This window comes from Diabrotica virgifera, chromosome 2 (assembly GCF_917563875.1).
Source record: "Diabrotica virgifera virgifera chromosome 2, PGI_DIABVI_V3a".
Lineage (NCBI taxonomy): Eukaryota > Metazoa > Arthropoda > Insecta > Coleoptera > Chrysomelidae > Diabrotica > Diabrotica virgifera.
The window spans coordinates 157954799-159108231 of record NC_065444.1 but is presented as its reverse complement, the minus strand read 5'-3'; the positions used below and the strand labels follow the sequence as shown (position 1 = coordinate 159108231).

General features: G+C 33.1%; 7 protein-coding genes and 1 non-coding gene across 15 annotated transcripts; 5 read left to right on the top strand and 3 right to left on the bottom strand.

Annotated features, from left to right (window-relative positions):
- Nucleotides 1–60856: 60856 nt before the first annotated feature.
- LOC114330647 (leucine-rich repeat, immunoglobulin-like domain and transmembrane domain-containing protein 3) lies at nt 60857–111991 on the bottom strand. Of its 2 annotated transcripts, XR_007696201.1 has the most exons (4): nt 111595–111991; nt 100118–101008; nt 86520–86604; nt 60857–60979 (listed from the first exon to the last, which is right to left on the bottom strand). XR_007696201.1 is itself a non-coding variant. In XM_050642871.1 (3 exons), the coding sequence occupies exons 1-3, from the start codon at nt 111639–111641 to the stop codon at nt 86583–86585; spliced, it is 960 nt and encodes a 319-aa protein (XP_050498828.1). In that variant the 5' UTR covers nt 111642–111991; the 3' UTR covers nt 86519–86582. The 2 variants fall into 2 exon arrangements, 1 of the variants encoding a protein (XP_050498828.1); XM_050642871.1 differs by lacking the exon at nt 60857–60979 and having other exon boundaries at nt 86519–86604.
- On the bottom strand, nt 76567–78623 carry LOC126880843 (putative uncharacterized protein DDB_G0286901). The gene is made up of 2 exons (XM_050644911.1): nt 78607–78623; nt 76567–77317 (listed from the first exon to the last, which is right to left on the bottom strand). Exons 1-2 carry the CDS (start codon nt 78621–78623, stop codon nt 76567–76569), a joined length of 768 nt encoding a protein of 255 aa, XP_050500868.1.
- A 69361-nt stretch (nt 111992–181352) lies between the features above and the next one.
- LOC114330643 (kazrin) lies at nt 181353–671852 on the top strand. 6 transcript variants are annotated; one of them, XM_028280046.2, is made up of 16 exons: nt 181353–181863; nt 384313–384428; nt 389738–390269; nt 445032–445316; nt 474690–474817; nt 523675–523854; nt 542550–542889; nt 555417–555474; nt 568877–569046; nt 569153–569349; nt 576424–576633; nt 628748–628906; nt 633846–633969; nt 645829–645973; nt 661017–661179; nt 671750–671852. In XM_028280046.2, the coding sequence occupies exons 2-16, from the start codon at nt 384390–384392 to the stop codon at nt 671777–671779; spliced, it is 2760 nt and encodes a 919-aa protein (XP_028135847.1). In that variant the 5' UTR covers nt 181353–181863; nt 384313–384389; the 3' UTR covers nt 671780–671852. The 6 variants fall into 6 exon arrangements, with proteins under 6 accessions (XP_028135847.1, XP_028135848.1, XP_028135845.1 ...); XM_028280047.2 differs by having other exon boundaries at nt 445029–445316; nt 576445–576633; XM_028280044.2 differs by having other exon boundaries at nt 445029–445316.
- Nucleotides 293998–294069, top strand: Trnae-uuc (transfer RNA glutamic acid (anticodon UUC)). The gene has a single exon. It is a non-coding gene; the product is annotated as a tRNA-Glu (tRNA).
- On the top strand, nt 308100–316588 carry LOC126880842 (uncharacterized). Its single transcript, XM_050644910.1, has 2 exons — nt 308100–308285; nt 316139–316588. The coding sequence occupies exons 1-2, from the start codon at nt 308100–308102 to the stop codon at nt 316586–316588; spliced, it is 636 nt and encodes a 211-aa protein (XP_050500867.1).
- Nucleotides 671853–729078: 57226 nt separating the features above from the next.
- Nucleotides 729079–941116, bottom strand: LOC114330641 (probable RNA-directed DNA polymerase from transposon BS). 2 transcript variants are annotated; one of them, XM_028280042.2, is made up of 7 exons: nt 940808–941100; nt 811778–811942; nt 794221–794733; nt 790343–790595; nt 749456–749617; nt 743239–743341; nt 729079–731630 (listed from the first exon to the last, which is right to left on the bottom strand). In XM_028280042.2, the coding sequence occupies exons 1-7, from the start codon at nt 940884–940886 to the stop codon at nt 731535–731537; spliced, it is 1371 nt and encodes a 456-aa protein (XP_028135843.2). In that variant the 5' UTR covers nt 940887–941100; the 3' UTR covers nt 729079–731534. The 2 variants fall into 2 exon arrangements, with proteins under 2 accessions (XP_028135843.2, XP_050498825.1); XM_050642868.1 differs by lacking the exons at nt 729079–731630; nt 743239–743341; nt 749456–749617; ... (1 more) ...; nt 794221–794733; nt 811778–811942 and adding an exon at nt 820884–825580 and having other exon boundaries at nt 940808–941116.
- Nucleotides 753496–775252, top strand: LOC114330642 (probable galactose-1-phosphate uridylyltransferase). The gene is made up of 3 exons (XM_028280043.2): nt 753496–753668; nt 765689–766090; nt 774594–775252. Exons 1-3 carry the CDS (start codon nt 753650–753652, stop codon nt 775211–775213), a joined length of 1041 nt encoding a protein of 346 aa, XP_028135844.1. The 5' UTR covers nt 753496–753649; the 3' UTR covers nt 775214–775252.
- Nucleotides 941117–1084451: 143335 nt separating the features above from the next.
- Nucleotides 1084452–1153195, top strand: LOC126879685 (integumentary mucin C.1-like). The gene is made up of 4 exons (XM_050642869.1): nt 1084452–1084738; nt 1084792–1084875; nt 1115610–1115919; nt 1144996–1153195. The coding sequence occupies exons 1-4, from the start codon at nt 1084678–1084680 to the stop codon at nt 1145111–1145113; spliced, it is 573 nt and encodes a 190-aa protein (XP_050498826.1). The 5' UTR covers nt 1084452–1084677; the 3' UTR covers nt 1145114–1153195.
- The last annotated feature ends 238 nt before the right edge of the window (nt 1153196–1153433 follow it).

Sequence of the window (1153433 nt, the reverse complement as noted above, 5' to 3'; positions counted from 1 at the left end):
TAATATAATACCATACATTCCCAAGTAGCAATTTGTCGGCGCGACAACGTTATCTACCGCGTGGCAACGTTTTCTTACAACGTTGTTATTGCCTAGAAGACGACCCTATTCTGCACTGATTTGGTGGACGATTTTTGAGTTGTCTTAACGTTGCCTAGGCAACCTCCTGTTTAAGTAACATCGTTTCGTACGGGTTGCATAAGACAACTGAAGCGACTATAAAAAGCACCTGCGCGTGCAATGGTTGCTCAAGGAGTCAGACTAGTTATGTTTTTTTACCTATATTTTTAACACCTGTATGGTGAATGCGAAAACCAAAAAGTAAACTGTTTTGACATCGTATTCGGTATTTAAATTTATATAAATACATAAAAGACTTATTACCTGATGTGAAATTTATAAACGCATCACAGATTACCGTCAAATATGACACGCGCTCCTTTTTTTATGACATTTTTGACAAAAAATATGCAAATTTAAAAAACCAAATTTTAATATAAAAGTCAAAATTTATCTTAAAGATGTTCTGTATAAATTTAATGTATTTATGGTGCTTTTAAAGATATCAGAAAATGCCTGCATTTTTTATTTTCTGTGTTTTCATTTTCTTTACATCCCAAAAATCTCAAGTAAAACCAAAATGGCGCATTAAACAATATTACCAATATTACTAAAAAAATACCATATCACCAACCTTAGACGGATAAAACAACTTAGAAGTCCAATCGCCAACCAAACCCCAGGCAACCAAATAACGTTTAAAAGCCGTTGAAAAAACGTCATAATTATCACCAAACGACGTCAGTGTATCACGTTTTTTCGACGTCGAAGATCACGTGAATATGTCCCACCATAATTCACGTCATTTTTATCACGTTTTAAATACGTGATATGAAAAACGTAGTTTTTACGTCGATTTTGCGTCGTTTTTTAGATTTAATTTTCATTTTAGGGTTTTAGAAATACACAATAATTGAATGGGTCCACCACATGGTTTGTTTTTGAGAAGTCAAAGAAAAAGTTTTATATTGTGATAATGGTGAGTTTATACATTTTAAAGGTGAGTAATACAGTTTGTATTTTGTATTTAAAAACTGTATTACCAACCCTTAAAATGTATAAACTCACCATCATCACAATATTAAAACTTTTTCTTTGACTTCTCAAAAACAAACCATGTGGCGCTTACAACATTATTTGGCAGGCCCATTCAATTATTCGTATGGGCATTGTTAGTATTGCAATTTTTCCATTTAAGTAAAATCAAATGGAAGGCTTGTTAAAATGCATAGAATTACAATATCCTCAATGCAACATATATAACATACATAGAATTTTCACTTTTTATATTATCAGTATTTACTGTGTCAAAAGTGAAACAACATATAAACTAATAAATCATTTATTAACAAATTAAACATTTAAGTCACAATGTAATTACAAACTTAAGTTTAAACCATTTAAGTTATATAATATAATTATTATAATTATACCACACACTTTAAAGGTACGATTCCGACGACTGCAGATGGCAGTTACAGTTGTCACCATGACAGACGTCATTACTTTGCACTAATAATTTGCATAATTATTAGCAACTGACGTTCTGCCAGACAGCAGTTGCAGTCAGATGTCGGAATCAGTCTCATACAGATAAATAGTGCAAAGTACCCAAGTAGCAATTTGTCGACGCGACAACGTTGTCTACCGCGTGGCAACGTTTTGTTACAACGTTGTTATTGCCTAGAAGACGACCCAATTCTGCACTAATTTGGTGGACGATTTTTGAGTTGTCTTGACGTTGCCTACCCAAACAGCACAATTACATCCCTGGGACGTACCCGGGATGTACCACTAGGACATTCGTACCTCCTGAGGACGTACGTTTCAGGTCCTGGGAAATCCTCGGTACGTACCGAGAACGTCCGATGTTACAAAATCATCCGTGCCCAGGACGTCCGACCGAACTCTCCTGGGGACGTCCGACTAAAACCTCCTTGGGACGGTCGTCCAAAACCTCCTTGGAACCTCCGACCAAACCTTTTTAGGGCATTATGTAAAATGTTTTCAGAAATTTTAAACATGGCGTTTAATTACTATTAAACTATGTTGAAAAAGTCTAAAATTATTTTATATAAATTTACTCATAATTTTTAAAGATGAAATTGCATTTAAAATGAAAAAACACATACCTATTACCTATATATCAAACAATTTTTAATTAAACTTTAACAAACAATAAGACGTCTTTTTATGTTCCTTCTCCTCCAAATTTTGATAATTCTTTTACCTACAATCGTAGATAAAAGAATATACCTAAGTTCCTACCTTATATAAAAACACTTATGCCATGATTAAATCCGGTTTTTGCTGAAGTAATGTATCTAGGTGTACAAATTGTTCCTCTGTTTGCATTAGAAAGTTAATCTTTTGTAGAATGAATAGAACCTAACATTTCCTTCTATAACGGTTAATCTAATCCCTATCCTATGATTGGCCAGGCAGGGTCTAGCTTGACATAATATGACACCGTTGCCGTATCCTCAATTTTTTCACAAACATAACCACGTCACATATAGTTACATTTAAAAATAGCTGCTTCAATAATTTTGAAGCACCAAAAAAATAAAGTTTGAAAAAGTAAATAGTACATTATCAGTGTAAATACTGGATAGAAAAAACTCAAAAGAGGCATTTTAAATCAAAGTTCATTAAAATTGTTACAAAAAAAGATAAATAAAGATCAACTGTATAAATGTTTTTAAATCAAAAGATAATTTAAATTCTTTTTATTAATGATTACTATTAAGACATTAATTGAAATTTAAATTATTCAGTAGATTATATTCAAGGTTAACCAACACTGTTATAAAAAGGAAGATCAACTGATAAATGAAGATAAACTGTATAAATTTTGTTTAGATTATAAATCTATCTCTATATATTAATCTTACTATCCTTGTATATTATACCATTGATTGGAATTATACAAGAATCAAACAATTAAAGTATGGCAACACTGCAAATGCCAAATAACTGAAGGTTATTAGATACATTCCTGAACTGGTCTGGATTCGTAATTCCTAGGGACGTCCGTAATCGTACTTCCTGGGGACGTCCGATTAAGGTCCCATTACATTCTGACTTAGCGGGACCTGAAACAGACGTCCTGGGGACGTCCGTAATCGTACTTCCTGGGGACGTATTAATTTGTAATTCCTGGGAACGTCCGATTGAGGTCCCCGTACATTCGGACTTAATTGGGACCTGAAACGGACGTCCTCGGGATGTCATGTGCTATCTGGGTAGGCAACCTTAATCGTTGCATAAGACAACTGAAGCGACTATAAAAACAGCCTGCGTGCAATGGTTGCTCAAAGAGTCGGACTGGTTATGTTTTTTTACCTATATAAAAAGTAAACTATTTTGACATCATATCAGGTATTTAAATTTATATAAATACATAAATAAGGACTTAAACAAAATTACCTGATGTGAAATTTATAAACGCATCTCAGATTACCGTCAAATATGGATATTCCACTTTAAAAAACACACGCGCTCATTTTTTATCACCTTTTTAACAAAAAATATGTCAATTTAAAAAATCTAATTTTAATATAAAAGCCAGAATTTATGTTAAAGATGTTTTGTATAAATTTAATGTATTGATGGTGCTTTTAAAGGTATGTATTAGAAAATGCCTGCATTTTTTATATTTTGTGTTTTTATTTTCTTTACATCCCAAAAAAACCAAAATGGTGCATTTAACAACATTACCAATATTACTTAAAATATACCTTATTACCAACCATAGCATAGACGGATGAGACAACCGAGAAGTCCAATCGCCGACCAAACACGGCCTGGACCGACTATCCCAACCACTTTAAAACGCACCCTCTTATTGGGTGACAGAGGTCATGTGACCAGTGCAATGAAGTGCATCATTCTCCTTAACAGCGTTGCCACATTTAGTAGATATCTACTGTTTTGGTATATTTTTGATATTTAAAAAATTCTAGTAGGCAATGTTTTTTATTAGATGTTTGGTATATTTCAATATTTTGTTATCACTAAAATAAAATTTGCTTTTTAATAGTATTCACCCCATTTCTAAACTAATTTTCAGACATTTTGTTACAATTTCCCAATGTCATTACCGAAAATAAGATTCAGGACGTAGATGATGATAATAGGGCTTTTCATTCACAGTCATTTGTCTCGAGCTTCTGTCATGTGTCACATAATATTAATATATCTACGTCATACGTTATTGATATATACAATCATACAAATCCCAGACGTATGGAGTAGATATATTAATATTATGTGACAGAAGCTCGAAACAAATGGCAATCGATGAAAATCCCTATAGATGGACAGAGAAATGAAACTGGTAAATACCAGATCTAAATAAGGAAATCTTCATATAACTGGTTTGGAGAATTTTCAAAATGATTGTAACGCTCGGTTTCATAATCAGTTTTTTAAATTTTAAGTAAGTTGGTACCTACCTTTATCACAATTCATATATGGGTAAATGTCAACTTTAAAGTGAACTTTACTTAATGTTTACTTTAAGTTGATTATGAAACCGGGCGATTTTGACAGGTAACCGTTAACACAGATTTTACTGTATTTACAGGGCCTAAAAAGAATCTACTGATTTCTATTGATTTTTTGAAAGCAAAACTACTATCCGCTGCAAGATAATTCGGATGGAATTCAGACAAAATATGTACAAAAAGTACATATTTTGTCGGAGTTTCAGCCAAATTATCTTGCAACGGATATAGTACTGAAAGAGTAAGAACTGGCCTGGCAACCCTGTCTAGCAAAGCTGATACAAAGATTTAAGCTTATCAAATCTACTGATAAAACAATGGACAATGGAGAAACCAGCTAATAAAAAACAAATAAACAGGTTGTTAAATAAATCGAAAATTTCCAGCAAAATAAAATATAAAATAATAAAAAAAAAGTAAGGTTATAAAGTAAATTCTTTTTTTGCTCCTGAAGTTGCCGTAAACGTGTCACACATCTATAGAACTATACGTAAAGGCACTGGGGTCGTGAGAGACAACTACCTAGTCGGCCAGAAAACCCATGGGTGTAAATTAGTTTAGCATTATAACGTTTTTAAGTAGTTGCGATTGTTGAAAAAACTTAACTGTGATATGTAGTTGTCACAATAGTAATAACTTAGTTGCCCATATAACTAAAGATATTACTTAACGTTGTAACATCGTAATGTCAGTCGGGTTAGGGGTCGTTGGCCGAAACAACTGAAAGTCCACTGTGGCAATGTTATATGCAGTGCATTTGTTTGTACTGACAACCAATGCGTCGAAAAATTGCTACTTGGGTAGTAACGTCCATAACGCCGAGAACTGCAACTGATGTTTGCAGTTGCTGTCTGCAGTCGTTATCGGAATCGTACCTTTAGTCAAAAATTAATACATACAAATAAGACCCAATATATTGAATTTCAATGAAAACTATCTGCTTTATATTTATAAATTTTAAAGAAGACGATTGAATGATAAAAAATAGGACAAAACTATAATAGTCTGTGTTCTCACATATATTCCCATACTCTTATAATCCTCAAAATGATTTCAAATAATTATTACAAATTTTTGCATACAAAAAGATCCACAGACACCTGAAAAATATATTTTTTGATTAAGGGACTGTAATGACCAAATTAAAATGATAAAAACAATTTACATGTGATATCTGATAATACCAATGAACTGTCAATACGGATGGAATGGCCATGTCCCATTCAAATAGTGAAGCAAGATTGACACCAACATACAAGAGAGCCCAAGTAGCAATTTGTCGACGCGACAACGTTGTCTACCGCGTGGCAACGTTTTGTTACAACGTTGTTATTGCCTAGAAGACGACCCAATACTGCACTAATTTGGTGGACGATTTTTGAGTTGTCTTGACGTTGCCTATGCAACCTTAAGCGTTGCATAAGACAACTGAAGCGACTATAAAAAGTGCCTGCGTGCAATGGTTGCTCAAAGAGTCGGACTGGTTATGTTTTTTTACCTATATAAAAAGTAAACTATTTTGACATCATATCAGGTATTTAAATTTATATAATTACATAAATAAGGACTTAAACAAAATTACCTGATGTGAAATTTATAAACGCATCTCAGATTACCGTCAAATATGGATATTCCACCTTTAAAAAACACACGCGCTCATTTTTTATCACCTTTTTGACAAAAAATATGTAAATTTAAAAAATCTAATTTTAATATAAAAGCCAGAATTTATGTTAAAGATGTTTTGTATAAATTTAATGTATTGATGGTGCTTTTAAAGGTATTAGAAAATGCCTGCATTTTTTATATTTTGTGTTTTTATTTTCTTTACATCCCAAAAAAACCAAAATGGTGCATTAAACAACATTACCAATATTACTTAAAATATACCTTATTACGAATCATAGACGGATGAGACAACCGAGAAGTCCAATCGCCGACCAAACACGGCCTGGACCGACTATCCCAACCACTTTAGAACGCACTCTCTTATTGGGTGACAGAGGTCATGTGACCAGTGCAATGAAGTGCATCATTCTCGTTAACAGCGTTGCCACATTTAGTAGATATCTACTGTTTTGGTATATTTTTGATATTATTTAAAAAATTCTAGTAGGCAATGTTTTTTATTAGATGTTTGGTATATTTCAATATTTGTTATCACTAAAATAAAATTTTCTTTTTAATAGTATTCACCCCATTTCTAAATTAATTTTTAGACATTTTGTTACAATTTCCCAATGTCATTACCGAAAATAAGATTCAGGACGTAGATGATGATAATAGATGGACAGAGAATAGACAAGGCGGAAACGGCGGGTTTGTTGGGAAAATATTCCCATGAGATATTTTTGCATAATCACATTCGTGAGACATCCCAGAATAAGGTTAAAGAAGTCGCCCACGAGAAAAGAGGGCCAATTTTTTTTTTACAATTTTTTTTTAATCAAATTGCAAAAATAAATATTTTGGACCATTCTGGACAAAAAAGGTCTCTTATAATTTTTCTCTAAAGTTGATCTTTTTCGAGTTAGAAGCAAGTTAAAATTTGAAAAACGCGAAAATGGCCATTTTTAAGGCTTAATAAGTCGGTCAAAAATTATTATTTTGAAAGTCAGAAAGTGACTAAATCAAAGTTTAAAGTCGCCGTTACATGATCCCGAAGAAATCTGTTTCAATAGTTTACTACTAAGCTGTTATTTTTAATTAATAACAATGAGTGGTTGTATCGTATTGACGCTGCTGTAAATGTGAGTGCGGGAACTGCTGAAATAGCTTCTCTCTCGCACTCAGCATTTACAGCCCCGCACACGTGAATGGCGCTTATTATTATTACTTAAAAATAACAGCTTAGTAATAAAATAATGACAAAAATTTCTTCAGGATCTTGTAGGGGCGGCTTCAAACTTTGATTTAGTCATATATTGACTTTCATAATAATAACTTTTAACCTAGTTATTAAGCCTTGAAAATCGCCATTTTTCGTTTTTTTCAATTTTAAATTGCTTATAAGTCGAAAACGATCAACTTTAGAGAAAAATTATTAGAGACCTTTTTTGTCCAGAATGGTCCAAAAGATTAAAGAAAAAATTGCTCGGGCCAAAAATATTGATTCTTGCAATTTGATTAAAAAAAATTGTTAAAAAAAATTGGCCCACTTTTCACTTGGTCGACTTCTTGAACCTATTCTGGGATGTCTCACGAATGTGATTATGCAAAAAAATTTCATGGGAATATTTTTCCCTTCGAACCCGCCGTTTTCGCCTTGTCTAGAAATGAAACTGGTAAATACCAGATCTAAATAAGGAAATCTTCATATAATTGGTTTGGAGAATTTTCAAAATGATTGTAACGCTCGGTTTCATAATCAGTTTTTTAAATTTTAAGTAAGTTGGTACCTCTACCTTTATCACAATTCATATATGGGTAAATGTCAACTTTAAAGTGAACTTTACTTTAAGTTGATTATGAAATCGGGCGATTTTGACAAGTAACCGTTAACACAGATTTTACTGTATTTACAGGGCCTAAAAAGAATCTACTGATTTCTATTGATTTTTTGAAAGCAAAGCTACTATCCGCTGCAAGATAATTCGGATGGAATTCAGACAAAATATGTACAAAAGGTACATATTTTGTCGGAGTTTCAGCCAAATTATCTTGCAACGGATATAGTACTGAAAGAGTAAGAACTGGCCTGGCAACCATGTCTAGCAAAGCTGATACAAAGATTAGAGCTTATCAAATCTACTGATAAAACAATGGACAATGGAGAAACCAGCTAATAAAAAACAAATAAACATGTTGTTAAATAAATCGAAAATTTCCAGCAAAATAAAATATAAAATAATAAGAAAAAAGTAAGGTTATAAAGTAATTTTTTTTTTGCTCCTGAAGTTGCCGTAAACGTGTCACATATCTATAGAACTATACGTAAAGGCCCTGTGGTCGTGAGAGACAACTACCTAGTCGGCCAGAAAACCCATGGGCGTAAATTATTTTAGCATTATAACGTTTTTAAGTAGTTGCGATTGTTGAAAAAACTTGACTGTGATATGTAGTTGTCACAATAGTAATAACTTAGTTGCCCATATAACTAAAGATATTACTTAATGTTGTAACATCGTAATGTCAGTCGGGTCCCTAATAGCACACGACGTCCTTTGGACGTCCAAAATAGGTCCATTTTTGGTCCTAACGTCCATGGACTATAAACGGACGTCCTTTGGACGTCCCATGTTGGACGTCCTTCGGAAGGAATAAATATGGACGTCCTTTGGACGTCCGACGTTGGACGTCCTTCGGACAGAATAAATATGGACGTCCTTTGGACGTCCGACGTTGAACGTCCTTTGGACGTCCATAGTGGACGAAATACGGACGTTTTATGAACGCTTATATTGGACACATTATACCAATTACGGGATCAAATAGCAAAATAATTCAATAAAATATTAACTTGCGTTAACTTTACGTTAATGAAATACAGTCAAACCTGTCACTAACGGCCACTAAAATGAAAGAACTATTGGCCGATATAGAAAAGTGGTCGTTATTGCCAGTTTTTGTAGCCTAGATATACAGTACAACCTGTGTTACTGGCCACCTGTAGTAACGGCCAGTTTAAAAATTCCCCAAACCAATTATATCTAGAAATCTAGACTACAAAAACAGGCAATACCGGTCACCTTTCTATATCGGCCAATAGCTTTTTCATTTTTAGCGGCCGTTACTGACAGGTTTTACTGTAATTAGTGTGGGGAATTTTTAAACTGGCGGTTAGTACAGGTGGCCGGTGTTGGCAGGGGGCCGGTAACACAAGTTTTACTGTAGTTTAAATCGAAAAGATTAAATCTTAATTCAAAATTGTATATTAAATTATTACAATTATAAACTATATAGTTTAATATCCAAAACATGTTTTTGATTTCATGTAATGTAATGAAAATCTTATTTGTAAATTATTGGTTACAATGTTTAACAACAGGAAATATTCAAGAATAAATAAAATAAAAGTTTCCCCTAACAACAAAACATTCCAGGAATTCTACTATCAAAGTTCTATTCCGTGAACATCTGATTAAATTATGGCTGGAAAGTTACCACAAGATATTCTATGAAAAGAGTACAATGTCCTCCTGGAGGGGTAAAATTTTCCATACTCTAAAGAGAGGCCATTTACTATTCAATTTGCGTTCATTTTCAAATTTGCCGCGCGAGTATCTATGTAGCGTCGCGTGGTCATTGGTCATCAAGTCATCAATTAGGCATTCCAAATCACGTGATATAATATGGCTGCTGGATGGCGAAACTGTCATCCATAGGCGTATCCAATGTTTAAACCACTTCATATTTACTTTGCTATCACAATTTCACAAATTTCGCTACACAATTAACAAAAAAACAAAACCAAACAGGACATTCTTTACAAATTTGTCAATATTCAATGTAAACATTAGATACGACATGACCACCCCCCTTAACTATGTCTATGGCCATGTCGCTTTAGCCATCCACCGACCACCACTGACAGTTCATTGGAATCCCTAATTATTTCATTTTCATCATAAGATAACCTAAAAATTTAGTAAAAATTTTGATTGGAAAAAAATGCATCGATAAGGGGGTGAAAAATGGAAATTAGTGGCTTTTTTGCTGTACTCAACTGTACTGTTTAGTATGCTAGTTTTGGCTCTGGCTGGATCTCTTAAACAATTATGTAAGTATTATAAAATCCGTTTTCAATTTTCTTTATGAAACGAATCATTTATGCATGTATTACCTGTAAATATTTTGATTTTTAATTGTAAAGAATAGAAAAATTACCGTTCATTTTAATTTTTTTTTTAGAATCAGCTTAAAGTGGTCTACAAAAAACCAGATATAACCAAAATAAAGATTTAAAAATTGTATTGGCTAATTGGAAGAAAGTCAACATTGTCCATGCATAATAAGTTATTACTTTATAAACAAATATTAAGACCTAGGAATGGAACCTGGATATAATCATCAAGAAGATAGCAGGAATCCCGACAAACAACTTAAATAAGTACAAGAATATTGAGGAAATCCAGCTCCTCGATACTACTGGGCAAACTAGAAGATTGAAGAGGACAAAGCCTTTTGAACTAGTTTGAGTGATAGGTGATAGTGAAAAGCAGAGCATAGTGCGTGATGTGGTATGTTAGAATAGTGCACGATCTTGTTAGATTAGATAAGAGACGCTATGGGGTAAGCTCTTTATTTTAAGAAACAGTAGTAATTTAGGTTAAATTAAAATTGCTCATTGGTCAGTTATGACCAGATTGTAATTCTCTGATGTTTGGCAAAAAGGGCTTAAGTCAGAATTGCACATTGCTAATGTTTTGATGATTTCTGGACCAGCAAAAAACTGTTGCAGACGTAAACTGTATGTACCAATAAAAAGAGCCGATTTTTCTGGTCCAGAAATCATCAAAACATTATCGATGTGCATTTCTGACTCAAGCCCTTTTTCCCAAACATCAGAGAATTGTAATGTACAAATTCTCCTATCTGATTTTTCATGAATTTTGTAGGAGACGAAAAACCATTTTTAGGATCATCTCCTGCTTTCACATGTAAATTTTGACATGTCTTGTAGTAAATAGATAGTTGAATTTACTACAAAACATGTCAAAAAATATATGAAAACAGGAGGTGACCATAAAAAAAGTTTTTAGTCTCTCTTACAAAACTCATGAAAAAACAAATCGGAGGTATGTCACATCAGTGACTATATCCAGGGAATGTCTAAAAAATATACTTTGATGTCCCAAGAACCAAATATAACCTTTATATATATATACAGGGTGTAACAAAAATACAGGTCATAAATTTAATCACATATCCTGGGACCAAAAATAGTTTGATTGGACCTAACTTACCTTAGTACAAATGTGCACAAAAGAAAAGTTACAGCCCTTTGAAGTTATATATTAATAGCACCAAGGGCCTTAGAGGCCCATGGCTTGAAAAGTTTGTTTTTTTCTTCATTTTCACGTTTCTTTATGTACTGAGATCTTCTCTGGCTTGATATGTGATTTTTCTCCATTCCTTCCTCTTATTCATTTTTCTTTTCTGACCCTGTAACACCATTCTTTCCAAATCTTTTTCGACCTCTTGCTTCCATCTATTTTCCGGTCTTCCGGAAAGCTTCTCTTTCTTGAAGCTATAGTGTAGTTTAGTACCCTTTTCGGAGTCCTCGTTTTTGGCATCCTTTCAATGTGACCTCGTGATCTAAGTCTCTGTGCCTTTATCACTCATTTGAAGTTACAAAATGAAAAGTGATTTTTTCCAATGTATCGAAAACAATGTGCTTTTGTGCACGTTTCAATTTAATTATTATTGTAGTACCTACCATTTAAACAACGTTTTAAAAACTTTTTTGCCTCTTATTGCTTTTTCGAAAAGTCAATTTTTATCGAAATATTTTGAATATTTGTCAAATCCACCACATATTTGTATATGGTTAAGTACGATTATGGAGACTTGGTAATAATATGCAAACTTATTTATGCTTTACATTTTTAGGTATATTTTGAACCATATTAAAAAAGAAGCCAGACTCGATAAAACGTGCCTTATCGAAAAAATACAAAGAGGCAAAAAAGTTTTGAAAACACTCTGTTTAACTAATGGTACCTCAGTAATAGTTTAATTGGAACATACACAAACATTTGGGGGGTTTAAAGGAACAAAACCCCCATAAAATTTTTACGCGGACATATTAAAAAAGAAGTCGCAACTCGATAAAAACTGCCTTATCTGAAAAATACTAAGAAACAAAAATATTGAATTTAACTAATGGTACCACAATAATAAAATTGAATTGGAACATACACAAAAGTTTGGGAGGATTTAAGGGATCAAAACCCCCATAAAATTTTTATGGGGTGCACAAATTTCACCATAATTTTTCTTTAAGATATTCCTGCCATAATAATGCCACATGTCACATGTCCATTTTCAATAAAAAATCGCTAATAGTTTTCAATATAATCGAAAAAATCGATTTTCATTTTGTAATTTCAAAGGGCTGTAACTTTTTTTTATGTGCATATTTGTACAAGGTAAGTTAGGTTCATTTGAACTATTTTTGGTCCCAGAATATGTGATTTAATTTATAACCTGTATTTTTGTTACACCCTGTATATACAGCCCATTACGCACCACCTTAAAAATTGGGCATTTTTGATGTGTCGAATTTCCTAAACCTGTTGTTGCATCTAAGTGATTTTTTTTTATAATATTCTAGCCTAGGCCCTAGAATATGTTACCTCCTTATGCTTGTCATGCACAGGGAGCTATACTGTAATATATATTATATCACATTACTATAGAGAGCGATATGATATAATATACATATATTACAGCATAGCTCCCTGTGCATGACAAGCTTAAGGAGGTAACCTATAGCCTAGAATAATATAAAAACATCACTTAGATGGGACAACAGGTTTAGGAAATACGAGACATCAAATATACCCCATATTTAAGGTGGTGCGTTAATTTCTTGGAGAAGTGTATTGTAATTTAATGTAAATAATGTAATATCCAATAATTGTAATTTGATATAAGATGAAATATAAGTTCCTTAAAAAATATATTTTTTATTTCCCACAATACATTCTCCACAGGTCTAAATATCGTCGCTAGACGTCCACCGAATGACCTTCCAGGACGTTAGATGGATGTTCAGCAGCAAGACATTGGACCAAACTGGGACATCCTATGAATGCCCAAATGACGTCCACCGAACGTCCCCTCCGACGTTAGGTGGACCTCCATTGGACGTTTGGCAACTTGGCCTTTGGACCAAAATTGGATGTCCTGTTAAGGTCCAATTCACGTCCCCTAGGACGTCCGATTAAGGTCCAATTTACGTCCGATTAAGGTCCAATTTACGTCCGATTAAGGTCCAATTTACGTCCGATTAATGTCCAATTTACGTCCGACGGGGTGTAATGATAGATCGCCTCCACGTGGTGCACCCTGGGTAACGCTAAATGGTCTATCAATTTTTGGACGCCAAACTAGCCGCTAAGCTCTCCTGGCAACCAGTACGATAAAGAAAAGCAAGGAAAGGAATCTCCATATAGGAATATGGAAAACTACAAAGGTGTTTATCAACACCATTTGACGAGACGTATCGGACCAACCCTCCGTATATGTCAAATAAACATAGAGGGAATTAGTAGATCAAAATCTGAATTTCTTTCAAAAATACTAATCGAAAATAACGTTGACGTCATAGCTATTCAAGAAACTCACGCACCATCAGAAACCGAGCTTCTTAAGAGGGGTAAAATTCCGGGATATAGCATGATTGGAGCCACTTACAGCAATGTTTACGGAACTGCAACTTACGTGAATAACAGTATACAAAATTCCAAGGTGAAGGACTGCAGCTGCCAAAATAGTGTATCCATAATCTCTACAAAAGTGAATGACATAACCATAAAGAACATCTACAAACCACCATTAACTAAATGGCCAACAAATGTAATCAAAACTGAGGACAACCAACCTACAGTTTACATAGGGGAATTTAACAGTCACCACAACAAATGGGGGTATGAAAACAATGATGAAAATGGGGAAAAACTCCTGGAGTGGGCCGAAGAAAACAATATCCACCTTATCCATAGTCTAAAAGATAAACCTACTTTCTTTTCTAGAAGATGGCGCAAAGGCTACAACCCTGATCTATGCTGGGTTTCGAGTAACTCACAGTTACAACCACTCCCAAGCTCCCGAACTGTACTGCCTAGTTTCCCTCGCAGCCAACATCGACCTGTCATAATCGAAATAGGCATACAAATTTCTATCGTTGAATCCACGCCGAGACCCCGTTGGAATTTTAACAAAGCAAATTGGCCTGAATACACCAAAGAGCTGGACACCTGCATTCGCTTCATTGACCCAAAGGCCAACAATTACCACCGTTTTTTAGGAATGGTTATCTCTATCGCCAAAAAACATATCCCCCGAGGTTTTCGAAAGGAGTACATCCCAGGCTGGACGGAAGAAAGCCAAAAACTATATGAAGAATTTTTGAAATCAGAAGATCCCGAAATCGGTGACAACTTACTCAAGTCACTGGATTCAACTAGACTTAATAAATGGAAATCTACCGTAGAACATATTGATTTCTCCCGTTCCAGTCGGAAGGCATGGGGACTGATCCGCAAACTGGGCGAAGCAAGCAGAGCACAACACTTAAACAAATCAACAATTGAGCCAAATAAGATAGCCAATAGAATAATTGAGAACTCTCGAGCTCCATCTGAGAAAACTCATACATCGATGGTAAAAAAAGCTCTTAAACGACTTAAAGCAAATACCCCCACAACATCAGAATACTCACGTGCCTTCTCATTGGATGAAATAAACGAAGCGCTTAACCAAACCAAAACGGGAAAAGCAGCTGGTTTCGATGGAATATATCCTGAGTTTATAGTCCACACTGGTACAAAAACAAGACAATGGCTCAAAGAATTCTTTAGCGACATTGTGACTACAGCTATGCTTCCCCCAGAATTTAAAAGAACAAAAATTATCGCAATCCAGAAGCCTGGCAAAGACAACAAGCTGCCTGAAAGTTACCGGCCTATCGCCTTACTCAGTTGCTGTTATAAATTACTAGAACGACTCTTATGTAATAGAATATGTAACACCATTGAGGACGCTGTACCAATTGAGCAAGCTGGATTTAGAAAAGGACGAAGCTGTTGTGACCAAGTGCTGTCCTTAACTACATTCATCGAAGCTGGCTTTGAAAGACGTGAAAAATCTGCCATAACATTTATAGACCTTACGGCTGCCTATGACACTGTGTGGAGAGAGGGCCTTATTTATAAGTTGATGAAAATCATACCCTGTCTCAAAACTTGTCAGCTGATAAACAATCTACTAACTAACAGACTGTTTCAGGTATATATAAATGATGCACGAAGTAGCGTTAGAAAACTTAACAACGGCTTACCTCAAGGCTCAGTGCTAGCTCCTTTATTATTTAACCTTTATACGGCGGATATACCTGAAACAAAATCGAGAAAATTCGCTTATGCAGACGACCTGACCATTGGCTTCCAAGATAATAGTAAGGAAGCTGGAGAACGAGCTCTAAACGAGGACCTAACTACACTTAGTAACTACTTTAAGAACTGGCGCTTACGTCCTAACACAAGCAAAACTGAAACCTGTCTCTTTCACCTGTCGAACCAACTTGCGGGCGATACCCTCAATGTAACTCTAAATGATGCAGCTATCAATCATAACAACAACCCCAAATATCTAGGCATTACACTTGATAGAACACTCACCTTCAAAAGCCATCTTACAAACGCAGCCGGTAAACTGAGAACAAGAAATAATATAATAACAAAACTTGCTGGAACAACTTGGGGTGCTTCTGCAGATACTCTTCGGACCTCTGCTCTAGCTTTGGTTTTTTCAGTGGCAGAATATTGTGCACCAGTATGGTTAAATAGTGCACATACAAATAAAATCGATGTCCAACTTAATCAAACCATGAGATTAATCACTGGAACAATAAAATCAACCCCAGTGAGATGGCTGCTTACTTTGAGCAATATTGCCCCACCAGATCTACGCCGTACAGCAGCATTAGTGAGAGAGTATCAGAAAATTGTAGCAAACATACAATTACCAATCCATCAAGACATACCAGACATCTCAAAAGAGCACCAGCGACTGAGGTCTAGAAATCCTCCAATCAGAACTGCCCGAACAATTGGTGATTCCTATGATATACAAAGGCAATGGTCCACAAGATGGATGCCAACAATAGCAGCAGACTATATTCAGATATCCACCCCAACCCAGGGTTTCATCGGATCGGGTCTGCCCCGGCCCACCTGGACGAGGCTTAATCGCATACGTACCGGACATGGTAAATGTGCTGATTCTCTGTTCAAATGGGGTCGTGCAGAAAGTCCACAGTGTGATTGTGGATCGCTTAGACAGACCATAAGTCATTGTGTTTCAGATTGCCTAAATCGGGCCTACCGTGGAAACCTCCAGGACTTTGTGGAATGCTCCCCAGATGCAATTGAATGGCTATGTAAATTGGACATTAATATTTAGATTCATTCATTATGTTTTGGTGTTTGAATAATATATATGTGTGTGTATGTGTATATATATTATATTTGTGTATTTATCGTACTGAGAAAGTCCATACGCTAAATAAAAAATAAAACGTCCGATTAAGGTCCAATTTACGTCCGATTAAGGTCCAATTTACGTCCTATTAAGGTCCAATTTATGTCCGATTAAGGTCCAATTTACGTCCGATTAAGGTCCAATTTACGTCCGATTAAGGTCCAATTTACGTCCCCTAGGACGTCCGATTAAGGTCCAATTTATGTCCGATTAAGGTCCAATTTACGTCCGATTAAGGTCCAATTTACGTCCGATTAAGTTCCAATATACGTCCCCTCGGACCTTAGATGGACGTCCAATGGACGTTCGGTAGCGCGACATTTGGACCAAAATAGGACGTATAAAGGACGTTCCTCGGACAAAAACGGACGTCCAAAGGACGTCCCTAAAGTCCGTGAAGGACGTCCAATGGACGTCCATTGGACGTCCTTGTGCTATTAGGGGTTAAGGGTCGTTGGCCGAAACAACTGAAAATGCTCTCGGGCAACGTTATATACAGTGCATTTGTTTGTACTGACAACCAATGCGTCGAAAAATTGCTACTTGTGAGAGGTCCTAGAGAGAGACAGACAAGGTATTGGAGAATTTGACAGGCCGTGTAATTTGAGTTGCCTATATAAATGGACCCGATTGAATCAGTATTTACAGTTCGTTGAATATTTTAACTTATATTTTAACTTGGCTAAGGCCTAATGCTGATTGGCAGTACATATTTCAAAATTTAACCACTTTTTTGTATTTAGGGGATAAATAGAGTACACAGTGCCATACTTGGTGTTTAGATACTTTTCAGAAATGTTATTTGTATTTATCAAAACAAATACCTACTTTCCTAAAGTATTTGGGAGTTAAATAATTTTAAAACTATTTAAATACTAAATTAGTCACTGTTTTATACAAAGTGAAGAAGTCCTTGATTATGTTTTTATGTTACTTTTATATTTAGACTTTTATATTTCCCCGATTTAAGTTGATATAGGCAACTCAAATTACACGGCCTGTCAAATTTTCCACCACCTTGTCTGTCTCTCTCTAGGACCTCTCTCTTATATCGTGGCTGCATTAGTTGTCTTTGTGCCTATTCCATCCGTATTGACAGTTCATTGGATAATACACACTTAAAAGACTAATAGGGCTTTTTATCGACTGTCATTTGTTTCGAGCATCCCAGGCAACCAAACGACGTTTATATAACGTAGATAACACGTCATAAAAGTGACCAATTGACGTGTTTCTATGACGTAGTACTGACGTTGAAAATCACGTGTATTTGTCTCATCGATTTGACGTCATAATTGTGACGATTTTAAAACGTAATCGTATCTACGTTTTTTTCACGTCGAGATTGTGACGATTTTCAAACGTCAAAAAGATGACGACGTCGGCAAAAAGATACGTCGGCAAAAAGGTACGTCGGTAAAATCACGTCTTTAATACTTTCAAAAAGTGAACTCTTTCAGATGTTTCAAAATGGTATAAAAAATAGGTAACATGAAACCTATAGGCCTACGACCCATGTGTCGAAGATATACTACCACTTGTTTAACCCTGCTGTCCCGTTCGAGTCAACTACACAAATGTACTGTTCGGGTCAATATGACCCAACTATGGTTTACGCTCCTTAATCGAAATAAAATAAGCTAATGGTGATAAATAAAACTTTACTAACAATAAATTATGGTTAACTAAACAAAAATTATGTTATTAATGTAACTTAAACCTTCTTAACAAAAACAAAAGACATTTTTTCTTTCAAAAAAGCCTAGTAACAAATATCTACAAAAATTTAATTCAGTTTACAACTGGGACATTAATAAAAAGAATGGATTTTACAAATATGTTTGTGATGTAATCCAATATAACAATTTGTCTTGTCATCGTTTTTACGGCAAGTTTACAGCGTGTTCGTTTAGCAGGCGGAGTTAGATTTAATAGACGGTTCACTAGCATTTCCATCTTGTCTACTTGTTCATTCTCGTGTCCTTTTTGCCAGTTCGTAAGAGCCTTTAGTTATTGGTATATTTTTTCTGGAAATGATGACTAGATTCATTAGTTTTTTCCCAATTCCTCAAGAAAAATTCGCCGTTTTCCCAATTGATTGGTATTCCATTGGATATTTATTGATGCCCATAATACGAACGCGTTGTAGGCAGAAATGTCCAGTAGATTATAAAAAACAATCATTGGCCAGCGATTTATCTCTTCTCACATATATACGTGCCAACAAGCTAATCTAGAGTATCCATTGCTCCCTTATTGGAATTGTAATCTAAAATAATTTGGGGCTTTTTCATTTGATGAAAATGATGCATGATGCCTCGATTCATGATGCAAAGTACTCATAAGAACAACATTTTTATTATTTTTGGGAATATTGTCAAATCTTGCATGAAGCAAAAAAGACGAGCTATGAACTTCTCTATTCGCGATTTTTGCTGAAAGCTCCGGTTTATTTTACTTATAATCCCAGGCGTTGTATCTACTTTGTTTTAGAAGAAATTTTCCCAAATTTTACGATGAAAAAAAGTTATTATACACGTAATATTGTGGCATTTCAAATCACTACTCAAGTCACACATCACACGCATTTCTGTATAGATCTTCAATTTTAGAGCATAAGAAGTTTTACTGTTCATAATTACATAAACCCTAAAGTTTTGTGCCATATTTCGCTGGCTTGCTGGAATATACCATTTGAAGGGAGAGCGGTTGCCTCTAAAGGCAACTAGTTGCTTATCGACGGTAACATTTTTATCAGGGTTAAAAGTTCTGTTTACATTTTCTACCCATGTTTCATAAATTTCACGTATTGCCGCAAGTTTATCAAAACGTCTTCTATCCTGTCTAGTAGTTTTGTTATCAAAACGTATTACTGGCAAACTTTCTGTAAATAGATCAAGCGACATTGTTGATCTAAATATAGTACGACCCGTTTCTTCATTCCATAAACTTTTAGTTGATTCACCATGGGACTTATAAACTCGAGCTAAAAATAAAAAACCAATGTATGCTTGGAAACCAACTTTATTTATGTCTTTCCAGTTGGTTCCAAATACATGCTGTCTGTCCATGTTGGTCATATTTATAATTTGGTTTGCAACATCGTCCAGCTACACTACAGTTGATTATACAAGTTTTAGCTTGCAGTAACCTGTTTTTATTTACAGACGTATGCGGCTGACAAACACACAGGTACTGCTAATATAGAATACTGCCAACTAAACACACATACACAAGTAATTTTTAACGGTTTAAATACTCGGGTCACATTGACCCGAACGTACCATAGGTAACAATTTCATTTTTATCAAAAAAATCAGGAAGTTGATTGTTTATCTCATATGCAATTGAAAGACCTCATATTAGGTAATAAAGTCACGAAACACCAAATCGTTACGCCGCGTAATAATTTGTAAAATAAGAAATAAATTATTTTTTGGGTCAAATAGACCCGAACAGGACAGCAGGGTTAAGATCGCTTGTGCGCTAGAAGCAACATTGATTCTGCATGATTGTACCAGCCCTCACATTATATAATTTTCACTACTTACTGTGTCAAAACTGAAACAACATATATATGAAACCAATTAATAATTTATTAACAAATTATCTAGCATACTTAATATCTTAATTTAACGCTGTCTTAATATCTTCATTTAACGCTTAACTAAAAACAAATAAACATAACCTCAAATAGTTGTCAAGAAGAATTACTGCATTAAACTTACTCACTGAGCAAAAACGCATATAAATATCTTAATTAACACGTTTTTTCAACTAAATATCTAAATGAAAAGTCTTATTTTATCACACAAGACACAAACCGCGTAAACAATAAATGAGAAATTTCTTATGAACATTTAGCGCTATACCTAAACGAAATTGTTTGGAGTCAATACAAACAAGCAAGCTCCTCCCAATTTTGTGACGTCAGACTTAGGCTGTCTGAAATTAAAACGTTTTTTAAACGTAATTTTAACGTCATTAATCTTACGTATTTAAAATTACCTACAAAAGACGTCTATATGACGTAATGTTCATACACGTGTTATATTCCACCAAAAACTGACGTTTACTCAACGTTATATGACGTCACTTGGTTGCCTGGGATCTGTCATGTGTCACATAATATTAATATATCTACGCCATATGTCTTTGGTGTGTATCATTGGTATATACCAATAACGTATGACGTAGATATAATATTAATATTATGTGACACATGACAGAAGCTCGAAACAAATGACTGTGAATGAAAAGCCCTATACATAAATGCTCATGATCAAGAAGTACATTATAATTAAAAATGACTAACCATTTTCATATCACTGCAACATGAAGCCAAAGCCGTCTTATATTTCAGTTCGTTCAGCTGTAACATCTGTATGTGCATTGGGTTCTTCTTCTTCTGTCTTGCTGTAGGCATACTCAGCTGCAAATAAGATTGCTGCAATATGGCTGCAAACTTCACTATTACTGGCCATACACATACAATGTGCATTTGCTATGCCATTGGAACTGGCTATCACCGAAGCATCTAGCGGTTTAGCATTAGCTTTTTGGGAATTCTTCACCTAAAAAAAATATTTTATCTTTGTGGGAATGCTTCAACTACAAACATTTATTTTCATTAGAGTATTTGCGTTCTTTACAATGATTGAGAATATTTTAAAATCAGACATTCATATAATATAATTTTAGAACAAACAATCATGACTGTTTATTATTCTCTTTTCTATCATAGCAATTACATATCGTCGACCTAATCTGTAAACTGTGTAACTCCATTTATCCAAATTTTACAGAGGCACAAAAAATTATTTCTTTAAATATGACTAATGCGAATACTACGTATCTCCCATTTTAAAAGATAGAATGCTAAAATGGAATATTTTATAGATAGGTACTAACATTTGTACCTATATTGTTTAGTGAGTGTATTAATATTATTTACCACCAACTCTTTCTTGAAAATATCACTTTCTAAACAGTGAGGTCAATCGTGTGGTATGACAAACTGGGGAGTTACATATTTTTCGTACTAAATTTGCTGCAAGGGAGATACAGTGTATACGAAAATCTTACTCTTCTGGTAAAAATATGCATGTGCATCCTTTTTTAAACGAGTAGGGATTTTTTCAAATAAATGGTAGTAATAACTCATTTTCAGAGAAATATGGAGTTACACAGTTTACAAATTAGGACGACAATATGTCTGGCTTCATACAGATATATAAACGTAAATAAATCTAATATTTAAAACCCATTTATCCGAAAGACACTAATACTGTTATCCATATATTTCTTAATGGTGAATAAATAAAATAAAGACTTACCTTTCCAACAATAATATAGAAATCATCAAAACATCAATGTTTCAAAACAAATCCAGTTGTGAAGGCTTTTATGTGCCTGAAGGCTTTTGTATGTTTTCATCTGCTGCTTAAAGTAGTAACTGTGAGACTCTACCAGTCTATCTATAATAGCATTATAACAGTAATTGATGGAATGCACTGTAAAATCCAATTCTGATGACTGAATTATATATGGATCTAAATCTTCAATTATTTTCAGCTTCAATGAATATCTAAAACAATAAAAGAAATAATGTTATTGCTTGCAAAATTCATCATTATTGATAAATATCAGGGAAAAATTAATAGTAAATAAAAACTGTTTCGCCTACCTTTCTAAAACATCTGCGGAGTTTCCATTAATAATTTCCTTAAATAATCACTATTTGCATTGTGGTAAATTTATAAAATTTACAAATGACAAACAGAAGTTTTAAAAAATACACACAAAACAGCCAACAAAATCCAAATGAATCCAAAATAGGCAAAATACTAGGACAAACAAAAAACGAAATGAAACGACAAACGACAACGATGATACAAACATAACCTTAGTTTTGTAACTTTTAAGCTCCAAGATCCTCCCAATTTCGTGACGTCAGACTTAGGCTGGCTGAAATGAAAACGTCTTTTAAACGTATTTTAACGTCATTAATCTTACGTATTTAAAATCACCTACAAAAGACGTCGATATGACGTAATGTTCAACCACGTGTATATATTCCACCAAATACTGACGTTTTCTCGACGTTGTTGACGTCACTTGGTTGCCTGGGACCCGGCTGCGCCGACTATCAAAACCATTTTAGAACGCACCCTCTTATTGGCGTGACAAAGGTCATGTGACCAGTGTCAAAAGTGTATCATTCTCATTAACAGCGTTGCCACATTTAGTAGATTTCTACTTTTTTGGTAGATTTTTGATATTTTTTAAAAAAATTCTATAGTTTATTTTTTAACCAGGAGGAGTAAACTTAAAAGGCAGATTCACGCCTAAGAAAGTCACTAGAATAATAACCAAATACATCTTCTTTTTTGGTTGATCATGTCGGCCCTCAACGGTAATCCATGAATATTATATTATATTAATACGTCGCCAAAGAGTTCTAAAACTGACTGCTTTTTATATAAAAGCAGACTAACAATCTAAAAATTAAAGGAATAACACAGATAACACAAAAAATCGGCGGTATATCTTAACTAACCTATGAAATTCCACTAGGGTCAAAATTTGATAAATGTCATTAGTGTCAAAATTTTATAAGAGTGGAGTAAACTTGCCTGCAGTTGGACCAATTACAAACAAGCATTACAGCGCGGTAAATTTGAATCACTCCTCTTGGTTAAAAACAAACCATTAGTAGGCAATATTTTTTAGTAGATTTTTGGTATATTTCAACAGAATTTGATCCATTTTTTTCGAATCATGAGGAAACTATAATAAGTATTTTTGAAAAATTTAAACGCAGAATGAAAGACTGCATTATTTAGAAAAACCAAAACGTTTCTTTTGAACGAGATATTTGGAATTAAAAGTAACACTAAATTTTTTCTTTTTTTCACCCCTGTAACTTATTAAAATAAACATTATATAAGTTTTCAGGGACTTTCGGTCCTCGGTAATAACGTAATCTTTCTTTGTGCGTTTAAATTTTTCAAAAATACTTATTAGTTTTCTAAGGATTCGCAAAAAATGAAAACATTTAAAATACATTGAACATTTTAACAGACGACATTTTGCGCCTATCCCCTTAAGTTAGCTGTTGTTTTTATTATAAAAAATCCCAAATATATCCCAAAAATCCTTAAGTATATTTTAGTTTTTGATTTAGTAGATTTTAGCTAAAAAATGGTAATTACCAGTTGGTGGTTTGGAATAATTAGGTTTCCAATTTTGTGGAATTCCTCTTGGAACATTTAGGACGGATGTGGAGGGTACGATTTGGTATCAATAATGTAGTGATGGATGGTGAAGACTCAATCAAGTCAACCATCAATGTCATCCGGACAGATGGAAACATTTGAGCCGGGTTTTATAGATCGCACCTGCTAGGCAATATTGCAACCAAACTGTATGAACATCATAGGAAATTTTTGGACATGGGAGCTAATGTAGTATCTAAAAAATTCAGGGGATTAATTTTTATTAGAGTTCAATTTTGTGGTCAATATTTTAAAGTTTTATTGGATACAGGATCAGAGATTTCATTAATTAGTCAAGAAGTTATAAAAAGGTTAAATTTAGAAAATTCATGTTTTAAGATTCCTAAGTTAAGTTTAGTAGGTGCAAATAATGAAACGATTACTCATGTTAATAAAAGTATTGTTAGTAATATTAAATTAATTAAAGAAGCTTATATAATACAACTGATTGTCATTGATAAGATGAAATATGATATTATGATTGGATCGGATATGTTAGACAAAATGGGTATGGTGATCAATTATGAGAAAGGTTTGGTACAAGTAAAGGAGGAGTGTATGAAATTTGAGGAAGAATTATGTCCAGAAAAGGGCAAGGAATTGATGAATATGAGGAGAATGTATATGGAGGATAATGAAATATTTAATGAATTATGTCCAGAAAAGGGCAAAGAATTGATGTATATTAATAATGAATTATATGAAGATATTGAAGGTGATGTATGTAAAGGTAGTATGAATATAATGGAGGAGGAATTAATATGTAAGATAGAGTGGATAGGAGAAGTGAAGAAAATACTATTAAAGTATGATGGACTCATAAATGAGGAAAACAGATTTGCTAGAGATTATGTTTACAAAATAGAAGTTAGAAACATTCAAGATTTTAGACCGAAAACATATCCGATACCATATAGATACCGAAGTGAGGTGAATAGAGAAGTAGAAAAGATGTTAGAAAACGGAATAATAGAAAAGTGTAATTCAAGAATAATAAATCCAATTGTTGTAGTTAAAAAGAGTAGTGGAGAATTAAGACTTTGTCTTGATGCAAGAAATTTAAATAATCATACCGTACCACAATACGAAGCACCTGCTATAACAGAAACTATTTTCGGGAGAATAACGGGGGCAAAATATTTTAGCAAAGTAGATTTGAGACATAGTTTTTGGTTAATTCCTTTAGCCCATGAGTCCAGAGATTATACTGCTTTTATGATTGATGGTGTTCTTTACAGATTTTGTGTTGTGCCTTATGGTTTGCAGAGTTCGTGTAGAGCTTTGGTTCGCGCTCTTCATAGTATTTTAAATAAGTATGATGATTTCATCCTTCACTACATTGATGATATTCTAATACTGTCAAAAGACGAACATTTACACCTGAAACATATTGAGATACTATTAAAAGAATTAGATTTAGCGGGTCTTAAAATCAATATAAAGAAATGTCAATTTTTTCAAGATAGTGTTACCTTTCTGGGGTATAAAATAGATAATTTAGGAGTTTCAATGGATGAGGAGAGAGTGGATAGAATAAAAGAATATCCTACCCCTAAAAATATTAAAAATTCCTATGAATTAGAATATATAGATGAAGGGAGATCTAGAGGCATTTTTAATATAAATGATTTGTATAAATATTACCATAGATAAGTTACAGATAATAGGATGTAGTAGAATTTTTTTAAGTATGATTAGTAAATTATTTAATATTTTAAATGAAAAATTTAAATTTGATTTAAGGAAAATTGTAAATTTTTCATTTAGGGCAAGTTGTCATGATTTTAAGATACCAAATTGATAGAATAAGTTAAATAATAATCAATTTAATGATATTGTACTGCCCAAAGCAGTTAAGTAAGTATCTTAATATAGGTGGTGTTCGAGAAGCGTGATTGATTTGAAGGTTGAATAGAATTAGAGTATATCAGAGAATTAAAGTTAAAATTGCACTATACATTGATTTAATAGTCATAGGATGATTTTATTTAGAGTTATATAGTTTAAGTAACAAGAAATTTTGAAATAGACCATACTATATAAAGGAAGCTATTTAAAGGGCATCTAATGTATGAATTTGTTGCTAAACATACAACAGTTTGAAATTTAGTCTTACCAAAGAATTACTTAAAATTTATTCCATGATGACCTTGTTTCTGTTTAATAATCATAAAAATTTCCAATTTTTTTTATAAGTCACTTAGAGAGAAAGTTCGTTGATGTGATACGTTCTCTATGATTTGGTTAAGTTTATAAATTTATGAAAGTATCTTAGAAGAGGCTCCAATCTAAAAATTGAGAATAATGGTTAGACCAATTTTAGATTTTAATAATGTGAATTTGACCAAAATGTTGAAAATAGTTCATTAAAGTTGTAGATTTGGGAAATGTCAGCATTCGATATCAATTTTAACGAAGAAAAATGATTTTCTAAGATATGGCTAATGCACTATCAATTGGTAATTTATTTCTGAATAATTTGAAAGTTATTTCAGTACTTTATATGTATTAATATTGAAGATATTTGGACTTTAATTTGTAGAGGTAGTGATAAAAGGTATGTACGGACAGTGTTCGCATAAAGTGGCTATAAGAACTTATTGGGAGTATCCTCAAATATGCAAAATATATGAAAAGAATCTAAAAAGTTCAGTGAATTTAATTCTTTAATTCAATTTTACTCAGATAAGAGAATAAAATCACCATTTAGGCAAATATTTCCAAATTTTAGATAAAAAAGACCATTTTGACTAAATGTCATAATTTTTAAAATTATCTCATTGGTCTATTTAAATTTCCAAAGCATGTATTATTAATTTTGCTTAAATCTCATTGGCTGTAAAAGGACGCTAAGCTTAAAAAATTGAATTTAAGAGGAAGGTTCTAGCCATTCAAAGGGAACGGACGCTTTTTGATGCTAGTCCCAAAGATTTAGAGAAAATGTAGAAAATTCGAATAGTCTAGTTGAAAAACTAATCACAATTTAGACTTCCATTGTCAATTTTCAGTTAGAAAGTGTTTTAAAACAAATGGGACTTTAATTAAGTCACTAAAATGATGGTGTAACCTGCCTGGATTAGGGAGATACGGAACGTCAATAGAAAACCAGGATCTGGAAGTGTTGGAAGCTAAATCTGGCTTCGATGGACTATTGTCAGGTGACGTTATATAAACTATTCTCACATGATATCATGTTTAATTAAAAATTTGAAAAGAAAAGCATGCATAATCAATATAAAAATTTAATAGGTTTAATATCATTTACTGCTTTGGTAAAATAATAAATTTAAGAGAGAAATATCCATAATTGCATGTTGGTTTATATATTACCAAAACCACAAAAAATTTTAAAAGTCATTGACCTTTCATTTTGTTTTCCTATGCCATTACGTGGCGAATAAAAATATATAAACCATTTAATAAATATAATTTAAATTTAATTTAAATTTACCATTTAAATTTAAATATAAATCATTTCTAGTTTATATACAGGGCGTCCAGAAACTCTACCGACAAACGAAGACAGGAGATTCCTCAGATAATTTTAAGTTAATTTAACCCAATTCACTTAGTCCGAAAATGCTTCCTAAGGGAGCTAGAGCTCTTTGAAGATGGCGTCTTGTAATTAGTTTTTCTTAAATACCTCCAGAACGCTTCCATTTAGTAAAACAAAAGTTGGTACGCGTATTTATCTTCAAGATATAAATCTAATCCATCCATTACAAATTTCTAGTACCGATCATAGGCGTCCGTTTTGGGTAGGGCAACGGTGATTTTATCACATAACTTTTTTGTCTTTAACTTTTATGCATTTCTGACACTGGATTATTAAATCATGGAGTATTCTAGTACTAAAAGGTACTCTTGTTTTAAATCTGTAGGACACACCGTTTTCTAGAAAAATCGATTTGAAAATTTTTCGCTCTTTGAATTAAAAAAATTTTTTTCAAAAAAAAACTGTTTAGAAAGACCAAAACTGGTACATTTATTTATATTCCAGAGATAAATCGATTTCATTAATTGCGAATTTCTAGTAGTGGTCATAGGCGTCCGTTTTGGGTAGGTCAACAGTTATTTTATAGCATAACTTTTTTATCTTGAATTTTTGAGCATTTTTGACACTAGATTATTAAATTATGAGGTATTCGAGTACTAAAAGTTACTCTTACTTTATGTTGGTAAAATACTTCGTTTTTTGTTGAAAAGTTCTTTTCATTTTTTTTTTCAAATTCCAAAAATGAAAAATTTCAAATCGATTTTTCTAGAAAACGGTGTGTCCTACCGACTTAAAGCAAGAGTACCTTTTAGTACTAGAATACCTCACAATTTAATAATACGGTGTCAAAAATGCATAAAAGTTAAGAACAAAAAAGTTATGCGTTAAAATACCCGTTGCTCTACCCAAAACGGACGCCCATGACCGGTACTAGAATTTTGCGATAGATGGAATCGACTCATCTTTGAAAACTAAATATGCATACCAATTTTCGTTTTTCTAAATCTAAGCGTTCTGGAGATATTTAAGAAAAACTAATTTCATGACGCCATCTTCAAAGAGCTCTAGCTCCCTTAAGAAGCATTTTCGGACTAGGTAAATTGGGTTAAATTGTCTTAAAATTATCTGACGAATCTCCTGTCTTCGTTTGTCGGTAAAGTTTCTGGACACCCTGTATATATACAGCGTGTCTACTTAAGTTGGAAACATATGGGAAACTTTTTTATTATTAATTTTACGAAAAAAAGTTATTCTTTATAAAAAGTTCTGCATGCCCCAAAACCTAAGATTCAATCATCATATATCAAATTTTCTCAATATTATACGAGGTATGTCAAAAAATATGAATTTCGGTCAAGGGTAAAGTACCTTCATTTCTCTCAATATCGAAAACACTTATGATAAAAAGTTGTTTGGAATTAAAAACTAAGATCAAATATGCAATTACATGCTTTTAATTGAAAAAAAAATTTTTCTCAAATTTATGGATACCCAACATCGTTTTAATTATTACAAATATGATAACTCGTTTATTATTCATTTTACGAAAAAAAGTTATTCTCCATAAAAAGCTTTGCATGGTCTAAAATCTAAAACACAACCATGATATATCAACTTTTATTAATTTTATACGAGGTGTGTCAAAAATTATGAAATTCGCTCAAGATTATAGTACCTTTTTATTTCACAATATTTCAATTAGAAGGATGTAATTGCATATTGAAATATAGTTTTTAATTCTAAACAACTTTTTTAATAACCGTTTTCAATATTGTTAAAAATAAAGGTACTTTACTCTTGAGTGAAATTAAAATTTTTTGACATACCTCGTATAAAATTAATAAAATGTGATATCCGAAGGTTGCATCTTTGGTCTTAGGACATACAGAGCTTTTTATAAAGAATACCTTTTTTCGCAAAAGTAATAATAAAAGAGTTATCGTATGTGTAATAAATAAAAACGAAGTTAGTATCATAAATTTGAGATTAATTATTTATATGGGAAATAAGCCACAATTAAAATGAAAAAAATAATTTTATTAACGTTTCGACGCCCAAATCGGGTGCCGTTGTCAAAATACAAAATATTACTATTTAGTAATATTTTGTATTTTGACAACGGCACCCGATTTGGGCGTCGAAACGTTAATAAAATTATTTTTTTCATTTTAATTGTGGCTTATTTCCCATATAAATAATTAATCATAAAAATGCCACAAGGAAATAGCTTCAGAACAACATAAATTTGAGAAAAATTTGGAAAATATTTTTTTCCAATTAGAAGCATGTAATTGCATATTTGATCTTAGTTTTTATTTCCAAACAACTTTTCATAATAAGAATTTTCGATATTGAGAGAAATAAAGGTACTTTACTCTTGAACGAAGTTCATATTTTTTTACATACCTCGTATAATATTGACAAAATTTGATATCTGATGATTGAATCTTAGGTTTTAGAGCATGCAGAACTTTTTATAAAGAATAACTTTTTTTCGTAAAATGAATAACAAAAAAGTTTCCCATATGTTTCCAACTTAAGTAGACACGCTGTATATATATATATATATATATATATATATATATATATATATATATATATATATATATATATATATTAACTTTAGCTACAGGCACCCAGTAAACCGACGTCAATGTAGCTCCCGGTGTATATTGTATAAAGTAAATATTGACATTTAGGCACCCAGAAACTATTTGTTAAAGAGGCACCCAAGCTGTATAAAATTTTGATAATATATTACAAACAAGCACCACGCAGCATTGCCACATTTATGGGGGTCACATTGACTGTTTTTCTGATTAAAGTGTATATTAGTTATTTAAACTCGACACTGATTTTACATGTTCATAAAATATGTATGTAAAAGTGGGTGCCACTAATTATTGTAATAAAAAAATATGCAATTTTATTGGAGTGAAGAAAGACCTCAAACGCATTAAACTTTATTTTATTTTAAATTTTTGCGTATATAATATGTTCATCAAAAATAAACTATAAAAATTGCATAAGAGAAAGACATACTTGGCTCAACAAACAAAATATACACTAAAAACAAAATAAATAATAATAAACTACGGAATATCTTCTTCTTATACTTGTTGTAGATCTGTCGATTTCTTAATTCCGACGTTGAAGTATTTCTTGAGAGGTAGACTACCAGCTATCACTCCATCTTTTTGGTCCTCTTCCCGGTGGACGCTTGCCTGCTGGCTTTCCTTCTAGTGCAATTCTTTGTAGTCTGTGCTTCTCCACTCTGTATACATGACTGAACCATTCTCTTCGTTTTTACCTACCCCATCTGACTACATCTTGCATAACACATTGTTCCCTGATGATGTTGTTTCGTATTATATCTCTTCTTTTCTTCCCTGCTATTGCTCTTAGTGTCTTCATTTCGGCTTTCCGTAGCATACTTTTGGTTTTATTGGTATCTTCTCTTGATACAATGCCATAGCTCATAACAGGTCTGATGCAAGTTTTATAAATTCTAACTTTACTGTCCATTGTCATATATGGGTTATTCCAGACCACATCTCTCAAACATCCGGACAAGACGGCTTCTTCTTCTTCTTCTTCTCCTTCGCGCGACTAGGATACTCCTGTTTGTCTGCCTCTTATTCTGTTTCAGTTGTTGTTGACTGTACATTGTCTTTCCACCTTTTCGGCGGCCTTCAAACGGGTCTTCTGCTATACGGCTTGTTGTTTTTACAGATGTTCGCTAATCTATCTGCTTCCATTCGGTTTACATGTTTGTTCCAGTTTTTCTTTCTTGTTTTTATCCACCTGTTAATATTTTGAATTTTGCATCGTTCTCGTATACTTCTGTTGCTTTGTCTGTCTCTTAATGATATGCCCGCTATTAATCTTAATACTTTCATTTCGATATTGTTGATTTGTTGTTTCGTCTTTCTTGTATCGGTCCTTGTCTCCGCTGCATATGTTAGGATAGGTCTTACTGTTGTCTTGTATACTTTTATTTTGGTTTCCGTGGTCAGATATTTGTTTCTCCATATGGTTTCTCGGAGGCAACCACTTACTCTTGCCGCTTTTGTTGCTTGTGTTGTGGTCTCTGTTCTTATATTCCTGTCACTAGTGATCTCTACTCCTAGGTAATTGAATTTCATTACTTGTTCTACAATTTTGCCGTCTATTTCTAACTTGCATCTACGCGGCTCTTTACTTATCACTATACATTTAGTTTTTTCTACTGATATTCTCATATTAAGTGGACAAGACGGCGGCCTTGTTAATTTGTCCTCTTAGGTCTCTGGTTGGGGCATAACTTGATAAGTCTACACCTAGATATTTAAACTGGTTTAGCTGTTCTATGGGTTTCCTCTCTACCACGAGCTTGCACCTAATTTAACGTTTCGAAATGGTAATGCATTTTGTTTTCTGCATAGATATGTTCATGTGAGTCGTCGACATGCTTGGTAGAATCGATAAAGTTGTCTTTGTAGGTCATCCTCATCCTCTGAAATCAGGGCTGCATCATCCGCATAGCACACTACACTGATTCTACTGTGACCAAGTCTGTATCCTAGTTGTAGCAATTCCACATCTTCTATTATTTCATCCATTAGTATATTGAATAGAAATGGACTGAGGCTGTCTCCCTGTCTGATTCCCCCTGGTGTTGGTATGTTGGCCGTAGTGGTGTTGTCTGTTTTAATTTTTGTCGTGCTGTTATTGTTCATTTGTTTTATGACTGTCAAATGCTTTCGTTAGCTCTTTTCTTAACTTTCGTTAGTTATATTTTATCTACTTCTCTTTCACTTGTTTCATGACAAATATTGCATCTGTCGTCGACCTGTGTTTTCTGAATCCTTCCTGTTCTTCTCTGCTCTATGTCTATGAATAACTTCATTGTCGTATTTAAGAGCGTTATTCCTCTGTAGTTGTCCGGACATAATCCTTGTCCTCTCTTAAAAATGGGTATTGTGATACTGGTGTCCAAACTTGTGGTATCTCTGCTCTGTCTAAAATTTTGGTAAACAATGTTGTGAGACAATTAGTGACTTTGTGACCACTGCATTTCAGCAGTTCGTTCGTTATTCCATCAGTACCTGGCGATCGTCTATTATTTAATATCTTCATTCTCGCTTCTCCTTCAGTTTTTTTTAGTGATATACCTATCTTCTGTTTGTAATCGTGTTCGTCATTGGTTTCTTCACCTTCGTAGGGTTCTTCGAAATATTTTCCCATGTCTCAGTTGGTATCCCTATTGTCTGTACAAATTCATTTATTGTTTTTTTTTTTCGTTTTTTAGCATTTTTCAAACTTTCCTCTGTGCGCCGTAGATGTAGTGATCCATTTCACTTGTGAACTTGATTCAATGCTCTTTTTTATTGTTCTTATTAGCGAATTTGTTCTGTTTGTTTTTTCTATATAGATGGCGCGTTGTTCCTGCGTTCCGTTGCTTTTGTAACACGATAGCATTTTCTCTTTTGTTCTGCGAGTTCTTTGACTTCTTGATAAAACCATGGTTTGTTGTTTCTTACTGCGCTGGCGTTTGTTTTTCTTTTAAGACAAAAATTTTATTTTTAATATGATTTTCTATAGAATTTTTGCTTTCCAAGTATATAAAAACTATATTTTTTTGATATACTGATCTTATCCACAGGACAATTTTTTGACGTCTTGTAAATTTCAAAGCTAGAGGAAAAAGTTTTTTTTTTTTTTTTTTTTTTTCAAGAAAAAATAAAAAAAAAAATTTTCAAGAAAAAAATTTCCACCCCATCAATAATAACTGTACCTAATATGTAGTCACTTTTGTATACATTGATGAGCGCGCTAATAATCGGCAAAATAACGCAAAAGATGGAAAACATATTAAGTTGTGAGATAGAATGAAATGAAACTAGTAGAGTTGGGAAATATAGCGATAAAAACGTATAAATTTAAATTCTATTTATTATTTCCCACCTTTAGACGTATCAGAGGAGAATGTCAACTAAGACAGTCACTCTCACAGTGGCAGTTGCTGAAGTCGTGCGATAGTCTAAACGTGGGAAACAGTAAATAAAATGTAAATTTATAGGTTTTTATAGCTAAACTTCCCACATCTACAAGTTTCATTTTTTTTATCTAATAACTTAATATGTTTTCCATCTTTTACGTGATTTTGCCGGTTATTAGCGCGCTCATCACTGTATATACACTTGAGTCCACGAGTCTTTACCCGTGCTTCATTAATACCTGGCGAGATAAAACACATACTTTTTATCTAGCATCATTCTGTTCCACGCATGAAACTAATGACAAACCAGTTACCGCCTCTTATTAAGTAAAAACACATGTTATTTTTATGAACGATCTACGCTCAGTACATTGGAAAGGGATAGGTACAAAAAAAGACGATTGGGGATGTTTTCACATATTTTAAGTACAACTTCTGACGTTTTGGTTTGTTTACATTTATTGCTGTCAGTTTGTTGAAGTTTTTTATAGTATACAAACAGTTGTTTTCCCAACTAATTTTATATTGGAGTTTGAAATTTTATGATAAGTTTCTGTTATTTTACGATTAATTTTGACAACTAACCTCATTGACACAGTTAAGGAATGCTTGTGTTCAATGTTCCGCCAAAGTGAATAAAATATCAAAAAGAAAATATGTTATTAATTTTTTTTATAAATTGCTTATTTATTTATTAATCAATGATAATAAAAAAATTATTAAGTTACTTCAAATGTAGCCGTAATTCTGCACCAAAATTTTAAAGCAAAACTTACATTTGGCATTTTATTTATTTGATAACGTCAAATATTCATGGCATTGGTCGAAAGAAATATTCATGGCTCCGAAACCTTCGTCAATGGACTGGCTTATCAGCAGATCAATTGTTACATGCCGCACAAGATCGAGAACGATATCGGCAAATTGTTATGGAAGCTACCCACGCCTAAATTTGGGCACGGTACTTAAAGAAGAAGAAGATAACGTACAAATTTTAACCCGTGATTGGAACAGTAGCTACTTACTGTCACTTGCTGTTGCGTTTAGTAAATTTCCGACTTACTTCGTATGCTTTAACTTTAAAGGATGACGCACGGGTAAAGACTCGTGGATTCACCTGTATAGAGATGTTTAAAATAATGGAATAAATTCAATTTATCTAAAACAGTCCACTTTGGAGAAAAATCCCGAGACAGGTCGATTTTTATTTCTAAATTATGATTTTTTGACATATTATATACTATAATTAGTGCAGTCACTGAAGGTGGATATGAGCTATTACCTCCGATTTCGTTGAACCTCCATCGATTTGCATGAAAATTGGTGAGTGGTTAGAGGATATCTCTTGGAATAAAGGTGACATAGTGCTAACTTGCGCTTTTACCCTGGGGCTGAATGCCACCCCTTCTCGGGCGTGAAAATTATTTTATTAAAAATAACCCAAAATTCGATAGAGGGATAAATTCTAAGCAAAAGTTGTTATATAAAGTTATTAAATTAAATTAAAACTTTTTGAGTCATCAAAGATGAAAGATTTTAATTTTTCGTGAGAAAAATGCCTGTTTTTAACCGATATTTCATAAATAACTCAAAAACTATAAGTTTTTACAAAAAAGTTATTATTACCAAAATTGAACCCAATAAAAAATGAAATAAACTCCTTTGTAATTGAATGTATATTCTTTTCGGCGAGTACCCAAATCTAAGTATTCAAGCTTAAGTAACGGGAAAACTATGCATTTTATAACATAAGCTTATAAAACATTTGTCAAAGTACTTACAAACAAGTACAAACAAGAAATATCTATCAAATGAGCCCCGGAACAAGTTGATAGCATTAAAATTTATGCTCCAAAAATTTTTCAAAATTTATCTTTTAAAAATTTTTCCAAAAAATGTTATTGTTTTTTTTTTAATATCTCCTTTAATTTTTACGGTATCAGGTTCACCTAAAAACCACTTGAAAGGTAATTTCAAGGGCTATTAAATGTTGAATTTATTCTTTTAAACCTGTTACTTTTTTAAAAATAAAACGTTAAATGGCCCCGGTTACATGGTTCTCGCAGCAAAATTTAATCCTTAAACGTTTCTATCTCAGTTATTTTTTACCCTTCAGAAATAGTAAGAAAAGTAAAATATGTTTTATATCATTTTTTACGTATATTGAGTATTTTTTAGTTATTATCGAAATAAAATGAAAATTATGATAATTTTAAAAATTCTGAATTTTTTTAAATTATCCCTTTTTTTCAATAATATGCATTCTAAACCGGTCAAAATTGTTGAAATCATTACTTATGCTAATATAAAGAAATTATTGTATGGACTACTATAAATTTTAATTTTTGTGGAAATGGCGTATGTTCCATTTTTCACTTTTTCCTAAAAAATCGAAAGGGTTCTCTTATTTTCATCATAACTTGCTTAATTTTGATGCGATTAACTTCTCCTGGAGCTCATTTGATAGGTATTCCGAAGTACTTTGACAAAAGTTTAGCAGATATATTTTATAAAGTGCATCGTTTTTCCGTTATTTTAGCTTGCATTAAATAACGTTAATAACATTAAATAAGGGTATTAAATTTTTTATTATCTTCAATTTTAGTAATAATAATTTTTTTGTAAAAGCTTATAGTTTTTGAGTTATACTTGAAAACCAACTTTAAAACGAAAAAATAAAATCTTTGATCTTTAGTAACTCAAAATGTACTGATTTATGTTCATAACTTTATATAACAAATTTTGCTTTGAATTTGTCCCACTATCCATTTATGGTATTATTTTTAATAAAATAATTTTCACCCACTAGATGGGGTGGCATCCACCCCCAGGGTAAAAGCGCATGTTGGCATCACATCACTTTTATTCCTTGAGGTATCCTCTAACTACTCACCAATTTTCATGAAAATCGATGGAGGTTCAACGAAATCGGAGGTGTAAACCTTCAGTGACTGCACTAAATAGTGACTTCATTTATTTGGGCGTTATGATGTAATCGATGATTTTTTTTAAATGGAAACGGGGTCGTGTGTTAGCTCATTTGAAAGGTTAGTCAATTCTCTAGTCAGTAATATAAACAATAACATTATTATTTATACAGGGTGGCCAAAATATATTTTTTTGAAATAAATTAATTGACGCAAAAAGAAGAATATAATTAGATATGTAATTTATGTAACTCAAAATTCATTTTACTGATGTAAGAAAATATAAAAAAAATGTTTATTTCATACATAAACATTGCTTTTCGCATACATTAAATGTCAAACAGCCACTCACCTACTTGTTGGCAGTTTGAACATTTAATTTAAGCGAAAAGCAATGTTTATTTATCAAATAAACATCTTTTTCTCTTTTCTTACAGTAGTAGAATATATTTTGAGTTAAATAAAATACATACATTCTTCTTTTTGCAGCAAATAATTTAAATAAAAAATATTTTTTTTTGGTCACCCTTTATAAATAAGGATTATAATGTTTATATTACCGAATAGAGAATTAAATAACCTTTTAAATGAGCTATCACTATCACACAACCCCTATTCCTATTTAAAAAAATCATCGATTACGTCATCACGCCCTAATGGATGACGTTACTATTATGGCATATATGTCAAAAAATCATACTTTAAAATTAAAAATCGACCTGTTTCGGGATTTTTCTCCAAAGTGGCCATAAAATGAATTTATTCCATAATTTAGAATCTCTCTGTATATGGATTTTAAATCTGTACATTTTTTATCTTGGCGATTCTATTTCATCAAATAAATAAAACATTTCATTAGATAAAAACCTCGTTAGTTTCTCCACTTCATTCCACAATAGAATGACTCAGTTCTTACAAGAAAAAAATTAATGCTTTTAGAGTAATCTTTATGATTGGGGAGCAAAGTATGCTAAATGTGCAGTCACTCGAGCGCTTTGGGGACCTATTGGGTTGTGAAGAGTAGGTCCCAAAACCAAAAAAAAGTTAAGTACAGTTTTTAATTTTAGTAGGCGCTTGCCATTTTTTAATTTAATTTTCCATTTCCAACAATCGTTTTTTATTATTATAACGCCATCTATCCATAATTCGAAAAAATATTTTGCATAAAATTTACTTATTTTTACGTAAGGAATCCAAATCTGCAATAAAAAATGGGGGATTCTTTTTAGGATTTTAAAGTAACCCCCCACCCCACCTCCGTGGGAGGTCGTGTGTGGTGCCATTCTATAGATTTTTCAAAAATATTGAATGGGTGTATTTTACAGTTTTTCGATCTGATGTTCATTTCGCGAAATATCGCGAGATTCGTATTTAAAATATTAAATTTACCCCACAACCCTCTCCGTGGGAAGTCGTGTATAGTATCATTCGACAGATTTTTAAAAAATATTGAGCACAAATTTTTAAGTTTTTCGATCTGTCATTTATTTCGCGAAATATTCGCTTTTTTTTTTGTGAAATTTTGAGACTCGCCCATTTCCTTACGCTCAGCTCAAATCGTCAGATTTTTGAAATATACACTCTTTTTCATTTATTTAACTTACCTTATCTTAATCTGACAATTTAGAGTTTTTTTAAGGATAGATCTTTTTTCGGGCCCCCATTAACGAACTCCCCTGTGTTAACAGCCAATATATGTTTGACGTACATCTGCAGGGTATCAGGTTTCTCCTCATATGATAATCTGAGGCGCTCGAGTAACTGCAAAAATCCCCGCTTGGGCTCGCCTGCCATTAGTGGCTTCAAATATGAACACTAAACGTTAAAGGGTTAATACTTTATTACTATTATTATAATTAGGTTAGGTTAGTTATCTTGTACTTTGTCGTCTAATATAATTTAAGTATTCTTTTCGTTCTGTCTCTCATGTTAACATCCAATTTATTGTTTATTGCACTCACTTTGATTTACTGCACACCAAGAGCACCTTTGAAAATACTTTATTACATAGAATCGGATAATATATCTCCATTGATCGCAGCGATTTAAGCGGTATAACAAATCGGCGCCAGCCGCCAAGTAGCATTCGCCAATAACATCGGTTATATTAGGGAAAGGCGGGGTTGTCAGATTTATGGTGCCACTATGCCACTTTTTTTATTGGTGCCAAATTGACTAAAATTATATAGTTACATACAGTTGTATATAGTAGAACGCCCTCTATCGAAAAATGCCTGAACAAATCAATATGTCCGTTTAGAAAAAGTCTCAATCTGGCACCATTACGTTTTTTACATATTCTGCATTAGGAACACTTGTACTCTCCTAGGACGAAAACATACACGCTGTCGTACTGGCACCCAAAATCGGGTGCCACATCGTCAAATTGGGTGCGACATTGACATGTTTTGCTTAAAAATGGTGCCAGATTGACAGAATATATCTGTATATATATATATATATATATATATATATATATATATATATATATATATATATATATATATATATACATCCCGCTATCATTATGTCATCTTTTCATGTTGCAGTCATTTGGCATCACCAAGAAATACTATCATTTTCGAATTTTAATTCGTGTATGTTTGTTGAGCGCATTTTTTAACGCCCTGTATCGTTCTCAGTTTTCTAAAATTTTAATTTTAAAAATTTAAATTATATACAAAAATTTTTACACTTCATAACCATTTTGACTTCCACCACATAAAAATGTGTATTTCCCATCATTTTGCCGCTTTTCGACGTTGCCACGAGTTAAAAATACCGATCTTTTGAGGACAGGTAGAAAAGGTCTATTGTAAACTTAGAGGATGGAATATTTTGGTAAAATATTCCATCCTCTCAGATTATAAACTACATAAAAGGTGAGTTCTTTACCTGTTCAGCTGGATTACCAAGCAAGGGTCTAAATATTTTACGAGTTGAATTGTGTTTATTTGATTTCATCTGTTAAATTAAAATTTCTCATACCGACTTAAAATATTTGTTTGAAAAATTCATTTTATATTTTCGTTTAATTTACTTAGGGTTTTTGGTCAGAATTTTGAAGAAACGCTTGGTTTGACATACAATTTGGGACACGTACCTATAGCTAATATGTTAAAGAAAAAAAGTGATATTGTGCCGATATGTGCTTTTGATCTGGAGGTGAGTTTCGTCGGTTATAGGGTATGAAAACAAATACGTTCAAATAAGTCCGGAATTGGATAAACTGACTAATTCTAAGCAACTTCTATTTTATAGCGTTTTTCACTAAGTCAATACTTTTAGAGATATTTGCGAGTGAATATGTTCATTTTTCAACAAAAAAAAAACGTTTTTATACGGTTTTTCGCAAATAACTCAAAAAGTAGGTATTTTATTGAAAAAAAATTAGCAAATAGTAAATATAGCTTATAAAAAAGTGAAAAAATGGTATATGTGTCAGGTCTGTAGACCCAGTAGAAGCAGAGTTATTGCTAAGCTTTGTTTTAAAACCAAGAGGAGTAGGTAAACTAAATGGCAGATTCACACCCAAGAAAGTCACTAGAAATATCATCAGATAAATCTTCTTTTTTGGTTGATCATATCGGCCTTTGACGGTAATCTTGACTAAAAATCTAAAAATAAAAGGAAGAACGCAGAAGATACAAAAATTGCTGATAAAATAAATAAACTAACCTATGAAATGCCAATAGTGTCAAAATTTGATATGAGTAAAATTGCCTGAGGTTGTACCAATTACAAACAAGGTGTACGGCGCGGGAAATTTGAATGACTCCTCTTGTTTAAAAACAGACTATAGTGAAAAATAAGCTCTTATATCTCAAATTCCAAATCGAATATTTTAACGTGAAATAAAAAAAATGAAACACTTTTCTGGGAAAACTTATTACAACTTTCTTAAAGTGTTTAAGAAAACGTTTATTTTTATTTTTTTTTTAAGTTTCCAGCAGCAAGAGTAAGCAGGTTACGCTCAAAATACAGTTGTTCCTTTTTTTTTGGTTAAAAATATTCTAAAAACTCCCTCTAATTAACAGCCCAAATGGAATTAATCGTTACCACTTCACAAGTAACTTTATGTATTGTTTGTGTTTGTAAGTTTCATCAGTTCAAAGTGCTTATTTGTGGAAAAATTTGGTTTTAAAGTAAATTTTTTTAAATCTTTAATTTTGAAAAAAAGACTTTTGTCAAAATAACTTAAAAATTATTAGTGATACCAAATATCTTAAAGAGTAAAAAATGTAGGTGTTGCTTTTTTAAATATTTGGAATTTTTTGATTTTCTGGAAGACAAAAATTGGTTAAGATATGTCTGTTCAAAATTTGCATATACATACTCGTTACTAGTGATTCGTTCGAGGCCTTTCAACAAAACCCCTTTCAAAAATAAGCATTTTGAACCAATGCAACTTACAGATCATATACAGGGTTTCCCCGAAAATAGTGCGTTCCTTAAAGGTATAGATAGAAAGCACAATGTAGAGCAAAAAAGTCTTATAACATTTTATTCTAAATTCAGCCGTTTGACCAAAAAACGAAAATACATTTTGATATGCAAATTGATACTCAATTAGTAAATAAACAAGGGGTCCCATTAGATTAAATTTCACAGTCACAGGTTCTTCTACGCCATGTTGCCAGGTCATATAAATTTATGAAAATAAAAATTTACTCTTATGGAGAACAACGTAATTTTTGTTGAAACGGTTAACTTTAGGAAAAAATGTTACAACACCTTTTTGTTCTAAATTGTGTATTATATCCACACCTTAAAGGAACGCACTATTTTCGGAGACACCCTGTATAAACAATACATTTATCTAAAGTAACGTGTGAAGCGGTAACAATTAATTTTCATGACTTTCTTTTGCCAAAAAAAAGGGAACGATTTTATTTTCAGCGTAACTTGCTTACTTTTCACGCTAGAAACTGTTTTAAAAACACCAAAAAAAATTTTTTTTAAACACTTTAAAAGAGTTATGATGAGTGTTTCCCGAAAAGTGCTTTATTTTTTTGGTTATTTTACGTTGAAATATTCGATTTGGTATTTGACGAATAAGAACCTATTTTTCATTAGCTGCAACCCTGCTTCTACTGGGTCTACAGACCTTATACTGACACCTCTTTTTCATAAGCTATATTATTGCTAGGAATATTTTCTTCGATAAAATATGTACATACTTACTTTTTGAGTTATTTGCGAAAATCCGTCCAAAACGTGTTTTTCTATGAAAAATAAACATATTCACTCGCACATACCTCAAAAAGTATTGACCTAAAACTTTTATAGAACAAAATTTGCTTAGAATTAGAATTAGTCAGTTTATCCACTTCCGGACTTATTTTGCACGTATGTTTTTTCACCTCCAAGAAGGGGTGAAAGTCACATCCAGGACAAGAGAACATATCGGCATAATCTCACTTTTTCTTTGGCATTTTAGCTACGTGTGTGCCAAATTTTATGTCAATCCAAGCGGTTCTTTAAAATCTGGAGGTTTTGCGATATTTTATCGTGAGTGAATGGAATAATAATTATTACAACGGCAATTATTGCCGTTGTCACTTTTAGATAAGAAGTCATTATCACAATGATATAGTCAGGTTAACTGAATTGTATAATTATTGTTTTTATCATTAAATGTGAAAACCTAGAATTATCCATGTCTGTCCGTCAATAAACACAACTCGTCTATTAGTAGGACAGAAAGAATGACAAATAAGGTGTCAAATGAAAGCCTATAACCAAAATATGATATTACATGTGAGAAGTTTGACCTCGGACTGCATGTTCCAGAGTTGCAACCGAAAGTACTGTTTTAAATTCGTCGAAATAGTACAAACTATTGGTCAACACGACTAAGAAAGACCAGAACAAATACATACTTCCGGTTTCATGCCTGTCTGTTCGTCCATATCTGTAGGTGAACAAAATTCATCCGTCATATCAGCTGACAAAAAGTTACACGAAGGGTTCAAATATCGACTGCCGGTTCAACTTCCGGTCACTTTTTGTGAAAAATTAGAACTTACGATGTCCAATTGCTTGTTACAATTTTTTTTATAAGTGTTCTACTCTATCTATTCTGACTTTTCATTAACTTACTTAGATCACATATAATTTAATACAGTTTTGATGTCACGGTCTTCAAAATTTATGTGGTGAGTTCCGGTATGTGATGAATGAAAAACGACTCCATAAGCAGAAGAAAAAAGTGTTCTCAAGACCTAAGACAATACATCGACTCACAAGAGCGTTGTGACAGTAGCAAAAATTCGAGTTGGGGTTCTAATTACTTTCTCATGCGGCTTACTCTCCTGACTTGGCCCCCTCCGATTATTAAGTGTTCCCAAATCTGAAGAAATGATGGGCGAGTCACAAAGTTTCACAAAAAAGCGAATATTTCTCGAAATGAACGTCAGATCGAAAAACTAAAAAATGCGTGTTCAATATTTTTCAAAAGTCTATCGAATGATACCAAAAACGAACCCCCACGGAAAGGGGTGAGGAGTAAATTAAAAATTTTAAATACGAACCCTGCGATATTTCGCGAAATGAACATCAGAGTGCCAGTGTGTGCTTTTTTTCTGGGGATGAGTACCACCCCCTTCTCGAGTGTGAAAAAATATAGGTCCAAATAAGTCCGTAAGTGGATAAACTAATTAAATTCCTTGTAACTTTTGTTTTTAGATGGTTTTTCGCAAATAAATCAAAAAGTAAGTATTTGATCGAAAAACTATTCCTAGCAAATATAAAGCTTATAAAACAGTAAAAAAAATGATGTATGTATGAAGTCTGGACACACAATAAAAACAGAGTTGGAGCTAATCAAAAGTTGGTTCTTATTCGTCAAATTCCAAATCGACTAGTTCAACGTAAAATGTCCAAAAAATAACGCACTTTTCGGGAAAAACCCGCCACAAATTTTTTAAAGAGTTTAAAAAAAGTTTTATTTTTGTTATATAAAAAGTATCTATTCTATCACCATCAGCATCAAAAGTAGACCGGGCAGTATCGTCGCCCCCGCTAGCGAAATTATTCCGATTCGATTTTTTTGCACAAACTTACTCAAAAAGAGGTCCTTATAACATATCCAAAGGGTGCCGGGCGGTGCATTGGTCGAAAAATTGTTTAAAAAATTTTTTTGAAACAAATTCACAAAAACAATTTTTTCATTTCGAACAATTTTTTTTAGATAACTTGTGTCATTCTGGGCAAAAAAGGTGTCTTGCCATTTTTGTTTAAAATTGATTGTTGTCGAGTTATATGCGATTAAAAATTTGAAAAATGCGAAAATGGCCATTTTTAAGTCTTAATAACTCGATTAAAAGTTATTATTATGAAATTAAAAAGTGAGCAGATCAGGCTTCAAACCCTTGCTTCAAAGTCCTTAAGAGATTTTTGTCATTATTTTATTACAAAGCTGTTATTTTTAATTATTAATAATTAGCGCTATAGTCCCGGATTTATCGTCGCCCCTGTTAGTGAAATTATTCCGATTCGATTTTTTTGCACAAACTTACTCAAAAAGAGGTCCTTATAACATATTCACAAGGTGCCGTGGTCGAAAAATTGTTTAAACAATTTTTTAAACAAATCCACAAAAATAATTTTTTCACTTTGAACAATTTTTTTTAGATAATTTTGGACATTCTGAACAAAAAAGGTCTCTTGTCAATTATCTCTAAAATTGATTGTTGTCGAGTTATACGCGATTTAAAACCTGAAAAATGCGAAAATGGCCATATAACTCGACAAAAATCAATTTTAGAGAAAAATCTCAAGATACCTTTTTTGCTCAGAATAACCCAACTTATCTAAAAAATCGTTCGTAATGAAAAAATTATTTTTGTGAATTTGTTTAAAAAATTGTTTAAGGTGATACAGTAGCGATCAACAGGTAGCCAAAACGCGTTCCAAGATTGCGGCTGTAATTTTGAATATTTTTTCAAGATATTTGGCACACGTATCCGTAATATAATAAAGAATGGCGGTACAGAGCCCAATTTGAAAAATATATTAGGTAATATTTGAAAATTATTCTGTAATTAAATACAATATTAAAAAACGAGCCTGTACCGCCATTAAGAAGAACAAAAAAATACACTTTCTTCAAATAAACTTTTTTATCCGATGCCTAGATTTTGTGTCATTTTGGAACTACTAAAATGTTTTATTTCATTAGTCCAAAACAAAATTTAAATTTTTTAATTCGACAAAATATTTCCACGCACAGGCTGTGGTCTGTATTAATTCGAGAACCAAGAGAGACAGCTCATTAACCGCCTTTCATTTTTTCTTAGAAAATAAACGATCTCTACACAAAGTACTTATAGGATAATACGCCGCCGTTATGAAATGATTGTAGGATGTTAAAATGACGAAGGATGTTTTACCCGGAAATCCGAATTTTATATACTTTTGTTATATTTAATACCCTAATAGCACACGACGTCCTTTGGACGTCCAAAATAGGTCAATTTTTGGTCCTAACGTCCATGGACCATAAACGGACGTCCTTTGGACGTCCGACGCTGGACGTACTTCGGGTGTACTAAATATGTACGTCCTTTGGACGTCCGGCGTTGGACGTCCGGCGTTGGACGTCCGGCGTTGGACGTCCTTCAGGTGGACTAAATATGTACGTCCTTTGGACGTCCGGCGTTGGACGTCCTTCGGGTGGACTAAATATGTACGTCCTTCGGACGTCCGGTGTTGGACGTCCTTCGGGTGGAATAAATATGAACGTCCTTTGGACGTCCGTACTCGGACGAAATACGGACCTTTTCCAATCGTCCATATTGGACATATTCTACCAATAAGGGGATTAAACAGCAAAATTATTTAATAAAATATTAACTTAATTATGTTAATAAAATAGTTTAAATGGAAAAGATTATAAATCATATTTAATTCAAAACTGTATATGTAGTTTAATATCTAATACATGTTTTTGTTTTTATGTAAAGTGTGAAAATCTGATCGGTAAATTATTCGTTATGTCCACTCTACATCAACAATAAATTGAACAAGAAATTGACTAAGTTATTCAAGGCCAAATTTGACGAGTACAAAATGTATGATTTGTAAAAGAAAATGAAGGAATTTGATGAAATAGAACAATTGGATATGTTTTATTTTGTCAAATTTCTTTATTTTCTGTTTATTCACGGCAAAACTGGAAGTAGAATTGTGTTTTGTATAAGCCAAATTTGACCTTGAATAACTTGTCGTCAATTTCTTGTTCAATTATTGTTGATGTAAAGTGGACTTTATAATGTTTTATTATTCCCGTTACCAAGATGATAGAAGTTTGGTGGTTAATTCTAATAAGCAAAAATATAATTTTTATCAATGTATCCTTATTACAGATGAATATTGAGAGCATCTTTTTGAAGTTGAGCGTACGTGTGCCCAAAATAGGTCCAGTTTTAGTCCTAATGCGGATGGACTATAAATGAACGTCCTTCGGACGTCCGACGTTGGACGTACTTACGTGTTGAATAAATATGAACGTCCTTTGGACGTCCATTGGACGTCCGTGCTCGGACGTCCGTTGGACATTGACATCGATCCGTGAGCGTCATCTGCAAAGAAGAAAATCACAAGCCAGGACAACCAATCCAAATAGTGAGTGTTTCAAACTTTTGTGTTGTGTTGTCAAAAGTTTATTTAATTATTTATGTTTTTCCTTACATACTTACATATTTTTTCAAGCTTTTTGGTATATTTTTCATATTTTTTACTATATTTCGATAAAAAAATTCTTCGCAGTTTTATCCTAATCAACATCATCATCATTCTATCCAAAAAGGCAAATCGCCAAAATCGCAATTTTATCATAATATGATATGTATATTTGCATTTTACCACATTTTTTCGATGTTTTGAAACATTTTTGTATATCTTTTGTGTATCTATCTATATTTTGTATATCACCCCTCCTCGGGGTGAAACTCACCCCCCAAATTCACATACTAATTTGTAAGTACACATACTTTGTAAGTATGGAATAAAGGATGCTTAATATTAATCAGTTTATCGAAGTCCGGACTTATTTTGAACGTTTTTCACCCCAGAGAAAGAGTGAAACTCACCCCAGGGCAATAGCACACATTGGCACAATATCACTTTTTTTCTTTGGCATGTTAGCTATGCGTATGCCAAATTTCATGTCAATCCTTTAAAATTTACAGCAAAAACCATCAAAGAATGTAGTAATACTTGTTTTCATGAAGTCGGTGATAGAGTTTGACAAATCTTTATGGTTGTTAAATATCTTTTAATTTGTGTATTCGATTTTTAAAAGTAGGTACTATATACGTCCATTTGGCACAATAAAAAATAACCTTCGACCGGTACATATTGCTTGTATCGATGCTCGGTGCATTGTTCAGTCATAAATTTTACCTGTCCCTATAGCGTCGGCCGTCGGGTCCTATTGTAAATTATTATAATAATAGTCCGTCTCGGTATTTTATTATTTCTGTCATAAGTATCTCTGTGGAAATGCAAATGCTGCTTGTAACATCCCAAAAACCAGCTCTACTATTAATTGTACTCGTATAAATAAGTGTATAATATGTACCTACCTACTTATTTATTGTATTCATTTATAGACCTGGATCCCGCGTAATAAAAAAAGTTGATTAACAGCAAGCTGAAAATTTGTTAATAGCTTCACGGTGTCTAGTCGGACAAACTTTGATGTACGGCAATACTGGAACCGGGGAAGTTTTAATTGTGGAACAGGTTAAAAACTTGGAACATCAGACTACCGAAAACGTTCCATGTATTTTGTCGGACAGAACTTCCAATTGATTTGTTACCATTTCATTAAACTCTTATGCAAAAATCAGACTGCGTACCAGTCTACTTTTATTCTCTTAATATTTTTACTTAAAAAAAGTGTACTACAATCATCTCGCTAAACTTAATATAACTGTTTTCGAGATAAACCCATTTTAAATCTGCGATATAACATAATTTTTTGCATAATATTGTAGTTAAATCCGAAAAATCAACTTAAAACCATAATAATAATTGTGCCAATTCTCATTTATGTCATTTATATTTTTGGAGATTTTTATGGTTTATAAGTTATTTTTCGAGTTTAGCGAGACGAATGTAGTATATATTTTTTAAGTAATAATATTAAGAGAATAAAAGTTTTGATTCGAAAAGTATATGTAATGTAGAGTTCCCTCAGCGATGTGATATAATATTATTACAGTATAGCTCCCCGTGCATGACAAGCTTATGCAGGTAGCCCATATAGCCTAGGCTATAATATTATTAAAAAAATCACTTAGATGGGACAATGGCTTTAGGAAATTCGAGACATCAAAAATGGCCCATTTTTAAGGTGGTGCGTTAATTTCTTGGAGAAATGTAATTATAATTTAATGTAAATAATCTAATATCCAATAATTGTAAATTAATATAAGATGTAATATAAGTTCCTTAAAAAATATATTTTTTATTTCCCACAATACATTCTCCACAGGTATAAATATCGTCTCTAGACGTCCACCGAACGTCCTCCCAGGACGTTAGATGGATGATCGGCAGCAATACATTGGACCAAACTGGGACGTCCTATGAAGGCCCAATTGACGTCCACCGAACGTCCCTTCGGACGTTAGGTGGACCTCCATTGGGCGTTTGGCAACGTGGAATTTGGACCAAAATTGGACGTCCTGTTAAGGTCCAATTCACGTCCCCTAAGACGTCCGATTAAGATCCAATTTACTCCGATTAAGGTCCAATTTACGTCCAATTAAGGTCCCATTTACGTCCGATTAAGGTCCAATTTACGTCCGATTAAAGTCCAATTTACGTCCGATTAAGGTTCAATTTACGTCCGATTAAGGTCCAATTTACGTCCGATTAAGGTTCAATTTACGTCCGATTAAGGTCCAATTTACGTCCGATTAGGGTCCAATTTACGTCCCCTAGGACGTCCGATTAAGGTCCAATTTACGTCCGATTAAGATCCAATATATGTCCCCTCGGACATTAGATGGACGTCCAATGGACGTTCGGTAGCGCGACATTTGGACCAAAATAGGACGTATAAAGGACGTTCCTCGGACGAAAACGGACGTCCAATGGACGTCCCTAAAGTCCGTGAAGGACGTCCATTGGACGTCCTTGTGCTATTAGGGTAGGTACCTACCTATAATTCTGGTGATTTTTTAAATCTTCTATTGTTAAGAGAATTTACACCTTTAGCCAAAGTTTTACGATTTTCTAACGGAAATTAACAAGTTATTTTAAATACGCACCAATTATCGATGTTGAAAGGAGTTTTTCAAGTTATAAAAATATTTTGTCTGATCAAAGAATATGTTTCCTCGTAAAGAATTTGGAAAAACACATTGTAATGAATTATAATCGAAGATATATTTATAGTGATATTGTTGTTTTATTTTAAATAGGTAACTATTGGTAGCAGTTTTTGTAAAAACTGTGAATAAATTGCATATATAAAAAATGATTTTATTTGAAAAATAATAAATAAGATTACTAAATAAGACAGAAAATTTGTGGTTTCCCGAAATGCGCATTTTTTGAATTTTTGTGCATATCTTGCGCATATTTCGTAATTTTTTACCGCATATATATGCGAATATTTCATCAAAATTGATCGCATATAAATCCGCTCCCTAGTCATTGTATTCTGTTGGCTGATTCCAATGATTTGAGCCGCCGTACGACACGTTGGGACCAATGGGAGTGAAGATACGTAACTAATACCTATCAAGAGGTTTACTCAAACTTCTTTTCTGTACTTATACCTACCACTCGGTATAAGTACAAAAAAGAAGTTTGTGTAAACCTTTGCACAACTGTGTAAATACTAAAGAAAAATCTAAAATATTAAAAAAAAATAGTGGAATCCGTTAATCTGTTCTCGAAAAAATTAGCTATGAAAATGAGCATAATTTTCTATATCCCTAACTTTTGACGAGCAGTTTAGCTTAAATGGGGAAAAGCGGTAAGCTTAGACCAAACACCAGTAGGAGGCATTCAATTAATTGAGGAAAAAAATTAAATGGATAACAATATTCATTTCAGTTATAGAAAAGGCATTGCCCCGCTAGAATGGTTGAAATCACAAGTAACAATTAATAGTCCTGCAAAAAAGACAGGCGCTTGAAAGTGATAAGACCATTGAACAATAAGCCTGCGAACTGCCTTTTAAACACATTCTTAAAAATAATCCATAACACAATTAAAAAAAGGTTTGTTAAGAAATTCTTTTATAGACTTCAGAAATTCAACAACTTCTCCTGATTATGTTTAAAAAACGTACGGAATGCACTAAATGAAAAAAAGAAGAAAAAGATTTATCATACCGTTATATTCTAATATATTCTTACGTTGAATATTTGATGCTTCCCTGTAGAGTATAAAACGGACAGTTGTGTTTTTCCCGTGAGCTGACTTGTTTAGTCTTCTTTGTCGTTCTATTCGTTAAATCCTATCCTCTCAAGTCACAGCGTCAGAAAGCAGTGGGTATATGCAGTGAACGGGAGGCCTATGTCGAGCAGTGAACGTTGGGGCCCTTTCGCGTTTATCATATGTAGAGAAGTCGCTTGTCAAAAACTGGACGTATGTAATCGTATTCTATTTGTTAAATACTCTCACCTAATATGTCATACCATGTGTGTTAATCCATTTTATTTCTACAATTTTAAAGTGTTATTACATGCCGTCATTTTCATTTGTCTACACCATCTTATTCTGCCAGTTAAATCCCATCATTTCAGACGCTGTACGTCACGATTGAACCAATAGAACCGTAGATACAAGACTAAGGCCCTTTTGACATGATGCTGTAATTGATTTTCATACGTCATTGTATTATATTAGTCAAATCCAGTTATTTTAGGTGCTGTACGCCACGATTGGACCAATAGGAGCGAAGATACGTAAATAAGGCCCTTTTGACATATTGCTGTATTTGATTTTTCTGTGTCATTGTATTCTGTTCATTAAACCCTACCATTTGAGCTGCTGTACGTCACAATTGGACCAATAGGACTAGATATACATAACTAGGGCCCTTTTGACTTGTTGCTGTATTTGATTTTTCTGTGTCATTGTATTTTATTTGTCAAGTCCTATTATTTGAGATGCCGTACGTCACGATTGGTCTTATAGGACCGAAGATACGCGACTAAGGCCCTTTTGACATGAGGTTGTATTTGATTTTTCTCTCATTGTATTCTGTTTGTCAAATCCTATCATTTGAGGTGCTATACATCACGATTGGACCAACAGGACCGAAGATACATAACTAAGGCCCTTTTGACATATTGCTTGTTTGATTTTTCTGTGTCATTGTCTTCTATGATGTCTAAGGCATATCTCTGATATGCCCTATTTTTAAATTGGACTTCGTAAGTCCTAGGTTTTCACCCACAAGCTTTTATTTGACACCTCATTTGTCATTCTACCCGGTATAATGGCGGAGGAGTTATATTGGCGGTGGTACGGACCGACAGAAAGAGTACCCAGCTCAAATATCTCACCTTTAGTACCATCCTTGGATTATAAGCTTTCATTTGACACCTCATTTATTATTATAGCTGGTATAATGATAGAGGAGTTACATTCGCGGTCGGACGGACCCACCGACAGACCGCCTAGGTCAAATATCTCACCTTTAGTACCATCCTTGTATTACCAGCTTACATTTGACACCTTATTTGTCGTTCTACCTGGTATAATGACGGAGAAGTTATATTCGCGGTCGTACGGACCGACAGAAAGATTGTCTAGGCCAAATATCTCACTTTTAGTACCATCCTTGGATTATAAGCTTTCATTTGACACCTTATTTATCATTCTACTTGGTATAAAGACGCAGAAGTTATAGTCGCGGTCGTACGGACCGGCGGAAAGACAGCTTAGGTCAAATCGCTCACCTGTAGTACCATCATTGAATTATCAGCTTTCATTTGACACCTCATTTGTCATTCTACTTGGTATAAAGACGCAGAAGTTATAGTCGCGGTCGTACGGACCGGCGGAAAGACAGCCTAGGTCAAATCGCTCACCTGTAGTACTATCATTGGATTATCAGCTTTCATTTGACACCTCATTTGTCATTCTACCTGGTATAACGACGGAGGGGTTATATGCGCGGTCGTACGGACCGACGGAAAGACAGCCTGGGTCAAATATCTCACCTTTAGTACCATCCTTGGAATATAAGCTTTCATTTGACACCTCATTTGTCATTCTACCTGGTATAATGACGGAGAAGTTATATTCGCGGTCGTACGGACCGACAGAAACATTGCCTAGGCCAAATATCTCACCTTTAGTACCATCCTTGGATTATTAGCTTTCATTTGACACCTCATTTATCATTCTACCTGGTATAATGATTGAGGAGTTATACTCGCGGTCGGACGGACCGACGGACAGACCATGTAGGTCAAATATCTCACCTTTAGTACCATCCTTGGAATATCAGCCTTCATTTGACACCTCATTTCTCATTCTACATGGTATAATGACGGAGGAGTTATATTCCCGGTCGTACGGACCGTCGGAAAGACAGCCTAGGTCAAATATCTCACCTTTATTACCATCCTTGGAATATAAGCTTTATTTGACACCTCATTTGTCATTCTACCTGGTATAATGATGGAGGAGTTATATTGGCGGTCGGAGGGACCGGCGCACAGATCGCCTAAGTTAAATATCTCACCTTTAGTACCATCCTTGTATTATAAGCTTTCTTTTGACACCTCATTTGTCATTCTACCTGGTATAATGACGGAGGAGTTATATTCGCGGTCGGAGGGACCGACGGAAAGACAGCCTAGGTCAAATATCTCACCTTTAGTACCATCCTAGGATTATCAGCTTTCATTTGACACCTCATTTGTCATTCTACCTGGTATAATGACGGATAAGTTATATTCGCGGTCGGAGGGACCGAGTCACAGACCGCCTAAGTCAAATATCTCACCTTTAGTACCATCCTTGTATTATAAGCTTTCTTTTGACACCTCATTTGTCATTCTACCTGGTATAATGACGGAGGAGTTATATTTGCGGTCGGAGGGACCGACGGAAAGACAGCCTAGGTCAAATATCTCACCGTTAGTACCATCCTTGGATTATATGCTTTCATTTGACACCTCATTTGTCATTCTACCTGGTATAATGATGGAGGAGTTATATTCGCGGTCGTAAAGACCGACGGACAGACCGCCAAGGTCAAATATCTCACCTTTAGTACCATCCTTGGATTATCAGCTTTCATTTGATACCTCATTTGTCATTCTAGCTGGTATATTGACGGAGGAGTTGTGGTTACAGACAGACGGACAGACGGACGTGGATAATACAAAGTTTTCACATTTTTTCAAAATTGGGTGAAAACAATAAAACATGATGCCAGACTGATTTCTTTATGAAAATAATATATACATTCTCAAATTGTCTATTTTTCGTTGTGAATAATATTGTATTCAACAGTGATGCCAAATTTCTGATGCCAAAATGATTGATAATGAAAGTGGGATATACGTTTTCATGTATATAACGGCAGCGACAAAACGGTAAAACACTGAACTAAATGTATATAATATTTTCACTGTACGATCATTTTGGACTCAAACATTTTATGGAATAAACTTATATAACTTAGTAAGAGGTAAACAAGGAAAGCTGATATATTAAAGTAACATCAAGGAATCAAATCTCTAACTACCGAGCTGATTAGACTTCTGGTAGCAAGTACAGGAATAAAGTTATTAAGGTAGTGTAAAGTGGCATCGATATACAGATGCCACTTTGCAAGACGATGCCAAATCGATGGTAAATGCATAATGTATCGATGCCAAATTGATAGTAGGATGTATATATATATATATATATATATATATATATATATATATATATATATATATATATATATATATATATTATCAGAAGAATCAATTTCTGTTTTTTATTTATCCATTGATTCAATGTACCGATACATTGATTCTTAACTAGAAAGTACATTAAATGAACGTACTATTTCATAAAACTTAATGTTCTTGAGCATTAGTTAATGTATCTACTTACATTGGACCGATGATACTGATCTTTGGACGAAAATTAATGCTCCCCGTTTTTGAATCTATGTTTTTTTCATTAAATTTACGTACTTTTTTGGTTCAGTGTATAGGTATGTACTTGCTACTGTCATTTCGGAGTCGGCGCTTGTATTGAATATACAGGGTGTATCAAAAATGCAGGTCATAAATTAAATCACATATTCTGGGACCAAAAATATTTCAATTGAAAGCTTACTTTAGTAAAAATGTGCACATAAAAAAAGTTACAGCGCTTTAAAGTTACAAAATGAAAATCGATTTTTTCCAATATATGGAAAAATATTCGCGATTTTTTATTGAAAATGGTCATGGGGTATTCTTAGGTAGGGACAGCTCAAAACAATAATAACAGTGAAATTTGTACACCCCATAAAAATTTTATGGGGGTTTTGTTCCCTTAAACCACCCAAACTTTTGTGCACGTTCCAGTTAAATTATTACTGCGGTACCATTAGTTAAACACAATGTTTTAAAACTTTTTTGACTACTATTCGTTGCAAGTTATTTCGGATTTAATCAGATTTGTCATTTAGTAAAGTACCTTTAAACTTTGGATATAATTTAAAATTGAACCTAATCTAACGAAAGACTAAGGGTGACTATTCGTTACAGCAAAGGGAGTACCAAGCGGTCTAACTGTGTATACTTTTACATGCATCTGATCTGGGACGGAACTGACGTCACATACTGTTTACAATTTCTGACGTGAAGTTGGCGTTGCCAGGTGTTTATGTGGTTAATAAATAATAAATATTTTATTTGGTGACATATTTTAATGTAAAACACATTGTAAAACAGGTAACATTATGTATTGAGCAAGTATTAAGTGAATATCCGAAAACCAAGAGTCGGCCATTGTTATGTCAAGTTAGCGGCTACTTTTGACGCCAGAATTTCGCTCATAGGTTCTATCCTGGGTATTTTTATATCAATGGGGAGTACAGTCATTTTGTGCTTGATATCGGCCCAGTCTCTTATCTGGGGAATTCCATCCAAATTATCTTGCAACGGATAGTAAAAACCGCTTTACCGCATTTGTTTCACGAAAAATTCAAATCATTTATCTTTAATAACTCAAAAAGTTTCGATTTATTTTAATAACTTGATATAAGAAATTTTGCTTAGAATTTGTCATTTGTTATTTTTAATAAAATAGTTTTCACCCCCCGAGAAGGGGTGGTAACCAACCCCAGGACAAAAGTGCAAGTTGGCACCAAATCAGTTTTGTTTCTTGAGGTATGCTCTAACTAGTCACCAATTTTAATGCAAATCGATGGAGGTTTAACAAAATAGGAGGTAAAAACCGTTAATGACTGCACTAACTTTCCCCTTTCATCCCTTATTGCTACTTCCTGTATCCACTGAGGTGTCAGCCTGAAAGGGGTCATAATGGTCAATACACAATGAACACATTTCACAGGAAAAACTCCATATTACTTATGACGATGATTTTTCGGCTCTAGCTCTCCGTCTACTCTACAACTATAGTGGAGTCAATGAAGGTGGATATGAGTTATTACCTCAGATTTCGTTGAACCTCCATCGATTTTCATAAAAATTGGTGAGTGGTTAAAGGATACCTCAAGGAACAAAGGTGACATAGTGCCAACTTGCGCTTTTTGCATTTTAGGGGTGAAATACACCCCTTTTTTAAAAATTATTTTTTAGATTTCTGAAGGTGCAGTCACTGTAAGTTTTCACTTTCTATTTTGTTGAACCTTCATCGATTTTCATGAAAATCGGTAAGTAGTTAGAGGATACCTCAAGCAATAAAAGATATATAGCATCAACTTGCGCTTTTGCATTTTAGGGGTGTAATACACCCCTACTTTTTAAATTGTAAAAAATGCAGATTTCCGCATTATGGCGCAAGTAATCTCGTTTAATTAAGAAAAATAAATATTTTTTTTATATTTATGTGCATGAATTACATTTTTTTTTTAATTTTTCAAACCTTATAGCAACCAAAAATTCGAAAATTAATAAGTCGAAAATCACGAAAACCTTATTCTTCTATATTTCTGAAAGTGTAGTCACTGAATGTTTTCACCCACGATTTCTTTGAACCTTCATCGATTTTCATGAAAATTGTTGATTAGTTAGAGGATACTTCAAAAAACAAAAGTGATATGGCACCAAGTTGCGCTTTCTGCATTTTAGGGGTGAAATCCACCTTTTTTTTTTAATGATAAAAATGTAGATTTCAGCATTCTGGCTCAAGCAATCTCGTTTAATTAAGTAAAATAAATATTTTTTTACATTTATGTTTCACCCTGTCAATATGGGTGGCCCTGTATATTTGGAAATGTATTTAAATTCTGATATTATCTATGCCCCAATCTCACCTAAATAAACTTTTTTCGTATCTCCTACAACAAACGACTAATTGGACTTCCCACAACCTGTATACATACAAAATCTCCGCTATAAAATTTTTTCAAAGAAAATGTTACTGGTTTTTTTAAAACAACTCCGTTAAATTTTGAAATATGAGATTTATCCAAAAACCATTACAAAGCTAAGTAAAAGTTCTATAACACTGTATTAAACATAATTTTCTAAATCCTTTATTTTTTTTAAATACAAGGTGAAAGGACCCCGGTTACATGGTTCTCGCAGTAAAATTTAGGTTTTAAATGTTTCTATCTCGGTTATTTTTTGTCGTAAAAAAATATTAAAAAAAGAAAAAGCTTAAATAAAGTTAAAACTAAAATTTTGTCCTCTACCATTTTTTAAGTATATCTAGTATTTTTGGAGTTATCAAAAGAAAATGAAATTCACGAAAATTTGAAAAGTTCTAATTTTTTTTAATCGTATTTTTTTTTCAAAAATATGCATTCTAAACCGGTCAAAATTGTTGAAGTTATTACTCATGTTAAAATAAATAAAGTTTTAAATGGGTTACTATAAATTTTAATTTTTGTGGAAATGACGTATGTTTCATTTTTCATTCTTCCCTAAAAAATCTGAAAGGGTCCTCTTATTTCCATCATAACTTGCTTAATTTTGATGCTATCGACTTCTTATATAGCTTTTTGATAGTTACCTTTAAGTACTTTATTAAAATGTTTAATATCTATATTTAACAAAGTGCATCGTTTTCCTGTTATTTAAGCTTGAATACTAAGATTTGAGTACTCGCGGAAAAAATATACATTCAATTGCATATAACTCACTTTGTATATGTAATAAAGGATTTTTCGAATAGGGAGCTTATTTATTTTTATATTATCTTCGATTTTGGTAATAACAACTTTTTTGAAGAAACTTATGGTTTTTGAGTTATTTATGAAAAACTGCTTTAAAACATGGATTTTTTTCAGGAAAAATCAAAACTTTTGATCTTTAATAACCCAAAACTATTGATTTATTGAAATAACTCTATAAAACAAATTTTACTTATAATTTGTCCCTCTATCGATTAGTGGTATTATTTTTAATAAAATAATTTCCACCCACGAGAAGGGGTGGCATCCCCCCCAGGGTAAAAGCGCAAGTTGGCACCATGTCACCTTTGTTTCTTGAGGTATCCTCTACATACTTACCAATTTTCATGAAAATCGATGGAGGTTCAACGAAATCGGAGGTGAAAACCTTCATTGACTCCACTACTAAACGACAACATGAATTTATTTTTTAGTCTGGGCAGATTATCGAAGAATAGGCCATTGTTGCGAAAAGTTATTTACCAGCAATTTTATTGCTGGAATCGAATCTTATGACTATATATTTTAATAATATAGGTATGCAAAGTTCGCAGGTAATGTGTTACTTTTTTTACAAACAAAATGGCGCCCGAAAATCGTGTTTTTTTCAATTTTTGCTCTATAACTCTAAAGATTTTAACTTTATACCAAAAACACCCGAATAAAAATTCACCGTAATTAAATTCTGCTTAGAGACGTGTTTTTCCCGATTTACTTCGACGAAAATTTTCCCCGGAAAATCCGGGATTTTCCAACAAAATCTTTAATTTTCAACTAATATTTTAGATAAGTAATTGCTTATCAATAATTAAATAACTTGCTAATATAAAAGCTCTTTCCGTATAGATTATTATTCCAGAAGCCGATGGAAATTGAATGAACAGTTTAGTAACAATTGAATTGTTAATTAAAAATTTACGGTCGCTATAATAACCACAATAATTATGATACATAAGAATAATTATGATTTTTGTATAAAAAGACACTGTACCTATGTAATGTACTTTACATAAATGAAATTGAACTATTTAAGGCCTCAGGGATATTTTAAAATTAAAAACAATTTTTTGGCTTATAAACTAATAAAATATCTCGAAAAAAATATTAAATTTAATTAAATTATGACAACGGTATTGAAAAAAAAAGCGGCAGGACGCTTCTTTTAAAAGAAAAAACTTTTAATTGTGATGAGTGATTCCTGAGATACAACCGATCAAAGTTGACCGGCATTTACGACAAAGATATAAACAAAAGGATCATAATCTTTGAACTATCACCTTTTTATTTTTGTCCTCTTTCTATACACCAATTTTCATATCTTTAAAATAGTCATAACATATATTATTATAATAAAAACTATCGATATTACTAGTCAAAATTGCCAAAAATATCAAAATTCCAATCAAAAATTAGGTTGGAGAAAATGTAATATCAAAGTTCAAAATCGGTATATGTTAAAAAAATGCATTTTCTCGGCTTCCCGTGGAGAAATTTTCTTCATTCTTTTTTTGTTCCCAAGTAACTCGAGTAGAGCCATCTAACTAACGCATTATTAAATGTCAGATTTGCTTTTGTTTTGTTATAATAAATTAATTTATTTATTATAATTTTTTTTATTTGTTTAAATAAAGATTGTTTAAATAATTATACAGCTTTCACACGAGAATATTTGTGTTTTTAACGTTAAAAAGTACACTTGTAGTAGTCCTGTCGCCAGGGGGGGTACAACGGCCTCCTGCATTCAGATGGACGCAACCAAGTTTTTTTTATGTATTTTGACCTGTAGAACACGAATTTTTTGGGTAACAGTTGATCCGCATGTCGATAAGATTGTTATAAACCAAGAAGTTGAGGAATCACATAAGAGCGATTTCTCGCAAAACAAAACATTTTTTTGTATTTTTTGGGCCATTCTAACCAAAAAATGTTCCTACAAATTTTTTCGTAGGATGCATAGTTTTCGAGATAAACGCGGTTGAACTTTCAAAAAATCGAAAAATTGCAATTTTTGAACCCGAATAGCTTTTGATTAAAAAATAAAATAGCAATTCTGCTTACCCCATTTGAAAGTTTCAGTCAAATTATATCGGTTTTAATTATTTGTATCGCTAAAAATTTATTATTTTATTGTTAAAAAAAGTTATAAACACCTGGTGCTTGAGTGATGTTTTCAATGATTTCTCATTTAAAATCGACCGAGTAGGTAGAAGAGGTAAAAGTGCGAGCGGGGCTATTTCTACGTAGCATGCATTAAAACGCATGTATTAGGCACGGGAAACACTATGTGTTTATAGCTTTTTTTAACAATCAAAAAATAAATTTTTAGCAATGCAAATATTCAAAACAGATATTATTTGACTCAAACATTTAAAGGCGGTAAGCAGAATTGCTATTTTATTTTTTATTCAAAGGTTATTTGGGTTCAAAAATTGCAATTTTTCGATTTTTTGAAAGTTCAACCGCGTTTATCTCGAAAAGTATGCATCCTACGAAAAAACTTGTATTAACATTTTTTGGTTAGAATGACCCAAAAAATACAAAAAAATGTTTTGTTTTGCGAGAAATCGCTGTTATGTAATTCCTCAACTTCTTTGTTTATAACAATCTTATCGACATCCGGATCAACTGTTACCCAAAAATTCGTGTTCTACGGGCCAAAATACATAAAAAAAAACTTGGGTAAGTCCATCTGAATTAAGAAGGCCGTTGTAACCCCTCTGGCGACAAGACTATAGTAAGTTAATCTAAAAATAGTCTACAACTGGAAAAATATGTAATTTTCTTTTCTTATAAATAAATTAATCCATTATAACAAAACAAAAGCAACTTTGACATTTAGTAATGCGTTAGTTAGATGGCTCTACTCAAGTTACTTGGGAACAAAAAAAGAATGAAGAAAATTGCTCCATGGGAAGCTGAGAAAATGCATTTTTTTAACGTATACCGATTTTGAACTTTGAGATTAAATTTCCTTCAACCTAATTTTTGATTGGAATTTTTCTATTTTTTACAATTTTCACTTGTAATATCGATAGTTTTTATTATAATAATATATGTTATGACTATTTTAAAGATATGAAAATTGGTGTGGAGAAAGAGGACAAAAATAAAAAGGTGACGGTTCAAAAATTATGATCCTATTGTTTATATCTTTGCCATAAATGCCGGTCAACTTTGACCGGTTGTATCTCAGGAACCACTCATTGCAACTAAATGTTTTTACTTTAAAAGAAGCGTCCTGCCGCTTTTCTTCTAATACCGTTTTCATGATTTATTTTAATTTAATATTTTCCGAGATATTCTATTTGTTTTTAGAATAGAAAATTGTTTATAATTTTAAAATATTCCCGAGGACGCTTAAATTAGTCTAATTTCAATTCCGTAAATTATATTACATAGCTACAGTGTCTTTTTATACAAATATCATAATTATTCTTATATATCATAATTATTGTGGTTATTATAGCGACCGTAAATTTTTAATTAACAATTCAATTGTTGCTAAACTGTTCACTCAATTTCCATCGGCTTCTGGAATTCTAATCTATGCGGAAAAATCTTTTATATTACCAAGTTATTTAATTATTGATAAGCAATTACTTATCTAAAATTTTAGTTGAAAATTAAAGATTTTGTTGGAAATACCCGGATTTTCCGGGAAAAATTTTTGTCGAATTAAATCGGGAAAAACACGTCTCTATGTAGAATTTAATTACGGTGAATTTTTATCTGGGTGTTTTTTGTGTAAAGTTAAAATCGTTGGAGTTATAGAGCAAAAAGTGAAAAAAACACGATTTTCGGGCGCCATTTTATTTATAAAAAAAGTAGCACACTATCTGCGGACTTTGCATACCAATATTATTAATAAGTATATACAGTCATAAGATTCAATTCCAGCCATAAAATTGCTGGTAAATAACTTTTCCTTGTATTTTACTAATTAGCCCAAAATATTTATTAATTTTATTATGTTACAAAACTATTTCTAGGCTTTTCCGGTGTGTGTAGGTATATCAAAACAACTAGGTATATAAAACAATTATTTGCACAGATGTAAATAGAATTATGCTTTTTAGGTTAACCAATTTATTTAACATTTTTTAACAAAAGTTATAATTATAAAATTATATTTTCTTAACAACTAAACAATCAAATTTTATTCTTCATCAGTCTTCAAGTTCAAATTTTATTCCTAAAAAGATAAAGTTTTATTAGTGCCTATTCAAATTCTTTTGAAAATATTAATATTTTCAGACAATATTTAAGAAAAATAATATTAAATATCTACTTTAAAAGTAGGTACAATAAAATAAAATATGTAACTGATACGGTAACAGAATTTTAATAAAATACTTTATTTCTATTTTTAAAATATCTGTTTTATTACTGATTAGAATCATCATCATCAATCAGCCAATCGCGTTCTTTCCAGTGTTCTCTACACTGGACCGCTTGTAGCGAGTTTTCCGCTACTCATTTATGTCCTCGGTCCATCCAGTTGATGGTCATCTTCGGCTTCTTCTAGAATTTCTGGGCCTCCATTTTATGATTAATCTTGTCCACCGTCCATTTTGTGTTCTGGCTAACTGCCCTGCCCAGTTCCATTTAAGCGTCGTAGCTCTTTCGATGACGTCTTGATCTCCTGATCTTTGTCTGATTTGTTGGCTAGTTATGTGGTCTCGAAGGCTTACGTTCAGCATTGCACGTTCCATGGCTCGTTGTGTATTCATAACTCTGAATTTATTCGCAGTTTTTGGTTTTAGTTAAAGTCTCTGCTCTATAAGTTTGTACAGACAAAACACAATGGTTAACCTTTTGCTTGAGACACATGGGAATTGAACTCTTTTTAGAATATGGCTTAGTTTGCCAAATGCTGCCCATGTCAAGCCTATTCGCCTCTGTATTTCGTGTGTTTGATTATTTCTGCTTATTTTGATCTCGTATCCCAGATATTTGTGAGTGTCTGTTTGTTGTATGGTATTATTGTCAATAGCTATATTTCCACTCATAACGAGATTTGTCACTGATTAGAATGGCTAGATGGAAATACTCTCTTTAGATCACTCACGTATATAATCGCGTAATATTGTTCCAGCTTTCACTGTTGATTACTTTCTTCATTTTTTATCGTTTTGTTTAAACATTTTGCTTCACCACCCGCCCCAAGTTTTTCGCAATATAATCGGTTCGCTAAACTCAGACACAACTGGCTAGTGATTTTAGTAGTTAATTTTTTTGTTTTTGGCCAATTTTACCAAAATTGGCAAAATTACTAATTATTAAGTAATTATTAACAATTTAGTAATTATTTTTTTTGCCAATTTTACCAAATTGCCAAAATTATTTACTAAAATCACTAGCTTATTTACTAAATCAGTAGTGTCTGAGTTTAGTGAACCGACTATACCTACCTCTCCTCCTTTTGCTTTTCCTTACCAATGTTTTTAGACCCACCGATTTTTATATATAAATCTGCACTTTTTATTAAACATAAGTTTAAATGTAAAGGATGGTCCACACAAGGCTAGAATAATCGATAAGATTTATTTTTTCTGTTTTTAAAAGCTCTTTAACAACCTGACCTCAACGAACCATAAGTATCATATTAGAGACTATTATAAAAATTACTGGGTGGGATTTTAAAATTATACAGTGTGAATACCACTAATGGAATAAAATTGTTTAGGTTTTATATCAAAAAATTATAAAAAATGCTGGTACAGTAGTTCAACTTCGAATGCAATGTACTATTAAAAAAAAAAGAAATTAATGTAATTAAATTCCATCATCATCATCATCAGTAGCTCGACAACCATTTTTGGATCATGGCTTTTTCTAGGATTTTCCTCCATTCTGTTCTGTTTCTTGCTTTGTTCTTCCAGTGGGTAATCTCAAGTGTTTTCAGATCTTGTTCGACTTGTTCCAAGTAACTAAGTTTGGGTCTTCCCTTTGACCTTCTCCCTACTGGTGCTTGCCTCATTATATGTTTTGGTGTTTCGGTCTCCAACATCCGTTCAACATGGCCTATCCAGCGCAGACGTCCGATTTTTATGGATGTTATGACGTCGGGTTCTTTGTATGCTGCGTATAGTTCAAAATTATATCTTCTGCGCCATACGTCATTTTCTTTCACCCCTTTATATATGTGTCTGAGGATTTTTCGTTCAAACGTACCTAATAAGTTCTTATCGCTTTTCGACAGTGTCCATGTCTCTGATCCATATATAAGGACCGGTTTTATCAGGGTTTTGTATATTTTGCATTTGGTTTTTCTCGTGATGTTGTTAGATCTTAGGTGTTTAATTAGTCCATTATACGTTTTATTAGCAATATGCATTCTTCTCTTGACTTCTTCGCTGACATTGTTATCTGCGGTGACTAGTGAACCTAGATATGTAAAAAATTTTACGCTTTCGATGTTATAGTCTCCTGTTGTCAGATTCTGTAGGTTTCTTTGGCCTGTCGATTTGCTGGCCTTCATGTATTTGGTTTTTATTTCATTAATATTTAGGCCACTGTTTTGTGCCGCTCTTTCTATCGCATTAAATGCTTTTATCATTTCTCTTTTGCTTCTAGCTATGATATCAACATCATCTGCAAATGCCAATATTTGTACACTTTTTGTTATTATTGTTCCTCTGGTGTTGACTTTTGACTCTCTAATTATTTTCTCTAATATGACGTTGAATAGAATACAGGATAGGGCATCTCCCTGTCGTGGGCCCGTTCTAACATGTATTGTATCTGTTAGTGCGTTTTGAATTCGAATTTCGCTCTGTACTTTAAATGTTTCTTTTACTATATCAATGAGTTGAGTTGGAATATTAAACTCTTTCAGGGCGTGGATCAGAAATTCTCGATGGATACTATCATAAGCACTCTCAAAATCAATGAAGAGATGATGTGTGCCTATATTAAATTCACTAGTCTTTTCCAAGATTTGCTTCAAGACGAAGATCTGATCTATTGTGGACTTCTGCCTACAGAAACCACATTGATATCCTTCAACTATTTGTTCCGCATATAGTCTCAATCGCTCATAGACAATATTTGACAGTATTTTATATGCCACAGTCTGTACCGTTATTGCCCGTTAATTTTTACATTCAAGTTGCTAATATCTTGGTTAATAGTTTGTACATCACATTTAGTAAAGTTATGGGTCTGTAATTCTTTAGATCCTTTGATCCTTTTTATCTCCTTTCTTAAATAGTAGCAATGTTACTGCTTCGTTCCAAGTGTTGGGTATTTGTTTTGTCATTAATATTTTATTCATAAGTATGTACAAAACTTCTCTAGTTGTTTTTCCACCATTTTTTAGCATTTCTACAGTTATCCCGTCTTTTCCTGGCGATTTATTATTCTTCATCTCCTTGAGTGCCCTTTTTCTGATCTACTTACAATAAAAACCTGGTCTGACTCTAATTTACTCTCATTTAACGTATATAAAACAGTAGCATTATCTTATAAAGGAGCTCTTCAACCCTTACCTCTTAATAACAGCCAGATCAGTACTGTTGATTCTGTTAAATTTCTTGGTATTTTTTTAAACAGCAACCTTAAATGGTCCCTCTATATTAATTTGTTAAGGAAGAAACTATCTTCAGCTTGCTATGCTATAAGATCTGTTTCGAATGATCTCAATTTAGCATCTTCCAAAATAACATATTTTTCTTTGCTTGAGTCACATCTTCGTTATGGTCTTCCTTTTTGGGGTTCTGGTACAGCTGCCCAATTCGATGTTATTTTCAAATTACAAAAAAGAGCAATAAGATATCTGTTTGACCTCAGAAGAACAACACATTGTAGAAGTTACTTCAAAGATCACAGAATTTTAACCCTTCCATCTTTATATATTTTAGAAACTGTTTGCTTAATTCGTAAACATCTACATGTCTTTCCACCAAGACCTAATCATGACTATTTCACGAGAAATTCTACCTTTGACGTCTATTTACCGACCCCGTCATCTGAGTTAGTAAAGAAATCTATATTATATTCCGCAAAAAAACTTTACAACCATCTCCCTCTACAACTTAAATCTGCAGCATCTTTCCCCAAATTCCGTAAACTGAAAAAACCTACCTATCCGAAAGACCATATTATGTAGTAGAAGATTTTCTTAATTAATAACTAAGAAATTACAGTACCCATTGCACAAGTAGTATTTTTATTATTGTTTTTGATCTATATTTTGGTGTCATATGCTGCAGCTTAATTTTTAAACTTAATTACTAGGTAGACTATGCAATTTGAAATTTATTGAAATTTATTGAAATTTTTAAATTTTGCAATTGATTAACTGTTTAACTTCATTATTATTATTATTATTTAATTTATACTGATGATTTATGTAATTTTAGTAAATTTAATTGTTATTGTTTTGTTTTCTTGACTTTTTGTAAGCTCTGTCGATAAAATTGTACAATTATTCATGACAATAAAGCATATTTCTATTCTATTCTATTCTAATGCTTTTTCCCCATCCAAAAAGTTCATAAGGTCGCTAAAGAAGTTTTCACTTCAAAAATACTTTAATCACTAATCAGTTATAATGATTGGAGTAGGGATAGTGTGGCCCGTCATATGCTTGCTTCACAAGCTCCTTCGAGTACACACTCTATCTCTCCTCCAACCATTATAACTTCGTTCGAACTTATACGCAATTCAATCTATAGTATATAAATTACTAATATCTCGCCGTAGCGATAACGGTCGCGAATTTAATGCTTTTTCCCCATCACAATAGTGCACAACATCGCTAAAGAAGTTTTCAGTTCAAAAATAGTTTAAACACAAATTAATTATAATGATTGGAGAATGGATAGTATAGCTACTCATGCGCTTGCTTTGCAAGCTCTCTCTGGTACACACTCGATCCCTCCTCCAACAATTGTAACTTCATTCGAACTTATACGCAATTCAACCTATAGTATATAAATTACTAATATCTCGCCGTAGCGATAACGGTCGCGAATTTAATGCTTTTTTCCCATCCAAAAAGTGCATATCGTCCCTAAAAATTTTTCACTTCAGAAATACTTTAAACACTAATCAGTTATAATGATGTCATGCGCATGCTTCGCAAGCTCTCTCTGGTACACACTCGATCCCTCCTCCAACTATCGTAACCAGTCGAACTTATACTCAATTTAACCTGTAGTATATAAAATTACTAATATCTTGCAGTAGCGATGATGGTCGCAAATTCAATGTTCTTTCTACATCCAAAAAGTGCACAACGAAAGAAGTTTTTACTTTAAAAATAGTTTAATTACTAATTAGTTATAATTATTATAGAAGGGATAGTGTGGCCCCCATGCGCTTGTTTTGCAAGCTCCTTCGGGTACACACTCTATCCCTCCTCCAACCATTATAACCATTCGAACTTCAACGCAATTCAACCTATATATAAATTACTAATATTTTGCCGTAGCGATGACGGTCGCGAATTCAGTGCTTTATCCCAATCCAAAAAGAATTTACCTTGATTATATACGCCTTGCGTGCGTCCTACACATTTTTATATGTACATACATACACATTATATACATACATACAAAATTTATTTCGACCAAATGATGATGGTCGCGAAATAAATTCTTTTTCCCCGTCCACAAATAGGTGCGATACCTATTTTTTACGCTATACTTATTTCACCGAATCGATGACGGTCGCTAAATCAGTCCCTTTTCCCCATTAAAAAATAGGTTTTACATTTATTTTAAATTTAAATCCTTCTACAAAATTTATATATACATACACATAATATAAATACGTACAAAATTTATTTCGCGGAAGCTATGACGGTCGCGATGACGGTCGTGAAATCGATTATTTTTCCTCATCCAAAAATAGATGTTATACCTATATTATATACGCCTTGCAGGCCTTCTACATTATTTATATATACATTTTATATCACTTAAAACTTTTTAGACTTTTTAAAAAATATTTTATTTTGAAAAATAGAAAAATTAAAGTTACATGTACTAAATCTAAATTATTACGAACAAATATTAAACACCGGCAAATGGTTTTATATGATTTACAAAATGCTGAGGTTGTGAGAAAGCTTGGACGTAGTAGTTCTCGCTGACATTGGCATTGAAACTGGATGCGTCGATTCAGATGGCTGACACCTGATATATCCTGATGGGAAATAAGTAGGTACTTCATTATTAAGGTTAGTTGGTAAAAACGGATATAACAGCTCCCCTTGTTAGAAGGAAGTTGACGCGTGGCAGCAACTTCCAGAGTGGCTGTTTATTGGTATTCAGTGCGATTTGCTCTTCTTCTTCTATGGAGTCGCTTAGGTGGATACTGGGTCTTTGTCTTGGAAAGATTTTGTCTAAGAAGTGATTGCAGCAACTGAATGGTATTTGAACTGGATGACTTTAGTACGTAACATTATCGTAAGCGTCGATCAATTTCTGGGAGTGTACTCTTGTACTACCAATAAGGGCATCGCACGTGGGTTGTAGTTTGAGCACGTGGTTAGTTTTGATGATTTCTGACTTGACTTCTCTGAATTAGCATTTGATTTTATTGGGCAGTGGGTCAGAAACTGTTACGAGCCAAAAAATTCAAGCTGATCTTCTGAACGGTGTAGTCTTTGGCAAATATTACGGAAGTCTGGCATGTTCTAGGAAGGCGTTCTTGTCGCTTCAGAAGTTGGGCTTCGCATATGGCGTCGCTGTCGATTGGATAACAGATCTTGATTCTGGCTCGAAGTGTTTTGCATGACTCAAGGCTATCTATTTATTGTAAGGTATAACAAAGAATCATCGTTTCGCGCAATATATTTATGAGTTGTTGTTAATATCTAATTTAAACCTGTTCGATTATCCAGTATTGTTATTGGATAGAGATAATATAAAGTATATTGTTCTACATCAGTTAAACAGTTAAAGGAATATTTAACAAGAACACAATTCTTGTGTCTAATTGATAGGCATGTAATTCGATAATATCGAGATATTGAGGGAGGTTTGAAGTATAGATAGATGGGGAAGATTATTTTTCTGTAATGATTGTGATATATGCCTAAGCGATTTAATTAAATCAAACGGAGTAATGATTGAACTATGTAATATTTTTAATCGAGCAAAAGTTATAGCATTTACTATATCATTTAACGAATGTTCGATAAATGAATAGCTTTCCATTAGCAAATCACAAAAGTTCAGCATATCGATTTGAGATTTATAGAATTTTAATTGGTCAGAGATATTCATTATTGATTTTCTAATTTGTTTAATATTATTGTTGAAGGTTTCCTCATCTATTTGTAATTTTCGGATTGTCGCGTTGAAACTCTTAATGAAAGAAGTGGTAACCGATATTTGAATTTTTAATAGCTTTTCGATTTGATACTTATCGCGGGGTTTCTTATTAAATTTATACATTCATTGAAATATTCGCCATCTGACGAATTTGATGGCAGATCTGATCTGAAGTTTCCGGTTATTGTTATTGATTTCCATATTGAACCTATTCCGTTAATAAGTTCATGTTTTTTCTCGGAAAGCGTGTTGTTTCGTATCAGCGATTATTTCTGTATATTTGACTTTAACGGAACTAGAGATTTGTTTGAGGAGACGTATGTGAGTTTGGACTTCAGATTTGAATAATAGTATTCAAGCTACATTTTATTCAGTGGTATCTAATAAATTGTCTAAGATTCTGTCGTTTTGTCGATAAAATCTCTGATTGGTTACATGTCTTTGTATACCAGGAGGGTCCATTTGTCGTTTGAAATTTTGATTTAAAAGATTTAGTGAAAACATACAGGAAGCAGTGTTAAACATTAGTAAAGTTACCTTAGTTAAATTAATTAGTTAATAGTTAAAAATGGAAAACAAAAATAAAGGAATGGTGTGATGGGGGAAATGCTAAAATTGGTAGAAGCAATTAGAAAAATAAGAATTAAAAGATAACCAATAATAATGACTGTAGTAGATAAGAATTCAGAGAATTAAGGACAATGATTAAAATAATGTGTAAAACAAAAGAAAATACAATGAAGATAAACTCAAAGAGGTTGAAGAAAGATTCCAAACAAAAGGGCATTAAATCCTTTTACCAGGAAACAAGAACAATGGAAAGAGGATATAAGAAAAATATCCCATATATGAAAAATGATGAAGGTGGGTACATTAATAAATAAATCAGGGAGTTAATGAGAAATTGGCAAACTTACTTTTTGCAACTGCTAAACAAAAATGAAGAAGGAAGGAGAATAATCCATGAAAGTGAATATGACCTTATATTAATAGAAACTTGTACAATGGAAAAAATAAAAAATATAATAAAAAGACGAAAACAATAAAAGTCTAGGAATAACAGAAATATCGGCGGAAATGATAAAAGCCCAAGAAAAAAAGCTACCCAAAGAGATACATAACTTGATAAAAGCACATGGGAAACAGAAAAATGTCAACAGAGTGGGCCATAGCAGGGGTATGTCCCATACACAAAATTTGACGAAATGAAAGGTGAAAACTATTTAAACTATTATAGTAGAGACAACTATAATAGAGGTATCGCGCTGTTAGAAGTAGTTAGTTTAGACAATCTTGACACGAATCATAAGAAAGAGCTAAATAAATATAAGGAAAATATATTGGTCGAATATCAGGCAGAATTTAAAAATAATAGGTCGACGGCAGACCAAAAGTTTGCGCTAAAAGGAATCCGCACTACGTGCTACGAATATAAACATCAGTATTACCTATGTCCTGTTCGTTGACTTTTCAAGTACGACTAAGATAAGGTAAAGTGGCAACAGATATACGATCTAATGAAAGAGATAAGCCTACTAATTAAAATCGTCACGATGGAAAAAATGCCTATGGATAACAAAATAAACAAAATAGCAAACAAGGGGCATAAGCATAAACCAAGCAATTTTGAAACAAACGAAGGATTACAGTAAGGGTACAAATTATCAATGACTCTTTTTTTTTTAATCTAATACTAGAAGGAATAATCAGAAAAAGTAAAATAAAGATGCAGGAAATATTTTCTTTTAACACGGTCATCAATGTATGGCAATATATAGATTTAACACTATTAATGACAGGTAAGAAAGAACTAAGAGGATTAATCAAGAATATTAGAAAAGAGGCAAAAGGTTTAGTTTTCTAATAAATAAGGAAATAGTAATAAATAAGGAAAAGACAAAATGCATGATAATGGGAGAAAGAGATAAAAAAGGAAGATAATTTCTCCTTAGACAGAATGCGAAAAATGCCTATTCGAATGAGTTTCAAAGTTTACTCAGGTGAGTCTGAAATTATGTGAAAAGGGACACGGGGAAGGAAAGATAAAGACAAAAATAGTAAAAACAAACAAAAAGTATGGAGTGTGGCGATCATTAATGAAATTCGAATATGTCTCAAGAAAAACAAAAATTATAATCTGCAAAACAGTTGTCAGGCATACAGCTACATATGCACGTGAAACAGGTACAAAAATCAGAAATATATTTTTTAGAGAGATGGGAGAGAAAATACAAGAGCGATATAGAGAGGTGTGAAAATAAATAATAATAGAGTAGAAAGAATAATAAGAGACTTTTTTTTATTTTCTAATGGCTTTGGCTTAGTCAACTAGCCAGACTATTTGTTTTTTTTTGTATGGAATAAGAGACTTAAATAACAAGTCAAACATATTTATTTAAATTAGAACATATGGAATATGATATTTAGGACAAATTGAAAGAATGGGAAAGGAAAGAATGTTGAAAATGGTACTATCACGAAAATCAATACATCAAGAAGAAAAGATAGACCAGGATGGATATTAAATGTCACAGTATATGAAGACTTACGAAAAAGTTATAAATATCAAGAATTGGAAAGAAAAGGCTTTAGACAGAAAACAATGGAAACAAGTAGTTAAGAAAAAATGTATGGAAAGACTATATAAAATTTGTATATCGTAAATATTTAATATTAATAAGTGTGGTATTAAGTGTTTAATAAAAATAAATTTAATATTGTCTGTAGTCTATATTATAGTAGTACCGTGTAATATTATTACGTACTTAATAACTTAATAGTAATTGTGGGGAAAATAAAATTTCTCAGCTCTATGCATTCAAGGGTTCTTGAGCTTAATAAATAAAATAAATTCTTCATAAACGTAGATTCCAATGGTGTTGTTGATTAGGGTTAACATATACTGGGAGTGGATGACTGAAATGTAACAAATAAATGAAAGTAACAGAATTTACGTGGGTTTCTTGGGTTTCGAAAGGGACAATAATTTTAATTTGGGTTTTCCTTTAGGATTACCTAAGTTCCTAAAGTACTTTGATAAAGAGTTTTCTCATTATAAAGTGTTTCGGGTGGTCTAACAGAAGTATACCCAAACATGAGTTCGTACGGTATAAATCCGTGAGTTTTAGCATTATAAAATATTTCGGGTGGTCTAATGGAAGTATATCCAAAAATGAGTTCGTAGGGCATAAATCCGTGAGTTTTCGCATTATAAAATATTTCGGGTGGTCTAATAGAAATATATCCAAAAATAAGTTTGTACGGTGTAAATTCGTTAGTTTTGTTTTTTGTGTTATTAGGACAAATGATTGCATAAGGCAGGATATTGAAAGGATGTTCATCGAAATTTTCAGATTGATTAGCTCTTTTGTTTTTATATTTTAAGCAAAGATTTTTTACTAGTTCTCGTTCTTCCTTGTTAATATGTTGTATTGGAAGTCGAGACTTGATGTTGTCGTTTCGGTATATTTTATCAGAGCAATAATTTATTAAGTTATCGTTTGACTGGAAATTTAGAATCGGGTAGTTTGAATAGGGTTCAATTATTGCGGTATCGGAAAAATCGGTAATTTTGGGGATTGTGTTTGAGTTTACTATAATAGATGTCAGAAATTTTTCTTTTTCATTCACGTGTACTAATGTGTCGGGGGTATGGACTTTATCATTTTCATTTTTGTGCAAAATTGCATCTGTATTTGACAGATGACATGTTAGATTAAATATTTGCTCGGATCTGGGATCTATTTTAATTTGATTAGGAGATTCATTGTTAAGCGAATTAGTTTCTACTTTGTAGAGAGGTAATGTTTGAAAATTTGTGATTAGTTGTTTGTTCTTGAAATCTATTGCACATTCGTAATGTTCAAAAAAATCGAGGCCTAAGATTCCATCAAAATCTGTATCTAGATTATAGATAAATACTTTATGGGGGTTTCCCATTTGGAAAGGGAATAAAGTAGATTCGTTGATATGAATTGTTTGGTCTGTATTAAACTGTATGGTCATATTTTCGGGAAAACGTGGTTTGAAATTTTTCGCGGTATTTTCATTAAAAAATACAAAAATAGACGGTTTAGTTTTGATTTCAATCTGTCTCCTGCCATCCCCCGATAGCGCTATTTCTAGGTCTACCTTTTGTCAAGGAGGCTATGCAAGAAGACAAATTTAAATCAAAACTTCCGTAGTTCTCGGTATACAATAAAACTATTTATACCGGAGTAAGGTTAGAACGCCCTCTAACGGGGAATAAGTGAAATAAATGGCGACTCGATTCTAGTTTTCTGTTGACCTAGATATCAAAATATCAAAAGGCACCGCTGGGAAAATATTCCAAAAATGCGGTTCAGAGAAACTATATGAAACGAGTCTTTGTACTCTCATACAGAGTATGGCATTAGTAAAAATACAAAAATAGACGGTTTAGTTTTGATTTAAATCTGTCTCCTACCATCCCCCGATAGCGCTATTTCTAGGTCTACCTTTTGTCAAGGAGGCTATGCAAGAAGACAAATTTAAATCAAAACTTCCGTAGTTCTCGGTATACAATAAAACTATTTATACCGGAGTAAGGTTAGAACGCCCTCTAACGGGGAATAAGTGAAATAAATGGCGACTCGATTCTAGTTTTCTGTTGACCTAGATATCAAAATATCAAAAGGCACCGCTGGGAAAATATTCCAAAAATGCGGTTCAGAGAAACTATATGAAACGAGTCTTTGTACTCTCATACAGAGTATGGCATTAGTAAAAATACAAAAATAGACGGTTTAGTTTTGATTTAAATCTGTCTCCTACCATCCCCCGATAGCGCTATTTCTAGGTCTACCTTTTGTCAAGGAGGCTATGCAAGAAGACAAATTTAAATCAAAACTTCGGTAGTTCTCGGTATACAATAAAACTATTTATACCGGAGTAAGGTTAGAACGCCCTCTAACGGGGAATAAGTGAAATAAATGGCGACTCGATTCTAGTTTTCTGTTGACCTAGATATCAAAATATCAAAAGGCACCGCTGGGAAAATATTCCAAAAATGCGGTTCAGAGAAACTATATGAAACGAGTCTTTGTACTCTCATACAGAGTATGGCATTAGTAAAAATACAAAAATAGACGGTTTAGTTTTGATTTAAATCTGTCTCCTGCCATCCCCCGATAGCGCTATTTCTAGGTCTACCTTTTGTCAAGGAAGCTATGCAAGAAGACAAATTTAAATCAAAACTTCCGTAGTTCTCGGTATACAATAAAACTATTTATACCGGAGTAAGGTTAGAACGCCCTCTAACGGGGAATAAGTGAAATAAATGGCGACTCGATTCTAGTTTTCTGTTGACCTAGATATCAAAATATCAAAAGGCACCGCTGGGAAAATATTCCAAAAATGCGGTTCAGAGAAACTATATGAAACGAGTCTTTGTATTCTCATACAGAGTATGGCATTAGTAAAAATACAAAAATAGACGGTTTAGTTTTGATTTAAATCTGTCTCCTACCATCCCCCGATAGCGCTATTTCTAGGTCTACCTTTTGTCAAGGAGGCTATGCAAGAAGAAAAATTTAAATCAAAACTTCCGTAGTTCTCGGTATACAATAAAACTATTTATACCGGAGTAAGGTTAGAACGCGCTCTAACGGGGAATAAGTGAAATAAATGGCGACTCGATTCTAGTTTTCTGTTGACCTAGATATCAAAATATCAAAAGGCACCGCTGGGAAAATATTCCAAAAATGCGGTTCAGAGAAACTATATGAAACGAGTCTTTGTACTCTCATACAGAGTATGGCATTAGTAAAAATACAAAAATAGACGGTTTAGTTTTGATTTAAATATGTCTCCTACCATCCCCCGATAGCGCTATTTCTAGGTCTACCTTTTGTCAAGGAGGCTATGCAAGAAGACAAATTTAAATCAAAACTTCCGTAGTTCTCGGTATACAATAAAACTATTTATACCGGAGTAAGGTTAGAACGCCCTCTAACGGGGATAAGTGAAATAAATGGCGACTAGATTCTAGTTTTCTGTTGACCTAGATATCAAAATATCAAAAGGCACCGCTGGGAAAATATTCCAAAAATGCGGTTCAGAGAAACTATATGAAACGAGTCTTTGTACTCTCATACAGAGTATGGCATTAGTAAAAATACAAAAATAGACGGTTTACTAATGCCATACTCTGTATGAGAGTACAAAGACTCGTTTCATATAGTTTCTCTGAACCGCATTTTTGGAATATTTTCCCAGCGGTGCCTTTTGATATTTTGATATCTAGGTCAACAGAAAACTAGAATCGAGTCGCCATTTATTTCACTTATTCCCCGTTAGAGGGCGTTCTAACCTTACTCCGGTATAAATAGTTTTATTGTATACCGAGAACTACGGAAGTTTTGATTTAAATTTGTCTTCTTGCATAGCCTCCTTGACAAAAGGTAGACCTAGAAATAGCGCTATCGGGGGATGGCAGGAGACAGATTTAAATCAAAACTAAACCGTCTATTTTTGTATTTTTACTAATGCCATACTCTGTATGAGAGTACAAAGACTCGTTTCATATAGTTTCTCTGAACCGCATTTTTGGAATATTTTCCCAGCGGTGCCTTTTGATAATTTGATATCTAGGTCAACAGAAAACTAGAATCGAGTCGCCATTTATTTCACTTATTCCCCGTTAGAGGGCGTTCTAACCTTACTCCGGTATAAATAGTTTTATTGTATACCGAGAACTACGGAAGTTTTGATTTAAATTTGTCTTCTTGCATAGCCTCCTTGACAAAAGGTAGACCTAGAAATAGCGCTATCGGGGGATGGCAGGAGACAGATTTAAATCAAAACTAAACCGTCTATTTTTGTATTTTTACTAATGCCATACTCTGTATGAGAGTACAAAGACTCGTTTCATATAGTTTCTCTGAACCGCATTTTTGGAATATTTTCCCAGCGGTGCCTTTTGATATTTTGATATCTAGGTCAACAGAAAACTAGAATCGAGTCGCCATTTATTTCACTTATTTCCCGTTAGAGGGCGTTCTAACCTTACTCCGGTATAAATAGTTTTATTGTATACCGAGAACTACGGAAGTTTTGATTTAAATTTGTCTTCTTGCATAGCCTCCTTGACAAAAGGTAGACCTAGAAATAGCGCTATCGGGGGATGGCAGGAGACAGATTTAAATCAAAACTAAACCGTCTATTTTTGTATTTTTACTAATGCCATACTCTGTATGAGAGTACAAAGACTCGTTTCATATAGTTTCTCTGAACCGCATTTTTGGAATATTTTCCCAGCGGTGCCTTTTGATAATTTGATATCTAGGTCAACAGAAAACTAGAATCGAGTCGCCATTTATTTCACTTATTCCCCGTTAGAGGGCGTTCTAACCTTACTCCGGTATAAATAGTTTTATTGTATACCGAGAACTACGGAAGTTTTGATTTAAATTTGTCTTCTTGCATAGCCTCCTTGACAAAAGGTAGACCTAGAAATAGCGCTATCGGGGGATGGCAGGAGACAGATTTAAATCAAAACTAAACCGTCTATTTTTGTATTTTTACTAATGCCATACTCTGTATGAGAGTACAAAAACTCGTTTCATATAGTTTCTCTGAACCGCATTTTTGGAATATTTTCCCAGCGGTGCCTTTTGATATTTTGATATCTAGGTCAACAGAAAACTAGAATCGAGTCGCCATTTATTTCACTTATTCCCCGTTAGAGGGCGTTCTAACCTTACTCCGGTATAAATAGTTTTATTGTATACCGAGAACTACGGAAGTTTTGATTTAAATTTGTCTTCTTGCATAGCCTCCTTGACAAAAGGTAGACCTAGAAATAGCGCTATCGGGGGATGGCAGGAGACAGATTTAAATCAAAACTAAACCGTCTACTTTTGTATTTTTACTAATGCCATACTCTGTATGAGAGTACAAAGACTCGTTTCATATAGTTTCTCTGAACCGCATTTTTGGAATATTTTCCCAGCGGTGCCTTTTGATATTTTGATATCTAGGTCAACAGAAAACTAGAATCGAGTCGCCATTTATTTGACTTATTCCCCGTTAGAGGGCGTTCTAACCTTACTCCGGTATAAATAGTTTTATTGTATACCGAGAACTACGGAAGTTTTGATTTAAATTTGTCTTCTTGCATAGCCTCCTTGACAAAAGGTAGACCTAGAAATAGCGCTATCGGGGGATGGCAGGAGACAGATTTAAATCAAAACTAAACCGTCTATTTTTGTATTTTTACTAATGCCATACTCTGTATGAGAGTACAAAGACTCGTTTCATATAGTTTCTCTGAACCGCATTTTTGGAATATTTTCCCAGCGGTGCCTTTTGATATTTTGATATCTAGGTCAACAGAAAACTAGAATCGAGTCGCCATTTATTTCATTTCAATTAAAGATAGAGATACAAACACCGGTATCGATAAGTAGTTTAAACTTGTTTGATGCGTCTGTTATATAATAAGGATTTTTAGAGTTTACAGCAAGAGGAGGGCTTAGAGAAATTTCTGTTCTGGAAAATTTAGAGACGGGTTCATGTCGTCCAAATTTAGAGTTTGGATCTGATTTTTTATTTGAGACAAAGGTTCGTTTATTGAAATGGCATTGTCTGGTGGGTGGTTCTGATTTGGAACTGTGAGAAAATCCTGATAGTCTTGGCTATCAATTAAATCGATCGATTCATCGAATGAATTGTAATAATCAGGAGGTGGATAATAATTATTATCGGAGAAGTCTTCGTAATGATAGTTTTCAATTGGAGCTGGGGTATAATCATGAACATAGTCAGGTTCGTAGTTAACAAAATGAGCTCTCTGTCTATCGCTCGAAAAATTTGGATTCTTATGAATTACAGAAGGGCGTATTTGTGGGTTATTTTGATTGAACTGAGGTCTTTGTTGGTCGTTAGGTCTAGTGTTTTGATAGTTATTATTCGGGCTGAAGTTTTGCCTCTGAAAGCCATTATTTTGGGCATTATTGAAGTTTTGATAGCTACTGAAATTTCGAGTATCGTTAAAATTATGGGAATTATTTTGGGAATTTTGTCTAGAGCGACATTCGTTGTTTGAGTGGCCAATGCGTCCACAAAAGGTGCATCTAGGTGGTTGAAAGTTTGGTCTTCTAATGGCTTGATTATTTTGATTGGGTCTTGGAGGATTGGGGCGATTGGTTTTCTGTATCTCGAAATAAGATAATTGTAGCTCTCGTCTGATGCGGATCTGAGCTTGAAGAAGGTCTTTTGGATTACTAGCACGAACAATATGTGCAATTTTTGGATCGAGGCCGTTCAATAATGTATTGAGCGCCATTGATTCGATTAGTACGATTTGGGCTTGTTTCTCTTCAGGAGTGAGGCCAGATTTCTGGATATTGGCATGCATTTTTTCATTAAGGACTTGGACACGATTGAGGAATGTAAGAGCCGATTCATTTGGAAGTTGTTAGACTCTCTGTAAATCTTGTATGAGAGAAGATAGGTCTCTAGTGTCTCCAAAGTAGGAATTAAGAAGTTGCTTAATTTCTAGATATGATAAGGGATTTCTAGAGCTTATGAGTTGCGCTGCTCTTCCGCGAAGTTTATTTTTTATGTGAATTACTAATAGTTGTTTTTGATCACGCGTAGACATATTGTAGGCATAGTCACAAGCATTTAGAAAAGTTTGTAAAAATATTTGATCGCCTTCAAATTCGGGTACGATCGAAAATATTTTGGATAGTTTATAAGGTTCTACTTCGGGTTCATTCTCGATATGAGATACGGGGACTGCGGGACGAGAAGTATTACTGTTGTCAGTCATGATGATCAAATAAATTTAAATAAAACAGGTAATCAATATATCAAAAATAAAAAATGGTCAAATAAAACAATTTAAATATGAAATAATCAAAATATCAAATAATAAAAATAAAAATGGTCAAATAAGTCAAATGGAATAATCAATATATCAAATAATATAAATAAAAATAGTCAAATAAATCAATTTAAATATCAAATAATAATCAGAAATAATAAAAAATATATCAGAAAATGTTTTTATAACAACTGTCCGATTAGCGAAATGTGCGTGTTTCAGACGTGTATATAATAACAATAATGATAATAAAAAGTAATATTTAGTAGTTGTATTTAATAGGTATCAGAAAAATGTTTTTATAATAACTGTCTGATGGGCGAAAAGTGCGTGTTTCAGACGTTTATATAAGAACAGTAGTGAAAATAAAGAAATGACGATTAACAGAATAAACGTCAAATAGTTAAAAAGGTAATCAGAAAAATATATAGTGGTTGTATTTAATATTAAAAAATGTTTTTATAATAACTGCCCGATGAGCGAAGAGTGCGTGTTTCAGGCGTTTTATAAGAACAATAAATAAAAAAAAAATTGACGATTTACAGTATAAACGTCAAATAATGAAAATAAATATGTAGTTGTCTTTATTGATTTTCAGTATAATCAATATTGGAATATCGAACAGTATTCAGTAATAATAATAAAAATATAATAATATACGAGATGATTCAATATTAGACTTACACTAAATCCAAAAACATCTAGTCATCTTGTTCTCGACAGCGTCTCTACCAGGGGCTTCACCAGGTGTTCCTAATCCGTAGATATCTGCAAAGTGATGACGGCTCTGCCTTTTTGGATGGTTCGTTTCTGAATCAAAGGATTGGAATCCACCGTTGTTAGTTAGGCCTTTCCGTGTTCTAACAACGTTTCCAGATCCTACTTAAAACTTTTTAGACTTTTTAAAAAATATTTTATTTTGAAAAATAGAAAAATTAAAGTTACATGTACTAAATCTAAATTATTACGAACAAATATTAAACACCGGCAAATGGTTTTATATGATTTACAAAATGCTGAGGTTGTGAGAAAGCTTGGACGTAGTAGTTCTCGCTGACATTGGCATTGAAACTGGATGCGTCGATTCAGATGGCTGACACCTGATATATCCTGATGGGAAATAAGTAGGTACAGTGGAACCCCGATAAGTCGGCCCCCGATAACCCGGAACTCCGGCTAACCCGGACCGATTTTTATCAGACAAACATTTCAACAATAAAAATGTATTGCTGTTACAAAATCTCGTGAACCTAATTCATTCATTTGGTGACGTCAATATACGAACGAAACGATTGATGAATCCGACATTACTGAAAATATCAGGGTGCAGATGGGACCCTGATGTCGCGCAATTCGCAGCAAATAAAATAGTCGTATGTTTTTGGCTTCATTTTATTTCGGTTATACATACGCATTTTCAAGGTTCACGAGGTTTTGTACCAACTCTATGTAATATAATATTTGAGAGATAATGGAACCGGATTGAACTACATATAACATAGTAAAAATGACTCATGGTACACCACATTCATTGTCGAAAACAACATGCACCTGTATTATCCTTTATTTTTTTGAAACTGTCTGTGTTAGCATTGCTTAGAAAAGACTATTAAAATTCTTTTTTTAACAATGGTCTTAGTCATCACTTTTATTAAATAACATAACATCAGAGACGGTATTGTGTGTAGTAAAGTCGTATTATTGTTCGCTTCCATTTTGTAATCGTTCGTAAATTTATTCAGATTTTGTGTTTGCGTGTCTTTTGTCTATAAGGGCAACAAAACGTAAAAATGTTGTAGTGACAATGGAAAAGAAACTAGAAGCATTAAGTAGAATTGATAAAGGTGAATCTTGCAGCATTATATTATGGTGTCGGTATATCTACAGTATCGGATTGGAAGAAAAATAGAACTAAAATCGAAGAATTTGTTTTTTCAAAATGATAACAAAAGACAGTTTAATCGGTGCAAAGCTAATAAAGCTAAGAATGAGACTTTTGACGACGCTTTGTATGTGTGGTTTTGTGTGGAATGCGAACGTGGTTTACCAGTGTCTGTGTGACAATTATAACGGAGTTTATCTGTAAGCATACCATATTCTATTAATTTTTACCATTTTCTCCGGCTAACCCGGATTTTCGATAACCCGGATCGGCCGCGGTCCCAATTAATCCGAGTTAACGGGGTTCCACTGTACTTCATTATTAAGGTTAGTTGGTAAAAACGGATATAACATACATATACAAATAATATATATCCACACGTACAAAATTTATTTCGCCGAAGCGATGACGGTCGCGATGGTGGTCGCTAAATCAATCCTTTTTCCCCATCAAAAAATAGGTTTTACATTTATTTTAAATAAAATTTACATACTTCTACATAATTTATATGTACATACACAAAATATATACGTACAAAATTTATTCTGTCTAAGCGATGACGATCACAATGACGGTCGCGAATTCAATGCTTTTTCCCCATCCAAAGAGTGCACAACGTCCCTAAAGAAGTTTTCACTTCAAAAATATAAGATAATTTGGATAAGGGTAATTGAACTAAATAGGGCAACGATTCATACCAAAATGGAAGAGCATAATAATATATCAAAGATAAAACCGAGTTAAATCGAGGATAAAACAAATAATATCAATGTCATAATAAGGCGCAACAAAAGGGTATTAAGTGAAAAAGCTATAGAGCTGAAACGAAATATGCTACATTTGGCCTATATACAGGGTGTCCCCGAAAATAGTGCGTTACTTAAAGGTATAGGTAGAAGGTACCATGTAGAGCAAAAAAGTCCTATAACATTTTTTTCTAAATTCAACCGTTTGGCCAAAAAACCAAAATACATTTTGGTGTGCAAATTGAAATCTGGCAACTATGTATACAAAAATCTAAACATAGACAATCACAATTCAAAAATAGTTGCAGCATTAGCCTTTAGTATTTACATAAACCCTGTCTTCATTCTAAACAAACAAACAAATTCTTGTTTTGTTATTTTCAAACATGGGGTGGTATAATTATTTTGCAGGTGTATCTGTCTGACCTACAGTTTTCTGGGTGTCAATAACCTAAATCACTAACAGTTCTTGTACAGTGATGCCAAATTTTTAAATTTTATGAAAATAAAAGTTCGCTTATATGGAGAACCATGTACTTTTTTTGGAAACGGTTAACTTTAGAAAAAAATGTTATAGGACCTTTTTGTTTTACATTGTGTATTATATCCATACCTTAAAGGAACGCACTATTTTCGGAGACACTCTGTGTAAATGAAAGTAAAACAAAATATATGGAGTGCACAACGTCGAATCAACATGAGAATCTGAAGGTAGACAACCATACCTACGAACATGCGTCAACTTTTTCCTACTTTCCTCAATAATAATTGACAACAACAGCGTCAGTCAAAAAATAAAAGCGGATTTTTAGCGGCAATAAGTGCTTTTATGCATACAAAACTTAATGAGAAGTAAGTTATTACTGAATCGTCAGTCTAAGGTTAGAATCTACAAAACAGTAATTAGACCAGTGTTCACATATTGATGTGAAACCTGGACCCTCTCAACCATTGATGAAAATCGACTTAGAATATTTGAGTGCGAAATACTAAGAAAGATATTTGGGCCAACCCATTACAGCGATGGTTCGTGGAGAATTAAAATGAACTACGAGCTGGAAGGACTAATGCAGACGGCAGATATTGTTAGATAGTGTAAAGTCACAAAGACTACTCTGACTTGGTTACTTAGAAAGAATGCCAGATAATCTAGCTGTAAAGGTAATCCAGAGATGGAAGCCCCAAGGAAATAGAACAAGAGGAAGAGGAAGAGGCCCCGTAGAAGATAAATAGACGACGACGTAGAGAAAGATCTCTAACTAGAATATTGAAGAATATTGTTAAGCAGCCCAAGACTCACAAAGGGTTGTAGCGCCATTAGAAAAAGAATATTAATATATTAAGATGGCTAGCATACGTTCTATATTGAAATAATACTCGCTTATTATAAAGGATCCCTAAATTGGGAATTATTTAAAATTTCCTATTTCCGAGCAGGGTGAGATACAGTTACGATCATTGGATAGTTGACAGTCTTACGTATCTAGGAGCCGATTTTTTTTTTAAATTTTACCTCGTTTAAACGTATCTTTTACGTCAAAGTGACGTGACCAGTGGTGTACCTAGAATAGGTTGATTAAAATTAAAAAATCAAAACAATATAAATATATTTTACAAAATTTAACAAAAATGCCAAGGGCCATTAGTTTCCGAGGCATTAAGCTAAATAAAAAGATTAACAAAATGGGAAATACAAAGAAGTTTTTTTTGGAGGAGTTTGATATCGTTTTATTTTATTTTTCAACACGCGAAATTTTTGACAAGTATTGACTTTTTGAAATTTTTTTACTTTGACATTTATCAGATCCGTACGACACTGCAATTTTACAGTATTACAATATAAAAATTAAGGTGTAAACTATTCAGTGATCGTAACTGTACATGTAGAGTTCATACGAGAATAAAACAAAAAAAATTGGTGGATGACGGTTCGGCATGTCTGTGAAGCAGTTGTTTGTTTTAATTTCTTTCCATAAGGAAACATTGTTTTCCTGTAGATGGCTGTATACCATTAATTACAAAAATTGAAGAAAAAAAATCTCCTGTGTAAAAGGTATATTAGTTTAAAAACCTTAATAAAGGCCTACATTAAAATACAGAACGTTTTCGCTCTAAAGAGAGCATCATCAGTGTTATAAGCTTAAAATAATTATAACCATAATTAGTGAAGACAAGAGTAAACAATTTTTTTAAAGGATGACCAAGATAAAAAATTAGGTTATACTTACAAGCTCTACATGCTAAGCCACCAAAAATACATAGGTTAAAACCCTTAAAATGCTGACCAAAGGTCTTACATTGGCATATTATTTATTAAACCCTGGCGATGGGTGAAATTTAAAAGGTATACCTCAAGGCACCATATGACTATACCACAAGCATGTGGGTGGTTGAGTTGATTTCTCTGTCTTCACAAAGAGAAAGGTGAAAGCCAACTGATTACAGGTGACAGGTGTGAAAGCGTTTCTGACTAATAGCAGTAGAGGCAGACAGTGTAACATGAAGTTGTGTGAACTGATATGTAGTTTGGTACACTAGCCAAAAATTTATAAAATTTATTTGTAGTAAAATTCAATAATAACCATCAACATCGTGTGCTTGGACTACAAGTATTCCACATTAAGCTAACAAAAATAATATACGGAGTGAAAATAAGGTTATTTAAAAACGAATTTTCAACAGGGTTCAAATGAGTGTATTACTAAAAATAGGCAACCAACCATACATGCGATAAATTTAAATTATGATTTTGTTTTAACCCTTAACTTGACAATGTGTATCTTAATACACAACTATTTTAGATTTTTTTTTACAAAGTTTAAACCTCCAAATCTGCGTAGATATTGTAATGTGTATTTCGATACACCCCTGTTCTTTGTACAGGTAACTACATTGTTGCAATTTTTATATTTGGCGGGAATAAATTTGTCAACTTTTTATAGGTTAGTTCTGTGACGACCATTGGCCGGGTTCAATTTACCAACTTTTCCCAAGATAACGGTAGTTTTTGTGGCGATTTGTAAAGTTATTTTAATTCTGTGAATAAAATCGAATAAGGTAAGCATTGTCCTTTAGTAATATGTCAATAGTTTCGTAATTTAGATGTTTGATAAAATGTGAGCTTGGTCTAAAAAACATGTGTATTTAAATTCACATCGCCAATAACACGAACAACAATAAATGTGAATTTAAATTCACACTGCCCGTTTTAGACCATTTAAATAAGAACGACGAGTAATAGGTGTCCAGGGTAGTACTCGTTGAATTGTTAACTGTATAAAATTAATATATTTTGTGATTTTATTTAAATGTATTCTAATAAGTTTTAGTAATGGGCGCTGGGTATTAGTTTCAAGTTCGTCTTTGTTTCAGATTATGGCTTCCAACAGAACAAAGAGAATATACAATTAGCAACTCAACAAATAAATGATGAGGAGGTTTGTGAGTATAATATTTTAGTTCCCAATAGAAATATTGACTCCGATATTGAAAGTGATAATGAAGAATATATTATGTTTCCGTCCGCCCCTTTAGCATATCCTGTAATAGAGGGTGTTGATGACGATGAATTAGAAAATTCATCTAAGTTTACTATTTTATCGAATATATTGCTCGAAAACGAGGAGATCTTGGAAAACGAAGCAAACAATGAAAAGGTAGAAAATGCAGAAGGTGCTAAAAACAACGAGCTAGATGAGCGTATTGGGTATGTTGTAGATGAAGCCTTAGCAGATGAGCTTGATCATAAACCTCTCAATTTAAAAAAGAACAAACAGCAACAAAAAGTTCAAAAGAAAAACAAAAACAAGAAAGCGAAAATATACAGCTGGACAGAGGAACCTTTTAGCTACCCGGTAGATATTGAAGAGGATAATTTTCAAGTTCCAGACGAGATTTTATCTCCAATTGATTACTTTAAAATGTTTTTGATGATATAAATTTTTGATGATATAAAAGAACAAAAACTTTAAAACAATTTCTTTTTTCCATAATCGACAGCTTGCTCCGTAAAAATAAAACACTTGGAAGACCTTCAAATGAGGACATCGCTGTTCCAAAAAAAAAGAATAAGAACCATATTTCAACCCCGGCCAGAAGGTGATATAAGATTTGATAATTTCGGACACCTTTCACAATTTTCCACAAAGGGCCGATGTCGCAATTGTGTAAATATCCAAACACATATAAAATGTACGAAATGTGACGTACGTCTTTGTTTTGTGTCAAAACGAAATTGTTTTTACGATTTCCATATGAGCAAGAAGTAATCATTGTAATATTTTTGTTAGTAAAATAAATCAGTACAACCCTGGGTGTTCTTTCATTTTTCCACCTAATTTTAATTTCGAAAACAAGTACTCAAATTGGTACTGTGTATTGTAATACACACATATTGTTTTAGGGTTTCTTGGCGTTGTGCATTCAGATACACACGTACAAATCAAAGTCAAAATTTGTTAAAAAAAAGTTTATTAGTGAAAATGTATTAATTGATGACCCACTTCAACAAATAATGTCAGAAATAATTTTTATTTTGCGTATTTCTTGTTTTGCCAAGTTAAGGGTTAATAGTTGAAAAATAATAAATTTGCCAATATGCTCAAATGCATCTAGGGCAGAGAAAATAAGTAGATTTTTTAAACATGAGGAGGGCAATGTCTAGGTTGAAGTTTTCATTTTTATAAGTATGTATGACTAGTGGTAGTCCTATGAATGAATTGAAAAGTCAACAAAGGTATGACTAGTGGTAGTCCTATGAGGCAGGGGCTCCGTATAGCTGATATTTCATCCTCCATATTAAGGGGATGAATTCATCCTCCATATTAATAATAAAATATCAGACATACGGAGCCCCTGCCTCATAGGACTACCACTAGTCATACCTTTGTTGACTTTTCAATTCATTCAGTCAGGTACATCAATCATCTTTGTGCTGTATGTCAAGCGACACCACTAGTTATACCTTTGTTGACTTTTCAATTCATTCAGTCAGGTACATCAATCATCTTTGTGCTGGATGTCAAGCGACTACATACTTATAAGAATGAAAACTTCAACCTAGACATTGCCCTCATCATGTTTATTAGTTTAAAAAATCTACTTATTTTCTCTACCCTAGATGCATTTGAGCATATGGGCAAATTTATTCTTTTTCAACTATTAAAACAAAATAATATTTTAAATTTATCGCATGTATGTTTGGTTGCCTATTTTTAGTAATACACTCATTTGAACCCTGTTGACAATTCGTTTTTAAATAATCTTATTTTCACTCCGTATATTATTCTTGTTAGCTTAATGTGGAATACTTGTAGTCCTAGCACACGATGTTGGTTGTTATTATTGAATTTTACCACAAATAAATTTTATAAATTTTTGGCTAGTGTACCAAACTACATATCAGTTCACACAACTTCATGTTACACTGTCTGCCTCTACTGGCATTAGGCAGAAACGCTTTCACACCTCTCACCTGTAATCAGGTGGCTTTCACCTTTCTCTTTGTGAAGACAGAGAAATCAACTCAACCACCCACATGCTTGTGGTATAGTCATATGGTGCCTTGAGGTATACCTTTTAAATTTCACCCATCGCCAGGGTTTAATAAATAATATGCAAATGTAAGACTTTTGGTCGGCATTTTAAGGGTTTTAACCCATGTATTTTGGTGGCTTAGCATGTAGAGCTTGTAAGTATAACCTAATTTTTTATCTTGGTCATCCTTTAAAAAATTTTTTACTCTTGTCTTCACTAATTATGGTTATACTTATTTTAGGCTTAGAACACTGATGATGCTCTCTTTAGAGCGAAAACGTTCTCTATTTTAATGTAGCCCTTTATTGGGGTTTTCAAACTAATATACCTTTTACACAGAAGATTTTTTTTCTTCAATTTTTATAATTTCTTATTATATAATGATATAATGACGAATGAGCATTTTTCTTTTCATTTAAAAGTTTTATAATTACCTTTATAAATAGTATTGTGCTTTAGAATACTTCTTGTATCATTTTCATTTTTTTACAGTGACGTCAACCATCAACACAGTATAGTCTAAAAAAAATAATATTGGAATTGAAATCTATAATAATAAATAAACACAAATAGTACATCAGGTCATCAGGCCTTAAAAAAGGACATTTATAAACCGTTTTTGTAGTATTTATGTAGTTAGCACATAGTAGTTACTTGATGAAGTTTGAGTTCAATAATTTAAAATGAAACATAGGTTTGTTCCAACACAACGAGAAACCATCCATGTAACATCACCGTAATGCGCAGTAAACAAAATAACCCATGAAACGCACGATATATAAACACAGAACGCATGGAACGTATTATTTTATAGTAGCGTGGTCGTTACATGACGGTTCTTCGTTGTGTTGGAACAAACCTATATTAATACTGTTTATAATATCCAGAGATTTTAGTTAGCTATATTTATAATATATTTGGCCAAAATATAAAGCCGCGTCCTCACTGGTAAATTTTTACGTGCATCTTGAACTAATAGTTCGTCGAAAGAATTTGTATGGCCAATTTAACTGCTCGACCATCGAAAATTTGTTTATCGTTCGTTCACACTGCAAATCGTATGCGACGCAAATCCTTTGATCTTTGCTCAAAAACCGACATCCGATGGAGCGTCTGCGTTGTATGTGTGCGTCGAAAGTTCTTGCATTCGATTTATGCGACGAACACGTTCACACTAGCACAATTTATCTCGAGCGCGCAAATATTTGCGACGAACAGCTGGTTCGTCGCAAATATTTACCAGTGAGGACGCGGCTTTAGATTCCTCATTATTAAATGATACTTTAATGGGATAAATCGTTAGTGTTGTATCATCTAACTCTGGCTAGGAATCATCTGAATAGATGGTGCTAAAACTCTGAAAACAGCATATCTTCTTATAAACGCTGAATATGTTGTACGGAAGACAAAGCCTACGGAGTGCTGCTAAAGATCATATCTCTATAAGTTGACTTATTTTTGCTTTACTTTTTATGTTGCAGTATTTTTTTACTTTTTACGTTGCAGTGTTCTTTTTTCTGTAAAATCTGTAGTGTGCCCAGTGCAGCATTAATTTAATTATAAATTTCGCTACTTTTTTTTGTTACAGTCTTCTTTGTACGAGCAATTACTTTTATGTTTTCTTTGCTTTACGATTGTTTCTTTCAGTATATATTTTGATCTCAGTTTTTCTAGCTTACACATACGTCTGCTACTTATCTGCAATATTCTATTTCTGTTCTTATTTACATTGGATATACGTGCTTAAAATTTAATAATTATTTACCCACTCAATATTTAAACGATGTCTCTGTTCGTAATTTGTTACATGTATTTTTCTATATTAAATGCAGATAGTAGCCACTGGTTAACGAGCAATACAGCAAAATGTATCAATTTGATGATGTTATCGTTTGTTAATTATTAGATTAGAGTAATATGTTGATTTCCCTTAAAAATTTAAACTGGGCATTAACATTTAATGATGACAAAAGAAAATGCAATCCATCACAAGGAAAACTGTAAAAAACAAGGTAAAGATAATGGCAACAAATTATTTCCCATTTATACGAACATAATCCGTATTTTACACTGGCACTTTTTAAACATTTCAAAATAACAAGAGTTAAGAAAAAACTTCTAATTAACAAAATATTCGCTAAAGTAAATAGTAGCGAACAAAAACAAAGCGTAATATTCAATTGATCTCTCAATATGTCTGTGGATCTTTGGGTAATTTACCTTTAAATTTTGTAAACGCAACATTCTTCCGGTCATACAGTCTTCAAAAAGAACTCTATAACCAAGAAATTAAGTATCAATGAAATATCAGTTGAATATATTAACACACTGTATATTGAAATCTAAGGGGCGTACAAAATGCTTCGAATGCCGTCAGGGCTGGATTTACATATTATGGGCAGAATGGGCTATAGCTCAGAGCGGCAGAATTCAGCGGGCGGCAAAGCGTGGAAGTTAGATATAAAAGTAAAAAATGGCGGAGGAGAGGGCGGCAAATTGTGGATAGCCCAGGGGCGGCAAATCTTCAAATCCGCCTCTGAATGCCGTATCGAACATTACGAACATCGAAGACCAACTTAAATTTGCGACGTTGTTTCACGGAATCTTGAAATAAGCAACGAACCAAATATCGTTCCGTACTTTGTAGCTAATATTTTGACGTTCCCTTAATAATTGCCATAAATCCGTATCTGCAAAATGGACGTTTCTGTAGCAGATTATATACTTACGCATTAGTCAATTAATAAAATAAATAACACTCGTGAAAGGAGATGGTGGCAGACACAAATATATAGAAGTAGGGGCATATATTGTGGCAATCATTTACTTTTGGATTTAAAATATCAGTGGATTATACACACACCGGCACAATATTTCACATCAGTTTCACCGGCACTTCAGTTTGTAGGTACATGTACCTATTGGTATCGTTTGATATTATTCCGGTAACAAAAATATTTTGCTTAGATGGCATTGGACTGATTTTTCTTTATACTCCTTTCGTATTATCTCGAAGGCATCCCTAAGATTTTGTTTTTTAATTATTAGAATATCTCTTGTCTTGTAAAATCCGTAAATAAAAACACTGTTTTGAAGGTTTATTGAATTAAAAATATCAAACTCACTAAAATTAACACAAAACAAAATTAACATCAAAATTATAACAACTCAATTACGGGTATGGGTTCCTAACATGTGCTCCGTAAAATTGTTATTTTTAAGCGATAAAACAAAGCAATAAATTGTGAATTTGTGCCGAATTATAATCGAAACTGTAAGGGCCGGTTGTTCGAACGCTAATCAACAATGATCATTATCAAATAATTAATTGCTGTCAATGTCAACTTTGTTTGGGTTGTCAAAACATAATTAATTACAATTCTGAGACTATAATCAATTAATATAACAATAATTATTAACATAATTAATAATAAATCGTATTATTGTAATTAATTATGTTTTCAGCAACCCAAACAAAGTTGACATTGACAGTTTTGGTGACAGTAATTAAATATTTAATAATGATCATTGTTGATTAGCTTTCGAACAACCGGCCCTAAGTGTACAAGATTTAATTAATTTCTTTGTGGAAACATTTTGAATTTAATATATTGGGACAGTTTGTTAAATTTATTATAAACAATTTTTCGTTATCAGTGGTTTTACGTTAATTACACCTGTCGTGAAACAGACCCAAATACCTGTTTTTGCAGGTGGTCAGAGTCGGATCCTTTTTATTGACAAATAGTGTTTAATGAAATTAATTAATTATGGAAAATAATGTTACCACAATGCAATCCAATATCCAATATCAACAAAATGTCTCACAAACATTATTCTTTAGCAACATCAAAAATTCAGTTTCCTTCTAAAGAGAACGCGATCATTTTTAATGCACTAGACAATACCAAACTTCAAGAATACCTCATTCACTTGGGAAATGTTATCCAACCCAAAAATATTATATTCTGCTCCCAACTGTCTAACAATCGCATCTGTATGTACCTATCTAGCAAACAACTGGTAGAAGATTTCATGACCAACAGAGGATACATTGAAATTAAGGGAGCACATGTGCGAGCTAGTAAATTAATACCACCAGCAGAGAGGATTGTCCTCTCCAACGTAAGCCCCTCCATACCTCATGAAATACTAATAAACGAATTACAAAGTATTGGTTCAGTACCGGCTTCACCTATGACATTCCTTAAAATCAGTGCCACCTTACCTGAATATAACCATATTCTCAGCTTTAGGAGGCAAATATACATCAGTCCCCACAATTTAACACCTCCGGAATCATTTCTACTTGAGTTTGATAACACCTATCATAGGATCTTCATATCACAAGATGGCTTGGTCTGCTACAATTGCAAGAAGCCTGGCCACAAAGCATCTCAGTGTTCCGAATCAACAGTTCTAGAAGATAAACATTCAAATAATGAAAATTCTTTACCCAGTCTAGGCAATGCAGCTTCGCAACAAACATATACACCATCTGAAGAAATGTCAATCTCCCACGTTTCCACCAATGCAGATTCCCAACATTTACATCAGGTATTAGGAGAACCAACGTTAGCATCCCAACCCCGATAACAAACATTGTTTAAGAATCTAACTCTCATAAGCGTACCGTTGACGATATAACTTCACTTGAAATTGAGTCTTCTTCAGCAGAATACGAGTCGTTTCGTGAGCCTAAAATTCTGCCAAAAATAAAAAATCTAAAACTGCTTTAACAGAAATAGTAGTAACTCTCTATCAATGCTACTAGAACCAGCAAAAACGTTCATTGAAAATCATTCTCCATCTTTCGTTCTTGATTACAACCAACTAGTTATGCTTCTAACTAACATTACCGGCTCTGCTGAACCCTTGAGTATCAATCAAGAATACACAAAAGATTACTCCGGTCTAATTAATATGTTCGAAAAAGTATATCCCCACTTAAAAGACAGAAGTATAAGGCGCAAATTAACATTTATTAAGAAGAAAATGTATGCTTACCTTGGTAAAAAGATTTCTGACTCTGACAGTGACACTTCTCAATTAAGACAAAAATAACATTCACGTCATTATTTCAATGGAATATTGATGGATTTTTCCATAATTACAGGACAATATCTACAAAAACTTTTACTTGAACTTGACTGACATTCCACTCTTATATTTTTTTGACATTACATCAAAATTGCCTATACGGTCAATACGAACTGCAGTGCCTTAAAAATATTTTAAAGCACTAGTGCCTTAAAGGAGCATTTTTAACGCTCGTATGAAGTGCTAAAAATTGCATGTTTAACACGGTTGTAGAAAAAAATTGTTAGAGATTCCAAAAATCTCAAAAAACAAAAAAGTCAACCTTTCCTTTCTGAATATCCTGTGTTCTTTTGTTTTTCTGTAAGACAAAAATTGATTCAGATTTGGTGTTTCTAAATTTGCATACATTCGTGATCAGTGAATCGTTCAATCCCTTTTAACTAAACCCCTTTCAAAAATAAGGACTTTGAAGCGATGAAGCTTACAGATCATATAAACAATACATACACTAGTCAAGAAACTTTGTGAAGTCGTAACAATTAAGTTCATTTGAGATACTAATTAGGAGGTGCTTTTCCAGATTATTTTACCAAAAAGAAGGACTAACTTTATTTTGAGCGTAACTTGTTTACTTTTGATGCTACAAATTTTTTTTATAAAACAAAAATGAAGCTTTTTCTAAACACTTTAAATAAGTTGTAATGAATTTTCCCCGAAATGTGCTTCATTTTTGGTTATTTCACGTTAAATATTCCATTTGGAATTTGACGAATATGAACCTATTTCCCATTAGGTATACCTCTGCTTCTACTAGGTGTAGAGACGTGATATATACACCATTTTTTAAAATTTTTTACAGGCTATATTTTTGCTAAGAATGTTTTTTTCGACAAAATACCTACTTTTTGAGTTATTTGCTGCGAAAAACGGTCTAAAAGCGTGGTTATTTTGTTAAACAAATGAACATCTTAACTGGCAAATAACTCGAAAAATATCTACTTAATGAAAAAACTCTATAGAACCAAAGTTACTTACAATTAGTCAGTTTATCTATTTCCGGACTTACTTTGGTCGCATACTTTTTCACCCCCAACGGGGGGTGAAAACCACGCCCAGGGCAAAAGAACACATCGGCACAATATCACTTTTTTTGTTTGACTTTTGTTTGACACGATATTTCATAACAAATGAATAGTATAGCAGTAATGTAAGGTATATTTCTAGTATTTTTATCTATTTATTTTTAATTGTCTTTATGGGTATTATTGGAATTTTTTATCACAAATATTAAAGTTATTCACATGGCATATTACCATTATTATTTGAGGTATATATTATTTATATTATTTATTACGAGGGTACATTTTTGCAATTTTTTTTTATGATTTTAATATTTGCTATCGTAAATATACACTATAAATATAAATATACGATATAACTATATAACAAATATACGCTATATGCATAATACATTTACATTATTATTCTAACTACTTATTTACAAGGGTTAATATAACGTTATTTATTTTTGAACTATTATTTATTATTATTGCAATTTTTTTTTACATATTTTTACCATATATTGACGTATTATTTTATCTCGTTATTTTTTACTATATATCTATATACCACATATCTATATACACCGTAAGACTATCGAATTTATATTTTCGCTAAGAAGTGCAGGAACTGAGGATAGAAAATTATGTATAAATGAGTAGCAACAAAGTTACTTGGGAAGATTTTGTCAAAATAGTTGAGGAACTTGCACAAGAAGTACTAAGACAGAGCAGAAGGGTCTTAAAGAAAAAAGTACCGAAATCTAAGGACATACAGGAAGAAGTAACGACACAGCTAATTAAATCCTATAACAAGTTCACGCACTTAACTAAGAAAAACTGGGAAGCACTTTCGGACAAACAGAGGGAAGCGTGCAACAAATATTTTGGAAAAATCAGAGACAAAGTTATACGCTCATTTCAAGCAGTAAATGTAAGAACAGTGGTTCCAAATTCAATACATCAACCAATCGACGAGGAAGTAGAAGAAGGAAAAAGCGACGAGGAAGTAGAAGAAGAAATAATTAACGACGAAATAAAAGAGGAAAAAGGTGACATAAAACAAGATAAAACCATATTAAACATGGCTCTGACAATCAATGAATTTTTGAATATCGCAAGCAAGATATTGCCCAACGAGTTCGATGGAAGCGCAGGGAAATTACAACCATTTTTGGACGCATTAGAACCACTTGGAAAATTGGCAGAAGGTCATGAAGACACAGCTGTAACGCTAATAAAAACACGACTTACCAATAAGGCTAGGAACTTAATAACCACGGAAGATACGATTCCACGGATAGCTGAAGCACTGAAGAAAGAACTAAGAGGTGATAATCCGAAGAATTTAATAGCCAAATTAGCCAAGAAAAGGCAAGGGCATAGAGATACAGCAGTGTACGTATCTGAAGTGGAAGAGTTAGCAGAACAATTAAAAGTAGCATACATAGCGGAAGGAATGCCACTGGAGTTAGCGAAGAAATATACGACGGAAACAGTAGTAACAACAATGAAACGAAACGTTAATGCATAGAAAGCTAAGTTAATACTGGAAGCAGGTAACTTTACATCACCGCAGGAAGTAGTATCTAAATTTTTATCGATCGATACGACTGAAGAAAATGCACAAGGAAGAGTCTTAAATTATAGGACAAACTACGAGAATAGGAGAGGACAGCAGCAATACAGAAGAGGATACCATAACAAATATGACAGAGGAAGAAGAAATAACTTCGGACAACGGAACGAAGGAGAAGCAACGGACAATCAACGAAATTATTCGAACAGAAGATACAGACAATTTAACAATCAAACATACAGAGGAAACCAGAGAGGAGGACGTAACAGGAACGTAAGGTTACTAGAGATAGAGGACAGTCAAGAAGAACAAGAAAACCAGCAGTTGGGGCTTTGAATGAACAAGAAGTTGGAAGCACACAGGCAGAAATAAAATATAACATTTACAACTTCGACCTGAACCTAACGAACTTTGTACGAATGAAAACAGGAATCCTTGAAAACACAAGCACCTTTATCATAGACACAGGAGCTGATATTTCAATACTAAAATGTTCACAAGATTTTATGAAGAAACAGGTGAAACCAAACACAAAGGCGAAAATAAAAGGAGTCACTAAAGGAGAGTTGCAAACAATGGGAGAAGTTGAGACAACACTAGAAGTAAAAGGAACTCGATTCGAACACATCTTTCAATTGGTAGAACCTAACTTTCCAATTCCAACAGACGGAATCATTGGGAGAGACTTTATTTCTAACTTTCAATGTATACTGAACTACGCAAACCTTAAAATGCACATTAAAGAGGACAACGATTGTTACATTAGTACGAAAATTCTGGATAATATAGATAATGACACCATAATAATACCACCCTGATGTGAAATTTATAGAATAGTCAAAATTTTTCAAACGCTAAGGAACGACAGGATAGTGGAGCAACAAGAAATACAACTAGGAATATTCATAGCAAGAGCAATTATTTCAAGTAATAATCCATACATCAAAATTTTGAACACAACATACGAAACAGTAAATGTAGAGGCAAGCACAATCAGGACGTTGGACATTAAACTATTCAATATATATAGACTAGTCAACGACAGCAAGGATAGGAAAAAAGAATTACGAGAATCACTGAAATTAGATATACCAGAATATATACGAGATAACTTAGTATCGTTATGCGAAGAATATGCAGACATATTCGCCCTAAGGCATGATATGTTAACCTGTAACAATTTCTACGAACAGAAACTAAGAGTTAAAGACCAAACTCCGGTATATATCAAGAATTATAGGACACCTCATGCGCAAACAGAGGAATTAAATCGACAAGTACAAAAACTAAGAGACCAAGGAATCATAGAACCATCTACATCCGAGTACAACAGCCCAGTAGTACTGGTACCGAAAAAAGCTATAGATGGAGGAAAAGCATGGAGATTATGCATAGATTTTAGACAATTGAACAAGAAGATAGTTACAGACAAATTCCCATTACCAAGAATAGATTCGATATTAGATCAACTAGGAAGAGCAAAATGGTTTTCAGTTATAGACTTAATGTCAGGTTTTCATCAAATACCATTAGAAAAGTCATCGAGAAAATACACATCGTTTAGCTCGGAAAACGGAGCATTTCAATTTACCAGTTTACCTTTTGGATTAAATGTAAGCCCGAATAGCTTTTCAAGAATGATGTCAATAGCATTTTCAGGATTAACACCAGACAAAGCATTTCTTTACATGGACGATATCGTAGTAATTGGAATATCCGAAAAACATCACCTAGACAACCTGAAAAAGACATTTGAGACATGTCGAAAATTCAATTTGAACCCAGGAAAATGTCAAATTTTTAGGAGGGAAGTAACATATTTAGGACATGAGTTTTCTCAAGAGGGAGTATCACCCGACAAAGCGAAGTATGCAGCAATTGAACAATATCCGACACCTAAGACAGCGGAAGAAACAAAGAGATTTGTAGCATTTTGCAACTATTATAGACGTTTTATTAAAAATTTTGCGGAAATATGCAGACCACTCAACAGATTATCGAGGAAAGGAGTAGAATTTTTTTGGTCTGAGGAGTGTGAAAAAGCATTCAAAAAGTTTAAAGCATCTCTGACGAAACCACCAATTTTAAAATATCCTGATTTCAACAAACAGTTTATCCTAACAACAGACGCATCCAATGAGAGTTGTTCAGCAATCCTAAGTCAAGATTACCACGGAATAGACCTACCTATAGCATATGCATCAAGAAGTTTTAGTAAAGGAGAATGTAATAAACCTATAATCGTTAAGGAATTACTAGCGATTCATTGGGGAATTAATTATTTTAAATGTTATCTATATGGAGCACCAACATTCAAAGTATAAACAGACCATAAACCTTTGACACACCTATTTGCAATGAAAGAACCAACCTCAAAACTCACGAGGATCAGATTAGACCAAGAAGAATATGACTTCGAAATAGAGTATATAACAGGGAAAAGTAACTACGCAGACAGCCTTTCAAGAATAACATTGCATCAACTAAAGAACCTATACATAGACAACACCCATATACTAGCTATAACAAGAGCTCAAGCAAGAGAAAAGGAGAAGGAAGCAAGACAAACAAAGGCTGAAAGTGAACTCGCACTACAGCCAGAAGCCACCAAACAGACAGTAAGGAAGGTACTAAATAATTTAGAGGCGCATAGACTACCAATTTTGTCCTTTGGAGCAGAACTAATCTCACCAAGACTGAGCATTAGGGCCAAAAACAAAATAAAATGCAGCAAAAGCATAGCCACAGGATTGGATCATTTCGATTTAAACCAAGCGTTGGCACAGCTTGATAAGCTGGCGGTAGAGAATGCAGTACGTAAAGTAAAGATATACGTAAATGATATTATTTTTAAATTGTGCACAATTGATGAATTTATTAAAGAAGGAAATAAAAAATTGCAGAATATAGAAATATACATATGTGAAGTAACAGAAACAATAAAAGATGACAAAGAAAAACACAGATTAATAGAAGAATACCATAATCACCCGATGTTCGGAGGACACGTAGGGAATAATAGACTAATAAAGAAGCTAAAGGCAAGATTCCGATGGAAAAATTTGGAAAAAGACGTAAGAAAATACGTTAAACAATGCCACAAATGTCAAATTAACAAACCGAAAAGAACACATGTCGAAGAGTTCGTGATATCGGACACATCTTCCAAACCATGGGACGTAGTATACATAGATACAATAGGTCCATTCACTAGAAGTAATGAAGGTAATAGATACTGTATCACAATGTTGTGTGAACTGACAAAATACGCGGTCAGCATACCAGTGTGCAATAAAGAAGCAGAGACAATAGCAAGAGGAATCTTTGATCATTTCATACCAACATACGGACTCATGAAGCAAATAAGAACAGACCAAGGCACAGAGTATAAGAACGAAGTAATGCAGGAATTAACAAAGCTATTAAAAATAGAGCACAACTTTTCAACGGCATACCACCCACAGTCCATTGGAAGTTGCGAAAAACTACACAGAACGTTGAACGAGTACGTAAGAGCATTCATAGACGAAGACAGAGAAAATTGGGATGTGTGTTGCAGAATGTTCACATACTACTACAATACAACCCCTAACGCGTATCATGGATACACACCGTTCGAACTGCTATATGGCAGGAAGGTTAACCTACCGGAAGACCTTACACAGGAGATTCAACCATGTTACAATATAGATGCCTACTACAATGAGTTACGATACAAACTACAAAGCGCACACGAGAGAGCCAGAACCTTCTTATTAAAACACAAAAAAGAGCGGCAAGAAAAGAATAAGCTCAAAGCAACACCTCAAAACTTTAAAATAGGAGGCCTAGTCCTGGTAAAAAGGGAAGAGAATGGTAAGTTTGATAGTCTTTATGTAGGTCCTTTCACAATAACAGAAGTAAATAACGTTAATTGTAAAATCAGAATAGAAAACAATAAAATCAAGGAAATACATAAGAATAGATTATAATATGCTTACAATCCGAAAACACAGTGAGTGTCAAGTGTGATGAAACAATGTTGTTAAACGAACATTTTTATTTTTATTTATGTATTTACGTAGTTTTAGGAAGTTTGTATATAAAATAAATTTTTTGTATTGATTACAACACAGTATGGGTTGGTAGCACTACTTGCAAAATTTTCTGCCCGTAGTCAGAAAATTCTTAGGAGGGAAAGGTGTACAAGAATTCATCTGTACTCATTAGATATCTTTTAAAAACACCCTTTAATTATCTACGCTAATTTCTTTCGGTTATTTAAATGTCATCATAAACAATTCCAACCTTCTTTCGTTACATAAACATTGTTGACCTAGATCGTGAGGTGTAATTATACATACAGCCACTATAAACACTTTTCAGGGTCGACGCTGACTTTGCACTTTTAAATATATTTATACAACCAAAACATAATAAGGGAATCCTCATTACACATTCCACATTCGTCATTCTATTTTATTAGATGTAAGATTATTCACATTAAAAGATAGTGTCATCTACACTCCGCGAGACGACGTTACGTAGGTTGCTACCAGCTTGTACTCATGCGAGTATAATAAAACAACTTCAACAGTGAAACGACTATTAATCATTCCACCCCTCGGATAAGGGTTAACCACCCTTACCGGGAGAAGATAGCCCTAGTAATCCTGGACTATTATAAGCTCATTTGAAAGGTTCTTCAATTCTCTATTCAGTATTATAAACATTTACATAATTATTTATATAGGGTGTCCTACTTCTTTTTGTGTCAAATAATTTAATTTAATAAAAATTTTTTGGACACCCTGTATAAATAATTATATACCTAAATGTTTATATTACTGAATAGAAAATTTAATAACCTTTTAAACGAGCTAGCACACGACCCCTATTGGATGACGTCACTAGTATAACATATATGCCACAATATCATAACTTAAAAATAAAAATCGACCTGTTTCGGGATTTTTTCTTAAAGCCGCCAGTTTACGAAATAACGAATTTATTCCTTTCATTTGCACCATACTGTATACACATGCAACGGTAGAAAATAGTGTCGCGCACGCTTGATTAGCAATTAAAAACAGAAAAGGAATTTTGAATATGGTATTGCAAAAAACTCTTCGGGATTTCAGAAATCGATGTTTAAAGAATATCTACCTACATTCAAATTTTCAGTTTTTCACATAGTTTTTCAAGGTTAAAAATGGCCGATTTCGCAATTTTTCAATTTTTAATCGATTATATGTCAAAAACTATCATTTTTAGAGAAAAATCACTAAAGACTTTTTCTGTTTGGAATGATCCAAAAAACCTAAAAAAACTTTTTCCATGCAAAAAAAAATAATTTTAGGAAAAAAACAAAAAAAAACGTTTAAAAAATTTTTGACCACCTTTTGGTCCTGGCAACATGCAAATTTGTTAAAAGGAGTCCTTTTTGAGTTAGATTGTGCAAAAAATCCGAATCAAAATATTTTTCCTAGCGGATGCGCAGTGGCTTTCTGGACTATTTAACGTCCTGAACAAACTAGTATGGGAATTCCCTTATGGAGATACCGATAAGGGGCGATGATCTCTACACATGTGTTTCGCAGACGAAACTCAAGAGGAAGATATCAGCTACGTGGTAAGAAAACTAAATGGGGAATACAGAAAAGTGAGTCTAGAAATAAATATGAAGGAAACGGAATATTTAGTCAAATTAGCAATATCGGAAGATGTCAAAAATACACGTCAAAAAAGTAGAAGAACACGTATAAATAATACGAAGAAATTTAAATATCTGTGTTTTATACATAGACATATTAACCATAGACCAGGCTAGGTATATGCCGCTTAATGCTTCGGGATGTAAACCCAATATCAAGTACAGTGGTCTAGCTATCTTTATCGTACGAGTGTGATCGTATCTACCAAGAGGTGGCAGTTATAAAACGACACAGACACAGAGTTACAGCGGCAGCGGCCGTTATATTATGCTAGAGAGAAAGCTAAGCGCCGGTAGAGAGATATAGATAAATTTTTCAATTTTTAATCGCTTATATGTCAAAAACTATTAACTTTAGAGAAAAGTCACTAAATACCTTTTCTGTTTGGAATGATCCAAAAAACCTAAAAAAACTTTGTTCCATACAAGAAAAATAATTTTAAGAAAAAAACAAAAAAAAAACTTTAAAAAAATTTTTGACCCATTTTTGGTCCTGGCAACATGCAAATTTGTTAAAAGAGGTTCTTTTTGAGTAAGATTGTGCAAAAAATCCGAATCGGAATATTTTTCCTAGCGGATGCGCAGTGGCTTTCTGGACTAAAGGGATATTAGCAGCAATAAAAAATTTATTTTTTTTTAATTCATACCATTTTTATGTCTTACCGTTGCTGAGTTTCCTGATCCTGAGTGTTTGCAGACGAAAAAATTAATCGTTTGATTGTACAAATATTTCCTAAAATAATGCCAATCCATACACCTCCTAAACACCAATATACGCAATACGAGGCACAATTTTTTAGGTAATTACAATTAATTGTATTGTTCTGTGGCATTTGAATACGCGTCGTATTCTCTTCCAAGAATTGCACTACAATATTATTTTCCTCTTGTGTTGGAAAAACACGGCTTGTATTATCTTCCACGGCTTGAAATACGGCGTTTTTATAATATGTTTGTTCATCATTCTCTCTACTATCTTGTGGGTACAAACAAAAGGCAAGTAATAAGGCCGGACTTAAATATTTCTGCCATTTACTTTCACTGCAGTTCCAAGGGTTATTGTTTATTATTATATAAAAATCATTGCTCATGTTAAGTTTCTGAATAAATTCTGGTTCTAAGTTTGTCATTTTGTTGTCTGAGATGTTAAGAACTAGTGAATTAAATGAGTTTAAATTAAAATTATATATAGACTCTAACTTATTATATGAAAGATCTAATGAAGTTAAGTTGCCTATACTTGATAATGCCTTAAAATTAAAACTGTCTATACAATTATGCGACAAATTCAAAACTTGTAAGTTATCTAGGCTATGAAAAGTTCTTTCTTTTATATATTTAAGTTTAGTGTGTGTTATAGAGAGGGTTTGTACGTATTGGTACTTCTGAAACATTGCTGAGTTCAAACCGCTAATTGAAGAATTGGTTATTGACAAATCAACTATGTCTTGTGATGCAATGGTAACAATCATATTCGAATAAAAATCAGTTTCTTCCATGCCTGCACAGAAAATTTTCGAATCGTTTATGCTACATATTGAAGATTTCGAAAGCCTAAAACAAAAAAAAACGAACTAATTAGATATCGTACGTCCTTCCATAGTTTGTAGTGTTCAATAAGTATTTTGATATACTCGTATGTACATATTGTTATAATATACAAATACATTATGTAGAATGGTATATGTATAGTGTGTTAAAGCCAAATGAAATACATTAATTATTTCATGAATGAGCGATTTTGGAAATAAATCCCAAAACAGGTTGGATTTTTATTTTTAAATTATGATTTTTTGGCATATAAATGGCCAGTGGCAAATGGCAAATGGCCAATGTAACAATAAGAAAACTTCTGTTGGAGTGAAAGTAAAGAGAAAAGATAGACTCCAACAGAAGTAAGGAAAAGAAATAAATACTAAGTGTATCAAAATGAAGGGCTTCTACGTTGAGAAGCCTATGTAATGAAATTACTACTTTTGATTTCATCCATCTGAGCGTGATGACGTAATCGATGATTTTTTTAAAATGGGAATAGTGGTACTTTAAATGGCATTACACTATTTCATATACAGTTTGAAGTACGATCTGAAACACCAAGAGGTGATGGTGAGTGGATTTCTCAATATATGTAGTTTGAGCATTCATCCATCTGGTCGTGAGGACGTAATCGATGATTTTATAAAATGGGAATAGGAGTCGTGTGCTAGCTGATTTGAAGGCTATTTAATTATCCATTAAATAATAGAAATATTAACATAATTATTTAAACAGGGTGTCGAAACAATTTTTTTTACATTAAATTAATTGATACAAAAAGAAAAGTGTATGTAATTTATCTAATTCAAAATACATTTTACTGCTCTCAGAAAACAGAAAAAATGTTTATTTTTATAACGTAATTAATCATTGCTTTCCGCTTATAGGCCTGGATCCCGCGTACCAAAAAAAAGTTGATTAATAGAAAGCTGAAAATTTGTTAATAGCTTAACGATGTCTAGTCGGACAAACCTTGATGTACGGAAACACTGGAACAGGGGAAGTTTTAATTGTGGAACAGTTTAAAAATTTGGAACGTCAGATTACGAAAACGTCTCATGTATTTTGTCGGACAGAACATCCAATTGATTTGTTACCCTTTCATTAAACTCTCATGCAAAAATCAGACTGCTATCACTAACTAACATGATTCCTGTCATTTGACATTTTCTTTGTGTTCCACTCATTAAAATTTCCAGTTGGTGATAAACACCAGTCTGATCTTTGCATGACAGTTTAATGAAATGGTAACAAATCAATTTTCGTAGTCTGACGTTCCAAATTTTTAACCTGTTCCACAATTAACACTTTCTCTGTTCCAGTGTTACCGTACATCAAGGTTTGTCCGACTTGATACGGTTAAGCTATTAACAAATTTTCAGCTTGCTATTAATCAACTTTTTTGGTACGCGGGATCCAGGTCTATTACATTCAATGTTCAAGCTGCCAACCACCTGCTTCTCTCTTGTCAGTTTAAAAATTTACTTTAAGCGAAAAACAATGTTTATTTGTCGCACTAACACTTTTTTTCTGTTTTCTGACAGCAGTAAAGTGTATTTTGAATGAAATACATTGCCTGATTTCTTCTTTTTGTTTGAATTAATTTAATTAAAAAAAAATATTTTTTCGTCTATTTTAAAATGTATAATATATGTCTGTATTGTCAATATGAACGAGTCAGATAAAATTAAATTATTAGAAGAATTTTTTTACCAAGCACCAAAACAAAATGTTTTTAATTTATTAATGTTTTGTATTTTGATAACGATTTTCGAAGTGGAAGTCCAAACGCAAAATAAATTAATTTCAAACGAAAATTGTGGCTTATTTCCCAAATAAAAAAGTAAATAAGTACCTATATAATATACAGTATGGACCAGTATGGTGCAAATGAAAGGAATAAATTCGGTATTTCGTAAACCGGTGACTAAGAAAACATTCTGAAACTTTATTATTTTTTACTTATGAGTTTTTGGCATATATATCATACTAGTCTAGTATAAACTCTAAGAGACGCCATCCATCTGGGCGTGATGACGTAATCGATAATTTTTTTAAATGAGAATAGGGGTCCTATGCTAGCTCATTTGAAAGATTATTCAATTCTCTACTCAGTAATATAAATGTTAATATAATTATTAATAGAGGGTGGCCAAAAACATTATTTTAATTAAATTAGTTGACACAAAAAAATATTTTTTGTAATTTATTTAATTCAAAATCTATTCTACTGCCGTCAGAAGACAAAAAAATGTTTATTTAACGAATAAACATTGCTTTTCGCTTAAATTCAATGTACAAGCTTCACCCACCTACCTCTTGGCAGATTGAACATTAAATTTAGGCGAACAGCAATGTTTATGTGTCAAACAAACTTTTTTTTCTGTTTTCTGATAGCAATAAAATGTATTTTGAATTAAAGAAATTAAAAAAATCACTTTTTTTGTCAATTAAATGGAGTCCAAGTTGAAAAAGTTCATAAAATGACATATTATTTAGGAACTGTCATAACGGACCAACTAGATCCAGGCATGAATGTAAGGGTGAAAGCAGGGTAGCGTGCTGCTACAACTGCTTTAACAGCGGTCACATGGCGGTGCAGTGTAGCAGCATTGCCTACTGCCTGACGTGTAAAGAAGAAGGGCACCGCATTGATCGAATGATATGCCCAGCCTATAGGGCGTGCGTATATGGCAGAGCGGAGAAAGGGAGCCCTCTAAGAAATTCGTAGAAAAAAGAAAAAAAATTCGAAAAGGTGGCACAGGAGACCATCTCTCGCAGGGTTTCGTTTGAAACATCTACGAGAAAAAATAGACTTGATGCATTGTTATTTATTTATATTATTATTAAATTTATATTTATTTATTTTTATTTAACGAAAAATTTTATTTATAAAAACCCTATCTATTTTATGTATATTTATACAAATTTTATTTATTTACTCTATTTATCTATTTTATCTACACTTATTTATTTATTTATTTTAGTTCTTAGGTATTTTCATTTATTGACGAGACGGGAATCCGACTCAGTAACGACCTCAGGGAACTGAACCAAAATGGACCTCAAGGATCAACCTGGTGTACGGATATTGCAGGTGAACGTGGGCAGAGCGCGCCGTGCGCACGGCCTTGTCCACGCAAAAGCCTGCAAGTTAGAAACAGACCTGCTCATCGTCCCAGAACCAAACAAGAAGATTACCTCAGGCGGTGGTTGGGTCCAGGATGACGGAGAAAATGTGGCGATGCTCATTAAAAACGGGGATGTGGGGGTGCGGAGCATCGTCAGGGGGGAAACCATATCCTCATTAGGTTGAGGGATTTCTGCCTCCTGGCATGTTACATATCTCCCAACATCCCTATGTTGAGATACAAATCCATTGTAGATGAAATAATGAACGCCGCCACGAATGAAAAAGAAATTCTGATCGCCGGGGACATAAATGCGAAATCAAGGTTATGGGGTTCCCCCATAAACGACAAAAAGGGGGAACTGTGGAATTAATGGATAGCCCAGGCTGGCCTCCAAGTATTAAACAATGATAAACCAACCTTCGTGAGGGGGGCCAGCCAAACACACATTGATGTCACGTTCGCGAGTAAGGGATTATCCAGAAGAGTACACGAGTGGGATGTCCTCGACGATCAATTATTCACCTACCAGCGTTACATAAAATATGAAATAAAGGTAAAAGGGGGAGTAAGGCGGTCGATAGGTCACACGGAAATCTATTTCAACAAAAGTACCTATCGGAGGTCAGAAAGATCAATGAGGAAGAGATTTCTGACCTTGGCCAATTGAGAAGAGCACTAGAAAATGCTGCAAAGTTGGCCACCGTGAAGAGAAAGGAAAATCCCCCTACTGGTGGACGGATGAGATAGAAGGTCTACGGGAAAGATGCCTCAGAGCTCGTAGGAATTACACGAGAAGCCAGGGCAACCTCGAGCTGAATGAAATATACAAAGATCTAAACAGAACCCTAAATAAAAAAATAAGACAGGAAAAAAAAGAGAAGTGGCAGACCCTTATAAAAGCATTGGAAGACGATATATGGGGCGACGCATATAAAATTACCATGAAGACGTTGAAGGATCATGGCCCCATATAAACTTGACGAAGACCAGCGGATGGAATCAGCTGAACTCCTCTTCCCCACCAAGCAAACCCAGAATTTTATAAAAATATTTCCAACAATGGTAGAGGAGTTTACAGAAGAGGAAATACGAACCGCTGGTCAGGAAATGAAGACGGGGAAGCTCCCGGCCCCGACGGGCTGCCACCAGAGGCAATTAAGATAGTAGCAACTGAGAAACCAGACTTGATCAGAAGAATATATAACGACCTACTGCAGAAACAAGAGTTTCCCAGGGACTTGAAGGAGGCGAACCTAGTTCTTCTCCTGAAGCCTGGGAAACCCCCCGATTCAGCATCTTCTTATCGGCCAATTTGCCTCCTGGACTGCCTTGGTAAGTTCTATGAGGGACTTATCAGGAAGAGGCTGGAAGGCATGTTGGAAGATGAGAGAGTGTTATCAAATCAACAGTATGGGTTTTGTAAAGGTAGATCGACAGTCGACGCCGCGACCTGGATAAGGGACGCGGCAAAAACAAGCAAGAGGAGATGGGTGGTCCTTGTTCTGTTGGACATAAAAAATGCTTTTAACTCAGCAAACTGGGGCCTTATAGTAGACAGAATCGTCGAATGGGCCCCAGAATATGTGTCCAACATAATAAAGGACTACTTATCTGACAGAACCGTATGCATATCGAAAAAAAAAAGAAGAAAGAGATGACCGCGGGAGTATCCCAGGGGTCAGTCCTGGGACCCTTACTATGGAATATATTATATAATGGGGTACTAGAAGTTAACAAGGAGAGAGGAGTAAGAGCGATTGCATACGCGGACGATCTAGCTTTACTAATCGAAGACGACACGAATGGGGGAATAATAGAAAAAGTTAATAGAGCAATACGAAAGACCGCGGCTTGGATAGAAAGAAACGACCTAAAGTTAGCAGTAGAGAAGACGGAAGCCATAATCTTGAGGGGGCCGAGAAAAAGAAATGATATTAGATTTGAATACAAAGGCTCCGCAATAAGACCCCAGAAGACAGTGAAATATTTAGGTATAATATTCGACGACAGGATTGCATTCGGACAACACGTACAGGAGGCATGACGGAAGGAGAAAAAAGGACCTTCACACTAAATAAGCTGATGCCCCAAATATAGGGGGTCCAGGATCCCAGAAAAGAACGGTGATGCCACAATCAATCCTATCTATAGTTTTATACGGGGCCCCTGTGTGGCACGAGGTCCTATGAATGAGCAAGTACAAAGACATGCTTCTTAGGGCCCAGAGAAAACCTCTGATCAGGGTGTGCAGCGCGTACAGAACCGTATCAAACATTGCCTTACAGGTGGTGGCTGGTGCTGTACCGGTGCACATCCTGGCCGGAGAAAGAGTCCGAATGTACCAAAGGGGCAAGGAGGCAATTGGTTCAGGACCACAGGAAAGGACGAGAAGTCTACAGATGTGGCAGAGGGAATGGGCAGCCGAAGTCGAGAAGGCAGCCTGGACGAGATCCCTGATTCCGGATGTGGTGAGATGGTACGATTGCCGGCATCGGCGCGTCAACTATTACTTCACACAATTCTTGACGGGGCATGGATCGTTTAGGAAATTTACCTATCGTATAGGGAAGACCGGGGACGATCTATGTCCAGACTGTGGAGTGGTGGATGACGCGTAGCATGTTGTGTTTGAGTGCCCTGCATATCACGCGGGGCGCACCGAGCTGCAGCTGGGTCTGGAATCCCCTCTAGGTGAGCCTCATGAGCTAATCGATAAAGCTATCGATAGCAAGAGAGACTTCGATCTGATCATTGCTTTTGTCACCAAGACAATCAAGCATAAAGAGGAAAAAGAGAGGCGTCTGCAAGCGGGATGACAAATCGTCATTATTCATTTTTTTATTCACTTTTTAACGTGTTTGTATCATGCAAGGCAGTCAGCGGGGGAGGACCCTTTACATCCAATTTACACTGACTGCATTTATTTTATTTTATTTATTATGTTTTATCGATCTATTTATTTATTTATCAATTTTATTTATATAACATTTTACCGTTTTTATTCTAATCTTATTTAACTGTTGTTCATGTCTCGGGCATTCAGTAGGGGACTTTTACCTTCTACTCAGGCTGAGTGCCTCTTGTGTTTATCGTTTTGTTTCTGTTTTGATGTATGTTTTCCTTGTTATACCCTTGTCCGTCCTGGGGCAGCTCACGGGGAGGACCTTTTACATCCAACATACGCCAACTGCCTCCTTGTTTTAAGTCTGAGATTTTTAATGCATGTGTGTATTGAATGAATGAATTGATGAAAGTAAGAATGTTTGGCGTTGCTCGTAATTACCAACTGGTTCTGTTTTACTAGTTCCATCGTGGGGGGGGCATCCCGATCGCCCCACCCGCGTGAGGTTTGCGCTGGACGGTTGCTTCACCGGCCGGTCTGGCGTGAGGCTCTTGCGGGGGGAGGCTAGGAGGCCGCCAAACTCATGGAATGCACGCGAAGAGTGCCGGAGGGGAGTTAAGAGTAAGGCCGGCGGGTCAGATATGCACGCTAAGTGCGGTTCCAGACCCGTCGGCTGGAGAAAGAGGGGGTGAGTTTAGTCGGTAGGCGGCCTTGGCCCGCGGTGAAGCGTGCCGGACTGAATCCGACACACCTGGGACACCTTCCGAGACGGTCTTTTGAAGATTCTCACCTCCCAAAAAAAAAAAGATCCAGGCATAGAAATAAAACGCAGAATACCAATGACTAGAGCTGGGGAAATATGCAAAATGCATATTAAGTGCATATTTGCATATTTTGGAAAAATTTTATAAGTGCATATGCATTTATTAAAATTGCATATTTTCAGACTCAAACAGAAAAATTTTTAGAGAGAAATTCTCAGAAGTGTCAGGTCTAACCAATAAATCTAAAAATTATCGTGGAACCACTTTCTCGCAACATCCTTAATCTCTGTCTTTTACAATTTATAAGACAAGGAAACGACGAATAAAGGAGACCAAGGGGACTCTACAATATGCGGTCACATTTTGTTAGTAAAAAAAATTAGTTAAAATTTAAAAATATTTTTTTCAAATTTATTACTTGTTTAGCCCACGCTTTAAATAGAGTAGCAGAAACTGTAAGGACAGAATTTCCAATGGTCAATACCCTTGTAATATTAAATATAAAAAAATATTTTTAAAAGACCTTATGCGAATACAGGTTTATAAGGATCGTTTACCTAACGTGACTTTAGTACTTGAACCTGTAATAACCAGATGGGGAACATGGTTTAATTCTGTAAATTTCATAACCGATAATTATGAGGGAATTCTAGACGGCATTTGTAGTTTAGATGTAGATACCTCAGGCACTATAAAAAATGTGTGGATATTTTAAAAAAACCGTTATTAAAAAGTAATTTGACTATTTGACACATATCCAAACCAATTTTGTAAATATTGCTGATAGTACGTTCTTTAAAGGTAAAATATTATACAAAACCTCTAAATTTTAAAGAACCGCTTAGATTGACGTAAAATTTGGCATACACATAGCTCACAAGTCAAAGGAAAAAAGTGATACCGTACCGATATGTCCTTTTGCCCTAGGGGTAAGTTTCACCCCCTTTTGGGGGTGAAAAATATATATATTCGAAATAAGTCCGGAAATGGATAAAATGACTAATTCTAAGCAACTTTTGTTCTATAAAGTTTTTTCACCAAGTTTAAAGTTTTCAAGTTAATACTTTTCGAGTTATTTGCGAGTGAATATGTTAAATTTCTACAAAATAACCACGTTTTCAGAAGGTTTTTCGCAAATAACTCAAAAAGTAAGTATTTGGTCGAAAAAAAAATATAGCACGTAAAAGAGTGAAAAACATGGTGTATATAGTAGGTCAATACACCTAGTAGAAGCAGAGTTATAGCTAATGAAAAATAAGTTCATATTCGTCAAATTCCAAATCGAATATTTTAACGTGCCATAACCAAAAAACAAAGCACTTTTTGGGAAAACTCATTTTAACTTTTTTAAAGTGTTTAAAAAATATTTATTTTTGTTTTTTAAAAAAATTTTTAGCATCAAAAGTAAACAAGTTACGCTCAGAATAAAGTTGGTCGCTTTTTCTTGGTAAGAAATCGGGAAAATCACTCCCTAATTAGCATTTCAAATGAATTTAATTGTTACCACTTCACAAGTTTTTTGCTCGCGTATGTATTGATCATATGATCTCTAAGTTCCATCGGTTCAAAGTCCTTATTTTTCAAAGAGCTGTAGTTAAAAGGGTTTGAACGAGTCACTTATCACGAGTGTATGCAAATTTAAAAACACCGAATCTTAACTAATTTTTGTCATACAGAAAACAAAAAATACAAAATATTCAGAAAAGTAAAGCCGACTTTTTTTACTGTTTAAGATTTTTGGTATATTTAACAATTTTTAAGTTATTTAAAAAAAATTGTTTCAAAATTAAAATTTTTTAAAAATTTTATTTTAAAACAAATTTTTTTTAAAAATAAGCACTTTGAATCGATAAAACTTACAGATCACATAAACACAACATAAGTAAAGTAACTTGTGAAGCGGTAATGATTAATTTCATTTAAGTTGCTAATTGGGGGGTGATCTTCCTGATTTTGTTTGCCAAAACAAAAGGGACCAACTTTATTTTGAGTGTATTTTGCTTACATTTGATGTTAGAATTTTTTTTATCAAAGCAGAAATAAAGCTTTTTTAAACACTTTAAAAAGTTTAATGTGCTTTCCCCAAGAGTGCTTCATTATTTGGAAATTTCACATTCAATTATTCTATTTGGAATTTTTCGAATATGAACCTATTTTTCATTAGCTATAACTCTGCTTTTGCTAGGTATAGAGACCTAATATACACGTTTTTTTTTTTCATTTTTTTATAGGCTATAGTTTTGTTAAGAATAATTTTTTCGACAAAATGCTTACGTTTTGAGTTATTTGCGAATAACCGTCTAAAAATATGGTTATTTTGTTGAAAAATGAACATATTCACTTGCAAATAACTCGAAAAGTATTGATTTGGTGAAAAAATTCTATAAAACAAAAGTTGCTTAAAATTAGTTAGTGTATCCGTTTCGGGACTTATCATGGACATATATTTTTTCACCCCGGAGATGGGGTGAAACTCACCCCCAGGACAAAAGCACACATCGGCACCATATCACTTTCTTTCTTAGACATGTTAGCTATGCGTATGCCAAATTGCATGTCAATACAAGCGGTTCTTTAAATTTTACAGCAAAAACAGTGAAAGAATGTACTATGAACCAATTATTAAATTAAAAAAGCGAAACATTTCATTAGACCAAAGTAATGAAATTATCAATTAAATAAAAAAAATTAAACACCTTGGGGAAACCAACAAAGTGTACCTATCAAAAATTCTGCACGGTGTTAAAGACAAATGAGAGATGTCAAAAAATAATTCAAATAAATAATATTATTAAGATGGGGAAATGTGAAGATAATTTAATTTTATAGGTAGAACTCTCAATTGTACAATATTTTAAGTTTGCTCCTTTAACTTCATGTGAAGTAGAAATTTTTTTAATGTGAAATTTTCCGTGTATAAACAATTATTATTAGATAGACGATTCAGTTTTTTCTGTAGAAAACTTAGGAAAAAAATTTAATAATGTATAGTTTTAATTGTAATGTTAATATAATAAAGAAAGATGATGATAAATATAAAGAATAAATAAATATAATGATGTAGGTAATGAAAATTGCAATAAATATTTTTTTATTTAGCTTAAATGTCTCGACATCTAAAGCCATTAGCATAAAATAAATAATTAAATACCAAAACAAGGATTACTGCTTTTTATATTTATATGCATTAAATTCATAAAAGCACATTTTAGTGCATATTTCAACTGTTTTTTGTGCATATTCGCATGCCTATTTTAGGATTTTTAAGTGCATATTTCCCGAGCTCTAGCAATGACTAACACAACTTTTATGAAAATGAAGTCATTTTTTGCAATGAACATCTCTGTTTACGATTATGAAAAAGAATAGTTTTAAGTGTTATGTTTGGTCTGTACTTTTGTATGATGCAGAAGTGTGAACAGTAAAAGTATCAACCATGAGCAGCATTGTAGCATTGGAAATGTGTATTAATTGACGGATGCTGAAGGTACCTTGACAGCAAGAAAAACTAATGAGGAAGTACTAAGTAGTGTCGACAAAGATAGAGAACTGCTAAAGACTGTTAACCAGTTGTTTATTGTTTGTTAACAATAAATTTATTGCAAATTTTTACAACATTAATAACGTATTTACTATACCTACTCAACGTTATAATGAGAGCTAAAATGAAAGTAAATTACTACTGAATTGTTACAGACTGTGTTTTTTAGAGACTAATTGTTTACAGACTCAACATTAAAAATAATAATGTTGAGTAATTTATTTATAAAGTCGTAAAAATGTGATCAATGTGTTTACTATAACTGTTTCAGACCTTAGCAAAATATAATGAAATATGGAATGGATAACACAATATCTACTTACCCACAGCAAAAGACAACAAAAAATACAATTATTGGAAATTTCATCATAAGTGAAATCGTGAAAAAACCATCGATATGAAGCAAAACGTTTACACATAGGTACACTAACAAATAAAATGTTTTGTGAGGTCGTAAAAATCTATCTAATACTAGTATCCTTTTCTTATCTATGTTTACTTTTAAAATATCGAAGATGTCGATTTTATGAGGTGTATGACGAAAAGGTGATTAAGTTTTATACATTACTTTACACCTGTCTAACCATTTCGCCTTTATGAATAATTATTTTTAATAACTGTCAGATCCTGTCACTTTTTTGCTATGTTGATGGTGATTACTTCTTATAGACCAGTGATTAAAATACTCATTGGTTGATTAACCTACACTGTATGTAGTTCAAAAAGCCACTGCGCATCCGCTAGGCAAAATATTCCGATTCGGATTTTTTGCATAATTTTACTCAAAAAGTTTACTTTTTTTTACTTTTCTTTACTTTTAACAAATTTTCATGTTGCCAGGACCAAAAGTGGGTCAAAAATTTTTTAAACGTTTTTGTTTTGATTTTTTTCTAAAATAATTTTTTTTGCATGGAACAAAGTTTTTTGCGTATTTCAGGATCATTCCAAACAGAAAAGGTATTTAGTAACATTTCTCTAAAATTGATAGTTTTTGACATATTATAAGCGATTAAAAATTGAAAAATTGCGATATCGGCCATTTTTAACCCTCAAAAACTATGTGAAAAACTGAAAATTTTAATGTTGCCAAGGTAGGTATATTATTATTTAAACATCGATTGATGAAATCCCAAAGAGATTTTTGCAATACAATATTCAAAACTCCTTTGTTTTTTCATTGCTAATCAAGCGTGCGCGACACTATTTTCCACCTCAAATGAAAGGAATAAATTCGTTATTTCGTAAACCGGCGCCTTTAAGGAAAAATTCCAAAACAGGTCAATTTTTATTTTTAAGTTATGATATTGTGGCATATGTGGTATACTAGTGACGTCATCCATCTGGGCGTGATGATGTAATAGATGATTTTTTTAAATGAGAATAGGGGTCGTGTGCTGGCTCATTTGAAAGGTTCTTCAATTCTCTATTCAGTAATATAAACATTTATACAATTATTTATACAGGGTCTTTCTACTTCTTTTTTTGTCAAATAATTTAATTTAATAAAAGTTTTTGGACACCCTTTATAAATATTTATGTAAATTGTTACATTACTGAATAGAGAATGAAAGAACCTTTCAAATGAGCTACCACACGACCCCTATTCATATTTCAAAAAATCATCGATTACGTCATCACGCCCAGACGGATGACGTCACTAGTATAAACTATATGCCACAATATCATAACTTGAAAATAAAAATCGACCTGTTTTGGGATTTTTCCTTAAAGTCGCCAATTTACGAAATAACGAATTTATTCCTTTCATTTGCACCATACTGTCGGTGGAAAATAGTGTCGCGCACGCTTGATTAGCAATTATAGGCTATTGATTATGTACTATAGAAAGGAACTACAACGTTAACGGGGTTTTATTATTTCATATGGTCAATGAATCTCTATATATGAAAAAACCGCGGAGTGCTACCATTTAAAGGGGTGCGTTTTTGAGAAATAAGTGAATTAGTCCCTGGGCACAGGTTACATTAGGGTGAGTTCTATGCACTTTTGGTACAAACATATCTACATAAAAATTGTTCCTGGTTAAATTTCCTATCTAAATATAACTTTTTAAAGTCAAAGATACTTTTTTTTACAAAAATATATTCAAAAGAAAAAGGACATGAAAACCCAAAAGAAAGAAATTTTGTTTTTTGTCCCATATCCCTTGTCCACAGGGATATAGGTATAGACATTGCTTCAAAGAAAAAAAACTTACATATTTTCTCTCTAAAATGATGTTTAGTAGAGGTCATTAGGATGTACAGTTTTCGAAATATGATTTTTTTAAATTCGCCACTCACAGCAATTTTGGGCAATTTTCCTTGTTATTTCGCAAATATTGTTCTGTAACTTTTTTCTACGTAACTTTAGGCATATGCAATGGTACATGTAAGAGGAATAGAAACAAATTACCTTTAAAATGTTCTACTGTATAATGTTGTACGACTTTTTACGTTTTAAAGAGGTTATCTTTTTCAAGATTTTATACTTTTAACGAGTTTTTATATTTTTTACGATTATTTTTTAAATTTCCCATTATAACTTTTTTTTCTACATTTAGGTATATATTATATAATAAAAAAGAAAGCTTATTCTGTTAACTTTAAAATGATGTATTATAAAAAATTCTATGATTATTTTTGAATAAGATATGCTTTTTCAAAATGTAATACGTACTTGCAACGATTTTTGATTTTAGGATTATTTTTTAAATTTCTCAATATTTTTTTTATGTGATTGTGTTTTATGATAGAATCTTATTTTTCATAGGTAATACTTTGGATGCACTTGATTCGGCCGGGCGAACTTCAAAATATGGATTAATTCCGATATTTACTGTCAAAGTTCATGCACCACAAGCTTTGCTTGAAAAAATAGCATGTAAATGTACCAAAGGATGTACAAAAAACTGCTGTTGTAGGAAGATAGGAATTAGTTGTTCAATATTCTGCAAAGGGCGCATGTGCAAATGTGCATGGGTACTAATTATTGTGGGAACTCTAAGATATCTGAGGTGTCAGAGGAAGATATTGAAGTTAATGCTAACGAAGAGATGGACTTTGATTTTGAAAGTTTTTTTAACGTTTCAACGTTTAAATAATTTTAACTACAGTGATGTTTTCTAAGACTAATGTTTATGTAATTTTTGTAAAAGAAATAACTTTAAATAATACAGGTAAAAATATCAAAGAATCACTCGGTTTCCATTATTTAAATATAGACGATACACCATTTTAAAGAACAGAAAGTAAGCCCTCTTTATTGAGCAATATATAGCATATTCATGTACAAGAAAAAAAAAGTTATAATGAGAAATTTAAAAAATAATCCTAAAATCAAAGATCCTACTTCTTACATTTTGAAAAATAATATCTTATTTAAAAGTTATCCTAGAATTTTTTTGTAATACACCATTTTAAAGTAAACAAAATAAGCTTTTTTATTATATAATATAATAAAATCCTAAATGTAGAAGAAAAAAAGTTGTAATGAGAAATTTCAGAAATAATCGTAAAAATGTAAAAAATAATATTTTTTATACTAGGTATTATATAATATATAATATATAATATAAAATATATAATATATAACATATAACATATAATATATAATATATAATATATAATATATATTATATAATAATATTATTTTATTTTTATATTATATTATAAAAAATCGTTAAAAGTATAAAATCTTGAAAAACCATAATTTCTTTAAAAAAAGTCGTACAACGTTATACAGTAGACCATTTTAAAGGTAATTGATTTCTATTCCTATTAAGTGTACCACTCCATATACCTAAAGTTACGTAGAAAAAAGTTACAGAACAATATTTGCGAAATAACAAGGGAAATTGCCCAAAATTGCTGTGAGTGGCGAATTTTGAAAAATCATATTTCGAAATCTGTACATCCTAATTACCTCTACTAAACAACATTTTAAAGAAGAAATATGTAGGTTTTTTTTTCTGTAAAACAATGTATATACCTATATCCTCGCGGACAAAAGTTATGGGGCAAAAAACAAAATTTCTTTCTTTTGGGTTTCTTTGTGCTTTTTCTTTTGAATATATTTTTGTAAAAAAAGTATCATTGACTTTAAAAAGTGATATTTAGATAGGAAATTTAACCAGGAACAATTTTTATGTAGATATGTTTGTACCAAAAGTGCATAGAACTCACCCTAATGTAACCTGTGCCCAGGGACTAATTCACCCATTTCTCAAAAACGCACCCCATTAAATGGTAGCACTCCGCGGTTTTTTCATATATAGATGTCCATTGACCATATGAAATAACAAAACCCCGTTAACGTTGTAGTTCCTTTTAGCTATCTTATTTTGAATATAATCAATAGCCTATTAAAAAACAAAGGAGTTTTGAATATTGCATTGCAAAAAACTCTTCCGGATTTCATCAATCGATGTTTAAAGAATATCTACCTACCTTGGCAACAGTGGCGTAGCTAGTCCCACAGGGGCCCCCTATCAAAGTTTGTCGCGGGGCCTCTTTCCACGACTGATAAGGAATAGTGCTAAAAAATGTTTAAAAAAAGCAGTAAAAATGCTTGTATAGAATAGAATAGAAATATATGTACTTAATTATCACTGAAAATTTTACAATTTTTTGAACAAAGTTTACAAAGTGTAGGAAAAAAGCAACAACAAATTATGGTAGGGGAGCCCAAGCGGGGATTTTTGCAGTCACTCGAGCGCGTCAGATTAGCATATGGTGAGAAACCTGGTACTCTGCAGATGCACCTCTACTATATATTGGCTCTTAACACAGGGGAGTTCGTTAAGGGGGGCCCGAAAAAAAAATCTACCCTTAAAAAAACTCGAAATTGTCAGATTAAGATAAGGTAGGTTAAGTACATGCAAAAGAGTGTATATTTCAAAAATCTGACGATTTGAGCCGGGCGTAAGGAAATGGGTGAGTCCCAAAATTTCACAAGAAAAAAGCGAATATTTCGCGAAATGAATGGCAGATCGAAAAACTAAAAAATGTATGCTCAATATTTTTTAAAAGTCTGTCCAACGATACCAAACACGACTTCTCACGGAGAGGGGTGGGGGGTAAATTGAATATTTTAAATACGAATCCCGCGATATTTCGCGAAATGAACATCAGATCGAAAAACTGTAAAATATACTTATTCAATATTTTTGAAAAATATGTCGAAAGGCACTAAACACGACCCCCCATGGATGTGGGGTGGGGGGTTACTTTAAAATCTTAAATAGGAACCCTCATTTTTTATTGCAGATTTGGATTTCTTACGTAAAAATAAGTAACTTTTATTCGAAACATTTTTTCGAATTATGGATAGATGTCGCAATAATCGGAAAAAACCATTGTTGGAAATGGAAAATTAAATTAAAAAATGGCAAGCGCCCACTAAAATGGAAAACTTTACTTAACTTTTTTTGGTTTTAGGACCTACTCTTTACAACCCAATAGGTCCCCAAAGCGCTCGAGTGACTGCACATTTAGCATACTTTGCTCCCCTACCATTAATACAGTTTACTGAAATTACATAAATCGTCAATATTACAAAATAAAAGATAATAAACTAAAACAAAAACAGTCTATTGCAAAATTTAAATAAATTGCAAATTGTATAATACAACCTTAGGAACTAATAAGTTCTCCGTATTACACCCAAATATAGATAAAAATACTTTAGTTACTTGTACATAAGGGTAACTGTACTTTCTTAGTTATTCATAGAAACTCTTCTACCGAATATTATGGTCTTTCAGATCGATAGACTCTTGTCATTTTACGGAACTTGGGGAAAGATGCTGCAGTATAACTCAGTGGGCGGGATCGGTAAATAGACATCAAGGGTCGAATTTCTGGTGGAGTAGTCATGATTAGGTCTTGCTGGAAGACATGCACTTAGGTGTTTACAAATTAAGGAAACAGTTTCAGAATATAGAAGGAAGTGTTAAAATTCCGTGATCTTTGAAATAGCTTCTGCAATGTGTTGTTGTATTGAGCTGCAATAAGGTATCCAAACAGATACCTTATTGCTCTTTTCTGTAATTTAAAAATAATATAGGATTCGGCATCTGTACTAGAACCCCAGAAAGGAAGACCATATCGAAGAAGAGACTCGAACAAAGAAAAATATGTTATTTTATAAGATACTAAATTGATTTCCTTCGAAACAGATATTACTGCATAGAAAGCTGAGGCTAGTTTCTTACTTAACAAACCGATAAGAAGGGACCATTTAGGTTTGCTGTCTAAAAAATACCAACAAATTTTACAGAATCAACGGTTCTAATCTGGCTAAAGAAGCAAGGGCTGAATAATGTTACTGTCTTATCCACCTTAAAAGAGAGTAAATTAGGGTCGGACCAGGTTTTTATTGTAAGTAGATCAGAAACTATAGTTGCATGAAGAGTTGCAATATTTGAGTTGCTCCAAGTGATACTCGTATCATCAGAAAAAGAAAAATGTTTCCATCGATTTTTAAATTAGTGTATTTATAAATATAACAAAAAGTAGAGAACCCAATACTGAACCCTGTGGTACCCCACATACAATGTATATGAGAATAAAGTCAGTATCATTTGCCCTAACCAGTTGTTACCTCGAAGAAGAAATACCTTAAATTCCGTAGAAATTTATATAAATAAATACAATATATAGATAAAGAATAGATTACAGCAAAATATACCCAAACAATACACACTGTTTCAAATATATTCAAAGGTATAGTGATTACAAAAATTGCAATTTGGCATTATACATTATACAGTGTCACACACACAGCTAATAGTGAATGAACAATGTACAATGAAAAGTAGCTTGAAAACAAAAAAGCTCTGTTATTATGTAATAACGGCGAGCGGCGGCCAATAGATATACTTATATACTATTGGGACCGTGCAAGTTCGGAAAAGCGACAACTGGTTTCTTCGCTCTGCACTTTTATTCGCACTTTTAATTATATTGGCCAATCATATGGTTCTGATTGCTGCATAATTGTCAAGGCCATAGTCCAAAAAAATAATAAGAAGGAAAAATAAGATTCAGGTTATGTTATTAAAACTTAAACAATTGTATGTAGTAAATAAAATTAGTTATTAAAATGCAGTAATGCAAGCAAAATACAATTAATTACATTTACCTTTATATACTAATTGCATATCATATCAATATTGTGGAGCAATATACATATAATTTTCCTTCTTTATTGATAGTAGATATGAAATATACGTCAATTTGACAATTTTAATTGACAATGAATTATTTAAGAAAGTTACAATATTTCTCCGCTATTCTCGCACGATCGTTTCTCGTATCGCCTCCAAGTACTTGCACACCGCGAATATACAAATTTTAATAAGATAGATAAAAAATCCATTACACGAAAATGTCGATATCCAAACAATACACACTTTTTCAAAGCGTTTGAAGTGTTTAAATTGTGTTCCATTTTTTTAACTGGAACTTTTGTTTCGACATGCCGCGCGGGGCCCCTGAATGTCTGGGGCCCCATATAATTGATACGGCTGATACGGCGGTAGCTACGCCTCTGCTTGGCAACATTCAAATTTTCAGTTTTTCACATAGTTTTTGAGCGTTAAAAATGGCCGATTTCGCACTTTTTCAATTTTTAGTCGCTTATATGTCAAGAACTATCAACTTTAGAGAAATGTCACTAAAGACCTTTTATGTTTGGAATGATCCAAAAAACCTAAAAAAACTTTGTTTCATGGAAAAAAAATATTTTAGGAAAAAACAAAAAAAAAACGTTTAAAAAAGTTTTCACCTACTTTTGGTCCTGGCAACATGCAAATTTGTTAAAAGGGATCCTTTTTGAGTAAGATTGTGCAAAAAATCTGAATCGGAATATTTTTCCTAGCGGATGCGCAGTCTCTTTCTGGACTAATGGAACTACCAACGAGGTGGAGGTTTATAGCGGAAGGTTATAGGTGTTTTTTGAAATATACAGTGATGAGCACGCTAATAACCGGCAGAATAACGCACAAGATGGAAAGCATAAAATACATTTTAAAATGAAAAGAGATGAAACTTGTAGAGGTGGAAATTATCGATATAAACGTATAAATAAACATTACATTACATAGTTTCCCCCCTTTTGACGTATCGGAAGAGTATGATAATTCTCACTGTGACAGAAGAATTTTATAAAATACTCCTTTCGCATACGTCTAAAGGTGGGAAACTATGCAATGTAATGTTAATTTATACGTTTATGTCGATAATTTCCACCTCTATAGGTTTCATCTCTTTATTTCACAATGTATTTCACATTTTTCAGTTTGTCGAAGTGATGTTCATTTTACGAAATATCGCGGGGTTCCTATTTAAAATTTTAAAGTTAAATTTTAAATTTTAAACCACCCCCTTCCTGTGGGGTGGTGTTTGGTGTCATTCGAAAGATTTAAAAAAATACTGAACAAGTATTTTTCAGTTTTTCGATCTGATGTTGACTTCGTGAATTGTTCGCTTGTTTTTGTGAAACTATGTGACACATCCATTTCCTTACGCCCTGCTCAAATTGTCAAATTTTTGGCTGTTCTTCATGTACTTAGCTTATTTTGTCTTAATTTGACGTTTTTGAGTTATTCTAAGGATATTTTTTTATGGACTGCTCCCAACGCACGCCCCTGTATTAAGAGCCCATATAGGGGTACATTTACAAAGTACAACGTTTATCCCCATCTCATTTTCTGACGTGCTCGTGTAACGCAAAAAATTCCCGTTTAGGTTTCCCTACCATTGTTTATTGTGGACATTTTTAAACAGGAATCCGCAAAGAAACCGAATCAGATTTTTTAAAAGGAAACGGGCTTACAACATTCAAGAAATGTGCAGTATGAGGAACTAAACTGCCTGTTTATGTTTCGCAACATATTGTATTAAACGCATTATTAAAAAAAAATGTGTATTTAATGAAATAGCACATATAGTCCAAACAAACTACAAAAATCTTGTATTAGAAGTGTCCAGAGAACTTAATCGATCGATCTTCTACCATCAAATTCGAATTACGCTAGCATCACGTTTAAGCATCACTCATACTCATACACTCCCCTGACATATTTTACAGGTTGGCAACAACAAGTGTTACTCATGCGGATCTACCATCCCCTTTACTGTATACATGGCACGTGAAGCGCATCATACTGTGAATAAATACCTAAATAGTAGTTGTCAATGTGGACTCTAGACTATAGACATATTACAAATGCTTATACTTGCTAATACTTGTCACTTTAACCACAAAGTGGTTTGATGATACGAGTATGCCAAATAATAATAAAATGGAATAATAACATTTTATCTGCTATTTTGTCGTATGGGGCGAATTAACACAACAATAATTATTAACATCTAGAAATGACATTCTAATATTTTAGATAAGATAAAAAAGAAAAATTAAGCCGGTAACAATAATGTAAAACTATAAATAGTGTAGGAAACAGAGGTTGAACCCACGGTTCTTAGACATTACTACGGTTGCCTAGATCGACTAACTAATGAACATAAAGGGTGCGATTACGTCACGTGAGTGTACTGTCATTTGAATAAGAGTATGATTTTTTTCGAATCCTGAGAAAACTAATAGTCGGAGAGATAGAAGCGGATTTTGTGCGTGATAAGTAATATGGAAAAACTATACGGGGATATGTTGAATTAGTTGTGTACATGACTTTCACCAACCGCCGGAAACCAGAGTTGGGGCCGAGGGTAGTTATAAGGGGTCAAAGTAGCGGATTTTATTATTTTTTTTATGACGCTTATGATCGAGATAGTGCACCAAAATTTGGGAATAAGTAGGTCATGACGTAACTAAGTAAAATCTCTAGTTGCGGAACGCTGCGTGGCCGACAAAGGGGTGGGGGTAGGGGTAAATATAAAAAATATAAAGGGTTTTTTGCGACGTTCGTGATTGAGATAGTGGACCAAAATTTGGTAATAAGTAGATCATAACATTACTAAGTAAAATCCCCAGAGCCGGAAACCAGAGTTGAGGATGAGGGTAGTTATAAGGGGTCAAAGTCGCCGTTTTTATTATTTTTTTTGTGACGCTCATGATCGAGAGAGTGCACCAAAATTTGGGAATAAGTAGGTCATGACGTAACTAAGTAAAATCTCCAGGGGTGGCACTCTGCGTGCCCGACAAAGGGATGGGGCAGAGGTGAATACAAAAAATATAAGGGGTTTTTTGCGACGTTCGTGATGGACAGAGTGCACCAAAATTTGGGAATAAGTAGACCATGACATAACTAAGTAAAATCCTCAGAGCCGGAAACCAGAGTTGGGCATGAGGGTAGTTATAAGGGGTCAAAATCGCCGTTTTTATTATTTTTTCTGTGACGCTCATGATCAAGATAGTGCACCAAAATTTGGGAATAAGTAGACTATGAGGTAACTAAGTACAGTCTCCAGGGGTAAAACGCTGCGTGGCCGATAAAGGGGTGAGGGTAGGTGTGAATATAAAAAATATAAGGGGTTTTTTGCGACGTGCTAGATTGAGAGAGTGCACCAAAATTTGGGAATAAGTAGACCATGACTTAGCTAAGTAAAATCCCCAGAGGCGGAAACCAGAGTTGGGGATGAGGGTAGTTTTAAGGGGCCAAAATCTCAGTGTCTATTATTTTTTTTGTGACCCGGCACAACATTTGTCCCCCACGCAGCGTTTCGCCCCTGGAGATTTTACTTAGTAATGTCATGATCTACTTATTCCCAAATTTTGATGCACTATCTCGATCACGAACGGCAAAAAAACCCCCATATATTTTTATACTCACCCCTGCCTACCACCCCTTTGTACCCCAGCAGCGTTCCGCCCCTGAAGATTTTACTTAGTTACGTCATAACCTACTTACTCCCAAATTTTGGTGCACTATCTCCATCATGAGCGCCACAAAAAAAATAATAAAAACCGCGAATTTTACCCCTTATAACTACCCTCGTCCGCCACTCTGGTTTCCGCCTCTGGGGATATTACTTAGTTATGTCATGGTCTACTTATTTCCAAATTTTGGTGCACTATCTCAATCACGAACGTCGCAAAAAACCCCTTATATTTTTTTATATTCACCCCTGCCCCACCCCTTTGTCGACCACGGAGCGTTCCACTCCTGGAGATTTTACTTAGTTAGGTCATGACCTACCTATTCCCAAATTTTGGCACCCTATCTCGATCATGACCCTCACAAAAAAAATAATAAAAACGGAATTTTGACCCCTTATAACTAACTACCTTCCTTCCCCACTCTGGTTTCCGGCTCTAGGGATTTTAATTATTTATCTCATGGTCTACTTATACCCAAATTTTGGTGCACTATCTCAATCACGAACGTTGCAAAAAACCCGTTATATTTTTATATTCACCCCTACCCCCACCCCTTTGTCGGCCACGCAGCGTTGAACCCCTAAAGATTTTACTGAGGTACGTCATGACCAACTTATTCCCAAATTTTGGTGCACTATCTCGATCATGAGCGTCATAAAAAAAATAATAAAATCCGCGACTTTGACCCCCTATGATAGTCCAGGATTACTAGGGCTATCTTCTCCCGGTAAGGGTGGTTAACCCTTATCCGAGGGGTGGAATGATTAATAGTCGTTTCACTGTTGAAGTTGTTTTATTATACTCGCATGAGTACAAGCTGGTAGCAACCTACGTAACGTCGTCTCTCGGAATGTAGATGACACTATCTTTTAATGTGAATAATCTTACATCTAATAAAATAGAATGACGAATGTGGAATGTGTAATGAGGATTCCCTTATTAGGTTTTGGTTGTATAAATATATTTAAAAGTGCAAAGTCAGCGTCGACCCTGAAAAGTGTTTATAGTGGCTGTATGTATAATTACACCTCACGATCTAGGTCAACAATGTTTATGTAACGAAAGAAGGTTGGAATTGTTTATGATGACATTTAAATAACCGAAAGAAATTAGCGTAGATAATTAAAGGGTGTTTTTAAAAGATATCTAATGAGTACAGATGAATTCTTGTACACCTTTCCCTCCTAAGAATTTTCTGACTACGGGCAGAAAATTTTGCAAGTAGTGCTACCAACCCATACTGTGTTGTGCGCTTTGTAGTTTGTATCGTAACTCATTGTAGTAGGCATCTATATTGTAACATGGTTGAATCTCCTGTGTAAGGTCTTCCGGTAGGTTAACCTTCCTGCCATATAGCAGTTCGAACGGTGTGTATCCATGATACTCGTTAGGGGTTGTATTGTAGCAGTATGTGAACATTCTGCAACACACATCCCAATTTTCTCTGTCTTCGTCTATGAATGCTCTTACGTACTCGTTCAACGTTCTGTGTAGTTTTTTGCAACTTCCAATGGACTGTGGGTGGTATGCCGTTGAAAAGTTGTGCTCTATTTTTAATAGCTTTGTTAATTCCTGCATTACTTCGTTCTTATACTCTGTGCCTTGGTCTGTTCTTATTTGCTTCATGAGTCCGTATGTTGGTATGAAATGATCAAAGATTCCTCTTGCTATTGTCTCTGCTTCTTTATTGCACACTGGTATGCTGACCGCGTATTTTGTCAGTTCACACAACATTGTGATACAGTATCTATTACCTTCATTACTTCTAGTGAATGGACCTATTGTATCTATGTATACTATGTCCCATGGTTTGGAAGATGTGTCCGATATCACGAACTCTTCGACATGTGTTCTTTTCGGTTTGTTAGTTTGACATTTGTGGCATTGTTTAACGTATTTTCTTACGTCTTTTTCCAAATTTTTCCATCGGAATCTTGCCTTTAGCTTCTTTAGTAGTCTATTATTCCCTACGTGTCCTCCGAACATCGGGTGATTATGGTATTCTTCTATTAATCTGTGTTTTTCTTTGTCATCTTTTATTGTTTCTGGTACTTCACATATGTATATTTCTATATTCTTCAATTTTTTATTTCCTTCTTTAATAAATTCATCAATTGCACAATTTAAAAATAATATCATTTACGTATATCTTTACTTTACGTACTGCATTCTCTACCGCCAGCTTATCGAGCTGTGCCAACGCTTGGTTTAAATCGAAATGATCCAATCTTGTGGCTATGCTTTTGCTGCATTTTATTTTGTTTTTGGCCCTAATGCTCAGTCTTGGTGAGATTAGTTCTGCTCCAAAGGACAAAATTGGTAGTCTATGCGCCTCTAAATTACTTAGTACCTTCCTTACTGTCTGTTTGGTGGCTTCTGGCTGTAGTGCGAGTTCACTTTCAGCCTTTGTTTGTCTTGCTTCCTTCTCCTTTTCTCTTGCTTGAGCTCTTGTTATAGCTAGTATATGGGTGTTGTCTATGTATAGGTTCTTTAGTTGATGCAATGTTATTCTTGAAAGGCTGTCTGCGTAGTTACTTTTCCCTGTTATATACTCTATTTCGAGGTCATATTCTTCTAGGTCTAATCTGATCCTCGTGAGTTTTGAGGTTGGTTCTTTCATTGCAAATAGGTGTGTCAAAGGTTTATGGTCTGTTTTTACTTTGAATGTTGGTGCTCCATATAGATAACATTTAAAATAATTAATTCCCCAATGAATCGCTAGTAATTCCTTAACGATTATAGGTTTATTACATTCTCCTTTACTAAAACTTCTTGATGCATATGCTATAGGTAGGTCTATTCCGTTGTAATCTTGACTTAGGATTGCTGAACAACTCTCATTGGATGCGTCTGTTGTTAGGATAAACTGTTTGTTGAAATCAGGATATTTTAAAATTGGTGGTTTCGTCAGAGATGCTTTAAGCTTTTTGAATGCTTTTTCACACTCCTCAGACCAAAAAAATTCTACTCCTTTCCTCGATAATCTGTTGAGTGGTCTGCATATTTCCGCAAAATTTTTAATAAAACGTCTATAATAGTTGCAAAATGCTACAAATCTCTTTGTTTCTTCCGCTGTCTTAGGTGTCGGATATTGTTCAATTGCTGCATACTTCGCTTTGTCGGGTGATACTCCCTCTTGAGAAAGATCATGTCCTAAATATGTTACTTCCCTTCTAAAAAATTGACATTTTCCTGGGTTAAGTTTCAAATTGAATTTTCGACATGTCTCAAATGTTTTTTCAGGTTGTCTAGGTGATGTTTTTCGGATATTCCAATTACTACGATATCGTCCATGTAAAGAAATGCTTTGTCTGGTGTTAATCCTGAAAATGCTATTGACATCATTCTTGAAAAGCTATTCGGGCTTACATTTAATCCAAAAGGTAATCTGGTAAATTGAAATGCTCCGTTTTCCGTGCTAAACGATGTGTATTTTCTCGATGACTTTTCTAATGGTATTTGATGAAAACCTGACATTAAGTCTATAACTGAAAACCATTTTGCTCTTCCTAGTTGATCTAATATCGAATCTATTCTTGGTAATGGGAATTTGTCTGTAACTATCTTCTTGTTCAATTGTCTAAAATCTATGCATAATCTCCATGCTTTTCCTCCATCTAGAGGTTTTTTCGGTACCAGTACTACTGGGCTGTTGTACTCGGTTGTAATTCCTCTGTTTGCGCATGAGGTGTCCTATAATTCTTGATATATACCGGAATTTGGTCTTTAACTCTTAGTTTCTGTTCGTAGAAATTGTTACAGGTTAACATATCATGCCTTAGGGCGAATATGTCTGCATATTCTTCGCATAACCATACTAAGTTACCTCGTATATATTCTGGTATGTCTAATTTCAGTGATTCTCGTAATTCTTTTTTCCTATCCTTGCTGTCGTTGACTAGTCTATATATGTTGAATAGTTTAATGTCCAACGTCCTGATTGTGCTTGCCTCTACATTTACTGTTTCGTATGTTGTGTTCAAAATTTTGATGTATGGATTATTACTTGAAATAATTGCTCTTGCTATGAATATTCCTGGTTGTATTTCTTGTTGCTCCACTATCCTGTCGTTCCTTAGCGTTTGAAAAATTTTGACTATTCTGTAAATTTCACATCGGGGTGGTATTATTATGGTGTCATTATCTATATTATCCAGAATTTTCGTACTAATGTAACAATCGTTGTCCTCTTTAATGTGCATTTTAAGGTTTGCGTAGTCCAGTATACATTGAAAGTTAGAAATAAAGTCTCTCCCAATGATTCCGTCTGTTGGAATTGGAAAGTTAGGTTCTACCAATTGAAAGATGTGTTCGAATCGAGTTCCTTTTACTTCTAGTGTTGTCTCAACTTCTCCCAATGTTTGCAACTCTCCTTTAGTGACTCCTTTTATTTTCGCCTTTGTGTTTGGTTTCACCTGTTTCTTCATAAAATCTTGTGAACATTTTAGTATTGAAATACCAGCTCCTGTGTCTATGATAAAGGTGCTTGTGTTTTCAAGAATTCCTGTTTTCATTCGTACAAAGTTCGTTAGGTTTAGGTCGAAGTTGTAAATGCTATATTTTATTTCTGCCTGTGTGCTTCCAACTTCTTGTTCATTCAAAACCCCAACTGCTGGTTTTCTTGTTCTTCTTGACTGTCCTCTATCTCTAGTAACCTTACGTTCCTGTTACGTCCTCCTCTCTGGTTTCCTCTGTATGTTTGATTGTTAAATTATCTGTATCTTCTGTTCGAATAATTTCGTTGATTGTCCGTTGCTTCTCCTTCGTTCCGTTGTCCGAAGTTATTTCTCCTTCCTCTGTCATATTTGTTATGGTATCCTCTTCTGTATTGCTGCTGTCCTCTCCTATTCTCGTAGTTTGTCCTATAATTTAAGACTCTTCCTTGTGCATTTTCTTCAGTCGTATCGATCGATAAAAATTTAGATACTACCTCCTGCGGTGATGTAAAGTTACCTGCTTCCAGTATTAGCTTAGCTTTCTCTGCATTAACGTTTCGTTTCATTGTTGTTACTACTGTTTCCGTCGTATATTTCTTCGCTAACTCCAGTGGCATTCCTTCCGCTATGTATGCTACTTTTAATTGTTCTGCTAACTCTTCCACTTCAGATGCGTACACTGCTGCATCTCTATGCCCTTGCCTTTTCTTGGCTAATTTGGCTATTAAATTCTTCAGATTATCACCTCTTAGTTCTTTCTTCAGTGCTTCAGCTATCCGTGGAATCGTATCTTCCGTGGTTATTAAGTTCCTAGCCTTATTGGTAAGTCGTGTTTTTATTAGCGTTACAGCTGTGTCTTCATGACCTTCTGCCAATTTTCCAAGTAGTTCTAATGCGTCCAAAAATGGTTGTAATTTCCCTGCGCTTCCATCGAACTCGTTGGGCAATATCTTGCTTGCGATATTCAAAAATTCATTGATTGTCAGAGCCATGTTTAATATTGTTATATCTTGTTTTATGTCACCTTTTTCCTCTTTTATTTCGTCGTTAATTATTTCTTCTTCTACTTCCTCGTCGCTTTTTCCTTCTTCTACTTCCTCGTCGCTTTGTTCCTCTTCAACTTCCTCGTCGATTGGTTGATGTATTGAATTTGGAACCACTGTTCTTACATTTACTGCTTGAAATGAGCGTATAACTTTGTCTCTGATTTTTCCAAAATATTTGTTGCACGCTTCCCTATGTTTGTCCGAAAGTGCTTCCCAGTTTTTCTTAGTTAAGTGCGTGAACTTGTTATAGGATTTAATTAGCTGTGTCGTTACTTCTTCCTGTATGTCCTTAAATTTCGGTACTTTTTTCTTTAAGACCCTTCTGCTCTGTCTTCCTACTTCTTGTGCAAGTTCCTCAACTATTTTGACAAAATCTTCCCAAGTAACTTTGTTGCTACTCATTTATACATAATTTTCTATCCCCAGTTCCTACACTTCTTAGCGAAAATATAAATTCGATAGTCTTACGGTGTATATAGATATGTAGTATATAGATATATAGTAAAAAAAATAACGAGATAAAATAATACGTCAATATATGGTAAAAATATGTAAAAAAAAATTGCAATAATAATAAATAATAGTTCAAAAATAAATAACGTTATATTAACCCTCGTAAATAAGTAGTTAGAATAATAATGTAAATGTATTATGCATATAGCGTATATTTGTTATATATTTATATCGTATATTTATATTGATAGTGTATATTTACGATAGCAAATATTAAAATCATAAAAAAAAATTGCAAAAATGTACCCTCGTAATAAATAATATAAATAATATATACCTCAAATAATAATGGTAATATGCCATGTGAATAACTTTAATATGTGTTAAAAAAAAATTCCAATAATACCCATAAAGATAATTAAAAATAAATAGATAAAAATACTAGAAATATACCTTACATTACTGCTATATCATTCATTTGTTAAGAAATATCGTGGAAATACCATAAGAACAAAATATAGACTCACCACTTTAAACGTTTGTGTTCGTATCACCAAAAGTTCTCGATCCACGTTCCCTCTCATTGTCCATTGTCCCACGATGTTCCATCTCCATACCATTGTCCATTTAGCTCCATGTCAGGCCTGCTGTCTCCATCCTTTCTACATACCACACTGTATTCTAGGGTGGTCGAGGTACCAGAACATTGACGTTTTTCTCCATTTCTCGTTTACCAGTCCTGTGACGTCTTTCCAGTATTTCTTCCCTGGTCTTGGATCGCCATATAATAGTCCAGGATTACTAGGGCTATCTTCTCCCGGTAAGGGTGGTTAACCCTTATCCGAGGGGTGGAATGATTAATAGTCGTTTCACTGTTGAAGTTGTTTTATTATACTCGCATGAGTACAAGCTGGTAGCAACCTACGTAACGTCGTCTCTCGGAATGTAGAGGACACTATCTTTTAATGTGAATAATCTTACATCTAATAAAATAGAATGACGAATGTGGAATGTGTAATGAGGATTCCCTTATTATGTTTTGGTTGTATAATTATATTTAAAAGTGCAAAGTCAGCGTTGACCCTGAAAAGTGTTTATAGTGGCTGTATGTATAATTACACTTCACGATGTAGGTCAACAATGTTTATGTAACGAAAGAAGGTTGGAATTGTTTATGGTGACATTTAAATAACCGAAAGAAATTAGCGTAGATAATTAAAGGGTGTTTTTAAAAGATATCTAATGAGTACAGATGAATTCTTGTACACCCCTATAACTACCCTCGGCCCCAACTCTGGTTTCCAGCCGTTGGTGAAAGTCATGTACACAACTAATTCAACATATCCCCGTATAGTTTTTCCATAGGTTTGTTCGTAGTACGATCCAAACGATCAGCAACTGTTGCCAACCATCAGACGCATGCGCAGTTAACTGTTGGCGCTGCGCAGTTAACAGTTTGAGTTCGTAGACTACGAACGCGCATGCTTCTGATGGTTGGCAACGGTTGCTGATCGTTCTACGAACAAACCTCATATTACTTATCACGCACAAAATCCGCTCCCAGCTCTTAGACTATAAGTATTTTAGAAAAATTTAAACGCAGGATGAAAGATTACATTATTACCGAGGGTGAAAAGCCCCTTAGAATAAACAAGCAGTTTCTATTGAATAAAATATTTTAATTTAAATATCACACTTCTCTTTTATTTTCAGCCCTGTAACTTATTAAAATAAAGATTATAGAAGTTTTCAGGGCCTTTCGGCCCTCGGTAATAATGTAGTCTTTCATTCTGAGTTTAAATTTTTCAAAAGTATTTATTAGTTTTCTCAGGATTCGAAAAAAATGAATACAATTAAAACACATTGAGAATTTTGACATGCATCAAAATTTTGCATTTACTCAATGTAAAATTCTAAACTGTTGAATTCCAGTTTCCCTAATTATTTTACATCAAAAGACATTAGAAACTATTTGTAGAGGATTGAAATCTGTATTGAAAACAACTGTTAAAGTTGGTCTACGAATTAAACATACCTATTCCAAAATTTTGTGAAAATGTAATACATTTCAGTTTTTCAGCTCAAAATTAGGCCGCACATAATGCAATAATGTTCACATTCTTGAACTGTCAATATTTCTATTTTATTATTTATTGTTTAAAAACAATACAGATGATAAGATACCCTCAGTTGCGGAGAAATTATTAATAATAAAGATTTTTTATTCAGTCAATGGTGTGAGCACTGCCAGTTAAATAGTAACGTGTGGCCTAACTTTTACACGCATACCTATTGTGGCAAATGTATCATAGTTTTCAAAATTTTGGAATGCATTTAAATCGTAGAACAATTTTAACTTTTGATTTTAATACAGATTTCAATTCTCTACAAGTATTCTCTCATGACTTTTGATGTAAAATAATTAGGGAAGCAGAAATTCAATAATTTAGAATTTTACATTGAGTTTCCTATGGCCCGTTTTACGATTCACCACCCGATATAAGATAAAATGTGTATTATTTGTCTTATTATTTAATAATAACACAAATAATACACATATAATATACACAATAACACACATTCAATGATCGAAAATCATTTAAAAATGTGGGATTGTGTACTCTTGTGACGTAAAGTCAAAAATATAAGTCTCCTCACCACCGTCGGTCAATTCAACCGTAATAAAGTCTAATAACCGTGGGTTGAACCTTGCAAAATGGACACAAGTCCGGTTTCATTTTTTTTCTGGTATATCAAGGGGTGCTTATTATGAAACTAACTTTTTCTTAAAAAAATTCGCCCGGGAACCCCCCTTTTCACCCCTTTAAAGGGAGTAATTTGTGGTTTTTGCGGAACGTAGCCCTTCCTGTACCTTTTGCAAAAAATTTCTTTTATCGAAATATGAAGAGGACTATATTTTCTACGATTTATTTCTTAACAGCATATGTCTATCACCCACCGTTTAGTGGGGGTGGGGCCCCAAAGGCGACAAGTTTTTAAAAAAGATGTTTTTAAAAAAAATATTTTTCACGTATACGTTTCACTTAAGGGTAATTGCCCTTTTTTTAATTACAGGGTGTTACATTTTAAAAAAACCCCTTTCTATACCATCTGTTCGTTTTATTGATAAAGTACTTATGTAAAATAAAACAACACAGTGTAACCTACAAATTATAACCTATGCACATTTTACATTCTTTGCGCCCTAAAGCCACAGTGGTGGCCCAAAATCTATTTTTGCATATTTTCGCCACCTACACGCATTTTATTGCATTAATGCTACCGTAATAGCAGAATATTCACCCTTAAGTGGTCGCTAAGCAGTGGCGGATCCAGGGAGGGGTGATGGGGGCGATCACCCCCTCTCAAACCAAGTGATATTACATTTAAAGATTATAAAAATATTCATTTACTTTTATAGAAATTTAGCCAATTCGCACCCCCTCTTAACGATGCTGGATTCGCCACTGTCGCTAAAGCATAAAAAGTACGCCATTCTTAAAAAAATAATAATATAATAAGTATTTCTATAAAAATAAAGGAATATTTTTATAATCTTTAAATATAATATCACTTGGTTTGAGGGGAGGGGTGATCGCCCTTATCACCCCTCCCTGGATCCGCCACTGCTTAGCGACCACTTAAGGGTGAATATTGTGATAATAAGGTAGCATTAATGCAATAAAATGCGTATAGGTGGCGAAAATATACGAAAATTTATTTTGGGGCACCACTGTGGCTTTGGGGCGCAAAGAATGTAAAATGTTGTCGTACACTGTTGTTTTATTTTACATAAGCACTTTATTAATAAAAGGAACAGGTGACGAAAAGAAAAACAAAAACTGGAGCCCGCCAAAGCATATCTGAGGTTTACGGCGCCACTCTGCCGTAACGGTTGCTTATACGAAAAAAAAAAAAGAATAGGACCTAATTTTTAGAGTAAATAGTAATCTTTCACCTTGTATAAGTTTTGTTTAAAAATAATAAATAGGTAATGAGAAAATCGTAAAAACATGCTCGCCAAGGGATAGGAGTAGATTCTGCAGTATATTTTCAAGGATAGGAGTGGTTTCCGCAGGGATGTTGCAATAACCATATATATTTTTGAAAAACACTATTAATGAAGCATATACCCATATGGATCAAAAAGCAAAAAAAAATTTTTTTTCAACCCCCCATTTTATTTATTTTTTTTTTGGCTACAGGGGTTGCACTAGGAAATCGCTTTTGGTGTCCATGCATGGGTAATTATAACGTGCACAAAATGATATATGAAGTATATTAATAAAGGGCATTGTGTGTGGAGGATTCCAAGAAAATCACTTTCTTTATTAATTCTTCTTTTTTTTTTGGTGTGGTTCCGGGGAAAAATGGGGGTGCATTATACAAATTTGTAAATAGCACCAGTACATGGGTAATCGCTGAAAGTCTTTTACTCTAGCATAAACGGTTCAGATGGTATAAAAAGGGTTTTTTTAACATGTAACACCCTGTAATTAAAGAATGGGCAATTACCCTTAAGTGAAACCTATACCAAAAAATAAGTCACTTTTTTGTGAATAATTGCCGCAGGATTTCTTCTTAATTTTCATTACAGTCAAGGAAAAACAATTTTTTTTAAAACATCTTTTTTAAAAACTTGTCATCTTTGGGGCCCCACCCCTACTGAACGGTGGGTGATAGACATATGCTGTTGGGAAATAAATCGTAGAAAATATAGTCCTCTTCATATTTCTATAAAAGAAATTTTTTGCAAAAGGTACAATAAGGGCTACGTTCTGCAAAAACCACAAATTACCCCCTTTAAAGGGGTGAAACGGAGGTTTCCGCGGCGAAATTTTTTAAGAAAAAGTTAGTCTCATAATAAGCACCCCTTGATATACCAGAAAAAAAAAATAAAACCGGACTTGTGTCCATTTTGCAAGATTCAACCTCTTTTTCCTACACTAAAATACCTATGTGATGTAAATAACGAAAAAAAATGTGATATAATATGTAGACCTGAAAAACTTGAGAAAAATGCCTATGTGGTCGGCGGAGAGAAGCAGACTAGTTAATATTTAAACTTCAAAGTTATTTTTCTAGTTGTGCTCTCTCCTGTAGTGGAGGTTAGAGACTACACTGGCAAATATGTCTCTGTCCAATGCGGTTCTAAACAAAGATGCTAAATCAAGGCCGGTCCAGTCTCTAATATTTTTAAGCCATTAAGTCTGGCACCTACCGGGACCCAATTTTCCTTCGATCTTCTCCTGGATGATTGACTCCTAGTATCAACCATACATAGCAATGCAGAAAACGACATCTAAGACTAATATTAATGCTACTGTTATAAAATAAGCTATTCATTTTCATAAAGCCTTGTCTACGTATTCGATCTGATTTTTTTGCATCGCAGTGGTATGTTGACACATATCACTGCGATGCAAAAAAATCGATCCACTAAAAATTTGGTCATTTTTGATGTTTCGAATTTCCTAAACCTGTTGTCCGATTTAAACGATTTTTTACCACGTTATAGCCTTATTCATTGACAATATCGCTATAATAATATTGTTGCTAGAGAGTCAAACTGTCATTGTATACCGGGTGTACGAATCAAATTGTGCTTTTTTCTCAAAGTTCGCATCACCCTGTAGATTATTCTATCATTTATAAAATACTGAAATTAAAAACCAACTATAGCCCCAGGTTTTCTTAACATTTTGTCTTTCGATTCATTCGCTTATGTTGGATAATAAAAAAGTTAGGTACTTTAACAACTGGCCATGTTCGTCATCAGTACAGGGTGTTTTCTAAATAAGTGCGACAAACTTTAAGGGGTAATTTTACATGAGAAAATAATGAAAATTTGCTTTTTAATAAGATGTCCGCAAACACTCCGTTTCCGAGATATGGGATGTTCAATTTTTTTTACAAACTGATGATTTATTTATTGCTTTAAAAAAAGTTAAGATATGCAAATAAAATATGGTCGGTTTTAAGACGTAGTTATTGCACGTTTTTTAACATACAATTAAAAATTGTATATTCACCATTGGCGTGCGTACGGGTAATATTATCGGTCATAATACCCGTTTGCGCGCCAATGGTGAATATTACATTCTTAATTGTATGTCAAAAAATGTGCAATAACTACGTCTAAAAACCCACCAAAAAATCATTACTCGGGGGGTTTTTAGGGTCACTAACGACGAATATGACATCGAAAGTGATCTCCGGAATATCTAGTGCCCAGGGTACCTCGTCTTCTGGAGTTTTCAGCAAATTCATTAAAAAATGAGTCAAAAATGATTACTCGGGGATTTTTGGATCGCTGACGACGAATACGACATCGGAAGTGATCTACGGAATACCTTGTACCCAGAGTACCTACTGTTTACTTCGTTTTCTGGAGTTTTCGGCAAATTCATTAAAAAATTAGTCAAAATTCATCACTCGGGGGGTTTTTGGGGTTCCTAACGACGAATATGACATCGGAAGTGATCTCAGGAATACCTGGTACCCAGGGTACCTACTGTTTACCTCGTCTTCGGAAGTTTTCAGCAAATTCATTACAAAATTAGTCAAAAATCATTACTCAAGAGGTTTTTGGTGTCGCTGACGACGAATATGACATCGGAAGTGATCTCCGTAGTACCTGGTGCCCAGGGTATCTACTGTTTACCTCGTTATTAAAATTCATTAAAAAATTAGTCAAACATCATTACTCGGGGGTTTTGAGGTCTCTGACGACAAATATGGCATCGGAAGTGACCTACGGAATACCTTGTACCCAGGGTACCTACTGTTTACCTCGTTTTCTGGAGTTTTCAAATTCATTTAAAAATTAGTCAAGATTCATTACTTGTGGGTTTTGGGGTATCTGACGACGAATATGACATGGTAAGTGATATCCGGAGTACCTGATACCCAGGGTACCTACTGTTTACCTCGTCTTCCGAAGTTTTCGGAAAGTTACCAATAAATATATCTGAAAAATTTAAACGGAGAATGAAAGACTACATTATTATCGAGGGTCAAAAGTCCTTGAAAATTTTTTTTCATTCTAATCAGTTACAGGGGTGAAAAAAGAGAAAATTTAGTGTGATTTTTAATTTTAAATATCTCGTTCAAAAGAAACTTTTTGTTTATTCTAAGGAACTTTCGGCCTTTCAAATGAGACATTTAGTAAAAATTATATGTAACTCTTAATGCAGAATGTCGAATTTCCTGTTAAAGTTCACTGACTTATTATTACTGGCGCTCGCGAATTTTTAATTATCCCCTCTACCTACGAGCTGAGAGCGGTAACATAAATGTGGGGTTTCAAACCCTACATTTTGCATGATACTGACTACTATTAACGTAGTAACCACTCTATTGGTTATTCGTTTTATCTCCTCAGTATAATACTCTAATACGTCAATTTTTATTTAGAAAAATACATCATAAGTCAAACAGTATACTGTAGAATTTTTGTTACCATGGCTTTGTTGAAATTCTGAGTGCCAAAAATTTTAACTACAATGCGACTAATAACCAGCTTGTCGGTATAGCAACATCCGTAAACAATATTTCTTAATCACTCTAGATGTTACTCTAATGTTAATTTGTAGATACTTTTTCTAATTTCTAATGTATACGACATCTTAGAGCGACAACTTCAAAATAAATTAATCTCAACTGACAGTAGACAAGTAAGCAAACTTTTGTTTCCAAAGGCAACTTTATTTTTGTTAAAATTAAAACCAATGAATTTTGCGCAAAAACTTAGGGCATACGTTGAAAACACATACTGAATATGTAAAAAAATGCTTATTACTTTTATATATTGTTTACTATATAAGAATAAGCACATATAGAGGGTATACTAAAAAGGTAAGACATAAATTATATCACATATTATGCGATCAAAAGTAGGTCTATTAAACTTACATAACTTACCTTAGTACAGATGTGCACATAAAAAAGTTACAGCTTTTTGAATTTACAAAATGAAAATCGGTTTTTCAATATTGTATATAGAAAGTGTTAGAGATTTTATATTGAAACCGAACATGTTGCTTTCTTACGGCAGACACATCTTGTTCTCTTAAAACCCCCCAAATGTGGGTCTAGGAAAGTTGGTCGAGAACACTTCGTCGACGGAAAATTAGTCGACAACATTTGGTCGACAAACAATTGGTCGAATGCACAATTCATCGAATGTACAATTCGTCGACGAACATTTGTTCGAATGGATTTTTTGTCGGCAAACTGTTATTTATCTTTAGGATAAAGGGATTAATGGTGTCAAACGACGGATTATTGGTTTTTATTTTGTTAACTGGAATATTGTATTATACATATCTGAGTTTATTTTTTTTGGGTTTTGTTAATTTTTTTTCTAAATCTTAATTATTTCTAAATTTAATGAAAAAATTGGCTGCGGTGGGAGAGTAGACAGCAAATATAAACCGATATTTTAATTAGTGATGTTGTAAGGTTCTTCTTTTTGGTGTCGGCTCATTTGCAAACAGAGCATTTCCGGACACGTCAAATTTGGGGGCACTTGCGGACAAGACGAAATATGCGAGATGCTGAGGTAAATAAATTGTTAGGGAATCAAGGCATTTCCGTACAATGTTTTTGACTGCAATAATCAGTCAATATCAATAAAAAAGTAAAGAAATCGTGAGAATAAACTTCCCCTCACACTTTATCCAAGGCTTAGGACTTGCAATCTATAAAATAATTTTTTTGATATGGTACAAAAAAATTAACTTTATATATTGGCGTGTTTCCGCCATGTATTATTCCCTTTGGGTCTTTGTCGACGAAAAATCCATTCGATCAAATGTTTGTCGACGAATTGTACATTCGATGAATTGTGCATTCGACCAACTGTTTGTCGACCAAATGTTGTCGACTAATTTTCCGTCGACGAAGTGTTGTCGACCAACTTTCCGACACCGCCCAAATGTTTGTGTACGTTTCAATTAAATTAGTATTGTTGTGAAATTAGTTAGAGATTGTTTTTAAAACAATGTTTTTAGAACTTATTTGTCTCTGAGTACTTTTTCGATAAGCCAGTTTTTATCGAGAGGCGGCTTCTTTTTTAATATGTTTCAAAATTTCTGAGTACCTAATCAAATTATGTAAATTATAAAATAATATATTGTGAGAATTATTTTATAAAATATGTTGGATTTTAATTTTCAAAAAATCTCGATAAAAACTGGCCTATCGAAAAAACATTATGTTTAACTAATGATACCACAATAATAATTTAATTGGAACGTACACAAATATTGGGAGGGGGAGGTACAAGGAAAAAACCTCATACAATTTTTATGGGGTGCAAAAATCTCACTATTATTTTTTTTAAAGATGTTTATTTTGAATAAGAAAGTCACATATCCATTTTCAATAAAAAATCTATAACAGTTTTCGATATATTGAAAAAAATTGTGTTGGAAAAAATCAATATTCATTTGTAATTTTAAAGGGCTGTAATTTTTTTATGTGCACATTTGTACTAGGGTAAATTAGGTTAAATCGAACTATTTTTGGTCCCGAATATATAATCCAAAGCAATGCATTATCTTCTATAACAGAAAATGCCTTCCTAATTAAAGAAAGCCAATTTACAAACAATCTTAACGGTAATTGCTTGACCATTAAATATTTACAACGTTTCAACAAACTAAAACTATCATAAAACGAAGTGGGCAATACATCACATTTAACAAAACACTTCGACCCAAACTATTTAATGTTTATGTAAGTTGTCATTTCCACGAATGCGCGCCTGGAATCATCATAAACCAAACGACGCTTTGCGCCTCCACTCCAATCCACCCCCAATTGATGATGCAGGATCGGTTGAAGGTCTAGGAGACTCTTTTACAAAACGGGAGTAATCAAGTATCTGCAACGGTATAAGGTTCGTTAATTATTTAAATAATAATTTTTAACAAAAATTTGTATATTCCTAAAAAAATCATATACGGGGTGAATAAAATTGTTTATGTCCTTGTTTTAAAAAATTACAAAAAGCGCTAAGACCCATCGATTTTTATATGTAAATAATATGCGCTTGTTAAACATAAATATAAATGTAAAGGTTGATCTACATAAGCCTAGCCTAGTCCATAAGCCTTATACGAAAATTATACATAATTTAAAATCAGGGTGTTCCATTAAAAATAAAGATGATGGTGGTTAATGAAAGGAAATGATTCCATACATTTAAATTCATATTTTGAAAGGGCACTAGGGCACATTTGGATTTTAAAATAATTGATGTGTCCCAGCGTTTTTATTAATTTTCTAAAATAAGGATACAAACAATTTTATTTTATAAGTGGTTTCCTAACTTTGTAATTTCAAAATGTCACCCTGTAATATTGATAATCGTATATTATTATCCACACAATATAGTTCGTTGTAATCAGGTTGTTAAGAAGCTTTTAAAAAGATAAATATATACAGGGTGTTCTTAGCTTATAGACTAGCTAAAAATAAAGCTTATAGACTATTCTAGACTTACGTGGATTATCCCGTACATTTAAATTTATATTTAAAAAAACGCAAATTTACATATACAAATTAACTTTTTATAATAGTTTGAAACAAGGGCAGATATAATTTTATTTCAAAAGTCAGTTTCGCCCTATATAAAAAATTTAAAAAGTATACATTAATGCACAAAAGGCATAAATATACATTAAAGTTCACCTAATCAAGTAGTACACATACAGTAGTGTGCTCTCAGCATAAACTTTTACTAAAAAAATGTAAAAGTATCTACCTTTTTCGACACATGCATTGACGTGTTTAGTTGTTCTGGCTCAATTTCTTAGGTATTTTGTAAAAACCAAAATAGTAAAAACTATTAGTTTCTATTATAATTGAATGGCTTAAAACGCTATTGTTCTGAAACTTACTGGATCCAGGAAGTTATTTTTATTAGTTTCGCAGTAAAGTTAAAAATAAAAATAAGGTTTTTTTAGAAACAAAAGGGCAGGAGACGATTGCGTTAATAGTACCTGTTATAATCCGATCTCGAAAAAGGGTCCTTTAATATAGGCTCTCTTGCGCTGGTCGCAGATTTAATGTAATAAATTGTCTAAATTTAAAAAAATAGTAAAACTGTCTTATATTAAATGTTTAGAGGATCTAAGTTCGTAAAAGTATATTCCTAAAATAAATTCTTATATTTTAGTTCCATTTTTAATTATACATAGATATAATCTAACCTACTTCGTCTATTAATATATTAACGGTGCGGCGGTACAGTCGCACAAGGAATATATTAAGATATTATAAACCCATAAACTGCAACCTTCAAATTGAAGACATTACATATAACGTACACTTATATAAATTTAAGGAAAATATTGAAGTTTCACCACGAGAGGCAACGCAATCCTACCCAGTGGTTAGGGCTCATCTGAGTTGTTCTGCGCAAGTGTGCATTTAGTTAAAAGCACCTCAGGTAAAATCGGCGCATTTGTGTTTTTGCATCATTAAAAGTATAATTAACTTGAATAGTACCATAGCAGGTACAATAAATTGAATTTGAATAGGGGAGCGGAGGCTATTGCCGTACGGAGTCCATTTTACGTACGGAGACCGTACGCGGCATTTTACGAAAACTTCTTCTTCTTCTTCTTCTTCTTCTTCTTCTTTTATAGGCAGTACTGCCTGTTTTTCTTCAACGGTGCCTTTCATTCTGCCCCTAAGTTGTCATTCCATCTTTTCCTTGGGCTTCCTATATTTCTCCTGCCTAACGGTGACTTGCCCCTGGCTATTCTTACTATCCTTGATTTAGACATCCTGCTTATGTGCTCATTCCACTCTTCTTTTCTGTTCTTTACCCAGGTATTTATATTGTCTACCCCCCATATGCGTCTGATTTCCTCACTTCTTACCCTATCCTGTAGTCCTTTTCCAGCAATCCTTCTTAAGATCTTCATTTCGTTGATTTCCAGATGTCATCATGTTTTGCTTGTATCTGGTCTTGTTTCGGCCGTGTAAGTCATAACTGGCCTAATACCTGACTTATAATATATATTCGGGCCTTTGTTTCCAATCTTAGGTGTTTGTTTTTCCAAATTGTGTCATTTAGGCATCCGGCCGTTCTACTGGCTTTAATTATTTGGTCTTTTACCTCTTCTTCGATATTCTTGTCGGCTGATAGATAAATTCCCAGATATTTGAAAGTCATTACTTGTATAACTTCTTTGGCAATTACTAAGCTTTTTGTTTTTTGTGCTGATATTTTCATATTCATTTCTTTTGCGTTAATGTTAAACTCGTGGAATAATATTTGTAGGTCGTCTTCGCACTCTGCTACTAACACGGTGTCATCAGCGTAACAGAGTATTTTTATCTCTCTATTGCCCATTTTGTACCCTCTTTTTTTCTTCACTTATTTTATTATTGCTTCCAACATTATGTTAAACAGTAAAGGGCTTAGTGAATCTCCTTGCTTGATTCCTGTGTTTGTTTCTATGGGTTCTGTTATTATTCGATTGACTTTCATTTCTATTTTATTTCATTATGTTTTCTATCAGTTTTATGGTATCCAGTGGTAAATTTTTGCCATATAGTAGGTGTATCACATTTTTTAATTGGATTCTATCAAACATTTTCTCTAGGTTTATGAAATAGAAAGAGGCTGGTTTGTTATATTCTAATGATTTCTCCGCTATTTGCCTTATCACGAAAACTGTATCGTTACGTAATCTTCCACTTCTAAATCCTTGTTGCTCATCCGATATATTTATGCACGCCATTGTTTTCTCCATAAGTATTTTTGTTGTGAGTTTCAGTATAGTGCTCAGTAAATTTATCCCTCTATAGTTACTGGGGTCTGCTCTATCACCTTTCTTAAATAACGCTATCATTTGAATGGTTCTCCATTCTTCTGGAATTCTTCCTGTATTTATTATTTTACTTATAAGGATATTCAATTCTTTGTGAAGTCTATCTCCTCCGTATTTTAAAAGTTCATTAGCTATTATATCTTTCCCAGGAGCTTTTCTCCTATCTCTGATCTTCCTCCAACTTTCTTCTATGTCTTCATCCGGTGTTATGTAGTTTTCATTTAGTACTTTTTGCAGTCTTCTCTGGTATAGATCTCGTGTTGAAAAGTCTCGTAGCTGTTCTACCTTTATTTTTGTCTCACATTCAACAGGGTCTTCTTTCCTGTTTCTTTGTAGCTCAATACTGATTTTTCCAAGTACTAGGTTGTGATCGCTTCCAATATTAGCTGCACTTAAACATCGTATATCTAGTACTTGAGAGTGGTGGATGTTTCTGTTTGTCAATATATAATCAGTAACGGACATGTGTCCTCTTGTACTTTGGAATGTACATTATTGCTGATCTTTGTGTCTGAAGAACGTATTGTTTATTCGAAAATCGTTCTGAGAGCAAAAGTTAATAAGTAGTTCTCCATTTCATTTTTGTTGTCTTCATTGAATCGTTGCTTTATTCCTGGTATAATTAATTTATATTACCAACTCTTGCGTTCATGTCTCCTAAAATGTATATTATCTGATTGGCTGATATTTTGTCGACTGTCTGTTGAAGCTCGTTATAAAAATGGAGTCTGTCGACTTCAGGTTTGCAGTTTTCTGGGCTATAAACTCCTATAATATTTATTTTTTGCTTCTCTAATTTGATCTTTAAAACTAACTTCTTACTTACTTAGTAAGTAACTTCTTTACGAAAACTGAGCATTAGAATTATATCTTTCCTTGTTCAACGGATGACCACACAATGCAAACACTTGCTCACCCAACCGTGAGATCAGTTAAAAGCAAGATATTAAAGTGAGAGCAAGCACAATTTTTCGGAGGTGTTACCTATAAGGCTGCTTTTAGACATAGCGATAAATCGCAGCAATTTATCGATACCAATCGAGTTGCTTCAATTTATCGTTGTGTGTAAACGGTACATCGCAGCGATTTATCGGAACTGAAGTTGGATTGGAGTTGGTATCCGATTGCATCAATTTATTGTCACGATCGAGTTGTTTCAGTTTATAATCAATGGCAACAATTTATCGCAGCGTCTAAACAGATTTAAAAGAATCAATAAATCGCAGCAATTTATCGTCACAATAAATTGCTGCGATTTATCGCGGCGTCTAAACGCCACTTAACGGATAGTCGAAGTTTCATAAGTTATAAGTACTGTAAATATTTTAATGGCAAAATTAACATTGTGTCACATATGCAGATTTCAAGATTAATCTTAAAATTCACTAATTTATTTATCTTTAAAAGTTTTTTCGGGAAATACCGTACAATTCATGCGGCATATATACCTACCGTACATGTACGGTATTTCCCGTAGCTAGTGTAATACTATTTTTCTTATCTAGTAAAATTATTGTTTCAGATGAGTTGCAAACGGAAACCGAGAAAAATGAAAATGGCAACAAAAGAGGTTCAAGGTTCAAGAGAGTTCTAAACTTAGACCTACTGCTTTGAAATATAACGTAGTGGTGCTGATCGGGCTAACAACTAAATTGGTGGTTTTTGTTAATTTATGGTTGTAATTACCAATTAGTTGCATAAAATTACACGTTTTCATACACTTTTTGTGATTTATTTTTGTATATGATATCTGGTTACCACAGTAAGGTAGTACCCGCAACTTTCGTGTAATACCGTACTTGTAGTGTTTTACGTAAAGTGTAAAAAAATAGTATGGATGTTGTAAAAATAATTTATATTGTTTTGAATTTTGATAGAACATTTATTGAATAGTACCTAACATACGAAGCAACTTTGGTACATATAATTTTTTTGGAAAAAAAAGTCAGTTCCTGCTTAGGTGTACTGCAATTGAGCCTTTCTCCTCCTTTCATTTTAGAAATTTCATTTTTATCTATAACATAATATACCTATTTAAGACTTAGAAATCTGTAATAATTAGTTATAAGGCTCATTGTAACTAATTATTATATTTAATAGTACATTGTTTACCGGGTAGGAAAAGCTTAACATTCCTGGACGACTGTGAAGATTGCTAAGTCGAGGCGCAAGCCGAGACTTAGTAACACAGAGTCCAGGAATGTGGCTTTTCCTACGAGGTAAACATACTATTTTTCCGCAAATCGTTTAAAATTCGACAGATATTGATTGATTTAAAAAAAACGCGATAATTTTATTCCCAAATAAATGGTGCTTTGAAATTCCTAATAAAATTACTTGGGTTACTATGGAAACGTATTGAGGTTGAATTGTCAAACTTGACGCTTATAAATTTAATTGCTGGTGTTCTCGAAAGTAAAATGATAAGTGATGATGAAATTTCCATTTCTGGGACTCCTCCAGAGCTGGTTGAGGCAGTGAATACTGCTTCATTAGAATTATTGCCAAAGAAATCAAGAGAAAAGTACGAAAATGCATACAGACGTTTTATGGATTATCGCATGAGTAAAAATACGAGTTCTTTCTCAGAAAATGTTGTAATGGCATACTTCCTAGACCTTTGTTTAAAGATGAAATCTTCAACATTATGGGCCAATTATTCAATGCTGAAGTCAACCCTTGCACTTAAACACAATGTAGATATATCTACATACTCAAAACTTCGTTCTTTATTGAAACGGCAAGCTCAAGGTTATAGGGCAAAGAAATCTAAGATTTTAACGAAGGAAGAAATTGAAAAATTTATCCAGGAAGCTCCAGATAAAGAAAATTTAATGATTAAGGTAATTTACAAGGTTTTAATAGCAATGTGTTTTCTATCATTTATGTAGAACACTAACAACTGTACGGAAATATCATTTCCTTACAGTAAGGAAATGACATTTCCTTACAGTAAGGAAGTCCTGACTTTTTCTTCAAGAAATTTTGACAGGAATGTCAAAATTTCCTGGCGATTTGCGGAAAAATATTATTTTTCTACAATTACTTGATAAAGAAGACTTTTTCGTTTGTCAATGGCAACGAAAAGTTGACGTTTACTGAGTACCGTCACTTTATCGCTCTAGCGCGTAAAGTTTGATTAAACGCTCGTCGTCCGTAGCAACCCTACAACCATACAATACAAACACATTGAACATTCAAACTGAAAGATATAAAAGTTAATGTTATGACATTATAATGACAGATATAAAATAGTTACAATAAAGTTACTGATTTAAAAATAGTTTAATTTTTATTAAGTGATTGTAGAAAAAATGTTGTATGTATTACAAGCGCAAAGTGACATTATTGCTTTCGAGTAATTTCGGTAACTCTTACTCTCAAGCAATAATGTATCACTTTTCGCTCTTAATACATAAATAACTATTGTGTCAATGGCCATTGCAGCCGAGACACATTAATTTAAATAAATAACAAGCTGAAAATGCGAGCATTATCATAACGAAAACTTTGTTTATTTACGTATTTTAATTCGTAATATGGAAAATTGCTATTATGAAAAGTAGTTTAGAATTAATAATTATGTTTTAATATGCAATTATATCATTCTAATTTAAATGTTATGAACTATAAAGGTAGTTTAGTCTTGATCTAAATTTATATTTTTATATACCTCGTGTAAAATTAATGAAACTTTATATAATATGTTGGTTGCATCATAAATCTTAGAACATGAATAGCTTTTTATGAAGAATAACTTTCCTTCGTCAAATTAAAAATAAAAGAATTATAAATGAAACTGTTGGTATCCATAATTTGAGAAAAATCTTCAAATATTTTTTTCCATTAGAATTGCACATATCAGACCATAATTTTTAATACCAAACAATATTATTTCATATACTGTCGGTTCGCTAAACTCAGACACAACTGGCAAGTGATTTTAGTCAATAATTTTGCCAATTTGGCAAAAAATATAATTACTAATTACCTAGTTAATAATTACTAAATAATTAGTATTTTGCCAATTTTGGCAAAATTCGCAAAAACAAAAAAAATACCTACTAAAATCACTAGCCAGTTGTGTCGAGTTTAGCGAACCGACTATACAGGGTGTCCAGAAACTCTACCGACAAACGAAGACAGGAGATTCCTCAGATAATTTTAAGAGAATTTAACCACATTCACCTACTCCGAAAATGCTTCCTAAGGGAGTTAGAGCTCTTTGAAGATGGCGTCTTGTAATTAGTTTTTCTTAAATACCTCCAGAACGCTTTTAGTTAGAAAAAACGAAAATTGGTACACATATTTATCTTCCAGAGATAAATCGATTCCATCTATGGTGACTTTGGGTGGTGGTTTTGGGTGGGGCAACGGTTCTTTTATCGCATAACTTTTTTGTCTTTAACTTTTAAGCACTTTTGATACTGGATTATTAAATTGTGAGGTATTCTAGTACTAAAAGATACTCTTGCTTTAAGTCGGTAGGACACAACGTTTTCTAAAAAAATCGATTTGAAAATTTTTCGTTTCCTGAATTTGAAAATTTTTTTGAGAATTAAAAAAAAAAACGATGTATTTTACCAACCTCAAGGAAAAGTAACTTTTAATACTAGAATACCTCATAATTTAATAATCTAGTGTCAAAAATCCTTAAAAATTAAAGACAAAAAAAGGTATGCGATAAAATAACCGTTGATCTACCCAAAACGGACGCATATGACCGGTACTAGAAATTCACAATTAATAAAATCGATGCATCTCTGGAATATAAATAAATGTACCAATTTTGGTTTTTCTAAATATATTTTTTTTATTGAATTTTTTTTTTGATATTCAAACAACGAAAAATTTTCAAATCGATTTTTCTGGAAAACGGTGTATCCTATCGACTTAAAGTAAGAGTACCTTTTAGTACTATAATACCTTACGTTTTAATAATCCAGGCTAAAATGTGCTTAAAAATTGAAAACAAAAAAGTTATGCTATAATATAACTGATGTCCTGCCCAAACGGACGCCTATGACCGGTACTAGAAATTTGCAATTAATGAAATCGATTTATCCCTGAAAGATAAATATGTGTACCAATTTTCGTTCTTCTAAATAGAAGCGTTCTGGAGATATTTAAGATAAACTAATTACCAGACGCCATCTTCAAATAGCTCTAGCTTCTTTAGGAAGCATTTTCGGACTAGATGAATTGGGTTAAATTGTCTTAGAATTATCTGAGGAACCTCCGTTTGTCGGTAGAGTTTCTGAACACCCTGTATTTTAATTTCATAACAAATGGAACAGTCCATTTATTATAAAGGGTAGGCCGTATACTCGTAAATATATACCTACTTAATAAATTATTGCTTTTAAAATATACTCAAATTGTATTTTTGAACATCTTATTTATTTTATATAATAGTTAAATTCACTATCAAATGTCATTGATGTTTTATTAATACTTAATTTAAAATTTAGTTTGACATTCACGAAGTGTCAAACTCAAATGTAAATAAACTATGCTTTGCTGAACAAATTGAGATTAAAAAAGTAGCCTCTTTCCTAATCAACCATTTGAGCTGACGTTTAGTGCGTCGTCGGTAGGAAATAACCGGATTGTGACGTCACATTTTAGATTTTTAGGTCGATTATCTCGAAGACGGTTAGAGATATCGAAATGCCGTTTTCAGATTTGGATTCAGAAGGCAAAACTACATAAGAATCCATCGATACACCTGCTCTAAGTATTGCAGGAGCGGCAACGCAATAACACCCAGACTTTTACAAATTTATAAACGAAAAGAGAAAATAGTTATTTATGAAACAGTTCGTGAAGTATGCTTTTTGCGAACGGACGCGATGTTTAGAGCACGAGCGACAGCGGAGCGATTGCTATACATCGCGTAAGTTTGGAAAAAGTACTTCACACACAGGTTCATGCATTATTTTGCCTACGATAAACAAATAAAAAACTGTAACTCTTCGTCACTGGAATTCATTTATATTTGACAATTTTTAGAACTTTGACATTTAAAAATTCTAACTTCTTTCACACCACAAACCTATCAAAACTTTTGTTGTAATTTATTACTCACATGTCATCACCATGACAACGCAAAAGTTAAGGATATTTGATTATATAAAAGTGTACCAAAAAAACAGTGCGAAAAAGTATATCCCGTTTAAAATACATTATTACTTCACGCAAGCGAGTTCTGCAATTCACAGGAGTGCCTTAAAAATGTACTTTTTAACACGCATATCATACAATATTTTTTCTACAAACGTAATTAGAGGACAATATCTACAAAAACTTTTACTTGAACTTGACTGACATTCCATTTTTATATTTTTTTGACATTACATCATAATTGCCTATACGGTCAATTTTAACCTAGTGTAACCCTTACAAAGGTTATTGGCTAGCTCAGCCTGGCGTAGGTTCTGCGATGTGCAACAATGAATCACTCTTCCAAGGATCTAAGGGAGGTTAACCAACAAAATTCGAAAGGTTCACATATTCATTTATTGACCTTATTAAATCAACTAAATACACATTATCGCCATTCAAAATGCTGAATAAAGGAAAATTGAAATTTATTAACAAACAAAAACAACTTATTGTCAAGGAAATAGTTCGTTCAGTAGCACTTTGCGAACACCTGACTGCAAGAGGCTACTTACCTTATGCGACCGTCGAGGCGTCGAGGGATCTCCGTTGCTGTCTTCAGGTCTTGGAGGGACTTCGGCTCCACGTGGCCTCTGTTGACTGAAGGTGGAGGTGTTCGGGTGCAGGCCCTTACTGTAGTTTCATGGTCACCGGTGCAAAACGGCGGCTAGATGGTATTTGATTTATATAGCCTGGTACATGGGCTCTCCCCAGCGACCCAAATAAGTTGGGAAACACCTCTTGTTACAGATAATATTACATTGGTTTTACTTATTTCAAGTTTTATTCAAAAGAGAGCAAATTTTCCGAAGGCACTCATTTTTAATTGGTTAACATATTGGAGAAAAACTAGTACTGACGAATATTTAATGCTCGCTAATTACAATAAAAAGTTCAGGTTTCAGAAAATTATTATTTGAAGTACGTTAAGGGAATAGGACAGGAGCTAGAACAATTGAAGTGCGGAACTAATTTTTGCATAGCGAATGGGAACCTAATTTGAATGGAAAGGCTGCAGAATGAAATGTTAACTAAAACAAAAAGGCTTGGAACGAAAAGTAACTCAAATGTCAAAGAAACAAAATAAAGAGAAAATCTATATATGAGAAGTAAAACACAAAGGAAGACAAAGGATGAATTATAGAAAGGAGATGGAACATTGTAAGGGAGAGATTAAATGTCCAGCAAACGACGGCAATGTTGCCAGATTCCTTTTAACGGGAATTTTAAAATTTTATAGCAGTTTGGTTTTAAATTTGACAGTTCTGTTTTCTTAAGTCAAAAATCTTAACCTTACTTTTACAAGTGATTAGGATTATTATTATTATTTTATTTAAGCCGGACTCAAACGACTCGTGTACTTGGCGAATAATCGTCACTTGCGTATACTGGCAATTCTGTGTGAGTGGGTTACTACTATTAATTGTCAAAGAATTGTTCTAGTAACCCTCCCAAAAGACAAGTAAGTAACGCAAGTAACGATTATTCGCCAAGTACACGAGTCGTCTGAGCCCGGCTTAATTTGAAACAATAAATATTGAGCTGTGTCATAATTTCAAACTCATTATGTTGCAGTCTTTTCCAGTTGATTAGTTGATAAAATTGCAATTCAAAAACTTAGGTAGGTACTGTAACTTCCACATTATTATTTATTTTTTAAGTATTAAGGCTGATGTTGATATCAAAAATTTAGATTTCAAAGATAGTTTTATGTAGGTAGATACTAATAGAGTAATACTAGATAATAGATTGGATACAAAGTAAGCTGTAAGTAGTATAACTGCCCATGTAATCACCTGTTATGTTGTTTTTTTAGATTTGCACTGTATGGATGGCACAGGAAGAGAACAAGACTACAAGAACATCTTATTATGAATGTATATGTATGTGATCCTCAAAAAATTATTTTACAAAACAAGATAGAGAAAGAGCTTTAAAATCCCAAGGATCCTGCAAAATGTTTATTTGGTGTACTAGTCGAATAATAGTATCTAAAAATATTGAAACTATTTTAAAACACATTACGGGCATGAGGATGATATAGAGCACTTACATAAATACCAAAATCAGATAAATATCTCTTCAAAGTTTATTTTGAGACTTTCTTCAAAAATGTAGGTAAGTAAAATATTTGCATATCAACGGCGGAAAGGCAGGACTTCGTAACTGAAAAAATTTTATAGCATGAGTTACTTCAGTTTTCGCTTTAGAATAAGTGTATCGGCAGCTATTAAACAGCGATTACAGCTGGGAAAGTTTCCGGAAGGCTTCCAAAAGGCTTTCCCAGCTCTAAAAGCTGTTTAATAGGTGCTGATACACTTATTCTAAAGCGAAAACCGAAGTAACTCATTTTATACAAATTTTTCAGTTATGAGGTACTGCCTTTCCGCCGTCGATATACACAATATAATTTAAAACAAGAATGTTACCACTAAACCACTTTTTAAATATTACTCATGAATATTTACTACAGTTTACAATTTCAAACTAGTGTGTTTGATTCTCCTATTCCTATATTTTACTTTTTTAGTAAACTTCAGACTGTTCAGGATAGCATAATAGCATAGGAGGCGAATTAAAAAGAATGATTTACTTACAAGAAAAGATATCACAAACATTAAACTCTCTTATGGCATTGATTTGAAAGATGGGTATATGTACAATGATGATGCAACCAGTGTTTATTTTTGGGTTGAATGCTTACAGACTCATGTCCAATATTATTTTACAAACAACAGGGCATACTAATGGATATTCATTCTGAATTTAACATTTATGATTTTTGTCTTATTTTCCTTAATACTGTGCAAAAAAATGTTAATTAAGTTTGGTAAATCCTTTATCGTAATCGATGGAACTCATGGGCTCAATTCCTATGACTTTGAACTTATGACAGTATTAGTAAAAGATGAATTTGGGAATGGATTTTGTACTGCTTTCTTATTTTCAAATAGAAAAGATACCTACTTTAATTTACCAATTTTTTTAAATACATGTCTGTGTTGGTATTATATGTATAGTCAAATGTTTTCATATCGGGCATAAGCGACACCTTTTACAATGCCTCGTCAAATGTAATGGGTATTGCTCCTAATAGACTGTTAAGTGCCTGGCACATAGATAGGGCATGGTAAGTAAATCTTAATAAAATATCTGATTCTGAAAAAAATCCTATTATGTATACAATATGTATTAATGATGGTTTAGAGAGTATTAATAGCTTTTTGGGTAGACTTCTAAGTGATGTAGATACATACAATTTTAGTAAGTATTTCCAGTAGGACTACTGCAATAACATCCAACAATGGGCCCATTGTTATAGGAAGGGGTTGTGGAATTAATACCAATATGACCATTCAAAATTTTCATAAAATTTTGGATAAAAGGGTATCCATTAGTTGTTATCAGTTAAGTTAAAACTTGGCACTCATGGAGAGCTATACCATAATATATAATAGGTATATCTCATAATATTACACCTCATATTGTTCACTACAGTAGTAATGAGTGAGCCTGCATACACAGAACCATAATAATATATTATAGTTCGTGTATGCAGGCTCACTCATTACAATAGTGAGCAATATGAGATGTAACATATTATAGTATAAGTCTCTGTGCATGACCAGATTAACATGTTTGGTGCCCATCTCCAACAAGCTCCACTTGGCTGGTACCACATACTTAAATCATTTATTTAGTTACACAGTACTACTCACATAACTTATGTGTCGTCAGTACCTTCCGTAAAACCTTCGTCACGTAAAGCCATACGTCATGGCCACTGAATGTGTTAAAGCTTGTTAATGTAGGAGAGTTATACTAAAAAATATATATTATATTGCCTTAAATAGAAAAAATATCTTATTTAAATTGTATCCATGTAAGTTTTGATTTAATGAAATAAACCTTTTAATCAAAAAAGTGTTGTTTACTTGTGTACACCCAGCAATATCCTGATCATAGATAAATAATATAGTATTACCGGATCCTGATATGCAGACTCCAATAGGGCTTTTCATCGATTGTCATTTGTTTCGAGCTTCTGTCATGAGTCACATAATATTAATGTATCTACGTCATACGTCTTTGGTTTGTATCATTGGTATATACCAATAACGTACTATGTAGATACATTAATATTATGTGACACATGACAGAAGCTCGAAACAAATGACTGTGAATTAAATGCCCTATTGAATAGGGCTTTTCATCGATTATCATTTGTTTCGAGCTTCGGTCAAGTGTCACATAATATTAATATATCTACGTTGTATTATAATGTTGGTATTCGGAACATATCCGATACTGTATACCGTCCGGCGGATGATTAGTCACTGCCTTATGTCACTCGCTTGTCTACTCATTCTTGTGTGGCATCATGGTTGTTCAACAATTAATAAAGAACTATAATAACTGTCTCTGGCATTATTTCTAATATTATACATGGTGTCAGGTGTTCATGTGATTAAAGGTAAAGTGACCAATTAAGAAGAAAATGGAAAATCTTGTTTTTAGACCACCTGAGCCTCTAAGCTTGGATGGCAATGTTTCGGCCAACTGGAAAAAATTCTGGCAGAAATTTGAAATTTATTTGGAGGCCTCTGGATTAGCCGAGAAAACTGAGAAAAAGAAAGTTGCTTGTTATTTAAGTCTTGTACTAGATGATGGATTGGAGTTGTACAATACATTTACCATTGAAGGTGATTTGACTATTGAAAAATTAAAGGACAAGTTTGATGCATATTGTGCACCCAAGAAAAATGTAATATTTGAAAGATTCTTGTTCAATAGTGTTGTGCAGAAAGAGGGTCAGTCTTTTGACTCATTCGTGACGGAACTTCGTAAAGCCATAAAAACCACAGAGTACCTGGATCAAGATAACATGTTAAGAGACAGGATAGTCATGGGCTTTTTGAAAAGGGCACCCAAGAACGATTGCTTAAAGAAACGTCTCTAACTCTACAAAAAGCAATAAACATTTGTCGTGCTTCAGAAACCAGCAAAAATTTATCAAAAGAGATGCAGGAGGTAGTACAGTTGAATGTGGTTAAGAAAATTGACCGCAAACCATCTAAGCAAGCAGATAGTGGTAGTGGTAGCAGTAACAGCTCAGGTAACAGAGAATCATGCAGGTTTTGCGGGTACTCTCACCCTCCAAGAAAGTGTCCGGCGTATAACAAAACGTGTGCCAAGTGCCAAGGGAGACATCATTTTGCTAATGTTTGCAAAAGTAAGGGAAAACTTGGATCGGACGAGGCAAGTGGGTCCAAACGAAGGGTACATCATGTCGAAGAACATGAACAGACTGACAGCGAAGGTGAAGAGTTTTATGTAAGCTCATTAGGCAGGCATGTTGGGGCGGTTCATGAGGGCAGCAACCGCATGTGGACAGAGGAGCTCCAGGTTAATGAGCGGAAAATCAAGTTCAAACTAGACACTGGTGCTGAGGTAAGCGTAATGCCATTAAATGTACTGAATCGGGTGTGCCCAGATGCTTGTTTGCTTAAGTCAAAAGTGACTCTAGTTTCATATGGTAGTATTGACTTTAAAACTAGATCTCTTGGTAAAGTTGCATTAAACTGTTATAATAAAAATAATGTAGGTCATGTTTTGACATTTGAAGTTGTAAAAGCCAATGATCAGATACCTCTGTTAGGCCTGGAAGCTTGTGTAACCTTGAATTTAATTAAAAGAATTAATAGTACACAGGTTTATGAAAATAAGGGTGCTAATTTTAAAACGTTTAATGATGTTATTAAGGCTTATCCAACTGTTTTTGATGGAAAGTTGGGCAAGTTTCCAGGTCAACATCATATAACTTTAAAAGAAAATGTTGTACCAGTGGTTCAACGTGTAAGGAGGGTTCCTAGAGTTTTATATGCTAGAGTTAGATCAAAATTAATAGAATTAGAAGATCAAGGTGTCATTTCGAAAGTTGATAAGCCCACTAAATGGTTAAACCCTCTTGTCATAGTTGAAAAGAATAATGTAAATAGAGATTTGAGGTTATGCTTGGACCCGACTTATTTGAATAAAGCTATAGAGCGTGAGCATTTTTTGATCCCCACAGTCGATGAAATTGCACATAAGCTAGGTGGTAAAAATATTTTTACAGTTGTTGATATGAAAGATGGGTATTTTCATGTGCAATTGGATGAACAAAGTTCAGAATATTGCACTTTCGGAACACCTTTTGGTAGGTTTAAATTTGATAGGTTGCCTTTTGGAATATGTAGCGCCCCGGAAGTTTTTCAGAAGTACAACTATGAACTATTTGGTGATTTGGATGGAGTGGGAGTATATTTTGATGACCTCATTATTGCAGGTTCATCTGAGGCTGAGCATGACCAAAACCTTAAGATAGTACTTGAAAGAGCTAATAAGTTTAATGTTAAATTTAACATTTCAAAAGTGCAATTTAAGCAGCAGAGTGTTAGGTATATGGGTCAAATTTTTTCAGGTAAGGGAATTGAGCCTAATGATAATAATGTAAAAGCAATTCTAGATATGCCTGTGCCAAAATCAAAGGCTGATCTTCTCAGAATACTAGGTATGGCTAAATATTTGAGTAAGTTTGTACCCAACATGTCCAAAATCACTGCGCCGTTGAGAGAATTAACAAGTTTAAAGGTCCCGTGGCATTGGTCAACAGAACACGAGCATTCTTTAAATAGACTTAAACACCTACTAACAAGCGCTCCGGTGTTATTTTTTTTTAATCCCAATCTACCTGTTGAGATAGAGACTGATGCTAGTAGGGATGGGTTGGGCGCTTGCCTGTTACAAAATGGACACCCAGTGTCCTTCGTGTCTAGAAGTCTAAATAAAACTGAGCAAAATTATGCGCAGATAGAAAAGGAAACTCTGGCTATCGTGTTTGCCATACAAAAATTTCATTTTTGGCTCTATGGCATGAAAAATATTAAAGTTTCTAGTGATCATAAGCCCTTAGAGTCAGTTTTTCGTAAAAATCTACATTCTGTTACACCACGCTTGCAAAGAATGCTAATCAGGTTACTTAACTATGATTTGAATGTGATATTTAAAGCTGGTAAATATTTATACATTGCAGATACTTTATCTAGGGCCTTTTTAAATTGCAGCGGGCTAAAATCAGATCAGGAATTTGATTTTGCTATTCATTCTTTAGTAACAGAATTACCAATGTCTGATCAAAAAAAGGATAAGTTTAAAATTGAGACAGAAAATGATTCACAATTAAACAAGCTTTTATATTATGTTAAAAATGGGTGGCCCTTGATTAAAACTGATATCCCTGAAAACCTGCGTCATTATTTTAAACTTAAAGAACAAATTAACATGTCGTAAGGCTTATTGTTTTTGGATTATAAATTAATAGTACCTAGTTCTTTACATTTAGAGATGCTTAAATTAATTCACGAGGGGCACTTGGGAATCGAAAAATGTAAAGCTCGTGCAAGGAAAATTTTTTACTGGCCAAATTTAAGTAATGATGTAGAATTGTTTATAAAAAAATGCAAAACATGTGAAAACATTAGTAGAAAAAATTGTAAAGAAAGTTTACATCCTTTTGATATTCCAGAACGTCCGTGGCAAAGGCTAGGAGTTGATATTTTTTCTTATTCAGATAAATCGTATCTAGTAGTAATGGACGCATATTCAAACTGGTTAGAGATAATTCATATTAAGGATAAGTCTGGTCCAACCATAATATCAAAACTAAAATCATTGTTTTCCAAATTTGGAGTTCCTGATACTCTTGTCGCTGATAACATCCCATTTAATAGCTCTTGTTTTCGAAGCTTTGGTCAGGAATGGAATTTTATCATTGTGACAAGAAGTCCAAATTATCCACGTGCCAATGGATTAGCGGAAAAAGCGGTATCCATTGCAAAGAATATGATAAAAAAGTGCCTTAATGATGGCACTGACATACATATTGCGTTACTTCAGTATAGAAACACACCACTTAAGTATATGGACTACTCTCCATCGCAGCTCCTTATGAGCCGTGTTTGCAAAACAAAATTGCCGGTTTCCAATGTGTTGCTACGTCCAAGTTTATGTGAAAATATTAAAGAGAAATTGATCGCTAAGCAAAGAAAGAATTTAGATTATTATAATCAACATGTGAGAGACTTAAAAGAGTTAGATATTGATAATAATATTACGGTTTATAACCATGTAAAGAAATGTTGGGAACCAGGCAGGGTTGTAGCAAAGCATGATTCACCTAGGTCATTCTTGGTAGAAAATAAAGAGGGGAATGTTGTTAGAAGAAATCGTGTGGATCTTCGACATCACCCAATACATTCAGGGTGGAGAACCCCATTTTGAATGAAGAATTTGAAAGAGATGATATTTCTTCTGATAACAATCCACCCAAGACGTTACCTATAATAAAAGGATCCCCAGAGCAAAACATCCTGTCTCCCACACCGTTTGCTCAACCTTTAAAAGATAATGTAAACAAGGAAGTAGCACTAAATCAAGCGCCTCAGCCTTCAGCTGTGGTCATAACTAGGTCTGGTAGACAGGTTAAGAAACCTAGTAGGTTTAATTTGTGAATTAAAACCAGTTTTATTTTACTCCTAATGTTAAAGACCTTTGTAATTTAAAAGGGGAGATGTATTATAATGTTGGTATTCGGAACATATCCGATACTGTATACCGTCCGGCGGATGATTAGTCACTGCCTTATGTCACTCGCTTGTCTACTCATTCTTGTGTGGCATCATGGTTGTTCAACAATTAATAAAGAACTATAATAACTGTCTCTGGCATTATTTCTAATATTATACATACGTCATACGTCTTTGGTTTGTATCATGGGCAATATCAATAACATATGACATAGATGTATTAATATTAGACAACACATGACAGAAGCTCGAAACAAATGACTGAGTGAAAAGGCCTATATCGTGTAAATACAAGTCATAAAGATGTCTTTCTACGGTTAAAATTTCACAGCCTAAAGACATCATTTATGTAACTTCTTAAGCCGTCACAAAATGACTGCAATAAGAAAATAGAATTTATTAATTCTCCTCGCCCCCAGGCAAAGTAAAGGTGCTAGGACTAAGAATGTTTTTTTCAATTTTTTTTATTTTGCGGCTTTAGCGCTTAGCTATTTAGCCAGATACATGATGAGAATTAATACTATTATAATACATATTAAAACTAATTCAAATTACTAGTAATTTTATTAATATTCTGAATAATTATGTAACCACTTTTAATACTAAAATAAAAAAGTGTCCATCTATACTATCCCAACACATTTTCACCTTTGAAATCGTAAATTTCCATTCCCATTAAAAAATAATTTGTACTGTATATTTCTTTTGAGCTTCATTTTTTTTTTCAAAATACTGCAACATGAGTTTTAAATTATGACACAGTACAATACTTGTTTCAATATTTACATGTAAATAAAATAATCCTAATTACTTGTAAAAGTAAGGTTATAAATTTAAGAATACAGAACTCTCTTTTAAAACCAAAGTGGCATTATTAGACTAATTTTAAAATTCCCGCTAAAAGGAAAAAGGTAAATCTGGCAACAGTGCCGTCGTTTGCTGGACATTTAATCTCTCCCAACATTGTAACGTTACACACCCTCACTACCCGGGAAGAAAAATTTTTGAGCACAGTGAAGAAAATTTTTCTTAAAGTACAGAAAGGAATGCAAGTAATTTATTTTAATTAGTCCAAAAATCAACCATTGAAAGTCACTAATAGAAAAGTGAAGTTAGTATAACCACTTTTTAAAACTTATGAAATATTACTATTTCAGATATGATTCACAAAAACTTCTTTAAAGAGAGTAATGAGTATTTATTTAGGTAGCTAAATCACTGTGTTAAGAAGAAAAAAAAATAGTAGGTACATATGGCCGGTAATAGTCTACTGAGGTCACCTTGCATTTGCAAATTGAAATGTATAAAAAAATTAAAAATGATACTTAGTATACAAAGTATACAAAATACTTATTCTCCCAATGATGATCTATCCTCCAAAATATGGTACGTCCCAAGTATCTTCCAGGAATGCCTTTGGAAAAATTAAGTAAGGAATTGAATGTGCTTCAGCAGGACAACCTCTCCTGGAGTCTACTGAAACCCTCCATACATGGATTGTAGATCCAAATTAAACTAAAAAAAATATTAGATATTATTATATATGTTAATTAAATTTAAGAAAACTTTCAAAATAATATATAAACTCTAACATTATTCACCATAACGTATTAAATTAACAAAACGACATAATAAGTCAACTCTAATCCAAGTTAATCGTATTATATGTAGATCAACAAAGAAATATATTAATAATATAATTAAAATTTAATATAAGATATTATTACATATTATAAGGTAAATTATAGGTAAGATAAGGTAATGTAGGTAAAGGTAGAAAGACATCTAACTGATGAATGTTGATGTGAAAAGAAATTAAATAATTAACTATAGGCAACGCGATTTTTAAGTAGAGTCCTGTAGTAATATAAGATAAAGGAGAAAAAATGTACACATTTGATGGTACAGTATTTCCTTTTATATTAAATTGGAAAATTAAATTACCAAGGGAATTAACCAAGGCGCCAGAATGTTTTTCAACGAAATAACATACAAAAGTGGAGTGGTTGCATAGATAGAAGGAAAAAATTGGGGAAAAATGTCATAATCTCCTAAAATAGCCAGTGGTTACGCAAGAAGAAAAAAATTAGATGAACTCGTAGCATAATGCACTACCTATCCAGAAAGAAAACGACTAAAGGGTGAATAGTTTTTCTGAAAAAGCTACCAAAAATATTCAAAACGCCATGAATTTACGCTACAAATTCTAAACAAAGAGAAATGCATAAGATCATTTGAGTTTAAAAAAAAAATTTGTTGACACCTAAAAGATTATGTTTGAACACTGCCAAGATAAAGATAAAGTGCCAAAGGTATAAATGCATACAAAATGCATCTAAAAGGTAAGACAAGTTACAAAGGCATTCAAAATACATTTGAAGGTAAAATAAGGTACTGATGCATACAAAATGCATGTAAAAGGTGAAATAAAGCAACCACGATAATAATATAAAAAGATATATAGGTAAGGCAATAGCTAATTAAGCAATTTAAGGTAAAGGCAAATGTACAATTATTATAAGGTATGAACTCTAAACTGTAGACAAAAAAATGTAATTGTTACATATTGGATTCATCTTCACTGACATTATCAGTAACATCTAGTTTAATGTCTTTCACATGAAAATTACCGAGATCAACAGCATCAAGGTCTTTCAAATTATATACCAAGGGTGATAAAACCCTATTAATAACACAAGGGACAAATTTAGGTGCTAATTTCGCGGAAAAATCATTTTTGGCTTTACATTGGACAAAATTTCTTTTCCAAACTTTGTCTCTGACATGGTACTGGGTATCACGTCTTCTTAAGTTATATCGTTTCGAATTAATAGCATGCGAGTGACGTAATCTCTTCTGCACTTCCTTAAATAAAGGTAATAATAATTCTTCGTGAGATTTTGGAGTAAACAAATTTCTGTTTATGTTGACGTCATTTTCAGCTCTGTCTTCAATTTTTCCATAAAAGGAACCATCTGTAGGGATATTCCTTGCGAAGGTAAGGTATGCAGGAGAAAACTTAGTGACCTCGTGTTTAGCAAGACGAATTGCTTGCGCAATTTTGAAAATTTCTTTGTCCCAATTTTTGTGGTTATCGTGTATAAGAGAGCGAATGGCAGTTACAACAGTTTTATTTACCCTTTCTGTTGGATTGATTTGAGGGAAGGAACGGGCATTGTACCAAATTTTTTGACATTGTATTTAGACATAAGGTTCTTTAATTCTTTGGAAATAAACTGGGAGACATTGTCAACCGCGAAAATTTGTGGTACCCCGAAGATTAGGAAAACCTGGTTTTCCAGAAATTTTACAATGCCTTTGGATGTGGCTTTGGCCATGGGGTGAACTAAAACAAATTTTGTGAACCAATCAACCACGACTAGGAGATAACGATTTCCATTTTTTGATCTAGGGTATGGACCTAATAAGTCAGCTGATAGAAATTGAAAAGGGTAGTTTATATCTCTGTATTGTCCCATTCGACCTGCGGGGGGTAAATTAGAGGATTTACAAGAAGCACATGTTTTACATTTAGAAACAAATTTAGTCACATAAGAACGCATTTTAGGCCAATAGTATAAATCTGATACTCTATTAAGGGTTTTTAGAAACTCCCAAGTGACCTGCTGTCGGTTCGTCATGAAACATTTTGAGAACTTCTTCTCGATGTGGTGATGATACGAAAATTTTCCATTCTGATTGTGACTCAGAAAACTTATAGTGAGAAAATACATGTTTATAGACGACATTGTCCTGGACTCTAAACGCGGGGTACAAATCTGGATTTTCCGTGACTTTTTTAATTAGAGCTCTGTAGTAAGTATCTGTTTTAATTGTAGATAAGTTTAACAAGCAAACTTCAGGTAGATTTTCAGACACCTTAAGGGGGTTTTCAACGATTCTAGAAAGAGAATCTGCTACAATATTAAGTGAACCACTACGGTGGACAATAGAAAATTTATGGCAAGATAATTTCATTATCCATCTGGCTAAACGAGGCGAAAGATTTTTCATAGTTGCTAACCACTGGAGTGAAGCATGATCGGTAATAACACAGAATTCTGTACCTTCAATATAACCACGGAAGTTTTCGATAGATAATAAAATTGCAAGTAATTGTTTTTCAGTTGTACTGTATCTACGCTGACACTTGTTTAGACTTTTACTAAAATATGCAGTTGGGTGCTCGAAACCATCGTCTTTTTAAAATAGAACGCCACCTACACCATAATTGGAAGCATCACAAGCAACATAAATTTTTTTTGAAAAGTCTGGGCTTGCAAGTACAGGAGCAGTTTTTAGTTGTTACATCAGCAGCTTTGGTCCAAGAGATAGATTGGCCTTTCTTTTTGCCTTTCAGCAAATCTGAAATCGGCGTCGTTACGTCACTCAGATTACAGAGGAAATGACGGTAATAACCAACTAGACCAATGAGACGACGAATTTGCGTGGTTTTAGTAGGTACGGGGTAATTAAGGATAGAATCCACTTTTTCAGGATCTGTCCTTAGACCATTTTCGTCTACAATAAACCCAAGAAACTTTAACGAAGGTCTGCAAAACTGACATTTGTCAAAATTGACAGTGAGATTAGCAAATTTTAATTGTTTAAAAAGTAATGTTAACACCTTCAGAAGGGTTTCAAAGTCAGGAGTAACGACTATTATATCATCGATATAATAAAAAACGTATGGATCTAAACTAGGACCTATTATATAATCCATAAGGCGAGACATTGCCTGTGCACTATTATTTAGACCAAAAGATAAGACATTGAAGCAAAACATTCCCCTCTATGGGATAGAAAATGCGGTTTTTAAACTGGATTCTTCGTCCAATGGAATTTGATAAAATGCATGACGTAGATCAATTGAAGAGATGAATTTAGCGTCTCGTACTTTTGAAATTATTGAGTCAATAAGAGGCATTAGATAGCTATCAGGTACAGTAACAGAATTTAGTTTCCTACCATCGAAACATACTCTATGTGTTCCATCTTTCTTTTTCACAAGCCAAAGGGGATTTAACCAAGGAGTAGGAGTTTGTAATGGCTGTATTACATTTAATTTTAGCATCTCCTCGATACCTTGACTCAAAATATGTTGCATAGCAGGGAAAAGTGGGTATTGTCTCTGCTTAATTGGCTTAGCATCCGCTGTGTCTATATGGTGTGTATACAAATTGGTACGACCGATATAATTTTCAGGACCAATTTCCTTATACAATTTGACAATTGAATCAAGTTGTGACGATTGAGAAGTAGATAAACTATGTTTATCAGCAATTTTGTTAATAATGCAAGTAGAAAACTCATTTAAATTAAAGGTGAAGTCTTTGAAGTTTAAGTTAAGCTTAAAAATTTTAATAAAGTCTACTCCTAATATTATTTTCTGCAATATAGCAGGAACAACCAAAAACTTTAAAGTATGCGTAACGTTTTGCAAGGATACTGGCAAATGCACATAACCGAGTGTATTCTGTACGTTACCATCAGCTGTGGTCCAATGAAATGAAATATCATAATTTAACGTCAAGTCGCATTTTTTTAAAAGGTAAAGCGCAGAGGAACCTAAAATCGAAACATTGCTACCACTATATAAAGAGCAGAAACGATTTCTCCTTCTATTGATATTGAAATATAAGGCCGGTTATCTGATCCATGCTTATCTAAGAGTGGATTCGTAACTAATTCCTGAGCAATAGGCAAAGAAAATAGATTTTCACTGGAAGATATAGGCATACCGTCAATAGAAGGTAAGGACAAATTTGCATTGGAAGTAATATTGGTTTCTAAAGATATAGGAGTTAAATTTTCTTTGGAAGATACAGATAAATTAACATCATATTTAGGAAATTTCGGTGAAGAAGTATTAGATATAGGCAAAGAAGAAAGTTCTTTTCGTAGTCTTCTGGTAGGTAAGTATTTCGAAGTGCTGTAACAAGCTCAGTCCAGTTTTGGAAAGACTGCCTTATAAAATGATTGTGCCACCAAGTGAAAGCTGGACCTTCAAATAGGTCTGCTGCTGACTGAAATAAATCCTTATCCGTACATCCTCTGGAAGATTTTAAAGCTTCTAAGTGATCTAAGAAATGGATAAGTTGTTCACGACCAGAAAATTTCTTAATGCCCTATTTATAAATGGGAACAGCTTTTGACGTAATAAACGTTTCCCATGTCGGGGAGGTAATTGGAGTTGAAGTAGGGATTCTGTTAGGGTTTGAGGTCAATTTTTCAACTAAAAAGCTTTCTAGAAAGAGAAGCTTACTGCGTAGTTCTTTTTTCAATTTGTTTTCGTCTTCAATTATTGAATTTAGGCGATAAATCCTTCCTGAAAGATGAGTTAGACGATCGGAAAGCTTTTGATAGGCTGGAGTACTTGTTGCACCAGAAAATTTTTCGAGTGTCTCGCTTAATTGTGTTAAGGTGCTACTACCCGCACCATAGTCGTCCTTGAAAGGAAGTTCCACTTTTATGTCAAAGAAACTCCTATTTCCAGTCTCCTGTGCCAATAGTCCTCTAAGAATTTCTATCCTTCAATCGTTGATGGAACCTCTACGTCCCTGATTGAAATCTCATATTCCAAATCATCGGAGTGTAAATGGTTAGGGTTAAACGGTAAAAACATAATGAAAAGGTAGGAATTGTAGGGAAAATATCAAATATTAAAAATAAAATATACAAGATATACAAGATAAGAGAATACTGATTATTCGTAGACAGCAGTTGACCCAAAATAGTTATGCATAAAACTTTAATAATAAAATTATTGAGGCTGTACGAACTCAAAATTTGGGCAACAGGTATAATAAAATGTTAAGTTATTAATACGAACGCAATTCAGTATTAAAAGAAACAAATATTATTTTGTCGGCATTGACAAGCTAATAATCGTTAAATACCGTTTTAAAATTATCTTCGATTTACGGGTGCAAGTCAATAATTATGAGAAGTTAAATTATAATCAAACTGTAAATTAATCAAACATCAAATTTTATTTTAAAAATCGAAGTAAAATAAGGCACATATCGATAAGTAAAAGGTAAGCACTAGGTACAAAAACTTGTGTCGCTATCCGATACGAAGCAAATACGTTCCAAAAATGCATTAGCATATCAATGTTCGACAAAAAAAAATAAAAAACAGATGGGCAGCATACTACTGAAATAGAAAATTATATCTGAATAAAAATATTAAATGAAAGTGAAAACTTGAAATTTCAATCAATAAACGAACATCCGAATTCGTTACACCGCAGAAATATTAATTTCAAAGGTGAATATTTCAAAATTTACTGATCAACCAACCCCAGATACTCAGAAAATGATTCTCTAGCACAATATGTCAGGGTGGCAAACTGCAACCCTTATTAATAACGTTGGGCGCTAAGTGTAACCTAGTGTAACCCTTACAAAGGTTATTCGCTAGCTCAGCCTGGCGTAGGTTCTGCGCTGTGCAACAATGAATCACTCTTCCAACGATCTAAGGGAGGTTAACCAACAAAATTCGAAAGGGTCACATATTCATTTATTGACCTTATTAAATCAATTAAATACACATTATCACCATTCAAAATACTGAATAAAGGAAAATTGAAATTTATTAACAAACAAAAAAAAACTTATTGTCAAGGAAATAGTTCGTTCAGTAGCACTTTGCGAACACCTGACTGCAAGAGGCTACTTATCTTATGCGACCGTGCGTCGAGGCGTCGAGGGATCTCCGTTGCTGTCTTCAGGTCTTGGAGGGACTTCAGCTCCACGTGGCCTCTGTTGACTGAAGGTGGAGGTGTTCGGGTGCAGGCCCTTACTGTAGTTTCATGGTCACCGGTGCAAAACGGCGGCTAGATGGTATTTGATTTATATAGCCTGGTACATGGGCTCTCCCCAGCGACCCAAATAAGTTGGGAAACACCTCTTGTTACAGATAATATTACACTGGTTTTACCTATTTCAAGTTTTATTCAAAAGAGAGCAAATTTTCCGAAGGCACTCATTTTTAAGTGGTTAACATATTGGAGAAAAACTAGTACTGACGAATATTTAATGCTCGCTAATTACAATAAATAGTTCAGGTTTCAGAAAATTATTATTTGAAGTACGTTAAGGGAATAGGACAGGAGCTAGAACAATTGAAGTGCGGAACTTAATTTTTGCATAGCGAATGGGAACTTAATTTGAATGGAAAGACTGCAGAATGAAATGTTAACTAAAACAAAAAGGCTTGGAACGAAAATTAACTCAAATGTCAGAGAAACAAAATAAAGAGAAAATCTATATATGAGAAGTAAAACACAAAGGAAGACAAAAGGATGAATTATAGAAAGGAGATGGAACATTGTAACGTTACACAATACGAACTGCAGTGCCATAAAAATTTTAAAGCACTAGTGCCTTAAAGCAGCATTTTTAACGGTCGTATGGAGTGCTAAAAATTGCATTTTCAACACAATTGTAGAAAAAATATATTATTTAAAACTTCAGGAGTAATAATTAATAAATACAGAAAATTTAAACACACGTTTTATCAGATATAATAATCTGGACACGATTGAGGGATAGATTTTGATTACTTTTATTATATTTATTTCGGCTTTCTTCGTCTTCTTGATGTGCCTATCCTTGACGAATGTTTGCAATCATCATGACAATCGTTATCCTATCTAAAGCAGCGGGAAGAGCTGCACAGAGATTGTGTTAAACCAGTAACAGGTTTGTTAACCAGGATATTCCTCTTCTTTCTGGACCGTACCTTCAAAATATTTTATCTACTCTATCTCATTCATGTATAAGTTTGTAGTTTGTGAAAACTGTCATTATAGATAGCAGTGCGTGAAGGATTTAAAGTGTGCGTGAAGTAACAATGTACTTTAAATGGGATTTACTTATTCGCGATGTTTTTGGCACACTTTCATATAATCAAATATCCTTAACTTTCGCGTTGTCATGGTGATAATATTGTCAGCCATAAATTACGACAAAAGTTTTGACTGTTTTATAGTTTGAAAGAAGTTAGAATTTTTAAATGTCAAAGTTCTAAAAATTATAGAATATAAAGGAATTCCAATGACGAAGAGTTACAGTTTTTTTATTTGTTTATCGTAGACAAAATATTGTATGAAACTGTGCGTGAAGTACTTTTATTCTTCATTTATTTTGGTGCTAATGAAGTTTTAGTGTATCACTTTTATATTGTAGTTTGGTTGACGCAGAGTTGACCTTTTGTTATCGTTTTCTTGCTGTTTTAGTCCATTTAAGTTATTATAAATAAAACCTAAACCAGGTAAAGCTCTAAACAAAATTCTAACTTGAGCAGGTCTAGCACAGCTAATTTCAAGCTCATCTTCTTAACCACTTGTGCGAGTAAGTGGAAGCAAAACTTCCAGTGTCATCATGTACTTAATATTGAATGCTGAACCTAAATGCGTCTTCAATTTTTCTGTATCCGTTGCAGTTTTGGTTATACTGATCTGAGATGGTAGAGACGGGCAGTAACAAATAAGGGATTTGGAAAGTCTTTGACCAATGCTTTGATATAAAAGACATAACCTAATAATATCTTTGGTTATACATCTTTTCAGAATGTTAATAAATATTATTTGTTGAGCATCATTTCCGGAGTGGAAATCGAAACGCCGAACATTAGTTATTTACATTATGTAGTTTTCATTACATCATTAACTTACTGTGACTTAATACTATGTAAACGTAGCATTTAGATTAGACATGCCACAAGAAAGGATGGTTGGACACCTTAGTCATGCGACGGGTAAATTGCAAATTATTCAGCATTAACACAAGAAACCACTATAAATAATTTCTATTATAATTTATTGAAATTACACACAGCTGCTTTGTGCATTAAAAATTTTAACTTTGTTATAAACATAGCATACACTGAGCCAGTAAAATATATTAACCAAACTGTAAATGCAATAATAATTGATAATATTATATTCATGATATTATTGTATACACAACAAAAAACCAATTACTAAAAGTCAAAAACTTATAAATTATAGGCAAACCTGTTAAATGTAGAGATGGGAATGAATTATTTTAACTGATCTAAAATTTTAAAAAGAAAGTAATGTATACTAAATTTACAATCAAGATGTAGTAGAAATGAACAAACCAAGACACGTTAAATGCTACTAGGAGAACTCCCTAATCATAATTTACAGTGTATAAACTTTGGAAATCATGATTTTGGATTTACAATATACATATTATATACATTGTAAAAATTATGATTCGGGAGTGCTCCTAGACTCCTAGTAGCATTTAACGTGTCTTGGTTTGTTCATTTCTACTACATCTTGATTGTAAATAATTTAGTATAGAATGCTCAATACTCAACCATTAGTATCTAAGAATTGCGAGTAACAGCATAGTAGATATGTTACTAGTATGTTAGTTTGTAATTATTACTGTAGTGTACATATTAGAAAAAGAAAATCGAAGAATACAATGCGAAACAACTCTTAAAATGTCTGAACAGGAAAATAGCTTAGATTTTTTAGAGAACGAACTTTCTAATTATATTTTTATTATTGGAATACTATTAAGACGATACTTACATAGGTATGCTTCATATAAAAGTGATAAAACAAACAATATTTTGAATTAAATTTTGACGAACAATTATTCCTTTCCTTCATGAGATACAGATTTGGATAACATTTTACTCTTATTGGACCCTTATTTTTAGACCACTCCAATTATCATCTGGAATTTCCTTTTTTCTATCTGCACTGGGAGAAGGATAGTAGCCATCATATTTCATTTCTACACAAGAAGTTGTGAACTAACTGACCCAATTGTAGCCGGCAATGAGATAAGAGATTCCTTGAGTCCTTTATTGTTTAACCTGATCGTGGACGAAATAATAAAAAAAGTAAGAACTAAAAAAGGATACCAAATGGGAGAAAAACAACTTAAAATAATTTGCTATGCAGACAATGCAATACTAATAAAATCCCTTAAAGTGAAGGTGATTTACAACGTATGCTGCGCCAATTTAACATAACCGCCAGAAAATTTAACATGTTAATTTTCCCAAAAAGACAAAATGTATGGCTATAACTGGAAATCCTATAAGATGTAAATTGGAGCTGGAATGTCAGATAATAGAACAGGCGATGGAGTTTAAATATCTAAGCATCACACTATCTAGCTACTGAAGGCTCGAAACAGAAGTGGAAGATCTAGTGAATAGAGCAAACAGAGCCGCAGGTTACCTGAATGACACAATATGGAGAAATAAAAATATCGAAAAATAAATGAAAGGTAGAATTTAAAAAACAGTCATCAGACCAATAATGACATACGCGGCAGAAACACGACCCGACACAGAGAGGACAAAAAGATTACTCGAAACAGCGGAGATTAAAACCCTTCGAAAAATCGATGGTAAGACTATGAGACAGAGCTAGAAGTGCAGATATACGATAGAGATGCAAGGTGGAGAACATTAATAACTAGGTAAGAAACAGAAGAATAGAATGGGATGACCACATAAGCCGAATAACAACAAATAGAGGAGTAAGGACAGCGAGAGACGGTTTCCTAATAGGAAGACGATCAGTGGGAAGACCACGAAAACGATTGAACGGCAACTTACTAGAGGCATATTGAAAAAACAGACAGAGTCATGTCTATACAGAAAGAAGAAGAAAAAAAGATGTTGCTTTACACTTTTTTTTTGTTTGAACTGGCGAATCCTTGTCATTTGTCCTTCCTCTTTTAGGGGGATTTTAAAATAATATTAGATGCTCTGTCATAATTTTCGAAAATGCCAGAATGCCTTTTTTTTATAGTTCCAAATGCAACAGCTTAATGTTTTTATTTTAGTCATGAGTTTATTGATGCTCACGACATAATATTATATCGTGCGCATGTCGTATAATATTATCATTCATATTATCATAATTGTGTTGCCTCTGCTCTTGGAGGAGGTAACTTTTTGTTTTTGTCCCATCTAGTACAACTATCTTCTTTTCCGATTCAAATGAAATCGGACGCTTTGATAACCTGCTTGTTTTTACACTACTTGGTTATTGAAGTTCGGCTTTACTAAGTGCAATCGAAGAAGCGCCACGCCCTTTCGACTTTAAGTCTTATCAATGGATAGTTGAGTATTTAAATAACGATTTACTTTCATCATGAAACATGAAAAAGATGGTAGTTTCCTAAGTAATCATGTTTTTATTACTTATTGTTTAGATAACCCCTGCAGCACTGCCAAAATCGTCATAGACCGGGAATATTTTAGTAGTGCTATCTTGGTAGATTAAAAAGCTATAGGTACTTTGTCCTGCGAAATAACATATATTTTTAATCCCTACTTTTTTTGCTTCTATTTGACGTACTCTTTGAAGTTCCTTTGGCCTTTAATTGAAACTATTTTTGTCCACTAACGCAGAAATTGATTTGCACAGAAACTTCCTGATACTTAATATAATCATATTACCGATTGGGGTGCTGACATCTCACAACAAACGTTAGTTTTAGAAAGTATAGTTTCTTTTAGGCATATACATGTGAAATTTTAGCGCAATGCTTCTTCTTCTTCTTCATGCACCATGTCCTTTCAGAACGTTGGTTACCATCATAGCTATCTTAATTTTAGTCACTGCCACCCTAAATAGCATGCTTGTATCAACACCATATCAATCTCGCAAGTTCTTCAACCATGAGTTTCTTCTTCGTTCTGAACTGCGTTTGCCTGCTATTTTTCCTTGCATGATATTTTGTAGCAACCTATATTTGGGACCTCTTATTACATGTCCCAAATACTCCAGGTTTCTCTGCTTGATGCTTTTTATGATCTGAGTAGTCTTGCTGAGACGTTCTAGTATGGTGGAGTTTCGAATCTTCTCCACCCAGGAAACTTTTAAAATTCTTCTACATATAGCACCACATTTCGAAAGCCTCAAGGCGATTTAGATCGATTTTATTCACAGCCCAGGACTCGACACCGTAAAGTAAGACCGAGAACACGTAGCAGCGAAGTAGGCGGATCCTCAATGCCAATTTTAGGTCTCTGTTACACAACACCTTGGACATCCTTCTAAAAGCGGCTCTAGCTTGCTCTATCCTAGATCTAATTTCGCCGTGACTTTCTGCGTTGCAATTTAATTGTTGCAATGGCGCAATGCGGCCTTTGGTAAATTTTTGATAACTGAAAAACTGAAAAAATTACACACATTGACATAATCAATTTAAGATCTCTAATTAAACATTGTTATCTGAAAAATAAAACGGGGAAGGAAACAAAAGATGGATAAAATAATTTATGTACCTTATGGTTCTTCAGGCTATACCTCCATTGGAGGAATCACGTACTGGATGGCCTAATGATGCAGTTACACCGGCAAATGTTCAGAAAGTTCACAAAATGGTTCTAGCTAGTCGCAAAGTGAAGGTGCGTGACTTAGCAGAGGCCGTGAATTAGTAAACTAGTCGTATTTTGAACGAAGTTTTCAACACGATAAAATTATTCTGCCGATTACTATTTATTGTGCTGCGATTGCTGATCATTGACCAAAAAAATGATGGTGTTACAACTTCTTAGCAGTGTTAGTCCTTACGAAACGCAATCCGTCGGACTCTTGGCGTCGATTGAAACCTAGAACCACTGCTGCACACCAGAGAATAGAATGAACGCAAGGAAAAAGAATCAAGCCGGGAAAAGTCCTCCGAACCGGTCAAAAGTCAATCAATTGGCCAGGAAGGCCATGGCCACTGTATTTTGGGATTGCAAAGAATGATTTTAATAGACTATAAATATTTAAAAATAAAACTACCAATAGGCAACATTATTGGGCGTTATTGGATAAACTGAAGATAGAACTCAGTGAGAAAAAGCCCTATACGCAAAAGAAAAAGTATTGTTTCTCTACTACAATGCTTCGATGCAAAAGAACCTTATGACAATTACCAAAATTCATGAGCTGGGCTTCAAGTTTTTGCCTGTTTTCCTGATTTGGCTCTCTCCGATTATTATGTTCCGAAATCTGGAGAGATGGCTCGTAAATAAATAGTTCAGCTCGAACGAAGATCTAATATTATTGAGGAAACAAACACTCTATTTTGCAAAGCTTCCAGAATCGTATTATTCGGACGGCTAAAAGTTGGACAATTGTTGAAATCGTTGTATTAAGCTAAAAGGGGATTAAGCATCTAGTAGGTCCCGAACTTCACAACTTCGGTTTGTGGTGTTTTCGGTACGGTCAACAATATCTTCTGAATGAAATCCTTTTCCGAGCTTGAAAAATTTATGTAGGCTGATGAAATGTTAAATCTTCTGCGTAAATGCACATTTAAAGTGTAATAATAAACTGCAAAAAATGTATTAATACATTTGTTCCTTACTCCACTAGAGCCTAAATTATTTTTCTTTTCAAATTTTAAAATTTTACTTACCTATACATAATGATCAGTAATCTCTTTGTTTAATAAGGAAACATTCATGACATTAATTTATATCTTTGCATTTTTGAATTATGACTCCACCTATAAATAGGACACTGAGCGTTAGGGTTATCTTAACCCGGGAACACTCCTGCTGTTTTCTGTCACACAATCGGTCGCGCGTTAGATTTTATCTGACAGTACGTATATCAAATTTTTATTTTATAGTATTTTTATTTACTTGTTATGTTAAAAATATCTATTTCTAACATGAGGAACAAACGCTAAAATAAAATATACAGATATAAAGAAACGGAACAAATACTAAAATATAACCACAGTATGTACCAGTCTAATTCTCTCTAATATGTCGGGCTAATTTTTGCGCAAAGTGCCTACCACTGTTACAACTGAATCCGCGAATCTTTACGCGTGCGTCATCATTTAAAGCATACGAAATAAGTCGATGATAAATACTCTTAACTTTTTTTCGTCTTTTTTCGTAAGGCACATTACCTTTTCTCCATAGGCTATCACTGGTCTAATAGCTGCTGTATTATATATTTTTGATTCTGTTTTTTTGCTCAGGTTTTTGTTCTTAAGTATGGGGTGATATTCCCAATATACTCTATTACCTGCTTTAATTCTTTCGCTTATATCCATACTCCTTCAATTTTTGCCGTCCACCATAACCCCCAGATATTTAAAACAATCTACCCTCTGGAATGTCTTTTCACCTATCTTAATTTTTGTTATTCTGGTTACATTGTCTCTTGTACTTATTAGGTATTTTGTTTCATTCTGATTGATTATTAATCTTTGTTTATTATTAGGTTATTAGTCTTTGCTTCTCTTACTAGGGTTAAAAGTTTTTCTTCTGGTCTTTTTTATCTCGTGAGTAACGAATATTATTTTGGATAATAAATAAATACGAAATAAGTCGATGATAAGTCGGAAATTGAAATTTAAGTAAGTGACTTGCTGTTGCGTTTAGTAAATTTCAATTTCTGACTTATCATCGACTTATTTCGTATGCTTTAAATGATGACGCACGGGTAAAGATTCGCGGACTCAACTGTAATTTAGGGTTAATATAGAGATTGTTTAGATACTGTTCGTCCGTTATAACTTTTCCCATGCGTCACGATTCATTTTCAAACAAATTAAGTCAAAACATAAAGTGAAACTTACGCCGATGTGTGTAGTATATAGTATACAGTATACACAATGTATATACACATCAACGTTCGTTTCACTTTATGTTTTGACTTAATTTGTTTGAAAATTAATCGTGACGCATGGGAAAAGTTATAGCGGACGGATTATATGTATTGATATCGGAGTACATAAAGACTCGTCGTCAAAATTACTAGAAAATTATACTACAAAATTATATTTGAAAATTTTGACCTGCGTTATTAGTAGCGTCGTTAGATTTTATCTAACAAAAGTCATCATCATTCTCTTTGCCTTATCCCTATGCGGGGTCGGCTTCCCTAATTGCATTTCTCCACACAATTCTATCTTGGGCCATATCAATGTTAATCCCCTTTACCAACATGTCCTGCCTTATCGTCTCCCCCCAGCTCTTAAAAGTCAATTCTACTTATATTCAGTTATGCTGTCCGGTAACCTTGGACATTTGCATTACTACACTCTTCCTCGAGGAACTTACGAGTGGAAAGCTGTTTTGCGAAATTTTTCATCAAGTTATCACGGAAAAGGATAAAATGTTAGATTTTTCTAACGGCTCGACCAATCCCGGGTTAATTGCAAGTAGGAGTTAATGAGTTCAAAAAAGTTACGAGAATTAAAATTTTTAATTTACATATATAGTTTATTAAATCTTTTAATTCTTGTAATGATAATGCTTTTCGAAACATCTTTAAAGAACAAAAATAAATATGCAGACTAATAGCAACGATCCATTTCATTTACTTTATTTTTACATTTATTATCCAAAATAATATTCGTTACTCACGAGATAAAAAAAGACCAGAAGAGGAACTTTTAACCCTCGTAAGAGAAGCAAAGACTAATAATAAACAAAGATTAATAATCAATCAGAATGAAACAAAATACCTAATAAACACAAGAGACAATGTAAACAGAATAACAGAAATTAAGATAGTTGAAAAGACATTCCAGAAGGTAGATTTTTTTAAATATCTGGGGGTTATGGTGGACAGCAAAAATTGAAGGAGTATAGATATAAGCGAAAGAATTAAAGCAGGTAATAGAGTATATTGGGAATATCACCCAATACTTAGAACAAAAACCTGAGCAAAAAAAAACAGAATCAAAAATATATATACAGCAGCTATTAGACCAGTGATATATTTGGAGAAAAGGTAATGTGCCTTACGAAAAAAGACGAAAAAAGTTAAGAGTACTTGAGAAAAATATTATGAGAAAAACACATGGCCCAGTAAAGATAGAAACAGGGGAATATAGAAAGCTAATGAACTATGAAATAATAAATAAATATAACTAAAGGAGAAGATATAGTAAAATTCATTAAAGCACAAAGACTCAGATGGTTTTGGGCACACATAAAGAAGAGGGCTAGAAGAACTCATCAAGAAGATAACGAACTGGAAACTAGTAAAAAATAGATCAAGAGGAAGATCAAAAATAAGATGGGAAGATCAACTGTTGTTAGACGATATATTTATCAAAGATGGAAATTGCAAACTGAAGAGAAAAGATTCAGGACCAGAGAGAGTGGAAGAAGATAGTAGAGAAGGCAAAAATGCATCACAACCTATGAACGACAACCTAAAGAAAACTGTGGACATATCAATCGCGTGAAATGGATTAAAAGAGCTCATAGTATTTGAGCGACCTATACTCTAACAAGAGTGAACGGTCCATATAATATTCGTTACTAACCGTGAAATAATTTCTCCTAAATACGAAATAAAAAACATTTTATGCAAATCGCAATAAAAAAATGTAAAATTTAAAAAATTCTAAGGATTCGTATAGAACTCAATACTGAAATATAGCATATTTTGATATTCCTACGTATAACAGTGACCCATTTATAGGACAGTAAAATAAACGGTATACTGACGATCCAACAATTTATTTGTCTTTGATCTAAACTGCGCGTCATAGAAAACGGGCACCCTAAAAAATGGGTCATTTTGGATGTCGCGTATCTCCTAAACCTGTTGTCCGATTTAAATGATTTTTTAAATATGTTATAGCCCTGCTCTGTGTCAATATTTCTGTAATAATATTTTTACTAAACAGTTAAATTTTCATTATTTACCGAGTGTACGAATCAAACTGTGTTTTTTTCTCAAAGTTCGCAACACCCTGTGGAATATTTTAGCATTTATAAAATACTGAAATTAAAACACAACTATAGCCTCAGGTTTTCTTAACATTCTGTTTTTTGATTCATTCGCTTATGTTGGATAATACAAAAGTTATGTATTTTAACAACTAGCTATGTTCTTCATCAGTACAGGGTGTTATAAGTCTTAAGGGTTTTAGGGACTAAATAAGTTCGACAAACTTCAAGGGGTAATTCTGCATTAAAAATAATGACAGTTTGCTTTATAATCATATATCCGCAAAAGCTTCGTTTCCGAGATACGGGATGTTAAATTTTTTCTTACAAGCTGATGATTTATTTATTGCTTTAAAACCGATTGAGATATGCAAATGAAACTTGGTAGGTTTTAAGAGATGGTTATTGCGCTTTTTTGACATTCAACTAAGAATTTTATATTCGCTATTGGACCGCATACGGGTAATATGACCGATCATATTATTCGTATGCACGCCAATGGTGCATAAAAAATTCTTAATTTTATGTTAAAAAATGTTTAAAAATTACGTCTTAAAACCGACCAAATTTCATTTGCATATCTCAACCGGTTTTAGGGCAATAAATAAATCGTCAGTTTGTAAGAAAAAATTTAACATCCTGTATGTAGGAAACGAAGCATTTGCGGACATATGTTTATAAAGCAACCGGTCATTATGTTTTATGCACAATTACCCCTTAAAGTTTGTCGTACTTCTTTAGAAACACCCTGTACTCATAAAGAGCATGCCTAGTTGTTAAAGTACATAACTTTTGTATTATCCAACATAAGCGAATGAATCAAAAAATAGAATGTTAAGAAAATCTGAGGCTATAGTTGGGTTTTAATTTCAGCATTTTATTAATGCTAGAATATTCCACAGGGTGTTGCGAACTTTGAGAAAAAACACAGTTTGATTCGTACACTCGCTATACAAAGAAAATTTACCTGTTTTGCAAATATATTACTACAGGGATTTTGACAAAGAATAGGGCTATAACGTATTCAAAAAATCACTTAAATCGTACAACAGGTTTAGGAGATACGCGACATCAAAAATGACCTATTTTTAGGGTGCCGGTTTTTTATGACGCGCAGTATATTATCGAATATTGGTTATAATAAAGAATATTCAGCAATAAATAAATCATTGAAAGATCAAAAAGAGCCGATATGAAACTTGTATTAATAAATATGTAAATCTAAACAAAGTCACCAAATGTGTCCATTATTTTTGTAATTTTTTTATTAAATGGGTAATAAAATTTATAAATCGGTTTACTGAAGCCTAAAATAGGTACAATAAATTATCTTTATCTACTCTATGTCATATTATGTATAAGTTTTTAGTTTGTGAAAACTGTCATTTTAGGTAGCAGTGCGTGAAGGGTTTAAATTAAAGTGTGCGTGAAGTAACAATGTATTTTAAATGGGATTTACTTTTTCGCACTGTTTTTTGGCACACTTTCATATTATCAAATATCCTTAACGTTCGCATTGTCATATTGATGACATAATGAGCAATAAATTACAACAACAGTTTTGACAGTTTTGTGGTTTGAAAGAAGTTAAAATTTTTAAATGTCAAAGTTCTAAAAATTGTAGAATAGAAATGAATTCCAGTGACGAAGTGTTACAGTTTTTTATTTGTTTATCGTAGATAAAATATTGTATGAAACTCTGCCTGAAGTACTTTTTGCGAACTTACGCGATGTATAGCACCCGCTCCGCTGTCGCTCGTGCTCTAAACATCGCATGCGTTCGCAAAAAGCATATTTCACGAACTGTTTCATAAATAACTATTAAATTTAACAAATTTCAGTGGTTGAAAATTTTTTTTTCGTGATCTATAAATATGACGCTGGCGTATAATGGGTCAATTTAAAAGCATTTATCTTCGTTTTGAAATAACAATAGATTAACAGAAACAAAATGGCTAAGTTCGTCTGCTTTTAGTAATTTTTGTAGAGACCAACTCTGCCCTATTTTTGTCTTCGAAAAAGGGTCTATTTCGAAAAGCTAAAAATGGCAAACGCGTCTGTGCCACGACTACAACATTCCAGTCGATGATTGAATTTAGTATTATAATGGTATTATTATTTATGTATATGAATATTTTAACTGATTTTGTAAGCAGTTTTATATTTTTGTAACACTTTTTGTTGCAACATTCATTTTTTCATGAATTGTTTCCATTTTTTAAAAGTTTTTTGAATTCCCCTCAGTTTTCGAAACAAAAATCACAAAAAACCTTTTTTTCAGTGTTCAAAAAAAATTGCAAAAAATTACCTTCCCTGATTTCCTACATTGTACTAAAATCTTCGTTAATTTAAGGGAGTAGGCGCAAAATTCCGCGCCAATATGTTTTAAATCCATTCATTTTTTTTTCGACTCCTGAGAAAACTAATAAGTCTTTTTGAAATATTTAAACGCAGCATGAACCATTGCATTATTACCGAGGGTCGCAAATCCCTGTAAACTTCTGTAATGTTTATTTTTATAAGTTACAGGGGTGAAAAATAAAGAGAAAATTTAGTGTGATTTTTAATTTTAAATACCTCATTCCAAAGAAACTTTTTGGTTATTGGTTTGTTATTCTAACTTTCGGCCCTCGGTAATAAGGTAACAAGGATAAAAAAACCGCTAAACGTCGTAAAAATTAGTGGCGCATACAATAATCCAGCTACAAAAGATCTGATATGAATATATTTTGATGTAAAACAAAATTCTAGTTTTATTTTAAAAGATTTTTTCATAATATTTGCTCAATTTGAAGTAAAACGCGCCACAAAAAGTAACTTTGATACAGTTTGAATTTTTAAACCATTTGTGGCGCGTTTACTTCAAATTTAGCAAATATTATTTAAAAAATCTGTTAAAATAAAACTAGAATTTTGTTTTACATCAAAATGAAAATACATTTTCGCGCCACGTAATATTCATATCAGATCTTTTGTAGCTGGAATATTGTATGCGTCACTCATTTTTACGGCGTTCAGCGGTTTTTTATTCTTGTATCAGGAGTTTTTCAAAGTTATTTGTAAACTAAATGTATGAAGTTGAATGCAATGTTTCTCGATTACACGTTAAGCTTTACAAATGGTACATCGAAGGTACACTAGATTTTATTCTATTCGAAATAGATTGAAAAAAATAATGGGATGGCCGGTAAATATACTCGGATTGCCCGTTACCAGATCAAATTTAGCGTCGTAACCACTACAACTACATGAACCATTTCGGGAATAATCGTTAATTGGATTATACTTTTGTAGCTTAATAACTTCTGAACGACTTAACCGATTTTGATCACTAAACATGAGTTTGAAACGTATTAACAAGTGGTATCTGATGCATCTAAGGTCAAGTATAATAACTAAAGCTATTATAGGAATTATTGAGCTTGAAAGACCGTTTTATCCCATAGGAAATAGATTTGATCATACTTATGAAGCCTATAACTTAAAAATTCGAATTTTTACACCGGTTCTGAATCGGTTCTGAATCGGCCTTGACCCCCTCTTCAAACACAGAAAAAAAATTCAGTTCGGTTTAACTTTTCCACATACATACATATCCACAAACATTTTCCCCTTTTTAAATAGAGTTTGAGTCATATTTCTGAGCTCGGTAGAAAAGGTAGAATCCACACCCTTGGACCAAAATGGATGGTTGACATATGAATGGGTGTGACTTTTCCTGAAGTTTAAGATGGGAGTTGACCCAATTTTCAATTCAGTCAGATTTAGAAAATCGAAAATTTCGTGTATATAATAATATAGTGTCGCGTGTAGGGGGGTGTGTGTGCGCCACTGACGAGAATTGCCGTTCTCTGTAATTTGTCATCCTGAGCTTCAAATTTTCAAAAATTCTTATTAGTTTTCTCAGGAATCGAAAAAAATTAGTGCATTTAAAACACATTGGCGCCAAATTTTACCACAGCGTCCTTAAGAAAATTTATCATTTTAAACACTTTTCTTTAGTTCAATCGTTTGGGTCAAATTTTTAGACGTTAATTTGACTGCCTTTTCTTCAATGCAAATGAATGAAAATTTGCAGACATATGCACTCGCGGGAACAATACAGGAATAGTGAATAAAAAAATGTTTATTTTTAATAATTGTTTAAATAACAAACAAAAAAAGATTTTAATGGAAAATGCTTAAATTCTCTTGTTTTTTACAATGTAGGAACCTAAAACTTTTACAGATTGTAGCTAATTATATGAACTATACATAATTTCACTTTTTAACTTTTTACGTTAATTTTTGAGGCCTGAAACAGTTAACTTGGGCCCAAAAGTGTTTGCGGAAGGACAGGATTACGTTGCATTGAGCCGAGTGCGATCATTAGACGGCTTGCGCATCAAAGAACTGCATTGCGAGAAATTAACAGGGTCTACACCGTGCAATAGCATTAGAAGATATGGAAATAGTGCGAAAACTGTAATAGGTGTAAATAATGATTTTGATTTAAGAAATGTATGAAGAAGTTACAGAAATAATGTACAATGTATGTATCAAATGTTAAAATAAATGCAAAAAATGTGTCTATCATATACATCCTTCTTTTAAACATGACGATATATTTTAATGTTTAACTTTTAACTACCCGCGCATTAAGTTATAACATAACTACACGCGTGGCGTATTTTGTACGCCACAAGAAAATACACTTAAAAACAGCGGATTTGTTTAATTTTTTTTGAAAAAATACACTTAGTTGTTTGTTATAAACCTTATTCGGCATCGGTGAATACTTGGAGCTCCTTTTCAGTAAGCCAATTGGGATTTATAACTGGAATCATGGAATAACTGGATTCCATGAAAAATAAAATTACTAATAAAAATTTTTTTTAAATGTGATTTTTTACAGGAGAAAAAGTATTGTCTACAAAGAAAAATATATTTTTTGCCATAATGACTAAAAAACAATTAAAATATGTACTTATATTACGACTTATAGTAATATAATCCTGGGGTATATTGTCCACCACCGGAAACAGCAAATAATAAAATGTAAATTACGATCTTTCCAGAACGCCGATTATAACGAAACTAAAACTAAATTGTAAAGCACATTCCAGTGATAGGTTAGAGAAATAAGCAAGGTCAAAAATTAAATTTTTAAATATATTTCCAGTAGAATTCTTATATCTGGCGTACAAAGTACGCCAGCGAGTGTAGTTAAAGGTTAAAAAGTGTAAGACTAAAAAGTAAAATATATAAAAAAAAATTAAGAAACGCTTTCCTTTAGTTGCGAGTGACTAAAATTAAAAATTTTTTATAAAAAAATCAACTATACCTAAAGCAAAAAATAAAAAAATTTAAACTTGAACGATTATTACAAAGAAACTGTTAGATAGATTAAATATACAAAAATCTCACACATTCGTCAAAAAATTGAAAAAGTCCTGACACATCCGTTAAAGAAAAGCTTAGGGCGCGAAAATTAAAAAAGTATCTATCCTCAAACCGTTTAGTTAATGAAGACGCGCCCCACGCTTTTCTTTAACGAATGTGTAAGATTTTTTTAATTTTTTAACGAATTTGTGAGATTCTTGTATGTATATTTAATCTGTCTAACAGTTTTTTTAGAATAATCCTTCTAGTTTGAATTTTTTTTCTATTTTTTGCTTTTAGTTGATTTTTTTATACTTAATATTTTTAATTTTAGTCACTCGTAACTAAAGAAAAGCGTTTCTTATTTTTTAATTTTAATTTATTTTTTCTGGAATAAAATTATTTTAGAATAAACAAAAAGCAGTAAGTCCTTCTGTTTTTAGTAATTTTCGTAGAGACCAACTCTGCCTTATTTTCCTCTTTGAAGAAGGGTCTTTTTCTTTCGAAGGGCGAAAAATGGCAAACGCGCCCGCGCTATCACGACAACATTCTAGTCAATTAATAAATTTAGTATTAGTATTTATGTATGTATATCTATTATTTCATATGATTTTGTAAGCAATTTTATATTTTTATAATGCTTTTTGTTGTAGTTTTCTATTTTTTATGAACTTTTTTCCATTTTTTAAAGGTATTCTGGAAATTTTTTTGGTTTTCGAAACAAAAATCACAAAAAACGTTTTTTTTACTATTTTTGGCCAAAGCCAAAAATATAGCAAAAATAGATACCCCTTCTTGATTTCCATAATTTTTACAAAAATCTTCCCTAATTTAAAAAAAAAATACCTTTTTTCTGAAATGAAATATTAAAAATAAAATAAAATAAAATAAAATAAAATAAAATAAAATAAAATGAAATTAAACAAAAATAAGTAAGCGCGTCTGTTTTAAGTAAGATGGTGCGCCTGTACCATCAGTACAACATTCGAGTCAATGAATCATTTTAGTCAGTTTCACATAATAAACATTATTCAAAAATAATTATTATCCAGTGAAAGATAAAAAAGTGTCGACATGAAACTTTTTTTATTTAATGTGTAAATCTAAGAAAACCTTTGTTCAAGATTTATAATTTTTTTATGGAATGGGTATTGGCAATAATTATAACCAAACAAAATTTATATCAATAAAAATGAAGTAAAAATTCCATTTTTATTCAGTTACAATGCGAAGGTAAAACAATCTTAATTTTCACTTAGAATACGAAGCGCAGTCCAGCACTTTGAATCGACGATTTTCGACTCGTGTTGGAGTCTCATCGGAGAGAACGTAGGCCTGCTACTCCATACTCTAAGTGATCAACACCTAGAGTTTATCCCCCACACCGCAACTGACGTGAATGGACTAGGTGACTAGCGTCATCTGGCAATTGAAAGATGAAGTAGTTTTCAATCCTAATAGCAATATTAATAATATTTAAAAATATTAAAATATTACTAAAAGATTTTTAAATTGAAAACTTATTGGTCCATTTCCTTGGTAAAACCTCCATGGCTTCTAAAATTTGCAAGCCAGATGGATGCTGAAGCGAAAAACACAAGAGGGAATTCAAAAAACTTACAAATCACGACCTCGTCTGTTCAGCTGGAAAATTCCAACAGAAAATGGAACTAGTAACTCAAAGAAGTAACGACCAATATAAAAATAAAAATTCCATTTATATTCAGTTGCAATGCGAAGGCAAAACAATCTTATTTTTCACTTAGAATACGGAGCGCAGTCCAGCACCCTGAATCGACGATTTTCGACTCGTGTTGGAGTCTCATCGAAGAGAACGTAGGCCTGCTGACACTCCGATGAGACTCCAACAAGAGTCGAAAATCGTCGATTCAGAGTGCTGGACTGCGCTCTGTATTCTAAGTGAAAAATTATATTGTTTTGCCTTCGCATTGCAACTGAATAAAAATGGAATTTTTATTTTATTTTCATATTGGTCGTTACTTCTTTGAGTAACTAGGTCCATTTTCTGTTGGAATTTACCAGCTGAACAGACAAGGTCGTGATTTGTAAGTTTTTTGAATTTCCTCTTGTCTTCTTCGCTTCAGCATCCATCTAGCTTGCAAATTTTAGAAGCCATGGAGGTGTTACCAAGGAAATGGACCAATAAGATTTCAATTTAAAAATCTTTTAGTAATATTTTAATATTTTTAAGTATTATTAATATTGCTATTAGGATTAAAAACTACTTCATCTTTAAAATACATCAATTTATTACAGCCTAAAATAGATGTGATAAATTTTTCTTTAAATTTAAACAAATTTTAATGGTTAAAAAAATAAAATTTTTAGTAATCTATAAATACGACGCTGGTCTATAACGGGTCAATTTAAAAGCATTTAGGTATCTTTTTTTTCTCAAATAAAATAAAATTAAAAACAAAATGATTAAGTTCGTCCGTTTTAGTAATTTTCGTAGAGACCAACTCTGCCCTATTTTCCTCTTCGACGAAGGGTCTTTTTCGAAGGGCGAAAAATGGCAAACGCGCCTGCGCCGTCACCACAACATTCTAGTCAATGAATGAATTTAGTCAGTTTCGCACTCCCGTTGACATACCGTGAACGTCGAATCTGCTAAATTAATTATAAAAAAGTGACCGATGCCAGCGGATCGACGACAGTTCCCGTCCTCGTATTCAGTGCATATTTGTCTATTGTCGGCGGCAAATTCAAGCCATGTAGAAAAAACATTGTTTCCGGGCCGCACTAACTTCCGCTTCGTGGGTCAATAAATTAAGAATGACCGGGAAACCTATCGCAAATCGTACAAAAACTAATCAAAAAAATATACTTTAGCAACAATAAAACTTTGTAGTTTGTATAGTATAAATGAATAAGGTTGTGACATAAATATAATCGCTGTGGATCAAAGTAGATGTTCTGGCTGGAATTTAAATTAAGTGTCTCAGATATTAAATAATAGTGGGACTAAACAATAAATTATTTGTAAATCGGGTTTCTTTTTTATTGTTACTAGTCAATAAGCGAGGGCGTGTCTAACCAGGCGATGCAATGCTGACCTATATTTCTTTATTCTAAAGGGTGAGTATTTTTTCAATCAGCTTTTTATAATATTGACAGACATACCTAGTCATTGACACGCAATTAAAAAATATTGTTTAACATATAAGCGATAGACAGAACATTTCATTATAATATACATAAGATATAATTTAGTTTATTTCGCTTTGTTGGTGTAGGTGCCGATATTCATATAGGTATTACGGATTAATAAGTCCTATGCTCAAGGATAATAAAGTACAATCTACTTTGTCTTATATTTTAAAAATGATCTAAAAATTGCAATTAATTCTAATGGTTTAAATATGTATATAATATTATTTATTTCTTATAAAATATAGATAATATGTAAATAAACGTATTTAGGTCACTAAAATATTTTGTGCACCATTGTAAACAATTATTATATCGATAACGTCCCATTCTGATGCAGATCGTGGTGCATTTACTTTAAACTATCAAAACTGCACCTTTTTCTATTCATAAATATAAGTATAAACGTTTCAATAACTAAAGCGCTAAAATTTATTCTGAACCCACTAACAACATTTATCATCATCATTATCTTCATCCAGCTTCTTTTCTTGTCCACTGCAGGACATAAGCTTCCTCAGCACGTCTCCAGGAATTGCGATCCTGTGCTAATTGCATCCGTCTACCATCTATTCTTTTTATGTCGACTGTCCAGTGTGTTGGTGGTCTGCCTCTGCTTCTCTTGTCCATGTCTCCATACTAACAGTCTTTTTGTTCACCTGTCATCCTGCAGCCTCGCTATATATGTCTGGCGGAACTCCATTTATATCTGGTAATTCTTTCTATGATATATTGCACACCTGTTCTTTGCCTAATTTCTCTCACTAGATCAGCAAATCTCATTCCTAGTATGGATCTTTCCATTTTCTGCTGTGCTAAGGTATGTGCAGGAAAAACGCCAGCTTGGTAATATCGCTAACTCGTGATTTCTCAGAAGGTACGTTTGCTAAATATTAAATGGCAACATGGATATGTCCCTCATAGTATTCTAAATCACGTGATCATGTTTGCGATGCCCCTTGATTCGCCAGCGGTTTTTATGACAGTTTAGTATCAGTGTTCGGTGTAGAAGGAGTACCGTTTATAATTTTACTTCTTTTGTATTTATTAGATTGGAGCGGCGTTATTGATGACTAATATTATTTGATTTTAGTGATTTGTACTTTGTTTCCTAAGGAATAAAATTATGCATTCAGATTTTTAAGATAGTTTTGCTTATCTTTGGAAACCAAATTACAAACAATTTATGTGCATGTCGGTAATATCGCCAAGTCCAATGGATGGTAATAACACCTTGGCTTTACCATCCCTACTTGGAGAAGGTTCCTTGGCAACCTTCTCCAGATACGTCGAAGGTTGGAAAAATTAAAAAGCGCTCTGCCGTAGAGTCATTGACAATCAACAGTGATTCTGATGGTATAGAGTTAAGTGTGATGGAAACATCAGATGAAGAAAAACATGAAACTTCATTTTCAGATAAGCTAATCACTCCAGATTATGGTACAAAAATCTTATTGTTCTTAAATACTTACTTATTGTTATTTTTCAGCAATATCATTTTGAAGTATATATAAGATGACTTTTTTTTTTAATTTGTCCAGTAAATGTGTAAAAATACCCAAATTATTGTTTTAGTGGATTCTACGTAATTTCAAGTAGTTCATTGAATAGCTCAAGTTGTGACATCTTTTTTTAATATGACCCAATATCCAACAAAAAAATTCCAAACCTTAGCTTGGCGATATTACCTTCAGTACCTTATTCTAAGCTTTGACACCCTTGCTTTGGTTAATGAAAGTGGTTCAGCTCCGTACGTAATGACTGGAAGAACACTTTGATTGTATACTTGCCTTTTAAAGTTTAAAAGAATTTCACTGCTGAATATGTCTTTCAATATGCCATATGCTGCCGAGGTGCCCAGCCTAGGGCAATCTTTCTATCTATTTCCTGGGTCTGATAGAATGTCTCTAGAAATTTTATTGTCATGTCCGAGATATCGATATTGACTTATATCTTTTATGACATTGTCTTCGAGTGCTATTGATCCTCCTAACACCAAGTTAGTCATAATTTTGGTTTTGTCCTTATTTATTTGCAAACCAACCTCTTCAGCTGCAGCAATATTTAGTATAATTAAAAAAAAAATTCCAATCAATAAGGGTCTAAAGTAGAAATAGAAGATAATAATATGGTTTCATAGTTATTAAGGTACCAAGGGTATTACAAGGATAATAACTCTTGAGGTCAATGGTGTATATACCGAGGGACTTTGGCCCGAGGGATATACGTTGACCGAAAGGGTTATTATCTAAAATACCCTTGGTGCTTTCAACGTTTAATATCCGACTAAAGTATTTTTTATATGCAAAAAATTTGAATGAATTTTGAATTAATTATTTGTCAAATAAGTAGGTACATTTACCAAAAATAGTCGTAACCTAATTGTGGTAACCATAGTTATACTTAGGTTGTTATTTGTCAACTTGACAGTATTTAACTAGTTATTTATATTTAATGCCCCAAGGCGTTTTTTTTTCACAATAATGCCCTAGGGCATTATATCATATTTATCTGACTTCGAAATCATGTCATTATTTGTCAAATAATATGTATACCAGTCGGAAATTAAAGATAATAATGTCCGACTGGTATATTTATTATTTGACAAATAATAACATGATTTCGAAGTCAGTTAAGTATGGTAAATTTCCATAGGGGTCAAGTTGACAAATAACATCCTAAGTAAAACTATGGTTACCACAATTACCTTACGATTATTGCTGGTAAATGTGCTTATTTGAAAACTATTTAATTCAAAATTCATATAAATTTTTTGCATATAAAGAATAGTTAGTGGGACATTAAACGTTAAAGGCACCACGGGTATTAAAGATAATAACAGTTTCGATCAACGTATATCCCACGGGCCAAAGGCCCTCGGTATATACACCATTGACCTCAAGCGTTATTATCCTTATAATACCCTTGGTACCTTAATAGCTATAAGAGAGGAAATTAAAATGGCATTAAAAACAGCAAAAATGGTAAAGCAGTACGTCCAGACCAACTTCCAATAGAAAGCTTAAAATGCAAAAATGATGAAACCCTAGAGATTAGAGTAGACTTGTTTAACACAGTGTACAAAATAGGACACATACCGAAACAATGGTTACTCTCCACCTTTTGTGCTATCCCTAAAAATACAAACGCTAAAGATTGCAGTGAACACCGAAAAATATCATGAATAAGTCTTGTTCTCAAATTATTGAAAATAATACTGGTCGTACAAATAAAAGTCTGGAAGAAGAAATATATGATAGTCAGTAAAAACTTACAGATACATAGATAATGCGGATGTACATGTTTGTTACGTTGACTGTGAAAAAGCATTTGACAAAGACGTGAAGATTAGTCCAAATTCTAAGGCAATAAACATGGACAAAATGGACTTTCGAATAATAACAAACCTTTACCGAACTAAAGAGTACAAATTGTAATAGATAACGAACCCAGTCCAGAAATTCTAATCAGGAGAGGAGTTACGCAGGGATGTATTATTTTTACATGACTATTCAACGTATATAGTGAATCCATTTTTGAAGCGTAATTACTATCTGAAAGTGAAGGAAAAATAATTAACGGAAGATCTATTAACAACATAATATAATGCAGATGACATCGTGATTATGGAAAGTCTGCTGAACACTCTAATTACTACTAAACAAAACAAACAGTTTCTGTGAAAAATATGAACCCAAAATGGGTATAAAAAAGACTGAATATACACACACCGGCAAAATTAGCCGAACACGTTAAAAATGGGACACGTTTGATGTCTCGTATTTCATAAACCAGTGGTCCGATTTGAGTGATCCTTTTAGTATGTTATAGCCTTATTATTTAAGAATATCGGTGTAATAATATTGTTGCTAGACAGGTAAATGTCATTTTATACCGGGTGTAACAAGCATAGTGTGTTTTTTTCTTAAAGTTCGGAACGCCCTGTGGAATATTCCAGCATATATAAAATATTCAAAATTTAAACTCGTTTATAGAATTATGCTTTCTTAACATTTTCTTTTTTGATTCATTTGCTTGTGTTGGAAAATAAAAAAGTTATGTGCTTTAACAACTAGCCATGCTTTTTATCAATAAATTCTCACAGTAGGGGAGAAAAGTATGCTAAATTTGCAATTACTCGAGCGATCTTGTGACCTGGAGTGGATTGTGAAGAGTGGGTGCTTCAACCAAAAAAAGTTAAGTTAAGTTTTCCATAAAGTGTGGGACTCTCCATTGTTCAATTTAATTTTCCATTTCCACCAATCGTTTTTTCCGATTATAGCGCTATTTATCCATAATAGGAAAAAATGTTGCGAATAAAAGTTGCTCATTTTTACGTCAAGGATCCAAATCTGCAATAAAAATTGGGGCTCCTATTTTATTTTTTAATGTAACCCCCCACCCCACCTCCGTGGGGGGTCGTGTTTGGTGCCATTCGGTAGATTTTTGAAAAATATTGAATAGGTGTATTTTGCAGTTTTACGATCTGATGTTCATTTCGCAAAATATCGCAGGGTTCGTATTTATAATTTTTAATTTACCCCCCACCCCTCTCCGTGGGGTGTCACGAGCCACCCACCACGGAGGTGGGGTGTGATATTTAATTTAAAATCTTAAATAGGAACCCCAATTTTTATTGCAGATTTGGATTCTTTACGTAAAAATAAGCAACTTTTATTCGACATATTTATTCGAATTATGGATAGATAGCCCTATAATAGGAGAAAAATGATTGTTTCAAATGGAAAATTAAATTAAAAAATGAAAAGTCCCCCACTTTATGGAAAACTTAACTTAACCTTTTTATGATTTTAGCACATACTCTTCACAATCCAATAGGTTTCCATAACGCTCGAGTAACTGCAAATTTAGTATACTTTCCTCCCCTACTATGAGGATTTATTGATAAAAAACATGGATAGTTGTTAACGCACATAACTTTTTTATTATCTCATATAAGTAAATGAGTCGAAAAGGAAAATGTTAAGCAAGCCTAAGTCTACAATCGATTATTAATTCTAATATTTTACATATGCTAGAATATTCCACAGGGTGTTCCAAACTTTAAGAAAAAAACACAGTATGATTGGTACACCCGGTGTAAAATGGTATTTACCTGTCTAGCAACAATATTATTACAAGGATATTCTTAAATAATAAGGCTATAACATACTAAAAGAATCACTCAAATCGGACCACTGGTTTATGAAATACGAGACATCAAACATGTCCCATTTTTAACGTGTTCGGCTAATTTTGCCGGTGTGTGTATTATGATAACAACTAAGGGAACAAATATACAAATAAGCATACATTTGGGAAATGTTCCAATAGAAAGGGTTGATAAACACAACTGACTGGAAATCTGGATTTCAGAAAATCATGACTAATCAACAAAAATAAAGGCCAGGATAGAAATGCCCCAAATACGTTTGTAAAAATGCAATTCTCTGCAACAAAGATCTTAGATTAGAACTGAGAGTAAGATCGTAAGACTGGTTTAAATGCAGTTTGATAGAACTTGTCAGAGCAGCAGTAGATAGAGGAGATGTATTGGATTTTGGCAAGAGTTATGAGTCATGCCGATTTAGTGCACAAGTTTACGTAAAATTTTCAAGGTCATAGCTTTTCTCAAAATCCATTACCTATAAAGATAGCGATGATATCCAATTTCCGATTGGGAACTGGCACCTAAAGAAGAAGGGTGCCCTTCAGAGACTGCTGCATAGCACCCTCACCTTTCATAAAATACCTAAATGGGACGCTGTCAGTGTGGAGAAGAAAGCGTTGCAATATGAGCGTCCCAATTGAAGACGAGAGATAATGTACAAAATGCACAAATGTAATGTACAAAATATATTTTCTTGACGACCAAGCTATTCTAGCCGAAGATAAGTAATATAGAATATATACTTAGAAAACTGGAAGATAAATACATCATGGAGGCCTTACAATTAATATACAACACACCGAGTACTTCGTTGTAGAAGAAAAAACAAAAAGCTTACAAACTGAAATGGGAAAGATAAAATCAACTGAAATGTTCAAATGCTTTGAGTCCAAATAACATCAAAATAAGGAAGTAACGAAGAAATACATTCAGGATTAGCCAACCAAAATCAGCCACTAGACAGTTTCACGGATTATTGTGAAGTAATAAAATAACAAAAGAAAATAGAAAACGAGTATATAAAACATTAATAGAAAATATTGGGCTGTACAGCGTCGCACTCTGTGAAATAAATAAAAAAACAAATCAAAAATTTAGGCTATGGAACTGCACTATTCAAGACCATGTTAACAAATAACTATATAGGGTGAGGACCGAAAATGATCGGAGAGAAATCGAAATTGATCTAGTGATGATAGATACAATAAGTGCACGTGCAGATAATACCTGGAAATAACTGGCCAAAAAAAAATGGACTACTTTAGAGTGGCTACAATTGAGCAGTAGGTATTCAAAAAAGCACTCTTAGATTCAATGCGAGTAAAGGGTATACCTATCAATAGAGAAATTTTGAATAACTTACGTTTTGCAGATGATACAGTAATGACAACGGATAACAAAACAATTTCCATAATGTAATGTGTTACATGAATGTATGCTGTCATTAACACGGGGTTTAAGAACAATTTAAAGAAAACTAAGTGTTTAGTCATAACTTTTAGTTTATTGAAAACATTGCAGTTGAGATCATGAATACCTACAACTAATTGATAAATATAAAACAAACTAAAAAAATACAGGCACAGGAATATATTATAAGGTTATTTACTCCTCTGTATCCTTTGGGGGCGTAGAAACTAAAACAAGAACAGATAAATAAATTTTCAGTGAAACATTGAAAGCAACAGAATATAGGAAGAAAATTATTATGATATAGGTCTGGATCCCGCGTATGAAAAAAAAGTTGATTAATAGCAAGCTGAAAATTTGTTAATAGATTAAGGGTGTCTAGTCGGATAAACTTTGATATATGGGAATACTGGAACAGGGGCAGTTTTAATTGTGGAACAGGTTAAAAATTTGGAACGGTCAGACTACGAAAACGGCACATTTATTTTGTCCGACAGAATAGACTTAAACTCTCCGAACAGAGATTAAACTCTCATGCAAAAATCAGACTGCTATTTAGCACCTGTCATAATTCCTGTCATTTGACATATTCTACATGTTCCACTCATTAAAACGCCCATTTGGTGATAAATAGCAGTCTGATTTTTGAATGAGAGTTTAATCTCTGTTCGGAGAGTTTAAGTCTGTTCTGTCGGACAAAATACATGTGCCGTTTTCGTGGTCTGACCGTTCCAAATTTTTAACCTGTTCCACAATTAAAACTTCCCCTGTTCCAGTGTTCCCATATATCAAAGTTTATCCGACTAGACACCCTTAAGCTACTAACAAATTTTCAGCTTGCTATTAATCAACTTTTTTTTCATACGCGGGATCCAGACCTAATAGATAATAATTTTCAGAATACATACACCTAATTTGCTTTACTTGTGTTAGTAGCACTCTATTGATTTTTTGTCCTTAATTTGTCGATTGTTGCCTCAAATTCTTGTTTTATTATTTATCAGTTGGCACTTTTGGTCTCCATTATCATTATTCTCCGGTGAGCTATGAATAAAATATATAGAACACAGCGAACCAATGTATACACAAACAAACTTATATGGAATCACCATGTATTATTTGAAACCTGCAGCTTTTGGAAGTTATAGGTGTAAGTATTCCAGTTGAAACGGTTAGAAGAAAATGTGTGCTTAACGACTATATAGTAGGAGACAAGATTTATCCCATAAATTGGTGTTTTCAACACCAAAACTGGAATATTGGAAATTGGCAAAGTGTGCTATTATCAAACGAAATTATTAGGCCTGGATCCCGCGTACCAAAAAAAAGTTTATTAATAGCAAGCTGAAAATTTGTTAATATTTTTAACGGTGTCTAGGCGGACAAATTTTGATGTACGGGAACACTGGAAGAAGGAAAGTTTTAATTGTGGAACAGTTGTTACCCTTTCATTAAACTCGCATGCAAAAAACACACTGCTATTTACTACCAACATAATTCCTCTCATTTGACATGTTCCACGTGTCGGACCTATTAAAATGCCCAACATATTTGTCAGATAAACATTTTTTCGTATATTATATGAAGTTTGTTAATTCATAAACTTAAAAACAACTAATAGTCCTGTCGCCAGTGGGAGGACAACGTCCTCCTTAATTCAGATGGACTTACCCAAGTTTTTTTATGTATTTTGACCCGTAGAACACGAATTTTTTGGGTAACAGTCGAACCGGATGTCGATAAGATTGTTATAAACAAAGAACTTGAGGAATCACATAACAGCGATTTTTCGTAAAACAAAACATTGTTTTGTATTGTTTGCGTCATTCTAAGCAAAAAATGTTTTTACAAGTTTTTTCGTAGGATGCATATTTTTCGACATAAACGCGGTTGAACTTTCAAGAAATCGAAAAATTGCAATTTTTGAACCCGAATAACTTTTGATTAAGAAATAAAATAGCAATTCTGCTTACCGCATTTGAAAGTTCAAGTCAAGTTCTATCGGTTTTGATTACTTTCATTGCTAAAAATTAATTTTTTTATTGTTAAATAAAGCTATAAACACATAGTGATTGAATGATGTTTTCAATGCATTTCACATTTGAAATCGAGTAGGCGCGCATACAGACAATTTCTACGTAGATTACGTACATTAAAAAACATGCATTGGGCACGGGAAACACTATGTGTTTATGGCTTTGTCTAACAAATAAAAAACTTAATTTTTAGCAATGCAAATAATCAAAACCGATAGAATTTGACTTGAACTTTCAAATGCAGTAAGCAGAATTGCTATTTTATTTTTTAGTCAAAAGTTATTCGGGTTCAAAAATTGCACTTTTTCGATTTTTTTAAAGTTCAACCGCGTTTATCTCTAAAACTATGCATTCTATACTACATTCGCTCTCGCGAGATTTTTTTTGACACATTCGGAATAGGAAACATACAACACAAAAATTCCTACCTCGCACTATTAACTGCTAAAATCAATTCAAATCAACTTAATCTTTCATTAAAAAAAGAAGAATTATTAGAAATAGTGGGAGTGTCTACTAATCTCATAAAATTTTGTGAAGTTTATTTCTACAAATATTTTTATTTTGTACAATAAATAATTTTCTCATTTGCTATCAATACATTATAATGGTTTAAATAAATAATTATTGATTGGCGTAAGGTTTATGTTATTTTTATGTCTGTTTAATTTTAATAATATTGGATATGAGCAGGTGCGTTGGTTTTGTAGTAATTTCCAGTCACTTCTGACAACTGAACTTTTCAAAAAAGAAATTACTAACGTCAGTGTCAAAAAAAATCTCGTGAGAGCGAATGTAGTATACGAAAAAATTTGTAGACCATTTTTTGCTGAGAATCACCCAAAAAATACAAAAAAATGTTTTGTTTTGCGAAAAATCGCTGTTATGTAATTCCTCAAGTTCTTTGTTTATAACAAACTTATCGACATCCGGATCAACTGTAACCCAAAAAATTCGTGTTCTACGGGTCAAAATACATAAAAAAAAACTTAGGTAAGTCCATCTAAATTAAGAAGGCCGTTGTACCCCCCCTAGCAACAGGGCTAAACCTGCTAGGTTTCACAATCATAAACTTGTCAGGATAACACGTTCCACAATTAAAATCACGTTCCACAATTAAAACTTCCCCTGTTCCAGTGTTCCCATACATCAAAGTTTGTACAACTAGACACCGTTAAGCTATTAAGGCTATGGGTACATAATTCGCAAATATTTTACGTGTATCCCTACTTTTTCTGTCTTTACACGGCAAATTACGTGTAGTAAAATTCACACTTGTGTGGATATGTAAACATTACTAGAATGTCATTCTACTTGAAAATGTCATCATTAATTTAAAGAGATGGCTTTTGAATGTTCTTGGATAACTGTTATTTTTATAATTGCAAATTATTAATTCAGTTAATAAATGTAATAATTTTTTCACTAACTATGTTTTCAGTGATTGTAATAATTTATTTGTACAACAAAAACTAATAATCAATCGAGAAAAGAGGAAAAGTGTTAAAGTGATTTTTTAATAATATGTTGTTATTTTGGAACGCTTACAATTTTGAACATCTCTAACAACAAAATACTTGGATCACAGGATATATCTGATGTATTCTCTGCTTGGATCTTTCACAAATAATACACAATAAATAACTTTTTATTAAGTTCACGTCTTAAATCAATTATTTATCAAATACACTATATATCAATAATATTTAATCAATTTCTCAAAATATTCCCGATGCAATGTCAAATATTTAAAATTGTCACTGATTGTCAGTGTCTGACTGACAATATTATTACAATATATTCGGTTGAGTGTGTTGTAAGACAAAGACAGATTTGGAAAATATTACCACAGCATTGTGTTCATTTTTTTCAAATCCTGAAAAAACCAATAAATATTTTTGAAAAATTTAAACGCAGAATGAAAGACTAAATTATTACCGAGGGCCGAAAGTCCCTTAGAATAAATAAAAAGTTTATTTTGAATGAGATATTTGAATTTAAAAATCACACTAAATTTTCTCTTAGTTTTTTCACCCCTGTAACTTATTAAAATAAACATTGTAGAAGTTCTCAGGGACTTTCGGCCCTCGCTAATAACGTAATCTTTCATTCTGCGTTTAAATTTTTCCAAAATACTTATTAGTTTTCTCAGGATTTGAAAAAAATGAATCCCCATTTGAATAGCATTGCAGCCGAAAATACGTTCCGATCCTCTTAATAAATTTTCAGCTTACTATTAATCTACTTTTTTTTATGTAAAATCAGATAATCAACGGAGAATTGACTGACCGGGTCACAAAAAAGGAGTTTCTCAGAGAAGTGAGGAGGAGCCGAAGAGTTCGAATACTTTGGACACATTATGCGAAATGAATCCAAATATGCTCTCCTACAAGCCATCCATCAATCAAGGAGTAATATTTGGAAAGAGAGGTCCGGGAAGTTCGGGAATAAGGGGAGCATCCTGGTTAAAGAACCTGAGAACCTGGTTAAACACAACATCTGCGCAGCTTTTTCGTGCTTCTGAAGAAAAATACAGATTCGTCACGGATAGGCACATCCAGAAGGAGAAGATGATCAACGAATTTGTGTACTTAGAGGGCGAGGAAGACAAGTAAGAGTTTATAAAATAATTGTCTGCGGAGGCATTATGATCATTTAATTTTGATTAAACGAGCTTTAGTGGCTGGCAGGTATGATGATTTGGTTCTATAACCTCTTAGTAGATGATCCGATATAAGGTCGATTTGCACCGATCTGTTTAATGGATAAAAATTATTGGATATGTAATTTAGCATGTTAACAATTACAAAAAACAAGAGTTGCCCGATCTAATCTTGTTCTAACTTTCTTTCTTTCTTTCTCCCCTTCCTTGTACCCTATCAGGGTGTCGGATTTGGGATCGCTATTTTAATTTACATTTACCCATCTCTTCCATTCTTTTCTGTTTCCGCCATTATTTTTAATTCCTCAAGTGATTTAACTTTTCCCGCCTCTACTATTTGCTGTATCCATTTTTTTCTTGGTCTGCTTCTTTTTCTTTTTGCAATGTTCCTTGCTTCGTGGATTTTTATCGTAATTCTGTTGGGTTGCATCCTCATCAAATGCCCATACCAATTCATTTGTCTCTTTTTTAGTTTATTCATTATTGGTTTTGGTTGGCCACTCTCCTAATAGTCTCGTTGCTTAATCTATCCAATTTTGTCTTTCCAACTATCCTTCTTAAATGTCTCATCTCCATTGCATTTATTCTGCTCTTATGTTTTCCAGAGTTGTCCAGTTTTTACTTGCATAAAGCACAGTCGGTATCACTATTGTGTTATATATGTTTATTTTTGTCTCTCTTGCAAGTTCTCTTTTCCCCAGTATTGGCGATAAAGCATAGTATAACTTGTTTGATTTCTTTGCTCTATTTGTTATTTCCCACTCTATTTTTCCGTCGTTAGTAATGATACTTCCCAGGTATTCGTAAGTTTTAACTATTTCCAGTTCTGAGTTTTTGCATTTTATCTTTATTTCATTATCTTCTTTGCCGTTGATTATCATTATCTTACTTTTTTCCTCGTTTATTTCCATTTTAAGCTCTTTTATTTCCTCTACCCATACATCCATTAGTTTCTGCATTTTGTTCTCGGAATCTGCTATTAGTACTATGTCGTCCGCATACATTAAGGACTCTATTGTTACCGGTTGTAATCTATGGTATCCTATTATTGTCTGTAGTTAGTTGGTTCTTGCTCTAGTTTTTCTTATTAATTCATTCATTACGATTATGAATAGCAAAGGGCTGAGACTATCTCCTTGTTTAATACCTCTATTGCAATTAAATTCTTCTGATCCTTCCCCTGCAATTTGTACTCTTCCTTTTACCTCTTTGTAAGTACTTTCTATAATTTTTATCAATCTGTTTGTTACATTTATTTTCCTCAAGCATTCCCCTATAATTTGTCTCTCTATCGTGTCAACTGCTGCTCTTAGGTCTATGAATGCTAATACCAGTTTTCCCCCCGTGTCTAAGCATCTTTCGATTAGGTTCCTGATGGTATATATATTGTGTTGTCATTTGTTTGTCTTCCTGGTCTAAAGGCCGCTTGTTCATCTCCCAATTTCATTTCTACTTCTTTTCTTAGTCTTTTCTCTATTAATTTCGTAAACATTTTAAAGCATACCGATGACAGACATATAGCTCTGTAGTTTTCGCAGTTTATATGTTCTCCTTTTTTGTATATTGGTACAATTATGTTATTCTGCCAGTCTCTAGGGATTGCTTGTTTTTCCCACGCCTCTTTATATAATTGTCCATGGCCAGTTTATTCCCTATAGCCAGTTTATTCCATAGTGGCTCGCAGGTATGATGATTTGGTTATATAACCTCTTAGTAGAGGATCCGATATAAGGTCGATTTGCACCGATCTGTTTAATGCATAAAAATTATTGGATATGTAATTTAGCATGTTAACAATTACAAAAAACAAGAGTTGCCCGATCTAATCTTTTTCTAACTTTAATTAATTAATAATTAAATAATTACATTTTTTTATAAATTAAAAAAAAAATCGACCCGAGCAGATATTATTTCAGATTTTTTTGGATCATTCTAAACAAAAAAGGTCTTTTGTAATTTTTCTCTAAAGTTGATCGTTTTCGAGTTATATACAATTTAAAACTGAAAAAAGAACAAAAGATGACAATTTTCAAGGCTCAAAAACATAAGTAAAAATATCATTTTTGTAATTATCAAGTACATAAATTCAAGTTCAAACCTTTTTCTATCGGGTCTCGATAAGAATTTTAGGCATGTTTTATTCTAAAACCTATTTTTTTAATTGTTAATGAGAAAGGTTTCTTATGGGGAGATGGGCATTAACAACTAAAAAACAATGTTTCAGAATGAAATAAGTCCAAAACACTTATCAAGAACTGATAGAATAAGGTTTAAACTTGAATTTAGGTACTTCGTAATTTCAAAAATGATATTTTATACTATGTTTTTGAGCATTGAATATCGTCATATTTCGTTCTTTTTTCAGTTTTAAATTGTTTATAACTAGAAAACGATCAACTTTAGAGAAAAATTACAAAAGACCTTTTTTTTGTTTAGAATAACCTAAAAAATCTGAAATAATATCTGCCTAGGTATAATTTTTTTTTAATTTATAAATAAAAAGGTAATTCTTTAATTATTAATTAAATATAGTTAGAACAAGATTAGATCGGACAACCCTTGTTTTTTGTAATTTTTAACATGCTAAATTACATATCCAAGAATTTTTATTAATTAAACAAATCGGTGCAAATCGACCATATATCGTATCTTAGACTATCTAGTTAGACTGCGGAGAGGAGTAATGGAAGAAAATTAAATTTGGTTTGAATTGGCTTAAAATAATAAAAAATATCAGATGATTCCATATAAGATTGGTTGTGTGTATTAATATATATACAGACACAGTAGTTCGTAAGTATCTATTAATTTGTCAAAACTATATTTAAAACGCTGAAGAATCTTTTAACTGTAAGTAGGCATTTATTCAATAATAGAAAGAATGTAACAAAAGCTTTTTTATTTTGTTACGTACTGTCAACCGTGAAGGTTGATTCAATGAATACGAAGGTTTTATCTAACCTCGGAAGCCGATATGCCTTTTGTTCAATTAAATTTAACCAACTCTAACTAATGGAATCTGGCAATTGAAGAAGAGCAATATACGCTGGCGACGCAGTGGTGTATAAAATTTCCTTTTATATAGGAAAAACTAATTAAAAACGTTGAAATAGTACTTAACCTTTATTCAATTATCCGCATTTTCTAGATCAATAATGAAGCAAAAATTAAATTAGGGGCAATAAAATTTGAAGTGACAATAAAAACATTTACGTGATTTAAAATAATACTCTGTTAAAATAATAAAGAGTGCGTTGGAATAAGTGTTACCCCCTCGCTATTAACTTATTTATTTTTAGCGCCTATGCAAAACGCTCGGAGAGCTCTTCAGGTGACAAGCATAACTTTGTTTTTTTAAATGGTAAAGTTAGGGGAGTGCATATAGATTTTCACTTCGGAAAAAATCAAACAGGATAGAACTTTTTGTAATTTCGTTAAGAAATGTTTAATAAATATCCTATCAAAAAGTTCTACTCGAAAAGTGGGTGCTTCATTTTTTATTAAACAAATGAACTGCGAAATAAGATGTTTTTTAAATAACTCCGAAAATATAAATTTTGGAAAAAAACTGACTTGACCATTAAAAAATTCAGGAAATTTTACAAAAAACCTTGTATTAAGATTTTTCTAAAATTAAAGCTACAGCTTCTATAATTTTTTATTTATAACGCTAAAGTCACCCTTCTCACAAACATTGGCGCACTGTAAACTAGCGTACGGCGAAGTGCACGGTTGAGTTATTTTAATGTAATTCTTTAACTAATGGATCAAATGAAATTTTACGCACTGGACATGAAAGAAGAATAATTAAGCTATCTTATGGTTGTAATAAAAATAAATAATATGTATGCGCATAAGTATGGTGTGGGCGGAAAGTGAGACTTACATGAATTTTCTTCAAAAATTCTTTAAAAATGTGCAACTAATACAATTTTTCTTATAAAACTCTCAATTTTGCGCAACTTACCTTTCAAACATCTTATTAAACGATGTTTTATTCAAAAAAAAATCTCTAAAATTTAATTCCACTGATACGACGCGCGACGTCTCAAAAAATGTAATTTTTGAAAACTTCGTAGTTTTACAGAATTACCACCATTTTAAGACGGTAGTACTCAAGTTTCAAGAGATTTATTACAGTTTCCTAGGTGCTTTATTAAAGCTTAGGATGTAATATTTAAAATGCACTAAATTATTTTACTTTAGAAATGCAATAAATTATTTCTTTTTGAGAAAATTAAGAAAGATAATAAAATTGTAATACAAAAACCGAAAATTACCAGCTAAAAAAATGTTTATACAAAGTGATCAAAACTTTTTTCTCTAAAACTTACCTAAAATACATTTAATAATAAGCTTCAGCAATATGAAATGTTTAACAAAAATTTTTTTTAGCTTTTATACAGTATGTCTGCGTAGCTTGGAACCTATTAATAACTTTTTTATTACAAGTTTTACGAAAAAAACGTATTCTTCGTAAAATACTCTGCATTGTATATAATATATGATGCAACCATCAAATATCAAATTTTATTAATTTTATACGAGGTATGTCAAAAAATATGAATTTCACTCAGGAGTAAAGTACCTTTATTTCACAATATCGAAAATTGTTATTAAGAAAAGTTGTTTTGAATTAAAAAATATGTTTCAGTGTTCAATTACACCCATCTAGTTAAAATATTGTGAATAATAAAGGCACGTAACTCTTAAGAAAAATTCATTTTTTTTACATATCTCGTATAAAATTATTGAAAAAGTTTGATAGCTGATGGTTGTATTCTAGATTTTAGACCAGGTAGAGCATTTTATGAAAAATACCCTTTTTTCGTAAAATTGATTATAAAATATGTAGTTATCATAATTGTAATAAACTGATGATGAGTATCCGTAATTTGAGAAAAAATTTAAAATTATTTTTTCGATTAGAATCATGTAATTGTATATTAAAACATAGTTTTTAATTTTAAACAACTTTTCATAATAGCATTTTTTGATATTCTGAAATATAACGGTATTCCTACTCTTTAACGTAATTGATCTTTTTGACATAACTTGTATAAAATTGATAAAATTTGATATCTGATGGTTGAGTTATAGATTTTATACTGTCCAGAGCATTTTATGAAGAATAACTTTTTTCGTAGAGTTGATAATAAAAAAGTTTTTCATGTGGTTCCTAGATAGGCAGACACACTGTGTAAGAGCTTCTGTATAAAAATTTTCAAATTGTAATCATATTCGGATTCAGCATAATCAAAAACAAAATATAAACATATTTGATCAAAGTAAAATGATGAATTCAACGATATTTTTAAAATTATTTATACAAAAAATTGTTATTGTTTAAACAATGAATAAACAATTAGCGGCCAAATCTGCAAGTAGAACTTTTTACTTTAACGTGTATATAAACTAACAAAAAAAGTTTTATAAAAATATAAGCTTGTTTGAATTTTCCGAAACAATGCATATTTTCGTTCTAATTGCACTCCCCTAAGTACACCAGTTGATAGCTCATTTGAAAGCTTTTGAAATACAGTAAAACCTCGATAGAACGGACCTCTATTTAACGGACTTCGGATATAACGGACAAAAAATCAGATCAAATGTAAAAAAAAATTTGAATGCAAAAAGAGTATGAAAAATCGAATTCTAGAAGGAAAAACAACAAGGACAGGAACTCGGCACTGCTTTGTGCTAACGCCAATGGATCGCATGGATTGACTACTATTGTTGGTAAATCTCGTAAACCTAGTGTTGTCAAAGATATAATCATCAAAATGCATCATCTGCCCGTTTCATATATTACAGCTCTAATAGGGAATGGTTCACCAGAAATATTTTCAAAAATTGGTTTTTGTACATGCAGTGAGAAACTTTGAAGAGAAGAAGCTGGTAATACCGTCTAAAGAGGTGAAATGTTTATTGATTTTACACAAAGCTCCTGCTAATCCATCTGAAAGTATAAACTCAGAAGATGACAACTTTAATTGTATGTTTTGCCAAAAAAATACATCGCTATTCAAAACATGAATCAGTGAATAATTTTGTCAACCAAATGAGTATATTGCAGGAAGTTTTTAGATGAAGTAGAAAAGTAAAAAAGTAGCGAACAAAACTTTATTCCTTTTTTAAGTTACAGATTTGTACACTGTATCTGATTACAGTACCTACATAATTAAAAAAAAATTGACTGATTTTAAACCTATTTCTATACAACGGACTTTCGGCTTTGACGGACATCTCGTTCCCCCAATTAGTCCGTAATATCGAGGTTTTACTGTACTTATTTCAAAAACGTATAATACTTTAATCTTTTTTGACAGCGTAGTCGCAAAATTTTGGTGGAATTATTTTAAAATGTATTAATTCTTTTTCGGAACCTAAGAAAACTAATAAGTACAAAAAAAATTTAAACGCAGAATAAAAGATCACATTATTACCGAGGGCCAAAAGTTCCTTAGAATAACCAAAAAGTTTCTTTAGAATGAGATATTTGAAATTAAAAATCATACTAATTTTTTTCTTTTCTTTTTCACCCCTGTAACTTATTAAAATAGACATCAAAGAATATACAGTGCGTTCATAAAATAACGCATAAATTCATTATTTCGTAAACCGGCGACTTAAAAGAAAAATCCCGAAATAGGTCGATTTTTATTTTTAAATTGCAACTTTTCGCATTTCTATCATACTAGTGACGTCATCCATCTGGGCTTGATTACTTAATAGATGATTTCTTTAAATGAGAATAAAAATGTGATAACTCATTTAAAAGGGCATTGAATTCTCTATTCACTAATATTAACATAATTATTTGTACAATTGTTCAAAAAAATTTTTTAATTAAATTAATTGAGACAAAAAGAAGAATGTATGCAGGTAATTTATTTAATTCAAAATACGCTTTACTGTTGTAAAAAAACAGGAAAAACATGTTCATTTGACAAATAAATATTGCTTTTCGCTTAAATTCAATGTTAAAGCTGCCACCCACCTGCTCCTTGGCAATTTCAACATTCGTTTAAGCGAAAATCAATGTTTATTTTTTAAATAAAATATTTTTATGTTGTCTGACAGCAGTAAAATGTATTTACAATTAAACAAACTACATACATTCATCTTTTTGTGTAAATTAATTTAATTAAAAAAAATTTTGGGCACACTGTATAAATAAGTATGTTAATGTTTATAATAATGTATTGAGAATCAAATACCATTTGAAATGAACTGTCACATGACCATTATTCTCATTTAAAAAAATCATCGATTACGTCATCACGCCCCGGTGGATAACGTCACTAGTAATATATATGCCAAAAAATTGTAATTTAAAAATAAAAACCGACCAGTTTCGGGATTGTTCCTTAAAGTCGCCGATTTACGAAATAATGAATTTACGCGTTACTTTATGGACGTGTTGTATACTCTCCGTTTATTTATTAACGTTTATATTCTTTGTAAACATAAAGCTGAGAACACATCTAAGCGACCACGATCGCGATCGCGTCCACGATGGCGATGGCGATCTCGGTTTCTGCAAAAAGCGAACACACCGGAGCGATAACGACCTGCGATTTCATTAGTACATATAAATAATACAATTGGAAATATGTATTGCGTATAAAATGTGCGATTTACAAGAAGAAGAAACACTGCTTGTTGCAGTATTGTTGGGCGAAAAAAGGCAGTTCATTCTTATTTGAAGGCATGTAACCTTCATTATTCGAAATTAATTCGGATGTCATATTTTTTTTACAATTTCAATAAATTTTTAGATTTGAATTTTTATTTACGTCGTCTCGACCAGCGATAAAATGTAACCTGCTGCGTTCTAAACGCTCAACTAATTATATCGTCGCGATCGCAGTCAGAATGCTGCACAAATTCCTTTGATCGCCAGCAGATCGCGACAGGTATGTGCTGATTCACTTGTTTGCTTCAGACGAGTTGAATCGCGATCGCCATCGTGAACGCTATCGCGCCGTTATCGCTTTTGTGTGTTTTCCGCTTAGAAGTTCTCAGGATCTTTAAACTACCGATAATACTGTAATGTTTCATTTAGCGCATTAAAGATTCGAAAAAGATAATTGCATTTAAAAAGCAATAGAACGGAAATTTTGCGCCTACGCTCTTAAAAAGTATTATACATTTTTTTTAATCAGTATTTCAAAACGTTTTAAATGATTTGTCACATAATGTACTTTCCCCTTTAAATAAAATAAAAGTTATGACTGTCACCTGAAGAGGGATTGCGTAAAGTTCGAAACATTGATGATATAATCCTACTATAATTATTTTAAAAATCGACCTGTCCGAACATTTTGCTTATTTGCCAAAAATAAATAAGTGAATAGATAGGGGTACAACTTACTCCAGTGCACTGTATATGAAACATTGTATCTTGTCTTACATTTCTTCTATTGGTTATAATACGTGAATAATTGCTTATATTTTCTTTGACTTCTGATCCACTCTTCTCTTTTGTCGTAGGGTTTTCCCAAAATGTTTCAATTCCAGGTTCCAGGTTTCTATTTACTTAGTTTTTATTTGGACTTTTTATATATCTGAAATAAATCAGTACAAAATAATACTACTAGACCAGTAAGGATCTGTGAAAAAACGTCTATTTTTGGATGTGAAAGGTGGCATTCGGATTTTTGCAGATAAAGTTAGGTGACACCTTTAGCAATAATAATTGACTTATGATCCTTCTCAAATATGGCCGGAACATTAATAAAAAAATTAAAATATTTAAAAATTTCGAAAACGTCGATTTTTTTCTGTTTTCTTTGCTTATAACTTTAAAACGATTCGTTTTGGAACAAAGTCGTAGAGAAATAAAATAAAGATAATTGAATTTTGTATGACATACAACTGGTCAAAAATGTCTTGACGTATTACCTTTTCTGCAATATAGCAATAAATACATAATAAGGGGGCAAAATATGCCTGTTGTTATTCAATGTTTTAACCACTTTGGTGACACTTAGAACCTTAGTAATTCACTTAGGAAATTCTTTGTAGTATACTTAAACCGCGTACCAAATTTCATTAAAATCAACCTAATAGATTTTGCGTAATAAATTTGCAATCTAAATGTTTTTAAAAAAGTTCAAATTTTTTAAAATCTTTCTGAACAAAAAGTAGACCATTTAGAAGTTGTCTAATTTTTTTACATATAAAGAGGTACTCTACCTATCTAATACACTTTACAGAATTAAAATCGGATTATTAAAGGGGCCTCAGCAATTTTTTAAACTTATAAACAATTTTTTGGCTTATAAACAAATAGCTTTGTTTAATAATTAAAAAATTAATTTTTAGCAATGTAAATAATTAAAACGGGTATAATTTGACTTAATCTTTCAAATTCTGTCAGCAGAATTGCTATTTAATTTTTTAGTCAAAATTTATTCGCGTTCAAAAATTGCAATTTTTCGAATTTTTGAAAGTTTCACTGCGTTTATCTCGAAAACTATGCATCCTACGAAAAAACTTGTAAGAACATTTTTTGCTTAGAATTACCCAAGAAATACAAAAAATGTTTTATTTTGCGAAAAATCGATGTTATGTAATTCCTCAAGTTCTTTGTTTATAACATTCTTATCGACATCCGGATCAACTGTTACTCAAAAAAATCGTGTTCTAAGGGTCAAAAAACACATAAAAATTTTGGGTAAGTCCATCTAAATAAAGGAGCTCGTAGCACCCCCTCCTGGCCACAGGACTAATATGTTTATAGGCCAAAAAATTGTTTATAACTTTAAAACATTGCTGAGGCTGCTTAAACAATCCAATTTCAATTCTGTAAAGTGCATGAGATAGGTGGGTGCTTCTTTATACGCAAAAAAATTGACAAATCTTTGTATGTTCTAGTTTTTGTTGTGCAAGATTTTAAAAATTTTAATTTTTTAAAAAGGTTTAGATTGCAAAATTAATATTCAAAATCTAGTACGTAAATTTTATTGAAATTTGGTGTACGGTTTTAGCACATTACAAAAATTTTCTAAGCGAATTAGGAAGGTTCCAAGTGTAACCTAAGTGATGGAAAATCATTGAATGTAAACAGGCTTGTTTTGCCCTCGTATTTTATATTTATTGCTATTTTGCAGCAAGGGTGATAAATTAAGACATTTTTAACCAATTGCATCTGATAAAAAATTTAATTATCTTTGTTTTATTCCTATACGACTTTGTTCCAAAATGAATCGTTTTAAAGTTATAAGCAAAAAAATATAGAAAAAAAAACGAAATTTTTTGAAATTTTTAAATATTTTATTTTTTTTTATTAATGTTCCGGGCATATTTGAGAAGGAGCATAAATCAATTATTATTAACGAAGTTATCGCCTAACTTTATCCGCAAAAATCTGAATGCCACCTCTCACATCCACCTAAAAACAGATCCTTACTGCTCCATACAGTCACTACTTTTGCCGATAACCAAGTCATTTTCGTACAAGACAGGGACGACATGGAATTTACATATAATAAGAAATGTAAAGGAAGAGTAAGTATGAGATATGGGGACTCAAGATAAATATGCGTATTCTTTTTCTCATGATCATCTTTTAGTGCGTTACAGTTTTTCGATTTCTTTCTAACGCATTAAATTGTATGTGACAGAAAAAAAGGCACGTCCGTGATTACAGACATTTACAACATTTATTCTAGTTATTCTAGTTGTAGATAGATTGCGCCATAATAAAAAAAATCATTTTTTTTAATAAGATAATAATATTACAAATATAATCTATATAATTTAAAAGACTATAAAAATCATATAGAAACATAAAGACAAACATATTTGATTTGTTTTTATTCCAAATTGAAAATAAAATGTGACAACTGTCAGATTTAACTAAAATGTCATGTTAGAGTAAATGTCATAAATGTGTATTATCACGGACTTACCCTTTTTCCTATCATTTTTTACGCAATGAAAAATGCTCATGGAAAGGACAATAATACCGAATACTTATAAAGCGGATCCGAGGTTGCACCCTTCAACTTAAGTTTAGAAGTAACTATTAAGTAAGAGTTGTAAAGTTTGAATTATTTTGGGTCAGTAATAAGCCGAGATGGTACTTGTAAAAGATAGTACGTGTGAAAGATTAATAGATAAAAATAGCACTGTGATATGGAACAAAACTCTGACCAAAAAAGGGTCTCTCAGAGCATAGTGTTGAATATGACTCTATTTGCAGTAAAAGTATGGCCAATGACAACAACGAGACGAAATAAAATACGAACAGTTGAATTGGACTTTATGAGAAGATATCTACAGGTGATCACTAGAGAGGATAGAATATGAACAGGGGAAATATGGAACAGAATGGAAGTAGAATGCTCAATTACAAGAAAGTTGGTAAACAGACCCCGAAATGGTACGGGCATTTATAAAGTATACCAGAGCACAGGTGGCCGAAAAGAATATTGGACGGGATCGGCTGGGAATAAGACGGAAAGGAAGACCTTCTATCAGATGGAAGACTTACGTAGAAAATGCTTTGATATATTTAAAGAAGGTGACTGGGAGAATAGGCTGCTGCGGAGGACGTAAACGGCGAACTTATAATGGCAAAAAGACGAAAAAGAGAAAAAGAAGATTTATGGATTAATTCCTTCATTGTTATCTATATAGTATGATTATTACTTCTGTGCTATATTAATAACGAAATGTCATGGATAAGAAAGATTGCCCTGATAAAAAAGGGCTATACGACAGGCAAATAAAATGTCCATCCTCCATGTTGGCGGAGACATTTTATGTATCAGATTTGCTAAAGATTCAGGGACTTGTCTAATAGTTAATGGCATCAGACTGCTTTCAAAGAAGCAACGAGTTTCCAGTTTTACCTAGAAAGTGTGTAAGTTTTATATAAAGTTCTAATATTCACATTCGATTGAAGGAGTTCGTGGCTGACTGAAGAATATTAGACAGTGTTCCCATTGTCATTCTATGCCATAGGTCCACACTATGGCGTTGATATATGAAAATACACATTCACGGACACGACTGCATATGCAGTCGTTTACTCTATAAGAAGACGTGTCTACATTTGAAGCGTGTCCGTTAAATAACAATTTTCACGTAAGGTAGATGGATAAGTAAAATTAATTAATAATGGAAAAGCAAATATTCCAGACGGTGTACCTATGGTAGGGGAGCCCAAGCGGGGATTTTTGCAGTTACTCGAGCGCGTCAGATTATCATATAGGGGGAAACCTGGTACCGTGCAGATGTACCTCTACCATATATTGGCTCTTAACACGGGGGAGTTCGTTAAGGGGGGCCCGAAAAATAAAATCTATCCTTAAAAAAACTCGAAATTGTCAGATTAAGATAAGGTAAGTTAAGTACATGCAAAAGAGTGTATATTTAAAAAATCTGACGATTTGAGCCGGCCGTAAGGAAATGGGTGAGTCCCAAAATTTCAGAAGGAAATAGCGAATATTTTGCGAAACAAATGACAGATCGAAAAACTAAAAAATATGTGCTTAATATTTTTTAAAAATCTATCGAATGATACTAAACACAACTTCCCACGGAGAGGGGTGGGGGTAAATTTAATATTTTAATTACGAATCCCGCGATATTTCGCGAAACGAACATCAGATCGAAAAACTGTAAAATACACTTATTCAATATTTTTGAAAAATCTATCGAATGGCACCAAACACGACCCCCCGCGGAGGTGGGGTGGGGGGTTACTTTAAAATCTTAAATAGGAGCCCTCATTTTTTATTGCAAATTTGGATTCCTTATGTAAAAATAAGTAACTTTCATTCGAAACATTTTTTCGAATTATAGACAGATGGCGTTATAATCGGAAAAAACGGTTATTGGAAATGGAAAATTAAATTAAAAAATGGCAAGCGCCCACTAAAATGAAAAACTTTATTTAACTTTTTTTGGTTTTAGGACCTACTCTTCACAACCCAAGAGGTCCCCAAAGCGCTCGAGTGACTGCACATTTAGCATACTTTGCTCCCCTACCACTACCTACATAATATTATTAACACAGACTGCACCAATTATTATAACAAAAAATAATAAACTAAATATTTAGGACAGACGGTTAAATCAATCAAAAGGTTAAAAATGTTCGCCTACGCCTATGCCATATAATACAGCGGCATTTTTGTCTTTCATCAATATCAATTACTGCCTTAACATCACCTCGTTATATTCCAAGGACCAAAATGTTTTGACCCATTAAAGTGGCTGAAAAAAATATACACATTTTTATCGGATTGCCCCAAGAATCCTTGCTAAATTTAGAAAAATATTTTCATTGCTTTTAAAAACATGATCGCAAATTATGTGACTGAGACTAAAAATGTTTTTTCAAAAGAGCCACTTTTACGCACGCATTTCGTTTCCGAAAGTTGCACTTTCCTGCACGGCGTGCGTGAAAGTAAATTTTCCCGCACGGCGTGCTGTAAAGTAAAAAACCTTTTAATATGGCATTATAATATAATATAATACATGCAATAAACTAATATTAAGATATTATTTACTAATTTATTTCAAATTTATCTTATTGTGTTCATGTTTTGACCAATAGAAAGCTACAGAAATAAAAATTAAACTGATAATTTTTGATAATATCCCGTCGTCAAGTATATTACGTGAGATGCCCTTCGTTGCTACGAAAAAATACATTCAGTGACATTAATGACAATTAATGTTTTAAAAATTATAAAAGTGATGACTTTCAACCGTCAAATATTATAACAACTGTGTGTTTATTTGTACTAATTTGTACTTACATACATAAATTACAATAAAATTTTGGTTTTGAACAGTTATATTCATGAAATAATCGCAACAAATTGCACTCGATCTCTAAAATTAATATAGGATTTTTGTCCTCGTGACACTTTGACATAATTTCACTCCCCTTCGGGTCTTGAAATTAAAAGTGTCACTCGGGAAAATGTCAATAATTTTAGAGCTCTTGTGCAATTACTACTGATTATTTCATTCATAGGAGGTTCTGACCAATAGAAAGCTACAGAAATGCAAATTAAGGTGATACTTTTTGATAATATCCCGTCGTCAAGTATATTACGTTAGATGCCCTTCGTTGCTACGAAAAAATACATTCAGTGACATTAATGACAATTAATGTTTTAAAAGTTATAAAAGTGATGACTTTCAACCGTAAAATATTTTATATCAACTGTGTGTTTAACAGTATTAATTTGTACTTACATAAATAAATTACAATAAAATTTTGGTTTTGAACAGTTTTATTCATGAAATAATCGCAACAAATTGCACTCGATCTCTAAAATTAATCTAGAATTTTAGAGCTCTTGTGCAATTACTACTGATTATTTCAGTCATAGGAGATTCTGACCAATAGAACGCTACAGAAATCTGAACTAAATCGATAATTTTTGATAATTGCCCGTCGTTAAGTATATTACGTCAGATGCCCTTCGTTGCTACGAAAAAACACATTCAGTGACATTAATGAAAATTAATGTTTTAAAAATTATAAAAGTGATGACTTTCAATCGTCAAATATTTATAAAAACTTTGTGTTTAATTGTACTAATTTGTTCTTACATAAATAAATTACAATAAAATTTTTATTACTCTAAAACTCTAAAACTAATATAGAATTTTTGCGCTCGTGACACTTTGACATAATTTCACTCGCCTTTGGTCCTTGAAATTAAAACTGTCAAAGTGTCACTCGGGAAAAATTCAATAATTTTAGAGCTCTTGTGCAATTACTACTGATAATTCGATGAAATAAAATTATGTTGACATAATATTTAAAAGTCAGTAGATCAAGTAGACAATTACAATTACATTTACTGATCAGTAGACAATTACAATTGTTTTGAATCATCGTCATGGAAACCAATATCGTCGTCGTGGTAACCCATTATATTGAAAGTTTGGTTTTGACAACCTTGTCAAAGAATTAAATTGTGTATTTTTACTTCTAAATTAAAATTGGTAACTCTATTTTTTGTGGCTTTTTTTCAAACGTACGGCCCTAGAAAAAATATTGTTCCTCATAAAACTCATGCGGAAAGTGTCTTCCCCGCACTCGACTGCTTGCCCCAACGGCAGTCTCGTGCGCGAAAGTATCACTTTTCGCACTAGTTAGGAAAATATCTATTTAACTAAACAAAAAAAATAAATGAAAAGAAAGTTTTGTGACCTTTGAACAGGTCACAAAAGTAAAAGGTCATAAAAGTAAGATAGAGTATTCATCAAAATTACATACATAAATATTAAATAGTAATATATTAATAGTTTATTTGCATTGTTTTTACTCAAATAAAAAATATCCTCTATTATGTATAAGATACTTTATCACTTTCAATAGGCACTTGCATGGAGAATCAGTGCCACAAAGTTGGAAAGAAGGATGGATTACATCTATCCATAAGAAAGGAAATAAGGAAGATTGCAATAACTATCGGGGTATAACTGTTACGAGTACGCTTAGCAGATTATATGGAAGAATTATAAAGCAACGAATATGCGAAGAATACCGCCCTTTTGAGTCAGAAGAACAAAACGGATTCAGAGCAGGACGATCCACAAGAGATAGTATTTTCTGCTTATCCCAAATACTTGAGAAAAGGACACTGAGATCTCGAGAAGTGCATTTACTCTTAGTCGATTTAACAAAAGCATATGACACCGTGCCTGTTGCGAAGTTTTGGAAAGTGTTGGAGAAAACCAATATCAGCGTTACACTAATCGATGCTATTAAAGAGCTTTATAAGAACACAATAGCAAAAGTTAAAATAGGAAAAGAGGTGTCTAATGGTTTTCAGGTAACAAAAGGACTGAAGCAAGGTTGTTGTTTGTCTCCCATACTGTTCAACATATATGTCGATGAAGCACTCAGGCACTGGAAGAAGAAGTGTAAAGGGATGGGGCTATCTATTGGGGATGAAACGATATATACGTTGCACTATGCAGATGACCAGGTAGTTATTGCCCAAGACAAAGAAGACCTGGAGTATATGGCTAGAAAACTAATGGAAGAGTACAAAAAATGGGGCCTCGAAGTAAATGTCCAAAAAACACAATATCTTTGCGTAGAAGGAGAAAATACTCCAGATGACCTCGACTTAGAAGATGAAACTATTAAGACATGTGACCAATGTACATATTTGGGGGTAATACTGACAAAGACAGGAAGAAGTGATGAAGCCATAAAAGACAGAATAACAAAAGAAAACAAGTTATAGGTGCGTTGAATTCAGTATTATGGCAGAAAAATATAAGACCGGAAACGAAAAAACGAATATATAATACCATATTAAAACCAGTAATCGTCTATGGCTCAGAAGTGTGGCAGTGATCACAAAAACTTAAAGGTAACCTATTGGCAGTTGAAATGGATTTTTGGAGGAGAGCAGCAGGAAAGCCTAGATTAGAACATGTGAAAAATGAGGACATCAGGAGACAAATGAAAGTACAAAGGTCAATTATAGAAGACATCGAAAAACAACAACTAATATGGTACGGACATGTTAGACGTATGGGGGAAGAAAGACTACCCAAAAAGATATTAGAATGGGTACCATCAGAGAAAAGAAAACGAGGACCACCACCAACAACATGGATCCAAGGAATCTCATCTGTGAACGGGATATATATATATATATATATATATATATATATATATATATATATATATATATATATATATATATATAAAGAAAGTCAAAGACAGTAACGGGTTACTGGTAAAACAAAGACAGTTGAAGGTAACTTAGTATTGGGTCGTTCCCGGTTACCTTCAACTGTCTTTATATATATATAAGTCTTATTCTTTATAAAATGTGGTGTGTTCGTTGGAGAATTGAGTAACGTAACTACTGAAGGAAATGCACAAATTTATTGAGATGTTAACAGTTAGAGATACAAAACGATACTAAAATTAATGAATACAAACTACATATTTCTTAAAACCTTTCATAGTCCATGAACATTTCGCTGACACCGCGAAATTACAAGCGTTGGTGTTTATCATGTCACGTAGTCTAAATATTGAAATATAAACACACACAGTGGCGTGCTCGCCATAACACCTCCCTCCTGAAAACCGAAGCTGGGGTGTCCAAGAAGGGCTTCTTTGCAGCTTCGAAGTTTTGGGCTTGTAGTGTAGAGCCTCTCTGGATATGCTCCGAACAGGGCAGGTAGGGCCACATGAAACAAAGAAACCAACCGGCAATAACTCATTCTATTTTTGTTGTTGTGAGAAGGCCGTAGATGAAGTGTACCACAAGGTAATCGAATTATAAGTTGTAGTCATTGATTAAAATCTCTTCATAATATGTATAATAAAAGCTCATATCTACTACTTGCTATGTTACACTTCAACTTCGTTTAAGTAATCGCATCATAAAATTGTTTTACATTAAAATGAAATTTGCGAATAATCTCGTTATCCAACTTAAATGTTAGACTTTTATTGGTTTCATTAACTTCAAGAATGAATAACATACGGTCCTGTGTTTAATGGTGATTTTGATGTATTTAGAATTTTATCAGTTAAAATAAAGCTTATAACAGTGTGATTTTTTTTTTGTTTATCAAAAAGGAAAAGTTGTAAATATTAAAATTTTCCAGGCAGTGGTGTTGTTTAGTTTTAACTATTTTCCAAAATCTGAGTCACCAATACCAGAAGAACTATCAATTATAATTTCAAAACAATTTCTCGTTATTCTCATTATAAAGATACAAAATATTTCTATTATTAATATCTTGTTGTAATTATTAAGGTATTTAAAGACTTGCTCGTTAAAATATAAAAAAATATTTAAACCCAGGTTAGCTTTAACCTTCTGAAATTCGGCAATTTACTTTCCTGTATGAGAGATATGCCATATGGTTTATGGACGCACTTAACAGGGCGTCTGCCTGTTTGTTTGATTTAACCAAAGGCGAAATATGCTGAATATCCTTTATTTTTGTTTGTAATATTTTGTCCAGATGGTCTAATTTTAGTTTACGATATTCAATTTTTTCAGTGAACTTGATAATATTACTTCGGACTATATCATTTGACTAAATGTATTATGTTCACGATCAGATAAAAATAATGTGATTTCCTTTAATCTGCTTATTACAATAAAAGGTAAAATTGGCAATTCTGGGTCACATTTTGTACAAATCAAATAAACAGAAACTATAAAATAATGTAATTTTGAGGAGGACCCATTAAAAACGTTTATAAACTTGATAGCTTTCTCACAATTAATATAATTATTAGAAGTACTGACTGAAATTGTTGCTGTTACATTACTAATTGCCATTGTATTAACCAAAAATGAATTAAATAAATAAAAAATGCAAATACTAGATATGATATCTTAAAAGTTGGAAAATAGCGAAACAGAGTAAATAAAAAAATTAAAACAAATACAAAATGAATATAATTCGACTAACCTCAAGTACTTCCGTGAAAACGTGACTTTACACCGGAACGGGTTGAAAATGTTGCAGCTTCCCAGATCTAGTCGCTTTACACTGGAACGGGTAGAGAACGGGTGGAGAACGTTGCAATTTCCCAGATCAAGTGGTCTTACACTGGAACGGGCAGAGAACGGGTGTGAGCACGTTTTGTACCTTCCAGATCAAGTGGCCTTACACTGGAACTGGTCGAAATTCTAAACTGTATGTAGCCGGTATGGTAGCCGGGATGTTGTTGCTTCTTCTGTGGAAATGCTTCACCGTTTCCAGGGTCGAGTGGCTTTTCACTGAAGCTGGTGGTTGAGAAGATTTCACGAAGTTACTAGTTGCGCCTCTCCAGAACTTCCGAATTGCTTTGTGGCTTTACACAACAAGTGGCCTTACACTTGGAATTCTTCAAGTTGCTTACGGGTTCCTTCAGTTTTCCTTCCTCGTGGCCTTACACTCGGAACTCAACTACTAAGTCACTAATTCTCCAATTTCCCAATTAACGATTAAAATCGATTAGAAAAAAAGGCTTTACTTTTTCTAATTGGAAATTTCTACTAACTGCGCCAGTCTTATTCTTTATAAAATGTGGTGTGTTCGTTGGAGAATTGAGTAACGTAACTACTGAAGGAAATGCACAAATTTATTGAGATGTTAACAGTTAGAGATACAAAACGATACTAAAATTAATGAATACAAACTACATATTTCTTAAAACCTTTCATAGTCCATGAACATTTCGCTGACACCGCGAAATTACAAGCGTTGGTGTTTATCATGTCACGTAGTCTAAATATTGAAATATAAACACACACAGTGGCGTGCTCGCCATAACATATATATATCTATATATATATATATATATATATATATATATATATATATATATATATATATATATATACTTTATCACTATAATAGCTACAGTCAACTCCTATTCTTGCCTTCCTCTGTTCGTAGTACTACAACTCAGGGTGGGTCTTGACTGACTGAACAACCTGCTTCCATCTCGAAGGGTCGTCCATGGTAGTTGGGTCAGTGGGTAGACCCATTGTTCTTAAATCTGATCACATTTTATCTTTCCATGTCTCGTTCATGGATGTGCTAAGAGCCTTTTCCCGGTTGGGGCTTCATCTCGCGTTAACTTGGTAAAGCGGTTATTAACCTTCAGCCGGGCACGCCGCAGTAATTTGCTGCGTAAACTCAGTTTTCTCTGGTAATGTGTTAACGGGATACGCTATGTACGTGATCTTTTTAAAATGCCCTTATTGGTTAATCCTCAGTGGGTACCCATCATCGTCCCGTTAAATTCAAGTAAAATTAGTTAGTTACCGCACTTTGTATTGAATAGTACGTATATATCGTGGGTATAGTGCAAAAACTGACCAAGTCAATTTTTATCGATTTTTAGTTTATGTGACCAAGTCACTCCAAAGAACTAACCGAATACCTGAAAAAATACCCAAGGCAAAATTAAAGTTTGATGCCACAACACACATAACATACAAATGTCTATGTCTGGGTATGCGTATCAACAGATTCGAAGAAATGAACATGTTGACTTGGTCACTTTTGCATGAAATATGATTCATATTTTATTCATGTCAACATTGAACTGCGACAATTGGATATTATGACTTGGTCACTTTTCTATGTTTTAGTTTTATCTTTATCTATACGTTGTATGTTTATTTGTTGAACGGTCACGTGTTGGAAAATAGATATTAAGTTAATCTTTCATTTTATCATATAAAACAGCAATTTAAATATTGTGCAGCATCATTTTTTAGAATCTGGGCATTCTTACATGGAAGTATATTACATGCACGGTGCCATAGAAAATGCTAAAAATAATGTTCCAGTACAAACTATGCATGATTAGTTACGCATTTTTAGACTGGCCGAAACAAAAAATGTGATCCATATAAAGTAGAGGAATTTAAGGTATAACGATTTTCTTGATATAAATACTCTAGCTGGTAATGTACTCTTAAAAATAGAACCATTGACGAAAACTGAAATCGTGTTAATTGGCTAAAAATTTTATGTACCTATGTGATATGAAGAAGACAAACCGCAATATATTTTATTTAAGTACAACCATAGTGATCCAGACTTTCTTATGTTCAATGTAATTGGACGTACTAAGCGAGTTATAAATTTTATAAAAGAAATTCAACTACTATTTTACTCCAAAGAAATTCCTATTTCTTAACTTAAAAAGCAGGATCTTCTAAAATTTTGTAGACAGGAACAACTCCCTCTGAATTCCATGCTTGGGTATCAGTCAATACCATCAGAGATTGGAAAGTTGTTGCTCCAGAGTCATCAGTATTGTCCGATTCGGATTCAGATTAATTCTAGTAGAGAAACCTTTACATTTTTGTTATCATTTTCCAATTTAAAAAATAAAGTAAAAGTTTTTATTTGAAACTTCAGCCTTACACTGTAAATAAATAAAATTAAAAGTATTTTCTTTGTGATTTATTATTGATAAATAATCATCTTTTTGTGACCATGGTTTAAATTTGAGCAAATTTCTACTTTTTCGGAAAACAAAAAGGTTAATGTAAATTTTAGAGCTATTTAGAATCACTAACTTCAACCATTTAATATCTGGAAAGAAAAAATGCATATATCCTTTTAAAATGATTTAAAAAAAATTCAAATAAAATTACAGAATATTCAACATCAATTATCTCGAAAGCTCGATATTGGACTTGGTCAGTTTTTGCAGTATGCCCACGATTACGGACAATGACGCAAATCCGGCCAATAACGTTATTGGCCGGCCAATAACGACAATGGCCGGTTGAATTGGTCATTGTCGACAATGGCCGGATATTAACGTTTTTTTCCATAGAAACTGGACATTGATGATAATTTCAATTTCTTGATAACATTTCTATCATTGCCCGGCCAATGTCGACAATGCCCGTTGTTAATCGGTCAATGTTGAAATTTTGACTAAAAGATAGGTGATGTGTAGGTTTACTATTGTTTACTTCATGTGTGTATATTGTGTATTGCTTTCATGCTGAAATTACTCGTAAATTTATTTAATAAGTGTTATCATGAATATTAACGATGTGCGCACTCGTGTTAATAATTATATAAACGCAATAGTCAAGTCAAAACGTGATGACAATAAATCATTTTTAAACTGTGACAAATACAATAGCCGATTAAGCGAAATTAAAGAAGCGAAAAATATTTTGAGAACACCGGGTGCTAAAAAAAACAACAAAGCACTATAGAATGGTTTGTAAATATGATGTAATTACAATAAGTGGTAAAGAGCGACTGATTATGCCAGTTGACGAAAACACCCAGTCTAAAGTATTATATTATGCTACAACTGTATATTATAAAAATATTATTATTTCCTTGTTTGTATTTAGGAATATGTTACCCATATTATGATAGATAACGACGTTTTATTTGTTTTTAATAACTACTTATATTTCTGCAACTACGTTCAGAAACATCTTAGTACTCATCTCAATTTAAACACTTCTCATTGACTCACACCGATTATCTTCTGAGGCATCGATTTATCAACATTGGCCATTTGCTTCTGGCCACTGTCGTTATTGACCGGTTATTGATGAAAAATCTAATTTTACGTTAAGTTTTTACAGCATTGGCCAATAGCTAAGGTTATTGTCGTTAATGGCCGGGCATTGTCGTTAATAACCAAGGAAAATGGACATTCACGACAATGCCCGGCCATTAACGTCAATGTCCAATTTACATCATTGACCGTAACTTCACTCGATATAACCGAGTTCCTGTTCAGGATGTTTCCGAAGCAACTAGTCCCTCACCAAGAAGACGAAAATGCTGCTAAACGTGGTAAATGCTGTAAACAAGTTGTTGGGGCCACACTAATGTTAACGTTTAACGTTCATTATCGTATTAATTTATAAACCGAAAATGATGGATTGAACTGCACATTAAAGTGACTGGCCACATTTATTTTAGCGCGTAGTTAGTAGAAAACGCGTTTTTTAATCAAATAATTTCAGAATGGAAGTCGAAGCTGCTATGCTGTTATATTTTATGAGTGCTAATTATTATTTTATGAATTTATTATTTTACACCACTTCATTTTCATTACACCACTCCATTTTCGTAGAATAGCATCTATGTATTCCACTTTCACAAAACAAATTACACTGCTGCACTGCAAGCTAGAACTTGTTGCGTATAACTGAAACAACGCTAGTGTAGCCAAAACAACGCGATAAGTAACAGAGTAACTCCTTTGATGTGTCGAAAGAAACAGCCACCCGATCTATAGCCTAACGTTTAACGGGATTAATAATGTCAATACAAAATTAGCGCGCTAAGTCGTGGTTACACCTCCCTTTAGTGCCAAATAATGCGTTAATTAACGGCATTAGACGTTACTGTGGCCCCAGCATATACAGTAAACAAATTAAGTCGTATACGTCTATGAAATGTACAAAATGTATTGAATTCACTTGTACATGACATTCTAAATCTAATATTGTATGTACAAATTGTAATAATCAAAATCAAATACAATAAGTTTTTTTTTCAATTAATTAAAATCAGCTAAAATAAGGCTTTTTAGACCAATCAAGTTAGTAAAAAATAAGCCGTTTTTTGACATAATTGAAAAGACGAGGTTTGACAGTTGAAATGTGTAGTATGAGATATTATAAAAAGGCTACCATCTTGGGATTCATCAATTTTTTAGTGGAACATTTTTTAAATAAACAATCAAAACGTCAAACTTAGTTTTTTGCTCATAACTTAAAAACTTGTTTATTTAGAAATTTGACGTCCACAGGTAACTTTTTCAGAAAAAAAAGATACATCGAATGAGATACACCAAATTAAAATCGGTTAATAAACAAAAAAGTTATTGCAAAACGGACGACAAAATCACTGTTTTTGAATATTGTTAATAACAATTTTATTGTTTATTAAAGTATGTTTAAATATACCTAAATTTGAGGGCATTATGGTGTTTGAATGGTGTGCAAAAAATGGTCCAGATCTGTGAAATAGTTTTTGCAAAATTTAATTTGTTTATAAAATTTTTTGAAAAACGAGCTAAGTTCTGAGGATGGTCCAGTTAATATGGCTGAATGTATCTCAATAATCAGGGACTCATTTCCTTCGTTAAGATATATACTAATACCCTATGAAAAAAAAAAGTAAAAAGAATTACATGTACGTACACAAAATTATTTGTTAATAAATAGCAGTTTTTAAGCTTATAAACAATTACAATAATTTCGTAGAAATTAGATCAAATTAAATGGCAATAAAAAATACTGAAAGCTGGTTAAAATACACAACTTCTAAAAAGAATTTTTAGGTCCTACGACCCTTGGGGTCTGAGATAGCCCCTTTTTTTTGAAAAAATCACTGTTACGTTAATTAACAACACTAAGATCTGAAATTAACCAATCTTTTATAAGAAAAGTCGAAGTTTTTAACAAAGTTTTTGCAAGAAAAAATGTTAAAAATTGTTTAAACAGTATTGTTATAAAGAAAGAGTATTTTGCGTTCCGACTAAAGTAAAAAAAAAATGATGGGCGCAGCCGAATGAGAATAAATTCGCGGACTAGCATTCGCTAGCGCTAGACCGTTGCAGCAAATTTTTAACATTGACAGTATACCGTTGAAGCTTAATATTATATTTATATATTTTGGTAGAAACTTGAATTTTATGAATATTATTTTGTTGCACATTTATTTAGTAAAATTATATTTTAAATAAATGAATTTAAAAAATAACAATAAAAAGGCCACAAAGTCAAAATATGCAACAGAAAAAAAGTTACGCGACCTTATAGAGGAGTGGTACGTGGTACTCCCAAAAAAAAAAACGCTCATTTCTCGAGATATCAACCACGGTGTGGTGAATGGCTAATTTTGGTCTTACTTTATACTTTTTATGGTGCTGAAAACGAAAATGAGTTCTATTTTGAATTTTAGACGGGGAAACATTGTCAAAATCGCAATTTTACCCTAAAAATAAAAAAAAAGATGAAATCACGTTTTTCTAAAAATTAAAAGTTACACCATTTTTTTTCTATAAAAAACTTTGTTCTCTGTACTCTAGATTTTAACTTAAAAAATTAATTAAACAGCTAAATTTCAAATTTTGTTACTCAACTTTTGCGATTAAACATTGCAATTCAAGAATCTGCACCTTTTACTTCAAACAATTTATAACTTTCTTTATGGCAAGACAGAAATATTGAAGCAGGTCCCATTGTCTTCAGAAAGGTGAGAAATATATAAAATAAAAATATCAGAAAAAAATATTACAATGGAACAGAGTTGTAGCAAATTAAACTCAAAAAAACGTGATTTTTTTTTATTTTTAGGGTAAAGTTGCGATTTTGATAATGTTCCCCCACGTAAAATTCAAAACAACCCTAATTTTAGTTTTGAGCACCATCAAAAATATAAAGTATGACCAAAATTAGTATCAGTATCTCGAGAAATAAGCTTTTTTTGGGGTGTGCAGCTCGTCTATAAAGTCACATAACATTTTTCCTATTGCATATTTTAAATTAAATTTTTTTGGAAAACTTCTTCGTAAAATGTTTTTTATTTCTGCGTTAATTAAAATTATAAACTAAAAAGTTTGTCACTCAACTTTTTTAAGTAAACATGAAACTAACGAAATCTGATGACAAAATGTTTAAAAATGAACAACTTCTCTTTTAACGTGTTGAGTCATTTTGGACAAATCTCATTGTTATCTAAATGCTTCGAAGATAACACAGTAAAATTTTCAAAAGGAAATATTTACAGCGACCAAAAATACAGTGAGTTAAAATTGAAAAATCATCAAAATTGATTTTTCGCATTTTTGCATAAAATTTGATTTTTGAACATGTTCCACTAATTCTAGAAAAAAATTAACTCCATATTCGGATTCAGAGACCTCGAAAACATAAGGAATGGCGAAAATTTGTCATTCACCTTAAAGTGGATTTTTGTGGTCGGGATAACTTAATTTTAATAGTTGCTGCCGCATGCCGGTCGCCAATCGCGCCCACTATTCAGTCAGTCGACTACGCCCGCTATTTTTTACTTTAGTCGGAACGCAAAATACTCTGTGTTTATAACACTCCTATTTAAACAATTTTTAACATTTTTTCTTACTAAAAACTTTGTTAAAAACTTTGACTTTTCTTATAAAATATTTTTTAATTTCAGCTCTTAGTGTTGTTAATTAACGTAACAGTGATTTTTTCAAAAAAAAAGGGGCTATCTCAGACCCCAAGGGTCGTAGGACCTTAAAAATTGTTTTTGAAAGTTGTGTATTTTAACCAGCTTTCGGTATTTTTTATTGCCATTTAATTTGATCTAATTTCTACGAAATTATTGTAATTGTTTATAAGCTTAAAAACTGCTATTTATTAACAAATAATTTTGTGTACGTATATGTATTTTTTTTACTTTTTTTTTCATAAGCTGTTAGTATACATCTTAACGAAGGAAATGAGCCACGGATTATTGAGATACATTCAGCCATATTAACTGGACCAGCCTCAGAAATTAGCTCGTTTTTCAAAAAAATTTATAAACAAATTCAATTTTACGAAAACTATTTAACAGATCTGGACCATTTTTTGCACACCATTCAAACACCATAGTGCCCTCAATTTTGGGTATATTAAAACGTATTTTAACAAACAGTCAACTTGTTATTAACTATATTCAAAAACAGTGATTTTGTCATCCGTTTTGCAATAACTTTTTGGTTTATTAACCGATTTTTATTTAGCGTATCTCATTCGATGTATCTTTTTATTCTGAGAAAGTTACCTGTGGACGTCGTATTTCTAAATAAACAAGTTTTTAAGTTATGGATAAAAAACTAAGTTTGACGTTTTGATTGTTTATTTAAAAAATGTTCCACTAAAAAATTGATGAATCCAAAGATGGTAGTCTTTTTGTAATATCTCATACTACACATTTCAACTGTCAAACCTCGTCTTTTCTGTTATGTCTAGTAAAAACCTAATTTGATTGGCCTATTTTAATTTTTTGACAAAACAAATAACGATCCAGTTAACCATTAATAAAAAAAGTGTCGAAAATAATAAGGAACTAGGAACTGCGCGACCGACGATGTAATTTTTCAAGACCCGCCCGGCAGAACGTTAAAGAGTCTATGTAATGGATTTGGCTATACCATCTATGGGATTAAATCTCTTGGACTACGTCGCTAGCCTTAATAGTTTTTACCTAATATTGTAATATTTATTACCGTATCAAGGAAATTATCTAAGCTTATGTCCCCTGACGTTAAGGGATAGGTTCCTAGTTTTGACAGTGCCACTTAAAAGATGAACTTCAGGAGGAAAGAACACATTTTGTACAAGACATTTTTGTGCCCATCTGAACATTTTTTTACGCTTATAAATATGTAGTTTTCAGAGGAAGGCTACAGCTTTTTATAATATCCCCAGAAATCAACTTACTCAGAGGTAAAGATCAACTCTCAAAAGAAGGATAAAATAGTTAGTTTTATTTCTGCACTGCTGTTATTACTTTGGATGCTCTTTCCGTGATATATAGTATATTATTTAGTACAAAACAAAAAGTATACAAAAGTATATCAGTCCTCAAAAAACAAAATAAAGTGTTATTAGAAGTACCATAGATTTATTCTGTTTTATTAATTTCTAAAGAGAAAATTGAATGTACAATTGGGCAAATATCGAGATCATGACTCCGATTGGGAGTTTTCGAATACCCTTTAGCCTAACCTCATGAAAAAAAAAAAAGAGAAGACAATAAGAATATTCCCAAAAAAGGTTTGTCACTAACGTAATGGAAGGATGATCCAATTGTAAACACCTTTTTATTTATTCTTCTTCTTCACGTGCCATATCAGAATTATCCGACGTTGGCGATCACCATTGCGAAGGCTTCTTGATCTTCTGCAATATGGAGTAATTGTCCTGCATTTGATATCTCAGTCCATTCAAGAATATTTATTAATCAAGAAACTTGTTTTCTTCCCACACTTCTACCTATGGCCCTCTATTTTGCCTTTAAGGATCAATTGTAATATTTTATTTCGATTTCCCCTCACTATATGTCCCAGATAAGATATTTTTCGGTGTTTAAGTCTTTAGCAGTTCTCTACCTTTGTTGACCTTCCTTAGTACTTCTTCATTAGTTTTTCTTGATGTCCAAGGTATCTTCAGTATCCGTCTATGGATCCATATTTTCAATGCTTCAATTCGGTTTATGATCGATACTTTTAGCGTCCACCCTTCTGAACCATACAAAACATAGTACCAAAACAAAAGTACATATCAAACATAGCGCTTTATCAATTTTTGTCTTAGTTCCAAACTGAGATGAGTACTGCAAATAAATTACTTCATTTTCATAAAAGTAGTTTTAGTTATTACTATTCTGCGTTTTCTTTCTATGTCTGGATCTAGTTGGTCTGTTAATTCACAGTTACCAATTCCCAGTTGCCATTTAATTTTTAAACTTTTTATTTGGGTGTCCTATTTTCTCTCAAAAACATTTTCAATAAGTAATTCATCATTTAAAAACTCATTTTGAACAGAAGAACAAATAAATGTTATTCCATTCGTTAAGGTATATCACTTCGCCAAACATGTTGCGTCCCTCCGTTTATACAGTTTCATAAAGTTGCTAATTAATTCTTTGTTTTATATTCATTTCACAGCCATATTTTACGTCCAAATGATGTAATCATAACGAAATAGGTGTTAAACACCACATTCATTGCTTCCGACGCAATTCTGAATGTATATGGGAAACTTTTTTAACAATGAAAATAATTCATTTCAACACAGAATAATTTTGATTTCAGTTTCAAACTGACAATGGCTTGGCTATCAGAAGAGAAGTATTTACCAAACAAATTACTTTTTGCATTACCTTAATTCGACTTTTGTTTTCTTGGATCTTGCATAACGGGGCATGCGGAAGTAATTATTTTTAAATTACACGTTAAGTATTTTAGAAACGGGTCATCCATGTATCTAACGTTAGTTTTACCTTTTTTTCATTTTGAAATCCAGGTTGGCCGTTCTGCTTAATTTATTAGACATTAGCAATGAGAAGTAACATTGACATGTTAGAAAACATTAATTAATTGCTAATGAATTCGGACGGTAATAGCTATTTATATAACAAGGGAGGAAAGTGCTACTTTTCCTCCTGAGAATGAAGTTTACTGCCAGACGCGTAGCGGAGGGCAGTAATCATTCAAGGGAGGAAAAGGCACTTTACTCCCATGTTATACATGTGGTTTTTCCACCTTCCTCAAATAACAAGTCATTTTTTCATTTTACTTAATTTATTTATGTAACTAACCAACAAAATTTATTAGAACTAAAACTAACAAGTAGGTTCAATATAACTGTCAAATATAAGTCAAATTATTAATGTAAACATTGTTAAATCAGAATAACAATTTACTGTTTTTTACCATTCTGTAAAATACAGAGTGTTTTTAAATAAACGTTAAAATGTATAGATAATTACGTAATAGAAAATAGATATTGTACAGGGTGTCAATAAGTTATATTTCATGAATGAAATACCATGACGTGATTTTTACTTTTCCTCCCTAGGGAGGAAAAGTACAACTTTGCTCCCTAAAATCAGGTCCGGAAAAGTATACTTTCGGTAGAGGTAGATGGCAAATAATTTTTCCTATATTTTTATACCTAAGTCTTCTATAGTCTGTTGTCTGAACCAAGAGGAGTAAATCAAATTCCCGCGCCTTAAAGCTTGTTTGTAATTGGTCCAACCTCAGGTAAGTTTACTCCACTGTTATCAGATTTTGACACTATTGGCATTTCATAGGTTAAGTTATATCAGCGATTTTTTGGTATTTTTTGCGTTATTCCTTTAATTTTTAGATTTTTAGTTTGTTTTAATTAAAAAAAATAGTTGTTTTTAGAACTTTTTAGCGACGTATTAGTAAAATATAATATTTATGGATTCCCGTCAAAGGCCGATATGATCAACCAAAAAAGAAGATGTGTTTGGTAATATTTCTAGTGACTTTCTTGGGTGTGAATCATCTGTCTTTTTAGTTTACTCCTCTTGTTTTTAAAAACAAAGTTTAGTGAAATTAAAATTAATTAAAGTATAAGTATTAGACTATTCATGATTTTTATTTGCACGAAAGTGCAATTTGAAAGTTCTCCTCCAACGGAAATAGTAAGCAACATACAACAAAAAAAATCTTAAAATCTCACTCGATAATAGAAACAAATAGAAATAAGGGACGCAATTAAACGCTTGAAGAGCAACAGATAACCAGTAGTCAACGTCATTCTTGTAGAGGCCATGAAACATGCCAGATCAGTGGTGGTTCTCAAACTTGTTGAGTCATGTACCACAAATTACTTTTTATTTTTGTTTGTACCACCTAACTGAGGTAATCTAGCTAGGTAATCTGTTTAACTATAATAGTGGTGCTGATTTTGGCTATGTTTCTGCGTTTTGTGGACCACCGCAGATAATAATAAATGTACCGGTAGTGGTACATGTACCACAGATTGAGAACCGCTGGTCTAGATCAAATATAAATAATTTTCAAAGGCTGGAATGAAGAACAAATTCCAGGAGAAGGGTGAATTTGAATAATCTGCACACTACATAAAAAAGACATCCTTGGAAGTGTTAAAAATAAAATAGGTATAACTATCTAGAACGGAATATAAAAGATATTCTATACATGTAACGTAAAGCATAGGCTAATTCACTTGTCAAAATTTGGAGGAAGTTTTTGGAGAATACCAATTACCAGAGAATGGCAGTTCTCGCCAGTGGCGCACACCCAAACCCCCCTACATACGACACTATATATACAGGAAATTTTCGATTTTCTAAATCTGACTGAATTGAAAATTTGGCCAACTACCATCTTAAAGTTCAGGAAAAGACTCACCCATTCATATGTCAACCATCCATTTTGGTCCAAGGGTGTGGATTTTACCCTATTTAGGGTCTGTTTTTCGTTCTTGTCCCCAAAACTCCCAAAAACTTCAATAATTTAAGTCCGGCCTTTGGGGCTTCTGATAGTACTGATCATTACATTTCCAACGCATGTTTAATTTTGAAAATCGGTTATACCATTCAGAAGTTACCGAGCTCAGAAATATGACTCAATTTTTATTTAAAAAAGGGAAAATGTTTGTGGATATGTATGTGTGTGGAAAAGTTAAACCGATTTGATTTTTTTTTCTGTGTTTAAAGAGGGAGTCAGGACCGATTCAGAATCGGTGTAGTTTGTGACTTTTGACCACCCATAAGCGAGCTATAGGACTCGGTAAGTACAAAACGGCATATTTTTTGGGGGTATATATATCTTCGGATCAAGAAGAGACAGGAGAACCGCAAATACATCAAATCAATAGTGTTGAGGTATTTCAAATCGTGTCTAATTCGTTGGGATGAGAGATACACACGGCTCAGTATAGCCGAAAAACTGAAAAACTAAACTTTAAAAATTTTGGTTTTTAGATAATTACTTAAAATTTCCACCTATGAATTGAGCCAATGACTGATCGTTTGTAGGACTCTAGACAAATCTAACGGTGTATACCTCATATCCGGGGAAATTCAAATTTTTAAGTTATGGGCTTCATAAGTATGATCAAATCTATTTCCTGTGGGAAAAACGGTTTCTCAAACTCAATAATTCCTGTAATAGCTTCAGTTATCATACTTGACCTTAGATCCATCAGATGTTACTAGTCAATACGTTTCAGACTCATGTTTACTGATCAAAATCGGTTAAGCCGTTTAGAAAATATTAAGCTACAAAAGTATAATCCAATTAACGATTATTCCTGAAATGGTTTATGTAGTTGTAGTGGTTATGACGCTAAATTTGATCTGGCAAACGGGCAATCCGACTTCATTTACCGGCCATCTCAATATTTTTTTAAATCTATTTCGAATAGAAAAAAATCTAGTGTACATTCGATGGAAACTAGATCATTTGGGAGATAATGCAACAACTTCATATATTTAGTTTATAAATAACTTTGAAAAACTCCTGATACAAGAATAAAAAACCGCTAAACGCCGTAAAAATGAGTGGCGCATACAATATTCCAGCTACCAAAGATCTGATATGAATATTACGTGGCGCGAAAATGTATTTTCATTTTGATGCAAAACAAAATCCTAGTTTTATTTTAAAAGACTTTTACATCATATTTGCTAAATTTGAAGTAACCGCGCCACAAAAGAGTTTAAAAATTCAAACTGTATCAAAGTTACCATTTTGTAGCGCGTTTACTTCAAATTTGGCAAATATTATGGAAAAATCTTTTAAAATAAAGCTAGAATTTTATTTTGCATCTAAATGAAAATACATTTTCGCGCCACGTAACATTCATATCAGATCTTTTGTAGCTGGAATATTGTATGCGCCACTCATTTTTACGGCGTTTAGCGGTTTTTTATTCTTGTATGGTTTTACACCTAAAATGTACCAGATATTTGTAATACAGAGTGAGTTTTATGTATGGAAACACTCAATTTTCTCGAAAACGGCTTGCACGATTTTTGTAGATTTTGGAAGGTAGGAGTTTTCTAATGCGGCCGATATTACAGTGCTAATTACATTTTTGTCAGATCTTCCGTTTTTCTGGAAATCTAATAAACTATTTTATTTCAAATAGAACACCCGGTATATTTTTTGCGTTTTGAAGTCATTAACAAATACTTATTATTTTTCGTGTTATATTCCCTATATTTAATTGCCACAATTTCGGAGTTCTTGCTATATTTATTAAAAAAAAATTAAAACAAATTATTAAAATCAATTTTTTTGGCCCGGGTAAACATTATTTTAGGTTGATTGGATCATTGGGAACAAAAAAGATCTTTTGTAATTTTTCTCTAAAATTAATCGTTTCTGAGTTATAAACAATTTAAAACTGAAAAAAAATCGAATAATGACTATTTTCAAGGTTCAAAAACAAATAAAAAATATTATTTTTGAAAATGCGAAGTACCCGAATTCGAGTTCAAGCCTTATTTTATTAGCTACGGATAAGTAATTTGAGCTTGTTTCATTTTAAGACATTGTTTTTTAGTTGTTAATGCTCTCATATGCACTTCAATAACAATTAAAAAGCAATGTTTTAAAATAAAATTAGCCAAAAAGTCTTATGGCAATCTATTAGACGAAGAGTTGAGCTGGAATTTAAGTACTTCGTAATTTCAAAAATTATATTTTTTACTTGTGTTTTGAACCTTTAAAATCATCATTATTCGATTTTTTTCAGTTTTGAATTGTTTATTACTTGAAAACGATTAATTTTAGAGAAAAATTACAAAAGATCTTTTTTGTTCCCAATGATTCAAAGAACGTAAAATAGTGTCTACGTGGGCCGAAAAAAATTATTTTTATAATTTGTTTAAAACTTTTTTTTTTAATAAATGTAGCAATAACTCCGAAATTATGGCATTTAGGTATAGGGAATATAACATGAAAAATTATCATTATTTCTAAAGGACTTCAAAACGCAAAAAATATACAGGGTATTTTATTTGAAATACGAAAATTTATTAGATTTCCAGAAAAACGGAAGATCTGACAACAATGTAATTATCACTATAATATCGGCCGCATGATAAAACCCCTACCTACCAAAATCTATAAAAATCGTACAAGCTGTTTTCGAGATAATTGAGTGTTTCCATACATAAAACTCACTCTGTATATTAAATATTAGCAAAAACAGAATAATTCAGTATTTGATCATTTTCTTGTTTTTGTATCTTTTAACTCAGTATATCGCAGCGTTCGAAGCTGTAAACTCTATCAAGTAGTGAATGAATTTAACGTCCTGAACAAACTAGTATGGGAATTCCCTGATGGAGATACCGATAGGGGGCGATTATGTCTACACATTATGTTTTGCAGACGAAACTCAAGAGGAAGGTATCAGCTACGTGGTAAGAAAACTAAATGGGAATACAGAAAAGTGAGTCTAGAAATAAATATAAAGGAAACGGAATATTTAGTAAAATTAGCAATATCGGAAAATGTCAAAAATTTGGAAGTAGAAGAACACGTATAAATAAAAGGAATGAAGAAATTTAAATATCTGTGCTTTATACATAGACATATTAACCATAGACCAGGCTAGGTATATGCAGCTCAATGCCTTGGGGTGTAAAGCCAATTGAATATCAAATACATTGGTCTAGCTATCTTTGTTTGTCGTACGAGTGTGAGCGTATCTACCAAGAGGTGGGAGTAATAGAACGACACAGACACAGAGTTACAGCGGCAGCGGCCATCATATTATGCTAGAGAGAGAATTATGCTAAGCGCCTGTAGAGAGATATAGATATACCATCGATGAACTGCTCCGCGTTACGCTATTTTTTTTACCTTGCCTAATTAGGCTATTGATTATGTACTATAGAAAGGAACTACAACGTTAACGGGGTTTTATTATTTCATATGGTCAGTGAATCTCTATATATGAAATAACCGCGGAGTGCTACCATTTAAAGGGGTGCGTTTTTGAGAAATGGGTGAATTAGTCCCTGGGCACAGGTTACATTAGGGTGAGTTTTATGCACTTTTGGTACAAACACGTCTACATAAAAATTGTTCCTGGTTAAATTTCCTATCTAAATATAACTTTTTAAACTCAAAGATACTTTTTTTATAAAAATATATTCAAAAGAAAAAGCACAAAGAAACCCAAAAGAAAGAAATTTTGTTTTTTGTCCCATAACTTTTGTCCACGGGGATATAGGTATAGACATTGCTTCACAGAAAAAAAAACTTACATATTTTTTATTTAAAATGATATTTAGTAGTGGTCATTAGGATTTACAGTTTTCGAAATATGATTTTTCAAAGTTCGCCACTCACAGCAATTTTGGGCAATTTTCCTTGTTATTTCGCAAATATTGTTCTGTAACTTTTTTCTACGTAACTTTAGGCATATGCAATGGTACATGTAAGAGGAATAGAAATCAATTACGTTTAAATTGTTCTACTGTATAATGTTGTACGACTTCTTTTAAAGAGTTTATCTTTTTCAAGACTTTATACTTTTAACGAGTTTTTATATTTTTTACGATTATTTTTTAAATTTCCCATTATAACTTTTTTCTCTACATTTAGGTATATATTATATAACAAAAAAATAAAGCTTCTGTTTACTTTAAAATGGTGTATTATAAAAAATTCTAGGATTATTTTTGAATAAGATATGCTTTTTCAAAATGTAATAAGTACTTGCAACGATTTTTGATTTTAGGATTAATTTTTAAATTCCTCATTATAACTTTTTTATGTGATTGTGTGTTATGATTGAATCTTATTTTTTATAGGTAATTCTTTGGATCCACTTGACTCGGCCGGGCAAACTTTGCCCGGCTGCACCACAAGCTTTGCTTGAAAAAATAGCATGTAAATGTACCAAAGGATGTACAAAAAATTGCGGTTGTAGGAAGATAGGAATTAGTTGTTCAATGTTCTGCCAAGGGTGCATGTGCATGGGTACTAATTGTGGGAACTCTAAGATAACTGAGGTGTCAGAGGAAGATATTGAAGCTAATGCTAACGAAGAGATGGACTTTGATTTTGAAAAAAATTAAATGTCAACTTTTAAATAATTTTAACTAAAGTGATGTTTTCTAAGACTAATGTTTATGTAATTTTTGTAAAAGAAATAATTTTAAATAATACAGGTAAAAAGATATCAAAGAATCACTCGGTTTCCATTAAATATTTAAATATAGATATTGCTCTTTATTGAGCAATATATAGTATTGTGACACTATTTAGTCCGCTCACGAATTGGCCTATTTCTTCCCGAAGCTTCTCGGCGTTACGAGCCTCGACCATGGAATTCGAGACGACCGCTGCCGAAGTATATATAGAACCGAGATTCGAGCACAGGCCAGGCATTCATTCATCGAAGCGCGTCGCGTCATTTAATGTATTCGAATCGAATATATGAAATGTATTTATTAGTTATCGGAATTATTATGTTTAGTTAATTAAATCATAAATTTGAGTTTGTAAATAAATTAGATGTGTTAGTTGGTGTTATGTATTTTTAATTATTAAAATAAATAAGTGATGTAAATAAAATAATATAAGTAAGTCTTCCTTTATTTAAATTAAACTTAGTGCCTAAAGATATAAAAAAATAAAATAGTAGAGTCAATCGCGTAACAAGTGGTGTCAGAAGTGGGATACTTGAAATAAATAAATTCAACGTAAATTTTCGGTTTAAATAGAGTGTGGAACCTTTAAAAATAAATAAAATATAAATCGTAATAAATAAAGTGTGTGATCATGTCTACCTTGTGTAAGCTAAAAATTGCAGACCTGAGACTTGAATTGGCAGAAAGGGATCTGAGTGCTACTGGGAAAAAGGCTGATCTGGTCGAACGTCTAAAGAACGCTCTTCGGGAAGAGGGTAAAGATCCAGAAACCTATTTGTTTGAAGACAAGCATGCTGCTGTGATCTCGTCGATTTCGAAGGTTTCGACAGACATTACATTGTTAGAGAACAAAGTTTCTAGTAAAATCTCCCAAGTTTCGACAGACATTACATCGTTAGAGAACAAAGTTTCTAGTGAAATCTCCCAAGTATCGACAGACATTACATTGTTAGAAAAAAAAGTTTCTAGTGAAATCTCCTAAGTTTCCTCGGATGTTTTGAAAGTTTCGACAGACATTATATCGTTAGAGAACAAAGTTTCTAGTGAAATTTCGAAAGTTTCGGGTGATATTTCATCCCTTGACAGCAAAATGACTAACGAGATCTCTAAAGACCACTTCGGATTTTGACGACAAGATATCGTCCATAAAATCTACTTTTGAAGAAAAGATCAAGGAAATAGAAAAGAAACTGGAGGAAACGGAAAAAGTAGACAAAGGGATGGAACCCATCTTAACAGACATTAAAGATGATGAAACCAAATACAAACTGGAGCCACGGTCGATAGTTGAAGGGAGTGTAGGTCATGCTCGTGTTAAGGTGCCAAATTTCGACGAAAAGTCGTCATGGAACAGTTATAAGAAACAATTTGAAACAGTTTCAAGAGCGAACGGATGGTCTGAAAAAGACAAAGCTGTAAATCTGGTTATTGCTCTTCGGGGAGAGGCTTTGGATGTACTCGAGACCATAGCTGTAGAGGAGACGAATGATTTTGAACAACTCATGAAGAGACTAAACATGCGTTATGGGCACGAACATTTGGAGTATGTCTATCAGGCGCGGCTTAAAAACCGACGACAAAAGAAAGATGAAGCTCTTCAAGAATATGAGCTAGATATTGCCAGGCTTTGGATGTACTCGAGACCATAGCTGTAGAGGAGACGAATGATTTTGAACAACTCATGAAGAGACTAAACATGCGTTATGGGCACGAACATTTGGAGTATGTCTATCAGGCGCGGCTTAAAAACCGACGACAAAAGAAAGATGAAGCTCTTCAAGAATATGAGCTAGATATTGCCAGGCTAGTACGATTCGCTTATCCAACAGCTCCCGAAGACATGAGGGAAATATTGGCTGTTCAAACATTTATGGATGGTCTTCGTGATGTTGAAATGCAGAGAACACTGCGATTAGCTAGTCACAAGCGCTGGTCGATGTATTGTCCGCGGCCCTCAAGTTCGAATCAGCTACGCAGGCCTCTGGTGAGTACAGTGCAGTTCGAATTGTGAAAGAAGAAGAGGATGAAGACAAACTTGATCAGCTGGTAAATATGGTGAAAGGCTTTACATTGAAGAAACCGAAGACCATCAATTGCTGCAATTGTGGTGAAAATGGGCACGCACGGAGTTTAAGGAAGAACGCAAATCAAGAAACTCGCCAGCAGGAAATAAGAGAACGCACAGACCCTAGGAGGGCAGCCTCGACTCAGAACTCTTCTAAAGACCATCTAATACTAATAGCTTCTTTGAAATGTCGTGAAGATAGTGTATATGTAGATGGAGAAATAAATGGTAAAAAGTATACATTGTTGGTGGATACCGGAGCGACCAGGACCATTATACGACCGTCAGTTATAAACAGCCGTATGAAACTCTTACCAACGAGGTTGCGACTGCGGACTGCCACAGGTGAAAACGCCAACACCCATGGAGAAATCCAGATACAATTAGGGATTGGAGCAGAAAAGTTCCTCCATACTGTCATAGTTGCAGACATCGAAGATGTTATATTAGGAATGGACGTAATGAATTTGCATGGATTTCAATTGGATTTTAAGAACAGGGTAATCAAAGTTGGCAACGAGGAGGTATTTCTTCATCCACATGATGACAGCACTATGCTAGCAGCTATTAGAGAAGATACAGTTGTGCCTGCGAGGAGTGAAACGATCATCGTAGCGCGGCTACAGGGAATTGTAGAAGAAGGAACACCTGTTATGATGGAGCCATGGAACCACGACGAGGAGGTTGGCCGAGGGATCATAATTGGAAAGGAATTGGTTACTTCTGCTAAAGAAATTCCCGTGAGATTGATTAATGTCAATGACTACCCGGTGACCATCAAGAAGGAGACAAAAGTAGGAACTTGTGTACCCGTGACGTCCATAATCCGTCAGACGACAACATCAGATAATTCCAACGACAAGTTCGACCAAATGGTTGCAGTTGCAGGCCAATCTCTAAATCAAATGGAAAAAAGGAAATTAAGGGAATTTCTTAGGCAATATCGTGACATATTCGTGCCGAAAGGAGGAAAGACAGGAAGAACGACAGTTGTCAAACATAAAATCGACACTGGTACCGCTAGGCCAATTCGTCAATCAGCTCGACGATTACCACAGGCGAAGAAAGAGGAAGCTGAAAGGATTGTTCAGGAAATGAAGAAAGACGGGGTGATAGAAACTTCTACGAGCCCATGGGTCTCTCCGGTGGTCCTGGTCAAGAAGAAAGATGGAACTACGAGGTTCTGTGTGGACTACCGTTTATTGAACAATGTTACCAAGAAAGATAGCTATCCTCTGCCTCGGATCGACGACACGTTGGACACATTGGCTGGAAGTAAATTGTTTTGTATGTTGGACTTGAAGTCTGGATATTGGCAGGTAGAAATGGATCCAGTGGACAAAGAGAAGACGGCCTTTACGACAGGATCTGGATTATGGGAATTCAACGTTATGCCGTTTGGACTCTGTAACGCTCCTGCGACATTTGAGAGGCTTATGGAAAATGTGTTGAGAGGGTTATCTTGGAAAACGTGCCTGGTGTATTTAGACGACATAATCGTTTTGGAAGAGACGTTTGAAGACCACCTGAAGAATTTAGAAGACGTTTTTAATCGATTTAAAGCTGCGCAGTTAATGTTAAATCCCAAGAAATGCCAGTTATTTCAAAGTAAAGTCAATTATTTAGGTCATATAGTCAGCAAAGAAAGAGTGGCCGTGGATAAAGGAAAAATCGATTCCATTAAGGAATGGCCTGAACCAACTGATAAACATCAAGTGAGAAGTTTTCTGGGACTATGTACATACTACCGGAGATTCATTAAGAAGTTTGCAGATATTGCTAAGCCATTAACGCGACTTACAGAGGAAGCAAGAGATTATTGCTGGGATGGAGACTGCCAAACGGCCTTTGAAACTTTGAAGAGGCATTTAATTACAGCGCCAATATTAGGGTATCCACTGCCAGAAGGAGAGTTCATCTTAGATACGAATGCAAGTAATGTGGGAATTGGAGGAGTGCTGTCGCAGATCCAAGGAGGACAGGAACGAGTCCTTGGATATTTTAGTAAAGTGCTTTCAAAATCTGAACGAAATTATTGCGTCACGAGAAGAGAACTTCTAGCAGTAGTAAAATCAGTGGAACACTTCTATCAATACCTCTACGGAAGGAAGTTTCTAATCCGAACCGACCATGCCGCCCTTAAATGGTTAATGCAGTTTAAGAATCCAGAGGGTCAGATAGCCAGATGGATTGAACGACTTCAAGAATATGATTTCAAGATCGAGCATCGGGCCGGAGTTAGCCACAGAAACGCTGATTCTCTATCTAGAAGACCGTGTCCAGCAGAATGTTCCCATTTTGCAACAAAACAGAGTCAAAGGAAGCAGCAGTACTAAGAACAACAGTGGTCAACGACGAGTGGACGCCTACCAAGATCAAGTAAGAACAAGAAAAAGATCCAGTTTTACAGAAGATTCGAAAATGGAAAGAAGAAAATCGTCGACCATCTTGGCAAGAAATATCAAGCCTAGGCTCAGTAGTTAAGACGTATTGGGCCCAGTGGGACTCATTTATCCTGGAAGACAGCTTGCTTAAACGAGTAATAGAAAATGATGATGGTTCAGTGAGGAGAACACAGATGGTGATTCCAAAGAGCAGAGTAGCCGAAGTACTCTATCAGTTACACGACAGTCCATCAGGAATGCATTTTGGTGTAAAGAAGACCCTTCAGAGAATTCGGGAACGATTTTATTGGATGAATAGTTCTGACGATGTGAAGGACTGGTGTAAGAAATGTACTACCTGTGCTACAAGTAACGGACCCTACCGGAAAAGAAAGGCTCCTATGAGACAGTACAATGTTGGAAGTCCGTTTGAAAGAATAGCTTTGGATATTGCCGGGCCTATTCCAGAAAGTGACAATGGATGCAAATACATGTTGGTGGTAATGGATTACTTCGCGAAGTGGGTGGAGATCTACGCAATTCCAGACCAGAAGGCCGCCACTATTGCAGATGTGTTAATCAAAGACTGCATCAGCCGATTCGAAGTGCCTCTGGAGATCCATAGTGACCAAGGAAGGAACTTTGAGAGCGATCTATTTCAAGGAATCTGTGATAAACTAGGCATGAAGAAGACAAGAACCACGGCCTATCACCCGCAATCGGATGGAATGGTGGAGCGTATGAATAGGACAGTCGGCAAGTATTTGACAAAGATGGTGTCCAATCATTAACGAGACTGGGACCAGTACCTTCCGTTCTTCGCAATGGCCTATAGATCTGCTGTTAATGAATCAACTGGCCAAACACCAGCAAAAGTCCTATTTGGACGTGAGATGCGTCTACCCTGTGATCTAGAGTTTGGATGTCGACCTGGAGAAGATGTTGCTGGTGAGGATGACGTGAATGAATTAAGAACAAGAATGTACGATATACATGAGTTGGTCCGTTCTAATCTTCAGATCGCTAGCGACCGAATGAAGAAACGATACGATACCCAAGCCGAGAAGGGATGTTTCAGGGAGAACGACAAAGTCTGGCTTTATAATCCAAAGAAGCGAACAGGTTGTTCTCCCAAGTTGCAGCAGTTCTGGGAAGGTCCGTATCTCATTGTCAAGAAAATTAATGACGTTATCTACCGAATAAGCAAGATTCCTAGGGGAAAGCCGATGATAGTCCACCATAACCGGTTGGCGCCGTACGAGGGAGACCACAACGTAGATGAAGAAGTAGAAGTAAACCAAGTTCGAGAAATACCTGACCTCACGTTCGAGGAGTTCATGGGGGCCTATGGAGGTACCGGTAAAGCGAGACATGGTGTTACCAATGAAGAAAAGCGAGATCTACTTGCACTTCCCGATGACTATTCACTGGCCCATACCATCCCGGCCAGTATCAAAGACGCACGAGGGTTGGCATCCGCCTTTCGAAGGAAGTTTGGTCGAGTTGCAGAACTTCAATGCCAACTGCCAGCTCCTGGCAAAGCATTGAAACTCCAAGATGCATCACGTTACCTATTCTATCTAGTAACAAAAGACACTATCCATGACCAACCTACCTACCAAGATGTATGGGATGCATTAATTCAATTGAGAGAGCACGTGTTGGAATCCGACGTGCAAAAGTTAGCCATGCCAAAGTTATAATGCAGCCAATTAGACTGGAGAATTATCCGAAATATGGTAGAAGAAATTTTCCAAGACACCGAGGTCCAGGTGTTAGTCTGTTGCAATCCGCATAGTTACTGGTGCGGAGAGAAGACCGTCCCCTGTCACTTTTATACAACTGGGAGATGTAAAAGAGGGTCCAGTTGCAGATACCAGCATCCAGTTCCAGTCCCGACAAAGTTCCAGGAGGAACCATCTTTTAAGGAGGGGGCAATGTGACACTATTTCGTCCGCTCACGAATTGGCCTATTTTTTCCCGAAGCTTCTCGGCGTTACGAGCCTCGACCATGGAATTCGAGACGACCGCTGCCGAAGTATATATAGAACCGAGATTCGAGCACAGGCCAGTCATTCATTCATCGAAGCGCATCGCGTCATTTAATGTATTCGAACCGAAGATATGAAATGTCTTTATTAGTTATCGGAATTATTATGTTTAGTTAATTAAATCATAAATTTGAGTTTGTAAAAAAATTAGATGTGTTAGTTGGTGTTATTTGTAATTATTAAAATAAATAAGTGATGTAAATAAAATAATATAAGTAAGTCTTCCTTTATTTAAATTAAACTTAGTGCCTAAAGATATAAATAAATAAAATAGTAGAGTCAATCGCGTAACAGTATATTCATTTACAAGAAAAAAGAAGTTATAATGGGACATTTCAAAAATAATCGTAAAAAATGTAAAAAATAAAATTTTTTTATATTAGGTATTATATAATATATAATATAATATTATATTATATATAGTATATATTATATAATATATTATATAATAATATTTTTTTATTTTTTGTATTATATTATAAAAAATCGTTAAAAGTATAAAACCTTGAAAAACCATAATCTCTTTAAAAAAAGTCGTACAACGTTACACAGTAGACCATTTTAAAGGTAATTGATTTCTATTCCTATTACGTGTACCATTGCATATAGCTAAAGTTACGTAGAAAAAAGCTACAGAACAATATTTGCGAAATAACAAGAAAAATTGCCCAAAATTGTTGTGAGTGGCGAACTTTGAAAAATCATATCTCGAAAACTATAAATCCCAATTACCTCTTCTAAACAACATTTTAAAGAAGAAATATGTAGGTTTTTTTTTCTATAAAGCAATATCTATACCTATATCCTCGTGGACAAAAGTTATGGGACAAAAAACAAAATTTAATTCTTTTGGGTTTATTTGTGCTTTTTCTTTTGAATATATTTTTGTAAAAAAAAGTATTATTAACTTTAAAAAGTGATATTTAAATAGTAAATTTAACCAGGAACAATTTTTATGTAGATATGTTTGTACCAAAAGTGCATAGAACTCACCCTAATGTAACCTGTGCCCAGAGACTAATTCACCCATTTCTCAAAAACGCACCCCTTTAAATTGTAGCACTCCGCGGTTTTTTCATATATAGATGTCCATTGACCATATGCAATAATAAAACCCCGTTAACGTTGTAGTTCCTTTTAGCTATCTTATTTTGAATATAATCAATAGCCTAAATCTATGTATTATTATATAGGTCTGGATCCCGCGTATGAAAAAAAAGTTGATTAATAGCAAGCTGAAAATTTGTTAATAGCTTAAGGGTGTCTAGTCAGATAAACTTTTATATATGGGAACACTGGAACAGGGACAGTTTTAATTGTGGAACAGGTTAAAAATTTGGAACGGTCAGACCACGAAAACGGCACATTTATTTTGTCCGACAGAACAGACTTAAATTTTCCGAACAGAGATTAAACTCTCATGCAAAAATCAGACTGCTATTTATCACCAAATGGGCGTTTTAATGAGTGGAACATGTAGAATATATCAAATGACAGGAATTATGACAGGTGATAAATAGCAGTCTGATTTTTGCATGAGAGTTTAATCTCTGTTAGGAGAGTTTAAGTCTATTCTGTCGGACAAAATAAATGTGCCGTTTTCGTGGTGTGACCGTTCCAAATTTTTAACCTGTTCCACAACTAAAACTGCCCCTGTTTCAGTATTCCCATATATCAAAGTTTATCCGACTAGACACCTTTAAGCTATTAACAAATTTTCAGCTTGCTATTAATAAACTTTTTTTTCATACGCGGGATCCAGACCTAATATCTTTGGTTTTATCCTGTCGAAAATCGCAACAACAGAAGGAAAGATTAAAAGTAGATTGGAACAAATAAGATCTTTTCTAAGAAAACTCCATAGTGCAATCTGAAATAGAAACGTCAAAGAAAATACAAAAAAAATGATATACCAAACAATAGTACGAAGTATTGTAACATATTATGTAGTAGACATTTGAATCATAAACAAATAAACAAAAGGAGCATTCTAGCGGCCGAAATGAAATACTGGAGAAGATTATTAGGCCTGACCCGAAATATCAGGATATCAAATAAAGAGATAAGAAAAAGAATGAAAGTGGAAAAAGATGCCCTAATATATAGATTAACGAAGACTAAAACGGTACGGCCACGTACGTAGAGTAGAAAATACATGGATAAACATAAAAAGACGACCGAGAAGATCATGTAAAAATGAAGTCGACAAAGTCATATCAAAGAAAGGATTGGAAGATGGAGACTGGGAAGATCGTGAAAAATGGAAATCCTGGCTAACGGAAGGAAAACGGCACTGGTTGTAGGCAATAAGTAATGAGTAATTATCTTTAATACATCAATGGAACTATCCTAATCTCCGATACTGGCCGAACTTAAAATGTAATGTTTACCTCCTGCAAAAAGATGGATCTCACAATAGCTGGAGAAAAAACTAAAATAATGGTAATTTGCTTGGTATAAAATCACAATTGTTGATTATCATACAAACTATATGTTACGTTTGTTTTTGACGTTTTTACTTCCACTACGAAATTGTTTAAAAAATATAGGGAATTATTTTAATCCATAAAATTCCTGAAGTATGAAAAATAAGTGGCTTGTATTTCTGTTGCGGAGTTTGTTTTGAACTATGAATTCCAATATGATGAAATATGAAGGGTTGCCGGAAAACAAGCTTTTACAGAAATGATAGATCATTCATGTCTCCTAGATGCATATGATGCCGTATGTACCATAATGGTCATACAATTTAGAACCCAGTGTCCTTCTTAAACAACAGCATATTCTTCATCTTTCATGCCTCTATTTTATACAGCCATACTACATTATAATGCCAACTAATCAGTAGAGTTACTCCTCGAAAATCCTTTGTTCTCTATAATCCATAATGGTGACGGCGCGGCGCATCAACAATTTTAGTCCTTTGCGCAGATGAATGACAGTTAACGGCATCATACGTTTGCCGTGATTGGTCGTTATCGTCGCGCATATAAAAGTTTGTTCCAGGAGTTGATTGCATAATTAGATCCATCAAAATTTGAGAGTGAATTAACTGATTCGTTAGTATTAAGCTGTGGCAATACTGAGTCATTATAAGCTTAAAGGTTTCCACATATAATCATGCACTCATCGTTTCCAGCACGTAGAGTTTAGTTTCCGAAAATATTGATTTTAATGGTTTTAAATATGAATAATTCATACTGTCTGGAACGTATGGTATCAGATACTTCTTTGTAAAATCAGGTTTTTCGGAGACTACGCTACGTGCCGGAAACGATGAGTGCATGATAATATGTAGAAACATTTATCCTTAGTTTGTAATACCTTCACTTTTACTATAGTTTATTTTTTAACCAGGAGGAGTAAACTAAAAAGACAGATTCACACCCAAGAAAATCACTAGAATAATAACCAAATACATCTTCTTTTTTGGTTGATCTACTCGGCCCTTAACGGTAATCCATAAATATTATATTAAATGAATACGTCGCTAAAGAGTTCCAAAAACAACTGCTTTTTATGTAAAAGCAGACTAACAATCTAAAAATTAAAAGGAATAACACAGAAAACACAAAAATCGCCGATACAACTTAATTAACCTATGAAATGTCACTAGTGTCAAAATTTGATAAATGTCATTAGTGTCAAAATTTTATAAAAGTGGAGTAAACTTGCCTGCCGTTGGACCAATTACAAACAAGCAATACAGCGCGGTAAATTTCAATCACTCCTCTTGGTTAAAAAACAAACCATAGTATACTACCATCCAAGTAGGTAATATCTAGTTGTGTACTACTAACTTAGTAATATAGTATTATAGTGTTCTGCCACTTTATGGTTCTTTTCACTTTTTTATTTTAGTGGAGTCACTGAAGGTTTTCACCTCCGATTTCGTTGAACCTTCATCGATTTTCATGAACATTGGTGAGTAGTTAGAAGATACTTCAAGGAACAAAGGTGACATGATGCTAACTTGAGCTTTTACCCTGGGGGTGGATGCCACCTCTTCTCGGGGGTGAAATTTTTTTTATTAAAAATAATAGCAGAAATCGATAGAGGGGCAACTTCTAAGCAAAATTTGTTATATATAGTTATTAATATAAATCAATACTTTCTGAGTTATTAAATATCAAAAATTTTATTTTTTCTTAAAAAAATGCATGTTTTAAAGCTGTTTTTCACGTATTACTCAAAAACTAGAAGCTTTTGTAAAGAAGCGATTATTACCAAAATGAAAGACAATAAAAAATTTAATACACTCCCTACTTAAATAACTAAACTAATGTTATTTCAAAGTGAGTTATGGGTAATTAAATGTATTTTTTTTTCGACGAGTACTCAAATCTAATTATTCAAGCTTACATAACGGGAAAACGATGCATTTTATAGAATATACTTATTAAATACTTGTTAAAGTACTTCGGAATACCTATCAAATGAGCTCAAGCAGAAGTTAATAGCATCCAAATTAAGCAAGTTACGATGAAAATAAAAGAACCCTTTCGATTTTTTTAGGAAAAAGTGAAAAATAAAACATACGCCATATGTCATTTCTTTAGGTTAACATATTTAATGATTGTAACAATTTTGAGCGGTTTAGAATGCATATTTTTGAAAAAAAAAAAGATATAGTTTATAAAGATCAGAATTTTTAAAATTATCGTACTTTTCATTTCCTTTTGATAATAACTTCAAAAACACTCAATATACGTAAAAAATGATAAATAACTAAATTTTAGTTTTTTCTGTTCCAAATACTTTACCTATTTTGCTATTTCCGTAAAGTAAAAAATAACCGAGATAGAAACGTTTAAAATTTAAATTTTGCTGCGAGAACCATGTAACCGGGGCCATTTACCCTTTTATTTAAAAAAAATGAGAGGTCTGAAAGACTAATTTCGACGTTTTTTAGTAGCTCTTGGAATTAACTTTTAACTAGTTTTCAGACAAATCTGATATTTCAAAAAAATAACGGAGTTATTTACAAAAAAACAATAACATTTTTTGGAAAAATCTTTAAAAGATAAATTTTGAAACATTTTTGGTGCATAAATTTTAAAGCTATCAACTTGTTCGAGAGCTTATTTGATAGATATTTCTATGAACTTTGACAAATATGTTTAATGAGTTAAAGTTATAAAATGCATAATTTTCCCGGTATTTAACCTTGAATACTTATATTTGGGTACTCGACGAAATAAATATACATTCAATTACCTATAACTCACTTTTAGTTAACATTAAAAGGTTTTTCTAGTAAGGAGTTTATTTGATTTTTTATTGTCCTCAATTTTGAAAATAATAACTTTTTTGTAAAAACTTATAGTTTTTGAGTTATCTATGAAAAATCGGTTAAAAACATTCTCAAGAAAAATTAAAATCTTTGATCTTTAATAACTCAAAAACTTTATACAACAAGTTTTGCTTATAATTTTTCCCTCTATCGAATTGTGGGGTTCTTTTAAATAAAATAATTTTCACCCACAGGGTAAAAGCGCAAGTTGGCAGCATGTCACCTTTGTTCCTTGAGATATCCTCTAACCACTCACCAATTTTCATGCAAATCGATGGAGGTTCAACGAAATCGGAGGTAATAGCTCATATCCACCTTCAGTGACTGAACTATTTGTAGTTGTTGTCCATGGGTTTGGTGCTAGAGAAATAAATTATTTTTTATATTGAAGAAGTAAAGAAAACTTACTAGAAAAGTGATATTCAAAATTGATCACTCAACATTAATATAAATTAATTTAATTAGTTTATAAAAATACCAAAACAGTGGTATAACTGACACGTACATAATTTTATTTTTAAACCAAAACTGACGTTTTACACAAACATTAAAGTTCTACAAAATATAGCACTTAAAACGTCAGTGTTCGCAATAAACACGAGGAAAGTTTTAAGTTACCTGATATTTCACAGAAAACTAATTCGGATTTAACTTCCAGTTGAGTCGTGTTCTAAGCTTTCATAATTTACAATTCTGATTCTACATTTAAAGGGATTCTTAATTGATATTCTACTGTTCTGAGCTTTGCAGTTTCTATTCGATGTTGAAAGTTTGCAACCGCATTATGCAGCTGGAAGAGTAATAATTCGACTAGTCCAAAGGTTTAAAGTTTCCAGCGAATGCTAATAGAACATTAAACAAAACGTATTAGTTAGATGAAATCGTTGAAGCTATTTCGTATTTCAATACATATTGACAAGTACACAGGATTGGTGTATGGAATGTATTTTGAAATTCGTATAAATACGGCTTCCCCCTTTATTCTTTACGTTCTTTATTTTATTCTCTTTGAGGGTATTCTAATGTCCAACAGACATTTTAGTTACGACAAAGTGTTAAAACAATTTTGACGCTACGCCGATGACACAGTATTAATAGCAACCAGCCTAAATGATCTACAGGCCTTACTAGACCGTGTGAGAACTGTTAGCGTAACATACGGACTGAACCTTAATATTAAGAAAACTAAATTCATGGTTGTCAGCCGTGTAAATTTAGATCCCGGGGCACTAATGGCAGATAGCGAAGAGATCCAGAAAGTCGACATATTCACTTACCTCGGAACTACCCTAAACTCACAATGGGACCACGCTCAAGAGATTAGATCCAGAATTGAAATGGCACGGTCTACATTTATCAAGCTGAGATCCTTGCTGCAGTGATCTCAGTTTAGGAACCAAGATGCGGATAGTGAGGTGCTACGTTCTACCAATGCTACTCTATGGAGTTGAAGCCTGGACACTAACGCAAGCCACTGAAAAGCGGATTGAAGCCTTCGAGATGTGGATCTACAGGAGGATACTAAAAATATCTTATGTGACCAACATTGAGGTCCTACAGCGCATGACAAAAGAAAAAGAAGTGCTTAATTTAGTAAAACAACGTAAGCTTGAGTACCTTGGCCACGTGATGTGGAACGAAGAAAAATCAACTCGTCATGCAGGGCAAAGTATTTGGCAGGAGAGGACCGGGACGCCGTCGTATCTCGTGGTTGAAAAACCTCCGACAATGGTTTGGGATAACCTCCACGGAGCTATTTCGCAGAGCAGTCAACAAAACAATGATAGCCTTGATGATCGCCAACATCCGAACCGGATAAGGCACTGAAGAAAAAGTTAAAACAATTTCATCTCCATCATCGGTAAGACTACAGCTCATTTTGATCCAAAGAATCCTCCATTCCCCAGTTTTGGCAAGTGTTCCTCCTCCTTTAATTCCAATAGATTCTATGTCATCATTTAAGTTGTTCCAAGTACCTACAGTACTACTATGGGTACAAAGTAGGTACTGTTGGTACCTAAATTTCTGTCTTTCTCTGGGCCTCCTCAGTGGAAAACTGTTCGGCATGTCATATATACCTCTAGCCTGATTAATAAAGTTCACATTAAGCTCCCCACTAAAAGTGATACCTGCGCCATAATCCTTATTATACCATTCTTCCATAATATATTTGAGCAAAATTGTTGCTTAGAATTTTTTACTTGAAATCCTTAATCAGTTCCTGGTTATTCTGTCCAAGTGTGCACGTTTTTGCAAATAGGGAACTTGCATAAATTTTTAAATATTAAAATAATATTAAAAAACATAAGGTAACATGATCTTAAAACGAAACGATTTCATGCGAAGAAAACAAATATTTTTAACCCGTACGCTAATTACGACGCTTTGAAAATTTGTAAAATTCAAATAACTTGAAGCGTTTTACATGTCTGCTCATATGGGAACAAGGAAAGACTATCTATAGAGATACTGGGGGTAAGAATGGGGCTAAAGAAGAAGAAGCAGACACATAAAGCCTCGTTGCGGGACGGCAGCTCATTTGTTGTGCGGGAGCTAGGTCGTAGATTCGTTAGGGAGGGTGAAGGGGTGTTAAGATGACTAAACTACCATAACCAAATACAAAGGGTACTTACTCAGACTAGAGGATCTTTCTACTATTTAAAAAACAGGACGCCGTTCGAAACAAATCCTCTGGTTCATATTTGGGTACTTACTAAGATATTTTCTTCTCTTATGGGGTACCAAATGGGGAGACATTCCTCTCAGATTCCTCGTTTGGGGTTATACTAGGCAACTTTATCTCAATACTGGCTTCTATGCCACATTCTTTTTCTTCTACTCTAAAACTTACACACAGTTGCATTAGAATTTAGTTAAAATTTTTCCAAAACAAGGTTACAGAAATAAAATGGTAGATACACTTACAAAACGTTTATTCAAAACTTTAAACTCTTACCAGGTTTATTCAAAATTTTACTACAAAAACAATGATTACAATGATTACAAACAAAACAATTACAATTGAACTTGTTGGGCAGTATATGTCAAATAAAATTTGACCTATTTATTTCAACACAAGATTTGACGTAGCTGTCAAATGTCATAAGTCACTGCCTTTTTTTACCATTATGAAAGCAAATTTCTTTATACAATTATTTACCAGCAATTTATCCACTTGAAATTTAGTAAAATTAAAAAAACGTATCATACCTTAAAAACAAAAAAAAACTCTTCGTCACAGTCACAAACTACAGGGGAGGGGTTCATCAACAAACAGGGTCATCGAACTGAGGCAGGGGGCAGGAGGAGGACATGGCTTCTTTCTTTAATTTCAGGGCAATCACTGGAGGGTGGGGTGTGGGGTAGACATTCCATACACAAATCACAAAGGGGGCTCTTCTGGGAAATTGGAACTTTTCAGGGCAATCAACTGGAACTTGCATAGGGACAGGAACAAACAAAGACTTCTACACAATGCCGGCTTATAGAACTGCGTCACAACTCAACCAGAGTATGAGAGCACAAAATTCTACCATACAAATCCACTATGGGGCAGAAAAATCATCGTGCACTCACACTAGATCTTCTTAACTTCTAAAACGACCATTCTATGCTTATTACCGGCGAGGAACAAAAGGGGCTACGCCCTTTTTCAAGTGAGTCGGCCAGCGGGATCATACCGCTTCGAAATCTAAAACCGGACTGATCTGCGCTTCGCTCTGAAGCTACAGATAGGGAAAAGTACGACGAAGTACCGAGCGATTTTGATCCTTAGGGATGCTTACATGACAAACTCACGTCACTTTCGGTTCAACATTTCTTCTAGAAAATTCATCTACGCATCAACACTTCTTATAAATTGGAACACATTGAAATGTTGTGCAATACTTAATGGCTGTATACAGGGACGGCTTGGGATATTTTTGATGATATTCAACTTCACAAAATAAATTAAAAAAATGGACATTCTTTTTGGGAATTGGGATTTTAAATTAATGTTGGAGTTTTTTCAAACGCTACAAAGCCTCCGCGCAAAAGAGAAACCTGGATAAGATTATCCAGTTTTCGATAACAAACAGAAAAAAATCCAACATGGACATCTTAGGTGTGACAGGACTACAATATCAAAATATTTAGATAATGGCTAGTGGGGATTAAACAAAACAAAAAGGTCGTTAGGGATTGGGCTAGCGTGCCATCAATCGCCAGACTCTTTAAAGTCGAGTAGACTTAAATGTTTATTGACTCTACAAAGAACTGTAGGTGACAAGAGTTTCTGTGCCTTGGGAAAGAAACTAAACTTGTGCCCTGTGTGGACCTCGCTGACATCCACAGCAGTAACACAAGTGACATACCAGGGCAGACACAGCCTTATCACCTCGTTCCCTAACCGCGAGCGGTTCTCAAAAACTAAAAAAAATATGACAGATATACATCTGCCCAAACTCAGCTAACACCTAGCGAGTTTCACGGGACATTTTGGCAACGGTTCTGCAAAATGAGGATTTAGACAATCCAGTCTAAACACCTCAGTGAGACAAAATCTCACCAACAACTTACCTCAACAACTCATTCAAATAAAACAGGGCTAGACAAAGGGGTATATGACAACAACAAGGACTAAAATCAAAACAATATTAACAAGGAGGGAGAGGGGATACGTGTGACAACAATAAAAGACCAAAAAGACTAGTATACTGGGTTCAAACAGGATATCAAACTTTTTAAACAAGACTAAGGGAAATGAATGCAACATATGATATAGAGAACACTACATCATTACGTTTTCACTCAACAGTCCAATCTAGGACATAAGAACCTTTCATGAAAGTTCACAAGACAACTCTCTCATTTTCAAATCACAAGCTGGGGAAAGACTTCATTTTCAAAACAGGGCTACACTTCACTTTTCGAAACAGGGGATAGACTTCATTTTTCAAGACAGGGGGGTTGGGCTTTACTTTTCTAAACTGGGGATAGACTTACTTTTCAAAACTGGGGGCATTTCATTTCTCAAGACTGGGGGTGGACTTTATTTTTCAAAACGGGGGGGGCTACTTTTTCAAAACAGGGGATGAAAGCAACACACAAGGGAAAGACCAAAGGGACATTGGAAAGTATGACAGTCCTGACGAACAACCGCTTCCATTTATCGACCGAAAGCAAGCTTCACCTGTACTCAACGCGGCCAGATCCTAACCTCACCAGCCTTGTCACAGCTTCTGCTCTTGGCCTACTTTCAATCAACAAACAGAAGAGAGGTCAACTAACTATTCGCCAAAAAAAATCAAACCCCAGCACGGACACGGGCTAACAAACAACACGGGCTAATAAACAACACGGGCTAATAGACAACACGGGCTAATAGACAACACGGGACAACAGACAACGGGCTCTAAAATTTCCAGACAAAACAGGGATAGACAAACAAACAGGCAACGACATACTCAATGACTTCTAGATATACTCAGGGGCTTACAAACACAAACAATATTGAAATTTGGTTCCTATATGAGCTCACACGGGATAAGACATTTCTTGCTCCGACTACTAATGAAAGTGTTCACAGATAGCTGAACAACCCTTCCTTCATCACGAGTATTACACTTGTGACATGTCAGATACAAAAAGACATACTTCATTCACGGGGGGACTTCAACTACTTCACTTCACGGGCTCTTTTTAACCAACCTCTGGCATCCTTTTGACACCTACAAAGATAGATTAGTCAAAAAAAAACAAGGGGCAACACAGACAAGGGGGGGGGGCTTTTTCTTGAATAAGTGGGGGGCCTCTCGACGGTTTCCCTCTTCACTTCTTCATGAATAAGTGGGGGACCTCTCCACGGTTTCCCTCTTCACTTCTTCATGGGGCCACTTCTCAAGGGGTGACTTCCCGAATAAGTGGGGGGCCTCTCCACGGTTTCCCTCTTCACTTCTTCATGGGGTCACTCCTCAAGGGGATGACTTCTCACAGACAATACGGGACTAAGCTCATACACGGACCATACCAACATTACACATCTACTCAAATGACCAAATCAATAAATCACAAAAAACGATTATTCTGTAAAAAACTGTTGATCTATAGGAATACATGCAAAAAATACAACATACTGTTATACTTCATAATTGGATTCAATATTCAAAATATTTAACGTTACTTTTTACCAAAATTTTCAAAAAAATTTTACGTTACTTTTTTATTCAACTGTTTGTCTATATATTTCATCAATATTTTCAAAAAAATTCAAATCAATGCTTTCATCATGGGTACAATATCAATACAATACAGTTAGTACGCTACAATAACATACAATTCTGTTCTACGATACTTACAATACAATACAATACCAGTATACATATGGGGTTACAAGTTAAATACACTATGATGTATGAAATGGTACATGCCTATACAATCAACAGCATGACCAAATCAACATCACAACAAAATGTGTACATACTTACACCTCTTTGGAAAAATTATTAACTTCTGCAACAAAAACTACAAAAATGGACTCTTTCATGGGGACTAACAGACTGAAACAGTTTCGGGGGCACTAACAGACATGAAACAGTTTCTGGGGGCAAGACAAGAGGAATCTGGGCTAAACTACATGGGAAGACTGGGGCGATATTTACTCAGGTCAAACTTCAGGGTGTACGTTACAAATGTAACACTAAGTGGGGGGTGGCTAAAGACATTGGGGACTAGTAGATAGGCTAACTACTAGTTGAACATGTCTACAAGCTACACTTGTAACAATGGGCATACAAAACATGACACGAGTCAAGCTTCCATGTTATCGGAAACACCTGCACCACAAACTGAGATCATCTGCCCAAGGGGACGGGCACTGCCTAACAGTTGTAGTACAAATGAGACCGAAAGGAGGCTAAAAGGACATGGTAGTGGGAACATGCAAATGGGGTCTGAGGGAGGCCAAAAAAGACATGCCCCACGTTGTCGGGGCCATTTGAAGCATTCAACTGGACAAGACAACTACTGGATACTGAAGGAGGCAGAAAAATGAATCGGCCCCACGTTGGGCGCCATTTTAAGCGTTTTACATGTCTGCTCATATGGGAACAAGGAAAGACTATCTATAGAGATACTGGGGGGTAAGAATGGGGCTAAAGAAGAAGAAGCAGACACATAAAGCCTCGTTGCGGGACGGCAGCTCATTTGTTGTGCGGGAGCTAGGTCGTAGATTCGTTAGGGAGGGTGAAGGGGTGTTAAGATGACTAAACTACCATAACCAAATACAAAGGGTACTTACTCAGACTAGAGGATCTTTCTACTATTTAAAAAACAGGACGCCGTTCGAAACAAATCCTCTGGTTCATATTTGGGTACTTACTAAGACATTTTCTTCTCTTATGGGGTACCAAATGGGGAGACATTCCTCTCAGATTCCTCGTTTGGGGTTATACTAGGCAACTTTATCTCAATACTGGCTTCTATGCCACATTCTTTTTCTTCTACTCTAAAACTTACACACAGTTGCATTAGAATTTAGTTAAAATTTTTCCAAAACAAGGTTACAGAAATAAAATGGTAGATACACTTACAAAACGTTTATTCAAAACTTTAAACTCTTACCAGGTTTATTCAAAATTTTACTACAAAAACAATGATTACAATGATTACAAACAAAACAATTACAATTGAACTTGTTGGGCAGTATATGTCAAATAAAATTTGACCTATTTATTTCAACACAAGATTTGACGTAGCTGTCAAATGTCATAAGTCACTGCCTTTTTTTACCATTATGAAAGCAAATTTCTTTATACAATTATTTACCAGCAATTTATCCACTTGAAATTTAGTAAAATTAAAAAAACGTATCATACCTTAAAAACAAAAAAAAACTCTTCGTCACAGTCACAAACTACAGGGGAGGGGTTCATCAACAAACAGGGTCATCGAACTGAGGCAGGGGGCAGGAGGAGGACATGGCTTCTTTCTTCAATTTCAGGGCAATCACTGGAGGGTGGGGTGTGGGGTAGACATTCCATACACAAATCACAAAGGGGGCTCTTCTGGGAAATTGGAACTTTTCAGGGCAATCAACTGGAACTTGCATAGGGACAGGAACAAACAAAGACTTCTACACAATGCCGGCTTATAGAACTGCGTCACAACTCAACCAGAGTATGAGAGCACAAAATTCTACCATACAAATCCACTATGGGGCAGAAAAATCATCGTGCACTCACACTAGATCTTCTTAACTTCTAAAACGACCATTCTATGCTTATTACCGGCGAGGAACAAAAGGGGCTACGCCCTTTTTCAAGTGAGTCGGCCAGCGGGATCATACCGCTTCGAAATCTAAAACCGGACTGATCTGCGCTTCGCTCTGAAGCTACAGATAGGGAAAAGTACGACGAAGTACCGAGCGATTTTGATCCTTAGGGATGCTTACATGACAAACTCACGTCACTTTCGGTTCAACATTTCTTCTAGAAAATTCATCTACGCATCAACACTTCTTATAAATTGTAACACATTGAAATGTTGTGCAATACTTAATGGCTGTATACAGGGACGGCTTGGGATATTTTTGATGATATTCAACTTCACAAAATAAATTAAAAAAATGGACATTCTTTTTGGGAATTGGGATTTTAAATTAATGTTGGAGTTTTTTCAAACGCTACAAACTTAGGACGCTCTTGAACGTCCTTCTATTGGCCGGACGTCACCGACCACGGTCAACCGGGCTAGCAGTCGGAAACAACGCGATTAAGGTAGGTATTACGGGTATTGTGTATTACATTTTAATCGTATTTAAATGGAAATTACCAGTTATTATTTGTATTCTTGCATAATTCTCCAATCAGTTTATTTATGGTAGGGGAGCAAAGTATGCTAAATGTGCAGTCACTCGAGCGCTTTGGGGACCTATTGGGTTGTGAAGAGTAGGTCCTAAAACCAAAAAAAGTTAAGTAAAGTTTTCCATTTTAGTGGGCGCTTGCCATTTTTTAATTTAATTTTCCATTTCCAACAATCGTTTTTTCCGATTATAACGCCATCTATCCATAATTCGAAAAAATGTTTCGAATAAAAGTTACTTATTTTTACGTAAGGAATCCAAATCTGCAATAAAAAATGAGGGCTCCTATTTAAGATTTTAAAGTAACCCCCCACCCCACATCCATGGGGGTCGTGTTTGGTACCATTCGATAGATTTTTCAAAAATATTGAATAAGTGTATTTTACAGTTTTTCGATCTGATGTTCATTTCGCGAAATATCGCGGGATTCGTATTTAAAATATTAAATTTACCCCCACCCCTCTCCGTGGGAAGTCGTGTTTGGTATCATTCGATAGATTTTTAAAAAATATTGGGCACATATTTTTTAGTTTTTCGATCTGTTATTCATTTCGCGAAATATTCGCTTTTTTCTTGTGAAACTTTGGGACTCACCCATTTCCTTACGCCCGGCTCAAATCGTCAGATTTTTGAAATATACACTCTTTTGCATGTACTTAACTTACCTTATCTTAATCTGACAATTTCGAGTTTTTTTAAGGATAGATTTTTTTTCGGGCCCCCCTTAACGAACTCCCCTGTGTTAAGAGCCAATATATGGTAGAGGTACATCTGCAGGGTACCAGGTTTCTCCCATATGCTAATCTGACGCGCTCGAGTAACTGCAAAAATCCCCGCTTGGGCTCCCCTACCATTAGATTCAAAGTGAAATTTATAAATCTTTAGAAATTAGTGGAATTACCAAATGGGAATTATAATGAGTGGAACACGTAGAATCTGTCAAATTGTAGGTGATAAATAGCAGTCTAATTTTTGCATGAGAGTTTAATGAAAGGGTAACAAATCAATTGGAAGTTCTGTCGGACAAAATACATGTGACGTTGTCGTGGTCTGACCGTTCCAAATTTTTAAACTGTTCCACAATTAAAACTTCCCCCGTTCCAGTGTTCCCATATATCAAAGTTTGTCCGACTAGACACCCTTAAGCTATTAACAAATTTTCAGCTTGTTATTACAACTTTTTTTTCATACACGGGATCCAGACCTATTATTCTGGGGATTGTATAGTACATTTTAATCGTCTTTAATTGAAAATTCCTACGTATTATTTATTTTCATAAATATTGATAAAGTTGAGTGCTACTGTGTAAAGAGTTTAAAACGCATAATATGACGGACGAGGGCTTTTCGAAAGGTCAATCTGACAATTTACCTACCGTTGATGTCTTCATGGTGGCAAATTTTATAAAAAGTAGTGAAAGCTATTCTATTGGAGAAATGCGAGGTGTTAAGGCAAATAAGTAAGTATTATTAATAAGCATGTTTAAACCGTTTATAACAATAATTTGGTACCATTATAGTATACGGTTTACCCCGTGGCCGTGGGTTTGATCTACTTACCCCTAATCGAAGGATTTCGTATATTCTGGAAAAGATTATGGTGTAATTTGCATAATAATAAAGAAACTAAATTTTTATAAAGTTTATTATATTTTATTGTAATGTTTATTAGTACTTAGCAATAACCATTTCGATTACAAAGGAGCAAAAATGTTTGTTGGATGTTCTGACAGTTGTGATTTTGCATCCCGGCACTATACAGTACTTATATTGCGCAGATTTGTTTTCCATTTTGATAAAGTATATTACACACTAAATACACTAAACTACACTAAATACAATAACATAAATACCGAGCAAACAGCACAGTTATTCGACACGCACAACTGGCAATGGCAAATTGCATTCGATGCAATAGCGCAATAGCCCACCGAATGGGCGAACGATACGAGTGGTCTGTGACGTCAGACTCCAGCTCGCGCTTTTGAAGTTGTTTGAAACAGAAATTTTGGGCGCGGAACTATTTTCAGTTGTTGTACGTACACTATTTATTGTTAATACGTAATATGTTGAATATAACATTTTTAAACATAAATTAACAATTTTATGCAAAAAAATTTTTTAGTACAAGTTCCCCATTGGGAAACCGGACAAGGCATTGAAAGAAGACGAAGGGTAGCAATATTCTCTACAATAATATATTTGATAGTATGATGGTATTTTTATGAAGGAGAAGCCACTAATCAGACATCATTAGGTCAAAAGATTATTTTAACCAGGAGCTCTTGACAAGGATGTCAAGGACAAACTAGAGCTTGTCTTTGACAAACCAAACCGGAGTTTGTCTTTGACATCCTTCTATGGTCCTTTTGTATTCAGTTGCCTTTTAACTCCAATATATAAAGTTTCAATCCTCCTTACATTCCAGCCACGTGGGAAGAGTCCTGTGTTGACCTGGGTAATATCCAGGAATATTTGCAATATCACTAAATATTATTAAAAATATGTAGTATATAATAATATTTTATATATATAATAATTTTGTATATAATAATACTGTAGTATATAATAATACTTAATAATACTGCAACATTTAAAGGGTTTTTACCCAAAACATTTTGGTGGCTCAGGCATGCACATGATGATGTATTTTTAGGGCCGGCGTAGCTCAGCCGTAGAATGTCTGACTCACATGCTGGTAAGCCTGGGTTCGAGATTCAGCGCGGGCGAGAACAGCTAGTCATTTTTAAAAATGTCTATAGGCCCAGGTCGACTCAGCCTGAATAAAATGAGTATCTTGGGGCCAGGGGTAATAATAGGCGGTTGAAGCGTAGCACTGGCCCTGTTACCTTCCTTGTATACCGTAGGCCCTAGATATAGCAGACTACTCTGCTATAATCAAAAAACCGCCTCAGCGGTATAAAACGGAGACTTTTATTATTATGATGGATTTTTTAAACCGAAAACGTCCTGTTATGTAATGTAACCCTTATTTAGGGAATTTTAATTATACCTTTTACAAAGGATCTAGTATTTTTGTGAGGCCAGCTACAGGAATTTTAGTTTTCTCGTGGGCTTTAGAATACACTTGTACAGTAATAATTAATTTTGATATAATTTTATAAATCAATACATTTTTTTTGTTAATCCGAGTTGCAATCGCTTTGTCCACATGTCCACATGTGTTTTTTACAATTTCGTCGGCTACACAAGTGTATTCCTAAACATTTCACATCAGTTCCGGTGGGTATGATTTTATTGGTACTATTCACAGATGGCCACTTTACTCCTTCATAGTGTAAACGTTAGAAAATGTGCAGATTTGTTAACATTTACCTTGACTAGCCATAGCTTTAACCATTGTTCTAGTCTAGATCATATATTTATAACCTTCTGATGCATATAAACGCCTTGACACAGACTTTAATCAAAGTGTTTTTTTCCACGTACGGAATTTCGCTTTTTATGGAATTGGAGTTAATTCAACTTTGATAATTTTGTTGTGTTTAATTTTCCATTCTCCGCCTGTAGAAGGACCTACGCATTCTGCCGTAGTAAAAATTTTATTTCTTTAGTGCTATTATACTTATTACAGAATCGGTGTGAGTTGTCCTGATAGTCCAATCGCAGTTTGACAAAAATCAACCGGTGGTATTAGAAGTATCGCATGTATTACTATATACCTACATCTAAAAAAATTCCAGTGTAGGTAGCCTCATAATGTTTTGACATTAGAAACATTCTCAAACACTAGAATCAAAGGAAATATAGTATTCATTCCGGAAGTAGCAGTTGGTCGTGTAACAGGTGATGCTATCATGAAAACTAATTCTAGAAACTTCAAGTATATTATTTGGGTAAAGAAACATCTTTAACTTCATGTAAATGAGATAATATTTCTAGGCCAAAGGCATAATCACTCATACTAATTTACTAAGCATAAATGATCAAAGCCACAGAAGAAACCGCCGTAAAATTACGTCATCTACTCTGTAACCAAATAGGATATTCCAAACAATGGCCTGAAGACTAGTCAAAATCTACAATAACGACAATACATAAAAAGTCATGCTGACAGACATATTGTGTTAATCAATGAGAGGCTGAAAACATTTCTTTAAAGAGAAATTCCACAAGAGCAAACGTAATTTACCAACGGTATTCAGTATTCCACTACACATATGTTTTATAGATTATCGTAAAGCGTTCGACTAGGTCAAGTGAGTACATTTATGCCGAATATCAAAAAAAGTAGGCTACCAGAACACCTAATTTCGCTTATAACTGAACTTTACGAACACACTACTGGATCAGTTTAAGTACTTGATACACTTTCAAATGAATTTCAACCAGAACTGGGTGTCAGACAAGGTATCTCCACAATTATTTAATATATATGGGGAGCATATTATTAGAAGAACACTTGAAGGATGGAAAAAGGGAGTCTCAGTAAATAAAATAAAATAAAATAAATAACCTACGTTTCGCAGATGACACAGCTCTTCTTGCAAATAGTCAAGCAGAGCTGATTGATCTATTACGACTTGTCAAAAACAAAAGTCAAATATTTGGTCTGAAATGACATACAGGGGTGGCCAAATTGTGGCTCGCGATCCACATGTGGCTCTTTGAAGGATTATTTGTGGCTCTCAATAAATATCCCTGAATTACTTTTAATTTTTGTGTTTCAAAATGTCTTTAGTTACTGGCAACAAATACAAAAGTCTAAGCGTAATATCAGGACTTGTTACAAGGAGAACCCTTTTCACTGTTGCTATTCAATTTGGCCTTAGAATATGTAATAAGTAAAATATCATCTGAGCTGACAGGAGGATTTGAAGGATCAAAACTATTGTTGGCCTTTGCTGATGATATAGGTATAGTCGCTCATCCTACAAGAGACGGGAGAGAGGTGTTTTCACAACTCGAGGAAGAAATAGGTAGTCTGAGCCTTCGAATAAATGACGAGAAGACGAAATACATGCTAGTAACCAAAAATCCAAGGCCAAGAGCTAGGCAGAACATAACTTTTAATGACCACAACTTCGAAGTAGTAAAAGAGTTTAAATATCTACGGGCGGTAATCACAGATGACAATGACAATCACATTATAAAAAGAGGTCTCAGCAAGGATAGCTGCGTGGAATAGCGCATTATGCTCCCTATCATCATTATTAAGATCTAAACTGCTAAAAAACAATCTAAATTAAGAATGTACAGCCAATTATTCGCCCAATTAATTGTTACATATGGAAGTGAAACATGGACTATGGATGTATCAGATTGTATGTCGTCCATTGCCTTATGTTCCGTAGCCAGGACATTTTCTTGCGTCCCATTCCTCTCTGGCATACAATTTTACCCTCGATTATAAGTTGGAGGAACTGGTATTTTTCATTTCGCATAATGTGACCTAGTTACGCCGTTTTTCTTTTCTAAATGGTTTCGAAAAGTTGGCGTTCTTGGTTGATTATTTTAAGCACATCTACATTTGTGACTTTCGCTGTCCATGGTATCTTTAGGATACGGCGATAAAGCCACACTTCGAAGGCTTCAAATCTGTTTATATCCCTCGCTTTGAGTGTCCAGCCCTCTACGCCATATAGTAGCACCGACCATAGGTAGCACTTAGTAAACCTTAGTCTCAGTTTAAGATCGAACTGTGAACAGGTCAGTACCTTCCTGAATTTTACGAAAGCTTGTCTAGCTTGCTCAATGCGACATTTTACTGCCATAGGTAAGTAACCGACACGTTCCAAGGTATTTAAATTTGCTCACTCTTTTAATGGACTTGGTATTCAGTGGCATGGTCGAGTTTTAAAGTGCATCCGTGTTTTTGGAGATCGAGAAGGATGATGAAGAATCGAATTATCCAGAATTAGTAAAGGCTGCTTGTAGAATTATTTTCATATTTGAAACAACGATGTAAACCATTTTATTTCATTTTAAAATTCGTGCAGTCCAAACAGTGAGAGAAAAATTTAATACCTTTTTTACACTTTATATAATTGTTTAATTGCGGCTCGCGAAAAATTTCAAATCTTTTAGAATGGCCCGGACGATCAAGGAGCTTGGCCACCCCTGAATAATATCAAAGACAAATATTATGATAGTGGATATGTTACCGGCCAAACCCGATTTCAGGACAAACTAGTTTGGCCTAGGCCAAATTAGTTTATCCTAAGCGCGTTAGGATAAACTAGTATGACCTAGGTCAAACTAGTTTGTCCTAGGCCAAACTGGTTTATCCTAATATAAATACACACACTTCAGGCCAAACTAATTTGGCCTAGGCCAAACTAGTTTATCCTGATATAATAAAGATTCATACTTCAGGATAAACTAGGACAGCCTAGTCTAAACCAATTTAGCTGAGTCGAAAGTAATTTAGCGAACATGTACTAAAGACTTTTACATGCGGGGAATTCCCAAATCACGTACCAACAGGGATGGCAAAAAAAATTATACATCGATATATTGTATCATATAATACATCGAATGAAGATATTGATACATGCTATAAATCAATATGTTCTTGTACAATTAAATAGTGTAAAAAATAATCAATAAAAGGTTGAGGTTTTCTCCAAAAATGAAAAGAAAATATACACTTACGAATAAAATCGAGTACGAATTAATATTGTTTTCGCCAATTTTGAAAAAATGTAAAAACGTTGAATTATCCACGTCCATCTGTCTGTCTGCCCATGAACTCAACTCCTCCGCCATTATACAAGGTAGAATAGCAAGTGAGGTGTCAAATAAAAGCTTATAATCCAAGGATGGTACTAAAGGTGAGAAATTTGAACTAGGCTGTCTGTCCGTCTGTCCGTTCGACCGCGAATATAACTCAATATTATTGTTTGTTTGTTACGAATAATTATAATTTTAATAAAAATGGTTGTTTTTCCAAGAACAAAGTATTTTATTCAATTTATTATTTATATTAAGTCGTACTAGTTCGCTGAATTAGTGTCTTCTTCTTGGCTTTTTCCCATTATGAGTTTGCTGTTTTCGTCTTCCATACACTCTATTCTCCCAGTCGCCATCTCTGAGGTCTCTATCTATCATAGCATTTCCTATGTGAGTTTTCCATCTCACAGCAGGTCTTCCTCTCCGTCTCCTCCCCGTGATAATCCTCTCCGTCTCCTCCTCCAGTAATCTTTTCGGCCACATGTGCTCCGGCATTCTTTGTACATGCCCGTACCATTTCAGGGCTCTACTTTTACTACCACAACTTGTTTGTAATCGCATTCTACTTCTATTCTGTTTCATATTTCCTCTGTTCTTATTCTATCCTACCTGGTAATTTGTAGACACTTTCTCATAAACTCCAATTCAAGTGTTCGTATTTTATTTCGTATTATTGTTGTCACTGGCCATTCTTCCGTTCTTGTAGGGTAATATTCAGTACTATGCCCTGAAACATCTTTTCTGTTTTCTTTAGTTTGAGTGTTCTTCCATTTCACTCCATGGAGTGCTTTCGTGGCTTGTTTTCCCCGTACTACTTTCATTTCTGTATCTTTCATACAAGTGCCATCTCGGTTTATCATTTACCCTAAACACTTAACAGTCTTACAACTCTTAATAGTGTCTTCTAAACTTACGTTTAAATCAGCAGCCAATCTGTAATCAATTACTTTCGACTAGATTAAATTGGTTTAGGCTAGGCTAAGCCAGTTTATCCTGATATAAAAACATACACTTCAGAATAAACTAGTTTGGCCTGAAGTGTGCGTCTTTATGTCAGGATAAACTAGTTTGGCCTGAAGTGTGTATTTATATTAGAATAAACTAGTTTGGCCTAGGACAAATTAGTTTGGCCTACGCGCGATAGGATAAACTAGTTTGGCCTAGACCATACTAGTTTATCCTAACGCGCTTAGGACCAACTAGTTTGGCCTAGGCCAAACTAGTTTTGCCGGTAACAGATATACTACATAACAATCATCCACACATAACCACAATTGAGGTTTGAGGTTGTAAGCTCATACTTATAAATATTTGAGATCATTGAACACAAACACAGGATGAATATAGGAAGAGAATTAAACGTACTTATGTGTGATCTAGCAAAAGTTTCCACAGTAAAAATAACCAAAATATGGAAGGACTGTCAAATTTCAAGAGTGTTAAAGATGAGGTTGATCAATTGCTTAATATTTAAAATAATGACCTACTGATATGAATTTTGGACCCGGAGAAAATAGTAAAATAAAAAAAGATAGACGCCATTGAAATGTTCTGCTGGAGACGAATGTTACGAATTGTATTATTTGAACCGACCGTAGGACAAATAATTCAGTTTTAAGAGAGCTAAAAGTTAGCCAAAGACTTTCCAGTAAAGTTCATCTCCATCAATTAAAATACTTAGGATATGTTATGAGAGCAAACACAAAAAACATGGAAGGATTCATTACACAAGGAATGGTGGGAGCACGAGTCAGATCCCTAACAAGATGGATCGATCAAATTACGGGAATATGCAAAATACTTATGCATGAGTTAAAAGAAATGACCAGAGACAGAGTACAATGGAGACAATGGAGACGGACAATACACGACATCACGTCGACTACTACACTCCCTCCGGGCGTAAGGATTGAAGAGAGAGAAGCACAAACATTGCAATTGGTGAATACACTAATGGTTAGAATAATTTCTCAAACAACTTAAAATAATTTCTTCTCATGCAACCAAAAAATAAATTACCAACATATTGAACAGCCCAGTTTGATATGGTGGTAGCTGGAGCTGATAACATAACTTATACCTACAAATTAAAACCAAGATCAAGTGAATAGAGCAAACAGAGCCGCAGGTTTCCTGAATGAAACTATGGAGAAATAAATAATATCGGAAAAGCAATGAAAGGCGGAATTTACAAAACGTTCATCAGACGAATAATGACATAGGCGGCACAAACACGACCTAACACAGACAGTCCAAAAAGAATGCTAGAAACAGCAGAAATGAAAGGCCTTCCAAAAATCGATGGGAGGACATATTACACTTACAAAGGCTCTATAAAAATATATCCGTTCCCACCTCTATCCGCCGTTAGTTTTTGTAAAGTTCGTTTTTGAAAGACAAAAAATACCTGCTTTGTCTTCACTTTACTGTGGTGGTAAGCAGTTGTTTGTGGGAAGACCCATTGTACAAGGTAATAATTCTTGATTACTTTTCTATACCGGTAAAAAATGGTCACTTTATTTTTCTAAATCCTAAACAACATTCTATTGTTTCAGAGTTTGGTTTGGTTTTGCGTTGGAGGTTTGGTTTGATTTTCCGTTGGAGGTGTGGTTTGGTTTCCGTTGGAGGTTTGGTTTGGTTTTCCGTTGGAGGTTTGGTTTGGTTCTCGTTTAGTTTTCGCCTGGATTTTGGTTGAAGTTTTGGAGTTTGTTCGTATGGTTTTTGGTTTTGGTTTTTGTTGGATTTTCTGCATATTTTCCGTACCTGGAAAATTTCCGTTTCGTCAAAGTAACTAGGTTTACTTTCTGGTTGGAGGCGGTCTGGAATGGCATATGGTTAGACGTCTCCGAAAATCGAATGATTTCTTTCTATCGGACGTGAATTTATGGGTCACGTTCCATTGAACTTCGTTTCTACCACGGTGTGCTGATCGCTGATGTGATTATCAGCCAACTAAAGTCTTCAAGGAGACTTTATCCAGGATTTTCTACCGCTACTGGTGAAAAAGCGGTAAAATATATATCTCAAATATTCTGGTATATTATTTTTGGATTTATTTAAATTTCAATGAACAGTACAAACATAAAAAACTAATTGGTTATTCTACTTTTAAACCATAAAATCTCACTACTTTGAACTTTTTATTTTCAACTTTCGATGAACTATATGTATGACATTGTAACATTGTATATTTTCTTTTGTAAATTGTAATATATTTTTGAAAATTGTACTAAATAATTTGGTAGAATTCGTTTTTTTGCTTATTACATTATCTCTTTCCAATTTCACTTCAAAAGGTAGTTGATTTAGGACGAAACAACATAATTTTTATATCAGGAAAGTTTAGTTATTTATATATTTATTAATTTGCTGAAAAGTAAAACCGATGGCGCCCTCCATTTTGGTTTGTTCAAGATCTCTCTCTGTTTTTATTTATATAATCTCTGTTTTATTCTTCTAGCTCTCTGTCTTTCCCGCCCAAATTATTTCAGAAAGAAATCTGTTTTAATTTTATGCCTTTTTCTGGCCCTCGAATCCCACCTTCTTTTAGTCTCTTGTTTCTCGAGCTACTTAGCCGGTGCTCTATCCTATTCTTCTTCCTTCCTACTTCTCTATTCTATACTTTTTTTTCTTTATTTCAACTTGCATGCTAATTTCGACTATCTTTCTTTTTCAAAGGCGAGTTTAGCTTTGCACACACTATGGGATCGAGCTAGAAGTTCAGATATGACGACAACTTACTGGAGGCCCATTGAACAGACAGAGTTATGTCTGCATAAATATAAGAAGAAGAAGAAAACAAAACCAAACTGACCGAGTTGCCAAATAATATAATAACACACGAAATGGCCAAAATGCCAGAGGGTCGTTAATTCCTACCCCGGTCCTATATTTTAGCACTACGTCATGTTAGATAAAATTACTTGATGAAATATTAGCCAGTGAAGCGTTCATGTACGCAAATTTCCCGGCTAACGTAACTTTTTGTCGACAATGGAGAAACTGCAATAGTTGCTTTGTGTACGACCCATCGGGAGTTATATACGTGAAGTATGGCATTTCGGAAAATTCAACCGAGACAAATAAACAGATATGCGGGAGTATGGCTGGATTAATGGCTTGTCCTAGATTAAGGCGCAAAGCGGCCACAAAACACGAATTCCAACTATGTCGTAAAAGTTCTTCGTTTGTTTTGTTTGTTTGTTTGTTTTATTTTAATTTTAGTAGGTATGTGAAATTTATAAATGGCCTAACATATTAAAAATATAACTATGTACATACTTTTATTTAACCCTGTATCTCGCAAAGTAGTTCAGACTATATTAAAAATATGAAATTTAATTTATGGCATCAGTTTGGCATCACAAACGATAAGCAATAGAAACTGAATTCACAAAACCGAAAGAAATTGCTCTTTGAATTTGTAGAAATTGCGAAAAATCTAAGTTTCGAAAACTGTTTTGGAATAGTGCGCAAAGTTGCCAATTGGTAGTACAAAACTAATCTTTATTTGCGGTTTTTCAAAAAATGTTCATGCTGAAAATGAACTTGTGATATTAATTGGAATGTTAGGTAATAACTACATTTTTTTTATAAAAATGATATCCAATTGAAATATCTTCAAAATAAATAATTTTTATTCATCTACCCACTCCTTACCCTCCTTTCTTAATTTTTATTACTTATTGTTTGTAGTCTTTTTTGACTCAAATTTTGGCACAATTTTGCGCGTATCCATTTTTGCCTTGATAAAACTGTCTGTTTTTTGTGATCCAAAAACCAATGATAGGAAAATGTAGCGATGTCGTTGATTTCTCCAAAAGAACAGGAAATAATACTTTTCAAAAACTTTAATTTTAAACTTTAAAGCAATGGAGAGCACGTTATTTTATTGTTTTGCCAATCAATCAGATCAATATAGACATCTACAACAAAATGAATTTGGGAAATAATAAAAGGTCGGATATTAAATGAGTCATTATTGACCTTAGTTTTGGCATTTAGAATGCAAAGAATTGCACGCTCCCTTATAAGGGGGCGAGTATCATGGAGCATAGATATTAGAAAATTTTCCGGATGAACAAAGCAGGCTTTTCTTTGAACTACAGGGTCTATAACACTTTTCAAATCTTGCTCTAGATACCGGCTACGTTTAATTGTTTGGAAGACATGCTTTGCACCATTTACATATGATGAGTTGCACCTAATCTGAAACCACAAAGGAGCATACACCGTGACAATAAATTTGGTCAGTTCAGTACTAACATAAGGACGTAGAATATGATTGGAGAAAGTATCGAGAATGACTCTACTTTCTAGGGCTTAAGTTTAATACATCTACAGAACATTCCCCTGTAGAAATTGCGAAACAAATTTGAAACAAATATTCCTGATTGCCCTGCTGTATTTGATTTCCTAGAACTCCTGCAAAAGCTCTTGGACCTAGAGTTGGACCGTCAAATTTTGGAAAAGATACCTTAAACGCAATCCATTAACGTGAAGCTGGCATATAACTCTTTGTAAAGGCCGTCCCATTTTTAATTCTAGTTGATAAATTGCACCAATTTTTCTTCACGTATTTATCACGGGTCCGTCACAGCCTACTACCACTAGTTCTTTCAGATTATATTTATTTATAACTTTTGTGGGCTCTTCAGTGGGGTTTGCCTTCAATATTTTCGATAACAAGGGTTTTATTTTTCAAGGGGAAAAGGCAGTTTTTGTTTCTATTTGATTCAGAGTTGGACCACCATCTCCAGCTAGCTATTTCTGGATCTCATGCTTCATCCGTGGAGCTATGCAGTCACTACTCTGAATCAAAAATTAACAAGCCTGCCTTTTAAGGGCGATGCAAGAATTCCACATTTGAGACGCAAAACAGCGACATCTCTAGTAAAACGAGGAAGAAGAAAAGAGCCAGATACAAAGTTTACTGTAATAAAACAATTAAAAATAATTTAAATAAAATAATAAACAATATTTTAGATTTAAGACTTTTCGTCAAACTGCTTTCTGGTTACATGCTGAATCTCCGGCTTTAACAATAATTTATAAGCTTTTCGTAGTCTTTTCGTCTTCCTCGTTTTATTTTTCCTACCGTCAAAGTATAGGTATTGGCTTCAAAGTTTCTGGGCAGTTTTACGTTAGACCTTTTCTTGATTGATATCTTCTAAGTTTACGAGTACTTCTGTCTATTACGTTTTTTGGTTTACGGTGGTAACAATTCAAAGTCGTATAGCACTGCCGTTGCCACTATGACTTTGGCTAAGGTAGGAAGTTTGAAATAATTTTGTGTGCACTGAATTTCTGTATTGATACTGTCATGCGAAGTGGATGGCAATTCATGATCTATTTCTATACCGGTTTCTAGCTTCAGCTTTTTTAATAAGTTAATGTTGCTTTCATGTAGTTCTTTTCTTTGCATCTTTCTTCCATTCTTCTGGCCTTATTTATCAGCTTTGAGGTTTCCCTTACATCGGTACTTGCAATAATGGTTTTTGTAGGTCTCCTTTGATCTAGTAAAAACCCCCGTGTACCTTCTTTACCTTATCGCAAGAACATTGTTTGAAAATTTCGTTAATAATTCATTTTTTTTTCGTTTTTCAAAATCTTGTAGAGGGCAGAACATGTAATTTTATCCAAAAGTCGTAATAATACTTTCTTATTACCGCTTACTAAAGGTAATTTTTCGTGTGTTTTTCAAAATCAATTTGTCATTTTTTTTTAATTTTGCGATTATCACTTCACCCTATTTGAGGTACAGTCTTTGTAGCAGTTAAGGTGTCAAGTGAGTTAGAAGCCAGATTTTCAAATTTTATATGTTTATTCTTATTAAATTTAAAAAATAATGTAAAACATGTTAAAGGATAGTATGAAAAATGTATGGAATGTCTAACTATTTTACTTTGTTTTTCTATGTGTGAAAGAGACTAAATCTAGTCTAAATGTTTTCAAAGGCATAGCGCCTTTTTCTTTTAGAGCATTGTAGTCATTTTTATAGAGGAGAACACATGAATTTATTATACACATGTTATATGCTCAATATTGCTCAATATTTATCCCAGTCAGAGTATCGGAAAATACTGTCTCTAAGATCTATTTGGACTTCTATTTCTATATAATCCAAGCAGAATTTGCCCTATTATGAACTTTTAAATATTGATTAACAGATCGTAAATTAGAACTCTTGGTGAGCACGTTAAATACGTCATTCTCTGGGCAGGGGAGAGGATTGCGTTGCCGACAGGGATTATGGGTTATGCCCAACGCGGGAGGACTAGAGACTGCCAAAAAGAAAATTTTAATGGAAGTGGTCCATTCTGCTGTACCCTACTAGACACCAGTATGGCAAAAAGTGCTTATCAAGAAATATATAAAGATGCTAGAGAAAGCCCAAAGAAAAGCACTATGTTTAGTATACTTAGTCACTAAGCCTAACCCTAATAATAATAAATTACAAAATAAAGTATAGGAATAAGATCCAGAATTTAATCTTTGAACCTGACTCTAATTACTGTGCATTCATATAAACAAATAATAAAACTTGTAATGGGTAGTTCTTCTAAGGACGACTAACTCAGTAAAACACAAGTTAAAAATAAAGTAAATATATTAAAGGTAATTATATACAATTTAAAACAAATAAAATAAAATATAATTCCATCTTCTGCAAAGGAAAAACAATATTAAATTTTATTACAGTCATCCGATCATAATAGCAACATTAACATAATACGAAAAACCATATTATATACAATAACAGTTTCGCTACGTTAAATCAACATAGCCCTATATTCCGATCCGGAGATCATTCCTCGCTACTACCGCCTACTGCGACAACGATCGTGGCAAGACCCCACGTCACTAGCCCACGTCATAGTTCCACCTCACAAGCCAGCTAAAGCTCGTTCAATACGCGAGCAGCAGATGTTGAGTCATGGTTAGTTCAATGCGCTACCCACGACTCATCTTCTCATTCATCATCATCATCACATTGTTTGATTTGCTTGTCTAGAAAATGCTTAGAAGAAATGCGTTCAATGTGCTTCCCCGTTTAGGATTTTGTCCTCTTCAGGGTTTGAGGTGAATGTTTAGTGTTGGCAGCAAAAGCAAACAGTCCGAAAAACACACTGGGGCAAGCGCCGTGTCCTGGTGTTCTTGGATCCTGGGTTATGCCGGACGGTGGTGTCCAGAAGGCTAAGAAGTCAACAGAGAAGAAAGTTTGATGGATTGTTGTTGGTTCCATAGACATTTATGTGTACTGTCCGTGCTTTGCTCTCGACCAGTCTCCCTAGAAACCATTGTACAACGACAGGCGAACCTGCGTCCCTCGTCGGCGGTCAGGAGGTGGCTTTGAGCGCAGCGTGGACAGTGTGCGTTCGAGTGGAGAAAATAGTTGCGGCTATTTTCTTGGGACGAACAGGTATAATTGTGCAATGAAGTTGGGAAACCGCAAAAAACCAACTTCTCCCTGTTCGGGGTAGGGAAGTGGAAATGTTAGAGGTGGGTACGGTAGGCTAACGGGGTAGCCTCAAGGATGTTTTCGTACTCCACCGGGAGTACGTCAATGCATGTTTGCATTAGAGCGGACGGTACATGAATCTTTTTGCGTTTGGGCTTTCGGTGGAGTACGTGGCCGGAAGATGAACAGGAACATTTGAGAGATTCTTGTGTGTCGGAAGGGGGGCCGTTGATTACTTTGATTGTGAAGTTCCTGTTCAGAGAGTTTATTCTCTCAGTGATTTTGGGGGTGTTCGAGATGTTATGGATTTCGTTTGAGGGATATCGCCAGTGCTCATAGTTACATCTACGCAAGACTCTACGCTCTGTCCTCAGCAACCTCTCTTGTTTTTGTCTTGAGCAAAGAGAGTAGATACATGATTTGTACTCCATGACGGGTCGAATAAAGGTCTTGTAAGTGCGAATGAGAGTCTTCTTGTGTGTCTTGCCAATTTTTCCCGAGAGAGCGTTGAGAAGTCTGGCCCTGTTCCTTACCCTATCTAAAGTTGCCTTTAGATCTGCGTCCCAGTTGAGAGTCCTGGTGAACAGTACTCCCAAATAGTTCACAGTCGGGCTAAAAACAAGCCTTTCTCCCAACAGACTCAGAGGATATTGGTCGTCTTCATTGCAAATGATTCTATTTGACACAGAAGGGGCGCGAAACACAATTGTTGTTGTTTTGTTCGCGTTCAGCGTGACTCTCCACTTACAACATCATTCGCCGACGCCGTCCAACAGAGCCTGGGCTCTTCTGAAGAGGAGTCTTGGGTTGTATCGAGAGGTAGTTGAGAGCAGAGTCGTGTCGTCTGCATAGAGAAACAGCCGAGTACCTGGGATATTTTGGTTAGTGATGTCGCTGTTGTAGATGATGTACAACAGCGGCGCTAGGACTCAACCCTGGGGAACTCCAGCTTGTGGAGTGAAGGGGGTGGACTTTTGATCGCCTATTTTAACTCTGACAGTACGGTTGTGGAGGTAGGAGTGTACAATTTTGGTAAATTGCAATGGTAGCCCGATGTCCAGAAGTTTCCGAACAAGCCCGTCGTGCCAGACCTGGTCGAAAGCCTTCTGCACATCCAGAAATGTGGCTATGGCGAATGAACCATCGTTGATGGTTTGAGTAACTTTGGTAGTGAAATCTATTAATGCATGTTTAGTAGATTTACCTGACTGGAATCCATATTGGAATTTTGGTATGATATTGTGGTTTTCGAGAAAGTTATTGAGCCTCTCTTTTAGGATTAGCTCAAGAACTTTACCCAGAGTATTGATTAATGAAATTGGTCTATAGGATTCCACGTCGGTTGGGGGTTTGCCTTTTTTCAAAAGCATGATGGTGTTGGCCACTTTCCAAGGAGTAGGAAAGTGGCTGTTTTTGAGACATGCATTGAATATTTTAGTTAGAAGAGGAATGATACTCTCTGGAAGTTTTTTGAGGCACCTTCGGTTGATGCCATCAGGTCCGGGAGCGCTGTTTTTGCCGATTTGGCAAAAGCTCTCCGTTTCCCTGTCGGTGAGGGGGTCCATGATAGGATCATAGACTGGAATGTAGTGGTTGAGAGTAACATTTACTATGTATTCTGTGTTGAATTTAAATATGCGATCAAAGTTCGGGTTATCTGGCGTTTGAAAATTGTTTTGAAGCGTATTTCTGAATGCTTCGGCTTTCCCTTCTGGGGAATTGACTATGTGGTTGTTGACCAACAGATGGGATGGTTGAGATAGTTTTTGTTTTGTTAGGACTTTGAATTTTTGCCAGAATTTACCTCCGTCTCTGTAGTCCAGTTTTGAGGTAGCATCTTCCCACCGGCGAGCCGTTAGGACAGATATCTCCCTCTTTATCCTGGCACAGATCCGGTTGTACTCTGTTTTGATTAGTGGGTTTCTGTTGGCCTTGTATTGACGTAGAAGACGTCGTTTTTGTTGGATTTTGGCAATGATTTATTGTGGAAGTGCCGGTGATGTATAGGTTATTTGTTTGAGTGGAATTGCGTGCGTGATCGCCTCAGTGATGAGGTTCTCGATATCGGTTGCACTGGTGTCGATACTATCGTTAGTATCGAGTTCGCCTAACATAGGGAGATTTTGTGTGATGAAGTTTTGGAATTCAGTCCAGTTAGCGTGACGATAGTCTCTTATAGATCTTGGAGGGTTTGGTTGTTTTGGAATGAGTATGTCGGTGTCGACAAGAAGAGGTACGTGGTCTGACGTTATTGAATCGCCTATGTGGCATCTATCCCCGAACCGATCCAGAATGTTGCTAGTAACTAGGATGTGGTCGACAATAGAGGCCCCATTGGCGTTCAAAAACGTGAATTCAGTGTTGGTGATTCTTGAAATGGGAAGGTCTAGTAGATAATCCGTGAGGCGGATGCCTTCTGGGTTTTGACGGTGATCACCAAACTGTGTGTGTCTACAATTTAGATCGCCCATCAACACAGCCTTGCCGAGCCTCGAAAAGTACTCTAGCAAATGCCTGTTGAGTGGTTGATCCGGGTGTTTGTAGTAAGAGACTATCGTGAGGGTTTCGTTATTGGGGATATGCACGTCAATTGCCAGGAAGTCCACATCAGGTGGACGAAAATTTTGTGGGAATGTGTGTGTGTTGTGCGGTATTCCGTGTTTCACGAGAATACCATTCCCACGAGAAACCTGACAGCGGCTTCGATGGATGATCGAATATCCTGCGAAGTGTGGATCGTTTTTCGACAGAGTATCTGTGAGTGCGAGGATCTGGATGTTATGCTTCGACAGGATATTCTTGATAAGGGGTCTCTTTTTGGAGACACCCTGACAGTTGACTGTGTCTAGGGTGAAATCCATAAAGGGAGGGTGTTTAGTGGTTGGAGCGGAATGTCACCGTGACATTGCTCCCGTACCCGTGGACCACTGTCGAGTGGTCGTAGACTTGGCTAATCAGATTAGCCGTGATTGCAGCGATATGTTCACGAAGTTCGGGCAACAAGTTAAGCAACAGAGCAGTCTGAATCGACAAGATGTTCTTTGTTTCTGTAGGGAGTTCGAAAGGGGGGAATGATCTTTCGATCGTAAGTGGCTGTATTTCGTGTTGGGCGGAGGGGATGGTGTGTCTTTGTGGACACTTGTTGGAGTATGCGGGGTGGTCACCGCCGCAATTCGGGCATTTGGGTTCCTGCTGTTTGGTGCAGGCGCTGGATTTGTGGTTGCCGCCGCAGTGGGGGCAGACGAATGCTTTTTGAGGGCATTCGTCGATGGAGTGTCCGTTTATGCAGCATTTGCTGCAATATTTTGGAGTGGGGATTGTAGGGTCGGAGCCATGAGGAAGTTCGGCATTGTAGATTTCACCATCTAGAGTTATGCCTCGGCTCAATGCTGACGTGAATTTCTCCAAGGATTTGGTCACCACCTTGATCACTTTAGAGTCCCTGCCTGTTTTGTAAGCTTTGACTCTCCACAGTCTTTCGACCGGGAATTGCTGTTCTGTGAGCAAGTCGGTGACCTCCTGCTCGGAGTAATCCACGTCGATTCCAGTAATGCAGAGGAGGTAGGTGGGCTCTTTTGTGGAAGTGTTAGCATTTCTGCTACGGCTGTGAACCGTAACCATGGTTTGGCCAGTTGCTGTGTGAATAGCTTTTTCTATATCCCCTGCATTTATCGGATTGAAAAGTCGAAGATGTGCGATTCCATGTGAGAGTACTTTGCAAGAATGAATTTTGTTGGACAAGAGAGTGGTGGTATTTATTTGCCGAAAGAAGGTGCGTTTGTTACAAAGATCTTTTGGGAGATCCTTGATTAGATATTCGGACAGTGTAGGATCGTTTATGGCGTTAATGACGTTTTGGTTTCTGGCTTGGGTTTTGGGGCGTGGATTGGCTGCGGCATTGGCGTAAGACATTTGTCTTAGTTGTCTTCTTTGGAGGACGAAATCGTTTGGTTCAGGATTGTTTGAAGTGCTGATGGATGCTTGTTGTTGAGAAGAGGGTTGTTGTTGCGAATGTTGGGGTGCTTGTTTTGACGGTTGGGTTGGGATTTTTGGTATACCACCATGTATATTCCGAGCGCTCTGACGCTGAGGACCAGCCTGTGCTGGTGTTCTTAGAGGCGGAAAATCGTTTGCATATCGCTGCAGAAGGGGGTTGGAGGCGTCGTCCCGCTCGATGCGGAGGTAAGCCTCGCGATACTTATCGCGGACGATTTGCATCTCCGCGCTAAGCGTCTCGAGCTCCAGCTCCGCCGTGAGACGGTTGTAGCCTCTGGATGGGGGTACAGTGCCTTCCTGTTGCAAGGAAGAAAACTGGTTGGCTGTAGTGGTGGTGGTGGTGGTGGCAACGCTTGTCGAGGTCGTCGTCCGAGGACGAAGCGACCGGGTGGAGCTGACGGACCTTACAGATGAAGGCATGACAAATGGGGGAGGATGCAAGTCTAGCGATCGGAGGGCACCTCAGCCTCAAGGTGTTCTGGGGGATAAACCCCAGGGATAAAGGTGGCTTGTCCACCCCTCCGTGCTTTTCCGGCGTTAGACAGTGACTATAACTACCTGATGGGTGCAGTTTACCCTGCTGCTGGTGGGTCCCTCGTTGAAAGCCTTTTTCGCAGTTAGTTTGGCCCCCTTACTCGCACTTGTTCTTGTAACCGTGTGTGAACCCTAGGTAGAGTTCGGGGCGAGCGAACTCGCTCGAGCCCAGGGCCAGAGTATTCCTCTGAAACCCCGCAATCCGTCTACCTTTTTGGTTTACACGGCCAAGCGTCGTTGGTTTTTCACTCTGGTTCCAAACTAATCGCTTAGGGCTAACCGTGCGCCGCTTCTTCAGCACTTGGTGCTCTCAGGCTTCTCGCTGTTCGTCGGTAAGAGTGGGGTGTGCTAGCAGTGACCTTACTCTTCGACGTCCGGGACGAGAATGATCTTCTCATTCTCCTCGTTCGCCTTAAATATGCTCTCGCTGCCACTACTCCTTCGATTTCCCCAGCGGTGCTATGAAGAAGGAATGCGCAAACACTGACACTCCTTCGGTCGTCTATGGTATTGAAGCTCATCGCTTGCCGAGGTATCATATCGTTACAAACTTAATTCAGAAATGTTCAATAGTTTTGAAAATATTTAATACAAAATATAATGCATATACTGGAGCCCGCGTACCAAAAAAGTTGATTAATAGCAAGCTGAAAATTTGTTAATAGCTTAAGGGTGTCTAGTCGGTCAAACTTTGATGTACGGGAACACTGAAACGGGGGAAGTCTTAATTGTGTAATAGTTTAAAAGTTTGGAACGTCAGATTACGAAAACGTTCCATTTATTTTGTCCGACAGAACATCCAATTGATTTGTTACCCTTTCATTAAACTCTCATGTTTAATGAAAGAGTCTGTGAAACACGTTTTTTACACTAGTGAAACACGACATGTCTCTTTGACATGTTCTTCGTGCTCCACTCATTAAAATGCCCAGTTGATGATAAACACCAGTCTGATTTTTGCATGAGAGTTTAATGAAATGGTAACACATCAATTGAAAGTTCTGTCCGACAAAATACATGGAACGCTTTCGTAGTCTGGCGTTCAAAATTTTTAACCTGTTCCACAATTAAAACTTCATCTGTTCCAGTGTTCCATACATCAAAGTTTGTTCGACTAGACACCGTTAAGCTATTAACAAATTTTCAGCTTGCTATTAATTAGACAAGGCGAAAACGGCGAGTTCTTTGGAGAAAATATTCCCATTAGATTTTTTTGCATAATCACATTCGTGAGACATTCCAGAATAAGATTCAAGAAGTGGCCCACTCGAAAAGTGGTTCAAATTTTTTTTAACATTTTTTTTATCAAATTGCAAAAAATCAATATTTTCGACCCAGACAATTTTTTTCACGTTTTTTGGACCATTCTGGATAAAAAAGGTCATTTTTCTCTAAAGTTGATCGTTTTCGAGGTAAAAGCGTTAAAAAATTGAAAAAAAAAAACGAAAAATGGCGATTTTCAAGGCTTAATAACTCGGTTAAATATTATTACTATGAAAGCCACAAAGTGACTAAATCAAAGTTTAAAGCCCCCCTTACCAGATTCTGAAGAAATTTTTGTCATTATTTGATTACTAAGCTGTTATTTTTAAGTAATAATATTAAGCGCCATGCACGTATTAGGCAACCGTCCATGGTGAGTGCGAACGAGATGCCATTCAAGCAGTCCAATGGCGCATCTCACTCGCATTCACATTTACAGCTGCGTCAATACGATGTTACCGCTCATTATTAATAATTAAAAATATCAGCTTAGTAATAAATGAATGACACAAATTTGTTCGAGATCATGTAGGGGGGGCTTTAAATTTGATTTAGTCACTTTCTGACTTTCATAATAATAATTTTTATATATATATATATATAACCGGTTCTATAGCGTTCTACGCCTTCCGGTACCCAATCGCCAAGCCTGTCGATCTAGTCAGTCATTTTCTTGAAGATTTCTTTCTGACATGGCTTTTCTAATTCCTTGTTTCCAGGAGGTCGGTGGCCTTCCTCTTTTCCGTTTTTCTGGCGGTATCCATCTCATTGTAATTTTTGGTAATCTTTCATCTCCCATTCGTTGGACGTGTCCATACCAAGTAAGTTGGTTTCGTTGTACCTCGTCCACTATTGTTTTCTGCTTACCTACTTTTTCTATGATCTGTTCATTTCGAACATGGTCCCATCTCGATATTCTGGCAGATCTTCTAAAAAAATCCATTTCAGTAGTAAGCAGCTTATTTTCGGATTTTTTTGTCATTTGCCACACTTCGGAGCCATACGTTAAAATTGGTTTCATAATAGCGTCGTACATCCTCATTTTTGTATTTAAATTTATGTTATGTTGCCATAAGACAGGGTTTAGGGCTCTAGTAACCTTTCTAGCCTTCGTCACTCTATCATCTATACTGGGTTCCGTTCTTCCACTATTTGTTAATTTAATCCCTAGATATATATACTCTGTACAACCCCTGATGTAGTCACTTCCGTCAAGATCTAGGTCCTCCTGTTGTATTTGGTTACCGATGTGTAGATATTGTGTTTTCCTTATGTTTACCTCTAAACCCCATTTCCTGTATTCTTCCATCAATTTTCTGGTCATATATTCTAAGTCTTCCTTATCTTGGGCAACTACCACCTGGTCGTCTGCGTAATTCAAAGTGTATAATGTTATGTCTCCGATTGGTATACCCATACCACTGCATTTCTGCTTCCAAAGTCTGAGAGCACCGTCGGTATATATATTGAAAAGAATGGGAGATAAGCAGCACCCTTGTTTAAGGCCTTTTGTTACTTGAAAGCTAGATGACAGATGGTTACCTCTCTTTACCCTTGACATAGAATCTTTATAGAGGCATTGTATGGCTTTGATGACAGTTGCAGATATGTGTGTATTGTCCAAAACCTCCCACATTTTTTTCACGGGCACTGTGTCGTATGCTTTCGTTAGGTCGACAAAAAGTATATGTGTGTCTTGTCCACGTTCTAGTCTTTTTTCCATAACCTGTGTTAGACAGAATATATTATCAATCGTAGATCGGCCGGCCCTGAAACCACACTGTTCTTCGGATTCATAGGGTTGATATTCTTCGCAAATAATGGTTTTCAGTATTCTGCCATATAAACGGCTCATTGTGCTTGTTACAGTTATTCCCCTATAATTGTTGACATCACTTTTACTTCCCTTTTTGTGTATTGAAGAGATCCAGCCCTCTTTCCAGCTTTTTGGAACTTCTTCTCCGTTAATAATTCTGTGAAGGAATTCTGTGATCATTCGGATTAATTTCTTTGAACCTGATTTTATTAGTTCTGCGGGAACATTGTCAGGGCCAGGTGCCCGACCATTTTTTAATTGTGAGATAGCTTTCTGTACCATTTCTGTTGTTATTGTTATTTCTTCACCTTCTACTATTACTGGGCTTGATTCTTCTTGTATGTATTGTGGGCGGTCTTCAGTCAGCAAGGATTTATAATGCTGTTCCCATGTATTTGTTGTTATGTTGTCAAGCCTTACATTTTCTGTTGTATCTGATCTCAATGTTTTGAAAAACCTCCACGATTCTCTACTTCTCCTACCACCTATATAATATGTTTCCAACTCATTACATTTCTTTTCCCATGAATCATTTTTTATCTGCCATACGTCCTGTTTAAATTTTTTGAGGGCGTTTCTGTATTTTTCCTTGTCTTCTATCCGGCCAGTGTTTAACCATTTTTGGTATAGTTGTTGTTTATTTTCTTTTTGTGTTTGTAGATGTTCGTTCCACCAGCTATTACCTTTATGTATTCTATTTTCTTTTATACCTAGCGCCTCTTTGGCGGCTTGGTGTATACTTGAAATAATGTGTTGGTGTACGTTTTCTATGTTTTGTGTCAGTATTCCTTCATCCAATATATTATCTAGCCGGCTTCTGTATAGCATTTTTGTACTGTGGTGTTCTAAACTTTCTAGATTATATCGAACCGCTTCAATTTTCTGTCCATTCCCTGAGTCTGAGACACCCTGTTTCTGTTGGGCCCATGAAGGCATAGACCAGGGCGCATCTGTAAAAATATTAGTACATTTGGACGTTGAGAGGTGACTCAAATTTTTTTGCAGAAATTGCTTGAAAATAAATCAAATAATAATATTTGAGTTATCCTCCCTCTCAAAAAGGTCCGGAACATTGTTTAAATAATCAAAATGTCAAAAAATTAAGGAAAAATTCGATTTTTTTCTTGGTTTTTTGATTATAACTTTAAAAGTATTCATTTTCGAGAAAAGTTGTACTGAGATAAAAGTTGCGTAATTAAATTTCCTACAATATAGAATTGGTTAAAATTTTAAGAAATAGTCACCCTTGTTGGAAAATAGCAAAAATTGTGAAAAAAACATACAAAAACAAGTATTCGCATTTTACGTTTTTCAACCATTTATGCTACACTTAGGACCTTCATATTTCACCCTGAAAAATTCTATGATACAGTAAAACAATATTGTAAATTTCATTAAGATCGGTTCGATAGATTTTGCAAAATAAATTTTGCAATCCAGCTTTCGTAAAAAAAATTCATTTTTTCAAAATTTTACAGGACTGAAAATAAAGCAGATAGCAAGTTGAAAATTTTTTTGCATATAGAAGTGTACTGTACCTGTCATTTGCAATTTCGCAAAATTAAAATCGCTTAACACCACGGCGTCAGGAATTTTTTTAAATAAACATTAATTATTGGTGCTACGCGCAGGACAGCGGATAGGTTGCTCTGATTGGGCATTCCAATGACCTTTGATAATATTTGATAAATTTTAATTTTTATGACATTTCGATATAAATAAATAAATTTGTTTATTGCAAAATAAAGCACATACTCTATCCTTTGAAATAACACTTTTATTAGCAAAAACTTTCTTTGTTCATATATTTTAATTTAAATAATAAAAGTTTATTATTTTTAAACATATGCAATTGTTTAAACAATATTTCACAAACAATAATAAAATTAGTTTGATTTTTGTGGAATTAAAAAATTAAAATACAACAAAATATAGAGTAAGAAAATAATATATTAGATAAAGATTGGAAGAAATTTTGGTGGAAATCAACCTGTGTGAATCGAACACCGCTGTCCTGCGCGTAGCACCAAAAATTATTGTTTATTTCAAAAATTTTCTGACGCCGTGGTAATTAATCGATTTTAATTTTGATAATTGCAAATGAAAGGTACAGTACACTTCTATAAGGAAAAAAAAATTCAACTTGCTATCTGCTTTATTTTCAGTCCTGCAACATTTTGAATAAATGAATTTTTTTTGCGAAAGCTGTATTGCAAAATTTATTTTGCAAAATCTATTGAACCGATCTTAACGAAATTTACAGTATTGTTTTACTGTATCATAAAGTTTTTCTGGGTGAAATATGAAGGTCCTAAGTGTAGCATAAATGGTTGAAAAACGTAAAATGCGAATACTTGTTTTTGTATGGTTTTTTCACAATTATTGCTATTTTGCAACTAGGGTGACTATTTTTTAAATTTTTAACCAATTTTATATTGTAGTAAATTGAATTACGCAACTTTTAAGTCAGTACAACTTTTCTCGGAAATGAATACTGTTAAAGTTATAATCAAAAAACGAAGAAAAAAATCGAATTTTTACTTAAATTCTTGATATTTTGATTATTTAAACAATGTTCCGGACCTTTTTGAGAGGGAGGATAACTCAAATATTATTATTTTATTTATTTTCAAACAATTTCTGCAAAAAAATTTGAGTCACCTCTCAACGTCCATCTCAAAACAGATCCGCCCTGGACTAGCAGTATTATTTTGGATTTTATCAAGTAATGGTCACTTCCAGTTTCTGCTCCTCTGTATGCTCTAACATCAAGGATTCTCAGTTTAGTTTTTTGGGCCACAATTAGATAATCAATAATCGATTTCAAATTGCGTGTTTTTTGAATCCACTTGTAAGTATGTATATCTTTGTGTTTGAAGAATCCGTTCATGACTTTTAGTTCATTTCGCGTAAAAAATTCTATTAACCGCTCGCCATTATTATTTAGGATTTCTTCTCCATACCTTCCAATGACATTACTTCCTATTTTTTTGCCCACGCGTGCATTCATATCTCCTAAGAGCTCCCGACTTTTACCGATTTCTATTATGGTGTCTTCTAAGGTTGCGATATATTGTTCTTTCTCTTCCACTTTAGCATCATCAGTCGGTCCGTATACCCCTACAATTGATAAACGACGCCCCTTTACGGTCAAATTCGCTGTTATTATTCTATCGTTTATTGCTTGCTAACTTGTTATATGATTTTTATACTTCTTATGAATGAGTATGGATACTCCTCTTTTGGCACGTTCATCCTTTCTGACTCCACTATATATGTGTACATATTCTCCTACATCGTCTACTCCTTGTCCTTTCTTCTTGGTCTCAGTTAACACTAGAATGTCCATGTTCATTTTTAAACTTTCTTGCTGAACTTCTGCAGTCTTTCCTTTAATACCCTGTATATTCCACGTTCCAACATTCAATATCCGTTTTCGTTGCCAATTTCGTTTTCCAGAATGTCCGTCCTTTTTCCGAGGCTTTACTTTCGGGTTTTTTGCAATATACTTTTTCCGAGGAATGAGGAGCAAGCACATTGCCTCAACCTCCAAGCTTGGAGGACCAGAGTTTTGAATTTAGAGTGACCGTCTCTTAGGTAATTGCCTTCACCATGGCTAAGGAGTTCCACCTACCCCATTTAATTTTATACCAACCCTAAAATCAGGGGTCGCCACTTCCGCCATACACACCGTACCGAAGATGTTCTTCTCCGCCGTGGATACCGTTGTGGTCTTCATCCGTGACCCTGGACAAGGGACCCTAAACAGGTACTAGTTTCCCGGGTCAGGAAACTCCTGGAATCTGCGGAAGGCAGGGATTGATTCACTTTCCCTGATAGGACTGTCCAAAGGAGTTCCTACCCGCTACCGGTAATAATAATTTTTAACCGAGTTATTAAGTCTTGAAAGTGCCTATTTTCGCGTTTTTCAAATTTTAAATTGCTTATAACTCAAACACGATCAACTTTATAGAAGAATTACATCAGAGACATTTTTTGTCCCAAATGGTCCGAAATATCTAAAAAAAATTTGTCCGGGCCGAAAACATTGATTTTTGCAATTTGATTAAAAAAATCGTTAAAAAAAATTTGGACCACTTTTCGCGTGGGCGACTTCTTGAACCTTATTCTGGGATATCTCACGACTGTGATTATGCAAAAAAGTCTCATGGGAATATTTTTTCCAACGAACCCGCCGTTTTCGCCTTGTCTAAATCAACTTTTTTTTGGTACGCGGGATCCAGGTCTATTTTATTACCGTGTGAATTTGGTTTCTTTTCTTGTGGAATATTTATGTGGTTTATCTATGCGGAACAATTTCTTTTTTGATATATTTCTTTACTGAAGTCAATTGGTCAATTCAGCGTTTTGATAATACAAATAACATTTTACATAGGAAATATTCGGCTAAATGATAATATTTTCAGTCCAGTTCCTTCTTTCAGTCCAGAAGAAGTGAACAAACATTTTCGAAATAGTATATATTTATATATAGTATATTTAGTAAATACCTACACAATAAGATTTTTATTATATTAGTATATTCATCTTAATTTTTCACCGTTTCGTTTCCCTATTACTTTATAATTTAGTATAGCTACAACCACAACGCATTTACAATTTTATATATTTCTTATGTTATGGTTCCGAAAGTGTTTTCTTGTTTAATAAGTAGTAAGTTGTTGGTAAGTTTAATAATTTATGAAAGGAAGCTGAAAAACCAATCATCGAAAATATGCAATACACAACACAACCATGGTCAAAATTGTAAATTTAATTTTCAACAATCCCATCTATGATACAGATTAAGTACACAAACAAATCAACACAAAATAACTCAAAAACAGTCATAATTCGCTACCCCTAGGGCCATAACATCACTTTCAAATAAAAGTTTCAACCACATAATATTGTTATGGTCCAAAAGAGATAGGCCAAAATATTTTCACTGTGAAAAAAAAAACCTATCCTAAAAAAATTAGGTTGTACATTCTTTTTTATAACGAATTACGAAGTGGAAATCGAAAGGTCAAACATTAAGTGGTCAATTAAAAATGCAATTTTCATTACACCGATAATAATAATTGTGGCTCAATTCCATAAAGATAATACTTTTCTTACGTTCATATTTTTAGTGTTAAAATCTTTTTTTGCAAATTTTGCTCTCTTAAAAATAATATAAGAAGAATAAATTATGGCAGCTCCACTCTACTTTACATCCCGATAATTCTATTGCAACTTTAATCACTTTCACAGCCATAATCGTTGTAACCAGTAAATTTCACCATACAATTTCCATCTGAGCAGGTAGACCCAATCGATTTCCATTACACTTCCACCTTCCCATTTAAGTTTATTCGATTGTGGTATACGAATTTCCACCCTAAAATTACACCGAAATACCAATAGCTTCCACCATTAACTTAGTGACTCACACCCTAAGCATCGGTCTAGTCATGTAGAAGGGCAAGGGCGGCTCGCAATATTGTTTGCGTTGTTTGCGTCGCGTGTTAGCTTTTATAAATTATCTACCTTTGAGAAACACTGAGTAATTATAGTTTGGTTACTCACGTTGCTTGATGCAGTTTAAATATTGCAGCTTAATCTTATTAAAAGAATCTTACTTTACCTCCGTATTCAGACTTGACCGTCAACACTTTTATTAGTTTCAGAAATACATATTTCTATATTTTAGCGCCTGTGAGAAATATTTCGTCGGTTTACTGCCAAACCAGCTAACTAAACTTTCAATTAGCGTCCCTTTGTAAAGACAATAAAGTCGACTTTACTAAGTTAATAGTCATTTACCCAACACAAACACACTACACTTTACACTATAAACTGATCATGTATGAATCAACTGTACCATGCCAAATGCCTTAGTTCTCGAAGCATTTAACTAAAAAACGTTTAATTTTAAAAGAAAAATCGTCTAAATTTGAAACTGATTTGATATCTCAAAAATATTAAATTAGGTAAATAACATTCCAAACAAAAATCTTTGTAAAAGAAATTGTTATAATGAACTGTAAATTAAAAAAAAGTGTTAAAGGCATTTTTTTTGCGGCACCTGTCTTGTTTTGGCTGTAACAAAGTTAGTCAACTTTCCACATCACTGTCCTCGATATTAGCGATGTTGAAAAAGTAACTATCCGTTACCAAGTACTCGTTACTTACGAATACCGAAAGTAACGATTACTATACAGAGAGGCAAATCATTACTTTGATTACTCTGATTACTTCGTTACTTCTTACCAATCGTATCAGAGCTAGTAACGACTATTGTATCTACTTTGATTACTTTGATTACACTCTGATTACTTCGTTACTTCATACCAATCTTATTAGAGCGAGTAACGACTATTGTATCTACTTTGATTACTTTGATTACTCTGATTACTTCGTTACTTCGTACCAATTGCATCAGAGCGATTAACGACTATTATATCTACTTTGATCACTCTGATTACTTCGTAGAAATCGTAACAGAGAGAGTAACGACTATTGTATCTACTTTCCTTACTCTGATTACTTCGTACTTCGTGAACGTCGTTATTATATCGCAATACCTATACAAAATACCTGAAAAATACGATTCTCGATATGATTACCGGTACTCAAATGCAAACGTAACAAAATTAATCATAGTAATCAAATCATTTTTATCCCTTAAACAGATTGGTGAAGGTCGTTGTTATATCGGAATACCTATACAAACCTACCTACTGAGAAATACGATTCTCGATATGATTACCGGTACCTAATCAAATACAAAAGTACCAAAAGTAATCACAGTAATCAAACCATTTTTATCCCTTAAACAGATCGGTCGTTGTTATATCGGAATACCTATACTCAAATACAAAAGTAACAAATGTAATCATAGCAATCAAAGTAACGAATACTGTAAATGATTACTTTATACAAAATACCTACCTACTGAGAAATATGATTCTCGATATGATTACCGGTACTCAAATACAAAAGTAACAAAAGTAATAATATCTAGTAATCAAAGTAACGAATACTGTAAATGATTACTTTATACAAAATACCTACCTACTGAGAAATACGATTCCCAATATGATTACCGGTACTAAAATACAAAAGTAACAAAATAATCATAGTAATCAAATCATTTTTATCCCTTAAACAGATCGGTGAAGGTCGTTGTTATATCGGAGTACCTATACAAAATAGCTACCTACTGAGAAATGCGATTCTAGTTATGATTACCGGTACTCAAATACAAAAGTAACAAAATATTCATAATAATCAAAGTAACGAATACTGTAAATGACAACTTTATACAAAAGTAACGATTTGTAAAGAATACTCGAAAGTAACTATAATCAACATCACTACTCGATATGATGCTTAGGTGTACTGTCCTCGATGTCCTTCGAAGCCGGTAACGATTTATAATACTGATTAAACTCTTCCAGACCTGTTTACCCCTGCTAGGTGTAAACAAAAACTTACAAACAATTTACAACAAAACAGAAGAACAACTAAGCGAAACACAGTTTGGTTTCAGAAACAACCTTGTAACCAGAGCATCATTTAGTTTGCAGGTCATGGTTCACAGATGTAGGGATATAGAACAGCCACTTTACATGTGTTTTATCGATTTTGAAAAGGCCTTTGACCGAGTCACCCATGACACACTGATAGGTGTCTTGCAACAGGTGGGAACTGATGACCAACACCTCCGTATTTTAAAAAAATTGAAGGCACTCGTGGGAGTGCCGACAGAACTGAAAACTTCTTATAGTATATAAATTACGAGCTCAATGCTTTTACCCCATCCTAAAAGAAGTGCTATACCTATATCATATACGATGTACGCGATGCGTATGCCCTATGCTATTTATGTATACATACCTACACATAATTTATATATGTACAAAATTTATTTCAGCGAAGTGATGACGGTCGCAAATTTAATACTTTTTCCCCATCCAAGAAGTGCACAACGTCCGTAAAGAAATTTTAAATTCAAATTTTATTTCGTCGACGCGATAACGGTCGCTAATTTAATAATTTGCCCCATCCAAAAAGTGCACAATGTTCCTCAAGAAGATTTCACTTCAAATATTTATCTCGTCGAAGCGATGGTAGTCGCTAATTTAATACTTTTTTACATCAAAAAAGTGCACAACGTCCCTAAATAAGTTTCACTTCAAATATTTATTTCGTCGAAGCGATTACAGCCCTAATTCAATACTTTTCCTCCACACAGAAAGTGTACAACGTCCCTAAAAAAGTTTTCACTTAAAAAATTCATTTCGTCGAAGCGATGACGGTCGCTAATTTAATAATTTTTTCTTATCCACAAAGTGCACAACGTCCATCAAGAAGTTTTCACTTTAAAAATTTATTTCGTCGAAGCGATGACGGTCGCTAATTTAATATTTTTTTCCATCGAAAAAGTGCACAACGTCCCTAAAGAAGTTTCATTTTAAATATTTATTTCTTCGAAGCGATGGATGACAGTCCCTAATCCAATATTTGTCCCCCATCCAAAATGTGCACAAGGTCCCTAAAGAAGTTTCACTTCAAATATTTATTTCGTCGAAGCGATGACGGTCGCTAATTTAATAATTTTTCCTTATCCAAAAAGTGCACAACGTCCCTCAAGAAGTTTCATTTTAAATATTTATTTCGTCGAAGCGATGGATGACAGTCCCTAATCCAATACTTGTCTCCCATCCAAAATGTGCACAAGGTCGCTAAAGAAGTTTCACTTCAAATATTTATTTCGTCGAAGCGATGACGGTCGCTAATTTAATATTTTTTTCCATCGAAAAAGTGCACAACGTCCCTAAAGAAGTTTCATTTTAACCCTTAACTACAGACATCCGGTATTTTTTACCGGCGGGCATTCCCAAAATGTGGATTTCGTGGTAACCTCACAACTTACAAGTTCATGTGTCTCTGTACCTCTCGGGCAGTTTGTATAACAATGCTAGTCAAAGCGTGTATTGTGTATTGTCAATATTTTCTTTTCTGGTACACATCAAAAATCTTAACCGGTAAAGATTACCGGATATCTGTGTTAAGGGAGTATTTTTATATGAGTACTATATTTGTAAATCTGAAATGTTTACATTATTTTTTTGTGTTTTTGGGGAAAAAGTAAGGAAATGGACTGTGGAAGACATCCTGGACCTTCAATGAAGGTTAACTTTGAAGATAAAAATTTTGAGGCCACTTTGCAAAAATGGAATTGCCATTTAATTTTATTACAATTTTACCCCTTGCAGATTTTTTTTCATGGATGTAAAAATTTTCGTGGATGCTATTTTATATTTCCTTTGTGATTCTATGTTACGTTTATTTGTTAAAAAAAAGTTTAAATTTTTGTCTATAGCATTTATGGCCGTTTGTTTCAATAGACCAAAAATGTTACCAAAATTCTGGTTTAATAGATTATTCTTCAAAAATCTTGTCATTATATTATTAAAATCACTCATTTTACCATTTTTCCCATATCTAGAGACTCCATAAAAACACATAATGCAAAAAGTTTTTGTTTTTTATTATTAACTTTATATTTTGACTCTATTTTATAATGACCGGTAAAAAATACCGGGAGTCTGTAGTTACGTGATAATATTGGGATGTCTGTAGTTAAGGGTTAAATATGTATTTCGTCGAAGCGATGGATGACAGTCCCTAATCCAATACTTGTCCCCCATCCAAAATGTGCACAAGGTCCCTAAAGAAGTTTCACTTCAAATATTTATTTCGTCGAAGCGATGACGGTCGCTAATTTAATAAATTTTCTTTATCCAAAAAGTGCACAACGTCCCTCAAGAAGTTTTCACTTTAAAAATTTATTTCGTCGAAGCGATAAAGGTCGCTAATTTAATATTTTTCCCCATCCAAAAAGTGCACAACGTCCCTCAAGAAGTTTCCACTTCAAAAATTGATTTCATCGAAACGATGACGATTGCTAATTTAATACTTTTTCCATCGAAAAAGTGCACAACGTCCCTAAAGAAGTTTCACTTCAAATATTTATTTCGTCGAAGCGATGACGGTCCCTAATTCAATACTTTCCCCCATCCAGAAAGTGCACAACGTCCCTCAAGAAGTTTTCACTTTACAAATTTATTTCATCGAAGCGATGACGGTCGATAATTTAATACTTTTTTCCATCCAAAAAGAACACAACATCCCTAAAGAAGTTTTCACTTCAAATGTTTATTTCGTCGAAGCGATGACGGTCGCTTATTTATTACTTTCTCCCCATCCAAATTTAATAATTTTTCCCCATCCAAAAAGTGCACAACGTTTGCTTATTTTGCAATATTCATTGCTTTTCGCTTAAATTAAATGTTCAAACTGTCAATAGGAAGGTGGGTGGCGGCTTTAATATTGAATTTAAGCAAAAAACAATATTTATTTGTCAAATAAACATTATTTCCTGTTTTCCGATAGCAGTAAAATGTATTTTGAGTTAAATAAATTACACACACATTCTTCTTTTTATGTTAATAAATTTAATTCAAAATTTTTTTTGGACACTCTGTATAAATAATTATGTTAATGTTTATACTACTGAATAGATAATTGAATTACCTTTCAAATGAGCTATCACACGACCCCTATTCTCATTTAAAAAAATTATAGATGAGGTCATCACGCCCAGATGAGTAACGTCACTAGTATGATACATGTGCCAAAAAGTCGCAATTTAAAAATAAAAATCTACCTGTTTCGGGATTTTTTTCCAAAATCGTCCATTCTCGAGAAAATGAATTTATTCCAACCTTTACGTGCTCACTGTATATTTATGTACGAACAAAATTTATTTCGCCGAAGAGATGACGGTCGCGATGACGGTCGCTAAATAAATATTCTTTCCCCATACTAAAATAGAGTTTACACTTATTTTAAATTTTAATATTTCTATAAATTTCATATATACATACATTATATGTATATTCGTACAAAATTTATTTCACCAAAGCGATGATGACGGTCGCTATGATGGTCGCGAAATCAATCATTTTTCCCCATCGTAAAATAGGTTTTGCATTTATTTTAAAGTTAAATACTTCTACACAATTTATATTCACATACATTATAATATATGTATACGTACAATATTTATTTTGCCGAAGCGATGACGGTCGCGATGACGGTCGCGAATTCAATGCTTTTTCCCCTATCCAAAAAGTGCACTATGTCCCTAAAGAAGTTTTCACTTAAAAAATTGTATTGGCATCAATGTGCAAACATACGAATAGGTTATAACACGACAAAAGCAGTGGAAATACGACGCGGAGTGAGGCAAGGATGTATTTTATTGCCTATATTTTTTAATATCTACTCCGAATTTATTTTCAAAGAAGCCTTAGATGAAGGTGTCGACATTAAATCAACGGAATTAATGTCAACAATTTCAAATACGCAGATGTCACGGCACTGATTGCCTCCAATGAAGAACACTTACAACGACTAATAAATAGGATGACCGAAGCATGCGATGAATATGGGTTAAAACTTATACTTCTAAGACAAAACTTATGGTTGTCAGCAAAACGGAGTTAAAATCAATGAACACCAGAGCGTTGGGAATAACGTAAGAAAGAGTACATAGTACTACCTATTTGGGCGCCAACGTTAACGATAACTGCGATATAAATAGAGAAATAAGAATACGCATTGAAAAAGCCATAGCCGCCTTTTATAAACTAAAGAAAATTTTTGTTAATAGAGATATCACGATAAACCTTAAAATCAGATTAATACGCTGCCAGATACTCTTCACATTGATGTATGGCATGGAGAGATGAACCATTACAGAGACACTAATGAAAAAATTGGAGGCATTTGATATGTGTATCTTTCGATGAATATTACGGATCAGTTGCGTTAATCGAATAAGAAATGAAATAATTTTACATCGAATGAATAAGAGCACAGGGATAACAAAAACAATAAAAATTCGAAAGTTACAATATTTTGGCCATGTAATGAGACATCCAGAGAGATATAAGCTTTTACACCTCATAATACATGTCAAGATCGCGAACCAAGAGGCCCAGGCCGAAAAAGAACATCCTGGCTCCAAAATTGTTAATAACCAATAACAAAAAAATAATTTCCCGAATAGCTTTGAATGACACTTTTTAATAGGTCTGGATCCCGCGTATGAAAAAAAAGTTGATTAATAGCAATCTGAAAATTTGTTAATAGCTTAAGGGTGTCTAGTCGGATAAACTTTGATATATGGGAACACTGGAACAGGGGCAGTTTTAATTGTGGAACAGGTTAAAAATTTGGAACGGTCAGAACACGAAAACGGCACATTTATTTTGTCCGACAGAATAGACTTAAACTCTCCGAACAGAGATTAAACTCTTATGCAAAAATCAGACTGCTATTTATCTCCTGTCATAATTCCTGTCATTTGATATATTCTACATGTTCCACTCATTAAAACGCCCATTTGGTGATAAATAACAGTCTGATTTTTCATGAGAGTTTAATCTCTCTCTCATGTGCCGTTTTCGTGGTCTGACCGTTCCAAATTTTAACCTGTTCCACAATTAAAACTTCCCCTGTTCCAGTGTTGTCGTACATTAAAGTTTGTCCGACTAGACATCCTTAAGCTATTAACAAATTTTCAGCTTGCTATTAATCAACGTTTTTTTCATACTCGGGATCCAGACCTATAAGCGTATCTCATTTAAAATAGACTTTTTCTCTCTTGGTAATGTTTTGAAAAATGTTTCCTTTTCTAGTTATTTACAATTTTTTGATGAAGTTTCCACCTTAATTGCTTAATTACTTACCTTAATTACGGTAACGACTGCAGCGCAGTGGCTATGTTACTGGCTTAACAAGCTGGAGGGCCCGGGTTTGAATCCTGGCACTGACAAAATTTTCAATTTCTAATTTAACTGAGCCGCCACCGTGCTTCGAAGGGCACGTAAAGCCATCGGTCCCAGATACGTAAGTAGTAGTTAAGTCATGTTAGAGGCGCTTGCGCGACCTGAAAACCCTAACACTAGACCTTAGCCAGAAGGTTACACGAACTTTACTTTACCTTAATGATTACTCATTTTTCTAAACTTTTTCGAAAAAACTTCTGAAGGAATTGTACTTCTAGAAAAAGCTTTATAAGCTTTAAACCTTTAAATATAATTAAGAATATTTTGACAAAGCTGATAGCATGGACCCAAATATTTCGAATATGCAGTTGTACATTGCTCTTTAAGAACATAGGCACAATTTCTTGCAATGCTTTTTAAATGCATTAATTTTTTTCAAAACCTGAAAAACTAATAAATATTTTTGAAAAATTTAAACGCAGATTGAAAGATTACATTATTAACGAGGGCCGAAAGTCCCTTAGAATATACAAAAGGTTTCTTTGGAATAATATATTTAAATTCAAAAACTACACTCAATTTTCTATTTTTTTTTCACCCCTATAACTTATTCAAATAAACATCATATTGGTTTTTAGGGACTTTCGGCCCTCGGTAATAATGGTAGGGGAGCCCAAGCGGGGATTTTTGCAGTTACTCGAGCGCGTCAGATTATCATATGGGGAGAAACCTGGTACCCTGTAGATGTACATCTACCATATATTGGTTCTTAACACAGTGGAGTTCGTTAAGGGGGGCCCAAAAAAAAAGTCTACCCTTAAAAAAACTCGAAATTGTCAGATTAAGATAAGGTAAGTTAAGTACATGCAAAAGAGTGTATATTTAAAAAATCTGACGATTTGAGCCAGGCGTAAGGAAATGGGTGAGTCCCAAAGTTTCACAAGAAAAAAGCAAATATTTCGCGAAATGAATGACAGATCGAAAAACTAAAAAATACGTGCTCAATATTTTTTTAAAATCTATCGAATGATACCAAACACGAGTTCCCACGGAGAGGGGTGGGGGGTAAATTTAATATTTTAAATACGAATCCCGCGATATTTCGCGAAATGAACATCAGATCGAAAAACTGTAAAATACACTTATTCAATATTTTTAAAAAATCTATCGAATGACACCAAACACGACCTCCCACCGAGGTGGGGTGGGGGGTTACTTTAAAATCTTAAATGGGAACCCTCATTTTTTATTGCAGATTTGGATTCCTTACGTAAAAATGAGTAATATTTATTTGAAATATTTTTTCGAATTATGGATAGATGACTTTATAATCGGAAAAAACCATTGTTGGAAATGGAAACTTAAATTAAAAAATGGCAAGCGCCCACTAAAATGGAAAACTTTACTTAACTTTTTTTGGTTTTAGGACCTACTTTTCACAACCCAATAGGTCCCCAAAGCGCTCGAGTGACTGCACATTTAGCATACTTTGCTCCCCTACCATAATGTAGTCTTTTATTCTACGTTTAAATTTTTCAAAAATACTACTTAAGGTGAAACAGTAGCGATCAACAGGTAGCCAAAACGCGTTCCAAGATTGCGGCTGTAATTTTGAATATTTTTTCGAGATATTTGGCACACGTATTCGTAATATAATAAAGAATGGCGGTACAGAGCCCAATTTGAAAAATATATTAATATGTGGAAATTACTCTGTAATTAAATACAATATTAAAAAAACGAGCCTGTACCGCCATTAAGAAGAACAAAAAAATACAGTTTCTTCAAATAAACTTTTTTATCCGATGCCTAGATTTTGTGTCATTTTGGAACTACTAATGAAATAAAAAATTTTAGTAGTTCCAAAATGACACAAAATCTAGGCATCGGATAAAAAAGTTTATTTGAAGAAAGTGTATTTTTTTGTTTTTCTTAATGGCGGTACAGGCTCGTTTTTTTAATATTGTATTTAATTACAGAGTAATTTCCACATATTAATATATTTTTCAAATTGGGCTCTGTACCGCCATTCTTTATTATATTACGAATACGTGTGCCAAATATCTCGAAAAAATATTCAAAATTACAGCCGCAATCTTGGAACGCGTTTCTGCTACCTGTTGACCGCTACTGTTTCCTCTTAATTTACTCAGGATTCGAAAAAAATGAATGCATTTAAACAATTAACATTTAAGCATTTTGCTTAACATTTTTTTTGCAAAACATTTAAGCATTTTGCAAGCAAATTTTGTGCCTACCCCGTAAGTGTGTACGGCGGATGCGGCAATACAGATACGCAGCTTGTAAAAATATTTGTTTAAATTTATAATTATTTTTTAGCAAGATAGAAACGACCTATTCTTGTCAAATTATTGTAGTTTTGATTTAGTATTTTTTAGAAAAAAAATTTGGAAAAATTTGTAATTAAAAAAAATTTAAAATACATTTGAACGATGAAAAATTTATAGAATCGAATAAAAAAGTTTCGGTGCGGTGGAGATGCAAAAAAAATTAGTCTGTATATATAAATATTCAGTTTATTCAGTTTCTAAGCCTTTTTTTAGGAGTAAAGTGCTCGCCTATTTTCAATTGCCATCCATTTAGTTTTTTAATGGGTGATTTTGAGATTCTTTCGGTAACTTGCTTTGTTGACGTACTAATGTTTGGAGATCTAAGTTTTCTGCGAAAATCGTTGTATTCTCAACATATCTAATATTATTATTTATTATGTGCCTGATCTCTTTTTAAGTAGCTTTTGATTACTTATGTTTCCTTTGGTTGTGTAGATTATACATTTTCGCCATTGAAGGGGTATAGGTACCGATTTCTTTCGATTTCATGTTTAGACCAGGGTATTTAGCATTAAAACACCGGAATAAATCGATTTTTAATACAGTACCTAGAGACTTGCCACTACTTGCATCGTGTTCAGGATGATGTTAGGAAAAATGTGTGCTGTGGAAAAAGGGGTGGAAATGCATGACCGCATTTTAAAGTGCATAAAATGCACCCAAAAGTACATAAACATGTCAAAATAAGCGGGGGATATAGGTATAGCCATTGCTTCAGCAAAAAATAATTTTCATCCTTCCTCTGTAAAACGATGTTTGGTAAAAGTCTCTAGGATTTACAATTTCTGAAATAGGAGTTTTCAAAGTTCGCCGCTCACAGCATTTTTGGGCAATTTTCCCCATTATTTCGCAAACATTGTTCTGTAACTCTGTTCTACGCATTTCTAGGTATATACAATGGTACATTTGGTAGAAAGAAAAATCAATTACCTTTAAAATGGTCTATAGTATAGGGTTATACGACTATTTTTATGGAAGTTATGCTTTTTCAAGGTTTTATACTTTTAATGATTTTTGATATTTTTTAGGATTTTTTTTTAAATTCCTCATTATGACTTTTTGCTTTTTACATTTAGGTATATACATTGTGTAATAAAAAGCTTATTTTCTTTACTTTAAAATGGTGTATTGCAAACAATTCTAGGACTATTTTTAAACAAGATATCAGTAGGATATCCAAGGGTATACGTAATTTGAGAAAAATTTTATTTTTTTTTTATTTTTTTCAATTAGAAGAATATAATTGCATATTTTAACAGAATTTTTAATTCCAAATACCTTTTCTTAATAACACTTTTCGACATTGTGAAATATAAAAGTACTTTAACTCTTGAGCGAATTTCATATTTTTTAACTTACCTCGTACACTATTGATATAATGTTATATCTGATGATTGGATCTTAGGTTTTAGACTATGTAAAGCATTTTATAAACAATAATTTTTTTTCAAAAAGTTTATAATAAACAAGTTTTCCATAGGTTCCAATTTAGTGGGACCTATTGCATGTGTATATGTCACAATTTGAAAAAGCATATCTTGATTAAAGATAGTCCTAGAATTTTTACAATACATCATTTCAAAGTAAAGAAAATAAAATTTCTTTTTTATTGCACAATGTATATACCCAAATATACAATAAAAATTTATAATGAGAAATTTAAAAATAATCGTGAATGTATCAAGAATCATTAAATGTATAAAATTTTTAAAAGCTATATCTTGCTTAAAGATATTAGAAGAATTTCTTCTTTAATTAAAGAATTAAAGGGAATTGACTTTTCTTCCCATTAAATGTAACATTGCATGTACTAAATCTATGTAGAAAAAAGTTACAGAAGAATGTTTGCGAAATAATAGGGAAAAATGGCCCAAAAATGCTGTGAGCGACGAATTTTGAAAAATCTTATTTCAGAAACTGTAAATCCTAGAGACTTCTACCAAACATCGTTTTACAGAGAAAGGATGAAAATTATTTTTTGCTGAAGCAATGGCTATACCTATATCCCCGTGAAAAAAAGTTATGGGGCAAAAAACAAGATTGCTATTTTTCGTGTTTTCTTCATGCATTTCTTTTGAATATATTTAAAAAAAAAATACTTTTGACTTTAAAATGTGATATTTCGATAGTAAATTTAACCTAGAATAATTTTCCTGTAGACGTGTTTGTACCAAAAGTGCATATAACTCACCCTAATTCGCCCTGTGCCTAGGGACTAATTCACTTTTTTCTCAAAAACACACCCCTTTAAATGGTAGCACTCCGCGGTTTTTTTATATTTAGAGGTCCATTGACTATATGAAACAATAAAACCCCGTTAACGTTGTAGTTCCTTTCTAAAATACATAATAATCAATAGCCTAAAGTGCTGTATTTAAAAATCGATTTTTTGTGCTAAATGCCCTGGTCTAGTTGATATCTTAGCATTTATTTTTATGCTTCATGAGTATTTGATTTATTTCTTGGTTTAACTTATTTGCCATTATTTGTTTGTCTTTTTAATTTCTGGTTATGTTTGTTCGTCCTCGGATTCGGTTTTTTTTTCTAAAGAGACTTATAAGAGAATTATGTGGCGCACATTACATGATTTGAGATTAATTTCATACAGTTATGTATAACATAACATTTTTCGAAAAACTGGCCTATAAAGTACTACCGTGTTTAGCTTTAATTTAAAATAATCTTGCTCCTTAAAACAATGGATTGTTACTTTTCCTGAAAACTTGAAAACACCTAACATTTTGCCACCGAGAAAATTTGCCCAGAGTTTCTGATTGGAACGTTTAGAGCTAAAAGGGGATAGTGTAATGAACACCGATCTGGACATGTCATCGACGACCGAAAGTGTAGATGCTAGCGAACGTTAAGAAGCAATTGAACAAATAAATATGGCGAATGGATTTAGTGTTCGCTGTCATATAAACCTAAACAAATAAACAAAACATCGGAAAATATATAGTAAAATAAATAAAATAGATAGACAGTGAATATCAATCGAATCGTGCAATTTAAATTAATATAACCGTACCATAATGTATCCCACTTGTAAATTTTAAACGTTGTTCTATACTTCACTTGGTCTTTGTCACTATGACCGGGAAGCATCTAAACATTCCGTATATGTATTTGGACCATAGGAGTTTTCTATTGGTTCGTTGCAGCACGCGGTAATATTTTAACCAATAGGCGGCGAGGTTCCAGATGCATATACGGAATGTTAGTCGGTCCCAAATTCATATACGGAATGTTAATTATCATACACGGAAAAAGATAAGTTTTTTTAGAGTCTTTTAAATGGAGATTGATTTTAAAATACTTGAAATACTAAATAACAATTATGGTATTTCGAATATTATTTGGTGCGAAATTCATATGCGGAATGTTAATTATTCGTAGACCAAAAATGGGACTTTTTATTAATCAGTTAAAGGAGACTGATTTTAGAATACCTATTTTATTGATGTATTATTAAAGAAAAATAAAACAATGATTAGGTACCTTTTTGGTGCGAAATTCATAAATGGGATAGTATAGATTTGAGATACATATTTCTTTATTTGACTAAGGTTTCGCTTTCTCAGAATTTTTAATGACTTACACGTGTTGTTAAGTATGTTTAGATCTGTTTCAGCTATTCAATTCAATTCTGTTGAAGTTTAGGGCTGTGTGCTATCAGATGAAAATAAATTAAACTTGGTTATAACGTTTGCGGTTGTGTTTTAAATATTATTTATTCTGGTTTATATATTTATTTTGGTCTACGAATAATTAACATTCCGCTTATGAATTTCGCACCAAATAACATTCGAAATACTATAATTGTTTTATTTTTATTTAATAATACAGTAACAAGTATTTTAAAATCAATCTCCTTTTAAAAGAGTGTAAAAAAAATTATCTTTTTCGGTGTACGATATTTAACATTCCGTATATGAATTGGGACCGACTAACATTCCGTATATGCATCTGGAACCTCGCCGCCTATTGGTTAAAATATTACCGCGTGCTGCAACGAACCAATAGAAAACTCCTATGGTCCAAATACATATACGGAATGTTTAGATGCGTCCGGGAAATCTTGTAATCCATTATAAACATAGCTCCACATGGTGGAGCATTCAATTGCAGATCAAGAGGTTCCCGGTTCAAACTCGGGTGTTCCCTATTTTCTTTTATTTTTTTTTTGTTAGTTTACTGTAGATATCATTTTCATATCATTTTGTTAAGTTAATACACTAAAAATTCATATTTTTTAAGTTGACATGATATTAGCTATATTAAGGTATATCACAATTCCATATTTTTACTAAAAATTTTTTATTATATTAAAGTTATCCATTATTTAAGTATTTTCAGGTGCAAAGTGGCCCAAGCAACTAATGTTTGAGCCACTCAACATCTGAAAATCCTTAAATAAGGGATAACTTTAATGTAATAACAGCGCTTTGGTAAAATTGTGGGTTGTGGTTTAGAGCATTCTTCATCTCATAGCGTCTATTGTTTCGAAACGTGTTTCATTAATTTTTCAAAAGTTTCAAACTTTAAACATTTTCTTTGATTTAACAATATTTAACAATCTAGTTAATATTTTTATATTGTGTCCTATATACAGGGTGTCCAGAAACTTTACCAACAAACGAAGACAGGAGATTCGTCATAAGGGAGCTAGAGCTCTTTGAAGATGGCGTCTTGTAGAGGAAAGTAACCAAATATGGAATAGTGCCCTAATATGGAATTCCTTGATTTCTCCGAAAATATAAGTTGTAAGCGCACTACAAGACCATCCTCTATTTCAGTCGCTCTCTTTATTATCGTATTCACACCTCTGTGTCAGATGCGCGAACGATACGTGTCTGACAGGCGCGTTTTGTTTTCTCGTCTCGCAGAAAATTGCAAAGGTAAATACATTCAACGAGTATTATTGGTTATTATGCATGAATACAGACTTGTTATGCTATTGCGTATATCAATAGTATATACCTTTATTTTGATATTTTATGACCTTCTGTAATTAAAACATTACGACTTGAAAACATGTTGATACTAGTTTGAACTAATGTACAAATCCAAATATGGACAGTCGTTGGTGCCTAATTATGGAATAGCGGATTCAGTGTAAGTGGGCTCATTATGATTGTGCTGGTCCAGAGTTTGATACATGGATCTGTGATTTTTGCAAGTGAATTAAGTATTCTTTTATTTTTCACAACGTTTTTATTTAAAATTATTTGATCTCATATATGTTATGTTTGTTTTTGTTATTGATATATGTTGATTTATGCTTGTATTCCATATATGGGCACCTATTCCATATTTGGATACTAAAATATGATTCTGTTTTTTTGCTTATTTTTTTTTTGTTAATTAAGATATTTCATAGAATTCTTTTAATTAAGATATGTAAATGTTTGACTGATTTGTCATAACATTAAACTGTTTTCATTTCTATATAGTTATTTTTTTATGTCTCCAAAACAAAATGGTATTCCATAATTGGCGCCTTTCCTCTAATTAGTTTTTCTTAAATACCTCCAGAACGCTTCCATTTAGAAAAACAAAAATTAATATGCATATTTATCTTCTAGAGGTAAATCGATTTCATCCATTACGAATTTCTAGTACCGGTCATAGGCGTCCGTTTTGGGTAGGGCGACGGTTATTTTATCGCATAACTTTTTTGTCTTTAACTTTTTAGCATTTTTGATACTGGATTATTATATTGTGAGATATTCTAGTACTAAAAGGTACTCTTGATTTAAGTCGGTTGGACATACCGTTTTTTAGAAAAATCGATTTGAAAATGTAAAGTCAAAAATCCTTAAAAATTTAAGACAAAAAAGTTATGCGATAAAATAACCCTTGACCTACCCAAAACGGACGTATATGACTAGTATTAGAAATTCGCAATTAATGAAATCGATTCATCTCTGGAATATAAATAAACGTACCAGTTTTCGTTTTTCTAAATAGTTTTTTTTGAAATTTTTTTTGGAAATTCAATAAACGAAAATTTTTCAAATCGATTCTTCTAGAAAACGGTGTGTTATACCGACTTAAAGCAAGAGTACCTTTTAGTACTATCATACCTCATAATTTAATAATCCAGTATAAATAATGCTTGAAAGTTAAAGACATAAAATTATGCGATAAAATAACCGTTACCCTACCCAAAACGGACGCCTATGCCCTTGTATTCTCAATATTTCTATACGGAGCAGAGACTTGGACTCTTCGCGCATGCGAGCGCCAAAAAATTAATGCCTTTAAGATGTGGTGCTGGAGAAGAATGCTACGCATACCTTGGATAGCTCATAGGACAAACGTTTCCATTCTAAACCAACTCAATATTAAAAAATGCTGTCCACAATATTTCTGCAACGAATTCTGCAATTCTTTGGTCACGTGGTTCGCAGAGGTGACGACAGTTTAGAGAGATTAATTGTTTCTGGAAACGTTCCGGGGAGAAGATCAAGAGGACGATCACCAACTAGATGGTCTGACCAAATAAAGCATTCAGCTGGAAACTCATTCTGCGAAGCTCTTAGAACAGCTGAAGATAGAGACCAATGGAGACCAATGGAGAAATGAATTGTTAGGAATATTGGAAGAAATCACTATCCTCAGTAATGGGGAAACGACGAAAGAGAGAGATGACCGGTACTAGAAATTCACAATATATGTAATCAATTTATATCTGGAAGATAAATATGCGTACCATTTTTCATTTTTCTAAATAAAAGCGTTCTGGAGTTATTTAAGAAAAACTAATTATAAGACGCCATCTTCAAAGAGCTCTAGCTCCCTTAGGAAGCATTTTCAGACTAAAAGAATTAGGTTTAAATATCTTAAATTTATCTGAGGAATCTCCTGTCTTCGTTTGTCGATAGAGTTTCTGGACACCCTGTATAACAAAACCGTAGTACATATTACAAAAAGTACTTTTTTTATAAAAGTGTAATTTTTTTAATATTGTTGCACTAAAGTTATAGGTATGTCAAATATTTATCTCACATCCAATATGGTCTAGTGGCTAGGATACCTGGCTTTCACCCAGGAGACCCAGGTTTGATTCCCGGTATCGGAAACCCTTTTTGTTTTTAAAATTGACATTTTGATTGGAAAAATAATTGTTTTTATAATATTTTTTATATTTTGTCTTATAAATAATAAAAACGTGGTATAATAAAAACTTCTTTTTTATTAAAAGTGTCTCTTTTCCCTTTTCCTTGATTCTAATGGACTTTTGTTTTATTTTTGTTTAAAATCTTTTGACGACAATTTCATAAAGTTTAAAGTGAAGTTTAATATCACAAGCTACTATATTTTTTGTAGCAATATTACCAAGTTTTAATTAAGTATCAAGTAAATTACCGTTTTCAACTTGTTTAGGCAATACGTAAAGTATCCTTAACAATAGTAACCTATACTTATTGTACGGTTATAGAGTATATTCCCATAGGTAAGCTGGTTAAGAGTAGATAACGATTTTTCATATGTAATTTAAAGTATTATCTGCATAAATGGCACAAAGAATATTTGCTACGAGAGGTATATGGTTCAAAATGCATACAGTATCACGACTAATAAGTTATGTTCACATACATGTAGAGTACTCACAGTTTTATTCCTTGATGACGTGTCACATCAGAGCTCTGATTGAATTCCATAATCCATTTGGTTCATTTGTAAGGCACTCACTAATACGCTAAATAAATCATCGTCGATAATACTGAGCAGATTGAATTATCTGAGCGGTATAAAACGATAGCAAAAAAAGCCGGTAAAATGCGGCCTTTTTACGAATAGCGGGAGCGTCGATAGATTAGAGATGATTCTCGTTAGGAAGCTTTTGACGATCTGCCCCGGCGAGGGGTTCAAATGCGAGTCTCAACAATAACCTGGAGTTTCCAGAAAGGTTACATAAATACTACTTGAATTTTAAGTAATCAGTAGTACAGGGGCGTAACTAATTATTTTAGTGAGCCGTGTATAATATATTTATTGTACATATTGCCGGGGGCGACAGGCGAGAGAGATGGCCTATATCACCTCGAAGAGAGGGGATTGGCAAAGATGTGCACAACGATAAGAAATGTTTGAAGAAATTAGAGTTTATATACACAAGGGGTAACAACGATAAAATGGAGGAAAACGATAAGTTTTCCCCCTAGGGATAGATTTTAATCTTCCAGGGGAATCACAGCGATTTTCGTAATACCACGAAGAAAATCACCGTGAGTAGTGTGAATCTTGACAGTACGAACTAGACCATCCTTACCAGGCAATACATCTATTACCCTGGCAGTTGGCCATAAGAGTGGAGGAGTACCATCCTCCTTCAACAGAACCAAATCCCCGATCTTGACAGGGTCAGTAGGGTCGGTCCATTTATTTCTTTGCTGCAGGAGGCAAAGATAGTCTTTTTTCCACAATTTCCAAAATTGCTGTTGAATTTTACTAATACGCTGAAAAAGATTCAACCTATTTTCAGGTATCTCTGAAACACTTGGTTCAGGGGGCGCGGTTAAACTTCTTTGAACTAAGAAGTGAGCTGGAGATAGGAAAGCGAAGTCATTGGCGTCAGACGACATCCTAGTGATGGGTCTCGAATTTAGAATAGCCTCGATTTGGCATAATACTGTGTTAAACACTTCAAAGGTGAAGTGGGAATTTCCTATAATTCGATAGAGGTGATACTTCACACTCTTTATTCCTACCTCATGGAGGCCGAATTGATGGGGGTTGCGGGGAACACCCATCTTGAAAGTTATGGAGTTTTGAGTACAGAATTCCTTAATCTGTTCCGAATTATTTTGATTTAAGAAAAAATCATAGAATTCGCGCATTTCATTTTTTGCCCCATGGAAATTTGTGGCATTGTCGCTCCAAATAATACTGGGCGTGGATCTTCTGGCAATAAACCTTTTCAGAGTAAGAATATAGGCTTCTGCGCTTAATCCTGTGACGAGTTCGATATGAACACATTTAGTGCTCATGCAAATGAAATAGGCTACGTATGCTTTGTAAAGCGGTGCCTTCCTCAAATGTGAGGACTTAATTAAGAAGAACCCCCCATAGTCCACTGAGACGACTTGGAAGGGTCTAGTGGGGAGTACACGATCGGGATGCATATCTGCCATCTGTTGAACAGAATTGGGTGTCATGAATCGGAAACAGTTTACACACTTACGAATTAAGCGTTTAATCTGTCTTAATCCGTCAATTGGCCAGTACTTCATTTTGACATACGAAAGTACTGTTTGCGCGCCTGAATGTAATAACTTATGATGAGCTTGAGTCAAGATTAGTTCTACAACTCGACATTTAGAAGGAAGTAGAATGGGGTGTTTTTGATTATACGATATGGGGGCGTGTCGGAGACGTCCTCCCACACGAATCAGCCCATCATTATGTTGTAGGAAGGGGTTGAGTTTACGAATGGCTTTATTGGTCACGAGTTTAGCATTTTTCAATTCAAGAATCTCTTTTTTAAAGTAGATACTTTGGATATACCTGATGATCGCGTGATCAGCGATCTCCATTTCGGGTGGCGTCAATATATCCGTATCTCGTGGAGAGTTATTTATTTTCTTTTTAATATTACTGATGAATCTAAAAAGATAAGCGACAATTCTTTGAATTTTACGAAAAGAAGAAGATTTAGCGAATAGATTTTCAAAGGTGTCGTTGAGTTCGTGATTTGTTGCTATGTTTGAGACAACTAACTTCCTTAATTCAGGAAGATCATCCTGAAAATGAGGAATTTGATGAAGAGAAAAATCGATGGGATTGTCTCTAATAAAGCTAGGTCCGCATAACCAGTCTTCGGTGGTCTGGGGATTATCAAAGACATTTATCCCTCTGGAAGCGGGGTCAGCGATGTTTTCGTGACTTCTGACGAAATGGAAATCACAAGGAAAAGTTTCCAACAAGGAATTGACCTTTTGAATTCTGTTTTGTACAAAAATGTTCCAAATGTGTTTTTTAGAAAGTATCCAAGACAAGGCAATTGTAGAGTCAGCAAAGAGATGAGATGAAGATATACTCAAATTTTTCTTGAAGATGTGAAAAAGTCTATGAGCCAGAGTGACTCCCAACACTATTCCACAAAGTTCCAATTTGGGGATGGTGAGTTTATTTTTTAGCGGAGAAATTTTGTTTTTAGAAGCGATAAGCCGCGACGATACAGAAAAGTCTGAGTATGTCGCTTTGAGATACACACAAGTGCTGTATATTTTCTCCGATGCGTCGGTGAAAATAATTAATTGAACATCAACAACTTTCTTTTGTAAAAGTAAGCATCGAGGTACCTTGACCTCTTCTATAGTTTTGAATGTCGATAAGAGGTTTTGCCAATTTTTCATAATGATGGGTGAGTCAATGGGTTGATCCCAGTCCAATTTCTGGGACCATATTTCCTGTATCAAGAGCTTAGCGTTCACAAGGACAGGGGATAACCATCCTAGCGGGTCATACAAAGTAGCAATGTAGGAGAGAATAGTACGTTTAGTAACAACATTAGCCAATTTGAAGATAGGAGTTTTAAACGAAAAGTGGTCGCGTTCTGAATCCCAGAATATGCCTAAGACTTTATCAGATCCCGTGAAGTTAAGACTGACTTCAGAGACGGGATTTAAATTGTGTTGAGACAGAAATTCTGAAGAACTGCAGTTCCACTTGTGGAGGAGGAAACCATGGGTTTCTAGCAAAGAAGTTAATTGTTCGAAAAGACAACTTAATTCATGAAGACTGTCAGCACCGCTGATCAGGTCATCCATATAGATAGATTCTTGCAGAACACTAGTAGCAAGTTCGTGGGTATGTTTGTTGTTGTCAGCGATGTGCTTGATAACTCTTTGAGCGATAAATGGGCTACTTGGGAGCCCGAAGGGTAATCTTTGAAATTGATAGCACCGTAAAGGCTGCTGAATATTGTCCCTAAAGAGAAAATTTAACAGAAATGTTTCAGTGGGACAAATGGCGATTTGTAGGAACATAGCCTTGATGTCGCCTACTAGTGCGAATTTAAACTGACGAAACTTAGCGAGAATGTCAAAAAGTTCATGTTGGACGACATAACCTTTGTCTATGACGTCACTGAGGGAGATTCCCGTAGACGATTTATTGTTTGGATCGAAAACTATACGAGTGGAAGTAGTAGAGTTGGATTTGAAAACGGGAAAGTGAGGGAGAAAGTAATTAGGTTTACCTGAGTCATTTAGCATTTTTAACGGCACTTGAATTATTTGTCCGTTATTGAGATATTCCGATATAATGTCCTGATATTTTTCCAATAAATCAGGGTTGAGTTGAAAACGTTTCTCGAGACTGAGAAAACGTCTTTTTGCCGAGAGAAACGAATTTCCCATGTCTATATCTTCGATAGGGAGTTTGAGATTGAGTGTGGACTCATATCGTCCATTGGGGAGAACATTAACATGTTTTACAAAATTAATTTCAGCGGGGTGATCATTAATGAGATCGGTGTTCTGAGGAGCGGCTTCTTCCAGCTCCCAGAATTTTTGTAAATGATCGGATAGTTCCTCGTTGGACACTACCGGCTCATTTACGGCGGAAGGAGTGTTATGAGAACAACAAGTAACGAGAGAGTTTGAATAAAATTCCAAAGCCTTTTTAGTATTTTTCGACTTAAGAGCAAAGTCTGGAACTGACCCTGATATCGTGTACCCGAGTAGAGTGCGTTGAAGAACGGGAAGACCTTTTCCCAAACGAATTATTTCAGGTTGAATGATATCGTTATACAGGTCTGCACCGAGCAGGATACCAATTGGGGATGTTACATGGAACATCGGATCACCTAATGGTATCTCTGAGGGTATGTTTAGTTTGCTCGCTAAAATAGAAATTTGAGGAAGCGGATTTGTTATCTTTGGGAGTACAGAGCACGAGATGTCAAAAGGAACGTCGTTAGCGACAGCGAAAATTGTTGTATCTACAATAGATTGAGACGAGGATGAGGTGGAGTTAATTCCGTTGACCCGTAATTTTCCATCTCTAGTGGTGAGTGACAGTTCCTTTACGAGGTCAGCACTAATAAATGAAACCTGTGAGGCCGAGTCTAAAAGTGCCTTTGCGAAGACCCTCTTGCCGCTAGGAGCGACAAGATAGACCTGGAGTGTGCTTAGTAACACCAAATGATTATCAAGCGAGGCTGCAGATAGAGCCATTGAATGTGGAGTCGAATTTTGAAGATTAACTTCCGTTTCAGGAGCTCTAACATGTGAGGGCCCCTGTTGTGAATTACCCTGTATATGGGAGTTATTTGAGATAGCGGTTTTATTATGATTATTTGAGTTGTGTTGGCCAACAGCCGCGGAAGGGTTACTATGACCCGTTTTGTCGAAATGGAGCAACGTGTGATGACGAAATTTACAAACTATGCAAGAGAATTTGGATTTACACTGATCGAGCATGTGAGACCCAAGACAATTAATACAAAATTTATTTTGTTTGACAAAACTAAAACGTTCTTTAGAATTCAACTGCTTGAACTGAGGACAAGAGTAGATCGAGTGAGAGTCGTGGCAATAGGAACATTTCTTAGGATCTAAGCGAGGCGAAAGGTTACTGGTAGAAGTGTCTGAGGCTAGGTGTAAAGAGTGTCTGGAAGTAGTAGTCGATTTTGGTTTTGATTGAGATTGAATATTCTCAAGATGAACAACGCGTGTCTCGATTTCCCCTAGAAAATGGACAAAATCAGGGGTAGCTTGGCTACCACCGGATTGGAACTCAAGAGCCCTAATGGTAGGTGCGTCGAGTTTCTGAGTAGCGATATGTATGAGAAGTAAATGCAAGAGATCTGAAGGGGGCCTATTCAAGTTCAATAGGGCCTTGAAATTATTTGACATGACCGTATGAAAATTTCTTAATTGTGAGTGATTTGCGTTTCCAGAAATAGGAGGCGCATCAAGAATTTGAGAGATGAGAGTTTTGATAAGCGATTTAGAGTTGGCGTACCTTTGTGTCAGGTTATCCCGGGCTATTTTGTAATTGTCACCTGTGAGTGGGATATGCTCGAGAAGCGTCAAAGGCTCGGAAGTTAGAAAACTTTTGAGGTAAATGAGTTTTTCCAGATCACTTAATGTAGTATCAGATCCTATTATTGTATCAAAGGTCTCAATGAATGAATTGTATTCAGTAACTAAGCCACTAAATGGTTTTAACTGAATACGAGGGAGGTTTACTGTTCGTTGCCTAGCCATAGACTGTGAGGTTAGAGAAGAATTAGGGTCAAATTGGAGGGAGGGGGTAGCAGTCACATTAGAACTTTCAATGACCTCTAACCTTTCTTCCAATAGAGAAATTGTATCCAAATATTTATCAAAAACCACAGAGGAATCAGTAGAGGGGGTAGGTTCCTCGGGGATCGTCTCCAGCACATTTTGAGCATCGCGGAAAAGTCCGTAAGAATGTTTGAGTTGTGAAATTATTTCACGAATTTTATATTTGTTTAGAGAATTAAGAGTTGTGGGAACCGAATCAGCCAACTTGGTTATATCAAGTTTTGCGGTGAGCCTCTGTCGGTTATATTTTGATCGGTCAGCCATGTTGCGAGAATGTGAGATTAGATAGATTATTTGCAAATGTCTAAACCTATAAATCGATGCGAAAATGAGAGAATATGTACAATATATTATATATTACACGTTTAATAGTGTGAGATTGGCTTAATAGTATCACCCTGTATGAGCGCAGATTAGTATATGAAATGCAAAACTATAAAATTTCAAAATATATGCAATTTTCCAAAATGGGTATTTTTCAGCAAGTGTGAGACACCCTTAACAAGTATTTAAATTAATTAAATTGAAGGAAAAAACAATTATTTATTTTCTATAGTTTTCTAGAAGTGTAAAATGAGCTTAAGCGAAGCTAAATGTAGCAAAAACTTACAATTTATGCAAGAAAACAAAATTATTTTTAATAATTTTTGTAACCTGTGAACCAGGCTTAATCGGATTCAAAATTATAAATTTAATTTAAATCAAAAGGTTGAACAAACAATGTTAAAATTATAACACCCGTACTATCAGCCAAGAAATGAGTACACTTTTTGTATACTATAAACAGAAAAATATATTTACGAAAATAAAATAATGTAATATATGCAAATATTTTTTCATACAAACAAAACGACTCCTTTATTTGAACAAAGCAAGTAGTTTCTGAAATTGCACGTGTAGACCGGGCTTAACAACCTACCAGCTATTGTAGAGACGTGCTGGGTTAAATACTGAGAATTTGAGTGCAGAAAGAGAGGAATATTTTATTTTTGTGCCGGGGCGGCGTGGCTTGGAAATTTCCAAATGCAACAGAAAGACACTATAAATGAAAAACCGTTATTCTCAGAATAGAGATTATCAAAATATGCAAATACGAAGGACCTTGAGGATTTAAATAATAAATAATTAATATGATACGGCTCGATGGAACAGAAATGTTTAGGCAATACGTAAAGTATCCTTAACAATAGTAACCTATACTTATTGTACGGTTATAGAGTATATTCCCATAGGTAAGCTGGTTAAGAGTAGATAACGATTTTTCATATGTAATTTAAAGTATTATCTGCATAAATGGCACAAAGAATATTTGCTACGAGAGGTATATGGTTCAAAATGCATACAGTATCACGACTAATAAGTTATGTTCACATACATGTAGAGTACTCACAGTTTTATTCCTTGATGACGTGTCACATCAGAGCTCTGATTGAATTCCATAATCCATTTGGTTCATTTGTAAGGCACTCACTAATACGCTAAATAAATCATCGTCGATAATACTGAGCAGATTGAATTATCTGAGCGGTATAAAACGATAGCAAAAAAAGCCGGTAAAATGCGGCCTTTTTACGAATAGCGGGAGCGTCGATAGATTAGAGATGATTCTCGTTAGGAAGCTTTTGACGATCTGCCCCGGCGAGGGGTTCAAATGCGAGTCTCAACAATAACCTGGAGTTTCCAGAAAGGTTACATAAATACTACTTGAATTTTAAGTAATCAGTAGTACAGGGGCGTAACTAATTATTTTAGTGAGCCGTGTATAATATATTTATTGTACACAACTAAATTTGAAACTAATTCCTTATCTGCCTGCTCCGTTAGTTATTCATACTCCCTATTAAGTTAAGACGGTATAACTTCATAAAACTACAAGACAGAAAATTGAGAAATTAGCGTCTCACGTTATTACTTTCTCATCGACTTCTACCCTGAAACTATTAAACGTTAAGTAAGTTTGTGCGTTTCGCGGTAAGTAGATTCTCCACTTTGTTTCCTAATACGGATACCTTCAGCCCAACTCGGTAAAGTTCTCTGCTCATATAAAATTTCAATATTTAACTTAAATTTAAGCAATTGCAGACACACTGAAAAGATATTGTACATAATATCAATGACCACCAATCATTGATTTTTTTACAAGGATTCATTGAAAATTTTGTTAATATTATAAACACGTAGTCATTAAGTAATGATCATTATAGTTCGTCCGCAATAACTTTTCCCATGCATCACGATTCATTTTCAAACAAATTAAGTCAAAAGATAAAGTGAAACGTACGCCGATGCGTGTAGTATAATATAGTATACAGTATACAAAATGTAAATACACATCGAAGTTCGTTTCACTTTATGTTTTGACTTAATTTGTTTGAAAATGAATCGTGACGCATGGGAAAAGTTATAGCGGACGAACAATATATAACGAGCGATCCACAATTATTGGGATCAAAGCTAGCCGTGCAAAAAACTACGTATGTCTTTTTTATCTGAATTTATATCATTGGGTTTTTAATGTATTAACCAAGGTCAGGATTCAATGTAATTATGGAAATTTAAGTTTTAATATGCGTTAAAATTGATTTTAATTTTAATATTAGAATTTAAATTTACTTTTTATAGTGCAGTCACTGAAGGTGGATATGAAATACCTCCGATTTCGTTGAACCTTCATCGATTTGAACGAAAATTGGTGAGTGGTTAGAGGATATCTGAAGGAACAAAGGTGACATACCTTTTCTCGAGGGTGAAAATTATTTTTTTAAAAATAGTCCCATAATTCGATAGACGGACAAATTCTAAGCAAAATTTGTTATATAAAGTTATTAAAATAAATCAAAACTTTTTGAGTTATTAAAGATCAAAGATTTTAATTTATCGTGAGAAAAAAGCATGTTTTTAACAGATTTTTCATAATTAACTCAAAAGCCATAAGTTTTTTCCAAAAAGGTATTATTACCAAAATTGAAGCTAATAAAAATCGAAATAAACCCGTTACTAGAAAAACCTTTTAGTGTTAACTGAAAGTGAGTTATACGTAACTGAATGCATATTTTTTTTCGGCGAGTATCCAAATCTAAATAGTCCAGCTTAAGTAACGGGAAAATGATGTATTTTATAACATAAACTTATTAAACATTTGTCAAAGTACTTAGAAATATCTATAAAATAAGTCCTCGAACAAGTTGATAGCATTAAAAGTTATGCTCCAAAAATTTTTCAAAATTTATCTTTTAAAATTTTTTCCAAAAGATGTTATTTTTTTATAAATACCTCAGTAAATTTTTAGGATATCAGGTTTGCATAAAAACCGTTTGAAAGTTAATTCCAAGGGTTATTACATGATGTTGAATTTAGTCTTTTAAACCCCTTACTTTTTTTAAAAATAAAAGGTTAAATAGCCTCGGTTACATGGTTCTCGCAGCAAAATTTAAGCTTTAAACGTTTTTACCTCGGTTATTTTTTACGCTATGAAATAAAAAAGGTAAAATATTTTATACAGAAAAAATTAAAATCGGATATACATATATCATTTTTTACGTATATTGAGTATTTTTGGAGTTTTTATCAAAAGGAAATGAAAATTACGATAATTTTAAAAATTTAAATTTTTTTAAATTATATTTTTTTTAACAAATTTGCGTTTTCTACTTTTTCCTAAAAAAATCGAAAGGGTTCTCTTATTTTTATCATAACTTGCTTAATTTTAATGTTATTAACTTCTGGAGCTCATTTGATAGGTAATCCGAAGTGCTTTGACAAGTGTTTTGCAGGTATATTTTATAAAATGCATCGTTTTCCCGTTATTTCATTGAAAACTTAGATTTGAGTACTCGTCGAAAAAAAATTACATTCAATTACCCATAACTCACTTTGAATGAACATTAGTTTAGTTGTTTAAGTGAGGAGTGTATTCAATTTTTTATTATCTTTAATTTTTGTAATAATAAATTTTTTTGTAAACGCTTATAATTTTTGAGTTATACCTGAAAAACAGCTTTATGCATTTTTTACGAAAAAATAAAATTTTTGGTCCTTAATAACTCAAAAAGCATTGATTAATATTAATAACTTTATATAACAAATTTTACTTAGAATTTATCGCTATATCGATTTATGGTATTCTTTTTGATAAAATAATTTTTACCCCCGAGATGGGGTGGCTTCCATCCCAACGTAAAAGCGCAGGTTTGCATCATGTCACCTTTGTTGCTTGAGGTATCCTCTAACTACTCACCAATTTTCATGAAAATTGATAGAAGTTCAACGAAATCGGAGATGAAAACCTTCAGTGACTCCACTATTAGTTATTACAACAATTATTATAAAATTAAACTGATCGAAATTATTGTCTTATGGTAATGAAAACACATAGTCCTGTCGCCAGGGGGGGTACAACGGCCTCCTGTATTCAGATGGACTTACCCAAGTTTTTTTATGTATTTTGACCCGTAGAACACGAATTTTTTGGGTAACAGTTGATCCGGATGTCGATAAGATTGTTATAAACAAAGAAGTTGAGGAATTACATAAGAGCGATTTCTCGCAAAACAAAACATGTTTTTGTATTTTTTGGGCCATTCTAACCAAAAAGTGTTCCTACAAATTTTTTCGTAGGATGCATAGTTTTCGAGATAAACGCGGTGGAACTTTCAAAAAATCGAAAAATTGCAATTTTTGTATCCGAATAACTTTTGATTAAAAAATAAAATAGAAATTCTGCTTGCCGCATTTGAAAGTTCAAGTCAAAGTATATCGGTTTTAGTTATTTGCATTGCTAAAAATTTATTATTTTATTGTTAAACAAAAGTATAAACACCTAGTGCTGGAGTGATGTTTTCAATGATTTCTCATTTAAAATCAAACGAGTAGATAGAGTAGGTACAAGTGCAAGCGAGGCTATTTCTACGTAGCATGCATGTAAACGCATGTATTAGGCACGGGAAACACTATGTGTTTATAGCTTTTTTTCGCCATAAACACATAAATTTTTAGCAATGTATATATTAGAAACCGATAGAATTTGACTTGAACTTTCAAATGCGGTAAGCAGAATTGCTATTTTATTTTTTAATCAAAAGTTATTCGGGTTCAAAAATTGCAATTTTTCGATTTTTTGAAAGTTCAACCGCGTTTATCTCGAAAACTATGCATCCTACGAAAAAACTTGTAGGGACATTTTTTGGTTAGAATGGCCCAAAAAATACAAAAACAGGTTTTGTTTTGCGAGAAATCGCTGTTATGTAATTCCTCAACTTCTTTGTATATAACAATCTTATCGACATCCGGATCAACTGTTACCCAAAAAATTCGTGTTCTACGGGCCAAAATACATAATAAAAACTTGGGTAAGTCCATCTGAATACAGGAGGCCGTTGTACCCCCCCTGGCGACAGGACTAACAAGGTAAGATTGAATTAGTGATTATATGAGAGTAAAAAAATTGTATATAGCCTTGGGGTGAAAGTTTGAAAGGTGAATTGATAGAAAATTAGCTAGTTTGTTTAGGTAAGATTAAATTTATTAAACTGTAATGTTGGTTGTATAAGTCTAGTAGGATATTGATTGTGTATGAATATAACTATTTGAGAATATTGGGGAAAATGATGTAATATGAGATTATGAGGTGAAAAAATAATTAACGGAATGTGAATGTGTTGGTTATAGTCAAACATATAGGAACGTATTGTAAAATTATGCATAAAAAAAGAAAAATGGAATAATTTGAATTTTTAGAAATAATCGAAGTTGATAAAAATATATAAAAAAACAAAATATTACAAGCAGTGTGTCAGCTAGATACACAACACACAAACTGAATTTAAAAATATTAAAAAATTAGAAGTACTTAGTAAAAAAGGAATAAAATTGGAAAGTTAACAATGTTGAAGTAGCTAGAAAGTTTGATGTCTGAGATTAAATTTTGAATTTTAAGGATAAGTAAAACAGAAAGAAGACCTGTATAAAAATAATTAAATTAATAGAGAAGTAACACAATATTTGGAATAGACCAAAGAATGAAGTGAAGACCCCTGTGAAGAATAGGCAAACAGATAAGGTCAATGATTTATTAAGGAATAATTTTTAATAATTTTTATTCTTTTTACTATGTAGTTGGAACATATAACTTTACCAGTGTTTGGCATTGTGGCTATTTTGCAAGGACAGGGAGTAAGTAATCTTAACCACACTTTTCAATTTTTAACAGTCAAATTTTCACCCTTTTCAATTTTATTAAGTGGGTGCATAAATTTCGTGGAGCTCAGTGGAGGCTGTTCTTCAGAGAGAATGGAAACACCAAATAGTAATGCGAGAATTTATTAATGAGACCTACACTAAGGGTGGTTACCCCGGGAGAACTTTGAGTACTGACTTATGACTTATTCGCGTTACAGTTTTGTGTTATCCTTTTACAAATACAGGGATAGATTATGCCGGGCCGATAAAAATAAGTACTACGAAAGGCAGAGGACAAAGGAGTTATAAAGGATACATTGCAGCATTTGTGTGTCTGTCAACAAAGGCAGTACACCTCGAGGTAGTAAGCGATATGTCTACAGATGCATTTATCGCGGCGTTCAAAAGATTTACGGCACGCAGAGGACAATGCAAAAACATTTACAGTGACAACGGAACCACGTTTGTAGGAACGACAAATTTACTGAAAAAAGAAAATCAAAACATAGAGGACGAGATAAAACAAGGATTAGTTGCACTAGGCACCCAGTGGCATGTCATACCGGCATATGCACCACACTTGGGAGGATTGTGGGAAAGCGCAGTGCGAATAATGAAATATCATTTGAAAAGAATCATAGGGGAAACAGTATTAACATATGAGGAACTCAGTACGGTGCTAACACAAATAGAAGCCTGTATGAACTCGAGACCATTATGTGGATCACCAGAAGACCCAGATGGGAAAATAGCAATTACACCAGCTCACTTCCTTATAGGGAAAGAAATTTTATCACCGAATCGGGAAGAAGAGCTCACGACGTATTTGAAGATGCCAGCAAGGTGCCGATTATTGGAAAAAAATAAAAAGAGATTTCTGGAAGATTTGGAGGCAAGAGTATCTGCAACAGTTACAACAAAGGAATAAATGGCAAAAACCGCACCCAAACGTAAAAAGAGAAGAAATAGTCATAATTAAGGAAGAGGATACACCTCCAGGCCGATGGCCATTGGCAAGGGTAATAGAAACACACCCTGGAGCGGAGGGATTAACCAGAGTAGTGACAGTGAGAAAGGCTAACGGGAAAATAACAAAAAGACCAACACATAAGCTGATAAAACTGGAAGAAGAGAAACAGGAAAAACCAAAGAATACAGCAGGATCAATATGGAAGAAAATACTCATCGCAATAATGTTTTTAACACTATTAAAACCCATGAATGCAGAACTGTATAAAATATACAATCCGGAACCAGGGTTATTTACAGAAGACTTTGGAAAAGTGTTCATAGACCGGGGAACATTCCGAATAAAGGTGCTACTCGAAATAGGAAGAATTCAAAAGGAGCACCAACTGATAGGAAGTATGATACAAGGCGTACAAGAACTGTGTCAAGAGACAGAAATCGTAAATTGTTAGGAGATAATAGGGAAGTTAGAGGAAGGACAAAGACGGGAGGAGTCAATAAGCGAGGCGTTGACAGTAGAAATAAAAGGAAGAGAAAAAAGAGGAATATTAGGAACAGTATTAACCTCCGTATTTGGAGTAAACGACGAAGCCTATAGTAACATTGATGCACTAGAAAAAACCAGAGAGAATTAATTAAGGGATCACAGCATCAGGCAAAGATAATGTTAGAAACAATAACGTCAATCAACCACACGGAGATGAAGATAAACGATCAACTAAACAAGTTTCACAAAGCACTAACAACAGGTCTACAAGACATAGCTAGAGGCCTCAACGAAGTAGAGGACAAAGTACAAAGACTAGAAACCGAATATAGCAGATTACGAATACAAACTACAGCATTACAAGTTATGGAGTTCATAAACGAATATATTCAAATTTACGAGGGAATATTAAACCTTCACTACAACCACGGACACTTCATTGATATAATAAAACCGGGTCAAATACCATAGGTCGCTGGATCATATCCGGCTCGAAGGACCATGTATAAATTTCGTGGGGCTCAGTGGAGGCTGTTCTTCAGAGAGAATGGAAACACAAAATAGTAATGCGAGAATTTATTAATGAGACCTACACTAAGGGTGGTTACCCCGGGAGAACTTTGAGTACTGACTTATGACTTACTCGCGTTTCAGTTGAAGACTCTATGATGCTACATATTGACTGAAGTTAAAGGCACCTCTGGCCTGGTTGAAGTGATTCTCAAGAATCACTTCAACTACGTTGGTGGTGTGAGTCGTCCAGGATAATTTGAGGATACGTCGATATACCCACATTTCGAATGCCTTCAGCTTCCTCATTAATGTTTCCGTTAGTGTCCATGCCACTGCGCCATACAGCCATACAGCAAGACTGGAAATACATAGCATTTTAACAGCCGTATTTTTAGTGGGATAGATATGTCGGAATGGGTGAATATATTTCTCATGTTGTTAAATGTTGCTCTGGCTTTTTCAATTATACACTTGAGAGACTTGAGAGCAAAATAATCGACTCACTTGCTGAATTGTTCACGTTAGAAGTCTCGAATTTTCTAAACCTGTTGTCCGATTCGAGTGATTTTTTAGTATGTTACAGTCTTATTATTTAAGAAAATCTATGTAATATTATTGTTTCTAGATAGGTAACGGTCATTTTATACCGGGTGTAACAATCATACGGTGTTTTTTCTTAAAGTTCGGAACACCCTGTGTATTATTCTAGCACAAATAAAATTTTTAAATTAGAACTCAGTTGTAGCCTTAGGCATTCTTAACATGTTGTTTTTTGATTCATTCGCTTATTTTTGATAATAAAAGAGATATGTACTTTTATATTACAAATGAGGTATGCAATTTGGTCTTAATCTGCCTCTTGTAAGGTAGGAGGTGGCAAACGCTGTCGTAGTCTTTTGTCAATTATTTCCCACAAATTTTCGATCAGGTTAAAATCTGGACTACGCGATGGCCAATGCATAGTCCGAAAATTTACCTGTTGTAAATATTCGGTTACAGTTCGTGAACGTGGAACAGTATCGTGTATTAGCAAAAAATTTTTACCAATATAAGGAGCCGATAGCATTGTAGCTAAGTCCTTCGCTATGTTAGGGTTTGCTCAGTATGGAGAGCAATGGATTGTATCCTTGCTCCAACCCTTGCTCCCTGGTATTTAATTCGTGAGTTCTCGCATTTAAAATAATGTATTTATTTTACATAGCGATCGCAACTATATTATCGATCGATATGTAAAATAAATACATTATTTTAAATTCGAGAATTCACGAATATAACGAATAAAAATACCAGGGAGCAAGGGTCGGAGCGAGGATATAATCCATTGCTCTCCGTAGTGAGTACAACTTAAGATCACTACTGAACACACTCATCGCAGGTCAAATTCCTTGTAGCGCGTTCCATTTCCACCAAATTCCAAAAAAAACTACGGACTTAATTGAAACTTTAAATAATAAATATACTCATTTTCACAATAAACCAGACTCTCTTCGACTGCCAACCATTTGACGTCCATTAAATTGTTAATTTCTCATAGCCTACTTTAGGCTTGTTTATTAAACTAAGCAGAAAATGATGATTTATTGTCGAAAAACATCGCTAGATGTTAACGTACGTAACTTTTTTATTATCCCACATAAGCAAATGAATCAAAAAGTAAAATGTTAATAAGGTCTAAAGCTACAATTGAATTTTAATTTAAACATTTTTTATACGCTAAAATATTCCACAGGGTGTTCCGAACTTTAAGAAAAAAACACAGTATGATTGTTACACCCGGTATAAAATGACCTTTACCTGTATAACAACAATAATGTTATATCGATTTTCTTAAATAATAAGACACACTAAAAAATTCAGTCAAAAGTGTAGATCGTATTTCGGTTGTTTGATCCTATTTCGAGTTGACGACTGTTCCAATGTATACATATACGAGTCAACGTGTTCGATTAATTGGTTGTTTATTTTCAATTGTCTGGCAGGTTTTTTAGTTTTGCTGACCAGTATCCATTTTGTTTTATTTATGTTGAGGTTAAGTCCTCTTTTTTCACTCGCTCTTTGTACCCTGTCCATAAGATACTGAAGTTCATCGATACTACTGGCAAGTACGACTGTATCGTCCACATATCGGATGTTAGTTATCAATTCTCCATTGATTTTTACGCCTTCGTTTGCTTCATCCAGTGCTTTTTTTTTAATTTGTTCGGAGTAAATATTAAAAAGGTGAGGGGAGAGAACATATCTATGTAGCACACCATTTCTGATATCAATGCTCTCTGTGGACGCATTGCCACCTTTTACCCTAGCTGTCTGATTCCCGTAAAGACTTGTCACAATTCGGATGTCCGTATCATCAATTCCTATGTTTTGTAGAATTTCAATTAGTTCGTCATGTTTTACATTGTCAAAGGCCTTTAAATAATCTACAAAGCACATGTAGACATCCTTGTTCATATCTCTACACCTCTGTACTAATACTTGCAGACAAGACACTGCCTCCCTTGTGCCCAAAGCGTTCCTAAAACCAAATTGTGACTCGTTGATTTCCGCTTCACACTTGTTGTAGATTCTGTCATAATATATGATTTTGGTGAAGACTTTGGTGATATGATTAATTAGGCTTATCAGTCTATGTTGGTCACACAATTTAGTGTTTCGTTTTTTAGGTATGGCCACGAAGGTTGAGTGTACCCAATTTTCCGGAATTCTGCCGCTGTCGTATATATTATTAAAAAGAGTGGTTAGGGTTTCTTGGAATGAATTGTCCGTTTCGCATAAGAGTTTTAGCACTTCAGCATGAATATTGTGAGGTCCTGGAGATTCGTTATTCTTGAGGGAGCATTTTGTTTTTTCTACCTCTGAATTGAGAATGGAAGGACTGTTTTCGGTGATTTCAATTGAGTAATTATCAGGGCGTTCTGAAGCAAAGAGGTTTTCAACATATTGCTTTCTTTTGTTTCTATTTGTTTGTATTGTTTCTAGAATCTTTGTTGGTCCTGAGATCAAAATTCCGTTGTTGTCAAATATGTCCGTTGCTGAGCTGATGTATTTTCTTTTATCTTCTTGTGCGTGTTTTGGTAATCGTATTTTTTTTCATACTGTTTAATTTCTTTGCGTTTTTCCGACAGCCATTCCTCTTTAGCTTCTCTGATTTTTGTTCTTATTTGTTTGTGTATTTCTCAATACTTTGTTCGTTTTTGTTTTTATACTTCCGTCGCTCTTCCATCATGTCAAGGATATCCTCTGTCATCCATTACTTTTTCTTCACTTTTTCTTGTTTCAATAGCTACGCACATTTTGTCTGTATAGCCTGCTCAATTTCATTCCATTTTTTTTATTTCTATTTACGCATTTTAACATTTCCATGTCGACGCATATAAATAGGCTTAAAATCGGACAACATGGATTCTTGGTTTTGAACGCCCCGACGTAATCGTTGAGCACCCCCTTCACAGTGACCGTGTTACCATGTGGTGTGCTGTCGTATATATGATACCGTAATAAACAAATACTTTAAAAGCTGGTTTAGACCCTGCGATAAATGCGAGCAATTTATCGTGTCGATAAATCGCTACGATTTATCGATTTTTTATTACGCTACATCCCAGCGATAAATCGCTGCGGATGTACCGTTTTCACACGACGATAAATTGAAACAACTCGATCGTTACGATAAATTGCTCGCATTTATCGCAGCGTCTAAACCAGCTTTAAGTTTGGTTATGTGTATATTTAATATACACAATAATATATGTATAGTTAATATTTACGCTGGCCAATTGACTCTATAGGGGAGTGCAATTAGAACGAAAATATGCATTGTTTCGGAAAAATTCAAACAAGCTTATATTTTTCTAAAACGTTTTTTGTTAGTTTATATACTTGTTAAAGTAAAAGGTTCTACTCCCAGTTTTGGCCGCTAATTGTTTATTAATTATTGTTTAACCCTGCTGTCCCGTTCGAGTCAACTACACAAATGTACTGTTCGGGTCAATATGACCCAACTATGGTTTACGCTCCTTAATCGAAATAAAATAAGCTAATGGTGATAAATAAAACTTAATTAACAATAAATTTTGGTTAATTAAACAAAAATTATATTGTTAATGTAAATTAAACCTTATTAACCAAAATAAAAGGTATTTTTTTCTTACCAAAAAAGCCTAGTAACAAATATCTACAACAATTTAATTCAGTTTACAACTGGGACAGTAATAAGAAGAATGGATTTTAAAAATATGTTTATGATATTTACACAACATAATAATTAGTCTTGTTATCGCTTTTAGGGCAAGTTTACAGCGAGCGTGCTCGTTTAGCAGGCGGAGTTAGATTGTTCATAGACGGTTCACTAGCATTTCCATCTTGTCTACTTATTTCTGGTCGTGTCCTTTTTACCAGTTCGTGATAGCATTTAGTTATTTGTATATTTTTTATGAAAATGATGACTGGTTTCATTAGTTTTTTCCCAATTCCTCAAGAAAAATTCGTCGTTTTGCCAGTTTATTGGCATTCCATTGGATATTTATTGATGCCCATAACACGAAGGCGTTGTAGGCAGAAATGTCCAGCAGATGTTAAAAAACAATCAATGGCCAGCGATTAATCTCTTCTCACATGTATACGTGCCAACAAGCTAATCTAGAGTATCCACTGCTCCCTTATTGGAATTGTAATCTAAAATAATTTGGAGCTTTCTCATTTGATGAAAGTGATGCATGATGCATCGCAAAGTACTCATAAGAATAACATTTTTATTATTTTTAGGAATATTGTCAACAACAGTGGTACCTTACATGAAGCAAAAAAGACGAGCTATGAACTTCTTTATTCGCGATTTTTGCTGAAAGCTCCGGTTTAGTTTACTTATAATCCCCGGCATTGTATCTGCTTTGTTTTAGAAGAAATTGTCCTAAATTTTACGATGTAAAAAAGTTATTACACGTAATATTGTGGCCTTTCAACTCACTACTCAAGGCACACATCACACGCATTCCTGTATAGATCTGCAACTTTAGAGCATACGAAGTTTTACTGTTCATAATTAAATAAAACCCACATTTTTTGCCATATTTCGCTGGCTTGCTTGGAATGTACCATTTGAAGGGAGAGCGGCCTCTAAAGGCAACTAGTTGCTTATCGACGGTAACATTTTCATCAGGGTTAAAAAATTTTGGTACATTTTGTACCCGTTTCATAAATTTCACGTATTGCAGCAAGTTTATCAAAACGTCTCCTATCCTGTCTAGTAGTTTTGTTATCAAAACGTATTACTTGCAAACTTTCTGTAAATATATCAAGCGACACTGTTGATTGAAATATACTGCAACCCGTTTCTTCATTCCACAAACTTTTAGTTGATTCACCATCGGACTTGTAAACTCGAGCTAAAAAGAAAAGGCCAATGTATGCTTGGAAACCAACTTTATTCATGTCTTTCCAGTTGGTTCCAAAGACATGCTGTCCGTCCATGTTGATGTTGGTCATATTTATAATTTGGTTTGCAACATCGTCCAGCTATACTACAGTTTATTTTACAAGGTCTAGCTTGTAGAAACCTGTTTTTATTTACAGACGTATCCGGCTGCCAAACACACAGAGTACTGCCAATATAGAATACTGCCAACTCGAACACACATACACAGGTAATTTTTAACGGTTTAAATACGCGGGTCATATTGACCCGAACGTACCCTAGGTAACAATTTCATTTTTATCAAAAAAATCAGGAAGTTGATTGGTTATCTTATATTTAATTGAAAGACCTCATATTAGGAAACAAAGTCACGAAACACCAACTCGTTACGCCGCGTAATAATTTGTAAAATTAGAAATAAATTATTTTTTGGGTCAAATAGACCCGAACAGGACAGCAGGGTTAAACAATAACAATTGTTCTTTATAAATAATTTTAAAAATATCGTTAAATTCATCATTTTACTTTGATCAAATATGTTTCAATTTAGTTTTTGATTATGCTGAATCCGAATATGACATTGCAATTTCAAAATTCTTATACAGAAGCTCTTATACAGTATGTATGCGTAGCTAGGAACCACATGGAAATATTTCTTATTATCAATTTTACGAAAAAAAGTTATTCTTCATAAAATACTCTGGATAATCAAAAATCTAAAAGTTAATCATCAGATATTAAATTTTATCAATTTTATACGAGTTATGTCAAAAATATGAATTACGTTAAAGTGTAAAGTACCTTTATATTCCAGAAAATCAAAAAATTATATTAAGAAAAGTTTTTTGAAATTAAAAACTATGTTTAAATATACAATTACATCATTCTAATTGAAAAAAAAATCAATTTTTTCTCAAGTTACGGATACTTATCATCATTTTATTACAATTATGATAACTATTTTATTATCACTTTTACGAAAAAAACTTGTTCTCCATAAAATGCTCTGCCTGATCTAAAATCTAAGATACAACCATCAGATATCAAACTTTTTTAATTTTATACGAGGTATGTAAAAAATATGAATTTTTCTTATGAGTTAGGTGCTTTGATTATTCACAATATTTTAATTAGAAGGATGTAATTAAACACTAAAACACATTTTTAATTCCAAAGAACTTTCATTAATAACACTTTTCGATATTGTGAAATGTAAAGGTACTTTACTCTTGAGTGAAATTCATATTTTTTGACATACCTCGTATAAAATTAATTAAATTTGATATTTGATGATTTTATCTTAGATTAAATACGATGCAGAGTATTTTATAAAAAATAACTTTTTTCGTTAAACTAATAATAAAATAGTAATCAAAAGGTTCTATAGCGATACGCTTTAATTACTATTTTTGCTAATTTTAATTTTTATTTTTAATAACTTTTTCAAAATGAAATAATACGTTCCATTTAAATTTCACATGCATAGAATGGCCTGTTAGTTTTAAGAAACGAAATATTTCAGTTCTCAGCTTTAAAAAAAACCAGATATTATACGCCCTTGTATGGGAAATTACCTTATCAGAACATAGGCCCATAAATTAGTTTAAAAACCACAAACTAATGTTTTTAGTTCAGCGGAGTCGTTTTCACCAGTCTCGGTCGATTTTGCATCCCGGCAAGTGGTCTGACACTCTTACGCGATCTATAAGCAAAACACATTTTTTACCAAAATAAATAAGTATATTATTGACAGTTGTTTGCGTTTTAATTAATATTTATTTTATATAATTAATTCCGTCAACACACACCAAACGAAACATTATATTGGTGACCCCGAGAATATTTAGAACGCCGCGAAAATTGAAAAAGTTAGTGTTAATAATATTCTTTTGCCGGTTTTAAATACAGTGAACATCGAAAATGACGGACAATACCAGTGCTTCAGTGCTTCAGGATAACAGTGCTTCAGTTGATTAGATTTCAGTTAAAATCCCACCGTTCTGGCCCAACGATCCTGAAACTTGGTTCCTGCAAGTGGAAAATCAATTTACACTGGCAAACATAACAAATGACGCCACAAAATTCAACTATATAGTTGCCAATTTAGACACAGCTTACATATTAGAAGTTAGGGGTATTATTGTTTCACCACCAGCCACAGAGAGGTATGTAAAATTAAAGTCAGAGTTATAAGAGACTTAGTGCATCACAGCAACAAAAAATTAAAAGACAACTTGAGCATGAAGAACTGGGCGATCGAAGACCTTCCCAGTTCTTATGACATTTACAGTCTTTAGCAGGCACAACGGTACCAGACAATATTGTAAGGTCTCTGTGGTTAGGTAGACTGCCATCGTCTACACAGGCTATTCTAGCTACTCAAGCTAAAGCTAGTTTGGACGCATTTGTCGAGCTAGCTGACACAATATCTGAAGCTATAGCTCCTAGCGCCCAAATTTCAGAAGCTTGTAACGCTCTTGGAAGCACCATTGATAAATTGACAGCCGAATTAACCGACTTGAAAATCCAGCTAGCTAGCTTGTCGCAGGCTCAAGCACAAACAAACACATACCGTCGCAACCGCAGCAACTCAAGACGCAGACCATATCCTAGAGACAGTAGCTACAGTAGGGAACATAATAGTGATATATTATGTTGGTATTACTACCGCTTTGGTGACCAGGCTCAAAAGTGCTCTCATCCGTGCAAGCATCAGGGAAACATCGCGGGCAGTCGGTGAGTGCGGCATCCGATCCAAGCCCAAAGTCTCGCCGCCTTTACGTAACAGACTATGATACTAAAAAACAATTTTTAATCGACACCGGTGCCGATCTGCGCGTTTTCCCGCCGAAATATATACGGGGTGCACGCGAAAAGATTTCATACGAACTATACGCGGCCAATGACACTAAAATCGCGACATACGGTTATGTGAACTTGACATTAAACATCGGACTACGGCGTGATTTTACGTGGCGATTCGTAGTGGCGCACATTTCAAAGCCTATCATTGGAGCTCATTTTCTTTCCCATTTCGCTCTCCTAGTGGACATTGCTAACCAGTGCTTAGTAGACAGTACGATAACCCTTCGAACAAAGGGACTCGTTAAAGAGTGTTTCAACGGCAGCGTAAAGACTATCGCGGAAGTGTCGCGTTACCATGAACTGCTGCTACGATTTCCGGAAATCACGCGACTCGCCGGTATCGTGAAAGACATTCTGCATCAAACCAAGCACCACATAGATACAACACCAGGTCCACCCGTTTTTTCGAAACCGCGACGATTAGCACCTAACAAACTGCAATGGGGTAAAAAAGAGTTCAAAAATCTTCTACGACTAGGCATCATAAGACCATCAAAAAGTAACTGGTCTACTCCACTGCACATGGTCCCGAAGAAAGGTGAGGAATGAAGACCCTGCGGAGATTATCGACGTGTAAACCAAAGAACAGTTCCAGATCGATATCCAATTCCGCACATCGAAGATTTCGGTCAGTCGCTAGCTGGTAAGACAATTTTCTCTACAATAGATTTAGTGAGAGCATGCAACCAGATACCAGTAGCCACCGAAGACGTTACCACACCATTTAGGTTGTACGAGCACTAGAAGAGATTTTACGTGGTCTAGACTTCGCCTACGCCTACATCGATGACATTCTCATTGCGTCAGGATCCGAAGAGCAGCATATGTCGCATTTGGAAGAAATTTTCAAAAGGCTCAAGCAGTTTGGCGTTGTGATAAATCCAGCAAAGTCGGCAAAAACGAGATTACCTTTTTGGGATACACAGTACCAGACAGAGGACTCACACCTCCACAAGAAAAAGTAGCAGCTGTACAAAATTTCACTCAGCCAAAAACAGTGAAAGACCTACGCAGATTTCTAGGTATGTTAGACTTCTACCGAAGGTTCATACCCAATGCAGCTGAGCTACAAGCACCACTATATGATGCCCTAAAAGGTAATGTCAAAGGAAAAGCACCAATTGATTGGACACCACAGCGAATCCAAGCCTTTGACGACTGCAAAAACAGTTTAGCTAACGCTGCTTTACTGAGCCCCCCTGTAAACGATGTTGATATCTCCATCACTTGTGACGCTTCTGATTTTTGTGCGGGAGCTGTACTACAACAAAAAACGGATACAGGTATGAAACCTTTAGCGTTCTTTTCTAAGAAATTCTCACCTAGCGAAAAGAAATATAGTGCATACGACAGAGAACTATTAGCTATATATCTAGCCATAAAACACTTCAGACATATGATCGAAGACAAGGACATAACTATATACACAGACCAGAAACCAATCACCTTCGCCTTTACTCAGAAGCTAGATAAATATAGTCTTAGACAGTTTAGATATTTAAACTATATAGGACAGTTTATAGGCAGAGCACTATCTCGAGTCGATAGCATCAAGAAAAATATCGACATCATGGACTTAGCTCTCGCACAAGAAACTGATCCAGAACTGCAAACTTTTTTAAGTGAGAAAACATCACTGCAAATGCAGAAAATACGCTTTTCCGAACAAAACGTGAGTTTGTACTGTGACATATCAACATCTACAGCCAGACCAATTGTACCGAAACCACTTTGAATGGCAATTTTTCGCACCATGCATAACCTAGCACATCCCGGAATCAACAGTTCTATGAAGATGATCGCACAGCGATATGTTTGGCCATTCATTAAATTAGATGTGAGGAAATGGACTCCAGCGTGTCTACAGTGCCAAAAATCGAAAATATCGCGCCACATTGTTTCACCTACTGGAAGTTTTCTACCACCTTCCAGCCGATTCGAACATGTCCACATAGACATTATAGTGATGCTGGTCTCAGAAGGAAACAGATACCGTCTAACATGCGTCGACCGTTTCACACGTTGGCTAGAAGCTTTCCCGATGCCTAATCAAGAAGCAGTCACAGTAGCCAGAACATTTTTTTCTGGTTGGATAGCTCGTTTCGGTACTCCCAAGCGCATCATAACAGATCAAGGCCGACAATTCGAATCGCATCTCTTCAAATCAATCTGCAAATTAACTGGAACTACCCATTTAAGGACAACCGCCTATCATCCGCAAGCAAATGGTATGGTAGAAAGGTTTCATCGACATTTAAAAGCAGCAATTCGATGTCATGAAAACATCCGATGGACCGAAAGCCTACCTTCAGTGTTACTGGGCATACAAGCAGCGTGGAGAGAAGATTTAAGCACTTCAGCTGCCGAACTCGTGTACGGAGAACCATTGTGTTTGCCAGGTGAACTATTGTTTTCGTCGCGAAGAAACACCGACGACTGTGCTCACATATACTTAAAAACGCTTCGAAACCATTTCGAAAACCTCCGTCCTACGCAACCGTCGCATCATGGATCCAAAAGCACCTTCATTTTCAAAGACATGAAAACCACCTCTTACGTTTTCATCCGCCGTGATACAATCAAAAGCAGCTTAGAAAACCCATATCACGGTCCTTTTCCAGTTATTAAGCGAGGTGACAAGACTTTTGTCGTCCGTGTAAATGGAAAAGAAACAACAATTTCCATAGACAGATTGAAGCCGTCACACGAGCTTCACGAAAGTATCCATCACGAGCCAGAAAGAATGACAGTATCCAGCAAAACGAACACAGACAATGAAAACAACACACTGAAGAGAAAAGCAAGATTTACCGGAAGTTATCAAGAAAGTGTCGGGCATTAGTGAATTCAGTGATTTTTTTTCTCCTCGTATAAACACTGCAATGTATTTTCTGTTATTTTCAATTTTCATTATATGATATGTATTACCTAGCGGCTTATATTTCTCGAATGGGGTGTATAGCGATACGCTTTAATTACTATTTTTGCTAATTTTAATTTTTATTTTTAATAACTTTTTCAAAATGATATAATACGTTCCATTTAAACTTCACATGCGTAGAATGGCCTGTTAGTTTTAAGAAACGAAATATATCAGTTCTCAGATTTAAAAAAAAAACAGATGTTATACGCCCTTGTATGGGAAATTACCTTATCAGACCCTAGTCCCATAAATTAGTTTAAAAACCACAAACTAATGTTTTTAGTTCAGCGGAGTCGTTTTCACCAGTCTCGGTCGATTTATTACATTATATTATTATTATTATTATTGTCAGTTGTTTGCGTTTTAATTAATATTTATTTTATATAATTAATTCCGTCAACACACACCAAAGGGAACATTATAAGTAGTTCCAAGTTCGCAGACATACTGTATAAGAGCTAAAAAAATTTTTTTACTGAACATTTATTATTGTTGAAGCTTATTGTTAAATGTATTTTAACTAAGTTTTACAGAAAAAAGTTTTGATCACTTTGTATAAACATTATTTTAGCTGGTAATTTTTGGTTTTTTATTACATTTTTGTTATCTTTCTTAATTTTCTCAAAAAGCAATACTTTATTTCATTTCTAAAGTAAAATAGTTTAGTGTTTTTTTAAGATTACATCCTATAAAATTCTGACATCCTTATAAAACTGTAATAGATCTGTTCAAACATGAGTAATACCGTCTTAAACTGGTGGTAATTCTCTAAAACTACGAAGATTTCAAAAATTACATTTTTTGGGACGTTATATCATTTGAATTACATTTTTGAGATTTTTTTTGAACACAACATCATTTAGTAAGATGCTTGAAAGGTAAGTTGTGCAAAATTGAGAGTTTTATAAGAAAAATTGTATTAGTTACATATTTTTAAATAATTTTTAAACAAAATTCATGTAAGGCTCATTTTCCGCCCACACCGTACTTATGACATGACCATACATTTTATTTCTTTCTATTATAACCATTAGATAGCTTAATTATTCTTCTTTCATGTTCAATATGTGAAATTTCATTTGATCCATTAGTTAAAGAATTACATTAAAATAACTCATCCATGCACTTCGCCGTACGCTAGTTTACAGTGCGCCAATGTTTGTGAGAAGGGTGACTTTAGCGTTATAAATAAAAAATTATAGAAGATACAGATTTAATTTTAGAAATTTATTTATATAAGGTTTTTTTGTAAAATTTTCTGAATTTTTCGGTGGCCAAGTCAGTTTTTTTCTAAAGTTTATATTTTCGGAGTTAATTAAAAAAAAACATTTAATTTCGTAGTTCATTTGTTTAATAAAAAATGAAGCACCCACTTCTCGAGTAAAACTTTTTGATATGTTGTTTATTAAACATTTATTAATGAAATTACACAAATTCTATCTTGTTTGATTTTTTCCGAAGTGAAAATCTATACAGTGTGTCAATTTTAAAACTTACAATGGCTATATCTCACGAACAAAAGCTGAAAACGAAAAATACTTGAAACCGTTTCTAGGATAGTAAGGGGGAACTAAAATGACATGAAAGAGAACTCACCCCCATCAACCACCTAGGCCCCACCCACCACAACCAAAAAAGTTTAAATTGCAAACCCCTACTTGTGATACATCATTGAAAAGGCTATAAAAAATGCTATCCAATGGTATAAACAATAATTATACAGGGTGAAGCAATAATTGTGAAACTTTGGCTTAAATGAAAAATTTAATGAGGTTTTGTTGAATTGCAAATTTGATAAAAATGTCAATTAAGTAAATGTGCAAAGTGGGTTCCGTTGTTTTGTAAACAATAATACAGTCTTTTTTCAAATTCTGCACGAAATTTGGCAAATGTTTTTCTAGTAATACGGCGACATGCTTGAGTAATTATTTCTCGCAATTTCGCAAATGACGCAAGTTAAGTTTTATAAACAACTGATTTAAGGCAAACATAGCAAATTAAGTTTTAATTCAACAAAAAAAAGTTCTAGCGGACATTTACCATTTAAAATAATAGTCCGGGAGATAGCATTACAAATACAAAAGTCATAGTAAGCCAGCTGATATTAACACCCTGTATAATTATTATTTATACCATTGGATGGTACTTTTTATAGTAGGATAGTATATTACTTTTTTCTATGGGGTTACCTTAAATCAGTTGTTTATAAAACTCAACTTGCATCACTTGGGGAATTGCGAGAAAGAATTATTCAAGCATGTCGCCCTATTACTAGAACATTTGCCAAATTTCGTGCAGAATTTGAAAATAGGTTGTATTATTGTTTACCAAACAACGGAATTCACATTAAATATTTACTTAATTGACATTTTTAATCAATTTGTAATTCAACAAAACCTTAGTAAATTTTTCAGTTAAGCCAAAGTTTAGCAATTATTGCTTCACCCTGTATAATTATTATTTATACCATTGGATAGCATTTTTTATAGCCTTTTCAATGATGTATCACAAGTAGGGGTTTGCAATTTAAACTTTTTTGGTTGTGATGGGTGGGGCCTAGGGGGTTGATGGGGGTGAGTTCTCTTTCATGTCATTTTAGTTCCCCCTTACTATCCTAGAAACGGTTTCAAGCATTTTTTGATATCAGCTTTTGTTCGTGAGATATAGCCATTGTAAATTTTTAAATTGACACACTGTATGCACTCACCTACTAATCATTATTTTAGAAAATCTTCAAAATCAACGAAAAATCAATGTAACTATATAATTAGTTAAAATTGGCTTTCTATAATTAGATGGTTAAATCTCAGTTTAAACCTTTGGGGCATAAATCTGGAACATCTAATATGATAGCTTGGGTCGATAAAGCCATTACCTGTGACAAATAAGGACTCCTGGGAAATATAGGTAGTCATTTTATACGTGATAATTTATATATTAATTTCGACATAAAATAATGTAGTTATAAATCATCACTATTTGTTGTAACCGTATATTTATTATAATTATACATTTTAAATACATACAGATGATCCCAAACCCTTTTTTCAGTGCGTCATGGATTATCGAATTCTCATTAACGCATTAAAGTTGGAAGGGACAGAAAAAAACTTACCTCCGTGATTATTATACATAGAACTTCGAAGATTATTTATGTGTTGAAGGGTATTTTGATATTAAAGCTACTTATACTTATATATGTATAATTGGATGACAATTACAATACTCTAAATACATAGATAACCAATCCATGATGCGAATACAGATAATTTGAAAAAAAAAAGTAATTTATGGCGACAGTAGGTTTCACAATTTTAACGGATAAAATGACAATTGTAATTCTAGGTTACAAATTTGTCAACGACGTAAATATAAATATTTTATATCATTGGTATATTTGGACGATGTATAGTGAAATTGTATTATATATTTATGTGTAATTTTTCCTTAAAATATTTTAAATATTAATATTTTTATAAACATAAATATAAATATTCTTATTCTGACAACTGTCAGATTTACTAAAATGTCATGCCTCGATTCGCGACATTCTTAAAATCTCATATGACGTCAACATTAATAACGCATTGAAAAAAGGGCTTGGAACCAGCTGTACATGGGTTTTCAAGAGACAAACAAGTCAAGTAATTTGTAACGTTAGTAGTGATATATAGAGTTTGCCGCTCAGAAGGGTCTACCCAGATATTTGACAATATTCATTTAATTTTATGAAAATTCTAAAACAGGTTGGTTTTTATACTAAAGCAATGCCTTGTATCCTTAGCCAGAGTTGTGAACTTTTGTATCGGAACGGAATAAACAATAGTTTTATGTATCCCTAAACACAATAATCGCAAGGATTTAAATCCGGCAACCTTGTTGGCCAAGCAACTGGACCGCCTCTTCCAATCCAATGGTGTTCGTAGTTATTATCAAGAAAATCGCGTACATTCTTGCTAAAGAGGGCTGGAATATTTAAATGCACCTCATCCAACAAATCAGGTAAAATATTTTGCAGGAAATGTAAGTAATCGGCACCATTTAAACGAGCAGGAAATTTCACAGTTACACGTAGATAATCGTCAACTACTTCTATCCAGATGTTTATGATAAACCTACGCTGATGCCTAAATTTTGTTTAACAACGTGAGGATTGTCACCATTGTACGAATAATAATGTGTATTACGTACAATAAAAGTTCAATTTCTTGTGAATGAAGCTTCGTTACAAAACAAAATGTATCTGAAAAATTTTTATTTTCATTTTTCTGATTTTGTAACCATCTAGCTCATCCGACACGAGCAGGAAAATATCCTTGAAGCAGTGCTTGCAACTTTGTTAAGTAACAAGGTTATACATTTTCTACGGAAGATACCGAAATTTTGGTATGCATGGCAGATAGCCTTCGAACCATGATTTGTGGATTTTCCTCAACTTCCATTAAAATAACATCTTTAAGTTTTGCTGTTACATCATTATGTCTCATCATCATCAATGGCGTTACAACTCTTCGTGAGTCTTTGTCGCGTTTACTATTGCCTTCCATGTTTGTCGGCCCTGTGCCACTAATTCCCATTGTCTCACTCCCATTTTTTCCAGATCTTCTTTGACTGCATATTTCCTTTTTTTTCTAGGCCATCCTACAGACCTTCTTCCATCTGGCCTTTCCCAGAACACATTGTTTATAAGGCGATTGTCGTTAGTGCTTATCACATGCCCTGCCCATCTGAGTCTATTGCTCTTTATATATCTGACTAGATTTTCCTTTCCGAACAGAGACTATAACTCGTTATTATATCTGCGTCTACATTCGTTTGTCACGCTGTCTCTGCAAGGCCATATTAATTCGAAGGATTTTACGTTCCCACACCAGCCATTTATTTACTTCCCTTTTTGTTAGCGGCCATGTTTCGTTTCCATACGCGACTGCTGGTCGTATTGTCGTCTGATATATCTGGATTTTTGCACCTCGTGAAAGAAGTTTTGACTTCATTAGGTGTTGCATTGCAAGGAAAGATCTGTTTCCTGCCATTATTCGCGTTTGTTGCCATTTGAGTCACCCAGTTGCAAAACTCGTTTTGCCCATTTTTTTCAAAATTGAGATAAGACCGCCATTTTGTAGAGTTTTTTCTCCTGCATCCAAAAACACATATGTCGTGTTGCAAAAGTCGTTATAAACCTGTTAACGTATCAAAAAATCAATAAATGCTGCAAAACACGTTACGTCCATTTTCATAATGCAGCAAAATTCGTTTTGTCCAACAAAATAAAACTGTTTCAAAACTCGTCATGACTCATTACAAACTGGATTACCAAAATTTAAACTGTTGCAAAATTCGTTATGTCCATTCTGAAATATGTATGATTCTTCTTATATAATTCAGCGCTGTGCGCTGTTTTCATTAAATTCTGAGACATTATAGGGTTTGTGTTTTATCGTGTTGACAGCAAAAGGATATCGGATCCTCAGAAGAAGGAAAAACCTTCTCCTATATTCGGTTAAAACAGCCGCTTGATGGTATTCAGCCAACTTTCGGGAACTATCCCATTTTATTTAAGAATAAGATCGTTACTGGTTTGCTCAGTAAGTTTCTTATACAAGATGCTCCGCCGACTGGGAAAAATGTTGTTCTTCCCAGTAGTTGGTTATTTCATAATCCCTCCCGATAGGGTTTTTGGACGAATGGAGGCTAAAATTAAAAACTACCCTTTTGATCGACAAAGAATACGTCGATATTTTTAAGTCATGTACCACAGTTATCCGCTTGGGACAAGAGTGTCCTATGTTAGACTGGAAAGAAGTGGTGTCAGCAACACTAAAAGAACGTACAGATTGGCATTTCAAGTCCACTAAACGCCCCACTAAACGTGTCTTCATAGTCAAAACAAAACTAGGAAAGTCTTAGGTATGAGGGGAAACTAACTACAACGTTGATTCAGGAGTAGGGAAAAGTATTATTAAGCCTGGGAAACAGTTGTCAACTTTAAAGGAAGGTATAACAATAAAAAATTGAAATTCACGGACTTGAATACACTTGTTGCAAAACATCATCAGGATCTCACTTTCGTTAAAAAACTTTTTGATCCTCAAGACAACGAATCAGACATTGGTGAGATCGATGATGCTGGAGAAGAGTTAGCTATATGAACATGGACATTTAGTAGATTTAAACTGAAATAATTTACACATTTTATTTGTATATATGTACATATTTCTGAAATATTTTCATTACATTAAACATAAGACCTTAAAACGATCTCTTTCTTTATTTTAATATTTCTCTCCCATATAGTGCAGCAAAACTGTAGCAAAAGGCGTTATGGCCAAAATAAACCCCCCTTAAAACCCCCCTAAATGTTAACATATATTTTTTAGGAGACTGGACATACTTTATAATGTACAAACCTTTAATAAAGGTGTGTAAGGAGCTTTAAATATATATACATTATACATTACTTTTTGTTCTACAGTTCTTTTATGTTTCTGAAAATTTTGAAAAATGGACATATCGAGTTTTGCAACTGGGTGACTCATTTATGATTGTTGCTCCTAGATATTTAAATTCATTAATCACTTCGAAGTTATGATCGTTTATAGTACCTAATATTTTGCCTTATTCGCCGTCGTTCTTGTTTTGAAACGACGATGTATTTTGTTTTGTCTTCATTTATTTTTAGACCGATGTTTAATGCAGCTTCTTCAAAGCTCGAGAAAATATTCTTAACTTCTAATGTGAATTATGACACTGCGTAACTACCGAGCAGTTATGTCTGGTTTGATTTTTGGGTAAATTTTTGGCATGGCATATTCTAAGGCCAGGTTAAACAACAATGCGGACAACGGATCTCCCTGTCTCAGTCCAGAACTTACGCAGAAAACATTTAATATTTTCCCCCTATTCTAACTTGTGCAAAGGAGTTAATTACACACATTTGTGTTACCGAAGTTATTTTCTTGGATACGCCGAGCTCGATCACTTACTTCCATAATGTTGCATGATTAATTGAATCATACCTACGTCTGTTTGAAATCTATAAAGATTTGATGCACGTCCTGATTATACTCCCAATACTTTTCAAGCATTTGTCTTATTGTAAATATTTGATCAATAGTTGATCTTCCAAGCCTGAAAACACAATGGTAGTCACCAACTATTTCTTCGACGTATGGTACTAATCTTTTTAATAATACCAAGGCCAATATTTTATACATATTGTTGATTAGTGAGATTCCTCTGTAGTTCATGCATGATTCCTTTTTTCATTTCTTGTGTATTGGTACAATAATACTACCACACCATTATTTAGGCATTATTTCTTGTTGCCAGGCCTTTTCTATTAATTGATGGATTTTACTTTTGAGTTCATGACCGCCTTTTTAAATAAGCTCGGCATCAATATATTGTCTCCCTGTTTCATTATTTTTTGGGACCACTGAACCTCTTTCTCTTAATCGTTGATGAAGAGCTGTAAATGTTAAGTGAGTGGGATGCAAACGATTTAAAAATTTTTTAGCGTATCAACGTTGAGCTGCTCGAGCGTTACACCTTATTTCGCGGTAAACTACATAAATGTATATCAGCGTATTCTTCATTAGTAAAAACTATTTTTGTTGAATTGAAATTGTTGGGTTTGAATGCCACAAAGTAGAAAACTAAAAGATAAACTTCGCAAACTGACATCCTTTGACAATGAAAGACTTCTTTTAACAGTTAGAAACCAACCAGTACAACAAATATTAATTTAACTTCCATGACAGACACTTCCTTGTCAGACAAAACAAAGAATACTCTTCTCTGAACGCCATAAAATCAGGGGTACTTCAGGGCAGTGTACTCAGACCTATACTGTATTTGTTGTATATGTTACAGTTCAAGTTGATTCTCAGTTAGAGTCGACTCCAACTAGTTGGAGTTAACTCCAACTGAAACGAGCAGTACAAGTTGATTTTAAAAATTTAAATCAACTTGTACTAGTTGGAGTTGACTCTTCCTGGATCGATTCAGTAAATGTTGATTATACGAGAATCTCAAGTGCATTTTTGATGAGTGTGCGTTTCTTTGTCTTGACCGTTTTAACTACTTATTAGTAGAGTCTGTAAGGTCGTCCCCGTTAGGTTAATTATTCTGATTCGATTTTTTGCACAAACTTACTCAAAGAAATACATCCTTATAACAAATACACAGGGTGTCACGCGGTACCGCGGTCGAAAAATTGTTTAACCAATTTTTGTTAAATTCAAAAAAATAATTTTTATCTACTTTATCTCATATTATGTAAGTAAAGGTTTTATTGTGTGAAAATTGTAAATATTGATAGTAGTACATGAAGGGCTTAAAGTGTGTCTGAAGTAACAATGTATTTTAAATGGCTTTTAATTTTTCGCACTGTTTTTTAGCACACTTTCATATAATTAAACATCCTTAACTTTCGCCTTCGGGAGGAAATCAGACTCGCCCTTGCAACGGCAACTGAAATGCTCACAAAACAGCGACCACGGAAGCAAAGATAGATGACAGAGGAAATATTGGATTTAATGGATAAAAGAAGAAAATTCAAACAGCACAAAGCAATGTACAAAGCTTTAAATAGAACCATTAAACAAAAAATAAAAATTGCAAAAGAAAAATGGATAACAGAACAATGTGAAGAAATCGAAAACTTATATAAAAAAAACATGATGACTTCCATCTGTATAAGAAACTCAGGAATTCACAAGCACGACATATTCACAAGGACTAAATAATCTAATCAACGCAGAAGGCAAAATGATTTCAAGCCCTGAAGAACAAATAAACATGTGAGAAGACTAACGACGAAGCTCTTCCAATACTGAAGTTCGAACTGGAATATGCTCCACGTCAACTAAAAAACAACAAATCTGTAGGAAAAGATGAAAAACCAGCTGAGCTGTTGAAGTTAATCAACGAGAAAACTTAGACCTTCTTCTTGGACTATTTAATAATGTTTACAATACAGGGACTATCCCTAAAATATGGCTTGAATCAGTCTTCATACCACTACCTAAAAAGAAGAAAGCCAAATTATGCCAGGACTTCCGCCTTATAAGTCTATTAAATAACATTCTAAAGCTTTTCTTGCGTATCATACAGAATAGAATATACAGTAGAGTCTCGGTTATCCGCCCTTCATTTATCCGCCTTTCCGTTTTATCCGCCGCTCCATTTAAATAATATTTTTTTTTTCAAATTTTTATAACTTTGAAAATATTAAAGAATGAGTAAAAATTTTTTAAGATGAGATAAAATAAGCCGAGCATTCCGAGCAACAAGAAGAAAGAGCTGTCGATATTATATGATGCTACAAGATGGCGAGTATTGGCAGCAACAAAACGAGATACATCAGCAAGGCAGATGAAAATCGCTAGTTTTTTTCGTTCATCCTAAATCATTCTATCCACAATGTCCAATGTCAGTCAAAATTAAACTGATTCTCTTCTTATTCTTCTTGTGCCACTCCTATCGGAGACTGGAAATCATCAAGGGCTCAACTTGTGTTTCATTTAACGCTCCCTATTATCCGCCATTTTTGCTTATTCGCCCTTCCGTCGGCCTGTTTATGGCGGATAACCGAGATTCTACTGTATTATAAAAAATGTGATGAGGTTACCGGTCAAGAACAATTTGGCTTCAGGAAAGGTATGGGGACACGAGAAGCAATATTCTGTCTTCAAACTCTGGCACAAAGATAAGCAAGCAGACCTTTTTATCTGTTTCATAGATTTTGAAAAAGCGTTCGATAGGGTGACGCACAAGACCTTGATAGAAAGATTGAACAACATCGGAGTCGACAAAAGAGATTCTAAAATTATAGAGGCTATTTATTGGAATCAGGCAGCAATCGTAAAGACCAATGGTAATACGTCAAGGCCAATTGAAATACAACGAGGTGTTAGACAGGGTTGTGTGCTATCACCCATACTTTTAACGTCTACTCTTAGGTAATATTTGAGAACTCTTTATCGCACTCTTCAGAAAGAATCAGGATACACGGTCAGAGAGTAAATAACATCCGCTATGCAGATTACACAGTATTAATGACTGATTCGGACCATAGTCTGCAGATACTGTTGGATAGGGATACTGAGAGTTGTGAAAAAATGGGGATGAAGATCAATACTGCGAAAACCAAAGTTATAAAAATATCAAGGAACAAAAATTTACCTCTTCCAATAAATATGTGAAAACAGCTTGAATACGTAAGCCAGTACAAATATCTTGATTGCTGGTTCAACAATCAACTTGATTATAAACAAGAAGTCAGAGCGAAAATACAGGTAGCCCGACAGGGGTTTATCAAAATGAAAAGCGTATTTTGTAACAGTAGCATTAATATCAGCCTTAGATGTCGTTTTCTGCATTACTATGTGTGGTCAATACTTTTGTATGGAACGGAGGCCTGGACACAACACAATACTGATGAACAAGTTGGACGCCTTTGAACTCTGGCTTTATAGAAGTTACTTGAAAATACCTTGGACAACCCACACCACCAACGAATATGTTCTGAGGAGAATAGGTACAGGTAGGGAACTACTAAAAATCATTAAAGTCAGAAAAGTTAGCTACCTGGGACACATAATGAAAAACGAAAAGTACCGCCTCACGCAACTGATCATCCAGGGTAAAATTGAAGGAAAACGGGGTCCCGGTAGGCGCCAGATTTCATGGCTTAGAAATATCAGAGACTGGACCGGCCTTGATTCAACATCTTTGTTTAGAGCCGCATTGTGCTGCAGTGTAGTCGCTAACCTCCACTAAAGGAGAAAGCACCACAAGAAGAAGAACTTTCGCCTTGTCATGGTGATGACATGTGAGCAATAAATTACAAAAAAAGTGTTTTTGTGGTTTGACAGAAGTTTGAATTTTTAAATGTCAAAATGGTGCAATGGTGCATCTCACTCGCACTCACATTGGTAGCTGCGTCAATATGCTCCTAGCGCTCATTGTTAATAATTAAAAATAACCGCTTAGTTTAGTAATAAAATAATAACAAAAATTTCTTTAGTATCTTGTAGGGGGGTCGTTAAAATTTTATTTGGTGACTTTCGGACTTTCTCGTGACTTTCGGTGACTTTCTCGTCACTTTCGGTGACTAATATAATTTTTAACTGAGTTATTAAGCCTTGAAAATGGTCATTTTCGTATTTTGAAATAAATATAACAATAAACAAGTATGAACAATAAATTTTACAGAAAAATCACAAAAGACCTCTTTTGACCTTGCTCCGAATGACCCAAATGATGTAAAGAAAATTGTCCTAAATGAATTTTTTTTGTGAGTTTGTTTAAAAAAGTTGTTTAAACAATTTTTCGACCACAGTACCATCTGACACCCTGTGGATTCGTTATAAGGACCTCTTTTTGAGTAAGTTTGTGCAAAAAAATCGAACTGGAATAATTTACCTATCGGAGGCGACGATACAGCCTAGAATATAAATATCACAATTTGAACATAATTATTTCCAGTAACATTTAATTTCTAGAATGATGACGTCATCTACGTTTTTTTAAATGAGAATAGGGGTCATGTGTCAATTTTCTATTCAGTAATATAAACATTAACATTATTATTTATACAGGGTGTCCAAAAAATATTTTTTTGAATTAAATTTTTTGACAAAAAGAAGAATGTGTGTAATTTATTTAACTCATAATACATTTTACTCCTATCAGAAAACAGGAGATAATGTGTATTTGACAAATAAAAATATTGTTTTTTGCTTAAATTCAGTATTAAAGCAGTCACCCACCTTCCTCTTGACAGTTTGAACACTTAATTTAAGCTAAAAGCAATGATTATTTTTCAAATAAACATTTTATTCTGTTTTATGAGAGCAGTAAAATGTATTTTGAATTAAATAAATTACTTGCATTCTTCTTTTTATGTCAGTAAATTTAATCAAAAAAATAAAAAAATTTGGGCACCCTGTATAAAAAATTATGTTATTAGTTATATTATTGAATAGAGAATTGAATTACCTTTCAAATGAGCTATCAAAAGACCCCTATTGCCATTTAAAAAAATCATCGATGACGTCATCATGCCCAGATGGGTGACGTCACTACTATGGTATATATGCCAAAAAGTCGTAATTTAAAAATAAAAATTTACCTGTTTCGGGATTTCTTTCCAAAATCGTCCATTCTCGAGAAAATGAATTTATTCCAACCTTTACGTGCTCACTGTGTATTATGAAAGTCAGAAACTAAAAAAAATCAAAGATTAAAGCTACCTCTATAAGATCCTGAAGAAATTTTTGTCATTATTTCATTAATAAGATATTATTTCTAATTATCAACAATGAGCGCTAAGCGCGTATTGAGGCGGCCGTCAATGTGAGTGCGAGTGAGATTCACCATTGGACGGCCCAAATGGTGCATCTCTTTAGCACTCACCATTGACGGCCGCCTAATACGCACTTAGCGCTCATTGTTAATAATTAAAGATAAAGCTTAGTAATAAAATAGTGACAAAAATTTCTGCTGGATCTTGTACAGGGGGCTATAAACTTTGATTTGGTCACTTTCTGACTTTCATAATAATGGCTTTTAACCGAGTTATTAAGCCTTGAAAATGGCTATTTTTGCATTTTTCAAATTTTAAATCGCGTATAACTCGACAACAATCAATTTTAGAGAAAAATCACAAAATACCTTTTTTTGCTCAGAATAACTTAAATGATCTAAAAAAAATTGTTCGAAGTGAAAAAATTATTTTTGTGAATTGGTCTAAAAAAAATTGTTTAAACAATTTATCGATCAAGGTACTGCCTGGCACCCAGTAGATTTATTAAAAGGACCTCTTTTTGAGTAAGTTTGTGCAAAAAATTCGAATCGGAGCAATTTCACTAACGGGGACGACGATACAGCCTAGACTAATTTGAACATATTCAGTAACATTAATTTAATTTCTAGAATCGGCTGTTTGTGTGAATCAGAATCAACTTTTACTAAATGGCATTGGGAAGAGTATACTTTTCCTAGTTGGAGTCTACTTTTACTAGTAAATGTTGAATATAAATCTTCATTTTATATTTATAATCAACTTTTACTGAAACCAGCCGTTAGAGTCGACTCCAATAGTTGGAGTCAACTCCAACTGGATAATCAACTTGAACTGTAACATATACAAGTGATCTTCCTACTAACACCGATGGTTACAATAGCCACATTTGCGGGCGATACAGCTACTCTCTCTTCACACGAAGACCCAAAGATGGCATCAAGACAACTTCAAATCGGGCACGCCAGCTTTTCTCAACACGACTCTACCTTATCGGCAGAGTCTACGAGAAGTGTACGGTAAATTGAAGCTGTAATTACAAAGAAAAAAGAAATATGTATGTCATTTTACTCACTTTATAACGCTCAAAAAATTACGGCATCTGGATTTCAATGCATCTTTATTATAATTCTCGTATCAAAGTTACGCGTGAAGTTAGTACATAGTATTTATTGATGACAGTTGAGAAAACGTGGGCGACCCCTTCAAATCTGCTTTAACCTTCGGATGACCAAGCGGGGGAAATTGTGACCCCAGCGTATGTTTTTCTTTAATAAATTCAAAAGTATTTTTAATTTTTAACTCATTATTTTTTTATTTGAGTTTAATATCATTCTAGATATCCTCATATTTTGAAATAAAAAAAATTCCCTCTATTTTACGAATAAAAAATATATTCTGAAGTTGATGTTTAGTAAAATACCGTCTATAATGTGTAATTCCAAGTAGTTTTACGCTAATGACATCGACTTTGCAAAGTAACAAGACACTTACTCAACATACACACTACACATGACACTAATACTCATGTTTTGACTGGCTGAATGACATAAAGTCCATGTCATAAAAAAAATAAAAAAAAAAACAAGAATGTGTGTGTACTTTGTACGCACGTAAGAAGTTATACTTCTACTACATATTATGTGATTTTTAAGACTATACCAAAAATTTAAAAAAATAAAAGAATAAAACGCACACAAACACATTGAAAAATGCCACAAAGAAAAAATGATTTCTGGACGATAATAATTGTTGGCAAAAATTTTAAATACGCATTTGCTGAAAAAAAATTATATAACAAATATACTTACAATCATAATATGCATAAAAAAATAAAAAAATAAAACTTGCATCGGGAATTGAACCCTTGAATTTCGTGCCGCTTTGACTCGTAATCGAAGCGTAGACTCACTCGTCCAATCGCACATTATTTATCATGTGGAAAAATACGGTAACTGAACGTTTTACTGTTTGACAATTGTTTTGAAAATTATGTAGTTTAAATTTTGTGGAAGAAAATATAAAAATATAACAAAACAGTAAGAAAACAATATATTAGATGAAGATTGGTAGAACTTTTGTTGGTAATCAAATTAAGTATGTAAATCGAAGCATTACATACCTACTAGATAAATAAATCTACGCCAAAAAATCATAATTTAAAAATAAAAATCGAACCTAATTTGGGATTTCTCTCTAAAATCCGCATTCTTGAGAAAATAAATATGTATTTCAACCTAATCCAAATGTATAATTACAATATGATTATAATAAAAACTAGGTACTTACCAAATTAGAATGAGTTTTCCTTGTCCAAAATAGTCCAAAAGTCCAAAAATATAGGTATATGAAAACTATTTAAAAAGGCAGTATAATTATTAACTAACTTTTGTTTGTTGTTTCTTTTCACACAAATTTTAAAACGCAACAACCATAAATAATCTAACTACAGCTGTGCCACAGCCACCATATTGAATAATTTTTGACATGTCATTTGAACATCCAATCAGAACAAAGTTATAATGCGCATGCGCCCGGTCGCTAGGTTTTCCCATATAAAAATTTACCCTCTATCGCCGGTAAAGAAGTATAACTTCAAAAACTTCATTTTTTTGTTAATTATCATTTTTGACATTTTTGACCTGGGGTCATTTCCCCCCCTTGGTCATCCGTGTAACAAAAAAAGGTTGGTCATCGGAAGATTAATAAGATACAAAAATGGCTATCGAAATGGCGTATGAAAGCAAATGAACTAAAATCTACACATGTAACATTTACACTCCGTAAAGAAACTTGCCCATCAGTACTACTAAAGATATTTTTACTAAACGCAAACATTTAGGACTAAAGCTAAGTTGTCTATACTGGATCATCGGCAGAAGCTCTAAGTTGTCTCTAGAAATCAAATTACTGGTCTACGAAGCCATTATAAATCCCATTTGGACCTACGGTATCCAGCTCTGGGGAACAGCTCCTAATAGCAACATAAATATAATACAGAGGTACCAAAACAAAACGATACGTACCCAACTCAGTGATCCAACGAGAAAAATTCAAACCTAGAGATTTAATTAATAGGTTTAAGCAATTTGTATTATACATATTTTTGTAAATATTACAATATTGTAAATTGTAAATAGTAATTAGTAGAGAGTATCTACATTATAAAACAGAGTGCTTAATGAAGCATCCTGTATATGTCATAATCATTTGTCAACAAAAACGCTTATTGCCATTATAGGGGAGTGCATATAGATTTTCACTTCGGAAAAAATGAAACAAGGTAGAACTTTTTGTAATTTCATTAAGAAATGTTTAATAAACAACATATCAAAAAGTTCTACTCGAGAAGTGTGTGCTTCATTTTTTATTAAACAAATGGAATACGAAGTTTGATGTTTTTTTTTTAAATAACTCCGAAAATATGAAGATAAGTATCCATTCTCAAATGTGGTCTCGAGGTAAGGAAGTATAAAACTCAAAGAAGTACCACAAAATGTATTTTGTGGTACATTTTGTGGTACTTCTTTGAGTTTTATACTTCGTTAACTCCGAAAATATCAATTTTAGAACAAAACTGACTTGACCATTAAAAAATTCAGAAAATTTTACAAAAAGCTTTTATATAAAGAATTTTCTAAAATTAAATCTGTATCTTCTATAATTTTTTATTTATAACGCTAAAGTCACCCTTCTCACAAACTTTGGCGCACTGTAAACTAGCGTACGGCGAAGTGCACGGTTGAGTTATTTTAATGTAATTCTTTAACTAATGGATCTAATCAAATTTTACAAATTGAACCTAAAAGAAGAATAATTAAGCTATCTTATGGTTACAATAAAAATAAATAAAATATATGGGCATAAGTACGGTGAAGGCGGAAAATGAGCTTAAATGAATTTTGTTTAAAAATGATTTAAAAATGTGTAACTAATACAATTTTTTTTATAAAACCCTCAATTTTGCACAACTTACCTTTCAAGTATCGTACTAAATGACGTTTCATTCAAAAAAAATCTCAAAAATTTAATTCAAATGATATGACGTCTTAAAAATGTAATTTTTGAAATCTTCATAGTTTTATAGAATTACCACCATTTTAAGACGGTATTACTCAAGTTTTATAAGTGCTTTTTTAAAGCTTAAATCTTAGGATGTAATCTTTAAAATGCACTAAATTATTTTACTTTAGAAATGAAATTGATAGACTATTTATTTTTGAGAATATTAAGAAAGATAACAGCAATGTAATAAAAAACCGAAAATTACCAGCTAAAAAAATGTTTATATAAAGTGATGAAAACTTTTTTCTGTAAAACTTACCCAAAATTCATTTAATAATAAACTTCAACAATAATAAATGTTCAGCAAAACAACTTTTTTTAGCTCTTTTACAGTATGTCTGCGTAACTTGGAACCTATTGATAACTTTTATATTATCAGTTTTACGAAAAAAAGTTATTCCTTATAAAATAAACTGCATCGTATATAATCTAAGATGCAATCACCAAATATCAAATTTATTGAATTTTATAACAGGTATGTCAAAAAATATGAATCTCACTCAAGAGTGAAGTATCGTTGAATTTCACAATATCGAAAACTGTTATTAAGAAAGGTTGTATGGAATTAAAAAATTTGTTTTAGTTTTCAATTACATCCTTCTAATTAAAATATTGTGAATAATAAAGGCACTTAACTCTTAGGAAAAATTCATAATTTTTATATACCTCGTATAAAATTAAAAAAGTGTAGTATCTGATGGTTGTATCTTAGATTTTAGACCAGGGAGAGCATTTTATGAAGAATAACTTTTTTTCGTAAAAGTGATAATAAAATAGTTATCATAATTGTAATAAAATGTTGATGAGTATCCGTAATTTGAGAAAAACTTAAAAAAAAAATTCTTCGATTAGAATAATGTATTTGTATATTTAAACATAGTTTTTAATTTCAAACAATTTTTCATAAGTATAAAATTGATAAAATTTCCTATCTGATGGTTGAGTTTTAGATGTTTGGCTATCCAGAGCATTTTATGGAGAATAACTTTTTTTCGTTTCAAAAAACTCGTATAAGGCTGTATAGAACATTGATAGTCCCCGTTCTCACATATGGTTCAGAGGCATGGACGCTAACTAAAACAGATGAATCCGCTCTATCAATTTTTGAAAGAAAGGTACTACGCAAGATATTCAGAGCGGTTTGTGAGAACGGAATATGGAGGCGTAGATATAACTTTGAACTGCAGAATATCTACAAGCAAACGTTTGGTGGAAAAGATATTATCACTATAATTAAGCGAACTCGCCTGCAGTGGGCAGGACATGTAGCCCGAGCCCCTGAATCGAACATGATAAAAAGGATTCTAACAGCTCAACCCGTGGGAATGAGAAGACCGGGTAGAGCAAAGTTGAGGTGGATGGACGGGGTAACACAAGATGCCGAGAAGATCGGAGTCGGCAACTGGAAAGTGCAGGCAAGGGACAGAACAGAATGGCGTAGAACGCTTGAGAAGGTCGAGGCCCTCTAAGGGCTGTAGCACCATGATGATGATGATGATGATGATGAACTTTTTTTCGTAAAATTGATAATAAAAAAGGTTTCCATGTGGTTCCTAGCTACCCAGACATACTGTATAAGAGCTTCTTTATAAGAATTTTTTAAATTGCAATGCAAAATTCGGATTCAGTATAATCAAAAACAAAATAGAAACATATTTGATCAAAGTAAAATGATGAATTTAACGATATTTTTAAAATTAATAATACAAAACAATTAATATTGTTTAAACAATTAATAAACAATTAGCGGCCAAATCCGCGAGTAGAACTTTTTACTTTAATATGTATATAAACTAACAAAGAAAGTTTTAGAAAAATATAAGCTTGTTTGTATTTTTCCGAAACAATGCATGTTTTCGTTCTAATGCATCCCTATCATTAACAGATTGCCGAATACAGGAGTTAAAAAAAATTTAAAACGCTAAATGACGAAAAAATGAAAAATTTTTAAATAAATTATTCTAGAAAACGGTATATCTATTCTACCAACTTAAAGCAAGCGAGAGTACCTTTCAGTGCTACATAGAATACCTCACAATTTAAAAATCTAGTATCACAAATGGTTAAAAGTTAAAGAAACAAAAGTTATGCGTTATATTATCCGTTGACCTACCCAAAACAGACGCCTACGACTGGTGATAAAAATTCGCAATTTATGGAATGGACTGATATTTGGAAGATAAATAAAATAAGCGTATCAGTTTTCGTTTTTTAAATAGACGCGTTTTGGAGGTGTTTAAAAAAGAACTAATTACAAGGCGCCATCTTCAAAGGGCTCTAGTTCCGTTAGGAAACATTTTTGAACTAGGTGAATTCGATTAAATTGTCTTAAAATTATTTGAGGAATCTCCGGTCTTCGTTTGTCAGGAGAGTTTCTGTAAACCCTTTATAATGGTATATACAGAGTGGCCCAAAAGTCTGGAAACGGCCAATTATCTCGTAAATTGCTAGTCATAGTTATACAAAATTTGAGGTACACCTATTTTGCGATACGGATATTCCATATTTGATATTTGCAATGTTGCCAGATTTGCCGTTTCTCTTATATTATTAGTAACTTTGGTTTTTACAATTTATCACCCTGTATATTCAGTCATTATTGGAATCTCCTATTCAATACAAGTTCAACCATATGTAACACTTATGATTGTATGTAGTCTGGAAGGTCTTAAATACATAAAACAGAAGTCTGGCAACGCCTAATTGCTCAATAAATTTTTTTAATACTAACTATTTTCAACCACATTAAAACGTAATAATTGATAAATTACAACATTTTTAACATAATGGTTAAATTATTAAGTGTTAAAAATGTGCTCCATTTGTGAGTTGACAGTACCCTAATCGATTGTAGAATGCGTCTACCACATTTCTCCAAGATTGTCTAGAAATTATTCGAGATTCATCGATAATTCGTTGTCTTAGATCTGCAAGACTTGCTGGTTTAGTTTTGTAAACTGAATTTGTCAAGTATCCCCAATAAAAATAATCCTTAGGATTGAAATCAGGTGAACGTGGAGGCAATTCACCTCGGCTACGAATCCATCGTCCGGGAAATATCTCATCTAAATAACGCCGAACATTTACACCAAATTCAGCTGGAGCTCCATCTTGCTGAAACCATATCTGATTAAAATTGGCTCCAAACAATTTTCTCAGTGTAGGTGCAATTTCGTTTCTAAGTAACATTTCGTAACTATCTGACATTAAATTTCCTTCAATAAAAAATGGCCCAATTAACTGAGTACCCACTATACCTGACCATACATTTAATTTTTGTGGTCTTTGAGTATGGTTTTCACGCATCCAGTGTGGATTTACGTCACTCCAGTACCTTAAATTGTGTCGATTTACACTTTCACACAGTGAAAGTGTAATCGGAAAAACATATTCTGTTAACGAAAGTTTCATTTCCAATTTTATCCATCATTACCTCAATAAACTGTAATCTACGATCGAAGTCATCTTCACTTAATTCTTGTAATAAGTTAATTTTGTATGGTTTACATTTATTCTTACGTAATACACGTAAGACTGAAGAACGACCTACATCATGTACTCGTGCAACCCTGCGTGAGGATGTATGTGGATCTTCGGTATCTATCTTTTACTTCTCCAGATTCCTCAAATCGCTTTACAGTTTGTACCGTCGCCTTATGAATAGGAGAACGGTTTGGGAAAGTATCATTGAAAAAGTTGGCTACTTCACAAGATCTTTTCCTGTCACCGTACTAGGGATGATAGTTTTTGACAAAACACCGGTTTTCGGTTATACCTTTTTTTTTTGCTTACGGTTTAACCTGGCGGTTATAACCGGCCAAAAAAAAACGGTTTTTGAAAAAACCGGTTTTCGGTTTTTTTTTATCCAATAGGTTACAAAGTTACATTTACAATACAATTTAGTTTGCGATACTCCATTCGAATCGATATCAATAATATGATCAAAATTAGTACTATCGAAAGAACATGTATTACTTTTAACACGTTTGTATATGTATTTGTAGAATAGGTCATACATTTTAACTCATTTAATACTTCCTGTATGAGTGTATCGTTTTGAAAACGTAGCAAAATTCTTGGAGAGTCGTATTCGTAATCAGTAATTCGATATTCATGGTCAGAGCATTATTTTTGGTAATGAGAAAATGTCATTCACCCACTTTCAAAGAGTTAAGTGTGAAAAATAGATGATGTTTGCGTCTAACTCAACCAGATCACTTCTTATGTAAATATTATGATTACAAATACCTTTTCAAGGAAATATTATAATAAAACTTAATAATTGTTTCTGGATGATGTGAGATTCCACTTTCAGCTTGCTTCTGTATTTTATAAAATAAAATAAAATTTGAATTATGGTTTTGTTTGGAATAATTACTTGAGAATAATAATTATGATTGGGATCCGAAATAATATCTAACCTAATCCTAATCACCGTAAAAACCTAATAACCGGTTTTTACTTTAAAAAGAAAAAACCGGTTATAACCGGGACAAAAAAACAACCGGTAAAACCGGTTATTGCGAAGTAAAAAAACCGGTAGGTTTTTCCCATCCCTACACCGTACCCTCTCATCATTAGAATAGTAATTCGTTCTTTTTCGCTAAGAGCTATTTTAGAGAAGCAATTTATCTTGCAGAACTTTTCAAAACACAACTACTGTCAGTTTTAGTTAATAATAGGTTCGTTCTAGCAAACGGTCAAACTAGTCGGAAACCATCAGCAAACAGTTGGTCAGTGAGAGAACATAACACAGTCACCAGTGCTATCCCCTCCACTCGCGCTGTTCCACTATTCTCTGATGGTTTCAATCCGTTTGAAACTGATGCTAGAACAAACCTAATTTAAATATGGTGAACAAATGTCAAAATCACAGCATTCTACATTTAAATATTTAAATTTATTAAAATCTACATATTTTGCACTGTTTTATGTATTTAAGACCCTCCAGACTACATAAAATCATAAGTGTCACATATGGGTGAACTCGTATTGAATAGGAGATTCCAATAATGACTGCATATACAGGGTGATGAATTTGAAAAACCAATGTTACTATTAATATAAAAGAAACGGCAAATCTGGCAACATTGCAAATATCAAATATGGTATCTCCGTATCCCAAAATAGGTGTACCTCAAATTTTGTACAATTATGACTAGCAATTTACGAGATAATTGGCCGTTTCCAGACTTTTGGGCCACTCTGTATATTTTAATGTTTCTAGCTAGAAACAAACAGTAGAGTAGAAAGTAAATAACTATAGTGCTTTCAAAGTCTTAAATAATAATTTTAGTAACAAACAGATGTGTTGTTTAAAGTATGCTACTTTATATGTCACCCCATTCTATTCAATTTAAAGTGCTCATAGAGCAAGATCAGCGGAAACCTTACGCGAAATATTTCAACGTCATTGAAATGGAAGTCATTTCAGTTTTGAACATCAATCCAGAACGGGTTTCGTTCCTGCATGATTTAGCTTAACAGCCGGCATAAGCAATCGCTCTAAAACTGATTTATGAATCTTGTTCGTCTACATATATCTGCAGAGATCGATCAGGGGTGTAACCCTTGGGCTGAAAAGTTCGTAGGGTAATATAGAAAAAACATTTTTTTGATTTAAGTTTATTATTCAATATAGTTAGTTACCTTCGAGGACGATACAACGATTTTAGCGGTCATACAACTTTTAAATATCATTTTTATAATACAATTTTTTAGCCTCAAAATAGGACTTAGTTTCGGCGATTACCTCTTCAGTGATGCTAAATTTCTTTCCACCGAATATTCTCTTGAGATCATCGTACAGGTGGTAGTTGCTGGGAGCCATATCTGGTGAATACGATGGCTGCGGAAGCAATTCGAAGCCTATTTAATGAAATTTTTTCCATCGTTTTTATTAATTTAGGACACAGTTGGTTGTCTTGATGAAATAAAACTTTGTTCTTCTTCAAATGGGGCCGTTTTTTCGTGACTTCATCCTTGGGCTCCAATAACACAATGCAACAGTCGCTGTTAGTGGTTTTTACCTTTTCAAGATAGTCGATGAATATTGTACAATGAGCCTCCCAAACATAACCTTTGCCAGCCGACTGTTGCGTCTTTCCACGCTTTGGGGTTGCTTCATCACGTACAGTTCACTCGCCTGACTGTCAATTGGACTCCGGTGTGAAATGATGGAGCCATGTTTTATCCAATGTAACATATTGACATTATTACGATTGAACACCTTCACCCGCTTCTCAGAATTATCAAATCGTTGTTGTTTTTGATCGATTGTGAGCTCTCGCGACAACCACTTTGCAAAGAGCTGTCGCATAACCAAACATTTATGCACAATATATCCAAAACGTTTCTTTAATACATTTAGAGTCTCAGCCAACTCGAACAACTTCACTTTATGGATATCCAAAATTACTTTGCGAACTTTTCTTATGTTTTCATCGGTAATAGCCTCTTTGGGGCGTCCACTATATGCTCTCGGCAATCCTGTCGCCTTGTTACTCAGCAAACCACTTCTCAACGGTTGATTTTCCTGCTGCAGAGTCCAAATAATATTTATCAAGCCAAGCCTTCGCTTCAACAGTATTTTTTTTTTTGTTAAAAAGCCATGCTTTATTAAGACATGGAATTCCTTTTTACCCATTTTTTAAACTAACACACGTTGATTCACTCAAAGTGCCATATCTCATAAACTATTACTTCGACAGCTGTATACATGCATCTTTGGAGGGTAAGGCCATCGGTATATAATTCACAAATATTTTACTGCTATCCCTACTTTTTCTGTCTTTACACGGCAAATTACGTTTAGTAAAATTCTCACTGGTATGGATATGTAAACATTACTATTGTTCGTCCGCTATAACTTTCCCCATGCGTCACGATTCATTTTCAAACAAATTAAGTGAAAACATAAAGTGAAACGTATGCCGATGTGTGTAGTATATAGTATAGAGTATACAAAATGTATATACACATCGACGTTCGTTTCAATTTATGTTTTGACTTATTTTGTTTGAAAATGAATCGTGACGCATGGGAAAAGTTATAGCGAACGAACTTGACAATGTCATCATTAACTTTAAAGAGATGGCTTTTGAATATTCGTGGATAACTGTTACTTGTATAATTGCAAAATATTAATTCAGTTAATAAATATAATTTTTTTACTAATCACGTATTCAGTATTGTAATAATTTATATACCGTACAACAAAAACTTATACTCAATCGAGAAAACAGGAAAAGTGTTAAAGTGATTTTTTAATAATATATTGTTACTATGGAAAGCTTACAATTCTGAACATCTTTAACATAACAACAAATTAGTTGGATCACAGAATATATCCTGGTCAATTCTCTGCTTGGATGGTCCATAAATAACAAACAATGAACTTTTTATTAAGTTCACGTCTTAAATCAATTATTTATCAAATACACTATGAATATTATTTAATCAACAACTCAAAATATTCCCGATGCCATGTCAAATATTTAAAATTGTCACTGTCTCTTCATCATATTCTATTTGACTTAGTGCGTTGTATGACAAAGATAGCGAATGTTCGATTTGGAAAATATCACCACGGATATGGTGTCCATTTTTTTCAAATCCTGAAAAATCTAATAACTATTTTTTAAAAATTTAAACGCAGAATGAAAGACTCAATTTTTGTCGAGGACCAATACTCCCTTAGAATAAATAAAAAGTTTCTTTTGAACGAGATATTTGAAATTAAAAATCACACTACATTTTCTCTTAGATTTTCACCCCTGTAACTTATTAAAATAAACATTACATAAGCTTTCAGGGACTTTTGGCCCTCGGTAAGAATGTAGTCTTTCATTCTGCGTTTAAATTTTTCAAAAATACTTATTAGTTTTCTCAGGATTTGAAAAAAATTAATCCCATTTAAATAGCATTGGAGCTGAAACTACGTACCCATCCCCTTAAGGCTGACTAAAAATCATATGCATTTAATACCAGTAAGGCCATCTATGTGTCAGCATACGAAGTTTTAATCCCACCTGTTAACACCAAATAAAATTATTGCGGTTAAATCTTTAGACTTAGCTAAAACTGCTAATTAATTACGCAGAGTATAGTAAATCGTAATTAGGTATACAAGATATATCCAAGTACTCTGGTCTAATTAGCAAAATTCATGGAAAAGTTATTTACCAGCAATTTTATTGCTGGAATCGAATTATAAGATCCTATATATTAATAATATAGTTATGCAAAGTCCGCATATAGTGTGCTACTTTTTTTATAAACAAAATGGCGCCGACAAATCGTATTTTTTTCAATTATTTTTCTATAACTCCGAAGATTTTAACTTTAGAACAAAAACACCCAAACAAAAATTCACCGCAATTAAATTCTGCATAGAGATATGTTTTTCACGATTTGCTCCGACGAAAATTTTCCTCGGAAAATGCGGGTTTTCCTAACAAAAACTCTAATTTTCAAATAAAGTTTTAGGTAAGTAATTATCAATCAATAATTAAATAACTTAGTGACATCAAAGCTTTCTTGGTATAGATTGTAGTTCCAGAAGCCGGTGAAAATTAAACGAATATTTTAGCAACTATTCAATTGTTAATAAACAATTTACGATCGCAATAATAACCAAAATAATCATGATACATTGATCAAACTTATAAAGATTATAAAGATAAAATGCTTATTTAATATTTTATCGACAAAATATAAATTTTTCTTTTTTTTGCATAATCTTTAAATTTTGAAAAAAAAAATAGTTATAATACGCTGGTCTAATTAGTAAAGTACAAAGAAAAGTTATTTACCAGCAATTTAATTGCTAGAATCGAATTATAAGATCCTATATATTATTAATATAGGTATGCAAAGTCCGCAGATAGTGTGCTACTTTTTTTATAAACAAAATGGCGCCGACAAGTCGTATTTTTTTCAATTATTGCTATATAACTCCAAAGATTTTAACTTTACACCAAAAACACTCAAATAAAAATTCACCCCAATTTAATTCTACATAGAAGCATGTTTTTTCCGATTTGCTCCGACGAAAATTTTCCTCGGAAAATGTGGATTTTCCCAACAAAATCTCGAATTTTCAAATAAATTTTTAGGGCCAATAATAATTTATCAATAATTATATAGCTTGGTGAAATAAAATATTTCTTGGTATAGATTATAAATTCAGAAGCCGGTGAAAATGAAACGAATATTTTAGCAACAATTCAATTGTTAATTAAAAATTTACAGTCGCAATAACAACCAAAATAATCATGACACATTGATCAAACTTAGAAAGATTATAAAGGTGTGATGCCTATTTAATATTTTGTCAACAAAATATAAATTTTTCATTTTTTTGCATAATCTTTAAATGTTTAAAAAAATTGTTATCAAAAAATTAACATTTCTCAGAAATTTTTTATTATATTCTAATTTTATAAAATACTTAAAATGCGTATTTCATAGGTCTTGAAAATGAATGCTTTAAAAAAATTTTCCAACCATTTGCAAAAAAGTTATGAAACAGCAAAAGAAATATACGAAACCTCCGTTGTTTATAATCTGTTTTAATTGTTTCAAAGCTTAAAAGTGAGTCTATGGTACAATATAATTACTTACAAAGAATGTCAAAAATTAGTGCAATGGTTATATTTTAATCAAAGATTATAAATACTTTTTTTTGTAATTTTTGGCGCAAAAGTAGGCCTGATACAGAGTCGGAGCTAAAATGTTCACTCGAAGCGACTGACACGCAGCATATATTATTTATAAAAGTGTACGTCTCGCGCGGCCGGTCGTCGCTCCGAGTGAAAATTTCAGCTACAGTGCTGTATTATTCTACTTTCGCGCGTGTAAATTACAAAAAAATATATTTGTAATCTTTAATTAAAATATAACCATTAAATTGATAATCGATATTTTTTGTAAATAATTAGCTTGTGCATTATACTCACTTCTACGCTTTGAAAGAATTAAAAAAATGTATAAACACCGTAGTAACCGTATGTTTATTTTGCTGTTTCATAACTTTTTTGTAAATGGTTGCAAAAAAGTTTTAAAGCATTCATTTTCAAGATATTTGAAATGCGTTTATAACTATTTTATTATTTGTTTATAACTATTTTTTTAAACATTTAAAGATTATGCAAAAAAATAAAAAATTTATATTTTGCCGACAAAATGTTAAAAAGGCATCTAATGTTTATAAGATTTCGAAGCTTGATCAGTGTATCATAATTATTTTGGTTATTATTGCGACCGTAAATTATTAATTAACAATTGAATTGTTGCTAAAATATTCGTTTAATTTGCATCAGCTTCTGGAACTAGAATCTAAACCAAGAAGGCTTTCAAGTCACCACATTATTTAAATATTGGTAGATAATTACTTATCTAAAACTTTATTTGAAAATTAAAGATTTTGTTGGGAAAACCCGCATTTTCCGAGGAAAATTTTCATCGGAGCAGATCGGGAAGAACACGTTTCTATGCAAAATTTAATCACGGTGAATTTTTATTTGAGGGTTTTTGTTGTAAAATTTAAATCTTCGGAGTTATAAAGCAATAATTGAAAAAAACACGATTTTCGGGCGCCATTTTGTTTATAAAAAAAAAGTAGCACACTATCTGAGGACTTTGCATACCTATATTATTAATATATAGGATCTTATAATTCGATTCCAGCAATAAAATTGGTGGTAAATAACTTTTCCCAAAAATGGCCTATTCTCCGATAATCAGCCCAGACTAAAGGTGTATGTATCACTTTAGTATTATGCTACACATTGCATCACTTCTGAAACCTCAATAACGAGAGATCAAAACGTTTACTGAAATGGTGACTGAAAATTGCAATTTAAGAAACCACCTATACAAACTAGTCAAAGTGAATTAATCAAGGAAGTGAAAAAGATATATCAGAGTGCGTAAAGAGTATTTAAGTCCTTTATCTAAGCGCGTTCGACAACATTGTCATCATCGGAGCTAATGCTACAATGAAAAAAAAATCTTGTAAGGAAAATATGTCAAGTGTATATAAATTTATCAGTCTTTCAACTAAAGTGAACGAACCATGGTGCATAAAATATGAAATTGAAGAAGAGACTGCCCTACACATACTACGCAATTACATGTATTATGTGATGTGATGCAGGAATTCACTGGTTAACTGAGGTTTGAACCAGATAAGATTCGAAAACTACCAACAAGAAAACTATTGACTTTCGTTGAGGCCACAGAACTCATTAGAGTTTAAGGAAAAAAACAAGGTACAGTACAAATGCATTACGACCAAGTAACAGACTAACCAGTTTCGCCTGATTGAAGAAGAAGAAGATACAGGATCTGAAACTGTTTTTCCTTCGGCATGTTTAAGTTAAATGGAATACTTAGATGTCTGTGGTTATATGAACGTTATGTACAGGGTGTAACAAAAATACAGGTCGTAAATTTAATCACATATTCTGAGACCAAAAATAGTTCGATTGAACCTAATTTACCTTAGTACAAATGTGCACATAAAAATAGTTATAGCCCCTTGAAGTTACAAAATGAAAATAAATTTTTTCCAATATATCGAAAACTATTTAACGATTTTTTATTGAAAATAGACATGTGGCATTCTTATGGCAGTAGCATCTTAAGAAAAAATCATAGTGAAATTTGGACACCATTTTATGGGGGTTTTGTTCCTTTAAACCCCCAAAGTTTTGTGTACGTTCCAATTAAATTATTATTGTAGCACCATTAGTTAAACACAATGTTTTTAAAACTTTTTTGGCTCTTAGTACTTTTTCGAAAAGTCAGTTTTTATCGAGATATTTTGAATATATGTCAAATCCACCACATATTTGTATAGGGTTTAAGTACGATTATGGAGACTTGGTAGTACAGTAAAACCTCCGTTAACCGAAATAATTGGGGGGAGGCCGTTTCGGATAACAGGAGTTTCGGTTAGAAATAACATTGTTTTTTGTATTCTTCTTATGTCAAATTACATAGTATTGGAGAGATATAGCTGCAAAATATTGTTCTCAAAGAAAAACATAAAAGAAAATAAAATATGTATTTCTTTAAAAAAGTACTCTAAACATGTTCAGTTTCCTTAATTTTATTGCTTATTTTAAATTTACTTTCTATTATCGAAATTATTGAAACTGTCAACCATTTCGGTTAAAAGATGTTTCGGTTAAAATGGTTTCGGTTAACTTAGGTTTTACTGTAATATGAAAATTTATGTATGACTTACATTTTTAGGTATATTTTGAACCATATTAAAAAAGAAGCCACATCTCGATAAAAGGTGCCTTCTCGAAAAAATACAAAGAGGCAAATTTTTTTTTTAAAACACTGTTTTTAACTAATGGTACCGCAGTAATATTTTAATTGGAAAGTACACAAACATTTGGGGGGGTATAAAAGAACAAAACCCCCATATAATTTTTATGTAAACATATTAAAAAATAGGCCCCAACTCGATAAAAACTGCCATATCGAAAAAATACTAAGAGGCAAAAAAGTTTTAGGAATATTGAATTTAACTAATGGTACCACAATAATAATTTAATTGAGACGTACACAAAAGTTTGGGGGGGGGTTAAGGGAACAAAGCCCCCATAAATTTTTTATGGGGTGCACAAATTTCACTATAATTTTTCTTTAAAATGCTCCTACCATAAGAATGCCAAATGTTCATTTTCAATAAAAAATCTCTAATAGTTTTCGATATATTCGAAAAAAAATTTATTTTCATTTTGTAACTTCAAAGGGCTGTTAATTTTTAATGCGCATATTTGTACTAAGGTAAGTTAGGTTTATTCGAACTATTTTTGGTCCCAGAATATGTGATTTAATTTATGACCTGTATTTTTGTTACACCCTGTAAAGAATATTAATTGTGGCTTACTCCCACATAAACCTAATATTTACACATTCCATTTTGTCTGTTTGGCCAATGTGGATATATTTCTACCTCGTAAAATATATACAGTGATTAGCGCGCTAATAACCGGCAAAATAGCGCAAAAGATGGAAAACATAATACATTGCGAAACAAAAAGAGATGAAACTAGTGGAGGTGGAAATGATCGTTATAAACGTATCATTTAACATTACATAATAGTAGATTATACCACGAGTCAATAATGATGGCTATTATTCCCGAGGAATATTTACGAACCGAGCCGCGTTATTAATCTACGATCGCAATAATAACCAAAATAATCATGATACATTGATCAAACTTATAAAGATTATAAAGATAAAATGCTTATTTAATATTTTATCGACAAAATATAAATTTTTCTTTTTTTTGCATAATCTTTAAATTTTGAAAAAAAAAATAGTTATAATACGCTGGTCTAATTAGTAAAGTACAAAGAAAAGTTATTTACCAGCAATTTAATTGCTAGAATCGAATTATAAGATCCTATATATTATTAATATAGGTATGCAAAGTCCGCAGATAGTGTGCTACTTTTTTTATAAACAAAATGGCGCCGACAAGTCGTATTTTTTTCAATTATTGCTCTATAACTCCAAAGATTTTAACTTTACACCAAAAACACTCAAATAAAAATTCACCCCAATTTAATTCTACATAGAAGCATGTTTTTTCCGATTTGCTCCGACGAAAATTTTCCTCGGAAAATGTGGATTTTCCCAACAAAATCTCGAATTTTCAAATAAATTTTTAGGGCCAATAATTATTTATCAATAATTATATAGCTTGGTGAAATAAAATATTTCTTGGTATAGATTATAAATTCAGAAGCCGGTGAAAATGAAACGAATATTTTAGCAACAATTCAATTGTTAATTAAAAATTTACAGTCGCAATAACAACCAAAATAATCATGACACATTGATCAAACTTAGAAAGATTATAAAGGTGTGATGCCTATTTAATATTTTGTCAACAAAATATAAATTTTTCATTTTTTTGCATAATCTTTAAATGTTTAAAAAAATTGTTATCAAAAAATTAACATTTCTCAGAAATTTTTTATTATATTCTAATTTTATAAAATACTTAAAATGCGTATTTCATAGGTCTTGAAAATGAATGCTTTAAAAAAATTTTCCAACCATTTGCAAAAAAGTTATGAAACAGCAAAAGAAATATACGAAACCTCCGTTGTTTATAATCTGTTTTAATTGTTTCAAAGCTTAAAAGTGAGTCTATGGTACAATATAATTACTTACAAAGAATGTCAAAAATTAGTGCAATGGTTATATTTTAATCAAAGATTATAAATACTTTTTTTTGTAATTTTTGGCGCAAAAGTAGGCCTGATACAGAGTCGGAGCTAAAATGTTCACTCGAAGCGACTGACACGCAGCATATATTATTTATAAAAGTGTACGTCTCGCGCGGCCGGTCGTCGCTCCGAGTGAAAATTTCAGCTACAGTGCTGTATTATTCTACTTTCGCGCGTGTAAATTACAAAAAAATATATTTGTAATCTTTAATTAAAATATAACCATTAAATTGATAATCGATATTTTTTGTAAATAATTAGCTTGTGCATTATACTCACTTCTACGCTTTGAAAGAATTAAAAAAATGTATAAACACCGTAGTAACCGTATGTTTATTTTGCTGTTTCATAACTTTTTTGTAAATGGTTGCAAAAAAGTTTTAAAGCATTCATTTTCAAGATATTTGAAATGCGTTTATAACTATTTTATTATTTGTTTATAACTATTTTTTTAAACATTTAAAGATTATGCAAAAAAATAAAAAATTTATATTTTGCCGACAAAATGTTAAAAAGGCATCTAATGTTTATAAGATTTCGAAGCTTGATCAGTGTATCATAATTATTTTGGTTATTATTGCGACCGTAAATTATTAATTAACAATTGAATTGTTGCTAAAATATTCGTTTAATTTGCATCAGCTTCTGGAACTAGAATCTAAACCAAGAAGGCTTTCAAGTCACCACATTATTTAAATATTGGTAGATAATTACTTATCTAAAACTTTATTTGAAAATTAAAGATTTTGTTGGGAAAACCCGCATTTTCCGAGGAAAATTTTCATCGGAGCAGATCGGGAAGAACACGTTTCTATGCAAAATTTAATCACGGTGAATTTTTATTTGAGGGTTTTTGTTGTAAAATTTAAATCTTCGGAGTTATAAAGCAATAATTGAAAAAAACACGATTTTCGGGCGCCATTTTGTTTATAAAAAAAAAGTAGCACACTATCTGAGGACTTTGCATACCTATATTATTAATATATAGGATCTTATAATTCGATTCCAGCAATAAAATTGGTGGTAAATAACTTTTCCCAAAAATGGCCTATTCTCCGATAATCAGCCCAGACTAAAGGTGTATGTATCACTTTAGTATTATGCTACACATTGCATCACTTCTGAAACCTCAATAACGAGAGATCAAAACGTTTACTGAAATGGTGACTGAAAATTGCAATTTAAGAAACCACCTATACAAACTAGTCAAAGTGAATTAATCAAGGAAGTGAAAAAGATATATCAGAGTGCGTAAAGAGTATTTAAGTCCTTTATCTAAGCGCGTTCGACAACATTGTCATCATCGGAGCTAATGCTACAATGAAAAAAAAATCTTGTAAGGAAAATATGTCAAGTGTATATAAATTTATCAGTCTTTCAACTAAAGTGAACGAACCATGGTGCATAAAATATGAAATTGAAGAAGAGACTGCCCTACACATACTACGCAATTACATGTATTATGTGATGTGATGCAGGAATTCACTGGTTAACTGAGGTTTGAACCAGATAAGATTCGAAAACTACCAACAAGAAAACTATTGACTTTCGTTGAGGCCACAGAACTCATTAGAGTTTAAGGAAAAAAACAAGGTACAGTACAAATGCATTACGACCAAGTAACAGACTAACCAGTTTCGCCTGATTGAAGAAGAAGAAGATACAGGATCTGAAACTGTTTTTCCTTCGGCATGTTTAAGTTAAATGGAATACTTAGATGTCTGTGGTTATATGAACGTTATGTACAGGGTGTAACAAAAATACAGGTCGTAAATTTAATCACATATTCTGAGACCAAAAATAGTTCGATTGAACCTAATTTACCTTAGTACAAATGTGCACATAAAAATAGTTATAGCCCCTTGAAGTTACAAAATGAAAATAAATTTTTTCCAATATATCGAAAACTATTTAACGATTTTTTATTGAAAATAGACATGTGGCATTCTTATGGCAGTAGCATCTTAAGAAAAAATCATAGTGAAATTTGGACACCATTTTATGGGGGTTTTGTTCCTTTAAACCCCCAAAGTTTTGTGTACGTTCCAATTAAATTATTATTGTAGCACCATTAGTTAAACACAATGTTTTTAAAACTTTTTTGGCTCTTAGTACTTTTTCGAAAAGTCAGTTTTTATCGAGATATTTTGAATATATGTCAAATCCACCACATATTTGTATAGGGTTTAAGTACGATTATGGAGACTTGGTAGTACAGTAAAACCTCCGTTAACCGAAATAATTGGGGGGAGGCCGTTTCGGATAACAGGAGTTTCGGTTAGAAATAACATTGTTTTTTGTATTCTTCTTATGTCAAATTACATAGTATTGGAGAGATATAGCTGCAAAATATTGTTCTCAAAGAAAAACATAAAAGAAAATAAAATATGTATTTCTTTAAAAAAGTACTCTAAACATGTTCAGTTTCCTTAATTTTATTGCTTATTTTAAATTTACTTTCTATTATCGAAATTATTGAAACTGTCAACCATTTCGGTTAAAAGATGTTTCGGTTAAAATGGTTTCGGTTAACTTAGGTTTTACTGTAATATGAAAATTTATGTATGACTTACATTTTTAGGTATATTTTGAACCATATTAAAAAAGAAGCCACATCTCGATAAAAGGTGCCTTCTCGAAAAAATACAAAGAGGCAAATTTTTTTTTTAAAACACTGTTTTTAACTAATGGTACCGCAGTAATATTTTAATTGGAAAGTACACAAACATTTGGGGGGTATAAAAGAACAAAACCCCCATATAATTTTTATGTAAACATATTAAAAAATAGGCCCCAACTCGATAAAAACTGCCATATCGAAAAAATACTAAGAGGCAAAAAAGTTTTAGGAATATTGAATTTAACTAATGGTACCACAATAATAATTTAATTGAGACGTACACAAAAGTTTGGGGGGGGGTTAAGGGAACAAAGCCCCCATAAATTTTTTATGGGGTGCACAAATTTCACTATAATTTTTCTTTAAAATGCTCCTACCATAAGAATGCCAAATGTTCATTTTCAATAAAAAATCTCTAATAGTTTTCGATATATTCGAAAAAAAATTTATTTTCATTTTGTAACTTCAAAGGGCTGTTAATTTTTAATGCGCATATTTGTACTAAGGTAAGTTAGGTTTATTCGAACTATTTTTGGTCCCAGAATATGTGATTTAATTTATGACCTGTATTTTTGTTACACCCTGTAAAGAATATTAATTGTGGCTTACTCCCACATAAACCTAATATTTACACATTCCATTTTGTCTGTTTGGCCAATGTGGATATATTTCTACCTCGTAAAATATATACAGTGATTAGCGCGCTAATAACCGGCAAAATAGCGCAAAAGATGGAAAACATAATACATTGCGAAACAAAAAGAGATGAAACTAGTGGAGGTGGAAATGATCGTTATAAACGTATCATTTAACATTACATAATAGTAGATTATACCACGAGTCAATAATGATGGCTATTATTCCCGAGGAATATTTACGAACCGAGCCGCGTTAGCGGCGAGGGAGTAACATTCCGAGGGAATGAGAGCCATTATTGCCAGTAGTATACTCTACTTTATCTACGACAAATTAATTAATTTAAGATTTTTAATGAACAACTTTATTTGTAAAAACATTAAAATTAGTAATAGTACAATTAATAAACTGAATTGGTTGAGAATCATCATTAACTTTAGTAGAGTTTTTAATTATATTATATTATACGTTTTATTATAAATGGATTTCGATGTTTCAGGTATTAAGGTAGATGCTGTTGCTGTAGCTAGTTCTACAATTTCTGGTGGTGTACAATTAAAAGATTCTTCATTTTCGTCCATCTCAACACAAACTGTCAAATATACTATTCGTTTGACAGTGACACTTTTTGAGGTTGATTATTTTGTTTCCGTGGTGAATTTTGTGATTGTTGTGCCAGAGGGATTAATAGCTATTAATCCCGCATTATTAATCCCTAAGGGATTATTATATGGCATTATATTGCAAACACCACAAGTATAATACATATATTATGTATCAGTCGTAGATAAATGGTTTTTCATCTTTAGACGTCTGTGACAGGAGTATTTTATAAAATTCTACTGTCACAGTGACAGTTGTCATATTTCTCTGATATGTCTAATGGTGGGAGACTAGGTAATGTAATGTTAATTTATACGTTTATAATATAACGATAGTTTCCATCTTCACTAGTTTCATCTCTTTCTGTTCGCAATGTATTATGTTTTCCATTTTTACGATATGTTGCCGGTTATTATCACGCTCATCACTGAAATGTATAGAAACGAACAATGGTGATGTGTATTTAGAAATAAACGGAATAAATAAAATAATGATTCTGAGAGTTTCCAAGCTAAAATAATGGATATAGTAATGATAGCTACATGGAATTGTAAAGGATTGGGATCAAAGGATCAAGAACGAAACACCCAACTAAAAAATCGCAAAATGACATAGGGGTCATCATCATCATCATCATGAGACCTATGTCCACTGCTGGACATAGGTCTCTCCCATTTTTCGCCGCTCTCTTTCATAGCGGTCATAACTGAAACAAAAGAAAACTTCGGGGAACTAAAAATTTGGAAGATTATAAAATCATAGACAGTGGAGTATATCAGAACGAAATAACTAGCTGAAGTGTAGCTATATTAGGAGACAAGGTGTGGAGACATCTAGAATAGAAGGAACTCATGAATTAATAGACGGATAGTAATAAAAGATTAAAACTTGATAGACGTCATAACGCAATCAGTTGCGTCTATACTCCAGACGAAGGTAAGAAGAAAGGAACTCCAATTAAATATAAAAAATAGACCGTACCAATAAAGCAAGAAATTTAAATCCTAAAATCGGAAATATTGCTATTCCTAAAGTAATCAGAACAGCACTTTAATGATAACGGATAGAAGTTGAGACACTTACTATACTTAAAAACAAAGCCATGTTTTAATTTTGTTTTATAGCTGAAAGTCAACACTGCCTGGGATAATTGCGGGGTAGATCGAGTAGCTCTGCGGTTACCACAGCCGGTCCCAAGCCCGGCTAAAATGTGGAGGGTTGATTGGCAAGGTAAGCAACCTACCAATTGGAAAAAACGAATACTTCTCAAAGAAACAATGTGAAGCCTCAGAACCTGATTGATCATATGAAGACGACCATGGCGAGAAATAAGGACAAAAGAAAAACATTGATGAGAATTACCACATGGAACATCAGATCACTCAACACTAGAGATCAAGCAATCACCCAAGTATTAAAAGAGAAACAAATATGTAGATATATGCGCTCTACAGGAAAGTCAGCACTGCCTGGGGTAATTGCGGAGTGGATCGAGTAGCTCTGCGGTTACAATAGCCGGTCCCAAGCCCGGATAAAATGTGGAAGATTGATTGGCAAAGCAACTCACCAACCGAAAAAAACGAATACTGCTCAAAGAAACAATGTGAAGCTTTGGAACCGGATTTATCATATGAAGACGACCATGGCGAGAAATAAGGACAAAGGAAAACATTGATGAGAATTACCACATGTAACATCAGATCACTCAACACTAGAGATCAAGAAATCACCCAAGTATTAAAAGAAAAACAAATAGATATATGCGCTCTACATGAAATAAAAAAGAAATGAAAATGACAATCAAGATTAGGCGAATATATACTAATCTACAGTGGAGTAGCAAAAGAAAACAGGGCCAAAGAAGGTGTAGCATTACTAATACATTAAAAATACCAAAATTACATCAAAGGGTGTCAATGTACAGGGTGAGGCAGATAACTGGCCTATTAGAAATATCTCGAGAACTAAAAGCAACAGAATCATGAAAATTGGAATACAGGGGTTTTGAAGGATGGTCTAAAATGAAAATATTTTCATCTCTTTGCAGCTTCCGGTTATACCGGAAGTTGCTTATAACTTCGTTTTTTTAAATGGGACACCCTGTATATTTTTACATTTTTGGATTCTCTTCGATGTCTTCTTTCTTAAAATATGAGGATTTGTAATGTTATACAGGGTATTTTAAAAGATAATTACGTTTGTTTATTAATTTCGTAGCAATATTCACACCCTGTAGAATTGTAGTAGTTTGACAACTAAAACTCTACTTACGTTCAAAGGATTTTTAATATAGTCTACTATTGTTAACAATCATTAGTATAGCTAAATTTTTAATTTTAGTATACAGGGTTGGTCGAAACTCAGAATGAGTATTTTCTGAGTTTTCTTAAATGGAACACCCTGTATTTTAGTATTGTAATGAAATGATATTTTATGGTACTTTTTTATTTCTTAAGCATTCCCTTCCCTATACCTAACTGCTTTAATTTGTGCTTAATTGTTAGTCGCACCAACAATCTTAACTACGTAGCTATTTTGATAGCTAAACCATTATTGGTAATTTTAAGGATCGGTCTGGATTAATATGTATTTATTTCTGAAAAATTGTTTGTGATTAAATATTTTCATGGCCAACCAAATAAAATTTTACGTATTTTTTGTTGCAATTAATGTTTAGCTTGAATCACCAATAACTCACAAATTAAAGCAGTTAGGTATAGGGAATACTTATAAAATAAAAAAGTACTATGAAATATCATTTCATTACAATACTAAAATACCATCCATCCATCCAATGGCACTACAGCCCAAATCGAGCCTTGGCCTCCTTCAATAAGCTTCTCCAATCATTTCGATTTACCGCTGTTCTTTTCCATGAACGCGTTCCCAGGAAGTTCCTGGCATCCTCATCGACTTCGTCTTCCCATCTCTTTTTAGGTCTTCCAACCGGTCTTCTTCCCTGCATTCTTGCATTCAGCAATTTTCTGGGGATTCTATTCTCATGCATGCGGACCACGTGCCCTGCCCACCGTAATCTCTGTAGTTTAGTGTGTTGTGCTAGAGTTGGTTCGCTATATTGCTCGTATATTTCTCTATTATACCTAATTCGCCAGTTGTTATTTTCCCTTATTGGGCCCAGTATCCTACGTAATACTTTTCTTTCAAACACATCTAATGCATTGGCAGATTTCTGTGTCACCACCCATGTTTCGCAGCCATAACTTACTATGGGCCTGATTATTGTTTTATATACCCGGAGTTTTGTTTTCCGGTGTACGTCTCGCAATTTGAATACTAAAATACAGGGTATTCTATTTAAGAAAACTCAGAAAATATTCAATCCGAGTTTCGACCAACCCTGTATACTAATATTTCAAAATTAGCTATACTAATGATTCTTAACAATAATAGACTACATTAAAAATCACTTGAACGTAAGCAGAGTTTTTAATGTCAATCTATTACAATTCTACAGGGTGTGAATATTGCTACGAAATTAATAAAAAAACGTAAATATCTTTTAAAATACCCTGTATAATATTACAGAATCTCATATTTTAAGAAAGAAGATATTGAGGAGAATTCAAAAATGTAAAAATATACAGGGTGACCCATTTAAAAAAACCAAGTTATAAGCAACTTCCGGTATAACCGGAAGTTGCAAAGAGATGAAGATATTTTCGTTTAATAGATCATCTCTCAAAACCCCTTTATTCCAATTTTCATGATTCTGTTGCCTTCAGTTCTCGAGATATTTCTAATAGGCCAGTTATCTGCCTCACCCTATATACCGGAACGAATTGTCACAGCAAAAATTAGAATGGAAAAGGAAGACCTGAACATCATCGGAGTATACGGCCCAGAAAATAACAAGCCTCAAACGTCAAGGGAAATCTTTTATGACGAATTACAACAAGTAGTAGATCAAGTTAGAGGGAAGATGATAATACTTGGGGATTTTAACGCTCGAATGGGTAACCAAGTAATACCCGGAATTGAGCAAAAACACAATGAAAATGTTAAAAACGAAAATAGAGAACTGATGATAAACTTCTGCACGAATAACGAACTTAGAATAAACAACACATTTTTTACCACAAAGACCAACACCAATATACATTCAATAATGCCCGTGGACAAAGATCTATGATAGATTATATTGTAGCCAACAGAGATATACATCCATCAAAAATAATCGACGTAAAATGCCTCAACTCAGCAGATGTAGGAAGCGACCATAGCCTAGTATTACGTAAAATAGGAATCATTATGAAATACTTCACACCCAAGAGGGCAGCACCAACACAAACAAACTCAAAGTCGAATACGGAATCCACGGAATACTTATACAGGAAAAGAATATCAGAGAAGATTGCTGAGAATGGAAGATTAGAAAACGATAACATCGATGAAAGCTGGCAAAAACTCAAAGATAACATAATCAAAGCTGCAACAGAATCACTTGGAGAGAGAAAAGTAACGAACACTCACATATTAAAGACGACAACCCCGAGGTTTAGAGAGGAAGTGAAGATAAAATGTGAAGAAAACAAGAAAGCCTTTTTACAATACAAAACAAAACAAACACAACAGGCATATAACCACTACAAACGAATCAGGAACGAAACGAATACTTTAGTGAGACAAATAAAAAAGGGAGCCCTGGCAGAGTCTCTCAAAACAGACGGAACACGACTTCTACGGAACACAAAAAGAAGTATGGAGAATGATCAGAGGGCAAAGAAAGTAGATGAACGAATTAATAAAAGCGAAACACATTCCGAAAGAAACATGGGCAGACTACTTCCGATCTGTATTTGCTAAAGCCGACGATAATGAACCACCAACACCTGAAGTTAGGACAAATGAAGAAATAAACATCGAGGAGGGAGAGGTAAAGGAAGCAATAAGAAAATTAAAAAATATAAAATCTCCAGGAGAGGACAGAATATTGAACGAACTCCTAAAGTACGGAAGACAAGATCTAACTAAACTATTAAAACTAACACAAAAAATAATAGAACAAAACAGAATACCACAAGAATGGAGATCAAGCATCCTAATACCTCTCTTCAAAAAAGGAGACAAATCGGACCCGGAGAATTACAGAGGAATTAACTTATTAAACACAACATTAAAATTAACAACCAAAGCGATAAGTGATAACAAAAAACAAATTGAATGAAATTATACTATTAGCAGAAGAACAGCAAGGTTTTATGTCGGGAAGGTCATGCACTGACGCTATATTTATAATGAGGCAAGTTCAAGAGAAGTCGTTGGGATACAACAAACCGACATATTTATGTTTCGTGGACCTTAAGAAAGCATTTGACAAGGCCACATTAGGCAAGCTGCACACCAAAAAAAGAAACATGGCGCCTCAGAAGAACGGTCGTGTTTACGACTCGGAAGTTAAGTGTTGTAAAAAGTGTTATAAAGTTGCACAAAGTGGTCTATTATGTGCGAATTGTGGAACGTTATCCCATAGTGGCTGCCTGAAGCAACTAAAATCGATCAAATATATCGATGATGAGACAGTTATATGCTGTGAGGAGAGTGTGAGGTTAAGTGATCCACCAAACAAAACCTTGGATAGTGAAGCTGACGATGAGGATCCGAGACAAACTGAAATAAGGTACTTAAAGAAAATTATTAATCAGAATGAAACAATAATATCAAATCAACAAATTACGATAAATTTATTGAAGGAACAACTAGATTTATTTAAATATATGCAAATATCTGATCAGTCGCCATCTACAAAACAAAATACGAATTCAATCAACCATTCAAACAGAGACCCAAATTTTGAACGACCGAAACAGTCTAGCAGTAAAATATATCCAAAAAACGAAAACACTACACCCGCAAAAAATGTTGCTGTAAATGAAAGTCTAGTTGTTGATAAAGAAAGGAGTTCCCCAACAAAACTCTATTTAAAAATAGTACCAATAAAAATAAACAAGTTGTTTCCTTAATCGAAAATAATAAACAATTATCAGCTGATATTTTAAGAATACAAACGGAGGCAAAATGTTCAGATATCATTAATTTAACAAACGATGAGAATTTGATAAATACTGAGAGTAAAAATTCGGTTCCAGTTCCAAATAATAATGGGCAAGAATGGAAAACTGTTAGGTATAAAAGAAGGAATGGACCTATTGTTATTGGCAATAATGAAAACTCTGAAATCAGTGGTGTCCCAAAATTTAGTCATCTTCATGTTACTAGGGTAAACCAGCATACAACGGCAGATAATCTTAAGAAGATGTTAGAAAAACACTTTCCAGAAGTGATATGTACGTCCTTAACGGCTAAGCATCCCAACATATATTCATCCTTTAAAGTCTCAATTTTTGAACAACATTTTGGTTTAGCGATGGACCCAAAACTATGGCCCGTAGGCTCTTATGTAAGCAGGTTTTTTATGAAGCGTCCAACACATACTCAAATAAAATGAAGGATGAAGAAACGACCGTTAACCCTCCATCAAATTTTCAAAATAACCTAATTCAACAAGGCACAGTAAGCATGTTTCATGTCAATTTACAGTGTATATCAAATAAAGTCGATATGATCAATGCTTTTCTTGCGGATAAAAAGTTCTATGACGTCATATGTTTTTCAGAGCACTGGCAAACTGAAGAAAATCTAAAATTAATTAACATCTCCGGCTTTTCACTAGCTAACTTTTTCTGTAGGGTTGAAAAGAAGCAAGGTGGCGTTGCAATTTATGTAAAAGAAAATCTTATGTATTCTTCTCTTAATCTAAATGAATATAACGTAGAGCAAACTTCAGAGTTTTGTGCAATTTATATACCTTCAATGAGAACCAATGTTTTAACTGTATACAGATCAGGTAATGGTGACTGTGACTTGTTCTTGGTGAATTTTGAGAATGTTATAGCATTCTTACTTAACAAAGCAGACAAACTGATTATACTTGGGGATTTTAATATAAATTTTAAAATTAAATCTGACTCTTCTTATGATATTCAAAATCTGTTAATGTCTTTTGGTCTAGAAATAACGATAAACGATTATACTAGAATCACATCTCAATTCAGTAGTTGCATCGATAACATTATGACTAACTTTTCTGAAAATATCTACAGGGTGGGCGTATTTGAACCTTGTTTCTCTGACCATCGAGCACAATTTATATCTATTGATTCTGATCTTAAAGTTGTTGACACTAATCAATCACTTCAACGGTCTATTACTTCTTCTGGTTTGCAGAAGCTTAAATATGCACTAGCTAGTACAAAGATGGACTTTTTCTATGACACCAATAACGATCCCGATGTCTTGATGTTCTTTTTAACTGAAACTTATAACAACTTAATATTAAAGTTTTTTCCATTAAAAAAAGTACGACAAACTGCTAAAATAACACCCGTGCAATGGTTTAATGACGAATTAAGGTCTTACAGATCTAATCTTTCTCTCATTAAACACATGGCAGATGTCACTAAGGATCCCGATATTTTCAAACTATATAAACAACAAAAATATGAATATAATCGGCAGTTACAAAATGCTAAAAAGTCGGCTTACTCTGGTTTTATTACTAACTCCAATAATAAACCTAGAGACTGCTGGAAAATATTAAACTTCGAAAGAGGCAATACAAGATCCAGTTCGGTACAACCAGATCTATCTCCAGACGAAATAAATCAATTTTTTATTACAATCGCAGAGAATATAATTACATCCCTTCCCACTATTAATAACGATATCCTCTTCAGTTACAGAAACTATCCTTCCCCGAGTAAGTCCTTTTGTTTCCGACCCGTTGTGGAAGATGAGATCTCTCAAATAATTAAATCTCTTAATAATTCCAATTGTAAGGACGTTCACGAAATTAATAGCAAAATTTTAAAAGAAACTTACCAAATAGTTTTAACACCTTTTCACTCATCTTATTAACTTAATTTTATCAACTGGAGTATTTCCAGAAGCACTAAAATACTCAAAGGTACTACCTATCTATAAAAAAGGTGATTCCTCGAAATCTGACAATTACACACCCATAAGCATTGTTTCTACATTCGGGAAAGTGATTGAAAAGGTGATCAAACAACAATTATATTCTTATTTTGAGTCTAAAAGTTATTTTAGCAACTCGCAATATGGATTCAGAAGTGCTCGTTCTACTACAAACGCGGTATATAATATTGTGAGCGAGGTGATTGAGGGGCTTGAACGTGGCAATCGCATAGCAATTTCTCTCTGCGATTTGTCGAAGGCTTTTGACTGCGTTTCACATGACATTTTGCTCCACAAATTAAACTATTATGGAATCAGAGGTATCCCTCTTAAGCTTATCTCTTCGTACCTATGTGGTAGACACCAGGCTGTAGTGTCTAAAGGTTATCTCTCCGATTTTCGACCCGTAAAACATGGAGTCCCACAAGGTTCGGTCTTGGGACCTCTTTTATTCATTATATATGTCAACGATTTGCCTCATTTCATATCTCCGTACAAATCAGTACAATTTGCGGATGATACGACATACATAATATCAGGTAATAAAAATGAGGATTTAAAAATGGCTTACGAGGAAGTCTCTGATAAATCTAGCACATGGTTTGCTGCGAACAAACTAAAACTCAATACTGAAAAAACGCAGGACTTGATTATATCTGCAAGTGGTTTACATGGCGATCCAGATGACAAAGACACTGCTAAACTATTAGGAATAACCATAGACAATCGATTGAACTGGTCGGCTCATATTTCACAAGTAAAGGCGAAGCTGTCTAGTTCATTGTTTCTTATTCGTCAACTAGCAAGGGTTGTCAACTTTGAGACATTGAAGGTGACACATTTTTCTTTATTTCACTCACACCTAAGCTATGGATTAATCTTATGGGGCAATTCAACAAATGCTCTTCAAATTTTCAGGATGCAAAAGAAAGCTATCCGGATTTTAGCAGGGGTTAGTTATCTGGAACATTGCCGACCTCTCTTCATCAAATTAAAAATTATGCCGCTACCCACTCTGTTGATATATCAAGTTCTGACTGAAATTCACAGAAAAAGGTCCCATTTAACAAAGCAGTCTGATGTTCACGTTCACAATACGCGATACTCTCACTATTTACGAACAAATCGCTCTAGATTGCGTCTTTCAGATAAAAATGGTCTTAATTATAACTACTACAATATTTTACCAAAAGATATTAAACAGCTAAGCTGTAACAGTTTCAAAAAAGTAATAAAAAGGTATCTGTTGAAACATTGCTTTTATTGCTCGGAAGAATATATGACTCATTGCAGAACATCTACTGAAATGCTTACCGTGACACAAAATATTTTTTGTTAATCTATATTCTTGTTTGTGATACATATTTATAAGTTGTGTTTTATATTTCTGTTTTATATACCTTGTGATTTTATATACCTTTTAATTTTTATATTCCTTATTTTGACTTTGTAATTTTGACTTGCTACAAACAATTTTTTTTTGTAAAGTAGTTAAATAAATCTATCTATCTATCTATCTATCTATCACCAAAGAAACATGAAACGAAAAACATGAAACGTGAAACGTAAAACATGTTTCACGAAAATAAAACACTGCTAAACAAATCTCAAAGTCCGCCTACCAATGAAACGAGTCTGATTCATGCTCATGATACATTTTTATTTTCGGAGAGTTTCATAAATAGCCGGACGTATATTTGTTTAGCAGTGTTTTATTTCCATGAAACGTAATTTACGTTTCATGTTTCTTTGATGTGCGGCCTGCCTTAAAGGACGTTATTCAATTTGTTAAACTCGAGAGAGGTACCTCTAGGAATAATTAAAACGATCGAAAACATCTACCAGAACAACACAATAAAAGTAAAAGTGGAAGATGAACTAACTGACCCAATTAAAGCCGGCAGTGGGATAAGAGAGGGTGATTCCTTAAATCCTTTATTGTTTAACCTGGTCATGGACGAAATAATAAAAAAAGTAAGACTTAAAAAGGATACCGAATGGGAGAAAAACAACTTAAAATAACCTGTTATGCAGACGATGCAATACTAATCTCTCAAAGCGAAGATTATTTATAACGTATGATGCACCAATTTAACATAACCGCCAGAAAATTTAACATGTTAATTTCCTCAAAAAATACAAAATGCATGGTTATAACAGCAGATCCAATAATATGTACATTTTAACTGGAAGGTCAGATAATAGAAAAAGTGATGGAGTTTAAATACCTAGGCATCACACTACCTAGCTACGGGAGGCTCAGAAGATAAAAACCCTTCGAAAAATCGATGGTAAGACTCCATGGGACAGAGCTAGAAGTATAGATATACGATGGAGATGCAAGGTGGATAACATTAATAACTGGGTAAGAAAACAGAAGGATAGAATGGAATGACCACATAAAAGCCGAATGACAACAAATAGGGTAGTCAGGACAGCGAGAGACGGTTCCCCAATAGGAAGACGATCAGTGGGAAGACCACGAAAACGATGGAACGACAACTTAATAGAGGCACAATGAAAAAACAGACAGAGTCTGTCTATACAAAAAGAAGAAAAAGAAGAAGCTTAAAGTCAGAAACGAAATAATTCATGTCAGATGGGGTCCTACTCTAAAAATGATTAAGGAGATCTTCTTCTTCTTCTTCTTTTTCTTCTTCTTCTTCTTCTTCTTCTTCTTCAGATGCACATCCACTAATGGATGTTAGCGATTACATTTCCCATTAACTCTTTCTTTCTTGCAATATAGGGATTGTATGTCGTTAATCCTTGTCCATTGCCTTATGTTTCAGAGCCAGGACATTTTCTTGCGTCCTATTCCTCTCTTGCTTTTAATTTTACCATCGATTATAAGTTGAAGGAACTGGTATTTTTCGTTTCGCCTGATGTGACCCAGATATGCCGTTTTCCTTTTCTTGATGGTTTCGAAACGTTTTCTGCTTGGTTGATTTCTTAAGGACATCTACATTTGTGTCTTTTGCAGTCCATGGTATCTTTAGAATCCGGCGATAAAGCCACATTTCGAAGGCTTCTAATCTGTTTATATCCCTCGTTTTGAGTGTCCAGTTCTCTACCCCATATAGCATAACCGACCATACGTAGTAGCACTTAGTAAACCTTGATCTCAGTTGAAGATCAAACTCTGAACAGGTAAGTACCTCCCTGAATTTAACGAAAACTTGTCGAGCTTACTCAATGCGATATTTTTCTTCCCTGTCCGATGCCCAGTCTCGAAAAAGGCACGTTCTGAGATATTTAAATTTGCTCACACTTTCAGTGGACTTGGTATTCAGTGTTATGGTGGAGTTTTCAAGTGAATCCAAGTTTCTGGAAATGATCATGAATTTGGTCTTTTTGGTTTTAATCTCTAATCCCATTCGCTTACTATATTCTCCGATTATAGTGACAAGTTGTTGAATATTGACTATGTTGTCACAAACTAAGACACCATCATCGGCATATCGTATGTTGTCGATCAATAATCTATTTACGTTGATTCCCAGCTCTGCATCTTCCAAAGACTCTTGAAATATGGCTTCCAAATAAATGTTAAATAAAATAGAGGAAATCACACATCCCTGTCGAACACCCCTTCTTATATATGGGTTTGGATATAGAATTGTCCATTTTTAATTGTGCCATTTGATACCAGTACCAGTTTTCAATAAATCTAATGTCTTTTTGGTCTATATAAAGTTTCATGAGGATTTGCATTAACTTGTTGTGTTGGACACGATCAACCGCCTTTTCGTAATCTAAAAAGCAGAGGAACACGTTTTTCCTCTGATTGTAACAATTTTGGATCTGTGTTGCTACTATTGCTTCTCTTGTTCCCAAACCTTGACTTAACCCAAACTGAGAATCACTGATTAAGGAGATTTGCTTTTGATCGAAGACATTTTTTGCGTCATGCAAGTAGTTTATTAGTAAAGCTAGGAAGGGATCTCAAGGTGCAGGGGCTCAGGCATCATAAAGGAGTCATAAAGTTTATACCCTTACAGCTGATTTTGCAGGATTGTTTGATAAAAATATTTGCTTATTAACTGGTAATATTGTCCGACAAATTTTTAAGGGTTAACTCCAGTTGACGGATGTATCAAAGTTTAGAAACTTCTATATTTACAAAACACCGCCATCTCCAAAATTTTCCGAAATAGGAACGAGTTTTCCGACTCGACAGGAATAATGGAATAAAAAAGTCTCCTGAGAGAGGTAATATATCTTTTTAAGTGTGGGCCCAAGTCCTAGAAGCTTATCTTTTATTTATTAAACGCAACAGGCCTTGTAGGCCTAGGGCTAAAATGGTTAAATTTCTGATGACATAAATAATAAATAACTTTATATAAGTTACATAACTTATAAATTTTATTTAATTACAATTCAGTCTATTTTACTCTCCTTCACCACCTCCCTCCATCTCCTTCTCTCGAATGTTACTTTTCCTCAAGTCTTCATACACACTGTCCTTCCATCTTTTCCTGGGTCTGCCTTTCCTTCTCTTCTTTGTTGGTCTCCGTGAGAGTACCATTTTTGGCATTCGTTTACTTTCCATTCTCTCGATGTGTCCCAAATACCGTATTTTCTATGCTTTGATCGTCGTCGAGATCGTTGGCTCTTGATATAATTCTTCGAATTCTTTATTGGTTCTTTTTCCCCACTGACCTTCTATTTTCACACCTCCATATAATCTCTTTGCATCTTTCTCTCCCATCTTTCTAAAAGGTCTGTTTCTGACTTTTTGAGCACCCATGTTTCGCATGCGTATCTTACTGTCGGTCTGATAACAGTCTTATAAATTCTTAGTTTTGATTTTCTTGATACGTATTTGGATTTCAATAATGTGTGTAATGCTCCATGTTTTTTATTTCCTTTAGCTATTCTTGCCTTTATCTCCCCTTCTTCATGACCATTTTCATCTATTTTGGCTCCCAGGTAAATAATTTCTTTGGCTCTTTTGAACGAGTATTTTTTTCTCCATATATTTGTACTATGATGTTATTTTCTTTTTTTTTTATCTCTCCCATTATCATATACTTTGTCTTTTCTTCATTTATTTTAAGTCCGAATTTTTTGGCTTCTGCTATTATGTTTTTCATTAATTGTTGTAGTTCTTTTTTGCTTTTTGCTAATAGCGTCAGATCATCTGGAAATGCTATGCATTGGTGGCCGTTTTTAAATATCGTTTCTTGCATGTTTATTCTGCTTTTCCTGATTATTCCTTCCAATGTTAGATTGAATGCAGTTGTTGATAGTGGGTATCCTTGTCGTAATCCTTCCTTGGTTTTAAACTTTTTGGATGTATACCCTTTCCATGCTATTTCGTTTGTTGTGTTTTCCATCGTCATCTTTACCATCCTGACAATTTTATTTGGTATCCCCAATTCTTTAATGAGAAGCTTATCTTACCATATTTAAAATACATCACAAGACACGATGTGAATAATTATTTTGTTGAGTTTGATTCGTTATTTTTGACGAATTTTTTACATCTCTTTGTGATTATGGGGTAGATATACCTCCTTTTTGTATTGAGTATTTTAAACGTACCTTCTATTTGCTCTAAATCTGTAATGTATTGTTTGTTTTTTAATGTGAGTGACTGAAAATTTTTAACCCCACTTATTTTTTATGACATGCTTCTTTTTAAGACTTTCTTCTCCTACATTCAAAGGGCTTAGGCATTCGTTGCCTATTGCGGCATGAAACTTGGCTTTATCTTTCTAAGAGACGTCCTACTTTTATTTAATCTAAACGAAAGGAGTCAGGTTTCTTTTTTAATTAAAAATCACAGCATAGTTATCAGAAACCCATTTTATTTGAAACCGAGTTGTTAAATTATAAGTATTGATGGGGTTCTCGACTACCAAGAATCGACAAATATTTGATTCCTGAAAGTTCTCGAAATGTTTGGAGAACTCAAACCGAAGTATTCCTAAACGACCCTTAAGGGTCGATTAAACACAGCGATAAATCAAACAACTTATCAAGGTCAATCGAGTTGTTGCAACTTATCATTGTGTGTAAACGGTGCATCGCACAACTTATCAAAGTTGGAGTTGGGTTGAAGGTGGTATCGCATTGAATCGCAGCGTCTAAACAGCGTTTCAACTTGTTATCACAACTAGTTGCTGTGACTTATCGTTGTGTTTAAACGACGCTTAAGCAAGTGGTCAACATTTTCTTATGGTACTTGGCCTCGGTACTCGGTACTGTGGGTGCCGCTTACCATTATGAACCGAGAAGTTGGTTTTGTAAACAAATAATATTTTTAGAGATCAAATAATACAATAAACTTTTCTTCAGCTTTAGGTGCCGTGTCCGGATTCAGAAGTTGCCCATCAACATGTTTACTATTTCTTGAAACCTTGTCTTTGAAATATTGATTTGAAGGCCCCTCCCATAACTTGCTTGCATAATGCATAATGCAGGGAAAGATTCAAGGAAAAAGGAACATGCTAGGGCGACGCAGAATATCGTGGCTGCGTAACCTGAGAGAATGGTACGGATGTACATCAAATGAACTTTCCAGAGCAGCCGTCTCCAAAGTCCGAATAGCTATGATGATTGCCGACCTCCGTCGCGGAGATGGTACTTGAAGAAGAAGAAGATAACTTGTTTGACTGACTAGATTTACTCATGTCTGGAGATCTTGTAAGTTTTCTGAAAGAATGGCTGTATAGTCAGCTTATCTGATACTGTTGATTACTTCTCCGCCTAGTTTTTCTCCCTCTTGTCCGTTACCCAAAGTCGTCCTAAACATTTCTTCAGAGTACAGATTAAAAATACTGGGTGACAAAACACAACCGTGTCGTACTCCACGTTTGCCGGGTAAATTTTTTCTTCTTATAAGATAAATAGATATAATAATCTAACTGAATGAAAATTTCGGATACAAACAAAACCACAATGGAACTGTATTCAGCAAAGAAAACGTGCTTATTCTCAAGATCATAAAAACGACCAGTTTTAGCTGATCAAATTTATGTAAAAATATTTCAGTGAGTATGAGGATCATTAACGAATATAATTATTAAACAAATCAGGAATTGAAAAATAAAAAAAAAAAAACAGTTTTTGTTTTAAATCAACTTTAAAAATGAATACTGCTCTTGGTACTCGAAAAAGTTCTCGATTCTTAGAAGTTCTCGGTTACTGAGTTCTAAATTCTTGAAAGTATTAGGTTTTTCCCATCACTAATAATTAGACCTTTTTTATGCTTACTTTGTTCGATATTTTCTCAGAAGCTTAGGTTCTTTATATACAAATAAACACTAACCAGTATTTGTATCTAGATAATATGTCTTGTGTCGTCGCTCCTAAAAATAAAGGAGCCTGCAGAACCCTTATGGGGAATGGTTCTCTGTCAAATGCTCTGAAACTTTGGGTTCTTTAGTCCTCGATGTGTAGAACAAAAGACTCAATGGACGCAAAGCTCCAAAAAATCATGGTTTTAAGATATAAGCCTCTGAAGTTATAGGTACAATGAGGACGTTTGAGTTGGATTAAATTCATTTTCTCGAGAATTGGCAACTCTGGAGATAAATTACGAATCAGGTCGATTTTTATTGTGAAATTATAATATTTTGGCATATATATCATACTATTATTGAATAGAGAATTGTATAACCTTTCAAATGAGTTATGACACGACCCCTATCCTTATTTAAAAAAATCGTCGATTGCGTCATCACGCCCAGATGGATGACGTCACTAGTATGATATATATGCCAAAATATTATAATTTAAAAAAAATCGACCTGATTCGTAATTTATCTCCAGATAGGGCAGTCAATGAGAGCAAGAACAGGTTATTACCTCCGAATTCTATCCTACTGCATGGATTTTAATAAAATTTTAGGAATAGCCTGAAAATATCTCCTTATTCAAAGTCTACCCTATGCCGATGTGTGATTTTGTCTTGGGGGCGGTTCCAACCCCTTCTCCGGGGTGGAAAATTTTTTGGTTAAACAACTACGGAAGTTGCTAGAGAACCTAATTCTAAGCAAAAACTGTTCCATAATCTTTTTTCGAAAACTCAATACTTTTTGGGTTATTCGTGGTTGAAAATTTGCCATTTCCATTGAAATATAACACCTTTTCAAACGGTTTTTTGCGAATACCTTAAAAACAATGCATCTAACTAAAAAAATTATAAAAAACATTTTTGTAGCTCATAAAAAACAAAGAGATTCGTTCCTTCTTCAATCTTCTAGTTATAACACAAAAAGAGATATGGGAGGTAAAAAAGTTTGTTTTTTTGGTGAATGCTCAAATCAGTGTATTCAACTTGAAATAACAGAGAAACGGTCGATTTTAGGTGTATAATGATACCAATACCTTTTATTGTGCTTGAAAAGTCCTTTCAAATAAGCAGTATTAAATGTCGATTACATTCAAACTAAGCGAGATATGCTGCAAAAAATTGATGACTAACGAATTTTAAGAGAAAAATTGAGAAGTATATTTAACCCCTCATCCACAAGAATTTAAATGCATCGTTTTCCTTCTACAATACATTTTTCTACAGTGTTATTTTTATGTTCAAAAAGTTGAGCGGGTTTAAATTGAATGGTTTTTGAAAAAAATAAGATCAAATTATACAGCGCATATTTAAATTTTCTTAAAAATCTTTCTTTTTCTCTATGTAACCTGAAAATGATAAGAGATACTGTTATAAAAAATAAAATCAAAATGTTTATCTAGAGGAAACCTACATTAAATGTAGTTATACCATACAAAAATTTTTTGTATGGTATCTTTTTTTTGACATCTTTCTGACATTTGACATCTGAAATTTTCGAGTTACATGGAGAAATAGGAAGATTTTTAAGAAAATTTAAAAATGCGCTCAATAATTTGATCTCATTTTTTTCAAAAACTATTCATTTTAAACCCGCCCAACTTTTTGAACATAAAAACAATATAATTAAATGTATTGTAGAAGGAAAACGATGCGTTTAAATTCTTGTGGATGAGGGGTTAAATATACTTCTCATTTTTTTCTTAAAATACGTTAGTCATCAAATTTTTTACAGTTTATCTCGCATATTTTGCTTGCATATTTAATATTGCTTGCTTTAAGCACAACAAAAGTTATTGATAGCATTATACACCTAAAATCGACCATTTCTCTGTTATTTCAAGTTAAATACACTGATTTGAGCATGCACCAAGAAAACAAGTTTTTTTCCCTTACCATATCTTTTTTTGTGTTATAACTAGAAGATTCATAAAGGAAAGAATTTCTTTGTTATTTTATAAGCTACAAAAATGTTTTATATAGTTTTTTTAGTTATATGCATAGTTTTTAAGGTATTCGCAAGAAACCGTGTGAAAAGGTGTTATGTTTCAATGAAAATGGCCAATTTTTAACCAGGAATAACTCAAAAGTATTGAGTTTTCGAAAACAAATTATAGAACAGTTTTTGCTTAGTATTAGGTTCTCTAGCAACTTCCGTAGTTATTTAAGCAAAAAATTTTCCACCCTCGAGAAGGGGTGGGAACCGCCCCCAAGACAAAAGCACACATCGGCATAGGGTAGAGTTTGTTTCTTGGGCTATTCCCTACTTACTGTGAAAATATCACGTAAATCGATATGTTATAGTCAAAGCCCGAACTTCAGGCACTCCTAGGTTTGACTAGACAATCCTCAGGTTTGACTGACGATCTTAGTCAAAGCCCGAAATAATGTTACAGTTTCGGCCTTTGAATAGTCAAACCTAGGAGAGACTAAGTTGGTCAGGCAAAGGTCGAAATTTAATTTGATGAAATCGGGGTTTGACTAGTCAAACCCCGATCAGCTATTAAAATGTCGTAATTTGTTAGATTAGGTTTAATAAAACGTCATTTTTTAATTTTAATATTTAATATTTTTATATTATCGTAATTAAAATAAAAAAATAGTGTTTTCTATTCTATGTCATATTATGTATAAGTTTTTAGTTTGTGAAAACTGTCATTATAGATAGCAGTGCGTGAAGGGTTTAAAGTGTGCGTGAAGTAACAATGTATTTTAAATGGGATTTATTTTTTCGCACTGTTTTTGACACACTTTCATATAATCAAATATCCTTAACTTTCGCGTTGTTATGGTGATGACATAATGAGCAATAAATTACAACAAAAATTTTGACAGTTTTGTGGTTTGAAAGAAATTACAATTTTTAAATGTCAAAGTTCTAAAAATTGTAGAATAGAAATGAATTCCAGTCACGAGGAGTTACAGTTTTTTTATTTGTTTATCGTAGATAAAATATTGTTTGAAACTGTGCGTGAAGTACTTTTTGCGAACTTCCGCGATGTATAGCACTCGCTCCGTTGCCGCTCGTACCCTAAACATCGCGTGCGTTCAAAAAAAGCATACTTCACGAACTGTTTCATAAATAACTATTATTCTCACATGTTGAGGCATTATGGCATTTAGAGTTGCACAATACGTTAGATATTTTACACTTTTGAAGAGCATTTTTTATTGCAGTAGCATTTTATAAAGCCTTGTCCTCCAAATTTAGAATATTTTGTACTCATTTCTCTTAGAGAGAGCTTAACGTCTGGAACATCTTCGAAATTAAGAAAATTCTTTTTGCATTCGCTTATTTGATTTCTTGAAACAAGTTTGTTTATTGTTCCGTATTTCGTACTAACTCTATATAACCGTCAATTGTTTTATCTTGTGTGATACTTAAAATATTTTGAGCATCTCCTTTGGCTCTATCAAAGCTGGGGATAGGTATTGTTACAGTTTTTTCGATTGAAATTGGAGGAAATTTTTTTTCACTTTATTGTTTCATAGCAATAGCCTGGTCATGAAGATCTTCAATCGCCTTTCTTATATTTATTTTAATCTTTTCTGTCTGTGTAACAATACCTATCCCCAGATTTGATATTGCCAAAGGAGATGCTCTAAATATATTGGGTATCATAACAGCTAAAACAATTGGCGGTGTATATAGAGGTGTTACGAAATACGGAACAGTAAACATTATTTGTTCAAGAAATCAAATAAGAGAATGCTAAGAGAATTTTCTTAATTTCGAAGATGTTCAAGACGTAAAGATGCCTCTAAGAGAAATAAGAACAAAAGATTCTAAATTTGGAGGACAAGGCTTTATAAAATGTTACTGCAATAAGAAATGCTCTTCAAATTATGTAAGTGTAAAAAGGGTCTAACGTACATATTGTGCAACTCTAAATGCCATAATGCCTCAACATGTGAGAATAAACACTATTTATTTTATTTTAATTACGAAAATATAAAAATATTAAACATTAAAATTAAAAAATGACGTTTTATTAAACCTAATCTAACAAATTACGACATTTTAATAGCTGATCGGGGTTTGACTAGTCAAACCCCGATTTCATAAAACTAAATTTCGACCTTTGCCTGACCAACTTAGTCTCTCCTAGGTTTGACTAGTCAAAGGCCGAAACTGTAATTTATTTCGGGCTTTGACTAAGACCGTCAGTCAGACCTGAGGATTGCCTAGTCAAACCTAGGAGTGCCTGAAATTCGGGCTTTGACTATAACAAATACAGTAGGATGGAACTCGGGCCACATACCCTCATTGACTGCCCTAATAGTCGCCCATTCTCGAGAAAATGAATTTATTCCAACTTAAACATCCTCACTGTACCTATAACTTCAGAGGCTTATATCTTAAAACCATGATTTTTTGCAGCTACGCGCCCATTGAGTCTTTTGTCCTACACATCAAGGACTACCAGAATCCAAAGTTTCAGAGCATTTGACAGAGAGCCATTTCCCATAAGGTTTCTGCGGGGTCCTTTATAAAAAAATAATGTTTGCTGAATTTAAACTAAATGGGATCCATTTTTTTTCTTGTTGCGATTGACAGAAATGTTTCCATGCAAATCTCATTTTTTAAGCGTAGTGTTAATTTTTAATCCTCAGCTAGATATAGGTATTTATATACAGTGCTAGTCAAAAGTCCGTACCCCCCCTCGTATCTTTTGAACGGTTATACTTATAATAGTGAAATTTGGAGGGAGGAAATAAACGGATGTAGGCGTCTTAACTAGTCATGACAGGTGACGTAATAGTGACAGATGACGTTGCAGCGCCACCATGACAGATAATTTTAAATGAGACCTTATGGCAAGTGATACCTCGTTTGAAAGGTATTGAATATACCTATTCAGCCATACTAATTTTTTGGATATAAATTGATTTTGATTTTGGTGAATAAATGAAATAAATATAAAATTGTAGTTTCGCATTTAATTAATAATTTTTTGTCAAAAAAGTTCACGTTTTTCAGTTCTCTAATAGTTTTTACGTCAACGTCAACCCTTTTGACAAGTAATCATAGGCGGAGGTTTGAATTTTTATTAATTAAATGCGAAACTACAACTTTCTATTATTTCATTTATTCATCAAACTTAGCTTAAACTCAAACAAAATTAGTATGACTGAATAGGTATTTTCAATACCTTTCAAACGAGGTATCACTTGCCATAAGGTCCCATTTAAAATTATCTGTCATGGTGGCGCTGCAACGTCATCTGTCATTATTACGTCACCTGTCATAACTAGTTAAGACGCCTAAATCCGTTTATTTCCTCCCTCCAAATTTCACTAATATAAGTATAACCGTTCAAAAGATACGAGGGGGGGTACGGACTTTTGACTAGCACTGTATGTATTTATATAAGTATGAATATTTGTACTTTTACGCACATTTCATAGAACTTCAACTTCATTTAGAAACACTTTTGTCCGAAATTGCAAAAAAAATTATTTTAGTCTATTTAATTTATTAAATAGAAAGATTATTTTGTAGGTATATCTGTTTTACTCATCAAAATTATTCTTCCAATTTTATTTCCCGATATTTAGTTCAATTCTTAACATGGTAAGAGGCTTGCTGGAATTTTTGGATTGTTTATTTCTACAGTTTTACTATAAATATATCCAATTTTAATTATTTTTCATTGACCCTTGAGACCTACTGACTTCACTGCCACTGGAATGACTCGAAAACCCTTCAGCTTTAGGAATATCTTATCAAATGGAAATTGAGCAATAACGTTCGGTTTTTGGCTTTCGGTGCATATGTGAAGATCTTTTCAATTGGAAGTTTGGGTCGACTGACGATATTTAAATAAATTATTGATCCTTCTTAGGATCTCTATAATTTGGTCACGAATGGCTCAATTTTAATAAAATTATATTACACGATTTTTCCTTTATCCGGTATTATTTTGTATTACTAAAAATTATTTTTTGATCATATTTTGTTCATATTGTGACTTTTTATAACTTTTCTATATATTTATTTGAGTTGGTGGTAGTCTTTACTGTTTTTCTCTTTTCCATACTGATATAAAACTATTTTCCAAAATACAACACCAACCGTAAACTTTTATTTTATGAACTTGTTTAAACTTTGTTACGTTTAATAACCAGAAAAAGCTGGTTTTATGAAGTACACACACCCAAACTTATATGAAATCATCTGATATTTCTTACTATTTCGTGCGAATTTAATAAAAAAACAAACACACGAAGTCAAACAATATTTACTTTAAAGCAATTTAATAACAAATACATAACAATTAAATAAAACAATAAAGTATTTAACAAACAAATTGAAAATAGTTTTAAAGTCAATAGCATACAAAATTTCAATGTAAAACGAATAATGTTTAAATTGTTTTTATTTATTTTTTTTTGTATTTTGTGGTAGTCAGTGTTAGCACCTCTAGTTCTTATGCAAACTTCAGTTTGCGTGGGCACGCTCCTAATCAATTTATCAACATTTTGATGTGGTAGGTTGCTCCATCCTTTAAGAGCAGCTTGTACTAGCCGTGCGGTGTTTTGTGGATTATCCCGGCGAGCTCTAATTTTTCTTTTAAGCATATCGCACAAATGCTCTATAGGATTAAGCTCGGGTGAGCAAGCAGGCCACTCCAGACAAGGGATACCTTCTGCTTCAATGATATCTGTAGTCACTCTAATGGTATGTAGAGGTCCATTATCATGCAATAAAATTAAATTTTGTCCTATTGCACCTCTCCAGAGCCTGACTATAGGTTATCAACATACCTGTGAGCGGTTAAAGTTGATTGGATGAAAATTAACGGAGTTTTTTTAAGGATCACAATTCCTCTCCTGAACATTACATTTTCCCTTGTATACTTGTGAACAGATCTGACAGTTTTCCTTCTTGCTTGTCTTCCTCGACCTCCAAATACACGATTTCGTGGGTCATCTGATTTTACACAAATACTGACTTTTTTTTAAATAGCACATTTTGTCAATTCCCAATGTTCCAGTTTTGGTGGTGAAGACACCAATTTAGGCGATCAATCTTGTGCTGCCTGGAAAACTCGGGAACCCATAACGGTCTTCTGCTATATACTTCTTGGTACGAACTCTTCTTCTTATCGTTTCAACTGAAACAGTTACACCTGTAGCTTCCAAAAGCTGCCTTTGGAGCTGCAGGTGAGAAATTGTTGGCTGTCTTCCAGCTGATTGGACAATTAAACGATCTTGGAGAGCCATTATTACTATTGGCGACTTTCCCTTGCTTTATTTTTGAGCTTTCCTAGTTCCTGTTACCTAGCATAGGTTTTGGACAGAACGCCTTGTATTACGCCTTGCTCTACAGCTATGTCTCTCTGAGAACATTATTTACTCCACAAGACAAATAATCTTTCGTCGTTGTAAATTTTATAACCCCAAATTAGGCATATTTTCGTTTTTGGACGCAAAAGTTAGTTTATTTATTTTCGTTCAATTTTCAGCTCAAGCAAATAACCTATACCGTACCGAGCTCTACTATCCGATTGTCTTAATTTGTTTATTTTTAATAAAATCCTTTATTCTTCGCAACAATAACAAGTTTTTTCATAAGAAATAAATATTACTTTGAAATACATGGTGATTCCATATAAGTTTTTGTGTGTGTACATACATATTTATATGTAACACTGTTGTTTCCTTTTTGCTAAACTACAGGGTAGTATTCCATGGTGACTAATGTATGCTGATGATGTAGTCTTAATAGGAAATAGTGAAAGAGACTTAGAACAAAAACTGGAACTATGGAGACAAGCTCTGGAGGAAAAAGGTTTAAAACTTAGTAAGACAAAAACAGAGTATTTGAAATGTTCATTTAAAGATGGAGTTACTACAAATAAAATGGTATCTTTGGATGGTGAAATGATTGTGAAAAGCAATAGTTTTAAGTACCTAGGATCGGTATTACAGAGTAATGGAGAAATAGATGGAGATGCATGCAGTAGAATTAGGGCTGGATGGATGAAGTGGAAAGAAGCGAGTGGTGTGTTGTGTGACAGAAAAAGCTGAAGGGAAAATTCTATAAAACAGCCATAAGACCGGCTTTGATGCACGGAACTGAATGTTGGGCAGTGAAAAAGAAAGAGGAACAACGAATGCATGTGGCGGAAATGAGAATGCTTAGATGGATGAGTGGAGTGACAAAGAAGGATAAAATTAGAAATGAGTATATTAGGGGAAGTTTAGGTGTGGCACCAATTGATGCCAAAATGAGAGAGCATAGGTTAAGATGGTTTGGTCATGTTCAACGTCGAGACGTTAATCACCCAATACGAAGAATAGCTGAAGTGCAGATTCCTGGAAGGAGTAGGCGAGGAAGACCAAAGAAGACCTGGGGGGAGACGATAAGGCAGGACATGTTGGTAAAGGGGATTAACATTGCTATGACCCAAGATAGAGTTGTGTGGAGAAATGCAATTAGGGAAGCCGACCCGCATAGGGATAAGGCAAAGAGAATGATGATGATGATGACTGTTGTTTCCTTTTTAAACCAAAAAAAAAATGTTTAATAAATCTATTACTCTCCATGTACTAGAAAATTGAAGCTATTTTATTGAACATTTTACTTGATTTCGATTATTTTGTTTACATTTTAGGTCTATTTAGAACATAACGGAAATAATCTTTAACAAGTTCTCACTCTCTAAAATACTTAGAAAAGATTTGAAGTCTGCCTCTATTCATAATTTCTTCTTTAACTTTCCGATGACCAACATTTTTTTGTTACACGGATGACCAAGGGGGGGAAAATGACCCCAGGTCAAAAATGTCAAAAATGACAAATAACAAAAAAATAAAGTTTTTTTTTTTTAATTTTTAATTTTTTTTTGGCATGGACTTTATGTCATTCAGCCAGTCACAAAATGAGTATTAGTGTCATGTGTAGTGTGTATGTTGAGTAACTGTCTTGTTACTTTGTAAAGTCGACGTCATTAGCGTAAAACTACTTGTAATTACACATAATAGACGCTATTTTACTAAACATCAACTTCAGAATATATTTTTTATTCGTAAAATATAGAGATTTTTTTTTATTTCAAAATATGAGGATATCTAGAATGATATTTAAGTCAAATAAAAAAATAATGAGTTAAAAATTAAAAATACTTCTGAATTTATTAAAGAAAAACATACGCTGGGGTCACAATTTCCCCCGCTTGGTCATCCGAAGGTTAAAAAGACTAGACATAGTGATGCGTCGTATATCCCACAACTTCTCTATGATTTAGATCAGGGCTGCAAGGTGGCCAGTTCATAGGTCATTGTATGTATACTAACCTCAATTAAATAATCACGGACCTCACGTGCAGCATGTTATAGTGCATTATCATGCATTACAAGAAAGTTATTTCCTATCTAAGGAGTAATTGGAACTACATGATTAGAAAAAACATTCGTAAGATATCTTTCACATTTTAAGAAACCTCTTAATAAAGCAACAAAGTCCACTCGAGCTATTCCCAAACCATTATAGATCTTCCATTGAACAAAATCATTGGTCGTATTGTAAAATAGTCCATAGCGTTTTATTAGCCGTCGAATAGGTGTACTAGTATACGTCGGTACTTGGGTACTTGGTACTAGTGTACCTCGGTCAACAGATTACTGGATTCGTGGTCGAAATTATTTTTCACTCATTTCATCATTCCCCGTTAGAGGACAGTCTAATCATACTCCGTTGCAAATATTTTAATATCTGCAGTTCTTCTTCATTTCGTTATGGTGCAATTCAGTCTTCTTGTAAAGCCTCTTTGACAAGGAATAGATTCCGAAATATCAGGTGTCAGAGGATGGCAAGAGACTCGAATTGAATCAAAACGAAACGATTATTTTCTTTTTTGTCATACCTTACTCGGTTTTAGAGTACAAAATGACCACGTTTCATTAAAGTAATCTGCGACGCATTATTGGAGTGTTCTCCTAGCGGCGCCGCTTGGTACTAGTGTACCTCGGTCAACAGATTACTGGATTCGTGGTCGAAATTATTTTTCACTTATTTTATCATTCCCTGTTAGAGGACAGTCTAACCATACTCCGCTGCAAATATTTTAATGTCTACAGTTCTTTTTCGTTTCGATGTGGTGCAATTCAATCTTCTTGTAAAACCTCTTTGACAACGAATATATTCCGAAACATCAGGTGTCAGAGGATGGCAAAAGACTAGAATTGAATCAAAACGAAACGATTATTTTCTTTTCTGGGAATTGCATTCTATTTCTACGATGATTTACGGTGAAAGTTGGTGCTCTGACTGGTATCTTGACATGGAAATCTTGTTCAATGTGACGCCTTTATATGTATAGTCTTCCTACTATTTTGATATTATTAACAACTGCCGCTTGTATATTTGTAAATGTATTGTAACAAAACGTTCTCTTATAACACGAAGCCTGATAAACTTATCTTGGCGTGGTGTGGTAACTTTTCCTCTTTCTTACCCAGGCCGTTTCGTAATGGTCGTTTGTTTGTCTAAAACGTTGAACAATTGTAGTAGCACGAGATACTCTTAACCTCAATCTTATTTCTCGATGACGTAATCCTACATCAGCTAAAGTAACTGTCTGCACACGTTCATCTCAGCTCAGATTTCTCGATAAACATTACATGTCAACTAACATAGGTAAAGCATCTCAGCAGTTCATTAAATTGTAAAGAATATTGTCAGTCTAAAACATTTCTTTTAAAAAGCAGCAATTTTTTGATTTTTAATAGCCAACTAACTGCTTATATTCCATTAATAGTAGGGGAGGAAAGTATGCTTTTGCAGTTCTCGCGCGTTCTGAGGACCAATTGGGTTGTGAAGAGTAGGTCCTAAAACCAAAAAAAATTAAGTTAAGTTTTCTATAAAGTGGGGGACTTTCCACTTTTTAATTTAATTTTTTATTTCCAACAATGTTTTTCTCCGATTATAGCGCATGGATCCATAATTCGACAAAATGTCTAGAATAAAAGTTGCTTATTTTTGCGTAAGTAATCCAAATCTGCAATAAATATTGGGGCTCCTATTTAAGATTTTAAAGAAACTCCCCACCCCAACTTCGTGGGGGGTCGTGCTTGCTGCCATTCGATAGATTTTTTAAATATTGAATACGTGTCTTTTGCAGTTTTTCGATCTGATGTTCATTTCGCGAAATATCGCGGGGTTTGTATTTAAATTTTAAATTTACCCCCATCCATCTCCGTGGGAGGTCGCGTTTGGTATCATTAGATAGATTTTTAAAATATATTGAACACGTATTTTTTAGTTTTTCGATCTGACGTCCATTTTGCGAAATATTCGCTTTTTTTGTGTGAAATTTTGTGACTTGCCCATTTCCTTACGTCCCGCTCAAATCGTCAGATTTTTTAAATATGCACTCTTTTGCATGTACTTAACTTATCTTACCATAATTTGATGATTTCGAGTTTTTCTAAGGAAATATTTTTTTTCAGACACCCCTTAACGAACTCCCCTGTATTAAGAGCCAAATGGTAGAGGTACATTTACAGGGTGATATCTGAGGCGCTCGAGTAGGTACCTGCAAAATCCCCGCTTGGGCTTCCCTACCATAATAAGTATTAAAATTCATTAAAATCACGTTATTATTTAAACGTGTTTTCTTTTTAGTAATAAAGGTATCGATATCATTTTAATCATTTAATAAGCGTTTTTTGTAATAAATTTCACAGGATTGAAAAAACACAATTTTATTTTACTCCCTGTATACGGCTAAATCGTTAAAATTTCACAGAAAACGTGAAGGCAGTATTTCCTTGAAAATAGACCCGAATTGTAAAAAAAACATTATCGAAATCCAATTGACTGTGCAGTAGAAAAACAGCCTCTTTGTGGGACATATTATGAGGTGGCGCGTTAATTTTGGAGAGTTATATAATATACATATTATGTTATAGTCAAATCTCTGAGCTCTAGCGGTCCTAGGTTTGTAGTCAGTCTTCAGGTCTGACTTACGGCCTTAGTCAAACTGCGAAATTAACTCCATTTTCGGCATTTGACTAAAGCATTTTCGTCACACCTAGGAGAGACTAATTTGGTGAGGCAAACGTCGAACTTAATTTCATGAAATCGGAGTTTGGCCAGTCAAGCTCCGATCAAGTTTTACAATGTCATAATTTGTTAGACTAGATTTAGTCTATGTGGTGAGACCGCTCCCGTCTGGAAAATTCTTTGTGGATTCCTGTTCAAAAATGTCCCTTTTAATCAAATCTAAAGGGTACCGGGCGGAATTTTTGGGCAAAAATTGTTTAAACAATTTTTTTAAACAAATACAAAAGATCACGTTTTTTTGCTTCGGAACATATATTTTTAAGTTCTGTGGGTCATTCTAAACAAGAAAGGTATCTTGTAAATTTTCTCAAAAATTGATAGTTTTCGAGTTATAGGCGATTTAACATCTGAAAAATGCGAAAATACGCATTTTCGAGGCCTAAAAACTCATATTTAAGTAAATATTTTTGAGGTTGTCAGATACTTAAATTGAAGTTTATATATTCCGTTTCAAGATTCTAAAGAATGATTGCGTTTAACCTTAATTTAAACCGTCATTTTTGAATTGTTAAATATGCGTGTTTATCCGATTTTTTTGCCGGTTCGGCGCGCTCCATTTCAAAAATCTCCAATTTTCCTCCAAAAGATATTTTTTCTACTTTGCATAAACCGTCAACTGTTTTACCTTATATGATACCTAAAAGATTTTCAGCATCTATCAAAGCTGGGAATAGGTATAGGTATGGTTACAGTTTTTCTGATCGCAATTGGGAATTTTTTTCGGTTAATAGTAACATAAGAGTAGCCTGAGCATAAAGACAATTAATCGCCGTTTCTTTATTTATTTCTATATTTTCTATCTGTACACAACGCATGCATGTCATTTTACTTTTAAAGCGTTCATGGTATTTCCAAGTGTTCTGTCAGCGCACACATCATGTACATACAACCAGATTACAAATTAAGCACGTAGTGCACCAGAGCTCTCTTTTTTGCAAATACATCAAACCGCATCTAAAGAAATAATCTCAATTGTTGAACAATTTTGTTCCCCTCTTTATGGCGACGGTCCAAGTGCTTTGTCAGTATGGTGATTCTTAGATTTTTCTCCGATTGAAGTATCTTCTTTCACAGTTCACGATGAAATCTTCATTTCACATCTTTGAGCTACATTAAAATTCATATGCCAAACCAAACCATATGTAAGTAATAATTACTAGTTAACACTTATACTTTCGCCAACATTGTTTAACTTATATTCAGAAGATATTATAAACAGAGCCCTTGCTGACCAAGATATAGGAGTTAAAATAAATGGCACTTTAATAAACAATTTGAGATACGCTGATGACACAGTATTAATAGCAGAAACCCCGGAAGATCTCCAAACACTGATAAACAGAAGAGTAGAGTGCAGCGAAAAGTTCGGTTTATCACTTAACATCAAAAAAACAAAAATAATGATGGTGTCGAAATCTCCACAAAATTTTTCTGACATAACCGTACATGATCAAAGAATTGAGCGTGTTAGAAAATATAATTACCTGGGAACTGTGATTAATGAAAACAACGACAACTCTGAAGAAATCAAGATCAGAATAGAAAAAGCTAGAGCTACTTTTACCAAAATGAAAACAGTTTTATGCGGAAGAGAGCTAAGTTTAAATCTTAAAATTCGCCTGATGAGATGTTACGTGCTGTCAGTTCTGTTCTATGGAATGGAAGCTTGGACACTGAAAAAGATCGATACAAGGAAAATAGAAGCATTCGAGATGTGGATGTACCGCAGGATACTGAGAATATCGTGGACAGAGAGAGTGACAAACATGGAAGTGTTGCGAAAGATGCAGAAAGAGAAAGAGCTTGCGCTTACTATTAAAAAGCGCAAACTGCATTACTTGGGACATATAATGAGGGGACAAAAGTACCAGCTACTACAATTAATTATTCAGGGAAAAATAATAGGTAAAAGATCCATTGGCAGAAGAAAACCTTCATGGTTGAAGAATTTAAGAGATTGGTAAAAGTGCAGCAGCTGCCAATTATTTAGATCTATGGTATCAAAAATACGCATAGCCTTGATGATAGCCAAACTTCGGAACGAGGACGGCACCTGAAGAAGAAGAAGAAAACTTATACATGAATCACATGCTTGTACTAGTATTGTAATGGTAATATTGAAGATTGAAAAAGCTCTCTTATGAAATTGTTTAAGGTCCTTGGCAAAGCAAGAACAAAGCAGATACACAGTGTAGTGAGCTTTACAGTAAAATAATTATTGATTTAAGCTACACAAAATTCTAAAATAAACATTGAAATAAATAGTCAACTAAATCCAAAATTCCAGCATTGATATTTATTATGAGAAGGTTACCGCTTACTAATATTATCAGTGTCATTTAGCTTCTCACCAGACGAATGGTGATGTATTTATAGCGTTTTAACTGTTAATCCCTCTCCATGGTCAGCATTGTATCTTCAAACGCCGAAAAATGTAGACCATTTCAATTATTTGAATCTGTTCTTTGTCCAGTGTGTGTTGTTTGTATTATTATTATTTTTTAAGTAAATGACCTAAATATGGTCAAAATTTTTTGACGAAATACCCCTGATGATGCTCTGGAAGCGAAAATACTTGGGCAAGATTTATTAAATAACTGTGCTCGAAATCTGCCTTTTATTTGTAAAATTCATATTTATATTCGAACATTCGACCGTATCTTATTGTAAAAAATATTGGCCCATACCTTTTATAATGGATGAAATCACCTTTTTTCCTTCCCTTATGCCACTGATTAAATACCATGTCATTAATTTTAAATAAACAATCTATGAATATTATTGAAAACTCTATTTCCTTTTTTTATTTGCAGATGTGTTACATTTTTATGAAAAAGATAAAGTCGAGCATGGGAAAGAAAATGTCTACATTGAATGACGCCATGCCACCATGGCGCTGCTAATGCGACGTCTATTCGTAGACGCTCAGGTAAATCTAGGTAACTACACACACATTATATAATACTTTTATACTACACCTTTTGCACTTTTTTTACTTCCAAACACTGCACAAAATTACACCTTCCTATTTGATTGCATGTCATAGTAGTTAGTGTATTTTTGATGCCTTGTAAGTATAAGATGACGTTAATTTTTTTAGAATATTTTTATTCATAGAGATATATGCCAATATAAACCTACAAAAATTAAAATTTCAGCGATCTCTTGTGCCCACTTAACTCCGAAATCCAAACTGGGAATCACTAATATCCATCCCCAGCTTAGCGTGTATTCTATTATGGATGATTTTTAGCAGGCTTTTTAAGGTATGCGACATTAGACTATTAGACTAATCGTTTGACAATCACTACATTCTTTAGCATTTACTTTTTTTGCTAAACAAATAGCAATTAATAATTATTCGTCGATATAGTAATATCGAAGTAGTACCAGCGGAATGGAAGGAAAGTCTCCTGCTACCGATACTTAAAAAGGAAGACTCGAAAAATCCTGAAAATTATAGAGGCATTAGTCTGATGAATAGTACATTTAAATTGTTGACCGCAGCAATAAAAGATTAAATCGAGGAAAAGCGAACATGGCAGATGAACAAAAAGGCAGCATACATGTGCTTTGTAGATTTAAAAGGTGCTTTTGAGAGGGTGAGACGAAATGATATCTTAAATTTATCACAAGCTGAAAAATAGACTATTAGATAAGAAGGATAATTAATGAAATTGACAATAGCAACAAGACCAGAGTTATAATGTCAACAGGGGAAACAGAATGCATAGAACTAAAAGGAAGAATCCGTCAAGGAGACTCGCTCAGCCCGTTGTTATTCAATATGGTGTTGAATAAAATAATTCACGAAGTAAGAAAATGACATGGATACTATATGGGAACGCATAAAATTACGATATTATGCTATGCCGATGATGCAGTACTAATTGCTGATAACGAGGATAACCTACAAAGGCAGTTTCACACCTTTAATATCACAGCAAGCAAACTTAATATGTGAATATCTGTAGAAAAAACTAAATGTATGGTGATCAGTAAAGAGCCGCGTAGATGCAAACTAGAAATAGACGGGAAAATTGTAGAACAAGTAATGAAATTCGATTACCTAGGAGTAGAGATCACTAGTGACAGCAATATAAGAACAGAGACCACAAGGCAAGCAACGAAAGTAGCAAGAGTAAGTGAGTGCCTCTGAGAAACCATATGGAGAAATAAATATCTGACCACGGAAAGCAAAATAAAAGTATACAAGACAACAGTAAGACCAATCCTAACATATGCAGCGGAGACAAGGAACGATACAAGAAAGACGAAACAACAAACCAACAATATTGAAATGAAAGTATTAAGATCAATAGCGGGCTTAAGAAACAGGCAAAGCAACAGAAGTATACGCTATCAGTGCAAAAATTAAAATATTAACAGGTGGATAAAAACAAGAAAGAAAGACTGGAACGAACATGTAAACCGAATGGGACCAAATAGATTAGCGAAAATTTGTAAAAACAATGAGCCGTATAGTAGAAAACCCGTTGGAAGGTCGCCGGAAAGGTGAAAAGACAATGCACAGTCAACAGCAACTGAAACAGAATAAGAGGCAGACAAGCAGGAGTAAGCCTAGTCGCACGAAAAAGAAGAAGAAGGAGAAGAAGAACAACAACAAGAAGAAGAGGACGATAAAAAATAAATGTTGATGTCATAATTTCACGTGGAATGATTTCTGGAATATAATATGTTAAGTAGTTGGACTAAAAGGTCTATATTTTATTTATTGGCCGGTTTTCGCAAATCACTTGGTGTTTCATCTGGACCAGCAGCTTTATTATTTTCCATGGACTTTACTGCATGCATAACTTATGACTTTGTTATTTAGGCTCCCTCGTCTTTACTCTGATTATCTTCATATATATTTTCCTGTCTCTGGTCATGGAATTATTCCTCTATATATATTCTTTCCATCTACTTAATTTCTGTTCCGTCTCCATTAAAATGTTTCCTTGTTTGTTCAATAGTATGCTTGAGATTTTTTGTTTTGCTACCCCTGCTAATTCTTTAACTTTATTATGGAGATTGAAGTTGTTGTATTTGTTTTCTCTTCTATTTATTTACATTTTCCTGCAAAGTAAGTCTCTTTAGCTTCTCTTATTTTCCATTTTATTTGATTATGCAGCTGTTCTTCTGTTCTCCATGATTTCCAAGTTCTCTTTTCTCATCCAATCTCCTTTCTTGCATCTAGTTGTTGTGAGTTCTCTGCTACTTGGTTTAATAACTACATTTTTAAAGAATTGCCACTGTTACTCTACTCTAGATCACCATCATTTGATTCCGCTGTGGATTCTAGGTTTGCATTAATTTGTTGTTTCACTTTTTCTTTAACTTTTTCTGATTTTTATTTTTGTATCTTAAGTTTATCACTGTTGTGGTTTTTTTGTATCTTTTTTTTGTTCGCACATGGGTGTGCTTTTCCGATTGGATTGCGTTTCGGTCCCTGTGATTTATTGACCTTGTCAACTGGCGATTTCCAAGTGTAAAGGCATCACTTAGGCAGTTTAAAAAAAGTTCATTACGTTTAAGATTATTTTCCAGGCAGAATTCTATAAACCGTTCTCCTTTTTCGTTTCGGACACCGAGTCCACAGTGCTACAGTAGGTAGAGTCACATCTTCCTTTTCCAACTTTGGCGTTAAAATCACCCATGACTACTGCTACATCTCTAGATGTTGTATTTTGCAGGGTTTTTTGAAGATAATTTTAGAATTTTTCAATTTCTTCCTCTGTTTTATCGGCGGTTGGCACATAAATCTGAATAATGTTTAATTTCCCATGTTTGTCATAATGTGTAGTAACATAATTTTTTCCGATGTTGGTATAAAGCCGGCAACTGATGTTGCAACTTTTTTACTGACATTAATTACTAGTCCATACAGATGTTTGCTGTCGGTACTACCAGAGTAGAAACGTCGACCATTGGTTGTACTTAGCTCTCCTTCGAGTCGAGTCATCTTGTGTCACTTATTCCCAATATGTCGATCTTAAGTCGCATCATTTCTTGTTCTATGTTCCTTAATTTACCAGACTCATACATGCTTCGAACATTCCATGTCGCTGTTTTAAAAGTTGAATTTTGTAATGTTGAATGGGTTGCATGTGAGAGTTCATTTTGAATGAAGTATAAAACAGACGTACTCTAAGTCATTTATTGTAACTTCCGACGACCGGTTTCGCTCTCTACAGTATGCAGAGCATTTTCAGGTCAACGGTTACAAGTCACTAAATGCTACAAATAAAAAACCAGAGTTAGAACAAAGTCTGGTTGCACAAGATGCTAAAGATCCATAAGATCAAGGCAATATTAAACAACATACATAAAAGTAGTTAAGACAGCAGACAAATACATAATATGCATGTACACTTGATGGCGGCAACAAACGTCCCCAAGCTGACAAACACATGCAGATGTATGCTGTCTGTAATCATGCAATGATAACGTGTCGTACTTACATTCAGCTACAAGGAGCTACTTCCTGAGTATTCATTAACATGATATCTTGCTTTAGTTATGCTAACGGTATATGGTGGAATGGACGGAGAATGTTGAATTTTGTATTTTTAGTCCGCAGGGATTTCGTTGGTTAACGACCTGGAGAGCCCTGTCAGCATTGTTGTTGTTTCTTCCCCTGCCGAATCTTGGCATCCGAGTATCATGATTATTACGGTGCTGTTTGTCACTAACTGCCTTGACGATTTCTAGGGGTACTTTACGAGTCTTTAATGCAGTGGTTCCCCGTTGCCCTCTGCATCCTTATGCCGTTCACTAAGGTCATCGTTCCTCCGCCTTTGAAGCCAATTTTTCAGCTTCTGGACAAAAGAGTGCCCTTTGATCCCATACAAACCCTAAAATCAAGGAGTTGCCATGTCCGATGTCCGCCATCCATCCCGTACTAAAGGTGTTCTTTCTTCTCCGCCACGGCTGCCGTTGTAGTCTTCATCCGTGAACCTAGAGAATGGACCCTAAATAGGTACTAGTTTCCTGGGTCAGGAAACTCCTGGAATCTCGGGAGGGCAGGGATTGATTTGAGCTCTCCGACTATCAACGAACACAAAACAAATTGTATGGAAATGAAAGATACACTAAATGAATAACAGGTTTTGAAAATTAGAATAAATAACGATTGAAAACAATATTATAGTTTCGAGAAAGTGAAAGGATTTGAATACCTAGAGGTGACTGCAACGGAGAAAGGAGATAAAGTTCCAGAAATTGAAAAAATTATAGCGAAGCGAAAGCGAGCGGTTGGAGCAATGAACAAACTTTTAAAAAGTAGTCTTATGTCAAGAGCAGCAAAATTATGGTTGTATATGTAGTACGGTAATACAACTGACAGTACTGTATACCGAGTGGTATACACCACTGTCCCGATACTCCCGAGCTTCCCCCTCAAACGCCCTATAAAAATCGTACAAAATAGCAAAAATCGCGCAATTTTTATTTATTTAACAGCTGTATAGAAACTGACTTCATTTGCGACAAAATGCAAAAATTTCTTACGATAAAAAGCTGCCCTTTTCAAATTTAAACGCATTTTAATTTTTGTCGATAAGACACTCCTATGGAAAGATATCAAATTTTTACCGTCGAGTTGATACACATTTACGCATTCGAAATCAATTTTTTTAAATAAAATGTGCATCAACTCGTCGGTAAAATTTCGATATCTAACGGAGTGTGTTGAGGAAGCTTTTCGGTGGTGTGAAAGTGGGACAGAATGGAGAAGACGAACGAATAAGGAAGTTCAAGAACTGTTTGGGAAGCCAGTAATTAGCCATATGGTTACAACTAGAAGACTTCGATGGATGGAATATGTGGAAAGGATGTCAAGGGACCGATGGGCGAAAAGTATATTGTTAGAGGTGAGGGAATAAGAACGAGGGGTCGACTACGGAAAAATTGGCTGGATACAGCCAAAGAGGAACTACAAAGAGCAGGCGTTGTAAATTGGAAGACATCTGCCCTGGAAAGAGTAAAGTGGAGAATATCAGTTGAAAAATTTCAAGCCATGGGCCTCTGAGGCCTGCAGTGCTGTTACATAATATGTTTTATGTCTGATTATGTAAGGTTACGTAAATAAGAGCACATATAAACAGAAACCCTTTATTTGTTGTCAGCTTGTTGTTCTCATCACAATTGTTCTCATCTCCTCAAAATCCTGTATTAGAACATATATGAAATATTAGTTTTCAAATAGTTATTGTAATGTTTTCATTTCTGTTTCAGGCAAAGCTTCGCAGAATGGTAGAAGAACATTCCACGGATCTTACCTCTCGGATAGAATCCGATTACCCCAATTCTAGTCCTGCCGCTATACCCAGCCCCGCTTGCACCGCCCATGAAGCAAAAGTAGTAGAAACCCTTCCTGTGGCTTCTATTAGCCCACTTGATGTAAATTTCCTTAAACCAACGCTTGGCGAAGACAAAGTTATTGATTGTGATGTAGATCTTAAGTATTCTAATGATAATAAGAAAAACAATAAGTCTAATAGACCAAATTATATCGAAACTAAAAGAAGTAAGTCCCTGTCAGTAGAGGGTCCAGAAGATATTAGTAAAAAGGATATTAAGAAAACTCGGTCAAATCCATTAAAGAGCGAGGACTCATCTGCAGACAACGAGAAAATTATTGATGACACCAAAGAAGTAGAAATGACCGTTGAAGAGAATATAGCTACTGTTCTGAAAGGCAGCAGATCTTCACTAGAGACCCGATCAGATTCTCCGAAACCAGGATGTAGCAGTCAACCGGATATAGGTCAGTATCTACTTAATGTTAACATTATATGTTGCATATTAAAATTGTTGCTTAATCAAAATATTGACGTTAACATTTATAGTAAATTAATAGTACAATGTTTCACGGTTTTTGCTCTGAATTTTACAGAACTGCTTGGATTGACATGAAATTTGGCATCCACATCCCCAACATGTCAAAGAAGGAAAATGATATTGTTCCGATGTGTGCGTTTTCCTGGGGGAGCGGGAAGGGTGGAGTTTCACCCCTTTCCGGTGGTGAAAAAATATACGTTCAAAATATAAGTCTGGAAATGGAAAAACCGACTAATTCGTAAGTAACTTTTGTTATATAGCATTTTTCACTCTGTTAATACTTTTGCCGATAATTTCGAGTAAATATGTTTATTTTTCAACAAAAAAATACGTTTTAGGCGGCTTTTTGCAAATAACTCAAAAGTACTTTATCGAAAAAACATTCTTAGCAAAAATGTAGCTTCAAAAAAGTGAAAAAAATTGTATATCTATAAACTCTCTAGACCCAGTAGAAGCAAAGTAATAGTTCATGAAAAGTAGGTTCATATCGGTCAAATTTCAAAGTAAATATTTCAACGTAAAATAACCAAAAAATGATGCAATTTTTGGGGAAAACTCATTACAACTCTTTTAGGTTTTAAATAAATAATTATTTTTATTAATTTAAAAAGTTTCTAGCATCAAAATTAAGCAAGTTGAGCTGAAAATAAATTTGGTCCCTTTTTTGGTCAAAAACCTAGGAAGTATCTTAAATCAAATTAGTCGTTACCGCTTTAAAAGTTACTTTACTTATGTATTGTTTATATGATCTGTAAGTTTCATCGGTTCGAAGAGCTTTTTTTTTAATTGGCAAATTTTTTTAAGTATTAATTTTGAAAAAATGCTTTTTTTCAAAGTAACTTAAAATTTATTAGTGATACTGAAATTCACAACGAGTAAAAAAATGTAGGTTTTGCTTTTCTGAATATTTTGTATTTTTCGTTTTTCTGTAAGGCAAATATTGGTTGACAGATGGCTGTTCAAAATTTGCATACACTCGTGATTATTGACTAGTACAAGCTCTTTCAACTACAGCCCCTTCAATAATAAGCACTTTGAACTGATGAAACTTACAGATCATAATAAACAATACCTGCACGATTAAAGCAACTTGTGAAGTGGTAACGATTAATTTCATTTGGGATGCTAATTAAGGGGTGATTTTCACGATTTTTTTACCAAAAAAAAAGGACCAACTTTATTTTGAGGATAACGTTTTTACTTTTAATGATAGAAACTTTTTTCAAAAACAAAAATAAACTAACCTTTTTTTTAACGCTTTAGGAAAGTTCAAATGAGTTTTCCCCAAAAAGTGCTTAATTTTTTGGTTATTTTACGCTAAAATATTCGATTTGGAATTTGGTGACTATGAACCTATTTTTCATTAGTTACAACTCTTCTTTTACTAGGTCTAGGAATCTTATACATACACCATTTTTTCACGTTTTTATGGGCCATATTTTGGCTAAAAATGTTTTTTTTTCTATATTATTTTTATAAAATACGTACTTTTTGAGGTATTTGTAAAAAACTATCTAAAAACGTGTTTTTTTTTGTTGAAAAATGAACACATTTACTCGCAAATAACTCGAAAGGTATTAACTGAAAAAATGCTATAGAATAAAAGTTGCTTTGAATTAGTCACTTTAGCCATTTACGGACTTATTTTTAACGTATATTTTTTCACCCCCGGGAAGGGGTCAAGCTAACCTCCAGGGCAAAAGCAGACATCTGCACAATATCAGTTTTTTTCTTTGGCATATATTAGCTATGCGTATGCCAAATTTCATGTCAATTCAAGCGGTTCTTTAAAATTTACAGGTTTTGCAATATTTTACCGTGAATGAACGTACTATAATTATGGTTATTTTAGTATTTTAAAATCTGCTGCATGTATTGAAGTTGGGATGATTAGTTTAGTGGTAATATTATTTTTAAATTGTACTTTTATAAACCTTTTTATTCTTGTAGTACCAATCTTTTTTTAGATATTGACTATCATCAAGTCAACAGTATGTCAAAAGTGTACAGAAAGATTTTGTTATCATCAGTCGTTATAAACTGATCTTTCACCTGAAGACACATCGATTGTTTCATGTTACGTACCAAGACAGTTTATTCTGCCCAGCCATAATTTTATTACGAAGTCATTTCCTGCATAAAGAAAATCGTATTAGATTCAAAATAACCCAAAAAATATAATACCCATAATATTCCCAATCAAGCAGAAAGCAATATTCACCTTACTTATGTCCATCAACAGATCGAAGTCTTCATATTTGGTAAACTGGGTAACCGTTTACTTCAAAGATGTAGCTAAAAGAGCGGAACAGATCTTTTATCAAAGCATGTCGCTACCCTAGCTACAGCAGAAAGGGCAGTAGAAAAAGCAATGTTAGGTATACGACTGCCAAATAAAAATAGGAACAACTGGGTAACATCAAAAACAAAAGTCGAGAAGATAACAAAAATTGACAAATTCAAATGGAGCTTCACAGACCACACTGCTAGATAAAAATACCAACGTTGGAAAGCCACAATACAAAACATTGGAGACCTTATGAAAGTAAACGATCAAGAGGAAGACTACAGATGAGATGGGTAGATGATCTAAAAACAATAACAGGAACAAATTGGAAGTATGATGCTTAGAATAGAGATCGATGAATCTATGTCAAAACATGGACGATACAAGAAGGCTAAGAAGAAGAAGAAGTCGCTAAAATTAAAGAATTATTACTAATGTATAGCTTTAGTGTGGAGCAATCATATAATGCATGCAATTCCACAAATAGTTGAAATTGTTTCCCTTTTATTTTGACAAAATGCATCAATGCATTATGCATATGAATGCAATGGCTATTAAAAATCATCTGATAAAAATCACGATAACCATGAATGCGGCAGTTATGTGAGCAAGCTAGTGAAAACATTTCAAAGAACTACATCCGTTGCAAACAAAAATATGACAAACGAAATTATTCTCAGTCAAGTTGGAGTCATGTAAGCTCGACATATGGCTTTTATCTGATCTGAGTAAAAGATGATATCCGCAGTCTCATATTCTTGATATTATATTTCATCATCATCATCAGTAGCTCGACAACCCTTTTTGGGTCCTGGCTTGTTCTAGGATTTTCCGCCATTCTGTTCTGTTCCTTGCTTTGTCCTTCCAGTAGGTAATCTCATGTGTTTTCAGATATTGTTCCACTTGTTCCATGTATCTAAGTTTGGGTCTTCCCTTTGACCTTCTTCCTACTGGTGTTTGCTTCATTATATGTTTTGGTGTTTCGGTCTCCAACATTCGTTCAACAGGGCCCATCCAGCGCAGACGTCCGATCTTTATGGATGTTATGACGTCGGGTTCGTTGTATGCTGCGTATAGTTAAAAATTATATCTTCTGCGCCATACGTCATTTTCTTTCACCCCCTTATATGTGTCTAAGGATTTTTCGTTCAAACGTACCTAATAAGTTCCTAACCTAAGTAATAGGTTTTAATATTATATTTAACAATTGATAGAAAAATCATTAAGGAAGATGTAGAAGATTTCAATAAAATCCATTTTGAATATTTTCTTCTTCTTCTTCTTGACTGGCTTTACAACTCGGGGTGAGTCTTCGCCGCATCCACTATGGCCCTCCATCGTCTGCGATCTTGCGCTTCGATTTGCCATTGTTGTACCCCAATCCTAGATAGATCGGTTTCAACATCATCCTTCCATCTTTTTCTGGGACGGCCCACTGATCTTCTACCGTCTGGTCTCTCGAAGAACACTGTCTTTAGCACTCTGTCTTCCTCTGATCTTACTACATGACCTGCCCATCTTATCCGATTAGCTTTTATATGTCTGACGATGTTTTCAGTACCATATAGAGTCACCAATTCAGCATTGCGGCGCCTTCTCCACTCTCCTGTCAATTCATCTCTTTGAGGACCAAATATCATTCTGAATATTTTGAATGGTGGTATTCTCAAAGTCCAAGGAATGACCGGTGGAATCATATCCACAAACGTAGAATCATATAACACATACAATTATTATACAAACACACATAATAATCAGAATTTTATGTATCATACTATGGTATATATATAACATCCACCCTTACATTTTTTCAGCCGAAGCTGGCTACTTAGGTTGACTTCCACATTAGTAATTCGGTCAACCCATGATATACGTAAGATGCGCCAATAACACCACATTTCGAAAGCTTTGAGCTGATTCATAAATGCACCAGTTAGTGTCCACGCTTCCATTCCGTAGAGCAGAACTGCGAATATGTAGCATTTCAACAGACGGTGTTTCGATTTTAATGATATCGATCAATTAAAATAGGTCGACTGTTGAAAATGGGTCTCATTCTGACAAATGAGAGTGCTTTTATTACTCGCTGTTTAATTTCTGTTGAGTGGTCCTATTGGACCACTGTAAAAAAACATGACATGAGAAAACTGAAATGTAGAGAAGTAAAAGAAATAGTCAGCAAAACATTGAATAGAAAATTCAAAGAAATCGGTAATACAACGGAAAGCATAGAAGATAAGATAGAATCCCTTAATAAAACGATAGACGACATTAAAGAAAATTTTATGAAGAACGAAGAATGTAAGAATAAGACATGGATGACGACAGAGATTCTGCAACTAATGGAAGAAAGAAGAAAAACAAGAACGAAAGCTCCATGTATAAGACATTACAGCGAGAGATACAGAGAAAGATCAGAGAAGCCAAACAGAAAGAACTGAAGAAAAAATGCCAAGAAATCCAAATTCTGCAAAGTAAATACAACGACTTCAACGTGCATAAGAAGGTAAGATAAATTACAGGCAAATGTAAAAACAGAAGAATAAGTAGTAAACTGGTTAATTACAATGGAGAGATAATCGTGGACAAAGAGAGTATCAATAATACCTGGAAAAATTACATACTACATTTATTTTTTGATGAGAGGGAGAACCAGTCGCCAATACCTATGGAAAGAGGACCACCTATACCAGAGGCAGAAATAAGAGCAACCATAATATCACTAAAAGAAGGTAGAGCTCCAGGACCAGACGGAGTACAATCTGAATTTCTTAAACTTATTGATGATGAATCTTTACGAATACTATGTAAAATCTTCAATAATATCTATGACACAGGCAATATCCCAAAAGATTAGCTAGTTTCAGAATTTATTACCTTACCAAAGAAACAGGGGGCAAAAAAGTGCGCAGAATATAGGCTAATATGTCTAATGAGCCATACATTAAAACTTTTTCTTAAAATTATATATCGTAGAATATACAAGCTATGCGAAAAGAGAATACAAGACACACAGTTTGGATTCATGAAAGGCGTAGGTACAAAAGATGCACTGTTTAGTCTACAGGTTTGATTTCAAAGATTCAGAGATATGACTTGCGATATTTATACCTGCTTTGTGGACTACCAAAAAGCATTTGATACAGTTCAACACCGAAAAATGATGGATGTTCTAACAAAAGTCCAAATGGATGATAAAGACCGACGTATAATAAAAAATTTATACTGGAACCAATCAGCCACAAAAAGAACGAATATTGGAGGTGAACCAACGGAAGCGATCCAGATTCTACGAGGCGTTAGACAAGGTTGTATACTTTCACCTATATTATTTAACCTATATACAGAGGAAATATTTAGTGAAGCCTTGGAAAATTGCAAACATGGAATACTTCTAAATGGAGAACGCCTAAACAACATCCGCTATGCAGACGACACCGTTATTTTTGCAAACAGTTTGAACAGTTTACAGCAACTAATAAACAAAGTAAATGAAGTATGTGAAAGATTTGGACTTCAAGTAAATATATCAAAAACTAAATTTATGATCATCAGCAAAAATAAAATTAGAGACGCCCAACTACTTATCGATAATACACCAGTGGACCGAGTAAAATAGTATAACTATCTTGAAACAATAGTAAACGGTAAACGAACAATGGGATCACTCACAAGAAATAAAATGTAGAATAGAGAAGGCTAGGAGTGCATCCAATAATATGGCCAAACTCTTTAAAATACACAGCCTTAATCTGGAGATAAAAATAAGGCTCCTACGATGTTATAACTTCTCAATATTGTATTACGGAGTTGAATCCTGGACACTTACTGAAGCAATGGAGAAAAAACTTGAAGCCTTCGAGATGTGGCTGTACAGGCGAATCCTAAGGATATCATGGACGGATAAGATAACCAACGAGACCGTATTACGAAGAGTGGGCAAAGAAAGAGAGGTGATGTAAGTATACCATTAAATGGAGAAAGTTAGAATATCTCGGACACATAATGAGAAACGGCACTAAATACAGATTACTGCAGGTAATTCTTCAAGGTAAAGTATTCGGAAAGCGAGGAATTGGGAGAAGAAGAATATCATAGTTAAAGAACCTGAGGAAATGGTTCTCCACAACAACAACTAATATATTTAAATCATCAGTTAATAAAATAATTATAGCCAGAATGATCGCCAATATTCGAAACGAATAGGCACTAAAAGAAGAGAAGGTCCTATTGCCTATTTAAATTGGTGCACAGATATATTGCTAAACTCGATATACGATTGGTTAATATAAGATGAGCGTTTAGTATTGTTTTTTAAACGCTTTTATTTAGTTCAATAGTTTGCGTCAAATTTTTAGACGTTAATTTGAGTGCCTTTTCTCCAATGCAAATGAATGAAAATTTGCAGACATATGCATTCGCGGGAACAATACACGAATAATCAAAAAAAATATTTTTTTATGTTTGTTAATTGTTTAAATAAAAAAAAACGATTTTAATGGAAAATGCTTAAATTCTCTTGTTTTTTACAATGTAAAAATTTGAAACTTTTACGTGTTGTAGCTAATGATATCGATGGGTTTTTGACAAAACGTCGCAACCGACAAAACTCACATTTTACAGGAGACGACTTTTTCTTCTACCGACTCTTTGGTTAATATAATTAAAATTTTGAAACTGTGATAAATTAGTACATAAAAAAATATTAATTTAAGAAAAAAAAAGCTGTAATATAACATTATTCTATTAAATTATGTAACATACGATACTTTGTCAGACCTTGTCTGTGTAAATTTTAGTTGGAGCTTGTCGCTTAAGATAAACATACGATAGTTTCAAGGTATCAATCTATAAATGAATATTCATAAATAACGTAAGTATCTTAACAGAAAAAATATTATTAATAATAAAAATCGACAAAGAAAAATAAAATTTATGACGTATATTAATCTGTGACACTGTACTAAATGATGTACTATTAAAAAAATCTCAAAAATTTAATTCAAATGGTACGACGTCCCAAAAAATGTAATTTTTGGGAACTTCGTAGTTTTACAGAATTACTACCACCTTAAGAGGGTATTACTCAAGTTTGAACAGATATTAAAATTTTTATAGGTGTTTTTTAAAGCTTAAGATGTAATCTTTAACAACTTCTTTTTGAAAAAATTAAGAAAGATAAAAAAATGTAATACAATAGCCCAAAAATATCAGTTAAAAAACTGTTTGTACAAAGTCATCAAAACCTTTTTCTGTACAACTTACCTAAAATATATTTAATAACAAGCTTTTTTGATCTCTTATACAGTATGTCTGCGTAACTTGGAACCTATTGATAACTTTTTATTATCAGTTTAAAAAAACTATCAGATATTAAATTTTATTAATTTCATACGAGGTATGACAAAAAATATGAATCTTCTTCAAGACTAAAGTAGCTTTATCAATATCGAAAATCGTTAATAAAAAAAGTTGTTAGGAATTAAAAACTATGTTTCAATGTTCGTTCTATATTGACAATTGTTTCAGGTTTCAGTGAACTTACTACAAGTTGACATATTTTTGTTGCAAATATAGTATTTATGATATTTACACAAGAACAACTAAAAAACATAGGTTATGTCATTACCAAATTAGTAAATTAGACTTAAAATTCTATTAAAAAGACAATACACCATAAAAACAAGTGTTAAAAACTTACCGCATCTATTGAATAAGACAAATTATCAAAACTACCACTATTTTCGTTTTAAATTGTTCTAGCGAAATAAAAAATTTGCACTGACTGAGTTCTAACACATTTAAGATAACACTGAGTAATCCTCCTAACGGTCATTTTGGTCATTGAATCCTATCGTAAGCGGCAAAACATGCAAACGTAACCGACAAGATTTATGGCGCTTAATAATCTGTCGGTACTACCTTGCCGTTTACGATACCAAAGGCACAAAATGAGCTTGAAATGCGGTGGTTACGATAAAAATTAAATTCAATTTTAGACACTTAGAATGTTATTATGGGCAAAATAATTTTGAATTAGCTGTAAACTATCGTAAGGAACCATTTAAGATAAAAATCCCATTTTCGGAAAATTGATGCTTACGATGTTTTGTCAAAAACCCGTCGATATGAACTATACATAATTTCACTTTTTACGTTAATTGTTTACGTTATGCTTCATAAATAAACAATAAAGTTTCAAATTTTTTGCCGATTCCGACTACTTTTTATGTTAGTACATCATATGTTTTATACATATTTTAAGAAACATGACGATATATTTTAATGTTTGAAAAGTGTAAGACTAAAAAGTAAAAAATTAAAAAATATGAAAAAGAATTTTTTAAGAAACGCTTTTCTTTAGTTACGAGTGACTAAAATTAAAAGTATTATAGAACAATCAACTAAAAAGCAAAAAATAAAAAAAATTGAAAAAATCCAACACATTCGTTAAAGAAAAGCGTGGGGCGAAAACCGTTTATTCGATGAAGACGCGCCACGCTTTTCTTTGACGAATGTGTTAGATTTTTTCAATTTTTTTATTTTTTGCTTTTTAGTTGATTTTTTTATAATACATACTTTTAATTTTAGTCACTCGTAACTAAAGAAAAGCGTCTCTTAAAAAATTCTTTTTCATATTTTTTTATTCTAGTTGTCATAAAGGCTAGAGTGGGATAAGATGGTCAAAAATGCCCCCGCACCGATCAGCCCCGCTACTTATGTTTTCGATAAAGGATATAAAATTATGCCCTCATGCAAATTTTTAGCTTCCCAGAGGTCCTAAAACGTCTTAAATCAAGAAAAGAAGAATTTTTAGGTTTTATTTTTTTGTGAGCGCAATTTTACTTTAAAAAATCTGAAAAAATTCAAGATGTTGTATCTTTTGAATACAAAACAACCAAATTTTTTTCAGATTTTTGTAATAAAAAATGAGCCCAGGAATTTTTTTTTTAATTTTCAAAAAATTTGTAGGTTATGATAATATGAATTGGCCAACTTTTAAATAGTATTTTTTTGTGTACTTTTTGCTGTTCTTTTAAATGGAAGAGGCAGAATTTTTAATATCTGAGCGGAAAGAACGAAAAAATTGAAAAAACCGTTTTTAGGATTCAGGATCCTGACTACAACAACTGAAAAAAAAAACTAAAATTGTGAATTTTGTCATAAAATTTGGTATGTGGGGTTATAATAATATTTGGAACAACTTTTCCAAATACCTTTTATCGATATCTGTAACGCGAAGCAAATCGAATCGCATATCGAAAATTCACCCTGTTTGTAGTAGGCCGCGTCTAAAATTTAAAGTTCAGTTGACTATTTTAAAAATTGTGAACCATCACCCTGTATGACTGTGCAAAATTTTAAATCTGTATATATTTTTATAGCCGAAACATAGGGGTGTCTTCATCTTAAACGCGACACACTGTTTCTTATCAATTTGATAATTTATTGCAACTAATATAGTCGTATTTTTTATAGATTCAAAATATACATTCAAAGTACTGACTAGTTTACTAATTTTATCATAAAACTTTCAAATTGATTGCATTGAAGTATGGAACCAATTATTAATGTGTATTAATAATTAATATGTATTAATAATAATGTGTATATAATTATGTGTAATAATATAATATAATATTATACAGAGTTTTATGTATGGAAACCTTCAATTATCTCGGAAATGGCTTGCACGATTTTTATGGATTGTGGTGGGTTGGGGTTTTCTAATGTGGCCGATATTATAGTAATACTTACATTGTTGTCAGATCTTCCGTTTTTCTGAAAATCTAATTAACTTTCTTATTTCAAATGGAAATGGTATATTTTTTGCGTTTTGAAGTCCTTAAGAAATACTGATTATTTTCCATGTTATATTCCCTATACCTTAAGGCCATAATTTCGGAGTTATTGCTACGTTTATTTAAAAAAACTTTTTAAACAAAAAATTATAAAAATCAATTTTTTCGGCCTGCGTAGACATTATTTTACGTTCTTTGGACCATTGGGAACAAAAAAGTTCTTTTGTAATTTTTCTCTAAAGTTAATCGTTTTCGAGTTATAAATAATTTAAAATTGAAAAGAAATCGATTAATTACGATTTTCAAGGTTAAAAAACACAAATCAAAATATTATTTTTGAAACTGCTAAGTATAGAAATTCAAGCTAAAGCCTTATTTTATCAGTTACCAATAAGTAATTTGAGCTTGTTTCATTCTAAAATATTGTTTTTTAGTTGTTAATGCCTTTAATTAACATGTATTAAAAAGCAATGTTTTAGAATAAAACGTGCCAAAAAATTTTATAGCGAGCCCCTGGAAGAAGGGTTTTGAGTACTCCGCAGTTTTAAAAATATGTAATGTATTTTATTTTTGTTTTTGAACCTTGAAAATCGTCATTATTCGATTTTTTTCAGTTTAAAATTGTTTATAACTCGAAAACGATTAACTTTAGAGAAAAATTACAAAACCTTTTTTTGTTCCCAATGATCCAAAGAACGTAAAATAATGTATACACGGGCCGAAAAAATTGATTTTTTTTTAATTTCTTTAATTTTTTTTTAATAAATGTAGCAATAACTCCGAAACTATGGCATTTAGGTATAGAGAATATCATACAAAAAATAATCAGTATATCTTAAGAACTTCGAAACTCAAAAAATATACAGGGTCTTTTATTTGAAATAAGAAAGTTCATTAGATTTCCAGAAAAACGGAAAATCTGACAACAATGTAATTATCACTGTAATATCGGCTGCATTAGAAAACCCCTACCCACCAAAACCTATGAAAAACGTGCAAGTCGTTTCCGAGATACTTGATGGTTTTTTATACATAAAACTCACTCTTTTATTATAATAATTATAATAATATTATATTAATGCGCATGAATTGGTTCAATATTTCAATGCAATCAATTTAAACTTTTTATGATTAAATTAGTGAATTAGTCAGTATTCTCATTGTATATTTTGAATCTATAAAAAATACGACTATATTACTTGCAATAAATTATCGAATTGATAAGATACAGTGTGTCGCATTTAAGATGAAGACACCCCTATATTTCGGCTATCAAAATATATACAGATTTGAAATTTTACACAGTCATACAGGTTGATGCTTCACAATTTTTAAAATAGTCAACTGAACTTTAAATTTTAAACGCGGCCTACTGCGAATCCGCAAACAGGCTAAAATTTCGATATGCTATTCGATTTGCTTCGCGTTACAGATATCGATAAAAATTATTTGGAAAAGTTGTTCCAAATATTATTATAACCCCACATAGCAAATTTTATGACAAAATTCACAATTTTAGTTTTTTTTTTCAATTGTTGTAGTCAGGATCCTAAATCCTAAAATTGGCTGTCCCGAGATGCATCTCGAGACAACCAAAAACGGTTTTTTCGATTTTTTCGTTCTTTCCGCTCAGATATTAAAAATTCTGCCTCTGCCATTTAAAAGAACGGCAAAAAGTTCACAAAAAAATACTATTTAAAAGTTGGCCAAATCATATTATCCTAACCTAAAAATTTTTTGAAAATTTCAAAAATTTTTCCTGGGCTCATTTTTTATTATAAAAATCTGAAAAAAATTAGGTTGTTTTGTATTTAAAAGATACAATATCTTGAATTTTTTCAGATTTTTTAATTAAAATTGCGCTCACAAAAAAATAAAACCTAAAAATTTTTCCTTTCTCGATTTAAGACGTTTTAGGACCTCTGGGAAGCTAAAAATTTGCATGAGGGCCTAATTTTATATCCTTTATCGAAAACATAAGTAGCGGGGCTGATCGGTGCGGGGGCATTTTTGACCATCTTATCCCGCTATAGCCTTTGGTCTTCTTTACGTTTAGAACCCTATTTATCTCATTATTTACATAATTATAAGTAATTATTTAATTGAAACTTATTTGCAAAAAACACTAAAACACTAAACGGGCTGAAATAAAGCATAATGTCAGATAAGACGAAAGAATCCTTCTATAAATCCTTCCTAATTCTATGGTGTAAATCCAGCTACGAGGCATCGTTATCTGGTTATCGTTTACTCTTCCCTTAGTAATTTGTGGATTAAGCTAAGACAGCAGAAATTGGAGAAACTATTAATTTCAATTTTCGTCCTGATTTATCTAGAACGAAGTTGTTTGAGAATAGGGTCAAGAAATAACGGGAGGGTGTGATAGCGATTGCCACGAGTAGTCCATTCACTCACGGTAAAATATTACAAAACCTCCAAATTTTAAACAACCGCTTGGATTGACATGAAATTTGGCATGCGCATAGCTAACATGTCAAAGAAAAAAAGCGGTATTGTGCCGATGTGTGCTTTTGCCATAGGGGTGAGTATCGTCCCATCACAAGAGTGAAAAATTACCGGGTGGTGAATCGTCAAACAAGCCATAAGAAAAGCAATGGGACATTCTAAATTTTTAATCCCTGCTTCCCTAATTATTTTACATCAAAAGTCATGAAAAACTATTTGTAGGGAACTAAAATCTCTATTAAAAACAAATGTTACATTTGTTCTACGAATTAAACACATTCCAAAATTTTGCAAAAATATTATTAGTCCAATCGTGAGAGATTTGACTTCTAAAAATCATACGAACAAGTTGAATTTTACTGAGAATATCAATTTTGGGACCCCAAAGAGATGCAAAAAAGTTTGCCACTCCTACCCCGGGCCTTCCCCCTAAAACCCCCCATATAAATCGTAAAAAATGGCAAAAATCGCGCAATTTTTATTATATTAACAGAAGTATAGAGACTGACTTCATTTGCGACAAAATGCAAAAATTTTCATCTGTAACCCGGGAGCAGTCGCGCCGTTAGAAAAAATCTAACATTTTATTTTATCCTTTTCCGTGATAACATTATGAAAAATTTTGCAACATAACTTTTCACTCGTAAGTGCCTCGAGGAAGATTGTAGTAATGGTAAGAATTTTTTTAACTTTTTTTAAAAAATTTTATATTTGTATTTTTTCTGTGGAATTTATGGCTTTGGTGAGAACCAATTTAGCTTTAAAATTGTTAAAAATATATATTTTGAACATAACAAGTAAATAAAAATATTAAAAAATAGAAATTTGTTTTAAATTCGTATTTAAATTCGTATTGTGAGATTTTCTCTACGCGCGACTGCTTACGTGACAGTCGATAGGACACTCCAATCAAAAGATTTTTACCGTCGAGTGATACACATTTATGCACTTGAAATCAAGTGGTACAAATCAGTGGAACTCAACGGTAAAATGTCGATATTTTTTGAACCGGGTGTCCTATCGACAAAAATGGAAATGCGTTTTAAAGGAAAAAAGAGCAGCTTTCATATCCAATTTTTGCATTTTGTCACAAACGAAATCAGTTTCTTTACAGCTGTTAAATAAATAAAAGTTACGCAATTTTGCCATTTTTTACGATTTATAGGGAGGTTTTTGGGTTAGGCCAGGGTAGGAGTGGCAAACAATTTTTGCATTTTTTGGGGCCTCAAAATTAATATTCTCAGTCAAATTCAGCTTGTTCGTATGATTTTTAGAGGTCAAATCTCTTACGATTGGGCAAATAATACTCTGGTAAATGTATTATATTTTTGTAAAATTTTGCAACGTGTTTAACTTGTAGAACAAATCTAACATTCGTCTTTGATAGGTTTTAGTTCTCTACAAAGTTCTCTACAAAGTTCTCTACAGTTCGTATGACTTTTATGTAAAATAATTAGGGAAGCAGGAATTCATTAATTTAGAATTTTCCATTGGGTTTCCTATGGCCCTTTTGACGATTCACCACCCGGTATACGTTGAAGATAAGTCTAAAAATTGATAAATTGATTAATTCTAAGCAACTTTTGTTCTATAGAGTTTTTTCACCAAGTTAATACTTTTCGAGTTATATACGAGTGAATATATTCATTTTTAAACTAAATAAAAACACTTCTTTATGCGGTTTTTCGCAAATAACTCAAAATATAAGTAAGTATTTTAGCGAAAAATATTTTCTTAACAAAAATACAGCCTATAAAAAAGTGAAAAAGAAACTGGTGTATGTATGAAGTCTCTAGACCCAGTATAAGCAGAGTTGTAGCTAAAGAACAATACCATCATATTCGTCAAATTCTAAAATTGAATATTTCAACGTGAAATAACCAGAAAACGAAGCACTTTTTGGGAAAAACTTATTTAAATTGGTTTAAACTGTTTCAAAGAAGCTTTATTTTTGTTTTTTTAAAAGAAGTTTCTGGCATCAAAAATAAGCTACTTACGATCAAAGTAAAGTTGGTCATTTCTTGGTAAAAAAAATCGTGAAAATCAAAAACCTTTATTTAGCATCCCAAATTAAATTAATCGTTACCGCTTAACAAGTTTCTTTACTCGTATATGTATTGTTTATATAATTTTGTAAGTTTCATCGGTTCAAAGTGCCTAATTTTAAAAGGGCTGCAGTTGAAATGGCTTGAACGAGTAACTAGCCTCGAGTACTACAGAAAAAGTACTTACTTACTTTTTACTTTTACCAAGATATTTTGGAAAAAGCGTTTTTTTCAAAATTATAATTCAAAAATTTTACTTTAAACCAAATTTTTTTCAAAAATGAGCACTTCGAACCAATGAAACTTACATATCATATCAATAATACATAAGTAAAGAAACTTGTTAAGCGGTATTGAATAATTTCATTTGAGATGCTAATTAGGAGATGATTGTCCCAATTTTTTTTAACAACAAAGGGACCAACTTTTTTTGAACGTAACTTGCGTATTTTTAATGCTATAAACTATTTAAAAAACAAAATTAAGGTTTTGTTACACTTTTGTATTTAAACAACTATAAAATTGTAATAAGTTTTCCCCAAAAAGTACTCCTTTTTTGGATGTTTCACGTTGAAATATTCTATTTGGAATTTGACGAATATGAACATATTGTTCATTAGCTGTACTGTGCTTTTACTGGGTTTAGAGATTTCATGCATACATCATTTTGTTCACTTTTTATAAGCTATATTTCTGCTATGAATGTTTTTTTCGATAAAATAGGTAGGTACTTACTTTTTGAGTAATTGGAGAAAAACCGTCTATATCCGTGGTTTTTGTTACAAAATTAACATTCACTCGCAAATACCTCGATAAGTATTGGCAGTGAAAAAACGAAATTGAACAAAAGTTGCTTAGAATTAGATTAGTTAATTTATCTAATTCCGGACTTATTTTGAATGTAAATTTTTTCACCCCCGAGAAGGGGTGAAACTCATACCCTAGGTAAAAGCACACATTAGCACAATATCACTTTTTCTTGGACATGTTAGCTATGTGCCTGCCAATTTTAATGTCAATAAATGCGGTTCTTTAAATTTTGGAGCAAAACCCGTGCGTAAATGGACTAATAGCGATTGCCACGTGGCCAACCAGAAGTAAACGTTAGTCTGGAAGGGTTGAGTGAATATAACAACGGCCTTCCTAAAATGATAGCGCAACTTTAGGAGCTCTATTAAATTAGTAAAACTTGTTTGTATAGGCTGGTTGTGAGAGAATAATATGTCTTATTCTCGATGCAGAATTTATTGTTGAAAGCGTAGAATATGAAAGCGAAGTTAGAGATAATAGTTTCAGCGTTATCTATTTAAAATAAGTTTTAATTCAAACTAATACTATTTTCTAAAAACTATTATAGTAAATAACTTATATACTGAATTCGCTCTGCCGAGATTCACTTTGACACATTCAGAATAGGGCTTTTCACTCAAGTCATTTATTTCGAACTTCTGTCATGTGTCACATAATATTAATATATCTACGTCATACGTTATTGGGATATATCAATGCTACAAACCAAAGACGTATGACGAGATATATTAATATTATGTGACACATTACAGAAACTCGAAACAAATGATAATCGATGAACAGCCATATAGGAAACATATTATGTACAACACAAAAATTCCTACCTCACAAGAAACTGATCAAATCAACTTAACCTTTCATTAAAAAAGGAAAGTCGGAGCGTACTTATGTACCTATACTAATGTCATAAAATTTTTTGGAATTTATTTCTACAAAATATTTTTATTTTGTACACTAAATAATTTTATCTACTCTATGTCATAATTATGTGTAAGTTTTTAGTTTGTGAAAACTGTTATTATAGATAGCTGTGCGTGAAGTAACAATGTATTTTAAATGGGATTTACTTTTTCGCACACTTTCAATGGGTTTTTTGGCACACTTTCATATAATCAAATATCCTTAACTTTCGCGTTGTCATGGTGATGACAATATGAGCAATGACTTACAACAAACTTTTTGACAGTTTTGTGGTTTGAAAGTAGTTAAAATTTTTAAATGTCAAAGTTCTAAAAATTGTGGAATAGAAATGAATTCCAGTGACGAAGAGTTACAGTTTTTTTATTTGTTCATGGTAGAGTAGATAAAATATTGTATGAAATTGTGCGTGAAGTACTTTTTGCGAACTTACACAATGTATAGCACGAGCGACAACGGAGCGAGTGCTCCTAAAAATCTAAAAATCGCGTGCGTTCGCAAAAATTATACTTCACGATCTGTTTCATAACAGTTATTTATGTTCAAAATCGCGTAAGTTCGCAAAAAGTACTTCACGCACAGCTTCATACAATATTTTATCTACGATAAACAAATAAAACAAGCTGTAACTCTTCGTCACTGGAATTCATTTCTATTCTACAATTTTTAGAACTTTGACATTTAAAAATTCTAACTACTTTCAAACCACAAAACTGTCAAAATTTTGTTGTAATTTATTGCTCATGTTGTCATCACCATGACAACGCGAAAGTTTAAAACAGTGCGAAAAAGTAAATCCCATTTAAAATACATTGTTACTTCACGCACACTTTAAATACTTCACGCACTGCTCTCTATTATAATGACAGTTTTCACAAACTAAAAACTTATACATAATATGACATAGAGTAGATAAATAATTATTCACATTTGTTATCAATACATTTATACGTACATATATCAATACGTACGTATATCAATACATTTGTTATCAATACGTACAAAAGTAGACAACATCAATCCCAAATAGACTATCTCATGATAAGGAAAGAAGACATACGTGAATGCAAGGACTGCAAGGTAATAGTTAGTGAGACAGTAAGCCAACAACATAAGCTGCTTGTTCTGGACATCGAAGTAAAAAGTGAAACTAAACCAAAATATCGGAGAGGACCACAAAAAATCAAGTGGTGGATGCTAAAAGATGAGAAAGAAGGTCTATTCAGGAAAAAAAAATAGCAGAGAAAATATGTTGGAACGTGAAAGGAAGCCCTACTACAATTTGGAGAAAAATGGCCAGTAGTATTAGAGAAACTGCTATTGAAATACTGGGGAAAACGCCAGGAAAAAAGTTTGAGAATAAAGAGACTTGGTGGTGGTCAAACGAAGTTCAAGGAAAAACAAAAGAGAAGGGAAAATTGTATACAAAGTGACAAGAAACCAGATCCAACACAGATCTTTAAAACTATATTTTCGCGAAAAAGGAAGCGAAAGTAGCAGTAGCAAAAGCTAAAGCAGAAGCGTATTCAAACCTATACGATCAACTTGATACCAGGGAAGGCGAAACAAAGATATATAAAATAGCCAAACAGAGAGCAAAGAAAGCAAAAGATTTTAATCAGATTAGATGTATCTGAGATGAAAATAATAAAATACTAGTTCACGAAAAGGATGTCAAAAAGAGACGGAGAAATTACTTTGACAGCTTATTAAATGAAGAATTTGACAGACAGCCTGTGGAGTCAACGGAGACAGTAGAAGCAATGGTCACCAAAATAACAAAGGAGGAAGTGGCTCAAGCGCTTCAAAAAATAAAGAAAGGAAAAGCGGTAGGACCAGATGATATTCCGGGGGAAGTATGGAAAGCATTGGGAGAGACAGGAAAAAGATGGCTAGCAGGTTTATTTAATAGAATTATGGAAGTTGGACAAATGCCAGACGAATGGAGAAGCAGTATACTAGTACCTGTCTACAAAAACAAGGGAGATATACAGCAGTGTACAAACTACAGGGCTATAAAACTGCTTCGCCACACCATGAAAATATGGGAGAGAGTAATTGATAGGCGGATACGTGAAGAGGAAGAGACCGACATATCCGAGAATCAATTTGGCTTTATGCAGCACAGATCAACAACAGACGCAATTTTCATTATAAAGCAGTTGATGGAAAAATACAGGAGTAAAGAAACAAACGGTCATATGGTATTCATTGATCTTGAGAAAGCATATAATAGAGTTCCTCGAGAGATTCTGTGGTGGGCACTCAATAAAAAAGGAGTCCCTGGTGCATATGTAAAGATTGTGAGGGATATGTATGAGGGAGTAACGACTAGTGTTAGGACAGGTGCGGGAGAGACTGATAAATTTCATGTGAAAGTAGGATTGCACCAAGGCTCGGTGCTTAGTCCGTATTTATTCTCATTAGTTTTGGATCAGATAACAGCGAAACTACAGGGTAACATTCCATGGTTCTTAATGTATGCTGATGATGTCGTGTTAGTAGGAAATATTGAAAGAGACTTAGAACAAAAACTGGAACAGTGGACACGAGCTCTGGAGGAAAAAAGTTTAAAACTTAGTAGGACAAAGACAGAGTATTTGGAATATTCATTTAAAGATGGAGTTACTACAAATAAATTGGTATCTTTTGATGGTGAACTGATTGTAAAAAGCAATAGTTTTAAGTACATGGGATCGGTATTACAGAGTAATGGAGAAATAGATGGAGATGCATGCAGTAGAATTAGGGCTGGATGGATGAAGTGGAAGGGAGCGCGTGGTGTGTTGTGTGGCAGAAAAGTTCCAATGAAGCTGAAAGGAAAATTCTATAAAACAGCAATAACACCGGCTATAATGTACGGAACTGAATGTTGGGCAATGAAAAAGAAAGAGGAACAACGAATGCATGTGGTGGAGATGAGAATGCTTAGATGGATGAGTGGAGTGACAAGAAAGGATAAAATTAAAAATGAGTATATTAGGGGAAGTCTAGGTGTGGTACCAATTGATGCCAACATGAGAAAGTATAGGTTGAGATGGTTTGGTAATGTTCAACGTTGAGACGTTAATCATCCAATACGAAGTGGAGCTGAATTGCAGATTTCTGGAAGGAGTAGGAGAGGAAGACCAAAAAAGACGTGGGGGGAGACGATTAGGCAGGATATGTTGGTAAAGGGGATTAATATTGATATGACCCAGGATAGAATTGTGTGGAGAAATGTAATTAGGGAAGCCGACCCCGCATAGGGATAAGGCAAAGAGAATGATGATCATGATTTGTTATCAATACATTATAATGGTGTAAATAAATAATTATTGATTTCCGTAAGGTTTATTATGTTATTTATGTCTATTTACTATTAATAATATTGGCTAAGAGCACGTAAGTTTGCTTGTGTAGTAATTTCCAGTTACGCCTAACAACTGAACTTCTCAAAAAAATTAATTACTAACGTCACTAGACAGTTGTGTCTCAGAAAAGCGAATCAACTTTAATAATAACTACTAACTTACTATAGGTACTATTATTTGTGTGGTAAATAGTATCGATATTCAAATAAGAATTGATACCTATCTCCATTAGTGTTCATCGAATTCAGACCGTTAGTTTTGGATTGGCAATACGGGGTTTTAACATAGTAAATATTTGAAATTTTATACTAAATACATAGTAGGATAATTTGACTGCTGTCTGAACAATACACGAATAGTCAATTAATTGTTTTTATGTTTATTAATTGTTTAAATAAAAAAACCATTTTAACGGAAAATGTTTAAATTCTCTTGTTTTTTACAAACTTGAAATTTTACAGATTGTAGCTAATTATATGAACTATGCATAATTTCACTTTTTACGTTAATTGTTTACGTTATGCTTCATAAATAAACAATAAAGTTTAAATTTTTTGCCGATTCCGATTACTTTTTATGTTTGTACCATATGTATCATATGTTTTATACATATTTTAATAAACATGACGATATATTTTATGGTTTGAAAAGTGTAAGACTAAAAACAAAAAATAAAACATATGAAAAAAAAAAATTAAGATGCGCTTTTCTTTAGTTACGAGTGACTAAAATTAAAAATATAAAAACAATCAACCAAAAAGCAAAAAAAAAATTTTTAAAATCTAACACATTCGTTAAAGAAAAGCGTGGGGCAAAAACCCTTTATTCCATGAAGACGCGCCACGCTTTTCTTTAACGAATGTGTTAGATTTTTCAATTTTTTTTATTTTTTGCTTTTTGTTTTTTTTTTATATTTTCAATTTTAGTCACTCGTAACTAAAGAAAAGCGTATCTTAAATTTTTTTTCATATTTTTTATTTTACAATGTATTATATATCCAGACGGTTTTTTTACAAAAGTGTCAAGAGAAGATGAATCTATCTCGCAATATAAATCAGATGTAGCGGGTTTTCAGTAGTAATTACACGAAAAATTTAAAGCAAAAATAAGCAAAAAGAGAGATATATAAAAGGGAAAAATATAAATGCATAACGAAGAAAAATAACAAAGAAACAAACTAAAAGTAAAACATTCCAAATAGAAAAATAATATAAATTAAACAAGAAAATACTCAAAATAGAAAGACAATATAAAGTAAATAAGAAATCAACACGAAACATAACAAAGGGAAAGCAATAGAGCCAATTGAGGTGAAACAATCAATTGGACCTCGCAAGTCCTAGGGTTTCACACAACGTGACAGGAAGTATACCTGGAAGTCGATATTTGAACTCTTCGTGTAACTTTGTATCGATTGATATTTTATGACTTTTGAGTGTGTGTGTGGAAAGATAATGGCATGGAATCAAGTCCATTTGCCACAGAAAGTTGTAAAAGGAATTTTCTTATAGTATAACTACAGAGATGTGGGTTATGCCGTTTTAAATTTGTATTTTATTTTCTTTAATAAAATTTACTAAAAGTTCCAAGGTGTTTTTATTGGCAGCTAACAAAATGTGCGTGAGATTTAATGGAAGAAAATATTTCATTTCAATAAGTGTACGAATTAAATCATTGGATTTTTTTAAATGTTTTTTGCAGCCGAAAAATATATGATTTAGATCTCCGTAAGAGTTCTGATCACAACTACAGGCCGAGGACTGTATAATGCCCAGCTTAGCAAGGTGCGATGGAAATCGCCCATGATTTGTTTTAAGTCGAAAAACACTTGCCGAAAAGAATTTTGAAGTAGGGTAGTTGAAAATATATAGAGGTGGGGATGGTAGGGTAGGATGTATTTTAAAGTAGGTATTTTGTGAGTTTTCTACAGTATTTTCCCACTGTCTTCCCATTTTAATCTTATTTTATTTTTTATCAAATGAAAGACGTCTGGTAATGTATAAATATTACAAAGAACTCCGTTAAGTACTGCTTCCTTAGCCAAACTATCAGCTTTTTCATTACCTAGTATACCTGTATGACCTTTGACCCATACAAATGTTATATTTAAATCTGCTATCAAATTTTTTAAATTGCATAATATAGGACATTTCATTCTTTCAAATTTTATGCTTTTTATTGACTCCAATGCAGACTTAGAATCAGTTAGTATTACTCCATCTCGTAAATTATTTGATGTTAACCAAGTAATGCCCTTCCAAATTGCTATAAGTTCAGCAGTATATATGCTACATATTGATGGTAATTTAAACATAAATGATTGTTTTGTATTTTGGATAAAAACTCCACAACCAACTCCGTGTTTTGTTTTTGATCCATCTGTATATATAAATGGCTTATTGACTAATCCACCTAATATGGATTTTAGAAGGGTGTGATTTATATGATGGTATTCTGTATAATTGGGTATTATGACTCTGTGTGGTTTTATTAGTGATCTATAGGGTATGGTATACATAAACAATGTTTTATTTTTACCAAAAGAAATGAGATCAGCATTGGTCTCAACGAAAGCTTCTGCCAGTGGAGGAGAATTCTTTAATTTCCAAAAGCGGTTTGTTAAATCTTCTTTTGCAATATCACTTAATTTGTTGATCATGTTTGACTCTAAGGATTTTAGTTTTAAAAGATATTTTTGTGATAATAGCTGCCGACGCAAATCCAAAGGCAATTCATTACATTCTGCCAGTATTGCTTTCACCGGTGATGATATCATTCCACCTATGCAAGTTCTAAGACATTTATATTGAACTCTGTTTATTTTGTTTAGATTGGTGTTACAAGCAGATCCGTATAAACAACATCCATAGTCAATGATAGACCGCACATAGGCTCTATAAAACAATAAAGCTATACCAGTAGCTGCGCCCCAACTTCGATTTGTTACACACCTAAGCAAATTATAGCGTTTCTCACATTTGTTTATTAAGTGACGTATGTGACTCGACCATAGTAACTTGGTGTCAACAATGATACCTAAATACTTAAACTCTTTAACTACCGACAAGGTACGCCCACACAGAGTTAATCTCTCTGGTGCACGTAGTCTATGCCTGGTAAAAAACATAATAGAGCATTTTTCTGTTGAAAGGGTCATACCAGTTTCTTCTGTCCATGTACTTACCTTATGCATAATATTATCAAGAGCCTCAGTGCATGCTTCATAACTATTTTGGATGGTGTATATACAGATATCATCTGCATATTGTATGCAATTTACGGAATTATGAAATAGTGAATGAATATTGGCAGAATATATATTAAAGAGTATAGGACTAAGTACGGATCCCTGTGGCAACTCATGATAAACAACCCTTGGACCATGTAACACATTTCTATGGTCTCTAATATAGACATGTCTAGAAAAATATAGTTGCAATATATTTAGAGCAGTCGTTTCGCTAAGACCAATCTTAACCATTTTCTGTTTAAGTATATTTATATTTACAGAGTCGTAAGCCCCTTTTATATCTAGGAATAAACAAGCTAGATACTTGTTGCCAGAAAAGGCAATCTGGATGTCATTTACTAAATGAGTTACTGCATCCAAAGTACTATATCCCCTTCTAAAACCGTATTGAGTATTAGGTAAGATATTGTTATACTCGATGTACCACTCCAGTCTTGTTTTTATCATTCTTTCGAACGTTTTAGTTATACATGACATTAAAGATATAGGGCGATAAGATGAAGGCATATTTCTATCTTTAGTAGGTTTTAAAATTAAACAAATGGTAATTTGTTTGAGATGCTCAACATAGTTTGAATTCACCCACCAATCATTGTATATATTTAGTATAAAATTTTTAGCAACTTGGGGAAGATTTTTAATAATGTCATATGTAACATAATCATTACCCGGAGCAGTACATCTAGAGGTCTTAATTGAAGCTTCAAGTTCTGTTATATCAAAAGGTGCATCCATGTAGTGGCTGCCAATTTTTTCGTTCGGACCTTCAAGCATATTTGGCACAAAACTAGGTGCTACAATATCAAAAATTTGGTTTATTAGTTCTTCAGATAGAGGATGTTTTTTAAAAGTTGAGTTTTTGTTCGATATTTTTTTTTATAAAACTCCAAATTTTTGATATTGGGGTATTTTTATTTAATTTGTTAATAAAATTTTTCCAGCATAGTTGTTGCTTTTGTTTAAAAAGTAATTTAGCTTTGGCCTGAATATGCTTAAACTTGAGGTAATTTTCATAATTCGTGGTAATTTTATATTCATGGTATGCGTCTTTTCTATCATTAACAATTAAAGTGCATTCATTATCCCACCAAATAGGATTTGGAGGTTTTTTACTGTTACCTGAACGAGATTTCATTGACTTAGAAGCTGCATCATTTATTACTTTCATAAAAAAATCAAAGGAGTTATTATTACTGTTATTGTTATAGATTTGTGTTTCGATTAGGTTTTGAAAAAGCGTCCAGTCAGCTGAAGACTCAATCCATTTTCTAGAAGGTGTTTTGTTAGTGGGGGTATATTCCCGAGATATAGTAATATGGATAGGGAGATGATCTAAGCCAAGTGTATCATTCGAGGATTCCATTCAGATAAACTTAAAAGGCTAGGTGAGACAAAGGTAAGATCTATGGCAGAAGGTCTTTCGTTAGGTCTGACTATCTTAGTAGGTCGTCCGTCGTTTAAAATAATTAGGTTAGTTTCTTCTATAGCTTTTACAAGTCGATTTCCTTGTGAGTTATCTATTGTAGAGCCCCAAAGATTGTGATGACAATTAAAATCACCGCATATAATGACATCACCTTGTAGTTGTCTTCTTCTTCAGGTGCCATCTCCGCTACGGAGGTTGGCAATAATCATAGCTATTTTAATTTTTGAGGCAGTACCTCTAAATAGTTGTTTCGAGCTGCATCCAAACCACTCTCTCAGGTTCTTCAACCATGAAATTCGTCTTCTTCCGATGCTTCTTCTGCCATCTATCTTTCCCTGCATTATGAGTCGTAGGATGCCATACTTCTCGCCCCGCATCACATGTCCGAGATACTGTAGCTTCTTTTCTTTAATTGTAAGTTCAACTTCCTTTTCTTTACCTATTCTTCTCAGTACTTCATTGTTTGTAACTCTATCTACCCAGGAAACCCTCATAATTTTTCTATAGGTCCACATTTCAAAGGCGTTAAGTCGTCTCATTGTCTCTACATTTAACGTCCATGATTCCACTCCATAGTATAGAACACTGTAGACGTAACATTTTGTTAGGCGTACTTTAAGAGCTAATGTTAAATCTTTGCTACATAGGACCTTTTTCATTTTTATAAAATTAGAACGTGCTTTTTCGATTCTGACTTTTATTTCTGCAGTGTAGTCGTTATTTTCTGTTATAAGTGTTCCTAGGTAAGTGTACTTTTTTACTCTTTCGATCTGCTGGCCCTCTACTATCAAGATTTCGTTAGTATTATGGTTGTTTTTACTAATTTTCATAAACTTCGTCTTTTTGATATTGAGAGAGAGTCCGTACTCCCTACTACACCTTACTATTTTACTCATGAGTCTTTGCAGGTGTTGTAAACTATCGGCTATTACTACTGTATCATCTGCATATCTGATGTTGTTAACTAAGACTCCATTTACTCTTATGCCGACTGTTTCATCTTCCAGAGTTTCTCGCATTACCTCTTCAGAATAAGCGTTAAATAATAGAGGTGATAGTATGCAGCCTTGCCTGACTCCTCTCTTTATTTCCATTTCTTCAGATGTTTCTTTTTCAATTCTTACTATTGCTCGCTGATTGTAATAGAGGTGTGTTATTAGTCTTAAATCTCTTTCATCTAGATTTTTATTTTTTAGGATTTCCATGAGTTGATCATGTTTTACTTTATCAAACGCCTTATTGTAGTCTATAAAACAGACGTAAAGAGGATGGTTAACATCCAAACATCTCTGTGTCAGCACGTTGAAGGAGAATAATGCCTCTCTGGTACCCATGCCATTGCGGAACCCATATTGAGTGTCACTAATATCCAGCTCCAGTTTAGAGTGTATTCTGGCGTGGATAATTTTCAATCGAATTTTCAAGGTATGTGACATTAAGCTTACGGTTCGGTAGTCACTGCATTCTTTTGCATTCACCTTCTTTGGCAAACACACAAAGGCTGATGTCAACATTTCTCTAGGGATGATTCCTGTAGTATAGATAGCGTTGAACAGTTCTACTATTATGTCCAGGTTTTTCTCGTTGACCAACTTTATCAGCTCGCTAGGCAATTCATCTGGACCAGCAGATTTATTGGTTTTCATAGAGTTTATTGCCTGACTAACCTCTGCTTTGGTTATCTCTGGGCCTACATCTCCCGTTTGGCTATCTACGGATGTACTAGCTTCTCTCTGGTCATGAAATAGTTCCTCGATATACTCTTTCCATCGTCGTAGTTTTCGTTTTGTCTCCATTATAATATTTCCATTTTTGTCGAGCAATATATTTGAGGTTCTTCTATTTCCTATTCCGGCTAGTTCTTTGACTTTTTTATGTAGGTTGAAGTTGTCATATGTGTTTTGCAGTTCTTCTATTTCTTTACATTTTTCAGAGAAGTAGGTTTCTTTAGCCTCCCTAATTTTTCTTCTTATTTGGTTTTGAAGCTGTTTATAGCGGGTCTTATTAATGGTTTTGTTTTTTCTTCTTTCATTCATCAACTCTAGAATTTCCTCCGTCATCCATTCTTCTTTCTTACATTTGGTTGTAATAAGTACTTTCTTACTTGGTTCTAATATAGAGGTTTTGAAGAATTTCCACTGCTGTTCTACGTTGCAATTATTTCCTGGGTTTCTGTCTAGATTTGTGTTGATTTCGTGTTTCAGATTTTCTTTTGTTTCTTCTGACTTTAGTTTCTGTATGTTAAGTTTATTGTTGTTGCGGCTTTTTTGCGTCTTTTTTAGTTGAAGTTGAAACCTAGCAATAAGAAGACTGTGATCAGAGGATACGTCTGCTCCTGGATATGCCTTTACTGCCTGAATTGAGTTTCGATATCTGTGCTTTATTAGGATGTAGTCAATTTGATTTCTGACAATTTTGTGCTCTTTGTCAGCTGGTGATTTCCATGTATACAGGCGTCGCTTAGGTAATTTAAAGAATGTATTTGCGGCTATAACATTATGCTCCTGGCAAAATTCTATTAGGCGATCTCCTCTGTCGTTTCGTTCGCCAAGCCCATATGATCCTACATTAGGGTAGCATTTTCCTTCGCCAATTTTTGCGTTGAAATCACCCATGATCACTGTTATGTCTCTAGATGCTGTGAGATGTAATGTTTTCTGGAGTTCGCTATAAAAGTTTTCTATTTCTTCTTCATTTTTGTCAGCAGTTGGCGCATAAATCTGGATTAGGTTCATTTTTCCATGGGTTGTCAATAACTGCAACATTATTATTCTTTCGGACATCGGAACGAAGCCTGTTACTGATCTCGTTACTTTTTGTCTGTAGTTGTGAAAAAAGATTATTCCAGTCAGTCTTAGTTGCTTTTATGTTGGGAGCTTTATAAATGGAGGCTAAGGATATCTTAAGGTCATCGATATATGCTGCACATACTTCTATTTTGGAATTAAAGTTTTTACGAATTGAATTTTCATGATAGCATAGGGAATCTTTAATAAGTATGGCAGTGCCTCCGAATCCATCAGTTCGATCTACATGTAATATATTGTAAGTTGGTAAATGAAATATTTTCTTTTTAGATAACCAAGTTTCGTTAAGCATAATTAAATCAAATTTAACAGCGTGATCGTTTAGAAGATTAATAAGATTAGCTTTGTTTTTTGTAATGGAGTTACAGTTCCATTGCAATATATTTATCATCTACTTAATAATAATTTTCGTCACTATCACTATCATTGTATTGTATCGTATCTAAGATTGTTCTGAGTTCTGTTTGTGTTTCCTGGATAACTAGAGGATCTGGGTTTACCAAATTAAATTTTTTAAGCATATTTTCAAAAATAGAAGGAAGTTTCTGCAGTATCTGTGATTCTAATTTTTCTTTGTATGAATGGAAAGCTTCTCTATGTGGATTAGGAATGATAGGGTTTGAAGCGGTATTTTTAAGTTTAAATGAAGGGGGTTTATTAACTGAAAGAAGCGAACTTACTTTGCGCTTTTTCGGCTGTTGGTAATGAGGACGTGGTACCCAATTTTTATTACTCGTGGAGGGGGAATTGTTCGTGTCAATATTACCATTCAGCTCAGGGAAATTGTTTAAATTATTTAAAATATCGAAATTATTATGTGTTACTATTTTAGCGTAAGACGGATTTCTTACAATAACTTCAGCTTCTTTAAATGATACATTTTTTTCAGACATGATCTTTTTAATTTTTAATTGTTCCTGGTATTTCGAGCAAATTTTTGATACGGACTGATGGTCATGCTTTTCACAGTATATGCAGTAAGTGTCAGAAGTGCAATCGGTATCATCATTTTCATCGTGGGTTTGACCACATTTTTTACATTTAGTTGTAGTGCTTTTACAGTATTTGGCTGTGTGGCCATATCGACGGCACCTGAAACACTGAACTACAGGATATATGTAGGGCTCTACAGCAAATCTCACCAAATCAATTTTAACAAATTTTGGCAAACTATTTCCTAAAAACGTCAAGACGATCATTTGCCTAGGGACAAACTGTGTCTCATTATCAGAATCAACTATCCTACGTTTCATTCTTTTTACATCTACAACTTTATGTTCACTTTCGATATTCTCCATTATATACTTTTCGGACAAAAATGTGTCAATTTGTCTGATAATTGCCTTTTTATGATTGAAAAAAATAGGTATATACGCGATCAAATTGTTATCTTTTATTAATTTATGTCCTATAATGGCATTAGCAATATTATAAGATTTAAAAATAATTTTTACTTTATTTCTTCCGACTAATTTTATGTCAATAACATGTGTGTTAAAAGTAGTATTTTTAAATAAATAGTGCCCAACTTTAACAGCCGATAAATGACTTTTTTGATCAACCGGTTCAACGATAACATAGTACGGTCCGATGTCTGTCGAAATATATTTGTTGTCTAAATTATATATTTTATTATCAATTTCCATTTCGCCTTGTATATCTTTCTCATCTGGTGGGTCTTTTCCAGACGGGGGAGTACCCCCGTCGGAAGAGTTACTCATTATAATATTAAAAAACTTGTACTTACCTTAACTATGGGTTTATGAAATAACAAACCAAAATAAAATATCTACCTGCCTAAATTCGAGCAAAAAGTAATTAAGCGCGTGTAACAAAACCAACCTTACTGTTCGGAAGACACACTAATACGATGACTTTTGAGTTATAACTTTTTGTCGACATCAGTATGGTAAAGGTACGTATAGAGATGCGAGCTGCGCACTTCGCGCCGTGTGTGCACTGTGTGTTCGTTGGATTAATGCGTGTTTTCAAGTACATGGAACAAATAGCACAAACGACGAGCTCACAGCTCACCACTATCCAACTTCTGTAGCCACCACGAACGCTCCGCACACACACACACACACACGGTGCGAAGTGCGCGGGGCGCATATTATTTATACGTACCTTAATATTCGCGCTCGACTTGTCAATACTCGTCGATTGATATACCACATATACTATTTCTGCGACTGCAATGTGGAACTTCCGATTACTAGCCCGATCAAGGAACACAAAACTTTACAAAAACCTCAAAAAAATTAAAGCAAGGATGAAAATTTGGGAATAGGTAGTTGAGATTTTCTATTATTATATAAGAAAAAGTTTACAATTCTAAACCGCCTCCATTTTACAAAAATAGGGAAATAAAGGTTGGTTTTTCATTAAAAGCGCTGTATTTTAAAAATAATTAAATAATAAAAAAATGTAACAGTAAAAAATAAAATAGTCATCAGAGTGATTTAACCTTAAAGATTGGTCTTAAAATTGTTTTTAGATCTCGATTATTTTATGAGATATAGCCTATTTTTAATTAGGGTTGAAAAGCAAAAATTTTTAAAACGGTCTTATTCGGTTAGTTTTGTATCAATTAATCTGAAAATTGGTGAACACACTCTTTACAGATCTATTAAGGGCTTGATGTTAAGATTTTCCAAAATTAAAAAAAAAATTTACGGCCAGTGGAAAAATTTTGGAAATTTTTTTTTTAATTTTTGAAAAAATAACTTAAAACTTTGGTTTTCCTTGTAAATATGTACTTACCTGAATGAATTACATGCGCGTGCATGTTACCTATATTATTTTCTTTTTGAATTAAGTTAATAATTTGAAAAACTATAATTTTAAAGTACTTGTATTTTTAAGTTAATTATCCACAGAGAACGGCAGTTCTCACCAGTGGCGCACAACACCCCTACAAGCGACACTATATATACACGAAATTTTCGATTTTCTAAACCTGACTGAATAGAAAATTGGGCCACATGCCATCTTAAAGTTTACGAAAAGACTCGTCCATCCATGTGTTACTTCTCCATTTTGGTCCAAGGGTGTGGAATTTACGGCCCTTCCCATTTAAAGCCTGTTTTTCGTTCTCGTCCCCAAAACTCCCAAAAATTTCAAAAATTTAAGCCCGACCTTTGCGGCTTCTGATAGCATAGATCATTACCTTTCCAACGCATGTTTAATTTTGAAAATCGGTTGTACCATCCAAAAGTTATCGAGCTCAGAAATATGACTCAATTTTTATTTAAAAAATGGAAAATGTTTGTGGATATGTATGTTTGTATGTATGTATGTGGAAAAGTTAAACCGATCTGAATTTTTTTTTCTGTGTTTCAAGAGGATGTGAGGGCCGATTCAGAACCGGTCTAATTTTTGACTTCTGACTACCCGTAAGTTAGCTAGAGGACTAAGTAGATACAAAATAGCATATTTTTTGGGCGTATATATCTTAGGTTCAAGAAAAGACAGGAAAACCGCAAATACACCAAATTAATAGGGTTGAGTTAAGCTTTCAAATGGCCCTTAAGCGATCAAGCTGAGACATACGCACTGCTCACCATAGCCAAAAAACTGAAAAATTAAACTTTGAAAATTTTGGTTTTTCGACAATTACTCAAAATTTCAACCTACGAATTGCGCCAATAACTGAGTGTTTGTAGAAGGACTCAGGACGCGTCTAACGGTGTATACCTTATATCTGAGAAAATTCGAATTTTTAAGTTATTGGGTTCATAAGTATGATCAAATCTATTTCTTATGGGAAAAACGGTTTTTCAAGCTCAGTAATTCCTGTAATACGTTCAGTTATCATACTCGATCTTAGATGCATCAGATACTACTTGTCAATACGTTTCAAATTCATGTTTAGTGATCAACATCAGGTAAGCCGTTCAGAAATTATAGAGCTCCAAAAGTATAATTAGTCCAAGAACTGAAATTTTTCACTTCGCAATTTTTACAGAATGGATAGATTTGTTTAAAAATTTGACAATAAGTAGTGGATAGTCCAAGGATCAAAATCTATACGATGTCGAAAGACGCTTCTACCAAGGGGGTAGTTGCCACCTCATCTCGAGGGTGGAAATTTTTTTTTTTGTATTTTGACCGCAAATGCTGGTAAAAATATTAATTATAAACAAAAAATGTTCATTATACATTTTTTTGATAAAATTAATAGTTTTCGATTTATTAGTTATCGAAGCTGTTAGTTTTATATCGGAAAGATTACCAGATAACGGCAGTCCTCGCCAGTGGCGCAGAAATTCACCCCCCTACACGCGACACTATTATACACACGAAATTTTCAATTTTCTAAATCTGACTGAATTGAAAATTGTGCCAACTCCCATCTTCAAGTTCAGAAAAAGACTCACCCATTCATATGTCAACCATCCATTTTGGTCCAAGGGTGTCGATTTTACGGCCCTTCCTATTTAGGGTCTGTTTTTCGTTCTGGTCCCCAAAACTCCCAAAAAATTCGAAAATTTAAGTCCAACCTTTGCGGTTTCTAATAGAACTGATCATTACCTTTCCAACGCATGTCTAATTTTGAAAATCGGTTATACCATTCAAAAGTTATAGAGCTTAGAAATGTGACTCAATTTTTATTTAAAAAAGGGAAAATGTTTGTGGATATGTATGTATGTGTGTTTGAAAGTTAAACCGATTTGATATTTTTTCTCTGTATTTAAAGAGGGGGTCAGGGCCGATTTAGAACCGGTGTAGTTTGTGACTTTTGACCACCCATAAGCCAGCTATAGGACTTTGTAGGTACAAAACGGCATATTTTTTGGGGGTATATATATTCGGATCAAGAAGAGGCATGAGAACCGCAAATATATCAAATCAATAGTGTTGACTTAAGCTTTCAAATGGTGTCCAAACCGTCAGGATCAGACATACACACGGCTCAGTATAGCCGAAAAACTGAAAAACTAAACTTTGAAAATTTTGGTTTTTCGACAATTACTCAACATTTCAACGTACGAATTGTGCCAATAACTTAGCGTTTGTATAAGGACTCAAGACGAATCTAACGATGTATACCTCATATCCGGGAAAATTCAAATTTTTAGGTTATAGGCTTCATAAATATGATAAAATATATTTTCTGTGGGAAAAACGGTTTCGAGAGCTAAATAATTCCTGTACCTAATAGCTTCAGTTATCATACTTGACCTTAGATCCATCAGATACTACTGGTCAATACGTTTCAAACTCATGTTTACTGATCAAAATCGGTTAAGCCGTTTAGAGAAGTTATTAATATACAAAAGTATAATCCAATTAACGATTATTCCCCAAATGGTTTATGAGTTGTAGTGGTTACGACGCTAAATTTAATCTGGCAACGGGCAATCCGACTTCATTTACCGGCCATCTCAATATATTTTTTTTCAATCTATTTCGAATAGAAAAAAATCTAGTGTACATTCGATGGACACTAGATTATTTGGGAGACTGCAACAAAGGTGACCATTTATAAAGCTTGACGTGTAATAGAGGAACATTGCATTCAACTTCATACATTTAATTTATAAATAACTTTGAAAAACTCCTGATACAAGAATAAAAAACCGCCAAACGCCGTAAAAATGAGTGGCGCATAAAATATTCCAGCTACAAAAGATCTGATATGAATGTTACGTTGCACGAAAATGGATTTTCATTTGATGCAAAACAAAATTCTAGTTTTATTTTAAAAGATTTTTCCATAATATTTGCTAAATTTGAAGTAAACGCGCCACAAAAGAGTTTCAAAATTCAAACTGTATCAAAGTTACTCTTTTGTGGCGCGTTTACTTCAAATTTAGCAAATATTATGGAAAAATCTTTTAAAATAAAACTAGAATTTTGTTTTCCATCTAATGAAAATCCATTTTCGCGCCACGTAACATTCATATCAGATCTTTTGTAGCTGGAATATTTTATGCGCCACTCATTTTTACGGCGTTTAGCGGTTTTTTATTCTTGTATCAATATAAACAAATAAAATGAAAATATATCAAAATTTCTCAAAAAAAAATTCTTTTACTAAATATTTATAAGGTTTTCTAAAGTTCAGTTAAAAATTAAATTAACTTAATTAAAAATAAATGTACTCTATTAAGAGGCTACATCAGCGCGTCATCAATATTTTTTTTTCAATAGTTCTCCGAACTTTCAACAGTGTGTCGGAAGTACTACAGTGTCAGTGACAATATACACTATACGACTGTACTATCAGAAACAAAGGCACAGTATTGTGATGACAATAATTATTACACTCATAGGCGCGCTAAATGTTGCCATGTCGGTCAAGTTCGATTTCTTGTTATAGATAATCGTTTTTTAGTAATTCCATTGTGACACAAAATCTAGACATGGGACAAAAAATTTATTTGAAGAAAGTGTATTTTTTTGTTCTTCTTAAAGGCGGCACAGGCTCGTTTTTTATATTTAATTTAATTTTAGAGTAATTTCTACATACTAACATGTTTCTTAAATTGGGCTCTGTACCACAATTCTTTACTATATTGCGAATATGTGTGCCAGATATCTCGACAAAATATTCAAAATTAAAGTTGTATCTTGGAACGCGTTTTTCGCGCGCTGATGTTGCCTCCTAAGTTATAAAGGATCAAATGAGCATGAGGTAGTAAAATGATAAAAGGTGCAATGAAAAATCGTTTATTGTATATCGAAATGAATCGTCACTGTTTACATTTAATTATTCAATCTAAATTATTCAAAGTTCTTTTTCATTTCATCTGATGAAAAATTTGTGCCTGAATCAACTTCATTTATAATAGAATCAACTTTAAAATCATAATTTTGAGTCTCTTGTCAGCTTCTGAAAACTTTTCTACTCTTTTTAATACATATTTTTGTCTACATCCTTTATGCACTTTAATGTCATCACAATCCAAAAGCATTTTGTGTCTATCATCTTTTCTTCCTAAACTTACACTTTTTAATGTTTCGATTCCACGTTTGACAATTACAACTTCTTCGTTATCACATTCTAAATGTTTTTCACAAATAAAACAAGAATTATTATTAATTGTTTCACTGTTCGCACTCATTGTAAATATTTACACAATTATTTTCCAACAAACAGATCACTTTTATTGATAATAAGTTATAAATTCAAAAACTTTGACAGCCGAAGACAAAACATTGCAGCGTGAACATAGCTCTAATTTTTAGGTTATGTTTGTCTACTGTGTTATATAGGAAGTTCATAGAGGTATATATTAATATAGAGGGAGCCTACCTTCCGCGCTTCCCGACGACAAGATCTCATAGACTGGTTTGCTGCATCTCTTTCTAACACATTGTATCGAAAATCTATGATGACATTCAGTGTGAAGATAGGCACGGAAGAGGAGGACAACTATAGCAGCTTTACTATGCGTAAGAGTGAAACAGCATTAATCCAAATAAAAAAGATGGTGTCGTCACTTCGCTCTGAATGACACCCTCTCTATGCTAATATATAACTCTATGAGGAAGTTATTGTTTTAGGAAGCGCGCTGTTTTCTCTTTTAAGCAACTTTTTCACCTGTCTTTACGTGCCCCATATATTTTTACCTTTGCAATAGGCGTGTTGTGTATATATGTAATATGTTATTCAAGCCTTTTTTAATATGTTTCCATATTTTCATTTAAAAAAAGGCTTTCAGAAAAGAATGGCATCGATTTTATTAAAACATGACATATTTTTGTAGTTGTTTATTACAAGTGAGCCTTATTTAAAAAAGTATTCTATGCATAAGAAAAATAGATACCGCTTTCGAAAGAGTACATTTCCAAGTACGTATAAGCATATTTTTAAAGTTTTTTATGAATTTTCAACAAAGATATTATTGATTGAAATCTTAAAAATTGACTTAAAATAAAAATCAAAAAAATATCATTTATTTAATGCCTTACACATTTTTATCCTTTAAAGTAACGTTGTACAATTTTAAATCTAAATGTTAATTAGCCATCTTAAAACGTAAATCTAAAAGGAATTTTAATTTAAATGATTATATATATTTTTGTGAAAAGAAATATATGTTGCTCTCAAAACTTGTATTAATATATTTTAAGACATATTTTTCTAAATTAAATAATTTGTAATTCACAATGAAAATATATTCACGTTAAAATTGATATTTTTCTAAAGGTATTATGTTTTTTTCGTACATTTTAATGTTTGATAAATGCCCCAAATTATTGATTTAAAAATTAGTTAATTTAAAAATGTGACATTTTTGTTGCGCGCGCAATTCAAATAAGCGCCCCTGTTGAGTACTTTAAAAAGGGCTATAGATTAGAAACGAATCAAGATACAAAGTTTTTAGTCAAAATGTTAGGATAAAAGTACCCTGATGATTTTGAAATATTTTTTTTTATTATTGCCTTATTTTCCGAAATACAGCACTTTCAATAAAAAACCATCCCTTGTTTCCCTATTTTTGTAAAATGGAGGCGGTGTAGAATTGTAAACTTTTTTTTATAAAATAATAGACAATTTCAACTCCCTGTTCCCAAATTTTCATCTTTCCTTTATTTTTTTTTTGAGGTCAGATTGTTCTTTGATCGGGCTATACAGCTTTTTAACCGGAAGTGATATAAAATCCGGAAGTATATAATATTTGAAGACCACACGGAAGAAAGGCGAAATGTCACAAAGATGTTAATTCGAGAAAATTGAATTTTTAACTTTCAAACTCTAACTATCATCATACAATTAAATATTTTGAGTACTTCTTTATTTAAGTAGTCTTCATGGTTATTTTGTAACGTTTGATTTAATCAACGGAATTTAAAATAAAACGCAAAACTTAGAAACATTGCTTTATGTGAACACAAGTCACTGCAAACACGGGAAAAAAGCGAAATTTATGAAACCAATTTTTTTCGGTTCTTCATTTGTATAGCTTTTATTATCTTCTCTTCATTTTGTTTACGTTTTTGTTATAAGCTAAGCCTCTTTAGAACGATCTAGCCCTTTCAGATGTGCAAAACTGACTCAAGTGGACCAGATCGTTGAATTGTTCCTTAGAAATTTTCCTTAGCTCTAAAAACATCTATATGAAAAAAGAGAAAAGAAAGGGAATTTTTAAAACAAACTTAACTGTATATAATTTTGGTAGCAAAATAAACTGTCTCTCGGGTAGTTGCACCTCATCGGAATTTGTAAATGGTTTGCGTGTAATTGTCGTCTCCCGTTGTCCATCGGTGTTTCAAAAGCCGTAGACGATCTTTCAATATTTCGAGTTCTCTGATTATTCTTGATGTATGTGTTGTTTTAATTACGTAAATTTGGTCCAAGGATAGTAACCAGTTTCGTATAAGTGATTGATCCATCCTTTATATGTCCAATAACTTCATCTAGCTGTTGTTTTGGTAATGCATGTTTTTTTGGATTTTTCCGCGTTTGTCAATTGGTGCACTACCAGTAGCTTTTAAACTTTTTGAATATTTTCATGCCTCTTCGCACCAATTCCATGAAGGCTTAGAAAAGCTTTAAAAAAAACTTGGACGTCAGTAGTTTTATCGTCAGTCGTTATTCTAACTCTAAAAGAGTACGTTGCACCATGCAATCTTGATGTAGCTTCATCTCGGGCTCTTCTTTGCTTTACAGGCATTGACGTTATTAGGCCTGCCAAGTAAATATTTTGTTTATCATATACCATACGGTTAAAATTGATTATAATGTTTGATCGGTTTTGTTGATCTACTGTTTTAAAATACTTAAGTCTCTTACATTGACAATCGTCACCTGTTTAATACTTCATTTATTCGACCTGTAATTTTCCTTTTTCTAGTGTTTTTTTCGCGACCCGTATCATGTCTTTTACTATCCGTCATTTTCGAGGACAATAACATGCACTTTATTTAACGAATAATAGAAGGCTAATGAAATCTAACGCTTTTAGTAAACAAAATGTTCCGCGACGTCTCGACCACACAGACATTCCACCTTTCTCGGATTTACGCGAGGACCATTCGCCTTTCTTCCCTGTACGAAGAATTTTATAACGTGTTTTAAGCTATGAGGATTCGTCTTTTTCCCATGTTTGAATGACTCACATAAAACTGCTACTAAAAACCTACATATTGCTGCTCTGAACAAAAAATAATAAAAAATTGACATTTTGCCTTTCTTCCGAGTGGTCTTCATTTATTATCATGTTGCTTAGGCACGTCGTGTGATATATCGTTTGTATTATTTCGGCGACTTAAAACAGTACTTCCAGTTGCAACTCTGAAACCGAAAGTTAGAGATTAAATTTCTCACCTTCAATACCATCCTTAAGTTAGAAGCTTTAACTCGACGCCTCATTTGTCATTATATCAGTTCTAGTAACGTAGGAGTTACATTCCCGGACAGACGGACGGACGGACAGACAGATACGAAATCGGAAGTATATATTTCTTTTCTTTTTGTTAAGGTACGGGGACTTTAAAACGGTACGGGGTTTCGGGGACTTTAAAACAGTACTTTCGGTTGTAACGCTAAAACCGGAAGTCCGAGGTCAAATTTATTGCCTCTAATACCATCTTTAAATTCTCTCATTCGCTCTCATTCGACACCTCATTTGTCATTATATATGTCTTAATAACTGAGGAGACAGACAGACAGACAGGCATGAGACCGGAAGTATAAATTTGTTCTCGTCTTACTGATAAAGCGCGATACATCTTCGTACTATTTCCGTGACATTAAAACAGTACTTTTGGTTGCAACTCTAGAACCGGAAGAGCGAGGCCAAATGTCTTTTCTCGCTCACCATCCTTATGTTAGAAGCTTTCATTAGGTACCTCATTTGTCATTCTGTCTGGTCAAATGACGGAGAAGTTGTGTTTACAAGTGCATCGGGAACAGACAGACATGGATAATTTAAGGTTTTCATATTTATCCAAAATGAGTGAAATCAAAACAAAGACGGGTGTAAAACTAAGTTCAAGATAACAAGTATCAAACAAAATAATGTAGAAAATAATTTTTCCACCTACCTCTACCGAAAGCATATTTTTCCGGACCTGATTGTAGGGAGCAAAGTTGTACTTTTCCTCCCTAGGGAGGAAACGTAAAAGTGACGTCATTCATGAAATATAACTTATTGACGCCCTGTACAATATCTATTTTCTATTACGTAAGTATCTATACAGAGAAAGATGGAAAGAGCTGAGGGAGACCTATGTCCAGCAGTGGACGCGTACGGGTTGATGATGATGAAGTATCTATACATTTTAACGTTTATTTATAAAACACCCAGTATTTTGCAGAATGCAGAAAAACAGTAAATTGTTATTTTCATTTAACAATGTTTACATTAATAATTTGACTTATATTTGACCGTTGACAGTTATATTGTACCTACTTGTTAGTTTTAATGTAAATAAATTTTGTTGGTTAGTTAAAATAAATTAAGTAAAAATGAAAAATGACTTGTTATTAATTTGAGGAAGGTGGAAAAACCATATGTATAACATGGGAGTAAAGTGCCTTTTCCTCCCTTGAATGATTACTGCCTCTGCTACGCGTCGGGCAGTAAACTTCATTCTCGGGAGGAAAAGTAGCACTTTCCTCCCTTATTATACAAATGGTCTATTTTAGAATAAAGTTAATTCTTTATTTCACAATATACTATAGCACTATTTAGGTCATAAAATTCATAAACGATATCAAGCTGAAACGCATAATAATATAGTTGAAAATGTTAATAAAATTAAACCAATAATTTCACAAGAAAAATAACAAAACTAAGTGTAAATTACTTTAAATTGTATAAGTAAAAAATAAATCTTCACACGAAAGTTGGAAGGTAAAAATTTATATCTTTCACTCCTTTCGCACGAACCTTCCGCTAATGGAAGTTTCTAGTCTCCGTCGCTTATTTTGATCTAATTTCTGGAAAGTGTCTTCCAAGTTTTGGGTAGAGTTTTATCTTTGCTTTTCAGCGTCGGCTTGAGACCAAATTCCAAGAATATTTGACCTCTATTTCGCAGAATTTTGATGAACTTTTAAACAAAGTAAAGGCACATGGTCTATAAGAGGAAACTAAATGTTTATAGCATTTACATGTCCCAACTCAAATACAGCCGAACCTCTAATAACGACGAATGGCGGTGAATGCCGCTATATGCATTTTCTGTTTGTAGAAACCCATTAAAACCCACTGGCAACTTTATTTGCCACGACTTTCAGCATTTTTATCACTCATAATTCAACGAATCGACCAGAAAATATGTGTGGAGGGGATTCTCTTAGGTTCTAACTAAACAATCGAGTCTACCCCAAAATCCCAACAGCCAAAATCGCGACGGCCAAAATCCCGACATGCAAGAATCCCGACAGGTTTATTTTAAGTTTTTTTTAACCTATAATTACATTTATTTCTTATTTTTTGTTTATGGCCATCTGTTTTTTATTTTTTGTTACTAAACAAAAGTATTTACCATTTAATATGAACTAATTTTTGAAATAAAATTTCTAACATGGGTATGTGAATTAAATCATTTTTTTGCCAATATATAGTCCAATAATTAATATGATGTATAATCAAATACTGAATTCAAGTTTACTTTCATATAATAGATATTAGCATGTCACTTACAACCTTCCAGTTCAGTAAATATAGCTTTTATATATTATAAAATGAAGTGTTTAAATATTTTTTTTCCTTTAAAATACATAATAATTAGTACCCGTACTTATTAGTAAGTAATAATTTTTCAATTTCAATACTCTATAATATGATTTGGTATTACATTTGAAAAGGCAATAATAAATATTCAAACTGTAGTGGTCGGAATTTTTACTTATGCGAGGATTGTTGCATGTCGGGATTTTGGCCTATCGGGATTTTGACGTGTCGGGATTCTGGCGTGTCGGTGTTTTGGCCGTCAGGATTTTGGCTGTCAGAATTTTGGCTGTCGGGATTTTCGGCGCCACCGAAACAATCATACCACAAGACTGAAGTAAATGCTTAGCGCCTGATAAGTAAAGATAATTATTTGTCTCATTGTCGCACGTGTGCTGTTCTAGAAATGGCCGTGGATGAATCATTGTAAATTAAACAGCTTTCTGCTTATTTTAAATTTGTTAATTGATACATACTGTTGAGTATTATAATTATGGATTTTGTGGAATTATCTTCGAGTAAAAGTATTTGTTGTTAGTTTTATTGAAGTGTAAACATTACTGGCAACTAAAAATGCCACTGGGATTATGCATGATAGTTGCGGCTTATGTTTTCATAATCTTCTGGACCTAATAGAAAATGACGATGAAAACATTCCTGATAGTATCATCATATGTCCTCCCACTGAGGTTGCCAGCGCAGATACAGATGTTGACTCCGATTTGTCAGATGGGGAGGTGACTGGTAACGTTAACCATCTACTCGGACGTATTTTCCGATCAAGAGTTGATATTGCATATGGGATTGATCTTAATTTTGAACACACTGAAGATGATAAAATTGTTAATGGAAAATTGGACTCTAATTTAGCAATCACAACAGGATGTAGAGACCGCCAAGCGCAAACGTAAATCCTCAAATAAAACGAAAAACTCATCGAGGCAGCACTTCATTTTCATCTACAGGAAAAATGTTATTGGTTCGTTGGAACGAACACAATGTGGTAACTTTGCTCACCAATTGTGATGAGCAAAGTCAGGCAAATATGCAGGCTGAAAACGAAGATATATGCGCATATATATGCATATTATTTGTGTCAAATATGCATGTATATGCATGTATTATTTGTGTCAAATATGCATGTATGTACATAATATTTTAGGTATGAAAGTTGCTGTGGTACTATTTTATTTTTCACCAATTTTTTTAAAAGTAGAAGTGGTTCGGAATAATCTACTGGCTTCAATTCAGAAAAAATTTCTGCATAAAACATTGCAGCCTCTAATAAAGTTCTCATCCAGTAACAATAGGTTTTGGTGGAAGAGGAAGATTCGGAAAATGTTCTTTATACAACTGATACATTATAATGTGCCTTAAGAAATATTTTGTTCATATTTGAAATAAAATTATTAACAAGAGGAAATTTATTTCTTCTGCGACCCTATTTAAACCAGGTGCTAGGCAAGTTGTATGTACTAAACGAGGGTAAAAATTTTCAAATGTCTTCCTACTTTAACCATGTAAGGTGCAGCATCTGAAAGAAAAATAAAAATTTTTCGTTGGGAACAGCTAAAGGAAGAAAATTAATTGCTAAACTGTCTTGCAAAAACCTTAAAACTGTTACCTAGTGCGTTGGTTTTATTCAACTTCTTGGAAGCAATTAAATGCGATTTACAAGCTTGCCCATTTATAAGAGATCCGATTAATAAATGTGCGATGTAACGTTCAGAAGAATCAATTGTTTCATTCACACATACATAAAAATAATTGTCTCCTATGGTTTCTAATTTTATGTTACTCAGTACCGCAGAATATTCCTACAGAATCGACCTCGTTTCTTCTTAAGCTTCTTTCACTTGGAATATTCCATTTGCAGTATTTTCCAAAAAATATTCGCAAATTTTCGTTTGATAATGTGGTCAAAGATATATTTTAGCTTAACAATGCTTCAAACAAATCATGGTTAAATGTTTCTTGCTTACTTCATCTCCGATTAGTTGATTTTAAGTAATAAAGTATAATAACCGTGGATTTTAAGCACCTAGATATCGAATCTTGCTTTTTCTCTCCCGATTCTAATTTATTTTTTTTACCGGTGTGTAAAGCAGTTTTGCAATGCTGGACTATTTGGATTTTTTTTTTCGCATGGAATCTGCAAAAAAAATCCTACAGTAAACTAAATAATTTTTAGATCGGGGGATATTTGAAGCATTTTTTCTACAACCGTGTTAAAAATGCAATTTCTAGCACTCCATACGTGCGTTAAAAACGATACTTTAAGGCACTAGTGCTTTAAAATTTTTATGGCACTGCAGTTCGTATTGACGGTCTAGGCAATTTTGATCTAATGTCAAAAAAATATATAAATGGAATGTCAGTCAAGTTCAAGTAAAAGTTTTTGTAGATATTATCCTGTAATTATGTTTGTAGAAAAAATATTGTATGATATGCGTATTAAAAAGTACATTTTTAAGGCACTCATGTGAATTGCAGAACTCGCTATCGCTCATTCTGCAAACCTTCACATGCGTGCCTTAAACGTGTACTTTTAACACTTATATCATAAATAACTATTAAATTAAAAATATATATTTTTTGGTTTTCTGATTATTTTCATGCAATTTAAAATATTTAGGTTTACTTTGTATTTACTTACTGCATGATGAGCATAATAATTTTCCCATATCAATGACCAAAATTCTGGATGCCTTGATCCACACAGAAATATCAGGTACGAAGGTATTTGAACCATGAATAAACAAGTAAATTCGCTTTGAAGACCTATTATATGCACTTTATTTTTAAATTTACCAGTATATGCAAAATTCAAAAGAAACTACAAAAATATGCAAATGCATATGCATATGCACTATTGCATATTTGCCTGACTCTGGTGATGAGTTTCGACCCATGAAGTCATCTAAACTGTACAATCGAGCAGAGGAAAAGATAAGTACTCTGGATGTCCTGGACCAATTGCCACTTACAATAGCAATATGGGAGGGGTAGACCTTTTTGACCAATTCGTAACTTATCGTACTCGAACTAAGGTAAAAAAAGTGGTGGTGGCTTTATTTTTAATGGGCAGTAGATGCTTCATGTGCTTAGGCTTGGCTATTGTGTCGGCGACTTGGTCACTCCATGCCACTGTTTCACAAAGAATTTCGACGGGAGTGTGCAACTTATATCTTGAAATCGTTTGGAAGTAGATCATCAATGAGTGGAGTGCGATCCTCTTTACAATTTTCCCCTGTTCTTGCAGACTTGCGAAGAGATCAAACTGATCATACAATAGAGACAGGTAGCTCTAAATATCGACGTTGCAGAATAATATGTGAAAATCATACTTGTTATTTATGTAAGAAGTAGGATACACCTCTGCACCCTGATAGGTGTTTCAAAATGTCTCATAATGTTAAAAATGAATCTGGAATAATTAATTATTAATGTATTTTAACTGGTTTTATCTTATATCATCCCAGTGGCAACTAAAGTTGCCAGTCAAAAAATGGCATTTACACATATAATTTGATTCTCAAAATATTGTATATAGTTTGGAAAATGTGTCTCACAATTAAAATTGCACCTTCTTACTCCTACTATGGAATTATGGGCTTTAATGGGTTTTAAACTACGGATTATGGCATAGACGCTATAATTTTGAGCTTTGCTGCCTTAATAGTGAGACTACAATACAGTAGTATAGATAGATCTATAAAAATAAACAGGATGCGGTGGCTAGTCCACTTAGAGAGATTGAACGAAGTAAAGCCGTCGAATCACATTTATAGTCAGAGACCGGTTGGAGTGAGGAGAAAAGGTGGGCAGGTGGGCCCAGAGTACGATTTAAGGACCTGGTGTAAGACACGTTGCGAGTGTTAGGAGTGCGAAATTGGAAAACCAAGGCGAAGGAGAGGAAGGAATCGAAGCTGGTTCTGGAACAGGCCAATACCCACCATGGATTGTAGAAGCAATGATGATGATGAGATTAAACACAATTTTTTGCAAAAACTGAAGAATAAATATCGTGATTTCGATTACGCATGAACTCTGGAGGGATGCACGTTATATTCTTTCGTAACGTTCCGCATAGTATTAGATTCTTTTCGGTGAGATCTGATAATTCAAAAGAAGTGACGAAGTTATCGGTGGTAATTCCGTGAGCAGGGTCCATAATGCCTACCAAACCTAAAACTACCTTTCTTCCTGTTAGTGTTCCGGAATACTTCCTTGTTTCCCCAGATACATTAGTAAATTATCAACAGGGTCGGCTAAAATCGATTTTTTAAATACAGCACCTACCGATTTGCAACTTTTTGCATTGTGATCAGCAAAAAAGTTTACAATACAAAATTGGGTGAAAATGAATATTTTTCTTTTAGTGCCGTCTCCACTAATAAAGACTGGCTATAAATATTGCAAATTCGTCTCTATTTTCTGCTTTTCTTAAAAGAGTATTTGTGTTATCGTATGTGTGGGAATGTTTTTTTGCCAGGATATTTGTCGTCTACAGCGACTCCTTCTTTCTTCGATTTCACCGTTTATAATCTGCTACAACTAATCGTTCCTAATCTTTTTAAGTATATGCCCCAAATATTTCGTTCGTAATATGATCGGTCAATGGTATTTTCAAAATTCTCCTAAAAAGCCACATCTCAAAAGCTGTTCTCATTAAGTCAACATTAACAATCCAGGCTTCTTCTCTATCCCAAAGAAGAATAGAGTGGATATAACATTTTACCATCCGATATCGGATTTGCATATTGAGTCTTTGGTTACTCAGAAATTCCCTCATCCTCAAAAAGGCTGCTCTTCAAAAATACTAAATTGCATGCCAAAAGAAAATAACGTCAGAACGAAACAAAACCCAATTATGACAATAAATTATCAGTAGTAATTGCACAAGAGCTCTAAAATTATTGAATTTTTCCCGAGTGTCACTTTGGCAGTTTTAATTTCACGGGCCAAGGCGAGTGAAATTATGTCAAAGTGTCACGAGGGCAAAAATTCTATATTAATTTTAGCCCGATTGCACATCAAAGAAACATGAAACGTAAATTACGTTTCATGGAAATAAACCACTCCTAAACAAATATACGTCCGGCCATTTATGAAACTCTCCGAAAATAAAAATGTGTCATGAGCATGAATCACACTCGTTTCATTGGTAGGCGGACTTTGAGATTTGTTTAGCAGTGTTTTAGTTTCATGAAACATGTTTTTCGTTTCATGTTTCATGTTTTTCGTTTCATGTTTCTTTGGTGTGCGGCTTGGCTTAGAGTTCGAATGCAATTTGTTGCGATTATTTCATGAATAAAACTGTTCAAAACCAAAATTTTATTGTAATTTATATATGTAAGTACCAATTAGTGAAATTAAACACACAGTTGTTATAAATATGTATTTGACGGTTGAAAGTCATCACTTTTATAATTTTTAAAACATTTGTCATTAATGTCACTGAATGTATTTTTCGTAGCAACGAAGGGCATTTGACGTAACATGCTTAACGACGGGAGATTATCAAAAATTATCACCTTAATTTGCATGTCTGTAGCTTTCTATTGGTCAGAATCTCCTATGAATGAAATAATCTCGTTAATAATTCCATTGTAAATCATGAAGAACAACTAGGAATACTCATGATACTATCCGGACGTGGTAAGTGTAGTCTTACATTTAGTTTACTCTCAGTATCAATATTTCTATAGTGCCGAATTATTTTTCCCAGATACTACACAACAAAGGATCCCACAACGCTCCTTATGAAAAAGTGGTCCCGCTCAAATTTATCGAAAGATCGGTCAATGATAGTTCTCAGAGCATAAATTAAAAAATTCCGTTTGACCTAGGTCTGAAAAACTATTATTATAAAGCTACAGCCTTATGAAATTATTCAATTCAAGTGCTCGGTTTACGTTAAGTACACTAATTCACGGTCAACTGAAGGTAGACTCATTTTTTTTCATGCATATTTGTGTGCCGCATATGAATTCGTGGTCAAGAATCGTATTTTAATGTTTAAAAATCCTCAGAAAACTTAAGAAGTGTGATAGAAAATATGCTGCTAGAACTACATAAAAATTATCATGTTTTCATAAATACTTCACACTTAACCAATACAAGCATAGCTGCAGTTCGACCTTATCTTTGGACGACGGGAGAATAGGAGAATTCCCCACATACCGCGGTCCAGAATGAAAGAAAAAAATGTTGAAACATAAAAAATATATTAGCTGACATGAAACTTGAACTACAGGCAGACAAATTCAATCCAATAAACTCTACAGTTAGGAAAATCAAGGGAACTTGTTGCATATAAGTTATTATGTATGTCTTTTATGTAGTTTGAGTTTATCTCTTTTAGGTATTGGCTTGTTTTGTGTTTTATTGGAAGTCTCCCACCCTAAGGAAAATGTTCAACTACTGCTACTGAAGCGCATTCAGAAAACTGAGCTACAATCACAAGTGCTGCTAGAGCAGTACAAGACGTCTCATGTTTTCACGCATACAATATAAACCTGAACTCAACCAAGAGCACCGTTTGATTTTCAAGAAAACTCTGAATGATGATTTAAAAAATGAAGAACCACGGCACTGAGACTTGCTGCATCGACAGTACCTAAAATATCTACTTATTTCACAGAAATTTTGCATGTTATGGAGAATTAAAAAAAAATCATCAAATAAAAGGAGCTATGGCACAACTAGATTCGATCGAATGTTTAGCACAATATACCTTATTTGGATGGGTGATGTTCTAATATGATCTACTATTGTACTAACAAGTTGTTGTTATTATTGACTACTACGTAATTGGTTTCTTTTTGTATTGAGATCAAATCCATGTTCTCTACTTATATCTGATATGCGGGACATTATTCTTTGCAAACCATCTAATCTACTTGCAAAAACTACTGCTTCTTCGGCAGTATGTTTCTTTAGACGCACTCTATTCTGAATGCGTAAAAACGTGAGATGTCTTGTGCTGCTCTATCAACACTTGTAGTTATTCCTCAGTTTTATGAAGGCGTTTCAGTAGAAGTATTGTTATTATTGGCTACAATCTAATTGTTTTTTTTTTTGTATTGAGATCAAATCCATGTTCTCTACTTATATTTGATATGCGGAACATTACTCTTTGCACACCATCTAAGCTATAATGTTTTATAGACGCACTCTATTCTGAATGCGTGAAAACGTGAGATGTCTTGTGCTGCTCTATCAGCACTTGTAGTTATTCCTCAGTTTTCCGAAGGCGCTTCAGTAACAGCGACGGAACATTTGCCATCCAGAAAAATACCATCCAGATACATGAAATAGATAAACCCAAACTACATAAAAGACATAGATAATAACTTATATGCAATAAGTTTGCTTAATTTTCCTAACTATTGAGGAAGTTTCATATCAGCTAATGTATTTTTTATGTTTTAACAATGTTTTCTTTAATTCTGGACCGTGTTACCGAGCGAAATCCCTTATTCCTCCCGTAAATCCGCCAGTGTTCAGTAATTTTCTAAAAATAAGGCGGAACTGCAGTTATGCTGGTATTGGAAAAGTGTGAAACAGTCATGAAAACACGATTATTCTTACGTCGCTCTAGAAGCACATTTTTCTTCAGTTTTCTGAGGACTTTTCTGAGGTTACCTGAAGACTAAATTAAGATGCATCTATTTTTGACCGCGAGTTCATATGCAACATCCAAATATGCATAAATAAAATGAGTCTCTGTTCTTTCAATAATAATTATATTTCACTTGACCGTGAATTAGTGCACTTAAGCTTAATCGAGTACCTGAATTCAATATGTAATTTCAGAAGGCTATAGCTTCAGAATAATAGTTTTTCAGATCTATGTCCCATGGACTTTTTTAATCTAGGCACTGAGAACTATCATTGACAGAACTTTCGTTAAATTTGACCGGGGCGCGTATTTATGTTTCCGTGTTCATTTCAAGACCGGGTAGTTTTGAAATCGGCACGTAAACGGCGGAGCATATCTGCTTTCAAACACGTGTGCATTTCAAGACGTTTAATTTTGAAATGCGCCCTGGTTTGTAAAAGAACTTCGCGCCTAAAATTATCACAAATACGTGTTAAGTTGTAACATTATTTTATTTTTTTTTGAACTGTTTATCACAAATAGCTCCTATCTGCAGAATAACAAATTATCATTCATTGGATCTGTGGAAATAAAACAATTTTGTTACCAAAGTTACCTTCTTTTTTCTTTATAATTTTTCAAAAAAACTCAAAGTAGTGCCAAAATATCCTGTCAAAATAAACTATTACGATACGTATACATTTTGTAGTAATGCACAACAATATATGTACTAAAAGTGTTATGTATCTATATTAAAAACATATTTTAGTTACAGCTAAACAATTATTGTTTAGCAAACATATTTTTAGCTATTTTTAAACCTATTTTTAAGGAAGCAATATCAGAGGAAGAACAGGGTATATCAATAAACGTAAAATTCTTGAAAAACATAAGATTTGCAGACTACACCGCTATTTTTGCAGACAGTTTAGAAGCACTGCAACGAGTAGTACCTAAATAGATTACATCAAATCAGTATAAAATATGGACTACGAATGAACGTTAAGAAAACCAAGTTCATGATTAATTCTAAGCAACATACAATAGGAAGGCTAGATATCGAGGGAAAACAAGTAGAAAGAGTGAATAACTACAAATATCTGGGAACCTGGGTAACAGAAAACAACGACCAAGGTAGAAAAATCAGGACACGAATCGAAATTGCAAGAAAAGCATTTATAAAAATAAAAAAAAAATGTTTGTTAATCGAGACCTTTCTCTGGAGCTGAGAATAAGAGCCTTAACATGCTACCTGTTCTCGACTTTTTTGTATGGAATGGAAAGATGGACACTGAAAGTAGACAACATAAAGAAGTTGGAAGCATTTGGGATATGGTGCAATAGAAGGATTTTGAAAATACCATGGATCCAACGAGTTACGAATGCACCTTAAATAATTTACTTAAACTTAAATACACAACACGACCCTCAAATCTAAGTTGATAAACAGCACGTGCAACGAATAATAGACCTTAGTAATTCTATGCACTTGTTTGTAGAATTCCAACGCCACATGTTTCGCTACAAACCCGTGCACATTGCGGGGGTTGGCGCTTTCAAATCAACACCTTTTTGGAACTAGATAAAATATGTATCACCGTTTCGGTGTCCGTTTCAAAACCGCAATGTCCTGAAATGAACACGCAAACGGAAATACGCGACCGGGGCCACTTTTCCAAAAGGAGTGTTGCGAGGTACTTTCTTAATAAATATCAAAATATGTTCTAGTGGTCTATTTTGATACAATAAGAATAAAAAAGTAAGGCGCTTACTATTTTGTAACAAAAATAACAAAACATGGCGTAGAAGGCACCGTTCCAACAAAACGATATAAGGTTTTTAGATTGATGAGAAAGTGCATAACGTGCAGAACTTTTACGATGTTATTTCAAAGAATAACAACAGAGTTGGCTCAGTAGTTGAGCTCGGTTTTTATTATACTTAAAGGGCTTTATCGAGGGTGTTTTTATAAAACAGTTTAAAAAATGCGTAAATGCAGTCTTATCGTTGATTAAATTTGATTTCACAACTAAGCCCCAATTCCTGTCTGTTGGGACACATAAATCGTGGGTATTGCTGTATTTTTTTGTCCATGTTGATAGTTTTCGAGTTACGTGAAAAATGCGTATTTTGTTTTTTTCAGATTTTAAATTTCTTATAACTTGTAAATTATTAAGTTTTGAAAAAAATAACAACAGACCTTTTTTGTTTAAAATGAGCCAAAAAAAAACTAAAAAAATATACTACGGAGCCAAAACGGTGGTCTTTTGAAATTGTTAAATAGAATTGTTTAAATAATTTCTGCCCCAAAATTTCGCCCGGAACCCTTCTGATTTGTTTAAAGGGGACATGTTTGAACAGTAATCCACAAAGAAACCGAATCAGAAATTTTTTCATACGGAAGCGACCTCACAACATGGACTACTTGGATACTAAAAATTCAAAATTTAGACTCTCGTGAATGTCAGTAGAGGAAGTATGATCAATTACTTAATAATACAATATACGTTAGTAGTTAACTTAAGTATTTTGATCTTAATTAGTTTAAGATTAGGTTAGAGAAAAGTATGTATACATAGAAACTGAAACTAACAATTTAAAAAAATAGTGTAAAAAGTAATAGATGGGAGGAACCAAAGAAAATGAGGAAACAATCTGCATAAAATAAGAAGAGGAAGTCGTTCTTGACAGTATTTTTAAGTTTATTCGTAGAGGCCAGAACAAAGTCAAGCCTAATATGAAGGCAAGGAATAATTTAAAGCAGAAGCTATGCCGAAAGTACTAAGTTTGCCGATAATGCAGTATTAAGAGCAAAGCCGAAAGGAAACACAGGACATTTAAACTGCTTAAGAAAAAGGCAAAGCAATATGGACTGATTATAAATGATCAGAAAACAATGTATACCCATTTATTTATTTAGCGTAGGTATAACTATATCATAGTTTTTGTGTAGTAATGAAACAAAGACTTACTCACAATCATTTAATTATACTTTGACAAAGTATAATTAAATGATTGTGAGTAAGTCTTTGTTTCATCACTACATTTAATATGGACTCACATATGCAACCCATTCAATATTTACATAGTTTTTGTGTTTATAAATAAATATATAATTGTTCCATTTTATCTTTTCCCGTGCGACACGATTCATTTTCAATCAAGTTAAATAAAAAAATAAACTGAGTCGTACGTCGATGTGTAGTATCATTGATACGTAACGTCACTGTCAGTGGTAATAATTAGAAAATGGCTATTATCCCGTAAACGTATTTTATAAAGTTATTTTATTGAAGTGTTTAATCTTTTTTCATTATTGAGGAGATTGATCGACTCAAGATCAAACAGTTTGAACATCATACCCAGTATTACTAAACTATAGTCCGTCCCACCTTGACTTAACAGTATAGGGAACATAGGCAATGCAGCTTTATGAGAATTTTTAGCGCGGTGATTCCGATTTTATCAAAAATAATTTGTAATCAAACATTAGAGAGATTAAATTAAAACTGTTTTAGAAAAACAATCTATAATTCTAGGATTCGTATGCGTTTAAGTTTATTTGATATACTATAGTTATTACGCATATGAATCCTACATAATTGTAGATTGCCTTTATAAAACAGTTTTAGTTTAATCTCTCTAATGTTGTCTCCACTTGGAAGTGTAAAATTCTCCATACTCTTAGTCTAAAACCATACGAACTGTCACCATGCTCCAGAGGTTATACAAAGCCATCGGCTCCTCTGGGCTAGCGTACATTGACACTAGTTACCTAAAAGAGGGTTCAAGATGCAGTTGGCGCCTAAACAATCCTGAATAATTTCCCCAGTAAAAATGCCAATACGATATTATTACATATTATTATCCAGATTTAGTCATACTTCTCATACTCCCTCTATCGTAGGTATCTGGTAACTCGACAGAAGCATGGCATTGGTCAATATTGGTAATAAGGGAGATGGTCAATTCTTAGAAGTCCCAGTTTTTTGGCTAATTCGTGATGGAATATTGTTTCCTACTAATTCTTGGCCTTCTTTATTATCAGTACCGACAAACGCTTGGCAGCCTTCCGTAAGATGTTGGGTGGTTTTGTGGGTTTGACATCCACATTGTCATTTCTCCATTTTTGGACTTAGAGAAAGTCTTTGACTATATATTTCAGGTAATTTTTAGTTGGGGTAACCTGATCCTGAATGGCAATTAGGAAACCCTCTGTCTCTGGAAACATCTTTCCTGATGTCAACCAATGCGTAGCTAAGCGCGAAACAGGCGTACGTATTTAATAATAATAACAGGCGTACGTAAGAACTTTGTACTATTAAGATGTGACTGATTTAGTTCGGTTTTTATTTTTTTATGGTAAATTTTTCACAATTGATTTACTCCTATATATGTGTATTTATATAATTTTCACCCATTGTCTCAATGTTTTGGCCATCTTGAATATCAAAACTTCCGGGCTGAACATTTGGTAAATATACTAAATTTAGAACGGCGCTTGTTTAGTGCAGAGTGCACATTTAAGAAAGTGTGCACTTTGTGTACATTGTAAAAACTTTGAGAACATTTCTTCATCTGATCTAGAAAATTAAGCTTAGTCGCAACAGTATTGTTGTTTTTGATGTTAGAACCTGACTCGGTGAAATTCAGTAGCTGAGATAGTGGGTTCATCGCTAGACTGAACCACAGTGGACTCATCGAGTCGCCCTGGATAAGCCCCCGGTTAATTGGGATATCTTCAGTTTTGATATTGTTTTCAGCAAGTAATTGAAAACAATGGGAACGTTCTCTGGTTACACCTCCGAGGCTTCTAAAATTTGCAAGCCATAACGGATGCTGAGACTAAAGAAGATGAGGGAATTTTACAATTTATAATTCACGTCCCATCTGATCAGCGCGGTAAAGTTCCAACGAAAATGGTTCCCTTCGTACTCCAATCGGAGTAAACATGTAAATAAAAAATTAATAACCATTTTCAATCTCGTTGCAACTCGAAACTACAGCCGCATCATATTCTAGTACAATCAGAGAGTGCAGCAAGCACCTCTACCGGTTTCGAAACTTATTAGTCTCTCATCAGAAGGTGGGATGTAGAGTAATATTTTTAATGTTATTTTATGTGCTCTTAGATTGAAAACTTAGTCTTTTGCTAGCAGTTGCCGCTAGGGCATCCCTGCCATTTCGTTCCTTGCAATCCGTAACTGCACGCCGGTGTTTGTCCTGGTTGGGTCAGAGAGAGCAGCATATGTGCCTCCTGCTGAGAGACTAATAAGTTTCGAAACCGGTAGAGGTGCTTGCTGCACTCTCTGATTGAACTAAAATATGATGCGGCTGTATTTCGTTTTGCAATGAAATTGAAAATGGTTATTCATTTTTGATTTATATGTTTACTCCGATTGGAGTACGAAGGAACCCATTCTCGTTGGAACTTTACCGCGTTGAGCAGATGGGACGTACTCATCTTCTTTAGTCTCAGCATCCGTTAAGGCTTGCAAATTTTAGAAGCATCGGATGTGTAACCAGAGAAGGTTCCCATTGTTTTCAATCTGGTGGGATGTAGAGTAATATTTTTAATGTTATTTTATGTGCTATTAGATTGGAAACTTAGTTAGAGGTTAGTCTTTTGCTCGTAGTTGCCGCTAGGGCATCCCTGCCATTTCGTTCGTTGCAATCTGTAACTGCACGCCGGGGTTGTCCTGGTTGGATCAGAGAGAGCAGCATATGTGGGTCCTGATGATAAACTAATAAGTTTCGAAACCGGTAGAGGTGCTTACTGCACTCTCTGATTGAACTAGTATGATGCTGCTGTAGTTTCGTATTGCAACGAAATTGAAAATGGTTATTTATTTTTTATTTACATGTTTACTCCGATTGGAGTACAAAGTGAACCATTCTCGGTGGAACTTTAGCGCGCTGAGCAGATGGGACGTGAATTATAAATTGTAAAATTCCCTCAGCTTCTTTAGTCTCATCATCCGTTATGGCTTGCAAATTTTAGAAGCCTCGGAGGTGTAACCAGAGAAGGTTCCCATTGTTGTCAATCTGGTGGGATGTAGAGTAATATTTTCAATGTTATTTTATGTGCTATTAGATTGAGAACTTAGTCTTGTGAATTTTAGTCTTTCTCTCCGTCATTTTTTATGCTTTAAAAAGGTCACTCTAGTATCATCGACTTTATATATTTCAAATATATAATCATTCATGCGGCACTGAATCAAAGGCCTGTTTGTAGTCAATGGAGGCAGAAAGGTTCCTTCTTTTTGTTTAACTACACATGGTTAGAAATGACTGAGTCGATAATAAGTTGTTACTTGCAATCTATGGAAATTTTAGGGCATCCTTTCTCTTAAGGTTTGAGGCTCCATAATATTGCACAGTGTTGATAGATCCGCCAGGCTACACAGGATGTAACCAATTTGTACAAAATTGGAATATAAGTTATTGAGCGATACTTTTCTGGATCTTTTGTTATTTTTACTTTTCGGCATTAGATAAGTAGTTCCTAGATTAAGAAATGATGACAAACACTCATGAACTCTCCAAAAATTCTTTAGCCAGAAGTGTTGAACTCCGTCTGGTCCAGGAGATTTGCAGTTATGAAGCTCTTCGATAGTATTTGACCATTCAAGGCTTATTCGATGGTGAAGCATTGATAATTAATATCATTTTAATGTTGACAGTTATTCTTCGTGTCTTCAGTTTCTAATACTATTTTCTTATCTGATTTCTGAGAACTCAAAAGGAGTTGCCCAATCAGCAGCTTTTTTTAGGACAAACCCTGTTTTTTATCTGAGACCTGAAAATGCATAAAGCATTTACCAATCGATGACTTTTTTAGACTTAAAAATATGTACAGTGCACAGATTCTAAAGGTACCAGTGGGGGATGGCGTCTATGGGTCTATGCGCAGTATTATAGTCGGTGCATGAGAGATAACGTATTCAAAATAATAAAGTAACAAATAATATAAAGTTTGTTATTTTCATTATTTCGAATACTTTCTCTCTCATACAAAGACTACAATAGTGCGCATAGACGCCATCCCCACCGGTACCTTTAGAATCTGTGCACTGTATATACCTAAGTTCCGGCATTTGCCTCAAATATCATAATTAAAATATTCTACTACAGTTTTAAATGCAACTTTTTTCGACTTTCGTATCTACAGCTACATTAAAGTTTAATGTGGTTAGCACATCCGAATCACAGGATTTAGATTAGACAGTAATAAAACTCAAACGTAAAAAAATAAATAAAAATACTAATTTGCCGTTCTTTTTCAGCAGACTCTTCCTCGCCCCGTTCCCCAAGGAGTTCAGACGGCAACCGAGACGACCTTTCAGCCTTGTTACCTTCACCGTCGAATTACCCCAAGTCTTCGGCGACAATCCGGAGACTACGTCAGGAAAACGAGCGGCTCCAAGCGGAAGTGACGAGATTGAAGCGACTTGTCGTATCAGGGGCCACATCCGCTCTTGCTGAGCGAAAGAATTTATCGGAAAAAGCCGATCCAAATTCAGCCACTCACGCTTTGGAATTGGAGTTGGAGCTGGCGAGAGAGGCGCTGTCAAGTAAGTTTTAAGTAATTTTAATGGAAGTTTCAAGCAAAATGGTTTTTAAAGGCACCGTATCATATATATTTATAAAAGCAACAAAATAAATAGGTCACAAACTTAGGAGCATAGACTTTTAAGACTAGACTTACAATTAATGAATTAGTGCAGTCAGTGAATGTGGATATGAGCTATTACCTCCGATTTCGTTGAACCTCCATCGATTTGCATGAAAATTGGTGAGTGGTTAGAGGATATCTCAAGGAACAAAGATGGCATGGTGTTAACTTGCGCTTTTACCCTGGGGGTGGATGCCACCCCCTCTCGGGGGTGAAAATTATTTTATTAAAAGTAACCCCACAATTCGATAGAGGAACAAATTCTAAGCAAAATTTGTTATATAAAGTTATTAATTTAAATGAATACTTTTTGAGTTATTAAAGATAAAAAATTTTCATTTTTCGTGAGAAAAATGCATGTTTTAACTGATTTTTCATAAATAACTCAAAAACTATAAGTTTTTACAAAAAGTTATTATTCTAAGAATTGAAGCTAATAAAAAATGAAATAAACTGCTTACTAAAAAAAACCTTTTAGTGTTAACTTTAAGTGAGTTATAGGTAATTGAATGTATATATTTTTCGGCCAGTACCCAAATCTAAGCATTCAAGCTTCAATAACGGGAAAACAATGCATTTTAGAACATAAGCTTGTCAAACATTTCTCATAGTGTTTAGAAATATCTATCAAATGAGCTCCCGAAGAAGTTGATAGCATTAAAATTTATGCTTCAAAAGTTTTTCAAAATTCATCTTTTAAAATTTTTTTCAAAAAATGTTATTGTTTTCTCTTAAAAAACTCCGTTAATTTTTACGATATCCGGTTCAAGTAAAAACCATTGTAAAGTAATTCCAAGGGCTATTAAATGACGTTGAACTCAATCTTTTAAACCACCTACTTTTCTAAAACTAAAATGTTAAATGAACCCGGTTATTTGATTCTCGCAGCAAAATTTTAGCTTTAAACGTTTCTATCTCGGTTATTTTTTACCCTACAGAAAAAGTAAAAAAGGTATAATATTTGGTACAGAAAAAGCTAAAATATGGTTATATATCATTTTTTTGGTATGTTGAGTATTTTTGGAGTTATTATCAAAAGGAAATAAAAACTAGGATAATTTTAAAAATTCTGACTTTTTTAATTATATCTTTTTTTTTTAACCTTCGGAGTACGAAGACTGGGTCAAGCGTGACCCGAAATTCAGTTATTTCTTAATATTTTATGAAATAATTTTTTTACAAATCCGATTGATCGTAAGTTCTCCTTATTTGTTTCAATCTATTTTTTCGTATATAATTCGTGAACATGCAAATTACAGTTTTTCCTCTACGTAACATCTATAATGCCGGGTCAGTCCTGACCCGGTCTTCGAATTTCGAAGAATATTTTCAATATGTTTGTAGGTACACGTAAATCGCAGCCGTCTCTGTTTACGGGTATACGTACAGTGGAACCCCGATAAGTCGGCCTCCGATAACCGGAAGTCCGGCTAACCCGAACCGATTTTCATCAGACAAAACAAACATTTTTTCACTTTGACCAAGTTTTTTACCAAGAAATAAACAATACTGTATACAACTGTACGTAATTTAGATGTATTGTGCATATTTTATGTACTTCATGTTTTTGCAATTATAATGGAGTTTATCTGTAAGTATACCATGTTTTATTAATTTTTACTATATTCTCCGGTTAACTCAGATTTTCGATAACTCGGATCGGCCGCAGTCTCGATTAATCCGACTTATCAAGGTTCCACTGTATTCAAATATATGGCCGGAGCAAATTTACCTATGCCCGTTTTCTGTAAGGTATTAAAATCTGGCCGCCGGAGCGAACTAGTATATGCCCATGAGTAACCATCTTAAAAAATTTAAATACAATAATTTAGGATTTTCTTTGTTTTTTGTTGAATTAAAGATACTGTTTAATAATACTGACTATTTAAAACATCCTTATAAATAAAATGAGAATAGGTCACGCTTGACCCATCTTCGTAATCTACGTAAGTCAAATAATCTCCGTACTCCGAAGGTTAAATATGCATTATAAACTGGTCAAAATTGTTGATATCATTAGTTATGCTAATATAAAGAAATTTTTGTAAGAATTACAATAAATTTTAATTGTTGAGGAAATGGTGTATGTTTTATTTTTCACTTTTTCCTAAAAATAAAAAAGGGTTCTCTTATTTTCATCTTAACTTGCTTAATTTTGATGCTATTAACTTCTTCTGGAGCTCATTTGATAGATACTCTAAAGTGCTTTGACAAGTGTTTAGCAGATATATTTTATAAAATGCATTGTTTTCCCGTTATTTAAGCTTGAATATTTAGATTTGAGTACTCGTCGAAAAAAATATGCATTCAATTACCCACAACTCACTTTGAATTAACAATAGTTTAGTTCTTTAAGTGAGAAGTGTATTCAGTTTTTTATTGTCTTCAATTTTGACAATACAAACTTTTTTACAAAAGCTGATAGTTTTTGAGTTATACGTGAAAAACAGCTTTAAAACATGCATTTTTTTACGAAAAAATAAAATCTTTGATCTTTAATAACTCAAAAAGTATAGATTTAAATTAATAACTTTATATAACAAATTTTGCTTATAATTTGTCCCTCTATCGATTTATGTTATTATTTTTAATAAAATGATTTTCACCCCCAAGAAGAGGTGACATCCAACCCCAGGGTAAAAGCGCAAGTTGGTATCATGTCACCTTTGTTCCTTGAGGTATTTTCTAACTACTCATCAATTTTCATGAAAATCGATGGAGGTTCAACGAAATCGGAGGTGAAAACCTTCAGTTACTGCACTAAATTGTGACTCATCTCGTTTTTTAATAAACCGTTAAAAAATAATTTCTGCTCAGTATCTCTCAACTTTTAGCTGTTAGTCACTTTTTTGATAGGTGGGTTTCTCCATTCGATTTTCATACTTTTCCTAAACATGGTTTAATCAATAATTAGTATCTTAGTCATTAGTTAGAATATATTTATGTTTCCACATCCTTGCTGTATAATCCCACTCAGTGACGGTTTAAGGCATCATGGGGCCCTAGGCGGCCATAAAAAGTAAGCCCCCTTATAGCGACCATTGGGTGCCGATGAATTCGTACCTATATAAAAGTAAAAAATATATTATATGTATGAAGTATATAAACCCAGTATAAGCAGAGCTCGAGCTAATGGAAGTAGACTTATTCGACAAATTTTAAGTAGAATATTTCAACGTATATAATCAAAAAATGAAGCACTTTTCGGTGAAAACTCATCACAACGTTTTTAAAGTGCTAAAAAAACTTTATTTTTGTTGTTCTAGTATAAAAATTAAGCAAGTTAAGCTCAAAATAATGTTGGATTTAGTGCTTATATTTCAAAACATTGGGATTTAAAGTAAAACATTTTTTTTGACATTTTGAAAGACAATTCTGTTTCAAAATATTTTAAAAATTATTAGTGATACAAAAACTCTTCAAGAGTAAAAAATGTAGGTTTTGCTTTTCTGATATCTTAGATTTTTGTTTTTTTGTAAGATAAAAACTGTTTAAGATAAGGCTGTTCAAAATTTGCATTTTGAACACTCGTGATTAGTGACTTGTTCAAGCCATTTCTACTGCAGGCCTTTCATAAATAAGCACTTTCTAACGATAAAACTTACAGAGCATATTAACAATACATAAGTAAAGTAGCTTGTGAGGCGGTAACGATTAATTTCATTTGGGATGCTAATTAGGGGGTGATTTTCACCAGTATTTTCACCCAAAAAAGGTATCAACTTTATTTTAAGCGTATGTTGCTTACTTCTTATGCTAGAAACTTTTTTAAAAAAACAACAGTAAAGCTCTTTATACACTTTAGTTATGATGAGTTTTCCATGAAACGTTTTTGGTTATTTCACGTTGAAATATGCCATTTGGAATTTGACTAAAAAGAACCTACTTTTAATTAGCTAAACCGCTGCTTGTGCTGGGTCTACAAATTTCACACAGAATAAAACTGTGTTTTTTTTTGTTGAAAAATTAACAAATTCACTCGAAAATAACTCTAAAAGTATTGACTTAGTGAAAAAACTCTATTAAACAAAAGTTGCTTAGAATTCGTAAGTTTATTTACTTCCGGGCGTATTTTGACCATGTGTTTTTCACCCCCGAGAAAGGGTGGACTCAATCGCAGAGTAAGAGCACAGATCGGCACAATATCACTTTTTTATTTGATATGTTAGCTAGGTGTATGGCAAATTTCATGTCAATCCAAGCTCTTCTTTAAAATCCAAGGTTCCTTAAAATCAGGAGATTTTGCAATATTTTACCGTGAGTGAATGGACTATAAGGCTTATCGGTGAATAGAAGTTAAAAAAATGAACATTTCTTGGACCATACCAAAATAATTAACAGCTTCTAAGCAAAATTTGCTTGCAAAATTGATTTCCAACTTGAGGGAATGATTAGAACATGGAATATAAAATGCCGTTGAAGATAACTGCTTAATTTTGTAATAAATGATGGTTTTGCTTGTTTTCGATTCAGAGGGTTGCACACCCGCTGGACAGGCTGTTTCTACCATTTCACGCGTCCTCAGCAGCGTTCGTTAGAGTGCACTCCTCTGAATCGAAAAATAGCTGGACGATCAATTTAAAGGGAATCTGAAAAATAATTCAAATTCCCCATTCGGAAGCGATACAGCGACATCTCATAACAAATTGAAGAGTCTCAGATGCAGAATCCACCAATTTAATAAAAATTAAAATGGTAAATAGTAATTTAAAACTGAGACTTTTCGTGTTGAAAGTTCTTTCTGGTACATCCTTAATCTGCGACTTTTTCAATTAATAAGACCGCAGACGACGAATATAGAAAACGAAAAGGAAACCATCACATTCCGCTTTCATTCGTCTAGGAAAAAAGGACAGAAGAGGAACTTTCAGTACTCAAATCCGAGTAAAGATAGAAAAATAATAAATGATGGTTTTGCTTGTTTTCGATTCAGAGGGTTGCACACCCGCTGGACAGGCTGTTTCTACCATTTCAGGCGTCCTCAGCAGCGTTCGTTAGAGTGCACTCCTCTGAATCGAAAAATAGCTGGACCATCAATTTAAAGGGAATAATGGGGAATTTGAATTATCTTTCAGATTCCCTTTAAATTGATGGTCCAGCTATTTTTCGATTCAGAGGAGTGCACTCTAACGAACGCTGCTGAGGACACCTGAAATGGAATCTTTACTCGGATTTGAGTACTGAAAGTTCCTCTTCTGTCCTTTTTTCCTAGACGAATGAAAGCGGAATGTGACAGTTTCCTTTTCGTTTTCTATATTCGTCGTCCGCGGTCTTATTAATTGAAAAAGTCGCAGATTAAGGATGTACCAGAAAGAACTTTCAACACAAAAAGTCTCAGTTTGAAATTACTATTTACCAATTTAATTTTTATTAAATTGGTGGATTCTGCATCTGAGACTCTTCAATTTGTTATGAGATGTCGCTGTATCGCGTCCTAATGGGGAATTTGAATTATCTTTCAGATTCCCTTTAAATTGATGGTCCAGCTATTTTTCGATTCAGAGGAGTGCACTCTAACGAACGCTGCTGAGGACGCCTGAAATGGTAGAAACAGCCTGTCCAGCGGGTGTGCAACCCTCTGAATCGAAAACAAGCAAAACCATCATGTATTATTTTTCTATCTTTACTCGTATTTGAGTACTGAAAGTTCCTCTTCTGTCCATTTTTCCTAGACGAATGAAAGCGGAATGTGATGGTTTCCTTTTCGTTTTCTATAGTCGTCGTCTGCGGTCTTATTAATTGAAAAAGTCGCAGATTAAGGATGCACCAGAAAGAACTTTTAACACGAAAAGTCTCCGTTTTAAATTACTATTTACCATTTTAATTTTTATTAAATTGGTGGATTCTGCATCTGAGACTCTTCAATTTGTTATGAGATGTCGCTGTATCGCGTCCTAATGGGGAATTTGAATTATCTTTCAGATTCCCTTTAAATTGATGGTCCAGCTATTTTTCGATTCAGAGGAGTGCACTCTAACAAACGCTGGTGAGGACGCCTGAAATGGTAGAAACAGCCTGTCCAGCGGGTGTGCAACCCTCTGAATCGAAAACAAGCAAAACCATCATTTATTATTTTTCTATCTTTACTCGGATTTGAGTACGGAAAGTTCCTCTTCTGTCCTTTTTTCCTAGACGAATGAAAGCGGAATGTGATGGTTTCCTTTTCGTTTTCTATATTCGTCGTCTGCGGTCTTATTAATTGAAAAAGTCGCAGATTAAGGATATACCAGAAAGAACTTTTAACACGAAATGTCTCAGTTTTAAATTACTATTTACCATTTTAATTTTTTTAAATTGGTGGATTCTGCATCTGAGACTCTTCAATTTGCTTAATTTTGTCTTTAAGTTGGTTGAATCTTCCTGACATATTTGACAGAAGACAAACCAAAAAACTGAGTTTGATTGGAAATCATAAATTAACCATTCTCCATTTTTCTTTATCTCCGTTAGCCCTATTTGATTTATTTAACATTTTACATTTTTTTTAATACTGCTTAAATAATTCAATATTAATTAATGCATTTGAGCGGGACACGGCCCCATCAAGTGCGCGGGCTCTGGGCGGCCGCCTACTCCGCCTAATGGTCAATCCGGCGCTGATCCCACTTCTTAATTAGATTCTTTACTACGTAAACTTTTAATTTACTTTGCTACATGCATATCGCCGGTCCGGAACAAGAATGACGTAACTGCAAATTTTGCCAATTCCTATTTATTGCCTAATTAACTTCTATAATAATGTGTACATGATAGAAAAGCGGCAGAACTGTAACTATGTGCTGAGCCTATACAGGGTAGTTGCGTCGTTATTAAAAGACGCACCATTTTAGACCTTGTTTCAGATGAAAAATGACGCAAGTGTAAATAGGGTTAAAAATGAGGGGAGGGGTTTAATTTAGCATAATGAAATTCGGGCCAATAGGGATGAAAATAAAAGCCATCGCTGTAAGAATAAACGCCATACTAAATATTTAAAAATCGTTTTTTTGTACAGAAAAATTTTAAGATTAAGAATGACGCAACTGTAGATAGGGTTGAAAATGGGGGTATTAAATCAAGATAATGAAAATTGAACCAATATGGATGAAACTCAAAGCCATAATTGTAAGAATAAATGCCATACCGATGCTCCAGGATGGTTGCTCTTTATTTAATCACTATTTTAAACATTTAAAACTTTTTAGCTGAATAATGACGCAACTGTAGATAGGGTTGAAAAGGGGGGATTTAATTAAGATAATGAAATGCGAACCAATAGGGATAAAAATCAAAGCCATCATTGTAAGAATAAATGCCATACCGATGCTCCTGGACAAATACTCTTCATTTAATCCCTATTTTAAATATTTAAAAATCGTTCTTTTGCTCTTCTGATAAAGGGTACCCCCCGTTAAGATTGGCAAAATGCCCTCATTCCCAGAATTCAATTTTTTTAATTTTTTTTACGTTCTATGCAACTAAAAAATGAGATAACGCGGATTTTTAGCTCGCCACCCCCATTACCCCTCCCCCCACAGCCAAAAACGTAGATTATTAGATTTAATTTTTTTTAGTTGGGTTGCAATTGATATAAAAATTTCAAAAAATTCACACGTGTAGCTGAGGCTTTTACAAAACATGTCCATTTTTTATGGATCCATAGGTCGAGTGTACATAACCTCAAAATTTTTTTTAACTTTTTTAAAGCTTATATCTTTTTTTTAGAGAGGGCTGCAGGTCCAATTTTTTAGCATTTTGTGTAATTTATTAAAATCTACCTCTCTGATTTTTTTCAGATTTTTCCGTCAGGTGTGCCATCTTGAAAAATCAGGAAAACTGTTTTTTTAGGGGTTTTTGGGGATTTTGTCCATTTACAGACTGCAACATGGGTCAACTCAAGGTTTTGTTAATAGATTATGTATAATTTGAAATAACTGAGTATTTTAGCACCACCACCCCCTCTCCCTGCCCCCACAAAAACGTCAATTTTTCTGTTTTTTATTTGTTTAGTTAAGTTGCAATTAATTTAAAAAAATTAAGAGGCTTCTACAAAACATATCTATTTTTTATAAACCCGTTGGTCGAGTGTACAATACATATAACCTCAAAATTTTTTTTATTTTTTTAAAACGTATTTTTGACTTCCAATCGATATTTTTTTATAACGTCCAATAATTGTACATCTCTCTCGCGGACGGCCGCTTCAATACGTGCTTAGCGCTCATTTTTAATTAAAATAATAGTTAGTAATAAAACAATGTCAAAAATTTCTTCAGGCTATTGCAGCGGGGGGGGGGCTTTAAATTTTGAGTTGGTCACTTTATGACTTTCATAATAATAATTTTTAATCGAGGTATTAAGCCTTGAAAATGGCCATTTTCGCGTTTTTCAAATTTTAAATTACATGAACAGTCAATTTTATAGAAAAATCACAACAGACCTTTTTGCTCAGGTTGATCCAAAGAATCTAAAACAAATTTGTCCGAAGTAAAAAAATTCATTTTTTGAATTCGTTTTAAGCAATTTTCCGACCGCGGTACTGCCTGGCACCTTGTAGATTTGTTATAAGGACCTGTTTTTGAGTAAGTTTGTGCACAAAAATGAATCGGAATAATTTACCTAACGAGACAAGCGTACAGCGTGGACTATTTGCACTATTATGAGCCAAACTTAGATGGTTTGTAAAACAAAACATAAAACGATAGATACTGTTGTAGATGCAAGTTGCGCAAACGGCAACATAACCATAGGCTGTTGTTCGCATGTAGCTGCCATAATATAATATTTATCGCATGGAAGATATTTTACAAAAATCATCAAGCCAGCAGAATATCTTACAAAACTCTTTGACAATACAGATGTTATACCTATAGGTACCTGTAATAGACGAAGGCAGCGATGAGACTTTAGAACTGTAAAGTGTAATACCAACGAATATACTCTCCGAATACTCTACAAGTATACACGGAGCTATATATTCTTTGGTAATGCTTTCATTATTCTTTTTATGGTGTTTTACGTGGCAGTAAATGTGAAGCAAAATGACAGTATAGGCAGAGATATAGGTTATGTAGATGGTACAAGCCAGTGATGTGGTAGGGAGGTTGTTTTTAAGTTTATTCAATAGCAAACTTTATATAATATATGAAAAAATGTTTGTCCGACAAATATGTTGGGCATTTTAATAAGTCCGTATGTCAAATGACAGGAATTATATTGGTGGTAAATAGTAGTTTGATTTTTGCATGAGAGTTTAATGAAAGGCTAACAAATCAATTGGATGTTCTGTCCGACAAAATACATGGGACGTTTTCGTAATCTGACGTTCGAAACTTGTAACCTTTTCAACAATTAAAACTTCCCCTGTTTCAGTGTTCCGGTACATCAAAGTTTGTCCGACTAGACACTGTTAAGCTATTAACAAATTTTCAGTTTGCTATTAATAAACTTGTTTTTGATACACAGTATCCAGGCCTGTATGAGTAACCGCTCAAAAACCTTTAAAAACATAGTTTTTGGGGGGTTAGTGGTGTTTTGCACATTTTTGAATATCCCTGAAAACTCAGTTATTTCAAATTATACCTACATAACCTATAAAAAAACCTTGAGTTAATCTATTTTAAAGTCTATAAAATTGAGAAAATCCCTAAAAACCACCGAAAAAACCAGTTTTGCGGATTTTTGAAGATGGCGCACCTTACGGAAAAATCTGAAAAAAGTCAGAAATATAGTTTTTGATAAAATACACAAAACACAAAAAAATTAGACATGCAGCCATCACTAAAAAAAGTTATATGTACCTATTAAAAAACAAAAAAAAATGAGGTTATAATATGTACACTTGACCTTCGGTTCCATAAAAATAGATGTTCTGTGAAAGCCTCAGCTGTGCGTGTGAATTTTTTGTAATTTATAATTTAATAAAATATTAACTATTCTAAATGGGAAATAAGCCACAATTTAACTAAAAAAATGATTTTATTAACGTTTCGACGTCCACCACGGACGTCGTTGTCAAAATACAAAATATTAATAAATTAAACAAAAATGTTGTTGCTTGGTAAAAAAATCTTCTAATAATTTAATCTAATCTGACTTATTTATATAGATCGTCCCAAATCCTTTTTTCAGTGCGTCAACAGATTATCCAATTCTCTCTTTCGCATTACAGATGGAAAATAAAATCATTTTTTAGTTAAATTGTGGCTTATTTCCCATTTAGAATAGTTAATTACAAAAATTCCACAAAGAAATAGCTTCAGAACAACATTTATAACTTATTTGCAAACCAACTTAAAAAAGGAGGTGAAAAGGAGGTGGGGAGGGGAATAGGGGAAGTGGGCTAAAATTGCAGTGAGTCCCAATTTTTTAAAATCATATAGAACGTAAAAAATTAAAAAAATATTCAGGCTCTATCGACCTCAAAAAATATAATTAGACCCGCAAAAACCCTTACAAAATTAAAAAAAAAACATGGTTTTTGGGGGGTTTAAAAGTGTTTAGCCCAATTTTTGAATACCATAATATACTCAGTTATTTTAAATTATACATAATCTATTAACAAAACCTTGAGTTGACCTATGTTGCAGTCTATAAAATGGAGAAAATCCCCAAAAACCCCCTAAAAAAACAGTTTTCTTGATTTTTCAAGATGGCACACCTGACGGAAAAACCTGAAAAAAATTAGAGAGATAACTTTTGATAAATTACACAAAATGAAAAAAAGATTGGACCTGCAGCCCCCTCCAAAAAAAAGTTATAAGCTTTAAAAAAGTTAAAAAAAAATTTGAGGTTATGTACACTCGATCTATGGGTCAATAAAAAATGGACATATTTTGTAAAAGCCTCAGCTATACGTGTGAATTTTTTGAAATTTTTATATCAATTGCAACCCAACTAAAAAAAATTAAATCTAAAAATCTACGTTTTTGGCCGTGGGGGGAGGGGTAAAGGGGGTGGCGAGCTAAAAATCCGCGTTATGTCATTTTTTAATTGCATAGAACGTAAAAAAATTAAAATAGTTGAATTCTGGGAGTGAGGGCATTTTGCCTATCTTAACCCGCCATTACACGCGCTATGAGGAAATCTCTCACCATATTTGTTTATAACCAATGAAATTGTGTAAACTAATACGATAACCTTAAGCACCCAGGAATGCCTTTAGCATGGTTTATGAGAGGGTATGGAAAAGTTATAGAATATTTCAGGCGGCCAGTGTGCTGTGTGATAGTTGAAAGAAGAGACATCCCTCTTCAAGTGAGGGAATTCCTCACTGCGCGTGCAATCACAGTGAAATCACGTTTCTATTATCTCAAAGAAACTTTTAGGTTTTTATTTAATATTTAGGTAGGTATAATTAAAATATTATTGTTTGGATTAGGTTAGGAACAGTGGCACACCGAGGGGGGGGTTTGGGGGTTAAAATCCCACCCAAAACATATAGAAATATATATAAAAGAAAGTAGGAAAATGTAACTTGTCTTTCACAAATAATACAAAAAACTTTCGGTGCCCAAGCAAACCCCCCCCCCCCCCCAGAGGAAAATTCTAGGTGCGCCACTGGTTAAAAACCCATTTTTAAATTTACCTATTCTAATTGGGAAATAAGCCACAATTTCACTTGAAAAATTGATTTTATTGACGTTTCGAATTCCAGCTCGGACGTCGTTATCAAAATACAAAATATTAATAGTTAATTACATAAATGTCACAAAGAAATAGCTTCAGAAGAGTTTTTAATTTCAATTTGTATTTTTAGTAAAATGAATTCGCGTAAACAACGTTAATTTCATCAGTGGCTTGCTGAAATTGAAAATTAAGAAAACTTGCTTTTGATCTATATTATTTTTACTTTTGTTTTGTTAAATTAATAAAAAAAAATTGGTTTACGAGACTTTCTATAATATGTGAGTACCACCCATTTTATATTTATACATGTTGACATTCATTCTTCCTCGAAATAAGTCGAATTTATGTAGGTGAGGGCGACGCTCATACGCGTGCAACCACGTCACAATAGAACACGCGTGTAACGGCGGGTTAACGGGGGGTACCCCTTGGCTGTTTGCAATTATCTACGTCATTTTTGTTCCGGACCGGCGATATGTCCTGTATAAGCTCGGTATGCAGATTAAGTCTCAATCATATTTTAACTTCCGAACCTGAATTTAGAATAAAATTAAATCGTTTTTTAAATTATTGTACATACGGAGAAGTTACTGCGGAGCACATGCTACACGATCGTTTTAAGTGACAATAGACCTCTTAGGCCGAGTGAAAACATTGTTAATACGTTGACGGACAGAACGTCTAGAGACGTCTAATTTCCATTGATGTCCATATGTGACACAACGTCTATAGACGACATTTTTAAAATAATGAATTGCGACAAAAATCTGTAGATTTCATGCATCTATAGATGCATATGAAACCTGACACGACATCCATGGTCGACGTTCATATGTTTATAAAAAATGCTCAAAAATTTATTGTTTCCATAAACTATAAGCGATAAAAAAATTTAGCAATTTCCCTATTCTACTTTGCAAAATTCATACAGTGTAACAACACTTGCTTACCTATACATTTGACGCACTGTCCGTCAACGTGTTTTAAGTGCCCACTTAAATTGAGCCTAAGGCTGTTCGAAAATAATCAAATAATAAAACCAAACCATAAAATATTACCCAAGTATCCATATCGGAAATAACACATTGTATATCCAATTTTGTATAAGCATGCAATGACATAGACCACTCTTCGCAAAAATGTTTGTGGTTCTCCTGCAAGCTATATTAAATAACAGAATGGAGATCAGCTGGGATCGACATCGATGGACAAATGACAAAATGAAGATCTCTTTTACATCTAAAATGGTATTTGGCCGGACATGTTGGTAAAATTACGGATGAGCGATGGACATAAAGCAGGCAAAAGAAAAACACTTTGAAGAGAAATGCAAAGAGATCGAAGACCTCCAAAATAGATACGATCTGTTTAACCTACATAAGAATGTCAAAGAAATGGCTGGACTAAGAAAGCAAAATCTCACTGGTACACTTCTGGATAGACACGGGGTTGATATAACAGAGACCGATGAGAAAGTACAACGTTGGGCAGAATACATCGACGAACTGTTGAACGTTGGGCAGAGTACATCGATGATGAAAGAGGGTACCTGGAACACATAGAACTTACTTCAGGAGAAATAGGTCCAGATATTACAAAGGAAGAAATAATACATGCGGGAAAAACAATGAAGAACAGGAAAATCCCAGGACCTGACATGCTCCCTATCGACCTTTTAAAAATTATTGATGAGCAGCATATTGATGTTTTAGTGGTACTCTTGAACACAATTTATAGCTCAGACATATTACCCAAATAATGGTTGACGTCGATCTTTATTTGCCTTCCTAAAAAGAAAAACACAAGAGAATGCGGCGACTACCGCACCATTAGTTTGATGTCCCATGTGCTAAAGTTGCTACTGAAAGTCATCCATAACCGAATATACATATCATAAACTGGACATAGATATTAATGATACGCAGTTTGGGTTTTGCAAAGGCCTGGTAACTCGTGAAGCTCTTTTTTCACTTAACTTACTTATACAAAGGTGCCTGGACGTCAATCAAGATATATATGCGTGTTTTATTGACTATAATAAAGCATTCGAAAAAGTACGACATGAACTAACAATTAATGCATGTCCTGGAATCAAAGAAGTTCGACTGCAATGACCTCAGGATTATATCGAATTTATACTATACACAACGAGCAAAAGTACGTGTTAATGACCAGCTGTCAGAGGAAATTGAAATCAGACGTCGAGTGAGACAGGGATGCGTGTTGTCACCAATTCTTTTTAATGCCTACTCGGAAGAGATCTTGAAGGAAGCTCTTGAGGGTGAAAGAGCTGGAATAAAGGTAAATGGAGTTCCCATTAACATTAGATATGCGGATGATACTGTCATCTTAGGTGAAAATATTAGGGATCTTCAGAGGCTGGTGACCAAAATAGTAGAGTTTGGACAAGAATACGGGCTAACAATGAATGTCAAGGAGACAAAGTTGATGAGAATATCGAAAACTCAAAGAAATAACGAAAATCTCTTCATAAACGGATCCAATATCGAACGAGTCGACCAATATGCATACCTTGGAACAATGATCAACTCCACAGGGGATTACTTACAGGAAATCAAAATCAGAATAGAAGAGGCTAGAGCAAATTTTAACAAAATGAGAAAAGTGCTCTGCGCAGGAGATTTGAAGTTGGAGCTAAGAGTTAGGTTGGCTAGGTGCTACATTTTCTCGACTTTGTTTTATGAAATGAAAGCTTGGACCTTGAATGCTGCATCAATGAAAAAACTAGAATTATTCGAGCTGTGGGTGTACAAAAGAATTCTGAAAATATCGTGGACAGAACACGTCACAAACAAAGAGGTTTTGAGAAAGATGAATAAAGAAATGGAATTCCTAAATACCATCAAAACAAGAAAATTGGTATATCTCGGACATATTACACGTGGAGAGAGATACAGCTTGCTCCAATTGATTATGCAGGGAAAGATTCAAGGAAAGAGAAGCATAGGGAGACGCAGAATATCGTGGCTGCGCAACCTGAGAGAGTGGTACGGATGTACACCAAATGAACTTTTTAGAGCAGCCGTCTCTAAAATACGAATAGCTATGATGATTGCCGACCTCCGCTGCGGAGATGGCACTTAAAGAAAAAGAAGATGGACAATTATAGTGGAATAGCGTCCGAGATACGACGCGTACAGAAGTAGAGGCAGGCCATCAAGCACATGGACCGACGAAATAAAGAGAATTAATGAAACTGGATAAAATGGACTCAAGAGAGAGAGGACTGGCAAGAACTTTGCGAGACCTACGCTCAGCAGGGGACACTTTGGGCTTTCTCGATTAATTATTAAACAATTACGGGCGGGCGCCATTTAGCCATCGTAAGTTAAAAGGAATCATATAGAAAGTAGACACCATTTAAAAGCTCTTATGTCAGACAGTACGTTTGTTGTACCATTTTCAATTCAAATCAGGTTAATTAATATTTTCAGTTTACTATTGAATAAAACTCGTTAGATCTCTATATTTTGCATTATTTTTTAAGTAGGCTAGCTAGTATCTTATATGTTACATTATACAGGGTGTCTGCGTAACTTGGAACCATATGGGAAACTTTTTTAATATCAATTTTAAGAAAAAAAGTCATTCTTTATAAAGTGCTCTGCATAGTCTAAAACCTAAGATGCAATCATCAGATATCAAATTTTATACACATTTTAAAACATCAATATGCAAATAACAGCCTTCTACTTAAAAAAATTCTGAAATAAATTACCTATTCCGAACATCATTTTTATTTATTAGACATGTAATAACTCTGTTATTAATAATTTTAGGAAAAAAAGTTATTCTTCATAAAAATCTGTGCATGGTATAAACCTCAAGATGCAACCATCAGTTATCCAAGTTCGTTAATTTTATACGAGGTGTGTCAAATAATATGAATTTAGAAATAATTTAGAAAGAATTCTTTCTTAATTCATATTATTTGACACACCTCGTATAAAGTTAACGAACTTGGATAACTGATGGTTGCATCTTGAGGTTTAGACCATGCACAGATTTTTATGAAGAATAACTTTTTTTCCTAAAATTATTAATAACAGAGTTATTACATGTTTAATAAATTAAAATGATGTGCGGAATCGGTAATTTAGGAAAATTTTAGAAAAATTTTTTTTCAAGTAGAAGGCAGTTATTGCATATTTGAATATGGTTTTTAATTACAAATAACTTTTCATATTAAAATTTTTTGATATTTTGAAATATAAAGGTAGTTTGCTCTTGAGCGAAATTCATATTTTTTGACATACCTCGTATACTGTTGACAAAATTTGATATCTGATGATTGCATCTTAGGTTTTAGACTATGCAGAGCACTTTATAAAGAATGACTTTTTTTCGTAAAAGTGATATTAAAAAAGTTTCCCATATGGTTCCAAGTTACGCAGACACCCTGTATCACATATACTTTTAGAATAATGCCCCTTGGCCCTAAATTGCCGAATATATTACTGTCTCCATTTTTAATATGAGATAGATCACTAATTATTTCCACTGAACTAGAAGTTCTACTCTATTCTACATTCAAAATTCATGATTTTTCTTAGTTTTTAATCAGATATACTTTCTGAACTATCTCTATACATTTTATGCCGAAAACAGAACTGTGAAAAAGGTTCTTTCTGCCTCCACGGTTCAAATAAATCATCTTTATCAATTACTGAACCTTCTGTATGTACGTTTAGTATGCCAAAAAAGGCGTTAAAATTTGGAACTGCGTGCTTTCTTATCATGCCTTTTTTCACAATTTCAACTTTAAAAGGCATTATTCTTTTCGATCAATTTATAAAAACTAATTCGTTTGCTTTTCCAAAAAATCTTGATTTAACTGTTAAACAGTACGTTGAACAATCAGTCTGACATTCTTCAATAACAGCAACGTAGATTGTCCATAGGGATACCCTAGAAAATCAATTTTATGCAGTCCCAGATTAAGAATCTTGAGGCCCCTAGGCAACCCAAGCTATGAGACCCCTTAGGAATCCTCCACTTTTTCCGTTTTTAGTATTTTTTTTTAATTTTTGTTCGCTGTTGCGAAATAACCCAAAATGACTGTGAAGCAGAAATAAATTGTTTGCAAATATTTGAACTGCTCTAGTTCATCTTTAAGTTCAGATTCAATATCATCAGAATAGTTCTCATATAGTTTTGAAGCACACTCGTTTATTTGAATATCACTCAGTTTTGGAAAAATACACAAAAGACCAAATACTGGTTTCACTGACCCGTACACTGTCAACCGACGACTCAGCTCAGTAATTAGCTCATAGAACCTTGGTAGATACGATTTAACCTTTAACTTTTTGCACCCTGTAGAAAAACATCATTTGAATTACCATCATCAAAATGCAGTTTTGTTCCTGGCCTTCGTTTACTCGTGTCGGAATATATATGAGTATTGTTGATCGCAGGCCTTCTGCTCGTAGTAAGCAAAATTATCTCTTTGGGATTTTAGGAACTAGAAAAGTGAATTTAGAAGCTTAACTGCAGTTCTCTCTGTAATGATTTAGTGACAGCGTTGATTCGTTTAAAATTGTTGACCAAAAATCGTTTATTATGAATGTTTTTTTTGACATTTCTTTCAACAAACACTTAGCTTCATGAACTGTTTCAGCTTTCTGATTAGTGTCTTCAGTAAGAGTATGAAGAACAGATTTGAAAGCGTTATAACCTTTAGACAAGGCTCTTGTTGCATATGCTCTTGCAGTCCATCTAGTACTGCTTGTTCTTTTAAGGACTAGATCGCGGCGAATGGAATCGCTTCATGGGGTTTAATTTAATCATTTGTTTCAAGTTTGCTAATCGAAGATAAATGAGCCCAGAGACCATTGTATTTGCCTCACATATTTGCTGCATTGTTGTATGATTGTCCCGTCATGTTGTTTACATCAATGCCAAAGTCGTTTAAATAGGTTAAAGCAGCAGAAGAATGATTTTCTCCAGTGTTGCTACTTGCTGATTTGAAAAATCTTTACAAAAGAATAGATGAAATTCACAGTCATCTTACGAGAAGCCCTGACAATGAAAATGAATCTTTATTCCATACGATCAGGGAAATGAAACAAGACATTTTTAATCTGGTGTCAATATTTATGGGCAATCATGAAGAGATTGTGAAGGTCCAAATTCAGGATACATCAAAGGAAGAGATAGTGAAGGAAATGGCTGACTTGAAAATTACTATCAACCAAATGGCACACAAAATTGAAAAGCTAGGTACCAATGAAAAACCAACTAAAACTCCACCGCAAACCATAAAAAAGTCCATTTCAACTCAAACTGATCCTGCAGAAACCCAAGAGCCTTTAGTGTCTTCTCCTTCAAAGGTAAATACTGTACCACCTACCAAATACACTGTAAAAGAAAACTGGCATTATGTGGTTGTATCAAAAATTCCACCTCCTTATACTGCTAAACAGATTGCACACTATGTCAAGGAGAAACTTGGTACCACCGATTTTATTCGATGCTTCCCATTGCAGAGGGATACGGATAGACGAGACTCTGACTTTAAGATCGGTGTGCAAAATCAAAGTTTCATCAAGTTGCTGAAAGATCCAAGTTTGTGGCCGCCTGGTACTGTAGTAGACAACCTTAATGACAATCCTCCAGCGCATGCCAATTCAGCTTCAACGACCATAAAAGTAGCGGCTCCAGCATCCAGTACTCCTTACACGACACCATCAACACCTACTAAGGAGGGCATATCCATTCAGATTGGTTCAGATAGGGATGCCATTATTGCAAGTAAGTCCTTTAATAAACAAAATTCAAGTATTGTGCTTACGGAGAAAACTATGAAAAAGGATGATGGGCTTTGTATGGACCCGATGACTCCACCTATAGTGCGGCTATCTCGTACTGTGGATGTGGAAAATAGTCGTTACTTGTTAGCTAGACTGAGGGACCCTGGAATTTTGAATTCTCTTCGACTCTTCCTTGCCTATCTCCATGATCAGCCCTCGAGTACGTGTAACGATGGGCACACCAACACCACCATTAAGTTAATGCTGGCTTCAGAGGGACTCCCTACTGACGTGGATTCCCTACGTAAGCTGTATCACAGATTCCATGAGGCTTATGGTATTAGTACTGCTGAAGTTGAAGCAGATCTTTCGGCTTTTGGAACCTTCTTTTCCACTGAGACACGCCTCCGACTCCAGAAAATTAGGGAATGTCAGAATAAATATTTTTCGAGTAATTCCCCGTCTAGCAAAAATTTTTTTTTTAAATAAATTGACGCGTACAGAAGATCAAGCGCCTTCTGACAATTTGGACGATAGCAAGCTAAGTTTATTTCTTCTTAACAGTCAGTCCTTAAGACACAAAACTGATGAATTACTTCTATTACTAGAAGAGCTAAATTTTCCCGAGATTGTTGCCATAACTGAACACTGGTTAAATGTTTTTTTTTGGCATAGGCTTTTGCCATTCAGCCAGTCACAACTTTTTTAAGTTATTCCTAAAGCAAAGAAAAGAAAGTAATTATCACAATACCTATTTGATTTTCAGTAAGGAATAACATGGTTACTCGCTTCTCGTCTAGGGACCCATCAATACATTAAATTAATACACAAACTAGACTGGGTCACGGAAAGAAGGTTTTAAACAAATGGGGTAAAACAAAGGTTACTAGTTTAACTGTGCTCACAATTTAAGGTTACTTTTTGAAATAAATTTTGTTAAATAGTCATATACGGTTTTATTATTTAATGACAAAAGGTAGCAAATGTTATAGGGAGGAAGGATTTTATGATTGATTAAATTTTTTATTAAGTCATCAGTTTGTTGTATATATTTTGTACATTCAAAGAAAATATGGTTTAAATCTGCTTCTTTTTGACAATCTTCACATAAATTGGAACTTAAAATTCTAAGTTTTGCTAGATGGGCTGGATAACACGCGTGTCCAGATCTCATTCTGATAATAGATGTAATGTATCTACGTGGGACAGAGTAATTTTTAAACCAAAATTCACTCGGGGGTTAAATGTTGATGAAGCTGTGTTTATTAAAAATTAAACTATTATATCCAGATTTAACAGGAGTAGATTATATCATGGGGGTACTTTGATTATGTCTACACAAAATGACTTTTCAGCAGTGACCAAATTTGATAATTTATTAATTGAAACAGTTTTTGAATTCTCCATAATTTATCAGAAATCTTCTGACCTCTATATTATTTGTATCTATAGAACTCCCGATGCGGATGTGCAGATTTTCTTACAACAACTACTTAGCTTGCTAGAATCTATTCCTTCAAAAATAAATTAATTCTATGTGGCGATCTAAATATTGACTGCTCCAGTGTGTGTGCTGCTCAAGAATCTCTTCATTCTATCTTTGATTCCCTTGGTATAGGTATGCATGTAAATTCCCCAACCAGAATAACTAAAACTAGCTCTAGTATCACTGACTATGTCGTATCTTCTTTAGCTCCAAATTCTACTGACTGTACTGTTTTCAACTCAGGTTTCTCTGATCATGAAGCAGTATTGACTACATTTTGGTTAAAATCAAAAAATAGTAGTGCAAACACGCAACGAAAATTGTTCCGTGTCTTTGGAGAACAAAATTTTCTAACATTTAAACACCTATGTCAAACAACTGACTGGGACTTCCGCTCTGTTGATGTCGACATCGAGTTTTCTAGATTCATAAAGTTATTGTCTGGTCTGGCATACGAATCCTTTTCTCTTAGGCCTATCAAAACTAAACATCGTAAACCCTGGTCAACTAGAGGTCTACGTATATCTGCAAAGAACATGCGCTCATTATCGTACCTAAAAAAATTCTCGGACAACATATCCTTCCATGATTACGTTAGGCTTTACAAGAAAATTTACCATAAAGCCATAAAGGCCGCCAAGGAAATTTATTACAATGCGAGGCTGGCTAAATCAGGTAATGTTGCTAAGGAAACGTGGTCTATCGTAAATGAACTGAGAGATAAGACTCCTTCTCCCACCACAATCCCGACTTCTCCTGAGACCCTGAACAATTACTTTGTAAATGTGGTAAAAAATTTAACAAATACTATACCTCCTTCTCAGGATCCGATTTCATATCTTTCTCATAGGAATGTAAATAGTTTCTTTTTTACACCCATAGTATTAGGTGAACTACGCTCTACAATAAATGACTTTAAAAATAAATCGTCATCTGGGACTGATGGCCTCACTCTTAAAACGTTTTCTGCTCTACCTGATTGCACTTTAAACCATCTTACTACTTTAATAAGCAGGTCATTCGAAACTGGGGGTTTTCCAAGCTGCCTTAAGACAGCGATAATTATTCCTATACACAAAGGAGGCGATAAAGATCTTGCTTCGAATTATCGCCCTATTGCACTCCTGCCCACGTTGTCGAAGATAATTGAAAGTCTGGTAAAAAAAAGAATCTTATCTTTTCTGTTGAAATACAAATTGCTTACTCCACATCAATTTGGATTCCTGAGTGACAAATGCACGAATGATGCTATGTTCTTCCTTTTCGATCATGTTTACTCCAGTCTAAACAACCATCACTCTACAGAAACAATTTTTTGTGATTTCTCTAAAGCATTCGATTGTGTAAACCATAACATCTTGACTGACAAATTACAGCACTATGGATTTAGGGGAAAGGCTCTTAAATGGTTTAAATCATATCTTAATAAAAGAAGTCAGTTTGTAAAGGTTGACACGAAGACGTCTTCTTGCATGCCATTAGAATGTGGGGTACCTCAGGGTTCAGTTCTAGGCCCTATATTGTTGCTGATATACATAAATGACATCTCTAGTCTGAACATTAAAGGTAAAATATGTCTCTTTGCAGATGATACTAGTATTACTTGGAGTAACACGGATATTATGGATCTTCGCAATACCATAGCTACAGACCTAGTCACCATTAAATCGTGGTGCGATTCGAATCTCCTGTTATTTAACGTTTCTAAAACCAAAGTCCTACCTTACAACAGTATGATGCAACCTTTAGTACTTAATAACAACAGTCTAGAGGTAGTTGAATCGGTGAAGTTCTTAGGGCTTATTGTGGATAAGTCTCTAAAATGGAACTTGCACATTGATGCCTTATACAAAAAATTAAGTTCTGCTTGTTTTGCGCTAAGATCAGTTGCTACGGAAATGAATTTGTCAACATCTAAGACCGTTTATTATACCCTTTTTGAGTCTCATCTTCGGCACGCCCTTCCATTCTGGGGTACGTGTTGTGCGACTCAATTTGAGCGTATTTTTAAACTACAAAAGAGAGCTCTTCGTTACTCCCTGAGACTCAATAGTAGAGTTCATTGCCAAGAATTCTTTAAAAAATTTAAAATATTAACTCTTCCTTCTTTGTTTGTTTTTGAATCCGTTTGTTTAATCCGCAAACATGCATCAGAAGGTCCAGACAGACCCACTCACAACTATGCCCTTAGAAACGTGGAGCATAATCTTTATCTGCCAACCCCACGGTCTGAGCTGGTTAAGTGCTCTATACTATACAATTCGAGAAAAATGTACAATCACCTGCCATCTAACATCAAATCTATTGCAGCATTTCCCGCTTTTCGCAAGGCCTTGAAAGCTTATTTGCTGGAGAGAGCTTTTTATACAGTGAATAACTTTTTTATAAACGATTTGAATTCAGCAAATTGACTTGCAGGATTATTACTTTCGAGTACTTTTATACATATTTGCAGCGGCATAGAACTTTTGATTTACTTTCCTTTTTCCTCGTTCGCCTTCTTTTTGCTCTGAGGTTGTATACATATTGTTTGCAAAATTTTTAATTTTTTAATGTGTACTTAACTATAAAATTATATTAAGTAGTATAACTCACGCCAATCTACTTGGTGTCTGTTTCTGTTTTTTTTTGTTTGTAGTTTTTTATTATTTTTGTTTTTTATTGTATTTTTTAATTTTGTATAAGCTTTGTCCACAAATTGGAACATTTTTTGACAATAAAGCATACCTTACTCACTTACTTATAGATATGAATGTGAGAAAATGCTCATACATTTTAATATCGTGTTATGAAGCTTGTGTCATGTTTACCAAAAAGAATACATGGAAAGTAATAAAGATTTCCATTTGAGTGAGAACAGGTACGTTTTCCAATCTCTTTTATTGTTTGTTGCACTGATATGTTTTTGAAAAACTATAAATTGTGTAAAAAATCTTGCAATGCCTTCAAAATTTCTTTTTGACTTTACTTCCGAATTTAGGAAACAATTTATCTCTAGTCTTCAACTTCTGACTTAGTTTGGGTTTCTGGTTCCTTAACTTCTTGAACTGAAATAGAACTGTCGTTACATGTTTTTTCATCTTATTCAGTTACGGAAGCTATGTTTCCCTCAGTTATTTCTATTTCATCTTGTGTATTCTCATTGGTTGCAGCTTCAATAGCTATGGATTTTCGTGTGAAACTGAGTTTAAATAAGTTTTGGTTCTGTTTTAAATCTTGATTAAGGAACTTTCCTATCTCTTGATTTTTCTTGCGTTTTTGTGCTCCACACCATCACTTTTATGGTATTGCTTGATTTTTAAGATAATATGATTTCTAGTTATTATTTGATTCTAATTATTATTTTGTCGTTTTGGGCCCTGCGAGGACCCCTTTCGGCCGAGGCCCCTAGGCAACTGCCTACTTTGCCTAATGGTTAATCCAGCACTGTGCGAGGTGTTCTACTGGATGTCAGTTCAATTCCTGGAACGGTGAACAGAAAAATAAATGAGGCTAACGCCTCAGTTTAAAAGTCTAATATGAACCTGAGGCTTAGATTGGAATATGCTGGTGTCTGATCGACCTACCGGGGAGCAGTACGGCATGGGATAAGAGCTCAGTGATACTTCCTCGTAGATTCATACCGGATGAGCATGGACGCCTAATACATACATATTACAAATTTCAAAATAGCCATATTAAAATAAACATAGACCTAGAAAGGTATGTCAATTTTTCCTAAAAACCTTCTTTTTGGTTTATATACAAAGCTATTCCTATGTGTCTATAAGGAATTCTTTACAAAATAATAGTGTAGCTATTTCCCATTTTATACTTTTGTTAGTTTGTTTATTTCACTTCATTTCCAGGATCTATGTGTGCATATTCACCCTCATTATCACTTACCAATGAAACTGGCACAAACTGATATATTATATCTCGCAAAGTATTTTTAAACAGCTTTAAGCTTTCCACCATCTGTTCCATACAAATGCGATATAATTAAAACCGTTTTACTTATTTTATATCCTGCGAAAGCTGCTATTAATGATTCCTAATTGCTTTAGCTCTTTAAACATTTGACTCCATTTTGAAAGTAATACTGAAAAGATTAAATATGTATAACAGAAGTGAATTTGCTTACATAAGTTGTTTACTTTGAAACTTCAGCTATTCAGTTTTATTGTATGTAATTGAGATAATACGTTTTTCTATGGATGCAACAGATATATTATGCAACTTCTCTCACTACTTACATACATTCAAAACGAAAAATTTCTCAGGATGTGAGAAAAGTCGGCCATTGCAATGAGAAATATTTTTTCTCACGGGTTCCATACGTAGAATCGCGGTTTCCATGGTAACATGCACAATACAAACACAAAAATATTTGTCAAATAAAATGTGTCAAATCAAAACTTACGAGGAATTACCTTTCAAAACTGTTCATATATCTGGTAACTATAATTTTAAATAAATAAAAGTATATAAATATTAAGAATATTAAATACCTACATATGTATATAATATTGTATTTTATTTCAATTTTGGCATATAATCTACATAATAGCACCTAAATTATTTAATTTTGAAGATTAAACTCTTGACAAAAACGCATCCATAGAAAAAGTACAGTGTATAACATATTTACTCACATAGTGTATATACTCACATACAGTGAGAAAACGACATATTTCTCCCTCGCTTGATTTGCGGCACTCGCCTCGTACCTCGGCTCGAGCCAACAAACTTCTGCGCTCGTGAGAAATCTGTCTTTTTTCTCTCTTGTACAATATACTATTTTCTTAAAAACGTTGCCAGTTTATATCCTTTAGAGTTTCTCAATGACTTTTAGCGCTTTTACCACATTTGAAATTATCATTATGTGCTTTATTATATCCTGCACACGTTTATAAAGATGGTTGCCATATCAAAATTTGAACTAAAGTTTGTCATTATTGTCCCTATTCTAACGATTTTAATAAAACGAGCGGTTTTAATTTTTATAAACTATTTATTTACAATACGATATTTTCTTCAAAAATAAAGCTAAACCAATAAAAGCGCTGCTAAAGTATATAAATACATTATTCTAGGATCATCTGGATAATTCCATTTTGACTCATTCGTTACTACGCCGATTTTTCAGAAATGTCAAAGACTTTATTCTAAATGTCTGCTTCGTGGTACCTCGGTCGTTATTTGGAACGTCTCAAGATTCTCAAAGAGCCTCAAAGTAAATACCTCATCTTTCTACAGAATAACGACCGTTATACGGATTTGTCGAAGGCACTTTCATTACACTGCTCCCCCCTTAGATTTGAACTTCCGATCAGAAACTGTACATATACAATATGGGGTAGAGTATGAGGCAAATGAAAGGAATAAATTCGTTATTTCGTAAACCAGCGACTTTCGTAAACCAGGAAAAATCCAGAACCAGTTCGATTTTTATTATTAAATTATGATATTTTTTCATATACATCATAAAAGTGACGCCATCGATCTGGGCGTGATGACGTAATCGGTGATTTTTTTAAATGAGAATAGGGGTTGTTTGAATGGTTTAATTTTCTATTCAGTAATGTAATCATTACTATATTAACACAGGGTGTCCAATTTTTTTTTAATTAAATTAATTGACAAAAAAAGAAGAACGTATGTAATTTATTTAATTCAAAATACATTTTACTGATATCATAAATCAGTGAAGAATGTTTATTTCACAATGCTTCACAGTGCTTTCACAATATGCTTTTTGCTTAAATTCAATGTTCAAGTCAGCTCTCGCCTACCACCTGCCGCTAGGAAGTTTGTGCATTTAATTTAAGTGAAAAGCAATATTTATTTGTGAAATTAAACATTTTGAATTCTGACAGCAGTAAAATATATTTTAAATAAAATTAATTACATACATTCTTCTTTTTTGTCAATTTATTTAACTAAAAAAAATGTTTTTGGCCACCCTGCATAAATAAGTATGTTAATGTTTATATTACGGAGAAGAAAATTAAATAACCTTTCAGATGAGCTAGCACACGACTACTAGTCGCATTAAAAAATGAGAGACGACGATCACGTCATCACGCCCAGATGGATGACGTCACTACGTATGACATATATGCCAAAAAGTTTTGGGATTTTTCCTTAAACTGGCCAGTTTACGATATAACGAATTTATTTCTTTTATTTGCACCATACTGTATGATGGCCAGGATCGCGCGCGGGATCTACAGGACTCCCCAGAGTCTCCAGCCCTGTGTAAATCACCTACTGTCTTTGAAGAACACGAGTTAATACAACACACCATAATTCGTAAGGTGGTTTCTCTAAGGATCACTTTAATCACTTTTTCTTTTCCTTCTTCTTCTTATTCTTCTTACAATAGGCCTCTTGACCTGTTCTTAACCGATTTTGAGCTTGTATTCGAAGCTGTGATGTCGACTGCCAGGTATCTCGCTGCCTTGTAAAGGGCCTTCCTATTGGTCTGCATGGTAGTGCATGGCTTATCTTTGTTCAAGCCAAATTCTTGATGTCATAATTACACACATTTTTTTCAAATTAGGTAGAGCACGGCACATGTTCTCGTAGCTTGCCTTTTCTGTGTAAGACTTCCTGGCCTTCATACAGAGCAAAGATTGAGGACCATCTTCTAATTGCAGGACTCTTCCATTTTTAGGCTGCTGATTTTGTAACTCATCTAAGTGAGCGTACTTTTTATTAAATGCAGACGAGATTACTGTATGCGGAAGTATTGGATATACAGTGTGCTTTGGAGATATTTTCCGGATCGTTAAAAATATCTTGCTAAACTTCTTTGATCACGCCAAATCTAGCACTATTTCTTTCTGCCTGTTTTGAGATAAATTTATTAAACTTTGGTTGTCGGTTATTTTTTATTTCATGTTAAAGAATTCGTGTTTCTTTCATTTCATTTAAGCCAGTATAAAGTGCAAGACAATTTATGTGAACAACTTTTGGTTTACCGTTGGGCAACTTCTTAAATTGATATATTCCGCTATTTATTTTCTATTTCATTTTACATAGACCTTTTTATTGTCTCTTCAGTTTAAGAGACAAGCATCGATGGCCCTGTGGATTTATTATAAAGTCAGACAAGGTCACCTTCTTCAAAATTTTTATTCTTGTATCGAGAATCATATTGATATTTCATTCTGTCACTGGCTATCTACATAGATGTGTTGTCAGGCAAGTTCCTGAATTTTGTTCATTCTTCACTTAAGACGATCGACATATTCTTCGCTTGCAACATGTTCTTCGAAAGGTCTGCAGACAAACTCTAGGTAGCAGGACAAACGAACTTCACGACCCAACATCAAGCAGTTTGGGGTCTGGCCTGTAGTACGGCCGATCGGCAGGTCATTGGGAATAAATGAATGTTTATTCCCTCTGATGTTCGGATACAATTTTGAATAGGTGTTTGCCTATTGATCCGTTCAATCTCTCGCTCATTCCCTTTGATTGAGGATGCAAGGATGGTGTCCTGATATTATTGGCACCGATCAGTTTACTAACTTTTAAAAGAAGACTGACTGAAAGTTTCGCCCTTTATCGGAGAAGAGCTTCAAAGGAACACCAAGTCAAATGAATAATCAATTAAAAAAATACTTCTAAACTAAACTTGCCGCAACGGCAGCAGCTTCTTGATTTCTTATCACATAGGTCATAAAATAGGCGTAAAATAATCCATATATTATAAAAAATCTATTTTCGATCATCCGTTACTGGAAATGACCAGTTTGTCGTCTACTGTTGCTCAACTAAAGGTTTCTAACGATCTCCTGATCAACATTCCAGTTTGAGATATTTATGTTTCGATTCAGAATTTTGAGTTCATCCTGATCAGATACGTCAATTTTATTATTCTTTCTCTGCTTGTTAAACCCTACCTCTTCTCTACAACTCTACACATTCCTACTGCTTGGTACTTAATTGTTTTCCTGATCTTAATATTGAGGTCTTTTAGTAGTAACAGTTCTCGTGCATTTACTATTTTTTAATGCATCATACACTTGTTACAAAAAATTGTCTTCAATTACTTTTAATGGGAAATAAGCCACAATTTTACCAAAAAAATGATTTTATTAACGTTTCGAAGCCCAAATCGGGTTTCGTTGTCAAAATACAAAATACTATTAAAATAAAAAAAAATGTTGTCGCTAAGTAAAAAAATTCTTCTAATCATTTATTTAATCTGACTTATTTATATTGGCAATTCAGACGTATATTATATATTTTAAAGTAGAAGACTTTAAAATGATACCGCCAATATTTATGAGTTGCGTTCCTGGGACGACTTTACTAAAAGATAGTTGATTCGATTACATGAAATCAATCCCAACTCAAGAATATCCGTCACAAAAATATCATAGCATGTCATCTGTCTTTAAAAAGACAACCAAATGTAACGATGACAGTAAAATTCTCGCGTTAGAGATTCCGTAGTAAATCACAAGGGAAAACCAGGAAAAAACCTCGTGATACTATATAAAAAAACCCGATTTGGGCTTCGAAACGTTAATAAAATCATTTTTTTGGTAAAATTGTGGCTTATTTCCCATTAAAAGTAATTGATTATAAAAAATGCCACAAGAAAATAGCTTCAGAACAACATTAAAAAATTGTCTGCTTCACATTTCACAATACATGCACTAGTTAGTAGGTACCGATTTTTTTACTAAAAGCTAATATGAAATTGATTTAGTGTCCGACTGGTATATTATTTGACAAATAATAACATGATTTCGAAGTCAGTTAAACATGATAAAATGCCCTAGGGCATTCAATTTAAATAATTAGTTAAATACTGTCAAGTTGACAAATAAAAACCTAAGTAAAACTATGGTTACCACAATTACGCTACGACTATTGCTGCTAAATGTACTTATTTGAAAACTAATTAATTCAAAATTCATTCAATTTTTATGCATATAAAGAAGAATTTAGTCGAACATTAAACGTTGAAGGCACCACGGGTATTATAGATAATAACGCTTTCGGTCAACGTATATACCTCGGTATAGGCCGTAGGCCCTCGGTATATACACCATTGACCTCAAGCGTTATTATCCTTATAATACTCTTGGTACCTTAATAACTATAATTGTTTTATATATATACACAATCGATAGTGTAATTATTATACTAAAATATATTATTATATTGTTAATATCTACAGAAAAATTGTGGCTTAAAACGAGAAACATTTAAGAAAAATCTTCCCCTTGATAATTTCTTATCAAATCTGTTGAAATTATATATTTCCAACATTTTTAATGAGTCTTTCAGCCAGTATAAAATTTATGAAACATCTTTTATTCAAGAAAGCTTTGAAAATGAAAATTAGGTCAATTTTCCTGTTTTATGTGCCACATAATCAGCTTTTGACGTTTTCTAATCGTTTCAGCGCTCAAAGCGGATAAAAGGCGTCTAAAAGCTGAGAAGTTCGATTTACTAAATCAGATGAAACAGTTGTATCTGACGTTAGAGGATAAAGAAAAGGAATTAAGAGATTTTATCAGGAGTTATGGACAGGTAAGGATACTTTACTTATTTTTATGATGGGTTTCATGATTATCTCTAGCATTGATATACCTAATATCCTTGATGATTTACATATTTCACGATTAGGTACTTACTAATTATAATAATAATAACTAAATTTGAAGATATTGAAAAATATATTTTTGATATCTTTAATATCAAGTATGAATGTATTAAATTTTGTAACTCAGTCAGTAGTGTATGTGTAAAATTTTCTAAAGCTGACAAATTTTTTTTAGATGTTTTCCTAAAAAGTATTGGTTTCAAATTTTCTTATAGAACCTAAGAAGATAAAAGGTATTACCGAAAAGTAAAGTCGGAGAACGATTTTATGTTACGTAGATTTTGCTATTCTTTTTTTTTTAATTTCAGGGTTTGGAGCAGAGTCTGTTCTGCCTTCAAGGTTGAGGTGTTTCCACCTTTTTTGAAAAAATGTTTTACCCAAAATTAATTAATTAATATAGGCAAATTAATCTAGAACACCGGTGTATCTTCACCGGTAAATAGAACATTCAATACGAAAGTCTTTACTTTATTCACACTACTAGTAGACGTCATGTACGGCTTCTTTTTAAAGGTTTTTTAGTTTGTATTAATAGTGCCGATGTAGTTCAGACGGTAGGATGTCTAACTCGCATGCTGGTAGGCCGGGGTTCGAAACTCAGCCCCGGCGAGAACAGCTAGATATTTTTAAAAATGTCTATAGGCCCCAGTTCGACTCAGCCTGAATAAAGTGAGTACCTTAGGTAAAACCAGGGTTAATAATAGGCGGTTGAAGCATAGCACTGGACCTGTTACCTTCCTTGTATACCGTAGGCCCTAGATATAGCAGACTACCCTGCTATAATCCCAAAGCCGCGTCAGCAGTATAAAACGGGAGACTATTATTATTATTAGTTAATATTAAATAGCGGTATTATATGTTGTCATGTTAGTATTAATTTTAATAAAAAAAAAAAAATAAAAATATACCATCGATTATTTCTTTTTGACATATAACGCATATGTTTATACATATCACAAACTAGTGATTTTGTCTGTCGCCATGCGACGTGGGTTCCGATCAATTGCCATTTACAGTCACTCCATTCAAATTGTTTACCCGTGTTGAGCTGCCCCCCCCCCCACTTGCAAAAATTAAAAAACAAATAGCCCTGATTTATGAGCTATTTGTGGGCTTTCATATTCCGCAAACTAAAAGTTTTAAGCAGGAATTTAATATTTTAGTGGGGGGAGGGGCACTACTTAAAAATAGAAATATTGAATCGATTTTTGCGGCAGAATTACGAGCTATTTATGAGCTCTTGAAATTATATAGTTTCGATTTTTGAGCTCATCCCCTTCACCCCCAAACAACCCTTTAATTGATTTTAACTTGAAAGAAAAATGCTGAGAAAACTTAAAATATATCGTATTGCGGATATAGTTCCTATAGCTTATATGTATATTCTAAGAATAAACTATTAAGTCACGTGCATTTCGATTATTGAGCTGCAACCCCTTCGCAAGAAAACCACCCCACCTTCCCGGCTTAAGAGAGAGTTGTATTTAAAATGCACTAAATTAATTATTGGGCAACTACATATCATTTAATAATTTATGAGCTCCCAAATTACGCGCATTTAGATCAGTAAATTGCAATTTATTTTTTATAGTGCAATCACTGAAGGTAAAAATCAACGATTACCTTCAATTACGGTGAACCTTTATAGATTTTCACGGAAATTGGTCAGTAGTTAGAGGATACCTCAAGAAACAAAGGTGACATGGTACCACCTTGCGCCTTTACCCTGAGGGTGGATACCGCCCCTTCTCGGGGGTGAAAATTATTTTAAAAAATAACTGCCCAAATCAATAAAAGGACAAATTATAAGCAAAATTTGTTAAATAAAGTTATTATAATTCAATACTTTTTAAGTTATTAAATATCAAAGATTTTAATTATTCGTGAAAAAAATGCATGCTTTGAAGCGGTTTTTCGTAAATCACTGAAAAACTGTAAGTTTTTACAAAAAAGTTAATAGTAGTTTAATTCGTATAGCTTACATTCTAAGAATAAACTCTTTAATCACGCCCATTTCGATTATTGAGCTACAACCCCTTCGCAAGAAAACCATCCCATATTCATCTCAATTATTGAATTGCAATTTTCTTTCTATAGTGCAGTCACTGAAGGTGAAAATCAACTATGACCTTTGATTTCGGGATTTCGGTAAATCTTCATTCATTTTCACGAAAATTGGTGAGAGGATAGAGGATACCTCAAGAAACAAAATTAACAATATACGTCACCCCATCTCGGGGGTGAAAATTACTTTATTAAAAATAACCCCACAAATCGAGAGAGGGACAAATTCTAAGCAAAATTTGTTATATAATGTTATTAAAATAAATCAATACTTTTTGAGTTATTAAAGATAAAATATTTTAATTTTTGTGAAAGAAAATGCATGCTTTAAAGCGATTTTTCATAAATAACTCAAAAACTGTAAGTTTTTATAAACAAGTTTTCATCACTAAAATTGAAGCTAATAAAAAATATAATAAATTGCTTCCTTGAAAAACCCTTTAATGTTAATTTAAAGTAAGATATAGGTAATTAAATGAATATTTTTTTCTTCGACTATTCAAATTTAAGGATATAAGCTCAAATAACGGGAAAGGGATGCATTTTATAACACTTACTAGATGCTTGTCAAAGTACTTAGAAATACCTATAACATGAGCTCCAGAAAAAGTTGATAGCATTAAAATTTATACTCCAAAAATTTTTCCAAAAAAAAATAATTTTTTTTTAATAAATGTGTTAATTTTTATGATATCTGAGCTATAAAACTGTATTACATTTAATCTTTCAAATACTTTATTTTTTTAGGATAATCGGTTAAATGGCTCCAGTTACATTGTTCTCGTAGTAAAATTTAGGCTTAAACGTTTCTATCTTCGTTATTTGGATTCATACAGAAATCAAAAGACAAGTAAAATTAAATTTCGTTATCTATCATTTTTTACGTGTATCTAGTATTGTTGGAGTTATTATCAAAAGCAAATAATTTACGAAAATTTGAAAAAATTTGATTTTTTTAAATCATAAACTCCAACAATACTCGATACACGTAAAAAATGATTGATAACGAAATTTGAGTTTTTTTATTAGCAAAGATTTTACTTGTGTTTTGATTTTTGTATGAATCAAAATAACGAAGATAGAAACGTTTAAGCCTAAATTTTACTACGAGAACAATGTAACTGGAGCCCTTTAACCTATTATCCTAAAAAATAAAGAATTTGAAAAATACAGTTTTATAGCTATTGAAATTACCTTTCAAATAGTTGGATGTGCCTGATATCATAAAAGTTAACAGTTATTAAAAAAAATTCATTTTTTTGGAAAAATTTTTGGAGTATACATTTTGATGCTATCAACTTTTTCTGGAACTCATTTGCTAGGTATTTCTAAGTACTTTGACAAGTATTTAGTAACTGTTATAAAATGCATCGCTTTCCCGTTATTTAAGCTTAAATCCTTAGATTTGAATAGTCGCAGAAAAAAATATACATTAATGCCTGGTTGCACCAACAGATCTTAAGCTCTAGCTTAGCTAATCTCTACTTAGAGATAGGGCCTCCTTGAGTATCACTTACGTTGCACCATAATTTTAGATTCTTACCTTATTGTCAATTATATCTATTATTATATTATGGTATTCTTATTGTAATATATTATAATAATTATGTTATGTTCATTCTTATGATATTCTCGACTTAAGCTTAAGATCTGTTGGTGCAACCGGGCATTAATTACCTATAACTTATTTTAAATTAAAATTTAAGGGTTTTTCAAGTAAGCAATTTATTACATTTTTATTAGCTTCCATTTTAGTGATGAAAACTTTTTTTGTAAAAACTTAGTTTTTGAGTTGTTTATGAAAAATCGCTTTAAAGCATGAATATTTTTTTTAAATTTTATATATTTTTTTTATATCATTCTTTCACAAAAATTAAAATATTTGATCTCTAATAACTCAAAAAGTATTGATTTATTTCAATATCATTATATAACAAATTTTGCTTAGAATTTGTCCCTCTCTCGATATGTGAGATTATTTTTAATAAAGTAATGTTCACCCCCGACAAGGGGTGACATATACCCAGGCTAAAACCGCAAGTGGTTATTGTTAATTTTGTTTCTTGAGGTATCCTCTATCAGTTCACCAATTTTGGTGAAAATGAATGGAGGTTTACCGAAATCGAAGGTCATAGTTGATTTTTACCTTCAGTGACTGCAGTATAGAAAGAAAATTGTAGTTCAATAATTGAGATGGGTATATTTTACGAGCTCATGAATTATTAAACGATATGTACTCGCCAAATAATTAATTTAAATTATTTTAAGTACAACTCTCTCTTAAGCCGGAAATATGGGATGGTTTTCTTGCGAAGGGGTTGTAGTTCAATAATCGAAATGCGCGTGATTTAAGAGTTTATTCTTAGAATATAAGCTATACGAATTAAATTAGTATTAACTCTTACAGTTTTTAGTGACTTACGACAAACCGCTTCAAAACATGCATTTTTTCACGAATAATTAAAATCTTTGATCGTTAATAACAAAAAGTATTGACTTATTTTAATAACTTTATATAACAAATGTTGCTTATAAGTTGTCCTTTTATTGATTTGTGCAATTTGTTTTTTATAAAATAATTTTCACCCCCGTGAAGGGGCGGTATCCACCCTCAGGGCAAAGGCGCAAGGTGGCACCATGTCACCTTTGTTTCTTGAGGTATCCTTTAATCACTGACCAATTTTCGTGAAAATCGATAAAGGTTCACCGAAATTGAAGCTAATCGTTGATTTTTACCTCAGTGACTGCACTATACAAAACAAATTGCAATTTACTGATCTAAATGCGGGTAATTTGGAAGCGCGTAAAGTTTTCTCAGCATTTTTCTCTTAGGTTAAATAAATTAAAGGGTTGTTTGGAGGTGAAGGGGATGAGCTCAAAAATCGAAACTATATCATTTTAAGAGCTCATAAATACCTCGTAATTCTGCCGCAAAAATCTATTTATTATTCCTATTTTTTAGTAGTTGGGGCTGACTCAGCCCCCTCCCACCCCCACTAAAATATTAAATTCCTGCTCTGTGGAACGAGCTCAAAATTTTCAATTTGAGGAATATGGAAGCTCATAAATAGCTCATAAATCATGCCTATTTGTTTTTTTAATTTTTGCAAGTGGGGGGAGGGGGCAGCTCAACACGGGTAATTTTTTTAAAATGTGATCAAGAAACTTTTAAAATTAAATTATTAAAATAATATACGTCTTGCATGTAAACCAAGTAAGTATAAAGTAACAAACTTCTAAAATATTTTTCTTAATAAATTAACCAATATTTTTGTCAAATTTGTAAACAATTTATTTACTGATGATAGTAAATATTTCAACTAATTATATTTGAATCATCAACGCAAAACAACACGCAAAATGCTGGGAAAGCAGGGAAGAGTTAATTGATTCCCGTAAATAATTGTTAATGAATTCCTTTCCAACTATACTTAACCATTTTGCTCATGCATTTTTGTTTTTTAAGATAAAAATTTGAAATTAGGTAAACAGATTCCTTTAGTTTTTTTAAATTTTTTGGCGTACGTAAAATAATTCCCTGTTAGCCCCTTTAAGGGATGTGAATTGTATAGTATATTGTACATTGTGAAAAAACGGTGTATACGGCATGTACATGTACAATATATTGCACATTATGAGTAAATTGTAGTGACTCTTGTGACTTTGGAAATCAAAATAAAATTAAAAATCATATATCGGCAATTAATTATTTATTTGTATGATATAACATAAAACACTTTTGATTTTCTTTTTAAATAGATAAGTGTATACTGCACTTTTTATAGAAAAATTGGTTCTAGAACCACATTTAGGGAATTTTCAACTAAAACAAAAGGATTTTTGTCATCTATAATTGGAAAATCACCAAATCCATTCAGCCTTATTTCTGCTGCTGCTCTAATTTTTGTTTTTTGTTTTTTCTGTGGCGGAGATGAAGTATCCAAAGGTATGAAAGTATGAAAGGATGAAGTATTCTCTTGTATCCAAAGACGTCCCTGTTTTCTGGACGATACTTTGTCTGATTTTATCCAAACTTCATAGACGTATGACGATGAATAAACTTATTCCATCTCCCTTGTAATCAACAGCAGAACGAATAACTTCCCTGTTGTCTTCAACTCATTATCATCACTGCTAACGTCTTTTTCCCTATCCTCCCACCCATGATCATCATTGTCGTCATCACTAAGCCCATCAATATTTAATAAACCTGCCTCAATTAACTCTATTAGTTGTTTTTCATTTAACGGCTTTCTTTTACTCATTTTTATATTTTTTTTTTGAAAAATGGCTTTGGCAGAGCCAATTAGCCAGACTTGTTTGTGATTGATTGCAGATTCATAGTCATAAATTTCTTATAAACATAAGTACATTCTACAATATTATTTTTATTGATACATTGGTACATTTTGTAGCTTTTTTTTATTTTTTTTTAATTATTTTACTGATTTTTTAATATATATTTTAATCTGTGCGAAACACTTTTTTTACTTCTTTTTTTTCTATTTTTTTTATTTTTTTTCTATTTTTTTTCTTTTTTTTTTATTTATTTTTTTATTATTTTATTATGTGTTTTTTTATATATTTTTTTTTATTTTTTCAAACCACATTAACAAATTATGCCTATTATATTACGTTTACAACTTGTATTTACATAATTTAACATGTTTATAAATGAGATGAAGAATTTCCATATCATTTGTAAATATTAAAGTATTAAGGTTTATTGGGAAAAACATTTTAAATCTTTTAATTCCTATAAAGACCGTTTATGTTATTTATGTTTAAATGACATTCTAATATGAAATATGTTAGATCTCCGATTTTGCCACAAGTACAATTGGGAGTATCTGACAAGCCGATTCTATGCATGTAATAATAATATGGCGTAAGAGCATGATTGGCTCTCAGCCGATAAATTTTTATATTTTAAAACTGCAAAATAAAAGAAGTATACACAACTGTAAATAACGTATGGTTGTGTACTATACCTGTCGACCGCCTCCATATACCCACACTGTACAATATACTGTACACTAATGTTGACTAAAATATAGAAAAAAACATACTAACTGAACGAAACGAATGCAGTAAATAAAAGTGTTTCTTGTCATTAACAAAAATATATCTGACATTTACAACCAATCTGTAAACTATTAAACACCACCTTACGTCGAGACACTGAAGTAACGATCACAACAACCTAGTTCCTTGAATTTCATTTTTTTTATTTAAAACTAATCAACGCTAGATGGAAGCAACGCAACGGTTTGAAATTCAAACTAATATGTGTACACTACAATGTTCATTTTGAATATAGCGGATAGAAACATCGGGTCACGTTATTTCGATATCAGTAAAATGATGTACAATATGTTGTACACCGTGAACGAAAGGGTTAAATATACTCAAATTTTATTGTTAACAGACATATTATTTACTTTATATAAGAATTAAATTTACTACCGAATGATACAATTTATATTTTATTAATGATTTAATATTTAATTTGGTTTTGACGGTCCTGTCAAAAGTGAACAACGTATACTTTGTTGATAGGTAAGTAGATGGCGTTACGAGCAAACATAATAATTTATTGTATTATTTTAATATAACGTAAAGGACAATTTAAATAATTAGAGGTGCATGTCATAGATTTAATAACATCATAACCTACTGTTACAAACTTGACACCAAACAAATTCAACAAATTTTTCCTATTAAAAAAGCTTTTTCGCTATTGTCTAGCGAAAGTTTAGCAGGAAAGCGCTGTTGCCAAATAAAAGCATATTATGTATTAACCACAACAGCTACCGGCTACACTGTTTCTCTTTGTCTTTGAGTGTGAAACAAAGATAACTATCTATATTATAAACGTCAAACCCATGTTGTCCTGGAGAAGGATATGTAAAATTTTGTGTTTATAATTGTAAAGTTTGTTAAAATATAAACTGTCTACACACTAAATTCTGTTACTTTAGTTTCTCGATTTGATTTTAAATCGAATTGTTGGATATTCTAATTGAATTGTATAAAAAAAATGGCGTCGCATTTGATCAGATATTGCAAGGAATTAATTACAATTTAAACTAAGTTTAAATTAATAGGCTAGAACTTCATTCCAATATATGACGTCATATAAACTCGTCACTAGTTCTAGCCAATGAAATTCTTGCTGTAATAAAAATGGCATGTTAGCTGTTATTTTTAATTATTCATAATGAGCCGTAACATCGTATTGACGCAGCTGTAAATGTGAGTGCAAGTGAGATGTGCGATTGGGCAGATTGCAATTGCACGCAGCGGTCAGGGTTCTCAACAGGGTGTCTAAGTTTTATTTACTTCTTATTCGTTTTGAACGGAAATTTTGCTAATTCTAAAAAATTAATTAATTAAAAAATTAATATATTATATATTATACAGTACAATTTTCAAAGGAGGAAGACCTAACCCTTCGGTCCAAACCTAACTTTCGGGTATTGGAGTGTAGAGTACCCCAGGAGGTATTTGACCGCTGCGCGCAATCACAATATACCGGTGCGATTGGACTGCCTGCATGGCATATCTTTCGCACTCATCATGGACGGCCGCCTAATACGTGCGTGGCGCTCATTATTATTACTTACAAATAACAGCTTAGTAATTAAATAATGACAAAAATTTCTTCAGGATCTTGTAAGGGGGGCTTTAAACTTTGATTTAGTCACTTTCTGACTTTCATAGTAATAATTTTTAATCGAGTTTTTAAGCCTTGAAAATCTCCATTTTTCGTTTTTTTCAATTTTAAAATGCTTTTACCTCGAAAACGATCAACTTTAGAGAAAAATTACAAGAGACCTTTTTTATCCAGAATGGTCCAAAAAACGTAAAAAAATTGTCCGGGCTAAAAATATTAATTTTTGCAATTTGATAAAAAAATTGTTAAAAAAATTTGGACCACTTTTTGCGTGGGCGACTTATTGAATCTTATTCTGGAATGTCTCACGAATGTGATTATGCAAAAAAAAAATTCATGGGACTATTTTCTCCAAAGAACCCGCCGATTTCGCCTTGTCTATAAAGAGTTCTTCAAATTTAAAATATTGCAACAAGGGGAAAATTATTGTGACCAACCTTTATTGTTTGACTTTTGCTACATCTATATAATTTGTTTAAAATATAAATAATACCTAATTAATACATTAATATATTACCAGGAGTTATGTATTATCCTGGACAAACAGTGTTTCCGTTGACGTTTTTAGAAACAAACAAGTTTTTAGACAATTTTTTGCAAATAATTCAAAAATAATTATTTTATATAAAAAAATATTCCTAGCAAAAATATAGCCTGTAAAAAAATAAAAAAATTGGTGTATGCCTGAAGTCCCTTGACCTAGTAGAAGCAGAGTTATAGCTAAAGAAAAATATGTTCATATTCGCTAATTCCAAGCATAATATTTCAACGTGAAATAACCAAATAATGAAGCACTTTTTGGAGAAAACTCTTTTACTACTACTACTACTACTACTACTACTACTACTACTACTATGACAACTTTTTTAATGAGTTTAATTAAAAAGCCTTATTTTTGTTTTTATAATAAGATATTCTAGCATCAAATGTAAGCAAGTTACGCTCAAAATACAGTTGGTACCTTTTGTTTAATCAAAAAAAAATTGGGAAAATCGCCCCCTAATTAGCAACTTAAATGAAATTAATCGTTACCGCTTCATAAGTTCCTTTATTTATGTTGTGTTTATATCATATGTAAGTTTTATCGATTCAAAATAATATTTTTCATTAAAAAACCCTTTTTTTAAATAACTTAAAAACTATTAGAGGTACCTAATAAAAATATCAAATAACAAAAAACGTCGGCTTTGCTTTCCTGAATATATTATTATTCCTTATATTTTTTGTTTTTTCTGTAAAACAAAGATTAGTTAAGATATGGTGTTTCTAAATTTACATGCACTCTTGATAAGTGACTCGTTCAAGCCCTATCAACTACAGCTCTTTCAGAAATAAGAACTTTGAAACGATAAAACTTACATATCATATAAAAAATACATATACCAGTAAAGCAACTTGTAAAATGGTAACGAATAAATTTATTTGAGATGCAAATTAGGTGCTTATTTTCCCGATTTTGTTACCAAATAAAATGGCCGACTTTATTTTGAGCGTAACTTGTTTACTTTTGATGTTATAAATTTTTTTACAAAAAAAATTAAGCTATTTTTAAAGACTTTAAAAAAGTTGGAATTAGTTTTCCCCAAAAAGTGCTTCAATTTTGGTTAAAATATTAGATTTGTAATTTGACGAATCTGAACCTATTTTTCATTAGCTATAACTCTGCTTCTACTACGTCTAAATATCGAATGCATACACCATTTTTTTCACTTTATTACAAGCTATATTTTTAATGAGAATATTTTTTCGACAAAATACTTTGGTACTTTTGAAGTTATTTGCGAAAAACCGTCTAAAAACGTGGTTACTTTGTTGAAAAATGAACATATCCACTCGCAAATAACTCGAAAACTATTGATTTGGCAAAAAAACCCTATAGAACAAAAGTTACTTAGAAACAGTCAGTTTATATAATTCCGGACTCATCTTGGACGTATATTTTTTCACCCCCAAAAAGGGGTGAAAATCACCCCCAAAAAGGGGTGAAAATCACCCCCAGGGCAAAAGCACACATCGGAGCAATATCACTTTTTTTCTTTGACTTGTTGGCTATGTGTAGACCAAATTCCATGTCAATCCAAGCGGTTTTTTAAATTTAGAGGTTTTGGAATATTTTACCGTTAAAGAACGTACTAATAATATATCCTTACGTTACTCTCTGAATAGAGAGCTTAAAACAAGCTTTGATGTGTGCATATTTATGTGAATATATTACCTCAGGGAAATAAAAAGATTAAACCGTATTCAGTAGTTACCAACATCTAATAGATATTTTTGTATTGAGGGATTGTAATGCCAAGGTTGGAAGAGGTAGTGAATAAGATGTCGTTGGCAAGTTTGGTTTACGAACGAGAAACAACCGTGCAGATAGAATGATTAGATTTTGCGTAGAAAAACAATTAGTAATATACACATATAATAACACTTTCTTTGACTTGCTAAGAGACGACTTTACACCTGGAAATCTCCTATGGACACTTGTGGAAGAAAAGTAAGAAATAAAATTGATTTCATCTGCATATCAAAAAGATATAGAAAATGCTATCTTATCCTCCAAAACATATCCAGGAGCGGATGTACCCTCCAATCATAACTTCTTAGCAGCTAAAGTATTACTTAAATTTAAAAAGATTAAAAAATCCAAAATAGTTCCTAGGATTAGCAAAGATAAACTATCAAATGCGGAAGTGAAAGAAATAGTAACCGATAAATTAGAAGATTAGTTTCAGAAATTGGGAAATAAAAATTCAGAGGAAAAATTATGGGGGTCAGGCAAAAAACATTGAAAAAAGTCCAAGAAAATCATTTACTAGAAAATCAGCGTAGGAAGAGGCAACAGTGATGATAATGATAATATGACAGAATACAAAAAAGTAAACGGTAAAAGGTAAAGCAGAGTGGCATAAGCAACAATGTAAAAGAAATTGAGAACTACGGGCGTATCTACGTCGCACTATATATCAGAAGCTTTGAAGCACCAAAAAACTGAAAGAAGTTGCAGGACTGAATAAAAAATACAAACCTCTACTAATCATTTATAAAAAACAGAGAAATTATAATCGATATCGAAAGTCAACTAATACGATGGACTGAATATATAAAGGAATTATTCGATGGTAAAAGAAGCGAACCAGAAACACGAAATGATAAGGCGGTTCTCAAATAACTAAGAAAGAAGTGCAATACGCTATAAAGAACGCAAAAATGACGAGGCGATCGGAGCAGATGGAATTTACGTAGAAACATTAATAGACCTGGATCCCGCGTACGAAAAAAAAAGATTAATAGTTGAAAGCTTCCAGCTTTCTCCTTAAGTCAACATTAAAAGTTCCAGCTTCGAGACTATGAAGAAGAATAGAGTAGATATAACACTTTACCATCCGATATGGGATTTGCAGATTAAGTCTTTGGTTACTGCTTTGCAATTTCTATAAATTGTTGCAATATATCGATTTTGTTTTTTTTTTCTTTACTTTATTAACTTATATTTTGTATTTATGTATATTTTTTTTATATTGACGATTTATCAAATTTCAGAAAATTGTATTTGTTATTGTTATTGTTAGATATTATTTATTTATTTTTTCTGACTTTAATTAAGCTTTGTCCATCAAATTTGTATTGTCAGTGACAATAAAGCATATTTATATTCTATTCTATTTACCTACTCAGAAATTTCCTCATCTTTCAATAGGCTTCTCTTGATTGCTTTGTTCTTGATCGAATTTCTGATTTCGGATTTAGATCTTCCGTAATCCAGCCCACTTCCTATTATATAATTATTTAGCACAGCTACGTTGGTTATTACTTGCTTTTGATTGAAAATAAAGAACTCTATTTCCTGTCCTTGTTTGTCCTTTGGAGCTTCCCCAAGTCCATCTTCTGTGTTATAAGAAAGCTCGTAAAAATAGAAGCCTAATACATGCCTAATCTACAACAGGAGTAATACCCCATGACTGGTTGCTGTCCACATCTGTAACACTACCCAGGTCAGTACATGCGACAGAATTCTCCCAGTATAGAAGAATTTCCTTAATAAGCCACAGACAGGGTTGCGTGTTGTCTTCATTGTTCTTCAATCTTTACAGCGAATGTATTTTTAAGGAAGCAATATTAGGGGAAGAACAGGGTATACCAGTAAACGAAAAAATCTTGAACAACATAAGATTCGCAGACGACACCGCTATTTTTGCAGATAGTCTAGAAGCACTGCAACGATTAGTAAATAGATTACATCAAGTTAGTATAAAATATGGAGAAATGAACGTTAAGAAAACCAAGTTCATGATTATTTCCAAGCAATATACAGTAGGAAGACTAGATATCGAGAGAAAACAAGTAGAAAGAGTAAACAACTACAAATATCTGTGATCCTGGGTAACAGGAAACAACGACCAAGGTAGAGAATTCAGGACACGCATCGAAGTTGCAAGAAAAGCATTTATAAAAATGAAAAAAATGTTTGTTAATGGAGACCTACCTCTGGCGCTGAGAATAAGAGCCTTAAGATGCCACGTGTTCTCGACTTTGTTGTATGGAATGGAAAGCTGGACATTATAACTAGACAACATAAAGAAGTTGGAAGCATTTGAGATGTGATGCTATAGAAGGATTTTGAAAATACCATGGATCCAACGGGTTACGAATGTAGAAGTGTTAAGAAGGCTACAAAAGGATTGCGAGGTGATAAAGAACATCAAAATAAGAAAGCTGGAATATTTGTGCCACATTACTAGAGGTGCGAAATATGAGATATTAAGGCTCATAATGCAGGTCAGAATTAAGGGGAAAAGATCCATAGGTAGAAGAAGAATTTCCTGGCTGAGAAAATTAAGAGAGTGCAGCTAGTTGCAGCTCAGTAGATCTTTTGGGAGCTGCCGCCAATAAAGTACCGATAGCTGTGATGATAGCCAACCTCCTATAGGAGAAGGAACTACAAGAAGTAGACATCCCTAATACATAGCGCCTTAAACCAGATGTTATTTAGCGAGAGCTGTTTTAAATGGAGTCAAACGTACGCATCTACTTTAAAAAACTCTTTTTAGATTAGTTAGGTTGCAATCTGTCATGTTTATCATTTAAAATTTAATAAACATCTCATTTTTTAGTGGCTTTAGCCACTTTATTCCAAAAGCAGAAACACGTTGTGTTCCAGGGCGCATCTGTTTCGAAATGGATCTTGAGAGGTGACTCATATCTTTTTTACATAAATTGCTTGGAAATAACTCATCTAATAATAATTGAGTTATCCTCCCACTCAGAAAGGTCCGGAACATTGTTTAAATAACCAAAATATCAAAAAATTAAGAAAAAATTCGATTTTTTCTTCGTTTTTTGATTTTAACTTTAAAAGTGTTAATTTCCGGGAAAAGTTGTACTAATATAAAAGTTGCGTAATGAAATTTCCTACAAGATAGAATTGGCCAAAAATTTTAAAAATTGCCACCCTTGTTGCAAAATAGCAACAATTGCGAAAAAAAAAACAAAAATAAAGGTTTTCGCATTTTACTTTTTTCTACCTTTTGTGCTACACCTAGGAATTTCGTATTTCACCCAGAAAAACATTATGATATATTAAAACAATGCCCTAAACTTCATTAAGATCGGTTTAACAGATTTTGCAAAATAATTTTTGCAATCCAAGCTTTTGTAAAAAAATGCAATCATTAAAATATTTGCAGGACTGAAAATAAAGGAGACAGCAAGTTGAGCATTTTTTTACATATAGAAGAACACTGTACTTTTCATTTGCAATTAAAACCGGTTTATAAGCATGGCGTAAGGAATTTATAAAAAACATTAATTTTGGTGCTTCGCGCAGGACAGCGGATACATTTGCTCTGATTAGGCCTTCCAACGACCTGTCAAAAATGATCGAATATTGCAGCTGTCGACAAATAAATGTATTGTTGTTAAAAATTGTCAAATTTGTGTTTTAGTTTTTATTGTTATGAGAACAGAGACAAAAGTAAGTTTAAACTTGTAGTGACTTTTTAAATAGTTTTTAAAAAGTAACAGGTACTTACGTGAAAATATTTTAGTATTGCAATGAAAAATTATACATATATTCTATTTGGAAAATGTAAATGTTCGATTTGCATAATTTGATTTCCAACAAATTTATTACAAAATTACAAATTTGAGATAATTTTTTGTAATACAATAAATAATAATCATAAATATAGCTGTAATTTTATTCACATTTTATTTATTTATTCACAACGAATTTATTTATTTATATCGAAATGTACTAAAAATTAAAATTTATCAATACGTTTTTTGTGATTTTCGCTCAACTCAATAATAATTTGTAATTTTTACTGATCCGGAATATGTTTATTAATTTTTTAAAGTGTTTGTGTTTTTCAAATATTATGATAGTTTGTACATAAAAAAAGCTTCAAATGACAAACATTTTGGCGCAAGAAAAATTCACCTATTGTTTATACTTTTGTTGTAAATGGCGCTCAACTTTGAAAGTCTGTATCTCGGAAACTACCAAACATAACTTAACTTTTTTTTAAGAAGCGTTTGTAAAGACCTTTCCAATGGGCTTTTATAAATTTAATTTGATTGGGTATTTTAAAATATATTTTATTTGTTTATAAGAAAAATTAATGTTTATTTTAAATAAATCCTGACGCCATGCTAATTAACCGATTTAGGTTGAAAAAAGTAAAATGCGAATACTTGTTTTTTTATGGTTTTCTCGCAGTTATTGCTATTTTGCAACAACGGTGAAAATTTTTAAAATTTTTAGTCAATCATATCTTGTAGAAAATTTAATTACGCAATTTTTATGTTAGTGGAACTTTTCTCGGACTTTTAAAGTTTTAATCAAAAACGAACAAAAAAATCGAATTTTTTTTATTGTTTGACATTTTGATTATTTCGACAATGTACTGGACTTTTTTGAGTGAGAGGATAACTCAATTATTATTATGTTAGTTATTTCCAAGCAATTTATGCAAAAAAATATGAGTGTCCTCTTCACATCCAAATGTACTTATATTTTTACAGATGCGCTCTGGACTAGTTGTTGATGTCACAGCCAGTTATAATTATTCAGTAAGTTTATGTGTACATAAATAATAAAACAAAACAAGAAATTTTATTATGTTCAATTTACTCAAGTTTATGTTCAAGTTTCTTACTCACTGCAGCGTTAAATAGGTAATAACTTTTAATTACATCGCCCTAATTCAAATCACTTTTAATTACCGGAGGAATTACTCAATCTTAGAGCAAAGTTTCTGTCGTCCCCCTTAGGTAATCTAATAAAAGAAAGTTGTACACGTATATATTTTCTCCCTGCAACGTTTTATCCGGGGACCAAAGTGATTCGATTCCAAATACGACTCTATGGTTTGTGCACAGGGATGCATCTCTTCGTCGGATTTTCTTGTTTACGTTATTAATTACAATTATTATAATAAAACCAGTAGCAAACAGCCGGAAATTTATAACACTTATTCGTTGGTAAAACCCTACAGGCCTTATATTTAAATTAAACGTTTTCATTAAATTTTGACAAACAAAGATAAATTTATTGTTTGCAGTTTGTTTAATTTTTTTTGTATATTTGATTTATATGTTCTGTTATTATCTTTATGAAAATGAAAGTGTCAATAAATACTGACATCCGTACCTAAATAATTACCTATAATTACACCTAATCCACTATAGTATGTAGATACCTCATATTTTGTGAACATTTTATTTTTTAGTTTCTCTGATATTTTTAATAACAAAGAGACTAGACGGTTTTCTCTATAATATGTGTTTTAACTGACGACATGCGATACGTAAGAAGGCCATGTCTTGTCATTAACTACGATGAAATTATTACATAGTGGGAAAGGAACAACGTGTTCAGAGAAAGAAAATCTGGGCAATGTACCTCTCGCTATTTAAAGAGCTTCCACGTATCCTCCATGAACATGACAGAGCCTCCATTAAACAATCTTGTCTCTGTTATGTTCGTCTATGCATACCGCTCACTTGATCGACAAATAACTCTTAAGGTGTCGACCAGAATTGTTAACGTTATATGCCTTTCCGTTTCTAAAGAATTGTTAACTGTTTTTTTATTGTTAATTTATTTTTGTCTCAGTTAAAACACGTCATGTTAAAGAATAAAAGCGTATATTTTCTTTGTGTCTCAAGATATCAGGGACACTCATAAAACAAAATGTTCACAAAATATAAGACTACAATACCATTTCGACGCATACCCATACTTATACCTCGTTCTCTCTACAGACTGTCTCAAACTTAACATAAGAAAAACACTTTTTTTCTTCCATGCAGTATAAGTTCAAAAAGAAGTTTTAGTAAACCTTTGCCCATCTATGTAAATACCAAATAAAAATCTAAAAAAATAAAAAATGAGCAGAATGCGTTAATCTGTTCGAAAAAATCAACTATGAAAATGACCATACTTTTTAAGTGATGCATAACTTTTGAAACTATTTTTTTCTCATGATCATCTTTCAGTGCGTCACAGTTTTTCGATTTCTTTCTAACGCATTAAATTGTATGTGACAGAAAAAAACGTACGTCGTTGATTACAGACATTTATAAGATTTATTCTAGTTATTCTAGTTGTCGTTAGATGGCGCCATAATAAAAAAAATAAGTTTTTTTAATTAGATAATAATATTGCAAGTATAATCTGTATAATTTATAGGACTATACAAATCAAAGAAAATACCATTTTATAAATGCAAGAAACACATTTGATTTGTTTTATTCCAAATTGAAAATAAAATGTGACAACTGTCAGATTTAACTAAAATGTCATGTTAGAATAAATGTCATAAATGTGTATTATCACGGACTTGCCCTTTTTCCTATCATTTGTTACGCACTGAAAAATGCTCATGAAAAGGACAAGTATGTGTATTATTTTATCACTATAGGATAGTATGTAATACTAACTATATTTATGTATTGTAATGTAAGAAATAATGCATTTTCTCTAGACTGTCAATAAATGGCTTCTATAACTTTATACAGCATCCATTCACTTCACAAAATAGTAGTTTGATTCCTATCAGAATTCATATAGAATAGGATATTTGCGACAAAGAATGGGAATCGATATTTGGATGTACATGTACATGGTATTTGCTGCAAAGAAAGAGAATCGGCATTTGGTTATAGGCGAACGGATACAGGGGGGTTCATATGATTTTACTAAATGATACTTGGAACCTTCCGGTTCCAAGATTTTTACGTTTTAATATAAAATGGGTGAAAAGAAAATAGTATTCCCTTTAACGACACAATGCTAAATGCCGAATTTCATAGTCTAATAAAACTAACTAAACCAAACATGTCACAATAATTTTGCTATCGATAATCATATTATAGTCCTTTTCATGACCATTTTTCAGTGCGTAACAGTTTTTCGATTTCTCTCTAACGCATTAAATTGTATGTGACAGAAAAAAGGCACGTCGGTGATTACTTTGGTAATTATTCTAGTTCGGTGATTATTCTAGTTGTCGATAGATGGCGCCATAATCAAAAAAGAATTATTTATTAAATAAAATAATAATATTATCAATATAATTTGTACAATTTATAAGACTATACAAATCAAAGAAAATACCATTTTATAAATGCAATAGACACAATTGATTTGTTTTTATTCCAAATTGAAAATAAAATTTGACAACTGTCAGATTAAAATCAGGACAGTCAGAACGAAAATGTCATGTTAGAATAAATGTCATAAATGTGTATTATCACGGACTTACCTTTTTTTCTATAATTTGTGACGCACTGAAAAATGATCATGAAAAGGAGAATATATTACGTTACGAGAGCAGAAAGTAGTGTTTTTCAGATCAAGGGAAGGAGATTACAGAGCGAGCCGTAGGTATAGGCGCGTCCTGGAAATTTTATGGGGACCTCAATAACACTATTTCGGTCGAATGACGTACAATATTTTTTTCTAACCAACACTTCAATAAAACATTATTCTTTATTTTAACCCGCGAGTAGTCGCGCGGTGAGATAGAATCTCAATTTTTATCCTTTTTCGCGATAACTTGATGAAAAATTTTGCAATTTTTAAAAAATTTCGTAAGTGCCTCGAGGAAGGGTGTAGTAATGCGTAGGAATTTTCTTTTTTTTTCTTCTTCTTCTTTTTTTGGAATTTGTGGCTTTGGGGAGAGCCAATTAGCTTTAACCCGCGAGTAGTCGCGCCTTTAGATAGAATCTCACATTTAATCCTTTTTCGTAATACAGTAAAACCTGTCAGTAACGGCCACTAAAAATGAAAGAACTATTGGCCGATATAGAAAGGTGGCCGCTATTGCCAGGTTTTGTAGTCTACATATAATTGGTTTGGGAAATTTTTAAACTGGCCGTTAGGACAGGTGGCCGATGTTAGCAGGTGGCCGTTAACACAGGTTTAACTGTACAGTAAAATTTGTCAGTAACGGCCACTAAAAATGAAAGAAATATTGGCCGATATAGAAAGGTGGACGGTATTGCCAGTTTTTGTAGTCTACATATAATTGGTTTGGGAAATTTTTAAACTGGCCGTTAGGACAGGTGGTCGATGTTGGCAGGTGGCCGTCAACACAGTTTTTTTTAATAAAATTGTTAGAAATATATATTTTCAATATAAAAATAAAAATAGTACAAAATAAAAATTTGTTTTAAATTCGTATTTTGAGATAGAATCTCACACGCGACTATCGACGTTACAGAAGTGAGCGCGACTACTCCCGGGTTAAGTTACATTAAAAATATTAACACACTCGAACTATGTAGATACTGGATACAACTGCACAAACGGAATTAATATATTACTTTTGAAAATTTATCTTAAATCTACAATATTGCGGGCGTTAAATACCTAAAGGGAAAATGTGTCTGAAATGCTGGGAATTGTTATATATTTTAAAGTTATACTCCCTTAGGCGCGATTGGGAACAATTCTGACAGTGATTTTTTTTAAATGACAGTATGAAGTTAGGGCACACCGACAGCATGAAGTTAGTTGCTAATTTTTTTAGTTGAAAATAAATAAGAGTTTAACTATAATAACATTTTTTTTTTAGGAAAGTAGTAAGTATTAAAATTTGTTTAATAATTAAATAAAATATAAATAGAGTGTTTAAAATATATTTATTTCGTTAAAATCATATAAATAATAGAAGTATAATTTCTAATGTGCGTACAAAGTACATACACGTTCATTTTTTTGCAGTAGCACTAACAACATCAGTTTCCTCTTTCCTTGCACTAGCAAAAAACTTTTTTTTAATCTTCTCCTATAGTACGTGTATATTCTTTCTTTGTCCTAATAATAATAGTCATGTGAACTAGAAAATTACAAAATTAGACAGTATTATCAAATGAATAGTTAATTGTTACCACTCATTGTACTACGTTCATGATTTCGAGGGGAAATCTGTGTGGTTCCCTTAGGAACTGCTACCGACAAAAAGTTATCTCGCAACTGCTATTAACGGGTCAGTATGACAGAATTTTAAAATTCTGAAATAAAAAACCTACTACATTTATTTCAAGTCATAAACACTTTGTTATTAACTCGAAAACTACTGCCTTGCTTAGAATTACTCAATTTATCCATTTTCGGACTTATTTTAGACACCCGTTTTTTCACCCCCGAGAAGGGGTGACTATCATCCCCCAAGTATAAGTAACCAACGTCTTATCTTTAGCTTTGAAGTGGGGTGTAAGTAGAACCTAAATCCAAATTTTCATGCAATTCGGAGTTGACCCTGAAAATTACAGGATATCGCCGTATTTCCCATTCCTTTACTGGGCTATTTTCATTTATCTGCCCAAGGATAGAACATTTTTGGAGAAATTTTAAACATGCTACATAATTCAACCTTTCTGTCATCCTACCTTATTTGCGTAACCATAATACCGTCACGAGATTTGTATTCTGAGCACACTGTCCACTACTCTATTCATCCGGTCCGTCTCTGTAGGTGAATTCCCCCTTGACTTGAGAAGGTCTGTACTGATAGAGGGGTGAGTGCACCCCTCGCATATAAAATATTTTGCAAATACCACTACGTGAGATGGCAAACGCTTAGCAGCAGGTGGGCTAACTTGATATTTCTCTGAACAAAGAAAAGCACGGAGTTATTGCTTTGGGGAATGTGTGGTATGATCCTAGAAGGTTTTTAGTTGAGATTTTTTGGTGAGGTTTTACGGCTCAAGACCTTTACGACCAAAACGAGAAAGTTATTGCTAATGGAAAATTTTTGCAGAAAATTTAGTACATTTTTTAACAATTTGCCGGGGATAAAATAATAAATAAATTATGTTACGAATTTACCAGTTTTCTTTAGGATATTTGAATAACTAATTTCACAAAAATAAGAATTCTCCTATATTGGGGTTATCTATGTATAAAGGCGGGTTGACATTACTAGTGAATAACTAACGTGGCTCACGCTTACGTAGTTAGCCCGTGCTACACGACTGATAGTCCAGAGAAATAAGATTTTTCTCGTGACACATCTTCCTCCAGGCCGAAACCAAATTTTTTGACTAGTATGGACATCTATATTAATATCCTGTATGTTTCCTGCAGCCGATTTTGATGATATACATAGTTATAAACAAATGAAGATCAAAAAACGGTAAATTTTCGCTTTTTCTATTACCAAAAAGTTGAGCATTTTAAACAAATTGGAGAGTAAGAAACTCATACATCGTCTAAAAATTTCAATATGGCGTTAGCTGAATATGTCTATCCCTATTGGTTGCTTAGAAAATTGCAAAATAAATAATAAATTTTGAGTTTTTATAAATATTCATAACTTATGTAAAAATTAACTTAGAATCTTCTTATTAAACCATTTGCTGAGACTTCTGGTGCTTAAATTATATTTTAAATTTCAAAGCAATTGGTCAAATAGTTTAAAAGTTATTTAATTTGTTTATCCCAAATTCATTTTTTTGCAACGCTATAAGTCAGAAAATTATGAGCTTACAGTATGACTTCTGACAGTTTATGGAAGAAGAACATTTATACTAATAACTTAATTAAAAAAAATGGCAAAAAGTAATTTTAAACAGTGTAAAATTATTTTGCAAAAGCACGTCGATTTTTGACTTACTTATAAACAATTAAAATAACTTTTTAACCGTTACCCGTAGAAAAATTAATTTTTCATATTTGGAAAGACTGACTTCTTATACACATTTAGAAAGAAAAACAATTGTCCCAGGATAACTAGGGACGAAGATAGCCCCCCCTTTTTTATTCACATGTTTTTGCAAAATAATTTTGCAGTATTTAGAATTATTTTTTGTCATTTTTTTTTAATTAAATTAATAATATAAATTTTCTTCTTTCATAAACTATCCAAAGTATTAGTGTAACTTCATAATTTTCTGACTTATAGCGTTGCACAATAATTAATTTGAGATAAACAAATTAAATACCTTTTAAACTATTTGACCAATTGCTTTGAAATTTAGGGTATGCTTTAAGCACCAGAAGTATCAGCATTCCGTGTAATAAGAACGTGCTAAGTTAATTTTTACATAAGTTATAAATATTTATAAAAACTCAAAAGTTATGATTTATTTTGCAATTTTCTAAGCAACCAATAAGGATAGACATATTCAGCAAACGCCATATTGAAGTTTTTTATACGATTTATGAGTTTCTCACTCTCAAATTTGTTTAAAATACTTAACTTTTTGGTTATAGACGAAAAAAAGCGAAAATTTACCGTTTTTTGATCTTCATTTGTTTATAACTATGTATATCATCAAAATCGGCTGCAGGAAATTTATAGGTTGTCCATACTACTCAAAAAATTTGGTTTCGGCCTGGAGGGGGTTGTGTCACCAACAGGATATTTTTTTTCCCTTATTTCTCTGAACTATAATGTAAACAGATGTTGGTGCAGCACGATTGTCTCACGAATGGTCTACGCCACGCCACGATAGACATTAAACATGTCAATATTTCACGTTCTAAAGACAGTCGTAAAGAGTTTGTATTTGATTAAGCACGTGCTTTTATCCTCAAAAATGAGAATCTGAATGAACGGGAGACCGTTCAGTTATATGTTAGATTTGTAGAATTGTACGAAAGTGATCCTGTACTCTGGAATGATTATGATGCAGGGTATAAAAAGAATGACACACGAAACGCAGCAGTAGAAAGAATTTTTGCTGGACTTGAAATTAAAAATTTTACAGCAAAACATGTACTAGAGAAAAATAGCTATTATTTCGCAGGTTATAATAGTAGCATCTAATACAAATGATGATACCATGTCCACTACTAACACATAAAACTCTCGTGCCCAGTGTAAACATAATAACGTTTCTCACGAATAGAAACGTATTGCACAGGAACGTACATAGATAACGCTTATTTTTTAGTGTGAACCACGTTCGTTATTCACTAGTAATGTCAACCTGCCTTTATGTTTAGATATCTATAAAAAATATAAACGAGAATGGGAAGAAATTACAGGATACTAAAAACAATGGGATTCAAGAATTTATTACATGAAAATTAAACTTCTTCAAAAACAACTCAAACGGTATGTACTTGCTGGAACATTAGGCGAGGAAATAAAGCACTAAATAGTACCAAACCCACCCATCTTCCGCAGTAAGATGAATCGCTCTGTAACTATTTGCATTCCATTGTAGAAAGTGTTGAAAAAAATTTGTGAATAAAACTCATGGTAGTAAAATGAAAATTGTCAAAAAGGGTCATGGCTGGGAATCGCTTTCTATATGCCTTAAATAGAGTGCTAAGAAGTACTCACATATATAGAGGTGCCAAAATCAGGATCTACCAAACCGTAATCAGACCTGTGGTCACATATGCTAGTGAAACATAGACACTAATAGCAGCAGAACAGTTGAAACTTCAGATATGGAACGAAAAGTGTTATATACAATTGGATATGGTAATTGAGTCAATACTCGCAATCTTTAGTTTGTATTTTTATTAGTTGTTATGTAATCGTGGGGCAACCGGTTTCGAGTCTTACAATATATGACTCATCATCAGGCCCAGTACAAAAAAGTCTTCTCAATACAAACTACAAGCTAAAAACACAAAACGAGAGACATGTACATATACATATAAAACATAAAAAACAACTTTGTCTTGGTTTTAATCACACACAATGAAGCCAAGCAACTGTATAGCATTGAACTCAACCGTCCATAGTATGTAAAAATGAGAAATATTGTCATTGGAAGCGACCAATCTGATGAAAAATTGCTTGGTATATAATTTTAATATATATAATATCATCATTCCTCAACTAGTTAAGGGGTGATGGAGTCCTGACAAGATAGTATGCGATCAAAAGACATAATATAAAATTATTAGTAATTGGCATGTACTTACATAACAGCCATTGAAACTGTTCCACAGCTAAAGATTTACATGCAGTCACCAGCCCCATAAGAATAGTTGACCAATCAAAACAGCCTTTAGTCTCTTATATTGTTAGTTGTGTTCAATGTGGAACTTGGAAAAGAAAAATACTTGTGTTCCCAAAGATGGGTGTTTCTATCCTTAACAGTTACTATCCTTAACTGAACTGTTCTTGTTCCTTATATGAACTTAACTGTTAAGGATAGAAACACCCATCTTTGGGAACACAAGTATTTTTCTTTTCCAAGTTCCACATTGAACACAACTAACAATATAAGAGACTAAAGGCTGTTTTGATTGGCCAACTATTCTTATGGGGCTGGTGACTGCATGTACATCTTTAGCTGTGGAACAGTTTCAATGGCTGTTATGTAAGTACATACCAATTACTAATAATTTTATATTATGTCTTTTGATCGCATACTATCTTGTCAGGACTCCATCACCCCTTAACTAGTTGAGGAATGATGGTAGTATATATATTAAAATTATATACCAAGCAATTTTTCATCAGATTGGTCGCTTCCAATGACAATATGTCTCATTTTTACATACTATGGACGGTTGAGTTCAATGCTATACAGTTGCTTGGCTTCATTGTGTGTGATTAAAACTAAGACAAAGTTGTTTTTTATGTTTTATATGTATATGTACATGTCTCTCGTTTTGTGTTTTTAGCTTGTAGTTTGTATTGAGAAGACTTTTTTGTACTGGGCCTGATGATGAGTCATATATTGTAAGACTCGAAACCGGTTGCCCCACGATTACATAACAACTAATAAAAATACAAACTAAAGATTGCGAGTATTGACTCAATTACCATATCCAATTGTGGAACGAAAAGTGTTGAAAAAAGTATATGGCGGAAAAACAATAAATGAAATATGAACATGTAGAATAAACTAAGAATTAAAATAACTATACAAAAGAACCTGATATAATAGCAATCATAGAGACACACATATTAAGATGGATGGGACACTTGCAGATAATGCCTCAAACCAGGATACCAAAGTACCTCCTAACTAGTGCAATAGTAGGAAAGAAAAAATAGGAAGACCAAGAACAAGATGGAAAGCGGAAGTGCAGTAAAATACCAGAAGATTAAAAGTGACCAACTGGGAAAGAAAAGCAATGAACAGAAACGAATAAAGAAGAATAGTCAACCAAGACGTGGGCCTCCTAGGCCTGAAATATATTATTTACAGTTCAAGTTGATTCTCAGTTAGAGTTGACTTTTCCTAGTTCCAGTCAACTCCAACTGAAGACTTTCGTTTCCTGAAGCTTTATGTTATTTTCATTCAGTTAGTCGAAAGTCATTACACATGGGGTTTTAAGGCCGCTGGACACGAATATGATAACGACGATATGGTCCTCGAGCTACCTGGTGCCCAGAGTGGACCTCGTCTTCTGAAGTTCTATGTTACTTTCATTCAAAATCTGTCCAAAGTCACTACTCAGGGGTTTTCGAGGTCACTTAAGACGAATATGATAACGACGATGGTTTTCGAGGTACCTGGTGCCCATGATGGCGGACCTGGCCCATAGAGTTTTATAATATGTTCTTTCAAAATCAATAAAAATTAATTTGCGTATGTATCCAATATTGTAAAAAATCGTTAAAAAACCACATATTTATAAATAAACTTGGCCTTAAAATTTGATCCCAAAATATTTACTTTTATAATAGTCGTTTAATTTTTGTTCTAACTATTGCATTAAGCCTTGTAAATGAACGGGAAATACGACGAAACCTGTAATTTTTCATTGTCAACTGCGAAATGCATGAAAATTCATGAGTTTTTGATGATTCAGGTTCTACTTACCCTCATTTACCACATTTTCAGATGGTTTTTTGAAAATAACTCTTAAAGTAAGTATTTTATCGAAAAAATAAATTAGCAAAAATGTAGCAAAGAAAAAAGTGAAAAAAATTGTGTATTCATGAAGTCTATAGACCCAGCAAAAGCAGTTTCAGCTTATAAAAATGCTTACTTATTCGTCGAATTCCAAATCAAATATTTCAACGTGAAATAGCCAAAAAATGAAATACTTTTCGGCAAATACCCATTTTTTTAAAAAAGCTTAACTTTTGTTATTTACAAAAGTTTCTAGCATCACAACTAAGCAAGTTATACTTAAAATGAAGTTGGATCCGTTAATTAGTAAAAACAATCGTGAAAATCTCCCATTATTTAGGACCCCTAAGGAAATTGATCGTTACCTCTTTACAAATAATTTACTTTACTTATGTACTTCTTTATATGATCTGCAAGTTTCACCGATTTAAAGTGCTTATTTTGAAAGGGTTTTAGATGAAAGGGCTTGAACGGTCACTAATCACGAATGTATGCAAACTTTGACCAATTTTTGTCTATCAGAGGACAAAACATAAACTAACATATTTTTTATAAAAGCAAAACCTACATTTCTTTACTCTTTGAGATTTTTGTATTTAAGTTATTTTAAAAAAAGAGCATAATACCAAGAGCATAATACAGCAATGCACAAGATGGCAGCCATTTGGACATACTAAAACCTACAGCCGAAAGTCCTTTAGATGCGTAAAATGGTGAAGATTTGTACGTGATGGAAATGTTAAATGTGTTAATTGCGGAGGTGATCATCCGGCAAATTATAGAGGATATCTGGTACATAAGAAACTACAACAAAAGCTATACCCAGCCCTAAGAGAAAGAAGCAACCCACAAACGAAAGTACACCTAACAGCAACACAAAAAATACAACCAGGCGTATCCTTTGCTCAATAGTAAGTAATACCCAGGTCACAGGTAGTATTACTCATAATAATAATACTGTGCCCGAAACGTTAACAGCTAATAATCAAACAGAAATAAATATGACTCAGCTTCGTAAACTTATGGAGCAGATGAGCAAAATATTGAACCTCCTCACCACTATCATTAACAAAATAGCTTAAGGCGGAATATCAAAAACTTAAAATAACAATTTGGAATGCCAACGGGATGCAACAACATACCCAAAAGCTCAAAATATTCTTACAAGCTCAAAATATTGACATCATGATGGTCTCCGAGACGCATTTTACTGACAAAAATTATCTTTGAATCCCAAAATACAAACTGTGCTACACTAAACATCCAGATGAAAAAGCATATAGAGGTACTGCAATAATCATACGAGACAGCATAAAACACTACGAACCAGAAAATTTTTCCATAGAACACTAACGATTTTTGCCGTCTATTGTCCTACACACAATAATAAAAACGAACATTACGAAAGGTTTTTCTACACACTCGGAAACAGATTCCTGGCTGGTGGCGACTATAATGCCAAACATCCAAAAAGGGGTTCCAGATTAACAACTACAAAAGGGCGAGCATTGATCTCAGTAATGAAGGCAAATAATGTACAGCAAATATCTACTGGAGAACCAACATACTGGCCATCTGACAGGAACCAGATTCCCGATGCTATTGACCTTTGCGTCACAAAAAGTGTTGACACTAAAAAGTGCATAGCGAAATCCTGCCATAAGTTATAGTCAAGAGAAATAAGATTTTTCTCGTGACACATCCCCCTCCAGGCCGAAACCAAATTTTTTGAGTAGTATGGACATCTATATTAATAACATTTATGTTTCCTGCAGCCGATTATGATGATATACATAGTTACAAACAAATGAAGATCAAAAAATAGTAAATTTTCGCTTTTTTCGTCTATAACCAAAAAGTTAAGCATTTTAAACAAATTTGAGAGTAAGAAACTCATAAATCGTCTAAAAAATTTCAATATGGCGTTCGCTGAATATGTCTATCCTTATTGGTTGCTTAGAAAATTGCAAAATAAATAATACATTTTGAGTTTTTATAAATATTCATAACTTATGTAAAAATTAACTTAGACCCTTCTTAGTACATGAATTGCTGAGACTACTGGTGCTTAAATTATATTTTAAATTTCAATGCAATTGGTCAAATAGTTTAAAAGTTATTTAATTTGTTTATCCCAAATTCATTTTTTTGCAACAATATAAGTCAGAAAATTATGAGGTTACAGTAAGACTTCTGACAGTTTATGAAAGAAGAACATTTATACTATTGATATAATTAAAAAAATGACAAAAAGTAATTTTAAACAGTGTAAAATTATTTTGAAAAATCACGTCGATTTTTTGCTAACTTATAAACAATTAGAATAACTTTTTAACCGCTACCCGTAGAAAAATTATTTTTTCATATTTGCAAAGACTTAATTTTTATACACATTTTGAAAGAAAAACAATTGTCCTAGGACAATTAGGGACGAAGTTAGCCCCCCGGTTTTTTTAATTCACATGTTTTTGCAAAATAATTTTGCAGTATTTCGAATAATTTTTGTCATTTTTTTTAATTAAATTAATAGCATAAATTTTCTTCTTTCATAAACTATCCAAAGTTTTAGTGTAACTTCATCATTTTCTGACTTATAGCGTTGCAAAAAAATTAATTTGGGATAAACAAATTAAATACCTTTTTTTAAACTATTTGACCAATTGCTCTGGAATATGCGGGCATCTGATCGACCTATGAGGGAGCAGTACGGCAAGAGATAAGGGCTTGCGGCTCGGTGAAACTCCCCCATAGATCCCTACCGAAGGGCGTTGACGCCTAAGAACGGTGTATACATACCAATTGCTTTGAAATTTAGGGTATGTAGTGTAGTAAGAACGATCTAAGTTAAGTTATGAATATTTATAAAAACTCAAAATGTATTAATTATTTTGCAATTTTCTAAGCAACCAGTAAGGATAGACATATTCAGTGAACGCCATATTGAAGTTTTTTTATACGATTTATGAGTTTATCTGTCTCAAATTTGTTTAAAATACTTAAATACTGGTTATAGACGAAAAAAGCGAAAATTTACCGTTTTTTGATCTTCATTTGTTTATAACTATGTATATCATCAAAATCGGCTGCAGGAAACTAATTGGTTATTATTATAGATATCCATACTACTCAAAAAATTTGGTTTCGGCCTGGAGGGGGTTGTGTCACCAACAGGACATTTTTTTCCTTATTTCTTTGAACTATTATCATCGGATCATTCTCCAGTGATAATATCAATATATTAAAAAATATTGGATCGGTCAAAACAACTATCCCTTCTTCTTCTTAAAGTTCCGTCTTCTATCGGAGGTTGGATATCATAATGGCTATGGTCACTTTGTTTGCTGCTGCTCTGAACAGTTGTAATGAACTACAGTTAAACCATTCTCTAAGGTTCCTCAGACAGGAGATCCGTCTTCTTCCTATGCTACTTCTTCCTTGGATCCTTCCTTGTGTAATAATTCTCAGCAACTCGTATTTTTCTCCTCTGGTAATGTGACCCAAATATTTCAGTTTTCTAGTTTTTATACTGTTTATAATTTCTAACTCCTTATTTAAACGTCGTAGCACTTCAATATTCGTAATCCTTTGAACCCACTGAATTTTCAATATTCTTCCGTTACACCACATTTCGAACGCTTCTGTTCTTCTTATGTGTTGTCTCTTCAATGTCCAAGCTTCCATTCCGTATAGCAATATAGAAAATATGTAGCATATTAGAGCGCTCAATCTGAGAGGCAACTGAAAGTCTTTGTTCGTAAGCAGTGTCTTCATTGTTATAAATTCTTGCCTGGCAGTTTCAATTCGGACTTTAATTTCTTTGCTTTGGTCATTTTTGTCATCGACTCAGGTTCTCAGATATTTGTATGACTTTACTTTTTCTATTTGGATTTGCTCTATCATTAACCTTTCATTTCCATGTTCTGTTTTTGAGACGATCATAAATTTAGTTTTTTTTATACTTATAGTTTTTTATACCATTATTTTTTTGTGTTTAACCTATATTTAGTTTTTTTTAGTACTTAATAATACTAAAAAACAAATCTAAAATTTGTTTTTAATATAGATTTTAGTCATCTACAAATAGTTTCTCATGAGTCATGACTTGTGGAATAAAACAATTAGGTAAACAGAAATTCAACAATTTAGAATTTCCCATTGAGCTTACTATGACCAGTTAGACGATTCATCACCCGGTATACTGGTTTTATATTAAAAAAATACATAATTTATGTTTGTTCTTCCAATTCTACTATATTAAGAAATAAATTTGATAAAAGTGAACAACATTTTGTAATTTATGAGTTGAATTTTGTTACATTTATTATTAATTTTAAATTGTAACAACAACAGAAGACGCATTTCTCAAATTCAACTATCTTATTATTTCTCTAGTTGATTATTTTGTATCATACATATACTAAAACAAAACACGACAATCAATAAACCAAAATATAATTCATGTTCCACTATCTTATTCAATTTAAGCTGTACAACTGTCTTGGTGGATATTGATTTTATATTTTCCTATGCTATTACGCTCGAAGGTAATACAGCTAAACCTCTCATATGCCCTCAATTTCCTAAAGTATTTATTTATTACTAGGGTCAGAATGTATCCTAAATAAAAGAGAAAAAACAATCCCTAGAAAATAGAATAAACTGAGTTATAGTCCAGTAACAAAATAATTTATTTCGCAATTGGTTAGCAGTAACTAAATTTTTTTATATATGTTTCCTTTTCTTTAATATTGAAGTATGCTTTTTCTCATGAGGATCTTTCAGTGCGTCACAGTTTTTCGATTTCTTTCTAACGCATTAAATTGAATGTGACAGAAAAAAACGCACGTCGGTAATTACATTTCGTCGGTGACATTTATAACATTTATTCTAGTTGTCAATATATGGCGCCATAATCGAAAATAAAATAATTTGCGAATTATATAATATATCTACGAATATAATCTGAACAATTTATAAGACTATACAAATCAAAGAAAATACCATTTTATAAATGCAAACAACACAATTGATTTATTTTTTTTTGCCAAATTGCAAATAAAATGTGACAACTGTTAGATTTAACTAAAATGTCATGTCACTAAAAGGTATATTATCACGGACTTACCTTTTTTTCTATCATTTGTGACGCACTGAAAAATGCTAAAATTAAGAAAAAATGCCTTTGAATAGGTCGTGATATTGTGAATACTGTTGAGGATCTATAAAATATTTATTTTACTGTGATTTTAGACGTAGTTGGTAGATCTAAATTGTGATTTCAGACGTAATAAGTACATTACAAGAATAATAATTTCTTATACCATACTGCATTTTTATATGCTAGTATACCATATATCTCGACCAAGATCGAATTAGAGTGTTTAATAGAGTTACACGTGCCGAAAGTTTTGTAATGACTACTTCTTATCTAATAAGGAAGGTCTCTTTATGTCTGTTATTAATCTGAGCTGATTTTGACTTGCGTTCTGAACTACTTCCGGGTAGTAACTATACTGACTTGGTATGTTTTCCCAGTGAGAGTTATGTTAACTATAGATGCAGATACGGGTTTTTTTTACAGCCCTTTTTACAGCGTATACAATGCTTTTTGGCCCTTCAATGGCTTGCTTTGGGCCTAAGTGGTTTGTAGCTGATGATCTTCTGGTAAGTCGACCAGATCTTTCATTGCCGTGTATTTCCCGGTGACCAGGAACCTACACCAGTGTTACACTGTTATGTTTTGCCAGTATGTTGAGTTCCTCTTAACATTCTCAAAGTAATCCGAAATCTACTTTGGGGCTTGTATTTACCTACATAAAATAGAGATAACGAGTAACCAAATGTACAATATTTAAACATGTTAATGCTTGATTGCTTGTAATGTACTATTTTTTAGTTACAGACAATGTGATAAATTAATTAAGGAGAATAACGTTACATTTTGTTCTCGCGTGGGAGTTTAAATACCTAGATATCACACTATCTAGCTACGGAAAGCTCGACACAGAAGTGGACGATGAAGCGAATAGAGTAAACAGAGCCACAGGTTGCATGAAGAATATAAATAAAAAAATACCTGGAAAGAAATAAAAGGCAAAATTTACAAAACAGTCATTTTTTGAGACTCAGAGATGACAAAAAGATTGCTCGAAACAGCGAAGATAAAAACTCTTGTCAAAATCGATGGTAAGACATTATGGGACAGAAATAGAAGATATATGATGGAGATGCAAGATGGAGAACATTGATAATTGGGTAAGAAACAGAAGAGTGAAATAGATTGCCCGTATAAGCCTAATGACAACATCTAAAGCAGTAAAAATGGCAAGCGACGGTTCTCCAAAACCGAAGCCAAAAAAGAAAAAAGAGGACATCCCACCACTGGCAACCAACACCAGCCAACCAACGAACATTCTCACCCTGCCACGAGGACCAACAGAACCGATCCACAAACCAATGATTTGGTTTCCCCCCCCCCTAGCGTCAACCGTAGATGGATATACGCTTGCCTTGCAGCGTCCTGGTGATTCGGAGACAGAGGACATGGAAACAAACGAAGAAACCACCGTGTTTCCTGAACAACAGTTAACACCACACCAAAAGCCGCCTGTAATTAAATTACAGATCGTAAGCGAGACAGGGGCTATCCTCACCATAGCTCAATGACTAAAAGTTTACACGGTAAACACAATTTCCAGGAGTGGTAGGGAAACACTCATCCAGGCGAAAAGCCTGGAAGATTATCGAAAAATGGTGAGGATAATACAAGAGTATGCAGAGACATACAAAGATAAGAGGCTACAATGGATAGCCTTCCCAATAGACGAGGACATAAAACCCAGAGTGGTTTTAAGAGGATTGTCCACAAACATCACCGAGAAGGCAATCCAAGAAGAGATGGAAGAACAACACCAGATAGTCTGTCACGCAGCGAAGAACATGACTACCAGAGCCGGCCCCAAAAGAAAACTTCCGATGTTCATACTGACTCTGAATCACAAGTAGATAAGGCTAAGCGGATCACCAATTTGTGCCACATGAAGGTCGTGAAAGGACCTACGAAAAGCGATAGGACCAACGCAGTGTTTCAACTGCCAGGGCTACCACCATGCACAGAACGCGTGCCACAAGAACCCGAGGTGTGTGAAATGTGGAGAAGATCACCCCACGAAGCTGTGTTAAAGACCCAGAGAAATAAAGGCAACATGTGCCAACTGCAACGGAAGCCACCCAGCAAATTACAGATAATGCCCTAGATGCCCAACCCGGGGAAGACCACCACCACAGAGGCCACAACCACAGACGAACATACGTCAGCAAACAACCGGGGTATCCTATGCCGAAGCCACACAAGCCAAAACGACGCAAAATACCACAGCGATTCTCCAAGACGAAGACTACCTAGTCAGAATGGTAACAAACATAGTGACTAAGATAGTCGAAGAAGTCATCCAAGGCACCAGACAGACGATCAAGTAAAGTCAGCATACAAAAAAAAAAGTATAAAAAAGGCACAAGCCGCCAAAAAAATATAAAAAACAAAAAAAAAATACTTGAGCACCAAACCATTGGACTGAGCCCAGTTGGGCTTGGTACAATGACTTGGGGCCCAAGCAAGCAATTTTAGTTCCGCGGATAAGTAATTAAAAGATAAAGGCTTAGAGCGCTTCACGCTGGCCTAGTTTTGAATTCGATTGGGCCACCAAATTGGAATCTTTTGACCCAGGATTCCATTGTGAAGAGCATTTGGCTGATAGTTTTACCCCCATCGCGCATCAGCGTGCTATAGGGGGGAAAGGGATGGCCTGGTGCATTGAAGCGAGGTGGGGTGATCCCTGTTTTTTACTCGGGCCAAAACACCTCGCCCCAGTGAATTGTTACACCCGAATGTACTTATTTCCGAAAGGGTACACATCTCCCACAGGTCGGGTTAAATCAAATTGCTTGCTTGCTTGCTTGCTTGCGACGGTTCTCCAATAGGAAGACAATCAGCAGGAAGACAACGAAAACGATGAAACGAAAACTTACTGGAGGCACATTGAAAAAATAGACAAGAGTCATGTCTACACATAAAGAAGAAGAAGAAGAAGAAGAAGAACGTTACATTTTGAAAACATTTTTTTCTTTTACTGAAAATAGACACATGGTCATAATTTGGTATAGAATTTTAATTAACGTAACATTTAACGCAAAGCGTGAGATGAGAATTTCTATTTAATCTCTTTTTTGTCGGATCGATACTTATCCTAGATAGTGCAGCTGGTCAAATATATAGTAAGTGATTGTTTGTAAAATCAATGAAGTCCACTTTAATTAGTAAAAAAGAAATTACTCAACACACACACTCTACAGCATAAACAAGGTACAATAAGCTAATTGGCTGCACTATAACCGGCTTGTACTGGTATTACATAAAAGTTAAAACAACTCACTGGAAACTTTTTGTGTGTTGTTAAACATGGAATGGGCAACATTTATAACAATTTTTGTAATTTTATGTAAAGTTTGAATCTAATTACTATAAAAAATTATGTTTCTTTTGTTTTTTGTTATTTCGTTCTTAAGGTGATACAGTAGCGATCAACAGGTAGCAAAAAGGCGTTCCTAGATTGCGGCTGTAATTTTGAATATTTTTTCGAGATATTTGGCACACGTAATCGTATTATAATAAAGAATGGCGGTACAGAGCCTAATTTCAAAAATATATTAATATGTGGAAATTACTCTGTAATTAAATACAATATTAAAAAACGAGCCTCTACCGCCATTAAGAAGAACAAAAAAATACACTTTCTTCAAATAAACTTTTTTATCCGATGCCTAGATTTTGTGTTATTTTGGAACTACTAAAATTTTTTATTTCATTAGTAGTTCCAAAATGACACAAAATTTAGGCATCGGATAAAAAAGTTTATTTGAAGAAAGTGTATTTTTTTGTTCTTGTTAATGGCGGTACAGGCTCGTTTTTTAATATTGTATTTAATTACAGAGTAATTTCCACATATTAATATATTTTTCAAATTGGGCTCTGTACCGCCATTCTTTATTATATTACGAATACATATGCCAAATATCACGAAAAAATATTCAAAATTACAGCCGCAAACTTGGAACGCGTTTTCGCTACCTGTTGATCGCTACTGTTTCCTCTTAAGTTATACAATTTGTAATAAAAATATTAAGTAATAAAGAAACAGTTTTTACTGTGGCCTCTACAGGGTGATTGATTAGTAGAGTAAAGCTCAATAGCTCCGCTATAGTAATAGATAGCAATAAAAGTTAATAACAAAAATTTTAGCCACCTTTGAACTTCACACTACAAAATTAGTAAGAATGTTACAGGGTGTTCGATAACACAGTGGCAGACCAAACTTATGTTTTTTAAATGGAACACCCTATATTTTATTTTAAATTCGAAATCCTGTTAACTTCTCCATCACAAAAATATAAAGGTTTGTTATGTTATACAGGGTATTTACAAAGTTATAACCAATTTTATATGAAAATCGTAACAAGTTCAACTCCCTGTATAAATAAAAATAAGCAAAACAACAATGGTTTATTAATGCCACATTTTTAAACGTATTGTCAAAATTTTCAAGAATGGTCGATATTGCTAATTTTCTTTATATCAAATACAGGGTGAGTCAAAACGAAAGTACATTATTTTCTCAGTAATTTTAAATGGAACACCCTGTATTTTATAGCACTATTGGAAAGTACCATTACCGTACTTTAATTTTTACATAAGATTCCCTATGTCTAAATTTATTAGTTTTCGAGATATTTTCATTTTTCAATCGACCTGTAGCGTGGCCAACCAAATCACCAGAATTTAATAAACTGGACTGATTTTTTTGGGATTACGTCAATAATGAAGTTTATAAAATACCTCCAACAAGAGATGAGATGAAAAATAGAATACAAAGTGTATTTCGATGTGTTAATTTACAAATGCTCCGTAGAGTAAGTAGCTCATTCAATTATCGTTTTTAGGCGTACATAAATGTGTTAGGAGATAATTTTGAACACCTTATGTAATTAAATATAGTCGAACCCGCTTATTAGAATACCTCTTAAAGGAATATGCCGGTTTAAAGAATAGAAATTTTAGGTCCAGGAACGATTTAACTAGCCACCAATGATCGGTTATTACAATATCCCGGTTATAGGAATACTTTTGCTTGGCACGAGGGCTATTCCAATAAGCGGGTTCGACTGTATTAAAAATATTTTATTAAAAGTAGCTTCTAATTTTTTCAAACATGTTTTTTTGCAAAATGCATTACTGATAAATTATGTTTCGTTCTTTATTTGTTACATTGTTACATTTACATACAAAAATAGTGTTTAATTGTCTTCACAAAATATTGTATTTTGTGTTTGTGTGTTTTTTTTTGTAAAATTTATTACTAATTGTCTTTGTTTATTTGTTGCATTTACATAAAAAGTCAGTTTTTAATTGTTTCAAAAATGTTGCATATAGTGGTTGTGCTTTTGTTTGTAAAATGTATTACTAATAAATTATTTTTATTTCTTTATTTGCTACAGTGTTACATTGATTACCGGATTGATATTCGGTAATCTTCAATTGTCAATTTAGTCATGGCTTACTTAAAATTTAGATAAATTTAAACATCTAAAATAATTTGCTCTGAAAAATGAAAATATCTCGAAAACTAATAAATCTGGACATAGAGAATATTATATAAAAATTAAAGTACGTTAACGTTACTTTTCAATAATGATATAAAATACAGGGTGTTCTATTTACCATTACTGAGAAAATAATGTACTTGCGTTTGGACTCACCCTGTATTTGATATAAAGAAAATTAGCAATATCAATAATCCTTAAAAATTTTACAATAAATAAAAAAATATGGCATTAATAGACCATTGCTGTTGTGCTTATTTTTATTTATACAGGGAGTTGAACTTTCATACAAAATTGGTTATAACTTTGTAAATAACCTGTATAACATTACAAACCTTTATATTTTTGTGATGGAGAAGTTAACATGATTTGGAATATAAAATAAAATATAGGGTGTTCCATTTAAAAAAACATATGTTAGGTCTGCCACTGTGTTATCCAACACCCTGTAACATTCTAACTAATTTTGTAATGTGAAGCTCAAAGGTGGCTAAAATTTTTGATATTAACTTTTATTGCTATATATTACCGTAGCAAAGGCGGATCCAGGGAGGGGGCCATGGGGGCCATGGCCCCCTCCGAGACTTTAGAATAGTATAAATTTAAATATTTGCAGTTCAAATGTTTTTAATTTCAAACACATATATATGTACAAAATAGGGGATAAAAATGTTTTCTGGACTAGAGTTGAAAAAAAAAAGAAGTAACGAAAGCTTCAAGAATGACTTTTGGGTTTTTTTATGAATCAAAATGTTGATAATTTTACAAAGTGCCAATTGTTAGAACGATCTTGGCAGCCATCAAAATCGTATAAATTTCCGTATTCTATACACAAAGAATAAAAAAGAAATGAAGCGTTACTTGGGTCACTAGCACTTAGAAAAAAGGAGTTGGTTGGTATATACCTATTTTCGCAAAGTCAAAAGGAATTGCTTTACAATTATTGCGTTTCATTTTTCTAATGAAAAATATGATCACAATAACGGGATGATAGCCCAAAGCCTTGTCATGAAACCTTTAACATCTTTCGCCAAACTTATGAGCAAAGACGGAGTCATATAAACCCATGAATAAACATCATACCAAAAGGAGTGCGCTCAGGTTGAGCCGGATTTTCTACAAAGTTATCGCAACCCTCAAAAGTCAGTCGTTAAGCAGATAGACTCTCAGAGGCCTAAACAGATACGACCAATAATAGAGTAGGGTCTGTAGTGTTCTTAGGTCGACAAAATATTCCTCTAAGAGACCATCGTGATGATGGCCTTCTGCTTCTGGACGAAGATGTTGGACCTAGCAATGAGTGGAATTGTTAAGGTTTAAAATCGCATCAGGAGATAAGACTCTTAAATAACACCTATCCACAGCATCTTCATGAGCAACATACATTAGTAGCAGCAGTCAAAATCAATTAATAACATGTTGTGTTGAAGAAATAATCGAACAAATCATATTTGACGAAACTACCGCCATATCCCACGTGGAACAGCTTTCTCTAAATTTGAGATACATACATACAACATTCGTGAAGACTTTGTCAAATTCATTGACGCTTATGAGAATCTAAAAATAATTAGTGAAAATCAAGAGAGAGGGAAAGAACAAGGCCTGACAGGAGAAGCATTGGAAAAAATAGTATTAAACTTGTTGAAAGAACTGCACTTGGATCCAAAGAAATGTGTAGAAATCGGTACTATGGCAGGAATGGTGAGTTTAAAGGCACTTTTCACACATGGTAATGCTAAGGCTCCACGAGCGACAAATTTACGCTAGCAGTAGCCATAAAACGAACTTAAGGTTCCGCTGAACGGAATAGGAATAGCCGAACTAAACCGACTACGCACAAGTCCTATAGTCGGTTCAGTTCGGCATTCCTATTCCGTTCCGCGGAACCTTAAGTTCGTTTTACGGCTACTTCTAGCGTAAATTTGTCGCCCGTGGAGCCTTAGCCTTAAAGTGTGTGAAAAGTGACTTAAAACTTACCATTATAACCTTAATTTTTAAAAATTACACCCCGTACTTCCGGTACTTCTCCCCAAAAAAAATTTATGGCCCCTCCCGAAAATCGGTCCTGGATCCGCCCTTGTACCGTAGCGGAGCTATTGAGCTTTACCCTACTAATCAATCACCCTGTATACATTGTATCCATAAATTGACTATTTATATCTAAGCAACTTGCTTAGAATTTAACTAACTTTCTTAATGGTAAACTTTGTATAAAATGACCACAACAATGATAAATTTAAGACTTACGTTGCTTAAAAAGATGCAAAAATCTGCAGTTATTGAGAATTCTACTAAGCAATTATTCTGCTTTCTTAAAAGATACAGTGTAGTTAAAATAAATACAAGATATGAAATAAAATACCAGGATTTATAATAACATTTTTACTATACTCGCGGACAAAAATATTGAATTATGCATGTGGAATGAAATTTTTTGTGCTGTTATCCTTAGCCCCCCTGTATCATAGGAATAGGATTTCTTATCCGAATGCGATATTTTAAAGTATCATATAAATGCTATAATCAGATTTAAATCTGATCTGGGCTTTATGCTGGCCAGTATAATTTTTTAAATTGAATCTCATCAAGGTAAGTCATCACTATGCTAGCGACATGAAGATGTGCATTAACACCAATATTTCATATCCAATGTGGCTTTCAAATGGCAACATATCTACTTAAATGTTTTCAATGTACATATCAGTTCGCATTCGCCTACTAATAGACCAGGCCGCATCTGTAAAAATATTAGTACATTTGGACGTTGAGAGGTGACTCAATATTTTTTGCAGAAATTGCTTGAAAATAACTCAAATAATAATATTCGAGTTATCCCCCCTCTCAAAAAGGTCCGGAACATTGTTTAAATAATCAAAATGTCAAAAAATGAAAGAAAAATTCGATGTTTTTCTTCGTTTTTGATTATAACGTTAAAAGTATTCATTTCCGAAAAAAGTTGTACTGACATAAAAGTTGTGTAATTAAATTTTCTACAATATAGAATTGGCTATAAATTTAAAAAATAGTCACCCTTGTTGCAAAATAGCAATAGTTGCGAAAAAAACATACACCAACAAATATTCGCATTTTACGTTTTTCAACCATTTATGCTACACTTAGGACCTTTATATTTCATCCAGAAAAACTTTATGATACAGTAAAACAATACTGTGAATTTAATTAAGATCGGTTCAATAGATTTTGCAAAATAAATTTTGCAATCCAGCTTCCGCAAAAAAAATTTATTTTTTCAAAATGAATAGGGAAAATAAATCAGATAGCAAGTTGATTTTTTTTTGCTTATAGAAGTGTACTGTACCTTTCATTTGCAATTTGCAAAACTAAAGTCGATTAACCACCACGGCGTCAGGAATTTTTTTAAATAAACATTAATTATTGGTGCTACGCGCAGGACAGCGGATAGTTTGTTCTAATTGGGCATTCCAATGACCTTTGATAATTATTGATACAGTTTAATTTTTATTACATTTCGATATAAATAAATAAATTTGTTTATTGCAAAATAAAAACACATACTCTATCCTTTCAAATAACACTTTTTTAGTAAAAACTTTCTTTGTTCATATATTTTAACTTAGAGAATAAAATTTTATTATTTTTAAACATATTATGCAATTGTTTAAACAATATTTCACAAACAATAATAAAATTAGTTTGATTTTTGTGGAATTAAAATATTAAAATACAACAAAATATGGAGTAAGAAAATAATATATTAAATAAAGATTGGAAGGAATTTTGGTGGAAATCAACTTGTTTGAATCGAACACCGCTGTCCTGCGCGTAGCACCAAAAATAAATGTTTATTTAAAAAATTTCCTGACGCCGTTATGATTAACCGATTTTAATTTTGCAAATTGCAAATGAAAGGTACAGTACACTTCTATAAGAAAAAAAAATTCAACTTACTATCTGCTTTACTTTCAGTCCTGCAACATTTAAAAAAAAATGAATTTTTTTTGCGAAAGCTGGATTGCAAAATTTATTTTGCAAAATCTATTAAACCGATCTTAATCAAATTTACAGTGCTGTTTTACTATATCATAGAGTTTTTCTGCTTAAAATATGAAGGTCCTAAGTGTAGCATAAATGGTTGAAAAACGTATAATGCAAATACTTTCGAAATTATTGCTATTTTGCAACAAGGGTGACTATTTTTGAAATTTTGAACCAATTCTATATTGTAGAAAATTTAATTACGCAACTTTTATGTCAGTACAACTTTTCTCAGAAATGAATAGTTTTAAAGTTATAATCAAAAAGCCAATAAAAAAAATCGAATTTGTCCTTCATATTTTGACATTTTTATTATTTAAACAATGTTCCGGACCATTTTAAGTGGGAGGATAACTCAAATATTATTATTTGAGTTATTTTCAAGCAATTTTTGCAAAAAAATTTAAGTCACCTCTCAACGTCCATCTCAAAACAGATGCGCCCTGGACTATAATCACATCCACGTGTTCGGTATTTCTTTTTAAAGCAATACCGCTCCGTAGCACTATGCCGCCACCACCAAAACTAAAGCTCTGTATGAGCATGTATGAGGTTACAACTGACATACTGTTCGCCAACTCTTCTTTAATCGAAGTTTTGTAAATCTTGCTTCCATATGATGAAGCTATTGGGCTATGGAGTGGTATTTCTTGGAGATACCGAACTTGTGGAGGTGCTTGTTTGAATAACAGCTGATATGTACATTAAAAACATTTTAGAAGGTCAGATTTTGCCGTTCTCCAGCCATATTGAATAACAAATTCGTGTTAATGCACCATGACGCAGGTCTTCATCTCGGTAGAATAGTGAATACTTACCTTGATGAGATTCAATCTAAAAATTAGATCGGCTATCATAATAGCCCATATCAAATTTAAATCCGATTATAATATTTATATGATACTTGAAAACATCACATTCGGAAAATAGTCCTAACCATATGACACTGGGGGCAGCACAAAAAATTTTATTTCACACGTTAATTTCAAAATATGTAATATTTTTGTCCATGAGTGTAGATTATTTAAAATTCTTGTGTCATTTATTAAATAGGTATCTACAATATCACAGTGATAACTACTGTCTGTGTTAAACCAAAAAATATTGATGGAATATTATTAAAAATTACAATGATATATTTATTGTTTTGTAATCTAAATTGATAATACTTACTAAACTCCACAGTATGCATTAAGACATCATAATGGCAACTAACCTTGATCATATACCATCAGAGATAGATATAATCCTGAATCAACTGGTATAGAGCACTCTTATTTGAATCTAACACTCCAGTAGTTATGTCTTCACCACATCATGTCTTTGTATCCGTATTCAAATTTTAAAGGTAGATAAGTACATGCTAACTTTTGAGAAAAGTTTTTCTCTGTGTGAAAAGTTTATCTTTAAATGACGAACGAATGAACAGCCTGCATATATGTATTGGCGTGGATCCCGCGTACCAAAAATAAGTTGATTAATAGCAAGCTGAACATTTGTTAATTTAAGGGTGTCTAGTCGGACAAACTTTGATGGACGGAAACACTGGAACAGGGGAAGTTTTAATTGTGGAACAGGTTAAAAAATTTTAACTTCAGACTACGAAAACGTTCGACAAAATGTATTTTGTCGAACAGAACTTCCAATTGATTTGTTACCCTTTCATTAAACTCTCATGCAAAAATCAGACTGCTATTTATCATCTGTCATAATTCCAGTCATTTGACATGTTCTAAGTGTCGGACTTATTAAAATGCCCAGTTGGTGATAAATACCAGTCTGATTTTTTGCATGAGAGTTTAATGAAAGGGTAACAAATAAATTGGAAGTTCTGTCCGACAAAATACCTGTAACGTTTTCGTAGTCAGACATTCCAAATTTTTAACCTGATCCACAATTAAAACTTCCCTTACTCCAGTGTTTCCGTACAACAAAGTTTGTCCCACCAGCAGGGATGGGCGGTGTCGATAATGTCATGTCGACAATTCGATTGTCGACATGTCGACAATCATGTCGATGTCGAGTGATTTAAAGTTGTTGCCAATGTCGACAATGTCGAGTATGTCGACAATTAGCAAACGATCAGAATGACGTTCCGTGCGCACTAATTTGAAATTTTAGGTTAATCTGGCTGCGCTGACTTATTGAAAAAGTATGCATTAATGTTTCAACAAGTTGCAAAGAGACCAAATAATCTCAAACTTTTGAAACTTTTAACCTCACTATTAACTTGCGATTGTTAAATTCATAGGATATTCCATAATTGTTTGATTGCAGGTTTTTCAAGTGTAAATGAATTTTAAATAGATTCATATAGAGACAATTTATTATGTGCAAACCTCATGATAGAGTAATGCAATGTAATGAATCTAAAATATTACCATATAGATGCAAAACCAGAAAAAACCAGCAAAACAAATTTTCATAGATTTTTAATTTTCTATCGTTACTCGTAAACTCGTAACATTTACAGAAAGGTTTAAAAAAATTAAAAAGAAACGTAAACCTAAACGTCAGTAAACGAGGTAAGATTCAAAACCACAATCAAACATATCTCAGTACATTGAAACCTTACCTTGTTTCCTAACATTTCGTTTACTTTTTTTTAAATTTTACTAACTCTTTATTATAATAATTATAGTATAATAATTACTGAAACAGTGTTGAATCTCTTCGTGCTTTGGCAGAGACTGCATAATAAAAACATTACAACATTTTGCGGTTTTGCTAATTTTTAACCAAAGAAAACATTTAACCAATAATACATCAAATAGTTGTACTTTCCCCGTCCATATCTACAATTTCTTCCTCGTCCAGGTCATAACTATTTTTATCAGGATACTCTCCCTTTAATGAAACATAAATATGTACCAATTTCTTGGAATTAGTGAACGTTAATCTATTTCTTATCAGACTGTGAATGTGTCCCCAATTTGAAAAGAGTCTCTCGATTTGAGCTGAGGAGGCTGGCATTTTTAGAAGTCTGAGAGCCATTTTAGCAAGAATTGGGCATTCCAGTTTGACCACTCGCCAAAATACTAGAGGCTTTTCAACTCCTTTTTCCCAAAGTGTTGAGAATATTCCTGAAATTGTAAACCTAATATATTAAAAATCAAAAGAGCGATAATTTTGTCTGAAAGACTTACCCGATTTAGTGTTAAATTTGTCCCATTCTTCTATGCCCTGATTGCACAACTTTCTGAGTAAGAACTGAGTTATTATACCAGTGTGCTCTGACGTAAGCTTGGAATTTTCATATTTCGGATGCAGATAGTACGCAGTTAATGCGTACACGTTTAACGCCATTTGTTGTCTGTGTTTCAATTTTTCTTTAAGGTTATCTGGCAGATTCAAATTGAGCCACAGATGAACGGCATCTGCTACAGATGTGTCAGATTTCTGACAAACATTGATCAGATTACAAATGGGTTCATAAATTTCTATGTTCTGTTGAATCTCATCCACAAATTCATCGTTGAAGATTAATTCCTTGACTTTCGGCTTAATCTTTTTTTTCGTTACAGCGGCTACTTGTTTCATATATACCAGATTTTCTAGGAGACTTTCGAAAGAATCTCGGTAAGAGCACAATCTTGTTTCGGCCGGCAATTTGATTCTGCGCCCTCCCTTATCAACTATCATTTTTTCTAAATCTGGTTGCTTAAATTCTTTGAGGACAATGACCACATTGTCGACTAACTTTTTATCCAGCACGTCTTTGGCTAAAAGGTTGCCGGTGTGGCTACTGCACGTAGAGTGCCACATGTTGTGCTTGAGGAGGGATCCCATTTTAATCATTGCACTAGCATTATTCGAAACTATACCGTACGCATCTACATCGTATTTTTCTTTTGCAATTTTTTTAGATTCTGTTATTATTTCGGCAAGTTTTTCTCCAGTCTCAGACTCCGTGGTTAAATCCCAAGCATCAAGAAAGGCATTTTTTCCATCTGCACTATGCAACATTGTCACAACCGTTTTAGAATTAGTAGATGAGTTTTTCCAACCGTCACACAAAATGACTGACTCGGTTTCCACTTTTTTACGTGAAATCTCAATACAGTCTTCATAGCACTTATTTAAAAGCGATGTACAAAGTTTTTTCCGGCCAGGAATTTTGTCTAAATAAGCAGAACGGATCGTTTTTATAAAATTTTTAAAGAGAGGTGATTCTACCACAGTAAATGGTAAGTTACAGCCGAATATAAATTTGGCTAGTGCAGTGCTTATCTTCTCCTCTTCATACTCTTGTAATATGTCCATATAGTCGGTGATTTTCTTTGATTTTTTGGCTGGTCTAGCTTGAGATGTAGCGAATAAATTTCTTTTATTCGTGCTTGTGTAGCTTGTGCTGGAGGAAGTTGGAGTACTTAAGTTAGTCAAATTACTACTCTCAGTATCAGTAGTTGATAACATCATATTTTCAACAATACTATGAGTGCCTTGAATTGCTACACCATTGTTTTCTTCCAATTCCAATAAGGCGGCATCGGTATCTAATGAATTTTCTATAATTCCATCTAGCATGTTTTCAGGTGAAGTTCCAGTCACAATAGCTAGCGAACCATCTTCCATAACTTCGTAACTACCGTTCGTTGTATTCTAAAATTCAAAATAAAAAGAAACTCTAAGGTGACTAAATATGAAGGGCGGATCTACGGACACCCTGTATACAGAAGTTGGCATAGATACAGCGTTTTGTACTTAATTCAATAGGCCAATCCGTTTTTTGCCGTAAAATACTAAACTTGGTGTTTTTTAAATGGGACACCCTGTATATAGAGATGCAACAACGTGAAAACCTCAGAATACAAATTCTGGGGTGAAAACTGATGCAATTTATGTCCCCTTCCGAATTCGAATTAAATAGTAATCAAGAAATCTACAATAATATATAGTGCGTTATTTTCACTTCTTGCCGTTAGATGGCTATACGGTTTTTGACGCCATGTTTTCTCCAATATACTACTACCGAAATGGTGATCCATGCGTTGTTGAGTTATGCGGCTCCGAACACATTTTACGATTCATTTTTATATTATAGATAAATGTAATTTCAAAAAGTTCCCCCCAAAATTTTTTCTAGATCCGCCCCTGCTAAATATGTAGTAGAACATACGTCCTATATACTCACTTGTGGATTAACTGTAGGTGTAAAACCTGTGTCTGAGCCAGTATTTTCGTATATCGAAACATGCGACATTTCATTATTGGATTGATTACCATTGCCACGATCTAACTTGCAGACGTTTCTTAAAATGAAAGTACGGGACGGGGTTAGTTATCAGCCGATACAAATATCAATTTCAGAGAATAAATCTCTATAGCTATCCAGCTAAAATTAATTAAAATATTTCTTCTTACCTGTGACTTTGCAATCTTGCTGCAGCTGTATTTTTTATCACATTTCCACATACACAACATTTAGCCGCGTGCTTTCCTTCTATCTTTAATACTTTGAATGATAATATATCATAGTTTTTATTCAGTTTTCTGCCACTCATTTTGATTCTGATCAGATCAGATCACATTCAAAGTTTACAACTGAATAATTTCATAACATAACCTCACTTTTTTCCATTATGGACACGTTGCTGACATTGTCGACATTGTCGACATTGTTGACACGTTCTCGACATTGTCGACACGTCTGTGTCGACAATTAAAGTCGACGTGTCGATGCCCATCTCTGCCCACCAGACACCGTTAGGCTATTACCAAATTTTCAGCTTGCTATTAATAAACTTTTTTGGTACGCGGGATCCAGGCCTAGTACTGAAGTTAACAAAAGGACTCAAACGTGTAGGTAGATAAGTAGGTAGGTATATGCTAACTTTGTTAGTTCTTGTTCATCTTTGAATGCCCTTGTTTATGAGACTTATTACATTCCTGAAAGATATCCCTTATGCATATGTTACAGAAGTTAAAAAGAGCTCTCACACGTGTTTCATATTATATTATTTTCTTTAAATTTATAATTTAAACAAATCAGGAATTTGTAAATAAGTTAGATTGTGTATTACCTATAGTCGGAAAGATAGAAGCGGATTTTGTGCGTGATAAGTAATATGGAAAAACTATACGGGGTCATGTTGAATTAGTTGTGTACATGACTTTCACCAACGGTCGGAAACCAGAGTTGGGGCCGAGGGTAGTTTTAAGGGATCAAAGTCGCGGATTTTATTATTTTTTTTATGACGCTCATGATCGAGATAGTGCACCAAAATTTGGGAATAAGTAGGTCATGACGTAACTAAGTAAAATCTGCAGGGGTGGCATGCTGCGTGGCCGACAAAGGGGTGGGGCAGGGGTGAATACAAAAAATATAGGGGGTTTTTTTGCGAAGTTCGTGATTGAGAGAGTGCACCAAAATTTGGGAATAAGTAGAACAAGACATAACTAAGTAAAATCCTCAGAGCCGGAAACCAGTGTTCGGCATGAGGGTAGTTATAAGGGGTCAAAATCGCCGTTTTTATTATTTTCTTTTGTGACGCTTATGATCGAGATAGTGCACCAAAATTCAAGAATAAGTAGGTCATGAGGTAACTAAGTACAATCTCCAGGGGTGGAACGCTGCGTGGCCGATAAAAGGGTGGGGGTAGGTTTGAATATAAAAAATATAAGGGGTTCCTTGCGACGTGCTAGATTGAGATAGTGCACCAAAATTTGGGAATAACTAGACCATGACTTAGCTAAGTAAAATCCGCAGAGCCGGAAACCAGAGTTGGGGATGAGGGTAGTTTTAAGGGGTCAAAGTCGCAGTGTGTATTATTATTTTTGTTACCCGGCACAACATTTGTCCCCCCCGCAGCGTTCCGCCCCTGGATTTATTACTTAGTAACGTCATGGTCTACTTATTCCCAAATTTTGGTGCACTCTCTCAATCACGAACGGCAAAAAACCCCCATATATTTTTATACTCACCCCTGCCTACAACCCCTTTGTAGCCTAAGCAGCGTTCCGCCCCTGAAGATTTTACTTAGTTATGTCATAACCTACTGACTCCCAAATTTTGGTGCACTATCTCCATCATGAGCGCCACAAAAAAAATAATAAAAACCGCGAATTTTACCCCTTATAACTACTCTTGTCCGCCACTCTGGTTTCCGCCTCTGGGGATATTACTTAATTATGTCATGGTCTACTTATTCCCAAATTTTGGTGCACTATCTCAATCACGAACGTCGCAAAAAACCCCTTATATTTTTTTATAATCACCCCTGCACCACCCCTTTGTCGGCCACGCAGCGTTCCACTTCTGAAGATTTTACTTAGTTACCTAGTCATGACCTATTTATTCCCAAATTTTGGCGCGCTATCTCGATCATGAGCGTCACAAAAAAAAATAATAAAAAACGGAATTTTGACCCCCTTGTAAATACCTTCGTTCGCCACTCTGGTTTCCGGCTCTGGGGATTTTAATTATTTATGTGATGGTCTACTTATACCCAAATTTTGGTGCACTATCTCAATCACGAACGTCGCAAAAAACCCCTTATATTTTTTATATTCACCCCTACCCCCACCCCTTTGTCGGCCACGCAGCGTTGAGCCCCTAGAGATTCTACTTAGGTACGTCATGACCTACTTATTCCCAAATTTTGGTGCACTATCTCGATCATGAGCGTCATAAAAAAAATAATAAAATCCGCGATTTTGACCCCTTATAACTACCCTCGGCCCCAACTCTGGTTTCCGGCCGTTGGTGAAAGTCATGTACACAACTAATTCAACATATCCCCGTATAGTTTTTCCATATTACTTATCACGCACAAAATCCGCTCCCAGCTCTTAGACTACTATTACTGTGGGAAGTACCTAACATACCAACCGAAGAAACATTTACATTTGCTGCATAGCCTGCCTATATTTTTCAATAGTTCGAGATTAAATGATAGCAAACAAAGAAAAATACATTTTTTATTTTATTTTTTAAATAGTAAAAATAATTCGAATATTATAATATCGTTATAATAGAAAGAAAAATATCGTTATTTCTCCGAGCAAAAGATCAGGATTCTACGTTATAAGCTTCAGGAAGTATTATGTTCTTAAGAGTTTCTCGTCTACCTCTTTAATTTGTTTCAGCGGACACGGGACAACGAAACGTCGATGCAACAACTATCCACTGAGCGAGAAGAGCGAGAGAGAGAAAGATGGAGTTTGCTGCGTCACGCCAGAGACGAGGCAGAAAGAAGTTTGTCATTAGCGGCACAACTTAACGCCAAAGAACTACAACTTCAACAAGCACAAGAGCAATTACAAGAAGTAGGTACTTCTGTTATACAAAGTGTTTTGTTTTAATCAAAGGGGAAATCATGGCGGTTATGTAAATTTGGTCAATAAAAAGTTTTTATCAAGGCAAACTCGTAGGAATAATAATTAAAGAATTATTGTTATGTTAAAATTTAGTGCGAACAATTTTCAAACCATACTTAGCTTACAAATATTAACCAGCATAGTGAAGTCAATGTTTGCTGACAACATAATTTTGACGACTCAATTTAAGGTATACAGGGTGGTAAGTCGTCAAACGGTCCATAGGAAACTTTTTGGGAAATTCTAAATTATTGAATTCCTGGTTTCCTAATTATTTTACATTAAAAGTCATGAGAAACTATTTAGAGAGAACTGAAATCTCTATTAAAAATAATTGTTCTACGAATTAAACACATTAAGAATATTTTTACAAAATTTTGTAATATGTTTAATTCGTAGAACAATTTTAACAGTTGTTTTCAATACATATTTCAATCCTCTACAAATAGTTTCTTATGTATTTTGATGTAAAATAATTATTGAAGCAGAAATTCAACAGTTTAGAATTTTATATTGAGTTTCCTTTGGCCCGATTTCCAAGTCACCACCCGGTATATTTTTAAAACAAGCAAAAAATTGTTGAAAGATAAATATATAATTAAAATACAAAAACAAAACAAGTTGTGAGATATGTGCCAATAGCCCAATAAATGACCGTTTTGGAGTGTAATTTCCAGGAGCAACTCCGAATTGCATGAAAATTTGGATTTAGGTTCTACTTACTCTCCACTTCAAAGTTGAATTTGTGCCGTTGGTTGCTTTTACTTGGGGGGTAACATTTACCCCTTCTCGGGGGGTGAAAAATGCGTGTTTAAAATAAGGCCGGAAATGAAAAAAATGACTTATTTTAAGCACCTTTTGTTCTATAAAGTTTTTTACGTAAGTCAATACTTTTCGAGTTATTCGCGATTTAAAATGTTGATTTTTTGACAAATAAACTACGTTTTCAGACCGTTTTTCCCAAATAACTCAAAAAGTAAATATTTTATCGAAAAAAATATTTTTAGCAAACGTGTAGCCTATAAAAAAACGAAAAAATGGTGTACTAGTTAAGTCTACAAATTGAGTAGAAGTAAAGTTGTAGCTCATGAAAAATACGTTCTTATTCGTCTAATTCCAAATCGAATAATTCAACGCGAAATCACCGAAGAAAGAAGCTTTTTTCGGGAAAACCTTATCAACATTTTTAAAGTATTGAAAAAAAGCTTATTATTTGTTTTTTACAAAAGTTTACAGCATCAAAAATAAACGAGATACACTGAAAAAAAAGTTGGCCCCATTTTTTTTGGTGAAAAAAATCGTCAAAACCTCCCTCTATTTAGCACCCTAAATCAAATTAATCATTTGGCTTTATCATATCTTTTAACTGTATGTGTATTGTTTATAATCTGTAAGTTTGATTGGTTTGAAGTGCTTATTTTTGAAAACATTTGGTTTTATAGTAAAAAAAAAAAAATTTCTAAAATTTTTTTTAAAATTTCATTTTTTCAAAAATAGTCTTTGTTTGAATTTCGAACGAGACAGTCGATATTACCAGTTTGCTTATCTATAGTTAAATATAAATACAAAAATAAAAATCCAGTTTTTGTGGTGAAACAAATTAAACGATTGTTAATGGGACCCAAAAAGCGAAAATGGATTCCGCTTCGACGGCGATAAATCGGAATATTCTGCAATCTAACGAACCTATGCAATGCGACGCAATGGGTACTAGTCAGCAGCCAGTGGCGTACGCTCCAAAATACCAAATGTGCACTGATCAACAATTACAAGGTAATATGCAAATTTCTCAACCATTAAACACATCTTACTCTCAACCCTTAAAGCAACCCCAATATACTAACCCACCTTCCACCTCATTAAATCAAACCGAATGGAAAACAGTCGAAAACTCCAACAAAAGACATCGAACTAGTCCAGACAAAAGAATTGTAAAGCAAACAAAAATAAACGATTACTGGCTGAACTCGCCGACTACCACTTCTAACAGATTCGAGGCACTTAATAGCGAGTCAAAAGATGATGAAATAAATGACAATTAAAGCACAAGTGAAAAAGAGAAAATAACCAAACCGCCTCCAATATTTATTAAGGGGGTTAAACACATACCCCCACTTATCGAATTACTAAACCAAATTGCTGAAAATAATTACGAATTAAAAGTTCTTAGCTCCGATCAAGTTAAACTTCAGCCAAAATCTGCTGACTACTATAGTACAATAACAAAAGCCCTATCGGAAAAAAAGACAGAGTTTCATACTTATCAAATAAAAAACGAGCGCAGTTTCAGGGTTGTTCTTAAGAACATGCATTACTCGATGGACAAAAATCTTATAAAAAAGGAAATAGAAGAGAAAGGCCACACTGTTAGAAACATTTGGAACATCAAACACCCTAAAACTAAAGATCAGCTATCACTATTTTTCGTCGACTTGGAACCTTCTGATAATAATAGAAATATATATGACATTGAGTTCCTATTAAACCATAAGATTAAAATTGAACCACCATACCAGAAAAGAGAGATACCACAATGTTCTAGATGTCAACGATACGGACATACCAAATCATACTGCCACCTTAGACCACGATGTGTAAAGTGCACAGGGGATCATGCAACAGAGCAATGCACTAATAAAGAAAGAAGTGCCAACGTCAAGTGTGTACTCTGCGAGGGAGACCACCCAGCAAACTACAAAGGTTGCAGGGTATACAAGGAGCTACAAACGAAAAAATTCCCAACGATTAGACCCAGGCCTAGCATGCCAATTAATCATGCACAACATGTCCAAGCAGGAGTTACCTACGCCCAAATCGTTAATAACTCACAACAAATTACGAATAGTAATACAAACCAAACAGAAGTAATTACTACCAATACTCCCGCCTCAAATGACATGGCTGAACTAAAGAATATGTTAAAAGTCCTGATGGAACAAATGGGTACACTGTTAAACCTTCTCACCACCGTCGTCACTAAATTAACAAAATGATCAAATTCTTGAAAATAGCTATTTGGAATGCCAACGGGCTAACAAATCATGCTCAAGAAGTTAAAGCTTTTATACTAATACACAACATCGACATAATGTTAATATCTGAAACACACTTTACAAATAGAAGCTATCTGAGAATTCCCAACTATGCAATATATAACACCAAACATCCAGATGGCACTGCACATGGAGGGACTGCAATCATAATTAAGTCATCTATAAAACACCACGAGTTAAATAAGTTTAAAAGAGACTATATACAAGCAACAAGTATTAGCATAGAAGACTGGAACGGTCCTTTAACAGTAACTGCAATATATAGTCCACCACGACATACTATAGCCAAAAATCAATACCAAGAATTCTTCAACACACTTGGAAACAGGTTTCTAGCAGGCGGCGATTATAACGCAAAACACACTCACTGGGGATCCAGGCTAATAACTCCGAAAGGTAGGCAATTATACATGGCAATGGAAACCAACAACCTTAAATACATATCTACTGGCGAACCCACATACTGGCCCACAGACACAAACAAAATTCCAGATTTGGTTGATTTCTGTGTGACTAAAGGAATACCACTTGAATCCCAGACAGCACAATCTTGTTTCGATCTTTCATCCGACCACTCTCCTGTCTTGGTCATGATATCTACGAATATCCTCGAAACACAACCTCCACCATATCTAAGTAGTAAATATACCAATTGGATTAAATTCCGGGCTATCCTTGATGAGAGACTGGACCTAAACATCCCACTAAAATCGGATGGCGAAATTGACGAAGCAGTAAATCAATTAAGTAGGATAATTCAGGAAGCTGGCTGGCAGTCAACACCTAAACAACCAAGAACAATCATACACAAAGATTTACCCAACGAAATAAAAGAAAAAATCGCAGAAAAAAGAAGACTAAGGAAAGTATGGCAAAGAACCCGTGCACCCCAGGATAAAAATAGATTAAACCAAGCTACAGCGCGACTAAAAACTTTGTTAAACAACAATAAAAACAACGACATAAAACGATATCTACAAAATCTATCTGCTACGGAAACCTCCGAATACTCGCTATGGAAGGCAACACGAAAGATTAACAGACCACAACTCTCTAATCCGCCTATCCGGGCCAGTAACGGACGATGGGCTAAAAGTAACAACGAAAAAGCTACAGTCTTTGCCAAATACCTGGAGGAAGTGTTCCAACCACATGCCCAAAACAACAACTCTGATGCAGAAGATAATATTCAATTGTATTTAGAATATCCATACCAACTAGAAGCACCGTTGGAGAAATTCACAGCCAAACAAGTTTTCAACAAAATCCAAACAGATATGAATCCGAAAAAGTCCCCAGGGTTCGACTTAATCACTGCAAGAATTTTAAAAGAACTTCCCAAGAAAGGCGTGCAATATTTGACACAGATTTTTAACGCAATCTTAAGAACTGGTTACTATCCCCTTTTGTGGAAAGTGGCACAAATCATCTTAATACCCAAACCAGGCAAGCCTGTAGAAGAAGTTAAGTCCTATAGACCTATCAGTCTACTTTCAGTGATGTCAAAGGTTTTTGAAAAACTCTTACTAGACAGATTACAGCCAATCCTCGTGGAAAAGCAGCTAATACCCAACCACCAGTTTGGATTTAGACAACAACATGCTACCACCGAGCAAATTCATCGAGTCTGCAATTCCATAAACAAAGCCTTAGAAGAGAAGCAATACTGCTCTGCAGCCTTTTTGGATGTCTCGCAGGCTTTTGATAAAGTCTGGCACACTGGCTTGCTATACAAAATAAGAAAAGTCCTTCCTCTCAACTACTTTCTAATCCTCAAGTCCTATCTCTCCGACCGCCATTTCCTTGTAAAAGTTAAAGATCAGTGCACTAACTTATATCCAATCAACGCTGGAGTACCTCAGGGTAGTGTCCTTGGACCAGTTCTCTACCTACTCTACACAGCAGATCTTCCTACAAGCCAAAACATCATCACAGCCACATATGCAGATGACACAGCAATCATTGCAGCTCACTCAAACCCGTACATCGCCTCGCAACTGCTCCAGACAAATCTCGACAGTATAAATATCTGGTTACAAACATGGCGAATTAAAGTAAACGAAAGCAAGTCAGTACATATAACGTTCACTAATCGAAAAGATACGTGCCCAACCGTCTCAATAAATAATCAAGTACTACAACAAAAGAATGACGTAAAATACCTAGGTATGCACTTGGACCGCAGATTAACGTGGAAGAAACACATATTCACGAAAAGAAAACAGTTGGGTCTGAAACTCAATAAAATGTACTGGCTGATAGGAAAAAGGTCACAACTGAGTTTGTACAATAAAATTTTAGTATACAAGGCAGTGATTAAGCCAATATGGAGCTATGGTATCCAACTGTGGGGATCTGCGTCGAGATCCAATATCGACATCCTGGAGAGATTCCAATCGAAAACCTTGCGCATTATCACAAATGCACCGTGGTACATGCCCAATGAACACATCAATCGTGATCTCCAAATGAAGACTGTCAAAGAAGAAATTGCCAGTTACGCCCAAAAATACGACATCCGACTACAAAACCACCCCAACAGGCTAGCGAAGAACCTAATGAGACCCCAGGCAAACAGAAGGCTAAAGCGCCACACTCCAAGCGATCTACGAACAAGATTTTAAATTTTAAATTTTCAAAAATATTTTATTTATTATAGAGTTTTATTTATAGGGTTTTATTTATTAGTCACAAATAATTTTGTTAAGTACTAAAATTATGATTTTATAGGTTATTGTCACTGGACAGTCTCCTGCAAGTCTCTTTTAATTGTTAAACAATTTACTTATTGTAATCATTATTACAGATTGTAAATAAATGGGATGTTAAAAAAAAAAAAAAAAAAAAAAAAAAATTTTTTCAAAATAACTTAAAAAGGATTAGTGATAAGAAAAATCTAAAAGAGTAAAAAAATGTAGGTTTTGCTATTGTAAATATGCTAGTTTCATTTTGTTTCTCCGTAAGGCAAAAATTGGTTAAGATATGGCTATTCAAAATTTGCATACACTCGTGATTAGTGACCAATTCAAGCTTTCTCAATTATAACCCTTTCAAAAATAAACACTTTAAACCGGTGAGACTGACAGATCATATAAAAAATAGATAGGTAAATAAGTTGTTTGTAAAGCGGTAGCGATTTATTTCATTTGGGGAGCTAAACACGGCGAGATTTTCATGATTTTTTACAAAAAAAAAGAGGGCCAACTTTATTTTGAGCGCAACTTGCTTATTTCTAACGCTAAAATTTTTATTTACAATTAAAACAAAGCTTTTTATAAACACTTTAAAAAAGTTTAAATGGGTTTTTCCCGAAAAGTGCTTAATTTTTCGGTGATTTCACCTTGAAATATTCGATTTGGAATAAGAATAAGAACGAGTTTTTCATGAGCTACAACTTTGTTTTTATTTAATTGATAGACTTTACTGACACACCATTGTTTTGGGTTTTTATAAACTACACTTTTGCCACGAATATTTTTTTCGATAAAATATTTACTTTTTGAGTTATTTGCGAAAAACCGTCTGAAAACGTAGTTTTTTTGTCGAAAAATCAACATTTTCAATGGCAAATAACTCGAAAAGTATTGACTTACGTAAAAACTCTATAGAACAAAAGTTGCTTAAAATCAGTCAATTTATCCATTTCCGGTCTTATCTTGAACGTATGTTTTTTCATCTCCGAGAAGGGGTGACTGTCGTCCCCCAAGTAAAAGCAACCAACCGCACAATTTCAACTTTGAAGTGGAGGGTAAGTAGAACCTAAATCCAAATTTTCATGCAATTCAGAGTTGCCCCTGAAAATTACACGGTATCGCCGAATTTCCCGTTCATTTACTGGGCTACAAGTATTTTTTAAATAATTTTATAATATCTATATTAGACAAGGCGAAAACGGCAGGTTCGTTGGGAAAAATATTCCCATGATATTTTTTTGCATAATCACATTCGTGAGACATCCCGAATAAGGTTCAAGAAGTTGCCCACGTGAAAAGCGGTCCAAATTTTTTTTAACAATTTTTTAATCAAATTGCAAAATCAATATTTTTGGTCCGGACAATATGTTATTTGGACCATTATGGATAAAAAAGTCTCGTATAATTTTTCTCTAAAGTTGATCGTTTTTGAGTTATAAGCAATTTAAAATTGAAAAAAAAATGAAAAATGGTGATTTTCAAGGCTTAATAACTCGGTTAAAAGTTATTACTATGAAAGTCAGAAAGTGACTAAATCAAAGTTTCCCCCTACAAGATCCTGAAGAAATTTTTGTCATTACTTTATTACTAAGCTGTAATTTTTAAGTAATAATAATGAGCGCCATGCACGTGTTAGGCGGCCGTAAATGCTGAGTGCGAGAGAAATGCCATTCTAGCCCGATCAGGGAATGCAAAATTTTACGTAATTGGTATGTAAATTCGTTATGCTATGGCTGTTCAAAATTTGCCTAAACTCGTGATTAGTTACTCGTTCAAGCCATTTTAACTACAGCTTTTTCAAAAATAAGCACATTAAACCGATGAAACTTACAGATCATATAAATAATACATAAGCTAAGTAAGTTGTCAAGTGATAATGGTAAATTTTTTTTTGTGATTCTAACTAGGGGGTGATTTTCGCGACTTTTTTAACAAAAAATAAAAGGGACCAACAATATTTTGAGCGTAACTCAGTTACTTTTAATGTTAAAAGTTTTTTTAAAAAACAAAAGTAAACCTTTTTTTAAACACTTTAAAAAAGTTGAAATGAATTTTCCCCGAAGAGTGCTCCGTTTTTGGGTTATTTTACATTGAAATATTCGATTTGGAATTTGACGAAGAAGAACCTACTTTTCATTAGCTACAACTCTGCTTCTACTGGGTGTACAGACCTCATACATACACCATTTTTTTCAATTTTTTATAGGCTTTATTTTTACTAAGAATATTTTTTTCAATAAAATACTTACTTTTTGAGTTATCTCCGAAAAACCGTCCAAAAACATGTTTTTTTCTTGTTAAAAATGAAATAAATTTTGTTATAGAACAAAAGTTGTTTAGAATTAGTCATATTATCCAATTCCGGTCTTATTTTGAATGTATATTTTTCACCTTCGACAGGGGGTATCCCCTTCAATTTTTGTAAAATGTAGGGGATGTAGAATTGTAAACTTGTTCTTATACAGGGTGTCCCGAAAAGATTGGTCATAAATTATACCACAGATTCTGGGGTCAAAAATAGGTTGACTGAACCTCACTTACCTATATACAATAGTGCACACAAAAAAAGTTACAGCCCTTTGAAGTTACAAAATGAAAATCGATTTTTTTTCATATATCGAAAACTTTTAACGATTTTTTAATGAAAATGGACATGTGGCATTCTTATGGCAGTAACATCATAAAAAAAAAATAAAGTGCAATTTGTGTACCTCACCAAAATTTTATGGGGGTTTTGTTCCCTTAAACCCCCCCCCCAAACTTTTGTGTACGTTCCAACTAAATTATTATTGTGGCACCGTTAGTTAAACACGATATTTTTAAAACTTTTTTGCCTAAACTTTTTCGATAAGCCAGTGTTTATCGAGATATTTTGAATATTTGTCGAATCTACCACATATTTGTATACGGTTAAGTACGATTATAAAAACCTGTTAATAATCTGAAAATTTATTTATAATTTACATTCTTAGGTATATTTTGAAAAAGAAGCCAAATCTCGATAAAAGGGGACTTATCAAAAAAAGACTAAGGGGCAAAAAAGTTTTAAAAACACTGTGTTTAACTAACGGTAACACAATAATAGTTTAATTGTAATGTACACAAACATTTGGGGGGTTTAAAGGAACAAAACCCCCACAAAATTTTTATGTAAATATATTAAAAACGAAGCCGCATCTCGATAAAAACTGGCTTATCGAAAAAATACTAAGAGGCAAAAAAGTTTTAAAAACGTTGTGTTTAACTAATGGAATCACAATAATGAATTAATTGCAACGTACACAAAATTTGGGGGGGGGGTTAAGGGAACAAAACCCCCATAAAATTTTTATGGGGTGGACAAATTTCACTATAATTTTGTTTTAAGATGTTCCTATCATAAGAATGATACATGTCCATTTTCAATAAAAAATCTCTAATAGTTTTCGATATATTGGAAAAAATCGATTTTCATTTTGTAACTTCAAAGGGCTGTAATTTTTTTTATGAGCACATTTGTACTAAGGTAAGTTAGGTTCAATCGAACTATTTTTGACCCCAGAATGTGTGGTATAATTTATGACCAATCTTTTCGGGACACCCTGTATAATAATAGACAATTTTAACTACTTATTCCCAAATTTTCATCCTTCCTTTATTTTTTTTGAGGTCAGATTGTGCTTTGATCGGGCTATTCCGGTAGTCCAATTATTGTGCATCTTACTTGCACTCACATTTACAGCCGCGTCAATACGATCTAACCGCCCATTGTTATTAATTAAAAATAACAGCTTTGTAATAAATTTATACCACAGGTTTCTTCAGGATCATGTAGCGGAGGCTTTAAATTTTAATTTAGTCACTTTATAACTTTCATAATAATAATTTTTAATCGAGTTATTAAGTCTTAAAAAGGGTCATTTTCATGTTTTTCAAATTTTAAATTGCTTTTAACTCGAAAAAGATTAACTTTATAGAAAAATTATAAGAAACCTTTTTATCCAGAATGGTCCAAAAAACCTAAAAAAAATTGGTAAAAGCCAAAAATATTGATTTTTGCAATTTGATTAAAAAAAATTGTTTAAAAAAAATTGAACCAAAATTTTCACTTGGGCGACATCTTGAACCTTATACTGGGATGTCTCACGAATGTGATTATGCAAAATAATCTCATGGGAATATTTTTCCCAACGGACCCGCCGTTTTCGTCTGTCTATATATTTTTAGTTTTTTATTTAAATTCAACATAACCTCAATAATATGTCATTATTACGTTACACCAATAGTTCAGTCGTCAGAGACGAAAATGCCATGAGCCTCTAAACATCATACGAACAAGCTGAATTTTACTGAATATATCAAATTTTGGAAAGAAATATGCAAAAATGTATGCCACTTCTATCCCCGAGCCTCCACATAAAACCACCCCGTAATGGGGAAATGCAAAACAGTGATTAAACAATAATGTTATTAGTAGGGGAGGAAAGTATGCTAAATGTGCAATCACTCGAGCGCTTTGGAGACCTATTGGGTTGTGAAGAGTAGGTTCTAAAACCAAAAAAAGTTAAGTAAAGTTTTCCATTTTATTGGGACTTTCCAGTTTTAATTTAATTTTCCATCTCCAACAATGGTTTTTTACGATTATAGCGCGATTTGTCCATAATTCGAAAAAATGTTTCAAATAAAAGTTACTTATTTTTACGTAAGGAATCTGAATCTGCAATAAAAAATGGGGGCTCCTATTAAAAATTTTCAAGTAACCCCCCACCTAACCTCCATGGGAGGTCGTGTTTGGTGCCATTTGATTCGTAAAAGGAGATGGTTGTATAGTTTTTTTGCGGAATATAATATAGATTTCTTTACTAACTCAGTGGATGGGATCTGTAAATAAATATGAAAGATTGAATTTCTGGTGGAGTAAATAGGATTGGGCCTTGCTGGAAAGACATGAAGGTGTTTACGAAATAAACAAACCGTTTCTAGGATATATAAAGATGGAAGTGTTAAAATTCTGTGATTTCTGAAGTAACTTCTGCAATGTGTAGATCTTTTGAGGCCAAGCAGATATCTTATTGCTCTTTTTTGCAATTTAAAAATAACATCAAATTGAACAGCTGTACTAGAACCACAAAAAGGAAGACCATATCGAAGATGGGACTCGAAAAACGAAAAATATGTTATTTTAGAAGATGCTAAATTGAGTTCCCTTGAGACAGATCTTATTTCATAGCAAGCTGAGGTGAGTTTCTTACTTAACGAATCGATATGAAGGGACCATTTGAGGTTGCTCTCTAAAAAAATACCAAGAAATTTTACAGAATCAACGGTACTGATCTGGTTGTTATTAAGAGGCAACGGTTGAACAGCTCCTTTATACGATAATGCTACTGTTTTATCTATATTAAAAGAGAGTAAATTAGAGTCAGACCAGGTCTTTATCGTCAGTAGATCCGAAGTTATAGTTTCATGAAGAGATGCAATAGTTGAGTTGCTCCAAGTGATACTGGTATCATCAGAAAAAGGAAAAATTTCCCATGGATTTTTAAATTAGTGATGTCATTTATAAAGATAAGGAATAGAAGAGGACCCAATACTGAACCTTGCGTTACTCCACATACAATTATTTTTCAGACTAGAGTCAGTATCATTTGCTCTAACTAGTAGTTTCCTATTATTCAAGTAGGATTGGAACCAATTCAAAGAAATACCTCTAATTCCATAGAAATTTAGTTTTTTAATCAAGATGTCGTGATTTATACAATCAAAAGCTTTGGCATAGTCACAGAAAACAGTGGCAGTATAAAGATTATTGTTTAGTGCTTGATAAACCTCATGTGGTACTGAAAACATGGCATCAGTGTTACATTTATTAGTTAAAAAGCCGAACTGATTTTGAGATAAAATGTTGTTATCAACGATAAAGGAGTATTATCAAGGATAAAGGAGGGATAAGTCGAGTTTTAATGAGTCTCTCAATAATTTTAAAGAGTACCGGTAGTAAGGCAATAGGTCTATAGTTGCAGGCATTCTATTTTTCACCACCCTTATAAAGAGGAATAATAATGGCTGTCTTTAGGCACTCTGGAAACTTACCTTTTTCGAAGGCATTAATTAGTGAGACGAGGAGTTCCAACACATTTTCTGTGAGATTAGAGAAAATTTTTATAGATAGTCCATCAGTACTACAGGATGATTTGCTTTTAATACTATTGATTGTTTGGATCAGTTCAGAGTTATCGACTGGTTTTAAAAATAATGAATTCGAGACCTTTCTTGAATTAGGGAGATAGGAAATGGGATCCTGTTGCGGCAAAATAGTTGATGTTATTTTTTTACTCACATTAACGAAGTAATCGTTTAGACTTTCAGGATTTGGAAGGGAAAATGATTGAGCTGTGTGAGTTTTATTTAGAAGATCGTTTATTATAGACCAGGTTTATTTTCCAACACTTTTAGAGCTTCCCAGACCATTTTGATAATAGGCTTTTTTAGCTGATTTGACAAGTTTTAGATATGTTGTCCTGTACTTTGTGATATATTCAGTGACAGAAACATTGGTACTAAATTTCTTGATGTATAGAAGTGAACGCATATTCTTGGCTGATATGCGGATACTTTTAGTAACCCAAGGTTTCCGATGTTTTGGCTTAATAGGAATTAAAGGAAATGCCTTATTGAAGATGCATAGAAGCTTATCTAGAAAAACACTGAAATTATAGTCCACGTCTATAGAACGAATCTGCCACTCAGAAGTTAAGCATAAATTTTGGAATTTACGAAAATTCTGGGCGGAAAAAATCCTACCTAAGAGTCGGGTTTTTGAGGAGGGTTTGCTGAAGATGTTAAACTTCGTATACACTGCTTCGTGATCAGATAGTCCTGCATTAATAACTGTAGAGCAGACATCAAGGGGGTGAGAAATCTGAGACAATATAATCGATTATGGTAGATGTAGTTTTTGTAAACCTTGTAGGAGAATTAACGTGCATTGAGAGACCATACGATTCAAATAGGTTGACCAGGGAAACTTGGGTAGCACAAGCAGCAGCATAATTAATGTTAAAGTCACTGCATAGAATTTTTCTGCTTTTATGAGACAGGTCATCTAACAAATTTAGCAGGTTCTGAAAAAATAGTTCCACGGTAGAGTCAGGTGACCTATAAATGCAAATAATGTAAAGATTAATGTATTTTAAGCCAGTGCTCTGTAACGGCAACTATCGGGGGAAATCCTAATTCCTCCAGAAACAAAAATAATTCATCAGTTTTATTTCTTATAGAACGAATATTAATCAGGACCATGCCAAAGTTGTCATCACTAAAATAATTTAAGGTTTCTAGTCCCTCAGAACACGTCGTGCTGTTTAAAAATTTCGCTTTGGAGAGCCAGTGGAATAACAACTTCGGTGACATTCCCTTGACTTCTGTAGGTGTATAATTCTTTCCGAACTGAGATATGACCTATAAGCGGCAAGATCAGCTTCCACTTCAGCTGGACCAATTCCGTAGGCATGGTTAAATTCTAGAAGAACTTTTCGTAGTTCTTCGGTCTTAGCAGGTAGTCCTTCGGAAGCCAAAAAGAGTTTCACGCTGGTGTTGGCGTATAAATCATAAAATACAGAAGAAGGCTGGTCGTGTAGAAAAGCAAGATGTAGATTGCTTTTAAGATATCCGCTTCCCTTAGTCTTGCAAGAAGATATCGACTGTTGGAGTTATTAGTTAGCCTAACTCTTGGTGGTGTTAAAGGATCCAAATTTATGGATGGTTCCAGAGTATCTTTCTTAATAAAATTGATATGGGGACGGAAAGGCTCTTTGGATTTGCAAACTGTGATGGCCTGCTTGTCTGTAAATATATTTGTGTTTTCAACTTCATTTTTATTGTTGCTTGGAATGGTAATTGGATTTTCCAAGTTAACCGGGCTTCTGATGTATTTCGGATTTATACTTTGTTCAGATGAAGTCTTTGGATCAGAGTATGATGATTCTGTGGACCATTTAATCTTGACACCAGGTGGCCAAATTTTCTTATTAAATAATAAGTCTATAGACCTTTTAGATTTTATGCATATTTTGAATGAGGAACCACTTGCTGTGTTGGCGTCTTAAAGTAGGGCGTAACATCGAATATATTCCTTGATACCTAGCTTCTCTTTAATGTAGTGAACTATTTGAATAGGGGTTAAGTTGCTAATAACGACAACGTAACATTTATCTTCTGCAATTTTTGATTTTTTGACTGGACTAGCTTCGAAATGAGTGTCTTCAGTTCGTTGTCGAGATAATCCACAACAGTCGTATGTTCGTGGAATAGGGTATACATAAACTTTAAAGAGAGAATTTATTACTCGGGGGATTTTCGGCCAGCTGAACATGAACATGCCAACTGGTGCTCAGGATCACGGCTAAGGCACTTCATTTTCTGGAGTTTCAAGGATTTTCGGTCCTAAATGAATACAAACGGATTACTCAGGAGATTTCGTGATCACTGAACACGGATACGCCATCAGAATGGACCCCCAGAGCAGCTGGTGCTCTAGTTTACGGCTAAGGCACGTCATCTTCTGGAATTTCGAGGGGTCATTTTTTTATACCACCAAAGAACTCTTTTTACATAAATGTAGTGTTTTAAAGTCTTGAAATTCCAGAAGTTGATGTTCATTGCAATCACCCTGAACACTAGGTACTTCAAGGGTCTACTCTGATGTTATGTTCGTGTTGAGCAACCCCAAAAATTTGACTGCATCAATTAAGTAGAGGAAACCGTCGAAACTCCAGAAAGTGACATGCATCAGTAGTGACCCTGGGCACGAGGTGCTTCGGGGATCCGTTCTGATGACGTATTTTTGTTTATAGCGATCCCAAAAATACCACCGAGTAATTTCTTTGCATCAATTTAGTGCCGAAAACTCTCGAAACTCCAGAATATGACGTGCAATAGCAGTAACCCTGGGCTCTATGTGCTCAGGGGATAGATTCTGATGGCGTATTTATGTTCAGTGACCTCAAAACCCCTGGGTAACAAAATCTTCCCTTAATATTACTGATTTTGACATGTGTATGCGCTTTGGGGGCATTCTATGTACTTACTGTAAATGGAATTAGGCACTTACATCTATTTTTTATTGTAGACTTTTATCCTGACGTTATTTCGACCACGTATATAAGAATTTATTTATTTTTTCCTAAATTCCGTGATCTATTTAGGCTAAGCTTTAACATTTCGATTTTTTATCCTAAGTGTACATAATATGACTCAACCTCTTCAACATTTTCAACATCATCGGTAAATCTCAGGTAATTTAATTTTTCACTGTTTACGTATAACTGTCTATCACTCCTTTATTTTCTTATTATTAAGTTCAAAATTCATCTTTTGGGGCTAAGGCTATAATAGTCTAAGAGCTAGTGAACCCTCCTACTAACGGTCTTCCTGAAAGGCTAGAAATTTGTATAGTGATAATATAATTCATAGCACACCAAGGCTAAAAACCATGACCTGGCAGGCATCAGCCCTGCACGTGTATCTTACCAGGTGAATCGAAAAGTGTATATTTTAGGGGATAAATAAACTTTCTCGTGTAAAGTTTAAATTTAAGTATGTGTTTGAGTAAGTCATTTAGAAGAAATATGTACAATGACAGGCGATTCTGAACAGCACAAGACCTTGCCAGGCGAGGGGAAAGATTAGGGGTTTTTCCTAAAATTATTTTTTTTGCATCAAACAAAGTTTTTTTAGGTTTTTTGAATCATTCCAAGCAGAAAAGGTGTTTAGTGACTATTCTCTTAGATTAACAGTTTTTGTTATATAAGTGATTAAAAATTTTGAAAATTGCGAAATCGGCCATTTTTAACCCTAAATCGGACATTTAACTAAAAATTTCAATGTTGCCAAGGTAGGTAGATATTCTTTAAACATTGATTGATGAAATCCCGAAGAGTTTTTTGCAATACAATATCGAAAACCCCTTTGTTTTTTAATTGCTTATCAAGCGGGCGCGACACTGTAGTATGAGTGAGGAAGTTTGAGTTTGCATAAATTCATTATCTCGAGAATGGGCAAATTTGAAGAGAAATCCTCAGACACGTCGATTTTTATTTTTAAATTAGGCTTTTTGTCATATATATAATAATAGTGACATCCATCTGGACGTGACGACGTAATCGATGATTTTTTTAAATGAGAGTAGGGATTGTGTGATAGCTCATTTGATAGGTTATTTAATTCTCTATTATCCGGATGTACAAAAAATTTTTTCTTCCTTTTGTCTAAATTAATTTAATAAAAAAATTTTTTGTACACCCTGTATAAATAATTATGTTAATGTACATATATTACTGAATAGAGAAGTAAATAACTTTTCAAATGAGCTATCACACAACCCCTACTCTCATTTAAAAAAATCATCGATTACGTCATCACGCCCAGATGGATGACGTCATTAGTATTATATATGCCAAAATGTCCTAATTTAAGAATAAAAATCGACCTGTCTGAGTATTTCTGTTCAAATGTGCCCTTTCTCGAGATAATGAATTTATGCAAACTCAAACGTCCTCACTTAAAATACAGTGTCGCGTCCGCTTGATTAGCAATTAAAAAACAGAGGGGTTTTCGATATTGTATTGCAAAAAACTCTTCGGGATTTCATTAATCAATGTTTAAAGAATATCTACCTATCTTGGCAATATTAAAATTTTTAGTTAAATGTCCGATTTAGGGTTAAAAATGGCCGATTTCGCAATTTTCAAAATTTTTAATCGCTTATATGTATAACAAAAACTATTAATCTAAGAGAAAAGTCACTAAAGACCTTTTCTGCTTGGAATGATTCAAAAAACCTTAAAAACTTTGTTCTATGCAAAAAAAAATAATTTTAGGAAAACCCCTAATCTTTCCCCTCGCCTGGCAAGGTTTTGTGCTGTTCAGAATCGCCTGTCATTGTACACATTTCTTCTAAATGACCTACTCCAGTGGCGGCTCGTATCACTTTAAGTAGGTAGTGCCAGAATTCGGGCAGCTGCCTAAATTTTTAGTGACAGATTCACGATATTGCCAAGAAAGGTATAAAATAGAAATTTAAAAAAATAGATACGGATACTTTTACATTATGTAGGTATATACCATTTCTGGGGTGTCAAGAAATTTAAACATTTAAAATGCATTCGGTGATTGATTTGACATCATGTCCGTCCAACAAGTAAAATCTCCAAAACCTCTCAACTTATCGCCCTTTACACAAATATCGGAAAACTATAACTAACTGAAATTCACCAGCGACGCGACGTCTGTCGTTTCATCGGCAATCACTGCAACACAAAGGTAATTTTCAATTTCTTTCCTTACTTCCTCGTGATAAACTTCTAAGATGCACTGAAGGAATTCATTTTGTGTTGTTTTGAGGTACATGCTTTTAAAGATTTGGAACTTTGAATATGAACCTAAGTCTTTGTCTAATTCGGCTAACATTGAACAGTTCCATAAATATGCCTCTATTTTCTGAATTTTCCTTTTCGTCGTGGTTTCTGAAAACTAACTCGAAAGCTCCACAAAACTATATAGATATAATTTTTAATTTGAAGAGTACAGGGGAAAAACAAGGAATGTCACTTTTTCATGAATTTTGGCTTTTCTCGCTATGTGGTAGCAAAAACTGAGTACTATCGACTAGGCTATCGATTCAGAACAATAACCAGAAAGATCACTCTATATAAATTTTTTAATAATTTGTATCCAGGCAAAGGACCAGGATTGTCCGCACGCCACTGGAAAAAAATAAGGAATGTTAGCAGTTTTTTGGTGCATTACTAAATTAATAACTTAATATAGATTAATATTATATTAAGATTATAGACCAATAATTGCTAGAATTCTGCTAAGAATCTCTTAAGTAGTTTTTAGATATCATAAGAATTAAACCTTTATTGGTGTTTATCTCAATATGTATAAAATGTGACATTCCTTGTTTTTCCCCTGTACTCTTCATTTGATTCAAAACATATCGATTCTTTATCCACTTCTTGTTCATTGTGTTTAATTAGACTTCACGATAAGCTGAATTTAACTCGGGTTTTATTAAAAATTAAAAATTTTTAAATTACTTAAAAATAAAATAGTTTATAATAAAAACTTTAATCATTAAAAATGTAATAATTATAAATACAAAAACGAGCGAGCGAGCGCTTAAAGAAACTCGAAAATATAATGTACTACCCTGTACGAGAATTTTTTGCATCTACGATCCACTATTCACTATGATCATAGTAAAAAATATTAGGTCTACCTTGTCGAGCCAGGCACGAAGAGTCTAATTTAAACTTGTATTAAAAGTGCAATATAGCTCGATCTCTGTCACTTACATAGAATACCCCTAAAATCTTTCTCTTTTCAGGCGTGAGCCTGAACCTGAACCTTTCTCTTTTCCGAGCCTCTTTTGGCGTGATGCGATCATCCCGTCCGCTGTGAGTGGAGACTGTGGCGAGGGTTGTACTACACTGCACAGTTGCCAGATTTTATATAATTTATAAAGAGAAAAGAAATACGCACAAAAAATGAACGGGCATTAAAACGGTTTAAAGATAAAAAAATATGTTTCTGCATAAAAATAAGGTAGTGCCATGGCTCCATGGCACTACCTCACCGGCCGCCACTGACCTACTCAAACACATACTTAAATTTAAACCTTACAGGAGAAAGTTTATTTTACCCCTAAACTATGCACTTTTAGATTCACCTGGTAGATACACGTGCACGGCTGATGCCTGCCAGGTCATGGTTTTTAGCCTTGGTGTGCTATGAATTATCACTATACAAATTTCTAGCCTTACTAGAAGACTGTTAGTCGGAGGGTTCACTAGCTCTTAGACTATAAATAATATACATAAGTATTATGTCTATTATTAATTCGATTATCTTTTAGGCTCGACGACAGCTGGCCTCGAGCGGCTGTCTTTCAGACCAAGAATCTCTAGCATCACTGCCACGACATAACATTAATGGCGGAGCTTTAACTCCTGGATCGGGAGGTCTACTTTCGGGACACCATGGGCTAGGCCAACTTCCTGGGGACAGAGGAAGTTGTAGCGCTGACTCTGGTGTACGAGTGAGTTCAGATAGAGAAAGCGGAGCAACTTCTGTAGCTGGAAACTTGTCCGATTCGACAACAGATGGAACACCAACCATAACCCTTGGTGAAGGACATAAGGATATGGATTCAGTATCGCTGATTTCTTCTGTACCTCCTCCACATATGTACCAATGTAAGTAATACAATTTCTTCAATATATATTTATATCACAGATTTTTCGTTACATAATTATTATAACTTGACTGCTGATAGTACGGGATCCGAATTTAGGTCGACCTTCACCTATCTGCTTTTCAGATGAAACAATTTTTTTTATTAAATTTCATACATAGACAAATATGACTCGCATGGGTTTCCTATCGAAATCTTGTCATCATCAGTGGCGTTACGGCTCTTTATGAGCCAAAGCCTTCTTCAGAACAATCCTCCATTCGCCCCTGTCTCTGTCAACTCTTTTCAATGCTCTAATTCAAATAAATTGTCAAAATCTTGTCATAGCTATCCTTAAGGGGGGCGTAGGGTTTGAAATTAACATTTCAATCACATTTCTGTGTGGATTTTCTTGAAAGTATGGTAAAATTATTATTTTATACATCTCATGGAATATTCAAAAAAAAATCAATGAAAAATACAGTAAAATAAACTAACGGTTTATGGTTAGGTTAGAAACCTTATGGGAAATGGCTCTCTGTTAAATGCTCTGAAACTTTGGATTCTGGTAGTCCTTGATATGTTAAACAAAGTACTCAAGGGGCGCGTAGCTCCAAAAAATCATGGTTTTAAGATATAAGCCTCTGAAGTTATAGGTACAGTGAGAACGTTTTAATTGGAATAAAGCTAGGGGTGTAAAGCTAGTTCGCGTCCGTAGTAGAATACTACACGTGCACCCTGGGTAATGCTAAATGAACTAGCACAATAGGCAGCCAGACAATCTAGAATCTCTAGATCTCCTGGCAATGAACACATTAAAATAATTAAAATAATAAGATATGCCTCCAACCAACAACTTAAAGGGACCTTCTCAGGACCAAGCAACAAAACGACTCGGACCAAGCGTCCGAATATGCCATTTAAATATAGAAGGTATTAGTAGAAGTAAATGTGAGTACTTTCAAAAGGTACTCATTGAAAATAATATCGACGTAGTCGCAATTCAGGAAACCCATGTAGAAAACGAGGAACAAATTCTCGCTAGAGGAAGAATTCATGGTTACGATTTACTGGGTGCAACTTACCATCCAGCTTATGGAGTAGCAACCTATGTACGAAACAAAATAGAAAATGCACACATATGTTCTACATCAGACATAAATAACATTCATACGGTTACCATACAAATTGGCGAAATTACTGTCAGCAATATTTATAAACCACCGGCAGTCCTGTGGCCTCCGCATGTTATTCACGCCCACCCACACCCCTCAGTGTATGTTGGAGATTTTAACAGCCATCACGAACTCTGGAAGTATAGACAAAGTGATCAAAACGGCGAGGCTTTGATAAATTGGAGCGAAGGGGCTGGCACGTATTTAGTCTTTGACGCTAAAGATAGGGGAACTTTTCGATCTGCAGCCTGGAGGCGAGAATACAACCCAGACCTATCCTTTGTCTCCACAAACGAAAACAATCAACCCCTGGCAGCTTCACGTACAGTGCTCCCAGATTTTCCACATAGCCAACATAGACCAGTTGTAATAGAAGTTGGCATCAAAATACCAATAATAACATCTTTCCCTCGACCTAGGTGGAACTTTAAAAAAGCAGACTGGGCGACTTTTACTGCGAGATTGGACAAATGTCTCGGATGGATAACCCCAACACGTACAAACTATATGAGGTTTGTTGGCGCAGTTATATCTACAGCGAAGAAAACTATACCCAGAGGATATCGTAGAGATTATGTCCCAGGATGGGATGAAAAATGCGAAAAATTGTATCAAGAATACAACGAAAGCCAAGACCGAGAAATTGCGGACGAACTGCTGCACAGTTTGGATGCAGCCAGACGGCAAAAATGGATGGAAACTGTGGAAAAACTAGACTTTAGTAAATCAAGCAGAAAAGCGTGGTCCTTACTTAGAAAACTTGGTAGTAGCAGACACTCAACTAGAGACAAAGTACCAATAGTTCCCAACAGAGTGGCCTCCCACATTGTAGCAAACTCAAGGGCACCTAGAGATCGTGACCACACCACCAAAGTAAAACAAGACCTAAAAATATTAAAGTCTGCATGCCCGCCTACATCTGAATACTCTGACGAGTTTACTCCAGAAGAAATTACCTCAGCAATATCAGAAATTAAATCTTGAAAGGCACCCGGCTCCGATAAAATACATCCAGAATTTTTACTCCATTGTGGCAAATATGCTAGGAAATGGCTGGCTGATTTCTACACAGATATATTAAAATCAGGAGAAATCCCCCATTTCCTTAAAAAGGCCTCCATTATAGCCATATTGAAACCAGGAAAAGCAAATGATCAACCCCAAAACTACCGACCGATTGCACTGCTGAGCTGTGTCTATAAACTGTTGGAACGCTTAATCCACAACAGAATTAGTAACACCATATTGGGGGTGATACCTATTGAGCAAGCAGGGTTCAGACCTAACCGCAGCTGCACAGATCAGATCCTATCCCTAACAACACATATCGAAGCAGGTTTTCAAAGAAAGCAAAAAACATCCGTTGCTTTCATTGACCTATCAGCTGCATACGACACCGTCTGGAGACAAGGACTAATCTGCAAACTGATCCGTGCCATCCCGTGCCAAAAGGTAACCAAACTCATTGATAGCATGCTCACCGACAGACCTTTTCACGTCACAATGGGCAACTTAAGAAGTGTCCAAATGAAGCTCAGCAATGGACTGCCACAGGGATCTGTTTTGGCACCCTTACTCTTTAATTTATACATCGCGGACCTACCTAGGACAACTTCGCAGAAATTTGGGTACGCTGACGATTGGGCCATTGCAGCAAGACATAATAACATGAATGTTACAGAGACAATACTGACGGATGACCTTGCTGTTATGGGTGAATATTTTCGCAAATGGAGGCTACGGCCAAATGCAACAAAAACTGAAGTGTGCTGTTTCCATCTTAATAATGCCCAAGCCAACAAAAAACTCTCCGTTCACTTTGAAAACAGACTACTCGCTCATAACTCAACACCAAAATATCTTGAAGTGACTCTTGACAGAACCTTAAGTTTTAAGGAACACCTACAAAGAACGGCAGAAAAACTGAAGACGCGAAATAATATAATCCAAAAGCTATGTGGCACCACATGGGGGTCCTCAGCCTCCGTACTCAGATCATCCGCTCTCGGACTCGTATACTCGGCGGCTGAATATGCTTCGCCGGTATGGCTCAATAGCAAACACACGAAGATCATTGACACCCAATTAAACCAGACAATGCGAATGATCTCAGGTACAATTCGACCAACACCGAACTATTGGCTTCCCATTCTGAGTCACATTCCACCGCCTAAACTAAGAAGAAGTCATTCTCTTCTCAGAGAATATCGAAAAATCGAGGCTAACCATCAACTACCCATCCACCATGATAAGCTTGATATAGAAATGAAAAGACTGCGCTCCAGATATCCCCCATTGTTAAGGGCCACCTCCCTACATCAGGAACATTTCGACCTCACCAACGCTTGGAGAAGACAATGGGAGAGCGACTCACCACAGGAATCACACCAAATGGCCTGTATCGATCAGAAACCGCCAGGCTTTGAACTGCCCCGCAATACATGGACGGCGCTGAACAGAATAAGGACAGGGACCGGTAGATGTGCTGACAGCTTGCATAGATGGGGAAAGGCCCTTACTCCTGAGTGTGATTGTGGTGCGCAACGGCAGACCATCCGCCATATTATTGAGGAATGCCCCCGAAGGCGATACCCTGGAGTTTTCGATGAGTTCCTGAATGCGACCGAAAATGTTTTACAGTATATTAATACATTAGATGTTCGTTTGTGATACTTCATGTAGTGTTTTATATACTTTTTTTTTAAAATTATGTGTTCTTGTTGTATCTATGCCATACGATAATAAAAAAAAAAAAAAAAAAAAAAAAAAAAAATTGGAATAAATTCATTTTCTCGACTCTGGAGATAAATTACGAATCAGGTCGATTTTTATTTTTAAATTATAATTTTTTGGCATAATATGTAACATACTGGTGACGTCATCCATCTGGGCGTGATGACGCATGGGATGTTTTTTTTTAATAAGAATAGAGATCGTGTGATAGCTTATTGGAAAGGGTATACAATTCTATATTTATTAATATAAACACTAACATAATTATTTATAGAGGGTGCCCAAAAATTTTTTGAATTAAATTAATTGAGACAAAAAGAATAATGTATATAATTTATTTAATTCGAAATACATTTTACTGCTGTCAGAAAACAGAAAAAATGTTAATTTGAATAATAAACATTGCTTTTCGCTTAAATTAAATGTTCAAACTGCTAAGAGGCAGGTGGGTGGCAGGTTTAATATTGAATTTAAGCGAAAAACAATATTTATTTATCAAATAAACATTTTTTCCTGTTTTCAGACAACAGTAAAATGTATATCGAATTAAATAAATTTTCTTATTAATTCTTCTTCTTATTATTAAACATTCTTCTTATTAATATAATTAAAAAAAAATTTACACCCTGTATAAATAATTATGTTAATGTATTAGTGAATAGAGAATTGAATAGCCTTTCAAATGAGCTATCACGCGATCCCTATTCTTGTTTACAACAATCATCCAATGCGTCATCATGCCCAGATGGATGACGTCACTAGTAAGATATATGCCAAAAAAATTATAACTTAAAAATCAAAATCGACCTGATTCGTAATTTATCTCCAGAGTCTCCCATTCTCGAGAAAATGAATTTATTCCAACTCAAACGTCCTCACTGTACCTGTAACTTCAGAGGGTTATACTGCCGTGCTAAGCCCAAAGGCGGTAAATGATTTTTTATCGAAAATGAGATTGTTGTATTTCTACGTAGATTATAGGTATTTAGAATATTTTTACCAAGTCCTTAGAGTTGTATAACTATTATAATGGGTATCTAGAATATATTTACAAAGTCTTTGGAGTTGTAGAAGCATTATAATATAATGAAACCTACCTAGAAATACAAAAATGTCATTTTCGATAAAAAATCATTTACCGCCTTTGGGCTTAGCACGACAGTATATCTTAGAACCATGAGTTTTTGGAACTACGCGCCCATTGAGTCTTTTGTTCTACAAATCAAGAACTACCAGAACCCAAAGTTTCAGAGCATTTGACAGAGAGCCGTTTCCCATAAGGTATCTGCAGGGTCCTTTTTAAATACACCTCAAAAAACAATGGATTTTGCGGTGGACGTCAGAACCCATGATGGATCATGTTAAACAAAAAATTTAAAAATATTTCATTAGATTATGAGATTTTTGAGGTAACGCTGTCGAGTGTTTTTTAGTTTTATCGATTTTTGAATTTTTGATATCACTCAGGGTTCAAAACAACTAACTTTTTTACAAAAAGGGTGAAAATCAACATATTTATTATTGTTTAACAAAAAATAAGCATAAAACAAAAAACAGTGTCACCTCACAAAAGGTCTAAAGAAAATATATATAAAATTCCAGGTGGATCGGCCAAATAATTTTTGAGTTACACTGTCTACCGACTTTGAAAAAAGCAGTTTTGAGAAAAACGCGTTTAACGTTTTGTCAACTTTTATTTTCAAATTTTTTGTCTACCACATCGTAAAGTGATGCAGATCGGAATATGTTTTTAAATCGCGGAGTAATTTACAAAAAAGAATGGGAACTGCCAGAGGCGACTTTACCTATTTTGCAGGGTGTGCGGTGCACACGAGCGCCGGGATGTTGGAGGGCGCCGAGCGCCAAAGAGCGTGTCCTCTGCTTTGTTTCAACATAAAATATGCTTTAAAGCGATTAATGAAAAATTACACTGGCACTTAAGCGCGATTTACAGATTGGCTGTCCGAAAAAGAAAGCTGAAGAAGGAAGTATCTCTGGAAAAGAATATGACTTCTATTAAAAAATTTATTCTGCGACCCGGTTCATCTACAGAGGAACATCTTGAGGCAAATGAAAACCACCAGAACTCCTCTCTTCAACGTCGTCACCGATATTCTCTTCGTCCTTGGAAGTGGAAGAAAACGAAGAACTTTCTTGTGCCGAAGCGTTCCAGGAGAATATATTTTAAGATGATATAATGAATGATCTTGCGTCACGGCCACAGATTTTATCAGACAAAGAGAGGATATTTTTAATGGAGCGTGGACCAGTACAAGTAAAACAGATTTCCTATCCTTCGAATAGTTCGAAAAGATCTTTTTCAAATGCGTATTATAAATAAAAAGATATTAAATAATGAAATCGTTTTAAGAACTTGGCTGGTTTACTCTAAATCGACTGATTCTGTTTATTGTTTTTATTGTAAACTTTTTTATACTGATGTTACTCCTTTTAATGGTACCTAAAATAGGTTACAAAGATTGGCAGCATTTGTCTATAGCTTTAGAGCGTCATGAAAAAGCTTAGGACACCTATCATGTCTTAAGAAACAAGTTACATTTGTTTCTACAAACATTGTTTGTAGAACATTTCACTGCTAAAGAGCGTCAGGGCATCGACTGCACACGGACGCTACATGGGCTAGAGCCGCCTCTGGGAACTGCTGTTGAACGTTTCTCACTACGCTCAAGGGCGCTGGAGCGAACCTGCTGCAAAGCGAGTCGATGATAGGGATATTCAACACTATATCATCGCGTTTAATACTAAAATTTAATTATTATAAAAACGCGGTTTTCTCAAAACTCCTTTTTTCAAAGGCGGTAGATATTGTAACTTAAAACTACTTGACCGATGCACCTGAAATTTTGTATACCTATATTTTATTTAGAGATTTTTTGAGGTAACGCTGTCGAGATATTTTTTGTTTTCGGTTTATTTTTGCTTAACAATAGTTATGTTCATTTTCACCCTTTTTCTTTCAAAACAGTTCGTTATTTTGACTTCTGAGTGATACCAAAACGTCAAAAATCGATAAAACTAAAAAAAGTCGGTTACCTCGGTTACCTCGAGAAACTCATAAGCTAATAAAATTTTTTAAATTTTTTGTTTAACATTATCAAATGATGAGTTCTGATATCCACCGCAAAATCCATTGTTTTTTGAAGTGTCTTTAAGAATTTGCTGCGGTTGGCTTATTTTTCAATAGTTTTCTTTGAATTTTTTTAAATATTTTCTGAATTGTACTGAATATGCTTATTTAATTTTAAAATAAAATCATTCTACTATACTTTCAAAAATAATTCACAAAAATGTGCTTGAAATGTTGACTTCAAATTTTACGCCCCCACCTTTAGGTTAGCTATGAAAATATTTTGATAGGAAACCCATGCAAGTCATAATTGTCTATGTATGAAATTTAATAAACAAAATGTTTCATCCGGAAAGCAGATGGGTCAAAGTCGACCTAGATTGGGAGGTTTGGCTATGCATTTTACACCACAAATTGTCTAATCCATATTAACTGGTTTCTAGAATGCTCTTAGGAATGAGACTAACTGTTCTTAAGATGACAGCTATCGTCTGAAGCATTTTCATTATCTGTCTTATTTATTTCGCAAGATCCCCATATCTGTTAATTTTCTCGTTGTATTTAATAAGCAGATTGTTATTAGATATCATTATATTATGCATCCGTTGTTAGTTTATTAGGTATTGTGAGATCCGGTCTATTGTGTGCTAGAAGTCCAACTGTGGTCCACAATAGATTTCCGGTATAAGTTGTAGTTTACTCTCATACATACTATCGTTACGATTATAATAGGGGAAATTTTAAGTTTAGAGAATTTTTATTATTTAATACACTATTTGTCCAAGTAATGAAGCTTATAATAAGACAAAACCTCGCAATTTTTACAGAATGGATCGATTTGCTTAAAAATTAAAATCTATATGATTCTGAAAGGCGCTTTTACCATAGGGATGATTGCCACCCCATGTCGGGAGTGGAAATTTATTATTATATTTTGACGACAAAAGTTGGTAAGAACATTAATTCTAAGCAAAAAATGATCTATACATTTTTTTGATAAAATTAATAGTTTTCGATTTATTTGCTATCGAAAGTGTTTTATATCGAATATAAAACATATATCGATATTATATTAAATGTTTATATCGAAAAAATCAATGTTTTAAAAAGTTTTCTGCTAATAACTCCAAAAGTTTTCGTTTTATCAAAACAACTTTACTTAACAAAAATGTAGCTTTTGAGCTTTTGAAAAAATAAACAAAAACGTTTTTTTTTAATTTTCTTTATGACCAATAGTAATCGAGCTATACTTTATTATATATTAGCTCTTCTTCGACAAATGCTAAATATTGTAGTTTCAAAATCAAAACACGGGAAATCGATGCATTTTCGAGGATAACTTATTCAAATTGATTTAAAGTATTTAAAAATATTTATCTCCAGAAATAAAAAAGTCTCTAGCTCAATAATTAAGTGACTTATAATGAAAAGAGTGTCAGTCCCTATTTTTTTCAGCGAAAAAGTGACCGGAAGCAACCTCCTAATCACCACCCTAATTAAAATTAGACATTGACCTTATTTGTTCTTCTTTATTTATGTTTTATTAATAGGTTCTAAAAGTTTGACCGGCTTAGAATGATTAGTTTTTAAAAAAATGGAGTTAAAACTGAATAACGAATTTTTGTAGTTTGGAAAAAAATGATTCCGAATAGAAAGATTAGCATCAGAGATACAGAAAAATGTTTAAATATGAAATTGTAGTTTATTTAATTCGCAAGAAAATGGCTTGCAAACATTTTTTTATGGCAAAAATTGAGTGAGCTATTGACAATTGAAATTTATAATAACATGCAAAAACCACCTTTACTAACCCTTTCAAAGTCACCTCTTTTTGCGACTGAGACCTATAAAATTTTTTTTAACAAACTTTCTTAAATAGAAAATAATAAAGTTACAGTTAAAAGTCAATATATTTTTTTGAAAAAATAAAAGGAGAAATCCAATTGGAAGCACAATAATTTAAGTTAGCGGTGTTTTTAGTCATTGAGCTTATTCATTTTACTTTATTTATTATCAACAGATTCTAGTTTGACTGGCTTAGAGTGATTCTTCTTCTTCTACGGCACTACAGCCCAAATTGAGTCTTGGCCTCCTTTATTTTTTGCCTCCACCCTTGCCTGTTTGTGGCTGCTCTTCTCCATACACGGACTCCTAAAAGGGCTTGTGCGTCGCTGTTTACTGTGTCTTCCCAGCGCTTTCATGGCTTCTCAACCGGTCTCTTTCCTTGCATTCTAGCATTCAGTGCTCGTTTTGGTAGCCTATCCTCTCCCATTCTTATCACATGTCCGGCCCATTGCAATATTTGCTTGAGTCGTTTCCGAAAGTTCCGTCCTGTATTCCGAGGCAAACGTTCAGGTTTCGTAACAGTGTGTTTTTTCCGGGAGTGGGTTGTCAGCCCACTGCCCAACCTTCCTCCTTTATCCGGGCTTAGGACCGGCAGTGGTGACTCCTGAGCTACTCGATTCACCCATTTGTCACCACAGGCGGAGTTGCTTAGAGTGATTAGTTTTTAAAAAACTGGAGTTAAAAGCGAATAACGAATTTTTGTAGTTTGGTAAAAAATGCCATTTTCTTCAGAATAGAAAGATTAGCATCAGAGATACGAATAAATGTTTAAATATGAAATTGTAGGCTATTTGCCAAGATTTTGGTTTGAAAAAAATTTTTCTTCGGCAAAAATTGGTTGAATCGTAAATGAGTATTATCGAAAAACATTGATTTTTTTCGATATAAAACTAACACTTTCGATAGCGAATAAATCGAAATCTATTAATTTCATCCAAAAATGTATAGAACATTTTCTGCTGAGAATGAATGTTTTTATCAACCATTGCGGTCAAAATATAATAAAAAATTTCCACCCCCGATATGGGGTGGCAACCACTCCAATGGTAAAAACGCCTTTCAGCATCATATAGATTTTAATACTTGGACTATCCACTACTTATTCTCAAATTTTCAAGCAAATCGATCCATTCTGTAAAAATTGCGAAATGAACAGCTTCGGTTCCTGGACTATATCTTTAATGGAAATTAACCATAATTACCATAATTTCGGTATAAATCAATTTATTATGAGGTTTCGATTACCACTTCGGAGATAATTCTGAAAGTAAGAAGTAGAAATCGAAACGTCAATTAACAAACGTATTATAATTTGAAAATTGTGGTTAAATCCCATTAAAGTTAGTATAGTTATTTATGATATAAGTGTTCAAAGTACACGTTTAAGGCACGCATGTGAAAGTTTGATGCGAGAATGAGCGATAGCGAGTTCTGCAATTCACATGAGTGCCTTATAAATGTACTTTTTAACACGCATATCATACAATATTTTTTCTACAAACGTAATTACAGGACAATATCTACAAAAACTTTTACTTGAACTTGACTGACATTCCGTTTTTATATTTTTTTGACATTACATCAAAATTGTCTATACGGTCAATACGAACTGCAGTGCCTTAAAAAGATTTTTTCTACAACCACTATTCAAAGTGCACTTTTCTGCACGGTTTTATGTTAGCAAACTTGATATTTTCTCACAGTATAAGATATTTGACATTAGTGTGCAGAAAAGTGACGTTTCTGTGCCGCAAAGTGACGTTTCTGTGCCGCAAAGTTCTTTTCTGCACAGTTGACTACCTCATTCTGAGTAACGTTATATTCTGTTTACATCCGTGGACTACTGCATTCTGAGTAACGTTATATTCTGTTTACATCCGTGGTTAAACTTTAGACAAATATATATCCAATAAGACAATTATTATATTTAACTATAGCATAGAAACTAAATTATGGATGTTTTACAACTGTTTTATTTTACAATTTTATTCTTATTAAATATTTTATAATTATCAAATAACCAATAAGGATTTAGCAACCTGTGCAAGAGACGTCGAATGAAGTAGGTTTTGTGTAAATCCGTGACTGCATAAATATAATGTCAATAATGTGTAATAATTGTTTAAATTTAAACAAATTAAGGCAGTGCATTAATTTTTTAACTGATTTCTGTGCAATTTATTTAGGTATAAGAAATTTAAATTGATTAGTAGGTATTAATTAAATACAGTTTAAAATTTATCACATAGGTACCTATTGAAATTAATCGTCGTTTGGAAATTGTGATTTTTATTTTTAGGAAAAACTGTGCTTGTAGAAAAAGTATAGTGTGAAACACGCGCAGAAAGGTAATTTCTCACTCGTTTGAATTGCGGCACTCGCTTGCGCTCGTACCGCAACTTTTCAAACTCGTGAGAAATTAGTACCTTTCTGCACTTGTTGCACAATATACTATTAAAGCACTAGTGCCTTAAAGTAGCATTTTTAACGCTCGTATGGAGTGCTAAAAATTGCATTTTTAACACGGTTGTAGAAAAAGAATATTAAAATGCTGCAAGAAACCAGCTTCAAAACTTCTGGGTCATTATCTTATATTCAGTTGCACTAAATACGTAGCAGCCTCTTGAAAAATAGATAGTTTTTTAAGCTGAGCCATCTATATTGGCATATTGTGGTTTCGTGCCGGAAGATATTTGATGATATTATGTTCAATAATTATTTTAAGTTGGAATGACCTGGTTCAAAATAGCAAATATAATTTTTTTCTGTTTCCTAAATATATTTCATAGTCATAGTGTAAAATAATATTTCAGTGTTGTATTGTATAGCCCTAACTGACTTAATAGGCATGCCGCTCATGGACAGGTTTGTCTTCATCCAGACGAGTCTCTGTTCTGTGTTGGATAGATGTATGCATATTGGATAGGGGAATTTGAGAATATGTATTTAAACAGCAACGTATATGACTCTAGGCAAGAGAAAAAGTAAGAAGCAGGGAAGGGTAACAACAATAGAAGGTAACAACAATAGAATCAACAAGTTAGAATGCAGCAGTTATAAAACTTACATATTATAAGTACTTACAAAATAAGATAAAGGACAACAGAGAAATATACAGAGAAGCTCGAAAAGAAGCAAACATTATTTTAAGGTAAACACGTTAACAATCGTGTGAAAAGTTGTGACTGCTATCATAGCTCAGTGGCTAAATGTTGCCTAGATGCTCAGTGGAGGCAAAGGAGGACGTGTGTGGGAGTACGTGTATACTACGCCGTATAACAAGTAAAGGTGCTAAACACTATAGGTTCATTCGTAGTAAGAGAGTAATATCACGATTATTAAACAATTTCTTTATTTTTATAAAAATAAACTTATTAATATCAATACGTCTTTTAATCTCGACATTTTAAGCACTTTTTTTGTTTAATGTAGCTCCCGGTATTTGTAACTATTCACTATTTGAACGGGGTTGTTATTTATAGTACCTAATATAACATTATCTAATATGCCCAATATTAGATGAATCGTGTTACAGAGGGCTTCATGGATAGATAACAGGGAAATGTTATTAAAAGAAAAACTGGTAGCCTAAAATAAATACCTAAATAATATATATAGATAGGTACAAAAAAATTACCATTTAAAAACTTGTTTTAATTCATTTTGCAATTGCAAAAGGTTAATGTAAGATTTTCAATTATTTTTCAGCATCTACAAAAGACTGCAGTCCAACCTTATCTCCATTGAATGCCAACAATTTCTCTAGGTAAGTTACTTAAGGCTGTATGACACTATGTATTTTCTTATATCATTTCTAATATCGTTTCTGATATCGTTTCTTGTATACATTTTCTTGTACCATTTCTTGTACGTACATTTATGCCCTGTATGACACTATGCAAGTTCTTGTATCGAAAATTGTATGAAATTCGGCACGTGATTGGTCGATATTTTGTTTGTCACCCAGTGTCACGTTATGGTAGTACTGCATCTACATCTACAGCTGATTTTAAGGATTTTATAAAATTTATAAACTTTTAATTAACATTTTAATGTTAAACAGAATTTGACGTTGACTGTTTGAGGTTGATTATTTGTGTTTTTATTTTGTTTTGATATTTGTGCTAAAATATTTGCTTTAGAATTATCTTCAGTTTGATCCAAATTAGGAGCTATTGTATTTTGTAAAAAATTATGCACCATGAAACCTAAATTTATAGTTTGAACTTTACTAGGAGCTAAATATATGGTTATTATAGAACAGTAGTCCATACCAAACGGTATATTAAATATCAATATAAGATTTATAAAGAATACCTACAAAAACACAAATAAATTCACCAATACATGATCCCATTTTCATTTCAGCCGCCATTATGAGTAAGTAATTATGACATTTTAGATGTTTTACCAGCAGGTTTTAGGTTTTTGCTCTTTGCGCAGAAATTGGCGCAGTTCTTGTACAAGAATCTGTGTCTTACTCAAATTCTTGTATCGTTTCTGATATCGTTTCTTGTATCTGTGTATGACACTATGCATTTTTTTGACATATCAGAAACGATATTAGAAATGATACAAGAATATTATAAACGATATTAGAAAATGTATAGTGTCGTACAGCCTTTAGTAATCATTAAATAAAATATATTTATCTGCATATTACTTGTTTTGTTACATTTACCATGGTTAACTGTTGGATATGCTTCTATCGTTTCTGCCTGAATCTTTACTTCAATTTTGTTTCTTATAATATATACATTTTATATGAGTATTTTTTATGACATCACCGAATAGGTGTAATATTATTACACATAGAGTGAGGACGTTTGAGTTGGAATAAATTCATTATCTCGAGAATGGGCGAATTTGGAGAGGAATTCTGAGACAACTCGATATTTATTTTTAAATTATGACTTTTTAACATATATAGGGTGTCTCAAAAGTAGCGGAACGGTCGAATATTTCGCAAAATAAACATCGGAACGAAAAACTGAAAAATACGTATTCAATGGTTTTCAAAAATCTATCAAATAACACTAAACACGACCCCCCACTCCACTCCCTAGAGGTAGAGTGGGGGTAACTTAAAAATCTTAAATAGAAACCACCAGTTTTTATTGCAGATTTGGATTTCTTACGTAAAAGTAAGCAATTTTATTCGATACATTTTTTCGAACTGTGGATAGACGGCGCTATAATTGGGAGAAACGATTTATCCTGATAACATAGGTAAATTATAGAAACGGTCTAATATCTCGAGAAATACACTTCCAAATGAAAAACAAAAAAATACGTATTTAATATTTTTCAAAAACCTATCGAATAACACCAAGCATAACGCTCCAACCTAACCGCTCGATGTGGGTTTGGGGGTAACTTTAAAGTCTTAAATAGCAATCCCCACTTTTTATTACACATTCGGATTCGTCATGAAAAATTAAGCAACATTTATTCGAAACATTTTTTAAAATTGCTGATAGATGGCGCAAATAAATCGTATTTTTCCAATTAAAGCGCCATCTATTAACAATTTTAAAAAATGTTTCAAATAAATGTTGCTTAATTTTAAAAAGTGGGGGTTGATATTTAAGATTTTAAAGTTACCCCCACCCCACCTCCAGGGGGTGGGTTGGAGGGTAATGTTTAGTGTCATTTGATAGGTTTTCAAAAAATATTAAAATCCTGTTTTTTGGTTTCTCATTTGAAAATGTATTTCTCGAGATATTAGACCGTTTCCATAATTTTTCTATGGTATCAGGATAAATCGTTTTTCCCAGTTATAGCGCCATCTATCCACAGTTCGAAAAAATGTCTTGAATAAATGTTGCTTACTTTTACGTAACGAATCCAAATCTACCAGAAAAACTGACTGTTTCCATTTGAGATTTTAAAGTTACCCCCACCCCACCTCCAGGGAGGGTAGTGGGGGTTGGTGTTTGGTGTCTTTGGATAGATTTTTGAAAATGATTCATCAACTATTTTTCAGTTTTTCGATCCGATGTTTATTCGCGAAATATTCGACGGTTCCTCTACTTTTGGGATACCTTGTATATCATACTAGTGACGTCGTCCATCTGGGCGTGGTGACGTAATCCATGATTTTTCTAAATAAAAGTAGGGGTTGTATGATAGCTTATTTGTAAGGCTATTTAATTCTCTGTTCAGTAATATAAACATTAATACAATTATTTATAAAGGGTGTACAAAAAATATTTTTTATTAAATTAATTGTGTTGAACACAAAAAGAATAATGTTAGCAATTTATTTAATTCCAAATACATTTTACTGCTGTCACAAAAACAGGTAATAATGTTCATATCATAAATAAACGTTGCTTTTCGCTTAAGTTCAATGTTCAAACTGCTAAGAGACAGTTTAAACATTGAATTGGCAGTTTAAACATTGAATTTAAGCTAAAAGCAATGTTTATTTGTGAAATAAACATTTATTTCTCTTTTCTGACAGCACTCAAATGTATTTTAAAATAAATGAATTACATACATTCTTCTTTCTGTCTCAATTAATTTAATTAAAAAATTTTTTTTGGACACCCTGTATAAATAATTAGGTTAACGTTTATATTACTTAATAGAGAATTAAATAACGTTTCAAATGAGCTACATCACGATCCCTACTCTCATTTAAAAAAATCATCGATTACGTCATCACGCCCACATGGATGACGTCACAAGTATGATATATATGCCATAACGTCATAATTTAAAAATAAAAATCGACCTGTCTCAGGATTTTTCTTTAGTTTCTGCCTTTCTCGAAATAGATTTATTCCAACTCAAACGTCCGCACTGTATATAGGGTGAGGCAGATAACTGGCCTAATAGAAATATCTCGAGAACTAAAGGCAACAGAATCATGAAAATTGGAATAAAAGGGTTTTGAAGGATGATCTATTAAATTAAAATATTTTCATCTCTTTGCAACTTCCGGTTATACCGGAAGTTGCTTATAACTTCGTTTTTTTTAATGGGACACACTGTATATTTTTACATTTTTGGATTCTCTTCGATGTCTTCTTTCTTAAAATATAAGGTTTTGTAATATTATACAGGGTATTTTAAAAGATAATTACGTTTTTTTATTAATTTCGTAGCAATATTCACACCCTGTAGAATTGTAGTAGTTTGACATCTAAAACTCTACTTACCTTCAAATGATTTTTAATATACTCTACTATTGTTAAGAATCATTAGTATAGCTAAATTTTTAATTTTAGTATACAGGGTTGGTCGAAACTCGGAATGGGTGTTTTCTGAGTTTTCTTAAATGGAACACCCCATATTTTTTATTGTAGTGAAATGATATTTTATAGTACTTTTTTATTTCTTAAGCATTCCCTATACCTAACTGCTTTAATTTGTGAGTTATTGGTGATTCAAGCTAAACATTAATTGCAACAAAAAATACGTAAAATTTTATTAGGTTGGCCGTGAAAACAGTCAATCCCAAATAATTTTTCAGAAATAAATACATATTAATCCAGACTGGTCCTTAAAATTACCAATAATGGTTTAGCTATCGAAATACCTACTTAGTTAAGATTGTTGGTGCGATTAACAATTAAGCACAAATTAAAGCAGTTACGTATAGGGATTGCTTAAGAAATAAAAAAGTACCATAAAATATCATTTTATTACAATACTAAAATACAGGGTGTTACATTTAAGAAAACTCAGAAAATACTCATTCCGAGTTTCGACCAACCCTGTATACTAAAATTAAAAATTTAGCTATACTAATGATTCTTAACAATAGTAGAGTATATTAAAAAGCATTTGAACGTAGGTAGAGTTTTAGATGTCAAACTACTACAATTCTACAGGGTGTTAATTTTGCTACGAAATTAATAAAAAACGTAATTATCTTTAAAAATACCCTGTATAATATTACAAAACCTCATACTTTTGAGAAAGAAGACATCGAAGAGAATCCAAAAATGTAAAAATATACAGGGTGTCCCATTTAAAAAAACGAAGTTATAAGCAACTTCCAGTATAACCGGAAGTTGCAAAGAGATGAAAATATTTTCATTTAATAGATCATCCTTCAAAACCCCTTTATTCCAATTTTCATGATTCTGTTGCCTTTAGTTCTCTTGATATTTCTAATAGGCCCTTTATTTGCCTCACCCTGTATATTAGCTATGTCTTATATGGTTTGCATCATCGAGCTTTTTTCTCATTCTCATAAATTTCTTACATTTTTTACATCTGAATATTGATTGTGTATCGGTCAGGACGATCCGCAATCCGAAAAACAACTCCTTCGTTGCCGCATCGTCGTTAATAAATTTGTGCCACGGTTTCAGACAAATAGTCAAAGAAAGAATTATTTTTTGTCATTATGTCATTTTTTGTTATTCTCGGCTAGAGTTAGTGGCTCTTCGATTTCGTTCGTTATTACTGCTTTTGGCCTGTGTCACTATTTATTATATATTTTTTATTTATCTATTTTTTTATTTTTTATTTTTACTTTTATTTATTATATATTTCTATTTTTAATTTTGTATTGCTGCATTGTTGTGGTTTTACTGCATTTGTGTTCTCTATGATAGCTTTATCATTTGTATCTCATTATATTAAAATTTATACTACTTGGGAACCTTATTACTTTATTTAACATGCAGACTCATTTTTTTAAATTATCTTCACATCAATAAATTTTATTGATCTATCAATATATCAACTAACTGATCTATGTTTAGTTTAATTTCAGGGGTGTATATTATCAAGGCCTAAATACAGATTTACATATCTGCGTTTTCGTTTCTTAGTTTATACGTTTATTTTTCCGTCTTGTAGCATTAAGGCATCCTGCTGTTATGTTTGATTCTACAACTTGAGCTCATCAGAATCAAAACCTGCTAAATCCTAAATTTTTCGTTCTGCTAAATCCAAACTTAAAGTACAAATTTCTGATGACATAGGTAAGGGGCATGCAGAAAAATGACAAATTAGTGTGCCATTTTATGATATTTATTGATGCTCTTTTGATTGAGAAATGCCGGATAATTTTTGGAACATTTACATTCTTAATGTTTTTTTTGCCTCCTGACAAAATTTCAAGACATGGATCTAGCAGGTTTTGATTCTATAGGCCTCACTTTTTCCCTAACATCTTTCGTAATATTTTTTTTATTTTCTTTACCATTTTATTTTGGACCAAGTTAGCACTTCATTGGTTTTTTTAATATTATGTACTAGACTTCTATTTTTTGTGGCGATATTTTAATATTGAACTCTTTGGTATTCGTCTTGAAATGATGTAGTATTCTAAGTCAGTCAGCTTCATTCATCTCATCCAATATGAGGTTAAATATTATAGGACTTAGGCCCGGTCTTTTCACCTCCGAATAAATAGTTAACGGGAAGTTTATTTGACAGATAAAAAAAATAGCGTCTTTTCACTCTGGAATAAAGTTATCCGGCAGATAAATTGACGTTAAATAACAAATATTTAACTGCCGAATAAAGTACCGAATAAGAAGTTATCTGGAAGATAAAGTTTGTTTTTGTATATTTCGTATGGTTTGTGGTTACCGCGAAACGAAAAATATAACCTAAAATTTTATAGGTCTGATTGAATTTATTGCAAAAGTAAAATTTTGTTCTTTCTAAAATTTCTCAGTCACAAATTTTATGTTATTTTGTTTTTATACATACCTACTGTAATTTTTTGAGCAGAGTTATTAGATATTAAATTATTAAAGATGGGTTATAATTTGAGAAAATTATAATAGGTATGTATTATTTTATACCTACCCAACTTTATTCATTTACAAAGGAAAACAAGTTGTAAAAAATAAAAATAGAATAGTTTTTTATCCCATCTTGCATAAGTATCTATCTTAAAGTTACCCACCAGAATAATCTGTGAAACATGAAATTGGTAAAAGTTTTACCTCTAGTTTTGTTAAAAAATTGTTTAGTTTTCTCATTTTTATAATAATTATTTCTTTGAATTGCCAAATATTTTATGATTCCAAAATGAAAGGTATTGATATAGTAACTAGAATTAAGTATGCACATAAGTATGCTCCAAAACAGTAGATACCTACCTTGAAAAAAAAGCTGCAGAGTTAAGTATCAAAAACATACTGGGTGTATCATGAAATTCTCAAAATTTTCAATAAATCTATAAAATATAGGAAGACTGATTTTATATTCTGACAATTTCGTAATACTCCCTGGATATGTTTTAAATAAGTACCTTCTTACTAATCGCTACCTACATTCTAATACCACGTATGAGGATTTTTAGGTGAAACGAGTTAGAGGTTGTACGAGAAATAGCTATTTGTATAACAAGGGAGGAAAGTGCTACATTTCCTCCCGAGAATGAAGTTTACTGCCCGACGCGTAGCGGAGGGCAGTAATCATTCAAGGGAGGAAAAGGCACTTTACTCCCATGTTATACATATGGTTTTTCCACCTTCCTCAAATAACAAGTCATTTTTTCATTTTTACTTAATTTATTTATGTAACTAACCAACAAAATTTATTAGAACTAAAACTAACAAGTAGGTACAATATAACTGTCAACTGTCAAACATAAGTCAAATTATTAATGTAAACATTGCTAAATCAGAATAACAATTTAATGTTTTTTTAATACAGAGTGTTTTTAAATAAACGTTAAAATGCAAAGATACTTACGTAATAGAAAATAGATATTGTACAGGGCGTCAATAAGTTATCTTTCATGAATAAAATACCATGACGTCACTTTTACTTTTCCTCCCTAGGAAGGAAAAATATTTTCCTCCCTAGGGAGGAAAAGTACAACTTTGCTCCCTACAATCAGGCCCGGAAAAATATACTTTTGGGTAGAGGTAGGTGGAAAACATTATTTCTCGTAGGTACTTGTTATTAGAATCATTTAGTAGAGTGGGCGCGAATATATACTAGAATCAACCTCTAACTCGTTTCGCCTAAAAATCCTCATACGTGGTATTGAATTTAGGTAGCGTAATATTTTTTGTGCCCAATATAAATAATTCTCTATTATTGCTGCTTAAATTCAGATCATAGCAATGGGTTGTTACTTGGAGATTCTGATTGTCCACTGAAGCCATTTTTAATGAGTCCAGAAATACATCCCTTTGTGTATATGGCAGAAAACAAAATAATTAAATTGATTCAATTGTCCTATCGTACACTGAAGCAATATATTTATAACATAGAGAGAGAGAGATGAAAATGAAGACAATTTTGAAAATGAATTGCTAAGTATAGACCAGGAATAAGCTAAATTATTGAATTTACTGAAGATGTTTGATAACCTTATAAAAATTTTTGTGTTAAGCTTTTCATGCACGGGGAGCTATACTAAAATATAAATATGTCATATCACTCACTATAGTAATGAGTGAGGCTGCATACATGGAACTATAATGTATATTATGGTTCCGTTTATGCAGGCTCACTCATTATTATAGTGAACAATATGAGATGTATTCTTTTTCTCATGATCATCTTTCAGTGCGTCACAGTTTTTCGATTTCTCTCTAACGCATTAAATTGTATGTGACAGAAAAAAAGGTACGTCTGTGAATACTTTGGTAATTATTCTAGTTTGGTGATTATTCTAGTTGTCGATAGATGGCGCCATAATCAAAAAAGAATTATTTATTAAATAAAATAATACTATTATCACTATAATCTGTACAATTTATAAGACTATGCAAATGAAAGAAAATACCATTTTATAAATGCAATAGACACAATTGATTTGGTTTTATTCCAAATTGAAAATAAAATTTGACAACTGTCAGATTTAACTAAAATGTCACGTTAGAATAAATGTCATAAATGTGTATTATCCCGGACTTACCTTTTTTTCTATAATTTGTGACGCACTGAAAAATGTTCATGAAAAGGAAAATAATATATCTATTATAGTATACCTCCTGGTCAGTAACAAGCTTTATGGGGAAATAGAAGGATCATTAATATACATGTATCATTTTTTTAATCTTTATTTAATTGTCCTATGTATAATTTAATTTTTAAATTTAATAAATAAATGAATTTTTGTGCCTCCCTTCTGCCCTTTCATTTTCTCTGGCACGCTTGTGTTGTACCCTTCCTCCTCTTTTTCTATCTGAAGCAATTGAGCTATGTTGAGTATTAGCGCTGTTCTTTCTTGTAATACATTCTCTAATTTATTATTGGTAGCTTACTTCTGGAACTAGCTTTTTTCTTTCAGAACCAGAAGGATTCCATCTTCTAGATGTTTGTCATATCTGTAACTAATTTTTTTATTTAGAAAAGTGAAAGGTATCTACTAACAAATATTTAAATTAGGTTTTATTCTTGTTATTGGGATTCGTCAAGTTACCATGTAGTGTAAATTATCCAATCTTTAAAAATATTGTGTTTTGATATACTTAGTTGGTTATTTCCCTAGTTTACTATTCAATATACCAGTTGGATGGATTATAAATCTGTAGCGTTTTGACAATGATTGATATGTCCATCTATAGTCGAGGCATTGAAGCACAAAAATAGACCTTACTGTCGATTTTTGGCGCAATAAGACGGATTTTAATGCAGTTTTGTGCGTTGGATTCGCGAGAATGTCAGGAAATTTTGTGAACTAATGTAATCAATAAGAAATCTCAAATTGCATTTGTGCATAAGAAAAATGCATTTCAAAAATGCATTTCGGTAAATAGTAGGAAATATTGACTCAATTTTCTTACTCGGGGGGTTTTTGGGGTCGCTGAAAACGAATACGGGGTCGGCGAGAGTGTGCAAACTACCTAGTGCCTGCAGCGGCTGTAATAAACGTCTTCCTCTGGAGTATTGTGGTAATTTATCATATAATTGGCTTAAACTCATTACTCGGTGGTTTATGGGGTCGCTGAAAATGAATATGAGGTCGGCGAAAGTGTGCAAACTACCTGGTGCCTGCAGCAGGTGTAATAAACGTTTTCTTCTGGACTATTATGATAATTTGTTAAATAATTGGCCCAAACTTGTTACTCGGGGGTCTTTGGGGTCACTCAAAATAAACATCGCAACGACTAAATTCTAATTTCATATCATTGACTTAAAGCAGTTTGAAGTAAGGCGCAAGTGGATGATGTGGTTTTGCCTTGAGAGGAAATTACTAGATACAGAATGTACTTCATGGCTATTGCCAAAAATAAAAAAGATTGTCATTGGAAAAATTCTTTCATCTGTTGATGCATTAACCCAGCATTTAAAAAGGGTATATTTACAAACACAAATTTGGCTGCATGGAGAGGACGGTTACATGAACCCAACCGATTGGGGATGGGAATTACAAAATAATGTATTAATTCCAGTTAGAATGACTCAGCCACCTGGTCCTCCAAACATTTTAAATTTAATATTCTGTAGTTGTAAGTCAGACTGTGGCAACTCATGCGGGTGCAGGAAGCATGGGTTAGTTTGCTCTGATTGCACAAATAGTGCATTGGACTGGATAGAGGAAGGCAATAATAAAGAAGAAGATGATAATGATGAAGAAAATGAATTTTAAAGATAAATTACGATAAATTTTGTATAATGAACTTTTTTAACCATAAAAATATTTAAATAAATATAAAATATAAATATATATAAAAATTTATGTTTATTTATAATAAAAATACCACCCTTCTGGATCACTATAATTACATCGAAGAAAATAGATTACCCCTAAAAACCCCCCGAGTAACGAGTTGAAACTAATTATATGATAAATTACCATAATACTCCAGAAGAAGACGGTTATTACACCCGCTGCATGCACCTGGTACTTTGCACACTCTCGCCGACCTCATGTTCATTTTCAGCGACCCCAAAAACCCCCGAGGTACAAGTTTGGGCCAATTATTTAACAAATTACCATAATACTCCAGAAGAAGACGTTTATTACACCCGCTGCAGGCACCAGGTAGTTTGCACACTCTCGCCGACCTCATACTCGTTTTCAGCGACCCCAAAAACCCCTGTGTAAGAAAATTGAGTCAATTTTTCTCACTATTTACCGAAATGCATTTTTGAAATGCATTTTTCTTATGCACAAATGCAATTTGAGATTTCTTATTCATTAAATTAGTTCACAAAATTTCCTGACATTCTCACGAATCCAACGCACCAATCAGCATTAAATAATCCGTCTTACTGCAAAAAAAAATCGATACTTCAATCCTTCAATGCCTCGACTTCTAGCCTAATTTTTCAGGAGAGCATTTTGAAAGTTTGAATCATGTTTTGCCAACCCAAAAACGAAAAGTAATCGACATAAGAAATCAAGTAATATATCAAGTTCTGGCCTACCTAATACAGTAGAACCCGATTATCTGTGCTCCTCGGGACCGAAGGTGGCACTGATAATATTGAAAAGCACGAATAATCCGAACATGTATTTCATATTATGTATAATACATACGTATACACATACATAATATGTATGTCTATACATATCTGTACCTCAGAGCTAAACTGTATTAACTCACAAAATTGAAATTTTACAGGAGAGCAGTTTAAAAGAAATATAAACAGTAAATATTAAATAAAATTTTTATTTCCTTTTCTTCAAATTGTGATAAACACTATTTGATAAGTATAAATGATACCATATATTACTGTATTCGATATTTTTATACCTCTTTAATTTTTTGAAAAAACGTGGAATTAATACTGTTTGGCATGAAAACAACTACCATGTTCGGGAGTTAATATAATGGTAAGTTGACACACATAAATAAATAATCTGGAGATAATACGATACATGAAACACAATTTAGTCAAGAACACTTCTCTTTTTAAATTAAATGAAATTAACAATATCTATAAAACAAAATGAGTAAACAAAACTAACGAAAAACGAAACCCAAAGGATCATGAGTGTTGTTCACTTGCTTATCGTGATTCACAGGCAGAGCAGCAGGAAACTCAACACGCCTAGGATTTCTGTTAGGATCAACAGATTGGAATGTTTCCGAACTAAAATTAGTTTTGAAAAAAGTAATCCTAAATTATCGCTACATACATACTTCCAAGTGGACAACATCTGACATACGAAAGTCTGTATTCTGCTAAGTTTGTTCCTTATAATAAAAGGTGAACAGTTAAAACAGTTGTTGTTTTAAAGAGTTTTAAAATCCTTGAAGTCATTTAGTTTTACTTTAGAGTTAATACTTTAGAGTTAATACTTTTATTTTGCTGGGTATTAAGTGTAAACGACTTTTTAGCTCGGAGCTACGGAGGGACTTAATATACTTTAACGTTGCCTATCTTCGGAACCACACTAAATAAGATTTTATATCGTATCGCATATGAAAGATGTAGAAAGTGAAATGTAGAAATGTGTGTTATGTAGAAAGTGAAATATGTAATACAATTTGTCAAAAAAATGAAGTTAATACAGTTTAGCTCTGAGGTACAGATATATTATTATGTACCTACTATAAAGAGATGACAGAAAAAATAAATCTTTCATTACGAGTCTCTCTTTCGTCATACCTATAGAGTCAAGTGATTTACGATGACGCTATTTTGATAAAACCTCAAAAATGCAACTTGAGTAATAGAAAGCCCACCCAGATAATCGGGGTTCTACTGTAAGTTAAAAAAGGACATATCTTTTATACAAAAGATATGTGGAACAAAGGGGGTTTTACCTTCATCATACACATACCAAACTCTACCACCTTGAAGAAATGTTACTAAATAGCATATCAAGCAAATAATCTCATTCTGGCTAAAATCAGACATAATATCAAAGTTTTGCCTTACCACTACAGAAATATAGTAGGTATTAAATTTAAATAAAAATTTTCCCTACATTAACAAATTTTTACATCATTGAACAGTTAATAGATATTAATAATATAATATGTTTTAATTATGTAAACAAAATTACCACTGCATCTGTTTCATAAGCTAGCTTGTCTTTATTTAAACATGTCTTTGTCTTCTTTACATACAAATCAACAGTTTTCCTCTAATTTAAAATTGATAGTTCAAGTTTTGAATTGATTGTTCAAGTTCTCCAGTAAACTTTTTCACCATAATCAATGTTTTATTTCTAACTGATTAAAATATGGAAATGTATTTCTAAACCTTATGACTATGACTTTATATACATACTTATTTTTTTAAGTTGTAATTCTTTTGATTTACTTACATTTCCTTCTTCCAAAATGGAAATAAAATCGATAAAATCATCTTGATTATGTGAATGTGAATCTAATTATGTTAGGTTAATTTAAAGCTGAAATTATAAAAATAAACACAAAAATCAGGTGTGTTCCGAATCCAAACTTACTTTTAAGCTTATCTACCGGATAACTATCTGGAACATAAATTGACGTGAAAAGACGGGTACATTTTATCTGGCGAATAAATATTTATCCTCCAGATAGCTAACTGCCAGATAAGAGCATATTTATTCGGAGGTGAAAAGACCGGGCCTTAATGAGTCTACCTGTTTTCTTTCATTTTATCATTGTTAACTATTGGGTATGTTTCTATCGTTTCTGCCTGAATCTTAACTTTAGTTTTGTTTATTATGTATATATTTTCTATGAGTATTTTTTATGATATCACCGAATATCTTGTACTTTTCTATTGTGTAGTATATGTATTATAGCGTCATGGAGCGCTCTGCAGAATGAATTTGTTAAAGAGAGGAAGCACATGTACGCTGGTTTATTGTATTCTATAAACTTTTTAACTATTTGCTTGATCACAAAGGCTGCATCATTACAAGGTCTTGAACTTCAAGAATAATTGTCGGTCTGACATATATTAAGTATTTATGATAATTTCCTCTTTAGGCCGTTATTAGAAGTTTCAAATAGAGCTTAACATTCCTTTATTATAGGTTTATTCGTCTATTATTTAAGGACTATGCTGTGGGCATTCTTCTTTTTAATGCAATGGGGTAATTTTTTTGGCTTGTATCAAACAGTCATAATACTGGTTCCCCATTTCTCAGGTATCGTCCCAATCTAATGACTCTGTTAACTGGAAAACTGGCTACAAGCGGTCCATTGCAGAGAACTCTGCAAATAACTGAGGGAGTCATGTCCAGCAGTGGACTCGATTGGCTGATTGATGATGAATGGCTCTGTTAAAAATATAATTAACTGTAACAAAATACCTATATTACTAACTTCCATCTTTTACAGATCCGTGGAACAACTTAGTTCGCCAATGGAACCAGAACCAATAACAGTAGGTAGACGAAATAAGCAATCCGTAAGACCATCTAGTGGGCGTGGAGGAACATGGGGTAGCATATCTAGAGTTTTTGCTCGGTCACGTCATCGAAATAAATCAAATTCTCTACAGGAAACAAGTATGTCCCTCATTAAACTGGTTGTCAATTGTTACAACTAATTGTTAAATGTTTTCAAGTACGCTATGTAAATCAGAATGAAATACAAATATCTTATTTCTTTTAGGTGAATCTTATGATCCATATCGTAGTTGGTCTCCCTTAACTGAAGAAGGGTATGCAGAGAAATTAAGACTACTTAGGGAAGCCAACAGCATACCTATGGAAAGATGGAGAGCATCAACAGTGTTAGCGTGGTTGGAAATTGCATTGGGAATGTCGCAGTATGGCGCACGGTGCGCGGAAAATATAAAAAGCGGGAAGGTATTATGACAGTGTTTTATGTGCATGACATCTTAAGAAAATTTAATGAATAAGTACCAACCAATCTAAATTTAACCAAAGGTGAATCCTAAAAAATAAAAATTTCAAATTATACAAGGAAGCTATTTTAAACAGCGAATAATAAAAGCGAAATCAGCATACGTTAGAATAAGACCCATTTTCAACAGTCAAGACATATATCATTAAAAACAAAATACCGTCTGTTGAAATGCTACATATTCACAGTTCTGCTCTATGGAATGGAAGCGTGGACACTAACTGTTGCATCTATGAATCGGCTCGAAGCTTTCGAAATGTGGTGTTATAGGCGCATCTTACGTATATCCTGGGTTGACCGAGGCACTTTACGAAGAAGATCCTATAGATAATTCTCATGTTAGTATTACGGTAGTCGGTATCACACTGGATATTATTAACTGATTAGCTAAAGTCGACATTTGACACAATAACAAAGAAACATCGTGCAAAGACATGCAGAGATTATCGACCAATAAATTTGATGAGTCACGATTTGAACCTATTACGAGCAATACGTAGCAGAATATATACGATATTCTTGTTCTTCTTCATATGCCTCTTCTCTTTTAAAGACATTGCCTATCACCATGGCCCATTTTACCCTGTCTGCAGTGGTTCTGAAAAGTTCTATTGTAGTTTTTCCACTCCACTGCTTTAACACGTTGACGGACAGTGCGTCAAACGTATAAGCAAGTGTTGTGACACTATATGTATTTTGCAAAGTAGAGTAGGGAAAAATGCAACGTCTATAGACGTTGTGTCACATTACATCAATTGAAATTAGACGTCTGTAGACGTTCTGTCCGTCAACGTGTTAAATTTTTTAACCAGGATGTGCGTCGTCTCCTCGGTCCTCTTTTTCCTTGCACGTTTCCTTGTATAAGCAATCGCAATCGAGTATTTCTTTTTCATCTTTCTTAATGGTTCCGTGTTCGTCACGTGTGGTGTCCACAATATTTTCCACATTTTTCGATAATACCATACCTCAAATCTGGCAAGTCTTTTTTCAGTGCGTCCGTAATTGTCCAGGCTTCAACTCCATATGAAAGAACAGAGAATACGTAGTATCTCAATAGTCTAGTTCTAGCTTCTATTCCCAGTTTTCCATTACATATTACTGTCTTCATATTATTGAAAGCGCTTCTGGCTATCTCATTGCGTCGTTTTATTTCGAGGCTGCGGTCCCGATATTGTAGAGAGAAATTAGAGACTTGTTCAGTATCCAAGTACTAATACAGAGCTGCAGAGATATAAATTAAAATGCATACATCTGTGCAATTGATTTTAAAAAGGCTTTTGACAAAATCCGGCATAACAAAATGTCTGAAATATTAAACAGCTGAACTAGACGATAAAGATTTACGAATAATTACAAATCTACACTTGCATTAAGTAGCAAGTTAAACAAAGTTGAACAAAGACTGTCGGATGAAATCAATTAAAAAGAGGAGGGTGACAAGACAAGACTGTATACTAGGGCCTTTACTCTTTAACTTATATTGAGAGGAAATATTTAAGGAAGCCTTAATGGAAATAACAGAAGGTACCTATGGTAGGGGAGCAGAAGCGGGGATTTTTGCAGTTACTAGAGCGCGTCAGATTATCATATGGGGAGAAACCTGGTGCCCTGCAGATGTACCTCTACCATATATTAGCTCTTAACACAGGGGAGTTCGTTAATGGAGGCCCGAAAAAAAAATATATCCTTAAAAATACTCGAAATTGTCAGACTAAAATAAGTTAAGGACATGCAAAACAGCGTATATTTAAAAAATCTGACGATTTGAGCGGGGCGTAAGGAAATGGGCGAGTTAAAAATTTCACAAAAAAAAGCGAATAATTCGCGAAATGAACGTTAGATCGAAAAACTAAAAAACACGTTTTCAATATTTTTCAAAAATCTATCGAATGATACCAAATATGACCCCCCACGGAGAGGGGTGGGGGGTAAATTTAAAATTTTAAATACCAATCCCGCGATATTTCGCAACATAACGCTTAATACGCTTAATGAATATTTCTATCGAATGGTACCAAACACGGCCCCCACGGAGGTGGGTTGAGGAGATTCTTTACATATAAATTAGCAACTTTTATTCGAAACATGTTTTCAAATTATGGATAGATGGCGCTATAATCGGAAAAAAACGATTGTTGGAAATGGAAAATTAAATTAAGAATGGAAAGTCCCCAATAAAATGGAGAACTTTACTTAATTTTTTTTTTTTTTTTGGTTTTAGGACCTACTCTTCACAACCCAATAGGTCCCCAAAGCGCTTGTGTGACCGCACATTTAGCATATTTCGCTCCCCTATTACTATTATTGTGAATGGAGTAGCCGTGAATAATAATTATATTGGTCAGCGATACCTTAATCCTGGCTAATTACGGAGAAGGCCTTCAAATTATAAGGAACCAAATAAAAAAACCTGTGATCAGGTAAACGTCGGAGATGCCATACTGGTCAGAGTAGAAAATCTCGTGTATCTCGAGTAGGTAAAAAATTATAAAGGAAAAGAAAGGCTGGAAAAGCGAAAATACCACGTTGGTTGTGAACAGTAAAAAGAAGAAAACATTAACAATATTTGTTAAGGTGCAAAAAATGAGATGGATAGGTAACATGCAACTAATGATAGGAGCCTATTGGAAGACGTTGAGGTCCAGTTAGTCCCATTCTAGTAGTAGTAATAATATTATTATAATAAGGAGTTATATGTCATGATTCCTGTTACATATTAATACTTTCGGTACCTATATTATTTACTCGTTAAGGTTTCAATTTATAACAACGTTTAGATTTTCTGCTATGATCCCTTTTATTAATGTTGTTGTTGATATTGGTACTTACCTCATTAAATCTTATTAACTTTTTTATTAATATTTACCATGCAATGTCCTTAGAAAAACTAGTTTATTAAATTTAATTTCAAAAAAATATTTAATTATTTAATAACATTTTTATTTTTTCATTTTTTTGGCAGTATTTTAGATCCGCTTAATAAAATATGACAGTAGAGAATAAAATAGAGGATTAAATAGAAGCACTTACAAATTAGACATCACATAAGGGTTTTGTTACATATAAAATAATATTTTGTTTAATTAGTATAATATAGTATGATAAGACTGATCCAAAAGATGGCATAACCCAGTCATCCAAAGTGAAAGTTCTCCTCCAACACCAAATTGTTCTATATTTATGGTCCACATAATGTTCAGAAAATAGTCACACCATTTTGAGCATCGGGTTTGGGGGGGAGAGGGGGGAGAAATCGGTAAATTCGTAGTTTTTTTGCGTTTTTCGTCAATATTTCTAAAACTATGCGGTTTAGCATGAACAATCTTCTATACAAAAATGTTCTACAATAAATTTGAAATAAAAAAAGGTCCAATGCATAATCCTTCTAAAATGAACGGTTCCAAAGTTACAGAGGTACTATAGTATAATTGGTCCAAAAAAAGGCCAAACCCAGACATCAAAAATAAAAGTTTTCCTCCAACGCCAAATTGTTCTATATGGTCCACATATGATTTTGAGCGTCCGGTTTGGGGGGAGATGGGGGAGAAGTTGGTAAATTATTAGTTTTTTACGTTTCTCGTCAAGATTTCTAAAACTATGCTTTAGTGTAAACAATATTCTATACAAAAATGTTCTACATGACATTTAAAACAAAAAAGGCCCTATACATAATTGTTATAAAACAAAAATGAATAACCATTTTAAATTTCGTTGCAAAAGGAAAGCACAGCCGAACAATATTCTAGTCCAATCAGAGAGTGCATCAAGCACCTCTACCGGTTTCGAAACTTATTAGTCTCTCATCAGGAGGCACATATGCTGCTCTCCCTGATCCAACCAAAACAAACCCTAGCGCGCAGTCCCGGATTGCAACGAACGAAATGGCATAGATGCCCTAGCGGCAACTGCTAGCAAAAAGACTAAGTTTTCACTCTAGTGGCATACAAAACAACATAATGATATTCTACATCCCACCAGAATGAAAACAATTCATTTTTGATTTCATTTACTCTGATTAGAGTACAAAGGGAACCATTCTCGTTGGAACTTTACCGCGCTGAGCAGATGGGACGTGAATTATAAATTGTAGAATTCCCTCATCTTTCTTAGTCTCAGCATCCGTATGGCTTGCAAATTGTAGAAGCCTCGGAGGTGTAACCAGAGAATGTTCCCATTGTTTTCATTCTGGTGGGATGTAGAATAGCATTATGTTGTTTTGTATGCCACTAGAGTGAAAACTTAGTCTTTTGCTAGCAGTTGCCGCTAGGGCATCTATGCCATTTCGTTCGTTGCAATCCGGGACTGCGCGCTGGGGTTTGTTTTGGTTGGATCAGGGAGAGCAGCATATGTGCCTCCTGCTGAGAGACTAATAAGTTTCGAAACCGGTAGAGGTGCTTGATGCACTCTCTGATTGGACTAAAATATTGTTCGGCTGTGCTTTCCTTTTGCAACGAAATTGAAAATGGTTATTCATTTTTGATTTACATTTACTCTGATTAGAGTACAAAGGGAACCATTCTCGTTGGAACTTTACCGCGCTGAGCAGATGGGACGTGCATTGTAAATTGTAGAATTCCCTCATCTTCCTTAGTCTCAGCATACGTATGGCTTGCAAATTGTAGAAGCCTCGGAGGTGTAACCAGAGAAGGTTCCCATTGTTTTCATTCTGGTGGGATGTAGAATAGCATTATGTTGTTTTTTATGCCACTGTGAAAACTTAGTCTAATTGTTATAAAATCAACGGTTCCAGAGTTACGGAGGGTGAAAAGTGGAGGTTTTCGATACTTTTTATATTTTTTGGGCAATTGATGATGATTTTGGGTGGTGAGGTTGATGTTTCTTCAAGGGCTTATCACTAACATACCATCGGCTACTGAAATAGCAAATTTAATTTATAAAACCCAATCCTGTTAAAGAAAATCAGTAGGAAATTGCCCAAATTTCATTGCCTGTTCACCCTCCGTAACTCTGGAACCGTTGATTTTATAACAAGAACCTTTTTTGTTTTAAATTTTATGTACACAATTTTTGTATAGAAAATTGTTTACGCTAAAACATAGTTTTAGAAATATTGACGATAAACGTAAAAAAACTACTAATTTACCGATTTCTCCCCCATCTCCCCCCCAAACCGGACGCTCAAAATGGTGTCACATTTTACTGAACAATACATGGACCATAAAGAACAATTTAATGTGGGAGGAAAACTTTTACTTTGGATGTTTGGGTTAGGCCTTTTTTTGGACCAATATTATATTATACTACCTCCGTAACTTTGGAACCGTTAGTTTTAGAAAGATTATGCATAGGAACTTCTTTATTTAAAATTTAAGGTAGAACATTTTTGTATAGCGGGTTGTTTATGCTAAATCGTATAGTTTTAGAAATATTTACGAAAAACCTAAAAAACTACGAATTTACCAATTCCCCCCCCCTCTCTCCCTCCCCCAAACCCGACGCTCAAAATGGTGTGACTTTTTTCTGAACATTATGTGGACCATATAGAACAATTTGGTGTTGGAGGATAACTTTCACTTTGGATGTCTGGGTTTGGGTCTATTTATACCATACTAATAGTAGTATGTACTTGTTAGCGTCGATTACAGCCAGTTAAAAACGTTTTTTTTTTAATTTGACGATGAAGAATGAGTTAATTCGGGGATTATGGAGTACCTTTTTATTTATCAAATTATTCCGAAAAGTATTGAAGTAAATATAAATAAAAAATGGCAATGGCGTGACCAAAAACTTTATTTATACTTACCGAATTATTGTAAAAAACTTAAAAAACAGTACAAAAATAAACATAAAAAATATTTTTTTATTGACTATTCGTGTATTGTTCCCGCGAATACATATGTCTGCAAATTTTCGTTCATTTGTATTGAAGAAAAGGCAGTCAAATTAACGTCTAAAGATTTGATGCAAACTATTGAACTAAATAAAAGCGTTTAATAAAAATATATTTTGTGTTATTGAAAAAAAGTATATTTTTGTTTACCGCAAAAATGGTCGTGTAATATGAAATACCTATATCAGGTAATATGGAATACAAGGAAATAATATTCTAACGACAAAAATCGCAAATATGGCAATCGCGTTCGGCATTAACGCATTAACGCATTAACTCGTGTTTCCAGAACTCGCATCTTAGACACTGCACCCACATTTCTCCCCTTAAATCAGCCGTAAGACATCCTGAATAGAAAAGACATTCTACTTCATCTTTTGAGTTACTGTCCATATTCGGGAATTCTTCATCATCAGTCGAGTCATCTAGGTGTGGGATACTATTACTTAAATCATCCGAAGATATGTCGTCTTCTACCAGTTTCTTTCCCGCTTTATTCCTAACACAACTGAAACTTGATGGCACAACATCCATTTTGGTGCTACCAGGTTTTGCATCGTCAGTTGACTTTTTCTCTCCGTCGAACCAAACTTTTCTTTTAAATTGATTTTTTTCAATTTTCGATACGATTGATTCTTCCAGTTAATTTTTGTTTGGGGTTGTAGTCAAAATTTTGGCTCTTCCCAATTTTCTTCCTCTTGTGCTTTGTCGTTTTTTAAGAACATGAATGGGAAGTATGTGTTGTGGTTAAACTGGTTGTTCATTTGTCCCTTCATCGGCATCTTCCTTATCACGAGGCGGGTTTATCTGGCTTTCATGTCCGACAGGTGCTTCTTCATTTTTTTGTGCTTCCACTAAAAAATTGGATTGAGAGATTTATTGAATATACAATTATTTATGTATAAAATATACGCGGATTTTTAAGAAAAGCAGCCAATAGAGATAAATGAACTTTGCGGTAAATATACCCATCTTTTATTGAAAAGATATAGCTGACATAAAAAGTGTTTATATATTTTTTGTATCTAACAAAACCTTTAACATTATAACCTGTTTAACATGATCAGGAATTCTTAAGATTAGTTAAGCATTTTCAAAATTTTTAATTGGCATTTGAGGGACATTCCTTCGGAAAAAGACATGATTATATGTAAAAATCTTATAGATTGGTCCTTTACATGGCCAGGTGCTTTTGGAGCTCAGTGATCTGGAACTGGAATGTGGATTGGGAATCACCCATCCGATGCACAGAAAGAAGATCCGATTGGCTATCGAGGAGCATCGGAATCCAGCGCTCGTGAGGTATCCCTGCATCGCGCAACTAGGACATACTTGGGTTTGCAGCGAATGGTTACCAGATTTAGGACTATCTCAGGTAATTTTATAGTTTGATACTTCATATTATTTTAAATGTAAGGAATACGGATAACATCTTTTTGTCACCACTCAATTTGTATATTGTATTTCCCTATTAATTTTTTTATCAAACTTACTTGTTTGTTTACTCACTTTAGGAACCGAAGACGTTTAGATACAATACGCGTCTCTTTGTAAAGATAAATAAATCGACTTTACTAAATAACAAGATATTTATTCAACATCAAAACTAATAGGGGAGTCAATAGAGATTTTGACTTCGGAAAAAATCAAACAAGATGGAACTTTTTGTAATTTGATTAAGAAATGTTTAATAAATAATATATCAAAAAGTTCTACTTCAAAAGTGGGTGCTTCATTTTTTATTAAACAAATTAACTGCGAAATTGGTTGTTTTTTTTAACAAACTCCGAAAATAAAAATCTTAGAGAAATCTTGCTTGACCATTGAAAAATTCAGAAAATTTTACAAAAAAAATCTTATATAATTATTTTTCTAAAATTAAATCTATAGCTTCTATAATTTTTTATTTCTAACGCTAAAGTCACCATTCTCACAAACATTGGCGCACTGTAAACTAACGTTCGGCGAAGTGCACGGTTGAGTTATTTTAATAAAATTCTCTAACTAATATAACAAATGAAATTTTACAAATTGGACATGAAAGAAGAACAACCACGCTATCTTATGGTTATAATAAGAAGAAATAAAATGTATGGGTATTAGCACGGTGTGGGCAGAAAATAAGCCATATGAATTTTGTTTAAAAAAGATTTAAAAATGTGTAACTAATACAATTTTACCTTTTATTTATCTTTTGATAATAACAGTTTTTGATATTCTGGAATATAAAGTGTTATGCTCTGTATTTTCTCTCTGATATGAGATTGATCAGCATATTCTTATCTTGATTAATTAATTAATTAATTTAATTACTACTTATGAAAAACAAAACCAAAATTAAATAAATCCTTACAATAAAATTTATTCTCAGGGCTAATTTATTTTAATATATTTTAGTATGTTACCTTTAGTTTCTGGCTTCTAGTATCTCTAGTAGCTTACTTCAATCAGCACAAAACAGGGAAAATAAATATACTCAATGTCATATAAATTGTGTAAATATTTTTTATTTATCCAATATACCATAAATATAAGATTTAAATGTATGCTAAAACACAATTTTGTTGTAACTATTTCTTATCTAATAAATTAATCTTTAATTCTACTATCTCCTTTTTTAAAAAAATTTTTATTTAAATAATTCGGTAGACTGTTTTTACTATTATATAAAAAAAACAAAATTTAATTTTCAGCTTTTGAATAGATTATTTATTTCTTCTTTGAATTTATGAAAGACTAAATTATGCTGTAGAACTGTTCAATAAAATATAAACAAATATGGTATGTGATATAAAGCAACTCTCTTCGTTTCACAAATAATCTGACTAACCTTTTTTTCTCTTCTTTACTTCTTCTCATGGATTGTGTAGTCCTCTATTCTCCCACACGTGCTTCTCGGATGCTGCGACGATCCTTCTCGTCCAAACTGCTTCACAAACAAACAACAGCACTCGCTCGAAATCTCTTCTCAGTTTTCTCTCTGCTCGATATCTTGTGCAAATTGATATAAACCGGCTACTCGTTCCAGACAGAAACAGGAATCTCTTCGGACACGAGGAGATTGAACTTCTCAACTCGATCAACGATTTCGTTTCAACACGATTCTGATTATATGGCCACCAACTTCACCACTTTACACAACCTTACTACTTTTCAAAAACTGCACTGGTCTTCTAGATGTTCATTACACAGTGACCTTTTTTCCTTCTCAAACTCAGACTCAAACACTCTATTCTCCCTCCATCCATCTCTCTCGCCAATCCCAAAATATCCTCTCCACACATTACATCCCTACTTTTATTTCTTAAGAACAAATTATTTTTGAATACAACTTTTCCGTCTTGTCAAATTCCAGGAGATACCAAAATTACTTTTGTGTTTCTACATGCTATAAAAACTTAATATTCTAAAACTCAACAATTGTGTTTACCGTATTTCCTTCTAAGAAGCATTTATAAACGTCCTATTGTTCACTTCAAAGCGAATACATGTACTTTCTAATCCGACCGTATTAATTGTATAAATCCGTTCGTAGAATCATTAATACTGAACGATTTTCACTTTCCACGAAACACTGCTTGTGACATACTAATACTATTTACAATTTTTGGCCATATACAGGGCGATAAAAATCTATGATCTCGTGGTCTTTGACATAAATTAATTTTCTAAATTTTTCCCACAAAAATTATGTAAAAAAAAGTACCTTACTCTTTAACGAAATTGATAAAATTTGATATCTGATGGTTGAGTATTAGATTTAAGACTATACAGAGAATTTTAAAAACTTTTGATAATAAGTTTTGATAATTCTGGAATATAAAGGTGATTTACTCTTTAACGAAATTCATATTTTTGACATACCTCGTATAAAATTGATAAAATTTGATATTTGGTGGTTGAGTTTTAGATTTTAGACTATGCAGATAATTTTATAAGGAATAACTTTTTTTTGTAAACTTGATAATAAAAAAGTTGCCTATATAGTTCCTAGCTACGCAGACATACTGTATAAGAGCTTCTGTATAAGAATTTTCAAATTGTAATGCCATATTCGGATTTAGCATAATTAAAAACAAAAAAAAACATATTTGATCAAAGTAAAATGATGAATTCAACGATGTTTTTAAAATTATTTATACAAAACAAATGTTATTGTTTAAAAAATTAATAAACGAATAGTCGTCGTCAACTATCGACCCCATTTACTGTCAGCATTACTCGGATATTTTGTAAAAAAAAGGTCGAAGTACTACAAAGTAGGTGTAGATATCATCCGCGCCTATCCCAGATTTTTCCGATTTGCAAACTTTCCACAGTACTTTCTTGTACACCGTACGTAATGCACTAATTTTTTTTAGAACGGTGTTTCGTTCGTCCGATGATCAAACTCCTGGTATTTTTTTACGAGCTCAATATATGCCATATTTTTTATTTCTGTCAAAATATTCTTTGCTCTTAACGAGCCACAAACACGTGTAAATTTTATTGTAGGGAGAAATCGCTGCATTCTGTTTACACGCTTAGACAAGTCGGTACGATTCTCCAAAATTGCTCCGGGGGCGGTCAGCCATGCAATCCAACTCCAATTCCGATAAATCGCTGGGATGTCCCGTTTACACACGACGATAAATTAAAACACCTCGATAGTTACGAAAAATTGCTCGCGTTTATCGCAGCGTTAAACCGGTTTTAAGAGTGGCATAACGCAAGATGCGAAGCACGTGGAGAACTGTAAATTGTTTTCAGAAAGTTTATTTCGAATTTAGATAAAGGTAAAGGGGATGATGATACATGATACATACTATTATTATGCATATAACAGATATCAAAGGAGTTAAAATTTAACGGTTTGAAATAAAATATATTATAACGTCATAGATCGTTACAGACGTTTATTAAAATGTAAATGGAGTAAGTGTATGCTTTTAATAAACTTTATAGATATTCTCTCACACCGTTCATCTTTCCGATGGCGTTAACAAATAATGAAACTGTGCACTCTCCCGAAAGTGTAATAAATTTCTTATATTAATTTTCTAAGCTGACAAGTATTAGACTCGCTAGTTAAGGCTACGCAAGTAGGAAATTAATTACCTGGTTTTAATGATAAATATCTTATAACGTTTATTTTGGATAGCAGAGTCTAAAGCTATTTTAACGTACAATACTAAGGCATATGATAGGGCTAAAATAAAATCATCAATATTGCTTGGAAACAAACATAAACTAGCGACCCACATTTTTGGATATACTTATACAGGATGAATTATTGCGTCGGGTATATCGAATCAGAACATACATATCTAAACAAAATACATAGGTACACTAAAAGGGATTGAGGTATCTACTGCCTGCAATCTAGTTTCTCGCATGCATAAACAATATGGTTGACATTGTTCTGAAGCTATTTCCCCGTGGCCTCTTATGCAATTTATTATTTTATTGGTAAGCCCCAATTTAATTTAATCTAATGACAATTTTAGGTTCTCTACTACAGAGCGCGCAGTTTAAAATTTCATGAAACAGCCTAATTATATGTAGGTGTCAGTTGACTAAAATATCTCCAGTGGGGAGGATTGTCTGATTCTGAGCTGATTTTTGTTTGCTTTTGAAATAGTTCAGCCCCTTAGCGCATATAGGTCTAATAGGTATTTTCCTAAGTACTTGATCAGGTATACTTTCCCAATGGAAGTTATGGTGAGTTCAAATTTTTCTGATGGCAGACGGTACAATTTGGTACTCCTAACACCTGGCGCTGGAGAGAAGTATTTTGAAGCTGATTATCTTCTGGCAAGTTCATATCTTTCTTTCTTTGTTGTGTATTTATTTATGATCTGACACCCACACCAGTGCGGCGCTGTTATGTTCTGCCAGTCTATCAAGTTCTATTCGAAATTCTGGTCTAGGATTTACCTTGGGGCTCCTAACAGCCCCGATAGCCTCTTGACTATCTCTGCATATCTATTGATCCGCATAAGTTCTAAAGCCTTCATAACTAAAAATTGTTACCAACTGATCATAATTCCTACAAATTGCACTATAAATTTACGATAATTCGGCATTTTTTCAATATATAATTTTTTTTTGAAAACTCAATACTTTTTGAGATATTCGTGGTTGAAAATTGGCCATTTTCATTGAAACATAATACCTTTTCGAACGGTTTCTTGCGAATACCGTAAAAACTATGCATCTAACTAAAAAACTATATTTAATATTTTTGTAGGTTATAGAAAAACAAGAAAACACTTGCCTTCATAAATCTTATAGTTATAATACAAAAAGAGATATTTGGTAGGTGAAAATAGTTTGTTTTTTGGTACATTCTCAAATTGGTGTATTCATCTTGAAATAAAAGAGGAACGGTTAACTTTAGGTACATAATGCTTCTAATACCTTTTGTAGTGCTTGAAAATACCTTTAAAATGGGCTATATTAGAGGTCCATTACATTAAAACTAAGCGAGATATGCTAGTAATTTTAGTAATTTTAACCTCCATCCACCAAAATGTAAATGCATCGTTTTCCTTCTACAATACCTTTTATTATAGTGTTATTTTTATGTTCGAAAAGTTGGACTGGTTTAAAATGAATGGTTTTTGAAAAAAGATCAAATTATAGAGCGCATTTTCAAATTGTCTGAAAAATCTTACTTTTTCTCCATGTAACTTGAAAATGATAAGAGATACAGTAATGAAAAATAAAAAGGATATTTATATCTGACAAATCCCTACATTTTTGTGTGGTGTCTTTATTTCGTATTTTTTAACTTTTTCGAGTTACATGGAGGAAAAAATGATTTTTAAAAAAATTTAAAAATGCGCTCTATAATTTAATCTTATTTTTTTCACAAATCGTTTATTTTAATCCAGTCCAACTTTTTTAACATAGAAACAACACTATAATAAAAAGTATTCTAGAAGGAAAACGATGTATTTAAGTTCTGATGGATGAGGGGTTAAATATACTTCTCATTTCTTCCTCAAGTACATTAGTCATCAACTTTTTTGCAGAATATCTCGCTTAGTTTGAATGTGATGGCCATCTTGTATTGCTCATTTTAAAGGTCTTTTCAAGCCCTACAACAGTTATAGGTATCATTATACACCTAAAATCGACAGTTTCTCTGTTATTTCAAGTTGAATAAACGGATTTGAGCATGCAGCAAAAAAAAACTCTTCTTACTTACCATACCCCTCTGCATTTTGACTAGAAGATTTATGAAGGAACAAATCTCTTTGTTTTTTATAACGTACAGAAATATTTTATATAGTTTTTTTGTTAGATGCATAGTTTTTAAGATATTCGCGAAAATCCGTCCGAAAAGGTGTAATTTTTCAATGAAAATGGCCAATTTTCAACCACGAATAACTCAAAAAGTAATGAGTTTTCACAAAATAATTATAGAACAGCTTTTGCTTAAAGTTACGTTCTCTAGCCTCTCCCGTGGCTATTTTAACCAAGACGTTTGTCACCCGCGAGAAGGGGTGGAACCACCCCCAAGATAAAATCGCATATCGGCATAGGGAAGACTTTGTTTCTTGAGCTATTCCCTACTTACTGTGAAAATATCAAGTAAATCGATTTAGTAGGATGGAATTCGGAGCCAAATACCCTCATTAACTGCCCTAATACTATTATGAATATTACAGATAACAAATGAGTTAAAATTTAACGGTTTGAAATACAGTCGAACCCGCTTATTGGAATAGCCTTCGTGCCAATCAGAAGTATTCCTATAACCGGGATATTCTAATAACCGATCATTAGTCGGTAGTAGAAACGTTTCGGGACCTCAAATTTCTATTCCTTTAACCGGGATATTCCTTTAAGAGGTATTCTAATAAGCGGGTTTGACTGTAATAGCTATTTGTATAACAAGGGAGGAAAGTGCTACTTTTCCTCCCGAGAATGAAGTTTACTGCCCGACGCGTAGCGGAGGGCAGTAATCATTCAAGGGAGGAAAAGGCACTTTACTCCCATGTTATACACATGGTTTTTCCACCTTCCTCAAATAACAAGTCATTTTTTCATTTTTACTTAATTTATTTATGTAACTAACCAACAAAATTTATTAGAACTAAAACTAACAAGTAGGTACAATATAACTGTCAACTGTCAAATATAAGTCAAATTATTAATGTAAACATTGTTAAATCAGAATAACAATTTACTGTTTTTTACCATTCTGCAAAATACAGAGTGTTTTTAAATAAACGTTAAAATGTGTAGATACTTACATAATAGAAAATAGATATTGTACAGGGCGTCAATAAGTTATGTTTCATGAATGAAATACCATGACGTCACTTTTACTTTTCCTTCCTAGGGAGGAAAAGTACAACTTTGCTCCCTACAATCAGGTCCGGAAAAGTATACTTTCGATAGAGGTAGGTGGAAAAATATATTACTTACCTATATGGTCATAGATAGTTTAAGGCGTTTATTAAAATGTAAGTAGAGTAAGTGCATGTCTTCTTAATTAATAAACTTTACCGTTAATCTTTCAGATGGCGTTAACAAATAATGAAACTGTGCACTCTCCCGAAAGTGTAATAAATTTCTTATATTAATTTTCTAAGCTGACAAGTATTAGACTCGCTAGTTAAGGCTAGACAAGTAGGAAATGAATTACCTGGTTTTAATGATAAATATCTTTATTTTTTTTTGGATAGCAGAGTCTAACTAATACTATTTTAGCGTATAATACTTAAGCATATGATAGGGCTAAAATAAAATCATCAATATTGCTTGGAAACAAACATAAACTAGCGGCCCAGATTTTTGCCTATATACAGGATAAATTAAGAGGATCGGTACGTATTTTCGGCTGCAATGCTATTCAAATGGGGATTCATTTTTTCGAATCCTGAGAAAATTTTTGAAAAATTTAAACGCAGATTGAAAGATTACATTATTAGCGAGGACTGAAAGTCCCTGAGAACTTCTATAATGTTTATTTTAATAAGTTACAGGGGTGAAAAACTAAGAGAAAATTTAGTGTGATTTTTAATTTCAAATATATCATTCAAAGTAAACTTCTTATTTATTCTAAGGGACTTTCGGCCCTCGGTAATAATTTAGTCTTTCATTCTGCGTTTAAATTTTTCAAAAATATTTATTGGTTTTTTCAGGATTCGAAAAAAATAAACACAATGCCGTGGTAATATTTTCCAAATCTATCTTTGTCTTACAACGCACTCAGCCGAATATAATATTGTCAGCATATATTGTCAGTCAGACACTGACAATCATTGACAATTTTAAATATTTGACATTGTATCGGGAATATGTTGAGTTATTGATTAAATATTATTGATATATAGTGTATTTGATAAATAATTGATTTAAGACGTGAACTTAGTAAAAAGTTATTTATTGTGTATTATTTGTGGAAGATCCAAGCAGAGAATACATCAGGATAATATATTCTGTGATCCAAGTATTTTGTTGTTAAAGATGTTCAAAATTGTAAGCGTTCCATACCAAAATATATTTAAAAATCACTTCAACACTTTTCCTCTTTTCTTGATTGAGTATTAGTCTTTGTTGTACAAATAAATTATTACAATCACTGAATACATAGTTAGTGAAAAAATTATCACATTTATTAACTGAATTAATAATTTGCAATTATAAAAATAACAGTTATCCAAGAACATTCAAAACCCATCTCTTTAAATTAATGATGACATTTTCAAGTAGAATGACATTCTAGTAATATTTACATATACATACCAGTGTGAATTTTACTACACGTAATTTGCCGTGTAAAGACAGAAAAAGTAGGGATACACGTAAAATATTTGCGAATTATATACCCATAGCCTTAATGCGTCGGGTATATCGAATCAGAACGGTATATCTAAATAAAATACATATAGGTACAGTAAAAGTGATTTGAGGTATCTACTGCCTGCAATCTAGTTTTTCGCATACATAAACAATATGGTTCACTTTGTTCTGAAGCTATTTCCCCGTGGCCTCTTATGCAATTTATTATTTTATTGGTAAGCCCCAATTTCATTTAATCCAATGACAATTTTAGGTTCTCTACTACAGAGCGCGCAGTTTAAAACTTCATGAAACAGCCTAATTATATGTAGGTGTCAGTTGACTAAAATATCTCCAGTGGGGAGGATTGTCTGATTCTGAGCTGATTTCTGTTTGCTTTTGAAATAGTTCAGCCTCCTAGCGCATATAGGTCTAATAGCTATTTTCTTAAGTACTTGATCAGGTATACTTTCCCAATGGAAGTTATGGTGAGTTCAAATTTTTCTGATGGCAGACGTTATAATTTGGTACTCCTAACACCCGGCGTTGGAGAGAAGTATTTTGAACCTGATTATCTTCTGGCAAGTTTATATATCTTTCTTTGTTGTGTATTTATTTTTGATCTGGCACCCACACCAGTGCTGCGCTGTTATGTTTTTCCAGTCTATCAAGTTCTATTCGAAATTCTGGTTTAGGGACTACCTTGGGTCTCCTAACAGCCCCAAAAGCCCCTTGACTATCTCTGCATATATATTGATCCACATAATTTCTAAATCCTTCATAACTACAAATTGTTACTAACTGATCATAATTCCTACAAACTGCACTATAAATTTACGATAATTGCGCATTTTTTTTCAATATAAAAAAGATCATTAAGTTTTTTGATCAGATCAAAAGTTACTTAAATTGCACATCTTAAGTCGCAATCTCAAATGATGGCGGGGACAACAAGTTTGCAGCCGAAAGTGAGAAATGACATTTCAATCCGCTTTGTAAATCATGGCGGCAATTTCAAAAAGTTTAAAAATACCTGAGTGTTGCTACAGTTAGTGTAAATAGAAATCATTAATAAAAGTATTCGCTGTGTGCAAGTACTTGGAGGGGATACGAGAAACGATCGTGCGTGAGTAGCGGAGAAATATCGCAACTTTCCTAACATATTTCTTAAATAATTCATATTGTCAAATTGATCTATATTTCTGTCATTGAAGAAAATGGGATTTCGCAAATGTGTTATAAATTGTAAAAATTATATGTTGCTTCTTAATATTGATATGATATGCAATTATTGAAGTGAATTTATTTAATTATTGTTTTTTGCTTGCAGTTTTGAATTTTAATAATTAATTTTATTTACTACATACCTACAATCTTAACCTTTTAATAACAACCACAATTTTACTTTTTCTTCTTATACTTTTTTTGGGCTATGGCCTTGACAATTATCCAGTAACCAGGACTAATATAATTGGCCAATATAATTAAAAGTGCTAAAAATGTTGCTGAGCTATGAAATCAGGTGTCTCTTTTCCGAACTTGCACGGTCCCAATACCAAGTCAACCTGAAATATGTATTTCTGACTATTTGGTCTTCATCAATACGGTGCAGCCAAGTCAGAAAACGAGCATGTTAACTGGGAAAAGGATCACTACAGAAGCAATACAACCAGTTTTTGACAATAATATTAAAAGACCCGAGGACTCAGGGCAACAACTAACACATCCACGGAAGCTACAAATGTCCGAGAAGAGGAATAGCCAAACGTTTAATATATTTAAAACACATCGAAAAGGTTTATGCTAGTGAATAAATATAGATGAATGTAAGGGCAGTGCTAACATATGGCTCAGAAACTTAGTCACTTACTCAGAATGACCAAGAACTGCTCAAACGTTTTGAGCAAAAAATTTTAAGATGAATATATGGTGGCATAAAAGAACAAGGTTTGTGGCGCAGGCGTTACAACTTTGAGTTGTATAGAAAATTTGGGGAACCTGACGTTGTACAATTCATTAAGGTAGCACGCCTTAGACGGATAGGTCATGTAATCAGGCGAGAGGAAGATGCCATAGTCAGAAAAGTTTTGATCGAAATTGGCCAATAGGACAACGAGCAAGAGGAAGACCGAGACTTAGGTACCAAGACAACATAGAAACTGATTTAAAATCTATTGGATTTAGAGCATGGAGAAGAGTTGCCAGAGACAGGGGCGAATGGAGGATTGTTTTGAACAAGGCTTTGGCTCATAAAGAGCTGTAACGCCACTGATGATGATGAAATGTAAGGGCATGTCTCACAACAAGGAAATAATAACAAACAGAAAAATATGTATGTTGTCGGATATGATACTGGCTTCGCCAAGCTCGCTATGTCCAGAGAAATGAGATTTTTCTCGTGACATATCCCAATCCAGGCCGAAACCAAATTTTTTGAGTAGTATGGACATCTATATTAATAGCCTTTATGTTTTCTGCAGCCGATTTTAATGACATACATAGTTATAAACAAATGAAGATCAAAAAACGGTAAATTTTCGTTTTTTTCGTCTATAACCAAAAAGTTAAGCATTTTAAACAAATTTGAGAGTAAGAAACTCATAAATCGTTTAAAAAATTTCAATATGGCCTTCGCTGAATATGTCTATCCTTACTAGTTGCTTAGAAAATTGCAAAATAAATCGTAAAATTTGAGTTTTTATAAATATTCATAACTTATGTAAAGATTATCTTACAGTCCCTGCTCAATTTATTAGATTCACTCGAGAAATATCAGTTTTTTTATTTCAAGCACCTTGAAGTATCTTCAAAGTTATACTGAACTGCTAAATGGGTTAAATAACAATAATTACTTAGATAAAAAAGATCAAGGCAGGCTTTGTCTATATTTGATTCAGAGTTGGACCACCATCTCCATATAGCTATTTCAGCATCCTTATGCCTCATCAGTGAAGCTCAGAAGTCTCAACTCTGAAGGAAATACAAACAATTCTGCCAATTTAAGGCAAACCATCGCAATGCAATGAACCCACCTCTGAGACGCAATTTAGCGACATCTCTCGTATTACGAGGAAAATAACGAAAATCCCCAGATACAAAGTTTACTACCTTTTAAACAATTAGAATAATTGAAATAAAAACATAATAAACAATATTTTAAATCTAAGACTTTTCGTTAATAAACTGCTTTCTGGCTGCATCCCGTATCTCCGGATTTTACAATATATAATCACAAGAGACGACGAAAGTAGGAGAAAGTAAATAGAGGACGCTTAGGCCACGCATTTACCTTCCCTTCGCCAAGGAAAAGGACCGAAAGACAGTTTCTAAATACTCAAACTGAGTAAAAATGAAAAAGATAAAAAAGATCAAGGCAGGCATGAATAATTAAATACTTAATAATCATGCTACATAATTAAGCTAAAAATGGTAAATTTTTTTATTGAATTGTAAAAACTTGACAGATGGCAATAGACTTGGGATAAAAGGGCGCAATGACTCGATTTTTTTTAACTTTAGTTTTTTAGTTAAATTAGTGATTGATGTTCAATTTTCGTAAAATTTGCAGTGGTGAGTGTTAATATTATTCTAACGTTGTTCTATGTGAACGTTGGTTTTTAATTTATTTTAAGATATTAATAGAAATAGGTTAATTTCTAAAAGATGGATATTTTCGATTGGAATTTTTTCATATGGGTGATTGTAAAAACCTTTTTGTTGAGTAAATCTCATCTGTTAGTGTTCTTTTAGAAAATATCGCATGTTGTCAAAAAGAAATAGCAAAAAAATGCTGTGTATCTTAATCTTTAGTTCGAAGGTTGAGTCAAAAACCTAAAGGGAAACATCATGTTACATCGATTTGGAGGGGTTGGTATGACAGAAAGATTTCAATAACTCCGAAAGGGCAAGGATTTTTAATGAATTTGGCTGTAAAACACAAAAGAGTCACCACAGCGATATAAGGAATAAATTAGAAGAAGCAGAGTGTTCAGTATCGCAGTCCACTGTACGCCGAAATTTGTACAGTATGGGATTCAAATGTTATAGACCAGTTAAGAAACCAAAACCATCACTACAAATGCTCTAGAAACGCTTATTTTCGGCCAATTTGCATAAATATTAGATGACTATAAAATATTAATGCAAATTGACCCAAACTAAGGCTTTTGAACATTTGTGGTGATAGTTGGTTGTTTAGTTGGTTCCTTAACTGGCCTAAGACAATTATTGAATTCCATGCTGTACAAATTTCGGCGTACAGTGGACTCCGATACTGAACACTCTGATTCTTCCAATTCATTCCGTATATCGCTATGGGTGACTCTTCTGTATTTTATAGCCAAATTCGTTAAAAATCGTTGCCCTCTGGGAGTGACTGAAATCTTTCTGCCATACCAACCCCTCCAAATCGATATAACATGATGTTTCCCTTTAGGTTTTTGACTCAATCTTCGAACTAAAGATTAAGATACACCGCATTTTTTTGCTATTTCTTTTTGACAACATGCGATATTTTCTAAAAGAGCAGTAACAGAAAAGATTTGCTCAACAAAAAGATTTTTACAATCACCCGTATGAAAAAATTCAAATCGAAGATATTCATCTTTTAGAAATTAACATATTTCTACTAATATATTAAAATAAATTAGAAACTAACGTTCACATAGAACAACATTAGAACAATATTAACACCCACCACTGCAAATTTTACGAAAATTGAACACCAATCACTTTGGTCTACTTCACTAAAAAACTAAAGTTGAAAAAAGTCGAGTCATTGCACCCTTTTATCCCATTATATTGCCATCCCTCAAGCTCTCACAATTAAATCAAAAACTTCCACCATTTTTAACTTAATTATGCAGCACAATTATTAAGTAACTTTTATTTAACCCATTGAGCAGTTTCGTATGGCTTTCAACCCATATACTGTTAAGGTGGTTCAAATGAAAAAACTGATATTTCTAAGATGAGTCTAATAAATTGAGCAGGGACTGTAGAACCTTCTTATTACACGAGTTGCTGAGACTTTTAGTACTTAAATTATATTTTAAATTTCAAAGCAATTGGTCAAATAGTTTAAAAGTTATTTAATTTGTTTATCCCAAATTCATTTTTTTTGCAACACTATAAGTCAGAAAATTATGAGGTTACAGTAAGACTTCTGACAGTTTATGGAAGAAGAACATTTATACTATTGACTTAATTAAAGATAGTAGGTCAAATAAACGTCAAATTGAAAGGCAGTTTATTTAGAAGTTCTCCTAAAAATTATTAATTTTTAAGGTTTTTTCTTAACTTTTTGAGTATTACGAGTAGTATAAAGAAGTACTAAACCAGTGATCTGTAAGAAAGTGTGAAATTTAGCGCCTAGAAGTTAAATTTCAGAAAACAAATAATATGGAAGGTATACCACCCGAACCTCCAGATAAAGGTAAATTTTATGTAGAAATGGAAGGAGATGGGATGATGGAATATGAGGAATTAAATAAAAATAACAATAGAGTAAATAATAAGGTAACAAACAAACAAAACCAAACAAGTAGTACTATTGAGGTAAGTAACAAATTTAGTTGCAATAACGATGAAACTTTGACAAATTTAAATCAAACAGATAAGTCAGGTAAGCAAAATTTAAATAAAGTAATAAATTTAAGATTAAAACATAGATATCAATTTGGAGATAATGCACCTTATATAGTACACATAGAAAATAAAAACGGTAACATTGGTCGATTACACAGGATCGGCACGGCCCGTTTGATTTTAAGTGCAGTACCTGAAATTGAAAATAATATCACACAAATTACAGTAGTTGGTAGAAATAAAATCAAGGTAGAACTAAATAATTTTGCTAGTGCTAATAAATTAATTGATTCTCAAATCCTTAAAAGCAAAGAGTATGAGGCATATATTCCAACGTTTTTTACTCAAAAGAAAGGTGTTATAAAATTGGTAGATAAAGAGATAGAAGATAATGATTTATTATCATTAATTAAACCTAGATTTGGAATTAAATTCGAAGTATTACATGTAAAAAGAATTATGCGGAAAGTGATTCAAGATAATGGTAATACTAATTATGTAAAAACAGGAACCGTAATTGTCACTTTTAAAGGTCAGTCTATACCAAAAAATGTAATAATAGAAAAAATGATATACGAGGTGGAAAATTATACACCCAGAATAATCCAATGTTTAAAGTGTTTGAGATTTGGGCATATAAGTGCCCAATGTAGAGGAAAAGATAGGTGTGAAAGATGTGGCGAAGAACACAACAAATCTAATTGTTCCAATCCGAATAATTTACTTTGTGTATTGTGCAAAGGAAAACACAGCGCTACTGACAAGGGAGCAGATTGTACAGAAAGACAAAAACAGGAATATATTAAAAAAGTTATGAATAATGAAAATATAACATATTATGAAGCTAATAATAAATATAAAAAATGTTATTCAACAGTAAGTAAAGACCAAGAAAATACTTCAAATAAATATACAATATCTAAACGAAAAAGATCAAGTAGTATTGATTCTAGTAGTGTAGATAAAGAAACAATGGAAGCACGCAGAAAAATTTTGCAAACACCAAGAATTCAAAGTCAGCCTTGTTATAATTTTAATAATCCCATTTATTCTAACACAACACAAACACAAAACGATAATCAAAATAATATAGGAGAAATAATAGTAAACTTTATTTCAGCAACATTAAATCAAATTAATCACAATTTAGATCAAAAAACGTTGGAATTATTAAAATACAATATTTCACAATTATTATTACCTCGTGATGGCTAACGTTTCATTTCTTCAATGGAATGCGAGATCAATTAAAACAAATAAGGGTTATTTAGAAAAATTCTTGTATGACAATAAAATAGATATAGGATTAATATCAGAAACTTGGTTAAAAAAAAGTAATTTTATTAACTTTACTGGTTATAATGTCTTTAGGAATGATAGAGATGATGGATATGGTGGAGTAGCCATCCTTTTGAAAAAATTAATAAAATTTTACAACAGTCCTACTTTTCACCAAATTAATGACATAATGTGCAATAGCATATCAATTAAAATTCAATCCGGAAAAAAGTTAAACATTTATTCAATATACGTAAAACCAAATCTTAAAATCACTCTAAATGAATGGAAAAAGTTTTTTAATAGTCTAGAGAAGCCTTTTATAATTGGTGGTGATTTTAATAGCCACAATTATGTTTGGGGTTGTAGTACTGTAGATACTATAGGAAAAAATTTGTTAGAAGCTATTGAGGACTGTAATCTTGTAATTTTAAATAATGGTAAAGAAACTTTGATGCGTAGACCGAATAGCAATAATAAATCTGCAATAGATCTTACAATATGCTCAGCAAATATTAGTCATTTTTTCGATTGGGATGTTGTGGACGAGACATTAGGATCAAATCATTTTGCTATTATTATTAAGTCAAATATTAATGTTAATAAAGCGGAATGTGTAAATACAAAATTCCAATGGAACATAAATAAAGCGGATTGGTCTCTTTTCTCTTCTATCACTGATAATTTCATGGAAATAGATAATAATTTAAATTACCAACAATTTTTAAATAAATTAAACGAATATTGTAAGATATGTATACCGGAGAAGAGAACAGGGACTAATCCACGATTTAGAAAAACTTGGTGGAATGACAATTGTAAAAAGGTAATAGAAGAACAAAAACTAGCTTTACGCAAGTTTAAACTACAGTCTAATATACAAAATTATATAAATTATAATAAATGTGTAGCGAAAACCAAAAAAGTTGTATTAGAGAGTAAGCGTAATGCATGGAGAAATTTTTGTAAAACTTTAAACAAAAATACACCAATTAAAGATATGTGGAATCAAGCCAAACGATTACAAAACATTTTTAAACCACAAGTAAATCCAGTGACTGAAGGAGAATGGGTTGAGGAGTTTTTAAGAAAATTATGTCCAGATAATATATTTTCAAAAATTAATGTAATGGAAAGAAAAAACTCTATGCATCCACTTTCAATTCCATTTAGTTTCTGTGAATTAGAAATAAGCCTTAAGAATAAGAAAAATACTTCTCCAGGTATAGATAATGTACATTATATTATGTTGGCCAATTTACATCAAAAAGGGAAAGAAACACTATTAAATTTTTTTAATCAAATATGGTTATCAGAAGATATTCCAGATAACTGGAGAGAGTACCGGGTGATTCCTATTCTCAAAACAAATCGGAATCCTGATTCAGCAGAATCTTATAGAGGTATTTCATTGAGCTCCTGCATAACAAAAACACTGGAAAGAATGATAAAACTTAGGCTCGAAAGTTGGCTAGAAAAAAACAATAAATTATCACAAACACAATTTGGATTTCGAAAAAATCATTCTACTGTGGAAGCTGTGAGTCATTTGGTAACAGATATAAATTTAGCGTTTACGAAAAATTCTTCAGTAATCGCTCTTTTATTAGATGTTGAAGCAGCATACGACAACGTTAATTTAAATATACTATATAACAAAATGATACAAATAGGTCTGCCAGAATGCTTCTGTCAAAAAATAATAAAATTGTATGACTGTAGAAAAATTTATATATCGGTAAATAATAACACCTTTGGTCCAAGACTAGCGATGGGTGGTTTACCTCAAGGAGGAATATTAAGCCCTTTGTTATATTTAATTTACACTTCTGATATAGAAAAAAATTTAAACTCAACAAAAATTTTACAATTTGCAGATGATATAGTTATTTATCAAGAAAACATTAAAATAGAAAATGCAGTCAAATCCATTGAAGAAGGAGACAAACATATTAAAATATGGAGTGAATTACATGGACTAAATATATCTGATTCCAAAACCAAATTATGTATTTTTACAAGAAAACGAAAAGAAATACCCAATCACATCTTAATAAACAATATATCCTATCCTGTACAAAGTTATGTTAAATATTTGGGTATTACTCTGGATAGACAGCTTCTCTGGAAAGAACATATAGACCATATAGTTAAAAAAACAGAAAAAGGAATAAACCTTCTTCGATTCGTATCACACTTACGTTGGGGAGCAGATCCAAATATTTCTTTGTTGTTATTTAAAAATAATATAAGAGCTATATTCGACTACGGATCAATATTATACAGTGACGCATCACAGTGTCATTTAAATAAAATAGACAAAATCATTAATAAATCCCTTAGATTGTGTATAGGAGCCCTAAGAAGTACACCGATAAATAATCTACAAGTTGAATGCTGTGAAATGCCGATGGATATAAGACGAAAAAAACTTGGCATCAACCTTTTAGTTAGATTGTATGAAAAAAAGGCAAGTTTAATTTCCAAAATACATCAACTGTTTTTAGCAGACTTGACAGAAAAATATTGGATAAAAAAGAAAACTCTAAATATGGTAGATTTATATTCAAAAATGACAATATATGATAAACAACTTTATAAATATGACATAAACCCAAATTATAATATTGACTTTAATAGTATGGAACAAGTTCAGGTATACTTTTTAAGGGACTATAGCAAGTTGCCTATATCTTTAAGAAAATTAGTGTTTATCTCCGACAGTTCACAAATGTTCAAAGATTATTGTATGCTATATACAGATGCATCAAAAAATATTGAAGGTGTGGGATGTGCCTATTGGGATAGCAGTAATAAAATTAGTAAAATGTTTAAACTAAATTCTATTATGAGTATATACACAGCTGAATTAATAGCGATAATGGAAGCACTAAAATATTTATCTAATATAAATCATTCAAAGTTTATAATTTTTAGTGACAGTAAAAGTTCTCTTAGTAAAATTAGTGCTATAAATCCTAAATCAAAAGTGAACTACATTGAATTATATATCATAAATAAAATTAAAGAACTCCAGCAACAAGGAAAGTCTGTTAAGTTGGCATGGGTTAAAAGCCACTGTGGAATAACTGGAAATGAAATGGTAGATGAATTGGCTAAAAACGCGGTGACACAAGGAGTATTAACCCATTATCTTTGTACGCCAAAAGATATTGAATCAAATTTATTCAAAGAGATTAAGAAAGAATGGAAAGAAAGGTATATTGATGAAAACGTAAATACAGGAAACCACTACAGATCAATCAGAAACTATATTACGGATAAACCTTGGTTTTCTAAAATGGAGTCGACAAAAGATATGATAAGAACCATATGCAGAATGAGATTTGACCACTGTCTTACTCCATCATATTTATTTAAAATTAATATAGCTGATAGTCCACAATGTATTTGTGGACAGTTGGGCAATCTACAACACAAAATTTTGACCTGTTCTCTTATCTCTAATAAAGTTAATATGTTTTTAAATTCACTGTATTCTTTGACTGATGTCCACCATCCCATTAATTTAAATTATTTATTAACATTAGAAAATAATGAGTTGGTATACCGACTATTGTATAAACATATTTTAGATATTAAGCTTAAATTGTAATTGTAAAATATAGAGTAAGTATTTCTTGTAAATTGTTATATGTTAAAAGAAAAAGAAAAGAAAAGAAAAGAAAAAAAAAAGAAAAGGAATATAAAAAAAAAATAATAAAATAAAAATAAAAAAAAATAAAAAAAAATAAAAAAATAATAAAAAAAAAAGAAAGAAAAAATATAAAAAAAGATATATAAAAAAAAATAGAAAAAAAAAATATAATAATTAAAAAAATATAAAAAAAAAATATGTAGATAAAAATGAATGACGAACTTGGACAGTCCATAGTAAAATAGCTTTCGAATGAAGTAGAGGGCTAAAGAAGAATGTTGCAGTTTTTGCTGTGGAACTCTGAGAACATCATTTGGAAAAAAATTAATAAAAATATATATATATATATATAAATCCTACTATCAATTTGGCATCGATACATTATGCATTTACCATCAATTTGGCATCGTCTTGCAAAGTGGCATCTGTATATCGATGCCACTTTACACTACCTTAATAACTTTTTTCCTGTACTTGTTAGCAGAAGTCTAATCAACTCTGTAGTTAGAGATTTGATTCCTTGATGTTACTTTAATATATCAGCTTTCTTTGTTTATTCCTTACTGACTTATATAAGTTTATTCCATAAAATGTTTGAGTTCAAAATGATGGCACAGTGAAAATATTATATACATTTAGTTCAGTGTTTTACCGTTTTGTCGCTGCCGCTATATACATGAAAACGCATATCCCACTTTCATTATCAATCATTTTGGCATCAGAAATTTGGCATCACTGTTGAATACAATATTATCCACAACGAAAAATAGGCAATTTGAGAATGTATATATTATTTTCATCAACAAATCATTCTGGCATCAAGTTGTTTTCACCCAATTTTGAAAAAATGTGAAAGCTTATAATCCAAGGATGGTACTAAAGGTGAGAAATTTGACCTAAACTATCTGTCCGTCGGTCTGTCCGACCGCGAATATAACTCTTACGTCATTATACCAGGTAGAATGACAAATGAGGTGTCAAATGAAAGCGTATAATCCAAGGATGGTACTAAAGGTGAGATATTTGACTTAAACTTTCTGTCCTTCGGTCTGTCCGACCGCAAATATAACTCCTCCGTCATTATACCAGGTAGAATGACAAATGAGGTGTCAAATGAAAGCTTATAATCCAAGGATGGTACTAAAGGTGAGAAATTTGACTTAGGCTGTCTGTCCGTCGGTCCGACCGACCGCGAATATAGCTCCTTCGTCATTATACCAGGTAGAATGACAAATGAGGTGTCAAATAGAAGCTTATAATCCAAGGATGGTACTAAAGGTGAGACATTTGACTTAGGCTGTCGGTCCGTCCGACCGCGAATATAACTCCTCCGTCATTATACCAGGTAGAATGACAAATGAGGTGTCAAATGAAAGCTTATAACCAAAGATGGTACTAAAGGTGAGAAATTTGACTTAGGCTGTCTGTCCGTCGCGTCGGTCAGTCCGACCCCGAATATAGCTCCTCCGTCATTATACCAGGTAGAATGACAAATGAGATGTCAAATGAAAGCTTATAATCGAAGTATGGTACTAAAGGTGAGACGTCGGTCCGTCCGACCGCGAATATAACTCCTCCGTCATTATACCAGGTAGAATGAAAAATGAGGTGTCAAAAGAAAGCTTATAATCCAAGGATGGTACTAAAAGTGAGAAATTTGACTTAGGCTGTCTGTCCGTCTGTCCGTCCGACCGCGAATATAGCTCCTCCGTCATTATACCAGGTAGAATGACAAATGAGATGTCAAATGAAAGCTTATAATCCAAGGATGGTATTAAAGGTGAGAAATTTAACTTGGGCTGTCTGTCCGTCGGTCCGTCCGACCGCGAATATAACTCCTCTACTATACCAGGTAGAATGACAAAAGAGGTGTCAAATGAAAGCTTATAATCCAAGGATGGTACTAAAGGTGAGAAATTTGACCTACGCTGTCTGACCGTCGGTCCGTCCGACCGCGAATATAGCTCCTCCGTCAATATACCAGGTAGAATGACAAATGAGGTGTCAAATGAAAGCTTATAATCCAAAGATGGTACTAAAGGTGAGAAATTTGACTTAGGCTGTCTGTCCGTCGCGTCGGTCAGTCCGACCCCGAATATAGCTCCTCCGTCATTATACCAGGTAGAATGACAAATGAGATGTCAAATGAAAGCTTATAATCGAAGTATGGTACTAAAGGTGAGACGTCGGTCCGTCCGACCGCGAATATAACTCCTCCGTCATTATACCAGGTAGAATGAAAAATGAGGTGTCAAAAGAAAGCTTATAATCCAAGGATGGTACTAAAAGTGAGAAATTTGACTTAGGCTGTCTGTCCGTTTGTCCGTCCGACCGCGAATATAGCTCCTCCGTCATTATACCAGGTAGAATGACAAATGAGATGTCAAATGAAAGCTTATAATCCAAGGATGGTATTAAAGGTGAGAAATTTGACTTGGGCTGTCTGTCCGTCGGTCCGTCCGACCGCGAATATAACTCCTCTACTATACCAGGTAGAATGACAAAAGAGGTGTCAAATGAAAGCTTATAATCCAAGGATGGTACTAAAGGTGAGAAATTTGACTTACGCTGTCTGACCGTCGGTCCGTCCGACCGCGAATATAGCTCCTCCGTCAATATACCAGGTAGAATGACAAATGAGGTGTCAAATGAAAGCTTATAATCCAAGGATGATACTAAAGGTGAAAAATTTGACCTAGGCTGTCTGTCCGTCGATCCCTCCGACCGCGAGTATAAATCCTCCGTCATTATACCAGGTATAATGGCAAATGAGGTGCCAAATGATAGCTTATAGTTCAAGCATGGTATTAAAGATGAAAAATTTTACCTAGGCTGTCTGTCCGTATGTCTGTCCATCCGCGAATACAACTCCTCCGTTATTAATACAGATAGAATGACAAATCGGGTGTCGAATGAAAGCTTTTAACTTAAGGATGGTATTATTAAAGATGAGAAATTTGACGTCGGAGTTCCGGTTTTAGAGTTGCAACCGTAAGTATTTACTATTTTAAAGTTGCCGAAAGAGAATAAGTGATATATTATTCAACGTGGCTTAGCAAGATGAGAACAAATGTAAAATTTTGGTTTTTACGTAATTTCCGCTTAAAAAGTTATAACCGGAAATGCCATTATTCGCGGTGTGCAAGTACTTGGAACGGATACGAGAAACGATCGTGCGCGAATAGCGGAGAAATATTGCAACTTTCTTAAATAATTCATATTGTCCATTGAAATTGTCAAATTGACGTACATTTCATACCTACTGTCATTGAAGAAGAAAAATTATATGTTGCTCTGCAATATTGATATTATATGCAATTATTATATGAAGGCAAATTAAATTAATTGTATTTTGCTTGCAGTACTGCATTTTAATAACTAATTTTATTTACTACATACAATTGTTTACGTTTTAATAACATAACCTGAATCTTATTTTTTCTTCTTATTATTTTTTTGGATTATGGCCTTGACAATTATCCAGTAACCAGGACTAATATAATTGGCCAATATAATTAAAAGTGCGAATAAAGTTGCAGAGCGTAGAAACCAGGTGTCGTTTTGCCGAACTTGCACGGTCCCAATAGACTCAGAAATAGTATACGAACACATAAATCGAAGCGTATTGAAAGGTTTGAATCTTTAGAGTTATTTCTGTGTAAACAGTTTAGTAAAAATGACTCAAAATTAGTAAATTTGTATATCAATCCACGCAAAGTTACACGAAGAATTCAAATATCGACTTCCAATTCTACTTTCGATTACTTTGGGTGAAAACCTAGGACTTACGAAGTCCAATTACTTGTTTTCTTTAAAAATAAGACATGTCATAAATATGCCTTAGGCATCATAGAAGACAATGACACAGAAAAATCAAACAAGCAGCAGGTCAAAAGGGCCTTAGTTATGTATCTTCGGTCCTATTGGTTCAATCGTGACGTACAGCGCCTGAAACGATGGGATTTAACTGGCAGAATACGATGGTGTAGACAAATGAAAATGACGGCATGTAATAACACTTTAAAATTGTAGAAATAAAATGGATTAACGCACATGGTATGACATTATATGTGAGAGTATTTAACAAATAGAATACGATTACATACGTCCAGTTTTTGACAAGCGACTTCTCTACATATGATAAACGCGAAAGGGCCCCAACGTTCACTGTTCGACATAGGCCTCCCGTTCACTGCATATACCCACTGCTTTCTGACGCTGTGACTTAAGAGGATAGGATTTAACGAATAAAACGACAAAGAAGACTAAACAAGGCAGATCACGGGAAAAACACAACTGTCCGTTTTATACTCCACAGGGAAGCATCAAATATTCAACGTAAGGATATATTATAGTATAACGGTATGATAAATCTTTTTCTTTTTTTTTTTTTCATTTAGTGCATTCCGTACGTTTTTTAAACATAATCAGGAGAAGTTGTTGAATTTCTGAAGTCTATAAAAGAATTTCTTAACAAACCTTTTTTTAATTGTGTTATGGATTATTTTTAAGAATGTGTTTAAAAGGTAGCTCACAGGCTTATTGTTCAATGGTCTTATCACTTTTAAACGCCTGTCTTTTTTGTAGGACTATTAATTGTGATTTCAAACATTCTAGCGGGACAATGCCTTTTGTGTAACTGAAATAAATATTGTTATCCATTTAATTTTTTTCCTCAATTAATTGAATGCCTCCTACTGGTGTTTGGTCTAAGCTTACCGCTTTTCCCCATTTAAGCTAAACTGCTCGTCAAAAGTTAGGGATATAGAAAATTATGCTCATTTTCATAGCTAATTTTTTCGAGAACAGATTAACGGATTCCACTAATTTTTTTTAATATTTTAGATTTTTCGTTAGTATTTACACAGTTGTGCAAAAGTTTACCCAAACTTTTTTTTGTACTTTTACCGAGTGGTATAAGTACAAAAAAGAAGTTTGAGTAAACCTCTTGTTAGGTATTAGTTACGTATCTTCACTCCCATTGGTCCAAACGTGTCGTACGGCGGCTCAAATGATAGGAATCAGTCAACAGAATACAATGACACAGAAAAATCAATTACAGTAAAATATTGAAAGGGCCTTAGTTACGTATATTCGCTGCTATTTTTCCAATCATGACGTACGGTGGCTAAAATGGTAGGAATTAACCAACAGAATACAATGACACCCAAATCCGGTGTCGGAAAGCTGGTCGAGAACACTTCGTCGACGGAAAATTGGTCGACAACAGTTGGTCGACAAACAGTTGGTCGAATGCACAATTCATCGAATGGACAATTCATCGACGAACATTTGATCGAATGGAATTTTCGTCGACAAACTGTTATTTATCTTTAGGATAAAGGGATTAATGGTGACAAACGACGGGTAACTGGAATATTGTATTATATATTTTTTTTTGGGTTTTGTTAATTTTGTACCTAAATCTTACCGGAGGTATTGCGCCTTTTATAAATGTGTAGTTGTGAATTAAGTTTTTGATAATAAAATCAAGAGGGTAAGAATCGCTTTACTTTTAAACTCTTCACTTTTGGCGCATCATGGACGGCTCGTTTTTAAAAGAATCGTTTTAATTTTTTTTTGTATAAACATGCTCTTTCATTCGTTTAAATGTTGCTTTTCAAATTTTCTAATATTTATAAACAAAGCCCCGGTGAATTTTTGAAAAAAGTGGCTAACTCGGGTTTTAAGGGTTGTAGGGCATTAAATTTTTGTTTCAGTTTCTATAAGAATACCAACATGTCGAATAAAAAAAATTAACTTCCTACGTGTTGTTGTTCTGAAGCTATTTTCTTGTGGCATTTTTGGAATTAACTAGTTTTGATGGGAAATAAGCCACAATTTTACTAAAAAAACTGATTTTATTAACGTTTCGACGCTCAAATCGGGTGTCGTTGTCAAAATAAAACCATTTTTTTTAGTAAAATTGTGGCTTATTTCCCATCAAAATTAGTTAATTCCCACATGTTAATGCGGTTGTTATTTTAATTGTTTATTCGCGAACTCAATCGACTATAGGTGGCAGTGCAGTTGCATGAAAATGGCCGATGTAATTGGGATAATGCATTTTGATATAATTAATATTTTTATTGATGTAATTAATTAATATAAATAAATCATTCATTAAATGAACACACCAGACAAGCATTCAATCGACATTGATATATAGGTTAACGGATGTTTTGTTTAAATCTTCATCCCAATTCCTCTAGTTCAAAATAAGCGGCAGCACCCTCGCTTGAGTTCGCGAATAAGCTTAAAATAACACTACTTTTTCAAAATTATTTTATAATTATTTATAATATTTATTATAAACTTTTTATTCAAGACTTGATCTAATTTGATAAATTGAACCTTTCTCTTTGGTTTGATGTCTTTAGAATTTATGTTGACCTAATAGTTTATGCATAATAACGCTGTAGATAGAAGCTTTTTGGGATAAACAATTTCAATTTTGCAATAACTATTAGGTAAAACTTCTTGAAATTTTAACGGCTGAATACTTCTAATATTGTTCCTTTACTTACGCGAAAATAAAGCTTTTAGTGTATTTTTAGAAAAGTTATTAATTATTTTCAAAAAATCGACTTTTGAAGCTATTTTCCCAATAACTAAGCAACAAATTAACAAAAAGAACTTTCCAAACACTCATTTTAAAGAATTTTCTATGCTCTTCAGTAAAATTGTATCACCTTTCCATACAGCATACCGGTCTCCACCTTTAATATTTACAATCAAATAGCGATCTTTAATTGTTTATATATTGTTTATAAGTTAAAAAGTACGTTTGATTTTTTGCATAATTTTTATATTGGATACTGTTGTAACTAAATTTACCCTAATGCCATAAGCAGTTCTTAGATACCTGTATCAACGGATGTCACGAAAGAGGCCATTTATTTGCTAATTTCTCTGGTCTATCACACCCTTTCTTATCTGTGTTTACAATCCAAATCATTAAGCCACATAAAGAGGTAGGGCAATAAACTCACTATAGCTATAGAAATGCTTTTACTACAAAATTTTAAAAGATAAGAGTTATAACGGAACAAGTATGCATACCTGCATTTTAAGACCCAGGTAGATTTTTGGGGATGACACAATGACACTAAAAGATGGCTTTGCCGATGATTGCATTCAATTGAGATGGTAAGTAGGTATGAATCACCTCTAGTTATATTTTAATGGCTTTGTAATTTAACTTCATGGGGTACGAAAGAATTAAGAAACTTTTAAGAATTTGAAAAAACATAGTTTTTGGGGGGTTTAGGTGTTTTACACAATTTTTGAATATCCTAAAAACTCAGTTATTTCAAATTATATATACGTAACCTATAAAAAACCTTGAGTTAGTCTATTTTGAAGTATATAAAATGGAGAAAATCCCAAAAAACTACCGAAAAAACCAGTTTTCCGGATTTTTGAAGATGGCGCACCTTACGAATAAATCTGAAAAAAGTCAGAAATACAGATTTTGATAAAATTCACAAAACGCAAAAAAATTAGACATGCAGCCATCGCCAAAAAAAGTTATACGTACCTATTAAAAAAACAAAAAACATTGAGGTTATGTACACTCGACCTTCGGGTCCATAAAAATATATGTTTTGTAAAAGCCTCAGCTGTGCGTGTGAATTTTTTGTAATTTATAATTTAATTGCAAACCAACTTTAAAAAAAATAAAATCGAAAAATTGACATTTTTTGATGTGGGGAAAGGGGAAGGGGGTGGTGGGCTAAAATTGCGGTGATTCTTAATTTTTTTAATCACATAGAACGTAAAAAAATAAAAAAAAATATTCAGGCTGTATCGACTTCAAAATAATACAGCATCATGCCAAAAGGGCCTTAGTTATGTATGTTCGGCCCTATTGATCCAATCGTGACGTACGTCGGCTGAAATGATAGGAACTAACCAATAGCATACAATGACATAGAGAAATCAAATACAGCCTCATGTCAAAAAGAATAGAATAAACAAAAATTTCTTTTGAATTAAATATTTGAAATAAAAAATCACACTAAATTTTCTTTTTTTTTTCACCCTTTCACTTATCAATATAAACATAAAAGTTTTTAGAGAGTTTCGCCCTCGGTTATAATGTAATCTTTCATTCTGCGTTTAAATTTTTCCAAAATTCTTATTAGTTTTCTCAGGATTCGAATAAACTGAATGCATTTAAATAGCATTGGTCATAATTTTGCGCCTACTCCCTCAAGGCTTAAAAAATGTAACATTTCAAAGGAATGGAGATATTTCAAAGATTCGCTGAGACTATAATTTTTATCTAATATACATATATCTGTAGTCCATCCACTCACGGTAAATATTGCAAAACCTCCGAATTTTAAACAACCGCTTGGATTGACATGAAATTGGGTATGCACATAGCTGACAGGTCAAAGAAAAAGTGATATTGTGCCGACGTGTGCTTTTGCCTTGGGAGTTAGTACAACCACTTTTATAATGTGAAAAGACATACATTCAAAATAAGTCCTAAAGTGGATAAACTGAGTAATTCTAAGCTAGTTTTTGTTCTATAGATTTTTTCTTAACATACTGTTTGAGTTATTTGCAAGTGAATATATTATGTTCGTTTTTCAACAAAAAAGTCACGTTTTTAGACGGTTTTAGAAAAAAACTCAAAAAGTATTTTAACGAAAAATATTCTTAGCAAAAATATAGCGTATAAAAAAGTGAAAACAATGGTGTATGTATGAAGTCTGTAGACCCTGTAAAAGTAGAGTTGTAGTTAAGAGGAAACAGTAGCGATCAACAGGTAGCGAAAACGCGTTCCAAGATTGCGGCTGTAATTTTGAATATTTTTTCGAGATATTTGGCACACGTATTCGTAATATAATAAAGAATGGCGGTACAGAGCCCAATTTGAAAAATATATGAATATGTGGAAATTACTCTGTAATTAAATACAATATTTAAAAAACGAGCCTGTACCGCCATTAAGAAGAACAAAAAAATACACTTTCTTCAAATGAACTTTTTTATCCGATGCCTAGATTTTGTGTCATTTTGGAACTACTAAAATTTTGTATTTCATTAGTAGTTCCAAAATGACACAAAATCTAGGCATCGGATAAAAAGTTTATTTGAAGAAAGTGTATTTTTTTGTTCTTCTTAATGGCGGTACAGGCTCGTTTTTTTAATATTATATTTAATTACAGAGTAATTTCCACATATTAATATATTTTTCAAATTCGGCTCTGTACCGCCATTCTTTATTATATTACGAATACGTGTGCCAAATATCTCGAAAAAATATTCAAAATTACAGCCGCAATCTTGGAACGCGTTTTGGCTACCTGTTGATCGCTACTGTATCACCTTAATGAAAAGCAGGTTCTACTTCGTCAAAATACAAATCGAATATTTTAACATGAAATAACCATAAAACGAAGCACTTTTCGGGAAAAACTCATGACTTACAACTGTTATAAAATGTCTAAAAAGTTTTATTTGTATTTTTATAAACGTTTCTAGCATCAAAAGTTAGTTAGCATCAAAATGAAGTCTCTTTTTTGTTAAAAAAATGTAAAAATCACCGCCTAATTTACTTATGTATTGTTTATGTGATATGTACATTTTTTACTCTTTGAGATATTTAGTATCACTAATGTTTAAGTTATTTTAAACCAAGGCATTTTTTTTCAAAATTAAAATTTTTTTATTTTAAAACCAATTTTTTTTAATAAGCATTTCTTGCCAATAAATCTTATAGATCATATAAACAGTATAATATAAGTAAATTAACTAGGGCGGTAACTATTAATTTCATATGGAATGCTAATTAGGTGGTGATTTTCACGATTTCTTTTAGCAAAAAAAGGGACATATTTTATTTAAAGCGTAACTTACTTTTGATGCTGATGGTGATAGAATAGATACTTTTTAAATAACAAAAATAAAACTTTTTTAAACACTTTAAAAAATTTGTGGCGAGTTTTCCCCGAAAAGTGCGTTATTTTTTGGATATTTTACGTTGAACTAGTCGATTTGGAATTCGACGAATAAGAACCAACTGTTGTTCAGCTCCAACTCTGTTTTTATTGTGTGTCCAGACTTCATACATACATAATTTTTTTTACTGTTTTATAAGCTTTATATTTGCTAAGAATAGTTTTTTCGATCAAATACTTACTTTTTGATTTATTTACGAAAAACCATCTAAAAACAAAAAATACAAGGAATTTAATTAGTTTATCCACTTACGGACATATTTTTACCTATATTTTTTCACACTCGAGAAGGGGGTGGTACTCATCCCCAGAAAAAAGCACACACTGGCACAATATCACTTTTTTCTTTGACATGTTAGCTATGCTTATGTCAAATTTCATGCCAATCCAAGCGATTTTGTAAAATCCAAAAACAGTGAGTAAATTGTCCAATGATATCTTTAAAAAAGACTAGTGCATTTTACAAAAACTTAGGTCAATAAATAATATGAAAACAGCGGAATATCAACCAATGTTGAATGTTTTTACAAAGTATTGTTTATTTTTCGCTACTCGAAGGGGACAACTATTAAACTGGTTTCTTCCACTTCCAGACAATTTTTTAACCGCATATGACATCAAAACCAGAATTAAAAAAATTCGGTTTCGACCTCTTAATACACGTAAATTGATCAAGTATATTTTTCTGTGACTATGTGTGTCACTTCCGGGTACACCATTTTAACCGGAAGTGGTGTAAAACTAAAAAAAGTATTTCTTTGTTCTCATTTTTCTAATGCGCGTCAAATTTCTAATCGCTAGTACCATCTATGGGTTATAATCTTTCATTCAACCTCTGTGATTATATCTGACAGACGGACGGACAGACAGGCATAAAACCGGACAGGCATAAATATTTGTTCTCGTCTTTCTAAGGCGCGTCGAGTAATACATAGTTTGTACTATTTCTGCGAATTTAGAACAATACTTCGGGTTGCAACTCTTTATCCTGAAGTCGGAGGCCAAATTTCTCACCTTTAGTACCATCTTTGGGTTATAAGCTTTCATTCCACATCTAATTTGTCATGTTTTAACCCGGCATCCGACAGGTGAACTTTTTTGCCACTAACAGACAGGTGGGATGTGACAAACCCCAGCATTGAAAGAGTTAAAGAATCTCAAAAAATATCTCTACGTTTAGATTAGTTAACAGAAACAGTAAAGATGCAGTAGAAATAAACAAACCAAGACACGTTAAATGATACTAGGAGCACTCCCGAATCATAATTTACAATGTGTAAACTTTGGAAATCATGACTTGGAATTTACAATGTATATACTGATGTGATCTTGATTATTGATATGAGATAATATTCTTATATGTCACTTAATTTAATCAATGTATTAATACTAATCTAATTAATTAACCAGATCACATATCAATATGTTTTCAATCTCAGGGCGAATTATAAATTAATTACTTACTTTCGTGGCTTCTGAATATTTCTTAAAGGTTCCTAATCGGGATAGAAAAGAAAAGAGTAAAAAAAAATACAAATATGGGTTACAATTATAATCAAAATATTTTTTATTTTATTCAAAAGGCAATCAATGCTTAATATTTGCTATTTCTTATTATTCTTAAACATAACATTTACAACTGGGAATTTTATTTCCTTTTGGTTTTCTATTGAAAGTTTTTATTAACATTTAACTATTAGGAGTTATTAGGGACAACTCTATTTAAGTTTGATGAAGCTTTTCTGATATTATTGATTATGTTATTCAATTTTTTATGTGGAATTTAATACGAAAAACCCATACATTCATGTCCAAACAAATGAGACTGACCTTTTCCTGGTGAACTGAAAATGTCCTCACACAAAACCCTTTCCTGCTATCCTTGGCTGCGATCAAACCTCGTCCTGGCTTCCAGTGATGTTCTCCTTTGAAAAACTAGCTCGAATAGCTCTCGTTCCTGCTTTTGTCGTGATGCTGTGTTCTACCTTTTTCGAAACTGCTATCAGCTACCGGGACACTCTGGGCTCAAGGAGGTTCTTTTACTCTCGACCTGGCCTACTTCTCGTTCCACGATAGATACTCCACACTCACGGAACTACCGGCTTTCTCACTCCTCGAACACTACCGTCTACTACTCGACTTCACTTCTCGACAGCTCAAAACATTCTGATCCCACTTTGTCATTCATTCACCTACTTTCTCAATATCCCTTCCAGATTCACAAATCAACCTTCCACCACCAACTCTCATTCTCAGTATTCCTCAAAAACCAATTTTTAATCTTTCTAAATATGCTTAATGGATTTCAAAAGAAAATATTTAATTCCCATTCTAAAATCACTTTCTACTATTTACAAATTTTAATGACCTATTCTCTCTTTCAAATGAGTCTTATTTAGCATAGGCTAATGATCGAAACCTTCCGCGAAAAACGATAATGAACTATCATCTATTTCACTGAGTTTTATTTAGCATAGGCTAATGATCGACCTTCCGAGAAGAACGATAATGGTACGCGTCATTCACTTTGTTTATTTTAAGCGCACTGTCCCGAGTTCCGTCTAATCACTTCTTAAAATTAAATATAACAATTTGTTGTATACAGGGTGTTCTAAATTTATATGCCCGTGGTTGAGAAAATTGAAAATATTTTATATTAAATTGAATCCTGTTTACAACCATCAAAATTTAATTTTCATATCAAATAGAAATATAACAATACATTGTAAATAATTATGATTCGGGAGTGCTCCTAGTAGCATTTAACGTGTCTTGGTTTGTTTATTTCTACTGAATCTGGATTTTAAATTTAGTATAAATTTCTACGTATTATGACTGTTTCTTGTTGAGAATAAAGAAAAAACTTCACCAATTATGGTTTCATTTCGAAAACAACGCACACATCTTATGGAAAATATAATGTCACTCAAATTCAATAAAATTTATACGAATAGATCCGTTTTAATTTACCGATCAAATCTTATCATTGCGCCAACTCTCTATTTTCAAAAATAAGAGCAGAAATTGATACAAATAAATCTGAAATCAAATGGGTAGGTACATAAGTTAGAGAGAGAAAAAATATTTTAAACTACCCAGATTTTCGGTACTCCATAAATCAGCGGATTAGTTTCACTAATCCGCTTAGGCCCAGCGGGATTTAAGCTCTTATGAATAGCACTCGGAGCAATAATGATTGTAACTTTAACACTTTTAACACTTTATGGACTCCAAAAATGTGATTTCGATAAACTTTAATTGCAATTTGCGCCGTAATTAATCATAATTAAGAGTTGGCGCAATGATAAGATTTGATCGGTAAATTAAAACGGATCTATTCGTATAAATTTTATTGAATTTGAGTGACATTATATTTTCCATAAGATGTGTGCGTTGTCCGTATTATGACTGTTTCTTGTTGAGAATAAAGAAAAAACTTTACCAATTATGGTTTCATTTCGAAAACAACATAAGTCCACAAACTTTAAAACATAATATCAAAAAAATAAGCAACATTTAAACTTTTTTGGTCTTTCAGATATAGGTCTGGATCCCGCGTATGAAAAAAAAGTTGATTAATAGCAAGCTGAAAATTTGTTAATAGCTTAAGGGTGTCTAGTCGGATAAACTTTGATATATGGGAACACTGGAACAGGGGCAGTTTTAATTTTGGAACAGGTTAAAAATTTGAAACGGTCACACCACGAAAACGGCACATGTATTTTGTCCGACAGAACAGACTTAAACTCTTCGAACAGAGATTAAACTCTCATGCAAAAATTAGACTGCTATTTATCACCAAATGGGCCTTTTAATGAGTAGAGCATGTAGAATATGTCAAATGACAGGAATTATGACAGGTGATAAATAGCAGTCTAATTTTTGCATGAGAGTTTAATCTCTATTCGGAGAGTTTAAGTCTGTTATGTCGGACAAAATAAATGTGCCGTTTTCGTGGTGTGACCGTTCCAAATTTTCAACCTGTTTCACAATTAAAACTGCCCCTGTTCCAGTGTTCCCATATATAAAAGTTTATCCGACTAAACACCCTTAAGCTATTAACAAATTTTCAGCTTGCTATTAATCAACTTTTTTTTCATACGCGGGATCCAGACCTAATAGATGCATTTATAACCCATAATACTTATATAAAATATAGTATTACTATCAGAATCTCTAACTACTAATGGAAAGATTTTTACGTTTCCTGAAAAATTTACACATTGTAACATACAGTGCTTCCATAAAGTAACGCATAATTTCATTATTTCGTAAACCGGCGACTTTAAGGAAAATTTTCGAAACAGGTCGATTTTTATTTTTAAATTACAATTTTTTGGCATATTACATATCATACTAGTGATGTCATCCATCTGGGCTTGATAACGTAATCGATGAATTTTTTAAATGAGAATAGGGGTCATGTGATAGCTCATTTGAAAGGGTATTTAATTCTCTATTTACTAATACAAACAATAACATAATTATATATACAGGGTGTCCAAAAAGAATTCTTTAATTAAATTAATTGAGACAAAAAGAAAAATGTATGTAACTTATTTAATTCAAAATTCGTTTTACTTTTGTCAGAAAATTAAATGTTAGAGCTGCCATCCACCTGCCTCTTGGAAGTTTAAGATTACGCTTAAGCGAAAATCAATATTTAGGTTTTAAATAAAACATTTTTATGTTTGCTGGCACCAATAAAATATATTTAGAATTAAACAAATTACATACATTCATCTTTTTATACCAATTAATTTAATTTAAATAACATTTTTTGGACACCCTGTATAAATAATTATATTAACAATTATATTATTGAATAGAGAATTACATACCCTTTCAAATGAGCTATTACATGCCCTTTATTCTTATTTAAAAAAATCAACGATTACGTCATCACGCCCAGATGGATGACGTCACTAGTATGATATGTATGCCAATAAATTGTAATTTAAAAATAAAAATCGACCTGTTTCGGTATTTTTCCTGAAAGTGTCCGGTTTGTGAAATAATGAATTTATGCGTTACTTTATGGACGCACTGTATATTGTTTCGCAATGACCCATTAAATTATTATAAATGCAATTAACCATTGACCATGTCATGAAAATGGCAATATAAAATTAATTTTTCAAATGTCAAACTTTAAAATTTGTTTTTGTTAACAAAAAAATAATTTAAATATCTATTATGAAATTCGTTACAAACAAAATCTGATATTTCAACTAAACGAAACAAAATACACAATAAAAGTGAATTATTAAACTCATTCAGGGACCCGTTCAGACAAAAGAGCCTACAACTGGTTTTTACCTGAGTGCGAGTGGAAGACTTGTAACGTGAAGCGATCGATATTATGTATCTAACTAGGTACTGTCTTTTCCGTAAAAATGTATATCTTGGCAACATCCTGTTGTTGCCAAAGTGATGTTTAAGCAATGTTTTTGACCTACGGGGGTCAAATTGTCGTTATAGTGTAAGGAATAAAATATATAAATAAATCGGATTACTGAAAATCCGACAACGGTGCCAAGCTTAAAGAAGTGTACTAAGCGAACATTCACGGATTATACCTAGAAAATGATAGCATTTCTAGGTGATGCCAAATGACTGCAACGTGAAAAGATGCCAATTTAATAGCGGGATGTATATATATATATATATATATATATATATATATATATATATATATATATTTATGCACAGATATCAAAGTGAGGTCCTGACATTACGCGCACTTAGTGAGGACCGGTAGAAAACGTAGACATAATCGTTTCAACTCTTCATAGTGACCTTGACAAGTAAATAGCAATTAAAAAATGACGAGTATACACAAAAAAAATTACGTATATGTGCCCCGTATTGTTCAAGTATATTGCCACCCAAGTGAGGCCATTATACGCAGCTATTAAAGTGAGACTGTATATACTTTTTCGTTATGCGCACAAAGTGAGGACAACTTTACGTGTATATTTCCTTACAGCTCATCAAGTGAGGACCATACAGTGTTGTCGATAAATATGAGATTAATCGTTTCTACTGCCTTTTTCTGTATAACACAGTAAGAATTATTATTGTTTCGATGTTTCAGTCACTTGTAGTTATAAGAAGATGTGGACTCTTTGTTCTTGCTCGTACTGTTTGTTAATTTTATAACATTTTAGTACCTCAGCATTAAATCACGGTAGCCTTATCGGAGACTAGCGTTAATAAAGAAATAGTTTTATATTTTTTAATAATTTACGTTAAAGATGGATAAGAAAGCAAGAATTTTGAAAATAGCGTTAGTTGAGAACAATAATAATCAAAATGGAGGACACAGTGATAGTTCAGTTATGTGAAATTTATATTGAACTTAACATATAAATATAAAAGCCCGACTTTTGATCGAAGGGGAACACAGTTTTTACGGTACATACATATCTGTCATTTGTCAACCCCCTCCCTTCCATTTCCCCCACCCCTTATTTTTAAATAGGGAAGAGGGGCGTGTGCTAGCTCATTTGAAAGGATATTCAATTCTCTATGCAGTATTATTAACATTGACATAATTATCTATACAGAGTATATTTTAGTATAGGTACTGTTGCCCCTGTCGATTTTCATTTTGAAATGAAAATTTTAGAACCTTAATTTTAGTATACAAGATGATTTACTTAATTTAATTAAACTTAATGTACCTTTTTTACTGACTTAATTTTACAGTTATTCCACTAGATGGCAAATACAGTGAATATTTGCATATGTTTTATTTCGAATAATCATTTTAAAATAGTTTTAGTTTTCTATTTTCTCTGAAAATTGTTGCAAGCTTCTTGTTCTTATAACTAAAATCATGTCACTACAAATTTATACGAGACTACATATTAAGAGTATAGAAAGTATTATAATATATGACATACATGCTTTTTTCCATTTATTGAAGATATTTCACCTTATCCTGAAACAATGCAATGTGACCAAGTGTCCTCAACTAAAAAAATATATCCCACTATTTTGATATTAAATGTATATTTTGTACTATAAACCGTATTGAAATAGATTGCAACATGTGTGCGTGGTTGGGATATTGACTGCGAAACCTAAGGCTTCATTCGCCTAATCATATTCACCTTTGATTCTTATAACAATAAATAAAATTGATTAACATTTTATATCAATATTATTAGTGTTTTTAAACAATATCAGTATGATATATCAGTATGATAAAGTCAAGATAAACAATACTATAACAGAAAGCTTTGAGGTCAAACAAGGACTGCGACAGGGTGATCCATTATCGCCTATAATGTTTAGCATATTACTAGAAAAGGTTATACAGGAATCAAACATTAATAGAACAGGTCTGATCTACCACAAAAAACATCAGTGCTTGGCATTCGCAGACGATTTGGTAATCTTGGCTAGGAGCAAAATAGAACTTATAGAAACACTCATGAAACTCGAGGAGAGGGCAGCAACCAAAGGATTGTATATAAATGAAGCAAAAACAAAGTATATGGAATGGACAAATAAGCAATTCGTTCGGGGGCAATACATAACAATGACAACAGCGAAGGGAACACAGTATAAATTCGAAGAAGTTGAGAGATTTGAGTACTTAAGAACTGTCTTCACAAGAGATCCTAACTGTGAAGAAAAAATACAAAAGAGAATTATGTCGGACAACCGCGCTATATTTGCTTTTAATGGGTTGTTAAGAAGTAAACATATATCACGAAGAGCAAAACTAAGAACTTACAAGACCGTAATAAGGCCGATAGTAACGTATGCTTCTGAAACATGGGTCACAACAAAAAACATCAAGAGTTGTTATTAGTTTGGGAGAGGAAAATGCTGCGCAAAATCTTCGGTGGGAAAAACTTAAATGGACAATGGGTAAGAAGAACAAATAAGGAACTAACTGAGCTCTATCAAGATCCTAACATACTAGCAGTAATTAAGGCGCAAAGACTTAGATGGTTGGGTCATGTGCAGAGGATGATTCCATCTAGAATTCCCAGAATGGTACTATCTAGTGCATTGGCAGGGAAAAGACGAAGAGGAAGACCGAAGTCACGATGGAGTAATGGAGTTAGAGAAGATATGAGAAGAATTAACTTAAGGAACTGGGAAACAAAAGCGACTGACAAAAGGGAGTGGAAAAGAATAGTACATCAAGCCATGGGCCTACTAGGCTCGTAGTGCTTACATATTATAAAATCAGTTTTCTAATATTATCCAGTTCCATATCCAGTTCCGAATCCAGTGGTTATATTTCTTCCGTATTGTTTAGTTTCGCTTCCAGTGATTGTATTTTTTTTTCTTGTTTTTTTTTGAAATATTTATTTATTATTTTATTACTATATTTTTTTATTGTGCTCATAATAGATTGCAACATTGTCTACAGACATGAATGCAGTAACAATAAATAAAAAAATCGGAGATCCACACCCCGGATTTGAAATCGAAACCTCTGCTTTACGAATCCGAGATCCGAGGTCTACCCACTAGGTCACTAGGCTATCGCTCTTAGACAATATTTTTTCCTGAAACGGGGAACTTTTAAAGCCGGGTCTAGACTATGTAACAAAACATGCTAATAACAAAGTTGTACAACAAATTTGTTGTACAACTTTGTTATGTAACTTGTTAATAGCATGAGTATCCAGACTATATAACAAAAAACAAAACAACAACATGAGCATAAAGTTTGCAGCATTTTAGATGGATAGCTGGTGGGTTAGGTAGTATATAAAATTGCGTCATATAAGTATGGAGGATCTCTTCATAGCAACAGCAGCTTGTGTAATATTGTGGAGGCGACACCGGCGTGTTAAATTAATATTTTGGATGTGTCCTTCATTAGCAGCTCGAGCAAAATATAGGTAGTGGTACAGCTCTTTTAGCTGATCTGGAAAGAGATAACATAGACCCATCGACAGGAGACATTAAATGTGATGGCAGTTTTAAAAACTTCTTAAGAATAGAAAGTTCTGATTTTGAATTTCTTATAAATGAAATCGGCCATAAAATAGGCAGGAAAGACATTTCGAGATGCAATTCCAGTAAGAGAAAGATTAACAGTTATATTATTAGCAAAGTATATGAGGCGTTCTTTGCAAAAACCCCAGTTGTCCTTTTTTTTTCGGAAATGGACTTATGGCTTCTATGGATTGAAGGACTAATTACCTACGTTCCTTGCGTAAGAAACTTGCATTAAAATTACAGTAGTTCAAAATATAAGCGACAAAAATATAGGCGATTCCGCCTAAACCCCATATGTCAAGCGCAATTCCCTTCAAAACCATAGTTGTTATTGGTGTTTTTGCGGGAAACTTTATCGCTTGGCTGTCAGAACCGTGGGCTGTCAGTAGGTTTTTATAGGTTAAATATCCTTCGAATAGTTGTGTTGCGTGATATTATAAGTAAACACCATTTTTCGTTCATTTTTTATTTTGGTTTATTACTATAAATATCGTTTTTCCTATAAATTAATGAAAAATTCCTGCAAAAACCCCATATGTCAAATGAATAAATGTCCTTCATAAATAAACAAAAGGAAAAAATAATGTTATTTATATTGTAAACTGTGTGTAATCATCAAAATAATAAATCACTAATTTGATAATTTCCGTAAACTTAATAGGGTTCAATTAAATAACTTTTTTTTTTAATATCTCCGATGTTGTAAAAAGTGACATATGGGGTTTTTGCAAAGAACGCCTCATATTTTTTAAACTTTTTACTCATTGTTTCAGAGAGGAAGTATAACATTTCTGTAGAATTTAATTCCTCAGTATTATCGTCTTCACCTGTTCATGATTGAGTGTCACTGTCTGTTTGAATTGGTGTAGCTGGAGAAGTAGCGGATGTAGGTGTAGTGGACGGAATAGAAAGGCTCAGATATATTGTATGATTGAGTGCCTGTTTGAGTAGCTGATGAAGCAGTCTGCATCTGTGTAGCGAATGAAGTGAATGTTACAGGTTTTATGTCTGAACACTCTGCTCTGTAGAGAATAGTATTTATGTCAAATTTAGAGTTGATTTTCACCGATTTGCTGTTAAGGTTCCGCGTACTGCTTTTCTTTTGTTGGCTTGAGTTATAGGCGTACGTGCATTGCATTAGTTTTAACTACAATTTCTGTATCTATTTTCACTTCTATTTCAGTCTATTCATCGTGTTTTTTATTTGTTTTTTAAATCAATAAATGTAGCTCATCCCATAGCAATCCCATAACACTCGTTACTTACGAAATAGCTCAATTAAATGAGTAGTCAGTTCTTTCGACAATTTCATCGCGTAAATAACCCTACGTGAACAGAGCAAAGAAAAATCTAGCACAATCACTCCAGAATGAACAAGGCGATATGACTCCAACGGTTGCTGCTCGCGTAGGTACTATGCCAGAGAAATGTTTCAATAACATGTTTTTAGGTGTAGATCAGTCGCGGTGCGGTTTTATAACTTTCTTTGATGTTTACCGACATCTGTTGGATAACATAAAACATGCTATATAACCAGAAAAATGTTATACAACACTGTGTTTTAAAACTTGTTTATTTAAAATTTTGTAACAAGTTACAAAACTTTGTTATTTAACATGTTTTGTTACATAGTCTGGACCCTGCTTAACGGTAACTTCTTATAGGTAATACACTACAATTTCTGAATATTTTTTCTGAAATCTATCGAATGGTACCAAACACGACCCCACGGAGGTGGGGGGGGGGTTACTTTAAAATCTTAAATAGGAACTCCTTTTTTTTATTTCAGATTTGGATTCTTTGCGTAAAAATAAGCAACTTTTATTCGAAACGTTTTTTCTAATTACGGATAGGTGGCGCTATAATCGGAGAAAACGGGTGTTGGAAATGGAAAATTAAATTAAAATATGGAAAGTCCCCACTAAAATGGAAAATTTTACTTAACTTTTTTGGTTTTAGAACCTAATAATCACAACCCAATAGGTCCCCAAAGCGCTCGAGTGACTGCACATTTAGCATACTTTGCTCCCCTACTATATATGTATTATAAATAATATGCGAAGTAATTATTAACCCAAACAACCATAATTCAACTTTTATTTACTAATAAAGAACTGGACGAAAGTGTCACATCAGCTTTTATGAAACACATGAATATTTACATAAAAAGGTAAGTGATCTGCTTGAAATCGATATTCCCAAAATCATCTAAAAATTGTTTATACTTGAGTACTTTGAGACTCTTGTATGAAATGTGAATACCGAAATACGATTAGGAATCTCCATTATGTAATTTTTAAGTAATACATAATTCTTAGGAAATGAAAGGTATTATACAAATGTGTTAAAAAATACTACCTACTGAAATTTTTTGATGGCAATAAATGATGAATTGGTTTATCGAATTTATTTTTAAGGTGATACAGTAGCGATCAACAGGTAGCCAAAACGCGTTCCAAGATTGAGGCTGTAATTGGCACACGTATTTGTAATATAATAAAGAATGGCGGTACAGAGCCCAATTTGAAAAATATATTAATATGTGGAAATTACTCTGTAAATAAATACAATATTAAAAAAACGAGTCTGTACCGCCATTAAGAAGAACAAAAAAATACACTTTCTTCAAATAAACTTTTTTATCAGATGCCTAGATTTTGTGTCAATTTGGAACTACTAATGAAATAAAAAATTTTAGTAGTTCCAAAATGACACAAAATCTAGGCATCGGATAAAAAAGTTTATTTGAAGAAAATGTATTTTTTTGTTCTTCTTAGTGGCGGTACAGGCTCGTTTTTTTAATATTGTATTTAATTACAGAGTAATTTCCACATATTAATATATTTTTTAAATTGGGCTCTGTACCGCCATTCTTTATTATATTACGAATACGTGTGCCACATATCTCGAAAAAATATTCAAAATTACAGCCGCAATCTTGGAACGCGTTTTCGCTACCTGTTGATCGCTACTGTTTCCTCTTAAGTAAAATATGTCATTTGGATATTTTTTTAAACTCGATAGATCCTAGGGACATGTCGGTAGATCGGTAGGATCATCACTTTTGGGAGTTTTGGGAATATCCCAATTGACAACGCAATATACACCGACGCCGTCTACAACGAGCGACGAATCAGAGATGCCAGCTAGAATCTAGATTGGGGTACTTTCGCCCATTTTTAGGGTAATTTGAAAGCACATGGGAAAATTTTTATAGGTTGAATTGGTTGGGGAATTTTTCGGGAGGAAAATTGAGCAAACTGAATTGCAATATAAATGTATTGTTATGATCTGCTTTTTATTAATTATATATTAATTATTATTTATCTGATTAATTATTTAATTGTCGCGAATCATACATAAAAATGAATAAAAAATCTCAGGGTGCCTTTTTATACTATAAAAAAAATCTAAATTATCTCACGTTATACTTATCTTCTCTCGTGGGTTCAGTATCTCTTAGTTGATCCTAATCGGGATAAAATAGGGAAAAGAAATAAAGCAAAATATTAAAATAAACATACAGAATTGTCTTTTATTTGTCAAAATCAATACTCTAAACTCTATCAAATCTAAAACCTGTGGACACAGATGTCTGAATGAAATCTTTACCACTTAAATTTATTATAGTTAAAAAAAAACAATTTATCGGTTTGTTCCCGATGACTTTGGTAAAACAAACTAAACAAAACAAATTTATGTACATATTCGCAAGATTAGCTATACTTCCTATTTACTTTTAGAAATATTGGAATTTTAATTCATATGCCTTTTACTCAAAATTTTAGTTTCCGAACATAAAAATATCTTTCACATAAGTTGACTGACCTTTTGCTTCACTCACTCTGATGTCTTCTCGTGACCCAAAACAGCTCTCCCTCGTTGACTATGTTAAAGGCTACTCATCAAAGCCCTCTCCGTTCTCCAGCTTCAAAACTATCAGCATACCAGCACCAATTCTCCAACAAGCCGGGCCTCTTTTGACACGTACTCGATTCAAACAAAACTCCAAAAATTCTCTGCTCTCCTTCTCACAATAATACAGAATCAAAGAGGTATTTCGTCTCAATTTGATCTATCTCTCGTTCCACTTTTCAACACTATTCTCCACTATCAAACAGCCACTGGTATCTGCTAACTATCTATCCACTAAAACGTCGAACCGGTCCTCAGCGATGCCAAAAACATAATGACTTCCCCTTTAAACTCTCTTAATCATTCAAACTACTTTTCCCCTTCCACGTTGCCAAGAATCTGAAACATCGACTTTTCCATTCGACAAACAAAACAGTCACCCTCAAAACCATTCCGACCATCCTAATTACCTTCTGAGAACTATACAACATTTACTCGTGTTGAAACAAAGATACTAAAATTCCAAACTTTCTCCTAAAACCACTTTTCTAGAAATTGATAATTACCTCTACCCTAAACAATCTTTTTCCATTTTAAATCGAAATACATCGTTATTTTCACTTTAATTATTCACAAAAGTCTTTAATGGTTCATCGGAAAGCTCATTAAAAAAAGAAATCCACTTACATCCAAACTAAATTCTAATAAATATTTACAGATCAATATACAGGGTGTATCAAATTTATGTGCCCGCGTTATAAAAAAAAAAAAAATTTAATTTTTATTTTGCCTTTGATTGATAAAATTGAAAACACAATATTATGTAACACATAACATTATATTAACATTATAACCTATCGAGTATTTGCTTCTGATTAAAAAAACCGAAAAATGGTTTTTGGAACAACCGCTTTTTTTGACCAGTTATAACCGCCAGGTTAAACCGTAAGTAAAAAACCGGTATAACCGAAAACCGGTTTTTTGTTCAACAACCGCCATCCCTACCTTGGTTGTTACAAATACAGTTCGCTGGAATAAGTTTTACCCCCCTTATTAACTTATTTATTTTTAGCACATAAGAAAAACGCTCGGATAGGTCGATTTTTAAAATAATCATAGTATATTATAGCGTAAATGTTTCGAACTTTACGCGATCCCTCTTCTTCAGGTGACAGGCACAACTTTGATTTTTTTAAATAGGAAAGTAAGTACATCATGTGACACCTCATTTAAAGGCTTTTTTCTACAACCGTGTTAAAAATGCAATTTTTAGAACTCCATACGTGCGTTAAAAATGCTACTTTAAGGCAGGGCCGGTTTTAGGGTTCTGAGCGCCCCTGGCAAAATAAAATTTGGCGCCCCTTCATATAAGAATATACAAATTTACTGCAAATATAAAAAAAAATAGGAAAAAATCAAAATTTTACCATAAAGTACTATGTAAAAATATATTTATTTAAAAAATAGTAGGATAGTTATTACTTACAACTTATCCAACATAGGGCATAGCATAGCGAGCACATTTTAAGTTCAAGCGACGAAGAAGCGAGGTAAAAGATAAATGCACATTATCAACAACCAGTAAAAAATGTGTATAAATAACTATTTAGATGGAAAATAAGCCACAATTAAATTGAAAAAAATAATTTTATTATAGTTTCGACGCCCAAATCGGGTGTCGTTGTCAAAATACTACTAAATTAAACAAAAATGTTGTTGCTTAGTAAAAAATTCGTCTAATAATTTATTTAATCTGACTCATTTATATCATTTAGTGTGTATAAATCTTCTACAAGACCAAAAAACATGTTGATTGTGCGCAAGATATAGCTGCATCCCCAATAACTAAATTGAGGGAGTGGCATCCACTTAGCATAAAATAACATGCGGATATTCTTTGCAAACGCGAGCTTGTACATCTTTATTTTTTCTCTTCCTTTTAGAGCCGTTGTGATATCCTTGGCCTTACAATCATCTATGCAAATTCAAATAAAATCATTCATTATTTTTTTTTATTATCTCATGAGCTTTTTATTATCTCTATGACTCGATACCTATAGAACCAAGCTATGGTTTTAGGTATCGAGTTACTAGGACAAACAATATGCTGCATACTAAAATTAAACCCGGTACTGTGGGATAAGAACATCAGTATAAAAACAAAAAGAAGAATATAATATAACACCATGACAAAAAGTATTCTGAATAATGGGTGTGAAAATTGAATAAAAAATACGAAAACCAAATGCAAAATAAGAGCAACAGAGATCGAATACCTAATAAGAAGCTGTAGAAGGGATAGAATAAATAACATAGAGATTAAGAAAATAATGGTAATGAATTCAAGGGATAATAGACAACATAGAACAAAAGAGATTAACCTGGTACGGACATGGCAGAAGAGCAGACCAAAATCGTTGATAAACAGAATAACAGATTGGAGCCCGATAGGAAGAAGGAAGAGAGACAGACCCCGAAAATCTTTTAGAGATAAAATGGACGAAGCAATATTAGAAAAGAAACCTGCAGGACTGGAAAAACAGAAAGAACTGAAAATAACGGTCAAGTGAAATAATACAGGAAAAACTATGGAAATCCAGGGTGGTCAAGAAAAAACAGGATGTTTCTAAATAAATGCAACAAACTTTAAAGGGTAATTCTATATGAAAAAATAATGATAGTTTGCTCTATAAGCGTATGTCAGCAAATACTTCGTTTCCGAGATATGGGGTGTTGACATTTTTCTTACAAACTGACGATTTCTTTATTGTTCTAAAACCGGTTCAGATATGCAAATGAAATTTGATGTGTTTTAAGAGGTTGAGAGATTACGCATTTTTTGACATAAAATTAATAATTTTATATCTACTGTTGAAATGGTGTGAATTTTTTTAAAGAAAAACATAGTACGCCACTGAGATATTTCAAATAACAAATCATTTTGGAATTACTCGTTCAATTTATGATATATACAAAAATCTATTATTCCTTTTTTTCATACGTCGTTCGTGCCGTTTTTATGCAAAAAGTGAAACATCTTAACGCGTACAAAGTATTCGAAATAAATTTCTATATATTCATATTATGAAAAAGAACTTGTCAATTCTAATTCATATAGATATACCTGGTTTGTTTTTTTTTATTTCAAATTACACACCCACGGACACACGACAATGTTGATAAAGCAAAGTTTACAGAACAGGAAGACAAAACTATCTAACCATTGAGGCTATAATGACAAGTAGCAGTATAATAATATCACTGACTATTCATAAATTTGTTGATACTTCGTAAATCTGATCTTCGTGTATTTTAAGTATGTATGTATAACATTGTAATACCATAAAAGTGATAGGTATTACCTGACAAAAATGACCTTTAAAAGCCATAACAGTTTTTAGGTTGCATTATTTTTATTAGAGAATTTTTGTGAGCTAGAAATAGTTTTCTTATTGTTACAATTATTTAATATTAATTGTCTTAGGAGTAATCTTAGCCCAAAGATAATCTTTAAAGTCCAAAAAAATAGTAAATGTAAAAAATATTATATTTTTTTTTTGTTTAGCTAATGCCTCGACAACTAATGGCCATTGGCACGGTAGGTACGGTAATTTTGAACAGTTAGGTACCTAGTGTCATGTGTAAGTAGTGTGGGTGTTGAGTAAGTGGCTTGTTACTTTGCAATGTCGACGTCATTGTCTTTGCAAAGAGACGCTAATTGTATCCGAACGTCTGCGGTCCCTCCGGTGAGAACCGATCCCACGAGGACAGAAACTATATTCATTTATTAATTTATAATAAATGAAAAATTTCCGACCCTGGTGAGATTCGAACCCACAACCTTTCGGATTTTTTCGATCCAAAGGCAGGCGCTCTTACCACTGAGCCACGGAGGGGGGTAAATATTATATTTATATATCAGCGTCTCTCAAAATTTGGCGCCCCCAAATTCTGGCGCCCCGGGCGGTCGCCCGGCTCGCCCGCCCCTTTATCCGGCGCTGCTTTAAGGCACTAGTGCTTTAAAAATTTTATGGCACTGCAATTCGTATTGATCGTATAGGCAATTTTGATGTAATGTCAAAAAAATATAAAAATGGAATGTCAGTCAAGTTCAAGTAAAAGTTTTTGTAGATATTGTCCTGTAATTACGTTTGTAGAAAAAATATTGCATGACATGCGTGTTAAAAAGTGCATTTTTAAGGCACTCATGTGAATTGCAGAACTCGCTGTCGCTCATTCTGCAAACTTTCACATGCGTGCCTTAAACGTGTACTTTTAACACTTATATCATAAATAACTATTGAAATACTGATTACAAAAATTTATAGTATTTTAAGCCTTTCTGAGAGCATATGCGCAAAAATTTCGCTCGAATTATTTTTAAATGCGTTCATTTTTTTCGAATACTGAGAAAACCTTAAGTATTTTTAAAAAATTTAAACGCAGAAAGAAATATTACTGTATTATCCATGGTCGAAAGTCCTTGAGAACTTCTATAATATTTATTTTAATAAATCACAGGGGTGAAAAAAAATAGTCTGATTTTTAATTTTAAATATATATTACAAAAGAAACTTTTTGTTCATTATAAGGGACTTTCTGCCCTCGGGAATAATGTAGTCTTCTATTTTGCGTTTAAATATTTTAAAAATACCTATTAGTTATCTCAGGATTCGAAAAAAATAAATGCGTTTAAAAAGAACTCGACCGAAATTTTGCGCCTACGCTCTCAAAAAGGATTAAAGTATTAAACATTTTTGTACTGTTTGAATTTATGCGACGATTGACGATCCACTGTTTTAAAGATTGGTTGAACAGATGTTGCCAGTTGTATGGTCCTCACTATGTGTATCGTAAGTTATTCAACAGGGCATAGAATATACATGGTTAGAAAATATACGCCAAAGTCAGCGCCTCTATGCGGAAAATCTCTGAACTAAAAATTGATGTGGACCATACAAAGTGAGGTCCCACTTTTTTTTGTAAAAAAACAGTGTTTGCTATCAGTACATGTCTACGAAAAAGTCTTACATTGATTGACTAAGTGAGGTCCGTATACTGGACCTCACTTTGTACAGGACCTCACTTCAACCGCAGTTTCTTTTGATATGTGGCTCACTTCATACGCTGGGAGTAAATATATATATATATATATATATATATATATATATATATATATATATATATATATACAGGGTGGTTCATCTTATTCGCCTCGGTCTCTGTACGGAAAACCGCTTGATATTTTAAAAAAATTTCTTCACATAAATATACAGGGCCTTTAATACTACAACCTAAAGATAATGTGAATTATACAGGGTGTTCCAAAAAAGAGTGGTATATCAAAGTTATATTTTCTCTTATGGAATGCCCTATATCTGATGACATTATTGAATTGACCTTAAAAAATAAGCTATACTTTCATAAGGGTTCCCTATACCTAAATACAGGGTGTTTTGATTTATTTCGATTTTTATAAAAATGTAAGGTTTTAGAAAAAAATAAATATCTACGAATCTAAGGAGGAGTAAGAAATTCTTTCTTGGATCTTAATAATAGACTATTTGGTATACTTAAACAGATGCTGATTGCAACAAAATTTCGTACAGGGTGGTCAAAATATGAGATTGTTCTATTAACAAATTCAAGCTGTAATAACTTACTTATTTTAAATAGAACACCCTGTATCTTACTAGTCTATCGCGTAGAAAATTTGCTTAGCTTTCAAATTGTATTAGGGTTTCCTATACCTATCTTTTTACAGGGTGGTCAAAATATTAGATTGTTCTATTAACAAATTCAAGCTGTAATATCTTACTTATTTTAAATGGAACACCATGTAGCTTACTAGTCTATCGAGTAGAAAATTTACTTAGCTTTCAATTCTTATTAGGATTTCCTATACCTATCTCCCTTCATTTTTTAAATATTTAAAGATTTCCTAATTTGTAAGCTTTAAAAATTCGAATTACATAAGTACCTATGTCGTGTTTATGTACAACACATCACCAACACCGGCAATATACTTAGACAAGATACTGTCATTAATAATAAAATTTTCATTGTTATCATGTAATCACACAGAGTGTTGTATTATTTTAATTGATTTTGGCCTACATGTGAAATTGAATAATATGTTTATTTTAAACTGCATACCCTATATTAGATGCCGTATTCTGGAAGATATTTAAATTATATTTCATTCCGTATAAGTATTTTTCATATCTTAACCCAACGGTTATTAAGTAAATTTAAGAACGCCACTTTTTGTTTGAATCTTTAAATCGCAATTACAAACAATTAAATGCAATGGCTACTTTGACGAAAACGAGCCTATTGTACAAAAATATGTAAAAATGGGTATTTACAGAATAACATGGGAATTTATATTTACAGAATAACATGTGTATTGAGAATGTTAACATGGAATTGAAGAGATTTTAAATATCTTCCATTATAAAGAATAGAATATCGAGTATGTCATTTAAAATAAGAACACTCTGTGTGATTAAATGATAAAAATGTGAATTTTATTCATGAAACTATCTTGACTAAGATATTTAAGTATATTGCCGGTGTTGGTGATGTGTTGTAAATAACCACGACATAGTTACTTAATTCTAATTTTTAAAGCTTACAAATTAGGAAATCTTTAAATATTTAAAAAATGAAGCTAGATAGGTATAGGAAACCCTAATAAGAATTGAAAGCTAAGTAAATTTTCTACTCCATAGACTAGTAAGATACAGGGTGTTCCATTTAAAATAAGTAAGTTATTACAGCTTGAATTTGTTAATAGAAAAATCTAATATTTTGACCACCCTGTAAAAAGATAGGTATAGGAAACCCTAATACAAATTGAAAGCTAAGTAAATTTTCTACGCGATAGACTAGTAAGATACAGGGTGTTCCATTTAAAATAAGTAAGTTATTACAGCTTGAATTTGTTAATAGAACAATCTCATATTTTGACCACCCTGTAAGAAATTCTGTTGCAATAAGCATCTGTTTAAGTATGCTAAATAGTCTATTATTAAGATCCAAGAAAGAATTTGTTACTGCTTCTTAGATTCGTAGATATTTATTTTTTTCTAAAACCTTACATTTTTATAAAAATCGAAATAAATCAAACACCCTGTATTTAGGTATAGGGAACCCTTATGAAAGTATAGCTTATTTTTTAAGGTCAATTCAATAATGTCATCAGATATAGGGCATTCCATAAGAAAAAATATAACTTTGATATACCACTCTTTTTTGGAACACCCTGTATAATTCACATTATTTTTAGGTTGTAGTATTAAAGGCCATGTATATTTCTGTGAAGAAATTTTTTTAAAATATCAAGTGGTTTTCCGTACAGAGACCGAGGCGAATAAGATGAACCACCCTGTATATATATATATATATATATATATATATATATATATATATAAAAAATTATTAAAAAAAATACAAAAATAATTATTTATTAGTAGAATTGTTTATTATATTAGTATTAGTTTTAGGATAAGATACGAAAAAATGACTAATAAAATAAAAAATAGTAAAATTGGCGAATGGATTTAGTGTCCGCAGTCATATAAACCCAAACAAACAAACAACGACTTAATTAAAAAAATGACAAAAAGTAATATTAAACAGTGTAAAATTATTTTGCAAAAACACGTTAATTTTTTGCTTACTTATACACAATTAGAATAACTTTTTAACCGTTAACCGTAGAAAAGTTATTTTTTCATATTTGGAAAGACTGAATTTTTATTCACATTTATAAAGAAAAACAATTGTTCTAGGATAATTAGGGACGAAGTTAGCCCCCCTTTTTTTAATATACATGTTTTTTCAAAATAATTTTGTAGTATTTACAATTATTTTTTGTCATTTTTTAAATTAAATTAATAGTATAAATCTTCTTCTTTCATAAACTATCCAAAGTATTAGTGTAACTTCATCATTTTCTGACTTCTAGCGTTGCAAAAAAAATTAATTTCGGATAAACAAATTAAATACCTTTTAAACTATTTGACCAATTGCTTTGAAATTTAGGGTATGATTTAAGCACAAGAAGTCTCAGTATTCCGTGTACTAAGAACGTTCTAAGTTAATTTTTACATAAGTTATGAATATTTATAAAAACTCTAAATTTATGATTTATTTTGCAATTTTCTAAGCAACCAATAAGGATAGACATATTCAGCGAACGCCGTATTGAAGTTTTTTATACGATTTATGAATTTCTCACACTCAAATTTTTTTAAAATACTTAACTTCGTCGAAACTTAACTGGTTATCGACGAAAAAAGCGAAAATTTACCGTTTTTTGATCTACATTTGTTTATAATTATGTATATCTCAAAATTAGCTGCAGGAAACATATATGTTATTAATATAGATGTCCATACTACTCAAAAAATGTGGTTTCGGCCTGGAGGGGATTGTGTCACCAACAGCATATTTTTTTCCTTATTTCTCTGAACTAATTGTGTACTGTATATAAAATTGGCCTATAATAATATAGAAAAAAGTGAATCGTAAACACCTACTTATGACAAAAGACCGAAATGTCAAAGCTTAACCTAAAGGCTGATTTAAACAGGAAGTTATTCTTTAGCACGGGCAGCATTTGTTCGATTACAAACAGTATTTAAATCAAACTTACCAAATACTTTAAAGCAAAATAAATCGCAATTGCCGGTACTGATATATGGAACTGAAACATGTGCATTTAGCAACAGTACTCCACCAACTTTAAGTGGCTCAGAGAGCTATGAAACGGAGAATGCTCAATAATAAGCTCAGTGATCGCAAATCCGATGAACAGATAATAAGACGGTCAAAAGTAACAGATGTGAAGCAAAATATTACCATGTTAAAACGGAACAGGGCAGGACACATAGTCAGAATGGAAAACAACCATACCGAAGCGAATTCTTGAATGGTGACCAAGGGCAAGCAAAATAAATAGAGGCAGACCTCAAACATGATGGACCTATAACATCAAGCAAATGGCTGGCCACGAAAGGATACAAAAAACAGCAAACATAAATGAATGGGCACGCCTAAGGAAGGCTTACATCCGATGATGATATAAAATTAGCAATAATACATATTGAGCCCTGCGGAACACTGTCTGGGAAGTAAAAGATGTTAAGGATTTGTCAGCGACTGTGTGGGGTTCTGGTCGCATATTTTGCCAATTTAATAGCAACTGATGATACATTTAACTAATGTAAATAAGCAGAGATATTAACGAAAAAAATGACAATTATTGGTGTAGTTAAAAATTAAAAAGATAGGCTAACTTGATATTTTTTATTTTGTTTAAAACAAACTATGTGTGTTTACAATTATGGTAGGGGAGCCCAAGCGGGGATTTTTGCAGTTACTCGAGCGCGTCAGAATATTGCATAGAAACCTTGTACCCTGAAAATGTACCTCTACCCGAAAAAAAAAGGGCCGAAAAAAAAATCTATCCTTAGAAAAACTCAAAATCGTCAGATTAAGAAAAGGTCATTAAGTACATGCAAAACTGTATAATATATTTAAAAAATCTGATGATTTGAACGGGGCGTAAGGAAATGGTTGAGTCCCAAACCTTCACAAGAAAAAAGCGAATATTTCGCGAAATGAATGACAGATAAAAAAAAATAAAAAGTACGTTCTCAATATTTTTCAAAAATCTGTCGAATGATACCAAACACGATTTCCCACGGAGAGGGGTGGGGGTAAATTTAATATTTTAAATACGAATCCCGCGATATTTCGTGAAATGAACATCAGATTGAAAAACTGAAAAATGCACTTATTCAATATTTTAAAAAAATCTATCAAACGGCACTAAACACGACCCCCCACGGACGTGGGGTGGGGGTTACTTTAAAATCTTAAATGGGAGCCCCATTTTTTATTGCATATTTGTATTCCTTACGTAAAAATAAGTAACTTTTATTCGAGACATGTTTTTGAATTATGGATAGATGGCGCTATAATCTGAAAAAACCATTGTTGCAAATGAAAAATTAAATTAAAAATGGATAAGTCCCCACTAAAATGAAAAACTTTACTTAACTTTTTTTGGTTTTAGGACATACTCTTCACAACCCAAATTTTAGACGATACTGCCTACTTGTTTTAGAGACGGGAATTTTTTAGAAATGTGTTTCTGATGTCTTTTCTATTTTATCAGACAATACAAATTTCTCACTTCTTATATATTTTTCTTAGCGCATTAGCCTTATTGCAAAAGCGTCTTAATTTAATTGAAACATTTTAAAAACAACCTTTGAAAAAAGTATCTAATGAACAAGAAATTTTAGTAAGTAGGTTACTTCGATCCGTATACCATGAATATTAAACTCATTTAAATAAGCATCGTTCTGTTTCAGTATTGCGAGAACTTCGCGACGAATATGGTGGATGCGAGAATGTTGGAACACTTGAGTAAAAAGGAATTGGAAAAGTATTTAGGAGTAACTAGGAAGTTTCATCAGGCATCCATTGTGCACGGCATACATTTACTGAGAATAATGAAATACGATCGACAGGCATGTATTTAAATTTGTGCATTAAATAATTCTACACAATACTCCGGAGAATGGAAAGATTTTATAAGATTTATTGAAATCCACCAATGAAGTAGTATTTGTTTTTCATAGATAGATAGTCCAGGAAGCAACTGCGCATACGCTAGGAAAAATTTCCTCATTCGGTTATTTTTGCACAGTCTTACTCTAAAGAACCCCTTTTAACAAATTTGCTTGTTGCCAGGTGCAAAATTGCGTCAACATTTTTGCGTCAACGGGTCTTTTCGCCCCGGAAAAAACATTGTGGTTTTGGATTATTCTGAACAAAAATGGTTTGTACAAGCTTTTCTCTAAGATATATCGTTTTCGAGTTATAAACGATTCAAGTTATGAAAAATCGCAAAAGAACCATTTTCAACTCCCAAACACAATATGAAAAAGTAAAATGTTCATTACTTGATACACTTGATTAAAAATTAAAAAACTAAGGTTTAAATTAATATTATGAATTAAAGTGCTTCAATATTTTGTTAATGGATATTCGAGGAATATTTGTGGCAACATCAAAATGTTCCTTTTTTCATATCGTTTTTCGAAGTTTAAAAATGGTCATTTTTACGTTTTTTCATGAATTAACCCATTCGCTGCCGATCACGCTCCAGCGCGTGGTACGGTGAATTCAGTCAGAGGCCTTTCACGTGCCAGCGAGTGATATAGTTACTTTAGTTAGGTGCCGTTCACAAAATGGCGTCTAGCCGAGTTCCATTCTTCGATAGACAGCGAATGGGTTTCATTTATAACTCTAAAACGGCGCATCTTAGAGAAAAGCTAGTAGAAACCCTTTTTGTTCAGAATGATCCAAAGTCACCAAAGAAGCTTTGTTCGTGGCGAAACGACCGATTTTTGCAATTTGTTTAAAAAAATTATTTAAACAATTTTTGAGGCACTTTTTGACTTGGCAACAAGCAAATTTGTTAAAAGGGGTCCTTTTTGGATTAAACATGTGGAAAAACTGGACTGTGCAAAAAAACCGAATCAGAATATTTTTCCTAGCGGTTGCGCAGTGGCTTCCTGGACTAAGATATTTTATTCAAGAAAATTAATTTTGTTTATTTCTTGTTTTTGGATATTGTATTTTTGTAGGTTGTACTTGTAAGTTTATTATTAGATTATGTATTACATCGTATTTTCTCATGATACTTCGTACTGCGAAGAGAATGAAATAACGCAAGAAGAAATTAAAAAAACACCGACTGACGTTCTGAAAAATGGGAAGGCTCCAGGACCAGGAATACTCATAGAACTTATTAAATATGGCCGTGGAAATTGATTGTTGATTTGAGCTATTGGCATATACATTTAACTTATTCTTGAGATACGAAGAGTTGCCCCCTTAATGGAACAATTTTTGTATCAGTAATTTTCACAAGAACAAAGGCAGCAGAAAAGATTGTAATAATTACCAACTACTTAGTGTAATGAACTCAATCTGTATAGTGTCTTCTTTTTAATGTGGCATTCATTTACTGAATGTTAGCGATCATTCTGGCATACCCGCTTCGACCTTGTATGACGCTGTAAAGTGCATAAGCGTCTAGGTTTTCAGCGTCGATCCATTCCCCAAATAATGTAGGGGAAGAAAATTCAGAGCCGAATCCAAGATTGTTGGAAAGACTTTGAAGGTCAGAGTGGATTTCGTACAGGTCGTTCTTTTATAGACAATACGTTCTATTTAAAACAAAACAATAGAAAAGCGCAAGGAACACAATACGTAGATACACATGCTATTTATTTACGTTTCAAAGACGTATGATAGTGTCCCATTAGCCACGCTGTGGTAGGTGCTGGAGGACAGGAAAATTACACCGGTGTGAGGGAGCTGTACGACGAATGCAGTTAAAGGTCATAAACTGTACAGCTTGCGTTTTGCAAAGACTAAGAAATATTTGCAGAAGATCAAGATAATACCCACTACAAGCGAAGGAAAATAGAGAAAAAATATACGAAGTAAGGTTTATCAATTTATTGATCAAAACATATGTATGTAGTGGCAACAGGTGACGGGATATATTAAGAGCAAGAAGGTACTCAAATAAAAATTCTGATATCTCAGTATATCTTGTTATACTTAAATAATATATCGGTGTAAGCGAGTGATGGTTGGAATACAAAAGGATTACTGAACTATAGCTGTACAAGGTAATTCAGAAATATGTCAACTGAATAGTATACTTTGAAATAACCACATTACTAGTAACAAGAAAATTATTATTATTACTATCATAAAAAGTATTACTACATGAGGCTTAGAGCTTTGGATAATAAATAAAACAGACGGATCCAGAATAAAAGCCATGGTAATGAATTGTTGGCATACATGTAGCCAACTGACTAGAAAAGATGTACTAAGAAATACTGCAATCAAAGAGAGTAGGGGCATATACAGACATCGACATCCTATAAACTATAAAATGCAAATGGCGGAATGGTATAATCTTAGCGAAAGGATGAATGATCAGTGATGGCTAAAGCGAATGTTAGGTGGATCCCCACTAACCGCAATATAAAAACCAAGAAAAATGATTTTGGAGAACCAAGAAGATCCTGGAGACCATAAGTAGACAGTGTGATGGAAGATAGAGATCTGCAAGCAGATAACTGCTAAGATCGCAAGCTTTGGAAGTTAGGATACGAAAATACTTTAGAAAGGATATTAAATTTTATGGCCTTTAACATTGTTAATACATTAATTAGTTGTTCTCTAGCTAGTATAATTTAAATAAATAATATTAAATTTTAAAGTATTCTCCTTGAAATTGTGCTCTATTAACAATTTCTAAAATTCTCCTTTGTTGGTGTATTTATTTGAAATATTAAACTCAGAATGGTAAGGTGCTTTATCCCGTCTGAATGAACTCTTGCCGTAGGTATATTCAAAATCTCTATTTGTCTAATATTTTTTATATCTCTCTGTATCTTTCTATCTCTTGTTTTCTTTCTGATTATTGAGGGAAGGTCTTAAATTTCTACCGTACGAGCAACTATCTCTTTCCACTGGCTTCTATCCTGGACTGCTCTCATCGATTCATAGAGTGTCTTACCATTGGCTTACTGCACACGACCTATCCATTGAGTGGCTAAGCGACCTCTGCCCTTGCGACCTTTAAGTCTCGCAAAATTATAATCACTTATTCGTGCAATATGTATCTCTGAAAAACTTTAAAAGACCTGCTAGACAAGTAGACTAGTGTTGAATCTGAATATTAAGCTCTGGAGGATTGAATGAATGGTTCTGTCGTTTGTTCATGAGATCCGAAGCATTCTCCTCCAACACCACATCTCTAAGGCGTGATTTTTTTTCTATCGTCCGATTTCATTGTCCATGTCTAGGATCGGTAACTGAATATAGAAAAAATTATGACACGTACTAATTTCATTTCGGTGTTCTCCAACAAGAAAAATACCAACATATTTTTTTGTATAATAAGTATCAAACCAGCTTTCGTCAAAAGATGAATTGGGCCGTGCATCATTGGAAAACTGTACTGACCCATATAATCGACTCCACTTTATAATCGATTGATGTGTATCATCATTATGGGTGGAATTATCTTTTTATCGTTTTATTTGTACATTCACAAATTAATTTCTTGCGCTATATTCCCACGAATTTTTCTCTTGCTTTACAATTTTATATTATACTGTTAAAGCTACCCTCTCAGCATTATATGAAGGAAATTAACAATTTGCTTAAAGTTTAAACTCATTTTAAATAACCAAATAAGGGAAATCTATCGGAATTTTTAGATTTTCTTCACGAAAATTATTTTTATTACATAATATACAGGATATCCCGAAAAGATTGGTCATAAATTATACCACACATTCTGGGGTCAAAAATAGTTCGGTTGAACCTAACTTACCTTAGTACAAATATGCTGATAAAAAAAGTTACAGCCCTTTGAAGTTACAAAATGAAAATCGATTTTTTTCAATATATCGAAAACTATTAGAGATTTTTTATTGAAAATGGACATTTATCATTCTTATGACATCTAGGAACATCTTAAAACAAAATTATAGTGAGATTTCTCTACCCCATAAAAATTTTATGGGGGTTTTGTTCCCTTAAACTCCCCCCCCCCAAACTTTTGTGTGCCTTCCAATTAATTTATTATTGTGGTATCATTAGTTAAACGCAACGTTTTTAAAACTTTTTTGCCTCTTAGTATTTTTTCAATAAGCTAGTTTTTATCGAGATGCGGCTTCTTTTTTAATATATTTACACAAAAATTTTATGGGGGTTTTGTTCCTTTAAACCCCCAAAATGTTTGTGTACGTTCCAATTAAACTATTATTGTGGTACCATTAGTTAAACACAGTGTTTTTAAAACTTTTTTGCCTCTTAGTTTGTGTCTATAATCATACTTAACCATATACAATATGTGGTGTATTCGACAAGTATTCAAAATATCTCGATAAATATTGGCTTATGACAGAAGTACTAAGAGGCAAAAAAGTTTTAAAAATACTGTGTTTAACTAATTGTGTTACCATAATAATTTAATTGGAACGTACACAAAAGTTTGGGGGGGTTTAAAAGAACAAAACCCCCATAAAATTTTTATGGGGTGCACAAATTTCACTTTAATTTTTTTTAAGATGTTACTGTCATAAAAATTCCACATGTTCATTTTCAATAAAAAATCTCTTAGAGTTTTCGATATATGAAAAAAAATCGATTTTCATTTTGTAACTTCAAAGGGCTGTAACTTTTTTTGTGTGCACTATTGTATATAGGTATGTGCGGTTCAATCAACCTATTTGTGACCCCAGAATCTGTGGTATAGTTTATGACCAATCTTTTCGGGACACCCTGTATAATATATAAAATACACCTTATCCAAATTTACAAATGTATAACTTTTTGATCCCAAGTTAAATTTGAAATAATTTTTAGGCTTTGGCAGTCAGAAGACACCAATGCGAAACCATGGACGCTGATCCCCTTGTATGGACTAATCAAAGATTCATCAGATGGGCTCGAAGTATTGACCTCGCGGAATACGCCGATAATTTAAAAGGTAATACATAGTGAAACATATAACATCAGTAGGTATACAAATAGTCCAGGAACCGAAGCATTTCACCTCGCAATTTTTACAGAATGGATCGATTTGCTTGAAAATTTTAGAATAAGTAGTGGATAGTCCAAGGATCAAAATCTATATGATGCCGAAAGGCGCTTTTACCATGGGGGTGGTTGCCACCCCATCTCAAGGGTAAAATTTTTTTATTATATTTTGACCGCAAAAGTTGATAAAAACATTCATTCTAAGCAAAAAATGTTCTATATATTTTTTTGATAAAATTAATACTTTTCGATTTATTCGCTATCGAAAGTGTTAGTTTTATATAGAAAAAATCAATGTTTTTCGATATATACTCATTTACCATTCACTCAATTTTTGCCGTAGAAAAAATTTTTTCAAACCAAGTTCTTGGGAATTTAATAACCTACAACTTCATGTAAAAACATTTTTTCGTATATCTGATGTTAATCTTTCTATTTTGAAGAAAATGACATTTATTACCAAACTACAAAAAATCGTTATTCGCTTTTAACTCTAGTTTTTTAAAAACTAATCATTGGAAGCCAGTCAAACTTTTAAAATCTATTAATAATACATTATTAAAGAAGAATTAATAAGGACAATGACTAAAAGCAGACCTAACTTACATTAATATGCTTCCAATTAGATTTCTTTTTTTTTTTAATATATTGATTTTTTAACCGTAACCTTTTTAATTTTTATCTTAGAAAATTTGTTAAAAAAAAATTTTGTAGGTTTTTACAAGATCTATAAGCATATTTTTACCAAATCCTTTTAAAATCCTCATTTTCAAAAAGTGGTGACTTTGAAAGGGTTGATAAAGGTGATTTTTGCATGTTATTACAAGTTTTAATTGTCAATAGCTCACTCAATTTTTACCGTAGTGAAAATTTTTGCAAACCGCGTTCTTGGGAATTAAATAAGCTACAATTTTATATTTAAATATTTTTTTTGTGTCACTGATGATAATCTTTCTATTCTGAAGAAAAAGGAATTTTTTACCAAACTTCAAAAATTCGATATTTGCTTTTGACTCCATTTTTTTAAAAACTAATTATTCTAAACCAGTTAAACTTCTAGAACCTATTAATAATACATAAGTAAAGAAGACGGAACAAGGTCAATGACTAATTTTAATCAGGGTGGTGATTAGGGGTTTGCTTTCGGTCACTTTTTCGCTGAAAAATATAGGGTCTGACATTCTTTTCATTATTAGCCACCTAATTTTTACGCTAAAGACTTTTTTTTATTACTGAAGATAGATATTTTTAAATACTTCAAATTAGTTTAAACAAGTGATCCACGAAAAATGCATAGTTTTCCCGTCGTTTGACTTTGAAACTACAATATTTTGCATTTGCCGAAGAAGATCTAACATATAATAAAGTATAGCTCGATTACTATTGGTCTTAAAGAAAATTTAAAAAAACGGTTTTGTTGATTTTTTCAAAAGGTACATTTTTGTTAAGCAAAGTTGTTTTGATAAAACAAAAACTTTTTGGGTTATTTGCAGAAAACTGATTAAAAACATTAATTTTTTTAATATAAAACTAACACTTTCGATAGCGAATAAATAGAAAACTATTAATTTTATCAAAAAATGTATAGAACATTTTTTGCTTAGAATGAATGTTTTTACCAACTTTTGCATTCAAAATATAATAAAAAATTTTCACCCCCGACATGGGGTATGGTACACCCCCATGGTAAAAGCGCCTTTTGGCATCATATAGATTTTGATCTTTGGACTATTCACTACTTATTGTCAAATTTTCAAGTAAATCGATCCATTCTGTAAAAATTGCGAGGTTTTGTCCTATTTTAAGCTTAATTACTTGGACTAAAATACATACTCGTATGTATGGTATTAAACTAACTTGCACATATTTTATTTTCTAGAAATCTTGATTTTATTTTTACTCCTGTGTGCTTCCTGTTTAACAAAATTAACCATTTCTTTAGGAAATGTAAAAATGGACTCTATGAAATGCTTTCCCTCGTTTGCTTATATAAGTTAAATGTCCACATTATTTTTTTTTTTTAACACAGGCACAAAACATTTTTGTTACATCTTTCCTGTTTCACACAGCCATTACTTACAGATCGGTACACCAATTTTTGTTACTTTACCATTTATCATTATTATCATCAGTAGCCATGTTGAGTCGGCTGCTGAACATATGCCTCCAGTAAATACATAGTTGCTTTTCTTCAATTATTCTTCTTAAATTCTAACACCTTAAATCCAATTGTGTTGGATAAGCTTGATATCTTTCGACAATCTTGTTATAGAACGTCCTTGATTATTGTACCCTCGGACATCGGTGGAAAAAATTTACACCCAAAATAACAAAATTCAAATTGGCAACACTGTGTGAATGTTGATAGTAACATAATATACCTTTTAAGATAAAAAGAACTGTAATTTAGTCCAGACAAATTAATATATTTTTGTGCCAACAAAAATGAGATTTTTTAAACAAATAATGTTTCACATATGATGTGCAAAATAATTTTGAATTGGTTTCTGCTAATGAGCTTGCTTTTTTTTTCATTAAAGTAGAAACATTTTTAAAATTTATTCTTTATAATCATTATCGTTCAGTTCCCGTCTTATTATTTTCACTGTACTAATATCCATCGACTAATAATTTACAATTATTAATGCGATGTTAAAACATTTTATCGTTAGCAGCTTCTGGAGTGTCTGAGACATATCTAATTTCATTGATAAAATGCACAGTTCCACCGATTTCCACTTGAACCATACCACAACCATCGGGTCTAGGTCTCCACTCCACACAAAATTATCTTAGTCCATCTTCCATCTCTGATTGGCAACATGGTGTATCCACTCCCATTTTAGCGTTATAATTCTTTTTACCAGTAACACTAGTTTTTCTCCTAACTAATTCGGTGTTTGTGTCTCCATAGTACAATATGACTGCAGCTTTTAATTTATCATATTATATTCCGAAAAGGAGTTGTGGAGCTACGATCAATACCTACTGAATTCTGTAAGCGCTGTTTACTTGGAACTATGTGGGACTCTGTCAAATGTTTTTTAAAAGTTGACAAATATTTTTATCAATTTCTTATATTCTACAACATTATCTGTCAATGACTTAATTTCTTGTAAATGGTCATTCATTTTAAAGATACTTTTAAATCTGGCTTGCCCTATTCTTCTTCTTGTAGTGCCTATCCGTTTCGGATATTTGTAACCATCATAGCAATCTGTACTGTGTACACTGCTGCTCTGAATAGATTTGTGGTTGTTGTGTTGAACCACCTACGTAGATTTTTTAGCCAGGAAACTATTTGCCTTATTGGTCTCCGTTTTCCTTATACTTTTCCCTGCGAGATTAGTTGCAGCGGTCTATATATTTTGTTGTTGTTCATGATGTGATCGAGGTATTCAATTTTGGCTATTTTTATTGTGGTTAATAGCTCTTTTTCTTTTTGCATTCTCAACAAAACATCCTGATTAGTAACGTGGTCTGTAGAAGATATTTTTAGGATCCGATGATAAAGCCACATTTCGATAGCATGAATTTTCTTGCAGATGGCGTCTGCGAGAGTCTACGACTCAAATCCTCACCACAGTATAGGAAATATATAACATCGTAGTAACCTGATTTTTATGGGTATTGATAAATCATAACATTTTAATAGCTTAGCCATTATTCGAAATGTCGATCATGCTTTCTCTATAATACCTGTGATTTTAAGGGAATGGTCCCAATTTTCATTAATGTTCGTACCAAGGTAGGTGTACATTTTTACTCTTTCTATTTGTTGACAGCTTAAACTGATTCGTCCAAATTACTGTTCCTTTCAAAAAGCCTAAAAGGCTTTACGACTTCTTATTCTACAGAGTTATATGGACTTGTTAAAAATGCCTTGTGAAATAGTTGTTATATACACTGTATGTATATACACCTATACGACTATTGTCTGTCAGTTACGTGGTATAAATAACTTAACTTAAAGCTTCATTTTATGACTGAAGTCTTCTTCTTCTTAAGTATCCTCTCCTCAATGGAGATTGGCTACTATAATTGCAATGTCTTGTTGTCTTTAGCTGTTATTATTAGCTGTTCAAAATTTAGCCCAGTACACTGTCGGAAGTTTCTTAGCAACGATAGTCTTTTCCTTCCTAGTCGACTCTTTTCCTCGACCCTTCCTTTCATTATTAGTTGAGCATATTGGTACTTATTGTTTCTCAGTACGTGACCTAGGTATGTTTTTCTAACTTTCACTGCATTGCAAAGTTATCGTTATTTGCCTACTCGATGCAGTACTTCTACGTATGAGGTTTGCGATGTCCATTACATTTTGAGGATTCTCAGGTAGATCCACATTTCAGAAGCCTCCAGTTTATTTACGGTTGCTGTTTTAAGTGTCCACGTTTCAAACGCATAGAGGAGAGTTGACTAGACGTTTTGATAAATGTCGTCGCATTTTAAGTTTTATTCGAGAATCGCTTAGTAGTCTTTTGATTTTTTTCGAAACGTCTTCTGACCTGAGGTACATTCTGGTTATTTCGGATAGACATCACCTTTGCTTTCTCAATTTTGATTTTTTTCGAAAGGTTTTCTGACCTGAGGTATATTCTGGTTATTTCGGATAGACCTCACCTTTGCTTTCTCAATGTTTATTTTCATGTCGAATTGATCACAGATCGAGTTGTTCCTGTCGATGAGTCGTTGTAGACCCAACACCGTGTCATCCGTGTATCTGATACTGTTGATGTTTACGCCATTCACCTTGACTCCGTCATTGCAATCCTCCAGTGCCTCTTTAATAGAAATTCGGAGTAAAGGTAAAATAGCGATAACCTTTGATATTGCGATGATGTTGTCCTTATTACAACCAACCAAGAAGAACTAGCCACAATGCTGACTCAACTAGCACACGCATTGGAGAAGATAGAATTAAAAATGAACATGAGTAAAACCAAAATTATGACAAATAAAAACGACAGAATAAATGTAAATATGAATAATGTCAAAATTGAGGTTGTTGACGAATATAATATACCTGGGTCAAATAATCAAAGCTAATAAAGAAAACCAAACAATTGAAGTCCAGAGAAGAATCCGATTGGTGTGGGCAGCATTTGAAAAGTTAAGATGGATACTAAAAAGCACAAAGATACAACAGTACCTAAAAACCCGTGTATTTAACCAGTGCATTCTTTCTGTTCTGACTTATGGCTCAAAAACAATGGCCAACATAAACAAAATTGAAATAACTCAGAGAAAAATGGAAAAATCCACGTTGGGAATAAAACTACAAGACAGAAAATCAAACAAATGTATAAGAGAGAAAACAAAAGTAAAAAATGTAACTGAACATATAACAGGGTTAAAATGGAGATTTGCGGGCCACAATGCGAGACAGGAAGAGAACAGATGGAATGCTGAAATACAAAACTGGAGACCGTGGACAGGAAGAAGAGGAAGAAGAAGACCTCAGATGCGATCGAAGGACGATATTGTAAAAGCTGCAGGAACTAACTGGAAAAGCGAAGCCAAGGACAGACGGAAATGGAAAGATTTGGGGAAGGCCCATGTCCAAAGTTGGATAGAAATGGGCTAAAAGAAGAAGAAGAAGCAGGGTTGATAAAACATATCCTGGTCTAACTTCCCTCCTAATTCCTACTTCTGAGGACGTGGTACCTTCAGTCTTTTGGCGTTCAGTCTAAGTGTGGCGTTTTGTTTCCAGTATAAGTTCTTTATTAGTTTGATGTATTTTCGCATCTAAACCGACTTCTTGCAATCACTCTAATAGTAGATAGTCTCTTACTCTATCAAATGCGTTTTCGAAGTCTATGTAGCATAAAAATATATCTTTATGTTGGTCACAGCAGTTTTGGACCAGAACTAATAAACTGAACTCTCGTTCTCTCGTTCCCATGCCACCTCTGAATCCAAACTATTCGTTTTCGATGATTTTTTCGCACTTTTTGTACATATAATATATTATAGATATAGCTATATTATAGATTAGGTTATGTACGACTTTTAATAGAACTTGACTACGTGACCCATACGGCTTACCAGACAGAACTCGTGGCATTGTTGTGGGTTTGGCTTTTTCGGTAGTGGTATGAATATTGATTCTAGCCAGTCTTGCGACGATTTTCCTGTATCATAAATGCAATTGAATAAAAGGACGTATATTTCGATGTTCTCTTTACTGATCCATTTCAATGTTTCTGGGTATATTCTATCTGGACCTGGGCTGTTATTTGTTTTGAGTGTATTAAAGGCATTATTAATTTCAGTTTTCAGAATTTCCGGTCCTTCTTGATTAATCTGTAATACCTGTGATTATAGCCATAATAATGAATTTGGACTAATACTAATTATTAGAGTTCGGAATTAAAAGCATAAAGAAATCCAAAAAAGCGCTTAAGAGGATCGGTACGTATTTTTGGCTGCAATGCTATTCAAATGGGGATTCATTTTTTTCGAATCCTGAGAAAACTAATAAGTATTTTTGAAAAATTTAAACGCAGAATGAAAGATTACGTTATTAGCGAGGGCCGAAAGTCCCTGAGAACTTCTATAATGTTTATTTTAATAAGTTACAGGGGTGAAAAACTAAGAGAAAATTTAGTGTGATTTTTAATTTCAAATATCTCATTCAAAATAAACTTTTTATTTATTCTAAGGGACTTTCGGCCCTCGGTCATAATTTAGTCTTTCATTCTGCGTTTAAATTTTTCAAAAATATTTATTGGTTTTTTCAGGATTCGAAAAAAATTAACACAATGCCGTGGTAAGATTTTCCAAATCTATCTTTGTCTTACAACGCACTCAGCCGAATATAATATTGTCAGCATATTATATTGTCAGTCAGACACTAATAATCAGTGACAGTTTTAAATATTTGACATTGCATCGGGAATATTTTGACTTATTGATTAAATATTATTGATATATAGTGTATTTGATAAATAATGGATTTAAGACGTGAAATTAAAAAAAAAGTTATTATTCTGTATTATTTGTGGAAGATTCAAGCAGAGAATACATCAGGATAATACTGTGATCCAAGTATTTTGTTGTTAGATATGTTCAAAATTGTAAGCGTTCCATAAGAACAATATATTATTAAAAAATCACTTTAACACTTTTCCTCTTTTCTCGATTGAGTAATAGTTTTTGTTGTACAAATAAATTATTACAATCACTGAATACATAGTTAGTGAAAAAATTATCACATTTATTAACTGAATTAATAGTTTGCAATTATAAAAATAACAGTTATCCAAGAACATTCAAAAGCCATCTCTTTAAATTAATGATGACATTTTCAAGTAGAATGACATTCTAGTAATGTTTACATATCCATACCAGTGTGAATTTTACTACACGTAATTTGCCGTGTAAAGACAGAAAAAGTAGGGATACACGTAAAATATTTGCGAATTATGTACCCATAGCCTTAAAAAGCATAACGATTTTATGAAAAAAGGCATTTTATTATACAAAAAAAAGCATGAAAATAAGCATCTAAATTTTGACAAACCATTTTTTTTAAGACGAATAACAGACGAGTTCGATAAAGAATTTTTACTGACGTGGTGCATACAAAATTTTATCTCATTTGATATTGGTTTTAACACTTACTTACAATTTACAATTTAAGAACTTTTTAAATTTTAAACGTCATAATAATTTCATGACAGTGATGACAGATAACTTTTGCAAGATGACTGCTTTCGATTTTTAATCGATAGATATCAATATTGAATAATTACTAAATCGGTAAAGTTTTAATTTATTTTATATGAATATAATTGCAAAATACTACATAATTTCACTTTTTGGCATACATTTAATTGATAATATCGCAAATTGTGTACAATATTTTTAAATAACTAAAGTAAATAATTTGTAAGTTACTCAAATAAATAATCGATTACTGGCATCGACCACTACATTCACTCTCGATTAATCGCGGCAGGTAAAGAAAAATTCTTCTGTCAGTACAATAAAGTGTTACTTAACTGCCGCAAATGAGGGCAAATGAGTACAATAATGAATGACTTTAGTGACGGTTGTCGATAAAATATATATAATAGTTTCGGGGCCTCTCACTCAAAACATTTTTGTACATCGAAAAGCTTCTTTCAACGTCCACACTGGTTATCGGTGCATACTACATATTTATACTTTGCCACTACTGTCAGATCCATATTTATATCTTCAACGTGTGATCCATTTAAAACTGAAAATATTTTCTTCATCTTTTGAAACCCTTCGTTTTTTGTTAATACATCTTTGATTTTTGTTAATACTATGTATCTGAAAAAATTTTCCAGTGATCTTTTTTTTAATTGTTTATTCTTGGATCGAATCAACTAATGACATTTGCTGTTTCTCCAAATATTTTATTGTTTATTGTTTCAAATTAATTTGGATTTGGATAAAACACTTTAAGATTTGATGCTGTTTTGATCATATTTGGTTCAGCGTGCAAAAGCATTAGAATAGTAGTAGACTACTATTTTGTTGGTGGGAACAGCCTCGGGAAGGTAAAAATTTGTTAAAGCTTCACTTATGAATCTTGAAACTTTATTGTTATTTGTTGCTTATCGTTCTTTTAAGCACACTAAATAACACTTCGACAAGATTTCTTCGGTTTTACTTTTTTTCTGGTTTCCTTGTAAACGCAATTAACATATTTTTTCGCAGAGTACTTTCATCCGGCGCATGTCTTTGACAGTACATTCCCAAAAATGATTTAAAACTTTCATTTTGAAATTTATTTAGTGGGAGATCAGAGTCCACCATTGCATTGCATAGATCAAAATTAAATTGCTGCTGTTCGCAAATGCAAAAATGATAATAGTTTTTAAAAAGCACCAAATAAGCACATCAATTCAAAAAAAGCATAAAAATTAAGAAAAAAGCAAAAAAGGCATAAAAAAGTGGTGTCAAAATGACGTATTTTTGCATATTTCGTTCATATTGTTATGACAGTTCCGTAGATTGATCCTACATTGAAAAAGTTACTTGACGTAAAAGAAGAAGTAGTCACGTACGAGAATGTTCTGGATGTCATGGAATAACCCAGAAATGTCTGGTGACGTCCAGAACGTCAGAAATCTATATAAACATACGTGTTTGACATTTTACAGTTCAGTTGTAATTGAGTATTTAAAGTTGATAGTTGTCATTGAGTTTGTATTGTAATTGAAGTTAAATAAAGTATTTTAAAGAAGTTGTAACATTGGCGACAGCGGTGGGATTGAAGACATAACTACATTTTCAATGGTTAATACGAGATCAACAGAATTTAAGAAAGAAATGGATCAATATGGATCAGATATCAAAAACATAATGAGAGCCTGCAAGAATTTGAAGCCGATATTAAAAGATTATTACATTTGGCATATCCTCAGGCACCAAGAGATTTTCTGGAACAAATCGGTATACAGGCTTTCATAGATGGACTGCATGATATCGAAATGCAACAGGCTCTGCGATTACAATACCACAAAACGCTAGATAAAGCACTAATCTCAGCTCAGGAGTACGAAGCGGCGAAAAATATTTCTAGATCTCTTCCACAATTAGAAGAAATAAGATTTACAGAAAATAAGCAAGTCACTACCACAGATAATGAACAACTAGTTTTATCCCAGATATTAAGCTTACTACAAAATATCCAACAAAAACCTCGAAATGAAAACAGAAGATGTTTTAACTGCGGAAGAATGGGACATCTAAAATCCAATTGCAGAAGCCGATCCCAAACACGAAAAGAAGAATACAAGAATGAGATCAGAAGGTCGCCTAGTTCGACATCCAGAAGCCTGTCGCAAAGTCTCACTAGAAATGATGGTAGATGGTCACTAAGAAACAGATTTCCTACAACTGACCATAGAAAGGAATTTAAGAGAACACTGAAGAGAACATACACTGGAATTTGAAGTTAGCCATTTGAAGGAACAACTAGCGATTAGTAAAAATAAAATAGAAAGATTAAGAGAACAGGTGACAATATTGCAAGAAGAGTGTAAGGTAATTGAAAATAATGCAAAAACTACACAGTCCAATCTGGAAAACGAATGTCAAAAACTGATGAAAGAGAAGAATGTGTTAAATAAACAATAGCAAGAATACCAAAATGCATTAAATGAATTACAAGTTCAAAGCCAACGTCAGCTAGCACAAAAAGAGAATGTAACCGAAGAAGTTAGTCTGCGGATGACCACAGTTGAACAGCAAGAAGATAATGACCAGATTTCTCTGGAAAACATTAAAAAGAGTCAAAAGAAAGATAACGACTTAAGAGTTATACGAGATTGGCTTAAAAATGGAGTAAGACCTCTTTGGCAGGAAATATCTAAATACAGTCGAACTATAAAGGCGTACTGGGCTCAATGGGAATCCTTGCATCTTTCGAATGGTTTGTTATATCGGAAGTGGGAAAGTTCCGATGGAGTACGTATAGTTCAACAGGTGGTACTGCCAAAATCACACATTAAAAGTGTGTTGGAAGACCTTCATAGCAGCCTGTCTGGAGGACATTTTGGAGTAAAAAGAACACTGGCCAGAGTTCGAGACAGATTTTATTGGATCAATTGTCGCCGAGATGTAGAAGAATGGTGTAAGAAATGCGATTTATGTAACGGAAGAAAAGGCCCTAGAACAAGAAGTCGTGGTAAAATGGCACAATATCTTTCCGGAGAGCCTTTTGAACGACTTGCAGTAGATATTCTCGGTCCACTCCCGCTGACAGAGAGAGGAAACAAGTACTTAATGGTTGCAATGGATTATTTTTCGGAATGGCCTGAAATTGCACCCCTTCCTAATCAAGAAGCGACAAGAAGAGAAATGAAGCTTCCTCAAGATCTTATTTTCGGAAGATTGCCTCCCTGCGAAGAAGAACCTTCATCCCTGACCTACGTTGAAAAGAAAGATTGGAAAAAGTCTACGAATTTGCTCGTAAAAGTTTGAAGCTCCAAAGTGATAGAGCCAAGTCCAGGCTCGATATGCATGCTACTGGGACAATTTTCGAAAGAGGCGACCCAGTATGGCTATACAATCCCACACGCAAGACAGGACTTTGTCCGAAACTTCAACGAAACTGGGAAGGCCCGTACACCGTTTTGAAGAAAATAAATGATCTAGTCTACCGCATCCAGTTTTCAGCTAGAAGTAAACCCAAGGTAGTTCATATCGAGAGATTAGCCCCATATCATGGAACTGATCCACCCTGTTGGCTTCAACCAGACCCTGATAGACCAGTTATTCGAGGCGAATAACTATAAAGGAGGGAGCAGTGTTATGACAGTTCCGTAGATTGATCCTACATTGAAAAATTACCTTGACGTAAAAGAAGAAGTAGTCACGTACGAGAATGTTCTGGATGTCATGGAATAACTCAGAAATGTCTGGTGACGTCCAGAACGTCAGAAATCTATATAAACATACGTGTTTGACATTTTACAGTTCAGTTGTAATTGAGTATTTAAAGTTGATAGTTGTCATTGAGTTTGTATTGTAATTGAAGTTAAATAAAGTATTTTAAAGAAGTTGTAACAATATTTAAAAAGAGAATAGTCCTGCTTGTATTTTTTACTATAAGCATTATGCTTACAAATTCGGACTCTACTAATTATACTGTGAGACAATTAAAAATTAGATATAGAGACGGTGGCTACGTTGTTCACGTATTTTAAACGTCTCTTTCGGCTATTGAAGTACTTTCCAAACAACTAAAGGCACACTGCATATATATCATAATTAACATTGACATTAACATAACAATAAAGTAATTAATTTATTTTTCTTTTACCTATAGACAGTGGCGTTCATGGAGGTTTGGTGGTACTTGAGCCATCTTTTAACGGAGACACGATGGCGACAGCTCTTGGAATTCCAGCGAGTAAAAATATAATCCGTAGACATCTCACAGCTGAGCTGGATGCTCTCATTTTACCCGCCAGGTACGTCATATTTTGTCAACTGGAAGAACTTCAAGCCGAAGCAGCCAGAGTTATATCAAAACATAGATAATCAATCAAATGTCTAACTTTTTTGTTGCCTAACATGTTTTGTATTTTTGGAAACCCGAGAAGTAGTATAATATTTAGTGTATAATTTTACAATCGGTTTTGTGCTATTCTGTCCTGGATTTTTTAGATTTATTTTAAAATTCATTGCAAAACTGTAACTAATATAGGCAAGCAAAACGACAACAGGAGCTAACTGTACTTAATCTCTATTTTAAATTTAAGTAATCGCAGAATTATCCACCATTTCAAAATTAATATTACGAATAAAATTTGTTGCATAGGTAAATATTAAATATGATACAGAACATAAATAACTGGAGTGAAGCCCAGCCAATATCCTAAATAGCAAAGAAACTAAAACTATGTTGATGACAGTGGTAAATACCAGTACATAGGTAATACATATTATTTATAAATTTAATCTTATTGTATATCAATATTATCTCCATTATAGGATGAAGACTATTGTAGGTATATGCTCTTAAATACGAGTGTATCACTTTCTGTTTGATAATAATATCTATCATTGATATGTTCGATTATTGTCAATAGATCATATTTCAGCTTGTTATAATATCGAAAGTTTTTGATTTCACTCTTTGTTTCAGTTATTATCTACTTTCATTAATAGTTAGAAGCTTGGATCTCATTATTAATATACGATAATTTTCTTTATTTGATAGCATTCTGTGTCATGTGCCATTTATTTGTAAGTCTCACCTGATTTTCATTAGTTTAAAATATCGTCAAATTATATATACTGGGTGATTCCTCAAAAATGTTCAATATCTGAGTTGTAAATTCTAGACCTTAAAATGCAACATCGTTATACAAATATTTTCAATATTTTCTTTTTTTGTCATGAAATAATCTCTTTGGATGTGATTTTGTCCACTTTTGTCCGTTATAGATTGAGTTTCGCTCTTTTAAAAGAATGTGTTAATATTCGCCATATCTAATGTCTTTTCTATTTCAAGCATATTATCTCCAGCTTCATTTCTAGTTATAATGATTAGTCCTCGATGTATTGCTTGAGGTCCTGCCTTGTATTAAAGGAATATCATTCAGTATATCTCCTAATTAAACATAGAGAGTTTTTACCCTATTTTCACCCAGACTTGCTTGGGGAGCTTACATATATTTCACTATAAGCAATATATAAACTCCATGCCTAGTGTAACTTTTAACTTTTCCCTACATACCACAATTTGTATCTTTCAACTAAGTATGTCGTTCTTTGTCCTTTCTACTTCGTCACTTGAATACAACCAACTACATACTCTTGTCAGACTTCCATGATTTCAAGACCCTATGCTAATTTTCCTAACATGTAATGGTACCTATTCCCTCTGAAATAGTCCTCACCTGAAAATCCGATCAAAGACTTTTTTGCTTCCGGAATATTTTACCTCAGAAGATGCCATCGTTCCAGTATCATTAGTATTATGTATTATAAAATGCATGCCCTGAAAAAAATTTTGGACGATTGATGTCTGAATGCTTTTCTATTAGCGTCATGTCCTGCACGATTTAACCAACACACCACCAATGTAAAGTTCAGTATTACTCCACACCCGCTTACATTTTTCTGTACAGTTTAAGATCACTACTTGCCATGTGATTGTTGCCCGTATCGCGCCACTAGGGGGCACGTACTTTATTCGGGATACGCTTAGATGGACGATCGGAGTGACAAAAAAGTTAAAAATTGCAACGGAGATATTAGAGGAGTTTGGAGATTGCACGAATTAATGACAAGAAGAAAAAACATATGCTTTTCATAGCATTTAAGATACCTAATTTTGTTGGCGAATGGATTTAGTGTCCGCAGTCATATAAACCCAAACAAACAACAAACAAGATACCTAATTAGGGTATATTCAATATCAAAATTCCAGCTACAAAATACGAAGCATTGTGGGGTTGAAGTTCCTGAAAAAAAGTAAGAGGCAAAGATCAACGAAGACTTTATAAGATGTTTAAGCCGACGCCGCCACATGAGGATTAAGACAAAGTGAATGATGATTATAATGATCGTTAAGAGTTTATTGAATAAATTGTCTCTTAAGCATGCTAATAAAACGATACTCATTGAGAGTGGATATTTTTACCAGGTAGTATTTGTGAAGTGAAGTTTTCATGTTGCAAATTCCTATTAGAATGTAAATGTATCCGAGAATACAAAGAAACAAGAATCCGAGAATATTGATATAAAGAGTGCGGTAAGACAGGGTTGTGTTCTATCGCTGCTACTGTTTAACCTATACAGTGAAGCCATATTTCAGGAAGCGATAGAGGAGCTAAGTGATGGAATCTCTATAACCGGAAGAATAGTAAATAACATAAGATTCGCTGATGACACCGTTATAATGGCAGACACCTGGGAATCGCTACAAGAATTGCTAAATAGAATTACCGATTATTGCATTCGATACGGACAAAAATAACAAGAAAGAACTAAATTTATGATCGTCTCAAAAACAGAACATGGAAATGAAAGGTTAATGATAGAGCAAACCCAAATAGAAAAAGTAAAGACACACAAACATCTGGGAACCTGGGTCGATAACAAAAATGACCAAAGCAAAGAAATTAAAATCCGAATTGCAACTGCAAGGCAAGCATTTATAAAAATGAAGACACTGCTTACAAACAAAGACCTTCAGTTGCCTCTCAGATTGAGGACTCTAAGATCCTACATATTTTCTATATTTCTATATGGAATGGAAGCTTGGACATTGAAGAGACAACACATAAGAAGAATAGAAGCGTTGGAAATGGGGTGTTATAGAAGAATATTGAAAATTCAGTGGGTTCAAATGATTACTAATGTTGAAGTCCTACGAAGTTTAAATAAGGAGTTAGAAATTATGAAGATAAAAACTAGAAAACTGGAATATTTGGGTCACATTACCAGAGGAGAAAAATACGAGTTGCTGAGAATTATTATACAAGAAAGGATCCAAGGAAGAAAAGCATAGGAAGAAAACGTATCTCCTGGCTGAGAAACCTTAGAGAATGGTTTAACTGTAGTTCATTATAACTGTTCAGAGCAGCAGCAAACAAAGTGACCATAGCCATTATGATATCCAACCTCTGATAGGAGAGGGAACTTTAAGAAGAAGATGTACATGTATACCTATTATCCAGTGTAGAACATCTAAATGAAAAAAAGTCTAATTATTCCCGAATAATTACCTCCTGTTCGTCTTAGTACTATCGGACATCGTTTACCTACCTAACTTGCCGGTGCTTACGTGTTAAAACTTCTTAAAATCAATGCAGAAGAGATCAATGGGATGGCCTTAATCATTCCTTATCCAAACATTAATCGTTTTCGAGAAAAGAATATAATCACCAATACTAGCAAGAATGTTGACGATAACTGCATCCTTTGGGTGTAAAAGTACACTCATTCGAACAGAAAACAGAAAAAATACGATTTATAGTTACCGTAAGCGTAATCCAAGATGTAACAAAAATATAATAGGTATTGCTCGATATAATAAAGAAATAAACATAAATTGTTAGTCAAAAAACTTGTGATGGGTTTCATAAAATATAATCTAAAAATTAAATGATAACCTTCCCTTCATTATCGGTAAGAAGAATATAGGATAATACTATACGTCTTTGTTTTTTAATTCTTCATACGGCAATATAATATGCGAGCAATAATACCGTATGAGTTTTAAAAGAGTAGTTTTCTTCCATTATCATGATCTAACATTTCAATATTTTGACTATAGGGCACAATTTCATTATCCACTTTAACTTTTCAAATTGATTATAAAAAAACAAATCAGTTACGAACCGTTTGGACAATAAATCTGTAGGTATTTAGCTCTCTGGTTTCCAAAGTATCAAAAGTGTTTGTAATGAATGTGCAATTTTTAATGAAATCCAATGTTTACTAAATCAAAACTTATTTACAGAATACAATAAATCAAACTATTATACTTTAATTTATAATACCATGATTTAAGAATAAAATAATTTATTCAATATAATATACATTTATTTCCATATACATCCACATAAAAGGCATAAATTGGACATACAATACTACAATAAAAGCTAGAATTTTAAAAGTACCTACATAAAAGTTAGACCCAAAAAAAACCCAAAAAACGTTTTTTGATGTTTTTTGTGCTGATTGAACGTATTTCGCAAAATTTTTGAATCTCTTAAAGGACTCAGTTACTTCAAATTATGTAGCTATATAAAAATCTTAATTTGATCTACATATTTGGAAGTCTATAAAATGGGAAATCTCCAAAGAACCTCTAAAAACTGTTTTTGGCTTTTTGAAGATGGCGCACCTTACGAAAAAATTTTAAAAAATATATAAAAATAGCTTTTGTTCAAATATACAAAATAAAAAAATAGACATACAGCCATTTCAACAAAAAACTTGCGCATTTTTCCAAAAAAATGAATTTTGAAATCCTGCACACTCAACTAACGAGCCTTTTTTAATTTTTAAATTGATTGCATCCCACTTAAAAAAATAATAAATATTATTCTAAAGCTATTTGCTTGTGGTATCTTATACAATAATATTGTTTTGTGCAATACTGTTTTATTTTTTATTCTAAAAATAATAAAAACGAAAAAATTACGTGTTTATGATTGGCGGGAGGTTATGGCGGATTAAAATTGCACTAAATTAAATTTTTTAATCTCATAGAACCTAAAAAATGATAAAAATTGAATTCTGGACATGATGAAGTGAGGGCAGTTTGCATTTCTTAATTTTTTAAAATATATCAAAATATTCTACCATATTACAAGTTTACCGTTTATTTTAAGATCTCTGTTAAAATCCCTACAATCAAAATATGTCCAATTTATGTCCATCCGGTATGCTTTTACACATAAAAACACAATATACACAAACATTCTATGTTATGTTATTGCTATTCCTTGCACTGCCAAACTTGAATGTTAGAGCACCTGGTGTATTTCAAATCCGTATCACGTCACTATCTTCTGCGACTAAACTATTTTTAAGTACATCTAGGCCAGTTTTCAAGAATAAGTTTTTATTTAAATTGAAATATATTTCCATTTTTAAGTTTTACGGAAAATAGTAACGCTAAAATGCAATTTTATTTTTAGTCCATAATTTTTATAATCATATACTTATTGAGTTAGTTAGTCTTAATAGTTCAGAGAAATAAAGGTTTTGTCGGGACACTTGAGCAGCCAGGTTTCAAATGGATTTTTTGGGTACTATATACCTAATACATTATAAATACAAAAATGCCCGTCACAGTTCGGACGAGAAACTTAGTTATTAACAAATAAGGGTCAAAAATGGCAGTTTTTTCATTTAAATCGCTACAGGTAAAAATAGGGTAATTAAATATATTATTTATACTATTCTTCTTTTTGTAGATGAGCGAAGGTTTAAAATGGCACTTTTTGAATTTTGGTCCGATCCTTTTTTGTTTCGGAAAGTGCAAAATAAGACTAAAATTTTAAAAATAAAAAATGTGCTATACCTTTTGCGCAAATGGCCTTAAGACTTTCGTATTGCACAAAAAATTGAGTCAATCATTTCATATAATTCAAAAAAAATTTAAGACGATTCGTCAATTAGTTTAAATTTTATTCAATTTTTTTATCGCAAAGAGCTTTTTTTTCGCAATGTTATTGTTTAGAAAATAATAATGACATAGCAATTCTGTGGAAACCACATAAAACACTCAAGAATAATAGTTATATTTTTACGGTATTGAAAAAAAAATCATTAAAAAGTCGTTTTTATCACTCCGAAAAAAGTTTAGTAAAATAGAGTCATTTTTGGCTTCTAAAAAATTCGAATAACTTTGTTAATATTGACTATAGAGTAAATCTACTTAATGATTTCAGAAGCTGGTATTTTTATACAAATTTTCAGAAAAAACCTTTTGTCTAGGTTAATTAGGTTCAAAGATAGCCACTTTTATTATTTAATTCGCAGTAACTTCTACATACATCAAATTCTCCTGTAACAGTGTTAGTTACCATACTACTCCGAAACGGCTTGGCCGATTTTTATAAAATTTTACACGTTTATCCTGTAGGACGTTGAAGAGGTTTTAATCTATTTTTATACCCATAAGTTATAAGGGGGGTTGCCCCCTGACATTTTTATTATTTTTTTGGACAAAATTATCTACCTTAATTTTATATGATGTAGAATTAAAAAATACATACAACCCTTAATTTTCACTCTTCTGTCACCAACCCCTATTTGTTAATAGCCATCTATATATTTACATCTATAAAATTCTCATGTCCCAGTGTTAGTTTCCATACTTCTCCGAGACCGCTTGACCAATTTTTATGAAATTATATATGTATATTCGGTAGGTCTTAGAATCGGTCGTAATCTATTTTTCATATCCCTGAGTGATAAGGGGAGTTCTCCCTAATATTTTGTAATGTTAGGTGGGATTGTGTGTACATAACGTACTCTATAAAACTACGAGTACATACAAATTAAAAAAATTATGATCAAAATCCATCAACAAGTTCCAGCGATATTAATCGCAGCATATATTTGCAGAATCAGTTTCATTTTTTGAGTGCACGTATTTTAGTAATTCCCCTCCACCGACCACGAATTAATTTCTTTCGGACGCCATTTTTAAAGCTTTATTAACCACTCTGTTGAGGTTTAAAGTTTACTCAAACTTTTACACATAACCTATATATCTTCAGCTTCAAAAAGGCTCTAGTTGGGTTGCTTAATTGTTATAAACAAAGTAGCCGTCAATTAAATAAAAAAGTGGCTAACTTTGACAATAATTAACCTAGACGTAAAGTTTTTCTTTGAGAATTCGTGTAAAAATACCAGTTTTTCAAATTCCATTGTAGTTTTAGTCTACAGTCAATATTAACAAAGCTATTAAAATTGTTTATAAGCCAAAAATGATTCTATTTTAGTAAAATGTTTTCTGAGTGATAAAAATGACTTTTTCTAAGATTCTTTAAATGCGTTGAAAACATGACTATTCTTTTTTCATGTTGTTTTCACAGAATTTCTGTGTTATTATTATTTTCTGAACAATAACATTGCGAAAAAAAAGCTCTTTGGGATAAACAAATTGACTAAAACTTTTCACGCAATATGAAAGTCCTAAATTTATTTTCGCCAAAGTTATAGCAAATATTTTTTTTTTTTTTTAATTTTAGTTTTATTTTGCAATATCCGAAGCAACAAATAATCGGACCAAAATTCAAAAGAAGGCTATTTTAAACCTCGGCTCATCTACTAGAAGAAAAATATTATAAATAAGACATTTAATTGCCTTTTTTTACCTGTAGAGATTTAAACGAAAAAACTCTCATTTTTGACCCTTATTTGTTAATAACTAAGTTTCTCGTCCGAACTGTGACGGGCATTTTTGTATTTATAATGTATTAGGTATATAGTACCCAAAAAAACCCATTTGCAACCTGGCTGCTCAAGTGTCCTGGACATGGTATATTTTTGCCTTATTTCCCTGGTGTATAACGTAGTTATCTTATACTACTTGTAATAGTAATTTTCAACAGAATAAGCCCTTCCAATGATCCTCAAAGCTATTCCAATCGAACAAACAGCTTCTAGACCAAATCGAGGATGCACCTACCAGTTGTTATCTCTCTGTACTTACGGAGAAGCCAGTTTTCAAAGAAAACTGAAGAGTTCTGCTGCTCTCATAGATCTCTTAACAGCTTTTTCGACACATAACAGTCTGGCGAGAACGAATGGTGTATAAACTCTTACGCAATATTCCTTCCAAATTGATCACCAGGTTAATAGGAAATATAATATGTTTTTGGCTTATATCTTAGTCAGAACTATGCATTACCATTAGGATTTTAGTTAAAAATAGCAATCTAATGCTTCTTGCGCTACTTTTAATTTTAAAAGGATTAAGAGTCAAAGTAAAAATGTATTTTTAGTTAAATTACTTTTTAAAATAAATATTTTCAGAAGATGGTGGTGTGTATGTATTTTATACCAACATTAAATTTTAAATTTGCATGTGTCAGTGTTAGACTAGCATAAAAACAAATGAAGTGTTGTTTAAATTGGTGTTTCTTTTATACACACATAATGTGATTCAAAGTTAGAAGAAGTTGGCATTCAAAGTAATTACTACTTATAGGTACAAGAAAATAACATTATATTATACCACTTTGTTAATTTACATAAAGGTATAAACTTAGTAAAATATATCTGAACTAATAACTAAAAAGGCCTTAAGTCAAAAATACCGATTTTGAATTAAATTTTTAGTACTTTTAAAAAATCGATGAAAATCGATGAAAAGCGATTGAATTTGAACGCTTAGTTGAATTTAATCGTTAGTTTTTAAAATAGAGATGAAAATCAGTCATTGTCTATTATTATTTTTCGATTTTTCGTAACGTATTAAAAAACTGAAATGGGCTAAATCCTAAAAGCTTAAATGGGTTTAGATGAAACTTCTTAAAGACCATTAATAGACCAGGGCCTTTAGCACAAAGTAAATCGATGTGTAAATACAGCATCAGGAAACTTGCGACTTTTTTCATTATGTTCAGGATGATCTCAAGAAAGAAGTCTACCATAGGAAAATGGGTGGACATGCATAGTTGCTTTTAAAAGTGTATAAAATGCTTCCAAAATACATAAGAATGCCAAGGCCAGATTTTGTTATTAAGGGGGTTTTTGGGGTTGCTGAAAACCAATTCGCCATCAGAACCAAGCACCGATGAACCTGGTGCCCAGATTCACTGCTAAGACACGTCGTCATCTGGTGTTTCGAGCTGACTGTGGCTAATAGGTGCTCCGATAGTTGCTTTTGATGACCTATTCTGGTACAGCAACCCTAAAAACCTCCCGTGTAATCATTTTGCATCAATTTAATGTCGAAAACCCTCGAAACTCAAGAAGATGATGTGTCTTAGCAGTGACACTGGGCAACAGGTGCTCCGGGGGTAGTCGTGTTCGGTGACACTAGAAACCCCAGAAGTAACAAAATTTGGCCCTTAGTATGCCATTTGGACATGTTTATTCACTTTTGGATGCATTTTATACACTTTAAAAGGCAATTATGCATTTCCACCCAATTTTTTATTGTAGACTTTTTTCTGATATCATCATCATGAACCCAATGTAAAACTCCACGAGGAAAAAATTTTCTGTAGTTGGCTGTATACCATTTATTACAAAAAACCATAAAATCCTATATAAAAGGCATATTTGTTAAAATCCCTATACAGGGCTACATCATAAAACAAACAGAACTAGTTTTCAATCGGTTGACCGTCACTTGCTTCTACACAGCCATGATGTGAACAAGTCAAATTTAGCTCAATGGTACCTCGAGCGTGAAACATTGGATATTTTGTACATCCATGTGTAAAGTCACATCAATTTTATATGTTCCTACGACGGATTAATCTTAAATGGCTTTTACCCTAATATTTTTACTTTGGTGGTTAGCATGTTTGATTCAAGAAACACTGATGATGATGGGTCAACCGATTGAAAACTAGTTCTGTTTGTTTTATGATGTAGCTCTGTATAGGGATTTTAACAAATATACCTTTTATAAAGGATTTCATGGTTTTATCCAATGTAAAACGTTCTAGTTAGTGTGTCTCTAGGTGTTGCATTTAAAAATAAATTTATTCCGGTATTTTTAGTGCTAAATGCCATGATATAGAAGGGCTAGGACAAAATGATCCGAACATAAGAAAATACAAACATTAATGAGGTAAAGATATAGCAAGGAGGCGCTATTTATTATTTGAGAATGACAAATTGCATAATCAACAGTTGTTGATATAAAAAGATCAGAATTTGATCTCAATCTAAGGTTACAATGACCTCTCACACTATTTATAACTCTGGAAGTATGGCACATTGCCGACAACTCCTTAATTCCTCCAATATAGGTATTTGCAATTGACTAAAAATACTAATATTTTACACGTGAGATTTAACTCTTTATCACCGTGAGTATTGAGTCACCCAGCTGCCGTTGCTTAATGCTAGTTTCGGGCTTATTCCTAGTAGTTCGTTTTTTCAGTACCACTTACATTTGAAAATCCACTTTTCCATCTGAGAAAGTGACCGATGAAATAATAGCAATCCCAGGTATGGCATATAGCCAAGTAAATGACTGTTCTGGAAAGTAATTTTCAGGGGCAACTCCGAATTGCATGAAAATTTGGATTTAGGCTCCACTTATCCTCCACTTCAAAGTGGAATTTTTGCCGTTGGTTGCTTTTGCTTGGGGGGTAACAGCCACCCTTTCTCTCGGTGAAAAAGCGCGTGTTTAAAATAAGCCAGGAAATGGATAATTTGACTGATTAATTATAAGCAACTTAATTCTATAGAGTTTTTTTTATGTAAGTCAATACTTTTAGAGTTATTTGCGATTGAAAATGTTAATTTTTCGACAAAAAAAACTACGTTTTCAGACCGTTTTTCGCAAATAACTCAAAAAGTAAATATTGTATCGAAAAAATTCCTCAGAAAAATGTAGCATATAAAAAAACAAAAAAAAATGGTGCACACTTAAGTCTATAAACTGAGTAAAAGAAAAGTTTATAGCTCATGAAAAATACGTTCTTATTCGTCTAATTCCAAATCGAATATTTCAACGTAAAATAACCGCAAAATTAAGCAATTTTCGGGAAAAACTTATTAACATTTTTTAATGTGTTTAAAAAAAGCTTTATTTTTATATTTTACAAAATTTCTAGCATCAAAAATAAACGAGTAACACTGAAAAAAATGTTGGCCTCTATATTTTTGGTAAAAAAAAATCGTGAAAATCTTCCTCTATTTAGCACCCTAAATAAAATTAATCGTTACCACTTTACCATTTACTTTAAATGTATGTATATTTTTTATATGATCTGTAAGTTTAACCGGTTTAAAGGGCTTATTTAAAAAAAAATTGTTTTATAGTAACAAAATTTTTTTCTACAAATTGTGGAAACATTTACTATTTTCAAAATAACTTAAAAAGTATTGGTGATATGAAAAATCTCAAAAAGCAAAAAAATGTAGATTTTGCTGTTATAAATATGTTAGTTTTATTTTGTTTTTCTGTTAGACAAAAATTGGTAAGATGTGGCTGTTCAAATTTTGCATACACTCGTGATTAATGACTCGTTCAAGTCCTTTACACTATAACCCTTTCAAAAATAAGCACTTTAAACAGGTGAAACTGACAGAGCATATAAAAACTAGATAATTAAAATAAATTGCTTGTAAAGCGGTAACGATTAATTTCATTTGGGGAGTTAAACACGGGGAGATTCTCATGACTATTTTACCAAAAAGAAGGGGCCGACTTTATTTTGAACGTAACTCGCGTATTTTTATTGTTAGAAACTTTTAAAAACATCTAAAAAAAAAATTTTTATACACTTTAAAAAAGTTTAAACCGGTTTTTCCCGAAAAGTGCTTCATTTTTTTTGTTATTTCACGATGAAATATTAGATTTGGAATTGGACGAATAAATACGTGTTTTTCATAAGCTACACATTTGCTTTTGCTTGATCTATAGACCTCACGAATACACAACTCTTTTCGTTTCTTTTCTAAGCTACGTTTTTGCTAAAAATATTTTTTTCGATAAAGTATTTACTTTTTGAGTTATTTGCAAAAAACCGTCTGAAAACGTAATTTTTTGTCGAAAAATAAACATTTTTAATCGCAAATAACTCGAAAAGTAATGACACATAAAAACTCTATAAATCAAAAGTTGCTAATAATCAGTCAATTAATCCATTTCCGGGCTTATCTTGAATGTATGTTTTTTCAACCCCGAGAAGGGGTGTCTGTCAACCCCACATAAAAGCAACCAACGGCACAAATTCAACTTTGAAGTGGAGGGTAAATAGAACCTAAATCCAAATTTACATGCGACACGGAGTTGCCCCTGAAAAGTACACGGTATCGCCCTATTTTCCGTTCATTTACTGGTCTAATATAAATCTTAGAAAAGAAGGTTTGTCCTGTATTGTAACTACAGTAAAAACTCTATTGCGAAAGCAGTATATTGGATTATGAAAAATAAATCGCAAATAAAACATAGATAAATATAAAGTGGAAGTGTTTTGATTAAGTATGGGATATAGAATATATTTCTCATATAAAATACCAACAGATAGAGAACATAGAGAATATAGATAATAGTTCTAAGTAAGAAATATATAGAGCTTTTTACTTTGTGTACATGCTTTTAGATGCAAAAAATAGAAAGTGTGATGTAAATGAAACGAGTACCTACTTCATTTATAAATAATGGTAATCATACCTTTAATACAGTTATAAATTGTAGGCACAAAATAAAAAAAAAAACAAAATGTATTCTACATTAAAATGCCCAAGATATAGAAGAAGAAATTTGTGAGTCACCAAAGCATTGATGTGAGAGTTGACATAGGAATTAAAAATGATCAGAATTGTAGCTAGTATAAAGATCTGTAGTCCAATTTTATAAATGTCTTTTCGACAGAAAGCAGAATCATATGCCAGAAGAGTAAAAGATCATCATTGCAGTTAACTAATAAAACTGGCATAATAAAAAATATAACTAATAGATAATGATAAAAAAAGGTTCTTGAATAAAACCTAATCAATAGTTTGATCATTTCATTGAACGATAATAATAATTTAATTGTAATTATACCTACCATAGGCGACAAAACATAACTTTTTTGGAATGGTTTTTAACGTAAATTAAGTTTAGGTAAATCCTTGTGGGATCGGTGAGACCGCAGACGTTCGAAAAATAAAATAAAATTTTAAACAATCGATGTATAATGTTATGCTTTTAAATTAATAAATATAATAAAGATAAAGGTAAGTCTCCGTGCTTTTGATGTCAGATACACGCTAGTCACGTTTTTTAATATTTTTGTTTACATTATGCTCTTCCCCTTATGATACTCAAAAACTAAACGAATATATTACATCTAGTCCATTCACTCACTGTAAAATATTGCAAAACTTCTAAATTTTAAAGAATCGATTGGATTGATATGAAATTTGGCATACGTATACCTAACATGTCAAATAAAAAAAAGACATTGTGTCGATATGTGCTTCTTTTCGGGGATGAATTTCACCCCTTCTCGTGGGTAAAAAAATATACGTTCACAATAAGTCCTAAATTGCATAAACTGACTAATTCTAAGCAACTTTTTTCTGTAGTGGTTTTTTACTAAGTTAACAATTTTTGAGTTATTTGCGAGTGAATATGTTCATTTTTTCAACAAAAAACCACGTTTTTAAACGGTTTTTAGCAAATGACTCAAAAAGTAAGTATTTTGTGGAAAAAAATATTTGTAGAAAAAATATAGCTAATAAAAAAGTGAATAATATGGTGTATGTATGAATTGTCTTCACACAGCAGAAGCAGAGTTGTAGCTATAAATAGGTTCATATTCTTTAAATTCCAAATCTAATAATCTAACGTGAAATAACCAAAAAATTAAAAACTTTTTGGGGAACCTCATTATAATTTTTTAAACAGCTTAAAACATCTTTATTGTCGTTTCTTAAAAAAGTTTTTAGCGTCAAAAGTAAGCTAGTTACGCACAAAATAAAGTTGGTCCTTTTTTTTTTGGTAAAAAATTGTGAAAATCACCCCCTAATTATCATCCCAAATGAAATTAATCGTTATCGCTTCACAAGTTCCTTTACTCGTGTATATATAATATGATCTGTAAGATCGGATCTGATCGGTTTAAATTGTTTAATTTTGAAAGGGCTGTCGTTGAACGAGCTTAAACGAGTTACAAATCACATATGCAAATTTTGAACAGCCATATCTTAACCAATTTTTGTCTTAGACAAAAATAAAGAGTCGAAAATATTCAGAAAAGCAAAACCTACATTTTTTTTGAGATTTATCAAAAATAATTTTGAGGTTAATTTGAAAAAGAAAATATTTTTTTAAAAATTAAAAATTAAAAATATTTTACTTTAAAACCAATGTTTTTCAAAAAAAAAGTACTTTGGACTGATGAAACATACAGATCGTTTAAATAAAGCAACTAAAGCTACAACGATTAATTTCGTTTAAGATGCTAATTAGGAAGTAGTTTTCCTGATTTTTTTACCAAAAAAAAGGGACCACCTTTATTTTGAGCGCATCTTGCCTACTTTTGATGTTAGGAAAGTTTTTTAAAAACAAAGATAAAACTTTTTTAAACGCTTTAAAAAAGTTGTAATGATTTTTACCCAAAAACTGTGTAATTTTTTGGTTATTTCGCGTTGAAATATTCAATTTGGAATTTGACGAATATGATCTTTTTTGATTAGCAAAACTCTCGTTCTATTGGGTCTAGACACCTCATGAATACACCATTCCTTTCACTTCTTTATAAGCTATAGTTTTACTAATATGTTTTATTTTTGATAAAATAATTAGTTTTTGAGTTATTTGCGAAGAACTGTTTATGACTATGCACTGATGAAACTTACACAGATCATTTAAATAAAGCAAGTAAAACTATAACGATTAATTTCGTTTAAGATGCTAATTATTAAGTAATTTTCCTGAATTTTTTTTACCAAAAAAGGGGACCACTTTTATTTAAATCGTTTAAAGACGTGGTTTTTGTAGAAAAATTCTTAGTAAAAAAACGCAATAGAACAAAAGTTGCTTAGAATTAGTCAATTTATCCATTTCCTGACTTACTTTAAACGTATATTTTTTCACTCCCGAGAAGGGGCGAAACTAACCTCTAGACCAAAAGCACACATCAGCACAATATCAGTTTTGTCCTTTGGCATGTTAGCTATATGTATGCCAAATTTCAGGTCAATCCAAGCGGTTCTTAAAAACTTACATACAACAAAAACTGTGAATAAATGGACTAATCCCATTTTTGTTCAAAACATTGGATGTAATATAGCATAGAATGCTTGTGTACCCCGCACTGCTTTGTTCGATGTTTTCATTTTGCACTGTTATATCAGATCAACACTAGAGCACTACGTCCGTGTTAGGGCCAAATCAAGAGTTCTGGGAGGATCTCTAGGTCGTACCTTTTCACGGTCTTGTGGAGGATTGGCGGGGACGTCTACCGCCAATCGAGATTCGTTTGGTGGTAAAGAGCAGCACAAATCCAGCAGTATTCGGGTGAGTTTAAATTGCAATAAAAAACCTTTCAAGTGAAAAGTCTTAAAAAGAGTAGAAATGGTCCTTAAAAGTAGAAATGGTCGGCTAGGCCGAAAAAAGTTATAACATACTGTTCACACTTCGTACATCTGTCATTTGATCGAGTCGAAAAATGTTGTAGTATGGGAGGAAAGTACCTATGCCAAATTTGCCATCACCCGAGCGTTATTGGGTGTTGAAGATTATGTCCTAAAGCCAAAAAAAGTTAAGTTAAGTGTTCCATTTTAGCAGGGACTTTCCATTTTTTAATTTAGTTTTCCATTTCCAACAATCGTTTTTTCCGATTATAGAGCGCCATCTATCCATAATTCGAAAAAAATGTATCGAATAAAAGTTACCTTTTTTTCGGAAGAAATCCAAATCTGCAATAAAAAAATGGGGCCTTTTATTTAAGATTTTAAAGTAACCCGCCACCCCACCTCCAGGAGATTTTCCAAAATTATTAAATACGTGTTTTTTTGCAGTTTTTGGATCTGATGTTCATTTCGCGAAATATTCGCTTTTTTTGGGAAACTTTGTAACTTGCCCATTTCCTTACGCCCCGCTCAAATCGTCAGATTTTTGAAATATACACTGTTCTGCATGTACTTAATCTTAATCTGACGATTTCGAGTTTTTCTAAGGATAGATTATTTTTTAGACCACCCTTAACGAACTCCCCTGAATTAAGAGCTAATTTATGGTAGGGATACATTTACAGGGTGCAAGGTTTCTCCCCATATGATTTTCTAACCGCTCTAGTAACTGCAAAAATTCCCGCTTGGGCTCCCCTACCAATAGGTAATTGTCATAAATCCTGAAAATAATCTGCCAGTTGACTCCACTTAAGAAGGCGGGGGTTTGAACCCTACCATGATTAAAAATTGTTCATATGTTTTGTGAAAGTCCCGTGTGCTGTTCTGGATGTCTTTAACCCTTTTTACAATTTTTTAAATATAAAAATTCAACCTCCGACCCGGTTTTCTAAAACTACATAAGGAGTTTAAAAAAAAATTCTGTACAAAAATGGATCCCTCCCGTTCCGCCTTCACAGCGGCTCCAAGTAAAATGAACTATCTTCTAAAACCCTAAAATAAACTACCTTCATGTTATTTCTAAAAGCTCGACATGTATCAATACTGTACCTACTTATTATTTGTGAATAAATTCTAAACATCTCAAGTACTTTCCAGACTTCAATACCTATTTTTTTTGTCTTTCGTTAGTATCCTGTTCTAATACATATTGGAAGGCGAGTGAAATCGCTTCAAGTGAATTCAATCATACATTATAAATAATTGTTATTAATTTTATGGCTTGCTTTCCTGTTTTATAGTATGTTTTGTAAATACACATGTACAATAAATTCATAGCATTTAAAAGTCTTTTAATATTTTCCCTAATAAATGTGGAATATATTAAAAAAGTAAATAATAAACAATTATCTCATGCGTCAGATAATTTATATGGATGGTGTATTTTGTTAACTGACTAAGGAACTCATTTCTAAACTTGTCACAAATGTTAGGTTTTATTATGATACGAACTTTGTTAACAAAACAAAACGTAAACTAGTACTAGCAAAATGTAGTTACTAGAGTCGACTAACTTTTAAAATTTAATTTTATTATTAAAATTTTTCACGTTATTGATTTTGCTTGGGTTTCTTTCTTCTTTTGTGCTTTGTGGTTTATAATCTTTAGCAGCACATTATAAATTTCTTCTGTTTAGATTGGGCGTAATCAGAATTTATAGTAGACAGTATGTTTTATCAGATATAAACTATTTGTCTTTTAATTGTCCGCTCTCTTGTTAAAGGTTCGTGATAAACTCCTTAATTTTTATTCCATCTAATGATCAACTTAGTAGCTTTTTGAGTGTACATTCCTTGTTATAGTATCTGTCATATTTTCTTCTCCTCTTCTTCGTTTTCTTTAAATTTTTGCCCTGAATAATAAGTTGAAGTAATCTATTTTTGGTACGTTCAAAATAGTCTTTTATCAATAGATTATTTTTGTCCCCTCCAAACAAATATTTTGGAGGTATATTTTTAACGATTCTGCACTATTGCGTTTTATAACTATTAAAGTAGTAAATAGTTAATTATCACCTCGTCTAATAGATGCTTTCTCTAGTTTTCTAATCTTTGTTAACATGCTTTTACCATAATTCTTTATTCGAACTATTTCTAGTTTTTTAGCCAAACTTTGATTTTTAAATAAAAGAGTATGATACTTTTCTAAGCGTTATTATTTTTCTTCATGTACCATGTCCCTTCCGTTGGTTCAGAACGTTGGTTACCATCTTAATTTTATTAATTGCCGCCCTAAGTAGCGTGCTTTTGTCAATATCATACCGGTCTCGCAAGTTCTCCAACCATGAAGTCCTTCTTCGTCCTGGACTGTATTTGACTGATATTTTCTCTTGCATAATATTTTGTAGCCACCTACATTTGGGACCTTTTATTACATGTTCGAAATAATTCAGCTTTCTCTTTTTGGATGTTGAAAGGTGACCCATATTTTTTTGCAGAAATTGCTTGAAAATAACTCATGTAATAATATTCCATTTATCCTCCCACTCAAAAAGGTCCGGAACACTGTTTAAATAATCAAAATGTCAAAAAATTAAGGAAAAATTCGATTGTTTTTTTCGTTTTTTTGATTATAACTTTAAAAGTATTCATTTTCAAGAAAAACTGCGAATAAAAGATGCGCGATTAAATTTCCTATAATATAGGATTAACTAAAAATTTTAAAAGTTGTTACCCTTGTTGCAAAATACGCTACACATAGGACCTTCATATTTCACCTTAAAAAACTTAAAAAACTAATAAAACAACAGTGTCAATTCCATTGAGATCGGTTCAACAGATTTCACAAAATAAATTTTGCAATCCAGCTTCCGCAAAAAAATTCATTTTTTCAAAATGTTGCAGGACTAAAAATAAAACAGATAGCAAGTTGAAATTAAGGAGATTAAAATCGGTTAACTTCCACGGCGTCAGGTATTTTTTTTAATACATTAATTTTGGTGCTACGCTCAGGACAGCGGATACCTTTGCTCTGATTGGGCATTCCAATGACATTTGATAATCTTCTTCTTGTGGTGCTTTCTCTTTTAGTGGAGGTTAGCGACTACACTGGCAAATCTGTCTCTGTCCAATGCGGCTCTAAACAAAGATGTTGAATCAAGGCCGGTCCCGTCTCTGATATTTCTAAGCCATGAAATCTGGCGTCTACCGGGACCCTGTTTTCCTTCAATCTTACCCTGGATGATCAGTTGCGCGAGTCGGTACTTTTAGTTTCCCATTATGTGTCCCAGGTAGCTAACTTTTCTGACTCTAATGATTTTCAGCAGTTCCCTATCTATACCTATTCTCCTCAGAACATCTTCGTTGGTGGTGTGGGTTGTCCAAGGATTTTAAAGATTCTTCTATAAAGCCAGAGTTCAAAGGCTTCTAACTTGTTCATCAGTGTTGTGTTGAGTGTCCAGGCCTTCGTTCCATACAAAAGTATTGACCACACATAGCAATGCAGAAAACGACATCTAAGGCTGGTACTAATGCTACTGTTACAAAATAAGCTTTTCATTTTGATAAACCCCTGTCGGGCTATCTCTATTCTCGCCCTTACTTCTTGTTTATAATCAAGTTCATTATTGAACCAGCATCCAAGATATTTGTATTGGCTTACGTATTCAAGCTGTTGGTGTTTCACATAATATATTGGAAGAGTTAAATTTTTGTTCCTTGATATTTTCATAATTTTAGTTTTTGCAGTATTGATCTTCATACCCATTTTTTCACAACTCTCAGTAACCGTATCCAACTATGCAGACTGCAGTATCTGCAGACTATGGTCCGAATCAGTCATTAATACCGTGTCATCTGCACAGCGGATGTTATTTACTCTTTGACCGTTTATCCTGATTCCTTCTAAAGAGTGCGATAAAGCGTTCGATAAAGCGTTCTAAAATATTACCTCAGAGTAGACGTTAAACAGTATGGGTGATAACACACAACCCTGTCTAACACCTCGTTGTATTTCAATTGGCCTCGACGTGTTACCTTTGGTCTTTATGATTGCTGTCTGATTCCTTTATTGGATTGCCTCTATAATTTTAGAATCTCTTTTGTCGACTCCGATGTCGTTCAATCTTTCTATTAAGGTCTTGTGCTTCACCCTATCGAACGCTTTCTCAAAATCTATAAAACAGACAAAAATGTCTGCTTGCTGATGTTTGCATCTTTGTGTCAGATTTTAAAGACAGAATATTGCTTCTCTTGTCCCCATACCTTTTCTGAAGCCAAATTGTTCTTGACCGGTGACCTCGTCACAACTTTTATATATTTTGTTCTCTATGATTCGCAAGAAAAGCTTCAGAATGTAATTTAATAGACTTATAAGGGGGAAGTCCTGGCATAATTTGGCGTTCTTCTTTTTAGTGGTATGACGACGGATTCAAGCCATGATTTAGGGATCGTCTCTGTATTGTAAACATTATTAAATAGTCCAAGAAGAAGGTCTAAGTTTTACTCGTTGATTAACTTCAATAGCTCAGCTGGTATTTCATCTTTTCCTACAGATTTGTTGTTTTTTAGTTGACGCAGAGCATATTCCAATTCAGACTTTAGTATTGGACGACCTTCGTCGTTTTCTTTATTTAATGTAGGAGGTTCTCTGATCTCATAGAAGAGTCCCTTTATATAGTCTTCCCACATGTTTATTTGTTTGTTTGTCCCACATTTGATAATAATTGATAAATTTTAATTTTTAGTACATTTCGATATAAATAAATGCTGGGCGCATATAAATAAGAGCTGGGCGGTCCACAGTAGACCACCTGTACTCTATTACGCAAGTTATTGAGAAAAAAACAGCCGTCAATAAAGAAGTTCACCTGGTATACGTAGACTTACAAAAAGCATATGACAGTGTGCCCCTCAGCAAACTATGGTCAACCCTTTATCAAACCAACATTAAACATGGTCTTATCAAAGCAGTCCAAAGTCTGTATAATGGAACTACTGCAAAAATTAAAACTGGATCAAGGATGTCTGAGGGATTTAAGATCACGAAAGGATTGAAACAGGGTTGTTGTATTTCGCCTACCCTTTTTAAAATTTATCTGGAACAAGCACTCAAGCTGTGGAAAAGAAAATGTAATGGCATGGGAATCCCTCTCAATGACGACACAACACTATACACTCTATGTTTCGCTGATGACCAAATTCTGATTGCTCAAGATCATGACGACTTAAGTTACATGACGCGGAAGCTAATAGAAGAATATAACAAATGGGGTCTCGAAGTCAACATTAAGAAAACTGAAGCCATGTGTATTGGAGGAACAAAACAGTCCATTACATTAGACGATGGGGTAGAAATTAAACACTGCGATGAATACAAGTACCTGGGCATGAAGATAACTCAAGATGGAACACTCGATGCTGCTATAAAAGACAGAAACATGCAGGGTAGAAAAGCCATATCCATGATGAACGGCATTCTGTGGGACCAGACAATATCTAAAGCGAACAAACAGCTCATATACAATAGCATACTTAAAAGTATAATCACATATGGCAGTGAAGTTTGGCCACTGAAACAAAGAGCGCAGAAAATGTTACTAGTAACAGAAATGGACTTCTGGAGAAGAGCAGCAGGCAAATCAAGAAGAGATCGGATACCGAACGAGAGAATACGAGAAATGATGGGAGTAACACATACAATACTTGATGACATAAAAACAAAACAATTGGTATGGTACGGCCATGTACAGAGAATGCCAGATGACAGGATCCCTAAACAGATTTTGGCATGGACACCACAAGGGAGAAGAAAAAGAGGAAGGCCGAGAAGAAGCTGGAGGGAGGGAATTGAAAAAGAACTAGAGGAAAGAGAAATCCCTCCAGGTCTATGGTTAAACAGAGAAGAATGGCGGTTAGGAGTCGGAAGGCGTCGGAGAACGCTGTAAACCGATAGTAGTAGTAGTAGCGATATAAATAAATAAATTTGTTTATTGCAAAATAAAAACACATACACTGTCCTTTGAAATAACACTTTTTTTAGCAAAAAATTTCTTTGTTCATATATTTTAACTTAGAGAATAAAAGTTTATTATTTTTAAACAAATGCAATTGTTTAAACAATATTTCGCAAACAATAATCAAATTAGTTTGATTTTTGTGGAATTAAAATATCTATTAAAATACATACAACAAAATATAGAGTAAGAAAATAATATATGAGATAAATATTGGAAGGAATTTTGAAAAATAATTTTTTTTGCGAAAGCTGGATTGCAAAATTTATTTTGCCAAATCTATTAAAGCGATTTTAATAAAATTTACAGTATTAGACCAGTGCAGATAGCTCTAAAATGGACCAAAAAAATAAAAAATTAATAGCAGGATGAGACCAATTCCAAATGAAAGTACACATATTAGATAACATGTGAAACATTTTTCACCAAATCTGGATGAGGGGAACATGGGTTGGGGGAGCATTTTTAGGGGTGAAAACGGTTAATTACGTTTTGCGGCAAAACGGCACATCCTATCGAAAAAAATTAAATTGCAAAGTTGTAGGCAATAAAAAGGTCTACAACTTTTGTAAATAAACATTTTTCACATAGCCTCAAAATATCCGAGAAAATCGGAAAATTCAATGTTTTTGATTTTATTTTTTTTTCTCACTGAAAAAAAAAATGATTTTTTACCAAATATGGTGGAAACTTACCTCTTTCTGTCCCAAATAGGCTGTAATTTTTCTGTATAAAAATATTTTTTAAAACTCTTGTTTTTTATGTCTAAGGGAAAATGTAAGCATTTTTTCAATTGAAAAATCTCCCGAAATTTTTTTAGCTTTTTTAAAGAAGTTGGCATTTTTTTTTTGTTTATGGAGACCTCTATTTTCTGATGGTGTAAAAAAATATATACGTTACTGTGGAAAATTTTGTCACAAAAGGCAAAAATCGGAAATTTATTTTCAACCTCTCACCATTTTCAGATTCTCAGACGTAATATAAGTTGCATAGCGAGCAGGAACCAACGAACCTCTGTTAAAAATTTACTATACTAATACCGTTGTCTGTGATTTTTAATTTTGTGATTAAATTATGGTTAAAAAAATCAAAAACACGCTTTTAAAGCACTAAAAATTTAAAAATAAAATATTACTAGCTTTAATTTTAAAAGTTATTTTTAAATTTTTAGTGCTTTAAAAGCGTGTTTTTTATTTTTTTTAAACTATATATTTTTTTTAAAGGTCGGCCTACTTACCTAGAAACTACATTTTTTTTAAAACATTTTTTCTCATGAACCAAATTAAAAGTCGCAACAACTTTTTTAACGAAAAAGTTTATTTAATAAAAAAATAAAGTAATTATTATAATTTTAATGGCCAATTTTTCATCAATTAATTAAGTATTTGCTTCTTTGATGGCATTTCTTCATCACATTCGGTAATGCTTACAGATTCTGCAGTTTCCTCTAAATCTTCTAGACCATCATGGTCTTCGTCTACATTTTCTTCATTTGGCGTTGGTTTCTCATCCATAATGGCATCATATTCATTAATATAAAAAATATGGTTTTCAACATTGGAGGATTTATCAGAAGTACCTACAATTTGAACATAAATTGGTACATTTCAAACCATGCTTTCGGCACCCACATTTTTGACTATTGCATCCAGTCTCACAGCTGCAGCAAATACTACTTAGTAACATTTCCGGAATTAATTCTGCATTTGTGAATATGGGCACAATGCCACCTTCATGTTGCTTCCAGCCCCAATTTGTTGCAGTCACTTTGTTACCCATCCAAGATTGAATCTGATGGTATGCTCTGTAATAGTGTTGTTCTGCTGCGCCTTCAGTTGGTGGGAGATTAGCTAGTTTAAAAGAAGTTTTTACTCTTGCTAATTGGTATTTGTTAAATTTTAATTGATTCAAACTTATATTTTCATTTCTACATTTATAAATTGATAGAATTAATTGTAAACCATTTTTGGCGATATTTTCTTTACTTGCATCTTTTTTGTAGAAAATATTGGCTAAATGTGACAAGTTTTTATTGTCTAATAATGCTTTCACTATGTTTTTGCCATAAATCAAGTTATTTAGTTATTAGCGTATCATCATTATAATTTTTCTGACAACTTTTATGAATAAAAGCTGATGTAATATTTGCAAATTTTTTGTATCTACTGTCAAATATTTTTTTACCTGACTCCACTAAACGTTTCAAAGCATTTTCTTTTATTTTATACAACTGCTTATTATCTGCCTCATTGCAGATTATACAAACAGACTCTTCCATATCCATAGTGATAATCTACAAATACAAAATCATGATTTTACAATTTTCTCTTTGAGTAAAACTAAATTTGCTTGTGCAAAAGAAAGAAATTATTGTTTGTTAATATTGTACTGAAGTACCTATTTTTAATTTATTTTGAATATGTATGTATACACCGTTCTTAGGCGTCAACGCCCTTCGGTAGGGATCTATGGAGGAGTATCACCAAGCCGGAAGCCCTTATCCCTTCCCGTACCGCTCCTCCATAGGTCGATCAGACGCCAGTTTATTCCAGACCAAGCCGTAGACTCTATTGAGTTTTATACTACGGCGTTGGCCTTTTATAAATTTCATGACCTAGCTGAGGCTCGAACCAGCGACCGCAAATCGCAAATCCACTAAACTTGTCGATCGACTGAGCCCCAGCTAACTGGACCGTCAAGACCGACTATTTTGAATATATTGTATTAAATTTTTATTAAAAATTTGTTAATTTAAAAAAATAAAAAAATTTCAGGTTATTTTAGTCATACTATTTATGAAAGAAAATGATAATATTTCATTGATTAATTGAGAATAAGACACAGGTAGTATTTACCTTTTTATGTAGATTCCACAATTTCCTTTAAAATAAATAAATTTGTCACTAAATGGGCTGCACCTACTCGTTATGCAACTTACATTACGTCTGAGAACCGGAAAATGGTGAGGGGTTGAAAATAAATTTCCGATTTTTGCCTTTTGTGACAAAATTTTCCACAGTAACGTATATATTTTTTTGCACCATCAGAAAATAGAGATCTCAATAAACAAAAAAAAAATGCCAACTTCTTTAAAAAAGCTAAAAAAATTTCGGGAGATTTTTCAATTGAAAAAATGCTTACATTTTCCCTTAAACATAAAAAACAAGAGTTTTAAAAAATATTTTAAAAAAAAAAATTACAGCGTATTTGGGACATACAGAGGTAAGTTTCTACCATATTTGGTAAAAAATGTTTTTTTTTTCAGTAAAAAAAAAATAAAATCAAAAACATCGAATTTTCCAATTTTCTCGGATATTTTGAGGTTATGTGAAAAATGCTTATTTACAAAAGTTGTAGACCTTCTTATAGCCTACAACTTTGTAATTTAACTTTTTTCGATACGATGTGCCGTTTTGCTGCAAATCGTAATTAACCGTTTTCACCCCTAAAAGCGCTCCCCCAACCCATGTTCCCCTCATCCAGATTTGGTGAAAAATGGTCCACATGTTATCTAATATGTGTACTTTCATTGGGAATTGGTCTCATCCTGCTATTAATTTTTTATTGTTTTTTTGCTATTTACACTGGTCTATATTGTTTTACTATATCACAAAATTTCTCTGGGTAAAATATGAAGGTCCTAAGTATAGCACAAATGGCTAAAAAATGTAAAATGTAAATACTTCTTTTTTATGCTTTTTCGCAATTATTGCTATTTTAAAACAAGTGTGACAATTTTTAAAATTTTTAACCAATCTTATATTGTAGAAAATTTAATTAGGCAACTTTTATCTTAGTACAATTTTTCTCGAAAATGAATAGTTTTAAAGTTATAATCAAAAAACGAAGAAGAAAATCGAATTTTTTCTTAACTTTTGACATTTTGAATATTTAAAATGTTCCGGACTTTTTGAGTGGGAGAATAACTCATTTATTATTACATATATGAGTTAATTCCAAGCGATATCTGCAAAAAATATGGGTCACCTCTTAACGTTCATCTCAAAACAGATGCGCCCTAGACTATTAATGCTTTTTATAATCTCAGTCTCTCTGAGACGTTTTCTTATTCTTCGTTTCCTAAAGACTCTATTTTTGATCCATTCCTTGAAACAGACTGTATTTTAGGTCACAGCGTTATTCTCCGTTATCATTATTCGTGGCGTTTTTTGTGTATTTGAAATGTCTCTATAAATTTTTATTTGGCACTGTCCTTCTTAGCGATTCTTTGTTTTAAATATTGACGGGTATCATGTTCTATAAAATCTCATAACCGTAAATGGTGTTAAAACAAAAAGATATTTACAAATGTTGCTTGGTGACTCCATTTGCAATAACTCTTTTAAATTGCTGTTTGTTGAACTATTTTCACATTTTTGTATTTCAAAAAGAGACAGTTTACCTAATACAGATGCTTTCGGTTAACTGTCACTTTTTAATGAAAAAATCTTGAGAATTAAGTAATAATAATAATAATTTAACTAATCTGCCTGTTTGTTCACAGATTTACAATGGACGGAGACCTGAATTTTAAATTATAAGATTTTATCCACAGGACGAAAACACCAAAGATTATTATATTAATATATATAATTGTTTTGTTTTTTATCTTTATTTTGTATTATTCTGTGATAACATTTTCCCATTTTTTTCTTCTTTGTGCACTTTCAGAAATATAAAAATATAAGTTCTAAGATAACTGTTAGTATTTTTTAGCAGTTCAGTATGTTAGTAATTCATTATTATTAGTCTTGTCGCCAGAGGGGTACAACGGCCTCCTTAATTCAGATCCTAAGTTTTTTTTTTATGTATTTTGACCCGTAGAACACGAATTTTTTGGCTAACAGTTGATCCGGATGTCGATAAGATTGTGAGTGTAGCATAAGATTATAAACAAAGAACTTGAGGAATTACATAACAGCGATTTTTTGCAAAACAAAACATTGTTTTGTATTTTTTTTTGTATTTTGTATTAACTTTCAAAAAATTAAAAACGTTCAATTTTTGAACCCGAATAACTTTTGAGTAAAAAATAAAATAGGAATTATGCTTACTGCATTTGAAAGTTCATGTCAAATTCTATCGGTTTTCATTATTCGCATTGCTTAAAATTAAGTTTTTATTTATTAAACAAAGGCATAAACACATAGTGTTTCCCGTGCCCAAATGCATGCGTTTTAATGTACGTAATCTACGTAGAAACTGTCTGTATGCGCTCCTACTCTTTCGATTTCAAATGAGAAATGTATTGAAAACATCATTCAATCACTACGTGTTTATAGCTTTGTTTAACAATAAATAAAAATTTAGCAATGAAAGTAATCAAAACCGATAGACTTTGACTTGAACTTTCAAATGCGGTAAGCAGAATTGCTATTTTATTTTTCAATCAAAAGTTATTCGGCTTCAACAATTGCCAATTTTCGATTTTTTGAAAGTTCAACGGCGTTTATGTCGAAAACTAGGCATCCTACGAAAAAACTTGTAAAAACATTTTTTGCTTAGAATGACCCAAAAAATACAAAAAAATGTTTTGTTTTGCGAAAAATCGCTGTTATGTGATTCTGCAAGTTCTTTGTTTATAACAATTTTATCAACATCCCGATCAACTGTTACGCAAAAAACTCGTGTTCTACGGGTCAAAATACATAAAAAAACTTGGGTAATTCCATCTGAATTAAGGAGGCCGCTGTACCCCCACTGGCGACAGGACTATATGCATATTACCTACAAAAACATTTTTGGTATATACCTTTTATAGGATGTGATGTTTCATGTTTCAATAAATTTTTCTCTGAAATTAACTGAATGTAACTGAATGTAACAGCAAGTGACAGTAAGTGACTTGCTGTTGCGTTTAGTAAATTTCAATTTCCGACTTATCATCGACTTATTTCGTATGCTTTAAATGATGACGAACGGGTAAAGATTCGGGGACTCAACTGTAAATATGTATACGTTCACATACTTCTAGCTGGTCAATAATCTATCGAAGATTTCTTCTTCTTCTGCCGCACTCGATTGCTAAATGTTTGCGATCATTACATCAACATTTTCTATATTCTGCGTTGCTCTTAGTAATTGTTGAAAGTTCATGCCCGTCCAATCTCTGATGTTACGAAGTCATCATATTGTTCTTCTGTCTACTCAACTTCGGCCTTCTCTCTTTCCTACAAATATTATTTGTAGCATATTTTATTTGTTCAGCGAATAATACACTGGAGACAAAGACAACAAGCATATTGAAGTAGAGGTCGTCCGCCAACCAGATGGTCTGATGTCATAAAACGGATTGACAAAAACTAGATGCAAATAGCACAAAACAGAGATGCATGGAAAAGACTGAGGGAGACCTATATCAAGTAGTAGATAGATCCGGGTTGAATGATGATGATGATGATGATGATTTTGTTCTGTCTCATTCTATGGCATACTTAAGTACGAAAACTTTCTTTCCTTGTGGTCATCTCATGGTTTTAATTTTAATGTCAAGGCTTCAACTTCATACAGAAGAACTCACGATCTATTAATTAGATTTTAATTAATAAACTATTAATTAATTGTTCAAAATAACCCAGTGTTTGTTCTGTTAGTTGGGTTGTTAGTATATTCTTGATGCTCAGGTAACTACTTCATTTCAGGCTCACTTTGTTTCTTCAGTGCTTCTTTCGTAATTACATGTTAAGGATCCTAGGTAAACAAATTGATCGATGGCAGTAATATTTTAATTTTTGATAGAAGACTTTAATTGTTATTATATCTGTCTAGCATCAATATTTTTGTTTTTTCCTATTTATTTTAAGACACGCCTCTTTGCTGAATTATTCAATATTTTCTACTAATTTATTCATTTTTATTTTAATATTATACACTTGGTGAGTGTGAAACCTCCACTTAGTTCTCGAATAGCATAATAGCATAATTTTTATTTTGTAGACTTTGTATCAGTAAGCGCCGGACTCCACTTGCGATTTTGTAGTCGCGCGATTGTTTTGTCGCGAAGATTGAACACATTGTTTCAAATACAAGTCAATCAATGTGTCTTCAAAACAATGTGTTCAATCTTCGCGACAAACCAATCGCGCGACTACAAGTCGCAAGTGGAGTCCGGATCTAATCTATGATGCGACACTTTCATTTGACATACCGTCTGTTTACTTTTAAGTTAGATATAGGAATCCACCCAATACATGGCAACATGGCTTCCTTGCTTCTCACACCCGAGTAGCATCGATTTATTTAGTCACTTGTCGATTCTATAATGACAATGCAATTTTGCCGATTTTAGTGCTTTCGTCAGTCGCCTATCTCTAATCGAAAACTAAACATATGGTATATCTATCACATCTTCCAGTTCAGTAGGTTACAGAAAATTTTCAGTTAATATGGGCACAAATAGGTTGTAATGTTATCAACAGTTCTTTCCTATATCCTAACAATAATAATAGTTTGTTTCCTAACTGTCTGATCAAGAAACATGCCACAATTTTGTATGTGTAATTAAGCTGATAACCCTCAGACACGACATAGCTCAAATGAGCGTTTAGGTGGGTGGTCAGATAAGTACTTAGCCTCTCCGCCTGGTGGCGCCACTATCGCAAAAGAAATATACTACCGTCACGGTATAAAGAGGGACAGTAAAACCTCTTCTATGTCGGCACTTTGATCTCAAGAATTAATACTGGCAGTACGCAATTGGCAATTCACCAGTCGTGGATGCGGGTTTTCCCTGTTAAAACCCGTACGTCTCTACGCGACTAACAATGCAATAGTGGTGGTCTAGCGACTGGGAACCTTGCGCGGTCGCCATGGGCGTTGAAAGATTTTACTTCCAATTTTTTGGAGAGTAGTTCTACTGTCCCTCTTTATATTGTGCTATCGTATAGTTCATGCTTGTAGACGGCCTATGCCGAAATCTCAGCTAAATTGGACTCTCAGTTTTCTTTTTACTTCATGAGGTAGCGGGCGGACTGGGAATTTTAGATTCTTGCTTTTGGAAGAGAACTCTCACAGAGAAATCAAAAAATACTTGAATTCTGTGTACGATGATTCTTCTCCTTCGATGGCGATCCACTAAACTTGGTTTAGCGAATTTCAACGTGATTGCACGTCGGTTTTTGACAAGTCACGCTCAGGTGTCCCGAAAACGGCTACCAGGGAGGGTAGGTAACGTAAAAGTTGAGACAGTAGGCTAGTAGGCGTCTCAAAAGATCGAGTAGGTATCTTGCATTAAATTTTAGGCATGAGAAAGCTGTCAGTGTGATGGGTGCCGCGTTTTCTTACTTAGGGCTAAGGCCAATAAACGCAGCCATGAGACCACTTCAAAGAAGTGTTTGAGGCTGTTTAAGCGTAATCCGAAGACTAGATCCACCGTTACTCACCAAAGATCAATTAGCAGTCGATACAATGGACGTCACCCCGCGCATGTCCTCCGAAAAAGGCGAAGATTGTGAATGGTCAAACTGGTCGAATTGGGCTAGGAGCTGCTATTCCATCCACCGTATTCTCCAGATTTGGCCCTATACGACTTTTTTTCAAACTTGAGAGAAAGTCACTCGCCGGGCAGACATTTTAGTCGAATGAGGAATTCATCGCCACTATGGAAACCTACTTTGCAGATAAATCACCACTTTTACAAAATGTTCGTTTTTCTTTTGGAGGCTAAGTACTTATCGGGCCGCCCTATTATGCACCTATGTAATACACACATTCCTTGAACCGGATCATTTTAAGTAACCCTTAGATTTTAAAGAAGTCTAACATTTATATCTCTAACCTTGAAAATGGACTCACATGTACAACCGATGCATTACCTTTAAGTCTTTACGAACATCTATAAATTTATAAAAATAATTTCTATTCATAACCGTTAGCATTTCAGTTTCGATATTTAAGAACGACTTTTTAGGCTATTAATTATGTACTAAAGAAAGGAACTACAACGTTAACGGGGTTTTATTGTTTCATATGGTCAATGAATCCCTATATATGAAAAAACCGCGGAGTTCTACCATTTAAAGGGGTGCGTTTTTGAGAAATGGGTGAATTAGTCCCTGGGCACAGGTTACATTAGGGTGAGTTCTATGAACTTTTGGTACAAACACGTCTACATAAAAATTGTTGCTGGTTAAATTTCCTATCTAAATCTAACTTTTTAAAGTCAAGGATACTATTTTTTACAAAAATATATTGAAAAGAAAAAGCACAAAGAAACCCAAAAGAAAGAAATTTTGTTTTTTGTCCCATAACTTTTGTCCACGGAGATATAGGTATAGACATTGCTTAACAGAAAAAAACTTACATATTTTCTCTTTAAAATGATGTTTGGTAGAGGTCATTAGGATTTACAGTTTTCAAAATATGATTTTTCAAAGTTTGCCACTCACAGCAATTTTGGGCAATTTTCCTTGTTTTTTCGCAAATAATGTTCTGTAACTTTTTTCTACGCAACTTTAGGCATATGCAATGCTACATGTAAGAGGAATAGAAATCAATTACCTTTAAAATGTTCTAGTGTATAATGTTGTACGGCTTCTTTTAAAGAGGTTATCTTTTTCAAGATTTTATACTTTTAACGAGTTTTTATATTTTTTACGATTATTTTTTAAATTTCCCATTATAACTTTTTTTTCTACATTTAGGTATATATTATATTATAATAAAAAAGAAAGATTATTCTGTTTACTTTAAAATGGTGTATTATAAAAAATTCTAGGATTATTTTTGAATAAGATATGGTTTTCCAAAATGTAATAAGTACTTGCATCGATTTTTGATTTTAGGATTATTTTTTAAATTTCTCATTACAACGTTTTTATGTGATTGTGTGTTATGATTGAATCTTATTTTTTATAGGTACCTAATACTTTGGATCCACTTGACTCGACCAGGCAAACTTCAAAGTATGGACTAATTCCAATATTTACTGTCAAATCTCCTGCACCACAAGCTCTGCTTGAAAAAATAGCATGTAGATGTACCAAAGGATGTACAAAAAACTGCGGTTGTAGGAAGATAGGAATTAGTTGTTCAATATTCTGCAAAGAGTGCATATGCATGGGTACTAATTGTGGGAACTCTAAGATAACTGAGGTGTCAGAGGAAGATATTGAAGCTGATGCTAACGAAGAGATGGACTTTGGTTTTGAAAATTCTTTAAATGTCAACGCTTAAATAATTTTAACTAAAGTGATGTTTTATAAGACTAATGTTTATGTAATTTTTGTAAAATAAATAATTTTAAATAATACAGGTAAAAAAATATCAAAGAATCACTTGGTTTTCATTATTTAAATATAGATGATACACCATTTTAAAGAAAAGAAAATAAGCCCCCTTTATTTAGCAATATACTTATAGTATATTCACGTACAAGAAAAAAAAGTTATAATGAGAAATTTCAAAAATAATAGTAAAAAATGTAAAAAATAATATTTTTTATATTAGGTATTATATAATATATAACATAATATCATATTATATATACTATATATAATATAATATTATATAATATATAATATATTATATAATAATATTATTTTATTTTTATATTATATTATAAAAAATCGTTAAAAGTATAAAACCTTGAAAAACCATAGTCACTTTCGAAAAGAAAAAGTCGTACAACGTTATACAGTAGACCATTTTAAAGGTAATTCATTTCTATTCCTATTACGTGTACCAGTGCATATACCTAAAGTTACGAAGAAAAAAGTTACAGAACAATATTTGCTAAATAACAAGGAAAATTACCCAAAACTGCTGTGAGTGGTGAACTTTGAAAAATCATATTTCGAAAACTATAAATCCTAATTACCTCTACTAAACAACATTTTAAAGAAGAAATATGTAGGTTTTTTTATGTAAAGCAATGTCTATACCTATATCCTCGTGGACAAAAGTTATGGGACAAAAAACAAAATTTCTTTCTTTTGGGGTTCTTTGTGCTTTTTCTTTTGAATATATTTTTGTAAGAAAAAGTATCATTGACTTTAAAAAGTGATATGTAGATAGGAAATTTAACCAGGAACAATATTTATGTAGGTATGTTTGTACCAAAAGTGCATAGAACTCACCCTAATGTAACCGGTGCCCAGGGACTAATTCACCCATTTCTCAAAAACGCACCCCTTTAAATGGTAGCACTCCGCGGTTTTTTCATGTATAGATGTCCAATGACCATATGAAATAATAAAACCCCGTTAACGTTGTAGTTCCTTTTAGCTATCTTATTTTGAATATAATCAATAGCCTATTTATAATATTTGTATATTTGAGGTGCTTTACAAAAAACAGAAAATATTAATAATTTTTTTAATTAGGTATGTACCATTTTATAATGTTTCAAAATATTTGTTAATAGGTAAAATTGTGCATGAATTGTAAAACATTATATTTTTATATATTTCAATGTATGTTTTGTTGTAAACTATTGATTTAAAAAAATAGTTTTTGTGTGTAAATTTTCGTTATTGACATTTTTTGTTCGATATATTGTATAATGTCTTGTAAGTTATTTAAGGTACCTAATAAAATCCAATGACAAAATATTGAATATTGTTTTATATTAATTTTTCGCAAATCGTCACTAAAGTCATTTATTATTGTACTCATTTGCGGCAGGAAAGTAACACTTTATTGAACTAAAAGAAGAATTTTACTTTACCTGCCGCGATTAATCGAGATTGAATGTAAGTGGTCGATAGCAGTAATCGATTATTTATTTGAGTTAACTTAAGTTTGCTTAAGGACAAAGACGGAAATATTATTATAGATTTAACAGAGAAAATTAATAGATGGACTGAATACATATAGTATTTTTACTACAAAAACGTTATTACGTAGGTCAAAATTTTTGACGTAAGAGAACTGTCAAAACATTAGAATGTGACTTTTCATTATTACCGTGTTTATAATAAACATAGCAATAATGAAAAGTCACATTCTAATGTTTTGACAGTTCTCTTACGTCAAAAATTTTGACCTACGTAATAACGTTTTTGTAGTAAAAATACTATAAGAGAATTGTTTGATGACAACAGAAATAACATTATGCCGGTAGCATATTTACAGATGCTAGCGTGTGTAGACACCAGGGTGTTGAAATCAGTTAGGGTTTGGAAAAACAGTACATTTACAGATGCTAGCGTTTGTTGACACTAGGGTATTGAAATCAGTTAGAGTTTGGAAAAACAGTACATTTACAAATACTAACAGATTTGGACACCAGAGTGTTGAAAGCAGCTAGCTTTTTTAGTGGTTATACATGCATATATGCTAACGGCTATTGACACTGATTTTATATACCTACTGTTGCGGAAAAATATTTAAGTGATTTAGGTATTAATAAATAATTAATCGTTGTTGGGATATGAACAATAATATATTAACACAAAAGAACAACATACAAAATAATGTTGTTCTTAGGCTATTTCCTTGTGGCATTTTTATAATTAACTATTTGGATAGGAAAAACTAGGAAATAAGCCACAATTAAATTGAAAAAAATAATTTTATTAACGTTTCAATGCCCAAATCGGGTGTCGTTGTCAACATACAAAATACTACTAAATTAAACAAAAATGTTGTTGCTTAGTAAAAAATTCTTTTAATAATTTACATATTTAATCTGACTCATTTCTATTGGCAAGGCTATAGTAATTTTGTTAATGGCAGCTCGGTAAAGGGATGCAGAGGATCTGTTAAACCATTCTCACAGGTGTCTAAGCCATGACGGTCTTATTCGACCTGGCCTTTCTTCTTCCGTATACCTTGCCTTGTATTATTAAATGGAGTATATTACACATACTGAGTTTTTTATTTGGAAAGCCTCAATTATCTCGGAAACGGCATGCACGATTTTTTATAGATTTTGGTGACAAAGGGTTTTCTAATGCGGCCGATATAATAGTGACAATTACATTGTTGTCAGAACTTCCGTTTTTCTGTAAATCTAATGAATTTTCTTTTTTCAAATGAAACACCCTGTATATTTTTGCGTTTTGAAATCCTTAAGAAATGCTGATTATTTTTCGTGTTATATTTCCTATATCTAAATACCATAATTTCGTGGTTATTTAGCTACATTTAATAAAAAAAAATTTAAACAAATTTAAAAAAATCAATTTTTTCAACCCGGGTACATTATTTTAGGTTCTTTTTCCTTCACCACCTTCATTCATTAAGAAACTCAAAATTTTAGAAAATGTTGCATACCCCCTTCTTCTACTTAGGTCTTCATAGTATATTATTCAACGAGCATGCATTGATAGGCAGCTATTACTCACGATGAAGTTTGCGGTACGAGCCGAAGGCGAGTGTCGTAATTCATCAGAGTGAGTAATTGCCATTACATGAGAGTAGAATACTACACTTTTTCTACGACCTTTTTTTATTTTAATTAGTAAAAAAATAATGTTGTCAGCTAGGTACTCGAGATTAAAATTATAATATACAAAAATAAATGTTGCTATATAAAATTAAAAAAAAACGGCAAATACTGTCTTATGTATTGTAAAAATACAACAAGAAATAGTCAATTCAAGTTCTATTCGTTTACGAGAATTTTAAGCACTTTGTACCTATTGTCAATGTAATAAATAAGAAATGGCTATTATTGGTAGACGTATGTTACAAAGTTATAATGTACGTTTTTAAATTTAACTATATAATATAATATAATAATATAACTATGTTATAATATATTTAAGACAATATAACTTTATAAAATAAACACAATAAGTGTAAGTTATAAATTCCAATAAACACAGCAAATGCGCTAATGTCACTCTCACTAAAAATGATAAAGGTCAAAATTCATACATATTAAACAAGGTATAAACGTAAAAGTATACTCAACCATTGTTACATTTTTTATAATTCTGTATAATTTTAATCTCGAGTAGTTGATAATCATGTTTTTACTAATTAAAATAAAAAAGGTCGTAGAAAAAGTATAGGAATATACTCGCACGTAATGGCTATTATTCACTCTGATGAATTACGACACTAGCCTTCGGCTCGTGCCGCAAACTTCACCATCGTGAGTAATAGCCATCATTACATGATGAAGCTCGTTGAATAATATACTATTTACTGCTGTTTATATGCAACTAATATACTGAAAGTGGCATGCACTACATGAACTTTTATTCAGCCCGTGAGTAATGACCCGTGAGTAATGACCCGTGAGTAATGAAGTAGTCCTCACGGGTAAGGTCTTGGGTGTTATTATCTATTCATATTTCCCATCTAAATAGTTAATTATTATAAAAATGCCACAAGGAAGTAGCCTCTGAACAAAATGATTTTTTATGTTGTTCTTTTGTGTTAATATATTAATGTTTATATCCCAACAACGTTTAAATGTTTATTAATACCTAAATCACTTAAATATTTTTCCACAGCAGTAGGTATATAAAATCAATATCAATAGCCGTTAGCATCTATGCATATATAACCACTAAAAAGCTAGCTGGTTTCAACACTCTGGTGTCCAAATCTGTTAGTATTTGTAAATGTACTGTTTTTCCAAACCCTAACTGATTTCAACACCCTAGTGCCCTAGTGTGAACACACGCTAGCATCTGTAAACGTACTATTTTTCCAAAACCGAGGCAACAAAAGGAAAAAAAAAGAAGCAGAAACCTGATGAGAAACATCACAGAGAACCAACCTAACGCTAAAGAGCATGGATCTGCTCATTAATCTAATATTATTTTTTATAATTAACTATTTGGATGGGAAATAAGCCACAATTGTATTTAAAAAAAAAGTTTATTAACGTTTCGACTCCCAAATGGGGTGTCGTTGTCAAAATACAAATTACTACTAAATTAAAAGAAAATTGAAGTTGCTTGGTAAAAATACTTTAAAATGTATTATATATGTCTGAATTGCCGATATAAATGAGTCAGATTAAATAAATTATTAGAAGAACTTTTTACTAAGCAACAACATTTTTGTTAAATTTAGTAGTATTTTGTATTTTGACGACACCCGATTTGGGCGTCGAAACGTTAACAAAAATTATTTTTTTCAATTTAATTGTGGGTTATTTCCCATCTAAATAGTTAATTATAAAAATGCCACAAGGAAATAGCTTCAGAAGAACATTATTTTTTATGATGTTCTTTTGTGTTAATTTATTATTGCTTATATTCCAACAACGTTTAATTATTTATTAATATCTAAATCACTTAAATATTTTTCCACACCAGTAGGTGTATAAATTCAATGTCAATAGCCGTTAGCATCTATGCATGTATAACCACTAAAAAAGCTAGCTGGTTTCAACACTCTGGTGTCCAAATCTGTTAGTATTTGTAAATGTACTGTTTTTCCAAACCCTAACTGATTTCAGCGCCATAGTGTCAACACACGCTAGCATCTCTAAACGTACTGTTTCTCCAAACCCTAACTGATTTCAACACCGCGGCACACCGTGGTGTCAACACGCGCTAGCATCTGTAAATGTACTGTTTTTCCAAACCCTAACTGATTTCAACACCCTGGTGTCTACACACGCTAGCATGTGTAAATATGCGTCCCGCAAAATGGTGAAACGGGACCTGAAATCCTAAAATTGTGAAGTAGAAATGGCACTTAGAAATTCCAAAACTGGAAAGGCAGATATACCCGATGAGGTTCCTACTGAATTACTAAAGCACTTAAATGATGAATCAATAATATTGCACTTACTTAACACAGTATACAATCAATATACCTCAAGAGTGGCTATAATAAAGATCTGCGAATATTTTTCTCAATTTATATTGGAATCAGAAAGCTAAACATCAAAATAGAAAATGAGATATTACAAGTAATAGAAATGCGTAGAGGAGTACTACAGGGATGCATTTTGTCACCACTGTTATTTAATGTATAGGTATAGTGAAATCATCTGCCAGGAAGCCCTTTTGTAAGCAAACGAAGGAATCCTAGTCAATGGAGAGGTTGTAAATAATATTCGATACGCGGACCACACTATACTAGTTGCAAGAAAAGTAGAAGAATTACGACGATTACCTACAAACATAAATATTGCTTACAACAATTATGGTATAAAAATCAATATCAAAAAACCAAGTATATGGTTTTAAGTAAAAACACCACCAGCACATATTAGTATAATCGGCATTCAAATTAAAAAAGTATCAAGTTACAAATACTTAAGAACTTTAATAAACGAAACTGGAGACAAAAATAGGCGAGCGGCAGCAACCCCTAAAATTACTTTATACCTACCACGAAAATAAACTTTAAGGTGAATAACCAATTTCAGTCATTATTTATGTTTTGGAGGTCGCTGAATCCGAATATGAAGTTTTTTTTATTTAGAATTAATGGAATATGTCCAAAAATCGAATTATATGCAAAAATGCGAAAAATCAATTTTGATATTTTTTCAGATTTACCTCGCTGTATCGTTGGCCGCTGTAAATATTTCTTTTGAAAGTTTTTTTTGTATTATCTTTGAAGTATTTAGATAACAAGGAAATTTGTCCAAAATGTTTAGACACATTAAAAGATGATTTGTTAATGTTTAAACATTTTGTCGTCAGATTTCGTTAGTTTCATGTTTACTTAAAAACAGTTGAGTAACAAACTTTTAGTTTATAATTTTAGCCAACACAGCAATAAAACATAATTCACGAGGAAGTTTTCTGGAAAATTTTAAGTCATAATATGGAATAGGAAAAAGTTATGCGACTTTACATACGAGCGGCACACAATGTGTGGTGAATGGCGAATTTTGATGATACTTTATGTTTTTGGTGGAGGTGAAAACAAAATTTAGGGTAATTTTGAATTTTACGTGGGGAAACATTGTCAAAATCGTAATTTTACCGTAAAAATAAAAAAAATGAAATCACGTTTTTTTGCGTTTAACTCACTACAACTCTGCTCCATTTTTTTCTAAAATTTTTATATTATATATTTCTTACCTTTATGAAGACAATGAGACCTTTTTCAATCTTTAGGTCTCATTATAAAAAAGTTATGAATTGTTTAAAGTAATTGAAAATTCTATCTCACAAAAGTTGAGTGACAAAATTTGAAATTTAGCTTTTTATTCAATAGACCAGGGCGGATTTTTGAATAAACGTATATTTTTGGATGTGCAAGGTGGCATTCGAATATTTGCAGATAAAGTTAGGTGACAACTTCAATAATAATAATTGACTTATGCTCTTTCTCAAATATGCCCGGAACATCCATAAAAAAATTAAAACCTTTAAAAATTTCAAAAAACATCGATTTTTTCTACTTTCTTTGCATATAACTTTAAAACAAAGTCGTAGAAAAATAAAATAAAGATAATTGAATTTTGAGTAATATACGAGTGGTTAAAAATGTCTTAAATTATTACCCTTTCTGCAAAATAGCAATAGATACAAAATAAGGGGAGCAAAATAAGCCTGTTTTTATTCAATGTTTTTCAGCCACTTTGGTTGCACATAGAACTTTCGTAATTCGCTTAGAAAATTCTTACAACATACTTAAATCGTGCACCAAATATCATTAAAATCGACCTGACAGATTTTGCATAATAATTTTGCTATCTTAATTTTTTTAAAAAAGTTTAAATTTTTTAAAAACTCTCTGAACAAAAAGTAGACCATTTAGAAGTTCGCTAATATTTTTACATATAAAATGGCTCTCTGCCTATCTAATACACTTTACATTATTAAAACCGGATTATTTAGGCGACCTCAGCACTGTTCTAAAGTTATAAACAATTATTTGGCTCATAAACAAATATAGTGAGGACGTTCGAGTTGGAATAAATTCATTTTCTCGAGAATTGATTCAGTGAATTTGTACTCTACGAGCCCTCTAGTGGGAAAGTTTTGGGGTAGTTCTGATTTCTTTCATTATATATGGATTTTGGGCTGCTAAATCCGAATATGAGGTTTGCGGACAAAATTTCTTGCCGGAACATTGAAAAAATCGCGAAAAAAGCGAAAAATTTCAGCTTTTTCCGCTTTTTTGCTCAAATCTAGAAAACTATTAACTTTTAGTAAATGGTCTCTTGGCAGAAATTAAAGTACTTAAAATTATCTACAAATATCACTCGTAATTACTTTTTTTTCAGACGAACCGTTCGGTCTAAAGTGTAAGTTGAAAATTGCCAATTTTTAACGGTCTCGGCAAAACCCACTTTTTACATTCCAAAACTTTAGTTTTGGTTAGAATATTGTTATTTGATAAATTTCTCCTAGTTTTCTGTGCAAATAATAAATGTTAGTTCATAATATGAATATGGTATGTCTCTTCTCATAGCTTCCATGAATCCATTCCATCCTAAAATACCGAGAATGTCTCTGCTTGTCCCTTACCTTAGAGCCCAGAAGATCAGGCACAGATGAATTCACAGTTTCAGTTGGTGTGGACATTCACTTCGGATCTTGATTTCTGATAAAGCTTGAGGTTTTGTCCTTTTAAAATGTATTAGTTGAGCAGCTCTCTAACTTCCATAAATCTCAGGTGCGACTTTAGTTTTTAGCCGAGTAATGGATTGGTTAGGAGCTATTGCATGTTTTGGTGAAATACAAGAAAAGCCACCCATGACGTAAAAAGTGTGGTATCCGTCGATTGTATGTACGTTAACCCTTTCTGTCCTAACGCTGCATACATATATTTTTGAAAAAGTGGGTCTGTATTCCCAGCCGCCGTATATATACGTTCAATGTGTTATGGTCTCAATTTACCAAAGCCGAGAATATGCGTTTCTAATAAAATTTTAGACTCATTGGTGTCCCAATGCGGTAGAAATATGTCCGAAAATGTTAGATTATTGTTCCCAAAGCCGCAAAATGTTGGCACCTAAGACAGGTCATGCGGACCCATTGCCGCTTATATTTGTTCACATATTTTAGATATATGCTTTATTGTAAAGGAAAAGCGTTTTTAACCACAGAAAAGACCAAAAAAAGGAAGTGAATCGAGATACTTGTGTGCAAGATGCGGAGTCGGTCTTTGTGTAGTGTCATGTTTTGAGGAGTAACACCAGGAGTGTTTTGAGTTTACAAAAAAAAAAAAAAACTTTTAATGTTAATTTACATTACATTATTTTTTTTAAGTTAGTTACATTTTTTCAAGTTGGTTTTGCTCTCTGATGAGTACTTTTGATAAGAAAACGTTTAAGTTGGTAAAAAAACTCATTAAAAAACTTGTTTTGGCCATTTATTTGTTTATTTATATGCGACGTATATACAGGGTGAGTCATGAGGAACTGTACATACTCCTACCTCGTATAGAGGCCCCTATGGGGAATAACAAATGACCATTAAAAAGTGTCTGCTCCCATTGTTTAATAATATACAGGGCGAGTTTCGCATTTTGACAGAAATTTTTATTCGTCATAATTTTTGAACGGTCAGATCGATGTGTCTCTTATTTTGGTCAATCGTTACACTATTGCCACCTAATCAACTGATTTATTCAAACTAGAAAAAAATCAGGTCCGGCTTTAAAAAAATTAGTTCGTTTGGGTCTTAGAAAACATTTCACCCTGTATAAGCTTTTTGAAAACTCTAATATGAATTTTACAAATTAGACAAATAGGCAATTAAAATAACATATTTATTTTTCTCCGCACACGATTGCTTAATTGTTTATAAAAAAATCAAATTTGATTATGAATTAAAAGTTTGGTAAAGTGAACCATAGATTTAACAAAATTAACTTTTATTACCAAAATTAATTTTTTTTTGAACAAATATTTAATTTATGTTACCACCAATCAACTGATTTATTCAAACAAGAAAAAAATCAGGCCCGGATTTAAAAAATAAGTTCGTTTGGTCTTAGAAAAAATTTCACCATGTATACGCTTTTTGAAAACTCTAATATTATTTTTACAAATTAGACAAATAGGCAATTAAAATGGCATATTTATTTTTTTCCCCACACGATTACTTAATTTTTTATAAAAAAAAATCAAACTTGACTATGAATAATTATAAGTTTGGTAAAGTGAACCATAGATTTAAAAAAAATAACTTTTATTACAAAAATGAATTTTTTTTGAACAAATATTTAATTTATGTTATCACCCAATCAACTGATTTATTCAAACTAGAAAAAAATCAGGCCCGGATTTAAAAAATTTATTTGTTTGGGTCTTAGAAAAAATTTCACCTTGTATACGTTTTTTGAAAACTCTAATATGAATTTTACAAGTAAGACAAGTAGGCAATTAAAACGGCGTATATATTTTTTCCCCACACGATTACTTATTTTTTTATTAAAAAATCAAATTTGACTATGCATAAAAAGTTTGGCAAAGTTTTTGCATAGATTTAAAAAAATTAACTTTTTTTACAAAAATTAATTTACAAAAACAACGTTTTTCTTAAACTTAAAAGTTTTACCATTTTTTTTTCTATAACACGTCTAGATCTAAAACTTCCCATAACACTTCTTTTGGACTCTATAGTTTAACATAGACGTGATCAAATTGATAAATTTAAAATTTTTTCACCTAATTTTTGCGATTTACAAGTTTGCAACTTTTACAAGAAGAAGACTGAAAGTGTACAACATACAACTTTCATAGTTTTCACAATGGTAAGAGGTATGTGCTGTAAATATTTCAGAAAAAAAAAATATTAAAATGGAACAGAGTTGTAACGAGTTAAACAGTGAGTTCATTTTTTTTTTCATTTTTAGGTTAAAATTCCGATTTTGACAAATTTGATTTTTTAATAAAAAATTAAGTAATCATGTGGGGAAAAAAATAAATATGCCATTTTAATTGCCTATTTGTCTAATTTGTAAAATTCATATTAGAGTTTTCAAAAAGCGTATACATGGTGAAATTTTTTCTAAGACCAAAACGAACTAATTTTTTAAATCCGGACCTGATTTTTCTCTAGTTTGAATAAATTAGTTGTTTGTATGGTAACATAAATTACTTATTTGTGCAAAAAAATTAATTTTTGTAATAAAAGTTATTTTTTTAAATTTATGGTTCACTTTACCAAACTTTTAATTCATAGTGAAATTTGATTTTTTTATAAAAAATTAGGTAATCGTGTGCGGAAAAAAATAAATATGCCATTTTAATTGCCTATTTGTGTAATTTGTAAAATTCATATTAGAGTTTTCAAAAAGCGTAGGTATACAGGGTGAAATTTTTTCTAAGACCCAAACGAACTAATTTTTTTAAAGCCGGACCTGATTTTTTTCTAGTTTGAATAAATTAGTTGATTAGGTGGTAATAGTGTAACGATTAGCCAAAATAAGAGACACATCGATCTGACCGTTCAAAAATTATGACGAATACAAGTTTCTGTCAAAATGCGAAACTCGCCCTGTATATTATTAAACAATGGGAGCAGACACTGTTTAATGGTCATTTGTTATTCCCCATAGGAGCCTCTATACGAGGTAGGAGTATGTACAGTTCCCCATGACTCACCCTGTATAAGGCAATGGGACTCTAAGCATGAAAAAACCTTTGGGATTAAGGGACCAACTTGCAAGTTAAGGCCTGGCATAAAAAGGGTTAAAATAAGCGTTTTCGTACACTTGTTGTGTAAAGCATGGCTGGTCAGTTTTCTGCGGATCGCCTGCGATTGCTGACACTTCCAGATAAGCAACGCGCTTGCTCAAAGTCTTGTAGCGGCAGTAGGGCCCAGATAGTTGGTCTCACCATTCCTTGCAGGGTTGACCGTTTTCTCTACAAAAAGTACGGCTCAAGAAAATAAGTTGATGTAGTTTCCTCTTTGGGGTTTCGTTCATTCTATACAGAAGCTGTTCGCCTGGAAGTGTCAGTATTCGCAGGCGATCCGCAGAAAATTGATCTGCCATGATTTACACAGCAGGTGTACGATAACGTGTGACGTTCCGCCCCTTATAGAATCGATTATTGATGGGAAGATATTATTTAACTATCCAAAATATTATTTAATTATTTTCAGAATTATTTTCTTTCAATGTTTATTCAAATAGAACTTAAACCCATCTCAGAATTTTTAAATGCTTGATGACGTCACATTTAAAACGTGGCAACATTGGTTTCCCCACTTTGACAGCCAATGCTTAGTAGAGGGGTACGAAGGATTCAGCTGTGAACGTGAGCCTTGGATTGCCATTGTTTCTCGAGTGTTCGGTCTGAATCGTAGTGTGCGGGGTCATTAGACTCAATTATTCACCTCTAATTCTCAGTTCCAAATTGATTAAATATTACAATAAAAGTATAGTGAAGTTATCCAGCAGCAGTGGATTTGAAGAATTTTAGAGCATACTATATCCAATGAGTTCTACCCCGCACCTACCATGAAATCTTAAAGCCACCCTACAACAACACCAAGGCCAGACCACACAGAGAGAAACAATCAATAGGCGACCAGCCTGGATTATTTCCACATTTTCTTTTTTTTGAGTACCTCCAGCTGCTTTCCAACAGTTTTGAGTACCTTCAGCTACTTTCTACCAGTCTTCCTCTCCTGTACCTCCAGCAGGACAGCTGCTAGCGAGAGTTAGCACCCTTGGGTGCTCATTACATCAACTTCAAGATTAGGAAAGAGTGGTTTGTTTGGGAACATTTACTGTGCTCTTATTAAAGACAGACTGGTTTTGTGATATTTAGTACATTTTTTTTTTATAGTTCAATTGCACACACATTTTTCCTGCTTTATATTTTTTATAGGTTTTTTTTTTCTTTACAACATAATATTTAATTGATAGCGTTCCCCAACACTCTGCAATCTATAAAGGTATAAATTTCTGAGCTCAGATATTTTCCCTGATAATAGTAGTCGGTACTCTTATCTTGATTATTTTTAGGCTGTGTTCCACTTTTGTATAATTATTTAAACTCATTCCATTATTTTAGTATATGTTTAATTAAATTTTTAAAAATTAACTTCACATATTAGTCAAAATTGTAATTATTAACTTTATTTAACTTGAACTTATTAACTTTACTTAACTTTAACTTATTAACTTTATTTAACTTTAACTTTAATTTATTAAATTCATATGAACTTCTGGATTCTAATCCCTCAGATTAGTTTTTGGTTTCACTTGTTATTATTACTATTATAAACCACGAGTTAGGAAAAGGATCTGTGTATCCACTCGTAGGTTTATTTATTCAATAAGGCTTGTGCCTGTCCCACTCACAGTGAGGTATTTATATGTTATATATAGTATCAGGTAGTATTTAATTAAGGTGTACGTATTATAAACGTACAATTATTATTTGGTGAGGGTTCTACTAACCTAGTTGTAAGTTGTACTTCCTGTATTAGAGGTACCCGTAGTCAGTTTTTCTAACCTTATAAAGAGTATTCTTAGATCATAGTTGTATGATGATTTTGTAATTGACTTTCACTAGTATCACTTTTTCCTGTCATGTTAGAGTTACACACTAGTTACTTGTCCTAACTCAGAGATTGTTAAAAAGATCTAGTAGTTACATTCAATAAATATACATTTATTGTGATTTTTTTTTTCTTATTACTCCTTTATTTTTAGTAGTATATTTTTATAATTTAATAATCTTTAATAACTTTTCACATACTTGTACTACAAATTTAACATACTCTATAGCAGCGTAGAATACCTGGAAGAGCGTTAACCTAGTTATCCTTCTTCTGGCGCCCAAAAATTCATTCTATTTTCAGTATATTATTATATTTACTCTATCTATTTTCTGAACATTATCTTCATATCTTCTTTTCGAGCCATCATTGTCACTTCCTTTAATCTATTGTCTGGCCAAAAATAGCCGTGCAAATTGGCCGAATCCTTCCTTGAGTGTCAAGTGGCCCTTCTCATACATATTTAGCTAGCCATTCAAGTTATATCTATCTATTAATGATTTCTCATCTCTAGTCCTGTATCAATTCGATATTCTTTGTCTTGGCATCCTTCCATACAAATACTACTACAAAGTTGTATTTTAGTTACTCCAGCTTCTTCAACGGAGAAGCCACACATTTTTGTCCTTTGGCTACATTAAGTAGATCTTCTTCTTTTTACTACTTCTGTTGGAGTTTACCACTCCCTTTTCATTCACTCCAACAGAAAATCATCAGCTAGTTGTTACATCGGCTTTCCAACGTGGTGGCTTTATTTTTGGTCTGAGACAGTATTCATTTAGGTCAATTCTTCTCTTTTATCTGAAATCTCTTTGTTATTTCCGTTTGGTATCCTATACACATATTGTTACTTATTTATTTTATTTTTAATTTCTGATACATATCAGGTATTCTTAAACGCTGTTTTGATTTTTGTTTATATTTTGGGACCTCATTATAGTATATGTTTGTGCAGCTTACATTCTGGGTTAGATTTTGAATTTTTATTGGGAACTTATATTTAATATTGCTATTAATAATATAATTCATATAACAATTTTATTTCTTCAGTCAATAGTGGTATAGTTGGAGGCACAACTAAGTGTTGATTATTATTATTATTATTATAGATATATATTTTTTCTAGAGTGGTGGTAAGTTACATATAAATAAAAAAATTTACTTCCAGTATTTAGGTAGTAGGTTTACTTGAGTATACAATATTTATTGGATTATTTATCCATTTATTTGATCTTATATATTTATTTGATCTTATTTATTAGATTATATACTGCATTATATATATATTTTTTTTTTTGCTGGCTATTTTGATTTTGTTGGTGTGTTGCTGATATTTTCTCGGTTTATATTATATATATTTTGCGTGCAAACTTTCATATTTTCATATTTTTCATATTTCTGTTCTTTGGACTATTTGTCAATAACTTTGCTCTCATCATGTGTGCTTTTAAAGCTGAACATCTTCTGGTGGATGAATTGGATTATGAATTAAAGATTCGGGACATAATGCCAGAGGAGTCGACAACTGTCGATAAAAAACGCAATCTTTTGAGAGGTGCTTTGAAACAAGAAGCTGGCAATAGAAGTTTTCTCCAAATTTCAGCTGTATCCCTTCCTTTTGAGGAACAACAAAAAGGAATCACTGAAACATTGGACAGCTTGTCTAAAAAAATCGAAAAGTTTAGGGGAACTGTAAAGGATACAGAGTATGCGCGATTAACATCTCGTCTAGGCCATATTTCTGCCCGTGTACACTTGCTACACTGTCCTTCTGAAGAACAGGAACCGTTCAAGAGGTCTGTTTCTCTTAAAATATTAACACTAGAGGGTGAACTTGATTCTAGAGTTAACCCCATTGCTACCTCTACTCCTAATGCTTCAGTCAATGTACCTAGCTTTACGTACTCCAAACCTGTTCAAGTACACAAATGGGGTATTTCATTTTCAGGTGAAAAACAGCACACTGATGTGATGTCATTTTTAGAAAGGGTTGAATGTCTTCGAATATCTAGAGGTGTTTCTGAAGAGGATTTGTTTGCTGCTTCTGCTGAGTTGTTCACCGGGACCGCTTTTACATGGTTTATGAATAACAGGGGTAATTTTTCTTGTTGGTCTGATCTGATTAAAAAGTTGAAGTCGGATTTTCTTCCGTATTCATTCCAGGATGATTTATTAGATCAAATTAAGAATCATAAGCAGAAACCTGGGGAATCTGTTACTATGTTTATTAATACTATATTAGGTATGTGTAGTCGTTTAGACACTCCTTTGTCAGATTTAGCTAAAATTAAAATCATCCTTAAATGTCTATTGCCCTTTTATCATCAACAATTAGCTCTTATGGACATTCAGAACATTGATGACCTTACTATAAAATGCAAACGTTTGGAGGAAACGTTATCCTGGTCTTCTCAACCTCCATCCACATCTCGATCCTCTTCTAACTCTTCTTCTCAGCCAACTTCCTTTAGGCAACGTTCTTGGCTAAATAAGGGTCATGAACATAATGTTTCGGTTGTTAGTTCTCTTGTCTGCTGGAATTGTGATCAGCCTGGTCACCCATTTTACAATTGTGGGATTCCTCAAAATCGTATTTTCTGCCATGGTTGTGGCCGAGAGAACACCCTTAAAAGAAACTGTTCTAAGTGTTCGGGAAGCATATTTACAGATGCTTGCGTGTGTAGACACCAGGGTGTTGAAATCAGTTAGGGTTTGGAAAAACAGTACATTTACACATGCTAGCGCGTTTTGACACCACGGTGTTGAAATCAGTTAGGGTTTGGAAAAACAGTACGTTTACAGACGCTAGCGTGTGTTGACACTAGGGTGTTGAAATCAGTTAGGGTTTGGAAAAATAGTACAGTTACAAATACTAGCAGATTTGGACACCAGAGTGTTGAATCCAGCTAGCTTTTTTAGTAATTAATATACATGCATAAATGCTAACGGCTATTGACTTTGATTTTATATACCTACTGCTGTGGAAAAATATTTAAGCGATTTAGGTATTAGTAAATAATTAAACGTTGTTGGGATATAAACAATAATATATTAACACAAAATAACAACATAAAAATTAATGTTGCTCTCAAGCTATTTGCTTGTGGAATTTTTATAATTAACTATTTAGATGGGAAATAAGCCACAATTAAATTGAAAAAAATAATTTTATTAACGTTTCGATGCCCAAATCCGGTGTCGTTGTCAAAATAAAAAATACTACTACAGGGTGTTTGGTAAAGAATTGGCCATAGCTTAACCTCAGGTTTCTGAGGTTAAAATAGGCCGATTTAAGCTAACTTACCTTAGTACAAAGTTTATAATAACCGAGATACAGGGTGTCAAAGTTAAACTTTTTTTTATTTATTATTGAATATTTCCTGACAGGCATGAGATATCAACACGAAATTTGGTATGTGGGGGTTTTTCGGGACGAAAAAACTAAATTCCCTACCAAAAGTTATGTGTTGCCCAGAGGGCGCCACATACGCCTTTCAGCACTCATTTAATACGTTCAATTTTTTTTATCCGTCACTCCGTTTAATTTTGACATTAAAATTTGTATTCCCCTATTAGTTTTAGTTAAAAAAGGTATACCTCTTTCATCTCCCTAAACTCAACCGTTTACGAGATAAAGCATTTTAAATCTGCGGTGCAACATAATTTTTAGCATAATATCATTGTAGTTACATTAGAAAAATAACTTAAAACCATAAAATTATCCAAAAATGTATCGCAAATTTCTTCAAATGGAATTTGCGATTCAATGCCATAAATTTGAGAACTGGCACAATTATTATCGTTTTAAGTTATTTTTCGGGTGTAACTACAATGATATTATGCTAAAAATGATGGTGTATCGCAGATTTAAAATGCGCTTATCTCGAAAACGGTTGAGTTTAGAGAGATGAAAGAAGTATAGCTTTTTTAAGTAAAACTAATAGGAGAATAAAAATTTTAATATCAAAATTATACAGAGTGAGGGATAAAAAAAATTTAACGTAATAAATAAGTGCTGAAAGGCCTATGTGGCGCCCTCTGGGCAATACATAATTTTTGGTAGGGAATTTAGTTTTCTCGACCCAAAAAAACCCCACATACCAAATTTCATGTTGTTATCTCATATCTGTCAGGAAATATTCAATAATAAATAAAAAAAATTTAACTTTGACACCCTGTATCTCGGTTATTATAAACTTTGTACTAAGTTAAGTTAGCTTAAACCGGCCTATTTTAACCTCAGGAACCAGAGGTTAAGCTATGGCCTATTCTTTACCAAACACCCTGTATATTAAACAAAAATGTTGCTTAGTAAAAAATTCTACTAATAATTTTTTTAATCTGACTCATTTATATTGGCAATTCATACATATATTATACATTTTAAAGTATTTTTTACTAAACAACAACATTTTTGTTTAATTTAGTAGTACGTATTTTGTATTTTGACAACGACACCCGATTTGGGCGTCGAACCGTTAATAAAATTATTTTTTTTTTAATTTAATTGTGGCTTATTTCCCATCTAAATAGTTAATTATAAAAATGCCACAAGCACATAGCTTCAGAACAACATTATTTTTTATGTTGTTTTTTGTGTTAATATATTATTGTTTATATCCCAACAACGTTTAATTATTTATTAATACCTAAATCACTTAAATATTTTTCCACAACAGTAGGTATATAAAATCAAAGTCAATAGCCGTTAGCATCTATGCGTGTATAACCACTAAAAAAGCTAGCTGGTTTCAACACTCTGGTGTCCAAATCTGTTAGTATTTGTAAATGTACTGTTTTTACAAACCCTAACTGATTTCAACACCCTAGTGTCAACACACGCTAGCGTCTGTAAACGTACTGTTTTTCCAAACCCCAACTGGTTTCAACACCGCGGTGTCATCACGCGCTAGCATCTGTAAATGTACCGTTTCTCCAAACCCTAACTGATTTCAACACCTTGGTGTCTACATACGCAAGCATCTGTAAATATGCGTTCGGGAAACGACACGTCGGAGGTCCGTCCCCTGAACGTTTCTCCGTCCAACATCCAATCAGGGAATCAAACCCCATCGTCAAACGAAACTGCTGGACCAAGCACATCCAGCAACCCAAACCCATCTTCACGAAAAGGGAAAGGGGTGTCGTTCAAGAAAGCAGCACACACCACAAAACAAAATTAAACCAGAAATTTATTTCTATAGATAATACGTTAGATTCGCTTGATTCAAATGATCACAGATGGTCATTTACAAACGCTTCTTTGATTGGTAGTGTTCAACGTAACAATAATAATTGTGATAGTAATGTGGTTCCATTATCTATATTAGATTCTAGTTTTGTTAATGATGATGATACGTCTGGGTTAGTTCCATATAACGGTTGTAGACAACCAAATACTTTAGATCTAGATATTAATTCGTTATTAGTTAGGAAACAAAATGATAATAGGCCATATCTTCCTATTCAAATTTTAGGACAATCGTGTTTAGCTTTGTTAGATAGTGGCTCTAATATTTCATTGATAGGGGCACATTCGTTAAATTTATTGAAAAATTCTAGTATTCCCATTATGCCCATTTCATCTTTGCAAGTATCTACTGCAGATGGTACAGTTCAGTCCATTACGGGCAAACTCCAAATTAAAATCACAGTGGCAGATTTATGTAGGGAAATTACATTTTATGTTATTCCTTCCGTGCAGAATTCTATAATTTTAGGTATGGACTTTTTCAATGCTTTCAATAGTACCTTAAGTTGTTCTGATTTTTCTTTTTCCATATCTGAATTTAATTTATCTACCCTTAGTGCTATTCACGATTTTGCTAGTTTATCAAGCTCTGAACAAAGGCAATTAGAGAGTATGATCTCTAAATTTACTACTCTTTCTTCAAAAGACAAACTAGGTCGTACGTCGTTAATCTCTCACACTATCGAAGTGGGAAATCCCACTCCTTTCAGATTATATCAGTACCCCATACCTCAAGCCTGGCAGGCAGATTTAGAAAAGGAAGTAGATTCGATGCTTGCTTTAAATATCATAGAACCTTCAACATCGTCCTACTGTTCTCCGCTCTGGTTAACGAAGAAGAAGGATGGATCCTTCAGGATCTGCTTTGACGGTCGAAAACTAAACAGTATCACAACTAACAGGGATGCTTATCCTATCCCCAGAATAGATGTGATTTTGAGCAAACTTCAGAATGCCAAATACATCTCTTCTATTGATTTGTCTAAGGCCTTCCTACAGATCCCACTGAGTGAAGAGAGCAAGAAGTATACTGCTTTTGCTGTCAGTGGTAAAGGATTATTCCAGTTTGTCACCATGCCTTTCGGTCTTGTTTCTGCTCCTCAGACAATGTGTCGTCTGATGGATTTAGTCATTGGTCCACCGTTAGAGCCCTATGTTTTCTATTATTTAGACGATATTTTGGTTGTCACTCCTGATTTTTCCCTTCATATGGAAATTTTAGATAAGTTATTTTTACGTCTTAAGGAAGCTAATCTAACGGTCAATCTGGATAAATGTCAGTTTTGTCGCCCTAGTCTTAAGTTCTTGGGTTATGTTGTGGATAACCAGGGGCTGAGGACTGATCCTGAGAAAATAGTTGCTATCAAAAATTTTCCTATACCAAAGACCACCACCCAAGTCCGTAGGATATTGGGAATGTGTGGCTATTATCGGCGATTTGTACCGTCCTACTCTACTTTGTTGTCACCTCTTACTGATCTTTTGAAGAACAGGAAAAAGGGACAGACCATTACTTGGACTCCTGAGGCTGACGAAGCTTTTAGGCGCGTTAAAGATGCTTTAACGAGCGCTCCGGTTATGATGTCACCTAATTTTGATGAGCATTTTTATCTAATGACAGATTGCTCTAATACAGCTTCTGGAGGCGTATTATTTCAGTTGAAAGATGGCTCCGAACACCCCATAGCGTACACTAGTAAGAAGTTGAACAAGGCCCAGAAAAACTATTCAACTACGGAGAAAGAACTCTTAGCTATCATCCATGGGTTAGAAGCTTTTCGTTATTATCTGGAAGGTCGTAATTTCACTATAATTACTGATCATAGTTCCTTAGTATGGCTTCATAGTATGAAAAACCCTTCACAGAGGCTTTCTCGATGGATATGCAAACTGGCTGCCTATTCATATAAGATTGTCCATAGAAAGGCAAACGGGGTAGTGGTCGCAGATGCTCTTTCACGTGTCCATGATATTAATGTCCTAGATCTGTCCTCTTTAAGTCCTGATATGTGGTATCAGAATATGATTGATAGGGTCACTCAAGACCCACAAAAATATCCTGATTTTAAGGTAGAGAATAATATTCTGTACAAACACATCTTAAGTCCGATAGAGTCCTTATCCAATATGTCGGAGTGGAAAATAGTTGTACCTACGCCAAATAGGGAAAATATTCTGCATATGTTTCATGATGAAGTTACGGCGGGTCATTTTGGTTTTTATAAGACTTATCACCGTATTGCCGAATTATATTATTGGCCTGGTATGCGGAAGTCTATAAAAAGGTACATTTCTAAATGCATGGTTTGTGCTACTTGTAAACCAAGTAACCTACCACAGGCTGGACTTATGGGTTCCTTCAGGAACATAAATTTTCCTTGGCAGATGATCTCAATGGATCTCATTGGACCTTATCCTCGGAGTTACAAGGGTAATACCTATTGCCTGGTAGTTGTGGATTATTTCACTAAATTTCCTTTAGTTTGTCCCCTTCGCCAGGCCACAACTCCAGCAATTTTAAAATATTTGGAGGAACAAGTCTTTTTGGTGTATGGTGTTCCTCAAATTGTGTCATGTGACAACGGTCCTCAGTTTGTATCGAAGGCCTTTAAAGATCTTCTAGCTAAATATAAGGTTCAAAAGACCTTTTATAATGCTGCCTACCATCCACAAGCAAATCATACTGAGAGAGTAAATCGCAGTATTGTCACAGCTCTAAGGTCCTATACTTACCCTGATCACAGAGCTTGGGATCAATATATTCATTCCATAGCTCAAGCCATAAGGACTTCTGTCCATGAAGTTACCCAGTGCTCTCCAGCATATTTGAATTTTGGTAGGAATGTGGCTTTATCAGGTGATTATTTTGGTGTAATTTCAGACAATTCCGAAAATCTTCCTCAAATATCTGAGAAACTTCATCGCTTAGATGATCTCCAGACGTTACCTCATATTTTCGCAGACATTAGGAAGAAGTTAAAAACTTCTTACCTAAGGAACCAGCAGCACTATAATTTGAGGAAACGAGATCTGCGATTCTTTGTTGGTGATCGAGTCTTAAAGCGCAATTTTGTCAAATCCAATAAGGGTGATGCCATTTCTGCAAAGTTTTGCCAGAAATATGTCCCATGTACTGTCTCAAGGGTAATATCTCCTTTGATTTATGAATTAAAGGACAATTCGACTAATAAGCGAATTGGTCAATTTCATGTAAAGGATTTACTGCCTGACAACACCATGGACGATGTGGATTCTTCAACTTCATCGGAAGAAGATTAGCTTAACAGGGTTGTTTAAGCTAATATCTTCCTGTGTTTGCCTTTAATTAGTTTTATTATGGTATAGTATTTTAGTTTAAATTGTTAATCACCAGATAATGCCTGACCATAGCAATTTTTATCCTTCGGCATGGCTTGATGATTTCTCACGTATTAGTTATTAGGTACCGAATTCTTGTGTAATACCGCTTGTATGAGTTTATTATTATTTTTTTTTGTATTATAGATTGCATTTGAGTCATTATCGACAAATATTCTCAAATACTAATCCAGCCAGTAGTATTACCAAGTTAATAACCTCCACTTGTACTCTTAGTTTTGTACTCAACCTCTCAGAATAAAAGGGCTGTTGATTATTATATATTAAGATATTTGGATGTGTGGGCTCATACAAGTATTCTTGCTTAATATAGATGGAACTATGTTACACTACCATATCTTAGATTATGTGTTATATCTTGGATATTTGATTACATACCTATTATTTTTTTCTTATTGTTTTTATATCATGTCATTGGATTTGCCATATTGGAAAGAAGTTGTGGTTGTTAATTTGTTATTGGGTTACTTTATTGATATTTGTCACAGGTACCTTAAATACTTTATATTAATTCGGATTCTTACTTCCTCCACAGGATGATTCTGGAATGAATTTGGAATTTTGATTTATAAATGAATTCTTGAGTCCTTCATATTTCTTCTTATGAACTAGTCTGTTAATGCTCAAAGTTGGTGAATACGTGGGTTCGAAGTTCAGCAACTGATCACTGCTATCCGATTTCGTAATCCATGTCTTTCTTGTCAGAGTAGGCAGATGTTTATCCATGATAATATTTCTGGTTGGGAAATGGTGTACAACACTTCCTAACCATTCTTGTGCAATTGTTCCAAATATTCCAGGCACATTTTCACACGATAATAGGGAAGTCTAGTTTGCTTATTTTATGTCTCTTAGTTCATAGTATATTGATGCTTGACTTTCCATAGACGTAGAGTCGTAATGTTAGTGATTAACCCACTGGGACAAATTATTGATTTTCTTTTTAGTAGATTCCCTCTTCTTTCCTTAGGCATTAATTGTTGCTTAGATTCAGGAATATCTCCTGGATAATCCTATGTATGTTCACATGAATATACAGTCTTATAAAAGATTGGGAGCTCGTTCCCGTCATATTTTGTATTTACCATGGAGTCATAGAACTTATAAGTTCATCCTTTATTTTTACTATTTAGTTTCGATAGGCTCATATTACCGGATGAGGGTAGATCTAGAGCTAATTTAGTTAGTTATTTAGTATTAGTGAGAATTGGTCCATAAATCTTCCTGATCGTTCTTCTTTGGATATGCTCCTATAAATCTGGTGTCCATTGCTAGTCCGATTTTGGATTAAGTGTCCGATTCTTCACTTATTTTGTTTATTTGGTTGTATAGGTTCGTATTACCGGATGTGGGTGTACGTAGACCTAATTTATTTATATGATTTAGTATGGATGTGAATTGGTCCATAAATCTTCCTGGTCGTTCTTCATTGGATATGCTTTTGTGAATCTGTTGTCCATTGATAGTCTGACTTTGGATTGAGTGTCTGATTCCACATTTATTTTGGTTAATGTGTTTGCATTCCTTTGGTATGTTCACTATTTATATTAGTTGGTATTGGTGAAAATTATTCTATAAATATTCCTAGTTGTTCTTCTCTGGATATACTATTACGAATCTGGTGTCCATTGCTAGTTCAATTTAGGATTGAGTGTTTGATTCTTCACTTATTATAGTTATTGATTTCATTGGTGACTTTAGTATATGTACTTGCGTTATGGTATGAATTGGCTCTCACCTTTGCCTGGTTGTTCGTCCTTGGATATACTCCTTATAAATCTGATGTCCATGGATAGTTCAACTTTGGATTTACTGCCAATTCGACACTTATTTGTCATTATAAATTATGTCTCATCTTTAGCACTTTTACTAGGACTTCGGGTCATATTTTGCAATTCCCGTTATTTGCTGCAGTGACCATCCTACTTTCCCTTGATTATTAGTGGTGATTATTTGTAATCTTGCGAATCAACGGGGAATGATACACTAAGCACTACTACTCTAGTTTAATATTTTGAAAAAAAAAAAAAAAAAAATTTTTTTTAAATAAAATTTTTTTTCTGGTGGTTGAAAGGGAATGTGACGTTCCGCCCCTTATAGAATCGATTATTGATGGGAAGATATTATTTAACTATCCAAAATATTATTTAATTATTTTCAGAATTATTTTCTTTCAATGTTTATTCAAACAGAACTTAAACCCATCTCAGAATTTTTAAATGCTTGATGACGTCACATTTAAAACGTGGCAACATTGGTTTCCCCACTTTGACAGCCAATGCTTAGTAGAGGGGTACGAAGGATTCAGCTGTGAACGTGAGCCTTGGATTGCCATTGTTTCTCGAGTGTTCGGTCTGAATCGTAGTGTGCGGGGTCATTAGACTCAATTATTCACCTCTAATTCTCAGTTCCAAATTGATTAAATATTACAATAAAAGTATAGTGAAGTTATCCAGCAGCAGTGGATTTGAAGAATTTTAGAGCATACTATATCCAATGAGTTCTACCCCGCACCTACCATGAAATCTTAAAGCCACCCTACAACAACACCAAGGCCAGACCACACAGAGAGAAACAATCAATAGGCGACCAGCCTGGATTATTTCCACATTTTCTTTTTTTTGAGTACCTCCAGCTGCTTTCCAACAGTTTTGAGTACCTTCAGCTACTTTCTACCAGTCTTCCTCTCCTGTACCTCCAGCAGGACAGCTGCTAGCGAGAGTTAGCACCCTTGGGTGCTCATTACATCAACTTCAAGATTAGGAAAGAGTGGTTTGTTTGGGAACATTTACTGTGCTCTTATTAAAGACAGACTGGTTTTGTGATATTTAGTACATTTTTTTTTTATAGTTCAATTGCACACACATTTTTCCTGCTTTATATTTTTTATAGGTTTTTTTTTTCTTTACAACATAATATTTAATTGATAGCGTTCCCCAACACTCTGCAATCTATAAAGGTATAAATTTCTGAGCTCAGATATTTTCCCTGATAATAGTAGTCGGTACTCTTATCTTGATTATTTTTAGGCTGTGTTCCACTTTTGTATAATTATTTAAACTCATTCCATTATTTTAGTATATGTTTAATTAAATTTTTAAAAATTAACTTCACATATTAGTCAAAATTGTAATTATTAACTTTATTTAACTTGAACTTATTAACTTTACTTAACTTTAACTTATTAACTTTATTTAACTTTAACTTTAATTTATTAAATTCATATGAACTTCTGGATTCTAATCCCTCAGATTAGTTTTTGGTTTCACTTGTTATTATTACTATTATAAACCACGAGTTAGGAAAAGGATCTGTGTATCCACTCGTAGGTTTATTTATTCAATAAGGCTTGTGCCTGTCCCACTCACAGTGAGGTATTTATATGTTATATATAGTATCAGGTAGTATTTAATTAAGGTGTACGTATTATAAACGTACAATTATTATTTGGTGAGGGTTCTACTAACCTAGTTGTAAGTTGTACTTCCTGTATTAGAGGTACCCGTAGTCAGTTTTTCTAACCTTATAAAGAGTATTCTTAGATCATAGTTGTATGATGATTTTGTAATTGACTTTCACTAGTATCACTTTTTCCTGTCATGTTAGAGTTACACACTAGTTACTTGTCCTAACTCAGAGATTGTTAAAAAGATCTAGTAGTTACATTCAATAAATATACATTTATTGTGATTTTTTTTTTCTTATTACTCCTTTATTTTTAGTAGTATATTTTTATAATTTAATAATCTTTAATAACTTTTCACATACTTGTACTACAAATTTAACATACTCTATAGCAGCGTAGAATACCTGGAAGAGCGTTAACCTAGTTATCCTTCTTCTGGCGCCCAAAAATTCATTCTATTTTCAGTATATTATTATATTTACTCTATCTATTTTCTGAACATTATCTTCATATCTTCTTTTCGAGCCATCATTGTCACTTCCTTTAATCTATTGTCTGGCCAAAAATAGCCGTGCAAATTGGCCGAATCCTTCCTTGAGTGTCAAGTGGCCCTTCTCATACATATTTAGCTAGCCATTCAAGTTATATCTATCTATTAATGATTTCTCATCTCTAGTCCTGTATCAATTCGATATTCTTTGTCTTGGCATCCTTCCATACAAATACTACTACAAAGTTGTATTTTAGTTACTCCAGCTTCTTCAACGGAGAAGCCACACATTTTTGTCCTTTGGCTACATTAAGTAGATCTTCTTCTTTTTACTACTTCTGTTGGAGTTTACCACTCCCTTTTCATTCACTCCAACAGAAAATCATCAGCTAGTTGTTACAAACGCTTATTTTAGCGTACATACAATTGACGATTACCACACTGTTCACGACATATGTGGCATTTCTTGTATTGCACCAAAACATGCAGTAGCTCCTAAGAAATCCATTCCTCGGGTAAAAAAGAAACCCGCGCCTGAGGTTTATGGAATTCAGGGAGCTGTTCAACTAATTCATTTCAAAAGGACAAAACCCCAAGGTTTATCAGAAATCAAGATAACAGATCCGAAGAAAATGTTGACACCAACTGAAACTGTGACTCCATCTGTGCCTGATCTTCTGCGGCTCTAAGGGAAAAGCAGAAACATTCGCGGCCTCTTAGGACGGAATGGACTCATGGAAGCTGTCACAAGAGACATACCATACCTATGAACTAACATTTATTATTTGTACAGAAAACTAGGAAAAATTTATCAAATGACAGCATTCTAATAAAAAATAAAGTTTCGGAATGTAAAAAGTGGATTTTGCCGAGACCGTTAAAAATTGGCAATTTTCAACTTGTACTTTAGACCGAAAGGTTTGTCTGAAAAAAAAAGTAATTAGTGATATCTGTAGATAATTTTAAGTACTTTAATTTCTGTTAACACACCATTTACTAAAAGTTAATAGTTTTCGGGATTTGAGCAAAAAAGCGAAAAAAAGCTGATTTTTTCGCTTTTTTGGCGATTTTTTCAATGTTCCCGCAAGAAATTTTGTCCGCAAACCTTATATTCGGATTCAGCAGCCCAAAATCCATATATAATGAAAGAAATCAGAACTACCCCAAAACTTTCCCAGTAAAAACACAATTTTATTGAATCAAATGGGCGTCCTGGAGGTAAATCCCAAAACTGGCGATTTTTATTTTTAAATTCTAATTTTTTGGTATATATATAATACTAGTGACGTCATCCATCTGGGCGTGATGATGTAATCAATATTTTTTTAAATGAGAATAGGGGCCGTGTGATAGCTCATTGGAAAGGCTATTCAATTTTGTATTCACTAATATAAACATTAACATAATTATTTATACAGGGTGTCCACATTTTTTTTAATTAAATTAATTGAGAGAAAAAGGAATGCAAGTAATTTATTTAATGAAAAATACATTTTACTGAATTCAGAAAACAGAAAAAAATATTAATTTGAAAAACAAACATTGCTTTTCGCTTAAATTAAATGTTCAAAGTGCTAAGAGGCTGGTGGGTGGCAACGTTAATATTGAATTTTAGCCAACAACAATAGTTATTTATCAAATAAACATTTTTTCCTGTTTTAGGGCAACAGTAAAACGTAGTTCGGGTTAAATAAATTATATACATTATTATTTTTGCCTCAATTAATTTAATTAAAAAAAATTGTTGGGCACCCTGTATAAATAATATTGTTAATGTTTATATTAGTGAACGGAGAATTAAATACCCTTTCGAATGAGCTATCACACGACTCCTATTCTCATTTAAAAAACATCGATTACGTCATCAAACCCAGATAAACGACGTCACTACTATGATATATACATATATATCTATATATACATGCCAAAAAATTATAATTGAAAAATAAAAATTGACCTATTTTGGTATCCTCCAGAATCGCCCATTCTCGAGAAAATGAATGTATTCCAACTCAAACGTCCTCACTGTATTTGGTTATAAGCCAAAAAATTGTTTATAACTTTAAAACAGTGCTGAGGCCCACTAAACTGTCCAATTTTAATTCTGTAAAGTGTATTAGATAGGTAGAGCGCTTCTTTATATGTAAAAAAATTAGCAAACTTCTAAAGAGTCTACTTTTTTTTCAGAAAGTTTTTAAAAAATCTGAACTTTTTTAAAAAAATTTAAATTGCAACATTATGATGCAAAATCTATCAGGTCGATTTTAATTAAATTTGGTGGACGGTTTAAGAGGAAACAGTAGCGATCAACAGGTAGCGAAAACGCGTTCCAAGATTGCGGCTGTAATTTTGAATATTTTTTCGAGATGTTTGGCACACGTATTCGTAATATAATAAGGAGTGGCGGTACAGAGCCCAATTTGAAAAATATATTAATATGTGGAAATTACTCTGTAATTAAACACTATATTAAAAAAACGAGCCTGTGCCGCCATTAAGAAGAGCTAAAAAATACACTTTCTTCAAATAAACTTTTTTATCCGATGCCTAGATTTTGTGTCATTTTGGAACTACTAAATTTTTTTATTTCATTAGTAGTTCCAAAATGACACAAAATCTAGGCATCGGATAAAAAAGTTTATTTGAAGAAAGTGTATTTTTTTGTTCTTCTTAATGGCGGTACAGGCTCGTTTTTCAATATTTTATTTAACTACAGAGTAATTTCCACATATTAATATATTTTTCAAATTGGGCTCTGTACCTCCATTCTCCATTATCTTACGAATACGTGTGCCAAATAGCTCGACAAAATATTCAAAATTACAGCCGCAATCTTGAAACGCGTTTTGGCTACCTGTTAATCGCTAATCGCTACTGTATCACCTTATAATTTTGTAAGCAAATTATGGAGGTTCTAGGTGCAACCGAAGTGATTGAAAAACATTGAATAAACACAGGCTTTTTTGCTCCCTTATTTTGTATTTGTTGCTATTTTGCAGAAAGGGTAATAATTTGAGACACTTTAAACCAGTGGTATGTTATACAAAATTCAATTATCTTTATTTCATTTCCCTACGAGTTTCAAAATGAATCTTTTTAAAGTTATAAGCATTGAAAATTGAAAAAAATCAATATTTTTCGAATTTTTTAAATATTTTAATTTTTTATTAATGTCCCGGGCATATTTGAGAAGGAGTATAAGTCAATTATAATATTGAAGTTGTCACCTAACTTTATCTGCAAGAATCCGAATGCCACCACTCACATCCACCTCAAAACAGATGCGTCCTGGTCTACAAGGTTATGTTAAAATATAGAGTACAAAGAACAAATATTTTGTAGAAAAAAAATGGTGCAACTTTTAATTTTAAGAAAAACGTGATTTCATTTATTTTTTATTTTTTGGGTATATTTGCGATTTTGACAATATCTCCCCATTTAAAATTCAAAATAAATCTCATTTTCGTTTTCAGCCCCATCAAAAACATAAAGTATGATTAAAATTTGCCATTCACCACACCGTGGTCAGTATCTCGAAAAATAAGCGTGGTTTGGGGAGTGCCACTTGTCTATAAAGTCACATAACTTTTTTCCTATTGCATATTTTGACTTAAAAATTTCCAGAAAACTTCTTTGTAACGTTTGTTTTAATGCTGTATGCTGTATTGATTAAATTTAGAATTTAAAAAGTTTGTCACCCAACTTTTTGTAAATATGAAACTACAAAATCTGACGACAAATTGTTTAAAAATTAACAACTTCTCCTTTAATGTGTTTAAACATCTCGGACAAATCTCATTGTTATCTAAATTCTTCAAGGACGACACAGTAAAAATTTCAAAAGGAAATATTGACAGCGACTAAAGATACGGCGAGTTAAATATGAAAAATTGTCAAAATTGATTTTTCGCATTTATGCATAAAATTTGATTTTTGAACTTGTTCCACCAATTCTAGATAAAAATAAACTTCATATTCGTATCGTATTCACAGACCTTGAAAATATAAAGAATGACCAAAATTTGCTATTCACCTATCATGGTCGCTTTTTAGATTTGTAAGCCTCAAATTAGGGGTGTGCCGCTCGCCTAAAACAATGAAATAAACAGACGTATCGAAATTGCCAGGGCCACATTTATAAAGATGAGAAAAATCTTCTGCAACAGAGATATAAGCATCCCTCTACAATTAAGAATGCTAAGAGGTTATGTTGGGCTGTAGTGTCGTAGAAGAAGAAGAAGAAGAAGAAGAAGAAGAAGAAGAAGAAGAAGAGGTTATGTATTTAACACCCTATTATACGGTGTACAGACCTGGGCTCTAAAACAGAACAACAAAAAATATTGAAAGTTTCGAGATGTGGTGCTACCGTCGAATGCTGAAGATAAGTTGGGTTGAAAGAATCACAAACCTTGAAGTAATACTAAGGATAGGAAAATGCCCAGAAATTTTGTTAACGATAAAACGAAGAAAACTAGAATACTTGTGTAACCTGATGAGAGGTCATAAATAGGCATTACTTCAAAATATAATGCAAGGAAAAATAGAAGGAAAACGGAATCCAGGCCATAGAAGAATGGCATGGTTGCGGACTTTAATAGATTGGTTTGGCTGCACCACTGCACCACTAATGAACTTTTTAGATCAGCTATAAACAAGGTCAGGGTAGCCTTGATGATTTCCAATCTATGATAGGAGTGGCACAAAAAGAAGAAGAGCAGCAAAACGAAGCGCGAAAATGGGTCCCACGGTGAGTGTAGTGCATGGCCAGACTGAGCTGTAAAATATCGCGCAGCAACATCGAACAAGTCATCTTCGGCGTCGTGTCGCAAACGAATGGACCTGGGTCCAAATTTGTAGCTTATCTAGCCACAACAACGACCAAAACTCTGACCATGCTTTTTACTGCAGCTACTGCCGCTTCATTTTACTGCTCTTACAGCGCCGTAAATTATCACTTGTCTGGCCGTAGCTTTAACCATTTTTTAGCAACTATTGAAAATACTTAAAATTTGCGGTTTCTTGTAGTTAACGATTACTATATCAGTCATATTCTAAATTTCTAACCGAATATTGTCGAACTTTATTTACAATAGGATATATTCATATTTGTTTGCCAAGTCAACAAAATACTATTCTATTACATCCTATTGGAAGAGAAGGCCGTTATTAGTGTGGCAGCATATGAGAATATTACAACCTACTACAAATGATAAACATTTTCACAATAATAATGTTTTTGTGAATATGCTGTTTATTTACTATTTTAATAAAAAATAATAGGAGTTAAAGTTTAAAAATGTACCGTTTTGTAGTACTAGACCTGGATCCCGCTTACAAAAAAAAGTTGATTAATAGCAAGCTGAAAATTTGTTAATAGCTTAACGGTGCCTAGTCCGACAAACCTTGATGTATGGGAACACTGAAACAGGGGAAGTTTTAATTGTGGAACAGGCTAAAAATTTGGAATAACAGATTACGAAAACGTTCCATGTATTTTGTCGGACAGAACTTCCAATTGATTTTTTAACATTTTATTAAACTCTAATGCAAAAAATGAGGCTGGTGTTTATCACCAATTGGGCATTTTAATGAGTGGAACACGAAGAACATGTCAAATGACAGGAATCATGTTGATTAGTAATAGCAGGATGATTTTTGCATGGGAGTTTAATGAAAGGGTAACAAATCAATTGGATGTTCTGTCCGACAAAATATATGAGACGTTTTCTTAATCTGGTGTTCAAACCTGTGCCAAAGTTTGTCCGACTAGACACTGCACTGTTAAGATATTAACAAATTTTCAGCTTATTGTGCATTTAGATAGATTCAGAATTGTGCATTTAATGATAGAAGCATATAATTTGAACCACGTATACTACACATATAAAGGTTCAAAATAAGATAGGAGGCCATCTCAGATTTTGCCTTTTACAAAAATGGCGGGGATTCAAAATGGCGAATATACATATGTGACTAATAGCACGATAACTTTTGAACGAGACTTCAGATTTCAACCAAATTTGGTATATAGGTTCGGTTTTTGATGTATAAGATCAAGGTCTTGAACCGGATGAATCGGTTTACCAGAAGTTGTGTTTTTCCTGGTTTTTATGTAAAAATATGCTGTTTTTTTTCAATTATTTCACCCTGTATGTATTAGTTTTCCAAATAGTTAGTACGGCCATTAAAATGAGCGTAAAAATATTTTTGAGTAAATATTTTTAACTTTTTAGTTATGTTAATTACCATTTATTAAGTGCAAAACGTATCTTCACATATACCTATATGCGGCAGATTCGTGCAAATATTATAAGAATTATTGTGCATTTAATGGTAGAAGCATATAATCTGCACCACACATACTACACATATAAAGGTTCAAATTTAGATACGAAGCCATCTCAGTTTTTGTTCCTTTTACCAAAAAGGCGGGCATTCAAAATGGCGACTATACATATGTGACTAATAGCACGATAACTTTTGAACAAGATGTGAGATTTCAACCAAATTGGGTATATAGGTTCTTTTTTTTTATGAACAATATCGAGGTCTTGAACCGGAAGTGTCGGTTTACCAGAATTTGTGCTTTTACTGTTTTTTTTTATATAAAAATATGATGTTTCTTTTTCAATTCTTTCACCCTGTATATATTAATTTTTCAAAAAGGTAATACCGGCCTTGAAAAGCGTGTAAAAATATTTTTTAGGGAAGATTTTGAACCCCTTAGTTATATTAATTAACATTTAATACATGCATAGCGTATTATATCTTCACATGTAGGTACCTATGTGCGGCAGATTCGTGCAAATAATAATATAAGAATTATTGTGCATTTAATGGTAGAAGCATATAATTTGGACCACACATACTACACATACAAAGATTCAAATTTAGATAGGAAGCCATCTCAGATTTGGTATTTTACAAAAATGGCGGGCATTCAAAATAAATCTGCCGCCCATAGGTACATGTGAACATACGTTATGCATTTATTAAATGGCAATTAACACAACTGAAAATTTTTAAAATATTTCCTAAAAATATATTTACACTCTTTTTAATGGCGTTATTACCTTTTTGAAAAATTTATATATACAGGGTGAAAGAATTGAAAAAAACACAATTCTGGTAAACCGATTCTTCTGGTTCAAGACCTCGATATTACTCATCAAAAAAATAACCTATATACCAAATTTGGTTTAAATCTGACGTTTCGTTCAAAAGTTATCGTGCTATTAGTCACATATGTATAGTCGCCATTGTGAATGCCCGCCAGTTTTGTAAAAGGAACAAAAACTGAGATGGCCTCGTATCTACATTTGAACCTTTATATGTGTAGTACATGTGGTCCAAATTATATGCTTCTACCTCTACCATTAAATGCACAATAATTCTTATAATATTTGCACGAATCTGCCGCATAGAGGTACATGTGAAGATACGTTTTGCATTTATTAAATGGTAATTAACATAACTAAAAAGTTAAAAATATTTTCTAAAAAATATTTGTACGCTCTTTTCAATGGTGGTATTAACTTTTTGAAAAATTAATACATGCAGGGTGAAAAAATTGAAAAAAAAACAGCATATTCTTACATAAAAACCAGGAAAAACGCAACTTCCGGTAAAACGATTCTTCCGGTTCAAGACCTCGATCTTATACATAAAAAAACCTATATACCAAATTTGGTTGAAATCTGAAGTCTCGCTCAAAAGTTATCGTGCTATTAGTCACATATATGTATAGTCGCCATTTTGAAGGTCCGCCATTTTTGTAAAAGTAAAATCTGAGATGGCCTCATATCTAAATTTGAACCTTTATATGTGCAGTATATGTGGTCCAAATTATATACTTCTATCATTAAATGCACAATTGTTTCACATATCGGCTGCACTACCAGATTTTTCAGAGACGCTAAAAAGAAAAGTCACGTAAGTAGTTGGTACCTTAACGAAACCTAAATAATGTATGTATCACTCAACCCCACTTTCCAATAAACATTTTAGGGGTTGTATCCTTGTTGGAGGACTGAACTCCTTGTAAACATTTTTATCAAGTCCAAAAAATTGGCACTCTAAATAAGAGGATGTCTATTTAAATCTATGAAAAACATTTAAAATGTACATAACTCATTCGCTCTTAACAATGCGGACGAATCTCCAATGGTTTAGTACTTTTTTGTAGGTGGCAGAAAATTGGTTCACCATCCGCTCGAATCACCAACAAAAATTGCAACGATAAATAGAAGTTTTGTTCAACAAAAATGTAGGAAAACAAATTAAGATGGCGATTTTACTACCATTTAGAGCGTAATAGACGGAGAGCTAGAGCCGAAAAATCATCGTCATAAGTAATATGGAGTTTTTCCTCTAAAATATGTCTATTGTATATTGACAAATATGACCCCTGTCAGGCTGACACCTCAGTGGATACAGGAAGTAGCAATAAGGGATGAAAGGGGAAAGCTAGTGCAGTCATTAAAGGTTTTAACCTCCTATTTTGTTAAACCTCCATCAATTTGCATGAAAATTGGTGACTAGTTAGAGCAAACCTCAAGAAACAAAACTGATTTGGTGCCACTTGCACCTTTACCCTGGTGGTGAATACCACCCCTTCCCGCGGGTGAAAACTATTTTATTAAAAATAACCCCACAAATCGATAGAGGGACAAATTTTAAGTAAAAGTTGTTATATCATGTTATTAAAATAAATCAATACTTTTTGAGTTATTAAAGATCAAAGATTTGTCTATTTAAGAGCATAGGTGTGAAGTTACGGACGATAAAAAGAACATGTTAATTAATTGTATATTAGTAAAATATTATTTTTATATTATTTCGATATTTATTCGAATTTTTTTTTTCATTATAAACTGAATATGTCCAGAAACTGGGGGTGTCCAATAATGGGTACATTTGACATATTCGAATACATTTTTGCTAAATTTATAATTTCCAGGTAATATAAAAATAATACGTTAGTACCATACAATTAATTAATATGTTCTTTTTATCATCCGTAACTTCACGCCTGCGCTCTTAAACAGACAAATCTTTGATCTTTAATAACTCAAAAAGTATTGATTTATTTTATTAACATGATATAATAAATTTTACTTATAATTTGTCCCTCTATCGATTTGAGGGATTATTTTTAATAAAATCGTTTTCACCCCCGAGAAGGAGTGGTATCCACCCCCAGGGTAAAAGTGCAAGTTGTCACCAAATCATTTTATTTCCTGAGGTATGTTCTAACTAGTTACCAATTTTCATGCAGATCGATGGAGGTTTAACAAAATAGGAGGTGAAAACCTTTAAAGACGACACTAACTTTCCCCTTTCATCCCTTATTGCTACTTCCTGTATCCACTGAGGTGTCAGCCTGAAAGGGGTCATAATTATCAATATACAATAGACACATTTCACATGCCAAACTCCATATTACTTATGACGATGATTTTTCGGCTCTAGCTCTTAGACTATAATAAGCAATGTAATAAATTAAAATCCGAAGGACCACTCACTAACGTGGGAAATAAAGAATACAAGCATTAACAAATATGTAATTTAACGGCTAACTTTGTTACTATAACTTAATTAAGATCTGGTCAAAATTATTTCGTAAAATTCTTATAAACTTGCATGCATGGAAATCGGCCCACTTAAAAATTTGGTCATTTTTGATGTCTCGAATTTCCTAAACCTGTTGTCCGATTTAAGTAATTTTTTTAATATGATATAGCCTTATTCTTCATCAATATCTCTATAATAATATTGTTGCTAAACAAGTAAATTTTTATCGTATATCGGGTGTTCGAACCAAATTGTGTTTTTCTCCAGAGTTCGCATAACCCTGTGAAATATTCTAGCATTTATAAAATACTGAATTTAAAACCAAACTATAGCACAATGTTTTCTCACTCTCTTATGTTGGACCATAAAAAAGTTAGGTACTTTAACAACTAGCCATGTTTTTCATCAAGACAGGGTGTTTTTAAACAAGTATGGCAAACTTTAAGGGGTAATTGTGCATGAAAAAATATTGACAGTTTCGAGAACTCCGAGAAATGCGCAAATGCTTCTTTTCCGAGATATGGGTTGTTAAAATTTTTCCCACAAAATGACGATTTATTTATTGCTTTAAAACCGGTTGACATGTGCAAATGAAATTTGGTGAGTTTTAAGACGTAGTTATTGTACATTTTTTTACATAAAACTAAGAATTTAATATTACCCGTATTGATGATATGGACAATAACAAAATAATAGGTGATGGAAACGGAATACTTAGCAATAAATCTGTCAAGCTAAGAAAAAATGGAAGAAGAAGTGAACATGGCGAACCAAGCAGCAGGATGTCTCATCAACACAATCTGGAGAAACAAATACCTCACAACCGAAACGGAAAACCAGGATATATAAATCAACAAAAAGATGGATAATGACGTACACAGCGGAAACAAGAGCGGATTCGGCGAAAACACAACGACTGCTGGAAACAGCAGAAATTAAAGTCTTACGAAGAATAACAAACCCTACTCTAAAAGACAGAGTAAGAAATGAGGAAATACAAGCGGGATATGTTATAGAAGAAATAAATATGTGGCCAAAGGAAGAAAAATAGAATGGAATCAACACATACAAAGAATGACAGAAAATATAATAGTACTAGCAGCAAAAGGAAAATCGCCAAATGAAAGAAGATCATTGGGAAGACCGAGGAAAAGATGGTAAGACGTCAATTGAGGCTAAAAACCGAAGTAAAACAGGCATTGGGCATATTTATAAAGTAAAAAGAAGAAAAAGAAGACAACTACATCTTGTATGGCTTCATTAGCTAAAACGATCAAAAATATCTACAAGACAACACAATAAAAGTAAAAGTAGATGAAGCACTAACTAACTCAATTGAAGCTGACAATGATAGAAGCATATAATTGGCACCATATAAATATATACTACACATAAGGTTCAAATTTAGATACGAGGCCATCTCAGAATTTGCCTTTTACAAAAATGGCGGGCATTCAAAATGGCGACTATACATATGTGACTAATAGCACGATAACTTTTGAACGAAAAGTCCGATTTTAAACAAATTTGGTATATAGGTTCTTTTTTTGATGTATAAGATCAATGTTTTTAACTGGAAGAATCAGTTTACCAAAAGTTGTGTTTTTCCTGGTTTTTATGTAAAAATATGTTGTTTTTTTAAATTCTTTCACCCTGTATATATTAATTCTTCAAACAGTTAATACCGCCATTAAAAAGAGCGTAAAAATATTTTTTAGGAAATATTTTGAACTTTTTAGTAATGTTAATTACCATTTAATAAATGCATAACGTATCTTCACATGTACACATGCGCGACAGACTCGTGCAAATATTATAAGAATTATTGTGCATTTACTGGTAAAAGCATATAATTTGGACCACATATACTACACATATAAAGGTTCGAATTTAGATATAAGGCCATCTCAGATTTTGCCCTTTAAAAAATGTCGGGCATTCAAAATGGCTATGTGACTAATAGCACGGGGCATTCAAAATGGCTATGTGACTAATAGCACGATAACTTTTGAACGAAAAGTCCGATTTCAGGCAAATTTGGCATCAAGGTTCTTTTTTTGATGAGTAAGATCAAGGTCCTGAACCGGAAGAATCGGCTTACCAAAAGTTGTGTTTTTACTGTTTTTTTTTATGTAAAAATATGTTGTTTTTGTTTCAATTCTATCACCCTGTATACAATAATTTTTTAAAAAATAATACCGCCATTGAAAAGAGAGAAAGAATACTTTTAAGGAAATATTTTTAGTTTTTTAGTTATGTCAATTACCATTTAATAAATGCATAATGTATCTTCACATGCACCTATGTGCAGCAGATTCATTTGAATGCCCGCCATTTTTGTAAAAGACAAAATCTGAGATTGCCTCATACCTAAATTTGAATCTTTCTGTCAGTAGTGTGTGTTGTCCAAATTATATATTAAATTCACAATAATTCTTATATTATTTGCACGAATCTGCCGCACACAGGTTCATAGGTACATGTGAAGATACGCTATGCATTTATTAATTGGTAATTAACATAACTAAAGAGTATAAAATATTTCATAAAAAATATTTTTACCCTCTTTTTAACGCTCGTATTACTTTTTTGAAAAATTAATACATACAGGGTGAAAGATTTAAAAAAATAAACAACATATTTTTACATAAAAAATTAGGAAAAACACAACTTTTGGTGAACCGATTCTTCCGGTTCAAGACCCCTTGATCTTTTATGTCAAAAAAGGAACCTATGTACCAAATTTGGTTGAAATCGGACTTTTCGTTCAAAAGTTATCGTGCTATTAGTCACATATGTATAGTCGCCATTTTGAACGCCCGCCATTTTTGTAAAAGGCACAATCTGAGGTGGCCTCATATCTAAATTTGAACTTTTGTATGTGTAGCATATGTGGTCCAAATTATATGCTTCTACGATTAAATGCACAATAAATCTTGTAATATTTGCACGAATCTGCCGCACATAGCTACATGTGAAGATATGTTATGCATTTATTAAATGGTAAAACATAACTCAAAAGCTCAAAATATTTGCTAGAAAATATTTTTACGCTATTTTTAATGGCGGTATTAACTTTTTGAGGAATTAATATATACAGGGTGAAATAATTGAAAAAAAACAACATATTTTTACAAAACAAATCAGGAAAAACACACGTTCTGGTAAACCGATTCTTCCGGTTCAAGAGCTCAATCTTATACACCCAAAATAGAACCCATATACCAAATTTGGTTGAAGTTGGACTTTTCGTTCAAAAGTTATCGTGCTTTAAGTCACATATGTATCGTCGCCATTTTGAATGCCCGCCATTTTTGTAAAAGGTCAAATCTGAGATGGCCTCGTATCCAATTTTGAACCTTTATATGTTTAGTATGTGTGGTCCAAATTATATTCTTCTATCATTAAATGCACAATCCTAATAATATTTGCACGAATCTGCCGCACTAATCGTTCAGCCTAATCATGGATGAAAGAATAAAAAATTACGAACTAAAAAAGATTACTAAATCGGAAAAACACAACTTAAAATAATTTGCTGTGTAGACGATGCAATACTAATCTCTCAAAGTTAAGATAATTTACAACTTATACTGCACCAATTTAATATAGCCGCTAAGAAATTTAACAAGTTAATTTCCCCAAAAAAGACAAAATGTATGGTTATAACAGCAAATCTACTAAGATGTAAATTAGAGCTGAAGGGTCAGATAATAGAACAAGTGAAGGAGTTTAAATATCTAGACATCACACTATCTAGCTACGGAAAGCTCGAAACAGAAGTGGAAGATCAAATGAACAAAGCAAACAGAGCCGCAGGTTGCCTTAATGAAACAATATAAAGAAATAAAAATATCGGAAAAGAAGTAAAATGCATAATTTACAAAACAACCATCAGACCAATTATGACATACGCGGCAGAAACACGACCTGATACAGAAGTAGCAAAAATAATTCTAGAAACAGCAGAGATGAAAACCCTTCGAAAAATCGACGTTTAGACACTATGAGATAGATCTAAACACGTAAGCTGAATGACAACAGATAGAGTCGTAAGGACGGCGAGAGACCATGGGCAATGGGAATGACAACTTACTGGAGGCACATTAAAAATAGAGACAGTTATGTCTACACAAAAATAAGAAGAAGAATAGTAAGTACCCGATAATTGGCTTACTTTGTTCTTCTTCTCCTTCTTACAGTACCATGCCCAAATTTTAGGCGTGTGTAGCTTGCATGACAATTCTCCGATATTGATATGTAATAATAGTGCATATGCTGATAAGCCAGTCCATTGACGAAGGTTTCGGAGCCATGGATATAATATCTTCCTACCAATTCCACTTTTTCCCTCGATCTCTCCGTTTTGTCTTAACTGCAGTATCTAGTATCTGCTCCTTCTCATTATAAGCCCCATATATTTAAGTTTTTTCTTTTTAATCATATTCTTTAAGTCACCTTCGCCTTGACCTATTTTTTTTTTAATTTCTATGTCTGAAATGCGTTGAAACCATGATATTTTGAGCTTTCTATGATATGACCACATCTAGAAGGCTTCTAATTTGTTCATCATATTAGTCCTCGTGCTCCACGTTTCACATCTAATATAGTAATACAGGATACACATTACATTTTAGGAACTTGATTTTAGCTGAAGTTTAGCTGAGAAATTACTTTGGCCACATTATATCTAATACTAAATTCTGACTTCTACAAGACAATATTTGGCTGCCCAATCTTTGGAAATAAACTGGTTAAACGTGAACTGATTTATTGCTATTTGCTGTGAATAGAATAAGATGACTCAATGTAGTCGCTAAAATCACAAAAATATGGGCACTTTTAGAAGAAGTAATTCGCTCCTTCTTGGCATTTCCATTTGAACGTTATCACTATCACTTATTACCTTTTCATTCCATTGAATGTTTATCAATCTCTTAAATGTCTTATGTGTAAATTTGTGTTCATCGTACCTGATTTTATAGTTCGTGCATCCGTAGAAGACATAAATGGATGGGATGGGTAACAAAACAGAAAAAGGAGTGGAACGAACACATTAGTAGAATGGCAGAGGATAGGATAGTACGAATAGCACAAGATAAGTCACCAAATGGACGAAGAGATATTGGCAGACCAAGAAAAAGATGGTGCGATAACTTAAACAATTTAGGAGGCTAATATTGAAGAATACACAGGGTTTAAAGCCTACATACAAGAAGGAAGAAGAAGAAGTGAATTCGTAGTCTATACTATAACATAACTTATGTAGTTCACATATTATACAGTCCGTACAATATAGACACCGTTGCACATCATTATCTATGTCAGAGATCTAAGTTGACATTGTTGCCCAATATGCCCAATTACAAAAAATTCTTGAATTCATTTTAAATCAAATATTTCACATAATTATTGCGGAAGTAGATTATACAACAAAACAAATTAATATTGAATGTAAATATGTAAATAAAAACATTAGAAGTAGAAAACAAGAATTAAGTTATAATCTTACGTTAAAGTAAATAATAAAAACAATAAATATAATAAAACAAAATACTTATAGTAAAGAATAAAAACAAATCTGTGTCAATACCGCAACTGTCAAATAAATGTTACCAATTTTTGCCAAAATATCAGCTTTGTTCGATCCCAGTTAGAGTGTACCTACCTAATCCGAACAGGCGTGCTTTATAAAAACGTTTTATATTCCACTTATACAAATTACATAAAGCAAGTTAGGGTATGTTTCTTTATATTTACATTAATAGAAATCTTCCAATATTATTTCTACGCGTATCTATATAATAAGATATGTCTAGTGGCTATAATTCCAATGTACTCAGCTAAAAAATGATTCTAAAAAGGAACACTACCACGACCTAAAAAATTCGTGTTGGTATCATGTAACGTCACGTGCCATGACGCAGATGACGTTCAACGGTGTCTATATTGTACGGACTGTAGTTGAATGTGTCTTATGTTAGTTAACTGAATTTCATATTAAACTGCACTTTCTTGAGTAGTATTCTAAATTTCTCCTACACCGATCCAATATTTTGATGCACATTTGATGTTGTAGCTAGGCTTAATTTAATTAAATTGGATTTTAACTTTGACTTGTCGTATTTATGCCAAATTGGCATACTTACATATTTACAATTTTATTGAGTTGGCCTTTACAGAGCTTCTGGACTGCCTACTATAAAATCTGTAGGATGTAACGTATAGGTATGTTGTTTAGCATTGTACCGTTAGTTCTTATCTCCATTTTGTTCTCGATGTTAACTAATGTGTTCTAACAATATGTCAACAATATTTCTGATGTATTGTTTCCTATTCGTACTGAAGTTCCTTTGGTACAATTTTTATTTTTATTCTATATTTTATTTATCTAATCCCATTTCTTTTAATAATGGCAGCAGTGAGGTGTGGTTGCCTTGAATATAATACTCTTTTAAGAAGAATTTTTCTGAACTGTCTACTGATAAAGATTCATAGTAACTGGCGGACGCTGTTTCACAGTCATATCATAATACAGATTTTACATTTCTGTTGAAGAATTTTAATGCCGGTTAGTTATGTAATTCTTAAATTTCCATCTATCATTAAGCATATTGTAGGCATTACGAGAGTTATTATTTCTTTCCTGAACATCATGCTATGCTATATACCTTCTTCTTTTTGGTATGCAGTGGCGTAGCGTAGTGGGGGCGGCAGGCGCGGCCCGCTCAGGGCGGCATTTTTTAGGGGGCGACAAAATTTAACAATAAATAATAAAAATATTTTGTAAATATTTGAACCATTTTATATTTTTATCGCAACTACAAATTCGGACCGATTGAAAGGAGCACGGAATCTTTAAAATCAAAAGGAGAGATAAGACGGCTTACTAAGGAATGGTTTTACCGTACATTGACTAACGGCGAAGAAGTTTTACATACTTGAATGGCTTATTCTCCATCTAACGCATCATTATTTTGCTTTGGTTGTCGTTTATTTTAGAACGTAAATACACCGAATGGATCTAAATTTTGCTCATCTGATGGATTTAGTACTTGGTGGAAATAAATCCTAAGGTTTCAAGTCACGAATCAAGTGCACTACACATCCAAAAGTATTGTAAGTGGAAGGAGTTGGAGAGCAGACTTCAAATAGGACAGATTGACAAAAAAGAGCAAGACTTAGTGGCAAAAGAAATAATGAAATGGCAGGAAATTCTTGTCAGAATGTTTGATATTATAATATTCCTTGCCAAACAAAATTTGGCTTTACGTGGACATATAGAAAACGACACCAGCACTAATAGAGGAAACTTTTTAGAATTGGTTAATTTAATTGCAAAACACGATTATGTACTTCTATTCGTGAACATCTTGTTTCTAAAATGTGTGGCAAAATTTCAATCACTTATATGTCACCACAAATACAAAACTAATTTATTGCCATTTTGGGAAATAATGTTCGTCAAAGTATCAACGGGCAAATAAAAAAGGCTAAGTATTATTCAATTATATTCGACAGAACTCCAGATCTTTCTCATAATGGTCAAACGAGTCAGGTATTAAGATACGTAGTAATTGAAAATCAGGAAGTAAAAGTAATGGAATCTTTTATAGATTTTATTGAAACTCAAGACAAAACTGCTGAAGGAATTTCAAAGATGATTTTGGACAAGATTTAAGCTGATGGCCTAGATATAAGCAACTGTAGAGGCCATGTATATGATAATGCTGCTCTTATGGCTGGAAAGTATTCAGGAGTTCAGCAAAGAATTCAAGAAATAAACCCTAAAGCTGAATGCGTACCTTGCTCAAATCATTCGTTGTTTACACGCTGCCTCAGTTGAGGTGGATTCAGTAAATTTTTTCGGCATTTTAGAACGTTGCTATTCTTTTTTTTTTTTTTTTCTCATCGGCACATCTAGGTCTGGATCCCGCGTATGAAAAAAAAGTTGATTAATAGCAAGCTGAAAATTTGTTAGTAGCTTAAGGGTGTCTAGTCGGATAAACTTTGATATATGGGAACACTGGAACAGGGGCAGTTTTAATTGTGGAACAAGTTAAAAATTTGGAACGGTCACACCACGAAAACGGCACATTTATTTTGTCCGACAGAACAGACTTAAAATCTCCGAACAGAGATTAAACTGTCATGCACAAATCAGACTGCTATTTATCACCTGTCATAATTCCTGTCATTTGACATATTCTACATGTTCCGGGATCCAGACCTAATCGTTGGGAAGTTATGAAAGCTGCTACAGGCAAAAGCTTTTTAGAAAGGGTTTAAGACACGCGGTGGAGTGCAAGAGGCGATGCCGTAAATGTGACATGGCATCATTACAAAGACATTCCCGTCAATTTGGAAAAACTGACAGAGGCATGTGAAAGCTTATACACTATTGGGCGTCCCACCTTGACTTTACAGTACAGGTTCTTATGACCAAGAGTGATGCCAAATTTGATCAGAAACAGGTTTTAAGCAAACATACTTTTTTCTATAGGATAACATTAATAACTTAAGAATTAATATTATTGACATTTTGTGGCTGTCAGTGGTTCTAAAACATATTTTTTTCGAAAAATACCTTTATGTGAACAAAATAAAAATAATTTCGTATAAAACATTTATACAATAATGTATTTAAGCGCATAAATATGTTAAACCTTAATAAATACGTAGGTACCTACAGAAATAATTAAAATACATTTAAACTATATATTTTAGCTTCTTTCTATAATCCCGTCTTCCTCACTTTCACTGCCACTGTCGTAGGGTGTAAACACATTAAAATGACATTAATTTCATCTTGGAAATCAGTCATTAAGAATAACAATAGGTTTGTTCTAGCATCAGTTTCAAACGGTTTGAAACCATCAGCGAATAGTCGACCAGCGCGAGTAGAGGGGATAGCACTGGTGACTGTATTATGTTCTCTCACTGACCAACTGTTTTCTGACGGTTTCTGACTAGTTTGACTGTTTGCTAGAACAAACCTAATAAACTGCAATTAGGATTCAAATTTTCCAAATAAGCAATGAGTTACTCAATAGGTACAATGTTATCAGTAATAATTTTAAGCTTATTTAATATCCTTTGTTATAATTTAATTTAGGTGAACTGACCATCAACAATTATACTTTATTTATTCTCAACTGTAGGACCTGGCAGGACAATATAAAACTTTACTTAAACTTGACTGACAATCTATTTTATATTTTTCTTGACATTACTTCAGAACTGTCTATACTGTCAATACATAAATTAACAACCATAGAACAACATCCACTTTTAATGTTGAATATTCTAACATTCTTAACAAAAAAAATTTATTACGCAAATCGATTATAAAATTGCTGATTACTTTTCGAAAATGACTATCACTCACAAAAAAAAAAACAATGAAAAATATTGTTTTACTTGACTGTAATAGGTTAGTTTTAATTTAACATTTCTAGGGACCTACATTTTTAGGATCTTGGTAATGTCCGATTGAAAATTCTTTTGAAGAAAATCGGCATCGCCGTGCTAAAAACTCCCATAAGGATTATATTGCCGTATGTTCGTGTACTGTAAAGTCAAGGTGGGACAATAGAAGAGGTGCAGGGGTCGTATTTTCGAATTCAATCGAATATTTTCGCATACGTGTTAACTCGAATGAAAAATTTAGTATACGAACGTGAATGTGTATTTTTGAACGTCCTTCGAAATGTTATACGTATACGAGCAGAATTTGCACCGGCAACACTGCAAATTCGAATAACATTGAACTTATTTGTCATCTGAAGAGTCACAATGTTGCCATATTTGTTTGGTCTATTTCTTGTATAATGTACAAGACTGTCTTAACCATAGATTTATAATACTCTAGATTGCGCCTTACGATCTTAAAATGGGTGACGGTTGCGACAGAGATAAATGAGCCTATTTGGTCGGTAGTCTCTTTTTAATTTAAGGGGAATATCGACGACGTGACTATCCCACTTTATCGAGTATTATGTATTGACAGTTCGAGCGGGTGGTGACGAGAAATGGTCTTTGGTCTTCGGACATGGATAATCGTGGTTCGAATCCCATACCAACTCTACCTTTTTTATTTTTAATTTAATCAATATTGCGTTTATTAGATATTTTTACATCTGAAAAATGGACCTAAGTAAATCTAGCAGATAATAAATGTATGTATAGTAAGGTAATATTGGAATACATAATTATTTGTAAAATAAGTCATTCGTTATTAATATAAATTCGGCCTTATTCGAATGACGTGAATAAGGTTTGTATTGCTTCTACCTTTTTAAAAAATTGTAATAATAGTTTCATAAATAAAAATAATGTCTAATTACTTATAATTGAATCGGTCATTTCAAAAACAGCAAAGTCCACAATTTTCAGAAACTAACTTTTTGAGAGGAATAGACTCCTTTAAGATAAACGTTGTGTGCAAAAACGACACCAGTCCAGTAAAAACATTAGGAACAAAACTACAATATAACTCTGAATTTTGATGTCATCCATTTCATCCATCTTTCGACTATATAGGTAGTTTTCTTTGCTCTTCTGTAAAATTAGGAATATATGTGACTCGTGTCTCGTGTTGTTTTTGAAATGACCGTTTCAATTAATAAATCGATGATGGTACATTATGTTGATATTAATTATTGGTAATTTGTACGAATATTTTAACAATTACTTTATACTATTGTACCATTAACTTATTAAAAAAATAACATTGGCTTTTATATTTTTAAAAATCTATAGGTACCTACACAGTTTTTCTTATTTGTTATATATTTCTTTGCTTAGATTTATTTTAGAGATATAATAATATCTAATAAACGCAATATTGATTAAATAAAAAATAAAAAAAGTAAAGATTGGTATGGGATTCGAACCAGGATTATCCACGTCCGAAGACAAACGACCAGTTCTCGTCGCCATCCGCTCGAACTGTCAAATCATCTAAAATACTCGTCGATAGAGTAGGATAGTGACGTCGTCGATACTCCCCTTGAATTAGAAAGAGACTACCGACCAAATAGGCTCATTTATCTCTGTCGCAACCGTCACCCATTTTAAGATCGTAAGGCGCAATCTAGAGTATAATATATCTATGGTCTTAACTGGGGTATAATGTATAAGAATAAGATTGTATAAGAACGTTTAATGTATAAATATAACGACTTATAGTCCGAACAAATTATAAAAAAGGGCCATTTTTGGGAGAAAAGTTGTTTAGAAGTTACTTTAAGGCCCGGTCTTTTCACCTCCGAATAAATATTTATTAGGAAGTTTATCCGGCAGATTACATGTAAATATGTCAAATAAACCTCCGAATAACTTTTATCCGGAGGTGAAAAGACCGGGCCTAAGTGTAATCGAATATTAAGATTGCATAGGTATATTAGTAATATCAATTTGCAAAGTCCGCAGAAAGTGTGCCATTTTGTTTAATATTATTTTTATATCCAGTATTTACACTGATACTTTAGTATTTACTTTTCAAAACTTTACTTCAAAGCGATTTTTTAAATGCACCTTTATGTAATGTGATAGTATGAAAAAATTGAGGATATGGCAACGGTGTCATATGTCAAGTTTGGAGCTTAGATCCAATGCTAAAATGCGTACATAAAGTTAGGTTAGATTATATTTTCAAGGCATAACCGTACAACATGTCCTTTCTTTCTATTAAAGAATTATTTAAACCAGCCATTGAAAATAAATTTCAATGTAAAAATATTGTAGACAAACACTATCAGCTAAAACTATCATGACAGCTGAAATGACCTTGAAATGAAACAATAATTCGTATACGAGCATCACGATTCGAATGGTTCATACCCATTCGAGTCGCCGTATACGAAAAAATTCGTACACGAAGTATTCGAAAATACAAGACACCGGATTTCAAGCGAAATTCTTCTAATTTCGTATGCGAAATATGCTCGAATGAATTCGAAAATAGGACCCCAGGTGCTTTACTAGTTTCAGTACAGTCATTTTCATTTCTTTGTTTTTTGGGCTCGTGGCAACCGGGGCAACATAAAGTGAATGATGCACAAAAATATTTACAAACAAGGGGACTTGACATAAAATTGTGCGCTCAGAAAGTAAATGCTTTGCAGATAATATTGACAGAGAATTGATAAACGTGATTGTAAAACTTAGATAACCTTTTTTATTTAAAATCTAACCTGTATAATGCAAATTAATGATGACCGTTCTCGCCGAAAAGTTCTCTATCATTAATGTATGTAATGTATAGTATACATTAAATTAAAATACCTAAATAAAGGGGCTGTCAAATTGTCTTCCGCCCCGGGCAGCCGACACTCACGTTACGCCACTGTTGGTATGCCTATCCGTGACAATATGACGATCTTTGTGGCAATCTTTATCTTATCTGTAGCAGCGCGGAAAAGCTGCACAGATGTTTTATTGAACCAGGTTCTGAGGTTCTTCAACCAGGATATTCGTCTTCTTCCGTACCTCGCTTTCCAAATATTGTTCATTGCAGAATGGCTTGTAGGAGGGCATATTTGCGGCATTCGAGATTTGATGGTGGTCAGTACCTCTCATACCAAAACAATGGTTACACTCAACCTTTTGTGCTATCCCTAAAAATACAACCGCTAAAGATTGCAGTGAATACAGAACAGTATCATTAATAAGTCACATTCTCAAATTATTCTTGAAAATAATACATGGTCGTATAAATAAAAAAATAGAAGAAGGAATAGATGATAGTCAGTTTGGGTTCAGAAACGGAATGGAACCAGAGAGGCGTTATTTGCTTTTAATGTGTTAGCTCAAAGATGCATGGACATGAATGTGGATGTGCATGTTTGTTACGTTGATTTTGAGAAAGCGTTTGACAAAATAAGACATGAAAAATTAGTCCAAATTCTAAAGACAAAAAAAAATAGACAAAAGGGACTTACGAATAATAACAAAATTTTACTGGAATCAAAGAGCACAAATTGTAATAGATAAAGAACCCACTCCAGAAATTGAAATTAGGAGATGGGTTCGGCAGGGATGTATTATGTCTCTTTTACTCTTTAATGCATATAGTGAAGCCATTTTTGAAGAAGCATTGCTATCTCAAAGTGAAGGAATAAATAATTAACGGAAGATCTATTAACAACATAAGATATGCAGATGACACCGTGATTATGGCAAGCTCTGCTGAACAACTCCAACTACTACTAAACAAAACAAACAATGTCTGTGAAGAATATGGACTAAAAATGAATATAAAAAAGACCAAATACATGATAATAACTAGGGAGCGGATTTTATGCTAAATGCATATTCCATGCATATTTCGCATATTTGAGACCTTTACTAAATTTTGCAAATTAAAAAAAAAACATGCATATTTTATGCATATTTAAAAACATTTAAGTCCAAAAAAAATTTTTTAATTCGACACAAAATTTTCCCCTCCACAGCCTGTTCTATTAATTCGAGAACTACCTGAGGAGAGACTGCTCATTCTCTGCCTTTTCATTTGATACCTGATCTTTACACAAAGTATTTTAGTGCCTATAATACGCCGTTATAAAATTTAATGATTGTAGGATATTAAAATGATGAAGGATGGTTTACCAGGAAATCCGAATTTTATTTACTTTTATCATATTTAGTAGGTACCTATAATAATTCTGGTGATCCTTTTAAATCCCATATTGTTAAGACAATTTACACCTTTAACCGAAGTTTTACGATTTTCTGACGGAAATTATTAACATTAACGGAACAATTAGGGGTGAATTCCCTGATGTAAATATACTAATAAGTAGCGTAAAAAAAGGAACAGGAACAGATTACCTAATGTAGCTTTACCTCCCGACCCAGTACTGACTAGGTGGGGAACTTGGTTGGAAACTGCAATTTGTATGCTGAACATTTTGTCTCAATTAAGGAATTGCTTTTAGAATTTAACGCCGAAGACAGTGCTGCTATTATAAAGGAATAAAGGCACAACATATTTTTAAAACAACTTCATTGGCAAATCAGTTAACTTTTATCAAGACGCATTATAGTTTTATAGTAAAAACCATAAATAATTTAGAAGAGCGGAAAATATCTTTAACAGAGTCCGTCGAAATAGTTAGAAATTTTAAAGCAAATATTTCAAAAGTTCCCGGTGAAATCGGTAACTCAGTTAAAAAGAAATTAGAATTAGTTCTAGAAAAATGGCTTTAAAACTTTGGAGGACATACACGAAATTTTTAATGGAAATTTTGAAATTGATTTTGGTGCAGAATTTTCGGCTTTAACAAGTTATTTTAAATACGCCCCAATTACTTCTGGTGATGTTGAAAGGAGTTTCTCAAGCTAAAAAAATATTTTATTTGATCAAAGAAAATGTTTCCTCGCAAAAAAATTGGAAAAATACATTGTAGTGAATTATAATCGAAGATATATATAGTGATATTGTGGTTTTATTTTAAATAAGAGATCTTGCAACTATTGGTATCAGTTTTTGTAAAAAATGAGAATAAATTGCATCTATAAAAAATAGTGATTTTATTTGAAAGATAATAAATAAGTTTGCCGCCCCCCCTCCTATAAAAGAACCCACTAAAAGAGAATAGAACAGAAAATTTGTGGTTTCTCGAAATGCGCATTTTTTGAATTTTTGTGCATATCTTGCGCATATTTCGTAATTTTTTACTGCATATATATGCGCATATTTCCTCAAAACTGATCGCATATAAATCCGCTCCCTAATAATAACTAAGAAAACAAACATATAAACAAGCACACATTTGGGAAGTGTACCGTTAGAAAGGGTTAATAAATACAAATACCTAGGAACCTGGATTTCAGAGAAAAATAATCAAACAACAAAAATAAGGACCAGCATAGAAATAGCAAGAAATGCGTTTGTAAAAATGAAAACAGTTCTTTGCAACAAAGACCTTAGCTTAGAACTGAGAGTAAGAGCTTTGAGATTCTACGTGTTCTCGATACTACAATATGGACTTGAACGCTGGACATTAAAGCAAGAACACATAAATAAGCTACAGTCATTTTAAATGTGGTGTTACAGAAGGATGCTTAGAATAGCATGGACACAGAGGAACACGAACATGGAAGTACTGCGAGAAATGGGTAAATAATGCGAAATAATAAACACAATAAAAATAAAAAAAGTTACAATATCTGGGACACGTAATGAGGGGACCGCGATATGAAATGCTAAGACTGATAATACAGGGAAAGATAAGAGGCAGAAGGAGTATAGGAAGAAGGAGAGTGTCATGGTTAAAGAATTTAAGGGACTGGTTTAGATGCAGTTCTATAGAACGCTTTAGAGCAGCGGTGGATAGAGTAAAGATAGTGATGATGATATCCAACCTCCGATTAGGAGACGGCACTTGATGAAGAAGTACCTCTCGGTTGTTCTTCATTCTTCTGACGATCTCCCGCTCATTTGTGACTCGGTCAGTCCTCGGAATTTCAAGTATTCTCCGATTGAACCACATCCCAAATGCTTTCAATTTTCTCCACATATCTTCGTTCAAGGTCCACGATTCGACACCATAAAAATTATAAAGAAGACGTTGAATCACAGTATTCTTACTTTTATACCAAGTGAGAGGTTGTGTATCATGGAAAAGCTTCCATCCGGTTCACGGTGGATCTAGCTTGTCCGATGCTTACTCTTATTTCTTGGTTGTTGGTCCATTTTTAATTTATTATGGTGTCGAATTAGTTATAATGCCTCATTCTTTCTACATCGCTTTGATTGTCGTAGACGGTATATATCACTGTTGGCTATTCCTTTATCATCATCATCGGTGATCAATGACAGCCCATGGAGGGCCATGATCGCCCGTTGGGCTTTGTAAACTTTAATTACATGGTGTGGAGGAGGCCAGCCACACGCATAACTCCTCAAAAGTTCTGACGTTATATCTAAAATATTACTTCCTGGTTTGTGTTTTTTGAGAAGATCTTTTCGGTGCCACGTGTGTTTTGCTTCTTTATTATAGTTGACCATGTTTTCCTTTCCTATGCTTATTTTTCCCGTATTTTCCGTATATTTCTCGTATTCCTAGTTCTTTCAAATCTAGGTTAATACCATGAATCCAGCTCTTTTCAGGTCTACCTCTTGGCCTCTTCACGTTTAATTCTTTTCGAAGTACTTTTTTGTAGTTCTTTTATCATCCATCCTTTCTACGTGTCCTAACTAACTCAGTCGTTTACTTCGTATTGTTTTTGTGATAGTGGGTCTATTAGATATTCTATTTATTTCGTGGTTCAGTCGTATACGAAATTCTCTATTCTCCTCTAGGTGGTTATTTCTTACGATAATAAAATTTAATTATTCGATTTTGTAGGTGTATTTTTGTATATTACATTTTAATAAATTACAACTAAAAAAATAACTTATTGTTTTAATTTGTCCATATTCTTATACGGATTAAGTACATGAAAGACTAAAAGATACGGGTTAGAAAATGTCAAAATCAAAATAAATTATATGGGAATAAAAATAAAACAAGGGATATTGAATGCTTCCATATAATTTATTTTGATTAGGTGATGTAACATCGAAAGGGTCGTTTTTGACATATATTTTTTCAAATAATAGTTCTGATTTTTTAATATACATTGCAATAGATATTTAGCGATAAGTTGGTAGACTAGTTTTTATATATATTAATATAGGATAGACTTAGATATTTTGGAATAATTTTTGTTAAGCGATTCACCTTGATGATAAAATTTAGATATAAAATATTACTCCCAAATGCAAATCTACAGCAAATATATTATATTTACTAATATATGCTTTTTCATTGCCGACACCAAATGATTCAGTCCAAAATTAGTAGATTTTGGCCAAATCGCCAAATGAATTTTTTCTGCTTTTGTTGATATGATATGGTGACTATGGATTTATTTATATACCATGTTTAGTTGAACACGACATTTCCAAATTTTATTTTTTTTTTGTAACTTTTATATTGTACAATTATTTTGTCCTTTTTAACATTTGCAATTATTCATTTATTTTGAAAGAACAAGAAATAAATATATACAGAAATAGAACGAATCGTAAATAAAAGGAAACGAAGATCTAGAAGTAAATATTGATTAATAATTTAAATGATAAATAATTTAAAAAAATGTGTAAATATTAACCAGCCATATTTCTTGACCACAACCAATACAAAATTTCTTCAAATCATTAGATTGTGCCTTAAAAATTAAAATTGCATTTTGGTTGGTTAATATATTGACTTTTCATCGGAATTTAAAGGTTTTTCATTTTAGTTTTCCTGTTCCGAGTCAGATTTAATGTTAAGGCTTCTTACGTTTCATTTAACAATGTTATCAGGACCCATAATAATGCAAAACTAAAAATACACTAAAAACTGGACAATCTGCGCACTATTATTACATATTTAAATCAAAAGGAACACAATTAATTATACAGGGTCTCCAGAAAAGATTGGTCATAAATTATACCACACATTCTGGGGTCAAAATTAGTTCGATTGAACCTAACTTACCTTAGTACAAATGTGCTCATAAAAAAAGTTACAGCCCTTTGAAGTTACAAAATGAAAATCGATTTTGTTCAATATATCGAAAACTATTAAAGATATTTTATTGAAAATGAACATGTATCATTCTTATGGCAGGAAAATCTTAAAACAAAATTATAGTGAAATTTGTCCACCCTATAAAAATTTTATGGGGCTTTGGTTCCCTTAAACCCCCCCCCCCCCAAACTTTTGTGTACATTCCAATTAATTCATTATTGTGGTACCATTAGTTAAACACAACGTTTTAAAAACTTTTTTGCCTGTTAGTATTTTTTCGATAAGCCAGTTTTTATCGAGATGCACCTTCTTTTTTAATATGTTTACATAAAAATTTTATGGGAGTTGTGTTCTTTTATACCCGCCAAATGTTTGTGTACGTTCCAATTAAACTATTATTGCGGTACCATTAGTTAAACACAATGTTTTTAAAACTTTTTTGCCTCTTAGCCTTTTTTTGATAAGTCACCTTTTATCGAGATGTGGCTTCTTTTTCAAAATATACCTAAAAATATAAATTATAAATAAATTTTCAGATTATTAACAGGTTTCTATAATCGTACTTAACCATATACAAATATGTGGTGGATTCCACAAATATTCAAAATATCTCGATAAACACTGGCTTATCGAAAAATTACTAAGAGGTAAAAAAAGTTTTAAAAACATTGTGTTTAATTAATGGTGCCACAATAATAATTTAATTGAAACGTGCACAAAAGTTTAGGGGGATTTAAGAGAACAAAACCCCCATAAAATTTTTATGGGGTGCACAAATTTCACTTTAATTTTTTTTTAAGATTTTGCTGCCATAATAATGCCACATGTCCATTTTCAATAAAAAATCCCTAATAGTTTTCGATATATTTAAAAAAATCGATTTTTATTTTGTAACTTCAAAGGGCTGTAACTTTTTTTGTGTGCACTATTGTATATAGGTAAGTCAGGTTCAATCAACCTATTTTTGATCCCAGAATCTGTGGTATAATTTATGACCAATCTTTTCGGGACACCTTGTATATAAATGTCGATTTATTTAATGCTTAAATAAACCAAATTATAATCAATTTGTATTCTAAAGAGGTTAATTGAGGTTCAATGATTTAATACAGTGAATCACTTTACAAAAAATAATCCTATTGACTTAAATTTTCTAATAGAATATTTCTTTTCTATATAAATTTGTTAATTATATCACTTTCTAGAACACTTTAACTGATGATAAAATTTCAAATATATTAATAAAATCTTTAAATTATATTCAAACGATGATATTCTGGTCACTCTACTTCTTTTCTTCTTCATTAGCTTTGGTAGCAGGAGTTTGTGCAGGAGTAGGATCGTCTTGGAATAGAGGATTTTTTACTTCCATCTCGCCCGTCTGAAAAACATAAATTTTGTACTTTTGTGTGTTTACTTTTAAACCGAAAATTATTAGAAATATATAACTTTTAACATCGACGTCAAAACTACATACTTTTGTGATTTAAATTCACAAGGAAGAATTTCCTGTAGCTGGCTGTATACCATTAATTACAAAAATTGAAGAAAAATCTTCTACGTAAACGTATATTTATTTTGAAAAAAAAAACCCAAAAAAGGACTACAAATAAAAAACAGAACGTTTTCGCTCTAAAGAGAGCATCATCAGTGTTCTTTGCAAGCTCTACATGCTAAGCTACCAAAAGTACATGGGTTGAAACCCTTAAAATATCGCCTAAAGTCTTACATTAAAATGTTATATGCTAAATCCTCATGATGGATGAAATTAATAAGGATACCCTAAGGTATTACACGGCTTTTCACGAAGCACGTGGGTTGTTAAGTCGAATTCTCTGTCTTCACATATAGAGAAAGGTGGAAGCCAACTGAAGTACAGGTGTAAAAGCATTTCTAACTGATGACTTCGGTCATCAGTCAGAAATGCTAATAATAATATATGAAAGGCTGACTGAAGTCATCAGTCAGAAATGCTTTTACACCTGTAATTCAGTTGGCTTTCACCTTTCCCTATATGTGAAGCCAGAGAATTCGACTCAACAACCCACGTGCTTCGTGGAAAGTCATATAATGCCTTAGGTTATCCTCATTAATTTTATCCATCAAAAAAAGTTCTGTTTTGTATTTGTAGCCCTTTGTTGGGTTTTTTCAAAATAAATATACCTATTACGCAGAACATTTTTCTTCAACTTTTGTAATTGGTTCCTGTAATTTTAATTAAGAATTAAAATTTAAAAAATCCACATGGATTACATATTCTATCAAATTGTAAAATTGAAACGACTTACAGCTGATTAAACTGGATAACAACTATCCGAGAACATGACATGTCCCTACTCGAGAGCTTTTGCATTTGAGAAATTGTATTTTTCAGTTTTTTTGTTTTTGGTTTCATTTGATAACATTATTATCATGGTGAAAACCTTTGCTATTAAATCAGATAAAATGACAGAATGAAAAATGAGGTTTGGAATAAAAGATTATAATCCAAAGATGGTGATAAAGGTAAGAAATTTAACTTCTAAGTTAAACTGCTAAGTTTGTCAGAAATATCGCAAAATTAGTGAAATCTTCGATCATTGGACGCAAACTTACACAAAGTAATCGTAAATTGTAATAATTTATTTCATAAGATGCGTATTTCGGTTTCATGAATCTGACCTTGCCGGAATATAATACAACTTCATACTGTTGTAGTTATATTGGCATTTTGAAATGTTAGGTCAGATTGGATTATGTTTGGTTTAATGAGTGGAAGTTTAGCCGTGATTCCACTCGACCTAAGAGGTCTATTCTGTTTCATTCCTAGATTAAAGATGTCCTTTCAACACAGACTTTTTCTCAAAATCTATTACTGCCTTTGGTGACACTTCTAGGAAGTCGTAGGTGCCGAGTTGATAATGTAATGAGCCTAACCTATCCAACCCTGGACAGTTGCACAGAATGTGTTCCGTCATCTCGTTTTCAACCTGACCAAATCTGCAATGTTCACTTTCTGTCAGTCAGATTTTATTCTTGTAGTTTCTACCCCTTGAAAAGATAGTGTCCTATTAGGAGACCTAAGATAATCCGTTGATCATTATTTAGTAGATTTTGGATGTCTTCCTCCAAGGTTCATGTATTCATAGCCTTCGAATATCTAAGGACCACTTGTTTGAATCAGTGGTTACGTTTCATCTGTTCCACTCAGTCTTATACCGATTTTGGAGGTGCTTCTTGCAATCCCAACGAAAGGTTCTAAGCCAATGAATGTTTCTTTTGATTCTCGTACGGCAGGTAGGTCCGCTTTCTCATTCACTCCAGTATCAGAATGTCCAAGTATCAAGAGTAACCATTTTGTTACACTTTTTCCCATCCGAATCAGATTATGAAGACAGTTCCAAACTTATTTGCAGACAATTCAATTTAATTCCAGTACTACTTCCTCAATGTTGCCTGGCTTTGGTGAAAATTTGGTGAAGCTAATATAAATCTAAAGAAAAGTAACCAAATATGGAATAGTATCCTAATATGGAATATCTTAACTTATACAAAAATATATATTTAAAACACACTACATGACTTCTATTTTACTGGCTCTCTTTGCTAGCGCAATCACATATCTGTGTCAGACGCGCAAACAATACGGGTGTGGCAAGCGTGTTTTATTTTATCATCTCGCAGAAAATTTCAAAGGTATGTATTCAACGACTATTATTAGTTATTATGCATGAATACTATTGAGTATATCGATATTATCTCTATTTTAACATTTTATGACCTTCTGTAATTAAAACATTAGGACTTGAAAAAAATGTTGATATTACTAGTCTCAACTAGTGTAACAATGCAAATATGGACAGTTTTTGGTGTCTAATTATGTAATATTCCATAACTCTCTCTTTTTCCCATGTCAGGTACCTGCTATTATTTCTTTTAAAAATGTTCTGTTATGTTTGTTTTTACAATGTCGGTTTCACAATCGCCCCAGAAATGAAAAACCTGAAATTAAAAAAAAATTCCAGAAGCTATAAAATGCATCCGGGAAAAGAAAATGAGATATTTGAACGCAGAGCAGCATTTCTGTACCTAAAACAACTTTATCCCGTTTGTGTCAAAAAGGTGAACAGTGTACAGAAGAGGCAGCAAGCACCACATAAGAACGACATACAATATTGGACTCCCAACTCGAGGATCATCTGATAAAATACATATTGATGATAGAGAGCAAATTTCACGCTTTGGCAAGAAGTGATCTTCACCGTATGACGTGTATGCTTGCAAAGAGCAAAAATATGTAGAATACCTTTACTCAATCAGGTATGACTGGAATAAACTGTTGAAGTTATTTTTAAATCGTCATAAAGAGATAAGAAGAGCAACTGATACATCCTTTGCCAGATAACTTGCATTTGGTAAGAGAAAAGTGGATGCTTCTTAACCTTCTTGAAGATATTTACACTAAAATATAACTATCCACAACGTGGGTGAATCTGGCCTTACAATAGTACAGAATAAAATACCTGGTCAAGCACTGACAGAAATATCTGCATCAAAAACAAGTGCTTATGTACAACCTAAACACCTTCGACTACCGGGCTGAATCGGAACACTCTAGGTAATGGAGTTTCCGTATTCTAGAAGTCCAGTGCCAGAAAAACGAAGAAAAGTATCTACAGGAAAAAATCTGCCATAGTCTTCACCCTACAATGATTTAGCACATCAAAATTTGAAGAGACAAGAAAAAGAAAATAAATTAGCCCAAACACAGAATAAAAAGAAAACTACGAAGAAAAACAAACGAACAAAGAAAAATAAGACTCATTCTGAACAAGAAGATTCTGAGGAACAGGACATTATCCAGTTTGATTCAGACAGTGAGCCTAATAAGTTGCTGCGTCAAGAATCTCCTGGTTCTACCGATGCTAAATATATGTTTTGTCAAAGACTTCTTTTACGGATAATAGTAAAAAAACTGGATTAAGTGCATAATGTGTGGGCTTATTAGGATTGTGCTGTTCCAGAGTTTGATACATGGATCTATGATTTCTGCAAATATATGCTTCGTTCCTTTTTTCACGATTTTCTTATTTAAACTTATTTGATTTCATAGATGTTTATGTCTATTTTTGTCATTGATAGGTTGATCTATGCTTATATTCCATATTATATGGGTACCTATTCTGTATTTGGTTACTTTTTTATGATTTTGATTTTTTGTGCGATTTTATTTTGTTCTAAGATATTTTGATAGAAGGTTTTTAATTATTGAATATAAATGTATGACTGGTTTGTCATAACGTTAAACTGTTTTCCTCTCTATAAAGTTATTAGTCCGTTCTTTAACGGTAAAATATTGCAAAACCTCTAAATTTTAAAGAACCGTTTGGATTGACATGAAATTTGGCATACACATAGCTAACAAGTCAAAGAAAAAAAGTGATATTGTGCCGATATGTGCTTTTGCCCTGGGGGAGGTTTTTACCCCCTCTTGGGGGTGAAAAAATATTCGTCCAAAGAAAGTCAGGAAATGGATAAACTGTCTAATTTTGAGTAACTTTTGTTCTATAGAGTTTTTTCACTAAGTCAATACTTTTTGAGTTATTTGGCAGTGAATATGTTCATTTTTTCAACAAAATAACCACGATTTTAGACGGTTTTCGCAAATAACTCAAATACTAAGTATTTTGTCGAAAAAACATTCTTAGCAAAAATATAGCCTGTAAAAAATTTAAAAAATGATGTATATATCACGTCTCTATACCTAGTAGAAGCAGCGTTATAGCTAATGAAAAATAGGTTCATATTCGTCAAATTCCAAATGGAATACTTTAACGTGAAATAACCAAAAATAAAGCACATTTCGGGGAAAACTCATTACAACTTATTTAAATTGTTTAAAAAAAGCTTCATTTTTGTTTTATAAAAAAAATTTATAGCATCAAAATTAAACAAGTTACGCTCAAAATAAAGTTAGTCCCTTTTGGTTTTGGTAAAAAAATCGAGAAAATCACCCCCTAATTAGTATCTTAAATGAACTTAATCGTTACGACTTAACAAGTTTCCTGACTCGTGTATATATTGTTTATATGATCTGTAAGTTTCATCGGTTCAAAGTCCTTATTATTGAAAGGGCTGTAGTTAAAAAGGGTTGAACAAGTCACTGATCCCGAATGTATGCAAATTTAGAAACACCAAATCTTAATCAATTTTTGTCTAACAGAAAAACAAAAAAATACATGATATTCAGAAAAGCAAATCTGACTTTTTTTGTTTTTCGAGATTTTTGGCATCTCTAACAATTTTTAAGTTATTTTGAAAAAAAGCATATTTTTCAAAATTTTAGTTTTTAAAAATTTTACTTTCAAACCAAATTTTTTCAAAAATAAGCACTTTGAATCGATGAAACTTACAGATCATATAAACACAACATAAGTAAAATAATTTGTGGAGCGGTAACGATTAATTTCATTTAAGTTGCTAATTAGGGGGTGGTCTTCCCGATTTTCTTTGCAAAAACAAAAGGGACCAACTTTATTTTGAGCGTAACTTGCTTAAATTTAATGCTAGAAACTTTTTGTAAAAACAGAAGTAAAGCTTTTTTTAAACACTTTGAAAAAGTTATAATGAGTTTTCTCCAAAAAGTGCTGATTTTTTTGGATATTTCACGTCGAAATATTCTATTTGAAATTTGGTGAATATGAATCTATTTTTCATTGGCTATAACTCTGGTTCTACGAGATCCAGAGACCTAACGCATACCCCATTTTTTTTTTACTTTTTTATAGGCTTTATGGTTGCTAAGAACGTTTTTTTCGACAATATACTTACCTTTTGTGTTATTTGCGAAAAACCGTCTAAAAATGATGTTATTTTGTTGAAAAATGAACATATTAACTCGCAAATAACTCGAAAAGTGTTGAGTTGGCGAAAAAGCTCTATTGAACAAAAGTTACTTAAAATTAGTCAGTTTACCCATTTCCGGACTTATTTTGGACATATATTTTTTCACCCCCAAAAGGGGGTGAAAGTCACCCCCAGGGGAAAAGCACACATCGGCACAATATCACTTTTTTTCTTTGACATGTAAGCTATACGTATGCCAAATTTCATGTCAATCCAAGCGGTTCTTTAAAATTTAGAGCAAAACCCGTGAAAGAATGGACTATATTTTTTATATCCCCAATACAAAATGATATTCCATAATTGGTGACTTTCCTCCACTATAAAACTTTATTTTTGCCAAAATGTTTTGTGTGTAGGTTTTTACAAATAAGGGTTTGCAGCTTTCCTAATGTTTTGGTAGGGGAGCCCAAACGGGGATTTTTGCAGTTACTCGAGCGCGTCAGAGTATCATATGGGGAGAAACCTGGTACCCTGTAGATGTACCTATACCATATATTGGCTCTTAACACAGGGGAGTTCGGGGAGAGATTAAATATCCAGCAAACGACGGCAATGTTGCCAGATTCCTTTTAGCGGGAATTTAAAAATTTTATAGTCTAATACCAGTTTGGTTTTAAATTTGACAGTTCTGTTTTCTCAAGTCAAAAATCTTAACCTTACTTTTACAAGTGGTTATGATTATTATTATTATTTTATTTACATGTAAATTGAAATAATAAATATTGTACTATGCCATAATTTAAAACTCATTATGTTGCAATCTTTTCCAGTTGATAAAATTGCAATTCAAAAACTTTTGGGTATGTAACTTCCACATTATTATTTATTTTTTAAGTATTAAGGTTGATGTTGATATCAAAAATTTAGATTTTAAAGATAGTTTTATGTAGGTAGATACTAATAGAGTAATACTAGATAATATAGTAGATACAAAGTAAGCTGTAAGTAGTATAACTGCCCATGTAATCACCTGTTAAGTTGTTTTTTTTTTAGATTTGCACTGTATGAATGGCACACGAAGAGAACGTGATTACAAGAACATGAAACATCTTATTATGAATGTATATGTATGTGATCCTCAAAAAATTATTTTACAAAACAAGATAGAGAAAGAGCTTTAAAATCCCAAGGATCCTGCAAAATGTTTTTTTTTGGGTGTACTAATACTAGTATTGTCTATGTACTATGGTCGAATAATAACGAGCGATCCACAATTATTGGGATCAAAGCTAGCCGTGCAAAAAATTACGTATGTCGTGTTTTAATCTGAATTTATATCATTGGTTTATCAATTAATTTTGATTAACATTATAAAACATAAAAATCAGTCAAAACCAGAACTTTAATCAAATATAAAAAGAGTTAACAGAATTATAAGTAGCAATAATAAATAAAATCAAACAAGATCTCTACATAACCTAACTTTTCTTGTTAAGTTGACGTACACCGCAAAGTTTACGTAAACTGGAAATTATATCTGAATTAAGAATAGACATGCACTGTATAGCTATCTCTGTCGTTCAGAGCCACCTATGGTGACAATAATTTTGGATCACAAAAATATTGAAACTAAAAACTGGTATCTAAAAATATTGAAACCCATTGTTGTGAAGTAACATCTTTTAAAACACATTACGGGCATGAGATTGATATAGAGCACTTACATAAATACCAAAATCAGATAAATATCTCTTCAAAGTATATTTTGAGACTTTCTTCAAAATTGTAAGTAAAATATTTGCATATCGACGGCGGAAAGGCAGGACTTCGTAACTGATTTACTTCAGTTTTCGCTTTAGAATAAGTGTAGCAGCAGTATAGCTGCCAAAAGGCTCCAGTTTCCGGAAGGCTTCCAAAAGGCTTTCCCAGCTCTAAAAGCTGTTTAATAGGTGCCGATATACTTATTCTAAAGCGAAAACCGAAGTAACTCATTTTATACAAATTTTTCAGTTACGAGGTCCTGCCTTTCCGCTGTCGATATACACAATATAATTTAAAACAAGAATGTTACCACTAAACCACTTTTTAAATATTAATCATGAATATTTACTACAGTTTACAATTTCAAACTAGTGTGTTTGATTCTATACCTATATTTTACTTCTTTAGTAAACTTCAGACTGTTCAGGATAGCATAATAGCATAGGAGGCGAATTAAAAAGAATTAATTTACTTACAAGAAAAGATATCACAAATATTAAACTCTCTTATGGCGTTGATTTGAAAGATGGATATAATATGTATAATGATGATGCAACCAGTGTTTATTTTTGGGTTGAATGTTTACAGACTCATGTCCAATATTATTTTACAAACAACAGGGCATACTAATGGATATCCATTCTGAATGTAACATTTATGATTTTTGTCTTATTTTCCTTAATGCTGTGCCAAAAGGAAATGCTAATTAAGTTTGGTAAATCCTTATCGCAATCGATGGAACTCATGGGCTCAATTCCTATGACTTTGAACTTATGACAGTATTAGTTAAAGATGAATTTGTGAATGGATTTTGTACTGCTTTCTTATTTTCAAATAGAAAAGATACCTACTTTTATTTACCAATTTTTTTAAATACATGTCTGTGTTGGTATTATATGTATAGTCAAATGTTTTCATATCAGGCATAAGTGACACCTTTTACAATGCTTCGTCAAATGTAATGGGTATTGCTCCTAATAGACTGTTAAGTGCCTGACACACAGATAGGGCATGGCAAGTAAATCTTAATAAAATATCTGATTCTGAAAAAAATCCTATTATGTATACAAGATGTATTAATGATGGTTTAGAGAGTATTAATAGCTTTTTGGGTAGGCTTCTAAGTGATGCAAATACATACTATTTTAGTAAGTATTTCCAGTAGAAATTTTCTATAGAAATCAAATGTAGGATAGAGAAAGCAAGATCTGCATTTCAAAAAATGGCAAAGTTGTTCAAATGTCATGATTTGTCGATACCCATAAGTCAGATTACTACGATGTTATATATTTCCTATACTGTTGTACGGAGTTGAGTCGTGGACTCTCACAGACGCCACCTGCAAGAAAATTGAGGCTTTTGAGATGTGGCTTTATCGTCGAATCCTGAAGATATCTTATACCGACCACATTACTAATGAGGGTGTTTTTCTGAGAATGAAAAAAGAAAATGAGCTGTTAATCAAAATAAAAACAGCCAAAATCGAATACCTCGGTCACATCATGAGGAACAGTGAGAGATATGGACTGCTGCAACTGGTCTTGCAGGGAAAAGTAGAGGGAAAGCGAGGACCAGGAATGCGAAGGATTTCCTGGCTGAAAAATCTACGAAAGTGGTTCAACACAACCACTACAAATCTTTTCAGAGCAGCAGTGTGCAAAGTGCAGATTGCCATGATGGTCGCCAACATCCGAAACGGATAAGCACTACAAGAAGAAGATTTCCAATAGAACTACTGCAATAACATCCAACAATGGGCCTATTGTTATAGGAAGGGTTTGTGGAATTAATACCAATATTACCATTCAAAATTTTCATAAAATTTTGGATAAAAGAGTATCCGTTAGTTGTTATCAGTTAAGCTTAAAACTTGGCACTCATGGGGAGCTATACCATAATATAATAGGTATATCTCATAATATTACATCTCATATTGTTCACTACAGTAGTAATGAGTGAACCTGCATACACAGAATCATAATAATATATTATAGTTCGTGTATGCAGGCTCACTCATTACAATAGTGAGCAATATGAGATATAACATATTATAGTATAACTCTCTGTGCATGACCAGATTAACACGTTTGGTGCCCATCTCGAACAAGCTCCACTTGGCTGGTACCACATACTTAAATCATTTATTTAGTTACACAGTACTACTCACATAACTTATGCGTCATCAGTACCTTCGGTAAAACCTTCGTGATGCTATCCATACATCATGGCCACTGAATGTGTTAAAGCTTGTTAATGTAGGAGAGTTATACTAAAATATATATCTTATATTATATTACTTTAAATAGAAAAAATATCTTATTTAAATTGTATCCATGCTTTTTCCATCCAAGTTTTGATTTAATGAAATAAACCTTTTAATCAAAAAAGTGTTGTTTACTTGTGTACACCCAGCAATATCCTGATCATAAATAAATAATATAGTATTATCGGATTCTGATATGCAGATGCCAATAGGGCTTTTCATCGATTGTCATTTGTTTCGAGCTTCGGTCACGTGTCACATAATATTAATATATCTACGTCATACGTCTTTGGTTTGTATCATTGGCAATACCAATAACATATGATATAGATATATTAATATTAGACAACACATGACAGAAGCTCGAAACAAATGACTGAATGAAAAGCCCTATACCATGTAAATACAAGTCATAAAGATGTCTTTCTACGGTTAAAATTTCACAGCCTAAAGACATCATTTATGTAACTTCTTAAGGCGTCACAAAATGACTGCAATAATAAAATAGAATTTATTAACTCGCCTCGCCCCCAGGTAAAGCAGCGGTGCTAGGCCACTAAGAATGTTTATTTCAATTTTTTTATTTTGCGGCTTTAGCGCTTAGCTATTTAGCCAGATACATGATGAGAATTAATACTATTATTATACATATTAAAACTAATTCAAATTAGTAGTAATTTTATTAATATTTTGAATAATTATGTAACCACTTAATACTAAAATAAAAAAGTGTCCATCTATACTATCAAACACATTTTCACTTTTGAAATCATAAATCTCCATTCCCATTAAAAAATAATTTGTACTGTATAAGTATATTTCTTTTGAGCTTAATTTGTTTTTCAAAATACCGCAACATGAGTTTTAAATTATGACACAGTACAATACTTGTTTCAATATTTACATGTAAATTTGTAAATAAAATAATCCTAATTACTTGTAAAAGTAAGGTTATAAATTTAAGAATTTAAAACCAAAGTGGCATTAGACTAATTTTAAAATTCCCGCTAAAAGGAAAAAGGTAAATCTGGCAACAGTGCCGTCGTTTGCTGGATATTTAATCTCTCCCGGGGAGTTCGTTAAGGGAAGCCAAAAAAAATCTTGCCTTAAAAATACTCTAAATTGTCAGATTAAGATAAGGTAAGTTAAGTATATGCAAAAGAGTGTATATTTCAAAAATCTGACGATTTGAGCCGGGCGTAAGGAAATGGGCGGGTCACAAAATTTCACAATAAAAAAGCGAATATTTCGCGAAATGCATGACAGATCGAAAAACTAAGAAATATGTGCTCAATTTTTTTTTTAAAATCTATCGAATGATACCAAACACGACTTCACACGGAGAGGGGTGGTGGGTAAATTTAATATTTTAAATACGAATCCCGCGATATTTCGCGAAATGAACATCAGATTAAAAAACTGTAAAAAACACTTATTCAATATTTTTGAAAAATCTATCGAATCGCACCAAACACGACCACCCACAGAGGTGGGGTGGGAGGTTACTTTAAAATCTTAAATAGGAGCCCCCATTTTTTATTGCAGATTTGGATTCCTTACGTAAAAATAAGCCACTTTTATTCGAAACATTTTTTCGAATTATGGATAGATGACGTTATAATCGGAAAAACAATTGTTGGAAATGGAAAATTAAACTAAAAAATGGCAAGCGCCCACTAAAATGGAAAACTTTACTTAACTTTTTTTGGTTTTAGGACCTACTCTTCACAACCCAATAGGTCCCCATCGCGCTCGAGTGACTGCACATTTAGCATACTTTGCTCCCCTACAATTTAATTATACTTTTTTTATTTCGAAATATTTAAATATTTTTTTAATAAACAAATACGTTTCAATATTTGCCGATTTCTTAACAGATAAAAATCAAGTTACATAAAAATAAAATTTAAGAGCATTCAAAACTTTTTGATTCTGAACTAAAAATTTTAATTACATTCATCTTCTCATTACATCCGTTATAGAAGCTTGTTAAGACAATTACCAAAGCGAACTGAACCTTCAATGATTTAATTATATCCAGTCTAAGGCTACCGCTTGTTTCGCTAGTGTAGATTTGTCATATCTAATTTATTTGATTGTACGTGCGAGGGTAATAAATGAAAGGGCGAATTATACTCACGGGAGCTAGTCCTGGACACTCATAAACTGTATAATCACCCTCTTCGTTCTCCTCGTCGCTTTCCGCTTCAGATACAGACCCATGCCTGTCTCCGGGCGGAGCTCTAAAATTGATAATAAAATTTTATTAGCTATAGGGACATTAATTTAAATTGAGAAAATCGAAAAAATTCTCTTATAAAAAGGTTTGGTAACACACATTGGGTGTGAAAAAAAAAGGGTTTTTATTTTAAACTTCTAGAATTCTAGAATATTACTAATGTAGCTACCTACCTACTTTTTCAAGAAATTTGTACATAAGTATATTAGTATTAGCTGCATTTAAAATACACTTATTGATAGTCAAGAAACTGAAAAGCAGAAAATCGCCAGGAACTGATGGCACCAATAACAAGTTTATTAAGTACGGTAATCTAGAAATCGTGACAGAATTGGAAAATATATTTCAAAAAACTATACTAGAGGAATGGAAAATAAGTATAATAATACTAATATACAAAGAAAGGACTAAAAACCGACCCACATAATTACAGAGGAATGACGCTGCTCCATTATGCATCAAAATTGTTAATAAAAATCTTGTCACACAAGTTAACATCATCAATAGATCTACAACCAACGCCATTGACCGAAAATGTAAACGTGTAGGAGGAATGAGACAGGGCGAGAGTCTCAGTCCAAATATGTACGTGATAATGGACAAAATAATGGAAAGCGTAAATGAAACTAATATTGGCTATAAAGTAGGAAACACAGCTTTGATTATTCTCTGCTATGAGGATGATACAACAATCATAGCAGGAAATGAAGATTACTTCTGGTGCCTACTTTACAGATTGAATATAACAGAAAAACGATTTAAAAGTGTTACAATCCGACAAGCGAGACCTGGCGGCTAACCTTCTAGTATTGTGTATTTATCGTTGTGTATTTTCGCTCAAGATCACCCGCCAGCTATCGTTTGTCGGATTGTAATATCTCACCAAAAAGACTCAGTCGACGGTTATAGCCAAGAGCCTCATCAGATGTAAACTTATAATTAACGAAAACATAATAGAACAGATCATTTAATTCTAACTACTTAGGAATAGATGTGTACGATATATATGTTGCAGAGGAAATGAAAAAACAAGTCAACAAGGCAGTCCGAATAGCGAGATACTCGAGGCATATCATAATATAATTATGGAGATATGAGCGTAGAGAGCAAAAGCTGGATATATCAAACTTGTATAAGACTAGTACTGATATACGCAGAGGAAACAAGTTTAAAGGTCGCTAACAAAAAGCTTGATGAGAACTGCGGAAATTAGATTATTAAGAACTACCAGAATTTTCCCTTAGAGAAACAATAAGGAATGAAGATGCATTAAGAAAAATTGATGTCCAGGATATAAGGAGATGGACACGAGCACGACGCCGCAAATAGAGAGATCATGTCGATAGAACGAATTTAGGAAGACTAAAAGGACAACCCCCGAAGAGGTTGTATTATAGCTGGACATCAATATCACAAAAGCTGTGAGATGCTAAAATAAACGCTACCGTGTCCTACAAGAAAAAATAGAATAAGAGACACCTAAAAATATGTGGAACATATTATATTGAGGGAAAGCAATTCTTTATACAGGATCTTAAAACTAATTTTGAAAGGCAAAATACAAAGTCAGAGAGGTGTCGGAAGAGAGCAGGCTTCTTTGCTAAAAACATTCATGCATGCAGATGTCAAATACAGGAGAATTATTCTGTCACATAAGATCGACAAGCCTTTACGATGTTGATATCAACGTCGGACGATCCTGAAATGGCATGTGAAGAGATTATTAACACTTCCATTGCTGATTCCACTAGTGGGTACATTTGTATTGGTTAGTTGTCTTAACAAGATTAACCATTTTCAAAATTCTTTGAAATATTTTTTATACCTTTTTTAAATTACAAAAGTAAATACAATGGACATAACTAGACTTAGGCAAATAGGCAAATTGCATATTTTGCATATAATGCATAAAAATGCAAAAATGACAAATTTTGCATATTTTTATAAAAGTGAGCATAAAGTGCACTTAATTTGAAAATTTGGTGTTAACTATATATTTTTATATTCAAACTTACAGATAGCATGAAAATGCCAATATTTAATTTTGTTTTATAATCACTTGGTATTCAAATTCTTGGTATAGTAACTAATAAAAGACAGCGGCTTATAGTTTTGTCACGTTTTGTCCTGAAATTAAGGGTTTGTGTTTGCCAGTTTATGTCTCTAGGTTAAAATTTTTATTTTGACCGTCAGTTTCACTTAGTTTCACTTTTGTTTTAAAATTGGAGGCGTAAACAACGTGTATTTCTAATTGTGAATAATTATTGTGCTTTGAAAATGCCGAAAATACGCAATGTTTCAACTTGGATAAAACCTTACAAAGAGCTATCTATGGATATGGATAAAGTTTATTGTTCATGTTGTGGCAAAACCGTAAGTACATACGTATTATTTTTTATTTTATTTTAAAAAATTACACGGTGGCACAAACAAAGATTTTAAAATTGGAGATTATGTTTAAGGAAAGTACCGACACAAGGCTAGTTCGCAATAAATCGATGTATTTTTTCCTTTTTCAAGCATTTTTTTAAACTCCTTAAACTCCTTAAAAATAAGATACCTATTTAAAATTCAAATCATTCAATAGTTTACTGAAAGGTCGCGAACATTTTTTTCTAACAATAGAATGGTTTGCTTTAATTTTGATAAAAACAAAAACATATCATATATTGGAGTTAATTAATTAAGTGCTTTTAATTTATGCTCACAGTATTTTTTCTATAAATGTAAACAGAAAAGACCAAGAGCCTCTTGTAAATGTTTGGGGGTTCTTCCTTCTTGTACAGTCATTTCTTGACATTTTCAAGATTACTACACTGATTTTTATTTGATTTAATATAATTATTTTAATTGTTATGCAAAAACGGTTCATTTTTAGTTTGTTTCTAAAATCTTAGATTTTAAAAATAGGTACAACTATAGAATATTTATATTCTTTTTAAATTTCATCTAAAAAAAAAATTTCAAAGAGATCAACATGTCAGAACCGCGAAACATTTAGCTAAAAAAGTAAAAACCACATCCGGTGAAAAATATCTACCTTCAGTGTCCAAGTGCCTTCATTCAAGTTCCAAAAAACAAACCGAATAACGAACTTTTAACGAAGACTTGTGTCGTACATTAATATCTTCTAATATACCGCTTTCAAAATTATCTAATGAAAACTTTAGTTCTTTGTTAAAAAATATTGCAAACAAAACATTCCCAGTGAACGAACTATAAAGAGAAATAATGTCAATTTGTTATACTTCTCAGTTATCCACAACATAAAAACCGAAATAGGTAATAATTACTTTTAAATATGTGTGGACGAGACCAATGACTCGTCAGGAAGATACATTGTGCACTTATTGATTGGTGTACTTAGCGATGAAACCTTTCGAAAATCGTATTTAATTTCCTGTAAGCAAGTGGAAAAAACCAACTCTCTAACAATATCACGTTTTCTACAAGAAGTATTAGCAAACTTTTTTCATCCTGCTACTCTGCCTAATGATAAATTATTACCTACTTATTTTATCTGATGCCGCACCATATATGGTGAAAGCAGGACAAAATTTAAAAATATTTTATCCAAACTTAATACGTGTCACTTGTTTAGCTCATGGAATTAACAGAGTTGCGGAGGAAGTAAGAAAAAAATTTCCACTAGTTAACAGTTTAATAGCGAGCGTCAAAAAGTTATTCCTGAAATCACCTCTAAGAATACAATGTTACAGAGATATGCTTCCTGCTGTTCCACTACCACCGCAATCCATTTTAACACGTTGGGGAACATGGTTGGAAGCAGCTAATTTCTATGTTGATAATTTTGTTGATTAAAAAAAATAATAACTAACCTTTTAACGGATTATAATTGCCAATCTTTATTATTGGAAGCTAAACAAGCCTTCCAAAATAACATCCTCCAAGAGCAACTGTCATTCATAAAATGAAATTATAGTTTTGTCCAGAAAACTATAACTCAATTAGAATCCTTCAAATTGTCATTGTTAGAGAGTCCAGTTTTAATAAAAGAATTTGAGTCATTGTGTCAAAACGTTAAAGGTACTATTGGAAAGGAAATTTTTTAAAAATTGAAAGTAACCATGGAAAAAATAGTGGTTACCAGGTTCTTTCTGAAGTGGTTTAAGTACTAGCTGGGGCATTTTCCGAACCACTTAACCCATTAGCGCCGTGCGTTGCTTTAAAGCAACGGCAGACATGCCTGTATTTGGGAGGAGCTTGAAGTCATAAGACAGCCATAAAAGAGGTGTGACCTTGCAAATTCCATCAACCATAATCGCTCACACTCGGTTATGCCTATCTATTTGCGGTGTTAAGAACTGTTTGTAAGTTTGGTGCATTTGAAGTTGAGCATAATATTAGAACGTGAAAATAATGGACTTTCGATTTGAGTAAGTACCATAATTTCGATATAAATGAAACTTATTTTTCATATATGTTAAATTTGTGTTGATTATACTTATAACAAAACATATTTTAAATAATTTATATGAATTGATCAATAACTACTTGTCAGTGCCTGTTGTAACCCAGCCGTTACCTTAAAACAACTCTAGACGCTTGTACTACCTATATTTTAAATTTTATCATTTTTGTTCTAGACGAGGATTTTCGCTTGCTCAAGCTCTTGACATAATTTATAATGATGAACTAGGTGGCGATATTTTTGTTGAACTTCCAGATAAAAATAATGTAGACACTGACGAGAATTAATATGAACCATTCGCGAAAACCGAGTTCCCAGAGGATGTCCGTTAACTCCTAAAAATGAATTTCTGAAAAAAGATCGAGGTTATTTTGAAACAGCTATTGAACCAAATGATGGACAATTATATGTCCGGTGGATGGATCATCCTGCGGCACTCAAGAAGTAGGTCAAGTATAAAGATTTTCTCAGAAACTCAACCGAAACGTACTTGTTTCTAGACCCAAATTGATCGCCAAGTATAATACATTTATGGGAGGAACTGACTAAATGGATCAGAATGTAAGTTGCTACCGGATCAGTATTCGTGGCAAAAAATGGTACCTAATGGCCAATTTTTACGTGGATGCTCGATGTTGCATTATAACAGTTGGACATTGTATAATAAAACTGGCAGAGAAAAGGTATCGCAATTAGATTATATAAGAGAGATTGTAAGCACATATTTAGCGAAGTATAATGTACTTAGTAAAGGAAGTGGAAGACCGTCGGCTTCCTTGACAGCATCTGTCGACAGCCGAGTATCGGATGACATTCTTTTGGACACCATACCATCAATCATTTGATACAGTACATTCCAGATGGGAAAAAGAGAAGATGTGCGTCTAAAACATGTAAATCTATCGTTAGAACAATGTGTTTAAAATGTGATATTGGACTATGTACTTCTTGTTTTATACCGTTTCACTCTCATCGAATTACATTTTTTTATGAATAAATATATATTTTTGTTTTATTGCCTACTTTACTGTATCTTTACTTTAATTTTTTGGTTTATTATTTTCAACAAAAACTAGGTAGTGTAAGCGCTTAGCGTTGCTTTAAGGCAACACTTATTATCTCAGAAATGAAATATCTCAGAAAAAATATTTTATGAAGTTTTTATTATTTAAACACAGTTCATTATTAATATTGCAAAAAATAATACAAAATCAATAATTTATTAATCTCGGCGCTAATGGGTTAATTTAGAACCATCTATTATAGTAAAGAAAAATGCCCCAGTTACATCAGTTGATGTCGAAAGAAGTTTTTCTAGTTACAAATATATGTATTCAGATAGAAGCCATAAGTTTTTATTAGAAAATTTTGAACATCATTTGATAATCTATTGTTACCACAATTCAAAATAATATTTATGTGTTAAAATAATTGTATATGTTATGTATTTATAATGTAAGTATTTTTGTAAATAAAAAAATATTGTAAATATTTTTATTACATGCATATTTTTGCATAAAATACTGCATATTTATGCGCATATTTCATACTTTTTTATTTGCATATTTGAATAAGTCTAGACATAACTATCTCTTTTCTCTAATAAACTCATTAATATTTATCAATTCTTTACGTCTAAGTTAAAGCCATAAAAAAGGTTAAATAATATAAATAGATAGGTCCTACCTTTCCATGGCTATAATCTGTTGCTTTTGATGTTGGTAATGGTACATTTGAGCAGATTGTGCAAGTCGACGATCTCCAGAGGGAGACATGTCTTTATTTGGTCCGGTCACACCATAAGCTGGATACTCAACATCAGAAGCATTCTTTACGTGTTTCTGCAAACTAAGAATTTAGACTATTATAAATGGAAAAAAAATCAATTATATTTTTTATGAATGGGGAATTAATAATATGAGGAACATAAGCGGCTGAATTTGTTAATATGTTCCACTATAAGCGGTTTTGATACTTTGATGATATATATTTAGAAGTAGAAAAAACACGTCCCTTAGAATTTTTTTTCTAAAGCTACCTAAATTTTTAATTTCATTTATGAAGTGATGTGGCCGAATATTACAAGTTATCCCTTCATGAGCAGAATAATTTATCGACGAAAAAGAGAACAGCTATGGATTTTCCCGCGTAAGAAAAAGTAGACTTTAAATTCGTTGTTATTGTTGGTCTTAAGTTCTGAAGTATTCATCTAAAACGGAAGTTTTACAAAATAGGTTTTAGTTATTCGTGAACTCCCATACTTCAAGGAAACCATAATTACAACTAAGTATTACATTTAAAGTCAACTCTCAGCATTCTCTTGAACGTATGAAGATTTTAATGTGATTAAATAAACTTTGGCCGCACATTATCATGCATAGCGTCATATGATTGTACATTAGTAAACCTTTTTCTTTCTTTCTATTTTTATAAACATAAACTTAAGTGCATAGAAATCGGCCCACTTAAAAATTTGGTCATTTTTGATGTCTCATATTTCCTAAACCTGTTGGCCGATTTATATGATTTTTTCAACATGTTATAGCCTCATCCTTTGACAATACCACTGTAATAATATTGTTGCTAAGCAGGTAAAATTTCATTGTATACCGAGTGTACCAATTAAACTGTGTTTTCTTCTCAAAGTTCGCATCACCCTGTGGAATATTCTTGCATTTATAAAATACTGAAATTAAACCAAACTATAGCCTCAGGTTTTATTAATATTTTGTTTTTTAATTTATTCGTTTGTGTTGGATAATGAGAAAGTTAGATACTTTAACAACTAGACATATGCTTCATCAATACACGGTGTTTCTAGATAAGTGCGACAGACTTTAAGGGGTAATTCTGCATAAAAAAAGAATGACAGTTGGATTGATAAACGTATGTCCGCAAATGTTTCGTTTCCGAGATAGGGGATGTTGAATTTTTTCTTACAAACGGACGATATATTTTATTGCTTTAAAACCAGTTGAGTTGTGACAATGAAATTTGGTGGGTTTTAAGACGTAGTTATTGCACATTTTTTTAGATACAATTAAGAATTTAATATTCATCATTAGCGCGCATACGTGTAATATGACCGATCATATTAACCGTATGCACACTAATGGTGAATATAAAATTCTTAATTTTATGTAAAAAAATCCGTAACAACTATCTCATAAAACCTACCAAATTTCATTTGCATATCTCAACTGATTTTAAATCAATAAATAAATCGTCAGTTTGTAAGAAAAAATTCAACATCCCGTATCTCGGAAACGAAAAACTTGCGGACATACTTTTATAAAGCCAACTGAAGAATTGATGAACTATTGATGAAGAATATGTCTAGTTGTTAAAGTACCTAACTTTTTTATTATCCAACATAAACGAATGAATCAAAAACAAAATATTGAGAAAACCTGAGGCTATAGTTGGGTTTTAGTTTCAGTATTTTATAAATGCTAGAATATTCCACAAGATGATGCGAATTTTGAGAAAAAAACACAGTTTGATTGGTACACCCGGTATACAATGAAAACTTACCTTTTTAGTAACAATGTTATCACAGTGGTATTGTTAAAAGTCAGACTATAACATGTTGAAAAAATCACTTGAATCGGCCAACAGGTTTAGGAAATATGAGACATCAAAAATTACCAAATTTTTAAGTGATACGATTTCTATGCACGTAAGTTTAGTTGCAAAAGTTATGCGTCAACTAAAGTTATGCTTATTCTCATAGTTCATTTTTCATGAACATATTAACGGATTACGCTGATTTTTTTATTATTTTAGATTTTTCTTTGGTATTTACATAATTGGGCAAAGGTTTACTCAAACTTCTTTTTTGAACTTATACTGGGTGGGAGAAAAGATATGTTTTTCTGGTGTTAAGTTTGAGACACCCTGTAGGGAAGATAATGTATAAGTGTGAGTATACACCGAAATCGTATTTTAGTCATATATTTTGTGAACATTTTGTTGTTTTATTGTCCAATACATTTATCTTTAGAAACAAGGATAATAGACAAAGAATTATTCTTTAACATGACGTGTTTTAACTGAAACAAAACTAAATTAACAATAAAAAATATCAGTTAACAAACTCTCAAAAACAGAAAGTCACATAGCGTTAACAAATATGGTCGACACCTTAAGAGTTATTTGTCGACCAAGTGAGCGGCGAGCAGCGCTGAAAACGAAAGACGGAAACATCTTTATACAAAGGTAAAATAATTATGTACTTCACACCGAAAATTGTAGACGATTTAATTAATCTACACTATGCATCTCTGAAGAGATCAAGTGCAAGATGCAAATAGATTGTCAGGATACCTTTATAAGGCTATACGGCGAAAGCGACATATTAACCCTGAGATAAAGTCAAGAATTTATAAAGCCAATGTAAGACCAATAGTGACATATGTATCAGAAGCATGCCCCGATACAGCCACAACAAAGGCTACTAGAAACGGCAGAGTACTGAGAAGAATTACAGAAAATATGCTGAGAGATTTAAAGAAGAGTGAAGAGATTAGAAGAAAATGTAATGTACAGTGTATCAAAGAATGGACACTAAACAGAAAAAAAAGAGTAGAATAATCACATAATCAGACTGGGGACGACCCGTTTAGTAAAAAAGCAAGAGATTAATTATCAACGAAGAAGAAGAAGAAGATACCGAAACGTAAGAATTTTTGACACTGTTTCCTTTTTCTTTTTCTTAACTCATTATTTCAGTTTACTGGTAACGAAGAATTCTATTATCTCATATATGGGTATGTCACGTTTGATGTTTATTTTCAAATAACTTTATCAAGGTTGAGTAAATTTGGAAATCAGTGAAGTATAACACTACTGTTTTGATTAGCGCAAGCGAGATTACAGTCGGAAAAATGAAAGAATACCCATGAACGAACATATAAAACACGTTGTATTTTCCTGTCACCGTGTCACAAAGAAAATTGCCCAGCGCAAGTACTTGTAATAATAATTATTACATGTACTTGCGCTGGCCAATTTTTTGTGTGACACGGTGACAGGAAAATACAGCGTGTTTTATATGTTCGTTCATGGGTATTCTTTAATTTTTCCGACTGTACTTTACAAAGAAAGTTGATTTTATCGTAGTTGAAATCATCACTGGCGTTCTGATTATTTATTTATTTTTATATATAAATTGTGTTTACGAAATATAGTAGATTTTTTTAAAAGGTACGATTTCGACAACGACTGCAGACAGTAGACGGCAACTGCAGACGGAAGTTACAGTTGTCACCATAACCGACGTCACTTTGCACTATTAATTTGTATAATTATTAGCAACTGACGTTCTGCCGGACAACAGTTGCATTCCGATGTCGGAATCAGACTCATAAAGATTAATAGTGCAAAGTAGTGACGTCGGTCACGGCGACAACTGCAACTGACATCTGCAGTTGCCGTCTGGCGTCTGTAGTCGTTGTCGGAATCGTACCTAAAAGGTACGATTTAGGGTTGAATAAGACTTTTGAACAAGAGCAGCGAATAGCTCTTTTCCAAAATTTTTATACGTAGTTTACTTCCTTAATTTATTTAATGTGTACAATAATTTAGGTTTAAGTAATCTAGCATTAATAAATTATAATATCCAGCTAACATAAATCTAAATTTTAAATTTCCATATAAAGACAAAAATATCAACAAATTGTCTATAAACGCATTTGAACTAGATCCAGCCCTGTTCAATTACACTTATCAATTTATCGACCATGACTATTCCACTGCACTTCATATTTTTGTACGTCATTTGTGTTTGTCAGTGGCTGTTTGTAGGTTAAAAAGTGCGGCGTGTTAATCGTAATGGTGCTCTAGTGTTATTGATCGTTAAGTTTTTGTAGCACAGAAAAAATGTCATTTAACAGAGACGGTAAGAATAATTATGAAAATTTATTTAACTTGCTTATCACATGATTTCTGTCTGACTTTTACTTGACATTGAAATTTAAATTAAAAACTTTTTAGCCGGGAAAGAAAAAACTACTGTTCCATGATATTATGTCAGGACCGGCTTAAAAATATTTATAATATAAGTCATATTTTCCCATAATTGAAAAATAAAGTACATATTACATAACCTAGTCATAAAGTTTATAATGATAAAATGCGAATATCAAATTATAATATACTACTATCCTTTTAATAGATGCAGTTTTTTAATATTACAATTATTATCTACTTTCCCAAATATTTACTTGTGTTTATCATAATTTCCAACATCATATTTAAGATGCATTCATTTATTTATAGTTTTATTCTGAAATATTATTACATCAATATGTATAAATATAGATACCAATATATATGTAGGTATTAAAACAAACAGTTATTACAGATAAGTGTTATTTTTACTATTAAAGATCTTTAAACAAGTTATAAAATAGCAAATAAACAAGACTTGTTACTTGATAATAGATTTCTATGTTATTTATAGTCTCTTTTGTAGACTCTTTTAATATTTTAACCAAATGAAAAACTTGTCTTATAATGAAACATAATATAACAATCAAAAATACAGAAGGTGTATAAATCTATGTCAGTAAACTATATAGTAAACTTTGACAAATAGCACAAATTTAATAAAAGTACTATTGAAATGTTCTAGCAACGTACTTTTTATGCAACCAGTCTGTATCTTGAAATTAAAATCAGTAGAAAAGAGGTATATTGATAAAAAAAAATTTCCATGCCACTTCAACTCTGCTGAAGTGTTTATACAAGATATAAGTTTATGATAACGAAATGTTAGAATATTAAAAATTTTCGGAAGATGAAAATATATAACTATAATTCAACATACAAAAGGAGCTAAATGAAAACAAGAATTTAGGATACAAATAAAATTAAACAACATATTCGGCTGTGTGACTTTTAGGTATCAAATTCAGAAGCCCACGTGTTGTATAAAACTTATTATTTCAAGTTTTTTTCATTCAAATGCAAATCTCCTTCTTATATTAGATCTGTTTTTGTTCGATCTTAAGTAGTACTCGTTTCGTGACTTTAGCTGCCAGCTAACTCGCCATCATTTAAAAGTCTTCTTGGAGCCTGTTGGTCTTATATCTCTTGTCGCTCGAACTAGTCTGTCGCTATCTATTTCTCTAACCAGCTAGTTCTGTTCTCGTCTTCTATACCTTCCCCGTTGTACAGTTTTCTGTCCTTTGATATTGTGTCTTATTTTCCCAGCAATTGATCTCAAGGCTCACATTTGTGACGTTCTAAATATTCTTATTGTTTTCGCTGATGATACATAATTTATATATACTTACATTCTCATCTAACCTCATATCGTTGTTCCTCCAGGTAATATCCCTTAGATATCTTCATAAATAAGCTGCTGAATTTGCATCTTTTCACACTCTCCTTAACGTTTTCATAGCTGGATATTTCTATTCCCAAATACTCGAATCTCGAGACTTGTTCGATTATTTCTCCAGTATCACTAAACATTTCTTCTTAGATGGAGATATTTTTGTATTGTATACCTTAGCCGCTGCTTTGAATTAGTATAATTTCACTGTGGGTTTTCTTCTGTACCTGAGATCAGGATTGCGTCGTCTGCATAACAAAAAGTTTTCATTTGTTTTTCGCCCAGCTTGTAAGCCTGTACTCTGCTTTTAATTTTTTCAATGATAGTGTTCACTGTTAAGTTGAAGAGTAGAGGGCTTAAGCTATCTCCCTGTCTGATTCCATAATTGGACCGCATTATGTAATAACGGATTAACCGCCAAAAGTCCAAAATCGAGATATTAGTTCCATCTTGCAGCTAGGGTGCAAATATATGTATAAAAATATGTTTTTTTGTAAAAAAATTAAAAAAAAAGCTGTTTTTAAATGCCTGTATTAAGCGACATTTTTTATTTTATTAAAAAAATCTCGCACTAGGATTTGTAATATCGAACTAAACGCCAATAATGGTACATAATCCATTGTCATAAACAAAAATCCGCATCTTTGTAAGTGTAATAACGAATCAAGCGCCACGAATAGTCGGTTAATTCTTTATTACAAAACATAACATATTTACTAACGTTTAAGATATCGAATTAAAAGACATCCTTTGTCAGGTAACATCAGATTAAGCGCCAAATATGTCTCTTAATCCGGTATTCGGATCTTAACTCATGCACATCTTAAAAAATCATTAACGAATTAAGCGACATTTGATCGAATAACTTTTAAAATATAAATTATTTTTAAAAAATTTTAAACACATGTAAAAGTCTATTTACATTTGCATTAATATATTAAATATGAAACATGTCAGTACCATATTTTAGAAATAGTACCAAAAACAAATTTAAAATCTTTAAACCGATTTATCTCAAAACTACATTTTGGCGCTTAATCCGCTATTACATAACGCGGTCCAATTGGTATCTACTTCAGATGATAGTGCATTCTCGATTTCGTTTTGATGTTAGTGTTAATTCTTTTCATTATCTTTACCATTTTGTGGGACTGGTTTTGTTTTTAGTAGTTGTAATATGGCTGTCCTTAAGAGAGCAAATGCTACCCGCGAGCTGCTTGATAACATCAAATATAGAAAGATGGCCTATTTTGGACACGTAGTAAGGGGAGACGTATAATATTCTTCAACTTATTATGATGGGTAAAATCGAAGGACGCAGAGGAATTGGTAGAAAGCAGGCCTCTTGGTTGAAGAATATCCGGGAGTGGACAGGAATAAAGAAAGCAGAACACCTATTTAGAATAGCTCGAGACAGAGACAGTTTCGCCATGTTAATCGCTAACGTCAAGGGGACTTGATAGGGCACGTTAAGAAGAAGAAGAAGTTGTAATATATCTTCTAATCTAATGCAGTCAAACGCTTTTGTTAGATCTTCTTCTTCTTCTTTAAGTACCGTGCCCAAATTTTTAGGCGTGGGTAGCTTCCATAACAATTTGCCGATATCGTTCTCGATCTTGTGCGGCATGTAACAATTGATCTGCTGATAAGCCAGTCCGTTGACGAAGGTTTCGGAGCCATGAATATTTCTTTCGACCAATTCCTCTTTTTCCGTCGATCTTTCCATTGAGTATTAACTGCAGCATCCTGTATCTGCTACCTCTCATTATATGCCCCAGATATTCAAGTTTTCTCTTTTTTATCATCTTCATTAAGTCACCTTCGCCTTGACCTACTCTGTTTAAGACTTCTCTGTTTGAAATGCGTTGAACCCAAGATATTCTGAGCATTCTACGATACGACCACATCTCAAAGGCTTCTAATTTGTTCATCATGTTAACCTTCATGATCCAGGTTTCACATCCACATAGTAATACAGGATACACATAACATTTTAGGAACTTGATTCTTAGTTGTAAGTTCAGCTGAGAGTTGCTCAGAATAGATCTAAGTTTCATAAATGCTCCTCTTGCAATTTCTATACGAGTTTTAATTTCTTCATCCGGATGTAGTGTCTCGTTTATCGAACATCCTAGGTATTTAAAATGGTTAACTTTTGTTATTGATTCATCATTGACAATTAGTTGCATAGGGCCGACGTCTTGTTTACTAACCACAAGTAACTTTGTCTTTGTTGCATTTATGTTAAGTCCGTTATTGGAGCATTCTCTAGTGACTCGATCAATAAGGAATTGAAGATCTTCGATATTTTCAGCCATGATCGCGGTGTCGTCTGCATATCTGATGTTGTTAATAGTTTCTCCCCCGATTCGAACTCCACATTGTCCTTCCAAGGCTTCATTAAAAATTATCTCTGAGTATACGTTAAACAAAGTTGGGGATAACACACAACCCTGTCTGACACCTCTTTGAATGCAAATTTTGTCTGTTTCTTTGCCGTCTACCAGAATAGAAGCTTCTTGATACCAGTATAGATGTTGTAAAAGTCTCAGATCTTTATCGCCTATTCCAATCATTTCTAGATATTCAAACAACCTTTATGTTGAACTCTATCAAACGCCTTCTCAAAATCTATAAAGCAGACGTAAATTGGTTTCTGTACTTCCCATGATCGTTGAAGTAATGTTAACATTGAGAACAAAGCTTCCCTTGTTCCCAATCCTTCTCTGAAACCGAATTGTTTGTTTCCCATTGTCTCTTCACATTTCTGCTTGATTCTATTAAGAATTATCTTAAGAAGTAGCTTGAGAGAGTGGCTCATGAGACTAATTAGTCTAAAGTCTTTACATGATGATGTATTAGGCTTTTTTCGGAGTGGAATAAATGTAGACTCTAACCATATCTGTGGCATCATGCCAGTCTCGTATATATGGTTATAAATGTTTGTTAGTTGTGAGACATTGTCGTCATCCACAAGTTTGAGCCAGTCTGATGGTATTTGGTCAGGGCCTGGAGATTTCCCATTTTTGCTCTGTTTGATGGCTTTCTCTACTTCCGCTTTTAAAATACTAGGACTTGTTAGATCTACAAAACTCATATAAGAAGGTTTGTTATTGCTATATTACAATGCTTTATATTGCATCTAAAGTTGATCTATTTTGTCGAAAGACTTGCAGCTTTTCACTAATTATAATATACAGGGTGCCCCGAAAAGATTGGTCATAAATTATTATACCACACATTCTAGGGTCAAAAATAGTTCGATTGAACCTAACTTACCTTAGTACAAATGTGCTGATAAAAAAAGTTACAGCCCTTTGAAGTTACAAAATGAAAATCGATTTTTTCAATATATCGAAAACTGTTAGAGATATTTTATTAAAAATGGACGTGTGTCATTCTTATGGCAGGAACATCTTAAACAAAATTGTAGTGAAATTTGTCTACCCCATAAAATGTTTTGGGGGTTTTGTTCCCTTAAACCTCCCCAAACTTTTGTGTACGTTCCAATTAATTCATTATTGTGGTAACATTAGTTAAACACAAAGTTTTTAAAACGTTTTGCTTTTTAATGTTTTTTCTATAAACCAGTGTTTATCGAGATGCCCTTCTTTTTTAATATGTTTACATACAATTGTATGGGGGTTTGTTCCTTTAAACCCCCCAAATGTTTGTGTACGTTCCAATTAAACTATTATTGCGGTACCATTAGTTAAACACATTGTTTTTAAAACTTTTTTGCCTCTTAGTCTCTTTTTGATAAGTCATCTTTTATTGAGATGTGGCTTCTTTTTCAAAATATACGTAAAAATATAAATTATAAATTTTTCAGATTATTAACAGGTTTCTATAATCGTACTTAACCATATTATACAAATATGTGGTGGATTCGACAAATATTCAAAATATCTCGATAAACACTGGCTTATCGAAAAAGTACTGAGAGGCAAAAATGTTTTAAAAACATTATGTTTAACTAATGGTGCCACAATAATAATTTAATTGGAACGTACACAAAAGTTTGGTGGGGTTTAAAGGAACAAAACCCCTCATGAAATTTTTATGGGGTGCACAAATTTCACTTCAATTTTTTTAAGATACTGCTGCTATAAAAATGCCACATATCCATTTTCAATAAAAAATCTCTAAGAGTTTTCGATATATGAAAATAAAACGATTTTCATTTTGTAACTTCAAGGGGCTGTAACTTTTTTTGTGTGCACTATTGTATATAGGTAAGTGAGGTTCAATCAACCTATTTTTGACCCCAGAATCTGTGGTATAATTTATGACCAATATTTTCGGGACACCATATTTTTTTAAATTGTCGAAAACCTTATTTGAGGTGCGAGATTTAAATTTTAGGGATTATTGTTAGATTAATATTTAAAGGGTGGCAAATATTTATTTTGTGTTAATTAAACTGAAACCCAAGGGTTATTTACACAATTAAGTTTTTGTAGAATGATGTTCACCACAGTGTTTGCTTCTAACAAAAATCCTTTTCAAGAGTAAATATTATCAGATAAATAAACACAAACGATTTTAAAACTGACTAAAAAGATTTTTGATTATTATTGCTTAAATACACAAATTACCAAGCCAAAAATGAAACCAGATTAACATTTTTTTTTTAATTTTTTGTACGTAAAAATTTTTTAATACGTTTGAACCATTAAAAAGAGCTGTTAAAAATTATAAAACACAGAATAAAATAAACAAAAATATATTTAAAAATAAAATAAAAATTTTATTTTTAATTCAGTTGCAATGCGAAGGCAAAACAATCTTACTTCTCAATTAGAATACGGAGCGCAGTCCAGTCCTCTGAATCGCGATTTTCGGCTCTTATTGGAGCCTCATCGGAGAGAACGTAGGCTTGTTCTCCATAAAAAAATATATTTTTTTAATACGTCTTTTTGAAAGTTCCCTTCTGACTGCAGTCGTCTATCTGCTTCTACCTACTTCTAATTAGAGATAGCAACTATACAGGGTGTCCCGAAAAGATTGGTCATAAATTATACCACAGATTTTGGAGTCAAAAAGAAGTTGATTGAACCTCATTTACCTATATACAATAGTGCACACAAAAAAAGTTACAGTTCTTTGAAGTTACAAAATGAAAATCGATTTTTTTTTCAGATATAGAAAACTCTTAGAGATTTTTTATTGAAAATGGACATGTGGCATTCTTATGGCAGGAATATCCTAAAAAAACAACAGTCAAATTTGTACATCCCATAAAAATTTTATGGGGTTTTGTTCCCTTAAACCTCCCCAAACTGTTGTGTACGTTCCAATTAAATTACTATTGTGGTATCATTAGTTAAACACAATATTTTTAAAACTTTTTTGCCTCTTAGTATTTTTTCGATAAGCCAGTTTTTGTCGAGATGCGGCTTCTTTTTTAATATGTTTACATAAAAATTTTATGGGGATTTCGTTCCTTTAAATGTAGGCCAAATGTAGGCTATTGATTATGTACTATAGAAAGGAACTACAACGTTAACGTGGTTTATTATTTCATATGGTCAATGAATCTCTATATATGAAAAAACCGCGGAGTGCTACCATCTAAAGGGGTGCGTTTTTGAGAAATGGGTGAATTAGTCCATGGGAACAGGTTACATTAGGGTGAGTTCTATGCACTTTTGGTACAAACACGTCTACATAAAAATTGTTTCTGGTTAAATTTTCTATGTAAATATAGCTTTTTAAAGTCAAAGATACTTTTTTACAAAAATTGATTCAAAAGAAAAAGCACAAAGAAACCCAAAAAAAAAGAAATTTTGTTTTTTGTCCCATAACTTTTGCCCACGGGGATATAGGTATAGATAGATATTCCTTTACAGAAACAAAACTTACATATTTTCTCTTTAAAATGATGGTTGGTGGAGGTCAGTAGGATTTACGGTTTTCGAAATATTATTTTTTAAAGTTCGCCACTCACAGCAATTTTGGGCAATTTTCCTTGTTATTTCGCAAATATTGTTCTGTAACTTTTTTCTACGGAACTTTAGGCATATGCAATGGTACATGTAAGAGAAATAGAAATCATTTACCTTTATAATGTTCTACTGTATAATGTTGTACTAAAGAGGTTATCTTTTTCAAGATTTTTTAATTTTAACGAGTTTTTATATTTATAACGATTATTTTTAAAATTTCCAATTATAACTTTTTTTTCTACATTTAGGTATATATTATATAACAAAAAAAAGCTTATTCTGTTTACTTTAAAATGGTGTATTATAAAAAATTCTAGGATTATTTTTGAATAAGATACGCTTTTTCAAAATGTAATAAGTACTTGCAACGATTTTTGATTTTAGGATTATTTTTTAAATTTCTCATTATACCTTTTTTATGTGATTGTGTGTTATGATTGAATCTTATTTTTTATAGGTAATACTTTAGATCCACTTGACTTGGCCGGGCATACTTCAAAATATGGATTAATTCCAATATTTACTGTCAAAGCTCCTGCACCACAAGCTTTGCTTGAAAAAATAGCATGTAAATGTACCAAAGGATGTACAAAAACTGCGGTTATAGGAAGATAGGAATTAGTTGTTCAATATTCTGCAAAGGGTGCATGTGCATGGGTACTAATTGTGGGAACTCTAAGATAACTGAAGTGTCAGAGGAAGATATTAAAGCTAATGCTAACGAAGAGATGGACTTTGATTTTGAAAATTTTTTAAATGTCAACGTTTAAATAATTTTAACTAAAGTGATGTTTTATAAGACTAATGTTTATGTAATTTTTGTAAAAAAAAAATAATTTTAAATAATACAGGTAAAAAAATATCAAAGAATCACTCGGTTTCCAATATTTAAATATAGATGATACATCATTTTAAAGAACAGAAAGTAAGCCCTCTTTATTGAGCAATACATAGTATATTCATGTACAAGAAAAAAAGTTATAATGAGAAATTTAAAAAATAATCCTAAAATAAAAAATTGTTTTAAGTACTTATTACATTTTGAGAAATAATATCTTATTAAAAAATATTCCTAGAATTTTTTGTAATACACCATTTTAAAGTAAACAAAATAAGGTTTTTTATTATATAATATAATATATCCCTAAATGTAGAAGAAAAAAAGTTATAATGAGAAATTTCAAAAATAATCGTAAAAAATATAAAAAATTATATTTTTTTTATGTTAGGTATTATATAATATATAATATAATATTATATTACATATACTATATATAATATAATATTATATAATATATAATATATTATATAATAATAATATTTTATTTTTACATTACACACACCGGCAAAATTAGCCGAACACCGTAAAAATGGGACATGTTTGATGTCTCAAATTTCCTAAACCTGTTGTCCGATTTGAGTGATTCTTTTAGTATGTTATAGCCTTATTATCTAAGAATATCGATGTAATAATATTGTTGCTAGACCGGTAAATGTCATTTTATACCGGGTGTAACAATCATACTGTGTTTTTTCTTAAATTTCGGAACACCCTGTGGAATATTCTAGCATATATAAGATAATAAAATTAAAACTCGATTGTAGACTTATGTTTTCTTAACATTTTTTTGATTCATTTGATTATGTTGGAAAATAAAAAAGTTATGTGCTTTAACAACTAGCCATGTTTTTTATCAATAAATCCTCATAGTAGGGGAGGAAAGTATGCTAAATTTGCAATTACTTGAGCGTTATTGGGACCTATTGGATTGTGAAGAGTGGTTGCTAAAACCAAAAAAAGTTAAGTTAAGTTTTCCATAAAGTGTGAGACTTTCCATTTTTTAATTTAATTTTCCATTTCCACCAATCGTTTTTTTCCGATTGTAGCGCCATCTATCCATAATAGGAAAAAATGTTGCGAATAAAAGTTGCTTATTTTTACGTCAAGGATCCAAATCTGCAATAAAAATTGGGGGCTCCTAGTTAATATTTTAAAGTAACCCCCCGCCTAACCTCCGTGGGGGATTGTGTTTGGTGCCATTCGATAGATTTTTGAAAGATATTGAATAGGTGTATTTTGCAGTTTTACGATCTGATGTTCATTTCGAAAAATATCGCAGGGTTTGTATTTATAATTTTTAATTTACCCCCCACCCTCTCCGTGGGGTGTCACGAGCCCCCACGGAGGTGGGGTGGGGGATTTAATTTAAAATCTTAAATAGGGTCGCCAATTTTTATTGCAGATTTGGATTCTTTACGTAAAAATAAGCAACTTTTATTAGACACATTTTTTCGAATTATGGATAGATAGCGCTATAATCGGAGAAAAATGATTGTTTCAAATGGAAAATTAAATTATAAAATGAAAAGTCCCCCACTTTATGGAAAACTTAACTTAACCTTTTTCTGATTTTAGCACATACTTTTCACAATACAATAGGTCCCCATAACGCTCGAGTAACTGCAAATTAAGTATACTTTCCTCCCCTACTATGAGGATTTATTGATGAAAACATGGATAGTTGTTAACGCACATGACTTTTTTATTATCTCGCATAAGTAAATTAATCAAAAAGAAAAATGTTAAGGAAGCCTAAGTCTACAATCTAGTATTAATTTTAATATTTTACATATGCTAGAATATTCCACAGGGTGTTCCAAACTTTAAGAAAAAAACACAGTATGATTAGTACACCCGGTATAAAATGATATTTACCTGTCTAGCAACAATATTATTACAACGATATTCTTAAATAATAACACTATAACATACTAAAAGAATCACTCAAATCGGACCACTGGTTTATGAAATTCGAGACATCAAACATGTCCCATTTTTAAGGTGTTCGGCTAATTTTGCCGGTGTGTGTATAATATAAAAAATTGTTAAAAGTATAAAACCTTGAGAAACCATAATATCTTAAAAAAAGTAGTACAATGTTATACAGTAGACCATTTTAAAGTTAATTAATTTCTATTCCTGTTACGTGTACCATTGCATATACCTAAAGTTACGTAGAAAAAGTTACAGAACAATAGTTGCGAAATATAAAGGAAAATTGCCCAAAAACTATAAATCCTAATTACCTCTACTAAACAACATTTTAAAGAAGAAATATGTAGTTTTTTTCTGTAAAGCAACGTCTATACCTATATCCTCGTGGACAAAAGTTATGGGACAAAAAATAAAATTTCTGTCTTTTGAGTTTCTTTGTGCTTTTTCTTCTGAATATATTTTTGTAAAAAAAAGTATAATTGACTTTAAAAAGTGATATTTAGATAGGAAATTTAACCGGGAACAATTTTTATATGTATAGGTATGTTTGTACCAAAAGTGCATAGAACTCACCCTAATGTAACCTGTGCCCAGGGACTAATTCACCCATTTCTCAAAAACGCACCCCTTTAAGTGGTAGCACTCCGCGGTTTTTTAATATATAGATGTCCATTGACCATACGAAATAATAAAACCCCGTTAACGTTTTAGTTCCTTTTAGCTAACGTATTTTGAATATAATGCCTAATAGCCTAATGTTTGTGTACGTTTCAATTAAACTATTATTGCGGTACCATTAGTTAAACACAGTGTTTTAAACTTTTGTGCCTCAATAGTATTTTTTCGAGGTAACATGTGAATTATAAATAAATTTTCATATTATTACTAGGTCTCTATAATCGTACTTAACCATAACCATATACAAGTAATATGTGGTGGATTGAGAAATCATATTCAAAATATCTCGATAAAAACTGGCTTCGAGAGAGTACTAAAAGGCAAAAAGTTTTAAAAACATTGTGTTTAACGAATAGTACTACAATTATAATTTAATAGGAATATACACAAAAGTTTAGGGGGGTTTAATGGAACAAAACCCCCATAAAATTTTTATGGGGTGCACAAATTTCACTATAATTTTGTTTTAGATATTCCTGCCATAAGAATACCACATGTCCATTTTCAATAAAAAATCTCTAATAGTTTTTGATATATTGGAAAAAATTGATTTTCATTTTGTAACTTCAAAGGGCTGTAACTTTTTTTATGTGCACATCTGTACTAAGGTAAGTTAGGTTCAATCAACCTATATTTGATCCCAGAATCTGTGGTATACTTTATGACAAATATTTTCGGGACACCGTGTATAATATGTTTCAATAATCTTATTGGCAAATATTTTTGTTGGAATTTTAGTAGTTTAGAATTATTTCCAGATAACCATCATTATTTATGATTATGTTCATATATTCCTAGCTTATAACATCTTGCTTACTCTTCTTCTTTGGATGTCGTACGCTATGCAGCATGTAGCAGTTCATGCTGGTTGTATAATGCTCAGATCCTTCTTCCGCTCTTCCTATTACCGCACTGACATCAGGTATGCTGCATCAGTTTCTTATGTCTCTGAACCATGAATGTTGCTTTCGCGCAGGGTCTCAACGACCCTCAACTTTGCTCCTCGAGATGATAGACTAATATAAAAAAACACAAAATATGTTTTAAAAACATTAATTTTTAATAGCAGGTGGATATAATGGCGTTTTAGGATAGTTTTTAATTAATATCTAGTTTTAGGAATTATATGACTGGATAACGAAATGTTTAAATTGCTTAAATATTCTGTTTCTTTTCAGAACATCAGCACCTCAGATACAATCCACTCAAATCAGAATGGATCTTAGTATCTCCACATAGAGCTCTTCGACCTTGGAGTGGCCAAGTTGAGACTCCGCAAGTAGAAGTAGTTCCACAATTTGATCCCACTAATCCACTATGTCCTGGTGTTACTAGAGCTTCTGGATTAGTGACTCCCAAATACACCTCTACATATGTATTTACCAATGATTTTCCAGCTTTACTGGAAGAAGGTCCAGAACCGGAGCCCAGTGATGATCCCCTGTTTCAAACTAAGGCGGCTAAAGGGACTTGTAGGGTGATCTGCTATCATCCACATTCCAATGTATATCTTACAAATTTGAAGTTGGATGAAGTAGTCGCGGTAATAAATGAATGGATTAACCAACTTAATGACTTGGGTAGGAAAATTATTTTCTGTGCCATTTGAATTACACATTTTAAAATGTAATTAAATGAAATGGTCAACTAACGACAGAAAAAAAACTAACATAACTTTTAAATGTTGGCTGTTGTTTGTGTTTTGAGAAATTTTTGGCAGTATTAATACTGAAGCCATATAGGTATCTGAAATCAGCTTCTTGGTCTAAAATAAAGAGGATTCAGATTCAATTACAAAATACGGCGTCTAATATGTGCCTATACGTATTTCGAATTCAACTTATTCTCATCAGAGCACCTATGTAGAAGCACTGAACTGGAATCAAATATTTTCATACTTTCGGTGTAAGTATTAAAATAATTACAAAAGATGCAACTAGCACCATATATGCATCGTAAGTCAAAATGAGGTAGGAACTAAAATTCAAATTATTTATCCTCTGCGCTTTTTAAGATGGAAAAATACAGCAGAACAGACTGACGAAATACTCGACAAATTAATCTATAATTATTGCATTCACGACCTGTCGTTCACCGTGATAATAATCTTTAGCCAACTAGTTAGTTTTATACCCACAAAAGTGAATAAAAATATAAACTAAAAGTAAATGTCAGATCTTATTACAGAATAAGGTGTCTACTATGTGCTTATAGTTAAAGTGAGTTTCATCCAGAACGGGGTGTCAAACAAGGATGTATACTATCTCCACAGTTATTCAATATATATGGGGAGCATATTATTATCAAAAGAGCATTTGAAGAATGGCAAAACCGCATCTCAATTAATGGCCATAAAATAAACAATCTACGTTTTGCAGAAGACACAGTCCTTCTTGCAAATAGTCAAGCAGAGCTGATTGATCCTATACGAATGGTCGAAAACGAAACTCAACGATAGGAACTAAAATTCGAATTATTTATCCTCTACGTTTTTTAAGATAGAAAAATAAAGTGGTGAAATACTTGACAAATGAATCTGTACTTATTGCATTCACGACCTGTCGTTCATCGTGATAATAATCTTTAGCCAACTAGTTCCTGTTATATCCACAAAAGTAAATAAAAATATAAACTAAAAGTAAAGATGATTCAGATTTTATTACACGATAGGGCATCTATTGCTTGTGCTTATACTGCTCAAATTCTTAGGTTTAACCATTAAGGTGGTAGGCACAAAATCGTGTTCCAATGCTATTTACATGCATTCATTTTATTTGAATCCTGAGAAAACTAATAAATATTTTTGAAAAATTTAAACGCAGAATGATTACATTATTACCGACGGCCGAAAGTCCCTTGGAATATACAAAAAGTTGCTTTTGAATGAAATATTTGAAATTAAAAATCACACTAAATTTTGTTTTTTTACCTCTGTAACTTATTAAAATAAACATGAAGTATACAAGTTTTCAGGGACTTTTGGCCCTCGGTAATGATGTAATCTTTTATTCGTCGTTTGAATTTTTCAAAAATACTTATTAGTTTTCTCAGGATTCGAAAAAATGAATGCATTTAAATAGCATCGGACCAAGATTTTGCGCCTACCTCCTTAAGGCAAGGTATATTCATAAGAACAATTTTCGGATTATTTGCTGGGTATATTGTTTCACTAGTTTTACGAATTAAATTGTACTTCTAGTTTGCACCTGGGTGAATTTTATGAAGATCCTCTAAAGTTCTTACTATCAAGAAGGCCGATGCTATATGTGCAGTAATATTAAAAGTTCGTCATGTGACTTCTGGAGTTATTGTAGTGGTTCTTCTTCTTCTTGTTCAGTGCCTTATCCGGTCCGGATGTTGGCGATCATCAAGGCTATCATTGTTTTGTTGACTGCTCTGCGAAACAGCTCCGCGGTGGTTATCCCAAACCATTGTCGGAGGTTTTTCAACCACGAGATACGACGGCGTCCCGGTTCCCTCCTGCCAAATACTTTGCCCTGCATGACGAGTTGAAGAACTCGATATTTTTCTTCGTTCCGCATCACGTGGCCAAGGTACTCAAGCTTACGTTGTTTTACTAAATTAAGCACTTCTTTTTCTTTTGTCATGCGCTGTAGGACCTCAATATTGGTGACATGGTCCACATAAGATATTTTTAGTATCCTCTGTAGATCCACATCTCGAAGGCTTCAATCCTCTTTTCAGTGGCTTGCGTCAGTGTCCAGGCTTCAACTCCATACAGTAGCACCGGAAGAACGTAACACCTCACTATCTGCATCTTTGTTCCCAAACTGAGATCACTGCAGCACAGCAAGGATCTCAGCTTGATAAATGTAGACCATGCCATTTCAATTCTGGATCTAATCTCTTGAGCGTGGTACCATTGTGAGTTGAGGGTAGTTCCAAGGTAAGTGAATCTGTCGACTCTCTGGATCTCTTCGCTATCTGTCATTAGTGCCCCGGGATCTAAATTTACATGGCTGACAACCATGAATTTAGTTTTCTTAATATTAAGGTTCAGTCCGCCGTTACGCTCACAGTTCTCACACGGTCTAGTAAGGCCTGTAGATCATTTAGGCTGGTTGCTAGTAATACAGTGTCATAGGCGTAGCGGATATTATTGATGTATTCACCGTTCACTCGGATTCCCATTTCTAGGTTTGTGAGGGCTTCAGTAAAAATTTCCTCAGTGTATATATTAAAAAGAGTCGGCGAGAGCACACAGCCCTGCCTTACTCCTCGCATGATCTTCACTTGGTCGGTCAACTGGTCTTCGACCTTGACTTGAGCACGCTGGTTCCAGTATAAATTCATGATGATCCGAATGTCCTTCTCATCTAATCCTACTCTTTCTAGGGCGGTGACCATCTTCTGGTGCTGGCAACGGTCAAATGCCTTGGCGTAGTCAATAAAACAAGCATAGACATCACAACTAACATCGCGGCATCTCTGAACCAGAACTTGTAAGGTGAAAAATGCCTCACGTGTACCCATGGAATCGCGGAATCCAAATTGCATTTCACCGACATTTTCCTCGCATTTCTTGTAAATTTTGGCATGTATGATTTTAAGAAAAATCTTAAGTGCATGACTCATAAGGCTGATAGTCCGGAAATCTCCGCCCGTTTTCTCAGATCGTTTTTTTGGTATTGTTACAAACGTTGACAATAACCATTCCTCTGGGATATTACCTGAATCGTATATGGCGTTGAACAGTTCAGTTAACTCCTTCGTGCTTACTTCACTCATCACCTTAATAAGTTCGACGGGTATTTCGTCCGAACCTGTGGCTTTACCATTCTTAGACTGTTTTAAAGCCGCTTTCACCTCGCTTTCTAGTATTGACGGCCCTGTCATGCAATTTATTTCTGGAAGTTTGCCTCGGTAGTCCCAGAAGAGTTCTTCGATGTACATTTTCCAGGTCACCAGCTTCTCCTTAACTGTCGTCGCCAGGTTGTAGTGGTTGCATATTATAAAACCACTAGGACAAACCAACCTCCATATTGCAACCACTACAATATTGAGATTGGCCTCCAATAAGATTTGTTCGTAGTTAATGTATATTAACCTAAAGCAGTGTTAAATTAATTGTTGTACATCGAACACAGTGGACTACTACATACAAAGCAATGACCGACGGCATTATTATTACACTATGATACAAACCTTCGAGATATATACCTGTCGCTATAATAGGCAAAGCTCTAGAGCTTTTTTGGCATTTAAAACTTAACAGGAAACCACTTCTACTATATTCTAAAAAGTGATTCGAAAAAAAAAAGAACTATTATAATCAGTACACAAATTAGCTTTTTCCGAAATTATATATTTGAAAATAAAAAAAACACGATTTTTTGTTTAGAGCAAAAAACCTTAATGTTATATCAAATTTAACCGTCATACTTCCAATGAAACTTTTGTAGAAAATCAAAAACAAACAATTTTGTTTATACAGAGTTGGGATAAAGTATGGAACCAAGCAAATATCTTTGAAACGAAAAGAACAATATTTATGAAACTTTGCATGCAAGTACAGTGACGCAAAAAGCATCTGATGCCATATTTTTTGTTACTACTCCACTCCCGGTTGCATATTTACAGATGCTTGCGTGTGTAGACACCAGGGTGTTGAAATCAGTTAGGGTTTGGAAAAACAGTACATTTACACATGCTAGCGCGTGTTGACACCACGGTGTTGAAATCAGTTAGGGTTTGGAAAAACAGTACGTTTACAGACGCTAGCGTGTGTTGACACTAGGGTGTTGAAATCAGTTAGGGTTTGGAAAGACAGTACAGTTACAAATACTAGCAGATTTGGACACCAGAGTGTTGAATCCAGCTAGCTTTTTTAGTACATAATTAATATACATGCATAAATGCTAACGGCTATTGACTTTGATTTTATATACCTACTGCTGTGGAAAAATATTTAAGTGATTTAGGTATTAGTAAATAATTAAACGTTGTTGGGATATAAACAATAATATATTAACACAAAAGAACAACATAAAAAATAATGTTGCTCTCAAGCTATTTGCTTGTGGAATTTTTATAATTAACTTTTTAGATGGGAAATAAGCCACAATTAAATTGAAAAAAATAATTTTATTAACGTTTCGATGCCCAAATCGGGTGTCGTTGTCAAAATAAAAAATACTACTACAGGGTGTTTGGTAAAGAATGGGCCATAGCTTAACCTCAGGTTCCTGAGGTTAAAATAGGCCGATTTAAGCTAACTTACCTTAGTACAAAGTTTATAATAACCGAGATAGAGGGTGTCAAAGTTAAACTTTTTTTTTATTTATTATTGAATATTTCCTGACAGGCATGAGATATCAACACGAAATTTGGTATGTGGGGGTTTTTCGGGACGAGAAAACTAAATTCCCTACCAAAAGTTATATGTTTCCCAGAGGGCGCCACATACGCCTTTCAGCACTAATTTAATACGTTCAATTTTTTTTATCCGTCACTCCGTATAATTTTGACATTAAAATTTGTATTCCTCTATTAGTATTACTTAAAAAAGGTATACCTCTATCATCTCCCTAAACTCAACCGTTTACGAGATAAAGCATTTTAAATCTGCGGTGCAATATAATTTTTAGCATATCATTGTAGTTACATCAGAAAAATAACTTAAAACCATAAAATTATCCAAAAATGTATCGCAAATTTCTTCAAATGGAATTTGCGATGCAATGCCATAAATTTTGAGAACTGGCACAATTATTATGGTTTTAACTTATTTTTCGGGTGTAACTACAATGATATGCTAAAAATGATGGTGTATCGCAGATTTAAAATGCGTTTATCTCGAAATATAGCTTTTTTAAGTAAAACTAATAGGGGAAAACAAATTTTAATGTCAAAATTATACGGAGTGACGGATAAAAAAAATTTAACGTAATAAATAAGTGCTGAAAGGCGTATGTGGCGCCCTCTGGGCAATTCATAATTTTGGTAGAGAATTTAGTTTTCTCGACCCAAAAAAACCCCACATACCAAATTTCATGTTGTTATCTCATATCTGTCAGGAAATATTCAATAATAAAAAAAAAGTTTAATTTTGACACCCTGTATCTCGGTTATTATAAACTTTGTACTAAGGTAAGTTAGCTTAAATCGCCCTATTTTAACCTCAGGAACCTGAGGTTAAGCTATGGCCCATTCTTTACCAAACACCCTGTATATTAAATAAAAATGTTGTTGCTTAGTAAAAAATTCTACTAATAATTTTTTTAATCTGACTCATTTATATTGGCAATTCATACATGTTATACATATTATTATTTTAAAGTATTATTTACATATTATTTTAAAGTATTTTTTACTAAACAACAACATTTTTGTTTAAGTTAGTAGTACGTATTTTGTATTTTGACAACGACACCCGATTTGGGCGTCGAACCGTTAATAAAATTATTTTTTTTAAATTTAATTGTGGCTTATTTCCCATCTAAATAGTTAATTAAAAAAATGCCACAAGCACATAGCTTCAGAACAACATTATTTTTTATGTTAATATATTATTGTTTATATCCCAACAACGTTTAATTATTTATTAATACCTAAATCACTTAAATAATTTTCCACAACAGTAGGTATGTAAAATCAAAGTCAATAGCCGTTAGCATCTATGCATGTATAACCACTAAAAAAGCTAGCTGGTTTCAACACTCTGGTGTCCAAATCTGTTAGTATTTGTAAATGTACTGTTTTTACAAGCCCTACCTGATTTCAACACCCTAGTGTCAACACACGCTAGCGTCTGTAAACGTACTGTTTTTCCAAACCCTAACTGGTTTCAACACCGTGGTGTCATCACGCGCTAGCATCTGTAAATGTACCGTTTCTCCAAACCCTAACTGATTTCAACACCCTGGTGTCTACACACGCAAGCATCTGTAAATATGCCTCCCGGTTTCATCGGAAATACCCTTAGCTTATTTACTTTAAATGGGACACCCTGTATATTTTTGCACATTTAAAAGAACTTGTTGTTTTTAATTCATACATACCAAGTTTGGAAGAAAAAACTAATAAAACAAGAAATAAATCTCTTTAAAGTTAAAAAATAGGTTAATTTATTTACGTTAGATCCATGATATTAAAAATTAAAAAAATAATTTCAAATGTTGAAAATGTTTGCTGTTCAGCTCCTGACAACGTGCAAGCCTATAAATAAATTTGTGAGTCACTTTTTGCATGATTTCTCCACGTATTAGTTCACATTCTTCAATTATTCTTTGTCTCAAATCCTGCAAGCGTGTTAGTCGCCTAACGTAAACACGTGATTGTAGATAACCCAAAAAAAATCTAACGGGTTGAGGTCCGGAGAACGAGCGGGCGACTCTATGAATCTTCTACGTCCAATTCATCGATTTGGAAAATTCACTTCCACAAAATTAAAATTCATCATAACCGATTAATTATCATTAATATTTCAATACGATCTTCTTCACTTAAATGAACCATTTTTAATACAACTTATTTCTGCCAATTACTTCAGTAACAGTTTTACCTACTATACTAAATTCAAATAAGTAATGCAGTGCATGTAAACAACAATTTTAGTCTACAGTATAGATGGTACTCGTTTATTTCCTACTACATAATTTAATTATTAATACAAAAAATTATCTACAGACACTTTTTAACAAATTTTTTTCTACCAAATTTGGTATGTATGAATTAAAAATAACAATTCTTTTAAAATCTGCAAAAATATACATGGTGTCCTATTTAAATTAAATAAATTAGGAGTATTTTCGGTGAAACCGGAAGTGAAATGGTAACAAAAAATATGGCATCAGATGCCTTTTACGTCACTGTACCTGCATGCAAAGTTTCATAAATATTGTTCTTTTCGTTTCAAAGATATTTGCTTGGTTCCTTACTTTATCCCAACCCAGTATATAAAACCTTATACTACTGGTTCAGTTTTCGCAGAAAAATTAAAAAAACCGCTAAGATTGTCAATTTTTTGAAAAATTCGTAACAAGGGCCCTTTTAAAGTTGGAGTGTGCGTTTAAATAAATTTTTATCCTGGTAAATTGGTGTTTCAGTACATAAAGAAATCCGAACTGCTTCTGCAACGATTCAAGGGTCATCTAGGTAGACTTCGCTTAGCTGATTCTTTTCATGGTATATTGCTCCCGGATTGGAGTGTGTGTTTAATTAAAGTTGTAACCTATTAAGTTGGTGTTTCACTACATCCAGGTAGACTTCGCTTAGCTGATTCTTTTCATGGTAATATACCAGCAATACCATGAAACGAATCAGCTAAGTGAAGTCTACCTAGATGACACTTGGACAGTTGCAGGAGCAGTTCGGACTTCTTTATGTAGTGAAACACCAATTTACCAGGATACAAATTTATTTAAACGCACACTCCTAACCGGAAGCAATAATTGGTATGTGATTCGAAAAACATAAAGAACTGTAATGAGTACACAAATTAGCTTTTTCCTGAATTTTATATGGGAAAATCTTAAAAAAAACGCGATTTTTTGTTTAGAGTTAAAAACAATAATGTTATATAAATTTAACCGTAATACTGCCAATACACTTTTGTAGAAAATCAGAAACAAACAATTTTTCTTTTATAAAACCTTATTATTACCGGTTCAGTTTTCGCAGGAAATTAAAAAAACACCGCTAACATTGCCCTTTTTTGAAAAATTCGTTACAAGGGCTCTTTTAAAGTTGGAAGACTGATGTTCTGGATAGTTGTTATTTATAATACGTTATCTAAACAGGCGTAAGGTTGACGACAAATAGTTTTTTAAAATCTTAGTTTGACTATTTTGCACTGGTATTTTGGATGGCTCAGTATATTAAGTCAAGTTGTCTGATTTTAATTTAGAAAACATATTATTACAACAAAATTTATTTTCCAACTTTTATCTTCCATTTTCATTTAAATATAGCAAAAAATGAAAAAAGCGGCTCCGAACACAGCCGACGAGAGAATATATAATAAGGAGAAGTTTGAAACGTACGTCTGCACACTTCTTCTGTCTATATATCTTTTTTTTCTTGAATATGTTTCTATTTTGTGATATTATTTAATATTTTTAGGTAAAACGTATAAATGGGTACAAATTTTTGAAAATCGGGGTGCGATGATGGGCTGTTCCAATCCCCATCCCCACTGTCAAATATGGGCATCCACTTTTCTTCCAAATGAAGCCAGAGTTAAGGATGAAAACTTACGCGAATATTTTGCAAAATATAATAGACCAATGCTAGCTGATTATGTCCAAAAAGAAATACAGAAGAAAGAAAGAGTTGTATACGAAAATGATGAATGGGTAGTGGTCGTACCTTATTGGGCTCTATGGCCATTTGAGACAATGGTTCTTCCAAAACGAAATATAGCTAGGTTTTCAGAGGTAGATACTAAGCAGAAAGAGGCACTTGCATTAACTTTACAGTCTATAGTTGCTAAGTATGACAATTTATTTAAATGTAACTTCCCGTATTCTATGGGTTGGCACGGAGCACCGACAGGTGAAGATTTGGGAAAGTGCAATCCCTATTGGACCTTCCATGGACTATATTATCCTCCTTTACTGCGTTCTGCCACTGTTAAAAAGTTTATGGTTGGATATGAGATGCTGGCTCAAGCCCAAAGGGATTTGACGCCTGAAAAGGCAGCAGCTCTATTAAGAGAACAATCAACTACCAGATTTGCCTGAATAATAAAAGTATTTAATAAATTAAAGTAGTTTTCTTAATTTAATGTTTTTTAATGTTTCAAATAGGACAAAGGGTCCTTCAAACCTCAATTGCCAAATGGCACATCATGGAACTTTTTTCATCATTATAGAAGGGAAAATTTGGAATCTTCAGAAGACATATCAGTCCAAAACGCCGCCTGACTGACCTTAGTGCAGAATTCATTCTTCGTGGTCCCTGTGATATTTTCCGAGGTACTTCAAAACGCCCTCGTCGCCGAGGATACGCCGAATGCCTATCTGCCAAACCAGACTCTTCTCTGTCATTCAGCGCTCCGAACATGAAATGGCCGCTTTAATAAAGCCGATGCCGCACTGCAGGAAGTTTGGTAGGATGGTGGATGGAAGATACCTGCCTGGCGACCATCCAGCTACTTATACCACGAATAACAAAACGACGGTAGTCGCAGTGGCCTTCTACTACCATCTAACCATCCGGTGGTCCGCCAGGCGTCTATCCACCCATATCAGTCGTGTTTGATAATCCATCCGGGTAGCCTGGCTACGGAGGAAAGTGTAATAAGTGCTTTGTATAAAAGAATGGCAATTTGGGAGGACCCAGCAGACCCAATATGTGACGAAACATTGCTTAAAATATCTGTTTCATTTATTCTTTGCAGTTGCATAAAAAAATCCAATATTCAAGTCAGGTGAATTTAAAAATTAATTTTACCTTTAAGTCGATTTTTATCCACTTTCTGAAAAGGGTAGTGAGTGAATTTTACCTCTAATAGGACGATATGCTAAAACACAAACCAAATGTAACGTAACAAATGAAACAAACCATTCCTCAGCAGTCAGTTGGATACTGACTTCATTTCACTCTTTAACTGCGTCCAGGATGCAGCGCTCCTCCACCATCCACCTTTAAAATCCACCCTCCAAGCGACCATCTAGCATCCTGCAGTGCGGCATCGGCAAGGCCGACATCACTTCCGAAGCACTCTACTCTCTACGTTCATTCTTCCATAGATCGTCAGTAAGGAGGCCCTTCCGTTTTCCCCGTTTAATTTTTTTTGTCCCAGAATTTGGGTTTTCTTTTGTATTGTTTTTGTGTTATGATTTTTATTTTTTTTTTTTTGAGGAGAGTCAGTCTCACCAAATCTAACTCTTTACTAATTCGGTATCAAAACGTATTCACTCTACTTTCTATTTACAATATATTTTACTCTTATCTTTTTCATTGTTGCAGCTGTCTTTCTTCCTCTTATTTCTTCTTGATCACTGCACGGATATAGTTGTGTAGCTATACTTGTCCAATCTGCTTTATTTTCAATCATTCTCTCGATCATGTAACAGTGTCCGGTGTCTGCAGTGTAGGCATTTATCCGTGTCAGCCTTTCCGAACCTATGAGCACCTGCGCAAGGAAATAATCCAGTCGTTTGTGATTACAGTCCACCCTATATTTTAGGTTCAGGAGAAGCTTCTTTAACCACTGTACCACATCATTCGCGTTGTTCCATTCTTCTTTCATCTCTTTATTGACCTTTCCCTTTCCTGTCTTCTCTCGATCATAGTAAGCTCTAGGTACCTTCTCTCATAGAGCTCTTTTCTGTGCTCTACCAACAAATGCAGCGGAATACATCCAGTGATGGCCCACAAGGCTGCTGCAGACACAGTCCTGTAGGTGCATGCCACTTGCAGCAGACTTCTTCTGTCCACTTGTGTCATGAGCCCCCTGTAGGCCTGTATCTCTACCACTACCCCATTCCAGACTGGTGCCATGCATAATAGGCAATAATACTAGGCCTACCATGCAATCATTTTGTATTCAACGCAGCCGCACTATTCGCAGTCTTCCGAGTCACTTCCTGTACGTATTCCCCCCACTTTTTATTCTGGTGCAAAAATACAGAAGAAAAAAAGGGTTGTATACTAAAATGATGAATGAGTAGTAGTCGTACCTTATTGGACTCTATGGCCATTTGAGACAATTATTGTTCTTCCAAAACGAAACATAGCTAGGTTTTCAGAAGGAGATAGTAAGCAGGAAGAGGCACTTGCACTAACGTTACAGTCTATAGTTGTTAAGTACTACAATTTATTTAAATGTAAGTTCCTGTATTCTATGGGTTGGCACTGAGCACTTACAGGTGAAGATTTCGAAAAGTGCAATCCACATTGGACATTCCATGGACTATATGATCCTCCTTTACTGCTCTCCGCCACTGATAAAAAGTTTATGGTTGGATATGAGATGCTGGCTCAAGCCCAAAGAGATTTGACACCTGAAAAGGCAGCAGCTCTGTTAAGAGAACAATCAACGACCAGATTTGCCTGAATATTATAATATTGAATAAAATAAAATAGTTTCCCTAACTTCGTATGGTCCTCTAAATACTACAATTAGGTAACTCGAAATTTTGTGATTTTGACTTATCTACCGCTACCGATAGAAATTTTCACGTTCGTTTTAAAACTACAACTATACTAAAATCATAATAAAGATGCACTAAAAATAAACAAACCAAGACACATTGAATGTTACGAGGAGCACTCCCGAATCACAATTTACAATGTACATAAACTTTGTAAATCATGATTTGGGATTTACAATGTATATACATTGTAAATCATTATTTAGGAGTGCTCCTTGCGTAACATTCAACGTTTCTTGATTTGCTTGTGCATATTTATTGTGATTTTAGTGTAGATAAGTTATATTCCCATTCTATACATGAGAATCTCATTCTCATTTCATAGTAATAGCTATGTTGTATGTTCGAAAAAAAATTGTTACTAAAAGGGGTCACCTTGAAATATCTAAAAGTGCAGTTGACAAAGCCAAAAATCTCTGCTGCAGGAAGTGTTTAATTTGACACACCTAATTGTGCGCCCGGGTAACTTGTGTTCTGGGTTGTCTTGTGGGAACATCCATAAACTACGTCGTAGGAAAAGGGGAGGGGGGCTTTTGCCTACTACGACAGTGTACGGCAAGGGGGAAGGGCCATGAGTGCATATCCGACGTCGTTTGCTATATTTAAATTTATCGCTATTGTTTAGAATAGAAATATGCTTTATTGTCATGAAAAATTGTACAATTTTATTGACAAAGCTTATAAAAAGTCAAGAAAATTAAAGAAAAAGTAAAGAAAATAAAAGGCACAAATTTGTGCTTCCAATTGTTCGGAAACGAATTTAACTTGGATTGACCATTTCTTGTTGTATTTTTACAATACATAAGACAGCATTTGCTAATAGTAGGCAACCAATTCGGCCGTGTACTGCTGGTAAGCAACATTTATTTTTGTAAATTATTATTTTAATCTCGAATAGTTGATAATTATATATTTTTTTTCTAATTAAAATAAGAAAGGTCGTATAAAAATAATAGTATTATATTCGCATGGTATGGCTATTACACACTCTGATGAATTACGACACTTGCCTTCGGCTCTTGTCGTTAAACGTGTTTCTATTAATATGTAAATATTGATGTGATAATAAGTGTTCAGTTGAGCTGCATCCAAACTGTCCTCTGAGATTTTTCAGCCAGGACATTTTTCTCCTACCTATGCTGCGCCTTCATCGAATCTTTCCTTGCATAATTAATTTTAGGAGTTTATATCTTAGGGCAGTCAATGCAGGCATTTGGCTCCGAATTCCATCCTACTAAATCGATATACTTGATATTTTCACAATATGTATGTAGGGAATAGTTCAATAAACAAAGTTTACGCTATGTACTATGGCACTTTTATCTTCGGGGCAGTTTCCACCCCTTCAAGGAGGTGGAAATTTTTTTGGTCAAAATAACCACGGAAGTAGCTATAGAACCCAATTCTAAGCAAAAACTGTTGTATAATTTTTTTTAAGTAAATACTTTTTCAGTTATTCGTGGTTAAAAATCGGTCGTTTTCATTGAAAAAGACACCTTTTCCGGACGGTTTTTTGCGAATACCTAAAAACCTTTCCATCTAACTAAAAAAACTATATATATCATCTTTGTAGCTTATAAAAAAACTAAGAGACTCGTTCCTTCAAAGATCTTCTACTTGTAGTACAAAAAGAGATATGGTAGGTGAAAAGAGTTTGTTTTTTTGGTAGGCTTTTTTAGAAAAAAAATTTTGGTTTACTTTTCATTAGTGTATCTCTTATCGTTTTTAAGTTACATGGAGAAAAAAGAAGATTTTTAAGAAAATTTAAAAATGCCCTCTATAATATAATCTTATTTTTTTTCAAAAGCCATTCATTTTAAACCAGTTCAACCTTTTGAATATAGAAATAACATTATAATAAAAGGTATTGTAGAAGGAAAACGATGCATTTAAATTCTGGTGGATGGAGGGTTAAATATACTTTTTATTTTTTCTTAAAATACATTAGTCATCAATTTTTTTGCAGCATACCTCGATTAGTTTGAATGTAATCTACATTTAATATTGCTAATTTTAAAGGTTTTTCCAGGACTACAAAAGGAATTGGTAGTAATATACACCTAAAATCGACCGTTTTTCTGTTATTTTAAGTTGAATATTACACCTATTTGAGCATGCACCAAAAAAACAAACTTTTTTCACCTACCATATCTCTTTTTGTATTATAACTAAAAGATTTATGAAGGAACGAATCACTTTGTTTATTTATAAGCTACAAAAATGTTTTATATAGTTTTTTAAGTTAGGTGCATAGTTTTTAAGGTATTCGCAAAAAACCGTTCGAAAAGATATTATGTTTCAACGAAAATGGCCAATTTTCAACCACGAATAACTCAAAAACTATTGTTCTATGTGATTAAATAATAAGATATAGCGTAATTTTAACCTACCACCCCCAACCCCTTCCCCCACCATAAAAACTTCATTTTTCATTTTTTAAGTGGGATGAAATCAATTTTGAAATTTCCAAAAATTCTTAGGCATAGTTGAGGCTTTTACAAAACATGTCTACTTTAGAGATCCGTAGGTTGAGTGTACATAACCTCAACCAATTTTTAAAATTTTTGTTTTGAAAAGAAGTCTATAACTTTTTTTAGAGGTAGATGGAGGTCTAATTTTTTTTCTATTTTGTGTATTTTATCAAACACTATGTTTTTAATTTTTTTCAGATTTTTCCGTAAGGTTCGTCATCTTTAAAAACCCAAAAAACTGTTTTTATATGGGGTTTTTGGGCGGTTGAACATGTTTCTCCCATTTTTAAATGTTTTAAACGACCCAGTGACTTCAACTTACATATGACCTATAAAAAACATTGATTTGATCTATTCTGAAAGCTATACACTAGGGAAAATCCTCCAAAACTCCCCAAAAACAGTTTTTTGGATTTTTGAAGGTGGCGAACCTTACGGTAAAATCTGAAAAAAAAATACAAACATAGTGTCTGATAAAATACACAAAACATAAAATAAATTAGACCTAGAGCTACCTAAAAAAAAGATTTTAAATTTTTTGAGGTTATGTACACTCAACCTATCATATATCTATGCAACCTATGGATCTATAAAAAAATTGGTCATGTTTTGTAAAAGCCTCAACTATGCCTATGAATTTTTTGAAGTTTTAAAATGGATTTCATTCCGCCTAAAAAAATAAAAACGAAAAATGAAGTTTCTTATGGGCGGGATGAAGGGGAAGGGGGTTGTGGGTTAAAATTACGCTATATCTTATTATTTAATCGCATAGAGCTTAAAAAAATAGGAAAATTTAATTCTGGGAGTAAGGGGTACTCAGGGTACTTTAATTTATTTATCCCGTCCATAAGTGGAAAGTTTGATGCGCCACTGTCGACGCATGTGTTGCTAAAAAGTGACGGCACAGTATTCATACGTTTTCTTTTAGGTTCTACTATTTAAGCTATAGGGTCTTATCGTGCCTAAAATGATTAGCAAATTTCACCTAAAGCGGCTCTTAGTCTAGTTAGTCCAGAAAGCCACTGCGCATCCGCTAGGAAAAATATTCCGATTCGGATTTTTTGCACAATCTTACTCAAAAAGGACCCCTTTTAACAGATTTGCATGTTGCCAGGACCAAAAGTGAGTCAAAAATTTTTTTTTTGTTTTTTTCCTAAAATTATTTTTTTTGCATGGAACAAAGTTTTTTTAGGTTTTTTTGGATCATTCCAAACAGAAAAGGCCTTTAGTGACATTTCTCTAAAGTTGATAGTTTTTGACATATTAGCGATTAAAAATTGCAAAATTGCGAAATTGGCATTTTTCAACCTTCAAAAACTATGTGAAAAACTGAAAATTGGAATGTTGCCAAGGTAGGTAGATATTCTTTCATCAATTGATGAAATCCCGAAGAGTTTATTGCAATACAGTATTCAAAACTCCTTTGTTTTTTAATTGCTAATCAAGCGTGCGCGACACCATTTTCCACCGACCCAGGGCCGTCTTAACCACCCACGGCGCCGGGGTGCAAGACTCATCTTCGCGCCCCCTTTTGTCGGAAGATTATATAGTATTAAAACTAATTACTTTTTTTTTCTTTATTTTTATATATTAAAAAACATGGTTTCAGTATTCAAAAAAGATCAATCGTATAGGTAACACTATACCATACTTTTTAAAGTACATAATATCAAAGTCAACTTTTCTAGCTTTTATGTTGCCAAAAGTTATTATTGCTTCGGTGATATCTATTTTTACTTGCTTTTCTATACCTATTAAAGCCAGGTTTGTTAATCTGTCTTGGTCCATTGTGGAGCGCAGATTTTTTCATTAATTTTTGTCTAAAAAAAACCTTTCTCCTTCAGCTATTGTTACTGGAAGTGTTAAATATATCCTTAGACATGTAGAAAGATTTGGTTGGGAAAACGGAGAGTAAATTATTAGAATATAATATAACTGAAAATATCGAGTGGCGTTGTGTCTGTATTTATAAAAAATATTGGTAACAATTCTAACTCATGGAATAGATCTTCACCATCTATATCAGATATATTTCCATGCGCTAGTTTTTTTTGTAAATTTAAACATTGTCTTTTTTTTAAGTTTTCTTCGGAATTTCTCCAACTCGATATACTTTCCAAGAAAGAAAAAATATAATTATGTTCCCTCACTTAATTTTGCAATGGCAATGTCCAATTAATAATAATAAAAGTTAACTTTAAAATTTTGTTTTTGGTCTAAAAGAGGTTCATCTGCAGCCTCGTAATTGAAATGTCTTTTTCGTGATGTAGTTCTTTAGCAATTAATACCGAGTCAATTAATATCTGCTCAAACGCAGTGTCAGTGCCGTTGTTGGTTAAATCTTTACTAACTTGATCAAGCATCTTAACAGCTTCTGAAATAATAATATCGCTCGTATGCAAAGTTTTGCTGACAATATTAACCTTTTCTAAAATATTGTACCATGTCACGACAGAGCAGATAAACTTAAAATTTTTTAATTTTGTCATCAATGAGCTTGCAATGTTTCTTGTGTCATTGTTGTACTTGTTGTCAAAGATTGAGTATAATGCATCGTAAATGTTCCCCATATTAAAATGAAGTATTTTTAATGAGTCTATTCTACTCTCCCATCGTGGACGGCCGTATCTCAGCGGTATGATACCTGGCTTCATAAGCCAGAGCGCACGGGTTCGCGCCCCGGTAACAACAATCCATTTTCATTTATAAAAATGATACGAGCCGTTGACCGTGCCTCAAAGAGTACGTTAAGCCGTCGGTCCCCCTGGGCTAGTGTACATCGACACTAGTTACTTGAAACAGAGAAAGATATAAATGGTGCCGGAACAATCCGAAAGGTTCTTCCCGACAAAAATGTCATACGATATTGGATATTATTATTATTACTCTCCCATCGCGTATTTGAAAGCGGTTTTAATGTAATGGTGGGTACATATTTATTATCTGCTCATTCATTATGGCATTCCACCGTAATGTTGATGCGAATAAAAACATAAATTTCTTTCACAATTAAAATTTTTTATTTCCATTGAGCAATTAGCGGCATCATTTAGCACCAAATTAAGGCTGTGAACGCCTAAGCAACATAAAACGCACGAGAATTCATGTCTAAAAATTCTTTTTTTTTTTTGAAAGCCAATATTTTTCTTCTCATATTTGCTCCATTATCATACCCTTGGCCTCGTAAATCATCTAAATAAATATTCATTAATTTCAAAAATTCTAACAAATAATTTGCTAATCCTTGTCCGGTAGTATCAGTAACCTCGGCAAGCTTTGTTGACGAATTGAGATAAACGAACCTAACAACAATAGTAAGTTGTTCTTTGTGTGAAATATCAGGTGTGCAATCTAAAATTATAGAATAATATTTAGATTGTTTTAAAAAATCAACAATAATTGTGCATTTAATTTTTTCACCAATTACACTTATCAATTCATTTTGAATATTATGTCCAAGATAATGAGGCATACGATGCTGAACACTTTGAATTCCTGCAATATGTTCTGATCGCGTATTATCAAAATTGGAAATATATTCTATTAATTTTAAAAAGTTGCTGTTATCCGATTCGTACAACCTATGACTAGTTCCTCTTAATGGTAAATTTTGTCATGCTAAAAATGTTATTATTTCGACAATTCTTTCTAAAACCGCTTCCACCTTTTTCTTTCACGTTCAACTGCTGCTTGACTGACAGAGTCTACGGTATGAATGACTTTCTAGTAAGTATTTTCTTAGATCTACATATTTTTTTATAGAAATTAAGTGACTACAACTTTTTTCCTGTCTTTCTAAAAACGTAATGAACGGAACGTCTTTCTTGTCGCAAGCAAACGTAATGAAGAAAGTTAGGTTTTTGAAAATCAGCATTTATATTTTCCTATCATAAAAGATTATACCGCCACCTTTAAAAAATACCTACTATATGCGTTGCAGCGTCGCGTCGCTTTTATACACATACATAATCATCATACATAGCTCCCCAAAATACTTTTGTCAGCAGAATCGGATACACTGATATAATTTTTACAAGATGGTGATTCATTGTCACTCGACATTCAATATTGGTCAAAATAGTGACGCGTCACCTTTTTGAAATTATTGTCGGAATAATCTAAATGGGTTTCATATTTCATTTGCATATCGTAGATCGTAGGTGTAGTCAGCATTATTAACCTTTGTAGAAAATACCGAAAGTGCACTTAATATGTTTTTGTTATTTGTACTTTTTTAAGGAGTCTAGCAAGTGTTCGGCTTGCGCCCCTTGGACTTGGCGCCCGGGTGCCTCGCACCCCTTGCACCCCCGGGTTAAGACGGCCCTGACCGACCGACAGTATAGTGCAAATGAAAGGAATAAATTCGTTATTTCGTAAACCGGTGACTTTAAGGAAAAATCCCAAAACAGGTCGATTTTTATTTTTAAGTTATTATATTGTGGCATATATGGAATACTAGTGACGTCATCCATCTGGGCTTGATGACGTAATCGATGATTTTTTTAAATGAGAATAGTGCTACCTCATTTGAAAGGTTCTGCAATTCTCTATTTAGTGATATAAACATTTATATAATTATTTTTACAGGGTGTCCTTCTACTTCTTTTTTGTCAAATAATTTAATTTAATAAAAAATTTTTGGACACTCTGTATAAATAATTATGTAAATGTTTACATTACTGAATAGAGAATTGAAGAACCTTTCAAGTGAGCTACCACACGACCCCTATTCTCATTTAAAAAAATCATCGATTACGTCATCACGCCCAGACCGATGACGTCACTAGTATACCATATATGCCACAATATCATAACTTACAAATATAAATCGACCTGTTTCGGGTTTTTTCCTTAAAGTCGCCGGTTTACGAAATGACGAATTTATTCCTTTCATTTGCACCATACTGTATATTTTATGTACACATGCAACGGTGGAAAATAGTGTCGCGCACGCGTGATTAGAAATTAAAAAACAAAGGAGTTTTAAATACTGTATTGCAAAAAACTTTTCGGGATTTTATCAATCGATGTTTAAAGAATATCTACTTACCTTGGCAACATTCAAATTTTAAGTTTTTCACGTAGTTTTTGAAGGTTAAAAATGGCCGATTTCGCAATTTTTCAGTTTTTAATCGCTTATGTGTCAAAAACTATTAACTTTAAAGAAAAGTCACTAAAGACCTTTTCTGTTTGGAATGATCGCAAAAACCTAATAAAACTTTGTCCCATGCAAAAAAAATAATTTTAGGAAAAAACAAAAAAAAAACGTTTAAAAAATTTTTGACCCACTTTTGGTCCTGGCAACATGCAAATTTGTTAAAAGGGGTCCTTTTTGAGTAAGATTGTGCAAAAAATCCGAATCGGAATATTTTTCCTAGCGAATTCGCAGTGGCTTTCTGGACTAAATAGTAAGATGAGGGAATTTTATAATTTATAATTATTCATCTGCTCAGCGCGGTAAAATTTCCAGCGAGAATGGTTCCCTTCGTACTTTAAATAGACTAACTATATAAATTAAAAATGAATAAACATTGTATTTAATTTCACTGTATTTTAGTGTTTTGTTATTCAATGTGTCAATTTAAAATGGCCTCCCTCAATTGACCCTCCTCTTGATCTTTCGTTGCAACGTGTTATTATTTTATATTTTGATGGTTTGACCAAAATGTATTATTTTTAGTTCCCAGTTTTTCATTCCATGAGAACTTTTCTAATCGAGTCAATACTTTTCATTATTTCTTTTTAGATTATATTTACATTTATAACCTTAGTACTGTAAGTTAGCATTGTGTTCTAATTGTATAGTATCTAGGTATGTATGCTTAATATTTCGTTTAGTTTAGAAACGTGTATATGTATATCATACAAGAATAAAAAACCGCTAAACGCCTTAAAAATGAGTGGCGCATACAATATTCCAGCAACAAAACATCTGATATGAATATTACGTGGCGCGAAAATGTATTTTCATTTTGATGTAAAAAAAATTATAGTTTTATTTTAAAAGATTTTTCCATAATATTTGGTAAATTTGAAGTAAACGCGCCACAAACGAATAACTTTGATATAGTTTGAATTTTGAAACTCTTTTGTGGCGCGTTTACTTCAAATTTAGCAAATATTATGGAAAAATCTTTTAAAATAAAACTAGAATTTTGTTTAACATCAAAATGAAAATACATTTTCGAACGACGTAATATTCATATCAGATCTTTTGTAGCTGGAATATTGTATGCGCCACTCATTTTTAAGGCGTTTAGCGGTTTTTTAATCCTGTATCAGGAGTTTTTCAAAGTTACTTATAAATTAAATGTATGAAAAAAAATGAATAACCATTTTCAATTTCGTTGCAAAACGAAAATAAAGCCGAATCATATTCTAGTCCAATCAGAGAGTGCAGCAAGCACCTCTACCGGTTTCGAAACTTATTAGTCTCTCATCAGGAGGCACATATGCTGCTCTCTCTGATCCAACCAAAACAAACCCCAGCGTGCAGTCCCGGATTGCAACGAACGAAATGGCATAGATGCCCTAGCGGCAACTGTTAGCAAAAAGACTAAGTTTTCACTCTAATGGCATATAAAACAACATAATGCTATTCTACACCCCACCAGAATGAAAAAAATGGGAACCTTCTCTGGTTACACCGCCGAGGCTTCTACAATTTGCAAGCCATACGGATGCTGAGACTAAGGAAGATGAGGGAATTCTACAGTTTACAATTCACGCCCCATCTGCTCAGCGCGGTAAAGTTCCAACGAGAATGGTTGCCTTTGTACTCTAATCAGAGTAAATGTAAATCAAAAATGAATAACCATTTTAAATTTCGTTGCAAAACGAAAATACAGCCGAACCATATTCTAGTCCAATCAGAGAGTGCAGCAAGCACCTCTACCGGTTTCGAAACTTATTACTCTCTCATCAGGAAGCACATATGCTGCTCTCTCTGATCCAACCAAAACAAACCCCAGCGTGCAGTCCCGGATTGCAACGAACGAAATGGCATAGATGCCCTAGCGGCAACTGCCAGCCAAAAGACTAATTTTAAATGGGAAATAGCTTCAGAACAACATCAAAAACTAAGATTTCACTCTAATGGCATATAAAACAACATAATGCTATTCTACACCCCACCAGAATGAAAACAATGGGAACCTTCTCTGGTTACACCTCCGAGGCTTCTACAATTTGCAAGCCATACGGATGCTGAGACTAAGGAAGATGAGGGAATTCTATAATTTACAATTCACGTCCCATCTGCTCAGCGCGGTAAAGTTCCAACGAGAATGGTTCCCTTTGTACTCTAATCACAGTAAATGTAAATCAAAAATGAATAACAATTTTCAATTTCGTTGCAAAACGAAAATACAGCCGAATCATATTCTAGTCCAATCAGAGAGTGCAGCAAGCACCTCTACCGGTTTTGAAACTTATTAGTGTCTCATCAGGAGGCACATATGCTGCTCTCTCTGATCCAACCAAAACAAACCCCAGCGTGCAGCCCCGGATTGCAACGAACGAAGGCAACTGCTAGCAAAAATACTAAGTTTTCACTCTAATGGCATATAAAACAACATAATGCTATTCTTCACCCCACCAGAATGAAAACTTAATCTTTTTGCTAGCAGTTGCCGCTAGGCCATCTATGCCATTTCGTTCATTGCAATCCGGGACTGCACGCTGGGGTTTGTTTTGGTTGGATCAGAGAGAGCAGCATATGTGCCTCCTTATGAGAGACTAATAAGTTTCGAAACCGGTAGAGGTGCTTGCTGCACTCTCTGATTGGACTAGAATATGGATCGGCTGTATTTTCGTTTTGCAACGAAATTGAAAATGGTTATTCATTTTTGATTTATATTTACCCTGATTAGAGTACAAAGGGAACTATTCTCGTTGGAACTTTACCGCGCTGAGCAGATGGGATGTGAATTGTAAATTGTAGAATTCCCTCATCTTCCTTAGTCTCAGCATCCGTATGGCTTGCAAATTGTAGAAGCCTCGGAGGTGTAACCAGAGAAGGTTCCCATTGTTTTCATTCTGGTGGGGTGTAGAATAGCATTATGTTGTTTTATATGCCATTAGAGTGAAAATTTAGTCTTTTTATTAGCAGTTGCCGCTAGGGCATCTATGCCATTTCGTTCGTTGCAATCCGGGACTGCACGCTGGGCTTTGTTTTGGTTGGATCAGAGAGAGCAGCATATGTGCCTCCTGATGAGAGACTAATAAGTTTCGAAACCGGTAAAGTTGCTTGCTGCACTCTCTGATTGGACTTGAATATGGTTCGGCTGTATTTTTGTTTTGCAACTAAATTTAAAATGGTTATTCATTTTTGATTTACATTTACTCTGATTAGAGTACCAAGGGATCCATTCTCGTTGGAACTTTACCGCGCTGAGCAGATGGGACGTGAATTGTAAATTGTAGAATTCCCTCATCTTCCTTAGTCTCAGCATCCGTATGGCTTGCAAACTGTAGAAGCCTCGTAGGTGTAACCAGAGAAGCTTCCCATTGTTTTGTTTCTGGTGGGGTGTAGAATAGCATTATGTTGTTTTATATGCCATTAGAGTGAAAACTTAGTCTAAATGTATGAAGTTGAATGCAATGTTCCTCTATTACTCGTTAAGCTTTATAAATGGTCACCTTTGTTGCATTATCTCCCAAATGATCTAGTGTCCATCGAATGTACATTATTTTTTCTATTCGAAATAGATTGAAAAAAAATATTGAGATCGGTACATGAAGTCGGATTGCCCGTTGCCAGATCAAATTTAGCGTCGTAATCATTACAACTACATAAACCATTTCGGGAATAATCGTTAATTGGATTATATTTGTGTAGATTAATAACTTTATTACCAGTTTATTGGTATTTACCAGTAGTATCTGATGGATCTAAGTTCAAGTATGATAACTGAAGTTATTACAGGAATTATTGAGCTTGAGAAACCGTTTTTCCCGTAGGAAATAGATTTGATCATACTTATGAAGCCTATAACTTAAAAATTACAATTTTCCCGGATATGACGTACACACCGTTAGATTCGTCTAGAGTCCTTCTACAAACGCTCAGTTATTGGCGCAATTCGTAGGCTGAAATTTTGAGTAATTGTCGAAAAACCAAAATTTTCAAAGTATAGTTTTTCAGTTTTTCGGCTATACTGAGCCGTGTGTATGTCTGATCCTGACGGATCCTGACGGATGATTTGAGAGCTTAACTCAACACTATTGATTTGGTGTATTTGCGGTTCTCCTGTCTCTTCTTGATCCGAAGATATATACCCCCAAAAAATATGCCGTTTTGCACCTACCAAGTCCTCTAGCTGGCTTATGGGTGGTCAAAAGTTACAAACTACACCGGTTCTGAATCGGCCCAGACTCCCTTTTCAAACACAGAAAAAAAAATTCAAATCGGTTTAACTTTTAAACACACATACATACATTCCACAAACATTTTCTCTTTTTTAAATAAAAATTGAGTCATATTTCTGAGCTCGGTAACTTTTGAATGGTATAACCGATTTTCAAAATTAGACATGTGTTGGAAAGGTAATGATCAGTAATATTAGAAGCCACAAAGGTCGGACTTAAATTTTTGAAGTTTTTGGGAGTTTTGGGGACGAGAACGAAAAACAGACCCTAAATAGAAAGGGCCGTAAAATCCACACCCTTGGACCAAAATGGATGGTTGACATATGAGTGGGTGAGTCTTTTCCTGAACTTTATGATGGGACTTGGCCTATCTTTCAAATCAGTCAGATTTAGAAATTCGAAAATTTCGTGTATATAATAATATAGTGTCGCGTGTAGGGGTGTTGGTGTGCGCCACTGGCGAGAACTGCCGTTCTCTGGTAAATATACACACATAAATAAAATATTATAAAAATACATCATATTTATCTGAAAACATCCAATGTAAAATATTAGCGGCGTTTTGATAATGGAACGTATATTCTCGATAAATCGGATGCGGCAAATTGCTAAGGGGCGTGTTTTCTCGTCATATAAAAGGAAAAATAAGAGAAAACCATTACCAATTCTAACTCGGAATACTAAAAGACTTTTGAACTATAATTTACACATTTTAATAATATTAAGCTAATTTGAAGCTCCTTAATATAAGGAGGCAAATTGTCGCATGGCGTGTACTTATGGAAAAAACATGGTGCGTGTAATGACGTGTTAATTTTTATGCATTTCGTTAAATACTTATTTTTCATATCTTGTAAATAAAGGCACTTACTTGTACCATCCTATCCCAACTGCTATAAGCCCCACTGTAGCTGCGGCACTTATTCCTGCAACTATCGCAATTATATAAACCCCAGCCGAGTCTACATCGGCAATTCCTGGTTTGATAGGCACCACTTCGATGCCATCTTTTCTGCTTTCTTGGGTATCCTTGTCACTTCTTAAATTGACCATTAACTTATCCGCTGCTGCAGGAGTAGGAAGTTCATTTAACATTGCTGTCTTTTCAATTTTAATTGTTGTTTCTGCAAATAGATGAAAAAATAGATATTTTCGTCATACTACGCTAGATAATGATACTGTTGGAAACATAATTAAACTGTAAAAATTATAATGAAAACTTACAAATTGGGGCTTTGTTATCATTCCAAATATTGCTCTTATACAACTGATTCGCACTGTTATTTTATTCATGCCTGGTTGCATTGTATTGCATATCAGATTTATCCCAGTAAATGACTTGTTTTGGAGTGTAATGTTCGAGTTGCATGAAAATTTGGTATTAGGTTCCACTTATCCTCCAGTTCAAAGTTGAACTTGTGCCGTTGATTGCTTTAACTTGGGGGGTGAAAACCATCCATACGTTCAATATAAAGGGTGTTTGTTAAACAATGGGCCATAGCTTAACCTTAGATTCCTGAGGTTAAAGTAGGTCGATTTAAGCTAACTTACCTTAGTACGAAAGTTGATAATAACCGAAATACAGGGTGTCAAAATTAAACTTTTATTTTAGTTATTCTTGAATATTTCCTGGCAGGCATGGGATAAAAACACGAAATTTGGTAAGCGGGGGTTTTTTGGGATTATAAATCTAAATTGGCCACAAAAAATGATGTACTACGCAGAGGGCGCCACATACGTCTTTCAGCGCTCATTTAATACGTTCAATTTTTTTCATTCCCCACTCTAAATACTTTTTAAATCAAAACTTTTATTCTCTTAATATTTCTATTTAAAAAAGGTATACTAAATTCATCTCGCTAAACTCAACTGTTTTCGAGATAGACGCATTTTAAATCTGCGGTACAACATATAATTTTTTGCATAATATCATTGTAGTTACACCCGAAAAATCAACTTGAAACCATAATAATTGTGCCAGTTCTTATATGTATGTCATTGCATCGCAAATTCCATTTGAAGAAATTTCCGATACATTTTTTATGGTTTTTGATTTCAAAAGTTTTGATTCAAAAAGTATGTAGAGTGGGAAATAAAAAAAATTGAACCAGTTAAATGAGCGCTGAAGGGCGTATGTGGAGCACTCTGAGTAATATATCATTTTTGGTGGTGGATTTAGATTTCTCATCACAAAAAACCCCGCTTACCAAATTTCGGGGTTTTATCGTATGCCTGCCAGGAAATATTCAAGAATAAGTAAAATAAAAGTTTAACTTTGACACCCTGTATTTCGGTTAATATCAACTTTCGTACAAAGGTAAGTTAGCTTAAATAGACCTATTTTAACCCCAGGAATCTATAAGCAATATAATATAATATACGTAGGTAATCCAGATATTTATTTATACAGCGTTAGTCAAGAGTCCTGTCCCCCCTCGTATATTTTGAACGGTTATACATATAATAGTGAAATTTGGAGGCGAGGCAGGAAATAAACGGACGTAAGCTTCTTAACTAGTCATGACAGGTGACGTAATAGTGACAGATGACGCTACAGAGCCACTGTGACGGATAATTTTAAATGGGACGTTATGGCAAGTGATACCTCGTTTAAAAGGTATTCAAAATACCCATTCAGTCATACTAATTTTTTTTTGGTTTTAGTTGATTTTGATTTTGGTGAATAAATTAAATAAATATAATATTGTAGTTTCGCATTTAATTAATAAAAATTCAAATGTCCGCCTATGGTTTTTTTGTCAAAAGATTTGACATTTTTCAATTCTATAGTAGTTTTTACGTCAACGTCAACATGTTTGACAAGTAATCATATGCGGAATTTTGAATTTTTATTAATTAAATGCGAAACTACAATTTTATTTTGCTGAATAGGTATTTTTAGTACCTTTCAAACGAGGTATCACTTGCCATAAGGTCCCATTTAAAATTATCTGTCACAGTGGCGCTGTAAAGTCATCTGTCATAATTACGTCACCTGTCATGACTAGTTAAGAAGCTTACGGCCGTTTATTTCCTCCCTTTAAATTTCACTATTATAGGTATAACCGTTCAAAAGATACGAGGGGGGTACGGACTTTTGACTAGCACTGTATAAAACAAGCATAATGAATGGTAGGGAAGCCCAAGCGGGAATTTTTGCAGTTACTCGAGCGAGGCAGATTATTACATGGGGAGAAACCATTGTTTACCAAACACCCTGTATGCCCGTAAATGAAGTATTTGACTAATTAAATAACTTTTGTTCTATAGAGTTTTTAACTAAGTTAATATTTTTTGAGTTATTTTCCAGTGAAAATGTTTATTTCTCGACAAAAAATCTTCATTTTTTTTGCAAATAACTCAAAAAGTAAGTAGCTATTTTATCGAAAAAAATATTCTTAGTAAAACTGTAGCTCAAAAAAAAAACAACAAAAAATGGTGGAATAATTAAGTATAAAAACCCTGTAAAACAAAATTGTAGCTCATGAAAAATAAGTTCTTATTCGTCAAATTCCAAATCGAATATTATTTTAACGTGAAATAACTAAAAAATGAAGCAATTGTAGCAAAAATTTAAAAGTTTTTAAAGTGTTAAAAAAATATTTTAATTTTATAAAAGTTTCTAGCATCACAACTAATCGGGTTAGGCTGAAAATAAAGTTGGCCCCATTTTTTGAGGTAAAAAAAATCATGAAAATCTCCCCCTATTTAGCACCCCAAATGAAATTAATCGTTACCGCTTTACCAGTTACTTTATATGTATGTGTATTGTTTATACGAGCTGTAAATTTTACCGGTTCGATGTGCATATTTTTGAAAAAAAAATTGGTTTTATAGTAAAACAAATTTTAATTTTTTGAGTTATTTTCCAGTGAAAATGTTTATTTCTATACAAAAAATCTTCATTTTTTTGCAAATAACTCAAAAAGTAAGTAGCTATTTTATCGAAAAAAATATTCTTAGTAAAACTGTAGCTCATAAACAAAAAACAAAAAAAATGGTGTAATAATTAAGTATATAAACCCAGTAAAAGCAAAATTGTAGCTCATGAAAAATACGTTCTTATTCGTCAAATTCCAAATCGAATATTATTTTAACGTGTAATAACTAAAAAATGAAGCAATTTTAGCAAACATTTAAAATTTTTTAAAGTGTTAAAAAAATATTTTGATTTTATAAAAGTTTCTAGCATCACAACTAATCGGGTTAGGCTGAAAATAAAGTTGGCCCCGTTTTTTGAGGTAAAAAAAATTATGAAATCTGCCCCTATTTAGCACCCCAAATGAAATTAATCGTTACCGCTTTACCAGTTACTTTATATGTATGTGTATTGTTTATATGATCTGTAAATTTTACCGGTTCCATCTGCATATTTTTGAACAAAATTGGTGTTATAGTAAAACAAATTATTTCTAAACATTTTGGAAAAATGCTTTTTTTTCAAAATAACTTAAAAATTATTAGCGATACAAAAAATCCCAAACAATAAAAAATATAGGTTTTGCTCTTATAAACATAATAGTTTTATTTTGTTTTTCTGACAGACCAAAATCGGTTAAGATATGGCAAAAAAATACTGTTTATCAAAAAAAAAGTATACACAATGTGTTTGACTATTTTTTTGGCTTTATGGTTATTTTTAGTTATTTGACTTTTAAACATTATTTAGTTCTAATGCAGTACGAAGTTCGCCGGGTCAGCTAGTAGTAGATATAAAATTAACAATAAATTTTAATTAAAATCACTTACCAGGAACGTATGTGGTAGTTTTCAGTTTCTTATAAAATCGGGAATCGGATGGTAAATAGGCAAATTCTGACGGATCTTCAGCTACTTTCACACCACTAAACCTATTACTAGTAAATTCTTTGTTCTCACTGTCATTTTCATTAACCTTATGGTGCATAGTCTGAGACCGTTCTTCGTTTTTCTCGGAGTCTTCGTCATTTCTTAGTAATCTTTCATTATTTCTATAATTTGCACCAAAAATTAAGTCATCCAGAATTCTTTCTTTCCGATCTTCGAATTTTTCATTGTTAAAATTTAAACCTAAATCATCGTCGAATGGATACATTCTACGATCATCTAGAAGAGGTAAGTTAGGAGGATCTATATCATAGTTTTCATTCTTGGCAAGTTTTTCCAGTAGATATTGCACTCTGGGACTGACCGATTTTGGTTTATAATGTGGATGATTTGGACGGTGTTGGTGAATATGTGATCTTTGCCAATCGATAACTTCCCTGTAGTTTCGTAATTTTTCTGTAACAATGAAAACAATTTCAGTGGTATTATGACACTGTGTCCAGTTCTAAACATAAAAATATTATTCATATTTTCAATAATATTTTACTCTTTCTGAAGGAAAGTGGTAAAAAATAGAGAAGTAAAAAAGATATGGAAAAGGCGAAATTACACGGTTCACTTTTGCCTTTCAATGTTGAATGTTGTCGTTCAATGACGTTAATAGTATATTAAGTATGGAGAACGGTAAGGGTTTTATACCGATCGAAGACAATTGTTTGGAGGAGGAGCGGAGCGACGACTCAAATTATTGTCTGAGATCGGTTACCCTTAACGTTCGACATGCTTATAACGTTTTTTGCACGATTGATATCATTATAAATTATAAAATTAAACATTTTCGTCATATTGACTAGTTTCATTCATTTTATCAAGCTAGATACTTTGGTTGTTAGGTGGTAACTAGGGTGCATAACAACAATGGAGAATTGAGTTTTTATTTAGTTGTCAATAATTTTAAGTACCATTTTGATTATTATAAATTAAAATATGAGCGAAAGTGAATTTGAAGAAATTGAACGGGCTTGGGAAGAAGGGTGTTCCGCAATTATTCCCGAAAAATCCAAAATCCGTTATCAAAATACCTACCAAAGTTTTAAAAAATGGTGCGAAGGCAAGAATTTAAGAATCGGAGAAAAGACTCTATTTGCATATTTCGTTCAAAGACATGAAGTTGAAAGCTCCTGGAAGCCTCTGGGCAGAATATTCAATGATTAAATCCACCGTTTTCCTTTATGATGGCATTGATATTTCCAAGTTTTCAACTTTGATCGCGTATTTGAAGAGAAAAAATGTTGGCTATAGGCCTAAGAAAACGAGCATTTTTACACGGGAGCAATTTGAAAAATTTCTGATGGAAGCACCGGATGAAGAATTTCTAGTTCACAAGGTAATATAAGCTAGTTTAGGTAAAAGAAATACTCTAATGAAGATTTTTTCATAATTTGTAGGTCGCAATGATATTGGGAATATCTGGTGCCTGTAGAAGAGAAGAATTATATAATATTACTCTGAATGACATCCAACAAACCGATGGTTTAATGATTGTAAAAGTACCCAATACAAAAACGAACATCCAGCGTACTTTTACAGTCGTTAATAAACCAGACGATAAAATTCCATATTTAGAAATTCTGCAAAAGTATATAAAACTTCGTCCATTACAAGTAAAATCAAATCATTTGTTCCTAAGATGCACCAAAGGAACATATTGTGCTCAAGTAATAGGGAAAGAGACAATCGGGGCTGGCCTTCTCAAATTGCCAAATTCTTAAATTTGCCTAATCCCGAGAACTATACTGGCCATTGGTTCAGGAGGACATCAGCAACGCTTTTGGCTAATAAAGGTGTTGATGTCCTCGGATTAAAGCGTCATGGAGGTTGGCTTTCATCGACAGTGGCAGAAAGCTATGTAGAAGATTCTCTTCAAAATAAAATAGATTTTGCCAAAAGAATATTGTGCAATACTAGTAATACTACTAATGTATGCGATTCTGCAGGAGTTTCTGTTAGAAGTGAAACCACAGCCCCAACAAGTGGGATTTCATTAAATAATTTAACAAATTGTACCATAAGTTTCAATATTAATAAATAATTCGTTAGTTTTCTTTATTCTTTCAAAAAATAAATTAAAATGAAGAGATTTTTTAACTCGACGGTAAGTGAATTACTTACCGTCGAGTTGGAGTACTTACCGTCGAGTTGGATTACTTACCGTCGAGTTGCTAGTAAATGTCACTTACTGACGTAAAATCTGTCACGGTAAACAGTCAAAAATGATCAATCGTGCAAAAAAGAATTGAACATTCTCAATATTTTCACTTTAGGCGTTCAATCTTCAGCGCTTTGAACGAGATATGAATGTGTTAACACAATAATTGAACGATTTACTTTTACAGCGTATTATTATGGAATGAAGAGCACACGCCTCTATCCCTGGATCGTTTTAAAAAGTATTCGTGTCTATGGAATTATAAAATGAAAGGTTATAAAAACCGAGATAATCGTGGAAGTGCTATTAAATCGGTAATTGGAGATTTGAACATAAATAATATAATCGAATAAGACATAGAATTGAAAATTAAAAGTACCTGTGCGTACTCATTATACCTGTAAGTTAACAAATATAAAACTATCGACCAAAAGCGGCCACCAACGACGGCATTTCCTTAGCTTCTTTTTCAATAATTATTTTATACAACTCCTAAACACATGACTTAATTTGACGACACCTTGCGAAGAATATGTGTTGAATATTTCACTTTCCAGATACCGTGTAACTAGCATTGCTTTCATTTTTGCTCCATTCAGCCAAAGTGATTCAATTTGATTGAACCGTGTAATTTCGCCTTTACCTAAATAAAAAATTGAATATGCAGGGGTAAATTTGAAATCATAATTAGAAACCCGATGTTTTTATTTCAGATTTTGATTCCTTACGTAAAAGTAAGTAACTTTTATTCGAGACATTTTTTTGAACTATGGATAGATGGCGCTATAATCGAAAAAAAAACATTTTATCTTGATGTCATAGGTAAATAATAGAAACGGTCTAATATCTCGAGAAATACACTTCCAAATGAGAAACAAAAAAATATGTATTTCATATTTTTCAAAAACCTATCGAATCGTACCAAACACGACCCCTCATTCCAGAACCTGGAGATGGGGTGGGGGTAATTCTAAAATCTTAAATAGCAACCCTCATTTTTATTGCAGATTTGGATTTGTCATGAAAAATTAAGCAACATTTATTCGAAACAATTTTTTGAATTGTTGATAGATGGCGCTAATAAATAGTCTTTTTCCAATTATATCGCCATCTATCCACGATTCGAAAAAATGTCTCAAATAAAAGTTGCTTACTTTTTTATAATGAATTAAAATCTGCAATAAAAACTGGGGGTTTATATTTAAGATTTTAATGTTACCCCCACCCAACCTCTAGGGGATGGAGTGGGGGATCGCGTTTGGTGTCATTGGATAGATTTTTAAAAAATATTGAAAACGTGTTTTTCAGTTTTTCGATCCGATGTTTAGCTCGCGAAATATTCGTCCGTTCCACTACTTTTGTGACACGCTGTATATAGATACACATATATCCAAAAGCTTGGAATATTGGACTATTTCATATTTTTATTGATTTTTATATATAAACTCTTCTGAATATTTTAAACATCATTTTGCATCAATTCTCATTAATACAAAATAAATCTCAAAACCAGATCAACGATATGCAAAAAAAATGATTTGATCTCTTGGAGTGAAAAACTTACAATGCACAATTTATATTTAAAAATAAATTAGTACAGATAAAAATAGGTTTGTTCTAGCATCAGTTTCAAACGGTTTGAAACCATCAGCGAATAGTCGACCAGCGCGAGTAGGGGGGATAGCACTGGTGACTGTATTATGTTCTCTCACTGACCAACTGTTTGCTGACGGTTTCTGATTAGTTTGACTGTTTGCTAGAACAAACCTAATAATTTCTAATAAAACTAATGATCAGTATTTCCTCTATTGGCCTGTATGATTGGCTGTAGGCGATTTGGCATGCTGCCGATTAACTGGTCGAGCTGGGCGTGCGGAAATCTCTCCCGTTCATTACGAGCAGCATCTTTTAGTTCTCGGTGTGTAATAGGGGAATTGTTTCGCTTCTTAATGCGTATTTTGAAAATGTCCCAAGCATATTCAATGACGTTGTTGATATTCATTCTTCTTCCAGAAAATTTTGTACTGCTGCTGTTCGATGAGGAGGTGCGTAGTCATGCATAAACACAAATCCATCACCTACTGCCCCTCGGAATAGACGCAAGATGAGATTTAAAACTTCCTCGATGTACACAGCACCAGTGACTCTTCTCTCCAGAACCAGTAGTGGTGTCCGCGTGCCACTCATAATACCACCCCAAACCATAATACGTCCTTCAAATGGGAGACGCGGTTGGACTGTTTTTAGTCGGGCTTGTCGTCCTGGGGCCCTCCAAACCAGTGTTGTTCAAGAATCAAAAACCAAGCCAAGTTTTGATTCATCAGAGAGCATCACGTTATTTCAGTTAGGACCATGTGCAACATTTATCTAGCCCATTGTAACCTTACTATTTTGTGTTGGTAGGTTAGTTTAAGAACAGGTACCGGATACAGACCCCGATATACAGATACAGATTTACCGTATTTAGTCTGCGTGTTATTGTTTGCCATGAAATATTCAGTCCTTGAAGCTTAGTAATTTCTCTGGATATACCACTTGTAGATGCCAGACGATTGTTTCGTGCTGTCAATGTTATCTGTCGGCTTTCTGTTGCTGTTATACATCGACTTCTACCACTTCTGGGGGGATCCTTCAGGTCGTTTGTATCTTGGAATTTTTTTAATGCTACTAGGAGCACTCCCGAATCATAAATTACAATGTATAAACTTTGTAAATCATAATTTGGGAATTACAATGTATATACTATTGTGTTACCGGCATCCGAAAGGGGCAGTCAAAAGTTTTCGTGAGTAGTTCAGCAGCAAGTACTAGTGTTTTGTTTTGATAGTGGGAGTAGCCGAAAAGTGGTACGAGAGACAAATCAAATCGAGAAGAAATACCTCTTTCATTATGTACAGTCCAAGAGAGTAAGTTACAAGAATTATCATTATAAAAATTATTTGTGACACCAAGTAAAAAAGATACTTGGGTCTCAGAAGATTATTGTTGAGAGAAAGAAAAGAGAGAGTTTTGGAGTTTATTGAACGAGTACTGGCAAAAAAGAGGCCTGGCTTGTGTTTTGGAGAAATAGTTGCTGGTATCCTGCTGGATTGTTTGCTGAGAATGGAGAGGGCTTTGATTGGTAGCCTAACATAATCAACAAGGAGGAGCTGTTTGGGTCAAGAGGAGACATCATTGTGTGTGAATCAAAAAGGTCAGTCAATAACCTATGTAATGTTTTTTTTTATAATCAGAAGTTGAATTTTTTACGAAAAAGCATATGCATTTTAAGATTCCAACATTTCAAAAATTTAATAGGAAATATAAGTAATTTGCGAATACCAAATTTGTTTGTTTAGCTTGTTTTATTAATAGTATCAAGAACAAAGCGATAAATATTTGTTTGAATTAGATTAATTTATATGGTAAAAGTTTCTTTTGGACAGTTATGCCCACAGGATTTAATTAATAAATTTACAGAGCATTGCTTTCGATAATAAAGGTATTTGTATGTGTTTATTTATGATTTTTCTATTTATTTCTTTTTCCTATTTTATCCCGATAAGGATCAACTAAGAGATACTGAAGCCACGAGAAAGGATAAGTATAACATAAGATAATTTAGACATTTTTTTTTATCAAAGGCACCCTGAGATTTTCTCTTAATAATTTTTATGTATGACTTGCGTTAATTAAATAATTGATCAAATAAATAATAATTAATTTAAAAGTAATAAGAAGCAGATCATAACAATACATTTTAAATTATGATTCGGGAGTGCTCCTAGTAGCATTTAACGTGCCTTGGTTTGTTTATTTCTACTGCATCTTGATTGTAAATTTAGTACAGATTTGTCAAAATGAGATATCACGTCTCTACGGTTTATTTTTTAACCAGAAGGAGTAAACTAAAAAGACAGGTTCACACCCAAGAAAGTCACTAGAGAAATAACCAAATACATCTTCTTTTTTGGTTGATCATGTCGGCCCTCAACGGTAATCCATAAACATTATATTATATTAATTCGTCGCTGAAAAGTTCTAAAAACAACTGCTTTTTATATCAAATCAGACTAAAAATCTAAAAATTAAAGAAATAACACAGAAAACACAAAAAATCGCCGATATAACTGAATTAACCTATAAAATGCCAAAAGTGTCAAAACTTGATAAATGTCATTAGTGTCCACGGTTATTAGACTTTATTACGGTTGTCTTGTCCGACGGTGGTGGGGAGACTTATATTTTTGACTTTACGTCACAAGAGTTTACATTCCCATATTTTTAAATGATTTTCGATCATTGAATGTGTGTTATTGTGTATATATGTGTATTATTTGTGTTATTATGAAATAATTAGACAAATAGTACACATTTTATCTTATACCGGGTGGTGAATCGTAAAAAGGGCCATAGGAAACTCAATGTAAAATTCTGAATTGTTGAATTCCTGCTTCCCTAATTATTTTATATCAAAAGTCATGAGAGAATACTTGTAGAGAATTAAAATCTGTATTAAAATCAAAAGTTAAAATTGTTCTACTTACGATTTAAATGCATTCCAAAATTTTGAAAAATATGATACATTTGCCACAATAGGTATGCGTGTAAAAGTAAGGCCACACGTTACTATTTAACTGACAGTGCTCACACCATTGACTGAATAAAAAAATTTTTATTATTAATCCTTTCTCCGCAACTGAGGGTATCTTATCAACTGTATTGTTTTTAAACAATAGATGATAAAATAAAAATATTGACAGTTCAAAAATGTGAACATTATTGCATTGTGTTTGGCCTAAGTTTGAGCTGAAAACTAAAATGTATTATATTTTTACAAAATTTTGGAATATGTTTAATTACGTAGACCAATTTTAACAGTTATTTCCAATACAGATTTCAATCCTCTACAAAGAGTTTCTAATGTCTTTTGATGTACAATAATTATTAGGGAAGCTGGAATTCAACAGTTCAGAATTTACATTGAGTTAATGCAAAATTTTGACGCATGTCAAAATTCTCAATGTGTTTTAATTGTATTCATTTTTTCGAATCCTGAGAAAACTAATAAATATTTTTGAAAAATTTAAACTCAGAATGAAAGACTACATTATTACCGAGGGCTGAAAGTCCCTGAAAACTTCTATAATGTTTATTTTAATAAGCTACGGGGCTGAAAATAAAAGAGAAGTGTGATATTTAATTTCAAATATTTCATTCAATAGAATCTGCTTGTTTATTCTAAGGGGCTTTCCGCCCTCGGTAATAATGTAATCTTGCATCCTGCGTTTAAATTTTTCTAAAATACTTGGTTTTCTCAGGATTCGAAAAAAATCATACTATCAAATGACAGTAAACTCTCGTGACGTAATCTCACCCTTAATGTTCATTGGTTAGTCGATTTAGGCAACCGTAGTAATGTCTAAGAACCGTGATTAGTGTCAAAATTTTATAACAGTGAAATAAACTTGCCTGCGGTTGGACCAATTACAAACAAGCATTACGTGGCGGTAAATATGAGTCACTCCTCTTGGTTTAAAAACAAACATAGACATTTTTAAATGACAATTCAAATTTAAACAAAGACTGAAATAATGTATAAATATGCTAATCAGTTGGATCTGACCAAAATGATACAAGAACAATTCAATTTTTTATCATCATCATTTAAAAACGCTCTAGAGTGAATATCAACAACAGTATTGAAACCATCATTCATAGGCCTAGATATATTATTTGTACGTATTCCAACCATTTGGACATGTGTGTATATCAAGAATCGATAATAATAAAAAATTGCTTACATATGGTTATCTCACCATTATTAATTTTCATTATTCATATCTTAAACTATAGGAAACAGAAAAATCAGTAATCTGCGATACGCAGATGAGACAGTTATACTAGCAGCAAACGAAGAGGAAATGGCAACCATCATTAAACCGCTAAGGCGGATAAGCAAAAAATTCAGCCTTTAGATTAACACCGAAAAAATAAAAAACATTATTTTAGACATGGCAAATAATAATCCACCGTACCTCCGCCAAGTGACGAGTTTCAAAGTGGTAGACAGATTTGTATATATACTTGTGCTCCATGATAACTAATAATGGCAATAGCTCCTGAGCAGGGCCCCCTATACCATATGTGCAAAGTGTGCAATGCACACGGGCGCCATCCTTTAGACGCGCCAAAACGCAGGGTAAAAAATTGCAAAAAATTTGAAAAACAAAACAAACAAAAAAAAAACAAAAATTAAATTTAAAATAAAAGTTGAGATATTAAATAGGATTACGTATAAATAGAAGAAAAACATGAGAAAAACAGAATACTTCGGCCATATAATAATTAGAGGACCCAAATTCCATATACTTCGCCTTATAATACAAGAAAACGTGAAGGGAAAGAGATGGATTGGTCGAAATTAACTTTCATGGTTGTGAAATATTAGATAAAGAAGACGAAGATATAATAAATACACACAAAAATTTATTAGTAGGTATATCATCCAGTTACTGCCGATTCCTATATGCAAGACCTTGTCGGAGTTTAATTTATTTTGTTATGATTTTATTATGTTTGTTTCATTTTGATATTTTAATCTACAAAAATAATAGTCCACTTACTCACGGTTTTTTCTATGAATTTTAAAGAACCGCTTGTATTGACATGAAATACACATTGGCATACACATAATACACATAGCTAACAAGTCAAAGAAAAAAAGTGATATTGTGCCGATGTGTGCTTTTGCACTAGGGGTGGGTTCCACCCCTTCTCGGGGATGAAAAACATACGTTCAAAATAAGCCTGGAATTGGATAAATTGAGTAATTCTGAGGAACTTTGTTTCTACATAATTTTTTCACTAAGTTAATACCTTTCGAATTATTTGCGAATGAACATGTTCATTTTTAACAAAAACTCTGTTGGACGCTTTTCCAAAAATAACTCAAAAAGTAAGTATTTTATCGAAAAAAATGCTCTTACAAAAAAATAGCTTACAAAAAGTTTAAAAAATGGCTGGCATATGAAGTCTGTAAACCCAGTAGAAGCACAGTTGTAGCTAATGAAAAGTAGGTTCTTATTCTTCAAATTCCAAATCGAATATTTCAACGTGAAATAACCAAAAAATGAAGCACTTTTCGGGGAAAACTCATTAAAACTTCTTTAAAGTGTTTAAAACAAGCTTTATATTTTTCTTCTTTAAAAAAGAATTAGCATCAAAACTAAGTAAGTTATGCTCAAAATAAAGTTGGTCCCTTTTTTGGTAAAAGAAATCTTTAGGAAAAATTTTTTTTATCTTGAAAAAAGTTGCTTTTTTTAAAATAGCTTAAAAATGATTATTGATACCAAAAATTTCAAGCAGTAAAAAATGTAGGTTTTCTATTTTGAATATTTTGGATTTTTTGTTTTCCTGTAAACTAAAAATTTGTTAAGATATGGCTGTTCAAAATTTGCATACACCCGTGATTAATGACTCGTTCAAGTCCTTTTAACTAGAACAGCCTTTTCAAAAAAAGCACTTTGAAGCGATAAAACTTCAGATCATATTAACAATAATTAAGTAACTTGTAGTGAAGCGGTAACGATTAATTTCATTTGGGACGCTAATTAGGGGGTGATTTTCACGATTCCTTTTCAAAAAAGGGACCATCTTTATTTTTAGCGTAACTTACTTACTTTTGAAGTTATAAACTTAAAAACAAATAAAAATAATGTTTCACTTTCACTTTTTTATAAGCTTTATTTTTGGTAAGAACATTTTGTTCGATAAAATACTTACTGAACTTACTGAAAAAACTCTAGAACAAAAGTTGCTTAAAATTAGTCATTTTATCCAATTCCTTTTTTGAACATTTCTATGTTTTTTACCCCCGAGAAGGGGTGAAACTCACATCCAGGGCAAAAGCACACATCCGCACAATATCACTTTTTTTATTTGACATGTTAGGTATGTGTATGCCAAATTTCATGTCAATGCAAGCAATTGTTTAAAATTCGGAGGTTTTGCAATATTTTACCGTGAGTGACAAGACTATAAATATGACCTCTAAGGTTCAATTTTTTTCTTTATTTCAAGCACCTACCTACCTACCTACCTACCTACCTTCAAAAAATAAATAAAATAACATGATCCAAAATGCCTTATAGGCGCCAAAATCCTTTTTGGCACACAGGCGCCAGTTACCCTTACGGGGGCCCTGCTCCTGAGAGATCAATAATAACTGACGCAGTTTCACACATTAAGAATTTGAACGTGCGTTCGCTAGAACGCACGATTACATTCCAACGGTGGCTTAAACAATCCCATGGTAACTTTCACATTACAGGGCGACTTCACCGAACGTTCCAACCGCCCGCGCCGTGTAATGTGAAAGTTACCATGGGATTGCTCGAGCCACCATTGGAATATCATCGTGCGTTCTAGCGACCGCACGTTCAAATTCTTAGTGTGTAAAACTGGGGTTAATACTGATCCGAACCGCAACAGATAAATAAAATAAAATATGGAACGACTGAACAATAATAATGATGTCTAAGCTCAGGTTGGTCAATGGCCTTATGTTTAACTTTGTTATATATACACCTAAAATTTGGACGTGTGTCCTGAACAGAACACGGAACCAATCTGTTAATTCGGGAAGAGCTTAATATAAAAAATAGAAAACTTTTATTTTTTTTAATATTCGTTTTGTCTTCAGTAGTAATAAACTACAAGCTATAAACTCCTAGGATGTATAGGTCTTTAGGAGGAGAATGTATCTAGGATTAAATCTACGATTATTTTTTTCAAAAAGTTATAGCTTCCTACATTTGACCTCTTTGTTTTAACAATTTATAATATCTGAGCAACAAATAATTAACCTGTCGGGCTTTACAATTTTTTTTATGTTTAAAATTGAAAGATCTTCATTTTAAAGCATTAAAGATAAAAAAGTTATTTTTACAATAAATAATACAATTGTAAAAATGCCATTTTGGACTTTCGCGGGCTGTTTTGCAATAATAAATTAACGAAATTAAATTTTCCATAGTTCAAATTGTAGGTTTTTTTTTTAATTTACTATAACTTTATATTTAACAGTTTTTCTCTAGAGTGAATATTATAAGCTACAGAATTAAAAATCGTCAAAAATAGCAAATTTAAAAATTAAATTTAAATAAATAGGCGCCCAAAATTAGGTGTTATAAATATTTCTGACACCGTCCTTTATAACCGAGGCTTTATATCGGTTCTTTGAGCCTTGTTTTCTTTTACAATGGGTAGGATGCTAACCTGGCCCATCAACCCTCCTCTTTTATTCGGACTTGGGGCAGGCTGTGAGTGTGAACGCGACTTCTGAGCTACTCAATTCACTCAGCCTTCGCGCTCATTTCGCCCAGTTACGGAGATGTTGAAGATGAAGTACAACAACAAAGCTTAAAAGCAAGTAAAGCGGCGGGATCTCTTAACCCATTTAGCGCCAAAGGTGCGAAAACGCACCATTTTTTTGTAGAATTTTTTTTTGACAATTCGTTAATTTTTTTTAAATCTTTGTATTTTTTAAGCAACCAGAAGATATAAGTGTAACTAAATTTAATTTTGTTTAATTTCCAAACTCATGGTTTCATCACAAAAATATTTTCTAAATGTCCGACATTTTCAATCCTTCGACACAACTTTATTTTTACTGTAGTAATTTTATTAGCATAACACTTTTGTGGTCAAATAAATTAAAACATTATTTTTTAACCTATTTGTACACCAATTGTTATAAAAATACAAAAAAAATTTTCTGCCTCATCACATATCGTGTTTGAAAATAATGGTTCGATAACGAACCATTGGCGGAAGTCGACATAATATAATCATGTCTGATCAGGAAGGTCAGTTCAGAAAATCAGTTCAAGGTGATGCACAGGCAGTAATTTGTTGGGATATTTCTTTGTTATGTGTAAAACACGTATCCCCTTTGCTTGCGCTCCGAGCTCCTGCAACTGCTCTACATAGTGGACACGTTTGGCGCTCCCGGACTGTGCAATTGTGCGCATTCTGCCTCGGCGCTCCAATCTGTGGCAGTTTATATGTAAGGGAGCGCATACCGTATCGATTGGAGCAGTTGCAGGGAGCGCGGAGCGCAAGAAGTTCGTGAGCATAGTGGATGGTTGGCGCTCTCGGACCATGCAAGAGTGTGCGCTCCGCCTCAACGGTCCAATAGGTGGCGGTTTATATGTAGAGGAGCGCATGCATGTAGATGGGAGAAGTTGCAGGGAGTGCGGAGCGCAAGAGGTTTGTGGACATAGTGGATGGTTGGCGCTCCCGGACCGTGCAAAAGGGCGCGCTTCGCCTCGGCGGTCCAATAGGTGGCGGTTTATATGTAGAGGAGCGCATGCCGTATCGATGGGAGCAGTTGGAGGGAGCGCGGAGCGCAAGAGGTTTGTAAACTTAGTGAATGGTAGGCACTCCCGGACCGTGCAACAGTGCACGCTCCGCCTCGGCGTTCTAATTGGTGTCGGTTTATATTTAGAGGAGCGCATGCGCATGTAAACTTAGTGAATGGTAGGCACTCCCGGACCGTGCAACAGTGCACGCTCCGCCTCGGCGTTCCAGTTGGTGTCGGTTTATATTTAGAGGAGCGCATGCCGTATCGATTGGAGCAGTTGCAGGGAGCGAGGAGTGCAAGAGGTTCGTGAACATAGTGGATGGTTGGTGCTCCCGGAACGTGCAACAGTACGCCAACGACCGTGCAGCAATGTCTCGGTGGTCCAATATTAAGAACATAGTGGATACGCACCTTTAGAAAGACGGGTATTCTGGTATTCAGTTTTGTTATAATCTAGGGTGGGGGTGGGGGAGGGGAGGGGGCTACATAAGAGAGGTTGTCTAGTGTTGTAGACAATATGTCGATTTGTCGAATTTATGCAACTGACAAAGTGCAAGATACAGGATTGGAAAGTGTAAACTGGAAATATCTAAAATAATTTCTAAAAAAGATAGAGGGCCGTTCGACTTTGTTTTTGAGAAAGAAGCTGAAGAAGGTGTAGGCAATGTTCTAACCATACTATTTTTGTTTATCAAAACTTCCAGGTCCATTTACACTCTAAAGGTATTGAGACTTTTCACAAAAAATAAAATTGTGTATTTCAATTTTTATATCTCATTTCCGCCAAAGGTTCGAAAACGAACCATTTTGTTGTTGTGACACCTGCCATTATCAAAGTGTAAAGCAATTTTTTTACGAATGTTTAAGTTTATTTTACTCTAGTTAATCAAATATATTAAATGTTATTGCAGTATTTCTTTGTTTGGCGGTTAATGGGTAATAATAATAATAATAATAATCTCCGACGAATACTCCGACGAATATCAGAGAAAAGTCTGTTGATAGGGAGAGAAGCGAAAATATAATATCATGCAATGTAGAAGACATAAAGGGATGGGTGACAAAACGGAAAAAGGAGTGGAACGAACACATTAGTAGAATGGCAGAAGATAGGATAGTACGAATAGCACGAGATACGTCACTCTCTAATTGCTTTCTCTTTTGGCTCTTTTTGGTCTTAATGTATTTGCCTAAGTTGCTGCTAGTTTTGAATGCTGGTGTTATTCCTTTGTTTTTTATGTATCTGGATATTTTTGTTGATATCTTGCCGGTGTATGTGATAGAGCAGAAGGCACTGGTTTTTTTTTGTGTGATGGTGAATAGACTAATTTCAGGGTTCTCTTATGGAGTGTTTTCTTTAAAATTTTGTTAATTGTTTGTTCGTTGGAGCCACTGTTTACTGCTATTTGCGTAATGATGTTTAATTAACAAAATTTTAAACCAAAAACCCTATAAGAAAGCCCTGAATTTAGTCTCTCCACCATCACAGAAAAAACCCACTACCCTCTGCTCTCTCAGATATAGAGGCAAGATATCAACAAAAATAGCCAGATACATAAAAAAGAAAGGAACTAGCAACAACTAGCTCTCCGAACTAGCAACAACTTAGGCAAATATTTTAAGAACAGTAAGGGCCAAAAGAGAAAGCAATTACAGAGTAGTGTTTACTAATAGACATGTGGTGACTGTCCAAAAACTTATATCGGTCAAACTGGCAGAACCTTTAGCAAACAGATAGAAGAACACAAAAGGGCTTTCAAAAATAGAAAAACCGACACTTCTACAGGCGCACTTCACCTTCTAGATCTTAATCATTCTTTTAATGAACAGTTTCAAATTCTTCTTATTCAAAATAAAGGCCTTAAGCTATCTTTATTAGAATCTATAGAAATTAATAAATTGATAAATACAGATATAATTCTGAATTACCAAATTGAGACGAATAGCTCTCCACTCCTCTACATATTTAGTTAGAGACGTTAAAGTGCAAACACAGTAAAATAAATCACTTGAGAAAGGCACTTTGCCGAAACAGCTGTGGTCACGTAGTTTTATAATACAGGGTGTTTCATTGGGAAAGTAACATACGTTAACTGCAGAAAGAGGACACTTAGGCGGTCTCAAAAATACCATACTTAATGGGTCTTACTCCATTAATAACAACGATACTGAGTGTTTTATCTATTTTGCCATTTTATTAATTGGTTCATAACTTTTTAACCACACTGTATATTTATTTTATATTTGGCACGCAAATATCGTTTAAGGTTTACAATAAACTAAATTATTTACAATTGTAAAAAATCCAGGTCCGGATTAAAAAAATTGGAAAAATATTCCAACCCAAAAACAAACACCCTGTACATTACATTTTTTTAAAATGGATTTTTCAGTTGAAAAGAGGATGAAAAACTAAATTTAGTGGTATACTTTGAATTTTTGGCAAAATGATTTTTCTAGTAAAATTTTGAATTTAAATTCTGAAATTATGTGAATTTCGAGAGCTCTAAGTAGAAAAAAATTTAAATACAGCTTGCAACTTGTCAACCGCACTGTATATTCATTTTATATTTAACACGCGAATATTCATTTAGGTGTCCAACCAATTAATTTATTTACAAATAAAAAAAATCCGGGTCCGGATTAAAAAATATTGTATAAATGTTCCGACCCAAAAAAAACACCCTGTATATTAAATTTTTTTAAAATGGATTTTGCACTTGAAAAGACGCTGAAAAACTAAATTTAATGGTATACTTTGAATTTTCGGCAAAATAATTTTTCTGGTAAAATTTTGAATTTGAATTCTGAAATTATGTGAATTGCGAAGCACAAAGTAAAAAAAAAATTAATAATTTAATTGACTCAATTAAAACATTAATATGATTTCATTTTAATTAATACCATTATTTAATCTAAATTGGTAAAATATTAACATTTTGACACATAACAATAATTTTTGATGGTGGTAATTTTGAATAAGTACTTTAGTTCTGAATAATTATGCTGCACATTTTCTCTGTTTTGTTATAATTTTTAGATACTTTGTTGATTAAAGTGATGTATTCTTTATTGACGCTTTATTATTTATTCATTGTTTAAAGATGAATATTCGCCATAAACTATTTGTCACAGATAATAAAAAAACACTGAAATGTTTTAACATTTTACCAATTTAGATTAAATAATGGTATTAATTAAAATTAAGTCGCATTTTAATTTTTTCTACTTAGAGCTCTCGCAATTGACATAATTTCAGAATTCATATTCAAAATGTTATCAGAAAAATCATTTTGCCGAAAATTCAATGTATACCACTAAATTTAGTTTTTCATCATATTTTCAAATGCAAAATCCATTTCAAAAAAAATAATATACAGGGTGTTTTTTGGGTCGGAACATTTTTACAATATTTTTTAATCCAGACCTGGATTTTTTATAATTGTAAATAAAATAATTGATTGGACACCTAAAAGAATACTCGCGTGTTAAATATAAAATAAATATACAGTGCGGTTAACAAGTTGTAAATTGTATTTTTTTTTTCTACTTAGAGCTCTCACAATTTACATACATAATTTCAGAATTCAAATTCAAAATTTGGCCAGAAAAATCATTCTGCCGAAAATTCAACGTATACCATTAAATTTAGTTTTTCACCCTCTTTTCAACTAAAAAATCCATTTTAAAAAACTTTAATATACAGGGTGTTTTTTGGGGTCGGAATATTTTTACAATATTTTTTAAACCAGACCTGGATTTTTTATAATTGTAAATAAAATAATTCATTGGGCACCTAAAAGAATATTCGCGTGTTAAATATAAAATAAATATACAGTGCGGTTATCAAGTTGTAAGTTGTATTTAATTTTTTTTTTCTACTTAGAGCTCTCGCAATTCACATAATTTCAGAATTCAAATTCAAAATTTGACCAGAAAAATCATTTTGTAGAAGATTCAAAGTATACCAGTAAATTTAGTTTTTCATCCTCTTTTCAACTAAAAAATCCATTTTCAAAAAATTTAATGTATAGGGTGTTTTTTTTGGTTCGGAAAATTTTCTAATATTTTTTAATCCGGGCCTGGATTTTTTACATTTGTAAATAAATTAATTTATTGTACACCTTAAAGGATATTTGCGTGCCAAATCTAAAATAAATATACGCTGTGGTTTAAAAGTTATAAACCAAATTAAAAAAATGGCAAAATAGATAAAACACCCAGTATCTCTGTTATTAATGGAGTAAGTGTCCTCTTTCTACAGTTAACGTATGTTACTTTCCCAATGAAACACCCTGTATAATAAAATTTGTGGAAGTATCGAAAACAAAAGTTTTCAGTGTTTTATTATTAGATAAAATGAGCTTCCATCAAGTAACGGTCGAATCCATCAAACCTTGTATTCTGTAAAATTTTAAGTAGGAACTCTGTGATATTTCGCGAAATAAACATCAGATCTAAAAAAGCACGTGTTTAATATTTTTCAAGAATCTATCGAATGACACCAAACACGACCCTCCACGGAGGTGGAGTGGGGGTTACTTTAAAATCTTAAATATAATCCCCATTTTTTATTGCAGATTTGGATTATTGACGTAAAAATAAGTAACCTTTATTCGAGACATTTTTTAGAATTATGGATAGATGGCGCTATAATCGCAAAAAACAATTTTTGAAAATAAAAAATTTAATTAAAAAATGGAAAATCCCCACTAAAATGGACAACTTAACTTTTTTGCTTTAAGGACCTAATCTTCACAACCCAATAGTTCCCCATGACGTTTTATAAACTGCAAATTTAGCATTCAAGCCTCCCCTACTATAACATCAACTATTCATACATACTATCTTCAAAATTTGTGTGGAAATGGCCATATAACCCAACACAAATATTCGATAGAAATAAAAAAAAACTTAAAATCTATGCTATAATATAATTTTATTACCTGGGTTCGTATCGTAATCGGGTAGCTCTCCTATTTTTGGGTCTTCGTAGTCATCTATTGGTACATTCTCGTAAGGATATCTGAATTTTGTATAATAACTGGGTCGATCATAATCAGAAATGCTCGGAACATCTTTACTAGGTCGATCAAAGTCAAAGTTGAGCCCTGTAATAAAAAAAGAGCAAATTAATATATTTTTACTTTAATACTAAAAATGGGTCAACTACTAAAATCCTATCAACTAATATCCTCATTCTAATGAATAAGCTGATGAATAACACTTTTTACTGCACACTGTATAGAGTTCATTCATGTATAGGACCCTTGCTCTTTTCGAGTTTATCGTTTGCTCTGTCATTTGGATATGCAGGGTGTCCAAAAACTCTACCGACAAGCGAAGACAGGAGATTCCTAAAATAATTTTAAGATAGTTTAACCCAATTCACCTAGTCCGAAAATGCTTCCTAATAGAGCTAGAGCTATTTGAAGATAACGTCTGGTAATTAGTTTTTCTTAAATCCCTCTGGAACACTTCTATTTAGAAAAACAAAAACTGGTATACCTATTTATCGTCCAGAAATAAATCTATTCCATCCATTGCGAATTTCTAGTACCGGTCATAGACGTCCGTTTTGGGTAGGGCATCGGTTACTTGGGATGGCTGGGATACGATCTCGGATTGCCATATCACAAGTTTAGTGTTGTCACCACTAGACAATTTGGACGAGAATGCGAGAAAGGCGACTAGGTCTGGATCCCGCGTATGAAAAAAAAGTTGATTAATAGCAAGCTGAAAATTTGTTAATAGCTTAAGGGTGTCTATTCGGACAAACTTTGATATATGGGAACACTGGAACAGGGGAAGTTTTAATTGTGGAACAGGTTAAAAATTTGGAACGGTCAGACCACGAAAACGGCACATGTATTTTGTCCGACAGAACAGACTTAAACTCTCTGAACAGAGATTAAACTCTCATGCAAAAATCAGACTGCTATTTATCACCAAATGGGCGTTTTAATGAGTGGAACATGTAGGATATATCAAATGAGAGGAATTAGGACAAGTGATTATTGGCAGACTGATTTTTGCATGAGAGTTTAATCTCTGTTCCGAGAGTTTAAGTCGTACAAAATGTCGTACAAGATAAATGTGCTATTTTTGTGGTCTGACCATTCCAAATTTTTAACCTGTTCCACAATAAAAACTGCCCCTGTTACAGTGTTCCCATATATCAAAGTTTATCCGACCAGACACCCTTAAGCTATTAACAAATTTTCAGCTTGCTATTAATCAACTTTTTTTTCATACGCGGGACCCAGTCCTAACCATTTATAACTCTCTCTCTCTTGTCGTTTCCCCATTACTGAGGATCGTGATTTCTTCCAATATTCCTAACAATGTTTCTCCATTGGTCTCTATCTTCAGCTGCTCTAAGAGCTTCTCAGAATGAGTTTCCAGCTGAATGCTTTATTTGGTCAGACCATCTAGTTGGTGATCGTCCTCTTGATCTTCTCCCCGGAACGTTTCCAGAAACAATTAATCTCTCTAAACTGACCAAACGCTACTGGCTCTCACGTGACCAAAGCATTGCAGAATTCGTTGCAGACATATTGTGGACAGCCTTTTTTTAATATTGAGTTGGTTTAGAATGGAAACGTTTGTCCTATGAGCTATCCAAGGTATGCGTAGCATTCTTCTCCAGCACCATATCTCAAAGGCATCAATTTTTTGGCGCTCGCATGCGCGAAGAGTCCAAGTCTTTGCTCCGTATAGAAATATTGAGAATACAAGAGCATTTGCCAGTCTTATCTTGATATTTTGAGAGATAGATCTGACTTTCCAAACTTTAGTTAGGCGACTCATCGCATTTTTTGCCATACCAATACGTCTCCGAACTTCTGCTTCACAGTTACCATCGTTAGTTATACTAGACCCGAGATAAACAAAGGTGTTTACTATCTGGTATTCCTGTAACATGTTAGTCAGTTGAATAGTGTCGAATCTGTCGACCACCATTATTTTTGTCTTAGCTTTATTGATTTTCATTTATAACACTTACGGTGTAATCTAGATACATTACTTTCAAGTTCAAAAACCACTAAACGCAGTAAAAATGAGTGGCGCACACAATATTTCCGTTGCAAAATAGCTGACATGAATATTACGTGGCGCAAAAATTCATTGTCATTTTGATGAAAAATATAATTATAGTTTTATTTTGAAAAATTTTTCCTTAGTATGATATGCTAATTTGAAGTAAAACGCGCCGCAAAAGAATACCTTCGATAAAGGTTGCATTTTAAGGCTCTTTTGTGGCACTTCAAATTTAGCAAATACTATTGAAAAACCTTTCAAAACAAATAGCCCAGTAAATGAACGGGAAATACGGCGATACCGTGTAATTTTAAGGGGCAGCACCGAATTGCATGAAAATTAGGATTTAGGCTCTACTGACCCTCCACTTCAAAGTTGAATTTGTGTCGTCGGTGGCTTTTTATTTTTTAGGGGAGGAAACAACCCCTATTATAAAAAAATATTTTAATAAAATGAAGGAATGTCAATTAACATGAAATAAAATAGTTTAAGATTTTGTCACAGTTTAACCCTTAAATTTCACCCCCTAGAATAGTTACAATTCAAACAAACAATGTAATTGAATACCATGTCGTTACTGATTTGCATTCAAATTTGGATTTAGGTTATATTTACCTTTTATTTCAAAATGTGAATACTGCCGTTAGTTGATTTTAATTTTTTAGGGGTGAAAACTACCCCTATGATAAAAAAATCATATAATTGTAAATTCAAGCAATTTGGAATAGGGATGTTTACTAATTTTTAAATATAGTTAAATTCAATAGATTACAAGGTGTATAAAAACGTAACAATCATAAAACTGTTTAAAAATGTATATTTTTTAAGATAAATGAGTTCATAATGTTGATTTTCTTGGAGGCTAGAAAAACGGTACCCTGCAGCGAGGCTACGGTCTGTGACGTCAGCAGTCGTAACGTCTTTGATCGACGACTAGTTTTGTATACTTATTTACTCAGTGTATTTGAATGTGCGCAGTTTTTTACTTATTTAATTATTAAAAATAAAGCCAAATTAGTGGTGTTTTGTTCCTGGGTGTGTAAATACATCAAAAAACAGTTCTGACAAGATTTTTATTACCGTTCCAACCAATTTAAAACAGAAAAAGAAATGGTTTGTTGCAGCTAGAACTTAAAATAACTAACTTAATAAAATAAACATTATAGAAGTTTTCGAGAGACTTTCGGCCCTTGGTAATAATGTAATTGTTCTTTCTGCATTTACATTTTTCAAAAATACTTATTAGTTTTCTCAGGATTCGAAAAAAATTAATGAATTTAAATAGCATTGGACCAAGATTTTGCACCTACCCCTTAAAGAGTAAATGAAGAAGTTTCGGGACCTCAAATTTGTATTTCTTAAACTGGGATATTCCTAAAAACGGGATTCTAATAATACATACAGTAAAAGTAAACCTTGAAATAACTACATGTGGATGTAGGTATGACTTTATATTATATTAAAATCATTAATAATTTAGTGAAAAGATTGGTTGAAATGAAAATGTATAATACCCAAGTTCAAAAATATTTTTTGCCTTGGAACAGTTGTCAACTCGAAATACGAAACAACCGAAATAAGACCTAGAGTTGAAAAGGACATAGCAACATTTAACAACATGCATGAGAAATATTTTCACCCATTGCGACATAATATCTCTCCCACTAAAAATGCGGCTGCTAAAATGTTATTATTTCCGGTCTTGCTATATGGCGCAGAGGCCTGGACAATAATGGAAACATTAATGAAAAAGCTAGAGGCATTCGAGATGTGAGTGTACCCACGTATCCTCAAAATATCCTGGGCGACCCACACCAACGTACAGGTATTGCGTCGAATGGGAAAACAAAAAGAAATCTCTTTTACAATTAAGAAACGAAATCTTAAATATTTCGGTCATATTATGAGGCATGATAAATATCGTATACTCCAACTGACAACGCAAGGTAAAATAGAGAGCAAACGCGGACCCGGAAGAAAAGACACTCATGACTTAAAAACTTACGCCAATGATTTAGACAAAAATCGATCGCGTTATTCAGAAACGCCTCAAATGAAATTAAAATTGCCATGATGATAGCCAACGTCCACAACGGACAAGGCACATGAAGAAGAATAAAAATATTTTTAATACACCTAACCAAGGTAAAGTAATAACCAGCCAATGTATGTATACAATATGCATGCGTACAATGCATGCATACAACTTTCTCTATTTTTTTTTGTGGAGCATTAAGCATTTATTTTTTTAGCCTAAAGAAGACATGGAAAATTATATGGAATATACACTCAGTAAAGCTGTGGTGGATTTATTTTTTTACAAGATGCCAATAAATCATAAACCATTGTTACATCTACACTACAGTCGGTAGTTTATACGAATCGGCTTTTTGAAAACCTTCCATTTTATTTGTTTATTTTTGTAAAATCCAAAATATGTCCTTACAAACAGTCTATCCATTTTAAACTAAACAAATTCACTATAAAACTCCACTTTAACCCTGATAAAACAAGAAGAGAACAAAATAAAATGACCTGAAACGTCAAACACGTAAACAGTAACACTATGAGAATGGCGCGCGCTTGGGGTATGCAACTAGTGGCGTCAGGCCAATAGAGAAGCGTTCTTGAAATTTAAAATAATGCTAGATTTCTAATAAAGATTTTTTATAGAAAGGCTTTTTCAATTTTGTTGATTTTTTTTACAATTATTCCTAGGGTGTTTCTTAATCGTTTTACATGTTTGAAATGACTTTTTAATTTTTTGTGAACATCCCTATTATCTAATTATACGGTTACATTAAACTTAGATTCCTTTACTGATTAAATTTTTTGCCACATAATTTCTACCGTTAAAAAAATGAACCCTTGAGAAGAAATTCGAATAGTTACATTGTGTATACAGTGTGGGCCAAAGAAAACAGTCCACCTCGATATTTGGCAGTATTTATTAGATTTTAACGAAATGAAGAAACAGGTTGATTTTTGATCTAATGGGGACACATTTTTACGGTACATGCATCTGTCATTTGTCAACCCCCTCCCTCCCACTTCCCCCACCCCTTATCTTTACATCGGGAATAGGACTCGTGTGGTAGCGCATTTGAAAGGTTATTCAACTCTCCATTCAGTAATGTAAACATTAACATAATTACGGAGTTCAATTGCTTGAATTATACATTATAAATTCGATGACTAAAATGATACTGCCAATATTTATGAGTTGCGTTGCTTCGACAACTTTATTGGAAGATAGTCCTTTCCTCTGTAAATCAACTTTAACTTTTGTAGTAAAAATTGTAGTATTTGATCAAAATTCTCGTGTTAGTGATCTCATAATAAGTCACGAGGGAAAAACCAGGAAAATAAACCTTATTATACTAACCCGGCATGGTAAGTATTTGGCCTTACATTTAGTTTACTCTCAAAATTCACTACAAACTCTGATTTTATATGTAAGTTATTTTAAAATATAAATGTATCCTAATATGTTATGGACTTACAACGAAATTACAAAAACCATAGATAAATATCTTTTAAGCTATCTCATATAATAGTACAAAATCCTTTATTTTAAGAGAAAAGACATCAAGGAGAATCCAAAAATGCAAAAATATACAGAGTATTCCATTTAAAAAAACATAAGTTTGTGTCACCCTGTCAATACGAGTGGCCTTGTATATTTGAAAATATATTTAGGATATGGTCCTATCTGTGCCCCGACTTTATTTAAATAACTTTTTTCGTATCTCTTACTACAAACGAGTAATTGGACTTCCTCGCGCTAATGCCCCATCCTGTATGTTGTTGGTTTTTTACTCATAACTAGGTTACTTTTTAAGGTATAAAGTGCTAAAAAAAAACAATTTGTAGGTTTTTTAAGGGCAATAAGAGTACGTAAATATATTTTTTTAATCCCTTATTTTTTAGAAGAGTTTGAGTTAAAAGGGCTTGAACGAGTTACTAATCACAAGTGTATGCAAATTTTGAACAGCCATATCTTACCCAATTTTTATCTTACATAAAATTTAAAAAAAACGAAGTGTTTATGCGAGTAAAAACTATATTTTTTTACTGTTTGAAATTTTTCGTAACACTAATACTTTTGAAGTTATTTTGAAAAGAGTGTAATTTTTCCAAAATAAAGAAAAAAGTTTTTTTAATATAAAACCAAATTTTTCCAAAAATAAGCACTTCAAACCGGTCAAACTTACAGATCGTATTAGCAATACATATATAAAGTAAATAGTAAAGCAGTAACGATTAATTTTATTTGGCATGTTAAATAGGGGGAGATTTTCACGACTTATTATATATAAAAAAAAACGGGCCAACTTTATTTTGAGCGCAACTCGCATAATTTTGATGCTACAAACTTTTATGAAAAATAAAGATAAATATATTTTTAGGCGCTTTAAAAGAGCATTTATGAGTTTTCTGCGAAAAGTGCTTCATTTTTTGGTTACTTCAGCTTGAAACATTCGATTCGGAATTTTACGAGTAAGAACGTATTTTTCATGATATACAACTTTGCTTCTTCTGGGTTTATAGTCCAAGTGAATACACCAATTTGTTCCTTTTTTTACAGGCTACATGTTTTCTAAGAATATTTTTTTCGATAAAGTACTTAGTTTTTTAGTTATTTGCGAAACACTGCCAGAAAACGTGTTTTTTTTTTGTTGAAAAATGCACATTTTCACTCTCAAATAACTCGAAAAGTATTAAAGCAGTTAAAAAACCTTATAAAACAAAAGTTGCTTAGAATTAGTCAATTTATCCATTTTCAGACTTATTTTAAACATATGTTTTTTCACCCACGAGAAGGGGTAAATTTCACCCCCCAAGTAAAAGCAACCAACGGCGCAATTTCAACTTTGAAATATAGGGTAAGTAGAACCTAAATCCAAATTTTCAAGCAAATCCGTCTTGCCCCTGAAAATTACACGCCAAACCGGTCATTTACTGGGCTAAAAACTATAATTTTATGTTCCATCAAAACGAAAATACATTTTGTGCCACGTAATATTCATATCAGCTCTTTGCAGCTGGAATATTTGTGCGCCACTTATTTTTACTGTTTTTAGGGATTTTTATTCTTGGTATATAATATTATCAGCAATACTCGAGATGTCAATTGCACACTATTACTAAAAATAATAGGTAAATATATAAGTATATTTTTCCGGGAAGCCTTAACCAAGCGTAATAATATTTATTTCAAGCATATTCCGCTATTTGATTACATTCTTATTATTTCAGACGACATTATTGGATTTTGTGTTTTATTTCGCACTTTATTATTCAACTAATAAAGTTGCTATAACAGAATTTTTGGTAAATTAGTCCCTACGAATCGCTTTTAAATTTTTGTAGGATCATACAAATATTAGGCCTGGATTCCGCATACAAAAAAAGTTTAGCTTAACGGTGTCTATTCAAACAAACTTTGATGAACGGAAACACTGGAACAATGGAAGTTTTAATTGTGGAAAAGTTAAAAAGTTTGTAACGTCAGATTACGAAAAGGTCCCATGTATTTTGTCGGACAGAACTTCCAATTGATTTGTTACCCTTTTATTAAACTCTCATGCAAAAATCAGGCTGCTATTACTAGCCAACATGATTCCTTTCATTTGATATGTTCTTCGCGTTCCACTCATTAAAATGCCCAGTTGGTGATAAGCACCAGTCTCATTTTTGCATGGCAGTTTAATGAAATGGTAGCAAATCAATTGGAAGTTCTTTCTGACAAAATACATGGAACGTTTTCGTATTCTAACGTTCCAAATTTTTAACCAGTTTCACAATTAAAACTTGTTTTTGTGTTTCCATACATCAAAGTTTATCCGACTAGAAACCATAAAGCTATTAACAAATTTTCAGCTTGCTATTAATCAACCTTTTTTGGTACGCTGGATCCAGGTCTATATAGCATAAAAGTCATATTTACTTAGGCCCTGTTCAGAATATGTCATTTAAATTATTTTTTTTTTTTTTTTTTGTTTGTTTTTTATGGCATTGACTTGGGTGTCATTTAGCCAGTCACAACTTGTTTTTTTGTTTTCTGTTCATACATAAGGAAGGCAATGAGGTCCTTAGAGTTCCATAGCAAACTCTTCTACAGCTCTCTACTCAGTTCAAAAGCTGGCCGCTATGGACTGTCCAAGTTGCTCACCACATTTTCCATTATGTATCTTCTTCTTCTTCTTCTTCTTTTTTCATATGTACATAATATACCAAATTATCAGGATTAACAAGTTTAGAGATTAATTTTAGTTTCACAGATAAATTTCATTAAACAATCATATATATTCTTGCTGTTCAGAGACAATAGATAGGATACATTGAAAGGTGGAAAAACATTACATTTTATTAAATCTTGGATTAAATTATATGTGCATGGAATATATTTTGCGCACTCAAAGAAAGTATGATTTAAGTCACCAACCTTCTGACATTCTGTACAAAGATTTGAATCAAAAACTTTAATTCTTGCTAGATGTAGAGGGAAACATGCATGTCCAAACTTCATTCTAATTAATGTTGTTATATATCTTCGAGGTACTACGTAATTTTTAAACCAATATATATTTGGAACAGAAGGTTGAATCAGTGAATACTGAGATTTGGATTGTTTACAAAGATCTCGCCATGATTGACTCCACTGATTTTTAACTCGATGCTTAATAGTGTTAACTAAGTCAGATATGCAAAACTTACGATTATGTGAAGTACCATATTCAATGGCTTTTTTAGCCAACCTATCAACATACTCATTATGCGTTAGTCCTATATGAGCCTTAACCCATAAAAAGTTCACTCTTCTTTTATTTTTATGAATTTCAAAAAGGATTTTCTTAATTAGTAGGATATAAATATTTGAATTGTTATTGGGAAAATCTATAGTTTGAATAGCAAGAAGAACAGAGAGTGAATCGGAAATAATTGTTGCAGATATATCTTCTGATTCTTTAAAATATTGCAGGGCCTCATAAATTGCTATGGCTTCAGCACTGAAGATAGAAAAATCATGGCCTAACTTAAATATTTTTTCTGTTTTAGTAGCAGGTATGAAAAGGCACATCCAGTGCCAACTAACGTCTTAGATGCATCTGTATATATATTTATAGAATCTGGCCAATTATCTAAGAATGTTCTTAAGATGTTAGAGCTAATATTACTGTTTTCATGGTAACTTGGTTTTACTAATTTAACTGTATGTAAAAAAGAATGAAAATCTTCGAGTCCAAAACTATCAATCATGTTATAATCACAGTCAAAATTTAACAGATCTCGAAAAGCCTCGCAAAGGGGAGGAGAGTTCTTTAGCTTCCAGTATTTATTAGTTAAATCTGCTACATTCAGCTTGTTAATATTTTGGTAAAGACCGATATTTAGGTAACGAATTTTCATTAAAAATTTCTGGCTGAGATATTTCCTTCTATAATTGAGTGGAATTTCTAAAGCTTCTACATGTAAAGCTTTATTTGGGGTTGATTTCATAGCTCCCAAACAGATACGGAGTCCTAAGTTTTGTACAACGTCTACTTTGTTTAAAATATGTTTAGAAGCTGAGCCATATAGAATACTACCATAATCAATTATAGATCTAATATATGATCGATAGAAAAGCAAAGAAGTTTCAACATCAGCTCCCCACCAGATCCTTGAAACTGATTTAAGAAAATTTAGACCCTTATTACATCGATTTATCATAAAGTCAATATGTAATTTCCAAGTCAATTTACGATCCAAAATCATTCCCAAATACTTAATGGAAGAAGCAAATGCATAGTCGTAGCCATTAAGTTTTAAATTCTCTATTTTTGGGATATTATGTCGAGTGAAAATACAGACAGTAGATTTATTTTGAGCTATTTCGAATCCGTTTTGATTGAACCATAAATTAACACAACATTGAATTCGTCCTAAGGTTTGAACAGAGTTATCATAAGTTTTGGCCTGTGAATACAGGAGAAAATCATCAGCATATTGTATTATTTGAAATTTAAAAATGTCAGTAGGGACTTTATGCAAATCCGCAGTATACATATTAAACAAAAGGGGACTCAATACTGATCCCTGTGGTAGTCCTAAATTATTATATCTAGGGCCTATCAGTTTATTATAATTAGTTCTTAGATATATCTTTCTGCAGGAATAAAAATTATAAAGAGCTTCAGCCAACTGAGGCGGTATATGAAAATGTTTTATCAATTTTTCCCTTAAAATGTCAAGACTGACATTGTCATATGCACTTTCAATGTCTAAGCATATAGTAGGTAAATAGGTGTTGTTGGAAAATGTGTTTTGAATATCTGTTACTAGTGTAGAAAGTGCGTCTAAAGTACCATATCCTTTTTTATAACCAAACTGAAAATCTGGAAGAAGTTTATTTTTTTCTACCCACCATTCCAACCTGTGTTTTATCATTCGTTCTAGAGTTTTCAACATACAGGACATAAGAGAAATCGGTCTATATGACTGAGCCAAATTTGAGTTTTTACCTGGTTTTAATATTGGTAAAACAATTACATCGTGAAATTGATCAATAACTGATTTATTGCTGATTACACAATTAAAAATATCTAACATTAGAAGTTTGGCAATTTTAGGGAGATGTTGAATCATTGGATATTTAATATTATCAAATCCTGGACTCGTGTTATTTCGATTTTTTAGAACATATTCTAGTTCTGTAATATTAAAAGGTTCTAGTAAAAAATGGCTTTGCTTTTCTGGAATATAATTATGAGTATTAGGTGGTTTAACAGATGGCGGAGCAATTTTATCAAAGATTTCATCCTCTAAGGTGTTATCCAAATTGTATGCATTTGGAATTGATTTTCTATTTAGTTTTCTGGCTTGCTTCCACAACGTTGTAGTTGGAGTATTTTTGTTTAGAGAAGACACAAAATCTTTCCAACTCTTTTTAGCTATCAATTTTAGATTCTTCTTAGTTTTAGCCATGCTAGCTTGACACTTTATATAATTATTAAAATTAGCATTTTTTTTATATTCTGTCAGTGCTTCTTGCCTTTCTTTAATAATTGTATCACATTCTGTATTCCACCAAGGTGGGGAACAACGAATTTTATTTTTAAAAGTTTTATATTGCGGGATTGAAATGTGCGCAGCATGATTCATACTATCTATTAGAAAGCAATATTTATCAGATGTACTGTCCATTTCGTAAACACTATTAAAAAAATTTTCAACTGAGGTTGTGTATAGATTCCAATTGGCTTTTCTAATGTTCCACTTACTTCTGGGTATAAACTCTTCAGTTGTAGTACTATCTAATATTTCCATATTGATAATAAAATGATTAGAGCCTAGTGTGTCAGAATGTATGTACCAGTGGATTTTATTAGCTATGTCAGGAGTAACAAAAGTTACATCAATTGCTGAACTATTTTGATCTGGTCGGGTAAGAACAGTAGGCTCGCCATTATTTATTACGATAAGGTTGAGATCATCTGCAGTATTAATAAGCTGTGTTCCAACTGTGTCATTGTAACTAGATCCCCAAATAGTATGGTGAGCATTAAAATCTCCTCCTATAATTGCTGAATTATTAACTTGCGAGAAGATGTTTGTCCAATCATTTATTGAACTTTTACTTTTAGGTGGTCTATATATAGATAAAATATTCAGATCCTTTGTTTTATATTTAATTGTTACACCACAAACTTCTATTTCCGTGTTAAAATTAGAGTTTAAATTTAATTCACTAAAAGTAATTGAATTGTGGATGAGAATAGCTACACCACCGAAGCCATCATTTCTGTCTTTTCTAACCAAATTATAATTTTTAAAATGATAACTAATATCTTTTTTGAACCATGTTTCACTAATTAGGAGGATGTCTATACTTTTATTATTTAAATAATGCATTAAACTACCTTTGTTTGATATAGCAGATCTGGAATTCCACTGACTTATTTTTAAATTATGTTGTATTGACATTATGAATTAATTATGAACTGTTCTACTTCTTTAATAATTATTTTGTTGTCTAAGGTTTTTATGTCTTCTACTGTATGAATATTTTTTAAAAAGTTTATTATAAATGTTGCTACAGATTTAGCTAGTTCAGTTTTATTTTCGATATTATTATTCGGTGTATAAGAATTAGTTGGCAAATGTTGAGACGGTCCAAAAGTGAAGGGGAACATCGGTTTATGAGATGTTGATTCTAAAATAGGTGAATTTGCTTTTCTTTTCTTTCCTGAGTGTTCATTTGAATTATTTATATTAGAGTTTGATTGAGTCAAAAATTGAGATCTATTAATTTCTACAGTTGGCCGAGTCGGACCAAGATTTTTATCATTATTATTAATTGGTAGGGATGGAAATTCTTTTTCATTATTATTTAAACAAGAGAAAGAGTTGGGACTGATGAGTGCCGAAAAGGAGTTTTCACATATTAATCTAGCTTCCACAAAAGTAGTTTTTTGTTCTATCATAATATTCTTAATTTTCTTTTGTTTTTCATAAAATGGACATTTTTTTGATATTGTCACATGTTCGTTATTTTTGCAATGTATACAAAACATACTTTTTTCGCAATGATGGTCTTTATTTTTAATTTCACCGCACTGTATACATAGTTCCTGTGTACTTCGGCATTGCCCTGAAACATGCCCAAATTTTAAACACTTATAACATTGAACAACTCGGCCAAAAAACTGTTCAACAGAAAAATATACTCTATTAAAGGCAACATAATTCGGTAAAATATTGCCTTCAAAAGTTATAATTATAGTTTTTTTGTCCACATATTCAATTTTATCTTCTTTTTGTACCCTACGCTTAGTCCTATATATACTCAAAACATTAGAAGGAGTTTCGATGTTATCCATGAGATATTTCACATCATATCTAGTGTCAACGTCTTTCACCACACCTTTTATTTCTAGTAAATGACTAGGAATATATGCTTTCAAATTTTGTTCTTTAAGTGAGCTGTTATTGACGAGGTTATTTGCCTCTAACCGAGAAGTAAGCAAAACTTTTACACGGTTCCTACCTATACTTTTAATTTCTCGAACATTCGTTAACTTTAATTTTTTAAAAATAAGGTGCCCAATCGTCATTGCATGTAATTTTCCCAAATTAAGATCATCACCAATCCTTTCAATGTAAACCCAAATATTATCAAGATTATACTTATCTGAAAGCAAATTGAATTGTTTAATCTTCGGTCTCGCATTTTGTCCATCATCTTGCATATTCAATTCCATTTTACTAATAATATCACCATTATCCGCAGTCACTCGCGTCACAAGAGACGTCCCTGACTCACTTTTATCCCCCATTTAGGGGGAAATAAGTTTTAAACCACTATATACTGAAATGTTTTTGTTTATAAACACTCAATTAATTATTAGCCACTACTTTATCTTCCAAAAAACACCAAAACTTTTATCTTTTACAGGAGCAGATCAAAATATCAACATCAACTTTGACAGTTATTTTGACAATGATTTAAATTATTTACAAAGGCGAAAAAAATTATAATTTTTAAACCCGCGCAGAAAATATACACTTCACGACAATTTTAGTCCTAAAATAACGTTATCTAAAAATGGATATTAGAGACTGTCAACAGTATTTGGCGTTAAAAGACCCGAAAGTGGTATTTTTAAGGTCGAAGCCGGCAGATTCCAGAGTGAGCTGAGGCGAGTTCCGGAAGCCTGGAGAACCTGAAAAACAGTAATTTTCAGTCGAGTGAGTAAAATGTTTTTTTAGGACCAAGATTTTAACGTGCACCTCATTGTTTATTAAAATTTATATAATAAAGTGGTTAACACATAATAAAACAAGTAAACTTTGTATGTCCTACGTTTTCACCCCACGTGACAGGAAGTAGAACCGAAAGTCGATATTTGAACCGTTCGTGTAACTTTTGGTCAACTGATATAAGATTTCATTAATTTTGAATCATTTTTTTCAATCCATCGGTCATAACTTTTCATCTGGAGATGACGTCAAAACTTCGACTTTTCAGTACGCGTCTTTTGATATATTACATGTAATATTTCTGCCACTATAATATGGGACTTCCCATTAGAACTTTTTAACCCAGCGTTTCTCAAACTTTTACCCTTTGCGACCCAATTTTCCATAATTATTTTCACCGCGCCCCCCTCGTACAATAACAACATATCTATGCAATATGGGTATTTTGACAAAAAACAGTAAAATCTTACTTTTTAGTATTGAGTGCTCTTTGTGATTATAACTCCTCATTAGTGTTCATGTGTATTTTATTTTTTATTTTGTCAGAATTTTGTTTTGCTTTGATTTTAGTAAATTAGGTAATGTTGTTGGTTTGTATTTTTATATGCCCACGCCCCCCCATTACCAAAAGCGGGCCCCCTAGGGGGGCGCGCCCCACAGGTTGAGAATCACTAATTTTAACCGGAAAGGATATAAAAACCAACACTATACACTTGTTCTCATCTTATCAAGGCACGTCGTGTAATATATCGCCTGTACTATTTCAGCGACTTTAAAACAGTACTTCTGGTTGTAACTCTAGAACCGGAAGTCCAAGGTCAAATATTCTCACCCCTCTAATACCATGTTTGGGTTATATGCACCTCATTTGTTAGTCTATCTGGTTTAATGACGTTGGAGTTGGGTTTACAAAGTCCTTTGAACAGAAAACGTTCACAAAACAATGATAGGAACAATGAAAGAGATACAAAAAAATGGACTAGAACAAACAAGAGACTGTATACGAAAATTGAACCCAGTCCTGGGGGAAAAGAGCATCAGCATAACAAAAAGAAAAATATATAATACCATTACAACAAATATGCTCACTTATCGGTGTAAAAATTGGACAATAAATAGGAAAATCAAAAACAAAATAAGAGCATCAGAAATGGAATTCCTAAGAGGAAGCTGCAGAGTAACAAGAAGAGGTATTATAATAAATAACAGAGATTCTAGGCGAGCGGCACACCCCTGATTTGAGGCTTAGAAATCGAAAAAGCGACCGTGAGAAGTAAACGGAAAATTTGGGGCATTCTTTATGTTTTCAAGGTAGCTTAATCCGAATATGAAGCTTATTTTTATCTAGAATTGGTGGAACATATTCAACGATCAAATTTTATGCAAACATACGAAAAATAATAACCACAATAATTATGTAACACAAGAATAACTATGATTATTGTATAAACAGTTACTGTACCTATCAAATGCACTTTACAGAATTGAAATTAGACTATTTAGGCGGCCTCAGGAATATTTAAAAATTATAAACAATTTTTGGCTTATAAACAAATAGAATATCTCGGAAAATATTAAATTAAATTAAATCATGAAAACGGCATTGGAAAAAGAGCGGCAGGACGTTTTTTTTTAAGAAAAAACGTTTAATTTTGAGAAGTGGTTCCTGAGATACAACCGGTCAAAATTTACCGGCATTTACGGCAAAGATATAAACAGTAGGATCCTAATTTTTGAACCATCTCCTTTTTATTTTTGTTCTCTTTCTCCACACAAATTTTCATATCTTTAAAATACTCATAACATATATTATTATAATAAAAACTATCGATATTACGGGTGAAAATTGCCAAATATTGCAAAATTCTAATCAAAAATTAGGTTGGAGAAAATGTAATCTCACAGTTCAAAATCGGTATACGTTAAAAAAATGCATTTTCTCGGCTTCTTATGGAGCAATTTTCTTCATTCTTTTTTTGTTCTTAAGTAACTCCAGTAGAGCGATCTAACTAACGCATTATTAAATGTCAAAGTTGCTTTTTGTTTTGTTATAATAAATTAATTTATTTAGTATACAAAAAAAATTTTAATTTGTTTAAATAAAAACTGTTTAAATAATTATACAGCTTTCAAATGAGAACATTTGTGTTTTTAACGTTAAAAGGTACACTTGTAGTAAGTTTATCTAAAAAAAGTCTTTAACTGGAAAAATATGTAGTTTTCCTTCTTATAAATAAATTAATCTCTTATAACAAAACAAAAGCAATTTTGTCATTTAATAATGCATCAGTTAGATGGCTCTACTCGAGTTACTTGGGAACAAAAAAAGAATGAAGGAAATTGCTCCATGGGAAGCCTAAAAAATGCATCTATTTAACGTATACCGATTTGAGCTTACATTTTCTCCAACCTAATTTTTGATTAGAATTTTTCTATTTTTGACAATTTTCACTCGTAATATCGATATTTTTTATTATAATAATGTATGTTATGAGTATTTTAAAGATATAAAAATATGTGTAATAGTGCGGCAGATTCGTGCAAATATTATTAAGAATTGCACATTTAATGATACAAGCATATAATTTGGTCCACATATACTGCACATATAGGGGTTCGAATTTAGATATGAGGCCATCTCAGATTTTGCCTTTTACAAAAATGGCGGTCATTCAAAATGGGCGACTATACATATGTGACTAATAGCACGATATCTTTTGAATGGAAAGTCCGATTTTAACCAAATTTGGTATATAGGTTCTTTTTGTGATTTACAAGATCGTTGTCGAGAACTGGAAGAATCGGTTTACTAGAAGTTATGTTTTCCTGGTTTTTTATGTAAAACTATTTTATATTATGTAAATAATTTATTTCCAATTTTTTCAACCTGTATATAGTATTTTTTCAAAATTGCGATACCACCATTGAAAAGAGCGTAAGAATATGTTTTAGGAAATATTTTCAACTTTTTAGTTATGTGAATTACCATTTAATAAATGCATAACGTATCTGCACATGTACCTATGTGTGGCAGATGCGTGCAAATATTATAAGAATTATTGTGAATTTAATAGTAGAAGCATATAATTTGGACCACATATACTACACATACAGAAGTTTAAATTTAGATATGAGAGCATCTCAGATTTTGCCTTTTACAAAAATGGCGAGCATTCAAAATGGTGGCTATACATATGTGACTAATAGCACGATAACTTTTGAACGAAAAGTCCGATTTCAGCCAAATTTGGCATCCAGGTTCTTTTTTTATGAATAAGATTGAAGTCCTGAACCGGAAGAATCGGTTTACCAGAAGTTGTGTTTTTACTATTTCTTTTGTAAAAATATGTTGGTTTTTTTTCAATTTTTTCACCCTGTATATATTAATTTTTCAAAAAGGTAATACCGCCATTGAAAAGAGTGTAAAAATATTTTTTAGGAAAGATTTTGAAATTTTTAATTATGTTAATTACCATTTAATAAATGCATAACGTATCTTCACATGTACCTATTTCCTATTTGCGGCAGATTCATTTTGAATGCCCGCCATTTTTGTAAAAAAAAAACAAAATCTGAGATGGCCTCATATCTAAATTTGAATCTTTGTGTGTGTAGTATGTGTGGTCCAAATTATATGATTTTATCATTAAATGCGCAATAATTCTTATATTATTTGCACGAATCGGCTGCACATGGGTGAATAGGTACATGTGAAAATAGGTTATGCATTTATTAATTGGTAATTAACATAAGTAAAGAGTTCAAAATATTTCCTAAAAAATATTTTTACGCCCTTTTTAACGTCGGTATTAACCTTTTGGAAAAATTAATATATACAGGGTGAAAGAATTGGTAAAAAACAACATGCTTTTACATAAAAATCGGTAAAAAACAACTTCTGGTAAATCGATTCTTCCGGTTCAAGACCTTGGTCTTACACATCAAAAGAAGAAAATATATAAAGAAGAAAATTTCGTTCAAAAGTTATCGTGCTATTAGTCACATATGTATAGTTGCCATTTTGAATGCCCAACATTTTTGTAAAAGGTAGAACCTGAAATGGCCTTATATCTTAATTTGAACCTTGATGTGCTTAGTACATGTGGTCCAAATTATATGCTTCTACCATTAAATGCACAATATTTCTTATAATATTTGCACGAATCTGCCACACATAGGTACATGTGAAGATACGTTATGTATTTATTAAATGGTAATTAACATAACTAAAAAGATCAAAATATTTTCTACAAAATATCTTTACGCTCTTTTCAATTGCGGTATAACCTTTTTGAAAAATTAATATATACAGAGGGAAAAAATTGAAAAAAAAAATATATTTTTACATAAACAACCAGTAAAAACACAACTTCTGGTAAACCGATTCTTCTGGTTCACCACATCCATCTTATAAATCAAAAAGAGAACCCACATACCAAATTTGGATGAAATCGGGCTTTTCGTTCAAAAGTTATGATACTATTAAACACATATGTATAGCCGCCATTTTGAATGCCCGCCATTTTTGTAAAAGGCAAAATCTGAAATGGCCTCATATCTAAATTTAAACCTTTATATGTGTAGTATATGTGGTCCAAATTATATGCTTGTATCATTAAATGTGTAATTGTTTCACATATCGGCCGCACTATAAAGAAAGAGGACAAAAATAAAAAGCTGATAGTTCAAACATTATGATCCTATTGTTTATATCTTTGCCGTAAATTCCGGTAAACTTTGACCGGTTGTATCTCAGGAACCCCTTATCACAATTAAACGTTTTTTCTTTTAGAAGAAACGACCTACCGCTTTTTTTCCAATACCGTTTTCACGATTTAATTTAATTTAATATTTCCCGAGGTATTCTATTTCTTTATAAGCCAAAAAATTGTTTATAATTTTAAAATATTCCTGGGGCCGCCTAAATAGTCACATTTCAATTCTGTAAAGTGCATTAGATAGGTACAGTATTTTTTTATAAAATAGTCATAGTTATTCTTATGTAACATTATTATTGTGGTTATTATAACGGTCGTAAGTTTTAAATTAACATTTCAAGTGTTGCTAAACTATTTATTTAATTTCCATCGGCTTCTGGAATTATAATCTATAGGTACGAAAAGAGATTTTACATTACCAAGTTATTTAATTATTGATAAACAATTACTTATCTAAAATTTTAGTTGAAAATTAAAGATTTTGTTGGAAAATCCGCGTTTTCCGGGAAAAATTTTCGTCGAAATAAATCGGGAAAACACGTCTCTATGCAAAATTTAATTACGATGAATTTTTATTTAAGTGATTTTGGTGTAATGTTAAAATCTTTGGAGTTATAGAGCAAAAATTGAAAATAACACGATTTTTGGGCGCCATTTTATTTATAAAAAAAGTAGCACACTATGTTTGTTTGTACGAAGTTGAAGAAAAAGGTTGATGGGTGGTCGTAAATAACTTCGCACTTAAGTAAATATTTTTGAATTTAAACGTATATCGAGTATAACTTGATATTGTAACAGAAAATGAAAGGTTAATATGTGTGTTGCTTCTCTGAATGTTTTGACTCGAATGGGGTTCTGGAATCTGCCTTTGGTGAACTTCAACCTTCAATCCCCTCTGCTTGAGAGCGTGGGGTAGTAAAAAATGAACCATATATGTATTAATATTAGCCGCATTGGCGTACTGGTTCGTATTGTCAGATATCAGTGTAAATGTGCGTAAACATACGTCCCCCCTTGAAACCATTGGGTTTCAATTGGTTACTTACAGTGAAGTCACCAAAAACAGTCAGATCCTTTACATTCTTTTTACAAGTAAAAAAAGGATGTAAATGTAAGTAAAATAGTTATAAAGTAGGATATATACAAAAACGAAAGTAAAAGAGGAAAATAAAGGTATTTAAAATAAAGTAAATTTAAATTGTTCAAAGTAAAGTAAAATCAAAATTGGTCGACGAAAAGTAAAATTAAAATTGTTCAAACAATTGCTCACTACGCTTCACTCTCCGAGTTAAATAGTAACAAAACGTAGAGTCAGTAAAGTTAAAATTGTGCAAAATAAAATAAAAATTAAGATTGTTTAAAATAAATGTCTCACTGCGATTCACCTTGAGACGGTAACACGCACAGCTTCACCACAGGTCTCTTGAAGATGCTGGATGCGGTCTTCACCGTCACGGAGCAGATATTGCCGTCCTTACCGGGATGAGTCTCGAGGATGCGTCCGAGCTTCCATCTCAAAGAACCAATGTTCCGATATGTAAGTGTTGTTGACAGTTCTGCTTCCACTTTACTCGTTGTTGCAAGGTGGAAATGTACTCCTTGGACCACCTGGTCCAAAAATGTCGGCGTAGCTGCTGCATTCGATCATATTGAGGAAGTCTATTCTCCTTAATGTCGCAGTAATTGATGGGGTCAGGAATTGACGTAAGGGTATCTCCAATCAGGAAATGCGCAGGAGTTAAGGCAGTAGGATCACTAGGGTCGGAGGAAAGAGGACAAATGGGTCTTGAATTTATGCGTTCTTCCACCTGACACAGAAACGTGGTAAAATGTTCGAAAGTTAAAGAGGCGTCGCCGACCACTCGTTTAAGGTGGTGTTTTACGGACTTTACTCCCGCTTCCCATAATCCACCTTGATGTGGCGCTCTAGGAATTATGAAATTCCACTGTATCCCGTCACAAGCTAAATTAGTTTCAATGTCAATGTCGGCGTTAGAAGTTAAGAAGTAGTAAAAGTAGCAGAGAAAATAAAGTAATACGGAGTATATAATACTCTAAGTAGTAGTATAGAAGAAAAAGAGCACCGGAAAGTTGGAAGTCCGTATACGGTGACGCTCTTAATTGGAGCTACCTTTATTTAGGAGCAAAATAAGCTTAAGATTAATTTTCCCAAGTTGTGTCAGTACATCGTAGGCCAAACGCATACTCCAATGCATCACAAAATCTATGCAGTTGAATGGAGATATGATTTTGGTAAACAAAGGTGTGTGTATTTTAAGATTGTTAAGTATGGACAACAACTGTGAACTGTAATTTGACCACAAACTGTGTAGGTCATGGGGCAAAGACTCATCCCATAAAATCTTAAATCTCCAAAGTTTTTGAAGTATAATTTTAGAAGTAGTGGTAAAAATAGTAGATAATAATAGTAATATTAATAGTAATAAGTTGAGAAATTGTTTTGTGGAGCCTCCAAGAGGAAAAGGGGTCTAAGTTAAGATGTTGTTTGGTAGAGTCCCCCCAAGAGGAAAGGGGATGTTTGTAAGAAATTGATAAAGTAAATCTACCGTCATTGTTTTGTGAAGTCGTCTCCTTGAAATAAGTGTCACAGAAGTTGTCGTCGTGTGTATGTATTTCGTTTAAGTCAGTTTCAGTCGAAATGTAGCAATTCTGTGTGTCGCTAGAAGACTTAGTAGCAGAAATAGGGCCTGAAATAATCCAACCCAGTTTAGTTTTGTGTAAAATGGGACCATAGTTAGTTCCCAATTTAATTTGACCAATGCACAATAAGTCCCAAAACGTGTCCGCACCAATAAGTAGGTCAATATTGGCGGGTTTGTAAAAATGTTTGTCTGCAAGAATAATATGATTTGAGATATTCAGAGTAGCAGGGTCAAATGACAATTGTGGCGTGCATCCTGTGATGTTAGGCAGTATTAAGCAAGTCAGTTTCTTGTTAAAATTATTTATTGTCTATTTCATTTCAACAGACACACAATAGTTAATATTTTTGTGCATTTGGGCAATACCAAATATAGAAGTGTTAGTCTTTGTCTTAGGTAATTGTAAAATGTTGTGTAAACGTTGTATAATAAAGTTAGATTGGCTAGCGCTGTCAAGTAAAACTCTGCAATCGTGTAGATTGCCATTTTTTTCAGCTACTTTAACCATGGCAGTGGAGAGTAAAATTTGTGATTTGGCAGGTGAATGACATGTTAAAGAAGAATAGCTAGAAGAAGTCTCGTTGGCCTGTGGAATGTCAATAGGAATTTCAGCATCTACAGAAGTTTGTTGAACTGGCTGGTTTGGAAAATGCAACAGAGTGTTGTGGACCTTACCACATTTCTTGCAACCGGAAGAGCGACATTGTTTTGTAGAATGACTGTTGTTTAAACAATTAATGCACAATCGTAAACCTTTAGCTTTATTTAAACGTTCAGAAGGTGTTAAGTTTAGAAATGATTCACAATGATAAATGTTATGGTCATTGTTACAAAAAACGCATTGTTTTGTTGTGTTAGTAAGAAAGGTCTTTGCTTTTTCATTTTGTTTAAAGTTACTATTAGATTTATTACTTGACTGTTTGGTTTCGGTCTCCAACGATTGTAGCCTTCGACATTTATCTTTCAGTAATTCAGTTAACTGAGAGAGTGTGCGAATTTCGCTAGCATTAATTTTGTTCTCCCAGGAGCGTCTGGTAGCGTTATCGAATTTGCTGGCCAATAGGTATATTAAAATATCATCCCAGTGTTTGGTGGGACGTTCCAAAACTTCCAAAGCATTTAAATGTTTTTGTAACCCGTTTAAAAGTTGCCTAAGTCCAGTGTGTGACTCTTGTTGTAATGCCGGTAGGTTAAATAACGATTTGATGTGAAAATTTATTAGAAGTTGCTTGTTTTCAAACCGTTCTTTAATAAGCGACCATGCTACTTCATAATTTGCATCACATATTTGTAACGAGCTGATTGTTTCTGCAGCCTCCCCTTTCAAGGAGAGCTGTAGGTAATGGAATTTTTGGACATTTGCTAGAGCATCGTTTTCATGTATTATGGATGACAAACTGTCACGGAAAAACATCCAGCTTTCCAGGCTCCCGTCATACGAAGGCAAATTCAGGATAGGCAGCTTTACCGAATTTAGAAGGTTGCCCGCCCGAGAACCTGATGTGCTAGCACCGTCTTGATGGTCGACGGGGTTATCAGGAGCTTTAGCATTGAAAAAGTTTGTTACCTCGGCCATTAGCGCATGAAACATATTCTTAAAACCGCATCGTTCTGGGTCATGAATAGTTCTATAATTTTCTTTACACTTACTGTCCAAATTTTCGATGATTTGTTGAGCTTCTTCAAATTGGTCAATCAATTTTTCAGCCCTTACAAGCCTAGCATTTAACTCCGTTAAATCAGGCCGATCTTGTGTTTTAATTGTTTAATGGTGTTAAAGTATGCGCTAAATCTCGTAAGGTAATTTTTGATAGTTGTTCGTTTGTTCTGTTCTGTTTGTAAATGTTCTGTTTCCTTTTTATTTTGTTTTGACATGGTGATAAATGTTTAAATAAGAAGATAAATGTAAAAGGAAAAGTGTAAAATAAAATGTAAAATAAATTATAGTATGTACCTAATGTAGATAATGTCAAAAAATGTAAAAATTGTAAAATGTAAAAATTGTAACATGTAAAAATTATAAAATGTAAAAATACCTACTACCTATAATAATTGATAAAAGAAGAAGAAGCGTGTAAAGAAAAATATAAATGTAGTTAAATGTATTATTGTGTAATGATTCGAGCCCAACGTATTTGTAAAATAAATGTTTAAATAACCCTTAAAAAATGTTTGTAAAGTTTGTAAAATAAATGTTTAAATAACCCTTAAAAAATGTTTGTAAAGTTTGTGAAATCAATGTTTAAATAACCCTTAAAAAATGTTCAAAATTCGAAACTATAAATATTTAAAATGTCAAAGATAAAAATGACACCCCGTCTATGGCATAAAAAAGATAAAAATGCAGTTTGCCCGTGAAGCAATTAAATCTTTTAACATAAACTCAAAAATGTCTTATCGTAAATAAAATACCACGTCTCTGTTATCAGATTTCAGCACTTATAAATCAAGATATTTTAAGTGTAGGTATATGAAAATGTGAACATTGACCTTTTTTAAACTGGGCGTGTCTGTCTGCCTGTCTGCGATCACTAGGACACTGGTAATTAATTATATCCGGCTCGAAGGACCAAAATGTTTGTTTGTACGAAGTTGAAGAAAAAGGTTGATGGGTGGTCGTAAATAACTTCGCACTTAAGTAAATATTTTTGAATTTAAACGTATATTGAGTATAACTTGATATTGTAACAGAAAATGAAAAGTTAATATGTGTGTTGCTTCTCTGAATGTTTTGACTCGAATGGGGTTCTGGAATCTGCCTTTGGTCAACTTCAACCTTCAATCCCCTCTGCTTGAGAGCGTGGGGTAGTAAAAAATGAACCGTATATGTATTAATATTAGCCGCATTGGCGTACTGGTTCGTATTGTCAGATATCAGTATAAATGTGCGTAAACACACTATCTGCGGACTTTGCATACCTATATTACTAATATATACAATCATAAGATACGATTGCAGCAATAAAATTGCTAATAAATAACTTTTCCTTGTATTTTGCTAATTAGCCCAGAGTATAAAGCTTTAACCCAGATTTAGGTACTCACGACAGAATTTTTTGACAAACTTTATTCAGTTTCATTATTCTATTCAACTGTAACTTGCCTGAGTATTTCTTTGAGCTAATTTTGCACAACCCGTGATTTTACCTTTTTTGTCTAAAATACCTCCTGTTGCCCCATAATGCATTTTATTGAAATAATACAGTGACTTGCTCCATTTGACAAGACACGTAAAAGTTCGGTTTCATTGTTTTCACAACCCCCTTGTCTTTTCTTGTTTGATTCTTATACTGTTACATTATTTAGTTGCCACTAATTTTTAGGCGGTCTCTAGACCGCCTAAACATATTTGTGTAACAGGGTCTAAGTAATACAAATGAGTACTAGGCTTTAGTCGAGTCAATGCCTAACCGTACTAGAGTGGTCATAAATCTAACAGCGTTTTAAAAATAGGTATTTGTTCTATGTCCCAATATGTAGTTGGCAAGAAAAAAAAACATTATGTATTATTAATTAGTTTTGTTCGAGTAAGTATATTTTGTTTCGTATTGTTGATTGAACCTATATTATGGGTAATTAACTAAATAATTACATAATATTACATTTTTAAACAGAGTAATAGCAAAAAATAAGTCGTCAACTACTTATCTAAATTATGCAGGTATGTTAAAATAGTCTGTCCCAATTAGTCCAGACTGTATGCTCGCTCTCGTTACGTCAATTATGACGATCCGTTTTTTTTTGCACTAGCTTACTTAAAAAGTGTTCCTTATAATAAATCCACAGGGTACCAGGAGATACCGTGGTCAAAAAATGGTTTAAATATTTTTATCTACTCTATCTCATATTATGTATAAGTTTTTAGTTTTTGAAAACTGTCATTATAGATAGCAGTGCCTGAAGGATTTAAAGTGTGCGTGAAGTAACAATGTATTTTAAATTGTATTTACTTTTTTCTACGGCCGTGCTAAAAGAGCCACTTTCACGCATGCATTTCGTTTCCAAAAGTTGCACTTTCCCGCACGGCGTGCGTGAAAATAAATTTTTCCGCACGGCGTGCGGGAAAGTAAAATACCTTGTAATATGACATTATAATATATTATAATAAATGCAATAAACTAATATTTATATATTATTTACTAATTTATTTCAAATCTATCTTATTGTGTTCATGTTTTAATGAAATTAGCGCGATTATTTCATTCATAGGAGATTCTGACCAATAGAAAGCTACAGAAATCTGAATTAAATCGATAATTTTTGATAATCTCCCATCGTTAAGTATATTACGTCAGATGCCCTTCGTTGCTACGAAAAAATACATTCAGTGACATTAATTAATGACAATTAATGTTTTAAAAATTATAAAAGTGATGAATTCAATCGTCAAATATTTATAAAAACTGTGTATTTAATGGTACTTACATAAATAAATTACAATAAAATTTTGGTTTTGAACAGTTTTATTCATGAAATAATCGCAACAAATTGCACTCGGCCTCTGAAATAGAATTTTTGCTCTCGTGACACTTTGACATAATTTCACTCGCCTTCGGCTCGTGAAATTAAAACTGTCAAAGTGTCACTCAGGAAAAATTCAATAATTTCAGAGCTCTTGTGCAATTACAACTGATAATTCGATGAAATAATCTTATTTTGACATAATATGTAAAAGTCAGATCAGTAGACAATTACAATGGTTTTGAATCGTCGTTATGGAAACCAATATCGTCGTCGTGGTAACCCATTATATTAAAAGTTTGGTTTTGACAACCTTGTCAAAGAATTAATTTGTGTATTTTCATTTCTAAATAAAAAATGATATAACTCTATTTTTTGTGGCTGTTTTCCAAACGTACGGCCCTAGAAAAAATATTGTTTGTAACTCATGCGGAAAGTGTCTTTCCGCATTAGTTAGGAAAATAACTATTTTCTATGGATGCTATACAATGTGCAACTTCTCTCACTACTTACATACATTCAAAACGAACAATTTCTCAGGCAGTGAGAAAAGTCGGACATTGCAATGAGAAATATTTTTTCTCACGGGTTCACCGCCGGTTTACATACATAGGATCTCCATTTCCATGGTAACATGCACAATACAAACACAATTATTTTTGTCAAATAAAATGTGTTCAAACTTGTCAAAACTTATCAAAAATTACCTTTTAAGACTATTCAACTGTGAATTATAATTTTAAATAATACTCTGGGCTAATTAGCAAAATACAAGGAAAAGTTATTTACCAGCAATTTTATTGCTGGAATCGAATCTTATTATGGTATGTATTAATAATATAGGTATGCAAAGTCCGCAGATAGTGTGCTACTTTTTTTATAAACAAAATGGCGCCCGAAAATCGTGTTTTTTTCAATTTTTGCTCTGTAACTCCAAAGATTTTAACTTTACACCAAAAACACTCAAATAAAAATTCACCGCAATTAAATTGTGCATAGAGACGTGTTTTCCCCGATTCACTTCGACGAAAACTTTCCGAGGTAAAAGCGGGATTTTCCAACAAAATCTTTAATTTTCAACTAAAATTTTAGATAAGTAATTGTTAATCAATAATTAAATTACTTGAAAATGTGAAATCACTTTTCCTACAGATTATAATTCCAGAAGCCGGTGGAAATTGAATGAACAGTTTAGCAACAATTAAATTGTTAATTAAAAATTTACGGTCGCTATAATAACGATAACAATTATGATTAATAAGAATAACTATAATTTTTTCATAAAAAGTCACTATACCTATCTTATGTACTTTACAGAATTGAAATTGGACTATTTAAGCGGCCTCAGAAATATTTTAAAATTATAAACAATTTTTTGGCTTATAAACAAATAGAATATCTCGGTAAGTATTAAACTACATTAAGTAGTGAAAACGATATTCGAAAAGCAGCAGCAGGACGCTTCTTTTAAAAGAGAAAACGTTTAACTATGATGAGTGGTTCCTGAGATACAACCGGTCGAATTTGACCGGAATTTACGGCAAAGATATAAATAATAGGATCATAATTTTCAAACCATCACTTTTTATTTTTGTCCTCTTTCTCCACACCAATTTTCGTATCTTTAAAATACTCATAACATATATTATTATAATAAAAACTATCAATAATACGTGCGAAAATTGCCAAAAATAACAAAATTCCAATCAAAAATTAGGATGGAGAAAATATAACCCTCAAAGTTCAAAATCGGTATACGTTAAAAAAATGCATTTTCTCGGCTTCCCATTGAGAAATTTCCTTCATTCTTTTTTTGTTCCCTAATAACTCGAGTAGAGCCATCGAACTAATGCATTATTAAATGTCAAACTTGCTTTTGTTTTTTATAATGGATTAATTTATTTATAAGAACAGAAAACTACATATTTTTTTCAGTTATATTTTTTTTTAGATAAACTTACTACAAGTGTACCTTTTAAAGTTAAAAACATAAATATTCTCATTTGAAAGTTGTATAATTATTTAAACAATTTTTATTAAAAAAAATTAAAATTTTGTGTTATAATAAATAAATTAATTGCTCCATGGAAAGCCGAGAAAATGCACTTTTTTAACGTATACCGATTTTGAACTTTAAGAGTTACATTTTCTCCAACCTAATTTTTGATTGGAATTTTGCTATTTTCGGCAATTTTCACAAGTATTATCGATAGTTTTTATTATAATAATATACGTTATGAGTATTTAAGGATATGAAAATTGGTGGTTTAAAAATTATGATCCTATTGTTTATATCTTTGCCTTAAATTCCGGTCAAATTTGACCTGTTGTATCTCAGGAAGTACTCATTATAATTAAACGTTTTTTCTTTTAAAAGAAGCGTTTTGCCACTGTTTTTCGAATACCGTTTTTACTAATTTAATTTGGTTTAGTATTTCCCGAGATATTCTATTTGTTTATAATCCAAAAAATTCTTTATAATTTTAAAATATTCCTGAGGCCGCTTAAATTGTCCAATTTTAATTCTGTAAAGTACATTAGATAGGTATAGTGTCTTTATATGAAAAATCATAGTTATTCTTATGCATCATAATTATTGTCGTTATTATAGCGAACGTAAATTTTTAATTAATAATTCAATTGTTGCTAAACTGTTAATTCAATTTCCATCTACTTCTGGATATAATCTATACGAAAGGGGCTTTTATATTACCAAGTTATTTAATTATTGATTAACAATTACTTATCTAAAACTTTAGTTGAAAATTAAAGATTTTGTTGGAAATACCCGCTTTTTCCGGGGAAAGTTTTCGTCTGAGTAAATCGGAAAAAACACGTCTCTATGCAGAATTTAATTGCGGTGAATTTTTATTTGAGTATTTTTGGTGTAAAGTTAAAATCTTTGGAGTTATAGAGCAAAAATTGAAAAAACACGATTTTCGAGCGCCATTTTGTTTATAAATAAAGTAGCACACTATCTGCGGACTTTGCATACCTATATTATTAATATATACAATCATAAGATTGGATTCCAGCAATAAAATTGCTGGTAAATAACTTTTCCCAAAAATGGTCTATTCTCCGATAATCAGCCCAGACTATAAATAAAGTATATAAATATGAAGAATATGAAATACCTATGTGTATATATGTATTTTATTTCAATTTAGGCATATAATATACCTAAAAGCACCTAAATTATTTAATTTTGAAATTTGAACTCTTGACAAAAACGCATCCATAGAAAAAGTACAGTGTACAACACGAGAGAAAATGACATATGTCTCTCTCGCTTGATTTGCGCTCGTGAGAAATATGTCTTTTTTCTCTCTTGTTGTACAATATACTATTTCGCACTGTTTTTGGCACACTTTCATATAATCGAATATACTTAACTTTCGCGTTGTCATGGTAGTGACATGTGAGCAATAAATTACAACAAAAGTTTTGACAATTTTGTGGTTTGAAAGAAGTTACAATTTTTAAATATCAAATTTCTAAAAATTGTAGAATAGAAATGAATTCCAGTGACGAAATTTACAGTTTTTTATTTGTTTATCGTAGATAAAATATTGTATGAAACTGTGCGTGAAGTAATTTTACGAACTTACGCGATGTATAGCACATACTTCACGAACTGTTTCATAAATAACTATTTTTAGAGACATTCAAAAATCAATTTTTTTACTTTGGATAAAAAGTTTTTTTTTAGATTATTTGGAACATTCTGGGCAAAAAAAAATTTCTTGTGGTTTTTCTCTAAAATTAATTGTTGTCGAGTTATATGCGATTTAAAATTTGAAAAACGCGAAAATGTCCACTTTCAATGCTTAATAACTTAGCTAACAGTTATAGTCCAGGAACCGAAGCTTTTCACCCCGCAATTTTTACAGAATGGATCGATTTGCTTCAAAATTTGAGAATAAGTAGTGGATGGTCCAAGGATCAAAATCTATATGATGCCGAAAGGCGCTTTTATTATGGGGGTGGTTGCCACCCCATCTCGGGGGTGGAAATTTTTTATTATATTTTGACAACAAAAGTTGATAAAAACATTCATTCTAAGCAAAAAATGTTGTGTACATTTTTTTGATAAAACTAATAGTTTTCGATTTATTCGCTATGGAAAGTGTTAGTTTTATATGGAAAAAATCAATGTTCTTCTATACTATACTCATTGACTATTCACTCAATTTTTGGCGTAGAAAAAAATTTTTTACACCAAGTTCTTAAGAATTAAATAATCTACAATTTCATATTTAAAAATTTTTTCTTATCTTTGATGCCAATCTTTCTATTCTGAAGAAAATGGCATTTTCTAGAAATCTTTAAAAATTCTTTGTTCGCTTTTAACTTAAATTTTTTAGAAACTAATCATTTTAAGCCAGTCAAACTTCTAGAATCTATTAATAATACACAAATAAAGAAGAATGAATAAGTCTAATGACTAAAAACACCGCTAACTTACATTATTATGCTTAAAATTGGATTTATTCTTTTTTTTTCTCAAAAAAATATATTGATTTTTTAACCGTAACTTTTTTATTTTGTATCTTAGAAAGTTTGGTATAAAAGGATTTTGTATGCTTTTACAAGATCTACATGTCTATTGATATTAAATCTTATTAAAATCCTTAGTCACCAAAAGAGGTGACTTTGAAAGGGTTGTCAAAGGTGGTTTTTGCATGCTATTACAAGATTTAATTGTCAATAGCTCACTTAATTTTTGCCACAGAAAAATTTTTTCATACCAAATTCTTGGGATTTAAATTAGCTATAATTTCATATTTAAACATTTTTTCACATCTCTGATGCTAATCTTTCTATTCAGAAGGAAATGCCATTTTTTTCAAACTACAAAAATTCGGTAATCGCTGTTAACTTCATTTTTTTTTAAAACGAATCATTCTAAGTCGTTAAAACTTCTCGAACCTATTAACAATACATAAATAAATAAGACATAAATAAATAAAACAAATAAGGTCAATGACTAGTTTTAATTAGGGTGGTGATTACGGGGTTGCTTCCGACCACTTTTGCGCTGAAAAAAATAGGGACTGACATTCTTTTCATTATAAGTCACCTAATTTTTGAGCTAGAGACTTCTTTTTTATTTCTAGAGATAGATATTTTTAAATTCTTTAAATTAGTTTTAACAAGTTAGTCTTGAAAAATGCATATTTTTCCCGTCTTTTGACTTTGAATCTACAATATTTAGCTTTTCACAAGGGAGAGCTAACATATAATAAACTATATCTTGATTACTGTTGGTCTTAAAGAAAATTAAAAAACATGGTTTTGTTTATTTTTTCAAATAGTACATTTTTGTTAAGTAAGGTTGTTTTGATAAAACGAAAATTTTTGGAGTTATTAGCAGAAAACTGATTAAAAACATTGATTTTTTCGACATAATACTAACACTTTCGATAGCGAATAAATCGAAAACTATTAATTTTATCAAAAAAATATATAGAACATTTTTTGCTTAGAATGAACGTTTTTACCAACTTTTGCGGTCAAAATATAATAAAAAATTTTCACCCCCACAGGGGGTGGCAACCACCCCCATGGTAAAAGCGCCTTTCAGCATCATATAGATTTTGATCCTTGGACTATCCACTACTTATTCTCAAATTTTCAAGCAAATCGATCCATTCTGTAAAAATTGCGAGGTTTTGTCCTATTTCAAGCTTCATTACTTGGACTATTATTTTTATGAAAGTCAAAAGTGACCAAATGAAAGTCTAAAGTCCTCACTACAAGATCCTGAAACAAATTTTTGTCATTATTTTATTACTAAGCTGTTATTTTTAACTATTAACAATGAGTGCTAAGCGATCTCCAGGAGAGGGCAGAATATCGAACGAACTCCTAAAGTGCGGAGGACCAGATCTAACTAAACAACTATTAAAACTGATACAAAAAATAATAGAACAAAACAGAATACCACAAGAATGGAGATCAAGCATCCTAATACCTCTCTTCAAAAAAGGAGACAAATCAGACCCGGAGAATTACAGAGGGCTTAACTTATTAAACACAGCATTAAAGTTAACAACCAGAGTAATAACAAACAAATTGAATGAAATTATAACATTAGCAGAAGAACAACAAGGTTTTAGGTCAGGAAGTTCATGCACTGGCGCTATATTTATAATGAGGAAAGTTCAAGAGAAATCGTTGGAATACAACAAACCGGCATATTTATGTTTCGTGGACCTTAAGAAAACATTTGACAGGGTCACATTAAAGGACGTTATCCATTTGTTATACTCGAGAGAGGTACCTCTGGGAATAATTAAAACGATAGAAAACATCTACCAGAACAACACAATAAAAGTAAAAATTGAAGATGAACTAACTGACCCAATTGAAGCCGGCAATGGGATAAGAGAGGGGATTCCTTGAGTCCTTTATTGTTCAACCTGATCATGGACGAAATAATAAAAAAGTAAGAACTAAAAAAGGATACCAAATGGGAGAAAAACAACTTAAAATAATCTGCTATTCGGACGATGCAATACTAATATCTCAAAGTGAAGATGATTTACAACGTATGCTGCACCAATTCAACATAATCGCCAGAAAACTTAACATTTTAATTTCCTCAAAAAAGACAAAATGCATGGTTATAACAGCAGATCCAATAAGATGTAAATTGTAGCTGGAAGGTCAGATAATAGAACAAGTGATGGAGTTTAAATACCTAGGCATCACACTCTCTAGCTACGGAAGGCTAGAAACGGAAGTGGAAGATCAAGTGAATAGAGCAAACAGAGCCGCAGGTTGCCTGAATGACACAATATGGAGAAATAAAAATATCGGAAAAGAAATGAAAGGAAGAATTTACAAAACAGTCATCAGGCCAATAATGACATACGCGGCAGAAACACGACCCGACACAGAGAGGACAAAAAGATTGCTCGAAACAGCGGTGATGAAAACCCTTCGAAAAATCTATGGCAAGACTCTATGGGACAGAGCTAGAAGTACAGATCTACGACGGAGGTGCAAGGTGGATAACATTCATAACTGGGTAAGAAACAGAAGAATAGAATAGAATGACGACATAGTCGAATGACAACAAATAGGGTAGTCAGGACAGCGAGAGACGGTTCCCCCATAGGAAGACGATCAGTGGGAAGACCACGAAAACGATGGAACGACAACTTACTAGAGGCACATAGAAAAAACAGACAGAGTCATGTTTATACAAAAAGAAAAAGAAGAAGAAGAAGAAGAAGAAGAAGAAGAAGAAGAAGAATGCTAAGCGCGTTTTGAGGCGGCCGTCAATCTGAGTGCATCTCTTTCGCACTCACCATTGACGTCCGCCTAGTACGTGCTTAGCGCTTATTGTTAATAATTAAAAATAACAGCTTAGTAATAAAATCATGACAAATATTTCTACAGAATCTTGTAGAGGGGGATTCAAACATTGATTTGGTCACTTTCTGACTTTCATAGTAATAATTTTTAACCGAGTTATTTAGTTCTTAAGCCTTGTAAATGGCCATTTTCGCGTTTTTCAAATTTTAAATCCCGTATAACTCGACAACAATCAATTTTAGAGAAAAATCACAAGAGATCTTTTTGCTCATGATTACCCAAAGAATAAAAAAAAATGTCCGAATTGGAAAAAGTGATTTTTGGAATTTGTTTAAAAAAATTGTTTAAACAATTTTCCGACCGCGGTACCTACTGGCACCTTGTAGATTTGTTATAAGGACCTATTTTTGAATAAGTTTGTGCAAAAGAATACGAATCAGAAGAATTTATTTAACGGGAGCGAGCATACTGCCTGGACTAAATATATAATTGTTATAGCTCGTAAAAGCAGCTGGTTACAAAACAATGTGAGTAGTTTTTTAACTAAATACTGTATTAATTAGAAATATTTAGAGAACTTGTATTAAATTTTTCAAAGGATTTTAATATGGGTTGTAAAAAATATTATTACGTTTTGTGATTATGTATTATCATTTAAAATATTGCTTATTTTACATTGTTATCATAATTATTAAAAAATAATTATAATTCATACTCAAACATCTGAAATTGTTATGGAGCTAAATAAACATAAAGTATTGAAATGCGTATGCCTCAAATTTGTATATGTGTCATGCGCCGAAACGTACTGAGTGATTTCCGAACGTCATTATGTTATAACTTATGTGAATGTCGTGTTAATGTTCAGTGCTTCAGAATGGTTCTCAGTTTTGCAGAAAAAAAAATGATCGTGGAGTACTATTTTCGGTCATACGGAAAAGGTCACGAAGACGGTCGAAGCTTAAAATCAACAATGGTTTCAGCAGGACGGGGCAACCTGTCACACGGCCATCGATTCTCTTCGAATACTGTGTGATCACTTTGGGAAATCCCCACTCACCAGACCTAACGCCACCTGATGCCTACACATGGGAATGCTGAAGGAGGTCAACCGATCTACCGTCTGACATTCCGGAATTGCGTACTAGAATTAAAGATTTTTTCCAGGCAGAGGGCATCTGTAACATCGGTTTTATCAGAAACGTCGTCATAAATAATGTTTGTTCGGCTATATCATAATGTGTACTAAATATACATGTAACAATAATCATAAACATTTCAATATTCATTTCAGTACTGTTTATTTTGCATCATACTGTATTTTAATTTGTCCCAATATAATTGCCCAAGTAGCAATTTGTCGACGCGACAACGTTGTCTACCGCGTGGCAACGTTTTGTTACAACGTTGTTATTGCCTAGAAGACGACCCAATTCTGCACTAATTTGGTGGACGATTTTTGAGTTGTTTTGACGTTGCCTAGGCAACCTTAAGCGTTGCATAAGACAACTGAAGCGACTATAAAAAGCGCCTGCGTGCAATGGTTGCTCAAATAGTCGGACTGGTTATGTTTTTTTACCTATATAAAAAGTAAACTATTTTGACATCATATTAGGTAGGTATTTAAATTTATATAAATACATAAATAAGGACTTAAACAAAATTACCTGATGTGAAATTTATAAACGCATCTCAGATTACCGTCAAATATGGATATTCTACCTTTAAAAAACACATGCGCTCATTTTTTGTGACCTTTTTAACAAAAAATATGCAAATTTAAAAAATCTAATTTTAATATAAAAGCCAGAATTTATGTTAAAGATGTTTTGTATAAATTTAATGTATTGATGGTGCTTTTAAAGGTATTAGAAAATGTCTGCATTTTTTATATTTTGTGTTTTTATTTTCTTTACATCCCAAAAAAACCAAAATGGTGCATTAAACAATATTACCAATATTACTTAAAATATACCTTATTACCAACCCTAGACGGATGAGACTTCATAAGACAACCGAGAAGTCCAATCGCCGACCAAACACGGCCTGGCCGACTATCCCAACCACTTTATAACGCACCCTCTTATTGGGTGACAGAGGTCATGTGACCACTGCAATGAAGTGCATCATTCTCCTTAACAGCGTTGCCACATTTAGTAGATATCTACTGTTTTGGTATATTTTTGATATTATTTAAAACATTCTAGCAGGCAATGTTTTTTATTAGATGTTTGGTATATTTCAACATTTTGTTATCACTAAAATAAAATTTGCTTTTTAATAGTACTTACCCCATTTCTAAATTAATTTTCAGACATTTTGTTACAATTTCCCAATGTCATTATATACCGAAAATAAGATTCAGGACGTAGATGATGATAATAGATGGACAGAGAAATGAAACTGTTAAATACCAGATCTAAATAAGGAAATCTTCATATAATTGGTTTGGCGAATTTTCAAAATGATTGTAACGTTCGGTTTCATAATCAGTTAAAGTGGAATTTAAATTTTAAGTAAGTTGGTATGGTTCTTTTCATGAGGATTTTTCAGTGCGTCACAAATGATAGAAAAAAAGGTAAGTCCGTGATAATATACATTTATAACATTATGACAATTTAGTTAAATCTGACAGTTGTCAAATTTTATTTGCAATTGAGCATAAAAAAAAATCAATTTTCTTTATTGCATTTACAAAATATTATTTTCTTTTATTTGTATAGTCTTATAAATTGTACAGATTATATTCGTAGATATATTATATAATTAGTAAATAAATTTTTTTCTATTATAGCGTCATCTATCGACAACTAGAATAATCACCGAACTAGAATAATTACCAAAGTAATCACCGACGTGCCTTTTTTTCTGTCATATACAATTTAATGCGTTAGAAAGAAATCGAAAAACTGTGACGCACTGAAAAATGCTCATGAGAAAAAGCATATCTACCTTTATCACAATTATTTATATATGGGTAAATGTCAACTTTAAAGTGAACTTTAGTTAATGTTCACTTTAAGTTGATTATGAAACCGGGCGGCAAGTGGCCGATTTTGACAGGTAACCGTTAACACAGGTTTTACTGTATTTACAGGGCCTAAAAAGAATCTACTGATTTCTATTGATTTCTTTAAAGCAAAACTACTATCCGTTGCAAGATAATTCGGATGGAATTCAGACAAAATATGTACAAAAAGTACATATTTTGTCGGAATTCCAGCCGAATTATCTTGCAACGGATAGTACTGAAAGAGTAAGAACTGGCCTGGCAACCCTGTCTACCAAAGTTGATACAAAGATTTAAGCTTATCAAATCTACTGATAAAACAATGGACAATGGAGAGACTAGCTAATAAAAAACAAATAAACAGGTTGTTAAATAAATCGACAATTTCCAGCAAAATAAAATATAAAATAATAAGAAGTTGCCGCAAACGTGTCACATATCTAGAACTATACGTAAAGGCCCTGGGGTCGTGAGAGACAACTACCTAGTCGGCCAGAAAACTCATGAGCGTAAATTAGTTTAGCATTATAACGTTTTTAAGTCGTTGCGATTGTTGAAAAACTTAACTGTGATATGTAGTTGTCACAATAGTTATAACTTAGTTGCCCATATAACTAAAGGTATTACTTAACGTTGTAACATCGTAATGTCAGTCGGGGTAGGGGTCGTTGGCCGAAACAACTGAAAGTCCACTGTGGCAACGTTATATACAGTGCATTTGTTTGTGCTGACAACCAATGCGTCGAAAAATTGCTACTTGGGTGTTGTAGTTGTTGTTAGGGCTCGTATATACAGTGAGGACTTTTAGGTTAAAATAAATTCATTTTCTCGAAAATGGGCGATTTTGGCGATAAATTCCTAACAGTTCGATTTTAATTTTTAAATTATGATTTTTTTGGCATAATAATATAATACTATTGACGTCATCCACCTGGACGTAATGGCGTAATCAATGACTTTTTAAATGAGAGTAAGGGTCATGTGATAGCTCATTTTAAAGGTCATTTAATTATCTATGTAGTTATGTAAACGTTAACGTAATTATTTATACAAAGTGTCAAAAAAACATTTTTTTGAATTAAATTAATTGAGACAAAGCGAAGAATGTATGTAATTCATTTAATTTAAAATACCTTTTAGTGCTGTCAGAAAACAGAAAGAAACATTTATTTGAGAAATAAATATTGTTTTTTTGCTTAAATTTAATGTTAAAGCTGCCACCTACCTGTCTCTTAGCAGATTAAAAATTAAATTTAAGCGAAAAGCAATGGTTATTTATGAACTAAACATATTTAACTATTTTCTGACAGCAGTAAAATGTATTTTGAATTAAATAAGCTGCTTACATTCTTCTTAATGTGCCAATTATTTTTTTCGAAAAAAGTTTTTTTGAACAGTTTGTATAAATAATTCTTAATTTTTATATCACTGAATAGAGAATTGAATACCCTTTCAAATGAGCTACGCTACCACACGACTCCTATTCTTACTTAAAAAATCATCGATTACGTCATCACGCCCAATTTGATGACGTCACTAGTATGATATACATCCCAAAAAATTCATAATTCAAAAATAAAAATCGATCTGTTTCGGGATTTATCTCCAAACTCGCCCATTCTGGAGAAAATGAATTTATTCCAACCTAAACCTCCTCACCTATATAGAAATAATATTCGTTAATAATTGCTATGTTGACAAACAAACAAACTTAATATTGACAATGTCAAGCCATAACGTCATGTCATTCGCTAGAGTGACTAGACGACTAGACTGTTACCAAACCGCATATTTATGTGATTGCATTGCATTATCCTCCATATCAATTGCAAAATTCTCTTCGATGCGTCTATACTTTAATTAAAAGTACTGCTGGGAATACTATAAAGGGCTGGGTTTAGAGGGCTGGAATAAAATCAAAATTTTCTAAATTGTTTAAATTGATTTAATTTAGAGTAACGATAAGGATAGCAGCTTTGAAGAGGTGTTTCTTCATATTATATAGAATGTTAATGAAGCGGCTGCTGAGAAGATATAAAATATAAGGTTCTCAAAGTTGTTATAAGACCTCTATATGAGGGGGAAACGACTCTTTTCAGAAAGAGTAAAAGATGACACTACGTAAACGATAGAGGATAATTGTAAAAAAGGTCTACAGATCTATTGTTTCCCAAAGGGTGTAGCGTAGAGATAGTAACAATGAAGTAGCTGTTGAAACTCTACTGAGGAATCCCAGATGACGAAATACATTGATGGAGAATGGTTTATGGTACACTACCACCTCATAAACAATAATCGCAAAACAAAAACTTTAACAATAAATTAATAACACTGGGTTCTTGTTAATTTTGCCTGGTCCAAACTAATTTCTATTTAAAAATGTATACCATTTTTATTCAGTTGCAATGCGAAGGCAAAACTGTCTTATTTTTCACCTAGAACAGGGAGCGCAAACCAGAACTCTGAATCGATGATTTCCGACTCTTTTTGGAGTCATCGTCGGAGAGGCGTAGGCTTGCTGCTCTCTGCTCGAAGTGACAAAACCACGAAAGCTTATCCCCGCATTGCAACTGACGTTAATGGAGTAAGTGACTAGCGTCATCTGGCCACTGAAAGGCAAAGTTTTCAACCTAATATAAATATTAATAATATTGAAAAATATTAATAAAAGATTTTTAATTGATATTTTATTGGTCAATTTCCCTGGTAACACATCCATGGTTTCTAAAAATTGCAAGCCAGATGGATGCTGCAGTGAAGATAAGACGGAATTCTAAAAAGTTGCGATTCACAACCCCGTCTATAGCTTGGTAAAGTTCCAACGGAAAAATGGACCTAGTTACTTTATAGGAGTAATACTTATAAAATAAAAATATATACCATTTTTATTCAGTTGCAATGCGAAGGCAAAACTGTCATATTTTTCACTTAGAACAGGGAGCGCAAACCAGCACTCTGAATCGACGATTTTCGAATCTTTTGGAGTCATCATCGGAGAGGCGTAGGCATGCTGCTCTCTGCTCGAAGTGACAAAACAACGAAGGCTTATCCTCGCATTGCAAATGACGTTAATGGAGTAGGTGACTAGCGTCATCTGGCCACTGAAAGGCAAAGTTCTATTATTTAGTTATTCTATAATAATATAGTTTATAGAATAATTTCTATTTATTTATTTATGTTCGAACAATTATCAAAAAAACTGGTTTCATTTGCCATTTTAAAGCGGGGCATTCACGTTCCGATTTGAGGTCCAACTAGTGGTAAAACTTTCGCAGTTGGATCTCAAATCGGACCGTGAATGGGCTGGCTCGATTAGTGGTAGGTACATCTAGTGGTACGAGTCAGATCATTTAGAAGGACCACTCGAAGCTCGAACTTCCGACTGACGACGAAGTGTGAGCGTGAATGGTGTAGTTGGATGTTGGATAAACGAAATTTACCAATCTTGTGGAATTTTGTAAGTTTTGTATAATATATTTATTATTAAAGATTTTTGCAAAAAGATCTAAGTTGTCTTCTTCTAATAAACATTAACAGAAAGAGAACCTTAACAAATAGGCGAGGTGTTAAAACAAACAATTCAAATAAAAGTAGATAAATATAAGTATCGATATAATTTTTAATAATTTTTAAAATAAAATAAATACTTTTGACAAGCTGGACCATAAAACAATAAGTTCTATATGTGAGACTTAAAACATGACCAAACAAGACGAAATTAAACTAGATGTATGAGAAAGAAAGCTATTCAAAGCTCTTGGTGGCATGAAAATGGCACGGGGAATGAGGAGAAGAATGAATAAAAAAAATAATGGACTCAAAAAGTACACTAAAGATATGAGCAAAAAATGGCTTAAAAAAATTAATCAAAAGAGTGTTATTTGAGGGAGAAAACAGAAAAAATAGTCTTATTATTTGTGGAAGGAAACCAAAGGGATGATTAAGAAAAATAATGGTAGGATTCGTATCAGCTAAAAATCGATATTGAAGATATGGGACCGGTGAATTAGAGAGAATGATAACAAGGAACGGAAGAAATGCCAACATGTTTTATATAAACTCTTTTAATATAATGTGATGACACAATATTATGAACTGCACTATTTAATGTGGCTAAACTAGAATGTTCATTAAAACTACTTTATGTTTGACATAGTCAACTACTTTATGATGACCATTTCCAAACATTGTCCTTAAAATACAAATTACTGTTTTGTTACTTCAACAATATTGAACAACTTGATAAATAGCCCTGCAGGTTTCTGGTATCACCTTTCCCAGTAGTTGTGGATATATTTCAGCTAATACTTATATGTATGTATATTTTTTGGCAGAGCGATGTGTACACCACCGTGAAAACAGACAAAGACTGAAATTGGAGCGCTAGTAAGATAATAAGTTTAAGCGTGAATGGAGCCGAATATCCAACTAGTAGTCCTACTAAGTGGGAACTCAAATCGGAACGTGAATGCCCTGCCTTACACTTATAATAATGTATTTATATTTCGTATTAGTCTAAGAGCTAGTGAACCCTCCGACTAACGGTCGTCCTGTAAGGCTAGAAATTTTTCTAGTGATAATTAATAGCACATCAAGGCTAAAAACCATGACCTGGCAGGCCTCAGCGGTGCACGTGTATCTACCAGGTGAATCGAAAAGTGCAAATTTAAGGGGTAAAATAAAGTTTCTCCTGTAAGGTTTAAATTTAAGTATGTGTTTGAGTAAGTTATTTAGAAGAAATGTGTACAATGGCAGGCGATTCTGAAGAGCATAAGACCTTGCCAGGCGAGGGAAAAGATTAGGGGTTCTCCTAAAATTATTTTTTTTTGCATCCAACAAATTTTTTTTTAGGTTTTTTTAATAATTCCAAACAGAAAAGGTCTTTAGTGATTTTTCTCTTAATTTAATAGTTTTTGTTATATAAGCGATTGAAAATTTTGAAAATTGCGGAATCGGCCATTTTTAACCCTAAATCGGACATTTATCTAAAAATTTCAAAGTTGCCAAGGTAGATAGATATTCTTTAAACATTGGTTGATGAAATCCAAAAGAGTTTTTTTTAATACAATATCGGAAACGCCTTTGTGTTTTAATTGCTAATCAAGCGGGCGCGACACTGTGGTATAAGTGAGGACGTTTGAGTTGGCATAAATTCATTATCTCGAGAATGGGCAAATTTCGAGAGAAATCCTCAGACAGGTCGATTTTTATTTTTAAATTAGGACTTTTTGGCATATATGTAATACTAGTGACGTCATCCATCTGAGCGTGATGACTTAATCCATGATTTTTTTAAATGAGAGTAGGGGTTGTGTGACAGCTCATTTGAAAGGTTGTTTAAATCTCTATTCACTAATATAAACATTAACATAATTATTTATACAGGGTGTCCAAAAATTTTTTTTTTATTAAATTAACTTTGATTAAATTTGACAAATAGAAGAAAAATTTTTTTTTACACCTTGTATAAATAATTATGCTAATGACTAAGTTTTCACTCTAATGGCATATAACATATCCCACCAGAATGAAAACAATGGGAACCTTCTCTGGTTACACCTCCGAGGCTTCTACAATTTGCAAGCCATACGGATGCTGAGACTAAGGAAGATGAGGGAATTCTACAATTTACAATTCACGTCACATCTGCTCAGCGCGGTAAAGTTCCAACGAGATTGGTTCCCTTCATACTCCACACAGAGTAAATGTAAATAAAAAAATGAATAACCATTTTCAATTTCGTTGCAAAACGAAAATACAGCCGAACCATATTCCAGTCCAATCAGAGAGTGCTGCAAGCACCTCTACCGGTTTCGAAACTTATTAGTCTCTCATCAGGAGGCACATATGCTGCTCTCCCTGATCCAACCAAAACAAGCCCCAGCGTGCAGTCCAGAATTGCAACGAACGAAATGGCATAGATGCCCTAGCGGCAACTGCTAGCAAAAGACTAAGTTTTCACTCTAATGGCATATAACATATCCCACCAGAATGAAAACAATGGGAACCTTCTCTGGTTACACCTCCGAGGCTTCTACAATTTGCAAGCCATACGGATGCTGAGACTAAGGAAGATGAGGGAATTCTACAATTTACAATTCACGTCACATCTGCTCAGCGCGGTAAAGTTCCAACGAGATTGGTTCCCTTCATACTCCACACATTTTTTTTTTTTTTTTTTAATTATGCTAATGTTTATACTACTGAATAGAGAATTAAATAACCTTTCAAATGAGCTATCACGCAACCCCTACTCTTATTAAAAAAAATCATCGATTACGTCATCACGCCCAGATGGATGACGTCACTATTATTATAAATATATATGCCAAAAAGTCCTAATTCAAAAATAAAAATCGACCTATCTGAGGATTTCTCTTGAAATTTGCCCATTCTCGAGATAATGAATTTATGCAAACTCAAACGTCCTCACTTATACTACAGTGACGCGCCCGCTTGATTAGCAATTAAAAAAACAAAGGGGTTTTCGATATTTTATTACAAATAACTCTTCGGGATTTCATCAAGCAATGTTTAAAGAATATCTGCGTACCTTGGCAACATTGAAATTTTTAGATAAATGTCCGGTTTAGGGTTAAAAATGGCCGATTTCGCAATTTTCAAAGTTTTCAATCGCTTATATAACAAAAACTATTAACTTAAGAGAAAAATCGCTAAAGACGTTTTCTATTGGAATGTATCAAAAAACCTAAAAAAATTTTTTCGATGCAAAAAGAATAATTTTAGGAAACACCCCTAATCTTTCCCCTCGCCGGGCAAGGTCTTATGCTCTTCAGAATCGCCTGTCATTGTACACATTTCTTCTAAATGACTTACTCAAACACATACTTAAATTTAAACCTTACAGGAGAAAGTTTATTTTATCCCCTAAATTTGCACTTTTCAATTCACCTGGTAGATACACGTGCACCGCTGAGGCCTGCCAGGTCATGGTTTTTAGCCTTGGTGTGCTATAAATTATCACTAGAAAAATGTCTAGCCTTACAGGACGACCGTTAGTCGGAGGGTTCACTAGCTCTTAGACTATATAAATATTCGGTCAAAAGACTGACGAAAAAAGTATTTTAATAAGTCGATTTTAAAACGGTAATAATAATTATATTTAATTCTTAATAAAATTAAATTGATGATTTCATAAAAACAGAAGCTTTTGAAGGTCGCTGATTTTAATTTGTAATATAAAAGCGTATTTCGTAAAAACGTAAATATATTTAGTAAGCCACTGGGAATAAAAAGTTATTTTAGAAAGAAGAAAACTCAGACAAATAATTGGCTTATTCGAGTTTGTCGGAAAAAATAATTAAGTATCTTGAAATTACACGAAGTTTTTAATTGGGATTTTAATATTACAGTGCGTAGGTATATTAGTATTTTTACTACAAAAGCGATATTACGTAGGTCAAAATTTTTGACGTAAGAGAACTGTCAAACATTAGAATGTGACTTTTCATTATTGCCCACGGTTATTAGACTTTATTACGGTTGTCTTGTCCGACGGTGGTGGGGAGACTTATATTTTTGACTTTACGTCACAAGAGTTTACATTCCCATATTTTTAAATGATTTTTAGTCCAGAAAGCCACTGCGCATCCGCTAGGAAAAATATTCTAATTCGGATTTTTTGCACAATCTTACTCAAAAAGGACCCCTTTTAACAAATTTGCATGTTGCCAGGACCAAAAGGTGGTCAAAACTTTTTTAAACGTTTTTTTTTTTGTTTTTTTCCTAAAATTATTTTTTTGCATGCAACAAAGTTTTTTAGGTTTTTTGGATCATTCCAAACAGAAAAGGTCTTTAGTGACTTTTCTCTAAAGTTGATAGTTTTTGACATATAAGCGATTAAAAATTGAAAAATTGCGAAATCGGCCATTTTTAACCTTCAAAAACTATGTGAAAAACTTACAATTTGAATGTTGCCAAGGTAGGCAGATATTCTTTAAACATCGATTGATAAAATCTTGGAAAGTTTTTTGCAAGACAGTATTCAAAACTCATTTGTTTTTTAATTTCTAATCCCGCGTGCGCGACACCGTTGCGTGTGTATACAGTATAGTGCAAATGAAAGGAATAAATTCGTTATTTCGTAAACCGGCGACTTTAAGGAAAAAACCCGAAACAGGTCGATTTTTATTTTGAAGTTACGACATTGTGGCATATATGGTATAATAGTGACGTCATCCGTCTGGCCGTGATGACGTAATCGATGATTTTTTTAAATGAGAATAGGGGTCGTGTGCTAGCTCATTTGAAAGGTTCTTTAATTCTCTATTCAGGAATATAAACATTTACATAATTATTTATAAAGGGTGTCCAAAAAATTTTTATGAAATTAAATTATTTGACAAAAAAAGAAGTAGAAGGACACCCTGTACAAATAATTATATAAATGTTTATATTACTAAATAGAAAATTGAAGACCATTTCAAATGAGCTAGCACACGACCCCTATTCTCATTTAAAAAAATCATCGATTACGTCATCACGCCCAGATGGATGACGTCACTAGTATACCATATATGCCACAATATCATAACTTAAAAATAAAAATCGACCTCTTCCGAAATTTTTCCTCAAAGTCGCCGGTTTACGAAATAACGAATTTATTCCTTTCATTTGCACCATACTGTCGGTGGAAAATAGTGTCGCGCACGCTTGATTAGCAATTAAAAAACAAAGGAGTTTTGAATATTTTATTGCAAAAAACTCTTCGGGATTTCATCAATCGATGTTTAAAGAGTATCGATCTGCTTTGGTAACATTTAAATTTTCAGTTTTTCACATAGATTTTGAGGGTTAAAAATGGCCAATTTCGCAATTTTTCAATTTTTAATCGCGTTTATGTCAAAAACTATCATTTCTAGAGAAAATTAACTAAAGACCTTTTCTGTTTGGAATAGTCCAAAAAACCTAGAAAAACTTTATTCCATGCAAAAATAATAATTTTAGGAAAAAAACAAAAAAAAACGTTTAGAAAATTTTTGACCACCTTTTGGTCCTGGCAACATGCAAATTTGTTAAAAGGAGTCCTTTTTGAGTAAGATTGTGCAAAAAATCCAAATTAGAATATTTTTCCTAGCGGATGCGCAGTGGCTTTCTGGACTATTTCGATCATAGACAAATAGTACACATTTTATCTTATACCGGGTGGTGAATCGTAAAAAGGGCCATAGGAAACTCAATGTAAAATTCTGAATTGTTGAATTCCTGCTTCCCTAATTATTTTACATCAAAAGTCATGAGAGGATACTTGTAGAGAATTAAAATCTGTATTAAAATCAAAAGTTAAAATTGTTCTACGATTTAAATGCATTCCAAAATTTTGAAAAATATGATACATTTGCCACAATAGGTATGCGTGTAAAAGTAAGGCCACACGTTACTATTTAACTGACAGTGCTCACACCATTGAATGAATAAAAAAATCTTTATTATTAATCCTTTCTCCGCAACTGAGGGTAACTTATCAACTGTATTGTTTTTAAACAATAGATGATAAAATAAAAATATTGACAGTTCAAAAATGTGAACATTATTGCATTGTGTGTGGCCTAAGTTTCGGCTGAAAACTAAAATGTATTACATTTTTACAAAATTTTGGAATATGTTTAATTACGTAGACCAATTTTAACAGTTATTTCCAATACAGATTTCAATCCTCTTCAAATAGTTTCTAATGTCTTTTGATGTAAAATAATTATTAGGGAAGCTGGAATTCAACAGTTCAGAATTTTACATTGAGTTAATGCAAAACTTTGACGCATGTCAAAATTCTCAATGTGTTTTAATTGTATTCATTTTTTTCGAATCCTGAGAAAACTAATAAATATTTTTGAAAAATTTAAACTCAGAATGAAAGACTACATTATTACCGAGGGCTGAAAGTCCCTGAAAACTTCTATAATGTTTATTTTAATAAGTTACAGGGCTGAAAATAAAAGAGAAGTGTGATATTTAATTTCAAATATTTCATTCAATAGAATCTGCTTGTTTATTCTAAGGGGCTTTCCGCCCTCAGTAATAATGTAATCTTGCATCCTGCGTTTAAATTTTTCTAAAATATTTGGTTTTCTCAGGATTCGAAAAAAATCATATTACGATTCAAATGACAGTAAACTCTCGTGACGTAATCTCACCCTTAATGTTCATTGGTTAGTCGATTTAGGCAACCGTAGTAATGTCTAAGAACCGTGATTATTGCCATGTTTATTATAAACATGGCAATAATGAAAAGTCACATTCTAATGTTTTGACAGTTCTCTTACGTCAAAAATGTTGACCTACGTAATATCGCTTTTGTAGTAAAAATACTATATATCGTTAGCGCTCAATATAAAGTCAACATAAAAACCATAAGAAAATATTGGAAGAGAACGTCAAATTTTAGGATTATTTTGTACGAATCCACTTACTTCTCTGCTATATACGTGATCATTTTTCCAAAGTCGAGATAGAAGTGAGTCATCATAAAACGAAGGTTTAGTAATTTATTAAAAAAATCCTTTATAAGAGGTGTATTTATTAAAAAGATCCTTTCGGGCAACATCACAGAACCTTTTCGGAATAACAATTTCGTTATCAGTGCTGCTTACAAGTGATACATGGTTTAGTCACTAAAGATATCTGGATTGAAAACTCTGTAAAAGGTGTAAAGTTATTATAGTGTTACATTGTTGTAGATAATGAATATTGATATTATGTAATGTTTGAACTTTTACTTGATTTTACATCATGGCAACGCAGTACCTGCTCGCAACTATGTGGCTGGCCCTGAGAGAAACCTCTCGAAATGGACGCTAGAGAGCAACTAGATAGCAAGAGTTCATTTAGAAAAATTTAGAGAGGCTTTCATTAATGAATTTTTTAAAAATTATTGTGATTTATGGTATTTAGTCCACACGAAAAACACTTTATTTCAGTATATTATCATTTTTGACTATTTTAAATCTACGAAATTTCCTTCAATATCCACAAGGAAATGAATTTCCTGTATTCGGCTGTATTCGTCTACAGTACATCGTCTTAACTGGTTCGTTTGAGCAAGTCTACCACTTTCTGAAAAATTTCAGAGCGCAGGTTCGACGCGTTTCCGCGTCCTGCGTCATTAACATATTTACGTTGTCGGACTAACGAAACGCGGCTGTAAATTTGTCGGACAAGAGATCGACAATTTTAATTAATTAAATATAAGTACCTTAAATTTATAGGGGAAGCAATTTATAAAAAAAATTGTAAAAACACCTATTTATAATGTAATTCAATTCTTTTACCTGAACGAAAGTCTCGGTCATCAAAATTCTTAAGCCTATTTTCCATTTGTTGATATATTTGATATAAAATCTGATAGTATTATAGACTATAATAGTCGGCGGTAGCACCATTGGACATCTCCAACATTATCAGTGCGTATGAGTTTCCTTTTAGGCTCAAAACTTCTTGCCATCATATTATTCCAACATTTTTCAAAGGCATCTCTCACTTTTTGTTAATAACATCTTTAAATTCGTTTTTTTTTTTTTCACAGAAATCAATCTCGTTTCTCTTACATTGCAATACATTAAATAAATTATCTGAAAATGTAAATATTTCTGAAAAAAGCAATGTTAAAATGCTCCAAAAATCCTCTCGAGCTATTTATGGTTTCTGTATCCCACTTTTCATATTTTCGCCATACTCCAAAACCCTAATACATATATTTATATAAATATTTAGTATTTATAATATAAATAATTCTATTATATTTATTTATATAAATAATTAAATAAAACCAATCTTCATAATTCCACAAAATCAGTCGATGATGCCCGTCATTGTCAAATGCTGGTAAATCCCATTTAAATTCACGAATACAGCTCCTTGTATGCATTGCTTATAAGCGATAGATATGCCCGAAATTTGAACTCACCACTCTGCGTGTAACCCCGATGATTTTTACACAGGCTGAGGAGAATCAAATTTGAAATCAGATTATGTGCCGACATGACTCCGAATTCCAACGAAATACGATCATGGCCTATGGGTCCGCGTACGGAACGAAAGCTAAAAATGCAGCATGCAGCGGGGGTTACGAGTATTTCGTTGCTTTGTTATTTACTGTATGACATAAATAGAGTAAAATACGTTTGTCTTCTCTTATTACTTACTGCTTGTATTACATAATTAAATATTCTCGTATGCAACTTAAAATCCTGCTTCTGCTTATGTGTTTGTTCATTTTTTTTTGAATAACCTCAGTTACTCAGTTGGTACGGTATTACCTACGGAAACCAAGGGAAGCAATGCTTCCCTTACTTCTATGGACCGCACGCTCCTGGTTTTGTAATAACCAAATCGTAGAGTCCGACACCCGCAAGATGTCACTCTAGCGCGGTAGTATTGTTATTACAAAACTCTTAGTTTTCAATTTAAAGTACTTATATTTAATTAATAAAGATTGTCGATCTCCTGTTTGACAAATTTATCCGACAACGTAAATACGTTAATGACGCGGGACGCGGAAAAGCGTCCAACCTGCACTTTAAAATTTTTCAGAAAGTGGTAGACTCGCTCAAACGAAGCAGTTGAGACCATTTTTAAGACTTTTGTACTGTAGACTAATACAGCCGAATACGGGAAATTCATTTTATTGTAGATATTGAAGAAAATTTCGTAGATTTAAAATAATCAAAAATGATAATATACTGAAAACTAATTTATTCCTCTATTTTTCGTGTTATTTCCCTAACATACAAAATAATTTAATATGTATATTCAGTAATTGAATTAATAACCAGTACAATTAAACCAGAGATCTCGAAAACTAATTTTCTCTCCCCAATTTTAGATGAAATATCTGATGTTGTTTTGACATCGCAGCTGTCGTCAACTTTCCGACATGTAGGTAAGTGAAAATTTAACAAAGGTTTGATTATGAATTTCAGAAATGTCAGCTTCGAAACATATTTACTTTTGCAACACATATTAAAAATATTCAGGGAGTTTCCAGATCTTACTGAACGAAAGAACTAGTAATCCAAGTTTGGTTTACAGACTACAGATCTGGCGTATTGCCCATTATTAACTAATTATTACAACATTAATTTTTTCTTCTTCTACGTATAAAATTTTATTTTATATTTCAGTATTTTCTTATGTGGATGGATATGTTTTAACCAAAGTAGCATACTCGGCGCGTGTTAGATTCAGAGTAGCGGAATACATCCGAGTCCATTTTCCGCTGGGTAGGGAGATCCTGCAAAAGGATGCCTTTCTGTTACATTGCCTACCAACTAAAACTACCCACGTTCGGATTTCCACCACTATTAGACCTGGATCCCGTGTACCAAAAAAAGTTGATTAATAGCAAACTGAAAATTTGTTAGCTTACCGGTGTCTAGTCGGACAAACTTTAATGTACGGGAACACTGGAACAGGGGAAGTTATAATTGTGGAACAGTTTAAAAATTTGGATCGTCAGATTACGAAAACGTTCCATGTATTTTGTCGGACAAAACTTCCAATTAATTTGTTGCCATTTCATTAAACTCTCGTGCAAAAATCAGACTGGTGTGTTTATCACCAACTGAGCATTTTAATGAGTGGAACACGAAGAACATATTTATCAAATGACAAGAATCATGTTGGTTAGTAATAGCAGTCTGATTTTTGCATGAGAGTGTAATGAAAGAGTAACAAATCAATTGGATGTTCTGTCCGACAAAATACATGGAACGTTTTCGTAATCTGACGTTCCAAATTTTTAAACTGTTTCAAAATTAAAACTTCCTCTGTTGCAGTGTTCCCATACATCGAAGTTTGTCCGACTAGACACCGATAAGCTATTAACAAATTTTCAGCTTGCTATTAATCAACTTTTTTTGGTACGCGGGATCCAGGTCTATATGGTTTCCCTTTCGACTTTTACTAAAGATCTTATTTCAATCTGCTAGTTTAATTAACCGTTAACCACTGACTTGCGGTATGTCATACCTTGCCGAAAATACATTGCGTTGTTACACGTGTTTTACAAAAGATTTCTCGAACACCATATGTGTACCTTCTATTGGTGTGTAATTGTACCTGCTCTCACCTGCTGCAGTTTTAGTATGGTTTAGTATTTGAGCTACGTTGACGTAAAGTTTTCTTACGGTATCACGTACCGCATGCCAGTGTTTATGTTTCTTTAGGTATAAGCAATCCAGTGTTTTCTTCCGCTATTAGTATGGCAGCAAGTTCATCCAGTGGTGCTACCTTCAAGTGGAAAGCACTATTTTACTATTTTTGAGTTACCAAGTTTTTTTATAATTCAGCTTATAAAGGATTTTGTAAGAGCCTCCACCTTTTTTTAGTATTATGCATGCCTTCATAATTGTCCTAAAAAAATAAAGTTTATTTGATTTGGAGCAGTATATTATTCTACAGCACTGTAAATAATAATTTCGTAGTTGATGTAAAAAACAAATATAGTGATATAAGAAAAATTCATATTGAAAACAAAGGAGAATAGGCAACGGTATGACATACCGCATGTGAGAGCCTGCGTCCTGAAACATTCACGTCAGTGGTTAGGGGTTAAACGAGATAATAATGTTCGTAACTATGTTCAATTTTTTAGCCAAGTCTACAATTGCATATCCCAGAAAACGGCAGTTCTCGTCAGTGGCGCACAACCCCACTATATGCGATGCTAACACGAAATTGTCGATTTTATAAATCTGAGTAAATTGAATATTGGGCCAGATTCTATCTTAAAGTTTAGGAAAATACTTGCCTATCCATATGTCAACCATTCATTTTGGCCCAAGGGTGTGGATTTTTCGGCCCTCCCCACTTAGGGTCTGTTTTTCGTTCTTGTCCCCAAAACTCTTAAAAATTTCGAAAATTTAAGTCCCATCTCTAGAGCTTCTAATAGTATTGATACTTACCTTTATCTATATATATATATATATATATATATATATATATATATATATATATATATATATATATATATATATATATATAAATTCTATAACAATTTCTATATAAGGGGGAAATGTTTGTATGTATGTATAAAATTTACACCGATCTGATTTTTTTCTGTTTCAAGAGATGGTCAGGGCCGATTCAGAAGCGGTGTAGTTTGTGACTTTTGACCACCCATAAGCCAGCTATAGGACTGGGTAGGTATAAAACGGAATATTTTTTTAGTGGTATATATCTAGGTTCAAGGGGAGACAGGAAAACCAAATCAATAGCGTTGAGTTCAGCTTTCAGATGGTGCCTAAGTGGTGTGGATGAGACATACACGCGGCTCAGTAGAGCCGAAAAACGGAAAAGCCAAACTTTGAAAATTTTGGTTTTTCGACAATTACTCAAAATTTCAACCCACGAATTGCGCCAATAGCTGAGCGTTTGTAGGAGGACTCTAAACGCGTCCAACGGTGTATACCTCATATTTGGTAAAAATCGAATGTTTAAATTATAGGCTTCATAAATATGATCAAATCAATTTCCTATGGGAAAAACGGTTTTTCAAGTTCAATAATTATTGCAGACCTAAGTGGAAGAAGGGGATATATCACATTTTCTAAAATTTTGAGTTTCCTAGTGAATGAAGCCCCTATACTGTACCTCTAAAAAGCTTAATAATAAATATTCTAGTAGATGAAGGTGGTATGTAACATGTAAAAGACGACTCTTGAATGTAAGAAGGAGGTATGAAACATTTGTTGTTTTTTTCAGGTTTAAATTGTTTTTAACTCGAAAACGATTTTCTTTAGAGAAAAATTACAAAAGTCCATTTTTGTTTCCAATGATCAAACGAACCTAAAATATTGTCTACCGAGCCGACAAAATTGATTTTTGTAATTTGTTTATTTTTATAATAAATGTAACAATTACTTCGAAATTATGGCATTTAGGTATAGGGAATATGACACAAAAAATAATCAGCATTTCTTAAGAATTTGAAAACGCAAAAAATATATAGGGTGTTCCATTTGAAATAAGAAAGTTCATTAGATTTCCACAAAAACGGAAGATCTGAAAACCATGTAATTACATACTACTATAATATCGTCCGCATTAGAAAACCCCTACACAGCAAAATCCATAAAAAATCGTCCAAGCCGTTTCCGAGATAATTGACGCTTTCCATACATAAAACTCACTCTGTATAATATACTCACTCCATTTAATAATACAAGGCAAGGTAGACGGAAGAACAAGGGGCAGGTCGAAGAAGATCGTCATGGCTTAGAAATATTTGAGAATGGTTTAACAGATCCTCTGCATCCCTTTCCCATAGCCAATTTGATAGCCAAAGCTCGATAATCGAGCACGGCACATCAAGAAGAAGATTATTTTGTATTCAATTAGATAAATTTCTGTTAAACTGATTATAGAATATTATTTCATGCAACATACCCTCTTCAAACATTCAGATAAAGGATAGTTATACAAACTAAAATTAATGGAAAAAGGCGGTATGTACAGTTTTTATTTATTTTTAGAAAAAATACTAAAAATAAAAACAAAATATCAACATTATATGTAAAGGAATGCTTATAGCAATACAAATAAAGCCAAATAACAAAGACGATATTTTTACCATAAAAGTAGAGGAATAAAAACTTTAACTGCCCATATCTTAAAAGTTAGGCTTTGTAACATACCCTCTTCTTCCACTTAGGTCTTCAATTGCTACAATACCTTTAGTTGTCATACTTGACCTTGATTCCATCAGATACTATTTGTAAATACGTTTCAAACTATGTTTATTGATCAAAATCGGTTACGTCGTTTAGAAGTTATCGAGCTCTAAAAGTATAATCCATTTAACCATTATCGCCGAAATGGTTTATATAGTTATAGTGGTTTCGATACTAAATTTGATCGGGCACTCTGAGATCATTTGCCGGACATCCCAATATTTTTTTAATATATTTCGAATAGAAAAAATCTAGCGTACATTCGATGTACACAAAAAATTATATTGAAAAAAAATATTAGGATGCCTGGGATATGAACTCGGATTGTCCTATCACAAGTTTAGTGTTGTAACCACTAGATCATTTGGAAGATAATGCGACAAAGGCGACCATTTATAACGCTTAACGTCTAATCGAGAAACATTACTTTCAACTTTATACATTTATTTTATAAAAAACTTTGAAAATCTCCTGATACAAGAATAAAAAACCACTAACGCCGTGAAAATGAGTGGCGCACACAATATTCTAGCTACAAAAGTGGTGATATGAATAGTACGTGGCACGAAAATGAATTTTCATTTTGATCGAAAATAAAATTCTAGTTTTATTTTGAAAGATTTTTCCATAATATTTGCTAAATGCGAAGCAAAACGCACCACAATAGGGTTTCAAAATGCCAACTGTATCAAAGTTACTCTTTTGTGGCACGTTTTACTTTAGCGCGCATACGGGTAATATGACCGATTACATTACCCGTATGCACGCCAATGATAATTATAAAATTCTTAATTGTATCTCAAAAAATGTACAATAACTACATCTTAAAACCCACCAAATTTCATTTGCATATCTCAACCGGTTTTAAAGCAATACATAAATCGTCAGTTTGCAAGAAAAAATTTAACATCCTGTATCTCGGAAATGAAGCATTTTCATACATACGATTGTCAAGCAAACTGTCATTATTTTTTCATGCAGAATTACCCCTTAAAGTTTGTCGCATTTATTTAGAAACACCCTGTACTGATGAAGAACATGGTTAGTTGTTAAAGTACCTAACTGTTGTATTATCCAACATAAGAAAATGAATCAAAAAATAGAATGTTAAAAAAACCCGAGACTATAGTTGAGATTTAATTTCAGTATTTTATAAATGCTAGAATATTCCACATGGTGTTGCGATCTTTGAGAAAAAAACACAGCTTGATTCGTACACCTGGTATACAATGAAAAGTTACCTGTTTAGCGACAATATTATTACAGCGATATTGTTAAAGAATAAGGCTATGACATATTAAAAAAATTGCTTAAATGTAACAACAGGTTTAGGAGATAAGGGACATCAAAACTGCCCATTTTTTGGGATGCCCGTTTTCTCTGACGCGCAGTGTAGTTAAAAGTAAACAGTAAAAGTTTAGGTGTAAAATATAATGCATATTTTAAAGTGACATTAATATTAATATAATATATTATTTATAATAAAAAATAGTTATACTGAAAGATTTGTATAAACAAAATTGTTTTTTGTAGCTTTTATTTATTTGCATGTATGTAGTTGCTTCTTAACCTTTAAGTAGTCGCGTGGCTTATGTGATGTAAGTTAGTAGTCGCGTGGCGACATTTATCGCCAGTGTAATAAAAGGTACCTATTGTTTACATCTTTTTAGTAGGTAATTATTTGTTTCTTGTACATTATTATAATATTGTAAATGAATATACTTAATAAAAATTTATAAAATCTGCAATAAAAAACTAAAACTGATAATTAAAAATACATCATTTATATGAAGTATCGCTGTTATAATAAATTAAAAATAAAATATTGCAACAAATTACAAATGTTACAAAATCTACAAATAAATGATTACAAAAAGTTGCAAATAAATAAAAAAAAATTCGAAGCATGATATCAGTATTACCTATTAGAAAAGGCGAAAGCGGCGGGTTCGTTGGGAAAAATATTCCCATGAGATTTTTTTGCATAATTACATTCGTCAGACATCCCAAAATAAGGTTCAAGAAGTCGCCCACGTGAAAAGTGGGCCAAATTTTTTTTTTTTATTTTTTTATTCAAATTGCCAAAATCAATATTTTTTGCCCGGACAATTTTTTTGTAGGTTTCTTCAACTATTCTGGATAAAAAGGTTTCTTATAATTTTTCTCTAAAGCTGATCGTTTTCGAGTTATAAGCAATTTAAAATTGAAAAAAACGAAAAATGGCAATTTCCAAGGATTAATAAATTGGTTAATAGTGATTAATGAAAGTCAGAAAGTGACAATCAAAGTTTAAATGCCCCCCCCCCCCCTACAAGATCCCAAAGAAATTTTTGCCATTATTTTATTACTACGCTGTTATTTTTAAGTAAAAATATTGAGCGCCATGCATCGCCTATTTTCGTTTTTTTTTTCAATTTTAAATTGCTTATAAGTCGAAAACAATCAACTTTAGAGAAAAATTATAAGAGACCTTTTTTATCCAGAATGGTCCAAAAAAACCTACAAGAGAAGTCCGGTACAAAAATATTAATTTTTACAATTTGATTAAAAAAAATTGTTAAAAAAATTTGGCCCACTTTTCACGTGGGCGACTTCTTGAACCTTATTCTGGGATGTCTCACGAATGTAATTATGCAAAAAAATCTCATGGAAATATTTTTCCCAACGAACCCGCCGTTTTCGCGTTGTTTATATTTGAAATGATAAGTATTAAAAATAATAATATTTGGATACTCGCAAATTATTTTGGACCGCTAATCAAAAATGATTATTATCAAATATTTAATTACTGTCACAACAACTGTCAATGTCAACTTTGATTGGGTTGCTGAAAACATAATTATTGATTACAATTATAAAATTAGTTAATCAATTATGTTAATAATTGTTATGTTAATTGATTAACTAATCTCAGAATTATAATCAATTATGTTTTCAGCAACCCAACCAAAGTTGACATTGACAGTTGGTGACAGTAATTAAATATTTGATAGTGATCATTGTTGATTAGCGTTCGAACAACCGGTCCTAAGGGAATAATTCGATGATTAGTTATACAAATATTCTTAGTTCAAAATATACACTCGAATTGGTGTTGGCGACAAATGTCACCAGGCTACTACTTAAATCAATCAATCAATTATTAATATTCTGTGAGGATTTAGGGAATGGAAAATTGTTTAAAATGGGGTAGAATATTAATTTCGAGATATTGTCCTGGTTTATAATTTTCAATTATTCGCTTCAAGGTTTGTTTTTGTTTTTCTCTGTGTAGCGCTTACAAGAGTTGTCCTCGAAATTTTGTGTTGAATTTTTGAGAGGGTACTTGAGGACTTTATGAGATGATTTTGTATCTGAGGAGATTTAGTAGTTTGTGCATGGATTGTGTATTTCCGACTTGAAGAAATAAATAAAACAAAAAATTTCTTTTACCGATGATTTGTTTCAGTAGCGGGTAATAAGGAAAATAGTGTTGCGACTATTTCATGGGAGCCAGACATGTATCATTTTGCAACGAAATTAGGAAACGCCAAAAACCAATCTACCTTTTCACTCTAGCTGTCCGGAGTAAGGATATTGGGTTTAGGGGATGCGAGTTCGAAACCCTTAAGGAATATGCTCCAGGTGATCTGCATACTCGTCTGAAAGTTGGTAGATGCATATTTGTATAATAGTTGACGATGGAAGAACTTTTCTGTTTTTGGGTCTTTAGACTCGTACACTTCCAAAGGTTGAACAGATTTTTAGGGTATCTTAGGCTTCGGAATATTGTCCGTTCATGATGTCCGTGCAAAATTCGTGTTCCGCGAGATAATCCTTTCAATTAGTGTGGAAATGTTTGAAATGTTATGTATTTATACTCCTGAGGTGTAATCTTTACTTAACCTAAACAGAATTCGTCGTTCGGTACCTATGAGTTTTTACCTTTAAGAGTTATTTAAGACGCAGTAAATATTGGATTTGGTTTCTATAATGGGATCAATGTAAGTCGGTCGGTATTATAGTTTTAGAGTGTGTTCTATCAACCCTTCTTGCAAGTGGACATAGTAGACGTGCTTTGTTTCATACTCTATGTAAAGTCGCCTTAAGATCACTATCCCAGTTGATCATCAAGGCCTCCAGATTGGTTGCTATTGGGCTAAAATAGAGAATCTCTTCCACCAATTCCAAGAAACCTTGATTCTTTTTGAGCAGTGAAATGATAGAGATATGACCATGCATCATCATAAAGACTACAGCGGTTCTTAACTTTTTGAGTGATGTACCACCTACAGTTATTTTTATTATTTTTGGTACCACCTATATTTTTAAATTGTATTGTCAATACTTACTAAGTACTACTATTTTAATTTTTGTGTTTGTGTTCTGTGTTTTGTTGTGTACCACCGCCAATAATGATATGTACCACCAGTGGTACATGTACCACAGATTGAGAACCTCTGAATAGACCATGTAGGCTTCTAACGTAGGCATGTCCTAAAAGTTTTTGAGCAAACTATTTATTAAATTCTTATTTAAATAAATAAATTTATTTAATCACTAACTAGTTATCATAAAGTGCAACTTTACAACTCAATACTTAACTAAAATATACTATTGAATTATGTGGAGTGGCCTATTATGCTCTACTAGACGTAAATTTCTTCGAACGTCCCTCATGAGATTCTGAACGGAATTCAGATTAATTTATCTCAGTTTCCGTAAATTCGCTGTCTTAATTGTTCTTCATCTTGGGATTTCCAGCCTCCATGATAAACTTTCGTAGACACTAAAGCCCAAAAATCATGTGTTGGATTTTTTGTGATTTTTTGGATTAGTCTGCGGCAAGTTTAGAAGATATATCGTGTTTAGGAAAAAAGAGTATCTATGTGGTGTTGACGAATCCATATTTCGGTATCGCTTGAGTAATGGCATGCTTCTTGGTCTGGCCAAAATATAATATCGTCATTAGCATGATGTTCGTGGACAAACTGAAGCAATTGTATCTAATATTTCAGAATATTCCTCTACATTGTCCACTTAAAATCCATTGTTTCCTTTCATTTCAGAATTGCTCAAAGTGGAGCACTTTTCGTCCTCTAAAATAATGATTTTTTTTTTTTGGCAAAAGTGCATTCGCCTCAGTTGACGACATCATTTTTGTATACAAAGGAGTTGCGCATGAGAGTATTTGGGGTACGTATGTCTCTTTCGATATGTAAGACCATTCCTCCATAGTTTCAAAGAAATGGTACTCTTAGAAGATCTATGTTGACGAGACAAGGAAATTTTCCTAATAGACATTCCAATCTAGTCTTTTGCTCTTCCCACTAATCTTTCTGACCTCTGTGCAGTAAATGCACATATTCTTTCACTCTTTGGTATATTCAGATATATGGTGTTCCCTGCTCATACTCCGTTATTGTTCTATAAATGATTCTGCGTGAAATTATTTCATTCTGTAATATTCGACAGATTTCAGGTTTGGGTACCCTCCCAACCAACTTGTAGATACTTTTTCTTATTTTTATTTTATAGGACATTTTAAAGCAAACATTTTAAAAGAAATGAATCTCGACTGACAGTAGACAAAGTAGACAAACTTTTGTTTCTAGGGGCAAGTTGATATTATTTTGTTTTTGTTAAAATTAAAGCCAATGAATTTTGTGCCAAAACTTTTAGGACACACGTTATCATCTGCCACTACATCTAAAAAATGTGCTTATGGACATATTTAAATTTATGTCAACTTTTCAGGAGATTGTAACTTTTAAGGCATTTTGGAGAGGATGCTGAGTGTTTATCTCCGAAATTCAAAAACGTTGCATTATTCATCTATTATTGTATCCAAGGGAACAGCATGAACAATATTCCATGCATTTTTAACGGTAGGATGGACAGGGTTAGTACCTAATATCTGATAATTCCACACGATTTTTCAGGTAGTCCATGACGATGTCGAAGTTGAGACAAGGTACATAATATTTGGTTTCGTTATCCATAACGAGTTTGATGAATTTACTAATGTTGTCAACTTCTTGCGATTTTACTAGCCACAGCTTAGTTATACGGATGCCCTATGTTTGGGTAAACTCTTCTTTGGAATAGTGCTTTTCTACATTTGAGACGCAGAACAGAAAGAAACGAGTTAATGAAGTGTCTTTTGAAACTGATGGCATTCGAATTTCCTCTGAATTCTAGGATTAGCTGCATTAGAGTCAGAATGTTATCGGATGGACTAGTCCATGGTAAATGAAATTAATGGGAAAGTCTGGAGAGGTTGTGCTTGTGGATATAACCGTAGAAAAGGGTTTGGTAAGTCGTCTAGCTTGTATTTACTGATTTAGTGAAGTTGGGAGAGATGGATAACTTTCTAACTGATCCAGGATCTAACTGGTCTAATTATTCCCGATATTTAGGCGTGGGACTAGATTAATTTGATTAACAGATTTTTCTATTTTCAGTCCAATGGACCGCCTCAGAGCAGAGCCAATGTGACAGAATGAGTAGTAAACCCTCTCAGATAAAGATATCTTATTATAGTGGAGGTAATACTTAAACTGCGGTGTAATACAAATTCGTCGTCAAGCATTAAAAATGCTCCATATTTCCGTTGGTCAAGAGAAAAACTATAAAATGTAATTAAACTTTAAAAACCTAAGAAGATACAGATGTCCTCTGCATTTATCTTTATGGTGGGTGTTTATATTATATTACCCTATTGGTATTATTAGTATATTTTAAATTTAATATTACCTATGCCTACATTTTAAGTATTATGTATACATTTTTTTCCTATGGCCCAGCCAAGCCAGTATTTATTTAATAATATATTTTTTCTTCAAACGTCAAATAATGATGACATTACTTATCTAACTTGATCCTGTCAAAGTTTGATGTCTCCGCCGGCAGCAGTTTTTTTTTCCCATTTCTTTACGGCGGAGGGAAAAATGTTGTCATGGCAACAATATGAAACATGTCACAAAGCAACAATACAAACGTCATTAACAACAATTAAACATCATTTTTATTTATAGTAATATTAAAAGTACAATTAGTTAATGAGGCATTTTCAAAATTGTAACCGTGCAAAAATGTTCCCGACTCTTGATACGCATTGGTAATTGTTGATGATACTGATGGTCGAGCACAACTTTCAGCAATCATTCCCGATGTTGGCGAATCATGAGGGTTTAAAATTTTTTGAGCATGAATTGTACTATTTATGGTTGAAAATTGCTACGTTTGAAGAAAAAATAGTATACTTTATTCGGCAAAGAAGCGACTTTTCTTGACTTGCCCTCTATTACGCGCCTCACTTCGTTCGGCGCGTAATATCGGGCGCGTCAAGAAAAGTCATGCTTCTCCGCCTCATAAAGTAATATACTATTCTCATTAGATTTTATTTCATTCCTAACTTATTTTTTATTCTACGTACGTGCTGAATTTAATTTTTTTTGATAGCGTAATTACTATACAGTGAGCACGTAAAGGTTGGAATAAATTAATTTTCTCGAGAATGGACGACTTTGAAAAAAAATCCCGAAACAGGTCACTTTTTATTTTTAATTTACGACTTCCTGGCATATATTCCATATTAATGACGTCGCCCATCTGGGCGTGATGACGTCATCGAAGATTTTTTTAAATGAGAATGCGGGTCATGTGATAGCTCATTTGAAAGGTAATTCAATTCTCTATTCAGTAATATAAACATTAACATCATTCTTTATACAGGATATCCAAAAAAATATTTTGAATTCAATTTATTACCATAAAAAGAAGAATGTGTGTAATTTATTTAATTCAAAATACATTTTACTGCTATCAGAAAACAGAAAAAAATGTTTATTTGACAAATAAATAATGCTTTTGCTTAAATTCAATATAATAATATTAAAGCAGCCACCCACCCTGCCTGTTGACAGTTTGAACATTTCATTTAAGCGAAAATGAATTTATTCCAACTTTTACGTGCTCACTGTATACAGTGAGCACGTAAAGGTTGGAATAAATTAATTTTCTCGAGAATGGACGATTTAAAAAAAATCCCGAAACAGGTCAATTTTTATTTTTAAATTACGACTTTCTGGCATATACTAGTATATCATACTAGTGACGTCACCCATCTGGGCGTGATGACGTCATCGATGATTTTTTTAAAAGAGAATAGGGGTCGTCTGATAGCTCACTTGAAAGCTAATTTGATTCTCTATTCAGTAGTATAAACATTATCATAATTATTTATACAGGGGGTCAAAAAAAAATTTTTGTGAATTAAATTTGTTGACAGAAAAAGAAGAATGTATGTAATTTGTTTAATTCAAAATACATTTTACTGCTCTCAGAAAACAAAAGAATGTTTATTTAACAAATAAATATTGTTTTTTTGCTTATATTACATATTAATGCAGCCACCCACCTGCCTCTTGACAGTTTGAACATTAAATTTAAGCGAAAAGCGATGATTATTTTTCAAATAAACATTTTTTTCTGTTTTTTGAGAGCAGTAAAATGTATTTTGAATTAAATAAATTACATACATTCTTCTTTTTATGGCAATAAATTGAATTAAAAAAAATTTTTTTGGACGCTCTGTATAAATAATTATATTAATGTTTATACTACTGAATAGAGAATTAAATTAGCTTTCAAATGAGCTATCAGACGACCCCTATTCTCTTTTAAAAAAATCATCGATGACGTCATCACGCCCAGATGGGTGACGTCACTAGTATGATGTATATGCCAAAAAGTCGTAAATTAAAAATAAAAATTGACCTGTTTTGGGATTTTTTTCCAAAATTGTCCATTTTTGAGAAAATGAATTGATTCCAACCTTTACGTGCTCACTGTATATTACTTTAAGCGAAGAATCAATGTTAGCCATTTTTATGCCATAATGGCACCGTCAATATCGTTTATGTAAATTAATTTGTTTAAAAAAGAAAACATTTTATCCATAAGTTTATCTTAAATTAGATGAAGTTTATTATCAACAATGACTTTTCCGTTTGTGGTTGTCGCGTAATTATCAAGCTCAGCTGCTTTGTTTAATGATAATATGCGGTAATTCTTTCAAACACGTCACATACTATTTTATCTATGTATGTATGTGCTCCAAAGTCTTATCTATTATATCTACCTTTGGGGTTTTGTTTTGGTATGGCTAAATTGATTTTCATATTTTTTGACTCATTATAAAATATTAATTTTTCAAGCAAACTTTATCAAATTTTTGTTTTCAATTTAGATCCAAGGTTAGCGATGTTTTACACTAAGTGATATAGACATCAGGTTATCCATTATAAATTATTTTATTTTCATAAAATTTGGTAGGTTTATCGTGGTACGAGAGATTTATCTTCAAAAAAGCATAAATTATTAAATTTCTGACATATTATGCGTTTATATTTTCTGTTTTTATTCTTTTTGAAGTTATACTTCTTTAGGCGCAATTGAGAGTAAAATTTCATAATACTGTGCGCATGCGCACTGATTTGGTGTTAAAATCATCTGTCAATAATTGTTCAATATGGAGATTTTGGATAAACAAATTAATGTTGTGTATATTAGTTTTTATTGCTGTGATGGCAGAGAAACAAGCAAGTTTATAATATTGTAGTGACTTTTTAAATAGTTTTTAAAGGCGACAGGTACGTAATAATTTTAAATGTTTCAGTATCCTAATAAAATATTTCATAGGTACCTACCTATTTGGAAAATTTAAAAAGAACCTGCCAAAATAATATGTAATGCTTTGATTTACGTAATTTGATTACTATCAAAGTTTCTATCAATATTCACCTAATATATTGTTTTCTTACTCTATGTTTTGTTGTATTTTAATATTTCTTTCAATTTCAAATAATTTCAATTCAAAATCAAAATAATTTGGTTAAATTCAGAACCGTCAAAAGTTTAATCCGTTTAGTTAGTTGATCTTCGCACATGATGACACATGGTCTCCGTGGGTAAAAGTTTAAGGTGAATGAATTTCAATACTAACTGCGCTGATAAGCGGGTTCGAACCCCAATGGAAACATTTATTTTTTTATTTTTTCTTATACCTTTTATGATTGTAAGTTTATATTTATTATATAATTTTTTTTCAAAAAATACGTATTTAGTTAAAATTTTTTCCTACATTGTTCAGAAATCATTTGTGGCATTTTTCAATGTGTTTGTTTGTGTGTGTTTTATTCTTTTATTATTTTAATTTTTGGCACTGTTTTAATAAAAAAATTTGAGAAGTAGTAAGTATTAAAATTAGTTTAATATTTAAATAAAATATAAATAAACTGTTTAAAGTATATTAATTTCAAAAATGAATAACCATTTTCAATGTCGTTGCAACACGAAATTACAGCCGCGCGATATTCTAGCGCAATCAAAGAATGCCGCAAGCACCTCTACCGGTTTCGAAAATTATTAGTCTCTCATCAGGAGGCACATATGCTGCTCTCCCTGATCCAACCAAAACAAACCCCGGCGTGCATTAACGGATCGCAACGAACGAAATGGCATAGATGCCCTAGCGGCAACTGCTATCAAAAGTCTAAGTTTTCAGTCTAATGGCATATAAAGCAACATAGTGCTACTCTACATCCCACCCGAAAGAAAACAATGGGAACCTTCTCTGGTTACACCTCCGAGGCTTCTACAATTTGCAAGCCATACGGATGCCGAGACTAAGGAAGATGAGGGAATTTTACAATGTATAATTCACGTCCCATCCAACGAGAATAATTCACGTCCCATCCAACGCGCTAAAGTTCCAACGAGAATAGTTCCCTTTGTACTTCAAACAAAGTAAAGTAAATCAAAAATGAATAACCATTTTCAATGTCGTTGCAACACGAAACTACAGCGATATTCTAGTCCAATCAGAGAGTGCCGCAAGCACTCTACCGGTTTCGAAACTTATTAGTCTCTCATCAGGAGGCACATATGCTGCTCTCCCTGATCCAACCAAAACAAACCCCGGCGTGCAGTTTATATATTGTAAAATTCCCTCATCTTCCTTAGTCTCGGCATCCGTATGGCTTGCAAATTGTAGAAGCCTCGGAGGTGTAACCAGAGAAGGTTCCCATTGTTTTCTTTCTGGTGGGATGTAGAGTAGCATTATGTTGTTTTATATGCCATTAGACTGAAAACTTAGACTTTTGATAGCAGTTGCCGCTAGGGTATCTGTGCCATTTCGTTCGTTGCGATCCGTGACTGCACGCCGGTATTTGTTTTGGTTGGATCAGGGAGAGCAGCATATGTGCCTACTGATGAGAGACTAATAAGTTTCGAAACCGGTAGAGGTGCTTGCGGCACTCTCTGATTGGACTAGAATATCGCGCGGCTGTAGTTTCGTGTTGCAACGACATTGAAAATGGTTATTCATTTTTGATTTACTTTAGTCTGTTTGGAGTACAAAGGGAACGATTCTCGTTGGAACTTTACCGCGCTGAGCAGATGGGACGTGAATTATATATTGTAAAATTCCCTCATCTTCCTTAGTCTCGGCGTCCGTATGGCTTGCAAATTGTAGAAGCCTCGGAGGTGTAACCAGAGAAGGTTCCCATTGTTTTCTTTCTGGTGGGATGTAGAGTAGCATTATGTTGCTTTATATGCCATTAGACTGAAAACTTAGACTTTTATATTAATTTCGTTGAAATCATATTTTAGAAGTATAACTACTTACGTGCGTACAAAGCACATACACATTTGTTTTTATTTGGTGATGATCACCAACTCGTACGCGTCCACTGATGGACATATGTCTCCCTCAGCTCTTTCCATCTGTCTCTGTTTTGTGCGGCTTGCCTCCAGTTACCGATAACATGCTTCAGATCGTCGGTCCATCATCTGGTTGGTGGGCGTCCTCTGCTCCGTAGTGCTTCTTCCCGTGTCCTCCACTCGACAATGCGTTCTGTCGATCGGTTATCTGACAATGTGGCGACGCGTCCTGCCCAATTCCAGCGTCTGTAGTTTTTTTCTACGACGTATTTTTTAGATTCGGTCCCTCAGGGAGACACCCAACATCTGGGGAGCCCTCTGAGTTACAAAGTTTGGGGTTTTAAGCCAAAAATTTTTTTAATGGCTTAAAACCCCAAACTTGTTGGCAAACTACTCAAATTTTAACTAAAAGTCAATTGCAATGCCAAGAGAACTAAGACGCTCAAATTTCCATGAACTGAACGAGTTTGATAGGCGGCGAATAGTTGGCCTAAGAGAACTTAGACTTTCTTCTCAGGAAATCGTGGATAGGAATCACATGAGTTTTGACAATATGTTAAGATGCTATAGGATATGGGGACAAGCAGGCCGAACACGAACATCGATGGGCAAAGGCCGGGATTGAAAAAACAACAGGGCATCAAGATTATCGCCATAGGTTCTAAGAGACTGCTGCTGCACTACCAGATATATTGTAAATCAATGCTTTGCATAACATGAAAGACCAATAATTATCATGCGAACAATTTATCCTCCAAGTCACATTTTCGGCCTCTTTTTATTTCGGCAGCACTGGGTGATACCCCTGAACATAAACCTAATCATCTTGAATGGTTCAGAGAAATATCAGATTATGACCAGGAATGAAATGCGGTTGTCTTTAGTAATGAACCTAGATATTGTTTAAGGATGCACGATAGGCGATCCAGGGTCTGAAGCGATGACGTGGTAAAAGACGAAATCGACAGTATTGTGTGGAATCCACCGCAATCTTGGGGTTAGGTTGTGGGGTGCCATTGCTTAGGGTTCAAGATCACCTCAAATCTTAGTCAAATGGATCATGACAACTCAGTGATACGTACAAGAAATTCTGAAACCGCATCTCATACCCTACCTTCACACACTTTAACATGCAATTTTTCAGCACGATAACGCCATCCCACACATTGCGAGAGTCACCATGAACTTCTATTTGATCTGGCCCTCAATCTTGCCCTGGCCCAGTAGATCCCCAAATGTATCCCCATTTGAACATGTGTGGGACATGATGGATCGGAAACTTCTTAATGGAAAGTATCCTACTTAATCTTTGCGAGCACTTCAGTAGGAGTTATTTAGGGCATATAACGAGATACACCAGAAATATATTGATTGACTATACGAGCCCAGGTGCATCCAAGTTATGGATGCACCTGGAAGTTGCTCACCGAGCTGCATAAACAAATTCTTACTTGATTTACTTCTGTAAGTTGTTTCAATGATACTGAAATTTTAAACGTTTGTTGATTTTGCTAATCCGTATAATTACGCCAAATATTTTTAAAATATAATAATTCATAATGGGTGTTCGGATTTTAAGCATAACTTTGTATAAAATTGTAACCGTTTAATAATTTTAGTGGAGACAATAGTTAAAACAGATTATCCCAAGTAATTTAAAGCTCTCCAAGTGAATTTATTATTTAACTTTTTCATATTCTCATAATCTTATAGAATTCATTTGTTTTTTATTGACGTACTTCTAAAATATAACTGCAACATTTTTAAGAAATAATAATTTGGAACAAATAATACATCATTTAATAGCTCTTTTGTGTCACTCAGTATGTTTGCTTTCACTAGATATTTAATCAAATTTTCATAATGGTGGAGACCAATAAAGTAATAAAGAAAAAGAAATAATTTTCATAATTTAATTATTAAATAGAGTCAAAACGAACGAACGACGAAGTTGTGGAAATTATAAATATTAGCCGCAACGGTAAAACCTGAAAAACGTTCTGAAAACGGAAATCATAAATGCCATTAATCAACTCAAAACAAATAGGATTTTGTTCAGTCGCATTTATGATACAAGAAAGATACCCCAAGACTGGTTAGAATAAATATTTATCCCACTACGGAAAAGCCAAACCCACAGCACTGCAACGATTTCCCTCTGATAATGCTTATCAATCATGCAACGTAGGTTCTATTAAAAGCCATACATAGCGGAATCTATAAAAGTGTGAAACAATAATCGGAAACGATCAGTTTGGATTCAAAACTGGCATGGAAATGAGACAAGCTATGCAGGGCCCCCGCAAGGCTGAGCGGCGCCCGCGTGCTGGATATATTTTGGCGCCCTTTAAATCTACCTATATCCAGTTATGAAATAAGTCTATAATTTTTTATTGTTTACTCGCAATAAAACAACAGAAATTGCAAGAACTCAAATTTTATTTTTCTTGTAAGTAATTTTACTGATAATGGCAAAAAAATAAATAAAACGTTAATATGTATGTTATGTACGTTAAGGGCATAGGCGTAAAATTTCGGGCCAATGTTTTTTAAATGCATTCATTCTTTTCAAATCAATAGAGAATTCAATTTATAGCAAAATATATTTTACAGGCTTTTCTCAGTAAGTTAAGGTGAAAGGCGGAAAATGTCGCCTGTCAAAATTTTCAATCTGTTTTAAATGTATTCATTTTTTTTCGAATCCTTGAAAACTAATAAGTATTTTTGAAAAATTTAAACGCAGAATGAAAGGTTACATTATTACGGAGAGCCAAAAATTCCTTAGAATGACCAAAAATTCTTTTGAATGAGATATTTGAAATTAAAAATTATACTAAATTTTTTCTTTTTTTTTACTCCTGTAATTTATTAAAATAAACATTATAGAAGTTTTCAGTGACTTCCGGCACTCGGTAATAATGCAATCTTTCATTCTGCGTTTAGATTTTTCAAAAATTCTTACATATTAGTTTTCTCAGGATTCGAAAAAAAATAATGCATTTAAAACACATTAGCGCGAAATTTTGCGCCAACGCCCTTAAATCTATAGAAATCGATATCTTAAATCTAAATTGAATTAAGTGAGTGTTTTTCTAAATTTGACGGCAGCAAATTATTTTATATCTTTAAAATCAATTTCATTGACGAGCTCTTGCTCGATTGTTAATATTACCAAACCAGATAATCTTTCCTGTACCATAGTACAGCTCAAACAATTTTTAATTAACTTTAATTTTGAAAATGATATCTGACTAGAAGCAAAAGACACCGGTAAAGTGAGGATGATTCTTCATGAAACAGTGATATTTGGTAAAGATGAAGTTAGATTATTTCAAATATATATTGAAGAATGTCAAGTGGATCTGATGAGTTAGGTAATTAAAGTGCCTAACTATAAAGATTTTATCTCGCTAAATAAATCAGTTGCATCAATCTTTACTTTTGCCTCCGTCTTTACTAGATCAGTTATCTTTTGTTGGAGAGCAAGACAATGTTTTAAAATATCATGGTCACTTAATGTAAAACTATCACTGAAAAAACCAAAATCATTATCATAATAAGAAATCGTATCAAATCTACTATTTAATGAATTTAACCAATTATTCTAAAAAAAAATAATATTTTAAACGCGGTTTTTGGATCTTGAAATGTCTCTTTTCTATGTTCATAATCGAAAAATTTTGGTTTATATTTTCGCCTCACAATATTTAACGAAGAAAAACCTTGTTCATCAGCTGCCAATTTTCCCGCTGGGGCAATTATTCCTTCAACAACATTTTCATCTCCACGAATTCCATTTTTTTGGCCATTGGCATGGTACAGTTGATTTCACATTCAGATTATAGTGTAATGTATAGTGTGTGTGTTGAGTAAATGTCTTGTTATATAGTAAAATCTCTTTCATTGTCTTTACCAAGAGACGCTAATTGTATCCGAACGTCTGCACTCCCTTCACCGATCCCACAAGGATAAAAATTATTTCTATTAACTGATTTTTAATAAAAAAAATTTGATACTCAGCTGGGATTCACAACTCACAACCCTTGGATCCAAAGGTCGGCTCTCTTACCATTGAGCCACACAGGGCCGGCGATAACGGGCCTGTAAGTGATGCACTGCAGGCGGGCGCCCCTATTTGTTGGACGCCAAAATGAGCTTTTTGCTGCTGGTGTTACACAAAATACATACTAATTTTAAAGAGCTAAGGTGGCCTATGCTAGTTTTGCAGGCGGGCACCTTATACCTTACCGCCGAGAACCACAGAAGAGGGAGGCAGTAATTTTTAAAATGATCAACGAGTCTTTAAATACTTTTGATATAGTTTAATGTCAATAATTATTGTTACACGTTGTATCATTTTGCTTATAATATTAATCCGGAATAAACATGATACCAAATAATCATTATGATCTCTATAAATAAATCTAAATGATTGAATATTTAATAGTAAAGAACTTGCTTTATATCTACTTGCTCCCATAATTTCAAAAACGGTAGTTTAGAAATAAATATAAAGGTACATATTATTTTTATTTTACTATCTATGCCTTTTTATATCATGTATTATTTATCAAATTGAGTGTTTCTATTAAATTATTAAAAAATCTATTTAACCCAAAATCCAACCTTTCCACCGTCAAAATTTATTTTTCAAAATTTGAATTCCTCGTCTCAAAAAAACCCCGATGCCAAATGTTTATGAAATTATTGTAATTTCAAAAATCCACGAAAGTTTCAAAGCTGGACATAATATTACAACCCAACAAGTTTTGACCTCTAAACAATTTTTTACAATTTACGAATAAGTACTGCAAAATAGGTATTCCGATATTATGCTGTTTTAAAAAAATACAATAATAGTAATAAATTATTAACACCAAATATAAAATAAGATTTTAATTATTTTTTCACTAATAACACATTTTTTTTATTTTTGAAATTTCTCCAGATGTTCGTTAAAAATGTAAAATTAAAATTGTATAAAAAATGAATATCTCGTTAAAATAAATATTTCTTATTTGCCAAACCTTCGGTTTGGCGCCCTTTTGGGGCTGCGCCCGCGTGCGCCGCACGCGTTGCACGCCCGGTTACGGGGGCCCTGAAGCTATGTTCAGTTTACTCTTCTGGCTCAAATGCTACGGGAAACAGAAATATATATGTACATATTTTTATACTTCATAAACTTCGAAAAAGTATTTGATAGACTGATACACGATTTACTATTAGAACGTTTGCGGTTTGCGAGAACGCGGTTTAAATAAAAAGAACATTAAACTGCTAAAAACTTGTACTAGATCCGAAACGAGATTTATAATCAAAGTTTCTACGTCCCCAGAAGTAGAAATTCGGAGAGGAGTTAGAGAGGGATGTGTTATCACCTCTGCTCTTTAATCTTTACTCCGAGTTTCTATTTAAGGAGATACTGAAGAATTCCAAAGACAGAGTCAAAGTGAATGGCGTAAATATCAACATAATCAGATACACCGATGATACGGTGTTGATTGCGGATTCTGATTTAGGTTTATAACAAATTATTAACAAGATCAACCCTGCTGGTGAGAAATTTGGTATGAAAATAAACATTAATAAAACCAAAGTGATGTCAATTTGAAAAAATCAAAATGTATCTCAACCTCGCCCAATATACAGGCACATTTTAGAACAGGTCCACAAGTTCAAGTACCTAGGATGTTGAATCGATAGCAGTCGACATCCTGATCTAGAAATAGGATCGATAATAAAATAGGTCGAAAATCTTTCGAAAAAATCAAAAGATTACTATGTGATTCTCAATTATTATTTGCTGATTTTTTTGTGTAATTCTGTTTGAATTATTACACAATGAATTACACAAAAACTGAACCAAACTTAAACAGAACTACACAAAAAATACATCAAATAAAACATCTAAAGACTTAATCATACACATATTTTAATATTTTAAGATTTCAAGGTTACAATAATAAAACAATAATAAAACAAGTGAAGAAAAAAAGAGGGTACAAAATGGGCAATAGAGAGATAAAAATACTTTGTTACGCTGATAACACCGTGTTAGTAGCAGAGTGCGAAGACGACCTACAAAGATTATTGCACGAGTTCAACATTAACGCAAAAGAAATGAATATGAAAATATCAGACCAAAAACAAAAAGCTTAGTAATTGCCAAAGAAACAATAAGATGCAAATTGGAATTAAACAATCAAATTATACAACAAGTAATGACTTTCAAATATCTGGGAATTAATCTATCAGCCGACAACAATATCGAAGAAGAGGTAAAAGACCAAATAATTAAAGCCAGTAGAACGGCTGGATGCCTAAACGACACAATTTGGAAAAACAAACACCTAAGATTGGAAACAAAGGCCCGAATATATAAGTCAGTTATTAGGCCAGTTATGACTTACACGGCCGAAACAAGACCAGATACAAGCAAAACACGAAGACATCTGGAAACCAACGAAATGAAGATCTTAAGAAGGATTGCTGGAAAAGGACTACAGGATAGGGTAAGAAGTGAGGAAATCAGACGCATATGTGGAGTAGACAATATAAATACCTGGGTAAAGAACAGAAAAGAAGAGTGGAATGAGCACATAAGCAGGATGTCTGAATCAAGGATAGTAAGAATAGCCAGGGACAAGTCACCGTTAGGCAGGAGAAGTATAGGACGCCCAAGGAAAAGATGGAATGACAACTTAGGGGCAGAATGAAAGGCACCGTTGAAGAAAAACAGGCAGTACTGCCTATATAAAAGAAGAAGAAGAAGAAGAAGAAGAAGACAATAAAAAAGGGGACCAACAAATACTAATCAAAATGTGACAACCACTAGACTAATATATACTATGCGTTTTTATGTTCGTATGCGGTAAGTACTATGTTTTGTTCATCATTTTTTACACACAAAAAAATCAGTAACTGGAGAACAGGGGCCTTTGACCAGCACCCACAACATACATCATTGGGTAACATTAACCATCAACAGTTAACGAAACTATACAATATCTTGTACTGATAGACTAAACTTTTTTGTGGGCCTCTCGATGCTGTACAACATGTAAACAGCGAAACCGGTCACATCATCTAACTTTAATGTAATAAAACCTTAATACAGATTGTGAGTAGAGGACCTTACCTACCCTTACTTAATAGGAATTCCTTTTACTACAATGCCAGCTATTTTGTTGTCCAACACCTAGTGCATAATAACTTCCTGAGTATGAGCTGAATAGCAATGAGAAAGAATGCAACCCTTGCTGTACCCCTCTTTTAATTTTAATGTTCTCTGATTGTTTCTTACCTATTTTTATGTGCCAAATCTGGTTATAACATAAGTTTCCTTCTTCTTCTTCTTCTTCTTGTAATAGGACTATATCCTGTTTCTTCTGTTACAGTCTTTGCTGCAATCCGGAGCTCCAACTCTCGTACCATCGTTTTCTGGGTGTTCCTATGGGTCGCTTGGTGTTGGGCTTCTGTGTTTCCGCCCAATGCGCCATACGTTCAGGGTCCATCCGATCTACGTGGATCTTATATTAACACTACCTATAACTTCATCCATTATTAAATTAAATAATCATGGACTGAGGCTGTCCCCTTGTCTAATGCCTGCATTGATTTTAGTTTCTTCCGTGAGCCCCTGTGTGGTTTTAATTCATGTTTTGTTGGATCTATTGAGCTCTTTGATTATGTTTCTATACCTCTGACCTAAGTTTTTCTTTTCAAGGATAGTGAGCACGTCCTTTAATCGTACTCTGTCGAATGCTTGTTTCAGATCTACAAAGCATGTGAACATGGGCTTGTCGAATTCTATTGATTTCTCAACTAATTGTCGCATTATGAAAATAGCGTCTATTGTAGATCTGTTTGGGCGAAAACCCTGTTGTTCTTCCGATACACCGGCTTTCTTATATATTTTTTGGGATAGAATTTTTGTCAATAGTTTTGATGTAGAATTGAGTAGTGTTATTCCTCGGTAGTTCGTAGGATCTGTCTTTACGCCTTTCTTGTAGATGGGTATTGTTATACTCTCTCTCTCTCCATTCGTCTGGTACTGTCATGTTGTTTACAATTTTCTGGAATAATGTTGTTATCTCTTCTATTATTTTTGTACCTCCGTATTTAATTATTTCATTTGGTATATTATCCGGACCTGGTGATTTTCTATTTTTTGATCTTTTGATTGCTTCGTTTACTTCTTCTTGGGTGGTGTTGTCATTCTCTGTTTCTTCTTGATGAATGTTTTGTAGGTCATTTCTTTGTACTGCATTATTATCGTCCTTATCGTCTTTGTATAAATTCTCGAAATGAGTTACCACTTCTTCTGGTTTTATTGCGTTAATTTGTAATTCTTCGGTAACCGGCTTCTTCCTGTTCCTCAACATGTTTCATACCTTCCTTTGACCTCCTCGTAAATCATGTTTCATATCATTTCAGAATTTTTCTCAATATATTTGTTTTAGATCTTTGATTCTGTTAGTTGTTATATTTCTTTCTGATTTATATCTTTGATAATCTTCTGGGGTCCTATTGTTAATATATCTTACGTATGCATCTTTCTTCTCTTTTTCTAAATCTTTGACTTCCTGTGTGAACCATGGTTTTTGGTTTCTGCCGCTGTTTATGTTAATTGTTATTTCTCCAATGGCTTCTTTTGCACTACTAGTTATATAATTTTTTATTTCTTCCCATGCTTCGTTTATATTGTCTGTGATTTCAATAGGGCTAAGATTGATCTTTTCCTCAAGTCTTTTTTGGTAGAGATCCTTAGTACTGTCGTCTTGTAGGGATTCTATGTTGAACTTGGTGATGCAGTTAAGTTTCCTATTATCCTTATATCTCGCATGTCTGTTTGCATTTGTTTCAAAATTATCGTCAGTTGGTCGTGCCGAACTCTGCCAAATGCCTTTTTATAATCTATAAAGCAGGCATACACATAATTGTTCATATCCAAAATAGTGCCTTTCTCTGTGCATCTTGGCATATTTCGATTTATCTACAGATTTAATGATCCTCCTGTTCTCCATTGAAAGACTATTATTATACAAGGAAAGTTGGAAGGCCAAAGATCACGAAAAAGACCCCAACAATATGGATCGACCAAATTACAGGACTATGCAAAAGACCTATGCATGAGTTAAAAGAAATAATCAGAGACATCTTTGGAGACGGACAATACACAACACCACGTCTACCACTATACTCCATCCGGGGAGCCAGGATTGAAGAGAGAGATCTCCATTAAGTAGTAGAGAGTATTTCGTCGGTCATCCAGTCTTTTTCTCGAACTTTTTATTGAGTTCAGCTTAACTTATTTGTAATATAGTCCCTTTTAAGTTTTTCCATTGGATGTTTGCATCCTGACCTTCTCGAAGCTACGCAAGCATCTGGATATGCCTTTGCGGATTGATATAATTTCTGTATCGTCTTCATATACTTGTCATTTAATATTATTTACATTAATTTTAATTATCAACGGTTGACCATCTGTTTTGTATTACACAGATTATTGAGAAGAAACTGGCCGTCAACCAGGAGGTGCATCTGTTATATGTGGACTTAAGAAAAGCGTATGATAGCATCCCACAAAACAAACTATGGGAAGCATTAGAGAAAACCAATATAAGCGCAAATTTAATAACAGCGACGAAACAATTGTATACCAAAACTGCATCAAGGGTGAAAATTGGAAGCAGGCTATCGAGAGGATTCCAAATTAGCAAAGGCCTAAAACAAGGGTGCTGCCTTTCACCGACATTATTTAAGATCTACCTCGAACAAACTCTAAAACTTTGGAAACGCAAATGCAAAAACATGGGATTACCGATCAGCAACAATACAATATACACTTTGTCATTTGCAGACGACCAACTTGTACTAGCGCAAGACTACGATGATATAGAATATATGACAAGGAAATTAATAGAGGAGTACAAAAAAGGTGGTTTGGAAATAAACATAAAGAAGACCGAATATATGTGTATCGGTGGGACACAGCAGGACCTTACACTGGGGAATGGCGAAATTATTAAACATTGCGACGCATATAAATACCTGGGTATGACCATCACACAAGAAGGAAGCGTAGACCGGACGATAGAAGAAAGAAACAACCAGGGAAGAAAAGCAATTACCCTTCTCAATAGCATCCTGTGGGACCAGTCAATATCAAACAACAACAAACATAGAATATACAATACAATTGTTAAGAGTATAATCACTTACAGCAGTGAAGTATGGCAAATAAAAGAAAGATACAAAAGAAAACTTGAAGCAACAGAAATGGATTTCTGGAGGCGCTCAGCAGGAAAATCAAGATTAGAAAGGGTAACCAACAACAGAATTAGGGAAATAATGAATGTGAAACACACAATAGTAGATGACATTAGTACCAAACAGCTTAGATGGTATGGACACGTACAAAGAATGTCCGAAGAACGACTCCCGAAACAAATCCTAACGTGGACCCCTCATGGTAGACGAAAAAGAGGAAGACCCCGCCTTAGTTGGAGAGAAGGCATAAATCGAGAAATGAGAGAAAGAGAATTGGATGAAGACCTTTGGATGGACCGAAGTGAATGGCGACTAGGCATCGGAAGACGTAGGAGAACGTTTTAAAACCGATATATATATATATATATATATATATATATATATATATATATATATATATATATATATATATATATATATATATATATATATATATATATATATACATTAATTTTACGAAATGTATTCTGATTACTTTTTTGTATGATTTTTAGGTATTCAAAAATTTTTTATAAAATTCTAAAAAGCTCTTTTCAGTTTTAGAGTTCAGAAAATACTTTGGTCTTGTTACCTTTATTCAATCAACGGTTATTTGCAGTCTGGGGAAAGAAAACCTACCTAAGCTAATAGTCCTGTCGCCAGGGGGGGGTACAACGGCCTCCTTAATTCAGATGGACTTACCCAAGTTTTTTTATATATTTTGACCCGCAGAATACGAATTTTTTGGGTAACAGTTGATCCGGATGTCGATAAGATTGTTATAGACAAAGAACTTGAGGAATTACATTACAGCGATTTCTCGCAAAACAAAACATCTTTTTGTATTTTTTGGGTCATTTTAAGCAAAAAATATTCCTACAAGTTTTGTCGTAGAATGCATAGTTTTCGAGATAACCGCGGTTGAACTTTCACAAAATCGAAAAATTGTAATTTTTGAACCCGAATAACTTTTGATTAAAAAATAAAGTAGCAATTCTGCTTACCGCATTTGAAAGTTTAAGTCAAATTATATCGGTTTTGATTATTTGCATTGCTAAAAATTTATTATTTTATTGTTAAACAAAGCTATAAACATATAAAGCTATAAATTTAGTATGTGAGTGATGTTTTCTATGATTTCTCATTTAAAATCGAACGAGTAGGTAGAGTAGCTACAAGTGCAAGCGAGGCAATTTCTACGTAGCATGCGTTAAAACGCATGTATTAGCCACGGGAACCACTATGTGTTTATAGATTAGTATAACAATAAAAAAATTAATTTTTAGCAATGCAAATAATCAAAACCGATATAATTTGACTTAATTACGTATTTTTTATGGGAAATAAGCCACAATTTTACTAAAAAATGAATTTATTAACGTTTCGAAGCCCAAATCGGGTTTCGTTGTCAAAATACAAAATACTATTTTGTATTTTGACAACGAAACCCGATTTGGGCTTCGAAACGTTAATAAATTCAACTTTAAAAGGGTAAACCCTGTAGTTGGCTGTATACCTTTGTTAAGACAACGTAGAATGAAGTAAACACTTCTGTTGTATATAGGTATATTATAAATTTATTAAAAAATTTTTTTTATTAAAATTCATCCACAAGGGAGTGGTTGTACAAAACGTTTTCGGTCAAACTGACCATCCTCAGTGTAAACGTCCAGTGTACAAGTAATTGAAACTGTTAATAAATTCATTTTTTAGTAAAATTGTGGCTTATTTCCCATAAAAAATACGTAATTATAAAAATGCCACAAGGAAATAGCTTCAGAACAACAATAATTTGACTTAAACTTTCAAATGCGGTAAGCAGAATTGCTACTTTATTTTTGAATCAAAAGTTATTCGGGTTCAAAAATTGCAATTTTTCGATTTTTTGAAAGTTCAACCGCGGTTATCTCGAAAACTATGGATTCTACGAAAAAACTTGTAGGAATATTTTTTTCTTAAAATGACCCAAAAAAATACAAAAAGATGTTTTGTTTTGCGAGAAATCGCTGTTATGTAATTCCTCAAGTTCTTTGTCTATAACAATCTTATCGACATCCGGATCAACTGTTACCCAAAAAATTCGTATTCTACGGGTCACAATATATAAAAAAAACTTGGGTAAGTCCATCTGAATTAACGAGGCCTATGTACCACCCCCTGGCGACAGGACTATAAATAGTTGACATAAAATTACAAAATTTGATTTTTTAGAACATTGAAAAAGCTTCAAACCGGCAATGTTTGAAAGTTAAAAAGTTCATTTGCTGCTTCGAAACTGCAAAATATTGTAAAATAGTTATTTGTTAATACAAACACCGGCAAAATTAAAGGAACACCTTAAAAATGGGACATGTGTGTCCAGTTGTCCGATTTTAGTGATTTTTTTAGTACCTTATAGCCTTATTATTTAGGAATATTGTTGCTAGACAGGTAAACGTCATTTTATACCGAGTGTAACAATCGCACTGTGTTTTTTCGTTGATTGAATACACGGATTTCGTGTATTCAACAAACGGTATTTTCCCTAAAGTTCGGAACACCCTGTGGAATATTCTAGCATATATAAAATATTCAAATTAAAACACAATTATAATCTTAGATTTTCTTAACATTATCTTTTTTGATTCATTTGTTTATGTGGGCAAATAAAAAAGTTAGGTACTTTAACAACTATCCATGTTCTTCATTAATACAAGGTGTTTCTAAATAAGTGCGACAAACTTTAAGGAGTAATTCTGCATGAAAAATTTTTCTTTATTAACATAAATGTCCGCAAATGCTTCGTTTCCAAGATACGGGATGTTGAAAATTTTCTTACAAACTGACGATTTATTTATTGCTCTAAAACCGGTTCAGATATGCATATGAAATTTGGTAGGTTTTAAGAGGTAGGTAGTTATTGCGCATTTTTTGACACACATTTAGGAATTGCATGTTCACCATTGGCGTACATACGGGTATAAATATTTTAGAATATTTTATCCCGTATGCATGCCAAGGGTGAATATAAAATTCTTAATTGTATGTGAAAAATTGCGCAATAACTACCTACCTCTTAAAACACCCTGTATTGGTAAAGAACATTGCTAGTTCTTAAAGTACCTAACTTTTTTATTATCCAACATAATCAAATGAATCAAAACAGGAAATATTAAGAATGCCTGACAACAATTGGGTTTTCCTTTCAATATTTTATATATGCTAGAATATTCCACAGGGTGTTCCAAACTTTAAAGAAAAAACACAGTATGATTGTTACACCCGCTATAAAATGACATTTACTTGTCTAGCAACAATATTATTACACCGATATTCTTAAACAATAAAGTTATAACATGTCCCATTTTTAAGATGTTCCTTTAATTTTGCCGGTGTGTTCCGGTGCTATTATGAAAGTTTACCTATAACTTTGGTATTTCACCCAAAGTTGGATATTTAAGTACATAACAAAAAATATGTACTTAAAATTTGAGACCGATCGATCAATTAGTTTAAAAATTATTATGCACTGGTAAGTGCACTGAGAACCGGCGAAATAACGCAAACGACGGAAAACATAACAAGCTGTGAAATAAAAAAAGATCTAAATAGTAGAGGTGGGAAATTATCAACAGAAATCTATTTAATATATTGGTAAGTAGGTTCCTACCTTTAGACGTGTCGGAGAAGTTTGGCAACTGCCAATGCGACAGGAGAATTTTAAAAAATGCTCCTATGACAGATTGACTCTGATACGTCTAGAGGTGGGAAACTATCAAGATAATGTAAATTTATAGGTTTCTAACGTTAATTTCTCACCACTACTATCTTCATCTCTTTTGTTATTTCACTACGTATTACCTATGTCTTCCATCTTTTACGTTATTTTGCCGATTTTTAGCGCACTCATCTTCTTCTTCTTCAAATGCAAATCCACTAATGGATGTTGGCGATCACATTTTCCATTAACTCTCTGTTTCTTGCAATGTGGATCAGTGATTGTATGTCGGTAATTCCTGTCCATTGCCTTATGTTTCGGAGCCAGGACATTTTCTTGCGTCCTATTCCTCTCTTGCCTTCAATTTTACCCTGGATTATATGTTAAAGGAACTGGTATTTTTCGTTTCGCATGATGTGACCCAAATACGCCGTTTTTCTTTTCTTGATGTTTTCGAAAAGCTGACGTTCTTGGTTGATTCTTTTAAGGACATCCACATTTGTGACTTTCGCCGTCCATGGTATCTTTAGGATACGGCGATAAAGCCACATTTCGAAGGCTTCTAATCTATTTATATCCCTCGTTTTGAGTGTCCAGCCCTCTAGGCCATATAGCAGCACCGACCACACGTAGCATTTAGTAAACCTTAGTCTCAGTGTAAGGTCGAACTCTGAGCAGCTCAGTACCTTCCTGAATTTTACGAAAGCTTGTCGAGCTTGCTCAATGCGACATTTTACTTCCCTGTCCGATGCCCAGTCTTCAAAAAGCCACGTTCCTAGGTATTTGAATTTGCTCACTCTCTCAACGGACTTAGTATTCAGCGCGCTCATCGCTGTATTTGTTTATCGCTGAGTCTATTTGTTGTAATAACATAACACAGAAAATTATAAATTGTAAAATTCCCTCATCTTCTTTAGTCTTAGCATTCGTTATGGCTTGCAAATTTTAGAAGCCTCGGAGGTGTAACCAGAGAAGTTTCCCATTGTTTTTAGTCTGGTGGGATGTAAAGTAATATTTTTGGTGTGGTTTTATGTGCTATTAGATTGAAAACTTAGTCTTTTGAAAGTAGAAGACTTATATAATTAATACGTATTAAAAAAAATATTGATATTTTTAATCTAAGTCAGAAAAAATTTTGATGTACATATTCGAAAAGCTGATAATTTTTCCACAAATTGGAAAGAACTAGATAGTGACCTCCGATTGACTAGTCCATTTCCTCTTCCTTCACTTTCCCCCTGGACTAAACATCTTCCTTCGATAGGGCTTTTCATTCACACTCATTTGTTTCGAGCTTCTGTCATAATATGTCACATAATATTAATATATATTACGTCGTACGTTATTGGTATATACCAATGATACAAACCAAAGACGTATGACGTAGATATATTAATATTATGTGACACATTACGGAAGCTCGAAACAAATGACAATCGATGAAAAGCCCTATAGACATCTCCCTCACCATCTTTAACAAACATGAGTCACCCAACTTTCTTGTAAAGAAGTCATTTTTAGAAATTATACAAAAAAAATCATATGATTTAATTCCATTTACCGATGCTTCTAAAACTATCACTGGTGTTGGCTGTGCTGTCACCACTAAACATGATCTTGTAAGATCTTCTCGGCTACCCTTAACATGTAGCGTTTACACAGGTGAACTATATAATATTCTGTTGGCATTGCAATGCATCTCCCATCAAAACAGACATGTTGCCATTTGTACGGATTCCCTTTCATCTATCCATTCAATCAGTACAATTTTTACTGACCATCCATTGGTTCAAAACATTCATGATATCTTCCAAAATCTCTCTGCTCAAGATGTAACAGTCTCTCCCATATGGCTACCTTCTTATACTAGAATTACTGCTAATGAAACAGCAGATCATTTTGCCAAAGAAACTACCAACCTTAATACCGAAATAACCACAATTCAACTAGCTAGCGATCTCAAACTCGTTTTCAAAAGGTCAGTAATTGATGCCTGGCAAAACTTATGGCAACAGAGTAAAACAACTCTACATGAACTCCAACCATATATTGGTCATTTCTCCTTGGACTTTCTAACTAGAATAGAAGCATCGATTAATAGAAGACTCCGAATTAACCACACCAAACTTACTCATGGTTTCTTGATGTCCTCAGAAACTCGTCCTACTTGCCTCCATTGCGATTTTTTTCTGACTGTGAAACACATCCTCATCGAACGTAACTCATTCATCACCAACCTGTATGCATCACTTAATATGACACCTACTGTTAAGGAAATGCTCAACAACCCTACAGAGATCATGAAAACTATATCGTTTTTAAAAACCACTCAGCTCTACAAGAAGGTTTAATATAATAGACATTAGTTAAAGTTATATAATTATTATGAGTTTTCGTTATTTAACTATGAATCTAATGTTAGTGTTCTTGTACCAATGGCCATAGCTGTCGAGGTACTTTATGTAAATAAAAAAAAAATAAAATTAGTTTTATTTTAAATCTTATCCCTACTTTTTAGCTAATGTTTCTAGAATATTTTTGTTTTATGTTTAAATTCGTGTAAAAATGTCAGCTTTTTAAATTATGGAAAAATATTTCGTCTACGAACAACAGATAATTAATAAGTTATTCTAATTGTTTACGTTAAAAATAACAGTCATTTTGCAGAACGATTTTTGGTTATAAAAAATGATTTTTGGTAACCTTTTCTGATAGAATGTGATATTTTAAAAAACTTTCATTTGATATGCGTAGAATTACCGTATTCTCATTATTTTCTGACTAATTTTATTACAAAAAAAAAAAGGTATTTGGGATAAACAAATAAAATATTTTTTAGACTAATTATTAATGGATTGTTCTGAAATTGCGAGGGCTTGGACACCAACTTTGGGCGAAATATGCACCAATGTTCTAGGTTAATTTTGATAATAGATATTAATAAATAACTATTTTGTCATATTTTGCAGCTTCGAAGCTACAAATTTACTTTTTAACTTTCAAAAATCGCCATTTTGAAGCTTTTTAAATGTTCTAAAATACAAATGGCCATTAGTTGTCGAGTCATGAAGCTAAAAAAATGTTCTAAAAAATTAAATGTTTAATTTTATGTCAACTCATTAGCTTTTTAATGGGGTGCAAAGAATTAAAAAAAATCGCGTTTTTGCAATAAATTGTTAATAAAAACGGTTCCGAACTCTTGGCTGGAAACAGGTAGGTTTTCTTTTGATAAGATTACAAATTACAAGAACTAAAACAGTTAGCAACAACATTTTTGTTTATTTTAGTAGTATTTTGTATTTTGACAACGAAACCCGATTTGGGCTTCGAAACGTTAATAAAATCATTTTTTTTGGTAAAATTGTGGTTTATTCCCATTAAAAATAGTTTATTATAAAACAGTTACCACATACCTGGATTATTCAAAGTCCCGAACAGGGCTTTTTTTTGCTTATTTCCCTGAAGTAAATAAAAAAAGTCGCTTATTATAAATCAAAAAAAAGTTGGTTTTGATCAGACAGATACAACCACAGCTAAAAATTCACATACACGGATATATACGACAGAAGTGAAGAACACCGAAACTATTATAACGCGGTCTCTTAAAAAAATTCCAAAACTGCTTGAAGGCTTTAAGTTACATTATAACGTCATCACGAAAACCATTCAATGAATGAAAATTATACATCAGCATCTCAAGAACTAACACGACAAAATAAATAGAGGGCTGCCATTGAATGAACAATAGGATGAATTTATTTGAAATTAACCTATCTGCAGCATCTAAATTTAATAATTTTTTTAGCAATAGTAATTCAAAACAAACTAAAATATTTTTTCTACGGCCGTGCTAAAAGACCCACTTTTACGTGCGTGCGTGCGTGCGTGCGTGATAGTAAATTTTCCCGCACGGCGTGCGGGAAAGTAAAATACCTTGTAATATGGCATTATAATATATTATAATACATGCAATAAACTAATATTTAGATATTATTTACTAATTTATTTCAAATTTATCTTATTGTGTTCATGATTTAATGAAATTAGCGCGATTATTTTTTAATGACTTTAACTTCCAATCGTATAGTAAGATATTTGATCACGTGTTTAATTTTTTCTGTCCAATCAGATTAAAATTATACTGAGAATTATCTACGGTAGAAAATTACCGATAGAATTTTTTTAAATTGATTGTTTCTGTTTAATGGCAACCAGTTGCTTAGTTTTGACAATTGTCACATTTAAGAAAATATCCATAATATACCTATTAAAAAATAATCTTATGAATATCACACGATAATAAGAATAAATAAGAATATAATGCTTCATTTTTACTAAAATTTGTTGTCATTGGGCAATAGCCACTCGAGCCCTGCGGGCTCTCGTGTCTATTGCCAGACAACAAATTTTCGAAAAACTCTCGCATTATCTTCAATTTATTCTCACTCTCTGTGATATTATACTCGATTATTTCATTCATAGGAGATTCTGACCAATAGAAAGCTACAAAAATAAAAATTAAACTGATTATTTTTTGATGATTTTAACTTCCAATCGTATAGTAAGGTATTTGATCACGTGTTTAATTCTGTCCAATCAGATTAAAATTATACTGAGAATTATCTACTGTAGAAAATTACCGATAGAATTTTTTTGTAAAGATTGTTTCTGTTTAATGGCAACCAGTTCCTAGTTTTGACAACTGTCACGTTTAAGAAAATATCCATAATATACGTATTAAAAAATAATTTTACGAATGTCACACGACAGTAAGAATAAATAAGAAAATAATGCTTCATTTTTACTCAAATTTGTTGTCATTAGGCAATAGCCACTCGAGCCCTGCGGGCTCTCGCGTCTATTGCCAGACAAAAATTTTTCGAAAAACTGTCGCATTATTTTCAAATTATTCTCACTCTCTTGTGATATTATACCCGATAATTTTTGATAATATCCCGTCGACAAGTATATTACATCAGATGCCCTTAGTTGTTACGAAAAAATACATTTAGTGACATTAATGACAATTAATGTTTTAAAAATTATAAAAGTGATGACTTTCAACCGTCAAATATTAATAACAACTGTTTGTTTAATTGTACTAATTTGTACTTACATAAATAAATTACAATAAAATTTTGGTTTTGAACAGTATTATGAACAGTATTTTGAACACTCGATCTCTAAAATTATTATCGAATTTTTGCCTTCGTGACACCTTGATATAATTTCACTCCCCTTCGGGTATTAAAACTGTCAAAGTGTCACTCGGGAAAAATTCTATAATTTTAGAGCTCTCGTGCAATTACTACTGATAATTCGGTGAAATAAAATTATTTTGACATAATATTTAAAAGTCAGATAAGTAGACAATTACAATGGTTTTGAATCGTCGTCATGGAAACCAGTATAATCGTCGTGGTAACCCATTATATTGAAAGTTTGGTTTTGACAACCTTGTCAAAGAATTAATTTGTGTATTTTCACTTCTAAATAAAAATGGATATAACTCTATTTTTGTGACTTTTTTCCAAACGTACGGCCCTAGAAAAAATATTGTTCCTAACTCATGCGGAAAGTGTATTCCCCGCACTCGACTGCTTGCCCGAACTCCGCTATCGCGTCGTTCGGGTCAACGGCAGCCTCGTGCGTGAAAGTATCACTTTCCGCACTAGTTAGGAAAATAACTATTTTCGAATAACAATAATTGATGGACTGGAGTGGTGATTTGATTAATATGCGTAATCATTCATATTCAATTTGACTTGTGAAATTCCCAGAATAAAATTTTTCGTATGATGAATAAACGGAAGAAAGCGGTTTCAGAAGTTACCCGTTATCTTATTTTTGAACAAAACAATTAAACATCCGGTATTTAAGTTTAATTATAATTGAATCATGTGGCTATGGCTATTGTTTTTACTTAGTTTTATTACACACATCAAAAAAATAATTTAGGGGAAAAACACAAAATGCGAGGTTACAGAAGAATTTAAAATCATTTCTTTTGCATATTTAAAAAAATAAACATTTTTTCTTAGAACTATCGCAATAGCTCTTAAGAAAATTAAAAGAGAAATCCATCTTATAGACAAAACATAGCATATTGAAATTTTGTTAAATTTTTTTAGCCATTCTTATTAGCATTTTAGGTGTCCCCTAGATTATTTTAATGTGTGTATTTAAGGTATAAAAGCCATCGCGCAACGTAAAGCACGTAAAAAATTTTATAATGCAGTATTCAGGTTATATTATTAATATGTGTCTACTTAATAATAGGTACATAGAGATCACCTGAACTAATTATGATTTCCAAACCAAGGAAACCAATAATAACGTAGAATCATATAGACCTGTACTCTGATATTTCGGATAAAGGGCTTAAGTCAGAATTTCACAACAATAATGTTTTCATGCTCATTGGACCAAAAAAATCGGTTCGTTTTATTGGTACATACGATTGTATGTATGTACAGTGCAGGGTTAAATCGTATGTACCAATAAAAAAGCAGATTGTTTTGGTACAGTGGGCATCAAAACGTTATTGTTGTTAAATTCTGACTTAACGTCTTTCTCCCGAACATCAGAGCGAAATATTTGCTGCCAATTACCTTCAAAATCTTTAAGAAGATATTGCTACTAACAATACAACCTATGGACGACCACAAAGGAATTGTTTCTTCTCATCAACTTGGATTCTGTAATAAACACTCAACAATAGATCAAATATTTACATCGCATAATTTAAACTATTCAGAGATGTTTAGAAAGAATAAAATACGCTCAGTTATTTTCCTAGACATAGCATAAGCATTGCATAAAGTTTGGCACAGCGCGACGGCTTGTTACTGAAACTCAAAAGTTATCTTTATATCCAGTATCTCTAGCTAATATAGTCACTTTTGGAACTTTTAAATAGAAAGGCGAATATTCAGATGTTTAATCTCAAATATTCGTCATTCATATTGCAAATCATAAACAATATTTTTGGCTAGGGCACACTAATTTTTATGACTAAATAAAATCCTTTATTCGTTGGTCGCGTGGGCTATGACCCAATTCATATTGACACCAAGACGGAACATACATTTTAGAATCATTCCTTCGAGTCAATTCAACCAGTCAAGATGTGCCTTTAAATATATTCATTTGAGTCACCCCATACAGTCAAGATGTGGTTTTAAATACATTCCTTCGAGTCAATTCAACGAGTCAAGATGTGCCTTTAAATATATTCATTCGATTCACTTCAAACAATCAACATGTAGCAGCATAGATGATTATCAATTTAACCGTAAAACCAGTCTGGCAGTAAAGCTACGTCAATCAGTAGACATTTAAAGTCTTCCGGGTATAGAGTGTAGATAGCTAGATAAATAAAATTTCAACTTTAATTTGGTGTTTCACTATCGGCGATCGAAGCTATAACTTAGTCGAGTTTATACACAGAACTACGACGAACCACGAACCAAAGTAATAATAACACAGAGCAGTATTCTGGCACCGATACTATACCTATCTATTATATACCTGTAATATCACTGTTATTAAAAATATTATATTGGACACATTTTTAGGCGACACTTTATTATTAGCAGTTTAAGTTGCTGTTAATAAGATAAAGACTCGTGATAATAAATTGTCCATAAAAATTAATGAAGGAAAACCTGCCCATATCGATTTCACTTACACGAAAATAATTAAATGATCGGAGCACATTTGAATTGCAAATTAAAGTGAGAGGATCATAACACAATGAAAGCTAAAGAACTGAAACTAAAATATAAGTAAATCTTGAATGGGTTCATTTAAAATATAAGTATTGTATTGGTTATTAGATAGAAGCTAACAACTTATAGTGAAAAACAAGGTATTATTTTATAAAGAAATTCTCAAACCGGTATGGTCCTATGGTCTGTAGATATAAGGGTGTGTGAGAATAAATGTGCTTGCCTTCAGCGAGTCCAAAACCTTACACTAAGGAAGATAGTCAACGCTCCGTGGTATATTCGGAACAAAGACTTACATTTTCCTACAGAACGCCGTATAGTAACAATAAAATTGAAGTGGATATAAAGAAGATTTAAAATCCAGCCACCATAAAGAAGTCTGCAACAACAATAATAATTATTGGATTCTAAGGCGAACTATTGGGAATACCTAGGACAGCAAAGTAGCAGATTTGGTTAAGTTTTCTTTGAATATAACTTGTGGCTTCTGTCCAACGTCGGAAAAAAAAATCATTTTAATACGGCTGATTCTTTCATATACTGTTCCCTAGGCTTTCTCGAACACCGTACCGGCCATCTGGCTACTGATACAGGTTGCCTTCATTACTGCGCAGCACACTTGTACAGGTAAACATATCTAATTTAAAATTATTGTAAGACGAAAAATTTTTTTGTCATTACTTTTTAAACATTATTAGAAATATGAACTGTAATTGCCAGACATTTCTGTGGTTTAAAAAGTAATGACAAAAAAAATTTTTCGTCCTAAAATAATTTAAATTCAATATACAGGGTGATTGATGAGTGTGATAAAGCTCAGTAGATCCGCTATAGTAATATATAGCAATAAAAGTTAATAATAAAAATTGTGGCCAACTTTCAGCTTCACATTACGAAATTAGTTAGATTGTTACAAGGTGTTCGATAACATAGTGGCAGACCAAAATTATGTTTTTTTTTAAATGGAACACCCTATATTTTATTTTATATTCGAAATCCTCTTAACTTCCCCATCAAAAAATATAAAGGTTTGTTATGTTATATGGGGCTTTTACAAAGTTATAACCAATTTTTTATGAAAATCAGTAACAAGTTTAGCTCCCTGTATAAATAAAAAAAGCACAACTGCGATGGTTTATTGGTGCCATATTTTGTGTCGATTGTGAAAATCTTTAAGAATTGTTGATATTGCTAATTTTCCTTATATCGAATACAGAGTCAAAACGCAAGTACATTCTTTTCTCAGAAATTTTAAATGGATCACCCTGTATTTTATATTACTATCGAAAATGTCATTACTGTACTTTAATTTTTGAATAATATTCCCTATGCCTAAATTTGTCAGTTTTCGAGATATTTTCATTTTTCAGAGCAAGTTATTAATTAGGGTGTTCTATTTAAAATTACTGTGATTATTTCATTCATAGGAGATTCTGACCAATAGAAAGCTACAGAAATCTAAATTAAATCGATAATTTTTGATAATTTCCCGTCGTCAAGTAGGTATATTACGTCAGATGCCCTTCGTTCTACGAAAAAATACATTCAGTGACATTAATGACAATTAATGTTTTAAAAATTATAAAAGTGATGACTTTCAACTGTCAAATTAATATTTATAACAACTGTTTGTTTAGTTGTACTAATTTGTACTTACATAAATAAATTACAATAAAATTTTGGTTTTGAACAGTTTTATTCATGAAATAATCGCAACAAATTGCACTCGATCTCTAAAATTAATATAGAATTTTTGCCCTCGTGACAAAACTGCCAAAGTGTCACTCGGGTAAAATTCAATAATTTTAGAGCTCTTGTGCAATAACTACTGATTATTTAATTCATAGGAGATTCTGACCAATATAAAGCTACAGAAATCTAAATTAAATCGATAATTTTTGATAATTTCCCGTCGTCAAGTATATTACCTCAGATGCCCATCGTTGCTACGAAAAAATACATTCAGTGACATTAATGACAATTAATGTTTTAAAAATTATAAAAGTGATGACTTTCAACCGTCAAATTAATATTTATAACAACTATTTGTTTACTTGTACTAATTTGTACTTACATAAATAAATTACAATAACATTTTGGTTTTGAATAGTTTATTCATGAAATAATCGCAACAAATTGCACTCGATCTCTAAAATTAACATAGAATTTTTGCCCTCTTGACACTTTAGACATAATTTCACTCGCCTTCGGCCCGTGAAATTTAAACTGTCAAGGTGTCACTCGGGAAAAATTAAATAATTTTAAACCTCTTGTGCAATTACTACTGATTATTTTATTCATAGGAGATTCTGACCAATAGAAAGCTACAGAAATCTAAATTAAATCGATAATTTTTGATAATTTCCCGTCGTCAAGTAAATTAAGTCAGATGCCCTTCGTTGCTACGAAAAAATACATTCAGTGATATTAATGACAATTAATGTTTTAAAAATTATAAAAGTGATGACTTTCAACCGTCAAATTAATATTTATAACAACTGGTTATTTAATTGTACTAATTTGTACTTACATAAATAAATTACAATAACATTTTGGTTTTGAACAGTTTTATTCATGAAATAATCGCAACAAATTGCACTCGATCTCTAAAATTAATATAGAATTTTTGCTCTCGTGAGACTGACATAATTTCACACGCCTTCGGCTCGTGAAATTAAAACTGTCAAAGTGTCACTCGGGAAAATTCAATAATTTTAGAGCTCTTGTGCAATTACTACTGAAAATAATGTACTTGCGTTTTGACTCACCCTGTATTCGATATAAAGAAAATTAGCCATATCAACCATTTTTTTAAATTTTGACAATCAAAAAAAAAATATGGCACGAATAAACCATTGCTGTTGTGCTTATTTTTATTTATACAGGGTGCTGAACTTATTACGATTTTCATAGAACATTGGTTATATCTTTGTAAATACCCTGTATAACATAACAAACCTTTATATTTTTGTGATGGGCAAGTTAAGAAGATTTCGAATATAGAATACAATATGGGGTGTTCCATTTAAAAAAACAAATTTTGGTCTGCCACTATGTTATCAAACACCCTGTAACATTCTAATTTTGTAATGTGAAGTGCAAAGTTAGCTACAATTTTTGTTATTAACTTTTATTGCTATCTATTACTATAGCAGATCTATTAAGCTTTTTCACACTAATCAATCACCCTGATTTTGTGTTTACCTGTACAGGTGTGCTGCGCAGTAATGAACGCAACCTGTATTAGCAGCCAGATGGCTGGTACGGTGTTCGAGGAAGCATAGGGAATATATATGAAAGAATCAGCCGTCTTAAAATGATTTCTCGAAAACGTTGCTAGCTCTTAGACCACTAGCTAAGACCGATTTTCGAGAAGCCTTTAATGAAGATTTTAAAACCGTAATAGCAAAATTAGGCCTTAGGGACCTTTGGATCAATAATTGTATTGAATACTATTATTATAGTAAATAATGGTATTCATATATGATTGTCTTTTTTTGTTTAATATAATATAATCTACATCATTAGAGAGTATTAAGTAAATGGTTTTTATGAAATGTGTTTTAGGAGGGGATAAGAGACATAACACCTGCAGTAAATCTTAGGGCCAGGCTCTATCTAGGCTTAACGTGTCTGGACCATTGTTGTATAGTTCTCTTCTAATTCATTCTCATGGTTTATTTGGCGTTGATTTTGTGCCTACGGACCTAGCTCTTCGGATTTCGTCTTTGATGAAAGTAATATATAAATCATATTGAAGTGTCTGGTTGCTTACATACAATGGTGCATTTAATGTCGATGTTAGTATGTTAGACTGGAATCTGTATATGTACAATATTCAGCGGCTTTTTGGGTTTTGCACAACCCCATAGGTATGTCTTTGATATAAATTGATTTTGTTTTCGTTGTTAAGTTTTGACTTTTATCCTAAAAGCCAGTACATTTACTAAAATTTTAAGTTGAGCTGCCTTCTTTTGGTCTGTATCTGTTTCTCCCAAGTGAGGCGTTGGTCAAGATATTTTGACTCTGTTTCAATTCTGATCACTCTTACAGATGCGCATTGTGTACTCATATGGTATAGTGCGTAGTATCCTCGCCTATCACACCGAAGACTGGGGTTCGATTTCTCTCCGAAAAGAGACTCCTTGCCTGTTTTAAATGAATTAACTTTTTATCTTTTATACCTTAACTAGTGACGTGGTTATTTTAGGACGTAGACTCTGACATGCGGTATGTCATACCGTTGCCTATTCTCCTTTGATCTCAATATGAATATGCCTTATATTACCGTATTTGTTTTTTACATCAACTACGAAATGAATCTTTACACTGCCGTAGAATAAAATACTGCTCCAAATAAGATAAATTTTGTTTTGTCAAGAAAACTATGAGTCAAGAAAATTAAGTATCTGTGGGCCGTAATCACAGCTGACAACGATGTTACTGAAGAAATATAAGACAGAATCCAATCAGCAAATCGCTGTCTATTCGTACTGTATAAGCTTATAAAATCAAAAAATCTTACAAGAAGTTCCAAGATCAAAATCTATAAATCCATCGTCAGACCTGTACTAACGTATGGTTGCGAACCGTGGACCATGACCAAATCAAACGAAGAAAAGCTCAGACGTTTTGAACGAAAAATACTTCGGACCTCACCACGACTTTAACACAAACCAGTGTAGCATCAGAACCAACTTAGAATTAAAAGAACTCTACAATGACACCGCTTTTGTCCAAGAAATTAAATCACAGCGACTAAGAGGGGCAGGCCACGTGCACAGACTTCATAACGAGAGACTTTTAAGACTGGTATGGGAGGAGATTCCTACAGGCAAAAGAACACTCGGACGTCCCAGAATGCGTTGAAGAGATAACATCCAAGCAGATCTCCGAAAAATGAACATCCCATTTGACCCTAGGTTAATGGAAGACCGAACGTATTGGAAGAAAGTTGTACAGTCAGCCAGGACCCACCCAGGGTTGTAGCTATACGTGATGATGATGATGATGAAGAAAATTATGAACTTATGCATATTAAAAAAAATGGTGGAGGTTATTACATAATCCTTTATAAACTGAATTACAAAAAAAAAATTGAGTAGTGGTAACTAAAAAATAGTAAAATTATGTTGGAAAGCAGTTGTAATTAGAACAACTGGATGGACTTTATTATATTAACAGCGAAAGAAGAATACACTAGACTCCTTCTAAATATAGAAACGTAAATACTGACATGCGGTACGTAATACCGCAAGAAATGTTTACGTATCTACAAAGTAGCTCAAATAACCATACTAAAACTGCAGCAGTTGAGAGCAGGTACAATTACACACCAGTTGAAGGTACAGAGACTGTGTTATTATCCAGGAATGTTTTATAAAACACATTTTACAACAATAGTTATTTATGAAACAGTTCGTGAAGTATGCTTTTTGCGAAGGCACGCGATATTTAGAGCACGAGCGACAGCGGAGCGAGTGCTATACATCGCGTAAGTTCGCAAAAAGTACTTCACGCACAGTTTCATACAATATTTTATCTACTCTAACATAAACAAATAAAAAAACTGTAACTCTTCGTCACTGGAATTTATTTCTATTCTACAATTTTTAGAACTTTAACATTTAAAAATTCTAACTTCTTTCAAACCACAAAACTGTCAAAACTTTTGTCGTAATTTATTGCTCATTATGTCACTACCATGACAACGCGAAAATTAAGGATATTTCATTATATGAAAGTGTGTTAAAAACAGTGCGAAAAAGTAAGTCCAATTTAAAATACATTGTTACTTCACGCACACTTTAAACACTTCACGCACTGCTATCTATAATGACAGTTTTCACAAACTAAAAACATACACATAATATGACATAGAGTAGATAAAATATATTTTTCTATGGATGCTATACAATGTGAAACTTCTCTCACTACTTACATACATTCAAAACGAACAATTTCTCAGGGTGTGAGAAAAGTCGGCCATTGCAGTGAGAAATATTTTTTCTCACGGGTTCCATACGTATAATCGGGGATTCCATGGTAATATGCACAATACAAACACAAATATTTTTGTCAAATAAAATGTGTCAAATCAAAACTTACGAGGAATTACCTTTCAAAACTGTTCAAATATAACTGGTAACTATAGTTTTAAATAAATACAAGTATATAAATATTAAGAATATTAAATACCTACATATGTGCACAATATGTACCTATTTTACTTCAATTTTGGCATATAATCTACATAATAGCACCTAAATTATTTAATTTTGAAGATTGAACTCTTGACAAAAACGAATCCATAGAAAAAGTACAGTGTACAACACGTGAGAAAACGACATATTTCTCTCTCGCTTGATTTTCGGCACTCGCCTCGTACCTCGGCTCGTGCCAACAAACTTCTGCGCTCGTGAGAAATATGTCTTTTTTCTCTCTTGTTGTACAATATACTATTTTGCCTCTGTATGGACCGCATGTCAGTGGTTAAGGGTTAACATTTAAAGTCTTATAAATGATTAAACAATCAATCAAATTAAAATGAAACAAGTAACCAGTGCATATTTTCCACATTTATTTCATGTAACATAGCCAGTAATTTGCCCAAATATTTTTTGTCTTTCGCTTTTGAAATCTACTTAGTACATTATGTATATAAAACAAAGTCGTAAATCGTGGTGTATACAGCTTACACCATTTATAACTCAAGTATGGCTGGACCGATGTTTTTAGATAAATTAATTTGAAAGTTTTTTTGGTATTTTTTTATTTGTGTCCGTCCGGAGTGGCAGAATAATTAAAAGAAAAATTGAAAAATAAACTGAATACTAAACAGATACGCATGTATATTTTTTTGTTGTCTGTAGATATAAAACAAATTATGCAAATTATTTAAAATCGAATTTTTTCGTTAATGAAATCAAATTATTAATATTATAATTTAAATACCTACTTTAATTATAGAAAGAACTCAAATATAAACAATAAATCTGAAAAATCTCGTGGAACCCCTTTCTGGTAACATCCTTAATCTCTGCCTTTTACAGTTTATAAGGCAATGAGACGACGAATAAAGGAGGCGAAAGGGACTCTAAATATGCAATCACATTTCGTCTATTCGTCTAGGAAAAATTCCAACTAAAGTTGATTCCGTGTACTCAAAATATGAGTAAAATGAAAAAATAAAGACAGCTTATATTTCATTTAGGTTCAGAGATGATCCACCATCCCCATACGTCCGTTTCGGTCTCTCTCGTCTCCTTTGGTCTCCTTGATTCTTCGTCTTCTTGCCTTATAAATTGTAAAAGGCAGAGATTAAGGATGTTTTCAGAAAGGGTTCCAAGAGAATTTTCAGTTTTATTGTTTACATTTGAGACTTCTCATTTCTTTAATAAATGTCGCTAGAGCGTCAGATACGCGAATTATTTTTATAATTTTGCTTAAATAGATAGCTTGGTTTCGTTTCGATTCAGATTCAGCGCCACTAAAGAGGTCTGGAGACAGTGCCGGTGCTAGGGTATAAGGCGCCTGCCTGCAAGACTAGCGTAGGCGCCCTTCGATTTTTTAAATTGATATTTTTTATAGCACCAGGAGAACAACTCAGTTTGGCGCCCCCTGAATAGGGGCGCCCGCCTGCAGTGCATCCCTTGCAGGCCCGTTATCGCCAGCCCTGTCTGGAGAGACCGAAACGGACGTACGGTGATGGTGGATCATCTCTGAACCTATACAGGGTGTTTCATTAATAATTTTCCATATAGTAACTGGAGAAACCTCAGCACAAAATACGAAGATTTAACCTAAAACACTTAAATATAATGTGGTTCCTTACTGAGTTACAGGATGTTATATCTAAAAATTTATAAAATATTCTTGCTCAGCATTTTAATACTGTTCGACGTACATTTTTAATACCTGACAGACAGTGCGACTACTATACACCCTACTGAATTATGGTACACAAACGCTTCTAGCTACTACCAGAGGCGTACGACAGGGGATAGTGACTGGTTGACCTTTCTCAAATTCTACGCCAGTGGAGGAATTACTATTTTAGTGCAATTTTAAGATTCTCCAATACTTTCTACGTAAATAATCTACTTTTCATTGGAAACGTTTTTTGACGAAAAGTCATTAGTTTTCGAGATATTTTAAGTTAAATATAAAACGGCAGAGGTATTTTGATTAATTTTATGGTGTATGATTCATATGATTCAAATTTAAAAATTATTTGTACCCAGTGCATTAAAACTATTTGGCGTATCCTTATCATACTTGGCATAAAGTGTAGGTACTGTACAACCTACTAAATTAAGATAAATAATCGTTAATACCGGCTCCCGACTCCCGGGAAATCAAAAGGGGCCGGGAAAATGGAGCTCTACTCTAATGAAGCTCTAATGGACAACATTTATTTACGATATATTTATGACTAAATCCCAAAACAGTAATTGTGTAAAACTATATAATAAAAAAGGATTTTAATAGAGACATTTTGAGAAACGATTATTTCTGGTTACGACAATACTTTCCCCACTCTATAATTTATTATTTTTTCATCACATAAATATGAATTTATTTTGTCAAGTTGGTTAAATAAATTAAAAATGTCTACTTTTTAATTATGATCTCATCATAATTACTTATTATTGTGTTATTTAACATAAACAAAAAATATTACATAAATAGATAGTAATATAATTATGTAAAATTTATTTTAAACACGAGTCATTCTGCTTCAATAATTATAAAGATAATACATACTGTGCCAACATGAAAAAAGGATCTTCATATATTGTACTCGAAATGTATTTTGAAGTGATCCGCAAGGACATGATTTTTTAATGTTTTCAAAGTCAGTAAGGCCATTTTTGAAAATTAAAGTCGCGTATCTACAACTTTCTGCATAATCTGTACAATTATATTTAATTGACATAAAAGTAATGTCTGAGTTATAACTAAAGTCTCGTTTTCATTAGTAGACCTGGACGTCCACTACACTGTAATGTTTTTTAGCCGAAACAGTCTACTTGCTAGAGTAGCCGTTTATCTCACAGCCTTGTTCTCTTTAGTAGAGTTAACGGTACTAGAGATGGGAAAAACCTACCGGTTTAAACCTAAAACCGGTTTTTTACTTCGCAATAACCGGTTTTACCGGTTGTTTTTTGTCTTGGTTATAACCGGTTTTTTATTTTTAAAGTAAAAACCGGTTATTAGGTTTTTACGGAGATTAGGATTAGGTTAGGTATTATTTCGGATCCCAATCATAATTATTATTCTCAAGTAATTATTCCAAACAAAACCATAATTCAAATTTTATTTTATTTTATAAAATACAGAAGCAAACTGAAAGTGCAATCTCACATGAGCCAGAAACAATTATTAACTTTTATTATAATATTTCCTTGACAAGGTATTTGTAATCATAATATTTACATAAGAAGTGATCTGGTTGAATTAGACGCAAACATCATCTATTTTTCACACTTAACTCTTGACATTGAAAGTGGTTGAATGACTTTTTCTGATTACCAAAAATAATGCTCTGACTATGAATATCGAATTACTGATTACGAATACGAATCTCCAAGAATTTCGCTACGTTTTCAAAACGATACACTCAACAGGAAGTATTAAATGAGTTAAAATGTACCTATTCTACAAATATAAAAACGTGTTAAAAGTACATAATACATGTTCTTTCGATAGTACTAAATAATTTTGATCATATTGATGTCAAGTCGAATGGAGTATCGCAAACTAAAGTGTATTGTTAATGTATCTTTGTAACCTATTGGATTAAAAAAACCGGAAACCGGTTTTTCAAAAAACCGGTTTTTTTGGCCGGTTATAACGGGCAGGTTAAACAGTAAGCAAAAAAAACCGGTATAACCGAAAACCGGTGTTTTGTCAAAAACCGCCATCCCTAAACGGTACACAGTACACTCTTTATAGCATGCTTTTTAGCTGGAAGTAGTTTACTTGCTAGAGCAGCCGTTAACTCTACCTACTTTACTCTACTATAATGTAGAATTTAAGACTTGTTAGTTCGCTTGCTAGTTCGTGTCAGTAGGATGATACTGTACGTGCACCCTGGATAATCTAATTGGACTAGCACAAGAGGCGCCAGACAATCTTCCTCAAGATCTCCTAGCAGAAAGATATCACAGTTTTTTTAAGTAAGTAAAGATGAGACAACTACTAGTAAATGGACTATAGGATACGAGCGTGCCAATTTAATATCGAAGGTATGAAAAGAGCAAACATTTAACGGAAGAGTGACCGATCAGATCCTACAAAGGCAGTCGATTAAATATATCAACTAAATTTTTGTATGTAAAATTATATATTTTTATTTACAATGTATTGTTCTTTTTATTTAAGTACAAAAACTGTGATGTAGCCATACGCTAAATAAATAAATAAAAAGACTTGTTTACACGGGTAGAGTTTTGAGGAGAGTAAAGTACTACTCTACCAAAAATGGCTTGATACCGTTCACACGAGGAGAGTGCAAGTATAGTACAGATGCTAGTATAGTGAACCCGATTTTTTTTTATTTTTGTATTTTTAAACACTCTTGATTTTAAGTGCACCTTAAATTCTTAATTTTTTGCTTGAGCGCGTTTACTCCAAAGCCCCCCTTTGCTATTCTTTCGACGATTTCATCCTCCGCAGCTTGCCTCATACTTTTATTTCTGTAGTGTACACTACCTAAATTCCATAAACACTGGTATTCGACATACAGATCTACAAGTTTTAAAGTTTCATCTTCGGTGAATTTCATTTTCACTATTTACACAAAACACAATTCCAGCCGGAATGACAGCGTCCCTATGTACTCTCCTACTTACTCTACTCTATTCAGATTTGTTTACACGGGTAGAGTAATGATACAAGTACTTGATAGAGTAGAGTAACTCTACTCGTATAAACGCTCATCACAGTAGAGTAGCAAGTTGAGTGTATAGTAGGTGGTAAAGTAGAGTGACTAGCAACATGTGGCAAAGAAACTCTACTCTACTACCACCACCACCGCCAAAATATCCACTCGCCTCCGCACTCTACCCATGGAACGCGCTCAATTCTGGTAGAGTAGAGTAGGTATGAGAGTACATAGGGACGCTTTCATTCCGGATGGAATTGTGTTTTGTGTAAATAGTGAAAATGAAGTTCACCGAAGATGAAACTTTAAAACTTGTAGATCTGTATGACGAATACCACATTTAAGAAATTTACGTAGGGTACACTACAGAAATACAAGTATGAGGCAAGCTGCTGACGATGAAATCGTCGAAAGAATGGCAAAGGGGGGCTTTGGAGTAAACGATCTCAAGCAACAAGTTAGGAGTTTAAGGTGCACTTATAATCAAGAGTGTTTAAAAATACAAAAATAAAAAAATCGGGTTCACTATACTAGCATCAGTACTATACTTGTACTCTCCTCGTGTGAACGGTATCAAGCCATTTTTGGTAGAGTAGCGAGTAAAGTCTACTCTCCTCGCTACTCTACTCTCCTCAAAACTCTACCCGTGTAAACAAGTCTGAATTGAGCACGTTCCATGGGTAGAGTGCGCAGGCGAGTGGACATTTTGGCGGTGGTGGTGGTAGTAGAGTAGAGTTACTTTGCCACATGTTGCTAGTCACTCTACTTTACCACCTACTATACACTCTACTTGCTACTCTACTGTGTTGAGCGTTTTTACGGGTAGAGTTACTCTAACATTGTATGTATATGATAGCCACATTATCTCAATTCAAAAGATGTGAGAAAATGTATTCAATGACAATGAACTATGAAAAATATCTACCAAAAGGAATCATACAACTATAATCAAAGTTTACTTGTAACTGGTGAATACCCTTCTAACTTGCTGAATGATAATAATAGAAATAAAACATAAAACGCAACATTGGCTTGGTGGTGAGAAAAAATAAAATTTGCAATGAAAATAATATTGTGTAATACAATATTGAAATATATTGAAGAAGAGGATCAACTAATATCACATTGGAAACCACAGTGGAGTAATTGAAACTTACATTAAAAACAAAAATTATCTTTGTTCTCTATGCAAACAACCATCTCAAATTATTATTCTAATAAATGCGAAATTTTTTTAAAAAATAAGTAAATAAAAATATTGGCCGCGTTTCTGCCAGGTGGATAATAAAAAGTAAATGCGAACAACACCCTTGCACATTTTCACAATAATTGGAACCGTGATTAGATCAAAAACCTTCTTAAGAGGAAACAGTAGCGATCAACAGGTTGCAAAAACGCGTTCCAAGATTGCGGCTGTAATTTTGAATATTTTTCGAGATATTTGGCACACGTATTCGTAATATAATAAAGATTGGCGGTACAGAGCCCAATTTGAAAAATATTAGACTAAGAGCCGCTATAGGTGAAATTTCTTAATCATTTTAGGCACGACGGGACCCTATAACTTAAATAGTAGAACTTAAAGGAAAAGGTTTGAACACTGTGCCGTCACTTTTCAGTGACACATGCGTCGACAGTGGCGCATCAAACTTTCCACTTATGGACGGGATACATAAATTAAAAAATAACTTCCCTCACTACCAGGATTCAATTTTTTTCATTTATTTAAGTTCTATGTGATTGAGACATAAGATTCATCGTAATTTTAACCCACCACCCCTTCCCCCTGCCCCACCATCAAAAACTTTATTTTTCGATTTTTTTTTGGTGGGATGCAATCAATTTTAAAATTTAAAAAAATTCACACGAATAGTTAAGGCTTTTATAAAACACGTCTATTTTTTATAGACCTGTAGGTTATGTTTACATAACCACAAGAAATTTTTAATTTTTTTTTTTTGGAAAAAAATATATAACTTTTTTTTGGGGACAGCTACAGATCTAATTTTTTCTTAGTCTTGTGTATTTTATTAAACAATATATTTTTAAATTTTTTCAGATTTTTCTGTAACGCTGGTCACCTTCAAAAATCCAAAAAACTGTTTTTTAAGGGAGTTTTGGGGGGTTTGAACGTGTTTCTCCCATTTTTAAATATTCTAAAGGACTCACTTACTTCAAGTTACATATATCCTATAAAATCGAAATTGATTTGATACATTATGAAGTCTATAAAATAGGGAAAATCCCCCAAAACCCCCCAAAAAGCAGTTTTTCGGATTCTTGAAGGTGGCGAGCATTACGGAAAAATCTAAAAAAAATTAGAAATATAGTGTTTGATAAAACACACAAGATTAAGAAAAAATTAGACCTGCAGCTATTCCCCAAAAAAAGTTATATGCTTTTTTCAAAAAATTAATTTTTTGAGGTTATGTACACTCTACCTACGGGTCTGTAAAAAATAGATATGTTTTATAAAAGCCTCAACTATGCGTGTGGAATTTTTGAAATCTTAAAATTGATTGCATCCCAGAAAAAAAAATAAAAACGAAAAATGAAGTTTTTGATGGTGGGGGTAGGGGGAAGGGAGTGGTGGGTTAAAATTGGGCTGAATCTTATGTGTTAATCACATATAACTTAAAAAAATAAAAAAAATGAATTCTGTTAGTAAGGGAGGGTGACTTTTAATTTATTTATCCCGTCCATAAGTGGAAAGTTTGATGCGCCACTGTCGACGCATGTGCCACTGAAAAGTGACGGCACAGTGTTCAAACCTGTTCTTTTAGGCTCTACTATTTAAGTTATACGGTCCCATCGTGCCTAAAATGATTAAGAAATTTCACCTATAGCGGCTCTTAATCTATATATTAAGATGTGGAAATTACTATGTAATTAAATAAAATTTTAAAAAAACAAGCCTGTACCGCCATTAGAAAGAACAAAAAAATACACTTTCTTCATTTTGGAACTACTAAAATTTTTTATTTCATTAGTAGTTTTAAAATGACACAAAATCTAGGCATCGGATAAAAAAGTTTATTTGAAGAAAGTGTATTTTTTTGTTCTTCTTAATGGCGGTACAAGCTCGTTTTTTTTAATATTGTATTTAATTACAGAGTAATTTCCACATATTAATATATTTTTCAAATTAGGCTCTGTACGGCCATTCTTTATTATATTACGAATACGTGTGCCAAATATCTCGAAAAAATATTCAAAATTACAGCCGCAATTTTGGAACGCGTTTTCGCTACCTGTTGATCGCTGCTGTTTCCCCTTAATAAAAAAATTTACTTAACAATTCTAGATTATTTTTCTAAATATCATATTGATTTCTATAAGCAAAAATTATCTTAAAAGTTCATTTAAAATCTGCAGAAATACACAGCGTCCGTTTAAATTACATAAGTTAAAGGTAATTTCCGGTAAAACCGGAAGATATTTGGTTGGTTCGACACTATATCCCAATCCAATATATTTGATTTTAAGCCAGAATTTTCCCATTTATTTCCCTTAGTTCAGTACTGTCCTTTTACAAGTTTTTTTTAGGTCTGATTTTTAGGATGATTCCACTCTAGCTATATCCTAGCAATGCCATCTTGGGGTCTACGGAGTGTGTGACCTAGCCATCTACATTTTCTTCGCCTTATTTGCTTAATAACATTTTTATGGCTGATTTGGTTCCATAAATTTTCCCCACGGGTTCCATAAATTTTTGTCTCCAATTTCTTCCCACAAAGAAATAATAAAGAAATATATTTTGTTACGGTCTATTGATGAAAACTTGTTCGTAATTGGTGTACTATTGGTGTTGATATCTTGCACGTTTCACAGCCATATAGTAACACAGCTTTTGCATTGTGTTTAAAATTTTTAATTGGATATTGTTAGGTAGATCCTGAATTTCTATATGTTATTTAGCATATTGTAGGCATTACGAGCCTTATTAACTATTTCCTGCACATCTCGCTCTGTACCATCGTACAGTCAATTATGCTGTCCAGATATTATACAAATTCCACCACTCTCTTAATTTTATGGTTGTTGGTCACAATAGGTTGATTGTTTAGTGTCATCTTATAGGCACATCTAATTTTGGAAGTAGGTTGAATGCTCGAATATATGGAATTTATACGAATAAAAGGCAGATTTAGAGCATATAGTTTAATCAAATCTTGTCCAAGTATACTTTCGCTAACTTAGCATCATGAGGGGCATTTCGTCAAAACAGGAAGATATCCCAGCAAAATGTAGATAACATTTGTATGGCAAGAACGTAACTTAAAGAATTTTGCAACTAATAAATAACATTAAACTTACACTGGACGACCTGTTTGTCCTTCGTCCCGTGTGTGTTTAATGTTACTTATTAGTTGCAAAATTCTTTAAATTAGGTTCTTGCCATACAAAAATGTTATCTACATTTTACTGGGATATCTTCCTATTTTGACGAAATGCCCCTGATGATGCTAAGTTAGCAAAAGTATATTAGGGCAAGATTTGATTAAACTATATGCTCGAAATCTGCCTTTTATTCCTATAAATTACATCTAATTTTGGCATACAGTCGAACCCGCTTATTAGAATCCCTGTTATAGGAATATCCCGGTTTATGGAATATAAATTCAAGTTCCCGAAACATTTCCATTTACTTCTTAATAAATTTATCTGTTTATTGGAATAGGATCTAACTAGATAATACCGCTTATTAGCATATTTTGCAGTCAAAGAATATATTTTTTTACAATTTACTAAAAATTTAAATTATGTTTGGTATTATGGTTTGTCGTCAACGGCCTGTAGTGCTGGATTAGATATTATTAGGGTAATAAATATTTATTACTTTGTTACGAATACCAATTCGATCTTTAGCATGGCCGACAAATGCATGGGTCATAAAATAATTTTTATTTGTCTACACAAAGGCACTATTGCCTGTTATAAAATTGTTAGAAGCAGTTTATTTAGAATTCGCTCAGAGAGTACCTACTTGTTTGCAAGATGTGAATTATGGCTTTGTTAAAGGCTTGACGCCAATAAAACTTCTATTCAACCAATGGATTAAGGATGACCACACGGATTAACAACGAAAAAGCTATAATTACCAATAATTTCTCAAGAAAGAAAAAGTAATTTTGTTATATATGCATTTTAATAAGAAAATATTTACATATCTACATATTGCATACATTTCATATTAATTACCTAATGTATTCATTCACATGCATGTAATGTAATTTGGTATTTAACACATACATAGATAAGTACTAGTTACACTACTGTATTATTGACGTAAAAAGAGCTAAAACCATTTACATACACTGATTATGTAGGTACATATATGATATACATATTGGCATAGTATGTAATAAAACTACATATTGGCATAGTATGTAAAACTACACATTGGCATAGTATGTAAATAATATTATTACGTATATTCGGTAACACTTATTTCGACTAGCCACCAATAATCGGTTATTAGAATATCCCGGTTATAAGAATATTTTTGCCTTGCACAAAGGCTATTCTAATAAGCGGGTTCGACTGTAGTAATTTTACAATGTATGGCCTTGCAAACATTGTTAAGTTTAAGTCGCAGTAAAAATATAACAAAACCGCTATCTACAGACTACCACTTTGTAATATTAACCTTACTTAACCAAAAAGGGATAAAGCATGCAACTGCACATTAATTTTGCTTGCGTCAGGAAGCAAATGCATATCGTGGACTCCCCGGGGTTGAGAACCAGTGGCAGTGGAGGCCGTGTTAGCACGCAACGCAATAAAAAGGTCGCCGGGGAGTCACCGGACCGGGTAATCAACAAATTTGAAGATTTTGAAATTTCTTGAGTCAAAACAAGATATAAGATGTCAAGAAAACGTCAAGACAAGATTTTTAAAATTTCTTGATTGTTTCTTAAGACAAGACAAGGAGTTGTTATCAAGACAAGAATTCTTGTCTTGTTGACCCCTATTCCAAATACAATGCCAATAATAATTCAATTTCTTATACTCCACTAAAATCCTTACACAATATTTAAGATCTACCAGATCCCAAAATACCACCTAAAAAGGTTAACAACAAATAGTTCGACACATACTGGAAAATGCGATAACACAATGTGTTTCAGCTAGGTACAATTCCAATGTACTATACCCAATGTAGATAACTGCACGAAAACTCTAGTTAGAGAGAACTATTTCCAAGAAACTAGCCAATCGTCCATCCGATGATAACCGAACCAGAGATCAAATCGACCAGTATCTAATAAGAACTATTGAAGGGATCCATTTTATCAAAACAACTTCCCAAGATATTTCATTCCCAAAGATTGTTCCAAAAAAGTAATAGCATCCCACAAAATGAAAATTTAGAAACTAAACATCACGGGGACACTTAACCAAATCCATTCTTTCTTTATAAGCAACAGACGTCCTACCCCGCTATCGATAGGAATAGGAATAAGCACCACTGCTGTTGACATATTCTTATTTATTTCAACTTTCTTAATATTGATCTTGAGGACAAGAAAAATAATTTCCCAATTTCACTTTACAAATATATAATCTAATATCAGGGTAGAAGGAGTCGCGGAAGAAGACGCATCTCCTGGTTAAACAATTTGAGAGCTTGGTTTAATTGCACTTCTGCTGATCTCTTTAGAGCAGCGGTATCGAAAGTGCGAATTGCCGTGATGGTTGCCAACCTTCTTAGAGGAGATGGTACATCAAGAAGAAGAAGAATCTAATATCTGCATTTTACCCAGATGCACTTAGAAAAAATAATAGAAGTAACTACAACTTCAAAGTCTAAGTTTGAACGAAAAGAGGGAGCAAGAATGTAATCGCAGCGTCTTGACCACGAAAAGGTGGTCAAGATTGGCTCAGCAAAATTTAAGGATAAAGAAGGTTGTTGGCTCAGCAAAAGCCAACAGCTGAAAGTATAAAAGAAGCAGAAACTGTTTATTTATCATTACTCGTTTTATTTCAGTAATCACTGTAGTTTTAACATTTCCTATTTTATATCTATGACCTACATAACACAAATCAGTGACGAATTTGTTATGTAGCTAAAGATTATTATCTATAATAGTAGAGATGTCAGGACATGTAATGTCTAACATGTATAACAAGGGAACGCATCCGTTTGAAGTAACGGAATCATCTAAAATTATTAGGACACACTTGGGAATCAGGTAAACAAATACTTTATCAGAAACGTTATTGATTCAAGTATTCAGTATGTCTTTTGAACAGCGATTGAAAACCTGTGAGAGCGTCTCTTATGGCTCTTCGTAAACATAGGGTGGCGTAGAACAAAAGAAGGCGAAGAAGAAAAAATATTATTGAAATACTGAATTAATTTCTTTGTATTACTAATGCCCCTTGGATCTCGACAGAAGGTTTAATATTACAAATTGGCACTCAAGTTATTTTCCTACATCTAGATGTTTCCTTGTGTTTTCTCTTCAAATCAGCCACCTCAGAAAATCAAGTTTTATGAAGGTAGGATGTTTGAAGTAATAATAATATATGAACCGCTCCTGTTTCCAGTGCAAATGTCCTGAAACCGTACTCAAAATTCCTAAAAAATCCCAATTCCAAAATATAAAATAAAATGTTTTATCACCAAATTAAACACTTTTTATGTTTTGGAATTGGGCTACTGAGAACAGTAGCGTCGAATGTACACTCGTAATAACTTGGCTATTTTTAGCGAAAATAAAGTCACTTAATTTAAGTGATTAACACTAGGGTTTAAGTGAAAAATCAGGCTTTCTGATTACCAAAAGTAAGTTCTGAAAATTAATAGATTTAATTAATTTCCATATATTGTCCATTATTACAATAAGGATATACCATTTATTTACATCTATATTTTATTTAATTCGAGAACAAAAACAAGTTCTGATAAGAACTGTTGCTGACAGTGCAAACGCCAAAATACAGAGGCGACTCCAGAAGTATTCGAAAAAAAGAAAAGTGAGAAAGAAGCAAGGTAAGCTAGATCTCTTTAACACGAACTGTACGGGAGACGCGGGACTTGTGGAAAATCTCACTAAGAAGAAATGGACGAATTTATAAAGGAACTGAAGGAAAAACTAGAAAAAATGGAAGAAAGAGGAATGAGAATAGAAGAAAAATTAGACGGGATCCAAAGTGAGCTTGAACAAATAAAAAATACGAATCAGGAAATTAAGAATGAAAATGAACTTCTAAAACAAGAGCTGCATCAACATAAAAATAGAATAGAACAAATAGAAAGGGATATGAAGAGAAAAAACCTGATAATACACGGCATTGAAAATACAAGCGATGAGGACACGCAAATATTGGTAAACAAAGTACAAGACATCATTAACAAAATGGAAATACCTTGCAAAGCCAACCAAGAGGTCACACAAATTAGAAGAATAGGAGACAAAACTAGAAATTCTGAAAGACCAGTCCTGGTAGAGCTAAGAAGTGGGAATAAAAGAACGGAAACTCTTAAAGCTACATGGAAATTAAAAGGCTCGAAATGGTTTGTTAATGAAGACTATTCAAAAACCATAATCGAACAATGCAAAACACTTAAAAAACACATGAAAGAGGCAAGGATGAAAGAGTACAACGCAAAAATAAAATATAATAAGTTAATAATTAACGGAGACAAGTACGATATAGACCAGGTCAAAAGATGGAACAGCGATTCCGAAGATTTTAGAGAAGATAATATGGCAGAGATACTACAAAGACGAAAACTTCAACGAGAACAGTGAGTGGAAGATCACCAAACGGAGACACAGAACTAGATCCAAGAGAAAAAATAAAGAAAGTAAACGTAAATCAAACATTAAAAAACTAGAATTGGAACGAAGACACATTATGACGACAACAGCAAGAAAAATGGACAAGGCAATGATACAAAAGAATATGAGAACAAGAAAGATTAGCTAAACAAAAGTAAGAAAAGTTAATACAAAAAAGAAAAAAAGAGAGAGTGGTGTTATAAGAGTAGCGTCATGGAATATAACAACATTACTTAGAGCAGGAAAACTGGAAGAAATTACATTAGTTCTGATACAGTATAAGGTGGAAATAGCAGCACTGCAGGAAATTAGATGGAAAGGGAAAGGACAAATAGATCAACAGAATGGTACCTTCATATACTCAGGGGAAGAAAAGCAAGGACAACATGGGGTAGGATTCATAGTAATTGGAAATATGAGAGAAAAATAATGGAAGTCAGACTAATAAACAAAAGAATAGCCTACCTAAGGATTGAAGCTAAACCGGCAAACATATCCCTACTAAATGTTTATGCACCGACAGAAAATGCAAAAGAGGAGGAAAAAGATCATTTCTACTACACTATGGAAGAATAGCTAGGAAAAATACCAAAAGAAGATGTGATTTTAATATTGGGCGATTTTAATGCACAAATAGGAAAGGAGGATTATATACAGCAAATAGCGGGCCAACATACAATACATGAGAAAACGAATGACAACGGGCACAGAATATGCAACATGGCGACAGGAAATAATATGTCTATCAGCAGTACAATGTTCAAGCATCAAAGAAAACACAAAGTCACATGGATTTCTCCAGACCAAAAAACAGAGTCACAAATAGGCCACATATTAATATCGAAAAGAAGACAATCAAGTGTAATGGATGTGAGAAGCTACAGAGGTGCATGCGGAGATTCAGACCATTTCCTGGTGGTAGCAAAGCTGAGACAAAAGACGAAAGTAATGAAAAGGCAGAAAGACAGGAATTGGAGGTGGAATATCGCAAAATTAAAGGAAGCAAAAGGGATACAAAAGTATTAAGATGAAATAGGTACAAGAATTGCCGCACTGAATAAGGAAAGAGATGATGTCGAAGAAATATGGGGTGATATTAAGAAAGCAATTAACCACACGGCTGAGACTACATTAGGGACGAAGCAAATTACAAGAAAGAAGGACGGGTTCAATACAGAGTGTAAAGAAGCAGTTGAAGAAAAAGTAAAAGCACGAAATCAGTGGATGCGGACTCATAAAACTGAAGATAGAGACATGTACGAGCAAAAAAGAAAGAAAAGCAACAAAGTAATAAGACAATATAAGAGAAAACTCATGGAAAGTCAGTTGGAGGAAATTGAGGCGGAAAGTAAGACTCAGAACACCAAGAAATTCTACACAAAAATCAGAGAACAGAACAGGGGTTTCATACCAAAAGTAAATGGAGTTAAAAATAAACAAGGGCAAATAGTAACACAAGATCAACCATATATGGAAGTCTATATGGAACACTTCAAGGAGTTACTGGCAGAAAATCAAACAGAAGAGATTACATAAATGAAGGAAGAGTGGAAAATAATGGAACGAATGAGCCAACACTCGAAGAAGTAATCGAAATCATTAAAATTAACAAAAACGGAAGAGCACCCGGAAAATATAACATAAACAGCGAACTCATAAAACTAAGAGGGAAACCGTTGCATAGGGAAATACACAGACTGATAGTAAACATCTGTAAAGAATAAAAAATGCCAAAAGAATGGCAAACAGGCCAAATAATAACGATACATTAAAAGGGAAACCAACAAGAATGTCAAAATTACAGGGGAATAACATTACTGAGTACAGTATATAAGGTATTGTCAAACATAATACAAAGAATTACAGGGAGCAGCGGACAATAAGATAAGTCAATGTCAATGTGGATCCAGGAAAGGAAAATCCACAATAGATGCGATATACATACTAAAACAAATAATGGAGAAGGCGAACGAAGCTAACATAAACTTAGAAATACTTTTCGTTGATTTTAGACAAGATTTTGATTCCATCAAACGAAACCAACTATAGGAAATATTAAAAACGCTACAGGTACCGCCTAAATTAAGAAAACTTATAAAAATGACGATGAGCAATACCAGAGCGAGTGTAAAAACGCAAATAGGGGAAACAGAAGAGTTCTAAACAAACAAAGGAGTGAGGCAGGGTGATAGTTTATCCACAACACTATTCAACATGGCTATAGAATATATTACCAGAAAAATTAAAAAAGGTACACTCAGAAATAGAGGAGGTCAAATTTTAACATATGCCGATGACGTTGTGATAATGGCAAAGAGAAGAGATATATTAACGCAAATGGTAGAGGAACTCATTCAAGAAGGAAAAACAGTGGGTTTGAGTATTAACGAAAACAAAACAAAAATGTTAAGATTAGGAAAAAATCCTACTAATAATGAGGTCAAAGTGGAAAGATACAAATTTGAAGAAGTAAGTAAATATAAGTACATAGGAGTCATGCTGTCAAGTGATGGAACAAGAAAAAACGAAATAAAAGAGAAAACATTGGCAATAAATAGAACATTCCAAGCCAACAAAAAAATGATAAAAAGCAAAATATTAACAAAAAAAACTAAATTAAGGCTCTATGAAACGTTAATTAGACCGACATTAATGTATGGAGCAGAAGTGATGACAATGACCAAGACAGATGAAGAAAATTTGAGAAAACTGAGAGAAAAATAATTCGGGCAATATTAGGACCAATAAAAACAGCAGAGGGTGAATACAGGAGTCGAAGAAATAACGAAATAAATGAGGAATTGAAGGGGCAGGATATAGTCAGGAGAATAAGGAAACAAAGATTGAGGTGGCTTGGGCATGTATGGAGAGCAGGAGAAGAAGCGATTATAAACATAGTGACAAAGTGGTCTCCGCTCGGAAGGAGATGAAGAGGAAGACCGAGGTCCAAATGGCTGGAAGAGGTGAAGCGAGATCTAGAGAACATGGGAATTAGAAATGCAGAAAAAAAAGCAAGAGACAGAAGGAGCTGGAACCGGATATGTAATGCAGTTTAAGAAAAAGAAGAATGGAGGACTGATCCACCTCGAAAACATGGATCTAGAGAGCCTGTAAAGCTTTATTTTGATGTTGCTATTTTACGTTAGGTCTATAAAGATTGCTTTCGTTGTAATTAAGAGCCATTCGGTAGGATTTTGAAACAAGTTTCTAACCATAGCTGGTACTTACATTAATATCCGCCAGAAAGTATTTTCCAAAATCATATTCCATAAACATTTTAAATTGTTACAAAACAAGGTTACATTCACGTGAAGATATTAGAGGCCTACACGTTTTAAGACATGCATCTATGTTCGCGAACATAACTCTTCTTCTTTTTCTTGTGCTGTCTTCTAACGAAGGTTGGCGACCACTTCTTTAAACGCTTCTTTATCTTCTGCAACGTGAAATATCTGTTCAACACTGACGTTAGTCCAACTCTGATATTCCTCAGCCAAGATTTATTTTTTTTTCAAGCCCTTTTCCCCTCTACTCCTCCTTGCAAGATGACGTGTAGCAGAGAGTAATTATCGTTACGAAGTAGTGGCTCAGATACGATGCTTTTCTTATTTTAATTGTATTCATAAGCTCTCTGCCACGTCCAATTCCTTTTATCACTTCTTCGTTTGAGACTTTTGCAGTCCAAGGAATTTTCAGAATACGCCTATATAGACACATTTCGAATGCCTCCAATTTTTATACCGATTGAACTTTTAGTGTCCAAGCTTCTACCCCATATATAGTAGTTGCGACCAAACATAACATGTGACGAACCTCAATCTAATGGTCATACTCAAGTTCTTATTTGTAAACATTGACGTGTATTTTATACATCCTTTTCGAGCTATTTCAATTCTGACCTTTATTTTCTCATATTAATCTAATTATGAGTTTATAATTGCTCTGAGGTATTTACATATACTTGTCGACCCTCTCTAGCGGTTTACCCTCTAATGCCAGATGTATGTTGTCAACAGGGTTTTTTGAGGTCACCATTATATTTGGCTTTATTTATATTCATTGTTAGTCTCACTTTTTTGCTTCCTCTGTTAATGATTTCTAGGAGAATTTGTCTATAATATTCTCTGCCATGATTGCGGTATCGTCTACAAATCTTATGTTATTAATGATGCTCCCTCAAATTTTTACACCTTCAATTCTTTCCCATAGTGTCTCCTGAAATATTAGTTGGGAGTATAAAATAGACAATTGTGGCGACAACACGCATTCCTGTCTGACTCCTATCTGAATTTTCACTTGGCTTGTCTCACTATCTTTCACCCGTACGACAGCTGTTTTATTGTACTATAGATAGTTGATTAAATTAATATCCTTGGGATCTAGCTGTATGTGTTTCAATGCATATATGAGATTACCATGTTAACGTTTTGGAAATCTATATAACATAATATGAATACCTGTTTATTATCGGTGCCGCCCCAAATCCCGACAGCCAAAATCCCGACAGCCAAAATCCCGAGAGAGCCAAAATCCCGACGGCCAAAACACCAACACGCGAGAATCCCGACACACCAGAATCCCGACAGGCCAAAATCCCGATATGCAACAATCCTCGCATAAGTAAAAATTCCGACCACCACATTTTGAATATTTATTGTTTCCTTTTCAAATGCAATACCAAATCATATTATAGAGTATTGAAATTGCAATACTTACTAATAAGTACGGGTACTAAATTATTATATATATTAAAAGAAAAAAAAATATTTAAACACATTTTATAATATAAAAGCTATATTTACTGAAATGGAAGGTTGTAAGTGACATGATAATATCTATTATATGAAAGTAAACTTGAATTCAGGATTTGATTATACATATAATATTATTGGACTTATACTGGCAAAAAAATAATTTAATTCATATACCAATGTTAGAAATTTTATTTAGAAAATTAGTTCATATTAAATGGTAAATACTTTTGTTTAGTAACAAAAAATAAAAAACAGATGGCAATAAACAAAAAACAAGAAATAAATGTAGTTATATTATGTTAAAAAGAAACTTATCAAACCTGTCGGGATTATGGCCTGTCAGGATTTTGGCCTGTCGGGATTCTGGCGTGTCGGGATTTTGGCCGTCGGGATTGTGGCTGTCGGTATTTTGGCTGTTGGGTTTTGGGGTAGACCCGTTTATTAAATTCCCTGCATTTTTTAATAGTACCGTCATTGCGCACAATGCCTCTCTTGCTCCCATTCCACCTCTAAATCCAAACTGTGTGTTGTCTAATTATTGTTCTTCGCATTGTTTTTTCATATTTTTTGTTATTTTTTAATTTATATGCTGTTGAATACCTTTGAGTACCTAGTATTTTTAAAGTGTGGCTCATAAGGGTAATTAATCGGTATTCATGGCAAGATTAAGGATTTTGTTTTTTCTTCATTAGATACAATATTTCGGATCCATAATTCCAGTTTTCCGTCAAAAGCATTAAGACGATTCCAAATATTTAATTTATCGAATACAAAGCAGCTCAATTTCATCACAATTGAATCGCTTAGAGAGCTTTTGGTTTTTGGTCGATTTTATTTTTCTAGAAGAATTACGATTTAATCTCTTAACTCACAACTACAGTGGAAAATGCCCACATGATAATAGTTCTCTATAAATGGTGTTTCATTAATAATTATCCGTATAGTAACTGGAAAAACCTTAGCACAAAATACGAAGATTTAACCTAAAACACTTAAATAAAATGTGGTTCCTTACTGAGTTACAGGGTGTTTTATCTAAAAATTTAAATCTCTTTTTGCTCAGCATTTTAACACTATTCGACGTATCCTTTTCATACTTGGCAGGAAGTATAAGCACTGTACAAACTACTAAATTATGTTAAACAAACGTTTCTGTCTGTACGACGTACGACGGGGGAAAGTGAATAGTTGACCCTTTCCAAAATCTACGCCTATGTCGAAATTGCTATTTTAGTTCAATTTTTGGATTCTCTAATACTCCTATGAAAATAATATACCCTTCATTCGTAAAGATAAAGTCATTAGTTTTCGAGATCTTTGAAGTTAAAAATGAAACGACACGGTTATTTTGATTAAGGTGAAAGAGTAGCGATCAACAGGTAGCGAAAACGCGTTCCAAGATTGCGGCTGTAATTTTGAATATTTTTTCGATATATCTGGCACACGTATTCGTAATATAAAAAAGAATGGCGGTACAGAGCCCAATTTGAAAAATATATTAATATGTGGAAATTACTCTGTAATTAAATACAATATTAAAAAAGCGAGCCTGTACCGCCATTAACAAAAACGAAAAAATACAATTTCTTCAAATAAACTTTTTTATCCGATGCCTAGATTTTATGTCATTTTGGAACTACTAATGAAATAAAAAAATTTAGTAGTTCCAAAATGACACAAAATCTAGGCATCGGATAAAAAAGTTTATTTGAAGAAAGTGTATTTTCTTGTTCTTCTTAATGGCGGTACAGGATCGATTTTTTAATATTTTATTTAATTACAGAGTAATTTCCACATATTAATATATTTTTCAAATTGGGCTCTGTACCGCCATTCTCTATTATATTACGAATACGTGTGCCACATATCTCGAAAAAATATTCAAAATTACAGCCGCAATCTTGGAACGCGTTTTTGCTACCTGTTGATCGCTACTGTTTCCTCTTAATGTATTGTGTCACTTCATTTTTAGTTTCAAATATCTCGAAAACTAATCATTTTATCGTTACGAATGAAGAGTATATTATTTACATAAAAAGTATTGGAAAATCAAAAAATTACACTAAAATAGCAATTTCGTCAGTTGCGTAGAATTTGGAAAGAGTAAACCAGCCACTATCCTCTGTCGTACGCCTCTGGTAGTAGCTTGAAACGTTTATTTATCTTAATTTAGTAGGGTGTACAGTACTTACACTTTCTGCCAAGTATGATAAGGATACGTCAAATAGTTTTAAAGTACTGAGTACTGGGTACAAATAATTTTTAAATTTTAATCATATGAATCATATCATAAATTAATCAAAATAACTGTGCCGTTTCGTATTTAACTTCAAATATCTCGAAAACTAATAACTTTATCGTTACCAATGAAGAGTACCTTATTTACGTAGAACGTATTGGAGAATATAAAAATGGTACTAAAATAGTAATTCCTCCAGTGGCGTAGAATTTGAGAACGGTCAACCATTCACTATCCCCTGTCGTACGCCTCTGGTAGTAGCTAGAAACATTTGTTTATCATAATTTAGTAGGGTGTACGCACTTATGGGCGCATTTATTGCCAAATATGAAAAGGATACGTCGAACAGTTTTGAAATGCTGAGCCAAAATAATTTTTAAATTTTTAGATAAAACACCCTGTAACTCAGTAAGGAACCACATTTTATTTAAGTGATTTAGGTTAAAAGTTCGTATTTTGTGCTATGGTTTCTCCAGTTACTATATGGACAATTATTAATGAAACACCCTGTATAATAGTAACGTCTCTGTATTACTCCCATTTAAGATGACTAAGGACAGAAGCCACATAAATCGAAATTCACTAGTATACAGGGTGATTCATTAAGAATGTCCAATCTCCGCGTTGTAGATTCTACACCTCAAAATATGAAGATTTAACCCAAATAATTTAAATAAAATGTGGCTTCTTACTGAGTTACAGGGTTTTTTATTTAAAAATTTAATAACTGTTTTTACCAAGTGCTTTAAAACTACTTGACATATCCTTATCATATTTGGCAGATGATCTAGGTAAGTTAAATCCTACTAAATTATGATAAACAACCGTTTCTGGCTACTACCAGAGGCGTACGACAAGGGATATTGAATGGTTTACCCTTCCCAAATTCTACGCCACTGGCGGAATTGCTTTTTTAGCACAATATTTTGATTATCCAATATTTTTTATGTAAATAATACACTCCTCATTGGTAACTTTAAAGTCATTAGTTTTCGAGATATTTGAAGTTGAAAATGAAACGGAACAGCTATTTTGATTAATGTATTGTGCCCCTTCATTTTTAATTTCAAATATCTCAAAAACCAATGATTTTATCGGTACGACCAAAGAGTGTATTATTTACATAAAAAGTATTGGAGAATCGAAAAATTGTAATAAAATAGTAATTCCGCCAGTGGCTTAGAATAGGGAAAGGGTCAACCATTTACTTTCCCCTGTCAAACTCCTCTGGTTGTAGCCAGAAATTGCTTTTAACATATTTTATTAGGGTGTACAGTACTTACACATTCTGCCAAATACTGTAAAGATATACCAAATACTTTTAAAGTACTGGATACAAATAGTTAATATTTATGTAATAGGGATCATTGATTTAGAAATTTTTTTCTACAACCGTGTTAAAAATGCAATATTTAGCACTCCATACCAGAGTTAAAAATGCTACTTTAAGGCACTAGTGCTTTAAAAAATTTTTAAGGCACTGCAGTTCGTATTGACCGTATATGCAATTTTAATGTAATGTCAAAAAAATATAAAATTGGAATGTCAGTCAAGTTCAAATAAAAGTTTTTGTAGATATTGTCCTGTAATTACGATTGTAGAAAAAATATTGTATGATATGCGTGTTAAAAAGTACATTTTTAAGGCACTCATGTGAATTGCAGAACTCGCTTTCGCTCATTCTGCAAACTTTCACATGCGTGCCTTAAACGTGTATTTTTAACACTTATATCATAAATAACTATTAAAAATTTTGTACTTAGTACTCTAAAACTATCTGAAATATCCTTATCCTACTTTTAAAAAAGTGTAGGTACTGCACACCCTACTAATTTATGTTTAATAAACGTTTGTGGCTACTACCAGGGGCGTACAGGGTAAAGTGAATGGTTGCCCCTTCGTAAATTCTACGCCACTGATGGAATTACTGTTTTAGCATAATTTTTAGATTCTCCAACACTTTTATTGTAAATAACATATTCTTTATTAGTAACGATAAAATCATTAGTTTTCGAGATATTTGAAGTTAAAACTGAAAAAACGCAATACATTAATCAAAATAGCTGTGCTGTTTCATTTTCAACTTGAAATATCTCGAAAACTGATAACTTTATCGTTACGAAAAAAGAGTATATTATTTATGTAGAAAGTATTGAAGAATTGAAATATTTTGCTGAAATTGCAATTATGCCAGTGGTGTAGAATTTGAGAATGGTAAACCATTCACTATCCCCTGTCGTACGCCTCTGGTGGTAGCCAGAAACGTTTGTTTATCATAATTTAGTAGGGCGTACGGTAACTAAATTTTCTGCGAAGTGTGACAAGGATATATTACATAGTTATAGAGTAATGGGTAAAAATAGTTATCAAATTTTTAAATAAAACACCCTGTAACTCAGTAACGAAGCACATTTTATTTAAGTGATTTGGGTTAAATTTTAATATTTTGACGTCTAGGATCTACATCTCAGAGATTGGACATTCTTAATGAATCACCTTGTATATGGAACTTAATAAGGCAATAAGAACAAAAATAAGACAAGACATCAGAGATAACAATACCGAAAAAATTGATAACAAAAAGAAAAACATGAGTATAAAAGTGTTAAAAATTCGAAATAGTAAAGTGCGATAACAAGTACATCAGATAGAAAATAAAATGGAATCATTCTAAATGACAACAACCAGGGAGTAAGCATTGTTAAATTCAGAAGATTACAGAATTATACTCTTCCAGTGTAGCAAAACCAGAAACCCACGATATGGATCGAAGAAATCGAAATGTAGGATCGGAAACACCTGACTAACAAGGAATATATAACTGCCTTAGCACAGATGAGAAATAGGAAAACTCCTGAAGGCTACGGAGTAAGAAACTAGATGGTTAGAGCTGGAGGTCAAACTATTTTGGATGCAGTTAAAATCTTAATGAACAAGCGTCTCTTTGGGGGTGCTGTTCCAATCTCTTGGCAAAATTCTCAGGTACTTTTACCATACAAGAAAGGCGACAATCACAAACTCGAAAATTACAGACCAATAAGCCTAATACCATTTCCGTACAAACTGTTTACCAAAATTACCAACAGACTGTCAAATAGATTCGACAGTTATCAGCCTGTTGAACAAGCGGGATTCCGCAATCGAGAAAAAAACGAATGCTAAAAGGTTTCGATTATTTTAATTGCATACTAAATTGCGCGACGGGGTTAGATGTGCATTCTGATCTTTTCAGTAATGTCTGATTCACTTCGTTTAGTTCGTAGATTGACGGCCCCAAAGGAATGAACCAGGTTCATGAGATTTTGTAAGTAGGCTACCATAGAACACGTACAAATAATAAGAATACTTATCGAAAAGTGCAACGAATACAATGAACCTCTTTGTTTGGCATCTCTGGATTACAATAATTAGGCAATCGATTCCATAGAACTCTGGGCCGTATTAGAAGAAATGTATAACGCAAGGATTGGTTTCAGATATAAAATACTGCTAAAATACAGATACCTACTATAATGCAGCTATGCAAATAAATGTATGTGAAGGTCTAACAACAAGCAAGTTTTTAAGTTATTAAGCAACGAGTTAAATAGGCAGCCACTATCTTTCCAAAACTATTTACTCTTGCTTTAGAAGATGTGCTCAAGAAATTAAACTGTCAACCATGTGAAGTTTTGCCGATGATTTAGTACTTATATAATATACAGAGTGTAACAAAAATACAGGTCATAAATTAAATCACATTCTGGGACCAAAAATAGTTCGATTGAATCTTACCTTAGTACAAGTATGCACACAAAAAAAGTTATAGCCCTTTGAAATTACAAAATGAAAATCGATTTTTTCCGATATATCGAAAACTATTAAATATTTTTTAATGAAAATGGACATGCGGCATTCTTATAGCATGAACATCCTAAAAAAAGATTATATTGAAATTTGTGCAGCCCATAAAAGTTTTGTGGGGTTTTGCTCCCTTAAGCCCCCCCAAACTTTTATGTGCGTCATAATTAAATTATTTTTGTAGTACCATTAGTTAAACACAATGTTTCTAAAACTTTTTTGCCTCTTAGTGCTTTTTTGATAAACCAGTTTTAATCGAGATGCGGCTTCTTTTTTAATATGTTTACATAAAAATTTTATGGGGGTTTTGTTCCTTTAAACCAAATGTTTGTGTACGTTCCAATTAAACTATTATTGCTGTACCATTAGTTAAACACAGTGTTTTTATAACTTTTTTGCCTGTTAGTATTTTTCAGATAAAGCACTTTTTATCGAGATATGGCTTCTTTTTTAATATGGTTCAAAGTATACCTCAAACTGTAATTCATAAATAAATTTTCATATTATTACCAAGTCTCTAAAATCGTACTTAACAGTACACAAATATGTGGTGGATTTAAAAAAATATTCGAAATATCTCAAAAAAACTTACTTTTCGAAAAAGTATTAAGAGGCAAAAAGTTTTAAAACATTATGTTTAACTAATTGTGCCAAAATGATAACTTAATTGCAACGTACACAAAAGTTTGGGGGGGTTTAAGGGAACAAAACCCCTCATAAAATTTTTATGGGGTACACAAATTTCGCTATAATTTTTTTTAGATGTTCCTATCATAAGAATGTCACATGTCCGTTTGCAATAAAAAACCTCAAACAGTGTTCGATCTATTGAAAAAAATCGATTTTTTTTTTGTAACTTCAAAGGGCTGTAACTTTTTTTAGGTGCACATTTGTATTAAGGTAAGTTAGGTTCAATCGAACTATTTTTGGTCCCAGAATATGTGATTTAATTTATGACCTGTATTTTTGTTACACCCTGTATATTATATAAGCAACCAAACGGTGTAACTTATCTACATGTTAAAGGAGCTAAAACAAGAATCTGAGAAAACCGATAAACAAAAGTGATGACAAATCAAAATATCAGAATCGACTTAGATGGTAGTAAATAAGATCGAATGTCTCGACAAGTATAATATATACCTAGGTCACACGATCAAACTAGGCAAAGAGAATCAAACGGCAGAGATAACTAGAAGGATCCGAATAACTTGGGCAGCAGTAGGAAGACTCAGTGATGTATTGAAAAATAAAATATAACAATACATTTAAAGGAAAGGGTGTTCAACAGTTGTATTCTACCAATTGTGACCTATAGAGTGGACACCATGACTCTTACAGAGGTGTCAGCCAATAAATTGAGAACGACACAGAGAGCGATCAAACGAGCTATGTTATTAGTATCTCTGAGTGAACATGCGAAATAAGGATGTGCGAAGCAGAAAGAAGGTGGAAGATGTAATTGGAAGAATTGCGAAAATGAAATGGAACTGGGTGGGACACGTAACATGGCAAAACAACAAAAGATGAACGAGAAACATTGTATATTGGAGACCACAAGATAACACTCATAGTAGAGGAAGGCCACAGAAACGATGGCCAAACGACATCAAAGCAAAAATGAGGCGAAACTACCAAAATATTACACAAAACAGATAATAATGGAGTAATTATGGGAGGCCTTTGTCCAGGAATGGGTTCAAACAGACTGAAGAAGAAATAGATTAAAGATTATTGATTGTAGTATCATCTTTTTAAACAACTTACTACAAAAGCTACCATGCTGTTAGGGAAATATGTAGACCAGGACATATTTCTTTGGAATCCTGTGGTTTCTCTGCTCATACAATCTGTAGACTGTACAATATTCACAAGTGCTTGTACACATAGGAATTTTCAACATATTGTATTGAATTTAGGGATGTACAATATATATGTAATGATATTTATAGGAATAAGGACAGCTGTGTTGCTCTAGAATAAAGTATTTTATTAAAACATGTTTTAATACAACATTTACAATATTTACCTAGAATAAAGAAACGACATTTAATGTCAATATTCCCAATCTATGATTATTTCTACAAATAAGTGAAAATAAAAGTTTCATAAATGCTTGACATTTCATAAATGACGACGTCTGTCAATCCAATCTCTTCTCAGCTAGTGACGGTTCGGCAGGCCAGGAGTGTGTTCCGAATTTCTAACGTTGGCTGACTGCGTTCCAATTTGAAATTCCAATTTGAGATGACATCTTGGAGCACAGCAATATTAAAATGATGAAAGTATAATATGTAGTTTCATTACATCATCCTTCCCAAAGGTGAAAATATTCAAATATTTTCGTTACCATCTTCATCTTGACCTTCTTCCTGTATAGGGAATGGAACCAGCTTCGAGATATGGAATAGATTAGAGTCTGACTTCTTCCGATTCATATTTACTTTATAAATGGAATTTGATAGTTTTTCTGTTATTTCATATGGTCCAATTTTTAATTCGTCCAATTTTTTTCGGTTTAACCTGTTTCCATTTTCGACAAACACCAAATCACCTATGTTGAAGTCCACATGTTTACGGTTCTTGTCATAAATTTGTTTATTATATTTGTGAGATCTTTTCGTTCTTTCTAAAGCAAGATTTTTGTTTCTTATCCAATCTTTTTCTGAATCTACTTCTTTCAGTTCAGATGGCAGTGTTGTTACTTTTTTGCCATACATTAAATATGATGGTGAGAAACCAGTTACAGTATGTTCGGTATCATTGTATTTGCCCACACATTCTTGTGCTATTGTTGTCCAAGCTTTTTTTTCTTCTGTCTCGTTAATTCTACACCTAATTTTATTAACCAGGGTTTGATTTAGTCTCTCATTGAGACCATTAGAAAAAGGAGAGTTAGCAGCAGTGAATATTAGTTTCGTAAACTTTTTCTCTAAAAACTTTTTAAAATCATTTGAATTTATTCCTGGATATTGGTCTGATAGAATCATTTCGATTTGATCATTTTCTGGAATACTATTTACAAGTTTAATGAAATCATTTGCAGTTTGAGTTTTCGATGTCAATATATATGCATATCGTGTGAAGTGGTCTACTAGAATATGTAAATATTTTTTTGTAGAACGGGAACCTCCAAAACCTCCTACTGTGTCTATACTGACAATGCTGAAAGGCTTTGTGGCTGGTCCCAAATGTGACATTAATCCGAATTTTTCTAATCCCCTTGATTTATTTCTAATGCATACTGAGCATTTTTGGCAGGTTTCTCTAATGTTTTTTGTTAAGTTTTTTGCTGTATAATATGTTCCAATCATATTATGCATTTGTTTCACTCCTATGTGACACAAGTTTCTATGAACGTTTTTTAAAAATTCTCTACTAAAGTCTTCAGTCAAAAGGATTTTTTCTCTTCCTTTTATATTTTTGTAATAAACATTATGTTTATTTATTAATTTATACTTATTTTCCTGTATGTCTATATTTTTTTCTTGATCTTCCAGTATATCTTGGATAGTTATTGAATTTACAATTTTTAACTGTTCCTCAGTATTTTTATCTGGGCCTAGGACAGGATTTCTGCTAAGGCAATCAGCTTCTAAGTTATGTTTCCCAGGACAATATTTAACATCAAAATCATATTGTGATAAATAATATGTTAGATCTCCTAGTTCCTCATCAGTCCTAGATTTTATATTCATATTTTCTAATGGTTTATGATCAGAAAAAACAGTAAATTTCTTACCAATTAAGTAATGTTGCCAATACCTAACACATTCTTTAATGGCCAAACACTCCAAGTATATGGCCTTTTTTCTTTTTTGAACTTCATTTAATTTTTTTGAAAAATAAGCCACTGGTTTTTCTTCTTTGTTTTCCTGTGGTTGTTTTAATACCCCTGCTACTCCCAATAAGCTGGCATCAGTATAAATATGTATTGGTAGATTTGGATCAAATATAGTTAATACAGGTTGAGTTAACAATATGTTTTTTAATTTGTCAAACGAATTTTGGCATTCTGTAGTCCAAATAAATGGTTGTCCTTTTCTCAACAGGTTGTGTAATGGGTTCAATGTTATTGCAATGTTTGGCACATATTTGTGGTAAAAATTTATCTTTCCTAGAAATTGTCTTACATGTTTTTGTGTTCTAGGTATTGGAAATTCCTTTATTGAAATTAAGTTGTCCTTCAGTGGTCGTACACTATTATTTTGTATTATATGACCCAAGTATTTTACAGATTCCGCAGCAAATGTGCATTTTGTAAGCTTTAATCTGAATCCTTCACTTTTGATAGCTGTAAATAGTTGTGTTAGATGTCTGATATGTTCTGAGAATGATTTTGAAAAAACTAGTATGTCATCTATGTAGCTCACTGCAAAGTCAGCAAGTTTGTGTTTTCTTATTATATTACACATTATTCGCTGAAATATAGCTGGGGATGTTTTCAGCCCAAATGGTAAACAAGTCCACTGAAAATGTCCCTCTTGTGTAACAAATCCTGTTTTGTATCTATCTGTAATACGCATAGGAATTGACCAAAATGCAGAATTGATATCAAGGGTTGAGAAAAATTTACAGTTTCTCGTCTTTTGCATTAAATCTTCAATATGAGGAAATGGTTGTGATTGTGGCACAACAATTTTATTCAGGTCTCTAAAATCAATGCATAATCGTGATTTTGTATTTTCCTCTCTCTTGTAAGCTAATGTAACTGGTGCTGCGAAGGGGCTGTATGATTCTTCGATTAGCTTTTTGTCTAATAGCATTGCAATTTGCTTTTCAATTTCCTTTCTATCCTCAATTGAGTTTCTATATGGCCTTCTGCTGCAATATTTTTCTTCTAATAAATCAATGTGTGCTTCATAATCCTTTACTGTTCCTACATCATACTTATCTTTGGCAAATATGGATTTGTTTTCATTTATTAATTCATCTATTCTTAATTGTTGATAGCGATCTAAATGGTTTACATAAATTTCAAAAATTTGATTTTCAAAGTGTTCATTAAAATTTATTAAATGTTTATTTCCCATTTCATTTGACATATCAGATACCTTTGAATTATCATTTGTTTCCTTAGAAGCAAATATTATTTCTTCATTAATTTCCTTAGAAATTTTAGCATTTGTTTGAAAAGTTTTTTCTATTTCCTTAGAAATAGTATCTATATGTATAGGTGGTTTTTGACTTATTTTCAGGTTTTCATCTTGACATAAATAAAAATTTTTTATACAGTCTAAACCAATTAGAAAATCATAATCAAAATTATCCTTGTCAATCACAAAGACTTCAGTTTCTTTTTCTACGTCAAAAATTTTTATACTTAATTTGACCATTCCATTTGTTTTTTTAAGGCCATTAATAGTTTTTAAATTAGTACCTCTAGGATTAATTAGTCTTTCATTATTTATTTTCAACAATTTTGAATTTATTAATGAGACATTTGAACCTGAATCATATATTCCAAAAATCTCAAAATTGCTATTCAGTACTAATTTTACTTTTATTAATGGCAACACTAGCAGTTTTTTTGATTTTCATTTTGTAGTTCACATTCTATTTCTGAGTTGTTGATAAGTTGAATTTGACTATCTTTGTCATTGTGATTATCTTTTGCCTTATACCAACATGCTGATTCTAAGTGGTAACGTGTTCCTTTTTTAAGCTTTTCACAAATACTGCATATGTGTTTTTGTTCTTTGTATAATCTTTGGCTGGTTTTGTATTGTTTTTCTTCAACTTTTTCTTTAAAATCTAAGAATACTTTCTGTCTTTTACCTTGCTTGTTTACCAAGTATTCATTCTTGTTCAACTCACTAAATAGATGAGTAGTTGAAATCAATGAATATTTATCAAGTTTATTCATTATGTCGTCTGGCAAACCTAATACAATAAGGTTTATTAATGTGTCATTGTCGATTGTTTTATTTACTTCCAATAATAATCTTTCTTTTTTTGTTGCATATTCTATAAGAGAACCACTTTGATATTTGAATGTGAATGCGTATTTGATTTGAGACCAACCTTTCTTTTCATATGCATCACAAAAGTTTGTTTTCCAAATTTTCCAATCTGATTGTACTGTGTATTTAATTATCATGCTACTGTACCAATCTAAACATTGTTTTTCAAGTAAGTATTTTAATGACTCTATTTTCTGTTCATCATCTATGATTTCAAATCGTTCGCACTCTCTCTCAAAGTCTTCCATCCACTGACAAGCATTCGGTATTTTTATAGAAAATTTTTCAATCAAAAAACTTTCAGTTACTCTGCTTAAATTTTTTATTGATGGTATTTCTTTTTCATAAGTAGCAACTACAGATTGTGTTTTCTCATCTAAATACTGTTCCCCAAATTGTAAATTCTCACCATCATCTAAATATATCTTTCTCATTTCAATATCTAATGGTACCCATAAATTTCTTTTTTGACCTCTTTTTTTCAAAGAATTTTTTACTTTCATAAATACATTAGATTTCGCTAGGTATGTATGTTTATTTACCTGCTTGAATTCTTCTGGGAGCTCAAAAACACGTCCATCTGGAGTTTCAATTGCTGTTATACATATTTCATTCGTTTTTCCATCTGCGGATCCCTGTATTGTAAACTGGAACTTTAATTTCTCCATTTTTTTGACTAGTAATGTCGTTTTGTAATGATATTTATAGGAATAAGGACAGCTGTGTTGCTCTAGAATAAAGTATTTTATTAAAACATGTTTTAATACAACATTTACAATATTTACCTAGAATAAAGAAACGACATTTAATGTCAATATTCCCAATCTATGATTATTTCTACAAATAAGTGAAAATAAAAGTTTCATAAATGCTTGACATTTCATAAATGACGACGTCTGTCAATCCAATCTCTTCTCAGCTAGTGACGGTTCGGCAGGCCAGGAGTGTGTTCCGAATTTCTAACGTTGGCTGACTGCGTTCCAATTTGAAATTCCAATTTGAGATGACATCTTGGAGCACAGCAATATTAAAATGATGAAAGTATAATATGTAGTTTCATTACATATATTTAGTGGAGAATAAGAAAATATAAGAAAAAGTTGGATTTATAGTTAAACCGTCAATTTTTATAGAGCTATAAAATTCAATTAACATGCCTTGTCTTAGGAGCAGATTTACTAGTTATACTTTTAGACAGGATGACAACAGATGGAACCAGCTATTTATATAGTGGAGTCTTGCTCAGTGCCGGATTAACCAATAGGCAAAGTAGGCAGTTGCCTAGGGGCCTCGGCCTCAAATGGGCCTCGCAGGCCCAAAATGAAAAAATAATAATTAGATTTAAATAAAATTGTAATATGTTGAAAAATTCAAATATCACGCAATGCCACAAAAGTTATGGTGGACATATAAAACTACATTACAATGGATACTTTTGTTCACATAGATAGCCTATATTGTGAGAATAAGTCGCTAATGAATGCCGTTTGGTAGAAGGAACAGTACTGCCTGTCAGTCGACACAGTTTCTTAGAAAAGTAGTAAAAGCAAGAGCAACAAATGAGTCAGCGTCCCCTGGCTACCCTCTTCTTTATTACCCGTGCCTTTCGCTACATGTCAGGCAAATACAATGGTCTCCAGGCTCATTCATCTAAGATTAACAAACTTGAAATTTACATTTTTTGTGCCGCACGCTCGCTTTAGTTGGAGTAAGTGCTGCTAAAAGTTGCGTTGGACCCGTTGGAGCAATATCTTATTTTGAATTTGTTTAGTCCGTGTACAACTTGTTTTTAGCCTAGACCCACCGTTGGAAACCTACGATCAAATGCTTAAATGAAACTCAACTAAGCAATCCCCTTAGCCATGATCTAAACTTTGTCCTTAAAAGAACAGGCAGCACTAGATGGACTTAACAGCAACAAGAGCTTTATCTTAAAAGTTACAACGCCTTCAAATCTGCTCTTCATACTCTTGCTGAAGACCCTAATCAGAAAGCTGAAATAGTTCATGAGGCTAAGTTTTTGTTGAAAGAAATGTCAAAACAGAAACATTCATAATGAATGAGTTTTGAGCAACAATCAACTCATCAGCGCTGTCAGTAAATCATTACTGAGATGAGATTGAACTTGAAACTGCAGTTCAGCTTCTAAATTCACTTTTGGAGTTCTTAAAATCACAAAGAGATAATTTTGCTTACTAGTATACGAGCAGAAGGCCTGCGATCTACTCTGAATATTCCGACGACAGCAAACAAATGCGAGCATGAAAACTGCATTTTGATGATGCTAATTCCAATGAAGTTTTTCTACAGGGTGGAGAAAAGTTAAAGGTTGAAAGTTGAAAAAAATCTACCTATTTTGGATAAGCTAATTATTGAGTTGAGTCGTCAGTTGACAGCGGCCGAGTCAGTGAACTCAGTATGTGTATTGGTGTTTTGTGTGTTTTTCCAAAACCGAGTGATACTCAAAAAAGGAGTGTGTTTAAAAAGTACATGAAAACTATACTGATGATATTGCACCTTAAATTTAAGATGAACTAGTGCAGTTCAAATATTTTATAGTCCATCTTCAGGACTTGTAGCGAAAACAATTTATTCCTGCTTCCTAGTCTTTTTGGGTATTTATGAAAACAAATTCAAATCGAAGTTTCGAAATTTGTCAGTAATCGGTCATTTTCAAAAATCAAAATGGGAAATCAAAAATGAAAATTATTAAAAATTATCGCAGTTCAACATTGGCACAAAACAGACTAGCATTTCCCTCAATTATGGCTATTGAGAATAATGTGCTCGAAAATTTGGAATTTAAAGATATTTTAAGTAGTTTTGTTTCTATGAAACTCAGAAAACTTGCTTTATTATAAGGCTTTGAAAACTCAAACTCAATTTAATACATAATTATTTATTATTACATAATTACATGTAATGATGGATATTACTCACGATGATGAAGTTTGCGACACGAGTCGAAGGCGAGTGTCGTTTTTCATCATTCGTCTGAGTGAGTAATAATCATTACATGTGAATAGAAGTCTATGCTTTTACTACGACCTTTTTTTTATTTTTCAGTATTAGAAAAATTATTGTACTTTAAAATGAATCGTTCGTTTATTGATAACTGCGTATAACGAAAAATACTAAAATAATTTTTTATTGCAAAATTCAAGCAAAATTATATAAATATAGTTTCTTGACTATTTCTTTGATTTAGTCCATTAAAGTCCAATTTATATATTTAGTCCAATTTATCCATTTCCGGACTTATTTTAAACGTATGCTTTGGTTATCCACGGTTAAACGGTTATCCCCGAGAAGGGGTGACTTTCAACCCTCAAGTAAAAGCAACTAACGGCACAAGTCTAACTTTGAAGTGTGGTGTAAGTATAACCTTAATCCAAATTTTCATGCAATTCGGTAATGACATTGAAAGTTACAGGGTATCGCCGAATTTCACGTTCATTGATTGGGCTAAAAACCAACATTCACATAAAGATGTATAGGCCTACAAGTAGTTGTTTTTCTTCATTAAATATACAGGGAGTTAGTAAATAAGTATGAAAAATTTTAAGGGCTAATTCTACATGAAAAATTAATAAAAGTTTGCTCTATAAATATATGTCCGCAAATGCTTAGTTTCGGAAATACGTGGTGTTGAAATCTTTATTTCAAACTGCCAATTTATTTATTGCTCTAAGACCAGTTGAGCTATTAAAATGAAATTTGGTGAGTTTTAGGAGGTAGTTATTAAGAATTTTTTGACATACAATTTAGAATTTTGTATCCATCATTGGCGCGCCTACGGGCAATGGTCTAAATTTTTTAAAGAAAAAAATAGTACGCCACTGAGATATTTCGAATTAAAAATTATTTTTAAATTTCACGTCTAATTTATGATAAAAAACCTTTCTTGCCTTTTTTTCATATGATGCACCGTTTTTATGCAGAAAAATAAAACATCTTGGCGCGTATTTTTCATTTCTTAATACATCATCAAGAACTATCCAATATAATAATACTAAACTAGAACAATAACAGAAAATATTACTAATAAGATATCAACTAGGTGCAAAGCTGCAAGAAATGTTTAAAATGATCTCCTTTACAGATACCTAACAGAAGAATATTATATTCATAATTGGCGCGCGTACGGGTAATGGTCTGAATTTTTTGAAGAAAAAAATAGTACTCCACTGAGATATGTCAAACTAAAAATCATTTATAAATTCCTCGTTCAATTTACGACAAAAAATCTTAATTTCCTTTTTTCCATACGAGGCGTCGTTTTTATACAAAAAAACAAAACATCTTAACGCTTACCAAGTATTTGAGGTAGTTTCCATATGCATAGAAACTTAGTTCAAATACTTTGTAAACGTTAAGATGTTTAATTTTTTTGCATAAAAACGGGGCCGCATATGAAAAAAGACAAGAAAGATTTTTTGTCGTCAATTGAACGAGAAATTCAAAAATGATTTTTAGTTTGGCATATCTCAGTGGCGTACTATTTTTTTCTTCAAAAAATTCAGACCATTACCCGTACGCGCGCCAATGATGAATATAAAATTCTTCTGTTACCTGTAAAGAAGAACATTTTAAACATTTCTTGCAGCTTTGCACCTAGTTGAAATGGTATTAGTAATATTTTCTCTTATTGTTTTAGTTTAGTATTATTATATTGGATAGTTCTTGATGATATATTAAAAAATGAAAAATATGCGCCAAGATGTTTTATTTTTCTGCATAAAAACGGTGCATCATATGAAAAAAAGAGAAGAAAGGTTTTTTATCGTAAATTAGACGTGAAATTTAAAAATAATTTCTGATTCGAAATATCTCAGTGGCGTACTATTTTTTCTTTAAAATAATTCAGACCATTTGCCCGTAAGCGCGCCAAGGATGAATACAAAATTCTTAATTGTATGTCATAAAATTTGTAATAACTACCTCTTAAAACTCACCAAATTTCATTTTCATAGCTCAACTGCTCTTAGAGTAATAAATAAATTGGCAGTTTGAAATAAAAATTTCAACACCCCGTATCTCGGAAATGAAGCATTTGCGGACATATGTTTATAGAACAAACTGGCATTAATTTTTCATGTAGAATTAGCCCTGAAAATTTTTCATACTTATTTACTAACACCCTGTATATTTAATTTATAGAATACGAAGCAGCTTAATTTCATCAAAATTGAATTGATTTGAGAGCTTTTGGCTTTTGGTGGTTTTCGTGTTTCTATAAAAATTACGATTTGATCTCTTAACTCATAACTACATTTCGAAAATGCCCCACATAGTAGCAGTTCTGTATCGCAATAAAGTAGTAACCTTCATGTACTACACTCACGGATTAGCATGTTTGTTTAGTACAGATTCTTGATTTTAGTCCCTTTTTACATAATTTACTAAAATATTATTGCTACCTTAGTTAGTACATTAGGTGGACCAGGACTCTCTTTGGAATCCTCCATATCATAAATTCTGTGCACTAAGATTTTTTAAACAGATTTTTAAGAGATTTTGAGAAAGAATAATTGTAGGGATGGAAAATATAACATTATTAGAAAGGAGAAGACACTATTACATTCATAAAAAAATCGTCGATTTTTAAAGAGCCGTATATCAAATTAAAGTAACATGTATTAGGAGGAGATTTACTGGTTATATTTTTAGACAAGATGACAACAGATGGAACGAGATAGCTATATGCTAGAGTCTTGCTAAGTGGAAATATGGAAGAAAAACCTTATTATGAGCTCAGGTAATTTTATATTAGATACTCTATTAAAATAGTACCGGTGGCAGAGAAACAAAACAACAAAAAGTGGAGGATTTTATGAAAAGATGAATGTGTATGACTTACAGATGGGATATTATTTTTATTTGTACAGAATCAAATGAAATAGGCTCAAATCAAATAGAAGATGGATTTCTGAAAAACATTTGGCGTTGTAAATATGAAGATGTGCATTGTGTATTTAATCAAAGTTGCAGTTATTTTGCGCCTAAAATTTGTTGTTTTACTTCAGAGGACTGTAATTTTTAAGAAAAAATTTAAAATATTGTTTGTTATTGTTTACAAACGTAATATTATTAAATAAAGATGAATGATACCAAGATCACATTACAACTTTTAAGACTAATTTTGTAACGATTTGGTTAATTTTGTATTTATATTTCGATTTGTAGTAATTGTTTATACATATTGGTATATACGTACGGTAATACATTATTTTTACTTTTATTATTATCAAAAAGATCTTGATAAAAAATGTTCAATAATGCTGCTATTTGTTGTAAATGACATAAACATGAAACAGCTATTGTAATTATATGTAATACGTATTTACACATTGAGTTTAAGGAGTTACATGGTTTAAAAACTTTAGGGTATGATGATTTTTTGGCGCTTTTTTGCATATTGTATTCTAATATTATTTTGTCAAGAAAATCCATGTATGACTTACCGGAAAATATGTCCAAATCGTTACAAGCACAAACACTACATGATATGACGATGACAATGCATATGAAAGTGAATTTCATGTTGTAAATTTGGAATCGGTTTTCTCCATATGTTTTCACAGATCAGCCATGTTCCCGAATAATCAATATTCGAATGCGCACGCTATTGGGAGCTAAGCATTGACGTCACAGGATGGTCGAAGCTTTCCCAGCTACGCTTTCCGAATAATTTTCATTGACTGAAACTCGAAACAGTGTGGATATTCTCGGTTCGCGTACTGAACTGACTCATGCGCCTACCTTGGTTGTTATTATCGTTTAATGTCTTCGATAAGAGTATCCGCTTAGTATTTTAAAGGTTACCGGGTTTCAGCCAGGTGGTTAAAAATTTAAATTGACTTGCTAATGAAATGACAGATATCAACTGAAAATTTAAACAAAAACAAACTTAAATTATTTAATAACAGTAATCCTATTCATTATTAAATTTTGTGTCTAGAAAATACAGTCGAACCCGCTTATTGGAATAGCCTTCGTGCCAATTAAAAGTATTCCTATAACCGGGATATTCTAATAACCGATCATTGGTGGCTAGTAGAAACGTTTCGGGACCTCAAATTTCTATTCCTTAAACCGGAATATTCCTATAACCTGTATTCTTATAAGCGGGTTCGACGTATGTGAAAATTGGTAACACGTGGATTAACATTTTCTACGTATAAAAATACATCGATTATTTTTTATTATAATTCATAAATTTAACATTAACTATTATTTCTAGATTCCATAGGTTCATAGGCGTCATTTCAAGAATTTCATTGGGGTGGCAAAACCCACCAGGGGGATTGGGGGGTAAACCCCCCGTTACGTCAAATCAAAATTTTGTAAATTTTGATGCAAAATAGAAGGTTTTAACGCAATTTATACGCTATTTTTTTAAAACTATACACACTGGCAGTACACATCCTGATTTTCGATTTTTTACAATATCTGCCTAAACCGATGATACCCAATTTGGGTTCCGCAAAGGACTTGGAACAAGAGAGGCATTGTTTGCGTTTAATGTCCTCTCTCAAAGATGCTTAGATATGAACCTGGATATTTATTCCTGTTTCATCGACTTCGAAAAAGCGTTCGACAGGGTTCGACATGAAAAACTAATAGAATTATTGAAAAACAGAGATATAGACAGACGAGATTTACGAATTATCATAAATCTGTATTGGAATCAAAAGGCCAATATAAAGATAGAACAACAAGAATCCGAGAATATTGATATAAAGAGAGGGGTAAGACAGGGTTGTGTTCTGTCGCCGCTACTGTTTAACCTATACAGTGAAGCCATATTTCAGGAAGCGATAGCGGAGCTAAGTGATGGAATCTCTATAAACGGAAGAATAGTAAATAACATAAGATTCGCTGATGCTGACATAAGATACGCCGTTATAACGGCAGACACCTTGGAGTCGCTACAAGAATTGCTAAATAGAATTAACGATTATTGCATTCGATACGGACTAAAAATAAACAAGGTAAAAACTAAATTTATGATCGTCTTAAAAACAGAACATTGAAATGAAAGGTTAATGATAGAGCAAACCCAAATAGAAAAAGTAAAGACATACAAATATCTGGGAACCTAGGTCGATGACAAAAATGACCAAAGCAAAAAAATTAAAGTCCGAATTGAAACTGCAAGGCAAGCATTTATAAAAATGAAGACACTGCTTACAAACAAAGACCTTCAGTTGCCTCTCAGATCGAGGGCTCTAAGATGCTATATATTTTCTATATTGCTATACGGAATGAAAGCTTGGACATTGAAGAGACAACACATAAGAAGAATAGAAGCGTTAGAAATGTGGTTTTACAGAAGAATATTGAAAATTCAGTGGGTTCAAAGGATTACCAATGTTGAAGTGCTACGACGTTTAAATAAGGAGTTAGAAATTATGAAGGGTATAAAAACTAGAAAACTGGAATATTTGGGTCACATTACCAGAGGAGAGAAATACGAGTTGCTGAGAATTATTATGCAAGGAAGGATCCAAGAAAGAAGAAGCATAGGAAGAAGACGCATCTCCTGGTTGAGGAACCTTAGATAATGGTTTAACTGTAGTTCACTAGAACTGTTCAGAACAGCAGCAAACAAAGTGACTTGTGATATCCAACCTCCGATAGGAGAGGGAACTTTAAGAAGAAGAAGCCTAAACCTTGTGTATCACCCTGGGATTCTACTGGATACAGGTCTAAATCTCATAAATTCAATACCTTCAATATCTTTAATAGGCTTTTATTTACAATAGTATTTTAGTGAGATAAGAGAAACAATGTGTGTTTTAGAGGTGATGGATTCAAATCTAACTTAAATGAAGTCTCCTTTTCCGGTTGTTAAATACATCAATGACATTTTCAAAATCGATTGGGATTTTCCTTTCAATGGCTAAAAGCCCCAATGCAGACATTCTTTCCTGGCCGGTAGCCTTCCTGGTGCAGGTTTTTAATCTTCTCAGGCATGGAAAGGTCCTTTCACACCTAGATAAGTTTAGTGGTATCGTGAAAAATAGCCTGAATATTTCAAACGTCATGGGCAAGACACTTTTTTAGAGCCCTTTCCACAAAAACTGACGATTTTTCTTCAACTGTTTTGTTTCGTAATTTTTTCATGTTATGAAAATTTTCATTTCGCAGAAAAGTAACTCCTCGTCCATAGTGTAGTATTTTGAAACAAACTTGATGCTTTCCTCCACTATTTCATGTCTTTCCAGCAATTGGCTCAGGTGGTTAAGTAAATACAAATTAAGTACATACAGACTGTACGAAGTACATTAAGATGAAGTTGAAGTCTTCCATTCTTTTTAGCAAAGCGCTGGCTTGACCACCATTGTCTGGGTCAGTGTTTGCGATTTCTTGTAAAGTCGAAATTGTGGCTTCGAAGTTGTCCAACAATGAACATACAGCTTCGACTCGGCAGGCTCATCTCGTGTCACTTAACGACTTTAAAATCATTGTCCCTCCAGCAAAACCTTTTGAGCTGGCTTGAATTTTTTCGAAAATAGCGTGACGTTTTGTTGATCTTCCAATAAACGTGTAAATACTTTGAAGTACAATAAATGTGTTCCTTATGGAGGTTATAATCGACTGATTATGCACAAATTCAAAATATGAACGTTACAATTAATGTACACTTCTGTTGGATTCTCTTCGACGGGTCTAGGACGTTTCATCGCCGCCGTTTCGATGCCGCCGGTTCGATGCCGATGCCGGCCGATTCATCGCCAGTCAATTAATCGCTATCTGATATATTTCCGAATTTTCGACAGTTACAATTATTAGTTATTTTTAGTATTAATTAGGAATTCTAGGAAATGCGAGATATGACGGCGATGAAATGGACTGGCGATGAACCGGCGGCATCGAAATGGCCGGCGATGAACCGGCGGCATCGAAACGTCCCATTCCGCTCTTCGACAATTCTCGCAGCAACTCCCTTGTAAGGACCTCTTATATTTGAGACTCCATCGTAACATTGAGCACGTAAGTTCTTAATGTTCAAGTCAAGAGAGGTCAACACCGTCTTAATGAGATTTGCCAACGTTTCTCCGTCAGTCTTTTTCACTCGATAAAAACCTACAAAAACTCTTGAACTTCTAACTTGTCATTGACATATCTTAGTATGATTGCCACTTGTTCGTGTTTCCTTATATCTTGTTTCATCAGCTATGATCGCAAAAACCTTTGCTTCTTTCACATCTTTAACAATGTGCAGCTTAATTTATTTCCCAATTATAGAAGTTCATTTTGACAAGCAGCTGTTCCATAGCGAAAATTCTTCTTGCTGTCACTAAAGAACTTCTTGACTATAGACCTATCTTTTGATAGAAGTTCCATTAACTCCAAAAAGTTTCCTTTATTCGTTGAGTCTTTGGACTTGTCGTATCCTTGCAGTGAAACTGTTTGCCTTCCACAAAAAATGAGTGATTCGAACAAAGCTTTCAGGTAAAGCCTGTGTTCATGTACTTCTTTTGAATATTGTTCATTTACTTTTTCTATAACAGTACCAGTCTTGTCTGATTCTTTTAGAGAATTGAGCTTAGTAACATTAGTTTTATGTGCCATACTGAAGTCATGCTTTTCAAACACCTTTACTGCTTTTTTCCACTTTGAAAATTCATTGAGTTTAAAAGCGTCATCGGCTTTGGTTTTTTTTTCTTGCTGGTAAATTGTACGACAAGTAAAACAATATGTTTTGATTTTTTTACATAATTTATTTATAAAATTTAGTTTTATGGGTCAATCTTTGGTGTGGCAAAATAGTTGGTATAATGTGGTGGTACAAAACTTTGGGGTGGCAGCTGCCACCTCTTGCCACCCCCTCGATTACGCCTATGCATAAGTTCCATTTACAATTCTGTCGGATATTTCAGTACGAATTTTATATGCATGAAATAGGGTTTTGCTAAATAATTAATCACATCGTATTTTATAATTCTTGAGTCTGCTGATTTTAATAATTAGGTTTCGTCCAAAGAAGAAATGGCAACCTCAAATTGTTATGGAGACGGAAATAGTCAAGCAGCTCTAAAAGCCATCAGTTAGACTGAATAAATTGACAGTAGCCTATGTTCTAGGCAACAAAGTTTACGTAGGTAAGTTTTATACTGCCAGGCTGATAAATTGGTAAAAGAAGGCGCTTGTACGCAGACAATTTACCCGGAACATCTGCGTTGGTATGATAAATAATATATACGAAAGAGCAGTACTTGATGAATGAGTGTAAGATTTCTTTGGAATAATCGAGGACTTTATTAAGATATCTAATAGTCAAATTCACATCCGACTTACTGACTCACAATCGAAAGACTGTCAAGATGATAGTGGGGCTGCTGACTCGACACTCTAGCTAGGCTCAATAATCATTTGAGTGGTATAGATTTGACGGAAGAAGAAACTTGTTGGTACTGTCTCGAAAAACATAAACCGCCCTGAACTTGACGTTGTCAGTCTGAAGGCCTCATATAACTGCAGAATCTAGAACTAGAACTTTAGAACTCGGAGAGTAAAGACAAAAAGCATCATTATATAAGACAAGAACCTTCTCAAGGCTGTGAAACCTTGTTAAGAGTATAGGGCTAAATGAATAGCTTTAAGTGATAGAGGTAAGCAAGGCCAGAAAACCAGAATATACCAGAAAACAACGAAATAAAGGCATAGTTGTAGACATATAAAACCAGATTTGAAATAAAACTGAAGATAAATTAAGAAGATGGAAAAAATACATGTAAAAAATATTCAAAGATACAGCAATAAGATCGACTGAAACGGAGAGTTCCTACGGCCTAGAAATAATAAACGAGGTAACTATACCCATTAAGCGAATTAAAGATTAGGGGCACACTAAATCACAGCTCTTACGAAGCTGTTCAACAAGTACGAGCTACTGTACTAGACACATGTGTAGGTACCTATGTGCTATGTTTGTGGGCTAATGCGGTTCGTTCTTAGATGTGACTTTTATCCCTGTCATGTTACTGTCAAGAAACTATTCAAAAGAATTGTTTTTCTATACAAAAAATACATTAATTAATAGTACTATTATTTTGCTTTAAAATATCTTTACTCAAACTCTAAGAATATTACAATACTTTAGGACTTTTACTTTACTTTACCTTTTAGAACTTTAACAAAATTACAACTAGTATAAACGTCAAAATTAGATTTAATACAGCTGATCGATTATTTGTCAACTTTCTATATTAATGTTCAGTTTGTATATCTTTTCTGACGTTCTAAACGTCACTAGAGACATAAAAATAAACATTTCAACAAGTCAAGGGTCCAGGACTGTAATAGCTAAACATTCCTGTGTATCTAGTACGGTGGCTCTTACTGAAGACCTACGCTATGAGCTCGTAGGTAGAGGGGATAATTAAAAATTCGCGAGCGCCAGTAGTAACAAGTCTGTAAGCTTTTACTGGAAATTTGACATAAATGTCAAAGTGATTAATTTAAAACATTGAAATTACAAAAATTAATAGGAAATAATATTAGTTGGTCAAAGCTGTAGTGTATATTTTTACCTTAAATATTAGGTCTGGATCCCGCGTATGAAAAAAATGTTGACTAATAGCAAGCTGAAAATTTGTTAATAGTTTAAGGGTGTCTAGTCGGACAAACTTTGATATATGGGAACACTGGAACAGGGGAAGTTTTAGTTGTGGAACAGGTTAATAATTTGGAACGGTCACACCACGAAAAGGTCACATGTATTTTGTCCGACAGAACTTCCAATTGATTTGTTACCCTTTCATTAAACTCTCATGCAAAAATCAGACTGCTATTTATCACCTGTCATAATTCCTGTCATTTGACATATTCTACGTGTTCCACTCATTATAATTCCCATTTGGTGACAAATATTAGCCTGATTTTTGCATGAGAGTTTAATGAAAGGGTAACAAATCAATTGGAAGTTCTGTCGGACAAAATACATGTGACCTTTTCGTGGTGTGACCGTTCCAAATTTTTAACCTGTTCCACAAATAAAACTTCCCCTGATCCAGTGGTCCCATATATCAAAGTTTGTCCGACTAGACATCCTTACGCTATTAACAAATTTTCAGCTTGGTATTAATCAACTTTTTTTCATACGCGGGATCCAGACCTATATATTTACATTTTAAATACTGAATTTAAGTTTTTTTAATATTTCGTAATATGTAATTATAAATTAATTTAAGCGCCATCTACACGATAATTGTGAAAGTATCCGAAGTAAGGAATTAATATTTCATTAATAAAACGTTAAAATGATTAGCAAAATCTTTAAAAAATCGATTACAATTTAATTACTTTTTTTGCGTTGTAAATATTAAGCGACAACAATTAAATAATAAATTTAAAAATTACCGGTGAAAGTTGCATTAGTAATCCGCTAGGAGCGACACCAGCGAAGCTCAGAGCGTATATGAGACTGGCAACTATCAATATTCATTACACTTTTTAAAAATGCCAACTCTAGGAAATTCTTAAAAAAAATTTAATGCCATTCACTAGCGCATATATATGTTACAGTTCAAGTTGATTCTCAGTTAGAGTTGACTCCAACTAGTTGGAGTCAACTCCAACTGAAACGAACAGTAAAAGTTGATTTTAAAAATTTAAATCCACTTTTACTAGTTGGAGTTGACTCTGCCTGGATCGATTCAGTAAATGTTGATTATACGAGAATCTCAAGTGAATTTTTGATGAGTGTGCGTTTCTTTGTTTTGACCGTTTCGACTACTTATTAGTATAGTCTGTAACGTCGCCCCGTTAGGTATATTATTCTGATTCGATTTTTTGCACAAATTTACTCAAAGAAATACATTCGTATAACAATCCTTATAACAAATACACAGGGTGTCACGCGGTACCGCGTTCGAAAAATTGTTTAATAGTTATTTATGTACCAAGTCAGTAAAGTGGCTCTTTATCGAACGAGTCTGATATTACGAGCAGACGAAGCGAAGCGAGCAACAGACGCGTTCGATAAAGAGTATTGAGGTGGTGCGTACAAAATTGTATCGTCAATCATAAAAAACATTAACACTTACTTACAACTTTATGCAATTTTTTTAATTTTAGACGAAATAAAAAATTTGTATGACAGTAATGACAGATGACTTTTGCATGATGGCCGGTTTTGATGTTTAATCGATAGTTATCAATATTGTATACCTCCCTAATTACTAAATCTGTAAAGTTTTGAATTATTTTGTATGAATATAATTGCGAAACACTAAAGAATTTTACTTTTTGACATAAATTTTATTAATAATAAGATAAATTTTGTACAATATTTTTAATAATTAAAGTACTTAAATAAATTTTAATTTCACTCAAATAAATAATCGATTGCTGCCATTGACCACTTACATTCAATCTCGGTTAATTTGATTAATAATCGCGGCAGGTAAAGTAACATTCTTCTTTCAATACAACAAAGTGTTACTTTACTGCCGAAAATGAGGGCAAATGAGCACAATCATGAATGATTTTAGTGACGTTTGGCGATAAACAATGATTTTAAACAAATTCGCAAAAATAATTTTTTCACTTCGTACAAATTTTTTTTAGATCCTTTGGGCCTTTTTTCTTAAAAATTTACTGTTGTCGAGTTATTAGCGACTTAAAATTTGAAAAACGCCAAAATAACCATTTTCAAGGTTTAATAACTCGGTTAAAGATAATTATTGTGAAAGTCGAGCGAGCGGCCGTGGAGTAACTTCATAATCGATGGCCTCATACGCTAGTGCACGTGGGTTAGAGTCCTGCCAAAGACAAACCATTTTCATTTCCAATAATTACACTAGCCGTCTCACCGTGCCTCGGAAAGCACGTTAAGCTGTCGGTCCCCCTGGGTTAGTGTACATCGACACTAGTTACTTGAAACAGGGTTAAAGATGTAAATGGCGCCGGAGCTGTCCGAAAGGGAAAAATGCCATACGATATTATATATTATGAAAGTCAGAAACTAAAAAAAATCAAAGATAAAAGCTACCTCTATAAGATCCTGAAGAAATTTTTGTCATTATTTCATTAATAAGATATTATTTTTAATTATCAACAATGAGCGCTAAGCGTGTATTGAGGCGGCCGTCAATGTGAGTGCGAGTGAGATTCACCATTGGACGGCCGGAATGATGCATCTCTTTAGCACTCACCATTGACGGCCGCCTAATACGCACTTAGAGCTTATTGTTAATAATTAAAGATAACAGCTTAGTAATAAAATAGTGACAAAAATTTCTGCTGGATCTTGTAGAGTGGGCTGTAAAATTTGATTTGATCACTTTCTGACTTTCATAATAATGGATTTTAACCGAGTTATTAAGCGTTGAAAATGGCTATTTTCGCATTTTTCAAATTTTAAATTGCGTAAACTTGACAACAATCAATTTTAGAGAAAAATCACAAAATACCTTTTTTTGCTCAGAATAACCCAAATGATCTAAAAAAAATATTCGAAGTAAAAAAATTCTTTTTGTGAATTTGTCTAAAAAATATTGTTTAAACAAATTATCGATCAAGGTACTGCCTGGCACCCAGTAGATTTGTTATAAGGACCCCTTTTTGAGTAAGTTTGTGCAAAAAATTCGAATCGGAGTAAGTTACCTAACGGGGACGACAATATAGCCTAGACTACTTTGAACATCTTCAGTAACATTTAATTTCTAGAATCGGCTGTTTGTGTGAATCAGAATCAACGTTTACTAAATGGCATTGGGAAGAGTATACTTTTCCTAGTTGGAGTCTACTTTTACTAGTAAATGTTGAATATAAATCTTCATTTTATATTTATAATCAACTTTTACTGAAACCAGCCGTTAGAGTTGACTCGAACTAGTAAAAGTCAACTCCAACTGGATAATCAACTTGAACTGTAGCATATACACCAAATTAGAAGGACACTCAAGTGAAGTTCAAATTTGCATTGAGAGCAGGACTCGAAACGATGGAAGCACTTTTTAGCAAGAGCGATGTGCATGCCTGTTTGATTAATTTCGAGAACGAGTTTGACAAAATATCACATGAGAAACGAATCGATATCCTGGAAGCGTCAGGACTCGATGACAAAAGAATTCGACAGGGTTGAATACTCTCACCGCATTATTCAACATAATATATTCAAAAAACATCTTTAACAACTTCTTTGAAAAATCCGAATATGGTGTTGTAGTCAATGGTCAACTTATAAACAAAATTAGATTATCAGACGATACCGCATTATTAGCAGATAGTACGCAGAGGCTGCAAAGGATGATGGATAATGTATAAACATGTTACAGGTACAGCCTAAAACTAAATTGTAAGAAGACAAACATAATAATCATTAGTAAGGACACCAACATAAATACGCAAATTACAATACACCGTATATCATTAGAAAGAAAGTACGAAGTAAATCTGGTATCTAGAATGTAATATTAAATACCAGGGATCATAGCTTCATGTCATAGTAGTCAGTAAGCGCGAAATATTTTACATGTATACAGCTTTCGGATAAGTTTTTAGATACCACGTAGGTTTCAAAGTTTTATATTTTTATTAAATAATAAATCATTAAATATTAAATCAGTTACAAGAATTGTCTTTATTTTTCATAGATTAAAAAAGTCGAGTAGGGCGTGCTTGAATTTGAACTTTCATAATTAAAAAAAAAAACTGATAAAATAAGTAAAATCAAATATACTGTTTTCTTGCAGATTTCTCGTCATCCCTTTTATCACTTTGACTGTGAATATTATTAATTTGAGCTTGAAACTTGGTTTTTGAGAATTTAATATTTTTATCAATTAGAAATCAGAACCTCATTTCAGGATCTATTCAAAGCAAAACTGTATCTAATTGAATTATATAAATAGAATTAATAAATTTAATTAAGACCTGTACTTCTTACTTCAAGATATGATGTTCAAGAGGTTAAAAGCTAATATAATTATTTTATCAACAAACTCCCACTTTAATTTGGAAAGCTGATAAGACTTTTGAAGATGTTAGAACAGGGAAGTTCCTAAAATTTTATTAATGAGGGCATACAATACCGTCAAAAAATGTGTTGCGAAACCAATTAATATACATATAAGACTTATAAACCTTAAATTTTAAACTTTTTTCTGCCGTCTTAGGTTATTGTAGTAAATATGTGTTAATTAAATTTAACAGCATAACTTAGCTGATATGATGATAAGAGCACCTACCTTTTGATCAAAAGGTCCGAATGGTCGTGAGTTCGAATCTCACCAGGGTCGGGAATTTTTCGTTTATTATAAATTAATAAATGAAGATAGTTTCTGTCCTTGTTGCATCGGTACTCACCGGAGGGACCGCAGACGTTCGGATTCAATTAGCGTCTCTGCAAAGACAATGACGTCGACTTTGCAAAGTAACAAGACACTTACTCAACACACACACACTACGCATGACACTAAGTACCTCATGTTGTGACTGGCTGAATGACATAAAGTCCATGCCATTATAAAAAAAACTTAGCTGATAGAAAGAAAATCAAATAATTTTGAGGCAAAAAATAGGCATGATAAAGATAATTTTGCTTTTATCTAGAAAAGCACTATGTACTGGACAGACAGCAATAATAATGAAATCAACCGTATGCAGAGGTGAAGGAAACAGGTTACTTTACAATTGAAGATGACCAACAACTAGCAAACGGTAACGGGTAGGATCTCCCTTTGGATAGTCACAATAGAGAAAGTGAATTAGAGGCTGTTGTCTGAAAATTTATGGTATTTTCTGACTCGGGAAACTAGTACCTGCTAAGATTTCCTTGTCCAGGGTCACGGTTGAGGTCCACAATGGTATCCACTACACAGAGATGAAAGTCATGACAACGTTGTAGAGGGCGAAGGTGGCAGCCCCCTGGTTTAAGGACTTTTATATTATAAATTATATCAAATTCTCCCCTTCACCGTTTGATTGTCGGTGTAATCAACCACCTGCTTAGTGACCAATGGCTTCGGGCGGACAAGAAAGTAAGTAGAACGGCATTCGTTTGTAATGGGTTTAAGACATTTTCACTTAAGACGGAAAAATCAACAAATTATCAACGGCATAAGAATGCAGAAGGCATGGGTAACCACTGCATTAAAGATTCTTTGATTAACTATTCGCAACTTATTATTTTGGACTACATCTACGTACTATCTTAATTCTTGTTGTCTAACATCTTTCATCATATTCATTTTCATATCTGTTAATAAGGTAGGGGAGCCCAAGCGGAGATTTTTGCAGTTACTCGAGCGCGAGCGATTATTACATGGGGAGAAACCCTGTACCCTGAAAATGTACCTCTACCATAAATTGGCTCTTAATGCAGGGGAGTTCGTTAAGGGGGGGGGGGGCGAAAAAAATCTATCCTTAGAAAAACTCGAAATCGTCAGATTAAAATAAGGTAAGTTAAGTACATGCAAGACAGTGTATATTTCAAAAATCTGACGATTTGAGCGGAGAGTAAGGAAATGGGTAAGTCGCAAAGTTTCACAAGAAAAATATTTCGCGAAATGAATGACAAATCGAAAAACTAAAAAATCCGTACTTAATATTTTTCACAAATCTATCGAAAGATATCAAACACGACTTCCCACGGAAAGGGGTGGGGGTAAATTTAATGTTTTAAATACGAATCCCGCGACATTTTGCGAAATGAACATCAGATCGAAAAACTGAAAAATACACTTATTCAATATTTTTGAAAAATCTATCGAATGACACCAAACACGACCCCCACGGAGGTGGGGTGGGTGGTTACTTTAAAATTTTAAATGGGAGAACCCATTTTTTATTGAAGATTTGGATACCTTACGTAAAAGTAACTTTTATTCGAGACATTTTTTCGAATTATGGATAGATGGCGCTATAATCTAAAAAAAAAACGATTATTGTCCCCACTAAAATGGGGTCCCCAGTGGGAAAAGTGGGAAAGTCCTCACTAAAATGAAAAACGTTACTTAACTTTTTTTGGTTTTAGGATCTATTCTTCACAACCGAATAGGTCCCCAAAACGCTCGAGTGACTGCACATTTAGCATACTTTGCTCCCCTACAAATAGATTTTGTCATACTCTACTTGTCCTATGTCATAAATATAGTGCTGTAGATTTAACGATCGTGTTGTAGATTTTGAGGCTGATGAACACATAGTTCTATATTTGAAAGATTTGTCTGTGAAACTGTTATCGTTCTGATCAGATTATTTATATCCTTTATTTAGAAACGTTATCTAATTCATTTGAGAGAAATTCATTATTTTTCTTAAAAGTTCGTCGAATCTAGTGTTTAATGATTATTATAAATATTTTTGTATGATTTCAGTTTGTTAAAGTTCTCATGCAGCGATATGAGACTTGAGTAGGTCTGAGTCTGAACCATCGGGGTAGCCTTTAACGTCGCCAATCATAAGTTGTACTATTTTTATCTACTTTTTATATTGAAAATATATATTTCTAACAATTTTATTAAAAAAACCTGTGTTATCGGCCACCTGCCAACATCGGCCACCTGTCCTAACGGCCAGTTTAAAATTTCCTTCTTTCATTATTAGTGGCCGTTACTGACAAATTTTACTGTACAGTAAAACCTGTGTTAACGGCCAGCTGCCAACATCGGCCACCTGTCCTAACGGCCAGTTTAAAAATTTCCCAAACCAATTATATGTAGACAACAAAAACTGGCAATAGCGGCCACCTTTCTATATCGGCCAATATTTCTTTCATTTTTAGTGGCCGTTATTGACAGGTTTTACTGTATTACGAAAAAGGATGAAATGTGAGATTCTATCTAACGGCGCGACTACTCGCGGGTTAAAGCTAATTGGCTCTCTCCAAAGCCATAAAGTCCACAAAAAGAAGAAGAAAAAACAATTCCTACGCATTACTACACCATTTCTCGAGGCACTTACGAATTTTTTTCAAAATTGCAAAATTTTTCATCAAGTTATTGCGAAAAGGGATAAAAATTGAGATTCTATCTCACCGCGCGACTACTCGCGGGTTAATATACTTAATCGTACCTTGAGAATTAAGTATATAGACCTCTTTTGTGAATACGTCTGCGACTAATTTTATACAAATTGTCTTGTGCTTCATTCAGTAGATGTTTGAATTGGTATGCCAAATGTTTTAACATGTGTACGTTAGGTAGAACGTTATCAAAGTTGTTTGTACTATTCGTTATGGTTTGTTCGAATTTTTTTATCGAGTTATTTTAACTCAATTTGTATTATGAGTCAAAACGGCAACAGATATATATATATTTTCAAAAAGTGATAGTTTGTAAATAGTATTTACTAAAATCAGCTAAGTACTTTCGCCATAGCAAATGCCATCATCAGAGCTTCGTCTTATAGGTATAAAAATCTAATAGAAGAGCTTGACAAACAACATATAAACTTAAAAAATTGCTTCAGGGCTAGGCCTCCGACCTTGGGTAAACAACCCTTAAAAATATTCAGTATCACACCGGTGTGCTTATATTCAATATGGCTACCACATTTTAGTAGCCATAAAATATGGTAATACATATATATTCTCCTTCTTCTTTTTCTTGTATAGACATGTCTGTCTGTTTTTTTCAATGTGCCTCTAGTAAGTTGTCGTTCCATCGTTTTCGTAGTCTTCCCACTGATCGTCTTCCTATTGGGGAACCGTCTCTCGCTGTTTTTACTACTCTATTTGTTGTCATTCGGCTTATGTGGTCATTCCATTCTATTCTGTTTTTTAGCCAGTTATTATTATTAACATTGTCCACCTTGAATCTTCGTCGTATATCTGTACTTCAAGCTTTATCCCATAGAGTCTTACCATCGATTTTTCGAAGGGTTTTTATCTCCGCTGTTTCGAGCAATCTTTTTGTCAATAGGTATGCTTAATTCTGAAATAGGGCGCTCTTATATTATCAAAATATTATATATCTTTTTTTTAATAAATGTGAAGAGTTTTTTGAAGTGAAAACTTCTTTAGGGAAGTTGTGCAATTTTTGGATAGGGGAAAAAACATTGAATTCGCTACCTTCATCTTTAGGGACGTTGAGAGAATTTTGGATAGGGGAAAAAGCATTGAACTGGCGACCGTCATTGCGACCATCATCGCAACCGTCATCACGACCGTCATCTCGACCGTCATCGCGACCGTCATTGCGACCGTCATTGCGACCGTCTTCGCTTATGCTATATATTATGTGTATTTATATATAAATTGTGTAGAGGCATTTAAATTTAAAATAAATGTAAAACCTATTTTAGGATGGGAAAAAGGATTGATTTCGCGACCATCATCGCGACCGTCATTGCGTCGGCGAAATAAATTTTGTACATATATAGGTACATTATGTATATATATATATATATATATATATATATATATATATATATATATATATATATATATATATATATATATATATATATATATATTTAAAAACATGAGATGTAGATCCTTGAAACACACTCAGTGATCAAAAGATCCAAGGTTAATGGTTTGACGACCACTCGTACGAAATCAAACAGATGAAATAGAGAATGTGGAAAAATCCCCTTACGAACAATTCACACATCCACCATTTCGGGTTGGGAAAAATTTTTTGAATAGAATCAAAGATCCAAACACCAGTTCTTAGAAATGTGTTTCGCCCTCTTCAACCTCTCTGGGCTTATCAATAAAGATGAGAGGTTGAATATCTTTAGACACATTCCAATCAAAAAACAACATTCGAGACCTAGACATAGAAGGTGCGTAAATCTACGGCAAGTCCGACAATGACAGTCTCAAGTTTTAATTCCCTAATTACTTAAAGTAAGTAAAATATATGTTTAAAAACATGAGATGTAGATCCTTGAAACACACTCAGTGATCAAAAGATCCAAGGTTAATGGTTTGACGACCACTCGTACGAAATCAAACAGATGAAATAGAGAATGTGGAAAAATCCCCTTACGAACAATTCACACATCCACCATTTCGGGTTGGGAAAAATTTTTTGAATAGAATCAAAGATCCAAACACCAGTTCTTAGAAATGTGTTTCGCCCTCTTCAACCTCTCTGGGCTTATCAATAAAGATGAGAGGTTGAATATCTTTAGACACATTCCAATCAAAAAACAACATTCGAGACCTAGACATAGAAGGTGCGTAAATCTACGGCAAGTCCGACAATGACAGTCTCAAGTTTTAATTCCCTAATTACTTAAAGTAAGTAAAATATATGTTTAAAAACATGAGATGTAGATCCTTGAAACACACTCAGTGATCAAAAGATCCAAGGTTAATGGTTTGACGACCACTCGTTTTTGATTGGAATGTGTCTAAAGATATTCAACCTCTCATCTTTATTGATAAGCCCAGAGAGGTTGAAGAGGGCGAAACACATTTCTAAGAACTGGTGTTTGGATCTTTGATTCTATTCAAAAAATTTTTCCCAACCCGAAATGGTGGATGTGTGAATTGTTCGTAAGGGGATTTTTCCACATTCTCTATTTCATCTGTTTGATATATATATATATATATATATATATATATATATATATATATATATACATCCCGCTATCATTATGTCATCTTTTCATGTTGCAGTCATTTGGCATCACCAAGAAATACTATCATTTTCGAATTTTAATTCGTGTATGTTTGTTGAGCGCATTTTTTAACGCCCTGTATCGTTCTCAGTTTTCTAAAATTTTAATTTTAAAAATTTAAATTATATACAAAAATTTTTACACTTCATAACCATTTTGACTTCCACCACATAAAAATGTGTATTTCCCATCATTTTGCCGCTTTTCGACGTTGCCACGAGTTAAAAATACCGATCTTTTGAGGACAGGTAGAAAAGGTCTATTGTAAACTTAGAGGATGGAATATTTTGGTAAAATATTCCATCCTCTCAGATTATAACTACATAAAAGGTAGGTTCTTTACCTGTTCAGCTGGATTACCAAGCAAGGGTCTAAATATTTTACGAGTTGAATTGTGTTTATTTGATTTCATCTGTTAAATTAAAATTTCTCATACCGACTTAAAATATTTGTTTGAAAAATTCATTTTATATTTTCGTTTAATTTACTTAGGGTTTTTGGTCAGAATTTTGAAGAAACGCTTGGTTTGACATAAAATTTGGGACACGTACCTATAGCTAATATGTTAAAGAAAAAAAGTGATATTGTGCCGATATGTGCTTTTGATCTGGAGGTGAGTTTCGTCGGTTATAGGGTATGAAAACAAATACGTTCAAATAAGTCCGGAATTGGATAAACTGACTAATTCTAAGCAACTTCTATTTTATAGCGTTTTTCACTAAGTCAATACTTTTAGAGATATTTGCGAGTGAATATGTTCATTTTTCAACAAAAAAAAAACGTTTTTATACGGTTTTTCGCAAATAACTCAAAAAGTAGGTACTTTATTGAAAAAAAATTAGCAAATAGTAAATATAGCTTATAAAAAAGTGAAAAAATGGTATATGTGTCAGGTCTGTAGACCCAGTAGAAGCAGAGTTATTGCTAAGCTTTGTTTTAAAACCAAGAGGAGTAGGTAAACTAAATGGCAGATTCACACCCAAGAAAGTCACTAGAAATATCATCAGATAAATCTTCTTTTTTGGTTGATCATATCGGCCTTTGACGGTAATCTTGACTAAAAATCTAAAAATAAAAGGAAGAACGCAGAAAATACAAAAATTGCTGATAAAATAAATAAACTAACCTATGAAATGCCAATAGTGTCAAAATTTGATATGAGTAAAATTGCCTGAGGTTGTACCAATTACAAACAAGGTGTACGGCGCGGGAAATTTGAATGACTCCTCTTGTTTAAAAACAGACTATAGTGAAAAATAAGCTCTTATATCTCAAATTCCAAATCGAATATTTTAACGTGAAATAAAAAAAATGAAACACTTTTCTGGGAAAACTTATTACAACTTTCTTAAAGTGTTTAAGAAAACGTTTATTTTTATTTTTTTTTTTAAGTTTCCAGCAGCAAGAGTAAGCAGGTTACGCTCAAAATACAGTTGTTCCTTTTTTTTTGGTTAAAAATATTCTAAAAACTCCCTCTAATTAACAGCCCAAATGGAATTAATCGTTACCACTTCACAAGTAACTTTATGTATTGTTTGTGTTTGTAAGTTTCATCAGTTCAAAGTGCTTATTTGTGGAAAAATTTGGTTTTAAAGTAAATTTTTTTAAATCTTTAATTTTGAAAAAAAGACTTTTGTCAAAATAACTTAAAAATTATTAGTGATACCAAATATCTTAAAGAGTAAAAAATGTAGGTGTTGCTTTTTTAAATATTTGGAATTTTTTGATTTTCTGGAAGACAAAAATTGGTTAAGATATGGCTGTTCAAAATTTGCATATACATACTCGTGACTAGTGATTCGTTCGAGGCCTTTCAACAAAACCCCTTTCAAAAATAAGCATTTTGAACCAATGCAACTTACAGATCATATACAGGGTTTCCCCGAAAATAGTGCGTTCCTTAAAGGTATAGATAGAAAGCACAATGTAGAGCAAAAAAGTCTTATAACATTTTATTCTAAATTCAGCCGTTTGACCAAAAAACGAAAATACATTTTGATATGCAAATTGATACTCAATTAGTAAATAAACAAGGGGTCCCATTAGATTAAATTTCACAGTCACAGGTTCTTCTACGCCATGTTGCCAGGTCATATAAATTTATGAAAATAAAAATTTACTCTTATGGAGAACAACGTAATTTTTGTTGAAACGGTTAACTTTAGGAAAAAATGTTACAACACCTTTTTGTTCTAAATTGTGTATTATATCCACACCTTAAAGGAACGCACTATTTTCGGAGACACCCTGTATAAACAATACATTTATCTAAAGTAACGTGTGAAGCGGTAACAATTAATTTTCATGACTTTCTTTTGCCAAAAAAAAGGGAACGATTTTATTTTCAGCGTAACTTGCTTACTTTTCACGCTAGAAACAGTTTTAAAAACACCAAAAAAAATTTTTTTTAAACACTTTAAAAGAGTTATGATGAGTGTTTCCCGAAAAGTGCTTTATTTTTTTGGTTATTTTACGTTGAAATATTCGATTTGGTATTTGACGAATAAGAACCTATTTTTCATTAGCTGCAACCCTGCTTCTACTGGGTCTACAGACCTTATACTGACACCTCTTTTTCATAAGCTATATTATTGCTAGGAATATTTTCTTCGATAAAATATGTACATACTTACTTTTTGAGTTATTTGCGAAAATCCGTCCAAAACGTGTTTTTCTATGAAAAATAAACATATTCACTCGCACATACCTCGAAAAGTATTGACCTAAAACTTTTATAGAACAAAATTTGCTTAGAATTAGAATTAGTCAGTTTATCCACTTCCGGACTTATTTTGCACGTATGTTTTTTCACCTCCAAGAAGGGGTGAAAGTCACATCCAGGACAAGAGAACATATCGGCATAATCTCACTTTTTTCTTTGGCATTTTAGCTACGTGTGTGCCAAATTTTATGTCAATCCAAGCGGTTCTTTAAAATCTGGAGGTTTTGCGATATTTTATCATGAGTGAATGGAATAATAATTATTACAACGGCAATTATTGCCGTTGTCACTTTTAGATAAGAAGTCATTATCACAATGATATAGTCAGGTTAACTGAATTGTATAATTATTGTTTTTATCATTAAATGTGAAAACCTAGAATTATCCATGTCTGTCCGTCAATAAACACAACTCGTCTATTAGTAGGACAGAAAGAATGACAAATAAGGTGTCAAATGAAAGCCTATAACCAAAATATGATATTACATGTGAGAAGTTTGACCTCGGACTGCCTGTTCCAGAGTTGCAACCGAAAGTACTGTTTTAAATTCGTCGAAATAGTACAAACTATTGGTCAACACGACTAAGAAAGACCAGAACAAATACATACTTCCGGTTTCATGCCTGTCTGTTCGTCCATATCTGTAGGTGAACAAAATTCATCCGTCATATCAGCTGACAAAAAGTTACACGAAGGGTTCAAATATCGACTGCCGGTTCAACTTCCGGTCACTTTTTGTGAAAAATTAGAACTTACGATGTCCAATTGCTTGTTACAATTTTTTTTATAAGTGTTCTACTCTATCTATAGTCCTGTCGCCAGGGGGGGTACAACGGCCTCCTTAATTCAGATGGACTTACCCAAGTTTTTTTTATATATTTTGACCCGTAGAATACGAATTTTTTGGGTAACAGTTGATCCGGATGTCGATAAGATTGTTATAGACAAAGAACTTGAGGAATTACATAACAGTGATTTCTCGCAAAACAAAACATATTTTTGTATTTTTTGGGTCATTATAAGCAAAAAATATTCCTACAAGTTTTTTCGTAGAATGCATAGTTTTCGAGATAACCGCGGTTGAACTTTCAAAAAATCGAAAAATTGCAATTTTTGAACCCGAATAACTTTTGATTAAAAAATAAAGTAGCAATTCTGCTTACCGCATTTGAAAGTTTAAGTCAAATTATATCGGTTTTGATTATTTGCATTGCTACAAATTAATTTTTTTATTGTTAAACTAATCTATAAACACATAGGTTTCCCGTGCCTAATACATGCGTTTTAACGCATGCTACGTAGAAATTGCCTCGCTTGCACTTGTAGCTACTCTACCTACTCGTTCGATTTTAAATGAGAAATCATAGAAAACATCACTCTCATACTAGGTGTTTACTACAGTTTACAGCTTTCTTTAACAATAAAATAATAAATTTTTAGCAATGCAAATAATCAAAACCGATATAATTTGACTTCAACTTTCAAATGCGGTAAGCAGAATTGCTACTTTATTTTTTAATCAAAAGTTATTCGGGTTTAAAATTTACAATTTTTCGATTTTTTGAAAGTTCAACCGCGGTTATCTCGAAAACTATGCATTCTACGAAAAAACTTGTAGTAATATTTTTTGCTTAAAATGACCCAAAAAATACAAAAAGATGTTTTGTTTTGCGAGAAATCGCTGTTATGTAATTCCTCAAGTTCTTTGTCTATAACAATCTTATCGACATCCGGATCAACTGTTACCCAAAAAATTCGTATTCTGCGGGTCAAAATATATAAAAAAAACTTGAGTAAGTCCATCTGAATTAAGGAGGCCGTTGTACCCCCCCTGGCGACAGGACTACTATTCTGACTTTTCATTAACTTACTTAGATCACATATAATTTAATACAGTTTTGATGTCAGGGTCTTCAAAATTTATGTGGTGAGTTCCGGTATGTGATGAATGAAAAACGACTCCATAAGCAGAAGAAAAAAGTGTTCTCAAGACCTAAGACAATACATCGACTCACAAGAGCGTTGTGACAGTAGCAAAAATTCGAGTTGGGGTTCTAATTACTTTCTCATGCGGCTTACTCTCCTGACTTGGCCCCCTCCGATTATTAAGTGTTCCCAAATCTGAAGAAATGATGGGTGAGTCACAAAGTTTCACAAAAAAGCGAATATTTCGCGAAATGAACGTCAGATCGAAAAACTAAAAAATGCGTGTTCAATATTTTTCAAAAGTCTATCGAATGATACCAAAAACGAACCCCCACGGAAAGGGGTGAGGAGTAAATTAAAAATTTTAAATACGAACCCTGCGATATTTCGCGAAATGAACATCAGAGTGCCAGTGTGTGCTTTTTTTCTGGGGATGAGTACCACCCCCTTCTCGAGTGTGAAAAAATATAGGTCCAAATAAGTCCGTAAGTGGATAAACTAATTAAATTCCTTGTAACTTTTGTTTTTAGATGGTTTTTCGCAAATAAATCAAAAAGTAAGTATTTGATCGAAAAACTATTCCTAGCAAATATAAAGCTTATAAAACAGTAAAAAAAATGATGAATGTATGAAGTCTGGACACACAATAAAAACAGAGTTGGAGCTAATCAAAAGTTGGTTCTTATTCGTCAAATTCCAAATCGACTAGTTCAACGTAAAATGTCCAAAAAATAACGCACTTTTCGGGGAAAACCCGCCACAAATTTTTTAAAGAGTTTAAAAAAAGTTTTATTTTTGTTATATAAAAAGTATCTATTCTATCACCATCAGCATCAAAAGTAGACCGGGCAGTATCGTCGCCCCCGCTAGCGAAATTATTCCGATTCGATTTTTTTGCACAAACTTACTCAAAAAGAGGTCCTTATAACATATCCAAAGGGTACCGGGCGGTGCATTGGTCGAAAAATTGTTTAAAAAATTTTTTTGAAACAAATTCACAAAAACAATTTTTTCATTTCGAACAATTTTTTTTAGATAACTTGTGTCATTCTGGGCAAAAAAGGTGTCTTGCCATTTTTGTTTAAAATTGATTGTTGTCGAGTTATATGCGATTAAAAATTTGAAAAATGCGAAAATGGCCATTTTTAAGTCTTAATAACTCGATTAAAAGTTATTATTATGAAATTAAAAAGTGAGCAGATCAAGTTTCAAACCCTTGCTTCAAGGTCCTTAAGAGATTTTTGTCATTATTTTATTATAAAGCTGTTATTTTTAATTATTAATAATTAGCGCTATAGTCCCGGATTTATCGTCGCCCCTGTTAGTGAAATTATTCCGATTCGATTTTTTTGCACAAACTTACTCAAAAAGAGGTCCTTATAACATATTCACAAGGTGCCGTGGTCGAAAAATTGTTTAAACAATTTTTTAAACAAATCCACAAAAATAATTTTTTCACTTTGAACAATTTTTTTTAGATAATTTTGGACATTCTGAACAAAAAAGGTCTCTTGTCAATTTGCTCTAAAATTGATTGTTGTCGAGTTATACGCGATTTAAAACCTGAAAAATGCGAAAATGGCCATATAACTCGACAAAAATCAATTTTAGAGAAAAATCTCAAGATACCTTTTTTGCTCAGAATAACCCAACTTATCTAAAAAATCGTTCGTAATGAAAAAATTATTTTTGTGAATTTGTTTAAAAAATTGTTTAAGGTGATACAGTAGCGATCAACAGGTAGCCAAAACGCGTTCCAAGATTGCGGCTGTAATTTTGAATATTTTTTCAAGATATTTGGCACACGTATCCGTAATATAATAAAGAATGGCGGTACAGAGCCCAATTTGAAAAATATATTAGGTAATATTTGAAAATTATTCTGTAATTAAATACAATATTAAAAAAACGAGCCTGTACCGCCATTAAGAAGAACAAAAAAATACACTTTCTTCAAATAAACTTTTTTATCCGATGCCTAGATTTTGTGTCATTTTGGAACTACTAAAATGTTTTATTTCATTAGTCCAAAACAAAATTTAAATTTTTTAATTCGACAAAATATTTCCACGCACAGGCTGTGGTCTGTATTAATTCGAGAACCAAGAGAGACAGCTCATTAACCGCCTTTCATTTTTTCTTAAAAAATAAACGATCTCTACACAAAGTACTTATAGGATAATACGCCGCCGTTATGAAATGATTGTAGGATGTTAAAATGACGAAGGATGTTTTACCCGGAAATCCGAATTTTATATACTTTTGTTATATTTAATACCCTAATAGCACACGACGTCCTTTGGACGTCCAAAATAGGTCAATTTTTGGTCCTAACGTCCATGGACCATAAACGGACGTCTTTTGGACGTCCTACGCTGGACGTACTTCGGGTGTACTAAATATGTACGTCCTTTGGACGTCCGGCGTTGGACGTCCGGCGTTGGACGTCCTTCAGGTGGACTAAATATGTACGTCCTTTGGACGTCCGGCATTGGACGTCCTTCGGGTGGACTAAATATGTACGTCCTTCGGACGTCCGGTGTTGGACGTCCTTCGGGTGGAATAAATATGAACGTCCTTTGGACGTCCGTACTCGGACGAAATACGGACCTTTTCCAATCGTCCATATTGGACATATTCTACCAATAAGGGGATTAAACAGCAAAATTATTTAATAAAATATTAACTTAATTATGTTAATAAAATAGTTTAAATGGAAAAGATTATAAATCATATTTAATTCAAAACTGTATATGTAGTTTAATATCTAATACATGTTTTTGTTTTTATGTAAAGTGTGAAAATCTGATCGGTAAATTATTCGTTATGTCCACTCTACATCAACAATAAATTGAACAAGAAGTTGACTAAGTTATTCAAGGCCAAATTTGACGAGTACAAAATGTATGATTTGTAAAAGAAAATGAAGGAATTTGATGAAATAGAACAATTGGATATGTTTTATTTTGTCAAATTTCTTTATTTTCTGTTTATTCACGGCAAAATTGGAAGTAGAATTGTGTTTTGTATAAGCCAAATTTGACCTTGAATAACTTGTCGTCAATTTCTTGTTCAATTATTGTTGATGTAAAGTGGACTTTATAATGTTTTATTATTCCCGTTACCAAAATGATAGAAGTTTGGTGGTTAATTCTAATAAGCAAAAATATAATTTTTATGAATGCATCCTTACTACAGATAAATATTGAGAGCATCTTTTTGAAGTTGAGCGTACGTGTGCCCAAAATAGGTCCAGTTTTAGTCCTAATGCGGATGGACTATAAATGAACGTCCTTCGGACGTCCGACGTTGGACGTACTTACGTGTTGAATAAATATGAACGTCCTTTGGACGTCCATTGGACGTCCGTGCTCGGACGTCCGTTGGACATTGACATCGATCCGTGAGCGTCATCTGCAAAGAAGAAAATCACAAGCCAGGACAACCAATCCAAATAGTGAGTGTTTCAAACTTTTGTGTTGTGTTGTCAAAAGTTTATTTAATTATTTATGTTTTTCCTTACATACTTACATATTTTTTCAAGCTTTTTGGTATATTTTTCATATTTTTTACTATATTTCGATAAAAAAATTCTTCGCAGTTTTATCCTAATCAACATCATCATCATTCTATCCAAAAAGGCAAATCGCCAAAATCGCAATTTTATCATAATATGATATGTATATTTGCATTTTACCACATTTTTTCGATGTTTTGAAACATTTTTGTATATCTTTTGTGTATCTATCTATATTTTGTATATCACCCCTCCTCGGGGTGAAACTCACCCCCCAAATTCACATACTAATTTGTAAGTACACATACTTTGTAAGTATGGAATAAAGGTTGCTTAATATTAATCAGTTTATCGAAGTCCGGACTTATTTTGAACGTTTTTCACCCCAGAGAAAGAGTGAAACTCACCCCAGGGCAATAGCACACATTGGCACAATATCACTTTTTTTCTTTGGCATGTTAGCTATGCGTATGCCAAATTTCATGTCAATCCTTTAAAATTTACAGCAAAAACCATCAAAGAATGTAGTAATACTTGTTTTCATGAAGTCGGTGATAGAGTTTGACAAATCTTTATGGTTGTTAAATATCTTTTAATTTGTGTATTCGATTTTTAAAGGTAGGTACTATATACGTCCATTTGGCACAATAAAAAATAACCTTCGACCGGTACATATTGCTTGTATCGATGCTCGGTGCATTGTTCAGTCATAAATTTTACCTGTCCCTATAGCGTCGGCCGTCGCGTCGGGTCCTATTGTAAATTATTATAATAATAGTCCGTCTCGGTATTTTATTATTTCTGTCATAAGTATCTCTGTGGAAATGCAAATGCTGCTTGTAACATCCCAAAAACCTACTATTAATTGTACTCGTATAAATAAGTGTATAATATGTACCTACCTACTTATTTATTGTATTCATTTATAGACCTGGATCCCGCGTAATAAAAAAAGTTGATTAACAGCAAGCTGAAAATTTGTTAATAGCTTCACGGTGTCTAGTCGGACAAACTTTGATGTACGGGAATACTGGAACCGGGGAAGTTTTAATTGTGGAACAGGTTAAAAACTTGGAACATCAGACTACCGAAAACGTTCCATGTATTTTGTCGGACAGAACTTCCAATTGATTTGTTACCATTTCATTAAACTCTTATGCAAAAATCAGACTGCGTACCAGTCTACTTTTATTCTCTTAATATTTTTACTTAAAAAAAGTGTACTACAATCATCTCGCTAAACTTAATATAACTGTTTTCGAGATAAACCCATTTTAAATCTGCGATATAACATAATTTTTTGCATAATATTGTAGTTAAATCCGAAAAATCAACTTAAAACCATAATAATAATTGTGCCAATTCTCATTTATGTCATTTATATTTTTGGAGATTTTTATGGTTTATAAGTTATTTTTCGAGTTTAGCGAGACGAATGTAGTATATATTTTTTAAGTAATAATATTAAGAGAATAAAAGTTTTGATTCGAAAAGTATATGTAATGTAGAGTTCCCTCAGCGATGTGATATAATATTATTACAGTATAGCTCCCCGTGCATGACAAGCTTATGGAGGTAGCCCATATAGCCTAGGCTATAATATTATTAAAAAAATCACTTAGATGGGACAATGGCTTTAGGAAATTCGAGACATCAAAAATGGCCCATTTTTAAGTTGGTGCGTTAATTTCTTGGAGAAATGTAATTATAATTTAATGTAAATAATCTAATATCCAATAATTGTAAATTAATATAAGATGTAATATAAGTTCCTTAAAAAATATATTTTTTATTTCCCACAATACATTCTCCACAGGTATAAATATCGTCTCTAGACGTCCACCGAACGTCCTCCCAGGACGTTAGATGGATGATCGGCAGCAATACATTGGACCAAACTGGGACGTCCTATGAAGGCCCAATTGACGTCCACCGAACGTCCCTTCGGACGTTAGGTGGACCTCCATTGGGCGTTTGGCAACGTGGAATTTGGACCAAAATTGGACGTCCTGTTAAGGTCCAATTCACGTCCCCTAAGACGTCCGATTAAGATCCAATTTACTCCGATTAAGGTCCAATTTACGTCCAATTAAGGTCCCATTTACGTCCGATTAAGGTCCAATTTACGTCCGATTAAAGTCCAATTTACGTCCGATTAAGGTTCAATTTACGTCCGATTAAGGTCCAATTTACGTCCGATTAAGGTTCAATTTACGTCCGATTAAGGTCCAATTTACGTCCGATTAGGGTCCAATTTACGTCCCCTAGGACGTCCGATTAAGGTCCAATTTACGTCCGATTAAGATCCAATATATGTCCCCTCGGACATTAGATGGACGTCCAATGGACGTTCGGTAGCGCGACATTTGGACCAAAATAGGACGTATAAAGGACGTTCCTCGGACGAAAACGGACGTCCAATGGACGTCCCTAAAGTCCGTGAAGGACGTCCATTGGACGTCCTTGTGCTATTAGGGTAGGTACCTACCTATAATTCTGGTGATTTTTTAAATCCTCTATTGTTAAGAGAATTTACACCTTTAGCCAAAGTTTTACGATTTTCTAACGGAAATTAACAAGTTATTTTAAATACGCACCAATTATCGATGTTGAAAGGAGTTTTTCAAGTTATAAAAATATTTTGTCTGATCAAAGAATATGTTTCCTCGTAAAGAATTTGGAAAAACACATTGTAGTGAATTATAATCGAAGATATATTTATAGTGATATTGTTGTTTTATTTTAAATAGGTAACTATTGGTAGCAGTTTTTGTAAAAACTGTGAATAAATTGCATATATAAAAAATGATTTTATTTGAAAAATAATAAATAAGATTACTAAATAAGACAGAAAATTTGTGGTTTCCCGAAATGCGCATTTTTTGAATTTTTGTGCATATCTTGCGCATATTTCGTAATTTTTTACCGCATATATATGCGAATATTTCATCAAAATTGATCGCATATAAATCCGCTCCCTAGTCATTGTATTCTGTTGGCTGATTCCAATGATTTGAGCCGCCGTACGACACGTTGGGACCAATGGGAGTGAAGATACGTAACTAATACCTATCAAGAGGTTTACTCAAACTTCTTTTCTGTACTTATACCTACCACTCGGTATAAGTACAAAAAAGAAGTTTGTGTAAACCTTTGCACAACTGTGTAAATACTAAAGAAAAATCTAAAATATTAAAAAAAAATAGTGGAATCCGTTAATCTGTTCTCGAAAAAATTAGCTATGAAAAGGAGCATAATTTTCTATATCCCTAACTTTTGACGAGCAGTTTAGCTTAAATGGGGAAAAGCGGTAAGCTTAGACCAAACACCAGTAGGAGGCATTCAATTAATTGAGGAAAAAAATTAAATGGATAACAATATTCATTTCAGTTATAGAAAAGGCATTGCCCCGCTAGAATGGTTGAAATCACAAGTAACAATTAATAGTCCTACAAAAAAGACAGGCGCTTGAAAGTGATAAGACCATTGAACAATAAGCCTGCGAACTGCCTTTTAAACACATTCTTAAAAATAATCCATAACACAATTAAAAAAAGGTTTGTTAAGAAATTCTTTTATAGACTTCAGAAATTCAACAACTTCTCCTGATTATGTTTAAAAAACGTACGGAATGCACTAAATGAAAAAAAGAAGAAAAAGATTTATCATACCGTTATACTCTAATATATTCTTACGTTGAATATTTGATGCTTCCCTGTAGAGTATAAAACGGACAGTTGTGTTTTTCCCGTGAGCTGCCTTGTTTAGTCTTCTTTGTCGTTCTATTCGTTAAATCCTATCCTCTCAAGTCACAGCGTCAGAAAGCAGTGGGTATATGCAGTGAACGGGAGGCCTATGTCGAGCAGTGAACGTTGGGGCCCTTTCGCGTTTATCATATGTAGAGAAGTCGCTTGTCAAAACCTGGACGTATGTAATCGTATTCTATTTGTTAAATACTCTCACCTAATATGTCATACCATGTGTGTTAATCCATTTTATTTCTACAATTTTAAAGTGTTATTACATGCCGTCATTTTCATTTGTCTACACCATCTTATTCTGCCAGTTAAATCCCATCATTTCAGACGCTGTACGTAACGATTGAACCAATAGAACCGTAGATACAAGACTAAGGCCCTTTTGACATGATGCTGTAATTGATTTTCATACGTCATTGTATTATATTAGTCAAATCCAGTTATTTTAGGTGCTGTACGCCACGATTGGACCAATAGGAGCGAAGATACGTAAATAAGGCCCTTTTGACATATTGCTGTATTTGATTTTTCTGTGTCATTGTATTCTGTTCATTAAACCCTACCATTTGAGCTGCTGTACGTCACAATTGGACCAATAGGACTAGATATACATAACTAGGGCCCTTTTGACTTGTTGCTGTATTTGATTTTTCTGTGTCATTGTATTTTATTTGTCAAGTCCTATTATTTGAGATGCCGTACGTCACGATTGGTCTTATAGGACCGAAGATACGCGACTAAGGCCCTTTTGACATGAGGTTGTATTTGATTTTTCTCTCATTGTATTCTGTTTATCAAATCCTATCATTTGAGGTGCTATACATCACGATTGGACCAACAGGACCGAAGATACATAACTAAGGCCCTTTTGACATATTGCTTGTTTGATTTTTCTGTGTCATTGTCTTCTATGATGTCTAGGGCATATCTCTGATATGCCCTATTTTTAAATTGGACTTCGTAAGTCCTAGGTTTTCACCCACAAGCTTTTATTTGACACCTCATTTGTCATTCTACCCGGTATAATGGCGGAGGAGTTATATTGGCGGTCGTACGGACCGACAGAAAGAGTACCCTGCTGAAATATCTCACCTTTAGTACCATCCTTGGATTATAAGCTTTCATTTGACACCTCATTTATTATTATAGCTGGTATAATGATAGAGGAGTTACATTCGCGGTCGGACGGACCCACCGACAGACCGCCTAGGTCAAATATCTCACCTTTAGTACCATCCTTGTATTACCAGCTTACATTTGACACCTTATTTGTCATTCTACCTGGTATAATGACGGAGAAGTTATATTCGCGGTCGTACGGACCGACAAAAAGATTGTCTAGGCCAAATATCTCACTTTTAGTACCATCCTTGGATTATAAGCTTTCATTTGACACCTTATTGATCATTCTACTTGGTATAAAGACGCAGAAGTTATAGTCGCGGTCGTACGGACCGGCGGAAAGACAGCTTAGGTCAAATCGCTCACCTGTAGTACCATCATTGGATTATCAGCTTTCATTTGACACCTCATTTGTCATTCTACTTGGTATAAAGACGCAGAAGTTATAGTCGCGGTCGTACGGACCGGCGGAAAGACAGCCTAGGTCAAATCGCTCACCTGTAGTACTATCATTGGATTATCAGCTTTCATTTGACACCTCATTTGTCATTCTACCTGGTATAACGACGGAGGGGTTATATGCGCGGTCGTACGGACCGACGGAAAGACAGCCTGGGTCAAATATCTCACCTTTAGTGCCATCCTTGGAATATAAGCTTTCATTTGACACCTCATTTGTCATTCTACCTGGTATAATGATTGAGGAGTTATACTCGCGGTCGGACGGACCGACGGACAGACCATGTAGGTCAAATATCTCACCTTTAGTACCATCCTTGGAATATCAGCCTTCATTTGACACCTCATTTCTCATTCTACATGGTATAATGACGGAGGAGTTATATTCCCGGTCGTACGGACCGTCGGAAAGACAGCCTAGGTCAAATATCTCACCTTTATTACCATCCTTGGAATATAAGCTTTCATTTGACACCTCATTTGTCATTCTACCTGGTATAATGACGGAGAAGTTATATTCGCGGTCGTACGGACCGACAGAAAGATTGCCTAGGCCAAATATCTCACCTTTAGTACCATCCTTGGATTATAAGCTTTCATTTGACACCTCATTTATCATTCTACCTGGTATAATGATTGAGGAGTTATACTCGCGGTCGGACGGACCGACGGACAGACCATGTAGGTCAAATATCTCACCTTTAGTACCATCCTTGGAATATCAGCCTTCATTTGACACCTCATTTCTCATTCTACATGGTATAATGACGGAGGAGTTATATTCCCGGTCGTACGGACCGTCGGAAAGACAGCCTAGGTCAAATATCTCACCTTTATTACCATCCTTGGAATATAAGCTTTCATTTGACACCTCATTTGTCATTCTACCTGGTATAATGATGGAGGAGTTATATTGGCGGTCGGAGGGACCGGCGCACAGATCGCCTAAGTTAAATATCTCACCTTTAGTACCATCCTTGTATTATAAGCTTTCTTTTGACACCTCATTTGTCATTCTACCTGGTATAATGACGGAGGAGTTATATTCGCGGTCGGAGGGACCGACGGAAAGACAGCCTAGGTCAAATATCTCACCTTTAGTACCATCCCAGGATTATCAGCTTTCATTTGACACCTCATTTGTCATTCTACCTGGTATAATGACGGATAAGTTATATTCGCGGTCGGAGGGACCGAGTCACAGACCGCCTAAGTCAAATATCTCACCTTTAGTACCATCCTTGTATTATAAGCTTTCTTTTGACACCTCATTTGTCATTCTACCTGGTATAATGACGGAGGAGTTATATTTGCGGTCGGAGGGACCGACGGAAAGACAGCCTAGGTCAAATATCTCACCGTTAGTACCATCCTTGGATTATATGCTTTCATTTGACACCTCATTTGTCATTCTACCTGGTATAATGATGGAGGAGTTATATTCGCGGTCGTAAAGACCGACGGACAGACCGCCAAGGTCAAATATCTCACCTTTAGTACCATCCTTGGATTATCAGCTTTCATTTGATACCTCATTTGTCATTCTAGCTGGTATATTGACGGAGGAGTTGTGGTTACAGACAGACGGACAGACGGACGTGGATAATACAAAGTTTTCACATTTTTTCAAAATTGGGTGAAAACAATAAAACATGATGCCAGACTGATTTCTTTATGAAAATAATATATACATTCTCAAATTGTCTATTTTTCGTTGTGAATAATATTGTATTCAACAGTGATGCCAAATTTCTGATGCCAAAATGATTGATAATGAAAGTGGGATATACGTTTTCATGTATATAACGGCAGCGACAAAACGGTAAAACACTGAACTAAATGTATATAATATTTTCACTGTACGATCATTTTGGACTCAAACATTTTATGGAATAAACTTATATAACTTAGTAAGAGGTAAACAAGGAAAGCTGATATATTAAAGTAACATCAAGGAATCAAATCTCTAACTACCGAACTGATTAGACTTCTGGTAGCAAGTACAGGAATAAAGTTATTAAGGTAGTGTAAAGTGGCATCGATATACAGATGCCACTTTGCAAGACGATGCCAAATCGATGGTAAATGCATAATGTATCGATGCCAAATTGATAGTAGGATGTATATATATATATATATATATATATATATATATATATATATATATATATATATATATATATATATATATATATATATATATATATATATATATATATATATATATATTATGTATTAGTATTCTGTATCTGGAATCTATTCTACAGTTGTTTATAGCTTTTTCTATTGCCCACATTTCAACGCTGTCAAATGCTTTTTCGTAGTTAACGAACGCTAAGTGCAGATCTATATGGTATTCGTTAGCTTTTTCTATTATTGTCCTAATTGTTAGAAGATGGTCAGTGGTGCTATATCCCTTTCGGAATTCTGCCTGCTCTACTGGTTGATACGAGCCCAATTTGTGTGTTAGCCTGTTGTTGATAATCCTCATGAATAGTTTATACGTTTGCGACAGCAGTGAGATGGGTCTGTAATTTTTTATGTCCTTTCTGTCGCCTTTCTTAAACAGCAGGATTGTAAGACTTTCGTTCCATTCGTCGGGTATTTCTCCTTTATGTAGACACTGATTAAACAGATTTCTTAATGTTTGTAAGATTTCTTCTTTCCCTTCTTTCAACATTTCAGCAAGGAATCCATCTGGTCCTGGTGCTTTGTTGTTCTTTAATTGTGATAATGCTGCTTCTATTTCATAATTTTCTATTTTTGGAAATGTTTCTGAGTTTACATTCGTGATTGTTTTCTTGATATATTCCTGAGTGTTGAAGTTTGCGTCTTTCTTTGAGGTGTATAGTTCTTTATAAAACCTTTCTACTTCTTCTGATATCCTATCTTTTCTCCTCTCTTCCCGTCTTGTTTCATCCTTTATTGAAATGAGTAGTGGTTTCCCTAAATTTGGACGTAAGCATTTTAGGCCCTTATTTCTCTCAATTACTTTCTCGATTTCATTTTCAGTGTGTTTTCTTAGATCCTCTCTGGTTTTTCTCGTAATAAGTTTGTTCAGTTCTACGTATTCTACTGTGTTTCTTTTGTTTTCCCTTATTAGTTTTCGTCTACTTTCCATTAATTTAACTGTCCCGCTACTTAATCTATTTTCTTTTGCTGTTAGTTTTTTGGCAGTTTTCATTCCCGCTTCCAAGAATTTTTTCTTTCATTTCTTCATTAATCTTATTAATGTCTGACTCTTCCTTTGCTACTTGTTGTTTATAGTGTCCCCTTAAAGTCTGTCTATATTCTTCTGCGTTTTGTCTGATTCTGCTATGGTCAATAGCCGTTGGTTTTCTTCTAGATTTCTGCGTCTCTAGTTTGCTTATTTCTATTTTGGCTCGTAGTATGCGGTGGTCGCTGCCAGTTGAGAATTTATTCAGTGCAGTTACGTCTTCGAAGATTTGTTTATTTTGGCAGAGGAAGTAGTCTATTTCATTTTTTGTCACCCCATTTGGGGAGACCCATGTCCATTTTCGGTTTGGCTTCTTATTAAAGTATGTATTTATTGCATGAAGGTTTTGTTGTTTCAAATATTCTAGTAGTCTTTCACCCCTAATATTCCTTGATTCAAGTCCGTAGTTTCCTATTTTGTTTTCTTAATCTTCCATTTTCTTTCCGATTTTTGCGTTAAAATCTCCCATAACGATTGTTGTTTTTATATTTTTGTCTTTAATTGCTGTGGTGATGTCATCATAAAAGTTATCAATTTCTTCCTCATCATGTGTAGTTGTTGGAACATATACTTGTATTAGTTTCATTCTTATCTTCCTGTTAATTTTTAGTATGATATATCCTACTCTATCTGATATGCTCTTATACTCGATTACGTTTTGTTTAATTTTCTCTTTGATCAAAAATCCTATTCCTCCATATGTTTCGTCCTCCTTTCCTTTGTAATAGAGGCGATTTCCTGATTCTAGTTTTATACACATTTCTCCTCTTCTTTTGACCTCTGACAATCCTACAATGTCCCATTTGATTTTAGTTAATTCCTCTTCGAGTTCGTACAGCTTTTCATCTTGAGCCATGGACCTGATATTATATGTCGCTATGTGTATCCTGTTGCATTCCTTCTTTTTCCGTTTTCTCTGATTCGTTCTAGTCGAGCTTTTGCCTCCCCCAGAATCCATGAGGCAGGTCGGTTTCCCGATGTGGGACTCCGGATTTCTCCTACCCGCCTGGGGTCCATTTCCGCTTTGTTGTAAGTTCGACATTGTTAGTTTGGGAAAAATAGCCATAAAACACCACGCTGGCCAGGCGGGTTGGTGAGTTGTAGGGATCACATTTCCTTGACTCCCTGTAACTGTTGTACGGTTATTCCGCTCATACTCGGTCGCCAGAGCCTCGTCTGTTATGTAGCAGGATGCACCAGGTAATTATTATAGACTACCACTCGTGCAGGTGAGGTTGACTTTTGGATCGATTAATGTATTGTTGTTAAGTCCGATCCCTTACCTCCCAACTGTGTGTTTAATTGTACTAATTTGTACTTACATAAATAAATTACAATAAAATTTTGGTTTTGAACAGTTTAATTCATGAAATAATCGCAGCAAATTGCACTCGATCTCTAAAATTATATTATCGAATTGTTGCCCTCGTGACAGTTTGACATAATTAAAACTGTCAAAGTGTTACTCGGGAAAAATTCGATAATTTTAGAGCTCTTGTGCAATTACTACTGATAATTTTTTCACTACCTATGAAGTCAGTGATTGAAATAATTTATATACTGTACAACAAAAACTAATACTTAATCGAGAAAAGAGGAAAAGTGATAAAGTGATTTTTTAATAATATATTGTTACTATGGAACGCTTACAATTTTGAACATATTTACCAACAAAATACTTGGATTACAGAATATAATGTTCTGGTGTATTATTAACAATAAATAACTTTTTATTAAGTTCGCGTTTTAAATAAATTATTATTTATCATAAATCAATCTTATTTAATCAACAACTCAAAATATTCCCGATGCCTTTTCAAATATTTAAAATTGTCACTGTCTTGTCACCATATTATATTCGACTCAGTGCGTTGTATGACAAATATAGCGAATGTTCAATTTGGAAAATATGACCACTAGTCCTGTCGCCAGGGGGGGTACAACGGCCTCCTTTATTCAGATGGACTTACCCAAGTTTTTTTCATGTATTTTGACCCGTAGAATACGAATTTTTTGGGTAACAGTTGATCAGGATGTCGATAAGATTGTTATTGACCAAGAACTTGAGGAATTACATAACAGAGGTTTCTCACAAAACAAAACATTTTTTTGTATTTTTTGGGTCATTCTAAGTAAAAAATGTTCTAACAAGTTTTCCCGTAGGATGCTCAGTTTTCGAGATAAACGCGGTTGAACTTTCAAAAAATCGAAAAACTGCAATTTTTAAACCCGAATAACTTTTGATTAAAAAATAAAATAGCAATTCTGCTTAGCGCCTTTGAAAGTTCAAGTGAAATTATATGGGTTTTGATTATTTGCATTGCTAAAAATTTATTGTGTTATTGTTAAACAAAGCTACAAACACCTAGTGCGTGAGTGATGTTTTCTATGATTTCTCATTTAAAATCTAACGAGTAGGTAGAATAGGTACTAGTGCAATCGAGGCTATTTCTACGTAGCATGCGTTAAAATGCATGTAAAGGCACGGGAAACACACTAGCGTCTAGACAGCATACAAACAAATCAGGCAGATCGGTATCGATTCATACAAATCAGATTTTTCGATCACATCGAAAAGTATCAACAATCGAATCGTATTTAATACAGAATATAAAATAAACAAAACCTAACCTAAACAACCCTCTTTTTTCCATTAGGTAATACAATAATTATATGTACTATTTTATTTACGTATTTACTCGTGTTTATTTATTTATGTCATAAATGATAACATAATTAATTTTTTTTAATATGGAGTGCCTAACTTGTTGCAAAACAATACAAAGTCGTCATAATAAGAGAAACTTGATGAAAAAAAGTAATTGAAACCAAAAATGATAGTAATAACTATCATTACCTTAACTTTAACTGTTAAACTAACAACTCAAAATGTTCTATCTAAAAACCAAAGAACAAAACATCAGTTGTAAACTATACACAAGTAGCATTAAAAATAAAGAAGGAAGAGTTACCTATTGAAGAAGTAAAATATATGTCAGTTTAAGAGGAATAATTTCAAAAACTACTAACAACAAATTACTAACAAAAAAAAAGTAGAAGATGTGGACCAATAATGTGGAAATAGACGATCCCGCCAGAGATGAAATTTAAGTGTTTATTTGAAAAACAACACATGTCCATTTTTCGCAAATTCGACTTTATGTATTCTTCTCATAGAAAAGTAGAATCTTCATGCATCTGACACATTCAGTTGTGTAAAAATCTCAGATGTCGGGAGTAAACTGCATAGAACATTTGTATAGTTGTATAAAAACAACAGATGTCTGGGAAGTTTTTCTTGATTTGCTAAAATTTAAATTTTTGAACAAGTGTTGTTTTTCAAATAAACGCTTCAATTAATGAAATCATGATGCAACAAAGCACCAGGTAAAGATATAGCAAAGAATTATGCAAATATGAAGACAAAAAAAGTGTCACAAACTGATACACAAGTAAGGCAATACCAGAGAATGTAACAATTCTAGAGGTAGTTCTTCTCAATATGTCCTATAAAGTGCAATCAACTATTATATGTATAAAAGAAGATGCAACACACAGAACAAAACAAGTAGGTAGTGGAAAAATCATATGATTACCAAATAGGGCTTTTCATCGACTATCATTTGTTTCGAGCCTCTGTCATATGTTGTATAATATTCATATATACTTACAATTATCTGTATACCTACAGTTATAAGCACACTAATAACCGCAAAAAAACATAATACATTGTGAAACAAAAAGAGATGAAACTAGTGGAGGTGGAAATTATCGTTATAGACGTATAAATAAGTAAGGGGTCGTCCATTAATCACGTGATTTTTTTGGCATTTTTTAACCCCTCCTCCCCCTTGGTGATACATACCTATACCTACATACCTATATCACCTGTATTGTGACATTTCGTGATTTTTTATGGACCTCTCCTCCCCCTCCTTTCGAGCCTCACGTGATTAATGGACAGCCCCTAACATTGCATTACACAGTTTCTCACCTTTAGACATGTAACAGGAGTATTTTATAAAATTCTACTGTCACAGTGACAGTTGTCATACACCTCTGATACGTCAAAAGGTGGGAAACAATGTAATTGTAATTTTTACGTTTATAATGATAATCTCCACCTCCACTAGTTTCATCTTTTTTTGTTGCACAATGTATTATGTTTTCCATCTTTTGCGTTATTTTGCCAGTTATTAGTGCACTCATCACTGTATAATTCATATATAGTCGGTTCGCTAAACTCGGACACAACTGGCTATTGATTTTAGTAGGTAATTTTTTTGCTTTTTGCCCAAATTGGCAAAATTACTAACTAGTAGTTATTAACTATTTAATAATTATTTTTTTTGCCAATTTTGACAAATTGGCAAAATTACTTACTAAAACCACTAGCCAGTTGTGTCTGAGTTTAGAGAACCGACTATATACAGATTATATAACATATGACAGGAGCTCGAAACAAACGAGAAAAGATGAAAAGCATGTATGGGAAAAGTAGCCAAACCATGAATGGGTAAAATAGAGATATTCACTATCAAACTGCAATAAGAGGAAGAGCCTAACAAACAGTGTCCTCTTCTGGTCATATAGTTATAATAGCGAAGAGGAGAGATATGATGGCACAAATGTTGCAAGAAGTATGTTCCGAAGAAGCAATGATTTGACTTAAAATAAATGGGAATTGATAAGAATATTCAAAACAAAATAATAAAAATAGGAAGTATGGAATTTTAAGTTTTATAAGAGGAACAGTGTCCTACGCCTTTTCTAAATCAACACATAGTAGAAGTACAGTAAAACCTCTGTTAACCGAAACATTGTTTAACTGAAACGGCTGACAGTTTCAATAAATTCTTCAATAAAAAGTAAATTTTTATCACAAAACAACATTGTTTTCATACAACTAAGGAACGCAATTAAATATACAACACATTATGAAATGACCTTATACTATTTTTTAATACCAACTTTGACCAAGAATAATATGGAATTTGATACAAGATGAATACAAAAAACAATGTTATTTTTAACCGAAATTCTTGTTATAGTAAACGGCCTACCCCCCCTCCCCCCAATTATTTCGGTTAATGGAAGTTTTACTCGGAAGTGATCCGCTGTATACCTGCCTGTATTCCTTGATGATGTACCTCGATAGATATCATACTTATTTTATCTCTATTAAACCAAGTAAACAGTATCTTAACCATAATATGTATATACTGTTCTCTCTCAAAAATATGATGCATCTTATTTTAATTTCATAAATGGTATTTTGAAAATTCTTATAATAACTGCGTGATATGTTCATTCAATTTCTATAGTTTTATTGTAATTTTCCTAGAAAACAGTTAGGTACTTTTTAAATAAACTTTTTTTATTTTTCTTACAGATGTTTTTTGTAGCATTCTATTTTTTTTATGAGAATGCTGTGAATAAGCCATCATGTGTTTACTTGCATGTATCATGTATGATGTGTCATTTTGACTATACTTGATTCAGTTCTATTTACAGAGGATATTTTTAATTCTTACACACTTATACTTACTGCATCACTAGTTGTACTCACTCAATGTCTACCAAACAATCTTCCCATGTACCATATCGTATGCTTTTTCGAAATCACTCAGATATTTCATTTCTATACAATGCTATAAATTATTCTCTTCCAAATTGTTATACCCTCACAAATAAGTGATTAATATGACTCTGTTAACAGTCTTTGGCTTTTATGTTAATAAAGCTGAGATTAATATTATTTTTGTTTTACTTTTTATTAAATCCTATAATAAAATAAATTACTTAAAATTATTATTACAATAAACATTTAACTCAACCTTCGTAGATTTAATATAAATAATAAAGATAATAAAAAATAAAATTAATATAATGAAAAACAAATGAAAATTTGGTATTTATTTAATACAGTTGTAAACACAAAATAAGACTAATTTACAAATGAAAAAATATCATTAACTGACAATGTTTAAAACACCATTTATGTTCAATTTTGATAATGTGGTCAGTAATATTAAGCCTAATTTTATTTGTTAAAATACAGTTAAATTCATGTTTTCCAAAACAGTTACTAAAATGGTGAATGGAAGGAACTAGGTATACAAATCTGATCTAATAACTAGACTATAATGTACAATAAGAGCCCTAAAATTAATAATATGGAATCTTTTTGTAATAAAAGTGTACTTGGTAGACCAAGTACGTTATCATAAAATATGCACTTGAATTTTTCCTTTCTCCAGTTATTTGTGCACAAATTTACGTAGCGTTTTCATTCTAAAATCCTACAAGTTTAAAAACATTATGAGATACAAATAGATTATGAGAGACAACTGAATACCTGTTGAAAGAAATTTCACTGCTTTTTAGGCAATGCATTTTTACCTAAAATGCATAATCTAATGTGTTGCAACTAATTTAAATAATAATGTTAGTTCTTCCATTTATTTATGTCGATGGATTTTATTTAATTTAGGTTATGTTATTGTTTTCCCTTCCCCAATGACATAAATAACCAGCACTCCGAGCTACTAAATTCAATTCGATTGTATCGATCTGAATTTGATATCGATACGGAATCGCCTGATTTGTTGGTATGCTGTCTAGACGCAAGTCGGGAAACACTATGTGTTTATAGCTTTGTTAAATAATAAAAAAATAAATTTTTAGCAATGCAAATAATTAAAACCGATATAATTTGACTTAAACTTTCAAATGCGGTAAGCAGACTGGCTATTTTATTTTTTAATCAAAAGTTATTAGGGTTCAAAAATTGCAATTTTTCGATTTTTTGAAAGTTCAACCGAGGTTATCTCGAAAACTAGCCATCCTACAAAAAAAAATTGTAGAAACATGACCCAAAAAATGTTTTGTTTTGAGAGAGATCGCGGTTATGTAATTCCTCAAGTTCTTGGTCAATAACAATCTTATCGACATCCGGATCAACTGTTACCCAAAAAATTCGTATTTTACGGGTCAAAATACATGAAAAAACTTGGGTAAGTCCATCTGAATAAAGGAGGCCGTTGTACCCCCCCTGGCGACAGGACTACACGGACATGGTGTCCATTTTTTTCGAATCCTGAAAAAACTAATAAATATTTTTAAAAAATTTAAACGCAGAATGAAATACTAACTTATTATGGAGGGCGGAAAGTCCCTTAGAATAAATATAAAGATTCTTTTGATGAGATATTTGAAAATAAAAATCACACTACATTTTCTCTTAGTTTTTCACACCTGTAACTTATTAAATTAAACATTATAGAAGTTTTCAGGGAATTTCGACCCTCGGTAAGAACGTAATCTTTCATGATGCATTTCAATTTTTCAAAAACACTTATTAGTTTTCTCAGGATTCGAAAAAAATGAATCCCATTTAAATAGCATTGGAGCCGAAACTTGGTACCTATCCACTTAAAGGTAGCTATTAAGAATATTATACTTACGATAACCCTTAAGGCCCAAAATCTAGCTTCGTGTCGAAAGGTTTTCGTAGGATTCAATATAAACACAAACATTATAATCATAAGAGCCAACGGGTTAGCGTAAGCAGGTATGGTAAGCTGTTCACTATATAAAAACGTTAATATAGAAATTGACCAGATCACACCAAAAATTGCTGCCATCTCTATGATATGCTGTTCGGATAGATGGTTTCTGGGATCCATTTCGAATATGAGGACGTGATTGACGCCGGAAGAGCGCCAACCATATATATTTATTCCCCACAAAAATAGAAATTCTATTACAAGAAACGGGCCCCTGTATAGTCGAATAACTATGATCCAATCATCTCTTCCTCGGAATACTCCTAAAAATTGGGACAAATTAGTTTATAATGAATGTATGGTTAGGTAAAAGAGAGAGTTTGTACTTATATAAAATATAAATTACTTGTACAGGTGCTGTGATTGAATAATTGACACCCTACATATATTATGATCTATTTATAGTAGCAGCTTTTATTAAATTTTTCCAGGTTGAAACGCACATTTTACGCCAGTGACTTTAATTACCAGTGACGGACCCAGAATAGGTTTATTAGACTGAAAAAAATATTGTACATAGTGCCAATGAACGCCAGTCATTGATTTTTTACATTGATTCAATGAAAATTTTGTTAATACAATAAACACTTAGTCATTAAGTCATGACCATATTCATTTTTACAATGTAATCCTATTCATTAAAAAATAATGAATAGAATCATTAATTCAATGAATCTTTTTATCGATCCAATGACTTTTTTCATAATACTAATCATTTGTTCATTGTGTATATGAAACTCTATGATTAACTATTTAGATAGGAAATAAGCCACAATTAAATTGAAAAAATAATTTTATTAACGTTTCGAAGCCCAAATCGGGTTTCGTTGTCAAAATACAAAACAGTATTGCTGGGTTAAAAAATTACTGGGTTAAAAATATCCATTTTATTTTATATCTATTTTCTATCAGATAATGATTAATAGTAAAAGAATTAACCAATTTATGCCCAACAGATCGTTAACGACCCAACTGACAAAAATATTTTTCAAGCAAATATGTCAAATTTACCAGTTGCCGTTTGTTTACAAGTTCATTCCTGACTATGCAAGTAAGCAGTTTATTTAGTGCAAACCGTTTATTTCGCTCATAAGTGTTCGTAGAGTGTACATCAAAATAGATCTTAAATAAGGTTTGCAGCATGGCTTCATTCAAACAATTGTAAGTACATTTAAATAAATCATTTTTTAAATTAAATTCATTTTATACAGTTACACACAAGTTGTGTTAACACATTATAATATTACTAGTATGAAAATAATTTGATATATGTCATAAGTATATTATTATATTTTGATGGGTCGTTAACGACCCGTTGGGCAGATGAAATATCATAATGAGAATTTTTTTTTGTAAGAAACCATGATCTACTTCATACATTCTGGAGGAAATAGAAAAAATTGAAAATAGTGAGTCTCTACTGGATGATATTATATATTTTGCCTCCAGATAATGGCTGGTTAACCGATTCGGATTCTGGAGACGAGGAATGTAATGATCCGGATAGACTAAATAGAGGTCAATTAAATGCCTGCGCTTTAGTACAATTTCAGCGTGATGAGGAAAACATAGAAAATTAAGTTCTTCAAGAAGTATCTGATTTTAATGTACAACATCGAACAAAGAAAATAGAGAAGATGCGAACATGATAATGTTGCGATAAATGGTCGAACATGATAAATTTACTGACCTTTGCAGAAGTTTTGATAACTTTTTTACGATATTTTTGATATCATCAATTTCAAAAATGGGGTGTAGTGTCACTGTAACTGTACGAGAAAACAGAACAGAAAAGTATCCTTTAGAAGATAAAATAAAGTATGATAAACAACTAAGAGGATAATATTATTGTAGCTCTTTTGACAAGAGCACTAAAATTGCGGTTGTAAAGTGGAAAAATAATAATGTCACCATGTTATCTTGTGAGCATGGAACTGAGCCAATCCAAAAAGCAAGCCGATATTCAGCAAAAGAAAAACAAAATATTCAGATAGATCATAGATCAACCATTTGTAATTTCGCAATATAACAAATTTATGGGCGGAGTCGCCTTTGTGGACAGGTGGACAACAACCTATTGAACTGTAAAATACAAATAGTACCTCGAAAAAAATGGTACTTTCCAATATGGATATGGATGTTTGTGTAACTAATGCTTGGACACGGACACTAGCACGACAATTTGTATATAGAAATGACAACTTAAAATTTAAAAGACATACAGTTCGTACATTATTGTCTAATTATGGAAAGTCTGCCCGTTCTATTGGACCTCAAAATATTGCAATAATTCCTGCTCCATCCACATCAACACAGCTTCTAATTATTTCTGGCGCTCAAAGAAGAAGATATGTGTATTCAAATTAAACTACAAAAGCATGCGATAGATGTGAAATTCCACTTCAAAGTTTATCATACAAACTATTTTAAGCCTTAAGTAATATAATTAATCTATGCCTCCATCATTGTTTTCATTTTAGGGAGTAAACGTTTAATTTGTTAGAAGAAAATAAAATAACATAAAATGTAATTGCATAAAAATTATAATTTTTATTTTGCACCCCTATGTGCCGAACGGGTCATTAACGACCCAGCATGTTTTTCAAAAACCAGTTTTTGAAAAAAATTTTTCAATGCATTTTATTACATTCTTGAGAAAATCAGTAATATATTTGACAAAAATAGTTGTGGGCATAAATGGGTTAATATTTGGTGGAGGCTCCATTATTTTCAACACAACTTTGCAATCTTCGGTTCATAGATAGCATCAAGATCCTCAAGTTTTACTCAACAATCTCCTTCCATGCCTGCTTAATTGTTTCCCATAGGTCAATGCTATTCCATGGTCTAGGGTTTCTTTCGTTTAATTTTTTTGTCACACTCTCTGCCACACATTTTCGATGGGGTTAAGATCTGAACTCCGGGAAGGCCACGGAAGGATATTAACATGAGTTCTCGAACAATTCTACTTGTATGCACCAGGCATACGAACTTGTATACTATTTGTCATGTTTGAAAATATGATTTCTTGGCCTATAAATCCTTATTCGACCATTGCTATATGAAGGAAGTACTTTTTCATCGAAAAAATGCAACGTTACACCGAACGTTGTCTTCACGGTTTATGAATTCATTACAAAATGCAACTTGTAATCCTCTGTCAAACAAGGTTTCCTTGCAGCTGAACAATTTATCAATTCCCTTGCTTTAGTTCTTCTACTAGTGCAGTCACTGAAGGTTTTCACCTCCGATTTCGTTGAACCTCCACCGATTTTTATGAAAATTGGTGAATTGGTGAGCTGTTAGAGAATACCTTCAGAGACAAAGGTAACATGATGCCAACTTCTGCTTTTACCTTGGGGGTGGATGCTACCCCTTTTCGGGGATGAAAATTATATTATTATAAATAATACCATAAATCGATAGAAGGGCAAATTCTAAGAAAAATTTGTTATATAAAGTTATTAACACAAATCAATACTTTTTGAGTTATTAAAGATCAAAGATTTTATTTTTTTTGTAAAAAAATGCATGTATTAAAGCTGTTTGTCACGTATAACTCAAAAAATATGAGCTGTTACAAAAAAGTTATTATTACCAAACTTGAAGATAATAAAATATTAAATACACTCTTTACTTAAAGAACTAAACCAATGTTAATTCAAAGTGAGTTATGGGTAATTGAATGTATATTTTTTTCGATGGGTACTCAAATCTAAGTATTCAAACTTAAATAACGGGAAACCGATACATTTTATAAACTATATCTGCAAAACACTTGTCCGAATATTTCAGAATACCTATCAATTGAGCTCGAAAAGAAGTTATTAGCATCAAAATTAAGCAAGTTATGATGAAAATAAGAGAACCCTTTCAAATTTTTTAGGAAAGAGTGAAAAATAAAACAAACGCTATTTCCACAAAAATTAAAATTTATAGTAATCCTTACAAAAATTTCTTTGCGTTATAAGTAATGATTGCAACAATTTTCACCGGTGGCAATTTTTGAAAAAAAAATGCAACCGGTGCATAAGTGCATATTTTTGAAAAAAAGATATAATTTTAAAAAATCAGAATTTTTATAATTATTTTCATTTTCATTATCTTTTGATAATAACTTTCAAAATAATCAATATACGTAAAAAATTATACAAAAACCAAATTTTAGTTTCTTCTATATCAAATATTTTACTATTTTTCTATTTCTGTAGGGTGAAAAATAACCGAGATAGAAACGTTTAAAGCATAAATTTTGCTGCGAGAACCATGTAACCGTGGCCATTTAACCTTTGATTTAAAAAAAAGTAAGGTGTCTAAAAGATTAAATTCAACATGTTTTAGTGGTCATTGGAATTATCTTTTAAGTCGTTTTTAGTTGAACCCCATCTCGTAAAAATTAACGGAGTTATTTAAAAAATAAATAACATTTTTTGAAAAAATTGTAAAAGATTAAATTTGAAAAATTTTTGGAGCATAAATTTTAACGCTATCAGCTTGTACGGAATATCGTGTGATAGATATTTTTGAGTATTTTCACAAATGTTTAATAGCTTTATGTTATAAATGCATCATTTTCCTGTAACTCAAGCTTGAATACTTAGATTTGGGTACTCTTCGAAAAAAATATACATTCAATTACCTACAACTCACTTTTAGTTAACATTAAAAGTTTTTTTAAGGAGTTTAGTTCATTTTTTATTGGCTTCAATTTTAGTAATTATAACTTTTTTGTAAAAACTTATAGTTTTTTAATTATTTATAAAAAATTGGTTAAAAACATGCATTTTTCTCACGAAAAGTTAAAATTTTTGATCTTTAATAACTCAAAAATTTTGATTTATTTTTATAACTTTATATAACAAATGTTGCTTAGAATTTGTCCCCCTAACTAATTATGGGGTTATTTTTAATAAAATAATTTTCACCAACAAGAAGGGGTGGCATCCACCCCCAGGGTAAAAGCGCACGTTGGCACCATGTCACCTTTATTCCTTGAGATATCCTCCAAACACTCACCAATTGTCATGCAAATATATGGGAGTTGAACGAAATCAAAGGCAATAGCTCATATCCACATCCACCTTCGGTGACAGCACTATACGTGCAGTACGAATGCTGCCCGAAAACGCTGTCTCTTCGCTAGCTTGTCGCTGTGGCAAAAAGAGCTTCTCTCAGATAATCTAATAGCATCTCATCTTGTTCTATGGAGCCGTTTTCTGCCTTAATGAACCACCTACCCGTGCTATGCAGTGAAAATTATCTCATATTTGTTTGATTTTCCATTCTCCATTTCCATGTTCAGATATGCAGCAATTTGCCCTACTTACCTTGTTAGACATACTTTCTTTGAGTTTGGTAATTGCTCTTGTTTTTTGCGCGTTATTCAAATGCATTCTATTCATTTTGGACGCGTTTAATAATTTCTTTTTATTTTATTTTTGAATACGCGCGTAATTTTTGACAAGCACTTTGACATTTAACAAATCCGTAGGGGACTTCGATTTTATTCATCAGAATTATATATTCATATTTATATCAGAATTATTATGTAAGAATGAAGGTGTAAACTATTCAGTGACCTTAAGGTGATACAGTAGCGATCAACAGGTAGCCAAAACGCGTTCCAAGATTGCGGCTGTAATTTTGAATATTTTTTCGAGATATTTGGCACACGTATTCGTAATATAATAAAGAATGGCGGTACAGAGATCAATTTTAAAAATATATTAATATGTGGAAATTACTCTGTAATTAAATACAATATTAAAAAACGAGCCTGTACCGCCATTAAGAAGAACAAAAAAATACACTTTCTTCAAATTAACTTTTTTATCCGATGCCTAGATTTTTTGTCATTTTGGAACTACTAATGAAATAAAAAATTTTAGTAGTTCCAAAATGACACAAAATCTAGACATCGGGTAAAAAAGTTTATTTGAAGAAAGTGTATTTTTTTGTTCTTCTTAATGGCGGTACAGGCTCGTTTTTTTAATATTGTATTTAATTACAGAGTAATTTCCACATATTAATATATTTTTAAAATTGGGTTCTGTACCGCCATTCTTTATTATATTACGAATACGTGTGCCAAATATCTCGAAAAAATATTCAAAATTACAGCCGCAATCTTGGAACGCGTTTTCGCTACCTGTTGATCGCTACTGTTTCCTCTTAACTGCAAATCGCTAATGCCAATGTTCTTTAATGACTGAACAGAATTTCGTAGAATACGTCAATAAAGATCATGTATGAAGCAAATTGATAAACTTCTTTTTAGTTCATTCTTCTAAATATTTGCAATTTCTGATAATAATTGGTTTTAGTTTTATATAAAAAAAATCACTTTTGCCACTTTAAAAAGCAACTCATCAACATCATCAATCCGTACGCGGCCACTGCTGAACATAGGTCTCCTCAGCTCTTTCCATCTCTCTCTGTTTTGTGCAGCTTGCATCCAGTTACCGACAACATGTTTCAGATCGTCGGTCCATCTGGTTGGTGGGCGTTCTCTGCTCCGTAATGCTTTTTCTCGTGGCCTCCACTAGACAATACGTTTTGTCCATCGGTTGTCTGATAATCTGGCGACTTGTCCTGCCCAATTCCACTTTAGGGACGCGATTCTTTTTACAGCGTCTCTTGTTTTTGTTCTACGACGTATTTCTTCATTTGGTATTCGGTCTCTCAGGGAGACACCAACATCTGGCGCTCTATAGCCCTCTGAGTTACGCAAATCTTGTTCACTAACTTTTTGTGAGTGTTAATGTTTCCTTCCCATAAGTGAGTACAGGCACTACACACTGGTTAAAGATATTCTTTTTTAGGCATATGGGTAAGTACGATTTAAATACATAGTTCATTTTACAAAACGCTGCCCAGGCTAATCCTATGCGAGGTGGGGGCTCACACGTCTGGTTATCTCTTCCCAACCGAATTTCATGTACAATCTGCTCTAGTACAGTATAGTAAGATACAGTCTACTCAAAATCCATTCTATCAACAACACTATTAAGATTTAGTACCAGATTCGTTCAGATCTTTCTTCTTAAAAGTGTAAAGTAAAAGATTCAAAAATATACTAAAAGAGTTGTGAATAGATTTGGTGAGATGGTGTCTCCTTGCCGTACTCATCGCTGTCATACATAATTTATTTTTTTTGTTGTCATCTCAAAAGGAACTGATATGCACAAATTTAGTAAACAACCTGCTAACTTGTAGTCTTCCCTATTCAATAGCTCCTATCATCAGCAAAGAGCATTGACCAAAGAGCCTCCTTCCTCATATTTTCTGTCATTCCATCCATAGCAAGATTAAACAGGTAAGCCAGGAACAGAAGCTATTCACCTCGCAATTTTTACAGAATGGATATATTTGCTTGAAAATTTGAAAATAAGTTGTAGATAGACCAAGAATAGAAATCTATTGGATGCGGAAAGGCGCTTTTTACATGGGGGTGATTTTCACTCCATCTCGGAGCGAAAATTAACAGTTTTCGATTTATTTGCCATCGAAAATGTTAGTTTTATATCGAAAAAATCAATGTTTTGATAGGTATACTCATTTACGATTCACTCAACTCTTGCCGTAGAAAACATGTTTTTAAACCAATTTCTTGCGAATTGAATAACCTACAATTTTATATTAAAACATTTTTTCGTATCTCTGATGCTAATCTTTGTATTCTGAATAAAATGGCATTTTTTACCAAGCTACAAAAATTCGTTATTCGCTTTTAACTCTTGTTTTTAAAAACTAATCATTCTAAGCCAATCAAACATCTATAATCTATTACTAATATATAAATAAATAAGAATGAATATGAATAAGGACAATGACTAAAAACACCGCTAACTTACATTATTATGCTTCCAATTGGATTTCTCCTTTTTGTTTTTTCAAAAAAATATATTGATTTTTTAACACTAACATTTTTAATTTTGATCCTAGAAGTTTGGTAAAAAAGAATTTTTTAGGTTTTTATAAGGTCTATAAAGCTATTAATATTAATTCTTGTTAAAATCCTCAGTCGCAAAAAGAGGTGACTTTGAAAGGGTTGGTAAAAGTCGTTTTTGCATGTTATTACAAGTTTTAATTGTCGATAGCTCACTAAATTTTTGCCGTAGAAAAAATTTTTGAAAACCAGCTTTTTGGAAATTAAATCGGCTACAATTTCATATTTGAACATTTTTTTGTATCTGTGATACCAATCTTACTATTCTGAAGAAAAGGCAAAAAAGACCAAATAAGGTCAATGACTAATTTTAATTAGGGTGGTGATTAGGGGGTTACTTTCAATCACTTTTTCGCTGAAATAATAGGGACTGACATTCTTTTCATTATAAGTTACTTAATTTTGGGCTAGAGACTTTTTTATTTCTGGAGATAAATATTTTTAATACTTTAAATTAGCTTGAACAAGTTGTCCTCGAAAAATGTATAGTTTTCTCGTCTTTTGACTTTGAAACTACAATATTTAGCATTTGACGAAGAAGAGCCAACATAATATAATAAAGTATAACTCGATTACTATTGGTCCTAAGGAAAATCTAAAAACACGTTTTTGTTTATTTTTTCAAAAGGTACATTTTTGTTCAGTAAAGTTGTTTTGATAAAAGAAAACTTTTGGAGTTATTAGCAGAAAACTTATTAAAATCATTGATTTTTTCGATATAAAACCAACACTTTCGATAGCGAATAAATCGAAAACTATCAATTTTATTTAAAAAATGTATAGAATGTTTTTTGCTAAGAATGAACGTTTTTACCAACTTTTGTGATTAAAATATAATAAAAAATTTTCACCACTGAGATGGGGTCGCAACCACCCTCATGGTAAAGGTGCCTTTCGGGATGATATAGATTTTGATCCTTGGACTATCCACTACTTATTCTCATTTTTTCAAGCAAATCGATCCGTTCTGTAAAAATTGCGAGGTTTTGTCCCATTTTAAGCTTCATTACTTGGGCTAAGGTAGAAACTCAGATTTTTGATGACAAGTTCGATGACATGGCCCAGATATATTATAACATTCAGTAATTTCTATGGTGTGGTTTTGTATTGTTATACTTTTCTGATCCTAGTTCATTATTTTTGTTTTACTGTTCTTCATTTTTAAGCCCAACACTCTGGAAACTTCATTTAATTGTTGTAACATTTCATTTAGTTTTTGGATATTATCTGCTATTAAAACTATGTCATCTGCAAATCTCACATGGTTTTAGTGTAATCCGTCGATGAGAATACCCTTGTTGTTCCAATATAAATTCTTAAAAAGATATTTTTTTGCGCAAGGGTGCATAGTTTGGGAGAGATTATGTCTGCTTGTCTCAACCCCTCGTTGTAGTTTTATGGGATTCGTTTTTTTGCTTTCGTCCAGCTTTATTTGCATGGTACCATTTTCATATAATATATGTTTTTAATTACATTAGTGTATCTTGAATCTATACGTGCATTTTTTAGATATTCAAGCACAGCCTATAATTCGATGGAGTCAAATGCTTTTTGAAAATCCACATAAGCCATATGAATTAGAACGTTACACTCGGTAGATTTCTCTATTAGTATTCTTACGTGTTCTATCGGAATCGTAGATGAGTGCTACCTGATACCTGTCGTAGTTTTAAACACACATCATCATCATTCTCTTTGCCTTATCCCTATGCGGGGTCGGCTTCCCTAATTGCATTTCTCCACACAATTCTATCTTGGGCCATATCAATGTTAATCCCCTTTACCAACATGTCCTGCCTTATCGTCTCCCCCCAGGTCTTCTTTGGTCTTCCTCTCCTACTCCTTCCAGGAATCTGCACTTCAGCTATTCTTCGTATTGGGTGGTTAACGTCTCGACGTTGAACATGACCAAACCATCTTAACCTATGCTCTCTCATTTTGGCATCAATTGGTGCCACACCTAGACTTCCCCTAATATACTCATTTCTAATTTTATCCTTCTTTGTCACTCCACTCATCCATCTAAGCATTCTCATTTCCGCCACATGCATTCGCTGTTCTTCTTTCTTTTTCACTGCCCAACATTCAGTTCCGTACATCATAGCTGGTCTTATGGCTGTTTTATAGAATTTTCCCTTCAGCTTCATTGGAATTTTTCTGTCACACAACACACCACTCGCTTCTTTCCACTTCATCCATCCAGCCCTAATTCTACTGCATGCATCTCCATCTATTTCTCCATTACTCTGTAATACCGATCCTAGGTACTTAAAACTATTGCTTTTTACAATCATTTCACCATCCAAAGATACCATTTTATTTGTAGTAGCTCCATCTTTAAATGAACATTCCAAATACTCTGTTTTTGTCCTACTAAGTTTTAAACCTTTTTCCTCCAGAGCTTGTCTCCACTGTTCCAGTTTTTGTTCTAAGTCTCTTTCACTATTTCCTACTAACACGACATCATCAGCATACATTAAGCACCATGGAATGTTACCCTGTATTTTCGCTGTTATCTGGTCCAAAACTAATGAGAATAAATACGGACTAAGCACAGAACCTTGATGCAATCCTACTTTCACATGAAATTTATCAGTCTCTCCCACACCTGTCCTAACACTAGTCGTTACTCCCTCATACATATCCCTCACAATCTTTACATATTCACCAGGGACTCCTTCCTTATTGAGTGCCCACCACAGAATCTCTCGAGGAACTCTATCATATGCTTTCTCAAGATCAATGAATACCATATGAGCGTTTGTTTCTTTACTCCTGTATTTTTCCATCAACTGCCTTATAGTGAAAATTGCATCTGTTGTTGATCTACCCTGCATAAAGCCAAATTGATTCTCGGATATTTCGGTCTCTTCACGTATCCGTCTATCAATTACTCTTTCCCATATTTTCATGGTGTGAGTAGTTTTAAACACACATACGCAATGAAAATACATACCAGCCATTATACTATATAAAATAATTTGAATAAATTAATTGAGAGCTAATATAAATATTCACCTGATAAGATCACCGATATAAGAAGGACAATCAAAGCACCTGAGAAAAGACCTACTTTAAAAGTAGTCCAAGGGCTTTGATGTTCACCTAATGGAGGAACTCTTAGTCGTTTCATTGCCCGTTGGCGATCTCCACCTTCTAGCTCTTGTGTAAATGCTGTTTCAGTTTCATGAATAAGTCGGTCTATATCTTTGTTTAAATAGAAAAATGATCCTTCCACGTGTTCTACTCTCCATCTTGCTCCATAATCAACATTTAACAGCTAAAAAATTAAATTGAAATATTAAAATATCTAGTTTTTTATGAGTTGAGTTCGTTTTTGCAGATTTGGTACCAAACCATATCAGCAATATCTAGACTTAACAATTGCCCTGCATATCATGCAGGGCGAACCTCGTTGCAGCTAAGGATGGGGTCCCCTCTGGGTGAGCCTAAAAATTAATGCATAAAGCCATTATGAATGAAAAAATGTTTAACTTGATCTTTGGATTTGTCACTGAAACGATGAAGCATAAAGAAGAAAGAGAGAGGAGACTCCAACAAAGATAATCCGTTTGTATTTCTTTTGAACATAATGTGTCGTTCCGCGCCGACCGGGGTGGGTAGCCAATAAACAACTCCCGGGCAGAGTCCTTTAATATAAAAGAAATTTTAATCCTAGTGTTAGTAAATATTAGATGTTTGGTTTTTCATGTGTTTATATCTTGTGTTCTGAATGAAAGTTTAGTTGTTCTCACTAACTGTCTAGTAATTATTTGCTAGTTTACGGTGGACGCGCCCCCTCACTCATTATCATGCCGATGAGTCCGTTGCCTTACGGACCCTGGCTGGCTGCATGCTTGGATGGGGTCGCGAGACCGGGTTGCCATGACAGTCACAGAGCGCACGCAGAGAGTGCTAGATGGGGGTGACGAGCAAAGCTGGTGGGTCAGAGCTATGTCCGCTAAGGTCGTTTCCTGGCCCGCCGGTTGGAGAAAGAGGAGGTGAGTTTTTTGCAACGGTTAGGCGTAGACAGTTGAATCCAACACACCTGGGACACCTACCCAGAAGTCTTTAGAAGATTCTCACCTCCCAAAAAAAAAAGACTTAACAAGTAGAATCTGTAAATACTAGGGCGGTCTAATAAGTACTTAGCCTACAATAGAAAAACAACAATTTTGGGAAAAATGTTGATTTATTTCCGAACATAATCTCTTTTTAGCTTAACACATTTGACCCAGCTATGTTTCAAATTCAACCCGTCTGAAAAATAAGTTTTCTCGAGGTCTGCAAAATAGGCTTTCGTGGCGGCGATGAACTTAAATTCGACTTAAATTTCTGCCCAGTGAGTGCCTTTTTCAAGTTTGGAAACAGAAAGAAATCGCACAGAGCTAATATCTGGAGAATGATGTAGATAGGAGAGCAATTCGTAGTTCAATTCGATCAATTTGGCCATGTCAACGCGGAGGTGTAAGCATGTGCGTTATCATGGGGAAAGAGCATTTTTTCTTCGCTATTTTTTCTGCAATTCGGCGTCGAATTGGCATAATAATCCGGTATAGTGATCATTTTGTCCTTTTCCAGAAAGTTGATATAATTCACATGTGAATCCCAGAAAACGCTGGCCATCACTTTTCCAGCTGATAGGACGGTGTTAGCCTTCCTCGGAGACCGTTTGCGGGGTGACGTCAACTATGTCGCTTTCCTTGGTGTGCACCAGTGCATATATGTTTCGTGAACGGTTATGAAATATTATAGAAACTCCTCCGAATTTTGCTTAAACAACTTCAAATGCTGCTCTGAAGTGGTCTTATGGTTGCGCTTGTTATCCTAAGTGAACAAATTAGCACCCATCATGCCGACAGCATTCTAGTGCCCAAAATTTCACGCAAAATATGACCTACGCGATCTTTTATGATGCCTACTGTTTCGGCCAGTCGGCCATCTGGCAGTACGAGATCATGGATTTTTTTTTGTTATCCTTCGTGGTAGCCGTTTTCGGGGCACCTGATCATGACTTATATCAAAAACGGACGTGCTACCCAGTGGCGGCTTGTCCTATGAGGCAGGTGAGGCAGTGCCTCACCAGTATATCAAACGGCTATTTACGTTATTTCGTTGTTTTATAATCAGTTTTTTAAATAAAATTTAGCTTTTTGAAATTTCCTAAATACCTTTATTTTTATGAAAAAAATTAAAATAGGTATACGGCCCTGACTCTTTATCTTATCTTATATATCCGTCTTCCACGTGCCATTCCAACTTTCTCAAATCATTACAGTTGAAGCATGCCTCACACCATCTGCGACAGTATGCGACAACGCCAACAGTAAAACCGGTAAAATTTGAAAAATGTGCCACCGATTTTAGGACCAAAATTCATCCATCCTTGAGGCTTGCCTCCGGCTCCGCGCAACGGAATAGGAATAGCCGAACGGCCTCAGGCACCGACTGACAGGCAACTGAACCGACTAGTACAAGCACAAGTCGATGGTAGATCATAGCTTTCTATGTACGCGCGGTATATGCGAATGGCTTATTATATTTTAGAAGTTTCTAGATATATATTTAAAACAGCGTTCATTTTAAATCATTGTTCATCATCATCTAATATATTGTTCTGAAGCTATTTTTTCTTTGTGGCATTTATGTAATTTATTATTCTAAATGAGAAATAAGATTATACAATTTAACTTAAAAAATAAAAAAAGGTTTTATTAACGTTTCCACTTCCACATCGGACGTTTACATACAAAAGTGGTTTTTAAGTGTTTCAAAAATGTTGTATGCTGTGGTTGTGTTTTTTGTGTAAATTTTTTTTGATACATTCAAATCAGAGTGAGCAAAAGATTTAAGCGAATAATATTGCAACATGATTCCCACAGCCTTAGCTCATTCCCCATATCTTCCACTATTTTTGAAAAAACGCACACTCTTCTGTTATGTAAAACTTGAAGTTTTCAATATGGAATTGGAATTCAAAATAACTCTATGCACTGTACTCTATGCACTCTATGTGAGCAGCTCTATGAGTTGATCGCATAATTCACTGGAAAAGTTTTAGAGAACTAATCGACAGCAAATATTTCTTGATGATTTTTTGTCCGGAATTCTTTGTAGGGATATTTTGAATAAAAAATTTTTGTAGATTATTTGTCCGGGATTTTTCGTGGGGATTTTTTTTTCCGGGGATTATTTGTCTGGGGATTTCTTGTCCAGGGATAATTTGTGAGGATTTTTTGTCCGGGATTATTGGTCCTAGATTCGTCCTAGCGTTACGACGTCACAAAATCAACCTTCTGGCCATTAAAGTGAAGCTAAGCATAATAATCAAATTCCTCAGATGTAGTGTGCCTCACCACCTTATACTATCACGAGCCGCCCCTGGTGCTACCATGTTAGAACTAGTTAAACAAATTTGGGACATTCGCCATCGAAGGAGAAGAGTTACTGTAGTCACATAGTATTCAAGTGCTCTTTGATTTCGCTGCGTGATTTCATTTTCAAAAACAAGATTTGTGTCACCAACCTATATTGCCCTTTTTGTATTTTCCTAAAATTCGCAAACACGCCCACTTCCACACTCGGTGAAAACAAAACTAGTAGTCCGATTTATCTGAGATTTTGAAACGGGCCGTCTACAAGAATTTATTACGCGATAGTAGATTTATTTTGCAATAGTGGCTTTTTTGGTGTAGATGCGAAGTGCTTATAGGACAACGTATGCAAGATAGATATACGCTTGTTCGATTGAGACCTGTCTTTGGTCAGGTGAGCAATGTTATTTATGTTTGCCAACATCCCTCTGATAGATACCTACTTCTCTTTTGTATTTGACGGAAATTCCAAGATTTTGACCTAAAAACTGGCGTTTGTGCTAATAATCGGTCTAAATATAACCAAAGTGTGGTAAAAAAATTCTTTTTTCAACCATGAGGTATCTTTGCTCGTATAGTTTACCGAACCTAGATAAACCGGGAGATATTAACAGAAGTTCAACCACGATTTTCTCCTGCCCTTTGCAATACTGGAAGGTTAGAGAAGGTACTTACAATTTGTGGAAAAATCCACGGGTTTCCTGTGACATTTTCCTGTGAAAATTAGATTTTCCATGAAAAAAATTTGGGAGTTGCGATGAATTTTTAAGTCCTGCCATATCCATAGAATAACAGGATACTATCTATTTTATGAAGAAAATTTTTTGGGCAGGACGGTTGCAAAAGGACTAAGGGAGTATACAGATATTATTATACAAACATGTAATGAAAATAACGAAATTTTCATGATTTTCTAAGTCCTGCCAACTTAATAAATTAATCATATTTATTTCAAAATGACCAAAAAAATATTGGCATGACGTCACCTAATGTTTAACTGCAATTTTTTCTTGGAAAATTCTGTATAAAATTTTCACTCTGGTTCCGTGATTTTCTAAGTCATAAAATAAATTTTGTTATAAAATACATAATTTCAGTAGACATTATTCAAAATTGCAGGATATTTAGTAACACCTTTTTTACTATATATAGTTAAAAAATTTCTAAGAAAATTCGTGGAAAATTACACGATTTTCTCGTCATGCCATTTCGCACATATCTCAAGAAGGTTAATATAAATCTATTTTCAAAGAGGCAGGATGGATGTATAGTTATTTCGTATAAAAAAATTCAATTGTGTGTCTGTAAAATTATTTCAGGGTGTTGTACAAACATATTCATATCACCACAATTTTCTGAGTAATACCATGTCGAGTATGCTTAAAAAACACTAATCTAAAACCGTTTATAACTTGGCAGGACAACCGTAAAGATGAATAACACAAAAAATTAATTTGTATATCATTACAACAATCGTATCCTATTAAATATTATTTTCCTGAATATTGTCTCGGAATTTTTACACACTTTTCAAATCTAATAGCAAACTGTAACATCTTTATTTTAAGTGATTAGATCGTATTTTTTTCTAAGTAAACGCAATAAAATAGGTCTGGATCCCGCGTATGAAAAAAAAGTTGATTAATAGCAAGCTGAAAATTTGTTAATAGCTTAAGGGTGTCTAGTCGGATGAACTTTGATATATGGGAACACTGAAACAGGGGAAGTTTTAATTGTGGAACAGGTTAAAAATTTGGAACGGTCAGACCACGAAAACGGCACATGTATTTTGTCCGACAGAACAGACTTAAACTCTCCGAAAAGAGATTAAACTCTCATGCAAAAATCAGACTGCTATTTATCACCAAATGGGCGTTTTAATGAGTGGAACATGTAGACTATGTCAAATGACAGGAATTATGACAGGTGATAAATAGCAGTCTCATTTTTGCATGAGAGTTTAATCTCTATTCGGAGAGTTTAAGTCTGTTCTGTCGGACAAAATAAATGTGCCGTTTTCGTGGTCTGACCGTTCCAAATTTTTAACCTGTTCCACAATTAAAACTGCCCCTGTTCCAGTGTTCCCATATATCAAAGTTTATCCGACTAGACACCCTTAAGCTATTAACAAATTTTCAGCTTGCTATTAATCAACTTTTTTTCATACGCGGGATCCAGTCCTAAAAGTAAATAAACAATTTTTACAATTTATTGGTTATAGTAGGGAATTTACCTACTCATTATATTATACAGGGTGTCCAGAAGCTCTCATAACAAATGAAAACCGGAGATTCCTCAGATAATTTTAAGAAAATTTAACTCAATTCACCTAGTTCAAAAATGCTTCCGTGGAAAGCTAGAGCTCTTTAAAGATGGCGTCTTGTAATTCATCATCGTCATAATTCAACCCGGATCTATCCAATGCTGGATATAGGTCTCCCTCAGTCTTCTCCATGCATTTCTGTCCTGTGCTGTCTGCATCAAGTTTCTGTCGATCAGTTTGATGTCATCAGACCATCTGGTTGGCGGACGACCTCTACTTCTATATGCTTCGTCTAGAAGAAGCATATCGAAGTCTTGTAATTAGTTTCTTTAAAATAGCTGCAGAACGCTTTTATTTGGAAAAACGAAAACTGGTACACTTATTTATCTTCCAGAGGTCAATTGTCAAATGTCAATTATCAATTGTCAATTTTTAGTACCGGTCATAGGGGTCCGTTTTGGGTACGGAAAAGGATATTTTATCGAATAACTTTTCTGTCTAACTTTTAAGCATTTCTGATACTGGATTATTAAATTCTGGGATAGTTTTGTACTAAAAGGTACTTTTGCTTTAACTCAGAATACGCAGTGTTCTAGAAAAATCGATTTGAAAAATATTTCTTTTTTTGAGTTTAAAAGAATTTAGAAAAATTCTATTTAGGAAAACGAAAACTGTTACGTTTATTTCTCTTCCAGAGATGAATCGAATTTATCATTTGTGAATTTCTAGTACTGGTCATAGGCATCCGTCTTGGGTAGATCAACGGATATTTTATCTCATAACTTATTGGTCTCTAAATATTTAGATATTTTTGAGAGTACAGTATTAAATTATGAGGTATTCTAGTACTAAAAGTTACTCTTGCTTTAAGTCGGCAAATACACCGTTTTTTTTATATTTTTTTTAAATCTTTTTCAAATTCAACAAACGAAAAATTTTAAAATGGATTTTTCCAGAAAACCGTGCGTCCTACTGACTTAAAGCAGGAGTACCTTTTAGTACTAGAATACCTCACAATTTAATAACCTAGTGTAAAAAATACCTAAAAGGGGAACACAAAAAATATTCCTATGACCGGTACTAGAGATTCGCAATTGATGGAATCGATTTATCTCTGGAAGAAAAAAAGGCGGACCAGTTTTTGTCTTTCGAATTGGAAGCGTACTGGAAATATAAAAAAAACTAATTTCAACGCGCCATCTGTAAAGAGCTTTAGCTCCCTTAGGCGGGCTTACAATATTACACTTACCAATATTTCAGCCAACAAAATTCAAATCTAATATAAAAATGTGGAGTCGGTTTTTCTGTTGTTATCAATAAATTTTTGTTGCATTGCAATTTTATACTGCCTATCTATTTGTTGTTATCAATATATTTTTGTTGCATAGCAAGTTTATCCCGCCTTCTTACTTGTTCGAACACAAAATACACACGCATGTAACAGGCGCTAAATTGCCGCACTCAACTGGTTTTCCTGATATTGTAGGATTGTAGATATTGTCCTGATATTGTTTGCTATATTTGATAGCAAAATGTACTAACACTAACAATACCAGAATAAATCGATTTTTAAATACAGCATCTATCTACTTGCAACTTTTGCACTGTGTCCAGGATAACATCAGGAAAAGGTGTACAATATAAAAATGGGTGGAAATTGCATTTTAGTGCATAACATGCATCCAAAAGTGCATAAACCTGTCAAAATCAGTGTATTAAGGGCAAAATTTTGTTATTTGGGAGGTTTATGGAGTTACGAATACGCAAGCAGAACCGACCTCCGAATCACCTAGTGCCCAGAGTTGCTGCTAAGGCACGTCATCTGAAGTTTCGTGGGATATCGGCAATAAATTAAAGAAAACAGATTATTCGAGGGTTTTTTGGATGGCCGAATACGAATATGACATTACAACCGACCCTCGGAGCACCTGATGGCGTATTTATGTTCAGCAACCACAAAACTCCTCAAGTAATCTACTTGCATCACTTTAGTATCTGAAAGCCTCGAAATTTAAGAATATGGCGTGTATATTAGTCACCACGGGCACTAGGTAAAGATCTGTTCTAATGTGACATTCTTGTTCAGAAACCCAAAAAACACCTGAGTAATCTGTTTGTATCAATTTACTGCCGAAATTAATATATAAATATGGTATAGAAAATGCTTAACAAATAAAAAGGTAACATAAAATATCAATTTATTATAATACTAAAATACCCATTTTCCCAAAATCCCATTTAAGAAAACTCAGAAAATATTCATTCCGTGTTTCAACCAACCCCGTATACTAAAATTAAACATTTTGGTATACTATTAATAACCGACAATAGTAGACTATATTAAAAATCGTTTAAACATAAATTAATAGAAGTTTGAATATCAAATTACTAACAATATGTATAGGGTGTGAATGTTCCTACAAAATTAACAAAAAAAAACGTAATTATATTTTAAACTACCTCGTATAATATTTCAAAACACTATATTTTATTAAAGAGAACATCGAGTATAATCCAAAAATGTAAAAATATACAGGGTATTCCATTAAAAAAACATAAATTTGTGTCACCCTGTGAAAACGATAGCCCTGTATATTAGAAAATACTGTTAAATCATAGTCCTATCTGTGCCCCATGTTTTACCTAAATAACTTTTTTCGTATACCTTACGACAAACGAGTAAATGGACTTTTTCACACTAATGCCCCACCCTGTATACAAAATAACCATAAAACCATTCTGCCTCTTTGTAATAAGACTTATATTAAGATTCTTGAAACATGTGCAAAATGGCATGACTCAGAAAATCGTTGACTTTTTCACGAATTTTCTTACAAATCTAGGACTCCTGCCGTCTTACAAGAACCGTTTAACCTTCCTGCCGAGTACCGAAAAGGTATTGATTTTGTTTGACTATTATAACTTTTTAAAGGCAGGACTAAGAAAATCACGGAATCAGGGTGAAAATTTTCTGCAAAATTTTCCAAGGAACAAGTAGGTACTGATACTTAAACATTAGGAGACGTCATGCCAATATTTTATTTGATCATTTTGAAATAAATATGTTTAGTTTATTTAGTTGGCAAGACCTAGAAAATCATGAAAATTTCTTACAGGTTTGTATACATATATACTCCGTTACCCCGTTCGCAACCCTCCTGCCCAAAAATTTTCTTCATAAAATCGATAGTATCCTGTCTATCTACGAATATGGCAGGACTTAGAAATTCATCGCAAAACCCTATTTTTATTTTTTGGGAAAATCTAATTTTTACAGGAAAATGTCACAGGAAATTTGTGGATGTTTCCACAGTTTGTAAGTACATCGTCTACCCTTCCAGTATTGCAAAAGGCAGGACTTGGATTATCGTGGCTGAACTTCTGTATAATATCTCCCAGTCTAAGAGTGCATATCAACGCAAGCCTGTATAATGAAAATTTGAACAACTAAATCAAGCAATAAGACGGACACGTCCAAGGAAGCTCTCATGTTTGTGACCTCATTCGTCTGCACGACAATGCCAGGCCTCATGTTGCAAAAGTAGCGGAAGAAAATTTATAACAAAAAATATGGAGGATATAAGTATATATGACAATGAGAACATTGATATAGAAGGCAAATGAATACCAACTACCCGTATTTCTTGCCTTCGTAAACTATGAAAAGGCATTTGATAGTATCCAGATGTGCGCCATAGAACAAGCTATAATTAATTGTAGAATAGATTCGAGATATAGACAACTAATACATAATATATATGAAACTGCGACTATGATAGTACAACTACACGAAGATACAAATCCCATCTCCATTAAAAGAGGCGTGAGACAAGGAGACGAAATATCGCCAAAGCTTTTCAACCTAGCCCTAGAAGACGTCTTCAAAACGACAAATTGATCAACCTATGGCATTAACGTTTTGGCAAGAAGCTAAACCACCTCAGATTCGCTGACGACATTGTCATTATAGCTAGCTCATTCGAGGAACTGCAAATTATCATGGAGGAACTCGCAGGCAGCTCTCAATACGTCGGTCTAAAAATGAACATGAGAAAAACAAAAATAATGACAAACACAGATGACCCCAGATGTATAACTATAAATGGCAGTGAGATAGAAAAAGTTTAGGAATATATCTACCTAGGCCAAATCCTGAAACCCGACAAAGAGAACCAAAGTGCGGAAATTACTTGGAGATCAAGGCTAGCATGGGTAGGATTTGGAAAACTTAGTTAGATACGTAAGAACCGCAAAATATCCCAATACTGGAGGAGCAAAGTGTTCAACAAGCGTATTCTTCCTATCATGACATATGGATGTCAAACCTGGACCCTAACCAAGGCAAATATGAATAACCTAGCCACAACAGAAAAAGAAATGGAGAGAGCAATTTTAGGTACACAACTGTCAGATAAAAAGAGGAACGACTGGGTAAGATCAAAAACAAAGTCAAGAACATAACAACAAAAGTTGCCAAACTTAAATGGAGCTTCGCAGGCCACACTGCTAGACAAAAATACCAACGTTGGAATGCAAAAGTGTAACATTGGAGACCTTACCAAAATAAACGACCGAGAGGAAGACCACAGATGAGATGGGTTGATGATATTAAAAGAGTAGCCGGAACAAATTGGAAATATGTTGCTCAGGATAGAGATCGATGGAAGGAGTTGGGAGAGGCCTATGTCCAAACGTGGACGATAGAAGGCTGAGAAGAAGTATATAAGGAAAAAGATGGAGACCCACTCTATAGTCTCGATTTATCGCCATGAGATTTTCACATCTGTTTAGGCCACTGAAAAAGGTTAAAAGGTAACCATTTTCAGTCGGACGAAGAAGTATAAAAAGATCTCTTCGAGCAACAGACATGTGCCTTAATAGTGGTACCTAATTATTTATAGATACATAATAGTGGAGTCACTGAAGGTGGATATGAGCTATTACCTCCGATTTCGTTGAACCTTTATCGATTTGCATGAAAATTGGTGAGTGGTTAGAGGATATCTCAAGGAACAAAGGTGACATGCTGCCAACTTGCGCTTTTACCCTAGGAGTGGATGCCACCCCTTCTCGGGGGTGAAAATTGTTTTATTGAAAATAACCCCATAATTCGATAGAGGAACAAATTCTAAACAAAAGTTGTTATATAAAGTTATTAAAATAAATCAAAACTTTTTAAGTTATTAAAGATCAAAAATTTTAATTTTTCTTGAGAAAAGGCCTGTTTTTAACCGATTTTTCATCAATAACTCAAAAACTAAAAGTTTTTACAAAAAAGTTGTTGTTATTAAAATTAAATCTAATAAAAAAGGAAATAAACGCCTTACTAGAAAAACCTTTTAGTGTGAACTAAAAGTGAGTTAGAGGTAATTGAATATATATTTTTTTCGGCGAGTAAAAAACTCTAAGTATTCAAGTTGAAATAACGAGAAATTGATGCATTTTATAACATAAACTTATGAAACATTTCTCAAAGTACATAAAAATATCTATCAAATTAGCCCCCCAACATGTTGATAGCGTTAAAATTTAGGCTCCAAAATTTTTGTAAAATTTATCTTTTAAAAATTTTTCCAAAAAATGTTATTGTTTTTTTTAATAACTCCGTTCGTGTTTACGATATTAGGTTCATCTAAAAACTGTCTGAAAGTTAATTCAAAGTACTATTTAAACACGTTAAATCTGATCTTTTAGACCCCTTATTTTTATTAAAATAAAAGGTTAAATGGCCCCATTTGCATGGTTCCCACAGCAATATTTAAGATTTAAACGTTTCTATCTCGGTTATTTTCTACCCTAGAGAAATAGTAAAATAGGTAAAATATTTGCTACAAAATAGGCTTAAATTCGATTATGTATAATTTTTTACGTATACTGAGTATTTTTCAAGTTATTATCAAAAGAATATGAGAATTCAAATATTTTAAAAATTACGATTTTTTTAAATTCTATCTTTTTTTCAAAAATATGCTTTCTAAACCGGTCAAAATTATCGAAAACATTACTTATGCTAACATAAAGAAGTTCTTCTAAGGATTACTATAAATTTTAATTTTTGTGGAAATGGCGTATGTTTTATTTTTCACTTTTTCCTAAAAAATTCGAAACGGTTCTTTTATTTGCATCACAACTTGCTTAATTTTGACACTATTACCTTTTTCTAATGTTCATTTGATAGATATTCCGAAGTACTTTTACAAATGTTCAACAGGAACATTTAATACATTGCATCGTTTTCTCGTTATTGAAGCTTGAATACCTAGATTTGCATTCCTACATTCAATTGCCAATAACTCACTTTGAACTAACATTAGTTTAGTTCTTTATGTAAGAAATGTATTAAATTTTTTTATCTTAAATTTCAGTAATAATAACTTTTTTGTGAAAGCTTATAATTTTTGATTTATACGTGAAAAACCGATTTAAAACATGCATTTTTTTACGAAAAAATAAAATCTTTGCTCTTTAGTAACTCAAAAAATGTTGATTTATCTTAATAACTTCATATAACAAATTTTACTTATAATTTGTCCCTCTATCGACTTATGAAATATTATTTTTAGTAAAATAATTTTCACCCCCGAGAAGGGGTGGCATCCACCCCCAGGGTAAAAGCGCAAGTTGGCATTATGTCACCTTTGTTCCTTAAGGTATCCTCTAATTACTCACCAATTTTCATAAAAATCGATGGAGGTTCAACGAAATCGGAGGTGAAAACCTTCAGTGACTGCACTATAACTGTATTCGCCAATATTTTTTTGGGCCAAAGATGGGTTTCAACCGAACAAGTCTCGTAATAGTTACGAAAAAAATTACTACAAATAAAGAACATCACTATATTATACAGGGTGTAACAAAAAGGATTGTCATAAATTAAATCACATATTCTTGGACCAAAAATAATTCGATTGGACTCAACTTACATTAATACAAACCTTAGTACAAATAACCTTGGTACCTAACTAACCTTAGTAACAAATGTGCACATAAAAAAAGTTATACCCCTTTGAAGTTACAAAATGAAAATCGATTTTTTCCAATATATCGAAAACAATTAGGGATTTGTTATTGAAAATTGACATGTGACATTCTTATGGCAGGAACAACTTTTAAAAAAATAACAGTGAAATTTGTACACCCCAAAAAAGTTTTATAAGGGTTTTGATCCCTTTATTGTGGTACCATTGGCGTCTTAGTACTTTTTCGATAAGTCAGTTTTTATCGAGATATATTAATAAATGGATAATAAGTTTTATAGAAGGCAGAAACTCTATCGAAACTTCAGGCTTTTGAGCAGTGGTTGTACAGAAGGATCCTGATGATACCATGGACAGACAAAGTCACCAATGAAGAAGTACTACGGAGTATGAACACAACCGCAGATTTAGTCAACATCGTGAAAGGCCGTAAGCTGCAGTACTTGAATATAATGAGAAATCAAGGCAGATACGAGCTACTTCAATGCATTTTACTAGGTAAATTTGAAGGGAAAAGGGTCTCAGGACGAAGAATATCCTGGCTTGCTAACCTGAGAGCATGGTATAGAAAGATCTCAACACAACTATTCCATATAGCAACCAACAAAATCATCATAGCCATAATCATCGCCAACGTTCGAAACGGACAGGCACCCTAAGAAGAAGATTATAGAATATTATTTTCATAATATTATTACCAGGTCTCTATAACCTTACTTAACCATATAAAAATATGTATTGGATTTTACAAATAATGTTCAAAATATCCCGAACTGGCTTATCGAAAAAGCGCTAAGAGGGAGAAAAGTTTTAAAACATTGTGTTTGTTTGTGGTAGGTTACCACAATAATAAGTAGAGAGCGGAATATGTGCAAAGTGCATATAGATGCATATATTGCATATTTTCAGACAACAAACACAACATTGCATATTTAAGCTAAACACGATTTATTTTGCATATTTTAAAAATAAATTATATAAAAGTTTAAAATTTTCCTCTCTTAGTGGGAATTTTATAATTTCGATATGAACGAGCTCGTTATTTATCTATCTATCGCTCATCTGGACTTTCCCATTACTACCTGAATTTAACAATTATGGGTGTTCCCAGAAAAATATTATTTTATTAGCGTAGCAAGTCGTAGGTACCTACCTGCTTTTAAGGGTCTAATAATTATTTTGTCAGTTTCCGGCCAACATTTGTTTAAAGTAAACGTTGTATCGTATTTAGTGTTTTTGAAGTGATTGGTATATATTAAATTTAAATATGTCTACCATTCAAAAAAGTGCTTGGATAAAGTGTTTTCCCGAGTTAAAGCTAAGTGGAGACAAAGTATTTTGCAAGGCCTGTTCCAAAATCGTAAGTTACATTCATTTTCACATTTCATTTTTTAAGTGAGGAACTGACAAACAAAAGCATCATGTCCCACAAAGAAATTTTTCAGGAAAGAGTGTTTTTATTCGACAAATTCGCTTTTACTTCTATAAAGACGGACATAGAGAGAAGCATCAAAATACAAAAATCCATCAAATTGTAGACAATTCCGCTTTTGTTCTTCAGCTTAAGTAACGTACTTTGTTCTTTAAGTAACGTACAAATTGCTAAAGAACTTATGTTCATAAAAGTTAATTTTAGTTTTTTACCAGATCTAATAAAGTCATTAGAACAAAGGAATTTACAATTAAGTGATTCGGTTAATCTTGTTAACACTTTTTCTGCTCATTGTCAAAAAATTTCCGGAAATACAGGGATTACAATTATAAATAAATTAAAAAATGTTTTAGAAAAAAATGAAGGCTTCGATTGTTTGAGGAAAGTTGTACGTATTTTTGAAGGCAACTTTTCTGAAGATCTTACGACTTAATATATTGTTTTATTTTTGAGTATTTTTAATATGCATTTGCATATTTAGACAAATTTAGAAAAAATACCTGCATATTTGTAGTAAAAGTAATGCATATATATGCGCATATTTTGGTAATGTTATGTTGCATATATTCCGCTCTATAATAATAAGGGTACCACAACAATGGGGGGCTTTAAGAGAAGGAAACCCCATAAATGATTAATGTGGTGCACAGATTTCACTGTTATTTTTTAATATGTTCCTGCCATAAGAATGCCACATGTCTATGTTCAATAAAAAATCTAATAGTTTTCGATATATTGGAAAAAATCGATTTTCATTTTGTAACTTCAAAGGGCTGTAAGTTTTTTTATGTGCACATTTGTATTAAGTTAAGTTAGGTTAAGTCGAACTATTTTTGGTGCCAAAATATGTAATTTGATTATTATGAGCTGCCTTTTTGTTACACCCACTATAGAGTACACGACTTAAATAACAAAATTAAATTGCTTACCTTGTCATGTTTCTTTAAAATTTTTCGAAATCCGGTAAAATTTAAATTTTGGTAATTCTGCATAAGTATCAGACTTAAATAAAATTCACTAAATGCCAATTTGATCTCTTGAAGTTTTCTTGCTGGTACATTTTTTTTCCTGAGCAATTTTTTTCTAACCGAGTTACTTTTTTCGAACTGGCCATCTTGAGTTTCACTCAATTCACTTTTTAAACTTGCATATTTTCTAGTAGCTTCGGCGAGCTTTTCTGAAAACGATATAAAGTTATATTTTATTCGAGTACTGTACTGAAAAGTAAACAACAAAAGAATAATCGAAGTGGTTTCCATTATAAATTAGATTTCATTTGTAAAAATAATATGCATACATAAAAAATATATAGGGTGGAAGGCACAAATTATTTCTGTCCTTGTTTTAAAAAATTAAAAAAAAAAACGCTAAGGCACGTCAATTTTCAAATATAAATATACGCTTTTGAAACCTAAATTTGAATGTACAGGGTGATTCACGCAAGCCTGGCATAGTCCATAAGCTTTATTTTTAATGGAACACCCTAATTTTAAAACTACATATATTTTTAAAAGCTGCTTAATAACGTAATTTTAACGAACCCTATCATGTATGGCAGTGGTTTTCAACCTGTGGGGCGCACCCCCTAGGGGGGCGCAAGACTGTCGCAAAGGGGGCATGCAGCTGTAACAATTGTTTATTACAAGGAGGAAATTGTAACAAAATGTCTGAAAATTAATTTAAAAATGGGATAAACACTATTAAAAAGCAAATTTTATTATTTTTTATGTATATTTTTACACATTGTACATTATTCTGTAGTGCATCAAATAAATTATAATATCAGTTGAGTATTTATGAAATTAGATTCAAAAATTAAGGGGGCGCAACTATTTTTTGTTATTTTAAGTGGGCCGCACGTACAAAAAGGTTGGAAACCACTGATGTATGGTGTATTATGAATATTACACGGTGAAATTTTGAAATTATAGTGTGTGGAGACCACTTATGGAATAAAATTTTGTGTGTATTTATTTTAGAAAATTATAAAAATCGCTAGAATATGTCAACTTTTAAATTCAAATATACATTATTTAAACATGAATTTAAATATACAGTGTGGTTCATACAAGTTTAGCATAGTCCATTTTCTGTAATTTTATTGAAACACCCTGTATATTTTTATGTTTTTAGAATCTGCTAAACAACCTCACATCAAAAAAAATGTATTATGCAGGGTGTTATTATTAATGAACTATATGAATAAACTATTATAAATAATACAAGGTGAAGTTTTAAAATTATGTAATAATTTTCGTCAAGATATTAAATACCTACATAAAATTTTGAAATTAATAATTTATCACACTTTAAATAATGGTATTATTTTTTAAATTAGCTCAATAAAGACATACATATTCTAAGATAAGTATAAATCTATTGGGTTTTGTATTTAATGTCTTGATGAAATTTATAAATAATTTCAAAATTTCACCTTGTATTATTCATAATGGACCCTACAGAATACACTTTTTTGAAATGAGGTTCTACAATAGTTTCTAAGAACATAAAAATATACAGGGTGATCCATTAAAACTAGACATCATGGACCGTGAAGGAGAGGTTCTGAATTTAGTAAGGGTCTTCCGGTACTTCTTGGAAAATGCCATCGGGGATGGTAGCCCTCAATCTCGACACGGACAGTTCCAGTGACTGATAGGGAAAGTTCCTACGATATGTAGGACAAGTAGAAATAAGGCTTTAGGCTTCTTCAAATAAACACCCTATATCAACTAAGAGTATGATATAGGGACAGCATCAATGCCATTACAAGATCAGAACGGCGGAGAAATAGTCTCAGAGTCCAGATCACGCCAAATAGAATTCTATTTTGCTGACGTCACAAAATAGAATTTCATAATGGGAGAACCGACGGTTGCTAGGCAACATGACGTCACTAAAATAGAATTCTATGTGGCGTGCTCCCGCACCTGGGCCCGGAGCAGGCCAAATCGAATTCTTTTTTGCTGACGTCACAAAATAGAATTTCATAATGGGAGAGTCGACGGTTGCTAGGCAACGTGACGTCGCTAAAATAGAATTCGATTTGGCGTGCTCCCACGGCTGTATCGATCTGATATTGGACAATCACAGACCTCAATCAAATTATGGTTAGGATTGTGATACAGCGGTCAAGAAAGCAATATAAAACTACTTTACTACTTTCCCAGCAACCATGGCCCCGAGGCGTTTTGTACGCCCCAGAACGATAAGATAGGGTTGCCAAGTCTCCCGTTCAGTCGTCATTGATATAAAATCTGGAGTAAGAGTAGGTACTTGGAATCTATAAGAAGCTTATATGAGGTTGAACAAACTTATAATCTCTCCTTATTCTTCTTCTTTAACTTGTTTGCATCCATTCCTGGACAAAGGCCCCCCATGAGTTCTCAATTATTTTCCGTTTTGTGCTATTTGGTGCCAGTTTCTCCCCATTTTTGCTTTGGTGTCTAGTCATAGTTTTTGTGGTCTTCCTCTTCTAAGACTGTGCTCTCGTGGTCTCCAATGTACAATTTTTCTCGTCCACCTTCCGTTATTTTGCCGAATTTCATTTGAGCAATTCTTCCAATAATTACATCTTCCTCCTTCGTCCTGCTTCGTCCTCACTTTGTATATCGTCGCTGATTCGCAAAAAGGAGCCAAGTAATTTTTTTTTAAATTTTACTAAGTGGAACTTGGTTCCTTTTTACACAACCAGTTTTAAAATTATATTATGTTACATGGCACCAAAAAATTATGAGACTCTCAATATCTCAATAACAACAAGTAATTCACTTGATCCCTTTTTACAGAATAGGTAGAACGTTCGTACCTATAATTTTTGCACATAACTCCTCTTTTGAATAAAATGTCGCTCGGAGTAAACACTGAATATTTCAATACTGGCGTTAGCGAAATGCGTTGACTGGGTCACGGAAAGTCGAACATAAATGAACATTTTATAAGTACTACTCAGGTATAATAATCGTCATTAAAATGAAGTAGTTTTCTTAAGCTGAGAGTTGTATTAACTCAGAATGCTACTATGCGACAGAGTTATCCTGGTGGAAATAAGGTCTAAAACTTCGATTATAAATATCGTTCAAGTCTACTACTTATACACCAACAGTAGAAAGTAGTGACGACGAGCTAGAAAAGTTTGACGTACATGTTAAAAGTGTGACTGACATGTTAAAAGTGTGACTCACAAACTCACAAGATACACATAGTCCAGTCGGGTTAGACGAATAACAGGCCTAACCTTTCATTACGAGCTGCCCCAAATTTTATTTTTCTTATCTTTAGGGATGGCAATACTAGGGGTAATACAGGGGTAAATTTAAAATCTCGACTGAATTCCGCCGTTGCGTAAGCTGCCATCTTGATTTTAAACGAGAGCCGTTTTTGCTCAATATCTCCGCCATTTTCAACTTTTCTACAAAAAGTATAACAACCAAAATTGTTGAAAATGTAATTTTCTATCATTTTTATTTTTACAATTTTTTCGTGTCATCGATATTTTCCGAGTTATGGCGGAAAATAGTGACAGTTGGAGCTTAATTAATAAATTATCTCGTATATTATTAGTTTTACGACAAAATGTACCTATACAAAAATAAAATTATTAAATTTTACATAATTTTGATCTCTTTCAGTTTTTTGCTAAAACCAATTTTTAAGGTAGTACCTATGCAGTAAAGGCGCGAGCGTAAAACCCGTTTTTTTTTTCAGCAATTGTTTTTGTTTAATATCTCGGCCATCTTCAACTTTTTGATAAAAAGTGTAAGAACTGAAACTGTTGTAATTGCGATTTCCTACAATTTTTCGAGAACACCAGAACAAGTAAACGGGATTTACCTTGTCTCAAAGAATCAACACGTATTGTCGAAACACCATGAAACAAGAGAGAATGTCAAGTACAAATAAAAAAACAAAAAACAACAAAATCTTCTATGATGATTTAAGCCTTTTAGTTTGATGGTATACGTATATGAGGATACATACAACATGCGAAAACCTTGCAAAGTAGCGACGTGGAATGTTAGAAGTCTACATCAAGCTGGAAAAGTACATAATGCCGTTATTGAAATGGAAAGGCTGAATGTAGACATTTTAGGAATCAGCGATGTCCAATGGCCCGACTCAGGAAAGATGAAAATCAACAATAAAACAATATACTATTCAGGAAGTCAAGACGGTTCACACAGATATGGTGTCGGGATAATACTAAACAAACACGTCTGGGCAACGGAAACGAAAGAGGTGACAGGCTTATCGAATTTTGCCAAAACAATAATTTTGTCATAACTAATACATTGTTTAAAATGCCAAAGAGAAGACTATATACCTGGAAGTCACCAGCAGATCAAGAAGGGAGAATTGTAAGAAACCAAATAGATTATGTATTGATTAGACAAAGATACAAGAACGCAATTATATCTTCAAAAACCTATCCAGGTGCCGACATAGGATCAGATCACAATCCAGTAGTGACCAAAATTCGGCTCAAAATGAAAATAATAAAACGCAGAACAACAGATGTAAAAAATCGATACAAGTAAACTAAGAAACCCACTCATAAAACAACGCCTGACAGATGAAATTAATAACCGTTTAATGAATGTTAAAGAACAAATCCAGCAAAATACTGAAACAGAGACAAAATGGTTATTAATAAAGTCAGAAATAGATAAATGTCAAAAAGAAATTTTTACACCAACCAGATACAAAAAGAAACAATGGATGACGGAGGAAATCTTAGATTTAATGGAAGAAAGACGTCAGCATAAAAACAAAGATAATCAGATGTACAAAAATGTGGATAAACAAATAAAATCCAAAATTAAACAGGCTAAAGAACAGTGGTTAAAAGAACAATGCGCAGAAATAGAAGAACACCAGAAAAGACATGATAATTTTAACACACATAAAAAATTAAGGAATTAACGCAGATCAGCCGAAAAAGAAAACCGGGAATACTAAAAGATACAGATGGGAAACTTATGTTGAGTACTAACGAAAAATTAAAGAGATGGACAGAATACATAAATGAATTGTTCAAAGACAATAGAACAGAGCAGATGGAATTCGAAGTAGAAGATGATACGGTTTTGAAGATATTAAAAGAAGAAATTAAATCGGCATTAAAAAACAGCAAAAATGGTAAAGCAGTAGGTCCAGACCAAATCCCAGTAGAAAGCTTAAAATGTATAAATGATGAAACCTTAGACATTATCGTAGACTTGTTTAACACAGTGTACAAAACAGGAAACATACCAAAACAATGGTTACTCTCAATCTTTTGTGCTATCCCTAAAAATACAAACGCTAAAGGTTGCAGTGAATACAGAACAATATCATTAATAAGTCACATTCTCAAATTATTCTTGAAAATAATACATGGTCGTATAAACAAAAAACTAGAAGAAGGAATAGATGATAGTCAGTTTGGGTTCAGAAACGGACTAGGAACCAGAGAGGCGTTATTTGCTTTTAATGTGTTAGCTCAAAGATGCATGGACATGAATGTGGATGTGCATGTTTGTTACGTTGATTTTGAGAAGGCTTTTGACAAAGTAAGACATGAAAAATTAGTCCAAATTCTAAAGACAAAAAACATAGACAAAAGGGACTTACGAATAATAACAAACCTTTATTGGAATCAAAGAGCACAAATTGTAATAGATAACGAACCCAGTCCAGAAATTGAAATCAGGAGAGGAGTTCGGCAGGGATGTATTTTGTGTAAAAATGAATATAAAAAAGACCAAATACATGATAATAACTAAGAAAACAAACATACAAACAAGCATGCATTTGGGAAATGTACCGATAGAAAGGGTTGATAAATACAAATACCTAGGAACCTGGATTTCAGAGAAAAATGATTAAACAACAGAAATAAGGACCAGGATAGAAATAGCAAGAAATGCGTTTGTAAAAATGAAAACAGTTCTCTGCAACAAAGACCTTAGCTTAGAACTGAGAGCAAGAGCTTTGAGATGCTACGTGTTCTCGATACTACAATATGGACTTGAAAGCTGGACATTAAAGCAAGAACACATAAATAAGCTACAGTCATTTGAAATGTGGTGTTACAGAATAATGCTTAGAATAGCATGGACACAGAGGAAAACGAACACGGAAATACTGCGAGAAATGGGTAAAGAATGCGAAATAATAAACACAATAAAAATAAGAAAGTTACAATATCTGGGACACGTAATGAGGGGACCGCGATATGAAATGCTAAGACTGATAATACAGGGAAAGATAAGAGGCGGAAGGAGTATAGGAAGAAGGTGAGTGTCATGGTTAAAGAATTTAAGGAACTGGTTTAGATGCAGTTCTATAGAACTCTTTAGAGCAGCGGTGGATAGAGTAAAGATAGTGATGATGATATCCAACCTCCGATTAGGAGACGGCACTTGAAGAAGAAGAAGTATATGAGGATACAAAAAAACCTTGCCGACCCTGTCTCCAAGGCCACGAGCCGCCACTGCCTGGAAATGATGTCTTCTTAAAACATATCCACTTAGTCAATGATTTGGAATTGACTCAAGAAACATCAATCTCATCATAGACAAAGCGAAAACGGCGGGCTCTTGGGAAAAAATATTCCCATGAGATTTTTTTGCATAATCACATTTGTGAGACATCCCAGAATAAGGTTCAAGAAGTCGCCCACGTGAAAAATGGTCCAAATTTTTTTTAACAATTTTTTTTAATCAAATTGCAAAACTATATTTTCGGCCCTGGCAATTTTTTTCAGGTTTTCTGAACTATTATGGACAAAAAAGGTCTCTTATAATTTTTCTCTGAAGTTGATAGTTTTCGAGTAATAAGCAATTTAAAATTGAAAAAAAAAAAGGAAAAATGATGATTTCAGGGCTTAATAACTCGGTTAAAAGTTATTATTATGAAAGTCAGAAAGTGACTAAATCAAAGTTTAAAGCCCCCCTATAAGATCCTGAAGATTATTTTGTCATTATTTTATTACTAAGCTGTTATTTTTAAGTAATAATATTAAGCGCCATGCACGTATTAGGCGGCTGTCAATGGTGAGTGCGAGAGAGATGCCATTCCGGCAGTCTAATGGTGCGTCTTACTCGCACTCACATTTACAGCCGCGTCAATACGATCGTACCGCTTATTGTTAATAATTAAAAATAACAGCTTAGTAATAAATTAATGACACAAATTTCTTCAGAATCATGTAGGGGGGCTGATTTAAACTTTGATTTAGTCATTTTCTGACTTACATATTAATAATTTTTAATCGAGTTATTAAGTCTTAAAATGAAGATTTTCATGTTTTTCAAATTTTAAATTACTTATAACTCGAAAACGATCAACTTTAGAAAAAAATTTAAGAGATTTTTTTGTCCAGAATGGTCCAAAAAAGGTAAAATACATTTGTCCTGGCCAAAAATATTGATTTTTGCAATTTGATTAAAAAAATTGCTAAAAAAAAATTGGACCTTTTTTCGCGTCGGCGACTTCTTGAACCTTATTCTGGTGTATCGCACGGATTTGATTATGCAAAAAATCTCAAGGGAATATGTTTTCCAACGAACCCGCCGTTTTGGCCTTGTCTATCAAGAAATAGTTGAAAGACTGATACATAGTTTTCAGTCAACTACTTCTCTCAACCGTAATAGCTGGGTGAAAAAAAACCACGCCATGAAGAAAAATGTTATTTGTTTGTAATGTTTGAGTGGCTTTTTTACATGTTTTTGTTTTTTTTTCTCTCCTCCTGAGTTGCACAGTAGACAACTGCAACATTTGACCTACATTACTGTAATACATTTTTAATATCCAATGTTCAACATGATTCGCACACACACAATTATAAGTATTGGTACTTCTTTTTTATCGGAATGGGACGTTTCATCGCCGCCGTTTCGATGCCACCGGTTCATCGCCAGTCCATTTCATCGCCGGCCGTTTCATCGCCAGTTAGTTAGTTGATCCTGTATTATGGGAGATGACACGACACGACGTTACATTCAGTTCAAAACTTATGACAAATAAATAGATAAAAAATGTTATTATATTAATTTACTGTTCCATTTCTACTTCCCCTAAATTTGATACTAAACAGTGTAGTGTTAAATTATATTTTATATTATAAAAGTTTAAAAGTCTATTAAAAGATTAAGTATGGCAACGGGAATGGTCATATCTCGCATTTCCTAGAATTCCTAATTAATACTATAAATAAATAATAAATGTAACTGTCTAAAATTGGTCGAAAATTTGGAAATATGTATATCAGTTAGCGATTAACTGACTGGCGATGAACCGGCGGCATTGAAACGACCGGCGATGAATCGGCCGGCGATGAACTGGCGGCATCGAAACGGCGGCGATGAAATGTCCTAGACCCCTTTTTTATACGTTGGCCATTATCTCCGATGATGACAATTTCGAAAGCGATTAGCTAAGGAAAATAAAATACCTTTACACACTTTAATATATGAATTTCTTTCACTTCCTCTATTCATCAAGAAAGCATCAACCTAATAACAGGTTCAATGTCGACTCTTTAAAGGCGAATTTACACTTATTCACTTTAGATGTACACTGCGGATGATACATGAATAGTGAAAGTGTAGATTGAAAGGCCCGTAATTTACATTTTCATTGACGGAATTCGTTTCTTTTCAAAATGACGAATACGATTGAAAGTGTCGGCGTGGAGTTAATAAGTAAAGCATTACTAGAAGAATGTCGAAAATTAGAAAAAAAAATAAGAAATAGTTTGCCTCTTTAAATCAAAATAAATGAGGAGAATAGACATTAGCGCTTCCTGATCCACTCTTTTCTCACTTCCTAATTTTTGCAAACTCTGGACAATAGCGAGGGTGGATAGTTTTGATTTTTGATTTAATGTCGCCTATAGTTAATCCAGATAAATGCAGCTCTTTTAATACAAACGGGTATGCAGCTTCACAAATGTTTATTTTATGGTTGTCCTCAGATTGAATATTCCACAGGCAGTCATGATTACGATATATTTCTAGAAATATATGCATATGTTCGTCTTTCCATTGAAAAGCCATTTTATGCACCAAAAAAAAAAATTATTCAACTGCGTTTTGATGGCATGGAATGTTCAATGATCCGAAGAAAACAAGTTTACACTTTACACTAGGGGTTCACGGTGGATCTATCATCCAGCCAGTTCATAGAAAAGTAGGAAGACATTCTACTTTGTTCACTGTTTACTTTGGATCTGCATCTTGGATGAAATGTAGATGAAGAGTATGTTTATAACTTTCATTGCGGATGAATCATCCGCACTGTACATCTAAAGTGAATAAGTGTAAATTCGCCTTAAGGCAAGCCGCACACCAACGAAATATGAAACATGAAACGAAAAACACGTTTCATGAAAATAAAACACGGCTAAACAAATCTTGAAGTTCGCCTACCAATGAAACGAGTGTGATTCATGCTCATAAAACATTTTTATTTTCGGAGAGTTTCATAAATGTCCGGACGTTCATTTATTTAACAGTGTTTTATTTCCATAAAACGTATTTTACGTTTCATGTTTCTTTGATGTTACCTAAGCCTGCCTATTTACCTTCATCAACTACTCTCAATTAGTTTCGTGAAAAACTTTGAAGAAGACCAAGACCTTCATAATACTGAAAATCAATGGCGTCATTTTAAAACTGTTATAAACAAACCACTTTCGACTTACTCAAAATCATATATAATAAAACAACAGTAGATCAACAATTATATTGTGGAAAAAAGAAGGATATTTAGAATACTATGGATTTAAAAACCGAGATCCTCAAAAGCACAGCGACATTAAGAAAAAAATAAGAAGACAAATACGAATAGTAAAAGAATCGTAGTTTGCAGTAAAATGTCTGCAAAAAAGGACAATCTTTTCAACTTATATAAAAAGATGCTGCTAGTATACGAAATAAAAGCTTAAAAGATACAACCTTGGCGATAAAGAAGGTAACTATATCATAAATAATATCGATAAACAAAAAGGATGATAAAAGTATATTAAAGAATTATTTAGCGATGAACTACATGTAAAACAAATACAAAACTGCCCACATGTCGCACAACAACAACGGAAGAATTAGAAAATTCAATAAAAATTGCCAAAAACAGAAAATCATAAACGGCATATATTAAATAAAATTAATTCTAGATAATAGTTATGATAAAAAATATTCTAGATTATTTTCTATAAATTCGATGGTTTAATGACGAAGTAGTTTTCAATCCTAATAGTAAATTATTAATATTGAAAATATTAAAAATATTAATAAAGATTTTTAAATTGAAAACTTATTGGTACACTTTCCTGGTGACACCTCCAAGACTTCTACAATTTGCAAGTCAAATGGATGCTGCAGTGAAGACGAGAGGGAAGGAATTATACACTATGCAATTCACATCCCCCGTCAGCAGCTGGTAAAGTTCCAACGGAAAAATTCACCTAGTTACTCTACGGAGTAATACGACTATAAAATAAAAAGGTATACCATTTTTATTCAGTTGCAATGCGAAGGCAAAACAATCTTACTTTTCAATTAGAATACGGAGTGCAGTCCAGTCCCTTGAATCGCGATTTTCGGCTCTTATAGGAGCCTTCATCGGAAAGAACGTAGGCATTGTTCTCCATATTTTAACTGATTCGCATCGAGAGGTTTTCCCACCCATTGCAACTGAAGTGATGATAGTAGGTGGCTAGCGCCATCTGGCATTGAAAGACGAAGTAGTTTTCAATCCTAATAGTAAATTATTAATATTGAAAATATTAAAAATATTACTAAAAGATTTTTAAATTGAAAACTTATTGGTACACTTTCCTGGTGACACCTCCAAGATTTCTACAATTTGCAAGTCAAATGGATGCTGCAGCGAAGACGAGAGGGGAGGAATTCTACACTATGCAATTCACATCCCCCGTCTGCAGCTGGTAAAGTTCCAACGGAAAAATGCACCTAGTTATTCTACGGAGTAATACGACTATAAAATAAAAATGTATACCATTTTTATTCAGTTGCAATGTGAAGGCAAAACAATCTTACTTTTCAATTAGAATACGGAGTGCAGTCCAGTCCCTTGAATCACGATTTTCGGCTCTTATTGGAGCCTTCATCCGAAAGAACGTAAGCACTGTTCTCCATATTTTAACTGATTCGCATCGAGAGGTTTTCCCACCCATTGCCACTGAAGTGATAATAGTAGGTGGCTGGCGCCATCTGGCATTGAAAGACGAAGTAGTTTTCAATCCTAATAGTAAATTATTAATATTGAAAATATTAAAAATATTACTAAAATGTTTTTAAATTGAAAACTTATTGGTACATTTTCCTGGTGACTTTCTCGTTTCAAATTAAAAATCTTTTAGTAATATTTTTAATATTTTCAATATTAATAATTTACTATTAGGATTGAAAACTACTTCGTCTTTCAATTCCAGATGGCGCTAGCCACCTACTATCATCACTTCAGTTGCAATGGATGGGAAAACCTCTCGATGCGAATCAGTTAAAATATGGAGAACAGTGCCTACGTTCTTTCCGATGAAGGCTCCAATAAGAGCCGAAAATCGCGATTCAAGGGACTGGACTGCACTCCGTATTCTAATTGAAAAGTAAGATTGTTTTGCCTTCGCATTGCAACTGAATAAAAATGGTATACATTTTTATTCGATGGTTTAAGTTTAAAGCAAAAAGAACCATAACATACATAAGATGCATAAGGTAAGTCGGGATTATAAACATTTAAAAAATGTATCTCCAACCTTCCTAACATTTAACATAAAAAACTAAATATAAATATTATCTTTCTAAAAAAACTGTTATAATTACCGGAATAAAAGGTGTTAATTTTAGTTAGCTCCTTTTCAGAATATGAAAAAAACTGCTCATCAAACTTGGCAAAGTACCTCGACAATATTTCTGGCTCAACAAGTTCAGCGGACGGAGCTTGTTCCACAGCTGCGTAAAGCATAGATTTCATTTCCTAAAAAATAACATAACATATTACAAATATTGTTAAATATATTACAAAAGGTAAAAATAATACCTCTCTTTGATTTGATTATTATCAATCTCAGAATCGTGATACCCGCGATAATTCAATATCAGATAATACACCAGGGAAATAAGGCAAAAATATACCATGTTCGGGACACTTGAGCAGCCATGTTGCAAATTGGTTTTTTTGGTACTATATACCTAATACATTATAAATACAAAAATGCCCGTCACAGTTTGGACGAGAAAAGTTATTAACAAAAATAAGTGTCAAAAATGAGAGTTTTTTCGTTTAAAACGCTAAAGGTAAAAATAGGGTAACTAAAGGTCTTATTTATAATATTTTTCTTTTAGTAGATGACCCAAGGTTTTAAATAGCGTTTTTTAAATTTGTTCGGGACACTTGAGCAGCCATGTTGCAAATTGGTTTTTTGGTACTATATACCTAATACATTATAAATACAAAAATGCCCGTCACAGTTTGGACGAGAAATTTAATTATTAACAAAAATAAGGGTCAAAAATTAGAGTTTTTTCGTTTAAATCGCTACAGGTAAAAATAGGGTAATTAAATGTCTTATTTATAATATTTTTCTTTTAGTAGATGAGCCAAGATTTTAAATACCGTTTTTTTAATTTTGGTCCGATTATTTCTTGCTTCGGATATTGCAAAATAAAACTAAAATTTCGAAAATAAAAAATTTGCTATAACTTTTGCGAAAATGAATTTAGGACTTTTATATTGCATGAAAAGTTGAGATAAACAGTCCATACAATGCACAAAAAATTTTGAGACAATGCGTCAATTAGTTTAAATTTTATTCAATTTGTTTATCCCAAAGAGCAATGTTATTGTTCAGAAAATAATAATGATACAGCAATTCTGTGAAAACAACATGAAAGGAGAATAGTCATGTTTTAACGCTTTTAAAAAAATTATTAAAATGTAATTTTTATCCCTCAGAAAACATTTTATTAAAATATAGTAATTTTTGGCTTATAAACAATTTGAATAACTTTGTTAGTATTGACTGTAGGCTAAAACTACAATGAAATTTGAAAAACTGGTATTTTTATACGAATTCTCAAAGAAAAACTTTTCGCCTAGGTTAATTACGGTCAAAGTTAGCCACTTTTTTATTTAAGTGACGGCTACTTTGTTTATAAGAATTAAGCAACCTAACTAGAGCCATTTTAAAGTTTAATATATATAGGTTATGTGTAAAAGTTTGAGTAAACTTTGAACCTCAACAGAGTGGTTAATAAAGCTTTAAAAATGGAGTCCGAACGGAATTAATTCGTGGTCGATGGAGGAGAATTACTAAAATAAGTGCACTCAAAAAATGAAACTATTTCTGCAAACATATGCTGCAATTAATATCGCTGGAACTTGTTGATGGATTTTGATCATATTTTTTTTAATTTGTATGTACTCGTAGTCTTATAGAGTACGGTATGTATACACAAACCCACCTAACATTACAAAATGTTAGGGGGAACTCCCCTTATTACTCAGGGATATGAAAAATAGATTACGACCGATTCTAAGACCTACCGAATATACATATATAATTTCATAAAAATCGATCAAGCGGTCTCGGAGGAGTATGGAAACTAACACTATGATAGTAGACAAGGCGGAAACGGCGGGTTGGTTGGGAAAAATATTCCCATGAGATATTTTTGCATAATCACATTCGTGAGACATCCCAGAATAAGGATCAAGAAGTCGCCCACGTGAAAAGTGGGCCAATTTTTTTTAATCAAATTGCAAAAATCAATATTTTTGGAACGTATAATTTTTTTGTAGGTTTTTTGGACCATTCTGGATAAAAAAGGTCTCTTATAATTTTTCTCTAAAGTTGATCGTTTTCGAGATATAAGCAATTTAAAATTGAAAAAATCGAAAAATGGCGATTTTCAAGACATAATAATAACTCGGTTAAAAGTTATCATTATGAAAGTCAGAAAATGACTAAATCAAAGTTTAAAGTCGCCGCTACATGATCCTGAAGAAATCTGTGTCTTTAATTTACTACTAAGCTGTTATTTTTAATTAATAAAAAAGAGCGGTTAGATCATATTGACGCCGCTGTAAATGTGAGTGCGAGTAAGATGCACAATTGGAATGCTGGAATGGCTTCTCTCTCGCACTCAGAATTTACAGCGGCCGGACACGTGCATGGCGCGTATTATTATTACTTAAAAATAACAGGTTAGTAATAAAATAATGACAAAAATTTCTTTAGTATCTTGTAGGGGTGGCTTTAAACTTTGATTTAGTCATATATTGACTTTCATAATAATAACTTTTAACCGAGTTGTTAAGCCTTGAAAATCGCCATTTTTCGTTTTTTTCAATTTTAAATTGCTTATAAGTCGAAAACGATCAACTTTAGAGAAAAATTATAAAAGACCTTTTTTGTCCAGAATGGTCCAAAAAATTAAAGAAAAAATTGTTCGGGCCAAAAATATTGATTCTTGCAATTTGATTAAAAAAAAAAAACTTTTCACGTGGGCGACTTCTTGAACCTTATTCTGTGATATCTCACGAATGTGATTATGCAAAAAAATCTCATGGGAATATTTTTCCCTTCGAACCCGCCGTTTTCGCCTTGTCTATAGGAGAATTTTATAGATGTAAATATATAGATGGCTATTAACAAATAGAGGTTGGTCATAGAAGAGTGAAAATTAAGGGTTTTATGTATTTTTTAATTCTACATCATATAAAATTAAATGAGATAATTTTGTCCAAAAAAATTTAAAAAAATGTCAGTGGGGCAACCCCCCTTATAACTTATGGGTATAAAAAATAGATTATAACCTCTTCAACGTCCTACAGGATAAACTTGTAAAATTTTATAAAAATCGGCCAAGCCGTTTCGGAGTAGTATGGTAACTAACACTGTTACATGAGAATTTGATGTATATAGAAGTAATTGCGAATTAAATAATAAAAGTGTCCCTTTTTTTTGTCCCATCTCTAATTGAATTGGTAAGACGTGTTTATGAGTGCTCGTAACTTTTATCAAGTTTTGTGATTATTACGGCTATAATTAAAAAGCTTTTAAAGCGCCAAAGAAACCATAAACTGACAAAGTGAAATTGTGCAGAAAGTGAGTCAAGAAAACAAGCAGAATAATTTGTAAGTACAATTTCTTATATTTACATTTATTGAATAGAACAAAAATATCGCTTGCAAATTAAAGAACTATAAAAACCAGAAACTAATTAGTTCTGATAAGGTGACTTGATTTTGAGCCATCGAGGCGGGCTCGCCACTTTTTCGCAAACCAAACTGTTACAAAATAACGATTGGACTATTAAGTAACGGGAGTGAATATAAGTAAGTGAAAAAAATCTGTATGTGTACAATTTCTTATATTTATTGGGAAAGAACAAAAATATCGTATGCAAATTAACGAACTATAAATAACAGTAACTATTTAGGTTTGATAAGGTGAAGAGCCTCCGCGCTTTTGAGGCGGGCTCGGCACTTTTTCGCAAACCGAACAGTGACAAAACACCGATTGGACTATTAAGTAACGGGAGTGAGTAATACATGCACGCTGCGCCACAAAAAATGGCTTCGAATTTGTTAACACCGGTAAAAATAATGGATAGATACAAAGTGGATTCGGACGACGACACATCAGAAGACCATAGAAAGAGGAACAGAGAAGAAGAGGAAGAATTGTTCCAAAAAAGTAAAAAAGTGTCTAGATCGCCTAACAAAACCCGTAACGAAGATAATAAGCTCGATCAAATTATTAAAATGATGCATGACTTAACCACAGAAACAAAAAATTTAACAACGGAAGTAAAAGAGATAAAGAATGAACAGAGAAAGTACTGGGAGGAATTAAACGACCTGAAAACAGAATTGGAGAAAGTTAAACAAGAAAACCAAACTAAACACAAGGAGAAGGAAGAAATGAAAAAAGAACTAAACTATATGAAAATACGTGTACAAAGACTAGAAAAGGAAAGGAAAGTAAATAATGTTGTAATACAAGGCTTGCCAATAGATACAATCGATAGAAATGCACTGAAACAAACTGTAGGAAACTTCATGGAAAAAGAAATGAATATCAATGTTCAAATCGAAGAAGTTATCAAACTGGGAGAAAAAACATGTTTGGTCAAACTACAGAACAAGTTTGAAAAAGAAAAGATCATGCAAAATAAAGCTAAACTAAAACACATAAAAGGCAATAAAGTATATATAAATAATGACATAACAAAAGAAAACTACAAACACAGAAAAAAATAAGACAAGTCGCAAATGAAGAAATTAATAAGGGTAAAAGTGTTACAATAAAATATAATAAATTAATAATAGATGGAAAAACACACAAATGGAATCAATACAGCAACCAGCTAGAAGAAGACCAGGGAAATCCAAAAAACTAACAGAAGATGAAAATACACAAACAAAAGCACAAATCACGACAGACAAGGCACAGAAAAAGGAATTGAGCAAGGACGAAAATAGAAATAGAGCAAAAACGAAAGATAAACATGAAATAGACATAAGAGAGAACATATTTATAGGTGCATGGAATGTAAGAACCCTACACGAAACCGGCAAATTGGAGCAGGTAAGCCAAGAGATTGATAAGTACAAATTAGACATTGTCGGACTAAGCGAAACAAGATGGAATGGTAGTGGATCAACCCGAGTAGGTGACCAACAGCTAATGATATATTCTGGGAATACGGATGTAAATGACAAACACGAAAAGGGAGTGGCAATACTGCTAGCCCAAAAGGGGAGAAAGGCTCTAGTAGAGTGGGAACCAGTGTCAGAAAGGATTATTTGGGCGAGACTGAAGGCAAGATATTATAACATAATAGTAATAAATGTATATGCTCCCACAAATAAAAACGACGAAAATGAGAAGGAAGAATTTTACGAGCAACTACAAACAACGTTTAATAAGATTAATAATAAATATAGAAGAGATATAAAAATAGTAATCGGAGACTTTAATGCAAAAATAGGAAATGATAATAAAGGACATGAACATGTGATGGGAAAGGAGGGAATCGGAGAGAGAAACGACAATGGAAATCGATTAATCGAATTTTGTGAGCAAAATGAACTTTTAATAGGCGGAAGCATCTTTAAACATAAGCGGATACATAAGGAAACATGGAAATCACCGGGAGGGAGATACAAGAATCAAATAGACCACATAATAATTGAATATAAATGGAGAAGCTGGCTGCAAGATGTCAGGAGCTTAAGAGGTGCTGATGTGGGATCAGACCACATGCTAATCAAAGCGAGACTAAAAATGAAATTAGCCAGAGATAAAAACCAAAAAATCAGCAGAAGGAACAAGTACAACGTTGATGCCCTAAAACAAGAATGTATAAGAAATAAATTTAGTGAGAAACTGGCAATTAACCGAACAGTATCACAACAAACTGGAGAGTCAGTCGAAGAAACATGGAAATATTTTAAAGAAGTGATGATGAATACAGCAAAAGAAACAATCGGATTAAAAAGAAGACAAAATAAAAAATGGATTACCAAAGACACTCTACTACTGATAGAAGAAAGAAAAAAGATCAAAGAAGAAATTCTACAAAAGGAAGGATCGGAAGAAGAGAGGGCACTTGAAAGGAAATACAAGGCAAAAAACGCAGAAGTAAAAAAACAAGCCAGAAAAGATAAAAGAAACTATATAAATGAGATGCTAAATATATCAGAAGAAGCAGCGAAAGAAAACGACTTACGAACACAATATACAATCATACGAAACTTAACAGGAAAAGCACAACGAAATATACGAGAAGTAAAGGATAAACAAGGAAATAGAATAAAAAATGAGAAAGAAATAATACAAAGATGGAAGGAATACTTCGAAGAGATATATGCTAAGCATGAAATAACTCAAATCATAGAAGATAAAGTAGAATCACCAGAGCTAGAAGTGAATATTGGAGAAATTACAATGGAAGAAATTGGAAACACTCTAAAACTACTAAAAAATGGCAAAGCCGCAGGAATCGACAATATACCCATTGACATAATAAAAGCAGACACCGAGCAGTCAGTAGAGATGCTACATACACTTTTGAATAAAATATGGACGGACGAAGAATTGCCAAAGGAGTGGAAAGAGGGATTGATTATAAAAATACCCAAAAAAGGAGACCTGAGCAAATGCAACAATTGGCGTGCAATAACACTACTAAGTGCCACATCCAAAGTGCTGACCAAAATCATTTTGGAAAGATTGAAGCCGGAACTAGATAAAAAACTGAGAAACAACCAAGCAGGCTTCCGTTCCAACCATTCCACTATTGATCACATTTGCACCCTTAGAATTATCTTGGAACAAACAAATGAATGGAATAAAGATATAGATGTGAGTTTTATCGACTTCGAGAAGGCCTTTGACCGTGTAAATAGGGCACAGATGTGGAAAATCCTTAGATTATATGGGATACCACAAAAAATCATAAACTTTATTAAACTCTTCTACGAAGGATACAAAGCCAAACTAGAACATTCAGGTGAAGTAACAGAAGAGATATCCATAGAAAGTGGAGTCAAACAGGGTTGTGTACTATCCCCTACCCTATTTCTTATTATGATAGATTGGGTAATGAGGAAAGTAATCGACGATCGAACAGGCATCAGGTGGAACCTTTTCAAACAGCTAGAAGATCTCGAATTTGCAGATGACATCTGCCTTATAACTGAACACCGAAATCATATGCAAGCAAAAATTGACAAATTGGCACAGTACTCCGACACGATCGGACTTCGAATAAACACAGAAAAAACTAAACTTCTAAAAAATAATAACCATCCAAATAATAAAATAATGATAAACGGTAAAGAAGTAGAAGAGGTAGACAAGTTCACATATCTGGGATCTGTCATGGAAAGGAGCGGGGGGTGTAAAAAGGATATACAGACGAGAATAACAAAGGCGCAACACGCATTCAACGCTTTAAATAAAATTTGGCAAACAAACGAAATATCGGAAACAACAAAAATTAAAATCTTTAACAGTTGCATTAAAAGTATACTGCTCTATGGAGCAGAAACATGGAAACAGGACGAAAATACAACTAAAAAACTACAAACATTTGTAAACAAATCTCTAAGAAAAATCCTAAAAATATACTGGCCAAATAAAATAACTAATACAGAACTATGGGAAAGGACAAAGCAAACTAACGTATCTACTACAGTCAAGGAAAAAAAATGGAAATGGATCGGCCACACTTTAAGGAAAGACCAAAGCAGCATAGCAAGACAAGCACTTGAATACCAACCAGAGGGAAAAAGAAAGAGGGGCAGACCAGACAACAGCTGGAAAAGAACAACAACGAGAGAACACGAAAAAATTGGACTAAGATGGGGCGAAGTCAAAAAGAGAGCAAAAGATAGAAGAGAGTGGAGGGAATTAGTTCACAATTTATCCAGAGAATAAAAACAAAAGAAGATGCGCTGTCCCGGCCAGACAGCAATCTTACACTTTTGGCCAAGAAACGCATAAGCGCCCAATACTCCACAAGGAGGGATGGAACGAGAGAGAGAGAGAGAGAAGTAATTGCGAATTAAATAATAAAAGTGGCTAACTTTGAACTTAATTAACCTAGGCAAAAAGTTTTTTTTTTCTGAAAATTCATATAAATACCAGCTTTTGAAATCCTAAAGTAGATTTACACTATAGTCAATACTAACAAAGTTATTCAAATTGTTTAGAAGCCAAAATTACTCTATTTTACAAAACTTTTTTCGGAGTGATAAAAACGACTTCTTAATAATTTTTTCCATACTTTCAAAACATAACAATTATTCTTGCATGTGGTTTCCACAGAATTGCTATGTCATTATTATTTTCTGAACAATAAAATTGCGAAAAAAAGGTCTTTGCGATAAACAAATTGAATAAAATTTAACTAATTCACGAATAGTCACTAGTAATACCACTAGAGGTCAAATTATTTCCGGAAATTTTTTTGAGATAATGAATATTTTGAAAATTTCCCGAGTCGCAGACGAGGGAAATTTTCTAAAAATATTCATGATCAAAAAAAAATTTCCGGACATTAATTTGACTTCGCGTCGTATTCGGTAAGAAAATTCCACACCAAATTTGCATTTGAAAATCCAAAGCTGCATGAACAGATTAATAGCGCGCCATAGCTTTGTCAGCAATTATTTAGGCTTTCAAATTCGTAATTTCTACTCATTGTAGTTGCATGGGAATACAATTTCAAGATAGAAAATAGTATATTCTTCAATTTTACATAAGTTTTGAGTAACTACAAGTGATAGAAAATGAATAGGTCTGGATCCCGCGTATGAAAAAAAAGTTGATTAATAGCAAGCTGAAAATTTGTTAATAGCTTAAGGGTGTCTAGTCGAATAAACTTTGATATATGGGAAGACTGGAACCGGGGCAGTTTTAATTGTGGAACAGGTTAAAAATTTGGAACGGTCACACCACGAAAACGGCACATTTATTTTGTCCGACAGAACAGACTTAAACTCTCCGAACAGAGATTTAACTCTCATGCAAAAATCAGACTGCTATTTATCACCTGTCATAATTTCTGCCAATTGACATATTCTACATGTTCCACTCATTAAAACGCCCATTTGGTGATAAATAGCAGTCTGATTTTTGCATGAGAGTTTAATCTCTGTTCGAAGAGTTTAAGTCTGTTCTGTCGGACAAAATAAATGTGCCGTTTTCGTGGTGTGACCGTTCCAAATTTTTAACCTGTTCCACAATTAAAACTGCCCCTGTTCCAGTGTTCCCATATATCAAAGTTTATCCGACTAGACACCCTTAAGCTATTAACAAATTTTCAGCTTGCTATTAATCAACTTTTTTTTCATACGCGGGATCCAGACCTCAAAACTAAATTATGTAAACAAATAAAAACCAGTCTGTCAAAAATGTTCTGTTATTGTAAACGTCAAAAAATTTCCACTATAATTCGCTGTTGGGTACCCCACGAGTAATAACGTATTTTGATTGGTTCAAAATTACAGGTGTGGAATTTTCTTAAAAATTTTTGTATCTTATAAGGAAAGCTTGACTCAACCACTCTTGCAATATGAAAGTCTTGAGGTCATTTTCGCAAAAGTTGTAGCACATTTTTTATTTTTGAAATTTTATTCTTATTTTGCATTTTCCGAAACAAAAAAGGATGGGACCAAAATTAAAAAAGTGCCATTTTAAACCTTGGCTTATCTACAAAAAGAAGAATATTATAAATAATATATTTAATCACCCTGTTTTTAGCTGTAGCGATTTAAACGAAGAAACTGCCATTTTTGACCCTTATTTGTTAATAACTAAGTTTCTCGTCCGAACTGTGACGGGCATTTTTGTATTTATAATGTATTAGGTATATGGTGAGGCAGATAACGGGCCTATTAGAAATATTTTGAGAACTAAAGGCAACAGAATCATGAAAATTGGAATGAAGGGGTTTTGAAGGGTGATCTATTTAATGAAAATATTTTCATCAATTTGCCACTTCCGGTTATACCGGAAGTTGCTCATAACTTCGTTTTTTTTAATAGGACACCCTGTATATTTTTACATTTTTAGATTCTACTCGATGTCTTCTTTCTTAAAATATGCGGTTTTGTAATGTTTTACAGGGTAGTTTAAAAGCTAATTACGTTTTTTTCGTAGCAAATTTCACACCCTGTAGAATTGTAGTACAGTGGAACCTCGATAACTCGGATTAATCGGGACCGCGGCCGATCCGGGTTATCGAAAATCCGGGTTAGCCGGAGAATATAGTAAAAATTAATAAATAACCTCCATTACAATTACAAAAACATGAAACAGATATGCACAGTACACATCTAAATTACGTATAGTTGTATAGAGTGTAGAGTTTTGTTCATTTCTTGGTAAAAAACTCAGTCATACTGTAGAGATGTACCGACACCATAATATGGTAGGTCTGGATCCTGCGTACAAAAAAAAATTGATAAATAGCAAGCTGAAAATTTGTTATTAGCTTAAGGGTGTCTAGTCGGACAAACATTAATATATGGGAACACTGGAACAGGGGAAGTTTTAACTGTGGAACAGGTTAAAAATTTGGAACGGTCAGACCACGAAAACGGCACATGTATTTTTTCCGACAGAACAGACTTAAACTCTCCGAACAGAGATTAAACTCTCATGCAAAAATCAGACTGCTATTTATCACCAAATTGGCGTTTTAATGAGTGGAACATGTAGAATATGTCACTCTGTTCGGAGAGTTTAAGTCTGTTCTGTCGGACAAAACAAATGTGCCATTTTCGTGTTCTGACCGTTCCAAATTTTTGACCTGTTCCACAATTAAAACTGCCCCTGTTCCAGTGTTCTCATATATCAAAGTTTATCCGACTAGACACCCTTAAGCTATTAATAAATTTTTAGCTTGCTATTAATCAACTTTTTTTTCATACGCGGGATCCAGACCTATGGTAGCATAATATCATATTATGATGCTGCAATACATTTATTTTAAAGATTCGTCTTTATCAATCCTACCTAATGTTTCTAGTTTCTTTTCCATTGTCACTGCAACATTTTTACGTTTTGTTACCATTACGTAGACAAAGCAAACACAATCTGAAGCACGATTACATTACAGAACGGAAGTGATTAATAGGCTGTACTACACACAATACAAGAATTTTTAAATAGTCACGTCTTTTTTAAACAATGCTAAGACAGTTTGACATAAATAAAGAAAAAGGAATACAGACAGGTGTCTGTTCTTTCCGATAAGCTGAGACGGTCGCTCTGGCTGCCGCCGTGTGCATGAATCATTTTTACTATTGTACTTATGTGTTCAAATTACACAAATACACATTATCTCTGAAATATTATTTGGCCTACATACATTTTTATTTGATAAAATTGTTAAATTGTTTATTTGTTAAATTTTTGTCTGATGAAAATCGGTCCGGGTTAGCCGGACTTCCGGGTTATCGGGGGCCGACTTATCGGGGTTCCACTGTAGTTGGATATAATGCGTTTATACATTTCGATGTTTTGATTCTTAAATTTGCGTCTTTTTTCCATCAAATTCAAAATCTCATCGTTCATCCACTGGTGCTTCTTTTGATTTTTCTCTTTGAAGTTTGGAGTTGAGTTGCTTATAATCGTTTTGATTTGGTTCCAATGATCCTCGATGGATTCTTGTTGTTCGCTATTCTCAAAATTGCTCTCTAAATTGTTTGAAATCCCCTGACTGTTGTTTCTAATAAAATCGGTATCCAGTTTTTTAGAGGATCGTGGTTGTTTTATCCGTTTAAGTTTTAATTTTATTTCGGCTAACAATAGATTGTGATCAGATGGCACATCGGCGCCAGGATAGGTTTTTACAGACTTTACTGCATTTCTGTAACGCTCACTGATGGTTATGTAGTCAATTTGGTTTCTTACCATATTATTGGGGGTATCTGCTGGAGATTTCCACGTATATAATCTCCTTTTAGGTAATTTGAAAAAGGTATTCATTATACATAGATTATGTTCTTTGCAAAAATCTGCGAAATAGTCTCCCCTTTCATTTCTATCGCCCAGTCCATAACAGCCAATAATATTACTTTGTCTGCCTTTTCCTATCTTAGCATTAAGGTGACCCATCAGAATGGTGAGATCTCTAGTCTTGAGTTGGTCGGTAACAGTTTTTACATCGGCGTAGAACTTGTCAAGTTCTTCCAGTTCACTTTCCGCTGTCGGTGCATACACTTGTATTAAATTTATGTTTCTGTGTTTCGCGTTCAACTGAATCATTATGACTCGTTCAGATACCTGGCATACCGCTCTAACACATTTGCTAACCTCGTTTGAGACTATGAATCCTACACCATGAGGATGGTAATTACTCTCTTCTCCTGCATAATATACTTCATGATCATCCACATGGCATTGGCCAGATCCGGGCCATCGCATTTCACTGATACCCCGAATTGATATTTGCAGCCTTTTCATCTCATTTATGGCATTGTGTGTTTTTCCTGGTTCATATAAACTCCGCACATTCCATGTGCCTATTCTACAACTTCTCTGTATATCAAATTTAATATAATGTAATTCAGAATAATTATAGAATATAATGTAATTCATTTTATTTAAAATACACTTTACTGTTGTCATAAAACAGAAATAAATATTTATTTCACAAATAAATAGAATTAATTTCGCTTAAATTAAATGTTCAAACTTCCAAGAGGCAATTTTAACTATTTATAATGGGAAATAAGCCACAATATTATTAAAAGATGATTTTTATTAACGTTTCGACGCCCAAATCGGGTGCCGTTGTCAGAAAGGTATTTTGACAACGGCTCCCGATTTGGGCGTCGAAACGTTAATAATAATCATTTTTTAATAATATTGTGGCTTATTTTCCATTATAAATAGTTAAAATTGTAAAAATGCCACAAGAAAATAGCTTCAGAACAACATTCCAAGAGGCAGGTGGATGACGGGAGCTGGCTTGAACACTGAATCTAAGCGAAAAGCAATGTTTATTGGTGAAATAAACATTTATTTCTGTTTTCTGACAAAAGTAAAATGTATTTTAAATAAAATAAATTACATACATTTTTTTGCAATTAATTTAAGTAAAAAATTTTTTGGACACCCTGTATAAATAATTATGACGTTGTTTATATTACTGAATAGAGAATAATTAAATACCCCTTTAAATTAGCTACATCATGACCTATATTCCCTATTAAAAAATAAGGTGTTGGCGACGTGGAAGGGATAAACTGGGAGATATTAACAGAAGTTCAACCACGATTTTCTAAGTCCTGCCCTTCGCAATATTGGAAGGTTAGAGAAGGTACTTACAATTTGTGGAAAAATCCACGGCTTTCCTATGACATTTTCCTGTAAAAATTAGATTTTCCATGAAAAAAAAAATTGGGAGTTGCGATGAATTTTTAAGTCCTGCCATATCCATAGAATAACAGGATACTTATTTTATGAATAACATTTTTTGGGCAGGACGGTTGCAAAAGGACTAAGGGAGTATACAGATATACAAACATGTAATGAAAATAATGAAATTTTCATAATTTTCTAAGTCCTGCCAACTTAATAAATTAATTATATTTATTTCAAAATGACCAAAAAAAATGTTGGCATGACGTCACCTAATGTTTAACTGCACTTGTTTCTTGGAAAATTCTGTATAAAATTTTCACTCTGGTTCCGTGATTTTCTAAGTCATAAAATAAATTTTGTTATAAAATAAATAATTTCAGTAGACATTATTCAAAATGGCAGGATGTTTAGTTACACCTTTTTTACTATATATTATTAAAAAATTTGTAAGAAAATTCGTGGAAAATTACACGATTTTCTAAGTCATGCCATTTCGCACATATTTTAAGAAGGTTAATATAAATCTATTTTCAAAGAGGCAGAATGGTTGTATAGTTATTTCGTATAAAAAAATTAAATTGTGTGTCTGTAAAATTATTTCAGGGTGTTATACAAACATATTCACATCACCACAATTTTCTGAGTCATACCATGTCGAGTATGATTTAAAAACACTAATCTAAAACCCTTTACAACTTGGCAGGAAAACCGCAAAGATGAATAATACAAAAAATTAATTTGTATATCATTAAAACAATCGTATTAGTGTAGGAAACAGAGGTTGAACCTTGCAAAATGGACACAAGTCCGGTTTTATTTTTTTTCTGGCATATCAAGGGGTGCTTATTATAAGACTAACTTTTTCTGAAAAAATTTCGCCCCGGAACCCCCCTTTTCACCCCTTTAAAGGGGGTAATTTATGGTTTTTGCAGAACGTAGCCCTTCCTGTAAGTTTTACAAAAAATTTTTTTATAGAAATATGAAGAGGACTATATTTTCTACGATATATTTTCGACGCATCTCTCTATCATCCACCGTTTAGCAAGGGTGGCGCCCCAAAGTTGACAAGTTTTTAAAAAAGATGTTTTTAAAAAATATATATTTTCCCTAACTCTAACGGAAATTAATAAGAAATGCTGCGGAAATTATTCACAAATAGATGATTGATTTTTTGTTATAGGTTTCACTTAAGGGTAATTGCCCTTTTTTTAATTACAGGGTGTTACATTTTAAAAAACCCCTTTTTATACCATCTGAACCGTTTATGCTAAAGTAAAAAGACTTTCAGCGATTACCCATGTACTGGTGTTATTTCCAAATTTGTATAATGCACCCCCATTTTTTCCCCGGAACCACCCAAAAAAAAGAAGAATTAATAAATAAAGTGATTTTCTTGGAATCCTTCACACACAATGCCCTTCATTAATATGCTTCATATATCATTTTGTGCAAGTTATTATTACCCATACATGGACACTTAAAACGATTTCCTAGTGCAACCCCTGTAGCCAAAAACAATAAATAAAATGGGGGGTTGAAAATTTTTTTTTGTTTTTTGCTTTTTGATCCATATGGGCATATGCTTCATCAATAGTGCTTTTCAAAAATATATATGGTTATTGCAACATCCCTGCGCAAACCACCCCTATCCTTGAAAATATACTGCAGAAACTACCCCTATACCTTATCCAGCATGTTTTTACGATTTTCTCATTACCTATTCATTTTTTTTAAACAAAATTTATACAAGGTTAAAGACCACTATTTAGTCTAAAAATTAGGTCGTATTCATTTTTTTCGTTTAGCAACCGTTACGGCACAGTGGCGCCGTAAACCTCATATATGCTTTGACGGGCTCCAGTTTTTGTTTATTTTTTCGTCATCTGTTTGTTTTATTGATAAAGTACTTATGTAAAATAAAACAACACAGTGTAATCTACAAATCATGACCTATGCATTTTACATTCTTTGCTCCCCAAAGCTACAGTGGTGGCCCAAAATAAATTTTTTCATATTTTCGCCACCTACACGCATTTTATTGCGGTAATGCTACCTTAATAGCACAATATTCACCCCTAAGTGGTCGCTAAGCAGTGGCGGATCCAGGGAGGGGTGATGGGGGCGATCACCCCCACCCCTCTCAAACCAAGTGATATTATATTTGAAGATTATAAAAATATTCATTTATTTTTATAGAAATACTTATATTATATTAATATTATTTTTATAAGAATGACTTTTTATGCTTTAGCGACAGTGGCGGATCCAGCATCGTTAAGAGGGGGGTGCCAATTGGTTAAATTTCTATAGAAATAAATGAATATTTTTATAATCTTTGAATATAATATCACTTGGTTTGAGAGGGGGGGGAGGTGATCACCCCATCACCCCTCCCTGGATCCGCCACTGCGTAGCGACCACCTAAGGGTAAATATTGTGCTGTTAAGGTAGCATTAATGCAATAAAATGCATGTAGGTGGCGAAAATATGCAAAAATTTATTTTGGGCCACCACTGTGGCTTTGGGGAGCAAAGAATGTAAAATGTGCATAAGTCATAATTTGTAGGTTACACTGTGTTGTTTTATTTTGCATAAGTACTTTATCAATAAAACGAACAGATGACGAAAAAAAAAAACAAAAACTGGAGCCCGCCAAAGCATATATGAGGTTTACGGCGCCACTGTGCCGTAACGGTTGCTTATACGAAAAAATGAATAGGACATAATTTTTAGAGTAAATAGTGGTCTTTAACCTTGTATAAGTTTTGTTTAAAAAGAATACATAGGTAATGAGAAAATCGTAAAAACATGCTCGCCAAGGGATAGGGGTAGTTTCTACAGTATATTTTCAAGGATAGGGGTGGTTTTCGCAGAGATGTTGCAATAACCATATATATTTTTGAAAAGCACTATTGATGAAGCATATGCCCATATGGATCAAAAAGCAAAAAACAAAAAAAAAATTCCAACCCCCCATTTTATTTTTTTTTGCTACAGGGGTTGCACTAGGAAATTGCTTTTGGTGTCCATGCATGGGTAATAATAACGTGCACAAAATGATATATGAAGCATATTAATAAAGGGCATTGTGTGTGAAGGATTCCATGAAAATCAATTTATTTATTAATTCTTCTTTTTTTGGGTGGTTCCGGGGAAAAAATGGGGGTGCGTTATACAAATTTGTAAATAGCACCAGTACATGGGTAATCGCTGAAAGTCTTTTTACTCTAGCATAAACGGTTCAGATGGTGTAAAAAGAGGTTTTTTAAAATGTAACACCCTGTAATTAAAAAAAGGGCAATTACCCTTAAGTGAAACCTATACCAAAAAATCAGTTAATTATTTGTGAATTATTTCCGCAGGATTTCTTCTTAATTTCCGTTAGAGTTAGGGAAAAATATATTTTTTTTTAAAACATCTTTTTTAAAAACTTGTCAAATTTAGGGCACCACCCCCGCTAAACGGTGGATGATAGAGAGATGGTGTCGGAAATAAATCGTAGAAAATATAGTCCTCTTCATATTTTTATAAAAGAAATTTTTTGTAAAACTTACAGGAAGGGCTACGTTCCGCAAAAACCACAAATTACCCCCTTTAAAGGGGTGAAAAGGGAGGTTCCGGGGCGAAATTTTTTCACAAAAAGTTAGTCTTATAATAAGCACCCCTTGATATACCAGAAAAAAAATAAAACCGGACTTGTGTCCATTTTGCAAGGTTCAACCTTTGTTTCCTACACTATATCCTATTAGTATTATTTTCCTGAATATTGTCTCGGAATTTTTACACACTTTTCAAATCTAATAGCAAACTGTAACATCTTTATTGTAAGTGATTAGATCATATTTTTATCTAAGTAAACGCAATAAAAGTAAATAAAATTTTTTTACAATTTATTGGTTATAGTATAGGGAATTTACCTACCCATTATATTATACAGGGTGTCCAGAAGCTCTCATAACAAACGAAAACCGGAGATTCCTCAAATAATTTTAAGAAAATTTAACTCAATTCACCTAGTTCAAAAATGCTTCCGTGGAAAGCTAGAGCTCTTTTAAGATGGCGTCTTGTAATTCATCATCGTCATAATTCAACCCAGATCTATCCATTGCTGGATATAGGTCTCCCTCAGTCTTCTCCATGCATTTCTGTCCTGTGCTGTCTGCATCAAGTTTCTGTCGATCCGTTTGATGTCATCAGACCATCATGGTTGGCGCACGACCTCTACTTCGGTATGCTTCGTCCAGAAGAAGCATATCGAAGTATTGTAATTAGTTTTTTAAAATAGCTGCAGAACGCTTTTATTTGGAAAAACGAAAACTGGTACACTTATTTATCTTCTAGAGGTCAATTGTCAAATGTCAATTATCAATTGTCAAATTTAGTACCGGTCATAGGGGCCGTTTTGGGGACGGAAACGGATATTTTATCGAATAACTTTTCTCTCTAACTTTTAAGCATTTCTGACACTGGATTATTAAATTCTGGGATAGTTTTGTACTAAAAGGTACTTTTGCTTTAACTCAGAAGGATACGCAGTGTTCTAGAAAAATTGATTTGAAAAATTTTTCGTTTCTTGGTTTTTTGAGTTTAAAAGAATTTAGAAAAATTCTATTTAGGAAAACGAAATCTGCTACGTTTATTTCTCTTCCAGAGATGAATCGATTTTATCAATTGTAAATTTCTAGTACTGGTCATAAGCATCCGTCTTGGGTAGATCAACGGATATTTTATCTCTAACTTATTGGTCTTTAAATTTTTAGACATTTTTGAGAGTAGAGTATTAAATTATAAAGTATTCTAGTACCAAAAATTACTCTTGCTTTAACTCGGCAAATACACCGCTTTTTTTTAATTTTTTTTAAATTTTTTTCAAATTCAACAAACGAAAAATTTTAAAATGGATTTTTCCAGAAAACCGTGCATCCTACTGACTTAAAGCAGGAGTACCTTTTAGTACTAGAATACCTCACAATTTAATAATCTAGTGTCAAAAATACCTAAAAGGGAAAGACAAAAAGATTCCTATGACCGGTTCAAGAGATTCGCAATTGATGGAATCGATTTATCTCTGGAAGAAAAAAGGCGGACCAGTTTTTGTCTTTCGAAATGGAAGCGTTCTGGAGATATAAAAAACTAATTAAAACGCGCCATCTGTAAAGAGCTTTAGCTCCCTAAGCCCGGCCGCACATCAAAGAAACATGAAACGTAAATTACGTTTCATGGAAATAAACCACTGCTAAACAAATATATATCCGGCCATTTATGAGACTCTCCGAAAATAAAAATGTGTCATGAGCATGAATCACACTCGTTTCATTAGTAGGCGGACTTTGAGATTTTTTTAGCAGTGTTTTCTTTTCATGAAACATGTTTTTCGTTTCATGTTTCATGTTTTTCGTTTCATGTTTCTTTGGTGTGCGGCTTGGCTTAGGCAGGCCGCACTTCAAAGAAACATGAAACGTAAATCACGTTTCATGGAAATAAAACACTGCTAAACAAATAGACGTCGGGCCATTTATGCGACTCTCCGAAAATAAAAATGTTTTATGAGCATGAATCACACTCGTTTCATTGGTAGGCGGACTTTAAGGTTTGTTTAGCCGTGTTTTATTTTCATGAAATGTGTTTTACGTTTCACGTTTAATGTTTTACGTTTCATGTTTCGTTGGTGTGCCTTAGGGAAGCCGCACACCAAAGAAAGATGAAACGGAAAAGATGAAACATGAAACCTAAAACACGTTCCATGAAAATAAAACCCTGCTAAATAAATAGTAGAAGTCAGCCCACCAATGAAACGAGTGTGATTCATGTGCGTGAAACATTTTTATCTTCGAGAGACCCCACACCAAAGAAACATGAAACATAAAACATGAAATATAAAACACGTTTCATGAAAATAGAACACAGCTAAACCAATAGAAGTCCGCACACACGCGAAGCGAGTGTGATTCATGCACATCATAAAACATTTTTATCTTGGTGAAATCTGTTTCAGGAAATAGATCGTGTTGTATTTTTCGGTTTCAGTTTCATTGTTTTCGACAGTTAATTACGTGCGTAATATGAATTCCGACCAAGAATTTAATATTGCATTGGTTTCTGCTGTGTAGTAGAACGAAGAGTTGTACAATTATAACGTGGAGAGGTAGTCGACTAGGCAATGACAAGAAAATATCAGTTTTCTTTAAACCAGGACCCACAATAAAATAATGTAGATGTTTGAATACTCAGTCTATAAAATGATTTAAATTTGGGAAGATGATTACTTAATTCGTTTGTAACCAAATACGTACTATGGTTATGATGTTGGACAGTAATAAAAAGTTGCCACAAGAGTAACAACCTCGTCATCATTACTTTCCATTGTTGGCTATACAATTTTTCTTTTCGTTTCTTTGATTAGTATATAATATGAAACAGTTTTGTTCTTCACAATTCATTTTGTTTCATGTTTCACGTTTCATGTTTTTTATTTCACGTTTCTTTGATCTGCGGCCCCCCTTAGACAGTAAAAAGGGTTACCATGACAGCAACGATCTCGTCATAACTTTCCATTGTCGACTATACAAATTTTATTTTTGTTTCTTCGATTAGTATATATTAATATATAAATATGGTATAGAAAATGCTTAACAAATAAAAAGGTACCACAAAATATCATTTTATTATAATACTAAAATACAGGTTGTCACATTTAAGAAAACTCAGAAAATACTCAGTCCGAGTTTCAACCAACCCCGTATACTAAAATTAAACATTTTGGTATACTATTACATAAAAACTGACAATAGTAGACTATATTAAAAATCGTTTAAACATAAATTAATAGAAGTTTGGATATCAAATCACTAACAATATGTATAGGGTGTGAATGTTCCTACAAAATTAACAAAAAAACGTGATTATATTTTAAACTACCTCGTATAATATTTCAAAACACTATAGTTTATTAAAGAGAACATCGAGTAGAATCCAAAAATGTAAAAATATACAGGGTATTACATTTTAAAAAACATAAATTTGTGTCACCCTGTGAAAACGGGTAGCCCTGTATATTAGAAAATACTGTTAAATGATAGTCCTATCTGTGGCCCATGTTTTACCTAAATAACTTTTTTCGTTTATCTTACGACAAACGAGTAATTGGACTTTGTCACACTAATGCCCCACCCTGTATACACAATAACCATAAAACCATCCTGCCTTTTTGTAAATAGACTTATATTAAGATTCTTGAAACATGTGCAAAATGGCATGATTCAGAAAATCGGTAACTTTTTCACGAATTTTCTTACAAATCTAGGACTCCTGCCGTCTTACAAGAACCGTTTAACCTTCCTGCCGAGTACCGAAAAGGTATTGATTGTATTTGAGTATTCTAACTTTTTAAAGGCAGGACTAAGAAAATCACGGAATCAAGGTGAAAATTTTCCGCAGAATTTTCCAAGGGACAAGTATACTTAAACATTAGGAGACGTCATGCCAATATTTTTTTTGGTCATTTTGAAATAGATATTTTTAGTTTATTTAGTTGGCAGGACCTAGAAAATCATGAAAATTTCATTATTTTCCTTACATGTTTGTATACATATATACTCCGTTACTCCGTTTGCAACCCTCCTGCCCAAAAAATTTTCTTCATAAAATCGATAGTATCCTGTCTATCTATGGATATGGCAGGACTTAGAAATTCATCGCAAAACCCTATTTTTATTTTTTGGGAAAATCTAATTTTTACAGGAAAATGTCACAGGAAATTTGTGGATGTTTCCACAGATTGTAAGTACATCGTCTACCCTTCCAGTATTGCAAAAGCAGGACTTAGAAAATCGTGGCTGAACTTCTGTATAATATCTCCCGGTCTAGGAGTGGATTGACAAATGTGAAATAAAATTGACAAATTGACAAATTTCGTAAAATTGTGAAATCCTCTTAGAACAAAAATCGACTTGTTTCGGCAATTCCTGCTTCTTCTTCACGTACCATATCAGAATTATCCGACGTTGGCGATCACCATTGCGAAGGCTTCTCGATCTTCTGCAATATGGAATAATTATTGTCCTGCATTTTATATCTGAGTCCATTCACGAATGCTTCTTAACCAAGAAACTTGTTTTCTTCCTACACCTCTACGGCCCTCTATTTTGCCTTTAACCCTAAAAGGGCCAAGGAGGGTTAAAAGTATCCACCACATTACATTACTTCGGATTTTCTAAACACGTTTATTGCTAAAAATCCCAAATAATTAGTAGTTGTCGGCGTACTACTGCCCTATTATATAGCATAATTAGCATTTCTATAAATAAATTAACTTCCTGATACTTTTATAAAAACTTGACAGAGGACTATAATTAATCCCCCTGAATACCTTCAATATCATCCCAAAATGGAAAGGGAAGTTATCTATCATTTGTCAAATTAGCAAAATCTAAAAGAAAAAAGGTCAGTAAGTGGGCAAAAATAACCATAGTTTTTTCAAAATGCAAGTATGTAGGCGGTAAGCACAGCAAGAAGTCAAAAATGTTTCTGTTGGTGATGATGCCAATTCCACTGAAACCGAAGACTCCTGGTAAATTATAAATTCGTATCTTTTAACTGTTCCATTAACGTCTAGGAATAATATAAAAGAGTTATTTTGAAATCAGTTTAAATAAAGAAGCACGGTTTTGAGTAATTTATGTGTTGACAGACATTTATTGACCCTTCTTGGTCCTCGGTGTTTCTACTAAAAGGTCCTGGGAGGGTTAAGGATGAGTTATAATATTTTATATCCACATTTCCTTAAATCCTAATAACTACTATCAAATATCGAGGTGGACTCTTTTCTTTAGCCCGCCTTGTATATGGTGAAAGCAGGATAAAATTTAAAACTATTTTATCCAAACTAAATGCACGTTACTTGTTTAACGCATGGAATAAACGGAGTTGCGGAGGAAATACGAAAAAAAATTGACAGTTAACAGTTAGGTATCCAGCACTAGTTTACTAGCAAGCATCAGAAAGGTATTCCTGGAATCACCCACCTTGGAATGTTATAGAGATGCTTCCTGCTGTTCCACTGCTGCCGCAATCCATTTTAACACGATGGGAAACATGTTTGGAAGCAGCTAATTTCGATGCTGATCATTAGAGACTGGAAAATATGCACTAAAAAATGTCTAAAATATGCATGCAATATGCATTTTAAAACAAGCTGAATATGCACAATTAACATGCAAATATGCATTTATATATGCACTTATTTTTATATGAATAATTTTATGGTTTACGTTAAATACATAAATAAATAAAAAATAATAAAAATAAATAAATAGGTTTGAATTTAAACCAAATTGTATTATTATTTCTTAATATATTTTTTTAACTTCAGGTTTTGTGACAAATAAAACGGCAAAATATTTTATTTTGACCACAAGATAAATAAGAGTACAATAAAATAAATGTACATATTTTTATTGTTACAATATTGATTCATATTTTCTAAACTAATATTATAAAAAGAGTACAATAAAACAAATTTACATATTTTTATTGTTACAATAAATAATCATATATTGATTCATATTTTCTAAACTAATATTATGTCTTCTATCTGTTAATATTTGTTTATAGGCAGAAAAAGATCTCTCAACGTCACAAGATGTAATTGGGGCATATTTAAACTTTGCTATTAGAGACGGATCCATATTAATATTTTCATCGAAGTTTCCAAAATTGATTATATTATTTATTGAACGCAATAAAGTGAAACCCTCATTTTTGTTTAAAACGTCATCAAGTTTATCTTTAATTTTTACTCCAATTTCCCCATTCAGATTTGTTATTTTCTGTTTAACCGAATCAACAATAGACATACTATTGTGAAGACATAAATTTTGAGCCTCTAATTTTGTAATTGAACTTTCAATGATATCGAAATTCGATTTTATATACAACAATTGATTTTTAATAGACTTTTCTTTAAAAATATTTTGACAGTTATCAATAGCGGTACAAGTCGGATCAAAACTTGAAATAACGCTTTTGATGTCGTCGTAGTGTTCAGATAAAAATATAGCACTTTTAAGCCAAGTTCCCCATCTGGTTAATACTGGTTCTGGTGGTAAAGGAATATCGGGAAGCATCTCCCTATATACCTGTACACGTAGTGGTGCTTTCAGAAATACTTTTTTTACATTATTTATTAAGGTGTTTACATTGGGAAATTCAATTCTAACTTTCTCTGCAACTCTGTTTAGGCCGTGCGCCAAACATGTACAGTGAATTAAATTAGGGAAAAAGATTTTAAGATTGGATGCAGCTTTCATCATATATGAGGCGGCATCACTAAGCATTAATAATATTTTTTCAAATGGTACTTGATCAGGTAAAAAAAAATTTGTTAGGGATTCGTTAACAAATCTAGCTATTGTAGCATAGTTTGTTTTTTCCAAACATTTTACACTAATTAAGTATGAGTTTTTAAAATCGCCAGAGTCGTTAAGAACTCCAACAATTAGATTCGCAATTTGTCGACCCTTTGTATCCGTTGTTTCGTCGACGGAAATCCAAAGATATTCGGCTTTTAACTGATTTTTAATACTCGTCATCACATCTTTGTAACATGCACTGACATATTTTTTCCGAAGAGTTGAAGAACTTGGTATTTGAGCTGGTTTATCTTTAATCTTGCAATAAGTTTTTAAAAAGTTTTGACACGATTTATGTTCTAACTTGTGCAGAGGGATATTGCAGTTCAAAAAAAAATGGCATAAATCCTTTGCAAAGGTTTCTTGCCCAACTGACGTATTCTGAATCTGCAAACTGTTCTGTAGAATCTGCTGGCGAGGTTTATTATCATTTTTTGATAGCTTAGTTTGGTGAAGTGAAGTTTTTATGTGTTGAACTACTTGGAATTTCTTTTGACATGGAATCTGGAATATAATGATAATGATGTTTTAGATGTTTTCGTAAATAGATACCTACATTAAAATGATCAAACTTTTTAAACCTCCCCCAATTTTTTTTTATTTCTCAAAGTGAAATTGAAATCGTCAAACAATAAAGTACAGTCAGTGTACCGTAGTATACAGGGTGGGCCACTCTCAACACCTCGCTCTGTATAAGCCAAACCGTTGCGAACTTTAAAAAACAGTTTTTGAAGAAATGGGACGGTTTGTCATTTTAGAATAGACAGACACATAGATGTGCAAAGAAGTTTGATAAGTTTAAAAATCTATTGAAGTGGAGAACTTACCTTTTTATCACAAATGGTGCAAAACATACTTTCACTGTCGATAACTTTTAGATGATTGTTACTTCCAATCCAACTTCTGAGAAGACTTGATTTTTCCCTTGCTACTTTAGGCATTTTCACAATAATAATAAAATGATTTTTTTACACAGTATAGTCAATAACTTGCAATCACAAAAGTTGAATAATCGGCGATTGATTTAAGACTAACCATTCATAAAATAAAATAATCTATCCTACCCTTAAAATGCTTAAAATTTCGTTTTGGTTGGTTTTCCCAGAATAATTCATAGTTGGCCGACACCAGCAGAAAGTACAGGTAATATTTGTAATGTTATTCAAAATATAATCGGTATTTACTTAGGTAATTTGTAAATTCTGAGAAGTCTATAAATCTTAAATATCCGGATAATGATACCTGCAGCTATAAATAACGCCCATTATGTTTATGGGTACAACAACAAAGGAGCTTAACAGCAAAATATTTACTTTCACATTTTATTTTAATGGATGTTGATGTTACTAATATATACCTTATTTTTAAATGGGGTAGAGTAAATTCCCATCAAAATATGCATTTATATGCTCTTAAATCTCCAAATATGCAAGGCATATGCATTTATGAAAAACATGAGAAATATGCAGCATATATATGCATATGCATTTTGCATATAATCCAGTCTTTACTGATCATTTTATTGAATGGAAAAATATAATGTAACATTTTAAGGAAAAATATTAACTCAAGTACTGCAATTAAAAGCTAAATTTTTAATTTATTTCACCATCATCATCATTCAACCTGGATCTATTCCCTGCTGGATATAATTTTCCCTCAGTGTTTTCCATGTATTACTATTTTGTGCTGTTTGCATCCAATTTTTGTCAATTCGTTTCATGTCATCAGACCATCTTGTTGGTGGACGACCTCTACTCCCATATGCTTCTTGTCTTGGTCTCCCGTCTCCATAAATTTTTAATTTATTTAATATAAAATACTAAATCGGGATATGCGATTTATTTTGGTGGCCTCGTTTGAGTATTACAATTAGTATTTTTTTTATCTTTTCAACCCCACAAGTATTTTAAATATGTAGATAAAAGCCTTTCAGTCAAACTCGAAAATATTCTAATGACAAAGGATAGATTCAAGGAACTCCACATAAAACTTCGTTTTTGAAATATTTAATTTAATGCTAGTGAAATGTTCTTATTCTTTTTTATTTCTCCTGTACCTGTTAGTAAATAGAACATTATTAGACTATAGGGCTTTTCATTCACAGTCATTTGTTTCGAGCTTCTGTCATGTGTCACATAATATTAATATATATACGTCATACGTTATTGGTATATATACAATAATACGAACCAAAGACGTATGACGTAGATATATTAATATTATGTGACACATGACAGAAGCTCGAAACAAATGACAATCAATGAAAAGCCCTATTACTAGTAAGTAGAATATTATTAGACCGATCAAATAAAATCATATAAATACATGTAAATCAAAATGTAATCCCGTGCAGATTTGAATAATTTTTTTATCAAAATTTAGGTAAAAATAGAAGATATTTTCAAGAAAATATATGATTCATATGAGGGGATCATTGTTTAAATAATTAAAAATGGGTAATTTTTGAACAAAATTTTATTTTTTTAACTGATGCGGAAATTCATGTTTTTATTAAGGTTTTTACAATTGTTTCTGCAAAGCTGAAGAAACAGTATTTTATATAAGACTTGTTAAATTAAAGGGTACCCCCCGTTAAGATAGGCAAAATGCCCTCACTCCCAGAATACAATTTTATTAATTTTTTTACGTTCTATGCAACTAAAAAATGAGATAACGCGGATTTTTAGCTCGCCATCCCCCTTACCCCTCCCCCCACAGCCAAAAACGTAGATTTTTAGATTTCATTTTTTTAGTTGGGTTGCAATCGATTTAAAAATTTCAAAAAATTCACAAGTGTAGCTGAGGCTTTTAAAAAATATGTCTATTTTTTATGGACCCATAGGTCGAGTGTACATAACCTCAAATTTTTTTTTACCTTTTTAAAACCTATAACTTTTTTTTGGAGGGGGCTGCAGGTCCAATTTTTTTTGTATTTTGTGTCTTTTATCAAAAGCTATCTCTCTGATTTTTTTCAGATTTTTCCGTCGGGAGCGCCATTTTGAAAAATTAAGAAAACTGTTTTTTTAGGGGGTTTTTGAAGATTTTCTCCATTTTATAGACTGCAACATAGATCAACTCAAGGTTTTGTTAATAGATTATGTATAATTTAAAATAACTGAGTATATTAGGATATTCAAAAATTGGGCGATACACTTTTAAACCCCCCAAACACCATGTTTTTTTAAAGTGTTAAGAATTTTTGCGGATCTAATTATATTTTTTGTGGTCGATACAGCCTGAATATTTTTTTAATTTTTTTACGTTCTATATGATTTAAAAAATTAGGACTTGCCGCAATTTTAGCCCACTTCCCCTATTCCCCCTCCACCACAGCAAAAATATCAATTTTTCGATTTTTTTTAAGTTGGTTTGCAATTAAATTATGAATGTTATTCTGAAGCTATTTCTTTGGGGCATTTTTGTAATTAACTATTCTAAATGGTCATTTTTTAGTTAAATTGTGGCTTATTTCCCATTTAGAATACATAGTTAATAATTATTAAATTATAAATTACAAAAAATTCACACGCACAGCTGAGGCTTTTACAGAAAATCTATTTTTATGGACCCGTAGATTGAGTGTAAGTACATATTATAACCTCTTTTTTTTTGTTTTTTAATACGTATATTTTTTTGGTGATGGATTTATATCTATTTTTTTGTGTTTTGTGTATTTTATCAAAAACTATATTTCTGACTTTTGTCAGATTTTTCCGTAAGGTGCGCCATCTTCAAAAATCCGCAAAACTGGTTTGTTCGGTGGTTTTTAGGGATTTTCTCCATGTTATAGACTTCAAAATAGATTAATTCAAGGTTTTTTTATAGGTAATGTAGGTATAATAACTGAAAGTGAAATAACTGAGTTTTTAGGGATATTTTATATAATTTGCTATTGAATAAACTTAAAAACAACCTGCTAGTTTTCACAATCATAAACTTGTCAGGATGGCACGTTTCACAATTAAAATTATGTTTCAATTAAAACTTCCCCTGTTTCCATACCTACATCAAAATTTGTCAGACTAGACACCGTTAAACTATTCAGATATTTTCAGCTTGCTATTAATCAAAAATAATTTCAAATTTTTGCAATATTTTTATATGAAGTAAAGATGTCATTTTGATATCTTTTGGGTAGGATACAAAAAACAAAAATAAAACAGAATAATAAATTTAAGAAAAATACATTATTTTAATATATCCTACTTCTTGTCGTTTTGTGAATCAAAACATTTTGTTCTTTGTTAGTGTGTATTTGAAAATATGTTCTTTGTTAGTGTGAAATATCTTCCATGCGATAAATATTATTATGGCAGCTAATTACATGCGAACAACAGCCTATGGTCATGTTGCCGTTTGCGCAACTCGCATCTACAACAGTATCTATCGTTTAATGTTTTCCAAACCATCTTAGTTTGGCTCATAATGCAAATATTCCATGCTGTATGCTTGTCCCCATTAGGTAAATTATTTCGATTTATTTTTTTGCACAAACTTATTCAAAAACATGTCCTTATAACAAATCCACATGGCGACAAGCAGTACCACGGTCGGAAAATCGTTAAACAATTTTTTAAACGAATTCAAAAAATCATTTTTTCACTTAGAACAAATCTGTTTTAGATTCTCTGGATCAACCTGAGCAAAAATGGTCTCTTGTGATTTTTCTATAAAATTGACTGTTGTCGAGTTACATGCAATTTAAAATTTGAAAAACGCGAAAATAGCCATTTTCAAGGCTTAATAACTCGATTAAAAATTATTATTTTAAAAGTCATAAAGTGACCAACTCAAAGTTTAAAGCCCCCCCTGCAGGAACCTGAAGAAATTTTTGTCATTATTTTATTACTATTATTTTTAATAATTAAAAATTAGCGCTAACCACGTATTGAACCGGACGTCCGCGAGAGAGATGTAAAATCATTGGACGTTTTAAAAAAATATCGATTGGAAGTCAAAAGTGCGTTTTAAAAAAATAAAAAAGGAATTTTGAGGTTATATGTATTATACACTCGACCTACGGGTTTATAAAAAATAGATATGTTTTGTAGAATCCTCATAAAATTTTTAAATTAATTGCAACTTAACTAAACAAAAAAAAATAGAAAAATTGACTTTTTTGTGGGGACAGGGGGAGGGGGTGGTGGCCTAAAAATGCGATTAGTCTTATTTTTAATCACATATAACGTAAAAACATGAAAAAAAATATTCAGGCTCTATCGATCTCAAAAAAATATAATTAGACCCGCAAAAATCCTTACAAAACTTAAAAAAAAACATGGTTTTTGGGGGGTTTAAAAGTGTTTCGCCCGATTTTTGAATATCCTAATATACTCAGTTATTTTAAATTATACATAATCTATTAACAAAACCTTGAGTTGATCTATGTTGCAGTCTATAAAATGGAGAAAATCCCCAAAAACCCCCTAAAAAACAGTTTTCTTGATTTTTCAAGATGGCGCACCAGACGGAAAAATCTGAAAAAAATCAGGAAGATAGCTTTTGATAAAATACATAAAATGCAAAAAAAATTGGACCTGTAGCCCCCTCCAAAAAAAAGTTATAGGTTTTTAAAAAGTTAAAAAAAAATTTGAGGTTATGTACACTCGACCTATGGGTCCATAAAAAATGGACGTGTTTTGTAAAAGCCTCAGCTACACTTGTGAATTTTTTGAAATTTTTAAATCAATTGGAACATAACTAAAAAAAATGAAATCTAAAAATCTACGTTTTTGGCTGTGGGGGGTGGCGAGCTAAAAATCCGCGTAATCTCATTTTTTAGTTGCATAGAACGTAAAAAAATTAATAAAATTGAATTCTGGGAGTGAGGGCATTTTGCCTATCTTAACGGGGGGTACCCTTTGACCCTTAATTTATTTAAATAATTGTAAATCAAAATTGAAAAACAAATTTCCAAAAAAATATTCTTTCAATTATAAATAAGCACTATAAATTATTTTTTTTTGCAGAAAAAGTTGCGCTAGGGTACCAAAAAAAGTACCACTATAAATTGAAAAAAAAAATGGTTGATAAATATTGAGCAGTTTATGAGATATTAATTTTTTATAAAAAAATTACCATTTTTCCGATTGCAAAAACGCAGTTGTTGCCGAGAGAGTATCCAAGTTTTTATGGTCTTATTTTTTTGCTTTCATGTATATTTTCGATAAATGTATTGACAAATCAAAATTTCAATTAAACACCCCTCCAAAATGGCGTTTGGAAATTGGTGTAATTTGTTTAAAATTTGTTTTTTAATTAACTACCCGGGATTAAAATTTTTAAATTATTTTTCGATATTCGTGTTCCTGGTAGTTTTGACACACAAAAGAAAAAAAATGTGGGTCCATTTTTTGCCGAGATAGCTTTCCCAAGTTGAAAAATTCATAATTTGTTTATTTATCAATATTAAAATTTTAAAGTGTGTGAGTACATCTACCAACCCTACTACTCAACAAAGTCATTTATACATATTAGTTAACATTTTAGAATATTAAAAAAAAAATATTTTCGAAGCGACCTTAAATGAAAATTTTTGCATGAAGAGTGCTGCAGTGGTACTTTGCAATCAATATCTTCATTAATAATGGACCAATTTCAATGTTTTTCTTTTAGTTTACGGTAGCATATAAAAATAATAACATATAACTGACACTTTTTGCAATATTTATTGCTCAATTTGTTAAAGGTATACATTTTTTTTTCAAAATCTCTTTTTTCTCTAATATTGTGATAAATTGTGATAAAGCTCAAAAAGAACCAAAGATAACCACAAAACAGTATTATAACAAATGTTTATTTTAAAATTTTAACGAAACAGTAAAACATTTTTAAAGAAATATAAAAACCTTTTTCTTTGTACAAATCATTGGCAAAATCTTGCAAAGTTAATGTGAATACAAAAGAAAATATATAAAAAAATGCAGGACAACCTCTATATAAATATATGTGTATAAGTAAATAAAAATTAACAAAATATAAAACTTGATGGATAATATAATCACTTGAGAAAGGCACTCTGCCGAAACAGCTGTAGTCACATAGTTGTAATAAATTTTGTGGAAGTATAGAAAACAAACGTTTTCAGTGTTTTATTGTTACATAAAATATAATACACAATTTTTCGTGTATCACCTGTTATAAAGATTATGTGTATTATAATACGAATTAAATGTATTATTAATGTATATATTATTTGAATTAAATGTAAACAACATTATTTTAATATTGTAAAAAGAAAAAAGTTTTTAACAATTTTTTAATGATAATTCAGTATTATTTTTTAAATTTTTTATAAAAAATCTTTTGTGTCAATGTTTATTTATCACATCTAGAAAAAAAATCGAATAAAAATTGTTTATAACAAATTGACGAATATTTATTGTAAAAAGTGTCATATAGATGTTATTATTTTTATATGCTACCCTAAAAAAAACATTAAAATTGGTCCATTATTAACGAAGATATTGCAAAGTACTGCTGCAGCAATCTGCATGGAAAAAGTTTTCATTTAAGGTCGCTTCGAAAAATATTATCTTTTAAAATATTCTAAAATTTTAACTTAATGTATAAATCACATTGTTGAGTAGTAGGGTTGATAGATGTACTCACGCCCTTTAAAATGTTAATATTGATAAATAAACAAATTATGAATGTTTAAACTTGGAAAATTTATCTCGGCAAAAAATGGACCTAAAATTTTTTTTCCTCTTTTTTAAGTGTGTCAAAAACTACCAGAAACACGAATATCAAAAAATATTTTCAAAATTTTAATCCCGGCGATGATATTAAAAAAACAAATTTTAAACAAATTACACCAATTATCAATCGCCATTTTGGAGGGGTCTTTAATTAAAATTTTGATTTGTCAATACATTTATCGAAAATATAAATAAAAGCAAAGAAATAAGACCTTAAAAACTTGTATACTTACTCCATCAGCAACAACCGCGTCTTTGCAACTGAAAAAATGGTAATTTTTATAAACAAATTAAATATCTTATAAACTACTCAATATTTATCAACCACTTTTTTTTTCAATTTATACTGGTACCATAGCGCAACTTTTCCTGCAAAACAATATGTTTTATTGTGCTTATTAATAATGCAGGTAATATTTTTTTGGAAATTTGTATTTCAATTTTGATTTACAATTATTTAAATAAATTAAAGGTCAAATTGAATGAATCTTATATATATATAAAAGGGTTTCTTCAGCATTGCAGAAAAAAATTGTATTAACAAAACACGAATTACCGCAGCATTTAAAAAAGTTAATTTTGTGTAAAAATTACCAATTTTAAATTATTTAAACAATGATCCCCTCATATGAATCATAAACTTTCTTGAAAATGTCTTTTATTTTGACCTAAACATTCATAAGAAATTTATTCCAACCTATACGGAATTACATTTTGATTTTATTTTATTGGGCTATATCCAGTATATTTAGTTATGCCAACATTTGCGAAACTATTATCCAAACATATCCACATTTTGATATTTTTCTTGTATCCAAAATTTATCAATAAATTGAAGGAATCTTAGGTAAATCCAAATCACAATAGCCCAAAATTATATACACAAAATGGTTTATAAGAGATAAAAAAAATTAAAAATGTTTTAACAAATGTTAAAAACAGTAAAATGTGTAAAATACAAATATTTTAGTCTTGCTGTGTAGTGGTATTATTGGGAAAAAACCAGGTCTAAAATGATAGTTTTAGAATGCATAGTCATAACACTAGTCATACATAGAACTAAATAAAACTCGTCATGATATGTTTTTATAAAATTTTCCAACGCCTTTTAAAATGCATTTGGTACGTCCCTGATCATAGACAACAAACGTATATCACTAATATAAAAATAATTATTTACAACTATGTACATACCTCGTAATGTATATATTGTTTCCTCCATTCTGGGGTAATGTGGGCTGAAAGATGTTCTGCAAACTTCATTTTTATTTGTTTCAATTTAATGTATTTCCATAACTGCCGAATATAATGAAAAGTCTCAGCTCAGCCTTCGACGTCGAGTTGACAGCGACTGAAACGACGCAACTACGTCACACCGTTTCCCTATCACAACGTGCGTCGGGGAGTGAACGCGGGCATTCGAAATATAAAGTTTGGAAATCTATTTTCAATCATCTGCAAAACAGCACGTTTGAGATTTTAGTTACACACAGGCGTTATTTTCGGGAATATCTAAATTAATATTAAGAGGTTAATAAAACGCAGCGCATAATAATATAATAAAAGTTTTATTAATTTATTTACAAGGGAGAGAAAAAGACAGAATTTCTATAATTTAATAAATATCAGGCAGTTACGATTTCATTGATGTTACACAGTTCTTGTTTAGCAGGTAAGGTAAAAATTCTGTAACAACGTAGAATGAAGTAAACACTTCTGTTGTATGTAGGTATATGAATTTATTAAAATTCTTAAAATTTATCCACAAGGGAGTGAAAGTACAAAACGTTTTCGGTCAAACTGACCATCATCAGTGTAAACGTCCAGTGTACAAGTAATTGAAACTAGCCACTTCAATAGGTGTAAAAACCTCTAAAAATAACATTATTGCTACATTATGAGCTATATAGTAATCGACATTAAGTCGATGTCTTAATATTATAAATATCACATGTGGATGTATGTCATCCTTGCTCGGAAATTGCACAAGGTTGTTGTGATCAGGTGAGAGGTTAACAACCAACTCATGTTGGTTGTTACTGGAACTAACGAACTCTCAACTAGTTGGTTGTTAACCTCTCACCTGATCACAACAACCTTGTGCAATTTCCGAGCAAGGATGACATACATCCACATGTGATATTTATAATCTTAAGACATCGACTTAATGTCGATTAATATATACCTCATAATGTAGCAATAATGTTATTTAGAGGTTTTTACACCTATTGAAATGGCTAGTTTCAATTACTTGTACACTGGACGTTTACACTGATGATGGTCAGTTTGACCGAAAACGTTTTGTACTTCCACTCCCTTGTGGATACATTTTAAGAATTTTAATAAATTCATATACCTACATACAACAGAAGTGTTTACTTCATTCTACGTGTTTTAACGAAGGTATACAGCCAACTACAGGGTTTACCCTTTTTAAGTTTTAAAAATACTGTATTTTTGATAGAACGACATAATTTAGCTACGATGCATGAAGTGAATAGGGTTATAGACCTTCTGCAATCTAGCATGCGACAAACTGACGAAGTTGAACATATTCGATTATCCCACAGTGTTAGAACTCGATTATGACTGCCTTTTCGAGATACCAGGATTCCAGTTGAGTAATATTACAATCTAGAATTGTAACATTTAAATTGGTTATCAGTTATCATCATTGGTGGTCCCAGCTTTAACATAGGAGCAAAACAGTTAAATATGACAATTTCATCTCAAAAAAAAAACAGTATCTATTAATCAGAAAAGAACCAATCAGATGTAAAGTAGAAATTGATAACATCAGTAGTGAACAAGTAATGTAATTTAATACATTTTAATTACATTTTCCAGCTACAGAGACCTGGAGAAAGAAGTAAGAAATCAAGTACAAAGAGAAAATAGACTGACAGGATTAATAACAATATTGGGACCGCGCAAGTTCGGAAGAGCGACACCTGGTGTCATAGCATCAGCAGCATTTTTAGCACTTTCAATTATACTGGCCAATTATATTAGTTCTGGTTACTGGAAAATTGTCAAGGCCATAGCCCAAAACAGAATACGAAGGAATAGTAAGATTGGGATTACGTTATTAAGAGGAAACAGTAGCGATCAACAGGTAGCAAAAACCCGTTCCAAGATTACGGCTGTAATTTTGAATATTTTTTAGAGATATTTGGCACACGGCCAAAAAATTTAAAGAATGGCGGTACAGAGCCCAATTTGAAAAATATATTAATATGTGGAAATTACTCTGTAATTAAATACAACATTTAAAAAAACGAGCCTGTACCACCATTAAGAAGAAGAAAAAAATACACTTTTTTCAAATAAACTTTTTTATCCGATGCCTAGATTTTGTGTCATTTTGGAACTACTAAAATTTTTTATTTCATTAGTAGTTCTAAAATGACACAAAATCTAGGCATCGGATAAAAAAGTTTATTTGAAGAAAGTGTATTTTTTTGTTCTTCTTAATGGCGGTAAAGGCTCGTTTTTTTATATTGTAATTAATTACAGTGTAATTTCCACATATTAATATATTTTTTAAATTGGGCGCTGTTCCGCCACTCTTTATTATGTTACGGATACATATGCCAAATATCTCGAATAAATATTCAAAATTACAGCCGAAATCTTGAAACGCGTTTTTGCTACCTGTTGATCGCTACTATATCACCTTAAAACGTAAACAATGTAGTCCTGTCGCCAGGGGGGTACAACCGCCTCCTGTATTCAGATGGACTTACCCAAGTTTTTTTAAATATTTTGACCTGTAGAACACGAATTTTTTGGGTAACAGTTGATCCGGATGTCGATAAGATTGTTATAAACCAAGAAGTTGAGGAATCACATAACAGCGATTTCTCGCAAAACAAAACATTTTTTTGAATTTTTTGGGCCATTCTAACCAAAAAATGTTCCTACAATTTTTTTCGTAGGATGCATAGTTTTCGAGATAAACGCGGTTGAACTTTCAAAAAATCGAAAAATTGCAATTTTTTAACCCTAATAACTTTTGATTAAAAAATAAAATAGCAATTCTGTTTACCGCATTTGAACTCATGTATTAGTAGCATGCATTAAAACGCATGTATTAGGCACGGGAAACACTATGTGTTTATAGCTTTTTTTAACAATCAAAAAATAAATTTTTATCAATGCAAATATTCAAAACAGATATAATTTGACTCAAACTTTTAAAGGCGGTAAGCAGAATTGCTATTTTATTTTTTATTCAAAGGTTATTCGGGTTCAAAAATTGCAATTTTTCAATTTTTTGAAAGTTCAACCGCGTTTATCTCGAAAACTATGCATTCTACGAAAAAACTTGTAGGAACATTTTTTGGTTAGAATGACCCAAAAAATACAAAAAAATGTTTTGTTTTGCGAGAAATCGCTGTTATGTAATTCCTCAACTTCTTATCAACATCAACATTCTAATCTTATCGACATCCGGATCAACTGTTACCCAAAAAATTCGTGTTATACGGGCCAAAATACATAAAAAAAACTTGGGTAAGTCCATCTGAATTAAGAAGGCCGTTGTACCCCCCCTGGCGACAGGACTAATGTAGGTATATAGTAAATAAAATAAGTTATTAAAATGCGGTACTACAAGCAAAATAAAATTGATTAAATTCACTGTAATAATTATTGCATATCATATCAATATTGTGGAGCAATATATAATTTTTACAATTTATAACACAGCATTTGCAAAATCACATTTACTTTAAAGACAGAAATATACGTCAATTTGAAATATGAAATATTTAAAAAAATATGTTAGAAAGTTGCAAGATTTCTCCGCGACCCGCGCACGGCCGTTTCTCGTATCCCCTCCAAGTACTGTCACACAGCGGATATGGCGAAACGTGCTAAAGTCAACTTGGGTACATGGAAGGTAAGAGGCACATACGAAACAGGAAAATTCAAAGAATTAATTAGAGAAATTAAAAGATATAATGTAGAAATACTAGCTTTACAAGAGACAAAATAATTGGAGACAGAAATAGTAGAAATAGAAGACATGGTATTTTTTAAAAGCGGGGGAGAAACCAGGAGGTTAGGAACAGGTTTTATAAAACAGCAAAAATGGAAGGAAAGAGTAATGGCATTCCAACCAATATCAGATAGATTATGCACAATAAGATTAAATGGGGACAAGCGAAACATAAGCATAATAAATGTACACCCACCGTTTGAAGATGCCACAGAAGAAGAAAAAGATGAATTCTACGAGCAATTGGAAAGAGAATATGATAAATTACCAGGGTTTGACATCAAAATATTAATGGGAAACTTCAACGCCAAAGTCGGAAGAGAGAATATATACGAGCACATAATAGGGAAATATAGTAAGCAAGAGGTGTCGAACGATAATGGCCAAAGAATAGTAGGCTTTGCAACAGAAAGGCAAATGGTGATAAGAAGTACACAATTACGCCGAAAAGATATATATATATATATATATATATATATATATATATATATATATATATATATATATAAAAATAAATAAGCAAAATCATTGGCTAATACTCGTAAAGTGAATGTGAATTTAGTTGGAAATATATAAAATGATGAAGGGTCATCATTCCATACATTTCTGTGCAACTATATACACCGGTGTTTCGGCCTATTTGGGCTTCGTCAGTATAGTGTAGTAAGTTAAAAAAGTTGTTTGTTAACTTGTAAAAGGATTACTACAGGAGCAAGGTTACCAATTTTGGTCAGGTTGTTAGAAGACCCGCAGTCGCAAGGCTACAACTAACATTGCCAAGGAGGTAAAGCTACCTGAGGAAATGAAAAGCCATAACATTATTAAATAAAATGATGTTGGATAATCGAGTACAAATATAAAAATAAATAAGCAAAATCATTGGCTAATACTCGTAAAGTGAAACACCGGTGTATATAGTTGCACAGAAATGTATGGAATGATGACCCTTCATCATTTTATATATTTCCAACTAAATTCACATTCACTTTACGAGTATTAGCCAATGATTTTGCTTATTTATTTTTATATTTGTACTCGATTATCCAACATCATTTTATTTAATAATGTTATGGCTTTTCATTTCCTCAGGTAGCTTTACCTCCTTGGCAATGTTAGTTGTAGCCTTGCGACTGCGGGTCTTCTAACAACCTGACCAAAATTGGTAACCTTGCTCCTGTAGTAATCCTTTTACAAGTTAACAAACAACTTTTTTAACTTGCTACACTATACTGACGAAGCCCAAATAGGCCGAAACACCGGTGTATATAGTTGCACAGAAATGTATGGAATGATGACCCTTCATCATTTTATATATTTCCAACTAAATTCACATTCACTTTACGAGTATTAGCCAATGATTTTGCTTATTTATTTTTATATTTGTACTCGATTATCCAACATCATTTTATATATATATATATATATATATATATATACATCCTACTATCAATTTGGCATCGATACATTATGCATTTACCATCGATTTGGCATCGTCTTGCAAAGTGGCATCTGTATATCGATGCCACTTTACACTACCTTAATAACTTTATTCCTGTACTTGCTACCAGAAGTCTAATCAGCTCGGTAGTTAGAGATTTGATTCCTTGATGTTACTTTAATATATCAGCTTTCCTTGTTTACCTCTTACTAAGTTATATAAGTTTATTCCATAAAATGTTTGAGTCCAAAATGATCGTACAGTGAAAATATTATATACATTTAGTTCAGTGTTTTACCGTTTTGTCGCTGCCGTTATATACATGAAAACGTATATCCCACTTTCATTATCAATCATTTTGGCATCAGAAATTTGGCATCACTGTTGAATACAATATTATTCACAACGAAAAATAGACAATTTGAGAATGTATATATTATTTTCATAAAGAAATCAGTCTGGCATCATGTTTTATTGTTTTCACCCAATTTTGAAAAAATGTGAAAACTTTGTATTATCCACGTCCGTCTGTCCGTCTGTCTGTAACCACAACTCCTCCGTCAATATACCAGCTAGAATGACAAATGAGGTATCAAATGAAAGCTGATAATCCAAGGATGGTACTAAAGGTGAGATATTTGACCTTGGCGGTCTGTCCGTCGGTCTTTACGACCGCGAATATAACTCCTCCATCATTATACCAGGTAGAATGACAAATGAGGTGTCAAATGAAAGCATATAATCCAAGGATGGTACTAACGGTGAGATATTTGACCTAGGCTGTCTTTCCGTCGGTCCCTCCGACCGCAAATATAACTCCTCCGTCATTATACCAGGTAGAATGACAAATGAGGTGTCAAAAGAAAGCTTATAATACAAGGATGGTACCAAAGGTGAGATATTTGACTTAGGCGGTCTGTGACTCGGTCCCTCCGACCGCGAATATAACTTATCCGTCATTATACCAGGTAGAATGACAAATGAGGTGTCAAATGAAAGCTGATAATCCTAGGATGGTACTAAAGGTGAGATATTTGACCTAGGCTGTCTTTCCGTCGGTCCCTCCGACCGCGAATATAACTCCTCCGTCATTATACCAGGTAGAATGACAAATGAGGTGTCAAAAGAAAGCTTATAATACAAGGATGGTACTAAAGGTGAGATATTTAACTTAGGCGATCTGTGCGCCGGTCCCTCCGACCGCCAATATAACTCCTCCATCATTATACCAGGTAGAATGACAAATGAGGTGTCAAATAAAAGCTTATATTCCAAGGATGGTAATAAAGGTGAGATATTTGACCTAGGCTGTCTTTCCGACGGTCCGTACGACCGGGAATATAACTCCTCCGTCATTATACCATGTAGAATGAGAAATGAGGTGTCAAATGAAGGCTGATATTCCAAGGATGGTACTAAAGGTGAGATATTTGACCTACATGGTCTGTCCGTCGGTCCGTCCGACCGCGAGTATAACTCCTCAATCATTATACCAGGTTGAATGATAAATGAGGTGTCAAATGAAAGCTTATAATCCAAGGATTGTACTAAAGGTGAGATATTTGGCCTAGGCAATCTTTCTGTAGGTCCGTACGACCGCGAATATAACTTCTCCGTCATTATACCAGGTAGAATGACAAATGAGGTGTCAAATGAAAGCTTATATTCCAAGGATGGTACTAAAGTTGAGATATTTGACCCAGGCTGTCTTTCCGTCGGTCCGTACGACCGCGCATATAACCCCTCCGTCGTTATACCAGGTAGAATGACGAATGAGGTGTCAAATGAAAGCTGATAATCCAATGATAGTACTACAGGTGAGCGATTTGACCTAGGCTGTCTTTCCGCCGGTCCGTACGACCGCGACTATAACTTCTGCGTCTTTATACCAAGTAGAATGACAAATGAGGTGTCAAATGAAAGCTGATAATCCAATGATGGTACTACAGGTGAGCGATTTGACCTAAGCTGTCTTTCCGCCGGTCCGTACGACCGCGACTATAACTTCTGCGTCTTTATACCAAGTAGAATGATAAATAAGGTGTCAAATGAAAGCTTATAATCCAAGGATCGTACTAAAAGTGAGATATTTGGCCTAGACAATCTTTCTGTCGGTCCGTACGACCGCGAATATAACTTCTCCGTCATTATACCAGGTAGAACGACAAATAAGGTGTCAAATGTAAGCTGGTAATACAAGGATGGTACTAAAGGTGAGATATTTGACCTAGGCGGTCTGTCGGTGGGTCCGTCCGACCGCGAATGTAACTCCTCTATCATTATACCAGCTATAATAATAAATGAGGTGTCAAATGAAAGCTTATAATCCAAGGATGGTACTAAAGGTGAGATATTTGAGCTGGGTACTCTTTCTGTCGGTCCGTACGACCGCCAATATAACTCCTCTGCCATTATACCGGGTAGAATGACAAATGAGGTGTCAAATAAAAGCTTGTGGGTGAAAACCTAGGACTTACGAAGTCCAATTTAAAAATAGGGCATATCAGAGATATGCCTTAGACATCATAGAAGACAATGACACAGAAAAATCAAACAAGCAATATGTCAAAAGGGCCTTAGTTATGTATCTTTGGTCCTGTTGGTCCAATCGTGATGTATAGCACCTCAAATGATAGGATTTGACAAACAGAATACAATGAGAGAAAAATCAAATACAACCTCATGTCAAAAGGGCCTTAGTCGCGTATCTTCGGTCCTATAAGACCAATCGTGGCGTACGGCATCTCAAATAATAGGACTTGACAAATAAAATACAATGACACAGAAAAATCAAATACAGCAACAAGTCAAAAGGGCCCTAGTTATGTATATCTAGTCCTATTGGTCCAATTGTGAGTACAGCAGCTCAAATGGTAGGGTTTAATGAACAGAATACAATGACACAGAAAAATCAAATACAGCAATATGTCAAAAGGGCCTTATTTACGTATCTTCGCTCCTATTGGTCCAATCGTGGCGTACAGCACCTAAAATAACTGGATTTGACTAATATAATACAATGACGTATGAAAATCAATCACAGCATCATGTCAAAAGGGCCTTAGTCTTGTATCTACGGTTCTATTGGTTCAATCGTGACGTACAGCGTCTGAAATGATGGGATTTAACTGGCAGAATAAGATGGTGTAGACAAATGAAAATGACGGCATGTAATAACACTTTAAAATTGTAGAAATAAAATGGATTAACACACATGGTATGACATATTAGGTGAGAGTATTTAACAAATAGAATACGATTACATACGTCCAGTTTTTGACAAGCGACTTCTCTACATATGATAAACGCGAAAGGGCCCCAACGTTCACTGCTCGACATAGGCCTCCCGTTCACTGCATATACCCACTGCTTTCTGACGCTGTGACTTGAGAGGATAGGATTTAACGAATAGAACGACAAAGAAGACTAAACAAGGCAGCTCACGGGAAAAACACAACTGTCCGTTTTATACTCTACAGGGAAGCATCAAATATTCAACGTAAGAATATATTAGAGTATAACGGTATGATAAATCTTTTTCTTCTTTTTTTCATTTAGTGCATTCCGTACGTTTTTTAAACATAATCAGGAGAAGTTGTTGAATTTCTGAAGTCTATAAAAGAATTTCTTAACAAACCTTTTTTTAATTGTGTTATGGATTATTTTTAAGAATGTGTTTAAAAGGCAGTTCGCAGGCTTATTGTTCAATGGTCTTATCACTTTCAAGCGCCTGTCTTTTTTGTAGGACTATTAATTGTTACTTGTGATTTCAACCATTCTAGCGGGGCAATGCCTTTTCTATAACTGAAATGAATATTGTTATCCATTTAATTTTTTTCCTCAATTAATTGAATGCCTCCTACTGGTGTTTGGTCTAAGCTTACCGCTTTTCCCCATTTAAGCTAAACTGCTCGTCAAAAGTTAGGGATATAGAAAATTATGCTCATTTTCATAGCTAATTTTTTCGAGAACAGATTAACGGATTCCACTATTTTTTTTTAATATTTTAGATTTTTCTTTAGTATTTACACAGTTGTGCAAAGGTTTACACAAACTTCTTTTTTGTACTTATACCGAGTGGTAGGTATAAGTACAGAAAAGAAGTTTGAGTAAACCTCTTGATAGGTATTAGTTACGTATCTTCACTCCCATTGGTCCCAACGTGTCGTACGGCGGCTCAAATCATTGGAATCAGCCAACAGAATACAATGACTAGGGAGCGGATTTATATGCGATCAATTTTGATGAAATATTCGCATATATATGCGGTAAAAAATTACGAAATATGCGCAAGATATGCACAAAAATTCAAAAAATGCGCATTTCGGGAAACCACAAATTTTCTGTCTTATTTAGTAATCTTATTTATTATTTTTCAAATAAAATCATTTTTTATATATGCAATTTATTCACAGTTTTTACAAAAACTGCTACCAATAGTTACCTATTTAAAATAAAACAACAATATCACTATAAATATATCTTCGATTATAATTCACTACAATGTGTTTTTCCAAATTCTTTACGAGGAAACATATTCTTTGATCAGACAAAATATTTTTATAACTTGAAAAACTCCTTTCAACATCGATAATTGGTGCGTATTTAAAATAACTTGTTAATTTCCGTTAGAAAATCGTAAAACTTTGGCTAAAGGTGTAAATTCTCTTAACAATAGAGGATTTAAAAAATCACCAGATTTATAGGTAGGTACCTACCCTAATAGCACAAGGACGTCCAATGGACGTCCTTCACGGACTTTAGGGACGTCCATTGGACGTCCGTTTTCGTCCGAGGAACGTCCTTTATACGTCCTATTTTGGTCCAAATGTCGCGCTACCGAACGTCCATTGGACGTCCATCTAATGTCCGAGGGGACATATATTGGATCTTAATCGGACGTAAATTGGACCTTAATCGGACGTCCTAGGGGACGTAAATTGGACCCTAATCGGACGTAAATTGGACCTTAATCGGACGTAAATTGAACCTTAATCGGACGTAAATTGGACCTTAATCGGACGTAAATTGAACCTTAATCGGACGTAAATTGGACTTTAATCGGACGTAAATTGGACCTTAATCGGACGTAAATGGGACCTTAATTGGACGTAAATTGGACCTTAATCGGAGTAAATTGGATCTTAATCGGACGTCTTAGGGGACGTGAATTGGACCTTAACAGGACGTCCAATTTTGGTCCAAATTCCACGTTGCCAAACGCCCAATGGAGGTCCACCTAACGTCCGAAGGGACGTTCGGTGGACGTCAATTGGGCCTTCATAGGACGTCCCAGTTTGGTCCAATGTATTGCTGCCGATCATCCATCTAACGTCCTGGGAGGACGTTCGGTGGACGTCTAGAGACGATATTTATACCTGTGGAGAATGTATTGTGGGAAATAAAAAATATATTTTTTAAGGAACTTATATTACATCTTATATTAATTTACAATTATTGGATATTAGATTATTTACATTAAATTATAATTACATTTCTCCAAGAAATTAACGCACCACCTTAAAAATGGGCCATTTTTGATGTCTCGAATTTCCTAAAGCCATTGTCCCATCTAAGTGATTTTTTTAATAATATTATAGCCTAGGCTATATGGGCTACCTCCATAAGCTTGTCATGCACGGGGAGCTATACTGTAATAATATTATATCACATCGCTGAGGGAACTCTACATTACATATACTTTTCGAATCAAAACTTTTATTCTCTTAATATTATTACTTAAAAAATATATACTACATTCGTCTCGCTAAACTCGAAAAATAACTTATAAACCATAAAAATCCCCAAAAATATAAATGACATAAATGAGAATTGGCACAATTATTATTATGGTTTTAAGTTGATTTTTCGGATTTAACTACAATATTATGCAAAAAATTATGTTATATCGCAGATTTAAAGTGGGTTTATTTCGAAAACAGTTATATTAAGTTTAGCGAGATGATTGTAGTACACCTTTTTTAAGTAAAAATATTAAGAGAATAAATGTAGACTGGTACGCAGTCTGATTTTTGCATAAGAGTTTAATGAAATGGTAACAAATCAATTGAAAGTTCTGTCCGACAAAATACATGGAACGTTTTCGGTAGTCTGATGTTCCAAGTTTTTAACCTGTTCCACAATTAAAACTTCCCCGGTTCCAGTATTCCCGTACATCAAAGTTTGTCCGACTAGACACCGTGAAGCTATTAACAAATTTTCAGCTTGCTGTTAATCAACTTTTTTTATTACGCGGGATCCAGGTCTATAAATGAATACAATAAATAAGTAGGTAGGTACATATTATACACTTATTTATACGAGTACAATTAATAGTAGAGCTGGTTTTTGGGATGTTACAAGCAGCATTTGCATTTCCACAGAGATACTTATGACAGAAATAATAAAATACCGAGACGGACTATTATTATAATAATTTACAATAGGACCCGACGGCCGACGCTATAGGGACAGGTAAAATTTATGACTGAACAATGCACCGAGCATCGATACAAGCAATATGTACCGGTCGAAGGTTATTTTTTATTGTGCCAAATGGACGTATATAGTACCTACCTTTAAAAATCGAATACACAAATTAAAAGATATTTAACAACCATAAAGATTTGTCAAACTCTATCACCGACTTCATGAAAACAAGTATTACTACATTCTTTGATGGTTTTTGCTGTAAATTTTAAAGGATTGACATGAAATTTGGCATACGCATAGCTAACATGCCAAAGAAAAAAAGTGATATTGTGCCAATGTGTGCTATTGCCCTGGGGTGAGTTTCACTCTTTCTCTGGGGTGAAAAACGTTCAAAATAAGTCCGGACTTCGATAAACTGATTAATATTAAGCAACCTTTATTCCGTACTTACAAAGTATGTGTACTTACAAATTAGTATGTGAATTTGGGGGGTGAGTTTCACCCCGAGGAGGGGTGATATACAAAATATAGATAGATACACAAAAGATATACAAAAACGTTTCAAAACATCGAAAAAATGTGGTAAAATGCAAATATACATATCATATTATGATAAAATTGATAAACTTTTGACAACACAACACAAAAGTTTGAAACACTCACTATTTGGATTGGTTGTCCTGGCTTGTGATTTTCTTCTTTGCAGATGACGCTCACGGATCGATGTCAATGTCCAACGGACGTCCGAGCACGGACGTCCAATGGACGTCCAAAGGACGTTCATATTTATTCAACACGTAAGTACGTCCAACGTCGGACGTCCGAAGGACGTTCATTTATAGTCCATCCGCATTAGGACTAAAACTGGACCTATTTTGGGCACACGTACGCTCAACTTCAAAAAGATGCTCTCAATATTCATCTGTAGTAAGGATACATTGATAAAAATTATATTTTTGCTTATTAGAATTAACCACCAAACTTCTATCATCTTGGTAACGGGAATAATAAAACATTATAAAGTCCACTTTACATCAACAATAATTGAACAAGAAATTGACGACAAGTTATTCAAGGTCAAATTTGGCTTATACAAAACACAATTCTACTTCCAATTTTACCGTGAATAAACAGAAAATAAAGAAATTTGACAAAATAAAACATATCCAATTGTTCTATTTCATCAAATTCCTTCATTTTCTTTTACAAATCATACATTTTGTACTCGTCAAATTTGGCCTTGAATAACTTAGTCAATTTCTTGTTCAATTTATTGTTGATGTAGAGTGAACATAACGAATAATTTACCGATCAGATTTTCACACTTTACATAAAAACAAAAACATGTATTAGATATTAAACTACATATACAGTTTTGAATTAAATATGATTTATAATCTTTTCCATTTAAACTATTTTATTAACATAATTAAGTTATTATTTTATTAAATAATTTTGCTGTTTAATCCCCTTATTGGTAGAATATGTCCAATATGGACGATTGGAAAAGGTCCGTATTTCGTCCGAGTACAGACGTCCAAAGGACGTTCATATTTATACCACCCGAAGGACGTCCAACACCGGACGTCCGAAGGACGTACATATTTAGTCCACCCGAAGGACGTCCAACGCCGGACGTCCAAAGGACGTACATATTTAGTCCACCTGAAGGACGTCCAACGCCGGACGTCCAACGCCGGACGTCGAAAGGACGTACATATTTAGTACACCCGAAGTACGTCCAGCGTCGGACGTCCAAAGGACGTCCGTTTATGGTCCATGGACGTTAGGACCAAAAATTGACCTATTTTGGACGTCCAAAGGACGTCGTGTGCTATTAGGGTATTAAATATAACAAAAGTATATAAAATTCGGATTTCCGGGTAAAACATCCTTCGTCATTTTAACATCCTACAATCATTTCATAACGGCGGCGTATTATCCTATAAGTACTTTGTGTAGAGATCGTTTATTTTCTAAGAAAAAATGAAAGGCGGTTAATGAGCTGTCTCTCTTGGTTCTCGAATTAATACAGACCACAGCCTGTGCGTGGAAATATTTTGTCGAATTAAAAAATTTAAATTTTGTTTTGGACTAATGAAATAAAACATTTTAGTAGTTCCAAAATGACACAAAATCTAGGCATCGGATAAAAAAGTTTATTTGAAGAAAGTGTATTTTTTTGTTCTTCTTAATGGCGGTACAGGCTCGTTTTTTTAATATTGTATTTAATTACAGAATAATTTTCAAATATTACCTAATATATTTTTTAAATTGGGCTCTGTACCGCCATTCTTTATTATATTACGGATACGTGTGCCAAATATCTTGAAAAAATATTCAAAATTACAGCCGCAATCTTGGAACGCGTTTTGGCTACCTGTTGATCGCTACTGTATCACCTTAAACAATTTTTTAAACAAATTCACAAAAATAATTTTTTCATTACGAACGATTTTTTAGATAAGTTGGGTTATTCTGAGCAAAAAAGGTATCTTGAGATTTTTCTCTAAAATTGATTTTTGTCGAGTTATATGGCCATTTTCGCATTTTTCAGGTTTTAAATCGCGTATAACTCGACAACAATCAATTTTAGAGAAAATTGACAAGAGACCTTTTTTGTTCAGAATGTCCAAAATTATCTAAAAAAAAATTGTTCAAAGTGAAAAAATTATTTTTGTGGATTTGTTTAAAAAATTGTTTAAACAATTTTTCGACCACGGCACCTTGTGAATATGTTATAAGGACCTCTTTTTGAGTAAGTTTGTGCAAAAAAATCGAATCGGAATAATTTCACTAACAGGGGCGACGATAAATCCGGGACTATAGCGCTAACTATTAATAATTAAAAATAACAGCTTTGTAATAAAATAATGACAAAAATCTCTTAAGGACCTTGAAGCAAGGGTTTGAAACTTGATCTGCTCACTTTTTAATTTCATAATAATAACTTTTAGTCGAGTTATTAAGACTTAAAATTGGCCATTTTCGCATTTTTCAAATTTTTAATCGCATATAACTCGACAACAATCAATTTTAAACAAAAATGGCAAGACACCTTTTTTGCCCAGAATGACACAAGTTATCTAAAAAAAATTGTTCGAAATGAAAAAATTGTTTTTGTGAATTTGTTTCAAAAAAATTTTTTAAACAATTTTTCGACCAATGCACCGCCCGGCACCCTTTGGATATGTTATAAGGACCTCTTTTTGAGTAAGTTTGTGCAAAAAAATCGAATCGGAATAATTTCGCTAGAGGGGGCGACGATACTGCCCGGTCTACTTTTGATGCTGGTGGTGATAGAATAGATACTTTTTATATAACAAAAATAAAACTTTTTTTAAACTCTTTAAAAAATTTGTGGCGGGTTTTCCCCGAAAAGTGCGTTATTTTTTGGACATTTTACGTTGAACTAGTCGATTTGGAATTTGTCGAATAAGAACCAACTTTTGATTAGCTCCAACTCTGTTTTTATTGTGTGTCCAGACTTCATACATACATCATTTTTTTTACTGTTTTATAAGCTTTATATTTGCTAGGAATAGTTTTTCGATCAAATACTTACTTTTTGATTTATTTGCGAAAAACCATCTAAAAACAAAAGTTACAACGAATTTAATTAGTTTATCCACTTACGGACTTATTTGGACCTATATTTTTTCACACTCGAGAAGGGGGTGGTACTCATCCCCAGAAAAAAAGCACACACTGGCACTCTGATGTTCATTTCGCGAAATATCGCAGGGTTCGTATTTAAAATTTTTAATTTACTCCTCACCCCTTTCCGTGGGGGTTCGTTTTTGGTATCATTCGATAGACTTTTGAAAAATATTGAACACGCATTTTTTAGTTTTTCGATCTGACGTTCATTTCGCGAAATATTCGCTTTTTTGTGAAACTTTGTGACTCGCCCATCATTTCTTCAGATTTGGGAACACTTAATAATCGGAGGGGGCCAAGTCAGGAGAGTAAGCCGCATGAGAAAATAATTGGAACCCCAACTCGAATTTTTGCTACTGTCACAACGCTCTTGTGAGTCGATGTATTGTCTTAGGTCTTGAGAACACTTTTTTCTTCTGCTTATGGAGTCGTTTTTCATTCATCACATACCGGAACTCACCACATAAATTTTGAAGACCCTGACATCAAAACTGTATTAAATTATATGTGATCTAAGTAAGTTAATGAAAAGTCAGAATAGATAGAGTAGAACACTTATAAAAAAAATTGTAACAAGCAATTGGACATCGTAAGTTCTAATTTTTCACAAAAAGTGACGGGAAGTTGAACCGGCAGTCGATATTTGAACCCTTCGTGTAACTTTTTGTCAGCTGATATGACGGATGAATTTTGTTCACCTACAGATATGGACGAACAGACAGGCATGAAACCGGAAGTATGTATTTGTTCTGGTCTTTCTTAGTCGTGTTGACCAATAGTTTGTACTATTTCGACGAATTTAAAACAGTACTTTCGGTTGCAACTCTGGAACAGGCAGTCCGAGGTCAAACTTCTCACATGTAATATCATATTTTGGTTATAGGCTTTCATTTGACACCTTATTTGTCATTCTTTCTGTCCTACTAATAGACGAGTTGTGTTTATTGACGGACAGACATGGATAATTCTAGGTTTTCACATTTAATGATAAAAACAATAATTATACAATTCAGTTAACCTGACTATATCATTGTGATAATGACTTCTTATCTAAAAGTGACAACGGCAATAATTGCCGTTGTAATAATTATTATTCCATTCACTCACGATAAAATATCGCAAAACCTCCAGATTTTAAAGAACCGCTTGGATTGACATAAAATTTGGCACACACGTAGCTAAAATGCCAAAGAAAAAAGTGAGATTATGCCGATATGTTCTCTTGTCCTGGATGTGACTTTCACCCCTTCTTGGAGGTGAAAAAACATACGTGCAAAATAAGTCCGGAAGTGGATAAACTGACTAATTCTAATTCTAAGCAAATTTTGTTCTATAAAAGTTTTAGGTCAATACTTTTCGAGGTATGAGTGAATATGTTTATTTTTCATAGAAAAACACGTTTTGGACGGATTTTCGCAAATAACTCAAAAAGTAAGTATGTACATAGTTTATCGAAGAAAATATTCCTAGCAATAATATACCTTATGAAAAAGAGGTGTCAGTATAAGGTCTGTAGACCCAGTAGAAGCAGGGTTGCAGCTAATGAAAAATAGGTTCTTATTCGTCAAATACCAAATCGAATATTTCAACGTAAAATAACCAAAAAAATAAAGCACTTTTCGGGAAACACTCATCATAACTCTTTTAAAGTGTTTAAAAAAAATTTTTTTTGGTGTTTTTAAAACAGTTTCTAGCGTGAAAAGTAAGCAAGTTACGCTGAAAATAAAATCGTTCCCTTTTTTTTGGCAAAAGAAAGTCATGAAAATTAATTGTTACCGCTTCACACGTTACTTTAGATAAATGTATTGTTTATACAGGGTGTCTCCGAAAATAGTGCGTTCCTTTAAGGTGTGGATATAATACACAATTTAGAACAAAAAGGTGTTGTAACATTTTTTCCTAAAGTTAACCGTTTCAACAAAAATTACGTTGTTCTCCATAAGAGTAAATTTTTATTTTCATAAATTTATATGACCTGGCAACATGGCGTAGAAGAACCTGTGACTGTGAAATTTAATCTAATGGGACCCCTTGTTTATTTACTAATTGAGTATCAATTTGCATATCGAAATGTATTTTCGTTTTTTGGTCAAACGGCTGAATTTAGAATAAAATGTTATAAGACTTTTTTGCTCTACATTGTGCTTTCTATCTATACCTTTAAGGAACGCACTATTTTCGGGGAAACCCTGTATATGATCTGTAAGTTGCATTGGTTCAAAATGCTTATTTTTGAAAGGGGTTTTGTTGAAAGGCCTCGAACGAATCACTAGTCACGAGTATGTATATGCAAATTTTGAACAGCCATATCTTAACCAATTTTTGTCTTCCAGAAAATCAAAAAATTCCAAATATTTAAAAAAGCAACACCTACATTTTTTACTCTTTAAGATATTTGGTATCACTAATAATTTTTAAGTTATTTTGACAAAAGTCTTTTTTTCAAAATTAAAGATTTAAAAAAATTTACTTTAAAACCAAATTTTTCCACAAATAAGCACTTTGAACTGATGAAACTTACAAACACAAACAATACATAAAGTTACTTGTGAAGTGGTAACGATTAATTCCATTTGGGCTGTTAATTAGAGGGAGTTTTTAGAATATTTTTAACCAAAAAAAAAGGAACAACTGTATTTTGAGCGTAACCTGCTTACTCTTGCTGCTGGAAACTTAAAAAAAAAATAAAAATAAACGTTTTCTTAAACACTTTAAGAAAGTTGTAATAAGTTTTCCCAGAAAAGTGTTTCATTTTTTTTATTTCACGTTAAAATATTCGATTTGGAATTTGAGATATAAGAGCTTATTTTTCACTATAGTCTGTTTTTAAACAAGAGGAGTCATTCAAATTTCCCGCGCCGTACACCTTGTTTGTAATTGGTACAACCTCAGGCAATTTTACTCATATCAAATTTTGACACTATTGGCATTTCATAGGTTAGTTTATTTATTTTATCAGCAATTTTTGTATTTTCTGCGTTCTTCCTTTTATTTTTAGATTTTTAGTCAAGATTACCGTCAAAGGCCGATATGATCAACCAAAAAAGAAGATTTATCTGATGATATTTCTAGTGACTTTCTTGGGTGTGAATCTGCCATTTAGTTTACCTACTCCTCTTGGTTTTAAAACAAAGCTTAGCAATAACTCTGCTTCTACTGGGTCTACAGACCTGACACATATACCATTTTTTCACTTTTTTATAAGCTATATTTACTATTTGCTAATTTTTTTTCAATAAAGTACCTACTTTTTGAGTTATTTGCGAAAAACCGTATAAAAACTTTTTTTTTTTTTTGTTGAAAAATGAACATATTCACTCGCAAATATCTCTAAAAGTATTGACTTAGTGAAAAACGCTATAAAATAGAAGTTGCTTAGAATTAGTCAGTTTATCCAATTCCGGACTTATTTGAACGTATTTGTTTTCATACCCTATAACCGACGAAACTCACCTCCAGATCAAAAGCACATATCGGCACAATATCACTTTTTTTCTTTAACATATTAGCTATAGGTACGTGTCCCAAATTTTATGTCAAACCAAGCGTTTCTTCAAAATTCTGACCAAAAACCCTAAGTAAATTAAACGAAAATATAAAATGAATTTTTCAAACAAATATTTTAAGTCGGTATGAGAAATTTTAATTTAACAGATGAAATCAAATAAACACAATTCAACTCGTAAAATATTTAGACCCTTGCTTGGTAATCCAGCTGAACAGGTAAAGAACCTACCTTTTATGTAGTTTATAATCTGAGAGGGTGGAATATTTTACCAAAATATTCCATCCTCTAAGTTTACAATAGACCTTTTCTACCTGTCCTCAAAAGATCGGTATTTTTAACTCGTGGCAACGTCGAAAAGCGGCAAAATGATGGGAAATACACATTTTTATGTGGTGGAAGTCAAAATGGTTATGAAGTGTAAAAATTTTTGTATATAATTTAAATTTTTAAAATTAAAATTTTAGAAAACTGAGAACGATACAGGGCGTTAAAAAATGCGCTCAACAAACATACACGAATTAAAATTCGAAAATGATAGTATTTCTTGGTGATGCCAAATGACTGCAACATGAAAAGATGACATAATGATAGCGGGATGTATATATATATATATATATATATATATATATATATATATATATATATATATATATATGTTATATGTGAAAATAGTCACCTTGAACCACTCAAGGGTTACCGACTCTTTGGTTTCGCAATATCAGTTCCTATTTCATCATCCTTTCAGCAAGCGTTCCCATAGAGATAGCTGACCATGCATGGACATCAACCTCCGACCAAAGCTGGCCTTTCGTGGGAAACGCCGACACCACATTTTGTAGGAAGGTTATAAATTTAGGATTTTAACATTATTGTATCACTCGTCATTTTAGTTTCTCGCTAGTAACATATTTGCATTATATAATTTTATTTACTTCAATTTATCATAGAACAAAGTATAAGTGTAATTTGTGAAATAAATCTTTTTTAAAAAGTCAATTAAGAAGTTAGTGATTTAACATTTGGCGCAGTCAGTAGGATCCGGTCAACGTTGTTAGAACAAGGAAACTCACTAGCAACGGCGGATCCTTATCCCTCAACGGAAAAAGAACCTAGAGCCGTCCTCATTCAACTGGATACTACGGAAGGAACACCTGGTGAAGCCCCTGGTAGCAGATCCCGTTAGAAAACAAGACGTCCTCGATGTTTCTGTTAATGTAAGTTATTGAATCATCTCGTTTAATATTTTAATATTTGCAAGCATACCGTACATACATCATACTATCTTCAATTTATAATCTTGACTATACAGTAAGTCAAGCCAAATTGATTATCTAATAACGAAATATTTTTTTTATTACATACTTTTTATTATTTTATCATTTTTATTTACGCATTTCATTGATTTCATATTATATTTTCGCCGATATTTTACTTTATTTAACCATATTTTACCTGATTTTACCATATTTTACTTGATTTTTACCATATTTTACATTATTTTTACCATATTTACTTGATTTTACCATATTTTACTATATTTTACCTTATTTTATTTTACCATATTTTACTTTTCGTATTTTGTATATTCTGTTTTATACTTCCACTGACATATTATTATCAAAATGCCTGAAACACGTTCACAAACCCAAGCTGAAATTGAACCCTACAAACTTTCAGAAATATTTTCCATAATTCCTGAATTCGAAGGAGACCCAATCTCTCTCCCCACATTTTTAGACGCATGTGATTGCGCAATTAGAATGGCTTCGGGAGACCAACGTATCTTATTAACGATTCACATTAAAAATAAACTAAGAGGTAAAGCAGCTCAATTAATAAACTCTAGAAAACCAAGTTCGTATACAGACATAAAAAATTTACTAAACCTTCATTTCGGAGATAGTAGAGATCTCACTTCTTTAATCCATGATCTACAAAGACTTCGACAGTTATCAAATGAATCACCCTTAACCTTTTTCAACAGACTACAAGTTCTAAATGCAAAAATGCACGCTTCAATCCAAAAATCAGACCTAATACAAGACCAAAAGAAAGCCCAATGCACTTTAATTGACTCTATGGCTTTGAATACTCTTTTAACTGGACTCGAACCCCGATTAGGACAAATCATTAGGGCTAGCAACCCTCCTGATCTTATTGCAGCCAGTAATCGTATCAAACGTGAACTTCAGTTATCGTATTTTGAAACACAAAAATCAAATAAAGATAACCAAAATTATCCAAAACCTTCTCAAACGATGAGAAGAACCTCATCTAATTTTTCTAAATGCACGGGGTGTGGGCGTATTGGCCATTTAATTAGCGAATGTCGCTCATCACGATTTCCTTCTCACCAAAATCAATATAATGGTAGACCACAAAACTATCAAAATAATCAAAACCAATACTCTTCCAATCAATACAACAATAGACCACAAAACTATCAAGGTAATCCAAACCAATACTCTTCCAATCAACAAAATTTAAACCCACAGAGATCGACTTTCCCTTCTCAAAATCAACCGCAAAATCGCCCCTTTGTTATTCAGAGAAATCCAAATTTTCAAAATTTTCAGCAAAGAGCCCATGTCTTTAATGAATACCCTGATGATCTCGTAGAATCTTATGGAGATTATTATACAGAAAATGATCTCCAAACTGACTATTTTTACGATTATACCAATGATACACCTGATTATACCAATGATGCCCCTTATTTTACCAATGATACACCTGATTCAGAAAATTATCAGGATTTTCTTTCGCTACCCAATCAGAACCAACCTCCAGTACATACGAACCTTTCAACCGATATTATGAACGTACAACAACAAATCCAAACCCTCAATTTGGACAATTTCGATCCAAATGTGAATTTCCCCGAACAGAAATTCCTGTAAGCCCCTTTCACACAATGAGCTCTAAAACTTATATTATATCAATGACGCTACGAATACTTTTAAACTTCTAATTGACACCGGTGCAGGAATTACAGTTTTCAAAGAGAATACTGCACGAAATTATCATAACCGATCCCCAGAAAATGTTACCATTCAAGGCATAACCGACGAAAAACTCTTAATTACAGAATCTGTCCTTATTCCCTTTACCGATGATAACCCCCACAAAGTTTTCATTTTTAACTTAGACATTGACTTTGACGGAATAATAGGCCTAGATTTCCTAGACCATTACGAATGTGTAATAGACCTTAAAACCAGACAACTTCACACAAACTTCAAAACCCTTACCCTGCATAAAGTTGGACAAGACACACATAAACCCACAGAAAATACTCCGGTGACATTTCCTACAGAGATAATACCTCCAAATAATTTTCAAACATATCCGAAATCAAACACAAACATTAAAGCTCAACAAAATAACAGCTTACTTCACGAAAACACTCATGATCAACAAAAACACATCCCAAGACCAGAGAAAAAACGAATAAAAGAAAAAATAAACCAAATTTCGATTGATAGCCGAACAGAACAAATATTTAAACTAAATTGCAACCTATCCAATACAGACGCAATACTGTCATCCCAAGAAATTGAAAAAGTTCGAATTCCTCACGCATTAGTCCATGTAGACGAAAATGGAGACTTTTTAACTTCTGTCATTAATGCTAATGCAATGCCAAAAGTAATCGAATTTTCGAATATTTCCATCGAACCTATAGAAAACTTGGAGACAATCTTCACCTACGACGAAAATCACTGCGAACATCCAATTATAGACAGAGAACAAATAATTAAAGAACAACTGAGAATTGACCATTTAAACTCAGAAGAAAAGGAACAAGTTCTAAACATTTGTACGGAATTTTCAGATATATTTTACGTAGAAGGTGACAAGCTGACATTCACGAACGAAATTAAACATGTAATCGAAACGAACAACGCGAAACCGATATACACGAAATCTTACAGGTATCCGCAGGTTCACAAAGAAGAAGTCAAGACACAAACCAAAAAAATGCTAGAACAAGGAATAATTCGGCATTCAGTAAGTGCCTGGTCGAGTCCAGTGTGGGTGGTACCCAAAAAACTTGACGCATCTGGCAAACAGAAATGGAGAGTCGTTATTGACTATCGTAAACTCAATGAAGTTACAACAGAAGACCGTTATCCACTTCCACAAATTTCAGAATTGTTGGACCAACTTGGAAAATGTCAGTACTTTACAACATTAGATTTGGCGTCCGGATTCCACCAAATTGAAATTGATCCAAAAGATATCCAAAAAACAGCCTTTTCAGTTGACAACGGACATTACGAATTTGTTCGTATGCCTTTCGGATTAAGGAATGCTCCTTCCACCTTTCAACGAGTAATGGATAACATTCTCCTAGGAATTCAGAACGAAAGATGTTTAGTATATATGGACGATATAATCATCTATTCAGCCACCATTCACGAGCACATATCACGACTGACAGAAGTATTTAAAAGATTAAGGAAGGCAAATCTGAAGATACAACCAGATAAATGTGAATTCTTAAGAAAAGAAGTCGCATACTTAGGACACATCGTAACAGAACATGGAGTAAAAACAAATCCTGCCAAGGTATCATGCATAAAAAGTTTCCCGGAACCCAAGACAACTAAAGAAATAAAATCATTTTTAGGCCTAGTAGGTTACTACCGTAGATTTATACCGAATTTTGCCAAAATTTCCAAACCACTGACTAAGTTACTTCAAAAAGATGTCCCCTTTGTTTTTAATACCGAATGTAAAGAAGCATTCAACGACCTAAAAAATATTCTAATGATAGACCCAATTCTCATATATCCAAATTTTGAAGAACCCTTTTTACTCACTACTGACGCTAGTGCTTTCGCAATTGGAGCCGTTTTGTCACAAGGCCCATTAGGAAAAGATCTGCCAATCGCTTATGCCTCACGAACCTTATGCAGCGCAGAAACCAAATATTCCACAATAGAGAGAGAATTATTAGCTATAGTATGGGCAGTAAAACATTTCAGACCATATCTTTTCGGTCCCAAGTTTACTCTTATTACTGATCATCGACCTCTTACATGGCTATTTTCAATTAAAGACCCAGGAAGCCGCCTAGCACGTTGGCGCCTAAAACTTGAAGAATATAATTACAAAATAGAGCACCGTTCAGGAAAAATCAACAGAAACGCAGATGCACTCTCACGAATAAAAATAAACCATTTTAAGGACTGTGCAGACTTTCAATCAAAACTTGCCCTGCACGCATCTAACAAAGATGAAACAGAGACACAAGAAGACGAAGAAGAAAAAGAGGACACAGAAGAAGGAATAGAAAAGATGTCCGAAGAATTCGAAAAGTTCCTTGAATTATATAGAACAAAATCCCTTATTGATTACTCCAAAATAGAAACGTCAAATGCAGAATTGTTAGACAAATCTCACAAGAATATCGTTACCTTTTTCTGGCAGAACAAACTTGAGGACCTGCACGAAAAAATAATGAGTGACATATTCGAGGAAAATATAGAATACAGTAACCGAAGAATCAATACCGTATCTAGTAAAACCGTAAAAGATCGAAAATATTTCATTATCCCATTACCTTTCGATCCACAAAGAGTAATGTCATACTTATTTCTCATACTTTATGCGAACCAAGAACAATTTAACGAATCAAAGACCTATTGCATAGAAAATAATCTCGAACTTCCCATCTTAGAAATATTTTCCTATATATTTGCGGACAAAGAACTTAAATTAAAAATCTGCCAAAATGTAATTAAACAGGCAAGTGAAGACGAAACCCCACAAATCCTAGAACATTACCATTGTGGCAAGAATAACTTGCACAGAGGAATAAACGAAACTGTTAGACGTATAAAGGAAAAATATAATTGGAAGAATTTAGCAAAAGATGTCGAAAAATATATAAAAGCCTGTGAAATTTGCCAAAAGGTTAAAATTTACAGAAAAAATCTAAGTGGACCGTTAGTTATAACGGAAACTCCGAAAACGCCCTTTGAAAGGATCAACATAGACATATTTGAATATCCCACTAGAAACTATGCATTAACCATTAGAGATGAACTAACTAAATTTACTCAAGCATACCCTTTAACCGATAAAAAAGCAGTCACCGTAGCGAGTACACTCCTTTTATTTTTCCAACATTACGGAACACCCTTAAGAATACATTGTGACTGTGGTCGAGAATTCGAAAATGCCATAATTAAAGATCTATGCAACCTCTATGATATAAAATTAACATTTTCTAGTGTAAATCATCCACAATCCAATGGATCTGTAGAAAGATTCCATGCCACACTATCAGAAATGATCCGAGCAAATAAATCCGAAAATCCCAATGATCACCCATTTATCATCCTTCCCTATGCGGTGATATGTTACAATAATACAAAAAACAAAACACACGGTTTCACGCCGTACGAACTAGTCTTTGGACACACTGCAGGACGACCACCAGAAACACTATATAATCAAAAAAGCCTAATTAGCAAATATGTTAGAGACCTTAATAACCGTATGGAATACTTTTATAAAGTAGCCAGAGAGAAGACAGAAAGAGCAAAAGAAAAAGCTAAAGTAAGATTTGATGAAAATATTTCATCACAACGCCCTGACTTTAAAATTGGTGACAAGGTATACGTAAAAGAATCCCAAATAAAATCAAAATCTGAAAATTTATTTAATGGACCTTTTCAAATTCAAGAATTATTTACAAATTCTGCCATTATCCTAAATCCCCAAACGAATCAAACTTCTAAAGTAAATTTTGACAGACTAAAACCATACTTTGAATAAATTTCTTCTTTACAGATTCTATGGACTACTTTCAGTCGCCTACTCCCAATTTCACCTCTCTCCCATAAATAATACAGTCGGAATCTTCTATCACGAAGAAGGTACCATTCGAGTATCTAATGATAAATGGACATTACTTGTTTACAAGGAATTGCTCCCTATAAAAACTGCTATATCCAACAACGACAAAATTTTAGAAAACTTGCTAGATAAATTTACTAATGCCGATACACCAAGAAAACTTGCATTTCAATCCGAGGTACAAACACATATCAGTTTGATCAGACAAATTTCAAATTCCGTAAATTTAAAATATAGAGAAGTAATTGCCGATACACGAGCCTATAATCCACGCCAAAAACGAGGATTAATCAATGGTATTGGAACCTTATGGAAATCTATTAGTGGAAATTTAGACGCATCAGACGGTGAATATTTCAATCAATGTATAAATAGGATCACTAGAGATGAAAATCAAATAGAAGCACTCTTAAAAAATCAAATCTCTGTTACAACTTCTGTCATAAAATCTTTTAACACCACTATCCAAAAATTACAAATAGACGAACAAACTTTTAACAAAGACCTACACGATATCGAAACTACTCTTATAGACATTGCTGAACGACATCTCATTTTACCGTGCACAATTACAAACCTTAAATTTGTGTGAATCGTTAATGGAAAGCTACATATTTTTAGAAAATTATCTCAATGACATTTTGAATGCCATCACTTTTTCTCGATTGCAAATTTTACACAGTCCAATTATTTCTCCCAATGATTTACTAGATTCATTGAAGATTATCTCACAATCTTTACAAAATAATGTATTACCATTGCCCATCTATACCTCAAATATAGCCCAGTATATTGATATAATAAAGCTTCAAGCATATCAACTGGATTCAAAAATCGTATTCGTCCTAGAAATCCCACTAGTCGACCCCGAAATCTATACTTTATACCACTTATATTCGATACCAATATTAGATAATCAAACTGGTCTTTTTCATACACTTTCTACAATACATAAGTATATAGCGCGAGATGATGATTCAATTTCGTATGTATTACCCCGAAACACAGAAGAATGCAAATCAATTAGTCCAAACCAAAAAATGTGCACAGATATTCTTCCCTATCCAATAGACAGCGATACTATCTGTGAAGCCCAGTTATTGAAACCAGTTAGCGTTCTACCAAAAACTTGTCAGATGTCAACGTTTTTAGCACAAGATTACAATGTGCAGGAAATTGACCGAAATTTATGGTTAATAACAGTATCCGATCCATTACCAGTTACAATTAAGTGTGCAAGAAAAGATATCAGTACATAGACAATCAAAATAAACACAATTCTAAGATTACTACCCGAATGTACAGCATTTATTGGAAGTACCAGAGTCCACGCCAGAGATCAAATAGATAAATATCCAAATATAACTTACAGAAGTCATCCAGTTAATGTCCCATACAGATGTTGTGACCACTTTGAAGGAAGAAACCACATACCAAATTTGAAGCCGTTAAAACTCAATAAGATCAATACAGACGATTTAAACATTGCACAACACAAGCTGGACCAATATTCAGAAGAACTCGACCGAATCATGAACCAACCATTCATTGAAGAACATTTGCCTTGGTTCACTATATTATCTTTATCATTAATTATCATTCTAGTTTTTGTATACATCTTCTGCAAATGTAGACGCAAAAGATTTCCAAGACTTGCCATGAACTATCCGCAGGACTCACCTCCACCTTTACCACATCGCAGCAGTTCCATTAAACAGAAACTTAAAGGATTAACCTTTAAAAGAAGACCAGACGTACACCCAGAAAATGAAGAAGCATCAGAAACCCCAATTGAACTTTAAAAGTCGAAGCAAGGCATCGACTTTTCACTAATGAGGGGAGCTGTTATATGTGAAAATAGTCACCTTGAACCACTCAAGGGTTACCGACTCTTTGGTTTCGCAATATCAGTTCCTATTTCATCATCCTTTCAGCAAGCGTTCCCATAGAGATAGCTGACCATGCATGGACATCAACCTCCGACCAAAGCTGGCCTTTCGTGGGAAACGCCGACACCACATTTTGTAGGAAGGTTATAAATTTAGGATTTTAACATTATTGTATCACTCGTCATTTTAGTTTCTCGCTAGTAACATATTTGCATTATATAATTTTATTTACTTCAATTTATCATAGAACAAAGTATAAGTGTAATTTGTGAAATAAATCTTTTTTAAAAAGTCAATTAAGAAGTTAGTGATTTAACATATATATATATATATATATATATATATATATATATATATATATATATATATATATATATATAATATCATTTTAAAGTCTTCTACTTTAAAATGTATAATATACCTACGTCTGAATTGCCAATATAAATGAGTCAGGTTAAATAAATTATTAGAAGAATTTTTTCACTTTGCAACAACATTTTTGTTTATTTTAGTAGTATTTTGTATTTTGACAACGAAACCCGATTTGGGCTTCGAAGCCTTAATAAAATTATTTTTTAAATTTAATTGTGGCTTATTTCCCACTAAATAGTTAAAATGTTTAAAAACTAACGGCTCCTTTTTTAATGTGTTTAAACATTTTGGACAAATTCCATTGTTATTTAAATACTTCAAAGATGACACAGTAAAATTTTCAAAAGGAAATATTTACAGCGACCAATGATACAGCGAGGTAAATTTGAAAAATCATCAAAACTGATTTTCGGAATTTTTGTATAAAATTTGATTTTTGAACATGTTCCACCAAATCTAGATAAAAATAAACTTCATATTCGGATTCAGCGACTTCGAATATATAAAAATAGAACAAAATTGGTCATTCACCTTAAATTTGATTTTCGCGGTCGGCATAAGGATTGCTGCCGCTCCATTAATATATAGATAGAAAAGTATTTTTTTTATTGTATTCCTATGAGAATTCGAGAATCTGGTCAAGATTGGAACGCTGTAAAACCAAGATAATAAATAAAAGTAAACAACTTTATAGAGGAAAGGCACCAAATTTGAGACCCTTTTTTTGAAAAACAAATATAAAACAGAATATTCAAAAGTTTTTAAAACATTTATTTCGAAAACTTAAATTTAATGTTTCTACAACACAACAAAAAGTAAATAAAGCGAATAAGACATATATTTTTGCAAAAAAAAATACTTTTAATTTTTTGCGACATTTAATATTAAAAAATAAAAGGTCGCCTAATTTGGGATAGTCAGATAGCCAGGTATCCAAATTTGAGACAGGTATCCCAATTTGAGATACTATTCAAAAAAGCCCTTTCCTTCGCAGAAAAGGCAAATAAATGTGCTGGACTTTATTTCTCCACAGTCTTCATGTGCCCACCTGCCACATTGGTAACACTTTGACCATCGTTCTCCATATTTATCGTCGGAAAATTTTCCAGTGCAAAATAGACATTTCGCGTCGTTTTCTCCACTTTCGTCGGACGTTGAATCAGCTAATGGAAAGTCTTCGCTGCTATCTGAACTTGAACTCGAAGAAACTTTCCGTTTCCTTCTTGATGTTTTGCCTTTTGATGCAGAAGGTTGACCTACGTCTTCGTGTACTGCTATTTCTTCTTCGGACGTTGCTGTTACACAATCCAAGTTTAGCTGGGGTACTAGTTTTTTGCTTTTTTCTTCTGCAAACTTTGATCTAATTCTTCTTTGTCGGGTGTTAAGAGTAATTACTGAAGTCTTTCCTGATTTGGCATGTGGCTTTTTAGTGGTGTCTCGCTTGTATGTAGGCATCGAACAGATGTCTTTCGGAGACACAAGTTGTTGATGAGGTAGTGGTGGACTAGGAGTTCTATGTTCTCGCATTGGATGATTTGGTTGTTCATGGTTTGGTTCTATTATTTGTTCGTCCCTTTCGTTTTGTGTTTCCAAGTGCTCTTGAATTCCAAATTCAAAGTCCCTAAAAATATGGCGACTAGGGACCAGTCCAGATTTTTGGAAACCATTGCAAGATATTTCCATCGTCGCAACTTTGTTATACGCTTTACAAAAAATACTGGCAATGGCATAAGGCGACACAACACTCAACTTATTTTCTCTAAGCCAGTTTTCTATTTCTTATGCGTAGTAAGTTTTCAGCGGTGCCATAAAAGCAACATCCAACGGTTGCATTTTATGTGTAGAATGTGGTGGGAGGCAAATAATCGTCACATGATTCTGTTTGGCCAAATCTATTAGAGCAACGTTTCTCGTATGAGAATAGTGGCCATCAAGGACGAGAAGAACAGTGTCTGCAGCTGAAGGTTTAGTGAATTTTATGAAGTGTTGTAGCCATCTAGTGAAAATATCGGCCTGTACCCAACCTGACACATGGCATTCTGCGACTGCTCCAGTGGAAGCTCCTAACATCAACTCTGTTTTCATACTTTTTCTAGGGAAGATTAATAATGGTGGTACGAAAACTCCTGCAGCATTCATACATGTAATAACAGTAATCAGCTTGCCCCTTTCTGCTGAAGTAAGTGACGAAACCTGCTTCTTCCCTGTCATAGAAGTTACTTTGCTATGTTTGTGCTGAACAATTGTAACACCTGTTTCGTCTACATTGAATATACGTTGTGCAGGGTTAGTAAGCTTAATATATTCTGGTTCATACAGGTCAAAGAACTTGGATACATTTTCAGGAGTAAACGATTTTACTCGAGCAGATGACATTCCCTGAGGAGTAGGTACGCATTGAAAGCGTCGGATGCCTTTCAGAAAGAGTCTCAACCATTTCTTTCCGGCTGATTTTTTGACTCCGTTAAATGGATGTGGTATTGAGTTTCGTATTGCAAGTTGAAATGCCAGTCGTTTTATATCACGCGCTCTTAGCCCGAAATAACGTTGCTCCATAGTTAGGGCATACTTAGTGTGACCAACTCCAATTCAGTCGAATTCGGGACAAGACTGAAACAAATACCTGAAATCCGGGACTTTTCAATGAAAATCGGGCCATTTTTTTCAGAAGACGATAATTAAAATACAGAACCGAAAAAAAGTCCACCGTTTTAGTTTTCGTAGAACTATAATACGACAATATAAAATGCATGCGTTTTGGATGTGGTATTAGTATTACACTCTAGAAATTGTCCACTCTCTTTCGTCCCACCAATTCAATTTGATGTGAATTCTTAGAAGAATAACGTATTCAAAATTTCAAAATAGAATTTTACCAAAGCTTTGAAAATTCGGGTGGCCCGGAAGCCTTGTCCGGGACGCCGGGACACGAATTCGTAATTCGGGCCATGTCCCGGATTTTTCGGGCTAGTTGGTCACACTAGGCATACTCAACCAACACATTTTCTAATTCCAAAGGAAGAATAGGTCGGCGGCCAATTGATATCCCGACGAGTTCTTCTCGAGTCTTATCTAATTTCACATATAGTTCTAAGGTACCTTTTTGTACTCCAAAAACTTTTGAGGCCTTCAAATAGCCCATCTATGTATTTCTTACTGTATTTACATTTCTTACTGTATCATATCATTTGCATTCCAATTTTTATTTTTTGGCGGCATCTACAAACAAAAAATATATAAAAATAAAAATTTTACACGGGGTCCTAATTTGAGGCACTCTCAAATTTGGAACCTACAGGTGTCTCAAATTAGGATTTTTCCGTTAAAAATAAAATGAATTTTTGTTGGTTGTGTATGCCACACAATTACTGCTTAATTTGCATAAATAAATGTATTAACTAATATTAAACTACGAAAAAAAATAACTGGAGTAAATGTAATAATCATCTTATCTTGATATATTGTAAGTTTTTATAAATTCTGAAAAAACTTTGTGTATCGTGTAAATCAAATTTACGTCGACAAAACAACAACGGTCACTTCTAAGCGCCAACTAAAAGCAGATCTACCACTAACTTCACAGAATGATCAGTTTTCAATATTTTCACCATGCCCCGCTCACTCTAATAAAAAACATGTAATCGTATTTATTTTCCTTCCATTTAGTCAGAGGCGCTGATGTCGGCCTTGTGATTGGTGGAACATGACTTTTGACAAATCCTGCGCTATCTGTGAATCTGTGTTCGTGTTCGTTCGTTCGTTGTCGTTCACTTATTTTATATGGTCGGTTATGTGATGTGTTTGTGTCACCATAAAAAGCTGATATTCAGTCGTGTTTTTTGATATTTTTGTTATTTCATAATCGAGTACCTTTTTAAAGTTTTTCTGATTGTAGGTACTGTTTATCCAACAGTTTTAAAATTCACATTTTATTTCACGTTTTGTTGTTAGGTCTAATGGCTCCGTTCAGCTGTTTTGTGAAGACGGTGGAAAAATTCGACAAGTAAACATTTATTTAATCCAAATTACTCATATTTCTATGTAGAATGTCACATTATTGTTTAAATAAATAAGTAAGAAACAAAGTTGTTTGTGTTTTACCTTTATTGACCACTTGAATAAATAAAATATTAAATATTGGAAGTACCGTATGGAGGCTATGATGTACCTAGCATGGAGGCTAGATTATGCCACACTTCCTATCCAATCAACAGCAAGAATGTTTAAAATTTCACACCTATCATGTAGAAGCTACAGACCACTTATGTGGAGGCCAGATTTGTAGTATCCTTGCCATTAAACAGGTGCTGAAATACGTGACATATTTTTGAAAGGTAAGATCGCATTCTACTAAATCACACAACACTTTTTTCTATGATTTTCACTTTCACTAGATATCAACCCATCGGACACAAATATACGACAGTGTCTCAAATTTGGTGCCTTTCCTCTAGTGAAAATTATTCATTGAAAAATCGCCTAAAAAATCGCTATGATGTTATTTTATTGTGAAATGAACGAAAAAAAAGTTATATTCTCCAAAAGGAAACTTCTTAAAAAATTTTCTCATATTTTTGTGTAGGTATAACTTTTGTGTTGGTCACTTGACGATAAAAAGTAATAGACATAAAATTGTAGAAAATTTAATTTGTTACATCTTATGTATAATGAAATTTTCTGTAGGATTGCTAGTTTAGGAGATACAGCGCGAAAGCCGCTTGCACCCCTTTTTCCAATATGGCGGCCAGGAGACAAGGGTGGCGACCCCAAAAACTTGAAGTTAAGCTTCTACTGAACCCCCCTACACATTAAAAAAAATAAAATTGACTCCTCTAAGAAATGCAACCTAAATGTAAGATTTTAATGGACTATAACCTCTCCATTAAACACAGTAAAAATCTCTCTTTCCTTGTCTAAGGTAAAAATGGTCTACTTTTGGACTACCTACAACGTTGCCGTTTTCTCATTTCACGGCGTCTTAGCTTCTGGTGGCTGTAGGAACTTGGTTATAAATATCCTTGACAATTGACTGTGACAGATGTATTTGATTTGTGTTTAAAGTCAGTCGTCAGTCCGTCAACCGTCAGTCTCGAAAATATTCCCGGAAGAAAAAATTAAGTTTTACTTCTGTTTTACGTCTTATTTTAATAATTTGAAATTAGTTTCTGGGGCTGTGATTCGAACGACAAATTTTTAATAATTTGCAAATTATATCTTACACGGCAGTTTGTAATCAGAAGTTTATTCTAGTCCGAGAAGTTAGAGATCTGTATTAAAAAAATGAATTTTTCAATTTTGCTGACAACTCTCTTTATCATAATCTCCATTACGTTTACAAAAGGTAAATCTTAATTTACTTCCTATTTTCAACAACTAATAATGTTATTCTTGCAGCTGCTGTCGTGAAAACTTCCGAGGATGTTATTATTAATACCACGAACATGACAGATATTCCACATGAAGATAATATTACTCCTGGTAAGTACTTAATTGTAATAAAAATTATTGTTCTATTGCCTAATGTGTAATGTATAAAATGAAAATGTCATTTCTTTATCTATCAAATACAATTTTTACCATCACATATACAATATTGTTCACAAGATATTTTTTATCTGCCATATTTCAACATAATTAGTCATTTTTGTCAATATCAAATTCAACAAAAAATTAGTTTTCTCTATGGGTTTTACAAGAAGTAAGTATTATATTGGCAAGAGTCAAGAGTACATGTTTATTGTTTATGGACTGTTTCAGTTCAGTGTCAGTGTTCAGTGAGTATTGAGCAGTAATAACTAGTCAAATTTTAAGTGATATTTTTTGATGTCCTTATTTGATAAGTTATTGTTTTTATTTTTCTGCAATGTTAAAAATAACCTTTACCATAAGTTTAGTTTGGATTAAATTAGTACTAGATTTAGAGATTACTAAGTGAACATGAACAGTATAAAGATGAACACCAGATAACAACTAGAACACTAGTAATTCATTAATTATTTACATTCTACTGATTGATACTCATCATCATTTCTGGCTCGCCAACACTTTCTGGGTCTTGACCTGTTCCAGGATTCTTCTCCATTCTGATCTGTTTGTGCTTTTTTTCTCCAGTTTTTTATGTTTAAGGTTATATCATTTTCTATTTGTTCTAAATATCTCAGCTTCAGTCTTCCTCTTGTTCTTTTTCCTACTGGCATCTGTTTGAATATTTTGTTTGGTATTTCACCTTCTTCCATTCTTTCTACATGTCCCATCCAATGCAGCCGTCCTATTTTAATGAATGTTATGATATCCGGATCCTGGTATATTTTGTATAGTTCAAAGTTGTACCTTCTTCGCCAAATTCCGTTTTCTTTTGTGCCCCTATATATGTGTTGCAAGATTTTTCTTTCAAAGGTGGCTAGCAATGTTTCCTCTCTTTTAGTGAGTGTCCAGATTTCTGAGCAATATGTGAGTACCGGTCTTATTAAGGTTTTGTATATTTGGCATTTTATTTTTCTTGCGACGTTATCTGATCTTAGTTGCCGAATTAAGCCATGGTAACTTTTATTGGCAATAAATATTCGCCTCTTCACTTCCTCCTCAACGTTATTATCAGACGTGACTAGGGATCCCAAGTATGTAAAGTTTTTTACCCCCTCAATGTTGTATTCTCCTATTGTTATATTTTGTGGCTGCCTTATTTCTGTGTTTTTAATTACCTGTATATATTTTGTTTTGTTCTGGTTGATTTTAAGGCCAGTATTTTGTGCAGCTTGTTCTATTTGATTGAATGCCTCTATCATTTCTCTTCTTGATCTTGCGATTATGTCAACATCATCTGCAAATGCCAGTATTTGTACGCTTTTATTAATGATTGTTCCTCGAGTATTGACTGTTGTGTCCCTCATTATTTTCTCGAGTACGATGTTGAACAAGATGCATGATAAAGCATCTCCCTGGTGTAGTCCCTTTTTCACATCTATTGCTTCCGTTAGTTCGTTTTGTATCTGGATTTTACTTTCTACTTTTAGAGATTCTTTTATCAGTTCTATTAGTTGTGTTGGTATATTAAATTCTTTCATTGCTTTTATTAAGAATTCTCGGTTTATATTGTCATATGTGCTTTCGAAGTCTATGAAGAGATGATGTGTGTCGATGTTATGTTCACTTGTTTTTTCGAGGATCTGTCGCAGAACAAATATCTGGTCTATTGTTGTGTTCTGTCTACAGAAGCCACTTTGGTATTTGCCAACTATTTTTTCAGCATGTAGTCTGAAGTGAGTATTGAGTCTGTGAGTATTGAGCAGTAATAATCAAATTGTAAGTGATATTTTTTTGATGTCCTTATTTGATAAGTTATTGTTTTTATTTTTCTGCAATGTTAAAAATAACCTTTATCATAAGTCTAGTTTGGATTAAATTAGTACTAGATTTAGAGATTACTAAGTGAACAGTATAAAGATGAACACTAGACAACAACTAGAACACTAGTAATTCATTAATTATTTACATTCTACTGATTAATACTAACAGAGAAAATAACAATTACATACTATTTGTACAAGGTATACAAACTGTCTCTGATTTCGCATGTTCTAGGCATACAAAATTATTACACTTTACGCAAATTTTACTTGTTTTTTTGTCTTTGAGTTCACAACACAAAAAAAGAACAAAAGTTCTGGGAATACATCTTTTGTAATCTTTTCGATGAGCTTATTATTATAACGCCTGGAAACATATCTGATAAGATCCTTGACTAGTGCCAAAAAATACATTTTATGCTTACTTACTCAGGTTATGTTTTTTCCAATCAGGATATTTTACCACAATTTATAGGAATTAATACCTGCGACATCAATAGCGATTTCCCATTTACATAAACATGTAAAACCTTTCATTAAAAGATGGCACACTCACAGTCCATACTAATTAATAAAATCTATGGGATTCCTGCATTATTACAACTTTATTAGGAGACCACAGGTAATAAAACTGAAGTTTAAATTGACTCAAAAAGTTAAATGTTATTGTATGCATAATTTTTTATCAATAAAATATATAAACTACAAATTGATGAAAGAATGGTAATTAAAAAATTAAGCTATAAAGTAACAGTGAAAAATAATTGTGGTTTCGGGTCAAAACAGACTCCGGCCAGTCCGATGAAGGTTAATCTAATTTAAAGTACAAACAGAAATTCCAAAATACACTAAGCAGCAAAATTAACGCCTAACCTTAAAAATAGGACATTTTTGATGTCTTGTATTTCCTAAACCTGTTGTTCGATTTAAGTGATTTTTTTAATATGTTATAGCCTTATTTTTTAACAATATGATTGTACTTAATAATATTGTTAAGCTAGACAGGTAAATAGTCACTGTATACCGGGTGTACCAATAAGACTGTGTTTTTTCCTCAAAGTTCGCAACACACTGTGGAATATTCTAGCATTTATATAATACTGAAATTAAAACCCAACTATAGCCTCAGGTTTTCTAAACATTTTGATTTTTGATTCATTCGCTTATAAGTATTGGAAAATAAAAAGTTAGGTACTTTCACAACTAGCCATGTTTTTCGTCAATATTTTATTTTCTGCTTAGTTTAATAAACAAGCCTAAAGTAAGCTAAGATAAATTATCAATTTGATAAATATCAAATTGTTAACAGTCAGAAAGTGTCTGGTTTCTTTGTTGTAAAAATTAGTAAGTTTATTATTTAAATCCGTAATTTTTTTGTTGTTTGGTGGAAATGGAACGTGCTACAAGGAATTTGACCAACGATGAGTTTGTTCAGGCAGTAACCTTACAGAGCGAAGGACTTAGGTACCATGCTATCGGCTCCTTATATTGGAAAGAATTTTTTGCTAATGCACGATACTACAAGACCTCACGTTGAATGAACATGTAACTGAAAATTTACAACAGGTAAATCTTCAGACTTTTGTATTGGCCACCATAGAGTCCAGATCTTAACCCAAACGAACATTTGTGGGACATAATTGGCAGAAGACTACGACAGCGTTTGTCACCTCCTAGTACCTTACAAGAGGTAAAAACACTAGCTTTCCAAATTTGGAATGATATTATTAAGACCAAATAGCAAACCTCATTTATAGTATAAAAGGACATATCTCTTTTATTACAGAAATTAGTGAATGTATCGAAAAACAAAATGTTAAGAAAACCTAAGGCTACAATTAAGTTTTAATATCAACATTTTATAAATGCTAGAGTATTCTACAGGATGTACTGAACTGTTAGAAAAAAATCAGTATGATTGCTACACCCGGTATACAATGACAACTTACCTGTCTAGCAACAATATTAATACAGGGATATTGTTAAGGAATAAAGCTATCACATATTAAAAAAATCACTCTAATTTGACAAGAGGTTTAGGAAATATGAGACATCAAACATGTGCATTTAGTTAGGAATAATGGAATAAGATAGAGATTAAAGAAATCAAAATCCAAATGAAGGACATAAAGAATTGCCAGAAAAAGGAACTAGAAAAGTTGGAAACCAAGTTGGAAAACACTATTCAAGAAGACATGGATGAAGTGGAAAAAAGATCAAAGAAAACGAAAGAAAAATTGAGGAAATCAAAACACAACAGAATTTCGGAGAAAGAAGAGAAACGTTTATCCATAGTACAGATGACGTGAAAATACGGTTTGGCGGGGATGTAAGAAAATTACACCCAGTGCCCTTCATAAATAGCCTAAAAAAGAAAGTACAACATATCTGAAATTTTGAAACAGCTAAAGAAACAATCAGAAACCATCTGAAGTATGAGGCAGGTCTATGGTTTGACAGCAAAGAGGAAGAATTTGACAGTTCTGTTGGCAACAGTTTGAACAGAAATTTTTAAATTATTTCTGGGGAAAAGTCCAACAGTTGGAAATCAACAAGGAATTACAAATATACAATAATGCAAAACATTACAATATGATTATTCGTCAGAACAATTAGTCGAACTGATTGCAAGACATTTCGAAGAAACGCTAGAAGACCATATCACTTTGCAAAATTACAAAGACAAAGATAGTATATGCCAATTCCTACAAATAAGAGAATCGCGTCTAAGAGAAAGAAAGTCAAGAAGATCGCAAGAAGATTACAGACCCCGAGAAACACAGGAATACAGAGATAGAAGACAAAATTATAGAAGGGACTATACAAAACGAGATTTCAATCCTAGGAGGGAAAACGACATTCGAGACAATGGAAGAGGAAATTATGAATCAAGAAGTCGGCAATGGAATGGGACATAAATCGAGAAAACCAGAATAGAAACACCACACACACAAATCAAGAAAACAGAAATAATAGTAGACACAATGAACAGGGATATCGAAAAAACCGAAACAGATCCGACAGACCAAGAGAAAATAGAAGAGAGGTAAATAATACCCAGATAGAAGAATATGAAGAAGAGAGACACTACGACGAAAATATAACGAGGAGCAACCAGCATTTTTGAAGTTCTACTTCTTTAGGCGCGATTGAGATTGAGGGTGAATTTATATTAATCTGTGCGCATGCGCACACCGACAGTATGGTATTCGTCGTTATACGGGCTCTGATTAGGTGTTGAAATGATCTGTCAATAATAAATAATTGTTCAATATGAAGGTAAACAAATGTATAATATATTAGTTTTATTGTTGTGAGGACAGAAACAAAAAAGTTTATAATTGTAGTGACTTTTAAATAGTTTTTAAAAGCAACAGGTACGTAATAATTGTAAATGTATCATAGGTACCTACCTATTTGAACCTACCAAAATACATAGTATGTAATACTTTTATTTACATAATTTGATTACCATCAAAATTTCTATCAATATTCACCTAATATATTGTTTCTTACTCTATGTTTTGTTGTATTTTTTCAATTCTAAATCATTTCAACTCAAAATCAAAATAATTTGATTTAATTCAAAAATGTCAAAAGTTTAATCCGTTTAGTTAGTCGATCTTCGCACATAATGACACATTGTCTGCGTGGCGAAGCGTTTAAGGCGAATGAACCCCAATACCAACCGCGCTGATAAGCTGGTTCGAATCCCAATAGAAACTTTTATTTTTTATTTTTTTTATACATTTTATGATTGTAAGTATATTTATTATATAATTTTATTTTCAGAAAATACGTATTTAGTTAAAAAATTTTCCGACAATTAATGTTCAGAAATCATTTGTGGCATTTTTAATGTGTTTGTGTGTGTTTTATTCTTTTAATATTTTAATTTTTGGCACTGTTTTAATAAAAATGTTTGAGAAGTAGTAAGTATAAATTAGTTTAATATTTAAATAAAATATAAATAAAAAGTATATTAATTTCGTTTAAATCATATAATAGAAGTATAACTTCTTACTTGCGTACAAAGTACACACACATTCTTTTTTTTTCACGAAGGCGCTCACTAGAGACAAAGAACCAAACAGGAATTTTTTGTCACCCGAAGGAATTTATAAAACTAGCAGGAAACAATGTTAAAAGAAATGGAATAAATGTAAAATTTGTGGATGGCTTTATCAACGATAAACCAATTAAAATTCTGATAGACACTGGCTCGGAAATTAAACTAGTCAACAGAAAATTAATAGAAGTTAATTTAACAAATTTAATTTACAAAATACCTAGGGTGAACTTAATGGGCGCAAATAAGCGGACAATGGCAATGATAAATGAAGACATACGAATAAAGGTACGATTGGGTAAGAGATTTTATGCACTACAATGTGTGATAATGCCAAATATGTCGCATGGCATGATCGTAGGAGTTGATGAATTGACAGAAAAATACGTAGTAATTGATCTCAAAAATGACAAGATGAAACTCACAGAGGAAATGAAGAAGAACAGGAACGTTTGAAAAATGACAAGGAACCTGAGAAGCAGAAAATGGACGAATCAGATAAAGAACAAACAATGGAGATGAATTTGGCAACTAAACAAGGACAAAGAAAAAAGCGGAGAAGGCGGCAGAATAAGACAAAAGAAAATGAGACCTGGAATTCCTCAAAAGAAGAGTTGAGCCCAGAAGAAGAAGAAAAAATGAAAGTAACAAAGGAAAATGAAATTTGGTATTCCTCAAAGGAAGAGTTGAGCCCAGAAGAAGAAGAAAAAATGAAAGTAACAAAGGAAAATGAAACCTGGGATTCCTCAAAATAAGAGTTGAGACCAGAAGAAGAAGAAAAAAGGGGAGTAACAAAGGAAAATGCAACATGGAGTTCCGCAAAAGAAGAGATGAACCAAGAAAAAGAAGAAAAAATAAGATTAACAAAATAGAACGAAAAGAGTACAATTGAAACAGTATTATGCGAAGAAAAAGTATGTGAAAACGAGGATGCAGAATACACGATAAACATGTGTAAGGAGTTTGAGGGAAAAGAAAGAGAAGAAAAAGAAAAGGAGGTGCGTTTGAATTTAAGAGACTATGAAAATTTAATAAATGAAGAACATAGAACGGCCCAAAAGTTTGAACATGCATTTGAGGTGAAAAACTTAGGAAAATGTCGATCGAAAACGTACCCGATTCCGTATGAGTATCAACAACAGGTGAAAAGGGATATTAATAAAATATTGGAAGATCAAATCATAAAGAGATGTGACTCACCTTATATCAATCTAATCGTGATAGTAAAAAATAGCTATGTTTTGAGGCATGTTGATTCGGAAAAGATCAGAGGAATTTACAATATTCACGATGTGTACAGTATCACGAGTAAAGGAAGGGAGGATACATAATAGATAGTTAAGGTAGGGTATAGGAAATAAATTAACAAAATAAAATAGGTATACAGGAAAATTGTTTTGCCTCGAGAAAATCAGTTGCAGTATACTTTTTATGGAAAAAATTTATAAAATTAATTTATGTCAGAGACCACGAGATTATAATTTTTTTATCGCCCTGCATATGACCAAAAATTGTAAATAGTATAATTTAGTTAGTAAACAGTGTTTTCGCGGAAAGTGAAAATCTTTCGGCGGATTGTTAATGGTTCTCTGAACGGACGTATACAATTATGGGGTAGAATTAAAAAGTACATTTATTTCGCTTTCGAATGGACAATATAACCTTTATAAATGATTCTTAGAAGGATAGACAGTAAACAAAATTATTGAGTTTTAGAATATAAGGTTTTTTGTTAGCATATAGAAAAACAAGAGTAATTATGGTGTCTCCTGGAATTTTGAGAAAACGGAAAAGTTTATACAAAAATAATTGTTCTTAAGAAATGAAAGTATGGATGTAATGTGTAGGGAGGATATTTTGTGATTGGGAGAAAGACGGATGGTGGGGATGAGAGTGTTGAGTCTGAGTTTGATGAGAAAAAAGGCACTGTGCAATGAAGATCGGTGGAGAGCAGTCCAGTTTTTTGAAAAGTGAGAAGTCGGTGGAAAGTGATGAAGTTGGCGTCTGTGTGAGCAGAATCGTGTTGAAACGAAATCGTTGATCGAGTTGAGAAGTTAATTCTCTTTGTGTCCGAGGAGATTCCTGTTTCTGTCTAGAACGAGTAGCCGGTTGGTAAAAATTTGCACAAGATATCGAGCAGAGAGAAAACTGAGTAGAGATTTCGAGCGAGTCCTGTTGTTTGTTTGTGAAGCAGTTTGGACGAGAAGGACCTTTCGCAACATCCTAGGAGCACGTGTGGGAAAATCGAGGACTACGCAATCCGTGAGAAGAAGTAAAGAAGAAACAAAAAGGTTAGTCAGATTATTTGTGAAACGGAGAGAGTTGTTTTATATCCATACCATATTTTTTTATTTTTGTATTGAACAGTTCTATAGCATAAATTAGTCATTCCAAAATTCAAAGAAGAAATAAGTAATCAATTCAAAGGAGAAAAATAAATTTTGTTTTTTGTTATAATAGTAAGAACAGTCTAACGAATTATTTAAATAAAAATTTTTGTTAAAACAAAGGAGATAGCAGAATTAAAGCTTAATTTATTAGATAAGAAACAGTTGCAACAAAATTGAATTTTAGCATACTTTTAAATCTTATATTTAGGGTATATTGGATAAATAAATAATATTTATAGAACTTATATGACATTGAATGTGTTTAATTTCCCTGTTTTGTCTTGGATGAAGTCAGCAACTAGAAATACTCTGGGCTAATTAGCAAAATTCATGGAAAAGTTATTTACCAGCAATTTTATTGCTGGAATCGAATTATAAGATCCTATGTATTAATAATATAGTTATGCAAAGTCAGCAGATAGTGTGCTACTTTTTTTATAAACAAAATGGCGCCGACAAATCGTATTTTTTTCAATTATTTCTCTATAACTCCGAAGATTTTAACTTTACAACAAAAACACCCAAACAAAAATTCACCGCAAATAAATTCTGCATAGAGATATGTTTTTCACAATTTGCTCCGACGAAAATTTTCCTCGGAAAATGCGGGTTTTCCTAACAAAAATTCTAATTTTCAAATAAAGTTTTAGGTAAGTAATTATTAATCAATAATTAAATAACTTAGTGACATCAAAGCTTTCTTGGTATAGATTGTAATTCCAGAAGCCGGTGAAAATTAAACGAATATTTTAGCAACAATTCAATTATTAATAAACAATTTACGATCGCACTAATAACCAAAATAATCATGATACATTGATCAAACTTATAAAGGTTATAAAGATGAGATGCTTATTTAATATTTTATCGACAAAATATAAATTTTTCTTTTTTTTGCACAATCTTTAAATTTTGAAAAAAAAAATAGTTATAATACGCTGGTCTAATTAGTAAAGTACAAAGAAAGGTTATTTACCAGCAATTTTATTGCTGGAATCGAATTATAAGATCCTATATATTATTAATATAGGTACGCAAAGTCCGCAGATAGTGTGCTACTTTTTTTATAAACAAAATGGCGCCGACAAATCGTTTTTTTTTTTCAATTATTGCTCTATAACTCCGAAGATTTTAACTTTACACCAAAAACACTCAAATAAACATTGACCCCAATTTAATTCTACATAGAAGCATGTTTTTTCCGATTTGCTCCGACGAAAATTTTCCTCGGAAAATGTGGGTTTTCCCAACAAAATCTCGAATTTTCAAATAAATTTTTTGGGCCAATAATTATTTATCAATAATTATATAGCTTGGTAAAATAAAAGCTTTCTTGGTATAGATTATAAATTCAGAAGCCGGTGAAAATGAAACTAATATTTTAGCAACAATTCAATTGTTAATTAAAAATTTACAGTCGCAATACAACCAAAATAATCATGAGACATTGATCAAACTTAGAAAGATTATAAAGGTGTGATGCCTATTTAATATTTTGTCGACAAAATATAAATTTTTCATTTTTTTGCATAATCTTTAAATGTTTAAAAAAATTGTTATAAAAAAATTAACATTTCTCAGAAATTGTTTATTATATTCTAATTTTATAAAATACTTAAAATGCGTATTTCATAGGTCTTGAAAATGAATGCTTTAAAAAAAATTTCCAACCATTTGCAAAAAAGTTATGAAACAGCAAAGTAAATATACGAAATCTCCGTTCTTTATAATTTGTTTTAATTGTTTCAAAGCTTAAAAGTGAGTCTATGGTACAATCTAATTACTCACAAAGAATGTCAAAAATTAGTGCAATGGTTATATTTTAATCAAAGATTAAAAATACTTTTTTTGTAATTTTTAGCGCAAAAGTAGGCCTGATACAGAGTCGGAGCTAAAATGTTCACTCGAAGCGACTGACACGCAGCATATATTATTTATAAAAGTGTACGTCTCGTGCGGCCGGTCGTCGCTCTGAGTTAAAATTTCAGCTACAGTGCTGTATTATTCTACTTTCGCGCGTGTAAATTACAAAAAAATATATTTATAATCTTTAATTAAAATATAACCATTAAATTGATAATCGATATTTTTTTGTAAATAATTAGCTTGTACATTATACTCACTTCTACGCTTTGAAAGAATTAAAAAAATATATCAACACCGTAGTAATCGTATGTTAATTTTGCTGTTTCATAAATTTTTTGTAAATGGTTGCAAAAAAGTTTTAAAGCATTAATTTTCAAGATATTTGAAATGCGCATTTTAGCTATTTGTTAAAATTACAATATAATAAAAACTTTCTGAGAAACGTTAATTTGTTTATAACTATTTTTTTTAAACATTTAAAGATTATGCAAAAAAAAAATAAAAAATTTATATTTTGTCGACAAAATGTTAAAAAGGCATCTCATGTTTATAAGATTTCAAAGTTTGATCAGTGTATAGTAATTATTTTGGTTATTATTGCGACCGTAAATTATTAATTAACAATTGAATTGTTGCTAAAATATTCGTTTAATTTGTATCAGCTTCTGGAACTATAATCTAAACGAAGAAGGCTTTTAAGTCACCAAATTATTTAAATATTGGTAGATAATTACTTATCTAAAACTTTATTTGAAAATTAAAGATTTTGTTGGGGAAACCTTCATTTTCCGAGGAAAATTTTCATCGGAGCAGATCGGGAAAAACACGTCTCTATGCAGAATTTAATCACGGTGAGTTTTTATTTGGGAGTCTTTGTTGTAAAATTAAAATCTTCGGAGTTATAGAGCAATAATTGAAAAAAACACGATTGTCTGGCGCCATTTTGTTTATAAAAAAAGTAGCACACTATCTGAGGACTTTGCATACCTATATTATTAATATATAGGATCTTATAATTCGATTCCAACAATAAAATTGCTGGTAAATAACTTTTCCCAAAAATGGCCTATTCTCCGATAATCAGCCCAGACTAAAATACTAGAAGCCACAAACCAAAGGTAATGCATTAAAATAAAATAGCCCTGAGAATAAATTTTATTAGAAAGTTTTAATTTAATTTTGGTTTTGTTTTCCATAAGTAATAATTAAAATAATTAATTAATTAATCAAAATAAGAATATGCTGATCAATCTCATAACATAGAGAAAATAAAGGGCATAACAATACATAGAACAAGACCTAACAAAACTAATTAGCTCTCCAAACACAAATAGTATTTCTGTTTATTACCAAAATGCTCAAGGTTTAAGATCTAAGTTAGGTGATCTTTTGCATAATATACCAGCATGACAACATGACATATACCTACCTATGTCTTGGCAGAAACTTGGGTACATAGTGGCATTAACGATTCTGAACTGAGCTTTACGGATTTTAACATCTGTCATTGTTACCACTCTGCTAATATTAGTGTCTTTAAGAGAGGGGGAGGTGGAGTGCTAATAGCTGTATACAAGTCAATACCAAATACTGGTCTTTAAGTACCGGATAGCATTGAACAGGTCTTCATTAAGGTTGGCTCCACTGTTTTTAGTTTTATATTAATAGCAGTCTATTTACCTCCCAACTCTCCGGCACAGTTGTATACCACTTTCTCTGAGACACTGGACTCGCTTGCTCTATTGATGCCTAAGTTAAGCCTACACATGGTTGGGGATTTTCATTTGCCTCATGCTCTCTGGCAAAATGGTCCCTTTAGCTCTGTTGGGATGCAGATGGAGAACCAATACAGGAAGGGTCTTGCATTAAAATTAGGTATGTCAAATGTTTGCAGTTTCCACAATTTTTTTCAATGTAATTGCACAGAGCAATTAATTGAAAGGAGACGAAACTAGCCGACTTTTTCTGGTTCCTTCAGTCGTTCATCCACCACTCTCAATTAGCATTAAATGTAACCTGACTTATATGATGAACCTAGACTCGAGTTTGATGGTTACTACAGAGATTTCGGGTCCGCAAACTATCAGAATATTTCTTTATTCCTTGACCAGTTTAATTGAGACGTTTTGTTTATTAATGCGAATCTCGAGACTATGTGAAATATATTTTATAAAATTATTTTTATAGCTATAGATAAATTTGTATCATTAAAGAAGTTTTCAGCTAGGAAATTCCCAATATGGTTATATCATTATTAGTTTGGAAAATTCTCGAGAATGAAAAATTAGAGAATATTCTCGAGAATATTCTCGATATAGAGAATTTTCTGAGAATGAACCCTATGACGCATTTAGGGATATTGTTGAAGATGAAATAGGGTATTAAAAATCATGAAATTATATACAAAATTATGAGACTAAAAAACAGTGATCTTTATATTATATTATAAACAAAAAACAACAGAGAATACAAAATTTATTTGATAAAAAAATGAAAGTTTTTTCTGAACAACAAATAATGCAAGTAATTTTGAGGACAACAAATAATGCAAGTAATAAGATTTAATCAGAAAACCATGAGGCCTCAGGTTCAGAATCTATTTCTATCATTAGCTCATCCTGGTCATCTACATTCTGCATTTCAATGTACTGATGAGACGTTGTGGGATTTTATTTTTCACGAGTCGCCAGCTCAGTCATGAATTGGTCTACGTCTAAAGGGGATTTTAGACGGGCTACTTTTTGAAGCAATATGTTGACAAAAATATATATTTGGTATGTTTCTGGCAACATTACAGCCATCTAATGAAAGTATCGCCGTTAGTCTGAGCCATGTGGTCGAAATCTTACTAGTATTTGAACACTATTGCAGTGCCTGATGCATTGCCGATAAAGTTGAACTGCTGTGGAAAATTTTGCATGTTGCTCTGTATTTCCTCTTTATTTCCTGTACTCTGTTGAAATTTAATTTGGTTTTGTCAAAACATACAAAGAAAATATGAATATGTGGTCAAATGAAATCACAATAAGGTTTATTAATGCAGTACATTTACGTCCATAGTTGTGAAACTTGGCATACTTCTGGAATTATGAGACAAATGGAAGAGTAGTGCACCCTGAATAATAAATACATGAAACTAAACCTGTTAGCATATATAAATAACAATTGCTAATCTTGTTGAGATTAGTATTGCGTTTCACATGTTTGATCTTTCTTCTCTATTCTTGGCCCTATCATATTTATTAATAGTTCGAAATCACTTTTTGACATTCTTGTAAAATCTTAAACAAATAATTATTGTCTAGCATTATTTCCATAGTTAAATTACTCATTGTTTCGCGTTTACTCAGAAAAGCCGTATCCACATTTTCCGTTTTTCATTTTTTTATGTATCGTCTTAGCACGATTAAAGATGCAGCAACTCTCAAGAGAATATTCTTGAGAACGAGAATATTCTGGCCGAGAATATTCTCTTCTTACATCACTACTCATTATCTTAAAGAAAAAATGACACAATATAAGTCAACTGGTTCTTTAAATGACTATTTAAAGTTTTCTATGGTTAGACAATTATTGTGTAAGGATCTGAGTCGGGAATGCTATTCACAATATATTCAGTCTGCCGAAATGGCTATATATTCAAATCTCAAGAAATTCTGGTCTTTTTTGAACAATAAACGAAAATATAATGCTAATGGACTTAAATATCTTGACAAATATTGTAGCTCAAGCAAAGATATTGCAAATTTGTTTACTGATTATTTTTCCACAGTTTATTCTCAGTAATCTCAATGTATCCGATTATGAATTATCTTCATCCAATTCTCATATCACTAAACATAAAATTGTAATATCAGAAATATACACCAAGCTCTCTTCTCTTGATATTAAGAAGGGCCCTGGCACTGACGGTATACTTTGATCTTAAAGAAATGTAGGTTTAACCTTTCCAGGCCATTGTATCACATAATTGTTCCCACAATGACATACGCGGCAGAAACACGACCCGACACAGAGAGGACAAAAAGATTGCTCGAAACAGCGGAGATGAAAACCCTTCGAAAAATCGTTGGTAAGACTCTATGGGACAGATAGAAAGGCGAAGACCAATTTTTAGTTACAAGGGTAGTTAGGGGGTTGTTTTCACTGTTTTTTTCGTAGAGAAAATAGGTACCGACTTTTTTTGATCATAAGTTGCTCAATTTTTATGGTAATAACTTTTTATTATTATTTTTTTGAAAGATCTTATTGTATGCTTGAAAAACATCATGTAGGTTTTCCTGGAAAAATGCAAAGTTTTCCCGTTATTTGGCTTTGATTATTTCAAATTATGCATTTGACGAAAAAAGCTAACCTTTAACATGCCGTATCTCGGTTTGTATTGGTCGTAAAAATATTATAGAAAAACAGTTTCGTTTGTGTTACTAAAAGATACAATTTTGATATGTACAGTTTTTTTTGAATAAATGCATATTTTTCGAGTTATTCTCAAAAAACCCTCTAAAAAAGTCGATTTTTTGGTCGAAAAACTGTTACTTTCAACCACGAATAACTCGAAAAATATTAGTTTTACGAAGAAAATGTAAAAAACATTTTTTTCTTATAATTACTTTTTACATCGATTTATATGGTTAAAATGTAATAAAAAATTCCCACCCCCGAGATGGGGGGCAACTATCCCCAAGGTTTTAGCGTACAGCAGCATGATAATATAGAAAATGATCCTTGGACTATTTCCTACCTTCTGTGAAAATTTCAAGTAAATCCATGCTGGACGAAAAAATTGCGAGCCAAAATGCTTCATTTCCTCGATTATTTATGTAACTAACACAATTTATTAGAAAACAATAAACTAACAACTAGGTACAGCAGAACTGTCAACTGTCAAATATAAGTCAAATTATTAATGTAAACATTGTTAAATCAAAATAACAATGTACTGTTCTTTCCATTCTGCAAAATACAGGGTGTTCTATAAATAAACGTTAAAATGTATAGATACTTACGTAATAGATAATAGAATATTGTATAGGGCGTCAATAAGTTATTTCATCAATTTCATACCATGACTTCACTTTTACCTTTACTCTCTAGGGAGGAAAAGTACGACTGTGCTCAGGTCAGGAAAAGTATACTTTCGGTAAAGGTACGTGGAAAAAGTTGTTGTTTGAGCTGGGACACTTTTCTTCTGGATGAGCGAGAGGCTGTTATAAAAAATTTATTGGTTAGGATTCAGTTATAGGCTATCAAGCATTAAATGCTTGATAACCTTAATAGCATTAGAATTTTTGTAGTTGTTGGATTAGGCCTCTATCTTAAAGTGTCATACACATTTTTAACTATTTCTTTTGCATCTAATTTCAAATGCTTTCAATTATGTTTAATAGATTTTGAGAGAATATTTTCTAATGGACCAAACATATATATTACAAACAAACTTCACTAATATACTATACACATAATAGCAAGTACGGTTTCTTAATGACTCAATAGTATCTATTAATTTTAATTCCCTCAACATTAGCCATACCTGATTCAACCCTGAGCGGTGAGGTAAAAATTTAAAACGTGTTTATGTATTAACACATCATTACAGATACCCGCGGCAATTTTCCGCAGTTCCAAAAATTCTCAAAACACGTGACATAATTCTTCTTCTTCTTTTGACATCATATCCCTGGATGGGTTTTTGCCTGTCTGGCTGTCCCTTCAGATCTCTTTTGTGCCCTTCTCCTCCAGTGTCTTATATTCACGGTTTTCAGGTCGTCTTTTACGTCATGCAACCATCTGGTTCTGGGTCACATCATTTATCCCGTCACCTAAAAGGAAAAAAATAGAACAATAATATCAATTTTAATTCAGAATAGGTACTAAAAGACTTTTGAAAATAGAATTTACACAATTTAATGTTTGGTTAATTTGAAGCCGCTTTATTAGAAGGCAGCAAATTGCTAACGGGCGAGTGTTTGCATAACACACATGGCGCATGTAATATGACATGTTAATAATGGCAATAATACCACTAATCCCTGGAAAGCCAAGATAATGTATGTTGAGACAAGGTATATATCACAATATGACAAGAAAAAATCTACGGATGGATGTCCTGACAAATATAATGCATTAGTTTCCTACTTGCTTTCTGCATCGCAGTATCGTAGCCCTCTAACTGCTCCCGTCTCACCTACGGAATTCTAGTAAAAAGTTGGTTTAGGATCATTTCCTTTATCATTCTAGTACTGGTGATCTCTGCTGCGAATCAACCTGGTCCTGCCCTTCACCAGGTTAATTCTATACTATCCCTAGAAACGGGGCTGCCACTTCCGTTGAATTCACTGTACCAAATACTATACTCCACCTTTATCATCGTTGTGGTCTTCACCTGTATCCCTGGGCAGGGGGGCCTATTAATTATACTCCCCGTTGAGGTAGTTAAAATGTCCTCACTCCCAATATTCAATTTTTTTTTATTATTTTACGTTCTATGTGATTTTACTCAGCTCAATTTTAATCCTTCTCCCCTTAGACCAGGAAGGATATGTTTTTAGGTGGATATGAGAGGTGGAATTCGGATTTTTGCGGATAAAGTTAGGTGATAACTTCGTTAATAATAGTTGACTTATGCTCCTTCTCAAATATGCCCGGAACATTAATAAACAAAATAAAATATTTAAAATAAGTAAATAATAAAACAAAGATAATTAAATTTGCTATCAGATACTATTGGTTAAAAATGTCTTAATTATAATCTGCAAAATAGCAATAAATATAAAATAAGGGGGCAAAACAAGCCTGTCCTTATTCAATGTTTTTCCATCATTAGGTTACACTTGGAACCTTCCTAATTCGCTTAGAAAATGTTTGTAATGTGCTAAAACCGTCCACCAAATTTCATTAAAATTGACTTACTAGATTTTGCATAATATTTTGCAATCTAAACTTTTTTAAAAAAATTAAAATTTTTTAAAATCTTAGACAACAAAAACTAGACAAAGATTTGTCAATTTTTTAAACACTTTTATTTAGTTCAATAGTTTGCGTCAAATCTTTAGGCGTTAATTTGACTGCCTTTTCTCCAATACAAATGAATCAAAATTTGCAGACACATTTGCATTCGCGGGAAAAATACACGAATAGTCAATAAAAAATTTTTTTTATGTTTATTAATTGTTTAAATAAAAAAAAACGATTTTATTGGAAAATGCTTAAATTCTCTTGTTTGTTACAATGTAAAAAACTTGAAACTTTTACGGATTGTAGCTAATGATATGAACTATACATAATTTCACTTTTTACGTTCATTGTTTACGTTATGCTTCATAAATAAACAATAAAGTTTCAAATTTTTTTGCCGATTCTAACTACTTTTCATACATCATCCACAGAGAACGGCAGTTCTCACCAGTGGCGCACAACACCCCTACAAGCGACACTATATATACACGAAATTTTCGATTTTCTAAACCTGACTGAATTTAAAATTGGGCCAAATCCCATATTAAAGTTTAGGAAAAGACTCGTCCATCCATATATTACTTCTCCATTTTGGTCCAAGGGTGTGGATTTTACGGCCCTTCCCATTTAAAGCCTGTTTTTCGTTCTCGTCCCCAAAACTCCCAAAAATTTCAAAAATTTAAGCCCGACCTTTGCGGCTTCTGATAGCATAGATCATTACCTTTCCAACGCATGTTTAATTTTGAAAATCGGTTATACCATTCAAAAGTTATCGAGCTCAGACATATGACTCAATTTTTATTTAAAAAATGGAAAATGTTTGTGGATATGTATGTATGTATGTATGTGTGTGGAAAAGTTAAACCGATCTGAATTTTTTTTTCTGTGTTTCAAGAGGGTGTGAGGGCCGATTCAGAACCGGTCCAATTTTTGACTTCTGGCTACCCGTAAGTTAGCTAAGGGACTAGGTAAATACAAAATAGCATATTTTTTGGGCGTAAATATCTTAGGTTTAAGGAAAGACAGGAAAACCGCAAATACACCAAATCAATAGGGTTGAGTTAAGCTTTCAAATGGCGTTTAAGCGATCAAGCTGAGATATACGCAGTGCTCACCATAGCCAAAAAACTGAAAAATTAAACTTTGAAAATTTTGGTTTTTCGACAATTACTCAAAATTTCAACCTACGAATTTCGCCAATAACTGAGCGTTTGTAGAAGGACTCAGGACGCGTCTAACAGTGTATACCTTATATCTGGGAAAATTCGAATTTTTAAGTTATAGGCTTCATAAGTATGATCAAATCTATTTCTTATGGGAAAAAACGGTTTTTCAAGCTCAATAATTCCTGTAATACGTTCAGTTATCATACTCGATCTTGGATGCGTCAGATACTACTTGTCAATACGTTTCAAATTCATGTTTAGTGATCAACATCAGATAAGCCGTTCAGAAGTTATAGAGCTCCAAATGTAGAATTAGTCCAGGAACTGAAATTTTTCACTTCGCAATTTTTACAGAATGGATCGATTTGCTTAAAAATTTGACAATAAGTAGTGGATAGTCCAAGGATCAAAATCTATATGATGCCGAAAGACGCTTTTACCATGGGGTGGTTGCCATCTCATCTCGAGGGTGGAATTTTTTTTTATATTTTGACCACAAATGCTGGTAAAAATATTAATTATAAGCAAAAAATGTTCATTATACATTTTTTTGATAAAATTAATAGTTTTCGATTTATTAGTTATCGAAGCTGTTAGTTTTATATCGGAAAGATTACCAGATAACGGTAGTTCTCGCCAGTGGCGCAGAAATACACCCCCCTACACGCGACACTTATATATACGAAATTTTCAATTTTCTAAATCTGCCTGAATTGAAAATTTTGCCAACTCCCATCTTCAAGTTTAAAAAAAGACTCACCCATTCATATGTCAAACATCCATTTTGGTCCAAGGGTGTCGATTTTACGGCCCTTCCTATTTAGGGTCTGTTTTTCGTTCTGGTCCCCAAAACTCCCAAAAACTTCGAAAATTTAAGTCCGACTTTTGCGGCTTCTAACAGTACTGATCATTACCTTTCCAACGCATGTCTAATTTTGAACATTACCAGAGAACGGCAGTTCTCGCCAGTGGCGCACACCCACACCACCCTACACGTGACACTATATATACACAAAATTTTCATTTTTCTAAATCTGACTGAATTGAAAATTGGGCCAACTCCCATCTTAAAGTTCAGAAAAGACTCACCCATTTATATGTCAACCATCGATTTTGGTCCAAGGGTGTAGATTTTACGGCCCTTCCTATTTAGGGACTCTTTCGTTCTCGTCACCAAAACTCCCAAAAAGTTTAAAAATTTGTCCAACCTTTGCGGCTTCTAATAGAACTGATCATTACCTTTCCAACGCATGTCTAATTTTGAAAATCGGTTATACCATTCAAAAGTTATAGAGCTTAGAAATGTGACTCAATTTTTATTTAAAAAAGGGAAAATGTTTGTGGATATGTATGTATGTGTGTTTGAAAGTTAAACCGATTTGATATTTTTCTCTGTGTTTAAAGAGGGGGTCAGGGCAGCTCCGTGAAGTTAGCCCGAAAAAGTCGGGAAAAAAAATGCGATTGATGCCATTCGTTTGTCCATTGATTGTCCACGTTTGTCCACCATTTTATTTCGTTAGTCCACCCATCAATTCTTTTTTATAAACAAAAATTTTTTTTCGGGCTAACTTCACAAATCCACAAATTTTCGGAAATTTAAAAAAACTCTTGCTATATTGTTTGTCCATCGTTTGTCCATGTTTGTCCACCACATAATTTTTTTTTGTCCACCCTCTGAAACAACCCCCTGTTAATTGTAATTATTTTTTTATTTCTTAATTCGGGCTAACTTCACGTTCTCTTAAATGGGCATTTAAACGTTAATTCGGGTGCAGAATCACAACTAAGCGTTTGTCCACCCCTTTGCAGCGTTTGTCCAACCCCTTAAAGGGCGAAACAACCCCCCTGTTAATTGTAATTATTTTTTTATTTCTTAATTCGGGCTAACTACACGTCCGTTTAAACGTGTATTTTAAAGTTAATTCGGGTGAAGAATCACAACTAAGCGTTTGTCCACCCCTTTGCAGCGTTTGTCCAACCCCTTAAAGGGCGAAACAACCCCCCTGTTAATTGTAATTATTTTTTTATTTCTTAATTCGGGCTAACTACACGTCCGTTTAAACGTGTATTTTAAAGTTAATTCGGGTGAAGAATCACAACTAAGCGTTTGTCCACCCCTTCGCAGCGTTTGTCCAACCCCTTAAAGGGCGAAACAACCCCCCTGTTAATTGTAATTATTTTTTTATTTCTTAATTCGGGCTAACTACACGTCCGTTTAAACGTGTATTTTAAAGTTAATTCGGGTGAAGAATCACAACTAAGCGTTTGTCCACCCCTTCGCAGCGTTTGTCCAACCCCTTAAAGGGCGAAACAACCCCCCTGTTAATTGTAATTATTTTTTTATTTCTTAATTCGGGCTAACTACACGTCCGTTTAAACGTGTATTTTAAAGTTAATTCGGGTGAAGAATCACAACTAAGCGTTTGTCCACCCCTTCGCAGCGTTTGTCCAGCCCCTTAGAGTGCGAAACAACCCCCTCGTTAATTGTAATTATTTTTTTAATTCTTAATTCGGGCTAACTTCACGTTCTCTTAAATGGGCATTTAAACGTTAATTCGGGTGCAGAATCACAACTAAGCGTTTGTCCACCCCTTTGCAGCGTTTGTCCAACCCCTTAAAGGGCGAAACAACCCCCCTGTTAATTGTAATTATTTTTTTATTTCTTAATTCGGGCTAACTACACGTCTGTTTAAACGTGTATTTTAAAGTTAATTCGGGTGAAGAATCACAACTAAGCGTTTGTCCACCCCTTCGCAGCGTTTGTCCAGCCCCTTAGAGTGCGAAACAACCCCCTCGTTAATTGTAATTATTTTTTTAATTCTTAATTCGGGCTAACTTCAAGTTCTCTTAAATAGGTATTTAAACGTTAATTCGGGTGCAGAATCACAACTACCCGTTTGTCCACTCCTTCGCAGCGTTTGTCCAACCCCTTAAAGTGCGAAACAACCCTCTCGTCAATTGTAATTATTTTTTTATTTCTTCATTCGGGCTAACTTCACGTTCTCTTAAATGGGCATTTAAACGTTAATTCGGGTGAAGAATCACAACTAAGCGTTTGTCCACCCCTTCGCAGCGTTTGTCCAGCCCCTTAAAGTGCGAAACAACCCCCTCGTTAATTGTAATTATTTTCTTAATTCGGGCTAACTTCAAGTTCTCTTAAATAGGTATTTAAACGTTAATTCGGGTGCAGAATCACAACTACCCGTTTGTCCACTCCTTCGCAGCGTTTGTTCAACCCCTTAAAGTGCGAAACAATCCTCTCGTCAATTGTAATTATTTTTTTATTTCTTCATTCGGGCTAACTTCACGTTCTCTTAAATGGGCATTTAAACGTTAATTCGGGTGCAGAATCACAACTAAGCGTTTGTCCACCCCTTTGCAGCGTTTGACCAACCCCTTAAAGTGCGAAACAACCCCCCTGTTAATTGTAATTATTTTTTTATTTCTTAATTCAGGTTAACTTCACGTCCGTTTAAACGTGTATTTTAAAGTTAATTCGGGTGAAGAATCACAACTACCCGTTTGTCCACCCCTTCGCAGCGTTTGTCCAGCCCCTTAAAGTGCGAAACAACCCCCTCGTTAATTGTATAACCTAATTATTTTTTTAATTCTTAATTCGGGCTAACTTCAAATTTTCTTAAATAGGTATTTAAACGTTAATTCGGGTGCAGAATCACAACAACCCGTTTGTCCACCCCTTCGCAGCGTTAGTCCAATCCCTTAAAGTGCGAAACAACCCTCTCGTCAATTGTAATTATTTTTTTATTTCTTCATTCGGGCTAACTTCACGTTCTCTTAAATGGGCATTTAAACGTTAATTCGGGTGCAGAATCACAACTAAGCGTTTGTCCACCCTTTTGCAGCGTTTGACCAACCCCTTAAAGTGCGAAACAACCCCCCTGTTAATTGTAATTATTTTTTTATTTCTTAATTCAGGCTAACTTCACGTCCGTTTAAACGTGTATTTTAAAGTTAATTCGGGTGAAGAATCACAACTACCCGTTTGTCCACCCCTTCGCAGCGTTTGTCCAGCCCCTTAAAGTGCGAAACAACCCCCTCGTTAATTGTATAACCTAATTATTTTTTTAATTCTTAATTCGGGCTAACTTCAAATTCTCTTAAATAGGTATTTAAACGTTAATTCGGGTGCAGAATCACAACAACCCGTTTGTCCACCCCTTCGCAGCGTTAGTCCAACCCCTTAAAGTGCGAAAGAACCCCCCTGTTAATTGTAATTATTTTTTTATGTCTTAATTCGGGCTAACTTCACGTCCGTTTAAACGCGTATTTTAAAGTTAATTCGGGTGAATAATCACAACTGCCCGTTTGTCCACCCTTTCACAGCGTTTGTCCAACCCCTTAAAGTGCGAAACAACCCCCTCGTTAATTGTAATTATTTTTTTATTTGTTTATTCGGGCTAACTTTACGTTCTCTTAAATGGACATTTAAACGTTAATTCGGATGCAGAATCACAACTACCCGTTTGTCCACCCCTTCGCAGCGTTTGTCCAACCCCTTAAAGTGCGAAACAACCCTCCTGTTAATTGTAATTATTTTTTTATTTCTTAATTCGGGCTAGCTCTAGGTTCCCTTAAATGGGCATTTAAACGTTAATTCGGGTGCAGAATCACAACTACCCGTTTGTCCACCCCTTAAAGTGCGAAAGAACCCCCCTGTTAATTGTAATTATTTTTTTATTTCTTAATTCGGGCTAGCTTTACGTTCCCTTAAATGGGCATTTAAACGTTAATTCGGGTGCAGAACCACAACTACCCGTTTGTCCACCCCTTCGCAGCGTTTGTCCAACCCCTTAAAGTGCGAAACAACCCCCCTGTTAATTGTATTTATTTTTTTATTTCTTAATTCGTGTTAGCTTTTAAATGCCCATTTAAGGGAACGTAAAGCTAGCCCGAATTAAGAAATAAAAAAATAATTACAATTAACAGGGGGGTTGTTTCGCACTTTAAGGGGTTGGACGAACGCTGCGAAGGGGTGGACAAACCGGTAGTTGTGATTCTGCGCCCGAATTAACGTTTAAATGCCCATTTAAGAGAACGTGAAGTTAGCCCGAATAAAGAAATAAAAACATAACTACAATTAACGAGGGGGTTATTTCGCACTTTAAGGGGTTGGACAAACGCTGCGAAGGGGTGGACAAACGGGTAGTTGTGATTCTGCACCCGAAATATCTTTAAAATACGCGTTTAAACGGACGTGAAGTTAGCCCGAATTAAGAAATAAAAAATAATTACAATTAACAGGAGGGTTGTTTCGCACTTTAAGGGGTTGGACAAACGCTGCGAAGGGGTGGACAAACGGGTAGTTGTGATTCTGCACCCGAATTAACGTTTAAATGCCCATTTAAGAGAACGTGAAGTTAGCCCGAATAAAGAAATAAAAAAAAATTACAATTAACGAGGGGGTTATTTCGCACTTTAAGGGGTTGGACAAACGCTGCGAAGGGGTGGACAAACGGGTAGTTGTGATTCTGCACCCGAATTAACGTTTAAATACCTATTTAAGAGAATTTTAAGTTAGCCCGAATTAAGAATTAAAAAAATAATTAGGTTATACAATTAACGAGGGGTTTGTTTCGCACTTTAAGGGGCTGGACAAACGCTGCGAAGGGGTGGACAAACGGGTAGTTGTGATTCTTCACCCGAATTAACTTTAAAATACACGTTTAAACGGACGTGAAGTTAGCCTGAATTAAGAAATAAAAAAATAATTACAATTAACAGGGGGGTTGTTTCGCACTTTAAGGGCTTGGACAAACGCTGCAAAGGGGTGGACAAACGCTGCAAAGGGGTGGACAAACGCTTAGTTGTGATTCTGCACCCGAATTAACGTTTAAATGCCCATTTAAGAGAACGTGAAATTAGCCCGAATAAAGAAATAAAAAAATAATTACAATTGACGAGGGGGTTGTTTCGCTCTTTAAGGGGTTGGACAAACGCTGCGAAGGACTGGACAAACGGGTAGTTGTGATTCTGCACACGAATTAACGTTTAAATACCTATTTAAGAGAACTTGAAGTTAGCCCGAATTAAGAATTAAAAAAATAATTACAATTAACGAGGGGGTTGTTTCGCACTTTAAGGGGCAGGACAAACGCTGCGAAGGGGTGGACAAACGGGTAGTTGTGATTCTTCACCCGATTTAACTTTAAAATACACGTTTAAACGGACGTGAAGTTAGCCCGAATTAAGAAATAAAAAAATAATTACAATTAACAGGGGGGTTGTTTCGTACTTTAAGGGGTTGGACAAATGCTGCAAAGGGGTGGACAAACGCTTAGTTGTGATTCTGCACCCGAATTAACGTTTAAATGCCCATATAAGAGAACGTGAAGTTAGCCCGAATTAAGAAATAAAAAAATAATTACAATTAACAGGGGGTTGTTTCAGAGGGTGGACAAAAAAAATTATGTTGTGGACAAACGATGGACAAACAATATAGCAAGAGTTTTTTTTAATGTTCGAAAATTTGTGGATTTGTGAAGTTAGCCCGAAAAAAAATTTTTATTTATAAAAAAGAATTGATGGGTGGACTAACGAAATAAAATGGTGGACAAACGTGGACAATCAATGGACAAACGAATGGCACCAATCGCATTTTTTTCCCGACTTTTTCGGGCTAAGTTCACGGACCTGGTCAGGGCCGATTTAGAACCGGTGTAGTTTGTTACTTTTGACGACCCATAAGCCAGCTATAGGACTTGGTAAGTACAAAACGGCATATTTTTGGGGGTATATATATTCGGATCACGAAGAGGCAGGAGAACTGCAAATACATCAAATCAATAGTGTTAACTTAAGCTTTCAAATGGTGTCTAAGCCGTCAGGATCAGACATATACACGGCTCAGTATAGCCGAAAAACTGAAAAACTAAACTTTAAAAATTTTGGTTTTTCGACAATTACTTAACATTTCAACGTACGAATTGCTCCAATAACTTAGCGTTTGTAGAAGGACTCAAGACGAATCTAACGATGTATACCTCATATCCGGGAAAATTCGAATTTTTAGGTTATAGGCTTCATAAATATGATAAAATCTATTTCCTGTGGGAACAACGGTTTCGAAAGCTCAATAATTCCTGTAATAGCTTCAGTTATCATACTTGACCTTAGATCCATCAGATACTACTGGTTAATACGTTTCAAACTCATGTTTACTGATCAAAATCGGTTAAGCCGTTTAGAAGTTATTAAGATACAAAAGTATAATCCAATTAACGATTATTCCCCAAATGGTTTATGTAGTTGTAGTGGTTACGACGCTAAATTTGATCTGGCAACGGGCAATCCGACTTCATTTACCGGCCATCTCAATATATATTTTTTTTCAATCTATTTCGAATAGAAAAAAATCTAGTATACATTCGATGGACACTAGATCATTTGGGAGATAATGCAACAAAGGTGACAATTTATAAAGCTTGACGTGTAATAGAGGAACATTGCATTCAACTTCATACATTTAATTTGTAAATACCTTTGAAAAACTCATGATACAAGAATAAAAAACCGCTAAACGCCGTAAAAATGAGTGGCGCATAAAATATTCCAGCTACAAAAGATCTGATATGAATGTTACGTGGCGCGAAAATGGATTTTCATTTGATGCAAAACAAAATTTTAGTTTTATTTTAAAATATTTTTCCATAATATTTGCTAAATTTGAAGTAAACGCGCCACAAAAGAGTTTCAAAATTCAAACTGTATCAAAGTTACTCTTTTGTGGCGCGTTTACTTCAAATTTAGCAAATATTATGGAAAAATATTTTAAAATAAAACTAAAATTTTGCATCAAATGAAAATCCATTTTCGCGCCACGTAACATTCATATCAGATCTTTTGTAGCTGGAATATTTTATGCGCCACTCATTTTTACGGCGTTTAGCGGTTTTTTATTCTTGTATGTTTTATACCTACCTATTTTAATAAACATGACGATATATTTTAATGTTTGAAAAGTGTAAGACTGAAAAGTAAAAAATAAAAAAATTAGAAAAAAATATTTTTTAAGAAACGCTTTTCTTTAGTTACTGAAATTAAAAATATAAAAAAATCAACTAAAAAGGAAAAAATAAAAAAAAAATGAATAATCTAACACATTCGTTAAAGAAAAGCGTGGAGCGTGGGGCGAAAACCGTTCACTCGATGAAGACGCGCCACGCTTTTCTTTGACGAATGTGTTAGATTATTCAATTTTTTTTTATTTTTTCCTTTTTATATGTTTTTTGTATATTTTTAATTTTAGTAACTAAAGAAAAGCGTTTCCTAAAAAAATTTTTTTCTAATTTTTTTATTTACATATAAAGAAGCACTCCACCTATCCAATGCACTTTACAGAACTGAAATCGGATTATTTAAACAGCCTCGGCAATGTTTTAAAGTTATAAACAATTTTTTGGCTTATAAACAAATTAGTGCTGTGTCCAGGAGGGGGTGCTACGGGCTCCTTTATTTAGATGGACTTACCTAAGTTTTTTTTATGTATTTTGACCCGTAGAACACGAATTTTTTGGATAACAGTTGATCCGGATGTCGGTAAGATTGTTATAAACAAAGAACTTGAGGAATTGCATAACATCGATTTTTCGCAAAATAAAACATTTTTTCGTATTTGTTGGGTAATTCTAAGCAAAAAATGTTCTGACAAGTTTTTTCATAGGATGCATAGTTTTCGAGATAAACGCGGTGGAACATTCGAAAAATTGCAATTTTTGAACGAGAATAACTTTTGATTAAAAAATAAAATAGCAATTCTGCTGACAGCATTTGAAAGTTAAGTCAAATTATACCGGTTCTAATTATTTGTAAAGTGAGTTCAAAAGTGAGTAAAGTTCAAAACATTGAATAACAATAAGCCAAAAAATTGTTTATAATTTTAAAACATTGCTGAGGCCCCTTAAATAATCCGATTTTAATTCTGTAAAGTGTATTAGACAGGTAGAGCACCTCTTTATATGTGAAAAATTAGCCAACTTCTAAATGGTCTACTTTTTGTTCAGAAAGATTTTAAAAATTTTTAACTTTTTTAAAAACATACATTGCAAAATTATTAAGCAAAATGTATTAGGTCGATTTTAATGAAATTTGGTAGACCATTTAAGTAAGTTATAAGAATTTTCTAAGCGAATTACTAAGGTTTCTTAAGTGCCACCAAAGTGGTTAAGAAATATTAAATAACAGGCGTATTTTGCCCCCTTATTTTGTATTTATTGCTATATTGTAGAAAAGGTAATACCTTAAGACATTTTTGACCAGTCTTATATCATACAAAATTCAATTATCTTTTATTTTATTTCTCTACGACTTTGTTCCAAAACGAACCGTTTTAAAGTTATAAGCAAAGAAAGCAGAAAAAACTCGATGTTTTTCGAAATTTTTAAATATTTTAATTTTTTTATTAATGTTCCGGGCATATTTGAGAAGGAGCATAAGTCAATTATTATTACTGAAGGTGTCACCTAACTGTATCTGCAAAAATCCGAATGCTACCTCTCACATCCAAAAATACACGTTTTTTACAGATTAGTCCTGGTCTACCTCCCTCCAACTAAAACTTCATTTTTTTATTTTTATTTTTTTTAGGTTGGATGCAGTCACTTTAAAAATTTCAAAAAATTCACATGCATAATTGAGACTTTTACAAAACATGTCTCATTTTTTATCGACTCGTGGGTTGAGTTCACCTCGCCTGAAAATGCATTTTACTTTTAAGCGGATGAGTTTTTGGAGATGGCTGCAGGTGTATTTTTTTGTGTATTTTATCAAAATAGTTATTTTCCTAACTAGTGCGGAAAGTGATACTTTCACGCACAAGACTGCCGTTGATCCGAACGACGCGATAGCGGAGTTCGGGCAAGCGGTCGAGTCCGGGGAAGACACTTTCCGCATGAGTTAGGAACAAAATTTTTTGTAGGGCCGTACGTTTGGAAAATGCCACAAAAAATAGAGTCATATCAATTTTTATTTAGGAGTGAAAATACACAAATTAATTCTTTGACAAGGTTGTCAAAACCAAACTTTCAATATAATGGGTTACCACGACGACGATATTGGTTTCCATGATGATGATTTAAAACCATTGTAATTGTCTACTGATTTGACTTTAAAATATGTCAAAAAAATTTTATTTCATCTAATTATTGCGTTAATTTCGTTAAAACATGAACACAATAAGATACATTTGAAATAAATTAGTAAATAATATCTAAATATTAGTTTATTGCATGTATTATAGTACATTAGTATATTATAATGTTAATAATAATTAGTATATTATAATGCCGTATTAGAAGGTATTCTATTTTCCGCACGCGAGAAAATTTACTTTTACGCACGCCGTGCGGAAAAGTGCAACTTTCGTAAACGAAATGCGTGCTAGAAAGTGGCTTTTTAAGCACGGCCGTAGAAAAACTGTATTTTTATTTTTTTTTTCTTATTTTTCCCTAAGGTGCGCCACTTTCGAAAATCCGAAAAACTGTTTTTAGGGGGTTTTGGGGGTTTTCCCCATTTTATAGACTTTAAAATAGATTAAATGAAAATTTTATTTAGGCTTTAATATATAATTTGAAGTAACTAAGTCCTTTAGGACATTCAAAAATGGGAGAAATACTTTTGAACCCCCAAAACGCACTCACGCGTTTTTGGGAGGTTTGAACGTGTTTTTCCATTTATAAATGTAAGGGACCCAGCTATGAAAAAAATACATCAAAATATATATAACCTATAAAGGGGAAAAGGCGAGGGTTAAAATTGTTAAGTCTTATTTTTTAATCTTTTAATTTATTATGGTGAGATAAAGTTAAGTCTTTTTTTTAATCACATATAACGTAACATTCTGGGAGTAAGGACATTCTTTATTAGTAGCCTTCACTAGCTGGTATTGAACGATATAATATTTTGATATTAAGGCCATCGGTACATAATTCGCAAATATTTTACGGCTATCCCTATTTTTTCTGTCTTTACACGGCAAATTACGTGTAATAACATTCACACTGGTATGGATATGTAAACATTACTAGAATGTCATTCTACTTGACAATGTCATCATTAACTTTAAAGAGATGGCTTTCGAATGTTCTTGGATAACTGTTATTTGTATAATTGCAAATTATTAATTCAGTTAATAAATGTGATAATTTTTCACTAACTATGTATGTATTCAGTGATTGTAATAATTTATATGTAGAACAAAAATTAACACTCAATCGAGAAAAGAGCGAAAGTGTTAAAGTGATTTTTTAATAATATATTGTTACTATGGAACGCTTACAATTTTGAACATCTTTAACAACAAAATACTTGGATCACAGAATATATCCTGATGTATTCTCTGCTTGGATCTTCCATAAATAATAAACAATAAATAACTTTTTATTAAGTTCACGTCTTAAATCAATTTTTTATCAAATACACTATCAATATTAAATACACTATCAACAACTCAAAATATTCCCGATGCCATATCAAATATGTTCAATTTGCAATTTATATAAATTTTGCAATAAATTGTTTTTGTCTTGGCTTTTATGTCTTATGTATGTATCTATACTGTACATATATTGACGATTTATCTAATTTTAGTAAATTGTAGTTGTTATTTGTTATTGATATTATGTTTTCTTTTGACTGTATGTAAGCTTTGTCCATAAAATTGTAAAAATTTTCAGTGACAGTAAAGCATATTTCTATTCTATTCTATATTTAAAACTGTCAGTGTCTTGTCATCATATTCTATTTGACTTAGTGCGTTGTATGACAAAGATAGCGAATGTTCGATTTGGAAAATATCACCACGGACACGGTGTTCATTTTTTTCTAATCCTGAAAAAACTAATAAATATTTTTTAAACATTTAAACGCAGAATGAAAGACTAAATTATTATCGAGGGCCGAAACTCCCTTAGAATAAATAAAAAGTTTCTTTTGAATGAAATATTTGAAATTAAAAATCACACTACATTTTCTCTTAGTTTTTCACCCCTGTAACTTATTAAAATAAATATTATAGAAGTTTTCAGGGACTTGCGGCCCTCCGTAAGAACGTAATCTTTCATTCTGCGTTTAAATTTTTCAAAAATACTTATTAGTTTTCTCAGGATTCGAAAAAAATTAATCCCCATTTGAATTGCATTGCAGCCGAAAATACGTACCCATCCCCTTAAGAAAAATTAACTATTTATTTATGGCGTCCTAACTACTGTAACATAAAATATTAACAAAAACAACTACAAACAGTTTCAATGACAATGCCGTCGATAAGTACTTCATGTACGGCAACATTGCCGATGAGAGCTGATTAATTTAGCTAGTCATTAACAAAAAATGTTTATATTGGCAGTGTTAAGTCGTTGCGGTCATAAGTTATTACTAATTGACTATATTAATGTAATTTTTTTAGAACACCCGCCAGCACCACCAACAGATCCAACCACTGTTAAACCACCCATTACAACAGCCACTACACCTAATACAACTTCAGCTACTACACCCGTCACTCCTACTACTTCTAGCACTAAATCTCCACCTACAACAAGTGCAACCCCAACTACTACAAAATCGACTACCACAACCACAACTATTAAAACGACAACTACTGTAAAACCGCCAACTACTGCAACCACAACTGCTACCACTGCCGGTCCGCCTGTTACAAGTACTACAGCAAGTCCTGTTCCGAATCCTACTGCAAAGCCAGAGCATAACAGGAGGTGAGTATTAAGTTTTTTTTAAATATGTATGTCTATATTCTTTGCAGCTTTAAGGTTTCACGCAGTCGATGTATAATTTTTAAAACTTGTGTTTTTTAATTGTCATGTTTTCAGGAAATAAACCATAGTTATTATGAGCAATAGCTTGCCAACCATGTTAAAGTTGTATTTTGTTCCTAATTGGTTCATTCCTTGCATCTCTGCTTCCTTATGTTTTTTTTAATTAAGTAACTTACAGTAAGTAGTATAGTTTTAGTGATTTATTTTAAATTCAATGTTGCTTTTGAATTATTTTTTTAACCCTTAACTACAGACATCCCAATATTAGCACGTAATTACAGATCCCCGGTATTTTTTACCGGTCATCATAAAATAGAGTCAAAATATAAAGTCAATAATAAAAAACAAAAAAAAATTACATTATGAGTTTTTATGGAGTCTCTAGATATGGAAAAAATGGTAAAATGAGTGATTTTGATAATATAATACAAGATTTTTGAAGAATATTCTATTAAACCAGAATTTTGGTAACATTTTTGGTCTATCGAAACAAACAGCCATAAATGTTATGAACAAAAGTTTAGACTTTTTTTTAACAAATAAACGTAACATAGAATCACAAAGGAAACATAAAATAGCATTTACAATTTTTACATCCATGAGAAAAAATCTGCAAGGGGTAAAATTATCACAGAATTAAATGGCAATTCCATTTTTGCAAAGAGGCCTCAAAATTTTTATCGTCAAATTTAACCTTCATTGAAGGTCCAGGATGACTTCCACAGTCCATTTCTTTACTTTTTTCCTAAAAACACAAAAATAATATAAACATTTCAGATTTACAAATATAGTACTCATATAAAAATACTTACTTAACACAGACATCCGGTAATTTTTACCGGTTAAGATTTTTGATGTGTGCTAGAAACGAAAATATTGACAATATACACTATACGCTTTGACTAGCATTGTTATACAAACTACCCGAGAGGTACAGAGACACATAAACTTGTAACAGGTGAGGTTACCATGAAATCCACATTTTGCGAATGCCCGCCGGTAAAAAATACCGGATCTCTGTAGTTAAGGGTTAATTAACTATTAATTCCGAGTGTGTACTTTAACGAGGTAACATCGCTTAGTGTTTTGCTAGTACTTATAGTGTGTTTTTGTGAAATTAACAAATTACAATTAATTAGCAAATTGGTGAATTATTCAAAAACTTGGCCTGCTTCCAGTGGCGTAGGCCTACCAAATATGTATTTTCGGAAGAGAAAATATATAAAAACCTAACTAATACCAACAAATAATTAAACTGTTCGTCTACTTTTGACTGCAAGGGTAGCGACAACCAAATTAGTCTCCCTACAGTTCAAACTTTCAAGATGTCACAAAATATTCAGCAAACTTCTACACCAACTTCCTCATATGCAACCGCAACGAAATAAATTCCGAGATCAACCTTCCCGAAGCGAGAACAAGCCATAGTATTACATGCCGATGAAAGTCTAAAATTGTTCGATTATATCAAGGCAGTAGGTGACGCTATTGGTCCCAAACAAATCTTATTTGCATCCAGGATATCTAATAACAGAATATGTATCTATTTATCAAACTCAGAACTCGTTGACAATCTTTTAAAGTCTCATCCTATGTTAACAGTAGGAAACTCTGTCATGAATGTCCGCAGACTAGTCTCTCCCACAAAAAGGATAATAATATCCAATCTACCTCCATGTATCCCACACGACCTTGCAGAAAATGCCATAAAAGATCTTGGGCTCTAACTGGCCTCCCCCGTCTCATTTCTAAGAGCAGGCATCCCTGGTGATGAATACTCGCACATCATGAGCTTTAGAAGGCAAGTCTATGTTTATACCTCTGATGACAACTTCAATCTACAAACTTCATTAGTTATCACATTCGAAGGAATTGAAAACAGAATATTTTTGTCCTCAGACAAAATGGAATGCTTCATATGCAAGATGTCAGGGCACATTGCCTCAAACTGCCCCAATCCTCCACCCAATCATATAACACCCCAGACTAAGTTGTACATACCAACCCACGCAACAGATCCCACACCACAACAATCTCCTATAGAACCCGCAACACCACCACATATCCCTACTTCAGAACTAAACAATGCTACACCCTCTAAAACGCCCGCATACAAACGTGGTCACTCTGAAGTCGAAAGCACTAGTGAGCAGACCGATATTCCCGATAACACATCCGTCACAAATCCGTCCGGGGATAACATCATGCCTCCCCCTAGTAATGATATTAAGAAACCAAAAAAGAAACCCAGAACAAGTTCACCCTCAGAACGTTGCCTTTCTGATTTAACAAAAGACTCTATCAAAGAAGCCTTTAAGAAAACCCCAGAATCACTGGATATTCCCCCAGAAAACTTGATTGCCTTTATCGAAAACACTTTTGGCTGTAGTAACCCCTACGCTGAAGCTCTTAAGTTCACAGAAAATGTTCCAGGGCTAATTTTTAACATTCAAGCATTGCACCGAGCTTGTCAGGAGAGGTCTACGAAAAGTAGGCTAACCCGTCTAACCAAAAAACTGAGAAAGGCCTTGAACACTGATCCAGAAGACCCCGAAAATATGTCCAACCCAAAGCTTTCCTCTGATCATTCCGAAGACAACTATAATTCTGATAGTTCAGAATCATCCCAATCTTCTCAAATCAGCTCTTATTAATACTAGCATTATGTTTAGACTAATTCAGTGGAATTGTGATGGTTTTTATCCCAGACTAGAATACTTACAAAAACTTATATCGGACTGTTCGCCCAATTTTATTTGTCTCCAAGAAACCAATTTCACCAAAGCTCACCACCCTTGTCTAAAAAACTACACCAGTTACAACTTTTTAAGACCTACACACCTAGGAGCAAGTGGAGGCTCGTCTATTTTTGTTTCTAACGATATCTTCCATCAAGAGTTTGATCTACACACAAGCTTAGAAGCGATTGCAATAACCGCATGGTGTCCCAACAAAATAACAATTTGTTCTATATATATTCCTCCAAACTATAACCTATTCAGTACAGAACTAAAAGATCTCATAAAACAACTCCCAAACCCCTTCATCTTAGTTGGAGACTTCAACGCCCACAGCACAACATGGGGCTCCCAGCGCACTTTTGGGAGAGGAAAACTTATAGAAGATATCATAAGTAACTCCATCATCAACCTCTTGAATACAGGGAGCACTACATATTTCCACATCCAGTCTGGAACATCTTCCTCCATAGACCTAAGTTTTTGCGATCCTGGAACTGCTCCTATGCTTCAGTGGAAAACACTAGATAGCTTATACGATAGCAATCACTACCCCATCCTAATCTCAAGTCATATCACAGAAACTACAGAAGTCAAAACCAAATGGAAAATTACCGGTGCAAATTGGAGTTTATTCAGCGATACTGTTGAGGACCTTTCAAACCAAGTAATTTTCAGGGAAAACATCGACGATGCCGTAGAACAATTTAAAAATTGAATCCTAACTGCAGCTGACCAGTGCATAGGTAAATACACTATTAATTCGTCAAGAAAGACTGTCCCGTGGTGGAATGACTCCTGCAAACTAGCAGCAAAAGAATACAAGAAGGCTCTTAATAGATATCGCAAAACCCGTAGCACTGAAGATCTTATTTATTTTAAGAAAATGCGTGCAAGATCTAAACGAGTTCTGAAGGAAAGCAAAAAAGAATCGTGGAAAAAATTTGTGAACACCATAACTTCAGATACCCCTCCCGCCCAAATGTGGACGAAAATCAAACAAATGAGAGGACTAAACGCATATCGAAAAATACCCGTAATAACAGATGGAGATAACATCATTACAAATGATAACCAAATAACAGAAACGCTAGCCAAATATTTTCAAAACAAAACTAAGTCTGAACTCTCCGTTCCGTACCCCACAAACCACTCGCCACCTATCCCTATCCAAACTAGTCCAATAAACCTTGCCTTCACAGAAGAACTAAATTTTGCAATATCATCAATGAAAAACTCGTCTGCAGGTCCTGATGAGATCCCATCTATTTTTCTCAAACATCTACATACAGCAACCCTCTCGAAGCTGCTCGCGCTCTTCAATAAGATATGGTTTAGCCAAAATTTTCCGAGTCTCTGGCGGCAGTCGCTTACCATACCGATGGTATGACTCATCCTCTAACGCTCCTAACGCCTACAGACCAATGTCACTAACATGCACAATGTGCAAACTACTAGAAAAGATGGTAAATAAACGTTTGCTTTGGTTTCTCGAAGAACACAATCTGATAGATGTAGCACAATCAGGATTCAGACCCAATCGAAGTACGATGGATAACCTGGTACTACTACAATCAGAAATAACCGAAGCTATAGCAAACAAGAAGGATGTCATCGCAGTTGCCTTAGATATAGAATGTGCCTTCGATACAATAAACAGAGCTGCTATCATCAAAAAGCTTGAGAAACTCAATTTAACGGGTAACATTCTCTCCTTTATAAAGAATTTCTTACAAGAGAGATCATTCAAAGTGGTTGCAAATGGGAAAACATCTTCAACGTATATCTCACAAAATGGAGTTCCTCAAGGCTCAGTTCTGAGCCCCACACTTTTTCTTCTTAGCATTAACGATATAGGCTCTCTCGTTCTCCCTCCAGTAAAATACTCTATATACGCTGATGACCTCGTTCTTTACTGCCAAGGTAAAGTTATAAGGAGCATATGCTCTTTACTGCAAAATACTCTTAACAACTTTCTAAACTGGTGCGCCAAAATTGGAGTCAAATTTTCATCTAGAAAATCCAAAGTCATACACTTCACTAGAAGACATCACACTCACCCTTCTACACTTCACCTAAATGGATCCCCTCTTCAAGTGGTTGATAAACACAAATTATTAGGAGTAATATTCGATAAAAGACTTACATGGAGAGATCAGATACAGAACACAAGAACAAACTGCCTAAATAGAATCAATATCTTAAAAACTTTGGCTCACCATCAATGGGGTGCAGAAGAGGAAGTCCTCTTAAGAATTTACAGAACCTTGATTCGCTCTAGCTTGGATTACGGAAGCATCCTCTACATATCAGCGTCCGACACTCAGCTTAAAAGCCTGAATACAATTCACAACACTTCCTTACGCATTAGCCTTGGAGCATTTAAATCAAGTCCTTCTGAAAGTCTCTATATTGAATCTTCCGAACCCCCACTTTTTATAAGACGGCAACGCTTACACTATCTTACTTCTCTAGAGTATCTGCTAATCCGAAAAATCCAGTCATTAAATTAATTAATACCCCCCACCTTGTTCCAGATAATACTCACCCTCGATCACATTCCTTCTCACAAATTTTAAAAACTCTGCTAAAAGATACAGACCTAACACTCGCAACTCCTGTTACTACGTCCAGTATTCCTCCGTGGACCAAAAAGCTACCTACTGTCGTTACCAGCTTAAATCAATACAAAAAAGAAGAAACGCCCAGAACTATCTTGGTACAGAAATTTCAAGAACTTATACATACACAGTACTATGACAAGATTCTTTACACAGATGCCTCCAAAGAAGAACAGGCCGTCGGTTGTGCCGTTACCACCTCAAATACAACAGTAGCATCATATCGACTTTCTCCCAGATGCAGTATACACACAGCTGAACTGTACGGAATACTTAAGGCATTAGAGTTGCCGACTACTAACGAGAAATCATTAGCGATATGTACAGATTCTCTCGCTGCGATTGGTTCAATCAAAAATATATACTCCTTACATCCCATTGTACAGAGCATCCACAAAATCTGCCAACAACAGTCAAAACAATGGTATTTCAGTAACCATCATCTGGATACCATCCCATGTTGGTATCAATGGAAATGAGAGCGCTGATCAAGCAGCAAAACAGGCCTACTCTCTTGAAAATCTAGAAAACATGCAACTTCACCAAGATCTAAAGGCTAAAATCAAGAACAACGTATTAAGCACTTGGCAAACACACTGGAACATGCAAAATACAAAACTACGCACAATCCAACGAACTGTTACCTCCATCACCATGCCCCAAATGAGCAGAAAAGACAGTATTATTATCAGAAGGCTCAGAATAGGTCACACTCGTCTTACACATGGATATCTGATGTCCTCTGAAAATCGCCCTCACTGTGAACATTGTGATGAGAGCCATTAACAGTCCAGCACATATTACTGGAATGTGTCCAGTACAGAGTTCAAAGAGTCCACTACAACTTTCAAAACAATTTAAGTGACCTACTCGGTTCTACAAACATGTACAGTGCCATAATTTGTTTCCTAAAAGATTGTCAGCCTTACTATTTAGTGTAATTGTAATATTAAGTTGTAACTTATACAAACACAAACTGTAATTATTGTATGTAAATAATATTGTAAAATTTTGTACCAGTGTCAATGGCCATTCGTTGCCGAGACACTTTAATTTAAATAAATAAATAAAAAAAAATTAACTATAAAACACATAAAAATAATTTAAGTAAGTTTCCATAATTCGAAAAAATGTCTCGAATAAAAGTTACATACTTATTTTTACGTAAGGAATCCAAATCTGCAATAAAAAATGGGGACTCCTATTTAAGATTTTAAAGTAACCCCCACCCCACCTCCGTGGGTGGTCTTGTTTGATGTCATTCGCTAGATGTTTTAAAAATATTGAACACGTATTTTTTAGTTTTTTGATCAGATGTTCAAAGTTAAAAGTTTAAAGTTACCCCCCACCCTTCTCCGTGGGTTTCGTGTTTGGTATCATTCGATAGATTTTTGAAAAATATTGAACACTTTTTTTTTGTTTTTGATCTGACGTTCATTTGGCGAAATATTCGGTTTTTTTGTCAAATTTTGTGACTCGCCCATTTCCTTACGCCCCACTCAAATCATCAGATTTTTGAAATAGGTATACACTGTTCTGCAAGTACTTAACTTATCTTATCTTACCGACTCCATTTAACGAACTCCCCTGTATTAAGAGTTCATATATGGTAGAGGTACATTTACACGGTATTCTCCTTTTCATGAACATTTTTCAGTGCGTCACAAATTATAGAAAAAAAGGTAAGTCCGTGATAATACACATTTATGACATTTATTCTAACGTGACATTTTTGTTAAATCTGACAGTTGTCAAATTTTATTTTCAATTTGGAATAAAACCAAATCAATTGTGTCTATTGCATTTATAAAATGGTATTTTCTTTCATTTGTATAGTCTTATAAATTGTACAGATTATATTGATAATATTATTATTTTATTTAATAAATAATTCTTTTTTGATTATGGCGCCATCTATCGACAACTAGAATAATCACCGAACTAGAATAATTACCAAAGTATTCAAAGACGTGCCTTTTTTTCTGTCACATACAATTTAATGCGTTAGAGAGAAATCGAAAAACTGTGACGCACTGAAAGATGATCATGAGAAAAAGAATACAAGGTTTCTCTCCATGTAATTTTCTGACGCGCTGGAGTAACTGCAAAAATCCCCGCTTGGGCTATAAATTAGGCTCCCCTACCATATAGCTATAAATTAATAATTTTGATATAATATGTATTTTCCACGTCGATCGATTCTAAAAAATATTCAGACTGATCAAATCTTTCAAAAGACATAAAGCTTCAGACTCCCTATATTTAGTAATTTTTATTGATCGAACTCGACTGCATATTGAGCGAATATTCTGCTTTTTCCATGAACTTTTGATCCATATAGTTTAACATCTTTTTTGGTGGAAAAATATACAGGGTGTTAGTAAATAAGTATGAAAAATTTTAAGGGCTAATTCTACATGAAAAATTAATACCAGTTTGCTCTATAAACATATGTCCGCAAATGCTTAGTTCCGGAGATACGGGGCGCGGGGTGTTGAAATTTTTATTTCAAACTGCCAATTTATTTATTGCTCTAAGACCAGTTGAGCTATGAAAATGAAATTTGGTGAGTTTTAGGAGGTAGTTATTACTAATTTTTTGACATATAATTTAGAATTTTGTATTCATCATTGGCGCGCCTACGGGCAATGGTCTGAATTTTCTTAAAGAAAAAAATAGTACGCCACTGAGATATTTTGAATTAAAAATTATTTTTAAATTCCACGTCTAATTTATGATAAAAAACCTTTCTTGCCTTTTCTTCATATGATGCACCGTTTTTATGCAGAAAAATAAAACATGTTGGCGCGTATTTTTCATTTCTTAATACATCATCAAGAACTATCCAATATAATAATACTAAACTACAACAGAAAATATTAGTAATAAGGTTTCAACTAGGTGCAAAGCTGCAAGAAATGTTTAAAATGATCTCCTTTATAGATAACAGAAGAATTTTATATTCATCATTGGCGCGCGTACGGATAATGGTCTGAATTTTTTGAAGAAAAAAATAGTACGCCACTGAGATATGTCAAACTAAAAATCATTTTTGAATTCCTCGTTCAATTTACGACAAAAAATCTTTCTTTCCTTTTTTTCATACGAGGCGCCTTTTTATACAAAAAAATAAAACATCTTCACGCTTACCAAGTATTTGAGGTAGTTTCCATATGCATAGAAACTTAGTTCAAATACTTTGTAAACGTTAAGATGTTTAATTTTTTTGCATAAAAACGGCGCCCCATATGAAAAAAAGGCAAGAAAGATTTTTTTGTCGTCAATTAAACGAGGAATTCAAAAATAATTTTTAGTTTGACATATCTCAGTGGCGTACTATCTTTTTCTTCAAAAAATTCAGACCATTACCCGTACGCGCGCCAGTGATGAATATAAAATTCTTCTGTTACCTGTAAAGGAGATCATTTTAAACATTTCTTGCGGCTTTGCACCTAGTTGAAATGGTATTAGTAATATTTTCTGTTATTGTTCTAGTTTAGTATTATTATATTGGATAGTTCTTGATGATGTATTAAGAAATGAAAAATACGCTCCAAGATATTGTATTTTTCTGCATAAAAATGGTGCATCATATGAAAAAAAGGCAAGAGAGATATTAAAAATAATTTCTAATTCGAAATATCTCAGTGGCGTACTATTTTTTTCTTTAAAATAATTCAGGTCATGACCCGTAGGCGCGCCAATGATGAATACAAAATTCTTAATTGTATGTCATAAAATTCGTAATAACTACCTCCTAAAACTCACCAAATTTCATTTTCATAGCTCAACTAGTCTTAGAGCAATAAATAAATTGGCAGTTTGAAATAAAAATTTCAACACCCCGTATCTCAGAAACTAAGCATTTGCGGACGTATGTTTATAGAACAAACTGGCATTAATTTTTCATGTAGAATTAGCCCTTAAAATTTTTCATACTTATTTACTAACACCCTGTATACCTCATTTTACACATACATGTTCCTCCAATTGGGATTGAACTGACCGACAGTAAAAATCTTAGAAATATTACTATCTATCTCAGGGGTGGGCAAAGCGCGGCCCGCGGGCCGCATGCGACCCTTTTTACATTTTTTATGGCCCTCGGAAAAAAGTGAAATATTTTCATTTAAAGAATGATTGTTTCACATCAACCTATCGCGGTCAATTATTTGGGTTTCCGATACAGAGTTTTGAAACATTATTAAAAAATTTGTCACTGGAATAAAATGTTTTCTTAAAACAAAATAAAGAATTCGAAGATACTGCAAAAGCAAATTTTATAATTACCCAAAAGTTAATTAAAGTGAACAAACCGTTCTCAGATGGCAAATTTATAAAAGATCGTTTGTTGAAGCAAGTGGAAGCAAGTTGAAGCAATTTTATGTCCAAAAGAAGATCACGAATTTTATCACGAAGAACTATCGTTCTGAAGACTTGAATTGATGAATAATAATGTACAAAAACAACTAAATTCATTTTAGAAGGTAAATTGATGTGGTATTCAATAATAGGGAACTTGCATAAAATTTTAAATTCGAAAAAAATGTTATAAATCACAACAGAACATAATTTAAAACATGTATCAAAGATTAAAAAGTTTTGTTTGGCTTTCGTTTGGGCCCTAAAGATGATTAAAAATTCAAATTAAAACAGGTGGTCCAAAACGCGTCGTGACGTCATTCGTTTAAATTATGTTTACATTCTTCCAAAAAAGTAAACAGAATTTCAAATTAGACATGATAAACGTCAGTTATGTAACCTTACAAGTGTTTTTGATCGTTTGAACTATTTTAAAATGACTAAAGTTTATCTAAACCAAGGCCAGAAAACAAAAAAAAATATATAGATTTTAAATTTGTACTTGTTATTATGAGGTTTTAAGAAAATCTGATTTTTAAAGGAAACTGAATATTATTATGCAATAAAAAATGTGCAAGTTCCCTATTAGGTTTGGCATTCGTTTTGACACTGACACTATTAAATGACATTTAAAATAGTTCAAACGATCAAAAACACTTGTGAGGTTACATAACTGTACTTTCTACTGACGTTTATAATGTCTAATTTGAAATTCTGTTTACTTTTTTGGAAGAATAAGTTAAACGAATGACGTCACGACGCGTTTTGGACCACCTGTTTTAATTTGAATTTTTAATCATCTTTAGGTGCCAAACGAAAACCAAACAAAACTTTTTAATCTTTGATACATGTTTTAAATTATGTTCTGTTGTGATTTATAACATTTTTTTCGAATTTAAAATTTTATGCAAGTTCCCTATTGCATTGGATGAAAGTGTTGATAGAACCGAGACAGCTCACTTACTAAATTTATTCGAGCAACTAATACCGATTTTAATATTATTTATGAAGAACCATTATCAATGAAATCAATCCATGAAATCTCTAACAACTGAAAAGAATATTTTTGAAGTAGTCAGAAAATATGTGGAAAATTATAAATTACTCCTTAACCAACTAGTACGAGAAAACTTAAATATTATGTTCATTAACAATTTCCAGAACATTATTTATTATTTTTCACTGCGTCATCAGCAGGTATTGTGCACAAATATTTTGCAAGTAGACAACGTCATTTCAATTATTGTAACTAATATTATTCATTTTTTTTTTTTCAAATTTATTCGTTCTATTCACGAGAATTAAATCATCGTGAATTCGTAGCATTTTTGGGAGAGTTCATTTCAATTTTGAGAGAGTTCATTCATTTTCAATCATTACATAATGTAAGTACCAGAAAATAAGTTAAAAGTTTACAAAGAAGAACTTTTAATTTGCTACGGTCCTCAAGGAATTTGAAAATCATTTCAAAGATTGTGAAGATAAATATATCATTTTACTTATCACTTGTCAGAAATAATTTTTCAGTTCAAATTGATTCCGTGCCAGTTGACAAGGAAGACACATATGTAAAAAAGAAGATATTTTAGCATTTTACAAATCTTTATGTAGAACATTTGAAAAATTTAATAATTATTATTGAAAGTTTGTAAATAATAAATAATATGTTTCATAAATATTTGTTTATTATTTAATTCTTTCAAAGAGAGCAAAAACAACGAAGGGGATCTAAGATTTTTTCAAGCCTATATCGTTGTTTATTTTTATTTATACAGTGTGTCGCATTTAAAATGAAGACACCCCTATATTTCAGCTATCAAAATAAATACAGATTTGAAATTATTTTGCAGTCATACAGGTTGATGTTTCACAATTTTTAAGATAGTCAACTGAAATTTAAATTTTTAAACGCGGTCTACTGCGAATCCATAAACAGGGTAAATTTTCGATATTTTGCTTAGCGTTAGAGATATCAGAAAAAGTTATTTGGAAAATTTGCTCCAAATATTATTGTAACCCCACATACCAATAATACGTCTCGATCCCGCATAAGAAAAAAAAGTTGATTAATATCAAGCTGAAAATTTGTTAATAGCTTAACGGTGTCTAGTCGGACAAACTTTGATATATGGGAACACTGGAACAGGGGAAGTTTTAATGGTGGAACAGGTTAAAAATTTGGAATGTCAGACTACGAAAACGTCAGATGTATTTTGTCAGACTGAACTTCCAATTGATTTGTTGCCCTTTCATTAAACTCCCATGCAAAAATCAGACTGGTGTGCAATTACCAACTGGGCATTTTAATGAGTGGAACACGAAGAATATGTCAAATGACAGAAATCATGTTGGTTAGTAATAGCAGTCTGATTTTTGCATAAGAGTTTAATGAAAGGGTAACAAATCCATTGGAAGTTCTGTCCGACAAAATACATGGGACGTTTTCGTGGTCTGACGTTCCAAATTTTTAACCTGTTCCACAATTAAAACTTCCCCTGTTCCAGTGTTCCAATATATCAAAGTTTGTCCGACTAGACACCCTTAAGCTATTAACAAATTGTCAGCTTGCTATTAATCAACTTTTCTTATCAAAGTTTGTCCGACTAGACACCCTTAAGCTATTAACAAATTGTCAGCTTGCTATTAATCAACTTTTCTTTGGTACGAGGGGTCCAGACCTACAAATTTCATGATAAAATTCCTTTTAGTTTTGTCAGTATTTGTAGTTAGGATCCTAAAACCTACAATAAGGAACTTGCACTAAAAAAATTTTTTGCATAGAATTGTTAATTTATGTTTTAAAATGTTATATTCAAAATATTACGTCTTAACAATGAATAGTGTACCTACAACATCTGATCAAAGTTCCGCGCCTAAAATTTCCGTTTCAACTTTCACAGGCCACTCGTATCATTTGCCCGTTCGGTGGGCTATTGCATTTAATGCAGTTTGCCCATAAATAAATAATATAGTTGAAATATCTTGTTTTACTCTGTGGCAAAAATGATTTTTTCTGACAGGCAAAATATTAACATTTTATCTCTGTTGACATGTATCAAAAAGTTCTTTTTTATGAAATTACTTTTGTCGTTTCTTGTGTTGAAGAACAAAGAAGAAACAAGTAACTTAAAAATAAACAAAACTTTTAGTAATAAAAGTAAGAGCAACTAAAAAGTATTGGTGCTACCATAGCATGCGGTCTACAGTCGGGTTTCTACTATAGCTTGCGGTCTACCGAGGGATGCGGTGTAAGTATAAGCTGAGATGATAAAGATATTAACTTGTAAAATTACAATAATGATTCTTCTTATTTATGCGTATTATTAACTTTGTAAAGAAGGATTTTGTTGGCTATGTACACGTTCTATCGGTACGTCTGCTAATCACCATAATCTTTTCTCAGAAGGCTTTGAACACAATAATGAAAGGCTCCAGTAGGTACTAATAAACATAACAATAAAATATAATCTTTATTATAATGCAAATTACACCGTAATCTTTTCCAGGTTATACGAAATCCTTCGATTAGAGGTAGGTAGATCAAACCCATGGGGTAAACCGTATACTATAATATAATGGTACCAAACTATTGTTATAAACGGTTTAAACATGCTTATTAATAACTCTTACTTATTTGCCTTCACACCTCGCATTTCTCCAACAGAATAGCTTTCACTACTTTTTATAAAAGTTGCCACCATGAAGACATCAACGGTAGCTAAGTTAGTCAGATTGACCTTTTGAAAAACCCTCGTCCGTCATATTATGCGTTTTAAACTCTTTACAAAGTAGCACTCAACTTTATCAATTTCAGTTTAAAACTAAGCTGATTTTGGAACTACTTATTACAATATATAAGATGAACATAAATAATACCTAGGAATTTTCCATTAAAGACGATTTAAAATGTAATATACCCGTGATACCTACCCTAATCGCGTTGTTTCCGACTGCTAGGCCGGTTGACCGTGGCCCGTGACGTCGAACCAATAGAAGGACGTTCAAGAGCCTCCTAAGATATTTGAATTTTATAGCATTTTCAAAGCGTCGTAATTAGCGTACGGGTTAAAAATATTTGTGTTTTTCGCATGCAAGCGTTTTAAGATCATGTTACCTTATGTTTTTTAATATCATTTTCATATTTAAAAATTTATGCAGGTTCCCTATTGGCTGTCCCGAGATACATCTCGGGCCAGCGTTAGGATCTGGAGTAGAAATACTGAAAAAACTAAAAGTACGAATTTGGTCATAAAATTGGGTATGTGGGGTTATAATATTTGGAACAACTTTTCCAAATAACTTTTTCCGACATCTCTGACGCGAAGCAAAATATCGAAAATTCACCCTGTGGATTCGCAGTAGGCCGCGTTTAAAATTTACATTTCAGTTGACTATCTTAAAAAATGTAAACCGTCAACATTTAAAATCTGTATGATAGCCGAAATATAGGGGTGTCTTCATCTTAAATGCGACACACTGAGTGACGTTTGCATCTATATAAGCACGGAATTTCCTTTCAAATATATAAGTAACTAATAGTAATGTGAACGAAAATAGATATTTTGAAGGGGGGTGGGGGAGATAGCATGCCTGAAGTAACAAATTTTGCGGCCCTCAGTAATAGAGCAAAAACTTTTTGTGGCCCTTACCACGAAAAGTTTGCCCAAACCTCTATCTGATACTTACATAATGCTGCCCTCTAATAGAAACTTGTAAAAAATTATATTTATAGAGACAATAGCTACAAATTTAAATACCTAGACCAAATTAATGACGTCGGATGTGCACTCTTGTCCCCCTCTCCCTCTGTTGTATATCATCGTAACAAGTCCCTGTCCATCTCGTATTGGGACCGTGCAAGTTCGGAAAAGCGACACCTGGTTTCATAGCTCAGCAACATTTTTAGCACTTTGAATTATAATGGCCAATTATATTAGTCCTGGTTGCTGGATAATTGTCAAGGCCATAGCCCAAAAAAATATAAGAAGAAAAAGTAAGATGAGGTTATGTTATTAAAAGGTAAACAATTGTATGTAGTAAATAAAATTAGTTATTAAACTTCAGTACTGCAATATTGTGGAGCAACATATAATTTTTCTTCTTCAATGACAGTAGGTATGAAATATACGTCAATTTGACAATTTTAATTGACAATATGAATTATTTAAGAAAGTTGCAAGATTTCTCCGCTATTCGCACACGATCATTTCTCATATCCCCTCCAAGTACTTGTACACCGCGAATACGCCGTACTTTATGGATGCTTTAAGGGTTTTTATGGGTTGAAGTTGAATTTACATGTATTTGTTGTTTTCTTGTTTGGTAATTTTTTTATACCCTAATCTTACTTCTAAATATATTTTGTTGTTTTAATTCTATCACTTTTTGGGTGTACCTTCGGCGTGTCTGTTATATCTAATATCATTAAAAATAGTAAAATTTAGCCTCATGTATTTAACACTAATTTAACATTACACTTGTAATCAGACACTATCAGTTACAGCCTCCATATATTTTAAGCAATTAAAATTAAAACATTCCTTACAAAAATTATTACCTACCAAACAATGTAAATTCTACTGATATTAAATCTGAAACAGTATAAAAGTGCTAAATCTTTTTTCTTTAATTCATGTTTGGTAGTAGTTGTGCTGCGATTCCTTATAGTAGGGGAGCCTGGAATGCTAAGTTACTAAAGCGTCATGGAAACCTATTGGGTTGTGAAGATTAGGTCCTAAAACCAAAAAAAGTTAAGTTAGGGTATAACTTTTCCATTTTAGGGGGTCAGTTGTTGAGCAGGTATTAATTCTCAAAAGTGTAAAAAAACGTGACATGGAAATATTCGAGCGCGTCAGACATTCGTAGGGAATGTTAAGTGAACCCAAAAAGTGTCCTATTCAAAGGTAATATGATTTGGACGGGACCAAAAGTCATGGCCGATTTTTGAACATGAAAAAAAAGCGACCTTGAAATACTCAGCGTGTCATGATTTTTATAGACGGTTCAGCTTGAAGTCCTATTCATCCTTAATGATAATCAGACATTTTTTTTGTTTTTTATTTAATTACTGGATGTAATACAACAATGTCTTATAATGTGACGCAAAAGTAAACGATAGTGACAGTATTTTCCAGAAGAAGCGGAGTGGTAAATACAGTTCTCAGCAGTTTACACTTTATACAGGGTGTGTCAAAAGTAGCTGGACGGTCGAATATTACGCGAAATGAACATCGGATAGAAGATTTATCGAATCTGCCAAGAACCTATCGAATTACACCAAATTACACCAACCTCTGGAGGCAGGGTACGGATTAACTTTAAAAATATTAAATAGGGACCCCCATTTTTTATTGCAGATGTGTATTCCTCCTGAAAAAATAAGTAACTTTTATTCGAGACCTTTTTTCGAATTGTGTTATAATCACGAAAACTCAGTTTTTTTTTTCGATTACAGCAGATTTAGGGTGTTATTTTAATTCCTGCATATTTCTTTTCGTTGTGTTCTACAACTGTTTCAGTTTTAGTTTCTTCGTGTTATATCTCATTATTTACGTCTACGATATTTCCTGTACACACATTTAAATCAACATTTAATGCTGTCGGTTTTTAATTCTATTTTTTTCACGTATAATGAATATAAACAAGATGTAATAAATCGAAGTTCAAGAAGCTGTTGAACATTATTGTTTAACCTCAAATATTCATAATTCATATCCGAGAATTAAACAATATATCTATCACTCATTCGAATATATTACCCGAATTTGTTATTGTATCCAAGCATGTGCGGTCTGCTAATTTAGTTGATAATTACAAATCATAAACAAAATATTTTGAATATTGCACACAAATGCTGATGTGTTTAAAAAACATCTCTGTTCATTATTAAAAACATTTTGTCGTGTGTAAAAGTTAACTCAAATATATTTTCAATAAAACCACGTTACAGAGTGAGGGAGAGAATTTATTCGCCCGGGAAGCTGGGTGTGTTAATCAACAGTGTTAAAACAGTGGTTTCGAATTCATCCTACATTCTACATCCCTACAACTCGACGAAGATTAGATTGCTGATTCTATTCATGGTTCTTTGAGCCTGATTAGAACCAGCGACCTATGGTACTTCAAACTAACCGCGGAAGATAAACAGATGTATCCAGTTATCAAGTGCCCAGATAGCGTGCTCTTCAATATCCATTATAAACATGGATACCAGACCTCATTGTATCCTGGATACCAAAAACAGCACTTGTCCGGTTATGGGAACCGTAAGGAGCGACTTTTGGAAAGGGTCACTTCCTGAACCTTTCACCAACTTGCATTGCTCAGACAAGAAATATCACACTTCTCACCACTAGCAAAGGAGTAGAGAAATCCGTTGCTGGTTACCTAAAAGCTCCAATCACTCCCGCCGAGGAAATAGTAATGAGACCACGTCGTAAGCAAACTCCGATCTCCAGTACCCGCATTGACATACAGGGGGAAAAACTCGGTCAATTATTCCTAGATGAGGATAAACTTAATGACGAATTAAATACTAATACATTATTCTAAATGGGAAATAAGATACAATTTAACTTAAAAATTATTATTATTATTTATTATTTCTTATTTCCCATTTCGAATAATAAATTACATAAATGCCACAAAGACATATGTAGCTTCAGAACAATATTAAAATACTAATCAATGGCGAACCGTTAGTGGGTCTCATTGGCAGTCACTGGTGGTCACCGGGGCCATTACTACGATAATTGTCATTGGACTAATTATTTTCTGGACGTACTGTCGGTCTCGCTCCGTTCTATGATCGTACTGTCGGTCTCGCTCCGTTCTGTGATCGTGTAAGACAAAAAAGCGGAGTGATGATCTCAATTTAGGCTCATTAGTGCGCTGAAGCAGCTATTTTCCTCCCACATTCCTGACTTTTATTTAAACGTTTTTTTTTATTGGCTGTGGATTGCTTGATCCATTCAGCCACGATAGATAATAAATTTATTACTGTTTACTACAATATCTCAAATATAATAAAATTATGTACATATGCACACATATAATACTTATGCATGCACATTATGGTGGAACGAAAGGATAGGAAAATTTTTTTTTTTTTCAAAGAATTTTCTAATAGCACTCGAAAGTGGCCTTTTCATGTCTACAATAAAACTACAAAATATTTTTGTTCTAGGTTTACATCTTGAGGTGCCGCAAGAGCATTGAAAAGATAGTTTTTTAACAAAAAAATACAGAAAGTTTCAAATATTTTATATATTTAATCTGGTGCCATAGCTAACATTTCTTAGTCAAATTGTTTATAATAACAGTTAACATTGCTATCATTGCTCTATATACACATTGCTATAAGATTTCTTTAGTTACACTATTCCTCTTGATACTCCAAACATTGTTTTTTTGTCTCAAACTTGGGCATAATCTTTTGAGAAGCAATATTTGCTCTAGCAAAGTCATTTCTTGCTTCTAGACGACAGACACTAAGAGATGACTCAGTCACGAGCTTTATGACTCTTTCCACTGCCTGTGTATGACAGGGAAAACACTGAAAATCCACACACTGCACCTGACAACTAGGGTCTCTTGCTTCACTTATATACTTTAAGTCCTCGTCAGTTATATGTTTTGTCATAGGAGGTTCAGTAATTCCCTCTTCCGTCCGGTTAATTATATCAATGTGGTCATTGGCATTAAAGTTAAGCTTCGGGACAACAAAGTTCCTTACACCATTTATGAGTTTCGATCTTGCCTTAAAAAGTCGCCGTAGACTTAGCTCCCTTATGTGTTTTCTCTTTTTACATAACATGGAGAGAAGCATATTTTCTGGGTGAGAGAAGTAATCATTCCTTTGAACTACTGGATCAGCTATTTGGAGATGTTCCTCACAAAGATAACGTGAAAATTTGATGAGTCCCCATAGATGTTTTGATCCATTTACACAAGATGGTTTTAGTTTGATATGATATACACCTTCATCACATGCATAGTTAAAGTTTTCAGATTATCTGAAAGGTTCTCTGTTTGCAACATATAACCGAAGAATGTGATTGGCCAACGTAAGCCATCGTGAATTAGCTAATTTCCCAGGGGTTTTGAAAGAAAGATCAGAAGGACATACAGATCAGATTGCTTTGCACATTTCAAGTAAATATTTTCGACTTGTCGAAACCAAAAGACTCCATTTTCAAACAAATAAATGTTTAAAAATAATAAAATCTTTGGATTTCTTAGTTCGGAAACAGATTCTCTCTTATACCTATTCCTCATCCTTCTAAAATTTGCAAGGAATAAAGGGTGATGAATGCATAGACGTGGGGGTCTATATAGTTGCACTCCACAACACATCTTTTCATCGAGGCAAATATCAACGAAACTGTCTCCTTGTACTCAATACGTGAGTAAGAACGTAGGTAGATAAAGGCATTATTTTTATTTTCAATTCAGAGATGATTACCCTCTTTCTATGGCCATTTCGAACCCCTTAGTTCTTATCAGGAAAGCTACCGTAATGATGCTCTGAAAAGAAAATAAAAATCTTTGCCATTTCTGACAATTATAAAATATAATTAACATTCAGACGCTAGAGCGACATCTATTAACAACTTGTCGAAACCAAAAGACTCCATTTTGAAACAAATAAATGTTTAAAAATAATAAAATCTTTGGATTTCTTAGTTCGGAAACAGATTCTCTCTTATACCTATTCCCCATCCTTCTAAAATTTGCAAAGAATAAAGGGTGATGAATGCATAGACGTGGGGGTCTATATAGTTTCACTCCACAACACATCTTTTCATCGAGGCAAAGATCAACGAAACTGTCTCCTTGTACTCAATACGTGAGTAAGAACGTAGGTAGATAAAGGCATTATTTTTATTTTCAATTCAGAGATCATTACCCTCTTTCTATGGCCATTTCGAACCCCTTAGCCATTAGCCTTAGCCTTAGGCCATTTCAGAGCATCATTACGGTAGCTTTCCTGATGAGAACTAAGGGGTTCGAAATGGCCATAGAAAGAGGGTAATGATCTCTGAATTGAAAATAAAAATAATGCCTTTATCTACCTACGTTCTTACTCACGTATTGAGTACAAGGAGACAGTTTCGTTGATCTTTGCCTCGATGAAAAGATGTGTTGTGGAGTGCAACTATATAGACCCCCACGTCTATGCATCCATCACCCTTTATTCCTTGCAAATTTTAGAAGGATGGGGAATAGGTATAAGAGAGAATCTGTTTCCGAATCAAGAAATCCAAAGATTTTATTATTTTTAAACATTTATTTGTTTGAAAATGGAGTCTTTTGGTTTCGACAAGTTGTTAATAGATGTCGCTCTAGCGTCTGAATGTTAATTATATTTTATAATTGACAGAAATGGCAAAGATTTTTATTTTCTTTTCAGAGCATCATTACGGTAGCTTTCTTGATGAGAACTAAGGGGTTCGAAATGGCCATAGAAAGAGGGTAATGATCTCTGAATTGAAAATAAAAATAATGCCTTTATCTAAATATTTTCGATCTGTGCTTAGATTATCCTTAATCTCTAGAATAGGGAGGTTGTTTTGTGTGGGAGCGAAATTGACCACAGGGAGCTGGTTACAGATTTCAAGTTCTTTGCTTAAAACCTCTTAAGATTCATTAGGACTTAAATTCTGATCATTCCCCTATAGTACTAACCATGAGTCACAGGATTATTAAAAAACAAAGTAACCCCACATTAACAAATAAATGGACGGATTGGGATAGTTTTAAGCTAAGCCTTGAAGAGAGAATAAATCTAAGTGTACCAATACAAAACGCAGAGCAATTAGATAAAGAAGCAGAATTGTTGGTGAACAATATCCAGCAAGCAGCATGGGAAAACACTCCTACGCTGAAACCTAGGCTAAAAGGAAATAATTATCCAAAGGAAATAAGGTACATGATAATTGAAAAAAGAAAACTGAGAAGAATCTGGCAACAAACAAGGTCTCCTCAAGATAAGACTAAACTAAATCGTGCAAGTCAACAACTCAAAAGAACTATCCTACAATTAAAGAATGACTCGATTAATTCTTACTTACAGGAGCTAACAGATGACGGTAGTACAGATTATTCCTTATGGAAAGCTACTAAAAGACTGAAAAGACCTATTATGCACTCTCCTCCTATTAAACTAGAAAATGGTAACTGGGCCAGAAGTAGTGCACAAAAAGCAGAGCTATTTGCCATACATCTTGAAAATACATTCAAACCAAATGAACCTCAAGGGGATGAAGAAAGATGGGAGGAACCTGTTCAATTAGAGGAAGAAATTAGGCTAACTACACCAAAAGAAGTACTTGAAGAAATAAGGGAAAATATTAATCCGAAGAAAGCTCCGGGCTATGATCTAATTACGGGTGAGCTGTTGAAAAATCTTCCCCGAAGAGCTATCGTAAAATTAACAAACCTCTTTAACGGTGCATTCAGATTAAAATATGTACCAATGATATGGAAGATGGCGGAAGTCATTATGATTCCTAAACCAGGAAAACCAGCACATGAGGTTTCGTCATACAGACCGATATCTCTGCTTCCTGTAATATCGAAGCTGTTTGAGAAACTGCTCCTTAAGCGAATAAAACCAATTATTGAAGCAAGGAATTTGATACCGACACATCAATTCGGATTTAGAAATAAGCATTCAACAATTGACCAGGTGCACAGAATCACAAATGTTATCGAAAGATCCCTAGAAGAAAAAAAAGTCTGTTCAACTGTATTTCTTGATGCTGCACAGGCTTTTGATAAAGTCTGGCATGAAGGTTTAACATACAAACTAAAATGTTTTTTACCTATACAGTACTCAAAACTTTTACAGTCATACATAAAAGGACGACATTTTAGAATTAAGCAAGAAGACTGTTTTTCAGACTTAAAAGAAATTAGAGCAGGTGTTCCACAAGGCAGTGTGTTGGGTCCGGTCCTATACCTACTATACACGTGTGATATACCTGTACTGGAAAACAACACAGTTGCCACCTTTGCTGATGATACAGCTATTCAAGCAGTAGGGACGACAAGTGAAGAGGCGACCAACAAGGTCCAAATAGCAGTTAACCAAATCTATAAGTGGACACAAAAATGGAGAATCAGGCTAAATGAAGCTAAATCTGTCCATGTTAATTTCACCAACAAAAAAATACAATATATACCAGTTATAATCAGCAATATCCAAGTACCATATGCAGATACTGCTAAGTATTTGGGTATAACATTAGATGCAAAACTACGCTGGAAGGTGCACGTTAAGAAAAAAAGGGAAGAACTAAATATAAGATATAAAAAAATGTATTGGCTAATTGGAAGAAACTCCACACTGTCGATGCATAATAAGTTACTAATTTACAAACAAATATTGAGACCTGTATGGACTTATGGATGCCCACTATGGGGGTGTACTAGACCAAGTAATATAACAGTAATACAAAGATTCCAGAACAAAATACTAAGAAATATTGTAGATGCTCCTTGGTATGTTACAAACAGTGATCTCCATAAGGACCTAGGAATGGAAACTGTGGAAATAATAATCAAGAAGATGGCAGGATGTCACGAGCAACGACTTCACATGCACGAGAATATTGAGGCAATCCAGCTCCTCGATACTACTGGGCAAGTTAGAAGACTGAAGAGGACAAAACCTTATGAACTAGTTTAAGTGATAGGTGATAGTGAAAAGCAGAGCATAGTGCTTGTGCGCGTTAGTGTGTATGCTAGAATAGTGCACTATCTTGTTAGGTTAGATAAGAGACGCTATGGGGCAAGCTCTTAATTTTAAGGAACAGTAATAATTTAGGTTAGATTAAAATTGCTCATTGGTCAAGTATGACCAGATTGTAATTGTAATAATCATCACCGTAGTGATGATTATGGGAAAAAAAAAAAAAAAAAAAAAAAAGATTCACTAGGGATTTTAGTTTTTCCATCCAATGTACAAAACTAATGACGCAAAGGCAATTAATTGGTATGAAACAAACAAATCAGCCACTGCAGCGGCTTATTTAGGTTTTTTTCTACTAAAGCAATTACACCATTGTTAACACCGGTGATAGCGACAGTTCCCTCGCATCCGACAGCTATTATATTGGAAATGTCCAAAGGATTTTCACCTTGAAAATGCTCCACTATGCTATCTTTTATAGCTTCACCTGTACCGGAAGCAGGAGTTATATGCCCTAGGATGGTTGATCCAGGTTCCTCTACCACTGAAATGTGCTCTTCTAGTATAGTCATTTTGTAAAATTTGTGCCCTCGTTTTTCTTGATTAATTGTTTTGTCTTTTCTTAAATCAAAGAATAACCACGCGTTTTTTTTTCAATTTGCGTGAAGCTAATTTCTGTGGCTTTTGTACGATTTTTCATTTGTCGGGTACTGTCAATTACCTTACTTTTATTATCTTCCATAATAATGCCAACATCTTGTAACAGCTCTGGTTATTGCTGCTGCTACTCTGTTTGTGACACCAGTCCTGTCACAGATAGAAGCTACTGTTGGCAGTTCTACTCGCATTTGTTTAGTTGTTATACTTAAAGAACTTGAGGGCTTTTTGGAATTATAAATAAATTCTTGCTCGTAACTTTGATCATGATCATCAGCATGTAACACATGTAATATTCACAGCAGTGTTACCATCAGCTACATACTGATTATTGTCTGTAATTCAAATGCTGCTGTACTAGTTTTTGCCTCCTTTCCTCCCTCGTTGCCAGAACCTTTGAAACTATCTTGTCAACTCTACCAATACACATTTTCCTCACGTCTTGGCTTTCATCTGCTACTAAGAATGTTAAATATAAAATATATTAAGGAATGAAATAAATATTTACTACTAAATTATTTCTTTAAATGTGGAATTCTAGTTGAAACTTTGTTAGTTTTAGTAAAAATAAATATTGGATTGTTGTAAGTTAAAACTAAAATTATCTTAAAAGAGTATTTTTAGAGTGTATATTTATCTATTTAGTATATATCAATTTAGTATTTATCATTTAAAATAGGAATTAAGACATTACAATAGCTATTTTTGACCAAAATAAAATCATCAAAATTCGCAAAATTTAACTAAAAATTCTAATTTTCAACCCTTTTGCGGCACCTCTAAAAATATTTTGTTTTGAAAAATATTTTATTTGTGGCTTAGCAATGACTATAGGCAACTTTCTATCACTATTACACTTTGAAATTATAAAAAACAATTTTTTCCTTCCACCATGTTCCAATGCACATACATACATAGGTAGGTACTAATAAATAAACAGCAAAAAGTACAAAAAAGAAAGTGGGAACATTAAATTGACCAGCACGTATACTCTTCATTCAGAGCCCTAACCAACTTAAATTAATTTGCAAATAGAAAATTAGGCAAAAATACTAAATGCTAATACTAAATACTAATAAATATAAGTTTTTTTTTTTGTTTCACAGCGCTAAGGCTTCAACCTGGTTCAACTTTAAACATTGTTAAAAATAAAAATCAACCCGTTTCGGAATTTATTTCCAAAATCGCCCATTCACGAAAAAAATAATAATTTTTTCCAACCTTTTCGTGTTCACTGTATATAGTTTTAATGATAATAATTTATTCCGACAACATAATTTATTGACTCTTGACAGTATTACTAATACGAGTTTTTGATTGGGGTCAAGAATAGTGTGTATATTGTGTCATTCTAATAATAACCTCTTCTAGTTTTAGACCGGGCTATATCGTCGCCCCGGTAGCCAAATTATTCCGATTCGATTTTTTTGCACAAACTTACTCAAAAAGAGGTCCTTATACAAATATCCACATTGTGCCGGGCGGTGCTGTGATCATAAAATTGTTTAAACAATTTTTGAAGTTATACTTTTTTTGGCGCGATTGAGAGTAAAATTTCATAATACTGCGCGCATGCGCGCACAGACAGTATGGCGTTTAGTTGCTGAATCTTTCAAGTTATGTATAAATATATCAGTACAAAAAAAAGGTGTGAAAAGAATATATTAGTGTTTTTAGTAAATATATTATTTATTATACTTTTTGTGTCTTTGGATTTGTCTTCCTCGGGAATAAGATATTTTATAATAATAATAAGTGTATTTAAAGTATTTTTGTATTAAATTTGTCAGTATGTATGAGAAATCTTGTAACCTGTCAAAGCAAAAGCGACATAGCTCAGTGGTAGAGCGTGTGACCGGAGATCAAGAGGTCCCGGGTTCAAATCCCGGACGATTCATATTTTTTTTTATATTTTTGGTATCGTTTTAATAAAAAATTTTTAAATGTGGTAGGTAAAGGAAGTTAGTTTAATATTTAAATAATATACAAATAACCTGTTAAGTATATTAATTTCGTTGAAATAATAATAATAGAGGTATAACTTCTTACGTGCGTACAAAGTACACACACATTCTTTTTTTTTTTAAACAAATTCACAAAAATATTTTTTTTCATTTCGAACAATATTTTTTTAGATAATTTGGGCCATTCTGAGCAAAAAAGGTCTCTTGTCATTTTTCTCTAAAATTGATTGTTATCGAGTTATATGCGATTAAAAATTTGAAAAATGCGAAAATGGCCGTTTTTAAGGCTTAATAACTCGATTAAAAATTATTATTATGAAATTCAAAAAGTGACCAAATCAAGTTTCAAACTCCTTCTTCAAAGTCCTAAAGAGATCTTTGTCATTATTTTATTACAAAGCTGCTATTTTTAATTATTGACAATTAGCGCTATAGTCTATCTGTAAACAAATTCACAAAAATAATTTTTTCATTACAACGATTTTTTTAGATAATTTGGGTTATTCTTAGCAAAAAAGGTCTTTTGTGATTTTTCTCTAAAATTGATTGTTGTCGAGTTATATGTCCATTTTCGCATTTTTCAAATTTTAAATCGCGTATAACTCGACAACAATCAATTTTAGAGAAAAATCACAGGAGACCTTTTTTGCTCAGAATGTCCCAAATTATCTAAAAAAATTGTTCGAAGTGAAAAAATTATTTTTTGTGAATTTGTTTAAAAAAATTGTTCAAACAATTTTTCGACCACGGCACCGCCCGGCACCCTGTGGATATGTTATAAGCACCTCTTTTTTAGTAGGTTTGTGCAAAAAAATCGAATCGGAATGATTTCACTAACGGGGGCGACGATACATCCTGGACTATAGCGCTAATTGTTAATAATTAAAAATAACAGCTTTTTAATAAAATAATGACAGAAATCTATTCAGGACCTTGAAGAAGGGGTATGAAACTTCATTTTTTCACTTTTTGAATTTCATAATAATATTTTTTAATTGAGTTATTATTAGAATATCTCACTTGAAGCGCACTGCCTCAACAATATGGTGATATGCTAAGTAAACTGAGTGAGTAACTATCTGAGCGGAGAGTCTATTAGATTGTCGAGGGAGGATAGTTAGGAGACTAGAAGGAACTACAGCGCGTATAATTTCCCAGAAAAACAGTTGTGCGCAATTTTCTGAAACCGTGAGAGAAAATCTCATATAGCGACCACTGGCGGGTTAACTTACCTTATCTTAATCTGACAATTTCGAGTTTTTTTAAGGATATATTTTTTTTCGGGCCCCCCTTAACGAACTCCCCTGTGTTAACACACAAAGCTGAAAAACTGAAAGAACACACAAAGTCTTATTTATTATAATAACAGAAAAAAAAATAATACTAAGTCAGTTTGACTGTTTCATTTACTAGCAGAATGCATTAAGTACTCTTAATGCAGTCTGCTTGTACTATTTTTGCGAAAACCGAACATACAACACTGAATTAACGTTGACTTACAACATTCTGATTGTACAATCTGTATACCTATCGTCAGGTTTAAATCAAAAGGTTAATGTACGAAAAAGAGAAACGGTTTACAGTGGCGGCTTTTGGGGGTAGGCAGGATAGGCCGGGCCTACCCAATAATTTTAACAGCTTTAAAATTGAAAAACATATATTCAAAAATTATGTTAATGCATGTAAATAACTGTTAAATGTACTAAATCACTCAATACGTTAGCTTCCGTTAAAACAACTATGTTATATATTATCACTTATCACAGAAAGCATTGAATCGTATCCAGGCATTTTAAATATGTACTCATTAATAGGCCCGTTCGGAGCCGGCCGACCCCGCTCACATAAGATCTCCGTACAAAAAGCGTTTGAGTTAAGTCGCTTGCCGGACAACGATTTATATTGTCGTGTTATGCTTGCTGTTTAGGCACCAGACAATTGGGCCTTCGCCGACCATCGTTGCCACTTGTAACTAACGTAATTATCGAATTGTAATATAAATTTTCTTTTAAATTATGATAAAAAAAATATATGTAACTGTAACATAATCTATAATTGTAACATATTTTTAAACAAACGGAATTTATTTCTGGAATTGGGCGATAATAAAAGATTCACACAGAATATGGCGCTCCACAAAAAGCTTTGGACTCATTGATGGATACATATGAACTACTTTTTAATAAATCCTTATTAAAAACTGAACTGGAAATGATTTTTTCTGCTATTCATCGTGAAAATGTTCACGATAAGAGTTTGTTAGAACTAATTAAAAGTATGTTTGACAACGAAACCAATGAAATTCTTCCTGAAAGCTACTAGTTATTTTGTTTACTTGCTACAATACATGCGACAAGCGCTTCAGTTGAAAGAACCTTCTCCACTTTACAGCGAATATAAAGTCATCTCTTCTCGGTGTCTCTTCGAAATACAATGACGTAAAATCGGCTTTCATCACTGTGTACTGATTATAGAAAGAGAGATTATAGAAAGAGAGATTATAGAAAGAGAGAGACAACAGGGGTAAACAAGAGCAATATAAGCAACAGAGAGAAAAATAAAAGAACAGAAAAAGAGCGGCTGTGCGCGCGTGAGAACGGTCTGGAAAGACGTGCCACGCGCGTAAGCCGAGAGTGGGTTTAGTTGGTAGGCATTGTAACACGGATTCATCCGGGGGCACGGGGAACTGCGTTCGGATGTACTCCGTTTACTCTGAATCCAACACACGTCAGGTACGATTGATCTGGTACGGTCTTCAGAAGATTCCCACTCTCACACAAAAAAAATATGTATTACACACACTGGCGGCTATTTTTTTGGGGGGTCATGGATCTTGAGGGTGATTACTTTTCTCTGATGCAAGGTCACTTTTAGTCTTACTACCAATAGGATAAGTGGGTTTTCAAATATTGGGGGGGGGGGTCATGACCCCGTGACTCCTCCCTCTGGATCCGCCACTGATTACACATAGCTATAATATGTAATTTGCTGGCTTGGCCTACCCAAAATTTTACCCCACCAGCCGCCACTGACGGTTTACCTCATAGATCAAGCCGTGCTAATCAACTATTTTTGAATATTGAAAATTTTCCAAAATTGTACTCTACGCCGATTAAAATTAATTGTGCCAAAAAGAATGAGTTAATGCAGTTATGCGAGAAGAAAGTACCAGAAGCCAGAAGTATTTCACAGGTGGTACGAAGATTTGTCGTTTGATGAAAAAATTATCAATGTTCTGCCGGAACCTATAGATCATTTAGCACTAAAATCACCGGAGTAAATAGATTTTAAATACAGCACCTAGAGACTTGAAACATTTTGCATTGTGTTCAGTATGACGTCGGGAAAAACGTCTATAATAGAAACATGAGTGGAAATGCATAATTGTATTTTAAAGGGCACAAAGTGCATCCAAAAGTACATAAACATGTCAAGATAATTAAGGGCCAGATTTTGTTACTCGGGGGCTTTTGGGGTCCCTGAATACGAATTCGCCACCAGCACCGATCCTAGGGCACAGTTTCACTGCTAAGGCACATCATCTTCTGGAGTTTAGAGGGTTTTCGGCATTAAATTGATGCAAACAGATTACTCAGGGAGTCTTTGGGTGTGCTGAAGAAGAATACACCTTCAGAACAGACACCTGGTGTCTAGGGTCACGCCATCTTCGAAGTTTCGAGCATGCAAATTGATTACTAGACGGTTTTTGTGGTTACTTAGTACGAATACGCCATCAGAAATGAACCAGGACCACCTGGTGCCCAACGTCACTGCTAAGGCATGTTACCTTATAGAGTTTGGAGAGTGTTTGTGCATTGGTACATCGCACGGTTTTATCGCTAAATTTCCCACCTCCACTGGTTTCATTTCTTTTTATCTCACAAATGAATATGTTTTATTTCGCGTTATTTTGCCTGTTAGGGCGCTCATCACTGTATAACCTTTTTTAGCATTTTATTTTAATGTTTTTCTGTTTTTAGATTCGACGGACCCAGTTTTATTGGAGGAATAGTCTTGGCGTTGGGATTGGTGGCCATAGGATTTGTAGCTTTTAAATTTTATAAAGCTCGTATTGAAGTCAACTATCATACTCTTTAACCCCATGACAATTTAAACTTTAATATTTAAACGTCTTGGTTTGATGCACAGGTGCTGAGAATAGGTTTAAGACCTTTTTTATTTAATACATCGATATAAATGTAATGAGAAAATGTTTCTCTTTCTAACATCTGTTACCTGAAATATTCGAATGATTTTTGTTAGTCTATGGGAACAAAAGATCTTATAATTAAAATATTCGAACTTAGCTAATACAGTATACGAAAGTTGGGAAAACTCATTTTTAATAAATGTAGCATCAAGTCCTCTAAAGATCCTAAAATAAGTATTATAATAAAGAAAATTGTATTGATTTTAAAAACACTTAAGGTGACCAACAAAAAACTCTAAACTTAATTTATTTGTGATAAATTTCTAGCTTTCTTGGATTTTAAATTCTTCGAACAATTATCTGCCTCGTTGTTAGTTATTTCTATATACATATTCGTTTTTTTGCCTTCTACTACTTTCGAGTCAATTTTTACGATTATTCTTACTTGAATAATTATTGTTATTAGTAGTGTTCTTAGGGCCGGTTGTTCGAACGCTAATCAGAAATGATCATTATCAAATATTTAATTACTGTCACCAACTGTCAATGTCAACTTTGTTTGGGTTGCTGAAAACATAATTATGGATTACAATTATGAAATTAGTTAATCAATTATGTTAATAATTGTTATGTTAATTGATTAACTAATCTCATAATTATAATCAATTATGTTTTCAGCAACCCAATCAAAGTTGACATTGACCGTTGGTGACAGTAATTAAATATTTGATAGTGATCATTGTTGATTAGCGTTCGAACAACCGGCCCTTAGTGTTTCCAGATACTCAAATCTTGTACTCCTGTACTCTGATTCCTTATTAAGGTGAAACAGTAGCGATCAACAGGTAGCGAAAACGCGTTCCAAGATTGCGGCTGTAATTTTGAATATTTTTTCGAGATATTTGGCACACGTATTCGTAATATAATAAAGAATGGCGGTACAGAGCCCAATTTGAAAAATATATTAATATGTGGAAATTACTCTGTAATTAAATACAATATTAAAAAAACGAGCCTGTACCGCCATTAAGAAGAACAAAAAAATACACTTTCTTCAAATAAACCTTTTTATCCGATGCGTAGATTTTGTGTCATTTTGGAACTACTAATGAAATAAAAAATTTTACTAGTTCCAAAATGACACAAAATCTAGGAATCGGCTAAAAAAGTTTATTTGAAGAAAGTGTATTTTTTGTTCTTCTTAATGGCGGTACAGGCTCGTTTTTTTAATATTGTATTCATTTACAGAATAATTTCCACATATTAATATATTTTTCAAATTGGGCTCTGTACCTCCATTCTTTATTATATTACGAATACGTGTGCCAAATATCTCTAAAAAATATTCAAAATTACAGCCGCAATCTTGGAACGCGTTTTTGCTACCTGTTGATCGCTACTGTTACCTCTTAAGAATTTTTTTATAATCTTTCATAAATAACGTTCACCTAAGCTTAGCAGTAATGTATTTTATTTAACAATATTCTAAAAATAAACATTATTTCTACAATGTAATATTTAGTGATAAGTAACTGTATTTGTTGGAACAGTTGCGTTTGTTTATCAGTTGTTAATGGAAATCCTATCAAAAATATTTTTGTACCACATGTGATAAAGAACATTTTATCGGTTAGAAAGATGTTTCTTGTAAATACCAGGAAGTTAGTCATACATATTTACATTGTTTATTTGTGTAGGATTTCGTAATGCATAAAGAGAGAACTCGGTTCAGGGTCTTCAATGATTACAATGAAATTGATAAAGGAGCATTACTCAAGTCTGCATAACTGTTGTATGTTTAAAATTAAACTAACATTTATTTTTGTCCCCAAAATATTCAATTTTTTATTCGAAGACTTTAAATATTTGAGTTATTTTTTCTGTTTTATTTTTATTGCTTCTTTGTGTTTAATTTCTTTTTACGCCACGCATATTAAAACTTACATTTATGTAAATCATAGATAGGTCATCATCATTTGTGTAGGATTTCGTAAGTGCATACAGAGAAAACGGTTCAGAGTCTTCAATGATTATAATGAGTTTGGTAAAGGAGCATTACTCAAGTCTGTATAACTGTTGTATATTTAAAATTAAACTAACATTTATTTTTTTCCCAAAATTATTCTATTTTATATTCGAAGACTTTAATGAATATTGGAGTTATTTTTTACTGTTTTATTATTTATTGCGTCTTTGTTATATTATGTTTTTTGTTTCTTGAAACTCATTTAATTTGCTGCTTCTGTTGAGCCTTTTGAATTTGTGTTTAATTTATTTTTACACCACGCGTATTAAAAGCTTTTTCTTCTTCTTCGGGTGCCATTTCCTCTACGGAGGTTGACAATCATCATAGCTATTTTAATTTTTGAGGCAGCAGCTCTAAATAAACCATTCTCTCAGGTTCTTCAACCATGAAATTCGTCTTCTTCCGATGCTTCTTCTGCCATCTATCTTTCCTTGCATTATGAGTCGCAGGATGCCATACTTCTCGCCCGCATCACATGTCCCAGATACTGTAGCTTTCTCTCTTTAATTGTAAGTTCAACTTCCTTCTCTTTACTTATTCTTCTCAGTACTTCATTGTTCCGTAACTATATATATCCAGGAAACCCTCATAATTCTTCTATAGGTCCACATTTCAAAGGCGTTAAGTCGTCTCATTGTCTCTAGATTTAACGTCTATGATTCCACTCCATAGTATAGTTCACTGTATACGCAACATTTTGTTAGGCGTACTTTCAGAGCTAATGTTAAATCTTTGCCACATGGATCCTTTTCATTTTCATAAAATTAGAACGTGCTTTTTCGATACTAACTTTGATTTCTGCAGTGTAGTCATTATTTTCTGTCATAAGTGTTCCTAGGTAAGTGCACTTTTTTACTCTTTCGATCTGCTGGTCCTCTACTATCAAGATTTTGTTAGTATTATGGCTGTTTTTACTCATTTTTGTAAATTTCGTCTTTTTGATATTGAGAGAGAGTCCGTACTCCCTACTACACCTTACTATTTTACTCATGAGTCTTTCCAGGTCTTGTAAACTATCGGCGATTATTACTGTATCATCTGTATATCTGATGTTGTTAACTAAGACTACATTACTATTATGCCGACGTGTCATCTTCCAGAGTTTCTCGAATTACCTCTTCAGAATAAGCGTTAAATAATAAAAGTGATAGTATGCAGCTTTGCTGGACTCCTCTCTTTGCCATTTCCATTTCTTCAGATGCTTCTTTTTCAATTCTTACTATTTCTCGCTGATTGTAATGGAGGTGTGTTATTAGCCTTAAATCTCTTTCATCTAGGTTTTTATTTCACTAATATCCAGCTCCATTAGAGTGTATTTTGGCGTGGATAATTTACAATAGATTTTTCAATGTATGCTATGTATTAAAAGCTTATAATAAGTAAATTGTATCTACATTATTGTTTTGTACAGTACAACTTTTTTCGTATATTTGTTATTTTTGATTAATTCCTTTATGTTTCGTGTATTTTATGGTGCTTGGCGTTTAACTATTTCCTGTGTATCAATTTATGTAAATTATAGATATGCATTCTGTAGAAAGGACAATCCTGCATTCATTCGATACTGAATTTTCTCAACATGTGTAAGTTGTTTTTGTTGCATATTTACGATAAATATTATTTTTACCAATATCTTCTGTGTTGGGCATGTTTTCACTTCTTCGATTTTAAATCTTTTATAACTCATGCTCTACGTTATTATATTGTTGACGTCGAAGAAAAAACTGTCTAATTTGAACTTTTGAGAAGGGATAGACGCCTTTTGGGTAAATTTTTCTATAAATAGTAAGTTGGAAAGGTAAACTATCAGGTGAACACATACAACATACACCAGAACCATACATACGCTACAAAATTCCCAAAATTAGTTTAAGTTTTTCCCAAAGTTAACGAGTTTATATTACTGAATGTTTCGTCTCAAAAAGTAGGGTATTGATATTAGATATTACTGAATATGTTTTTATTAACACTTTGAACCTATTCTCAGCACCACCATGTCTTCTGCAATGAATTGCATCAACCGTATACATTACTATACCATTGATATGAGTTTAAGTGTCTTGTATGTGATATATGTTAAGAATATTTGCATTTTTAGAAGCTATTGCAAGGACTCATTATCGATTTTCTTTTTTGTTTCTAATGTTAGTTTTGTCGAATATGTAGAGTAGGACTTAAAGTTTGATGATTATTATTTTGGATCCTTGTAAATAAATAAAATAATCTGAGGCTAGATCATTATTTGCTAATTTTTCAAATGTATTTCACTAACATGTAGTTGCGACCAATGTAAAAAAACATCTCTTATTCTATTCAATATTTTTGTTTAGTTTATTACACATAATTAAATAGAGAAGTTTAAGGTTTGTAAGCGTGGTGAAGATTGCATAAAAAATTTAATGAATATAACTGGGAGAACGTAGGACAAATATTCCTGGACAAAAAATCTTCAAAATCCTCGGACAAAAAATCCTCACAAAAAATTCCGATCAAATAATCCCCACAATTTTTTGGACAAAATATCCCCACAAAAAATTCCGGAAAAAAATCTCCAAGAAATATTTGCTGCCGGATAGTTTTCAAAAGTTTTCCAGTGAACGCAATCGACGCAAATGTTTTTCAACCTCATTGCATGAGAGTATAGCAATCACCATGATTGAATTTTGTACATGATTCCCACAGCCTTAGTTCCTTCCCCATATATTCTACTATTTTTGAAAAAACTCACAGTATTTTGTCATGTAAAATTTGAAGTTTTCGGCATGAGTCCGTACTGGGAAAACCAGTTGGAATAGGAATTTGGAATTTTAAATTTGGTAATCGAAATTACAATTCATGCTAATCATTATTTTCGTGCCGAAAAGCTGCTTCACGACGATTGCTATAAGCTCATGCGCTGAGGCTGAAAAACATTTGGGTCCATTGCATTTACAGGAAAACTTTTGAAAACTATTTGGCAGCAAATATTTCTTGGGAATCGTTTGTCTGGGGATTTTTGTCCAGGAATAATTTGTTGGGAGTTTTTGTCCGGGATTATTTGTCCTTACAACTAGTGGGATATACCTAAATCAGTTTCATATTGGATAATATTTTCGTATTATATTTTCACTTTCTTATACTCATTTCTTTATTTTGTTGGATAAAGAAGAGTAATTTGGTTTAGATCGAGACAAACAAGCTGCTGTTAGTGATCTACAGTTTGTAAAATATAAATGATACAAATATTTAGTGGTTTTAGATAGGTAATTACTTGAAGTTTAGTTTTTTGTGATAAATTAATTCTCTCTTTTACGCGTACCTAGAAATTACACTTGTACGTATGCAAACAAAACTTGTGATGTTTGAAAATGAGACTTTTGAAGTTTTAGGTACGCGTAGAAACAGTTAACCCGTGAGCAGTCGCGCCGTGAGAAAAACTCTCACATTTTATCCTTTTCCGTGATAACTTAATGAAACATTTTTCAACATTGCTTTCCACTCGTAAGTGCCTCGAGGAAGACCGTAGTAGTGCCCAATTTTTTTTTTTTTTTTAATTTTTTTTGTAGAATTTATGGCTTTGGTGATAACTAATTAGCTTTAAAATTGTTAGAAATAGATATTTTTAACATAACAAGTAAATAAAAATATTATAAAATGGAAATTTGTTTTAAATTCATATTGTGAGATTTTTTCTCTACGCGCGACTACTTACGTTACAGAAGTGAGCGCGACTGCTCCCGGGTTAAAGGCCGATTGATGATTATTCCAAGTATGTATTGACTACTTATTTCTTGTATCGTCAGTCGACTATGTGCAATTTGCGTTTAAACCTCTAATGCATTAAGATTTGTTTTGGTTTCAAAATTAATACATATTTTATGATTGTCGTAAACAAATTCAAGATTAGCAAGAACATAAAGAAGTACTGTTGTTAATATTTTCATCAAATACTTATTTATAGGTGGTTTATTTGTCTAAAAGTATCGTATCTTCTAAAATTTCGGATAACTGCTTGACCATTACATAAACCTCAATAAATACAAGTTGACTACAGTACCTGGCCAAATTATTAGGCCAAGTAAGGAAAAATTTACTATATTATGAAGTTATTTTTCTCATGATTATGAACATAATTGGAAAAAATACTGTTGTTCCTTTTTTTGTGGATATTAACTTTAAGGTGCGGATCCATTAGGTTTGCTGCTCCTCGCTCCCTGCAACTGCTCCAATTGATACGGCATGCGCTCCTCTACATATAAATCGCCACCGATTGAAGCGCCGAGCAGAGCGCGAACCTAATGGATACGCACCTTTATCTGTAAATGATCGCATGTCGTATCGATTGGAGCAGTTGCCGGGAGCGCGGAGCAGCAAACCTAATGGATACGCACCTTAAAGTTAATATGCACAAAAAAGGAATGCACCTTAAAGTTACAGGGAGCGCGGAGCAACGAACCTAAAGGATACGCACGTCAAGAGTTAATATCCACAAAAAAGGAATAAAACAATATTTTTTCAAATATATTCATAATCATGAGAGAAATAACTTCATATAGTAAATTTTTCCTTGCTTGGCCTAATAATTTGGCCAGGTACTGTAAGATAGGAGAAAGATTACATTATTACCAAACACCTTTATTTGGTTCGAGTTATATGTATTAGTGCTTTGTTAATTCTACAGATTAGATTCCCGCACATTTAACAATGTCTGGACCTAACAATGTTTCTATTATGTTTTCGTTTTCATACTTTCGATTAAAATATTTTAAATAATCGAGCAATCCCTAAGAATGCAGATATTTTAAACCTCAGATAATCGTCCGGTTTTGGACAGTTTCCTTTTTCCTATTTTGAGCAATTTAAAAATAACTCGCCATTTTTCTGTGGTTATTTTGTCCTGTCGTTTTTTGTTTTGGAATTCGAGCAGGTAATGTACATTTAAGTTTTACCAGTTGAAACATGTTTTACTTTAGGATATCCAGATATTTATTCCCACGTCCGTTAACCTCTTATTCGACCCTTAACCGGAGACCTGCCGTCTGTAGACTGAGACTGTAGCATAAACATATTCTAAAGATTATTTCGAACAACTCCATCCACCGGCACCACGCTTTATATATTCCTAATACTATTGGCTGCTTAGCAGTCACTTGATTTGCTTTTTTTTTCTGTAACAATAAATGAAACGCGACGCATTTTAAGCGCTTATATGGGTTACTGTCAATAATCTTTCCACTTCTAAATATTTTTTAAATATATTTACTGTACCTTATAATCACATATGTATACGGTACTATATTATTAAATAAATTTAAAAAATTGATTTGCATGATTATCTCCTTAAAAAACGGTAGTTTTTCAGACGAAATGTCTCCGTTTGTGTGCTAAAATGAAGTCTCTCCAGTTAAGGGTTAATATACATCATGTTATGTTTTTTCATCATTCTGTATGCTGTTATTATTTATTGAACGTTACATTCTGTAAATTACCATGTTTGTGAGTCATAAGTTACGAGTAGGTGGAAACACAGATTTCCTGTAGTTTTAAAAATTCCGACATAAAGTGCGTAAATGCATTAGAGGGTTAACAATATTAATATTAATTATAAATGATGCTTGAACAAACTTAAGTCAATAATATTAAGAGAGCTTAAACAAAATCCAATTTAAAACATGCACGTTACTTGACATTTCAAGATCAATATTGCGTTAATTAAATTGAACACTTTTGTAAGATATGAAACATGAGTAAGATTGTCACGAATTTTAGACTAGCGTAGAAATTAACCAAAAAATAATCATAAATTTTGGAAAAGTATTTCTGTACATAAAAGTATTTCTGTACAGCGAGATTGGAAGTTTCGGTTTTATTATTGATTCTATTATAAAAACGTTTCTACAAAGTCGCAAAGTGTATTTCATTTTTTACTGAAGGAAAAGTTTTGATGTTTTGTATATAAAAAGAGAATTAAATATTCATCATCTGTATTGTTTGATCAAATTTTGTAATAAAATGTTCATTTTAACCGTAGGATTTATTTTAACTGTCATTGTTGTACCAACTATTACTAACAAATTGATTATCTGCTATATATTATCAACTTTTTTATGCTACATATTATCATATGAATACATATTTAGAAGATTTATTGTCATCATAATGAGTTTCCATTTTTACCTTATCTGTTGACACTCTAAATCAGCGGTTCTCAATCTATGGTACATGTACCACTGGTGGTACATCTCATTATTTGCGGTGGTACA

What these genes read in the sequence shown, in the direction of transcription:
- LOC114330647 (XM_050642871.1), bottom strand. Translation starts at nt 111,641, where the DNA reads ATGATGAAATTTCCAATAATTGTATTTTTTGTTGTCTTTTGCTGTGG. An exon ending in TTTGTTGTCTTTTGCTGTGG is followed by an intron (nt 101,009 to 111,594) that starts GTAAGTAGATAT and finishes TTTTTGTTTTAG; the next exon opens with GCTTTCGAAATCTTCAATAT. An exon ending in GATCAGGAAACTCAGCAACG is followed by an intron (nt 86,605 to 100,117) that starts GTAAGACATAAA and finishes TATTTTTTTTAG; the next exon opens with ACTATACTGTGTTGATGGTT.
- LOC126880842 (XM_050644910.1), top strand. Translation starts at nt 308,100, where the DNA reads ATGTTAGAAACAATAACGTCAATCAACCACACGGAGATGAAGATAAAC. An exon ending in TACAAACTACAGCATTACAA is followed by an intron (nt 308,286 to 316,138) that starts GTTATGGAGTTC and finishes TGACATTTACAG; the next exon opens with TCTTTAGCAGGCACAACGGT.
- LOC114330643 (XM_028280044.2), top strand. Translation starts at nt 384,390, where the DNA reads ATGGCGCTGCTAATGCGACGTCTATTCGTAGACGCTCAG. An exon ending in CACAAGAGCAATTACAAGAA is followed by an intron (nt 523,855 to 542,549) that starts GTAGGTACTTCT and finishes ATTATCTTTTAG; the next exon opens with GCTCGACGACAGCTGGCCTC. An exon ending in CAGATTTAGGACTATCTCAG is followed by an intron (nt 576,634 to 628,747) that starts GTAATTTTATAG and finishes GTTCTGTTTCAG; the next exon opens with TATTGCGAGAACTTCGCGAC.
- LOC114330642 (XM_028280043.2), top strand. An exon ending in TAACCAACTTAATGACTTGG is followed by an intron (nt 766,091 to 774,593) that starts GTAGGAAAATTA and finishes TAATATTTTTAG; the next exon opens with GTAAAACGTATAAATGGGTA.
- LOC114330641 (XM_050642868.1), bottom strand. Translation starts at nt 823,841, where the DNA reads ATGTCAATACAACATAATTTAAAAATAAGTCAGTGGAATTCCAGATCT.
- LOC126879685 (XM_050642869.1), top strand. Translation starts at nt 1,084,678, where the DNA reads ATGAATTTTTCAATTTTGCTGACAACTCTCTTTATCATAATCTCCATT. An exon ending in CTCCATTACGTTTACAAAAG is followed by an intron (nt 1,084,739 to 1,084,791) that starts GTAAATCTTAAT and finishes TTATTCTTGCAG; the next exon opens with CTGCTGTCGTGAAAACTTCC. An exon ending in AAGCCAGAGCATAACAGGAG is followed by an intron (nt 1,115,920 to 1,144,995) that starts GTGAGTATTAAG and finishes TTCTGTTTTTAG; the next exon opens with ATTCGACGGACCCAGTTTTA.